A 1,153,433-nucleotide genomic window follows, 5' to 3' on the forward strand; every position below is an offset into this window, starting at 1 on the left:
AACAGAGTGAAGAGAAAACACCTTCTTATTGTCCACATCTTGTCTCTTTTAATAAAAAAGTATACACTTCTTCTGTACTCCTGTAAGAAATTTATATTTGGTGAGAATGAGACTTGGGCTTTATAATATGACCGCATTATTATTCTTTCTCCTGCTTGTTTTTTTCCCTAACTGAAGTTAAGCTGAAATTGAATACTGAACTGTTATGTGTCAGTTGTAGAAGTCAACTCTACTTTTCATCTTTGATGCTTGGCTGGGAAGATGTCCCAGAACCACAACCCTCTCCCAACATTAGTGGAGAGAGTCCACAGCCATTTTGGCAAACTGTGGCAGTGCTATCCTTTTTTGGCCATTTCAGACCACTTTATGTCAGTACCTGTAATAGTTCTGCTCCCACTAGGCAGCAGTCAAGTGGCGTAAACTGAATTTAAGCTGAACCCAGTTTTGTTCCTGGCACAGGCAAGTTCTGGAAACAGGATGCATTTTTGCTCAAGGGGATCTCAGAAATCTCCTTACTTCTTGTTCTACACTAGAGTCAGTTTGGTTGTATTTGTGTGCACGCACCAAGCAGTCTTGGAGAAAGAGGTAGGCTATGGTCTCAGTGCTTGCCTTTTCTCAGTTCTCTGGAGTATCTGCTGGCAAGAAATAGTAGAACATGGAGATCCTTTAGTTTTATTTATTGTCAATGTTTATGTTAACTCAGTTGTTTTAGCAGATTGCAACAGCTGTGAAACCCTACCACAGAGATGTTCCTGGAATAATTATCTCCTCCTGCAGTCTAATCAGAGTAGAGAATGTGACTGGGTCAAGGCTTTGGAGTTTTTTAAGATGAGATCCATGTGATGATAAATAATGTATGTGTCTAATGTGTTGCAACAAGCTGTAAAAGAAAATTAATTCGAGAGGCAGTTTTTATTATTCTTGAGTCTGTAACCTGTCGTTTTCACTGTGAGTCAAATGCCAAATTAAAGCTAAAATCCTGTTGTGCAAATGAAATCCTTTAGTCATGCTAATTTTAATTTTAAATGTAATTGTTTGCATTTTGCAAATCTTACTATTAGCCTGGAAGCCAGTTCTACCTCCTAAATTTTAAGACACATAAAAAACTATTTTCCTACTCTAGTACCACAGATGGAAATGATGATGCCATAGCCTTATCTCAGCTGCTTCTCAGGAAAGCCATGGGTAATGAACTGAGGAGGAAAGTGGAGTAATTGAGAAGGCCTGTAGGAAGCGGAGGACTTGGGGCAGGAAGGATCTAGAGACCTTTGGCGGTATGTAGGTTACAAAGCCATAGAAAACTAGGTTGCATCAGTTCTACTAGAACAGTTTGTTTCTACAGGAAAATATACCTAAGTAGATAAGCAATAAAGATCAACTATTACGCAGGTTCAACAAGTCATCAGGAGAGACTTAGGCCACTTTGAACTGGAAGCATGCACAGTTACTGTGTCTGAGACCTGGGGACAGCAACTTCCTGCCAGCTTTAACACTATCGAGCTCAAATGCTCCTCTTATACCTCAAGTGTTGGATCTGATCCTGAGCTCCTAATGCTTAAGCTTCAAAATGACTTCAAGGCACTTCACTAGCCAAAAACACTAAAAGATTCACTTTCCCCTTAAAGAAATGACTTTGGAGTGAAATACGACTTTTTTCACAGCACGAATCAATTCTAAACAATATTTTATTAGAGGAAATGAAACATACCAGATGGAGCTGCAACAGGAATTTTAAATTGGCAAAATTAATCAAACTCCAAATTTGACAGGTCAGTAGAGTTAATATAACTAGACTTTCAGAAAGTGCCCACTAGTGAATATTGTGCAAGACTATTACTCTCCAAATGGGAGAAAAAACCCAAATCATTTAGATACCATCTGCTACATGCTATGTCCCCTTGCACCCAAAGAGGTTACAGTAGTACATTTCATAACAAGCGACTGGACATGTACAAATGGCATAGGTTAATCTTTTGCTCTAAAAATTCACTAGCTCCAGGCAGACCTCTGTCTGGAGCAACTGCAAAAGTGGGTCTAGATGACCTTGATGTATATATCACCAAGTACAGAGATAATCATCTGAGAATATATTTCTAAATCTAAACTACTAAAGCTAAGTGCTAGAGCTCTATGTTCAGCTGAAATTTGTTGAACATATTTGCAAACCAGCTTGGCTAATATCTAATTTTAACAGCATAAGTTCTGCTAATTAGTTCAGTATTCAGCAACTCAGCTTTCAGACACCCTTTTCCCATTGACATAGATATAAGATGCATAGACCAGCTTATGAGAAGGCAAGTTATCTGGAGAGGGAAGAATAACTCGTATCACAGCACACAGAACAGCTATTGATCTGGCAGCTGATAGTTTTGAATCTCTAACAGGACATTTCTAATAACCTAAATAAGCAGCAGCTGAAAATACTTATCAGAGAAATGAAAACAGAGGAAGAGAAGGCAAGGACAATATTCACTGAATCATTCAGAACATGAAATGAATGAAAAGTTAAGAGTGCACATAAAGTTAAATGGAAGAGATGATAGGAACCTTTTATTGAGGTGAATGTAAGAATTTTTTTTTTATATCTACTGTACAGTATTTTTTTGAGATAATCCTCATCTTTCTAACTGACATTGGGTTGTCCTGGGATTCAGTAGTTACTAAACTGATAAAATGAGCAGTAAAAAGTATTGCTTTAAAAAACTCACTTCCTCAATGAGGAACATTTCTATCACAGAACCAGCAAGGGACATTATACCATTTGCTCCTGCATGCCATTCTGAAAATAGAGTATACTCTTCACTCAGGGCTAACTATGTATGGAAAAAAACATGCAAGATCTTGGACAAATCGCTCAAAGCTGGACAGGATGGAAATGTCTAAATCAAAAACTCTGATTAAAAGGAAATCTTCTATGTTGACCACCCACTATAGGAGCACTTAAGTCAGTGTGTACATGTCCATCTTACTCTGAAGGTTCCCAGGCACCTGAATTTCTGGTTTTATGTATGTCCAGGGTCACGTCAGTGCCAGAATCTGGGTGCCAACCTCCCACCCAGCTGGGAGCAGGACTGGAGGTTCAATGGAGCATTACCCAAGTTCCCCAAGGGACTTTGCAAAGATTTTGTTTCTCTAAAATTATAGTTCCAGGTGCTTCCCTTTCAAATAGCCCTGGAGGAGTCATTTGCCTCTAGACCCGTTTTGGCAGTGGGGCACCAGGGTCTGCAGTCAGCAGTGGGAGTGTTCCCCACTTTTCCTAATGATGTTGTTCAGCAAATAATTCAAAACATTTAGCTACAGTGGAGGCACAGGGAACATAACTCTGTAGCACAGCAATTAGTACAGTCCCATGGGATAACAGAAATTACAGAACTGATATATTTACCTAGCAGGCTTTCCCTAGGTCCAAGTGGCTTTAGAGTGTCTCACATTTCCAGCCACACGCCTCCCTGTTTCTTGGTAAACCGCCTAACATTACTGAAGAAATGTCACCGGGGGCTGGTGACCTCAGGAGACAGACATTTCATAAAGGACTACCGTGTATCTGGAAATCCACACATGTCAAGGGCTCATGTGTAGTGTTACTAGCAAAACGTGCTTTTGGGAAAATATCTGGCTCACTAATCCTCTGCCACAAGTCACAATGTACAGCGGGTCTGACACTTACTGCAGGCACTCTGCAGTCACTGTAGAGTAGCCCCAAGGGCTGATTGTTTAATGGGTTTGTGTATTTGCTTAGATGGGTGTCTTCATTTCGACAGTGTGAATACTCTTCTGTGTCTCCAACTTTGCATATGGAAAAGCTTCACAAAGCAAGAGCTATTTTTGGTGCTTTGGGTAAAATAATATGGACATCTCAAGAGAATTCAGATGCTAGTTGCTGTAATCATAAAAGAATAATATATTAATATAGCTTAAGAATCAAAACTTATTTGGGGGTGATATGCAGGCATACATCTCTCTCACAGATTGGAATTACCTATATTATTTAGGTAATTACCTATATTACTGCATGCATTTCCGGAATTGAGCGTAAGATCTTAAAAAGACAACATAGACTACACTCAGAAGAAAAAAAGAAAAAGAAACCTGTGTGTTGCTGTTTTCCATATCACGTAATTCTATACCAATGAATTCCTTAAAAAATAAATTGCAACAAAACCTCCTGCTATTCTCATTGTAGCCTGCATATGCAGTGAACTGTATACGAGTCATAAAATAGTTCTTGATTCAATGGTCTAATGTTTTGGTATTTAGAAGGGGACATTTTCTGGGAGTAATGTTGCAGTACATTGCTACACTAAAATATGAACCACTTTTATGAGGTTACACTACAGATCATTTGGATCTTTTTGTAAAACCTCTCCTGGCAAATACTTCCTATCATATTGATTTTTGAAGAATACTCGAGACTCTCATGCTCTCATCATGGCTTATTAACATACAGTAATTCAAATAATACATCTATTTTTGGACATTTTTTCTATCAATATTAATTAACTCCTAATTATGCTAGAATGACTGAGACAGCAGATAGTTTTATTTTGCCTTTTGCTTGGAATCTTGCTCACAAAATTTGAAATATCTATTTGTGTTTTCATGAAGAGAAAAAAAAAAATCAAAATTCTCCTGGGTTTCTAGGCTCAAAACTTCAGAAGAAAAATGAAGGTGTGGAATCCATATTTTTAAAAGCAGAGATGGGAGAGAAAGGGTGGCAGAAAAATAATTTATGTATTTAAATACTGTCAGTCATTCTTATGTGCATCAAAAAAGAGTACAAATAGGCAAGGTAAAGGAAAACTGGGAAATAGGAGATTTTACTGACCACTTGTGAACAGGGAAATCATTCCTCTCTGTGCCCTTAAATACTGTTCTTTGCAAGACACTGTAACACGCAGCCCTCATCAGAAATCTGCTGTCAGCAACAGCCTGAAGGCTTTTCCCCTGCAAGTTGTTGAAATGGAAAGTACAGCAGACATAATATAGTCAGCCCCCTCATGTTTGACAGCTTGGAGCATACTGGATGCATACAATTTTTAACAGCCAACACAGGAAAATGGTAAATTTCTTAAAGAATTCACTTGTGTACAGTGTATTCACCAATCATAACTGCTACATACACAATGAAGGAAAGACTCTTCTGAAGGAATAATCTTGAAATGAAGGTTTAGACATAAAATGTAAAAGGAGCCACTAGAGATGATCTACGCCAGTACCTTGTGGTGCTTATGAATGAGTCCTTGTTTGACATGTTTTTAAGAGCATGTATAGATTGTGCAGCCTTCTTCTATGACCTTAAATAGATCACTTTGACAATGATTAGAAAGTGTTTCCTAATATTTAATTTAAATTCTTCCGTGCCAAAAGTTAATTCACTTTCCTACTTACTTTAGGCATGTAGAAAAATAGCTTATTCTCCTCTATTATAACCTTTGACAAATCACAACACTATTATTATGATTTCCCCTTTATATCTCCCTTTCTCAGACCAAACAAAACAATCCCTTTATGAGTTTGGTTTTGATAGTTCTAATATTACTTTAATTACTGCTCTGGATAATAATGAGTCTTCTTATCAAATGCTATCATTAGTAATGGTGAGACTATTATTTTTGTCTCACTTACATTCCCTTTAATAATGCTTGGAAGATAAAAGTTTATTTGATGTCTAAATATTGAAAGAAGTAGAGTGTTTCCAGATGGCCAGAATAAAACTGTTCAACTATCAAAAAGCCTTTCTATTACACTTTTAGTAGGATTGCTGGTTATTGTCATGGATTTGTAAGAATTCTCTTGGCATCTCCATCACTGGTCTTACCATCTAAAAATGTTTTGGTTTACAGATGACTTGCAGCACAGGTGACATGTTGGAGTGCCACGCTTAGAAAAAGATTTTGTTTCTCTTACGGCATGGAAAGTAAATCACCTGTCCATCAGTACCCTCCTCACAAATAAGGTAGATTTCCCATCACTTTTGTAACTCTGATGCAAACTAAATATTTAATAAAGCTCCTTAAGATTAGACATATCCAACATTAAGAAATTGTTCATACTGTGCCAAGGTCAAGCCCTTCCAGGAGACACACAGCTTGAACCACCTCATCCTTCATTAACACATGGCATTGCTCAAAAAAAACCTGGAAAAGCCTCTTGCGCACTACATCCTGCAAGGTAATAATAAAAAAAAAGAAAAAAAAAGCAACCACAAACCAAACCAGACAAAAAGCTTTGCCTATAACTGCTTATTTTGTCTTAATAAGCATGTCAACTTACCCCCTATAGCAGGGACCAGACTTGACCATAGAGGACCAGATGACCTTGTTATCCATTGCTTACAAATATGGCACCCTCCATCCTGCCAGCATGAATTTGTTCTAGTGCACAGTTGTCTATTACTATTGCTTCTGGTCTCGTTAATGTCTTGAAAGCAGTATAAGGGATTTAAATTCAGAGTGGGTTAGAAAAACCTGAGCTTTAAAAATAAAGGCAGAAATTTGATGGAGGACAGAAGCTGATCAAGTCACACAGTATCCGTGGACAATGTCACATGAGTTGAGAGTTTTGGCAACAGTAGATTTGTAGATCACTGTTCCCTTGGATTTTTCACAGGAGATGAAAAGTTCTCAAATCACTCTGAGGATAGTGGCTCTTTGGACTTAAATGTACAGTGCCTGATCTTAAAAGGAATACGATTTACTAATTGGAAAATTAAGGGTAAGAGGATGAGAATATTTGCGTTCTTAGACTGAATTAGTTCTGTCCAGAATAACCTCCAGTGAGAAATGATCTCCTAATAAGGGAAGGGACAGCTTATTGATTCAGTCTTATTGTCATCCCTTGTGTTGAAGGAAGGCTTTCCCTCACTTTCCAGTGGTTAGAGAGACCAGGGAGAGATCATGTCTGATTATTTACTGCTACTATTCATGGGATTCTCATCTTAAAAAAAAAAAAATATGAGAGATTCAAGTTCAAAGTGGAGCAGAAACACCATCATGTCACCAATGGATTAAATTGTTATAATCAGTTCAGTGTTAAAGAGATTCTCAGAGGTGGACCTAAATTGAAGATAAAGCACTCTCCATTCAGAGACATTTTCTTCCAACAAATGCAACATTTACAAAGCAGCCAAAGTTAGGGGAGAAGATACTGTGGCTAGTATATTAAGCAATAGTGGGACTTGTGTTCAAGTATGCAAATGGTGAAACCTACCAACCCACCCACCCCAGAAAAATAAACCTAATTCCATGGCACAGAGAGAAGTTAGCTTCATCCTGCCAATATAGAATAGTTAGCAATAAAATTGCATATGCATGAGACATAACATGATTCTATTTAATAATTTGAGGTTCATTTTTTATAGTATTCTAAATTTAAAATGGGAGAAAAAAGTATTTTCTATTAATTCATACATGTCAGTCAACAGTAGAAGAAACATTATAATTGTGTGAAAACGGTATTTACGAATGTTTCCATTTTGCCATTTTAAATTAGGTTTGTGAACATCTGGTGGATTTTTGTATTTCATAGATATCATAGAAGTAGCTTCCATTATATTATAAAGAAAAAAAGACTTTTTCCTTCAAGGTTTATACCACCATTTGCTGTATATTCACTATTTTGAGCTAGCATTTTCTATCACTTTTATCGGACAACGTAATTGAGTCTTTTCAATCTCTATAATAGCATTAAAAATCCCAACAAACTTTAAGGACAAAACAATACACAACCCACAGGGAAAATATGTTTACTTTATATGACTTTAATACATGCTTTTATATGCCAGCTTCTTTACTATGACTTAGCCTGAAGAATTTTTTTCCTGTAATCTCATACACTGGGAGGGAGGAAGGATGATCTTTTCAAGGCTTAGATGTGTATAAGGGTCGAATTGCCTTTAAATACTTTCTCCAGAGTCCCAAAGAAAATCTATTGTACTGATCAAAACAATTGGTTGACAGATATATTTCTGTATAGTGCTTTTCAAGCACAAGTTACTGGGCTTCTGGTAAGAATTCCTATGAGAAATTTTATGTCTTGCATATTACAGAAGATATCAGACTACATGATCATTATGGTGTAATCTGTGGATAGAATTTATGAATCTATGAGTGTAACCCAAAAGTATGTTTCAGAGAAATTAAATTAAATGTGTGGACTCAAGAAAGGCAAAAATTCATAAAGTGAATATGTTTTAGGTTTGCTTTTTTTCTAGAAAACACTACTTCCTTCTTTCTCCACAAACAATTATTTGTGGTCTGCTTAAAATAAATAACCCACCTATCCTTTTTTTTTGGTTAAACATCAGGTTTTTCAGCATTTGCTGGAAAGAAGGTGGAAAAATTGAAAATATATGATGGAGCAAAAGTCAAAAGGTCCCTTGAAATTAATTGGCAGTATGATGACTATAAATTTAAAAAAAAAAAAAATAAAAATTACAATGTCATAAAAGGTAAGTGCCACAAGAAGCACCAATGTGGATTTTCACTTTAGCTTGAAAAAAAATTATTTAAAAATTTACTTCAAAGAAATTTGAACAAAATAATCTGGAGATGTATTAAATAGTAGAATTCAGTAGAGAAATCTGGTAAGTTTGAAACCATGAAGTGTTCAAGTATCAACCCGTGAATACATCTGAGCTGAAAAAGACTAAATTAATGATGGAGCAGAGAGGAGCCATTAAATCTAAAGGTCATAATTTTGGGTCATAAGAGACATCTTGTAGAATCTATTTTAAATTTGAGTGCAAAAATATTTCCTAGTAGGTATCGTGTAAAAGTTCAATAGAGATTTATTACAGATTAATTCAGAGCTGTTCATATGGCCAACCTTGACTGAACTGGGCAAATCCAGCTGGAGTGATGTAGAAGAAGAGTCATTTAATACCAAATGTTTACATCATCTGAATTAACTGAAAATATGTTCCACTGTAAAAATAAAGGGACCAACTGGAAAAAGAAGTGCATTGGACTTAAGAATCAAAATAATGTTCTATGGAGTGCAGTTGTTTACTGAAGCATAGCTATAAAGCTTATTGCATTTGGTTGGATGGCTGCAAGCAGAAAGTTCCTGTAATATATGAAAGGACTTGGTTCAGGACAGTGTTTTAGAAACAAATGCTCTTAAAAAGACTTGATAAAACCCAGAATGCAAACCCTCAAAAGGAGTGCAAAGGTCCAGGGACATAAGTACAATGTTTAAACTTGAGTTCAGCATCAATAGGTCACTTCAGACCTTGACAGTTCTGCTACCACATTGTCATTTAAAGTTGCACTAAATTTCCCTGTAAGAAAATTGCTACACAAATGAGCCTATAGCTGAAAGGTAATCACTTCAAAAACATCAAGCAAAGCAAAAGGAAGGAGGCTAGAAATAAATGCACAGCGGACCAAGGTCTTTAAAAAAATGGATAGTAAAAGAAATTATATTTTTCATTCATTACTACATTTTCTAGAAATCACCAATGATGGTAAAAAAAAATAATGCAAGAAATAATCTTCACAGGATGCAGACGACAGCAAGTAATCTTTGCAAATACAAATTTGCACACATAAGAATAATCAACTTATATTAACAAGTATATAAGGCAATGAATGGCCTATATGCTTTGCTTTTACTGCTGTGTGCTCTCATATTTAAGTTGGTTTTTACGCTTCTTCTGGGGTTCTCCCACGTACGACTCTTCTCTCTGTTTTATTTGAATTAATGGATCCTGTGATGCTATGAAAAAAAGACTCAAGACTCTTGGCTAATTCTGTAGTGGAACACAGAGTAGAAGTGTAAGCAACTGTAGTTCTATAAAAAAAGGTTTTGAAATCAAAGTTAAATAAATGGGGGAAAAAAAGAAAAAAACAAAATTAAAAAAAAATATTTAGAAAGAAGGAATTCAGATCATTCAGCCTGGAATGGCTCAAAGTCAAAAGCGCTAAGACTATCCAAGAGAATAATTCTGTAGGAAAGGATTCCACATCTAACAGAGCCTACAAAAATAGAATAATGTTTTATTGAAACAAATGATTGACAGAGTAGTTATCAAAGGTTCATTGTTAAAATGAAAGGGTTTATTGCATGGGGTTCTGAAAAAGTCTGTTGTGGATTGAAACTAATTGATATTTTCAAGAATGACTTGAATAATGGAATTAAGCACATTTCTTACATTTGCTAATGACACCATCCTGGATGGAACTGCAAGTACATTCACCTAGAATTCAAACAACCTAATAATTCAGGAGATTACCTGAAGAAGATAGGGTAAAGACAGCATAAGGCTGTCCTACAAAACAGGATCAAGAGCAAGATACTGAATATGGGGCAGGAGTAATCAGCTACAAAAATATAGGAAGGGGACAACTGATTAGGCAGTAGTTCTGCAGGGGTGTATAGCTTAGAGAGGATTACAAACTGAACCTGAATCAATCAAGCATTGTTGTTGCAAAAAAGACAAATACCATCTAGGACCTAGAAGCAGGAATAGTTTCCAAAGTACTTGAAGCAACACCCTAGGGGGATATTCTTGAGCTCAAGCATGGTAAGAATCAGTTGGACAGAGTCTGGAGAAGAGTAATGAGACAAATCTGTAGTCATGCACACAAGTTCACCCTGGGAAAAAAAATGGGACTGGCTGGCCAGAGGAAGAGACTGCTGAATGGCACCTCAATATTTACTCAAAATTGCAAAATGTTGCTGCAAAGAGGAAGGAAACAATCTATTATTCATGTTAAAAGGTGAAAAATGCAAGCAGAATCAGATAAATTCAAACAAGAAACATTAAAAGTCAACAGCAGAAAGTATTTTGATAGAAATTATAGTGAAATACTGGACTTGAGGAAGCAGGATAAATGCTGTAACTGGAGATCTTTAAGAACAGGTTAGACAACCATGTCATAGTGGTCTTGGTTTGGGACAGGAAGATGAACTAAATGACCTCTCAAGGTCCCTTTCAGCACTGTGATTCTATTTTTAATGTTTTAGAAATAAAGTCATACTGTGATAAAGTAAGACTTGTCTAAGTGAATGCTCAGGGAAATCTTGAAAAGGCATTATGGGAAATAAGAGCTAATAAAAAAAAAACACAGAATGGGTTTTATCCATATAAATATAAAGACACAGAAGAAAAAAGAAATAGGGTGTAATATAAGAAAAAGAAATATATTTTTTAAATAATATTGAACTTGAAATGATATGTCAAATAAATGCTGAAAAAGTCATTGAAAATCTAAGTAAGAGCAGGATGGCAAATTTTTCATCTGAGGTGGAAGTAAAAAGGTTTAGCATTTTAGGAGGACTGGGCAATCTCCACTGCACAATAAATAAATAAATAAATAAATAAAAAATCTGGGCAAAATTAATGATACAGAATAAAATATTTTTGAGAAAATGTAAACGCCAGAAGTGCATCCTTATGAATAATGAAAATAGAAACCATATGCCACAGGAAAAAAATATATCAATAGATAAAAAAGTCATTTTTTCTGACCTTAATATTATGCAAGACTTTAGAACAAATTTTTGAAAGAAAAATAACTGAAAACATGCAGATAAATAAAAAATGGGATAAAACATAATCTGCGTTAACCAAACAACAGATTGTCCGAGGCTTGCCTGATATCTCAGTAAGAAACTATTTTTATAGGAAAATTTAAATATAGTAAGGGTTTTTTTCTATCTGGTCTTCAAATATGGTGCTTTATGGGAAACAGTTGGTAAAGCCTGACTGTGTGGGAATTAGTAAACGAATTCTGAAAAGCAAAGGAAATGACTTATGGAAAATGACACCTGGTCATGCTTCAGGGGGAAATACCAATCTGGATATATGTTACCATTCTCTAGTATTGATCTTTTAAAATGGTTTTCAACAACCTAAGCACTGAGGATAGTGGTATGCTGCTGAAACGGGACACAGTCAGTACAGAGATAGGGACCGGCATATCACAGGGAAAGAGCAAGATAGCCATGGTTCATGAGTAATAGGAACAGGATGAAATTCAAGAGTATAACATACAGCACAATGCATTTAAGGACAATAAACATAAATTTGTGACATAGAGAATGTGATCAAGAACATCAGTCTTGTAGATGATAAAAACTGGTTCTCCCACCCCTCTTCCCCTTTTTTTTTTCCATCAGACAAGGATTCTGTCCTCTTAGTTCATAAGTTATGCTCAGAACTGTCACTTGGTTTTCCTCTTTTTTAGGAAGTCTAGCAAAAAGCCTCACACTGGCACATTGCTGGCCAAGCAGCTGGAGGAACTCAACTCAGAGGCTGCAGAAAGCCCTAGGACACAGTACTGGCTCCTTTTGAATGCAAGATACCTGATATAGCACAGTATTACACACCAGCAACTTGGCTATGTCGCTCTCCCATGCCCTTGCCATGCCCCGAGGTTTCTGACATACATCTGTTCTCATTACTATTCACATAGTTTAGAAAAGCACAAGCCTAAGTACCCCAGTTTAATTACTGGTAACCTGTTGCTCCTAATTCCTCTTGGCACTTACTTAGGTATGTTAATTTTATCACTGTCTGTACAGCTTGCTTTTGTAGACGGACATAATTGTCTGCACCGCCTCACCTCTCCATCTTCAAGCCTTAACATTTGATGTGGGTACTCAGTAGCGTCTAATTAGACCCATGTCTACATCGAGAAGGATCTGGTCAGTCCAACCAATCTTGGGAACATTGTCTTTTGTGACCACAGGAGTGGTCCCAGTCCCGGGACATAGATGCTGTCTCTTGGGGCAAATAATAAACCCTGATGCCGTTGTAAGATAAGAGACATCAAGTGAAATTCTATATATAGTTCTCATTGCCCATATTAAAGAAAGACCAGGTACAGAGATAGGTTTTTAAGCTTATTTGTTATTATGATGTTAGTGTGTCTGCATTAGCATTTAGTTCAGATCAGGAGTGCACTTTTCTGGCTAATGTCTTCACCCTCATTTACCGTACTCTTCCCGGAGGCTCTCAGAACACACAAACAAGAATATTTTCAAACAGAAGTGAGCAGTACCCAGCTAGTGGGTGTTCAGTCCTTGGGACCAGAGCAGAGGTTGCATGAAGTGATGCCAGAGAAGCAGACAGGTCTAGCATGAGCTGGTACTCTAGCAGGAGTGTTACGGAGTGGAAGCGCCCCACCACGTACACGCTGATTTGCCTCTGAGGGGTCGTGTTGGTGCTGGCAAGGGTGGGAAGTCGCACCACAGCCCAGCACACCCTGCACAGGCCAAAGGCCTTGAGTCAGGCGCCTGCCCCGATGTATGCAGCCCGTGTTGGGGGTGCCACGGGAGGCACAGAGAAGGAGGGGACATGTCCTTGGGGCATGACCTGTGATCAAGGGAGTCATGGCAGGAGGATGACTGGGATGCTGACGAGGTGCTGGGCTGAGCTTAAGCTAACTGAACGGGACATGAGAAACTGCTGGACAAGACATGAGAAAAATATTGGGTTTAACAAATAACAATGTGAGAAGCTGACAAAAGTAACAGCACTAGGAGGAATAGCTAGATTTTAAAAAGGGATAAGGAGGACGTATGTGAGAAACAGACAGACTACACAGATGATTGGTGGGGGAATAAGGGGAACCTTTAGGAAGCAGACACTCACAAGACCACCAGTGCCCAAGAAACATAGTAATACTCTCTAAGGTTGCGACCTCGTTACCTGGGTAACTATCAGAAATACTAAATAAGGGTACAGATGCAGTAAAAATGGGAGCAATGGTGGAAAAGTAACTAGGGGCAGGTCGTCTATGTTGGATGGGATAAGGGTGGTAAATGGGAAGAACACTGAGGCAAAAAAGGGACAAGAATAGACAGAAAATAAAAGGAAAATTTCTTTTTTTTTTTTTTCAGAAGATTTGTCAACTGCTTTCTGATAAAAGAAGAGGCAGAATTTCGAATTTGCAAAACTTTGATGCTATCCTTTCAAGAGCCCAGGTGAAATCTATTCGCGTAGTTCTGGTGCAACATCCTGACATAAATGTTAAAAAAGGGAAAGGCTGACCCGGCGAGAATAAGTGGCATAAGGAACTGTAGGACTGAGAGTAAATAAAAGAAAATTGCTTTCACTTCCCAGAGGATTCCAACAGCCCTGAAGCTATGCAAATCAGTGTCTTCCTAACCTCAAGTAATCTAAAGCAATCCTGCACCTGCCCTAGCTTAAATTGTAAAACCAATACAACCTTGCAAGAAACCACTGCACGCTATAATAAGCAAAATCATTCAACTGCACCCCAGTAACTGAAGTAATTAAAGACTTACGTATTCAAAAAAGAGCTGTGTGCCAACTTAATCAAATCTGGGAGAAGAGTATGATCTGGATGAGCCCCACCTTTATACACATTATAGACAATTTGTCTCTCATATTTAGGAACACCTAATATATTTTTGCTGAGCATGACAAGAGCTATCTCTCTTTGGAATGGTGGTGATTCACAGTGGCTAATCAGAAAGAGGAAAAAGTGTTACTGATACATGTCCTTGCTGTTTCAAAGAACCTGATAAGGAGAGAACTCATATCACGGCAGTATCCTAATCCAAATGGATCCATTCCTCACCAGACTGATTCACTCAACTCTAACAGTCCAAATGGACACTAAAGAAACTAAATTGAATTCTGATATTCTTATATCAATAAAATTGATTAATGCATGTTTTCCAGCATAGGAGAACCCGAAATTCCCAAATGATCTGCAATAACATTTACATTTTAAATGCCTAAATTGTGGCCACTGAACAATTTTCTGGTATTCTGGAGCCATCTGTTCAAGACAAAACCAAGCTCAATAGTCTAGTAGAGGAAACACTTGGGGGGGGGGGGGGGAATAATTGTTTCTTATTTTAGCATTTAATCATTTCCAGATTAAGGAATTCATGAATGATGATGTTGGGGATATAGTAAAGTAGGACAGGGTAGAGAAGAACAGAGTAGAACAGAACAGAAAGATCACATGCCCTTGCCAAAATATTCAGGTTGCACAAATGAAGCCAATTAGGAACTCGGCTGAAAAGATCTTCTTTCCCAGGCAGGGGGAATTCTTTCTACACATATAGCTTTATGTTTTCAACAGCTAGAGAAAATGAATATACATTTCTAAAGAAAGTAATAACAATGATTGTAGCTAAGTATGAGGTCTCTTGTTTTGTGAATCGTCCCTATTTTTAAGTGCTCACAATTATATGTTGAAAAATCCCATTTTCTGAAATTGTGTCCTAATTTGCTCTCAACCCAAGGAGAAGTGTTTTTAGACCCTTAAGCAAAATTGGTTGAGCTTACTATAAACATTTTGAATATGTAGGCACAGCTTGCTGATATAATTTAGTAGAATGGTCTCCACAGTGAGAAAAAAACCCTAAAGTTTAAGTCTTGGCTTTTCTGCAACTTTTACTGAGATATATGAAAAAAGGATAGCAACAACTTGAAGAGTTATGAATTTTTAAACATGCAATTTCATACAGGCTTCCTAGATTGCTGAAAAGAACATATGGATGATGGACTTATCTTGCCATTGTATATCTAAAAGTAGATATATACACATTAGGGGTTTGCCATGGGTTATGAAGGCATCAACATCAGTAGTAACTCCCAGTTACCATATATGAGGCATACAGATTTTTGGAGCAACATTTGTATACTATTTGTTTAAAACTAATTGTGACATTTGAAGCACCACTGATACAGCTGCAACACATAAAAGGAGGGAGATGAGTCAGTTTGTTAAAAGATGCGAAAAGAATCTAGGAGTGAATTTCTGTATCTGCTGAAATCAATGATAAAACTTGCATTCACTTCTGTGGCACAGGCCCATGCACTTATTTTTGCCTCCAGTTCTCTCCTCAATCTGCCTCACCTGAAGTCATGCAGGTTTGGAAGAGAATTGTGATTCACTGATATTCTGCAAAAAGGAAGGAGTGTTACACCTTCTGCAGTAACACCTCCTGCAGTAATAGGTCTAGGTAGATTTGTTTCTAAGTAGGTGAGTACAAGAGGAAGAAGAATGACAGTAAATTGATCTTCCATTTCTCACCTGAAAGGTGGGAATTGTGGATGTGAGAACTCCAGTTGGATATTGAGAATAGTCACGCAACCAGTGTTATGCAGCAAGCAGCACTGAATAATGGTGTTGCAGATACCTTTATATAAAACCCTCTATGTTTACTAATGATGAGAATAAATGCAGCCTCACTTAGAGGCAGCATTCTATTCTTTAGCAGCAGAGGGGATGACAGACCACTTAACATGACATAGGACAGGAATGAGCTGTGCAAGTGCACCAATGTATGCCTGTAGCCTGTACAACATGCAAATATCTTGTGACAGTTTTTATAAGTAGATCTTTTTTCTTGCATAGTAGGCTTTCTATTTAAAATAATTTTCAGATGAATATTGTCATTGACACAAAAAAGATCTCCAAAATGTTCTAGAGTGTGCAAAATGCAGTTAGAAGCTCAAATAGAAAAGTCATGCTGAAGTAGAGTATTTGCAACAAAACATGAAATTCAAGAACAAGGAGGTCTCTCTCATGTGGTAGGCATGCCACAGAGGAAGCGTCCTGCTCAAGAATAAGGGAAGTGGGATTGGCCTGAAAATATGGCTAATGATAGGAAAAAGGGTGAGAGCAGTGGAGAAATAGAACTAGGAAGTAAGTCTGCCTTTAAAATCAAGAGCTGTAATTTTTAGTAGCTGCTGGACGCTTTCACTCCCTTTGAATTTGGTAGGAGTTTCAGATGGTTTGCTTTATTGATAGATAGAAGGTCTTTGAGTAATTTGCACGAGATTCCTGAATTGTGTGTGAAGTCACTGGCAATGACTATTGAGGTGGATGATATAGCCTCTATTTCTAGTATAGTATGAGAGCAGCAAGAAGTGGTTTAAATATGCTTGGGTCAGCAAAGTGAATTTCGACTAGAATCGTGCTGTGATGGATGAACTAAGATGAAGGTTTCGGCAGAGGACGTATCAGGAAACAGCACACACGGATAATGCCATGGTGTTCGTAACAGGATGCTCGGCAGACTCAGGGAGGCAATAGGCTTCAACATATAGCTGACAACACTAGAATAAAATTTTCAGCAATCCTCCCCCATCAGAGAGATAAGTCTGGCTCAGGTAAGAATGTCAGAGTACAGCTGCCTTCTCAGTGACTGTTAATGCTGCTCAGTTGCTCAGTGACTCCAGACTAATACAAGGGCCTCCAGCCATGCATTTGTCACCAAAGTTGTTCCACGAGTCTAAATGCCAAAACAGTCCCAACCAGAGTCCCTAAACACAGGCAGTATCATTTATCAGACAGAACAGAACCTCACCAGTAGCTCATGCAGGAAATTGAGGGTCTCTCTTTAGTCTCTGCAGCATAACAAATATAGGTGATGAGTTTCTGGTAGCTGTACATGGAGAACTCCTCCTTTTGTGACTCAGTGCACCTCCTAACTTGATAATTTAAATGGTCAAATTACAGGCTCTTTTAGGACCTCATTTATTACCACTGGGATTATTTTGTCTCATAGGTAGCTCAGTGGATTTCAACTCTGTTTCCATTTAACTGCAGGAAGAATTGGACTTCAGTAGGTAGAAAGCAGGATAAAAATCTCACTGCAGTGCTACTTTCCCCTGCAGAATTACAGGCTTAGAGTAAAAGATGTATCCCTGACAGGGAAAAAGCAATCCGCAATGAACATAGATTCATAAATTTGAAGGCCAAAAAAGATTATTATGGTCATTTATGCCTTCCTGCATACTTCAGGTTACAGAATTTCCCACAAGTGATTCCAGTGTCAAATCCAATAATTTACAGCTGAACTAGAGTACATACCCTGAGAATGACGGGAGTTTTTCCATAATGATGATGCACTGCAGCCCAGTGTGCTCTGTTACGCTATGCAGCAGCTCTCTTGCTAGAAAAGCATTGAGAAAGTACAAATAACCTCACACTTTTAAAAACTTTGTTTTAAAACATTTTTTCAGCATTCTTCCATATCTTATTTTAAATACACTTAAACTGAACTTGGTGTTCAAAAGCAAAGCAAACACATTGTTACAGTATTCACTGAGCTCTGCTACAGGAGGTATTCATTGACAATTTGTGCAAGTATCACCTCTGATACATAGGAGACCTAACGCATAGCTGGCACACCACAGATGCACTTCTGAAGTGAAGATATGTTTGTAATGAACAGTATACGTGACCTGATCCCTTCTTTGGCTTCTCCTCTGTATTACCCTTTTCTCCGACATAGTTACGCTGTACTTGTGATCACTCTGCATCTAGGTACAGAAATGTTTGAACATGAGGGATGGACCTCAGGCAGTTTTCTGTGGGTGTTCAGTATATCTGCCTTTAGCTGTGTCAGGGTTAGTGTGGCATCCAAAAAACTGTTTGGTGCAAGGAGCTTGCAGTCATTCAGCTAACACTTTTATTAACAGATCTGTCCAAAAGGAGGCTGCAAAAGAGAATTTGATCTTAATGTTATTTCAAGGCAAGGAGTTTCAGTTCTCAGCTGATGCAGAATCGGTTTAATTTACTGAAGTCAAGGAAGCTGTAAGAAAATCCATTGTAACCAGATGGGGATAAAGTCATCTGCAAAAACTCCTGAAATGGCAATGCTACCTGGAAAGTGCTTATTGCCCAGCTTCTGTGGCAAGAGCATTTCTCATACGAGTTCCAGCAAGCTGCTTCCACACCATCAGTGCACCCATCAGCATGCAGCCACCATGGAAAACATGTAGAAGAAGGGAACCGATGGACTCTGTAGTGTCTCTTCTGCTCTAGAATAACCATGCAGCTATTAGAAGTCCACTCCCAGTTCAGTGCATAATTATTGTTATATTTCTTTTGGAAATTACTGACTTTTATCAGCCTTGATAGCTCCTCCCCTGGAAAAGGTCAGTGTTTCCCCAGGGAGGTACTGCTCACAGCCTGTGAGAGATTGCCTGGGAGTCATACCCTTTTGTCAGCTGACCTTTAAATACAATAATGTCAGTTTGTTAACAAGAAAGTTTCATTTGTTAAAGTCCTTGGTGTTAGTCTGACATGATTTGCCATTTAAAACATTTATCTGATTTTCTCCTACCCTGTGATCTCATGATAATGCTACAGTGTTAATCTTTGAGGTCACATACTAGGCAGATTCCCTCTCTAGCCCATATTTGCAAGCTTAATATAAATACTTTCCTCTGTCATTAAACTACTTTTAAGGAAGTTTAGACATAAGTTCAAAGAAGTATCATATAATTTCCAAAAGCTTTTACACCAGGGGCTAGGAATGTTCCTTCTGTTTCTCTCTGTCCCTGACTGGCAATCTTGGGAAATTTGGGGAAAGTTTTTGATTGATTTAATGAGTCTCATTAAATCAGTGCTCTGTTCTGCAAAACGAATACCATACTTATCCTCTCTGTACTAACGGGGCAAATACCGAGCATTTAATTAAAGACAACGAGAGTGCAAAATTTTCTAGCTGAGAGTTTAGCTAGTGTATACTTGGGTGAATGTGAAGCATCCAACATGGTAGCAGAAATGCAGACATGGTTTCCTGAACTCCTAGGCTTCTGGTGCTGCCTGTATTCAGAATTACAGGTATGATATTAGGCCTTTTGGTGAGCACATATATTAGTGGCAGAAAGTAAAGAATTTTCTGTCAGACAACTTGGGGACATCATTTTATTTGTCACACTCTTACACAAACAGAAGGTCAGGCTCTTACAGATCCTCTCATAGGAGTTACTCAAGTAGTTTACAGACTACAGGTAGCAGGCTAAATGTAATTCTTCTCTATAAACTAGCTGAGTCCCTGCTGCACAGCCCTTCTTCCCAGGTTGCTTATATTGATAATCTATCAAAATGCATGGGATGCCTTTCTGCCTGCCCAACAGGTTTGCTTCCAAAGAACACTGAGGAAAATGTGTATATTTGTAAACATCAGGTGGGGACTAAGGCTATGGGACACTATGCAGAGCACACCTGCCTCCAGCATGGACACATCCGTGAGGAAGAGAAGAAACAGTGAGGCCATCTAGGTTGACTGCCTATTATCACTTGAAACTCAGCTTTAACCAGACACCTTGTATGGATTGTAAAATCCCAGCCCCTCAGTCCTGCGAGTGAGAACAACGGGAGAGGAAAAGAGCGATGTACCATCAGAAGCTGAGAGCTGTTTAGAGTCAGGACACTTAGTAGACAAAATACAGCTGAATATCCCTTACCTTACACTACAAAAGCCAAATAAAAATAAATAAATAAATAAAAATTGCCAAGACACAATCCAAAGCAATCTGTCCGATCCAAGGGAAAATATTCTTCCAAACTCTGATAATCACCTTGATCATGAATGTGTGATTGCCTTACACTCGCAGCACATCTAAGGATGTGGATTCCCTGCAACTCACTGAAGCACTGACAGAGCTGTGCTGATGATCTGTCTCCAGCTGTGCCCCATAAGCAATGCTTCAGTTGAAGATGCATGCACACAGACAAAAGCTCAGATTATTTTCCTACCTTTGCTTGATATATCTTCCCCTTAATGTAATTCTGAAGTGCACATTATCCCTTTTAGTCACAGCACTGCAGACAGCTCATGTTAAGGTAATTATCTGTGATGACCCTGACGTCCTTCTTGGAGTCTAATGTACCTATCAAGCTCATTACCATAATATCTGAGTCTCCATAGTATCAAGGCATCTGAGTCAGTCATGTCAATCTGCAGAGCACAGCCTGGAGAACAGCAGAGAAGGAAAGTAGATGAAGATAAAGATGCAAGAGCAAAAGCATAGGATTTTTAATTTTTAGAAGATATTTAGGAGATCAAAAGGGGAATGTAAATTTCCCTGGAAATACTAACGCAAAAGTAACTTTCCAAAACACAGCACAGTACATTGCAGGAACTGACGGGAAATGTTTTTTACTAAGAAAAAATAGATCGAACAGAAGCAAGCTGCAACAGAAGACTAATGCTACTGTCATGTACGTTGCTTAAATCAGGAGCAATTTCATTGAAAACCACACAGTTACATGTGTGTAACAGTGTTATAAGAGCAGAATAAAGCTCAAAGTAAGGGAAATTCAGCTGTATTAGTATTGCCGTGTTGCAATGGACTGTCACATAAAAATAATGCACGTTACCCAGCACGGTTTCCGTCAAATTATATATTCACTATACTCTTACAGCTCTTTTCATGGTTATTTGTTTCTTGCTGGTTAGTCATTAACTGACCTCCTTTAACAAATGACACATGCTTCCTAACATCTATAGCTTTGCAGCACTAATAGAGGAAGTACCGATCACACATTTTCTCTGTTGAATTACGTACCTCCTATTTGTGACTGTATTGTGGGAACAGTCATGCTGGAACAACAGTGCCTCAGGATGGGAATCATCTCACCTCACTTTACATGTCTACATCTAAGGCAGTCAAACTCGACTCATAGCAAATTACAGGCATTTCTGTATTAGGGCATAAATGGCATCTACTTTAAGTGTAGATGAGTCATGATCTAAAAGTGCCTACTTCTCTTTATTGGCTGCAAAGGGAGCCAGGAGCGACTAGATCAAATATAGCCTTGTACAATAGACAGCTACATAGAGTCAGCTGAGTATCACCCCCACAGTTTATAATTTTCACAAATCACACACATGTTTTTAAATTTGTTCAGTGAAGCATTCTTTTAACAGAGCTTTTGGCAACTAACATACACTCTAGAAGATAGGTCTTTCTGTACAAACCTTCCCTGCCAACACACATGCAGGGAAGTCTGTGCCACTGTGTCAGACTACATCTCACTTAGACAAGCACTTTGCCACTTACCAAAGGACAGCAGTCCAAAACTGTATAGCTACTCCCTAATTGCATATTAGTCCTCTGTGGCCTGGCCTATAGTAAAGCATTTTAATGAAGAGATGGAAAGTCAAAAAATTTTCATGAATACTATTTGGAAATCAGACACTTCTTGCTACAGATGTCAGATTATTCCAGAAAGCCTGCATGCTCTGTGGGACGTGTCGTCATATATTGCCTAATACTCAGGCAGTTAAGCGGTGCCCTCATTCACTTTGTGCCCTTTTCTTCCAATTGCCACTGCAGGTACCAAACTGTACATGATAAGCTAAAGGCACAGCAGTGCAGATGCCCAGAGTTGCATACGTGCTTCAAGCCAATCTAGTATAAGACAGTTCTGGTCTGCAAGCCATCTAATCAGTGTAGGGCATGAAGGGGACTGTCTAGGACCCCTTCCCTCCTTCATTTTCATTCCCATTGTAACAGCAACATGCTGGCATTTCATGGGATATGCTTTGCTTACAAACAAAAAGAAAATAGATTTATATCCCTGATGATCAAGAAACAACTAGGTAGAAAACTCCAAGCAGACATTCCAGGTAGAATAGGTCACCTAGAGAGGTTGTGGAGATATTCAAAAGCTCTCTGGACAAGGTCCTGGGCATCTGGCTCCGGGTGGCCCTGCTTGAAGAGGGGTTTGGACAAGATGACTCCCAGAGGCCCCTTCCAACCTCAGCCATTCTGTGAGTCTGTGAAAACTCCTACAAACCAGCTGTTAGGAAGGTTCATCAACAGGAAACTGGGCTGATGCATTGGTACTTGTGCTTGCAAAAGCAACTTGTGGAACAACCTTCAAATACGCAGTGAGGAAGGGTGTCACTGCTGCTGCTATTAGAGGTTCTTGTTCAGGTATCCAGATAAAACCAGAGTTGTAAATTTAATCTCTGCCATATGAAGTAATTGGAATGTCAAAAGTCCCTCTCTATTCATGGCTTCCTTCAGTAGGTACTTCACAGCAAGGCACCAATTTCTACAGTACAGTTTCAAATACAACAGATCTATCCATGTTACTGCATAATGGCAGCTTTCATTTTTATGGATTTTAAGATGATTCTTGCACAGCAGATGTTGGAGTTACTCTTACTTCAGTCTGCTCATAAACAGTTGTAGGAAATCACATAGTTGTTTGCAAATTAACGAGTCTAGAGAAAAATCATGTGCAATAAGAAAATTCGTAAGATGCCAGCACACAGCAGGGCAGTATTTTCAAGGTGCTGAAACGGCAAAAAAACCAGAGGACCTTTTTTTTCTTCGCAAAGTCTATACATATAACCTAAGTTGACTCTCTTCACATGAAACATTTAAAAAATATATGCCTCACCACATTTCGGATATTTGTCCATATTTCAGATTGGCTTAGGCTTCAAAATCAAGATCTGCCAAACAAAAATCAACATCTAAATGCCAAGCAAGCCATCTTAATGAAAAATTATATTTTTAAAAGTTCAATTATTTTGCAAATAGAAGCACTGAGTCTGACTCGTGATTTACCAGCTCACATGAAATACTGAGTTTCCAAAGAGAAAACAACAGTTCTGGGGTTTAGTCCTCATCCTACATCTTTAGCCTACAGTCCTAGAACCCCACAGTTGGACCGTTTATACCACCTTACACTGATATGTTTTGTACCTTCTAGAGGTTCTCGTAGTTTCAGTATTGAACACCACCATCTTGTACCCTTGATAGTTTGTTTTTAATATTCCCATGCACTGGCTTAGGAAGGACAGTCTGGAGATGAAGAGTTTTCAAGATAGTCTTATCTTCCTTTGGTATTTTGTTAGTTGTTACAAGTTGAGAGAAACACTGAAGGAATTTGTGTTTAATGTCAATCCCAGAGAATGATGTACAAAATAGCCTCATTCTATTTTCTGCATACAGATCACCTAGAATATTTTTTAAATCTTTCTTTTTGAGGGAATATATATGGAAAATTCTTATGTGATGCTAATTTTTTTTTTTTTTAATTTTAAGAATTTAAATGAGATGAGAAGTTGCCCTTTTTAAATATTTTGTTCTTCCAGAAATTGACTTTAAGGATATCTTTTGAAATTCAGATGATGTAAGATTGTAATTTTTTTCCCATCCCCAGAAGGGCTTAAATGTCATTCTTATCATTAAAGAAAAGCATATAAAGCCAAAGAAATTATTTTACCAGTTGTTACTTTATAAACATAAACCTCATATATTTACTACAGCAGTTACTGTTACAATACTTGTTCATACTTTGTGGCTTTTGTATTAAGGAAATACGATAGGAAGTGAGGAGATTTAGATGACCTGGACATACAGAACAGCTTTGGAAGTCACCTTTGCATTCATGTGGAGAAGAAATGAATGGGAAGCTCAGCCAAAAGGGAAACAGTTTTCCAGTTTACTCTATGACATGCCAAATGATGAGCATCTTCCCTGTGGGAAAGTGGCACACAGCAATAGTTCGAGCAACATGAAAGTTCGGAGAGAGAATTCAAGCCCACGAGACCAGGAGGTCTCATGAGAGAGAGACAGGAAAATTAATCAGCAGCACTTTCAGGGACATGTTGGAGCCATCTAATCTCCAAATAGCCACAAGTCCTACCTAAAAAAAACCAAACTGCAAGGTGGAGCTGTTCATCAAGGAGAGGTTCGGAAATACCATAGAAGCTGGAAAAGATAAAAAATTATCCCAGTGACAGCTTTTCTCCATTAGATAATATCAATGTAGCATCCAGCACTAAGGATGCTCCTCTGAAATCAGGAACACAAACTAGAAGGAGGGGAAAGGTTGGCAGAAGATGTAATCATCAGGAAAAAAGATAGATGTGTTTGCTACCTCAAAGATGATTTATATAATGACTTCCTTTTTGCTCATCACAAATGTGGTAGACATCATAAGGAATCTGAATCACCTACAACCCCAACAGGACAAGGCAAAGAGGAGGAAAATGCTTGGTGAGAAGATGATGGAAAGAGGAAATGACTCCAGGTTCATTGTGAATAGAGGTGGTCTGAACAGGAGAGATGAACCATAAGGGAACTAACCAGCTGGCATTCAAATCAAGAAGATTATGAGGGAGCTTTTAAAATATAATGGTGGGGGAGTTGCAGTGTTTGGGATGATACTTCAAAGAAGAAACCTGCTGGAGCCCGAAGCATAAAGAAGAGCTCAGGAAAGGCAAGTCCATTGAAGAAGGCAGATGAATTCTTTGCATGAGCATTCACTTTAGAAGAAACTAGGGGTGTTCCTACATGAAAGCCTTTTCTTGGGGGCAAGGAGAAAAGGGACAAGGATGTCCACAGACAATCTGTTTGAAACCAAAATAACTGTGGAAAAGACTGTGGTATCCAACACTGCATTGGATTTGTGTGGCAAGGTTTTGGTAGCAGGGGGGCTGCAGCCCATCAGCGATGGTGGTAGTGCCTCTGGGAGAACAGATTTAAAAAGGGAAAAAAGTTGCAGTGGGCACAGAAACGGCAGCCGGAGAGAGAAGTAAGAACGTGTAAGAGAAACAGCCCTGCAGACCCCCAGGTCAGTGCAGAAGGAGGGGGAGGAGATGCTCTAGGTGCCAGAGCAGAGATTCCCCTGCAGCCCGTGGGGAAGACCCTGGTGAGGCAGGCTGTCCCCCTGCAGCCCAGGGAGGTCCACGGGGGAGAAGATCTCCACCTGTAGCCCGTGGAGGACCCCACGCTGGAGCAGGTGGGTGCTCGAAGGAGGCTGTGACCCTGTGGGAAGCCCATGCTGGAGCAGGCTCCTGGCAGAACCTGTGGCCCTGTGGAGAGAGGAGCCCACGCTGGAGCAGGTTTTCTGGCAGCACTTGTGACCCCGCGGGGGGCCCACGCTGGAGCAGTCTGTGCCTGAAGGACTGCAGCCTGGGGAAGGGACCCACGCTGGAGCAGTTCATGAAGAACTGCAGCTCACGGGAAGGACTCATGTTGGATGTAGGGATTGGCGCTCGGAAGATCTCGCGATGTACGGAAAGAGAAGGGTTAAAGGAGGCGGGATGACCGACAGACAGTATATAAGGGCGTGACGCAGTTGAATAAACGCCATTTGCAGCATCCTCATATTGGTGTCAGTGCTCTGTGGCCCAGGGTATGGTGGACCCTGTGCCGAGTCCCACGGGGTGATCAGACGAATGTCTACAGTTGGACAAGTTCATGGAGGACTGTGTCCTGTGGGAGGGACCCCACAGTGGAGCAGGGGAGGAGTGAGGAGTCCTCCTCCTGAGGAGGAAGCAGCAACAGAGACAACGTGTGATGAACTGACCCCAACCCCCATTCCCCATCCCTCTGTGTTGCTGAGGGGGAGGAGGGAGAGAAATCAGGAGTAGTTGTGCCTGGGAAGAAGGGAGGGGTGGGGGGAAGATGTTTTAAGATTTGGGGTTACTTCTCATTATCTTACTCTGATTTGATGGGTAATAAATGAATTTTCCCCAAGCCGAGCCTATTTTGCCCGTGATGATAATTGTTCAGTGATCTCTCCCTGTCCTTATCTCGACCCATGAGCCTTTTGTTATATTTTCTCTCTTCTGTCCAGCTGAGAAGGGGAGTGATAGAGCAGCTTTGGTGGGCACCTGGCATGTATTAGTGGATCTGTGGATAAATACTACCTGATTAAAAAGTCAACATTTCTTCTTTAAGGGGAAGTCTTGGTTTACAAGTATATTAGAGGGTTCTGCAGGGATCAATAATTATGTGGATAATAATTATTTGATTGATTTAATCTATCCTGATTTCCAAAGAGTTTTTAAAGGAAACAGAAGCAATGGGTTAAGAAAGAAGGTCCTGTATAAAGTATTCAATAAAATACAGAAAACTGAGAAAAGGAGTAAATAAATAGTTCTTACACATCAGGGATGCCACCAGTGGATTATGTAAGGATCTGTTCTGGGACATATGCTGATTAATATATTCATAAATGACCTAGAAAAGACAGTAATCAATGATAAGGTTTGCTGATGGTACAAAGTTTATTAAAGGTAGTAAGATGAGAGCCAAATGTGAAGTGTTGCAGAAGAACTGACAAGGCTGATAGGGCTATAAAATGTCAGATGAAGTTTAGTGTAGCCAAATGTAAAGTCATACCCATTTGGAAAACAAATTCTAGCTTCAGACAAAGTGGTTTATTCTGAGCTGGCTTTTACTTCTTGGGAGTGAGAGTTTGGGGTATGATAGCTAGTTCTACAAAAATACCAGCTTTGGTCTCAGCAAGGGTTTAAAAAAAAATAAAATTTAAGAAAATTAAGTGCATGTTAGGAACATGTTGGAGAAGCAATAAAGAACAAAGAAGAAAGCACCTCTTTACTGCTGTATAAATTCACAACTCACCCATGCCGCAACCTTCAGTTTGAAAAATATATGATATGAGAGGTGTGATGATCATGGAGAATAAGGAGAGGGATGGACTGCTCAACAATAATTCAATCAATAAAAAGTACTCAGTCTTCATCAATGCTCAACATCAATAACAGAACTAGAGGACATAAAATGAAGTTAGTGGGAGCATTTTAAAAACAAGAGGAGGTGGTTTTTTAGACAGTGGGCAGCAGAGCTATATTACTACTTGCCAAAGGCTGTTTTGCATGCAGATTATTTAGATGTCCAAGAGGAGACTGGTTTAATTCTGTAAGAGACATCCCATACAGGGTTAGTAAACTGACCAACTTTAACAGACTCAGGAAGTCAACTGAGAGGAAAGCATTAGGAATAACCTTGTCCTCATACAGCTGATTCTTTCCTTACTTTTCCCTAGAGGTCTGTTTACGGCCACTGTTGGAATCAATGGTCTAGGAGGACCATTTGCCAGGACAGAAATGATAGGAACTATGTTCTTATGTGCTCATGGTTTGCAAAAGATAGTGCCTACTTTGCCATCAATGAAATCCCAATATTATTCATGTCAGAATAAAGCTGTTTGGTCCAATTGCAAGTATTTATCCAGAATATCCTTGTTTTGGGTTTGTGTGGCGGGGTTTTGGTAGCAGGGTAGGGGCCGCAGGGCCAGCTGCTGCTGGAAGCTGCTGGAAGCTTCCCCGGCTGGGAGCTGGACCCGGCTCTGGCCCAGGCCGAGCCCGTCAGCGACGGCGGGATCGCCTCTGGGAGAGCGGATTTCAGAGGGGGAACCTGCAGCCAGGAGGGGATTGGGATGGGAGAGGAACCCCTCTGCGGATACCGAGGGCAGTGAGGAAGGAGGGCAGGAGGGGCTGCCCCCGCAGCCCGTGGGGAGACCAGGCGGCAGGCTGTGTGTCCCCAGCCCACGCCGGAGCAGGGGGTGGATGCCCCACAAGATGGCCGCCGCTCCCTGGGGAAGCCCGCGCTGGGGCAGTCTGGGACTGAAGAACTGCAGCCCGTGAAGGGACCCACGCCGGGGAAGTTTGTGAGGAACTACAGCCCGTGGGAAGGACCCACGTTGGAGAAGTTCGTGCAGGACTGTGTCCCGTGGGAGGGACCCCACGGTGGAGCAGGGGAGGAGTGAGGAGTCCTCCCCCTGAGGAGGAAGGAGCGGCAGAGACAAGGGGTGAGGAACCGGCCCCAACCCCCGTCCCCTGTTCCCCTGCGCCGCCGGGGGGAGGAGGTGGAGAGAGCCGGGAGTGGAGCTGAGGTGAGGCGGGAAGGAGGGAGGGCTGGGGGGAAGGTGTTCTAAGGTTTGATTTGATTGGTAGTAAATTAAGTTGACTTTGTTTCTTTCCCCAAGTTGAGCCCGTCTTTTGCCCGTGACCATAAGTGGTGAGTGATCCCTCCCTGTCCTTGTCTCAACCCATGAGCTTTTCTTTATATTTTCTCCTCATCCCACTGGAGCCAGGGTGGGAGTGAGTGAGCAGCTTCATGGTGCTTTGTTACCGGCTGGGCTTAAACCACAACAATCCCATAAACTGTACAAGAAATATATAGATTTCCACAAAAACCTGCTTGCATGTAAACAGAGTTTGTACTCCTAGACTGCAAAACATTACACAAAGCTATCTGCAACGTCTGGAGACAAGGTTGTTTCATTTGTCAGGGAGTAAACGAATTATTATTCCAACTAAAACAAAGAAGTCAAGATAAAGTGGAAAGATAAGACGGTTCTGTGTGAAGAATGTAATGGGATTTTAGAATCAGAAAGCAACACACTTGGACCTGTGTTGTAGCAAGGGGGCAAACAGTGAGAGAATGTTTTCAAACTTGTGTACCTGAAATTAAGCACCTGGGAATTCAGCAGACATTGAAGATATCCATTGAAGTACAGTAGTACTTCACATGTGCCACAGAGGTTTAAACAGTGATAAAAGGGAATGGATACTTTGGCCAAATAGATTTTGGAATTAATCCCTGCCCAGCTGGAAGTCTTCTTGCCAGGATATGAGATCCATTTTGTTTAACTTTAGATGCTTACAGTTACCTGCGTTAGTTGTCTGGACTTTTGCAGTCAACAGAAAAATATTTTCAGCATGCTACCTAGATGATCAATTTAGGCATGTACAAGAGGGATTGTAACCAAAATGCCTGGTTGCTTCCAGTGACCATAAAAGGAGTCTAGATAATTATCTCAGATACAGAAAGCTACACTGTAGTCATCTCAAATTTAGGTGAGATGTCTTCTGCTGCAGATGCCCGTGTGTTGAATAGGAGAACTATTTTTCTTACCTGAACATACCTATAATTTTGCAAGACTGTCACATACTTGACTGATTCCACAGATGAAGCCCACTGTCTACTGCAGGATCTCCTTTCATTCTTCTAGCCCATCCCTTTGGTTGTGCATTTCAATTTCTCTTCCTAACTACAGTTCTATCCCTTGTGACTTTCCACTCTTCCACAAATAAGTAGCTGTCTTGCTCTCCCCTTTACTACACCTGATCTCGTCCCTTGCTTTCCATGCCTAGATTAGGTGCTACTCCTGTGCCTTCATGTCTTGTCAGTCACCTTAGATCTTCTTTACGGCAAGGTCCCACATTCCCTTTCCAATGGCTTCTGTGGGATAAGGTAGGCTATATAATGTAAAGTGAACATCACAGGTTTTCTTTGATCATCTGGCATTCTGGCAAAATTCCTAAAATATTGTCATCCAATTATGCAAATCCAGTGAAGAGGCTGCTTTTCAAGGAATGTAGTAGCTATTGAATAGAATAACATTTAAATTTACCATAAAAGCATAAATAGCCAGTGATTATTTACACAGGTACATACATGCACGGTACATACATGCACAGTACATACCTGTGTTTATATATTAGATCACTACAGATAAAAAGCCATTTTATAAGATGCATATTCACAAGTGTAAATGAAATATTTTTTTCCTTTAAAAGAAAACATAATTTACGTTCTGACTCTTCAATCACCCCTTAACATCATTTACATTCAATTAAGAGTGCAGTTTTCCATTATAGTTTAAACAAAATCAGAGCATGAAGAGCTAGGATTTATTGGTTAAAAAACTAAAACCATATTCTATAGAAGTTGCTAAGCTAACTTTTGACAACAGTTGTGTTTCATGAAGATGCACAAGAGTATTTTTCATCTCAGTTTATTTGACTAATTTAGTTTAATGCTGAGCTGAAGCAAAGCTGTGCGATCCAGAGCGTGTTGAAAAGGGACGAAAGCTCATTTTCCAGTTTCAGTTTGTAAGTAATGATGAGGTGTGAAATGATGAGACACCCATTTTAACAACTTGAAGAACATGAAAAGTAAAATAATCAATTGACTAGTGATGGTTAATACTTTCTTCATTTAATACATTAATTAATTTTGCATTAAAGTTTGTTTTGAGGAACGTTATTTTGCAATTTCTGGTTTTATTTCCCCAATAAACAACATCAAAATACTGGTTTGGTTCATTTTAAGTGAGTGTCAGTTAAACTGATTTTCCATTCAAATGCAACTTCACACAAATAATAATTAAAAAGATAAATTATCCACTAAATAATGAATTCACTATTCATTGATTTCCAGTATGATAAAATAAGTACTATGAAGCACAATAAATGCATGTAGTTTTTATAACAGCTTAGACAAATATGTAGCAGACATGCATCTTTCACTGAGCAAATAGCTTCATTAAATTTATTATATTATATCAGCTAATTAGAACAGACTTTATTTTGCAGAATATCTTAGGAAAAAGGATAAACATTATTTAAATTAATGCTTGTTGATTTAAATGATACTTAAAATACTATGATCTAAATCACCCATCTTGATGCATGTATTGCATATACACTCTGTTTTTATATGGAGGAAATGACATGTCATTTGGAAAAGGTTGAAATCAACTCCTGTTCCTTTGTTAGCTGTTGAAGATTTACATTTGCAAGTCTGACATTATTCTATCAACTGTGTTTTGGAGATGTCTGTTCTAAATTAACGTAAATTACAAGCATTGCCTGTTTAATCTGCTGGTGAAAGATCTTTGTTAAGAAATCAGAGTACAAATAGCATTTCCACAGTTGTCATAGATGTGGCTAAGGCATCTAGATAGGAGAGACACACAGGACTGAGTACATCTGCATTTTTGAACATTTGCAAGTGACAGTGTGATGTGCAAATAATGTGAAAATAGAAGTTTCATAGTACAGCTACAGGATGTAACATGGTGGAAAATGGTGAACTACTGAACTACAACACTCCGCTGAAGAAACTTAACACTTTACATGATTGTGCAGTGCCTCCAAACTCTTCGTGATTGTCACCTAGGATAAATCAAGATCTATGATGCTGAATTTTAACACATTGGAGAAAGCCAAGGTTAATTTCTAAAAGACATTATGCACAGAAATAGTGCACTTGAAAATTCACAAAATAAAGCAGGAAAGCTCACAATATAAACCCCAGAAAAAAATGAGTTGGCATTGATTTATTAAAAGAATTGTATTTAGAAAAGCTCTTTTGATCTAATTTACCTTAGCCTCAGTAATCAGTACTTGTGGAGCTGACTACAACAGTGAAATGCAAATTTGTATGGAGTAAGCAGCCAGTTCACGCTACATCAGAGGATGCTAGAGTGAGGGAGACTAATGCAGCAATCAAAAATGCTGCACTACCTGCCATGCAAATCCAAAGAAAATATGCCAGTGACAAAGCAAGAAACACAAGCCAAATAATTTCCCCCTGCCTTTTCATATCTGTCACAGGGAAAGTATTTTTTTCTGAAATAAATACGTCTTAAATTCAAATGCAGACACCCACATAATACTTGGCAGGTAGCATAACTGTAGAACAAACTGACTAATTTGAGGATATAAAAAACAATAGTCATATATAAGGTTAGATTTTCAGAGGACATGGTTTGTTGTAACTACTGAAACATTTTGAGAACCACAGGAAAGCATAGCAGTTGCTTTTAAAGCTGAAAGATCATGAAAGATATATATGGAAAATTATATACAAAATTGCACATTACATTGCAATTACACATTAAATTGGAAGAATGCAGATGATTCAAAGAAGAGTAAAATTTCCATTCTTTCTCTGCTCTGGCACTTACCAAAAAAAATCTAATTTTTAACAAACATAACTAAAATATTTTTTCAAGGAAATCAGAATACAAGTCAGACTAAGAAAAACAGCTTACAGAATATTTAGCTGACAGAGATGTATTCCAGTAGGCATGGCCAGATGTAATTCATCCTTGGATGATTAAGGAAATAAATAGACAAAATAAGCTCTGATTACTATCTTTAAGAAGTCATGACATACAGATAATATCTTGAGGACTGGAAAAGGACTACCAAATTCTCTATCTCCAAACTGATGGGGAGAAAAGAGGACTCACTGAAATACAGATCTAATCAGCCTAGTTTCAAATCTTGAAATATACTGGGAAATTTATGAAAGGTTTGGTTTGTGAGTGTCCAAAACATATTTAGATGATAAACAACGACCAACATGATTTTGTCAAGAAAATTAATATGAAACCACTCTAGTTTCATTAAATAGCTTATTAGATAAGAACAAAAGAAAAATATGTGATATAGCTTGATTTTAATAAGGTTTCTGATGTTATCTAGCATGATGTCCCTTAATGTAATGAAATAAGAATAAGAAGCAATAACTCCAAGATGAGTGAATAATTGGTTAAAAATTGGATTTCAAGTTGGATTTTACCTGAGGTCAACTCTTAAAATATTATGCGCAGTCCTAAACAAGATCTGGGTTTCATTCTACTCAGAAATATGTATTTAAATAGGAGGCAGGGCATGTAATGTGCTTCTTAGCTGGCCTAGAAATCTCAGACATTCTACTGAAATCCCAGCAGATGAGATTCACTATATTTTCTCTTTCTAGAAAATTAGGCACCTCTTAGATGAAATATGTCAAATTAGTTTGGACCGATCTGATTTCATAAAACAATATTGCATTTAATCCCATTTTCCATTTATCTCCATGTCTTAATTATTCTTCTCTTCCAAATTTGTTCAAAAGCTTTTAATTATACTTAGGTCAAACTGGCAGATCTCTAGTTTCCAAGATTACAATTTTCCTCCTTTCAGATATCATTACTGTAATGCTGTTCTCACTGCCGTACCATCCCCAGTTTGACAGATTCAATAAAATTTCTTGCTGCCAACTTTGAAACTTTATGTGCTAGTTCTTTCCAGGATTATGCAATGCACATTATTCTTTCCCTCCAGACTGAGCATAGGAACTTTGCTTCTACCTAAAATGGACAGGCACATTCATCACTCGTTTTCTAAAAACTACAGGGGAGATGACAGATGCTGGTGCCAACCTCCCTTCGAGGCCATGCTTCTCCTACCAGCCTGTTCTCTAATTTCTCCAGACATGAACTCAGCCCACACCGAGCAGTAAGCAGCTTTCCTTTTATCCAAGCAGTTTGTCAAGAACCACATTAATGGCTTCTTGCAGGCTGAACAACCACTGACATGCAGCTCTCCAGAAAGTGGAAGTTCAGCTGGAGACTGTGGCCGCCAGCTCCACTTACAACTAAGCATCTATGAGTATGCTCAGATTGTTAACCCATTGATTGCTTTGGTTAATCAGGCCTTTCATTACTATCCATTTCAGTCCAGTTTCCCATATCTGGTCTCTTTATCAGAAACGATCCTTCTCTGTCTTACAGGTTGCCATAAGTTACTACACTGGCAGTCACTTACAGGTAGTTAGAGCCAAACCTACACCCGGTATTTTTCTCTTCTACAGAAATTTTAACTTAATGGATCCTATCCTGGAGGCCTATTGCAGACTCTTAGTATTGCCATCCCCAAAGCAATCTGAACCAGAGAAATCCTGTTTTACCTGTGTTATCACTTATCCCTCCAGTTTGTTGTATTACTAACATGCAAAACTACCTATCATGGGTATCTTTATCCCTACCTTTCCTGAATAGCTCTTACCCTGTGTCTTAGTCAAACTTCTTTTCTGCCATATTTCTTACACCTCTGTAATATCCCATTTCACTTCGTCCACCAGTAATGCTTTGTTTTGTTGCACTGCATTAGTGTGTGTCAGTGCCTTTTCTCTGTAGGTGTTCAGCCTGCTAGTTAAACAATCTTTTACTGCTTATATTCCTCACAGCACTCAAGAACAGTGCTTTCATTTTTGTTTTCTGTTGTCCTTTTTTCCTTTCGTATAGGACTACTCCCTTTCTTCCTGTCTTCTGCTCTGTCTGATCCCCATCTTTCCTTCATTCATGAAAATTCTTCATTTCTATTTTTTTCTTTCTTCATCTGTTCCACAATTCTGGGTTTCATTTGTACCCATCATCCTTCTTCGGTTAGTCTACAAGCCAAAATGTACCCAGTTAGCACCTACTCTAGGTAGTGCTCGTCTGATCAGCACTCATGGATAGCACAACCTGTAGGTTTTTTCATTCACTTCTCTTTGTTCTTTCTTCTCTCTGCATTATCTTCATTTATAATATACATTACTGCACTCATCTCTTTTAACACTTCCAAAATATTTTGACTTCCCTCACTTAAAATATAACTTATCGAAGATTTCCTGCCAAAACATGGTTCATATATAATATTGAGAGTATTCTTCCTTCTAAAACCTCTGTTAACATCTTGGAAGAAGTTTTCTTCAAGAAAAGTCATGCTGATTATGCAAGACTTTCTTTTCTCTGCTGCTTGAGCCCTGCAATCCTAGAATTAACTTTTTTTGTAATTCCCAGCTTCTTGGTTAATCATGCACAATTTTTTTTCTGTTGAATAAAGCAATTTGAAATTTTCCCAGTTACTGATGTGCCTGATTTACTATCACTTTCCTCTCCATGCACACTAGATCATGGATTGTACTAATTCTAATGCCTAATTGTAATACAGCATATCACTAGTAATTTTTGCATGTAATTCTACAGTACTGATAGCACATATTTTTCATTGTTGTCAGAACTAGATGGATTTTTAATCCCCTTGCATATTTTTAACAGGAATTTATTGAAAAGTTGAAATAATATTGCTTTATACATACAGGTCCAATAATTATTTTATTGTTTGTTTTCAAAGCAGCAGTCACACAAAAGAATAGATCCTGTTTTCAAAGATGATCTATGCTTCTAGGGCTGGGGACCAAAATCTCGTTCGATTTATACCAAAGACCCAGTAATTTTCTGTGAGGCTTTAACAGCCAAGGTCTTGGCCCCACAATGGATGTAGGTGCTGAACATGGATTTACACAGGATTTAAGAGCACAGCTTCAAATCCATGATTTTGAGAATTCTGCACTTAAATGCTGCCTAACTCTGCAATTGCCAAAGCTCCATAATGCCTCAGGTTTTAATTTTTATGTTCCCAAGCAGATGAAATTCTGCCACTGCTCATTTCCAGGATGACACCTTTCTTGACTAATTTGACCTTTTTGCTGCCCAATATATGCCAATACACCAGATGAAGCACAAGATTGGTAATACTTACTGGTCTCTGCTTGCAACCCCCATACTAAAAAGGAGAAGATGACTTTCTCTGTGAACACACAGACAGGTTAGGCCAGGTTATCACAGCACAATGCATCTCATTTGACAGGTGCACACCCTTGGAATCTATTATAGACAGTCTTTTCCTAATTCAGAGCTTGTTACACCCTTGTATAGAACAATCCTATGTTGGACTTTATTTTGGCAGAAAGAAATAATTGAACTCCAAGTTAAAAAACTGCTGAAACAGGGCATGGTTCGGTCACATTTTGTGCAAACCACCAAAACCCGACCAAGTCACCTGGGCTAACATAAGCATTAAAAAATTATTCTAGTAGGTGAAATAAAATTTTACTTACTTTTAAGGCTCTATTTCCCTTATCAGGCTGCTTACATTAAGTCAGGATATACTGTGTTCTGTCAAAACAAGGATGTTGTACAGTCAGGAATAAATCTAGAGGACAGGTTGGTAGCTAGGGCTTTCAGCTGGAAAGGTGGAAAACTATGAATCCATTCCACAGACCTTCTCTAAATTTTAATCCAGTGAATGATGTCACTTATATGAACAATCCAAGAAGTAGAGCCTAGATCAGGCCTGGAATAACTCATATTGGGAAACCCAGAATGTTTGCACTAAATAATACGTAATACAACACCACTAGCCAAATGAAGAAGAAAAACTGTCTTCAAAATGGAAAATGCAAGCCTTCCATAGCCTCTTCAGTCATATCTGTCACTTTTATTTCAAACCCAAGGCCAAGCTCATTAGCAGTGGAAGGCACCAGACTGAAACAGCTAGTACCTGATCCCAGCGGCTGATGCAGGCTACTCCAAGGAGCTGGATAGTCATATGCCATGGCATTAAAAACTGACTCATTCCCAAAGCAGAAGGGCATACCAAAACAATCTGCCAGGATTTCAATACAGCAGTTTTAGGCCTAGAAAATGGAAATGCTAGTGGATTTCAGATGATTACAAAATATGTTACTCCTACTCTGCATTTGAGTGTTGAGGTCTATTTATTCCACATTGAACTGGAAGAGTAGAAGGGAACATAAGCAAGTAATAACTCCTGTTGCTACTCTATATGAGACATTTGAGAAGAGTTTGAGAAGATGAAGATTTATGTTCATCTCTGGTTTTTCAAATAGTCAAAAGAAGTGTAGAAATGAAGTCTAGAGGTAGACATGCTTAGTGTTGCCTGGAATATATTAGGCAACCTGCAGTCTGCAATGTATAAAGGAATCAAAGGGAAGGTACAGGGAAGGTACATAATCTCTCTGTGTGGGTTTATGAAGTGGCACATATATAACCTTTGTTAACTGCCTTGAATTCTTTCTTCCTTCTCTCCTCTTTTCTCTAACTTGTCTCCCCTTTTTTCTCTTCTTCAAGTTATCAGACTTTGAAACAAATTTTTGGAGATAGTGTATAGTGCAGGATGGCTCTTCAGGAATTCTCCAGTTTGGACCTGGTTCATGGGATGCTGTTGTGCTTTCAGAGAAGGCAGAAAGCAAGTTGCAGGGGCAGAAAATCTGATCACCTTCAAGGGTGCACTGGGTGAAAGGACTAATGTGATTCTCTGATATCTAAGGAGAAAATACTGGATTTGTGTAGAGAGATTATATCAGTGGTTTTGCAGCGGTACTGCTGTTACTAGAATACTATGTCTATTCCTGCCATATAGGATTGAAGAAGAACTAAAGAATGGAGAGGATTCAGGATGATTGAAGGATTAGAAAACACTGCCTGCAATGAAATCTTCAAAGGTCTGAATCCATTTAGTTTAAACCAAAAAAAGGTGATTTCATTATGGGCTGTAAATTCTAATTTGGGTAATAATCTGATTGTAGCTGGCTCATCAACCTTGTAGATAAAAGAAGATCCAGAGACTGCAAACTGAAGCAAGGGAAGTTCAGATTCAGAAATAAAAGAAGGTGAGAATTTTAAGAAGAGGGATAATTAACCACTAAGATAACCTAAGAAGATTATTGTCAGGTATATTGTTAGGTTGTCGGGAGAGGGGAGGGGGAGTTGCTTTTTTTTCTTTTTTTTATAAAAGGAATATTTAATTCAAGAAAATTTATTCAAGAAATAATTTATGGCATGTATTAGTCAAGAGTTTAGAATAGATGATGGTGATGATAATAATAATACAGAGCTAACATTTATTTTGAGTGGAAGCTCGACTTTATTTAATCCACAGGTATATTGCCATTGGCTTGATTTCATTGTTGCTTTTGATTATATTAAAAATTCTTTCACCACACCAAATTTACAGGTAAAATAGGCATACACAAACCATAGCTGAAGCGAAATACGTGATTTCTGAAATAATTAAAAGGAAAGGAGAAACCATTGCTGAATATGATTGAAATCCTGCCATTGGTTGCTCTATTTTCAGAGCAGTGTAGCACAACTGTGCCAGGGCAACTGCCCGTGGCCCAAGATCATGAAAGGGATCTGGTCAAAGACAGCACTCCTAGAATAAAAGGGTTGTTGGGGTTTTTTAAAGCCAAATTTCCATGCACCTGTCTACAGTGCACAACCACAAAGAGTTAAACTGGCACAACTGAAAACACAGATGATTGTGCCAGGACAGCATGATAAATAGTCACATCTGGCTTTGACAGAGGGGAACAGTAACTTTCAAAGCCAGCTTCACCACCAAAAACTACATCTCCAATTTTGTCCTAAAGCAGGACATTGGACAGAAGGGGGCAATACTGGTACATTGACTCTTCATTGCCAGGACTGTTAGGACAGTAGAGTCTTTTAATGCAGTATGTTTGAAATGCGCTCCTTGTGTTTGTTAATGAAAGAGTGAGAACTGAAGTACTTTTACCACAGAACAGTTTTGATGCAAACCACAACCCCACATTACATTTGCTAATAGCTATACTTCACATTTTGAGTCTCTAAAGGAAATAATAGACAGTCTTAATGGCATTCTTCCTTTTGAAGTTCAGCCTCTGCCATACACTGTACATTACACCCAGCAGTCATCATGGAGGGAGAGCAGGACTGTTTTTCTTAGTGTTTAAGACTCAGAGAGCTGCTGACTCAGAATCACCTTGCTTGGACATGTGCCTTCCTCACACATCAGTCCTTTGCTTAGACCACTAGAGCCATTCAAAAAATATTAGATTCTCTACATGGCAGCATGAGTTTTGTGTAATGTTCCCATAGCACTTACGCTGTGGTTCAAAATAGCATCCTCATACAGTTATATCTTAAAAAGATAACTTATTTTTAGCATACAGCCCAGAGCATTTTTAAATGCCCACATTTCATATTGCATTTTTCTTCTTTGATTTGTGCTATGGAGAAGCCCTAGTTAATGCAAAGTTCGTCCAACTTTTTTTTTTTTTTTAAACATTTTTGAACAGACATGCTAATTTTAGATAAGATTAGTTATTCCCTCATCTCGCTACTATATTTTGATCTGCTGCTAACAGGCCTCAAGGCAGCTTTAATATGTCATGTCCTGAAAAAAAGAGGAGAGAAACAGTGGAAAGGACATATAGCTCTGTATTTATATCTGCACAACACATACAGGGTAAAGAAACTCAGCTAAAAATGTCCGTAAACTTCCAGGTAGGTAGTCTGGTAGCCAAAAAGCCATCCTCAATAGCTTCTTGTTAAGCTTTAGGTGGAGTGTCAGAGCAGTTTAAGAACCTGCCAGAACAAGCAGTCCCGTCATTGCTCCTGACCCTGGTGAATTACTCCAGCTACCTCATCTAAGATCACCCAAGCTTTTGTAACTGAGCTGGAAGCAAGGTCAGGGACTTGATTCGGTTGAGTCCCTCACCTTGGAGGGATCAGCTGGATTAGGTCTTTGCTTTTATTGGCTGGGAGACTGCTGGTGTTGTCACAAGAGAGAGTGGGAATGTGCGTCTCAGAAGGAAAGAGCTTTGAATGAAGCTGTTTAAGCTGCCTGGCCAATGAATTCACACCTTTTCCATGTGTACTAAATGCTTTTCTACTGAGAAATTAGGACTTATTCAGTCTGAGCAGATGCAGAATTACCAACAACACCTACATTATTGCAGAGCATCTACTAGGTTTTATAACAGATAGATTTAAAACCAAGCTGATTTATAACAGATGATAGGCATAGATTTAAAACCAAACTGCAGTGGAAATTTTCTCTTGCACTGGCTGGTTTCAACAGCCCCTAACCCAGCAGCTTCTCTGTTCACTCCCTCCTCAGCACTGTAACACCGTAGCCCTGCAACACAGTATTGCCATTGCTAAGTTAGAGGCCGTAAGGACTGAGGCTTGCCAGGTCTGTTCTGCCTGAACTTTTCTTGACTTGCCTGTAGCTTGCAGGTGTCTATGGCTAATTTGTTCTACTCTTGCTTATCTGTGTGTGGTACAAGCATGGTTTTATACAGATAGCTGTAATGAGCAGTTATTCCGCGTAGAATGAAATATTTACAACTTTAATACAATGATGTTGTGTAGAGAAATACAAGCCTGCTACAATAGCAGAGACCTTGAGAAGTGGAGAGGCAGGATGCAGCACAGAAGAGTGCAAGTCTGGGATGATAAGAGATGGGGCACAGGCATGCCCACGGCTATAAACCACTCACCAGCAGGCAAAGCAATGGAGGCTTGGAGCTGGACAACGCTGGTTTTAACGGTAACAAAGAGAAGAAAACAGTAGTATCTAACATAAAGAGCACCATGGATAATAAATTTGGATGTAACACGGAGCTACAGAGCAATGAACAAAGGGAAAGGTGCAAATGTGTGTTGGTAGATCTATAAAAAATGGATTGAGTAAGGAGGAAGAAACCAGCAACATCAACATTGGATTCTTCCCAGCAAAGGCATCTGGAGGCTGATGGCTTACTGTCTTATCCTCTCCAGCAGCACGAAGCTGCTGACTTTAAGTTCAGAGGAGAAATGCAAGGGTGAGCATTCCCCAAGCAAAGCATAGAAAACTAATAACTGCTGTTATCATTTTGACTGTATTATTACTGAGACTTTTTCTGTATAAAAGTACTCTAACTGCATTATTACTCTTTTTCTAATGTAACAAATAGATCCAGAGTAATAATGATACTTGAATTACAATGTTAAGTTTTGCGTTATACCAACAATAAATTCTTGGCTTTACATATATGTAGTGTGCTTACTCTTTGCCCATAAACAAAATTTTGAGTGTAACACTACCTCCTCCTCAGCTGCACTTGTTTACCAGCTTGTGAACAGCAACTGCTTTGTGAACAGGGCAATGATCCTGGTGATGGAGTGGAGCCACAGTCAAAATAACTCTGAAAGAAAACACGGTAATCATCCAACCAAAACCACTTATTTGTTCCTGGTTATCAGCTCCTGATCTGGCCCACCAAGTGCTCCACAAAAATTATGCTGCCATAAGGAAGGGTGGTACAGGAACAGAGTTAAGCAGAGATGGGCACTGCTTAAATCAGCTGTGTTACCAGTAGAACTGCAGCCAAAGGTGCTGCTGTGGCTTTGGAAAAGAGCTGAGAAGACTTAACAGTCCCAGGTGTTCCAGCGAAATGTTGAAGATAAGATGTATGCAATTTAGTCATGTTATTTGTGAAATAATATCTTTGTATCTCTTTTTAAATGAGAGACTAACCATAGCGTAAACCAAAATCATTCAGTTAGATTCTTCATATGTAAAGCAACCACAAATGACAAAGATCAAACCTGGAGGCACAAATATTGGAGACACCAATGAACCTACATAATCAACTTTCAAATCAACATGCATATATTAAGCAATCAAATAGCTATCAATGACTAATTTAAAATTTCTATCCAAATTTGTTTTGTATCAGAGACAGCTCTCAGTTTGACAGTGTTACCTATGAAACAGCAAAGGGGCCATGGATAGTTGTGGTCTCTCAGAATGAGTGGAGATCACTGTGCCATGAGAGAAATCATGTTGCATAGCTGAGGTAGGGACATGATGCAGAGATATAAGGGTCATTAATGGTTTTACATATTTGGGAGTGAGAAGATGCTTAAATTGCTTTCATCTTGAATAACCTCTTGTTATAGCAGAAGCATTTTCAACAGGAAAACAGCACCAGAAAAAAATTGTGGGTTTTAATGAACTTCAGATTTCCATCTTTTTACAAAATAAAGACTAACAAAATCAGAGATTTTTCCTTATTTTTTGCTGAACTAGATTTTTTCAATTATTTAGAGAAATTGCTTTTGTATTTTTTAAGATTAAAAAACTGTGAAATTGTGCATCATAAATTTTTATTGTATTTCTACATGAAATATTCTTGACATTTTTTAATACCTTCTCTTTGGTAAACATCCCAGAATGAGCTTTTTCAGGAGACAAAGAACAGAGCTTTATGAACCACATGAGCTCTCTGAACAGCTTGATTAAGTCTATTGTGACTGAGAGGAGTAAATCATTATTTTACAAATTGATGCTTATTGGTTCTGAAATATCCATAAATTTTTCTCAGTTAAAAATAAATAAATTTCTTTGTCAAGTTCATATAATTCCTTCCAGACTGCAATTTGCACCATCTTCTCTTTGGATTTCAGGACTTTACATTGGCTTCTGCATCTGTCGTTCAAAATCCTCCTTGACTAGTAGAAAATATTTCTTATGCTTCCCTTAAACTTTTCATTATGCTATTGATTGCAAAGTATTCTTGACTCCAGCTCAACTAGGTAATTAAAAAAATCTGAGTTTAAGCATGTGAAATGTCTCATTGAACACAATTCTTCAGTGTTGATCGGTACTTAAAAGCTTGGGTGAATTTACCCTTAGAGAATGTTTCTTCCCTCTCAGAGTAGCTCATACAACACTTCTCTCTTAGAAAATTATGTCCTCATCACTCGTTAATCCACTGCGGGTCCCCTTCGAAGAGGTGAATGTTACCTTTTGATTCAGAACTAGATCTCAGTACTTGGACTTCAAAACCTGCTCATTTGAAGAAGTAATTAATGCCTATGTCATGAAGCAGGATATTTATTATCAGGTTTAAGATGTTTCATTAGGGGTACAACTTGTTCCAAGGAAAAATAAAATAAAATAGTCACTGTAGCACTGAGCACTGTAATGTCCTAATGTTTATATTCTTTGGCTCCTTATCCTCAGAGAAATTCAAAGTGGTGCCAATAATAATTGTGTCAGCAAAGAGCCACCTAGACATAATAGGACCCAGAGGAGATGGGGGTATCTCATAAATTCCATCTGACCCCACAGCACCTTACAAGCACCTTACTTGGATAGCTAACTCGGCTCCAACCAGAGCTACTGTCTACGTGGTGCTAACAGACATGTGCCAGCAGTCCCCCTTCAGTATGGAGCGGATGAAGTACCTGAATCAAAAGTCGCCAGGCTTGAGAGACCATCTGCTGTCGTAGCTCTGATGCACGTCCAAGAAATTAAGACTTGTCTGCCACTGCAAATACTGCACTGGGCCATGTGGCACTTAGATCTGAGCTGGTACAGCCATCCCTACCTTCTCTTAAAGCACAAAGGGTGGAAATGGCTTCCCACGCTTTGCCCTTCTGCACAGGGCAGTCCCACCCTCCCCCCACCGCAGCCACGTGTCCCTTCTGCAACCCTGTCCCTGGGAAAACATTCATGTGTGTGCACTGAGCCCTGCAACTAGGTGATAACCCGGGAAAAGTAAAGATTATTTCTCGGTTATGTGGTTTTATGACTCGATAAGAGCCAGGTCCAATTCCACCCACACCGTGAGAAGACTCACATCTGCAAGCTCTGTTTCTTACGAGAACAGCCAGAATTCAAGACTGCACATAGTCTGAGGTGGGGAACAAATTCTGCTCTACCTGTTGAAACTGTAACAGCTGACTGTATCTTTTAATCTGTGAGATTTACCACCTCTAACCTGACTTTCAGAGACAAGGAAAGGGAAGATTTCTCCCGGGACCAAATCTATCACATCAATGAATTCCATTCAGCAGGAGCACATTAGTAAGGCTTGATGGGGGACCCCTATGCAGCTCAAGCATCTCCTCTGCAGTACCCTTCTCTGCAGCTCCCATGTGCCTGTTCGTCTTCAACTCCACCTTCACTTTTTAGGCTAATCCTTCTTTCAGGGTGTCAGACTGGAATAAATCTTAAATCTCCATATATATAATCTGTCTATGCATCTGCCCCAGACATAATTTCTGTCTTCTCGAAGGAATGGACATTAGTGGTTGCACTCAAATGCAATTACTTTCCTGCATGTATCTATTTATCTATCTGAAACTGCAGCCTAGAGATGCCCTTATTCCTTTCCTTAACTCTTGACTCATCCTGTCATCAGATGTGACATTTGGTAGCATCCTTGTCATGTAACCATTTCTTCTTTTTAGATTATCATTTTAGCACTCTTAAAACCAGCAAACACAATCAGAAACAGAAACTTTACAAATTCAAAATTCCCTTCAAGCAGAATTTTATCATTTGGGGAAATAATATTGTAGTATATTTAAGGATTCACAACTGCACAGCTGAGATTGATTAAAATGTGACTGGTTTAAATACACAATTATTGATCTGGTATCCCTGGATCATAGAAAAGTACTACAGGTCCTACCCTGAGATATTGTATTTAAATTCTGTACAGAGTCAGATGGCATATAGGTCTGGAAGTAGCAGGTTTTCAGATGGAAAATGAGATATTTACACATGATGTGTAATGTCTCAGTACCACATGAATAAGAATACTGATTTCCTTTTTGAGCTGAAGACGAATAAATTATAATCATTCTAAGAAAGTTCCTAGGTGTTTTCAATGACCACACATGAACACTGGTAACTATAGCTTGTCTTTCAGTGAAAGGATAATCTTACTTTTAAAAGTTTTAAGACAAGATTATGAGCCATGAGTAGCTATCTATGAATTAGCATTTGAAGATCTACCTCCCTTAATCTGCTCAACATAATGAAAACACTTCTGTTTCTACTGAAAACAGTTTCAGCAACTTTTAAAACAGGCTCTGATAATGGTCATTTTATATCACTACTAAAATATGGGTTTAATATCGTACGTTCTTCACAAGCCAAAACCTGTATTCAAGTATTTGCATCACTCTGGTAATTGCTATGGATGGTCACTAATACTTAAGGCTATCATTAAAACCATTAATTTTAATGATACAGTTTATAGGCTATAAATTAGGCTCTTCCTCAAGTGTCTAATCAAATTGAATCCTAAAAAAGCAGCTGGATCTGCATTTCCTGAATTCCCTTAATGTTATGATAAAGTAATTTGAAACAATTATGATACCAAATACCATTTTGCACTTTTGTAACTCCTTGTACACAAATACTGCAGTGCACTGCAGAAAAACCTTACACTTGAAAATGACCCATTATTGCCCATCATTACTCATCATTATTGGAGAAACTCCAGTCATATAGGTAATAGGATCAAAAGTCTCTGTCTAAAATCAGATGCATGAAGTATAATTTTCAAATATGATTTCTAACTCAATGTAAAGGTGAGGTTTGATTCTCAAAGCTGCTGAACAAGCCTAACTGAAGTTATACTTTTTTCAATTCCTCTGAAAAATCAAGGTGAAAAGAGTGAACACTTTCACGTAAGTGACATCCTGAAGATCACCAGGGAATGTAATGGCATTGATAGTACCAAGTCATCCCAATTCCATTTTTGCCATCAGCTATCATGAACATTGACAAGTACTGCATTCATTTTTTCAATGTTAGTTTTTCAGAATGTATTTACATGCTTTTTAAGGCTTCTTATCCAATAATATTTCTCATCTGGAATCATAAAAATTCCTAACTTGTTTGTATGAATTTGTTTTTACCCCATATTTTAAAACAGTTTTTCAGATCTTGAGAATACATCTTTCCTCAACAAACTGCAAACCTCAGTGTATGCACAAAGCCGATTTATTTCTTTTGTAACTGCCCTTTTAACATAGAAAAGATAATTGATATTAACATTGAATTACTCACCCTGCAGCACTACTTTGAAAAGCCAAAAGCCATATTGGTAACTTCATGTTCTGATCATTAACGTCAATTACTGTTCAATCGACCACAGAAAATAAGGATCTTGACACCCCCTCATGCAGAAGATGAATAAAAGCCTCTCTCAACATATTATTATTCATAGGTATAGAGTCTAATTTTATTAGGATCCCTAGAATGTGATGCAATCACAGACAAAGAATGGACCATTGAATGCAATAGTAACACTTTCTATATCGTGATGCTCTTCACAAATTTGCCACAAAAGGTAAATACTCTAGACTGGGAAGGGTACATTTACAACAGTAGCAGATGCATTGTGGTTTGACTTTTGAGCTGTTCACAAGCAATGGCATAAGAGTCACATTTTGCTGTTTTTGAGTAGCTCCTAGCTTGTGTGGATGGATTGTTGCTATTTTTTACTTGATGTTTCTTCTTTGCACAGTGCAGAACAAAATTCAAAGCCCATGAGAGTTATTTTTTTCTGTAACTTCCCATTATCAGTAGTGAACATTAACAAATCTCTTGTCTGGGTTATTAAAAGAAAGTCGGGAGCTACATAACCATGGAAACACAACTTCCAACCCCCTCAAGCACATGACTGCTCCAAGGCATGACAGGAGAAGCTCTGGCAGCAGGGGGGCCTGATCCAATGGATCTGCTGACAATCTAGGCATCAAATTTTGTTCGAACTTATATTCAGTGGAGTTTTCATCATAGAATTTGGCTTTTCAAAGGGAAAAAAAAACCCCCACATTAAAGGACAAAGCTGTTTTTCCACTAACTTGGATAAGCTTTATATGTTTTTACCACTACTGTTAATTTGTGTGTTATGATAGCACCCCAGGACCTGACCACAGACCTGTTTTGTTTTAGGCATTTGCACAAACACACAGTGAGAGACAGTTCTGGTCCTGAGGAGCTTATGGCTTACAAATAACATAGACAAAGTATGTGGACAGAAGAAAGGTCTTTGTTTCACCATGTCTTTAAACACATACTATCAATCACACCATCAGAAAATCAAGTTGCTTTACTGAGTCAATGCCTAACTGATCCTAAGGATACACAGAAAATCTGTGCTGGAGTCAAAAGTTGAATCTCTGTTTCCCATGTACCACTGTTGCCCCAGCAACAAAACCCTAACATCTTCCTAAAAGAGACATGCATCTCCTGTTCTGCTGATCAGGTGCTTTTTATAAGAACAGATTTCACTACAAATTTAAAAAATGCCACTATCACACGCTTCACTCCTCCATAAGGAAAGACTACAACCAAAGATCTTCACAAATGTCTCGGAAACAGCTGTTACCTTCGCATGCCAGGTACTTGGGATGGTGACAGAAAAGGTGTTGAAACACTGTTATTTCAACACTTCCTCTGTTTTTAAACCTGCCATTTCAACATTTTGCTATTTGGGAAGTTCAGCTTTCACCAGGCATTATTATTCCTGACAGACCACCCTGTGAAAGGCTGTTTCCAGAATGCAGGCATCTTCCATACCTAAAACTAGAGAGAGAATCTTGTTTAGGAATAGCTTCAAAGTTTTTGTTCCCGGTAAAGCTATTCCTAATGTACTCACCACAGCAAAATTAGCTTTCCATTCAAAGAGCTCCCTAGTCCTAGCATGTCCCAAACTTTGGGAGGGACTGCACCATATAGCTCTGCTGCTGGGGACACTGACTGGAGCTGCCCAGTACACGCTCACAGCTTGGGAAGGCAGGACCTCCAGGGGCAAGCTCAGACCACAGCACAGCCATTCAATGGCACTATCAGAAACCTCACTCTTTTTTTTTTTTCCTTCTAAACACACCTTCAGCATTGTTTCCAATCACAGACTGCACAGTATGCATATTATTTATTAAATAATCTTCAAAGACATGTGCAAAGTTTGTCCTTGGGGAAAGAAAAGAACTGCATATGATGGTAGATAGTCATGTTGCTTACAGTACTTTCAAAAGGCTTTAGCAGCACAGTGGTGAGAGCTGTATGCAAACCAGAGGAGAATATTGACACTGTTGTTTTAAACAGAAACATCCCAGCAGTATCCAACCACACCTGCATGAGTGCTCCCAGCAGGCTTCAACAGAGGGGGTGATTTTGAGGATTGGGAGATACCATCTCCCAAGTCCTATTTGCTTTCTGTGCCGTCAGGAGAGAAATACAAAGATCCAACTTGGTGGCTGCATGACTGTCTCACCATCAGGGTCCTGTAAGGGGATGTCCTCCTTAAAATCTGGTTAGGGCTTTGCTTCCTGGGATGTACACATACATCTGAGCTTGCTGGTCACATCCCTTCCAAGCAGAATCCTGCTCGCCCACAGAAGTTCCTAACATAAGTATTATCTCACCAAAATGGTAAACACTTGACTCTGGGGGCAGCCCATGACGCCTAAAATATCTGCCTCAAATTTCTGTGCTCTCACTAGTGCTGCTGAAAACTGCAGAGGGAAAGTCACTTGGCCTAAAGTGAGTGCCCATGCAGAGTACAAGAAATCAGTAAGAAATATCAAGGTTGTTCATTCACTTGTCATCCAGACTATTCAGCCCTCTTCTAAGGACAAGAACCTAATGGACCAGGACTGCTGCTCTGTCCTTTGCATTTTAGTCCAGTAATTAAAGCAGTGACCCAAGAAGTGAAAGTCCTGAATCTACAGCACTGATTACTATCCCAGGAGAACAGGTAGTCTCTTGCATCAGCTTTCTTTGTTGCCCCTCTTATTAAAGCCAAACCACTGCCAGTCAAGAAAGCAGGACCTAAATGTCTAAAAGGAGACCAGGCAACTGGGTACCTGCTTCTTCTGTTTCAATAGATTTGCTGAAAACAGGAATTCTGTTTATATTACAAAATCTGAATTCAGCCCCGTAAGTATAATGAAAGTCTTGTATCATAAATGACAACTCTGTGGCAGATCTAATGCAGTGTGAGTTGCTCAGCTCACAAGTAACTGTGAGTTCCCCAGTGCTGCAGACAGACTTGCTCCGGTGTCAGTGCTAGTGGAACATGCCGTTCCCACATCAGCCAGCTGAAGAAATGCCCTGGACACACCATGCTGCTGGCTGGAATGCAAGAACATTTGCCTCTCATAAAATTAAAATGTCAGATTTAAACAAATATAGTCATAGCATTGTTAGGAATCCTGTCCAAAATGAGCAGATGTAATTACATCCACCTGCAAGAATAATGTGCCAGCCAGGTATGGAAAGTTTTCTGCCCACCACCATTGCTGAGCAGGTGAGTATATGTCGTGGTTTAACACCCGCCGGCAACTAAGCCCCACACAGCTCCTCGCTTACTCCCACCTGGTGGGATGGGGGAGAGAATCAGAAGAGTGAAAGTGAGAAAACTCATAGGTTGAGATAAAGGCAGTTCTACAGGTAGAGCAAAAGCCGTGCACACAAGCAAAGCAAACCAAGGAATTCATTGCCCAATTCCCATGGGCAGGCAGGTGCTCATCCATCTCCAGGACAGCGGGGCTCCATCACGCCTAACGGTGACTTGGGAAGACAAACGCCATCACTCCTAATGTCCCGCCTTCCTCCTTCTTCCCACAGCTTTATATGCTGAGCACGATGTCATATGGTCTGGAATGTCCCTTGGGCCAGCTGGGGTCCCGGCTGTGTCCCCTCCCAACTCCTTGTGCCCCCCCAGCCTCCTCGCTGGTGGGGTGGGGTGAGAGGCAGAAGAGCCCTTGGCTCTGGGCAAGCCCTGCTCAGCAGTAACGAACACATCTCTGTGTTATCAACACGGTTTTCAGCACAAATCCAAAACATAGCCCCATACTAGCTACTGTGAATAAAATTAACTCTACCCCAGCCAAAACCAACACATGTAATGAGAGCGAGAAGAGCAGGAGCGTTGTGATCCTAGGTGTTATGCATCAGGCACTAGAAACATGGCTTCAGATGGGCAAGGGCAATTTCATTAAGTGCCTCCACATCTAGTAACTGTAAGACATTCAGTGCCATTCTTTCTTTTTTTTTTTAGCTATTGCTTATTGTTCTACCTCATCTTAAAATGTCTGCTGGGTCCTCACATACTACATTTGTTGAACTATTTAGAGGTTGATGGAGGAAATTTGTCCTCTGTATTCTTCAAAGCAGCCACCTTTCTTTTTTCTTTATCATGCTGCATAAGCCTTTTACTTCTGTTGACTATTAACGATAAGCCAGGTAAACACCCATCCTGTAATTAAGTTCACCGCAGCAAAGTCACAGAAAGCTGTCAGAGTTATTATAAGAACACTGTATTTTTGAACAACAGAAAGGAAGTATGAAATATCCTGTAAGGTAAGTTCAAAGCACCCTGAAGCATGGGCACAGAACCCAAGTTCTTGGTGGACAACTCTTAATTATTAAACTTTTTTGCAAAAAAAGTAAAAAGACGAGGGGGGAGAGCGGGAGCACCATTACTAGTTGCAGTGCTGCCCCTTTTAACATTGGCACTTTCTCTGGGAATTTTGCCAGAGACGGGTGCCCATCTGGCTACAGAGCACTCTCAGACATGATATGGGAGCTCATCTCACTCCTACTGCTCCATGCAACTGAACAACTACACTTAGAAATCCAGGGAACATTTAGGCTAAACAGAAGGGCATGTTACAATTAGAAGCACCTACGGGGGCAATATTCTTGGAGAATAGACAGTCTAGGTTGCTGTTCACTCTTTGAGGGATTTTACATGTCCTTAATCTAAATCTAGGCAAGATTTAAGTAGACTAAATTTCATTAAAACTAAGGCTTAAAGGAGAAAAACCCATTATAAGGATTATTTTCTTTATACTCAAAGCCTTATTGTCTGGATTAGAACAACATGTAGCAGAGAATTTATCTTTGAAAAAAAGAACTGCAGGAAAACCTGTCTCTCAGTTATGCTCCTTTACCTCCACAGCCATGTTAGGTACATTTTCACTTGTGAACTCTACCTGTGTATTTTGGCATGATCCTTGAAATACCCTATTTTATTTGTTATTTACATCACCATAAACCACATCATTAGGGTCACAGTGCTGTCAGAGCTTAACTTGGCCAGTATCGTTATATGTTTGGCATCAACACAGTCTGAATTCTATGCATGCATACTGATATGTCCATCATACTAATTAATAAAGCTAGGCATCTCAGGAGACTAATTGATTTCTATTTATAAAAGGAAAGTTTATGTGTGCTAATATATATATTAGCTTATCTATATATAACATCATCTCTGTTTCTTCTTGAATCAGCCTCTCGCCACCTGTTTAACTGTTTGTATCTTCATCCTGAGCGCTCCTAACTCATGAAGCTGGTGCAAAAGCTATAAAAGGACTGATGTCTTTCTACTGTGTAGGAGTTACTAATATATGGTAATAGATCAGGTATCTGACCATCACACAGGCAGTGATTCTAGCCCCTGAAAGGTTCTTCCTTCTCCATTTTTATTTCCTATCGAGCATAGGACTACACAAGAAGTTAAAAGAAAGTGCCAAACAGCAGGGACACATATGAATATGCCCAAATAAAAACAGATGCAATCGTTGCCATCCTTCTCTGTTTCCGTGCAAGGCAAACGATATTTCTGTTACCCCCAGTGGGAGTGCTGGGTTCTGTTGTTCATTAGAGATGAATCTGTCACTGCCACACAGTGGTCCTGCAGAAGAACCAAGGAGACCTTACTGGGGTTTTGCCAGTCACAGTGATGTACCCAAACCTCCACCAACCTCACAGTGGGCATGGTTATGTTTATGGCATATTAAAAGCAGCTTAACTGAAAGACATTTCCAAGAAGCAGAACTTTAAATGAATTTCTGCTGATGAGCAGAAATTGTAAAGTATATAATACATCCCTTTTATGCAAAGTCATTAGTCACAAAGGTGTCTATGTCATTCCCATGAAAGCCTCAGTGTCAAAGAGGAAGAAAATGAGATACTGAGTCTGAAGGAGAAAATTAAACACTGGGTGTGAAGAATTATCTCTGTATCACAGTCCAGTGCTCCTCCACTGCTGAAGGTAGCTGGGTAGGTGATGTGCTATAGCTATCTCATATAAATTCAGCATAGTTGAAGTGTGCTTCATCAGCCAGGAGATTGTAGTTCCTGGTTACGAGTATGAGAATAGTGAAAGCTGGCAGCTCAGATTCCACTTCTTTCCCTGTGGCTAGGACCATGGCATCATGCTACACCAGAAGGAGAAGAGGATATTGTTATTAGCAGATGCCTTACTGTGTTATCTACACATGTGGATCAATGCTCTTAGTGTGCGTGGTATGTGATGAATACACAAAGATTAAAAACAGAAACAAAACACTTTCAGAATGTGCTTATGCTTAACAGATTTCTAGGCAGACAGACAAAGGAAGTACTTGTCTTCCCTTGAAATATTGGTTATGTGCTCATTTAATTAGCATGTAATCATTTTTAAAGGGAATTAGAAATTTGGGTTTGTTCCTAATTCACTGAAATAATTTCTACTACTGATCTAAACAAATACACGAAAGAAAAGAACCAAACCCCAAACATGTACTGATGACTGGTGTCCATTTTAAAGCATTTTTTTCTACTCAAACACAGCTAGTGGCTCCATATACAAAAATTTTATGACCGTGAGATTAATTTTGTCATCACTGCATCAAGTCTTTACTATGATATTCTTCATAGCATTTAGTAAGAAATACTCAGTTTTCAGCCTCCAAAGATTGTTATGGTATGTCCTGCCAATAACAATTAAGTTGATACTGACTTCTGAATAAGTGAATATCCAGATCTATTGACCCAAGAGTTCAATATTAACTGAAGAGATGCCAAGGTCAACATTCTCCTAGAGCAACAATAAATCCTGATGTTCTTCACAATAAAAAAGATGCACCTAATACCATGTGTACTGAAATTTGTTGCCCAGATCCCCAATCTCTCTGCTAGGCAAATAAAGGATGTTCATGACAGAGGGAATTCTTTGTTATAGGTGAGAATAAAGAGGGAAAGGTACAGGCAGCCAGCGCAGAGCCCATTTTCCATGATGTTCTTTAAATCAAACTGTCTGTTCTGAAATATGCCAGGAAAGTTTTCAATCTGTAACCAGCACAACATGAAGATAACATCTGGGTCCTTGCCTCAGCTGCAGAGGTTACTCTTCCAGATTCATATGCTCTGCCTATGACTCTTCATCCAAATTTAGGTGAAGCCACAGAGAGAATTAGATTTCTCTCTCACATCAGTGAGCTGGGTAACCCATCTCAGTCTCATTTGGGGATCACCTGAAATATTGGAAATTTCCTATTATGAACATTTATGAGATTATATGAACATATATGAGAATAATTGTAAATGGAATTAGATAAGAGAGAAATTTCTGATGCAAAGATCTCCCACTTCTTTTCAATTAAAACCCCCAAACAAGTAACAGTTTCAAGGAATTCACTAACGAATAGAAATGCAATTTTCAAACCTGTTCCATTATTGCATTTGCTTTGAAGATAGTCAGAAAATGCTGAAGTTGACCTAAGTTAGATACTAGCATTTATATTTCAATCATCTGAATTATCTGCATATGTAGTCCCCGTAGGGGTTTATTATTCCCCCACTGCAGCTCTTTCAGACTCTATAGGATTTACTGTGTGGCAAAACAACACTCAAATCAGAAACAAGAGATGCAATTTAGGGCCTGAGTGACTCACATAGTCACTCAGCAGATCAGAAGGCGGGGCAGGAACCAAATCAGCATGATTTCCAATCTCATAGATGGAATATTTACCTGCCAAACTGTTTAAGGTAAAGGTTAAAAAATAATCTCTGAAATTATAAGGTGTCCAGTAAAAGACTTTACTATACATTGACTTTAACTCTTACCCAAGGTCAGAATTAGAAGGCGAAACAAAATTTCACTGTAAACCAAAACAGTGCTAAGGCAACTGCTTGTTTAGTTACTGTTATGGGATCAAAGTGATCAACACAATTCCACTGTGAGAGGCAAAGTCATTAACATATCTTTATTTGATTGATTAAACATAGTGAATAGATACTTGCACAGATAAACCGACTGTACCATGTTAAACATCAGGCTCTTGGAGAGTGGCAAAATGATCCTACACATAACTCGTGTTTGAGGAGCAAACAACCTGTGGAAAATCCTCACCCAATTAACTTCAGCGCATAGACCGAAAGCTCTGTGTTTTGTGTGGAAGCAAGGATGAATAATGTAATGGAGGAAGGATAAACAGTGCAAGTTAGAATGTCAAGGTAGGAAATCCCATTCCAAGAATTGGAAATGTACATTAAAAAAGCTGTGTGTACACATCTTATCTGGTAATTTTATGAGCTTTTATACAGGCGCAAGAAGACACAATGCAAATTCTACTAATTTTTCACATACACATAGCTCATACAATACGTTGTAGGATTCAGTCTTGCATTAACAAGTTGTGTGTGTGTGTGTGTGTGTGTGTTCATTAATCCATTATTTCTCCATACAATTTCTTTGGAATAAGGGCTATGGAATAAATTTAGATAAACAGACTTTTTGACCGGAGGGGAGTTTACAACCTATATGTCAAAGTGCATGATCCATTATCAGTGAAAGGAATTTTCAAATACTTATTTGTACTGCTGCATTTTCTCCTGTGTATGTACGATGTTAAGATTCCATCTCATAATTTATTTTTACACTGTTTGACACTAACCATGAGGAAAAAAGTGAGGAATTTTTTTCTTATTTGCTTACTCTAGCTTCTGATATTTAAATGCAAATCAGCTATGGTTAGCAGGGTTGTTATTCTTATCTCCCAGAACCTTGTCTTTCTTGTCTCTCTCAATTGTTCTGCTTTAATATATGTGAACTGTCTTTTTTAATTCCTACAGGGAAGTTCCCACAGGTCTGTTCTAAGAGACACAGTGGTAAATGTTCTCTTCTTTCAGCTGGGAGAGCCACTCATTTACATGTCAATTCTCATGCTGCTGTAAATTGTGAAAAATAATCAGAAGATTTGTTTATATATCACAGTTTCTCTAAAGTTCAAACCTTTATAATAAGAAAATCCTATCCAGTATTCACAGAGAAAAATGTCAAACAGAAAGTATGGACATATCAGGTATTCAGGTGACTGAATCTCAAATAATATTGTACTGGGGGGAAGAGGACAAAAGCAATTTTGTAGTTAAATATTTCAGATAATTTAAAAGATGAACAGCAGGCAAAGATTTCTTATTCACAGCTCTTTTTTATTTTTTTGTGCTAAAATCCAAAATTGTAAGACTGTGACTGAGCAGAGAGATAGTGCAGTGAAAATTGTTTGGTTCACTTTTTGACTTAGGAGTGTATTGCCATAACTGAATTCCAATTTCCAGCTAAGATTTTATTGAAAACTGACATTTCTGAACATTTGCAAGATGGAAAATAAAGTAGCAATAACATGCACAAGGGAATGAGCCTGATGATAGATTCTTACAAGTACGCCCAGATTGCTTTATAGAATAAAGTTGAGAAAACTGTAGAGAAAAGTAAAAGGATGATTCCTCTTATTACAGACAACACAAATTTAGGGAATAAATACTGGCTTTTAATAATTTGTTGCTGCTTTTATTCTTTTAATTGAATTAGTGTTTGGGGAAAATGCTAAATCAGCAAAATTTTCTACACCCAGAAAAATGAAAACAGCCGTAAAGCAGCTTTTTCTGCACAGACCCATAAATGCCTTTCTGCCGTGCCCTAAGGGAACTGCCCTAACAGACCTTCCCGCTCAGGTTTTGGATAGTGTGACGTAGCTTTCCGTAAGGTGGCCCTGCTTGAGCAGGATGGTTGGCCCAGGTGACCTCCAGAGGTCCCCTCCAACCTCAACTCTTCTGTAATTCTGTGAAGGTGGCTAAATATGTTGGGAACTTTCTGAGAAGGGTACCTGGCCACTGTAAACTTCTCTGACCCTGTTAGGCTTCGTTCTCGTGGTTCACCAAAGTGTCAAGAGACAGTAAGGGATTTCACTCCCTCATGACCCGAGGTTCAGACCTCGGTACAGGGTACACGAGTAGCTTCAATATATGAGCACTGCCATTGAATCAAACCTACAAGGGTTTTACTTATTTCTTTAACAGGGCTATCTGTACGCTTAAAACGATGCATGTGCGTTTGTGTTTCGCCCCAGGCCTCAGCCTTGTCCTGAGCTCCCTTCCAGCTCCCCCAGCCCCAGCAGAAGCTGCCGCAGCTCTGCACAGGCACTGCCCCTTCGGGGGCCAGTCAAGTTCCAGGGTGGAGTGCCCCTCACTTCTTCCAATCGTATTTTATGCTGTTTCCTTTCTTTTGATATTTACCGTTCCTTAAACTGCAATACCTTTCTAAGCACGTATTCCCTTCATTGTAATGCTGCAAGTCCCCTCTGCAGAGCTTCATTCTCCACTGCTACTCCAGTCTTACTGCACGTAAAGCCACTGAAATCCCTGCAGCTAAGCAGAGCGGTGACCTCTGGACCCTGAACCAGGGGGGTTTTGTATCATCGGCTTGTACGGGGTTAGTCTTTGTAAGGCCAACTTTTCTCCCTACGGCCAGGATAAATCCTCAAATGCTATTTAAAATCTTTCCACCAGCTTCTTTCTCCTATAAGTTCAGGGATAAACATTCCAGCCTGGTTCTTCTAACAAATACGACATTCTATTTAAATGTGAAAAAGGAAATTTGAGAGTGTATTACCACTTCATCCTTGTGTAGGGATTAATAACTCAGTACTAGGATCAACTAGAGAGCTAAGGGAGATGTCCCCTTGTCCCCAAGGGGAGCAGCCCGTCTTCGCTGAGCACTTCCCTGGGACACAGGGATGCCCCTTCTGCACACAGCGTGGCTTGGTTCAGCCTGGGAAACACAGTCCAGGAACAGACTGTGCTTCTTAGACCTTAATTCTGCCTCTTATGGCAGTAGTAAGACCTGGAGGTTCCTTTGTAGTCTGGAAATGTTGATATATACCTGATCCTCTGGGCCAGGTTTTTCTCAATTTTTTGCTCTTTTAAAACCAGAGTATCTTCACTGACTCCTGTAACACTGTATCCATCTGACTTGCAAATGAAGTAACTCAGAAAAAGGAGTTCGTTCTTTCAGTCACACCGGAAGAATTCCCAGTTAATTCCTTTTTCACAGAATAAAGTTATACTTTAGACCTTAGTTTTGCTCTTGGTTAAACAAGTATGCTTTGAAATATTAAATACGAAACAACCCAAAATCTAATATTTTCCAGTCGTTGCCCAATTGCTAATTTGTTCTTTACATAATGAAGAGCTTGGGTAGCAGACAAATGATTGTTTCACTGTTTCTCTGAGGAAAAATGGCTTATGAAGCATTCTGGAGCATTCTTTAGCTAGGAAAGAAGTCCTCAACTGGGCCTGGATAAAACCAGAATCTGACAATAAAAAGACAATGTTTCATAAAATTTCTACCATAATTTTTTTCCCCCAGAAAAATACTTAAAAGGAAGTTATAACCTTCACTTTCCTAAATTGCCCCAAATCCAACTGCATGAAAAAATTTTAATAACGTGGAGCAGGCAAAAAGCCAGAAACTTAACACCTCCACCGTAGGTTTTGGTTTAGTGCCAATCTATTTTCCCAGGAATTTGTTCAGATGTTGTAGCAACTGGCAACAGTACAAAACACATAAATGGACGGGTCAGAGTGCTTATCGGCCATGTTCAGGTTCTAGATGACCTTTTTTCAGCACCAATGATGTTGACTTTTATCCTATCAGATATTTGTGTTGCGCTGCAATGGTAATAGGTCACTGTTGAACTGTATGGACAGTTTGTGTGGGAGAAAGGTTTCCCGTCTGTTTTCATTATATTCATTATAGATAGATGGTCAGTGATTGTGTTCAGATCAGGTTTAAGTTTCAGATGAGGCTTCAAACTTTAGAGCTGACTTACATAGGTTTGGGTTTGATGATGGCCAAATTCTGCAGGCTTACCTTGCAAGATCTCTGCCATCCGAAACCAGTAAAATTTTGCTCTTGCGATGTTCTTCCTATGTCTAAAACAGAACCAGAAGAATCAAGATTTTAGTTTGGACTTTTCCTAAGTGTGATTCCCTAGGAATAGATGGAAATTTGAATATATACCTTCCATGCTTCTGGGAATTAAAACATCGCTTTTTGGTTTTTAACCATCTTTAAAGCCTAAACATTTGCTGTCCGTTTCCAGTTTCTTCTTGGGCCACATGAATGCATTTTTTTGCAGCCCATTATCATTCAAGCACTTCACGTTTACTTGTTTTCTTCAGTGATCTAAAATATGGATTAGATTTTCATTCATATGTTAATATTGTGCCAGTTTCTTTGAAGATCAGCTCTAATCTTTCATCCATTTCTGTCCTTATGTGAGCTTTCAGTAAGAAAATAAATGCCTGGATACTCAAGTACATATTAAAATACAATGCTAATAAAAGCGAACTATTGAACTGAAGTATGCAACTTTCAGATGTCGTCTTCTTTTCATTTTTTTTTCTCTGCAGCACCCTTTCCCGGTCATGCACCACCAGTTTAGCTGGTAGTCTCAAGACTATTAGGGTTCACTGACTGTCTATTACAAAAGAGCCATTTCTAAGAGTCCAAATGTACGAGTCAGTTTGGTCGAAAAGCAAGGAAGATTAGTGCCTCCCTTCTGAAAATTGGCTTAGGAGCATAACTTCATTCAGATAGAAAAAGTACAGTATATTGCTCTAAAGACAAATGCTTTTACAGCATTTTAATACATGGCAAGCATAAAGGTATTAACCTATCGTGTCCTTTTTTTTATGGAAATAATGCCTTTTGAGATCTCCAAAGAGGAGGTTGACTTGAATATTTAGCAACCTCTATTCTTTCTATGAATGAAAAGATGAAGTGTAGTGATAGTCTGAAGAAATACTACCGCAGAGCTTATTGGGATCAGACCTCTTTATTGGGATCAATACTAGGCAAAGTTACCAGTACTCTTACCATTATGTCAGAGTGATGCTGTATTCCCGTAGCAGCAGAGCACACATTTTATGGCCACTGTACTTTACAGGAACCTGCCAACAGTTTAAGAATAGAGGACATAACAGCAGCTCATTTCTAAGAGCAAATTCTGTTGGGGAGGCAATGCCTACATAGGAAATACAGGATTTAACGAACACAAGAAGGAGTGATCAAATTGTGACTTTGTTATGCTTTCAACTTTAACTAGAAGCCCAGACACCCAGAGACATTTTTACTGTATCTTAACTAATTCCTGTCAAGAATGTTTGCAAACCAGCTATTTCAAAATGAAGGCTTCATTGTTTCAATGCCTCTCTCACTTTACTTTGGGTTAACTGCTTCACAGAATCTTGGCTATTATTTAATGATATTCAGAAAATGTTACACTATAACCTTGAAATGAAATGGTCAGGTGAAAGGAAAGCCAGAAACTTATGTTATTAAAACTGCAATTTTTAAAGTCCCAAATAAAAGCAAAATAATCCACTGTGACAAATCTGGGTTTACTTGCCTTTGATATTTTTCATTTTTTCTTCTAGTCTTCTTCTAAAAGAAAATAGAAATCAGAAAGAAATGAAGACTACTAGTACGTTGAAGTGGTAATCTTATTAAGTTTTGTCAGTCAGAGCTCATTTTTTCTTAGCTTTCCATAATACCATTCATCTGCATTAATCAACTCACATACAGAATGTGGTTCATGTTTTAAAAAGGGCTTTTTTCCCTCATGAGATACAGCTAAGAAATTGGCAATTGAAAACAGATACAGAATGTCTTAGTGGGATGAAGTCGGCTGCCTCAACAAACAAGTCAGATTGACACAACAATTAGGCAAGACTCTCAAAGCAGTTGCTGTATCAGATACTTCTCTTATCAACCAAACTGCAATATTTGATTTACATAATTAAATGTAATTCTTCTTGACACCTGCATAACATGACAAACAACTGACAATAATTTTTAAAAAGCTTTAAAAATATATTACCCTGACATGGTGCGTCTCCAGACTAACACGGGTCAAGATCTACTGACCTGAGGTAAAATACTGAAGGATGTTCCAGGTAAGCAGAAATTGGCAGGTGATTCTGGTTGGCTTTATATGCATTTCTTCCACTATTTCTTGTATAAAACCTCACAGGGATCATCCACAGTCTATACAAGGTTTTGTCAGTAGTTTTCTATATTTTTTTTTACAACTATAGAAAAACACATATTTTTTTGCCTGCTACAATACACATCTCTGCTGAGGAATTCAGCTGCAGAACCTAATTGCTATATTATGTTCTCCATCACTCCTATGATACTCCAGGGAAGAAAGAATGAGAAATTTATAACTGTGAAAGGAATCTTTTCACCCCTTTGGGCAGCTATGTCTTGAAATACTTTTAAGTGGAACTTCAAGCATTATTACTTTAGCAGTCATCTTTATTCTAACCACATCTGATACTCACCCGTTGCTTGACAGTCCACCCAAGAACAGTAGCTATTTTCACTTTAAAACAATCCAAAATGAAACAGTTAAGAGTGGTATCATTAGGTCTTTATTACATCTCAGAGTTAATGATTCAAAATGATACTGAGCTAACTGGAAACATTTTAATTCTGTGAGACCCATGAGACCCAGGTTTGATCTCATACCAAAACACATCAGAATTAATTTGGGTGAACTCAGCAAGTCCATTGACTCCAGTTGTGTTAGCAACTCAGGAACGTGGTGGTGTATTTCTGAAGGCAGCTCCAAACCGAGTTTCATTTTCTGTGAACTTCCATCATGCCACAGTTCTCCCTGAACTGGTTTTATTTCGTGCAAACGATAGAGTCACCTGGTTCTCAGGCCTTAGAGGTAGAGCAGTTAGAAGAAAACAAAAAATATTTCCAGTTCAGCACTTGTGAGACCATTGATATAGCGACACAAAAAGAGAATGGGTTAACAGCAGAGAAGAATTCATGGTTTCATGCAGTTGTAATTCTTTTGTGCTTGTTTGGTTCAAATCTTTGCCACAGAAAAATCACTTCCTAAATACAGAACATGCATTCTGTCCTTGAACTCACATGTTACTCCTATTCATTGGAGTCCACAGACTCCCTGAGCACATCCACTCTCCCAGATACTGTCTAGCACGCTCCACCAAACCTTTCAAAAAGCCTACAGATCATCTCAGGCTGCAAGGAGACACTAGTATGTACTTCTGCTAGTTCTGATCATTTTTCTACCTCATCCTTCCAGATTATTTGTCTGAGTTGCCCATTGGACTTTTCAGCTCAGATTCATCTCACCTATTTTTAGACACCCAATATAAGTGAGAGTACTTGTCCCCGGTTCCTGTAAAATCACTGGAGAAAGACAAGCAACTCCCATGAGCCATTCCTGGCTTGGATGGGCTTTGTCCTCACCGGAGGTGCCCATCCTTCTCCTCTGGCTGAAGAAAGATGCTACAACAACTGTGCGTCTCATGGAGGCTCCTGCGCGAGGTGTGTAAAGTTAGCTCCCCACGTGCAGTCTCACACCCTTAGCAGACTTCAGTTTGCACGGGGACAATAAAATAGGGCCCTGGTCCTTGAGAGGGTTTTGGTATTATTGTGACATTATTTGTACTTGCTCCTTTTGGCACATTTGTCTGCGTGCCATTTTTCCATTACCTCCAGCTTGCGGATTACAAGACGAGCGAGCCCGATGTGTAATGTTATATAATCAAAGCAGTGACTAGTACCAAGAAAGCAGATGGGATTCTTTATTTTGTTTTCCTTCACAAGCCTTTTACTTCAATTTTCATATCAGTATTGTCACAAAGTTTTAAGTTCTGTTTTCTAATGGCTTCTTAGTGGAACAAGAATTAAAATCTGACAGAGTTCTTTCCCATTCAACCTACAAAGCAACCAAAATGGCCATATTAAAATCTCTAACTTGAACTCTCCGTGAAGTGAGGAATAGCTTGAAGTAAAGAAGCCATGCACTATGCAGTGCCAGCAAAAATCTTTTTCTTTCATCCCTTCCAGATGCGCTTGCATTAACAAGGAGTGACTATATGTTGGTGGTAGCCAGCCAACCTATACATGCAGAATTGTGCTAGTACTTACCCGAGTCTGGGAAACGAGGATGAGAGTATAGGAGGAAATGCCCACACCATAGAGCAGTACTGGTGCAGTTTTGAAGCCTGAAGGAAAAGAAAAACTTCTTCCATATCCCCCAGAACCACCCGCCCTACTGTCCCCCAGCTGAGCTGAGGTAGAGAACATGGGGCATGAATTCATAACAGAAATGGATGTTAATGTAATCAGATCAAACAGAGGCCAAACTCCTGGAACTGATGTCTAACCCACACATTCAAATCCTGGAAGTCCATCACAAGAGTCACAAGACTGACACCAAGTGAAACCTAATTCCTCTTTGATCCACAGGTTTTTAATTTTCTGGACAGTCTCTCTTTCCCCCTTCCTGTTCTTGCAGTGCCTGAGTGTACTTAGCTAAATTTATCTGTTCTTTCTGTCATTATCATTAGGAAAGATTCTCTTTGACTATCTTTCACCTGACATCATTGTATCCCTGATCAAAATCCCACCTACATACATTCTGTGAAGCCTCACAATGCCTTCAGGCACCAATCCTGTTTACATACACGGCATCTTTTCTCTCCTACTTAATAAAGTGCTGTCACCCAACAGGTTTTTATATCCCATCTGGCACAAACGTAACACACAAACTACTTAACCTGAGTCTGTCAATAACAGTTCTTCCTCAGAATTATTTAGAATATGATTTAACATTGTGCTTTATACTAAAATTGAGTGGTGACACACTCCTGGCTATACCACATGGGGTAATATATACCTCTGGGGCTAGGACTGAGGGGCAGAACAAGAGGCCAAAGGACTTTGAATAGTCTCAGAGTGCTCCTAGCACATTAGGAAACACTGAGCTCAGCATGTCGTACTGTGAGCAGGAAATGAAAGGCAAATAATAAGATGAAAAGGCTCTGCATTAAAAATGCCAGGGGTATAACCTTTCTGACAACAAAGCAAACAGATTCTTGCTTAACACTACGCTTCCATAATAATTTTTATTGTTAATATTAGCAAGTTAATTAGGTCTCCACTGTACATAGTAGGTCGTGGTCAGAATATGATTTAGAAATTGTAACATCTGTGGAGGTTTCTCAGAGTGGGAACTGCTTACCCAGTTTAGAATCAGTACCATTTTGATGCTCTAAGGTAGTCTTGTGCCCTGCTAATGTTTATCATTTCCATAGGTTATCTTCAGATAGTGCCCACTGACAGTAAGCTATTTTTTTACACTATCCTAAGGGAAGAGCTGCACAAAGGGATGGATTTACAGAGGCAATTGAGCACCTTAAGATGGTGAGAAGTACCTACTCATTGGGAATTACAGGACCATCTAATCACAGTAGACTTTATCTAGACTTTGCCAGCCAAACCCAGCTGTGTTCCCAACATTTCTTTGCCATGTGACTGAAACTAGTTGTGCCCACACTGCTTGCGAAGGCAAAGTGCTAATTTGCACATGCCCCTCTGCTTTGCTGGAGGGTCCCTTCTCACTGAGCCTGCAGGTCTCACCCAGAGGAAGGTTGGGTGATGGGCAAATTCTGTCTTGACTATCTGCTCAGCTTTGTCCTGGCCAGGTCACCTGGGGCACCCGACATCCAGTGGTTTTACTCTGGCCCAAAGCGAGAAATTACACGAATAAGCATCATAGGTGAACGTGGGATTAAAATTCAGAAGTTTGGGACTCTGGAAGTGTGCCAGGAAGACCATTTTTCACTATGCAAAGACCTCAGGTAAATACATATAAAGCTTCCATGGTTCATGTTAAAAAGAATGAGGAACAATGATTTCAGAAGTAGTTTTGAAAATCAGAGACAGAGATTCCATCGTTAACTTCTCTCTCATATATGTGAACATATACGTGAACATTAACCTAAGCATTTTATGCTCCAGTCCCAAATTTGTCTTGCTCAATTTGCCAAATAGCACACACTCAATGTGTCCCTATGAGGAAATAATTTCCTCCCCTGTGCCTCAGCTTCCTTTTTCTATCAGTGGAAGCTTCAATCTAATAATTTTAAAATTCTCACAGAAAAATGCTTTCAGGCTTAATAGATTACGATAAATAAATTGAACAAAGATGTTTGAAAAAGAAGACTGCATAAATGCTGAAACATTTATCATAAGAAACAATTACAGCAAACACCCTTTGAGTATTAAGTCTAAAATGTTTGTAAGCGTATAAATCTTCAGAGCAAATCCTTTGAGCAAAGCTGTTCCTTCCACGAGAAAGAGCTATGCAAGAGAAATAATAAGACTAAATGTTGTTTATGTGTATACCACACCATAATAATGTAGCTGCATTGGCTAAAAGCACTAATAACATCACATTAATTACTTTAAAGAGCTAAATTAACTCCCACTACAAGTACCAAAGGTGTTTTAGCTCTAGCTGAGCTAAGGTGATTCCTCCTCAGTATAAAATCTGTTCTTTTACATTTTTTGCACTTAATATATATCACATTCATATGTGTATTAAATGAAAACCAAAAAGAGAAGACACAATAACTATCTCTAAGCAGCTGAGGTGCATAAATATCAAGGAGGGAGATGTGTCACAAGGTAACAACAAGAAGATACACACAGAATAGTTGAGGCTGAATATGATTTAAAAAAAAAAGGGGGTCTTAATGATAAGGGCTATTGGACTGTGGAATAGTCTTTAAAGGGAAATAATAGAAACCCCATCTCCAGGGACAGGTGGAAAAAATATGACATAAAACATTGCAAGAAACAATCCTGATGTGACTTGAGATGAAGTAGATTATTGTAATTGGTTTTGTTCATCTTTAGTATCTGTGATTCACAGTAGACAAAGACAAAAAGAAAACACACCACACAAGTGTTCCAGATTTGCACTCACAGAATCAGTTTGACAGATTAACATTTGGAAGACAGTTTTGCAGACCTATCGGTCATTCCATGAAAGCATTTGTTATTCAGAATATATATTGATAATAACTGATTATTTGTATTTAAGTTTTCAAGTCTCCATTTCTTCCCTTCATTCCCTCTGGGCTTCATCTAACAAAACATACAGTAAACAAAACAATGGAGTCTCTGATATTTATCTCTATAGATCTTGTCAGGGCATGATCACTATGGAAATTACGTTGTCAATGAAGTCCAATTTTCCTTGCACTTTTATCTTTATTGCCATAGACACTTTCAACCTTATAAGCACTAACATACAGAGTTGATAGAAGAATGTGTTTTGTGATATTACGACTTGTGGAAAAAAATACTGAAATCGTAGTCTTCCTCTAAGTTGGGAAGTGAGTTCCTTCCTTGAGGTGAAGGAATATAGCAGTATTTTCCATTGGTAGAAGAGGACGTTCAACTCTAGGACAATGAAAAAAATGAGTAGTTAGCCAGACTGAGGCCAACAGCCATAAATTTAGTCTCTAGGAATATTAAGGTCACAGATGCTGGAACGATTTTAGTTCAAATGGCCTCTTCTTCTAGTTTCTTTCTCAAATCTGTATTCTAGTTATAAGACCAACTCTTCAGAGAGGAACCTCTGAAGAGTCCCCCACCTCCCAAGTCTGCAGCCACTTCAGCAGACAAGGACTTAAAAGAACAAGTGACTGACCTTGAGAAACTTGGAAGCTTTTGTTCTAGAAAGAAGATGGCAACACACAAAAAAAGCATAGTGTACAGGTATCTTCGGGATGTTACTTGTGCCAGAGATCCTGTGAAATCCTGAAGACCATAGTAACTCCTGAGAGTTTCCCATCAATGTCTATGGCTCCAGAGTAGAACCAGATGAAATATTTTAGCTAACCTGACTACTGTCCAGAATAGGAACTGTACATATGATTGTGCATACCATTTTGTCTTATTGTTGAATAACTATGTATACTCTTATCCTCTCCAGGAATACAAAATCTGCCCCATATCTGAAGCTGGAGCGAATGCGATGTCATGGCTCTCAGTGATGAGGTTATGTTGACACAGAAGGGATAACCAATCGAACATGAGGTTTAAGATATCCTAACCTGTCTTGCTATAAAACTAAAACACATGGCAGACACAAGTCAGTCTTCTCTGCTTTCTGCAGCTGAGCTCTTGATTGTGCCTGTAGCATAATGTTATCTGCTTTTATTTATACACTGCTGCCATAGCAATTTAGTTCTACATTCTGATTCCCTTCAAAATGGTAAAGATAAACAGAACAGAGACTTCTTAAATAAAAATTCTCACCTCACTTCTCTACTTAATACGACAGATTGCCTTTTAGTATGTAATATATATTTTCACCTCTGATTCCTGGTTCTCAGGTGTATGACATTATGTGCTCACATACACCCTCCATCACAACTTCAAGCACATAAGAACCAACAGTTCTGTTATTTCTTTCTGGCTGCTCTATTACTCATCCCTCATTTTCACTAGCAAGAGAGAAACAATGTGAGCAGTAGAGGGCTAGTTCTTGTAGATGAGTATCTCACATGCCCCTTTTTCTCAGAACAAGTACATTGTATTCCAAGTTCCCACTCAGCATCCCTAGACTTTTCAGGGTCGGTGGTAGCACATGCATTGTCTGCTTCTGTTTGGGACACACTGATTGACAGCCATGCATGTTGATCAACCAGCTTGCAGGTATATTTGCCTTTCCCTTAGCAAGGGGCAGTAATTTACTCCTGTACTTGGCTTCAAATTTTAATGACTGGCTGGTTCATTAGGGGGGTAGAGGGAGACAGATGGAAGAAGAAAGAGGCAGAAAATCCAGTATCACTGTTGCAGTTGTTACCAATTGTTTGTTGCAGAATGTAACTTCAGCCTCTTAGTAAATTGAAAATGGCTTACAATGGTATCTAAAGACTTCTGAAACCAAAAAATAACAAATTATTTCACTTCCTATAGTCAGCTACGTTTTCTAAGTATTAAATGCTATAGATACCCGGGATAATGAAGAGAAAGGTTTTTCATTTGCTGATACTTCCAATTATAATGTAGGACTTAGGGTCATTATAACATGCTCACACCTGGATGATAAAAGAATCAGGCAAAATCTGGTACGATATTTTTTTCAGAGGAATTCTGGAAAGCACCTGAAAACCAGAATAACAAGTCACGTAAATCCACTGCTTTGACTAAAGCTTTAAAGAATCCAAATAATATTATAATTTGCAGACTTTGAGCTTTATGTCAGCATGTAGCTAAAACCTTAAGCTAGAGCTACCTTTAGAGAAAAGTAAAAGCATCTAGGAAAAATGGTTAATCTTGAAGAAGTGCCTTTTTCTCTTAAGTTTGAAGAGAAGTGACTCAAGCCATTAGAAATATTGCCTTTAACGGATAAGATTCCCAAAGAGAGGTGATATTTATGTTATGTGTAGCCATCTAAAGTTAGGTATCCAGCCTAATCCAGTCATCTAGATTCACTTTGTAGGTGGAGAGAGGTCAGCATTCAGGTCATCCTCCATTATTCATCTGAGAGGAATGAATTAGCCCTTCAAGGCACCTACCACTTTCCACAGATAGTTTAGAACAAACGGCTAATTTTTAAGTTTCTGAAGTTGACTAGATGACTCTTAACCAGGTTGAGTGGGTTGCTGTGCACAACAAAAGATTTGCAGCCAACTAGAATGAGGCACATAAAAATCAGTTGAACTACAGGCACTTCTGTTACTGGGGGGTCACCACGTGCTATTAGGAGGGAAGAGGAACCAAGGTGCAGAGCCCGTGAAGGGCTTGGCAACCTCAGCATGGCAAAGGCAAAACACAGGTACTGAATGCAAAACAATGTAAATTTGAAAGCAAGAGAAGAGCTGCATGCAGTCCAGGAGGCACCTGCACTTCAGGCTTGCCTCATTATGCTACCTTACATTTCTCCAGGTGCTGGTTTACTTTGGGCCTGTCTTCAACTACCACCAGTCTGCCAAGCACCTCAGCACCTGGCTTCCAGTGTGTCTCACACCGTGATCGAGAGAGAGGAGCTGCTTTGTTTTATTCCCTGGGAAACTTGAATACAACAATCTTCTCAGGCCATATCAACACACAACAGCAGGCTGTCCTCTTCAAAAGAAAAAGAAAAATGCAGCAAAGTTGCCAATATCTTTTTACCTTTCTCCTCAACCCCATTTGTCTAATAGACAAATCACTCACCTATGAAAGCAGAAAATGAAAGTTCATTTTCTCCTTCTAGGTGACAGAAGTCTTGAATGGCAAAACATTTGTTTTGCCAGTCATCTGTGCAGATACAGATTTTTATCAACAGATTTTAAACCACCTATTATTAAGTGTCTATTATTTTAAAGTAGCTGCTAAACTAATACCATTTTAATCTTAATCGCATCCATGCAGACCTAACCAATTGTATTTTCTCACTGGGTGTGTAACTTGGGTGTGTAACTTGCCCTTTGGTTCTCTAACAAAAGTTTCAAGGATCTGATTCCTACTTGCGCTTGGGTTTACCAGGAAGGTTTCTAAAAAGTAAATTCAGAATACTTGTGAAATGTTGCTGAATCTCAACATTAGTGTTACACATCTACTGTATAAGATGACACTGATGCAAAATACAGGACAATGCAGAGTCTTAGGTCCTCAGACCTCAATGTTCATTTCTTAGTCTGTACATTAACATTTCCCCTGTAGTTTTTAAGTTTTCAGAAGCCAGTAGTATTTTAGATCTGCAGGAGGCTGTGAATAACGATGTGCATTAATAAGGTAGCAGAAGGCACAAGTTCCTGCTGATTGCATATCCAAGATTGTTGTTAATGACTACATTAGTTGCTAAAAAAGTAAACAAATTCCTACTTGGAGAGATCCAAGACATGCCAGTTGCCTAGATGCTAAAGTATATGAACATTTCAGCAAAGAAATGCTCAAGTGTACTGTAATTTTCAAGGGATGAATTTCACAAGTAACATTTTTTTGGAAAGGGTATCAAAAACAACTGAAGGTATGATACATTTTCAAAAGAAGTGTAAGGATTTTATTCCCTTCATTGCCCACACTATTATGGTCTCTAGCATCAAGTCCAAAACTAAAATGGCCAAGTAATGAAGCAAACCTTCAGATATAAAATACAAATTACATTTATTAAACTAAATGTCACCTTTCAGTGCTACAGCTGAAAATGCTCACATTTCTTTAACCAACAGCTTAGTTTGATAATCTTATGTGCCTGGTTTTAATTAGAATTCATCTTACAGCCCTGAGATGGATCCACATACCTCCAACTGATGCCAACAGGCTGAGTCTTTCCCATTGACTTCAGCTGAGCTTTTCCCTTGAGGCTGGATTGTAAAAGGATTAGGCTGTTTCCACGAAGATCCTTATTTAAGTATATGAGCCAAGTTCAGCACTGAAGGAGTTTATTTTTTGGAATATGGGAAATGCAAGTACACCATTGCATTAATAGGTTTATAGAAAGTTCTGGAACGTACAACAATACATTTCATGTTTAGCTTTCCAGATAAATAAAGAGCTATAGAATTCTGGGATCCACCTAAGAGAGCCTGACTTACAATTTCGTCTAGGAAATGACTTATTACTAGTTATACAATATACAGCTTCCTGAGCTGCTCTGAAGAGAAAGTGCAGGCTCCAACTGCAGACATGCAAATACAATACAGCATTGTTTGAAGACATCCGCAGAAAGCCAAGTAAGGGCATCCAAATAAGAGTTAGGTTCCTCTTCTCAAAAGCTTCCACATAAAATAAGAAGCAACAAGTTGTGGGCTATTCCAATAAACAATTTCATATGGGACCGGCAGAGTGCAGCACCCAGTCAAGGACTGTCTGGCTGCTATATGACTCACTAAGAAATTTCAGGTAGTGGTTGCTCATAGGGTGAGCAAAGTATGTTCTGGAATCTGATAATACAGCAAAGTTTTGGGGACATCATCTGTACACGGGTCTGAAAATAGAGGTATGTCTTTTCAATATTCTCTCTTATCAGAGCAAATAAATATTAGTGTTGGGTGAGCAGATTGAAAGTCTGACCCTTTCCAAAACCAGTACTGGTTTAATCTTCAATACCAGTATCAGGCTCTCCATAAAGAGAAGGCACAACAGGACAACATCTTTAATTAGAAAGATGAGCCACGAGAGAGAGATCGAAGTCATTTCTTCCAGCGATCCACCTATGCATTTCTTCCCTCATCTGATGTTTCACACTGCCTTTCCTCTAAAATATTCTCCTTTTGAGGATCTCATCAGGGGTTGTTCTGGGTACAGTTCCCCAGAGCTGATTAAGCACATTGCTCAGTGTCCCTGCTGTTGTACTGGGATACTGCCCTTAGCAGACTTTTCTGGAAACCTGCAGAGGGACGGATGGAAACAGGGCCAGCTGAGAGGTCTGCCTTGGGCTAGGAGAGCTGGACTTGCTTTATTGGGTGGGTAACACCTGTATGTGACTGGCAGTTAGCAACTGCCATTGGAAAGGATGTAGTGAGCATGCAGTGCTAGATGGGGCTGAATACCTCTTGTTGGAAAGGGAAATAAAGCATGTGGAAGCTGAAACATAGAAAAAGTAATGAAAACTTGTCTGTGCTAAACGTTCAACGAATAGTGACATGATTAACAAAATGATAGTTTTAGATGCTTACAAAAAGAGGCTTCAAGCACTACAGCTTCCAGAGTGAGGGAGCCCACTCTGCTCCCAGTCCTTGAGAAGTCACCGAGTCTGACTAGCAGGACAGGAGGGATAACGGCAGAGAAAACCCTGGTAATGCACAAAGCAAGCAAACCGAGAAGTCTTATCAATCCCCTTCATCTTTATTCACCTGTTCTGACTGTTCCTTATAGCATAGGCACAGAATAAGCAACCCTGAAATTAAGGTTAGACTTTACGTGGCTAGTTTTTCATGGTGGGGACCGCAAAGAACTAGCACATGGCTCACGGAAGACATATACATTAAAATGAATTAATAACTGCAATGTGCTTGAATGAACAGGGAGAAGCAGTGGTCCATTGGTCCTGTAAGTATGGGGGAAGGCCATCTTTAAGAAACCAGGCAAACCCTGTGTTAAGACACTAGATATAGAAATAGTAGATGTGGTTTTCATTCCTATCTCTGCCTTACTCCTCCCTGAATTTGAGCAAGTCTCTAAGTCTTACTCTGCCTCAGTCTGTAATGGAGTAATAATATTTTCCTGCCTCACTGTGGGACACTGTTATCCAGATATTGTGCTGATGGGTACAATCGAGCAATCTACCATGTATTAAAAAAAAAAAAATTGTTCAGATGGATGGTGACTTTATCACTGGAAAATGTCAAGTGAATGAGATGCACTCCTTTTTTTATAGGTTCCTTGTATGTGCTTTGTTATAATAAGGAATACACCGCCACTGCGGGCACCTGAGTCATCTTTGCCCTTATTCTAATTTTTTGCCAGTGTTTTTCCTTGAATGCAATACAGATAAATCAGTATGAAAATGGAGTAATACCATGGTGAATCAGAGCTTTTGTTTTTCTCTGTGGAAGTTGTGCTAGCCCTGCAGTCCAAAACAATTATTACCATGTAATTTATTTTCACTTTATTATGTTTCTCTGAAATCAGAATTGGAGCTTGCTGGTTATGCAACAGCTCCCCATATTTATTTCCCTACACAATGAAACTTCAGCTGGGAATACACACAAATTAAGGATCCAAATCTTTCTAAGAAGTTTTGCAAAACTTCCCTTATAGTTAGCTTCTATCAAATCCCATTTGGTTTTATAAGCTGCTGAAAACCCTAATCAGAAACGTCTGTGCTTATGGGCTCAAAACAGAGTATCATCCATATCTTACCTTACTTCCCTGCAAGAATCCCTGAAAAATGTCAAAATGGCATGCCTTTCCTAATTCAAACATTTGGCAAAACGGCGTTATAATAAATGATGTAACAAGGGAGATCCTAATAAGAAACATGTGTACAGATTGCTGAAGGCAAGCTCAAAATATGTCAGAGTCTAAGAATTTACCACAAGGAAAAATCACTGACAAAAATATGTAAGAAATGTTTATGTTCAATGTTGCTTGAAATGCAACACGAACAAAATGCATAAAAATACCACACAAGTAGACCACAACCCTCTTTTCGTATTTACAAAGCTATTAAATGGTTGGCACAGGGAAGTAAAAATGCTGTCCCTGACTAGCAGCTGCTTAGAAATGCATTTACTGTCCGTAGGCACAGGTCTTTCCGTGGTGCTTCAAACTCTGTGCAGCTGAGCCTCATTTCACACAAATGAGCACATTCAGCCTTAGATCATTTGTGCAGGATAGAGAAAGATTATTATCTCTCCCTTTTTGATTGGAAAATTCAGGTACAGAGAGGTCAAGTCAAAATTGTCCCTCTAATCTGAATGTAATAAAACTTGGGCAATCAATTTCATTTACCTGTTACTTGATTGAAAAATGCTATGCAACTGAATCTTCCATCGCTTTCAGCTAAAGACAACAGCATTTGGCCTCCTTGGACACCATGTCCAAGATTTCTCAAGTCAAAGACCTCCAAAATGGGCATGTGAACTTGAAGGTCATTCATAGCATCAGAAATTTGCCTAAGGACCCTCCTGCATTGACCATCCTAATAACCCTATTCCCTATGCTTCAACACAATACTTCTTTTCCTTTCTTATAGGTCTTTTTCTTCATCCATCTGTACCAGCCTGAAATGAGTAAGGAAAACAAAGAAAAACACACTGCTGAAACACACTATGTTCTGAAAAGCCATACCAGGCCCTCATCAGCAGGTAGAGACTGTAAGCAGGGGTATCAAAAAAAAGTGCCCTCTGAATGTCATGCCTTTAGGCTTCAGGAGGAACAAGCAATGAAAGAAAAATAACAAGGAGATTGGATGTATTCTGGAGAATGAATAATAAAGTTGGACAAGCGAGCAGCACCCTGTCAGCCTCCTGCTAACAAAAGGCTGACTTTTCCAGGAACTGATGCCCTGTGCCTGGAGTCCAAGAGGCAAAGGTGCTGAGAGCCTTCAAGGTCTTGTACTTTCTTCAGGGCTTGGTCAGGTCTAGAAGGAAAATACTTGAAGTATTATGTAGTATGGAGTGGGCATGTCTCTGCTGTACCAGATACGTGATTATGAGAGCTCAGGGACTACTGACAGTGTACGTCACTGATACTCGAACTAAATTTTTTGCTCCGTGCTTGGCTAGTAACTGGATTTTTATTTTTTTGTCATTCCTCAGAGCTTTTCAAAGAGTGTTTTAAAAGCTGGAAAGAAACCGTTTTAAGGTTTTAGTTGATGATAATTGTTTCTCCATGCATGAGGCTACATAGTTTGGAGGAAAGCTGAGGACGGCTTTTTAATAACAAACGCCATTACTGGTAAGTACGTAAAATATTTTTGTGTTCTACAAAAATAATGCTGATTCTGTTCAAATAAACTTACTGCTGAGATGCTGCAGTGAGTCTCAATATTTTTAGGCCATTTGGGCCCCAGGCAATCCGAAGTAAATATATTTATTTTAGCTTATCCCCGGTGTAAACAGAGAAAACCTGAACATCAGGGTAAAGGTCATAATCCCACGGGCAACATCTGCTCTCTTGAATTTTGAGGAATTGTTCTGACTGCATGTGCAATAAAGCTCAACAGCTCTGATCTAGATCTCAACCTTCTCACACCCCTCCAAGTCCCCCAGTCCCAAAATGCTGGAACCTTTGAATTTCACCTCGTGCATCAGAGAGGAGTGGGTGAGCTACACGTGCTGGACAAGCTTCAAACTATGAGTCAATCTCAGAGTGTCCCAGCTTAAGTGAAAATCTCCAACAAGCTTTCATTACCTCTTATCATCACTCTTTAAATCAGGAAGCAAGAAACTCTACAGATGAAGCCATCTATTTTCATCTTATTTTTGTGCAATCTGTACTTATTTTTCCAAAGAAAAGTTGATGCTCTTCATTTAGTTAAAACACTGCAGACAGAACAGATATGATCTTTACACTACATTTTGCCACATGGATATACACATTTAAAAGCTTATAGTTGGTCTTGATTTGTTTTCCTTTTATTGTGCTAGAAATTGAGGAATGGCATTTATTAATTGTTTTACTCATGATTTCCTGCTTTGGCAGGAATTGAAATCCATTTCAAAATGCCAGACATCTCAGTTATGCCTGTTTATTATTTATGCAAAATTATTTCATATGTTCTGGACAAAGAAGAAAAAATCATACATCAAAAACATTTATTATTGAAAAGTGGCTAAAAAGTGAAAAGTAGTTATTGCTTCATATCACACAGTCCCTCCAGGTTTTAGATTGAAGCAGATCACAGTCTCTCAGCTCTCTGGCATATTCAGCTGTAACATACTGCTGCAGGTCCATCTCTCTTTTTCTCAGTGTTTGCACTGCTTATATACAACAGAGTGCCTATCTTCTGGGTGCCTGAAGTTGTAATTTATAAATAACAGTTCATAACAAATTGTTCCTGCATCCTTCTGCTCACAAGAACTGAAATACACATAAACCACAAGTTCTTCAGGGATATTATGCAGTGGGCTTGTATCTAGTGAGGTTATTCCAAATCTAACCTAATGAAACAGTTAGGTTAAAACCCCAGTATATTTAACTTTATTTATAGCAAAGCAGCTGTACTAGTTCAAGGCATTTTATTTTTCCAAGTAAGCTTTTGCATAATGGTCTGTCTTTCTTGTTCAAATTATGAAGAGAGAGAGAAAAAAATTGGCAATGTATGAAAGGAAGAAAGCAGACATAAGAAACACATTCCTAACATGGATCCACTGTGACACAGTGAAGACCTTAGTCTGGGAATTCACTAAAGTCTGGACATATTTGGAAGAAAAGGAGGAAGTCACTTGGAGAGATCTCTCTCAAAGTCTGATATTTTCAGATGAGCTCTAGACCTCCGTGAAATGTCATGCATCAAACCAACTCCTTACTGCAGAACCAGGCTCCGGTGCTTTGAGGGTGCAGCCTCCCCTCAGCTATGGTGTTTTACCATTATAACCGAGCTACATCACCTTTTGTTATCTAAACAAGCTGAAGTCATGCCTTTACTCCTACAAACCAGTGAAATCACAGAGGCACACTGGGCATTGTTCTATGCTAGCGTGAATAAGAAGTTCCATTTTGCATTAAATTAGATATTAACTGATAGTAAGCAAATATTTGTAATGCTACACAGAAAGGCTCTATAGGAAGAACACAGGCAATTGTGTTTTCAAGCTTAACTCTGTCTCCTGGCTGCTGATTGTTTGATTTCTGAAGCTGTGTGATACATGAACACTAGGCAATTACTAGATTATTTAAGATGTAGGCAAATTTAGACCAACTATGGATATATCTTCCATATATTTACACATTATTTATACAGATTACAAAGGGTCACATCCGGAGGATGCTGGCAGTTTATGAGATCTCGGGATCTGGCCTAGAGAATCACATGCAGCTTTTGCGTTTATCTGAGGTTCCCTGTCAATCGTCCACAGACTCCCAGACCACCCGAAGCAAAGGACCATGTCCACAGTCACAACTCTCCATATCACCCAGCATTTTCTTTGCCTTGCAGGTGGAAGTCATTCACACCTCACAGTGTGGGAATCACTGTACTATCAATTACATTTCCGTTCCCGAAATTATATGGCAGCTTAACTAACACTGGACGAGACAACATGGGTCACTGAGTCAAGTCCTGCATAATCTCAGGCAAGCGTGTTGCAGTCACTAGGGCCAGAAGGGTGCACAAGGACATCCCCTCTATGCACTAAACAACCCACTGTATTTCACTTAAGACCTTTCACTTTAAGGAATCAAAAAACTAAAAAAATTGTCACGTGTGATGACAGGAGAAATTCAGACTCTCACCTATGGGGTGGGCCCTTGCAATGGCCAAAAAACTGCTGGCACTAAAACTCATATGACCTATATTTATGCTACCCTAAAGCGAAAAGAGTTCTTCCTCATGTCTGCAAAGTAAAACCAAAAGACAGGCGTTTAAATAATACAGGCAGACTCATACAGCTTAAAAACAACACATGGTCAGTACTGTGAGAGATTTTACTGGTCCCTCCACATACTGTTAACACCTTAGCACTAAACCTGAACTACAATTAAAAGACTGAGATAAAATGGAAAAGATAGGCTCAAGGCAGAAAGACTTATAGACCTTAGAAATGGATTTCTAAATCTCTAAACACAATTTTTCTGAATTGCAGTGATAACCTTTTATTGGAAGCTGTCTTGTGCTGCTTTTGTATTTTATCACTGTAGCACCAACACAAGCGCACTTGGGATATATACAGTTGTGGATTCAAGCCTGATGTGTGTGTTTTCCAAGAGAAACTCGGTGTCACACAAGCGCCTGGATTTTTTTCCCCCACCAAGGAGAAGGTTGCCCACTTCCCAGAGTCCAGAACTGCAGCGGTACTAGGGCATACCCCTGCGATGTTGAAGCAGTGATGAGATTAACTTAAAGAATAACCTAATTTACACCTGATAATTTCCATACTCTCCCTCACAGGACATCCCCATGTCGCATGCCCGACACGGGCACCACGAGCCTCCCGCCAGGCCAGCACCTGACATTTATTCCGTATGAGTTAAGCACGAAGAGGTAGAGCAGGACAGTCTGCATCCCTCTGCAGTACCTGGGACTGAGACGCCCTGACCACGGCCCTGCGTGCAAAGTCCTGCTGAATGCAATCTCCTACTAGGATCCAAGCACAGCAACCCTCTTCCTCCTCCTGCCGCCTCAGAGGAGCCGCATGCGTCGCAATGTGTAAACTGTGCCCCTGCTACCTGGCCCACGGCATGCACCTCCCATGTCGGTTTAATCGGGAAAGCAGATGGTCTGAATGCGCCTCTCCGTATTTTCCCAGGCAAACGCCTGTTTAGAGAGAACCCCGCTAGCTAGGAAGATGAGCTCGTTCAGACCCAAAACCTCCATGTGAATAACACGGAGAGCATAACACCCAGCACATTTGTTTCATTAATAAGTGGGTTTATGCTGAGAGTTTCAAACCTGCCCAGTGCAAAGATCAAGCTTGTCGGATCTCTCTGCAAATACATCCACAAAGAGGAAGCAAATATGACAGTACTCTAGGGACAATATAATAAATAAATAAATAAACAAATAAGAAATAAGTTTAAAAAAAAAGTAAACAAATAAACAAAACAACCCACCAAACACCAACAAAGCCAAACACCCCTTTCCCCAACCTGGATAAGGTGTATTTTGCCACCTACCATATTTTCTTCTTTGGTCATATTACCACAACCCCGACTCTTACTCTCTCGAAATGGATTTGTCAGTATCTCTATGGTATAATTTAGCTGAAAATGTGAAATACTATATATTTTCATATGCTTCAGTAGATGTTTAACTATTTTGTTCTTACTTTTCCCTTTGGTTTATTTAGCATATAAACAGTCTCCTTTTAGTGTTATGTATATTTTAGCTCTTCAGACAAAATATTACAAGCTACAGGTCACAGATTTTCCATAATATTGCTCTGTTTTTAAGCTACTGTGACCGGTAAATCAGCAAATATATTTACTACCATAAAATTAAAGTAGCACAGAGAAGAACTGGTCAATGAGTTGATTCAATTCAGGAGAGCAAGAATCAACAAGAACTAAAGTGTCTACCTAACCCATCAGGGAACCATGCAAATATGACTCAAATATCATAGGCTCATTTAGGCTGGAAAGACCTTTAAGATCAAGTCCAACCCTTAACCTAGCACTGCCAAGTTCACCACTAAACCGTGTCCCTAAGTACCACATCTACATGTCTTTTAAATACCTCCAGGGATGGTGACTCGACCGCTTGCCTGGGCAGCCTGTTCCAGTGCTTGACAGCCCTTTTGGTGAGGAAATTTTTCCTAATATCCAATCTAAAATAGAATACGTAAATATACAAATAATATTTAAATAATTTGTCCCACGGTGCCAGCCACAGTGAAATACAAAGTCTGCCTCACGCGTACACTCTTTAGCTCTTTTCGCAGCCACAGCAAGAGGAAGAGGAGTGTTCCCAAGAGCTAAATGTGTGGAGCCTCGCTGGCTGCTGTCACCAGCTCAGGAGAAGTGAGCACAAGTCCTCTGAACCAGGGAGAGCAGGGGGTGATGAGCATGAACTGCAAGAAGCCTACGGAGGTAGTGGTCACTCCCGCTCTGACTATTGCACAGCTGCGTGAGATATCTTTCTATCCAATCTCCGAATGACCAAATAATACAGAAAATCCATTTTAGGGAAGTGCTCACCTTTTGCCTTACTTTTCATGTGGTTTCACTCATTAGAAACATGAAAGGTGTTATCATAATATGACCAGCCAGCTCTCCATGCATCATTCATGATTTCTCCGAGGGCCACAACCGCCTGATATGAGGATCAAACTCATTTGACAACAGCCTCATTTCAGCATCAAATGTAATAAAGACGGTAAGCCCCAAGAGAAACTACTGTGTTTTTCCGAGGAAGGCACATAGTATTAAACCAAAGAACAAATTCTCCCACAGTCAAGTGTACGTACCAATGACCTCTCCTGCTTCTGTGCCAGGCCAGCACATAAGAGGATAAACAATCATGAACATATTTTAATTTTGAAACACATAATATTATGTGTTTTAACACAAATGGGAAAAAAAAACCCCAAACCCAAACACAATTCTCATCCTGTATTCTGAAGCTTTTGGAGGCAACCCAAATCTAACTCCATATTCCTAATGAATACAAAAAAGCTGATTCTTCACAGCTGGCAGGTTGGTGTGAGCCATACAACGGAAATTTGTGGCTGTTCTAGCTCCGGAGCTAGAACTCGGGCTATCAAAAGAAAATGATGGATGGCAAGAGATGTTTTACAGTACCTGCTCCAAACCTGCTCACATTTTGCATTTAAGTCCCTTTCGTTGCAACGTGCTGGGAAAGCGGCAGATCCGAATGCTCTCAGTTATAATTGTCAGCTTCAAGTAACTCAGGTGGGATCGACAGTGCAATACTGGCTTAAAGACAGCCCGCATGAGAAGGAAATCAGGCCCAGCAGCTACAAAACAGCTATGTTAGAAGACGGTTAGCTGTTTCCATAGAAATGGAAAGGAAAGATAGAGCCAGTGCCTTCAAATCAGAGCTCTGAACGAAGCAGAAGAAACCAAACTGTTTGTAAACATGTCGTGTCCAACAGAAGTGTCTGGTAAAAGTCCGGACTTGCAATGCTCATAATGCTAACGTAACGAACGTTTCTAATAGAAAGTGAGGCAAAACGCAGGCCCCGCTGCCTCCGGTCTGCCTTGCTCGCTCTTGCTGTAGTGGGAAGGAGGGGGGCTGGGGGGCAGTTATGGATCGTTGATTATCACGACAGCTCAGTCCCTGCCCTCGGGTAGAGCGGTTTACAGCGTCCTGCTAGTTCACCCTCGCTGGTACTTACCACCCTGCGCATCTCTCCTCACAGGGGCATCACCCCTCGTGGAAACAGCAAGAGCAGGGAGCGCCAGCAGATGGCACTCCGGAACACTCAGCACCATCCCGGCTCCTGCTGCCGGGCGGCAAAGGGACCGACCTCCCTCCCTCCCTCCCTCCCGGGGAAACAGCGGTCGGGGCTCCAGACGGCACCACTGGGGGTACTCCCAAGCAGAAGGGGGCTGTGGGATTGTGAGCAGTGAGAGCCCCTCCGCAAGCATCAGTCGCTCTCAGTCGCGCCCGCAGCGCGCTGCAGCGCTCGGCAGTCGGGCAGCGACACCGCTGAGCTCAGCCCTGCTCCCCTCCGCCGGGTTGGACGCACCAAAGTAACCACGACCGGGCGTGCAAAGCTACAGCAAGCCGCCCGAGCGGAAACCCCAAAGAAAACCAAGGAGCGAGCGAGGAGAACAAGCAGCGGACTGTGAGCGCGGGGCGCGCCGGGACGGAGGAAGACTGGAGACGGCTCCCTGGAGCGGGGAGACGATGGCAACGCTCGGGCGGGCCGAGCGCCAGCCGAGTCCGGCCTGCCAGGAGGGAGCCACCGCGCTGCCTCTGCCCTCTAACCCTTCCTGTTCCGTACGCAACGAAACCCAATCACCAGACGCTTGGCTTTCGCACGAAATCCCAACCTCGGGTTTTTCATTAGCTTGGGAGAGTGTTGGCGACTCCCACATCGGCAAGAATTTCCCGACTGCTTTCAGAAACGCCGCTTGCCGCATTCCTCTGAGAAATGCCTTACCATTTGCACGGCATGAACAAGCGCACGCATGGGCGACATCTTCTGAAAACCCTTTGCAGCGGTGAAACGCGGACACTCCTCCGCATGCCCTTATTTCTAAGCACGAACTTTGACTGCTCTGCTCCTATCAGTACTTTTTACAGAGGGGGTTTTGCGATAAAAGAGGATAAAAGCAGAAAGAGTAAAACGTAGCTAAAATAACTGTTTGACGCTTGCCGGGGAAGAATGAAAAGAAATATTTAATTTTATTAAGTATTTTGCACTAGGCTTTATTCTTAATTTCCAGCATATCCTCTTGTCCACCATGGCTTCATATGGTCTTTTAATTATCTGTGTTCACAATGGCAGGCTCTGGACCCTTATTCCCTATTTCTGGCGTTTTGTCCTTCATGTAAGCCTACTGTACTTGCAATCGAGTAGCAGATGGTTGTGCTCTTGGTCAGGAATTTACTACGTGCCTCTGTTCTTTATTAGGAATGGCTGATTTGCCCAGGCTGAAACTATTGATGGCAATAACAAAAACGGGGGGAAAATTCTGGCATACTCCAAATACTAATTTCATTACTTTAAGAATAAAACCCTGCTCTTCCGCAGTATTTCTTTTCTGATTAGGATGTTCTCGGTTGGCGTTCAGATCTTTCGGAATGGTCCTTTATTTTCTTTTCAGCTCAGTCAGTCACTATAACAATGGCCTAAACCATCATTAGACTTAGAGATATCAGTTCAGTAATTTTAATAACTTTCGCTTAGATATTTCTATATTGATGTAAACAGAGATATAGAGCTAAAGCACTCAAAATACTACATGGATGTGTTCCATGCAGAGAGCTCTAGGAAGTCATGAAACAGCTGAACGCTTTACACCCACGGTTTCAACACTGTTTTGCAGAGCAGTAAATTGGTCACTATGTCATCAATACCTTATGATTTCTACTGACTTTGACAGATAAAAAACAGGGAAGCAAATCCTATTTCTGAACTATTAATGGAAAAATATGTGGCTACATCAATACTTAAAAACGTATTACTTGAAAAGCCCAAAGCATTTTTGAATCTAAATGATTAATTCTTGAAAATTCTCGCACATGTAGATACAGACGTAAAAAGCTGAGAAAGTACAGAAAACCCTAATCTCCCTGATTATGTTTCCTTTAAGCAACTGCTCATTAAAATAATTTCATGCATGTCCTCCTATCATGAGTAAAAATTAGACTGAGTTTCCTAAAAAAATAAAATAAAATAAAATAAAATGGAGTTTTCTGTCTAGTTGCAAAACAAGGTTGAAAAATGAACATAATTTTCCCTCCCTCTCACACCCACCCACATAGGTTTTGTTCAGTGAGGATTTCTTTTTTTCATTCCTATGCCTTTAGCCCTCCTCCAGGTCTTCCTTCAAACAGTGCCCTGATCTGTCTGTGTATGTGCCATACCAAACTAGCCGGAAAGGATTTGCAGCTACTACGAAACTTGGATTAGATCTCAACTTCTAGTCGAACTACAAACAAGTTCAGGCAGGGCACACTCATTCCTTCTTGTGGTCGCCTTTCCAGCTCCACGTCTAGCCTTTGTTGAAAGTCATATACTAGGTCTTCCATCACCTTTTTCCTACAAACAGCTCTAATACCAAAGCATACCCACCTTTCGGTCCCCAGAATTAAGAGATCATAAAAACACCTCCCTGTTACGTAGCACCTGGCACAGTGTTTGTGTGATGAACAAGAAAAAAGTCTTTTTTCTGTTCACAGAGCTTTGAACCTGCCACATTTTCCGTGTTAATGCTTTTAAACACAAGGCTATTGGAACTTCTCAGTCCTTCAAACTGTTCCACTGTGCATGACATACAGAAATAGCCACTTGACGAAACCAAAGACAGAGATTATGTGTGATATGATATATACATTACAAACATAAAGGTGATCAATTCCTGCTGGGAAGTTACACAAATTTCAGCCCCTGCTCCAAGTACTATTTAATAAAGGCAGTACAATACCTCATGTGTGCTCTCTACCCAAAGCTAGCACTCTAACGGGGGGGGGGGGGTCAAAATATCACGCCTCCTCTCCCTTGAACACACATAGTTATTTGCTCTTTGTAAAATAAAAAAGCTGCATCATGAGAAACCGAGAAACGTGTGTACCATGTCATCAGGCTGTCAAAGGGAGTTGATCTCAGGTTTTTCACTTATTGAATGAAGACTAACCGTTAGGTGTTGGAAAAACTAGATACAAAACATGCCTTGTGCAGATAAATGTCCTTTCTTACAATTTTAACAGGACATAGGGCATAAAAATGTCATTACAATTTTCACGCTCATATTGAAGACAGTAGTGGATCTCTTTCTGGGCACCTAATTCTTCCTATATACCAGAGAGACATCTAATTATCAATGTATAATTTATATATGTCCAGGCATATAGCTCCGAGCTTCCCCTGACTGCTCAGAGTTGACTCTTGCAACACTTTAATGCTGCAAGACCCAAATCCTTCTGGAGTCCTACATCTGAAATAAGCGTAATGTATCTTTGAAAGATGCTTACCCAGGTCTAGTACCAATCAGTCAATTATTCTCTTCTGCAGGAGTTTTTAGAAATCAGGGTGATTATTTATAATCCTGACTGGGGACTTTGGACCCCACCTGTTTAGTCCTGTTTGAAAAATTTCACCACAGCCATGTTATCTGCTATATGCAGGGTCTGGATTCATTACAATATTTTACAAAGTATATAGATTTAAATATTTTTTTTTTCCAATTAAGTTTTCATATTTCCATGAAAACCTGGTTTCCAAATGATACTTCAAATGAATAATAGCTGATTTTGGAAGCTGCTCCACAGAAATACAGCATTTGGAATCTTGCCCACAGTACAGCAGAGTTTTATGGATATTAAGAAAAGTAGAATTTATAAAGAATTACGCATATGCTTCTTGCAGCTACTAATGTCAATTTCTCTGAACATAACCTGTTATACACATTAATTTTAAGGTTCAGAGTTCCCACACAAAGAGACAAATACATAACCCTACTTCACCTGCATATATCTATCTATGCAGGAGTACAGCACAATAATAAAGGACTAATATCTAGCGAGTTTAATTTTCAAAGCATTTTACAACTGTTAATGAAACCTGACTGAGCCCTGCCTCACCATTGCTCTTCCCGTATTGCTCCTGGGATCTCTTGCAGCACCGGGGCTGTTCCCTGAGCGGACGCCCTTTTCCCACTGCGGGTCTCCACGCAGCTCCTGCACAGCACCGGGGGGGTTTCTGCTTCCCCCTGGTGCTCCTGGGGCAGCCTCGGCTAAGCTGTGTGACCGAGGGTGCGGGTAGGACCCTCCTGTTTGAGATCTACTGAGCAGGGGAAGATCTCACCTCTCGGATGGAACGCCAGATGTGCAGAAGGGACTTAAAACCCCACAGCCACGTGATTCCACCCACCTCTTGTCTGTTGACAGCTCAGTTATTTCTCTGAGCCCTGCCAAAGGTGCTTGAGAGGAGTCTGGATAGGGTGGACTTTGCTGGGTAGACCCAGTTTTTTGGCAGGTTATCAAAGAAAGCTTCAGACACCAAAACTAAATTTAACACCTATGCATTTGAGCGGGAAGAATGAACACCAGCACCTTACAGAAATGGTCCTGAGTCTTATATCCAACGCTTCAGAGGAGACAGGAGGTACGCTTCCTAATAATATTATCAAGTACCAATCTGCATCTCTTTCAGTCATGTAATTATCAGGATCCATTAAAAACATTGCCTCATATGTCATAGTACAGACTTGATCATGTTTGCATGCACACATTTGTTAACAGATCTTGGAAATAATCATAAATGATTGAAGTATTATACTGACTTGTATTTGGACACAATAGTAATAATTTTCTCCAAATAATAACTATGTTATTTTTTTCTCACTTTTGTGTCTATATAGGTAATTAAAGTGTCCCGCTTGAGAAACAGGATGATTTCTAATTCACTTTCAAAAGCTTTTTAGTATGACAGGTATATTAATATTTCTAAGTAAGAAAAAAAGTCAAACACGACTGTCACAAAGCCAGTGTTAAGATAATTCCCTGCTCAAATCAGGGCTTGGCTAGATTCACATTAATTTCTTCCAACAAGGGATATCTAAAGATGCAAGAATCTTCAGGCTGATGGATCTGATTAAATATACCATGCACAGAGAACAAACAGAAAAGATTAGGACAACGAAAAAATAGGGAAAATTACATTTTCCATTACTTTTTTCTTAGCTTTCTAACTAAATATTGTCTAACATAGAGAACAGTGTGTTTTAACTTCCATCTACTACCCCACAGATTATTTTTCTGTCCTGTTATATAAGCACATCTTGTTTGAGTGCAATAATGCATTAAAATGATAATGAAGAAACAGCAACATAATAGAGAATGGTATTCTGCAAAGGGCAGCGCATGGGTGCAGCATTCTGTCCCACTGATTCTTTCCCAAGTGCGTGGCCCATAGATTCAGAAATATTTCATTTGTTTAAGTTTAAACACTTGAGCATCAGACTTTCATTACTGTGCTAATAAAATGGAATAATGGATTCATAATTCAGTGTACTAGTTGAAACTTCATCTGAACTTGTAAAATTTTTGTGAGGTAAGGTGAACCTAAGAATAACACTTACATTAGGAAATGGAAGTACAGAATTATTTTAGAGCTCATCTGAAGAAAATGAGGGAGAGCCTGAGAAAGTTTGTGAACACTGTAGATAAAGTATCTTTTAATTCATTTTGCACACCTCAAACATAATTTCAAATTCTTTCCCCTTTTGCTTCTTAAAGGCCTTATCAACGTCATTTTCTATGTCAACATAAGTATTTAGGGCACTGATCTTAGAAACACCTGCAGGAATTTTGAACTCCTTTAATATGTTATCCCCCTAAAGTAAAGAAAATGCTTATTTGTTTACAGTTCAATGCACATTTAAAAATTTGAATATTCAGAATCTAAATCCATTCGTGTTGTTTTACATTGCCATAAATCAGTTTTACAACAGGCTACAGTAAGTGTTAATACTTCTGGGAAAAAACATCCAAAAAACCAAGTGTGAAACAATGAACGAAACCTGAAAAAATGCAGGTTATTTTAAAAAGTATCAACTATGTTTTTATTTTACCCAAAGAGTTGCTCATTGATTAATTCAGAAGATAAGTTTAAGTTAACAGTTAATAGTTGCAATACTCTTAGTTTAACTAATCAGGGTCGATTAAATTCAATTCACCAACACCAAAATACTGTGATGATAAATGGCTAAATTTCTTTATTATTTTAGTCTGGTGTATGAGATACACCAATCCCTTTTTAAAATTTTTGTTAACCCAAATAAGGACACTTAGTGAAGTTTATTCCTATTACAAGAAAAGTGAGCTGCATCATCAGGGATGGAGCCACAATGCGGTCCTATAGTTCATTAAGTTTTGATGGTCAGGAGGCAAGACTGCAGAGTAAAATATTTGCCCTTCAGTCTTACAAGCATAGATAATTATTGCACTTTCTGTGTTACGTCGTCTAGAAGCATGGAATATAAAAAAATCCAAGTCCCCAAAAGAGTTTACAAATCTGGATCAGAGCCAAACACAACAGTGAGTGAAGTAAGCAGATGGAAGAATAAGGACTAGGCTAAGGAGCAAGTTTTTCCTGGTAAGTAGTAGTCACAGCGTAACACCTGCCTACTACCGTCCTCTGATCACTGCAGAAAGCCAAGTGTTAGTAGTAACAAATACTGTCAAGTGCCGTGGTTTTGCAAAAAGGAGTGAGCCCATAAAGAGTAAGCACTCACAACAGTTAAAATCGCTGCTTGCATCATGATTTCTAGAATCTTACAAAAAAAGGTCTGTGATTCAGAATAAAAAAATGTAAGCAGTTACATTCTTTGTCAGATGAAAGTAAAAAATTTATGTTGCTTTCTACATCTCCAGCAATTATCCTAGAAAATCATCCACTTTTCAAATGATAACTAATCTTACAGCTACTCAAAGATAACACATAAATGTCAAACTAAAGGTAAACTGAGGGATGTATACACATATAGTAGAAAACTGAAGTTCAAAATAAATCATTATGGACAGAAATTCAAGTTTAATTTTTAACTCTTTTTCACACTAGGATTACAGTGAGTCTGTTAATATTAACACAGACTTTGTTTTGATAATTAATTATAACATGCATGCTACACAAAGCAATTCACTGGCGTTAAATACCATCATATTTACACCAAGAAGAAGGAGTGTAAATGACTCGACTTGCTCTTTTTGGCTGCAATCGACTCACTATTTCTAAATCACAAAATAGACTTATTTTCCTTAAATATATACAACCCAAACCAACCTTGAGAAGGTTCAGCTTTGGCCTATTTCTTATCAGTTTGGTTACTGCTGTCTAAGAAACAAGGTGACTTCTTACTCTTTTGCAATGACTGAAAATGTGTTCATCAGAAAGTCTTCCTGTAATAAAAACACCATGAAAAATCTAGACTAATTCTTTGTTTGCTGTGGATTTATTTTTTAAAAAATAAACTGGCTACCTTCAGAAATTATTAGTTTAAATATGTCTTTTGGATTTTGCAACAGTACAATCCAAAAGCAGTAACTTTCAGTATTTTTTCATATACAAAAAGGATTTTAAAAAAGCATGACTAACTTTATTTCTTTTGAAAACAACACTAAGACTGGTGGACTTTAGTAGGAGCCAAGGTGTTCAACATAACAGTGTTCAGGTCTTTAGAAAGATCGATGCTTACACAAAATCTGCCCATGGAAACCTGCATATTTTTTGAGAGAAGAGCATCCTGAGGTTACTAAGTAATACCAAAACCGAAGGAGCAATATCAGGAAAACACTGAAGTACTTGAGAAAATAGTATTGTTAATTGAGTAGAGCACACTTTTTCTCATATCAGTATTGCAGGGAAACAGCTGCCAATGCAGCACTCATTTTTTAAGTGCAAGCAGCAAGGGCAGAAGATTTTTTCCACTGACATATAAAAATTCACACACAACATTTAAGTCAGACATTATATGCAGCAGTATGTGGGGCCAACTGAAAATTTGGATTCACTTACTGAGACCTCCTGTAAAGAAGTATAAAAATAATTCATTATTAGTTTATCTGCATAGGATGATGCAACATCTTAGTCTATTTGCAGCACTCCTTTCTAAAGCGTATCCCACGGGAGACAAAATCCTGTCAAATGAATAATTTGCCATTTTCTCTCTTCACTGGGAGAGATCAGCTCCAATCCGTGACCAGCTGAACTAATACCAGTTGCACCCTTTTACTACTCTAGGAATGCCAATCTATTAACCCAGTTAATACATTATTAATTCATTCAGGGCTCCTAAGTCTGGAAATTAAGAGGGATACTAAAATGGGTTTGGAAGAAGTGTCTTAATAGTGCCAATTAATTTTTAAATTGAATTGCGTATTAACACCTTAACCTTCAGTTCAAGAGGTGTTCAGAAGTCAGTTTATTATATAAGTCAATGGGACAATTGGTATGAAGTACTACTCAATCTAATAACTGCAGAACTGTCTCCATCCATAACAATATTGGGTTTGTACGACTTTATGACAAAGATGATGTGGTTCAATGAACAGTTACATTGTAAGACTCCAGATTCTTAGGTCCAGTTGACTCTGCTCCTAACACAATCACACAGAATCGCTGAATTGTTGAGGTGGGACAGGACCTCTGGAGATCCAGCTCCATGCTCAGAGCAGGGTCGAGTAGAGCAGGTTGCTGAGGGCTGAGTCTCGTTGGGGTTTAAGTGCCTGCAAAGACGGAGACTCCACAGCCTGTCTGAGCAACCTGTTCTAGTGTTCAAACACCCTCAACTTCTGTTACATGCTCAGAAAGTGATCTTGGAGCTATGTGATACTGCCTGCTTTTACCCATATTACCCATGACATCTGGATTATAAACTGTTCAGAGCAAAACCCATCTTGTATGATGTAATTGCACAGCACAAAGCTCATGGCGATAATAGGACTCCTACAAGAAATGCAAGTAACAGTATCTGCCTAGAAAATCATTCAATTTGAAGGCTAAAGTGAAAAAAAGACACATCCCAAATCAATATATATCACAATGTCTTGGGGAAGTAATTTGATTCTTTTTGAAGTTCTTTCTGATCACAGTACTTCTTTCTCTCTTCATTTCCACCCTATTAAAAAGCTAATTTTAAAATCTCAGCACATAGCTTTAGTCTCTTTATTTACCTGATGGTTCATGCTTATTCCACTACCTCATTATTAACTTTGGGGTGAAAAACAATGGATTGAAGGAAATCATGTTGCAGCAGCAGAACCGTGGACTGGAGACACCAATTCATACATCATTAGTTGAAAGTGACAAAAGAGTAAGTGTTACTGTCTTCAGATACAGCAACCCAGACCCTGGCTATGACAAGAAAGAAGAAGACTTGCAAATAAAGAATCCTTATGAGAACAAAATACCATCATGGGATGAAGGTTATGAGAGCTCCACCATTATTTATGCAGAAGAAAACCAACACGCTTGTTCTTGAACGATCTCAGATTAATTAAATAATCTGCAGGAAATTTCCAACATAATCTAATTGCTTATGCAGTGTTTCTTTTTCATGTGTGTTTCTAACTACACAGTCAGTTATTCCCTTTGAATAGTGATAAAAAATTCAACACCTATGCCAGTCTAGCAAACACAGTATTTCTTTCATTTCCAGATATCACATAACAAGGCAATGATAAAGTACAGTATCTTTTCCTCCAAGCACAAGAAAATACATTTCCAAAGACAAAATCAGAATAATTTGACTTTGAAACTTTTTTTATGTATGTTCATATTCTACGTGTTCAACACAAATCTCTCAACTGAATGCAGTAAGAACTAAATTGTGCCTGTCTTGCTTCATGAGGGTGGGGCATACTTCTTTCTTCAAATTCAGTGCAAGTGCCTATCCGAGAGTTTTCCCTGGGATAAGCTGGGGTTCTGTGGTTGAGCCTCAAAGATTCCTGGAGACTGTGGACTTGACCTACAATTTACAGGAGCAAACATCTTGAACTGAAATCTTGATTGAATCTTTTGCCTTCAAGTCATTAGATGTAGGTCATTATATCAGCTGAAGCTTCTTTTTTCTGAAAAAGTCATCTGAGAACAGACCTTCAGCATCAGTGACCTGGCAATACAGTGCAGTCCTATTCTGTGAGCTACTATTGATGGAAGCACCTGTGCAGAAATGTTCTTATTGAGTCTAATGTACAACCATTAGCATGACTGTGCATGCAGCCATGTTCTGAGAATAACGCCAAAACTGCACAATAACGTAATTCAGCCTCCTTGAATGCACTTTTGTTTATCATCCCAATTCCAAAGCAAAGCTCATCACGTGCTTTTAAGCATGCGTGCACCAGCTCCAGAACTATATAAACAAAATTGAATTAAACCTCAGTGATGAGTTTTTATGAGGACACTATGCATATGCATGGTGGCGCAAATGCCCTTATGTCACATCATCTGGAGCACACACACTCTGGGTGTAGGGCAGAGAGAAGGAGTTATCATCAGCCTCTAAGTTCACCCTACTATTCAAGTTTTTGGAGTATTTATATATCACTTTGGCATGAAGCCCTGGTAATTCGAAAACATTTTTACCACTAACCTCAGTGTGGTAATTCAAAAACATTTTTACACTAACCTCAGTGTGATGATACTTTTATCTGAACGTGCATCCATCACCAGATAATCTTTCAGTACAACCAGCTTTTGGAAGCAATCTGAATGTTTTTGCAGTTGTGAAAAGCATCCATAGCAGGGAGTCAAGACTAGCTGGATCCTGGTCCTCAGCACCCTCTGACCGGGCAGGGGATGCCCTGTCCCTCCAGCTGTCATGGGGAAGCACAAGTCAGCAACTCTTTGAATTTAAAAGCTTGGTAGATCAATGGAAATAAGACATCATCCTCACCCGACTAAGTTCTCTAAAGCTTCAGGCTTACTAAGGTAAAAAAGTTGAGAATTTGGCCACTTCAGTGCTTCGGCATGACTTGCACTGAAGTGCTAAATTGACTGAGGTGCAAGTCTTTCCTACACAGTTTTGCTCATGCTTGGCCTCTGAGCAGTGACAAGCAGTGGGTGAGTTTGTGCAGGTATTATTTTAGAGCTGTTTTCTCTAAACTCCTCACTGCACCGTGCTTTAAAAGTTACGGAAATGTATCTACAAAACATGTAACCTTTTATAAATTTCCATGGTGATGTCTGCGTGAAAATACGCTACTTCTAACTTCAGAAATATTTGTTAATTTTCATGACAAAAAGTCTTTGCAATCACATTAAGCACAAGAATTTTGACACGGAAAGGTGATTCCTCTCAAAGAGATGAGAGCAGTGTGCAAATAAGGTTCTGAATGGACATGCTGTCACAATTTTATGTGGAACATGAACAATACATCCCTAGATTAATATGCTTACACTTTATCTTTTATAAGTTCATAAAATATTCATCTTCTTTCCCAACTACGCTGTGAGATCAATCTCAGCAGCACTGTTAGTTCATACGAAACGTAAAAGGAAACTGATTATAGACATGAAAGAGGAAAGTCTCATTTTGGTCTAATCCAAGGGAAATGAAAATGAAACAAGGAAAAAAGAATTCAGAGAATAGGCCTTTTGTAGTTTGTTAATCTAAGATATCATCACATAAGTGCAGTAACTAAATCTTTATAGCTATTTTAATGGTGAGATAAATCACTGAATACTAAACATTATAATGGGAAATGAAGATACTAGAAATTCAAATTCAGCGAAAGATACAGGCTAATCCACATTATTCAACGCAGTAATAGCCTAGTGCTATCCAAGGAGGCTTACCAGCGGGTACAGGATAATTTAAGCTAGCGAGCGCACAAACAGATGCCATGGCGGTGGAGGAGTTGCCATTCCAAACCCAGGCAGCTACCCGGCCACTTCATTTGGTATTTTTCAGAATCCCAGCCACCACGGCCCTGCGTGCTGCGAGGATCTCAGCAGCAGTAATTCACTGTGCGAGCCTCTCACTTCTCTTTCCATTCACAGTAACAGATATTTGTAGGGTTGCTATCTTTCCAGTGTCAGGCCAAATGTAAAGGATTATTTTCTGCTAGGGTATTCTGTGCGTTTTTTTCTGTCTTATTCTGTCTCCTAGTGTGGGTATTTACTGGGATGCAATTTAAACTTGCATTTCTGTGGAAAGAGGCCATCATTTGTTTATTTTAATGGCTCTTACCAAATTTATTTTGACAGCCTGTCTCCCGGAACTTTGTCCCCGAGGAAGTTTTTGACCTCCAACAAGTTTTCTGTATCTCACCTTAATCAACTCGTGAGCAGCTAGCAAGAGCAGCACAGGAAGTATATAATACTGAGGTTTGATAAGAAAAGAGAGAAAGGAAACTGGAAAAGATCACATTTAAAACAAACACCACTACAGAGATGATCAGGAGAGAACAAAATGTCTCCTGCAATCTTACAAACTCATTGTGAACTATACTATTTAGATGAAGTCCTCTCTTTAATTTTTCCTTCACCCCCAAAGGCTGCATTTCTTTTTCAGTAGAAGCATGGAGACTATTTTCTTCATATCAGAAGTGATCAGATTTGCCCTCTGCAAGAGCTATTGCCACAAGAGAAATCCTTGAATGGGTTGATAAAGCTGAGTATTTCCCATTACTTTCCATTCTAACCAGATATATGTTTTACAAAGTTTTGAAGTCTACAATTAAATAATAGATTATTTGAAGCACTGATGCCCAAAACTATGGAAGGTTTTGGTCTAAGAAAAAAAAAAATTTCTATGGCTCTGTAGTACAATAAAACATGTATTTTTTATCAAAGCTTTCAGAATTCGGAGAACTTGGGAAAAAAGGTTTTAGATAAACAGCCTGAGATTTTAGCCTTTCTGAAGCAAAAGTTCTCAAACTCTGAAGCCAGAAAATTGGAAAAGATTATAATAGTAAGAATACTAGGCTCAGACTAGTAAAACTAGGCTCATAGAAGACATGAGTGGCAGTAGTAAATATTGTAACAAACTTTTAGTGACTTTTGATGAAATTTGCAACTGCAAAGGCTAGGAATTTGCAGTTTTTATCCAATGAAAGAAAGGACTTCTTAGAATCTTCTCAGAATCCCAAGAACATTTAAAATTCCAAGCAGAAGACAGTGAAATCAGCTAAAACACTCTGGAGCTCCGCTGGTGGCAAGATTAGTTATTACAACCTTTCCAGGCAACTAAGGGCATAGGCAAAATTTTTGTGAATTTGGATTTAAACATCTGAATTCTGCCCAAGTCCTAGATGGATATATGTCCTGTGGTGGAGTTAGGCTGTAGTGACAAGAAGCCTCATGTAAGAATAAGGCTGTTGGGTAGCTGACCTGCTAAATAGAAAACTGTGAGAGAAAAGAGGAATTATGGCCATACTAAAATGGAAAAAAAAGAGCTGGCAATGTCATGTAGTTAGCATTCAGTCACACAGGATGCGTATGCCGAAGAAGGAAATTTAACATCTTCTGAGTTCAAGTCCAATGTTACAAACACAATTACAAGGTAGAGAACTCAATTCCTGCATAAATAATAGGCACATTTAATACATTATTTTCTATTAGAGGAATTCGCTTATCCAGAAATGTGGCATACTGAAAATACAGACAGAATTCAGTTTCTTTTTTCCTGAATCTGTACAGTAGGAAGGATTACTTTCCAGTAACAAAATACATTTATTTACTGAAGTCTCACACTTCAGCTTACTCATGTGCTCAACTTGACTCCCAGAAGTACAGAGACTTACTGGTTCCTCTGTTTACAGGCTCAGATTTAAAGGAATAATAAAAGGCATTTGTGTTGTATTTGGTGAACGTGTTTCATTGTGTGCTGTTGTTACTTTTACCCATAGGAAATCCCTTGTGTTAGATACCCTTACATTAACACCTGGGACCAGTTCATGCCCTCCTGGGATGAAACCCAACAGAAAGGACTAAGAGAAAGATCTTGGCAAACCACAAAGACCTTTTGAGGCTCTTCAGGGGCCAGGCAGAAAATCTGCAAACCCGCCGCCTCAGCCACATGTTGGGACACTTGCTCTGTCAGTGACAAGGATAATCTTGTTTTACAGCTATGCCTCTATCACTGTAAAAATGAAACAAAGTTGTCTGAAAGAGTGTAGCTGCTGCAAAAGGACCTGACATGAAGTTTAATTTCCTCAGAACATATTTTCAAGTAGGAGACCAAAACAAACTATGCATTTCCATTAGTGTCATTACTGCCCTAGACCCCAAGAACATAAACCAGTGATGATATGATGGCAAGAGTTTATCCATACACAGTCAACCCCAAACTCTAAAAAATTATGCCTGCTGTAAGAGAATGCTGCAGAGAAATAACGGCATCCCTCTGTCATCCTTTAATTACAGTATCCTTCACTCTATCCTGCTCTTGACAGGTATGACCTGCCATTCCACCCACCAACTTTTGTTCATCTCTGAACCTGAAAACTGCCATCCTTTCCCGGTATGAAGATCAACTAACGTGCAGCTCTCTTTTGGGAAAACTGCTAAGGCTCCTTCCATGTACCTCCACTGCTCTGCCATGTGGATGCCTGTGCTGGGGTCAGGCTCACATTGCTGCCCACCTTCAGAAGGCAAAGTTAATGCAACTGGACCATCGCTTCTGACAGCTCTACAAGGTACTATTTCAGATGAATACAACTATCTAAAGCAGTTAGAAATGAAGAGTTCATTCAGCTTGATTTGTCCACAACACGTGCTAAATCAGAAATGCTCTGACTTGTAGGCCCTTTACAACGGGAGTTGGTGCCACCACTTATTTAGCAAGGCATCTACCTATTACCTAGTATTAATGTCATCTGACTTAAAATGCTAATGAGCACATCAAAAATTCTGATCAATAAATTATCAGAGACCCCTAAGAAATTGGAAAAAACCACCCACAGGATTCCCTTCCCCCATCTCCTGTGACTACTTCAAATATTTCCTGACATATTTCTTAAAAGCTGCATTTTTGGCAGATGTCCTAGTGTTGTACATATATTGTGGTGAACATGGAGTTAGTTAGAAATTTACTTTTAATTATCAGACAAATCAACCACTGCAGTACTATACTAACAGAATGATTATAAACTTTAAATGAAGAAATGGAGACCGCTTTAGTAGAGTGGGCTTTAGTAGGGCAGAGGACTCCACAAAGAAGTGACTGTGGAAACATTTGAGAAACTGAAGGATAACAAGCTGTTATGTCTCGTAAGTCCTCTTTTTTAGCCATTTGCTTCCTACCTCACTTTTGAACTAAAAAGCAAGGCAAAATGCAAGGGCAGGGCTACAGAGAGAAACAAACCTACTGACTCTTGCTCTCTTTCCAAGTGCCTTAGCCCATTTCTGTCCAGACCAGAGACCCTGCTCCTAGTGGCAGCAGGACACTCCTGATGGTCTTTGGAAAAGGAGACCACTACCATAATCCTCTTAGTACCTTCCAGTCAAAGTACCTTTCCAGTTCCCCTCCCATCTTCAGCTGTCTGTGCTTAGGGATCCCTTATTTCCAGTTTTGTGGGGCCCTGGTTTTGTTTATTTTATTCTTTAATCCCACTTTTGTGAAGCCCCTCACATACACAGCTTTGCACCACTGGCCAGGACCACACAGCGAAGCAGGTGAAATGACTCGCAGGATACAGACTTTAGTGATTTCTCATTGCTTTCTTCCCCTCTGCATGTGCCTATTCCACCTCTGAGTGCAGGAGGATGTTAAAAAAGTAATTCTGGGAGAACATGAACTGAAGAACCCTGGTTTCCCACAGACGTATACTGAGGCTGATAATGAGCTGTAATTGAAACTTTTCTCATCACGAAGACATTTATATGGTCTCTCAACCATGTGAATCACTGTTTAATAAGAGGCAAGTTCATGTTACAGCCTTTGGGACATTTACAGGATCTCTCAGCCCTACCCAGCTGCCTATTTTCATGAAATATCTTAATTATATTTGAGATAGATGTGGGTGAAACTGCCCAACAGCTTCAAAAGTTATTGGAGGAGTAAAGGAGACATAGCCAAGCGTGATCGCATAAAGGCCTGTTTCCATAGGAACCTAGAGGGAAAACAGCAATACAATTTGTGAAAAATTTCATTGCCGAGTCACTTTAATTGGAATTTTAAAAATATCTGACCAGCTTTAAATCACGTGCTGTAACACACGCTACATTTCTCCCGCCTTCCCCCATTCAGTACCCTGTCTGCGGACCCCCGCCTTCACGTATCCCGCTCTCCTATGTCCCGCAGGCACAAAAACTGCGCTTAAAAGTCAGGAGGTTGCTCTGCCTGTATTTTGTCAATCTCCCCTTCGGATGGAAACTATTTTTTCAGGCAAGGCAAGCTTCTCGGAAAGACATGCCAACTGCTACACTCCGCTGCTCGCACACGTGTTAGGCATATGACAGGACTAAGTAAAGGGAGAGCCCACAGGAGGGGCGGGTTACAGCATCACCTGCTGCACAAAATGCACCCCAGTCCCTGGGGCAGAGCGAAGCTACGGAGGTTGCAAACGTCGGTCTTTGGCCGCTAAGGTCACTTGGGGCTTAAGGGCAAGGAGCAGATGGCAAACCTGAGTGAGGGTGGTGAACATCTGGCGGGTGACGGTAAGTAGATTTTACAGAAAAAAACCGCCACCCTTCTCCACGCTACATACCCTTTTCAGGTGTATCGCCCGTCTGGGCTATCAGCCCCCGTCTCCCGCGGCCACGGTAACCCGCGTTGAGAATTATGCCCACGTACAACTTAATAAACTGAAGCGTGAGACCCCCGAAGGGAGGGAAACCACCCTGCGAACGTTCGCGACGCCGAGATCCTCGAGGGGAACGGCCGCCACTTGTTCGTTGCGGCCACCTACTCGAAGCCCGTCAGCCGCTGGGTCCTTCCCCGCCGTGCGCAGAACTCCCGGACCGCGGCGGCCCCCTCCCGCTCCCCCTCGGGCAGACCACCGACGCGGGGGCCGCCCGGCAGACGTACGCTCGGGGCGCCGCGGGACGGCTCGGGGCTCGGCCTGCCCCGCAGGAGCGGGGGGAGCCCGGCCGGGAAGCGCCTGAGGCGGCCGGGCAGCCGGCGAGGGGCGGCCGCGGCCGGGGCCGCCCGCGCCATCTTGCCCCCGCGCGCCCCCTCTCGGCTGAGGGGGATTGGGGTGGGGGGGGACGACGGGACCGGGCCGGGGGTCGCCGCTGTCGCCGCCTGCCCGCCGGCTGCCTTCCCCCCCGCCCCCGCCCGGGCCGCTCTCCCTCCGCCTTCTGCCGGCCGTGCCAGGCAGCCTCTCTCTCGGCCTTCACTACCGGGTCAGGCGAGGCGGGAGCGGCGAGGCAGCGCCCGCCTCGCTCCGGCACCACCGCCGCCGCCACCCCTCCTCCTCCTCCTCCTCCTCCTCCTCCTCCTCCTCCCGCCGCCGCGGCCCTCCCCTCCCTCCTCCCCTCCCTCCCTCCCTCCCTCCCTCCCCGCTGCCAGTTTCTCTACAACTAGTACATCCACGCACAGGCAGGGTCCCGGCCGCCGCGGCTGCCATGGATATCAGCTAAAGCCGGACGGAGAGGGCAGCGCGGCGCTCCCCGACCCAGCTCCCGAGCCCCGCGGGGCCGCCGCGCCCTCCCTCCCGCCGGCCGGCCGGCAGCAGCGGCGGCCGCTCCCCGCCCGCCCCGAGCCTGCCCCGGAGGAGCCCGGCTGCCCCGGGGACGGGGTGGGGGGAAGACAGGGAGGGAGGGAGGGAGGGAAGAAGCACGGAATACCGGGAGGGAGTCGGGCAGAGCATCCCCACGGCAATGTCCAAGGGCTTGAAGAAGAAAAGCCACTGGACGAGCCGAGTCCACGAGATCGTGATCGTGAGGAACCCGGAGGGGCAGCTGGGCTTCGAGCTGAAGGGGGGCGCCGAGAACGGGCAGTTCCCCTACCTGGGGGAGGTGAAGCCCGGCAAGGTGGCCTATGAGGGCGGCAGCAAGTTAGTGCCGGAGGAGCTCCTGCTGGAGGTGAACGAGACCCCCGTGGCCGGGCTCACCATCAGGGATGTGCTGGCCGTGATCAAGCACTGCAAGGACCCCATCCGGCTCAAGTGCGTCAAGCAAGGTAAGGCGGGGACGGACCCCCCCACCCTCGCCCCCTGCCCCCCGGGGCACGTCTGGGGGGGGGGGGGGGGAGCGGTGGGGAGCAACTTTGTTGCTGCAGTTTGACTTTCCCCCTCCCCGCCGGAGCCGCCCCCTCCCCGCCGGCGGAGTGGGGGGGAAGGATGCGAGCGGCGCTGCGCGGTGCCCGCAGCCGGGCGAATTAAATGTGCGTCAGTGACAGCGCTTCGCCATGCCGCGGGAGGGGGACGGGGGGGGGGACGACGGCGGCAGCGCCGCCGGGCAGCACCCCCCCGGCATCCCCCGTGCGGGGCCGGGGCGCCGCCCGCCGCGCCCCGCCGGCGGCACCGGCCGCCCCTCCGGGTGCCGCTGCCGCTGCCGGCGGTGGGGCCGGAGGAGCGGGCCGGTACGGCTGCGGAGCGGGGCTCGCTCTCGGCTTCGCTGCGCTCCGGGCGCCTCGGCCGTGGGGGGCAGGGGCTGGCCGCGGCGCGCCGGGTTAAGGGCGGCTTTAGCATCTCTTAAGTGTCATTAGCGGAAAAGTCATTCATTTGATCCCCGGTGAAAACGATCGCCTAATCCTAGGGCGCGGGGAGCTCGGCAGAAGTGGGAGGGAGAGGCAGAAAGAAACTTGGGAGAGAACGGTCTACTTTTGCCTCTCCTCCGTTTCCCTGATTTATTTTTGAAGGACTGTAATAGGTTAATGCAGTTCCAGGAAAGTCACTAGTCGAGAAAAGACGCCACAGATGCTGTTTACGTGGTTTGTCTCTGTCCTCTTTAAACTATGCTGAGTTGGGCTGTCTGCAGCTGAACGCTCCTGAGGAGGCTTCTGCTACCCCGGCAGCGTTTCTGAAGCGCAGGAGCTGTGGGCTGCTCTGGGAACCGAGCCTGTGGGTGCTCCTTGGACGTGGATGGTGCAGCGGCTGTCCGCGTAGCGCTCAAGTACGCGTTTCAGCCGGGCGCTAAGCTCAGCCTTTGAGAACTTGGGGGAGTTCTGCGGTGGGAAGATTTTCGATGCCGTGCATCGGAGACGCTTGTGCTCTGTTACTATAGCCAGCAGCCTTTGCTCAGAGGACATACAGGAGAGCTCCGCTGACATTTGGTATAATTTTGTGATTTAACTTCCTCATTGTAATTGGTGGTGTATTGTTTAAAGTGTCATTTGTGATACTTCTGAATGCTTGAAGGACGTGCCGATCACTAGTTTATCCCAAACCGACAGAATCAGTGGAAATAATTTGACTTTCACTCAGGCCTTCAGAATGTACTTCATGACACATTCAGTTATCTACATAAGGTCAAACCTCTAAATACAGATACGATCAGGGATTTTTCTATTTGTCCTTTTGGGTGAGTTGTGCAGTATGTTGTAGATTATGTCTTGCTAGTCAGGCAATGCAGGGAGACACAATGGTTTATTTGATAGGTGAAGATTAGGAAAGAGTATAATGGATTCTGTCTTGCAGTACAGTGTCATCTCTGGGCACCTGAACTCCAGGAAACCTGCTCTGTAGTTTCCTCTGTTTATTAACAATTTTAGTCTGACTGGTCTTACTGTGGTGGGATTCAAAAAGAAGCAGCGGTGGAAGTGTCAGGAAGGGTACATTGTTAAGTTATTTGAATTCTTTTTTTTTTTTTCCCCCCAGAAATCCTACAGATGCCTTACAGTAAGGCCAATTTAAGATTACGTTCATTTACTACATGAAACAGTCTCTGTCCCACCTCTTCACTGTTTTTCTAATATTTCTCTTTAAGTCAAAGCAATCACCAGTGATTCATTAATGTGTGTACCCTTAATAAAGATATCTGTCATACATGCATTAGGGACATTAGTCAGGCTTTTCGTCCGTGGATTACTGCAAGTTTCTTGAATGAGACATAGAAGATGAATTCTAAATTCCGCCTAGTTTATATATATCTTTCTCTCTCTGAGGTTTTTTACTTCAGTATGTTAACACACTACACTTTTGATGCAAGTCGTCAAAGCACTGGCCAGATGACTGCGTGTTTGGAAGTGACAGTTCGGCATAGATTCTTGGACTGAGAGCCTTCCTGGCTGGAATGATCTTTCTTGTGCTCCAGCATCCTTTATTTCGCCAAAGGGAGAGGCCTTCTGGATCCAACTTCCTATTTTTTAAAAAAAAGGTCAATGGTTTGGTATTTTACCACCTGACTCCTCCTTCAGTGTAATTGTCTAATCTGTGCACCCTTTGGTTACAAAGCACAGGCAGCAGGCATCTACGTTACAGTAACAAATTACTATTCCCTAACAGTACTTCGCAGCACTGTGGAGGAGAGAAACAACTGGGCACTAAAATCTTTATATGTTTTTGTAACTTTTGTTCTCCTTTTAATTATAAAACACCTTTAGTGTGCTGGAACAAGGTTAATGACTCCATTATCATAGTTTCCACACAATTTATCAATGATATCTCTGTAAATTAGAATAGCATGACCTTGAATGCACCATGTGACTGTAGCTGCTTCTTCAGTGCTGCCTAGGAATGAAGTCAGAGAGAGAAATGTGGAGGTAGGACATGACTATTTATAATGTGATGCTTAAGAGACTGTGAGTATTTCTCATTTGAAAGTTTTGATAATTCAGCAGTGAAAATTCACTTGTAGATGAAATCAGGGAATGGCTAATTCGGTTTGCAGGAATTAGCTCAGTTGTTTTGAAGTATGGAAAATAAAGGTGCTTTCATGATTTTTCATTACGTTGTGTTTGATTAAACACTCCCCTCTTGGAAATAATGAAATACTTCATCTTTTATCACATTACGAGGTGCAATGCTTCTTTAAAAAAACACCGATGGAATATTGCTGTTTTATGTGAGCTGAACATCTTGAGCTAAAATTATTAACTTAGAAAAAACAATCATATAATGTAGGAGTTGCTCTATATCATGAGGAGGAGTAAACATCATGAGAAACTAATTAGCAGTTCCATGATATGAGCCGACATAGAACTCTCCTGACACCCAATAAATAAGGTTTTAATGCAGGAAATTATTGCCTGGTTTTGCATGGGGAGAAAAGATTGTAAGAACCATTATTATTATTATTTAATCTTCATTGTAAGAGCTCACAGAGAACTATTCCTTGGAGACTATTTCCTGTTTGGGTTTTTTTGTTAGTTTTTTTGTGAACCACTTATTGTGCTACTGTTGGCAGAATCACAGAGATTCTCTTAAAACACATGTAAAGACCTTTGCTTTTTTGAGTATATACCCTTTCAATAGGAGAATTTTGTACAGCAGTCAAATTAGTCAGGCATACTTGCAAATGTTGTGCATTCTGAACTTCTGCTCTCTCTGGTGAAGAGGAGAGCCTTACTGTTTCTGAAATACATACTTCTGAGTTTCGTATGTGATGATTGTTACATGCAGAACAGTTTAGATTAAGTACTATCTTCTTCCTACAGATGCACAGATGCGTAGTTGTAAAAGTAGCAATGTGTTAAGGAAAGGCATCCTAATTTGGATAAGTAATCACATGGGGAGGAGTCATGTGAGGAGCAATGTTGTCTCCAGTTCCACTCTGTTCATCGCTGCTGTCTCAGATCCACAGTATCTTTCTCAAGTAATTCCTACACAGGTCCGTGATGTGCACAGACTCCAATACAGCTTTGGTTTTAGTTTGAAGGGTTGCAGGAACAGCCCACTCAATTGCACTGCGTAAACCAGGGTCTTTATTATTTGCATAGAGTTATAAACTTCCACAGATGCCCTCAGCAGAATCCCAATGAATGATCCAAAAACATGGATTTCAGACCTCAGGAGCATTGCAGCACATTTTGTCCTGGAGCTGCTGCCTGACACGTCTCTTCCTCAAGGAAAATGGTTTGGACATACTAAGTAACCAGGTGATCTGACTAACTGAGCAATTTAATTTACTTTTAGAAGTATTTAGTGCCATGACCATATGAAATACCAATAACATTGATATGTCATATTGATGGTTTCTAATGTCTCTGATTTGACTCTAAATCGTCAGACTTTAAGCTTCAACCCATAATGCTTTAGCTCCTTATGCAAAAAGGCATTTAATACACATAATATAAGGAGGGACTTAAAACCAGTTTTACTTTCTCAGTCTAGTCATTTACTTAACAGTAAGCATACACTAAAATGTTTTGCTGACTATAGATGGACTTGGGCATAATTGCAAGTGCTTTCCCAGTCAGGAGATTTGGAGCCTCATTAGGATGGTGACAAGAGTGGCCGTGTTTGGGCAGACCGCAGGTCTGCATCCTCTGCGTCCTGTTCCTGGTAGTGGCAACAGTGGTTTCCCAGCAAAGAGAGAAAGGACAGGACAGTGCTATCCCAGCACCCAGTGATTTGTGGCTCAGGAATTTAGTAGCCTTCTGTTTTGTTTTGTTTTTTTTTTTTCTTAATGAGTTCATCCATGAATTTTGCAATTAAAACTTGGCTTGCAGTTAAGGTTGTTTTTTTTTCTTTAAAAGTTTGTGACAAGCCTTTAGAAAGAGAAGTACAGGAATATTTTGGTTTTCCAAAGATTTTCCCTGCACATGTAAATACCATGTCGGCTAATTAAAATGTTACTATTTTTGTACAGACTTTTTCATACACATATTCCTGTGTATAGTTATGTTTTTTAAGAAATTTCTTTGGTTATTTAAGTTCATCAATAATTCTCTTCTACGTTCATTAAAATATTCAGTGCATACAGATTGTCTTTTTGTGTTTTTTCTTCCTGGGTATCAATATATACTATCTTCCAAGATGTGAATGTTGGATAAAATTTTCTTCACTAATATAAGGAACAATATTTTACAATAGAAAGCTGCATGATTTTCCTGAAAAAAAAAAATAATCACAAGGGTCTTGCAGAAAACAAAACCAAGGAACTATGAAAACCTGGATGGTTGCACTTCTGGTATATAATGCAAAGATAGTCTTTGAAAATAAACTGTACTTCAGACCTACTCTTTTTTTCCTAACTTGCACTCCTTAGGATTTTACCAACTCTAGAAATTAAATTCAGAGTTCTCTTTTTACCATTACTTTATGTCATTGTTATGCTTGTCCATCTTAATTTAAAGACTATTGAAGCTGACTTCTGACTCATGTAGCTGGTGATTTATTCTTCAGCTCCTCCAGAGAGATTGTGATGTTTCATGTCAGAAACTCTGTGTGTTCACTGGCAGTAGAATTATATTCATCAGTCTTTTTCCTTCTCTGAGAGTTACAAATGTGCCATTAAAGGATGGGGCCATGACTTTGTTAGTGCATCATTTCCTTGAAGAAATGAAATAATTGAGAGTGCTCTGCTTAGTTCTGTTGTGTCCCATATGGTAAAGTTAATCTCACGCTAACACTTGTCCATCTGCTGATACTGTTGACATCACAGGAAAATACTGGTATGAGGGGGTAAAATTGCATGTGACTTATTTTATGCATCCTATAACCTCACCTGCATCAATTCAGCATTTCATGAAAGATATGGATTCTGAGCTTTTGCTTTTGGTGTGATCTTCTTGCTCTTTATAAATGAGGAACTCCTTTCATGACATGAAAGAGTTGATAAATTATTCATCTACATTTTTTGTATACAAGAAGTGGTGTATACATGGAGAAAGTGCTCCTTCAGAAGGGATTAATGTGAGGAGGTGGTCATAACTGTGATTTAGAAAGGGATTTTAGAAAGGAAAGGATTTCTAAAAGGATTTTAGAAAGGAAAGTGCTGCAGTAGTTGTAGAAGCAGATGTTTCTTGTTCTTCTCTTCCTCACAACGGTATAAACAAATTAAAAACAAAAAAGGAAACTTTTTTTTGCTGGAGAGTATCAAGGCAAGGGTCAAAGAACACAGTGCTATTGCTTGACTGTGTTAACATTCTGGAAGTACTTCTTTTTCTTCCATACATATAATATGTGTTTATAAATATATGAGTATACATACACATCTGAATTTTTTTTTTTTTGAGAGCTATGGGTAGGACTTTTTATCTGTAGGTTGGGAGTGTGTAAGACTTTGTGTAGTATTGCTACACAGTAATATAATGTATAATGATATTTATGGGCTACAGTACTAATCTAGAATGTTTTTCATACAAGTTTTGATGTATATATACACATCATATATATACATATACATCATATATACATATATGTACATCATATACATACATATACATACATACATCATATACATATATATACATCATACATACATATATATATATATAGTTACAGTGAACCTGTTCACTCTGGTGGCCAAGCAATGTGCAGTATGGCACAGTATTCTGCAGTAGGAAATAAAATGGATCATAAACTTTAGAATAAGATTGACTAGATGCTTACCCATGCAGGTGCAGTCTATAGCGCAGAGTTTGAAGGTATTGATTTCTGGAGCAAAGTGCCTATCTTTGGTTTTTGTTGCTGAATGTCATAGCAATGCTGGCCTTAACTGAATTTTCTAAAATCACAGGGGCTGTGATCCCAACAGTATCTCTTCAGCACACTAATCTGTTACAAATCAGCTTGCTTTCAACCTCATGGAAATCTATCCAGTAAGGTGGTGTAACAGTTTTTCTGGCCATTTGTATAGCTTTCTCACTGTAGGCTGAAGCTACCACAATGGAAAGAGGAATGGCAGACAGAAGCAAGAGAAAAGGAAGAGAGTGAAGGGCTTTAACAAAAATGAACTTTATCTAGAGTTCCTAAACTGTACAAAAATCCTCATTGGTAATTGATAATCTCTAAAACAGTTCTTCTGGTTTGAATGTTCTTTTAACATTAGCCTAAAAAGTGTCATTTATTCAAACCTCCTATCCATAATTTGGACTCTTCACTAGAAGCTGAGTTGACAGAAGGCTGTTGTTTGTGTATATCTGCCATGTATTTACCCTTTTTATAGTGTATAAATGAACCACAAATGCATTATTTCTGAACTCTTAGTTAGCACATGCAGATTGCTAGGATCCAGACAGCTTAATCAAAAAGTATGTTGCTGTCAACACAGCACTTCCAGGTGTCTTCTCTTTCATATATAGGTTATGATTAGTAATACATGAATAATGCTGTTTCACTCTGCTTATCAGCTTCAGACGTTTCTCCTAGATGTCTTTGATTATTTCTACAATGCATGAACTCAAGATGAAGGAAAGTTAGACAAGGAACAAAATGGAGAAAGTAAAATGTGGGAGAGAAAGTCCCAGGAAAAAAAATCTGAGATTCTTAATCTAAAATATTACTGGTTTTAGAAATCACATGTTCTGTCATATTCAAGAGAACTGTACAGCCCTGGGGAGATTCTCCGGCACAGGCAACATGCATTTCCTAGGTCTGTCTTAGTTCCTCAAAATATGTTGGAATCACAGAATCATAGAATCATTTAAGTAGGAAAAGACCTTTAAGATCGCCAAGTCCAACCATTAACTTAGGACTGCCAAGTCCACCACTAAGCCATGTCCTTATGTGCCACATCTACATGTCTTTTAAATACCTCCAGGGATGGTGACCCAACCACTTCCCTGGGCAGCCTGTTCCAATGCTTGATAACCCTTTTGGTGAAGAAATTTTCCCAATATCCAATCTAAACCTCTCCTGGCACAACTTGACGCCATTTCCTCTCGTCCTATCGCTTGTTATTTGGGAAAAGAGACCAACACCCACCTCACTACAACCTCCTTTCAGGTAGTTGGAGAGGAGAGTAATAAGGTCTCCCCTCAGCCTCCTTTTCTCCAGGCTAAACAACCCCAGCTTCAGCCTCTCCTCATAGGACTTGTGCTCTAGACCCTTCACCAGCTTTGTTGCTCTCTTTGGAGAATAAGGCTTCTTCCAGCCTGTCCAGATCCCTCTGTAGAGCCTTTCTACTGTCAAGGAGATCAACAGTCCTGCCCAGCTCGGTGTCCTCTGCAAACTTACTGAGGGTGCACTCAATATAGATAAAGATATTAAACAGAACTGGCCCCAATACTGAGCCCTGGGCAACACCGCTTGTGACTGGCTGCCAACTGGATTTAACTCCATTCACCACAACTCTTCAGGTCCAGCCATCCAGCCAGGTTTTTACTCAGCAAAAAGTATACCTGTCCGAGCCATGAGCAGCCAATTTCTCTAGGAGAATGCTGAGCTAAAGCTGGCTCTCTAAAATACCCACAATTGACTCATTCCAATGAAAAAATGGTATTCCTTCTTCTTTGGCTGAAATCACAAGTTGTTCTTAATGCATCTATGTTTCTGTCCCAAGTTCCCACCAAAGCAGGGTCAAACAATGGTGCCCCCTGTGAAATGGGGGAGAAACACATATTTGTGTTGGATGACACATATTTGTGTAGGATGACTTTTGTATGTGTGTGACAGTCTTAGAAAAATGGAGATTTACCAAGTAGTGTTTAGTTACTGTCATGCCAGAACTGCATGCTGGGTTCCTTGCTGCTGACACGGCACCTTGACCTCCCTGGCTTACTTTCTGCATCCCCCTTCTCTGGTACCAAAATGCTTGTGGTGTCATTGACCTTCAGAAGTAGTGCTGGCCCACAAACACGAAGTAACTTCTACGCCTTTCTTTTCAGACGTCTGACCTTGGGAAGCAAGGGTTACAGTTCAGGTGTTCAAGACAACGTGAAAATGAAGAAAAAACCAAGCATGCATGTGTTTTATGGTTTGCAGACAAAACGGAGTGGCTATGTCCACTACCAGAGAATAATCTATAGGTGAAATAATGCCTCCTTATATTTCTATATCCCATTTTTCTGACTCTCCTGAATCAATCATCCTTGGTTCAGATCAGTGTACTTAAAGGAGTTCCCCCGTATACCTTTTCTTTCTTACAAACCATGGAGCCCTACCTGCCACCAATGTCATTCTATCTTGCCTGCTCCACAGCTTTTCTGCTACTGAAGCATCTTTGTTCAGGGCTTCCTGTGTCACTGGAATTCACCTTGACCCTTTCAAGTAGTGTGTCTTTCAGGTCTGGCACTAGCACCAACCAGTTTACTCTGCCAGTAAGATATTTCTACCCTCTATGCTCAAATTTACTTCAGAAAGCATGCAGAAACTTGTTTTGACCCAGAATTTTGGCATTCCATGATTCCAGATCATTCCTGTTCTGATGGGAGCAAGCCTGGTGTAACAATCTCCCATTGTCCCTGGTCTGGGAGATACGTGACACAGCCTTGACAACATATGGTAGCCTCTATAGCTAGTGATGGCAGTCATTTCACTGAATTATCCAGAATTAAATTGTTCACAGAGTCTCCAGATTATCACACTGGGGGCCAGGTTTTTCCTTTGGAAGTCTGTTAGGTTAGACACTGAGGACAAAATTGAGATCACTCGCTATCTACAGAGTCATAGCAAGTTTGTTTGTTTGTTTTTAAAAACTTAGAATAGAAGAAATATTGTTTCCTCAGTATGCAAAAAAAAAAAGAAAAAAGAAAAAAGCTAGAAATAGATTTTAGAGTTATGAGTAGTGCTGATAGATTCGCTATGAATAGCAGAACAACTAGAAAATAATAGTAGGAATGTAATGAGCAAAATGTTCTACACTGTATACTAGCAAGTAAATTGTATAGCTGTGCTAATGGAACATTAGTATCCCAGAGTGGAAATCCTTCCTGGAAACAGGTACAAGTCGTCTTTTATTACTTACCTATTTAAACTTGGTATCTTCATATCTCATGTCCTTGCATTTGTCAAAATGAAATGTGGAATATGATTTGTTAAATTGCACATTTTATGGTGGGTTTTTTTAAAATAAAAAAATCTTCCAGCTTCGTTTCCTTCATGGCAATCATGAATTAATCTGCATATTTCTGATAAAATATATCCATTTCATAAAGCCACACCTAACTCTGCTATGGAAGCTGAAAGGAAACAAAATTAGGGCATCAGTCTCATTCCAGTACATCCGTTTCACATGCAAATTCTTAAAACACACATTTTTTGTTTGTTTGATTTTAAACTCAAATTGAAAATTGAGGAATGGTCCTGTTTGTACCCCATATGAGTTATACTGAATAGTTTCTAATGTGTTGCATTCAGATGGCTGGTTCTTTAACTAGTATGAAATGAAATGAAATGAAATGAAATGGCTGTATTAGTTCCTGTTATTTCCTTGCTAAGCCCTTCTTTGTGCTAAATCTGCATTAATAAATGTCACATAAGCCTCTCTTACACTTCCAAAATAGTATGTTAGTATAAACAAGGATTAATCTCATTGTATTTTAATTCTCTGTCCTTGTATTTTTATAAGAACAGCATTTTGTATTTCAAAGTGTTGCAGAGTCCTGTTGCAAACTTAATAAGCTTATGGAGCACCTAGGTGCTCCCATCATCGAAGTGCAATCCTTGTGGAGTGGGAAAGGCAGCAGCTGCTAAACTCTTGTAGCAGATTGGGGCAGGAGGTGAGCACTTTTTCAGTTTAAACTATTGCTTGTTTTGGTTAGGTAAAGTGTAATTCCCCTCCAAATTTCCTGCACAGCCACTACACTATTCTTTTGCAAAACTCTCCTTGAAGGTCAGTTCTGCTGAGATGCCTACTCTGCGCTTGACAATATTAGGTGGTGTGCTGTGACTCCTGTTCATTATATTGACAGTGATTGTTTTTGCTGGTATTTCTGATTTCTCTTTCCATGTGGGTTTGTTGTATCTTCCTGTTGTCTCATGCACAAAGTCTGAAACCTTTTGGTGAGAGGAACTACCTTTTTGTTATAGCAACTAGCATGACAATTTCAAGTTGGGAGTCTCTAGTTTCTATGGCAATGTAAGGAAGTATTCACATTAAATACAGTTAGCCATAATGACTTCCTTGGTAATACGTACTGGAAATATTCTGTATAATTTTAACGTAGGATCTGTAACTAAAATTGACAATATCTCAGTCTTGGTGATAGAAGCTGTGAAGTGGACAAAAGTTCAGGAATATGATTTAAAAGAAAATGCCCGGTTATGACTAATGTGGACCTTCTGTTATTGGTAGCACTGGTCTGTTGTCTCATGGTCCTTCCATTACAGCTACTGCTAGTGAAGCCTTTCAAAAAAACGTAGCTATACTGTATACAGAGAATAAATTTTCCAAAGAATTCAGTTTTTCTTTTTATCTGCTCCATTTACTTGTGGAAGAACATTTCCCCTCTGTAAACTTCTAGAGGAATTACTGGAATTTCTGATAGGCCAATAAAAAGAGCTTTTTCAACACTCACTCTATTTGGTCATTTTCCAGTAAAAATAGCATAAAAGATTTCAGGAAAAGAATGCATCACAGCACTGGAGGTTTTGTTGCAAAAATAAAGTGAAATCAAGATGTTGGGTTTTCTTAATTAAAATTAAAAGTCAGTAATTGAAATATTAATTAAAAGGTCTTCTGGATTCATATTTGTGTTGAGTTTTTATGTTATGCCTGTGGTACTTATATACTGAAATACTCTTCAGAACAGATGAACCCATAAAATTTAAAAATGTCTCCTTTAAATATGTGTGAAATATTGTAGGGATTTGTGTACAATTAATCTGACTTGCAGAAGTATAACAGCTGCTTTGCCTTGATAGGGATTCATGTCCATGTGTATGTTTTAAAGGTAATAAAATTAATGTTTCTGAATGTAAAAGTTGGAGAAACCGAAGATTTTTTTTTTTTTTTGGCATACCTGGGGAAGCACCTCCTCCTTTGTGTGACCAGAGCAGTATCAATTTCTCTTAGGAAATGTAGCAGATCCAATTGGGATCCAATAGTGTTCTTTCGGGTCAATATTAAGTAGATTTCAAGTAGTAAACAACTTTCTCACCAGTTGCTGTAGGAACTGCTTGCAGTGAGCTGCAGAATTCCTCCCTCCGTATCTGCATGCTGTTGGCCAGCTAGTGAGGAGGATGCTGCTGGGAAAGAGATTTGCAGCCGAGACATTAAAACAGAAGTCTCCACATGTATCCCTCTAGACACAAATATTACTTTTGTTATTAAACTATCTGAATAGCTTCCAGATTCTAAAAATCCTTTACAAAAATTGCTTTTTCAGACTCCCCCAACAGGGAGTTAACCTTGGTGTCCTCACCAACCTCCATGAATTTCAGTGTGGGGAGGGAAGCTGGGACTGCATAAAACTTCCTCCTATCTTTGGTCTTCCGATGTATGCTATGAGTTATTGTTCTTAAAAACTCTTGGGAAATTGCTGAGTTTCACAATCATAGTGATTATATTTTCATCATGTGTGCTGTCTTTTTATGTTTTGGGGTTTTTTTTTAATGTTATTTAAAGCCTGTCTAGCTTTTAAAAGAAAGGATCTATCTAAATATGTATGGTTTATCAATAGAACTGGCACTGTATTTCTCCAATGTAATTGCTTAGCTTTTTCTTTTTATTCTTTAAAAAAAAAAATCTCTTAAAACATGACTGATACTATTAGTCTATGATGACAACTGAAATCAGTCCCATGGAGACAGGTACTACAAGCTGGCAGTGAGAAACAGTTGCTGCCCCAACGGGTTTATAAAGGCTAATTAGACACAGTGGATAGGTAGGAAGAGACAGAACCACACGGTGGTGAAATGACTTGCCAAAAATCTAAGATCAATCAATAACAGAGTGAAGAACCCTGCAATGTAATTTAAAAGTCTATGCAAACAGTACTGCGTCCAAGGAAAGGCACACAGACTGCGAAGAAAACCCTCTCCTGTTCCATGAGGATTTCTACTGATTGCTTGACTAAAATATTTTTTAGGTGTTTATTTTAAATTCCATGACAAATCCCATGTAAAGCAGCAGCTTTGTCAATTACAAAGAAGCACAAGCATGCAAAGGTGTGTACAGAGGTGAGCGTGTGATGGAGTGTTGTCTCCTCAGATAAAACGCATTTTAGAAATATATTGGAAGTGGTAAAGTATAGGAAGCCAAAGTAATATACATGTATATATTTTAATGAGATATTTATGTTTGTTTGCAGTGCTAATTGGACATGTAGGTACATCAACCACACTTTATGAGAGAGACTTTTATTAAAATTCTTCTGGCCTGTTAAAGCTGCTGACGAGTAGCAAATTATAAATAATTTGTGTGGGGGTTTTGGGGGTGTTTATTTTTTTGTTTTCCCTTTTCTTTTTGTTTTTTAAGAAACTCCTAATTTGTTTTGGAAATATGAGAAGTCCTAAAAAAATGTTACCCCAGGCAAAGTTTGGTCTGCCAACTGACACGTACAAAATACTAATTAAAAACCCAGTGGGAACCTCTCATTTTTCACAATGCTGGGGGACTTCAGATTGGCTTTGCTGGATGCTGGCTTCTTTCAGAGCCCTAGTGTTGCCATCTTTTGACCCAAATTGGGTGGGGCTATTGGCAGAATCCTAGGTTTAGCCCAACTTGCAAAAAGTCAGGGCTAGGGTTTAGAGTTGTCAGATGACATCCCTCCAAATTACTAAGGAATCGCAGAGAAGTGAGACTATCCTGATGTTATGGGGACATCTGGTAATCCTAGGCAGGGCTTCATTAAGGCCATTTCAGTTGCAGTTACACCAAAGGTTATACTTTGTGTCCCTCTGTGGAGAGCTGTTGGTCCCTCTTTGTGCTATCACCTCCATCTCTTTGGTATCCTTCCCTCCCACTCTTCTTGGAGAGACTGGCATGAAGGAAAGGGTAGAGTGACTCACTAGCACTTATCCCATGTGAACGTCTGCCTGAGCTGCTGGAGTACATTTCGCTCTGGAAGGTCTCCATGTCCTCTTTCAGTGCCTGGGGCCTGTGCAGAGTTAGAGGTGATCAGTGAGATATCAGAGTAGAATTTTGCCTTGTACAAGCAATAAGACCTAGGTCTTGATGAATCCACCCTCCTTTTTCAGGAGAAAGATGTTACATAATATTAAGGATGACATCCAGCTGAGGTTTTGCCATCCTTTTTTTAATCCCTTTTTATGTACCACAATACTTCTAGGTCCTTTAAATAAAACTGGCACAAGCCAGTGCAGCACATTATGGACACTTGAACTGATGAAAAAACTCATGTTTCCTTTTGACAACCACATAGTAGCGTTCACTGTACAGCACCCTTCGTTATGTAGTTAGTCTGATAGATGTTGGTCCTGAAGTTGATCATGAGTGCACTGTTGCCCTGCATTTGCATTATTAATTCATCAGGGCTTTTTACAGGTGCAGTCATTTGTAGCACTAAGGTCAAAGGAAACTGTTGTGGTTTAAGCCCAGCTGCCAACAAAGCACCACTGTTGTCTGAAAAGCGGATTTGTCACCCGGTGTGCAACGAGCCAATAATCACACACTCGGGAGAGACATTATTTATTTCATATTTGCGCAAAGATGGGTGCTAGGTGGTAATTCCACAAAGCTAGCACACCCTGCAGTTAAACAAGCAAGCAATTTATACAGTGTTAGATTCACCCACTTAGTTTCCTAAGTCCTTCCCCAACATCATTATTGGTAGTTGCTTATCTGCCACCATTTCTACTGGACTAAGGTTTTTTCCACTTTGAATTAAAAGCACAGTGTTCTTCTATTTTACAGCACATGCTCAAGGAGTGTGTTGGGGTAAGTTTTTTAGGTCTTGAATTGAGTCAGTGGTCATGATCTCCCCCTGCCACCTTTACCTTTCCCATAGCTCATGCTTCTTTGGCAATCATCTGGCCTTCAATGCCTTCTGAAGCAGGATGTTTCCTTCTTACCAGTCTTCAGTTCCTTCTTCAAGGGTATAGCCATGGGCAAAACCTGCATCGTTTATTCAAAGTAACCAGGCCTACATAGTGAAACTATTGAGTAATGGTCTTCCTTCCACCTTAATGGACAATGCATCGTGTTTAACCCTAAATTGAGCAGTATCACCACAGTTAGGCTGTAACTCAAACATATGACTACACCATGAGGCTGCTCACTCACTCTGCCCCACGGTGGGGTGAGAAGAGAAAATATAAAGAAAAACTCGTGGGTCAACACAAGGACAGGGAGGGATCACTCACCACTTATGGTCACGGGCAAAAAAAAAGACTCAACTTGGGGAAGAAACAAAATCAATTTAAGTTACTACAAATGAAATCAAATCAAAACAAGGGTACTGAGAAGTAAACCCAAACCTTAGAACACCTTCCCCCCAGCCCTCCCTCCTTCCTGCCTCACCTCAGCTCCACTCCCGGCTCTCTCCACCTCTTCCCCCCGGCGGCGCAGGGGAACAGGGGACGGGGGTTGGGGCCGGTTCCTCACCCCTTGTCTCTGCCGCTCCTTCCTCCTCAGGGGGAGGACTCCTCACTCCTCCCCTGCTCCACCGTGGGGTCCCTCCCACGGGAGACAGTCCTTCACGAACTTCTCCAGCGTGAGTCCTTCCCACAGGCTGTAGTTCCTCACAAACTTCCCCGGCGTGGGTCCCTTCACGGGCTGCAGTCCTTCAGTCCCAGACTGCCCCAGCGCGGGCTTCCCCAGGGAGCGGCGGCCATCTTGTGGGGCATCCACCCCCTGCTCCGGCGTGGGCTGGGGACTCCCAGCGGGCTGCGGGGGCAGCCCCTCCTGCCCTCCTTCCTCACTGCCCTCGGTATCCGCAGAGGGGTTCCTCTCCCATCCCAATCCCCTCCTGGCTGCAGGTTCCCCCTCTGAAATCCGCTCTCCCAGAGGCGGTCCCGCCGTCGCTGACGGGCTCGGCCTGGGCCAGAGCCGGGTCCGGCTCCCAGCCGGGGAAGCTTCCAGCAGCTTCCAGCAGCAGCCGGCCCTGCGGCCCCTACCCCGCTACCAAAACCCGCTCCACACAAACCCAAACCAGAAACTTTGAAAACCTGATGTCTCCAGCCTGAAAAAGGGCAGCTGTTTCACAGAGCATGGTGATGCTATGCAACAATTTGGTGTAGAAAATGTGTAATGATCTGTGCAGCCAATATCGCTAGGGAATAGGTGAGATGAGCTGGGCTTTGGCTCAGGCACCAGATAAGAGTCCATACTCCTGTAAAGAAAAGGTCCAAGCAGTACTTGACGGAATAGCGCTGGGATCATTCCCTTCCCAGGACCATCATGAGCTGTTGGCTGTCCTGAATTCAGCCAGTGATGGGCTGTTCAGGCATGCTGGGTGTCCTTGTGGCAGATGAAAGTACCTGTGTTTGAAGGGTGCTGGGGTCATCCTGCGCTGGAGAATACTGAGTTTTTTCTTGTGCGTCTGTGTGTGTCTCCTACTGTCATCGAGAAGGTGGGGTAGCTGAAGCTGCACAGAGGGCTGGGCCCAACCACATCCCAACAGAGATAGGAGTAGTGAGTGGATAACTATCTGGGTGTTAGGGGACCTGAGCTTTCACTCTGGGAATGTCGAATGGGGCACCATAAAGCTGTCCCTGAAGACACGCTTGCAAGCAGGTAACCTGAATGGGCTCCTAACCTGACTCGGAGACCATCCTGTGGTGCGGGTCTGTACAGTAATCTCCACTGACCCTTGGTGCGGGACTACTAGTCCTACTAGTGTAGGAATTCCTCAATACTTGCAAGATTTCCTTCTCTCTCTTTCGTTTCATTTTTTAAAAGCAAAAAATGAAACCAAATGCCAACACTTGAATCTTTTTTTAAAGCAGAATCCTTGTTTGCTGGTCAGTCTTTGTCAGTTCTATCTGTCTAACTCAAGAGCAAGTGCTCTCTGCCACATTGCTTGGACATGGGTTATGCACAACAAGAGTGCCATCTACTCAATCACCAACTAGTTGCAGCTTTTAAGTTCCTGTTTGGAAGCCTTCCTAGCAAGAGTCAACTACATCCCATCATGTTTGTCTTCTAAGACCTGATGGATCACAGAACTAGTGTAGCATTGCTCCGAGTCAAAAGTTTATGCATGTTTATTCGTGTTTTGCCTGAAAACAGTGTTGTGTGTCACTGCTGAGAGGCAATTTCTGATCAAATCCAGGAGCAGCCTAGCCTCTGTGTCTCTATAGGCTTTTTAAATTTTTTTTTCCCCTTGGGCTGGCAGCTACTGACACTGCTGTCTCCTGAAAACAGCCTGCAGTTAGGGAGGGTAGACCAGCAGTGCATGATTTACACAGGACTTTTTCAGAGGGGCAGCAGAAAAGAGAGAGGGGAAAAAAACCCAGCTGAGGCGATTCACCCAGGTGTGCAAGTCAAGGATCCCTCTTTATATTTTAGATTGATTTTTTTACATTTTTCTGTTACGAAGAGCATATCTGTTGAATTTGCAGTAATTATTTTCTAAATCAAATGGTTAAATTTTATTATAAAGTATAGATGACTTTACAAATATCAGACAGAATTTTTTTCTGACCCTTTCTTTCCCCCTTGCTGCTTTAATCTGCACACTGCAAGGGCTATTTGACTGCTCTGAACACTTTGAATTTTATGCAAAGTGTATCTTCAAAAGGAAAAGGGACCCATAGCAGAGAGGCTCCATCTTTAAGTCCTAAAGGTATTTTACACCTTTGGGTCTTTGTATAAGAAACAAAGAACCCCCTACCTTTGAAAAATGAAATAATCGATTTGATTAACAATATTATAGGTTATATAACTTTAGAATTTGGCTTCGAGAGGCTAGAAACTGCAGATTTCTCAGTATAAATTGCAGGTGTTCTGTAGTTTTCAGGGTGAGGTAGACATTTCTTACAATGTCTGAGCCAAACAGAGCTGCTTATACTGAGCAGCCCATTGACTGACCCAGCTGGAAGTGGCCGTCATCCCCAGAAATGCTTCACAAGCCTGCTGGAGCCTGCGCCTAGTTCCCCTAGGAGAGCCTGTTTCCACTGCCGTCCTAACATAACGCAATAGCTTCTGACTGCTCCAGCCCAGGGATGGTCATAACTATTTCCACCTGGGTTTTTTTATTAGTCAGCTTGGAGATCTTCCTTCAACTCATTTTCCTTTGAAAAAAGTTCATCTGTTAACAATCAGCTGGGCATCATGTTTGCTTGCAAAGCACCTGCAACAGCACATAATTTCTGCTTCGCTTAGGTCAAACAAGACAGCCAAGAATTACATGCCCATGCTGATTTATGCTATACTGGTTGGAATTACATTGGAAATGCATGAATTTCATGTGTCTTGCTGAGCTTTGCTTTATTTTCATGTGCCAATATCAACTACTCAGGGCAATTTCATATCGGTATTATCAAGTTCACAGTACAGTGTGGAATATTTTGCGTTTCTCTTGTGGAATTGCCAATCGACTGTAGGTCTTGCATTTCCATGTGTTAGAGCTGTGTTTTAAAGGTTTATAATTGAGTTTTGCTTACTAAAGCTGTCTGCAAGCAATGCCTGTAATTTGTTTCTGTCTTAGAACTGTTTATGAAACAAGGAAATTTTGGATTGTCTGTTTTTCAGAAAGGTTTGCAAAGTATTTCTGGAATTGCTTATTATGAATACAAAGAATAATCTGGCCAGCAAAGTGAGGAAAGAGATAAAAAGAGGTAGGAATGGAAGACAGTGCTGAGTAATTCCATCCAGTTGCTTAACAGGCTACAAAGATTTGTCAGTCTGCATTGCTGGTGCTACTGCATGAGAATTTCCATCTTTTCAGATTACATATCCTAGCATAGGACTCTTCAGTTGTTTTTTAAGGACATCATCTAGTGTAAGAGCTGCAAAGTTTCACTGGGAACTGGAGATGGTCCTGCCTTCGGAGCCCTGGCTCTGATGCATGTGAAGGGCTTTGCTACAGCCCAACCTAGGAAATGGAAGAGGCCTGGAACTGGTGCCCTAACCCTGACTACAGGAGAGGAGAAGGGAGGGAGGTTGCTTTCCCTGGGGACACGATTCCAGCCCCTTGTGCTTGTGGAAACCATGGGAGATGGAGGGGAGTTGTGCTCTTAGTCCTGGGACAACTGCCTCCCCACTGTTCTTGCTGCCCAGCTCCGAAGAGGAACTTTGCTTCCCTCCCCTCTCCCCTTTCCTCCAACATCCCTTCCAGTCGGATTGGCACCTAAAGAGAGAGAATCCACCAAGGGCGTAATGCTGAGCGTTGCAAAGAAGTGCTGCCCTGACCTGGCTCTGTCGCGCGTACCCACCCGCTGCTGGAGCCCATTGCTGAGCCTTTGGCTTTGCATTGAGTCTGTCGCCTTGCTGAGCCGAAGGTCTTGCCCACTGATGAGCTCTTTGCTGTGCCTTTTCCCCCCTGCTAGGCTGCATGTCCCACGGGCTTTTGGAGCGGGGCAGGGGCCAGTGCTCTTGGCAGGCTTCTCCATGGTGCCTTTGGAGCCAGAATCGACATGCTGATATTACTTGAAAAGTCTTGTCTTAACAGCTTGTTAAAGCTGTTTGTTGTCCTTCATCGTACAATATAACTCAGCTCAGCAGAGGAAATAAATGTACTTGTTCTAAAAAAATGTTATGTTCCTCCCAATTTTTATTAATCTGTATAACAAAAACCTTTGGGAAAACTGTATGTTTAATGCATAAGTGGTTAAGTTAAAATAACGCTAAGAATTAGTGTTATTAAACCAACAGAATCAAGGATTTTCAAATAAAAACCAAAATCTGTTTTTTCATCCAAGTTTTGTTAAATATGTTATGTATGTAAAATGTTCTCTTTTTGTGACTTTTCTGATTTAGGGCATGCTTTTTTTCTTTTTATTAGCAGAAGAGGTTCAGTTTTTCTGTATTATGTCAAAAGAGATTGAGAGCAACTCACTGATCCCACGTGTCTGGGTCCTTACTGGTACATTGGAGTATGTTCAGCATCCATCAGATAAACACTCTTCTGTACCACAGTCTTCAGCCCTGTGATTTCTCACTGTTTCAAAGATGTTGGAGCTCTTAGCTCTTCTCACACTTCTACCCTGTGTTTTAAATATGTACTCAAATGCAAGAATACTCAATTTATGAAGTATTATGTTGTTGCTATCCATGGTGTCTAATGGATGTCGCTCCTGAAGAGCTCAGTATTGATAAAGATACTGTCTCAAGGAGTAAGGATATAACCCCCCCTTAACCCTACCTCCAAAACAAAAAACCCTTAGAGAAGAAAGAACAAACAGAAGGGAAGTTAAAATAAAAATTTATAGCATTCAGAAGATTGGGAGACTCTGTAATGTAAACCAAATATTAAGCCATTACAGGTGACATGACACTTCAAAAACTTGACAGCAGTGTTTAGCTTGCAGCTGGGGGAGGCTGGGGACTTCTCTGCCACAGCTCATCAGCCACTCGGCCAGGTGAAGGGAGCCAGGGTGCTTCTGCTCGGGGGGTCAGCGTGGGTTTAGCAGGGCTGGCTGCTGCTGGGAAGGGAGAACAGTGCCGGTGCTGTCTGGGGGCTTTGGCGGTGATACCCGAGTGGATGGAGGAAGGGTTAAAGGTAGGCTGCATAACCACTCCTTGCCATACTAAGACAGACCAGTACATCACTTGTTGAAAGCTCACTTCTCTAGTTATTTATATGCAGCTGTATATGTAAAGGGGTGTGTCTATTAAAGTAATGACAAAAGAACAGCGGTTTATGATATATCTCATTTGAAAGAGCGCTGAGATATGATGATGGCGGTATTGTGCTTGTTACCTGTTTTAAATTGACAAATCTACAGTTAGTTTCAGTATTTTCAATGAAGTGTTTGAAATGAGTGGTGATGTAGATTGTAGGTATATCAGGCAATGGGCAAGCAGTCAGGAGACTTGGGCTCTGTCTGGTTCTCTAGAAACCTTAAATATATTTCTTAGTCTCTCTGCCTTAGTTCCCCAATGATAATAAAATCATATAAAGTATTAAACTAATAACAGGTTTGTTCCTCAGAAAGATGTTCTAAGGGTAACTCAATTAATAATTTTGGTGCATTTGTCTGCAATAGTAGTAAGGGTAGCATACTAATATGACTTAGAGACATGTAATTGCTAATTATTCAATATTGACCTGATCCTTGAAAACTAAACTCTGAAAGCTGAACTTGGATCTTGTGTAAGTAAAAGATGAATTATAATGTTTCTTTTAGTTCAAGGGTGTATTTGTCTTTGTTCATTTTCTCTACATACAATGCACAGGTCTCAAGATGTTTTGAGACAATACTCTAATCAAGTCAGTGATGTTTTTTACTGTGTCTTTCTTCTGTTTTTTTAGCTGCATGTCAAATATGGGCTTTCCCTTGGCTGCGAAGTGTCTTTTCTGCTATTATTACTTTTCCAGAGGGATAGTTTCTCTTTGCTAGCTGGGAGACGTGAGGAGGATGCTCGCTGAATGCATTACCCTTCTCCTTTCACCAGAGTAGCACGTGTGCTGAAGGTTTTATTTAAGCATTTATTTAATACCTATGGCCAAATGTTTTGACTCTGAGGCAGTTCCAGACAATTTAATTCTTTACTTTCCAACAGAACTGTAGTAGCAGAAGTTAATGTTGTTTGTGATTATTATCTTTGCACTAGATTTTTCTCCTGAGGGTATGTGAACACTTTGGAAGGTATCTGGCCAAAAATACATCTCTGTGTTGCTTTGTTATTCTTCTTCTACAGTTTTATCATTCTGTGATTTGTCTATTTTGTTTCTTTATATACGGAATGTACTTTCTACATTATATTTCTTTGCTTTTCTAAGCTTTTGCACTTCCGTTTTCATCCCAATTCATACTTGTGGGCATTCTTCTGTTTGTTGTAGAGGCAGCACTGAAAGTTAAAAGAGTTATAAAAATCCTGGTCTCAGAGTCAATACTAAAGGTAACTAGATTTAACTCTTGATCTGTATTTGCTGGATTTTAATTGCACAAATCCTACAGGCTGGTTGCAGTATTTCAGTAAAATTCGGGAGCACTAGGTGCATACAGGATAAGGCAAAAAAAATAAAAGGCCTCACTTCACAACCAAGTTTTAAACTTGATTCCAAATGAAGTTGGTTTTGAAAAGAAAAAAAAGTATAAGTTACTCCTTTGATCTTTCTGTTTTATTTTAAAAAGATTGAATTTCAGCATTTTTTCTGAAGATACTGATACTTTTATGCACTTTCAAAACTGTTTGGGATTTGTTAGGTAGCTTGTTAGGTATTCTAGATTCTAGGACTAGGGTTGTTTATTGTTCTCAGATGTCAGATAAGATGCAATATTGTCGGGGGGGGTGTGTGTGCCTCAAAGTGATTTTACAAAACTATGGTTAGTTTATTTGGGTAGTCTTGAAAGAACAATTCTTTTAAAGGAAAAGATTTCACCTGCCTTAACAAATATAAGATATAAATAAACAGGCTGAAATAGATTATTTCTATTTGGTGATTTTTACCTACAGTTTGGGGACAAAATCTGCTGTCAGTTAAGACATTGTAAACCCTGATTAAATCTGCTGTGGAACTGCTCTGGATTCACGGACAAAACTGAAAATACAATATGCTCCACTTTGCTCTTTGTATTTTAAGGTACCAGAGGCTCTCATTATTCCATTTACAGGGGCAATATCTGAGTTTAATGAAGACAGGTATTTTCTAATACATATTTTTTAATTCTTATTTATCCTCCATAAGTTAGGTTGAATTCCCTATATTGAGTAAAAAGGATGAAAATGTTTGGCTTTGACACATAGCAAACTTTTATCCACCAGAACATTAACTTCCAGGCACTCCATATTTCTGCTTTATATTTCTGTTTTATTTATTTATCATCATGTCCACTATGAGGAGTTGTGGGGGAAGGATTTGTTGTTCATTCTTCTGGAGCATGAAAAGCTGAACTCTGGCTTGAAGTGATCTTTGATTCCATCTTTGTACACAGCTACAAATATCTTAACCTATCAAATATTCATGCCATTCACATATAAACCAAGTAGCAGTATTGTAAGTTTTTGTCATCTTTAGTTTTGTGTAATCCGCTGCCCACAAAGCAACTGAGATGGGTGATACTATGAAGTCCAGTTACACTTCATCAGCTCAAGCTCTTAGCCAATACATAAATTATAGAAATTTATTTTTTTTTAAACACTGTATGGTAAATCACTGTGGCAAACCTGTATTCAGAAGGGATCAGTACTGCACCACAGCTGACTGAAGAACTGGAAAAGAAACTCAAAGCTAGGTGGCTGCATCACAGTGGCTGGAAAAGCAATTTGTAGGTGAAGCATTTGCTTAAGGTTCATCTCATGATTACATTATCTGGGAACAAAGCAGTAACGAAGCAGAACAAAGCATTCTGAGCAAAATTCAAACTCTCTTGTCAGATTTGGGTTTTAAAAATCCATATCAGCTATGATGCAGGTAAATAGATAGATTTTGCCAAGCAGCTGTATAAGCCTTGAGAGCATTTTTATCATTTAATTCTAAATTTCTCAGATGAGATCTTTCTAGTATGTTCTAATATAAGCCCTTAAGTTTAGCAGTAATAAGAAGCTCTACTACAGATTAATTCATAGGGTAGTTAAAATTAGTATCAGGTTTACCTAGAATGAAAGACAAATAATTTTTCTATGTATAATAAATGAAATAGCAAAGTATGTGATAATTAAAACTTTTACCTAATGAAATTTATCAAAGGCCACTTGAAACTAAAAATATTTTTTTGACAATCCTACCTGACATTCACCTGAGAAATCAGGAGTATCTTGGATTTGTTTTTAAATTGTTTTAATAATTTGTTTTTATTAATTGTTGAGCAATTCTAGCTTTTATTGAGGCTGTTTTTATGGGTGCTTGACATTTTTTGAATAGTAAGCTCTGGTATCAAAGACCTAAATCCATTTGTTAAAGTGGAGTGCCAAAGTTGAGGTGAAATGGAGATGGTTTTCATAGCTTCTCTGAATCATCATTAATCTCACTAGGAAATACAGACATCTAATTTTTTTTGAAAAACATATTAGAATTTTGGGCAGCCCAGACCATAGAACATTGAAAAAGTATAAGTTTTGAGGTAGAATATTTACTATTGGGATACTACAGTGTGTAGACCTAGAGAAAAGCATGCCACAACTGGGATTTCAAAAGAACAGAAGGGAGCACTGAAATACAAAGGTCCTTTTGAAATGTCCTTTAAGAGAATAAGGTTTCAATACTTGTTTAGCACAGTGTTGGTTTCCTCAATTGCTTTCATGATCTGGGGCACCCTGAGAGAGCTGTGGGACTGTCGAGCGCTGGTGATCACTGGGGATTGAGGCCAAAGCTTCTTGTCATGTATTGACAATAAATGCAACTCAGCCTCAGTCAACATCACAACTGTCTTTTGTTCTCTGGGGTTCCAGTGTACAAACTAAAACTGGTAGGTTTATTAGTGATGCTGTTTTCTACTGTCCTGTAATGCATGATTTAGTTCACTCTTTTGACCATTTTACCAGTTCATTGCATTTGGTGCTGTCTAATTCTAGTCAGTAATATGCAGGTCTTCACTTCTGCAGCATACCTTATTCAAGGGGAGGAAACATTTAATCTTATTTCTTCATTGTATACACATATAAAATAAGAATCAGCGTTTACAGAAAGGGAAAAGGAAGGCCATGCCTCTTGAAGATGCTAACATTTTTTTTTTATCTTTGTGAAAGAGATAAATAACTGGATAATGTGAAGAGGAAGTGAGAATTTATGTTTGGGTTTTTTTTAATAGGAGTGTCATACATTCCCCATAAATAATTGAGTGACGATGATGTATTCAAGTCTTTTTGCTCTTGGTAAAACACATTGATTTTCCCAGGGCAGATACGCTTGAGCAGTGGTAAGTTGGAAGGTATCTGTGATGCTACATTTACAGAGCAGCAGTGTGAATTTCTTCATACCATGAACAGAGCAGCTCACCTCCAGCTGGGAAGGTCATCTGGTGGCTTTCGTGGTGTGGATGCTGCTCGGCGAGCATTTGGAATGAAACAGAAAAAATACTTTTCACGTAGGTCGCTACCTAGAGGTAGGTCTGTCAGATATGGACAGTGCCCAGGGTGGCAGGTCTGAGGAGCCCTGGGCTGCATGTGCTGAGTACGCATGGAGAGAATGGTGTCGCTGAGGTGTATCTGGTGCACCCTACAGTAATGCTTTGTAGTCTTTGTAACACATGTGCGGTAAGGTTGTTCTATCTCCTGCAGCCGTTAATGGAAAATTTCTGCATGTCCCAGTTACCGTAAGAATTCAAAACCTTTGTGGATCCCTTGTAAAAGAGCAGATTACTGGTAAATATGATAGGGTTGAGAGGTATCAATGGCAGCTGTTATGTAAATTTACTGCAGTTTCCAGTAATTTGTACTCAATACCACTCTAGGCTGCATTTGACCACCTGATACACAAAGTGATTTTTTTTAAAGAAGTGAAAAGATCTATATTGTATTTCTGGAATGACCAGGAATAGTCTGTGACAATGAAATATGTAGAAGTTGTCATCACAACCCAAAGAGTAGTTTTGTGTTTCAGTGTCTGCATCCTTTTCTAGGAGGGGAAAAATGAGATTAATTTAAATTAGCTAAATCTGGTTTTGATAAGAGGTATTGGGGGGGCGGGGGGGGAACACACCAAAATTTAGATCCTTTAGTAACATAATAAGATGACCCAATAAATCGTTGTCTCCATGTAGTTGAATACTATTTTATTTTATTTTATTGGTCTGATCCAGGCTGTAAGATTCTTTCTTTTGTTTGGTCATATATGACTCTTCATAAGCTCTATATGCATTAGTATGCACTCAAACAATGTAAAAGCAGTGAAGGAGGAAAGCAAAATTGCCCTGTTAACTTCAATAAATAAATAGCTAGATTTTAATGCATAAGAATAAAATAGGGAAGCATTGCCCAAGGCCTGTCAGGGTCCAAATTATTATTTACATTTATAACTCCATGGTGGAATTTTGCAAGAAATTCAAACTTCATCTGTAGAATTGTTGCCCAGAAGAATTCTTTTTAACGTTGACAATCTTAAAATTACTTGAGTTTAAAGAATCTAAATCAATTTTAAAGGGCACTTTTTAGAAAGTACACTTAAAGTGAGTTTCACTAACAAGAACATGGAAGCAGAGACTGAATTTATGTCTTGGTTTTGATGTTTTTTTACTGGATGCTAAAAGAATAAATTAATCTCCCTTTCTATGTACTCCTGTTTGACCACTGAGGATAAAATTTACCTCATTTCTGTGTTGTATTGATTCACATGTTGTGAAAATGTTTTGTACAGAAGAAAAGCAGATTTGGTCTCTTATTTGTGATGTACTCAGAATCATGCGACTTAATCACTTTGGGTAGTAACTGGAACAGATAATCCCCTTGGAGCTTAAGGAAGTGCTCCAAAAATCAGGGTATGATCTTGCAGTCCTTGATTACTTCGTCACTTGACCAAGGACCATCAGCCCTATTTTTAAAGATTGGTGCTGAAAGCTGTAAAAGCAGCTAGTGGGATTTTCAGGTGGTTTAGGCACTTAGGAAAACTTTATATTCCAGCTGCATCTTTATGTGCCTGCAGACTTTTCCGGACATTCCCCGGGGTGTTAATATGGGATTACGAATGGGAAGCCTTTATTTTATTCTAACCTAAATATGTTCATGATTAAATGTAAGAATGTGGATCAACCAGTTCTAGTTCCTAAATGTATTAAAGAAAAGTGGAGTGGAGCTCCTCTTTGAAAAGCAGAGGGGATCTCTTCTTCAGTGGTTTGACCAGGTGTCTTCTCCTTTCTTCAACTTGTTTGCTGAGGATGTATGGATGCAGGAGAGAGGAAAAAGTTGTTAGCCAGCTGGCTTCCAGCTTTTTGATGAGTTGGTTGGAACAGCACGACCCCCTAATGATGACTGATGAGGGGGTTTTTTGTTTGCATTTTTGTTTCCCTATCTGGGAATCTCTCACTAAACAGAGAGTGCCTATTTTCTGTTCTGCAGAATTGTTGTAGCAGAGTTTGTAGTAGCTGTGATGCTCAGGATTCACCAACCCCAGAAATGTAGTGGCCCTCCACAGTGCCTTCCTCCCTCCAAACCCCTTTGAACAACAGGACAGGTGCATTAGGGGGTGGGTTTGGACTTGCTAGTTTCTCTGCCTCCGCACATGTTGGTCAGATCATGAATCCACCTCAGTTCTTTAGCTAGCTACATGTTTTTTCTGTCCTATTCTTCCCTGTGCTGTGTCCCACCACCTTAGGAAGGGACGTCTCTTTAATGCTGTATATAAGACTTTTACTTACGCTGTAAAACTTTTGTTACATTTGCAGAAATGGGGAAATTGGTGGAAGTACATTCTTAAACTTGGGAACAGGTTGTGGAAAATAGTTCTTATGCTGAGGTCAAACACACAGGCTACTGAAGAGAGTGGAGTTTCATAGATGTTCAGTCTTTGTGAGGAAGAAAACTTTATGGTGGCAGATAGTTGGGTTTTTTTTCTAGCACCTGCAAGTAAACTTCATTTTAATTTTGTTTTCTTATCATTTGTGGTAGGAGTATCTGGAACTGTTTGGAGATACCTCCTAATCTAATTATTGCAGAATCCAAATATCTGAAGAGAAATAGAAAAAGCTATACAGGATTTTTCTTTGCTTAGACTGCTTAACAGCTTATGTTTGAAGAATGATTTCAGCATCTCAGGTCCAGAATGGAATACCAATAACCAGTTCAGACTGAAGAATGACGCTTTCACTGTCTTTTAGTGAATAGCAGCAGCCTGAAAAATCAAAGCATCTGTGCCATCTTCCCCACAGAAGCATGTGCAACCACTGTGCAGTAGTTTGCATGCTAAAATACATACTGCTCAAACTGGGTGAACAATTTTTTAAGTTGCCTTCATACATATTTATATGAGTGAAGGAATTATTAGAGTGTCTTGCTTCTCTTTACACTTCATAGTTGAAATTTATGCCTATATGATCAGGTATCCAATGCACACTGACATTTCACTGCTCAGCCACTTTCCCAGAGGATAATTTATTTATTCTTTTTATCTGCTTGTTTATAAAACTAGTATAAAAAGGAGTTTTAAATAAGGGAAAACGAGGTTTTGGCTGCAGGGAAGAAATATGGAACATAAGAGAATAGCTAGAAACCCTGCAGGCTAAGAGGATTCTCTGTTTCATGGTGTCGTTACATCCTTCAGTGGTACATCAATACTATATTATGTCGGAAGCAACCCCTGCAGTTTCCCAGCCAGAGTGTTGTGTGAAGTCTCTGAGTCAGCAGATAATGGAGACAAATTTGGGATTTGAGACAGTCCTTAAAAAAGACTATTCTTTTTTTTTAAATTTATATAAAAAATCAACAAAGCTTCCTGAAAACGCTTTCTCGGACTTTCTATATTTAATTCCTTTTGTTCTTATTCAAGTGTTATTTTCATAACACTTTGTTTCAGTCTGGTCTGTTTAGGTTTTTATACCATTCTCATCACTGTTGTTTCTGAGTGCATTTAAATACTATATAAAATGACATGACAAACATCTGTCACATGTTGCTCTTTCATCCTCTCCCCAGGGAAGAGTCGTGCCTGCAGTGCTGTATTTTTGTAAGACTTTTGTTGTTGGTTTGGGTTTTTTTTAAAGCTATATACACGTTGCTGTAAGTTTATGTTAGAGCAGGATGGCTTAGAAGAGAATCCTTTGTACTTGGAGGAGAAGGAGGTGAAGTTTTTAAGTTATTATCTGAATGTCTCCCCCATAAATACGGGAAAGGGTGGCAATACTCAGCCACTTGCTCTCTACTTTCGAAACCTGCTGATATTTTTGTGGGGTTTTCTGAGGCGTGCTAAGAGGTTATTGTGGGAAAGCTAAAACAAAGGACTTGGTTTTGCCTTTGGTTCAGCATGTGGTAAAGTCAGCGGTCATCCTGGTTTGTGTTTGTGATCTACTTCCAGCTTCTGCGAGACTTTGTCTCTTGGATAAACCCTCTCCCCTCAGAAGTGACAGGCAGATGCAAGTCTGCAGATACGGTCAGACATCCTGAGCACTGTACTGAAGTACAAGCCTTCACTGCGGAGGTGGTATGTTTTACAGGAATGTCTAGTCAAGTAAAGGGAGATAATCATGACCTTCTGCATACTGTACAGAACGACGTATGGCATTATGTCAGGCAGTAGATTGAGACAAATATTCTCGCAATCAGAGTTGCCTGGACGTCTCTGCTACAGTGACCAATTTGGTAGGAGCCTAAGGCTGCAAAGTAGCATTAACTGGCAGAGAGAGAGATCATTGCAAGTGACTTCCCATGCTCTTAAGGCATCTGGCTGCAAAACCTGCTTGTTCAGTTCTAGCCTACTACTCTTCATGGGCTTGGAAGACATGAAAATGGTTGCTTGAGTCTGGGATGAAGAAGCTACTGGAGTGGGCGATTCTTCCACCCACCCCTTTAAAAAATGTACAGAAAATGTGTGGTCCACCTTTAACAGAAGCAGCTTTTGTTTTTCTGACCAATTACATGATTTTAGAGGTACATTTAAATTACTTTCTCATTTTCTTTGCCTTTTCTTTCCAGGACTGTAGAGGATGTACTGTAACAATACTAATTTTTGTGAAGGTTACTTGTACTCAGTAACACGTTAGGTGATTGTGCAATATCACGCCTGGAGTTGCAGAGGCATTGATTCTGGATGTGTGGATTTATCAGTGTAAGTTCAGCTGAGTCTGGCCTTTCTTGGATTACATCTTGTAGCATATCTCATTTTAGGATTCATAATTTTTTTAGCCTAGGCAAGACTATTGCCATCACACAGTCGACTCCACCTCATACTCACCATGTAATTTTAATAGATAGGGTGTTTTCATGAGGGCCGTAAGTTTTGGGGTTTTTGTGTTTTGTTTGGTTTTTTTTTAGCTTGAGCTTATCTTTTAGAAATATGCACCATGTTGATTTAAGGTCCATAAGGGATGAGAAATTCAAGATGAATGAAATGTTCCACAGTTAATTATTCAAATGCTTAAAAAAAGTCTTTATTTCTCGTATATGTTTCTAGCTTCAGCTTCCAGTTGTTGAACTTTGTTAGACATTTGAATGAAAATTAATGAACTCTCTAGTATCAAAAATACCCCCATATCTGGAGAGGAAGACTGAATTGCTTCTTAACCTTCTATGTGCAAACTACACACCTGAACTTTATTCCGTAATATCCATTTTCCAGTTGTTTCTGTAGCTCCTTTTGAACTCTTTCTAATTTATTGACATCTGCTCAAAATACAGATACCAGTCAAGCCCAGTATTCCACTAATGATCTTATAAAGCCAGAATGCGATTCTAATAACGATTCTGAGCACTGTTTGAATATTCACCTTGTTATCCATGCAGCAATCATCTTCACACCAGATCATCGTTTCTTACCCACCACTTAGCATAACTATATAGCTTCTTATTCTAAGACACAGAGAATGATAGGATTTATGCCCAATTAGGCAGTAAATCTGTGTAAACAGAGCTATGAATTGTGAAACTAGACCTTGTCTCCTTACTTGCATGCGCCAGAATATATGTGTGTATCATGCACAGTTACTTTTACAGTTTTAAGTGTGACATGTAAAAGTAACGATTCTGAAAATTGCAGTGGGAAAAAAGGCAGACGTCAAATATCTAACATTTCTTTGCAGTGAAAAAAATAATCCCATATTAACAGGCATCTATCCCCATCCCAAAACTTAGAAAACAGAATTCTATCATTACTAAGTGATGCCCTTTATTAGTAACCCCATCATTAGCAGTGACTTAAGCCACTTAGGCATAGGCAATTTTGTCAGGTATGGTAGGAAAGGAAGACAAAATTATGTTAGGAGATTAAATAATTAATGAGTCAACAAGCTTAGGTAGGGTTCCTAATCACAGTTTCCCTGTCACAATTTTGAGAGGGCAGTGAAGCAGTTAGTTTGCCATATTCCACTCAAATGCCACAGCTGGTAGAGAGAAAAAAAAAAGGCAAAGTCCGTCTTCTTCCCAAAAGGACAAGGTTGGTCTGGCCATAACCACTCATCCAAGTGAAGGGAATACAGTGTCAGACCACTTAGGAAATCCATACTGTAATTCTTGGATTACTTTGGTGGTGTCTTGGACTTCAGCCTCAGCAGGCCAAGCTTGGTCTTAGCTGGATAACGTAGGATGCTTTGAGCTGCCCTGTTCCCTAAGACAAATCAATAGCTTGTGTCCAATCATCTAGGGCAGCTTTGCACAACATACAAGCATATGGCAGGTCTTTAGCTATTCTGGGAGATAGTGTGTGGCCTAATCCGCTAGCTCACGTCGATATACCTTCTGGGTGGCCAGCTTGGTGGTCAACCATGCAATGAGTAGGTCTAGATTACCTTCCCATGGCCAAGCATATTAAGATCGAATAATATAGAAGGGGACATGAGGGAGGGCAATAGTTCAGGCAACAAGTAGGTGGGTCTGCCACTCATGGGCAGTAAGAACGGGCAGGTAAGAGGCATTAAGGTAGGACTGAAGAGATGAAGAAGAGAAAATGTGGTCAAATGAGAGTAGTACTTGGAAGACTATAGGGGGGAACAGGTGGTAGTGGAGAGAGAGATGTGAAGAATGGTGGGGATTTGCAGAGGGCAAAGAGGGTATGTGGACAGAGAGGTATCCCAGAGGGAGAGGTGGGAAGGGGGTGGGTCAGATACAGGGTACTGGCAGGAGATGGGAGTGTGAACCTCAGTGTTGCTACCCTGGAATTGCTAATGACCTGCTCCTTCATCTGGTCTGCACATCACTCCCCTTTGGCTTCATTTGCATGGATTACATACCCAAAGGATGTGATTTGCTAGGAAAAGTTATTTAATCTATAAAAAAGCAATTTAAGAAGCAGACTATCAAGAAGGTGCTTAGGGCATGAAGAATTGCACAGCAGATAGGAATACAGTGGCTTAGAAACATAAATAAGAGAAATTTAGCAGCATTATTTCCATTTGTAAAGTTTTTACTAGAGCACATGTCAATATAACAAGTAACTTTTTTATGTCTTGCCACAGTAATAAGCAATCTGCACATTTATTCTACTGAGTAAAGAGTAAACATAAACTATAAATAACTAGGGCTTTGGATAGGTCAGGGTTCCCCTGACTTTTCAGATGAGATGCAAAATTGCCTCAGCAGAGCCCTGCTAGAAAGTGGCTGCTGTTCTTATTTCCCTGCTTTCTCCTTCTGAAAGGCATTTGGCAGTACTCTGTTTTACTGTCTTGGGTCTACCGGTCCTTGAGAATGAAGTTTACAGCCCTAAATGTACCATCTGCATTGTTAAGGGAGACTTAGGAACCTCAGAGAAGAATCCCCAACACCCTGTGTGGTGTAGGGTGGGAGATGCCTCTGCTATCCTCAGCACGTCCTCCTGCTGCTGAAACCTGCCCCTCTCCTGAACGTGTGATGCAAGTAGACAGCCAAGGGGCAGGAGCCACCTCTTGGCACAGATGTTTGGGATACAGGTGGTATGCTCTGCCTTTTAAAAGATACCTAAAGAAGGGTGGCATTGACATACATGTGTATGTCTTTGTGTGTGTGTGTGCGTGCATGTATGTGTGTGTATATATATACACACACACACTAGCCTATATTATTTATATGTAATAGCCAAATAACGAAATCCCTTGTCCAGGAAGTGGGAGGCCCAAGTTGCAAATTCTCTTCTCCCTGATGAGATCTAAACCCTCATTTGCTACCTTCTAGGCAGACACCCTCACCCCAGCTGCCAGGCTCGCTTACATGGTGAGAAAACACTCTATGTAGTACTTTCGAAATTGTACGACTGTGAAGAACTGAATACTGGCTGGTCTGCTTTCTCATTGTATACTTTCCTTTAATTTTGCCTTTAAAGAGTGAAGGAAGTCTTTGGAGTTAAAATTGTCTTCTGCTGTTGTTTATCACATACAGTGGGGGCGTCATCCCAGCTGAGACCTTTTAATTCTGAATCATTTTTTTCAGTCAGTTAAATAATTTGTTTGGTATATGAACTTATCAAAAGCCTAAACTTAAATGTTTAAGACCACCCAACCCACTGTTCTATATATAAATCAACATGAAAAGAGTGTTTTACTAAATTGTGCATGGTAGGTGGTTGCTCTTTTGAGATTTGGAGATAGGGCAGAATTTGCTGAACCTATTTTGTCATGGATTACGCAGACAGAATCAACACAATATCTATGGGAAACCTACACCTGTGGTTCTTGTCTTTTTTATTATTATTATTTAGCATATCACCAATGAAATATCTTGCTGTAGTATGTTTGAGATGAAGCCTTTTTTAGTGTTAGCAAGGATTGCAGAATTTAATTCTGATTAGTGAATATTTTTTGCCATATGGAATTGAAGTTAAAACATTCAACAATCCTTTTTCCTTTGAGAAATGTCAGAATTAGTCTGCTCCATTCCTCTTGTTCTGTGACTTTGTGTGAACTGAGGTCATGCCACCATTCACTGTGGTGACTTGCTCTCTGATTTTAAGGTCAGATGAAGAGTTACGCAGAACCTTGGCCACCAGTGGCCAAATGTGTTAGTAATCTTTCACATTCCTCTGGTCTTACATGAAGAGTCGTTACTGAATGAAGCTATGATGAATCATAATCTGTTGACACTTGATGAGGTCTGGTAGGAATGCTGGGGAACTGGCCAGAGTGGTGAATTACTCTTGATCTATGGCTGATATCTCCTGAGTTTGGTAAATAATCAGCCTGGGGCCAGCACATGACTCCTATTAGCTTTCTGTACCTGGATTAAGGCTTAAAGTAAGCGCTTTGAGCATACTGTACGTTTGCCATAGTTGGGTTTCTATGTAAACAAAGCTGTAGAAGTGGCACAAAAGCCACTCTCCATAGGGGGACAGCCACTGCCATGGCTGCTTGGTGAGCTTTTGGGGTGGAGAAATCGCTGCTGTATTTCAACATACAGTTGCACAGTTTAGCAGGCATGCCATGTTTATGTAAATAAATAAGGTTATAGCAAGTAATTAAGTTCTTACTCCAAAGTTGTAATTACTGTTTAAGCACCAAATTATTCCCATGTGGCACAAAGAATTATGGATATGAGCAGTTCCGAATTGTCTTCAGTTTCAGCAACGCTGACTTCTTTTGAAGTCTGCCCTGTACTGCTTAGTGCACAAGCTTATATTAGGTCAGATTTTGGAATATAGTGTCTTTCACTGTGGGAAATAAGCAGCATAGAAGGAACTTACAATTTCAGGAAAATTGAGGCTTACAGGACAATGTAGTGTTTTATACTGTGTACTGGAAACTGAAAGACAGCACATGAATAATTGACTGGATGCTGAGATTCACGTCCAGTTGCACGCCCACATCTTTCTTGTGGGTAACGTAGCTTTAAAAAAAAAAAAAAAAGAAATAGCTTAAATGCTGTGCAGGCTGAGTTCACTCTATACTGATTATAGTCTGTCTACTTAGACGATAAGCTCCTTAAGATACAGGCTTTTTCTTCACACAGCAGCTACCATTATGGGGCCTTGATCTCAGGGGGGGGGTTGTGCAAGCAGTGTGGTGCAGTCCGTAATGATATCTGAATAGCAGGACTACTTAGTAAAACTCCTTCCTTCCGTGACACCATAAAATACTTTTTGCTGGAAGTCTTCTATATATAGAACTGTGAAGTGTTTAAAAATGAGCTCAGAAACTGCCCTGTGTGCGTGTGGAGTGTCCCCATTTATTTTCTTTTCAACTGAAATGCACCTGGTTGGTTTAGCCTTGGTTGATTTAGGCTTTTTTCTCTGTGACTGAATCTTTATTTCATAACGTATATTCATTTTGGAAAGTTAATATAACTGTTTAATTACAGTTTGTAATTCAGTAGTTTATTCTTGACTATATATCAGAAATTACATAGATGATAACAGTGGCAGGATGCTAAAAGGGATGACTAATTATCTACGCTATTTCTAAAATGCAGTTTTCTAAATGGCTAATTTATTATCAGCACTTCAAAGCATTCTTCTTGAAAGAAAAAATAAATCTGCTCATGAAGGCTGTCTCCAGCCAAAAATGCCTATCATTTAAATTTGGTGTGTCAGTGAATCAACAGAATATACTCCTAATCTGAACACCCAGCATTTTAGGAAAGTCATGGGAGCTAAGGGTACATATAATATTTGAGAACTGGTCCTTAATTAGAAGGTTTTTATATCCAACGTTTCATTCTTGGATAGACTGCATTTCTGTGAAAGTTAGCTGATGTGGTTTGTGTTTTAACACATGGCAGTTTATTCATGTACAATCTTTATCTTACCCTAATGTATTGAAAATAATTAATTTATTTCTACTTAGGCACCCTCTGTGGTTTCTCCTTCAATCGATAAGTCTTACATTGTGTAATCTTTGTTTAAGTAATCACAGCTGCATAGTTCAGCACCTATATGGAGTAAAAAGTTCTGTTAATGTTCTGCTCTACAGCAGGTATCTCACCCCTGGATCACTGGCAAGTTTTATCTAGTTTTGGGGCAACACATCGGAAATTTGGTAGAGTTAAAAACTTGTTCTCACTTTTTTTATCTGTAGGGATCTTTCCTGCTCCCATCAAAGTGAAGAGGAGTCACTCACTTAACTTCAGGCAGAGTGTGTTTGGCTGTTCATAGCTTTTAGTTCCTCATACTTTTTTATTTTGGAGAGTAGCAAACAAAATTCAGAAACAGTAATCACAAAAAGCCCCCACATTTTTTAATTCTTCTGAGAATTAGTTATGTATTTTCATCTGTCAGGTTTAAAAATTGAAATACACTGTTAGACCTAATGGATAAATTTGATATGTCCAGAAAGTATTCAAATTACAAAAAAATTAATGGACAGCATCTGCACCATTATACTGGTGCCACCGAGGGGAAGGAGGTGCTAATGGTGAAAGAACTGGCATACACTTCTTCTGTGAAAGGGAAAAAAAAAGTCTTTTGTAGTAGTAGAATTGTAGTTTGTGATTATCCAAAATTATATAAGAGGCAGGATTTTTAGGGAGAGATTGTAAGACAATTATTATACCAACTAAAAAAAAAAAAAAAAAAAAGTGTTAGCCATGCTTTGGGCACACAGATTCTTCCTCAGGTCTGGCTTCTTTTTGTATTTTATTTTTTTTTTAGCATGGAAAGCAAAAATGTGATGTCTGACTGTATATATTGAACTTTTCAGTTTCTTCTTTTTTTTATCTTGCAAAATGAGAACCTCGTACTCACTAAAAGGAACACAAGCCAGCGTGTGAAGAAGAATGCCCACCCCTTCCTCTCTAAGATTCACATGCCAGAGGGTCCTGAGAGTTCTCGGTTTCTCAGAGCTGTATAAGGCTTGGCAGCTTTTAATCCCATATAGTGAAACTCATTGCAGTATGAAGTCATCTAAAGAGGCACTGTGTTTGTGCTTCAAGAGACAGGGTTTTATATTCTGTAAAATATGAAGAAAATATTTAGAATTCAAGGTAAAGAAAGAGTAGCCAATTAATTACTGTGTAAGCTGACTACATGGATGGTGTCTGGAGAGAATTCCCACTGGTCCCTCTGCACCTGCATTGCAGTAGTACCTAGACATATGTTTTTTAATTGCTTTCCTCTAAAAACCCCCTTTGGTCACTACCAAAAGCAGGATTCCAGGTGATACAGGCAATTGATATCATTTGGTATGATAAGTGTTTGACCCTTCAGTAAATATAAATAGTGGGAAAAGTATGACAAAATTAATGATACAAATAAACAAACAAAAAAATTTCCAGAAAATACACTAACTTAACATAGCGTGTGACCAGTCAAATCTAGAGAAGAAAGAGTCCAGCTGTACAAAACAGAAGTGTCCCTTGTGATGAGAGATGAGCAACACGTATTGGGTGTGCTACTGAGAACAATCATTCTGGTTTTGGACTGTTGTGACCAACTATGGCACAATTCCTCTTAGGGAAGGCTATTACAGTACTACCCATTATTTCAGCTATACTTAATATTCTGCCAGCATTTGTATGATAAATCTATTTCTAAAGGCTACAACGAGGCGGTAAATGTTCATTCAGCAGCAAAGACAGCTGCAATTAGCCATTTTAAAAATTTAGAAATAAATGGAAGCAGGAGTTCATGAAAATGGTCTCAGATTCTGTCACTTGTATACAGGAATTCAAAAGGTGTACAAGCGCTGAAGGGATGGGACATGCCTCTGGTGTGGGTTTGTACAGAACACAGAGGAATGGCTCTGTCTACCCTGTTCTGCAAGAAGGCTGTGGAGCTGCCTTTAAGACCCAAAACCTCTGATTATCCAAACTCTCTGAGCCATTAGAAGTACCAGCTGGAGTGCCGTGAGTGATCCCTGAGGACCAAGTAGGAGGTTTGAATGACCAAAATTGCCTAAAATAGCCTAATTTCTATGAGGCTGAAAGACTGATGCCATCACCCTCCCCACCCTGTGTCTTTACATTCTCTTGTTGGTCTTCTTCAAGACCTCGCTTGGCGCAGGTGACCCAGTGTCAGCTGGTCCCAGAAGACACCTGTGTCTATTCTTCACATGGGAAGAGTACAGCCGGCACCACAACTTTGCCAAAGCCTCACTTGTATAATGAACTCATTGCCTGGGAATATTCCAGCAGATTGGTCACCAGTGCTACATTAGGGCAGAAAAGCTGGAGGAGGTTACAGCATGGTTCGGTACAGCTGCCCTTGCTCATGGATGGTACCTGCTTCTACACTGGGTATAAGGTTATACAGAACTCCCTGGTTCTGCCATTCATTTCATGCTTTCGTGTCAGGCTGTCTGTGAGGTGGAGAAGAACAACTCTCAGCTCGCTGGAGAGGACAGCAGTGAAACATCTGGTATGCCCACATAGGTTCAGGCCTTCTCTCACCTTTGGTAAGCTCACAGTACACCGAGGCATGCACTAGTCAAGATTGTGCCACCAGTGTGAGGGACCAACCTCTCTCCAGAAACACTGTCAGATCTTTCTTGGCACGATCCTCATCCTGAAACAGGCACCACTTACGCCTGAAACACTCCAGCCTGTAGTCTTTGCACTGGGACAGCCAGCCCTCCTCTTCCTCCTTCTGCCAGCAGGCCCCAGCTCACAGACAGGACTCAACTATTCATCTTCAGGCCGTCACCACTTGACAGTTGGCTGTCAGCCCTCTGACTGAATCGTACACATCTGCCAGCTGATGTGGAGGAGGGCTTGTTCCAGGCACACAGCCCAGATCCTGCAGAAGAAAGTTCTTCCTTCCTCCTACTGGAGAGCTCGGACATCGGTGAGTCTGGGTTTGGGTCTCATGTGCTTGGGAGAGGGAGGATAAGTCGAGGTACCTTTAGGTAATTTTAAAGGGAACGGCTCTGAGGCTATAGTCACATAGAGCAAGGCAGGGACAAGGACAAGGTGGGCTCAGAGAACTGGGTCTTTTGCATGATCTGGTCATAGCACCTTACAGGTTTTTTTGCTCACAGGAAGAGCAGGTTGTTCAGGCTGTCTAGAAGAAATGTATCTGCTGAACTACCGCCTGTGTGAGAGTCTGACCCATCTCTGGTCAGAACAGTCAGTTAGGAGTGACAGCCTTGTCCCTTGCTTTCTTCACAGAGTCATCAGGCAGAGTGGCTCAGTGCGACGGACTTTCCTGTGTCCCACTACTTCTCCAGCAGAAGTCCAGGCTGCAGAGGGCACGCGACCTGTGTAACATCCCAGATCTCCTGGCTCCAGTAGACCTGTACGATTGCCACCAGGCCATAACAAAGCTTACCGAGGGGGTGGATGAGCAGGAAGCATAGCTGTAGCAGGACTATGTAGACTGGAGGTTTGGTGCAGCGGGCAGCCCCCAAGGTAGAAGAACCTGGTGGGGGATGAGGAGTTCCTGGCACTTCTCATCCAGACATGAGAGCTTGACTGCCAGTTTCCTAGGAAACTCCATAACCACCTATTGTGTGGAGATAGCCAGGCATCCCGCACCACTTCCAAGCAGGGAAAGTGTTTACGATGCCTGGTCTGCTGGCTCACTTGTGAGCTTTTGTATTCTCGAGTCTAGGAAATCCACTCAAACAGCTGAGTCAATGGGTGATGCAGCTTTGGAAGGGGCGCCTAGAGACTCATCGATATTGCTAGTGGAATGTTCATAGTCTTTGGTGGGACTGAAGGTCACAGTATTCTCTCTTTTTTTAATGTTTTTTGTTGTTGTTGCGTTTGACTTTGGCATTTGGAGGAGATGCCCTGTCACAGACTGGTAATTCTAATTAAAGTTGGAGACATTCTAATCTAATGAGGAAGTGGACAGACTCACAGACCATTATTATAGGGCAGAGAAGGCTAGAAATCTTAATATTTTTAGTGCATTTTAACAGACATATGCTGGTGCTATAGGTATATTTTTTAATCAGGTTGCTCTTAAGAACAGGGAATATTTTTGTTCTCTTTCTCTCTGTCATCAGCCAGAGGGATAAAGCCCAAAGAGAGCCCCTTGGTGCGTGTAATTTGTCTGAACTTAAGGCCTCGCTCACTAAGGATGGCCGGTTTCCCAGTCTTGTGTGGCAGGACTGTGTCTGATCTCATCTGGTCCTAGTGAACAAGGGTAGCCTGTATGAAAATTTATGTATGGGGCAATTCTACTTCTGGATTGCGAGTGTGCTAGCTGCAACAAGAACAGCTGTGACATTTTGAAATGTCTTCTCTTTTTGCTTATCAGTGTCCCGTTGTGGTAGGTAATCCACGGAGTTAAATATTGGTTGACTTTCAGGTCTACTCCTTGCCAGTGGCTTTTCTATATAAGGTTAATACAGTTGCCTTGCACTTGTCAAACTGGAAAACAAATGTGATAACAAATAAAGGGGGTTTTGCACTGTACAGTATGTGCCACTTCTCTGTACTCGGTGTCCTTTGGGAAGACTCTTAGCTTTATGACTGCCTCAGCTGTCCTGTGGAGTTTAAATACCACTTGTCCCAGAGTTGGGAGACAGTTTGGGGATGAACTGTTAGTTTCTTACAGAGACAAATGGGGAATTTGGCATGGACTGGAGCGACCTGACTCCGTGGCAAAGCTGCTGTACTGAGGAAAGAGGCAAATGTTGGCAAATGCATGACTCGTATTTTCTGGGCCAACCTGTGGACTTGGCAGGCATCTGGGACATTTGCTGCTGCTCCTTATGTTGAGTGCTGAGCAATTCTGTAGTTCCCCACAACCCTTGGGATGGATCAAGCTTCCCTAAGTTGTAGCTACAGAGTTCAAACAAGAATTTTCCTACATTTAAAAAATGCTTTGGATGAGCAGACATAGGGAACTTTGGCATTGGTTAACTCTTAACAAAGCTGCTGTCCATTTTCATGGCAGACAGAGGAACAGTCTGTTGTCTCCGAGTCTTGTCCAGACAGTAACAGTCTGTACCTGGCTGTATCAGAAAGACAAATGTGAAAAAACAGGGGAAGAACTGTTTAAAAGACAAAAAACAGGAGTTTGAAAGGATTGGAAAAACAGGTGAGCCTGAACTTGCAAAATAAAGCTGATGCACCATGCTGACACAGGGGCATCTTGGCGGATGGGAGGCTTTGCAGATCACCCTTGTTTGCAGGTGCTGTGTTACTAGGGCTGTGTCCAGGGTTGCTGCTGGGCAAGGACTGGAGTACCCTCATCCTCAGACAGCCACAGCAGGATTTGTTAAGGACCCCCATATTCGCATCAAGACCATCTCACAAGCAATGCCATTCAGCAGAAGCTGATGACTGAAACTCCTGGACACTGTGATCACTGGAAAGGATCATACATGCTGCTTGTGGCATTAAAGAATAGATAGCTTTGCCAGTGACCAAGGCAAGTACTTCCACTCTCATGTAGTGGGAGTTTCTGTTCTGTGGCAGGAGCAAGGTACCAGTGTGTCCCAGGAACTACGTGCTGGAGCTCTGAACGTGTGTGAGAAGTACATGGTTTTACCGGTGGAGTTCATACATCACAATGGAGACTTCTGAAGCCTGAGGGCATGATGGGTTTATATCCATTATCATCATAATGATCATGTATTTCCTCCAGTAGCGTTGAAGAGGAAAATATATCACATTTGGACCCTTGCTCGTTACTGCATCTCTTGGCTTTGCACAACTTCAGTGAGGAATTACAATCAGTACAGCAATAGCCTTGCAAGCCTGACAGATCTGCTGACAATGTAAGAGTTTAGAAGCCCTTAAAATAAACCCAGTGCCTGTCCTGCAACGCTGACGATTGCGCTTTTCCATTTGCCTGGCCCTCCTTGGAGCCTTTAGCTCCCTTCTGCTTTTACTGAACCTTGCGAGTATTCACCTGTCATAGCACAGTAACGTAGCAAGATCAGTGTGAAGGCACCGAAAAACTGAACCCCTCTTGGTGGATAATGTGACCACCTGTGAAACAGGCAGATGCTAAGAGGGCTGGGTGGAGCACGCTGAATCATGGAATATCTGGGGATCCTGAAAGTCTCCCCTCTTTGATGTAGTACTGAGACACAGATCAGAAGGTCAGTAATGTAGACACAAGTGGGCAATTGTAACCTGCAGCTCTTCCCTAAGGTCCCTAGTAGGTTGTACCTACTAGTGCAGTGCAGGTCCAGGCAGTTCACCCCTGGTGTTTTTTCGGACTCTTTAATAATTGAGGTTTAGTAAGGGTGGTAGAAATTTTAGAGAATGAGGTAGGTGGTAGGTTTCATAGAATCGTTTAGGTTGTAAAAGACCTTTAAGATCATCGAGTCCAACCGTCAACCCAACACCACCATGCCCACTAAACCGTGTTCTGAAGTGCTTCATCTATGCGTTTTTTGAACACCTTCAGGGATGGTAACACCACCGCTTCCCTGGACAGCCTGTTCCAATGCCTGACAACCCTTTCAGTAAAGAAATTTTTTCTAATATCCAATCTAAACATCCCCTGGCGCAACTTGAGGCCATCTCCTCTCCTCTGTTTAGCTACCTTTTCTGTGTCAGATTTGTTAAGGCAAAGTGACGGTTTACAGTCATGAGTCTTAAGTTTTGAGACTAGATCATGAGGTGCATAGGGCCAAAATGGAGCCTAAAGAGCTTTAGCTGGGATGTGGGGGGTGATGTCAGCCTAATGTTCTGAAGGTGTTCAGCTAGACCCATCTCTTCCAGTTTCTGGCTGAATGCCTTAAACATTACTTTATGTTAAATATTTAATACTTGCCTATATATTAAGGATGGGTAGTGGCCAAGTCTTTTCTTGCTTTGAAAGAAAGTGGCTCTGTCTTTTCAACTGGACTGAATATGGTGCCTTTGGGGCATAGTAGGTAACCTTAGAGGAAGCCAACAATTATACACCTATGGGGTTTTAAGCATATGAGTCTGAATTATTGCCAGCATAGGTACTGGCTAATTCTGCTGAGGCAGCATGGTGGTGACTTTAGATGTGTGCAGTCTAGAGATCTCTAGATGCTGTTTTGGTTTCCTGGTGTAAAGTAAGATGCTTGTGAGGTCTCAGGAGGCTGTGCAGTTAAATAGGGTTTCTGTGGCTTGTTCACTTGGATTTATTACCTTGCCTGTCTGTAGAGAGTGGGTAGTAGGACTCCTGTACTTGACAAAGGGAGTTTTGAGGACAGACTATTAATAACTGATGAGTGTTTATAACAGTAGAGCTTTCCTTATTAAAGTCTTCTTAAATGTAAGAGTGTCCAAATACTTACTTGGTTTTTATAGAAGATTATAAAAATGTACTTGTAGAAAACATTGGTGGGGGGCCAACACTGAGATCTTTGTGTAGTGTGGCTGTAGTATCAGACCAATAGTTTTTTTCGGAAGAGAAGGAAAAAGTTCTGGCCAAATTTGTACAAGATAATTACCATGAAAACAGCAAAAAATCTTGGGCCTAAATTTAGGGATAGTGATATTTTACAGAGCTAATGACTGTTCTTTACAGCTAATTTCACTAATCAAAATCTAGACTCAGAAAGGGAAAAAAAAGACAAAACCCAGTCCTCGACACTAGTACATGCAAACCAAAAACTAACTTGTAGGTTAAAATTCCTACAGTCTCATTGTATTCAGTAATACAATAGTCTGGCTCTACTATTTTTCCCTGGATTTGTAAGTGCCCTTTGGAAAGTACCTAAATATGGTTTGGATAATTTACTGCAACAGTTCTGGTAATCTGCTGGGTAAATATTCTGTGTCTGGAAATTTCCATACAAGGTAGGTTAGCTGCAGCCATGAGGAATTAGGGAGTAAGGAGTTTATACCTCTAGTTCATAAGAATTGTATGAACTATGGTAGAACCTTAATCAGACTCCAATGCTTAAAAGTGAGAAAGATTTTCCCTTCTTTTAGATGCCCCAACTAAACCCACCTTAGGCAGCCTCAAGGCACGGCATGAAATGGGGGCTGCCTCAGATACTGAGTTATATTTACTTTTAAAACACATCCATAAAGAGCACTATAGAAGATCCTTCATTTGTGCTAAAAAGGAAAAGCTGTCCAAAGTTAAAGCTCTGTGGGAGATCTAACGTAGGGTACGCTCAGAGACAAAACTTCCATCTCGCTGCTCAGTGACCCTGATGCTGTCAGGTGTTGAGTACCTTCAAGTTCCTTTGCTGTCAGTGAGAAAAGACTTACACCTCTCAAGATCAGGCCTTTGGTCTTTGGTATTTGCACACTCATGCTGTCACTACGTGTGCAATGGGGTGGATGCTTGCGTTGGTGCCAAAAGACTGACACTGCAAGCGTCCTGGAAATACTCGTGCTAGAGGCTGAAGGAGCTTTTGCTTTGCTTACAGGGTAGGAAAAACTTTACAGCTTCTCTGGTGTTTCCTTTTGAGATACCATACTAATAATTATGGCTTTCTGTTTCTCTCTGTGCATAACATTTTCTAGCTTGCAGCTGAGTCACTGGTGTTAGATATCTCTCGGGGATCGGAGACTCCTCCCCCCATCTCTTGCCCTCTCAAAGAAGAGAATTCATAGCCCCAAGTGTTGTGCTTCCCTGGCTCCCTTCAGTGCCCCATTCCCCCGGAGCCTCACGTGCTGCTGCGCAGAGCCAGCGGCTCCCAGCCCTGGCCGGCAGAGCCCCGCCGGCCCCGGACCCCCGGCCACCCGCTCTGCAGCTTGCCCAGGGTACCGACGCCCCAAAAAGGGACTAGAGGCGTTGGTCACTGTATTGAGTCAAAGTTCTCCACGCTAATCTGCCCAAGATTTCTGTTCTCGTCTATTTTCCTCTTCGAAAGGCTGATCAGTAAGTATGGCAATTCCTATTGCTGATTCAGTGACTCTAAACAAATACTAGGCAACTTCTGAGACTTTTCTCCAGGGAGAGTGTACCTGAACACTGAAAAAGATAAATGGTAGACTTTTTTCCCCTTTGGTATTTTCTTTGCTGAGTATACCTGTGCATTTCCATAATCACAGAGCCAGCACTAAATGTATTTTTTTTTAAATTTTGAGGTGGTTTGGGTTTTTTTCCCATTACAAATTCTATTACTGGAAACAAGAAGTACATCTGGCCTGTAACTAGCACGATAGTAGTTTTCTTGGTTAAGTGTGGACATCTATATGCAATGTTTTCATGTGCTTTGAACTCAAACAAGAATGTTACTTGCATTAGTGCAGGTATTTCATGGCCTTTCAGAATTAAATGGAGAATACAGCCTTTCAGGAAGTCTTCATGCCTTTCCATATGGAGGCAGTGCCTTGTGCACATGATGTTTGATTTCTTTTCAGTTATGAAATTTCTTACCTTCTGGTATATGTTTCTTTATTCTTTTTCTTTTTTTTATAAAGGAGCAGAATTAAGCTTAATATATAAAGGGCACTGTTCTTTAACTTACAGTTGTGTAAAACTGCCTGCACAGATTTATTTTTTTTTAATCTGAGCAATGGAACTTGATGTATTTATAATGCTGGAACTTTTCTTGTCCAGGGGAGAAGTTGTAAATATAATTATTTTCTAACCTGAGAACAGATTGTTATATGAAATTGGAAAGATTTGCTAGAAGGCCTATTTCTGTCCTTAGAATAATAATATAGAACTACAGATAGGTATAGTATAAGAACTGCAGAATATGAAACAGAATAATACTATCAGAAATACTTTTGTGTGTGTGCTGGGTGTGATTAGCTAGACCTTTTCTGGTCTAGAAATTAAATTAGAATTAACAAACATAAATGGAATTGTCTGAACTGTAGGGTTAAATTGAAAAACTCATCTCAGGTTTACTGAATCTTAATTTGATTGAGTTCACCCCTTCCCTCTGTCAGGGGATTTGATTTCCTCAGCCTTAAAGAACTGGCAGGGGTTCAGATGCTGGAGCCCAAAGTAAAATCCAGTGCACTAAAATCCTTAGAGAGGCTAAAAACCCACCAACCCAGACAGCGAGCCAGCAAATTTACTTTCCAGGACTGCACAACCTACTAAGCATCTCCTTTCCTAGCCTGAAAGCTTCTGGATTCCTGTTATGAGGAGATAAGCATTTACCTCCTGCCTAGACTGTATTTGCAATTGGATTTAAGGAGGGAATCATTTATACCTCAGCTGAGTCACTCGAGAAGCCTCAGACAGTCAAGAATATGAATGACTGTTTCAGGCTGAATGCCTGTCCAGCTTTCCATGCTCTCGAAACAACACCCAAAACACTCAGCTCCTGTGACACGTAAGGGGGAGGGCTGTATCAAGGCTGATGCCACAGAAGATCAGCATTTCTTCTAGTACGTCCCTAAATATGGCTCTTGATGGAGGGATAGTAGCCACGAAGGAAATCCCTCACTCTCCATGCTGCTGTCCATGGAGGAGGTTTCACCAGATGTGAAATGAGGGCAGACAGTGCTGCCAGAGTCAGGATGAACATTCAGGCACGAGTGTTGATCCTTTGGGTTTAAATTGTCCTGTTGGGAGTGGGACCAATGTGAATCAGAGCCATATTTGGCTTTCTCCTGTTATTCAGCGGTATCCTTTAGAATCTGCAAAATCAGGGCGTGAACAAACCAGTGAACTCAATACTGTATTCCCTGTAGCTCTCAACCCATGACGCACCACAGCCTTTGCCCATAGGAGTCATCGTGTGATAACGCTTCAAAAAGAGCTCTATACCTAACATCTTTTGCTAGTATTGTTATTGAGGATTAATCCCCTGGGTACAACATACCACAATCCCCTCATAATTCAGCTGAATTTTGTGGTTTTCTAGTACTTCATCTCCTGCAGAATGAGTATTCAATTGTTGGCGTGACTATAAGCATTGAACCAGTTCCTGAAGTGATGGAAGTGGGCTACGGTGCCTCAGCAATCCGATACCAGTTGTGCTCCATCTGTAGTGCCTGTATTAATTCAAAATATCCCATCTATAAATTAGCAACATAAAGCCTTTTAGTTTATATTTAACATAAGAAGTTTTGTCAGATACATCTCTCCTACAAGAGATGGAGAAGAATAGCTTGCTTTCATCAGTCTGCTTCCAAATGTTCTTAATAAAACTCAGTGACTCCAGCTTTGAGTCTGGTGGCACATGTATGTACTGTTAACAAAACCAGCAGGGATCTAGACCATTACTGTTAACTTTAGTAGAAAATTAGAAAGGCTTGATCCAGCTGAGAAATGTTCTTAAGGTGCTGAGCACCCTTAGCTTCCAGGAACTTTAATGAAATTGAAAGCACTGAATTAACTAGATTGACCTGGCATGAATTAATCAAGACAACCCGTAAGCCATTTAGCAGAGTAAAACTGAGCTGCATTTGAGTGGTCAGATATCACTGTATACGATAGTATTCTCAACAGGAAAGTTACGTATCTGGGGTAGTACATGATGATTTCTTGCTTGATGGATGAGTAACCTGCAGGATGATGAAATAAGTGGGGGAAACGGCTTTAATTTGAGTCGCTTTTAGAAAACTTATATTTTTTTGATGAGCAACATGCATTATTTAGCTAATTGCTACTTTAGTCCTTTTTATGGATGCTAATTACGGTAGTTTGAAAAGTCTGTTGGAAAGAAATATATATCCTGTTCATCATTGCCATATGCACTCTAGTATAGGAAGATGGGGACAAACACACCTTTTTAGGTCAGTAGCTACTGTGAGAATTCTGCAGCTGTTGAAAGAAGATGATTTCCTTCTGAGGAAACAATGATCTGTACTCATCGAGTCAACAAGAGCTGACTCATGATTATGTAGCAAATAGCTGCTGCACTTTAAGGTACGATCAAACCTATAATAGAAATGTCAGATGAATTACATATGCCCACACCTTCAGTTACGCCAGTAAAAAACTGCCGTTGTAGCTCAAACCCACTTTATCAATGTGCTGCAGGCACTTGGAGAGAAACCGTGTTACAGTGGGGTTGAATCAGTCCAGACGAGGTAGGAGGAGGGCTAGGATATCTTCTGCAATAGATCTTGGGCTTTGGAGCTCCATCCCAGAAGAGGTCACAAAGCCCATCTGAATTTAGGAACAGGATACACATTTTTAACAGAATTATACTCCTGTGTGTGTTTGACAGTAGATATGCACGCTAATGTACAGCCCAAAGGAATAGGAATTTTTTTTTTTTTTTTCCTCTGGTGGAAGTCATATTGCTTTATAATTTTGTTCATCATTTATGTACCTGCTTCATCACTGAAAATGCAGGTTAGCATTTGGATGATAAAAGGTTTTCACTTAGGCGTAACCACAGACATATGTAGAAGCCCGTACAGGCTTTGTGAGTCAGAGTATCTCAGACTTGTGCATGCTCCCCCCATATTCCTGCAACTCTTGCATGTTGTTGGATTTAGGGAGTAGCTCTTGAAGCAGTATCTGTGGCTCTGGGTCTGTCCAGGACTTCCTTCCAGCTGACCAACCTGCCAGGTAGATACAGAGCATGTGGCTAGATGTGCTCGGAGCATAAAATCGCTAGTGGTCCCAAGACATCCAGGACTTAACAGGCAGGAGCCACTCTTCCTGACTGCTCATTTGCAGCTGTATAGGCATGGTCAGGGACTTTAAAAGGAAATGCTTGGGTTTTGGATTGGTTCCCTGAATTTTTTCATCAGTTCCTAAGGAGTTAGAACCGTACCTGCAACAGGCAAGGCAATTTGTCTCTTCAGAAGCTTTGCTGAGCCACATAGCGGAATAATCTCTGACATTTTTGTTCAGCTGTGTTTTTATGAGCAAAGAGATTATAAATTCTTATTAAAAGAAGAGTCATGTAAAAATGAAGATTACATTGGAGATAGTATGTCCGAAATTCTGCATGCTCAACAATGATAAATTATACCATTTAACTTATTCAGAAGCTCAGTGAAGCAATATTTTAAGAGGATACCTACACCTAGTAAGTTCTGTAAGTTAATGAAAGCATGTAGAAACTGGAGTGTAAAACTCAGTAAAAAAAGCAATGCATTTTTGAAGAAAAACAAGAGGATATGGGGTGGTTTATGTATTTAGTCCATTCATTCCCCCATGAGACAAGTGTTTCTGTGAGTGAACAGGAAAATTATCTGATTATGGTCACTTCCATAATTCATTTGAATTTATTCATCATAAAATACAGCAAGAGGAGATGCATTGCACCCATTGCTTCTAAAGTTGGCAAGACTAGAAAGGAGACTGCATTTCACATACTGAGAAATGCCACTTCTGAGACTAATATTGAGTCTAATGCCTTTTCACACACTAGAAAAGAGAGCAGAAACTACTGGTAGTGTTTCCTCATGTGCTTTCTGGTTTTGTTGTTAGAAAGCCTCTGGCAGAAGTCATGCTAGCTATAAAAAAATTGGTGACATGGACTTAGCTCTTTGCATCACAAGCAGCAGAAGTTCTTGATGTTTCTTGTCATCTGCACCAGACATGCCTTCGCCAGGTATTAAAAATTAACCTAATCCTGCAGCTGAGTCTCTTGGGGGTTTATATGCCTTTGGGAGTTCTGCAGTGGCAAAGGGAAAAGAAAAAACCAAGGAACCACAACAACAAAGAACAACCAGCCTTGACTGAGCAATCAGTTTCTCTTCCTTTAAGACTATGGGAAACTTTTCAGTTTGCTTTATTACCGGAATTGGAAGCAAAGTCCTTGCAATAGCAGCTCACAGTTCAGGCTGCTGCTCTGAAGACTGTGCTTTATCTTCATCAGAGTTCTCTCAGGGAACGTGAAACTCCAGAAGTCTGTTGTGCCCTCAAGACTCTGAAGGTTGGGTCTCCTCACCTTTTACACCTTTCCCCAGAACTCCTCAGACCGGCAGGGACTCTTTACTGCTTTTCTAGGGTCTGGTCTGTATGGTGATGATGAACCTGGCTTCTTGCTTCTGAAGCTTTGTCTACAAGACAGAATTTTGCTATCACCACTATGCCATTGTCAGTTCACAATGCGCCTTTTAATACAAACCCATTATTACAAACCCAGCAGCTACAAAAATTCCAGGAGTAGTTTCATGACTTTTCTCCTGACCAGGGGTAGCCTTTCTGTCATCCACTGTTGCCACAGCAGTTGCTGCAGTAGTCACGGTGTCACTGCAGCAGCAGTGCTGAACAAAGGTACCACACAGACACAAAGATGCTGTGGATCTTCCCAGTGCAGTCATCTGTCATTGATGGCTTATCTCCAAAGCAGCACGTGCGGTGCCTGAACAGTGTCTTATCCCATTCCCACCATCATTTGCAGAACTCAGCTGTGGTGTTACGTGTCTAGCCTCAGCTCTGATTCTTCATTCATCAGCCCTTCTTCCTAGGCTCAACAGAGAGACACAGAGACAGTGAAAAATAGTACCAAAAAAGGCAGGGTTTAGTTGCATTTTTCTTTCGTCTTGGGAAATTCATCTGGAAAATTAAAAAGGAGACAGCAGAACCCACAGTGAGCACACATACGCGAAGTACACTCCACATCCTCACTGTCTTTATGAAGTTCAGCTGTTGCCAGTGAAAATCTACCCCACTTGTGAGATCTGAAAACAGATCACAGATCTGAGATGAGATAAGATAGATAAAACTTAATATTAGTTCTTGGATACTAATAAAGGAAGCTGTCTCAGAACTCTGCTCTTTTCCCCATTTTCACATTTTTTTCTGGCATAGTACATACCCAAGGGAATAATGGGTGACGACAACCAGCCTGGATCAGGATAAGAAGGCACATGGAGTGATACTCTCCTTTGGACCTGGGCCTCAGCAGACCCTTTCTGTAAATGCCAGAAGAAACTGAAGACATCAAGAAAATAGTTAAGATAGAAAACATGGTTAAATTCCTCAAGAAAATGAGATTGTAAGAGTTTAACAGTGAAAATGATAGGACAAAAAGAAAGGAATTAACTTTTTTGCTTTTTTTTCCTACATTTACAATTCATTAAGCTCTGACAAAAGCCCTCCAGGTATCCGGGTGCTCCCTTCTTCACAAGTAGCCTGCAGGAATTGATCCCTGTGTTGTACAGTTCAACAATAACAGCATTTGAGTTAGTTTGCCAGCACGTACAGGGTCCTCCAGTTTTGGGATTAGGAACTGACGATCTGGAATTGGTTTTACAGCCTTCACACATCAGGTTTTGTTTCAAGGATTTTTCTTGGCTTGTCTTTTTAATTTTATTTTTTAAGACTGAGAGGCTTTTTTTTTTTTAACTTTTAATATTTTTTTTAACAGAAAGCTACCAGCAATATCTAGTCATGTTTCAGCCTTAAGTTCTCAGAGCATGAAGTGTACATAGGCAAGAATTGTCACACATCTGTATGGAAGTTTTCTGCTTGTATGTAAATAAAGCACCTCAGTTTTATACAATCAGTCTGAAACATTAATTTCAAATTAACAGCATAATTTTCATATAAGCTTATATATGTATTTCTGTTTTCCCCACCTGTAGCACAGTTTCTCTCCTATCTTAATTTTCCTGTTAGTTATTGATTGAATCTCATCCACAGTTTACAAGAACAGAATGGTTCAGCAGGTGGGTTGTAAGCCAGATCTGGACTCACGTTGGTATCATAAATACACCATCTTTTCTTTTTTAGCCTCAGTACACTCCCAGATCCTAAGATCCTTGTCCTTCTTGCCTAACTTTATCTAACGGTTGCTGAGTGAGGGAGGCTGGTGACCTATTGCTCCCTCCCTTAGTCAGTGACCATAGGTAAACATTGACAGAGGTTGAACTCACTCAATATGTGGAAACTTTTCTTCTCTTTTCATCACCTTCCTTGTTCTTCTAAATACTCATTTGATAGGAGAGTTCAGGTTTATCTGAACAAGGGCAGGAAAAAAACACAAGAACAGTCTTTAAAAGAGTGGGAGAACTCTGCCTGGTGTGCCATGCAGTTGTCTCTTGTATTTCCATTATTGCATGTTTAATAAAGTGGAAGGTTTAATTATAACTTTTTTTTTGTTTTGGTAGTTCAGGTGTTCATAATGGCTTTCTCCCATGTATTTTCGTTGTCAGAGAAAGTAGTTGAGCAGCCTTTCAAACTTGGCATTAATATGGATTATGTTTTCTATCCTGTGTGACCAAGCCTTTCAGAAATACAGTATCTGAGAGACCTTCCTCTGCCTTTGAATTTGATTAAAATTAACTGGTAGGCTGAAAGGTAGTTGAAAAGGCTTGATGGATAGTTGGACAAGCAACATGGCTGCTTAGACTTCATTTCATTAGTCAGATATATGACAGAGTAAAGAGTTCGTTCTTGCAGTGCTCAGTAGAATCTACTCTAAATTTGGGAAATGTGCATTTTCGATTTTTAATGAAGAGTTTGAGCACTATGAAGTTTCTTGGTCATCCTTGCTCCTTGGACACAAGCACAGCAGGAAATGGAAGCTGATGGAGCCGGTTTTACAATGGCTGGGGATAAACCAGTTCCACTACTTCACCCCACCAGTCCATGGAACTTGATAGTAGTGAAAGGCTCAGGTCCACGGGCTTGTGGTTCTCCTGCTTTTGAGACTTTATGGAAAGGAGAGGGAGCTTCCATTTATGTTTACTGTTTTGTCAAAAAAACCCAGAGCAGGAAAGAGCAGAAAGAAGTTATCTTACTAATGCAATCAATATGTTGAAAACCTGCAGCTTTCTATGCTTTACATCTCCCAAATCCAGGGGTTTGTGCAGGGTTCCCAAGGGAAGTGTTGAAGGAGTCCTCCAAGGTGCATGGGGCTCTAGTGCAGGAGGAAGAGTGAAAGTTTTGTCAAAGCCCCCTTTAGTTCAGTATTGCACATTGGCATCAGGTGATGGCTAACAAATGCAAAAAATTGCAATATTTCTATAATTACTGAACTCAATTTGGCTGTCATACTGTATTCATCTAGATAAAAGGAAGTACTCTGGGAATGTCCGTCATTATAAGAATGATGACTGCATTAATATAATACATTTCAGCTCAGAGCACTTCACAAGCCACAGAGCTTTACAAGCATAGGCCTCACTAGGATAAAGAAAAATTAATGGTCATATTACAACACAGTGCACAGCAGTGGGAAGAATACACAATGCACAGAAATTTCCTACAATCCAAAAAACCATATAGATAGGAGGTGTGCTTTATGGTCTTTTTGCCATTTAATATCCTGCTTTCGATTTGCTCCCATGTAAAAAAAAATAATTCCAAATGTGCCTCTTCCAGATTTGCCCTCATTTATGACAAAATTTATCCCCACATTGACTTCTTGTTTAATTTTGCTTTAACAATGGTTTTCTTCAGCAATCTAGAATTTACTATTCTTGTTATTAAGTTATATGAGATTCTCAGTTCCTAAACTGGTGGTATGAGTTTACATTAAGTCAAATCTGGTCCTGTGTACTTCAGGTTTATAAAAACATTGTAATCGTTATTTTTGACACTTTGATCTCTCAGATTCAAAGCCCCATGAACAGTGTGACTGCACTTCTGACACCTTCCTACTATAACACTGAAAAACCACTAGAGTGTTCTGAATTTGAGGAGTTTTCACTGTTCATAATTTGCTAGCCATGCTTGATGTACTTAAGAAATGAAGTGGTAAGCTCCTGCCTTGATTTTGGGGGATTTTTGCAGAGAAATATAAATTTACTCTTAAATTTCGCTGGGAAGGACTATTTGAAACACTTAGAAAATAGAGCACCTGGTACAGAATATAATTGCAAAAAACCATAGGTGACATCATTCTTTTTTATTTTTGATGCTTACCTTACATTATTGGATTTAATCTGACCTGATGTAGTATCTTGTTACATACATGATATGACATATAAAATTAAAGCCAGTTCCATTTTGCATCTTGAGCAATTTATAATAGTTTAATTGGAAAATGAAATTTGAAAGCAAAAAGTAGCATGGCCTGTTTGTGAAAAAGATAGAAATTGTTTATGGTTAAAAACCTGTAAGTTATGTTAGCTTTCATCTTTTATTTTATGAAACTCAAAAATGAAAACTATTTGCAGTACTAAAAAGGATTTTTAAAGGCTGCTTCAATATGTACATTATTTTCTAATTTGATAATAGGTATTTTGATTTGTAATCAATTGTAATTGATTGATTTGTAATTTGAATTTTGGATTGAACCTTATGAAATTGTTTCCATTAGAAATTTTACACATCATTTAAATCTATGTGAAGAAATACAGCATCATCAGAATGTAGCAATGAAATCGGTCCAACTAGATTGTGTCTGTCTCATCTTGTACTCTATGTCTCAACATTTTCAGCTCTGTGACCTCTATTCAAAGTAAAGAATTTTCACACCCCTCTTGTTATAGTATTAAAGTAAGAACAAACAGGACAGAAATACTAACAGTGAGAAACCTGTGTAATTTATTAGTGTGTCTGTGTTTTGAAAAGCTAATGCTTAATATTCAGCCTTGAAGGGTAGAAATTTTTTGGAATAAGCTTTTCTATTCTTTATATTGGATTTAAATATCTAGAACCTTGCAGTCTCTCTTAATTACCTTTGTGAATCCATAGTGACTCCAGAAAAACTCCAAAGTTCATGAATTGCAACTGTCTAGTATTTGTAAAAATAATGTACCACATAGATGGAAAGAATTAAATGTTCATAGGGCTGAGTTACATCTTTGCAACAGAGTCTGCATAAAGTCATGCAGAAACTGCCGGAGACCTAGGCCAGTATCCAAAAAGAAGTCAATAAATTGTTCCCAAGAACTGCATCTTAATACGGGTAACTCGATGGAAAGCAGAACTTCCTGTTTTATGAGCACATTGTGAAGAAATTGTCCTTTTTTATCGAAACTCAAAAACTGTAACCCAAGAGTTTACCCAATGACTGGGAGAAATTGTGAAACACTAGATTTTACACAAATTCAGCCCAAGACTTGTTAAGATTGACTGGATTCTGAAAGCGAACATGGACTTCAGCTTTGGTTTGGTCCTCCCAGAGCAATCACCACCTTGTGTGACTGCATAGCGTAACATATAAGCAATAAACTGACAAAGAATAATGACGTCTAAGAGATGAATAATTAGTTGGGACAATGCAATGTCAGCTGATAGCACCAGAAAGCATAATGTTGAGAATTTAAATAAAATAAGGATGTCTTAGTCCAATGTAGCCTCAGTTGGCTTTGTGTGATTAAATATCGGTGAAGAGACAAGAAAGATGAGAAAGAGTGGAAATGGCGATGGAGCAAGGGAGAGGAAGGAGAGGTTCTTGTCAGTAGGTTTTCTTGAAATTGTTCCTAGAAGATGGATGGCTCTTGCTTCTGCAGATGGGAAAATTATTCAAGATCCGGAGGTGTTTCACCATGTATCATTGTGCTGGTTTTGGCTGGTTTTCTTCACAGTAGCTAGTATGGGGCTGTGTTTTGGATTTGTGCTGAAAACAGCGTTGATAACGCAGGGGTGTGTTCGTTACTGCTGAGCAGGGCTTACCCAGAGCCAAGGGCTCTTCTGCTCCTCACCCCACCCCACCAGCGAGGAGGCTGGGGGGGCACAAGGAGTTGGGAGGGGACACAGCTGGGACCCCAACTGGCCCAAGGGATGTTCCAGACCATAGGACGTCGTGCTCAGCATATAAAGCTGGGGGAAGAAGGAGGAAGGCGGGACGTTGGGAGTGATGGCGTTTGTCTTCCCAAGTCACTGTTAGGCGTGATGGAGCCCTGCTGTCCTGGAGATGGACGAGCACCTGCCTGCCCATGGGAAGCGGGTAATGAATTCCTTGGTTTGCTTTGCTTGCATGCACGGGTTTTGTTCTACCTGTAGAACTGCCTTTATCTCAACCTATGAGTTTTCTCACTTTCACTCCTCTGATTCTTTTCCCCATCCCAATGTGAGGAAGATGAGTGAGCGGCTTCATGGGGCTTAGTTGCCCTCTGGGGTTAAACCACGACAATCATGCACCACAGCTGCTTGTGCCACATGGTCATCATTGGGCTTCAGTTTATTTCCATACTCATGCCATTTAAAATATAGGAGCTGTGACTCCAAGACTGCAAAAAGATTTGCACATATAACTGCAAATTTTTGATGGTAGTTTTCCGGAAGTTGTACGCAAGAAAAAAATTATCTTCAAGTTCATGTTTCCATCTTCTTACACTTTTCTGTGACCTTGGTGTTGTCTCTCTAGGTGATGTGGGAAGACAGCACAGAACCACACAAACAACTGCCTTTTCTCTGTGAAGTGACACTGTACATGGAGAATCCTTTATATACAGATGGAAATCATTCCTTCTCCCTTCTAAGCATGTTTACATCAGCTGTATAGATTGTAAAATATGCAGATCATCGATAAGCACACTGGTAAATTTCTAGCACCAGATTTGAACTTGTATTCAACAATGGATAATCAGAACAAATAAATATTTCCTTACCTCACTGCAGCACAAGACAAAGATAGCGAGTATTACACAAAGTGAGGACAAAGAGAAGGAACTTTGCCAGTTTATGTGCTGCTCAAATTACTAAGAGGCAAAAACTCTTTAAAAGAAAGTTATTTTTTCTAGTATAGGGTCAATAAATATGACCAAAAGAGCCACTTTTCAAGTGATAAATCTCTAGAGCTTAGCATAAAACCTCAAAAAAGGCAATTTATACCGTTGGCTTCAACCATAATTTTCTTTCTTTATGTGCAAATCAGTCTAAGAAGTTTAATACATAATTCATGTATGTGAGTAAATTTATTTATTTTGATGGCATGGAACGATACTGTCTAAATAGAAAAGGATGTGAAAGCACGGCTACTCCGTAGGATCGTAAGATAGGATTCATTATCTTCAAATGTATTCTGTATGTTGTCAATGGATGATTTAATATAATGCAGCTCCATTGCCAGTGTTCTTTATGCCACGCAAGCTTTAAAAGGCATTATCTGGCTAAAAGACAGAGATGGCCTTATTTAGATCTCTACTTATTATCTAATCTCTGAAAGTGAAGAGAGAAAACCCCACAGACTTTAAAGGTTTTTTATGTTAAAGGAAGATACTTAAAACCATTAATTTAAAGCTGAGAAATTTTCTATTGGTCATGGGATGTTGAGATGATATATAAAGGGAAAAACTTTGTAATTTAAATTCCTACCAACTGTTACTATTTTGCCAGCAACATCTTCAGCCTACTTAATATAAGTTCCTGTCTTCCTTAGTTCACAGTAGACTAATAAGTGTGTCAGAAACACCAGCAAGTCAAAGACAGATATCTAAATAGAAAAAGGTGACAAATCCACTTTTTAAAAAAAGCAGTCCAAGTAACTGTTCAGTGAATGTCACAGTAACACCAAAGGATCGGTGATTCAATCTTTATCCATCATTCCTAGGGCTGCCACCCCAGTAGTCATCCTGCAGACCTTGAGAGCTCAGACCTCCCAGCACACACTGGGCAATGTGGTGGAGAGGGTCTGAATGTACATTGTACAAAACACCTTGTGTTTGATAGACTGGAAATCCTGTTTCTCAAAGTGTTCCCAACTTCTCATTACCAAAGTGATATACTGATAGTCTTAACCACATTAGGTACATCTCAAATGCTTAAGTTGTTTCAGAAAAATGTATACTGATGGTTCAAGTCAGTTGACACAGGACAAGAAACTCTTTGGGTACCAGGTGAGGAGAAAGAGGACTGCAGGGGGGGTGTTGTGAACTGAAGCTTAGAAGAGGTGCAATTTTTTTTGAAGATGCTCATGGAAGAATTATACAAGTGTTCAAATAGTCAGGTCGGCCACGTCTTAGGATAACACTTGGCATGACTACGTAAATGTTAATGTTTCCCTAAAATTGTTGCTAACTAATCAGATTTGTTTGGTTGTCCTGTATGAAATCTCTTGCATGAGGTACATTCATTGCTATTTCAAAGATGATAAGAACAAGGACTGTTTATTTATAGGGTTATGATTTTTGTTACAGTCTCATGTTTTTTAGGTATTTCATGCAGAATTTGGCTAAAGTGGTGTTATTTGAGTTTTTTTATTGAAGTTGTTTGCCCACAAAAGCTGCGATATCCTGAAACAGGTCTCTTTCTTGCTCAGTGCCAATTCATTGTACCCAGAAGCTGATGCCTGAGCTGAAAATACAGAAGCCAACATTATTTAAGGCTGTTTTGATCTCCATGAGATGTTGGCTGTAACTTCGTATCCCAGTAGTATTGTCATTGAGGGTATGGGAATGACCTGCTGGTGAATTTCCAAATAGACTTGTGCTTGTGATTCATTATTCATTAAAGGAGACAATCTATACAGTGGTTTTAGGGTAGTCTAGTATGATGTGCTGCTTCATTCCTCATCCCTTGGTCTCTTTTTTGCTGATTAGAAACAGAGACTTGAATTTTCTGGGATAGAAGGGCAGCTTGTCTAAAACAAAAGGCAAGAATATGACTTAAAAAAATGAAAGGCCTTGCTTTACAATGAGAAGTTAGTGTAGAATGAGCTGAAGTGACAGAACGTAAGCCAGGAGCCATGTCCCCAGCATGCAGATGCTTACTTACTGCTACTTGCTCCACCTCAGCACCAAGGCAATAGCCAGAGGTGGTCCTGGAACGGCATTTCTCATTGCTCTCAGATGGAAGGCAGAGCCCCAGAAGGTTGTGCTGGCTTCCCCAGGGGAAGAAACCCAGGTGGCTCTGAATTGGCAAGGACAGAGGACATGCCTTTTGGACAAATCTCCTAATAAAATAAGCGGGATTATTTATGATGATGATGATTATTGTGATGTGAAAAGAATGAGTGGTGAAAAAATATTAATGAAAATTATGAAAGGTGATATGATGATATGATAAAGTGAAAGAGATGAAAATATATTTTCTACAATTATTGATGTTATTCTGATGTGTCTGTTTCGTACTTGAATATTGGTATAATAGACTTTTTAGAAAATAGCTAAAGAAGAACATTCCTTCTCTCATACTGAGCATCTCACAGACAAACCAACGTAATGAGTGATGGGAGTCAGCATTTTATTCACTGTCCAAAATTTAAGAAAGTAAGATACTTAGTTTATTTTTGATTAATCATATACCCAAGTTGAGAGTGATAAATGCATCATTTTCATAGAAACATTTAAGGCTTGTGCTCTATAAGTAGTGAATGGTGCTGCTGAATGTTGAATTTTGAATAATAACAGATCTCCTTTTCTGAGGTATAGGGCATCTGTGACTTTTAGCAAAGGCCCTTATTTCTCACTTGCAAAGACTGTAGTTCAACAAGTTACTTACGCATAGTTTTATGTGTGTGGATACTCTTATTGATTTTAGCTTAAACTTTTAATCTTTAAAGCTTTAATTTCTTTAATTACATTACTGAATTAAGGCCAGAGTTGTTAAAAAAGAGTCTTGAATTGAGTTCTCAGGGATGCTGTAACGTTCAATTAAAATTTGTAAATCACTTATTATGGCATCAGTCACTACCCATTGTTAATTTGTCCTTTATTTACTGACAAGTACAGGATAAAAGCCTCTGTACCAGTAGTGGAACATGCTTTGCTTTGCAATGATTCCACTATGTACCAGCCAAGGAGGAAATGAAGATTTGGGGCATTTTTCTGTGGCAGCATTCTCCACCATCATTAGGACACAGGGCTATCCCACAACCACAATGTTGGGAAAGGGAGATATAGGCTATAAAATGAGGGAGAAAGCATTCACAGACTGATAGGAGAGGAAAAGACAGTTGTAGAACTGGGACGTGACATGATTTTCTGTTTGGTTGGGGTTTTTTAGGCAAAAAAACTCCCTGGACGTTGTTTTACCTGTAATTGTAAATAAATTGTGTATGGGAGGGAAGTAACTCACTAGGGTCAGGTCTGTAACTGGTCAGAGTTTATTTAAGTCAGGGGAGTTACAACAGAGGTTTGGCACATAGAGGTTTAGTTAGTCAGAAATGTCTCCTCTGATGGAAAGCAAAAAAATCCCCCAAACTTGAAAGATACTGTTCCCTTTGAGGGTCAGTATAGTCCTGTCAGTATTTAAAATGGTTTTCAATATTGGTAATGTGACTGAAGGTGGTTCTGCACCAGATTCCTGGTTCAGTGAACAAAACTTAAGAGTCCGTGTCACTTTGAAGATAAAATAGTCTCTCTCAGGACATACTGTCAAAAGTGTGATGACATGAAATGCTGAAGCTTTGACTGCTTCTTTAGTTGTGCTTTGACTTCAGAGTCCCTTGGGTTATTTTTTATTAATCTAAAGAAATCACACCTTCTGGCCATTTCACACTGTTTGAATTGCTAAACAAGCCTGGCTGCTAGATTTCTAATTCCAAAGGAGTCCTCTAGATCATATGAATGACCTCAGGCAGTATGGCTAATACCTGAAAATGTTCTCCAAGTAACTAGAGGTGTAGTCAATATTACACAGGCTCATTATGGGAATTTCTTTGGATGCAGAAAAATCACAATAGCAGTACTTGACTTTTGGGGGCTCGATCCTCAGTTCTGGTCTTGATCCTCCGTTCTCCATCCTCTTGATCCTATACTAGCAAGGTACTGAAATGAATGACTGTTTCAAATTAGCAGGTTGCTAAGGTTAATTAGCAGGTTGCTAGGTTTCTTAGTGATGAAATATCATTGCATAGTCTCTACATGGAGACTGTGAAGGCTCCACCTTCCCCCATGGAAACTCTAAAACCTACAGGTATGCTGGATTGAAAATCTTTAAGAGGACAAGAGAGCAGGTGACTTTTTTATTCGTTTCTTATTCTATGCCTAGCACAAAGAGGCCTTGATCTCAGCTGCTATCCCAAAATACCAAGCAAATAATAATAATAGAAATTGCTAAAGATTTACGGGATCTGGAGAATCATCATGGGATTATTAGGGGAGTTTTGTATTTACTTTATATCACTGTGTCAACTAAAAGCTGCCAGAGCCAAGCATGAAGACTTAGTCTTCTTCCTACTGAGTAATTGGTTGGGCTCCTTCATTTGTATTATTTCACTGATGTGCTTATTGAATGTTGAATTTACTTAACGCTTTAGGAGGCACTGTATTTTGTCCAGATCTATTAATCCCAGAAAGCAGAGGTTTCAATTTCCTTCTTTTTACGCTACTCTGTGCAGATTAAAAGCAGACTGGGGAAGAATTCAAGAGACTGATGGTACATACTCTCTTGAGATTAATAGTTGTCTCAGGTTGGGGACATTTGGCTCAGATTCCTGTATTTTAAAGCCCTTTTCTGTTTGTTTTTTTTGTTTCAACATTTAAATTATACTGAGTAATTCTACTCTGATAGTAGCTTCTCTGAAAATACATGTTATTTCTTCCCACTTTATTAGCAGTGATTCCTGATGTAAGACATTGTGGAGGATGAGAGATTTGCAACACAGTAGGTTATTCATTAGCTGTTCCAGTAGAGGAGCTTGGCAGAAAACCATTCCAATCTGCTGATTATTTTATGTTTTGAGTAAAATGAGTTTAATACTTTTGATGAATCCCCAGTTGATCTGAATATTTTTTATCCTTTTGTAAAGGATTTCTCTAGGAACATCTTCATTAAAGGCAATATTTGCAAGACCTGGAAAGAACCTTCCATTCCCTCCATCCCTGCTCTGTAGTTTTGTTTCCCTAAAGCCACTGTCCCAGCCTTAGGTCCTCCCGGTCCTTGACTTCGCTCCAATGGACTCTCATCTACTCGTTTGTCCTTTTGCTTTCTTTATATCTGCAAAACCTCATAGCTCAAACTTTCTTATTTCACTCGCACCTCTTACTCTGTTGTCCTGCTGGTCCTAATGGCTCAAGTCCTCCTGACAAAGCCTGCTATGAAGGAGTTTAGGTCAGTCAGCAGGATGCAGAGAAATGGTGCAGCTTTTCAAGCTTTTAGAAATCTGGAGCAAATCACTCAAGTCAAACTTCAAACCGAAATGTAGTCACAGTGTAAAGCCTGACCTGTCCTACACAAGTAAATCCTAAATTAGTATGGATATTTCTGGCAATGCAGACCTTGATGCGTGGAGCCATTATGACACACAGTATTTCAGATGGGTTTGATGATAGTCTGCACTGAATCACACAGTCCCACAGCTGTTACTGGTACGTAAGCTGACTTAAAGTTTATATGTGTACATTTTTGTTAGCAAGATAGTAGAATAGATGTATCATGAGGCTGGCAACAGTTTTCCATAAGGAGCATCAGAAAATTGTGGGGAAAAGCTGTTGAAGGGAAGGGTCTGTTTTCTGTGACAAAAAGTCAGTATTTTTCATTGAAAAATCTAATTAAAAGAAAATGTTAGAATCAGAGAATCATAGAATGGTTTGGGTTGGAAGGGACTTTAAATATCATCTGGATCCACCCCCACCCCTCCCCGCCATGGGCAGGGACACCTTCCACTAGACCAGGTTGCTCCAAGCCCCATCCAACCTGGCCTTGAACACTGCCAGGGATGGGGCATCCACAACTTCTCTTGGGCAACCTGTGCCAGCGCCTCACCACCCTCACAGGGAAGAACTTCTTCCTTATATCTAACCTAAATCTACCTTCTTTCAGTTTAAAGCCATTACCCCTTGTCCTATCACTACATTATATTCTGGGGGAAGATTTGCTGGGTAAAAAATTTCTAATAAACTTTCTAAGTTTTATTAAAATATTGATGTGCTTCTCTTGCTTCTGTTTCCACTAATTTCTTTCCCGTCTCTCCTCATGCCAACTGCACCACTGATGACCCTCACCATTCCCTTATCATATGCTCTCTTTCAGTTCGTTTCTTAGCTCCTCTGACTGTACCAAATGCTTCTTATCTCATTCTGGTTTTACATGTTATCTCATGCCACAAAATAAACTCCCCTATTCATGAAAGATTTACACCATCTCCTATCTTCTCAGTTGTTTCTGAATAATCTCTTTTTGTTTAAGATCTTCAGGCTTACACCTTTGGCAATAAACACTATTTATTCCTTCGTTTATTAGATTCCTCTTGTCCCCCAGGTAGTCCTGCTCTTTACCTTTCCTTTTTATTGTACATTCCTTTTGTATTTGTTTTCAAGAATTTGTAGTGCATCTGTTGCTCTGACTCTGTGCCTGGCTTTCTGTTAATGATATTTGAGCTGATTTGTTTAATTCTATGGCAGTGAACAACTGTTTACCTTCAGACATGCTTTGAAATTGTGGGGTAAACATTCTGGTTGATCAACAGTTTTACTAGAATCATCAGAAAATTGTATTATTTGTTGTTTAAGGGAGGAATACGCTTGTGGTATTGAACTAAAGTTTTGGACATGAATCTTGATCAAAAAAAAGTAATTCCACTTTAATGTCACATTTGTGACCATTCCCTGCTAAATCAAAGGCTGTTGGTATTGTTCTCGAGAGGAAATATTGCTTATGTAGATTTATTTTTTTATGAGTATGAAAGGCCACAAATATTTCCAGAATGCTAATGACATTTAACACTGTTTAGTTATTGTGTTGCATCATACACTGTGCTGTTATTTTTTGTCTTCTTCCATTCTTCACTTTTTCTTTCTTCAAAGCAATACAAAATAAAATTAATAACTTTTAAAGCTTGGGTGTTTGTCTTGTCAGAGTTGAACCAGAGCCTAGATGGAAGAGAACAATCCCCTGACTGAATGATATTCTGTAACTAACTGAGGTGTTGGGAGTAATTTTAAAAAATCATGCTAAAACAAGCACACAACCCCCCTCTAAATTTCTTTTACAGTAACAATACTTCATGAAGCACAGAGCGTAAGCTGCAGAGGCAAAAAAGGAGTCATCTCTGAGGAAGACATGTCTGTAGCTTATTTCATTTGTTTGATGGCACTTTGGTACGTTACATGCACCGTTTTCAGAGCTCCGTTTCTTTTCCACTGTGGCAGATTTACTGTAAGTCCACAAAGATGGCTTATGCATTAAAATCACATATTTTCATTTACCAATATCAGGATTTTTCTACCTTCTGTTACACACTCCTGATTTTTCAGAAGTTGGCATGGAATGAAAAAACTATTTCACTATATCTCAGAAACGGTTATGATAAATCCTAAAGCAATATTTTGGGCCAAATACTCTATTGCCACTATTTTAATGGAATTATACCACAAGCAGAGAACTTATCCTGTTGTTACTCCTGCCGTTTTGGATATCGCAGAAATGACCAATAAGCAAAATAATGCCATCTAACTTAAACCAGTGATAGCCTTATTAATGCAGACTCGTTCTGTGGAACTTACTGGCATGATCAATGACTCTCCAGATTTTGAGACTTGCAAGACTGTTGCCAACCCTCTTAATTTCTCCATCTGTACTCTTAGCATTACACAGGAAATACAGTTGCACGGCTCAGCCACAGTCTGGTTATCACAGAATTGGAGGCTGTTGGTGGTTGGGAGAACACAGTTTAGAAATTAGAGGTCAGAATCTACGCTCTTAGGAGCCTTCCACTATCGTTGTGCTAATGAAAGCATTCTTTACCTCAGGCAACAGTTCAGATCCAGAAATCCTGCATTCGGTTTATGGAAAACGACCTGTGGAACAAGACTTTAATCATAACATGGAACGTATTTAACAAGCCTCCAGTGCAACGTCTGATTTCTTACAGAAAAATAAGTTATTTCATAGCAAGTTGGTGCATTACCAAAGTTGGCAAAATATGCTTCTGATACTAATTTGTCTGATAACATCATTAAGGATTTTTTTTTTTTTCACTCAGGTCTTAGAAGTGGAACTCAAATATTGGAGTCATTAAATAAAATCTATGTCTTCATTTCTCCAGTGTTAGAAACACAGCGAATGATCCATATACCTAGCCAGAAGGGTGTAATGTTATTAGAGACACTCTGGCGTATCCACAACAGTTTCTCAGGGCTGATATCGCCCAAGACCTTCATGAGTCTTTTTCAGATGAAAGCTGGAGGTAGGAAGACTGTCCAGGAAGATGACATGATACCTGTGTTTACCTTGTGGCGGGGTTCTGTCTGGAGGTTAAAACAGCTGACTGTAGGTGTCATATGAACTATATGCATAGCCTTCCATTATAGCAATTGGAGGTCTGGTCGGTAAGGCTTGATTCAGGTTCCTACATGTAAGTGCACAAAGCAGCTGGAAATGACATAGAATATAGCGTATGGCTTCCAGTTGCTATCCAGAAGCATGCAAGCACCCTGTAGTCCCTCAGTCCTATCTGCCAGACGGGATGTCTTTAAGAGCATTCAGAACTAATGCTTAAGCAACCAAGTCCCATCTGGTGAAGCCTACGGACTGTTCAGCTCACTAGGAAGAGTCCATCTAGCTCTCCATTGACTATTTTGATTAGATCACTTGACTATAACAGGACTGTAAACACCTAGAACTTGATTCAGTTCACCACACATAGGTAGCTAGAGCCATGGAGTTGCCTTGGGATATCCGAGACATCTGAGATACTTGTGTGGGCTCACAGATACAACCCATGCCTTCCAGAGTGGTAGCTGAAGGCCAGGTGGACTCAATGTAGCACATGTAAGTGACACCAGATGCCTACATGTAAACCATGGCCTTAGTTCACATTTAGATGTCTAAATTTGGATGTGTTAATCTGTGAGCTGAATTCAGTCCCTATGGTGCATCTCACTGAAACAGAGAACTGTTTTTTAAATACCATTTATTTTGTCTTGCATTTTTCCTTGAAAGGTAATTGAATAACTGTGACTAATGTTCGTTGTGCTGCTAGAAATATTTTCTCTAACAGCAACTATGACTAAGAATAGTTATACCTGCTCTTCTTCATCCAGGATGAGTGTCTTCTGTTCAGTGAATGAAAGGGTGTCCCTATCACAGGTGAGAAACCCTGCATAAACTGCCTTGCTGCAAACAGCAACAGACTGAGAAGCTGAATGCCCTACCTCCATAGCGTAACTACAACTTATTTTTCCTCATATGGTATACAAAACTTTATCAAACATTTCCTCTGAATATTATGCTGAAGATTTTTTTCCCCAGAAGTGTGCAGACTATCCCCGTATATTTTGGTAATGAATACCAAGTTTTTCATTTGACCTTCTGAATTTCTCTGGTTTGAATAGTATTTGAGATCACAAGAATACTATAAACCTTAACCACTTCACGGAGAAGGTTTTGATGTTCTATCAAGTGTTTGCATGAAGCTGTAGATGCAAATAAAACAGAGTCCCCATCTGATGTGTGTAAACTCTCTTCATATGCAGCTTTATAACCACCGGTGTGGTTCTTCAGAGGACAATAATACATTTCAGTGACACTTTGATTTAGTATTTGTACATCTGAGCTACCATTAGAAAATTATGTCCAAAAGGATTTTTTTTTTCCTGACCTTGTTACTGTCTCTAAAATATAAAAAATAAGGAACGGTTTGTAAATCTAGTCTTCTACACCTGCCTGTCCACAAAGTCTTCTTTGAATCATTATTCACCATTACTAGCTCTCACTTAGCTATATATCAGTTTTTCAGTGCTGAAATGAATGGGGGTAACAATCTCCCTCATAAAGGCATTGGGAATATTAATTAGTTTGTGCAGCTCTTGAGCAGCTATTGCAGCTCTTAATGGTTCCTTTGTAAATAGTAAACAGGATTGTTCTCAGTGACTTATTTAAGGTTATATGATACACTTCATCCAGATGACTTCCTTAACTATAAGAACTTCATACATCGGGAGCCATTTCGACACCTTCATTAAAATCCTGCCTTCGGCTGAGTCAGTTGGACTTCTAGAAACTACATCGATGCCAGGATCTCATCAATTCCCCTGTGAGCCAGGTGCAAAGCTAATATCTGTCTGTACCAATATATTGAAGAGAACTGCAGTGAGACTGCGGTGGTGTTGATAACTCTGCGTTGGGTAGCAGAAAGGTACTGGGTAATAAGAAGTATCTGAAAAATCAAAAGACTCAAGGAGCACAGAAGGGTATAGGTGAGGAAATCCTCCTCCGTTGACGTCTAGTGGAGACATACCCAGCATGAATAAAGATTTGCATTCATTTTGGCAAACACAGTATGCCACGTGACGGTGCTCTTTTGACTCACAGGCAGCTGAAATAGAAATACATGGCAGTTTAATTGCTCAATACTGCAAGTGATAATTTAAATATTGAGGTCTGTTGTAGCATTTTTTGAGGATGTGCTACTCTCTGAGTGCTTTGGATTTTAGCTGTGTGCAGTGTAGTAGACATTCTCAAGGAAAAAAAAAAGATCATCACACTTCTGATACTTTTAAATATTGGCAACTCTCCAAAAACCGTAATCATGATGATAATTTATGCAACACCACAACCCTGATTTGATGTTTTAATCATTTGAATTAGAAGTATTATTTCAACCTAAACTCACAAATAAGGGTATAATCGGGAAGTACAGTGTTTCCTTTGACTTCAGTGTTACTACTGAGTTTGCCTTCCTATACGCCTTTTATCATGTGGAAAAGAAGTTGCTATTGATGGAGTGTTGTTGGTCTGTATCGTTTTTGAACCCAAGGAAGTTGTAATTTGGCTGTGTAAGTTGTTCTCTGTGAGCGTGCTGGGTGGCAACATGAGCACTTTATGTGTCTGCAGGGGTAAACTGTGTTTGGTTAAGTGATGCTACTCACAAAGAAGCTGCAGTTTGCACTAACAACATTTTCATTTGGTGAGATACTGGAACTTTGTAGTGCCTTTTCATAGCTCTTCTGGTTTCTTAGCCTGAGTTTCCTCTGTCAGCTTTCACAGAGGTTACTACTTCTTCCCTGCTAGCAATCATTTCAGTTATTGTGCTACGTGTGAAAATAAGCTGATTCTGTGTGACCATAGTAAATACTCTGCTGTAGGAATGAGGTCTTCATCTCCCATTTCAGGATGGTGGCCTAATAGTTCTTTGCGGTTTCTCCTACTTTCAGTGCATGCTGCTTTTTGCTTCTTCCCAACACATCTTTCATGTGGTTGAGTGGACACCCACTGATGTGCTGTTCTTACACACTCTCCTGACTCTCCTGGGTCAGACCTGCTGATTGATTCAGCTTATCTTACTTATTCCTGATCCTTTGACTCTATCTGATTGCACAGTCTGGTTGCCTGCTGATCATCCAGTTTGGTTATTTTCCATTCCTGGTCCAGGACCATTCAACACCTGGAACGCTTTTTGTGTCCATGTCCCACTGAAGTTCACACTGTTGACTTTGCCGCTCACTCTCTACTTATTTGGTGATTGCATATAGATGCATACCTCTTTCTGTAAACAGTTTCCTGCTTCGCTTGTCATTCTCCGACTACCGACATGTCGTCTCGTCTCTGTCTGGGTCTACAGCAGTGTCCATTGTAAGAGGCAGTCTTGGTTCTCTAGCTTATCCACCTTGCTGGTTGCAGGACGAAAAGTGTGGACGGGATCAGATTTTGCTTAAGAAGGCATAGACAACTTCACTAGGAGATTTAAGAGAAGACACACTGCCCACATGGATGCTTTACATTTTAGGAAAAATGCTTGAGACAAGTCAGGAATGACATTTATACTGACAGTCATAAGAGGTTTAGAGCTAATGTGGACCATTTGATCATGTTGTGTGACCTGCTGTACATCACAAGCCAATTGTATTTTTTCCGGCTTTTCTTGTCTTAATCCTAGTTTTAAAAGTAGACTTCCAAATATTGTATTATTTCTTATCTCTTTTTACTGCAATCTCCAGCTAGACTGATTTCCAGTAATAGAAACTGGAAAGGTTACCAAAAAAAAAGTATTTTTCGTAGTTCATCTTTGTACACTTCTATGTTTTCTGGAGAATTGAGGTAAATCTTTTCAGTGTTGCCTACACATGCTTTCAAGAAAGATGCTTGGTGTTGAGCACTGAGCTGAAGAAGAATCTATCCAACCATTTCATTGCCTGCTGTCGCTGTCTTTCTGTAAATAGATATTGATAATAACAGGAAAACTTTTAAAGTAAACAAATTTAAACAGCCCAAGTCTAGGATGCTCATAATTATTTTGAATTTTCTGCTTTGATAGTGGTGCTAGGTGTCTGGTAGCATTTGAAGCCCAAATACAAACAAACTTGCTATTGTTTATACCTGCATCGTTTGGTATCTCGAGATTCAGAGGGGTCTTTTTTGCAGAAATTCCTACTGCATGCTACATCAATTCCCAAACCATATAAAATTTTCTGTTATGTCATATCTGATTTCTTTTTATTTTCAAGCTTAAAATTTTAATGCTTTTATTTTCCTGCCCTGTCAAAACACTTTTATCATGTGAAATCTCATGATATTCTCAGTACCTGGTGACTACAGCATATTGCAAATATATTTGCTATATGCCTATTGCTTATTTATGAAACATATGCCCAGTGTTTGTCCAATACTCTGGCACACTTCACAGAAGGTAACATGTGGCACCTGTTCTTAGTTAAGGAAAATGTTGCTGATTCAATCGGAGACCTATTAAGGATCCCTTTGCTTCACACCCAAAACTCCGCTGCTTGAGGGAGGAAAAGAAATAAACTGCATAACTTTTACTGAAAGCACCGTTTCATTGACAAATGTCTGCCTGGCTGCTATGTTGTCCTCATTCAAATCCTTCCTCAGGATTTCCCAGCACGCTACCACGCATTCACAGAGTTACGCAGCTGCTAGCATCTATTAGCTGCTTATGAAGCTAATCATAACTTTCTCCTGCTATACTATTTGCATAAGTATTTGTGGTTGCCATTAATTATTTCCTATCATACAGTTAATATGATTGTAAAATCATTGTTTTTAATCTTTTTTCCTATATGAGTCCACAGTACTTAATGTGTATAGGTGCATCCATAATTGACATAAATAACTTTTAATAAATTTCCAGCTTGCTGGGAGAGGATTTAATCAGTTCTATCGGAGAGCTGCTGATTTCATTCACAGAAAATATTTACCTATCCATCCCCTCGGGCTATGCAGGAGATATACTTTAGATAAGAGAGCAGCCTCTGTGCAAGTGAAAAGGATTTTTCTCTACCTTGAGAGGACACACAGATCATCGGCTGCCTGAAGAATTCCCACGGACATGTGGAGCTGGGACTTGCTGTCTCTCTAGTTTTATTTAGCATCTTCTGCTAGTTTTATGACCTCATTATCCTTTCTGTACCAGTCAGAAATAAAACAATCTGGCCTTTGATTTTCAGTTAGCAGTCGTTTGGAAGTATGTGTATGATTTTCCTAAGATTTTTCAAAGAAATGTAAACTATTCTTAATATTGGCATTTTCACCACTAAATTGGTAGAGAAATGGAGCTTTATTTAAAAATAAGACTATTTGCATGCAAAAAAATATTTACCAGTTAATTGTCTGTGGAACCAGTGTGGTATTATATATGAGGAGCACAGAGCACAATGAAAGTCAATCTAAGAGTTGTTTAGTCTGAGCTGATAGAAACTTGTGTTCCTTTCTCTACTGGGTTAACCATTATTGTTGAAAATGTGGTTAGCGATTTTTAGAGGGTCTTTTGTCATTATTGTGTGTTCTTTTTTACATTTTGAGTTAAATATTTTTTAGCTTGCAGTTTGTTTCTTTTCTAAATCTTTTCCTAGCAACATTTTCCTTACCACAAGGTTAAGTAGCCTGCTGTCAGTGTCATCCCACAGTACCCGTTGACTCCATCTGATTTCTCTCTATAGAACAATTTTAAGATGAGGTGCTAAATATTAAATCCACAATAGTATTTTTCATTATTGCCTTGAAGTGCCATTGAATTAGATGCAATGAGCAAAGCTGAGGAGGCAGCAGAGAAAAAACTGTTCAAAAAGGCAAAGAATATAATCTACCAATATGAAGGACAGAGAATCTGCATGAACCAAGCCTGCCAGGAAGAGATCCTAAGACTAAACGAGCAGCCAATTAAAGCAGTTTGTTCTCACATAAAGACTAAATGCCATATTATACCATTGATCCACACCTTTAACAGTCATTGATTTTTCCAAGGTGTTTCATCTGTAAAAGGGTGGTAAAAGATAAAGCTTTTAATGGAAATTCATTTGAAGAGGATAAATGAAGGTATAATCATACTATTTCAAACCACTTAAGAAGACCTGCTTTTTGGGAACAAGTACATTATAGTGACACATGCTGTGCCCAGAGCTGGGCTGCCCAGTACAAGAAGGGCACGGACTGGCTGCAGCAAGTCCAGGGAAGGGCCACTGAAACACAGAGGGCTTGGAGAATCTCCTCTGTGAGGAGAGGCTGAGGGAGCTGGCACTCTTCAGCCTGGAGAAGAGGAGGCTCAGGGGGATCTTGGCAGTGCATGGAGGGAGGGTGTAGAGAAGACGGAGCCAGACTCTTCCCAGCGGTGTCCTGCCCAGTGACGGGACAAGATGCAATGGGCACAGACTGAAACACAGGAATACCATTTAAGCATCAGAAAAAACCACTTCTACTGTTAGGATGGACAAGCACCAGGACAGGTTGCCCGGGGAGGTTGTGGAGTATCCATCCCTGGAGATATGCAAAACCCACCTGGACACAGCCCTGAGCAACCTGCTCTGGCGAACGCTTCTCTGAGCGGGCGGCTTGACGAGGTGGTCTCCAGGGGCGCGTGCCAACCTCATCCATGCCCTGGTTGTGCAATTCTGTCACATTGGACGGTTTTCTTACCATCATAGTATGTTTTCTAGGAGCTCAGATTTTCTCCAACTTCTGCAAGGCAAGATTAATTTTATAGATTTTTCAGATTTGCGTATACAGCTAGGAGAAACACCTTTTTCATGGTCAGATCCATAGATTTTGTGCAAAGAAAAAATGTCCTTGTTTTTCCCTAGGCTAAGCAGTTCTGAAGGACCATAAAATATTTGCAAAGAAGAAAATACTTCTCAAAGGGAGGAAAACACCGAGAGTTCATTTTGAAAAGAGAGGTGTTCTTGAAAGACTGTGTAACATTAGTACAGGTCAACCATCTGCAGAATGATAGCCTGCATTACTCAAAATTTTGCGCAAATATATCCAAAAACTTGGAAGAAAGTATTTTTTTATAATTACATTTTTCATATTTATTTTATAATTGAGTAAATTAAGCTACAGAGACTGTAAGGAAACCGTGCAGCAAAGCAGTGGCATACACGGAAATAGAAACCTATCTAGGAGGTCTAATTTCTAGACTCTGACAAAAGATTCTATTGCAAATAATTGCAAATTACATTGTGTTAGACAGTAAGTTTTGTAACAAGGAAACTCTGATGATTATATTAGATCCCTCAGAAGTTGAAATTAATAACGTGCAGGTTAAGTGACATTGTAGAGAACAGGTTTGCTCTTGTTCTGTAAAACAACTGATTTTGAAGGGACCTAAGAAGGTGAAATCACATCTGCAATTGAAATTCAATGAAAACCAAAATCCAGACTCTCACTAGTGCTTTCGAAAAGTGCCCTTTCTATGTCTAACAATGCACATTTCTGTAAACTAACAGAAAAGTAGCTGGAAAATAGTGTGAAGAAAATGTTTGCATAAATATGAAGTTGGGCACAGCTGTTCTGAGAAAGCATGAAGCTACAATAGCATAGGAAATGGAAGCAAGGAATTCTTTTATGTTTAAAATATAAGCCTACATGAGAAGAGATTAATGAGAATAGTTGTGAAAATGAATTCATTTACATATGAGCTATTTCCTTTTTTGGACCTTGGTAAGTTATAGTTTCATGAATATTTGTCAAAGTTAATGTTGTGAAGCTGAGCTGTTGCTTTTTCGTGGAGAATAAAACTTGTTGTCTTCCTTTGTATTACATATTCTCTTTTAAAAAATGAAGAGAATGCAATGATTAATACATGTGCTGCTAAATTCTCAAAAGCTTGATTCAGCTATGGAACAAGAACATTTTGCTTCTTGTGAAAAAGTAATGAACTGTATAAATATAGGAATCAAAGCTTAAAGTTGGCTTAAAATGATGAACGGCTCTTCTCTTTGGAAACTTAATCTTTGTTCATTTTCTTGACTCTCAGATAAGACGAGCCATCAGGCTTTTTCACACTTGCTCATGCAGTATCACATCCATTTTGGTGCTTATGGTCTTATGGGAAGAACAATGCCTTGTCCAGTTATTAGGGGATGCACTTGGAAATAATATAGCTGCTGCTGCAGATTTAAACCAAAGTAACAAAAAAACCTCAAACCCCTCATGGTTTTCCACAGTGAAAAAATAAAGCAAAACCTTTGTCCAAGGCAGTGTGCATGTGTATAAAAAAATTATGATAAGTTTCTAAATTCTAATTGCACAAAAGCCACAGATATATGCTTAATCTTGATTTTTAAGAAGCCAGTATAATCGTGTATTAATTAAACTTGCAAATCTATTTTTTCTGAGATGTGTTTTCTTCTTGGCAGGGTTGTATTTTAAATTAACATTTTGCTTTTGGGCAAACTAATAGCAGATTTCCGGGAAAGGATAATTTGCCTTTCCGTAAAGAGTTTTCAAATACAGAAGAAAGTTTGTATTCATTTTTAGATTGTCCTCAACTTACTTTGTCGTTTGTTACAGTAGAACACAAGGCACTGAAAATACGATTCATGAAAAAATTGTACAAAACTGAGGACCTGAGAGATGGATAAATGTCTTTCCACAAGCTGCTCATAACTTGTAACCACTGTGGCCATATTTGATTTGCACATTGTAGAGAATTTTGATCAGAAATCAGATTGCAATGTATTACTTATTATGCAGTATTAATTTATTTGATTAAAGGATTTATAAAAACATGGATGAATTAACTAGACCGTTTTAATAAAGTAATGAGGTTCCATGTAAAGCAGTATGAAATTTAGTGAGTACATACTCATATTCTAGTTGAAATTGGTAGGTATTTGGGTACACGATAAACATATCTCTGAATACTTGAGACACACCCATGCTGTAGTTTGGCAAAATCATACAAGTTGTAGGAATCATAACATCTTAAAATTACATGCAGAAAGGCAAGAAATTGTTAATATATGTTAGTTCACTATTATAAATAGTGTGTAGCGCTGTTTATGATTTTGTCGATGTATTAGCTCTTATAAACACAAGAAAGAAAACGTTTTAGATAACTACATATGCCAAAAAGTGCCTATAAATGTTTCAGTGTAACTTCTGTGCGGTCATTGGAGTTATTCTTCCTGTAGTAAGCAAAGGTAGCACTGGTCTAAAGCACAGCTGCTTGCCTGAGCGTACTGCTGAATAGTCAAATTTATAATTGTATGCGGAAATGCCCTTCAACATTCAAACACAAAGAACTGCATTATTTTCAGAGTCTTAGGACTTCAAAATGATGTCTTCTGGGTAGACTTAAGCCAGTTTCACAGGGCATACACCTCAATATGGCATAAAATCTCAATGCATGCTTATAACGTGGGACTTTAAACACTTGGACAAAAAAAACCCTAGCATTGTTTAACACAAAGAAAATTCTGCCATTGGCTCTAATGGATCAAATTTTTTGCTGTACATTGTTTTCACCTTGAAACCTTTTTTTTGGTATCGTTTATTACCAGGGGTTTTTTTCCGAGGCAGGAACGTTCCAGCCTATGGAGATGTTTTTGAAAGTTAAAATTAGTGCTTCTGCAGTTTCCAATCTTATTAAAGAGAAATTCTTCTTCATGTATTGAAATTCTATCATATTGACCCCTCAAAAATTTGCCTGCACAAATACCCCCAGCACCATGCAAGATGCAGTGTAGTCTGTGGCACAGCACATCCAGGAGAGGAGGATGCTAGAACATGGGGTGATGGAGCTCCTGCACTCTTGGGAGCACAGGAAGGATATCCAAAACCACCACAAGTGTTGCTGGAAACCTTTTAGGCAGTTAAACTTCAGGGCCCAGGTTATATGTAGATACCAAAGTCTAGATGCTTACTCTGGATCTGAATCTCTACTTTGTGCCTTTATTCAGTTAGCATGGAGGAGCTGAGCAAAAGGACACAATACTGTCTTCTAACCATATACCCTACTTGAAATGTGTGCATGTATGTATAGCTTTATATTTAACTGTAAACAAATGAATAATCTCATGTGGTGCATTGGTCTTGGTAATAGACTTGATCTTTTGAGAGATCCTCTCAAAATATCTTTTGAGATATCTCTCATCCTTGGAGGTATTCAAAAGCCATCTAGGCATAGTCCTGGGTAATCTGCTTTAGGTGACCGTGCCTGAGCAGGGGGGTTGTGCAAGATGACCTCCAGAGGGCCCTGCCAGCCTCAGCCCATCTGTGATTCTGTGTGGTGCTTGCTTATAAGCAAATTATGAGCTAATAGGGAATATGCCAGTAGATGGTGCTCATGAATGTATAGCTTCGTTCTCACATCATTAACAATTTTTCGGTATTGAATGTTACCAGGCTTCCAGCATATTATTTATGTGGCTCTTTTAACAGTTGCATAATGAAAGTTCAGCACATACACAATTATTTGCACGGTAAGAGCCGAAATGATGTCTTAAAGTTGTAGATGAAACTGATCCTGCACTAAGCCCCTCAGTTGCCTTCATGTTAGCATGAGTCCTCCAAACCCAAATTATTTCCGCCCTGTTTGAATTCTCCTCTACAGAATGACATTGTTCCTTGGCTCTGGAACTATCGAAAATCAAAGAATTTTGAGCATGTCAGGGAATTCTGAATGTGAACTGCTGGCCTCAGCACTTTATCACTGCTAAATTAGGATAATAACATTTTCTGTTTTCTCAGGCTGCAGGAACTGACCTCAGAACTGTATTGGACTTGACTCTGTTGAACAGATGTTGTAATGAGATGATAAAAAATCTTATTTGTTCCATAGAGGAAAGGAACAAAAAAGTATTTTATTTACATGAAGGGCATAACCACATTAAAAGTTTGATGAAAACACTATTGTTGTGGCTTAACCCCAGCCAGCAACTAAGCACCATGCAGCTGCTCACTCACTTCCCCCCCCCCCCCCCCCGGGGGTTGGGGGGGAGAATTGGGAAAAAAAAAAGTAAAACTTGTGGGTGGAGATAAAAACAGCTTAATAGGACAGAAAGGAAGAAAATAATAACAATAATAATAATAGTAATAATAAAAGAATTGGAACATACAAAACAAGTGATGCGCAATGCAGTTGCTCACCACTCACCGACCAATGCCCAGTTAGTTCCTGAGCAGTGATCCCCCCAGGCCAACTCCCCCCAGTTTATATACGGGGCATGATGTCATATGGTATGGAATACTCCTTTGGCTAGTTTGGGTCAGCTGCCCTGGCTGTGCCCCCTCCCAACTTCTTGTGCCCCTCCAGCCTTCTCGCTGGCTGGGCTGGAGAAGGTGAAAAATCCTGGACTTAGTATAAACACTGCTTGGCAACAACTGAAAACATCAGTGTGTTATCAATATTATTCTCATACTAGATCCAAAACATAACACTATACCAGCCACTAGAAAGAAAATTAACTCTATCCCAGCCCAAACCAGGACAATTATATATTTCAGAAAGTTGTTACTGGATAGAGTTAGGGCTAGGGCTTATAAAAGACACATCTACAAGCTGGTATGTCAGTGGTTGCTATAGACATAATGAGCCACTGAAGATGCTGCAGTGAGAATTGGGTGCCTAAGCTCCAGCGTACTGAATGGGGAAAACTGGAAGCTCAAAGAGGCACCTTGAAAACCTGAGGCTGAGTGAGAAGTCACCACAAATTAGCTGTTAGAGAGGATACAAGACGGGTACTGAACTCCTACTCCATGGCAAGAGCTAACCTCTGTCCTTTGTTCCAGCAGTGGGATGCCTCCATCCATGGAGAGAGCAGAGTTTGGAGTCTAACCACTTCCATATTTTTTTTTGTGGGACAATTGAGCAGGACCTGCTGCTGTCATTGTAAGCAAATAGGAGTACCATGACAGTACCTGCCTTTTATAGGCTACCGTAAGTGGGTGAGCACCTCCTGGGAAGTAGGAGAGCTGCCTTCTGCAGCCTCCACTCGCTTACATGTCTCCCAGGTGAGAATTTCAACCACCGCATGCCAGGCTGGTGCAGGTGGGCGCCCACTCCCATGAACGCTCTGCTCAGCCCAACAAACGTTACCTCAGGAACTGGACTGAACCGAGGGAGCAAAACAGAGCATGACCCTGCAGCCGTTGGTGAGCTGTGCAGACATAGGCGTTTCACATGGAATAGTCGCTGGTTAAAATACAGAAACTATCCTGAGACCAGGCACCATGGAGCAAGACTACCCCTTCTAGGTGGTTTCCCTCATGACTCAAGTAGAGCCTGTTCCTCCATGCTTTAGCTTCCTGTGTCCCCACAACGTTTGGTTTCCTGCCCACGCAATGCCTCTGTCTCAACAGCACGAGGATATTTCTCCACGTAGGCTGGCCTTCGCCCTTCCAGTTTGCACGCTCTCTTAGCAAACGTGACTTTCGTTCATCTCAGGCTAAGGAGGGAGTTCAGTCCAAAGTGATCTTTATCCCAGGAGGGGGTTCTCTTGCGTAGATCAGAGGCTAAGAGGTTTTTTCCTCAGCTGGTGAAATAATTTCCATGCACATTTCCAGATTCATGACCCCTAACGGAGATTGTGATGCTCTGTGATTTGGGAAATTCCTCATATTGCCTGAATCCAACACTGAAGAGCGTTCCTGCACAGGCCTTACGGCGAATTTCCGCATGCCTATTCAGCTCAGGACCCAGGTGCAATGCAGGGGGAAGAGCATCTGCCTGGTGAACTGGGCAGCTCTCGGCACGGGCAGGGTGCAGCCCAGCAGGGACTTGCAGAAGGAGCAGCTGCTGCTAGGAACTGAGAAAACCAGCCTGGATCGCAGCTCTAGTCTTCAGCCCTTTCTGGATCTGACCCATACTTGAATAAAAGACTATCATTATTTAGTAGCTTCTGTATGTGAATTCATACCACTAAATGATAGGGAAATGGTATTCTATAAATTTTAGACAGAAAAAGATATACTACCCTTATTTCAATACAGCGTATGGCAAAAGCTGAATGTTTTGTGTTAATGGGTTCAGGTACTGTTTACATTTTACTCATATTATTTTGTTGGTCCTTAAATACAAAAATATCATTAGAAGTACTACAGATGTTTCCTACTTGTAAGTTCTTTTCCCACAGCTGGTGGTCTGTTTTGCCAATTTGGGTCAAAGGAACATCACCAGTTGGAAATCTAATCCATTTTAAAAACAGTTAGAAGAAGAATAAATTACACCTGCTAATAACCCCCCTGCCAGTTTTCCTATTTCTTTTTAAGATATTTTTTCCTCCTCTTCTCTCTCGCCGTGCCAGGGTTTGATCGCTCACTCGTGGCCGTGAAAGGCAGCATTGCCATCGACTTCGCCAGGTGCAGCCGCTAAAGCTCTAAAGGTGGCTGCAAGGCTCGGTGTGGCGTGCTGCGGGGAGTTGCAGAGCTATAACCGTGTGGCATGATGGACTGCCTGGAGCTGCTGTGGGGCCACCCCCCATACATCTGCATTCACGTATCAGCACTGCAGAGGCTGCTCTCGGTAGAGATTTTGGCATTATCTTTAAATCAGCTAGCTCGGTCTCTCCGTGGCAGAGCAAAACTCGTGGCAGGCTGGTTTGACGTGCGTGTGCCCTTGGAGAGCCCAGCGAGCAACCGAAGGAACTGACTACGGAGGGAAATCAAACAACTGCCCAAAGGACCAAAATATGCACAAAGCCTTAAATTAAGGGGAGAGGAAGAACAGAAATACTCCTAAATAAACAGATAGCGCTTTTTTTGTGCTCATAAAATTCATTTATAGCACAGACTCCTGAGTGCATCATCTTCCCCGAGGTACCTAGAAAATTTGTGAATGTGAAAGCACTACCAGCAGATGGAAAGCCGCTACGTTCAGCTCACATAAAGCTCCCCGTCAGTCTGACTCATCCACCCACCTGGTCCATGCTGCCAGCGAGGTCAGACTTAAAGGGCACTTTGCTTTCTCTACCTTGTACCCATTACGCATTCCCAGACAAGCCCATGGCATACGCTCCCCTGCAGAACCACTAAACCATCCTTCCCTGTTCTGCTCCCTTCTCAGCTGGGTCTGTCCTAGGACGCCTGAAGTAAATGAGGCCATCAGTAATGGCAAACCATCCAGGCAGCTGGGCAGAATCTGGGTAGCTGATAAAATCGTCTGACTTCTTTATCATTAGTATAATGGCTTTCCACTGGTTACCTATCAGAATCCTCCTCTTCATCCTCTCCTCTCTCTTCACACACACACACACGTACACATAACCTTTCAGTAGCCAGACCTCCCTCTTATCTAGTATTTTGGAGGTGGGACAGGGGCTGAAACCGCCTGACGCTCATTCACAACTCCAATATTGACGACCCCTGCCACAGTGCATCAGCTCAACCGTTCATCTCCTTAAACATCTTGCAACAACCACTTCCAAAAGCTTTCAAAAACATGTTACTCTCCCTCAGTATGCAAGTTATACAACTATAAGCCTTAGAGGAGAAATTTCTTTTTTAAACCCAGGTAGCATAGCATCTAACTTGTCCTTTCCCTAGGCCAGAAGGATATTTTTGTTTGTCACATGCATACCTTTTCCTGTTTCATTAATATAAAGGTCTTGATAAAATGACTTCCAGTTTTTTCCAGATCATCTCAGGCAGGAAATGTTTTCTGTCTCCTCTGACAATTAATCAGTAAAACCTTGTTCCTGTGATGCATTAAAAAAAAAGCTGCCTTCAGCACTGAAGTAATGATTAATTTATGCAATGTTTGAATGATTATCATCAGTTAGCAGATACAATGATTTGATTTTCCTGTATAATGATTTCATCTTAGATATCTCCCTTGCCAAAAGAGCCTGACAGATCTGACGTGAATGCTATTTTTTTATTACAGTAAATCCCTTTGTATTCAGATTTCTTACATTTTGATACTTGCTTACCTTAAGAGATAACTCAAAATAATTATACTTAGTTTCCTTCTTTTAAATGAGTCATTGATGAATCTGTTAATTCCCTAATGCAATTCAGAATCCAGTCTGCTATTTTAAAAAACCAGCTGCTTCAAAAGGAGCGTAAGTGCCCAGTTCCGCATTAAGTGGTTCACCCTGCCTACCATAATTTTGGTTTTTTCCCCTATGCATTCAACAGAGGCACTTCTGAAGATCTACGGGATCCAGTCTGCCTCATTTAAGTACTCATTACTCTCCTTTGACTGCACAGGGGTTTTCAGCACCTTGAGAGACTTATTCAATCAGATTAAGTGCCAACCACTTTCACTGAAAATGGGGGGGGGGGGGGGGGGGGGGAGCAAATGTTAGAGAAATGCATTGGGCATCCAGTCTGCCCAACCCTTTTCAGCAATGGGCAGTAGTGTGCCAGCAACTACCTTATACATTTTAAGAAGGATGCTTTCCAAACCATAGGGGTCTACGGACTTCTAAGGAACCCATGAAAAGGAACAAGGAAAAGACAGCTGTCAGTAATCTTAAAATCACTATGCAGAGCCCTGCACTTCTGTATGAATTAAGGTTATAGTCATCGCTCCCTGGAACTTTTGTGTGGTTTACATTACATTATTGTTGTATAAAAACCTCAAGCTGGTCCAAGGAGCAAAGCCTAGATCTCCCCTTTTCACCTATGCTGCATGGCCAAAGTAATAGACTGAAGCCAGACTTCCTCCTGCGTGCTTTTCCGTAGGGCTGCATCCCTCACCTCTGGCTGCTTGGGGTGGCTGCTCTGCTTCACGGCGTGCTCACGCTGGCCCAGGAGTGGCTGTTCAGGGAATATCTGGCAGCATAAAATGCTGTACCAATCCGCAAATACAGGAATGCTAGTACCATCAAATCATCGCATACTTGGGTGATTACATTTAAGCGTGCAAGGAGTTTTCAGACTAACTGGGGAAGTACCTGATGAATTCAGATTTTTCTGGAAAGCAGACAGTGGATCGCTACCCAGAAATTCAGGTGGACTGTATAGGCTCAACCTCCCTGCTCAGATAGAAACCTCCCCTTGGTTTTCCCTTTCATGGAAATGGATTTCTGCAAATGGCAGTGTAAGTTTTAAGCTGGCCTTCTGAGCTTGGCATATAGGAAGGTCAGAAGATAGTTGGAAGAAGACTTGGGGTAATACATTGATAGAGGTTACAGCCTGCCTACCTACCTTCGTTAACATCTTAATTGAGGTGCAAAGCAAACACTCTGGCTGATGGTTGGCTTTTTGATTATCATACTTCCTGGGTGGGAGGCCGATCATGATGCCAGCTGCTGTTCAGAGGTGATTTCCTCAATCAGTATGCACAAAGGTGTAGGTAGCTAATTAATTACTCAACCCCGTCTTAGTGGAGTTGGCTACACAGCTGATTCCTTTGTCGGTTTTATCCCTGTCTAGTCCTTCTGACTTTCTATCTCTCCTGCCTTGTGTTGAAGTTGGGGTATGTAAAGGACTCTTGAAATTTTCCCAGTGAAGAGGGAACATCCTGGAGCAGATGGGGGAAGAGATGTGTGTGTATGTCTATGAAAAAGCAGAGGCTGTAGAGTGGGTTCTTGTGGGGTTGGTAATGGTGGAGTTAATTTGTGAGCAGTGGAGCTCTAGGAAGAACTTAGGGCTGGAAGGTGTGGAATTGATTAACTTGTATTTTTGGGTAGAGGGAGAGATGAGATTCAAAACTTGTGCTAGGAGGCACATCGGTTTAGAAAGGTATGTGGTTTCATGCAAATTGAAATACCTTCTTTTTTGTCATAGTCTACTGGCAGATGAGGTTGCTGGCACTTACTACAGTGCAATTATGTTCATATTGCTCCTGGGGTAGAATCAAATGCTCAAGTAGCTACCCATATATATTTGATGACACATGTAAAAGTTTGCCAAGATTGTCTGCGCATTGCTCTGTTAAGGGGTATTAATTGGAATGGGTAAGGTAATAAAAGTTGTCTTTGCTGCTGAGTTAAAAGTAGTATAAATATTGAAACAAAAAAAACCCTGAAACATCTTGAAGCATAGCCAAAAAGGGAATATCCTCTTCTATGTTACCATCTTTCTTTCATGAAGAGAAAGTTTTGTTCTTGTTTCCATGGTAGTCAAGAGACCTGATGTTTTGGAGATGTGTGCAATCTACATGAAGAAGAAATTAAGTCTTAAATAGTTCATAAATCAGTTATTCCAAATTGGATTATGAATACATGTAAGTTTAATTATTTTAAGGACATGTTTGCAAGTAAATTCAACTTCTGTTTTTAACAAAGTGTACAAAATCAATACTGAGGCATAAGTGCTGTAATCATTACTTCTCTCTCTCATTTTTTTTTTTTTTTTTTTTAATAGAGGCATAAAATTTCTCCCCTAATGGTAAAAGTAATGGGAAGGTTTGATCTGTAGATGTGTGTATTAATATTACAGGCTCAACTGAAGTTCAGCCTTGTGTAGAGAGGCAGTACATCAACTCTCCATTCAGTATCTCATTCTGGAAACTATAGAGTCTAGTCACAGAAGTAAGTAAAGGTCTGATCGTAGTTGAAGGATCATAACTTTGATTTATAGGTTATGTGGATTTTAATTAGATCTCATTCAGGAATGGTACACTTAAGAAAAATCCTGTTCTGAGGGTTTTCTACTGCTATTTCTCTTACCTCTACCTGCTACAAGCTGCGTTTTAATTATTTACCTGAGATCATAATGCACATCTGATCAGCTTGTAACTGTTTGGACTCTTCTTCACTAGATAACTCTGCAGGAGTGGTCCTGATTCCCCTCGTGATTCCCTTGATGCATCACAGCCAGGGAAATGCGCTCTCTCTGGTGAGTTGCAGTAGCTGTCATGGGACATGGAAGAGAAGCAGGCAGGTCTCTGCCACTCTTCCAATAAGTAAATTTGATTCTTAATCAGAGTCTGCACGTTTTGGAGGTGCTCTTGATGTCACAAGAACACTCAAAGTAGACTTTGTCTGATCTGGTCTGTGGTGGGGAAGCAGCAGAAGTCATAAGTACCTTTTGGTACCTCACTTGGCAATGCTACCATCGACTTAAGAGAAAAATGTGATTATGAATCTGTAATATTCAAACCCTTGCATAACTTGGTTTCCAAGGAAAGGATTAGATAGCTGTCATTAGTTCAAATTTTTTTTTTCCTGTGTTCAGCCTGTACTTTAAGAACTGGAATATAATTAAAAGCATTTCAAAGAACTAAGCATGATATCTTCTTACACTTTTTTTTTTAGGTTGCTGTTTCTTTTTTTTTTTTAATAGACTTTTTAATGTTGTGTAAACATTTGATTGGTGAAAAGACTTTAAATTGTTACTTCTGTGTGTTGAAGGATGAGCTACAACAGCTAGTTAAAACTCAAGTCACATTTGAGCTGCTTGAGGAGTTGAAATGTAGTCTCTGTTATATAATGCCGATCATGAAAAGCCCATGAATTCTTAAATACGTACTTTGATACTGCCTGACAGATTGATTTACTCTACACAGGCTCCTTCGCATGCATACACCCATCTCTCCGTACTAGAGCTCTGAATGGAAAGGGATTCGTCTTGCTGAAGTCAATGCCAGGGGCTTCAGGCTCCCAGAATGATTCTAGGTTGTAGTAATTCCCTTTTTGTTGAGACCTAGTGTTAGTATCTATGATTTTGCTTTCCCCCCCCCCCCCCTTTTTCTTTCTTCAAGGTGTTGTATTTTTAATTATATACAATTTTTGCTTACAGATGGGAAAGACAGTTCTGTTATTGTGGTACGTAACAGACTTGGAGACATCCATTTCCTTTTCATGGCATTTTTGTGTAATGTGTGCTAACAAATTTGTTGTGCGTAAGGAATAGAGAAATTTTTCCTTTGTTCGCTGTCCTCAAATGTTCTTATCCATCTTTGTTCAGTTGGACTAAAGTTCTTCAGAGCAGGAAACAGTTCTTGCCTTGTAAGAAAGTCTTGTACTGAAAGTCTCCTGATCTTCCTGAGGCCTAAGGACATTACTATGTAACAAATGGGGGAAAAAAAAGAAATCTTAATTGCATTGGTCTTCCTGCAAAACATGTTCAGTAGAGTACCTGTTCACTCTTAAATCTGTTGTTGTGTGACATCTCATAAAGAATGGAGTGTGTTCTTGGGTACATCTTGTAAATTATTGCTGTCCTTGTTGAATGTATAATACTCCTTGGCTGAGAAACTTACAGTATGAAATACTGTTTATTTTCTTCCTACAATACATCAGCACTTGAAGAGCAGCATAATCTTCAACATCCCTAAATATCATGTGGCAGTTTAATCCACTGCATTTGCTTACTTCAGTACAGTTTACACAGAACACAACATGATTAAAAAACAATTCTAATGTTTGAAACTTTGTTTTGCCATAGTTGGGGACTTTAGTGTTTCTCAAGCCACAGTTGCATCTCTTGCTACTGCTTTGCTGCTTCTACATTCTTCATCTTTTGATATGCAATACTTGATAAGGTCTTTAAATGGCAGAGTTGAGAATCAATGATATAAACTACTTAAACAGATATTTAAAAATGGTGAAAATTACCAAAATATTTTATAAGCAGATTATTTTTAACTTTGACTTTTTATTGATGATTATCTTTCAATATAAACCAATACATACATTCAGTAACTTGAGAATATAAACAAGATAAAATTCAACTGCACTTGGAGAAGCCTACTGAAAAATTGAAATTAAGATTTGTTAGAGTTGTTATTGATTAAGTGTGCATATGAAAAGATAGAACTTGTTAAATATTAATAAAGCACTAGTATTTCTGACTGTCTGCATGATGCACAAGTATCCTTTAAATGTGTGCTAAACAGAGGCTTTTTCAAAGCCTAAAGGTGAACTGTTAACAATAATCTGGAGTGCTTGTGTTGACTACAACATTTCTTTCATAGCTCTTTTACCATCTTTCAGAAAGAAATTGGTGTTACTTATGTACTTTTAAGATGGTTATCCAATGCAAGTCATTCTGTTTCTTTTTAATAGAGCTCCAGGAACATGTATCCAGTAGTATAATCTTGAAATTTTAGAGAGAAGAATGTTGGGTTTTTTTCAGCACTAGTCAAAGTGAAGAACGTGGCTAGGGTCTGAAATTAAATTGAATGGCAGGATTCCTTAGTACTCTTACTAGTTTTCTCGCCAACACCAGACTGCTGCTGTGGAGGCAGTATGGTAGGTCTGGCTTTGAGACTTTAAGTTATAGATTATATCTACGTAAAGCATGAATTTGTACAGTTATCTGCAAGCAGTTATTTTACCTTCCAATTGCAATGATGTAAATCTGTATGTTTTATTTATCCAGTGTTTATCCAGTAGAATTGGATTAAGAATCAGAAGTCAGACTTCTGCATATGTGTCCTGGTGCTACCAATATCCTGGAATTGACGTCCCCATTACCAGAAATGCCATTACTGATTATTTATTTGATCACCTTCTCATAGGTAGCCCATACTTGTACACAAAGCACTTACTTAGAACTTTTCGGTAGGTGGTAGGAATGATCTGGGACCGAGCTGTTGCATACTGTGCATCCCATAATATGACATCTGAGGAAACTTCCTTTGAAAGCTGCCATGTTTATACTCCATCAGCCAACAGAATAGCGAAAGAAGTAGGCAAAGATTAACTAGTTCCCAGTCTTCTGTGATCCCATCTCCTTCCTGTGCTGTCTCTGCAGTCCTTGAATCAAATAATACTTGATAAGGTCCTCTTTCTAAGCCAAAACTATCCACTCCCAGGAATTAAATCACTCCCAGGAATTGCTGCTGTATATAAAATGAAGTAGCATATACAGCCGACATACAGAAATTGAATGTTTGATCACTAAGCATTCAGATGAGATATTTCTATTGTGACTAGTTTATAAGCCAGAAAGTACCAATTTAAAATTTTCAAGGAAGTGCAAAACCTCCTTACATCTCAGTCTTTATGTATGAGTGTATCACATGGTCTGGTTGTTGACTCTAAAATATTGATTTAAAAAGAAACTGTTCTACACTAGAAATGTATTTCCCCTAGAGACACAAGTAATGTTCATTTAATGAACTGGAATAATCTCATGAACTTTGTTTCATTGTTTGTTTTAGGGATAACTGCAGAATTTTCTTATGAATCTGAGAACTTTGGTAACCAAGTCAAACTGGCTGTTTTAAATTTATTTTTACTTTCACAGAGAATGTGCTGGTAAAGGGTTACAATTTTTAGTTACATTTCTTTTATCTCACTGTAATTCATCTTGTTGGCTGGGGGCGGGGGGGTGTATTCTCTGAATATGTGTATCATAGATTATTGTAATTACAAAAAGGTAAATAATGGTGTTCCTTAGCAGCAATATAACATCTTATTATTCTGTTTTAAGTTGTGCCAGATGACAAACAACACTATTGTGTAGTGCTCATAACACTACAGCAAATAAAACTTTAAGGATAAATAAAAGGCTTCTGTGGAATACATCAAACTGAATTTACTCTAGTCCTTTAGGAATAACAGACTTGTTCAGGATCCTTTAAATAAAGCACTCAAAAAGAGAAATGCAAACAATACATGAAATAGGAATGGAATTTATGCTATGGAAGTAATTAGGTTATTCTGCTTACAAATCAGTTCAAATAAATTCTTTAAACTATTTTTTCCCCACAACAGAAACTTTATGAAAACGTTAAGAAAATAGACTGCATGTATGCAACAGAAAATGGCTGCTAGAGACTTTGCAATGTTTGTACTGAAGCAATGATCTAATAACTAGGAAAGATTGACTGAATCTTCTGCACAAACATTGCTACATACCTAACAAATAGCTTTTTTAAAAGTCTTTTAAATGTATTTATCTCTTTCAGTATCATTAGACTGGAACACATCTTATGTTGTTTATAAAGTGCCTTATACATTTGCAGCACTAAGACTTTTATTAGTAATTAGGTCAATAAAATTCCCATTTAAAATCCCTTCATTATCTATGTAAGTGACAGATTAACCCTCTGAAGAAACCAGATGGACTTATCGGATCAGTAATGCACCCTCAAAGGAAATCTCTAAAACTGATCAGTGATAGGTTCTAATAGATAGCATAGAAAACATGCACAGATTGTATTGTCAGATAAATACCAATACTATATTTTTACTCAAAATAATCTAGACATTGAGATTTAGATTTGCCATATGCTGTCTTTAGTCTTAAATTGTTACTTTTCTTGGTTGGACTTGCTTTCATGTGTGGAGCTGCCCTATCCCATGTAAAATGGTTCAGCTGTTCTCCATAGATATACTCTTTAATAATTTAAGTGATATTTAGCTCTCTGTAATACTTTTCATGCATTATTGGCTAAAAAAAAATATTTGCACTTTTTGAATGGGTTATTGAAAAGCTTCTTTCTGCTGTGGGTTCCTTAAAAGCCTGTTGTGAAGCCAGTTGGTTCTCTTACATGTCCCAGAACTTTTCTTTATATCTAAAGAAATATTCTCTGTGTAGCACGGCTAAGCAGTGCCTTCCTCAGTGCTGTCATTGCTGCTCTTGGGCTGTTAATTCAGTGCTGTACCCCATGACAGTCTCCTTCCTTAATATTTCTCTTGCAAAGCTGTCCTTTCAAGCATTCTTCCAATTTTAATGCATTCTTCACCATTATTTACCTTGCCAAACAGGTTGAGAAAAGGAAAACAGCTTTTTTTCTTCCTTCTCCTTAAGCTGGCCACAGACTTCATTCTGAGGTCGTGAGGGTCACGAGCATATTGTATATTCACAATGCTCAAGTAGATGTTTTCTACAATAAAAATTTGGGGCTGTGTCCCCTTGTCAGTGCTTTCATGATATCAGCTGTGATACTTCTATTAGTATTAGTACGCTGTGTCCATTGAGAGGCAATTTGATTGTTACTGGGTACGCTTCTTGTTTTCTGGGCTCATTTTGTTTTGCTTGGGGTTTTATGTTTGGCTTGGGGTTTTTTTTTCTGAAATATATATGTATTATAATTTTCCTCCTGAGGCATTACTATTCCTTTTAAGGGCCTTAATATTTGGGTCTGGCAAAGGATTCCCACCTAACTTCTGCTTTATCATCTTTGGCAATTGGTAGAGAGAGCGTTATCTGTTGTTCCTTTTATTATATCTCTGTAGTTGTATCATATCTTAATTTGCTCTCCGTGTTGCCTTTTGTGTATGTTGTAGAAGATCCACATTTATTTATTTATTTATTTGAGAGGCCTCAAGAATGTGTTCACTGAACTTCAATTATTTGGTTTACCTGGGGGGGAATATTGTAAAATGGCATTTGATTCTTCTGCAAAAACACTGTGGTCCTGCAACTTTAACTTGGATGTAAATATTTCAGATTAAGGTGATAAGGAGTGCATAAATTTATGTGCATAACCTAGCATAATAAAATATATTATTGCCATACACTGTGTATTAATTTAAGGACTTGTGGGAATTTTCATTAATGTCAGTTTGTTTATGTGATTGTTACTTTCTATCCACTGGATTTCTTTTTTTTTCCCCTTCCTTTTTAAATTTGGCTTTATTCTTCATGTAGAATTTCAAAATACCTTAGGATAGTAACAAATCTGTCTTTCATCCTGGAAACAATCTTGAGTTCGCTGTAGAAATACTTAAACCCTACAATGAGGTGACTTATACCAGCTTTTACTTGATGCTTTTGGCATAAGTGGAATAAATCCTCATTAAAAAGGTTAATTTATATCTGAATATGTGAATGCTAGACTGAATTGGGATGGAGGTGAAGAAGATGTGTCACTTCGGCTGTGAGGCTGGGTAGTTCTGCTGCAATTAAAGTAGTTGTCTGAGCAGGGCAAAGACCAGCACTTGGGGCTTGAAGACCAAACTTGGAGCAGACTTAGGAGCACAGGTTACGGCTTCAGAGTCACTGTGGTAAGAAAGCCTATGCATCGTGAAGGCATTGTAGTTTACACTGTCATAAAGCTTCATTAGGAAGTATGGGGTGCCCCAGTCCTCTTCCCATTCCATGTATTTACCATGTATGTACTTTGATGTATGAACATGCTTTGAAACCATCACACTTGCCCAAGTCAAAATAACATGACAGCCTGTACACTTATAGCTGCATTACATATGTGGGTTGATTAAGTGGACGCAATGAATTTTTTACTTTTGTTCATTAACACAGCATTTAAACGAGGTCCTAACATGTTAAGAGCATGTTATTAAGATGATGGGTGCATATTTCAACAGCTTAATTCCAGCTGCTTTATTTTGTTGTCATGATTGGCTAAAATGTCAGATGATTTTTCCTATTTTAAATGTGCACTTTCGGTAATTAGAGGGAAAGAGAAAGCAGCGATCATGAAATGGAATAGAGAGGATGAAATGACGTTCATTACAGCTGAAATTTTCAAACAAATTACTACTCCACCAGACTGACATGTAGACAACCATCTTCTTATAGAGAAGCCCACCTTTGTGAGTGCCTGGGGAAAGCTTCCTTTATGCCTTTTAAAATAAAATTATTTTTAGAGGATTGAGACTTCAAAATGTATCGAACATACTCCTGCCTTGCTGCCTGACTTGACTACACCCTGAGACTTGCTAAAGTTTGTTTTAAAGTCATTTACCCTTGCTTGCAACGTTTGCCGGGAGACTGTCGTGTCATAATTGTCATTCCTATCCTCTATCATGTCAGAACACAGTGCTGGCAATCTGCTTTGTAACCTGTCAGCTCTCCAAGGTTGTCTCTGCTCGTGCTGGTTGAACAGATTTTTCGAGCCACTGTTTTTGGGTGTGGGTTGGTTTTTTTTCTTTTTATTTTGGAGTAGTATTCCCCTCGATTTCTGCTGTTGCTTTCACTTCTCGCTTTTTTAGCTACCCAATGGTAATGCACAAAACTGAAATCTGTGAGTCAGAATTCCTGTTATCACGAAGGTCTGGAAAGTCTGGGAGGATTTGTAGTCAGTCTGCATTTCATGGAGGTCTGGGATGTATATGGTTTTCATTTTACAAGTATCATGGTACTTTTGTTATGAAGAGAATTTTCAGGATCAAAAATGTGACTCTTTGGGAGGCTGTAGAAAAGAAAATCTGTTTCACCGAGACAAACACTTTCAATGCACTTTGAAAGGATTCTCCTCAAAGCTGCCTTTGGACCAAGTCCTAGACTGACATGGTACTAAAGCTGGGGCTGTTGCTGAGCCTTCAAAAAGCTTGAAATGTAATTGTTATGATGGAAGGAAACAGGAAAAGATGGAAACCTGTTAATTGAAATTATTTACCTCTTTTTAGGTAAGTGTTTGGTTTGCTTTGTTGTTTTAAAATTTATTTTCATAATATTCCAGAGACCTGATGTTTAGTTTCATGTCCCTTGGCCTTAGTCAGTCATAGTGCAGGCCTTCTCAAAGGCTTGTGGCAGACTGTGCACCTGTGACACTTGCTAATTCCAAAAAAATAGTGCTAGAAAAACTCTGATTTTTTGTATTTGTTGGCTAATCTAAGAGGTACTGAAAGCTACACGTGCATGAAAACGTAAGTTAGGTCACGTTATTTCCTCTTTTTGAAAATGGCATGATACTCACGTGGTGGTAAGTCCTAGACATTGGTGTGAACTGCTGGTACTCTGAAGCAGAGTACACCAGGCAATAGAGGGAAGAGTAGGAACTCCTCAGCTGAGTGTTAATTTGCTTTGAGTTCTAAACAGAGTTGGAAAACTTCTGTACAGTGTCCCTGGCAGGCTTCTTCATGTGAAATCTCTCTGTAGATAGATCACTATTAAAATCTGTGAACTAAGGAAAAGAAAGAGGAACATTTTTCTAGTCCTGGGTCAGTAAAGATTTCTGGAGTTGACTGGCTCTGCACCCAAAATTTTGATATAACCTTGAAGCCCTGTGCCCACAAGGTATTTGATATCTGAAGTGCTGGGAAGTACTGACGTACCTCTGATGTTGCTGTCTTCACAACTAATGTCCTGAACTTTATTCTCTGACACAAATTTTGCAAGCTTGTTCCTTGTCTGTTCGGATCTGAGTCAGTGAAGAATAGTCTACAGTTATCTTCAATGAATATAAGACTTTTTCTGAAGAAGATAAAAAAACTACAACAAAATTTTATTGTTTCGCAGAAATGTTGTGGAACAGTGCTAACTAGAGTTCAGTTTTAGATTGTAAGTATCCTTATGGTTATTGCAAGAAGGGTTACTTAACCTGGCTGATTATTATATAACCTTAGTTTGCCATACCTATTAATCTACAGCAATATACATTTGACTTTATTTAAGCAGGAAATATTTTGTTTTGCTGTCTTCTTTTTAACAGCAGAATATCATATTAAAAAGCTAGTCCAGATGCATCTTAAGTTCTACTCTAAATAGTAGCTGAAATGGGTTCTCTTTAAAACTGAAATGCAAGCTATACATACCAAACTGTCAGATTTCATGTAAGGATGTAACCAACAGTTGATGAAACTCTACAGATAAAGCCATTTCAGAGCAAGGGAACAAAACGGCTACATGAATAATGTGTAAAGATATCTATATAGGAATGTGACAGTTACAGAAATGTAACTCAGAAATGTAATCTCATTCTCCAGGCTTCTTCCATTGCTATTCACAGGAGAGATGTCTCAACTTTCCGTTAGGACTGGTCATGAGACCTGAGCAACTCACTGTCTGACAGCCTTTGTTCAATATAGGCTCTTGGAGATCTCCAGCAGATTGTCTTCCACTGAAAGGTATGTGGAGACAACTGCTTTTTTTAAAACAGAGCTGAATGAGTAGGTGGTCCTCTTATCTCTCCTTTTCACATAGTAATTCAGGGATTGGAACACTTGTTCAATACTCGTGTTTCAGGTGGAATAAGTTCAAATACCTACTTGACTGTAGAGAGTGGGTTAAGGGGGGGAAAGGTGGAGGGACACTCCTACTGCATCTTGTTCAATGGGATTCATTTGTCATAGACTTGTGGAAAAATCAAAGTTAATCAGGAAAAGCAATTAAGATAGCAGATAGGTTGTTCACATGTGACTGGGGGATCTTAGAGTCCAGTTATATTTCCTACTTCTGATTTTTAGTTATTGGTGCATGAAACAGCCCTTGAGGAGACTGCAAACCCAACCTTCCCATTTTCACCCAAGTGTCCTATGCAGATGGCCACACACTCAAGGCTGAGCTTCCTGCTTCCTTCTTGGTCCAGCACTTCACAAAATATGCTTGTTCTGGAGGAGCACTTGCAACTGAGGAAGTTCCTGGACCAGACTTCTCTATAGCACCACGTTTAGGGGATGTCTGTAAAAGATGGATTTGGGTCCCTCAAAATGAGGAAATTATTACATTTGAAGCTAGCTGTAGTACTTGCCCACATAATGCTGTGAGAAACTGTTGGATAAAACAGGGCCAACTAGTTGTAGAATCATGGAATGGTTTAGGTCAGAAGGGACTGTAAAGATCACTTAGTCCCAACCCCCCTGCCATGGGCAGGGACACCTTCCACTAGACCAGGTTGCTCCAAGCCCCATCCAACCTGGCCTTGAACACTGCCAGGGATGGGGCATCCACAGCCTCTCTGGGCAACCTGTGCCAGTGCCTCATCACCCTCACAGTGAAGAACTTCTTCCTTACATCTAATCTAAATCTACCTTCTTTCAGTTTAAAACCACTACTCCTCATCCTATCGCTACACTCCCTGATAAAGAATTCCCTCCCCATCTTTCCTGTAGGCCCCCTTTAAGTATTGGAAGGCTGCAATAACTTAAAACAAAATGATGATTCCTGGACTTTCTTGAAAGGAGACCATTGAGTGTCTGGTTTTAGAGCAGGTGCTGAAGTACTAAACCTGAGTATAGAAGAGAATGCCTAAGACTGTCTGAAGAATATTGAAGGTGCGCCTCTATCCTCTCCCTATTTGTACTAAATGATTTACCTGCCTCCCTTTTCAACCTTCTTTTTTCCACCTCAGCCCCTGAACATGCTAATGTAAGAAGTTAAAGCAGATATGATAGATAACCCTTTAAAAGTCTCTGATTCTCTGCACCCATGAGTAGATGAACTCAGTGACCAGCTTTGATTTAGATACCTGAATTTTAGCTTTCTAGAGTTGAAAAAGATTAATCTCACCTTTTGCTGCTGAAAGGAAGCTAAGTTGCTTAAATGTTCACAGTAAGCGAAAGGCCTTTTCTTTTTTACTTGCTAATACAATTCATAGTATTTTTACCCTTTTCAAGGTCTTGTGTGAACCTTTCATTATACTAGTTTAAAGAAAATTAATTGTACTATTAACTTTTGCTTTTCCAGGACACAGTTGACCAGAATTATCAGCTGCTGTCTAACAGTACTGTTAAATATCATAATTCTGAATACGCTTTAGGCCACATATTTTTTGTTGATTTTTTTGTTTGTTTGGTTTTTAATGGCTTGCTATTTATTATTACCTGATCTGAATAGCTATTCTACATCTTACTCTTAGTAGTATAACTAGAGAATAGGGATAAGGAATTGGCCAAACAGTCTCTGACAGATGACCCTGTATTATATAGCTAATAGAGACAAGTGCTTTTCTTGGAGGGGTTTGATCAATAAAATTCCCCTGGATTTATGATCCCATTGTCTTTGCTTACAAAGTAACAGTTGCTGGTTTTGTAGGTTTGACTGGCATTTGATTTATCAGATGAAACTTTCTGCTTTGCCCAGTTGAGACCATCATTGTAATGCTCTGAGAGTTTTAGGATACCAAACTGTAAGGTAAGAATCTGTTCATTGTTGGTAATTGGTGTAATGAAGACTTTTTTTTTTTTTTTTTTTTTAACATCGTGATGTATTTCATGGGTCAATTATCAAGGATTCATAGAAACTGGGTTGCAGAAAGGAGCAGGGTCTGCTTTGTAGCATTGGGGTAGACTAATTGTAGTTAAAAGGAGGGGTTGCATGAGGCAAAAATCATAGAATCATTTAGGTAGGAAAAGACCCTTGAGATCATTGAGTCCAACCATTAACCTAGCACTGCCAAGTCCACCATCAAACCATGTCCCTAAGCACCACATCTACACATCTTTTAAATACCTCCAGGGATGGTGACTCAACCACTTCCCTGGGCAGCCTGTTCCAATGCTTGATAACCCTTTTAGTAAAGAAATTTTTCCTAATATCCAATCTAAACCTCTCCTGGCACAACTTGATGCCGTTTCCTCTTGTCCTATCGCTTGTTACTTGGGAGAAGAGACCGACCCCAGCCTTGCTACAGCCTCCTTTCAGGCAGTTGTAGAGAGCGATAGGGTCTCCCCTCAGCCTCCTTTTCTGCAGGCTAAACAACCCCAGTTCCCTCAACTGCTCCTCATAGGACTTGTGCTCCCGACCCTTCACCAGCTTCCTTGCTTTTCTCTGGACACGCTCCAGCACCTCAATGTCTGTCTTGTAGTGAGGGGCTTAAACTGAACACAGGACTCGAGGTACGGCCTCACCAGTGCCGAGCACAGGGGAACAATCGCTTCCCTGCTCCTGCTGGCCACACCATTTCTGATACAAGCCAGGATGCTGTTGGCCTTCTTGGCCACCTGGGCACACTGCTGGCTCATATTCAGCTGGGTGTTGACCAGCATACCCAGGTCCTTTTTTGCCAGGCAGCTTTCTAGCCACAATGCATCAGCAAAGAGAAGTCTAGTGTATTATTTTCAGTCTCTTTGGAGTGAAACATAGGTGCTGTTGTAGTCTCCTCCAATAATTTCCCAAAATATCATTACAGAGGATGTAGGTACAAGCTCTGATAAGAGCCAAGCTAACAGCAATGAGGTTCTTCTATAAAAGAAGGAATTTGCCTGGAGCAGCTGCTTTGACAGGCCCAGTAGCCATCTCTAGTGACCACGTCAGGGTACATGTGCACTCAAGGTAAGCTCCAAGTGAAAACAGTTCTCGATGGAGGCCTTACGGTGCCTCATAAGTTCCTGGAGACTGCGATGTAGCTAAGGAAGAACCTTGCCTTCAAATGCTTGCTAGTAGCGACTTCAGTCATCTCATGCTTTTCTGTTCTGCCTGTTTCCACCATTGGAGCAGTGTCCTGGTTTCAGCTGGGACAGAGGTAGTTTTCTTTCTAGTAGCTGGCATAGTGTTATGTCTTGGGTTCAGTATAAGAACAATGGTGACAACACACTGATGTTTTCAGTTGTTGCTAGGTAGTGTTTTTACCAAGTCAAGGATTTTTCAGCTTCTCATGCCCAGCCAGCAAGAAGGCTGGAGGGGCACAAGAAGCTGGGAGGGGAGACAGCCAGGGCAGCTGACCCAAACTGACCCCAGTATATAAACTAGGGGGAGTTGGCCTGGGGGGGGATCGCTGCTCGGGAACTAACTGGGCGTTGATCGGCAAGTGGTGAACAATTGCATTGTGTGCCACTTGTTTTGTATATTCCAATCCTTTTTATTATTGTTGTAATTTTATTATGGTTATTATAATTATTTTTTTTTTCCTTTCTGTTCTATTAAACTGTTTGTATCTCTACCCATGAGTTTTACTTTTTTTTTCCTCAATTCTCTCCCCCATCCCACTGAGTGGGAAGGAGGGAGTGAGCAGCTGTGTGGTGCTTAGTTACTGGCTGGGGTTAAACCATGACAAACTGAATACTTAGTTATAAATTAATCATGTTATTTTATTACTTGGCTTTCACCATTGGCCTTGAGAATGACAAATCAATACACAGAATCACAAACTTGGGCTGCCTTTTACCCTGTGTGAACTGTGCCCAGCCTCTGCAAAATCTCACATGCTTTATCCCCTTGCTGAAAGGGGTTGTCCGAGCACCAGTTGTCCTAAAAGCTACAGTTTTAAAGAGTAGGTTTATTTTGAAGATATAGCCTTTGTTCCTTTGGCAAGCAAGCAGCAAGTGACTAGGAAAATACATTCCCTCTTCACAGTGACCTAGTCACTTGTTTGAGCCTGTCTATCAGCTGACCAAATGGCATTTCATTCCTAATAAGATACTCTGATTTCAACTTCAATACTAACTGGTGATTTTTTTATTATTATTATTGTTTAAAATGGGTTTTTTTCTTATACCAGGGCAGGTAAAGGATTTACTTCAAATCACAACTTATGTAGAAGTGCTCTAAGGGAAATTTAGCCTATTAAAAAAAAGAAATGTTAAAGGGAGGGGATGTTGTCTTGTAGGCAGATGAAGGTTAAGGTTTCCCTATTTTGTTATCTAACAGCATAGTTCTGTAGCTAGAGATAATAAAATACACGTCAAAACAGTTAATGCCAGAAAATATACCTGCTCATCACAGTAATCTTGTAGCCTTTGACAAAAAAAAAAAAAATATGCCAAGAGTTCACTTTAAACGAAATTAACTTGTTGCTCTAACTGGCAGAATGCTAATTCATCTTAATTTTTCTAGTCTGATATCAGGACTTTACAGAATAAAGCCTAATTTTTCAAATACTGGTCATGAACATATTAACATATAAACAATTCATGCAGAGTTATTTTGTGGGAGTTAGAGGAGTAGAGGAGTTAATATTTATTGGTACAGTGTACTAGGAATGCAGCCAGATACCCTCAGATGCAGGCTGTGCTCAGTAGCGGTGAATATAAGATTAGCAGCACATGGAGTGAAAGACTGGCAAAGACAGGACTCTAATTCATAAACAGAGAAGTTGGATTTGTGCATTAAAATTGTTATTGTACAACACTGTAAAAAAGACAGCACTAGAGAGAGCATTTGCCCTGGTTTTACCCCTACATAACTAATTGCTCCTTAGCTAGCTGCTGCTGTTATGGTTATAAACCTTGGCATAAATGCCTCCAGTTTTCACTATAATTGATTGTAATAAATCTTTTGCCATCAAAGCTCAACTGAACCTTTTCAGTGGTTTACTAACAATTACTCTCACTGGTCTGTCTCCTAAGTTTGGCATATCTTTAACTTGATGTTAGTCTGCAGAGACCTGAGCTTGTCCAGATTATTTCCATAAATCTTGCATGTCTTTTTTTTTTCAGAAACATTTTTAACATCTCTTGCTTTTACGTGGGCAGTACTGAAGATCTGATAAATATATTCCATAAGCTTGAAATAAATTCTATCTTTTTTTAAGAAAAAAGAGAATTCAACCCAGAGGGGCCTTTGGAAGTACAATAATGCCCAAGATAAAGTTTATGCTCTCAATAGCTAGAAAAAATTTGCAGTTAAATGGCCTGTGGGCTTGGCTAGCAGTTGTAGGAACTGCATACATGAGAAATAGAGCGATTTGGGTTTTGGCCGCTCTGCCTATAGGAGGGAGCAGCTTCAGTGAGGGGTGATGCTCAGGAAGGATGCCTATTGCTTGCAAAGTTATAGGCTTGGTTTGCATCTCTGCAAGCAGTTTGCTTAGTAAAAAAAATACATTGTAATTAATAGGAAAGTATAAATAATTTGGATTATCTAATTAGAAAACACAAAATCAACACGACAATCTTATTTACACAGTGGGCCTGTTTGACCTTTAATATAGTCAGTTTGTCTGCAATATTGTTCAAATGGCAACTCATTCTGTTAGCATGTTTGGGTTTGTTCTTTTGATCCAGGGATTGTGCTACACAGCACCACTTACGCTAGAGAGATGAACTGCATGTAAGGAGGAGACATTCCTTGGTAGACATTGGTAGACATTTCTTTTATTAATGGGGCTGCTAAGCAGCAAAGACTTTGTGGATCTGTTACTTGTACATCAAGTCTCGATGCTTTAAAGAATTCCACTCCTCTTCTAGAGTCTGTTTCCTCTCCAGATGATGACCTCCAGTAGGATTCATTAGTAAGAAGGAATAGCTTTTAGAACAAAGACAACTTACAGAAATATTAGCATGGTAGTTGTATATGGGGTTATCCAGCCAAGGAGGGCACACAGCCCTTGTGGCTACTGTTGTCCAAAGGAGAGCTCAGAACACTTGTAGCAAACCCATTTGTGCTCTCACTGTAGGACTTGTGGCTGCTTTTAAGTATGAAATGCTGAAGTTATACCTCAGTGTGGCTATATTGCCTGTCTCATCAAATGTCCATGACTCTCATTTCTTCTTTAGTTTTGTATTATGTATTGTATATTTTTGCAAAGTTATTTGATGCCACAGTATCCATGCCACACTGTGGCTGTACTGTGTCTTAAATTTCCTTTGTTCCTCTGAACTAACATTCCCCGCATGATCTACGGCACAGATAACTTTAAACACTTTTCTTCAATGTCTAGCAAGGCATTCTAAGACATTAAACTATTGTAGTCTATCCTGAAGGCTTATTATGATGTGATCGCTTTCCCTCTTGAACTTCATTTGCTCTACAATTTTCATTCATTCTTCAAATTTTAGCATTCATTACTTGGGGATAAATAAGTGCCTTCAAGTTATACTTTTTCGGTCGACCAGAGCATCTTCATAAGATAGTATGAAGCCAACCACCTTTATATTTTGTTTCAGTTGTTATGAATATTTGTTGCTTAATTAAAGCCCCAGCTCTATGAAGAAAATATTTACTGGGAAAACTTCAGGTATAATGTAAAAGTGGTAAGATGCTGGTCCCCATGATGTTTGGAAAAAACTTGGTAATGTGACAATAATGTACACCGATAGGTGAAAAGGAGAAGATAAAATCCCAGGCCTTTCTTAAAGCCAGCCATATAATTTTCAGGGTACCAGATGGTGTGGTGGAGCTGGTGAGACTTGTGTTTTGGCATCAAAATGTATTGTAATTTTGCTTCTTCAGGGGTAAAAAAATAATTTCAAAGCCTTTTGCTATACCTTGAACAGAGAATTTTCAATTTTATGGCTAAGGATTGTGAAAGTTTCTTATTCTGTGGGGTTGGGGCTTATTTTTTTATTAATACTTGAAACTCTTAGGTAGTCTGTTTACTATTTGGATGGTACTGGCAAACTTTCAGTGAACGTTTTTGCAATATTAGTTTGATCTGCTGACATTAAAAGTCTGGGTACATTTCTTTCTGAACATCTAGGTTTTCTCTGTGTAGTGGAGGGATTTGAAGTTTATAGCATGGATGTGCTTTTTTACTACACCTATAAAAATCCACCCACATTTGGCAAAGTTATAAACATTTGAAAAATTGCATTTCACACATTCTTGGTCAAGTCTTATTAGAGTCTTTAGCAGCTACATTTCCAGAAGATTACATATGTATTGGATTTTTGCCTCCCTCAAGATAGGACTTTCCTTGAAATTGCTGCTCTAAGTTGGCCAGGTCAAACCAGTACAACCAGAAGAACTGAGATCAAGGAATTTGCCTGTCATGTTTGCTAGTGAGCATCCTTTTAAGAACAGTTAACACATCAATATGAATTAAAATTGAGGATTAAACTTCAGAAGTGATAGGAATTGGGCAAGTGGGTGAGAGTGGTTGTTAGTTAAGTGGTAACTACGTTGTGTTTGTCTGCATGGCTAACCAAGTGTGGGGGCAGGACTGAGATAAGATGAGGATCATAGAAGGGAGTTCTGGCTGGGCAAAGGACAGGGGCTGAACTGGTGGCCTTGAAGGAAGGGCATGACAAAGAAGTGAGATCCAGTGAGGAGCTGGATTGCATGAAGAGAGTATACTGCAGCTGGAGAAAAACATGAGGGGGTGGAGAGACTGGTTGGGATGGCCCTGATATGGTAAAGGAGAGAGACAGCCTGAGTGTTCTGGATGCAATGTCCTATGTGACTTCAACCTGAATTCTACCACTAAATAAAGTACTTCAGGTGTGCTTGAGTACAAACCACATGGCACCGAGTATAGATGCAAGGCAAACATTTTGCTATAAAATGAATGCCTTCAGTGCATTAAATTGCTAATATAGATGCATCCGGTGTTGCCCAACAATACCTGCATGTGGTGATGCAGAGCTTCTCAATCATTCAGTTATGTTGGCTACTCATTAAAGCCAAGATTCTTGTGTTAACTTTCTCCCCTGTGTTTTTGGCTAGACCACCTTCCCTTTTGTTTTGCATTGTGGAAAATCCTTGCATTGATTAGACAAAGACCTATTAAAACACTGTCCTGAATTTTTTTTTTCTGTAACTTCTAACTATATTTACCAGCTGAAATTAGAGAGGAGCCAGCAGGTTGTCTTAGGTTCCACTGGAGAAACTTGGAGCTTTTTGCAGCAGAATTTATGAGTTTCCAATGTTTAAAAAAGAAGAGAGGAGAAGTTGTGTATCTACAGATTTAGTTCTCCTAGGGGGGTCCTGCATTATGTCTACTGTAAGCGGATACTACGTGTTTGCCTTCATTCTTTTGCCTGAAGTCCAAGGTATGGGAACCTCTGGTATCTCCAGTTTTATTTGGAACACTGCTGCGGTTACTCAGTGTCTTCTTGACCTGTTGGTATTGTTTATAAGACAAGAATTACTTTCACATACTGTCGCAGTCTTTCTGTAGTCACCCAGCAAGAACAAATTGTCATGTCCTTTTTTTTTTTTTTTTTTTTTCTTTCCTTTTTGTCTCTCTGGAAATACATAGGTTGTTCTTGTGGTTTCTCCCCCACCCCTACTAAATGCTTTGTCATTACTACCCTACATCTTCATATTCATACTTTACATCTCTTCTTGTATGTAAAAACTGGTTTTCTGTAATGTAGAAGCACCTTCATAGACCTTGGTAAGTTCATGACTTTTTTTCTCTTTCTATACAACCAAGAAAGATGATAATTTGGCCTTTTCATGTTTTCCCTTCTTGCAAATATTCTTTGCATAAAGAAAAAACAATTGTCTGGCAAAAGTGAAAATCAGATGGTGTGTCAGCAGAACCTGAACCTGCTGAAATAACTTCTGCTCCCTGACCCACTGGGTTGAAGCTGCTTGGCACAGTTCAGTGTGATTGTTTGAAGTGAAAACATAGGGAAGCAAAGTGAGCATTTAACAAATAGCTCCTTTGTGACTCACCTGTTAACTTAGGAAAGAAGGCCATTTTGTGACTTTAGGAAGTATAGTTTTCCCTTTATGCATCAACATCATTGTACTTTAGGCCCATGTGCAGTTGAGTAGGTCACCAGTCATAAGTAGCTTCTCTAAGTCAAGGCAGAAGTTATCTTCCTTTCCCTGCTGTTCTGTGCAGGTTCATCTACACCTTGCATAGGAGTTCAAGGTCTGAAGCAAGAATGTCTGGTTTTTGACTCATTATCTTCCTTCTGAATGTCAATTGAACAATACCATTCTGGAAGGCAGAATAGCCAAAGTATAGCAATGCCTGATTTCCGCACTAAGTGATGACTTCTTGGCTTTGACAGAAATTTTCTAAAGAAAAATAGGGTCACATTGCAGCACTTTAGCAAAAATTTTGATATTGAATTGTATTTTTTTTCCTTTTTGAATAGCATTCTTTTGTTTGCTTCAAAGCAAAGGGGAAAGAAAGAGCCATAAATTGCTGAACTTGTGTACAGGCTTTGATTTATTTTATCCTGGCCAAGACAAGTAAATCAAGTAAAGACTCAAAGCTATAGAGCTTTCTATAGCTTTTTACTTTTTTCTGATTATAATGTGTTCTTTATTTTTCTTAAGAAAAGTGGTTTCTTATAACCATACAGCTGATTTCTTTTGAGATGAATAGAATGGAGAATCAGTGTAATGCCCAATGGAAAGGAGACCCAGGGTGGAATTACTAGGCTTCTCCCAGGGCACATGATGAAAGTTTGACCTCATGTTTAAAAGGACTAGCTTAGGCCCAATCCAAATTGAATTGTATTGAGTGGAAAGAGTTACTGTACTTCTAATGGAGAAAGAGTTGGGGCCTTTATTAGTAACTTTAATATAGTGCTGCCTCAAGAGGTTGCATTCTGCTGCATTTTGTGTTTGAATATGACTGACTGCCTGGCTGCAAATGAGCTGGTTATTGCGATTTCAGCAGCAGCAGACAATTTCTTGAACAGATTACCATTATGCGTAATGGCATGAAGGGAGAAAAGTTTATTGCCTGCTTGAATTTTTTTGGTGGGTAAAGAGCTAGAAACACAAAAGTTCAAAGAGGAGATGCATTCTGCTGTGTTCCAGAAAAGGTGGGGGTTTGGGGGGAGTTAAAGGGAAATATACGTAGGTATGGAAAACGTCATGAAATAGCTGTTTCACTTGCAGTTGGAGCTGAGGTGCTACAAAAGGTCCCGAGAAGGTAGTTATGAAACCTTGATATCAAGCATTTTCTGCAGTAAGTGGAGAAAAACTTCTTTTCATCCTAGTAGGAGAAATGTGGAGCTGTCTCCTTGCTTTTCCTGTGAATGATGCACCGTCTGTAGTGTTTAGCGGAGAGAGTAGCTCCAAAGCTGGAGACAAGTCAGTGTCAATGCTGGGCTGTGGCAGAACTAATTTGTGCTTGTGGCCCTGTCTAAGCTCTGGACTTGGTTTGCTTTGCAGGACATCTAATGCCACAGCAAACATGTTGCCTACAAACTATTGGGGGGTGGGGTGGTGGTGGTGGTAGCTTTTTGGTTTGCCCCTCCATCCCCCCCCAGGGGGTAAAAAAGAGGACCTTGGTAGACTCTGCCAGCCCATCTTTCCTCCCGACATGTTAGAATAAATTTGGAAAAGTTTCCAGCTCCAGATGTGTATTCCCACATTCCCCAGTATAGATGTATGTAGGGTCTAGCTCTCACCTGAGTGGCTTTTATCTTTCAAATCTAGAGCTGGCTTGTTTGGAACCAGATTGTATGTATCTGGATGATGCTCTATTGCAAATTCTAGGTAATGCCTTTCTGAAGCTTACTTGGGTTTTGGCTACTTGATGATTGGTATATTTCTGGATTACTGTTCTTTTAAAGGCTGTATTTTGCATTTCTGTACTGAAATCAATCAGCAAACACATTAAACAGGTAAACCATATCTAGATGGCATTCTGACAATTTCATTGCCATGTGCATAGCAATGGAAATAGAGCATTGATTAGAAAATCAATACAGATTATTTTTTTTAACAAAACAAATCTAAAATCTACTTAAAACTTACTTTTTCTGTCACTTCACTCATATTTTAGAATATACAAGCATAGGATTGTGAAGTGCTTAAATGATACAACTTAAATTTTGCATTTCTTTTCCAATTTCAATGCTGACATGAGGTGGCCCTGAAGTGAGATAGAACATGAGTTTCTTAAGCTTGTCTAAGTGTCATCTTCGAAACATTTAAGAAAAGAGATAATTTCACAAAGACATTTGTTTTAAATATGGTCCCATAAATGTACCTAAAAAGTGCTTTTAAAATGAAAACATAATAGAGTGTCACTGTTTGCAGACTCTGTTGTTAACTAGCCATGAGGCAAAGTACTTCTAAAACCTTAGTTTTGCCGCTGAGGTTAAAATCTCCTCCTAAATGTTTGAAGGAGACTATTGGAATACTAACTCTAAAAAGCTTCAGAACAAGAACTACCATGTCAGACTTGGTTTTGGTTGCTTGGGATCAGAAAAACTTTTCTATTGGAGGAAACAGTTGGTGTCTGCGGATGCCGTAGGAAACTGGCCGTGTGTTGGCTATCCTGTGTACCCAGAAAGGAGTGCTGTAAGGAGTTCGCTTCTTGGGTGCCTGCTCATGTGTGGTTTCAGGAAACAATCGTGGATTCTTTGATGGCAAAGGGCAGATTTTCTGTGGCCTGACAGGAATAACAGCATAGTTACCCTACGTTCTATGTGAAAAGTCTTGATGTTTTGTAGCATGTAGTTGGAGTACTGTTTTGGGTTTGTGTGGAGCGGGTTTTTGGTAGCAGGGTAGGGGCCGCAGGGCCAGCTGCTGCTGGAAGCTGCTGGAAGCTTCCCCGGCTGGGAGCTGGACCCGGCTCTGGCCCAGGCCGAGCCCGTCAGCGATGGCAGGATCGCCTCTGGGAGAGCGGATTTCAGAGGGGGAACCTGCAGCCAGGAGGGGATTGGGATGGGAGAGGAACCCCTCTGCGGATACCGAGGGCAGTGAGGAAGGAGGGCAGGAGGGGCTGCCCCCGCAGCCCGTGGGGAGACCAGGCGGCAGGCTGTGTGTCCCCAGCCCACGCCGGAGCAGGGGGTGGATGCCCCACAAGATGGCCGCCGCTCCCTGGGGAAGCCCGCGCGGGGGCAGTCTGGGACTGAAGGACTGCAGCCCGTGAAGGGACCCACGCCGGGGAAGTTTTGTGAGGAACTACAGCCCGTGGGAAGGACTCACGCTGGAGAAGTTCGTGCAGGACTGTCTCCCGTGGGAGGGACCCCACGGTGGAGCAGGGGAGGAGTGAGGAGTCCTCCCCTGAGGAGGAAGGAGCGGCAGAGACAAGGGGTGAGGAACCGGCCCCAACCCCCGTCCCCTGTTCCCTTGCGCCGCCGGGGGGAGGAGGTGGAGAGAGCCGGGAGTGGAGCCGAGGTGAGGCGGAAGGAGGGAGGGCTGGGGGGAAGGTGTGGGTTTACTTCTCAGTACCCTTGTTTTGATTTGATTGGTAGTAAATTAAGTTGACTTTGTTTCTTCCGCAAGTTGAGCCTGTCTTTAGCCCATGACTAAGTTGGTGAGTGATCCCTCCCTGTCCTTGTCTCAACCCACGAGCTTTTCTTTATATTTTCTCCTCATCCCACCGGGCCTGAGGGTTGGGGAGGAGTGAGCAAGCGGCTGCGTGGTGCTTTGTTACCGGCTGGGCTGAAACCATGACAGATACCAAGACTGAGCAGTTACTGACCTGCTCCGTAAGAGCTGCTGGGTGAAGTGTACATAGGAGAACGGAGGTCTAGTAGTGCTCTCTTACCTTCTTGTTTGCACAGTGCTGATAGGTGGCCTGTTGTGGCTGCTACCAGTGATGGGTCATCTTCTCCTCTTGAGGAAAATGAGCCTTTAGTTTTACATTAACTTAGGCAGTATTACCTGTGGCTCAAATATGGTCTTTCTCTGATATCTGGTAATCCCTGCTTGAGCTTGTTTCGGAGTTTATGGAATCATTTCTGGTTTGATTTTTGGAAGTGGTGATGAACTTTGTTCCTAATCATGCAACTTGTAATTCATTGCAGTATGATGGATCTGGGATGGACTGGTGGGAAGTGCAGGGGTTTTGTTGGGTTTTCTTTTTGTTTTTTTTAGACTTTAGCACTTGAATTTATCATCAAATCAAAAGTGCTGGGAAGGAATCTCTTCACAGGAAACCTTCCTTTCCTCTCTGTGGCCTTTGCTGGGTTACACAGTAGCTTGCTTACTTGAATGTTCTTTTATGTTGTCAAATATAAATGTAGATATAGAACCCAGAGAAAACCTTTAACATGAAAGGGTTTAAATGCCTAAATTTATGTACTTTAATCTAGACCAACAAATTAAGGAGCTAGTGATTAAAAAAAAAAAAAATTACACCAAAAAATTACAAAAATCTACTCATTGTATTACACGATGCTCATATACTTTCTTAGAGCAAAAGAAATTTTTTTTCTATTGGGAACCTGTGATAATATCACCGTACAGACAGGTTTCTTGAAGAATGCAGTTTGCATATACTGACTTTTCTTCAAAGGAGTTGACCTGTCAGCCTTTACACAAAGCAAATTTCTGAAAGGAGGATAATCTATAAATAAGGAGATGGAGGTGAGTTGTGTTATAGCATGATAACTGCTTTCCACTTAGTGTTTCAGCAATGCTTGTGACTTAGCTGTTTTTTGTTGTGACCATTCCCAGCTCTATTGCTACTCTTCTCCCTGTATCAAAGTCTTACGCTGTTGGAGCTCAGTCAGCTCTGTCCAGATCTCAGTTGGTGCCACACAAGGATCTTGTTTGATAACCCACAAAGAACTTTGAGGTTGGGCATGGAAGGATATGAGACACAGACTGCAAAATTGCTAGTTTAGCATCAGTCCAAACCAGTACAGGATCTGCCAGGGCATTGGTCATGAGAGGAGACGGCTGCTGTTGCCTTTTTTGTGTTGAGCATTTTTACAGGTGCATCTCGTAGCGGGGTGAAAGAGAGCATTTCTTGGCCCTGCAACTGAATGTTTTGTGTCCCTAATTTTCATTGCAGTTTGCAAAGGCTTAAATACTTATGTATATAGATATTTATGAATTAGTCACTTGAGGGTTGTTTAACTCCAAACTTTACTTCAGAGATGTGTAATTTCTGATTTCATTTTCTCAGTCTGGCAATGTACATTAGCTAAAACCACCCTTATGTTTATGCAGGGTATGAGTTTCATTACAGACCAGTGCCAATGAACCTCCTTAACACCAGCAATTCTAATGTTTCCTTCCCAATCGGTTTATAATTTCAAGCCAATATGTACATTACTCTAGCTTCCAGATAATCATAAATCAGAGTCTAGACTGAATTTCTGCCTTTGTTTCCCTTGCAAGGGTTTGTATCTAATGTTTCCAGAGAGGACAACAAATGTTCATGTGCAGTGACTTTGCTGCAGTATATAGTATAAAAGGGGATAAAATAGTTTAGCATTGATGTTTCCATTAACTACAAAATATGAAAACTCTCTGTAGAAAGCAACATTAGATTAGCACAATCGCATATCATCCTAATCACAGCAAATAATCCTAGTAGTAGTATTTTGGGCATGAAGTAGTTTAAAAAAAAAAAAAAGAAAAAAGGCGGGGACATACACATGCATACTTGTCTTTTTCCTGAAATAAGCTAGTGATTGGGGTGTTAGTAAGAGCCAAAGATTTATAAAAAAGAGGCTTTTCTTAGGGCTTTTTTTTTTTCCTTCAAGTATCTGGAGACCTGTTTTCTTCCAGGCCCTGGTGGTGTAGAAGGAACAGTGGGATTTTTTATTTTGTTTGTTAGTTGTTTTTTGTTTTGTTTTTAAATATAGTAACTGAACCAGTAGTCATTGTAATACCCCTGCCACTTCTGTGACAAAACAAGGAGATGAGGGGGAGATACTCAGCCTTTTCTTTTGTCATGTTATTAGCTTCATCTGTCCAGGTTGGCACTTTTTGTGGTTATGCATGCCAAATATTCAGGATTATTTGTTTGGCCACACAGCAACACTGCATGGCTTTGTAATGCTTTGCTCAGTCACCTTTAATGCACCTCCTTTGATTGTCTTTTCTGATGCTGCTTTGTGACTTGCTCAGTGGTTGCTAATTTTGTTTCAATTAAAAATACCCCTTTTCCACTGCTGAAATATTTCACTTGCTACTCCGTTCCATGTAGCATTAAAAAATTCTCAGTCTTTTTAATATTCTTTCCTTCAGGGCTGGATTTCAAAGCGACACATGAGAAGTTTTCCTTTGTTATATATTGTTTCATTTTCAGTAGCCTGAATTCAAAGAAGAGGCATAAACAGAATAAATTAGCCAGTGTAGTTTAAAGTTGAGAATATTTACTTAGTAAAGGTATAAATCTTTTGGGAGGTGGTATCCAAAACCTTATATAAACTGAGCAATTAGAATTCTTGCTTGGAAAGAAATTCACTCAAATTCTCTTTTCATTAGAAATATGGTCAGATGGAGAGCTGTTCTTAAGGAAAATTGTGATTTAAATAATTTTTTACTTACCAAAATTATTGTCATCCCTAGTTGCTCAAAAATAAAAATTATTCTTTTACAGCTCATTTTAAATTTGGATGATGGCTTTCATTTATTAAAAAAATTTAAAAATTGTTTAAGTGAAAAATGTATGTTGGTGAACAAGTGCTTTCAAGTGCAGATTAAAGGTCTAGTATGTGCTATATTGTCTAGTATAGCTCATGGCTGTAAAGGCACCTGTATTAAATTTTGTAGACATTCCCGTAACCCCTTCCCATTATTACATTAGTACGCAAGTGGGGAGTTCTCCACGTTAAGCACCCTTTTGCCTTTAGGCTCCTATATAAGACAGTGATCAATAGCATCTTCATAAATTCAATTGAACATTGAGGAAACAGCACATCCTTCAGTCTTTCTAGAAATGGGACCAATAATAATCTTACAAATAGATTGGTGGTATAGAAAGTTCAAGAACAGAAGTTTTGTAGCTCATACTACGCACAGTCATCTATTCAGGTGCTGATAGTGGGGAGAAATAAACACTGATTAGGCCAAGAGGAAACTACAGGGGAAAATCGGAGGGGTTTGGATATATCTGGGTGACATTAATTGTGTTTTCTGCCTATGCTTCCACCAAAAGAGAAGATGTGACTTTTGCTTAGTGATGTGCTCAAACACCTTGCTGAACTATAATTTTTTTTTATTCTCTATGTATATTTTCTTGAAACAATGTGATGGAGGCAGTATTTATGGGATATCCAGCATAGAATTTTGAAGAATCTAATAATATTGATCTTTAGCAAGTTCAGTTGTTTTAAAATTTTAGGTTTAATTTTGACCTTTCTCAGGTTTCAAAATACATATAGATTTGTGCTATGTACACTAGTGGGTAGATGCTTTCTTACATTACCTTTCAAATAGATTAAATTGAGGAAAGGGACTTTAGTGATGCATACATCACTCACTTGACTCTTTCTTGATTATTTTGAACTATGAATTTTAAATAGATACATAGGCATCTTTCCATCATTGGGCCAGATGGGAGTAGCTTTCTCACTTAACAGAATCCAGTTTGACTTGAGCATATCTTTCTCCTATTTATTTTAATGTGTTTCATTTCATGTCTCCAAATGTTTTCATTTTTACCCAACTCCGTGGGTCAGTTCCAAAATGCACATGCTGTAACCCTTCTTCTCCCCACCTCTATCAGAATGAGCAATCATATTTTATTCCTTATTCTCCCAAGTGAGCTACTTCTGCCAGACTTGGGTTTGTTTTGTTTGCCTGCCAAACTCCAGCAAATGTCTTATGTTTTAAGCATGATGGGCCAGTCTCTGTGTGAATTCAGATGGTTCTGCAGATTTTTTTGAAGGGTTTTTTGTTGTTGTTAATTTGTTTTGGTTTATTTTTTTGTTTTGGCCTTTTTTTTAACTTTTAGTTGCAGATATTTATTTTTTTTTGTCTGTAAGACATAGCAGCTAAAATGATCTTCAGCTAAAGAGTGAATTTTTTTCTGTTCTTCCAGAATGGTAAATGTTAAAATTCACTTTAAAGCAATTGGGAATTCAGAGCATTGCATGGCAAGGTCTTTCACTCTTTTATGAAAGAAAGATCAGCTGTCCAGGAATTTGTGGTTTAAATTTATTTACAGCTGGTACACTGTAACAGCTCTTCAGTGTGTTTACATGACCTGTTAAGGGCAAAACTTATGTTCACTCCTATTCTTCTACAATCAGTGTAATCCTGAAACCTGCCATGAAAGTTCAATTACAGTAGTTCACTGCTGATATTTTTATGAAACTCCTCTGGGATGTGGATTTTTATTTTACCACTGTGGGTAATGCCTATGTAAATCTGTCTGGAAAAATAAGCTGAATTACATGCAAGGCTGACATGATTATTTTTTTTTTTCCCCCCTCCCCTGAACTATTTATCAATTCTACTCCATTCCACAAAATGATAATGATGTGGCTGCCCAGGCTGTCATCTGAATATTACAATGTCAATGGGATATTTTTCATACTGTTGAGACCTCAGCTAAAATAAACAGTTACGAAAACTATTTTGAAATATTTTTTTTCTGTTTTAATTTTATTTTTTAATATGAATTCAAGCCCTTATTTCCATGGTGTTGGCTACTGACTGCCTGTGTAGGAGGAGTGGAGGGATTTTACTGATTGTATTCTAATTGTCACAAGATAGGTTGCATGTTCTTCTAAAAATCTACTGTTGCACTCTTTAAGATTCTGTGGTAAACACAAATGGTTGTGGGGGTGGAAGCAAGGGGTAGCATGGAGGGTAACCTCTTAAACAAGCATAGTGCTTGGTCAGAAGTTATGATGGAGAACTCCCGGGTTTAGGCATGATGCGAGTTTGAGGTGATGTAGAGATAAGGGGAAGAGGAGGATTAGAAGCAATTATAAAAGAGTGCCTATTTTCAACTCTGTGAAAGACCTTCGCTTCAGAAGGGATTTTATTGCAAGAAGGTGGGAAGAGAGAAAGGCAGGAGAAAGTAGAGTACGTGAGGAAAAGGACAATTCCAGGTATAGAAAGATGGAAAAGGCATAGGCAGAAATAGTAATTGATAGAAAAAGATGCAAAAGAAACAATTAATGTGCATTTTTCTCTCGAAATCCTTAGTAAAACAAAGAACATGACCAGAGGAAAGATGCTGAATGTGACTGGTGGTGACTTGTATGGTTATGGATTTGGCAGGATGGTCAAAACAGGATGAGGCCGCCAACAAGTCTTTACAAATCAATCGTCTTCTCCATGTTGTTGAAACCCTTTTTGTGGGAAACCTTTACAGAGGTCAGGGTGGTCTTTCCAGTCCCAGTTCAAGTCACAACATTATTAAAAGAAACAGTTCAGTTTATAGGTCTTTAACTTCATAGTGTCCTGTACATATGCCAGCACTGGGCTCAGTGAAGAGAACATTGTTCATCTGATAGTAGAATGGATGGAAGTGTCATAGTCCTGGGAAGGTCATATCCTTACAAGTCCCTGGGGTTCCATATGTGCCTGGGCCAGTCACAGGTTTTGGGAGATGGTGAAGGTTGTGCAGCAGCCACTCTCCTAAGACACCGCCATCACTTGTACTGTTTTAGGCAATGGCTCTGGGTAGGTTCTGAAGAATAACAGGGAATCCTGAGAATGCGTGCTGCTGTCAATAGTGTTTTTCCTCGTTAAAACTGTTGCTCAGTGACTGGTGAGGCCAGCCAACTAGGTGAGAAGGAACTCAATGCACGGAATGTTTTACAAACTTTGGCCTCTGTTTTTCTGGTAGAGGTGTCTGGGAAGGACTGTGAAAGGTGTCACATCCAGTGTTGAGCCCAATTAATAACTAATATACTCTATTTTTCCATAATTAAGACATCCCAAGTGAGTCTCTTCTCCTACCACTCCCTTTCATCTTAGACTTTACCTACTTTCTCAATAGTAAATTCAAGCAGAAAACCATGGCTGTTAATCCCAGGCAATAAGTACACACAGACAAATAGAAAAATGAGTAATTTTCACCAGTTTTCCTATTCCTGTCCTAGTCCTGTGAAGTCTTACGTCACAATCTAGTTATCAAAAATGGCAAAGGAGGGAGAAAAGAAGACGACATATAAAATCATTCCCTTATTACCCAATTTTACAACCTCATAAGACTGAAGTGAAAGGAGAAATTTGGCATTTGTGAATTACTTGTGGATTTAGTGCTTTTAGATTGCCTTTATTTTGGAGGCATTTACCCTGATTGAGTCTGCTGTCATTCAAGTAAAATCATCTAGGAGAGAAAAACTTTGTGGATGACCTTATAATATCTGAGTTTGTGAATCTCTGGATCCCTGAGTAAAAGTAACTGGTGCTTTGCTACCTTGAACCTTGTGCAGTCATTTACATCCATGAAATGAGACCAGATCATTGTGATATCGTTTTACTCTCACTTCAAAAATGTATAAATCATCCATGAGAGAGTAAGTAGTAGAACACTTGACCCACTCTTCTTCTCCAGGGAGTAATGATAGTTCGCTAATTTAAGGTAAGCAGTGCTTTAAGGTAAGCACTGTTTAGTGCATATTAAGTATATTATTTGAAGTTTACATGTGATGCACTTAAAAGAATGGATTAAGAGCCCCCTGCACTCCCCCCCCCCCCCCCCCTTTGTTTGGGGTTCTTTTTGTGTCTCATAAAAGAAGGAACAGCATAATGATATAAAAGGGATGTGCAGCAAATGTAAACAAAGGGGGGCTCTTACCCTCCAAAGGGTCAGTGAGATTTTTTAGTTTCTTCTCAGCAAACCCTAGGTAGTTTGAATTAGAATATTTTGGCCAAGTATCCAATTTTAGTGTTTTGGTATTTCATTTTTAAGTAAGACTCCCTGATAGACTTTTTGGGCTCCCTACTTTTTTTTTTTTTTTAAACAGTGTTTATTATTCATTGCCTGTGAGGTGTCCTTTCCAGAGACTTAAATTTTGGACTATGAGAGTTGATTTTGCCTATATGTAGGTAGCAATGTGTAGAGGCTGCTTTGTGGAAATGTTACTCTATGGTGAGTATTCCTTGAGCATTTGTACCAGGGACAAAAAAGCTACAAATCTCCAGCTCTTCTGATGCAAGCAGTTTAGAGGCCAGCATTTTAAGGCCATTTAGAGTAATACTATAATAGAGAGAGTGGCGATGCCTTCTGTTACTACTAGTAGACCATTCAAGTTGAAGAGAGGAAAATGCAAGAGACAAAATAAAAAAAAAAAAAAGGAGAGGGCGGGTGGAGGAGAGGAATCCTATGTCTGCATACAGTAACTTGACTAGGAGACACGCTAAGGTCAGTGAGGAGAGGACAAGTCACTAAGTTTGAAGATGCAAAATACATTTTCACTGCCATTTTCTTAATGATGTAGATAACTGGACACTTGGAGGTGTTTTACCATCCTCTTGTTACCAAAGAGTGGATTAAAAAAAGAAGTGTATCAGATAGAGCCCAGATTCTTAAGGGCTTTTCTGGGCTTTGCTATATGCTGATTGCTAATGGTAATGTTTGCTCGATTCCAATGAGCTGTTTGAAGACACTTTAAACTAGGGGTAACATTAGACCAAGAGATTGGATAGCATCTTTCCCTTCCTAAGCTGCAGTGGCGTGCGATGAAACTCTGTGGATTTGGAGCACTCTTATAATAGCAGGTGATGAGTGAAATTAGTTTAAAAACAACTCTCAGACAGGACTAGGATTTCAGTGAACTACTGCAGAAACAGAAATAAGTCATCTGCAATTTCTTTTGGCTGCATGATGCACAACAGAGATGCTACAAATGGTGTTATTTACCACAAGGATAATAATCAAGACTATTTTTGAGTGCATCTACTGAGCCTGCTACGCAAAATTTATAACTGGATAGTACTCCTTAGTGACTGAAGTTTGTATGTACCCTATAGGAGTCTGTAAAAATACTGCAGATTTTTAATCTAGGAGAAGAAAATTGTTTTAGCAATGAGGAAAGGAAAAGTGTGCCTCACATGTCCTCTCTTGCAATTTTCACTCTTACTAAGATGGGCTTTGCCAGGACGAAGACATTAAGACTTGTCCACAGAACAAATTTTGAGCTCACTAGCATGTAAATCATTAAATGAGAGTAACGTGTGTGTGTTTATTTTTGAAGAAAAAGCCAGCTTGCTTCCAGACTTGTAAACAGATGATACCATATTCATGCAGACAGGTTTCAGGACACAGAAAGAACAAGCAAAAGTCACTGAATTACATGTTTGAGGCAGACTTTTGCAAATGTGCACAACGTTTGGGTCTGCATGCCAACTCTACCATCTTCAGTGCTGCAGAACTTGGACTGTAGCTCTCAAGGTACACTGTACTGGTGAAGTGTCTGGAATAGGGCCTTTTTTAGGGCATGTGATGTCATATAGAAAAAGCCTTATTTTTGGCACATGTATGTGTCCACACACACATATGCACATCTATGCCATATGGATACAATTCTAGTGTACTTAGTTTAAAGATGTCCCATTTGACGAGACAAATGCAGGGAACATTAAGACATGAAATGCATAGCAGAAGAGTAGAGATTAAAAAACCACCCAACCCAACTCTGTGGTAGTTAATACTTTCTGGAGTGGTGCTGAAGGTAATAGATTTGATTTTTAAACTCTAATTCTTGCAAGTGCAACTTAGTTGGTTAATATCTGTCTTGCTTTTACTGTTTTCCAAAAGGAAAAGCAAATTATTAATTTTTTATTATTATTTTTATTTGCTTCCTGACTAATACGTCATGGTAGAGGATATTAGAATCACTGTAACTTATATCCATTGATGGTGGCTGTAAGCTGACTACCACAGTAACAATGGGAAAATGTCAGATTTGTAAGAAATAGTCATTTTGGTGCATTCTGATCTGTAAAGGCTGGATTTATTCCTACGCCTATTTCTGTAACATTCTATAATAGGGTTGGCATAGTTGTTACTGAAGCTTTTATAGACTCGCACATTAGACAAGCAGAAAGGAGAGTGGCAAAAGCTTTTTAATACTTCATCAAAATTTTATTTCTTTGCTTTTAATAAAATCTAGTTAGGGAAATGTATTTATAGGACTTCTGGTGTATTTCTGAATGCTGTAATATAAGTGGAAAAGTCCCCCACGCTTGCATAGCTCTAAACCAAAATGTTGCTCTTCAGGCATTTTTTTCCTTCCTCTGTTTTGGGTAACATCTTACTGAATGAATAACAAATAGCACCAAACTCCTACAGTCTATCGCTCTGTACCGTAGTCTCTTGTGTGCCATGCTGGATCGAGCCTGCACTTACGGCTTTTCCAAAACTTAGTTTCCACTTGAGTGGAGCTGTTGATCGTTCTCTGGCCTTTGTATTGGCTTTGCAGGGTGGTTTCCCCAGCTCCATGCTGTCTGAGCACATCGGGGCATGCGTATCAGGATACTTGCTGGTCTGTTTTGTCAGGTCTGTCCGAATTGTACTGCTTTGCCCTTGTGTCATCCTCCTCTTGGCTGGTGCGGGCACAGGAGTATGATGTGTTGACAGAGGTCTCCATCTAACATTTCCAGGTGCCCTAGTCAGGCAAAGAGAGCCACTGTTTCTTTTGCTTCCCATGCTTGTCTGCTTGCTGATTGCTAGTGCTGGCCCTAATCTGGTGGATGTATGCTCAGCTGTTTCCAGTGAAACACGTACAAGTTGTTTTGGGCACACGTGAAGTGCTGAACATCTTTGATATTATCGTTCCAGTCCTTAATTTTCTGCAGCCCCTGGACTCCGCCAAGGCAGCAATCTTGGCCCTGCATAGCAAAGCCTTCTGGAGAGGGGCTGCACGTTTCTCCAGGACTGAGGCATTTACATTCAGCAGGCTTGTTCCTCCTCTCAATCTGTTTCTGATTAACCAAAAGCTGCAATGATGCTGCTGAGCTCTTCTCTTCCAATGAGTTAAGGTCTACAAATATATAATCCTAAATTGTTTTGAAGAACCCAGCATATAAATGTAGCATAAATTTCTTTTAAAAATACTTCTTAATGGAAAATTTGAAAGCACTCTATTCTGAATGAGGGTTTTCTTTCTATTTGCCACATCTAACAAGAAATTATGAAGAATGAAGCAGTTCTAAGGGGATAACTGTAAACAGTCATGATGTTAGTTAACAGCTTGTATTTTGCTCACCAACAAAAGCATAAAGAAGCAAGTTCATGGGTTTTTTTCCTACTTTATGCTAATGCTCTTTTAAGTTAGCAAAATAGTTCATTATCTGACTGCCCAGTACTTCACAAAATGGTTTTCATTCCAAGTGTTTACTTTCTTCAAAATTTTGATTGTGAATAATACATATTTGCTTATAATAAGTTTTAAAAGGCCCAAACTGCTTTCCAAAAATAAAATGTGCACGAGCTTTAGTGAAATGAAGTTGTCAGTCTGACAGCATTACAGTGGTCTCTATGATTCTGAACTTGCCCTTTCTCAAGGAAGTTGGGTTGGGAGGCAATAAATGTAAAACAAGGCAGGCTGAAGGAGCACAACTGCTTTCAGCAAGAATATGTCTGCTTTTTGGTCTTTTTTATTATTTTTTTAACTGCTTCATAATGAAATATTCATGCTTCATTTTATTAGAATTGTAATTAGGTCACATGCTTCTGGAGGGGGAGACTGCCAGGCATGACTGAGCTGTTGGATCTTCCTCAGTGTTGGTCCATTTTTGTTTTATAGATTTAATTGACTCCAGATTCCCTTTGCACACTGAATACAAATGTATTCTTAAGTCAAAATCCTGGAGTCCAAATCAGACATGGCTGCCACTGACTCAATGGGAAATGGTTCCTGAGTAAGAGTTGTAGGACCGAACTAACTGAATCAGTGTTTCAGGGAAGCAAAAGCAGTATTAGCAGCTTTTGTGTCAGAACTACTTAGAAAAACATTATCAATCTCTCAGCTAAGCAGCAGCAGCTCTTCAAGTTTTGGCTTCAGTTTTACTTCCTTTGTAGCTGCAAAAAAATCCCCATGGGTGGGGCAGAGTAAAGCTCCATGAAAACTGAGTTTGAGCTTTTTTAGGTTTTTCCCAAATTCTTCACACGGACATCCCTTATTTTCCTTTATCATTTTCTTTTGGCTTGCCTCATCCCAAGGAAGCCAGGCTGGAGCCAGCAAAGTCTATCTGGCATGCCAAGCATTTGATGTGGCTTGTGGGAAGACACAGCAGTAGACTGTCGTGAGCACGGGTCCTGACTGCGCGCTGCCTGAGTGGCAGTGTGCTCTGAACCTGTTACGCAGCGGGAGGTTCCTCTGGCTGAGATGGCAGACACAGGTCAGTCAAAATGTGTAATACTCTTGAATGCAAAGTCACAACTGAGATATCTCATGTCTTGAACTGAAAATTAAAAAGCGACTTGTATGCAAGCAGAAAGTACATATCCTGGCTTATTCCTCTCCACAAGCCTGCAGAAACGCAATAAATGAATGAAAGGCTGTTGAATTCAATAGGAATTGCTGAGAACTATCAACGTCTTCACTGATGTCAAATACTGATCCAGTTTCTCACCGGGTAGGTTTCCCCAAAATTTGGCAAAAATATGGCAATATATTTAGGATATTTGAGGGTTGCATTTACCATGCTGTGATAACAAAAACACCAGAGCCTAGTTAAAATTCTTGTGTAAATCCTTTTAAGTGTTCATAACTACTTGCTTAAACAAGAGCACAAGATTGTCATTTAGATGATCACTCAAATTTCTTTTAAATGTAGTACACAGCAAGGGCCTGAAATTGATTCCTCAATCAGAGGAGCTTTGACTAAGGTACACTCTTATCATCTTGTGAGCAAAGGTGGTGTTGTAAATAAAGTAATTTGAGAATCTTGATTTTGGAGCTGTGGTAATCGATAAGATGCGTAATGGCTGTTGTTATTTTAATTTCTATGAGCTTTAAGATTCAGTAATTTCCCCGAAGAATTAATTCAGTGTCTGGACTAATGCTGCATTTAAAGTGTTACAAGAGGATGAGAAGAACCACTGCTGCTATTGTTGCCCTCATAGTTTCAGGCAGTTTCTCTAGGTGATTTGTGTAAGGCAGAAAAAGCTTCAGCCTGGCTGTATGAATTCAGTTGTGGCTGACAGCAGGGAAGAGTTAGTTGGGGGTCAGGCAGTCACAGTAAAACCTTTGCTGAAAGGGCCGGGTCTAGAAGAACGATCCTTAGAAGGTCTCAGGTCTTGGAGAGGAGGAAGCTGGAAGCAAGAGTGCCTTCTCCAGCTCTAGGGTAACTTGCTGCTACAACTCTCTTATGCTAAATTCAATTTTTAATAAGAGTGCACTTCACAAACTTGCTGTCATGTGTCATGTTAAACTGAAACAAGTAACCAGGTCCCCTGAGGTAAAAGGGAAATTAAAGGATTAACTGGTGATAAGACTTCTCCCCCCCACCTTCTAAATAAATAAAAGATTTTGGCTGTGGAATGGAAGTCTGACTGCATCTAAACAATTCTGGTGATTGGCTCCAATCTACACCTGGCTTGGACAGAGGAGTTTCAGCAATTTTCTGTGAAATTAAATTTTAAGAAATCTCCAAATTCTTATGAAATTTGACACAGCTGTGGCTTGCTTTCCCCTTTTTGGAGGAGGGGAAGGGGAATAAAGATTTTAATGTTATCAAGAATGTATGGTTTGGGAAATAAAGGGTGTAAATATTTGCTGTAAAGAAAAAAAAAGTCTGCTTGAAAACAGTGAAATGGGGGGGGGGGGGGGGGGGGGGGGGGAAGAAAAGGAATGTTGGGAAGAGTCCAAATCCACAAACATTCCACGTCAGCAAAAGTCTTTTGTCCTTGGGTGGTGTTTTTGATGATGCTCTAAATTATATATTGGGAGTAGAAATGACAGATTTTTCCACATAAATGCAGATAACAGCTGCATGATAAAAAGTAAATGTGTAAATAAAGTGATATTGGTCACTCCTGCAGAGAGAGGGTGATAAAGGTCTAGGATAGTGCCAGGTGACCAAAGAGAAATAGTTTAAATGTGTAAATAATTGGAGGTTTTCACTCCTTAGCCTTATATTTTTGCTATAGACAAAAGTAAGAAGATACTGATACGGTCTCAAACATAGTTCATAGAGGCTGTGATCCACCAAGACTCTTGTGTGTATACCTAACTTACATAAACACAAGTAGTGTTTACTTAATGGGACTTTTCACATGCTTAAACTTATTAATGTGCTGTAATGTTAAAAGGCAGATGGTCTGTTTCCACTTAAATTGGTGATAAGGTAAAGACCACTAGGGAGAAACCAGAAATGTGCGTACCCCCACAAAATTCAGTGCAAGGACTAATATTTAGTAAATAGCAGCACCTCAGTTAGGAGATATAGCCTAAACCATGTAGTTGTATGAGTGGACGTGCATGTGTATATGTTGTTTAGCAAAGAAATAGGAAAAATCGTTCTTTATTTTGACGAATATTAGATCATTCAAGCTACAAAGTTCTGGTCTGTTAGGTAAAATTAACTGTAAAATGAGATCTCTTGCTAGCTTTTTGCCATTAAAGATGACTGTTATGTTAACATCAGAGATCAAATCAGTCACATTTTATCTTATCTACTTAATTTTGGCTTGTAGCATAGTAGTTATCTCCTAAAAGTAGTATATATGACTTAAAATGTTAACTGGCAAAAATTATTGTGGAAAAAATCATTATAAGAGTTTATTGGGGTTTTGAGGTTTTTTTCTTTGGAGGGGGAGCAAAAGAAAATTTGGTGACTTTTGAATTCTTCAGTGAGAGCATACCAGAAATTTCTGCTAAAATAATTTAGAAATGAGAAATAGAGTTACATTATCACTACAGTATTTAATAAAAATATAAAAATGGTCTCTCTGTTACTTAGAAATAAAATAAGGAGAGGGTTGCCTGGGAACTTGAGAGTTCATCTAGTTCCTTTCTTATCTGGAGGCAGGATCAACTATACCTACGTACTTCCTGACAGATGTTTATCTGGCTCTTTCTTAAAGATTTTCAGTAATGGAAATTCCATAGTCTTTGTAGCCAGGCAGTCCATTCTGGTGCCTCTCTTATACCAGAAGTGTTTTTTCCCCACTCTCTTACCTGAATCTGCAGTACTGCAGTTCAAGGTCATTTTGTAGAAGGGGAGAAGAGATTCTTTTATTTGTAGCAGCAACTTCCATGTATTAATTTCAAGAGTTACTATGATCCGTGCAAGTCTTCTGTTGGATAAACATCGTTCGTTCTTCACTTAACATTTAACCCAGGATTATACTAAAATCTAGAAACCGTAGCATAGGGAATATATCTACACTTACAGTGAGATTGTTTTGGAGGACTTTAATTATAGTTCTTAATTGTAGCTGCTTATTCTAGCACATGCTTCTGATGTCACTGATGATTGTCAGGCCAGAATGGGAAGAATAGAAAGTGTGTAGAATATTAAGAGCTTTTAACCATGTGAAGCTTGTGATGGTACTGTTTTAATAACAAGGCATTTCTGTACTAGGCCCAAGTACATATCATGTTTTTGTTGCAAGTTTCACTGAGACAAAGCAGAGACTGTGGTGTTCAAATTTGTATTAAATTGGGTGATTTTGTTGTAGAAACAATGTGAGATACAGGAGGTTTTTTTTGTTTACATGTAGAATTATAAGGAACCCGTTTAAGAGTTTGAAGGGGATTCAGTTAAAAGATTGCAGCAAACATTACAATTCATTTGTAAAGAATTGCAATTATTGGGCAGGCCTTTCCAACTTTTACTGATCTTGATTTCATTTCTTTTTGTAATGTTGCAATTCTAAAAGCCAGAAAATGTCATGTTCCCTTTTTTTAAATTCAGAGGAAATTGCAGTTTGAAGTTAGATGTACTGAATTATATTGAATGCATCAAATTTGCATTTGTGCTTGGCATCTTGATTGGTTTTGTTTCCTTTTTGTTTTCGTTTGGGAATAAAAGCAGAATGACCCTAAAAATTTATATTATTGAAATGAGGAACTACAAATAGAGTATAAGATGGAAGCAGAAAGATCTACAATGATACTGTTTTGTGGAGTATCCCAGGAGGGGTTTTAACAATGGAGACTTGATTAGCTCGAAAGTCCATTTATATTAAAAACAAACCCAAACTAAAACAACAACAACAAAACCCCTAGCCTGTTCCAAATGGGAAATGTAAAAATGCCAACGCATTTGTGATCTGCCAAATGCAGGGCTAGGGGCAGCCATGATCTGAACAGAAAAGAGGGGCTGAGGGGGAAGGAGGCTGCCCATGGCACCCCCCAGGGTGCAGTGAAGGACATGCTCAGCCCGTCCCTACAGCCCAGCTGCAGCAGGTCACTAGCAACCAAAGCCATCCCTCTTACCCAGCCAACATCTGAAACACCGGTTGGATATAGGCTATATATTAATAACTCTGATTATTTTTTTAGATTCACTGCGAATCACTCGGTGTTTAAAGCAGTCTTTTTCTGGATGTAAGATGGATTTCTGTGACCTTAGTTCCAAGAGCAGTACAACCACAAGCAACTTCAATGCGTTTTCCTGACTTTAGGGTCAGCATGTTGGAGTGGGCTGCAATACAAGTTCAGAGACACTCATCAGTAAGATCCAATAACTAGTTACACACATTCCCTGTGCTCTCCTCATCCTTAATGTTTTAAAATAAAACTCGAATATTTTTTTTTTTCTTCTGTTTCCTTTCCTCAGAAGACATAGGCCAATTACAAACAGAAAACATCTACTATAACTTCTGGTCTATGCAAGCTTTGAAAACCTCATGAGCTTCACAGCTGTGGCATTCGGCTGCCTTTTATCCATTTCTCTGTCATACTTTTTTTTGTGGTATCTCAATGGCCATGACTGTTCGCAAACATATTTTTCTTTTCTCTGTGGAGGTGGCAGATTCTTCACATGAAGACCTGGACTTGGGTCATTTTCACACCAACAGGAGCTTGGGGATCATTAGTTTAGGGTGGGAGGGGGGATGAACATTAACTTTGTACACGTATCGGATGTTGTGGCTCATAGAGAAAGGAAACTCATTGATCTGAGCGCTGTAAGTGCATGGCTGTACATGTTCTTGAGACACAGGAAGCAAATTGATCTCTAAACTCAATAGGTCAGCAATCCATGCAGAGTGTAGGTCATTCATGAGTAAGTCTTTCTTTTTAGATTAGTGTCGCTTTTACCCAATGAATAGGAGTGTTTTATCATGGTGAATTTCAAAATTGTGATTCCAAAGAATCGTGTTCTTTCAACCTTTTCTGTTTGTGATCATTCTCTTAGGGTCACTTGCAATTTATGTTGGAATATATATATATGTATGGATGTAGTAACGCAAATTACAATTTTGTTTCCAGTAAAATTAAAGTATTTGCAAAACTAATAATACATTTGCTAAATTAAACATAAGTTTCTTTTTAATAGTATGAAATTAAAGGTGGGATTCATCTGACCAAATGTAGTCAACTAAAATGTGTCCTATTAGTGTTTGCATATCCCCACAGAATATGAAAGGAACTTGTAGTGATCAGCTAAATACATGTATCCACAATGGAGATTTTAAGGTTGGTTTGTTATGGGGTATTTTTGGGGGGTGGTGGGGGGGGTTGAGCTTAAGAAACAAAGAATGTATCCTTCATCTGTCAATCAGAACTGAATTCTTGGTGTAATTATTTTCTTGTGTAAAAGTGTGTGTGTGTGTGTATGTACGTATTTGCATGCATCTATATTTATGTATGTTAAAATATCTGATGCAACTGTGTCTGTATAATTAAGCGTAGGGCTGAATAGCACAAAAAAAGTGTGAACCTGTAGATGAGTATAAGGGTAAAATACGGCATAGGCCTAAACACCAGCAGAGCTGCTGCCATAGACAAATGGTTTCTGCATTTTAAATGTATATCCTGAGTGAAAATGGTTGTGAAACATTTTAAACTGAGTTATGTGGTAAAAATAATTTCTTCTTTGAAAACAAGATTATTGCTAGCAGAAATCCAAGTTGAAGTTATTGAATTAATGCAATTTCAAGAAAGTAATTAAAAATCCAAGTTGCAATTATTGAATTAATGCAATTTCAGTGAAGTAATTAAAGTTAAAGCAGAAAATTACTGTTTTGGCATTGTGTCAAGCTATAGTTCTAGGGGGTATTATGCCAAACACTTGAATAATTAGCAGATAGTTAAGTGAAGCACATGCCAATAAATTAAGTGACTTTCACAGGCAGAATTTTGTAATGGTGACTTCTTAAAGAAACCCATAGAATATAACCATGGATATTAAAAACAACAACAAAACCCCTTGGTATTGTAATGAATATAGAAATTACTGGTGCCATCTACTGTTAGGAAAATAGAGATGACAAAGTTGCAAGCCGAGTGGTGGAAACGAGCATTAGAAAAGGGAAGTTGAATTATTCCATTCCTTAATATCAAACTGAAGAAAAAATGCTATGGAAGATCAGATTATTTTATCATGTTTCTGAGTTCTTACCAATGAAAAATATTTGAAATAATTGAGACAGTATTTGGAAGCTCTTTAAGCTTTTTTTTTTTAATCCGTCAAACACTGTGATTGTTCAGAGAGGAAAGCAAGGACAGGATATGTCTAATTTGGCTATTTTAGAATTGGAGTTTGTCTTGAAAACTCTATCATGTTTTTTCTTTAGCTTTTAAATCTAATGGGATCAGTTCTTCAGCTTGTACAAACAGGTGTTGTTCAATTAATGTTAGGGTAGAAATCCCATACTAAAACATGACTGAGTAATGCTCGGAGGTTTGGTTGGTTTTTTTGTTTGTTTTTTTTGTTGGTTTTTTTTTTTTTTTTTTTTTTTTTTTACTTGGCAGGAACAAATTTCCATCTTTGACTTCTAAGAAAGCAGAAAAATGTTGTAATAGTTTTGAACAGCATCAGCAACAATAACAGAGAGATCAAAAGGATGACTGCAATAAAAATAATACAAGTTTTTAAGAAAAAAAAATAACAAAAAGAACAAAATCTCTCAACATAAGAAAACATGTTAGGAATTTAAGAAATTCAACTGCTTGTGTTGTTCAAGTGAGCTTGAAGCAGTGATGGAGGCAAGCACAAGATGTTTCTCTCTGCATGCAGAAAACTTTGAGGGCTCTCCTGCTGGAGATTTAATCTCTCTCATTATGATCTGGGTTGGGTGGGGGTTTGTCCTTTTAAGGCTATACCCTGGTTTCATTGAAATCAATGTCAAAGGTCTTGATTACTTCAGCCAATGTGGGGTTTCACCCACAGGTTACCCTGAAATATTAAACTTGCTTCCAGGTCCATCTCCTGGGCAGATACCAGCCCTGGAGCACAAGCTGTGGTTCCCTTCCAGTATACTTTTGTAACCTTTTAGGTAACTTTGTTAATGTGACTTAATTTAAATTTTAGGGTCAAGGAGGTGACTGCTCTGTGAGCAGCCAGATTGAAATATAAATTCAAAGGTCCAATTTTGTTTCTTCATCCTGCTGGGAGCTTGCCTATAAAACTCAACAGAACTTTAAACATCAGTGGTGAAATAAATGTACCGTACAGAAACACACAGGTAATGCATCAGGTTTCTTTTAGGGCTTTAAAGACTTCACTTGATTTCAGTGGGAAGGAAAGCAAAAATCAAAACTAAAACTTGGGGTCCCATCATTCATATATGACTTAAACTTAGCACAGTTCCCTAACAAAGCAGAATCCCAAATGTGGACTGTTTCCTGGGCTCCCTTGGTAACCCTGGGGGAGAACGAAGCACCTCTGGTTGCCGAGCTGGAAAGCTGTGTCCGGAGCTAAGGAACCGCTTGGTGTTTCCTGTTCACTGGCTCCCAGGCTTGAGGGAGTGTTTGGAATCCCTGCCCATCTTCAAAAGAGACAGCAGGAGATCACTGTGGGCTGTAGAGCTCCGAATTGCCTCCTCAAGGCCGACACAATGAATGTGTTTAGAAATGGCACAGATGAGTATGAGGTGCCAGTGTCCTTCACTGTTCATAACAGCTGACTGATCAAAACTTCTCACTTAAAGGGATTCAAACCGGCATTTCAGACTGCAAAGCTGTGGGTTACCTTGTCAGGGTGAGGAGCGTCACTCTTCTATTCCTCTAGCTGTCTGTTGAAGCTGGCTGCTATGCAGCTTAGGGTTCGAGGTCAGGGCGTTCTGGTGAGGAAGGGGATGCCTGTCCTGAAGTCCCCAGACTGCTTATGCATTTCATGTTATATAGCTAATTGATTACCAGCCCTACCACTCCTTCGGAGCAGGGAGCAAAGCCCTCCGCAGTGCTGCTGGCCACCAAGCCAAGTCCAGGTGCTCTTGTGTTGTCTTGTGGGGAGTAAATCTGGCTTTTCTGGCTGCAGAGTAGCCCAGTGTCAAGGTGGCAGCAACCACAGCTTGCTGTGTCACCACCAGCAGAAGCCTGGGTATGTGTAGATGTTGGTACGCTTGCAACAAAACCCGGATGATCATCTTCTTACTTCTAATGTACACAGTACAGAGTTAATCACCTTCTGCCTGAAATGCCAAGCAAATGGGTTTATGCCCTTCCTGTTTTGTTGTGATGTCACTAGATGCATCACTGGACAGAACAGAGGGGATTTAGGCAGAAGGATTCCTGCATATAGGGAGAGTAGGAAATTGAGGGACTGCCAGGGAAGTCCAAAATCACTGGAAAAACTTTTTCTGCATAGAAGACAATGAGACTCACGGTTCCTGTGAGTTATTTTTATAACCCTGCTTCATTTAATGTAGAAATTGGAAGGTACTGGGTGAATCAAGCAGGAGGGTAGGAAGAGGAGGGATTGTCTTGTGTTTGAATCAATTCAGTGCTGCTCTGAAGGGCTGGATTATAACAATACCTGTGCCACAGAACTCCTATATTGTGTTAATCAACTTGTTTAAATCAGATTTTTCACAGAAAGAAGAAGCTGGGATCTTAGTTACGGGTGTGCTGAGCATTCAAAACTAACAGAGAAGTTGAATGCTTTGGATATGTAAAGCCCAAGTAATGCAGAGTTCTAGGAAGTATCAGATTTGTTTTCTTTGCTAACTGGGTGCCGAATCGCTACATATGGGCTATTTTAAGCTCTTTCTGTCTTGCATTTCTTCATCTGAAAAGTGCAGATGATATGATTCCCTTCCTATAAGGCGTCTTGTGAAAATAAACTAGTATTTATGATGTTGTTAGATACTATATCAAGGAACACTAGAAGAATTCCACAAGCGGATTAATCATTCTGTTTGCAGCGGATGTTTGAATGGTGCGCGCTAAACTAAAGCATATGGTCACGTGCTGAATGCTGAGGAGACAGCCAGATTTTAAGTATCTGTTCATTGAATGAGCGTCACCATCCGTCTTTTACATTAAAATGGGCAAAGGTCTTGCAGAAGAGTTTATATATGGTTGTACAGTTAAGAATGACATCATATGGCATACACATGGAAGGCTGTCATGTAATAATGACATTCTATAAGTTTTTGAATGTGTATTAAGATATAGCTGAAGTTGCTGTAAGCTACTGTGGCGGTTTTTTTAAGGTATTCTGTAGTCTTGATTTTACAGCCCCATACCGATTTAATTTGTGTATGTTCTATGTTGCAGCTCTGTTCCAAACACTGTTCTCTGTTAAACTGATGATTCAAGAGTGAATCAGTACATATCAATGTATATAGACTGTGAAATTGTGCCTTAAAATGACTCAAGGCAAACCTAGAAAAAACAATAAAATTCTTATTCTAAATATATTTTCCGTACCCAGGTAATTGATGATCAGAGATAGTTTGAGTCTGTGCCAGGAGTACAAATCACTGCGTAGATGGCTCTCAACTGTGAAATTCGTCAGCCCATCCAAGGTCTACACTGCTTAAAATACCGAGTATTACATATATTTTCACCTGTGTGTAAAATCTGAATAACAGCATTGTGTTATCTTCCTGCTACTTTTCAAGGTTTTTCACAGACTGATCAACTCCTGTTTAGGACTTTGGTAATGCAGATAAAACTACTGGATTTCTCTTTCTCTGGTGTATGCTTTTTTTTTTTGTATGCATTGCAACAAAAGCTTTTCTGTGTATGGTTGTTTGCTTGTAATGTTGTTAGCATTAGCTATTGTTCAATTTTTGTGAGTATTAAGTTAATGCAGCAACACTTTTAAAGCTGTGGTGATGTAAAGGCGCAGTGCTGATCTGTGTGTAAGGAAGGGTGCTTTGGATACTTTTGTGGTAGGTGTGTTTTGGGGTGGGTTTTTTTTGTTGTGTGTTTTGTTTTGTTTTTCCTTTTCCTTTTTTGGTGTGTGTTAATGCTTTAGGATTAGTCAATCTATTGTCTGCAGCGTAAGTACTTGTTTGTCCTTGGGGAGATGAGAGAAGTTTTAGGAAGGGTATTGTACAGACTCTGAATGCTCATGATTTGTGCCAGTATCTTCCCTTCAAAGTAGATGGCTCCCAGCCTTGATTGAAGTGAGAAGTGATTTCTAACGTATGACTCAGTGATTTGATAGCATCTCTAAACCTGGATAGGTCAGGGGGAGGAAAAGTTTCTGTGAAGGTTAAAACTTGGGCACGAATCCAGGTTAAAGTCTTCAGTGACGTCAGCTGCTAATCTCATAGCACTGTCTTGCCTCTGAGCAAAGTTCAGGTTCATGCATTTATTTTTTTTAACATTTTGAATTGTTTAGTGGTTTAGGTTTTAACCACTCCATATGAGTAATGAAAAGCCTCATATGTGCCATATTATCAGACTTGCCTTTTAGTATGTTTCCATACAAACTTCTGTGCTTTGTTTTCATAATGACGTTTAAACAAGACAGATAAAATTGGAAACTTAAGTAATTTTTACCCTAATTATGTTGAAGGTACTTTAGCAACAGGTACACTAACCAAGTATATCACAGTAATGTATGAGTTTGCATCAGTTTGCATATCTAAATTACAGCTTTATTATATTATATCACTGGTAGAAATCTATTCAAGGTTCGGCTCATTTAAATATCAATAATGTAAATTTACCTCCCTTCTCCCCCTATCCTGAGAAAGTTTCTTAGCAGTACTGGTGACTGTGTCTGGCTACACGTTTAAAAAGCAGGCATTTGTCTGAAGTGTAAGAAATTCATGGAAATGGTCAATTTTAAGTTATTATAGTAGATATGCATATTTAAAACATTGTAATTGAGTTAGCAGCAGCCAAAGTCAATGCATGGTTTTTTTCAGTGTAGCTTTCTCAAATGATTTCTATTCCAGTCTAACTTGAGTGAAATAATTTAAAATCAAAATGTCTAGGTTTGGTGTTTCATTTTGGTATATTCAATATGTATTTTTAAGGCTCTGCATTTGAGTTTCAGATCCCACCAGAGGACAAAACTTGATAACATTTCTGGACTTAAAGTTTGGGGAGTCTTTTTGTTGTAGAATGCTTCATTGCTTTTTGTTAAGCAGTTTTTCTTTCTCAATCAATAGAATCATTTCTGTGGGTGGGGTGGGGGACAAAAAGATCAATCTAAGCTTTAAAGTATTTTGTTGTTGTTTTTGTTCAGAGCAAAGTGATTTTTAAACTATATTGTACCCAGCCCCCTGGTGAATGAGCTGTTTGTTGCAATGATCACTTTCCTGTGACTTGGCTCTTAGTATATTTTCAAACAGCAAGGTGTCACTGCCGTGAGAAGATTTGTCAGGTTTGGCAATAATTAGCATTACTGGGAGAGGCTTAGTAGAAAGCTCAAGGTCAAACTGTTTCCTTGAACTGATTTCTTTTTTCCTTTCCTAACGAGGTGATCCTTGCAAAGATGGGTTGAGGAGTTCCTGGGGTTGAATGGGGAGGAGAGATTTTTGTGCTTTTCTAGATCATTAGAGGCCTTTAATCTCAAATTCTCATCCTGAAGCTTTCATGAGCATTGATTTTCACTGGAAAAAAAATCTGGGGGGATAGAGAAAGCAGAAGAGACTGCATTACACTTCATTTACGAGAACTTGAGCTAAAATCCCAAACATATCAAAAAAGAAAATGTGCTCAGTGGAGCTGGGTTTTTTTGAATGTTTGTTTTCCTCAGAAGACCAGCCTGCTACTGGGTGGTTTTAGCAATGTCCAGTCAACAGAGTCCTGGCCATAAAAGGCAATGAATGACCTTGCCAGTGCAGGGATATTTCTTGAGCAGTATTTGAGGACTCATGTTCAGATCCTTCCCTCTCTGTGATAGTGCTCAGGTTAGTGATTCTCCTCCCCCCACCTTTGGGAGCTTAATGCTGCATTTTTAAAAGGGAAAATGAAAATGAAGAAAGAAGATAAAAGAGAGATCTTTTGGGCGCCTCATTTTAAAAATATTACTTTAAGTGCAAAGACTGAAATTAAGCATGTTAATAATTTCTTAGATTCAAGATTTCCTCACTCTTCTCTGCCAGAATAGTGGAGCTGTTCCCACCATAACTTGTCTGCATGGTGTATAAAAGAAAGAGGTGATATTGCAAGTAATTGTTTTGGTCTGGAAAATGTTTTATTCAAATATAATTAAAATACTTTTAGGATTAAAGAACTGAGTATGACTTGTTATTTTATATTAACTACCTTCTTCACTTAAACACTTTATTTTATGAGTAGCTGTTTCTGCAGTCATCTTGGTAAAGAGTCTGGTCAGTTTCTGCCTTGCTGGTGAGCTTTCATGTGCCTGTTGCAAGATTTATTTTATTAAAAGTATTGATGAAAAAATAATCAGCTACTGAATGTATTTTTTTATTATTCATTTATTTTTTTTACAAAGTAGAATACTATACTAAAACAGTAAATACTAGACAACATGGGGGTTGCTTATTGGTGAGGTCACCAGAAGAAAAGGTCAAATAATCAATCACAGTGTCCTACGATATATAACTTAAATTTGGCAGTTGGTTTGGAGCATTCTCTCTCGTTGGCAAACAAAAGTGTTTGGAAGCAGATCGGGTCATTGCCTCATGCTCTTTTTGGCTAGTAGGAAGCTGTTGGCGTTTCTTTTTCACCCACAGGGGAAACGAAGAAATCACGCAGTCTAAGTTTTAGATGTGGGCTTGTAGTTTTGGGCTCCCATGTTCAAACGTGATGTTCTTCACATGTGGATTACTTACATGCTTTGAAATTGTAGTATATAGAAAAACTGCAGCATTTACTGTCAGGGGGTTGGGTCCCTGGGGTCAGGGGTCCAGGAGCTGTGGGTGGCAGTCAGGATCAGGCCCGGTGAGGGGAGCCAGGCTCACACCCAGCTGGGGGTGGGTGGGCAGGATTGTGGGGATGGGGGTGGGCTGGGACAGGGGGGCCTGGATTGGTGGGGCTTGTGGTCGGGCAGGGCTGGAGACGTCATCCTATGGACTGGCTGGGGCAGGCGCTGATAGCCGCAGGGGCTGGAGCGGGCCCCTGGGCAGGGTGGTGTCCCAGGAGCAGGTGGGGGCATTAGGGTACATGAGTACACTCGAGTGCTACATTTGCAAACTGACATCTTAATTTCTGCCCGTGTGCTAACAGAAATGTAACCTAACAGGCAGTGTTAACCCTGGAAAAAACAGAGCTGCCCCAACGCTTGCAAACCGTGCACAACAAAAGCTTCAAGTTTTAGGAACGGAGGCCAACTCTGTACAACATCTTTTTACCCATTATGGAAATTATTGACAGTAAACATGCCTGCTGGCTTACAAATAAGCACAGTCTTATAACCGTCTCTTTCTCTGTGGCAATTATGGACTCTTATAACGTTGTACAGTAACGTTTCGGAGAAGAGCAGGCTTTAGAAGATATCTAAATGAGCCATCTCGTCTAGATATATGGCTGTAGTCCCTTCGGTAGCTCTGGCAATGACTGTACTGTAGGTGGACTGAAGATTTTCTTTTTGTTGCTAGAGTAACAGAGTGCACAGCTGGACTCCAGCTGTGCTGAGTTTGGATGGAAGCAGTTTGTGTGCTTTTGCTCTCTCAAAAGACCTGAGTGCTAAACCTATTCAATTTATATTGCAAGTTGAAGAATGCGTTACGGTGCCTTTTGCAAATAAACATTCATACCTGAAAGGGTTTAATTGTAACCTTTAGATAGTTTCTGCTATCTCCTTAAACTGTGTATTTGTCTTAATAGCATCATTCTAGTGTGTATACATCACTAATTTCTAAACATAGAAATACTGACTAGAACAACAGGGGTAGGGGGGCGGAAATCCCTTAATCTAGCCATTTTAAATTGGTACCTGTTCCTGCTATGAGCTCCATAGTGTCTCCTAAAACCTAAGAAGTGGAATTATTGGAAGCATTCTGTCTCATTTTATTAACGCTGTGATTCATCTCATAGACTCAAAGGGCTTGTATTATGAAAAGCCTTGGTTAGTCTCTTCCTTAATATTGCTGTGCTTACGTGGAATGGTATCTTTTCCAGCGTTTATTGCACAGAACAGGACATCAGACACACTCTATGCTTCTTCCAGAGCAACAGGAAAACAAACCAACAGTGTCTGAAATCCTGGTTTAAGAAAGAGTTGACTGTCCTCACAAGACAGAACCTGGCTGGGGGGAATTTGATCTAAGAGATGAAAATCTAGGCGCTGAAGAACAGGGGCATCCCAGTGCACTTAATGGAGGTCTGCTTTATGTCTCTCAGGTTGTCTAACAATAAAACCACTCCATAAATTACATTGTTATGCAAAATGCAAAACAAGAGTAGTGAAAATAAATTGACTAGATTAAAAAAATAATAAATTATGTAGAACTTATATAATAAGTTCTAAGAATAATGTCACCAGCTGGTTTAAAAAGATATCAAAACTGACCTTTCCAGTTCTAAGTGTATTCCAAATATACTTTGTCACTAGTTTGAGTTGCAAAGAGAATAACTTTGTTATTGCTACTCTTTTATTGAAATCCTTCTCATCCCTGGAGAGATCTGCATCTTCATTCAGTGTTCTCCAGTTTATTCTAGGTATCACTCTACAATGTGTCCTTTTTCATCTGTTTGTTCCTTTAACACATCTCACTCCACTGTATCGTGGCCCTAAACTGTGTGTGATAGGAAAGATTGGCAGTTGATTTATTCCTTGTTGCCATCTTGCTGGCACACTGAACTGATGGGCACAATTTCCTTTTGAATGCCACTGGGAACAGAGTTCAAGAACTGTATGGTTTGGCTAAAATATTCTAATTACAGAACGGTCATTGATCAGAGATTTGGCTTTGTGCAGTCCTTTTGCATTGGTAGCTCTGACAGGGGGCTGTCCTGCTGGCTGTGAATTCCTGTGGCCTCATGTTTGTTCAGATCATTCAGTTAATTTCCCTGTTCTCAACGGAAACCATGTCAGATTATAAAAACCCATGAAGAGATTAGGTGGTGGAATGGGGGAAAGTTTAACATTACTCCGCCTACTCTGCCTAGCCTGCTGCTTCTTCAAGGGCTTTTTGCCCCTGCAGAGTCCCTGCCAGCCCTCAGGACGGGGATGTTTTGCTGCACTGAGACCACGATCTGCTTTATTGCCTAGAGCAGACCTATGCAAAAGCTGCGTAATGTGGCCAGTGTGGGAGCCATGGCCAGTGTTTCTTCCAGAGCAGTGTGTATTATGAGCAAGATGATCGACTCTTACACGTCCAGTCTTTAGTGCTGATACTAGGATAAGCATTTCCAGCATGACAGTGGATGGATCCTAATTTGTGCACACAGCTCTCTTCTGGTTTTTCCTCACTGTAGTTTGTCAGCCTTCATTGTTGTAACACATGGCAGCTCTTGGGAAAGAGGTAAATTATTTGTTCCAAGCTTGGGTAATGTACTTTGTTCTACTTTTCTTTCTATGGGTTCGTAGATAAAATTGCATCACTCCTCTTACCTATTTTTGTTTTGGCTATGGAAATGTAACATGTACAAGATATCTTTAAAAATTTAACACGTTGAAATAATTGTGCTAGGTAATAATGTGCTGTTCCTGTCTTTTACCTGCTAAAGGTGAGGACCACTGAGGAACACAATGACAAAGCATTTATGGTGCTCCAGAAAGCCTGATGTAAGTGTTCTGTGCGTTGACTCCGCATATTAACTGGTGGCAGACTTAGTTTTTGGTTTGGGGTTTTTTAAGTTGCTGTTCATAGTGCATATTTGCTAAGAGATAGCAGTCTTATGAGAGGATGTGGGTATTAATTTACAAGGGTTAAAAGAGATAAGAGCTGTGGGTCAGCAATTCCCTCAGCTGCGAACTGTTTTGAAATATAGAGGAGTATGCTAGACATCATTATTCACATCATTATTTCTATATCCAGTTTTGGCACCTGTTGGAGACAGGATCTATGGTTAGGTGGATCTTTGTAAGCATGCCTGTACTGAACCAGAGCACTTTTTATGTTATGTTCTTACAATATTCAGGGTAGAGATATACAATAGGCAAAATGATATTCCCAGTTCTGAATAAATTAACAAAGTTTTCTATAATATCAACTCAACAGTGAAGCGGGCATTCTTTTCTATGACATTTGAATTCATTAAAGGTGAATAGTATAGCTTTGGTGGAAGCTTAGAGTGTTTAAGTAATATAAAAGCAGGGGACCTTTTGGCCTCAGAACCCTTGGAGAGGTAATTACGGTACTTGAACTGTATTGGTTCCTTTCAGCACAGCTTGATGCATATAGTGTATATCTTGCTTCATATTTGTATAAAATGTGTAATCTTAAGTAACACATGCTGTTCTTTGGTGCATGAAGGTTTACAGTCTGTTTAAAAGGAACAATTTGATGTACTTCATAGTTGGAGTGACACAGTGTGAGCAGTGACATCAAAGAGAAAGAAGTTAATCACTACCATTAGGAACGTGTTGATAAAGGCTCTCTCTGTGCTTTGTAAACACCCAATGGATCAGCCCCAAAAGCTTCTCATTTAACACTTTTGACTAATAATTTAGATTAGTCATCCCAATCTGGCTCTTGCCTTTTGCCAAGTCTTTCTCACTTGATGCTGGCAGCACTGGTTTCAAATGGAGGAGAAAGCCAGAAGAAAAAGCAAAGATGCCTACTTCAGTCATTCTTACTTGTGTTGCTGAGTAGCTTTTCATATACTACACAGAGTTGCTTTGGCCAGGAGAGGAAGCACACGATATTGTAGCTGCTGGCCCAGGTATGAAAGGTTCCCTGCTTCCTTTCCCTAAACAGATTACTGCCAGTGAAGAGACATTGGTGTCCTGACTTTCTGGACTCAAGCTTGAGCATGCAGTCACAGAGTTTAGGGCTGCCTTCCTTCTCTGTGCGAGGCTTCTCAAGAGATCTGTACTGATATCTCAGTCCTTCAGGGGCAATGCCGATCAGAGGTTTTGGGCCTTGGTTTTGAACCATTTCCTGACCTTCACGTGCATCAAAGGTTGTTCAGAGGAAAATTAAGTCCTGCTGGTTGGAAAGCTGAGATATATGTAGACACCTAGAAATGTCTGAGTTCAGTTTTGCTCCTCTTGCCACAAGAGAATGATAGGGACAGATTCCCTAAAGTATATAAAGAGGGCATGTGGTCTAAAAGATAATCTCTTGGCACCTTTTTTTCTTACTTTTGCAATTCAGTAGGGAGGGATAATCCTTTGGCCTTCAGTTCCCCTCCTGCCCTCCCAATGAATGATGGAGACTAAAGAAGAAAGAAAAAGGCACAGATCTAAGCTGATTTCCCCAGAGGTGTGTACTTGAAGATGTTTCTTGGGTTTGGGGGTTGTGGTTTTGGGTCCAGTCCCCTCCCCCCCCCATTCTTCAGGGAGAAAAGCCACCTATCTGAATTGGGAGATTAAATAACAACATTGATGTATGAGTAGTTATTCCTCCAGGTGGAATTTCCAGTACTGTAAATGTATACTTAAGAGGACTGAGAGTATAGCTGCCCCAGAAAAGCTATAGCTGCTTCTGGTTTTCATGTTCCTTGGGAAGCTGGAACTGAAGGAAAAAGGCTTGCTTTCCACTCACGAAAAACTGAAATCTTATCTGTCTGTTTCCACAAAGTTCCAGTACCACTGTGAGTTTCTATGCCCTTATGTCTGTATCAGTAGTGCTGCTGCTGCAGATTACAGGTTTTTTTACTCGGGATCCTATCTTCCCATGACTAAAGGGAGAAGACCTGATACAGAAAAAGAAGTGGCCTTTTGCTTACAATGTATTTACTAGCCTACCCTCCTGTCTGCTCCATCTCCCAGACACATACAGTCTCCCCTATCTTTTGTGAGGCTACAAAATTTATTAGTCCCTAGTATCTGTACTCATGATATACATGACTGTCTAAAAGGGTTTCTTCCTTGTCTTTAACTTGGAGGTGTTTGTTCTTTTTCATGTTAACTCTTCCCAGACTGCAAATCAAAGATGTAACATCAGTTTCCATGTCTGTACATTAAAAAAACCCTCAAAACCAAACTTGGCATTAGCCAATGAAGATAAAAGCCTGAAATGTCATGTAACATTGTGCCCTTGCTTTCCCAAGTGATCTAACACTGGTGCTCAATTTATGATTTGCACTCTTTTTAAATAAAAAATCAAACCACTTTAGTAGGAGTGAGATACAGCTGTGTTGGTGTGTTGTGCACAGTCTTCCATGCCCCCTCTTCCATTGCAGAGGTTTATCTTTGAAAGTGATGTATAGGCACTGAACTTAGATGCTCTGGCAAATCCCAGCTCTCAGTGCCAGAGCAGAAAATTCTGCAGAAAGCTTGAGGCTAACCAGAATCATAGTTGTTAGCGAGCCTTTTGGGTTTTCTTCTTTCTGTCAGAATCCACAGAAGGGAATATGTGTTGAGTGGCAAGTCTGAGGCAGTCCCCAAAGCAAACCAAGAGGGAGTATCACTTTGCAAGCGGTTTCTGGAATAACTCCAGACCTTAGAGCAAGTTGTATGGCTGCTAACCCACCCTTCCTGGAGCTGGTCCTTGCAGTTAGCCAGGGACTTTCAGTGTGGGAACAGACAGTTGACTATAGTTTCAGACAAAAGGAGGGAAATAGGCATTGTCCAGAGAGGGAAACTTGTGGAGCTGTACAAGAATCTTGCTACAAAGGTGCCAGTGGAGTAGAAGCCATGCAACATGGATGTTGGATCATAACGATGTAGGATTTTTGAGTGTCTTTCAATAAAACCATGAAAAACAAACCAGTATTCCATCTATAAATACCTTCAGAGGAGGTGCTGTTGTGAAATTCCCACTCACTTTCTACAACTCCTGCAGTACACAGGTGATTTTATTAATTTAGGGCATTAGCTTTTCTTTGCCCAATTTAAATAACTTTCATTTGATCTAAAAAAAATATTTCTAAACAGGCAAAAGTGTCTTCAGGTTATAGAAATATTAAAATCAGTGTTTAAAAAAAAAATAGAAGATGGAAACATGTTCTGCTGGTAATCATTCCCTCCAGAGACAGAAAAATAACTATATGCTCTTTTATGCGATATCACGATTTCTGATAACAAACAGACCTTGTGTATTAAGTGCTACACTAGGAAGCCTGGATGGAATAGGCAGCTTGTTCTAATAGAAGCTGATCTTGGAAGGACGTTAACTGAAAATAGTCATTAAAAACATGCCTGTGTCAGAGACAAAACTATAGCTCTTAGGTAAACCATCTGGGAATTGTAATTTCATTTGCAAGTACGCTTTGGTGAATTGGTGTTCATGTTAATCCTCTCCAGTAATTCCTCCATACTGCATCATATTACCCTATTGACAAAAGTCAAGATCAAAAGTTTCATCTGTTTTTAAGTTATTCACCTGTTTAGCTGACAAATGATCCTTAACCATGTGTTATCAGGAATAGTGAAATGAAATAATTTGGGAACTGGGTGTCTAATAGAGAAGGTGTAATATCCCCTGAATCTCAAAAGACTATTGTCATCTCTCATGAATAACTGCTTTGTTCCTGCTTTGGTAGCCAGTGTGCTATGCAGCCTTTACATGAAGAAATTGGAAGATATATTATAGCCCATTGCAGCTGAAAAAAAATCAGCATCTTTCTTGGACTAGGTAGCAGTACCAAGGAGAAAACTTGCACCAGGGCTTACAGGGCCAATAGTGTAGAGAAAAACCTGCCCTGAGAATATCCTTGCGCATTGTAAGTCAACCTGATGTCCTTTTTTTTTTTTTTTTTTTTTTTTTTTTTTGTACCTGGTACCAGTTATAAAACACCCTGTGGTCTCTTCAAGTGTCAGAACTCATCTGAACGGGTGATAAATGGTGTCTTACAGATTGGAAAGGTTGCTGCTATATATCTTCGCATAGCTCTCCAGAGCCAGATAAAATACGGGAAGGAAGCAGCTGCAGTAATATTCATGCCTTTTTGCCGAGAAGGCTCTGGCTTGCCGTGCTGATTAGCGTGAGAGCAGGATTTTCAACATACTTCTTTCTTCATTTGAGAGTTTTAAGTTATCAAATGCAGCTCTCGGTTCATAGCAACTCGAAATAGATACCTGCATGAAATGGTGGTCATTTCCATGAACTTCATAGTGAAGCTAACAAACCTGGCTTATTCTCCTGTTGAGTCAAAGCAATAATGTGAATATATGGTGTCTAGTGTACTTGGATGTCTTGGTCCTATTGCTGCATTAAATGCATTTCTTTTCTTATGTTGATTAAAATGGTCCCTTTAAATAGGCCTATGTTTAGCCTATTAAGGGAAGAGAATCTGCTTAAAAGGTTACTGTATCCTGTTGGAAATCCTTCTGGCAGCGTTACCTATGTGGATTTATAGGTGATGCATTTATTCTGCTTGGTCCTAAAATAAAACATTGATTATTGTGATCATTTGTTGAATTGGAAGCCTTCTTGGATGAGACCCATAATGATAACTTGTACTTTGGAAAAGTCATCCTAATAGTCTTAAACACAAATTTCCTCAGTAAATGTGATAAATATTTATTTTTCCTTTCAGGCATAAACATTAAGATCATCAATACTCTTACAAAATGAAAGTGGGGAAATCATATGTTCTGTAATGATATCTGCTTGTTAAAATGCTATGGTGTACTGAAAACATTAATATGTGCATTTGCCAAATTATTTATGATGGTCACTTGGTGACAAATTTGAGCAGATGTCTTTTTCAATGGTCAGAAGTAAATAAGAACACATTCTTAATTCTGAGGTGTCCATATTTCAAGAATAATTGTTTCGCGTACTGCAGTTGATGATGCCACGAAAATCCTCTTGATAATTCTCCTTATATCATTACAGTAAAGAATAGGCAAACTCTGTTTACTTGAAGTTATCTTTTTCTTTTCTTTTTTTTTTTTTTCTTTGATCTAGCAAGATATGTTTGCTTGGTCAACACAGAGAATATTTCCAGGTTTGTAAATGTAATTTTCCATCAGAAGTTGTCATTGTATTAAATTGGAGACCTGTCATGCCTGTGATCTGTGATAAGAGACACTAAGGAAAAAACACCAGGTAGGTGTAACTCCTTTGTAATTTAGGAAAGCAGAGTGGAGTTATGGTTATAAAAGTTGTATCAGCAGATTAATTTCCAGGGGTGCTTGATATTAGCAGAAGAATGTGGCAATTATTGTTACAATGGAAAGCTGCCATCCATTTTAATGGACCTGCACACATTATTAAAGGGAATAGAGAAAAAAAAAAAAACAAACAGTAAAAAATACATGTACTTTACTGTTGTGGTAGCGTAGAAGTCTTAGTCTTATTTTGTGAAGCTACAACTGCTGACAAAAGACTTCCAAGCCGAAAGTGTGTAGTACTGTGGATTTGCCAACACTATTTGCATGAGAAAACAACCCTGTGTTTTTCCCTCAGGGCTTCAGAGGTTTTCTGAAAATTCGGCATTTTTTGTGCTAAAATGTTAATGAGCATTAGGAGCTCATTTCCATTCATCTCCCCTGGGGAAACGAGACTTTTGCAGTCATACCATCTCTGAATGCACGTAGTGGGATGCAGGTGATAACTTCAAAATCAGTTGTCCAACTTAAGCCTGGTTTGACAAAAAGATGAATTTCCAGTGAATGTGATACTGCAGGCTTTGGAAAAGGGAGAGTCAAATACAAAGCTTCAGTTTGAACACAGAAGACATTGGAGAATTCGCATGGGAAAGAGCTGGTGTAAATGCCCCGTGCTGGATTGGTACATCTACCAGTACTTTTCTTGTTCTGATGTTTGTAAATAAAATGTTAGCAAATACAGATCAAAACAACCTAATCGAGTCCTGTTTTGTTTCTGTGTCTGATCTGGTTCTAGGAAAACTGACACTTGCACAGGGAGCCAGCAGTGGAGCTGTAAGCAGCATAGCATTCTGGGTAGTTTCTTTTGGAACATAACTATTTCTAACATTGCTCCTGATGTTTGTAAACATTACTCCCAATTGTTTGTAGGGTTTTTTTGAGGGGAAAAACCCCGCTTATTTAAAAAATGCGTATTTGACTTATAGCTGATGTAATAAATTCAAGCCAAAAGGCACCTTTTACCTTCATATTGTCCTTAAAAGTTCTTATAAAGGTGTGCCCACAGCATATTGGGAGACTTGTTCCAGCCTGCAAGTAGGTTCATTCCACATTAGGCACTGGTCCCCACGGTCCCCACTGCCCCTTCCTCCATGCCTCTCGGTTCCTTTCAACAGGGAAGAAATTCACAGGCAAATCCCACCTCAGGAACATTGTTGGATTTCACAGCTCTGACATATTTTATGAATGCTGTCCCTTGAGTTGACCTTCATCATAAGAAGAAAGATGATCTCTCTACCAGTATTTGTCTCAATTCAAATGTCTTTTGTAATGGCTTACAAATGTATGAAGCCATTTCTTACTCTTCTTGCAGCTACTACTACATTCGCATCTGTACCTCCCTTAATTGCATTGGATGCAGAAATATCTCTTAATAGAATGAACACCACATTTTTCAGTGTCACTGCAGTCCCATCCATCAAGAACTTTATCCATCATCTAATTGTATTAACCTTGAGTGATTTCACTAGTTCAGCAGAACACAAAAGCAAAAAGCCTTTACCAGTTCTGTCTCTATTCTTTAACTGTAGAAACAGCTCAAATAAATAGGCAAATACGCACAGAGCCAGCCAGTCATATATTGCTACCTAGAGTAATTTTATTGGATTTCAATATTGATTTCTGTTTCATTAGACTGAGTTTTACACTGGGCAACTAAAAAATCATGTACTTCAGGGACTGCTGTTGACCTCAACCTGGAACATACTTTCAGAATCCATCACAATACTCCTGCTAATCATACGAAAGATATTAAGCAAGGGAACTTTTGCAGCATATATTTCTTTGTTAACATATAAGGCTGGTTAAGTCCATGCAGAAAGCAGTAGTCTCTACCAGCTTCTCTTTCACTTTGAGTGCATTTTCCAGGATAGAATCAATGATACTTCCAGTTCCAGCATCATCTGGCTACTTCAAATTTACAAGAAATTTAGAGGAAAAGGTCATGAAACCCATGGGACGTAAGATGAACTAGTGACTCCTCCTTGCATAAAAGATAGAAATGCATTATTTGGGGCACAGATTTGGAGGAAAGGATCGAAATTTCATAAAGATTTGGGGGTGGTCGTGGTGGCTGTCTTATTATCCCAGAAGTATGTTGCCTTATGATGTAGGTCATCTTAGTCTGGGTTTGAAAATAAATAATAATTCAAAAGAATTCTGTTACTTTTAAAAAACATGTTCTATCTTCAGATTTTGCTGAACACTTTGTATTTTTTGAAGAGCTTGTTTTAAAAAACTAAGTAAACCATTAACAGGACTTTTAGAGCCTTAGAAGCTCTATTTAAAGGCTTTGGTTCTTAATTTTACCCATCTTTTGTGTAATTATGTCTGCAAAAATGTTACATACTAAGTCCTTATCTTCACTGAACATGAGTGACATCCTTTCTTCCGCTGTTCCAATTCAAACAAACAGATCTAATTCAGCTGTGGCCTACAAATCCATCAAGAAAGGTGCAAGATGTGATTATCACACAATACTGTAGCATACAGAAAGTAGTGAATGAAAAATTCCCTTGTCATACACATAGGTGTAGTGACACTTGTGTCACAGCTCGGGACTATTTAGCTCCTGGGGTTGTATCAGGAAACTGTTTTGCTATCTCTGCCATGCTATAATTGCTGCTGCTTGTTAGATACAACGGGCAAGGACAACAGTAAAAATTCAGGTCTGTTGTAAGTGCTTGGATCTTGTACAAAGATGCTTTTAAGTAATCTGTAATAGTAGTTGTCTATTTTTGTTCCAGACACTATAAACCTTTGTGGTGTTTTTCTTTGCAACATACCCTTACCGTATCTTCTACCTTTGGCTTTGCTGGAGAAGATGGGTTTTACGCAAATTGTTTTTCTTTTCTTATTTGTAGCTAGTGTTAGGAAAGTAAAACCTGGTATTTGCCATTTAAACCAAGGCACTGAACTGAATATATAGTTGAATTAAAAACGGAGAGTTACCTAGGCATCGCATTTGTTCAGTAATTTGTCTTCACAGTGCCACTGTGCGTGTATTTCTTTTCAGCATGACAGTTGGTTAATCTGTTTCGACAGCTACTTAATTTTACGAGCTAAGATATAGGGCTGAGCATCTATTAAAAAGTATTTCTTGTGAGGCACTTCCCTGAGGCTAGTTTCTTATTTAAATGAAGAGCCCTCTAAAGCATAGCAGCTAAGTAAATGTACCTGGGTGTGTTTGAAATATTATGCCTGTCTCAGTTACTAATCAGAGAATGGCATAGAGATGAGACTGAAAATCAGTGTGTGAAAATCAGCGTTAATATGGGATTCTTGTTTTCCTCTGTTTTCTTTTGAAGAACTAACTAGTCTTTGTTCTTTCCGCCTTTTATTATCTCTCTTCTCCTTTTAGGATGCAATTATTTTAGCTATCCCCGAATGCATTAAAAATGTCAAGCATTTGTAATGTGCTATGATTTTAAAAGTTGCACTGTTTATGCTATTCTGGCTGATCAAAGATGGGCTGTTGAGTAATCCTGGTTGAGTATTTGAAAGGAAGAGGAAAGAGCAGCCTCTCCTCTCATCATCTTTATCCTGAGCAGGGAAATTAAATGAAAAGGCTGCAGTAGTGCTTAAGTGTGCAAACGTACAGGAGCGAAGGGTGCAGCAGCTGAAGGACAGTGCTGTGGCACGCTCGGTCCAACTCCCGGTTGCCCCTTGCATCCAGCCAGGGCCACCCGAGCTTCTCCCAGCATCTCTTTGTGCAGATACAACTAAAGCCGTTTAAATAGGAACAGTTGCTCTATTTGCCCGGGAGAGATTAAATTATTTTGTATTCTGTTGATGTTCTAACATCCTGCTGTTGCAAGCATTTTTAATATTTTCTTGGTCCTCAAAAGGAGCCAGAAACGTGTTGATCCCATTCAGGTGGTGGCAAGGGGGAACAACAAAAGCAACAAACTCAAAAAAAGTGGACAATGTTTTTTGCTTGTCATCTGTATTAAATTCTCAGGTACCCCCAATGACTGTGAGACAATAAAAAGATCTGGTGGGTTAGAGACAATGTTGAAGATCTGAGTAGGGGAGAAAAACGTGTGATACCTCTGAATTCTCAGTGACCGAAATGTTTAGGGAAAGAAACTGCTTTTTGAAGAAGCATGGGTTTTTCTATCAATACATCTCAAGTCTAGATAAAAATACAAAATGTGTGTGGTGGAAAGATGGAATGGGTGAGGGGAAATGTCTTCTGTTCATAATTTATCTGCTACAAGTGAAAAGATAACCATTCCTTAAAAAAAACATCCTTGGTAGCTGACCTCTAAACCTATTTTTAGACTCTATGCATTTTTATTTTCTGACAGGTGACAGTTAAAAAGCCATCTTATTTCCTACTGAAACATTTTATTCCCTTTCTGTTTGCTTTCTGGAGTCTTAAAATGACAAAGGTATTCCTTGTCCTGTCCTTGTGGCATTTAAACAAAATTGAACAAAATGTGTATATTATCTGAACAGAAGCTACAAGAAAGGACAGCCATAAGGAGAAGTGTGTTTGTGTAAAATTGTTTGAGCTATGATATTGCTTTGTGTTGCATAACCAAATGCAAATATTGGATTTAAAGAAATACGCTGAAGGGACCCAGAAAGACTAGAGAATAACTGAAAAAAAGAAAGGGCAGATGGGGAAAAAACCAGCAGAGAATCTAAAAGGTGGATTCTGGTGGGGCATGTGTGACAATAATGATGAAAAAATATAAAATGGAGCAGTGTGTGCAGGAGAGGACAAGAAAAGAGAAAATAATAGAGATTAAGGGAACAATAGAAAAACTGGAATGAAAGAGCGACAGAAAGATGAAGGAAAAAAACAATTTAAGATTTGAAATAAAACAAAATTGAGCTTTAAGAGGCTAAATGGGGAATTAAATCAATAAGAAAATAAAATCCACACCTGGGGTAAATGTATCTTTGGCGGTTGATGCTTAAGAAATGTCAAACATTGTATGTAAGTTTTCTCAAATACAGTGTTAATCTGGTGGCACGAATAGCACTTAACCTTGTAAAAACTGTTGCTTTCAAGATGGCACCATGAAAGTAACTCCTGAACAACCCTAGCAATTTTGAGTTTTAATAAATAACAGGCAAAGAGCAATTAATGGAAATACTCTGTTAAGTACTTGCTGGTAAAAATTCCTCTTAAGCTGCTGTTTCTAGGATTACATCCCCTGTAGTTTTTTAAATATCCCAGGACTGGTAGAGTTCCCACAACTTCTCTCGAGCAATTATTTCACAATTTAAGAAAGCTGTGAAGATAATTTCTGAGCTCAGCTTCAGTCTTTGTTTTACTCAGTTGATTGCACATCCATGGGCTAATGTAAAGCAACTCTTTCACTATTAGCTTTTGTCCCTTACAAAACTGTTCCCAAGTCCCTTCCTGCATTGTTGTTTAGCTGAGTTGCATATGTATTTAAAACTATCTTTTTTAGCTATTTCTTTCACTTCCCAGGTCATCTTGTGGCTCTCCTATGGTTCTTTTCCAGCCTCTCTGCAGTTTTTCCTTCTTTCCTTTACATTATGCAAAACTGAGAGGCTTGATTTTATGTGGATGTCATGGTGTGTTACCGCAATAGAAACAATTACTGTCACATCTTTATCTGAGTTGTCTCTGACTTGTGATATTTAATGAGAAGATCAGAATTAAGCACAGGTAATCAAGGTGTGGTCTGATCTGGGGCTTTTTTTGGTTTGCAGTGTTTTGGGGGTTTTGTTTTCTTTCCTTTTTTTTTTTTTTTTTAAGTCTCTGGCACAATGGAAGCTTTCCCCCCCACCCCTACCCCCCCAAATACATGCTTGGACACTCCTTTATGGCAGCACTGAAATGGAGAAGGACACAGCCCCCAGATTTGTTCATGTAGGTCTCCAGTGCGTGCAGCCAGATGGACAAGCTGGCGGGCTTTTGTAGCAAGCCTTGTGCTGCTCCAGTGCTTCCGCTAGCTTGGATGTGAGCAACGGTTGGGTTGCAGCCTGCCAGTGGATGCTTTAAACATTTGCACATGGAATATGCTCAGGCAGTGTTGTCGGCAAGCCCCGGGGCTGGCTGTGCACCAGGCCCTGGCAGACCAGGATGGGAGAGAGGACGTGTGGGTCCCAGAGCTCTGATCCCCCACACCATGATCCCCCACTATCTGGCAGCTCCTCAGCCCTCTGCTTCCAGGCTAGAGCATATGGGCAGGGTGGGCCCAAAGAGGGAGGAATGAGGCAGGAGGCAAGGACAGATCAAGAGCTTAATTAGGTGAATGTTTATTTTAAAAAAAATTTTTAATGGATTGCAGCCCATACAGTTAAACGTCTGAGATCCCCCTCCATGCCCCAAGCTACATGCAGTTTGCTATGCTGAACTGTTACTGTTTAATTACAGGCATGTCCAGCATGTGTATCCAAGTAAGGTGCTGCAGTCCTCATCCATGGAAAAGAAGTTGGCAGGTAGTTGAAGCAATTCACCATAAATAAATGGGGATTGTTGGACAGCAACCCTCATTTGTGGTCAGCTGTCAAATACTCTACTGAAAGAACAGTGCACTAACTAAACTTTAGTTACTGCAGGCTTACAATTAATTTTGTTCAGTAGGATTTTTGTATCTTGTCAAGAGTCCTGTAGTGTATAGTGTTGCATGGCTTCCGGTGGTGATTTCAGATTTGAGTTGTATGACCATGCAAGTTTCCCCTGATTCCAGTTCCAGTTCTTCAGTATTCCAGTTGCAGAAATGTTCCTTGTTCTTTTCAGTGCACGTTCAGCTCCAGTCTTGCTGTGGTCTAAAAAGAGACTAAATTACCACATCCATTGAACAAGGAACACTAGTAGGTCACTCCTACTAGGTCACTAACCTAATGTTGGCTGTACTAAGCCCAGACCTAAGATCCATCCCTGTCCTTGATGGTGGCTGCCACACATGTTTAAGGCATCTGAGGATGGGATAGTCAGGTTGTGATACTTCTCCAGAATACTTTGACAGCTTCCAGCACATCACAACTCACAGATTTCATAAATTATAGGAGAAGACTTGATTATTTGATAGCTGTCAGTGGATTTTTTCTTCCATAAACTTGTCCAGTAGTTTTGTAAACTGAGGTAAATGTTGCGTGTCCTTTGGGAAGGAATAACACAGCTTAACAGCAAGGTGCATGGAGAAATATCTTCTCTTCAAAACTGCCATGTGATACCATCTTTTGATGCCCCTTAATAGTTGTATAGGAGGAGCAGTGAACAAGCATTACCTATTCATTCATCATTCCAGATTTCTTAGATTTCCTTCCTGTCCCACTCCAGTTTTATCTTTTTCCAGCTTCAAGAGTCCCAGTGTATACAGTCTGTGTCCTTTTGTGTAGTATCCCCAGTTTGCTTTATTTCAGTTTGAGTTACTGTACCTAATGGGCTTTGCATTCATTCCCCCAGTACTTCTTAACAGTTGATGTGTTTGTTGGGTTTCTTTCACTGAAATCCTAACCTTGAGATCTCATTCCTCAGTAGTGATAACTATTTCAGAGCCAACCACAGCATACTCCCCCCCACCCCCCCATGTATCCCTGCACTTTTGTTTATATTTGGTTTTGTCATTCTTACCACTCAGTGTCTTGAAGTCCTTCTACAATATATCGAGTTGATCTTTGTCTTTACTCCATGGAATAGTTTATATTCTCCACCACCAATGTTACTGCATTGTTCATTCCCTCATCCAGATAGAACTTGCACCCATTCTGATTTCTTTTCCATTTCTTTTTTGCTGGTCCAGATGTAAATATGCAAGAGAGAATAAAATTGAGATCTCTCAGTCTTGAACAAGCTTCCTAAAGCCTCATGCAAATTTGACTCAAGCTTGTGGCTAAACATTGACAGCTCTAGAGATACCAGCTTTACCTTCTCCTATCACTGACAGGCTATTCCACCTGCCCGCCAAAGAGAAATTATCTACCTAAACAAGGCACAGTAAAGACAAAAGGAGATACTGCAAAGGCAATTGGCAGGAGAGGTATTAACATCAGAAAGCACCGAAGAGGCAGATGCCACAAACTTACCAGCAGCGGCAGAGAGGAATGGAGAAATGGCAGCCAGGATAACAGCAGATCGGCCAGCTGTGGTTTTTCCTCCGCATCTCACTGAGCCGACAGCGATATCAGTTTTTACAGTGTCTTTGCAAGGTTTTGTTTTAGGAGCTTACATGCTGCAGATGCTGTGGCTTTTTTCTGCTAATCTATGATAGCAATAGTTATGTTATAATGTTATAAGAAATAGGAAGTGTTTCTAACAAGTTATTTCAGATAAACTGAGAGTTTATAGATTAGTGTCTGTAAATTTGTTGCGCAGCCCCTGATGTTTTTAGAGTAATTATGGGTGTAGTAAACAGCTTAAATTTGATCTTTTTAAACCACTTGAAAGATAAGACCAATGCATTCACTTAACAACATTTTATGTCATGAATTTTGCTCTAACTTTTTCACCCACTTTCAGACTCTAGGTACAGCTCATTAAACACACCTGTGGCAATACCTAAACTCCTAAATATTTTGTCATTCAAGATGTATCTCCCTGTTATTAAATTAGTGCTCATGCCTTACAGAGTTTGTTTTCTCTATTAATGAAATGGCTACAAACGTGCTTTTCAAAGAAGTATTGTAAGGAGCTCTGCTGGTTACAGCTTGCTCACCAAATGGACATTGTGTACTGGGCAGAACAGTTTCAAAAAAGAAATGATCCATTTCACTGGAATTGTAAATTTTCATACACCTGTCTCCCATGCCCAAAGAGCAACTGAACACTTCTAGCCCAGATATTATTTGTGTAGTTTAGTTTTCTAAAGGACCAGCAGGAATATTATTTCTACTGAAGTAAAATAACCATTTAAAACAATGTTCAGTTTAACAGGGCCAAAATCCTGCCCTGGTTGCAGCTATGTCTTCTAAAACCAGAAGAGGGCAAATACCCAGTTTTCCTAACAAAGACTCTTAACTTGTCTTTGCTGGGACTGCTGGCAGTGGCCAAGTGTATTACCAGAATGTGCCGTTGAGACTTTGCACCAGGTGATATGCAGCAAAGGTACCAAATCCTACAGGTAGCATTTAGCTCCTAACATCCAATTCCCAACTGTGCTGCTTTGTGTGTCAATCATAAAACATGTGTTGTCTTTCTGAAGCCTGACTAAGCAGCTTTGGTTATTACAAAGGCTCTGCTGCATGTTTTAATTTGCATAGATTAGTCTTTCTCCTTTTTATTACATTAACTAATCAGGTGAATTTCTTAGCCTAGATGTGTTTATAACCTTGTATGATCGTGTTTGGCTACATAGATAAAATAACCTCTCATTTGCCTGATTATTGCATGAAAACAGTACCCTTAAAAAGCTAAAACACTAATTTAACAATCCTTCCTGGCCTCTCTACTTTGTCCTCCCCTTTTTCTTCCCAGAACCCACTTGTCCAAATCCTCACCTCCTTTTTCCACTTCTTCACTTTGGTGAAATCCTTTGATGGCACAGATAGAACTAGTTGGCTCGATTCTCAGGCTCAAAACCAAGTGGAAATATTGAATGTGCTTTTGGCAGGGATGGGGTTTGCTGTGGCTGGAGATGACAGTGCTCAGTAATTGTCCCTTCCCCACGTCGTCCCTGGGGAACAGGGCAATCCAGGCGAGGAGAAGAAGCAGATGAAGCCACTGAGGGAACAGAGAAAGGGAAAGATAGAGCAGTAGTTTACTGTAGAGAAGGTCTTGGGAAGACTGAGGACAATTTTGGGGGTATCTGAAGGCCTGTGGCAGAATGGCTTTTGTGGCTGGCTGGTCTCTGCAGCTTCTTCCCAGGCCACATGCTAGCAGGCAGGAGGAAACACCCTGATGCTGAACTGCTTCTCCATGCTCAAAACATAAACTGCCCTAAGTAGAAAAATAAATAATTGATTTCACATAATATTCAATAAAATAATAGGTTCATGTCTTTTTCTTTCAGGAAACAAATTTATATTAAAGTGTTACCAAATCTGCAGAAATGCAGCTATAGTAGTTGGTTCACTGAAGTGCATGAGTGCCTGATAAAGTCTCAAAGAAGCTTCTGGCCTTTCAATTTTTATAACAGATGAATAAAAGAATGTATAGCACAAATTCAGGCCTGAATACTCAATCTGGGTTTTCACTGAAATCTGTATTGGCAGATTTAGGCTTTGATGTTCCATACCAAGTGTTTGATACATCTGTAGTGAAAACAGAAAACGTTGCCTTAGGTTCTGGTAATAAGGAGTCAAGCTTAGAAATCAGTTATCAATCAAAAGAAAGGCAAATTTAAGGATGACACGTGTAAACCAATCTGGCATCTTGGTTTTGTAAGATTTTCGTAAGGCATAACGGATAAACTTCCAACAGTGACTACTAACATGGTTTTGAGAGATGAGGAGATGCCATTTGAAAGTGTGTGATTTTTTTTTTTTCATCTTGATTGGAAAATGGGAATTTTTTCCTAAATTTATTTTTGTGGAAATAGCAATCATCTGTGAGTTTAACCTAAGCTCAAGAAATAATTAAGATAAAATAGTTTGGAAAAATGACAACTTTTAAAATGAGGAAATTCATATATGTATATGAATAGATATGAGAATTTTTCAAAACGATGATTAAATTTAAAAGGATTTAACCTAAATGCAGCTTAAATGCAGTACTTCATTTGCAACTTTCTTTTTTTCTGTTATTTCACCAGAAAATGTAAAAGACACTCACCTTCTCAATGAATGGTGTACTTACAGCAACTGCTTGAGCAACTGGAAAGAGCAGCAGCAACTCTCTTAAGTATGCTGGGGAGACATCTCTGTCACAGCTTCAGCTTATTAGATCTAACCCTGTTACAAACCAGCATTGGCTGCACGCTCCCAGCGTCATCATAAACAATTCACTTAGTTTCCTTATACAGTTGTCTAAAAAGTGTTCCACGCAGACAGAACAGAGTGAACTGTGTTCATAGATGGGATGAATGTGCTCTCTGATTTATTCTATTGATTCTGTGAAGCCAGCAGTTTGAATTAAACCAAGGACCATCAACTACAGGCGAAGTGGACATCAGAGAGCAAGGGAGAATGGCTGATAATTTCAGAAAGAGAAGGTAGAGTTGTCCTAGTACTTATTCTATCGTAGAACCAATAGACAGTCAACAAGAAGTGTTTTCATACTCTCATGTATGTTCTCGTTCTTCAAGTGGGCTTGCTACGTTTATTTCTTTACTCTATCAACCTATCTGTTACCAGTTCCTTTGCTGACACATTCATGCCTTCTAAATTAACGTATAGGATCATGGTGCCCTGTTTTGTTTCAAATCATCATGTATTTGGAATAACTACAGTGCACTGTAGAAGAGTTAACTGCAGAACTATAACATAATTTGTTGTTTTCCTCTGCTTTTCCCTCTGTCTTGTCTTTTAATATGGTGTTAAAGAGCTGATTTGGAACAAAATGCACATTTTACCAGCCTAACTTCTTTCGCTTTGTATGCTTATTACCTATCGCAGTGGGTTTTCAATTCTAAGTAGGGCATCTTTGCACTGCTGAAGTACAAATGCTTCCATACATATTCTAGATGAGTGGGAAAGTGTATCACTGTACCATACCAGAACACCCCTTAATAGGACTGTTAAGAATCGTTTCCTGAAAATGTTTCCTAATAGCTATAAAAATCCATTCTTTACCCTTAGCTTCACCTACACTCAAAAATCTTTTTGCTAGGACTTGTATGGTATAGTGTCTGGTATTGTTTATTAATACTTACTCAAAAGCTGGCATTATGAGAAGCCAAATGTACAATTTTGTATTCATGGCTTTTAACAAAACCAGCCCATTTTTCTGATCTTACTTTCTCTGTCTAGTACTGTACAAATCATCTGAGCTTCTCTGGAAAACTAATTTTGTGTTACTTCTTGGTCAGAATAGTAAGTTCTAATTTTGGCTTGGTATGCATGAACTGTAATGTTCATTAATTGTTACCACATTTTAAGGGAAGTGAGGTAGTGGTTTGTGTCTGGATTTGCCCTTTTTTTTTTTTTTTTTTTTTTTAGTTTCCTTGGGGTATTGTGAATTGTGGAGAACTCTGTAAGAGTTGGGACGTGATAGGAATTTTTTTTTTTTTTTTTTTTTTTTTTAATTAAATGATAGAAATGAGCGCAGCAGTTCAAGAGTGGGGAACTTGTCAGTACAAGGTGGGCAGTCAGTGCTGCATTCAAATTCAGACCCATATTACTAAGTCATAATTTAAAAGTGAATTTATTGAAACTAACATCATCTGACTATCAGTTTCTGGTAAGAAATAAATTTGATAAACACATGTACAGTTTTGCCATTGACCAGACTCTAGGTATCATCATAAAGTTGAGTATTTACCAAGGGAGCTTACCCAGGCACGGAAATTTTTTCCACATGCTGATTCTTGCAACTTATTCTGTTGAAACCACATGATCAGTTGCAGAATCAAGCTCTCAGTTTTCTGTTTCACTTTAAAGTCTAAGATGTATACTGTGACAAGTAACCTCTTGGGGTGCTGCTTGTATTTCAGTTGTTTTGCATAAACCTGGCTTGCTTACTTCTTATTCAGCATAAAATAATGTTTGTATTCATAGAAGAAAACTTAGACTGTGGGAGGTATTTAACAGTTGTTGAATAGTGAATGGCTTTTCACAAGTTACTGGTTTTAAATTGAAGTAGTTTGAAATTTCATTGAGCTCTACTCCTTTAAGCGTTGGCAAAAAATAAGTCATAGCCAAGACTGCCATGACATGACTATGCTCATCTTAGAAAGTACGCCTTCAAGCATTCTGTATGATAGCTTTCTTTGCGTTCATTTTGCAAATTAATTTACAATTGTCAAAATGAATGATGCAATCATCCAAATAAATGAAACAAGTAGTAAATTAGAGTTTGACTATGTTTTTCAGTGAGTGATTCGAAAAAGTAATTTACTTCTGATTCACTCATGCAATTACGTGATGGCCTGTCAAACCACCTGACTTTAAAAATGACTCATTAAAATGTAGAGTTATGTCAAATGTATCTTGGTGAACTTCATTCCCAAATGTTTTCATTTTAGTCTCTCAGTTTCTGCAATGCGTAAAAGACAAGTTTGCTACTTTCTGTGTGGCTAGAAGCAACATCTGATGAGTCTTGTTTCTTCAGTAGTGCCTTGAATACTTTCAGATCTAACTTTTAGTTCCTTCCTGCTTTTGGCTGACTTTACACAGAGGATGTTGTGACTAAAGTCTTGCCGTTGGTCTTTGGGTTTTGTCCCTTAACTGAGTAGAATTTGCAAATCTGTGTTGCACAAGTATTTTTTATTTCTGGTTTTATTATAAACTTTAATCATGACTGTGAATAATTAAGAGCAGGATGTCAGACTAGATTTCAAAAGGTGTGCCCAGTAATCATGCTGATCTCGAATGATTAAAAACATTAATTACTATACTCATCCTGGCTACTGTTGGAGAAGGAACAGCAAAAAAAAAGGGGGGGCAGAGAAATTAATTAATTGCTCTGTATACATTCCACTGCTAGCTCTCTTGCTCCTTTTAATACTTAGGAGTGTTATTATCTTTTCTGAAGCTTTCATGAACTCTTGTGAGTATTTAAGCTCTTCTGAAAAATTACGTAACAAATATAATGTGGTTCTCAAATCCATTACAGTCTTTTCTGCCCCCAGATTGTGAGAGACTAATAAATCACATAGGAAAGAAAATAAAATGGCTGTCAGTCTTTTTTTCTCCACAGCACATGTAGTATCTTATATGTGGCAACCGTTAGGTACAATTTTACCTGGAAATTTAAAACAATAAGCAAACATTAATATTGAAAACATGTACAGTGATTTATCTGCCATTTTATGGAGAGTATACAGGTGCAAAACATGCCCAAGACTAATTTTATTTGACTAGGGTTTTTTCCCCTTTACATTAAAATCAAAACCAAAACCAACCGCACCACACACTGATTCTACACAGTGCCTATAGACTACACCTACAAGTGATCAGTACTCTTAAGTACACCTCTGAGGAAGGAGGGTATCAGCTTTAGTAGAAACCACTTAGAAATGGTGCAGGAAGTGGAGGAAACACTAAGCAATGGTGTGGATCGCACTTCAAGGCTGGCCGCCAGCCCATGCAGAAGTGCCAAGCTGAGTTGCTGCTGCTGCTGCCCCAGAGGTGTTGGTGGGGCCGCAGGGTTTGATGGGGTCAGGGTGATGGTTACCTGCGAGCGTGCCTGTGTGCACATGCTCCTCGGCAGTGCAGTCACTCCTTCATTGCATGGTGAAACCCTGCCTCTCAGCCGGCAACGGTAGTGGGAAGGGATACAGACGTCTTAGTGACGTGACTGAAATTCTCAGCATTTGTGGTAGGGAGTTCTCGACACTACCTTCCCTCATCCTTTGGCTTCTTGCATTTTCTTGGTATTAACGTGACACTCTTTTAACTCAGTTTCTTAAATGTTGCAGTGGAGCCCTTTGGTCTTTGTCCAGATATTTTTATTCATGAAGGCATAGACTACTATTTTTTATTAATTATTGTAGTATGGCAGATAAGCCCTAACCAAAATTATGGCCCCATTATACTAGGCAGTGATTCAGCACAAAACCAGAATGTTGTTCTGCCAAATAATTTTATAGTTCTTTTCTGTTTTATAGAATGGAGTTAAAGGCAGGGCATGAAGATATATCTTTTCCAATGTCGCATAGGAAGAATGTGACAGAATCTGAAATTTAAGACCTTATTAATCTTAGTACACCTTCTTAACCAGAACGGCATTTTCTTTCCTTGCAGTAGTTAATGTTATTTACTTAGTGTAGCTAAGCTTTCTTCCTCGGTTGGTAAGAAACAGTATTAAACTATGGCATAATAATGCCATAAATCCAAAACAATTAACAGTATATTCACCAGGGCAAAGACTTTGTGGTTTTAATATTTAGAGGATGTAAAGACTATTTATTTTTGCTTTAAAACAAAAATATGTGTGCAAGTTATGTGCAAATATTGTATTTGCTTGTGTTTTGCTTTTCCCCTAAAGGAATGAACCAATTACTCCTCTCAAACAGAGCATCACATACAGGAGTAAATGTTAAGGAAAAAAATAGCCAAAGTTAAAATAGGTCGTTATGGTAAAAACAAAACAAAAGCCCTCTGTGAATTCAAGAAATCTGAAGTTAGACTATAACATATCAAGAAGGAAATTATAATAGAAATTTTCTGTGTTATAGATGATGCTGCTCTGCAAGCAAGGATTATGTAGATCTTTCTACTGCATTAGGATTCATTCATCTTTGAGTTTATGGGATTTCCTAAAATCCGATTGTGGATATACCCTCCTGTAGGTGTCTGAAAAACAATGCTGTGGCAGTGCAGGGGGAGAGGAAGAAATCTGAGCAAAATAATATTGATTTTTATTACTTGTAATTTATTTGTAGAGGGGGAGGAAGAGGAGATAAATGCTGTATTTACTATGCTCTGTGAGCATCTGTTTTGCGGAGACCCAAGCCATATAAACGCATACGCTCTTAGCAATTCAAATCTAGTGCTCAGCTCTGTAATGTGCTAGTGGATTCTTGGGTCCAGTAACGCTCTGTGGCCCAGCTCATGACCTTGGCTCACATTGCAGGGCTTCTCTGCAGAAAGAGACGTCCTCTTGACCAGGGCTGGAAAAGGGGTATAATCCTCTTCAGATTGTGGATTGTGCCGAATTGCAAAAGGTTCAGGTGCATAAATGGGTTTAGAGTCTCTAGATTTTGTAGCTCTGCCCTGAAGGCTCTTGGCAGTGGCCACCAGTATGACAGCTGGAGTTCAGTTCCCCCTAAACCTTACTCATCCAAGTCTCATCTCTCCACTACCATGCATTGCTTCCAGAATTTGTGACATATTTGATGCTTCTAAGTATTATTTTGTGGCATATTTGATGTCTTTAAGTCTTTATGCTTCCATAGAGGTGTTTGTAGCAAACCAATAACGATTATTCCATAGTTGTTAAGTTGAAAAAAGCCCTGTGTGCTGTGGACTGCATTATAAATGGCCTTCGTTTAATACATCTGGGATTTTAGCTGATATTAATGGATGCTAACAAGGAAGCTATGTCTTCCAAATTGCTAAGTTAACTATGCAGTTAACGGCTTAGTTGCAAATAGCAGCTAAATATTAGCAACCACACAGAACAGTGGGCAGAAGGTCTGAACTTAGCAAATTTGTAACTCTGTTTTGTGAACAGTGTTTATAGAATCATAGAATAGTTTGGGTTGGAAGGGAACTTTAAAGATCATCTAGTCCAACCCCCCTGCAATAAGCAGGGACATCTGTAACTAGATCAGCTTGCTCAGAGGCGCATCCAACCTGACGTTGAATGTTAGAGTCTCTGCAGTTTATTATATGCAAACCTTACTACCTTTATCAAGTTTTCACGTCAAAAAGGTCTGATAGTTAAAGACTAGACTCCTTGTTTAAGGGTGAGCCATAAAAGTAAACAAAGCTCTGTCACAATTGTGACTGGACACAAAAATATCACATCTCCAGAAAAATTTGTTTTGGAAGATTTTTTTTACATTCCTGCTAAACTTTGCTTGGCTTGTGTTTCCAGATTGGTCTTCCTACTTGTTCTTTAGTGGTCAGCGTGCAATGCCATGGGAAGGGCTGTTAGGTACAGGGGATCCCCAGTGAGAACACCCTTCTGAGGAAACCAAGTAAATGGAGAAAATATATCAAAGGCTTACTGCTTGCTGTTGGAAAAGAAAAGGGTTTGTGGATGAGTGGCATCAGGTTAGAAGAACTGGAGGTATGAACAGCCATGGCTGGGAAGACCCTGGAGTGTGAGTGTGAGAAGGGAGTACAAGCCACTGCCACAACGTCCCTGTGGCTCTGAACATGTAGGAGGGAATTCCCAGCATAGGGGTTTTGTGTTCATCTGGGAGCACTTTGTGAATCAAGACCAGCTTATGTAAAGGTAAGCAATATATGTGGTTTTGGGCACACAACTTTTCCAGTGGTGTGTAGTAGCAGATATTACCTCTCCCTGAAAACCTGGGTCTTGTAGTCAAGGTGGTCTCAAGACACTACATTTAATACAACAGTACGATTATTTCACTGTATCTGCATATTTATGTGTACAAAGACCTTCTGGCTCTTTGGTCCTCTATAAACGTTCTTCCTCAAAAAAACCTAATTTCACCTTTCTGCCTTTAGTGTTTTCAGCCTGTTTTCTATTCCCCATTTTGCTCCATCTCCTCTGCTTGTCACTGTGCTGACAGCTGCATCCTGTGCTGTAGATGGATGCCTGCACTTGCAGCGAGAAACCACAGAGATCTCAAAGAGCACCTTATTGTTGTAAACCAAGGCATCAGGAATAGCTCTTTCTTCTCAAAATGGAATGGAAGCTTGGGAAAGGGAAATCTGAAGTTTTAAGAAAGAAATTGTTCAATTTTTACTTCTTGACATGAATTTGACATTTTTTGAGTGGGTAGTAGCCAGGAGCCTGTAATTTTAAAACAAAGCATACGAAAAAGCTTTTATTATTATTATTATTATTATTATTATTATGTACAGAGGCTTTTAGAGCTTCCTGTTTATGCCTTCCTTTTAACCTGGAGAAAAGAATTAGTGTGAAGAGGGCACTCCTAAGTGTCAGTGTAAATGAAGACAGAGTGCAAACTACATTTTTCATTTTTATTTGGAAGTGAAATTAAGCATTAACCAAAACTGTCTTTGGGAGATAGGAAAAAAGTTCATATATTGTAGGTAATGCAAATAAAACAAAATGTGCATTCTAAAATAGGCTTTCCAGAGCAGTGATACAGTCCTCTGTATCAGGCTCTGATACTTCTTTGGAGAACTCTTCCTGAATAGTCTGAAATCATCCACTAATTCTGTGGTCTAAACTGAAGAGGAAGGGCAGTCAGTGATGACAGAGGCTTTTCTTGAAGGAAGCTATAACAACATCCTGAGCAAAAAAAGATTCTCGGGCAGAACACAGAGATCTTTGAGAGCCATACTGCTGTTGTATCTCCTGATGTGTGGAGGAGTTTTTTTGCCTTCAGTTTAGCAAAGAGATGATTAAGGTAAGGTATGGTAGAGGTTTACAAAAGAGTGAATAGATAGAAAGGAAGACAACTTCCTCAAAAATTGGTACAGAGTCACAGTTTAAAATTGTCAGGTATTTAGTAAAAGAAAATGAACAAAGTACTTCATGCAGTACTTCACGTAGAACTTCAAAGTTAAGTTCTGTAGAATTAAATTGTAGAACTTGCTGCCGTGGGACGTCTTACATGTCGAGTAGAAATGAGCTGTGATGTGATTGGATAGGTTCATTAAAAGAAACAAAAATAGACCTATTACCATCTCTCAAATGCAATTTCCAGTTTACAAAGTCCCTAAGCAGTGGGTTGCCAGACTGGAAGGTACACCATGGTGGTATTGCTTTATACTCACCCTGTTCTTAATTGCCACTGTCGATGAAAAGATGCAGACCTATAGAGGTGTTTTTATCTACATCTTCTGACTGCCTTTGTTGCATGTGTGTATTTGTGAAATGAATCCTAAAAAAAAAATATCTCTGAAGTAGATAAATCTAAATCTTTATGTGGTGGGTTATGAGAAGTAATTTTAAGGATGTCTTTAGTGTTGTTTCAGACTCTTCATTCTGTGGTGTTTCCATTTTATGTTCTGTGCTGGTTGCAGTTAAGGCCACAGAAATCCTTGGGCAATACCAGCAGATTTAATACACCTTTGATTTTGTAGGATAAAAGAGTATATATGAGGAAGTGAAAATAAGCAGCAGATCAGAAGAGGTCGAAGTACCCAATTAGTGGGATACCTGTTCTGTTTTCATTTTGGGTTATTCATGAGACAAAGCTGAATCTTTCTGCAGGAAGGACATTCAAACTGTTGCCTTGAAAGAGCTCATTTTCCTTTGGGAATTCCACACGGGAAAACCAAGTGTCGGGGGCACACTTGTGCAGATGCCACTACCCTTCCAGCAGCAGTCTCTTCCACCAGATCACACCAGCTGTTCTACTAGACAACGGTTGGACACAATCTTCCTTTTGCCAAGTCCAGGCAATCCCTTGAACTCTTATCTCCAGCAGCATCAGAGCATCCTGTTCTACATTTTCTGACCACATCATCTTGTTATGCCTTGATAGTGTGTTTGCGTAGAGTTCCAACTGGTTCTTCCTTAGACCAAGACTGAGAGTACATTCAGGTTAGTTTGTGATGTAGACCTTAGTTCTCTGGCATCCTGCTGATGAGCTTCTAACTTAGCTGAGCCTGTCAGAGGACCAGGTGGGTAAGTGGAGATGGATGTTTGAGGGAGAAATAAGGGAGAACTGAAAGGATGCGGCTGACCTACATGCATGAAATGAGAGTATTTTGTAACTACAGCTTGCAGCTTGTGATCATGGAACGAGGCAGAAACGAGGCTGAAAGTGTTATGTGAATGCGTTTGGATGTAAAATTTAGCACAGGACAAGACAAACTTGTATAGGCTGAGAAAGTTTGTAATGAAGCTGTTCTTACTGGGTCTTCCTAAGGTTGTTTTCTCATCTGAACTTTTTTTTTTTTCCCCCTCATGCTTTCTGATTGTGTAGTAAGTTTGGGTTTGGGTTTTTTTTTTTTAATTTTGTTGGAAAGCATGAGGTCGTGGCAATTTGGAAAACTAAGTCACTTATTTGGACAGTTCGGGTAGCTGTTCATATTGAAAAGCCTGGCTTTTTCTTTCTTTTGGAAAACACTGACTTTCATTGAATGTGTTGAAATGGAAGGAGACCTGTGTAGATTGTAAGAGATTTCTTCCATAAAACTTCCAAAATGAACATTTAAAGCACTTTTGAAGTAGGTCACAGTATGCCTAAGAAATATGTTTTGGCAGAACCAAATCAGAGTTTCTTTCCTGTGATTCGTCAGTGAATATGAGAATTTATTACAAAGGCACAATGATGTGTGGAGATAGTTATATATACATATACATTTTACATGATTATTTGACAGTGACTTCTAGTAAAAAATTATTGTAGTGAAGACTTGTCAGGTCAGGAGCATACACTATGATATTTATGTTATGTTTTGACTGTGAAACATTAAGGTATAGGTTCGAATTTTAAAAATGCTTTTGATGCAAGCTTTAAGGACAGCTACGGAAAATTAATTGCAAACAAAACCAAGCTGTCTGTTTAACTTCCCAACAGCTTTTGTCAAATCATAAAATTTGCCTCTCCCTTATATTGAACTTCAAAAAAAAAATCCTGATCCCAAATATACTAATTTTTTTTCCTTCTCCATATTGAATCACTTCCTGTGACTATATTACAGGGGAGAAAATGCAGACAATGAGAAGCAAAGTGTACATGATATAATTTGTAACCAAATAATGACTTGGGGTGTTCTGTTCCTTCTTTTTATTATGAAGTAAGATGTTTGCAGTTCATTACAATAGTTTTTAATAAAATTATTTTATTAATAAAAACAAAAATAGACTTCCAGTTGTACTAACAATGTGATGTAAAACTTGTTGGTAACTAACTGGCTATGAGAATATTTTCAAAGGACACTTCTTCTTTATAAGGGTTATTTTGAAGAAAGCCAGTTGATGCCAGGTCTATGCCTCTATGAGCTGTTTGGATATAGACTCCACATGGAGAAATATTGTACTGAAGCACTGTAATATCACTGAAAGTGGATTTATTTGAGGAAACATAAGACTTGGGTCTGAACTCTTACACAAGCAAAATATATTGTATTTCTGCTTTTCAAATGTTTGGGTCAGTAGATACACCTTCATGATGCAAAATCATCTGGGAAGCTGAACTGAAATGCCTTAGTCAAAATCCAGTACATACTGCTGCATCTTTTATATAAATACTAATACAGATTCTTTTACTAGTCATGCAGTCTGCTTCAGCAGTGTAGCTGCTTTAAACAGTTGGTTTTCTCCCACAACAACTTCCATTTTAGAGTTGTCAGAAATTACTTTCATCTATAAACAATTTAGACAGGTAACAAAGTTTTTGAGAGGAGACAGTACCTCACAAACAAGAAGCCAGCACCTCAATAATATTTTCATATTGAATAAAGCATTTAGATAAATTAAACACTCTGAAAAAAAAAAAATTTTAAATGTTACTTCCCTACTGATAGGCTGACAAAATTTAACAGTAGAATAGTGAAAGTTTTTCTGGAAAAAACCCCACCCACCCACCCAATAAAACCCCCAAAACTTTACTTTGCTGGCTGCCAGGGAAAGTTATAAGCTTTTTTGCGCGCCCCCCCCCCCCCCCCCCCCTTTTTTTCCCCTCCCCAGCAAAAGAAGTTATTGTCCAACTCTGAAAGAAATGAGGAGTAATATACTTTAAATGCTAGAGCTAAACAATAGCTGTCTAGTTCAAATGCAGTGTTATAACAATGTAATTATTTTTAGCACCTATTTGAATTAATATGGCCAAGATTAAATGGCTATGGTACTTACCACTCTAAGCACAGAGAACCAGGAGTTCTACTAATAAGCAAAGGATTGTTGTTTATGAAGAACTTGGATGTTTTTATGTACAACTGAATTCTTTTGCCTATATACAATTTTAAAATGAAAAGTTTTGTACTATAACACCCAAACTTACAATCTTTGATTAGCTAAAGCTGTTAGTGAAATCGATCACCAAAATTAGTGCAAGTTTTCATCTGGATAAGGCCTGCAGGTTTGAGTTCATAATTATTAATGTATTCCAAAATGACTGTCATTATAGCTCCATTATGGAAAGGCTGTACTCCGTGGCTCTGATTCTAATCTGAAGATAGGGTAAATTAGGCACGAGGTCAATGAAGTTACAGGTCCATAAAAAATGGGAGTAAAGCCTGTCCTACCATCTCTGACCTGGGGAGAATCAACCTAGAAATGATCCTTCTCATGACTCAGTTGTGGTGGTACATTTTATGTAAAATGGAAGGAAAGCATTAATGATCAAGGCTTAATGTCACTCTTGATTCCTAGTCCACTGTCAGGTCTGTAGTTTACCTTAGGCCGCAAGCTGCAGAGCTGTTTTATTAGCCCATTAAATCTTTGGAGATGAGAGGAATGCACACACAGCATGATGATAATCTTTCCCACTATGTCTTTGCACTCTGAAAGTTAAAGAGAGAAATGTTTGAATTTCAAAGCCTCCTAGAGCATGTGGACCAAAAATTAGTGGAAGAAATTCCATTAATTCCCTGGGCCACTTTGGAAACATCTGCCATCGTTTCTGTGGAAGCTGGTGTTCATTCAGGAGACCAGTGGGTGTAATGCATTTAAGGGCATCTGCTGAAACCTATAGGATTTCATTATTCTAAAGTTACATATAAGCTGATACACAGAGGAAAGACTAATAAAATTAATTGTTTTAAAAGGATAAAAACGATGTAAAAAAGTGTTACAGTACCTCTTGGATCCTGCTTTTTAAATAAACATGCCCTGCTTTATTTCCAGAACATTAACAGGTACAAGGAACGTGTATTTAATAAATTAGGAAGCAGTAAGCTTTCCTTACTTCATTGTGTAGTCAGCCCTCATCAAGTTAAAATATGCTTTAACTTGTACAGTCAAAAAACATCTGACTACTTCATTACTAAGATGATCAAGACTTGTTCTATGACAGCAGGTGGCAAATTAGTTTTTAACAATCTTGCCCGCTGAAAAAAGTAGTTAGTTCTATGCTTTTTTTAAAGGTTTTGTTTTAAGCTGTTGCTTTTCATACTGCCTTTGTTACTTTCCAAAATTAATACTCCTTTAGTTAACTGTAATCCATGATTGCCAGACTGCAGGCAGCCACTTGTTTGGACAACTAGAATATAGTATTTCTCAAGTAGAAATCCATTAAAAGGGATTTGTCTATCCAAATTTTGTTCTTTATAGGACATAAATAGACATTACAGTTGAATTAAAGGAGAATGCTTGTTGTTAATAACAATCTCCAAATATTTTAAAATTATATATTTCCTCAAAGATATTTAAAAATTCAAAAAAATCTCTAAACCTGTGTAAGTCTGAGCTCAGGTGTGTATCCAAGACCTTATCCACAAGAAGCAGTCACACCTGATGGAAATCGAGATGAAGAATAAAGATGTATTGAATTTGAATTAAAAAAAAATCATATAATTTATGATACTGGTATAATTAGAAATATAGATAAATACATACCTTTAGCAAAGAAGTAAAAACCAAATTTCTCTGGTCATGAAACATTACTTACTAAAGGAGGTGAAAGTCTGCAGTGTCTGTGTTACTATCTATTTATTCCAGTCTAAGCCCTCTTGCAATGAAATTCTTAGCTATGTAACTAGAAGTTTAACCCTTACATGGCCAACATCCAAGGAATAAAATAGTATCAGAGCTTAGCAAAGTAGACTTAGCAAAACTTTGAGGCTGTGATTTGTGTATTGTAAGTGATGAAATAACTTGATGGTTTTCAAAATAGGAAAATACTTCTCATTATGAAAAAATGTTCCATTTTCTGGCAACAAAATTTCCATCAAATATCAGTTAAGATTTTTTTATGACTACAGGTAAGTGTACTTGAGATGCTGCTGTTAAAAAGATCTTTCTGTTATGTACTGCTGACCTCTATTGGCTTATTTCCACTATACGCTGATGTTCTGGCACTGCTGTTTTCTTCCCCTGGGAATTATGAGTATATGTTTGTTTTAACTTAGGGAGTTTTGTAGCAGGGTGACAAAAACTTGAGCCTATGAGTTACTTGTCATGCAAGAGTTCACCCACTAAGTTACTTTCCAGTCTCAGGTAAGTCAATGGAAAAGCCAGTATGATGAAATAGTGATTTGGTAGGGGATTCTCATGTCTGTGAATTTACAAATATGCTTAAATGATTTTACTGTGGTGCAGCCCTAAATATACCACACTATAAAAATGAAAATAAATGCTGTAGTTGCAGTTTTCCTTTGCCTCTGTTACTCAAAAACTACTTTTGTTTTAGAAAGGATAATTTGGCAAATCATCAGACTGTAACATAGCCTAATTGGTTTTGAAGCTGCAACATAAAATTTAAATTGGAGAAGATATTTAACTGTGCAAAATTTTCTATTGATTCCCTCACAGAAGTCAATGCTGTAATGTTCTTTTCTGAGCATTTGGTCTAATCAATTTTTAAGTCCATTCCTATTATCTTACACCATCTTTCTGATATTTGTACACAGGTGCATAATTTTATTTGCATTTGTAATAACACTAATGTCTTAGAACAATTCTTAGCATAAAGTCACCTGCACTGGCAAATGCAAGTATTAAGGGGTTCTAGCTCACACTGATCCCCCAGACCATGATTTTTGTAAGAGCACTCTGCTGATGCTTTTTGGTCTTTGACATGTGGAGACCATAATGGAGATTTATTTTCCAAGTTTCTTTATCAGAGAGAGGACCTATGGTTAGCTCTGTAACAACACAGCCCTGTGGAGTGCATGCAGTAGGTAAAGTGATGGTCAGTGTGCATTTTTTAGATGAAGCTTTGGTTTGGGATTATTTTTAAAAGGAATAGTTGCTTTAAAAATTAATTTTTAAAAGCATCTGTAGGATTTTGCTGGTTAAAGTACTGCACTGGAATTTCAGATCTTAATGACTTCACTGGCTTGAGTAGACAGCTCAAGGAAATAAATGTCTAAGAAATAAGGTTTACGTCATGGCAGCAAGCATATGGGTTATAGGGCCAAGCCTGTAAGATCATGATGATTCTCCACGTGAACCTTCTATAATCACTCATGCCAGTGGGAGCAGATGTAAGAAGCAGGCTTCAATGGATACATTAAGCTCAAAATTTCAGAGAATCAGGTCCAAAATAGTTTGGGATTTTCTTCTTTAATTCTCTCCAGGGAAACATAGGAAATAACACTGAGGGGAAAAATAATAAGACTTAGGAAACACTAAGGGAATGCTACATCCCTCTGGGTGAATTATACAACACATTCACAAAAAAAGAGATCATTTTTCTTATTCTGTCTTAGAGCTGCCAGAGAAAGACCAGGAAGTTTCTAAGCCATTGGGATTCCTTCAGATCTAAAACTACCCCATTCTCATGTAGTCCTAAACCAAGCCAGACCATCTTTTTGAAAAATAGAGTGGAAACTGCTATTCTTGCTGTTCCCTACTGAAACTTCTGTTGGGAAGGAACATATCAAAGGTCAGTTCCTTACAAAGTCTGTTTCTAGAGAAATGTTTCATAGTTCTCAGCTCTCCTAGCAATCATAACTCCACTGGTGCTTACTAAGTCGAAAAATGTCCCATTGCATCAAGCTGGATTTAACTGTATCAAAATTCTTTATAGACTCTGACTATTAGTGCTCTTGCTATATACTAAAGATCTTTCCAGCCAAGTACTTCTAGCCAGTGAAACTCTAATGGCTGGATCTTGTGGTTTAACCCCAGCCAGCAGCTAAGCCCCACCCAGCTGCTCGCTCACTCCCCCTGCTGGGATGGGGGAGAGAATCAGAAGAGTAAAAGTGAGAAAACTCAAGAGCTGAGATGGAAACTGTTTAATAGGGAAAGCAAGAGCCATGCACACAAGCAAAGCAAGGAATTAATTCACCACTTCCCATGGGCAGGCAGCTGTTCAGCCATCTCCAGGACAGCAGGGCTCCATCATGCTGTGTAACGATTGGGAAGACAAACGCCATCACTCTGAACGTCCCCCCTTCCTCCTTCTTCCCCCAGCTTTATACGCTGAGCATGACGTCCTATGGTCTGGAATGTCCCTTGGGTCGGTTGGGGTTAGCTGTCCCGGCTGTGTCCCCTCCCAACTCCTTGTGCCCCCCCAGCCTCCTCGCTGGTGGGGTGGGGTGAGGAGCAGAAGAGCCCTTGGCTCTGGGTAAGGCCTGCTCAGCAGTAACGAACACACCCCTGTGTTATCAACATTATTCTCATAGTAAATCCAAAACACAACACTATACCAGCTACTGTGAAGAAAATTAACTCTACCCCAGCCAAAACCAGTACATTGGGCTATTTACAGTCAAACCTAAGGTTTAGGTTCTGGGCCCGTACCCAGGATAATGAGGTAACTGATTGGAAAGTTTTGCTGCAGGTGAGTTGAGGTAGAATCAAGGGTCAGGCAAACAAAACATCCATGCAGCAAATGGAGTCAGGCAGGAACAGCTTTGAATGAGGTAGAGAACAACGCTGAAAGAGACCAAGAACTTACATCCAGATTGACATGAGGGTCAGGAGTAAAAATTGAGCAGTACTGACTCTGTGCTGGGCTGGCTGCCTCTGCTTTGGAACACCTCCCCCCCCAGGGTGAAGGGTGGTACCTACATTTCCAGCAATCGCTGTGGGCCCTGTGTAGCCTCTGCCTTTCTGGAGCTTTCTGGAAATAAGTTTGGAATAAGAATAACTCCAGGTCAGGGGAGATTGTGGTGTAACAGGCTCCGTGAGCACAGCCTGGTGTGGCTACATTAGAGTGAAGGGAGAAGTGCTTCCAGAGAGGGAAACCTGGCCTTCTTTTTTAATGAGCTGCATCCTTGACTAACTGGTATCTGATGATTGAAATTTCCAGGTATTTCAAGTGGTCTGTTAAACTTTGCGTTAATGGCTAGTAATCTCTATTCACCAAATCACTATGGATGCAACTAACCATATTTTATCATTGTGATAAGGAGTTTCGAAGTATCTTGTTAATCTTACCTCATAATGTATTCCATGGCTGTGCTAGGCATATGCTAAGGATCTAACCACCATCTTTTCTGAGGGTTTTTTTTCAGAGAGAGCTTTATATTATTTAATATTTTCTAAAAATGTGTTTAAAAAATGCAGGAGAAATTGAGTGTTTTCCCCTGGAAACATTAGAAAATTAAAGCAAGAAAAAAGCACTCTTCCATTTCCTTTTCTTGTTTGAGTAATCAGCCTTGAAAAGCTTGAAATTAATAGAAAATGAAAGTCTGAAAGATCGTATTTTCAGCTCAGACTGGTTTATCTGATTCCCACAAGAATTTTATGAATTAGTTTTTTCCATGTGTCTCTGCAAGTATACAGTTTCATAATGATGATATAAGTACTCCTGTGCTGGTTTCAAAATAAGATCAAACCTGGTACTGGAAAGCATCTGATAGGCTGGTACAGCTCAGTTTGCAGGTGGGGAGAAATCTTTTTTAAAAAGCTCTACCCATTTCTTACAGGGTTTTTTTTTTGTGGAATGGCAATGAGCATGAGGCATCATACAACAGTACAATGTTGTTAAGATACAGTTTTAGAAAGCTCTAATTGTAGTTTTCCTTCAAGCTTACATTCTTGTTCGGTGGTGTTCCAGAAGTTTAGAAAAACTATTGTGCATTGAATCTCTGTTAAGTCTTTGGCAGGAGTGTTTGATATTTTAATCTTGTAGACAGCAGTGAGTGAACTGTATTAATTAGCACTACGGCTACCCTGCCTCTGTGGTAGCAAGAATGTTTCTTAAGAAAAATGTCTTTTATAAGGTATCTTTTGTGCATTTAATGTGTAAATTTATCCTCTTAAAATATTTATAATAGAAGGATTGTGTAACTACTCTATTTGAGATAGGTTTGTAAAGAGGACCGAGCCGTGTGGTATGTGCAGTGAGTAATTAGCCCACTGGGGAGAGGGGGCAGAAAGCTCTTTGTGTTTTCCTGTACAACTGCCAGGAGCAACGTGGTTCAAAGTAAAGGCAGTCTGAGGAAAAGTTCGCTGAATTCTGCAGGATTCAGTCTCGTGCATTGGATTAAGTTTTAAGAGCACATATTATAGCAATAGATTTGCATGAGGCTAAGAATTTAGAAATTCTGTCCCTCAGAAACCAAAGAAAAATCCAAGTGTCAAGTAAGAAAAGTCATCCTTTCCCAAGATCATGCCCATCATTCAGTGAAGCACTAAACAATTCTAACAACCATGTGGCAAGAGATGTGTAACTCCACATTTTCTCCTTCAGATGGACTTGTAATCAAAGAGGTTTCCTGCCAGTGTTGCCCATCACACTGGGGGTACACGCGCCCTGTGAAAAGTTTCAGTCCTCTGTGCATTTGCACTTTGTGGCTATAGAGGCTGTTTTCCTGGTGCTATGCAGAAGGTTACAAGAGTCTGATATTTTCTTGAAAAAGCACTATTGTTCCAGAAATAGATTTAATAGCTATTTGTTCTTACCACCTCCGAAGTGCACATGCCCTACTTTCAGACAGTTCTTCCTTCTTGCTTTTACATCTGGTCATGGGTTGTTAAGTGATGACTGGGGAACAGTGGGTGACACATACAAAAAGCAGTTAATTATCATTAAAAGCACTGTTGTCAGAAGAACATCCAGCTGGCTGGGTAAGAGCATGTCCAAACTCGGTTTGTTTTATTTGTCAGTGCCACCAGACTGAATTTGTGCAAGTGAAATAGTTGATTGATAATATTTAACCCAATGGTCTGTTCTATATTAGAAAAGCTTAAAGTTTCCTATGACTGAAACTTTACTACAGTAGCAATATTTGGAGTCTTAAATAGGAGACATGAGAGCCACAGGCGGTTCCAATGTCACTTGCATTAGACTGCCTAAGAATGCTTGCTTATGTCCATTGACCACAGGATTCTTTACCTTCTTCATGTATGTGGAATCAAGCAGAATGAGTAGGAAGGTTTTAATGTCTGAGATACAAAAAAAGGATGAAACTTTTTACCAATCATTGGCAAAATAATCCCTTGTTTGGGGATTTTATTTGGCTTGCCAGACCAGGAAATGTAGCCAGCTGTGTCGACAAGGGTGAAGAAATGACTATCTTTGTGTCCCTGTTGAATCGCAGCAGAGGTGGGAGCAAGGCTGATTTTTCCACAATAGGAATGAAATTTTAGGAAATTTTAGGATTTTATTGTGCCTGTTCACAATTAATACATCTTATATAAATAGGAAATTCTTTCTGTTGCAGTAGGTAGCTTTTTTCTATATAGGTGCTTATTTTCCTTAATTCCTTCCTTAAAGATAAAAGAACTTTGTGTGTCTTGGTGCTGTACCTAATTTTCTTATAACTGCAGTAGAATCACAAAAAAACAAAACTTGAGAAGTTCAATAGTATACCGAGTTCTTGATCACTTTTCCCATTTAAGTTCTTTGCTATAACACCAGGCTGCAGTGTTCAAGTTTCAGGTGCTACCCTGCTTAAGCTTCAGGTGAACTGAAAGGAGCAGTGAAGAAACTATTCATAGAAATGTTAAAACTTCTCTTTTTGCCTTACAAACATCAGGAAAATATTTATTTGAGGACTTTGTGTGCAGATAGCAGACTTTCAGTATTTCTGGGATTTCTCACTTGGGAAACTCTAGTAGTGCTACAGGATATTTGTGTTTGCATTGTAGAAATGCTCCCATGCATTAAGTCAAAACTGACCATTGAGGAAAGGGTTATTCTCATCTACAGTGTAACCAGCTGAAGCTGTTTGCAAATTATCCAAAAATGAGCAAGCATTCAGTTAAAGAAGAAAATAAGCTATGAATTAAATCACAGAATCTACAACTAACAACAGTACTTTAGTTTTAAGCACAGCAAAGTAGTGCTTTTGTGCCTGTTGCGGGTTGTCTTCACCCCCAGCTCTATCAGCTGATGTAAAGAGGTGCACCTCTGCTGTTGTACACTGTGTAGCATCTCTAGAAATATTCTGCTGTCACTGTCTCACATTAGCAGTGGGAGGCAGAATTACAGATCCTGAGGTAACACGGTCAAGGCTGCTAAGGATAATTGCGCCTGAGTTGGGAACAGAAATCGGATTACCTGCTGTCCCTCATAAAATACCGGTTCTTACCACGCAGAGCATTTGGTCTAGCAAACAGTCCAACACAAAGTTGCCATATTCCTTCTATGTCCACTTAGGTGGTATTTCTACATGTCAGTAAATTCTCTGTGATGCAGTGAAATATGCACTAATACTTACTATGACAGTACTTGCTATGGCAGCTGTACTTAGAAGTACGGGAGTTGTTGTTTTTTTTCTGTCCAGGAACTGTGTGTGATTTAGGAAAAAGGAAGGAAAAAGTGCTTTAAGTCACCATTTGATCCCTTCAGTAGTTATTTGCATCTAGTTTGAGTTGTGGAAAAGTGGCTGTTTCCTTGTCAGTTTTTGCAAAAACTAGAACAGTTGCAATGAAGGGCTGTCTATAAAGTGCTTATTCCTACAGGATTTCAGACTTTTATGTTAAGTTTTAAGATAAGAGTAGTTTTGCACATTTGCTTCAACAGGCCTTTCATCTATAATAATAATAATAGTAATAATAATAATAATCAGCACTTTCCAGCTTCAAAGTGCCTTACAAGTGATAATTCCACAACACCCCAGTGATACAGTAAGTATTTTATTTGCCCAAGGCAATGAAGGGAGTTGCTGTCAGCACTAGGATTAAAGTAAAAAGGAAAAGGATATGTATGGAGAGGAATATTTTCAGGAAAACTCTATAACCATCCTTCCTTTATTTCATGCAAACTCCTCTTTTTCCTTTGCCATTTCCAAAATACACATTTTAATACTGAAATGCTGAGAGCACTAGAACAAAACTAAGAGAGAAGATTACAAGTTTGGGTTTGTTCATGGACTTCTCGCCTTCTACAGCTTATTGCATACAGAGATTTGATGCTCTTCTGTCTGACCTCAGTGTCAGTCTTAGATTAGAAGACCAGACCTAGGTAAATGTGTCTTTTGGGGAGGCGGAAGTGAAATCTAGTGCTTGAGATTATTTAATGTACTGAAAACAATGTAATATTGCATGCCCGTTAGTGAAGAAGTCAGGGTGTAAAAGTTAGAAAGGAAATGCGATTCTGTGTCCCTGTGTTTTGCTTGCATCTACAGAGGGCAGCAAAGAGCTTCAGTTCAAACCCACTGCAGCAGGTAACCTGCAATATCTGGTTTGCCTTTGGTAACAGCTTTAAAATAACATCATGAAAGTATTTTCAGAGCTTTCCTCCGTTTTTTGACTCCAAGTACAATGACAGGTTTTTTGAGGGTAGCTTTAAGTTATGAGAGAGGATGGTCAGAATTAACAAGCTGACCACAGGCAAAGGGTTTTAGCAAATCAAGACAAAGTCTCATAATCACAACCTAAACTCAGTTTATCAGTCTCAGTGCCTCCAGGTAATTTAGGATATTAGAAACAGGATTTTTATTAAACCTCTGGAAACCTATTCATCGTTAAATCCGTTGCCTTGAAAGAGCAGGCTGGATGTGTACCCCAGACAGACTTAGCAGACATTAAACTGAAATTCACTGCTTTCATTACTCTTCAAAAGGAAATCCTGCTCCCCCATACACAGATGTTGCAGGAGGCCGATATACTGCTGGCAGAGGTGAGGAGTCTTTTGCAAAGTGAAGGAAGAAAGGTGGGCTATGGGATATTTAGAGGGCAAATCCATAAACATCCAGACATTAAAGAACGATGAGAAAGAAGGTTGGTACCAGTCCCCTTTCCAGTGGATTTAGCAGAGCTGACTCCTTTGGAGCAGAATTGTAAGAAAAGTAGGACATTACTCTGAAGTCCAGACTCTTACAACATCTGAACTCTCCCTCATGCTGTTCATTATTCCCAGCTGCCTGGCTTAAATCCAAATTTTCATCCCAAGTGATGTTAGTGGGAATTTTGCCCCTAAGAGTAGCATTTGAGATTAACAGAAGTGTCCTTACTGAATTTCCTGTGTTCCTGTGTGCTGATCTACAACACTGTTGCAACGTATCATGTTCACAGCCACCTCTGATCACCAGCTTGCACATTTTGTGATGTGTAACTATGCCTGCTAGCCTGAACGAACCTCGGGTATGTACCAGTTGTATATTGCTCATATTCTGGGACCTAAGAAGGGCTTTATTTTTACTGTAGTGTGCCACTCATGAACTTTGATTCTTTAGTATAGATGGAACAGGTTAGTTGCTGGCCCTGACCTCATGCATTGACTAGAACTGATTTCCATAACACCCCTCTTGAAAGCAGGGATTTATATCCTCTTCTCAGTGGAAATTCACTGAGAGAGGAGGATCAGTGGGATGTTATTTATTTGTATAAATATCTGATGGGGGGATAAAGAAGGCAGAGTCAGACTCTGCTCAGTGACAGTGCAAGAGGCAACAGGCACAAACTAAAATGTAGGAAAATCCATACATACAGAAGAACAAACTTCTGTTGTTGTTGTTTAAACTGTTGGGGTGGATGAACGCTTGACGTGGGTAGCTCAGAGAGCTTGTGGAATCACCACTTTTGGAGACACCCAAAAGCTGGACACGACTGTCCTGGTTTCAGCTGGGATAGAGTTAACTGTCTTCCTAGTAGCTGGTACAGTGCTATGTTTTGAGTTCAGCATGCAAAGAATGTTGGTAACGCTGATGTTTTCAGTTGTTGCTCAGTAGTGTTTAGACTAATGTCAAGGATTTTTCAGCTTCTCATGCCCAGCCAGGGCACAAGAAGTTGGCACAGGACACAGCCAGGGCACCTGACCCAAACTGGCCAACGGTGTATTCCATACCATGGGACGTCCCAGCTAGTACAGGAACTGGGAAGTGGGGGCAGGGAATCGCCGCTCGGGGACTGGCGGGGTGTCGATCGGCGGGTGGTGAGCAATTGCCCTGCGCATCATTTGTACATTCCAATCCTTTTATTACTACTCTTGTCATTTTATTAGTGTTATCATTATCATTATTAGTTTCTTCTTTTCTGTTCTATTAAACCGTTCTTATCTCAACCCACAAGTCTTACTTCTTTTCCCGATTTTCTCCCCCATCCCACTGGTTGGGGGGGAGTGAGTGAGCGGCTGCGTGGTGCTTAGTTGCCGGCTGGGGTTAAACCACGACAACGACCTAGAGCAACCTGCTCTAGGTGACCCTGCTTTGAGCAGGGGGCTTGGCTGGGAGGATATCTGGACGTCCCTGTCAGCCTCAACCATTCTGTGATTCCCCACCCAGATCTTCTTATCACAACCTGCTGAAAGCAATCAGCGGTTATGCAAATCCAGTAAGAGCTGCATGAAATGTTTAGTTAAATATAAAAATTAACACTTGTTTTAATTTAATTTGATTCTTTTCCCTCATAGTCTCAACAAATTAATACAATATTTAATAAAAATGTAGTACAGTATCTGTTTAAAAGATGATATCCTTATCCTGCTGTCTGATTTGCATAAAGAAGATTTTTTTCTAATGTCTGCAATACTGTATGAATTCCCTTTAAATATTCCATTTGATAATCTTCCTTCCGTCATAAATTTTTTCAACTTCAAATGTCATTTCAAAGTCCTGAGCACAAATAAAACGTGAATCATGGCAGAAATCTGTCAAAGATGTACAGGAAACATGCATGCTTTTTCTTACTTTCTTTGTTTTGTAAATGTTGTGACATTTCGACTAAGAAATAAAATACAGCTTTTACTGAACTGTGGAAGAGTAATGACTGAATTTTTGGTAGTCTTAACTGGCCCTTCCTGAAAGTCAACGTGTGAAGTTCTTAACATTGCTCTTACAGCCTCAGTGCTGTTGTGTGAAAGCTTTCCTAGTCATGAAACAATACAAAAAATAATAATTAAAAAAAAACCAAAACCAAAACAAAACAAAAAACCCTGAAGCTGTGTTGAACATTCCAAGAGTGTCTGGCAGAGAGGAACTAAACCAATTCAGAAACAGCTACACCATGCTGTTTGGCTTGCGTCAGAGAAAATTTTCAAGTGAGCTCTTTACTAATCTCATCTCATATTAATCATTCTTAGATGTTGGGTCTATCATTTGCTAATAATCTCTAGCAAACATTACTTTCTTACTCTTGGCAGCAGTCTTTTGAGTAATTGAAGACTGTTTTCATGTTCAGTCCCTTCATTAGTCATCGTATTTTTACACTAAACTGTCCTGATTGATTGTTGGTTTGGGGTTCCCCCCCCATCCTGTTTATTCTTACTGCTGCCATGTGGAATCTGTCCAGTGGTTAACATCTCTCTTGATGTATGGACATACATGAGTAATACTTTCTGCCAGCCAGCAGAGACTACTACAACAATTTAGAACTGCAGTTTTGAAATAGATGCAAATTTTTCTAAACAGGGCTTTCCTAAGGGCTGCTCCCTATCTGAGCCTTCTTAACTTTGAAGCTTTTCGAGTCTTTAAGCTGGAAATCAGAGCCTGGCCCTTGAGGTGCATTTGTTTATTTGGTAGGGAGGAAGTCCCTAAAGAGTTAATGTACTGTATCAGATGCTGACTAATGCCGATCACAGCAGTCCAATTGTGACAATTTACCTGGGCTGAATGGACTGAAAGGAAATATGTCTGATACTCTCCTCCTAGTAGGATGTTTGCCCTTTCTACAACAGCCTGAGATTGTTGACATATTTGACCGGTGGATGGTGGAACTGTTGAAATCCACAGGTCCTTTTGTACTATTGAGCCAGTTGTTTCTCATCCTTAAGAAAATATATAAGGAACTCTGTTCCTCATTACACTTTATTTTCCTGCTTAGAGTCCCCTGTCCCCATCTGCTGTGATCAACTTGAGTAGCAACAGCATTTATTTATTTTTTTTTTTTAAAGCATATTTCCAATTTATCAAGATTTAATTGTACTCTTCAGGGTACCAGTGGTTCCTCCCAGCTTGGTGCCCTTCTGAAAGTTTACTCTCTGTTCTGTTACCCAGGTTCTTGCTGCTTCTGACAATTGCTATTTTTAGGTAAGGAAGAGGAGTAATGTTGAATGAAGAATATAAACCTATCCATAATTTTCTATGTATGGAAAGCATATAGTGATGGGAACCATCTGCTATCTGTGTAATTGTCCTTCTTCATCCGTATTTCTGTCTTAAATATCTGAATAGTATCACTATGAACCTTTTATGTTAAAATCTATTAATGGAATTGGAAATATCTAATTTGAAAGATGGTGGGTAGATCCACCATTATATGATATGAAAGTTTTTACATGTGTCTTCTTGATCTGTAGAGCCACAGAAGTGCCTACGTTCTTGTTGCTTGCTAGGAGAAGAGAAGGCAGGAGAGAACTGCCAGTGAGGGAGTCTCTGGAGTGCCTGCAATGGTGTGTCAGATTTCTACAGGGGAAGGGTATAAGAGAGGGGGCAAATCTGCTGCCTCCCTGGGCAGCCAGGTCAGACTGATCTCATTAGCTCCGGTCCTGAGACAGAAAAGTAAAGAAATTAAATGGTAGAGAGAGAGAAGTAGGTGGAGGATAATAAACTTAAAAGGAAACCTTCTTCAAACACCAACCTGGGAGCAAAATTCAAGCTATGCATTGTTATGTTGTTAATTTGAGAGCAGAAGACAAGTCAAGGAAAGAGTGGGTTAGGTTCGCTAATATCAGTGGTTTTGTTTGTGTTGAAAGTGATGTTTTAATTTTAGCTATTCACAGTTCCCTATGTTTGTTTTAGTTTGTTTGACAATAGCTCAATTTTAATGAATTAGAACACCTGAAATATGCCCAAAGGAAATCATTATGGAGTGAAACACTGTATTAGGAAAACCAACCCAAACCTTCCTGTCTGGTTACTCTTACCATGCAGAATAAAAATGCATTGAAGATAAAGGGTCCCAGAAGAAACTCGGAAGCCTTAGAGAAAGATAACTTCGTATGCTCTGTGTTTTGAATGAATGCTATTTTTCATGTGACCTCTACATTCCCTCAAAAAATTGTTTTGACCCTTGTGATGAGCAGGAGGAATAGAGTATGACCAAGAAACAGCTAAGGAACCACAGAGAAACAGACATTGATGAAATAAGAATTGCTGCAATCTCAGATCAAACTTTTTTTTTTTTAACTGCCTTGTTTAATGCTGCATAAAGTACCATTAAATCTCCCTCTAGGCTTTAGAAGTCCTACTTTGTAGGTGATGGATCTCAGGCATTGGTAGGTAGTCAAGGACTGGTGAAAATGAATGTGTCCTGAGGACACAGCAAGGAAAAGCTAGTCCCTGTCTAATTTTAGTACCTAAAAATTTGAAGCCAGCTATGTTTTCTTGGCCTTCAGATATATCTCTAGTACCACTGGTTTGCCAGCACTGTATTCTGGATGGTTCTGCAGGGAGGTGTTTCCTGCAATGTCTTAATTACGTTTTTTTCTCTTCTTGATGGGATTCCACAGAAGTCACAAGCATGCATTTTAAGATGTAATATTAAAAGGAAAGAAGATAGTCACCAAAGCTTTCCCAGTGACTAAGGTTGTGTAAATACTGTCATGGTACAGTTGGATTTATTTTTAATTATTAGACTAGCCTGGGGAAGTTCTGCCAGAGAGCAGTGATAGCCTGTCCATTGCTCATTTGAGCATAACAAAGGGCTTGACTTGGAGCGAGTTGCAATGCACATAAAGTATTGTCTGAGTTTATTCTGCCTTTCTTGTTCTCAAGCAGCAGAAATGTAATCTAGAGCTGCAATAGAATTTAATACTAGGACAGATCCCTGTGGAGTAGTATCTCGACTATGCATTTCTCAAATTAAGCGTCGTCTTCCATTTTATTGTTCTGATATGGGTTTGACCAGTTAGGAAATCATACTACTGCTCTATCAAAGGTGGTGCTCTCATTTGCCTCTTCCCTCCTTCACTTAATATTTTTCTTAAATCAGACTTTGTTTTCTTCTGAGAATTGTCTCCTCATATTCAAAGCAGCATTGGTCCCAATAAAATCTTAGGATTTGTTCCTGTAGAGGTTTGTTCATATTTTGTTCGTTTAGGTTTTCAGGGGGTTTACACATATGGAAATACTGTTAAGACGGAATTGGAATAAGCTGAGTGGGAATAAATAACTTACACAAAGCATATCTTATTATATTGTCTTGCATATAATACGTTGTCTTTTCTTACCCTCTACTACAATAGTTCTGTTCTGTTTTATAAACCCACTCTTCAGTCTGACTCAGTCTTGCTGCTTTTCAGAAGTAGATGCGCACTAAGATGCTGGTTATTTTTTCTCTTGCAGAGTTGAGACAGATTGCTGCAATTATAAAAGGAGTGTATTCTATTTCTTTGAAGGAAACAATGACACACAGGAGTATCTTATGTGGAGCCAGATTGGTATCTGGGAAGAGGAGTTAAAACAACCTGAATAATTCTGCAAACTAAGAGATCAGTAAATAGCCAGGATGTGACATCTGGAGCAGGACTCTATTGTGTGAATATAGATACTTAATGCCATTTTAGGTGTCCTGGGATATCTGAGTCATCTGCAAAGGGAACATTGATGTGGCACAGGAGCTAATGGAGACTTGTGCTGTTCTGTATGGGTAGCTTGGTGGAGGGGTAACTTGGTGGCCAGGTGTCCAAAAACCATCTAAAATAGCCCCAGATGTCTTCTTTTTGGTAGGCAATTAAAAACTGCCCCTGCACTCTAAGTTAGCACAGCAGTCTTGCAATGAGAAGGGGGATCTTTGATGCTTTGCTGTCTTTATTTCATCCCATTCTCCCTGCATCATACTGCCCCTTTTTGGGTGGGCTTTGTTTGCTTGTTTGGTTGGTGGGGGTTTTTTCCACACAGAAGTACTGACCCTCTGGAAGCCATTTGGAAGGGAATACTTTCAGAACATGTGAAATTTAGCCTACTTTTACGTATGTGTTTATATGTAGGTTATAATAAGTTTTAGGAGCCTAAGTATGGACTCTTAAACCCGCATCTTGAATCTCGTGCCCACACCCTTCCTGCTGCTTTATGCAGGCGAGTTCAGCACGTTGAATGTAGCAGTGCACTGCAGCAGCTGGGGGTGCCAAGATATTGGGAGAGCCAAACTCATCTCCAGCTCATTGAATTCAGAGGATTACTGTGGCATAAGCTGTATTTAGTGTCTAAAGGAGCTATACCGTACTTCATTCAAATCTGTCAGATGAAATCTTCTTCTCAACCAGGCTTAAGTACATACATTTCAAATGTTTTGGATCAACAACAACCAAAAAAAAAAAATTCCAGAACTTATTCTCAGGGTCTAGATGAGGAATTAAGGTCATGAAACCACACTGCATAATGTCAGTTTTCTGCCTTTTGCACTAGAAAGGAGTCATGGAAATGCTTGTGACTAGTCTGGTGCCCACAAATAGTGTGTAATATCTGGGTGGCAGAATCGTTTTGAGTGGATGGGGAAAGGTTGCGAACCCAGAGGAGACAGATATACAGAATTATTTTAACTGTACCTGGGGAATGTCCTGGGGATTCTCGTTGGGAACATAGCAAATATTGGCACTCACTCCTTGCAGAGCACCAGGATAGTCTCACAGTGCGAAGGAGATCCCTATGCAGTTTTTAAAATACTAGAATTTAGAACGTTAATTTATCTAATTGCAGGTAGTTCAAAGAAGGTTGAAAATGTCACATACAACTTATTTTTCATTATTCCTAGGCAGAACTATTCAACTCATCATTGCAGCCGTTTTAGTGAGTGTCAGCTCTCCCCTTGAGAGAAGGCAGTTCTCATTTTATAAAGGAACGGAACAGCAGGAAGGCTAAAATATTATTGTTCAGAGGATTGGGTGAGAAGAATCTGTTATTTGAGGCTCTGTATACATATAATAAGGGCTATGTTCGTAAAATGACAAATGATCAAGGTAGCTTCTCCCTCATCTGAGAACCAGTTACTGCATGTACTTTTCTTGTCATCTGGAAATAAGTAGCAAGATGCATTAGCTAATCTTGCTTTCATGGCTAAAGGAAGATACAGTATGTTAGTATAAACTTTAGTGAACCCTCCTGTTCGTGGTTGGCTGTAAACACACATGCAGTGGCTTGAGCTGACAGACAATAGCTTGGTTAATCTCAGTAACTAGATGGTGGGCTTTCAGCCCGGAGAGATAAGTAGGGCTGCCGTCCCCCTCTTCTGTATCGGAAGCTGAGGACACCTGTGGGAGAGCCTAAAGTGCAACCCCTGGTTCCCATCCAAAGTCTCTATCTGCCAAAGATCTCCTGTAGTCTTCAGAATCTGAAAAAATCACTAAAAGCTTCAGTAAAGGTTTCAGTTTTCAACATTAGGAATGGAAATGCCAGGATGTGTTTTTGATGAAGTCTAGAACTCAAAGGTCTTGCAGTAAACTCAAAGTGTAATGGAAATCAAGGTACATTCTCTAATAAAACTAATAATGTGGTCTTAAAGTCCGTTTTTTTTATCCCTTAAGTTTCTTTCTCTTTTAGTCTCATATGTAAGATGGTTAAATCTATTTCTATGAGCTACCTGATGCTGCTCAAGTATTGAGAACTGGGAATTATACAAGTAAATATTTTTCTCATCTGTGAGATTAAATTAGGCCATATGTTCTGGAGTTTGTTCCTGTGGTGGAATTGTATTTTCTGTGAAGACATTGTCACAGTCTTTCTTCCCAGAAATTGTAGAGGATTGTCATAGCTTTTGAAAACCTTAATTTTTTTGAGACATTTTTGGAACAACAGGTTAGAAATATAAAGGCAGTGTCATGTGAAAAGCATGTGTGTGCCTTAATGCTGACAATTTTATCCTTTTTTCCCCACTTAGACTTACTTCATTCAGTAGTTTAGTCAAGCATCTTTTTAAACGTCTACCATTTCATGATTTTTATTTGGATGAGAAAGTAGTATTAAGCATTTGCAGTAGCCAGCATTTTTTTTTATTATTTATTTTATTTTATTTTATTACTGACTGCAGTTGTAATAGTAGAAAGCTGGCATCTATCCACAGATTCTTATCTACAGCTATCTACAGGTTTCCTTCTATTCATAAAAGTGCTGGGAAATATGCAAAGAAAATATTCACAGAAATTTGCTCAAATGAAAGCAGAGCATGTAATTTGACCTCAGCCATGCCTCTATTGTGATAATACCATATAAATGTTCTAGTGCTAAAGTTAAACATGGAGGTGTGCCTTCACTCAAGTTATGATCTTTAAAATTATTAATTCTCAGAGAAAATGACTTAGCCTAGACTCACATTACTCATCCCATTACCTAATCTAACGCAGAAGATGTGAACATCACTAGCTAACCTGCACTGAGTTACATACCAGGAGCAGCCCACGGTTCATCAAGTTAGAAGCGTGTTCCCAACATCTAACTTAAACAGGGACCTCCACACTTACTCTTGTTTGCATTGAAATTTTAAGGGACATGGAAATCATAGAAAAAATCCATATTTTGCATAGCTTGTATAGGTGCAACAAGATGGGTAATAAGAATATTGTCTTCTCTAGCTCCTAGTGAAGATTTTGCTGCTTATTGTTTAGCAACATTCTTTAAGATTTTGCAAACGTGGTAGTGGAGCTGATTGGTTGTTGACATGGTTAATCTGATATCTTTAAATATCAAGTAATTCAGCTGATACATTTTGTAAATTTAAAACAAATCTTTGTTATTCCTCATAAAATAGTCAGATATCAGTGCTTCTGGCTTTGGAGAAGGACTGCAGAAAACAGCAAAATTCTTGGCCGCTTACCTTGAAATTAATTCCAAATTAATTACATGCACAAATTAAATGCCCAAAGTCACTTTCCCTGTCATTATTTTTATCATTGTATTGTACCTCCCTTGGCTCTGTAATCCCCTGAAACATTTCAGTCATGATTTTCACATCTCAATTCTACATTTTTTTCCTGTGTCCAGTCAGCTTTGTGTTCTTCATAATCTTTCCTGCTTTCATGCACATGTTTTTATCTCTCCACATCCCCTTATCTATTCCCTCTCAAATCTCCTTATCCTAGATCCAGAATACACCCTAACCTTGCTCATGCTCCAGTCTCCCACTTGCTTTGATGATGCATATGTCTTTCAGTTGCCCAGCCCTATGTGTGTCAGATGTTTATCTCTTCTGATTGCTTTTTCTCTGCTACAACTGTTTCTGCCCCACTTTGGTGTAGTATGAGCAGGCAAGTTCAAATGACTAGTGAATATCTATTAGTATCAATGTGAAAATCCTTTTTTGTCACTTCCTACTCAGTGATCAAACTAATATGCTGTAAGTCATTGCAGGAAGCTGAAGGAAGACTGACTGTAAAGTTTGCTGCAAGAAATCCCATTTCAAACTTGGGTCCATAAAACCTATGAAAAATTCCCATTATCTTTAAAGTAGGAGTTGGATCACGTCCATTTTTACTGTTGCCTTCATTAACTGGCTGTGAACTGTGAAAGTTCATAGGGACACTAAAAGAACATAGAACTTCTGAGCTTAATGCGTTAAGTAGTCTAAAAATCTCACTGTCAGTACAAGGAGTAATATTCTTTGTTATGTACAACACACTGTAGTTATAGGCTTATGTGGAGTGACCCCAGCAATTGGGGCCACTGATGTATGTCTGATGTAGACATACAAATATCCCGAGTCCTGGGATGCCTTTGTAAATGAATTTTGCTTCCTTTTTCTTTTGTCCTCTCCACAGCTGCCGATTTGTGTTACTCAACATCTGCTGCCTTTTATCACAGTGAATTTCAGCAATAGGCAGAGTGATGCCCTTCAGTTTATATATCATTTTTAATGCAGTTAGTGCAGTTTTAGTGCAGGAAGGAGCAGGACTGAAATACTGTATAAATACTGCAAAAATAAAGCAAACAAACAAAAAACCCAAACCCGACCAAACCACACTACTGTTGTGTCTAACAATCAGTGAAATATGTTGAGTTTGTGTTTCTTCTTTTGACTGTTTTGATCTGAGGGGTGATTATTCTGAAAAATATTATTATAAATCCTAATATTTATGGAGTTCTAAATGATAAAAGTAAGTAATTGGATTTATAAGACTATTCACAGTTTTTCACAAAGGGTCAAGACTGCATTGCATTTAATCAGCTTTAGAAAGAAAAGGAGAATTTTGTCAAGAAATGACCAAATGTGACATGAAGGTGTCACATGTGAAGTGGATGGTTTAGACCTCCTTCACTCTTTTGTCAAAAGCTGAACAGCTTTTTTTTTGATAACTGAGAATCAGTGGGTGATTAGTGAATGCTTTACCCAACAGCTTCTGAAAAGTTACCAGCAGGACTTTGATCAGATTTGGGTAAGCCAAAACTGAGTTAGAGTGCTATAGGACTTCCTTCTGAATTCTTTAGAGAGAAACTCTCCTTTTTTTAACATTCAGGAGAACTCAGGGTCCCAAAAGAATCATATAGTTAGTTATTTAGTAAGAGTCAGGTTATATCATTAGTATAAAAAGGTTTATGACTCAAAACTGTACATGAGGAAGAAAAGTACACAGGGAAGAGAAGCAAAGGCTGTGCTTGTCTCATGCACGAGCATATGGTATTTGGAATATTCCAAGGTCCTTGGAGAAGATGTGAATGGGGAAAGGGTACAGGATACAGCCTTTGTATTCTAGAGGCCTTATTCTGTAGGAGTTAAAGGAGTATTCAAGGATGATAAGACTAATGGGGTAATAAACTGATTTTTTTTTTTTTCTTTTTTTTTTTTAAATCTACCTTCCCTTGGAAGGACCCTAGGGACGTTGTTATGCTGGAACTGTTCTTTACAGAAGCAGAGGATCTCCCTCAAGTCGAAGTGGCAGTAGGCAAGGTTATAGAAGAATGAGATAAGAGAAGAATAAGATAAGAGAGAACATGCTTGCACTGGTTAAAAACAGTCAGAAAACAGGATAGGAATAATGATTTTCATATTAGAGGGTATTCATTTGTAGAGTTTTAAAAGAACTTGTGTTTTTCAACCTGGCCATGAATCATCTGGAAAATTATGGTAAAACTTGCCGATGATAGTAAATTATTCTGTATAGCAAAGACAAAGGCTAACTTGAAGAGCTACCGTGAATAACTCAGAAATCCAATGGCAGAGGACAGGATGTTCAGTATTGAAAAATGCAAAGTGATGCAAATGAGAGAGAAACATTCCCTACTTCTGGCTCAGCAGTGAGCACTGGAATAGCGTCCTTCTGGTTTCTATGGCTTATAAAACATCCGGGATGCTTTCTTCTTTTCTTTTCTTTTTTAATAATTTGGGAGCTGAAGTTACCAGCTGGTGGTTCTCCCCAAAAATAGTTTTCGTGTGAGCACAGTATGTGCATTTCCTTTCACTGATTTTGTAAAGGTACATTACTAGTGATATAAAATAGCCATAATTTACTCTTGGATACTAGAACTACACAAAAAGATGAATGGGGTGTATACGTACTGTATAGACAGCTTTCCTTTTGTTGCTTTGGGCAACCATATAGTTAAGTGATAATGTTCCTGGAGATTGAGTCTATGAAGCAATAAATGGCTTTTATAGTTGATTAAATGCTGAAGTACAGCTGGAGCTACAAAAGCCATCTCAAGCTGTACGTATGTTATTACCATTATTGAAAGATAAAAGGAGAACATCATGGGAATAAGAATCTTTAAATTTTTGAGGCAGGAGGAAGAACAGAAAGCATAATATTTTCATTAAAGGGTAGATGTGAACTAATACTGTTAGTCCATAACCTTTGCATTTTCAAAGAAATCCAGATCCATGATATGTAACCAAACACTGTTAACATAATCTGTAAAATTTTAAAGCAATGGATGTGACGACACTTAAATTCTGAGCTGGTATAGATCTGAATTGGGCTTCTCATTTCTCAGAAGAAGCATTGAGAAGGAAGGCCAGTGGGTTTTGCAGCAAGAGTAGTTTTGCACAATTTTCTTAAATCAGTGCTAGTTCCAAATTATGTCGGGCTTGGAAGCTAGCCTGTTAATTTCTCTTTATAAGCTCTGGCCTCCTAAGACATCTCCCTCCCCCTGCCAAATGTCTTTTATCTCTACAGGAGGTTTGGAAGGGAAGGAACTGTGTAAAGAGCAGGACTGAGGACTTTCTGACTGCCTGTAGTTAAGCAGACAAAAGTCCTGCAGCAACTGAACGTATCCATTCCTGGTTCAGACCCACAGCAGAAGCGAGGTTGCAGCTGCTTTTCTCAGGGAATGGATACCAAACTTGAGCAGGCTGGGACTGAAGTGAACAGAGGCTTCTTGTGTTGGCGCTATAACCAGGACCCTGGTGACCAGGTGGTCATTCCTGTTGCATAGTCTTGGGCTTCCAGGAAAAATCGTGATGTATTATGCCAAAAATTGAATGTCATGAAGCAGTGTGCTTTACCCTAAATATCTGAAGTGATTCATTTTCTTGCCCTCTCTGACCCAGTGAAAGATATAAGAATAGTTGTATGACACAAAACAATCCATAATTGTGTTGAAAATTATCAAAAGTGCTCAAAGCATATGAAATAAATCTTCCCAAGTAATTACCTGAAAATCATATCCTTACTTTTGAACCAGCTCTTCAAGGCTGGGAAGGCAAATACATCAGCACCTAAGAGCATGAACTGAAAGATGAGCACACTTTCTGTGTCCCAGACCATTTCAGTCATTGGCATTATTTTATCCAGAAAAGGACTTGGGTCAACACTGGAGTATTAGGAGTTTAAAACTGTAGGCATGGACTGGTAGCACCTGGAGGACTGATTTTGTGTCACATTTAGCCAACTATGTCGTGATATCAGACCTTGTAATCAGAGCCAAACCTCCAGCAACTACTGTCCAGCATATGTGTCCCTGAATTCAAGACCTAAAGATGAGTCAACAAACAATGTGCTGAGCAGAGCTGCTTCTTCATGGCTTCTGCATTGCCTGAGATGCTTGGAGATCTCCAGGGCTACAGCTCCTGAATCATACATCTAGATTAACAGATGTGTCTCTCTTCCACTTATTTTAAGATTCATGAAAAATGATTCAGTCATGAGGGCCCAATCTGTTCCCATTAAGTCAATGAAACTGTTGTCAGTGGCTTAAATGGAAGCAGAGCTGAGTCCAATACAAAAACATCCTGTCACTAGAAAAGCAAACTCAAAAAGCTCAATTGAACCAGGCTTGCTTTGGGTCTTGTATTGTTTAGATGGAGTTGTCTACAAGCAAATGTTTCTTGTTGGTACCATACCTTTTGCTGTAACTGTTCATTGAATTTGAAATATATTTATTATAAGTAACATTGGAAAACAGTTATTTACACTAGACCTTGTATATATATCTGTAACACATTATGTGATGATAGGGACACCATTGTTCATGACAGCTATCTTTCTGTAATGTGATCCTGATGAACAAAAAATCCCAGGGACTGAATGTCAATCTTTATTCTGAATTACAGTTTGCTGCATGTCTCTTCTTTCAGCCATTTGTCTAAATCCTTGCCTTGTTTCTTTAAAGAATTTTAAATGTCTCTGGGGGATAAAGTCTCTATACTACTTTTTTTTTTTTAATATAAAATAACATACATGCTATTTTATTTTGCTTTTCTTAGAGGCATGAGAGAAAAAACATACCTGCACTTTTCTCATATAAGTGTATTCTTTTGGTCAGACCTTGAACAAGTATACGTTCTTAACTGGAAACTTTAACTTCATCAGGTAATTATAGCAGCATATATTCACCCAGGTGGGAAGAATCTCAGGAGACCATCTGCTCAAAGCAGAAGCAATACTGAATTCAGAGCAGGTTGCTCAGGGCTTTGCCCAAATGGGCCTTGGAAACCTCCAAGGATGGAGATCCTGTAGCCTCTGGGAAACCTGTTCCAGTGCTTAATTATTCTCACAGTGATTCTGGTTTTTTCTTATACCCATAGGATCCGTCTGTTTCAAGTTATGCCCATCATATCTCTTTCTTCTGCACTTCAGTAGAGAGCCTGGGTCTATCTTTTTGGTGACCGTTTTGTTAGATATTGGCAGCCTGCAGTGGTTACCTCCAAAGCCTTATGTTCTTGGGGCTAAAAAAACCTGGTTCGTCAGACTGTCTTCATAGGCACGTGCTTAAGGAATTATATATGTTCTGTTACACTTACAGTGTCTTGAGCTGCAGTGCACATAATTGCACATTCTGCTGTGTTTTTCCTGAGGTCAGATCACTTCCAGTATTATTCACTACAAATTTGAATGTCTTTTCTAAGTGGTAACTAAGCAAATGGCTTACAGCTATTAAAGATTAGTCAGAGACAATGTCTATCTGAGATTATTTGAACCCATAATTGCATTTTCAGTCAACAGAGTCCCTTATGATTGTGTGTTTATCTCAAAAAATGCTGATGCATACCTTTATACTTCATGTGGTCTAATCCTTAAACATCAAATCATACCTCTGTCTAGGGAACTGTTATGTTACTTCAGGCTGCTTTCACATAGACATATTAATGTAGGGCGCATACAAATGCATACTTTATGGAGGAATACAAGAGTTGAACATCTACGTTCTGATACACCAGGGATCTCTTCTTGCTTCAGTTGAATGTTGTGCCAATCCTATGGTCAGCTTCAGAGGCAGCAGATCTACTGATCACATGCAAATGTAGCCCACACAAGACATTATGCTTTTATTACTAGATAATTACTGCTTCACAGAAATGAGGCACAGAAGGTCTTTCATTACTACATTAGTAACAGAAATCTCGAGAAAGTTCTGGAGATTTTAGTGTTCAAATAAACTGAGTGTGGTGTCAAGTCAGTGCTTCAACATGCATGAGTAAGACAGCTCAGAGATTTCTCAGCAGGCCTTGTTCCTGTAGCATCTTTGTAAGGTCTTGGGAGCTGATGCAACAGTCAAGCTCATGCTATGGGACCCATATTTGAGACTAAATTATATCCCTTTTTTCTCAGTTGCTAATATGTGGATGGGCATTCATAGCTGGTGTATGACTTTGGTACCTATCCACAAGATTTTCACGTTCAGTTAAAGGAAGTGTAAACACAGCCATTTACTCGTTTCCTACTTTTACAACTAGTAATTGAAGCAAGGTAATGTAATGTTTTCACTTTTCGGCAAATGACATAGGCGTCCGTTGCTGACATTTCAGCAAATGACATGAAATGTTCCTTTTCTAAGCCATATTCCACTAGAGTTGCTATGGTTTGCAGGACTTCAAAACCTGAAAATTACACAGGTCATACTTTTTTTTGAGTAGATAATTTATTTATTTTTTAAAGGAGAAAAACACTCAAACAACAAAAATGATCATGCTTATTTTCCACAGAGGTTGACATCTGACTCCTAGCAAAATAGGATTTTTTTCTGTTTTGTGCTTCACCTGTGGAAGCAACTGTTAGGTAGGTGAGGCTGCTATACATGATAGAGAAGCTGTGCAAGGTAAATGGGATTTCATAAGCTACTGCATTTGAAGGAATAGGATCCTTGGGGTTCCTGATTCATGGGAACTGATGGAGATCGATAGGCATATGAAAAAGATATTCCTAGTTGCGTGAAATAGACATCCTACTATATGTGGGATGTGATTGAAAAGATTTAGACCCCGTACAGTTCTAACACGCAGGTTATATGTTTCTGGTGAAACATAAAATTTGTGTTTCTGTAAGGAAGGGCAATGTCTATGAAGTGTAGATTTGTAGTACGTTATGACCTTTGGCAATGCAGTTCATACAGCAAATAATTTTCTGACTTGAGGCATGCATGTATCTTTTTTCTCCTTCATTTGATCCAATGGTGACACAGTAGGTCATTCTGTCATTAGATGACGTATTTCTGTCTTGTAAACACAGATGTGTTTAGTGGGGAAGTTAGTGGCAGTGAGAAATGAGCAATATCTCACCTGCTCTTGCCAATATTATTATTAATTATTTTTACAGCCCCCAAAAGTGTGCTAGGCAGTTGGAGGAGCCATTAAAGCCATTTAATGCTTCTTGTAATGCTCTAATAACCAGGGATTTTTTTACACATATATTTACCTTTATGTAGGTAATTTTACAAGATATGCTACAAGCAATCACCTGACAGCTACTTGCGTCACCATTGTGTGTGATGTGTAGGACCCTGCTGATTTTTTCTGTGCTCTTGTTCTTTCCATTTCACGAGGGAGGCTGTGATTCTGGCTTGTATTGTCATGGTGCCTTATATCTAAGTGATAGCAGTTTTGCATTAATTACAATTTAATTTTGTATTCTGCTCATCCTTAGTCACGTTTGTATGTATGAAACCTATGGATGTACCTAGAGAGAGCAGCTAATGTCCACAGACGTTCTTACGAGTCCATGCTTGCTTGCTTGCTTGAGTTGTACCCTGAAGAAGAGTTTCTTTTTAAAGGAGAATGAAGGTGCCGAGTTCTTTTTGCTCAAAGGTAGCTCTGGTTCTTTTATAGTCAAATCTCTACATGCCCATTTACATTTGGAGCTATTGCCAGTTTACTGCCAGGGTTTGCAACCTGAAAAGGTCTGTTGCGTCATGCCTTAGTATCTCTGGTTAATGTGTGTGGCTGCTCAATGCTTTAGACATGGTCTAGGTTAGTACTTGTGCTTAGCAAATCTCTGCATACATCCCTGTAGCATAAATGAAGAATATTTCTTGCCTACAACACAATTCAGGATTTAGTGCTCATATATGATACAATTCCATTGCACTTGGTTTTACCACCCAGATAAATTTGTTTTACTTTAATTTATATTTTTATATATATATTTTTTATATGTTATATTTATCTTATATATTTAACTTTCTTCGTACGATTTTATGCTTGGAACAATCTCATGGGCACATTTTCTATATAATTTTTGATAAAGCTTCGTTATCATGTTGTTAAATCAAACAAGGATGCTTTTACATATAATATTGAATCATGCACGTTTAAGTCTGTAGCCATCAAGAATGTACAAAACAAATGGACTGTGACCATCTCTTGTCATTCTTAAGCAAACCTGAATCACGTCTTCCTAATTAAAATTTAACTTTTTCTTTCATTTGCATTGACTATGAATGAAGTGGAATGAAAAGCAACTGCTGCTAGGTTTAATAAGAATAAAAGTTATATTGAACATCCAAGTGGAGTCCTGGAAGCACAGCTTGTTAATCAGATTGGGAGTATTATATTTGACATTGTAAATGGGTGCAGTAGCAAAAGACCATTAACTTTAAGTGCTATTTGGAATAGAAGTGTACTATTTCTATTTGTATATGAGTTTTTGGAAGCACGCATATACTAGGAGCAAACAAATTTAAACTGCAAAGAATGTGCTTCTGTATTTAAAGGGTAGACAGAATTCATAAGCTATTGAAACCAGCCTATTAATTTGAGACAGTTCCATTATCTAAAAAAAAGAAGAGGGAGAAAAAAGGAACTCAGTGAAGCATAACTGATTTCATTTATGTGCTGAAATAAAATCACAGTGACAGAGATTTGTCCAAAGAGCAGCTCAGGGCAGACTGCAAGTTGTTCTAGAAACAAGTGTGTGTTTTTTAGTGCAGGTTTTTAATGGTAGAAGTGCTATATTAATATTTTTCATTTTCGTTAGAGAAAGAGGGTGTTTCTTGGCATTCGACAGCATTTGCCTGGAGTGGGGATTATAGCAGCTTGTTTAAAGATCTGTAAGACAAAACCAGTATTTTGCGAATGTCCAGAGTAGAAAGAGTTTTAGAATCTTTCTGTAGTAATAAAGATGCCTTATAGTACCCTTAATTGTAACACATCCCAGAGAGCTCTGCAGGTTGAAACACAGAACTGCATACCTGCAGGTATTTGTTGCAGCCACCTGCCAACTTGCAGGTGAAATAGAAAATGCTTATTAGTGCTTTGTGACAGCATGCACCTGCATCAGAGAGGAAAAGGGAAATTTCTTTTAAGATTATCTGCCCATCTTAAGGTTTGCTGAATTATTATTTTAATATCTTAAGTTCTCCTCAGGCCTATCAGACTTCTGTAAAAAATGCTGGGGGCTTGTTTTAATACCTAGGTGTCCTATCACCTGCTTGTCCAGCTTCCTGGTACTGGGAGATTCTGTTTGGACCACACGCACACACACACAAAGCTCTGTCGGAGCCCTCAGTGGTGTAGGCTCCTTCTTTTGAGCTTGGTTCGAACACAGAGTTAAGTGGGGCGAGTCCAGTTTGAAAATGACCCAGGCATGACTGAATTCATGTAGTAAAATCAAAAACTTCTTTGGCCAGTAGTTAATTAATTGATTTTTCCATAAAAGCCTTGCTGTGGAAATGGGGAGAGCTTTGACACTGGTATAAAGGAGCTGTGTAGCAGAGGCAAATGCCCAAGAGCTGTTGGCTCCAATGCTGCAGTGATCCAGCTGAATGCTGAGCCTCAGCCCCATGCCAGTGGCACCAAGCGTCACCACTGCCTTTGCGGTCAGGCAAGGTATCCTTTCCTAGAATTGATAGCAGCTGTGGGAATGTTAATCTGCCTTTGGAGGGCAAAGATCTTTCCATAATAAAACACTATTAGCCTTAAGATGAAATGCCTTATTTTTTTTTGCCATTTTGCTTCTGTCAGAAATAGACAAAACCCCCCTGTTGAAATCCATTAAATTAAATCCTTGAATTTAAAAGGTCTTCAGATTAATTTGTTTATTGAAGCTTGCAGAATATCCTTATTCAGGGGGTTTTATGCCCTATTCAGATTGCTGGGGCTTAGGAGTTGTTTGCACTTTCAAGTGTAAAGATTGTCCTGAGTGATTTGAAGCTTCAGAAATAAATTGCTACATATTTATTGCTATAAAGATAATCTTCCAAACATGAATTGATGCCGCTCTGACTTCCTGAGGGTTCAGCACTTCTACTGTAGAAAACCTGCCCAATCAACAAAAGAAGGAAACTGCCAATACTTTGGTAAGATTTGTTATTGCTACCTGGAAGCCTGAAGGACAAAGACGATGTGATCTGTGAGCATGAGTACTCAAATACTCATGGCGGGGGCGGGGAGGGGAATCACGTGGATAGTTGGTGGCTAGGAAATGCTTCTGAGCATTCTGGGCAAAAATAGGTTTTAACTGTAAAACTATGTGTGACATCTTTTCCACTAAACCAGTTTCTGTACACCTCTAGTAGACCTAATAGTTGGAATTCCTCAACTGGGATGTTAACTTCAGTTTTACTATTTGTTCAAGTTAACTTCATGAAATAATAATAAAAAAAGATAGCCTAATTGAGGAAGAGTTTTTTACTATGAATCTACCACTCCACTTACTTACAATTTTCCTTTGCCCCTATTGCCTTGGAGATTTTTTGTAAATAGGGACAGCACAAATGGTGGAAGATAAGAGAATCCTTTCTCATAAAAATAATTCCTTCTTTCCTGTTGTTCCAAGTCTCCAGGAGAGCAGATTGGATTAGGCAACTGTTATATGTAATAGATATTTAATATTTTTCTTTAAACAAGAATGGCAATAAGGAGTTAAAAATATTAGGAGGTTTAGACACTGTGGGTGCCGAATGAACAAATTCAGAGATTGAATGCAAGTCAAAAATGTCTGCAAGATGAATGACTAAAGGAGCAGAATTGGGATGCACTGGTCAAGATTGATAGTTTGTTTCACCTTACTTTTTCTAGAGCTGCAACATGGGGCTTGTGAAGGCAGAGATAGAGATAATATGTTTGGAGGAAAATTTTGGGAAAAATGCATCAAAGCATTAAGTAGCAAACTTAGGGAAAAAGCAGATCAATTTTACAATTTTTTTTCCATTTTTAAGTAGAAAAATATAGCAGTATTAGGCTAGACTAGAACCCTTTAATGTTTTTTATTGGATTAATACATTAGTTTCGAGAAAATCGACACATTGTTGATGTGCTCGGCAAAGATTTATGCACATCAAGATTGTTCCTGATGGATTAGTTTTCAGGATAAAGGTGCCACTGTTTGGAATAGTATGTGACATATTTTTGTAATGCTTTCAAATGCCTGAAATTGCTGCCTTTGGAAAAAGAAAAAAACCCAACCATATTTCCTGTAAATACAAACGCACAACATGTTCTTTCCCTTTTTAGGAGCTAACCTTTGCCTTCTGTTACAGGACTTTTCTATGGGTATGCTGAATTCAGTCACAGTGCGACATGACAGTTGCATTTGTGTGACAAAACCAAAACTATATTTGAAAAGGAGTTTTTTTGGTTTTTTGAAGATACAATCTAAATGCTTTGAGAGAAATACAAAATACACATCTTTCAAACCTGTAATTACATGTTATTGTCTATTCCGTGTCTCTGTTAATCCAGAAAAAAACTGTTTTCATTCTGTCAAGGGTGTGATCCACTGCCACTGAAGAGTCCATTAGATTTTAATGGGCTTGGAGTGCCATTGGCAGTGAAAAAGGATGTTCTGGAATTGGTAGCCTTGTTGCCTCTTGGTCATTTCATTTTAAACTTCGGAAGCAGAAAAGATGAATCACGTAAAACCCATTTGTAATCAGAGATTGTATTTCACTGTAGTTATGTAGCACAACAGAAGTACACACCACAATTTCATCTTTCCCGTTAAGACTTACAAGCTGTTCCAGTACTGAATAACTTACAGAAGTGAATAAGCCACCGGCTTCTTTTCTTTTATGAGTTCTGTAATCCACTCTAATCCATTTTAAAGATGTAAGTGATACTGTTGATACGTGCACTCCACAGAGCTCCTTGGGATCTGTCATCTTTCCTAGTGCTAGAAGGTGTCTCATTATCTAATAAAATCAGGAACTTAACATTAACTATTCGTATTTTTTGTTAGATCAGATAGCGTTATATTTTGATGTTTCTTTACTGTGCCTTTGTATATGTTGTGTATTTTGTACTGTGGAAAATCTTCTTGAAAAAGCAACTCAGCGCAGTGTCAGAACAGCTTACTGCCAACTTGAGACTGAAGTAAAAGAACTGAAAACATCAGGTGATTCGATTGTACTGAGATTACATCTTTTCAATACTTCTACAGCTTTATAAAAAAAATCTGATACTACCCAGCTGTGAGGATCACAGAAGGAAAAAGCTAGTATTAAATACAATACATGGGACATCTACATACTTCCTAACTTAAGAGTAAATTCCCGAGTTTGTGGGGCACATTGGGATGGTATCCACAATAATAAAATACCAGACTAAAGCTGTAGAAACCTTCTCTGCTGTTAATCAAGTTCTTCGGTAAAGCCACTTTCCTAATAGCATTGAACCATGTTCTTCTCAGCAGAGTAGAAGTCATTCCAATTGATTAATTGATTACAGGTTAAAGAAGTCCTACATGACGTTCAGAGAGGGAAGCTCAAAGACTATTTCTATTCTAGATAATAACATGAAGTTAAGTCTGTCCTCTGGCCCCTGGAGCAGGTGGCATGGTCTGGCTCACATCCCTGTTGCTATAGTCTTTTCCAGTCAGAGACAGTGGCGGTAGCTGTACTGCTGGATAAACTTACACTTTATCCACTGAAGAATCTCTTCACTTTAGATATGTTTTTCATAAATTAAATCCTTATTTGGGGGCTTCGGAAGGTTTTCAAGTCAGTCATCTACACCTTCCGAAGTATTATGTTTGCAGGCAGCTTTAAGAATGGTTTATACAATTCCCTGTGAGAATTTTCAGTTAAATTTTCATTCTGGTTTACTTTGTAATCCACTTCATTCCCAAGATGTTACCCTGCTATTTAAAGATCAGAGCTGTGCATGTTTTTCTAAATGTCACCATGAACTGCATCTAATATTTTCTTATGAAAACCCTAGTCATCTCTGAGTGCTTTCTACTGTACAAGGTCCCCAAATAGTTAAACCAAATAAGCTTGGGGCAGGAACTATTGTTGGGCATGATCTGGTTTTCTACTTATAAATCAATGACATAAGAAGGTAACACTGGGAACAAATATGTAAGGAGTTGTAGCGGTCAGTGAGGTCTTCAAGGTGAGAATGACAAGCTGGAATTTTATATTGTGCTAGAGAAGGTGATGGGGTTTATGACTTTGGCTCCATTCCAGCAAAGTGCTTAAAGCCAAAGCATGGTCCCATTATGTAAATATATTTATAGAGGTAGATATATTCCCTCTTCAATAAATGCATGCAACTCATTATCATTAATAGAATTTATGAATTAGCAGTACGGAGAAAAGGTAGCTATTAGTTTGAACAACAATTTTTTGGGGGGTAATAAAATCTGACCTTTGTCCACTAGAAAAAAAACCTACATATTACATTTGTTCACAGGATATCTCTGAGAGTCAGATAGTTTTGGCACACAGAAAAGAACATGATGTCTGCCACATTCATGATTTGAGCTACAGCTTTTGACATATTGCTTATATATAAAAAAACCCCAGACTTGTAAATTAAAGAATAAGTGATTAAAATTAACAAGAAAATTTAAAGCAGCAGCCACAAGTATGCCTATTTTGCAAGAATGGAAACCTAGTGATATTCTCCCTTCCACAGTGTATCTTAAGAAAGTATTCTCAAAAAGCTGTAAGTCATTGATACGTCACTTGTTACAGGATCCTGCAATTATTGGTGAAAGTTCAGAAGTTTTATGTCTAGAGGCTCAAATAAGCTTGAAAAATACTTATTCAACAGGCTCTGGGGGGAGTAAAGGGATTATTCGACATAAAGGAAGAAGGGGCTACAGACTACTAAAGTTTAGACAATGTATATTTTTGAATTACATTAGAAATTAAGAAGCAGCAAAATATTGTCTGTGCTTTGGGTTCAGGTACACGTTGGTCAAGTTTGGCCTAGTACTACCTATTACAGAACTGCTTTTAGTTGCTGAACTTCTATAATGTTTTCAGACTCGAACTATTTGGGAGCTCTGAGTCTGTGGGGAAACAGTGGTTGGAATTCGGCACACTGCAGTGAAGGCAGGAGAAGACGTGGCAGAAGACCCAATGGAAGAATTTCTGTAAGATAAGATGAAAGGAAAGGTTCGGCAGAGGTGGAAAAGAAAAGCAGGAGCCAAAACAGAGTAAGGCCTGAAGAAGTGAAATTGGAGTAAGGCTGGAAGACTCACAAACCTGGGGTGAGGGATGTAGGGGCAAGGAAAAGCCAGGGATGATCTGGCAAAATTGTGCGCTGCTGATAGGGCAGCCTTGCTGCCAGCCCCAAAGCCTGGAACTGTTATTTCTCAGCATTACTTTGTAATGAAAAATGTTCGTCATCAGAACCAGCTCAATGCTGCTTGGCAGTTTAGACAAAACTGAGTATTTTTGCCCTAAATTAAAGAAAAAAATTAGCACGCTCAGGCTGCTGCAGTGTGGGGCAAGAGTGGGAACACCTCCGTCTGTTTCCACTGTCCTCTCCCATGCACCCAGGCCGCTGCTGGTGGCAGTAATACCAGCAAGGCCATTGCCTCAGGATTACGCCATTAGGGATGGCTGGCAGCATCGTCACCTCTTACTAGGACAGTCTGCCACTGTGGACATCCACTTATTTTGCCTCTGCCTGAAGTCGGCCCTATGTTCCTCCCTGGGTGGCAAGTTCACATAGAAAGAATGTTCTCTTATTGCCAGCCACTACTCTTTCTGTACGAGCAAACTATCTTAGTCTGGGTCATGTCCCAGAATAGCACCATAAGAATTTGTATTTTCAGCTTAGACTTTTTTTTTAAGTACAGAAAATTGCTTACAGTTTGCTACCTCCTCCTTTCTTCCTCAATGCCCTCCAAACCTTTGTTTTTCGCACAAAATTTTTGTCTGTCAGAGCATGGGATAAGTGGTGATCACTGAACCAGTAACTACTCAATATTTCCTTTTATCAGCAGCCATATGGTAAGTCTGTGATCATTGCCTAACTCGGTCAGGGGCTTAGAGATGTAAAGCTTCTTATGCCTTTGTTAGGCCAGCTGTTTCTATTGGGAGGCTGAAGAACAAGCATCCATACTGCTGAATTTATCTAAAAAAATCTTACTATGTAAATGTCAAAAACGGAGGATTTTAAAAAATCTGACTCTAATATGTGCTGAGAGTTGTTACCTAAGAATTCTTACCTACTGTCCAAGGCTAGTCAGAAAGTGACATTCCTTCGTTCCTGTCCGTCTTGCTGGGTTTCTCCAGTTCTTAATCACAGCATCAACCATCCATTTCTTTTACTGTTTAACAAATTTAAGCCAGAAGTCAGAAGGGAAAACAAGAATATTTAATTTACAGTTTTATTTTAAGCACAGTTCAAAAGTTTCCGTAACAACTGGTAATAATGCGAGAAACATTTTCTGTCATACTAGTTTAAAATAAACTTTCCAGCACTATCACAAAAGCAGTAGCATTATGATTGAACCAATTAATTGTATATGACACTGCAATTACCTGACAGATTTCTAATAGCTTCTTATTTTGCTTTAATGCAAAATGTGCCTTTAAGTGCAGCTTGTCAAATAACACTGTCCTTGAAGCTCTTCAGGACATGAATAAACTTCCTGGTGATGTAGTTGCTGGGAGTGGGGAGGAAAAGGGTTATTACTTAGAAAAATAAGGAAAAAAGCTTGTGTTTTTCCAATACACATAATGGCTTTACACTGAGAATAGAAGTGGCCATTGAATTGGCTCTGTGTGTGTGTGTGTGTGTTGTGGTCCCAACCACAACCCACCCAGCTCTTGCCTTCGGCTGCCCCAGAGCTCTCCCATCAGCCCAGGCACTGGCATTGCTGATCCCAGTCCCACAGGAGTGTCTCCTGCTACTGTAAGTTGAAATAATTGGATAGACAGAAATGATGCTCATCTTTCTAAGCCTTATGCTTGACAGGGGAAGAGAACTTGCTTGAGAGGACTGGAAAACGTCTCCTGGAAATAACCTATTACCAAATGGGTGAAGCATTTCCCCATCTGCAGAAGGGTGGTTGCTTCTGCCTCTGCCTCTCCCCACCAGCTTAGGAACTGTGGTAGAAACAGAAGAATTTGTCAGTCAAAAAGTTCTGTTCTTGAGTGCAAAACCACAGTTAGGAGTTCTCAAATGGGTCCTTCAAGATCAATGTTGCAGAACTGTTCCTGCTGCAGAGCCTGCACGGAGGGGAAGAGGGTTTTCTGCCTCCTGGAACAGAAGGAGGAGTTGCAATTCAATAAATAGAGCTGTAGTAGCTGAACGAATGCAGCTACTCCTTCTTCTAACTTGCCACAGGATCTCACAACATGTGCTTCAATAACTGCTGGCAAGTATTGACTTTGGGAACACTAAGCTCACTGCAGACTTGTTCAGGATACCAGTGAGTTGCTATTATAGTGTGTCAACGATTGTAGTTACTGCCCTTTCCATTTCTGCCTCTAGGTTAAAAGGCATTTTCCCATGCTCTGTAATTACCAGCCAAACACCAAAGAATTAACATTGTCCATCTGACAGATTCTGTGATACTGTGCGATTGCTCCCACTGAAGCAGTAACCATTCGCTGACCTACCAGTTCTTGCAGGAGGCTTCTTTTATAGTTCCATTCAAACACATTTAAGAAAACAAGAATCTGAGGAGACACTCTATGGGCAGATATAAGTAAAGCTAAGACATTGCAGCTTACACACTGACATTTTCAGAGCTTTAATTTCAGACAACAAATGACACAGTCATCGACACAGTCAATTTAGAATGACTGGAAACATTTAGATAAACACAAAATCGTCTATTGCATCAATACAGGTACGGGGGGGGGGGGGGGGGAAGAGATAAGTTTGCTAATGGAAGGAAACTTAAATAAAAAGCCTGCCTATAGAAGAAAACTTAAATAAAAAGAGAGTAACGGAGAGGTTCTCACCAAATATCTGTTTATAATGTGCAGTCATTTCACTTTAGCACCATGAGGAATGAAAAGTATAAGCCAGGCCTTTTCAGCATCGAGGGCTTCAGGCCAGATCTAGTCTGCTGATTGTTAACAAATGGTGAAAAAACTGTCAATTAGCAAAACTCCTTCTCTGCCCTCTCACACCAAAACAGTGATAATGTGCCCTTTGATTGCCTGGCAGCATTTGCAAGAGAGAAGGCAGTCCTACCGACTGGAAAAGGCTATGCAAATAAGAAACCCCTGTGTATGTCTTGGAGGGGCTCATGAGCGTAGCAGCAGCCGTGGCTTGGCTGAGTGGCTGTGGAGAGGTGGTGATGTGTGAGAGGCTCTGAGGGGAACAGCATGATCCTAGGGTCTGTAAAAGGAGGGAAAAACTTCATTTTCCTGCTTATTTACCTCACTGGGTGATACAGCTAAGTCATCCCCTCTGTTGAAGAAATGACGAAAAGGAGGCTGTGGATCCCAGGTAGAGATGAATGATTTTTCATTACATGTTTAACATTTCAGGCAGGTATATGCAATCTGTATCTTGGTTCTGAGATGCAAAGGAAAGTGAGACAGCAAGAAAATCATATCCAGTATCAAGATGTTGCCAAGAATTACTTAGGAACCATAGATGCAGAAGTACAGGGGTTTTTTGTTTAGAGAAACAGCTTCACAGGCATTGAAGTAAAATCTGATCTTGACTACATCGCTATAAACCACTAACTTCAGTAGTAAGCATAGCTGAGAGCAGAAATTGATCTATAAAAGTCAGTCGTAAAACTGAAAATAGAGAGAGATATTAGGAGTTTGTTACAAGTGAAAAAGGATATGAACAGAGCATGTGAGAGCCAAACCCTTTATCTGGAGATTCAAATGTGGTTCTACTCATCATGAAGTTGAGATCCTCCAGTGACAAGATCCTCACAAGAAATTAGACTGTAAAGGTGCAAAGATAAACTGAAGACTTGAAAACTCTGGTCACCTTTTGCTTTAAATTGTGGTAAATGGGAAGCAATTTTTCACTAGCTTGTTCTCTGAAGTTTTCCGTTTGTTGAGTTCAACAATAAAAAATGACATCAGCAGCATAAAGTTTAAAGTCATGAATTGATTTTTAAGCTCGGACAGCCAAAGGCAAAGTTCTCAGTAACATAAAAATGTTAAGCCACGGGGCTCCGAGTCTGAACGCTACCATAGATCATTTCCACTTGTAGTGCAATGTGTATAGGACAAATACAGATCTTGGTAAATGCCTTGCTTTAAATTCCTTTAGCACACATACATTAAAATCATTCATACGTATTTAGAGCAGCAGCAGAATAAAGGTCTGAATGGGAATGAATTTTCTGCATCCTTATAGGTCATTGTCAGTGAAAAATTCCTTATGACTAAAAGTGAAAGCAATTGCTAATGGACATTCAATAATGAACTATGCTATTGAATAATATAAGAAAAGAAGACCTAGCTGATTAATCAGTGCACTGCTTATAAATCTCAGAAGTATTACTGTCCCATCCACTGTCACATCTTTGGATGGATATTTCTTTAAATCCCAAGGTTCTGTATTGCTCATTGCACCTTTTTGCTGTCCTTCTTGCAGTTTTGTGAAGGTTTTAAGCTTTTCAGAGCTGAGCCTTTTTCTGATGCAGGCATCCTACACCGCATAGCATAATGCTGTGCTCTTCTCACTTGCCACAATTGCTGGTACTGCAGTAGTAGAGAATAATAGCGTAGGTTGCATCTGCCTATTCAGTGCATTCGGAACTTAATAGAAAAATCAAAATATTTTGTTATTTAGAAATTGGAAAGACAATACTCATTCTTAATTTAATTTAACAACAAAGCCTGAAATAACTGCTGATATTAGGAACTGTATGGTATGTTTGCTTGCGTTTTGCCTCTGTGATTCCATTGATAATTTCAGGCTGCTGAGCAATGTTTATTAAATTGTTCTTAATACTCCTGGGTGCCAGCTTGTGTGTGTGTGATTAGAATAGCAATCTTTTTGCACATTTGTGGACTTGTATATAATACAAAAGACTTCAAGAGAATAGATGTGGCCCTTGAACAGGAGCCGGTCTGTAGAATGCATCTCATTGTGCATCTCCTTGCTTTAACCTCAGAACGTGTTCTTCCTGCTGTCAGCAATGAACGTGGGAAGAGTTGGGGGTTTCCTGAGAGGCTTGATGATGTTAGCACTTATTTCACGTTTGTTGTGGGTGGAGAACGTTTTGGACTTCCCCATTTCAAAACCCAGAAGTTGTTAACCCTCTCGGCCATCAGCCGAGATGTCAGTGCACAAGGACTGCAGATTGTGGGGTGTAACAATTTACAGGGTTATTGTTAGTTTGGATTTAATGTTTCTTTGATATTGAAGAGTAAAACAGCAAAGGAGGTGGTTTCACTTCTATTGATGCTTTGGTGGCAAAAGTGGTAGAATAATTTCCTTCCTACATCTGATATTTGTGCAATTTCAGTGGGAGGTTTGGGTCAGTGTTTATTTCAGCAGTTGTCATTCACATAGTTACAAATTTTCATTAAACTGCCTGAGCTTCTCATAGGGATGAAAGAAGAGAATGTGCTCCTCACCTCTGTCCCTCCCAGACTACCCTGTCCCAGACTTGCTTTTAACCTTGCAGTTTCTTTCACTGTGTAAGCAAACCTACAGGGCCTCTTTTGAGATAAGGAGTGAGAAATCTAGTATAAAGATATTGTAATAAAAAAGCTAAAAAAATGTTAAGCACTTGGAGAAACAACAGTGTCAAAATTAAAATTAGTTCTAGCACAGGATCAGTGAAATTAAGGACTTTTAAAATCCATGCATTATTTCCCCATTGAGCACGTGTAGAGTGCAGGTAAATAGCAAAATGTTGCCATATTATCCTATTCTCCCTATTTTTAATTCACACAGTCTAAACACATCCACTGCATGGGAACACAGATAGTTCTGTAAGACAGTTATTCAGCTGGAACAAACATTAATCTTTTACATATAAGATTGTTCAGTTTGTATTCTGTTACGGATTATTTAGTGCTTTTCATGTGCTATAGCTTGAAGTGGTTTAGTAAGCAATGAACTATAGTAGAGATGTGCCATGAATGCAGAACTCACCAGAGCTACAGATACAAATCCATTAGAGTTCTTTTTTGTGTCTGAGTGCTGTCACTTGCACCTATACAAATGATGGATAGGGATGAGTCCTGTGCAAAATAGATGTTTGCTTTTATGGACTAACCAGAAAATGTGAATCTAAGAGTAATATTTGCAAACAGGAAAGCTGTCTTTGAGATAAAGTTTTTTTTGCTGTGCTACGAAAACACAATAGAGTATGTGTGAAAAATGCAGGCAGGAAAAATATTAGTAAATATGAAGCAGTATTCTACTTTATTTTTTCTTTAGTTTATTTTTTATTTCACCAGCAGCTAGAATTCCACAAAGTAACCAGATACTACATTTTCCCATGCATTGCAAAAAGTGCATGGTAGGAGACAGTTCTTCCCAGAAGACCTTGCAGTCTGGATAGATAAGACAAGAAAAGGTTGGTGGTGGCAACTAAAAGATGAGGATTGATGTCTGAAAGCAAATGAGTTAGAGCTGTATAACAAATTAATGCTGAGCAGCTGCAGAACAATGCATGTATTTTTAGCCTGTTCAGTCATGAGGTTATATTAATTTGCTTCATCATCTTTTGCTGGAAAAACAGGAGAGTCCTTGCAACTGGTGATACTTCCATGGCTTCTCTGAGGTGACTTTATTCACCACTGTGACTTGACCTTTTTCGATCATTTGGCTACATCCTCAATCACGTACAGATTGGAGTGGTTTGTGCAGTCTTTGATATTTGAATCTTGATGTTTCTAGTCCTCTTTCCAGTATCTTAAACCCTCTTATCTTCCATGGAAGTCCCCTGCCTTTTACTGTATTTAATGAGGCTTATAAGAAGATAAAAAGTCAGGATGGAATTAAAAAACATCAGAGAATATTACATCTACTGTGTTGGTTTTCAAAGGTGTTTGCTTGAAGTCTCATCCTTCTGTAGCACAACACTGTGAAAGCATCAGTCAATAACTCTGGGAATAAAAAAAGAAAGGTATCTTGAAAATGAAGGATTGCAATATAGTGAGTATCTTCAGTCACTTGGTATAATGTTATAGCATTTCTTAATGGATCCCTTGGGCAAAGTGAGTGTCTTCACCACTTATTGCTCTTACTGGTTATCACAGAAAGGAAACGACTTGAAAATTGTTTCAAGTAAGAGGAACAACATTACGCTGAAGGAACTACAATAGCTTTTTTCTATCTCTTTCTGTTCTTCCTGTTACCTCTATTCATATGAGTTAGGAGGATCACCAAAATAAAGTTTTAGTAATTTCCAGCACTGATTTTTTTTCTTATTCTAGAAGAGCAGAACCCCCATTTTTCTCTGTATCTTATGCTGACATATACGGTATTGTACAAATATCACAATTTGATAATTGGCCTGATATGACATCAGCAGCAGAAAAGCACAAGAATATTGCCTTTTGGAAGAGAGGGATTATGGTCTAGGTAGCCCACTTCAGGAGTTTCAGTCCTTCATGTCCTGCTACAGTTAACAATCCAGCGCCTTATCCTTTGGATTGGAATGCTCAAATTTATTTTTTGAAGACAGTTGTAGGGGTTTTTTGTTGTTGTATTTTTACATCTATGCAGAAAGGTTGTGGGTACATATCCTTCAAGCATTGGGTAAAGTTTGTTTTTTCTGTGGAAAAAAAAAAGATTGATGTCACCTACCTGGACTTGTGCAAAGCGTTTGACGCTGTCCCACACAACATCCTTGTCTCTAAATTGGAGAGACATGGATTTGACAGATGGACCACTCGGTGGATAAGGAATTGGCTGGATGGTCGCACTCAGAAAGCTGTGGTCATGGGCTCGATGTCAAGTGGAGAGCAGTGACGAGTGGCATTCCTCAGGCGTTGGTCCTGGGACCAGCGCTGTTTAACATCTTTGTCAGAGACATGGACAGTGGGATCGAGTGCACCCTCAGCAAGTCTGCCGATGACAGCAAGCTGAGTGGTGCGGTCGACATGCTGGAGGCAAGGGATGCCATCCAGAGGGACCCTGACAGGCTTGAGAGGTGGTCCCGTGTGAGGGGAGAAGTGTGTAAGGAAGAAGTTCTTCCCTGTGAGGGTGGTGAGGCGCTGGCACAGGTTGCCCAGAGAGGCTGTGGATGCCCCATCCCTGGCAGTGTTCAAGGCCAGGTTGGATGGGGCTTTGGGCAACCTGGTCTAGTGGAAGGTGTCCCTGCCCATGGCAGAGGGGTTGGAACTAGATGTCTTTAAGGTCCCTTCTGACCTAAACCATTCTATGATTCTATGAATTAATCTTTATATTCTAAGTAATGGATAATCTAGGTAGGTGTGCTCTGAAACTTTGGAGTAAATGCTCCAAGGAGATCAAACAGACCAGACCCATTTCTTCCAGCATCTCTCCCGTGTTATTCTCTGCTACCAAGGGAGGTCAGCTCTGATGCCCTACGTAATCTTTCTGGGAAGTTATTAAAAACAGTTTTCTCTATGCTTATGTTCTTTTTGCTGGGTGGGTTTAATAGTCTCTGTTCTTTGTTGTGAATTGGTTGGTTCTTGCTATGAGCACAACAGTACATTATTATTTTTTAAAAAAACAAACAGTGGCCTGTTAATGTGAGGTCTTGGTTCAGTGTAACAGGACTATTTTTGATACTAGAAAATTGGCTATGGGTTAAAAATAACAAGATTTGTATTCTGCCCCTCACTCTCTAACAGCTTCTTCACTGCCACTGAGCAAGTCACTTAACGTTTAACTTTCTTTAAGAATTGTGGATAATAATGAATACTTAGGTAGCTCACAGGGTGCTGGAAAACAAAACGTCTGGTGGATAATCCACAAAGAGAAAGTAGTATGGCAAAGGAAAGATACACTATTAGTCATATTTTAAAAGCAAATGCTATTAAAAATAGCATTGAAATCATATGTTTTTCAGGGAAATGCACCTTCTGAGTAGCTAATAACATCTGTTACATGGTGTCAGGAGGGGAGAAGAAAAATGTGCCGTTCTTTGTCACAGTTCTTGATGCACCCATCGTGTGCTCCAGCTCTCAGATCACCTTGGTGTCCCTTGCTGGACTTGCTCCAGAATGCAGATATCTGTCTCATGTGGGGAGCCCAAGCAAGGATGTACTCCAGGCCTCCAGCTGTAGCCTCGCCAGTGTCAAAGTGGGGTGGGAATTGCTTCTTGTGGGAAAGTCACATGTAGTGCAGAAACAGCTATGCCCTCCCCTATTTAAGCTCTTCCAGAGCTTTGCACATGATTTTTCCCTTTCGAACTACTGAAGAGGTCTTAAACACTTTAGGCTTGGAGCTATATTAATTTAACAATCTTTTGCCCTGAGGATCCTGCTGTGCGGGGAGGGATCCTTAGTATTTTCTGTGTAGAAAACCCAGGATAGGATTCTTTGTTGTTAACTGCTATGGACCAGTGTCTCTGTCGAACAATTTTATTCATGTTCTCACAGTTGGTGTTCAGCGCATCTGATATATTAGTTGCCGCAGAAATAACGTCTGACTCTTCTCTTGCATAACTTTCATTATTGTCAAGAGTAAAAGCTTGCTAGCAGACACAAGACCGCTGGCGGGAGGGACAGTGCTATCAAGCTCCACCTAGCACTTTTATAGGAAAAACACTTTGAGAGAAGTCACCTATAAAACAAATGAAATTGCTTGGCACTGATAAATACCATGGCAATTATGTAGAACTTAGAAGTGATAGTAAATGGGAAAATGTGAAAGTTCATTTACTGAAATGCGTAAGTATCCTAACCAAAAGAGTGATTAAAAGACCCTGTTTGTCATTACTGTAACAATCTCTGTTCGTGGTACAAAACAGCAGGGCAATATTTCCCTACTTGATGTGCCGAGTACAGCATAATGAAACAAAGTCTATTCCTCTGCAACTTGTCAAACAGCTGTGTAAAATGTGAAACTAGTCTAACAGGTTGTTTTCTTTCTGATCAACCAGCACAACTGATTTAAAAACCTGCACATTTATATAAATAAGGCTTTAATTGCCTTAGAAGAATAACTATATAGCTAAAATTCTTATTTCTCTGGTTATGCTGTGGTTTGGTGAAAAACTGTTTTCATGGAAGGGGCAGCAATCAGTTCTTAAAGTACAGAAGCAATCTCTTATACTTGACTAACATTTAAAGCTGTCTTACGGAATCTGTTTCTTGCCTTGCTCTTAGCCATTTGAACTTTCCTGTTGTCAGTAAAATCTATAAAAAATGACAAGGGGATTCTGGTTTATACGCAAGTGAACTTTGAGCTCTTCTAAGACAGTAGTCACAAGCAAAACCTGAACATCTCTGAATTATTATTATTATTGTTGTTGTTGTTGTTATTATTTCAGAAAGCAGCGATGTCTGACTGTTAGGTGCATTTGATGTTCAGTTCATCCAGCAAGATTCCAAAAATGAATAAGCATTCCTGCAGTAATGCAAAAAATTACCTTCAAGTAACTGCTACCTAGTATGGGAGACAGGGTGTTTCTTAAGTTTCATACTTATTTATGCATCAGTATATTTTGGACAGCAAACTGGTTGAATAGATCAGTTGTAGCTGCTGTTTGGCAGTGCCCTGTATGCAAACATGTTCCATGCTTCTGTGGTCTTCAGCTATAGAGACTGCTAAAATATTCTAGTAGGAAAAAACATGATAACTGAGTCATGGCTTCACCTTTGAACCACAGCAGAATGTTTTTCCTTAGTCAATAGAATACTGAAGTCTGAATAAAATATTGCTTGGTTTGTGTTTATCTGCATTCATCTATAATGCATTAGCTGTATTTCTATATCATTGAAATTTCATGCATTTTTTTGGAGTTGACTTAGAATTATTTTTTTATATATTTTCATTGCATTTATTTCCTTAGGTAAGTATTGGCCAAGGTATCGGTCCAGGAAACAGGTATCCTGTGAATGCCTAAATGAGCATTGCATTGAGGTTTTAGGTCAAATTCTAGACTTTATTATATATTTGTAAGAAATTACTTTTAAATTGCACATGATATATCCTTCAATTCTCAATAGTTTAGGAGGTGACATCCAGTAGGAAATATATTCAGAGACCTCAGGTACTAGATTTATAATAAAATTGCTTTCCTGGTTCCGTAGCATGCTTTATAGAAGCTTTATGGAAAAGCAGATGTCAGGTTTTCTATTCTTGGAGGACTGTGTTTTGGTATTCAGAATTTCTTTTATCTATATGATCATCTGTAGCAGTATTGCAACAATTAGCAGCTGGCTTCCTGTTTAGAAACGATATACCAACTTTACAAAGATGCCAGTGTTTTCTATTAGGTAGGCTGTAGCTTTCACTGTAGATGACTGAAGGTACTGTTTAAGTCGATAAAAATAAAAGCAGTTTCTTAGGCATACTGTGTTTTAATTATATTTTTTCAATATGTATAATACAGCACTAGTATGTTTAAGCCAAAATTTAAGACTAAAATCATATATTCACATATATTCCTCATATATTATATCATAAATAATATTTTTTTAAAAAATATGAATAAGAATAACCAAAAAATGTAAGGTAAAAATCTCAGATCCATCCAGCTGGTGATAAAATCTCTGTTGAGTTTGGCATGCCAGGATTTCACAGTCATCCTAGCTGAGCCTCGGAAGTATGTTCCTTTCTGGCAATGTCATCTGAGGATGCGGTTAGCCCGGTGTCACTTTGAGTGCTCCCTGAATGCCGCTAACAGGCCCTGGCAGCATACTTGCAGGACGTGGTGCCTTCTGCCTTCACACCTAGACAAGTGCTGCCAGTGTTTTGTGTAATATGCTGAACATATACTATGAAAGAAAACCCTTCACATAATAGACCTTTCAAACTCTTTCCCCTGTGTAATATTGTTTGTCCTTCAAAACATACCTGCTACATGTTGTTAGTGCTTCTTGGAGTCTAACCTTGCTCTTGTGTGCAAAGGGCTCCAAAGGTGTAAAAACTGATGGATGTTTGACAAGTAGGTTGATATCTTTATTATAGGAGATATGCCAGCAGCAGGAAGGATGTAAGAGTGCCTTAATGGAATTTGGAAAATCCAACTATATTTTACTGGAGGGAAAAACAGGAAAGATTTTGCTGTATTATAACTTGGTTGTAAATCACCAGTCACTTAGCAAAAGGCCAGCCAGGACAAACCCAAGAAACACCCCTTCAAAATGATAAAGGAATTTCTCTTTTAATTTGTTTTATATTAATAAATATACTTCGAAGATTTTGTGTTTTGCTGAAGAAATAAAAATCTATGAGCAGAATATTGCCACTTACAGCTCCTTGTTTTTCAAAATCACATTTAATTTTCTTGCTAGTCATGTTACTCACTGTGACACTTGCAGTCCTTACAACTGTTATGCATCTTTTTTTCATTTTCTGTGTAAAAGAGAGTTTGTTTCTTGTTCCACAGCAAAATTAGGCAGTCACTTCTGAAAAACATAAACAATGCAATCAAACAGAAAAAAACTTTAGCTTTTTCAAAGACCTGTGTTGGTACCCATGGAAAGTTGTGCAGCACAGATGCCTGTGAAATAGTAAGTCTGGGAGAGAGGTGATACAAAAAGAAAAAATTGTTAAACCAGAGCTACTGTGGGATAATGAAAAAGAAAGATTTAAGGCTATTTTGAGAGAAAAATCATCTAAATCTTAATCCCACTGCAGAGACATAAATAGGAAGGAAAACTGTTTGCTGAGGTATTGCTCTATCTCATTAATTATGTATATACAATCTTAAAAGACTTGATATTCTTGCTACTGCAAGGCACTATATCTAATTCAAAATACAATACTTTCTCAGGACTGCTCCCACCCAGACTAGGTAGGTCAGGGTGTGCAATCCCTTGTTCAGGTGTGGATATGCTGGGGTACATGGGGAATTGTGGAGTCTGAACAATAAACACAACAGTTTGGCTGTTTGAATCTTGACCTCTTTCAATTTGAAAACAGATGTGTAATTCCGCTGCTTTTCATTGTAATGCTGCTTGGACAGTGCAGGAAGAGCCTTTGGACAAAAGCAGCAAGGGCTGGTTAGACTGCTACACAACTGGAAAGCTTTTCAGCTTGAATAGGTGGCGGGCTTTAACAAAGGTCAGCGAGGATATCCGTGGGTTTATAGATCCCCTTTGTTTACAGATGTTACCCGATAACCCTTGTTATCAGCACCAGCTCAAGAGGATGTGCAGGTTGTTACTGACCAAATTGCCAAAGCACTAAGAAAGGGCAAAATACACCTACAATTATCCTGACAAAGCAGATCCAGTCCAGCAAACCTCAGGCTAAAGCCAGTTACTCTATGGACGAAAATTTCATCGTATGATATCCAGGTCGTTTGTTGTACAGTGACTTCTTTATAGATTTTGCAGTATTCTTTAACATCAGATATGTCAACTTTGCTTTTTCGCAGCTGTGTTTCTGAGTACATACATAAACCCCAGTTTAAACATATGTGGACAATATAAAATATCAAAATAATGGAGGTGAACTAAGCTACAGGAAGAGCCAAAGTCCTCTGTTAAAGTCCTTTATTTCTGCAGTCACAGCAGTTCAAATAATAAAGCGGTTCAAGTCCTCCAAACTGTGTTATCAAAAGTTTTTATGGTCATCCTCAGACAATTTATACTGAATATGACTGATGAAAAAGTTTATTGAGCAAGACAGAACACTGTAACTACGATAAGCTATATTTCATGTCCTTGCTAATTAAGGAATGAAGCAAGGAAATATTTCACTTATTTTTCTGTAGTAAGGAGGATAAGATAATTAATTTTTTTAATAGAAAAAATATGGAAGTAAATGACAGCAAAACAATCCACTTTCTTTACCCCTCAGAAATACTTTGTTATGAAAAAAAAAATTAACTGTTTCTTTAAAAGGAAAACAAATTGTTAAACAAACTGATAGTTAAGTTGCCACAATCACAGTATCAGAAATATGTTTGGAATACGTAATTTGGTAATAAAGCAATTATTGTGCCTCTTTGCACAGGCAAAAAGAGTTGGTAATAGTAAATATAGTAAAAAGTTATACTTGGAAATGCAACAGAAAAATACAAACTAAAAATAATACCATTTCTTGTTTTCTTTCTTATTTTTTTAATCAGAGTGAGTTATAGTATCTTTTACCAGGTCCACTTTGGAAATACTTGTGCACCTAATACACTTTACATGGTTTAAAATCTGCTAGCCCAAATCCACCACAAAATGGAATTCTTCATAGGCAAGGGAAGACCTTTGCATGACCTGCAACTGATGGCAAACCAAACAAAATTAGATCAAATAAGAAAGAGAATGGTTATCACTCTGAAGAAAATTGACTCAGTACTGATCATCTCCTCTCAAAAAGAATGTAACTAAACAAGAGGGATTTCATAGAAAAGCAATGTAGATGATCAGGAACTTAGAGGAAGAAATTCTCATCCTAAAGAAGCATGAAAAAGGCTGAGATTTTTTTTAGAAAGGGAATGAATGATAGATTAATGTTGGAATTGAAGACCTAATTGTGAAAAATTATGTATTGATCTTCAGAATATTTAATAATAATTAATTCAAATATTTTTAAAAGGCTGTGAAGATGTACACCTGAAGGCTTATACTGAACTCTACTGTTAGAAATAGATATTGATAAAATGTAGAGAGTAGATTCATAGAATCATAGAATGGTTTAGGTCAGAAGGGACCTTAAAGACATCTAGTTCCAATCCCCCTGCCATGGGCAGGGACACCTTCCACTAGACCAGGTTGCTCAAAGCCCCATCCAACCTGGCCTTGAACACTGCCAGGAATGGGGCATCCACAGCCTCTCTGGGCAACCTGTGCCAGCGCCTCACCACCCTCACAGTGAGGAACTTCTTCCTTATATCTAATCTAAATCTACCCTCTTTCAGTTTAAAGCCATTACCTCTTGTCCTATCAGTACATGCCCTTGTAAAAAGTCCCTCTCTGGCTTTCTTGTAGGCCCCCTTTAGGCGGAACAATCCCAAGTCTCAGCCTGTCTTCATAGGAGAGATGCTCCAGCCCCCTGATCATCTTCGTGGCCATCCTCTGGACTTGTTCCAACAGGTCCATATCCTTTTTACGTTGGGGACCCGAGAGCCAAATGCAGTACTCCAGGCAGGATCTCACGAGAGCAGAGTAGAGGGGGAGGATCACCTCCCTTGACCTGCTGGTCACACTTCTTTTATGCAGCCCAGGATATAATTAGCTGCAGATGCATATTACTGGGTCATGTTGAGCTTCTTGTCAACCAACAGCCCCAAGTCTTTCTCTGCAGGGCTGCTCTCAATCCACTGATTGCCCAGCCTGTATTTGTGCTTTGGATTGCCCTGACCCAGGTGCAGGACCTTGCACTTGGCCTTGTTGAACTTCATGATGTTCGCACGGGCCCACCTCTCAAGCCTGCCCAGGTCCCTCTGGATGGCGTCCCTTCCCTCCAGTGTGTCGACCACACCACTCAGCTTGCTGTCATCGGCAGACTTGCTGAGGGTGCACTCGATCCCACTGTCCATGTCTCTGACAAAGATGTTAAACAGCGCTGGTCCCAGGACCAACGCCTGAGGAATGCCACTTGTCACTGCTCTCCACTTGACATCGAGCCCATGACCGCAACTTTCTGAGTGTGACCATCCAGCCAATTCCTTATCCACCGAGTGGTCCATCTGTCAAATCCATGTCTCTCCAATTTAGAGACAAGGATGTTGTGTGGGACAGCGTCAAACGCTTTGCACAAGTCCAGGTAGGTGATGTCCATTGCTCTTCCCTTATCCACCAATGCTGTAACCCCATCATAGAAGGCCTCCAGATTTTTCAGGCACGATTTGCCATTAGCAAAGGCATGCTGGCTGTCACCAGTCATGTCCTTATTTTCCATGTGCCCTAGCATAGTTTCCAGGAGGATGTGCTCCATGAACGTGCTGGGCACAGAGGTGAGACTGATGAGTCTGTAGTTCCCCAAGTCTTCCCTTTTTCCCTTTTAAAAATGGGGATTATGTTTCTGCACGTATGTATGATACAGGATTCTTCCACCTTTTTCTGGAACATCTGTTACTGTTAGGAACAAGATACAGAGCCAACTAGAAATCTGTGTAGAAACAGCCTTGAATTTCCTTCTAGTTTTGATAAGTTCAGCTCAATCAATGCCTCACTGCTGTATCCAAACCAAAACTATCAATCTGTGAGCATTTTTCAGTACCTACAGGTTTGCATCCTCTGTTCGTAAAAATAAATCTGTTCAGTTGGATAATTTTAGTTTCGGTCTTCTTAATTCATGTCCAAGGAATTAATCATGCTGTCCCGGAGCCTTCCAAAGGAACCTGTTACAAATGAGCTGAATTTTTTTGTTTAGTAGCTCAATACAATGCCCTTGAAATGTAGCAACAGCCATGAGTATTTTGAAGACTTTATTAGTCTTGATGTTAAGCTGTTCAGCAGTGGGATCTGTGGGTATTCTGTTTTTAACTTGCATTGTAAAATGCCTTATGTGCTTTGTATTATAGTAGGAAATAATATTAGTGTGGTTGTGTTCTCTAGAAAAGAAAAAAAGAAAAACTCCTAACTTTTTGCCTTTTGAAGTTGCCATTTTACCCTTGCTCATATGCTGGGGACTGCATTGGCAAAGGACGTAAACAGTTAAGGTCCATCTATTGTCTACTTGACAAGCCTGGACAGAAAACTGAGTTTTGAGACTTCCTACCCTTGGAGGCATATAGCTCGTTTGATTGCACCTACCGGCAGTTGTGCCAGAAGTGCATTAGCTCCCCACTATGGCAGTGGAATCAGAGGGGGGCAATTCTAGATGGAAATTCAGGTCTTACTGATTTGCCTGATGAAGTTGCCTATTTCTTTTGTTGACTGTAGAGGCAGTTTACAGTAATTATGGTGTGATTATGTTCACCTAATTTTAGATATCTGCAGACACTTGTAGAGTGTGGTTTGTGTGGCATATACTAAGCAGCTGATTTGGGAGGAGATGAATCATGTCTAAAAATGCTCACTTCTTCCCATCTACTGTAAGGGAAGTCTGTATAACTACCTCGTAAGTAAATGTCTCCATTTTCTGTGTAGGACAATAATTAGGCTATCAGCAATTCTGTAGTGAGGGATTTATTCTAAATTCCTTTCACAAGGGCTGCTCCGCTTGGCCTAAACAATTAAGATCCACTAGCTAAAAAGAAAGAACATTAATGAATGTTAACATAAAAAAGAAGAATGTGGTTGTCATAGTTAATTAGCCATACCACTGAGGAACACATGAGTTCTGGTTTCAGGAAATGCTGAACGAAAAGGTAGAATATGGACTGGAAGCCAGAGCTACCATCACATAAATGCTTTAAAACTAAGCCTTGTGTTGAAACTGTCTTTTACCCAGTAAATCTTTATGCAAAGTGGAAAGCAGGAACAATTTAAAGTTGCCTGCACACCACCACCGCCCCCCACCCCCACCCCGGAATACCCTATGGGCTTGTGCTTGGCGTACTGTGTTAGTTGGGCTGAACCTGGATGTATTTGAATCACCTTCTGCAGAAGAGGGATTTGAACACAGGTCTCTTAACACATTTATGAGTACATTTCTTAAAAGCGGAAAGGCAGAGAAATACCACTGGAACATCAATCGCTGTTTCCTTCAGCCATCTTTTGAAGGACAGTATTCATTTCTGCATGGCTTCTGAAAGACGGCGCTCATCCACATAACTGCAAAGTTTGGAGCAGGTGCCTTTGTGCCTGGACGAGGTTCCTGTACGTTGCAGAGCACAGGTTGGAGTTTGAGTTTGGGGGTTCCTATTCCTTACCTTGTGTCATTTCACATGCAGCATACCTGTTGCAAATCCTTTTTTTTTTGTGGTATCCAACTCTTCTCAGCATTGTCCATACCATCAGCCTCACTCAGTACCATGGATTCTAAGTGGGAAAAGGGAAGAATCTGGGTGTCCCTTCATTCCTTTAGTGCTGAACACTTCCAACCCTATTCCTGTATGATGAGACTTCTTGAACCACAGAGGACATACCTTCTGTCAGCTCAGGGAAGCATTTCAATCTCAGCTGAAAGTCTGAAGATTATTAAAATAAATGGAAATAGAATATACATGTGTGCGAATTACTTTTTCAAGGAGCCAAAGACGGCTCAGCATCTGCCTCTTCCTTATATTCTTTTCATTACTTAGTATGCTACCTGTGTGAGATCTGGTTCATCTCCCAGGGATATACTCTACCCTCAAAGTAAATGAGAGAGGATGCTATATTCTACAGCATAGTGCTGATGCTGTATCTTAAAACAAAACCCAAACAAAAATAAAGCCAAGCACTTCCAAGACACCTTGACCAATTAATAGCGCAATTTTACTGGGTTCAGTCTAGAATATGCTTGATAGTAAAACCTTACAATTATATAGAACTTTTCATTTTGAACAATCCATATGTGCTCTGTAAAGAACCAATGAGTTCATGTAATTTGTAATTTGTGATCGTTTTTCTGTTTTTTTTCTCAAAATAAATGTAATTATGTAATCATTTGTAACATCTGAATGTATAAACTTCTTTAATTCTTAAATTGCTCATAAGACGTGGTTCATCCCAAGAGAGCATCTTTGCCGTGTCCTGTTAAATGGCCGAGGGCCACGCCAGACCCATAGGTAGCTCTCAGCAGAGGAGCTGAATGGTGTGTCTCAACTCTTCAAGCTGCTCATGTGGGAAAGCTGCATGCCCACCACTGCGTGCGCTGGTGGGTCTGCAAGGGCTTTTCTGCCTTCAGCATGAGGCTTCCTGACCTTGACACACAACCTCAGCACACAGCACATGCAGGGCTTTATCCTCCTGTAGCTCAAGCATCTCACTTTGCATGACAAAGCACGGAAAAATAGGTCTTCATTAGTTGACACTAATTTCAGGCTGCACAAATCCTTGTAACCATAGTTTACAACAAGCCATCACTGAACCATCATATTTTGCTAGCAAGTGTTATGAAGCTGTACAGAAAAAAGGCAGTTTTTCTTACTGCTTTGGGACCTATTAGGGCAAACATTTTAGTATTCATAACACAGCCCATATAACTTACTGAGCCATACTGAAAGACACCATTGGCTGTCCAGTGGGTTTGAACTTCGTTAAGCTTTATTGCCTTCTGGAAAAGTACTTTGTAAGACTCCCTTTTCTGCACTGAGGAAAAATTCCTCTTTTTCACACTAAACATATTTTATTCCAGTGGAAATTTAGAAAATATGAAGCTGATTAAACTAAACTCTAAATAAAGTATGTATAGTTAAGACCTGAACATTTGCTGTGTCCAACTATTCATTTTTTTTCTGTCTAAAGAACAATGACAAAATGTTGGCCTGTGACTCAGATTAGAGGACACATGAGTCAACAACATGCCACGAGAATATCCAGTTGTCAAATCGAATTTATCATTTGTGTTGGCAGACTTGTAAAAGTAGAAATAATTATTTCACATTGGACTTCAGAGAATTAGGTCAAAACTTTATTTACAAAACAGAGAAATGATAAGCTGCCATTCTATTTTATTATAACATTAGTTCCCACAGTAGTGTTTTGGTCTTACCTGAACTTCTGTCTTGGTGAGAGACACCACTGTTTTCTGAATCAATCTATGAGTAAAGAAGGAATTACCAGATACTTAGGCAAGCAAGTAGCTTAAGAATGTGCATAATGTGGAAACTATAAATATTCTTATCAGGAATCATGAGAGTTTATTCATGTACATAAATACACAAACATCTCTCAGTTTGGGTGGACCCATTGCTAGCAGAAATATATCTGTACTGGTGTTTGAACATTTCAAAGTGAGTATATTCTTTTTCCTGGGGGAAGTGTGCCTCTCTAAAATGTGTCTTGGAACATCAAAATAGCTCCGATATGTTCATTCAAGATTTTGCTGTTCTTATGGTTCCTGAAACCAAGCCGATAAATTAAAAATAAAATAAAACAAAAGCAAAATCCAACAACAAACAGAGAATTATTAAAAGAGACTGAACACACCATTTTGCACTGGAACAACTGCAATTGGTGCCACGTGGAATAGCTGTTACTTCACCATTTAACTGTGGTTGTTCCCAGTATAGATCCAGATGCAAATCCAATTTGTTTCTAGGAAGACAGCAAAGAGCTGTTCCTGTAGGTCAAACCCCTTCTTGCTCAGATTTTCCTTTTCTGTCGTAGGCTTTGTGCCCATGCAGGGTGCATGGGGCAGTCAGTGCCCTACGGTGAGTGGCGTGGGCCTTGGTGGTGGCTGGTGAAGAAGGGGGAAGTAAGTTGGTCTTTGCAACATCCAAACTGATTCCAGTTTATTAGCGCTAATAAACAGTCTTTAGAGCTGGCTCTTATACCCACCTCAGAAATCTTTTGACTTAGATATACAGATAAAACTGAAACCATCTCTTGAGAAAAGCTGAAGGAATGCCATCCAGAACTGTGAATAAATTGCTTAGCCAGTATCAGCTTTTTAGTTTTTCTGAGCAGCTGCTTAGATCTTCAGTAATTACATACCTCTACAAAAGACGTTGGCTTCAATGTGTTGTAAGGTGGAGTCTAAATTCAGTTCATTTAACCGCAATGGCTATTCCACAGCTGAGATACTAAGCTATCCCTTGCCTTTGTGTCTCTCTTTAATGTATAATTATGGTTTCTTAATTGCATTTTAATACCACCTGGTTTTTAATTCTACATGCTCCCTCTAGATACACTTCTATTCATGCACAAGATGAATTAATATTTTTATTCTGCCATTTTTGCAAATAGGTCATTTTGTTTGCTTTTTAGTTACAAAATTTATTTTAAATGATAAAAATTGCCTAGGTCAGTCTTTCCTACGTGTTTCAGCATTGTCAGAAGAAAAAAATTACAAATTCCTACTTTTAGATGGCAGCTCATCTAGTGATTAAAAATCATGATTAAAAATCTCAGCTTGAAAGTTACCTGCTTCTGCACAGCTTACTGCTACCAAGAAAATTCACAGGAAGTTTCTTAAATCTTAAAAAAATTGCTAGAGTCAGTCTTGACTCAATTTCTTGTGAAAATGTCTGGGAAAAATTCCTCCTCTTGAGGGCTTCATGCTGTCTTGCCCAGTTATGTTACCAGTTTGGGAGTAGTCCACAATACCTATGTGAGTTTTTCTCTTTGAAAGGTACAGACCCTTAGGCATTACGCATGTTTGCCAGTTCTTATTACCTACGTATGCAGCGTCTGTGTAGTTGAGTTGACTTCCGTGGAATTATTTTTTGATAAAGACTGGACAAAGTGGCCGTCCTAGATGCAAACAGCCGATTGTGTGAGTCCATGGCTCTTTGTGCTGGAATTCAAATGAGACCTTTGCAGCTCTGCATGAACTTTTGAAAATAATATATTGTCAGCAGAATATCTTCTGGGAGGAGTGAGGAATCCTATCAAGTGGAGATTCTTTCCAAGAAAAATGATTGGTAGAAATTTGAGCAAGCAACAGAACTAGAAACCTTGCTGCTGCTTCTTAATGATACGATGATGAGGAGGAATGTCTTGCTTTGTGTTGGGAGGCAATTACTTGTGGAAATGGAACACTGGAATAGAATTAGCGTGTTGGTAATGTATTGGGGATAAAGGGAGGAAGGGGAGTCGTTCATAAACAGGTGGTTGAAGCAGAAGGACTTAGATGCAACATGTGGTTACTGAAAAATCTCAGTAGGTCTGTCTTCCTTTTGCAAGAGCGAGTTTGATGAGACTTGTTTAGAATCAGATTCGTTAAATGATTTAAGTACTTTGAGGTTAAGAACAGTAGTCTTCACATCTTAGGCCCCTAATCCCAAGAGGGGAATCTGAAGACAAAGTTGAGCAACCAGATTGTCTCTGTGAAGTATAAGGAGGGAGTACTACTTCAAGCACTCATTTTTTTAATCTCTAAAATATGAAAGATGAAGGAGTGTGTTAGGTACACCTGAGCAAGGGATTTTTATTCTCATCTAATTTGTAGATCCAGGTGTAGTTTGTTTAGGATCTCAGGCTCCTTCTACTTAGCCATGAAAAGAATGTATGCGCCTGAGAAATTTTCAAACTGTGAAGCAAATGCTTCTGGTCTGTGGGTGCTGCTTTGCTTTGGGAATCTCAGTTGGGGTTTTTTTGTACCTAAAGTGCAACACACTGAAGTATGTTAAATCTTTTTTTCGGATCGTGCTCAAAGCGCATAATATGCAGTTACAAAGCAAATAAAGACCTGTATACAGTTTACTGTAGTTCTTTGATAGCGTGAGATACAGTGTGAGATACATATGTTCTCCTTCTGGTAGCACAAATTAGAAAAAGGGACACCAGGAGAGAAGGTTCAAGTGATGTTAGTGTGAATCAGTCAGATGTGGAATTAATATGTTTTAGCTTCATTCACAGGTGCCTGCGTTTTATACGTTAATGCATAGTCTCACATATTTCTGTCTGACTTGGAAATTCTTTGCAAGTAGTCACTCCTTTTTTGGCAATTTAAGGAAGGTCCTCCATTTATCAGCGTTTGTGCTTTAGAAATTAAGATTTTTTTAATAAGGCTTTCAGTGTAAGATGTTTCGCATGGTAAGCACTTGCTGAACGAAAGGATTATACTGTAGTTAAAGCACTAGACAGGCCATGTTATGTGGCCATAAATGGTTCAAATCCAAGGATATGGCTTTTGTGAGTGTTTGACTATTCAGAAAGTAGAAAGCAACAAATTAGCCAAGGATTTTAGTAAACCTTCAACAAGTTTTCTCTGTGCTGGTATGTACAGTAATTTTAATAGGTCTTCCTGGTGCAACAGACCGTGAACTGAAGTTTATAATATTAACTTGTACTGTGTCATCTAAACCACCATACTCCTGCCAGAAGCACGCTGCAAAAATAGTTTTGCAGTAAAAGACAAAGAGCGATGGCTGAGTCATACATGGGTCACTACAGAAACATTTTTTAAAAATGTTACCAGCTAATGGTTGCAGTGCAGAACACCTTGATTTGAAAGTCATTCTTTCTGCCAGAAACTTCTTCAGAAAAACAACAGGGTTTAAGGTTTGCAGAAGAGGTTAGAAATTAAGGAACTGGAAAGATGACTTACTAGAACTCATACATATTTTATTTCTTTTAATACCTCACTTTCCACCCCTCCAAAACAGCTTCTAATGGATTCTCAAGTGACCCTTGGGTTTCTACTCTAGAGAAAATTTTTAACAATATTTTTTGATAGGATAAAGTGCATCCATATGTCTGCTTTATTGAATGTTCCTAATGCTCTCTGGAAAATAGCACTTCTGTTGACAGCAATACTTTTTAGCTTTCAGTTTCTTCAGTTAAACCTTTTAGACAACTAATCCATACAGATTTAGGATCAAACTCTTGATATTGGTCACACTGCTGTATATTGTGGAGTATGCAGATTTAACATTTCAATAGATGCCTGAAAAGAATTAATTAAAAGATGCCAGATTCTATGTCACTTTATCACTGTTGTGTCCTAAGTCACGCAAGGAATCAAAGTAATATTCTCTGTACAACACAAGAACAACTTTAACAGCTTATTCACTTCCCATATGGTATTCTAAAAAGAAATTTAAAGAGAAGATTGATGGATATTTTGGCAAATTTTTGGTTGATAGTTTGACTAGGAAACTAACTGTCCAATCATGAAATCTAACCAGGAATTATGCCAAAATGTTGGGTCAGCGGGGGGAAGTGTGTTGGAAGGAGTGGTGAGGCTGTTGGTAGAAAGTTTGGAAGAGGAGAGAACAAAAATTTCACTGTGGGCAGTCTTATGAGAGACACTTTGGTTTCTGAATGCTAGTGTCGTGTTTTCCTGCATTAGCCTAGTATCAAATCTTTTTTTCTCTTTCTCCTTGCCGATCCCACTTCTCTTTTACCCTGTCTGAAGACATGTCTACAGCCAGGCCTCGTACGTCACCCTGCATAGCCGAGGCGGTGAAAGGAAGACACCGCTGTCACAGCACTGTGCTGGGCTCCAGCAAATCAGCCTTGCTGGGAAGCCGGACTTGCAACATGAGCACAGTTTTGTGCTGCTGCAGCTGCATCGAGCTTTGGTCTCCTTGTGCTCCACTGTGCCCTGCAGAGGTGCTGGGCAGGACATCTCCTCTCAGTTTAAGCGTGTAAAAGTTAGGCATATAATTTTCAGCCCCTTTGTTGGCATTGGAAAGAAACGGGCTCTCCAAACCAGTTATTCTCCCGTCTCAAGCATCTATTTCAGCATTGGATCATGATACCCATCTTGCTGTATTAACTGCAGAGGGAGACCAAATGACTAGTTCAGACTGAATGTCTGACTTTTAGATAGTTAAAGATGACTCATATTTGTTCTATGTTACCATTTAATTTATCCCCAGTAAGTAAAGAATGAAAGCTGAGTGGGGCTGTGAGAGTCATGAGTCCCTCAGCTTCAGTGGTTTGGGTTGTTTTCAAGTTTAATTTTCCTTTTCCAATATCTGTAGCATTAATTCCCTGACAATTCAAAACAACATGAGGGAGGCCTTTCAGAAATTAGAAGCTGAAAGAGAATGAAAGCAAGTAGCGTACAACAGTGAATAAAGGAAGGGGGATAAAGACCTCAGTAAATAGCCCGGGTGGTGCCCTGCGGCCGCGGAGAGCAGCCGGGCATCAGCTATCTCTCTGCCTCCGTGGCCCGTTCGAAGTTTGTAACTTTGGAAGAATAGACACGCATGTCTTCTTTTGCATCAAAAAATACGTGCCTTCGGTTTTTTTAACTGTCCTAAAGGGATTTTGAGGGGAATCTAAAATTTATACCCTGGCAGGTAATAGAGCCACAGGGAATTGGGGACAAAAACAAATGGATAACAAGTAGAATAAAAATAATTTTCTTTAGTGGCATAATACCTTTTCTCTGTAACTGTCATTCCCCTGTTTTGTAAATGTGGTATTTTTATTCAGGATTATGCAGTGTAAGAGTTACAATGCTGTCTTACGTTGGGAGAAAAGAGTATGGGGAGAAACAAACCGATTGATGAGAATAAGTGCTAACAGCCTAATACCTCTACTTTTATACAATTGAATCTATGAGATTGTAAAGTGATTGATTGCCATAAAGAACACCAAAGATTGTATTTCTGTACGTATGGTAAAAATCCTATTGGAAGGAATCCCCAAGACTTTTCTGAGACTCATCAAATCATTTTAAAAAGTCTTTCTGTAACAATGAAACAATTTTTTTTTTTTTTTGTTAAAGTGTAAGCATGCTGCGGCTGAAACCTACCGATGTGAAAACACCATTGAGATAATTTGCTGCAAAGATGTTCATGTGCAAATCACAGGTTATGAAGCAGAGCAGCAGATTATCTGTGAAATTTGATCTTACCCGTTTTCTGTAGATATGTGTAGAATTAGAATTTCCAAACACAGTGAATTTAGCAGTTGCATGGTCCAGAATGCAACTTTATAAACATGCTGGTTTTACAAATTGTTTTTAAATGATGGTTTCAAATGCAGAGGTTGGTGAATGATCTTCTCAGATAGTACCTCAACAGGAACTTATTAGACAGCCCAGGAGGTGCGTACTTGCACTGATTTCATTCTATGGACGGGAGGACAGCATTATTCTAATTGACCTTCAGCACATAAAATGCAAGTAGTTTTTTGACCACCTACTATACAATGGAAAGAGAACAAGGTTTTATTTTAAAAGCAGAGAACAAGGTTTTATTTTAAAAGCCTAAATACTTTACTGGATAATTCAGCTTTCTGGTGCATCTAACATTTTTAAGGTAGCCTTAATATCGAATAAAGAGCTATATTGGTCTTTTTGTAGGCTTTTATCACTTCTTAGCTGTTCATTCTTGCAGAGAAAAGTCATTCGTACTACTGTGAGGTAAGGGAAGTTCCATTGATTTTCAGCATGTCTCTTCTACCTCTAATGCACTCACCAGCAGTGGACACAGTGCCTGTAACGAATCTGGCTCCATTCCAGGAATCCCTGTTTAAACAATTGTTTTCAAAGCCCAACACCAGCTACAGCACGACAGTATGTGAAATCTGATTTTTAAGAAGCCAGTTACACGTTTCACTGATGTCCCATGCATTTTAATGAAAATATGTTGTAAAAGAATGTTTTGTTTCAAGAAAAGCATCTTCCAAAGTAATTTTTGAAGGAATATATGACATAATAAATGGAAGACTGTTGTTAAATAATGATGCCATTTACAATCCAAACTTAGATTTTAAAATACAACTTGCTTTTAAAATAAAGCCTGTAAAATTTTTAAATAATTAAAGCAAGCAAGCCATATTTACTGCTTTCTTTATTGAGATTTTAAAAAAAAACAGCTGGAAATGAAACTTAGTACTTCCTTTCCTAACCATAGCAGCACTGGAAACAAGCAACCAAAAATTCCTAGTCAAGAAACAGGCTCAAAAAGTCAAAAAGCCTCTCTCTTAGAAGCTTCTTCTAGGGGAATGGTAGTTCATATTTCTTGGAGAAAGGACCAGCCCGAATGCCTTTCTTTAAAATGCAGAAAATCCTTTACAGCAAAGAGCATTTTGTGTAGCATCTGCTTTTGAATGTAAAACTTACACATACCAGCCAGTAAAGATTGTACCTGTTTATGGAGGCCAAGGCAAAATCAATTCATTTTGAAAGCAGTGGGACTTCTGAATGCTGAAGGAAGGTCTCTTAAGACCTTGAGTGATGAAAACTTTTAAGTGCAGTGCTTACAAACAAGACAAAAAAACATACTGTAGGAAAAATCTGCCAAGGCTAGAGTATCATTAATTTTACATGTCCTGTTATGCCATAGGAGCAATTCGGAAAAGCGGCACTTTAGTTGACCAGGTCGGCAGTCTTTCAGATGCAGGAAGAAACCAGAGTTCCCATTATTCCTGAAAGAGATAAAAGGTGTGAGTTATGTACCATACCCATTGTTATAAGCATGTGCCATAATTTAGCAGGTGGTCTAGGAAAAGCAGAGAAACCTTATTGTTACTGTAGGCTGAGAGAAATTGATTAAAAAACCAAGAATTATCATGCTGGATAATCAATGATATGCTTCTGTGGGCACTGACTGCTATATCTTCCTTTTTTGAGGGACTTAGATCTGCAGAAAATCAGAAATGAACATTAAATTATTTAAAAGAATCACATGATAAGTATAATGTCTAATATAATCATGCTATGCAGAGTAGTCTTCTGTCTTCTGTGGTGTGCCAAAAAGAGTTTGGAAATTTCAAGAAGTATCTTCTGTTAGAATAAATTTCTCATTATTTTGTTCTACTCATCAGCAATACATAATTTCCTCTATTAGCATAGCAGCTATTGAACTGTCTACAGAGTGCTTGGTGAGGGACGGACACACCACCTAGCTACAATAACATTTGCCTTAGCAAAAAGAGTGGTATGAAGTACATCCCTAGAGTATAAGAAGAATGTTAATGTTAGACAATTAAGCCTTCAGAAGTGGTGAAATGCCAGTTAAGGTTGAATGAATAGCATTAACTCTGTCCCTTGTGCATATATATATATTCTGATATTTCTTAATGATATGATTGCTTACAGTTTATCACTTAGTATTGTATAGTGTCACATATTTGTCTTCTGTGGCTTTAGATCTGTCTCTATTATGACGCAGAGCTCATAATAGAAGAACTGTTGAAAATTAAAAGGAACTGCTGTTCTGTTGGCCTTCCCCTTATCTGTACAATTTAAAGTGAGTATGATTTTAAATGTGTTTAGACCAGGATCATTTTGAATTTGTGTAAATGTCTACTAGAAACAAAACTGAGGGGTGGAGAATCTCAATTATTAGTACCTCCCAAAACACCTATATTCCCATTCAGTTGCAGTTTTGTATTTTCCTAGTGTTGTGGTTTAACCCCAGCTGGCAGCTAAGCACCACAGAGCCACTCGCTCACTCCACCCGGCAGCAGGATGGGGGGAAGAGAATTGGAAGGGTAAAGGTGAGAAAACTCATAGGTTGGGATAAGAACAATTTAATAATTGATGATGATGATGATGATGATGATGATGATGATGATAATCATGATGATGATGATGATGATGTAATGAAAAGAAAAATAACAAAGAGAGAGAAATAAAACCCAAGAAAGACAAGTGATGCAAATGAAAACAGTTGCTCGCCACCAACTGACCGATGCCCAGCCAGTTCCCGAGCAGCGGCCCCCAGCCAACCTTCCTCCTAGTTTTATTGCTGAATATGACATCATATCCATATCCACCATATCTGGAATATCCCTTGGGTTGGTTGGGGTCAGCTGTCCCGGCTGTGTCTCCTCCCAACTCCTTGTGCCCCCCCAGCCTCCTCGCTGGTGGGGTGGGGTGAGAGGCAGAAGAGCTCTTGGCTCTGGGTAAGCCCTGCTCAGCAGTAACGAACACATCTCTGTGTTATCAACACGGTTTTCAGCACAAATCCAAAACATAGCCCCATACTAGCGACTGTGAAGAAAATTAACTCTACCCCAGCCAAAACCACCACACCTAGTTTTAAAATATTTAAGAACATGCATTTCAGTAATAACAAGAAATGTGATTCTATTGTAGTATCTTTGTGCTGTAAAATACAGAGTTTGTTCTGCATCACAAACAACTCACCATTTAGGGATATCACTGCCTATAAACTTTAGGCAAGTAAACGATAATTATGGAAATATATGACTTTATGGAAACTAGATATTTTAGAGGTAATTGTGCAGAAAGGTGCAAGACAGTTTTCATAGAGGAAATAATATTTATGATTTTATTCTTACTTCTTGCAAACATTTTTCTGTTTATCTTACTTCAGCTTTTCTCATTCATTTTTATCTTGCAATGCTGAAGTTTCCTAGGCCCAGATCAGCAAAAATATATAGACATCCGCCTCCTATTTTAGTGCCTGACTCTGAAATCACAGTAAATACCTGAGTCTTTTCAAATAGCTATGTAGAGCGTATTTGTACAGGTCACCTGTGCCATTGAATAATGTGATTGATGCTGTTACTAAATTATTTCCTACCTTGTTTTCTAATTGTTCAACATTTTCCTTTCCCTAAATAGTTGTCTTGTATCCTCTCTTTTTCTGCATACAGTGAGTGCCAGTTGGAAGAGTGTTACCACTGAAAGCTTTTTTGTTCTGATACTGAAATATGCTTAAATATACAGCGTTCTGTAGGCACTGTGAAAAAAATATGGGGCTTTTCAGAAGAGCTAAGTGTTGATTTCAGTTAGCTCCTGTAAAGAGGCGATTTCAGTTGTGGTGCAGCCATGGGCGTGCTGTGGGTCTTGGGGAGTCAGTGGGGAGTCTGTGTGCAGCTCCGCTCTCTTTTCTTTAGACATGATGTAGACAAATTAGAAATCATCTGCAGGGAAAAACATCCAAGAGACATAAAACCACAGAAATTCAGTCCCTTGGTTTGTTCAGCTCAACAATAACAGGGCAAAAAAAGAAAAAAAGAAGGAAGAGAAAGTGGTTTCATTTACAATGTACACATTTTTTTCATGGAACTATTTCATGTATTTCATTGTTGTGGGGAAAGACAGATACTCTAGCCAAGGACTGGAAACTGAAGTCAGAGACATTCCAATTAAAATTAAAGCATAAATTTTTAAGACTGAGGCCAACTAAACTACCAAAGAAAGAGGGGAGTCTCCATTTTTTCTCATCTTCAAGCCTATAGATCTTTCTGGAAAGTGCTATAGCAAACATAAATTAATAGGCTTAATACAGGGGTCACCGGCTGAAATAGCATGTCCTGCAGCATGTGGGAGGTCGGACTAAATGATCTAATGGTTTTTTCTGACCTTCAACATCAAGCATTGATATGTGTAATCTTAAAATATAACTGTGTGCCTTTACCTATCTTTGGAGCGTCTTTTGATCTTTCCAAATCTGCAACCATCAAATGATAGATCTGACTTCTCTGTGCAATGCTTTTAAATTCCCCACATTTGTGACGCAGAAATTCAGAAAATGTAATTTGCCTTAAGACAAAAAATTAAAAAAAAGTAATACCAAGTCTGTCTCATGCTCACTTCCATGTTTACAGACATACAAATTGCTCAGTGACATTTTTCTAACTCAAATCATTGTTTCAATAGCCTTTGGCAGCCTGGCTACTTTGAATCTGAAACTGAATAAATTATTTATAGTATCCAGTATTTTTCAGTAATGTTTTTTCTTGTTTGTGTTATAGTAGTTGGCTGCTATCCCAAAATACATCCCTTTTCCCCTTCTGGTTATTCTATTTTGGGCACAAATTAATACATGGATGAATAATAATAATAATAATAACAACCCTGAAAGTAGCAGTAGTATCAAGTATCTCTTCAGGTACTTGTTAGGGCAACAGATAACTTTTATGTGTTGCCTGTAGAACAGAAGCAAAAGCAAGAGGCATAGTCTATGTTAGTATAGCAGGAAAAGAAAGAATTTATGAAAACAGGAAACACCTATTTGCCATAAGAAATTAATTTTATATTATTACCAGAACAATTCTAATTTATGAATGGATATTAATTTATTTCCAGCACAAATTAGTCAAATTTGTATAGTGATGGTAATCTGAATTCCTCTGAAAGTTACAATCAAAACCTGCTTTAGTCACTGCTTTCATCAAAACACTCAATGAAATATGTATACACATGTCATACATTACATCTCCACAGCTGTTGGATGAAGAGATGAAATCTATGGTCATTGCAAAGTTTTTTCTTCAGAGTTCAGCATACTGATGGCAATCAGCAAGAAAGCAAACGTAGGTGCACATGCTTCAGCATTTCAATTCAGATTTGGAATGTTCTTCTGAAGTAAATGTCCTGATGGTCCCTACTGTGTCATATTTTAGTTCATCCTGCAGAGCAGTCTCACAGGATGCGGACTGTGTTCATCTGAGATGAGGATAAACCAGGAGGTGACCAGCTATGAGTGGTCACTGAGTCCATGGGATTAGACTGGAACAAGTACTAAGTAACACCCATAAGGCACGTACAGGCTGGATGTTGGGTCCTCAGCCAGTCGCTCTGCCAGTCTGCTGCCTTTGAACCACATTATTTGCTAATGTAGACAGATCCTCCTTTAACTATTCACCAAAGCATGCAGAATTAGTCGATAATTTTTAGGAGATACTACAATGCTGGCAGTATCCTCAGATGTTAGCTTTCCTCTTGGTTTTCCTTGATGTACGGCATTCTCTTTATCATTGAAATATCTCCAACCAAAAAAGCTGTTAACGCCATACACTGACTATTCACTTTCTGAATTAGGGCATCTGCCAGCTCTTCCCTGACAACTGGTGAATTAGTACATCTTTTATGTGTTCCTCAAGAACAAAACCCAGATCCTTTTTTCGTGGTGTCTTTGGTGTTTTGCTGATTAGAAAGATGCCTGTAGACTGCAGTACAGGAGACGCTACTCTGCTCAATTTTCTCTGAAATGTCTCTCCTCCATTAGTTTAATTAAAACGCCAAAACCCAGAGGCCTTTGGGGAATACCTCTGAATTCACCTCATGAATAAGATCACAGCTTCAGCTGAAGTCTGGCTTGAAACAGCCAGCCAGTCTTTCTGATGATTTGCTCCCAGCTTCAACCAATATTACACATTTAGAAACCTGAAATGTTTTGGAGGTTTTTTGCTGGGGCAAACACGATTTGCACTCCCCTCACCTTCTCGGTTAAAACAAGAGAGTTCCTCAGCTCTAAATATTCCCTCTCAGGAGTTCACTGTCTTGATATAGAAACCTAGTACTGAATCTGGGTTTTGAGTTAAACTGACATGCCAACACTATTGCAGCTTGCTTTAGATTCTTCTGCAAAAATATTTAATTATTAACGGGGGCTCTAAATGCTGTTTTGGATATTATGTTCTTTAATTGCAAGCAAAAGCATTTTTTCCCCTTCGATATTATAGTCTGGAAGCCTTTAGGCTTGTCTGCCTGTACTATACTGATACAGACATATATAGATCTCTCCTGTTTTATAAGGTATTTCCTTGGCTCTGACAATTATTGCATGAAATAAGTATAATGATGTAGGTGCGTTAGATTCATGCAGATACATACAAACCCATCTAATACTTGTATATGCTTCCTTGTTTGGGACATCAAGAGCTTTGGCCCTTCAGATACCTCTTCCTCTGGGGTGGACTCAGTGTGACTGGTATGCCTGGTGCTTACTCCAGCACTCACCACCTTATGGCACATTTCAGTTATCGCGCTAGAAAGTAAACAGGTATCGAACGCATCAAAAAGAGAGGAGAGATGGGAAAGGCAAGATGAGAGTGTAACAGGGGAAGAAAAGGGGTAGAAGGAAATGCTAGAAGGAAACCGGCATTCATGGTAAAAGGAAAGATACTGAGAAGTAGAGAAAGGTTAAAGAGCAAAAAGAAGAAAAAGAAAGCCGTTTTAGACAGGGTCTCTTTATACATTTCATGCCCTTTAGCAGTGGATTGGATTTTTGTGAACTGAAGTCTCAAAGATTTAAATTACTCAAGCTGGCTCACCAAGCTAATTAATGCTAGTGTCAATGCAAATTTTTGTGCAGGATTCTTCATGTCCAACATGTTTCAGGCCAAAGCATAACTAACTTCTTATCAGAACTGCTAATATATGAAAGGTCAATAGGTAGGACATGCTGCCTATTAATATTGATCTCAAAGCCACGTCATCTTTTCAGATATCCATGCAGTTTCCAAGAATTTAAATAGAGTAAGTCTGATGCAGTCTTTCAGTTCTTCTGTCATGTAAACTAACTTATGATTTTGGGGGATCACCTGGCTGCTCAAGGAACCTTCAGAAAGCAACCTCAACGTTCAAATAGAATGCTTAGCACATTTTAGCCTGGAGGGACTCGTGAAACAAAAAAGCTCCTTCCTAAAGTGCAGTGAATGATATGTTTTATTTATTGCATGAAATATGCATAGGAAAGTCCTCGTTTCTTCCTGTGTTATCATCCTTCTTCATCTATCCTAAAGCAACAGAGAGACTTGCAAAGTCCCTAAATATAACCCTCTGGGTACATCTCTATTTTCTCTGCTCTGACATCTTATACCCCAAAATCTGAATGCAGACCTATGCTGGCATAAGCATTATTTGAGCTTATTAGTATAGGATGAGTGACATGACCTGACTCACACACTAGCACTGTTCTACACATGAGGCCCAAGTCTACCAGTATGTATCCCGGAAGGCCTCAGTGTAGTGTTTCAAAATGGGTACAAGTAAAATAATTAAAGCAACTGCTGAAGTTCTTCTGTTTCCTTTCAGTCTTTGTGTAGAAGATAGTCCATGAGATGAACAAAGTTTTTCTTCATTATAGCTGCATAAGGATCCAAGAATTCGGCCCTTTATTGTTTTAATTTCCTATTTTTTATTGCAGTCTTACAGAAACAGAAAATTTTTACTAGCTTCCTGATTTAAAACCATAAATTTGTCCATTATCTCTGCATGCTAGTTTAATACTGTCAAGCTGTAAAGAAAAAAAACCAAACCAAACAAGCAAATACTTCGATGGCATTTCTTACATCGTGTAAAGCTTACTTATAGTATATTGGGTCTGTAGCACTAGAAGAAGGAAATGGCACTGGGGAAGTACAGATCTAATATTTTATGAGGTGTGCATCAAAATCTCAACAGAGAAAGGCAGGTGAATTTACAGGCACATCCTCCTTGACAATATTCATATCTGAGACACTTCTTTTAATGGCTTTGTACCATATGCACACTGATACTGACCTTAACATGCACAGATAAAGCTGGAAATGTGTAGCTATTAATCCACACCTCAGTGGCTTGCCAAATTCTTTATTGTCCCATGATTTTAGCCCACTAGTTTTCTCCTTTAATTAAGTAACAACTGTGAAAATGTAATAAATTCTGTATGAAACAACTAAGCGATACTTCTGAACTCCAGACTGTATTGATTTCAGTCCAGTAGATCATAGCCATGGGGACAATGTGCCTGAAGGGTAACAAAGTAAGCCTAGAACTCTGTCATCTCATTTTTGTCCCCTGTTGTGACACCTTCCTGCTTCTGGGGATGCAGAGTGAGCAATTTTAGTCCAGCTGTAATCCTGTGTTTTGTTCTGTGGCTCAGCAAACTGGGGTATTACAGAAGTGCAGCAGCAGTCTCTTCCCCAGAGGTTGAGGGCATCGCTTCTCTGCAGGCGAAGTGCATGATCTTGCTGGAGTACCCACCATCTGCCTGCCTAGAGCTCCTGGGAACAGGAGCATTTTATTTCTGTGTTGAAACACATTATGTAAGCACACATATTTTGCACAATGTAATTTTGCACAATGCACAGTGTCTCTTTCGGTCATTTACATTTTCCAGCAGTGCTAATTAAATCAACACAAGGGGACTCAGCTAACCAACTGAGACTGTCCCAGAATATAACAGCTTATTCGTGCACTGAGCAGCTGTTTCAGTGCTCCAAGACCAAGTGCTGTCTTTCATGCTAAAGTACCATACTACACAAAAGGTACCTTTGATTGCCTAAAGACATTGCTTTATTGGCCGGGCTTAGCAACATACAGTAATTTATTTGAAAGTGCTTATTGAGTGACATTACAAAGACTTTCATTTTTTGATTTAAAAAATCAAACCTATTTTTGTAGCTTTTTGAGAACAAGCTAATTTGAAACTACCTTGTCTTTGCGTGCTGGGGATCTGCTGTTGTTGACTGATAGAGAGACATGAGTTCATGCAGTCTGTGTCCCTGCCTAGAAGTGGAGAACGGTATTGTCACTGCATAGAAAACACTGTCAGCAGTAAGTACATGGGAAAAAATTTTCTTGGTTATCTACAGATCTCTCTGTTGTATTTGGTGTTGAGTTATTTGGTTTTTTGAATTTGATCCTGCTAGCTTCTTTCTGAAATATGTAGGAAGAGTTTCCTTTTTATATGTCGAAAAAAGAGGGACTGTAGGAATTGTATCCTCAGTGAGGGTGATTCAGAGGCAGATTTAGAGAGGATGCCTGCCCTGCCACATTGCAGCAGCCAGAGCACCCAGGCTCTGATGGGCACTTTGGTTCTTCCTTTGCCTTGGCAAAATGCTTGCCAGAGACGGACTACTAAGCATAGCGGCCCAGAGCTTGACACAGAGCAATAGTTCCTCTGATCTGAAATGTCCTGGTACCTGTAGCTGAGTGATTTTATGACAAATATTGCTGGATTTAATTAACGCATACATAGGGCAAAATGTTAAAGTTGTTCTAGAGACGTTCTGTAGCAAACCCGATGCATGATGATGCAGAAGGGCTATTGAGGCCTCAACGACTTCATTTTAATTTTTCATATTGAATTATGACCCAATGTTTTACCAAAATTTACACTGCTTTGATTGTACTTTTACTGTACATCTTCAAAGCTTGCCTAGAGTGATGGATGGTGTGAGAAAATACTTTGAATGGGTTTGTATTAAGGTAACAGATACTATCTGTCATGCTGTTGTGCTACAATATCTAATAAGTTTGTCACAATAAAAGATGCCTCACTGACAAATTAGTACTTTTTTCAACTTTATGTCAAAACCAAGCAAACCCCTTGGCTTATTTGTACCTTCACTTTTCTTTCCCAAACTAAAATTTATTCTTTATGCCGGTCTTTTAATTCTTAGTATTAATTATTAATTATTCTTGTAAGATTATTAATTGTTTTATAAGACTGCACAAAAAAAGAATGATGACGTTTTAGATGTCTTCAGGAAACAAAATAGGATTACTTATCCCTTCTTATGCAGTCATTTTAAATAGTAAATGCTTATTTTGCTATAGATTTTTCTAGCTGTATCTAGCTTTTATAAAAATCAGTTTTATAGTGCAATTGTGTACTATTTCCAACGTTTTACATACATTTTATCAGAATTCTTTTTAATGACAGTCACCTATATAATATTTAACCATCTTGGATGCCTTAGAGAGAATGGACCCCACCCCAGGCAGGGAAAGAAGACATTTTGGTTAAAGGCCTTACTTCCAAGCAAAATGAAAACCTGAATAATATGTAGCCTTAGAAATATGTCTGCTACACTTTCAATGGGATTAACAGTGCAGCCTTCTTGTAAAGCTCTAAATATTATGTCCACTGCTAGTCTAGTTAATTCTTGACTGATTTGTTTTAAGCCTAATAACGACCTGTTTAATTAGTACTGCAGCTTTCGTTCCAGAGAATCCCACACACTCCACAGATTTCATCAGCTCTTCTCTCTTGACTGAAATACAGGATTCTTGGCATTTATCATGTATCACCTCTTTAACACTATCCTACAAGGACTAAATAGTGCCTCCACTGGTCCTGTGGCCTCAACATGCTGAGGCACTCGCCCGCGCTTGGCTTAGAAAGAAGTGTCACTTGCTCAGTTTCCAGCACGGCTTTCATTTTGGTTTCATGTGCTGAGAAATTTGCTGTTCAGTTACTGACTGGGCACAACCCTGGTTAACTCGTGTGATAGCTGCAAGATGGTATCACTGTGGACTTCAAGCTGAAAGGAACATCACACAGAAATGAAACAGAGAGGACCATGTCACTTAATGGTGCTGAGTATTGAGTGGTGTATAAGGATGGAGGACACCTTCTTGACCTTAGGCTTATTTGCATGTTTTGTGTTGTCTTAATTTCCCATTACTGAAAACTAGCTGTAAAGCACCTCCCATTTTATTTTGTCTCAGTGTTTTACTCTTGCTTCGACTTGATAGAAATGCCATGACATTTGATTCAGAAAAATAGGTTTTGGGGTGAAAGATATGCATTTGATAAGATGTATGCAATTCAATCTTGGAGATTAGCAGTAAAGTTGTGAACTCTGCTTTCAAAGTTGAGTTTATCTGTTGCAAGTTGAGCTTGCACCTGATAAGTTTCACAAGTGTAAAGTCTGCAAAATGTGTTCTGCTATTTATGCAACAAGCTATTAGAAAGCCAGGAAGTAATTTATTATGGTAGTGATTTTTCACGGTACATTATGGGTTCAGACTGAGATACTGCAAAGACTTTAAAAAACTTGGCTCCCATGATACAGATACCACTCTAAATCATATTTTGTAACTATTATTAGAAGTCATACAATGGTAGCCTCTGTGAGCTTGCTTCCCTCATAAATTGTGTGTAGTGGGATGTTTTTATCCAGATTAATCTTTCTCTTTTTACAAAATGTCAGCACACAATTCACAGCCTATTAATATGGCAATATTATTTCCAGAAATAAGGAAAATAAGTCTCTATCTCAAGCAATTAAAAAAGTGCAGCTATGATTTAAGTAAAATACCTTTCAAATCAAGTCTGGTAAAAGTATGCCACTATTCCAATCCAGTCTCTCATATTTTATTCAAATACATGTCAAACCTCAAACTTCCATCACAGTTGTCTTCCACAAAGAAGATAAAAGAGCATTAGAGAAAAAGAACATTTGTGTCCCTAGTAGATGAACAGTCATATTGCTGTATTCATAGAAAAAGAGTATTAAACAGAACAGTAACTTTTCCATTAAAGGTGAGGAGTGATTGCAGTCTACTTTTAAGAGGAGTTGACTTTACCCATTGCAAAGCAAGGACAGGAGAATATTTGTCCACAGTAAGACAATTTTGAACATATTCTTGTAAGTTCTTCTTTTGCATGAATAATAAAACTTGTAACAGATTCTTCCTGAAGACCAGCAATCTATCTATGTAGCTCCCAGCACAGGCTTTTAGGAGCAGGCAGCCCAGAGGGGAGCACAGAGAGGACTGTAGAGGCTCTGGATGTGGAGAGCAGGAGTGGCTCTGGGTACAAGTAAGATGTGTGTGGTTGGTTCCTGAGGAATACTGTCTGAACATGCCCTTCTTGCAGGGTGTTAAAGTTGCTGCTCCACCAGGTGACCCCAAGAGAGGTTGCAGGGTTTCAGTGTTAAGTGACTCACCCTTACAGCACAGAGAATTAAACTGATGCAGTGAGGCATAATTTGCACCCAGCCAGAATGAATGAGCCCCACATTATAACCATTATTATGTATCAGAGCTTAACGCTTCATTCGAGCTTTTTGAGAGAAGTCAATTTGTAGGTGTGTTTTTTTCTAATGAGCATGTCAGTAGGCGGCACACAGAAGGAAGCATGGGGGGGGGGGTTTCCCAAGTGTATACATAAAAAAATATTCTGCTGTAGTTTGATTAATAAATAAAATTCTTACATCTTTATGACCACCCACCCCCCTTTTTAACGTCTCTATTGGACATTCGTGGCTAATGGTGATTTTCCTAGAATTCAAAACAGTTTCCTGGCAATATATCCAGCCCTAATAACAAAATAAATGTTTTTCTGAAGCTAAAACCAGCCTTATTAGTTCCGTTCAAATGTTTTTAGTATGCTACAGTCGATCTCAGGTTAAACTTATTCTATGAGTTTTCATCTTTATGTGCCATCAATTTTCAAAGAGGTTTTCTCTTTAGAAGAATACCAATAAGATGTTTTATTTCCTTTTTCTAACTGTTCTTGTTGAAGTCAGTTGGGACCTTTCTACCATCTTCTTTGGAAGCTGTATCTGGGAATTAGGTCACATAACAAACATTGGCCTTAACAAGTATTAAGCTCTGTTGTGGTACCCTTTGACCAAATAAAAGGAGATTTCTGAGTAGGAGCATCTGAATGCCAGGTAGTATTTGAAGTAAGACTTCTGTAAATATGTTCCGATTTCTAGAGGAGAAGCCTATCCTTGCAGATATTGCTGGGCTCTATGTGACTGCGCAGGCTGAGTGTCATTTTTGACACCCTCACTTTGTAAGTAAATGTATAATCCCTTACAATTCAGTGTTTGTCAGAAACATCTGTAAAGGTAATTATTTCCCATGTAGTAAGTCTTGTAGGAACAATCACAGTCTTTTAAATATCTCAGTAGCAATCATTAATGTTTATGTGTAAGTTATCAGTCAAATCAATGATATACTGGAGGCACCTACAAACAGCTGTTTCATAATTAGCTGTAGTGAATTTCAAAACTAGAGTAAAAGGCAGTTCATTTCCAGACAGGCTTTGCAGAGAAGCAGCAGCAATATTTGAGCATCATTTTTACTTTGTTTATGCACCTCCTAACTAGAACACTGAATAAAACCTAAGTATTCCGAAAGCAAAGTGCCCCAAACTGTTCCTCTCTGTTACATGAAGTACGGCTTGACTTTTTTTTTACCAACCAGTTAAATCATGGTTTTTCACAGAAATTCCAGTCAAGAACTGTGCTGGGTGGTCAATTAACCGAAGAGAGCAAAACAAAGTACCTCTAAATAGCAAAGCTACAAAACGGGTGTACAAGTTAAATGGCAGGGTTTTGAGGTTAAATTGGGAGTGCCTGTCTCACAGTCAATGCTGCATGCTGCAGCAGGCTCTGGAACATGCTGCAACTAGCGACACAACGGAAGGCTGTTCTGTAGCCACGAGGACTGGAGATCTGCTAGTGTAATAAGAGCTGAAATTCAGTAATCTGAGATAAGGTTCAAAATGCAGATGTGTTTGGCTCGGCTGACTCTCCTGCTGACACAGTCTCCCCGTATCATTACAAACCACATTTTTACTTGCGGCAGGCGCAGTGCACGCTTGGGTCTCATATTTCAAAGAGAGGCTTAAGGTTAGCCACAAAACTAAGGAAATGAATCTAGGGCATGGGATGCTTTCACAGTATTCCAAGGATCAGTTTACCTCCGGTGTGGCTGGTTTCATCTTGTTGCTGCTGCAGGGAGTCCTGTAGATCTAGTCCTTTCTCACACAGCAGAAGGTACCACAGGGGCAGGTGTAACACAGTGGTGAATTGAACCCAGGCTGTCCTTAGGCAGTGAGGATTCCTCCATTCCCAGCAACAGAGAAAGTGGGAACTTTCTCCTTTGTGAAGATCAGAGTGTGCAAACCTCAGCCTGTCTCCTGGTCTGAGGAGAGGAGGTGAAACGTATCACCCACAGAGATTGGGGAATTACATATTTGTGCGCAGACATACATCCAAATATGAGTGCTCATCGTGGAGAAAGTTACTCATTGTGCGGCTAGATTTTGTTGGGTTTTAATACAGTATATAGTTTGTATATAGTCCCATCCCTATGCAATTTATCTTGTAAGCCCTATACTCCTGTATTTTAAAACTTTGAATTTAAAATGCTAGGAGGGAGAAATCAAAGGATATATCTAAGGATGGAAGTGTCAGTGTGTGATAATACAATATACATGTATATGATATATAATACAAAAGATAAATAAGAAAAAAGGTTAGTGATATAATCCACACACAAAGAGAAAAGAAAGACTACAGAATAGTAGGCTATAAAAGAGAAGGCCATTTCCCCATCAATAAACTAAATCTTAGGATATTTCTCATCATATGGGGCACATATAAGAACTCCAAGATGTACATTTTTCCAAAGCCTTTACTCTTGAAATTTGTTTAGATCTCCAGTAAAGGATCATGAAATAGAATATACTGGAGTAGTCCCAAGTACGAAAGAAATTAATTTTCTTCCCGAGGAGTCTGATTTTCTTGCATAATTCCCTGTCGATTCTCCGTCACACTTTATCTTACCACATGTTCCACAGTGCTGATAGCTCAACCTAATCGGTTAAGACTTTGCAGATAAGTCTGATGGCAGACTTGGCTGAGGGTAGTGGTAGAAGGCAGGCAGAAGTTCAAAGACAACCCACAGAGTTTAATCTAGGGATAGAAAGGCTTTAAAAATAAAATGTGTCATCTTCAGCTGATGACTGGAATGTAATGCATGCTTCTTATAATTTACTAAAGTTTTGTTGTACTGTTTTCAGACTACTGTTACAGTGATTACGTATTTTACATGGAAACCTGAAGGAACTTCCAGGGTTGAGTATGTCCAATATATGATTAGTGAAATGCCAACAGTCATCTTTATACTCCTCTGAGCACCAGATAGGTTTGTTGAGAATAACTTCCCTTAAATAATAGGTTTAGCTGCAGGCTATATTTTAATAACAAATCCTTATAAAATCCAACTGAGAGTTTTGGTATTACTTGGAATTTTCATATTCTCTCTTAAAAGTGATTTTTTTTGATTACCTTTGCCAGTTAAAGAAACTATTAAAGCAAATCATCTCATACTGGTTCAGAAATGTTAAATGCATGACATCTTTATTAATCACATACTAAGATAAGACATACTTAATTTGTTTTAAAAATATTGTTTGTACTACAAACACTAGCAAGTCATATGAGTAATGGTAATCATCAATTCCTTTTTAATGAATTCTTTCTTAAAGATATTTTTTTGAAATTTATTACAATAAAATATCACCGGACTTGTGGAAAAAAAAGTGTGGTGCTCTTCTCCTGAGACGACCATTTGGGGAGAGAAACTTTGAGAGAAGAGGGGATGTGACAGTTAATATTTTTTTATGTTTAACAACTTTTCAGTTGTTTGGGGGTGAGACTCTCCAGTAGAATAGTCCTACTGAAGCTGGTGAAAGCCTGTTCAGCCAAGGCATTTGGCAGTCAGAAGTGGGAGCTTATTCAAAATAAGAGGAGACACAGATTGATGCAAGTAGGGTAGTAAAAGAGGGCAGATGATAGTTTATTACTAAAAGTTTATGAGCTTGTCTGCTTTCACAGGGTACAGGTCCTAAGATATTTCCTTTATTTTCCTCAGACACAGGTCATGTACAGATGCAAGTCTAGATGTAAGAGTCTTGCTTGCTCATAGATATTTCTAAGCAGGAGTATTTATAGAACCCAGAGAAACTGAAATAATTTAAATTTTAATCCCAGCAAATAAAATATCTAAGGCAAATTATTCTTAGCTGAGATGCAATTGATTATACTGTAAAAAACCAAGTAATTTGCTGCACCAGTTTTTGGGAAGTCAATTCACTGAAAGATTATGATACAAGATGAGAAAATACTAATGGGTGAATACTCAAAAAAGTTTGTTGAGAAGTTATAACCATAAAAATTGTGTTAAGGGTAAGAAATAAATTATTTAGAGCTAACACTGTGGGAACAACAAGAGGGATGTTCATGTTTACAAGTAGTCCTTCACTGAAAAATAAAATACAAGAGTTTTCCAGCTGCAGCATCAGTGGGTTACCAAATAGGAAGTTACAAAAAACCAGTTAACAATATTTAGGGCTAGAGAAAATTATAAACCTTTATCCTTGTCATTTTCTTAGAAATGGCAATTATCGTCTTCAGTTTTCAATCTTTTAATGAACTACAAACTATTCAATACCCTTTTGTATGTGTGTTCTTTATTGTATTTCTTTTCTGATTGGACTTTGCTACTAGATATTATAAAGGGAAGGAAACTTGACAGAAATACATTAAAACACTGTAAAAAGATACACTTTGCTCATTAGATTCAGAAGTATAACATGCAAACAGAGCATTTTTTAGTTCATCCAAGTGTATCTAATTTTATAATCTCTGGAATCAAATTCAGTCATGGTTACGAGTTTGCCATCATGATTGGTAGCTGTACCTAAACTAGTCATCCATTATGCAAGAGGTCATTACTGGAAGTATTTAATTCATGTCCTGTATTTCCCAGCTAGCAAAGCAACGGGATTCATTGGAGTGAAATGAAACTGAAACAGAGTATAGGCCTCAAGCCAGAAAAAAAGAGAAAAAAAAAAAAAAAAGCCCTGCATGACTGCAAGCCAGTGCATGCTCCATCGCGTGGTTGTCAGCCTCCTCCGGTGGCAGTGGCCAGAGAACGTTTCAAATTATGGTCTCTGCGTTGGGTTTCTAAAGCTTGTGCTGTATAATACCTCTAAGGCTCGAGGGCTCTTCCTTTGCTGCCATGCAGGGTGAGCAGGACGTGGCCTTCGTGAGCTCCTTCTCTCTGAGCTGCTCCTCGTGAGCCGCTGTGCAGCTGCAGTGGGCTTAGTGGTACGGTGCAGCAGGCACCGGCGGTCCCTCAGCGTCGTTGCAAGGTCCTCCACTGTGGGCTGGCTGGGAATAATAGAAAACCAGGGCGTTAGGTTCATGTCAGGAATTTTTCAACATCTCAGTGGTTTTCAGTGTTCTGCGAAAAGAGCAAATAAAGTTGAATTTTATAGAAACCAAGTCAGTCGCTTGTCTAACTTGGTTGGATGGGACCACCGAATAGTGGAGTATTGTTACTGCCTGGAAAACCAGTTTCTCTCTGCTTCTTTTTCTATGAACTTATTGGCAATATCACTAAGTTTCTTTTTTTCCCTCCAAAGTACACCAGTCGATAATACTTTCTGTCTCTTATTTCAGCCTTTTGGAGTCCTGTTACTATTACTTGTGTTATTCTTGATTTATATGGTCTGTAACACAAGATCTCATTCACTGCTGCTAAATCAAGGCTGGTTTACATACTTGCAAATCACTATAGTTTCTTGCAAAAAGTCTTATGGCCCTATACTAGCACACTCAAGATTTTGTTCTGCTTGTACTTTAAAACAGTCAGCTGCTCAAAACTCGGCTATTATAAATACCTGGAAAACACATCTGGAGTCAGTCAAGTATGCTTTTGACAAGCGTCAGGTAAAACAACAAAGCTTTTTAGGGGAGAAAAGCATGACATTCAGAAGGCTGAATTAAAAATATTGCATCTGCTCTTCAGGACTCTCAAACTATGTTATTTTTTACGCTTTCCAGGATGTAAAATTCATTATTATACCAGATAAAAAAAAGGTAGCTTATACCCAAAGAATTTAAAAACGTCACTTAGCTCAGAAAAAAGAATGACTTTTGAAGAAGAAAATTTGTCAGTTGTACATGTGCTGTCTGTAGTTCATCTGACTGCTCTTTAAAATAGACTTTGCTAATGTTACAGTATATATTCAGATATTAAGAAAAAAATCATATGTTTCGCTTGTGCTTGGAAGCCGGTAAGTTTTTTTCCTCTGCAACATGTGCAGGTTTCATCTCTGTTACAAACTTTTGCTTTTGAATCTGTTTGTAACAAATACAAGGCTGTAGGTGTCTCCTCTTGTAAATATACATTTTTATACTCCAGTTTGGAATACACAATTTGCCAAAAATATCAGGTGACTCTTTTTATGAAGTGCTTAAGAGGTTTCAGTGCATTCGTTAACACATGGTGGAGTAAATGGCTGTGCTTGAAACAAAAGGCTGTAAATAAAAAATGCACTTTTGAGGGTCAGAAATCTGTGTAGGTTCCTAAACTTACTTATGTCATAAGTTGAATGATTCAGGTTTATGTCAGTGGGCAGGCTACAGCTGTTGTTCTCGAGCTGGCATTTTCGCAGGCTGCCAGAAAGCATCTGCATCACTGGGCATGTTCTGTATATTAGAGCGAGAAGAGCAAGAGCTGCAGGACCTTTACTCTCTGCAGCCGATCAGAAAGGACAGCAGATTGTGATCAGGAGCAGGGAGTCTCTCTGCAGCATCCTCTAGCCCTCTCCTCCTCTGAAATCTCATAAGAAATTAGGAGGAGTAAGGATGGTCTGTTCTGCAAACAGAACCCATTGCTAGAAACAGGGTTAGTAGTGCCAAAGTAGTAGATTAGATTAAGTGGCTCAGTTGGGATGCTGGAAGAACAGAGATCTGTATGGAAGTTCTCAGCTTCTGGGAACCAGGCACACAGGTATTTCTTTGTGTCTTATTATGAGCTGGGGCTTTTTTTTTTTTCTTTTTTCTTCTTTTGGTTATTAAAGTCTGCTGGGTTTTTGCCTTCAGCTAAAGATGAGAGAAATTATTTATAAGCTTTTTATAAACCTGGAACAAAAGATTTTGAAGTTTTTGACAAAAAGCGGCAATAACAAGATTATGGATTTGTAATTGGCAGATAAATAGGAATAGCTGTAAGGAGAAATATATTTTAATTTATAGCTATTTGTGCTCTGCAGTGACTTTCAAATAATTAGGTAGGAATGCTGTTTGTTCCTTTTTAAAGGAAAATCTTTACATAGTCCAAGTCAATAAGATTTTTGGCAGAGGGTTCAATAGCAAATGCCATTTGAAAAAATGTTTTAAGGTTGAATGTATGAAGCAACAAGTTACGGATCTATCTACTTGCAATTTTTCATCTCGGGAATATATGCCAGAACTCAATGTAGTAATGATTTTCTATGTTTTTCTCATGTCAGAATTTCAGAGGAGGAAGAAATGCAGTTATTTATGGACTTTTTTACATAATTATAAAGGTGATCCATACTCCAGGTTAAAAGAAATGCAGAGTAATTATATTGGGAAATGTTTATTAATCATGTTGGATTAGATTTATAGGTGTGCCTTTAATAGTGGAACATGATACACCACTTAGTGGTTTAAAAATACTTTAAGTTGTTTTGTCCTAGAGTTATAGTAAAAGTGGCAAATACGGGTTTTTTAATTTAATTTTTTTTCCACATTTGCAGTGTTATGCTGAGATGTTGTATTCCTAATGATTCTCTTCAGTGGTGGAAATAAAATATGTACCCTTGTTTGCTATAGTATTTTTTCAGACGTGAGTGCTATTAGAAATAAATAACACAAAAAGTATATCATATTTATATGATCAGTAAGGACAGCTGCATTTTATTCTGGTTACACTTGGACTGAAAACACCAAACATTACAGAGACATTTTGAACTAAGGTTTTTGTTGGGTTTTTTTAGTAAGCAGGTGGGAAATTTGTACAAGGTCATGGGGAACATAATACCTAATAATGTATTATTTAGATATCTATAGGTAGGTAGTTATATAATAACAGTATGTTCCAGTTTTGTGCATAAAAAATTTGCCACCTCTGTCTATAATCCTGTATGTATATTCTGAACTGTACAGATTTAGCCAGTTAGTTGTCACTAACTGTTTTTAACCTTTACAATTGTCAATACTAAATAATATTATACCAACTGCGTGCATTAACCAGAAAGCTCTTTGTGCTACTGTCATCCATCGTGGCAGAAACATGAAGGAAAATGAGCCACTGAGACTTTACAAGTGATTCATTGCTTTCGTCAAAGCAATATATTTTTAAATCATGCTTTCGTTTGTCTTTTCCTTGGCAGGAGGCGTTGTTGATAAGGACCTTCGTCACTACCTCAATTTACGGTTCCAGAAAGGTTCAGTAGACCATGAGCTCCAGCAGATCATAAGAGACAATCTCTACCTCCGCACAGTGCCATGTGAGTAGGGTGGAGATGAACAAATGTGTTTTCTTAGTGGCAACAGACTATCTGAATTAATGGTGCTGAGGGCATTTATAAGGTGTGAAGAGGAGGACTGTAGATGAAGCAGTCCTCCTGTAAATAGATTTGTGGCTTGGTTCATGTCTTCCACGTTATTGCTGAGAAACTGAACTGCCTAATGCTGAATTAATTTCTGAAATTGCATGGTGTTTTGAAAGTTGTAGTTCTCATACTGTGGCTCTAGATACTAATTATTTTCTTCTGCAGTTTTAAAAAGCACAAATTTAAAGAAAAAAACAGTTTTCTGGGCTGGTTAAGTTGATGTCCAACAGAGAGACTTTAATCTGCCTCATATTTCACAGTATTATACTTTATATAATAATACCATGGGGTTTAGAATGCAATAGGGCAACAGAGGAAACATAAACTAGGAATTTTGCTGTTTAGATGCAGCAAGCATGGCACTGAAAGTTTATATTGTCTTGCATGCGTTTTCTTTTGTTGTTGCCTAAGTCAATGGTATCTATATCTGAAGTATTCTGAAACCTCTCAAATCATTTTTGTAGCTGTTGTCATTATTCACCTATTTCTGCAGTAGACATGAAATTAAACAGACTAACATAAGCCATGTCCAACTGTCAGGGCCATTCCTTTCAAAACAGATCTACTTGGCTGACACAATATATCATTTAAAATTGACTGAAGTTGCATTATTCTTCCCTCATAAAATAATTTCTTGGTGCACAAAAAATGGAGCTTCTGTTTAGGGCAGAAAAAAGGTGCACCTTTAAATTTGCAGGCTTGACGTCAGAATGTTAAGGAGAGGAAGGTAAACTGAGTAATTGACTGTGCTATTTATATGGTAGTGAATGGATGGTCTTTGAAAGCTGTGGTGTTGTGAATGCTACTGTATGTTTTTTCTTTCGTTACATTAAAGAATGGAGCTTTGAAAAGCTCTACCAAGAAAAGGCGCTCAAGCGTTTCCCTTTTCTTTTGGAAGCTGAAGATGAGTAAATATGAAGTCCTAATTTCAGGAGTTCTATTCATCCCTGATTAGAAAGGCAGGTGGAGAAAAGCATTAAAAAATTATTACCTGTATGCAGAAAATAAAAACCATTACATTTATGTGAGATTTAAGATGAATTAGGTTTGTCTGAAGGTGCTGAGAAACATCACAGCTGAAGTGCACATGCAAGTACAAATATGTTTTGAGATTAAATCCCACTTCTTAGGATGTCTGGGAGGGTCATTAACATAGGAGTATACTTATTATAGCCCCAGCACATGCATGTTAAAGATGGAGATCCAGATTAAAAAGAAGGAAAACCCAACAATATTGCAACAACTACACACATGTAACACATACTGCCTGTCAGCAGTATGGGCATGATGAGTAGTTTTGGGGTTTGTTTTGTTTTTAATCAAGGCAATAATAAAGTGTTCTCATTTGTCAAGTGAAATACAATACTTGCAGAAGCAAATTTATCATTCAAAAAGTAGCATAACAAACATGAAGACCACAATTTGTATAAACACTCAATATTACCCTTCTCTTCTGCTGTGACTTAACCATCTTCTGTGTCATTTTATATGGTTATATTCTTAGGTCATTATCATATTACATATTAAGCATCTTTAACTGAGTAAGAACCAGATTTAAAAAAATAGTATAGTGTTGGGCATGACAGCTGCTGAATTGCTAGGTGAGCAGGAATGTTCTTGGATAGAGTGGGAGACTCTTTTCAATAGTGGTGGTAGAAAAAATAGAAGTAAAATAGTGCCTGAGTGACATATTTTCTTTGAAATTTTTTTGAAAATCATATGAAAGTAGCCCTTCTGATATGTAGGTATTTTAAAATACATAAATTAACAAATGCAGACAGGGTGATATGGGTTAGCTAAAGAAGTTTTCATAATCTGGTGAATGAAAAGGACACCGTTGGATAGATTGCAACCCAGGTTTCCCCTCATCATAATTGCGGTGAATCTTTTTTAATGCAATCTTATTCTATCTCCAGCATTCGTGTTTAGGTGGGAAAATGTTCTCAACCGTTCTCTTTTTTTCATCTAACCGAACTAATTTTTTAATCATGAACTTACTTTTCAAGGGTGCTGGTATTCAAAATTTTCTGCTTTTGGCACTCTTGTTTTCTTTTCTTGTTTTTTTTTTTTTTTTTTTTTTTTTTTTTTTTTTTTTGAAGCTCTGTACATAGGCTAGGAGTAGTGGTTAGCCATCCAGACACTGTACTTTACAACTGGTAGGGAGATTTCTTTAGTGTGCAGCAGTAATATTTAAATGAGTATACCATTGCCTATAAGTTCACTTAATGAGTACAGACTAACCATGTACTTATTACAAATCTTGCAACAGATACCAACACAGCAAAAACAGCACTCAATTTGGTCAAATTCTTGTGGAGAAAAATAGAGAGAAAGCCAACTGCAGGCAATGTAGCCTTTATTTCCAATGACAAGGTTGTAACATACAGAGAAAAAAAAATATCTGAAAAATAGGTGGCAACCTTTTCCCTTTAAAAATGCACCTGCAGTTTTTCCTCAGTTATAGAGGTATAACTGCCAGTAAAACCAGGAGAACCTTTACAAGAGCATCCTTGACCTTGAGTTTTTACTGTTCTTTGCCTTTTGTTCAGACTGACAGCACTGGTCCTAGCAGTGCAGTGGGCATGACCACTGGTTTCTCAGCCTTCCAGGTCAGACTAAGACATCTTTCACTTACAGTAAATGAGTGAGCATTCTCTGTGAAACTAGGAAGTGGAGAACTAAATCCATACTGGTTTTAAATTAGGATAAGCCAAATGTAGTTAGAACAGGTAAGCCAGTATTTGCTGGATAAGAATTTGAATTGTACATTATATAAGTGTATATCCCTGTATGCATCAAAGGATGGATAGTCCAGAAACGCATGACATGAGGATAATGGCTCAATTCTGCACTTGGAAGTTGTGGCCCCTGTGGATGGGATGAATTGGTTGGGTTTGTGATCCTTATATTTCTCTATTTTTAATAATGTAGTGCCACTTTCTACCGAATTAGAAATGACCGTGTAACCCTAAGAGTCAAATGCTGCCTTCCATAAGTGGTTGCAGTTCTCAGTGCCATATGAAATTGATTTTCCCTGCATTGTCAACAGGAATTACACGCATATATCCCAGGGCAGAACATGCGATTGTATTTGCAGCAGTCGAGATGCAGCCGTTAACTAGCTCTGTCCCCAGAGCTGTGTGACAGCAGTAATGAAACTGATGCATAAACAAGAAAATGAAGAAAAAGTTATGTTAATTTGAAGCTGAGTTAGAAAAGCAATAGTTTTCAACAGACAAGGTCAAGAAACTGAAACTTTTTTTAAAGATACAGTATTGCAAATAAATAAAAGAAAATGTACACTCTTGAGAAGGAAGACTGGGCACAGTTCTTGTTTTAATGCAAGCAGAAGGACTGGACTTCAGGTGAAGGGAAACCAAAAGTAATACAAATGAGAAATATGCTGAGCATCTCAGAGGAAAACAAAAAATGACAAAAGACAGTTCTGGGGAAAAGAAAGGTTCACAATTTTCCAAGTTCAGAAGACACGACTGAAGTTTGTCTCATGTTTTCTTCCCCTTTTTCTGTTGTGTGGGTTCTTAGCATAGTTGTCATATCCTACACTTATTCCTGAAGTTATTTAGGAGCACTAACCATTGAGGTTGTCCTACAATACAGAAAAATAGTCATGGTAAGAAGTGGTAGTTACTAAACACAGGTAAGCAGTATCTGATACTCTTCCTTTCTGTCCAAGCCCAGGGATCTGGAGAAAGGCCACAAAACACATCTAGGACTGGGGATGCTATAGGCAGACAACAAATTAGTCATGCTGCACCTCGTGCTTGGTAGTGCTCTCGGCAAACTGCAGTTGCCATGTGGGCAAGCAGCTTTCCAGTCTTCACTAATGTGAGAAGAGATTGCTCTAACTTCTTGTCATTGCAAGAATAAAGCTTTGGGGAGAGTATGTGACAGGAAAAACTTTTGGTAGTGACAGTCATGATCAGACCTGTCTCCTTTGATATGTCCTTCCAAGCAGTTGCAGATTCCATTTCTTTAAGAGCTCGCAAAATAGCAGAGCTGTGGTGGAAAATGGAGTCTGTATGCTTCCTTCCCAGACAGGAATATGAAATGATAGTGGAAGATGTTCTGATTAAACAGCACTGGAAAAAGTCAAACAATGACAAGCTGATTCATAGAAGTAAAAAATCATCTATTAATTTGAAGAGGTTGCCATTGATATCCTCTGGGATATAACCTCAGATCAACAGTACCTCAGGTAAATTACTCTGTCCCACTGCACTGATTTACACCGCTGAAGGATGCAGCCCAGAAGTGCATCCTTCACTGGCCACATCGCAGAAGTTCACATTGATAATGTGAAATAATATAAAAAAAAAAAAGGGGGGGGGGGCGAGTTATGGGGATGAGGAAGTTTCTTTCCTAATGTTTGCATTTAGGAAAACAACAATGGTGAAAGAATGGAGGGGACTGGCGGTGTGTGTGGTCAGACTTATTACACTGGATGATGCAATACTACTATTACCATAGACTTGGAGGAAGGATGTTTTATTTAAGACATTTGTCAGCAACATAGGAAAAAAAGGTTCGATTTGTGACCTGGCCACATGCTGCATGTGAGTGACCACAGGCAAGAAATGCAGTTACTATGTGCTATAGTTCCCCACATATGAAATTGTGATAATAATTCCTTCTTTTGCTTAGTTTGCCTATTGGCGTGACAGTTGCTCTGTTAGGTGAATATACATAACACACGGAACTACAAATATGAAACCTATGAAGGGAGGCTATGGAATAATAGCCTCCCTTTCTGCTGTGATTTCTTATTTTTATGCATTTTCTGTGAATAATTAGATTCTTGGGTCATTGACTTTAAAGAAAAGCCTCGTTTTTAAACATGTGTTTGTTCTAGTCTGGTATAATCTGGTCTGTGTATAAATATATTTAACCTACATGCTGCAGTATCGTCTGTGTACTGTTGAAGCCTTATATATTACAAAGTGCTTCTGTTTATTGCCTAGTCCTCTTTGCAGAAGAGAAAGTGTATGCAGTGATTTTTATTTTTTTTTTCTGGACTTGCTTTTGTTTGCCATATATGGCAAAGGTAGTGCCATTTGCTTTTTTTTTTTTTTTTTTTTGTTAGATACTGAAGTCAATAAAATGTGTTTCTACTTGAAGCAGAAGTAGCTGGAGGGTGGTGAAGATGCTCAGCCCTCAGGGGAATTCACTCCAGCCTTTCAGCCCTGGAGAAATCTCCCTCTCAAAAACAATCAGGGTCTTTCCTTCTGGCAGAGAGGTGTGTTATGTTAGGACACCATAGTCTTTCATAGTCTTTTTCATGGGTACCAGTCAGAAGAAGTAAGGCACTGCTGGGTGTGTATATACTGAGTTATGATGAGGCTTTTCTCTCCTGCCCCTCCTCCCTGGGGTTGGAGCTAATAGGTGTTATCATAGAACAGTAGTTTGTATTAATTCTAATACCTTTTATATTAGTCACCATAACAACGGAGTGACAATATCGAATAAATACTGAAGGAAATACCAATTACATACCCAGGTTTTCATCTGAAGTTTCTGAATTTAAAGGTGTGGAAAGAGTGGCAGAAGTCAAGTGGGCAATAAATATATATTGGGTGAGGGTACCTCCCACACAGAAGCTCTGTGTGTGTAATTCTGCTGCTCTGAATAAGGATGTGAGATTGTTTGACTAGTCTATAATTGGACAAATATAAGGCCTTTCAAATTTCATTTGTAAAATATTTTTTTCCTCTTTTAAAAAGTAAATAGCCAAGAGCATTCAAAGGGGAATGTGTGAAACGGACTTGCCAGTGGTTTCATATATTTTTCTTATAAGTTTGTTCAGCATCAAAAGTATCTTTCAAGAGTGGAAATTCAGTGCACAGCTTTGTTCTTAAAAGAAACAAATTGGTCCAGGTATTGTCAGTTAAAAGATCTGCCAGTTTGATGTCATATGGAACTATTGTTAGGATAAAATAACCTGTGCTTAGCACACTACCACCAAGAAATGTCAGCATCACTGGAAATAACAGTACCTAACTTTAATGACTACTTTAGTCTTTCAGACCAGTGTTAGTTATTGCTTAGACTTGACTTTGATGGCTCAGAATAGAGCAATGCAGAGCTCTAGGGAAATGCTGTTCTGTATCTAATGGAGCACACCTCCAAGGTGTATTTAAAGTGGAATCATTGGCAAGCGTATTCAGCCTTTTTTTGTATCTCAAGCAAAATTAAACCAAATCAGGTAATAACGTGAGATGGGGGCCCAGCTGTGCTGTATGCAGCACAGCCACGTGTACCAGAAGATGATGAGGAGGTCGCTGCTTCAAACAGCTGACAGCCTAAATAGAAGAGGCAAAGAACAGTTCACAAATAAACCCACAGCACAGACAGTGCCTGAGTTGACTTGCATGAGGTGGAGTGGTGGTTAAACTAGTGCCCGTGGCCCTTGCTTTCTTTTCCACTGCTACATTTATTATTCCTAATTACCTCCTGGAAATGCACATGGTACACTGACCTGTTTCTCTGAAGACGCTGGGAATGTCTGGTTCAAAGAGATTGGCTTAGCATCTTTGTATTGACTTTTCTGTGTGATTTTATGGGGTTTTTTTGTCTGTTTCAGGGCAGGGTGGTAAAGGTTACAGTCGGCCCTGCGCTGTCTCTCAGTCAGCAGGCACAAAGCATTGCTCGGGCTCAGAATGTGTTCGGGCTGCAGGCACTGCATCCCCATCGGTGGGAAGGAGTGCATGAAAAGAAAACCAAGCAAAAAACTTTTTTTTTTTTTTTTTATTTATGAAAGTGAATTATGATTTTATCTTAATTACAATCTAGGGTAAACAGATGCCCAAACTATGTCTACAAATAGCAATGCTGATAGAAAATACTGTACTGTTTGTTAGTCATGAGAGAGAACACACACATAATTTCTGTCACCTTTTCTCAGAAATTTCTCAGGTCTATGTACTGAGGACATCAACTCTCAGCTTCCAGTGACTAAGACATCTGTTTTAAATACTTACCTTAAAATAACGGGTATCCAAAGAAAATAAATGCTGTTCAAGACAAATGGGAAATCGAATGTGTCTGATGTGGTATAACTGTAGTATGAAGTGAGAATAGATGTAACAAATAAAAGAGCAGTAGTTGTATACCACTTATGATATTACAGCTTGGATGTCCCATGAAAGATTGTATGAAGACATTAGGATATTTTCATTGGCTGTATGGTTACAACAACTTGTGTTTCTCTGAGATCCTTGCAACCAAATCACATCTGTAAGAAACTGAGACTTTTATTCTGCCCCCTACTCCCATTCTTTCCACTCCTTCATTCCTTCCTTTCTGCCCCCTTAAACACTGTGCTGTTCTCTCCCATTTTCAAAATCAAATCATCCAAAATCAGTAAATTTTTTTTTATACTGCAGTGCCAATACCAATTATTTGTGTAACATGCAATCTGATGCACTGCCAACTGGACAGTTGACATAATACCACTAAAGTCACTAGAAGTTTTTGCAGTGAAAAAAAAAGCAGGAAGAAGTTCTGAAATTAGAAACACGATCTTTTTTTAAGCAGTTTTCCTACAAAATAATATCGCATATCTTCCTCAAGGGATGTTAACTGGCATGTCATTTAAAGACTAATGTCTCTGGCAAGCAGCTTGGGTTGCTAATCATATCTGTCTGTAATTATTTATATGTGATATAACACATGCATAATGCCAGATGAGAAGTTTAGTTACAATATTTGGCTGATTCCCCCCAAGAACCGATCCATTTTTCTTTAAACTTTGGGAAGGCTTTCTAGTGTTGCAAAATGAGTTCTCTAAATCACATGATACCAAAAGAATAAAGGATAGTGGCAGTTTTAAATGAATTTTGATGATAGCTCTAATCTTATTCATTACTTGAGAACTAGCAAGAAACTAGAGGGGCAATAGCATAAATCTGATGAAGTACCTTGTCTCTGCAGAAGGAGAACAGCAAATAATAGAAGAGGCCACAGTTAACTTATTTTACAAGTACAAGTCATAGCTTTTGACTCACCTGAAGCAACTTGAAGTTTGGGTAGAGGCTATATCTCCCTATGACAGTAGCCTTTTCCAGCCTGAAGGTCTTAGATGTACTGTTGCCCTTTTTCCTGAAATAACAAAATTATCTTTGAAATGATGAGAATTACAAATATGATTAACAAAAGTTGCAGCATTATTGAACATAAGCATTCCTATGATTTCTAAACAATTTTTTATTTACTACATGATCTTTCTGAGTTGCCTTCCTGATATTAAAAGATTTTAAAATATATCCTCTAGATAAATTTAGTCTCCATCTACTGTCAAATAGGTCAAAAAATTGATTTTTTTTTTTTTCTTGAGGGAAGCTGAAGTACTGTACATAAAGGTAGAAGCGCATGCCAGATTGTACAAGTTTTGTGATAAAGTGTGGGTAATGCAATTCACATGGGAACATTAGAACTGCTTAGACTGAAGTTGCCTCAGAAAGCTTCCTCATTTTGGAACTTTTCATGTCTTTGGATAACCTTTGGATTTCCTGTCTGTCTTAGTATCATTTAAAGCCTTTTTTTTTTTTCATTCCTCTCTGTCTTCTCTCAGTCTGTAGAAGATAAATGGTCAGAGACAATGGATAATCTTTCCTTTACTTGGTGATTTTCATCTGAAGAACAACTGAACAGTGAACATGGAGCACCAACAGCTGCTCTTAGAAATTCAGAACAATAGCAACAAAAGAAAAAGAGCTGTGTAAAATAATCGATATTCTGAATTGGATGACCAAATTAAGCTAGTAAATCCATATTTGCATCATTGAATAAAAAGGTCCAATATAAATTTTGGCACAATGTGCCTCTTTTGATTTTCTCTTCTGGGGCTTTCGTCTACAGTCACAACAAAAGAAAATCAGTGGTAGTGAGGATGGACTTCCTTGTGAATAGATCGTCTGATGCCTATTGAGCAATTTATGTGAATTGTTAAGCAGTTGGCCAAGTTTGGGTTCACCAAATAACCGGCTTGCTCACATCTATAATTCTGAAGTGCACCTGCAGTTCAGTAGCCTCCTCACACCAACTGGAGCCCAGGTCCTTGCTGATTTGTTTGGACACCGTGCTCTGTGCCACTGCTCCCTTCCTTTAAAAAGGTCACAACTACATTGCATTAGCGAGATTATACAACTGAGACTACTTTAAAGCTTTTTTTTCAGGCTTTGAGATTTTGTCATGCCCCACCTTTAAAGAAAGAGGTACTTACCACATTTTCTGTGTCCTATGAAAAAAAAGAAAGAATTACAAACCTTCTGTGAGTGGTAAGCCCAGGTCGATGGACTAGTGCCTCTAATGGTACCATGGTTTAGATTCAAAAGTAGCCTGGCTAGAATAAATCCTTTTGAGGAAAAAAAAAAAAAAGAGAATGAAGATAAAAGAGGTGCTTTTTAACATCTTAAGAGCGAATAAAGCTTTGGTTTCACCAGTAGGGGTGAGATTAATTTATAATTTACAGGTGGAAAACTGTTATGAGGAAAACTCTTTTCTGCAAGTCCTTTCCTTTTTATTTCTCTTTATCCTGAGGGTACCACTGTCCGTTTTTGTCCCATGACAGTTTGTCACAACTTTGTATTTCTCTTGTATCTCCAGGTTTTGATTCTACCCAATGCACCTTTCTTTTTCCAGTGTATTACTGTTATTAACACATCAACCTCTTGACTAGCTATCAATCTAATATGGATTATTCAAATCATTCTGTCAGATTTTTTTCAAGGATTCTGAATAGGGAAATGTTCTCACTGTGGAGAAGGCAGAAATATATTTTGGTTTAAAAAAATAATTATAATAATGCAGAGGTTCGAGATTGTATTTTGAATGAAAGCAGTGATCTGGATTTAAATACAGAACAGTGTTGTAATTTCTGCTTTAAAATTCTTGTCTTTGAATTTTAAAAGGTTGGTATGGACATTTATAAAAGGGTCTAGAAAGCAATATGCTTTCCAGTTAAGAGATTAGATATTTTTAGTATTAAATTTCATAATAATAAATTACATGTGCCATTATTTTATCAATGTACTTGCTTTGTATTTTTGTTGAAAATAATCAGTAATACATGTGATAAGTTGCTAAGAAATTTTCACATTGTTCACAAAAATAGTGGATTATTTTGTATGTAGAAAAGAATTGAATTCACTCTAGGCTACTGATGGTGCACTCTCTACCTGCTTTCTAGTGGCCTTTAGCTAATTCACAGCACCACTCATTTCAAGTCATCTGTATTTTCTGATACCCTACTTTTTTCTTTGATTGGCTGATAAGCTTTCTTTTCTAACCCATATTGGTATTGATATGAGTTCTTCAACTCATATTGGTACTGACTTAACTGGATGCTTGACCTGTCATTTGGCATTTGTTAATATTGGAGAAGCACAGAAATGTCTGTCTGTCTTTTTTTCCCCAAGCTTTAAATCAAAACCAGCCTACCCCTTCTTGGAAAAATAGAATCCATTTGTGTGTTCTTTCCTCTGCAGAAGAAGTTGTGGAGCGCTTCCTGGAAAGTCTTGATTACAGGTGTGTCAGGAATCATGCAGTAAAGCTCTGTCCTGCTATGATTCACTCATTTCACAGGAGACCTCGCTTAATTGGCAAATGCACATTGTGCTGCACTTGTTCTTGAAGAGCTCATAGAATCCAGAGAATAGCCTGCCATTTAATGACCTTTAATTCATTGGAAAATGTAAACTATGGTGGCATTCAAAGTAGCGATTTGGCAAGATTTCCTTTCAGAAGCTGTTTTTTCAAATTATTTCCTGGTAGTAGCAGCAGCATCTGTAAAAAACCCTCTTGTTCCTTTAGAGAAGTTCTCCATTGTCTCCCACTAAAATGTTGAGCGATTCTGAGCCTCTCCAAGTTCGGTTTGTTTGTGAAAGGTTATCAGCACTACCTACATTTGCTGATTGGGCTTGCGTTGCTGGTGTAGCAGCTCCCTTCCCTTCACTGTTTTGGATACCACATGCAGTGAAGAGCTGGGCTACTGCCTTTTCATTCTATCTGTGGAAACTCTCCATAAATCTCTGTGCAGCTGTTCTGTTCTGTGCAGTCTCATATAATAAAAAGGCTTCCCCTTTTTTGCCCTGCCAGAGGGAGCAGCTGGGAAAAAGGGGATATCAGGAACGCATCCCTGTACGGACGTTCTCGGTTAATAGTTGTAATACACACAAGTCAGCACAACTTGGTGCAAAGCCCCTCCGTCTGCCAGCATGGTGCAGCTTCTCCTGGTTGCCCCATGCTTTACTCAGTTGCAGCTGATGAGGCCCAGCTGGCTACATACTTTTTTTTCTGTTTTTCATGTCTGAATAGAAACAATTTATTTGCAAAAGATGGTAAAACCATTCCATTTATATGAGTGGAGGTAATCTAAAGCATTATGGGCAGACTGAGCTTCTTCCAGTTATTTTACATCTTTTTGCAAAGAATTAATCTTGCACTAATGGGAATGCTTGGTTATACCAGGTCTGCAGAGTGCACATTTTATCAGTCCTCATTAAAACCATGTATCTCTATATTGCAACATCAGTACCTAATAATTCTTATTTTCTTGTTATGAATAGTTTTGTATGATTTAAGAAGTGTAAAGCAGATTAGACTTTGTACGTTAATTTCATCTTATAGTGTTATCCAATCAGAATAACTTAGAATAATATGGCTCTCCATTACATTTTCCAGATGAAAATAAAAAAAAATAATATTTTTGAACTAGAGGCAACAAAGAGAATCTTTAATTAAAGAAGATGATGCTAATACACTACTGAAATTTTGGAGGTGCTAGACTAAATTAAAAATAAGTTAAAAGCATTCAAATTCTTCAATGGTGTCTTAATTGGCACATCACATTTGCTTGGTGGCCAACACTATCAGAATACTGCTGTGAAGAAGCTAGTATTGTTGCAGCTAAAACAACATCTTGATAGTAGATAGAGCTTACACTGCCAAGTTTTCATGTGTCTGAACAGAATGAATTAGAAGGTAGTTGCTTGTATGACAAAAACAGCCACAGGTGCCTAAAGCCATCATTCTTATTCATACTCCACTTACTTTATATTTGCATAGCAATGTAAAGAACCTAAGGGTTAGAACCACATAGAGACATAGGTAGGTTTAAGTAGACTTTTGGTTCTTGTCTAGGTCTGTGTTCATCAGCATCCATGTTCTTTTGCCATCTAACTTTGCAGAGAGAGAAAATTCTTAGTTGCTTAAGTTTTCATCAGTACAATTATTTAAGCACCTGTAACATGGGTCTGGGCAGTCACGTGAATGTCCTAGCTGATTCTATTAAGGCAAATATTTGGGTCCTCCAAAGAGTATATTTTCTAGATGTTCACATAAAATAAATCAGGTACCATACAAAGCACAGTAGAAGTCATTGCTTTTGTTTGAAAACATTGCTGGTGGAGAGAAGAGGGAAGCACCCCATGATGTTGACTCCATATACTAAACCCTGGCTGACTTCCCACTCAGCAAGCTGGTGGTTTGGTGTCTGACTCGAAGCTTTCAGCAACTGAGCAGGGAAAGGAAGCTTATGACTTGATGCTGTAGGTTTTACACAGGTTGGAGAAGGTGCCTTACACCAAAGCTAATGCTTAGGTGATGGAACTTTGTAAGTCTAGCCCATACAATAAGCAAGGCTCTTTCCCAAATATACCTCAAGGTTTGTCGTGTAGATAGTTGTAGGGATTGGCGCTCGGAAGATCTCGCGATGTACGGAAAGAGAAGGGTTAAGGGAGGCGGGATGACCGACAGACAGTATATAAGGGCTTGACGCAGTTGAATAAACGCCATTTGCAGCATCCTCATATTGGTGTCAGTGCTCTGTGGCCCAGGGTATGGTGGACCCTGTGCCGAGTCCCACGGGGTGATCAGACGAATGTCTACAATAGTTTAGCTACCGTCGCAAGGATAGGATAAAAATCAGGCTGGTTTCATATTTCTCTCTTTCTCTTCTTTTCTTCTAAGTCCTGTGAGGAGATGGTGAAATGTACAGCTGACTAGTGAGTCTTTCTACTATTCAGGATTTCATTCAAGGAATATGTGAGATAATGTAGAATCTCCATTGATTACCAAAGGCTATGGGGCAGGGTTTTTTTCCCTGTGCATCATGTAGAATGAAGTTAGCGATAATATATATTATCTAATCTTTAGTTTATCTTTGTGTGCTTCAAAAATAATGATAATTTCCTATAGTGCATCAAAACTTGCCATGAGATCATCAGTCGCTTTTATCTACAATGCAAATGCATCTGTACTTGTATCAAGATTTGGGCACCAACTCACTACTATTTAAATACACAGTTAAAATTGTACTGACTCAGAAACATGGCAATTGGAGCCAGAAACAATTTAGTAATCTGGATTTTAAAGCTGTCAGAGAATAGTTGTCATTCTGGTTTTGTACTTTATAATGCCATGTCCTGGAAGAGAATGATGAATTTTGGAGAAAATCCTTCCTTTCATCATCTTCACAAAAAGAGAGCATTTAATTACTCCTGTTCTTTCCTGTCATTATCCTCAATTTGCATCTCCCAAATCTGGTATGTCTGGTGGGCTTTTGTAGAGATTTTTACTTTTCAGACTCTTCTGAGCAAGATGCAAGATTATTTCTGGCCTGGCTCAGAGCAGTTCATTCTGAACTCGAGAAGAAAAGTAGAAGAAAGGCCAGGATATCTGAGGCATTCAGTGGTGACCATGCTTCCACTAGCTTCCATTTTTTCCAAAAAATATTTGAATTCCATGAGTCACTGTGTTTCTAAGAGCATTTTTTGCCTAGTAAGTTGAGGAAAATATCCAAGCTCTATACTTTAAATAATTTATTTCTGTTAAGTAGTTCCTATTTTATTGAAATTCTTTTAAAAGTTCTGAAAAAGCAGTAAAGTCTAAAAGAAAAGAGAAGGCTTCTGCAAGATGCAATTATACTGTCTTTCTTTGTCCCTCTTTTATTAAACGTGGAAGACTTGAGCAACAATAATAAACATAAGAAAATGTTAGTTCTTGTATAATCCTCCATTAGCATCATAAAAGAGCATTCTGAATAAAGATTAAAGGTTTGTTTTTTAAAAAAAGGTTACAGATTTAAGTTCTGTTCTACAAAAGAAGGAGCCTTAAAAGAAGATGAGCATAAAGGAAAATTGAAAAGATAAAGTAGAAGGGTTTGTTATAAAAACAAATGTCTTTGCTTCTTGTGCCTGTTATTTTTTGTCCGTCAGACAGTGGAGTGGCCTGAAATGCAGACACATCATGGGGGAAACTGAAGTGCAGCTTTGTCCTTTAGCTCAGTACAGACCTTGAAAGTGATGTTGTCATTTTTCAATAAGGGTTTCATGCAGCGAGCAGTGTGCACATATACTAACATTTCCATAACATTGTGGCAATGATATATCTTCTTTTGGTAACTTTAGGTCAAGTGAATCTAATAATGACTTCAAACTGTAAAGATTCTAACTGAAATTGTAGAAATAAGGTTGCCATGTTTTGTACTGAAGGAACAACCCTTATAGAGTTGCCTTTCAAGGTCATGGGTAAAGCTCAGTAAAAAGACGTTAAACTTTTATGGACCACATATATCACTTTCATTTTTAAAAAGTAAAACTCCCCTTATAAATTGCTTACAGCTCATTAGTCACTGAAACCTTCTAATGGGAATTTTCACCGAGTTTGGAAACATGGAGGGGTTGCTGAGGGCATGTGTTTAAATGCCTGTGGCCAGAGGCCAGATCGTGCTCTCGAAGAAAGGTAGAAGTCTTCCTGACTTGGGCAAGAGCTTCCTGAGGCTCACAGCATTGCTGTCATCGTTAAGGACATGTTATGGCATGGACTGCAATGTAAAGTACAGTAACTGGTCTTTTACTCTGCTTTGGCAATGTCTGTGCTCATAAAGAGTTAGCAAAGACTAGACTAAGGCTGAATTTTAAAAGGATAATTATGGTTTTGGAGAGACAGTAAACTCTGAGAAAAAAATGCACCTCTTTTTCTTGCATCAAGTGACTCGAGTGACCTCCCATGTCTCAGGGTACACAACACAGGATTAGACCATGTGGCAGTTGCCTGTGAAGCTATTTGGGTGGTGGAGGGAACACGAGTTACTTCTGAAGATAAATTTCTAAAGGATTGTGTGATGCATTGAAAGTTTTCTACAGTTTCCTGATTTTTTTAATACTCAATCTGAAATCAGACCATTTTTTAGACTGAAGATCATGTTAAGTCCAGTTAAGAAAAAATACATGCAGTCAAAAAAAAGGCAGATCACTTTGTGTTTCATTTCTTGAAGCCTTTTCTGAAGTGATTGCTAGTTATTTCCCCATTTCTGCTGTGACTTACCTTAAAAGGAGGAAGAACACTACCACCTTAGCCTGGTTTAGGCATTGAAAAAAACCCCATAAGTCACTGGAGGGATGATTTTAACCTACTAGGTAAGAACATAAGCAAAGTTACAAAGGAAATGTACAGAGGCACAGTCATAACTTGGAGCACAGTTTTTACTGCTCGAGTGAAATATCATCATGAACTTTCATTGAGTTGAAGTGAGAATTAATTTAGTTCTCTATGTCCCTGGTAGAATTTCGTTAAATTACTACAGGCCTTAACTTTCTGCATCTTGTAAAATGCACCACTTCCCCAGACAATACAGTGATGTTTATAGCAGCTTAATTTTCTTTCATTATGTGATTCCGTGTAGCACCTATAAAGATGTGATCGGCACAACACTAACAATCCTTCAAAGTTAAAGCTTGAACAGATCAATGTCATTAGGTCCATTAAACTCAAATCACAAAGCACTTCACGCTGTTGGCCAGAAGGATTAATAAAGGTGTAAGAGCTATATAGAAATAAGAAAACCATGAGTAATTATGGAAACTAGACTCTCAACCTGATTATTCCAGAAGTCAGGCACAGGAACCTCTGCAGTGCTCTGGTGCTGTGTTCTTCCAGTCCACTTCTGTTGTGCTGAATGATCATGGCACAAGGTTGAAAATGTCTTTTCTTCCTGCTGGGTACTCCATCACAGGTGTTAAATATGTGCTTATAGAAACTGCTTCTAATTTAGTGCCATAACAACACAGAAGGAGGAGAGAAGGGGGATTTGCTAGAAAGAGAGAGGAACATTTAAAATGTGTTAGTCTGTATTTTCATTCATACCGTGTAGGTACATCATTGTGCAGAGTTCCCCATGAGTTGTGTGCTGTCCCTGTTTGGACAGTATTGTGCAGAACTGCACCATGCGGCAGGCAGAGAAATGTATGTCTCCACTCGGTACTCCGTACGGTGCTGTAGTCTCTGTTCATACCCCAATTCTCCTTTTACACCCCAGAGAGAGACCGCAGAAAATGTAGGAATGCTTAAATAGCAATTTCCTTGGCCAATATGGATGGAGTGGCCAGTGGCAACAACACACAGTCCTACCCGTTTAAAGGTGATGGCTGTGTCTGTGCTAGGAAAAACACATAGAGATGAATAAAAGATAGTGACCCTGTAGAATGATGGGAAGGGATTTCTTTCCCTTTATCTCCACTTATAAAAACATATGACATGGTTAAATGTTCCATTAGCTTTGTCTCCACTGCTCCATGAATCTCTCACAGAAGTGTACTTCCAAGCTTATTTTCCAATGACACGTGCTGCCAAGTTTGAGATGAGAAAACTGATTGTGAATGATATAGCACAATTTTCACTTCTGGGAGCTGAAGAATATCACATCATCTCGGCAGATATTACTCTGCAGCTATTATATCAAAGCAACTGTACAGCTTTTAAAATATGTCCTGTAGCACACATGAAGGGTTTTTTGGTGTTTTTCTTGTTCTGTGTAGGATTATTTAAAAGACTGGAAGTCAGAGTTTGGGTTATGTTCTCATTGTCCTTGGTTAGATTCATGATTCTGGCCAGCTGCTTTATTAAATCTGGGCATATACTGCTCCTCTTTCTGTGTCACTAAAAAGCTTGAGCAGAGGAAAACAGCCACAGTCCTACAAGCGTGAGAGAGACTAGCAGCAGAGAGTTCAACCTCACCTTCCCGTCACTCTCCAGCTCCATAAATGAGTTCTGCGATGGCATAGGGAAGACGTGAGTATAGACAATCAGAGCCTGCTCTTCCTACATGAGTTCGCTCATCAAGGCCGGAAATACATGAGCATGACTTGTCTGTTCATTCTCTGCAGGCAGCACGAGCACCAGTATCAGTCTGCTAAGAATTTGGGCTTGTTTGCCATCCACAGAGGCAATGATTTGGTTCTCTGTATTTCACTCGATCCATGAATACAGTAGTGCTGCAATAATGCTGTTGATTGCATATAATGCTGCTATTGTGTATTGTTCATACAGAACACTTCAACAATGGGTCAGGATTCTGCAAGATATTTCAGATGAGCAATACCATAAAAGTAAAAATAATTATTATTAGAGTTCTTTGGTGATTTGAGGAAACAGCCTGTTTTACATAAATGCAAAGAAACGGATTTGGCAACTAAATAAACAACTTCTTAACCTCTTAATTTTCTTTTCATTTTTATCTGTTGGGGTTTTTTTTCTCCTTTATTGTATTATTGAAATTACAATTCAGTGCCTGACAACTAAAGCATGCATCACAATTCTGTTTCTTTCTTAAAAGGCTGAATTTTCTATTTATCCACTGGTGTTTGAATCTATGTAGATGTTACTTTAATGATGATATATGTTGTTGCCTACTCATACTGCCTGCAGTTACTGTATTCATACGTGTAGAGAGAATGCAATGCCTACATGGATTATAGATGTGAAGGGATCAGTACATCCTTGGTGAGCCACACAGAGCGTCCTGTGAGATCAAGGTCTAAACTGTAGCTCCCACAAGGACTTTGGCGGAACAGGGGACTTGGAGCACATCAGAAGCTGTGTCTTACTGATGTAATAGCTGAATTAGGTCTGCAGCTAGAATTCTTCTCATCCTCTTTTGGAATGTATTCTGTACAATGAAGTTTAAGTTAGTACTCTTAAGAGTTTCCATTATTCTGAATATATACCAGCAACCAATTCTCCGCTGATGTCAATTGGTATAACTTCATTACTGTTGGGGAATTTTGGAGATTAACACTGTCTCAGGCTTTAACCTTGTTATGATAGCCAAGAAACATCAAGTTCCATTTCCAAATGATTACTGAATGCTAACAGCTCTCTTGATTTTACTGATATAGATTGGCACAAATAGCTCCGATCATTGCTGAGCTAGATATGTTCCTGAAATACCAAAATAATTAAATTGGTACTTTTGAAGCATTTTTCTACAGACACTTGTAAATTGCTTTGTTGTCCACAATTACAAAAGAAATTAGGTAAAAGTTTAATCATAGAACTGTAAATGTTGCAAATGTGAAAAGCAGAAGCTTTATTGTTTTCTTTAAATAATAAGTTGTTATTGTCAATTCCAAAGTTTAAAAAGAAGACAACAAACAAACAAACAAAAACCCCTCACCCTCCAGATCAAATTAAGAAAACTGATTTCATTTATTTTTATGTTTTTGAAAGAACTCAATTTTGCAGGCTAATTTTGCAGCACAGTGAAGTGCCAATTGTCATAGTTGCTGCCTGGGAAGGGATACTTTTGCCAAGGTAATTTTTGTCACTTCCCCACATATTTTTTTTTTAATTTTTACCTCTGAAAATAAATGACATGTTGTAGCTTAAACACTATTATAAGCAATAGCATGCCTGAATGCAACTGTAATTGAGGATCTACCTACTATTCCTTTTACAAAATTGGTGCAGGCTTCACTGCTAAACCCAGGTGCACCAATCTCAATTAAAGTGAGGGTGAAAAACTGCAATTCTCTGTTGCCTCATTTTCATAAATATTATTTTGATTTGGGCTATTTTAGTGCACATGCACCTCTGTGTTAAAGAGGCAGAGCAGTAAGACCATGGGCTAGGACTGTTCACATAGGCAAAGGGTATTCATTTCCTTGAAAGGAAGAAGAGAACAGTAGATGTTGAAGGATGTTGAAGGGAGACAGTATATATTTATGACAAGAGGAGAAAAATGATGTTTTCTCTTATCATTCTTCTGAAGAAATCAGTGATAAACCAAGAGGGTTTGAGGAGCAAATGTAAGTCATAGGATTCAATTACTTCAGTGACGATTTTTGGAATAGGAGTGACTTTTGTAGAGAAGGAATTAAGGCTGTTCCAGGGATTTTAACCACAGCACAAGCAAGGTTAAAAGAAACAGTGGGACTGAGCCAGGACAGCAGTTTGGTAAAGAAGACCTAATCAGGGACAGAGGCAGGGAAAAAGAGAATGAAAAAAATAGAAAGAGTTGGCAGAGCTGGATGATGAAATGATGGAGAGGATATTCAACCATTTAGATCTGACCTCCTTCTGGAAAGTCAGAAGCTGTGTAAATAGCCTTCTGGTCAATGGAAAGGTTGAATTACACCTTTTAGGCGAGAAAAGACATGAGAGGTAGAAAATATGTTGCAGCATGGCTGTTGCAGTCAGCAGGATGAATGTGACAGGTTGAAAAGCACAGAAAAGAGAAGCGAGAGGAGCGATCCAGGAATGTGGCCAATGGAGTTGGTCTATGGCTTGGCTGTAGATGCCAGCAATGAGCAAACAGGGAGGAGGGAAGATGGCATGGAACAATCAGAAGGAGTAGGGCAGATACAGGACAAAGACTTCAAAACAGAAAGAGTGGAGAAGGTGACAGACATCCCCAGCCCAGCCCAATTCAGGGTAGGGATTGTAAGGAAAATTAGAAGCCTTGCTGAGAGATGGCAGCTGCCCAAACCGTGCCTGACACGTGCAGGTATGTTGACAAGACATGAGCTTCCTCTGGAAGTACTTGCTGGATGTGATCTAATGGGGTTGTCTGGGAGGTTGCAGCACTAGCACAGGCATCAGCCGGGGATAGTAAGCCCTCCTCAGTGGTGCATGAGGTATGGTACCATACTAACATTGCTCTCCAGGTTCCTGCCCAAACTGCAGGCAGGTTGAGCTTGTGTACACTAGCACTCCTTTATGTTGCTTTTCTGCATGAGAACTAAGAATCTGAAGAGGGTGAGACGAGGCTGTGGGGTCTTGTGATCATGGGTTCACAAATGGCAGGAGGGTAGATGGAGGAGGTGGGCATGAGGTTCTCTAAGGTAAATGAAAAAAAGAGGGTATAATTTTCACAAGACCGATTGAAGTGGCAAACCTGTGGGGAAAATACTGTGTGACAGGATCATTAAAGATTGCATTATAATAGAAATCCAAAAGGAGATGGATTAAAACAACTGCTAAACTATGACATTTCCTAATTTTTGAGTGCCATGGTTTAGAAGTGTAATAATGTTCTTCTGTCATAACTTACAGAGTAGAGATAGTCATACAACTTTTTTTTTTTCTTGGAGAATACAACAACATGGGGCGGGGGGGAGGGGGAGAAATTTATATTTTTATCTTACTTTGTTCCTGCTTATAGTATTGGGAACACTACACAGTACTCTGGAAAAAAAAGCTTTCAAGCCCATTTGAATGTAAAGAAACTACAGCTCTCAGTAAATGTGAACACTGAGACAATTTCTTAGTAGAAAACCCAGTATCACTTTAAGTATTAAAAGAAAAATTTTAGTTGCCCTCATCAGGGAGAATTTTTCTGCACATAGATTTATACTTTTTTCAAATCTCTTATTAGTTCTATGCAATCATTCTGACATTGCTGAAGGAAAGAACAATAATAAAATATGTGTTGGCAGTTGCAGGTAACAGTCTGGAGTTATACAGAACACAAAGATAAGGAAAGACTCTGAAAAAGTAGAAGCTTGCTTAGACCATCTCTACCCCAGTGTTCATAAAACTGAGATTATGTTGTTTATTTACAGTAGCTGTGTAAAGCTTATGTGAGCCATGAAATAATAAAATGTGAGAGAACTAGTTCATGATCTTTGTGCCAGGCAGGCATCTATGTACCAGCTGGGGAAGCCAGTAGCATTCTTTAAAAAAATACAGTGGAGCTATGGTAAAGAACAATAATGATTATTTTCTGCTGTCAGTTAATGTAAATGATGCTCTTTTAATCTCAAACATTTATCCAGGGTATCTGGTAAAATCAGGCACACTTGAAATGCATTGTGGGTGCTGGGGGAGCTCAAAAATGCATTACAGTGATATGCTGCTCAAAATAAGAAATGCTTTTGTCTAAATGATAATGGGAACTGAGCTTTCAAGGAGTTTTCTCCACACAGCGGTACTATGCCGTGTTCCTTACCAAGAAATGTCTGTGGACTGTCTTACAGTCAGAGGTGCTCAGACATGTCCTGGTTCCATACACCTCTCGTGAGGAATCAGGAATGACTCCAATGTCTGCAGGAGGGAATGGAGTGCGAAATAAGGAGATGTTCCTTGTGAGAGATGAGATAGTTTTGACCAAACTTTTGCAGTAAAGGAGAAACTTACACACTGCTGCTACAGAGAAAAAGTCTATATTTAGTTTATTTTATCTTTAGAGAGTTAAAGCTTTCTAGATTAGATTAATATTTACAATAAAATCAGTGTTGAATCTTATTTATTACTCAGCATTCACCTTTGCTTCTATTATGTGTGTCTATTTTTCTTGCCTCATTATATTAGCATTTGAGGAAAGTAGAAGAGTGTACATGTGCATAGTGAATGGTTAATTACTGAGAATTTTTTTTTTCAGTAAGTAATTTTTAATCTGACCTTCACAAGTGATAGCCAGGAGCTGGAACAGCTTCCTGTTAGTGACATGTCAGAAGGCCCAATAGAAGAATGTTTTTGAAAAGGTATTTTTGTGTGCCTTTTAGTAACAGAACAACACTGTGGTACCAAGGGTATGCACATTAATGGATAGTGAAATGATTTAAACATATTTTATTTTATTTTATTTTATTTTATTTAAAAATGTTTGAATAAGAGATCATGAATCTGATGGTTTCTGTTATTGGCAAGATACAAACATCAGTTTAATTGCAAGAAAGAAAAGATAAAATAGGAGCAGATGGAGATATGGTGATCTCAAATGTCCAAAATTAAATTTGAACTTGACCAAGCTTCACAGGATTTTATGCTGGATCTGGCCGTATGTGCTGTAAGAAATTAAGGCCAACCTGTGGTTAGAGGTGAAAGTTGTTTAGGGTGAAAAAAGTATTTACTTCATTTTAGGATGTCTCTTGCTTCCTGTGTGACCTCAATAAGGTCACTAAACTTTTGCTGCAAATTCATTTTATTCAAATACAAAACAAGAGAAATAATAGCCTTTGAAGGTTTCTTGTGAAGGCAGATTAATGAAGATTCATAACATGATTTCATATCACCAAGTGTATTGTGAAGTGGAACATGCTATCAAGTTAAATATATTTAGCTAGTATTGTCAAAATCAAACCGTAAAAAAAGACTCAGACCAGAAAAATAAAATCCCCAGGTTGATCTTGAATAATGACATATTACTACACACAGTCCTTTTTGGTTTTGTTTCCACCCTCTCTCTGTAATAATTCCTCACTCTGTGTTTTAGTGTAAGTCAGAATACATTGCACTGGAATCCTTGAGCAGGGTGTTTTTGTTCAACCCTAAATTTGTAAGACTTCATAATATTGTGGGAGGACTGGGATTTTTATTCTTTTTGATCTATGAAGGTGGTTTGTATTTTCATGGTTATGGTTAATAAAGAAATTATTTCATACCTTTCAAGAGGGAGAACATTTATTGAGAAAAATGCTACACATTCCTTATATGAGTAGTCTCTTTAACTTCATGGTACCCTTATGTCATGAAGACTTAGTGTTGGAGGAGAAGGTATTTTAGGCCTGTACAAGTTAATTGATTTTGATTATTTTTCATGTAAGGATGGTGAAAAAAGTTAAAAAGAAAAATATATAAAAATTTTAGACTTGCTCTCCAAATATGGGACTTTAAATACAGATCTAGATCCATGAATAGTCTATAGCTCAATATTAGTTTCAACTAATAGAAGTTCAGTTAAATGGAAATTCTACAGTACATTTGACTGAGGTAGAAATCCAGTTCTTATCTGCTACTCAATTCTGAGTTAAAGATTTGCAATTAAATTTGTTGATTGTAAATTTATTATAGGCCTTAGCACATTTCTACTGCAGCTGAGAGTAACTCTGATTATTATTAATTAAATTTCTTATTTATAATTTTAAATATGTACACAGAGGTTGATAAAACTGTTAGAAGTTTTACAGCGTACTGTGTTCACCACCCTGAGAAGTGTTTTGTTAGGTATGCGGTTATTGTCACTTGCACATTCAAGCACAACTTCTGTGGACAAGAAACAGTCCTGTTTCTTTTTGGTAATCCGTGTTGAAAAGTAATGCTTGTTCTGTAGATAAAAACATCTCCAGTTGGGCTATGGCACAAAAAGCATTATAGCTAACACAGTTAGTGACTCAGATATCAAGGCCCTCAATTACACATTTATACCATAGACATTTTTATAGGAGAAAGTAACAGCTAAGAAAAATGTGAAGTATCATTTCAGTGGTGTACCATATATATGTGAATTAAGCTCCAAACTTCCATTGTCAGGTACTGTCTCATAGCTTTCCACTCAGTAAGCACTGAGTAAACACTCATTGTTTTGATCATTGGGGTAAGAAAAATGGCATTCACTTCCACAAAGAAAGTTTGCCTTTCATTTTTTCCTGTTTATTTTCTCCTTTGATAATAAAAGATAATAGCGTATGACTCAGTTGAACATGAAGAAAGCAAAATCAGGTTGAAGGACGCTTTGACAAATAAGCATGAGAACACGTACATGTATGTTCACATATTACAGTGTATACTTTTATTATTTACAGATTTTATTCAAAGATGTTCTTTCTGGAAAAATAAGGAGCTATACTAAGTCAGTCAATTTGGAAAATTTCGTAGCTAGGGGCTTGGAGCTTCTGTAAGATGAATATGTAAAACCATCCAAAATTTTCTTCCAGGCAAAAGCAAAAAAAGATCAGAGAAAGATTTAATCTTTAACTACCCTATAAAAATATTAGGAGTAAGTGAAGAGTCTGCAAGGAACAGAGAATGCATTTATCAGCCAAGAAAGTAAGCTCTGTTCTAGAGGTTGGAAAGTAAGGTTGGGAAAAAAAAAGATGAACTAGATCTTCCAGAGAACTAAATAAAACAGTAAATTCTTTGACCACATAAATAGAGATGAAATAAGGAAAGAAGACAGGGGTTTTATTAGGACGGGGAAATAAGGATTAGCTATACTCCAGACTAAAAAAGTGTTCAGTAAGGATCATTAAGAACCCAGACGTGGAGGAATAATGACTAATAAGAGAGTGTGTAAATTATATGCGGGTTTGAGGTTGGGGTTTTTTTGGGGGGTTGGGGTTTTTTTGTTTTTGTTTTGTTTTGTTTTTTTAAAAAAGCAATTTATTGCATCCAAGATAGAAGTAAAACCAAGAACTTGACTTGAGATGTAGGGGAGTAGCTTACCTCCATATCAGAATATCTGAAGAACTTAAATATAAAATTGCAAGTTTGACATCCAGGATGTTTAGTACATTTATAACTTCACAAGTAATACTATGAATAGCAAATATAGCTCATTTTAGGAGAAAAACACCTTTTAGGAAACGATGTATTTATTTGTTCAACTCTATCGAAAGCAAAACTTTAAAATAATTTTGAAGTGTTGAGAAAGCAAAGTCATAGAGATGAATGGAAAATCAGATAAAATACAACAAGACTTTTGTAAAGGGTTAAAAATGTCAGAATAATCTGATAGTTCTTTGATGGAATTATTGATTTTATCAGCTGAGGAAGTGCACTGTAGAATTAATTTGTAATTCATTGTCACATTTGGTATGGAGAGATGGGAACGAGTAAAGCTGCTATATACATTGGCGAGACCTCATCTGAAATTCTTTGTACTATTTTGCATGCTCGTGTTCAAGAAAGATGTAAATTGGAAAAAGCGCTAAGAAGACATATGAAGCTGCTCAGCAGAGCAAGTACCTGTCTTACTGAAATAACTTAGCTTAATTACTTTAGCAAAGTAAAGATCGATACATAAGAGGGGTTTTCATTCATCCTCTATAGATAGATTCAGGAATGAATACCAAAGTGGAAAAAAAATTATTTAAGATAAAAGAGGTTAAAGAAATGGGTAAAAACTGAATATGAATCCATTAAAGCTGGAAATTAATGGCACTTTTTAAAATCTGATGGGTTTTGGTTTTAAGGAACAAAAAGAAACTCATTTGAAATTTATGAAAGAGGCCGCTTTGTATTTTCCCTCTGACTGTAGACCGAACTTGATGACAGAAGGAATTTCTTTCTAGCTATTCTTTCCTATACCATATGTGATACAGCCATTCATCTTCAATTATGTGTTTGTATGCCATAGCCCCATTTGACAGGATTGGGATTCTTCTTGATAGGAGTTTAAGTTTTAGTCCAGATTAGCAAAACATTTCAGTATATGCTTAAGTCCCGGTGAAGTCATGGGTTATTGAATTTAATTACTAAAACATACATCTTTGCCTAAGGAATACTTAAAAAAGGAACTATGTCGTTGTTTTGTTTAAGCCTAGGTATAGGTAGTTTCATTGATATTTTGACCCTATGAAGATAGAACTTTAACTATACAAACTCTGAGGGACAGTGGAGGATATCTCAGCTCTTAAAAAAACTTTTCTGGAGTTCTCAAAAAAAGATTTTCCTCGAATCTAATTCACAGTTTTGTGATTGTCATCAATTCATACCAGACAACAAAACAGTGCTGATGTTAATCCATGATATAAAGCCATTATTACATCAGAAGCGTAAGTTGCTCTCCGAGTTGTCTGTTTATATGCTGAGATGATATGTGTCGAGGATTATGGTCATTTATTCTAAATGTAGTCACTACTGTAATTTTTGTGTGTGTGTGTGTGTATGATGTAAGTGAGAAATAGAGTAAGCAATAGACAGATGTATGTACTTCTATGGTTTGGCACCTTCTATTAAAAACAGGTACCTCTTCAGGCTAGGATAATCAGTGGGATACTCCTTAGTAAGAAGTAAAAGGAAAAATGTGACTGTTTTCACTGAAGCTAGAGGAAAACTAGAAAAAAATGTGATGATGATGAACATCTTGCAGGTGAGGCAACTTTTTAAAGTTAAAAATGTTATAATGGCAGTTTATTTCTTTCATTCCACTTCTTAATTCATTTCAGAGCACGGTGACTTTTTTATTTTTCTATCAATTAGATTTTTATTAGTTTGCTTATTTAATCATAGTGTAAAGGATCTCCATGTACAAAGTGCCGTGCAAGCAGTTATTTAAAGACAGTTCTTGATTTAGAAGTATCTCAAGTAAAATAAAAATATAACAAATCTAGTGAATGGAGTGGAGGGCACATTGCAGAATGAGGGAGTATTCATAAGCACAAACACCTTTTCTTTCCCACGTCAACTGCTTCTAGTGAAGAAGGGCCTTTAGACATGAAGGTAAAAATGGGTCAAACCAAAATTGAAGGGTAGTTTGTATAGCACAGTTTGGTACAAAGAAAAAAATGAGTGGTAAATTAAACCTTCCCTGATACCAGAGGAGATATTTTGTTTATCCTATTCCCCTCCCACTCCATCTAGTGTGTGTGCGTGTAAACTAATTTAGAACATAACTGTACAAGTTAGTTGTTAATTAATAACTGGTTTAATGAGAAATGAGCTCTACAAAGCAGATAAAACATAACGCTTTCACTATTTAATGTTATCTCATCAGTACAGAAGTGCAGATGGTCATCCACGCAATGCACCAAGTCTCCTGGAGGTAAGAGGCATTTTGCAAAATAGAAGTAGCTTCTAACACAGATTCTGTTAAAACAAATCATGTACAGTAAAAGGAATGTGGCTGCAGTCATCGAATAAATTGCATAAATATGCTAAGGCCTCCAAAAGGTTGTTTGCATAAAGATTGTCATTGCCAAAAAAGAAAAATATATCAATGTAATGATACAGAAGGAGATAAGTGCCTTGATAGTTAGTAGAATAAAGCTTTTGTTGTTTTGAATAGAAACCTTTTTACGCAGAACTCAAGAAAAATGAAGAATATGTCACTGGTGATATTGAGTTAGATATTTACTCCTAGAGTTTCAGATGCAAAAGTCTCAATACAGAATTTAAAGTAGTGACTCTCTTCAGGAGTTACTGATAGGGTGACATAGTATTTTAAGGCCGTTTAGGTCATTGAGAAGCGATCATCCATGGTGTGTATATAATCCAACATAATTACTATAGGGAATGGTCACTAGTAAAACTTGTTCATTTCCATCTCTATAACTCTGTTTCTGGTTATTGAAAATTAAAAGCCTTGCTTATTTATAAAAAAAAAAATTCTAGATTAGTTGCAGTTTTGACCATATTTATATATGCTTCTGCCATCAAAACCACTAATTTGTCATTAGTGCTTTTGGCAAGATTTTACATTGGCACAAGGCAGTTGCTGACCTCTTCCCTAAGTGCAGAAAAGCAGACCCATCAAGAAAAGGGCTTGATTGCAGCATATATTCACAGAAAATTTTACATTCTCTCTTAGGAGAGAGTGGCAGCTTCACTTGTGAATTTCAATTGTGGACATTAAACCATTCTGCTAAATTTCTGTATCTTTGAATAGTAAGTTTTTAAAGTATTGTTGCATCATGGATTTTTACTAAGAAAATCAGTCTAGAAAATCAGCGGTGCTTCATCTATTTATGCTTTTATCCTCATTTTAACTTTATTATTGACTGGCTTTTTCTGTGTTTGTCTGACTTAAGACTTGAGAATTGCTCAATGATTACAGAACATTCTCAATAATAAAAATAATGTCTTGGTTTATGAAAGTCTTTCAAAGGAAAACATTCAAAAATACTTTAAAAGCTATCCAGGGAGCCTTTTAAGGGCTTTAAACTGTGTGTGTCTTTCATATAGATTCAGAAAGCTACTCAATGAGTTAGGCAGGAATTTCCAGACTAGTTGGCTCCATTACCACCCATCAATGGCAGTGACAGCTGCTATCGTTGCAGATCTACATTTATGCACAGAAAGAGAAGTGTAATTTCCCTTCTCACTTTCCAAGCTGGAACCTTCATACTATTATCTTCTTTTTTCCCTTATGCTCTTCTCCCTCCCCCTCACAGACCTTCCCTCATTCCTGCAGTAGCCCACAGTCATCCCTTCATCCCTTTAAGGAGCATCCAGTCTAAGCCATAGTGTAATCATCTTGATACAGGCAGAGCTAAAAGCTGTTCTATTGTCCACCTGGTACAAGCATGCCACATTGATCTGATTGCTACACCTCACCTGAGGAACTAGTCTTTTTAGGTAATAAAAATTTTGTTCCAGATCACACCACCAAGGCGATGCAAACATCTAATGAGCAGATTTCCTTACAAGAATCTCTCTTCTATGTAAATGTTAATATATGTGGAATTTATTTATTACCAGCTTTGAACTTGGAATGAATACAGTTTTCACAGTGTGTCCTCTTAGTGTCATTAGCTTTAAATATGAGAAACTACTAGGACTTTTTTTTCTTTATCTTTTGCTTGCTACTGCCATAATCCTTTCCCGAAAAGCATAATTTTGGGATTCCAAATCTATCAGTGAACACTGCTTCCTTCAGTACCAAAATATTTCTTTGGTCACATCCCATTAAGCAGTGATGGGAACGCTAATGTTGCTTTGGTCTCACTTTTAGGGAACAAGGCTGCAAGGCTGCACTACTGTACAGTGCTGTTTCTGTTTTGTTTTATTTCTGAGTGTATTCCAAACAATGCATTTGATCTATTCTGGTACCTACCTTGGAAAAAAGTGCTCATTTCTTTTCACCAAATATACACATAGACTAAGTAAGCATCTTAGACACAGACCTCTAGGTACATAGAGTTGGAGCGGCTGAATTCCCCCCCAGTGACACTGTTCTGTTAATTCACCCCTTGCATTCCTGATGCTCATTTCACTTTGCTTGGTAAATTTTTCATCTTTTCCTTCAGCAGGTATTTTAAATTCTTTGACTGTCAAAAAGCCCGTTGACAAAGATAGTTTTTTAAAAAGTTAAAATCTTTTATCCACAAAATTATCAAGAAAACTTAATTCACTTTGAAGCATGTATGAAGGAAACTGCATTACAATTGATTCTTCTTCAGGACTTTTTTCCCTAAGGTGAGCTTGGACAGGCAAAAGAAACCCTGCAGCAATGAGATCCCAGCGGTGCCTCACCTGTAGTCATTTTTGCATCCAACATTTTATTGAAAATCTTTTGTATATATTATGTAAGTGATCTTCAACTGGTTCTAAGTTAATTCTGAAGGGGGCTAAAGGAAAACCTTTGGAAAATGAACAGAACTCATTTTAAAAAATGAACAAGTACTGAACAGCATTCAGCACTGCTAAATGCAGCCAGAGAGCAGACAGAGCTGTTTTGTGGCTGACTCCTCAGCAGGTGAACAACTCACCACCACTCCCCCCACCCCAAATGAGGCACGAAAAAACTGGAAAATGCTGTCATTAGTAGTCCTGTTTTCCATTGACTCTTATTCCATAAAAAATGAAACTCTGCCTGCAGTAGGAATTAATGGAGTTTGTCTGCTCTGACACACATTTGTTCAAACTCCGTGGATTGTACTTATCCCCTTAACTTATTTTACACTTCTTCATAACCCCCAAAATATGATATAGTTACCAAGCTATAAAACCCAAGGTAAACTTTGCCTTTAAGTCTGGCTTTTCTGAGGTGTGCTGTTTGCAGACATTCATTTTGGATCTCAGAAAACACCCTATAGCTAAACAGGCATTGACAAAATCTGTTTGTCATATGCAAGTAAAAAAGGGTTGTCATCCTTTTACCATGAGGTAGAAATGAACCAGGGAAAAAGCTGAGGTAAATGAAGTGCTCTATTGTATGCTAATGAAAGCCTGAGATCAGAAATACTTTTGTTACAACTCTGAGACATCTCTTCCTTTCTTGGAGAAGAGGTCAAGGATCTGTCAAGCTACTTCTGGCCAACTGGATCTTTTTTGTGTTCATACAGTACTCATAACAAGACATTGACACTTCTCAGTGCTTCTGAAATACCACTGTATACAGCTGATTATAATGGTAACACTTCTGAAAAATATAATGAATATAATCTTAATTTAGTTCATGTGCATTCTCTGACTTACTGCTACCATTTTCTTTAAGTCAAATGAAAGGAGAATGCTTGATATAATTTGAATAAACTAAAGTCATGTACAGCTGTTTTTTATTAAGTGTTTGCCAGCCTGAATAATGACATGCTTTCTTTGGCATGTCATCATAATGCTGTGGTAGAATATATACATTATGATTACATGAGTTAGTATCCAAGGAAACAAAATTGGTATTGTACCAGTGTCCTCCAGGACATGTATAATTAACGGCCTGTCAGATTTTCTGAAAAAGATCTCCAGTGTCTTGGGACTTAACAACATCCTTGTAAAATTCTGATATACAGACTGAAATGTAAGAGGTGACAGCAGGTACCACATCAACTGTAACACACTTGTCTTTGTCTATGAAGGTGTTCGTCAGCCAACTATACATACAGATTTTATACTTGTCGATGCCTTTTTTGATGTCTTCTCAGTTGCTCATGGGAAGCAAATGCCTCAAAAATAAAGCTTTCATTTAAATTTCAAGCCATCTATTGCACCGAAATCAGTAGCTGTTGAAGACATTGGGGAACTTCCAGCTGGATAAAATTGTAGGATTAGAGTTGGTTTAGATGTTATAGTTCTCTACATTGAGACCTTCCTTCATCTCACCAAATTGCAGGTGAAAACCCAGTCCCGTTTCATACGTACCTAACTTGAATCTCAGTCACGTGGGCACTGAGTCAAGACATAAGGCAAAGGTATATCACAGAGGTAAAGATAAGTTATATATGTCTTTGAAGAGCCTCAGAGGAAGGTCATATCCACTGGAATACCTGCACCTAATTTAGACAGGAAGACCTTTAAAGGCCTCTTTCTGTTCACTGCATAGCTCAGAAAAACTGGTTTACTACACACTTAAAATTTAGGCCAAGCTGAGATGGCGAAGATGGGCAGATGGGATCCCGTACATGCGCGTCACAGGGAACACTTGGTCAGCTCGTGCAGTTCAACCCAAGTCAGGATCAAAGCAGTTTATTAATCTATTGGCAGCATGCAGTTTTCGGGCAATCAGTGAACTGTACAGGATCAATCAGTGACCACCCCAGGAGGTCCCAGGCACACCTTGGTGTGGGTCCCCAGTCACTGTGCCCCACACTGTTACTTCTCTTGTGGGGTGCGGGTTTGCCACTGTGCTCCTTGGGGAGGCAGTTCGTGATGCTGCGGGGCAACTGCTGGCAGTGACAAACCCGGCTTTGGCTGCTGCTGTCCCCACTCCCAGGTGTTTCCCAGTGTTACGAATTTCCATGTTTCTTTTACGCTTCTTTAAAGCTGATGCCTTCTTTGTTTTGAAAGTCTCCTTATAACTCCCCGTTACTGTTTAATCCAGCTAATGATCATCTTCCTGTTTAACGTGATTTTTGGAAAACACCTGCTCAGATGTTCTTAACAGCTCTGGGTACCCAGGCCATATTGCCAGGGGTTAGCCATGCAAGCCACCCACAGATGCTCCCTTGTTCTCCTGTATTAACTGGGGCCAGGTGCCATGTAGGGAATGGGTGAAATCCAAAGTGGTCTGAACAAATGTGGAAACTGAGCCTTGGTGGACAGGAGAACCGTTGACATTTCAATATTTGGACTGTAATTTTGAACAGGACCAGAGCTGATTTCTATATGGTTTTCCAACCCTTTGGATTTGATATATGTGGTTCATCTTTTTGATATTGGATGCAAGCCAGAAATGTATGTATAATTTGCACATTTTTCATAGGAACTCTTAAAAATTATATATGTCACAGAGGGTGCTGCTATTTCTAAACATGCAGTTCTAAGGTATTGATGTCTTAGTTTCATGGACTCTTGCAGGCTGATTAAGTTGTTCTTTTTTTCTTTTTTTGTCCCCCACAACAGGAAGAGCTCTATACTGACAGTACAGTTAAAATAATAACTTAACACTTCCCTCAAATCAAGAAGCTGAAACTTGACAGCTTCATAGTATTTCTGATAATTTTAAAAGAGCACATACTGTAACTTAGTTTGCTGTGAGCCACAAATAAAATATTGATGAAATGTGCTCATAATAAAAAATCCTAGAACGTCATTTTTCCCTGACTGTCACACATGGTGATATCCCATTAATCTATATCACTGGGTAGAGTCAGTAGTAAAAAAAAAGTTTAGGCAGTATGTGAAACTTCTCTTGGGCTAAGGAGTAAATTATCTGATATGTCATCCATTTTTCAAATGTGCAGGTGCAGAAGAAGACTTCAGAGCACAGAAAAAAGAAAACACAGCTTAATCTCAAGGTGCTTATTTGTTTAAACAACAACAGCAAACTCCGCTTACTCTTCCTAATATTTTGAGTTATCAAAAGTGGCAACCTGGTATGAACTGGATCATGTAATTACTAAACACACAAAACACCCAAAGATTAGGTCACTGAGTTATAGATCACCTCCTGATGTGCGTGGAACACCCCTTTCTCTTGCATGAGTATGAGGCAGCATGCCCACAGAGTTTGCTGCGAGTAACTTTATGTGATTTCTTCAAGAACTTGCTAAAGATGCATTGTTGTAGAGGCATAGGACAATTTTATATAATATTTGTCCTTCAAAATACAGAAAACACGGTGGTCCAATTGCTTCTATGTTGCCACATATGAAAATTGTTCATACTTTTCATAGGTAAGAAGTTGCATGCCTTTGGGACTTTTTGTCAACTTTTAGTTAAATACAGCTTTGTTTTCTATAAAAGAACCCATTTGGTTTTGAGGGCATTTAGGCTATTGGGTCTGTTATGAAATTTTTTATTGTTGGCTAACTGGCCATGATGTGAGTTACACATCTGAAATCAAAGGCTGTAGAGCAGAATCAAGGTCACTTCTAGAATGCAGCAGAGACCAACACAAAAAGAGATGATTGTTATTGCCACACACTATATACCGTAAAGGTGCAGGCACTTTAATATTTTTCTTGCCGCACACTCCACAATTGCATGAAAATAATATGGCACAGCACAAAAATTGTATCATAAAATTGTTCTGAAACCTCCTCCAAGCTGTTGTCATGGCAAAGGAATCTATTGAGAATGCTTTTAATTCGACAATATTTCAGTGGGCCTTAAAAAATGTGAGTTAGAGCCAGCTAAAAAATGTTCATGAGTGAATTGCAACCTGGTGTCATATTGTCTCTGTCTTGTCTGTGTGTATTTTAGATTTTGTTTTTCATCATAACCTCAGTACTAGGAGTATGGAAGGGTGTGATCTTTCTGCTTTGTGCATCTGTCAGAGATAATTGCTCGACAAGTTGCAGTGTAATAACAGTGAGGAAGGAATCACTCCATTGTTACCCCCAGCCCTCATATAGTGTGTGGAAAATGTCACCACACCAGGAAGCCCATTCTTTAGATCCCTGAACCTGAAAGATGTAAAATTACCCCTGTTTGGAATCTTTTATAGCACAACTGAAGCAATCTCGAATTACTTCTGCTTATGATTTCAATTTAGGAGTAATTTCAAAATAATCTCTTTGGAAAAAACTTAACAACATTCACTTTTCTCGGTAATTTTCACTGTTTCCAAGGAAGAAAATAAAAAGATGATTGGTCATTCATCTGTTCAGTGTGGTGGCTGGCATCTGTGTGCCAGTGAACACAGTTAGAGAACAGATTTATTATATGAGCATTTCAGAATCAGTAATAACACTAATTAGTTTTCTCTTCTCCTGGAGAGAAACCCGAGTAACCCATCTTTGCATCTGTGGAAAAAAATCATTCAAGATCCAACTGCTGGAAATAGAAATTTAAAATATTCAGATTGGAAATATAATGCTACCTCCTAACAATGAGGGCAGTTTGCCACTGAAAATTTGTTCTTAGAACAACTGATCAGAGAAAATGAGAAATTAATCTTTACTTGCAATCAATAATCGCAGAATCATGGAATGGCTGAGGTTGGAAGTGACCTGTGGAGGTCATCTGGTCCAACCCCCCTGCTCAAGCAGGGCCATCTAGAACCAGTTGCCCAGGTCCGTATCCAGATGACTTTTCAGTATCTCCAAGGATGGAGAGTCCACACCCTCTCTGGGCAACCTGTGCCAGCGCTCAGTCACCCTCACAGTGAAAAAGTGTTTCCTGATGTTGAGAGGGAACGTCCTGTGTTTCGGTTTGTGCCCGTTGCCCCTGGTCCTGTCACTGGGCACCACTGGAAAGAGCCTGGCTCTGTCCTCTCTGCTCCCTCCCTCCTTTCAGGTATTTATAGACACTGATGAGATCCCCCCTGAGCCTTCTCCTCTCCGGGCTGAACAGTCCCAGCTCTCTCAGCCTCTCCTCGCAGGAGAGATGCTCCAGTCCCTTCATCATCTTCATGGCCCTTCAGTGGACCCTCTCCAGTAAGTCCATGTCTCTCTTGTACGGGGGAGCCCAGAACTGGACACGGTACTCCAGGTGTGTCCTCACCAGTGCTGAATAGTGGGGAAGGATCACCTCTCTCTGCCTGCTGGCAATATGTTGTCTAATGAAGCCCACGATACCATTCCCCTTCTTTGCTGCAAGGGCAAATTCCACGTGTTCAACTTGGTGTGCACCAGGACCCCCAGGTCCTTTTCTGCCAAGCTGCTTTCTGGCTGCGTGTCCCCCAGCATATATTGGTGTGGGGGGTTGTTCCTCTGTACTCCTCCATGTTGAACTAGCCATCCACAGAAACTGGGAAGATTTTTAATCTTTTTATAAGATTATATAAAGAGTATATATATCTTTTTATAAGATTATAGAAAAGATTTATAGTCTTTTTATTAGATTATATAACAGAATAATTCTTTTTTCTTTAAATTAAATTATTTGCTGGGGCTACATTGTATAGTTTTGTCAATACAATGAGATTAATTGTTTTGACCTAATATTAAGAAGTGCCAAAAAATGTGAGATGCCTAATGTGAATTAGCAAGACTGGCTTGAGTTTCAGAAATATATCTACATTTTAGTACTATTCTGTTTTATTTTTCGTTCATGTTCAAAAAAAAAATAAGTGAAGTAGATATTACCAGCTAACCAAATCTGTAAATTTAGTTTATCATTTCATGTCATGAAGTTCAGAGCAGAACAATAATGACCAAATGGTTATGTATTGCCATGGTTTAAGTGGTGGTTATCTATTAATTGGTTTATTGCTATAAATGAAGTGTTTATAGCAAAAAAATAAAGTAGGTTGCATTTTTTTATTATTTGAATTAGTCCTCACAAAATAAATAAATAGTCCTATTATAGTTGACTCATGTTTTTTTAATTTCAATTGAAATTTTTCTGTCAGGCAGAAATGAAAGTTGTGCTACCCTGTCATTTTCTTTTCAGGACACTGGAAGGGTGAAAGGGCAGTAAGCAACAGCTCTCATTCTAAAAGCAAAAGTTGATGATTTCCACCTAGTTTAGAAGTAATGGGTGTTTGTCTCCTGATTTTTAATATGTAAGAACATGTAATCCACCCCAAAGCAGAAGGATGTCAGATTTCCCTGTTTTAATCAAAACAGAAATGGTCAGAAATGTTCTAGATGTTAATTACTGATGACCCCATTACTGACCTCAAAAGTAATTGCAAGAAAAATAGTATTCTATTTTCTGCTCTGAGCCTTAGCTGAATTGGAACAGAGCTCCTGGCAGAGGAGATTGGCAAGGTTGTGGGGCTTATTTGAATGAGGAGCTAGATTTTGACAGCAACTGTGGCTCTTTCAGGTCAGAGAAAGTTGTCTACTAGATGTGTGAGAAAGATAATCCTGTCATCAGGAAAGTGAAAAATAAATATGAACTGAATGGGCAGCAGGACAGTTTGAAGTTGGATACATATTCAGTAAAAGCAATGAGAGGTTATAGGTAAATGCTGAAGAAAAAAAGGCAAGCATGCAATATTCAGTTAATCTACTTGAGAGAGAAAGCAACTTAGAAGTGTGATTAGGGCACTATTGGAGATAACTGCATGTCAAACAGTTGTCCCAGTCCTTGTGACACAATGGTACATCATTTCTTGGCTTTCCATTAGTGTGTTACCTAGACTTGAAACAAAGGAGGTGAGCTAAAATGGATGCACTGGAAGGTCATGATGAAATGACCGTTTCTGCAACGGGTGTAGTGAGCAACCTACATGTGTGACATAACCTTTGACTACAAAGTGAACAGCAGGAATAGATTAAATTGTAAAAGAGCAGTGCTAAGCTAAGAGGCTCTTTGGTGTAAAGAAATAAAATTTCTTAGTGCGGATGCCTATGTAGCTGTGCCTGTGTGTATAAAAATCCCAAATCAGAAGGATACTAGTACCCCAGTTGTTTGCTAATCAGAGGAAGGATATCAAGGGTGTCAAGTTGCAAGATAGCAAAGAGGTGATTGACTTAATCATGAACAGTTTCAGTTCTGTGTCAGAGCAGTCCCAAGGCAAAAAAGCAATTCTGTCATGCCTTAAGTGACTTAGAACACCTGATTTCTAGAGTACACCAGAAGAAAAATTAGTATTGGCTTAATCCTAATAAAAATGCAGGCCTTGGCCCATTAAATAAGCGAGTGTGAGGAACAGTATCCATAAAATAATTAACTTCTCTTTATGATGAATCACAAGGAAAATTTCCTTTCTGTCACCTCATTTTTAAAAATAGGATGTCAAGGAAATGGGGGAAGAATTAAAAATGATGCTAGAAATGAGAACTCAACTTAGAGTTCAGTTAATCATAGTGATAGAAGTGTCACGAGTGAGCAAGCTCCTAAACAAATGGTCAGGAAGGCAAGAACAGAAACACACCCTTTTGGAAAGGAAGACAGTGTTTTGGGTGGGGGCAGTATTTACTTTCTCTTAATTTAAAAGAACTTAAATAAGCTCTAAGAATAGCTATACTGAGTCATTTATCATTTTGAGTTGCTGTCCTTAGAAAAATGTTGTGCAAAATGGTTGACAATTTTGAGATGTTAAAATGTCTTGTTGTCTGACACGTTGATGTAATTTTTTGTTCTTGTATTTCTGCAAAGTTATAGCCTACTTGAACAGAAAGGTATGCTGAAGTCTTTTACTTGTAATTTCCCATGTTTCCAGTAGTGAGGCATGGCATTTAATCATGTTTTCAAGGCTTCCTGGTCCTTTTTGTCCTCCTCAACTCAAAAGAATTGCCAAGATATATACTAGTAAGTAAAGTGAATCTTCCCCTTCATCAAAAATAGTGTGAAGCTTCATTTAAGGGAAATGGGGTCACAGAAGCAGTGATGTTATCAGGGGAGAAGATAAGCAGGAGCAGTGGATATGGGCACTCTGTGGTGTTCTGGGTAGCGATTCTTTCCAAAAATATGTGGACCCACTCTTTGATCTGCCCTCAGTGTTACCATGAAGGGAGGTTGCAGTGTCTGTGTCCTCTCCAGATGTACTCATGCAATTTTAGATGCTTCTTCCCCACAGAAAGGCATGGTACCCCTCAGAGAATACTTTTCCTTTTTATTTTTTTGTGTGCCTATGACATTTCTAGAAAGCTTTTAACAGCTTGAATTCTGCTTTAGCTATCTCTGAGAAAGCCCTCTTCAGAGGTGCAATTACATGTGTGGCAACTGTCTCTTCTCAGTAATTCTTAAACAGCCCACAGAACAAAACCTAAAAGCGATGCATACAAACAGCATTTGTTCCAACATTATTTTTATGAAAATTGTGTTTAAAGCCACTGTTTTCTAGAAATTTCTGTAGTACAGAATTGCAGAATGTAACGCTTTTTATATTTTTCCTTTTTAAATGTCTTTTAAGTTAGAAGTGTTTCAACTGCGAAAGTGCTCCCTTGATTACCTTAGTCAGACATAGCTAGAGACATGTGAGATGAACGGTTCCACCATGGTTAAAGTGAATAGCAGTGCCTTGCCCTTTTCTAGATGAAACATGACAGAATACTGGTGTCAGCAGACAGTTTGCACATCTCCATCTTTTTGTATCCAAATAGTAAAATAAGTTATGCAGGCTGGTCCTACCATCTTTAAGAAAATACAAAAAATCCAATACTACCATAATCACTGTGCATAAAATAATGCAGAAAAAGACAAGTGATAAAGAGAAGAATAAAACTTATAAGCAATTGGGAAAAAAATCAGGTTTGTACCAATAATGCCTTCATTAAAGCCAATGGAATAACTACAGAGCTTTTTGAAAGAAAAATTAATGGAAAATCTTAATTCCTAAACTGAAGCCTTCAATAATGTTGCTTTTATTTGTTTTTAAACTGAATGTGTTTTTAATAGGCTCCACTACAAGATGAAATGAACTGTTCCATTAAAAATGTTCTTTTATTAAATGTTTATTTTGGGGTTGGACTGCAATCTGTTAAAAAGAGCAACCCGTCCAAAACTGTCAGAGTAGATCATGTAGGAATTTGAAAGATGCAGAGTATTTACTTAAGAGGAAATGGCCGAAGGCTTTATTGCTAATTTTAATTAAGTTTTTTTGCATACCCAATTGGTCTGCTGTATCCGGACATCCTTAAAACTGTTCATTTCCTGCAGAACACATTGCTTCATGATTACCGCAGTACCTTCTGGTAATTCATTCACAAAGTTTGCTTGTAATTTGATCTTTATTAATGCAAAAGAGTAAAGAACAATGTTATTTTTAGTATGGTTAAAAAAAGCTATTTGGTGAAAAAAATAATTATGTGTGATGCTGTGTCTTCGGAGTACTTATTACATTCATCATTTCTTTCCTTTCATTTTTTACTGTGTGTGTATTGAATGAAATATCATAAAATTTCTCAGTGATGTCTACGTGTTTTCCTATACAGGGTAATACATTGGCCGTTTGAGAGGCCAGCTGAGACTACTGAATTGCAGAAATTTTAGTTCAAAGTGACCTGCATAGCCCAATCTGCACTCAAAGCCAATTTCCTAACTGACCCATGAAGTTTATGGAGGACATGAACTTGCTTAACATGCCATCTTATAACCACTAATGGTCTATTTGGGGTAGCTAAGGCTTTCTGCTCTTCTCCATCTCTTCTCTTGCATCCAGAACAACTTTGCATACTGGCCTTTTAGAAAATTGCTAAGACCTAAGGAATAGTTCAGTATTCCTGTAAAAAAAGTGAGAAAAGCCCCAATTCTAATAAAAAAAGTGCCCCAAACAAACAGAAAACCCCACCCCCCCAAAAAAACCAAATCAAAACAAACCAAAACCCCTTTGCTAAAGCTACATTTCAGTCAAGGTAATGATACACTAGAACAACAACCTGGGCTGTTGTTTTGGTTGGGGTTTTTTCTGTACATGTGCATAGTCTGTACAGTAAAAATCCCTAATCGAAAGAGCTACAAAACCACAGATGCAAAGAGATTATGAGAAGTCTCTGGGCAATTACCTGAAGCTTTTTTTTTTTTTTTCCTATTGTCTTTATTCAATGGCTATAATTAGGCTGCTTATTTTACAAGGAGTTTTTTAACAAGGTTCCCAATCCATCCTGCATGGCAGGTACCCAGTTCCTCTCAACAGATTTCTAATTACCTCCAGTGAGTTGAAGGGAAGAGACTTGCCAAAACTACCACCATACTCTGACCAGGGAACCACTTTTAACTCAATGAAGTTAAGGTTTATAAAGTTCCTTAAAAAAAGCCTTAAAATTCAGCAGATAGAAATCCCTCCTCCTGCTGGAGAGGAGCCCTTCCTGGAAGCCAGGATGTCTTGTATTGCAAGGAGCCAGCTTGATTGCAAGGAGTTTCTTGCCATGGCAATCACCAATTCTTTTTCCCAAGTGAGATGCTGCTTTGTTACGGTCCAGTACCAGCAAGCAGTGAAGGTCACTTCAGAGAACAAAGTGGGGCTTCTTGCATAGTTCTTTGGATGTAATGCCTTTCATAGAATGTCTTTACTCAGATCTTTTCTCTTCCCTCTTCTTCACCACTGTTCACTAGGTGGGAAAACTTTGTTTCTTTCAAAGAAATGGTTTTATCTGAGCATCCAGAACTTGCACTGGATTATTTTTATTTGGACAGAATGTCTGATTGATAAGAGATAGCAACACACAATGGGAGGTCTGTACATGCGAAAACCAATCAGCACAAGATTTTTGGGGACAGAAAGCGTGGATACATTTGTTGTGCAGTAAGTTCGCTTTCACTGTGTCAGTGACAGCATAGCTTTTTGGTTTTCTGTGTTTATAGGGATCTGCCTGAAAGACTCTGAAAAGGCCTATCTCCACTTGACTGAATAACTGGACCTGCAAATGCCCGTCTTACACAGGAGGTTTTACTTTGGGTAAAACAGCTGTGGATTTTGGCAAACACCAACATGAGTCTACTCCAAATGAATCAGAATAACCACAGATGTCAGCTTCATCGAAGCTGATACACCAGCATTCCACCTCAGGAAAATTAAAATCCTGTAGTAATAACAACTCATTAAAAACGCCCTTCCACGGAAGGATTTTGTTATTGAGTCTCACAGCCATCCTGAACCCTGCAGCAAGGTTGTCCTGGGCACTTACTTGTGATCAAACAACTCAGCACCATGAACGAGAGTTTGGCTGTTGATGCGCAGAAAGTGCCCTTGTGGATAGAGCAGCCTTTTCAGCAGCCTCTCTGCTCTCAAGAAAACTAGACGCAGCAGGATATCTCTACAGGGGGGTATTTTCATTTGGAGAAACAGCAGTTTCAGTAACGAACATTTTTTTATCTTGATGCAAAGCTAGGTGACATTGATAATGACCTGATAACATTGAAATACAATCTTGCCCTTCAAAGCAGAAGTAAATTCAGAAGCAATACAAAGAGAAGGTGGATCTGTCCATAGGAAATTTGTTTCCATCTGTCCCATGGATAACAGATTGCTTGAAAAATATGCTAATGTAGTAGTGCTTGCACACTCTGATGGAGGTTATATGTCTTTAATGACTCCTTAACCACTTTCGATATATTTTACAGTTTCAAACAGTTGCAGTGGCAGGAAGCAAGTAGTTTAAAGAACCAACTCTCTCCCCGATTCCTCTCATCCAACTCTTTCCCCACTGCTATGCTAACAAACACATGCTGTGCATCCAAGCATAATTTCAATTGGTGTTATATGCAAAAATCATTAAAAAATAAATAGGGCAGTGTTGTCCAGAGATCTTGTTTTTACTTAGAGCACTTGTTAGATATTTTCCTTAAGGGTGAATCCTGATCCATTTTTCTATGGTAACAAGAAATCATGGAACCAGTTACGAGGTTACTCCAAATAAAGCATGCAAGAGCTAGGGAGTAACTCTTCATCCCATCAGAGTGAGTGTCTATGAGACAGGCAATGTGGATAATACCTTTTGTCTGCTTCTTCTCTCTGGTTACACACAAACACAGACACACACGCACTCTCACACTCATTCCAGCGTCCTGGCCACCGCTGCCAAGAAGATGAAGGACATTATTCCTTTTAAAAACAAAAATAGGATTTTGAGGGGCACTCGGATTTTGTCTAGACCAGTGGACCGGTGTCAATTTTGGCATTCCTAAATCTCGGTAGGAACCTAGTCTTGTCAAAATACCACAAAAGGGTAAGGCCCAGGCAAGCACACATCCCTCCCCCAACTTGTTTTTGGGTTTTTTTGTGGGAAGGAGGACCAAGAGCATAACCTGGAAGGGAACTGTTGATCTCCAGTCTGGATAGGTGAGGCATCAGCGCTGACCCTGGTGTGCATCTGTCTTTCAGCCTGTGTGTAGGCAATCTGTGTGCTGCCCAGACTGTCCTTTTCTCCGTGGGATGCATTAGATGGCAAGCCTGATTCCAGTGTACCCTCACTTCTGTGAGGGCTTTTTCATCTTCTCTTTCTTAGTAATGAGGGATTAAAAGTCTTTGAGAAAAAAATAAGGTCAGCTGAAAATGCCTTTTTATGACTGTACTTCTCGGTTGTATGAAACCTTAAATCAAGCATCTGACTTGGCATGAGAGCTCAGTGCCACTAAAATTAACATCTGAGAAATGTATTCATGTTTCCTAAGCGGTTAAGAGTGCAGTTGTAATTTCTTTCCTTTTAGATCTAGGTCAAAAATGTCAGTACCTATCAAAGAGGTGCAGCCTGTAAAAGAAAAGAAAAAAAACGAAAAAGAAAGAAAACCACACTGCAGAGTGTGTGAAAACTTCCAGGGAGACCATCGCTGTCAGCCTTAAGCAGGAGAGAGGTTCTGCCATCCACCATATACAGAGTATGAGCATATGTCATGGGAAAAAGGTTTTTTTTAAAAAAAAACAGTAGAGAGAAAATACAGAGGTAAATTTAACTATTCAGCCAGAATCTGAATATAATTTAATATCTCATCCTTTTTTCTTTCCTGAGAGGAATCGGTTCAAGTTCTTTATTCCAGACAATGGAATAAAAACAGCTTTTAGCCTAAGGTAATTAGTCATTATCATAATCTTCACAAGAACCTCCTCAGACGGACATGAGTGTACCTGGGGATCTTTAATCAGATTGAATGGGTATTTTCCTCTTACTAATTAAAGCTAGGAAGTTTGGTGTGAAACAAATTAGCAAAACCTGGTTGTTCTATGAAGTGATAATACAGTACTTCATTAGCACATCTCTATCTAATTGAAACCCAGTATATCACGCATCATAATGGTTCTCCAGAAATGCATACTGAAAAAGAATAGCTTTTTGAGGACTGTGAAGTATTGTATTTAATTTAGGAGGTGGAAATTCATGCTGATGCTGCAGAAAGCCATATATCTTCACCACTTTTGAATGGCTCTCAAAAATATTCATGTTTCATACAACACTAAAAATTCCATTTAAATATTTTTACTCTTTGTGGTTATGTTTGACACAGACTTGGCAGGGGAGAGAGGGATTTCAAAGCATCTGTAATCCCTTCTCCCACAGCCATTGGCATCAAAGGCAATGCATGTACGGGATGCCAAATGTTTTGAGACTGTCTCTGCTGCAGGTCAGGAGCAACTGCAATGAAGTTGGGTGTTTTGTGCTGCCATTCAGTTTCATTTTTTTTCAGATGTTCCACTACTCAAATGTTTAGCCTAACATATCTAACATATCTGAACCCGTGTGTATGACAACTCAACTTACATGTGCCTCTGCTTTTTCTCTGGTCCTTTTTTTCTCATTATGACACATAGTAAACATTAGCTTTAAGCAATATTTTCATTTGAGAAACCTAAGCATCCAGATGAATTAGGCTTAAAGCATTTTAATTTTAACATTAAAATGAGTGTTTCCTTAGAGGACTGTGTGTATTTAAAACCACCTGGAAGGAGAGGCATATCTGAACAAAATTGATTCAGCAAATAAGATTAACATTGGGTTGTTTAATTCATATCATGCTATAATAATGTTAAGAATCATAGAATGGTTTGGGTTGGAAGGGACCATAAAGATCATCTAGTTCCAACCCCCCTGCCATGGGCAGGGACACCTTCCACTGGACCAGGTTGCTTAAAGCCCCATCCAACCTGGCCTTGAACACTTCCAGGGATGGGGCATTGTCATGTCCCAATTTGTCAGGACAATGACGCAGGGTTGCTGATTCCCAGGTTAGGATTAAGGTGAAACGACACCAGGGATCCTTTAAGTCACAAAACTCAACTTTTAGTCGCTCATCACAAAAACTGGTATGCTCACAACAAAAATTGGCGTGAAACTGTGTCAGTAAACTGAGTAACATGTGCTAACCCTACATCACCAAACATATACTACAGGCCTTGCTTATTTGGAAATCAGTTCAGGGAAGACCATAAGGCGAGCCCTCCCGTTGAATCAGGAGGTTCAGAGCAGACCCCCTTGCTTTCTAGACTCCTTCTCAGAGAGGAGCCTGGGAGTGCCTGGATCCACTCCTAGTCCCAGACTTGGTCAACGGTTTACGTCTAAAGGGTTGCGGTGTAGGCATTACAGAAAAAAAAAAGACAAAGAGAGAGAGAGAAGAGAAAGATTTCACCAGTCCTGGGTCCAGCATTGGTTCAGTCAGCCGAGGGGTTCGGTTCCGGTGGGCTTGGGCACCTAGGGCTTCAGTTTGTGTCCTTCTATCATTCCTGCCCCTCCTTCAGCTTGGCATTAGGCTAATTAGGTGTCATGAGGTTTGTGAGCCTTTGGGCTTGGGGGTCATTTGAGGAGTAACTTCCCCTTCCCTGCATGGTGAGTTGCCCTGTTCAGCACTTCAGAACAGGGAGCTGGGCATCCTCCGGCCTGCAGGCACTGATCGGCTCCTTTTCACCTGGGGTTCCTTGCTAGGCAGAGTTCCTTGTTATGCAGAGTTAGTCGCTAAGCAGAACTTGCCCCACCACGATGTTTGAGACATTAACTCTTTCAGTCTTTCACAGGCATCTGCAGCTTCTCTGGGCAGCCTGGTCTAGTGTCCCACCACCCTCACAGTCAAGAATTTTTTCCTAATATCTAATCTAAATCTACCCTCCAGTTTAAAACTTACCCCTTGTCCTATCGCTGCACTCCCTGATAAAGAGTCCCTTCCCATCTTTCCTGTAAGCCCCCCTTAAGTACTGAAAGGCCGCAATAAGGTCTCCCCGGAGTCTTCTCTTCAGGCAGAATAACCCCAGTTCTCTCAGCCTTTCCTCATAGCAGAGGTGTTCCATCCCTCTGATCATTTTTGTGGCCCTCCTCTGGACCCGCTCCGACAGGTCCATGTCTTTCTTGTGCTGAGGGCTCCAGAGCTGGACACAGTACTGCAGATGGGATCTCACCAGAGCGGAGTAGAGGGGCAGAATCACCTCCCTCGACCTGCTGACTATGCTTCTTTTGATGTGACCCAGGATGCAATTGGCTTTCTGGGTTGCAAGTACACATTGCTGGGTCATATTCAGTTTTTCATCCACTAATACCCCCAAGTCCTTCTCCGCAGGGCTGCTCTCAATCCACTCATCACCCAGCCTGTATTTGTGCTTGGGATTGGCCTGACCCAGGTGCAGGACCTTGCACTTGGCCTTGTTGAACTTCATGATGTTCACACGGGCCCACCTCTCAAGCCTGCCCAGGTCCCTCTGGATGGCGTCCCTTCCCTCCAGCGTGTCGACCACACCACTCAGCTTGCTGTCATCAGCAAACTTGCTGAGGGTACAAGGTCAACCAGATTTCTCTTATTTTGTCAGTACTACTGTAAAACCTTTTCTGCCCTTCATTCTGTAGGCTTTGGTATGCAGAACTTCCTACCATTATCTTAATATAAAAAGTATATAGCACCTTTTTGTCTTTACCACTGGTGTGTTATTGGAGGCCCAGGTCAGCAGTTTCACAGCAAAGGCAGTTGTGTGATGCTGTCCTCTGGCTTTTCACTTTTCTGCTTGCTTAGCTAAAACCTTGCATTTTTTACATTTACGATTGACAAGGAGCAGGAATCCAAGGGTGCAGAATTCTATTGTGCAAGAAGGTACACTGACCTCCTAATAGACAAAAATGTTCTCTTACATTTAAACCTGTTTCAGGGACTTTCTGAAATAGAAAGGAGTTTAAGAGGGGCAGGCAAGGTTATTCCATATTTTTTTTATTTTTTTTTTTTTAATTTCTAGAAAAATCTCAATTACTTCAATTTTTGAGATGAAAACGAAGTTTAACCAACACATACGTTATTCCATTGTTCTGGGCTATTCATTTTCTTTACAGATCAACTGGATCATTTGGTGTCATCATCTCAGTAGTAGATGGCTTGTATACAGAAAGAGTGCTTTATAGATGGGTTTGCTAAACTGGGCCCTGGCCTGGCTCCTATCCTTCTAACCTCTTTCTTTTTTTTTTTCCTTTATCCTTTTTTACCTCTATTCCATAATATGTTTCAAAACCTCCAGCTATCGCTATGTTCTGTCACTTCAGCTCATGAAGGACTGCATACTCATAACACAGGCCGGTTAGCCTGATTTTAATGCATGTGATGACGCTGAATAGTCCGTTTGTCTTTGCACCTATTTAAAAATAGATAATGCATAAAACTGACTGGTTACTTTGAAGTATAATTTAATCTTGTGCAAGTTTACTGAATTGACATCACCAAAGTACATCAATCCTTAAAAAGAACAGTTAAGGCTCTGATGTAGCAGAAGCAGTTGAATGGAGGTTCAGCTTAAATCTGTGAGTTGTCCTATTGACAATAATGAAACCACATACAGGTACATGGAGAATATTTTTAAATGGTTATTAAGAATAAAGTCTTAAGAGGGTTAGCTTGTAAAAAATATTTGGTTGTGTGTAAGGTATACAGCCACCATGCTATTAACAAGGACTGAATTTAAGATCTTAAAAATACAGAGCCCTACATAATATCTTCATTAAATATTCTTAAGATATGGACTCTCACCTGTGACATAACTAGTCAGAAAAGAATGACTCAGTTGCAGGTACCAGAGTAGTGTTACATTGGCATTGTTTGAACATACAACTCAAATGGATTTGGGAATCTGTTGCAACATGTAATTTAACCCTATAAAATCCAGTTAATACTTTATCTTTGCTAAAACTTTAAAGATCAGGTGTTTCTTTTAAAAGCAAATTCAATCTGGGCCAAAATCTGAATATGTGCAACTCTACCGATCTATCCTTTCTTCGTTAAGACTGTAGGAAATACACAGCCTCATTGATGCTGTGCAACTGTCTCCCAGCTGTTCTGTAATTCATATGCAGTTCTTTCTCACCTCTGCTCCTCCACATAGATACTTGACATTCAGACTGTGTGAATGTCCTCCTATGGAGGATTTGGACATGAAAGTACATAAAGTCCTAAAATTAAGCAATGATATTCAAACTCTCAAAGACTAGGCAGTATATCTCAACTACTATATGAAATGGAAGTTAAGCCTAGTTTAGACTTCGTTGTGGATTTCAGTGCTGTATGGTAAGTTAGCATCAGAATGAAATTAGAAAGGACCTTATGACTGCTTGGCATTTTACAATTTTCCAATAGTTAATATTCAAAGCAGAATATTTCCTTTGTCACAGTTTAGTAAATAGATTTTTCCTGCTAGTGTGGCAGGAATTTGAAAATTTAGGCATACTCCTATATTTCTGTGCTTTGAACATTCAGGTACCAGGTGAAATTCCAAGAATTTTAGTAACTCATCCACCATCTTCAGGCATAATCAACTATGATTCAGGAAGTGATGAATCCTCCAAAGCTTGCAAGTGGCATCTGGCTGACTCTTTATTTTGAGTTCCAGAAAAAAAATTGTGACAATATGTTCTGAAAGTGTGTTGCTACTAAAGATGAAAGGGATGAGTGGTAGCAGAGGATCTGAAACATTAAATAGCAGCTGCAAAGTACCATGGCCAAGAAATTAGTCTTCTTAGTAGAATGCAGTAAAGGTCTTGACTAGTCCTAATTAAACTTGCAGAGTTCTTTAAGGAAGTCAGATTTTGAATCCTCCTTCACCGCAGTGGATTCTTGTGTAATGACTAAAACCAATATAAAGCAATTATCTGTGTATATGCAACCTATATATAATTGACATTAAAATACTATTTCCATTTCAAATCCTTACATTTCCCTGAGACTTTCAGATTTTGGAACATTCCTAAGCTTCTATTGTGGAATAAATACATTCCCTGGTCAATACTTCTTGTATCGAACACTACATTATTAGTGAACTCAACAGTATTTTCCTTCTAAGAGAATTGAACAGGGAAATCTATTGCTCTGTATATGTCGGTTGGTATTCTGGTTCAGTATGCCACCAAAAGAAGTCTTTAATTTTTCAGTGTAAGAACTTCAAATAAGTAAACAGAATGAGTAAAAGTAAAGTCAAAGTTTACTTTACTTAACAAATTCTTAAGGAACAGCTTCAGTAACTCAGCCAGTAGAGGGAACTCTAATACAGTACATGGCAGGTAACCTGAGATTGCAGACTAGTGTAGCATTACAAATACAAGACAAAGTGTAAAATGTATTTATGCCATATATCATGTGCAAAGCAAAGTAACTACCTCATAGACCCCATTTATTATTTAGTGAGTTTATACCTGTTGGCTTATTTCCTTTCCTTTCCTTTTCCTTATATCCTGTGGTAACAGTTCACATACAACATCTGCCAAATTTAAGCGATGGATTGCCAATGATGATGTCACAGTTGTAATAGTTCATAAGTATTACAGATCATGTACCATTGGCTATTTAATTGAAATTTGGCCAGAATAAAAAATAAGAATTTTGTAATTTTTTGGTGAAATTTGTAAGGTGTCACAATTATGTAACATAATGGCAGATAGTCTCTCTTAGAATGACTGGAACGTGTCCTTTGGAGGAGAGAGGAACAGTTTACTACCTTAAGATGCAGTAGTCACCAAAAAAACCAACGTTGTATGAAGCTGCCTTTCCTGAAAAGGAACTCACTTTCTTTTTTTCTTCCTCTTTTTTTTTTTTTTTTTTGACCTTTAGTCACCTGAATATACTTTCAGTTGGTGTATCACTGTTTCAATGTTTTTAAGGCTCAGTCATCATTCTGTCATTTGCTGCTTTCTTTTTTTTGTTGTTGTCCTTAGGGATAAAATGTCACCATGTGGGTTGATCACTAAATAGCTTTCTTAAAGAAATTGTTTCTTGTTTCTTCTGAACTGTTAAAAGTCAGCAAGTGCATGAAATAGATGTAACATTTCTCTGTTACAACTTGAACTTAAGATCCTTCCCAGGTCTGTCTTCATCAAATAGCCTTAGTTCTGCTCCTACACTACATTGAGACATTTTCTTATTTCTAAACATTGAGGTATTCTGTGGGCTTCTATAAAAGATAAAGAAACATTTAAAAAATGAAAAACCTGCTGACATCACTGAAGATTTTTTAAAGCTTTTTCAAAATATGTGCGCATAGGTTAGGATATTCAGTATGAAGATCTAGCATGAAAATGGATTGAATAATATGGTTTTAAGGAATATTTATTCTCACAGAAAGGGCAAACATCCCTGCACATATGATGTGTTAGTATTTCCAGTGGCAGCATTTCAGAGTCCATGCTTAGCTGTTAAACAGAACAAAAGTCTAACCCAGCATCTGCTCTGGACTTGGCAAGTGCCTCGGCCATGCCTATTGAAGCACAATGTTGTTGCCTCTGCTCTGCTTCCATGCATGTCTAGAATTAAAGTTGCAGAAGGCTTGGCCTATTAGCTAGCTAATCCTCCTTTTTCATGAAGTGCCATACAGTACTGTCTTTTTCAGATGAAACTCCGCTGAGCTTTCCTTTATAATTAGGTAGTAACTTTTGTTGAAAGGAAATTATTATGGGTCATCTACAAATGATTGTTAGTAAAAGAAATTTCAGGGAACTGGGTTTACTTTGGTTACATATGTATGTAAAGCCTGATCTTTAATGCCATTAAAGTCAATGCAAAGCTCTTCTTTAGCATCCACAGAACGAAGAGGCAAAAAGGTGCATATACCAATATTTGCGTATTCATATCATTTTTACCAGTAATATTTTGTAATTGCAGTGGAGTATAACTTTTGAAGAACATTTGAACCAAATGAAGTATAGAGTGAAATGTAGTCTTTCTCTTTACTCAGATCTTTTACTGAATTTGCATGAAGCAGATCCTGCTTCCCTAGGCAGTAGTCTAAAATGCTAATTCTGAGATGTAGCACAGAACCTAGGAGAAAATGAAGCCATGCATTCCAGAAGTCAGTTCAGGATGTCCTGAGGATGCCATAGCTAAACCTGCCAAAAAATAAGGAGGAATGAACCTCGTGTTTACCGTTTACTTCATGGGCACTCAGAGTATGGGTTGATTTCCAGATACAGAAGTAGGTGAGATTTGCAGCAATGGTAGTAATAACCATGTTGTTAATCATTCCTGTTAAGTACCCTGCTATTCTGAATTGTAACCAGAAAAAGGTATCTCTGAGGCTCTAGACTGTGTGCCCGTTCATAAATTCCCAGTGCTTAGTGTTTTGTATTAGCTTCCTATAGAGTATCCTCCTAAACAATGTATCCTCCATGAAATACGTTAAATGCATAAAATCCTCCTTTAAATGTGCCTACAGTCAAGGGGGAGAAATAGATGCCTCAGTGAGGTTGCAGTCTTTCATCAGGGTTCTGCAGTCGTGTCAGACTCAAGAATATCACTTAGGGTCCCTGAATGATTACACTAATGCCATATATTTTATGTATTAGATGTCTAAATTAGGCATAAAGTGGACAGTCAGAACATGTCCCTTCTTCAGAAAACTTGTGCCATGATATGTTACTCTCAGGCTGGGTTTTCTATTCTCTGGTCATCCAGGATGGTAAAGCAGGATAGCTTGCTTTGTTTAGACAAACAGTTTCAAAAATAGAAAACTGTAAATGCATATTTATCCACCTAAACAATTTGAAAGCACCAGTCTTGACAGATATCTCTAGCTGCTGAAATACATATGCTAAATGATAATAGTTGTAGAGCCTTGACACACCATGTCTTGTGTATATTTACTTTTGTTGTTTGCTTCAGGATAATTTTTGCTGATTTTTTTTTCCTCTTTGTTTTCTGATCTATGTCTAGAGGCAATTAACAAGCACCGAACATTCCCATAGCATATTTTTGATCAAATAAGCAGGTTTGTTCAGCAAGAAAAGGACTTCTTCTAGTATTGAATTCAGTGCCTCCTCCAAGATGCTATGCACTGTCAGTTCTAATTGGTATTGACAGAGATAAGAAGGCAGTATATAGTGAGCAGGACGACAGGCAAAAAAAAAACAGACCAAAAAAGGTATAAGGACTTATTTTCATGAATTGTTCATAAACGGATTGTTCATTGTGGGAGGAGTGCTGTAATGATGCAAGATTGCTTGTGTGGCCCTTGCATTTTCTAGAGAACGTTTCCCTTTTGTTGGCATTTCTACCAATGGCATAGGAAGCTTTTACATTTTTTGTGGTAAACACTTTTCTGTATATGCAGTGCAAGGTGAGTCTGTGCAAATAGATTGCCAGTTCATGTTCTAGTTTTCGTGCTGCTGCTGGCATCTAAAATATTTCTCATTTAGCATGTTAGAAATTGATTTGGATTGCTACTGTTACTCTAAGTGATGGAATGGATAATAATTTCCTAAAGTAAATGCAGGGCACATCATACAATATTAAAGGAAATATGTAGAGGGCCACATGTACAAGACAGGAAGGTAATTTGATCTCTGTTAAATTATTTAGAGCACATTTCCATTTAAGTAGAAACTAATGATAAGCAACCAGGTGAAGCTTTGTGCATTGATTTATGGATTTGTATTAAAGATTTCACACGGTTGCTTACAATTCAGCAAGCTTGCAGGGTCTCTCTTGTATATGGAGCATTTTATGTTCTGCGTGTTGAATTGAGAGTTGGTGTTTATGTTTCCAGTGCAGACATGTGCGACAGGACAGATGTAAAAGGACAGACACCGAAATAATAGATTTCTTTTTTATGGTTATTACTTCTGTGATACACAGTGCTAGGATTGGATCTCAGGAATGATAGATTTCCTTAATGAATTTTGTCAGTATGTCAATATACTATATTTGAAGAAAACATTGAGGTGTTTTGAAAATTATTACTATCTCGAGTTGTTTGGACTGTTACTAATTAATAGATTATACTATAGATTATACTATACCTAATAACGCAGTTTATGCCAATGATACAGACAGCGGGATGTCTGAATCTGATTTACTGGAAAATATTCAATAAACTTTTTTAAAGCTGCTACTCTTAGCAAGTGATTTGATTTGTTACTGAAGCCGAGACTAAATCCAATGGTATTAATCAACATTGTAGTTTTGTATTAAATATATGATTACTAGCTTGAAGGGGTTTTGTTTTCTACACTTACATTTGTAACATATTATTCATTGGTTGTTCTGCATCAGAAGATAACTGACATGCTGAACAAATAGGAGGTCCACAATTCTTGTCTTTCTGAAGTGCAAAATGAGACAGAAACCAAGCGCTTGTCTGGCATGGCATATAAACCTTTGCGATTGTGCTACATAAAAGTGACTGAGCTCATTTCCTGATTAAGTAACAGTTTGGCCTGTGGTTTGCTGACCTCACTTAGGGAGTTTAGACCGGATGTTCCAACCAGTAGCTCCGAAGCAGCTCTTGGCGTTTGGCATCCATTCCCAGCCATGTTTAATCTTCACTTCCTTCTGTGAATACTCCCCTACACAATTTGAGCCAGCAAGATGCACTAAAACTGCAGAATAATTTTGTAGTGCTTATGATGCCTTAAGCAATGTACCTGCTTGTGTAGAAAATCTGGAATGCATATTTGCTCCCTACAAACCCTTAAATAAATAAAATTGATAGAGTCACCATAGCCCCATGGATCAGTGGGTCTAGGACTCTTGCAAGTAGCACTGATGGGGAGTGTATTAGTATGATGTTCCAGAAGCTCTAACTGATGTTAACTATATGACTTTAGCTATTAGCATAATATTTTTTTCTTCCACGTGAAATGGGATTACTTTTTTGAATAACAGGTGAGAAAGAATTCAGTAATCTTTAACCTCTGCTAACTGCTTCAACAAAACAGCATAAAGAGGTGTATACATTTCCTATATATAAAACAGGAAGAAGAAAATCAGCATTTGATCAATGAATCATGCAGGTCAAAAGGGCATTTGTAAAAATAGCTATTATTCCATTCACTTTGTCTGCTTGCCAGTCTGCTTGTTCACAAATGTTTGCTTGGTGAAAAATGATAAATACACAGTGAATTTTCTAGACATGTATATGCAAACTACATAGGGTACACTCATGCCTTGGCAGTAAGGAAAAATATGAATATAAAAGATTTTAAATCTTTATTTCTGACCTTAAATTTTTATTATGTTCAGCCTCGCCATAATGATATAGTACAGGGGATTTATTTCATTCAATTTTGAGGCCATTCAGCACCTTTACAAGAGCATGTACAGGTAGTGCTGTATACAACATCTCTCCCAGGTACCTGCATGATCCCATTATCATGTTATCTGGGTACATCACAATTTTTAATGTGTGATTTTTACTGGGTTTGTGTGGCAAGGTTTTGGTAGTGGGGGGAATGCAGGGGTGGCTTCTGTGAGAAGCTGCTAGAAGATTCCTCCATGTCCGACAGAGCTAATACCAGCCAGCTCCAAGACCGACCCGCTGCTGGCCAAGGCCAAGCCCATCAGCGACAGTGGTAGTGCCTCTGGGAGAACAGATTTAAGAAGGGGGAAAAACTGCAGCAGCAGCTGGAGAAAGGAGTGAGAATATGTGAGAAAAACAACCCTGCAGACCGGCAGGTCAGTGAACAAGGACAAGGCGGAGTTGCTCCAGGCGCTGGAACAGAGATTCCCCGGCAGCCCGTGGGGAAGACCCTGGTGAGGCAGGCTGTCCCCCTGAAGTCCAGCAAGGTCCACGGGGGAGCAGATCTCCACCTGCAGCCCGGGGAGGACCCCACCCCACGCCGGAGCAGGGGGATGCCCGAAGGAGGCTGGGACCCCGGGGGAAGCCCACACTGGAGCAGGCTCCTGGCAGGACCTGTGGCCCCATGGAGAGAGGAGCCCACGCTGGAGCAGGTTTTCTGGCAGCACTTGTGACCCCGCGGGGGACCCACGCTGGAGCAGTCTGTGCCTGAAGGACTGCAGCCCGGGGAAGGGACCCACGCTGGAGCAGTTTGTGAAGGACTGCAGCCCATGGGAAAGACCAACGTTGGAGAAGTTCATGGAGGACTGTCTCCTGTGGGAGGGACCCCACGCCAGAGCAGGGGAGGAGTGAGGAGTCCTGCCCCTGAGGAAGAAGGAGCGGCAGAGACAACGTGTGATGAACTGACCCCAACCCCCATTCCCCATCCCTCTGTGCTGCTGCAGGGGAGGAGGGAGACAAAACTGGGAGTAAATTTAAGCCTGGGAAGGAGGAAGGTGTTTTAAGATTTAGTTTTATTTCTGTTACCCTACTCTGATTTGACTGGTAATAAATGAAACTAATTTCCCCAAGTCGAGTCTGTTTTGCCTGTGATGGTAATTGGTGAGTGATCTGTCCCTGTCCTTGTCTCAATCCATGAGGTTTTAGTTATATTTTCTCTTCCCTGCCCAGCTGAGGAGGGGAGTGATAGAACAGCTTTGGTGGCACCTGGCGTCCAGCCAGGGTCAACCAACCGCATGTAAATTTACAGCACCCTTGCAAGCAAGAAAATGTAGTTGGGCCCATTATTCAATTAGGAACTTAGGCACACCATTAGGAGATGGTTAAGGAAGTGATAGTGGGTCTAGTGTGTTTCAAAGTATTTTTTTCAGTTTTCTGGTGTGTTTTGAAGTGATTTTTAAGTTTTGCTTTTAAATTCAGATAAAACAGAAACTCCTTTATATCCAATGTGTCTAGCCAGATCTGTAATACAGAACAAGATTCCTCTCATCTGTTTTTGTACATTTATAATGCAAGTTTTACATTTGAACTAGTTGCTAGACTCCTGTTGTAGCCCTCAGAGAGAAATGGGTGTTGAGGGCATGAGTCATCTTGTCCTATTAACCACACAGGGAGTCTGGGTAAGCTGACATATCTACATAGAAGATGGTTAATTAAGCCAAATCTCACTCAAAGCAATTAGATAACTTGGCCCAGACTGCAAAAGAGCAAGTTTTGCTTGGGAAGTTGAAGTAGTATCTCCCCATTCCTAGGTCTGTGTCCTAAACACTAAAACACCCTGTCCATCCATGACCTAGATTACATTCTTACCTCTTGATCTCAATACCTGTCACAGTACAGCCATAAATTATGGAGTGAAACTCATCCCACTGAACTTCCAACACCTATGATGTGGCCACCGACACAAGCACTAGTCACTCTAGGCTCTGCTTATTAAAAATGTATTGCAGAGATATATTCCATTGACTATCAGTGGAGATTGGAGGATTATCTCAAAAGCGAATGTTGACATCGTCTCATTGACAAATAGTGTGAGCTTTTATAACTGTGAGGAGTTCATTTAAGACAGAATGAATGCAACTGAGAAACCAGATCTTTGAAAAAAACCCTCACTATTTGACATTTCCAAGATACAGAAAAAAATAAACAGGAAACTCTTGCCATGATTTTTTTTCAGTATTATTGGTGATGCTGCTGTTTGTGATTTGATCACATTCTTTATTCCTGAGAACAGTAGTTGCTATGAGGAAGCATTTGTGCATGGAAGTTTTACACATCACGATACACTTTCAAACTACATTCTCTTGATTACAAATTTCTTAGATGTCACAAGCTCAATTCTTTATCTGTAGTTGAAACCCTGATGACGTAATTGACAATGGGACCTATATTCCTGATGTAATTTTGAAAGAAGTAAAGCTTTTTATGCTCTTGACAAGATTGTCCTAGCTTATGCAGTAAGAGTAGAATCTGTAGCACACAGACTATTGTCTACTTTCTGGAGTAGAAGTTTTTGTTTTATTTCGTGCTGTGTTGTTTGAAAGTAAAAGCTATGTAACCCCGATAGGCAGGTAGATTTTATATTTTTCGAGCTCCTGTCTAGTTAGGGAATCTGCTGAAGGTGATGCCAGCTTTTTTTTGTGGTTCTATAGATGATACGTGAAGTCTTGAGACAGGAGATTTTGTTGTATTTCATGAGGGCCCTTAAGTCAACCAAGGTGATGAATCGTGTGACCAGGAATATCTCTGAGAAGCCTCTGGTTTGCCGAGATTTACAACTTGGGCAAGGCTAGTCTTGTACAGTGACTCAAAGAACATGTGAATCAACTAAGAGATTTTGATTCGAGTATCCTTTTCATTCATTTAAGCCCTAAATAGAGCAGAATTCTTTCTCTGCATCCCATTTCTATCCCTGAGTCTCAGTTCAAGTTCTGAGGCTTAGAATTGTGTAGGTGTGAGCTGCTTTTTTATTTCAGACTAACCTGCCCTGCCCCCCCAACCCCCCACCCCATGTAAAAAGCATAACAAAGACAGCTTATAAAATTCAGGAAATTTTTTAAAAGTCTGAAAGGGGGACAAGGCAGAAAATGGTGATAAGTGGAGTGATTTTCTGCACCTGGGGTTTGTGTTGAGTACTTATTAATCACCAGTACTCTCTTTGCCCTCTGAAGTCAATGAAACCACTCAGCTGAGTCATAGTCTAAACTTTCAGAAAAACAGATCTCAACAAGACAGACATCATAATGAATTCAGATAAGTTACAGTACCAGTGAGTAGAAATGAATGAGTATTGATTGCAGGGAAAACACATAAAAACTAAAGGGAGAATGATATTAGAAACAACAGAAGAGTTAACGTGGAAAGGTATGTGATTGGGAATGATGCTGCATTAGCATGTTTTGAGAATAAGCTTAATGCTCATTATCAAAATAGCTGTTTTATGAAAATCAAAGAAAAATATGGAATTTGCAAACTGTACTGTAATATTCCATATTCAAAGCCTTAAGGATGTCCCTTATTTCTTTTCTTTGTACTTTTTCACATGTCACTTGCTGGTGAAGACACAGAGTACCTGTATTTTTAATGAATACAACTGTCAGATTATTGTACATTTGCACAAATAATTTTATGTCTGTGTTATGAAACAAGATGCAAACATTTTGAGTGCATATGGGATAGGGCAGGGCAGAATCTGGAGCATAGTCCAGTCATAGGTAAAATCTCTGAAACAAGGAGTCGATAGTGCAAATATATAGTCATTTAAAAAAAAAAAAAGTTTTACTAGTTGCTAAATATTATACATATCAGGTACTTGAATTAGAAACTTGAGTCAGTCCTGTAGTCTTAGGAAATCACTGTGTGAAACAAGTGCTGAGTGTTGAGGATTCAAAGGAGTTAAAGTATTCAGTTTGCTGTACTGCAATACTAGTGAAGTTGCAGCAAACAGAAATTAATATTTCATATGTATAGTATGGGCAGAGAAGGGGAAAAGAAAATGAAAAGTAAACCATGACATAAAAATGACTGTTCCTTCTATTTAGGTCAGCTTCTATATCATATGGTAACCTGATTGTTTTGACACTTTCTTTTGTGCTGAATTTTGGCATTATTGAATAATTTTAATACTTGGCCAATGAAAAAATGTGAAAGGGTCCAGTTCTGAATAAAATGGAATGATACTAAAACATTAGTTGGAGCCAAAAGCTGTATTATGGTGATGAGGTAGTAACAGTGTAATTATGAAATATAAAATTTGTGGCTTACATCCTGATAAACATAGGAGTAGCAAGAGCAGTTTATGATTTAAATAAAAGTTAAGGTAATTAGGCTTCGTCTGGGAAAGTACTGGTCTTGCATCCCCTCCATGGAGGGCACGATGTGGGATCCTTATGCTTTTCCTAAGGAAGCAAACTGGGGCCTCGCACTAGTGGAAATAGGAACAGCTCCAGGTTTTTTGTTGTTTCTATGGAAACAGACTCTCACTTTGTTTAGAGGCAAAGAAAATGCCTTATAATGCGTTGTGCTGCTTTTGGCTGGGGTAGAGTTAATTTTCTTCACAGTAGCTAGTATGGGGCTGTGTTTTGGATTTGTGCTGAAAACAGCGTTGATAACGCAGGGGTGTGTTCGTTACTGCTGAGCAGGGCTTACCCAGAGCCAAGGGCTCTTCTGCTCCTCACCCCACCCCACCAGCGAGGAGGCTGGGGGGGCACAAGGAGTTGGGAGGGGACACAGCCGGGACCCCAACTGGCCCAAGGGATGTTCCAGACCATAGGACGTCGTGCTTAGCATATAAAGCTGGGGGAAGAAGGAGGAAGGGGGGACGTTCGGAGTGATGGCGTTTGTCTTCCCAAGTCACTGTTAGGCGTGATGGAGCCCCGCTGTCCTGGAGATGGATGAGCATGGGAATTGGGCAATGAATTCCTTGGTTTGCTTTGCTTGCGTGCGTGGCTTTTCCTTTCCTTATTAAACTGTCTTTATCTCGACTCATGAGTTTTCTCACTTTCACTCTTCCGATTCTCTCCCCCATCTCACCAGGGGGGGAGTAAGCGAGTGGCTGCGTGGGTCTCAGTTGCTGGCTGGGGTTAAACCACGACGTGCATGAAGTAAGGGGACAAAGCATTGCACAGAATCGGTGAGCCTCAAAAAAATCCTAGGAGTCAAGACCTGCAAACAGAGCTGTTGCAAAACCAGGTCTTAACAGAAGCTCATCTGAGCACTTTGCTAGTTAAATGGAGGAGAAAACTAAAACATCAGCTGCTGCTTTAGGGACGATGGATCGCTGCTATTATGCCAACGAGTGTTTCAGAGGTTCCTAAATTGTCTTCTGTCTCACACTCAAAACTGCCACATTTGAACACTGAAAAATATTGTTTCACTTCCAGCTAAATGCACTTTAATGGCTTCTAGACAGCCGTAAAGCTGTGGAGCAGGCATAATTCTTCAAACAGGGTATAACATCTAGTGTGTTTCTTGATTATCCAACTCAATCTCATTCTCTACAGATTTCCAGTGCCTCACACTTTTGTATAAGATATATTTCTAATAGAATGCATTCATTTACCAGCTTGGATATCTTTATGTTATACTGTGAGGATTTATCAGTCCCCATCAGTCTGTATTTTATCAACCTACCCTCTAAATTTCCATAACAAGAAATTATTTTATTTCATGATCTCCGTTAACTTGGAGGTCATATTTGGCTTTCTCCAACATTTTTTCAGCCCAGCAACTTCAGGAAGTTTGGCTGCAGGTCAGTCATTTGGTGTAAAGTGTTGGCCCAAGTAAAAGGCTGCATGATGAAAATTACGGGGTGTATAAAGGTTTTGTAGAAAGTATTTCCTTTCTTAGAATCATTAGGAAAAAATTTGGCAAACCTGTGCATCCACTTGTCACACAATCTTTGCTGATATCCTATGTATACCTAATTTTACCTCCAATGGTCCTGAAAAATCTGTACTGATAAAGTAGAATATCATAGAAAATCTCAAGTTGGAAGGGACCCGTAAGGGTCATCATAATTCTATGTATTTGTTATTTTACTTTACTAGTTACATCTCTGTAGTAAATGAATATTTTGGAATGATACTGGGATAAATGCTCTTAAACAGTATCTTCCTCAAACTCATTGCACAAAAACATTTGCATATGTGTGCTTCTACTTACTAATATTAGAGTTAGAAATTCTGAGACTACTGTGCTATCTGCTGCCCTGCAAGCTTCAGTCACTGTGATATTCTGGTTACTTGCCTTTCATTCATATTGTTTATTCCTGCATCTTAAGTGAATTGATAAACTTCAGTGATTTTGGAGGCTTTCATGAACGAGGTCGGATGGTTTATTTTCTGCAACAACTTGGAAGAACACATGGTTGTAATGTCTGATGAGGATCATGAATGTGAGTGAATGTGAGAGGCAGGAGATGGACAAGTATCCAAAAGAATGAGGTTAGGATTAACATTGAGGTTTTTTTGTTTGATTCACAATCAAAGACATTTGTAAGAATCTTTCATGACAGTTCTTTTTCAAAGTTACCCAGTAATCCCAAAGGCAATGGCGTCTTTGTTAGGTTCAAATACAGTTATATTGCTCTCCATTCTAGCTCTCTGACATTTTGATGGTTAAATAGAAGAAACCTATAATCTTAGTCATCATCCTAGGGTCACGCAATTTTGAGAAAACAAGATTGGATAAAAAATTAGGTAGTGCTTCTACACATTTTTCTTTCTCTCAGCCTTCCACTTCAACTGACAGGTCTTCCTGATGTTTGGTGAATACCCATTCAAAGACAAAATGAGGATTCATTTACTGTGGTGACAGAGAAATGTATTAATACTGACTGTGATACAAAAGGCAAAAAGGTTTTACAATAAAAGATGAAAAAGGAGAAAAAAAACCTGGACAATGTGTACTATTGTCTGATTGCCCTGAAATTTCATCATGTTATTTGGTGCTGCATATTGTTCAGTGGCAATTAAATCTTATTAGTTTGCTTTTCTCATTATTTTTTTGAACAGCATTTAATGCCAGGAAAGCCGTTGAACACTGGAAGTTGGAAAAATATATTGGCCACATTTTACTCATGGTTGGACCCGATGATCTTAAAGGTCTTTTCCAACCTAAATGATTCTATGATTCTACTCTCAAATATAGCTAAGAAACTATTAGTTTGAAGGGGATCTTACAAGTGGAAGTGAAAACAGACTTTATGCCTTCAGTTACTTTGTTAAATTACATGCACAACTACCCTTGGAGTTTTCCTTCCTGATGATGCTGTCTTCATTTTGAACTGCTGTTTTGACATTTGTAAAGTTTTAGCAAATGCTTCAGGAAAAGGTCAGTTTATAGTGACATTTTCACTTTTCAAAAACCTGTGGAGAGGACACTGAATACAGGTTTACATGATAAGCCGCTGTGGGTTTAAAAACAAGGCTTTTCTTACTGTGTTTTAGAACACTTGTTTTTCACAGTCTTGTTTTTGTTTTCAAACTGCTGCTCTAACCATTTACTAGAAAGTTCCTTTCATATAACTCAGTTCTGAATGTCTTCTTTGCTCAGCGTTAACTACAAAAATATTTCACAGCTTGGGGTTTTTTTGATACAAGAATAGAATATTTAGAAAACATAGGGCTAGGGTATTAATATTACTGATTTAGATCCAAATACACTGAAATAGCTCCTGCAAAAGCCTCCCCACGTACCTGTGTCGTTGTGCAGAATTTGCTCCTGATCAGACGTGCTGGGGCTATATGTGCACACATTTTTTTGCCCATCCTACCACTGGGTCAATTCCATCTGTCTCTCTGTTCTGTAATGGTTTGAAATATACCAAATTAATTAGAAATTGTCCAGTAACATGCATCAATACTTTCTAACACAGTCAGAGCTTCTGTCAATGACGCCATAGAGTAATTTACTGTTTGGAGGATAAAGGTCCATTTATGAATGAGAATATGTCACCAACCTTTTCTTCATGTTTTCAAAATATGAAAATTCCAGTGCTTTATCTCTGACTTATTTTATGATGTAAATTACGGTTCCTCAAAGAAGTTCTGTAAATACTGAAGAAGATATATTGTACTTTCCAAAAGTATAGATTTATAGAATAAGAAGATATATTGGGATATACATTTTTGTCTGGATATCAGTATATTCTCTGTCCCTGAGAACTCCATGCCTTCAACTGTCCAGGAATTGTGCCGGTGCCCTAGTGAACACAGAATCTGTTTCTATCAAAGCAAGGCCTATTAACTTTAAATACTAAGTTCTTAGAGGAAAATTATAAGAATTTGTTTGATGTTTCCATTGACAAGGTGGTTCTTAGGAAATAGATAGCATAGAAAAGTATCCATAAATATATTTTTAACTGTGGAATTTACAACACCACAAGTGCTGTATGGTTAATGACTGAAGGAACTGGCCTTTAGTCATTATGTGCTACGTACTTCTTATACAGCAATGTGACAGAATATGTAAACTGACCTTTTCCTTGAATGAATTAGAATAGAAATTGTACTGAATTTTCAGGACTGTGTGTATGTAACTCATTAGAGCCGTCAAATTACCTGTGCCTGCTGATCTGATAGGGTAATACAATAGCAATGCTTCATGTGGCCAGATGATAGAAGTCCCATGGGTATAATACCTCAGTTCAACTTAGACAAAAACACTAGTCAGTAGTCAGGACATCTCAATGACATATATTTAGTCAAACATTATATAGCCACTCTACCATCAGAAAGCAGAGAGATCTGATTAGACATACTTGGTGAATTTGACAGATGAGGAGGATGAAAATGCCCACAGCAATATTTTTCATTTCTTGAGAGCCAGCAGACATTCATGCGAATGTTCAGTTTTTCTCAGCTTTCTAGTTTTTGACTTTATTAGTTTTAGAGGGGATTTTTTTTCAGCATCTGCATAGCATGTCCTTATTGGTACACTAATAGAAAATATCTTTGGTTCCATTAAGTAAGCAAATATTTCACAAATTGTTTACCTCTGTTTTGGCTGACCTATTTTGTATCATAAGAGTGTCAGCAAATAAACTCTATGTTCATGTGTAGTTTATGAGAAGCACGTGGTTATTAAACAGATGTGTTACTACTAAGCCAAAGGGAATATGCATAGCATATACTCTTCTGTACTGCTGCTACACTATTACTTTTGATGACTTCACTTACAAAGTGATAACATTCATGGCAGAACACTTCACCATATCCTAAGCAGAAATAGCATAGATATTTATTTCAGTAGTTGATGCTTTGCTGTGAAGGAAATACGTATTTACATGTCATTTATGACTTTGCGCCTTTTAGCTTTCAGTTGCAAAGTCTTGGACTGAAAATTGCAAGAAACCAGAAATGCAACCAATATGTATTACAGCATTTGAGCATGAACATTATTTCCAATCTCAAATTTTACATTTCTTCTAATAACAAAAAAATTAATTAACAAGAACTTAAAAGAGCTTTCCTTGAAATATTAGCCACATTTACAAAAAGCATGATTTATAAGATTTGTGCTATTTTGACCTAACTTGATTTAATATTGTTTCATGGGTTTCTCTTGGTAACCTCTTCAACTATTGTAATTTATTACCTTTCATGTTTTTGTGTTCGAGCCAAATGAACAGATTGCATGAATTATTTCTTTTCCATACTAACTAAATAATTCCATTAGATAACTGAGAGGTTTTTCTCATTCTTCACCTCAAAGCAGTGAAACTTTCTAGAATTTACAGCTTAAGCTCTATCAATGAAAATATCTCTTCTATCTTCCTTTCTTTCCTTCCTTCCTTCTTTCCTTCCTTCCTTCTTTCCTTCCTTCCTTCTTTTCTTCCTTCCTTCTTTCTTTCCTTCCTTCTTTCCTTCCTTCCTTCTTTCTTTATCTTTCCTTCTTTTTCTTTCTTTTTCTTTCTTTCTTTTTCTTTCTTTCACTCTTTCTTTCTATTCCTTCTTTCTTTCTCTTTCTTTTTATCCTGCCTTGTTTCTTCATGAAAATTCAGTAGCAGTGAGAAACCTGCCAGCAGAGCAATCACCCATCTGACCTCCTTCACTCAATCTGAGCAATAGTCCATCCTGTTTGTAATTGACTGGAGATTATTTGGGGATTTTAAAGCTCCTGTCTTTTATGGAAGGGGCTAATTGAAATTTTCTAGCCTAAATTTCCAGTGCCAGAAGGTTTTAGGATAGACTCAATGCTCCTAAATATATAGGTAAGCAGTGAAATACGAAATACTGACAATGCAATTGAGTTTTGATTCGATTTTGCTGTAGTGGTTCAAAACTATATCCTTACCCTAGGTTTGTGTACCAGCTGAGGTTAGGGCATGAGTGGCCCTTTTGAAATCATTGAAATTAACTATACGTGTGAAGTTAAACATATACATGTACTTTTGCTTTCTCAGTCTATGCCTTTAATATGAAAAGGAAAAACAATTTAATGAGGTTTGTAAGCTACTGAAACAAAATAGAGGACTTAACTGTGCTTCTTTATGCCACTGCGTTTTTTTAAAGCCTATGATAGTTGTCAGCTGGGGTTACATGGAAAGCATAATTTTGAGTTTTCACTAGTCTAAGAAAAGAAGTTTCATGACAGAAGAAGTAAAGATATATTCAGTTCAGCAAAAGCTGCATATTTGGAAAGTATTCAGAAAATAACAGTAAGACTGATTCTAATTGTTGAAAACCTGCCACGAAATCCAGATAATCTGAACATATATAGTATAACAAAAGAGAAATGAAGAGCTGACTTGATCATGCAAGTAAGTACTTAAGGAAGAGGTGCTTATGGAAAAAGTCGTTTCTGAGAGCAGAAACTTTTTACTTTAAAAGACAAAGACGTAACAAAAGCTATATCTGGGGACTGGATGTAGACAGATGCAAAGGGAAATGAAGGAGAGCAGTTAGCTCTCCAGTTCACTGTGAAGAAGAGGGGCAGTGGATTGTTCAGTTGATTGTGACTCTTTCTAGATTTTACTGTGTTGAATCAATTTCTGTTGAATGTAATGGTAGTTAAAATACCTAGCTTAAGTATAGACACCTGTGTTCAGGTTTCTTAATCTCAAAGCAAATCTTTCCCTTCATGTTTTTCTAAGGAATATTCTCTAGGTCAAGGAGACATACGATTGATCCAGGATTTACTGTATGAAATCCTGTATGGTCCATGCTATTGAAAAAGTCAGATTAATCTATCATATAGTCCTGTGGAAGGCATGTCGTTTCTTACAGCCCGGAGCTTTTATTAATCGGTAGCTGTGCCTACCTCAGTAGTAGAAGTAATAAAGGATTTTCTAGATGCTTTGTCCAATGTATCAGCTGAGCTTTCAGGTTGTTCTGTGTATGCCTGGGTATTTTCGCTAGCGACCACACATTTTTGCACTCATGTTAAAGAAAGGAAAAACATGGCTTATCCTGTAGATAAGTACTGAGCCTTGCACTTGATTCAGATGTCTCCAAGTAAGCATGGAGGCAGGTGTGCTTGTGTGTTCTCCACAGGACTGAGAATGCACAGCGTAACTTTCAGGACTAACTGGAGCTCCTGAGTGCGGATGCATCAAGTGAGATGATTTAAAAGCCATATGCTGGTCTGATGTCCCATTTACATTCCTGGATGATGGGGGCCAAGTCACACATGATAACAGAGTCTGTAAGCCAATTAGAAGTCTTCAAGATTGCTTCCATGTTAGAGGTTAGCATCTAGGATACTTCTGAATTGAGACAAGTGAAGAGTTTGTAAGAGACTTTGGCAAAAAAATATACATCTCATAATTCATATCTACTGTTTTAACTAGAAAAACATCCTTCTTTTAAAAGCTTAAAAAAGTAATAGAAGAAAAAATAATAAAGAAACCACTGTATTTATATATTTTTGCACTATACAAATGTTAAAGTTCTATGTGAAAAATGCAATGCATTGGTTGATTTCAATATGCCAAGTAATCACAGAATTACTTATCTAAACATTCCATAGTACTTTAGAAATAATGCTGCATATTCTTTCATGTTAATGAGGTGCTATGCCATTTTTACTATCTCTGGATTAAACACAGTATTATTTTCTTCTAGCTGATTTGAAGAAATTTCAAAATTTTTGTTCTTTTACTCCTGTTTGGTCATCCCAGTGTGCACTTACATTCTTTGTTGCAGTAAAAAAATTAAAATTTCTTCCCTTTCGGTCACTAAAATAAAACTCATAGTGTTCTGTAAAAAGTATGGATTATTCAAGAAAGTCAGATTAGGGGAAAACATGTATTAAATGTGTTTTCTGCAAGGCTTTAAAATTTGTCAGAGGGTAAATGAATGCTAAATTTTACAGTTGGTTAAGAAGTTCACCTCTCCTCTTTTTAAAGTTCTGAATCATCTCTATCTGAGATTTGTAATCGCTTCCAATGGAGCGCTAAAGGTTGGCAATCTGTTGGAGCAGTAGTGGATTTTTTCTGCAAACTGCTTGCTTGATCAGCTTTTGATTTATTACTATGTAAAGTGCTTAGAAATACCTTGGGTATGAAAGGAACTTTAGAAAAAAAAAAAATATATATATTCTGTTCTGTGCAATTCTGTACACACATTTCCTAGGATGGAAAATTTGTTGAAAAGATTATAGCGGAGGTCAGACTAGCTGATCACAATGTTTCCCTTGGGCCATACAAAAATCTATGACTAAATAACTAGTAGCAGTTTCTGTGAGGAAGGGAAAAGATAAGGACTATTTTAGTACTGGAAAAGTATTGCATGGGGTTTTTATTTCTAATAAAGTTAGAGAAATTGCAGCTCTCTTTTCACTTATGACATATCATATTTATTAATCTCTTTGAATTTTGTTTATCCTGTTCTAGGAGAGTAAGTGAATCATTTCATCAGTTTTGTGTTACTTCAATATGTTCATTCTCATTTGTAAAGAAAGTAGAACCATTGTAATGCTCTCTAATCATTTACATAACATGTTTTTACAGCAGGAAGAAAAACATCCTCAAGCAATAACCTCTGTTGTCTACTGTGAAATTACTAGTATTTATTTAGGGTATGAAGTCTGAAAAATATAGTCAAAATTCTTACCACAAGACATTATGGAGATTATCAGAGGATGATGAAAATTTAACTGGATTAAAAATTTAGAAGTGGCAGGCCTATTACTTAGCTGAAGAAGTATTCACCCTTCTCTCTGATTAGATGTGCACGCTCAAGGACCTAGGCCAGGAGTTTAACTTTAGAAGAAGGAAGGTGGGTATATATATTTTAAATGCTACTTCACACTGTTTGTTTTATTGGTCCATTTTGTTATCAGGAAGATTCTAGGAGTGTTGCTTTAAAATAGATATCGTGATTAAAATCAAAGAATTCAACACCTCCCCCTATTACAGCAGTGCTAAGTCTAGGTACATTTTAAAAAGGCTAAGGTACATAAACTTTTTCAGCTATCTAAAATACATGGAAAACCTGCCATTTCCTTGGCATTCTTTGTGTTTTATACAAAAGATACCGTGTAAAGCTGAACTGAAAGCTACGAGCTTATAATGATATCGGCAGTACTACTACTACCCTTCTGAATAAAGGTAAAAGATATTTAGGACCCTGTAAATCATTTTACTGCAGTAAAAAAGAGTAGTGGTGAGTCTAGGCATAATTCTAATTTGTTGAGATTTCTTTAGGTTTGCTCTTCCCCCACCAGTCCTTCAGTACACGTTCTTGCAAGCCCAGGACAGGTAAATCTTCCCTTTCGGGGGTCTCAGTCCAACTTGACTCTCAGACTGAGGTTCTTCCTGATGAGCTCACTGGAGCTGGAAGACCAAGGCAACAAGTGATCGTCTTTGATGCTTGCAACAGCCCCCTCCAGTACAGTTTTCTGCACAGCAATGAAGACACGGAACTTTTCCCCAAAGTTTGACAGAACTACTAGGCCAGGATTAAACAGATTAAATGCAGTAACTTTTATGATTCTTATGACAGAACCATGCAGTGACACGATGCAATACGGTTACAGTATTACATCTTTTAACCCACAGCACATCCAGGAATCATGTCATGCACACTTTCGGCATGGCATAAGGCAGTTTAATGGGGCATAGCAATACTATAAAGCCATTTGGAGCAGGAATAAAGACTACCCTAACCGTGCAAAATTCTAGATGGAAATTTTCTGTAGAGTAGAAACTTAGGCAAAAAGACCACCACTTCATGATAGCCAGAAATAAAAATAGAAGAGGAAAATCCAGGTGATTACAGTAAATATTTAAGAATTTTATGCACCAACAAAAGTCACATTTCTTACTATCATTCTCATGTTTATCAAGCTATTCAGTCTGTGTTTCCTGTTTGAGACAGTCTTTCTCATAACCTGATGGGAACGAAAGAAAAAAAGATAACAGAAACATTCTGTCAGCTTTGCTTACAGTTAGTAAACCTGTCTTTTACTGACAGAATTTTATCTCACAAAAGTGAGATCTGTCCCTTTAACTCTGGGAAGATATGAACTAAAGAATCCTCTTTTTGAGTTTTTGTGTATATGAAAAACTACACTGCCAACAAAAGAGTTCTTTGTGCATGTAGCCGCTCAATTTGCAAAAGATATGTTCATGGTCTCTGACTCTAAAACTGCACATGTCTGCAGAGAGGATCAGGCCTAAGCATAATATGTGAAAATACTTTTAACTAATTTTAAATGACCATATGCCAGATTTCATTAGTCTTAGGCAGTGGTTAGAAGACACATTCATATCTACTGGATGTTTGAAAAGTCTTGTTCCAAATATAATCTTGTTTAGATACTGACAGAACCTAGCAGACAGTAGTAAAAGCTCATCTACAAGGTATGATTTTTCCCATAGTCCTGGTTGTTCCTCAGGGTGGCTTTGAAGACTTATAAACCCACCCTCCCTTAGCCAAACATAAGAAGATAATTTGATTTGAAAACAACTATCTTTCATGCTATTTACCTTTCTCATGCTGCACCCAGAGTATCTTGCAGGCTGGTTTTTACACTAATAAAACCCAGTGGAAGGCATGATTGGGGACCATTAACCTTTAGAACACAAAAAGCTTAAGCTCAAGGAATATTTCTGAGCTGCAGTAGTGCTTTGAAGCCACTGCCTCCATCCTTCATCTAAATTGCCTGAATTCATTTTCAGGGCTGATAAACTGTCAAGTGAATTATGAGACATAGGCCTTGGGTTAATTTATAGAAATGCTCCTTCACCAATGCTGAGTAAATCCACCTTTCTTTGTTGAGTATACTTACTTCAGCTTCCAGAACTATCTTATTTTGCCCCATTACAAGGTCTGCATTTCAAACTCTTCTTTCTGCATTTGTAAAAAACTAATTTACTAAACAGATTATTCTGAGGGGCATTTTTCTATCATGTGTTTACACTCCTTCAGATACAGCAGCAGCAATACAATACGTAAAAAGATGGTCAAGTTGGCTTTTTTTTTTTTTTTTTTAATGAGATGAGAAAGTCTGTCTCGCAATACTGCCAGCACTTCACCTGTCAAAGATGAGTTCAAAGGAATAATCCATCTTTTATCTTCCCTTATTCAATGGCTAGACAGACTGAAATTTATGCTTATCTGGCTAGCTGAGTTCAGAGGGAATTACAAGAAAAATCTGTACTAGCCAGTTACCTTTCACTGTTAGGTTCTGGCTCTATTTCCATATATATTTGGTATGTGCAATATGGAACTGGGAATAGCTTGTCTGTCCCTTTTTAATTAATTATTTTACATATTTTATAAACAAGGGAGACAAGTATCTCAAGCTGAGATATTTAGATTGTGTTTCTATGAAAATTGCTAACAAAAAAACAATTAATCACTGCCATGTTATGTTTACCTTTGTGTAGCTCTCAGATTGACATTAATGTTCATCTTTAAATATTTTTATGGTTGGCCATTCAAATGTATGATGATAACTAGAGTATAAGTTGTCTTACTGAGAGAAAAGATCTGAACATATTTCTTTGGAAAGATAGGTGTAAGTAAACTTTTTACACTAGTGTTTTTTTTATTTTGCATATATCATTGTAGTCTCTTAGCACTTCAGCTGGGGTAAAATCTACTTACACTTTAATCTTTATAGTATATGCATGATTAGTTCTCAAATCCTGTATCAACAAAATCCTTTTCATGGTAATGGTTGTAACGACCTCGCATGTATAGCAATTATAGCATAAAGCGCCCCTAGAGATTGCTTAGATTTCTTAGTACTATGTAAGCATCTGAAAATCTAAAAGTCCTTGGGGATGAACAGAGTTTACCAGGCAGTCACGGACTGTAAAAGGGACTGATAGAAAGTATTTCTTGTTCAAAGATGGGGTACCTTACCTATCGCCACATATCTAATAGTTAGTGACTGCGTTTTGGTCACTTCTTTACCAAGAAATCTCCATTATGTGTGGGCCTATTACAATTGTTTTCAGGAATGAAATAAGGCTTAGTAAATATGCATCCTGTTTACTTCAGCATATCTTACTGAAAAAGCACCACATAGCTATGATATACTGCAAACATTTAATATTTTAAAGCAAAATGCATAGAATGGTAATGAAAACCCAACAGATACAGCTTCAGAGGTCTTTAAACTTTGTTATATATTTGGTACAATGAACTGTGAAGTTCTGCAAGGAGAATGATTTTTTTTTTTTTTTTTTTTTTTTTTCCAATTAGAATACTTTGAAGCAAGTTACTTTTTTGCTCTGAGTTTTTTTTTCCTGACCTGAATAATTAGAATGGTAATGTGTTCATACTTCGGAAGTGTATTCTGAAACTTAATTCACTCAGCACCATAGACAATTAGTATTGAAATGGTAAGCATTATTTACCAAGGTCCTGATCTTACAAAAAGAACCATGTGAGAAAAACTTGGAAGGAGAAAACTCACTGCATGCAGAGGAGGGGTGTGGAAGGAGATGGAGGAGGTGAAAGAGACTGTGGTTGCTTGGCACCACTAACATCCCTACCATTGGAAATGGCTGTACTCTTAGGCAGTTCCCACTCTCTGCATTTTGTACACAGGGGTTGTTGGCAGCCCTGCATCTCTTCGCTTTTCTTCCTAAACGTCATCAGAATGCCATTCTGTCCAAACGCAGATGCCTTCAGACCTTATCGTAGGGCCTCGATAGCCCCATGGTTGAGATGTTCTCCCCGGTCATAACACAAAGTTCTTACCCACAAAATTATCCAAGTAAGACACGCAGCTGCACGTGCATGCAGCAAATCCGTCCAGTGCAAACCATTGTTGCTTTACATAGTCGTGGTCACAGCCTCGGTGAAAGGGCTGTTTCTCTTCTAGGTTTCCTGTTGCTCTCACTGTATTGTCCAAGCTTAATAAACAGAATATAATAAGAAGAATGACCAAATAGAAGAGAACTAGGGCTGATCAAACATGCTTATTGTAACAATGCATTTAGTTTCTGTTAGTTACCTATGGAAGGTATATTGGAGTTATAAAGACTAAATTGATTGTGTTTTCTAATTAAGAAGAAAATGAGGAAAGAGGCTGAATATTCATTCCAGAATTGCAGTGTACAGTATTTAAAATGCATGACAAGCTACAGTCTTGCTTCCTAATTACTTAGTCCCTGTCACTTCTCATTAGCATGTAAATCATGTTATAAACATAGTAAAGGTGGAGTAAAATATGTCCTGAGGGGAGGGGCATACTGGAAAATTGCTTTGGGCAGTGTGGTGATGAGAGTGTTTCATTTGCAGCTCATCTGTATTCCACTCCCATGGGAAGCTGCATATATGAGATTTAAAGCAATCATATTTTCTTTGTCCTAGGCTGGAATGGTTGTTAGACTTAAACAAATCGATCTGCAGGTTTTGAATTATCTACAAGAAAATCAGCATACAAAATCTAAGTCTATCAAAAAGATTGAGAATTCATTTATGGAATAATTATATTCTTCTTTAAAAGAAAGAAAAATTTGTTTATGAACTTAGGTGATTGTCCTGAAAATAAGAACACTGTTAATAAGATGGTTTGATTCATAGCAATCCACTAGCAAAAGCCCCTGGGCACCTTACTATATAAAAATGGATTATACAAAAAAATAAGACGACATTCATAACATGCAGAATTAATTATGTTAATTAGTGAAGTTATTTGAAAACTGGAGATATGGCTTCCATAAACTCACTTACCTTTTAGTATCTAATCTTTAATATTTGTAAGAAAAAGTGTTTCAAAACTGATTCATGCAATAACATTAACACTTTTTACTTACTCCAAGGACTCACATGCTGAAAAGGCATCAAGACTTACAATTTTATTGAGAAAATCAGTTTATGGGTATGACTTTGCTCTTAATTTACTTACTTGACACTGACTGAATGATGACTGGGGTAAAACTAGAATGTTTCCTTATCAAACAGTACACTCAAAGCTGAGGAAAAATAGATACTTTTAAAAAAAATAATTGTGGTGCTTCTTTCTCTCTTGGCAACTACTTTGGAATCCTTTATCTGAACCGGAAAACTGAATTTGAAAATTTCACCCTCTTCTTGTAGTCAAATTTCACAATGGTTCATGAATAAAAATATTTAGATTAAATATTATATAGGAATGTCTGGCTTATACTTACTTAGCATTTAACATAGTTATCTGATTTATCTCAAATTTCACTGATCTGGTGAAATGTAGAAAAAAGGGTAAAAAGAGAGAAAGAAAAGAAAGAAAAGAAAGAGTGGTGAGAACTTAATTGTTTCATTAAGATTAGTCTACAGCACATAATTATATATATTACATATATATCATATTATACTGTACTTCTTAGCACTTTCCATATGAGTATGGCAGCGTATTTAAAAAAGAGATATTGGCAAGTTATTAGTGGACAGCTGGGACTTTTGGCATGAAGGATGTGTATTTCACACATCTAGAGGTTACTGAAGCATTTGATACTGAGGAAAGGATGAATTTTCTACCCCATCTTGAGAAAGGGGAAACAATTTTCTTTATTCTGGGGAGAAGGATTATCTCATTCCCCAACTTCTGAGGATTTTGATGGCAGCTAGTTTTCCTAGGTCATGCCCCATTATCTGCCATTACATCCACTTACAAGGGATCAATTGTATTGTTCCACTGAAATGATGTAAGTGCTAAAGTTAGCAATAGTGGAAGTAAAAGTATCAGTTTTGAGCTGCGTTTTCACTTAAATGATTAGGACAGTTTGCTTGCCTCTGAGTCATCTTGTTTGAAGAGGCTGGTACTTTTAGGAAGACATTGTGTTGACATGTTTAGTGCTACCTTCACAGCCAAAAGATCTGGAGATACAGATTTTAGCGAAAGAAGTTGAAATTTTAGGCCGCGCTTTGCAGCGTATTTTTTAATTAGATGGCAATGACACTACAATAACTGCTCCCTCAGCTCGCTGTGTGCTTTACTGAACATAAGGGGCTCTCGAACAAAAAGCAGATAATGGTCACAGTGGACGTTAAGTGAACTTTAAACTTCCCGAGTAAAGAAAGATTGGAGAGATTTGAGCAGATGAGAATGACGAGGGAAGAGTTTTGACAAGTGGACGCAGAAAAGGGGTGGTCTTCAGGACTGTTGTATGCAGAGGTATGTGCTGAAATAAAGTTAGTTGTTATCACATTTTTTGGTAGAAGTCAGTGTTAAAAACTTCCATTGATTATTACAAGAATGACTTAAGTTGAATGTAAGAAAGGTAATTTATCTTCAGCTAAAAGTGCTTGCACACAGACTCGCCTCAGCATACCTGGAGGTGAGTTAAAGTGGGGTTAGTCACGGCACTGTGACGTTACTCCCTGAAGAGAGGGAATTTAGTCCATACCTGAAGCAGGATTCGGGCTGAAGGGTCAGAGTCTGTAATTCAGCAACCCCCTGGCGATAACACGGATTTAAAGACACTGGTAAACTTGTGTGCTCGAGTCACGCAGGAGGAAATGTCTTTGCTCACAGTGGTAGGAAGAGGGAGGAGATGGGAAGTGACAAGTTCAGGTTTCTCGCTGTTGATATAAGGCAGCGTCGAGGCAGGAGGAGAGAGAAGGCTGCCGGGGCCAGCACCCTGGCTGACAGGCAGCTCAGCTGCACTCTCAGCCCAGGTGGAGCAGCATGGGTTCCCCATGGGGCTGGCAGGGAAGGTGGCCATCGCTCTTCCCATCTGCAAGGGCAGCTGGGTGGGGAACCCTGAAGAAGCTGCAAGTCGGCCCCTTTGTGAGCCTCCTGGGGGATCTGGGTGATGAGGGACAGTACCGTATACAGAAACAGATGGTTTTTAGCAAGGGCAGGCTAGTGGAGAAGGGGGCTCGCAGAAGGTCATGGCTTGTCCTCTGGCAGTGCCATCCACGAGTCACTCAAGGGCACTCCAGCCAGCAGGCAGTTCCCAGACAGGTCAAGCTGAGAGGCCGTGTTGATCACTCGTTTCCTTATCCCGATAGTTATTCACCTATTGTAAAAACAGCCTTTCTCCCTGCCTTCTTCACTGGGTCATAAAAGAGCCTGACTCTAGGAACAGACACTTCTCACCTTCCCTTTGACCCATCCCCACCCCAGCTGCCTGAAAGCACTTTTGCTCCCCGGAGTATTTTTCCCCGACCACCAGCCTTGCAGAACTAATCTGAAGCATCTGCTTAGTTGCAAATTCCTTGCAAGCGTGCAAACTCACTCACAAGTTTTGCACAGAGCATCATGCACAGGGCCAGCGGGAATCTGGGACCTGTTGGGAAAATATCAGGAAGGCATTGAAAAGGTGAAAGTTTCCTTTGAAATAGGAAGGAGGATCTGGAGGAGTTAGCACAGAGGGACAAGATCCTAAAATGCATCATGCACCGAGCAGGAAAATGTAGAGGGGAAAAAAGGATTAGCACCAAGAGCAACCTTCCTGGAACTGCAGTAAGGAAAGGGTGGGAAGAGACATGATCGCAGGGCGTGGGTGGGCGTTACAGTGAATAGATATTCAGTGGTGTTCTACAAACACTAATTATTTCTGCCTCTGTACTTGTCTTCTGTTGTCTGTGGGGTTTTTTAGTGGGTTATTTTAAAAAATAATCAAAAGACCAAGTTGTATAAGGAATGTCAACAAAAACTGTTAGTTTCAGTTAATGAGAACAAGAGAGGAAGAATTAAGGAAACCAGAAAATGGGCAGTTAAGAATAGTTTCCTGGTAACCAAAGAATTAAGTGAAGCACAAAGCAGAAAATGAAAATTGAAATAGAAGGTGGGGAGGAGCTATGCGCTTTGGTTAAATTTTTGCATTTGAATTCTGACCTGTTATTAAAATTTTCTGAGCCAGACAGAAAATTGAAGGCAGCCTGGGAACACTGCTCAATGACAGTGACATTTCCTGACAGAGCAATTCTTTGCATATCAGTTGTACTAATTGTATTCAAACTGACAGCGACAGTTTAACCCATTCACCAGAGGAATTGTCTTGCTGCAAGACCAGTGATCTATGTTTTCATTTAGATGTCAATCTAGCCTTGTGCTGTACATTTTAAAGGTACAATTAGCCTTAAATGATTAATACCAATACAATAAACATCATCTCCCCTTGAAATGTTGCACAACAGAATCTTAAAAAAGCAGCTTCTTTTCTCCTGCAGAGAAACTTAGAAAACTAAGGGGTTTTGCCCTTTTCAAAGCCAGGTTGAATAAAATCACTTCTTGCCTAAGGCAGTTTTCTTTATTTGACCATAAATGAAAATAATTTTGAGCGTCGGAAAGTGTTTTGCCTCCACAAATACCCAGAGTGCATTGCACAGTTGGAACAACTGAAATCCAACTGCCTGTGCCACTTTCTTCCACTCTAAGTGGGTTTCCATTTTTTACATGAGAGGCAGGAGACCCTATCAGGCTGGAAGACAGGAACATCAGATGAAAATCAGTTAAATACATCCATTCAGTGTAGAAGTTATTCTATCCATAGAAAACTTAATGGTGGGTGGAAATGGAGAGAGATGAAAATCCTGTATGACTGGCCAAGCTCAGAGGGTTGGAAGCTGCTTTAGATGCGTATTCGGTTGTCCTTTGGAAACTGTCAAGCCTTATAAATGCTTCCCAGGCCTGTTTCTCTGCTCCTACAACACTGCTAGCTGCTGCAGAAAATATCACCAGAATAAATCTTTGGAAATTACACCCTGCTGTTGGGTTGTACTGAAGATGATGGGTGCCTGAACAGACTTTTGAAATACAGCTTAAGTAGTCACTAAATACAGTTATGGTGTGGAAAACTCCCAAATACAGGATAGTTAGTCTATTAATATATGGTATGGGCTTAATTGCAAAAAGAGGCGAGAAGGAGAGGTGGGAGGGCATTGTAGGTAACCTCCAGGACATGAAAACCTGTGGCTTTTAACATAAGACTGGTTTCTGCCTGGAGCTATTGGCCTGGATGGTGAATGGGTTATATACTGTGTTAAGAATTATGGGAATGACCCACTCTTAGAAAAGACTGGGCAAAGAGAGCAAGCAGAAAGCTGGAAGACAATTCCAGAAAAAAAAATGATTAAATGCAAGAGAAAGAAAAAAAAATTATAGAGAAATTACAGAAAGACGGAGAAGATAGATGGAGAAAAATAATGAAGAGTTTGGGTTTTGCAGAAAATCTATATAGAAATGTTAGCTTAAAAAAAAAATATCAAATAAATTGTTTGACGTAGCACAGAAAACCACAATACCTGACATCTGTCAATGTATTTGGGTTTTATGACCACTTTTGCAGAACCATGCTATGAAGACAATATTTACCCGGTAGCCCAGACTCAGTTAGTGTGCTGTAGATTTTTTTTTTTAGATGGAGTGCGATCTCTCTTCCCATGGGCCCTTGAGCAATAAAGGCTATAGAGCACTCTTAAAGCTTTTAGTGGAGAGACTTCAACATTTTCCTTGCTGAGACATGAGGAAAAACTTAAGCTAGGTGCATAACCAACATGATGGCAAATGGATGTTTAACTGAAAGTAATGGACTTTTATCCAATTAAAAGTTTTTTAATAGACCTTGTGTGCAGGCTCAATGTTAACTTGATCAATGTATTTAACCCAGGCAAGGAATCTCTGCATTACTGTATAGAGTGCAGTAAGGCATCACATTAATGTTTAACTACTGTCTAAAAATCCTTACGGATATAAAAACAAATACATTATTAAACGCATGTATTCCCATGCCAATCCTAAAATGAAAGACAGATCATTTGAACAGGTTTAATTTTATGTAACTTCAGTCCTCTTAAAGGGAGTTGTCTAATTTCATGCTAGTCACAGAGGCTTCCTTTCCAGTAAATGGAATAAATAGGCATAGCTGAAAGATAAATAATCTGGCCTACTTTAGAGCTATTTTAGGATGAAACGTATTATCTTTAGGAGGTGCTTGTTTCTCTTTGACAACAATGAAGAGAACCTACGGTGACTAGCTCAGAGTAATAGATTTAACTTTTAGACCCCTAAATTATGACAAATCAGTTGTATACTTTGTTACATGAGGGAGGGTCAAAGTGTAAAACACTGTTCTGCCAACAAGTAGTGTTTTCATTTTTTTCAGAAAACACGAGTTGTTGCCTGTTAGTAATTCAAACATGGAGTAATTCAAGAATCAGCTGCTTCGTTCTGCTTTTGTTTTCTCACTGTTATCTACAGCTCTTGCTGGTCTATGTTTCAAAGGCTAATAAGGAGAAGTTTATAAAGAGTCTTAATATGATGTATTATTTTTAAAGTACAGGAATTTTTTGTGGAGGCTTCATATTTCCATATTGTATATGCTCCACTGAATAGCATAGTAAAGTTAAAAATATCTTCTGGTATGAATTTTTTAACAAAAAGTCTTTAGATGTTTTTGAAAATTGTATAAAAATAGAAAAAAATCAAATGTAGAACAATACATAGGAATGCAGCTTATTTTGATAGAAGACTACAGATTGCTTATTCTTTGCTTTCACCCGATGACTAGTTTTGAGTATGTCAGCAGGAGTTCCCCAAAAGCTGTCCTGAGCTTTTGTATCTGTATCCGAGTTGTGTACTTCTCACAGTACCACACTATAGGTGATGCTATGCTCATCTTCTGGACATTTTCCCGGTGTTATGTGGGAGAGTTCTTGTACATGGATCAAAATATGGTATGTGGGAGAGTTCTTGTACATGGATCAAAATATTATATTTCCATAAAATATACACGATGATCTATTTTCCTTTGAATGTTCGGAGCTTACTGTTGTGAAATGCTTATTGTCATCAGCCCAATTGTTTTCAATAAATATTTGGGGCTCCACTGAAGCAAATCTCTTCCTGTGTGGCAAATGGCCTTGTTACAGACTGCCAGTAAGATGCAGTGTGGAGCATATACCATTGTGGTTCGAATACTTACGACTGCATAATTCACTGCAGAAACTGAAGACCTGCTTTTGTCATGTAGATGTCATCAGTTTGTCTTATGATATTAATCTCATTTTGTACTGTTTTGAAATTACAGATTCCTGCTAAGTAAGTAGACTGTTTGATTTTTTATTCTTCTCTTCAGGATTTTATTTTACTGCTTCCTATAAGGGCTTTAAAAATAGGAGCCACTCTTAGCAGGGCTACTGTAGTGTATCATTGTGATGTTAAGCTGTCAAGGACACGAAATAGCATCATAACATTTTGACTGAGTACAAGTGACTGTGCTGTAGTTTTGAGATTGTGGTTTGCAAGCCAAGTGTCAGTAGAGGTAACTCGTTAGCTATGTGGCTTTCAGTAAAAGACCATATAGTGGATTGGTGGTCACGTAATGTTTAGCTGTATCCTCACAAGTGTTGTTTTTTGCAGAACATAGCTTCTCAAAAGGTTTGCTTTGAGGTAAGTAACCGTGTTTCTTTTGGGTCCCCAGACTCCAATCTCTTCCTTATTAAAACACCACCACCAAAGTAAGACTCTTACCTCTTCCAAAGTAGGTTAAACTTTCTCAAAGTAGGCTAGGCCGTGAGATTAGCCATCGTCTTAGAGAAGTGTTCACAAAGTTCAAGTATCCTGGGACTCCCTGGCCTCTGGTACCACACCCACTGCAAGCCGAGCACTGGATTTTAATGAGATGTGTTGAGGACCAGACAGATAGGTAAAAATGCTGTGCCATATAAACTAGAATCTCCAAAGGTAACTGAGGAATCATGAGTGGCTGGTGTGGAGGCAGGGAGTTTCAGTGTGTGTATTGGCACAATGTAAATGGCGGGTTGGTGCAGTGAAAGCAGTGAATATCAAAGATCAAGAGGCTGTTTTCGAAGGGCGGTATATGCCTGTGAATTTGTCCAAGCCAGATTCCCCATTTCTGTTTTAGATGAGGGTAGGAGATGAGGAACAGCTACTTCTCTGTCCTGACAGAGAAGGGGGGGGGGGGGGGGGGGGGCGGGCGAGGGGAGAAAAAGCTACACCCCCCAAAAAACACCCTATTAATAAGAATTCACAGTTACTGATCAAAGAACAATACAACAGTATATTGACCATTTTCCTCTGAAGGCAGTCATAGTTTGTGTAGAACATCTGATATTACAGCTGTTTTGAACTCATGTTTTTAACTTTATTGTTTTAAACATGATTTCAGGTGATATTTTCTTCTGAAGCTGAACCTGACTTGTATTTAAAATAGATATGTAAATGGAGCATCTCACGTAAGAGATCTGTTAATAAAGGACACATAAGCAACTTCAGTTTTCTGCAGTCATTAAGAGCACTGATTAAGAGTGTATCTTCTCAGCCTCTCATAGGACTTTATGTGAAAAGTCAGTAGTGTCAAAAAGGTGGCGGTCAGGAAGTTTCTTGAGAAGTTTCGATGGCTAAAAAGTGGATCTTTTTCTGTAAACCACCATCAATTATATGTAATGTATCTTCTAGCTTCTATATTCAACAGTGAAAGGAACTGTGATTTCCTTCTTTCTAAGCACTGAGTTTATATCAGGTATTTCGATGGTATTTTAATGAAGAGGAATGAAAAGATGATATTTTTGCTCATGAAGTGAAGGGATCTTCTTTGAGTCACCACAAGCTTCTTCCAGACTCGATGGGAGTTTAAATAATCTGAGAGACTTTTTTAAGTGAGTGAGGAAAGGAGGGTCAATAGAAAAATCTCCAATTCAGGGTAAAGTATTGTTATGTATATTGCATGATATAGATGTGTAAATATTACCAGAGCTATTGGAAGATGGAGAAGCTATCTCAGTCGTATAGGAAGAAGAAGAGGGTTGAGGCTTCTTTTTCAGAAATACATCTGTCTGTCTGAGAAGAAGATTCCAATAAGGCCATGAAAGCTTTACCCATTTAGATCAGTTCAAATCAAATAACAATTTGAGACAGCATATTAACTTTTTGTGGTATTTTTAATGTTCTTAAGAAATTAATCATTGTTTTAAAAAATAAGAAACAAATAGGATAATGGTATTTTTCCCTGTATTTTCAAACCACAATTTATTTTTTTCTTAAGGACATCTAGAAAAAATATCCTGTGATTTCTAACTTATTTTGTGTAATGAAATTATAATTTTATTCTTGAATAGACACCATTGAAGATTTTAAGTCACACCCATGCTTTTTAAGCAAATCAAATGTGGCTCTGAAAGTCAGATATTACAATAAGAAAACTATGACTCCTGGAACACCAACAGCTACACCACAGAAGCCTTACTAAATCTTGGCATGATATTACGTGTGATGGGTGTCATGTGTCTAAAATCTTAATGCAAATCATGAAATGAGTGAAGTATTAAATACACCAAACATGAAAAGATGTCCCTCTGTGAACTACCCTTTATATTGGTCCAGTAAGGGTGCGAGACTATGGGAGGCAGAACTGTTCTAGCATTTTCTTCTCCATCACCCCGAACAATAGCTTTGAACATGGATGTTAAAGAAATACTGCTTACTTGTGTAAGAAGATTTGTCATTCATAGTCAGGAAGAATCCAGTCATCTTTAAAGCACAGATTGTCAGTTCAGTTTAGTTGGTGCTGAATTTGTGATTGACTGTAGTAAAGACATTGTCATTGAATGGCCGTAAAAGAGTTATCCTTCCTATCTGTCTAAGATGATAAAATGCTTTTGCAGTGTTTTGATTAACCTACTTAGTATTGCACCTAGGAAAAGAATTAAATGTATTTCTCATATCTGATTTTGTACTGAGAAATTATTTTTGGACAATTTGACATATTTATAGGACTCAATATAAAAGGTAGGATACCATTGCCAAAAGTGCAAAGCGCTAGGGGGTTAAGATGTTGGCAATATACTGTTTTAATCAGTACCTCTGAATATTAATTCAAAGATAATGCAAATTACACTATAGGGAGACCAAATGGCCAAATATAAGTTTTGGGTGATGTCTCTTATTGCTGGAATGTCAATGAAAATATATTGTCAATATATTACAATACTCCATGCAGGGAAGTAGCACTGATATGTCAACAGTATATCAAAAGTAGTCAAAACTCCAGCAAACTGTGTTTTGACAAATGAGGTGGGGTTTATTCTGTTTTGTTTTTTTGTTTTGTTTTGTTTCAAATAGAAGCACTAGAAACATCTACTGCAAACCATTAGCTCTGCTGGAAAAAGAGGGGAAAAAAATATTTCCAAGATGCTTTAAAGTACAATATATCCAAGTCAAATGAAATATTAATGGTCTAGATATCTACTGGTATAACACAGCCACACAAACATACATCAAAGGATTTCCCAAGTTATAAAAGAGCTATTCTTGTGATTGTGGAAATTGAGATTACATCTGGAAGAAAAGGCATTCTGAATTGATTCAAAAGAGATGAAATTCTCTGAGAATGCACTAATAAGAGAGCTCTGTACAAGTGACTGTGAAATCAGCAAGGATGTAAAATAGATTCTGTATTTAAAAGAATTCACAAAATTACTGTGTGAGCTAATTAAAGAAGACTAGAGGGAGTTTCATTGCTTGGGGTGTTGAAAATTAGAGTGGATGAGACACTAGGGGGGCTGTTCAAAAACCTTTGAAACCTTTTGAAGTCATCAGAAGCCTGTCCCTTGAATTTCCGCAGGTTTTGAGTCAGCCATAGATAGCTGTGCTAAAGGAATTGCTCTCCATTGTTAGGATACACAAGGGCATCGCCTGAAAGTGTTTTCTGTTTTCTGACTTACGCATTTCTAAGTGTAGGAAAGTATGAAAACTTACAATTTTTATCTCCCAGAATGAAATTAGTTGCAATATGAATAGAAATGAAAATAGATTTCCCACTTATATCATATAAGGTTATATATTTCCATATTTCTCATTATTAACAAAGGATATGAGCTCTGTTCTTTGCTAAAATTCAAGGTCTTTTGCTAGCCAAAGTACACAGAAAGCAGTAAATTTTCCAAGCAGAAAATTGCTGCTGAAGAAAATTTAGTAACTGAATTGGGAGTCAATAGGAAATGTAATTTCTCATTATCATTACTAATTAATTAGGTTGTGAAGAAGTGCGGAGTCTAATATGGAACCTAACAGGAAGGAATCATCTATTTCCATAAGTTTTTCATCAGGTATTCCAATGTTTTAGAATAAAATTTTTAAAACACTTTAAAACGGATGAGTACATTCCATTAGACTTGGATATTCGTAACTCAGTCTTTCCTTCAATAAAGACCAGAAAAGTCCATGTGAAGTAGAACTTCTACTCCTGTAAGTCTTGCAAAATGGTATTATATGTAAGAATAACTGTGTTCAAAATTCACAACTTTCCTTGAAGGACTAGACTCCATCAGGCTGTTTGTGCAGTTATTGACTTATATTAATATTTGCATGTGCAGATGCATCCCTGTGCTCCAAAAAGCCAGCTGGGTAAAATACCTCTTCCACTCATTAATGTAACATCAGAACTGGATGAAAGTGTTAGTCATGGTTTTTGGAGATGTCTCTGAAATCAGTGTAAATTCTGACCCCTAGCTATGGCATACTGAGTAACAAAACAAACTGGAGGAGAGCAAAACCACTGGCCAAACACCAGCATCTGTCCCTGTGTTAGTGTCCAAGGGTGTCTGCCTGCAAGAGTTTGCTCTGTGGGGCCGTGCCCGTGTGAAATGATAGCAAAATGAAAGTGGCTGATACCTGCTCCCTCAAAATCTCTTCTGAAGTGGATCCGCTACAGATCTCCTAACTATTCCACTTCTGTCTAAACTGTCATTAATTTATCTTTCTTTATAAGCAAATTTCATACCTTCTAGCAATCTAAGAAATGAGACTAGCATATCCATTTTTAAGGTAATTCTAAAGATGGCAATTCGAGATGCCTTATATATAACTTAAAGATCAGAGCTAAATTTATACCTTTTTTTTTTTTTTTTTTTTTTGGTCATAATTATCCACTCTGTATGCTTACAGCCTCATCCAACTAGTCTTTGCTTAGGTGAAAATTCCACTGGTCAAGCACCATTCATCTGTATCTTCTTATACTAAATCAGCTGTTCATGGTTAATAGAAACACAATGACCAAATATATGTCAGTCACCTAGAAAATCAGGTAATATCCCCAGTATGCATGGGTTCCATCACTTGGTATAGAAAGAGGCACAACTTTTTAAAGTGGCTTTCAGACTAAAATGGCACTCTAAAAACATACCTGTGAGAAGAAACAAATGGACCTTAAAATAGTCCAAAATCTGTTTTATAAAATCAAAATATTTTTTTCCCAGAGTTATAAGGAAAAAGACTTTTTAGTTACTGAAGCTTGAGTACACATTTAAAAATACCTAAATATTGCACTTTAAAAAAAGTCCATGTTGATCCATTGAAATTCACAATTTCTATTCATCCCTGAAGTGGTGAATTTGTGTCTCTAATACTTGAATAATCCATTCACTGTCTTCCACTGAAGCAAAACCAGGTAAACAAAGAAGTGGAGCTGAAAAGCCAGGACAATGATGTTTTAAAAATATCTGCGCACATCATATTGAATTGTAACAGCAGAGTTTTTACTGTTTGCATTTTATTATATCTGTATTTCTCAGTGGGGAGTAAACAATAGCTTTTTTTCAAAGATTAATGATATTCTGCCTAGGAGTTTGATCTGTTTAATTAGTGTGTTCCACAGACAAGGTATGCAGACAGAAAATACCCCCCAAAACCTCTCTCATCAGTCTCTCTTATAATTTAATTATTCTATAATGTATTCCTTGGTATAAGAGGCTGTTACAAATTAACAGGAAACGATGTAAATTGATGCAACATCACTTCAGTACTATAAACTTGAAGTTAGTCAGAACCCCTCCCCAATTTTCTGGCTTTCTGTCATGACTAGGTACGGAATTAAAAATACTTGCAAGTGTATCATTTGAAATCAACTGAGATATGGAACAACATAAATTTGTTTCTAGTGATCCCATATTAAAGTATCTGTTTATGTTTGTAGTAGAGAGAATTAAATTAAAATGCCAGTGCTGTTCATACTTTTTGGAAAGAAAGCTCAACAGTAAATCTTTTGGAATAATAACGTGAAAAAGTGGTAGTGAACCTAGCACAACGCTGTAAGGGAGGCCAGACACGCATTCCTGACAAAACTGGTTGAAAGTCATTCTGATCTTTTGGCTATAAACAATCCCCAGTGAATAGAATTTGACATCAAGTTTTTCAGTGACTTGGTTTGTATAACAAAACCATTACAGACTAGACAGAAATGGCACGTTTTGCTCAGGGAAAGCTTAGGAAAAAAAGGTACTACAGGCATTGCATAATTTCTCTGCAGATAAGTTACCTGACGGATGGCCCTCGTATAGTACGTGATTCTTGCAAAAACCTCAACTCACAGTCCATGGATTTGCAGCATCTAGGCAGAGTTTAGACAAGTGCGTAATTGAGTACTGACATCAAAAAGGATATGGGAAATATCATCCTCTTTTTGGACATAATAGAAAGGATGCCATGATGAACAAGCTGGGTTTGATAAAAGATTCTTATGTCAAAACAAACTAGTAGCCAACTATTTTTGCTAGAGTGCAAAGCATCGCTGCAATGTTTTCCAATAGTGGAAAAGATACATCACATCACAGAATACTATTGTATGTTTTCCCTGAATACTGTTTAACTCATTTTTCTTTAGAAATCTATTCATAAAAAGGCTAGATTGAATCTTCAGATAATATGCTGTACATATTGATAGTTATTTCTGAGGTTCTATTTTCTTCCAGTATGTTTCAGTTCCCTAAAATCTACTGTTCTATTGGGAAAACAAACAAACAAACCACAAAACTGCTATGGGAACAAAAATAGCAAAAATTGGTAGCCATTCTTAGTACCAGAAAGTTTTCACTTTTACCCAAGAATTTCTTCTTCTCTACAGATACGAGTTAAATAACTTTTTTTTAATATTTATAGAATATTTTCTTCTGCAGAAACCAAAATACTGTGAAAAGATGTAAATCAGGATGTCTTTGTGGAGTTGTGAACCTAATAATGTAATAAGTCACTTAAATTTCCTGAGGTCACAGAAAGCTAGTGGAAGACTGAGGAATAGACCAGGTGTTTTGCTCGTTCTTTAAAACCCGTTGCCCCCCCCAGATTTATTTTAATTTTATTAAATGTAGGATTTGTCCCAATGCTTGTGACAGAAAAGTTTTCCTGTGTATATGGGAAAACAATTTCAATGCAATTTATGACTTCCCAGAAGTTTTGTGCTTTTTCTATGAGAAATGAAGATTTTTGCCACATCACTGAAAGGCTTAGATCTTATAAGGTCAAGGTTAAAATAGTTTGCATATGCCTCTACCAGCAGCTTAAAAGAGTCTAAATATTAGACAAGGCTTGCTATGGTTCATGGACTGACAAATTTTAGGGTTTATTTTTGATAGTGCAGTTAGTAGTAGCAGAAGTATTAATAACTGCACATTTGAAGAGTGATAGTTATTTCAGAGTTCCAGTAAGATTTAAAGATCTCTTTTGCTGGTTTCTATCCAAGCATAGAAAATTCCTAACCTGAAAAGCTATTGTTAGTAAGACATACGACGAGAGCAGTGACTTAGAATATGACATCCAAGCAAATAAATGTAGTGCTGAATTGTGTATCAAATTTCCTCCAGGGCCCACATCTATGAACATGGAAACTTGCTAATGCAATCTGAATGATTAGCTTGTGTAACCCCCTAAATTATTTCAAAGTTTATTTTCTGCTATGAAGTGCTATTTATATATGAAACAAGTTGGATGGCAAAATCCTTATGAAAAAAAGGTGGAAGCTTATTGGCAATATGAAACTTTGATTTAATTATATTACTCTTCATCCATTCTAAAATCTAAAAAACTGCAAACATAAGCATTTTTTTACTGCACCAAAAGTTTTAAATCCATTTTCTCAAAGAAAGTAAACTTAGATTCCAATTTAACTCTGCAGAAATATCTATGTGATGTAGGGAAGGAAGGAAATAGAAAATAGTGACACATGCAATACATGTCAGTCATCTAACATTGCTTGATGATGCTACCAGTAGTTTTACGAATTGTTTTGATATGAGATTTATGCATAGGTTTATAATAATTTCAGATTATATTAAGGATTTATTTTTGTAGTCCATTTACAGTGGTCTGTTGCCATTCACACTTCGGTATATAATTGCTTCAATGATTTCTGTATTAACTGAGAGATAACTGAATATTTTTTTGAGATTGCAAAAATCATTATTAGTTCCAGTTGACCATAACAATAAATAGTCTTAATAAATAAGGTGAGTGAAATTTAGAAAATTAACTCCACCAAATAAGACAGTCTTGGAGCACATGTAGTTGATCAGATGCTTTTAACATTCCCCCTCAGCAATGTAATGTTATGTGCACAAAGATATTCCTCTAGAATTAAACATCCCTCTGAAAATTAGTGGCTGATAAATTAGGGGCTGATGGGGAGCCAACAGAGTGCAGTCAACTGTGAGTGTGAAGACAGCACTATTTGCATTCCTTATTATTCATAAAGAATTACAGGACGCCCACACATCTGACATGATTAGAACGCATGAACAGTAGATTAAAAATCATACTGTATTAAACATACAAAATGAAGTGGAAATGAAAATATATTTTGGCCATTATAAGAAAGTAATGTTTGTTCAGTATTTCCTAACTGCTCTCTGAATTTCTGCGCCAGCTGTCTTTTCAAGCGAAAGAAAGCTTTACCTTTCTCCTAGAAGTTCCCTGCCTTTAGATTTCGATAGACCTTATTGCCTAGGAGTCATATCAGAGACTGTTTTGCAAACCCTAAGTCACGCTGGAGCTGACGACTCAGAGGTGATATTTTTCCATGGTTTGTTTCTCCTTTTTTGCAATTGTAACTTTAGGTAGTCTTAATGTGAATTTCTAATATTGAAAGGTTGTTATTGAAGGTTATCTCTCTTATAGGGTGGTAGAATGTATCTGAACCCTTATATTCTGCTGAGCAAATGTAAACATACCTGTCTTTAAATAACTACAGATAGTAATATATCTTCAATATTGAAAAAATATGACAAAAGAAGAGAAATCTAATATGCCTGGAAAGATACATGCCTGGAAGTTGGTGCAAAACTCATAAGAGTCAAAGGAAGACTGTTCACACCACCAGTGAATTTTGGATCAGGCCCATGCTCCTGAAATCCCAATATATATCCAGAAGCGTGTTACTGCTTTCATTTAACCTGCAATTTTCATGAGCCTTGAGTTTCTCCTTTCTATGAGGGCTTTCAAGCAAAATAAGTTCATCGATATTCTGCGACAGAAATCTGATTGACACAAATATCTATATATTATTTTTTTAATCAAAAATACAAACTGTACAATCAGATGCTTCAATTCTACTAGGGGCTTACCCTGATACTTACATTGGTATACTGTAAATCAGGAAAAATTCCACTAAAATCACACTGATTTGGGTATCTTTGCGTGAGTAGACACAATCAATCATCTGTTCACTGTGCCTGTGATGCTGACCGCCGGTCAGCTGTGATCCAGGTGGCAAGGAGCTGTGTTACAGTGCTGAGCCTGCAGTTATATACCTATTTCAAAACCACCCAGCTTCTGGATCAGGAGGTTATAGAAACAGTGATTTTGTTTGATTTGACAAAGTCTGTCATGCTCTTTGAGCAGAATTTTTCAAAAACTCTGCAGGAAAAGTGAAGAGCAGCAGAGTAGAGGGGTTTGCAAATTAAATCACAATAGTTAAAGGCTAGGCATATTTAGCTTCTGAGAGACTTAATGAACCTTCATTACACAGTTAGCATGATAGCAGAAAAAATTTGAAGATGGCAGATGCAAAGTAAAGAATATGAAAATATGTACATGAATTATCCATATACCTCACTGGACCTAAAGATATTGGAATTGTTCCTACTGAGGACCAAGGTACCGTTTCAGGGAGGTTTTTTTAATAACTCTGTTCAGAGCACCGGAGCTTTCAAATAGACAATGATATTAAAGAGATCAAAGACCAAGTAGAAAATAATATGGAGATTATTCAGTATCACCTTATCAGTTTAAATTTCATGTGCTAAATTTTAATCATCTCATTTAAGAAAACCTGAAATAATTTGGAGAGCAAAATAAATAGGAGCAGAAGAGACTTTGAAAGCCATGAAGAGAGCTTGAGAAGTCTGAAACTAACCTGCATACCAGACAAGTAAGATGTAATACTAAGATGTAACACATTAGAAGTACTGGTAACATAATCATGGCCCCTATTGTATCTTTTATCTTTATATCAAACAAAAGGAGTAGTCACTAAAATTGAAAATAGTCACTAATATTGAATGACAACGTGCTTAATTCTTTTCTATTGTCCTTTGAATAATGTTGAATTTGTCTGTGAATAAATTGAGATTCAGAGTTGAAAGTATTCAGAAAAATCACCGAGAGATACATGCGACTATGAAGAATACTCATCGTCGTATCAGATAAAGCATGTTCTTTTTAGAAGGGATACAAACCCATAGATTTGTGAGTTTAGGGAAAACCATTAACTAATGGCATTTTTTTGCCTATGGGTTGATTGTTTCCTAATTGTCAACTGAAGAGTTCCTTTCACCTTCACTTGAAGTGTGGGACGGTGGCCTCTGTCAAAGATGTGCTAGTGGATTAGATGGATAATTGGTCTGATTCCTTATGACAGCTGAAAGAATTCTGTATAAAATCAAAGTAAAGGGGATGAAAATCAAGCTCATTTTGCTAAAGGTGAAAGCAACTGTCTAATGTAGTGTATTTTTTAGGAGGAGGCTAACTCTTGCAAGCATTTCTGCTACACCTAAATAATCCTGAAGTGAGGATTTCTGGAGATTGTGCCAAAATGCAATTCATTGTAGAAATAGCTGTGCTAATTTAAGTGCTGGAAAAGGTCTAAAGCTGTATGAGCATGACCTTTGCCCTGTACTAATACACTCTGCTATGCTGCAAGCCTCGTTCACCCAGGCAAAATGCACCAGTAGGTACGGTGATGTTCATTCTGATACCTGAGCCAGTTTATGTTTGACCAGTTAAACATATGTGTGTGATACCATATTCTGCTGTATGTACTTATCCTTGTGGAACAAACATCCAGTAGTGAGTGTGTCGGCCACTTAGACTAGTTACACACATTTTAAGCTTTTTTGGTCCATTAGATTGACAAAGAAGATAAAAATAGCTGTAGCTACCTTTCAACATCTACATGGTTACCGGATCTGTACAATGAAGTCATCAGTTCATTAGAGAAATAGCAGGAACAGTTCTTTTTTTATTCTGAAGGGTGCTTGAATGAAAGAAGAGTCCTTTCCTTCCTTCTTGGCTTGCTTTTGGCTTTCAAGGAGAGTATGCACGAACAGCCCTGGGTTATATTTAACAAATGCAACAATAAACTTTTCTTCTGTGCAATCTCTACTGTTTAACAAGTACATCAGGACACAGAGAACGTTCTGTTTTTCATCCATGTTCTGTTGCTTTTTTGTGTCTGTTTTTGCACTGTTTTGGACAGCTGTGATCACTGGAAGGACAAAATGCTGATCGTAAGATGAAGGGAAGCTTCGAGACAGAAAAAGAGACAATGTTTCTGGGAGGAAAAAGAATATATGGATAAAAAAAGGAAAATGCCAAGATTCATTATTCTCAGAAGAATGTATCTCTCATATTTTCTGTAATGACTAATATTGTGTGCATCCAGCAACACTGAGTTCTACACTCCTCTAGTGTTAGCTTTTAATAGGAGTTGATTTCCTACTTTAGACCACTTCTAAAAATCCCAGTAAAATTCAGTTAGTAAAAGGCTGCTATGGGGAAAAAAACCCCAGCAAAATAACAGCAACAAAAAAACCCAGAAAAACAACATTTTCTTGATGGACTGCTTGTCAAGCAGCAAAAGGAGAGGAGTGAGAGTGTAGAAATATGAGGTCAAATGGTCTTGACCACCCTGGATTTACAGCAGTAGCATTTAGAGCAGCACTTAGCTCCTAGTCTCTAATGCCAGACACATAGTGAGATCTTGAGCAAGTCATAAATTTCTTGTGTGCATTTCTATAGATAGCTGTACAATGGCCCTTAAAACCCTATGCTTCTTTGGGCCATGGGGGCACCTGAGGCATCGCTAAACCACATCTAGGCCATACAAGTCTTCCAGGCTGTCAGACAAGGTCCACTGAATCAGCTCTTCATTGGTCAGGTGACCAGTAACAGTCTTACTGGGTGACCAGTGAAATCAGAAACACATTAGATGAATTCTCTTGTACTGGATGAATAGCCTAAGTCTGAGAACTGTACATGGTATGCAGGAGTGATGGAGTACGTTTCATGCATTGGGCTTTCATCTTTTGATATAATGTCTGTTATTTTTTGTTATCCTAGTACTTTGGTTAGTTGTTGTTGTGTTACATCTTTAGCTAGATAGTATAGCTACAAAGCATAAAATGATAATGAGTCCACTGTGCAAGAAGATGGTAGCGTTCTGCTTTGCCTGGCTCAGGATGTAGCCTCTCTGGAATTACTTTCCCGTACCCAAAACACAGCCAGTTCCAAGGAGAAATATATGTACTGATATACATGGAATTTACCAGTAGCACCCTACATGCAGGTATTTTGGAGAGGAAAGGTCAGTGCTTTAGGCAGGAATCAAGATGATCTTTTTAGACTTATCATGGGATTGCTTAATGCACTCGTTTGTCAATGCCTTTATTTTTAGTATTATCTGACATCAGAGGCCTAGTGGTACAAACAAATCCTCCCAGTGACTCACCCATATTCTTCCACGTAGTGCCTGGATTTTTCTGGGAAGCTGTGATCAGGGACTGCAATGGTATGGGAGGCTGCTCAGCTCATGCAGTTGAAAGTGGCATGTTCAAATGTCAAGCACGGAGCGAACAACTGATTTCCACAGTTCCATAATTAAGTCCTTTCTCATGCATTTATAGTTCAGCACTGTAGCCTTTTTCTCATTTTGTGGTCCCAGGTGTGAGAAGCAGCGGGTTGGCTGGTCTTGTGTGGGTGACCAGCTGTGCCTGGCACGTATTCACAGAAGAGAAAATTGCAATGCAAAGGTGTGCTACTTAAGAGAACATACCGTGTCCACAGGTTAGTATCATGGCCTGCCCCATACAGCAACCAGATGAGCCTCTACTTTTCACACAAATGAATACGTCAGATGTGGTAGTTCCACACACTCCTCTACATGTCCTAGCACAGAGATGGTGCAAACATCAGATAAGACCCATTGGGGAACTCAAGATTACATTCCATGCATAGACTGAATTACATACCCATTTTTCATATAGGTATATACATACATTTTGAGTCTGAGTCATGCAAGTTCACATCCATAGGTAAATGTTAAAAATCTGGTATTTGCAAATAGAAATTATTTGACATGTGATAGGGTGCTGCTCCAGAATGCACTGAGATAATAGTCTTAATGTGACAAACTTTAGATTTATCCAAAACAAATGAATTGTGTTTAATCTTGCAGATGTTAATATGATTGGAAAAGAAAAAAAAAAAAAGCATTTGTGTCAATGTGGTTAATAGCCCGTTTGTTCAACTTAAGAGAACACATATTTCTTGCCTTTTTAGGAAAAGGTACAACTATGGTAAATGCCAGACTGTGTTTTTCATTATCCTTGGTTACAAATGCTGATATTAAGGTTGACTGATTCACATTGCACAGATATGATGCTTTACACTATGGACCAAAACACAAAGTAAAGATTTTCATGTGGCAGACAGGAATGAGTAATCCTGGACAAGCACAGGCTTACCAGTAATACAACCTTCAGGCTATGCTGTTTTGTCTTCTCGCTTTATTAGACATTCTCTAAAAGAAAAAAATCCTTCTCAATTATTAAATGCCTCAGTCGGACAACAACTGCATAGACTGGATAAGGAGGCTGGAGAGTATACCTACTTCCAATATATCTCTCCGTAATCTGAGTTTTTAGACTTACCTACAGTATGTGCATGCATAGCATTCAAACATCATTCTTCGATCACCTGCAACAAAAACATCCTGAAATGTTATTTTTTGTTTTCTTTGTGGTCTTGTTTCATAAGATTACAAGAGTTTTAGAAGTGTTCCAATTTTAGAAAGATCAAGAGAGGCAATTTGAATGTGGAAGAAGGGTCGTAGTAGAGGATAATGGAGTAAAGGTTGTTTTGTGATAGGTGGACAAAGAAACCCAAGTTGCTGAAGGAGAAAATGGGCAAAAATGAGGTTGGAAGTAGTAAAGAAGTAATGGACACTGATAGATCATGGGCTGGCAGCGTACTGAGCAGAAAGACATGGAAAAGATGAATGATTCTGAAGGAGACCAAATGCATCCAGTGAGACACAGAAAAAGAAACAAAGCAGACTGATGACAAGGCTGAGCAAGTGGTAAATGGATTAGCTGATCCATGACTGAAACTCAGTCTGGGAGGTGGTGCTAAGGAGTCGAAGGGAATGTCATTACAGCTGCACCAGTTGTCCAGTATGAAAAAAGAGACTTGAGTAGAGGATGCTCAGTCAGCATTATCCTTCTCCTCTTTATTTTCCTCAGTCTGTGTAAGCTTTGAAATATTACTTGTATCCTATCTGTATTGAGTTGGTTTTAGGGTCTGAACTTTGGCCATGTCTATAATGTAATAGATAGAGTTGAGAATTTTTTGATTCATAACTCTTTTCCTTTCTTTGAGTATTCACATATATGAATTTAGATTTATACATCTAGATATGTATTTAAGGAGATTGAAGCCAGTAGGGTAAGTTGGTAAACTGCCTGCAGTTTTCTCTGCTTATATTAAACATGAACATACTGAATGCTAAAGCTGTCATTATCGCACAATCAAGGTTGAGGCACAATTGTGGAGCTGTAAGTTCAGGAGCTAATCTTTTCATGGGCTTAAAAAAATTAGATGAATAAATCTCATCCTGGAAGAAAGTACCTTTTTTTATGTGGATGGTTGGGATTTATTCATTGTAGGCAGCCTTCTTCCCATATGATGAATATAAAGGCAAGGTTGATTTGGCTTCTGATTTTGAAGAAAATGTCCCTGTCTGAAACATGAAGGAAATCATGTTAGCAAGGTTTGTCCACATGTGTCATCTGGCTACAGAAAATGACAAACTGACTGAAAAGGGTCTCTGTCCTGGGACTCTACTTCAGAGACTGTCTTTGGAGATGGCTGTTAAGGTGAACTTGCATCTGTTGCAGAGTTTCCGTAGTCCTTACTACTCTCCTCTAGTGTTTTGCCATCTTTTCTCTTTTTCTATATTCCTAGATTAGAGAGGGAGGATATAATTTGAACAATTTAATTCCCAGTGAGCAATTAGCATACCAGTATAATTGGCCCTATGGTTTTCTCCCAGACAGAGACAGAAAGGAGCACTTTACCTAATATTTCTTTATGAGCTCCATAGCTGGTATCCTAAAAATAGGCCTGAGGGAAACTTCTCAGTCTTGCTAAAACCCGCCACTCTGAGACTGCTTCTGTCCCCCATTCTCCTGTGCCACAGCCATGACTGACCTCCGCAAAGTCTCGTCACTCATTCATGTGAGCTCTAACTTCTTTCAATTTTATAAGTAGGAAAAATAAAGAGATTCAATGAAGCAAGTTACTAAAGGCAAAATTTTAAAATACACAGCGATTTATCCTGCAATGAACGCCAGTGCCTGACAAATAAAATTACAGCAGCAATAAAAGAGAAGTGTCCCAGTCTACAAAGCTAATGATATCTTTGCTAATTAAGATACAAAACTAATGTAAGCGCTGCAGTTTCTAATGTATAGCAGAGCTGGTGGAGTGCTTTTCCCTGTTCTATTTTCTTTCTGAGTGAACAGATAATAGGTTCATGGTTTAAGTTGAGAATAAACTGTATTACAACATTAAGTCCTTAATTATTTGACCATTTGGAGTACAATTAAATATCTCTAAAAAGTGGTTAGTAGTTTAGTTAGCATTCCCGAGTTTTAAATGAAAAACTGAATTATATTTTAAATCTAATTTACTTAAACAGCCAAAACAAATCTTGCAGTGAGCACTTACCAAAGTTAATATCCACTTGTGCTTTTTATAAATAGGGAAAACCAGCTGGTTTCAATCTCTCTTTTAAACCTGGGTTTCTTTCGGGGTAGTGAACAGACATATCCTGAACTACAGTAACTTTAATTCAAAAGCGTGCTTGCTGTCATATGATTTAAAAAAAAAAAGTGTAAAAACCTACCTAAAGCTTTGAGATAACAGAAGGTATGGCAGTAATCTTGTATTTAGATTGTCTTTTCTGCAAATAGTTGTGCAGACTTTTCAGCTGGAGATTTGAATGATCAGTAGTCACTTTCAATTAATTAACTCTCGTATTTAAACAGTGAGGCCATCTTTTTTTCATCCAGTTTCTATTTATTCTGCATTGTCCATCTGGATTCATAAAAGGAAGAGAAACAAAATGTTCTGAAATATGTTCATGGGCACGTATTTGTGGTGGTGTATATTTTTTGCATAATAGCCCATTTCGATGTTACCTGATTATAGGAGAGGTATCCATCTGCATCTATCTGTAATTTGATTTTATGCTGATCCCATTTCCTCCAGGGTTATATTTCAAACTGTGTATGCAGCAAAGCTGTCTGGCAGTAAAGTCCATGGAGCCAAGTAGGAATTTGCTACCAGATAACTTGATCCTTTACTTTCTGCACTTTTCTGAACTCTTCTTACCCTACTTTGCTATCATTTACACCCCACAAGCCAATGTGAAAGTCACCAGTCATTGCACGAACATTAGTAAAAAGTAAAACTTGTCTGATGATTGAGGGATATACTGGAGCTACATAAATACATACTGTATTTACATTTAAAGAGCATTGCACTGAATAACTCCTGAAAGTTGAGGGGGCATATTTTTATATGTATAATGCTGACCAGTTTCCTAGCTGGTGATTGAATTTATTTGAATACAGAAGCAAGACAATATGATAATAATGTATTTCATTGAGAACGAATTTACCATATGTGTAATATAACTCTACCCAAGATAACAGAAATATGGCAACAAAGCGTTTGACCCTACGACACACAGAATTCAACATTTTAAAAGCTTCTGAGTTTGAGTATAGAAACCTTAGTCAATTTAGTCCCGTGCCAAAGCTATACAGGATGAAAAGAAAAAAAAAAATTCAAAATTGAAATCAGAATGCATAAGCAAAACAAATTCATGCAAAAAATATTGAATGTCTTTTTCAGGCTGAAGACATTGGTAAGAATTGCTTTTTTACCCACGCACAAATGTAAGTCAGAACAGAATAGTCCTTTCACTGAATTTTGAGTGGACAAGTGTGAATAATAGCTGGTTTTCCAAATTTGTAAAAGCAAACCGTAGTAGAAAGAGCAGAACGTATTCTCAGTATAAATGGCTATGACAGCCACAAACAGGCACTCTGATGTGGTACCCACAGTTGCAGTCAGCAACTACTGCAATCTGTCCTCCGCAACCACCTCTCTTTATTTTCGATTATTTCACGGCTTGAGACACCATCAGGCAAGTTGCTTTCCTTCTCTGCAGGAGCTGCCGCAGCCTGTTTTGCCAGTGCTGTGAAGTGTCGTGAGGCTCAGGGTCACTGTGAAATTGAGAGAGAGATGGGTAAAGAGAGGAAAAATAAGAAGGTAGTCAGGAGGACAGAAGGGAGAAAGGAGCGAAATCTCATGCATGTCGGATAGGATTTTCTTGGTGCCCTGGTACAAATCAGAAATCCTTGTGGTTGCGCTTCTCTAGATGTACTAGTGATCAGGGCTCACTAGCAAAGAGCAGAGTTTCTAGACCACAACAGAGACTCACTGGCCTTTGCCAAAGGATTATCCCAGGAATCCTGAAGTCTTTCATTTGAAATGAAAAAAAAATAGGGGGGCAGGGGGACGGGGGGGAAGGAGGGAGAGACTGGAATTTATTTTATTCATCCATAAGCCTCATTTCTGATCTCCTTCTTCCAGTGCACAGATTTCTGATGTTGTTTATTCTGGTTTGTTGGTGAAGATCTAACAGTCCTTGGATTTCATCGTCTGTCCTTTTTGCCTGTGTTCACCCGGAGGTTTGTTGCCTTCTTGTGCCCTTTCTATCGCAATTCCATCTTACCCATTAGCGTATCACTTTATGAACTTGCCACAGCTGAGACTGCAATTGAGATAGATCTATAGGCCCTGGTTACAGCAATAAGATACAGACACAGTGGATACTGAGAAGCTTTCGCCTACAGCTTGGCGACTGTCCATCACTTTCAGATCAGTTACTCTCACACAATTCTACTTTGGGGATTTTTCTGGCCAGACATTACCTGTTATGTCTGTTTGAAAAAGACACAGAACGATACCCCATGGAGCACTAGTGACTGGTTTTAGTGCTCGACCTGAGAAACGCTAAGAAAAGGTTTGTTCATTGAAGACCTGCTGGTTGAAGATTTGCCGTTGTCTTAAATGAGCAGAAGAGTAGGCTGTGGGGTTACAATGCTGTGTACCTCAGAAATAGCTTTAGTACCTGAAAATGCCCAATTCAGGGAAGCTGAGTGAGGACACTTCTCATGTGCTCAGTTACCCATAAGCCGCTATGAAGCCCTCTTTAGAGATGCTCCCGCAAGAGTGGTTCTGACAGAGGCTTTAGACACCCCTTGTATCAGCCATTTTCATTTGAACTTGAGGTCACCTTTCTTCAGTTTATATGGGCAAGTGCAGTTATTCTGCAGATGTAAGAAGGCAAATAAGAAATTTGTCATTTAAACTGTCTTTATACCTGGAAGAGTCTTTTTTGACTTTTGGTGTGAAAAGACTGAAAAATATTTTTCCCCAATAGGATAAATATATATATAAAATTTATATATATATAAAATATTATCTAATAATATATAATAATAATATATATAATATATATAATATATATATATTTGACCCATGTGTTTACATTTCTTTGCCTTCTGGTGAATTTCTTCTTTTAATATTGGTTAAGTTGACATAACTGCTACAGACAGGGGTAAATAATGCCATTATTTGTAGGAGTCCCAGAGCAGACCACTTCTGCAGCTGTGGTCTTATTTTTGCTTTTGCATTTCCATTTGTATCCCCTGACATTTGCCTGGAGCTCAACTCTTTTTCTCTTATAACCTTTACCTGTAGAGTGCAAAGGAAGGTAAAAGACCCGTATCAGATATATTTACTGCATGCTTATTGTTTTAATCGTGATGATCAATTAGAGCTTTAGGTTCAAAGTTTCTTCAAGCATAGCAGAGCTTTTTCTTTGTAACATCATTTGCATGGGAGGCAAGGATCAGAGATCCCCACTGCCTGTGCATGTCTGTGTCTTTGTGTTCCCTCTAAAAACTTTTGAACTTGGTGTATTTTAACTGTATGTGACAGAAGTAGAGGATTCAAATTAAATAATTAGATTTCCACAGATTTATAAATGTTTTGGTTGGACATCAAGGTCAATCAGTCACAACGTACTTCTATGAGAAATCATGTTTTATTAGTTCCAGTGATGTCAGAACTTACTGTTGACTTTCATGAATCATTCAATTACTTTAGTGCTAGAGGATATATAAACACGCACAATAGATTTAGATGGCTGTGCAATCCATGACTTTTGAAAAGTCCAGATTTTCAAACATCTTTAAAAGCAATTGTGATGGTGGTATTTGAGCACCCAGTAAAATGTAAACACCTAACAGGGCTTCATGTCTGAAAACTCTTGAGTGTTAAGTGGCTAAGCATTTTCAAAAGCATGTATGTCTCTGCGTATCTTTGCAAGCACATGTATAATTTAGAAGTAGCATGAGAGAACATTGTTGTGCTTTTGTTAAGTATGAGCATCAAAGATGCCCTTCCTGTCTCAGTGGTGTGCTCATTTTGAGGACACACTGAAGCTCTGAGTACCAAATTCCTCTCTGATTCCTTGCAAATAAGCATATGGACAGAGAAATCAAAATAAATAAATAAATAAAGCTTCAGATTTCTCAGTCAACTATCTGGAGACATCTGAGGTGCATTAAAAAAACTTCACGAATAAGGTGCAATAATCAACTAAGCCTATAAATCTGAGGTAATTGTCTAGGCTTTCCTGACGGTCAGCAGAAAGAGATAGGTGCTGCCAGAGGCTAATTCATCTACCCTGAGTGTTAAAGGTAAGTAGAATGCATTGCCCTGTAGATATTCCTGCCTCTTTTTCTAAGGCAGTCTAGGTGATTAGCTTAGATTTGACATCTAGCATTTCTGTCACTAAAGTTAGACAAAATGAATCCCTCATCTATTCTGCAAATTGACATATCAATTTCTGTTGGATTCCATGTGAAGTAAAGTGTTCCTCAATGTAAAACAGGCAAAACCTACTCCTTAATATTCCTTTAAATTGTTTGTTCTTTATCATATGAAATTCATCAATATAGTTTTGTCCTCATATTTAAAACTTTAAAAACGAGGGCCAGTATTCAAACATTAGTACTTAAGTATAGGTTCTGAATCCTTATCTTTTCAGAGCATAAAGCAACTTCAAATCTTTAATCTGATTTAGATCCTAGAGATTGATCTTGATCTTGCAAGCATTTTCCCTACTGATTTCCCGTTGTTTGCAGTGGAAGTTTCATTAATTGAGAACTATTTGCCTTGACCAGTCTAATATCATATTCAACGCATCTCAGAGTCTCTGAAGAATTTATCTTTGTCATTGATAGATAAACAGTGCCAGTTCTGTGTGAAAGTTGAGCTGAAAAATCTTTGCAATGTACTACTTAAGGAATGCTAAAGATTGAAATTTATCTATCTCCTCTGTAAATTTATTCTGAAATTCTGCTAGAAAGAATTCAGTCCTGTATCTAATTAGTCAGTTATATTGTTTGTGAGGGGTTTGTGTCGTTCCCCTAATCCACAACAAAGCTACGTGCCCTCTACTGAGAAGCGTGCTGTTCATTGTCTCCTTTCATAAACTACTGTCAGGCTTGAGAATGTTGAAGAAAATTGTTTTTTTTTTAAAAAAAAGGTATTAACTTTCCTTTTAAAATCTCTCAGTACAAAAGATCCCGGCAGCAATAAGCCTGCAAGCAGCATGCATACTGCTTCTAAATAAAGCTTTTCTTCCAGGCTCTCTTTTTTCTCACCTTATGCACACAGGCACACAAGAGACTCACTCTTCACAGTTTCTGCCACTTTGTCTCTAAAACCAGACAATAGCCTGTCATCTTCATTCTAGGCTCTTGATGTCCTATTACACCACTGACAATTCAGGCAAAGAGAGGTTCCAAGCCTGGCAAAGGCTACAGTCTCCTCTCCTTCTTCCTATTCACTCTCCAGAAGTCTGTTAGAAGCACGAGAAAGGGATGCAGCTCGTCTAGAAATGCGAGCAGCATTGAGAGCCACCACCACATGGCGCATGGCAGCAGATCTGGCACCGCCACACTGGCCACACTTTAAGGGACAGAGCGATGACATTCTCAGATGTCCCCTTTTCTCCCCTGTACCATTAATCTTTTGCTCATTATCAGGAATTTCCAAGGGTTAAAACAACCAGTTTCCTTCCAAGACTGATTATTTCTGGGTGACAGGACAGGAAGGGCCACTTCACATTCTGAAAGACAAGTTTTCTGCTAAACAGGCAGTGGTTTTACATTGGTCTTAGAGGTCACTGCAGTATCTTGCAAACCATCGAAAATAGAAATAGGTCCCATATGTCACTGTAAATCTACTTTTCTGGAAAAAATTAAAGATAAAAAGTTATTTACCCAATATTTTATTTCTTTTTTACTATAAAGCGTAAGAACAGAAATAATGCATTCTGTTCTTGAAGTGTAAATCTATTATGAAAGTATTTTTATAACTACTGCTAATTCACATTGGCTGAATTTAGTAAGGAAAACAATTTTGGAGGCTTGTTTTGGCTTTTCTAAAACTACTCCAGGACCTACAGAGACATTGCAGATGTGAGAAGGGGAGCTGGGTCCTATTCCCTTTTTGTGCAATAACTATAGACCATGAGCCAGCGAAGCCTTGGTCAGTCCAGCAAAGGATTGCACACACATGGGCAAAAGCGTGGGTGCAGTCACTGCCCACTGGGGTCACTGGAAATCCTGAGCACATCTGCTGTGAAAACCACGGACAATCACGGCAGAGGTTGGTGCCCAAAGCAACGCAGCAGACGGAGGGAGATGTGCTGTGGTGCACTGCTCCCCGCAGAGTTGCACCTCTCCTGCTGACACATACCGTTACTGCCTGTCAGTCCCCAACAACTTCCCTTCTCCTAATAGTGTACTTCACATTTTGAAAGGCGCTTAAAGAGGACTATCAATGGTATCTAGAAATATAGCATGCAGGTGCTTTAAGACCAGTTAAACAAGTTGCAAACACTAGTGCATATTCAGTCTATCAACTCTGCATTAAGAAATGCCCTTTCTTTCCTTTCTATAATGTAGTATTGTTGAGAAATCATCTGCAAATAAACATTACTTTGGAAAAGATGGAGAAGGAGGATATTCTCACATTCGTCTAAATAAAAAGAAGTGAGCACAACTTACAAGGTTGGGTTTTTTTCCTTCACTGCTTGATGTGGTATAATAAATCATCCTTCATGTTTCCCCCATTTTATTATCAGTATCCATGAACAGGCTAGAAGTAAGTTGATTCTCTATGAGCTATGACATTCGTCTGAAAAACAAGACTAAAAATTCAATCTCCAGAGGAAAATATTAAAATCATTAGTGAAATATGGAACAGGATGTCTAATCAAATGATTATATTGGATGAAGGAAAACCATGATTTGGCAATGAGGCATTTTGCTTTGTAGTTAGAATTAACTTGGTAATTATAACAAGTTATGAATTTTGCAATTATTATTTTTTAGAAATATATAACTGTCCAAGAGAGTGGATTTCAAAAAACCAGTGTTTTCAACATCAGAAAAAATTGTACTAAACTTCAAATTACTGAAGAGAATTAAAGTATACATATACACAAAACATAACTGTAACTCTGCAAGTAAGCTTAATATGCATTGAAAGCATAGTATTTACTGGTGAAAGCAGGGACGTGTGACCTGGCAGAAATATAGAGACACGGTCCAAACATGCAGAAACGGGTAGAAATGGCAAAGCCCACCTGGAGTTGAATCTGGTGAGGGACATGAAGGGCAACAAGAAGGGTTCTACAGGTATGTCAGTAGCAAAAACAAAACTAGGGAAAACGTATTCCCGCTGCTGAATGGTGCAGAGTACCTGGTGATGAAGGTTGTGGAAAAAGGTGAGGTACTCGGTGCCTTCTTTCCCTTGGTCTTTACTGGTAAGACTGGCCTTCAGCAATTCCAGGTTCCTGAAACCAGTAGGAAAGTCTGGAGAAAGGAAGACTTACCCTCAGTGAAGGAGGATCAGGTAAGGGAGCATTTAAACAGGTAGGACAAGATGGGACATACAAAAGTCCATGGGACCTGATGGGATGCACCCACAAGTGCTAAGGAAGCTGGCCAGTCACTGCGAGGCCACTCCTGGTTATATTTGAAAGGTCACAGCTGTCAGGAAAGGTTCCTGAGGGCTGGAAGAAAGCAAATGTTACTCCTATTTCTAAGAAGGGCAAGGAGGAGGATCCAGGGAACTGCAAGCTGGTCAGGCTCACCTCCATCCCTGGCAAGGTGGTGGAGTGAATAATCAAATGTATTAAGGACAAGAAGGTGATTGGGAATAGTCAGCATGGATTTATGAAGCAGAAATCATGCCTAATCATGCCTTTGTACAATGAAATAACTAGCTTGGTGGGTGAGAGGAGAGCAGGAGAAGAGGTTTATCTTGACTTTAGCAAGGTTTTCAACACTGTCTTCCATAATATACTCACGGACTAAGTGTTGAAGTATGGGCTAGATAAATGGACTGTGAGATGGATTGAAAAGTGGTTGAACTGCTGTCTCAAAGGGTTGTGGTAAGCTGCTCAAAGTCCAGCCTTTGAGTTAAATCTGTAATGTACAGGGTAACAATGAAGTAACAAAAGCATCTTACTTAGCAGGATGCTGCGAAATTTAACCCACGCTTGTATAGAAATGCTGGTGCAATAGAGAATAGACTTATTTTTCAGGTAGGTTAAGCAACGTTTAGTTTACGTTTAAGTTTAGGGTAGCCATATCTTGAGGAGCACCTACACCTTTGTGCTGGTATGGGGATTGTGTGTGACTTGTGAGCAAGTTTGGGCAGCAGATCTGGCCTGGAATTATTCCTGTAAAAGTACCTTGGTCACCTGTGGACCAGATCAGCATCTTGAACTAGCATAATTAATGGAGGAAGAGAGAGGATGAAGCCATGGCAAATTTGCTCTGCATTGACATAAAGTGCTGTATCTCTCTCAATGTGAGACTGTAGGCATAAATCAAAGAACAAGATTTCAGAAACATGCCCAGTACGCAGGCACAAATATACAGCTGCAAATTATAAGATTTTTTCCTGCTGCAAATATATCCTCAATTGCCTTTCATTTATTTATAGAGTGATTACCTTTCACTGTATAAATCACTTGACACCCTACAATAACATTGAAAGGAATAGCAGTTTAGGCAAAGTCATACTTCTCACATGGAAACAGGACTGCTTTGAAATGTTCCCATTAGATTGACTTTATGCACATCTGTTGTAAATTTTACTGAGATGGGAAATATTCTCTTTGAAGTAGGGTAACTAGATCTATATTGTGTTACAAATGAGGTTAGAAATATTTCATTATTGATTGTGTGATTAATTAGAATGGTAGCTAGAAGGAAAACCTTTATTAATGTTCAAGTGAAGTTGGCTTGTTTTTCTTTTGTTGGATAAAATACTAAGTATATTAAGGGAAATTGCTTTGGAATGAATCAGCTGACTTAAAAGAGTTAACTGCAATTCTGGGAGAGCAAATCTATTTATTTCCTTATCTGTCTTGTACCAGAGAAAAGTAAGTCGCATGGAAAATATTTTATAACTGTAGCTAAGCTGTTAATTAGAACACTTCTCAGAAACAATGGGTTTTGTGAACAAAATGGAACAAATTTTTGATGGAGGAGAGCAATTCAGAGCAGTTAGGTATTAGTTTTGCTTACAGTTTTTCAAATATTATAATTTAGGAGTTTCAAGGTTTTAAATATGTATTTTATAAATTTGTAGATGTGTGTTAAAAATATGTATTTTAAAATTTGTGTATTTTTTAGAAAAATACACAAATGTTTAAGTATAGGAATAAAACTGTAACAGCACAAAATCTTTTTTTTTTTTTTTCTTTTCCACTTAAATGTGTGCCTACCTCACACAAGGCAGTGTTAAGACAATGGTAGTAATAGGCTTAGCTGGGAAGCGTGCTGTTCATTGTCTCCTTTCATAAACTACTGTCAGGCTTGAGAATGGTATGTTTCCTGAAAAATACAGTTTAGGTGTCAAACTCCATGAGAACTTTGCTTTAACCTCTTAAATGAATTATGGAGAGGGAAGGAAAATATCTCCTTTCAACTTTTTTGAAACTAAATATTGCAGCTTTTTTATTCCAATGTATGACACTTAGAAACTTTTGTATAAAAGTGAGATTTTTAAGTGGTTAAATATACTGGAGAAAAAATATTTTGGTTTGGAGGGGACCTCAGGCATGATGGGAATATTATATGGATGAAAGGAACATAAAACTGGATTAATTATCACCAAAAATAAGCATTATTCATTCTTATGCAGAAACACACTTCCAGCATTTACCTGCCTTTGCCATTGCCATGTAGTACATTCTGTATGAAAGCTAAGATTGGAGCACAGTCATTTCTACTTGAAATATTCCTCCCAATTTTAAGTATATTTTAAGTATATTTTTTAAGTATATAATTTTTCCTTAGTAGCAGGATAGTGTTGTTGTCTATTCATTTATATTCTGGACACTGGTCTTTCTTTATGTGGCTGGAATTATTTCAAAAAAGTGTAGGTCTCTTAAAAAATTGGAAGCCTAACATGAATAGAGTCATCATATTTTAATGTATTATTATTATTACCGTAATGCTTTTTCTTGAAAGAATGTTAATGTTTGTAAACCATGTCCATTTATTTTTTTAGTAAATGTTTCTTAATAGGGCAATTCCTACAGCAGTTATCACAGAGCAAAAATTAAGTCTTAATTCCTTAAACTCAGTTATTACTCTTAAAATAAAATCATGCAAGATAATTCACAGTCATTGTCACCCATGTGGATTGGTAACATGAGGAGAGTGCGAACTTCATAGAATTGACGTGGAAGCTGAGGTGCCCTTCTGCTTACTCGTCTGCTACAAAATAGGAGCCAGTCTGGGGGAATTTTGTGAGGAACCATGCAAATCTATTGGGTTTTACTCATTTTGAGGTGGTTTGAACTATTAGACACATTTGCAAAACCAAAAAAAAAGCAGTGAGTGCTTAGTTTTGTTTTTGCAAAAGAGTAAGTCTATGTCTTCAAACCAAATTGAGCATCCAAGGTTCCAGCTAAGGTCAGTGGAAAGTGTCACAGGTCAATACTTCAAAAACCAGCTAAAGAGACCTTGCTCAGATAGTAAGTGAGAGTTCCTTATTAGTAGACATCCTGATTTAAAAAAAAAACCAACAAAACAAAACAAAAACAAACAAACAAAACAAAGCAAAACAAAACAACCTAAAACCAAAACACCTGCCTCCTTCCCCCAACAAATCACAAATCCAAGGTGACATATACAGACTGGGATTTAAATGTAAGCAGACGAGTTCTAAAGCACTTTGTAAGAAAATACTGGAAATTATATGTAAATTCCTACAAAGAATAAGTGTAAAAAACTTAAACAAATAAAGGGGGCCTTAAAAAATCAATAGCTTAGTTATCTCACTAATATTTATATTTCCGCATTTGAGTATATAATTATTTTAAACTTTTTACATTAACTAAAAACAGAAGAAAAGGAATTTTCATTTGTTCATATTACAGAACAGGGACTTATTGCAAATATAAACACAAATAAAGCAGCTGGTCCTGATGGGTTAATCCAGTAACACCCACTACTTGTTGCTGGCTGGCTACTTGCCATGAAAACTAGGGGCTGCCAAAAGAAAAAAAAAGTTTTCTTTTGTGAACAAGAAATGTTATACAAATTTTGAGACTAAATTCATGCTGTATTGTCTGTGTACCACATGTATGCATCTAACATGTCTAACCTCTCTTGATGCAGACACTGAAAATAACAAACCTTTTATACACAGGTCGAGAAAGAAAGCAAATAACGAATCTTCAGACTGAATAAAATAGCTGAAGAAAATGATGCAGAGAGATGCGAGTACTGGGCATGAATATTAATTTTATTATATATGTGACTTCGGTAGAGTTTAGCTAGAGAAATAAACCACCTCTGGAGATGCTTCAAGAGTAAGAAAAGCAAGCATTTCTCCTTATTCAGAAATCACTATATTACATATTACACTAGTCTTAAAGCACCAAACTTTTCAGTGAATTGATTCTATTAAAGAAAAAGTGCATGTCCCTGGTATACACATCTGTTTTCACACCAGTATTGATAGCATTATCAGTTCATCGTTAATTAAAATAGATGCTGGTTTTTTCTTTGCGTATCCATCAAAGTGCTCAACAAATTATGACTATAGGCTGTGGCAGTCTGATGGGAATTTGCCTTAAACTGAGTTGATCTCAAAATCTGTAAAGCCACTTTACATGGGGGAGCTGCCTCTGGAAGCCGCATTACACTGCTTCCCGACTGGTGTATTTTAGCCATCAAGTGAGAATCAGGCTTTTTTTGCCTCTGCTTCTACCATCCTGCCAGCACAGTGACAGGAGGTGAAGGACATCATCAAATTTACATGACCATCAAAAGTGCCATTTTGGTACTCTCAGCTGGTGACTGGAATGCAATGATTTTTTATTATTATTTTTCTTACTTTTAGCATCTTCTCAAACATAAGCTGCTACATTCAATTTTTACATCATCGTTTCCTACTGATTGTAATGGATCCTGAAGGTGCCCAATTTAAAATGGTATCTCATGTACTTAAGTACTTAAATAAGTAATTGATTGTTCATTATCTGTTGCAGTGGGTGGGTTACGGAGCACCTCAAAGGTTGGCTTCCTGTGGCATTTTCCTTCCCAGTTACAGAGGTACTTTTGAAAATCCTGTCCCCGATGTTGAAGGCATTGGCTTTTCCCTCTTCATGGGCACTGCAAGTCCTCTAATGATATATTTGGAAGTGTGACACATCATATTGCTTTCACAATCTTCCTTTCTATCAGATAAACTATTAAATGAAGGAATTTACTTTATGGAAACTTCAGCAACATATTCAGTCACTGAATTCTCATCAGTCAGTAATATCATACTAATATCGTACCTGAACTGCTGGTTCACCTTACCTCCCAAACTACGATCAGTTGGTCCTTCTTACCAGTACTGGTAGTTGTTAACATGCTCTGCATCACCTATCCAGCTCTGGGTTTACTGAAAGAAACACAGTGATTTCTGCTTCTGCTTTAGTCTCCTGCCTTGGAATGAAAATGAAATGCAGCACTCCTGTCCTTTCTGACCTTTTCTCAGCTTTGGCATGTTCACTTTTGCTGAAGTAATTTTCTATGAATGAACAAACTTTTTTCAAATAGCTAGTTTCCTCCTTCCAATCTAAATGTTTTGTTTTGCTTTTCAGGAGACTGATGTGTTTGCCTCAAATTTTACAAGATAGTTTGTCAGCACTTGAAATAAGAAATACTGTACAACAAGTTGTCCATACTGGAGTAATGCAGTTACAGTATAATTAATGCAGCTTTCAGGGCTCTCCTGCCTTTGTTAGTGCGTAAGAATATTCTCCATTCATAATTCTTTCCATGACAACTCGTAAAATGAACAGTTTGTGCTCATTTTGTACTAGTGCTTGTTTTGTTTCTCAGTCATCCAAGACCATCTGCACATTCCTTTTACTCTAAAGATATATATTTCCATTCCAAATCAACTCGTCATTTGCTGAATATAGTAACCCAAATACTGTGCTTGAAGATCTCTTTAGATAAACTTAAATACCTTAATTTCTTCTTCTAAAATTCCTGTAGACTAGGTACTTCTTCTAACAGTATGCATATCTCTTGAGTATGTATAGACTTATCTAAATTTGTCTATAATTCAGGAAACCCACAATGATTTGCAGTTCTTCATCTGAAGTCGAATGTGGTTTAAAGCCCAGATAGTGTGTTTCAATTTGCAGGATGTTATTTGTTCTAAATAATCTTTCCCCCAAATCCAGCAGAAGTCAGGAAAAAATGAACTTGGAGCTGACTTTCTAAAAGACTAACACCTGGCAAGTTGTTATTATGACAAAACCAATTTTCAAAATTGTCTGCCTTTTTTCTTAGAAAAACTATCTCCTCCTGAGCCTGCCACATGTTCTTTCATCTGACAGCAGAAAGCAACAATAGTGAGAATGCATCTTTTGCTCTGTTCCCCCAACACATTTTTTCTGTAGTTTTTATCTCTCCTTTCAAGACTACAGTACTTCTGTGCTATCTGTCTTTAGGAAAAACTTATAGGATGAAGCATTTTTAGAGAGCTTTTATAAAAATAAGAATTGTCTGCTACTTAAATTCTATACATTTTGCTGATTTATTTTTAATTTTGACCAGAACTTTCTCACCCAACCTTTGTCTATATTATGTCTGATGATTTTTTTCCCCTTTTTTTTTTTTTTTTTTTTTAAGCTACAATTATAAAGGTAACTGCGATGACTTATGGGTGGCCAGGGGTGAGCATGTAAAATCAGATAGAAAGAAGCCAAGCAGTTCAGTGATAAAAACAGGGCGGGGAAAATCAAGTAGCATTTATATATTACACTGCTCCGTAACATCCAGGTCAGACTACAACTTAACTAATAAGCGTTTCACTCTTCCATGTTCAGGGACTGAGCACATTCCTTCACAAAGAACCAGCAACTCGGCACACTCCTCCACCAGCCAGGCTCTCTGCTGATCATTAAGAAACCCATGCAAGGAGCCTGCAGTCGGGAAACATTAGCCCTGTACACATTCTTCCAAAAATAGAGATCTGTAAAACATCTGCCGCCTTTTTTGTACTTAGAAGTCGTGTAACCCACAGAGACTAACGCTATTTAGATTTGAGAAAAACTAATAATCCATCTTTCTTAGTAACTCCGGCATCCAATGGTGGTAATGATGGGAATGCTTGTTACCCTTCCAGTGCAGTCATGTGGTCAGGAGTGGAAAAAACCACTTCCCTTTGAGATTGCAGCAGCATCTCAGCTTTCAACTTTTGTAATAGCTATAGCCACCTAAATCAACTTCAAGTCTTGTATAAAAATGTTCTTGTTCTTACATTTTTAGCACCCACAAAACCTTACAAAAATAAAATTACAGTTTATGGAATGTAGTCTAACAAATGAATTGAAATATATACAAGTTACCTACAGATCTATAAATTTCCCTCTGTAGCCTGTTTCGCAAGCTAACCACCAGCTTCTTGACCTGTCAACTTCAAACTGTGAGGAATGAGGAGATAGAAAATTAACCTTAGCTCTGCCCTTGCTTATCAGTGGCCTGCCACATATATTTTGTATTCTGTTTTTGCAGATAATATAAAAGGATCATGGAAAAAGCACTTCACTTACTCCGCAGAAACACTGTTTATTGGTTCCCCCCTGCTTTACTCACTATATCTTTTTACCACTCTGCCCTGTCATGCACTCCTTTTGGAGATGGGCTGTCACAGATATTCCCAGTGGCTTTTGCAGAGGTAGAACTGGAGTGAGTTAGACTGAGCTGTCATGTCCTGTAATTTTTTATTTTCTGCTTTTCAGAAGGTTTAATTTTTCTGAAGTGATGCTCTGTAAGAGATACTAGTGAGAGTCTTAAATGTGCATTAACAAAGGTTTTTTGTCAGAGAATGTGATTTCTTAATGTAGGAGGATATAGATTTATATCTGATTTCTGCCACGAAGGGATATTGTCTGTAAGATTGAAAACCTAACTAAACACAGAATCTTCCCCCAACAACAACAACAACAAAAGAGCAAAGAAAAACCCAACAGAAAAAAAAGATCCCACAAAATAACCCAAACTAAAACAAAACAAAACAAAAAAAAGAAGTAGACTATAACTGAATTGGGACTGTTGGGCGAGTCAAAGGCACCATTCGTACAAATATCTCACTGTGTGAAGGCAGCAAGAAGGACACTTTAGAAAGGTGCTGAGGATGCACCTACGTCTTCAGTGTGACTATCTCTAGAGAAGCATATATACAAGTGTTTTGAAATATATAAAAGGTTTCATGTTAAATGGTAAAATAATTCGCTGAACTACTTTGTCCTGATGATAATGCAAATGTCATAATTAAAGCTATAATTTGGCATAGAAACAAGGAGCCAATCGTGGTTTGTGTCTGTGCCACACAGTGATAAGCAATGTAATTTGTAACAGTATGAACAATGGACTTTTAGATTTCAGTGCATAACCTTGACTATCTTCCAGACAAATATCAGAAAAATGTCCTAAGGCTACAGATTATTACATTTGGGATGATGAGTGTTGGATTCTCAGCACAATTACAAAGTTGTCCTATTTTATCTCAGGTTTGTTTTTTCTAATTATGTGTAATTTACTATACAAAGATGGAAAAAAAATGCCGCCTTCTTTACACCTGCAATCCTGCAGATTTCATGTCTTTTATTATTCAAAGAACTGTTGATACAGATGTTATGCTCATAAAAATTCACACGCATATAATGTTTCCTACAATGATCCCATGTACTTTATGAGCATAATTAAGCCCTGCAGCACAGTTAAATGGCATTCCAGTTTCATAAACGGGTAAACTGAGGCATTGCAGTCATGACTTTCTTAAAATTACACCAATTTAATGACTACATTAGCAGTGGATGCCGGGGGCTCTGACTACCAATTGTTTCATCCAAATCGTAAGAACATATGACCTCCATTAACCCAGACTGACTTCAACTACAGCCACGCTTCTTTATAACTTTGTATTATAAATGTTTCACTTGCATTAAGCTATAATGGTTGTTGACATTTCTATTTCATCAGCTACCTCGGTTCCAAGTGCCTCTTTCAGAGGGTTCAGCTTTCCAAAGCCACATCATAAATCCCTTTTTATACACTCACATTTTTCCCTTATTTTTTTCCATTGAGTTTCTACCCTGCTCTACAAAACCTCGTCACTATGACCCTGCAGTGCACTAAGCACACTTTAAAATTCTCTTTCCTTTCCTGATGATTTGTTTCATTAGTGACATTCTTCAAATCAAATGTACCTAATCCACGGTTCAGTCTACTAACAGGAAATCGGTTCAGTGAACAGGGATTTATATAACAAAAGAAGTGCTCACTTAGGGAGTACTTTTAATACTTTGTTCATTGAAAAAAATGCTAACCTTCAGATTTTTCTGACTTTAATGCTCTGGTGTTTCAGTTTGGATTTAACTGTAAATGAAAGCCTTCGAAAGCCATATAATCCATCGATCTCATATTTGCTGAAGCACAAGTTTCATGGTACATGAATGTTTTTTATTTCTTTGATTTTTATTTTTTTTTCTCCTGGAATTGTGTCAGTTATGTTACTTCCAGGCAAGCTTAATTTTGTTGTCTGTTCTGCTGTGCAATTCTTAACCAAGGTCCAAATGTCTATTTTCTTTTATATTTGTTTAATTTGGGGATAGCGATTGTAATCCCAGCATCTGAATTTATTTTTTGTGGGAGAATGTTCCTCTTTTTTATGCTATCAGTACTTCAGCTATTGGAGTGTTGAGGCTTAAGCATTCCACTTTGAGATGTGGGTATCTAAAGTTACAGTCATTTTACTTGATAGGTTTGTATTTTTTTGTATGCACAGATTTTTAAATATTTCATGAGACAGGAACTTCCTGTATTTCTGACAGGAATAAGTTTTTATTTCTCTTCGCTTTCCAGAGCGGGTATTGATATGAGAAACTATACTAGACTGCAGATCATTAGATTATCTCATGACCTTTCAAATTAGTTTAACAAACTGCACAACTCAGTGTTCCAAGGAAAGACCAAAATCTACTGTCACCACCACCAGTGTTGGCTTGGCTGGCTTTCAAAATTGTTAATCCATTGGTAATACTCCAGAAAGAGAGAAGGTTGGATTTTAGGGCCAGGGAATGAAAACAAGAAAGAGCAATTATGCCAAATGAATTGTGTCTGGAAATTGTGACAGAGCCTAAGGAATGATTGTGCCCATTTAATTTTTTTATTTTTTTTTTTTTTCCCCTCAAGGAAGAACGATTCCATAGTGATCTTGATTAGAATGCATAGGTCCTAAAGTAGCAAGGCCTTTTTACTGAGTCATGTCATGCTTCTTTTATTCTTTCACTTTTAAATCTAGTAAAACAACCTCTGCCCCCCAAATGCAAATGACCTTGTGCAGCTCAGCTATGACTGAATTATTAATATCAATACATTTTACAATAGCAGTATGCATGGTGATCAAATTTGAATGAAAATCGGGTTCTGAAGAAAAGAAGTGAAAAGACCCCATCCAGAATGTGAGCAAGAATTATATAACATGATTTTATACTCTTAGTAGATACTTGAAGAACTTTTTTCTTATTATTTGTCGCATGGATTTTCCATTGCAATTCAGTGGGATATAGGTATTCTTTGAAAGTTATAGCCACAGGATGATGAGACAGGTGCATATCTTCTATACACAGATCCATGGTTTTCAAAAAGGAGTCACTGCGCTACTTCCAGTCACTACTCCTCAAAGCAATGGTCCAGCTCATCACCCATCTCTGACGATTGTCTTCCTTCCTTCTGGGATACTTATCTCATGAAATGAGCTGCATAGATGACAGTTTTAACCATGCCCTAAATAGGAAAGAAGTTCCTCCCAATATATCCTGCTTGACCTTCCGAAAGAGAGGACAGAAGCAATCCAGCCATTCATTATCTAGTTTTCAATTCAGAATACACTTTATCTGTCTGTAGCTTTGTTTGAAAGAAATGAGTTCTCCACATTTCAATCATCTGTTTTTCCTGTTGTGATGAAATGCCGATAGTATTCAATAGGCTACTCTACTGGCAATAAGATCATGGCATTGATTAAGCAACTCTTCCTTATCTAAGACTACCTGTAAAATAGAATATTTTGCTATGACATGAAAAAGTTGACTAGCAGAAAAAGAATGCCAAAAGCTCAATGTAGCATCTGCAGTACATCCCAGTACTGATGAATAACTATTGTTCTTTAGTCACAGTTAAAAAAACTCTTAATATTCTTCATATGAAAACTGCTGCCTGCACCATTGCTGGAATCAGATGAGACTTATTTGCAAGGCAAAAATCCACAACTCTCCTTATGAATCCTTTAGGGAGACCAGCAGTCAAGTTCTATAATCTAGCCAAGGTTTCAGCTCTCATTTAGGGGTAGCCATAGATAAGTTACTCTTGTCCTACTCTTTTGTTACAATGAAAAGTCCTTATGTATCATATTTTAGTGGAGTAGCAAGCCAGAAAGATTTGCAATACAATATTCTGTTTGTATTTTGTGCTTGCTAGGCTATAAAGAGTTTTTAGAAACAATACTCAAAAAGTTAGTGCTCAGAAATTATTTTTTCAAATTTCGTATCAGAAAGTAAGCTAGCATTCAATACTGGAAGGGTTGAATGAATATGCGCTGAATTTTGGTATATGTAACCTTTGTTCGCAAGAATTTTTCTTGTCAGTGGAGAACAGGTGCAGTGGTGTTAACTGTGATATTTGAAATCTTGACATGTGTGTCAAAAACGGGCTTCTCTTCATGTGCGGTGGTGTTCCATAGAATAAAGAAAAATACAGTAGAAGAAAAAGCAAGATTAGGCTCTTGGTGTTGAGTCTGACAACTGGATAAAGGCCTGACACTGGAAAATCAGCAGCTGCAGCTACCTACGTTCTGAGGAGACTGTAAGCTGTGCTTGAGATGCCAACTCATAATTGTAAATCGTAAAATTTGCACCTAAAGTATCATTAAAGATCGAGCTCTTAGTATTATTTCTGAGTTCTACATATAGCAGCTGCAACTGTTCCATCTGTATTTTGACTGTTTCTAATGTTCCCATTGCATAGGATATAAGACTTAGGAAACCTTAATTCTCTGTAGTTCTACACAAGGTCTTATTTTTGATACCATTCACTGCATGTGAGGTTTTAGCTCAGATTAGCAGAAAAACAGATAAGTAATTATTATTATTTTTTGTAATATGAAAAAAAAAAGGTAGTGGGTGTTATTTGCAGAAGATCTTTGTATCTTGCATCGCAGCTAAACGTGATCACATTTGAATTCACAGATTTCCTTTAAAATCTTTACTTGTCAAGTTTCTTCTGCCAAATGTGGGGCTGCTTAATTCTAGAATCCTTATAGAAAATTCACTTCTGGGGGGCTACGGGTAAGTTGTGATCTCCATCATAGTCAAGTCTTCAGAAATGCTTATAGAGAAAGCATTTTTATTTGTGCTAGGAAAAACCAAGAGCCATTAGAGCTGAAATGTTATTTATTAGTAGCATACTGTATCGGATTTGGTTTCCGTGTGACATTCACTCTCGGTGCCTATAGAGTGAGTGGCATTATTTGGTCTGCTTTTGCATTTGAAAGCATGGGATCTCAGTAATATCAATGGCACAATGAAGAGCTACTGGCCTTGTAATGGGGATGGCTTGCCTTCCTCTTTCACTGCATATGGAAGTAGGACCTATGATTTTGTGCCATTGCGAGATGTCCCCAAGAAAGAGCTGCTTCTTCAGCCCAATGTGCTTTGTAAAGTCGAACATTCACCCCAGACTTACAAAGTTTGTCTTCAGGGACTGACTGGAGCCAGATGGACTGTTCTTCATCCACAGTTGCCAGGTTATGTAGAGACCTATATGTTAGTCCAAATTGAGTTCCGAGTGATCCAGATTAAGGCTATGATTTGTTGAAGGTGTTTGAATGTGACTGCATTTACATGTGACTGACTTCCTCCTTCTTGTCTAAAGGATACATGTCACTTTTTTAAAAAAAAAAAAATGTGGGCTTTACCTTTCAGACCTCCCACTGCATAATGCCTGATTTTCTTACTAAGAAGTGCTATGACTGGAAGTGGATTTCTGGTAGAAGGTGCCTTGGCGCCAATATAAGCAGTTCTTCACAGCTTTTCGATATAAGCAGTTCTTCAAAACATTTCAACGGTTTGACTGTTTTCATATGAGGATGTTTTCTGTGTCTGAATCTCCTAAAGCACATTGCATGGGTGTTTTGTTTGTTGTGAAGAAAAAGAAGCTAATTCTGATTCTGATTCTGATGGGGAGGTCATCGCTGAGAATGCACTCTGAATTCCATGTAACAGAGTAAACCTACAAAAGCCACAGTATTAAAAGAGAGATGTGAAATATATCTTCAGAACTCTCCCAGCTTTTAAAAAGAAAGAATGCTTCCATGCTGCCAAATCCACAAAACTGGTCTCTTATGAATCTTGTGGTTGAGCTCCAGAATGAGCTCTTTATTCAGCCTTTCCTTATTTCCCCTGCACCTTTGTTTCTTCACAAAACTTGTAAAAGCTTAATAGCTTGAGGATATCAATTGCACTATAAAAATAATTCAAAATTGGCTATTGTGCTCAAGCTTAGTTGGGGAGACTAAAGGACGCACAGACAAATGCATATACATGTACATATCGTACCCCCATCCTCCTTTCCTCCATTCTTGCTTTCCTCTCATAATGCCATGACAGAAACCTGATTTTCCTTAAGAAACCAACATAAAAAAATTTCACGGAGTTACACCAATGAATCTGTACTGACTTTTGGGAATCATTCTTGATCTATATCTGTCTGAGAGTTAATTAAACTCTGAGCCTTAATGAGATCATTTAGGTACAGACCCTGCAAGGACATAGCACGTGGCTTTGTAGAGATGAGCAGTTCCAGTGAACTGACTGGGATTATTCACCCTTGTAAGATTTTGCAGAATCAGGTTTTTAGTTATAATTTCAAACTTTAACTGGTCTTTCAAGCTTTGAAGAGAATCTGGATCATTCAAATGTGCTTAGTACATGAAAGATTAGTAACCACTACTGTATTGTTATGGCTGTAGTGAATTAATTTATATGACTACAGTCACAATGATTTCTGATTCAGGTTTATTATAAAGTAAGTTTTGCAATAGTACACAGTGTAAAAGAATGCGGTATATCTGACCAGATATATATTAAAACAACGAAACCTTAAGGCTTGATACAATACTTCTATTGCATGTCCCACGATGATACTGTCAGCGTTAAATATAAGGCAGCCTTGCCAAAAAAAAAATTTAAAAAAAACCCCAAACCAACAGAAAATAACGCAGTGAGTTTGAAGAACGAACGGGAGAACGTTTTGTTTCAGACAAACGGGGAAGTTGCTGCACCAGTAAGAGTCACTATAAAAGACGAAGGCAGTCTGAGGACTAGGGGAGGAAAGGCGGAGCAGCCGTGGGAGAGACCCAGGCGCAGAGAGGCCGGTAATTCCTGCAAACCGGGGGGCGCCGGGCGGCGCGTCCTTCTGCCGGCCGAGGGCCGCGGCCCCGCGGCGGGGGCGGCGCCGGGCGCTGTTGCTCTCCAGGGTGCTGGAGGGAGAAGGACGCGGGCTGGGGGAGCGGCGCCACCCACGGGGGCCCTTCAGAGGGGAAACCTGGAGTGAACGAGGCCAAAAGTACCGAGGAAAGTGAAATGTTAGATGGAACTGCTTACGGGGAATACGAACATCCAGTAATTTCATTTGTGTGTTTGTTGGGTCTGGGACTGAGCTTCGTACCTCTTGTGCTGTTCCGCTGGGCTTCTTACAGGGAATACGTATGCGCGTGTTTTTGCATGCTCACGCGCAATATTCGGAAAAGAGTTCGATGTGTTCTGCTGACACAAGCTTCCCATTGTTGCATTCCTTGTGCGTTAGATCTAATCAGTGATATGCTTCCATTCTGCTTTTCATACCGAGTTAATTCCCTCTTCCAGTGGGCAAGCACACCACAGAGTGTTTCATTTACTTGTCATGGTGAGATCAGGAAATCTATTGTTAATTATTATGGTTTCAATTCCCAACTCAGCTGCCTATGTCAGATGTGCCATTGTGTGTGTTTGACTATTAATAACTAGATGGAATATTACTATGTGCGCTATGAATACGAAGCCTTTTTTTAGGCAAACTCTTCCAGAAAGAAAAAAATCAAAATGGTACCAGAAGAGTCTGACAGCCTCTTACACAACTATCCGAGAACTGATTTAAATACAAAATTAAATTATCAGTTTTATGTGTGCATATAGGAAATAAGTTATCTAATTCTTCACACTGTTTCAAAATGTACATAACATGCAAAGAGCATATTATGCTCTTAAAACAGCATATGAAAACAAAGACGGATACTATTAATAATAATAATAATAATAGCACATTTTTATTAACTGGAAAATGTTACCACACATAGCTAAAATGCTGACAATACAACAAGAAAGATGAAGTAAAATAATTAAAATAGTATCTAATCCATCAAGTGTCTCTCATACCCCATACTTACAAATAGATACTTTTTTTTTTTTTACATTTTGGGTCATTTCATTATGGCTTTTTGTTAGTAGGATCTACTGAGTCAAACAAAAAATCCAGAATTTCGGTTTACACTCCTAGCCTGTAGAGGTCCCATTGAGCTCCCCACATTGGGAGTTTTAGAGTGGAAGAGCAATACTATGGAAGATGCTTACCTCCTCTTCCCATATGACATGGGGGAAAAAAAAAAAAAAAAAAAAAAAAAGGAATGTGTAATTATTTCCAATTTCTGGGTCTCTCCAGAACAATCGCATTTGAAATTTAAAATCAGCCACTTCTCAGTAAAATGTTTGTTCGCTTCAGTGGACAATTATAGTCTTTGGTAAGTAACCATAAGAGTTACAATAGTGAACGTGCTACCATTCTGTAATTAGCAAACTGTGGAGTTGCCCTATTTGTGCAAATAGTATAGAACTTCCATTTTCTTTCGCAAATCTCCATATAAACTTTATTAATTTTAAACAAGATACATTAATAAAGTATATAGTAATAAAAGACCGAAATGGGTTTGCATTCTTTTGTAAGTTCCTTTATTCTATTATGACATTAAATACATAAATAAATAGCATTTTTTATAATGATGATGACTGGGAATATAATAAATGTATAGGCTTCATGCTTAACAATTTGATTTTCTGTTTTGTTGTTAGCATGATATTAATACAAAATTTGTAATTAAAATTTTGAGAACTGTTTTAAATTGGGTTTGTATCATATATAGGGACTGGTGAGTGCTGAGCAAACATGCAGATGAGCAAAGATGTAATAACTTGGAAGCACAGTGCAGTAATACTAGTGTAAGAAGGCTCAGTTAAGAGCCTTGATATTTTATAATATTACTTCTATCCCTCCTGCAAATTTAGATTTTCTTATTCTTGCTGCTTCATTCCTACTAGTGGTAGGATCAGTATTGCACACAGGATTAAGGAATGTTTGCTAACATGTAATTTAGCGCATCTTAAATCAGGGCGAAATAATATTGGAGTGAAAACACAGTCATGTCATTATGAATGTTGATAAAACCACAGTGATTTTTTAAATTTAGACCTTAGTTGTTGTTTACAGGTCAAGAAAATATTTTTTTCCATGAAAAATCTTTACAAATCAAATGTTGTTATGCTTGACTATTTAACAGAGGAAAGAACAAACGTACAAAAATATTATTTTTTATTTAAAATTGTATTTCATCAAAATATCATTTATGTAAAAGGACAATTGGCAAATTCTTTGGCCAGTTTTAATGGATTTAGTTCATTTGTTTTGCAACATAGTAAGTGCTTTTAACAAAAGCATTTGGTGTATTTATGGTTTCAGATCTTAAATTAGATGAAAGAGGACTAGGAAGCAGTCAGAAAGATAGGTTAAGGGATTCTTTTTATTTAATTGTTTCACATACCTTAAACAGTTGAAATCTAGGGAGATTCTTTCCAAACCTTTCTATCTATTTTCTCATATGAACAAACAAAAATATTTTTTTTTCCCCTTGAATAAAGGATAGTTTTGCATAATTCCTAAAATGGTATCTTTTCCCAGTTCCAGGGAGGGAGAACTATCAACACATGGGCAAAGTCACAGATGCAGAAGGACATTCTAGAACTCGCTTTAAATAAAGTAGGTCATTTGCTGTAAACTCAGGCCAGGTAGAGCTTTAATTTTTGCAGGCAGTGCCACAAGAGTTGTGTGATTATGCTGCAGTTTAATAAAAAGTATGACATCTTTGTACAATGCTTATTCTCTGGGAAGAAGGGGAAGAGGTCCTGTAATAAGAGAAGTGTGCAGAGTGAGTCAATCAAGTGCCATTGGAAGAAGAGGTCCACACTGTGAACATACCAGTAATTGACATCTTGTGGCTACCCCCATTGTAATCCAATTAAACTTTATTGAATTCCAACAGGGGAAAGCGGTAGGGGCATGGATCCTCACTGCCATACTACCATAGGCCATCCTACTTACAGGCACTGGAAACGAATTAAAAACTTACTTATCCAAAATAGCACACTTAATGAACACACTGTCTGGAGAGGACTATAATTATCTTCTCATGATGGCCCTGTACAGGCATTAGTACAATCTCAGGGAGAAAGAGTTGAACTATCCCAAGAAATTTAAATTAATATCCTCCAAAAAATAACCAGACATTTTTATGTTTGGCCTTTTTTTTCCATCACTACCCACTTGTTTCTGCCAAAGTTATTAAGACTACTGTGCTTAGCAGTTAGATGAAGACATTCGGTCTTCTCTGAAACACACACCTCAGAATTGGTTGGCAAATGGCTGGCAAGAAATTTTGTAAAGTTTGACTGAAAGTTACACATTCCATCCCCCAATCCCTCTACAAATTGAATGGTATTGAATTGAATTGAATTGAATTGAACCCCCTACAAATTTTGTACAGGGGAATGGCTTTGCCATTTCATGGATGGAATGTGATCCGTATATAGAGATTAAGAGCGGCACTGAAGACAGCTCAGATACAAAAGTCAGTTATTTATATATCTTTTTTTTTACTCTGTTGTGTTACTCTGAGGGATACGTCCTAGTTTCCTTTTTTGAGACTGATAGGAATTACCCAAAGCAATGATCATGAACATGCATATACACATGTGTACACGTGTGTATATATGGCAAAGAATAAAATCTTTCCCTGTTCAGGCTGGGTCGGCAAAACATTTATCCTGGCTCTAGATTCTAGCCGGGATATTGGTATTGAATTCCTGCTTCACAATAAGAGGTATGAGATAATTCAGTGGCTACACGCAGTCCAAACCCTCATTTTTATATTGTTAAGAGGTTTCCTGTAGCACAGTCTTCTGAAGTAGCAGATAAGGGTCTGCTGCTGACATCAGTGTTGAATGGTATCTATCCTTTCAATTTCCATTTTGCTCAAGCAGTTTCTTTAGTAGTGTCCAAGAGCTGATGTCACTCCTGTATCGCTCCCAGAAGGAAAAAAAGACGGCATGGACATTCTAGCAGGCTGGATGGTGAATTTCTTCCTCACTCTCAAAGGAATTTTGTTTCTTCTATTTTTATCTTTCATCTGTTTTTTGAAGAAGGGAAAGTTTCCATAATCTCTTCCTGTGGCTTCCCATAATTTGACAAGAAAATGCCAGGAGCGCCAAAGGATATTTGTATTAACCTTGCTCATCACCTCTCGGTTCTTTATGTCTGTTTTAAAGTCAAAGATAATGACTAATTCATTCCACAGAGAGGCCTGCATTAAATGCTAGCTATCTCTAGCACGGGTCACAGCCCACACATGTCAAATGCCTTATTTGTAATGTCACTGGAATAGGACTACATCTCTACCTCAGCTTTCCTTCTTTCTCTTTCCTCTTGGCAATCTTTCTCCTCTGAGCACTAAGGACTGTATGTACATCCAAAACCCAAACCAAATCTATCCCCAAATTGTTAACCTTAGTGGTTTTAACTTCCAGTATTTCTGAAGGTGCAAGATACTTAAAATGCTGTCAGTGCTAATTTTGTAGTGGGTTTCTCCATTGTGTAAATTATGTGTGTAACTTGTATGCACTTGGATATTTTCACTCATCAGTAATACTGATGTAAAAGGATCTGAAGTTAATAGTGGATTATCTCCTTTAGCATTACTTTTGAAACACAGACTTGCAAATTCTACATCTGAAGAGTAATGGAAAAGGAAAGTATTCAGCCCTGTTTGCCGCAGAAATTCAAAAAGACTTCATAAATACACTTACATGACATACCTGTTTTCCTACTAATTGGACATAGTTTCATTTTTAAGCATATAACTTTTTGACCTGCATTAAAATGAACTGCAAAAAAAAATGCAACCTAGTTCTATGGCTTCTTTTAGGAATAAATCCAGCCTTAAGGTGTTATAAATAAAACAGGGGGTTTTATTGTTATTTTATGTTGATATATGCATGCTTTTACTGTTTTGAAATTAACATTGCAAATATTGAGACAATTTCTATAACAAAGTAGACCATTAATTTATTTTCGTCATGCCTCAATAATTTGATTATGTATGTGTTGTTGTTCAAATTAAAGCTCTAATTTTTAAAAGAGTATAATTTAAAAGTAGTGATTCTGCTGGGAAACTTTCAAAATCCTCTCAAAGGATTACAGGTGGTAAACTTAATGATTAAAAAATACTGTATTTACTTCTTGAGTAAAGTATCAGTTTGTGCAGATGTTTATTTTAATAAGTATTGCTGCATGCAGTTTCCAAAACATAATTGTTATAGCATGGTTGAGACAGGTTTTCATCCATATTTATTACATGGGTTTGGTTCATTATGTATACATGTCGATATACAATCTATACATCTATATATATGTATACATATAGCCTTTAGATGGAAGATAATTGTCTAGGTTCTTCCAGTGGATTAGGCCTGTACTTATTACTGCATCAACACGTAAATTCAGAATGTCTTGTTCCTGTCAATTTGTATGGCAGCCCAGGCATTTTAAGAGGCTTTATGGGAAGTCTAAAATCACTGCTTTATTTCTTAGAAATTAAATGACTGTCTTTTGAGAGTCATAAACCATATTTAGCACTAGATGGGTGACCACAGCATTTGATTATTGAGAATCTGTAGCATGCTCTGCTTTGCTAAACTTAACATTTTTGGTGACTGTAATAAGTATGCACAAGATGTGATCCTCTTGCTTGTCAAGAAACTCATCACATTCAATGGGAGTCCTGTGCACAGAGTGACACAACTGCATGCTAGTAGTTGACTTTAGGTTGGAAATTTTATTAAGTAGCCCCATGATTTACACAGTATTGTAACTACTGTAAGTGGCTGGCAGGATAACGGTATCTATTTGCCTTTTCAGCAATGATAGCTTAGGCCTATTTCTTCACTGAAAACAAGTTTTATGTTGACTTCATAGCAATAAAAGGCTGTTGCTGATGTCCAAGTTAGAAAACACCAATATATATGCAATTCTGTGGTATGAGTTCTGAAGTAGTTAGAGTAAGAAATATGGTTTGGCTGTCCCTGCTAGCCTCTTCAGATTATTTTCTCAGCTGATTCTCTTCTATTTGACGCGTTCTAGCCAATAAATGTCATTACCCTTCTTTCACTATTGTTGCTTCAGGAGGATGAAAGGAAAAAACTATTAATAGAGTAACTACATTTGCATGTACAATGTCCCAAAAAACTGCAGAATTCAACTTACATTCAGAAACTTTTATGATCAAGGTGGAATTGTCTGGTTCTTCTGGCTTCTGTTGGCTCCTCTGGCCTTCATTGTTGGGATCATCTTAAAGGTGTCCAAGTGTTAAGTGTGCAAGGCATTAAGTATTTTTCTACAAGGATATGCTTACCTTGGCATGACAAAAGTCCTGCTTCTGAACTTTTATCAACATCTAATTAAATGAAATCTAGCACAAGCAAAACTCCAGTGATGTTTTTTTCTTCTTTTTTTTTTTTTTTTTTTTTTTTTTTTCTCTAGGAAGACTGGTTTGGAAGAACTTCATATATTATAGTTATGGGAATTTAGCCAGCCCCTTGGAGTCAGTATTGGCTTCTGCTGAAAGCTCAGGGACTATGGCAGAAACTTTAGCTATGATAGGAACGATGTGACGCACTTCTACTACAGCATCACTAACAAAGTTGTGTCACAGTTAAAAACCTGAAGTGTCTGCAAGTCAGAGCAAGATAGAGTTGGTATTACGGATCATGTAGAGATCACCTCAAAATAGGGTGCCGATAAACCACGATATCTCATATAGGTCTTTTTTCCTTAGTATCCTAAAACAAATTCAGGTCACTCCTTTGTGTGCTTACCCAGAGAATTACCTTACGTCACAAAAGTGATAGCACGGAAAGCAAAAAGTGGAAATATGCCTTCTGTGTGTTAGTGCCAGATGGACTGAAGTGTGGTCTGTGGACAGAGCTGCAGTGGGTATGAGATGGGTAAATGGATATTTATGATATTGTTGGAAACATTGGGAAGCATTAGAAGTGCCTGTGCTGGATGATGGATGGATGAGTAGGGTTTCTGACTTTAACCTGAGTCTTTATGAATACAGTCATAGGAGAGTGGGCTTAGATTTGTTCTGGAATAGGTGATATATTACATCTACACATTTAAAGTTTCTCAGAAAGACTGATTAAATGTGAGTATACGTACTTTACCCTTAGTGCCTAGTTTTGCACGTTTCCTGTTTGCTAACGTTTTATAAAGAATGCAAAGGAGATACGTTGAGTGAAATTCTGGTCTCATTAAACCTGATAGAAAATTTTCAATGGCAACTGGGGTTAAAATTCAGTATTTTATCAGGACGTAGAGTCTTTGTTTCTTACAAGATTTGCTTGCATCATATTGTTTGCACGGAAATCTGACTTTTGCAAAAATATTTGGGTATTTCTGAAAACTTGGCAATAGCTAGGAGTCTGACAGACTCTGGCGCTACAGTTTCACTCTTTCAGTCTTTTAGAGTCTAGGCTCCAAAGCCCTGCACAGTATGGCAGCTTTAATCAGGGCACTCCCAGGGAACGGGGCCATTGGATAGGCTGCAATTCAGAAAGTCAGGTTTACGCGTAGCGGCCCTTATGCCAAAGGTATTTTGAATTACAGTGTAATAACGTGAAGGAAGAACTACTAATCGTTTTCAGCTGGGTATGGTCCATTTGCTGTTGAGATCTGAAATATGGCTTCAGCATAAATATTTGAAGATCATATTGTAAAAAAATACAGTCGGGAAGAAGCGGTACAGGGACTCGGAGAACCAGCATCGCATCCGTGGAAATACGGAAAATAATTACGCGGCTGTGGGCATGAGCCCCTACTTCTACATATTTAGGAGCGTGATGGTGTAGAGCCCGTGCGTGATTATTCCCACTGAAAAGTTTAATTGCGTGTCCTTCCGCCGTGCCCTCTTTTGTGGCGTGCTCGAGGAGAACCGGGGAGCCGCGGAATGCCGAGCCATCTCCTCGGAGCCCCGCGTTTCTCCCCGCTTTGTGATGTAAATGGCCAGTTTGAAACCCGCCGCGGAGCCGGGCGCTCCATCCCCGAGCCTCCCCTCTGCTTTTAACGGGAGGATCACCTGACCGCCCCCTGAAGCTGCCCCTTTCCCTGAAAAATCGGGGAAGGCGCTGGCTGCGGCTGGGGAAGGTGGTGGCTGCCGGGGGCCGGGGGGGCGGCGGCGGCGGAGCCGAGCCGAGCCGAGCCGAGCCGAGCCGAGCCGAGCCGAGCGCTCCGGCGGCCGCCGGGGGTGGGGACAGGAGCGGGAGCGCCGGGAGTGCCGCTGCCTCAGCCCCGGAGAGGAGGGAAAACAAAAGAGCTCAGCTGCAGTTTTCTGTCGCTGTGTCTGGCTTAAGCAGAAGATTCTAGACATTCCTGCCGAAAAATCAAAGCGCGGCTGAGACTACATCCACCGGGAAGATATTTTCTGCCCCCAGAATGGGCTGGATCGGTACAGGTGGTTTGCAGATCATGCGAAGACGGACGGGCTGAGAGCCATGGAAAGGTGGGATAAGACTCTGCCTCTCTTTCTCCCCCCCCCCCCCCCCCCGGGCTTGATTTGTAAAGCAGTATATCGCTGGGACCTGAGATGGGGTCAGTACAAGGGACTAGGTGGGTTTTAATCCCACAAAACAAACCCCAAATTAGAGGCACTACTGCGTTCGGCCAGATGTTGAAGCCAAACTTGGGCTGAGTCGGACTGGCTTTGCGCGATTCTTGTGTTGCTTTTGATGTTGTCTTTGTTTAGAATAGTTCCTGTACGAAACACCATGCCTTAAGACGAACTGCATGCTTCTTTCACAAATTGTCAGATGACTGTTCTGAGGCTGTTAGCGTTTTGCCAGGGAAACTGCAAACCAAGGCTTTGGCTGTCATGTTCATGGAAATAAAAAGAGCTGTTGACTTGGAATTTCTTGTGATGCGGGCATGGTTAGAAGTTGAGCTGTGATTGTTGTTGTACATTGTCTAAATCCTAACAATGGGCAGTTCGAGTAGAGCAAGTTTGAATGGTGTTTCTTCAGCGGTTCCAAACGCATTTCACTCTTAGGATCTTTGGCTTTTCACTGAAGGCAACGAATGTGATTTTATTTAGTTAGTTAGTTATTGAGGAAAAAGCCAACGGAATTTTGAAGAAGACTGAAAGACAGAAGCAAATTAACATTCTTATTTGGATGGTGGTTGTTAACACCAGCATGCCTAAACATCTAAAACAAACCCCAGCAATTTCGCATTTCTCTTGCTGGGCAGAGGCATTTCTTTTGTTCCTGAAAATTTTCCCCTGCCTTTTTAGAACAAAAGGCGTTTGCTTTTTTGCTTTATTTTAATGGCAGCAAGAGAGTTATATACAAATTAGCAATTTTGTACAGGTTAATGCTCTGCTTCATTCTGAAGGAAACTGCCTTAAGGTATTAGGAGGAAAGGGGGTGGGCAAACAGGGGGGAGGCTTAACCGATGCCCAAGAAATATTGAGTTCAGATGGATTTAAATCATACAGAGAAGCATACATTTATCTGTAGCTGGATTTCGGCTCCATGTCATGCAAAATCTGCAGACCATAGCAGGGAGATTTTTAGCAACCAATAAATCAGATCTGTAATGGGCCTTTAAAATTTGTCTGTGAGGGGTGACTGCCTGGGTCCCCTTTGGCCAAATTAAGATGCAATCTGACAGTACAGTAGCATCTGTGTGCTGACATTTTCTCGTGAACCTAGTGAAAAATGGCTCCATATCTCTTCTTCGGTCCCCAAAAGATGGTTTCTGAATAGCCATGCATTTTCCCCCTGTATTCTTGTTCTAATCACCATTCTCTCTGATAATGTCTGACTGGCTTGTTTTGCTTTGCTTGCTTTGACTGTTTGACTAGCTGAGGGGCTGTAGTGAGCAGTGGTTGTTTTACCTGAAATCAGAACCTCATGCCAATACTACTGCTCACCAAAAAAAAAATAAAAAAAAAAATAATGTTTGTTGCAAATGAGTTGTATAAATACTGCTAATAAAGCAGCTTCTGCCTGCACTGCTAGAATTAGGTAAGTGGGTTGAAAAACATGTGTCTTAGATAATGTGCCACCCACGATACAGGTGAAAAAGAGATGCCAGCCAGTAGTGAGTGCAACTGACAGGTAAAACTGAAAATCCTAAAAAGAGGCACAAGAGGAAATTCCATAAAGGCCAGAAGCGTACCTATCGGTACAAGTGTTCGTTTATCCGAGGGAGAAGTTCACGTTCAGATACTACGAGACCGAGGGGGGGAGGAGGAGGGAGGAGGGAGGAAGGCACTCCTCTAATTGTACTACAAGTGTGCTTGTTGGAAAGAGCCTCGTGTCGAATGGCCGTTCAGGCTGACACCACAGTTCTACTCGAAGTCTTTCCTCAGCAGAACTTGCCGCCCGGGGGTGGGAGAAGTCTCTGTCTGGGCATGTGTGGGGTGAGTGCAGGGGAGCGAGGAAGGCGCCCGTGTTTCTCCGGAGCGACCTGTGCCAGGTGATCTGAGGGCAGCAGGGAAGTTTGCTCTGGTGGAAACTGCTGCTTTAAACCGTCCCTGAGATAAGGTGGCTCCATAGCACAGAAGTAGGGCAAGTAGGAGGCAGAAGGATGGCTCTGAGAAGTTGTGAGTAGTATGGATCCTCTCCAGAAAATGCGGCTGGTGTTATTTTTGTGACTGCTTAATAGTGCCTACGGAGGCTTTTGAAAAATCACTGTATTTACTGGACTCCTGTACTTTCTCTCCAATTCAAGGTAATAGTTTCTCTGTATTACAAATATGATTTTCAGCAAGAAAAGGATAACTTTAAAAGCTTCGCTCATAGAAAACAAATAAATATTATGGCATTTACCCGCTGCAAGAGGCATTACATTTTAGTCAGTGCTTAAAAAGCATGTCATGTGGAGTACTTATAAAACCCCCAAACGTTACTTGCCAGACTTGTTACAGTCTTTTTAGATTAATTTTCATAGACCTAACCGCTTGGAGTTACGGTATAAAATTCCACTACCGCTGGAGAGGAGCGAAAATGGAACTTTAACACCACATGCAGATCCCATTACTGCTTTTGTACAGGTAGATAATTTGACAGTAGTAAACAGTTTGCTTCATGGAAAGTGACACAATTGCACTGTGGGAATGTGAAAAAGGAAAACAAACATCTTGCAAACCATCAGACAAGCAGAAATGTCAATGAGAGATATTCGAAATAAATAGAGTTGAAATGCTTTGAGTGACAGAAAGATTCCAGATGCCTAATTCACATTGACCGTAGTTATAAAACAAGGGAATGCAGCTGCAGTTTTAGAAACTAAGCCAAATCAGGCTGATTTCCAGATGTGTATGTATGTAATCGGAAAGAACGGGAGTCTAATACTGAACAGGAACAAATTAGATTTCAGAACTTAACTGGACACATTTAGAGAAAGTGGATTGAAGATTCACCACGGACAGAAAAGTTTCTAGAAGGAACGTAATGAGCAAACTTAACCCAAACAAAACACACACATCCAACTACTAGCACTGTCTATCGATTATGTGATTATTAAGTACAACATCAATAAAAGTGGGCTTTAACAGTGATAATCTGATTTAAGAAATGAAGCAAGACTTTTGACATTTATTCTCAATACAAAAGGAAAACTGCCCAGGGACTTTGCTTGCAAATACACATTTTCTCAGGGTGCAGCACTGACACATTGGACCTCTGTAAAGGGGGAGGGGAAAACAAAGATAGAAGTAAAATGGTGGCACTTCAAAAATTCCTCACCATTACTTTCTACAAGCCATGTAAATGCATCCTATGGTTAAACATAAAGGTCAGGACCGTCTTCTTCTTCTTGTGATGTAAAGAAAAGATAACAAGAATTAAATAGATTATTATATACTAACATTAAAAAAGACTCAGATCCAGAGTATTGAAGTCTGAGAAAATTATATTTACACTGAAGCAGTCCAAGTAGCGATTGTCAGTGTTCCAGCTGACAGACTCAGCAAACAGCCCACCTATTTCCCATTTCAGCAGCAAATGCCTATACAGAAACCATCATGCTCTCACTGCAAAAGAAGCTTAAGAACATTAAAGGCCATATAGTATTCCCAGTTGCCCTAATGTAACCAGTTGAAAGCAAGTTTGTTGTAAATGGTATCACATTTGTGGTGATTGTAGCCTGTACTGTCAAGAAAAGAGTCTGGTCAGCAGAGTTTACTTTTTTTTAAAACAAGAACATCCCAGCTATTCCTCTGTCATTCCTTTCACATATTTATAGCACATTCCAGACCCATGTGTCTTCATTTCTAGCACCAGATAACAATTTCAGAGACAAATCTATCTCTTGTCACTGTTGCGACAGTTTTCTGACTATATTATACTATAGGATGAAGAGGAAGCTGATTCTTGTGGTGACCTTTGGTGTTTATATACAGAGCATACCCATGTATTAATGATTGTGCGTTATTTTGTAGAAAGTGAAACATCAATGGTAGGGTTAGCTGAAAACTGTACTGGCTGGGTTTGCTCTTTCTCTGGGCATGGAAAGTTAGGTTGACTTTTTCAGGTGAAGAAAGAAAATCACTCTCATCTGGAAAGATGCAAGATATTTCTAACCTGACCTTATCATCTCTTCCCTGTCACCCTTCTAATTTCTTTGGTTTTCTCCTCTCCTATTTCTTTCCTGGCTCTCCACAAACTTCTTTATTTATGTAAATCTTCTTTGATATGACCTTGCCAACCATCTATGACTTTCCTCTCCTGCCCCAGCTCCATGTTCGGGGGCAGTGAGAAATATTTTCTGCCAGCTAGCCTATCTTTGGTCCAGGTGAAGTCAGAATTTGATGCTGGGGAAGTAGGTTTTACAGAGGTGCATATCCAGATGCCTACAGAACAAAATACTATCTATACCTCATCGATCTCCCTACTACAAAAAGGAAATTATTTTTCATCCCAGCATTAGTCAAATCTACCATAAAGAACTTAGCCAATATGCCCATGGTTAAAACATCCGAAGGAAGTAGTGAGAGCTGGTGGCTTTCTCAGGACACTTTGATCATCTGAATCTGTATCCTGAATACTTGTATCATCGTATGAACGATCTTCAAGGGGAGTGTGATTGTTAGGGGCTAGGGCTCAGCTCTGCCTCTGATGAAATCAGTGCCAAGTTTCACTCTAGAGGTGTGACAAGAGAACATTTAGTAGAGAAAAGAGAGCTCATCTTGCAGAGGGGCTCAGGTTAAATACATTTTAACGTCTTCCTGGCAAAGAAAACGAGCAAATAGGATTGACGGTGGGTGATCACTGAACCTCTAAACCCCCTAACTGTTATGCCTTATAAAAATGTGAACCAAAAAAAAAGTGCCTGGGAAAAAGTCTTTAATCTGAAGGTATTAGGAGTTAAGTCTTTACAGCCATGACAATCCCCATTGACAGACATGCTTATAACCCAGAGGTGATGGAATACAAATGGGCATGGATGTGGGAAGCATTGCAATAGAGAGCACATCACAATAAAAGCTCTCTTTCTCAGTTATCCTTTCCTTTCCAGTCAAATAAATAAATTGCAGTGATGTACAGTGTGAAAAATTATTTCAGCTAGAGTGCTTTTCTGATGACAGAGATGACATAAGTTATAAAAGCCTGTCCTAGATAATACAAAGTAAAGATTGCTGGAAGTTAGTAAAGATTTAGGAACTCTTGGGGTCTGGATTGATTCAACCATACTAGTTGGATATGGTTTGCTTCACTCCTGTCTTGGTCATCTGCTTAGAAGCCTGCACTGATGGGAGCACAGAGGCATGGCACTCCTGTGCTGCACGTGCTCTCTGACTGACTCCGCTCCCAGGGTCCTTGCTTAAATCTTCAGGAATGCTGATGAGGTCGGCCGGAGTTGTTGCAGTGATTGTACTCATCTCTGTGAGCCATGACGGCAGAAGCCATGATCAGTCCAGAAGGTGACAGTGATCATAGTGAAACATTGGTGAGCAGAGCCTCTGCAGCGACAGGACCTTCAGGGAAGAGTTCCCTTTCGTCCGAGAATTTTTCACGTTCAGAGTCAGCTTCTTGACAGAAACTCTGGAAGGTAACTTGGCCTCACCCGTTAACGCTATGCAGTCAGATACAGTCCAGCATTTTGTGTTTTAACAATGCTGTAATCTAGCACGTAACCTAAAGAGGAATGAGGAGCAGTGCCCTTCTCGCTAATTAAGGTTCCCCACCACATGAGTGGGATCCAGTGCATCTAAAAGCAAAGCTTAAATATGACACCAGCCTTCTGGAGTACTCTGTGAATCTAGAACATCTGAGGAGGTTTGCAGAAGGCTGAATAAAGGAGCTTGGTCAGTTCATAATGGTTCACTGTCTGTGACTGGGGCAACTGGAAGCACGTGTGCCTCTGTCTTCAGAGCTCTGCAGCTCCTGAATGACAGAAGGCAACACTCTTGGTGTTTCTTCTTCAGAAGATGGAATAGAAAGAGGTTCTAGGAAACAGAAGTGAGAAGTTTGTGGAAGTGTGGGTATTTTTGCATCATTTGCTTTTATAGTCCTGCACCCCAGAAATCCAGAAATCTTTACGGGGTGGGTGGTAGCTGTGGTGCTTAGATAGCAGTAAGAGGACTGTGCTGCACAAAAGTAAGGGGTAACTCAAAACTTTCCTTGCTTTTGCATTGCTGGATTTTAAAACATGGAATAACTGTTCCCATCACCTCCCATTCTGTCACTGCAGCCATCAAATACTGCTGTCAAACTAGCTGCAGTGATGTAACCATCCTAAAACACCTGCCTGTACACCTATTGGAAAGTCCTTCTGAAAAAGGAGTGTGCCGATAGGGAGCTCTTTATTGTGGTTTTTTTTTTCTTCTGCAGATTCAGCTGGTGCTATATATTATCTTTTACAACCTTCAGCCATTGGGAGCTAGGACACTGTAATTATGTTCCCTGTTCATGGAAGTTACTGCCTATTACTGTGTGAAATATGCACTCTGCTTGAGATTCAAAACTAAACTGAGAAAGCATGTTTGCTGCTGCTTTCATACCAACAAAATAATAGTAGTGTTAATTTACAGTAGTAAATGCTCTCTGCCCCTTAATTGGTGGAACCTGTATAAAAATACCTTGTTGATATGTGACGAAGTCAAATTCCCAGTGCTGACAGTTCGCTTCCACAAATAATACTGTACATTTGTGTACTTGCTTTTACTAGAAGGTAATAGGGGTTCACTCATTCATAAGTGTGAAAATAAACTGGGAGGCTAAGACATAGAAAGCACATGACCATTTTTAGACAGAGGTAACTTAAAGTCATCCCTGTAGAGATAGTCAGGATCTCACAGCCCTTCCTAACAAGGTGCCTTAATTGCTCATTACTCTTGAATTTGTATGCAGATTGGTCTTTAAGTACCTGGACCCAGTTCCCACAATGACTCAGTAGCACAGGAGAAAACAAAAGTTCGGTTTTCTAGCTCCTGCATCTGCTACTTTTGCGGCCTCATCCACATGAGCATTGCCTTCTGTGAGGTTTCACCACTTTCTGACTCAAAAATTGTAGCCTGGTTTTATCTCGCTCTGCTCTCTCCCGAAGTTATTCAGAGGAAGTGAGATATGGCGAGTACTTTGCGCACTATTCCATTAGGATAAAGAATGTACGCTGTCTATTGTGTTTAGAAGAATGTTCCAAAGAAAACTCTCTATGGCATAGTTGTGATAACAAGCAGGAAAGAAATAAATAAAAGGAGAGGCAGCCCAAGAAAATTTAGCTGCTTTGGTATAATCTGCTAGTTCAGCATTACAGTACTTGATACTAGTGTGCTTCCTTTGGCAAGACTCTTGGCAAGAGCCACAGCAGTCCACAGCATAAGATGCTGTGTTTCCTGCAGCTGCCCTAAAAAACAAAGAAAAAGTTTTTGTTGCTATGTACCTCCAGGAGGTAAATGTGCAGACCACCGTTGCACAGTGCACAGTGATCAAGTCTTGCACATTTTCTTGTCCTGTTCATTTCTTCTTCCCACTTTCATTCAAATAGGGAAGTCCCATATGCCTCCATGCTCTCTCACGGGACTGACCGTGCCTTTCAAGAAGTACCAAGGTTCTCAGTTTGTCTCTGCTCACATCAAGTGAATGAGGCTGTGAGTGATTATGGCTAGAAATGTTACACCAGACCCACCAGCTCAGGTGTGGTAGCTCTTGAAGGTGGAGGACACATTCTTACCCTCCCACCACACATTATTTTTTATTGCACTCTGTGTTTGATAATCACTACTGTGTGTAAAGCTTAGTATATTTGAATTATCCAGTGTGATAATAATAAATGATCAGAAAGCCCAGACTCCACCTGAACAGAAAATACAAGAATTATTGCCAAAATATCTTAAATGTTTGATATGAAATTTGCTTCCGCAGCTGGAGTAACAGCAGGATATTTGGCCCAGCATCCTGCTTTTCACGCTGGCCAGTAGGGGACACTCTGGGAAAAGTAGAAGCACCAGGGTGGTATAGGGTAATACTTCCCTTTTATACCTTCCAGTTTCCAAAAGAAGTTGCCAAGATACTATGCTGTTTTCCAAGTGATATGACATTTTTCTCTTAAAGCATGAATTGATGTTTATGTGGCCACACAATGCAGAAGAAATGTCATTTCCAGTGTTGGTCCTATGGATACATACTCACTGGTGTGTACGTAAGCAGAGCTCTGCACCTCAGTACAGGGTGACCCAGTCAGTGAGGAAAATTGGTTTGTTATGCCTTCACCTGAGCTTACTGCTGCCTTGGTGGTGAGCTTCGGATCTTCGAACACATCAGACCTTCCTGTCATTATTAGAAATACTTTAAAACTTTAGAAGTCAAAAGCTTTGAGTTTTGACTACCTCAGCATATAAAACTGAAAATGTGTTTCATTTGTGATAAACACATTTTTGTGCATATGAGTCATGCCCAGCAAAGGCAAAGTACTGTAATCCAAAAGAAAGAAAGAAAGAAAAAAAAAAAAGGATCAGAAGAAACCCTTTTTGAGGAAGTTATTATCAAAAAAATCTATTAAAGTGTTTGACATAAAATGTGCCTGCTCTGCTGGGATCATAGTAGTGCTCCTGCAAATCACTTTTTTCTCTGTTACAGGAACATTTATCATTCATTTTTGCAGGCACACCTTTCAAATGCGAGTTCATCTTATCAGTGTGCATATGATTTTTGTTTGCCTATTTGCTCATCCTTGTTAGGGTTCTCCCACCCCTCCCCAAAGGTGTGAGGGGAGATTGGATTGAAATAGATAGACATTGATGAATAAATGCTTTTTTTGCCTTTGAGTGCAGTACAGTTGTCTCTTAAGAGACAGCTTCTGTTTTTCCTTAGAATTACTGACCCACTCTGAAAATGGCTATCCTTGAGTCTTGGCTTGAACCTTCACACTGAAAGAGAGAATTGGCCATTGTCTACAAAGGGTTGTGACCAGCTATCACTGCACCAGAGAGGTCAATGGGAGAGTGTGTTTAAGAAGCTGTGAGTGAGCAGCACGGAGCAAGATGAAGCATGGAGAGGAGCTCAGAGCAGAGAGCTTAGAGTAAGGCTCCAAGAAGGAAAAGAAATCTAAAAATTTATAGAGAAACAGGAAGGGCAACAAAAAAACAAAATTAAGAGAACTGAGAAAGAAAAATTAAAATGAGTTAAAGCAGAAACAGGAATCCTGGTGCGCATCCTCAAGCTGTCATGGTAAAAGCCCTACAGCTTTTCCTTCACTTCTCCATGGAAATAAAATAATTGTCATGAAACTATCCTATTTTATTTTTCAGAGAAATGATTTAAAAGCAGTTCCCCATTGTGGGAAGACTTGACATCAAGAACAGTTAGTGTCTCTCACACACAAGCCCTTCTTTATGGTTACTGTTTAACTTAAATGCCAGAAAGCTGACACCCAGATGGCACCATGCTACCTTAACAGAAATGGATAGTTTTGCCTTATGGGAGCTGAGAGGTAGGGAGGAAAATGTCTTTTAAAGGAAAAGAAAAATAATTTTGAGCTGGATTGTGTCCTTTGGTCTGCAGAAGGAGAGTTAAACCAGTGTTACAGCTTCCTTCCAGGTGGGAGGGGCTTTCCAGGGCAGTGGGGTCCTTCCCTTCCACCCGAGGCACTGCTCCTTGTTCATGGTGCTCCTGCCATTCCCCTCCCACTCTCAAACATCCATGTCCCACAGCCGTGATCTCCCCTCTCCAGAAGAGACCCTGGGGCTGGTGCGTTGTACCAGGCTCCTCTCCATCGGGGCTGTTTTGGGACAGGTTGATGCCAGGGTGCTTGCTGTAGCAAAAGGTCTTCTGCAGGTTTTCAGCATCCTGGTGAACCACAGACTGTCGAGGGAGGAGAAGGTGGGAGGCCCAATCTTTTTGGCCTCTACCTGGCATCCCTACTCGTGAGAAAAGGCAGAGAAGAAACAGTGTGAGAGAAATAGTCTATAATCCTGCTGCTTTGTGGCATATTATTATATGAGAGTAAGAGATAACAGTGTGCTTTTTGATAGAAAGTCACCTTCTAGCACTTTGTCATTCAGGTTCTTTGAAACTCAGCCTGAATGAAACCTGCCTGAATAAAGCTCTAAAATGTGTGCTTTATCTTAAAGTCCCTGAAGAAGTGTCTTCACTCCTGAAACACATTGAAGCTTTATTACGAGCCATATTCAGATGTCAGGCACAGCGGTGTAAATCTGCTGTTGCTCACTCAAAATCAGGGGTATTATCCTAGCAGTGGAAGAGAGCAGGTTCACCCCTTCCTGCCATGCAGAGGGATGAATTCATTCTATGTTGTTGGCACTGTAAACTTCTCCCAACATAGTGCTGGCACTTAATTTCACCTGGATTATTAGAATTAAGCATCAACTTCCTTTTGCAATTATACTAAATTAAGTTAAACCATTCTGTTTTCAACGTTATGTTACAGTGTAGAAAACTTACTTTAGATAAAACTCACCCTTTTATTTTACTTTAAAATTCTATGCTCAGGAGCATCTCCCAAAACATGGAAATGCATATTAAAAACACGCAGAGCTAGTTGTCTCTGTAATGGTGCTACCAATGTTTCTCAGTTTTCACGGTTAGAGATGCAGTAACTTCCAGAATGGTGTGAGGTTTTTTTGCCAGTTCGGAATAATGACTAAATTGCTGGGTATATCAGAGGAGAGGTGTAGATGGTGATTAATGAGGAGTCAGTATTGGAGTTTATATTAAAGTGAATGCTTAGGATAGCAACAGGTAAGACTTTAGGGGAAGAAAAGTGAGAAGGAGTCTGTGTGTCAGAAGGCTGATAGTGCAGCTTTCAAATACTGTTTCAGCCAGCACGTTGCAGAGGTGCCGACCTGACCACGGCTCAGAGATACAGGCAGCCTTGCAAGAGATAAAGAGTGAATATGCACGAGAGGTGAATAATTTTATTTGCTTAGACACTGTGCTTCTTCATCCCAGGTGGTGGTGTCAAACTGAGAGGATATTCCAGGAAACAATCACAAGAGTTCATTTCTAGGACCATTAGTCCTAATCCTCTCATCATCCTTATTTTTTTTACAGTAATATCATGTGCTATTTATAATGAAAGTTGCTCCCTCTTTACTAGTCCTTCCTAGAGAATTCCTTTTTCCCCTCATGAAGATGACTATTAACTTTTTATTATCTATAATGCAGTAGGTCCTACAGATCTTGATCAGTATCATTTGCACACATTTATAAAGAGAATTTCAGTGTCCGCCTTTAAGGGCTTGTGAACAAGCAGTTCCACACTTGGTATGTTCTGTAGCTGTACAAATGGTTTCTACTGTTCCAGGAATTCAGGGTTATTTTTTAGAAGTATAATCAATGCAATATTAAAGCATTTAAAAGAACATATCCATCCATAATGGAAAGAGAGACTCTAAAAGGTTCATATACAAGATTATAGTTTTCTGCTTATTTTTTTGCATAGTAAGGACCAAACCTGAAGAATTCCTGCATACTAGAGAAAAAAAATTAAATTATTTGACAGTTTCCTGCTAATGCTAAGCAGAGTAGTGACCACCCATCAAAATGACCAAAGTCCTAACACTGTGTCACAGATCACATCTCTTCTTTTTAATTAAAATACCTGTACCTTTTTTTTTCAGAAGTGTAGAACTGGAAGAGATCTCTGGGCCATTGAATTCAGTCCCCCTACAGTCACAGGCAACTCTATCATATAATCTCTTGCATAAGCATACCAGTTTTGCTGCACTAAATGTGTGGAGCACCAACTATGTTCTCATCTGTTATCAATGGTTTTCATTGATTTCAGTGCTGTGCTCTATTCACCAATTAACTAGGCATATCACCTTCACTGACCTGAATACAGACACTTTGCAGAATAATCTCTCATCCAGCAGCCAGATTTGCTGCTTTATACTCTTCCACCTGTCTAGCTGCATCGTGATCATATTTTCTCTCTACTGAATTCTTTTCCTTTTTGTTTGTTGTTTTAAAGTCATAGTCATAATATATTAAGTAATGGGTAATTTTTAGATGGGTCAGTCAATACAGTGGAGAATAATTTTAATTTATGTTTAAAAAGTAAATTTAATTTAGCAATTATGTTCACAATGGTGATTGGTTTGATTGCCCCAGTACACACCCAGTTTGTATCAAATAAATCTAATCTGGTAATGCAAACAAGCTTCATCCTTGGTGCTTGAATCAAGGCATGTACCACAGAAGAGAGATTATTAAGCTCTTAAACATGCTTGATGGTGAGACTGCAGTTATGCCAGATACTTTTCTGAACTCTTGGTTGTATCATCTGTGGTGCTGATGGATCAGTACAACAACCCTCATGTATAAACATGAATGCTGTATTTACTGTGCTCTCAGTTCTGGATATATGGGATTTCATTAGGTTTAGCCCATTTAACTATTATGTTTGTGGTGTTCTTCATTAAGTCTCACATGATTTTAACTTAAAAGGAGTTATGTCACAACCCTTTGATCACATTACATTCTTTCATTTTTGTGCTTCCACATTTCAACATTGTCTTAAATTAATCTTCTTGTGACCATGGTTGGCCCAGACTTTCATTGAAGGATTTTCTTATAAAATTAATATAGGCCATTCCTTCTACACCATTTTGTTGTAGGGATCTCAAAAAGTCCGTACTCAACAACTAAAATGAATGTTTCATGAGACAATTAGAATAGTCTCTTGAGTATTGGAAAACAGCAGTGAAGGAAAGAATTTTTGTTTATAGAGCACCCAACTCTTCGTATTAACAATCATCCTTTGATCTCCTCCTGGAGCTGACAAGATAGGAAGCAAATTGGTAATTTTCAGGGTTTTTTTCTTTTTTCTTTCTTTTTTTTTTTTTTTTTAAAGCAGAGAGATTAATTGCAAAAGCATGTTTTACATCAATGTGGGACTTGCCCAGTTAAAGAACCAGACAAGCAAAAAACAAAAGCTGGATTTCTAACAGCAGTGCGACGTCCTATGGCAAAAAAAAAAAGTATTTCCTGTTCTTAAAATTGCAGTTTGTGGCACAAATTGTGTAACATAAACAAACTGTGCCACTGTCGTGGTTTAAACCCAGCCAGTAACAAAGCACCACGCAGCTGCTCGCTCACTCCTCCCCAACCCTCAGCCCTGGTGGGATGAGGAGAAAATATAAAGAAAAGCTCGTGGGTCGAGACAAGGACAGGGAGGGATCACTCACCACTTATGGTCATGGGCTAAAGACAGGCCTAACTTGGGGAAAGAAACAAAGTCAATTTAATTTACTACCAATCAAATCAAAACAAATCAAATCAAATCAAATAAAATCAAAAAATCCCCCTCCCACGGGAGATGGTCCTCCATGAACTTCTCCACTGCGAATCCTTCCTGCGGGCTGCAGTTCCTCACAAACTGCCCTGGCGCGGGTCCTTTCGCGGGCCACAGTCCTTCAGTAACAGACTGCTCCAGCGCGGGCTTCCCCAGGGAGCGGCGGCCATCTTGTGGGGCATCCACCCCCTGCTCCGGCGTGGGCTGGGGACACACAGCCTGCCGCCTGGTCTCCCCACGGGCTGCGGGGGCAGCCCCTCCTGCCCTCCTTCCTCACTGCCCTCGGTATCCGCAGAGGGGTTCCTCTCCCATCCCAATCCCCTCCTGGCTGCAGGTTCCCCCTCTGAAATCCGCTCTCCCAGAGGCGATCCCGCCGTCGCTGACGGGCTCGGCCTGGGCCAGAGCCGGGTCCGGCTCCCAGCCGGGGAAGCTTCCAGCAGCTTTGAGCAACAGCCGGCCCTGCGGCCCCTACCCTGCTACCAAAACCCACTCCACACAAACCCAAAACAGCCGTGTAGGTTTCTTGAATATTTGTTTTATCTGTTTTTTCAGAATAGCATTCCTTTGGCCATTAAGAGCTGCTTTGACTCTGGGCTGTTCCATCTCTAGGCCCTTCTGTCAAGGAGAATTCAAACCACTTGTTGGTTTACAGACAACATCACCTGCAGAAAAATTAGAGACTGAACTCAGTAGTGAAGTGGTAACTTTTTTATTCACAAGTGTCTCTCTACTCTGAGATGTCACTTGAGAAAAAGCCACATTCCCAAATGCTTTGAGATGCTGCTTTTGAAGTGAGAAGGGGAGAGTGACAAAAGGAAGAGTGGGCTAAAATCAGGTACAAGAGAAGAAATGGCCACGTATGGACTACTGGGTGCTCTAGCTTTTGATGAAAGAGGTCAGTGATTCAGTTTATATATAAAAGCTGCTGCCAAGCTTTTATGGCCACAGCACTGAAGACAATCAAAGTGAATATCCATTTACTCCACATTTGGTTGGAGAAGATATTTAGCTTCCTGAAACACACTTTTTTTTTCCTGTGAGAAATGTTGTATGACCTATGAAGAGATGACTGAGGGATATAAGAAGTACCACAGTGACCAGTGAATTCTTAATAAGAAATAGATTTTCACATAAGAATTTCAAAACAGAGCGTATCTTGATAAGCTCTGCAAAAGCTGCCATTTTGGTAAACACCCACAAGTAATTCCAGGGAGATTTCTATATCTGACAATAGAGATGTAAATTAAAACAGAAGTTTAAATACTCTTCACACATGTAACATGATGTAGGGGTGTGTATCATGCTTTTCATCTCATGTAGTTTACTGTCCAGCAGACCGGCATTTTGACATCTCAAAGAGACTTACGCCCTGATCATGTAAAATAGGTTGTGCCCAGCTCTGCACAGTTGTTTTTCTGCCAAGAGTATGTTGCACCCTCTGGGTTCAGCTGAACTATCTTATACTGGCACAGGTGGGTCTCTGTGTGTTGATGTTCACAACATTGACATCCCAGGGAAGAATTAGTTAATAATTTTGGTTCAGAACAAGCCACAGTAAAGAAATGTGATGAAATTACAAGAAACCAAAAGGTAAGCATCTAAGGATTGTACACCTACATTTATGAGTGCTGATTCAAAATTAACAGAAATGAAAGAGGTAGCAAATCACTCCAAGAAAAGCATTAGGACCTGTGACACAGCTTGTGGTAAATGGAGAAATAATGAAGAAAAATGTTGTGCATTTGTTTAGAAAATAACAAAGGGATTGACATAGTAGGAAGCTGTGTAATTGCTGAAGGAAGGATATTATTATTTTTTCACATTAACCTGATGATGGTGTTAGTACAGAAACCAAATCTGAAAAGAAAATATTATTGTAAAAATAAAGTCTGTAAAGGTCAATAAGCAACTGGAGGAATGAGTAGAACTGCTCCTGCTGTTGACAGGCATTTCTAAACAAGCTGAAATCACAAAAATCCCTAAAGATTAACTCAGTAATTTAGAAATTACAAGGGAAGGATACAGTGGCTAGTGCTTTACAGTATGCGAACTTTGTGTAATTGCCGAGCCCTTAATGGGGCAGTATATTTGGGTTGCTCAACTATGAGACTGTGTCAACTGAAACAAGGCTCAATCCAAAAAGAAGGTGGGAAGCAAAGGGAGTCACTGGAATGGCTCAGCTCATTCTCATTGTTGTTTTACATAGTGATTCTGCTCTCATTAAGATTCATATAGGTAATGAAAAAAGGCATCTTTGGGAGATTGAGGAAGACACTTTTATTTTAACTGTAATCTACATTAATGTAAAGCTTTCTGTGTTTACACTGTGAAAGTGCTGACACAAGCTGAGAGCCACTCATAAAGCAAGTTTATTTTTCAAATACATCAAGTACAGAATGCACAAAAGACGTTACAAAAGAGAGAAGCATATCTCAGGCAGAAAAAGATTTCAAAATACATTTTATTAGCCTAAAAAAGATGATGGTTTTCATATAAATCTTTTTTTTTTCTTAAAGACTTACCCATAGCCTGTGACAGAAATTGTATGACTCTAGAGATACATCTTTTTCAGATTCATTGGGAAACATCCAATATTCCTGCTTGAACCTTTCATATAACCTTCGCTAGAGGTTTTACTTAAGGCTAAAGCCTCTCATGAAGTATTAAGTCTGTCCCAGCTTTTCCCATTTCATTTCTTCAACCATGCAGTTGAAGAAATGAAAGTACTAATCCTTCTCAGCATGGCTTTTAGTTCCAGGCAGAGCAGGAGTTCACGGAGCAGTTGGGCTATCGGATTGCGTCATGCCTGGAAGCTCCATCCCGTGTTGCCATGGCAATGCCATACAACAGTTTCTCTTGAGCTGTACCACCTCGATGGAACAGCAGCTCCCAATAGGTGATACACACAGGTTGAGCAGTGCATCCAATTTTTGAGTTTTTACAACCACATTTGCTAGGGATGGGTTGTGGAGTCTGTGTGTGTGTGTGTGTCCTTTGTAGTTATACCAGTAAAAATCTGAGTGAGCATGTATTTATGTAGGCTCTGTATAACAACAAAACTCAACAGCTTTCCATACAAAGAGGTTATGCTATCTTAAGTGCACCCACCTAAATCTGGGAATTATACTGGTCTCAAATATACCAATACAGACACAGATATTGTTTGTGGCAAAGTTGTTTTTTTGAGAGAAGTCCTTTGTATTGTCTCCCTCAGAGATGTGCCTTGGCTGTGCTCTGTTGGGCTGTCTTTGACAGGAGGTTGGACTGGGATTGAGATGGGTTCTGGGTTGGTTTGGGTTTCTTTTTGGTAGTGATCTAGTCTATAATCATACCTAAGTCTCTAATGCCTTTGATATTTTGCCCATGAAATACAGACATTGATAATGATGCCAGTCCTTCTGTGCAACATGCTTAAAAATTAGAGATTAAACATGTGAATATGCATTTTTCCAAAGTGACCAGATTTTATTAGCAATAATAAGAAATATAGCTTCTCATAGGTAAGTTTTGTTGGCTATCTTACATAAATACTGATTAGCTCATTTTTAAGGGCTTGTTGCTGAATATTCTATTCACAACTTATTTTTGTCTACAGTTTTCATGAGAATGCTGCCACTTCTGTCAGGTGCATAGCAAATCCTGTAAATATCCACCTTTGGGTGTGCAAGAGTAGGGAGAAGAGAGCTTACTTATAACAAGATTGCACTCAGATTTCATGTATGTTAGCTTTTTCTGCATGTGAAGTTATTGGAAAAGATGTGTAAAATGGAAGAAAAGGGTTACACTTCTCAAATATGCTCATCTTCCAAGACTTGCTCTCCATTCATTTTTACTCAGGGTCTCTGACTCATGCTAACTTGATGACAGAAATCATCACTCTATAGGGAAGAAAAAACTTCAGCAGTGTAACTCTAAAACTGATGAAAGGTTTGTTTAAACACTGGGAGAATAATCAGCACACCTTAAAATCATCTCACTTGTTGAGATGTGCACAGTGCTCTCTTAGTTTGGGAGAATGAATGGTGCTGATGTGTCTAGTACTTTGTGGAACTGCAGATGCTGTGTATTTAAAAAGCAACACATCAAAGTGATTTAATGCATTAATTGGATAAAAGAAAAAACAAGTAAGTCTCTAAATGAAGGAAACTTAATAAAGCTGGCAGATCTTTTGCAAATAGAGAAGTATTCTCTTTGTATTTTACAGGATTTTTCTGAAAGGGAATTTTTTTCTTTGATTTAGCCTTGATTAAGTGTTTCAGGGGTAAAAAATCCAATTATGCCTAAACTCAATGTGTTGAAAATACCCAGAAGAGAACTTAAATCTAATTGATGTATCTGAATTCATATTCAAAGCGACGAATTACCTAACATATGTCTGTAAAGCATTGTACCAAGGTGTTCATTTCCTTGCAGCATCTTTCTTCTTCCAAGATATTGCCCTCAAAAATTTAAATCAAAAAAACCAAATCCAGTATCTCAAATGTTCTGATTGCTTTTCAGACTGTCTAAAGAGTTCAAACTGTGTGCTGGATTAGTGGATCAGAATTCTCTAGCACTCTTTCCTTGACTCCAATTAACTTGTTTTGTGACCTTGGGGAAAGTCATTGGACATTTTTTAATATATCCGTAATACTGTGGCTAATGATGCTCATTCAGGGTTATTTTTTTAAAATGCATTTATACCTATAGATTGAAAAGTGAGGTACTACTGTTACTAACTTTCCAATCTCTTTAAACCCCAAATCTCTAACTTAATGTTACTTTTTATGTTGCATATGAATGCTCAGTTTTCTCTGTGATTATTGGAGTGTTGTTAATGTAGCTGCACCTTATCAAGGGCAAAGGTATAATTTCATGTTTCAGTGGCCTAAGAGTACAGACACCAACAGTAAGAAACCAGTGAGATAGTAGTGAGTTTGTGACTTCTCACTCTAAGGAAAGAACATCTTTTGGGCCTCTCATATGAGAAAAGAATTATTTTCCCTTTTCCTTACGAGCTGGAAGAAGAACTTCTCTCAAAGTTGAGGGAGATTTAGGACTACACCAGATAAGCTGGCATATTTTATTAGCAGTACTCATTTGCTTTCTTCATGCTGTGCAAGCTGACACGAATAGGTTGTAAAAAGAGACGATAATACAATGAGAGTTACCAAGAAAATTGGGGGAAATGTAACCATTTTATTTTCTTTTAAAATGTAATTTAGTTTTTCCAAACAGCAATAAAGCAGAGGTCTTTAGGATGGTAGGTGGAGGTATGTATAAGACCCAGCTGGACATTTAACTGGACTGTATATTTACCAACTGGAGTGACATCATAATGATATTGATATCTGTTGAAGGAGTTCAGCAAAGATCAGTTATATGTGATGTGCTAAAATAGCTGGAAAACGGTATTTCCTGCCAGTTTTTAAATTTGTACCTATGGTCAAATTTCAGGCAGGGCTGAATTATCTGCCCTGTGGATTAACTGTGCAACAGCAAAACAGACCATGAGGTAGTCCTTTATAGAGCCAAAGTATGCCTGGCAAGATTTACCTTAGCTACAGTGAAGCATGAATCCAGTGAACCTCCTTCCAGAGCCAGTCTTGTGGAACAGCACTGGCTAATAACTGGGATAATAGCTTGGTAGGTCCTCACCTAGCCCAGTGCAGTGCCTCTGCACCACCTTGGCATGACCAGGAGTTTGGCAATTTCTGTGCAGTAATACCCCTGTGACTGGGTGCAGCATCAGAGCGGGATCCTGTAGGGCTTTTTATGGCTGCGCACTGAAATGGACATATGTTGATGCCCGGTTCCCAGCTAGGTCAAGCTCAGTGCTGCACTGGGAGATGGCTGGTGCATTCATGAGCCCGAGCTGGTAAATGAAAGCAGTTGTGGAAAGCCACTGTGGACGGTTTTGCACGTCCCTCCCAGCCTCAGGTGCAACATATATCCATCAGACACAAATGTCATGTTATTCCTCAGCCTTGGCTGATGCTGCCAGTATGCCATATATTTACAGTGGTCTTGTAAATACAGGTAGTTCAAAGGCAGCGTACAAAGGATATAGCAAAGGCTCTGGGTGCCTTTCTTTGACGTTTAGAGTTGTGGATGAAGCCTTCTCTGCTAAAAGAATTTTTTTATGTGAGGTCTGTTCAGCTCTCAGTTTAGCACTGAAAAACTGAAAATATGCTATTTTTTGACATGGTGTTGGTATCAGTTTTTACACAAAGCTGTAAAGTGGATAAGCTTAAGAATAATTTGAACAGTTATATCTAGTGTGCTTAATTAGAGTTGGGTTAAGTGAGGACAAACCCAGACTGTTAGACTTCGGAGTGACTGTTCCACTTAACCACAGATCACTAGTCCATGAACCTTATTTCTATTAATATTACTGCTTCTTTTGATTTTGGCTTCATATTGCTACAATGTCAGATACGGAAGATGTACACTAGTGCTTACTCTGCTTACCTTTGGGCTTATCAATGCATTTAAAAGTGCATAAAAGAGGATACATGTGTATAGACAATGCATAGCAATTCCCTGTTTAGCTCATTGCTTTACGTTCTGATGAATATCTCACATAAGGGTCTCATAAACAAACAGAAGCAGACCTAAATATGACATAATTAAATATATTTTGAGGGATTAGCTTTATTTGCACCACTATTAACTTCAGCCTTTCAGCTCTTGTTCTTGAATGATGTGAGTGAACTTTTCAGCTGTTACGAGGCCCTTTTATCAGCTTTGCCAGTGACACGCATGTGCTTCTCAAAGGAAATGCGTTTTAGTCTGTGGCTCACTCAACAGTTCAGAGAATAAAGGGGAAGAGTAGAAATTGTAAAATGTATTATAAAGAATGACTGTTAATTCCCTATCTGATATAATTGGAATTTAGTCATTGGAAATGCTACACGGCTGATAACATTTTTGAAGTACAGCGGCTGTGATTAAAAGTAACTAAATATTGAAACGTTTAAAAAATATCTATGAACCCTGATTAAATACAAGCGTATTTAAATATTGTTCTCAGATGAGGTACGTATTTTCTTAGTACCTGATGAATTTACTGACTTCAAGTATTGTACCAGTATTAAAATGACATCAGATGATTCAGTTACAGAGCAGGTTATGTCATCTTTATGTATAGCAGTTTGCCTGTGTAAACTGTATGAAAATGTGTTTCAGGTATTTTAAAGGAACAGCACTCCATGACTTAGAGCATCCCCCCCTTCTGAAGGTCTTTGCCAATGTACTGTATGAGGGTGAACTGGTAAACTGTTGACTTACTTTCACTTTCCCTGTAACTTCTGGCAGCTGTTGCATCGTCTTAGACAGCAGGCGAATGAGAAGGTTGTGTACTTTTGGAAAACAGATCACAACTGAGAAAATATAATTCTGTCCCCCTGGTGTTGTGGTTTAACCCCAGCCAGCAACTAAGCACCACACAGCCACTCGCTCACTTCCCCCCCACCCAGTGGGATGGGGGAGAGAATCAGGGAAAAAAGTAAAACTTGTGGGTTGAGATAAGAACAGTTTAATAGAATGGAAGGGAAGAAACTAGTAATGATAATAATAACAGTAATAACATAATGATACTAATAAAAGGATTGGAATATACAAACCAAGTGATGCGCAATGCAGTTGCTCACCACTCACTGACTAATGCCCAGTTAGTTCCTGAGCAGCGATCCACCCCCCCCAGCCAACTCCCCCCAGTTTATATAGTGAGCATGGCATCACATGGTATGGAATACCCCACTGGCCAGTTTGGGTTGGCTGCCCTGGCTGTGTTCCCTTCTTGCTGGCTGAGCATGAGAAGCTGAAAAATCCTTGACTTAGTATAAACACTACTTAGCAATAACTGAAAACATCAGTGTGTTATGAACATTCTTCTCATACTAAATCCAAAGCATAACACTATACCAGCTACTAGAAAGAAAATTAATTCTATCCCAGCCGAAACCAGGACATGCGGAAATCACTGGTAAAACTTCAGTTGATTTCTGTGGTGTTGGGGCTTATGTACTCCTACACATGCAAAACTGGACCAGCGGAAGCTGGACCACCAGTTAATTTTAGCAACACCCAGAAGCAGCCGTGCTTTGCACGTACCTAACATCTGTCATCCAAAGAATCGCATTGGCTTTTCCCATCAGGAACCAGGCATGGCTTAGCCTCTGTGAGGTACCCAAGTGTTAGTGTTCAGCTGCGTGCATGGGGATAAGCTGAGGCACAGAAGTATCCCTAAACACCAGGCAGGCAGGTCAGGGACATGGCTGCACTACAGTTCCAGGTTTCTGTCCTCACCATTAAACATAAACTCTTTCTTTAGTTTCTGTACAACTCAAGAGCTGCAACAGAAACCGTGACAAGTGCTGTCTGCTCCCACTGACTTTCAAGCCCGCTGCTAATTGAGACATAACACTGACTCTGTAATGCTGGTGTATGTGACAACTCACACCCATTTACTGTCTATTAGTGTTATTCTTCTGGCTTTAGAAACTAAATCTGGCATTGCATTTTACAGCTTGGGAAAAGATCCTATGAGGAACAAAGCACTAGGATGCAGTCAGAAGTGTCTAGTCATTAATACCAGCCACCATCTCCATTCTCAAAAGTGCCTGGATTAGTGTTTGACAGGAGCCTATTTGTTAAGAGAAGGAAAAGGTCTGTTTTAAAAGAAATGTCTTGGTAGGACGCCTATTAAAATAACAATTACAGCCTATAGAAACAGCACTTCGGGAGAAACCCTGGAAATGTTTTGTTTTGTCTTGCACCCATCCTGTGCAAAAACGTTGTGTAGCTAATGATGTCTTGAGTTTATTAAGGGGACTCTTGCAAGGCTGACAGACCAGAAATCTGAACTTTCCTAAAAACAAACAAGCCAACCCTACAATTTTTTCCCATATAAAAATATTACAGTGATAGCAAACATTTCAAAGACTAAGCATTTCAAAATTGCAGCAAGCAGGGGATCACTCAAACCATTGTTCATGAGCCAGAGTGCCCTTCATTTCTAGGGACACTGCTTCCAGTTAGGCAGTAATTTAGAATACATCCATACTGCAGAGGTAAGTCAGCATATCACTTTAGTGGTACCACTAACCAAACGTGCACAAAAATCCCTAGTTCAAGTGTGCTGCCATGTGAAGCCTGCCCTTGCTGGTTCATCAGCAGAGCAATGCTGCTGGGGTGAGATCAGCTCTTGCTGATCACCGTGTTGCCCTGCATAGGGCTGCACCAGGGACAAGCAGGTGCTCAGCCTTCCATCCTTGATGCTCCCCAAAACTCCCAGGCTGACTCTGGGGTCTCTAGTTGCTTATTCTTGTGTTCTGGTATGGAAATTTCCTTCAACTTTCACAAATAGTCAATAATTTTTGGCCCAGCTTTCTTCCTGCAACAATTCTATACTATTACTAGAAAACATTTTCATCCTGCAGCGAGCTGTCTGCAAGGCAGCTCCAATCCACAGTGCTGGTCAGGTGTCAGTGATTAAGGTACCTCTTTCCTCTCTGTAAGGGCTGCTAAGTCAGATAGTCCCACACTCAAGGATCCACATGAGGCCCTGCCACAGTTTGCGGCTATCTGAAATTAATATGTAAGCCTGACAAGGTATTTGAGGACCTGTGCTGTAGGATTAGGAATATTCAGGCTCCAGAGCCAGAACGAAAACTTCCTAGGCGTTTTCTCTCCAAAGCTAGCTGGAAAAAAAACCCCAACATTTCTGTATTAACCATCAACTTTGGAAAACAGAAAATCCACAATTCCTAATGCAACACTTCTCCTAGAATATACATTCTTTATAGGAAGCTGAAGCTTTGCCTGAAGTTCCTATGTCTGACTCAGAGGGGCTGGATCTGGAGTAGACAGTAGTGCTCACCACCTCAGCGCACCCGTAAAAAGCTGCTTAGGGAGGAAGAAACTACAAAGATTAGGAAAAAAAAAAGTAGAGAAAGGGGAAGAGGCATGTTTCTTTGCAGGGAGGACAGTATGAGAGCATAGAAAGGTCAACACTGCCTGTTTAGGGCCAGTCTCTTAATTTAATGCACTGAGGGATGCTTCATGCTGGAGGGGAGGCTTTTCATGCAGTGTCAGTTTTCATTCAGCCAGGGGAAGAAGGATTACCATCTCCTTTCCAGCAATGTGGAAAGGAGGCCACCATCCCACTCATCTGCAGGCATGTGGAAACAGTGGGGGAAATTAAACTCACAAACAGCTCACACTGTTTCATGTATGCAAGTCAGAGATGATGATATCCAAAGCAAACACTACCTCCAACACATTGGCTGCAGTGACTCCAACAGACTGCAGTGAGTCTCAGATCAGCACTAAATGATAGCATTTTTACAGGTATTCAAACATTCAAAAGGGACAAATGGGAGAGGAAATAGGTCTGTAGCCCTTGCAAAATCTTTCGGCACTATTTTTGAAAATCGTTGGGAGTTCGGATTCTGCAGGCTGGCCAGATATGGCTGCAAAAGCACCCTGGGCCATCAGCACACTGTCTTTGTATGCCTCAAATCTAGCCTACCTATCTAGCAGCTCCAAGCTAGTTTCTGAACACAGCAAGCTCTACACAGCCTGTCCTTGCTACTTACTGGTACATTCTGTCCACAGGATCTGTCCAACAGGCTTCGTACCATTTACAGCCTATGATCCAATCTTCAGACTCTGCTTCATGGCCTGACACACAGAGCACTTCCGCAGCTGATGCAGATATCTTGTGGCTGCACAAAGGACTTCACTCTCAAGATTGTCTATTGATCATCATTTGTGAGCCTTGCAATTCCCACTACTGCTCTCCCATGAATCGTTCCAAGCTACTCTGAGAAATTTGCTGCTTTTTCTGCTCTCCCCATAAGTCGCCACCTCCTTCTCGTGAGCTGGCATATGATTGAAACTGATACGAGTTTTTTCAAAGCACTGAAATAATATTTAGCACTCTAATTATGTTTTTGTAGGTGCTAGTAATAATAATGTAATATTGATTCGTCAGATCTCAGGCTGGAAAACTCAGCAAGTCAGCAAGATTGGAAATGAGAAATTATTTTTAAAGGCACCCTGTTCTCCTAATCTGTAATGAAATACTGACTTAAAAATTGTGATTGTGGAGCAGTAGTGAATATTTCCACACACTCTTCCCTAAATGAAAACTTTAAATAGCAAGATACAGATTTGTATATGGCAGAAGTATGCTAGAGCAATGTTCCAGCAAGAGGAAAAAAAAATAAAAAAAGAGAGAGTGAAACCAATTCATACTAAGTTAGAATAAAAGAAGAGCTGAAAGAAGTCCCGTCCCTTCCAGCCTTATGAGGTGCCTGTGGGATGGTGGGGTAAACTCAGGGTGAGCATGCAATGCTGGAGAACAGAAGAGTGAGGTCTGAATTGCTGCCTTGGTAGCTGTATTTCTTTCTTTGGAGTCCTTGCTAGTGTTTAAATTAATTTATTTTCCTGTGGCTGCTCTTGTGGAATACATTAGCTATTCATAGGCATTGAGATCTATCGGGCAGGAAGGGCACGGGGCTAGAGGAAATTTGCATTAGCCGGTGTGGTTGAGGGTTCATGTATGCTCTGCAGCTGAGGATATGACGCTATTTAGCGAGGGGCATGTTCCTGAGGCTGCAAAACCTCAGAAACTGGTTGGTACTCTTTCCATTGTGCACACATCTATCTTTGGGAGATATTGAGGCAGTCCTTCCACTGAACATCAGCTGACAACATAAGAGGTACTTTAGAGATATTGTGGACAGCTTAGCTTTGGGTTTCAGACATAATCAAGGGGTAGAGGAGCTGGGGGACAAGATACCCAGAAGGTAACAGAAAGGCCATTGCATCCCTGTTTTAACAGCTGCCAGCTGCATGGACATGATGAAGAGATCCGTGTGAAGCAGCACATGGGGCACAGGGAGCTCAGTTAAACAAGCGCTCCTCACCTGAGGCAGCTCTGTAATTGCCATTGCCAGTCTTGTGGCTGAACAGGTCTGGCTGCCTGTAGAGTTAGTACTCCCCGGGCTTGCATGGTTCTTTTCCTTAATGCTCTCTAATGGATAAATGCCAACACAATGCAGTAGATAAATATGTGCTACCAGTACTATTGACACTGAAGACCAGGCATTCATACTTGAGGCTTATTTTCCTCATTTGCTTACTTACTGAACTACAGAAAGAAAAGGGAAAAGGTGCAAAAGGCAAAGTGCTCTTTTTGAAGGAATAGCAGCAGTAATAACAAATCAGCCTAGTTATTGAACTGTTCAAAGCTGTCAGAAGCGAATCATTTCCTGTTGGTTTTGATGGCAAATTAGGAAGATTATCTATTCCCTCTTCTAGTCTCTTGTTCTTGAGAGAGCTGGTCCTTTCAGCAGAGAATTTGAGTGACAAAACTCATATAGACTTCAGAAAGATCCAATGCAAATGCTGGTGGCGTCATAGAGGTGATATCCTGAAGCTGGGGTGGGCATTGTGTCTATTTAACAGAAAGTCATGCAGCCATCTGATGAGCTATAGAGTTGCCTCAGTTGCCTTTTCCTAGAAGAGGGGCCGCAGTACATAAAATCCCAAGGCTGTTCAGTGGGTTCATCAGGGATCTAACAAGCAGTTTGCAGAAGGAGCATGAGCTTGCAGAGCTGATTTTTAAAAGATTTATGGTTTATTTGTTTTTCCAAGTTCTAGTTACTGCAGGAAAGCATTGCTCGACTTTTTTAATGACAGCAAGTGCATGTACATAAGCAGTTTTTCTCCCTTACTGCCCTGTGCTTTTGTTACTGCAGGCAGACAGCTAAGTGGGATATGCAAAAATCCTACTGTCTTGTTCTGTGAAGTATTCACAAAGGCAGAATGCTTATACATTTCACCTCACCACTATAATAAGAAAACAGAGCAGACAAATATGGCTGGGAAAAGCATGATGTGTACATAAACCCCAGTCTAAAACATAACTGCTTGGTCAGATCTTTTGAGAGAATGACTTCAGCTCGATATCTCTGGTAACAGCATTCATCTCTGCACACAACTTCTAGCCTGTAGATGAGAATGGGTATGGATGAATAAATAAGTGTTTCTCCTTTTTATACCAGGTACACAAGAACAAGTTTGAATCAAGTAATTATAGAGCAAACTCTGCAGGCCAGTAGTCTAACATGAAATTGCATCGCTTCAGAAATCCTATATCTGGTTTGTAAAAATTTCAGGATTTGGCTTTTCTCATTAGACAAAAATGCTGCAAATGTCAGCCTGGATGAGAAGCAGCACCAACAAAAGTTTGGAGGCCTCCAACTTTGGAGTTTTATTTCAGGTTCATACTGCACTAAGTAACTTGCTGAAATTGTGGTCTGAGTTTAAAGGGGGGGAGGGACACAGATGGCTCCTGTGAAGTTGGTTGTTCTCCAGAAGTTTTGTTTCTATGCTAACTTTACAAACGTAGCTAGGATTTTATAAATAGGTATCATATGAAACGCAACATGGCCTGTGAAATTTAAGCAGCTCTTGGCCTAACCTCCAAATGACTGATTTGGTTTAGCTAAACCCTGCCAAGTCAAGAGTTGATTTTAAGGCAATTACCAAGCCATATGTTGTCCTCATCTTAACACAAACAGAAACCTTATTTTATAACACAGCTCCTGGGCTATCATGTGCTCCTTCCCAGGAACACAGCCCAGTCTCACACCAGTGGTTGTTTCCCCTTTAGCTGTGCCCACCTCTGCCCACAGACCCCAGCTGGCCAGCTGTGCTACTCTCCTTTCAAACATGTTTTGAGGCTTGGCAGGCATGGCAGCCTCCACACGTGTCCAGCTTCCTGGGCAAGATGCCATGTGAGCCATAGCCCATAGCCCAGGAAAGGGGAAGCAGGAACGTGTGATCATTAAAGGCAGTGACCACTGCATGTATCCACATGTCATGAGGTCTCAGGGTGCAGTTCACATGCAAAGTATGAAAAAGTTATGGTGATGGTTAAGGGGGAAGGCAGACTGGCCTATAGTCTGGAATAATCCAACAGGTGATAATGGCTTTAATTCTGCTGTGTGCTGAGCTTTAGGGACTATATATTGCTACGTTAACTAATAAGAGAAATGTCATGATAGTTTTGTTAATACTTTTTGTGCAGGGAGTTCAGTCAACTGTGGACAAGTCTCAGGAAACAGGCAGTGAGTGCATGTCTCATGCAAAGAAATTTTTTTTACCTGGAAACTATTTTGACCAGCTACCTGTAACCCAGGAATCTTAGAAGGAGAATTACTTTTCAAAAGTGCTTTTGACAACTGTTTTCTCCCCAGTGTAAAAAAACATGCTGAAAATGGTGGCATATGTCATTTGTGCCTTTGGGGATTCATTACAACTCAGCTAACACTTTCTGCCACAGATTCCTTCAGTGGTAAGCCAGTTGCTGAGAAAGGCAGTAGTAGGAACTCATGGGGCTTACAGGCATTTGCAAACCTACAGAAATTAGAGAAAGAAAGTAAGAAAGAAAAAGCATGTAGTCCTTCCCTAGGGAGAAATGCAGTATTGTTCCTCTCCACTGCTTTGTACAGCTGAGATTTTATTGTTCATTCATTTGCAAAGAGACACATGTATTTTCCCATGAGGCCAGAAAGAATCCTCAAAGCCTCTCAATATATACACCTTTCAAAAAAGCCCATACTACTGTGCTACCACAAGACCTCAGCAGAAACATTGTGATTTCTGAAGTCTCACGCGAAATTAAAAATTATATTTAGCATAGAAGATTGTTCCACTGCAGTGTACTTCTAAAGATCAACCTGTTGATGGTAAGGATGCGAGTGCAGAACTTGGAGGGCTAGGCTCAGTCTTCAGCATTGCCCAGATCTTCTGCCTGACCAGGAATAAGTTCCAATCTTAAACTTTATAATTTTTAAATTGGGATGAGGATACTGCTTAATCCCCTGCAAGTGCTCTGCAACCATGTTACAGGAATGGGCACAAATTGGGAGCATCTCTTATTGGTTCCATTCCTATCCCATCCCACCCTGTCCTTCCCCATCCTAATTGCAAGGCCGTTCTTCCTTTTCGGATGGCTGAATGTGTCAGTGCACGGTTCATTATCAGTAAGGTTTACATTGTGGAAGGTACAATTGCCTTAAAGTTATGGTATAAATCTCTTGGGAAGCCTGTGCCATGACTGCCAAAATGGGATTTGTAGTCATTTGGCTGTCCCAGCACAGAGCCTGGGGTGTGAGTTCAAGCTACCTGCACACGCTGCATGTAAGTACACTTCTGGTTGCAAAGGTGGAGGAGATGTAGGCAGGATGTGATGGTAGGCATAACTCTCCCCTGAAGTGCCTCCAAGTCCCTGCAAAACAGATTAAGTCTCATATTGTAGAAGACATAAGAAGAATACACACTGATGTATGTTAACATGTAAATAGCTTATACTGCCAGCTAAAAATTTACCTCCTAATATTGTTCTACATAGCTACAGTGTATTCTGAAATTTCTTCTCTTCTTTGAGAACTTTAAGCAAACGCTTGTCAATATCCAGTGTCCTACTGATTTTAAAACCAGATGCTTTCCAATATATGTATCATTTTTCAAAGACTCTAAATAGTTTCTGTTTGAAAAGTTTTATCAATTAATCATGTTAGGAAAATGCATTATTTGCTCTATATACTCTAGATAGATGAGAGATGGCTGCATAGATATTTAAAGCTAGGAAGGACCATTCTGATCAAGTAGTCCAACTTTATGCATATCTCTAAGCAGAGAATTTTACCTGATAATCCCTAAAGCAGAGGGAATTATTTTTCCTTACTATATTAGCAAACATTATTAGGCCTAAGAACCTCTGGTAGAATTTGTGCATATCTTTATGAAAGACTTTGCATCTCAATTTAAAGACGATTTAAAGATCAGGCTTGCTTCCCTGGTGCCAGCCCATCAGATTGCTTCAGGCGAGCAGACAGCAGCGCAGTGCACACGGTAGGATAATTTGCAGAAAATGCGATGGTGCTTTCTCTTACGAGCCACATCTTTAAATGGACGAGCCTCTTCTGGAAGCTCAAAGCCACGCAGAAATATGCCCTCTTTTCTTTGTCTCTCTTGCCTGTTTCCTTTCTCTAAAATGTCATTGATATGAAAATGCAATTTTTCTTTGTTCACTGCACTTGAAGTGCCCGCTGTGTCACAGCCCTCTTGCCACTCCATGCACTTCACTAAAAGCCCTCTGTCATTCCTCCTGTACGGCTTGCCACACTCCTTGTAAACCCACAGCAACAGGGGAAATATATTCAGGTAATGACAGGGTCCTCTGCCACTCTCTGGCCTTGCTGCTGTGCAGGGGACCGGACACAGAACCATTTTTCTGCACTGCTGATGCTGCGTTAGGCCACATCTGGAGTGCCAGCGGGAGCTTGCGGCCCCCGGGGCCAGGCTGGGGGCACCTCGCATGCAAAGGTTTGCTTAGTGGCAGATGATCAGCTAACCAAGCTTCAGTGACGCTAAATTAGACTTTGGGGCATTTAAAGTAAGGAAGTAAGGTGACACAGAGTCAGGCTTGGGGGAGGGGAGGAAAAAAAATCATTCAATGATTCCAGATTAGCAAAAGAAATTGGTGAATTGAAAGTGTGGCTTTAAAATGCCACTTTGTACACTGCATGCAGGAAGCTGCGTCCTGCTCTCCCATCCATTTTATAGTACAGTAATCCCATTGACTTCGCTGTAGTTTTTCCTGATTTACACTCATCTGACGTAAACACAAAGCCCAGTGTCTTTCCAAGTCATCCATCTTTGTTTGTGGAGAACTACTTGTGAGGAAAACAGCTCAGCCATGCGTAAGAGGAAGTCATAATCTGACTGTAAGTTCTGCAGTGGTACATTGTATTATTAGCTCCCGAGTTTTATAGCACAAATGAACTGAAGCATACCTTCTCTTTTTTTTCCCCCAGCTTCCGAGAAACTATTTCTTAATGCAGACCAAACTATGTCAATAAGCTAGGATACTAGTTTTTCTATTTTGCTTGTATTTTCACTGTGTATGAAAACTTTTGCTGCCCTGGTATATTTTTGGCAGTGAATTTGAGCTGTGCCTGTTAAAATTGGAAAATACATTCCAAAGATGTAAAACTCTCTTTCCAGAGACCTTGGTTTTATTCCTTTCCCAAGGTCCTGAGGTAGGTTATAGCCTTTGCTGCCTGCAAGATCTACTGTGTAAGCTGTGAGCTCTTTAAGACAGGGATCTGGTTTTAGTGAAGCACATTTTCTCCCTTGGTGTGTTTCTTTTGCTTCCATTTGCAAACATTGGAGGAATGTAAAATTATACATCCCATGTATGTGCTACTCTGAATTGATGCTGTTTTAGGATGCACTCAAGAGTAATGCTTTTTTCCACTGTACACAGTGAGTGTACAAAGCTGCACAAAAAAAAAAAAAATTACAATCATTTAGGTTTCTTCTTTATTATGCTAGTGTACGTTAGGTTGTGATCATGTAATGAACTGAAAAAAATATTATGTATGATTTTATTTTAATTCAAAAGAGTTTTCATACATTCACCCTCAGAAAACTCCAGTGGCCTATAAAAAGATTAAGATTATTATTTTTTTTTTCTTCACATGGAAATTTCTGGTTAAAGGGGATGATCTGCATATTGTACACTGTAAATCCTGGAATCAGAAATTTCTCAGATTGCGCCATTCTTGCTGCACAGAGCAAACTGGGAACAGTCTTGACCACATATTTTTGTTTTCTTTCTCCTGGAGCTCTGAGCTGTGTGATGTATCCTTTCCAACCTTCACTCCCTGCCACTGACATGGCCCTGCTTCCCCTTGCTGCAGACACCAGTGCCAGGAGTTTCCACCTTGCATGTTGAATGCCTGTGGCTTCCTCGGAGCAGGAATAACCTCCACTTTCTTCCTCTACAAGTTGTTCTTTTCCTCACTCTGTACTCATTCAGGGTTCATAACTGATTGTACTCCAAGGCGGTGACTTCTTTGCTTGTCTTATCCATGCTTTGATACAATTCTATGTTATCATCATCATATATAGGATCAAATATGTATAGCTGTGTAGAAAGTTCATGAGAGACTACCTTTAGACTTTATACAGTTAATTTACCCTTATACACTCATTTTGCATTTTACTCTCTGAAGATAATTCCATGCCATTGCATGTAGTAGTTTCATTGGAAAGCTGTACTAATAGTTGTGGTATCCACCTTTTGACCAATCGATCTGTGTTATGGATTAAAGATTGCAACACTACAATGTCAACTCAGTTTTCACAAAGTTATTCCTTTCATCAAGAGCCTTTGGGAGTATCTATAACTTTTGGATTTTGCTTTGTAATTGTTTTCTGTTAGAAAATATAAACCAAGCTGTATCACAGAGAAACTGAGCAAAATTAAGCCTCAGATTGATATACAAAGTAGGTAACATTGCTATGGGATACAGCAGTGGGGTACAGTTCACCTTACATGGTTCTGGATTATTGCAGATGTTTATTTATACTGTTATCTCATTTTTCTTTTCAGAAATTTCCTTTCTGTAAAAAAAAAATCTGAAGTAAAATATAGCGAAACATTCTGACTATTCAATAATAGATAGTTCAAATTAGATATTGGTAGTCCTTCCTGAATGAACCCCTGATTTTCATATGTACTTACTTTCTTTAGATTCTGGAGTTGGAAAATGCTCAGAATTTTAGAAAATGTAGAAACAGACTAAGGTGCCTTCCTTTAAGTGCTTACTTTTGAAAAATGTGGCCACCAAGTATAAATATTGGTCACAGGTACGGTGCAGAAAACATACCACTCTCACTCTATTTCCTTTACTGGCTTTAGATCAGGCCCTACATCTCTCTTCATGTGCAGCCTGACAGTGAGTTGTAATGGTAAGACTAATTATAATAATAGATGCAGTAGTGGCTTTTCAGCGGTGGATGGATTTTTCAGTTACTTATTGAGGTCACTAAATTCCTTTCACGCAGGCTATGAATAGAAGTGATTTTCCGACACTAACCTAGAAGAAAAATAGTCTGTGATCTGTTATCAATTCATAAATCTATATCTCCCAGTTCTTGCAAAGTGACTGATAGTCTACTTAAAAAATAAAATAAAATTAAAAACTGGTGTACTGCATACAGAATTAAAGGCATAGATTATATTTATACTTAATAATAGCACTTTCTGTACACTAGAAGTAGTACAAATGATTCCCCTGTTATAATTCCCAGCTACAGAAATTGTAAAGTTACATGTTTTATTTTAAACATATTATGCACCCAAGAAGACTCTAATTAGAATGCGTTAGCCTTTAAAAATCAAAATTAGTGGTACTACAGAGTTCTGAAAAATTTGAGTGTTCTGACAGCTTCTCTGATAGTAAAGTGTCAGACTGTAGTTTATTAGTATTTTGGTGCAGCTGGAGCTGACTGTGTCTGTTTGAGCTAGGTGCTACCATTGAGCATGCTAGAGGACAGGAGTATGTATGCATGATTTTGGTACGCATGTGATAGTCAGTTTGGGAAGCATTTGGTTGCCTGAAGGGAGCAGAAGCAGTATTAAATGAGGATTGCACATAACAAATGCCTGTCCCTCGTGGCCTGTGGGACTATTCTTGGAAGCACAACCTCAAGATTTAGGAGAAGCAACTGGCAGGGTGCCAGCTTGACTCCTGCATCTTGCCATGTATTGGGCAGATTTTCTGTGCTCTGCAATCTTCAAAAAAGAAGTCTAAAGATGTGTTTTATCTGCTTTGGTGGTGATGACTGACTGGGCAGTGCATTCCAACCTGAAGGGCTTTATGGCTAAGAAAAACGTCTGTCTTGTAAATCTAAGCAATTGTCTCCATACATATTTGATTTCAGAGATTTCCCTGGAAGCTAGCTTAGAGAGAACAGAAAAAAGTGAAATAAAACAAGAAATGTAAACATTAGCAAGCATATCTGTAATCTTTCTTCCCAGGATTCTCTAGAGGCTGTTAAAGGTAAGGTTATATCTGTGGCAGAGGAGGTCCTCCCTCCTCTGCTGTCTGGTGACCATTGCTCTTAGGTCACTACTGTCTATGGCTAAAGGCAGGAATAAAGAGTATTATGGTAATATTCCTACTTTTTATAGCAGTAAGGACTATATAAAGATTATGGAGGGAAATGTAGGCTGTTAGCATGTGGGTAACAGTCAGTGTATCTAAGCTGCTTTTTGAAGGGCATCTTAAGACGGTGGTTAAGAGTGGTTGTGCTGTCCATCCAAATAGCTAGGCAGGCCCTTGATGCAGATACAGCTTATTCTTAGAAGAAAACGTGCTTGGGCATTGCCAGCAGGAAAATGTGGCATCAGGACACTGTTTAGGTGGCTTAGTGTGCTGCCGGAACACAGTGTCATGTGCAGGTGGAGCAGTAAGTGACATTACAATCCTCTTGTCCTTCTCTTCATACAAGTTCTTGAAAGCCCAAGTATTAAAATTACAACGTATATTCATTGAATGCCACATTAAATGCTATTTTTAAAAAGGCAACTTACCATTTTTTAATATAAAGAAACCTACTGCAATTTATTTTTAATGAGTAAATCTAAAATTTACACTTAATCTTTGAGATGCACAGATTATTGTACTTGTCTGTGTTCTGAACACAGTCCTACTTCCTTTTTAGTGAGACACTAAAAATAGCCACAGCTGTAATGTATGTCATGAGTCATAAATCAATAAGAATGTTCTGCAGGACAGTCTATTGATTTAGTGCAATTAAAGTAAAACTTCTATTTTGGACTTTTTGAGTGTGTGAAGAGGGTAGCACTTTTGTCAATGGATTGTATTTTGGATGTAAGGTTTGTTCAGTGCCAGTCATATTAACGAAGGATATTATTTATTTTGCATGTTTGCCTATCTTGAGAAATAAGGAGATGTGGTTAAGAGGGAGAAGCTAGGCACTAAAGAGAAGTGTTTACTCAAATACATTTTTTAAAGAGGATGACTAATAACAAATTCTTAATTTAAAGGGAAAACATAACAATTTTTTAAGGTGCAAGGCATCAGTAATAAAAGTATTATCTGTACGAGTGTTTACAGACTCAATCTACAACTGAAATGTGACTTAGATGAGTTTGTAGATGTATTAATTTAACTTCTTATTTTGAAAAAAGTGAGAGGAGCCACTGACACCATGTGGAAAACTTGAAAAGTGCCTTGTTAAAAAATAGTTTCCTTCCAATTTGATAGCTTGTTATATCTTCCTTTCTGACTCATCCACTGTTAATAGGACAGAGTGAAGAGAGAATGGTACCCCATCAGATTGCAGTCCTTTAAAGGTGGAATTGCTGTTCCTTGTGCTTAAGGCCATGCCTATCTCAGAAGACCATGGAGTAGGGATGACTGAGTTGGATTAAAAGAACTCATGTCAACAAAGTCGTACGTGAACCTGAGAGTTATGGGAGGCCCTTAACAGCAGAATAGATAGCGCTTTGAGGAAAAAAGTGGGCAGAGAGGTATTGAGTGCATGTGCATGTATTATGTCTCTGATCATAATAGCTAACATGTCTCTTTGTGGGCTGGGTCCCCAGCTGTATGGCCCAAACTGTAAATACAGACAAAATATGTTCCTTATCTTTTGGGTAGTGGGAAAAAAACCACTGGAAAATACCTCTTTGTCTCTCTAATGATAACATTTTTGAGAATAAATCTTCCTCCTCACCTAATTTCATGGCAATGTTTAGACCATCACATTATGTAGAACAGGGTTTAGTATTACCTTCAGAAAGAGAATATTATGAGATGGCTAATGAACTACAGGTAAGCTACAGGAGGGAAGGACACTCCTCCAGAATTAAACCTGTCTTCACTTAATATTCCTAGAGATAAAAATGTCCTCAATAATGTATTAGGTGAGGCAAGAAGCACAGATGCACAGAGAAAATGACTCAGAGACATTGTTGTCTTTAAATAGAATGGTTTTGAAAACACGGAAACACTAACAGCTTCTTAATGGTACAGTGTCTCAAGAAAAATGTTCGCCATAGTTGTCATAAATAAAACTTTTGTTCCTTGTATTTCTGAAGGATGTGTTTAACAGATTCATGATGTATCATTCCTTTTCGTGACAAAAACATCTGAGTGGATTTTTGAAAGATTTGTTGAGACATTCAATTCAGCTCTGAAAGGAAAAACTGCATTAAAAATTCTTTGACTTCATTCAACTTTTTCTTCACTGAAGTGTTTCTGGTTTGCTCCAGTGTACATGATGTCTGCTTTAAAACTAGTTTTTCCTTCATTTTCTATGTAATTATTTAAATTGTCTACTTTCATTATTGAACTCATTCATAATTAAGTGCGACCCATTAGAGCCTTCTACAGTGCTGTCATTATCAAGTCTGAATTGTTTGATACCTTTTATGCAATTCTTGCTTATTATATTCCTATGGTGTCCTATATTTTATTTAGAATCATTATTGATAAATTCCTTGAAGAAAGTGTGTAAATGTATTATGAAGCACCAAACATACCCACAGATATGTTGACCAATTCTCATAATTTCCAGTTTATTTTTCAATAATGTTGGTTCTTAAAGGGAAATCTATTTGTTACAACATAGAATTGTTTAAATGAAAATGCTACTTAGTGAAGGAACCTGATAACTTTTATGAAGACAAACTGAGAAATAATTTGTCATTTAGGTCAACATTTCACAAGTAGGCCGGCAGAAGCTAATGATGAAAAGTGGTTATATATTTATAATATGTAGTCACGCATTTAATAGTGCCACACTGATGTTCAGTATCTTATGCGAGACGAGTAAACAATCTCTGTGTAATCTTAAGGTCTAATCAATCCCAACTGATTTCAGTGCTTATTTCTATGCAATGTATCTACTGCATATTTAATGTGAGTTCTATCAGTCTATTAGTGCTTAGGTGCCTATAGCATAAAATCATCTGTAGGAGTCTCAATAAGCCTGTGATTGAAGGAACTGTCTGATAAAATGGTGTCTTCGTTTTTCAAGTGTATTTTTGTGCAATGCAAGTTCTGGTGGACTAATGTTACAACATTGTGACATTCACACTATTTTCAGTGATCCTGTTTTGCTCCCATTTGGGCTCTAGTCCTCCAAATGATGAATGTTTGAAAGGACACCTACACCTAATCAGATCCCTATTTAAAGACTTAAGAAGTCCTCACAGTTCCAGAAGCCTATCCATTTGTGGGTAACTGCAGAATGAGGGCCTTGATGAACAAACCAAGGACTTAAATGAACAAGGTCATTCCGCTAAGAACTTCTTTCATAAAATATTGTATTCATTTTAAGAAACTGAGAGTTTTAAAACTGCATACATTTGTGGCACTCAGAGTTGAAGACATTAAGGAGGAGATCATCTTTGATTTACTTTTTAAATAGTAGCTGAGATCACTGAAAATTTTACTGCACACAATTCTTATTTATAATTGTTTTGGTATATTATCTGCACTACATTCCCTATTTTTAGCAAGCTGTTTTTTCTTTTCTGGAATGTTACGTGTTGTTGGCCTGACCTTCAAAAGATGATCAACTTTTCATTTTTCCAGTAGATTTTAACTTATATATTACATTTATCGCTCTGTTAAAATAGAAATTCAAGGTGAATTGGAAAACTATACTGCAGCAATTGTCAAGTTCTTGTGGCATTAGAAGCATTTCCTCCATAAACTGCAAGATATGGAAATTATAACAACCTATATAAGCACTTCAGTAATGCCAGCATTAAAGTACTCAGAGTTTTCTTGGTTATTGTCTACCGAAGTTTGCTGGACAAGATCTACTTGGAGACTACTACTTATGTCTCCTTATCACTACTACATAAGGAGCTAATCATTGTTCCTTGTGGGTTATTTAAGGAACTTTGGCTTTTATTATAGAAAACAACTAAAATGTGAGCAGGCAGCCAAATCCTATGACTACACAGAGAATTCCATGTGGTACTGTGAAAAAATATAAACTGGATTACTCCAGGGCCTTAACTCCCATACTGTAACTTAATATTTAAGGTATTCTGACCTGTATATTGGAGAAAGTAATATAGCCTTAACTATTAAAAAACCCACAACTTTTTCCTTTTCCTACTTCAGTTGAAACATCATGTTATGACACATTAAGTGACTTTAAAAAGCCTCAGGCAAAGGGTATTAAAGAGGTTCCACTTACCACCAATATTATTTCTATCTAAAAATATCTGATTAAAGGGTAGGCAAACAGGGTTGGTAAAACACTGATGCTTTTCATGTCATTTGCCTGGGTTAAAATTAAAGGAAGATTCATATAAGTTTGTGCAGAAGACAGAACACCTCAAACCAACCAGTGATATAAAGTTTCTCTGTGCTCTTTTACCAATTGCCCTTCAGCTTTCCAGCAGAAACCCTTTCCCACATGCTCCAAACTCCACTATCCCCTTTCTCAGGTGTCTATAAAGTAAGACTTTTTTTTGTTAGCTGCCTGTGTTGGACTGAAAAAGCAGTTTAGCTCCTTTAGCTCACAGCTGCTTTCTCTTCAGCAGCGCTAATCATGACCTGTAGGAGCATCTCCCCCTCCATTTCTCCTTGGTTTGGGCACACCAATTTTCCAGCCTCTTTCCCCCAGTGGTGTGCTCCAAGACATACATGAAAAGAGCAGATACCTGATATTGCTGGAGCAGAGTGTATCAGTATACTGGGGAAGCCAAGGTAGCCTGCTCTGCCTCTAAATCCATTACAAACCTTGAACCTTCATCTGGAAACACCCAGGTGATTATTTAGGCAAGACCAAGATTTGACACTTGGCGTGGCTGTGGTCACCAAGAAGTAGACTGTCATGTCCTGGTGGCACGGGCAGCTGTGGAGCTTGTGTTACACAGATTCCAGCCATCTAAATTCTTCCAAAGCTTTCTGCATCTGTGTTGATGTGCACAATTAAGAAGAATGATATCCTTATCCAGATTTTAGATACACTGTGGCTTTAGGTGGTTATGGATTTTAATACACTGTTCTGTATGACCGCCCTGATAGACAACTTCCAAAGATGGACAGATAGTTTCTGTAGCCCAAATAAGTTCTTGGAAGATTGGCATTAAATGTGGAACACAGTGACAAAGGAGATAACTGTTTGTCATGCTGTTATTGGAGTTGGACGTTGGTATCAAGTTGCTTTTCTTCATACTGAATCTACAAAAGACATTTGCAAACTAGGAAAATTGCAGTAGAAAAATGTGCTGAAGAGGTTTCTGCACATCTGCTTTTGCTAGTGACTGATTTCAATAATTAGCAGCAAACATACAGATCTATATTTGTGCCTTCAGATATCCCTGTTTAACCAAGTATTAAGTAATTAAAAATGAATGTGATTATTCATATTGACTTTCAGCAATATTCTCCTTAATGTATTGGTATGAAATCAGTAAAATCTAAAATGGGAATGGAAACTCTAAGACTTCTTTCTGTTAATGAACTTCATTTTATTATTTTGAAACCACTAGTACCAAAATTTTGAGACATTGGAAAAACTGAGTTTGAGCGGTAATAAACATACTGAAATCAGGGACCAATTTAATATTCCTGCATACAGGCTGAGGTGTCTGAAAACATAGATTTATGTTTAAATATGACCAAATATGTTATAAACTGATCAAGCTTTCAACTCCCATGTTTTGCCGATCATGCAGAATTAGTAACAATTTTTGAACTTGATGGCTTAAAGTAATTCTTGGAAAATACCTTTTCTTTATGGGGTTCTTTTAAGGCTGGCCATTGTGTATGCAGCGAGACCTGGGCCAGCTGGTGCTTCATGTCAGCAGCTCAGTGGAGACGAGTGGGAAGGCTCAAGCATACAGTTTAAGCTTCTCCAAGAGGGGTTTCAAGGAAGGACTGTTTGCTCCCTCCTGCCAGATTTGTGCATTCCCAGGTAATCTGGCATCTGATGTTTGATCCAGAGCAGGTACACAACTGCATTTCTACTGATCTAGCAACAGCAAGCACTACCAAGTTTATGCTGGTTTTAAGACAAGTTAGACTTGCAGAAAGATACCTAGGCAGCCAATGCCTGATCTGGGGAAAAAAAAGCGCCTTCCATTACAATTTACCCCATCAAAACCATTTTGACACATTTGAAATGACGATGTGTGTTAATACAGCATCAGCACTTTGTGTCTTACTGTTATGGCATTTTTGATCTGGTACTAGGAACCCTAAAGTTGGATTTACTTTATCACTGAACCTCATCTGGGAGTCAGCAGAACCATACACATGGGAGTTTTGTTTGAAAGCCCAGACAAAGACACTGTAATCTGTTTTTTTCACTCCTTGTAATGCCACCAACTTTTATTTTCTGATAGCTGATGTAAACACATTTACACAGTAAGTAAAGAAATTTATAGAAGCTGTGTTTATCTTATATTAAACTGAACTCCTATTTATCCAATAGACTAGAATTGTTGCAAGTCATTCCAGTCCATTGGATAAGTACATAATTACATATTTAAGAGAGAGAGATAAACATATAGTAGAGGTATCAGTGAGGAAGATCTTTAGCTGCTGTAAATTGTTACAAATTCCTTTGGAGTACATTTATAGTAGCTTAAGTTTTAATCAATATTATGCATGTATTTATGGTCTAGACTGTCCTAATATTTACTTTTAATGAACAATAATGCTATTAAGGCAAATACTAAAGAGGAAATTATCTTTAGTTTTATTGTGTGAAGAGCAGCTCTTTACCTGTGTTAATACTATTGATTTTAGTGAGAATATATATGAATTCAATTATTCTTTTTCTTAAATGTTTGTCAGAACTGGGTTTTAGATGCAACCTGAAAAGAGCTTGTGTAGGCTGTATGAAAAGCAATTTTTAATTTCAAATTTTGCTGTAATTCTGACAATTTGGAGTTTCTACACTTAGAAATTAGCCTTCTTTCTTCCCCGTGCATATGTATTATACAAAAATAATGGGATTCAACTAATCATATTCATTCTCAATAGAGTTAAGAGGGCTTACTGAGTCAAGATACTAATTCTTGAATATGATACTCATTAAACATGAAATCCAACAAAGTTAAAATAGACATTGCTGACCATAGGTGAGATGTACCCATGAGCCATAGTCTTGCAAAGGTGAGATATACCCTGAGCCATAGTCTTGCAAATTCTTGTCCTCCTTCTGAATTCTTTTTCGGGGATCTTGATGCATCTTGTGTTACCTACCATGACATGCAGTTGCTAGAATCTGAAATGAGATGAGTTAATGGCATTGCATTATCTCCTGATGACAAATCCATTAGCATATGTCACCGCTCTCACTTACAATTCAAGTCTCTGCTTGTTTGGTGCTCATTGCAAGGGAAAATCTTCAAGGTTTTATATTTCTATTTCTTTACAAATGTTTTGTACAGCTTTATGAGGCTGAGCAATGCATTCAAATGAAGGACTAATTTCTGTATTCTAATGGCTATACGTAGATTTGTTGTCTTAAATTATTTAAAATCTTCTTTGTCAACTGGAATGACCTATAGTATACAATTCATATTTGTTATATTAATTCTGAATTGCATGGGGTTTTTTACTCTACTAAAATGAAAAAAATTACATAACTGTTCTATACTCTTTTGAATAATGTGCTTTACAGCAAGTGTATGCAGTATATAGAGGCAAGTTTTCATTGTGTTTTACTCTGAGTAAAAGATTTGGGGTTGCAGAAAGAAGCCTTAATGGTCCCCGATATTACTGACCCTCCCGGGATGTGAGCGTGAGGCAGGGCAGCACTGCAGAGCATGTGAATAGCATTGCATTCCCTAGGATGGGTTGTGTTGGATTAAGTTGGCTCTTCAGGGTGGTATACACTTATGGAAATCGCTGCTCAAACATAGGGCAGCACTGAGCTGGGAAGTAGCACAATGGTTGGCAGACACCTTAACCTGTCTAGCTGCTGGGTTTTAATTGTGTTCTTTACCTCCTGAAGTCAATGCAATAGACATAAAAGATTTGTACTGAGAATTAGGAAAAAGAGTTTTGTCTGACTTTGGTGAGGCGAGGGGCCAGCAGTGAGGGAGGGCAGGAAACGTGTTCAATGCATAATAGTTGGAAGAAAGCAAAGGGAGGATAAAGTGGGAGAAATGAAGACAGAAATGGATGGATAATTGTCCTGGGTGGAGGCAATAATGAAACACTGATCTTTTGAAGTGAAGATCAGGAATTTGTAAGAAGCCATAGGTGGGGAAGAAGTTATTATGGTCAGAGAGTCTGTTAAAGACGGGGACATAACTGTAACAACTTAAGAGCAGGGTATAATTGACTTGTCAGAATATCAGTCAGTGAAAATGACTATATAAAACTGCATTTAATTATTAAAATAAACAGGTTGAATAGCAGACTTAACAAAGAATACCTTAAAATCAATGGTCTTTTCATAACAAGACCTTTATTTTTTAACTTAACCTGCTTTGGAGTCTACAAATGAAATAGTATGGCCTATATTCATCCTACCTAGCTTTAAGCATTTAAACAATGCATTAAGTTAGATCAAATGCCGAATTTAGGTAATTAATTGGTATTTAGCAAAGCAGTCATCTTCCAGGAAGTGCCTAAATGTCTTAAAAGTATCCAAGAAATGAAAGCCTTAGCAGGAAGAATTTGCCCTCCCAGCATATGTGCTTCATTTTATTGTCTTCATAGGTATTTCTATTGTATAAACTTGTGTTTTCATTATGTGAATTCCTACAGAATGTTTCCTATTTTATAAGATTTATTGCTAAAGCTATGGCCCCATCTATATTAAATGTCTACCAGCATAGAAGAAATTCAGCTAATTTAGCCATCATCAGCTGCCAAATTCCAATTTACACAAGTTCAAAATTTAGCACATGCAATTCAAGTTCTTTCCCTCCCCAGTAAAGGCCTTCAGGCAGAGAGAATACAGCAGTGGTGACATTTCATTCGTTGTTATTCACCCATTGTTCCTTGGGTTATACTTTTCTTTTTCCCTCTAGTTCTTTTTCATTTTACAATAGGAGCTGATGAAGGCTCTCCATATAATGGGGAATCATGGTATAGTTTTTTCAGGGTTGACCATGTGGTCCTTAAATTAATTGGCAATTGTTAATGATCTGGCTTTTCTCAGTTGCGTTAAAGCAATCTGCACTGGTCAGGGTTATTATATAGGACAAACACAGTATCATAATTGCAAGAGAAGATACAAAAAACTGCAGGGTGGCTTTAGACTGAAGACATAAAGAAGGGCTGCTTTCTATGTCTCCACTCTGATATCTTCAAACATTTAAATCTCTCATTGTTTTATTTTGACCTTTGGACCATGGCGGGGGAAGTTAACTTATTCTTTGTAGGGTAAGTTTTCATTAAATTTACGATAGTGATTTTCTTCTTACAAGTTCAAGATACTAGCTGCTTAGGAAATAACTTGTTATTTAGTATACTACAGATAGAAAATGAGTAATTAGGCTTCTCTGGATGTACTTAACAAAGGAAGAAAACCCTCACTGCCATCTTTTTGTGGGTGACCAAGACAGAAAGGTGAATGATTTCCTGCTGCCTCCATATTTCCAGGCTGGGGCCTCACACACAGGACCTGAGTAACATTTAACTGCCTTAAATTTTGGAATTTTTATGTAGAAATCTAGTATTCTAATTCCGTGTAAAATAGGTTTATGTCCCTCGGCCTTGCACGGTGCTGAGCAAACTCTTCATTCACTGACATTGGTAGCTGAGAGCGCTCAGCATTTATTAGATGAAATCCTTACTAATTATAACTGGGGAATGAGTCAGGCTGTTCCATTCATGATAAATGAACCTGATTAAACATTTTGTGTCAAATATAGCACAGTGGAAAGGAAAGTTAAGAGTAAGTGGATTGAAGGGCTGCATAATTACCAGGAATGGTGCTCATTCACTTCAGGGTGGTAGCGCTGTGCAGCAGCATCCATACTGCGTGGTTAGGAGGAGAATTACAAAAATGGTTCCAGCTCTGTTCTTCACTGGAAATCAGCCTGGCAGTTTGTGTATTTAGCTTTCTGGCCTCCAGATACCCTCTGAGCTCCATGTGGTTTTGCTGTACATGCCTCAAACTTTAAAGGTGAACTGAATGACTCCCGGTGACCTGCTCAGACCTCAACTGGAGGGTTCATGAATCTTCTGCTAGAATTGCCACCAAGGTGCTAACGCAGGCTGCTGAGCAAAAGCCAGCCGAGGTGGATAAATAAAAAAGGAATTAATAGCAGAAAAAAAAAGAATCTGTTCTCTATTATGCCATATTTTCACTATATTTTAATTGATTCTGAATCTTAAATATCTGATTTTATTATTGTTGATGGTTGTGGTTATTAAAGCAATCTTTTTTTTTAATCTGATGAATTTTTACTTACATTTCTATCTGTGAATGGCTGTTTTATAGCATTTCTCTTGATTAAGAAAGCCACAATGTTTGCTTTTAAGCTTTCCAGGGAGTTTTGATATATACTGGCAAATAAGGGGAAGAGGAAAAGAAAGAAAGTATGTTTTACTGTTTTGTATAGATTTAATAAATAGAAGATTTTTCTGTTGCGTAGACTAAAATTTATTAAGCTGTTGGAAAATGTTTGCTGCACAGGACTGGAATTTTGATTCGTTGCTAGGACTGTTTGCTGTAGGATTTTTCACCATAGCTACATTGCAAGTTTCAATATGCAACATATTTTTAGTATGGCCACCAGGGGAAAACTGCAAAGCTGGCAATTAGCATCTCCCATGTTTCAGATGAAATATCAATAGCGCAAAAATCTGCAATCCCATAAGGACCCATCCATGAGCTTTACTCTGCATACACCATTAAAGTACTGAGGCTATGCAAGGGCTGCAGAATTAAGAATTTGTGTTGATCAGGCATGGGAGAATGCAATTAATATGGGAGAGCCTTTGACATTTAGCCACTCTCTAGCATTTTCTTGACCTGACCGCTTGAGAAAACACTATAAATTGAGTTGCATGACGAAGGAGAAAATGCAGTACATACTGTGCGAAAGCATGCTTTTCAGTGGGGCTTGTTTTGGAGAAAAGGGCATGCTGCAGGGCAGCCTCCACCGGCAGTGCCATCCTCTAGCTTTGTCTGCTTCCATGGCATCGGATCTCTGCACAGCTCATCAGCAGGATGGTGGGATCTCATAAGAGGAGAGGGGCCATACAACTGCACGACAAGCCTGGGAGATGCCAAATGATGAGATGTGTCATAAATACTGCCTGTGTTTTGACAGGACTGGAATATGAGTACAGGAATAATGGTTTTCTTCACTGATCACTTCTCACCTTCCAACATGAGCTTCATGGCACATCTGAATGCACTGGGCCATAAATATTATCTGTGGCCATTAAAACATTCAGTCTTATTTCTAAGATAGCCACAGTGCTTGTCTCTTATCTGTCATGGTCACTCCAGGCATCAGTGGCAGACTTCTGTTCCAAAGCACAGCTGCATTTCTCAGAACAAATACAAACTTCTCATCTCTCATCAAAATTTTATCATGAAAACTAGGATATGGCAAATCTCACTCTGGCTTTCAATTTTAAAAAATGTCTTATTTTGTAGTTTTTTTGTTTTTCATGTGGTGTTATTGGGGTGTCCGGTAGAAACAGCCCTCTTCATTAAAATCTTACAAACTCAGTAAGCTGAGAACGAATAGGACTGTGAACATCAGACATAGTTTGCACTGCAGAACTAATTCAGTCTTAATTTTGATGAGAAGCAATGTGATACAAAGATACAGAATCTTTGATTACTTTTTAAAATATTCCATATGTACCTCCTGTTCACATTTTAAGGATACATTTTTTTAATGATGCCCGTTCCACTAAAGCATTTCAAAGACTTTGTGTACTCTGCAAATTAATCATGTAACATAGAAGAATATACTCCTAGGAGGATATAATATGTACCAGATCAATTAAACATTGTTCAGTTTACCACAGAATAGAACAAAAAAAAGCTTGTTTGTTTCTCCTTACAGAACAAATTCAAGTATGATGCTTTAAGAGAAATTAAATTATCCAGTTCCATATCTCTTTGGACATGCATGAATACTTTGATTTCAGAAAATATAAACAATAATCAATAAAGCAAATTTTATATTCTGCTTTCTTCAGACCTCTATGATTTTAACAGTGTTTTTTTTAAAGTTCTATTCATAAAATATCTTGGATGAGCAGAACGTCTGCATGCTGTGATGTAGACTTTTATACAAGAGGTATTGCCATCACACCCTATTTAACTACTGGATGTGTTATTAAAAACTAATTATTTCTTCTCCTTCATTAGTTTTTGAGTTGTTTTTTTGGTTTTTTTGGTTGGTTTTTGTTTTTTGGTTTTTTTTATGATTTAATGTGGATAAAGTCACCCAGAGGTTGAAAATTGAAAGATTAAATTTCTTTGTAAATGTAACTCAGTCAAGATCTTTTCAGTTCCTTTTGCTGTCTTATTATTGTTTGTCTAAAACAATGAGAATTATCTTCTATCCATTGCAGTCCACCATAATTCAAGACCCTGATCACCTTCGCATATATTTCTCCCATGAAAGCAGCTAGGCAATTCTGAGCTTTTCTTCCCCTGCCCCTCTTTGGCTTTGTCTCAGTTTAATGTCTCCCTGGATTTAGCTCCTAAATTCTAAAAAAAAAGAGGGTTTGTTAGTAATAGGTGTACAGGGCATAATCTTCAGAATTGCCTGGACCATGATAGCAAGCTATCGTGACATCTGAAAAAAAAACCCAAACGAAAAAAAAGAGTACATATTGTTATTAATGTGAAGTAACCATTGTTCAAAGACAGGTCAACCTTCCAATTTATTGACAGGAGTGTATTAATAAAATCGTGTTTATAAGATTAACAGGCTGTAAAGGAGAAGACTGAGTGAGTTAGAAATGACAGGTCTTATAAGTGGCGGAGAATGGACTAGGGAGTTAGATGCATAATATAAAATATTATTCTGTAAACACCTATGGCATAGATTATCCCAAACTAATGAGTATGTCCTTAAAGCAGAGGAAATACTTTGGCTTTGCTCTCATCAAGATTTTTTTTTTCAGGTAATTGTGTTGAAAGGCGTCAGGCTCCTTGAATTCTTGGCTCATCTAAGGGCTGAGCAGGAGTTGCAGCAGACATTTACAAAGAATAAAACTTAGTCAGAGGATTAGAAGGATTAGAAGGATTTTTGTAATTATTCAAAGAATGAGGATCTGAAATGAACTTCCAATATCAGGGTCAAGAACTTGCTAGCTTCCATCTGAAGGCTTGATCAGTTGATGTACAGGGTTATTTGTCATGGGGAACTCCAGCAGGAGGCGACTGGATTTGAGGACCTAAGCAAATCCTCCTAGTCTTCTTTCTCTTCTGGTGGGAGTTGGTCTGCCTGAAGGCTCTTTTCTCTTGCATCAAGGGACATCCAGTGAAACAATGGTCTTGGGATCCTTTTGCCTGTGGCTGCCTAAGAAAGCCTCCCTAGGCGTAGTCACACTGGCAACACAAAGCCTCAGGCTATAGGCATGTTTCAGTATAAAAATTCTGCTTCCCTCCTGGAGTTATATTTCTGTCACCAAACCAAGAAAAGGCCCCATTAATGACTGTGGTTTATCTCTCTCTCAAACATGGACCATGACTGGTTTTGGACACCTCAAAATCTTTCCTGGTTCTTCACAATGATCCTTTGAGGTAGAAAGATTTTCAGTCTTCTACAGTGGAGGAAATGAGGTAGAAAGATTTTCAGTCTTTTACAGTGGAGAAAATGATATAATATGAGAATATAATAGATATATATAGATATAGACATAAAAGGGATTTTTCTGTAGAATTTAATGCACTGCCATTTGTCCTGGTAAGAAAGGATTTTTGCATAGACAAATAAAGTCTGTCTCCAAGAACAGCAGAGCTCAGGTAGTTTTGTAGAGCAGTGCATTTTTTCAGCGGACATACCTGGGAAGTCCACGTGGCTTTCTTGCCCACAGGAGGGACGACAACTGACCCCGGCTTTTTTGAGTGCCCAAACCACTGCCTCACTTCCGATTTGTACCCGTGCTTTGGTTATATTGAGGCCATTTTGCAAACATAGGCCCTGAAAGCAGTGGAGAAACTGCCAGTAATTACATAGCTGCCTTAGTGAAAAAATGGTGAAAAGTAACTGAGACTCCAATCAGCTGTGGTTGTCAACACCTCCCTCAGTGTTGGCAATCTACTAGCAATGCTAAAACAGTCTGTAATCTGGCCTTGGCTCAAGAAAATATCACTCTAAACTAGTAGTCTTGCCAACAGCTATCCTATTTCTAATCTTTTCTACTTAAGTAAGGTAATTGCCTTACTTTTAGCCCCAAACCCCAAGAACCTTTCAAATGTATTTTAGTTAGACTGATGCATGTTCTTAGAATATAATAATATACACACTTCTAGGTCTGTCAGCAGAATTCAACCTAATTCATCAAGAGATGTTAATATGCTCAAAGGAGCTGGCAATTGAAGCTAAATGGAACTGATTCTGTTCTGTCTTCTCAAATGGATTCTGCAAAAGTTGGGATGCGTGGTTGTTTCCTTTTACCAGGCATTCTCATTTCAGTGTCCCTTGAGTCAGTCCTATTTGTCTGAAATTTTAATGGTACTGTTGTAATAGTTTTCCCCGCCGAAATACAAACACAGCCATTATTACTAGAAAAAAATCTTTCTTCTTAAGCAGTATTCACCTGAGACTTTGGAACCATGCTTGCTTACCATTTTATATATAAATAGCTGTATGAAATGTGTGTATGTATGTTTGTCTGTATTGTGTGTGTGTGTGTCTGAATAATAGGGTTTTCCTCTGTTTCTCTGTATCAGATGATGGACATAACTTCTGATTGTTTTCCTCTCTTCTCCTTAGTTGTCATCCCCCTCCACCCTTTTATCCCAATTCCTAACTAATCTTTGCTTCCTCCTAAAAACATAAAATCCAGTTCTGTTGTCATAATTAAAATATCTCATCACTAAATACTTTGGGTTTCTCTTCACTGATTGAAATACGATTATTTCTTCCCACTCTATTCAAAATCTGTAACTTTCCTGCCCTCCTGGAATCTCTCCGTGGGAAAGCATGGGGAAGGATGGCTTCATTACCTTTTTTCCCTGCCATGCACTGTCCTGCTGTTTTAATTTAAGTGTGAAGGCACCATAAATATCTGTAAATATTCTTGATCATAGACAATCTAGGAACAATGAAATTTAAGCACATCCAAATGTGGTAGAATTCTATGGGAAATGTCAGCAAAGCCAGGAAACTTGCTATCTGCTGAAAAATGCTGAGGAAGTGAGGAAGCTGAGCTCTGACAAGTTTGGGGTTTTTTTAAATTTAGCAGACATAAATTGTTACCATCTTTGCTTTCTGCCCACAACTTTGTTAAAGGTTATTGTCCCAACAGCAATGGAAGAAAGAGCAATATTCCTGTGCTGATTCCTCTGCTACTGCTGTTCACAATCCTATGCTTTGTCCTAAAGCACCTTAAGCAGAGGGTTATGTTAATACCACCCTGTGAATGGCAGTGTCTGAAAAACTGGTATGTGTTTTACTTCTGACATGCCTATTTTGAGACTACTAACTGCCTTGAAAGCACAAAGTGAACTGCAAGTATCAGTATCACCTTCACCCATGTTGGCTGTATTCAAGACAGACTGTCAGTCTCCAGCTGCACTCTTTAAAAGTCAAAACCAGAGTTAATGGGAAATTAGGAAGCCTTCAATTTGGCTTGAATATTTTTAACTAGTTTTATTAGTCCCAGCAGGGACTAATAGGTTGTTCCCCATGAAAGGGTTTTTGGTATATGTGGCCATGCTGCCTCCATATCATCAAAAAGATCACATTACATCTCCATTGACGTGCGGAAAACAGACTCCACAATCAGTGAGATTGTAAAGTAGGTATGTTCATTCAGCGCTGGGCAGCACGGGGGGTAGTCCCACCAAAGCCGTGCGTGCGCGACTCGGCAGTTCGCCTCAAGTTTATACAGTCAGGTATTACATATTTACAATACGCCTATACATATGCATGACCTATCCCCGCTCCATATTAAAATTAGCTCCAAGAGGTCATTTTCATAGTCCCCTCCCAACTGCGCCTGCGCAGGGCCTCTTTATGGTGGTCGTCTGGTGGTCGCAGAGATGAAGATAGATGACTCCTCTTCGTCACCGCTAGTAACCTTTTTCCTTGCGCAGGCTCAGTGATTTCTTGGTATTCACCCAAGCCGCAAGACCAGTCTTAGCTGGCTCTTGGGGCCTGCTCCTGCTTCTTATCAAGGACTGTCTTTACCTCGTTGGCTGGTTCTTGGCACCAGCTCTTCTTATCAAGGACTGTCTCTACCTCAGCTAATTTCAACAATATAAGCACTAAACATCTTCTTTCACCCCCCTTTATTATGTCTACTAAGATTCTTTTGACTCCCCTTGTCTCACCATGATGCACAGTATAAATGTCTCCAAGACTGTTTCTGCTGCTTTCTTTATTATTATGACTACTAAAAGAATAAGTGGTTTAGATGCTGGGATTTTTCTTTTGTTCATATTCAAATTGTACCAATTCATCTTACCAGTCTGGTGTGTCACTGGCAGTATTCCCCTTCATTACCTTGCCTGGTAAAGTTAAATCACATGCTGAAGGTCTGATGCTTTATTGTTGCATACGTGTGAATAGCTCTAAATGAAAACAAGTACTAAAAGATTCCACGTAGCTCCTGTTTCCAGAGAAACCAGTTTTCTGTTGTCTGGGCATGTTCAAAGGGGGTAGGTCAATTGTAAACTAAGCTTAAACCTTGCTGTGGCTTTGCACTGAGAAAACAAAAAAGAAAAAAAAAACAAGTTATGATGGAAAAGCTGGTTGCGATAACAAAGTATTAAAGCAAATTCTTTTAACACTTGGATTGGTGAATGGGTGAGAGGGTGTCTCCAGGGCTAAAAGCAGAAGCTGATGGGAATGTTCTCACTTTTCTGAGTTTCTTTGATTAATTCTCTCCTTTTTTTCTTCTTTTCTCCTCTACACAGCTATTTGAATTACACTGAGGGAAGGGAGGGTGGTGCAGGGTGAGATAGGTCTTGGGAACTTTAATGTTCAGATATTGCTCCTTTTCCCAGCCTTTCAATATGGGAGACATAGTATTTTAAAAACTTTTTCTGACATGTGTCTTTTTCTCTGGGATTTAGATTTAAATTTATCAGCATTATCTTGCTTTATCCACCTGTGAACATACCATAACCACCTAAAATCCTAGGGTTTAGATCACTAGTTCCTGACATTCTCCCCCAAAATAAGCTGGACATTTAATCCTGTGTAATGATCCCATGATACCTTATGCTAACAAGGACAGTAGTGACCAAGGCCACATTTGAGCTGCGCATTAAAAGAAGAGGACTAGATTTGCTCAACCTTGTCGCTTCACTCCAAATGTCTCAACTCATCATAATGCTTAAATGTACCTGATCTGCAGCAAAGAGCTTCTGGGCTACATGGCAGGATGTGAGCAAGGGGAAGCAAGTGTTAAGGAAATGAATAATTTCTACAGGCTCCCTTTTTCTTCAGTTGGTTCAATACAGCAGTCTGTACTGCAGTATTGGCTTACAGGGACTGTCATTAAGAGCTATCCTTCATTTCAAGGCACAGCATTCAGAAAACGTTAGCTCCTTATGGGGAATTAGCATGGATCAGTACCTATCTGTGCTGCCTGGGAGATAAGAAGTAAACAAGTTGTTCCATTGAGCAATAGAGTATAAAAAGTCTGATTTGCTCTGGATGTTTGTCCTGCATTCCCACTCTGTGTACCCCAGACGTAGACACCCTTGTCCGCCTTATTCCACATGTACTCTTTCAATGCCATTAGTTCTTCCAGCCCCCAGGACATGACTCCCAGTACACTCAGATCCATAGATGAAAAATGCCTGGTGCTGAGGCTGTTTGGGAGCAGCTGTGTACCAGTCAGTAACTGGAGCTGATGGACCAGCAAGCAGGCCAAGGGGATTGCAAATGTTGAGCTCTCACTTTAGCCCTACCCGTTTGGTCTGTCTGCCCAGCTGCCAGTGTTCAAACATTATATTTGATATCTAATTATGTCCATTTAACATTGCTGAAATTAGAAATGGCTTTGAAAGCTATTTGTTGGGTGAGGAGGGGATAGTAGGCAGATGGCACAAGCCTCACTTCCTTAGGAAACAAGGCTAAACACCTTGCATTTGCGGGTGGCAGCCCCACAGCAGAAGGACACAGAAACAGAATATTCACCTGTGGGGTTTTCTGCCTTTGGAAGTGAAAAGCACTTATTTTGACTGGTGGATCAACATCACCAGCTAGAATAGTGACTCAAGAAAGACTTGATGGGGATGGTAGAGGTGGAGGTCTCTTTTCTTTCCCAGTGTCAGGAAACCAATGTAAGCCTTTCCCTTTGTTGCATTTCCATAGCTATTTGAGCTAAGAAGTGGAATCTCTTTAGGTCTGTAATGACAGGATAGCACTGACTGAGCAGAAAATCCATAAGCAGTCATTACAGAATCACAGAATGATTGACTTTGGAAAGGAACTCTGGAGGTCATGTGGTCCAACGCCCCTGCTCAAGCAGGGCCAAACAAGTTGCCCAAGACCATGTCCAGATGGCTTTGAATACCTCCCAAGGATGGAGACTCCCCACCTCTCCAGGCAACCCGTGCCAGTGCTCGACCATTGTCTGCATGGAGAACTGCAGCATCTGGCTGGTCATCCCAGCCCAAACCAGAAGTGGTTTAGGTCATATTCTGATCTCAGTTAACTGTAAATCTGCTGAAGTCAAGAAAGTGATACTTCCTTTATAGTGGTCTTAGTAAGATCAAAATCTACCCTGAGGCTCTTATTCTTACATAGTTGTCTTGCAGGGAATAATGTTGTTTTCTTTAAGCAGCCAAAATGTTGAATTAGGGGATTTTTGTTTGATGGTGGTTTGGATGTTTTGGCTTTTGGAGGGAAAGGGGTGGGTGAGTGTAGAGGAGGCTATTATTATTTAGAATAAAATATAGCAATAATGTACCTGGGGGATATTTCTGACTTTTGTTTATAGCAAATATTTCTTTTCCTGATATAAAGAAGTAATGGTAGCAACAAGTGTCAAATGCAGGACTACTGTACTCCTGACCTATTTTTCTTCTACTGAGAAGGATGAGTCAGTAAAGAAAAGACTTAAATCAATTTACATAAATAAGAGTTTATAAATCATTTTCAAGACACCATTTATTATTCTTAATTTTTCTGGAAAAAAACCCACCCAAAGCAGCAAAAAAACAGACTAACCGAAGTTGCTGTAATAATTGAGTGGAAACTTTTTTTAGTGAAAAATAAAATAACTCTATTTGGGGAAGCATATTCTTTGCTGATCTGTTTTGATTGCCTAGATAAATGGCCTAGCAATTATGAAATTGTTGTACTGGTAATCACTTACTTACCAGTACAGCCTTTCCTCATGAGAATAATCTCGTGTCCTTGGTGACATTTACAAAGTACAAGGGAGTACACTGAAGACAAGAGTAACATTCAGTACAAATATGATTATCATATGCCAAGTAATACTAATTGTTTAGTTTACTTGGTGTAAGTAGTATCTCAGACCTTGATGCTTCAAGTTTTTAGTAAATTCTCAGAAAATTTTTACAAGGTATTTGTTCTGTATCTAACCACTTTATCAACACTAATTTACACTTTCAATAATCTAATTATCTTAAATAAAATACAGCATTACAGCATTATGGTAGATACATGAAAGTTTATCTCAGTCATACTGTCTTTCATACTGTAGTCTACACACTTCTGCTATCCACTACTCTGTTACTTCTGTTACTATTTTGCATATTCTTTTCCCCTTATTTTAGCATTCAGATCTTTACCAAGAGGATTTGCTTTTTACCAATATTCCAAACAGTTGCTCCAAGACAAGCTGTATTCAGAAGTAGGCATCTTCTGAAAACTTATTTGGCACTTCCATGTTACATACTTAGATGAAAAGAAATTTATTTCTTATTTGTAAGGTATATTTCATTTTAATTCTTTTGTGTTTTTAATAATAGCAATATAGTTTTCAAACGTATTTTAATAGCTCATGCTAAGAATTTGTTATCAGCTGATGGAGTAATTTTCAGCTATGTTTGGATTTGTTTCTTAAACGTTATCCAGCAAGGCTTTCTGAAGTCTGTTTAAAGTAGATATTATCCCTGTTTTATGAACCTGGATCCTTTCGAAGTCCACACAGTTAATCAGTCCTGTGCCTGGTAACAAATAACATACTATTTGCAATTCGTGTTGCAAAGTTGAATGCTGTGAACCCACAGATTCATTTTTATGCCCCTGCGTTTGCACTATCTGTAACAATACAAGATATTGTGAATATATTTTCTGTACGACAAGCCCCCAAAATAAACTTTAGCTGCCTCAGGAAATGTTCCTGAAAACCTGCCATTGCTCAGACTTCCTTATCATCCTTAAAATTTAGATTCTGTACTTCACTTATTTAGATTTAGTAATTAAACCACTGCATGGTGAATCTGGAAACTGTACCCAAGCCTCTCTGGAAAAGCTGAAGTACTGAATATAGTAATAGGCACTGGTGCAGTCTGCACAGGGCCTTTTTTTGAAAGTGGGAAAAATGGGAACAGGAACCTTTGTCTCCAGTGATCTTTCTAATGGGGTTGAGGACTAGAGTGAAAAGCCTGTATGGGAGTGTTACTTCTTCCTAGAAAATTTAGAAGTGGTAGACTAAATGTTGTCAGGCACATTATTTTCCAGGACTCTTCCCTTCCTTGTAGGTTCTCCTTCATTTTTCTGTGTTGTGGATCAGTGAAGCCATAGGATTTCCAAGGGTAGGTTTTGGAATAGATTATTCTCCATGGCTCTGGAGTGGTGGGCAGGAGGACAGGTCCTTGGGGGCTGTTACAGCACTGAGGACACTAGGTCCCCTGTCACATTGCCCCAGGAGAAAGCCCGAAACTGAACCTCTTCCTGGGTTGGCTTTTGTGAAGCATATTTCAAAAAGACATGCTGATTCTTGGCACCAAGGTGCTGCAATTCACCAGTGCCTTTCTTCAGGAAATGTTCCCTGATCCTCCGCAGACAGAGTTGGAGGACACAGCTGGCAGTTTACCTTCCTCAAGCTGCTGCTTGCACTGAAGTGTGGGAGAAACATCACACCCCAATGTCCTTACAGAAGGCCATCATCATGGGGTAATGTTAAGGGCCCTTCAGGAGAGCAGAGATGAAACGTAACATTTCATGGCTATTCTGGGGGAAGACTACCTGTTGCTGATAGACTATGTAAACAGCCCAGTTGGGAGGGAAGTACAGACACAAGAACCTTTCCCTCCTCCATAAACTCCTTTCTCAGCTCATTTCCCTGCCAAAGATTCAACAAAGTTTAAGATTCTGTGCAGTTGTAAGGTTCAGCAGCACTACAAGAAAAATCTTATGCTTGTTTTTTACTATATTATAGAATAAATCCTAACCAATTCAGGAAATCTTTCTTCGTTAAGAGACAAGTTCTAAAATATCTTTGAAGGACATCAGTAGAGAGTCAGGATAGCGTTATGTTGAAACCAAGGACATCTTGGAGTTATGTTGGCTGGATGGGTCCCTTTCAGGCTGATGTACTGTGGGATGCATATGGGTCAGTGTGACTGCTGAAAATTTAGGGCACAGGCTTTCCGACCATAACAAAAGCAGTTTATTTGCAGTCACTATCTATTTTTTCTAAAATACTTTCATTGAAAGTGACGTGGTTGAGTAAGACTGTGATTCAAAACAGTAATTTAGTATGCCCAGTTATAACAGTCCACATTTTAATGTATTGTGTATGAGAAGAATCTAGTGAAATGACACTAAACTATCAGTAAAAATAAGATCAAAGTCTAAGTGTCACATGCTTACTCCTTCAGTTGAAATGAAGTTATCAGCAAGGATAAGTTATCCTTATCAAACAGAAACCTTCACTGACTTCAACGATAGTTTAATAAGAAATCAGGGCTTTTTGAGAAAAGAAAGAAAAAAGTCAGGTTTCATGTGAAGCCCACGGGATTTGGTAGTCAAAGTCTGTACCATTAATTTCATATTTATTTCTTTATAACAATCTTTGAAAAATAAAGTTATTTCAGAAATTGTCTGTTTCCTCCTTTGTCAGTATTGTTTAGAGATGCCCACACATATCAGAATATTATTATATTGATAGTAATTGCCCTGAAATATACATATATTTGAAGAGAAAATTCCTACCTTGTTTTAGGAGACAAAATGAGCACAGTCAGTTAGAAAAAAAACAAGAAAAAACAAAGTTAGCTTCATCTTATGTATAGGATAATAGATATAATATAATGTAAACACCACATATTGTGCCATGTATTTATCTATATTGTTGAGGAAAAGATTTATTGTAGACAAAAGCTATAATTCCTGTTTACTAAGATTCTTCTTTGTGTGTAGGGAATAAGTCTTAAGTTAGACATTTTTCTGTTCCTGCTACTAACCATGCCTTATTTTAAAGAAACCTCATCTGTAGTTCTGCAAGAAATGAATACTTCTGATACAAAAGGTTACAAATTGATGATAAAACTGTGACTGTTAAATAAGAAATGGATTTGTGACTCTAACAAATATACACTTTAGTTTTACCATGCTATTTTCTTTGGTATCTCATTTACCTCTATATAAATGATATAACAGTGCCATTGTGCTACAAGAAAATAACACTTTGCCATGCTGGGATAAGAAAAACAGCAATGGAAACCTCTTTTTTTCTTTTTTTTTTTCTTTTTTTTTTTTTTTCCCCCCAGTCTGTTAAATCTCTCTAGTTCCTGGGGAAGAAGGTTGAAAGCATTAGAAGCACATGAAAATAAACAGAGACCTCAGAATTTGTTGCTTTATACCAGGAAATAAGCTTGAATTAAAAAAGCATGTCATTTTCAGTGCTGATTTTAATGTAATATATAACAAATGGCATTAATGGATTAAGAAATACCAGAAGATGAGGGAATGGGCAGGGTAAGAAATTGCTAACACTGGATGAGATCAGTAGACGTAAAAGATGATATGTCAGGGAAATGATAAAAACCAGGATAGAGAACACGATTCTGTTAAAAGCTGTTGCTGGATAAGAGGTCCTGTTTGGATTGTAATATGACTTTTCAGTAAGCTTTTCTGGTCAGACTGGGACATAGAGCAGAAGCTCTGCCATATAACGGGGTAAGTTTGGTCACAATGGAATACTGTAAACATCCAGCTGTAGCCTATCCTTACTAATAGCAGTAAGTTCCAGTTATCTTTTTGTCACTAGATGGTCAACAGACCAAGAAGAGGTGATTGTCTTTTGAACTTATTTTCAGCAAAATATTATAGAAGTTGTTACAGAAAACAGACCAAATGTTCATGAGTTTATTCAGTTTAAATTAAATGGAAGAATAAACAAAAATAGGTCTGTAGTTAAAGACTTTAATTTTGAAAAGGGAAGACTGAGAGATTAAGAAAACTAATTAGTGAAGTCAACTGGAATGAAGAGCTAGAGGATTTTAATATAGACAAGACTTGGAATGTAGAGGAGGCTGACCTAGAGTGCATGCAAAATCTATGAGCAAATTCCAAAAGGAAGAATAATTAGAGATATAGTGGTTAAATGAGAAATGCATCATGGGTTTGCTAAGGTTGATCATGCTAAGGTTGTCTCTCTCTTTATAAGATAACTCATTTTCCGTGAAAAAAAAGCAAATAACTTTCTACAAACAAAGCTAAATTTAATATGTCAGGATTTCAGAAAAGCATTTACTATGGTGTCACATAGGAAATTATTAGGTAAACCTTAGAAAATGAGGATTAATAAAAGAATTATGGGGTAGTGGACCATAAAGGAATCTAGCTAACAATAGCAGGCCTTGCTAAAAGGGCACTAGTGGTCTGAAAGGGATTTTATTAATAGAAATAACAAGGATCATTATTAGGACAAATTGTATTTAATGATTTCTTTAATGGTGTTAGTGTAAAATACAGAAGATAGATGAATTTTCAGTACAAAGGATGAATGGAATATCATAAAAGAGTACAAATAAGATGAAACCTAAGATTATCTGATAAAAAAATCACATAGCTTTGCACTAAATATTTCTGCTATAATTTGGAGACTCATCAACATGAAATGTTGATGGAGATAAAACAGCATGGACTAATTAAACTGGTGTGACCATGTCTGGAATTTTATGCACAGTGGTGGTAATGAATATTTAAGAAGACAAATTGGAGTTGTGTTAGGAACAGAGAAGGATATCATTCTACCAGTTGTATTAAGAGACTATTTTATGACAGGAAAGAGAAAGAGCTTGATGCAAAAAAAAAAAAAGCGTGTTGATAAATGATCACTTTGTTTCAAGGTGCAAACACAAAGGTGGTAAAAGAGATACTTTACTGAAAGAGCAATCTTGGCACAAAAGTAAATGGGAATAAATTGGCCATGAACAGATGTTGGCTGGAAATTGGAAGATGTGCCTTATTACTCAAAGGTGCTAGATCAGTTTTTCAGAGGAAAGTGTAAGGTTAAAACCTTAGTTTTAGATGAAGCTGGTAGCCTTATGAAAGTGAAAATAGTACCTGTCTCTACAGGAAGAGTGGACTGGATTTGGTAACTCTTTCAGTCATCTCTCTTGCATTATGTATGCGACCATAAATGCAGATAAACATTGTGTGTCGACTGTACGCCTTGCCAGGGATTTTATCCCAAATTCCTGTGAACTTCACAAAGCAGAAACATTAAATTATCCCTACCAGTATTTATGTATAGTAGCTATATAATGCTTATAGTGTTCAAAGTATTCTGTTAACATATCTGACATTCTGACATCCCTACAGGTGGGCATATATTGTTCTTAGTTTCCCAAAGACACAAACACATTAAATTGGAGGCCCATCAAACGTGGATCTCAATCTTCAGTTGTAAACCCTAAACTACAATTTATTTTTTTTTCCAGAACAGGGTATGAATGGTTAAGAAAAAGGTTGGTATGAATTCTGTTTTCCTAATTAGGGGTTCTTCAAAACAAGATTATTTCAAGTCTAGTCCTTTTGTTCATTCTGTAGCAGCATTACCTAAGCATTGTTCATTGTTATGCTGAGAAAGTAAGACTAAAGAGTTTATGGATAGGTAAGCAGGTAATGCTAATTCCAAACAGTAATAAAATTATAGGTATGTAAACCCAAGATGATCTCATTAAAGTAATAAACTCAGAAGGATATTGAAGACCAGATGGAAATCCAAATAGGAAAATCTATAATAGGACATAAGGATGCAAATTACCCAGAGCAGAGTTTTTCCACATTTGAATGTAGTTCCTTATGTCATAAAAAGATATATACATAAAATACAATCTGTTAAAGTATTTGTATTGAAACCACAATTTCTAAATAGATATACTTTGGATGCTTCCAAATTAATGAATATGTATGGAATTGTTACCTTTTGTGCAAAGATTCAGTGGAAAATGTCAAACCTTGTATGATGTGTGGAATCAAAGTTTAACATTTAACATGTCCACAGCTTTTCAGAGGCTTTGTACCTGTGTACATGTATGCACATGAAAGTATATTCACTAAACAGTCCATCTATAGAATATTAAAAAAACTTTTGGGTAATTATAGATCAATAGGAGACTTCTTGTTTAGTCAGTATCCATTATTCTCCCTCTATCGGTCTCTATCGAGCTTTGGTAGTAGAAACCATGGCAGAAGGATTTGAATTTGACCTGGGCAGAATCTGGGCAGTGAAGTGCAGAAAGAGCCATCATACTGGCTTTAGAGATCCATCTGTTGTCTTTATACAGATAATATTGCAGTATTAGAGAAACTGGCTACTTTGAAGATCCCTTTATCACTGCCACAGGTCTTGCTTAATTAGTATTTTAGGGTAGCTGTCAGAATGTTTCACTGTTGGAAAAAGTCCTGCATATCTCTCCCCAAAGACTGGTTGTGTCTGTTAAGTTAAGATTTCAGACTTGTGCTCTACAGCATTATTCACAGTTTCCCTCCAACCATGCATTCAGGCTCAGTGGGTTTTTATTTGTCATTTCTGTGGAAAACATTCTTGGTGGAAACAGTGGAGACTGATAAAGCCTACTGGAGAACAGAATAAGTGCATTAGGATGTCTGCTGTAGAAACAAGTATTGCCTCTGAATCAGTTTCTGATATGTAGACCATATGTAACAGTAAGGCACAACCAGGTGTTTGTTTAAATTTAACCCTTTGTATCAAAAGAAACAAAAAATGGTATATGCGTCTCTACTCTTAAATGCAGAGAAACAGATGAAATGGGAAATAAACACTATGAAGTGTTATTCACACACTGGGTAGTGTGCATGGTGCCATTCCATGGAGTGCTGCAGGAGAGAAAGCAGACATTGTTTCTATTATGGTTTTGGTTTTGGTTTGTTTTTTTTCAAAAAAAGATACTGACTTCTAACAGTGCAGCAACAGGGTTTAGCACTCATTTTCAGTTATTAGTATTACTGAAATATTGAGCATTTAGAAATGGCCCAAGTTCTTGCAATGTGGTAACACTTGCTCTTTGTTTCCTAGGCACACTGGATAGCCCTGGCCTGAGAGATTGCCCTCAATAGCACTTTTGGAACAAAAAGGAATCTATCATGTAGGCTAGAAATGTCAGGTGTAAATCTTTTTATGCTTCCTTCCCTTCTGCTACTTCTTTCCCTTAGTTACCAATTTTAAAGAAGACTCCTGTTGGGGTTTGGCACAAGGCAAAATAGAGCAGCTGGCAGTCCCTAAACAGCAAAACAATCCCTGTAGTCCTTTCAAATTAATTGATCTTAAGTCTTTCTTTAAAATACATTGCTTTACACTAAGGTCAGTTTGGTTTTCAGTCAGTCTGTAAATCATGATAGCATATAGATGTTTTGGAATGAGCTTGCCCTATTGCTGTAATCTGATTTTGTTCTAGTAATAGGCAGGTGAAGGTGGAGAGCTGGTTCACAGTGAAAAATAATGAGACGTCACATATAGTGTAAAAAAAAAAAAAGGTTTGGCAACATATTTCTTGATTGTTTTGGGACTGGAGAGCAAAATGAAGGTTGCAGTGCATATTTGGGTTTACTGTTCTGGGTGGCAAATGTTCAAAAGCACCTTTAAGCCTCACTTCAAATTTTAAGTACGAAATTACAAACCCCCTCCATCACAAAGCTTACAGTAGACAGACAGTGTGTATTTTGGACTAACCACAGCTAACCTTCTTACAGTAGGATTACTTTTAGAAAGCAGTCAGCATGTGACATGGACAGCATTCAATAATGAGCTGCCAGATTCTGACCTCACCCTGATTTCACTCCAGCAGGAAGTCCAGTGGAGTTTGCAGAAGTCAATGGGGCCACTTGAAATTTACACTAGAGGATATTAATTTGGAAGCTGGCCCGTGCCTGGGTAGCATCTCCTGAAGGAATGTTTCTATTCTAGCTGCTCTCTGAAGTTGGTTTTCTTCTGGTTATGGGGGTTAGAAGACTACCCTAACTTTATTTCAACAAAAGATTATTATCCAGTAAAAATGGAACATTGAGTAGCAACAGCACTTTGTCCGTTTTTGAGTTTCGCATCCTGGATTCTTCTGTTAAGCCACAAGTGATTTTGGATCCTGTTCCAGGTCCTAAACATAGAAAGGGCTCATTTCAAAATGGGGAATGATGTATAATCAGCTGCAAAACAATTACAAGCAATATAGAATCTGGTTCTTGTGAAAGGATGAGCTGGACAAAACCACTAATCTGTACAAGTTGATAATTCTAAAAATGCTGCAGCATTAATTTCATGAACTGCAGTGAATAATGGATTTTACTCTGTTATTTCACATGAATCTTTCCACACCAAACCCATGCTCAAATATATATTTCCTCCAAATTTAAAGTCAAAGAATATGCCAAATAACACTTCTTTTCCACAGAATCCTAGGACCCGTGAGTCAGGGAAACATGAATGAATCCTAATGGGCAGTACTATTTGTAGTTACAGTTTATGAGTAAAGACTGCTAATTCTCACATAACGAAAATGAAGATTTTGTAATTTCAAAGTCCAAAAGGCAAGTAGAAGGACTGTGGGACTGTGGATTTACTTTTAAGTCTCATAGTTTATGAACTCTGTTTTGTTAGTTGGGATTGGTGGAGCCTGAGGAGAGGCAGCATAGTGTCTTATGGCATGAGGTCCCCAGGTAAGCAAAGTTCTTTGCTTCTCTGTGCAAACACCTCACGTTACAGACTCATTTGGGTATTGATTCTCCTGGGAGAGAGAACCATGCCTGAGAGTAAGTCATGAGAGTTAGTCACTGTGCAGAACTCATAAAAGCATTTTAAATGCTTATAGAGTGGGAAGTTTTGCGTTTATACCTTCGTGAGTCTTTCAGTGTGGAATACATGGGGGCATGAATTCATATTTGCCATCAGGTATATAAGTGAATATTTTAGACCACGTCATTTATTTGCAGAGTTAAACTTCCCTGAGAGCCACTGGTGAGCAGTTCAGAGCAGAAGATTAGCCTTACAATGGAATTTTAAATTCTGTCCTTAACCAGTTTCTTTATTTCTTTCTCTGTTTACCTTCAGAATCCATTTACAGCACACATAGACAAAACTATTATTTCCTTTCTTTAAAAAATAAAGCTGGGATAATTGAAATAATTGTTCAGGGTACTTGTATTAGCTCTTAGAGAAAGCATTCATCTGAACATTGTATTAGGATTCATCCTTTATACTTTTACTTGCTTGCTTAGTCACATACTGCTTTTTAATCACTGGTTATATGAAAAGAAACTTCTAAACAAAGACAAGATATGGAAATATATATCTAATTTTACTCATATAGCCAATCTCCCAATTTTATGTGGCGATTCTGACATCCAAAATTACCAACTCAATTAAGGTCTACAGAGTAGGTCTTCCCCCCCCCCCAAACATGATTATCTTGTCTCCCTTGACTGAAGTCAACAGTAACAATATGCACAGAGCTTTCTCTGATACCTGTCAGGACTGATGTTCAAACTTCGTGTGAGACTGGATGTAGCAGATGTTTAAGGTCCTAGTTTCCCAAAGGTTAAATGAAATCAGCTTTTCTGGAAATATATGTACACTTTTTTGGGGAGTGGGGAGGGGATTTCCTGCAGCAGATCAGAAAAGCTATCTCTTCTTTTAATAAAACTTTTGATATTTCTTCCCTTTATAAGCTCACTTTTTACTGTCTAAAGTCAGACTGAAGATGGGCATAAGAACAATGGTTCTTAGAGTATATTTATTCAGTTTGACTTTCCTAAATGATACCACATCTGGATCAGTAATTCTGTCCCTTTCTTCCTTCTCTAAGCCACAGTGAAGTCTAATAATTGTGCAGATTTTAGACTACTTAGAGTTGTTGACCTTTAAGCAGAAAATGATTCTCAGTCCTAGCTAGAGAAGAGATTGTACTTTGCTGTGATAATTAAGAGAACTGGGATATTAAAGTTAGTTTAAAGCATATTCATGGGAATGAAATGCATTAATATTAGAATTTAATCATGGTGCAAGAGTATGATTGAGAATTCTAGTCTCATCTGTGAGGAGGAAATAGATGTCATTCATCAGCACTGAGAACAATGATGGCTTAAGCTAACCTGTTTTCTTAGCATTGCAACAGGCTGGGAACATACACATAGAAGTGGGCATTTTAGTGATTCTAACTAAATAGTTAGTTCTAACTAAATAGTTGCAGTGTGATTGACTGCATTACACAAACCCCAGACTTTCACAAATGGTTCTTGCTTGAACCTTACAGGTTCTATAAATATTACACCCTATTTTCATTTTGAAGGCTTCATATGAGGGAAAACCTCCAACATAAGACTTGCTTTCTCTGCCCTGGGTTCTTGACTCTTCACCCCTGAAGTACATTTAAACCTATGCTGCACATTTACTGATTTTTGTGCATTTTGATGATAATAAATATACTAAACAAATTTGTCACTGAAATGCCATTAGTGAAGCAATGTTGAAGAGTTGTTCCTTGAAGGAAAAAGTCTGTTGAGAGCTTATTGAAATGATAGAAGTTATTTAGGTGAGGTCAGCTGACTCTCTTCCTGTAATACCAGACTATGTAAATTTTCATTCAAGTGTACTGAACTCAGTGTCAAGGTGATAAATCTTTGAATGAAGCTCTGAATGATTAGTTGAAGCCCTGAAGATCATAAGCCTGCAGATTGTGAGGGACATGTACCCTGGTTCTGTACAGGCTGGACTGGTCCTGTCTAGGCAGTTGCCTCTTACTAGCACTTGGCTGAGCTTTCAAGCTTTGCTTTTGACTTTTTTTTCCCCCAGTAGAACTGCATCCTTGCCTGGCTCGCAGTCCCCAAGGCTTCTCAGTGACCACAGAAGAGACTGCTGGAGTGACACTGTTTCAGATGGCAGTAACACCCAACCACATATGGACTCATATCTGCAGGATGAGCAAAAGATTTTCCCCCCCAAATTTGGCTACTTCCCTCCTTCAGCCCTGCTCCCCCCCAACCTCACCCAGACCAAACTAATGAAAGAACAAACAACTCGCAACATAAAGTGAAACAAAAAAACTGTAAGAAGGGAACAGGTGCAGCAGAGGTTCTGAGTCTTCTGTAATTTTCCTTTTGCAAACAGTTTCACTGTTTTCAGTCTATGATTCTTGTGGTTTGAAGATTTAGTCTATGATTCCTGTGTTTTTCAGCCTGAGTCAGGCTAAGATAGTGCTACAGCTAAGATAGATATCTCAGCTAAACCAATTAGTCTCAGTAATACTCGATGATGATTTATGCATTGGCTTGTTGATTATGAAATTATTCATCCCTGCAGTGCACGTAGGAGCTGTGTAACTTTTGATCAACTTGTATTCAAAACTTCTTTCAAATGGGACTTTATAAAACATAAAAATGTTTTTTGAAGTAACTGGTTAGAAACAAATATAGTGAAAAGGAAAATGATTTTTTAAATGTGCTAAGAAAATTATATAGCTTTAAAAGGAAGAGAATGCTGCCCTTGGAAATGCTGTTAGCATAATCACAGAAACCTGGAAAGCCACACAATAATTGGCTTTTTAAAATCTGCAGCTCTTCACCAAATTTACTCATAGATAATTCTGCATATAAAAGAAAACAAACACATTCTTTAGTATCACTTCTGAAGCTGCCTTGGACTTTGTAGGTCTTACTTTGGCTGTTCTCACACGCTAGCAAGCACAGAGAATAAAGGTGCAGTGAACTCTGGAAAAGAGGTTGGAATGGATTTTTCTTTCTTTTTCTCTTTTTCCCTTTCTTTCTGTCTTCCTGCATTCCTTTCTCTCCTCTTTTCCCCCCTTTTTCTTCTTTTTCTTTCATCCCTTTCTTTCCTTCTCTCTTTCTTTCCCTCTTTCTCTTTCTCTATGTTTTTTGTTTGTTTGTTTGTTTGTTTGTTTGTTTTTAACTGTCCTGTCACTTAGTTATGGATAGAAACATTCATTTTACTTTGAAACTATAAGCATTTATGAAATCCCATGGAAAGTGTTTAGCCTAAAAGGAAGAATAATTCAAAAATATTTACTGAAATATTGGAAGGATTCTATTTCAAAATTACACTTATATTTGGAAAAAAACCATGAGATTTTAATCAGGGTGGGGTTTTTTAAACCTTTTATAGGCCTGGAAAGCAAAATGAAATATTTCACTTTGATTAACAATAAGTACTTGATCCACACAATGTAAAAATGTTTTTTTTACATATATTTTTCAATTCATCCATAAAAAGTCAATTGTTTGCACAGCTCTAATCACAGTTCTGACTCTCTGTGCTTCCTTTCTCTGCTTCCCATCCTTCCTTTCCTTCCTCCCAGAGAAACGTGCTACCTGTTTGTTATATGTCAAGTTCTCTTTAAACATTTTTGTTGATGGCTCTGTGTGCTCTGTTATGTTTCCAATTAAAAAAAAATAAAATCATTTTTAACCCAAATCTTAAGGTCACTAATTAGCTCATTTTTGTTCCATAACAGAAGAAACAATGTTAACTTCCGTAGCATCTAAACTGAATATAAATGCCTCATTAATCTTAGACGTATCAAAGCAAGTATCCGATGATGGATGACAATGTAGAAAAATAGCCCTGGAGAGGAAGACGCAGAAAGATTAGACAGTGTTTATTATCATAAAGCAATTGTTATGTGTTCTACAGACAAAGTGATATAAGGGCACAATGCAATGTTGTTCATGGAGAACAATGTTTTAAAGAAGTAAAGAAGATGTTCTACTCAGCAAAGTGTATGTAAATAGTGAGATTTATTTCAGAAATCCTGCCTAAGCTATGCCAAAATTTCTCCCAGAGCCATGCTCAGCACCTTATTAATTTTTAAAGAAAGAGGCGGTAGTTAATACATTCAGACAACAGAAAGCTTCCTTCTAGGACATGGTGTTTCCACTTTGTTGCCATATATTTCATTGCTCTCTTCTCACAGGTTCTTTGATAATGCACTGAAAATGCTTTAGGAAGCCTAAGCAGGCTTAAAGTCCAGCTGGACTCAAAGCAGTGGCCTGAAACAAAATTTGTGCAGACATCAAACATACAGAAAGCAGCATCCCGTCTGTAGTAGCAATCTGCAGGTGATATGGTGTTCATTTAAATGAACTAAACAAATCAATGGATTATGATTTTACATAATCATGTATAAGTCGGAGAAGAAAACTTATTCATTAAAATTGAAAGCTAATTATTTGTTAGTGCTATCTGTTACAGCAAGTCACAGAAGTTTTCATATGTAAACCTAAGGATTTTGATATTTTCATTCATTCCAGTTGGGCTGAAAAGTCAAAGTTAATGGGTTTTGTGGGTTGTATTCGGGAATATTTCAATAGTAAACATACAGTATTAAATACATAAAATATTATTATAATGCATAAGTCAAAGTGAATAATAAGGATGAAATAGTAAAATCCTAATGCCTCATTTCCACACATTTGTTACAATTTTTTAAATTGACATGTTCTGACAACGCACTTTGATTTTAATGAAGCTGTCTTTCCAGTTGAAGAATCTTCCACTGTACTAATTAAAATTCTCTTAGTTTTCCAGTTAAAGTACTCTAGAGAATTGCTTATTCTTTCAAAGTGTTTCTTTTCAAAGCAAAAACAGAATTCAGTTCTTTCAAAAAGGTTTGTCTCTGTTAAATCTAACTTGGGATAAGTAACTCTGATGAAATCAGGACCACTTCTTAATGTCTTTTAGTTAAAAAAAACAACAAACAAACCACACAACACAACCCAACAAACTATTCTTACCTTATCAACATCCCTCCATAAATATTATGGGAGCATGTGAGAAAGGTGAAACTGGTGACAGTTTGTTTTGTGGTTGGTTTTTTTAAAGAAAACTTTAAACATCAGGTTAAATCCTTTTTATACTTTATTCAATCATCTGGCTGTAAAACAAGTTGCCATTCACATGCCGGTTGCTGTAGCTGTCAAAATTTGTGAACTGTAAAATCTTGACTTACAGTTCATCCATGTTCCTTGTCTAATAATATTTCTTTAGATAGCAGAGAAACAGAAATATTGAAAATAGATGAAACTCGGTACCACCATTTAAACTGAAGAAACCAAATCTTGTTATTTTACCGGTTTAACTCATTTTATATTCTTTGTTCCCTGAATGAAACTTCAAGAGACAATACCAATTTTCTTTTCACTTTCTGGTGTTCTTGAAAAAAACTCACAAAGGAGATTAAAATATTATTTTCTGCAATATTAACAGCCAGTGATGTGTCCCAGTGTTGGCTTTGTCCTCTGTGGGAAATCTGATATACAACATTGGAAGTTTCATTTGAAGGACCTTCATTTGGCTTTTAAAAGAATAACCTGTTTATAGGGGAGCATACTATAAAGATGCACGAACTATGTTACAAATTAAAAGATTCTTTTATTTCTGTTATATTTTTGCTTTCACAAAAGAGATATACTGTGGGAGAAGAGACTGCAGTGTGAAATATTCAGATTCTGGTTTATTAACAAAGCTATCAAAATGATAGCTGCCTAAGTGAAATTGAGAAAACTAAAAAAAAGAAAAGAAAAAAAAAAAAAGAAGAAAAAGAGAGACTCTGGCCTCCTATATAAACAATAGCCTTTGCCTATTACATCATCACCTTTGTAATTAGATTTATTATGTCTGTGTGCTCATGGTTTGAGTAAGTGGAATATGTGATGTGATTTTAATTGGCTTACGTGTCGTGCTGAGTTCACTAATGCATGAGAGCCTGCCTTCTCCTGCTGATGTAGGAAACGTTTCCTGTAAAAAAATCAGCCAGTCCACTGCAATCTTGCAGAAATGTTCCACGGCAACAAATGGCAACATTTTCTAAATTAGATTGGAGACTTAACCCATCAACAAAGTACCTATTAGCTTCCTGCCTTTCCCCTCCTTCTCATCATATCTGAGAAATCTCTGTTGAAGTCTGTCCTTCCAGGTCTGCTGTAAAACCTGCTCATCAAGAAGCACAGATTCTCTTTTTATTTCTGCCACAGGCTTCAGACTATTTCTAGCTACTCAGATAATGAATAACACTGGGCAGCTCATTTCATCCGTCTGTGTCTTTATATAGCAGTTCTGTGAATAGAAGGAATAGTTCTTAACCCATCTTGGAGATTTCTGAATGAGGTATGCAGTATGAGCATAATTTGTAATGAATGTTATGGATACTCAGAAATAATGCCCATATTATAGGTCTTCCTGCCTGTACAATACACCAACCATATCAAGGTGGATTATGGTAATGGAATTTGAATCTGCAATTGAATGGTCTGAATTTGTTTCTCTTTTCCATCTACTAGTAAAAACAATTGTGAGGTCTATTTTAACATTACTATGAATAATGAGCAAGTCTAAATGGGATTGAAACATAAACAGGTAAAAATAAGGGGAAATTAATTTAAATCTGATCCTAAGAAAATGTTCATACCAAGTGCAAGATATTGTGAAGACTGAAACCAGCTGATAAATTGTACAATTGTCTTTGAGGGTTCTCATATTATTATTAATACAAGGTGCTCTCTGCATGTCTGTAAAGACTTTTTACAAATTTCCCCTATTTATATTACATTATCTGTGCAATTTTCTCCACAAGTGGATAGTGAAGAGTAAATCATAGAAGTGGAAGTGTGCACTCATGTCCTTAATCTCTTGAAATTATTAGTGGCAAACAACTTTTTGGCAAACACACCCTTACTCTTTGGTGAGACAACTGATGGTAATTGTCCAGTTGCAGCCTCAATTAATACAGTATATGGATTTTATTGTCTTGTTATCTTAGTAGTGGGGGGTGACGCTGTATTTCAATGATGCAACAATAATTAACAAACGAACAAATAAATAAATAACATCCAAACATTGGTCTGAATCTATGAGCAATCTAAACTGAGCCATGGTCTGATATCCTGTCTGGTCAGATGAGATAATTTGTCTTTGTGCATCCTGAGTTCAAATTTCCCTTTTGTTTGAAATCAGTAGACTTGCATGGATAGTGAAGTCCTGTCTGCTCCCTTGGGACATCCATTATGTTGGGGACTTTAAAAACCAAACAAAAATTAAGTCTTTGGTTTTGCCAGGTTACTTTATGATCATGCAACACATCTCTATTTCTTTTTGCTTATTTTAGGAAGAGAGTTCAGTTTTGGTGTTGATGAGCTCTAGACATAGTTCTGGCTGTGCTGTTTGGTGCAGGATTTATAAAAATATATACCCGTGTCTGGAGCAGATAGCTTTGAAAATGCTATTCTAATAAATGATTTAAATAAGCCCATGAAATAACATGGAGAGGTGTTTATTCTACAGGCTGCATATAAAATGCCCATAAACTGAGCACTGAGATGAAATGTAAAAATGGTTATAACCTGTTTAAAATAATATAATACTTTGTGTAGAATGTTTTCAGTACTATTTTGTCTGACTAATAGTATTAGTATTTTTTTTAATTATAGTTAAAATAAAAGTCTTTGGTGCCTGATGGCTTGTATTTTTCCTTTGTCTGCTTTGCAGGTGGTATAGTATGATATTGTTTGCCTCCAAAAATAAAAATTTAGTAATAGAAATGTCCTACTGTTTGATTTAGAAAGAGAGTCAATTATGTACAAAACTTGAATTGCTGTTACATGTTTTTGGACAAAAGGTAAATTAGGTCTTAAATTAAAATGTGTGCACAAACCGTGCACATTTGTGTTGCTGAGCTCTCTGATGAAAAGGATGTGTATTAAAAACAAGTTACCTATGATGCAACCCGCAATGGCAAATTTTATTTTAAATTAGTCTGCTGAGTATTGGGAACCATGTCTTGATCCTAAACTGCTGAAGTCACAGGAACTTTATCATTGGCTTCAGTCTATATGGGATAAAGGAGAAAGAAGAGGGTGAAGAAGTAGAGAATAAATTGGAAAACAATTGGATAAAAGAAAATAAATTTGAAAAGTAGGAACTAACAAGGATGGTTATAGATCTAGCCATGTTCACTGGAGAAAACTACAGAGGAGAAGCATGAAAATTATCTACCAATGTATAAAAAAGACCATGAAGAGAAGAGTGACCAATTATTTTTCTTATTTAATAAGCACACAACTAGGAGTAATGGGCTTAGTCTTCTTTATACGAAGTTAAGCTTAAACAGTAGAAATAAACGTTATAGAATACAATTATACAATTAATATTCTGCCAATGGAAATTGCAGAATTCCTGGTACAGAAGGTATTTAGAGCTGAGACTTGTAATACATGTTTAAAAGAAGCTTCATGGTGACCAGCTATAGCCAGCTTGAAAATCACAAGTATAGGAGCACACATCTAGCAATAGGTAACAGCTGTAGGAGAGCCCATAAACTCTAGTAGTGGCCAGGCCAACATTCCCCGGGTCTGGAGTCCTTGTTCACAGGGCAGTCTCACTGAGCTGCTGGGTGATCTTCTTCTCTGGCACAAGAGGGATGATGGTATTTTCTTCCTGCCTGCATTCCAGCTGTTACACCTAGACACGGTAAGGTGTCTTAAGTGTGTAGGATGAAGAGAAGAAATATAGAAGAACAGGGAATAAAGGTGTGGCTGTATGTGGTGTATGGCACCTACATTAATTTCCTTAACTGCTGGGGTCTTAACTTTTCCTGCATGGAAGCAAGCATGGAAGCAAGTCCCAGCGTTGGGGGCACAACTCCATATGCTGAGGTCCAAGAGAGGCATTTGTTCAGTGCTGGAAGGGACTCCTCCTGCCTGCTTTCTGTTTTATATGCTCCCTGCTCTGCACTTCAGGGAGCTGATTGACAGTGAACAATACCAAAAATACATTTCTTATGAAAGCAGTGGAGAAGGTGAAAGTACCTAGTTAAGAAGGTCACAGTGACATCAACCTTGACTGTCACCTCATAGCTCAAACTGAAGTAGTTACTCTTTCAGAAGCCTTTTCAAAGATAGTTTCACACACCTACACATCACCAAGTTGCACAGACAAGTGCTTGTGGACATTAGTTCTCCAAACCTTTTGAGACCGTATAACCACAGAGTCCCGACCGGGTCACCACAGTGGCTAGGACAGGAGTTGTTCATGGGAGAGGAGGAGAAGTCAGGCCTTACCTGAAGGCTTTCTGCCTTTAACACCCATCTTGCACCCTGTACATGGCTGGATCTGTGATACTGGTCTCTCCCCATTCTGCAGTGGTTTATACATGATGTTTTCTAGACAGAACCCTGGGCTTCCTTGAAAATAAAACCTGAAGATGCACACACACCTCTTTGGGAAGAAGCGGGTTTGAAGGTTCTTGTTGTCTCGTCTCCTTGTGTGGTCTGTAAATGCAGTCCGTAATTAATGTAACATAATGTTGTCAGGTGTTTGCAACCATACATTTCCACCTGTGAAAAAAAGGCCTGCCCTGAATCTCAGTGAAAGGCAAATGCTTTTAAAAGCGCTGAGCCAAACCCACAGGAGGACTTGCTGCAGTTGTTTAATAATATGAAATGTAATTTATATTTAAGGAAAGCAGGATTCATGGACTAAATAGTTTTTGTTGTTTTGAATGCAATGGATTTACATTAGGAGTGGATTTGGCCCTTTATGCTTTATCATTTAGAAGCTGTCACAGCTCTTGGATTCTTCTTACAAAACCATAGGTTCCCATAAACTGTGTAGTCTCTTCCATGCCAGGCTGTGGATTTGATTTCCTGCCTCTCCAGGAAACAAAAACCTGGTGTCTGGTATATAGGGTAAGGCCAATGTATGAAAACATGAGGCAGCACTTCAATACATCTAGAAAAATGTCTGACTGTTGGTTTCTTGTTGGGAACGGCATTATCATTATTTTCTTCTTTTTAGCAAATAGGTTAAATAGATTTTCAAATTCCTCAGAGTCAATAGTAAATAAATGGAAGTAGCATCAGAAGGCAAGAAAACAGATAAACATCTGAGCTTCTGCAAGTCTCTAAAAATGACGTTAAGACTGCCAATGTAACTGATGCTTACTAAGAAATCTGAACCAGTGTGAGTGATATTTGTACCTCTCAGAGGCTCTGTTAATGGAGAAGAGACAATGATGAAAATGATGCAGCTGAATATGTGCCTGCTCAATTAATTTTGATGTTGTAAATGTTCTAAGTATTTTTCCTAGCAGTATCATATTAGCCTTTACTGTGTGGTTATTCTACAGTAATCTGTCAATGTTTTGTAATTATTCATCCCTTAAAGACTGTTTATGAAGTGTTTGTGTACTGCTAGAATTACAGAATGGGTGTTTCAAAACGAGCGTGCACTTTTTGTAAAAAGAACTGCGCTCATATAGGTGTAAACCAAAACAAAGTTGCTGATAATCTTCCTTGCACGCTATTTCCCCAGGTGCTTTACATATTAAAATAATAAAGCCATAAGAATTAAATGATAAAGAAGAGGGAGTAGGGGCAATTGAGGAGAAATGGGGTAAGTAGTGGTGAAGAGTATTTTCAGTTGTGATTTTGAATGAGACAGAGAGTTGCTGAAACAGAGACATAACAGGAGTCTAATCCAGACAACATGATCTGCAGGTACTTAATTGTCCATTGGTATTTAGAGAGGAATTTTGTATTTTGCCATTTCTTTAGTAAAGGTTTGCATAAGTATATTGGACAGGTAACACAAATATTTAGAAGCAAGGCAACTGTAATAGTCTATGGATACCTGCAGACTTCTTAAACTCTTAAATGTTATTTTATGCAAACAAACAGGATAAAAGCAGTGCCAATCAGGGTTTTGCCAAAGTTGCAGCTTTGGAGCAGTTTCCTAGCTAGAAGTCAGTCAATGATCTGAGTGATAATAGAAAATGAGAACCCTGTAAATACACAGTCAGTCTTGCTATTGTTATTTTTACTATCCCATGGTCATCTACCATCTGTAGCTTGCAATGTTTCTGATTTTGGACCTAGCACATTTTCAACAGAAGAAGAAAATATCAGTGTTTTAAATTTCTCATTTCTGTGGGCTAGAGAATGTACAAGCACATAGATACGTGATCCCTTCAGAAGAAGGGGGTCAGAGACAGGGGGTGGAGCAGCACTGCCTTAAAGATGACAGCAATGACAGTAAATGTCTGCAGAATTGCTCTATGGGAGAGAGAACTTTTTCCTCCTTACACTGTGCTCAAGACCTCCATCCTCAGGAGTGGGAGTTATTCGTGCCTATAAATTCAACCACACCAAAAGGCATATTTATAGTTCCTCTAGCTGGCCATAGACATCGAATCTGAAATTAGTCCTCCTTCTCTTCCTGAGTAGGTGGAATTATTTTCAGAAATTATTTTCAGAGCAGTCAAAGTCTTTTAAACTCTCAGGAGAAATATTTCTACATGGCCAATGCAGAGTCCTTAAATGGAATTGCCTTCAGGGGGATTCACGTATGTTCCAATTGATTCCATATTTAAAATCCAACCTGATGAAAGCAGACAATCATGTTCACAGTAGAAAAAGTTCGGGAAAGGACAGCAGGATGTATGTTTTAAGCCAAATCAAGAATAAGGAAAGGTTATTATGTGTTACAGGCATATTTTTATAACATACATACTTATTATATTATTTGTGTGTGTGTGCACACGTGCATATGTATATTGCAGACAAATCTGTCACGTAAAACTGAGCAATAATATGTAATATGCAAAAATAGCTATTTCACCAGACCTTGTGGTGTTTAGCAAGATGATGAACGAAAAAAATCTTTGTACATCTTTGCAAAAGGTGATAGAAGTGGCAATGTTCTTCTAGACATTCACTTTAAATTATCCATAATGAATTAATAAGCTACTGTGGAGTGAGCAGACAATGCTGAGATATCTTGGGGACGAGATGTATAGTCCAAGTGATGAGGTTTACTAAAAATGACCTGAAGCTATCTTTTGGATGTTCTGCAAAAGTCTGCCCAACAGGAATAGTTGCACCCTTTCCATCTCTTGGCACTTTGTTTAGGAAATTGTTAGCCTGTCTTGTGGACATCGCATTTGTCTTCAATATAAATCTTTTTCTCTGCTTTCAAACCTCATGGCTAACTAGATTCTGAGTTCATTTTCTCTCCCAACAGATATTCTTGGTGAAAATAATCTGAACATAAGTGTGTCAGCCCCAACTTATTTGCACAGTTAGACAGTAGGTGGTACTTGCTTGACCTGTCACATGTAACATGAGCAGAGTCAGTATAGGCCCTTAAAAAGATGCATTTCTTAAATGTTGGGTGCAGGCTGAACATCACAGTGTATAGAATCATATGAAAAATGCTTCTGGGGTTAAAATGGTGTTTTCAGTGATCTTCCTCATAATGAAACACCAGCTCCTGTATTCACTACCTCTCACCCGTTATTTCTCTAACACTGCAGGATAACATGAAGATATCAAGAATGGACTGCACTTTTCTATTATTAATTTTTAGCTTTATCCTGGTTTCAGCTGAGATAGAGTTAATTGTCTTCCTAGTAGCTGGTATGGTGCTATGTTTTGAGTTCAGTATGCGAAGAATGTTGATAATGCTGATGTTTTCAGTTGTTGCTATAAGTAGCGTTTAGACTAAAGTCAAGGATTTTTCAGCTTCTCATGCCCAGCCAGAGAGAAAGCTGGAGGGGCACAAGAAGTTGGCACAGGACACAGCCAGGACAGCTGACCCAAACTGGCCAACAGGGTATTCCATACCATGGGACGTCACATCTAGTACAGGAACTGGGAAGTGGGGGCAGGTAATTGCTGCTCGGGGACTAGCTGGGTGTCGATCAGCGGGTGGTGCGCAATTGCACTGTGCATCATTTGTACATTCCAATCCTTTTATTATTGCTGTTGTCATTTTATTAGTGTTATCATTATCATCATTAGTTTCTTTTTTTCTGTTCTATTAAACTGTTCTTATCTCAACCCACGAGTTTTAGTTCTTTTCCTGATTTTCTCCCCCATCCCACTGGGGGGGGGGGGGGGGGGCGGGGCAGGGAGAGGGAGTGAGCGGCTGCATTGTGCTTAGTTGCTGGCTGAGGTTAAACCATGACAAGCTTGAATAATTTTTCCATCCATCCTAGCATTTTCATTCTGTGGAAATAAGTACTGAGTTAATAATTTTGCCACTGTTACTAACATAGTATAATGATGAACAAGGATAGAATAGAATAGAATAGAATAGAATAGAATAGAATAGAATAGAACAGACTTTCAGAGGATTTTTCAGATGTGAGGGTGGTTACATCCTAAAACTTAACTGAAAGCGTGACTCCGAGGTTTGTGCATTGAGAGTGTGGGGCAAGATCCCCCCAAAATTTGAAGTTTTGCTGTATTTGTGCTATATTTGCATTGGGTCCTTGAATTGGTGACTGTTATGGACTAGTAGCATATAAGACTTTATTTTCAAAATAAAACTTCAAAATAAAAAAAATTAGAATTTCTGAGAATTTTGCTTCATACTTTTTATCCTGTTCCTCAAACACAGCTGAAATCTGCAGTGGTGGCTGTAGGTGGCACATTCTAACTGCTTTACTAACGCAAATGGCTTAAGAGGATGCCGCCTACAGGTCAGCAGTTCAGGCTCATGAGTGAAAGAGTCGTCGTGAACATACATTAGATATACGTGGGCGAGCTCATTCCAGTATCTGTTGGATGGACACAGAACATCACATTTGGAGGGACAGAACAAGTTAATGAGAAGAGACTGAATGGTCTTCATATGTGTGGTGGGTTGACCCTGGCTGGACGCCAGGTGCCCACCAAAGCTGTTCTGTCACTCCCCCCTGCCTCAGCTGAACAAGGGAGAAAATATAACAAAAGGCTTGTGGGTTGATATAAGGACAGGGAGAGATCACTCGCCAATTACCATCACAGGCAAAATAGGCTCAACTTGGGGAAAATTAACTCAATTTATTACCAATCAATCAGGGCAGGGTAATGAGAAATAAAACCAAATCTCAAAACACCTTCCCTCCACCCCTCCCTTCTTCCCAGGCACAACTTCACTCCTGGATTCTCTACCTACCCCGCCCCCAGCAGTACAGGGGGATGGGGAATGGGGTTTACGGTCAGTTGATCACACATTATCTCTGCTGCTTCATCCTCCTCAGGGGGAGGACTCATCACACTCTTCCCCTGCTCCAGCGTGGGGTCCCTCCCATGGGAGACAGTCCTCCACGAACTGCTCCAACGTGGGTCCTTCCCACGGGCTGCAGTTCTTCACACACTGCTCCAGCGTGGGTCCCTTCCCCGGGCTGCAGTCCTTCAGGCACAGACTGCTCCAGCGTGGGTCCCCCGCAGGGTCACAAGTCCTGCCAGAAAACCTGCTCCAGCGTGGGCTCCTCTCTCCACAGATCCGCAGGTTCTGCCAGGAGCCTGCTCCAGCGTGGGCTTCCCATGGGGTCCCAGCCTCCTTCGGGCATCCCCCTGCTCCGGTGTGGGGTCCTCCCCAGGCTGCAGGTGGAGACCTGCTCCCCCGTGGACCTCCCTGGGCTGCAGGGGGACAGCCTGCCTCACCAGGGTCTTCCTCACAGGCTGCAGGGGAATCTCCGCTCTGGCTCCTGGAGCATCTCCTCCCCCTTCTTTTTCACTGACCTTGGTGTCTGCAGGGCTGTTTCTCTCACATATTCTCACTCCTCTCTCTGGCTGCTGTTTCTGTGTGTCCCGCAACTTTTTTTCCTTCTTAAAAATGTTATCACAGAGGCGCTACCGCTATCGCTGATGGGCTCAGCCTTGGCCGGCGGTGGGTCTGTCCTAGACCTGGCTGGTATGGGCTCTGTCGGACGTAGGAGAAGCTTCTAGCAGCTTCTCACTGAAGCCACCCCTGTAACCCCCCTGCTACCAAAACCTTGCCACACAAACCCCATACAATATGTGAAGAGTTGGTCCTTTCAATAGCACATGTGAGCAGAAAGCTCAAAACATTTTTCTTCTGCAACTTTAGCTTTGTTGTTCTCTTACACGTAGAAGAACATTGTGTCTGAAGTTTTCAGAACAGACCTATCAGGTATTAAACAAGAAGGGAGTTTTATAAAACAGACTGAAAATAGACAGTAATTTCATAACAGGTGTGATATGTGCATCCCTCCCTGCCCTGCATGTATTTCAGGCCAGATTTTGTATGTCAAACTGCACTGTAGGATGATTTTTTTATGAACATTTTTATAAACACTTAACTGAAGGCATTTGTGCTAGCCCAGTATTTTTGTATTGTAGTAAAGTATTGTAAAAGTAATAAAAAAAATTAAAAATAGATAAAGTATCTGAAGTGAAATTTCAGTTTTCACTTTTCCATTAATTTTCTTAAAATAAGCTAGATTAACAAGCTGGTTTCCATTTTTAGCTCTTTTGGTACATTGCTAACCAGTCTGAAGTCTGGAATATTCCTGATGACACAACATAAAATGGTGTAATAGTACATTTTATTACATGCGTATAAATGATTTCCCTTCATGCTGTGAGCCAAATATAGAAGATCATATTGCAACTAGTGTAAAAAATTTATACAATGAATAGTGGTTATGTTTCTGAAGGAATGGATGTTAGGGGAGAAAAATACTCTAGATAGGAAAAAGCCCACTATATCAAGGAAGGACACTAGGTAATAGTTGTACCTCTAAACACAGTACAGGAAATGTTTGTACTTCAGGCATAAGGTGATATTTTCTTGTTCACCTTTCAAGGCTAAAAAAGCTTCCTATACTTTAACTAACTTCCTCTGAGCTCTAGAGTTCAAATGTTTTAGGTAACAAATTTAAAATAAAAGCTTCATTCTAACATTAAATACTGCATTGCTGAGAACACAGTTTCATTAGTTGTATTGTCCATATTTTATATGAACTATCGTCTGCACTGGAACTTCTGTTGTCAACTTTATGCCATTTTCTGCTTTCTGTCATTTTTACGATATGTTTTGCTTGTAGTTTTATGCTGTGTACTTTGCATTGTTTCTTTTCTACGATTACTGTTTTTATTTAACCGCAAAAGTTACAAATAGGGCCTACATGAAATAATTAAGAATCTTAATCTAAGCTTTGGTGAAACATCCATCTATCTTATGAATAATTACATTTTTTCCTGCTGTTTATGTTTGTGTGAGGAAACAATATGTGAAGTAAAATCATTCTAGAGCACCTTGGGGAACGCAGCTGAAAACTGTAGTAAGTGAAATGGAAAGAAGGATGAAATTACAAGGAGATTCTCTTTTTTCCAAGTAGGACCTGATTTCCCAGCAGGAGAGAAATAGTACTCTTGCTAGTAGCCAATCTGTAGAAATCATTCAATAAACAAATATGACATGATAGTAAGGTTTACAGGATCAGCCACATTATATTTATTTTACCTCAATACAAAATGTCAACGAAAATATTATCTCTTCCAAAAATAAAATAGCCATTTATAAGCATTTCATAAAAAAAGCAAAGTAAGTTGTGCACTTGAAAAGTACTGGTTCATATATTGGATATGTTTTTACACCAAAACTGCTGCTTTTTAGAAATTTGTTACAACCAACATAGTAATGGGTAGGTCTTTCAAAACCTTTTTAACAGAAATGTGGAATTCTCAGTAATGATCTTTTACGAACCTTAAGTTCATCATCAAAGTATCTTGTTAAATAAGCTGCAGAATCAAGAAGTCCATGGAGAATGAAAAGTTAATTTCAAACCTGTTAATTAAAGAAAGGTAAAAAAGTGTGTTGCCAGTGGGAAAATGTATGTCTCCTTCTCATCTGTACCATCATGGCTTTACAACGTGCAGCTTAAAAAAAATGGAGAAATTACATATCCCCTCTAGGGCCTTTTCATGCAAATGTGTTGTAGAGCCATATGAGGTAAATGCGAATCCAGTCATTAGTTTTCTTTGACAGCATAAAGGAATTTGATACAAAAAAAAAAGAAATAATAGTATTCCAATAAAGCTGTTATTGTTAGTTCTGTACTCCCTGATCAATGAAACTGAATCATTATGTCACAGTATAAGTGAGATGGCTTTACAGCTTGAGATTTTAGGTTCACCTGTGTCCCGTTCCTCATTATGAGTATCATGTAACACGACCCTGCCTCAGACACCATAGCTATACAATTGTGTACAACCTGTTCTGTTGGTAGTATCTCTTCCATTAACACCAGTTAACAAGGATGAGTTCCAGCAGGGCTCCTGTGGGGCTTTAGAAAAGTGGAGTGCTAAAGATCTTAGGTTTCTTTGTTCGATAAACATTACTATGGTTACTTTTATGTAACGTATTTCACTTTTTATTATAGCACTATATCTGTCAGCAGAAGCTAAATAGACACTGCTTTTCATAAAGTAACAGAACAGTCTTTAAAATACAATAAATTTCATTTCCTATTTTTCATTCCTAGTGATTGGCTTACTGTAACCAAATTATAATATATTCCTTGGCTCAATTTTTACATCAGATAACATTTTCTTAAATGTCTTCCTGTTTGCTAGCCAGCTGGGGACAAGAAAGCATAGCTGTAAATGAGCATTCAGTATGGACTTGAGTGCACACGGCATAGTTAGTGAAAAGTCTACTGTGTGTTTGGGGAGTTGTGTTAGACACTCTCAAGTATCTAACTGGAAGGGAATAGGAATGGGCCCTCCTAAATGCAAGTTTTGATTCTAGATTCAAAAGCATAAAAGAAATCTCAAGCAAAGCCTGGTGTTGCTGACGCATTTAAACTTCACTTGCAGAAAGGTAGCACCCTGCTGGGCATTTGTAACTGACTAGCAGCGGCCACTTCTTGTATTGATAGACTTCATTATCACAGGATCATCAAATAATTAGTCTGGAAAGGACCTCTGGAGATCATTTGGTCCAACACTCCACTCACAGCAGGAAAAACTTCAAAGTTATATCCACCTTGGATGGTAGATCATGTTGCTCAAGAGTTTGTGAAGCTGTCTGTGAGCATCTACAAGGATATGCAGTCTCTCTGGACAACCTGTTCCAGTGTTTGACTACTCCTAATGTCACTTTTTTTCCCCTCTTAGTATCTTTTTTGATAGTGTTAGCTACTGTTTCCTTCTGTATATTTGGCACGATTAGAGGAGAGTTTAGGCTGAGGACATCAGTTCCCCTGTCATTCTTGGATGTCTCGGGCAAAACCACTATATTGGCAGATCCAGTTTCAGCTGGAAGCAGTAGACATTTTTTTTAGGTGAAGAAAAAGACTGACGAGAGAGTGACAGTTAGCAGTCTGGTTGCATAAAATATTTGAGACTGGTCACCAATTCTTGAGCAGCACTGAGAAGGTTTTAATCTCTGGGACTTGAAATCCCTGAACTATAAGTAGGCAAGATAAGTGTTATATGTCTTCCATAGACTACAATTTATCCCTGGATGGATGGAGGTAACCCATTCATATGACTGGAAGCTACTGCTTCTGTGTCAGTCTCACCCATTTACCTGCTTTTGCTGAGAGACAGCTTGAAGAGTAGGGGTATACTACGCAAAAATGAATGTGCTAATACATCTGTAGCTAAATACATCACTGACTACATGCTGAAAGGGGATCATGATGTTCACCTTGTCTGACCTCCTGTGTTACACAAAGGATAGATTTCTTTGACCATTTTTAACAATTAAGACCAATTTCTATGAAAAAAACTTAAAGATACAGACAATGTACTACATGATCATAATTCAAATAGTTAATTAGCATCTATATTAAAAACTTGCACCTTTTTCTAGTCTCAGTGCATGAATGCTCAGCTTCTAGCTGCTAGATAGATTATGGTACTAGACATTTTATGAGGCACATAATTATTCATTAAACTGAATGTTTGCTTTAAAAATATTTTCTAATGGGAGACATCAGTCACTTTTCCATAATGTAAAATTTGAAATATTAATTAAACCGTTCCATTGTGAGATCCTAGAACATACATACCCTGGACCTGCATCTGATTTCACTCATACGCATCTTTACTCTTCTGTCTCCCATCTTCCTGTTACCTATTTATACATTACTTGCTATAGCAGAGTCAACATATTATGAGTTCATTTACTGTACGTGTGTTTAAATATGTTTCTGTAATAGCACAAAATCTTTAGGGACTCTGGGATCATTTGGATAAAGAATGTATATATGATTCTTGTGTTTTTACTTCTGTTTTCTGATGGCTAGTAGATTTACTTCTAGTATATACCTCTATGCATCAGGTTTTCCTGTACCTGTGCTGCCATTACCATTATGAAGAGAGTTAGTGAATGTAAGTAAGACTGACATATGTTTCAGCATTTGTTACATTTAGACTTGCAAGTTTTTCAAGAAAGAGCAATAATAAAAGAACATTTATGGCACCGTTCAGTTTTTCTTTGTTAGAAGGACAGTATTAATTAGTATTAAAATGTCTAACAGTATAAACTCAGGTGAGACTGTCATCAAAAATTAACACATCTACATAGTCAGCAACAGCCAAGGTCAAAGAACCAAAGGATGAAGACGCATCCACATTGCTATAAAACAAGGCCTTCTAGCGTAGTGCTGCATAGGGTGATGGCAGATAATTTGGTGTTGTCTTGTACATTTGTTCTCTATTCTTGTTCCTTCCTGCTGAGGATACTTTTGAAAGAGTTTAGGACCCATTATGTTTTACCTTAGGATATTTTCTTTTAGCTTTTTCTCTCCTGGGAAAGAGCAAAATGTATTTCTTCTTGAGATGTTTACCACATAAAAACAATTCATTTTGCAATACTAATTGCTGTATCTTCCTAACATTTTCTCTGTGAAGTCTGCTGCTTCTGCCAAACATTTGGACATGTATATATTTTAGATAGAGGGCACATTTATGGATCTCATACTGTTCACAGATTTTTAAAAAAAGAGAAAGACAGCTTCCCCCCCCCCCCCCCAACTTTACACAAGAATCCATGAACGTTTAACAGGTAATATAGTCGTGTTTTGTAATATTAGTCAACTAATTCACCTGCAGTAAATTCCTTGACTTTACTGGATTGTAAGATAGATAAAGTAGCAGTAAGATAGAGAGCATTATTTATTGTATAATTTTAGACTGAAATTAATACTAAATTATGAGGAAGTTGTACTGTGTGATTTATGAGCTTGATTTCAATTACTTGAAAATTTTTAAAGCCATAGATTGACATCTTGCTGGTATAAATCAATAAAATTGCTTTTATTTATGCTAGTTGCAGATATGATTACATATTTTTAGTTTCTTCATAACTGTATTCTTTCCTTCAGATATTTCAGGAGAAAAGCCCCACAGCCACACTTCAGAATGTCAGGAACTGTTAAACTGATTCCCATGGGAGATTTCCATCGGTTGAGACCATTTAACTTGGTCATTTTTCACTTGCAGCTGATCAAAAATCCAACAGGCAATACTGTGCATTTACCTTCTTATGTAGTGACAGTTTGGGACTCCTTTGAAAATGTAAGAGCTGGGTGTATATTTCTTTAAAAATTTGAATAAATCACAGAAAAAAAATGTGAATGTGATACAGAATTTAGATTGTTAATAGATCATTTCAGATAGGAATATAACGTACTCCCTCTAGTGATGAATAGGTCATTTCCAAAATCTTCATAAGATTATAAGATAATTTATTCAAAATGTTGTTGACTAGTAAAACTTGGAAGCAATCTTTTACGTTCCAGTGGTTCATGGTATGCAATATGCTTTATTGCATACATACTTTGAATAATACTTCAACCAGAAGTTGAAATGTTTCATTAGATGTACTTGAATGCAAGATTTCTGGACATATATCACCATCATTAGTTCCATTTTCTGTGATGATTCTGTGAATCACAGAACATATCAGTGGTAAATTAATTTGCTCCACTCAGATAAAAACAAATTCACAAAAAGAACAACTATGAGTTAAATAATAAATAGCCCAATTTGCACTCGTAATTCTTACATCCTTAAATCTTCCTAAAGTGTCATTAAAATTCAATGTTCCTTATACAGAATGATGTACAAGCAACACATATTGCAAAAATTAGGTTCAATGGATATGTAAGAGGTGGGTTTATGCAGTAATTATAGCATTACTTCATTTATAATTATTATCTTTATTAGATGTAATTCAGCCAATGAGTATAATTTAGATACACACATGCATCTACTACTTTAATAAAAATATGCTTGCTGCCCTTGACAGCTTCATGCCTCAAGCAAACCAAATGTACTGAAAGCTCTACTCCTTCATGCGTTCTTCTTGTGGAGTTCAGCCAACACAAAGTTGTTGTTGCTGCCATGGCTTTGTTCTACTTTCAGGAAACCATTTACTATAGCTAAAACAAAAAAGGCCTTGTTTCTAGTCATTTCTGTTCTTCAAGGTCAACTAATTCAGCAACTAGTATTCTTGACTAGGTTTTCAAAACCTAAAAAAGTATTATTAGATTTAATGTTTCTTTATTCAGGGAGCTTTTTATACTGGAATTCAAATTAAATTCTTTGAAGTACATTCTTTTAAACAAACAAAACCAAGCAAACTTCTTAGAAACAAGAAACACAGCTAATAAATCAATGAACTTAGTGTTAAACTATGCAGATTAGAAGTTAAAGTCACAGCTTCATGTGAGATCTAGTTACTTAATCATTGAAGATATGCTATTTTTGTCAAATGATTGACAGAGATGCTCCCCCAGTGGTACACCTATGTTGTCCATGGGTTGGTGGTTTTGTCTGGAGGATTTCTTGAGTTCCATGCCTGTCTGTGCTAAAGCAGTACTACAAAGTGGGAGTTAAAGTTGAAATTCAGTCTGGTAACCTGGCAGAGAAGGTACATGATTTGAATGGTACTGCATGTGAGCTGGTTCAACAACTGTATAAAAGAAGTCCTACTGTGTGGCAAACCTGAAGCTTGTTGGTAACTGAGGAGAGAGGTCACTTCCCAAGGTGTAGATGACTCCTACCTTCTGCTGAGCACAGTGGCCCAAGGGTTGATGCTTGTAGTGTTGATGTGTTGCTGTTCTGTTAAAAACTGCAGCAATACCTCATCCTTCCAGAACTCGTCGTTGTTCTCTCCTGGAGAAATAATTGTAACAGCAGTATTAGCTGAGGTTTGGCAAGTCTGCATACAACAGTATATCCTTACTAGTATTGAGTGAGCACAGCAGTATTCATGTTTAAACAGCTTAGTGACAAATGTCATGTTCCACAAAAACACAAGGAAGGAGCCTGAGCCAAGATAAAGTGCCTGTCTTCCTGTTCTCCGTTACAACAATACCAGTGATAGCAAGTCAACCCTGCAGTTTTAAGTGTAGGGACATCACCTTTTCCTAGAAAGGATCACGATGTTGAAAAGTTGTCTCAAAGGAAACAACTCTCCTCTACACGTTCTTCAAGATAAAAACATTTAATTTTTTTTTTTTTTTCCTGCTGGTTTTTCATCATTATTTTTTGAGAGTACAAATGTTTCTACTACATTCATGCTGTATATGTCCAGACATTATTAATCTTTGGGCTTAAAAGTGATCTGAGACTTATTTAATTTCTCGGAATTCTCTGAAGTAAATTTTGATTTTCACTGATATTAGTAAAAATTAAGCCAAAATTAAACCTTGTAAATTATTTTAAGTAATGGACCAGCATTCCTTGGATTTTGATGGAGATGTATCTTTAAGGTATACTGTTTTACTTTCATTAGTAACACTGAAATGAGGTTTCTGCTTCAGTTTCAGTGAAGAGAGGAAATGCTCTGTTGTTACATAAATGGCATTCACATATGTGACTTATTCTTCATGACACAGCTTATTATTTGGTAGATACAGCACTCTGTATTGTTGATTATGATGTAGTTCTCATTTAGTAATGCTTGGGCCCAATCATGTTCTTATTTCAGTGAATTGCAGTTTTGCTATTGACTGCAGGAGTAGAAAGGAGAGGCCTGTTATTATTTCGCTTGTTGATTTTAGAGAAGTCACTTCCAAATTATCAGTTATCAACTAACCAATTGCAAAATATTGTCTTTAATGCCTCCTGTATTATCTAGAGGCAAAAACACAGTTTGGTGGATAAAAATCGAGCAACAGAGGAGAGGCAATAGGGAACAGCTTCTGAAATTGCGTCTCAGTTTTGTATAACCACATATTTAGTGCAGTTTGGTATGCAGTTAATCTGATTAACTTAGCCTTCAGAATTGGTTTAAACCTAATTTTTATCTTTCTGCTAAAGGAGTGGGATCATTTACATTGCCAGATGCAGCTGATGTTCTCTTGGTTTTTAACACTTCTCAGATGCTCATTGCCCATTTAGCAGCCACCCCATAACATTCACCATGTATCAATGTAAAGCTCTTGAGGTAAGCAATGGGTATCACCGAGAAAAAGTGCTATGTTCTACCTAAGGCCAAACATGCAGTGTGCATCACTTCTTGTAGGTAAACGCAAAAGAGATGTCTGCTGAGGACATTTTGATTTATGATGTCAATTCTTATCCTGGTTAGAATTTACTTTCAGATTTTAGAAGCTAATTGATATTCTCATGGCTTATTGTTGGTTACCTATCTTTATATGCTTTGATCCAGATTCACATTCTGTTCATAGACAAGATTTCTAGTGAGGTCTTATCATTTGAGTGTATTGATAACGAGGTCTACTTGTTGGATTGGTCACTGGCTGGAAATTTGTCAGGTTTGCCAGTAGTATGGTTTCCAGATGAGAGTAAGGAAGCTTTCTCACTTTTTGTAACTCCAGAGATCATTTGAAACAATCACAATCGATTGAAGTTGTCAGTCCTAAGCCAGTGGACTAGTTGCCTTAATGATGTATTTGAATCCAACTCATCAACAGCTAAATTACTCACAAGTATGAACTGTCCCCTTTTAGTAGCTGCAGCCATATTTCAGATAAGTGCTTTCCAGAAAAGTGATGTTTGGATAATTTGAGAAGTTTCTTGGTGAACTTATTAATTATCTATTGGGAGAAGGCACCATGGACCTGAAGGGCCTTGGCTGGATTTATCTAGTGAAAGCCCCTTAGCTAGGGCCTAGTCAAAAACGCTTTAGCTTGGGTTCACCTCACCTAACTTTAAGCACATACTGGAGGCTAAGGGGGCTACTGATCCTAAATGTCTTCTGAAGTCAGTGGAGAAGCTAGAAGTGTCAGTCTGACTGAAATCACCCTCTGCTGAATACACAGAAAGCTTTGGAGGTTCGGTTGTACAGCACAGGCCTGCATTGAATTGTATTAGCATACCTGTGAAACCATAGGTGGATATTGGCCATTTCTTCTAGGAGCTTAAAATTAGGATGGAGCAGCAGAACATTATTGCATTAGTAGAGAAAAACACAACAGATCTCCAAAAATTGAACTTCCCTCTCTTTTTTTTTTTTTTTTTTTCCTGTCTCTTTTTTTTTTCCAAAAAAAGGAAGGAGGGGGGGGGGGGGGGGGGGGGGGACCTTGTCTAAGGCAGCTGGGAGAATTATTAGAAAAGCTCAAGGGCAAATAATAAAGTTAAGTTTTCCTAATACTACTGTCAGCATTTCAATGAAAGTACACATAATGAAATAAGCAGATGAGCTTAAGTGGAAGCTATAGAATCAGTTTACAAGGATGTAGGAATAAGCACTTCTCCCAGATTCTCTGCTAGCCTCTTTGTGCTTCTAAATGTGGATTTTCACTCTAACGTGTGGAATCTATATGCACTTCTGAAACATTGCCACTGAAAATTAAACCAGTCTTTTGTTCTAGACTATTCACAGAGGAAAATCAGTGTTTTGTCTAGCATCATTTGATTCAATTGTGTAGAGTTGCATCATACATACATATCTACCTTCATTTAACAGAGTTTTTCCCAAACTGTAGATAACAATATCCCCTGAAAGTCCATGACACGGTGTTAGACAAAAACACCACAATTCCATCATATAACCAGAATTTAAATCCTCTCATGAGTGCGTATAAGAACATATGGTTTTGTTAGCCAAGGCACTGAGGACTACCTTTAACAGTTGTCAGAAACTCTGTTTCACCAAAGGGGAATATAAACACCTACAACTAGTTGTTGTAACTGTCTGTTATTCCCTTACCCTGAGAAACAGAGCAGCTGTAAACTGTCTCAAGAGATCACAAGAAAAGGGATGGGATTAAAAGGATAATGTCCCCAAAACAGTGATTTAAGTCTTCTAGGGCTACTAGATATAATGGGAGTAAGAACACACAGTAAAAATACAAAGATTGTGCTGTATGTGTTCCATGAAGGTACTTTATTTTCAAGAGGAACTGTTCAGCTAGAGAGATTGACCAGTGCTCAAATAAAGAGAAGCTAGGCTGGCATGAAGATTTCTAGAACTGTAGTGTCTGAATATGAGCCATACTTCATAACAAGTACATATTTGAGTTAACAGAATGAGCTATTTATCAGGCAATGTATGTATGTCATGTACACCACTTTCAGTAAATTGAGAAGTTATAAATTCATCTCAGATTTTACTGCTGTTGAACGCAGTGGCACTTCTACATATTGGGATGAAGAGACCACTGTATTAATGGTGTGTGGTGCCAGAAAAAAACCCCATCGCATTAGGATTTGGATCAGAGAGATCACTTGTGTGAAAAAGCAATAGTGATACTGTATGTAGCTATGCAGAGCTCATGAAATGAACTTTGAAGAAGCAGAAATGCTAAGATGCTTAAGAGGAAAGAAAGGACATAATTATAAAATAAGGAACATTCACATTCTCTGATACCTGGGGAGCTAGAATCATTGACCCAACCTTTTCAGGGAATTCAGTTTTCTGATACTAATTATCAGAGCTACAAATTCTTAAAAAATAATTAATTACATCCATTTTAAAAAGTGGTATAATTAGACATGTTTCAATTTGATATAGGTACTTTTAATTTGCTCTGTTATCATCAGTAGCAACAGATGCCAGTTCTTGCTATCCGTTTGGAGCTAAAATAAGTGGAATTAAACTCATCTCCAGTGACTACTGAATTGAATGTTGCAAGGTTGATTATTACAACTCATCATATCAGAAAAGGAAGCCTCACTGTACATGCAAAGCAACAATTTTAATTAGCCAACCATAGCATTACTTGCCACTCACCAACAACTTTACTTTCAGCACTGCTGAATACAAGAAGAATATCAAGGTCACACCTGTGACCGAAATCTTTCAGGTTGTTCCAAGCCCTTCTTTATTCAGACATAACCTTCCACATAACATTTATGTTCCTCTGGAATAAGGAAATTGTACATTAGTTGGAGCGTGTATGCCTCATGAAATGACCTTCACCAGTGCTGTAGTTACACCTCAGAAATAATTCTTGTAGGAGATAAGAATAGAAGTGGGCTTCCCCGCATTCAGAATTATGTGACATTTATTTCCTCACCTTCACTGTATTTGACTCCTTTGAAGTTAAATCTAAGCTTATTTTTTTCTATCTTCAAAAGAAGAATGAGCAAGGCTTTTTAAATTTCTTTTAAAAACTTGAAGATAGTCACAATATCTAAATCTGCAGCATGCACTTTTAAGTTTGTGAGTATGCTATAAAATAATGACTCCTGTATAAATAATTTATTCAACTTCTTACTGAGGAATGATTTTTTTTTATTAATGTGAGTTAAGCTGAAAATAGTTTTTTTCCTAAAAACAGATGGGAAGAGATCTGTTTCAAATAGTTGGGTTTTTTATGGGGACTCATGTTTTTAGGGAAAATAATTTAATATAAAAACTAAGATGGTTTCAAAATAATACATTTCTTTTCTCAATAACATAGTAGAAGTGTTCCATGATGCATTCATTTATCTGAAAGAAGGAGAACACATTTTCTCTCCCACTGTTTTAAACTGGACTTTTCAGAACAGAAAAATCAAATGTGTTTCCTTGGAATTTACTGCATAAATTCATGGTTCAATCAAAACTTTTTTCCCTATGAGAAACAGTGGATGAAGAAGAGCAACAGAAAAGTTTCTTCCAAGGAGTCCACACCATTATTGTGTATTTCCTACTTTTGCTGTTTGTAGTGGAAAGTAAGAGGAGGGAAGAGGGAACACGATGCTTTCTCTTACTCTAGAAGCAGAGAAGAAAACATGTGCTTTCTGTGCCAACGTGCCCAGGAGATACAGCGTTCAATAGCCTGTAGCCTTCACATGAGAAACGTGCTTCTACACGGACAGAGCAGCACTGCCGTGGGAAGCAGTCCCACAGCATGACTTCTCCTTCTGCTGAAAGCCTTCCTGCAGCATGTGGTGGCATCCCACAGTAAGAAATCCTGTCTAGCGCTGATGGGATCCCTACTGAGTGAATACAATTCCCTGTGTCTCAGTCCAGTGTTTGCTCTGCTGTCCGGATAGCAGCTGGCCACCAGGGATTTCAGCTGTGAATCTGCTGGAGGTGTCGCACATGGCATTGCACAGCCACTCATTCATTTCTTTGAACTCTGTTCATTAAACATGAGTGCAACAATTACATATGAGCATATGAGCATTTTTTGTCACCATACCAAGGTCTAGTCCAGCTGTTTGGTGAACGGTGCAGAGATTTGGCTGTATACATCAACTTGTGGGATGAAAGCCGAGGAATAAACCCATCAAAACAAAGTAACTTGTAACTGTCTTCTACCGTTCAAACACCATCCATTGTAGTTTAACAAAGTTGGTTTTGATTCAGGTGTGCTCTGGATTGGCTCTTGCTCCCATGCCTTGTTGGATAGATATTGTTCAGAGGTACAGCAGAACACAAGTGTGAAGACTGTGGAGATAGAACAGACTTGTGACTGAAGACTGCCCTAAGTATAGGGTTTTTTTCATTCACACATATTAACTAGGTTCCCTATTTTAAGCATAAACTCTCCCCATTTTTCTCTGTGTCATCTGCCCTAATCAGTAAATAACCCTTAAAATCCTGTTATTGTTCCTTACTATTGATTCATTCATTAACTGTTCTGTATTATTGACATAAACTTCCAAAACAGCTGAAGTGAGTTTGGTTAGGAATACATCTGTGGATGGTTTCTATGGTAGCCTATTCCACATTCCCTCTTTTAATGCCTCTTGAAGTAAGACTGTAGATTTAGAAAATCCATTTATAAATATTTTCAGAGATTTAGTAGCAACAGCTAACAACTGCACAAATCCTTTTAAAATATCCTATTAAATAGACATGCAGGGTGGCTGGCTTCCTAAGTTTGTGTAAAATATATAGAGTGAATAAGAATATTGGTACTTTTTCAGTTTAGAAGTTATTGCAGGCACTGCAGAATCTTTCAAGGTACACTGTAGTCTGTGTATGATTTAAGCAGGTTCTTCAGTTCTCTGTAGTAATATGTACAAGCTGCCTAACAAAAGTCATCCACAACAGTTTATTCATCATGTTAATAAATCAACTGGCATAAAAGCAGGTTCTGTTGTTGATAGCGCAAGTGTTGTCCCTTATTCCAGATGTAGCGTGTTTCCAGGATTTCTGAAAGTATATTTGAATGATGTGCACTATAAATAGATGTTGTGATATCACAGTTGAACAAACTATCCCAAATCTCACTTAATAATATTTTCATTGATGCTCCAATGAGTTGGACTGTCAGTAGGTATAATAGAATTGCTAACAAAAATTCAGCTGTGTTACCTGACTGTTTAGCAGACCGACACATGCCAACAGACTACTATGCAATTAGTTCTTTAACTACATCATCTATCCTCTTGAAGAGCTGCAAAAAATCAGACATTTCCCAGAAAAGGCTTTGTTCTTCCAAAGACCTTAAGAAACCATATTCTAATTAAGCTTTTCTAGTAGTAGAAAGCATTTTGCGTGTAATTAGGTGTTCCTTTATTTTATTAGTAACATCAAAAGTCTCTGTCTAGATCTCATTAGCAGAAGACTTTTATAAACCTGAAGGAATGTATGGAAACATAAACACTCATGCATACGTGATTCTCTCATCAAAATGCCCTGATGCATGTCTTGATTCTTCAGCTAGTTCTCTTGTGCACATATATTCACTTTAATGTAAAAGCCTGTTGTTTATAGCTGGAATAAATGTTTATGGGCGTGTAAAAAACTTTGTGCAATGGGAATCAAAGTCCAAACTTCCAAAAGGTGTAAAGATTTCTCATCATGTTTTAGTTTATATCTTTACCTGAAAGAGTGGAAATCCATGAAAGAGCAAACCTGAATGTCTAAACTGTGTACCAAAAATAATCTTGGACCTTATTAATTATTTATTAGCTCTACAAGTTCCTGATTAACCAAAATAAAATACCCAACTTCCCACCACCACAACCTCCCATCCATTTATCATCAGATTTTTCAAATGTGCATTCTCAAATGTTTCTTTAGAGCAGTTCACTGCTTTCTTTCCTATCTGTTTGGAAAGCTGATACAGTGTTTAAGTTTTATAATGAGCATGAAAGATATTGGGATATATTGCAGTAGTGTTTGCTAAGACATTAACATGTTTTATGAAGAAAATCCTGGTGTCTTCTAGAACTTCATGTCTGGTACTAAATCTTGCTTTAAAAAAAAAAAACCACAAAAAAACCCTCCAAAACCCAAAACCCACAAAGCTTTTGAGGCAATAATGTGGAATCCAGAATGATTCATGACTGGTTTTTCTTCTTTTCAATTCTTGAGCACTGAAAATCAGATTTCTTTAGGCACTTAGCTAACCTCTGTAAGGTCTACACTTCCAAATGCCAGAATATGCATAATTTCCCAGTTCCAGGAATTACGTAGAATATAATTTAAGTGTTTATGATATCTGCATTAGCAGCAGCTTTTCTGATTGTTTGTACAATGTCTTCTGCAATATTCCATGCCTAACTTGACACAAAGTATTCACACTTCTCTGTTGTTAGCTTTTATCTCTGAAGTCTATTGTTAACATCTTAAAAGATACTCTTGGCAAAGATAACAGAAAAAATATGGTTTATTTGCTCAAATGCTGTGCTGGCAATGAAACTTGTATAGCTGGGCTTAATGCTGGGTCAGAGTTGTTCTTAAAAGAAGGTACTCTACAGACTTAATGAGGAATTCACCAACAGCAGGAAAGTGACCCAATTCATGCCACGATTACCAGACAAGGAGTCACGTTCCTTTGTAGAGGGAACACCCAGTATATCAGTGCCTGTCACAGGATAACAGCATGGAAGTGCAATGATCAAATCCTCACATGGTGTAATGGGTAGCTCTGGATATGTCACAGTTTATTTTAAAGAAAAGTCTTCAAGTATCTGCCTCATCCTACAGCTCTTGTGCTGCACTTCTCTGAGTGTCTTGCTGGTTCCAGTGGTCCTCTCATAATTAACCAAATAAATAAACAAATAAATATCCTTTCTACCAGCAGTACCCATCTAGAACAACTGTCATTCCCATCCCCTGATTTTACTTTGCTGTTCGGCTCCAATATGACTTAATTTTTTAAAATGCATAAATTATCTTTGGGTTGTTTTTATGTGCATTGTACAGTGTCTGTCACATTGCATGAAACCAAAAGAACAAATAGAAAACCCAGGCTGTGTTTAAACAGAAGCTACTGAATGCATATTGTATGTAAAAAAGAAGTATTTGAAAGGGTATATGCATCTGGAGTGTAATAATCCTGCTAACCACCAGGCAGGAGCTTATTTAGCTTACCTAATGCATATGTCTCAAATTTAGAAAAAGTGAAAATCTAAAGAACCACAGACTGAATGCATATTCTTTCCATAAAGGACATGCTTATCTGTCACTATATGCATTGTAGGTCTCAAATCCAGGAAGTCACTGCCTCTGGTTTACACTATAAAATATAAAACATATTGTCCTAAGAATTATGTGGTATTATAGATTGTGGGCACTAAAGCCTAGTACACGGTCCTGTAAGACTGCTTTTCACAATCTTACATTTTACTTCTTCAGGAAAAATCAAAATGTAACAATGTCATTAATCCCAAAGTGTACTAGAAACTGTTAAAAATATGGGTTAGGCTTTTTTTTTTTTTTTTTTTTTTTTTAAGTTTTTCTTTTGATATGACCCAAATTCTCCACTTAGTTTCAGTGGACACTGGATCGAGCCATGTAGTTAACCTGTTGTTTCTGCTAATATCAGTGGATTCTGATGATGCACAGGGATTGGAAAACTTCCTTTTAATTCACATGAATTAAACACCCAGAAATGAAACTATTAGTTTTGTGATGAGGTATGGCTAAGTGCTTTTCCCTTTCTAGTAAAACTTGGTCAGAAAATCCTGGAGATAGTAAAAACACACTGTTTCTTCCAAATACTGTCTGCTAAATACCTGGCTTTTCCTCACCGTAGAGCATTTACCACCTTTACAAGTGGAGTTTGAATTGATTAACCTGGAGATCTTCTTCAGGATCACATTTGCCAACAATCTGCTTATTAATACAGTTTGAAACTATTACCCCCCCCAATATTTTCAGGAATCTGGAATTCATTCATCTGCTTCTGCAATTATTTTTATAGGGTTGCATCAGAGAAATTGCTGGTATTGCACACTTAAAAAGAGGAAGAAACTTCTCCTCTTGATGACCCTCGGCAAGAAGGGGCTTATGCTATTGTGTTTTATGTTGTTGTTATGAGAAGTATCATAAACACTTGAAGCTTCCTGCTCTGTAGTACATCTGAAGTCACTTTACTTGAAAATTATGTTTATTATTTTCTTCAGCTGGGAATTCAGTAGGTCAAGACGAATGTGGTGTTTCTCTGCTTAATGCAGTTAGTAATTTGACAAGATAGGTATAATTTCCCATACATTTCAGTTCCTCACAGTAATAGTGTCCCAGAGTAATTTGGCAAACAAACAAAAGAGCTAATTACACATTGTTGAATTTTTTGAAGGCAAAGTGCATACAAGGTCGTACCAAGGGCTCAGCTGAAGTTTATTAAAGATTAGCAGTCTGTTTCTGCAGGAGGGATCCCTCCAGCTACTGTAATGTATGACAGGCTGGCGTACCACTTTCCACAACAAGCTGTTGTACAGAGCAGAATTACAGAACAAATTTTCAGTCGAGTGTCTAATAAAAGGGCTTTATATATTAAGATTTTTTTTTCTCTTTATGTTTTGCTATATTTGGAACAAATAAGCACTAGAAGGCCCTATTTGCTTCCATACATTTGGAAAACGGATCTAGGAGTAGATCATTATGCAAAAAGGGCTAGGTTATTACTGTGCCTTTCATTTACACTGTAAATCCTTGTGGCAAAGACACACCTTTGCTTTTGTGTTTACCTCAAGCAATAGGAACCAATCTGTGAATCCAAAAGCAAATCAGCTAAATAACTGTGAAGGTGCTTTGATTGCGAAGAGGTGTGCCATGTTTGCCTTTAACTTGCAATTAAAAAAATGTAATAATATAAATATTTATAATATGCCTATAAGCTCGGAGCATTGAAACCTGTGCACAAAGTCTGTGAGTAGGCATTGGACCATGCAGGGACTAAGGCCTTTACTTCCACTCTCCTGACCATCATATAGACTGTACAGGAACACTACTTATGCGATACTGTCCTTGTAATGCTGCCAAAGACTGTAAAATACAGATTATTTACTGTGCAAAGATGAAGTGTTCTTGAAAATGTGTCTATGGTACTGAGCACAGAACACCTTTCTGAGTCTTTCCTGTCATAGTTCTGGGATTTTTAACTAACATTCATATTCCTATGCTGACCCATAAATAAATTTGCTTCTTTTCCTAACATGCATAAATACATGGAGTTAGCAATAAAAGAAATATTGAGGCAGCACCTTTCCTGCTTTTGAAATTAGCAGAGCTGGACAGAGACTGTGAAGATGCAGTGCTTCTAAGAAGCAGAAATATTTTCAAAGTCAAACTGAGCACCTTGTTCCCAAATAAGCACTAATATGTTACAATTATGTACTTGGATGCTGAGATTAAAGAAGAGTCATGTAAATTCCTAATTGTTCTCCTACCTGTACAAACTGGTGTGGAGCTTTCCAACCCTGGAGTTCTTCCAGAGTTAATAATTCTATAATTTTTACTAAAAATGGGAATCTGGACTGAACAATACATGAACTGACCATTTTTCCAATCTGCACTAGCAGTCAACATAAAACTTCCATGTTGTGTTATTTATTTTTCCCCAAGTTCATATAAGCAGTATCTAAAAAATAGTTTATTGCTATTAAATTAACACACTCCTTTTCTTATTCATTGTAGAGATTTCTTAGGTGTCTAAATTTATACCCTTAGGTATCTTATACTCAGTTAAAAGAAAAATGCTCTTTCAAAGGCTATTTGTGTAAACAGCACTTAATTCCTCTCCAGAAACGTAGCACCATCATATAACATAACACTGAGCATGGAAAGCCTGCACTGAAGTATGGTGGATCACCATATTTCCCCCTGTAGAACAGAAGAAGAAACAAGCTGCAAAGGCAAAGGTTCTGCTTTAAAAAAAATAAAAAAAATAGATTTCTGCCACATAGCTTAAATATCTCTAAACTGTACCAACTATCCATCTTGAAGTTATAAATCCAGACAAAGTAGTTGCTCAGCAAATGACCTTAATATTGTTTTTGAGAGCAAATCGATGAACGATGCAAGCAGTGCTTATGAAAACAAAGAACGTCAGTATCCATGCAGATTTTGTAGACCAAGCTCCTGTAATTTCTAAGGTACCTACATGTTGTGTGACAGCACTGGCTTGTATGGACTGGTTGTGGTGACTTGCAAGCTGTTCCTATTGTGTCTTTTGTTCAACAGCAACAATAGATTGCATTGTCATAAATGTGCATAGGGGAAATATCCCTTGCTGGTTTTGATCCTGCAAGATCTAAAAGTATCATGTTCTTTCATTACGGAATTCAAAGATTATTTTTTCCTACGTTACCATGGTAACAAAATGGTAACTGGGTTCCTATTTTCATTTTACATTAATAAAGGCTAAATATTATAAGCAGTAGCATGTATGTCCTATTAAGCCTTGATGCTGTATAACAAGAGGTGTTGTGTTCCTGTAAAAATATGAGGCTTGGAATTAATCCTTTGTTTTAGATCCTGAATCACTATAGATTTTAGGCCTGCTTATCTGTCCGTATGAATGTAGTTAAAAAAATCTATTAAGAACAGTAACTCTATATTAGTTTAAAAGCAAAGAAAAGCAAGGAAAAAGAAAAAAAATTGCCTATGACCTGTAAGATTCATATATATAGACCTCAATGTTCAGACTTTGATGGGTGTTTAAGATTCTCCAGTAACTGTCTCTAAGTCTGTAAACCTGCACATTGCAAACTCTATGGTGCTTACAGAAAGGTATAAAGGATGGCGGAAGTATTAATAGCAGCAACTCAGTTCCTCCAGGGTGAAGGAGTAAAAGAGGCAATAACTATTGATTATTCCATTAGCCAGGGAATTGCTTTAACCATTTGCAAGATCTCAGGTCCTCCGGGCTGAGGGAATGAGAACAGATGCAGGAGGGAAATGGGACTCAGTAAGATTTTATCAAGAGCAATAAAGTTCTGGTGGGGATGGAAACTGCTGTACCTGGGGTAAGAGTCACCCTTAACACATGTGACTAGTGAACACAGTTTGCTTTTTTCTCTGTTTTTTGAAGGAAGCAAGTAGTTGACATCTTATAGGAGTACAACCTTCAGTATACATTACAGTGTGGAACTCTTGGAACAGATTCCCTAAGCGTTATAAGAAAAGAGGGTGGAACCTTCCATGTTACTATCTGAGTGACAGTATTATCACCTGGAATTGTAGGACAGACATAGCAGGTATAGGTAGAACTGGCAAGAAATTTTCTAGAAAATCTGCTTTTCCTTAAAAATGTTCATTTCTATAATTTACCTATTTCAATTCAACTTTCAGGAGAAAGGATTCCTTATCTCCATGCTGGAATATCTAGTGAAACCATGGGGTGCAAGAGAAATGGAGAAAGGAAAACATACTGTAGAATTACCAGTAGCTATTTAGTCACCTAGGAAAATCAGTGGGAAACTGGGATTAATGGAGACTAAATTAAGAAGCTGCTATGTACAGCAGCACACCAGCAATTCTAAAGTGGAGTTCTGGGTCTTTTGGTTTTGCCACAAAAATCCATTAGTTACATCCTGAAGCAAAATAGGAACTATTTTAAATCTTGGAGTGTTATAGAACAAGATAATGATTACATCAACAGCTCTAAGTACAGGGCATCTCATGGCTACCTTACATGTGGGGATAAATGATGAGCAATTTGACTAGAGAACAGACAGGCTATAGCTAAGTGCTGTGTTAAGGATATAGAATTACTGTACAATTGGACCATGCATTTCATTTGAAATAGGGGAAGCAGATTAAACAGAATGTTCAATTCATAGTGCAGGGTGTATGCAAACATTATCATATATGTACTATATCTGAGACAATGTGACTAAGTCACATAAGGGCAGAAAGATCAGGTCTTCAGCTTCCAATTTAAGAGAGGGATTCAGAACCTGAAATTTAGTCCATTACACTTTTCTAAGCAAGTTTACCAAAGACTGTGACCAAAGTAGAGAAACAGAGGGATAACTGAGTCTGTTGTTGGACCTCTGGTGAGACCTTGCAGTCATCCCTGCTGAATATATATCCATGTGTTTAAAACAAACTGCAGTGTATTGACACTTAATATCACAGGATCATTGAAAATTTAGATTGAGAGGGAGCTCAGTAGGTCATCTGGTCCAACTTTCCACTCAAAGCAGGGTTTACCTCCACATTTTATATAACTCCTATTTTTGTCTGATTGATAAACTTCTGTTAATCGTAGTTTGGTTACATAAAAAAATATTGAAGAAACAGTTAGCTAGAGGTACTCATCTAGTATGCCAGCTTCTTCCCTGTGCCATGTTTGGGAATAACACAGCCTTGATTTGCCAAAGTGTTTTATGAGGAAGGTACGGCTCCTGTCAATAGATTTAGGGAGTGAAAAATTCCTCAGGAGAGAGCATGCAGATCAAACATCTGATACCTGTGCTGTTAGCAGAGCTCCCAGGAGCTTAGGGTCTTGCCAGAATCCTTGTGCTTCTGCACGGTTCTTACAAAGGGCTGGAGATCTTTGAGGGTGCTGCTGCATCCCCAGAGGTCAGATATTCCATGGGGAGTAAATTCAGTATATTTATGGAGAACCTAAATGTCTGAGTGCTTTAACTCTGAAACACAATAGTAATAATTCTAACAAACCCGTGTCTGCAAGTATGAAATTCCCAGAAATAAACAGCCAAATAAGACAAGTTTTAGTTTTAAACGTTGAGATGAAAAGGGAATTGGAATTGGACAAAAGATGGAACGTGTCTTATAGATTTATCAAAACATATTCCTGATGTTAGCTACTGAAATTTTAGCTTCTCAGGCTCATTCAGTCTTTGCTGTAGCCATTCAGGCTGCCTGTGAGGAGAGAAAGGTGTCTATGACAAGCAGTCCCGATAACCTAACTAAGGCACCATTAAGTCTCTGTGTCTCCACCGACAGCAAGGAGTTTGGACAACTCTGAAGGCCATCCAGTGCTTTGGCAAAGCTGAGCACCGGCCAGTGGGAATCGCTGAGAGCATGGGAGTCCTGTCATTGTCACTGAGAGAACCTTGCACTTCTAATGTGCTCTTTGTTGCACAGAAGTCTCCATTAGATCTAGCTATGGAGTGGGATTCGGTATGCGATTAAGACAGCTGCATTTTGGGCAGCGCAAGGGATAATTTTGTGCATTTGGGGCAGTGCAAGGGGTATTTTGTCCTTGGGATATCTGCTAGCTTCACATGAATATCTAAGGCGTCCCACAGAGACCTATGTATGGCCAACTGAATTGAGCTCGTAGCAGGTGGGCAGCTGAATAGCTCTCCTGCTTCCACCATTGATGAGATCTCTATTGACTGTAATAGTTTATACACATGGCAGAAATGTAGACAATTACATTTAGTTTTCTTAACGTCATGATGAGCCTCACACGAAATGTGTCAAGAGGTTTAAATGCAGATGTCTGAATAATAGACATCCTAAAGTAGATGAAATAGATTTTATGTTAGCTGATCTGAAGAGATGTCTGAATCCCTACTGCATAGTATGAAAGTCACGATACAGTAGTTAAGGTGGTGGATTAATAACTGAGGAAGAGACCGTGTCTTTTGCACAGTATCATAATGCTAAACTTTCGTCCAGAAAGCAGAAGATCTTGTTTCTACCCACTTCCTAGTGTCAGCAGCCTTGAAACCAAACCCTGTGAGTGTGATGTAATCACTATAGGATTGATAAAGAATTGATTGATTATGATGTTTCAAACACTGGGACTGAGGAGGACCTAAAACTCTTCCATTTCCAAATGGAGTTTTGAGACTTACTGAGTGGTTTCAGTCAAAGTAGGGATAGCCTGACCACAATAAACTAGACCATTAAGAAATGAGGTCAAATTCAGATGCTTCCCTGCTAACATCTCAACTTCTGCTAGCTAAGCCGAGTCACTTCTCAGCATGTATGAAATACTGTCTGGCGGCATTTAGGGAGTTCTGTCATCCAGAGATGACACTAGAGGCAATAACTAAATATAAGCACCTTTGCAGTTTGACAGCATGGTTAGCAGGTGATTTGAATCACTCAGTCCCTTAAGCCTTACCATTTATCAAGTCCACTTATGACACTGAAACAAACAATGTGAATACAACCCGTATGGATTTACTTAGAGATTTATTATTTTGTGTACTAAATAAATGTTTAAAAGTTTATGAAGCAGATTAATTGTAGACAAGACTTTGTTTGAAGCCATAGAAAACAGACATCGAAGATTTGTGTTACCTCTGAATGCCTGCTGTCACTAAGGGTCTTTCTAGTAACATAAAAAGAATAGCAGTATGATACGTTTTCATTAGTGAGAATAAATAATATGGGTCCAAAGAACATCTGGCATGATCTTAAACATGCATCTCATATACCTCTGTCAGCTTCAACAAATGTAGCTATATGGTATTGAAAGACATCCTCACAAGGAGTATGTGCTATATAATGTGCTGCATAAATGGTTTACTTTGATAAATTTTCCAAAACTTTCAAAAAGATCATTCTACATTTAGGTCATGTGCTTGACAGTGTGTCTTTTGTCTTATTAATAGGCACCACAAGGCCACATAAGGAGGGGGAAGTCCCTGGTGTGGACTATATTTTCATCACTGTTGAAGATTTTATGGAATTGGAGAAAAGTGGTGCTCTCTTAGAAAGTGGAACATATGAAGGTAAGCACGCTTTTACTGCTAAATCTGTCTCATGTTTCCATTATGCTTTTTTCTAATCGATGGAATTGCACTGGGACATCCCATTACAAATGTGTCATTGCTACTGTTATCAGAAATTTGTGAAAAGCCATATGGCAATTATGAAAATATTTTCATATGTAAGAGCTAAATGCAGATGGTTCATTGTAATTTTAGTATATATTATACTGGTTAAGAGAAACAGGATAATACATTGCATGTACACGAAAGAAACACTAGTTCTTTATGCCAAATACTTGAGGAGATTTCCACAAAATTTCCGCAAACAGTTGTTTTTCTAACATACAACAAACAAACTCTATAACAGAAATCAGTTGTAAGGCTGACACTTTTCCTTTGCATGTGTGATCCTGCAAATACCAATCTATATCAGAGGTTGAAGTATCACTATTTAAGTAAAACAGGAAGGATTTGCTATGTCATGTCTGATGGGCTTTGTAAAGTTATTGAAAAGAAGTCATTAATTTTGTAATATGACAGAGGGATGGGAACTGTCCTAATGACTGTATTAGAAAATATCTGTATATGGGGCAAAGAGCCAGCAGCTTATTGCAGAACAGTGCTTCCCAGGAGAACTGATGATTCATCTGGTTTTAAACCTTTTCCAAAACACAGCTATCCTGAAACTACTATAAATGGAAGGGCAGTTACATAGCAGGGCATTTTAATAAAACCAGAATAATGCTATACTATTTTAACTCAAATGCTTCTTAGAAATACACTAGTATTTAAGATAGCTGAGTAATGGTTAGGTCTTTTTACTGTAATCTTCAAAATGACAGGGAACACCCTTTGTATGAAAAATATGACCCATACATATAAGAACACCTGGGTGAGTAGAACCATTTAGAGGAAGCAGCCCCATATTATTACTTTATAGCAAAAGAGGCAACAAAGATTTTTTTGTCCTGACTTTGTCCCTGTCAAGGAAAGCATCTGAAGATAAATAAGATGCTATTCACCCCAAAGAAAATCATTAGCTGTGTTAAAAATAGCAGGAAAGAAGGTAATCCTTTCTCACCTCATCAGCACAAAGTACCCATGGGAAAGTAAATAAATTTTCATAAAGAGTTATATCAATACAGAACTTGTAACAAAGATTTCCATTAAAGAAGGTCAAAGAAAGGAAAATATATTGTATTTTCCTGTTCTACTTTTTTCCCCACTGTCTGACACCTAATGGTAGAAGTTACCTAAACATCAATACAAGTACAACACCACAGTTTTATGTTTATCAGAGGTTCATTAAATAACAAGCCTTTCTTGAAGTATCTTTTTATTACCTTAGGTGTTTGAAACTCACATTAAAAGAGTTTAAGTGTAGCACGAGTCTGTCATTGCTTGACCATGTAATTTCATTAGTTTGTAGCAAGTTCATAGAGACTGAACTGCTAGGTTAAATTACTTCACAGTGCTCTTCTGTCCCTTGAGGGATACAGAGGGGTGTCTTTTAATACCAGCTACCAGAGCTGAGTGGACAGTAAGGTGAAATATTGGTTGGGGAAGTCTGCATAACTTCTTAAACAGGCTGAAGACCTAGCTGAAGAGAGGTCCAAAGTCATGACTATGTAATGTCTGTCACATCATTTACTGATCACAGATGACAAGTTCACTGAAGCCAAGAAGTCAGATACTAAATGCAAAACAAAATAAACTCAACAAACCAATTTCTGCATAAATCCTGTCTTTGATTCCCAGGTTTCCCAATCACCAGATGTGCATTCTGACAAATAATAGATAATATATTATCTATCTATGTATTATGGCAAATAATAGGTAACACATTAGAAAATACACCTAGTTTACAGATGCTGTTTCTCCTGTTCCCATATAAAGACTTTTGGACATGACCTTACAAAGCTACACCCCCCCATTTCCTGATGAATTCCTAATGACTGTAGTACCTTCCTCGGGGAAGGATTTTGTTAATCATTCCATCACAAGTTTTCCTGAGCCCATTAAGTCTGCAGTGATTAAGTTTACCAGTGACAATTATACCAACCCGAGCAAAGAAGTTTTCAATTCCCCCCACTAAGAGAAGATGATTTTTGAATCCTTCCATAGGTCAAGCAACTTACGTGAGCATGCGTGTATGGGAGATGAATTTTCTCTCCTCATCAACACTGGTTATGAGGCCTCTGAAACAAATCAGCTTTCTTTTTAATAATTCTCCATGTTAATAGATTGGTTTGCAAATTTCTTTATTATTGCCTTTTTTTTTTTTTCCTTCAAAAAATCATTCTGTATTTAGCTAAGTTTCTATAGTTTAGCTGAGTCGGCCTATGCTGATTGTTTAACCACAGCCACTATGTACCAGTTTCTCTCTACCAGAAAAAAAATGTTTTAATGAAGGGATTTCTCATTTAGTTGAGATAAAAAGACAGACTCTGTGTACATGTGTTGTTTTTCACCACTTCTTGACTAGAGACATTGATTCATTCAATTTACCTTCTACTGTATGAATTCCAGAGAATCAGAATCTTCCAGGTAAACCAGAGGAGAAGGAGGCCAAGTGGAGACTTACCTGACGCTGAGTCTTTGTATTGTTCGTTATAGTGTTCAGTATTGTTGGGAGGGGGGATATTTTCTTCACAGTAATGAGAAAAATGTGAAAACAGTCAGAAACTTTTTGGTCTGATGTAAGCAAATAAAAGTTGTGATTCCAACCTTAACAGGATACAAAAGTGAAGCCAGTATATATTCTTAGAAAAGTATAGTTCTGTAGTTTTGGGGTTTTTTTTGAAGCACACTTTTTTTTTTGAGTCTTAAAATAGATTTTTATTTTATAAAAGCTTCAGAATTAAAAATAGGATGCTCTGTGACCTCCTTACTACTTACGCTTTGAATACGCCTTTCTTTATCTACCACTTTTTGACAACTGTGCGTGACTGTAGTATTCCAAAGGGCTGTAGAAAAGCAAGTATGTTCATGATAAAAACTCTACAAATCTGTCTTTTTACCAGTTTTGCAAATATGAAAACAATTAGTTTCTGTAGGACCAAATCCATTACTATTTTGACCTTTTCTATTTATGTCTTTTTGAGTAACTGATGGAAAGACCAAGCCATCTTTATAGATATGAATTATTTTAAACATGCTTAATCGTACATAAGCAGTTGCTGCGCGTTTTGCAGCTTACCTGTGGTAAAGTTCCATGGCAATATAGGTGACACCATTCAATGCACAACAAAAGAAAGAAGAATACAAGGCTCACTTCCACTCTCACTCAGATTAACAGTGCAAGTCACATTAACTTCACTGAGTTCTGAATTTGTAATAAAATTTCAGTGAATTCCACCAACACATTGCTGTTTGGGGCTGGGAGTGTTTACCTGAAGCACATCAAACTCCATTATTTGGAGATCTTTGTATAACAGCGCAGCCAAATCCTAAAGGTTTCACTTTGTTTCTTTTTAGCAGAATTCCAATTTACTGTACTGATTAAAGGAATTCTGATTTCGCCCAGAATGATAACTTCATTGGAGGTAAAACTTGTTTCAAACAAATATTGGGGTAAGGTAAAATAACCATAGGTCTGTAGCAGAGGAGGAAGTGTTCCTGTGCAGAGTGAAAGCCACCTGCCTCTATTATGCAGACTCCTGTCACACAGGAGGACATGCCCCAGCAAAATAATCCACATTCCTTTTCCGGTTTCTGGAATGAAGTTCATAGATGGTCTTTGAATTGGCACAATACCTGCAAATCTATAAAATGCAGAATAACAAAGCTGTGATGAACAGACAAACTGTGTGTATATGTGTGTGCTGTCTTTTATGACTTCTCCAATAGGAGGGTTAGCTCAGTATACTGCCATCTCTCTGATATGTCAAAACTTGTATGGAGATTTCATGGATCACTGACTTTGAAGGCTGTTCCCGTCTCCTGATTAGATCAGCAAAATTTCTTAGCCAGTGCAGCATATCAGTAGACTGGAAATGTACTTCAGATGTATATTGGTTAAGAATGCCAATGCTCATAAACAGAAATGTAACAGCTTCAATGTTATTTCCAAAACCCAGATATGCTAAGGCACATGATTGAAGGTTATGGTACAACATCGTTATGAAGAATTAATAATTTAAGAGTGTAAGAGTAATGTGTGCTATGGGTAGAATTACCTTTTAAAAGTAACATATGCAGTAGCAGTACCAGACATAACAAGAATTGTTCAGTGTATAAATAGTGTAAGAAAAAGAAACGTGTTTGTTGATAATCCATAAGGACATAAATGCATTTCAAATACACAAAAGCAAGAAGGATTTTAGCAATGTGGAACTCTCCAAGAAATGCAGACATAGAAAAGCTTGTTCATAACTGTTAAAGATGTGGCAAAATTATGAAAATAAGTGAATTCAACAGGTACACCTATGAATAATGTACTAAGTAGAACCCTCTTTTTTCCTATCAAATTTTTGTTTGCTTCGAAGAGCTCCATAGCAGCTGTTCTATAAAAGACATCTTATTTACTATTAATATAAGAATAGTCTTTATTTTATCCCATGAAAAGCAACCATTTTAGTTATTCTGCCATTAATTTTGTCAAAAATGCACTTTTTATCATTTGCTTGTTCATTTGGAATGATCTGAAATTCATTCACTGGTTAAAATTCAAAGCTTACTGAAGCTATTTAACCACTTACATGATCATGGACTTCCCTTGGCCCCACTGAAGTCCGTGGTAAAATTCCACATAGCTTAAATGGAGACAGAATTTCACCCATATATCTTTTTACTGATGGAGTATTATTTGGCAGAAGGTTGAATGTTAGCTGGAATTTCCTTAATATTCCAGAACTCCGTAGTTATTAAGTCTTTAAAAAATAAAGGTTGAATACATCCCATCGTTAAAACGTTAGTGTTCTGTATTACTTGTTTATTTGACAACACAAAACTTACAGTTGTTTTAGGAACAGTTTGAAGGGATCAGCTTACATGTTTTCAGTTGAGTCACCATTATGATGAGCTCCCATGGGAAACCGAATGTGGGTTGAAGCTGAGGTCTTGCCTGTGATTCTTCCCACATGATGGCACATAAGCAACACCAGGAGGTGCTCTGATTCCAACCATCTGGAGATAGTCCTCATACCCAAGAAGACGTTAAGTTTTACATAGGCTTTCATTCCATCTCTCAAGCCAAATTTAGCCTAAAACTTTCTAAATGATCTAAACCCTTCTGTTCAGCTAATGCATTTTGAATTAACATTTCATTTTACTCTCTGTAAATTTAAAATATGAGTTAAGGACTGCTCTGTGTAGGCAATGGAATTTTTAATTACTGCATTGTGGTGACAACGGTTTTATAAAGAAGTCGTGTTTGATTCCAGTAGTTTTGATTCCATTCTTCCATGTAAAAAATTGTAAGGAATTCAAAATTCCACCCATTTACTGTATGAGGCGTTCCCTTACGAGCAGGACATCCTGAGCACTCTACAGCAGAGGGATACAAAGGAATGAATGAAAATAAGGGTAATAAAACACTACCCTCCTAAGACCTAAACACAGGAGTTAATGAAATATTCTGATTTAAAATGGAAAACAAAGGAATCATGAGGGTAGGTATATATACACAAAAATAGAGAAGCAGTCCTTCAAAAGCCATGTCTTTTAACAGCAGAAGGTGTTTTCAAGGGCATAGACAAATGGAATGAAATGAGATACTTCATAGTAAAGATCACATTGCTGTTGAAAGTGCCTCTTGAAGTGGTAGATCCCATATCAATATGATGACCACTTCTCACCACCACATTCATAGAACATGTAAATGTGGATATATCAACATATAGGTCAAAAACTAGGAGAAGAAATCTTAAATACAGTTATTGACTTCATGATCTGACTGAGTTCTTGTACCTGTTCTATATTAGTAAGATTTTACGGGCCTTGTTGTGTTTCCTCTCTTACTCTTGGGGCGGAAGAGGAAGTTGAAGCTCATCATTAAATATGAAATGCAAAGAATGTAAATGCTCAGAAGCTCAAAAATGTAATGTCAGTGGATATATCAACCTGTATAAGGAATCCTGTCTACATTTCTTAATGCATTTTAAGCCATTAAATATCACATTTGCTTCTTTTTTTAGAGTTTGTTTAAGTATTTTGTCATTTTCTCAGGGAACTAATAAAGAAAGAATCAAAATTGAATAAATATAATTTCCTTTTTGTATGGAAAATGGCTGGTTTTAAAAATTATACTACTGCAATATAAAGGGCAACTATCTTAATGTTTACAGTTCCTTTTTAAACTTTCTGAAATGTAGGATTAGTGTAACAGAACGTATCCTTCCTCTCTGTTCTGAATTGGAGGCTGTATAAATGCTCATTATTTTAATAATTGGTATTCCTGGTGTGTGGTTGCTTCTATATTAGGAAATCAGGCCTCTGTCTTAGCTGGCATCCAGAGACAGGAAGACTGGTGACATCAAAATACTAACTGTTTTGCAAGGGGTGCTGCTTGCCTCCTGCTGCTGGGGCTGCCATGTGAGGGTAGTAGTCCATAGTCCTGCTGTGGTCCTCGCTGCTGCAGCTTGGGCTCCTCTCCCTTTTCTGCAACAAGGCTTATGGTTAGAGGGTTCCCTCCCCCAAGTGGGTCCCACAGTAGGTCACCATCCTCCATAGCAGACTGGTGACACTTCAACCAAGCTGCTGGCTGGGGAACGCTTACAGATAGCTGAGGCTGCCCACTGTATTAATAGGCAAATACTATTCTTTCAGAAATATTGAAGATATGGTCAGTTTTGGCCTGCTGCAAGGATGCAAGCAATAAGAAAAGATGATATCCAGATGTTCATCATAATGTAGCAGGGACACGTGTCAGTATAGGTCAAACCCCCTCCTGAAGGCATCCAGGAAATAGAAGCTTATGTGACTCTAGTTTTAAGTGTGAAATTAGAAGAGTGGGACCATTCTGCCTTTAAACAGACAGCATCAAGAGTGGGACCATTCTGCCTTTAAACAGACAGCATCCTGATGCCAAGATGTGATGGCTTCTTCATCCTGTGCACTTCCAGAGAAATCAAAGAGATCACTGGCTCCCCACAGCTTCTAACAGGGTTCAGCTGAAAGAAAACCAACAGCCAGTGCAATTGTCTCTGTCTCCAGGAACATCTTTCTGCTCACATCTGCCGCCCAGTAGATGGTTGTACCAAGGATGGCCATGGATAGACTTGATCTGTGCGTGGGTTGAGTAGGCTGTGATTGGGATGCACCTGATTGAGCTGTGTTGCAGTCAGCTGCTAGACTGAACTCCCTGCCTGGCCTGTCAGACAGCTCTGCTGCCTAAGCAGAGGGTGCTAGGTGGCCAGAGCAGTGTTTCTGACCACCACAGGGTGCTGGCTGGTGCTCTCCCTGAGTCAATGTGCAATGCTTCTTTCAACCAGTTGTGTCAGGCACAAGGTCAGAGACTAGCCACTGTCACATGTGGCTTGGTAGAACCCATAATTCTGCTGGCTGATGTGACGTAGCTCAGCAGAAGTGTATATGGACATTCAATTCATCTAATTTGTGTTCTGTTGAGATCCTGTGGCTACCACAAGCAAAAACTTATTGTCAGCTGCTTTAAATTACATCATCCGGTAATTTTCATAAGGGAATCAGATGGACATAAGTTCCCCAGGCACACAACACTTTTCTTTGCTCATGTGTGTTCCCAGGATGTAGAGCAGGACCAGGTGCCACACAGCACAAGTTATATGGGTCTGTGTGCCCCAGAAACCCTTTCTGCTCAAACAGGCTCACTGAAACCACTGTCAATGTTCTTTACTTTGTATCTAAACCAGATGAGTACCAAGAGGATCTTGGCTGCAGAGAAATCAAGAAATTACCTTTGCCTTCATGCTTTTTTTCTGAGATGGGTTGACCGTGTGTCAGCTCAGCCCAAGACCTGCCCTATACTTTACAATTCTGTGCAGTCAAAACTGAAGTGTCCAGACAAAAGTAATGCAAATTACCAGAGGAGCTGTAGGGAATAAATTCAGAGAACTCATCAGATAGAGCTTTGTTGAGTAATGATTGAGAAGCTCAGAGAATTTAAAATATGTGAACCCAATGGATGAATAAAGATAACTCAAAGTTGAGCAAATAAGTAACCATGGCTAATGTGATGAATCTGGAAAAGATGAACATTTGGATTTGATATTGGGAACAAATTTTCTCATACTGATGTGATTTAAAAGTCAGAATAACTTCCAGAGGTGGAGATCCAAGTTTCATCTCTTAGGAAGTTTAAAAGTAGTTATTAGTAGAAATATTCCTGCAGTAGTAGAGGGATTAATTAAAGGCTGTAGTATAGTATGGTCTACTTCAGTAATAGTATTTATTAATGTTGTCTATGTGACACATTAGGTTTTGACTGTGGGGTTTTTTATAAAACAGATCACAACCAGTTAATGTGTGCATTTCAGATACGTTTCTAACTGAACTTCGACTGCAGTATGTATTGTGCTGTTTTAGTTTAAATGCAGATTGTACTAGAAAAACACTGACAAACTCTGTACAGCCTGAGCTATCAGGCTATCACACTGATAAGGCACATTTATCTGTAGTTATTACAAAAGATGGTAACAAATTTATAATCTCAAATTACAAATCCGAGTGATGTGTTATTGCGCTGGAGAAATGTTTAGCTACATTGCACAGTTACAGAGATCTCATTTTTTTCATGCATTACTGGAAAGACACAATGTTTGTTATATCATATCCAGTTGACATGCAATTATCATGTTATTATGAAGTTCCTCTCGATTTTATATCCTCTTGGGTACTACACATTCATATTTGTGATATTCCTCATTATTCAGCTTCAGATGAGAAATGATCACCTTCCTGTAGCAAATAGTGTCCTGCTGAATACCACAAACTGCAGTCCAAAAAGTGTTTGGGAGGCTCTTCCTAATACACATAGAGAAAATCCCCATTGCTGCAAGTCTTTCCATTTGTCAACCTCAGAATTTTCCAAAAATACTGAAGCAGCTTTATTTTCTAAAGACAAGGTATACTGAAACTTCCATAATACCTTCCTATTAACATCTTCCTATGAATCAAAGGATTATTTTTTTTTCTGAGTATGCTCCCTAAATCCCTCTTGGCTTTTTTGAAGATAGATTTAACGACTGCCTTCTCTCATCTTTGCTCCCTTAGTCACCACAGCTTTTCAAACATGATAAGAGAATGGTCCCAAAATAACATCAAGCCAGATTCCCAGCACCTTCAGATGCATCCTATCCAGTCCTATGGACTTCCATATGTCCAGCTGACCTAATTTGTACCTAATTTGATCCTTCTGTACTGTGGGTAGTACATTGCTACTAAGCAAAGACCTGAAAGGCCTGGAAGTGAGCAGCAGCCTTTGCCAGTAAAGGCTGAGAAAGTGAAGACATTGAGTCCTTCACCAAGTTATCCTTTTCCGTGCACTCCATCACTTGGTCACCAGCCACATTGGGCAGCAGGCCCACGTTCTCCCCAGTCTTCCTTTTGTTGCTGCTGTGGCTGTAGAAACCTTTCCTGTTGCCCTTGATGTTTCTGTACTAGCAAGGTTTGGGTTGTAGTTTCTGTATTCCTATTCTTTCAGCAGAAACTGATTTGCAGCAAGGCATAAAAAAATTCCTTCTTATGGCCTTGGGAGGACTTGTGGTTTTTTGAAATCTCACTTTGATTACTCTGTTTCAATAGCAAGGTATTCTGGGACACTTTGCAGTACTGCATGCAACCCTGGCCATGGCTGGTGGACTCCAGACAGGTGTACAAAAGTGTGCATCTTGCTGCCTGCTGGCACAAAACAAGGGAACGGGCTGCTTCCTGTCAAGATGACCTTAAAATAATGAAGGACATTGAGAGAAGCAGGTTGTGCCAAGTGTGGAATAATGCAGTATAAGTGTGGGAAGAGGGTCTGGATTTGTATGGTTAATTGAAAAGAAGGATTCAGCTACTGATACAGCTTTTTCTGCAATAGAGTTACATTACTTCCCAAGTGAGCTAATTAAAACAAGATAAAAGACCAACAAAACCCAAGCACTAAAAGAAGTGCTTGTGTTTCAAAGCAAGGCAGTTTCTGATTAAAAACAAAACAAAACAAAAAACCCTAAAGATATTAAAAACAGACAAACAAAACCTTTCAAGTGTACGGAAATCCATATATTGGGTTTACATTGTTTTCAGAAATAATTACTCTGCGTTTTACTTTGTGTAATTGAAAGAATAAATAGATCTACAAGGTTTGTTGGCCAATGGAATGCTCACCTTGTACTTCCAGTAAAAGTAATGGAGATACAATCAGAAATCAAGGTCAAATGTGCTGGTAGACAATGAAATATAATAGCCCAGTTGGTGACCTACATCTACAGTTATTTTATGTTGTATGCATACAGAAAAAAAATAGCCAATACAGAATAAGCTTTAAAAGATCCTATTGATGCAGAAGAAACCTGTCCCAGCCTAAGGAAAATGCAACATATTCAGTGCACCAGCACTGAAAGTAGTGCAGGAGAGGTGCCACAGCATCTTCAAACTGAATGGCTTTTCAGGATTTAGATTTACCTTTCCAGACTCATTTAAGTGTAAGTCTAAGCTCCCTCAGTCATCACCAGGAAGAGATAGGATGTGACTTAGCCATGACCACAGCATGTTGATATCTGACCTAGTTAGAGCATCCTCAAGGCTGCTGAAGATCAGAGGAATGCAAAGACAAAATTCTTGCTTTGATCTTAGTTCACCCCCAAATTATGTTACATACTCTATCACTGAATTCAGGACTCCAGGAGAAAAGTCTACAATTAAAAAAAAATAAATCTTTAAGTCCTTCTGAGTTGCATAGTGATGTGCCTGATAAGAATAATGAACTTTCAAATTGGTGATAGGGATCAAATACCCTTTGTGTCCATGGAAAGACACATTTGCAGAGTCTTCCACAGACATTGAGGTAGGTTGTAGGTGAATGATACAGTTCTTCCTTTGTGTTCTGTGCATATGAATGCTGTCCCCTAATAAGCATAGAGGTTATATCAGCTTCAAATGAAAGAACCAAATTGATGTTATTTCTTGTTGCTATTTGTATTTACATGGTATCAGAGAGCCCCAGGCATAGACCAGGGACCATTAGCTGGGTGCTGCAGAAGTAGAGAAAAAAAGAGAGACCTTTCTCTTGGTAATTTATGATCACAGCATGAGGTGAAGGAAAATAGGTGAAAGCAGCTGAATGTCAAGCAGTAGGTCTCCATGGACCAGCAATTTGAATGCTGTCATGACTGTACATAGGAACACTTGGAGAGAGGTGAAAGAGGTGTGAAAGAGGTAAAGGAAGAGAGGTATTGAAGAGGCAATGGGCACAAACAGAAACACAGGTTCCATCTGAATATCAGAAAACACTTTTTTGCTGTGAGAGTGACCAAGTACTGGCACAGGTTGCCCAGAGAGATTGTGGAGTCTCCATCTTTACAGGTATTCAAAAGCAGTCTGGACATGGTCCTGGGCAACCCGCTTCAGGTGACCCTGCTTGAGCAGGGAGGTTCGACGAAATGACCTCTGGAGGTCCCTTCCAACTTCAGCTGTTCTGTGATTCTATGAAATCATAAAGTTGGTGACATCATAGTGTGGATATAAATAGTTCTTCCTGAGGGCATGTCAGGAACAACAGGCAGATACAAAGAGATTTTGTAAGAGATGGTGCTAGCAAGAACAAGAAAGGTGAAAGCAAATGCTGAATTGAGTGAGGAGTTATGCAGGTGGGAAGGTGAAGCTGGTATAGAAAGTAAGTGAAGAAGGGAGAAGAGGTGGGTGGTATGATGAAAAAAGGGTGCTGGTAAATTAGCCAAAAGTGGCAGAATGAGTGTTTAAAAGGGAGGCAAATATAATGGTGATTGAATGGCTCTTATGACTGCGAGTGCAGTGTCCTCTGACTCTAAGGAGGGGGAAAGTCCCATCATTGGGAAGATCTGGGAAGGTGTAGCTCACAGCTGTCTTCTTGCCGCATTTAACAAGAAATATGTTATATTAGTTTAACCACATACAAATGGAGAAGCTGAAGATTTCACAGCTTAAAACTTCACTAGGAGAGTTAATTCCCACTTAAAAAAACTTTAAAGCACAGTTTCTAGTATGGAACAATGTTATTGTCAGTATTTTTAACACATTCTCTTAAAAAGAATTATATTCAGTCTGGTTCACAATAACCCCAAAAGGATGATTCTAAAGCAAGCTAGTTTACCTTTTTAATATTACAGTAGGCTGCACAGGCTGCTTACTATCACAAAATATCCTATTAACAGTTTTCTATGATAAGGTTTTGAAAGACTTTTATAACAGAGACAAGAGGGAAGGTGCAAGTATTTCCTCCTCCCTTGCCCAGTATATGCAAGGCCTGTTAGAGACTCCACTGCAGAGGACGTAGGCTGTGGAGCAGACCCTGCACTGGTTCAAGGAACTCTTCACTTGCTACAGATAGACAAAGAGTGTACCAAGGGAAGCAGTATCCTCCTCACCAAGCTGACACTTGGGATATGTCAGACAGAAGTTTGCTTTATGAGTTAGACCTAACCAAAAGCCACTGGCTGTTCTAACTTCAAAATTGAGAGTCCTTTGAAAAAAAATCTGTCTAATCTCCCTGCGGAGATTTTGGTTGCAAGTAGTTGTATTGGTAATCCTTAGCAAATGTTTCATTGTCATGTTTTTCCCAGCTGTATTTTGATACTAGTCAGCTGAGCATAAAAACTCTGCAGCTAAAAGAAATAGAAATAAAATCTCCTGTAGGCTACTGAAATGGTTATTATCTTTGGAAAACCTCTACTTCACTGTCTGAGACAGGATAAAAATCTCTTGATCAATGAAAATTCAAATTAAAACTCTGACTGATTCAGCTATAAAAAATATGAAAGGAGATAGATGGTATGAAGACATGCATGATTATATGCTTGGTGGTGAAAATTAGCTGGGAAGAGAAAGGAAGCAAATCAAAGTGAAGGAATTCCCCTATAACGCTATTTAACAAATTCCCTTCATAACCTCACATGGCAGTGCCTTTGCAGTATCAGCCCCCAGCCTTTGCTGCCTTGTTGCAACCCCCACATTGAGGGGTTACTGTCAATATCAGGGTGGGTTCTTCTAGCTAATGGAACCTGGAGGTGAAGAGAGTACTCTTGGTTGATTAAGGTAAAACAAAGATATTGTTTTGCCATCCATAGGAGGGATGGGGTTGTTGCCTTCTCCTTACTTGGATTATGGTTAAGGGTAAGGTAGAAATCTCTAACAGGAACGGAGTCAACAGGAGGTGCTTTGTGTCATGAGGAGGCTAAGCTGACTACAGCTCAGTAACCCTCTTACCTCACTGTTTAGTACAAGCTCAGAGAAGCAAGGAGAAAGATTCTTTTTAGGGGCTTTGAGGTGAAAATTTGGTGTTATCTTCTACATAGAGGCTTAGATTGAATCAGCTGGAGCAGAGCCTGCTTCTGTAACTTTCTGGGCTTTAAGCAGTTTCTACCTAAATTCTGTATGCTTTTTTATCAGTTATGAGTAATTTACTGCATCCAAAACTATTTTTGACTCTTGGTAGTAGTGATTTTCTCAGTGAAAGTCACAGGGGGGGGAAAAGAAAGTCACTCCAGGCATAAGATTAAAGGATGATGTCTTAGAAAAATCATTCTGTTTTTTGAATGTTTCATCAGCTCCTCATCTTATGTAGAGTGTTTACCTTAATGGCATATGGCTTGTACATAGCCTAATTTTTATATAGTGTCTTCCAACAGCAACAGCTAGTATGAACTCAAGAGACCCTTTTTTTGAAGTGTGGCAATCTGATTAGATAAGCACGATTCAGGAATAAAACTGCGTTATATAGACAGTAAATTTTTTGAGACAGGTTTTTCCCCTTAGAAATGCATTGTTCTTACAGAATGCTGTTAGTATATATAAAAAAAGGAGGGGTGGGGCAGTGCTTTGTTTTGTTGTTTTAATTACAGGTTGCAGTTTCCACTGTTTTCAGCAGTCATAACTTTTCAGCTTGTCAGTATAATCTTTATATGAAAAAAGGGTTGGGCAAAGTGTAGTGATATATTTTTATAGTGGTCTTCATGCAGCTGAACTGCAATTTACAGAATAATTACTTTCCTTTGCTGCTTTATCTCATTCTTTCCACTCCTCATTCTGAGGGTGCTCCGTAATACATTGGTTTGTGCAATAGCATTTACTTTCAGAAGTGCCATTCCACATAAGTCATCAAAGGCAAAAGAAGGTAAAACAAACTACCTACTTTCGATGCTTTATTTGTGGTTTTTGATCAGGGAATGAAAAAATTCTCCACAGCACCTCTACTTCATCAACTGCAAAAGTTTGCATGATATGTGTCATGAAGACACACAGCATTCAATAAAAATAAATATTGAATACCCATCTTTCTCACTGAACTTTCTCATTCTGTACATTTTCATTGTGTGAATGAAGCAGGAATTCACCAGGAAAAACAAGATGTGATTGAGAGGTTATTCATACTATGTAATGTTAAGTGTTTAGCTTAATGCTCTTAATCACCCCCTAGAGGCATTCAATTCTCTCCATTCTCTATATTGAGAATTTCAGTTCTTAACTTTGGGTGCACTAAATTACAGGGCATGTGCTGAACGAGTTAAGTAGATGAGGTGAATGCTCCTATACAGCTAAAGACCTGTTTAACATCCCAGAAGAGGCCCTTAGCAGAACAGGGACAATACTCCAGGGCTGATAATCTGAGGACAGTGAAATGCATCATTGTTTTAGTCTACTGGGTACAGATACAGAGATGAGCTACCATTTTCGTCGGTAGCCCTGATGAGCATAAATTTAGAGGAAGTCAGCTCTAAAATTCCCTCGGATTGCAAAAGAAGCCTGACAGGTAGGGGTCAGGTTCCAGGTTTATTAATATCAGTAAACCTGATATTACTCAGTGCCAACCACTTTGACATTACAGTGTCTATCTGCTATCTGACAGACAGATTGCCACAGTCTGTCTACTCTTCTTGTCTGACATAGACTATTAAAACGGCCATCCTCAAGATCACAGACTCAGAGAATTATTTAGGTTGAGAGGGGCATCTTCAGATCATCTGGTGACTAGCTTTGTGAAGGAGGAGAAGGCAGCAAATTTCTACCTGGGCTTTAGTAAAACTTCTGATGCTATTTCTGACAAGACCCTCATAAATAATCTGAAAAAATATGGATTAGATAAGTGAACAGGATGGTGGATTGAAAACTGGCTGAACAGCCAGGTCCAGAGGGTTGTGATCAGTGGTACAAAGTTGCATTGGAGGCAAGCCACTAGTGGTGTATCCCAGGGGTTGATACTGGGGCCAATACCGTTCCTCAAACATCTTCATTAATAATCTAGACAATGGGATAGTGCACCCTCAGCAAGTTCGCACAAGGTACAAAACTGGCAGTGGCTGATACACCAGATGGTTGTGCTGCCATTTAGATGGACCTGGACAGGCTGGAGAATTAGTCTGAGAGGAAAATCATGAAGTTCAGCAAAAGGAAATGCAAGTCTTGCACCTGGGGAAGAATATCCCAATGCACCAGTACATTGTCCCCAGGCAGAGCTCCAGGCATTCCAGCTGCAGTCTCACAAAAAGGTCAGCGTGCTCTCCTCGCCTTCCCAGCCTGTTTTTTCCATAAGAGCCTGTATCCAACCATTGCAGAAATCTAGTTGTGTGAGTTATCCCATCATGTCTCCATTAGCTCAGTGACTTTAACTGCACATAGACTTCTAATTCCTCCTGTTGGTTTCCCATGCTGTGTCCATTAGTGTCAAAGTATTTCAGAGAGGCACTCGGGCACACTCATTCACTGGAACAGTCTCAAGAGCTTTCACCACAGATTGTTCTGCTTAAAGTGATTCCACTTCAGCATTGTTTTGTTGATCACTATGTCCCTTCTGTTCCTATCTCCCCTGGATCTTAGCTTGCCTATCCCCTCCACAACTTGCTCACTTGTTTGTTGAGGAATCACTACCTCACCTGTAATTCCTAGTTTAAAGCTCTCAGTTTGGCCATCCTGTTGGCACACATTTTATGCCTCTGGTTGAATGCTTTGCCCACAAGAGCCTCCTCCTTCATTCTGCATCAATAGGTTCTTACTAAGAAACAGCTTCTAGCCTTCTGCTGTTGTAAACTTATCAAGATTTCTCTCACAATCATAGAATATCTTGTCCTTATTTCATATGGAAGTACTGCTCTAGAACATCACTCCTTTTCTACATAGAAAATGATCCCTAATTTCTGGGCTCTGTTCCTTATAAGCTCACACCATTCACTTTTATGTCAGTAGTGGATTTCCTTTACATTACTCTGCTTTGGTAGCAACTTGAGGGCCTAAACTTAATTGTCCTTTGCATTTTTTAGATACCCTTGGGTATGAATGATATTTAACATAGTTCCCATGTGGAACTGAAACATACTACACACGACCTGTAAGATGTGCACTTTTCTGAAACAGCTTCTAGAGGCTAGGCAGGATAGCCTACAATGTCTGAAATGGCATTTAAAATTATGTTTAAGTACCAATTAATTTTTCATTTCACTCTTACATCACCACTTACAAATGTAGCATCTTTGTCTTCCGCCTCATACTTGTTCTGCTAAGCTGAAGCAACTATGTTATTTTAGTGTCATCCTATGCAAGGGTCAAAGTATAACTCTCAAACTGAAGAGAGATCTGGTTACCATGTCTCTTCTTCAACATGTATTTTAAAGCCCTGCATGGTTTTGAGGTCAGAATAATGGGCCGGCCAGTGTGTTCTTGGATATTTTTCCCTCTTTCCTAAAGATTGATATTTTATTTGTTATTCTTCAAACATATAATTTGATAAATGCATTAAATATCCTCATTACTAGTCCAAGAGGTCATGTACTGGTTTTCTGCAGTGGAGGGTACCTGTTATCCCTGTTTTGAGAACACTGAACTCTTCTTTGCCATTCTACATTTTTGCCCCCGCATTCTGCAACATATAATTACAGATATGTTAATTCCTTTTCAATCAATGAAAATAACTATAAAGAATATTAAAGAGGAGAGTGAACTTCAATAGCAGAAGTGGATTAAGAAAGTTATCAACTTGTTCCCTGTGTTCTTTTCCTGTAAAGTCGCCCAAAACTCATGCTAAATCTATCTCTTTTGAGCCCATGATGGCTGGAATTGAAGGAAAAGCAAATGAGACATTCAGTCCTCTGAAATACATGCTGAAAAACTCAGGGGAGCAAATTTAGGATGTCTTGCTGTTCAGACATGAATGGTTTCTACCTGTATTACCCTCCTTTCTGCTGCTACCATTTTTGCTTTGGCATTGCTCAAGGAGTGTCTGGAAAGGTAGATATTTCAAGCAGTAGGAGTCCAAAAATAAATGCTCTAACCATAATCATTCCAGGTATAACTAAATCTTGTTTATGTATTTGATTACCCCTGGCTGGCTCACCTTCTGGCAAGGAAAATTCGTCATTTTGGTAGGGGGAAAAGGGGAATGCTTTAAAACAACTTCCTAAATAATAACACAAAGTGGAGAATAGTTCAGTTAATCATTAGTTTTACCTATCAGATGTCTCAATATTTATGATAATTTACATATTTTTCATTTGTAATCAGTCACTTGAGGAAACGAATACGAGTCCTTCACAGAATGCTATTTTTTCTCATTTTCCTTAATATGAACAGACTAAAATTAAATGGAATGATAGAAAGGAGAGCTGGTTAAGACTTGTCAGGTCATTGAGGTTGTCTGCCTGCCAACGAAGCTATGTTGCCTGCGGTATATGCAGGTGCTTTGTTTCAGTCTAATTTTAAATGACTCATACAGTGAAGCTCCTTGCACCACCTCCCTTGGGAGACAGCCCTGTAATCTAACATCCTAACAGTGAGAAAATGCTTCCTGATACTCGACTGGAGATTTCCTTTTGTGCAGCATCAAGCCACTGTTCCTATTTGTATCCACTGAGGCCATTTTAAGTAATTTATTTTCTTAATCTGGGTTTGACCCTCCTAAAAGACATAATGATCATATTCCTCCCTGATTTCTCCCACGCTACATTCTGACTTGTAATTTGTTCAGTCTATTACTAAACTATTCCTATATACTTTCCAAGTATTCCTAGAATCAGTGCATGTATTCTGATGTTATTCTTTCCTGATATGCCTTTTTTTTTTTTTTTTTTTTTTTGACGACTTGTAACCTGGAAGGTTCCAAAAAGGACTTTCAATGTTAGAAAAACTTTCTTATGAAAGAGACAAGATAAAAAATAGTGTGTCCGAAGGACATGTAACACTTAATTCTGAGATATGTACAATACTTTTGAAAATGTCAGGAGTTTGATTAAAACTTTGGTTGAATATGAGGTAATATTTTTCTATCATGAATCATAACTTATAATGATATAAGTTAATTTTAATTAATTTATACAATAAATGCATTAAGGCTTGAATTGTATTAATTGTTTATTGAAATAAGGAGTTCTTAGACTAAAACGTATTTGCCGATATATTCAAATCAGCAAAACATTTTTGAGAAGATGTGGCTTATGTTAGCAAGAGAGGTTTTGTAAGGACAGAACTCCCACTGGTTCCTTGAATAAGATAAAGTATCCTAACAAAAGGCCTTGTTTGCTAGTATAAATATGTCCAGTCTGGGGCTTTTGCCAATGCAGTCATCATAGTTGAGGGGGCTGTGAGGGATATTTTTTCACACTCCCGATCAAGTTACTGTGACAAAAATTCTGATTAGTCCACAGTCACATCACAATTAAAGAAAAAACTAAGAAATCTAGGTGATCTTCCTCTGCCTGTTCTGAGAAGAGTATAGGGGCATCTGCTGTGTTTTGGATAATTAAGAAGAATTGTTCTTGAATACTTTATCATCTAGAGTACAACACCTAAAGCTAGAAAAATTTGTGTATGCCTTTCATAATTTCATAGTCACTGTTTCTTAATCCAATAAACTGGTTAAAGTCCTAGCTAATTAACTAATTATATATACCATAGTTAATGAACCGAAGCCTTTTTTTAAAAAACAATGCATTTTTTAAGTACGCAAGGAAAATTTGTGTTAGTGAACACAGCTGGAAAATTGAGTGGGCAAGTGGAATTTGGTTTTCAGGAGATTCACAGGAGTCTCACTCAGGAGATTCATATCCATAGTTCAACGTTTGAGTCGTAAGGGGGAATTGCATTGCCAGTATAATAAGGCTTCCCAAGTGTGCCTCATACTGGAGCAGTTACAGTCGTTAATGGAAAGCGTCTTTCTCTAGTTACCTTTTTACTGGGGCAAAGTTGTCACACATCATTTGGCTGATACTTTCTATAAAAAATGTTAAAAGAATCATGAGATAATTCAAATTTACTCTATACATGTTTAAAATATTGGTTTGGGTTTGTGTGGAGCGGGTTTTGGTAGCGGGGTAGGAGCCGCAGGGCCGGCTGCTGCTGGAAGCTGCTGGAAGCTTCCCCAGCTGGGAGCCGGACCCGGCTCTGGCCCAGGCCGCGCCCGTCAGCGACGGCGGGATCGCCTCTGGGAGAGCAGATTTCAGAGGGGGAACCTGCAGCCAGGAGGGGATTGGGATGGGAGAGGAACCCCTCTGCGGATACCGAGGGCAGTGAGGAAGGAGGGCAGGAGGGGCTGCCCCCGCAGCCCGTGGGGAGACCAGGCGGCAGGCTGTGTGTCCCCAGCCCACGCCGGAGCAGGGGGTGGATGCCCCCCAAGATGGCCGCCGCTCCCTGGGGACGCCCGCGCTGGGGCAGTCTGGGACTGAAGAACTGCAGCCCGTGAAGGGACCCACGCCGGGGAAGTTTGTGAGGAACTGCAGCCCGTGGGAAGGACCCACGTTGGAGAAGTTCGTGCAGGACTGTGTCCCGTGGGAGGGACCCCACGGTGGAGCAGGGGAGGAGTGAGGAGTCCTCCCCTGAGGAGGAAGGAGCGGCAGAGACAAGGGGTGAGGAACCGGCCCCAACCCCCGTCCCCTGTTCCCCTGCGCCGCCGGGGGGAGGAGGTGGAGAGAGCCGGGAGTGGAGCTGAGGTGAGGCGGAAGGAGGGAGGGCTGGGGGGAAGGTGTGGGTTTACTTCTCAGTACCCTTGTTTTGATTTGATTGGTAGTAAATTAAGTTGACTTTGTTTCTTCCCCAAGTTGAGCCTGCCTTTTGCCCGTGACCATAATCGGTGCATGATCCCGCCTTGTCCTTGTGTTGACCCGCCAGCTTTTCTTTGTATTTCTCCGCATCCCACCGAGGGGGGGAGGAGTGAGCGAGCGGCTTCGTGATGCTTTGTTGCCAGCTGGGCTTAATATTAATTCCAAAATCAATACTTAGGTTTTCACAGTGCCCTACACTTAAGATGCCCATTCCAACAAGGAATAGATTGAGTGTTTAGAAATCAGATCATAGAGTATAGGTTTGCTGAATGTATAATGACACTATAGATGTAAAATTTGTAGCATAGAAGATAACTCACAGTTTTGAGAAGTAAACCTGAATGCAGTCTGCATGAAATAATGTGAAAAATATATGACTAGAAGCATCTTATTGCCAGAAGGAAATGGCTATCATAAGGCTAAAAAAGTAGTTAAATATGAAAATTACTGATGAGATGGATTTAGATGTTTGGGTTTTGGATATTAGAGCTTTTATTTTCCCATCTTAAAGTCACTTAAAAAATCACCATGCTATCCAAATGTAAAGTTATGATGTACTCATCCAGGTCAGTTAATGAACCTGGAAAAGCCTAAATCAGAAGGTGCTGATTTGTGTTCCATTATCAGTTAAAATTAAATTTTGATAGTTATCAAAAATTATCTTAATGCATGCTATTTAATCTGTGGGTTTGAAATAAATGGTGTTAAGAAATGAAAATACAGTAAATATGACATCTATTTCAATGTTATTACTTTGGGAATTGAAATATCCCTTCACTCTAGTACACTACTTCTTTGTACTCTCGTTTTATTGATTCTGCTATGGTTTATTCTGTGTTATGGGTATTTGGATCCCAGCCGATACATCAACAATCAATGTGAATATTTGTTGCAGTGTTTCCATAAACATGCTGGTTTGTGATTTTCTCCATTTAGGATTTTGCTTAATATTATTCCCGTTATAACCCAGAACACGTGACCTCTGTGTTCAAATCAAATCACTGATCATAGCTCAGAATTTTAGTATCCTTGAAATTAACTTATTCAAAAGCTAGTTACCCACACAAAGTGCTCAGGTGGTAAGAATGAGTAACTTTCAGAAACTGTAAAATGAAAATCTTTCCACAAGTGCTTAGGAGATAGTCTTTACTGTCTCCAGCAAACACTTAGTGGGGGTCATAAATTTTGTCATATACTTTCATATCTTCAGAGTTTTTTATTATTACAGGAGCCTGTCAAAACTCAGGATCCTGTATTGGGAGTCATGTCTCTGGTATTAAGCAGTTCTGTTATCAATTATCTCAGCATTAACTAAAGTAATGATATAATTTCTGAAGATTTATCCTAACTTTTGAATCCAGTTACTTTAGGTTAAAAATGACCAGCACTTAGGATGATTGAAAATACTTGTGACAAAAATCTTAGAAGTGCAAAGGTGAGTTAGAAGATTTTTTGTTCAATGCTGTTTAAAGTTTGCATTCAAATTAAGGTTTACAATATTATTTGGGAAACAAATCCAGAGAAAGGAGTAAGCTGTAAACAGTGTGGATAAAGTAGATTGGGAATTTCACCTAATTGCTCAGAGTATTTATGTATTTATTCAATTTAATTTTGAATCAAGTCCGGAGAGACCAGCATTATGAAAATATTAAATGATCTATATACCTAGGATGAAAAAGTGATTGCAAAACACGCCCTCAAGTACTTGAAATGTGCAAATGTCAGCAAGGAAGAGAGGTTATTTAGGATGTTGTGAGCAGTATTGGTAGAATAGCCAGATTAAGTTTAAAAAGGAAGGATTTTATCTAGCTCAGAGGGTTACTTTCTGACAGCAAAACCCTTTGGAGTCTAGAATGTTTTTGAAAAGCAGCAGAAAATTTCTCATTTAGGGAATCAAAAGTAAACTAAAGCACTGACTGAGAAAATAATTTGGGGGAATTATTATCCTAAGTGTCTCCAGAACCCAGCTTTAAGAACAAAATAAATCTTTTCCATCTGTAATTCTGATAAAAAATGCTAATTTTTATTTGTTTATTTTACAAGACTCATCTTAGTGTCACATGGTGAACAAATGTTATTTCCATTTTATACAAGATTTGAGCAGCTTTTGATTAGTGTTATGAATTAAAATTCTTAATTTAAGCTAAAATGAAAAATCACAGCAGAAACTAACATCTGGCTACAAATAACAGAAATTTGGTTTTCATAGGCACTAACCTGCCCCTGTGTCTCTTGTTTGTATGTTAGCTGCAATTTGTTCTCTTTTAATTAAACATTTCAGTACGACTTGATGTTTTGTTTAGGTTTTCTTTCGATATTTAGTGTAGAGCTTTTGAAGGATATTGGATATTGGATAGTATAGACAAGAACATCAAAGGGCTCTGCTTAACCTACCAGATATCCAAGATCACCCACACCGTTTCAACCATTGCCAACAGAGCATGTGTCTAGGAAGACTATAGTTTCTAGTTATCTTTGCTGGGGATGGTAAAAAAACTATTGTCCCTAAAAGATTTTGTGATGCTGACACAAAGGGTGGGAGTCAGTTCAGTGCTAAGACACTCGTGTCTAGGAGTCTCATGTCCCACAGCTGTCACTTAATGAGATCCAGTTAATTAGCCAAAGGGAGCCTGGAGAGGGATTTAGCTGATCAGCCACTAGATGTCAACTTCAGGCTGAACCAAATCACTCCCTCATCTCTGCAGACAGTCAGGCCAGGGTATTTCAGTTGCTTAAGCAGAGGTGTTTAGTATCATTTGGAAAAACGTAGACTGTCTTTGCCCTAGCAGGTAGTACAGTAATATAAGAGCAGATCTGTAACAAGAAACACACATGTGCTGTGGTCCCAGTGCCTGCACTGCATACATCTTGCAGGTTATACTCCATTCTAGTCCTGCAGATTGAACACAGTTTGGTGGCCAAAGGACATCTTCTGTGTTAGTTTCCTCAGAAACATCAGTGCAGTTTGTGTGCTCTGAGATGGCTTCACATGCACGACAATGCATGGTAAGTAGGAGCAATGGGGGCTTGCATCATTTGTGCATTCCTGATCCAAACTAAAATGGTAAGGTATATGCAGACCATGAGTATCTCACTGGACTTTCAGCTGCTGTTCCAGAAGGGCATGTCTCCTGTAGGTCCTGTTTCAAATCATCCAGTCCTGTGTGAACGTCCCAGGTGTCTTACTGAGTCCAAAGCTACAGAGGGCACTTGCACTTAGTCAACTGAGTTGTAATTCTGGTCTCCACTGTCAACTGGGTTGTAATTCTGGTCTCCACTGTATATCCTGGGAGTTTATACATTAAAGGTACACACCTAAGTTCAGATGTTATTGATTGCCCAGTCCCACACAGTGAAGGAGATTGCAGTTACAAAATTCAGTGTCAGCCTCTGCTATTGTTAACAATGAGCTTTCTATTGCAGCAACTGAATCTTTTTTTCCCCATTTCTGACATTCCCAATTGTTTCTAGGTTCACTTTGTGCTCTAGTTCCACATACTTCATTTTTCATTTATATTCATGTTTGAGTAATGTAATATTTATACATTTGGTCTTGGCATCCAGTGAATGCTAATGATAGTTAGATGTTCTCTCAGTCCCAGAAGAACCAGCAAAGAATTTTGTTAATTACACATTGCTTATCACATAAAAACTTAGGCAAGTATTTGGCTGTGTGTCAAATGCCTCTAGCTTGCAACTGTGGAATTAAACTACGGAAGATTTGGGAGTGCTCTGTTTTCTGCTTTATTGTAGACCAAAGTTTCCACTTTCTATAGTTGGTAACCTTGTGGCCTTTGTTTTATCTAGCATCTAGTAGCCAGACGCTGGAGTCAACTTTGGTAATTAGTCATGGCTGGAGTTTGAGAGGGTTTCCTTTACACAAATGATGGTATTATTTTGTTCTTTAGATGGACATTCTTGGAAACAGTGATGAAATATAGGTTGGTGTAAAAGAAGCTGTGAAGACCACATCCACTGTTAGCACCCCCAGTGTGGTACGTGTTCCCACAGTAATATGAGGAAGAAACAGTCCTCATCACCTATATTTACATCAAAGATGCATAGGATGAGACATCTTATAAAAGGTGACACTAATCTATAACTGCTGAAAAGATGGTGTGAATGCTAAATGACAAAACCAGACTAACTCCATCCAAACAATTACAATCTCTTTTTCTCATTTTGTTTCCCTTGTATTTTCCACAACCTTCATAGCCATGGAAAAAATCCATCTGCAGACAGAATGACTGTTGTAGGATGAGCTGAAGTGTTAAGAGAAACCCAAAATAGTCAAAACTGATGCCTGGGTAACAGGTCTGGGGAGAATTCAACTGAAGGCCAACCAGACACAAACTGGTCTGAGTTTTCTTCAGACCATTGGATCCAAATGGCCACTCGATTCTACAGTCCATTAATTAACTGCTGCTTTTTTCTCCATCTCTTGATGGTATTGAAGGTATAACCCATGCTTCTCTTAATCTCCTAAATATTACAAGTATCAGATCAAACTGTTGGTAAAAATTAAGTGTAAGAATATTTTGCACACAGCCTGACACAATAAACTATCTCCTTAAATGACTCACTGAAAATAATATTAATAATTCCAAATGCTGGTGCATCTGAGTTATCCAATCCACTTGTTTATAAATAGCACAGATACCTTTGCTTGCTTTCATGCTGTCTCTAGCCATTACAGTTCATTAAGATCAGATGCATGTTGCTTTTCTCTGCTATTTGGATTATTCAAGCCATTAAGAAGACACAGGAATGAGAGAGAAAATCATGATAGCTTTTGTGTCAATATTGTTGCTAGGGAAACCACTTTCTTTTTATTTCAGTGCATGGGACACTAGTGTCACTTTGAGTCTGACTTGCAGAAAGACAACTTCAGAGGAAGGTATCAGGGATGAAAAACAGAATTAATGAAATCCTAAACTTCCATTTTAAATAGAAGAAGTGTTATACAAGATGCCTCTCTTGTATAACAAAAGCAGCCTGAATGACCTGTAAGAGTTTTTTTATTTTTTAAATCTGACTAGAATTTTGAAGGAAATGTTAAAGATGACAGATATGAGAGACTTGTGGCTGTCTCCAGACACATCTTAGATAATGTCATTTTTTTGTACATGTGTCATTGTGGTGCATCACCATTTAAGTAGAATGGAGAATATCTGCTGGAATGACAAGGAATATTTTGCTCTCTCCAGAACTGTCCTCCTCTGCTCACAGCTATCTGTACAACCTTACTTGTACCTATGCATGCGTGGAAAGGTGACTTAATCTAATCAGTCTTCAATGATTCTGTCCATTAAAGCCGTCTATAAACCACATTTCAAGAAAACCTTTGCATGTATTTTGTGAAGAGCAAAACCAATGAATTTAGAAATGAAACCAGAACAAATTCAAATCCAGTCTAAAGCTATGAAGTCTATATAACGCATGAGAAATTTCACCATTGGATTGCCTTATGTCATTTAAAGCTCATTTGCCATTCTCATTTTGATCAGATCTTCCTGAGAATTAAACTGTACATGAAAGGAAGTTGAAGCAGCATCAGTAAAATCATTCTAAGAGTAATATTTTTTCTTCATTCTTTAAGGGGGGGAAACCTTGACAGCAAAGAACAACTGCAGCAAAGCAACCTGAATGGTTTGATCACTTCCAGTGCAATACTTGCAAGTTGCGACATCCCCCCACCTCTCACTATGAAGAATCAGAGTATGCAGCCAGTGGCTGGATAAATAATGTGTAAAGGGCTCTTTTCAAATTACGATAGTTGTTGATTCTGATTTCTTCTTTTTCAACAGAATTTATCTTAACTGTATACTTTTCTTTCTCTTGAGAGGATTAGATACAAAGAAGGACGAATTAAGATAGATTTTATACCTTAATTATATTTAAAATAATAGACTCAGGAAAGCACTATAATTGCAGTGCAAGAAAAAAAACCTATATTGGTAGGGGCTGAACTACATAATGCTATGGTTTTTTCTCTCTCTCATTTGTGATGTTCTAGTCATTAAAGCACCTAGAAGATGAATGGTACTAAATAATGAGTTTTGAGTGACCCTTTGGAACACTAAAAAGCATAAAAGTTTTTAGAGTGAATGGCGTTTGCAATTATTCCTAAATAAAACCAACTAGGTTCCTAACATCAAAGCTTGCTGTGTTCACATTGATTTTATCTCCTTCTTACATTTCTTCTTTCCATTGCCCACTCAAACATGAGAAATGGAAGCCAGTTTTTCATTAACAACTATCAGAATCAGGTTACAGTCTGAGACAAATTTACATGCTAAGGCTTTTTCAGTCATTTTGTGAAAACTAGTTTTTCAGCAACATTTATTAATGTCATTGACACAGCGTGTCTGCAGCATAATTTCTGAAGGTGTCTTCATTAACAAGTCACATTAAACAGGTACAAACTGTACTTGAGTGTAGCTTGCAGCAGGTCAAGAGGATTAAAAGTTTGATTCCAATCTTTCTTCCAGTACAGCACATACTATAGCTATAACCAAATGTCCAAGTGTGTTATGGCCTGGATGGGTGTACAACTAGATGAGTGAAAACTGGTTGGATATAATTTATTATATACTCTATAAAAATATAACTATTTTTATAAATACCTTAATATTTTTGTTAAAATATTTATTTAAATAAATCATAGATGATAAACAGCTAATTATTTAGGTAGCCTAATTGGGAGCCATAATATCTGGGGAGTTTCTGTAATGTAGAATGTTGATAAAAGGTCTGATAAGAATATACCTCTTGCTTGAGCCCTTGAAAAGAGGTTATTAAAGTGAGTGTAAAGAATTATATTTACATCAGTTAAAAGTCAAATTAGCTGAAATTTGATTTTGTGCTTGCTTGGTCAAGGTTACAGTGTTTCAGTGGTTTGTGGTGCATTCAATATATTGCATATCATTTATTGTTCTGTTACAAAACTGTAGAGGTAGATAATATCATCTCGTGTATCATTTTTGCTCCAGTAGTTTGTCATGCAGTTGCTGTCAATAACAGGATGGGATCCATGCTTTTATTTATATATAGATATGTATATATATTTTTTTGTTTTTTAAGGTTTTGACGTAGGTCTTCTGCTGTGTAAACTTTTGTACATCCAGCTCTCTGAAGGTATCTCAGTGATAACAATTTACTAGGAAGCAAAGTATTCCAAAAAAGTGTATGAGTGTGTTAGCTTGTCACTGTTAAGCTTAATTCATTTTATTCTCACAGCTCCTTCTGTGCAACACAGCCCCACAGACATCTTTCTTATGCATCAGTAGGTATAAAACACTATAAAAATTGTTTTTCTCATAGGCAAAGGCCATAACTTTCAGTGCTTTCACAGTGATTTTAACATGTGTTTAACTGAACCATACACTACACAGTCTTAGAAACCAAAATCCAAACATCTGTAAACAGATGTTTTATTGAGTGGAACAGTGGGTGCTAAATGACAGATGACTGACTCAGAGACACCTGCATTAGATGATCTAAGTAAATGATAACAGGTTGTAAACAAAGTTTTTTAATGAAGGGACAACTAGTCTGGGGCACGTTTATACAGGTCATGATTTATTCCTCATAACTGGTGGCAGTTAAAAGGTGTAAGAGCACAGCAAACCACATTAACTGAGTGTGAGCTCCCGCTCTGGTGTTAGGGCAAAGAGATAATATGACTGCAGAGTGAAGGACTAGGCCAGTAGGACCTGGGAGGTTTCATCACCTTTGTGTATGAAACTGCCTGGAGTTCTCCTGGCTCTCTTTGTCCAGTTGTGGTGGATACAGATCAAGCAGGAAGATGGCAAGTTGGAGAATATTTCATGAGAAATATTAAAGGACTGGAAAACATGATTTAAGTGGGACTCAGACCTGCATCTGTCTGGCTGAGCAAAATAAAGCTGAAGGGGTGACTTTGTCACACTTTGCAAGTATTGCAGTGTTTGTAGAAACAGATACCAGGTAACAGATAGCTCTTCAGTCTCACAGCCAAAGTACAACACGATCCCCTGGCTGTAACTTGAACCTGTTCAGATTAGACATAAAGCACACATTTTTAGCAATGGAGGCAATTAATAAGATACCCAGGGTTACCACGTATTAAAGTTTTAAAACTATGATCAGAATTTTTTTCCTAAAAGGCAGACAATTCAAATGGCAGTTAATCCAGGAAGTTCACAGAGGGATGTGTCCACAAAGGTACGATGCTATTTTACAGTCTGAGAACTGGATATGGTCCCCCGTTACCAATTAATAAGATTCCTATAGGGAAGAAAAGAGGCAGCTTGTTTTGCATCACACTAGTTCCTGCAGAACCCTGCTACAAGGAATATTTCATTGTGTTGCTACTTCCCTAACAGTGACAAATGCCAGCAGCTGTGATGAGGTCAGAGCTGGAGTCATCCTGTGGCAGGAGTTCTCTCCAAGCGCAGGTCAGAAGTTGTGACTTGCCTGGTGCAGTGCTGTTGCATAGCATCACAAGTGAATCTATTTCAGGCATCCTCCGCATTCACAGCAGATGGGGCTATCTAATAGTTTTGGCATTCTCAGTGTACTGCCACAGGTGTGACACTATGGGGCAGGCAGTTTTGCATGTCAAGAGCTACGCTGAGTATGGTTAGGGGCTAGTATAGTTAAGGGGCATTGCCAGAAGGCACTGTGTGAGGTGCAGGCATGTCCCACTGTGCCTCAGCCAGCTTTTGGGGGCACTGCTGTGTGCCAGGAGCCTGCACAGGTACTTTTACACCTGGGTCTAATGCAGGCGCTCTGCTCGGGTATTGCACATGGGCCATGTGCACGCGAGATTTTGGCTGCTTAGCAACTGCATAATAGGGCTGTCCCAGAAGGACACACCGTCTGTTTAGTCTATAAATGTAAAATGTCCATTTAAAATCTGCATAGTACATCCCAAAGAACATTGGAGCGCTCTCTGCTTTTATAATGCCAGAGGTATTTGGCACTGTCAGTGCAGCACCTTCCCAACGCAGTAGCAGTGCCAGGGTCGTCTGATAGACTGTAGCTGTGCAATGCACTGACCTCTTCATCCGGTGGAAAGCTCCCTCTGCTCTTCCTCCTGTCCTTCCTGCCCCATTCCACTCTGTAGAGAGCTTCATTAGCCAGGAAATTGCTTCATTTTCAGTCAGCTTATATAAGTACCAGTGTTTTTAAAAATAAAGATTCACAGTGTGTATAGGAAACAACTGTAAGTTGGAAAGCATGCATAGGCAAAACGGTTCTTTAAAAATATGTTTCTTAATCTCAAATGTCTTCTTTTATAATATGTTTGCTAAGAAGCTGTAATCCAAGTTAGAAAGACAAAATATCAGGATGCAAGTATGTGACATCTCAGCGATAGATTTGCTAAAACAATTAGTATTTGACTCTTTTTCTGTTCCTTCAAAAAAAGTTGTCAGTTCAACAATTTTTACTTAAATTAAAATGTAATCAGCTGAATGACAAATACCTTCTAGCTTTCCTCACAGAAAATAGTTCTGCGTGTTAACTTTTCAGTTTCATCTAATGAAATGTTGTGTCTGGAGAGGTAAGACAAAAGGAAAATAACGTGGCTCTTAGTGTTTAGCCTGCTATTCAGTTGGTGAGTGACGTCTAAGTTGGTAACAGATAAGTTGTATTTAGCTCCAAAGCTTCCATGAAGAAAGTTCTTAAGCAAAAATGTAAATGCAAGGTAAAGTATTTTTAAAAGGAATCAGATATCTTCATTTTTCCTAAAACATACAGTCAAGTGATTAATCAGCATGACAATTTATAAAACGTGTCACTTGGGTGAGAAAAACATCCATATTCATGGCAATCCATACTTCACTTTCTTCAAATAAAATCTCTGAATGGATTTTGTCCAAGGGTCTCTAACCACTGTTTCACCAGTTAATTCTGCTTTAAAGCTTTCTCTCCCATAAATAGTCTTGCTGTTCAGTGAACAGACTGACATATAAGCAGGCAATTTACCTGTCCCAAACCTCATTCCAAGTTACAGGAGGTACTGACAGAATCAAGCAGTCCCGATTTTTTGCTTTCAGATCTACCTAATACAACTTTACATACACTTACGACTACTAAGGTTTCTGGATTTCCAGTTAGTAATTTCTCTTATGCACCCAGTGTATAACATTCTTTGTTTTACAGTCATCTGAAGGACATTTAGTTCTGCATTTAGAAATGCAGACATGAAATGTCTGTATTTAATCCAGGCATGCAAGAAACTAAGAGATTTAGAGGTAGAACACAAAATAGTTAGGTGTTAAGGTAATGCTAGCACCAAAAAAAGAACTAATGGGTAAAAAGGCATTTGCATCCTTTATTGTGCAGTGTTTGAGTTGAACTAATTATGTCAGTATGACAGCTGGATTTCACTCCTTTGTTGGGGCACTGACAGAAGTCCTTCCTAGCACCAGCTGCCCTGGTGGAGAGCCGGCTTTCTCCCACTCCTCTCTTTCCTGTAGTTCCCAATTATCTGCCAGCAGAGCAGTTTGTACTTGACAGCCCTCTGGTCTGCTTTAAACAAAATCAGCTAGGAGCACTCATGTGAACTATCAATAAGGATGATGGTCTAGTAACGGGATGATGATGAGGAATGGGGGTCAGGTACAACTTCTGCTAGCCTTGGATTTTGTTCCAAACTTGCAGTGCTGCTGCAGTCCAAAAGCTATTTTGGGAACTTTACACAAAAATAGGTCTTGCTCAGCAAGGTTAGTGAATTTAGTGGCAATGACATCTGTAAAAGCAGTAAATTTAGTTCTTCTGGACAGAAAATGTGCATAGATATTCAGCATTTCAAAAAAAACCACAAAAACTTTGTAGCAGGGAGGCACTGGTGAAGTATATGCTAACACAGCACTTTAACTAATGGCACACAGCAGCAACTTTTAGAATCGTTCTGAAAGACGCTTTTAATGTGGGACATCAGCTTAAAAATCAGAACTGACAGTAGCTCTGTAAGTTTTTCCTTGCAGCCTGCTCAGTAATCTTCCCTTCTGTCTGAGGATCTCATTCTTGTGCATTCTCCATGCTTATGTTACCTTTGATCTTCTGACACTGTGAACCATTAATAGCAGGGCTTACACTGTTGACTTATTTTATAGTAGTAACTACATTTTCCTTTGATTTACTGTACATTTCGGTTACAATATGTGTAGTGCCCTAGCAGGGCCAATGTCTGCATCACCTTGTCTTTACACTGATGCTTGTAGTATCTTCAACCTGGCAAATCTGTAATTCTGTAAACTTTGCTGTTCAGATATACTGGGTCAAGTTCAGCTGCAACAAGTGACCACAATACCATTAAAGCTCTTTAGAACTGAGCAGGATTTGGCACACTTCATAATAAATGATTGATTTTTGGCCTGCCATAATTGTGTTTAGTACAAGCAAGTTGGACCAAGTGTTAACTGGCCATAAGTATGAATAAGGAATATACTGTTTTTAGAAATAAGGAACTCAGCTTTGTTGTCATTTATAGCATTAAAGACACTGATTTCAGCAGTGCTGTTTTGGATCTATGTCAGAGTAAGAGAGTTCCTTGCTGTGTTTCATTTTAGGAAGGGATTGTTGGTATTGCCCAAATCAACTGTTCTTTAAGAGCCTCTGCATATTCCCGCTGGCAGCTCATGGTGACCAAGTTAGGGACAAGCTAAGAAGTGCTTCCAAAATTCTCTGTCATATCAGTGCATGAGAAATCTTGCCTGAGCATGACATTACTACCGTGTGTGTGTGTGTAAACGTATGTATATGCATGTGCACACATCTGGCTGCATAACTTGCCATCCTTTCTGATGTTAAGAGGAAGACATAGGTTGCTCCATAGAGTATTCTTATCTTGTATGCTAGTTACTGCTTTCTGTAGAGTACAATACATCATGCTTTTGCACACATAATTTGCCCACAAGCTCACAGACCAGCACTAGAGTCCAGAAGGAAATTGTACCTATCAGCTAGCCGAAGACTGACTCCCACATCTGGTCCCAGTCATATCTAGTCCTTCTTAGCCTTCACTCTTGCAGGGACAGGAGTGTGACCCGTGGTGTCAGAACCTCCAGCAACATCGTCCTTCCGAGCTTCTGAGAGTAGTAAGATCAGCCTTTGCACCCTGCTGCTCTGGCATGTGAAGTAACTGTGTAACTGCAGCCTCATCACTGCCCTCTGTCATGAAATGTAGGGTTTTCTTTGCCTTTTACTCCAGAATCACAGGTATGAATTAAAAACAGTACCCTTATAGACGACTCCTGTTATACCTTGGTGGGAACATCCTTTCTTGTCCCATCACTGCTTGTCTGACACCTTTATCTTAGTGATGACTCAAGACCATCCTTTGGCACTAATAGCTGTAACTGCTTATGCTCAGTGCATACAGATGCCCAGCAGTTAAAAGGACAAAGTTAAGAAATATTGCTAGGAGTTCAATTTGTAAGAATCCAACCTCCTCTGTAATAAAGTATCCCAGCTTTTAAGAGCAAAAAGTGGCAGTGGCCTTTTGAAAGTTCATAAGGCTTTTCCAGTCTAGGCAAGAATGATGAGGAAAAAGGTTCCCGGCCTTTGCAGAGCACTCATGTTCCTCGCTCTTTCTCCCCAGCCCACACTTTTTTTGCTACTTCTGTATGTTCCTGCTCTGATTTCTCCAGGTTCAAATCAGAACCCCTTTGCTTTGAAGCTCAGGTCAGCACTAGGCAAGGCATTGGCCATTACCGTTGCTAAGAGCAGCCCGTCCTCTCCCAGTTGCATGCTTGTGTGTTGACAGGGTCAGAGCGTGATTGAAGGGTGAGAGATGCACAAAAGCAGAGAAGGCTTGAAATTAAATAGTCTTTGAAGCTTTTTCTTAACTAGTCTCACTCTGGCACAGACCCCTGCCTTAAGGGGATGATCCAGTGGAATAGCAATGACCTAAAGCTACTGCTCTGCCCACTCAAGCATGCAGGGAGGTGAATTTATCTCAAAAATGACCATATGAGAATATCTGGGCTGCAAATAAATGTTTGTAAAAGATGTACATGAACATGAAAAGAACAAAGACTTTTTTTTTTCCCTAAATAAAACAGGTTTTTTCTGAAATACTGAATACTACACAGAAAAAAAAAAAAAAAAAAAAAAAAGGAAAAATCCTGGTGGGTGAGACCTTTATCTCTTCTCTCAGTTATTACTAGTGCCAATGAAGTAGCTGTCCTAATTAAAAAGAACTTGCCCTTTCAAACAGAGGAGCTGGATTCTGATCCAAATGGCCTCGTAGAAAAAAAATTGCTGAATGAAGTCATTACTCTAATTAACATTTATGCTCCTAATGTTAACAATGTACTTTTAAAAGGAACCAGTAGCATAGATATTCCTCCTTAAATCACCTAATTTTCTGGTGTGGGTGCTGATTTTAATTGCCCTTTGGTTATCAATTTAGACAGATCTACTAGGGGTGATTGCATTGTAAATCAGATATCTCAAGAAAGTCATTAATGAGCTAATGAGCGATAGATGTTTGCAGTGGTGAACAGCACAGCTGATAATGCTTATTTCGCCAAGTGGTGTATTTAAGTGTTCTGTGTTGTGTATGGAAAGAAGTGACCATTCACAAGTAACTAGGTAATAATGTATTAGCTGTTACTCAGTCTGCTCCATGGTTTTATCTTCTAATTTCCAGGATTAGTCCAGTCCCCTGTGCTCTACATCCCTAAGCTGTTTCTTTGATTTGTAATTCATAGAACTGTAGTTTGGAGCCCTGCATCTCTGTTTGACTTTGTTTATATATTTCTTGCCTCCCTTAGCATAAATCATAATGACAGCTTAATTGGTTTATATTTCTGAAGCAGTTTGAAATGTGAAGTGTTGCATAAGTATTCAAGGTTGTTATTACTTTGTGACTCTTCCCAACCATTTTCTTTCCAGAATGAAAATTAAAGAGAAATTATTTGCCATTTACAAGAGTAAATATGGTGAATCCTGTCATAAGTAATCACACAAGGATCACCAAAAAACCCGCCTTTGTTTCACAGAATTGCACTTTTTAAATGCTTGAACTTCGCATTTCCTTCATGACACAGTAAATCTTTTAACTTCACTGGAGGCATTTGATTTATGCTTATGCGAACAGAGAATCAGATCTTTGTGGCTGTGAGACAGTAGCTTCATGAAGGAATAAAGGTCCTGGAAAATACAGGTCTTTTGTAAAGGTTTGCTATAATTAAAACATTCGGCTGTTTGATACACTTAGAATTTGAGATGATGACTTCTTTATTTCACAGGAGGAATGTGTATAATTGTACCAGTCTTTAAAGCACAGTATTATTACAGGTTGGAAGATACCTTCATTCACAGATGCATATTTTACGTAAAGAATTTACATATACAAAACTGATTTTTTTTTTTTCCTTTTTCATAGAGCAGTGTTGACTGGAGACTAACCCTCTAGCTTTTCCTTAGGACCTGGCCAGAGCATTACCAGGGAATTTTTATCAGGTGCAGTGCTCAAAAAATAAAGTCACATGGAGGCAGATGTTTGTGCATTTAATTCCCTTTGTTGCTTCCCCTGGCTCACAGGGCAGAGTCAAGAGGTATCCATGATGAAGTAGAAAAGTCTTTTACCCCAGAACAGGATTTTAGGATCAGAAATGAAGCAGGCAGGCAAAACAAGGACAGCCAACAAAAAGTAGCCTGGGGCAACACAGTGTGTCAATGAGAAAGAGAGAGATAAGAAACACTTGGACAGTTGTGCATGTTGGCTTCAATCTGTAATGACTGTGCAGACCACACATCAAAAAGATTTGGCTGTCCTTGACAAAGAACAAAAAAAAGCCCAGATTTTTCAGCTGTTGCTTTTTTTTTTTTTTTTTTTTTTTTTTTTTTTTTTAGTTAAAATTATTTAAACAGTCAACGTGGTGAATAACAATTAATTTACCTCTGTTTTTATTTATTTGTCTAACTGCCTTCAGGCTATTATTAGGTGTCATCTCAGAGAGACAAAGTGAAAACTCTCTTCATCTTTTAACAACCAATCCTTCTGCTGTTGATCAGCTGGATCTACAGCTCTCACTGGTGTAAATTCCATTTGTGTTGTGTCTTTCCAGTGTAAATTAAGGGCAAAATTTGGACCATCAGCTCCAATAACACTTAATTCAGTCAGCACTGACAGCTGCTGCAGTTCTCCAGTTCCATGCATGCAGAGACCTCCATGGCCTTGGGACCAAAATGTCTATTTGTGCCTAAATTCTGTCATAGTTGAGAAATGAGTGGGAAGCACCTACATCCCACACACTTCCGCAGCAGTCCTAACTGTGCTCAGAGGATGCTTAATACAAGTTGTACGCATGGCAAAACGCCCAGGCTCTCATCATGGCGATGACACTTTCTTGATAGTATCATGACCACTTTCTTGGTAGCTTCGTGGGTGAAGCAAAGAGGCAGTGGAAGGTCAGTCTTTATTTAATGTTTCACCTTGCACTCCCAGAGAGTGCCCTAGCTACTGGATGAAGATGACCCTCCATTCTTTCTTTTGGAAGAATGACACTGTGAAGCTCAGAATTTGTGGGCCTTGAAGAAGAGCAAGCCAGAAGTGGCCTGATTATATAGTTTAGGAGCGAGAAGAATCATCAAGTGTGGCCAGTTTTGTTCGTTAGAGACTCCAGAACCATCTCTTTCTCTGTTCTTCTACTGACATGTAATAAACTCACCCCAGGAAATGTCAATTACATAATTCCCCAATATCTATTAGTTTTTTTCTAATCTAAATTTTTCTGAATGACTCAAACATAATTAGTTTTTAAACCTTTTTTTTTTCTCCTGGCTAAAAGTTGTGTTACAACACAGGTAGGTGGTGGTTTTTCAGGACAGGATTTTAGGACTGGGGATTGACTCATCACGCACCTTTATGTAGTAACTGAGCTCTGGAGGATCTAAAATTCCTTATTATAGCACAAGAACTCATTGGTAGTAAAGTTATGGATCAAAACTCCTGTAAGAAAAGCAAAGCTCTGTATCTCTGTCATATCGGGACCAAGGTGGTAGACAGAAAATTGAGTAAAAAAAATACCACGTTAGAAAGAGAAATCATACTGGCTTTAAGGGCATATGGGAACACAGAGTCTCCATTAAATGTTTAGTTATTGCTTAGTATTTAGGATTTATAATACCAATTTACCGTAAAAAAACCCTGATTATTTACATTAATGTGACAAAATGATAATCTGTTGATGAAAACAGAATTTATATAGTTTTTTCTCTGTTTTGTTTTTTTTTTTTTTTTAAGTTTCTTTATTTTCTTTACCTGGAATTACTGGGAGTCTCTGAGAAGTATTTTTATTTATTCTGACAACTACTTAAGGGAAGAACCAATAGGGAACATCTGATTTATTCACGTTGTGCAAGATGACTATCCAGGACAATCAGCAGGTGCCTTTTTAGGCACATAAGGCAAGGATTCCCTATGTACCTCTTCAATTGGCAAGATAACTTTCTCTGGTAGCAGCTTGAATAAATGAATACAAAACCTAATTGACTATAGGGATCTCTTTTTTTCTCAAAAAAACAGGTTTGAAGGAAATGTCAGACGAAATTAACAGTCTAGAGTGCCTTCTTGAGCTTGTCAAGGAAGTTGGAGATGACAGGTTTCCAACTACAACCCAGAGAAAATGACACTGTGAAATTGTATAAGGTGTCTATAAATGCAGCTTTTAAAAGAAGCTTAAATTCCTATGAAAAGAAGGAAACACAGTCCTGATCAAACTGAGGGTGGGGGCATTAATCCAGCATCTTGTTACATGCAAAAGACACATCAGGCAATTCTCAGGACTATAAGACCTCTACAATATATATTTTGGAATAAATGTCACCTGGTTCGTGTTCCCCTGCACATAGCATTTTCAGACAAATCTGTAGCATCTATGGATTGATTTAACATGCAGGTAATCTCTCAAAAATTTCTGGTATAGTAGCTGTATGTTCTTGAAACTCATTCCCATAATTAACTCAAAACTTGATCTGAAAAACTTCAGAAGTTCTACAGTTTAATTCATTTTGAATGCAGGTGCTTTGTCTCACTGACCTTCAATTTCTCATCTTTAATTTTGTGTAAATTTTGTATTTATTTACTTTTATCATATCCCTTCCTTTTTACCACCTTATTACTTAAACACTTTTGATTTGTACAACCAAAATATATTTGATTTTTATTATAGGAAGTTTATCATTTTCTTTGCTTTTCTCAGAACATTTTTTATTTCTGTAAATTTTTTGCTTAATAAAGTCTGGGCCAACACTGTATGCAATAAAGTTCTTAAATACATTATTGAACATTTGCATCACACATCATTCTATTCCTTCCAGAAGCTGCTTCCAGTTTACAGTTCTAGCTTTGCTTATTATTTAGCAGAAGTAAGCTGCTACTGTACAGCTAGCTGTCTGCAGTAGTGCCAGTATCTCTCTAGAAAGGATAGTCATTTTACAACCTGATGGTTCCCTGATTTGCATTTATCAGTAATAAATTGCAGCTAACATGATGCCTTCCCATACACACTTTTTAAATTTTTTTTTAGTTCATCTGATGCTTCAGAAACATCCACTTCTCTGGCTCAGACTAAACTAGATAAATTTTTTCCTAGAAATGCTCTTAGTCTTTTCTTGTGTTTCCTTTCCAGATCATTTGTAAGGGCGTAAAACCATGTAGGCACTACTGTCAAAAGTGAGGGACTCGGCTGCAGGCTGTTCTCTAATATGGCAAAGGACTTCTACAGGAACTTTAGCAATAATGTATTCTCATGGTTTAACAAAATCAGAGTTCAAGGGAAGTAGGCAATCTCATTGTTTGTTAAGCCTAAATCTTTAAATGATGGCAGAAAGCAATATCATTATTCAGTGTATTGGGACCTTGCTTCTTAAAGGTCCAAATTGTGTCATCTATCATTAGCCATCTAAAAGGTGAATGGACTTTTTTCTAAGGTCAGCAGCCAAAACCATGTACACTTCCAGAGGTCAGTTCATCCCACCTAAGATCACTACGCAGGGCATGTGGGTAGAGACAGCTGGTTACGTTAAACTAGACACCTAACTTTTAAGCAGCAAAAGTGAAAGGAGTTAAAAAACTACCCTCTTATCTTTTAGGGATCAGACACAATGACAAGTGACTACTCAAGGGCTGAATCCAGACAACAACAGCCAGCTCACAACACGAGATATATGTGCTGTGGGAAGAAATATCTCCATATCTCTGTTTAACTGCAGCAGAGTGTACTGTTCAAGAATTGAACCATGTCTCTTTTATGGGAAAGTAGAGGTTTCAGATTAACTGTACCATTCCTTTTCAGAAGATGAGATCAGACAACAGAATTGCTTTAAAATGTGCAAAATACTATACATAGTTACTAATGTATTTATCAAGCTGTATTATTGCAGTCTTCTTCCAATATCCTCCATTAATATCTCCGTGATTCTTGCTTGTGAAGTCCAAATGCCCTTTTGTATTAATTATTAATTCCTGTTCCTTTGTCCACAATTTTCCTTGAATGCGTAAGAGTAGTCTTTTAAAGAGCTTTATCTAGATTTTTAACTTCTGGTATGCTGTGATCTGTATAACATCAAAACATGGAAGTTAAAGGTTACTTCATATTTACTGGTGGTTGGGAGACCTGTGATGATGTGCAGTGCGTGCAGCACACTGCTGGCTCTGATAAGAAGTCATCTTTCTTCTAGGCCATTATCTAAAATTGATTTGTTCTGCTTCTCAGAGAGAAATACCAACTTAAAGAATATTTGGGAGAAATAAGGTCAGGACCTTAATCTTTGAGGAATCTTAAAGCAAGCCTGTTCCCCCTCCATGGCCACCTCTGCCTGGGCTTAATGCAGGATGTTTTATAGTTACTTTATCTGAAATGTATTTGCACCTTCAACCCATGGGATTCCCAGGTCTGATGGGAGAACTGTTATGTCCCAACTGCTCAAGAGGATTGTATCTGTTCACATGGTTTGGTCTTGGTAGGAATTAAAGGGATGATGAAAACAGTTCAGGCAGTATCTTATTCTGTATATTTTTTGTTTGTTCTACTTACTTCTTGTACTCTTACACGGAATTTTTAGGGATTAGTCTTGCATATGTGCCTAAATTGGTATATGGGCTACTGCAAACAGTTAAAAGATTAATTAACAAAATCTAAGGTATGCAGAATATTTCTAGGATAAAACCACTCTAGTACTTACAAAAAGAAAGAAAAACATACTTTAGTTAAAAGAAAAAGTAACTATTTAAATGGAACTATGGAAACAGAGATGAAGAAAACCTAGGAGTCTGAACTCTCCGAAATACACTAAAGCATGAAGTGTCATCTCCGAGGAAAATATTTTTTAAAAAATGAGAATTAACTGTTGTATGCCTTAATTTTGGGGTCTTCAAAATTTCTGAACATCAGAATTGTTTTAGGTCATCCTCTATGCAGATCTGATGTACTCTATCAGTACCTTAAGAAAAACTGATTTTCTCCTGATACTTATCTTGAAAAATACCAATTAAGAAATTGAAACAAACTCATATATCCTTACTTTTACAGTCTTTTCCAGTCTGTCTAGAAAAGAGAGATTCTTACTGGGGGCAGTTGGGGTCCGATAGTAAGAGAAGAGCAGGCCTCTTATGTTGGAAGGTTTGACAGCCCATCTGTCTCCATTCCTGTATTTGTGAATTTAGAAACTTCCTCTGCTATTGCATTCACTGGGGGCCAGAACACTCTTGGGCAAAAATCCACAGCTATAATTAGTGATTTAATTTTAATGTAGATGAATAGACAATCCTGAAGCCAGTTATTAAAATATCATTAGTTGACAGAGAGTTAGCGTATCTGCCTAATGTCTGTTAGCAGAAGCTGCAGAGACCAACCCAAATGAGAAATCTGCCTGGGGAAGAGTTGCGGTAACACAAGGTATCAAAAATCTCCCAGCCTTTGGGAAACAGCTGGACAGCTCCTGCCAGAAAATGCTCAGGCGTTTGTTGGGAATGCATGGGAAATAACTCTGACCCCTCTCTTCTAGCAGAACCCTGAGATCTCTGGAAAATATTCCTTTTGAGTAGCTTTAGCCATAGCTAAAGACCAATACCGATAGAAAATAGCAAGGGTGAAAAACAGACTTTATAATACCTAGCCCCGGGGATCTCTATATACAAGTATGGAATTAGTTCTGTATATCACATGTAACTCATTCTGACAGCACTCCCAAAGTAAATAATTTTAATTTGTATTTTTAATTCAGATATTAATGTAACAGCGAGGCTCAGAGAACTAAGCAATCTGGATTCAAAGGCTTAGTTAGAAAGAGAAGGGCAAAAACTTCTCTGGGATCTTCAGTCTCTGGCTGAAAGCAGAGAAACTAAAAGTAGCAGCAAGGATCTTAGTAAAAGTATAACTTTGCTTGTAAATATTTCAGAGAACACAGTAGAAGTTAAGAGCTGTCGTGGTTTAACCCCAGCTGGCAACTAAGCCCCACCCAGCTGCTTACTCACTCCCCCTCTGCTGGGTTGGGGGAGAGAATCAGAAGAGTAAAAATGAGAAAACTCATAGGTTGAGATAAAGACAGTTTAATAGAGAAAGCAAAAGCCGTGCACATAAGCAAAGCAAACCAAGGAATTAATTCCCCAATTCCCATGGGCAGGCAGGTGTTCAGCCATCTTCAGGACAGCAGGGCTTCATCACGCCTAACGGTGACTTGGGAAGACAAACGCCATCACTCCTAATGTCCCCCCTTCCTCCTTCTTCCCCCAGCTTTATATGCTGAGCACGATGTCCTGTGGTCTGGAATGTCCCTCTGGTCAGTTGCGGTTAGCTGTCCCAGCTGTGTCCCCTCCCAACTCCTTGTGCCCCCCCAGCCTCCTCGCTGGTGGGGTGGGCTGAGAGGCAGAAGAGCCCTTGGCTCTGGGTAAGCAGTGCTCAGCAGTAACGAACACATCTCTGTGTTATCAACACGGTTTTCAGCACAAATCCAAAACATAGCCCCATACTAGCTACTGTGAATAAAATTAACTCTACCCCAGCCAAAACCAACACAGAGCTGTTGTTGAAAAACATAATCACAAATCTACATCTAACAACTTTTTTCCCCTAAATCCTGAGAGATCTGAACTATGACCTTTCCTGGCCTCTTTGCCATCTTAATGGCAGAAGATCATGAGTAAAAATAATACCAATGTAAATCTAAAATACAAAGGCTTTACAAGGCTTCATTTTTTAATTCCACTTTGGCACCACACTAAGAGTTCTGCAACTTTGATCCATCAAGCAGCATTGCAAAACCATAATGAAAATCTACTCGCCCAACCTTACAGCAATGATTAAAAAAGCCCTAATTATAGTATAGTCACCCGTCAAAATAAATTGCTCGCTCAGGGTGAGTGGGTGAAAAGAAGTTTGCTAGGCTTCCTTAAGGAGGTGGAAATTGTCTTGAATTTTGTTAAAATATATAACTAATTATATTTTAACAAGGTCTATGTACTGTTTTAATCTTTGGGAATTTTATAAGATGGTTTTAAGAATTTTGAGTGAGGACTTTTTCAGTTTTAATATATCCTATACTTGTGTATTCATACTGCAGAACATGTTTCATGACATACAAAAGCATGCTTTAAATGACACGTACAGGTAACCAGAAATGTTAGAATAAAATAATTTCAAAAGAAGACACCAATTGTTTGGACATAACTTCCACAGCAAAGTGAATGTGTGAATCTGACAGCACAATGAAGTGAGAGCATGGTGATGCCACGTGGTTGGCTCCTGGGAGGTCTACACATATCTTAGGAGGTCAATGAAGCCTGCATTTAGGACTCCTTCCTGTCTTCAACATCCATTGCACACAATGCCAAATCCTTCAAAGATGTCTGCAACCCATTCACCTGGGCTGTGTTGGCCATGAAAACTTAATGCAAAGTTTGAGAGAATACAAACCATGTATGATCTTACCCTGCTGGTTATACTGCCAGTATGTTGGGCGTGACCTAAGCAATACCAAAACCACAGGCTTTCTTTCCTGCTGTCTTCTGGAGGTTGCCAGAAACCTACACTTAAATTTGCATCCAAAGAATACTCAGTGTGAGGACTCTAGACTGCAGCAGACTTGCGCCTGATGTCCCAGGGCTTGCAGACTGTGGGCTACTACAGATGGAGATACTGGTTTTAGATCTCCTTTCATTGTTGCTTCCAAAATCTGGATTTTGTTAGCTTTTTAATATCATTTAGATGATGTTCAGACACCTTTGTTACAGAATAGGATCATAGAATGGGTTGGGTTGGAAGGGACCTTTAAAGGTCATCTAGTCCAACCCCCCTGCAATGAGGAGTGACATCTTCAACTACATCAGGTTGTTCAGAGCCCCGTCCAGCCTGATCTTGAATGTTTCCAGGGATGGAGCATCCACAGCCTCTCTGGGAAACCTGTTCCAGCGTTTCACCACCCTCACTGTAAAAAATTTCTTCCTTACATCTAGTCTGAATCTACCTTCTTTCAGTTAAAACTGTTACCTCTTGTCCTGTCACAACAGGCCCTGCTAAAAGATTTGTCCCCATCTTTCTTGTAAGCCCCTTTAAGTACTGCAAGGCCTCAACAAGGTCTCCCCAGAACCTTCTCTTCTCCAGGCTGAACAACCCCAACTCTCTCAGCCTGTCTTCACAGGAGAGGTGCTCCGGCGCCCTGATCATTTTTGTGGCCCTCCTCTGGACCCCTCCAACAGGTCCATGTCCTTCTTATGTTGGGGGCCACAGAGCCGGACGCAGTACTCCAGGTGGGGTCTCACCAGAGCGGAGTAGAGGGGGAGAATCACCTCCGTTGACCTGCTGGCCACACTTCTTGTGACACAGCCCAGGATATAGTTGGTCTTCTGGGCTGCGAGTGCACATTGCTTTTCATCCACCAGTACCTCCAAGTCCTTCTTGGCAGGGTTACTCTCAATCCCTTCATCCTCCAGCCTGTATTGATACCGGGGGTTGCTCTGATCCGGGTGCAGGACCTTGCACTTGGCCTTGTTGAACCTCATGAGGTTCAGATGGGCCCACTTCTCAAGCTTGTCCAGGTCCCTCTGGATGGCATCCCATCCCTCAGTTGTGTCAAGTGTACCACTCAGCTTGGTGTCATTGGCAAACTTGCTGTGGGTGCACTCGATCCCACTGTCTTTGTCACTGATGAAGGTACTAAACAGTACTGGTCCCAGTACAGACCACTGAGGGACACCTTTTGTCACCAGTCTCTGTCTGGACATTGATTATAAACACATATAGGCTATAAACAGATGCTTCTTGATGTCTGCCATAGGCCTCTAGTCATAAACAAATGCAGCTATCACCTTTGAATAAAATAATAAAATCATTTAATCAAATAATAAAATATTCACATTTATTCACATTATTATTTTAATTAAGAATTAAGCTAATGTCTGCCTACCTAAAACTCTGTATACCATTGCAATCTATTATTTTTCCATGTGTATTTGTTTGTGAGCTGTTAAAATGTAACTCTTATATCCAAACAACAATTAGACTTCTGAGTACTTTCCCCTTAATTTATTGTCACCAGTGATTGACCACAAAAGCAATATGTAGAGATTTAACATTCATCATAACATTTGCAGTTATTGTTCTAATAACTGAAAAATAAGGTTTGTCTTTCATTTCCTAGAGTTGTGGCTGACTCACACAATTTTGACTGATACATCAGCAATTCAAAGTTGTATAAACAGTACAGACAGATCAATCTAAATGAGGGTGCTGAATAAGCAGAAGCAGGGGTGTATTTGTAGCTGGGTATTGTTTCATCCCACTCTAAAAATAAGTGTGAAAAGGAATGTGTATCTCATTCTGGGCTCAGAATCTGAGTCACACCATAGTTAGAAGTATTCATATTAAAAGCTTTGGCTCTGGAACACCTCTCGTTTTCTTTCTGATTGTTCATTCTCACTGTAATTTCCTAATTCCTCAGCACCAGTTTTAACTTTTCATAATACTTATATTTTTAAACTAGACTTTTTCATTTGTTAGATGAGATCAGTGGAGCTTCAGGAGCCAAGGACTCTCCCAGCAATAACACCTTCCTCCATACTCTGATGGTACAGGCTGGCCAGTGCCAGGAGCTAAGGGAGCATGTCCTCCTCGACAGCCAGGGCTGCAGACCTGGCAAAAAGCCCTTCCTCTCCCTTCTGTGTGCGGAAGGGTGGAAGGTGGAGTTGTCCGCTCTATGGTGCATTTTGGGTTCTTTCCTCACAGAAGGGGAGAGGGGCTGGGGGGCCTGGTGGTGGAGGTGCTCGGCAAGGCCAGGCAGAGGAAAGTGCAGGTAGGTCAGTCCCTGCAACACAGTGCAAAGTGGAGCACATCATGGGAGACACATTTAAAATTGGGATCACTGGCTGTTGAGCACATCGATAAAGTGACTATCAGTAGATCTGAGTCTTGTTACCATTTCAGCATTATGATTCTTCTGCTTCTTTACTACCACCCAAATGCTTTGCCTTTTTTTTCTTCGCTAAGGGCTTACTTACCCTTTTTCAGGAAACAAGTTAGGATCTATTGCTTCATCATCAAACAGTTTATCGATAAAATAAAAGTCTTACTACTTCCTGACATAGGTGAGCTCAGGTTAAGAAAAAAAAAAAGGCTGCGTTGTCCTCCTCAGTTTCTCCTTCTTCTGCTGCTTCTGACTTTCTGACTTCCTGATCTGGTCTCTGTCATCAGGGCTAACCTCCCCAGTAATTTTATCTGACTCCCTCTTTACAGAATCATGTAGACCTTTTCATGCAGCTTAGGGGTGCCAAGGAATACTTGGTAATTGTAACTGTGCTATGGCTTCCAAGCCGTTTCGGCAGCAAAGTCAAACAGGTTATGTTAGACCATCTTCAGTGTTGAACTGGACTCGGAAACAGGCTGGGAGCACTGAGGCAATCAGGCACAGCAGCAAGATGGATTAAGCAGTGGTGTTTTTTTCTGCAATTAAATACTCATTCTGAACTGCCTGTCTGTGAAGGCTTTTAGTCAGGTCCAATGCCAAGAGCTTAGCTTAAGCTCTGCTGGCTTAAGCTGACCTCTTGACTTTGTGCTGGGGTGGTAGAGGAGTATGCACACGTTTTTTAAGTACAACAAGGATGGACCTGGGTAAGAGAGCAGCTGCACTGAGTCAAACCAAGGGAAACTGTAGCCCTGTACTCTGCCTCTACCACTGCCCCTTGGTAGATGTTAAGGCAAAAAATATAAGAACAGGGAAGGCATGCAGAGATACATTCTGTGCTCCACCAATCTGTATTATATGGAATTCTTGATTCAGAATTTGTACCTTTACATTTAATAGGCTTTCATGGTTTTTTCTTCTATGACTTTGTATTGTTGCCTTTTGACCATATTTATGATACTGGCAGCATCTGACAGTGAATGCCACTATTCTTTTTTGCTGTGTGAAAAAAACCCACTTCTTTTGCTTGTTTTAAACCTGCTAATTTCATTGGGCATCCTCTTGTTCTCATGTAGTGAGAAGCCAAGCATCCATTCATTTATTTTCTAGGCACTTTCCCAGGGTTCTCCTGATTTTATACATATCTGCCATATCCCTCTTCAGTTGTCCCCTTTCCAAGCTGAAAATTCCAAATCAATTTAAGCAGTTCCAAGCTTTAATTGCGCTTCTTTAGATCCCCCATGTAATTTTTGAGAGGTAAGTACCAGAACAGCAGGCAGTATACAAAAGGGAGGGTACTCTGTAGTTTTGTATAGTGCTATAAAGGTGTTTTCTGTTTTGTGCTCCATTCCTTTTTTTAAAGCTCCTAACTGCGAGCTTTTTTGACTACCAATGAGCACGGGATTTATGTTTTCTTTTAGTAAGCTTTCTTTTTTTTTATTAATTCTTTTTTTTTTAAATTAAACACAATTAAAATTATTTACTTGGTGTGCTTTTTGTACTTATAAGAGGCTGAACTTCAGTACCTTATGCTTAAGTACTGTTTCAGCAGTAACATCTTGAACCAGCCCTGTCCTTTGCTCAGGCAAGATGAAAAAGAGCTGTTATCAGAGATTTTCCAAACATCATTGCAACAAAAGTTACGGTGTTTCAACATTTAGTCTCTGCATTATACCTAGATACAACAATTGCTGAGGCTTTATGAGAGTCTCCCATTAGCTCTAATACTAATTTCTAAGGTTCAGGCAAGGAATTCCAAGACACTGAGAAACTCTTTTTGACAGAAGATGCAGTTTACATTGATTCTAATTTTAATTTAGTGGAGCATTGCTCCTTCATTAAAATGGCTGGGTCTCTCATCCTATATATTTTTTCCTTTGGAACTGTATGAATTCTTTTCATCATTTTTATGATGCACAGATTATGTCAATGTTATATAGCTGTAGACCAGTTTCTTATTTTTATTTGCACTGCTTACGCATATTTTTGAATAAAGGATAAGTAGATAGATAGCAACTAATATGCAAAACTCACTTTTAAATCAATTATTACTGGATTATAAAGCATATAACATATTATGTTAGAGGACAGAAGTTGGAAATTATACTGCATTTTCAGTTTGAAACTGGAAGAGTGAAATCCTCTTTGGCTCCTAATCTCAAATGTGCATTTTTGTTTCTTATATTTTTATATCTGTCATATTCATACTTTTTTTTTTTGTTATGACTTTTGTCTCTTTCTCCCACTAATGCATAGAGTCAGTCAAAGTGAAGAAGTGTTTAATATTCAAAAAATAGAAAAGCATGTCCTTCATTTAAAACATCTTCTATTCAGGTATTAGCATTACTACTAATTACTACTGCACTCAGTTTTGTGTGACAATGCCAAAACTAAGAACAAAGGAAAAAAAGCCAAAGTACTGCACTTTTAGTCTAACGGTTTGTATCACAATGGTCCTATAACCCTGGGATTTGTGTGCTGGCATTTATTAAATCAGTGGAAATCAGTGCATACTTCACAAGTTTTGTGAAGCTTATGGCACCTGTGCCACTGATTAACTTTCAGACTGGTAAAATGGCTTAGGTCAAGAAGGAATTTTTTAAATTGAGGAATCCTTTTTTCAAAATATGTAGTATTTCAGACATGTGACCAGATCTGATTTTGACATATATTGGACATACAGTTTTTCAAGTGGATCGATGTAGATTTCCCTTCCCTCCCTTAGACTCTAAATCCTGCTCTCCTGCTTTAACCCTGGGAGTCAGAGAGTCCTCCTGCAGACTGTGGGAGAGCAGGTCACAGCCATCCATCCAAAGGCACAACCATTGCTCTACTACCCTCGGGGCTCTGTGTTAAACCCGCTGCCATCTCATAAAATCCAAAGAAAATCTTCAGTGAGTGAGTTTTTCATTGTGCTATCCCTAAGCCCAGAGTGAGTACAAGGGCCATTTAACACAGTAGATTTTTCTAGTGTATTACAATTACAGAAATATCAAATATCGTTTTGTTAAACCACTGCAAAAAATTCATAGAGTATTCAGTTGTTGCAAGACCGCTCAATTACTTACTTACCTTTATTGACGTGGTCATGTGGCTGAACATTGTAATTCATTGGAAACACACAAGAATACTAGTACCAGAAACAATTTTTACTTTGCTTGCAAAATGCATCTTATGATGGTTTACTGTGCAGATACAAGATATTTCTTTATCTGTGTCACACTCATGTGGTGAAAATAATTTTTGCCAGTTGCTAGTTTTATTTCATCACGCAGAAGCCCTAAGTTGTGGGTTAAGAAATAAAAAATGGTCATACGGTCTACAAATACCTTCAGCAACTTAATATCCTTACATAGGTACTTTTTGCTTTGGAAACGTTTCTCAGAGCTGGACAGTATTTTTAGTTTCCCATACTAACTGCTGAAAATCTACTTGTAAGGCATCATGTTCACTGCCCTTCAATGCAACTTGCAGATGAAAAAAGATAACTCTGCATATATAGCATGTTTTTATCTTTATGTCTTATAGTAGTCTTCATGGGGTTTTTTTAGAGAGGACTCGCTCATTTTTTTATATTCTTTTATTTAATTATTTTAATATTTTATTTTTAACCATATTTTTGAAGACAAATTTGAGGTGTCAGTAACAAACCAGTTTTCATACCAGATATGCTAGAAATGCAAACATACAGATATTAATAGATAAGAGGAGACCATGGTCCATCTAATCTAATAATCCTTCTGACAGAAAGTAGGTGATTCAGAGGAAGTTGCCAGTAATTTCATGAGAGACAAATAGAGGGTGATCTGTCAGCCACCTTTAGTCTTCTCAGAATTCCTTAGTACTCTGAGATAATTTTAAGCCGTAAAGCATAAGGTTTCAACTTTTTTGAAAACACATTAGCATTAACCATTAAAATTTGGAGCTCATGAATAGCAAAAATTTGACAAATAGGAAAAGTGAGATAGTGCAAGCATTACTGAATACTGTAAATCTCTGAATCATTCAATGATTATTTACTTTCTAAGCAGATGAGAGGATTTGGGGGGGTGTGAAAATGACATAACATAGCCAATACTTTTATGGTCCTTTTGATCCTTCAAAAACTTTTATTGTGGCATAAATGTTACAAAAGTAATTTGTCCTAACTAACAGTTTGAAATAAGCAAACAGCTCTGGTATGCTACCTATTTGTCAGGTATTTCCGTGAGAGGAATATTAATTTACCCTGTTAAAGTTTCAGGAAGTCCTAATATGGTATATACTTGTGAGCATGATTTGATCACTAGTGTTACACCAAGAAAATTAATTAGCATTTCATGAAAGGTGAATATTTACCATTTTGAACTAATATTTATATTAGCTGATGAACCAGATCCTACCTCACATAATCCCATTAACCTAAGGCAAAAGAAGCAGCAGCAGCAGCATACGTATTTCTCCAAATTTATGTGATATTCCTTTTCTTTTCTTTCCAGACAACTATTACGGCACTCCGAAGCCTCCAGCAGAACCAGCTCCACTGCTGTTAAATGTAACAGATCAGATCCTCCCAGGTGCCAGTCCCGGGGCTGAAGGCAAACGTAAAAGGAATAAGTCTGTGAGCAATATGGAGAAGACAGGTATTGAACCACCAGAGGAAGAAGAGGAAGAAAGACCTGTGGTCAATGGAAATGACGTGACAGTAACACCAGGTCTGTTCTTCCTTCTTACTTTTCAATGCGTTTCTGTTATTCACAGAGTCCTCAGTTACCTCCTTCTGCAGTGAGAATATGCATGTTCAGGTAAGGATGTTCTTGCAAGACTGAAAGCCAGGAATCCTGAATAACAGGATTTCTCTGAAGCCTAAAACAAATTACTTAACCTCCGTTTTGGGGAGTCATCTCACTTACCTCAGCTGCCGTAAAGATACCTGTCTCTGAACTAGTCCCTTTGAAGCCTCTTCATAGACCAAAGAGAAAAACACCTACTTTCTGAATACAGTTCATTCATGTGACCTGTTTTAGATTTCTAGGTTAGGAAATCAATCACAAGTGCCTATTTCTCTCCATTGACTATAGAGGGAGTCTAGAGAACTGCAATTTAGTCAAATGAATCTAGTCTCTGTGTTTCAGGTCTCCTTGTTCTCAAATGGTGATACTCACAAGAGAGTTGGCTACGTTATGAAGTGAACTTTTGTAAATTGTTATGAAATCTTAGCAATATTGTGGAAGAGTAAAGTTGTCATCATATAAATGAATTTTTGACAGTGCTGATGAAACTTAGCTGGCAATACTGTCAGGAAGGACCCTTTTCAGCAATGTTTCAGAGCCTGCATAAAGCTGATAAAGGTTCAGATGTCTAGTCCTAAAAGGCAGCTGTTGTTTTACATCTTGGAGCATAGTTCTTCAGAAAAAAAGGGGCTCAAGATACTGACTAGTATCCTGAGTGATAGCACTCCAGCCTTTTCCCAAGCAGGTAATCAACATTTCAGCAAGTCATCATTTTACAGTACTTAATCATTTTCATTCTGAAATACCATTTAAGAAATTTTGTTGGTGGTGTTGTTGAAGTAGGAAATTAAAGAATTCAGACTTATATCTCTCTGAGAAATAACTCTGTGAATCCTTTTTGGTGAACTTAGAAATGCAGAAACAAATTATTGCGGTAGAAGTCTGTAGTGACAATCATATGAATGAGAAAATAAAATGGAATACTGCAAGTTCTCTATATGTATAGGTTAATGTGAAACAAAAAAATCCATTACCTAATCTTCTAAGCACTGTAAAAAAGATTTTCGTACTGCAGATTCTATATGTACTTTTTTTTCTCCTACTGCATTAGAAAGTATATAGAATTGAATATCTTCCCATGAGGGATGTATTTGCCGCACGCTTTTCTGTAGTTGTTGCCTAACATTACATGTAAGGGCAAATTCCATTGCAGAATCCATCCCTGTGTACAAGGGCGGGTGGCAGGGAGCGGTGGGGTGAGAGTGGATCTCATTCTCCCCTCTTGGCTCGCCAAAGGGCTGCAGCATTACTCCGTGGCCATTACCACCACATACTGTATGAGCCTTGCTCATCCCTTGCCCACAACAGCGCATCTGCCGACAATGCTCTGATGCTTAGTGCCTTTCCTACACAGCTAAGCAGAAAAGGATGAAGCCCAGAAATCCTTACATAAAACATCAGCACTGGCTCTGTTGCCAGGATACTTTCACAGCAAAAGAGGCAAAGGCAGGATTTGGTCTCTGATGTGTATTGTAGAAATCATTAGAAAGATCACTTTGCAGTTGTTCAGAATGTGCCACATAACGGACCAATTGCTGAGGTGCATTTTCCAGGGCAATATGTTTCAGCTTGAACTGGATCAAGAGGCAGTGTTTACCTGCTTTTTCTCCTTGCATTGTATACCTATAGTTTTCTTCTCCCAGACAAATTCTATGTGAACGATGACTAGGCAGCACCCAAGAAACAGCATGTGCTGTGTTACAAAATGAAATACAGGAGCATTGGTGTAAGACAGCCCCCTTCCTCCCCCTCTTCACCCCCCACAAAGTAATTCCTGTAGGTGTGGCCAGCAGAACAAGCAGTGCCTGTGTTGGCTCTCATGGTTTCATAAGCAGGGTTTTGTTGTTCAGTTACACTGATTGAGGACTTTGGGGATTGTAGCAAAGCAGCTCTGTACATACATGCTGTGTTGCCTTTGTTGGGCACTGTAGCTCCCACGGACCCTGTTACTGCAGTCATTTTCTGTGTGTGCTGATGGAGTCTTGGCTACCTCTAAAATGTGTGTGCATTTGTAGTTTGTGTCTTTGAACAATCAGGAAAACCAGAATATGTCAAAAATTATTTTATTTTTTTTTAAACTCTTGGTGGAGGGAGCACTCTAGTTTTTATAAAGAAGCAAGGAGGGTGGGTTATTTGTTATTTCCAGTTCTTTTAGAAAGTGTATTCTGTTTGAAATGCTTCACTTCTAACGGGAGTCTTTTATTAAATATAGGACTCATGGGACATCTGAAACACTGACACATTTTTATAGATGCTCAGCAACTTAATGGCTTTTTAACTGCCAAAGGTATCAGAGTCTGGCAACTCAAAGGACTGCTGTAACACCTAGGACTGCTAGGTTGAAATTGTAACAGATCTAAGATGAATCTGAAGAAAATAAACCCATCTTTATCAGATCAATAGGTGACATTTGTAGTTGCAAAGATCTTTGTGCTTTTGGTCTGATTTTTCAGACCACTTTTCAGTGTCTGTTTAGATATTCTGTGCATCTGTTGAGCTTTATTAGTAGGAATCAATTTTTCATTAATTCACTTCCACATACCTTGCTTTGTAGGCCATCAGATTCCCCTCATACAGTTGTATATGGACAGACTGGAGATCTTCAACCATGATCCATAATTGTCTTCTTGTCATTTTGTGCTGCACAATGTGTTTATTCTTTCTGATTTTTGTTACCTGTCCTCAGCCCAGAACCCAACAGGAATCCTTCTCAATTCTTCAGAATGGGGCTTTTGGCCATTTTAGAATGCAGCACTCTCAGTCTTCCATCCTGGATCAAGTTGTCTCAGGACAGAATAGTATTATTGGGAGATGGGATTTATTTCAACCAACTTTAGTAAATTATATGCCTAAATGCCTTACTTTTTGTTTGAGCTACTTGTTTCTGCTCTCTTTATATAAAGTAAGGAGAAAGAGGCAATTCCAAAGAGTAAGAGACCATAGCTGTTTAAGATACTCATTTTAGGGGATCACCTCTACAATCTAGAATGCTTAACTCAGCCTACAGATACACAAAGGCCTAGATGGCTAAATTTAAATGAAGAATCCTGCTGTTTGCCAAGCAGCATATGAGAGACACGATCTATAGATTAGCTGTTAAGATGGCCAAGTCTAGAGTTAGCATTGGGTTTTTCACACCTAGTGCAATTGCCCACATTACTGGACTTCTGGCTGCTCTAGGTTGGGTCTCTGCCATTCACTGGTTTGTGTGAGATATCTTGCATACAAGAAGCCTTTCTTGATGGACACTGCATTGAAATGAACAATTTCTGTAAAACTGATGCTTTGACAAAAGAAGCAAAAAGAGGCTTGGTCAAATTGCAACCTGTTTGTCAGACATTTGGCTTTCACTGCTGTTGCTGTTCATGTCTGCAGAGAATTGTCAGTCTCCTTCACAACCAGCATCATGATTTGACACTGTGTTGGTCATGTCACATTTGCTTCACACTTCTGACATTGTTTATCATCCAAACTCCAGAGGAACCACTCTAACATTGAAAGAATGCTTATGTATGTGCATTATTCTGACATTACGTGAGCAATGATAAGTTGCACCCAGAGAATGAAAGTTCTGGCAGGCTCAAATTAATTGAGGGATAAGATATGACATAAAATTTCAGAATTATCATTCCATGCCTTAGGTTGATAATGAAGCAACAGGGTGGAGTCCCAATGCCATCAATCACCACGCAAGGTGCAGTAGTCCCAGGCGACAGGTTGAGTTTACTCTTTTATTATTACACAGCAAAGACAGCCAGGGGCATGAAAATTATACACATGGCATCCAAGAGCCATGAGATTTTAAAAAATACAGAAGTTGGTATCCATTGATATTTCTGTTGTAGGTGTGTTCTCTAAACTCAATTTATCACAGGTAGGTCGCAACCTATGACCTACAGAATACCCTATGCTCACCCAGTCTCCATGTGTCCTGTTTTCCTTCCCCCACATCAGCTCCTAGTTCTTGTGTTAGTAGTCAGTGGGAACAGTGCCTCCATGCAAAGCACCAAAACCCAAATATGCCTACAGCTCTGTGGGAAAGGCAACAGCTCCAAGGGTGCAGAGTATATTTTCTCAAGAAAATAGATGCACATACCTCAGCAAACATGAACTACACTACTCTTGTATCCAACAGTCATTTAAAATGGATGGACTGTTTCCTATGCAAAATTTAACAAATTAGTCATTTAGATATAATAAGGGTATAAAGAGCTGCAATATTTTCGTTGCGAGCTGCTAAAACCACTCCATAAATAACTATTTAATAATATTTCCTTTAATTTGTTCTCTGCTGATATTGCTTAGGTCATCTGAATTGGTTCTTTTGGAAGAAAAGAATAACTTTTTAAACTTTACTGCGTGAATAATCTGCAGCATTAATATAGAGGAATAAAGTGACGAGGTCCTCTTACATGATTAGATGGCAAATCTCAAGAGTTAGACTGTAAATAATAGAAACAATTTAAAGTGCAAGGAACAGCATTGATGAAGGCTCAAATTCTGAGACTATCACAACATAACTACCAGTTATTTTTAAAAAATGGTCACCATATTGTCCAAGAACTGTGTAGAGAATATGTCATATCAACCAGTAATATTTTAACTGCTGGTATTTGGAGTTGGAGTACTACAGAGATGAACTTAGAGTATTTAATGATAAGTAGGTACTTTTAACATACACATTGTCTTGTTCTCAAAGTTTTTTGTATTCCACATGTGCAATAACTTGCTGGTGCTTTACTGGTGCCTATTCTGTCACTTCCCAGGACACTGAAGATACTGTGCTAAACTGCTTTTGAAAACTGGACCATGTAATCTGTTTTGTAGCGAGACAGCAGCTCTAGTAGCCTATTTCATTGATGTAAAGTCAATTGATTTTTTTGTTGTTTTTTTTTCTTTTTTTAGTGACAAAAATACTTCTGGACTCATGGTACAATTTGAAGATTTTTTTTTATATCATATATTGTCTGAAGATAAGTATTTGTGCTCACAGTGTGTTACTGTAGTATTTCAAACTTAATTTGTACATTTAAGACACTGCTAGTTTTAAACCAGAACTCCTGCTTTTTATCATATCAAACATTATATATGAATATATATTAGCAGAAAGAAAACCAGTAAGGTGAATATCTACCTTACCTGGAGTATATGAATGATAGATACTCATAACAAAAGATGAGATGACACCGTAGGGCTGTGTTCCAGATAAGTGTGACTAGGATGTCCACTGTGTAAAACTTAATGTTCTTAAATGGCATTAGGCAATTCTACCTTAATTGCTTGGGTTTTAGTTATCATGATGCCTTCTCCATTATCAGAGTAAGCTATTAAAAGCTAATGGTCCATTAATTGATAATTCATGAGATTGGCTTTAAAATAATTATATTTTTAAGTTGTTAAATAAGCATCAGGTTCCTTTTTTCCCCTGCCATATTTTGATAGCAATCTCTGTCTTAGACAAGCTCAAAGTATCTCTTCTAATCCTCAAGGCTTAATTTTCACATTTTTTCTGCCATCATAATGTCTGGGATTTGTTAATACAGTTATTGAAAATCAAGGATCTGACCTCTTCAGGCCTGTTGAAAATAATATCTTGAGGAAGAACACATATTATAGATATTGTAAAATCCCAAGCCACAGCAATGTCACCACATCTGTGCTACAGATGCTACCTTTTGTACAATTCTGTCTCAAGTAGCAGACTATTGAAAAGTCATGGCTTAATCAAAATTATCTCTGATTATATTTATTATTTTTATTTTTCATTAGAAAAATTTGTGCTTGCATTCTTAGTATTGTTTATTTAATCTTTAGCTGTTCTCCTGAACAACTTTTCTCTTACCATTGCTTGCCATAACACTGAATTTATTAATTCTGTGAGTTTATTAAAATCTGGGGGTTTAAGACCATTGTTATTAATTTTTTTCTTGTTCTTCTTTCTTGTTGTCCTAAGCGTCACAAATGAGGTGATTTCACCCAAGTGGTCTTCCACCTCCTACATGCTTCACACAAGTATCTGCATAGTTCCATGCTCTGGATGCACTGTTAGCTCATTTAAGAAATTACCATCTTCTTGAACTTTATTGTAGACTACATTGTTGACTTCTTTTAAAAACATATTTTCTCCTTTCTTTTTTTTATAATTATCCAGACTTCAATATAGTCCATACAGCATTAGTCAGAGCAAGAGTATATACACTTTTGATGATACAAAATCATACAAACTTACTTCATTTCTTACCTATCTTTATGAACAAGCTATAGTAGTCTCAGTCTAGTCTCTATTACACCAAATATGTCCCATTTTGATTAAATACTGATGTACAAGTTCACAGTTTGTTCTCAGTTCTCTTCTGATATTCATTGTGTGCCTATGATTTATGTCTGTTGGTGAGCTTATATCATTAGTCTTCACGTAACCTAATCTAAAGCCATGCTCACTAGGTCTCAGATTCATCTCCCCTCATTTTAACTATGTAGCAGCTGAGCAACTAGCCTAAGTAGGACTGAATTTGGTTTACCTAACTTAACATGTAGGGTCATTTCAGCCATCTGACTAGGATCCCATCATAGTCAGTGGAGATTCAGTCGCTACATTAAAATTGTGAATTTATTTTAGTTGCAGTTCATTTGGCCAAAAGTAGGGGTCTGACTACTCTTTCAATGAGATCAGGCTTCATTTAAGTGCAACAGAAAAAAAGGATCCAAGGATGAGAGCTTCTATTGTCCACTGAGACAACAGGTTCCTGCCACATTTTTTCAATGATAGACAGACCATATGATAAAACACAGCTTACAAACACATACCTAGTAGACCAGTCAACCAAATTTATTCACTTCCAAGGATGAAGGAATCTCTTTCTTTAGTAGGACAAGTTCTCTCAACCATCCTCTGTTTGAGCTAGTAGTAGTCAAGAAAAGATTGCATTTTCTCCACTGTCATTAAAAGTTGTGTGCATGGAAGCCCTGCTATGTGATATTCGTTCATGCAGGTGAACATGTAGACTTTTCAGTGTGGAGGTGAGTGTTCAGCAGTGTGGATAAGGCACATGTAGACTCCTAATACTGCAAACCTGGTCCCTATTTAGCTGATTTTTTTTTTTTTTTTGAGGTATCTTTGTGGTTTTGTGATATGTTTGTGTTCAGCAGATGTTTTAACAAGTATTGCTAAGTTTTACTGCACTGTTTAGCTAAAGTATGTGGACTGCTCTGTGGGAGCTGATGGTGGTAGAGATACTACTGAACACATATTTTAATTTCTGACTTTATGGAAGGTAAAATCAATAAAAAGTGAAAGATCAAGTACTGAAAAAGAAATAGTAAAGGAAGAGTCTTTCCTGAATATATTCTTGCTCGCAGTGAGACACAACCATGTTGGGTATAGGAAGTATTTGTCATTGGCTCTAGGAAACTAAGTCTCCCACAGATTATATCCGTAATGAAATCACAACCACTTTCTATACAGTTAATATATTGCTATGAGTTGATGGATGTCATATTGATTTCTTCGATGTATGGATATAGGTAAAGCAGTTAGCGTATATACTTTTTTAACTAAAAAGGATCTGTTGTCTGTAGTAAAACAGTAGGGTAGTTGCTTTATGAGTGTGTAGTTTTAAAAGTTAAGACATGAGACAGTAGCATTGCTGGATATGAAGCTCCGCCTGCTCAGTGCTGGTCTGGAAGGACTCCCAGGACAGAACAAGCCAGAACTTTTTGGCTTGTTTCTTAGCTCTTTATTAGTTTCTTGGTTTAGTTTGGTTTTATTGCTTTATTTTCTTTTATTGTGTTCCATATAAAATGCATCATCAGAGGGACCCTTGTGTAAACCCAACAGAATTTTTCTCTTTATTTCAAGACTTGCAGTTCATAGAGTATTCCTTGGAGACTTGCACCTGGTAAATTCTCTACCTTTAACTTGGATATGCAAAACCTGTAATTTTTCTCTCTTTTTCTCTAGAATCAAGTGAACATGAAGAGAAGAGTACAGGTGTCTCAGGTGAGGCATCTTCCACCCAACCTTGTCCTGCACCAGGATATACTCAGCCTGAAGAAGCAAAGGAAGATATGGATGTAACAAAGCAGACTAAACCTGAAGAGAATGATGACTTGGGCCCACTGCCTGATAACTGGGAAATGGCTTATACAGAAAAGGGGGAAGTCTACTTTATTGAGTGAGTCTTATTTCTTCTCTTTCTAATAGCTGTGTCGTATTTAACTGGGTGGGGAAATGGTTTGTATGGTGGAGTGGAGCATTGCACTCCTCATTAAAACAGCAGGCATATTCTGCCTGTCAATGCTCCTGAGAGCCTGTGGCAATCCCTACATTACTGACTTACATTGAAGCATGCTGTTTTTTAGGATAGGTAACTGGACTGCTTAGCACTTCAATGGCAGCAATTAAAGCTGTTGTTTCTTGTGTTGAAAGCAAGGCTTTTCTGCTGTTCTGATGCTTATGGGAAAGTAGCACAATCACTGGGTTTTTATCATAGGATCATAGAATCATAGAACGATTTGGATTGCAAGGGACCTTAAAGACCATTTAGTTTCAACCCCCCTGCCATGGGCAGGGACACCTTCCACTAGACCAGGTTGCTCAGAGCCCCATCCAACCTGGCCTTGAACACTTCCAGGGATGGGGCATCCACAACCTCTCTGGGCAACCTGTGCCAGTGCCTCACCACCCTCACAGTGAAGAACTTCTTCCTTATATCTAATCTAAATCTACCCTCTTTCAGTTTAAAGCCATTACCCCTTGTCCTATCACTACGTGCCCTGTAAAAAAGACCCTCTCCAGCTTTCTTGTAGGCCCCCTTTAGGTACTGGAAGGCTACTATAAGGGCTCCTCAGAGGTTTCTCTTCTCCAAGCGGAACAAGCTCAACTGTCTCAGCCTGTCCTCATAGAAGTGCTCCAGCCCTCTGATCATCTTCATGTCCCTCCTCTGGACCTGCTCCAGCAGGTCCACGTCCTTCTTATGTTGGGGCACCAGAGCTGAACACAGTTCTCCAGGTGGAGTCTCACAAGAGCAGAATAGAGGGGGAGAATCACATCCCTCAAATTGCTGGTCACACTTCTCTTGATGCAGCCCAGGATATGGTTTGCTTTCTGGGATGCAAACGCACATTGCCGGGTCATGTTGAGCTTCTCATCAATCAGCAGCCCCAAGTCCTTCTCTGCAGGGCTGCTCTTAATCCACTTATTGCCCAGGCTCTATTTGTGCTTGGGATTGCCCCAACCCATGTGCAGCACCTTGCACTTGGCCTTGTTGAACTTCATGAGGTTCGCACAGGCCCACCTCTCAAGCCTGTCAAGCTGCATCTGGTTGGCATCAATTTTCTCCAGCATGTCGACCGCACCACACAGCTTGGTGTTGTCAGCAAACTTGCTGGGGGTGGACTCAATCCCGCTGTCCATGTCACCAGCAAAAATGTTAAACAGCGCTGGTCCCAATACCAACCCCTGCAGAACGCCACTCATCACTGCTCTCCAGTTGGACATCAAGCCCTTGACCGCAACTCTTTCAGTGTGACCATCCAGCCAATTCCTTATCCACCAAGTGGTCCATCCATCAAACCAATGTCTCTACAATTTAGAGACAAGGATGCCATGCAGGACAGTGTGAAATACTTTGCACAAGTCCAGGTAGATGACATCCATTGCTCTTCCCTTATCCACCAATGCTGTAACCGTGTTATAGAAGGTCACCAAATTTATCAGGCACGATTTGCCCTTAGTGAAGCCATGGTGGCTTAACTTCCTTATGTGCTCTTCTTTATGTGGACAGAGGTGGAGAAGGTTGAGCTTTTTGCCAATTTAAGAAAAGAAAGATAGGTGAGCTAGAAACTAGCTAGTACAGAGTAAAGGGAGGCCATGCTGTATTCAGAAATAATAAAATAAATGAGTCGACAATAAGGAGAATTAATTATGTGTAGAAACTTTTTCCTGTTGGTAAGCTATACATACCTGTTGATAACTAGCCAACTCATTGAACAAATGGACATGAAAGTTCTTTCTTCTCTTAGTGCTGTCATTAATACACATTACCGGAATAAGAACACAGCAAATGAGTGAGTTCATATAACATCGTGTTCCACAAAAAAAAGAAAAAGTAAAAAACATCTTCATCAGCAGAACACTACTACAGCGGTAGCAGTAGCATTTATGTTTGCTTTAAGGAACTGCCTCAAACAATTTGCAGTGTTAGCCATTATTCTGATTATTAGTAGGTAAAAATAACTTTTGGTGGTGTCAATTCTGCTTTAAGTCTCTTATTTCATGTAAAATTTTATGACTGTCACTTGAAGAGTAAATAAATGATAAGATTAAAGTTTGTGCACATGATTTTTCATGAACACTGGCATGACCAACTATAGCTTCTGGCATGCACAAGGCTGAAAAGAGCAGTAACTATTAAAACATGTCTTTGCTGAAGAGGGCAAAAATGTGCTTAATCTAGAAAAAGAATAATTATAGTAACTTTGCCCAAGCAAGCAGAGAATAACCAGAATGACCTTAGGGCTAGCTGAAACCCTTGTTTCCTTCTTACCTCATTCCCAAATTTAATTTTTCTGCACATATTGAATGCTCTGACAGAAAGCATACTGAATTATGTGGCACTTTTATTTCACTTGTTGTGACAAAAACCTGAGATATGTTTGGGGGTGGAGGATGGGATGATGGGTAGGTCACTAGCACACCAAACTGTGACAGTGGTAAATACTGCAGCAGGCAATTTAATAGAAAATAAATGTTTATTTTGTAACAAATACAGTGAATGCAAATAGCCCTGCCACTCTACAGAGCAGCCATTCCACTCCACATTCCTTTGATGTTACAGCTTACTTCCTTTCCTGGAAATGCTCTGGTTTACACTGCAGTTCTGACAATGCTTATCATTCACTTCCACTAAATGAATGTTATATAAAGCAGAGAAATCAATCAGAGGTGCAGACTGGATAGAACAACTGTTGTAAGGGCTCCTTGCCTTTGGGATTATATTCTTGAATAATGTAATTGCAAAAATAGTGCAATTACACATCTGTAAAAATACCAGATTATTTACTAGAATCCTAGCTAAGGAACAACTCTTTGATCATTTGAGTTTTCACATTGCACAGTCTTCACAGGGTTAAGTAGGAATGTAATGCTGTGGGGATGCTGTTAAATTGCCTCTTTGTTTACAAGTCACTTTGGTTAATGGCTTGAAGAGACTCCATTTGCTTTAGCAAAAAAACAGAAAGATAAAAAGACAACAAAAACCTATTTGTCTAACAACATCTCCCCGAACAGTAGTAAAGATTGTACTAGATTATTAAATAATAGATGAAAACCAAACATTTTTTAAAGTGTACATCACAATGGGTTGAAAAAAGTCATACTAGGCAGCATCTTTTATTGCTTTATTTGAGGCTCATGTGAATTGTGCCTTTAAACCCTTAGGACTTCAAGCAGTAAGTGACCTCAAGTTCCACGTTGTCACAGGTATACCCAAAGGTCTTAGATTTCATGACAGCATTTTCATTCATTCACCTCAAACTAACCTCTAAAATTTTTATATGAGCTCATTTATCAAAACTGCTATCAGAAGTAACGTGGCAGATTTACAGTGAGAGAGGGACTGACTTCATAAGAAGAAAAATAACTGTCTGTAGACAGTATTATTTATTTGTTAATCATTAATGGCCCAGTTAGCATTTTGTAAAGCACACTGGAAGGAATTTCCTCTGCCTCAAGGACTACAAAGAAAAAAAATAAATAATACTAGATTCACTGGATGATTCAGAAGATGGTTGTATTCTAGAGTGTGTCTTCTTCTGTTTCTTCCTTTCTTTCCTTTTTTGACATAGGTGCATGACCTTACGTTTACCTATATTAGCATTCTCAGACAGAACAGGAAGAGCATCCCTTCCTACTGCATAATACCACTGTTTTTCAGGAAGAGCTACTTAAGTATATTTCTTGGGCTGTTTCCAGCCTCCCTTACATATGAATCCCAATTTTCAAATACAGGCACACGCCACACAAATGGGAGTCATCACCTACATTTGCTTTCATTGAGAACATATGCTAATGAGAACATGCAATAATTAAAATACTGTATATAAATTGGAATACCACCAAAAATACCCTCCAGTTCTGCTCCTTCTTTCCTACTTTAAATATGGCTGATGAGTGTGATCTATTTCAGCATGCTTAAATAAATTGTAGCCATCACTGATTTTTAGTGTTTCCCTCTCCCAGGGCTAAGGAAAGGCTGCAGTTCCCCATAGCCTTCAGACCTCACTTTGCCAACTACTCTCAAGCCACATACTAGAGACGCAAGCATCATGTTGTCCTCACAAAGTCAGCAGACTTTGGCTGTGCTGGTTCCCCAGCAATTGATGTTTGCTGTGTTAGTCCAGTGCAGTGTTGAGGGGAATAGAAAAGGAACCAAGATTCTTGGTGTGTCTGCTATCATGCGCCGTCAGCCTTAAATGCAGCCCTCACCCAACTCTCCAACCCCATCACATACACTGTTACATTATAGAATGTCCTGTAGAGTTGGTTACACATTATGATACTGATTTATAAAAGGCAGAATTTATTTTTCCTCTCCCTCGAGCCCTCTATCCACCTATAGGCAGCAGAGCTCTCTGGAAGGGGCGTGGGGAGAGTAAGACATTAAACCAGGAAGAGCCGCAGTGCGTTAAGCTGAACTACAACTGAGCCTTGATGAATAGTCTCAAGGATATTACATAGCCCATGACAAAAACTATTTAATGCTATACTGTTCAAAAGCACGTACGGTTTCCTTTGCTTATACTATGTTAATGATTGTTTCATTAGTGGAGAAAGGTCTAGAATAGATTCAAACCTCTGTAATACATCTTTAAAGGATCATCTTTGACTTGTGGTGGTGATTTTTAGGAGAATTTGGCCACATAAGGTTAACAAACCACTTTCCAGTACATCAGACATTCGGTCTCTTCCTACTTCAACATCTGCTTCTCTGAGCAGCATAGTCAGCACTGCTTTTTGGACCTGTTGCAGTATCTTTTCCTAGTTGTTAAAACTGTTTTTTTTTATGAGAGCACCATAAAAGACTACAAAACACCTATAAAATAGGCCTCTGCCAAGGACTCTTCTCTTCACAGTAAAAACCAGCCATTAAGTTTTTGAATACAGCTGGTGCTATTTCAGGTGTTACCTGAAAAGAAGTACAGCTACAAATTGGAAAAGTAAAATCCTGACCTAGTTTGTTTCTAAGAATATTGCTACTGACTTCAATGGGATCAGTATTTCTTCTTAGTAGTTTTTAAGGCAGGAAAATCTTTTTGTTTATCCTAACATCTTGCTTGCCTGAAGAATCATGATATATTTAGCTGTTCCTGTTTGCTCCATCAGTTCACCATCCGAAGAAGGATGTATTAGTTAAGCCCAGCTACACCATTACATTTCATAACTTTATCTTTTGTACTAGGAGATACTAAAAGTACTGAGGTGGAAGTACACCCTTCTACCTGCTCAAAATTACTTCCATATCCTGCAGTAATTACTCACTCTCTTATAAACTAGCTTGGCACTTTTTATGTTACATCATCACTGTATCAGTGCATAATATTGAAACTCGCCATGTTTTGGTTGTATGGTTATTTCTGCCACTCTAATTAAGCAGCAATTAAGACGAAGATTTTTTTTTCACATGCTGTTTTAATATTCACTTCTGATGGGATTATTCTTCTTTGGGAAACAAACCATCTTTTATAAGTATGACTTTATTGTGTGGACAATTCTGAATCATCAGGACTCTTGTGAATACGATCGTAGATGTCTGTAATTCTTTTTCCTTGTTTATATGTTGTATTGAATTGGTCAGTTTTGGTCAGCATAACAATGATCAGATCTCTAATGTTCTTTGGACTTCAACATGACATATGGTGGGACAGGCAACAGAAAAGATGTCTCTTGGTTTCCTTCTCCTGAGACCACTTTCTTGCCTCATGACAAATTAATTAGTAATGGGGAGATGGCAGAACTGGAAAGAATTTGGGGAATGCTGAATTTTTTTATTCTCTTGTCTTTTGATGTTATAAAGACATTCTCAGTTTGTACTAGTGGTGTATTGTCCCTTGCTCTCACTTGTTGTTTTTATCTATGCTGACATCCAGGTCAAACTGCCAGCTCAACTCCTGTTGTCTTTTCTGACTTTCTTATTTCTTGTCTTTCACCAAAGGTCTCTGCTGCTCTGCTCTGCAGAATTTCCCTTCCAACACCTTTCCTCTGATGTTTGTAGTGGCATTATAATTTTTCTCTTTTGTATTTATTGAACTAGAAGATTCAGCTCACCAGGCTTGCCATATACCATTAGGTATCTAGTATAAACCAGTTGCCAAGACTCTTTCTGTGGTCAATGGAGGGAGATAATTGCCTCCAGAGGCTGATTCACCCTGTCCAACAATACGAGCAGAATTAATTTGCCTAAATGTAGGTGCTTCTACCAGTAAAGGTGCCCTCAGATACCCAAGGGTACATCTGCAGTAATATGTAATTTGTGTCAGGAGTATACTTTGGAAGCAAATCTTCTGGTTGTCTCCACACACTGTGATTTGGTTCATGTTTCAGAGTGCATGAACTGGATTCCTTTCAGATGAAACTAAAAAGAAGGTTGATCTCTAGGAGTGTGCTTAATTGTCTCCAAACCCTGAACCCCTGAACTCAGTCCATGAGTCCAGATTTGAGTTAAAACCAGTCTGAATTCCTTCTGATCTAAACCATATCCATATCTAAATTAGCAATATCAGTAGACTGCATAGTGAAACACTTGATGCTGATGACCCAGCATCCACAGCTACTAGGTCTTTTCAGGTGCCATGGGCTGCATGCCTCTGAATGGCTTGTAGTGCATTCATTGAGTTCTTGCTGTGTATCATCTGGTTTAAATTCAAGTGAAAGAAGCTTACAAGCTGGGAGAATGCTCAGTGTGTAAATGAAGATAACTGAGATATTCACTTGAAAAGTGACCTCCTGATCTGAGCCAAAGCACTACTGTAGAGGCATACTAATAGCCCAAGACATCTCCATGAATGTGGCAGATATGACACAGAACCTGTCAGAACCAGCACCCTTCTGGAGTGGCAGCCGCAGGCCATTTGGGAGATGCCATAGCACCTAGTATGTCACTAAGGGCATATGGTTAGGTCCCCAGTCCCACTGGAAGATCAGTAAGGTAAATTATTCTGTATAGGTGCTTCTCCCTTGAATAGAGAGGAATCCTACACAATTAGCTGTGTAATTTCTAGATGGCTGAAGTCACATGAGATGATGCCTATTCTTTGTCAGAAATTAACTGTCTGAGTCAAAGAGAGTGACTTAAACAGCAGAAAGTACGTCGGAGACTTTAGGCATTTATATATTCCCAGAAAAATCTTACATAAGATCTGCTCCTGCGAATACCTAGAGGCACCACCACTGTATTTGGGCTGAGTTACATAAGTGCTCATCTACTGCCCGAGGCCATCTGGGATTCACAGGATAGGCACTCCCAAACCTGTGTCTCTTAAGGACCACATACTCTGAGCACATCTAACAGACTGACAGCATGAAATGGCAACACAAACTAGCAGTCATAGCTGCTGCCATTCAAACCATAGCTAGAGGATGACTCCCTTTTGTATCTGTCCCTACGTGTGTGCAAGAAGTTTGGGTAGCACCCCACAAAGGATGAATTGCAAAATTGCCGTTTTAATGCTCTGTTTTCCTGTCACTGTCCCCCTACACACAAATTACTTGAAAATCATTATTGTGCTATGTGAAAAGCTCTGCAGTTCTGCAAATCTTAGGCATACAAAAAGGAGGGAGGAGTAAGCATTTTAGAAGTCAGGTTGCCTATGGTGCACTTTGTTTTTCTCTGTCTCATATAGTCCCCTTTGCTCAAGCTGTTATATTGATGACCATCTTGAATGTAATGTATTCACAATAAAAACCCAAACAAACTCGTATGTGCTGTCCCCAAATACACTGAAGCAGCACATCAGTAAATACCCATTTTGAAATGCCTTTCATAATAACGTGCAAATTACCTTGCAGGAGTCACAATTTAGAATAAGTTTGCAGTGTTTTCAAAAGATATTAAGGCTATTACTGTCAGTAACTATTCTCTAAATTCCCTTCAAAAGTGTTTCAAGAGATTGTCTGAGGGCTTTGTTAGTACAAGAAACTTTATCTGTCAAAGTGCTTTAAAGTGACAGATTGCTAACACAAATCCATTATATTCAAATCTGAAGTAAAATAATATACTGTCCAACAAATAATTAGAAGAAGAAGATAATACATTGTTAAATAAGAAAAGCCACACTCTGAATGTTTTTGACTTCCAAAAGGTATGGAGGAGTATCCAGTGAGATTCCCAGAGAAGCTCTGATCCTAGTACCCAGCTCCAGTGGTGATAACAGGAAACTGGGGCATAAACAGTATCTATCTGCAAAGTCTTAAAAGCAGAGCTACAGAGGAAATCTGGAGAACAACAGGAGGCTGAGCCAGGGTTTCTGAGAAGTAGTCTGAGCTTTCTTTCCACTCTATTTAAACCAGCTGAAGAATATTTTTTCCACATATGTTTAAAATTGTCTATAACTGATACCGGAGGACTGATTATAATAAACTATTTCTGCTGGGTGCAAATACTTGGGAAAGAGGGAGGATTTAAGTTAGCTCAGCAATAATTATTTTATTGACTTCTGGCTACAATATTAAGCTCCAGTGCTTTACTGAGTGAGGGTTGGGGTTTTTTTTAATTATTTTTCAAATTTGCAATACACTTCAGGCCTACAAGCAGTTTCTATTTTGTATAGCAGGTAACAAATTAGGATGAATTTTAAAATGTTATGCTATTCCCATGTTCCACCTGCTTGAAGCAAAACCAAAGGGATCCTTCATTGACTGCTTTCAAAGTTTCCAAAATTAGGAATTTGCTCTTGATTTTAAGATGGATTCTTAGATGCGCATAGCTGATTTGCCAGCACTTAGCTCAATCATGCTAGCTAGTAATCAAGATCATTGAAATTGTGTAAGGATGGACTTTCTAAACCTGCTCTTTAATGATGAGGTATGGTTATTGCTGAGTAATGAAGCAGTGGTGAGTGGAAAATGCTGGTGGAGCCACAGCTGTATTTCTCACAGGATGCTTTTGTTGCATCACTTCACTCTCATTCAGTCAGTGACAACTGCTCCAACTGCCTGTTTGTGCATTTATTCCACAACTGCCACTGCTATTCATCTGCAATTCATTCATAACTAATCTGTAAATCCCCAGCCCCTTTTCCTTCTGGTCTGTCTATAGGACTTCCCAAATGGACACACATGATTAGACCTAGTGGTAAGGCGGGCATGTTATACACTGTACATTTTACAAGGTTTTTAGTGCTTAAAAAGCATTAATGTTCACAGCTCATGCAGTAGATATGTGTTAATGTTACTTTTGCCATTTTACTGTTCCTTCTGTCTTCTTTCCCATAGTTAAATCTTTCCCATCAAGGCTTCTTTTAAATTACATTAAAAACTGTTTAGGAGAGAAATAAGGTTTCCTTTAGCTTTGACAGATTCTAGCCCATTGCAGAGCTGGAGAGTGAATAGGCAGAGCTGTGGGTCACAAGGGAGGGGGCATCTCCTGCCTTGAGACATTCAGCAAGCCAGCACCACTGTGCTTTTATTCTTCCTCTCATTCCCAATGTGTCCTAGCTGTTGGGGAAGAAGCCACCTCTCTTTTGTTTCTGTGGTTGGCTAACCCCAATTCTAGCCCGTCCTGGAAGACAGGTAACAGGAGGTTACTCTGAACAACACTGCATAGTGCTAGCACAGCACCAGTTACGGCAAGAGCAGCATCACTCCAAAATCCACAACTTGAAAGCTGACACAAGGGAGGCTGGAAGAGTACCCTGCTAGATAAACCTCCTGTGTAGAACAGAAGTAGACACGTATAAAAAACCACTACACTGTATTCTAGGGCTACTTATTTCGCTCTTTTACGGAGAGCAGCACAACAGTAGTCATGTCTGTCCTCATTGTAGGAGTGTTTCTGTGTTGTGTACCTGGTTGCGAAGATGATCAAGGCAATCAGCACTATGTAGCACTGAAGAGGACATTGATGGTGCTGTAGAGGTGTTAGAAGACAGGTGGGGTTATTTCTGCCTTCTTTCAAATAGGGTCTGTCTTCAGAGCAGGAGAAGATTTTTTACCTACTGGAGCACCTGCCTAGAAGCATTTAAAGTCCCATTACAAGACATAGTATGTGTGTTTGGTATAGATAATAAAGAGGAGAGGCAGGGCAAGGGAGCAGGTGTAGTGATGAGTGAGGAGGAGAGGGATGATTTTCAAAAGGTACTTTGCTCCTTCAGTTACTTGTTATTGACAAAAGTTCTTGCGGATGAGTTTTGCTTTTACAAAGTAGCTGGATGGGTTTGAGAGACATAGCTAGGAGAGGAGATTGAGAGCTGTAAGAGTTGATATAGATGAGATACCAGCTTGATCCTCTGAAATTTTGCTGCAGACTGAAGGATCACTCTTCTTTTGGAGAACATGTTGACTTTCTATTTGTTTATGGTTTATGGTTTTGTTGAGAATGGCCACAGTGCACAAAACTGGAAGACATCAGTTCTTCTGGGTTTAGGAAAGCCACATTTATGCTGAAGGGAAGCATAACTGTTTGCTTGTTGTTGTTCTCAGGTTCAAAAGAAGCCTTGGAGGCTGTAATTAAACTAATTCACTTTTTAAAACAGTAATACTGAATTGGACTTATTTTCAGCTTGGCACCTGTCTTTACAAATGCCCAAAAACTCATTTCTCAGGCACATTCTAGAAATGTCATAGGGCTATTTTCAGGGCTCGTGAATTGGTCTGTTCTGATGTTGTGTGGTATTGTGAGGAAAACACCAACCAGCTAACTTGCAACAGAGTTGGCTTCTAGTACTGGCTCTGCCACTGGCTTGTCTGGTGGCTGTGGACAGTCACTTGATAACTCTGTGACTCCATGTTCCCACCTTTAAAACAGGGGTGATGATTTTTATTTCCTTTGTAAAATGCTTTGAGATCCACTTTATACCACAGCAAACATTACTAATGGTAGTCCTATATATTACCCTTTTAAAGCCATAGGAAACTATGTGAATCCAACTTAGTCCGTGCAACCAGTGGGGGGTACCTAAAATCATTCAGAATTAGTAGCTGGGAGAAAGTGGCTGTTCTACAGACACGCCCACACTCCAGAGATGCGACTGCAGCTTCCACAGGTATGTCCAAGCTCCCTCTGAGCTCTGGCACTGCTAAGGGGGTACCCATGCTAGTGTGGAGCTCAGCGGCTGCTGCTGGCTGGCCCCAAGTAGCTCAGGAGATACTGGGGTGAGGAACTGGTGCTGAGCTCCATGCTGCTGCAGTGACATTGTTGCCAGTACCTCCCCTAGTTAATTTAAAGCTAGCTCAAGTATGTCTGCACAAGCTGCAGTTAGGCTGTGACTGCGGTATAAAAATACACCCTACAGGAGACCACAGGCAGCCAGAGCTTCAGAGAAAGCATCTTAGTTACACTTGCAATCAGGCACGGGCTGCTGGCATCTTGTGAATTTTCCTTACCTTTGGCTTATTTTTCATACGCTGCAAATACATCTCTGCTCTCAAAGTAAGGGAAGGTTTTGTTTATCCTCTTCACCTGCCGTGAATGGTGTTCTAGACTAGGGCATGCTTAAATTTGGAATTTAAATGCCTCAATTTTAATTTGAGTTGCTACTTTATCCGTACATAACTCTCATCTGCCTTTTTTCCCATCCAAAATGTGGAGGAAGCCTTAACATGGTGACAATAATGCTGAGAAGTAGGTAGCATCACTCTATTTTTAGAGAGAGAGAGAGAAATCGAGGCAGAGGAAAGGTTATCTGCCATGGACTAAACAGGGAGTCATAGTGGGAGAAGGAACTGGCTCCATGCATTTATTTTTGCCTAGAGGAACCAGTGGTGTTTGGAGCGCATGGACTGCATCAGTTAATTAGTAACTCACCAACTACCAATGCATCCTAATCCATTTTTTTGTCAGGTGCCCTATTTTTGTACATCTTATACTAATGTTATAAGAGAAGTCTTAAGTACACTTTAAAATGACACAGCAAATTAATAATACACTAAATAATTCAGTACTATATGGAACAATCATCCTCCTAGGATGTATCAGATAAATAAAACATGGGTTAGAAGTGTCTCTGAATGATGGTATTGTAGGAAAGGCATCTCAAAAAATAAAGGAGTAATGATCACATCCTTTTCTGTTTTATAGTCATCCTTTCTTAATATATTTAAAATATTTGGCTCCAAATTCAAATGCTTATGGGAAAGCTATACACTGAAAAGATTTGGTTTTAAGTCTCATTAGCTGTGCTAAGTATCAATTCATTTGGCAAAATATTCTCCCAGAAAACAGTTTGTGCCAGTTCAACACTATTTGATGGCTGATTCCTCAAAGATCTATTCTGAATATAGAAAGGAGCCACATGATTCATTCAGCTTGTGCATATCTACTTTATCTCGATAGAAGGATTATATATGGAGAGTTAAAGGTTTGTTAAACAAAGTATCATTAATCACTCTGTCCGGAAATGTAGACTTTGTAGGAGCATGCTGTAATTTGCATCACTTTTGCTATGCCTTGCCAGTGCTGCTGGTGAGCAATAACAAACCTGTATTTATGAAAAGGACAGGTTTAAGATTAAAATAATTCTATCTGAAAACTGTGAGAATGGTACAGAATCCTGTCGCCTGCACTCGTTCAACGGGAGAACACTGTATTTGTAATAAATTCCTTTTGCTCTGGATGAGTTCTGCATTTTCAATGAGGTTAACTTGGCAACATTCTAGTTGATTTTAATAAAAATAGCTGCTTTGAGGACAGGGAGCTGAGGTTGCCAAATTTACAGCTGCCTTGCACAATTACTCTTACACCTCCTTCAGGGCTACTTAGAACCAGTAAGCAAATTAAGTGTATCGATTGCAATTTTGTTGGACTAACCCTTTTTTCTTAAGGAATAAACTTGATTCCTTTCAGTATGTGTCTGCTCAGAGTGATCTCTTTTCTTTTCAGCCATAACACAAAGACAACATCATGGCTGGATCCACGACTTGCGAAAAAGGCTAAACCTCCAGAAGAGTGCAAAGAAAATGGTAGGTTATTAAGTTTTCGTTGCTGCTCAGAGGGGATTTGTTTTGTGTGTGTGTGTGTCTCTCTCAGTTCTTACAAAAATCAGGCATTTGGGGGAATGATGAAAGGTGTTTAATTGCTGCTTTGGTTAGAAGCCATAAGTGATACCAGTTCTCAGTGTGCCATGTGTTTCTGCTTTTTATTCCCCTTTCTGATGCTATCCAAAGCTGAGGATCACAAGTGTGTTTTCTGCCTGTTGTGTGTGTGACTCCGGGACTGACCCTCTCCCTCATCTCCTACAGAGAACTTTGGTCTCCAGAACAGAATCCCTTTTCAGATTCTGAGCTTTTAATCTACAGGCGATTCAATGCATAAGGGAAACTAGCAGCACCGTGGGAATATGAATATTGTTTGATTTGTATTTAAAGGTACAGTGCTATGCTATTTAGTAGCCAATTTAAACAAAATAGTGTCTGATAAAACAGGGTGTGGGAGGGAGACAAGAGATTAGTGTCTGTCAGAGTTCAAGGCTGGATTGGGGGGTACTGCATTGTTAAAGGTTTAAAATTTAAAAGCGTAAATACTGTTGAGGATGCTTAAAAGAGCTGTAGCTCGTGTGCAGGAGGGATGACTATATTGACAGATTCAGAGATATGTAATAATACAGATCATATTGAACGATCTTATATGCATTCAGTATAATTTCTGTTTTTTCTCCGGTAAAGTTTCAGTAATCAAAATCATTTAATAAAGCCAAAGTAAAAATGTATTGTAATAGATCTTTTTCTGAGGAGGGTTTTTTTCATTGTTTTATAGTTCAGTGTCAGTTCAATTAGCCAGTTAAGAAGTAACGATTTCTAAAGACTGCTACTTATTTTATTATTGTGAGGTACAAAGGATTAAATGCATGCATGCTATGTGCATTAATTCAAAGCATTTTAAAATATTTTAAATGTATTAGTAGATTTTCATGTGCTGCATCTGATTTATTTTCAATTTTCCAAAATACATTCATTTGTTTAATGTAAATAGTATTACCTGAAAGAAAACTCAGTGCTGTTTTGGGCTGATAAAGAGGTCAATGAGGAGTAGCTGGCTGTATGAACTGCAGGGTCAGTGGTTTGGTAAAGAATGTTCCTGGATTTTTTTTGCCAATGGCTTCATTTTGAAAGATTGCTATATTCCAAAAATCCCTTCCTTATTTCAGCAGTAATTCTGACGTTCTCTTCTGACATCAGAAATTACATGTCTGAATGATTTTGTGATGCTTATTCTAGCACTGACAACACTAGCTCCCAGAGTAAATTCTACAGTGAATACAACAGAAGTGTGTTACTGAAACAAAACAAGGGCACAAGAGTTTTGCATTCTAAATCTCTCACATTACTTATATGAAGCTATATCTTTTCCTGCTCCTCAAGGAATACTAGTGAAAAAAAGCAGAAGAAAAATTCACCAAATTTACCAATATCTATTTAGTAACATATCACAGAGTTACTTGGAGTAAATGTGTGTTGCTTTTTTTTTTTCCCCCTTTTTTCTTTTTCTGTTAGCTGTTGTATACTGAGATCACAACAAGCACTGAAATATTAAAAAATATACCAAAGTATCTGAAACATTTTAAAATGAAGATCAGTGCATTAAAGAAACAGCATTATTTTGTAGTTATTTGACTACTGGATTATTGAATTACTATAGTATGCTGGGTCATGTTGTTCTTTTAAGGGTTGCTCAGCTCATTAATGCAAAGTACTTGAAGTGAAGCATAAAAGACTTTAGGGAGAGATTTTCTATTCTTACAGAGATTGTTCTTGCAACATCCTCTCTTTTCCTAAGGTTCTTTTGTTGTTCAAAAAATGTGGTTTTGGGTTTTTTTAATCCAATACCTGCAGAAGAAAAGGTTTTTAAAAATCACTAATATGCCTTAGAATGGCTGCACCTTGCCATTGAGGTCCAACACCAGGGACATTGTTACAGCACACAGGGATTTGGAATTTTTGTTTAGATTTAATGTCAGATCAAGGATTAATTTCACACGCGTTTCGGCTGTGGCTTGGTAGATTTTTTTTTTTGTGCCAAACATCTTTTTTGTTACACTTTATGATTTATTCTGGCACATTTTACTCAGAGATACAAAATTTTAGAAAGACATCAGTGTTTAGATAGAAAATTATACTTACCTTGCTTCTTTATTGCTATCTGCATACCTTGTGGTTTTCATTGACATTCATTTTGTCACATCTAAAACTTGTATAGATTCTCTGAGATATGTTATGATGTCCTTACCACCTATCAGATTCTGCTATCAGGTTTTCGTTCTGAACAACACAACTTTTGTGTTCTCCTTTCAGCGTAAATCCTGCCAAATCCTCCTTCTTCATTCTGCCACCAACACGCAGTTTCCACACCAGACAACGTCCGAGCAGTGTACAGTATTTGAGTCCTGATGTTCTGGGCTTGTGATACTGAGGGCCCCCTCCGCCCCAGGCATTTCCTCTCTTCCACTTTCAGCTCTTCCATACTCCTTTGCCAAATACGATTTCTTCATTTTCTCTGGCTTCTATATCTGCAAATCCCAGTGCTTGCTCATTTCTCTTTGCAAAATCTGAACCAACCTTCCAGCACATCCCTCCTCTTGGAAAAAATTTCATATGCCTTTGCCAAGAGATTGACAAGCTCTACCAAGTCAAGCTTTCTTTGCCTCCGTGCTGTGGACTCCTGTTTTCCTTTAATGACACCCACTGCTCTAAACCCCTTTGTAGGTCAGGAGGTTTTAAGGGCTGATCTTTACTTCTGTCTCTGTCATGGAACTTCTGTGTGAGTTTCAGCAAATTACTTCAACTTTCGCTCTGTCAGATCTACTTAGATGGCAGGTCTTTGAAGCAAGAATTGCCTCTTACTTTCTGTTTGTATGGTGCCTGAGTTTCATGATAGCAGTAAGCAGAAATAGCTGGCATTTCTTCTAGAATTTTTTACACATTTCTGATTTTGTCCAGAAAATCTTGACTTTATTAAAAATATTGTGTTTTCTGTCCTAAAAATATGAACTAAATATTTGGTTTTTTCTGAATTAGAATACTTCTTTTAAATGATTCCTTCCCCCCCCCCCCCCCATCAAAATTGGTTAACCAATTTTTAACTGTAGAGTACTACAGAAGTTATAGTTCTGCCCCCTTTGTTTCTGTGAGCTACATTCCCTGGTTGCTACATTTTCTGTAGGGTCATATTACATAGCAGACTCCAAGGATTTGCATGATTACAGGTATATTATGTGAGTGGTCTAATAACAGAGTCTGTTCTTTGTGAGAGAATATGGAAAAGAATGACAAGTCCCATAAGGCAGTAAAAAATGTAGTTTAATATTGAAAGGCAGTTCAGCCTTAATGACATGCAATATCTCAGGTTTTAGAAAGTTCATTTTTGGTTAAAAAATGTAGTAATTAAATTTTTCAAATTCTTTAATTCATTTTAGGGAACTTTCAATTCTGGAGAAAAGTGAACATTTACTTCTTTATCCAATTTGGGGATTAAACAGCTGTTGAAATTTCTTGGGATCAGATATGTCAAATTTCACTTATTTCATTACTACAAATTTCACTTATTTCATTACTAATCCATTCAGACAGTAGTCTCCATCACTCTTAACCCTCCGTTTCTTTTTAGGTCAACCTCCTTTCTCCTATCTCTTAGTTTTCAAATACAAGTAGGCTTAAGACTATAAATAAAGCTTTGATTTCACCTAGCATTCATCTGTCATCTGTCTTTCCATCTCTTCTACACCCACCAACTTGACTGCAAAATATAGATATTTATTTAAGGTGAGCCAAGTTGCCTTTAAACTTCATTGACTGTGAATGTCAGCTGTATTTTGGCAATTAGAGGGCACAGATACCTGGTTCACATGTAAACACCTGTATGTAGACAGACTACTGCATTTAGGTGTCTTCATCTTGAATGGAACCCCACCCTCCTGTCACGTTTTGTTGGGTTATCCTTTTCCCCATTCCTGCAGTCACAGGCGATACCTTTTGGTAAGCTCAGAGCCATGCACAGCTTCAGCACTCTTCTTCATGCCAGTGACACACACATCTACCCTTGTCCTCTCCATCTTTCTCTACCAGTTGAGCCCCTTGTTTCATGTTACATAAGGCATCTCCCACTGGACATCTCCCATCCTGAGTCCTCCAAGCAAATGCCCTTTGCTAATAGCAGTGGAAAGTACGTATTTCCTTGCCCTGCCACTTCATGACATACAGGACCTCTCTCTTTTCCTTTTCACCCAGACAGCAGAGTTCCTTCTCAGGGCTTTGCATGACACGTGCAGTGTGTCTTAGCACATGGAGTCACAAAATCAGGAATTCATCTCCCTTTCCTTCTTTGAGAACACTGTCATCATCTTGATCAATCATCTCTAAACATTCCAGAATTTCTCAAAAAAAAAAAGGAAAGTTGTAGATTTATTGCTAGAACCAAGTTTTTAAACATATATTTTTATATTTAATATGATTTTGCCAGGAAAAAAAACCACAAACCAACAGAAGACAAATGTTAAATTCAGAATCATAACGGCAATCACTGATTAGGCTATCTGTATAAATAGCCTAGCAAACCAATAATCTTTGAGTAAATAGGCCCACTTTTTCTTTCTTTTTTCTGAAACGTTATTTAGTGCATTTTTAGCTGGACACTTCTCGTGAGACACAGGGCCACCTTTATTCACTGAGTTTTCAGTTTGGAAAACTCTTTAAATGGTGCTGAGATTTAAGAAAAAAAGTTATCAGATGATTTTGTGTAACGCTTTATGGGTGCTTTAATGCTGAAAAATCCTTCTTTCTCAAAACCTCGCCGTTTAACATACAGTCCCTCTTCATGTTCCTGTTCTAAGCTACTGCTTCACCATTTTTACATGCCCCTATACTAACCCTAGAAATGACTGAAGCCCAGCAATTAGCCTGCAGTCTTGACTGTTTTGCTTGTTTCCAGCAGATGTTCCTCCTCCCTAAACCATCTAAGTGATAGAAATTAGACTCGGACTTCCAGTGACAGAGGAAGTTTATGTGGGCACCTCTACTGTTATATTTCCACAAATGTAAACAGAGATCCAAACCAAGTATTTTCTCAAATTTCACCAGATTTTCTTAAAATTAATAACTTTCCATAACATCTTTAGTTTGTTTGACTGTTGGCATGAAAGAAATAAAATCTAGGACTGTCTTTCTCATCTTGCTTACATTTAATACACTGAATTTCTTGTTAAGAGTTCAAACCACATAATGAACCATTGCATATATCCATTTTAACTTCAGCTGCCAGCTATACAAAGAGATCCTGTAGATTTAGAAGGTGGTATTATTATTATTATTATTACTACTACTACTACTACTACTGTTATTAGGCATAAAACCCAACCTACTCCACTGCTTTAAAAACCAAGATTTTAAATTTGTTGTTCTTTTTTGTATTTTCTATCTGATAATTTTCTTCTTCGAAAAGATTATTTGTATGGAATAAAAATAAATAATGAAAAGAAAGAATAAATAATTGGCATTATCATTAATCTCCATAATTCCTGTTTCATGATGAGCATCTTAAAAATCTGTTTGTGTTTGAAACTGTTCTGTTTTATTTATAAATAATTTTTCTTCTCACTTGTAAAGATTTTGCAACTGAACGTATAAAATGAGTAAAAAATGGTGTCAAAACTGGAGCACTTGGTTTCTTGTTTTAATTCGTACTGAATACCTATCGATTTTTTTTTTCATCTAAAAAATAAATGTGACTCAGACTGCTTTATGACACAGGCAGTTTTTTCAGTACTTTTAGCCACATTTTTTTTTATTTACACAATTTTTGAGCATTTCTGTCATGATCAAACCATAGAACATGTCTGTGTACACCTCCTTCCTTTTAGTAAGTGCAAGCTGTCTATAGTTAAGCATCTTAATAACTCTATCCAACATTGCAACTTGAAGTACATCACAAACATAATAAGAAATAATTTGTCATTGTTTACCTGATTCTTCACTATGCTGTAGTACTAAAGACATATCAACCCTTCATATTTTTGTTTCATAGATGCATTTGAGCATAGGCATGCTGGTTTTATGGGTAAAGCATTATTTCTTGATTCCCTTACACACATTTTTACTGGAAACCAAGTAGTAAACTCTAACTTATATGGATACCATTTATGTGTGGCAGTGCCCACTAGTGGCGACTTGTAGCAGATACTTCCCTACAGGTAGCTTTTCATTTGATTGAAGTAGCAGTAGCCTTGAGTTTGAAAACAAATCTTTCAGCAGTCTAGGGTACAAAGGGATGTGGGACTTTTTGGCTGATCGGGATGGATCCATATCAGAGATTTACATGTGAAACTTGGACGGAGCAGTGCTGTACATGGGTAGAGGAAGACGTGGGATGAGGAGGAAGTGCCCTACACTGTTGAGTGGAAAAAGTGTTAGAAGGATATCTTGCAAATCTGGATCAAGCCCCTTTTTTAGTTGAATGAATGGATCCCAATATGAACTGGGAGAGAAGGCTAGCTTTGGGGTTTTGTCTAGTGCTGTGTGACCCTGAGCACTGTGTCTCTCAACATAGTATTCTGCTCATTGCTTCCTACAAATTTTTCTCTTGCTGGCTTCTAAAAGGCTTTTCCTTTTCTTTTCTTTTCTTTTCTTTTCTTTTCTTTTCTTTTCTTTTCTTTTCTTTTCTTTTCTTTTCTTTTCTTTTCTTTTCTTTTCTTTTCTTTTCTTTTCTTTTCTGTTGTCTGTGCAAACCACATTGGCTTGTGCAGGCAAGACAAGAACCTGCTAGACTCAGTGTATAACATTATCTGATGCAGGGGCAATGTATTTATTTTTGAGATTTCTGTGTATCAGCTAAATTTAGTTGAAAACTAACAATAGATTCGGACTTTCACAGAGGGAAATTGTGAACAGACAGTATGAACCCATAAAATTCATTTCCCCAGGAAACCAAAGTGGAAAGAGATATCCTCTTCAGAAAAGTGGGGGTTTTCTTGATCAAAACAAGAACTCCTAAAATTATACAAGTCATGATTGATATCTGATGCTAGGTGCTAGTTACATTGTGTGTTAAATGGTACCATTTGTTTCACTGTAGTAAAAGGTCTACCAGTATTGCTATTTTAAACCTTGTTTCCAGGGAATTATATTTGCTGTTGGAAATATGTTGAGGAGAGTCTCTTTTTTAGACTTTGTACCAGCATAGCTTAATTCTTTTCTTTGCATGCCAGATTAAATAGGTCTTCATATAAAATAATGCTTTTATATAGAATGAGACATAACTATATATAAAGAGACCTTTGCTTATTTTATTAGCAGTTCATATGTGTGGAGAATTTTAGCTTAATGTTAATTTATAAGATATGACTAAGCCACAAATAAATAAAGGCCACAGAAGTGGCCACCTGTCCATCTCACATGAAATTTCAGAAATATTTAAAGTGGGTTTAACTCGTCTTCACTGAAGCCATTTGGAGGCTGGAGTCTAAATGCTAGTTAATATCTTCCATGAAAAATACAGAACTGTTATGTCTCAATATGGACATGTTAAGTGATTTCAAATGGGAGAGGAAGTGTAGTGGACAATCATGATGGATAGGGGATGGCCAAGGAGGTGCTCTCTCTGCGAAAGGAAAAGCAAAGAATTCCCCATCATAGATGCTGTGGGCACCTACCAAGTACTTGCTGCAGCATCTGATATGTGGTGACCCGGTGCCTGACAGGGAATCCAAATCCCTGTGTTGGGAATTTATTTGTGGGTAGGGAATCAAGTACAAAATGACAAGCCAGAAAGACTGCACAGTGAAGAGGCAGATAGATTGTTGAAGACAGAAAAGAGGAAAGGTTAATCACAAGCTTGCATCTCGAATCTTGATCTTCTCCAGAGCTTAGCAAAATATTCAAGGCTCTGAAGTATCATATCCATCTGAGATCCAGAGACTGGCCTCCTCTGCATCCTCTCTTGAGGATGGGGCTTATACATGTTTCTCAAAAAGTGCGTGGGGACCTATTTCTTTTATCTTAAAACACATCAGCTTTCTCTATTACAGCCTAGAAAAGATACTATCCTGCAAGTGAGAAAAACATGTTCAGTAAGCTCCTCTGCCAGGTGGGGTGCAGAATATAATGTCAGATTAATCAATCCAGAGAGAAAATATACGAGCAACGTAGAGCATGACATTGTCCCTAGACATTTTAAACCTTCTCCTCTGGGATGGTTTGAGTTGCTGTGCCAAGGACTGTTGTTTTTTCTCCCAAGGGCAAGTAAGCAATGCTTACAGAGTTCAGCTGAGAGTGTCAGGCACACATGAGTAATTTTGCTGCAAACTTTTGATACTGCTCTGCAAACGCTTTTCAATTCAGACATCAAAACCCTTCCTGTTCCAGGACTGACTCACTTCAGAGTAGTGACTGCCCATCACACACTCCTGCCTGGTGGCTTTGTGATATGAACAAATGACTAGGAATTAGGAAATGGATTGACAGACTACCAAATTCATTTCCAGTTTTGACTTAAATCCAGGTGTTTTCAGATGATAAGACTACTGCACCTTTAAACCACAGGGTTTTTACTTCGAACTCTCTTTTGCACGTTATTAACACCACTTTTAAGTAGTATTTAATGCCATCAGTTTTGTAATGGAGCTGGCATTACTTGCAATAATATTGATCACAATGACTTTTTTCTGTCATTTAAGTACATATTGAACATGCTTTTTTCAGCTTGCATTTTCAATTTCGGGTTAATGAAACAATAACACAAAATCTCTTGAACTGTCATGACCTTTGGAAGGGCACTTTGTGCTGCCAACACCAGCTGGTCATTAACTGACCAAAAAAACCTTCAATGCCAAAGTCACAATAAAAATAAGAAAGGGGGCACCTCATTAGTGTTTCTTCCTGGGAGTTCAGAAGACACTTCTCTGCACAATCTGGTTGCAGTGACACAGTTTAAAGGAGAAGAATTACTTCTCCACCTTTGGATAAGGCTTAGGACAAAATAGCTGTCCCCATGTACATACCTTGGCTGTCTGTGCCTTGGGGCCAGCCCTGGGCAATCTGCTGGTATCTCCCTGAGGGAACTCTTGGGTGCAGGGAGCATTTGCTTGGAGCACACTTATCAGTGTGATGGATAAGTCCTTTAAACTGTAATGGACTATTAAGTATTACTTTGCTTTCAGAACCATTACAGTTTCTCACAGTCTCAGACATACAAATCCCTGTAGAGTACTAACCTTAATCTTAAATAGAGTTGGTAATTGCAAGGACAAGAATGAATAACAGTATAGAAAAAATGTCTATTTTCCTTGATTGTTCAGCTAGCACTTGGCTGTCTTGCACTCACTGCTCACCCAGATCATGTGTTTAAATGGCGAGATGCCCAGGACTCGGAGGCATCCTGTGGCTGCACACAGGCTGCAAGGATCCCTGCCTGTACAGGTATTGTCAGCCCAATAGTAATTCTTCCAGCAACCTGAGGATTTTAAAGGTTGATAAATGTAGGCTGAGGAAGCTACTGACTTGTCCCATGGTCCTTGATGAGGAAAATCAAAGGCTTACATTCTAATTAGTTCATGATGTTACGAAAACAAATCACATCCAGTTTCAGTGTTTTATGAAAGGGGGTCATTTAAACATACCTTTCATGTGGCTGTGAAACTTACTTGGTTGTAAAATGCTCTGAGATTCTCAGCTGAAAAAGTTCATAGAGATGTGAAGTATTATTTTTTATGTACAGCCCTTTACAGTTTAGGTCTTTATTATATAAATGCCCACTGTAAGGAATGCAGCATGTTCATCAGTGATGTAAGATATAATGAATAACACATTTTAAAATGGCAATAAATGTTGACTGTTATTTTGTAAAACTTTTTCAGATTTTAATTTAATTTCAGAATTAACTAAACAGATTCACCAGTGATGAACCCCAAAAAAGAGCCAGCAAACTGGAGCTAACATGATAGTACAGTTTAAAGTATGCTGCAACTGAAAGATCGTCCAAGGCTACATGACCACCACAAAACGGCTATGGTAGCTTGAGTTTCTGCTGGCGCTGCTGGAGATCCTCAAGTCCAGTTTCTGATAGCAACCCGTTTTCATTTTGCTGCCAAGTTAACTGGCTAAGCTTAAGTAGTTTTCAGCTGGAATGCATAATGAAATTTAGAAAAGAAGGGAGAGAGATTTTTTTAACTCATCAGGAGAATCAGGGCCAGAGTTTTAACAATTCACATCTTTAATGAGCTATAAATTGGATTCCACTCACCACTGAAGCAAGGAGCAAAATTCCCACTGACTGCACAAGGTTGATTTTTGCCACTAAAATGAGAGCCTTGTGTGGTATGAGAATAGAGGTGGCCTGAAGTATTCCTACAAGGACCATTGAAAAGAATGCTCCAATGTGGGAAATTCTGAAATAAAATCTTTTCACATAGAAAAGAATTCACAACACCATATTTAGCAAAGATCATACTCAAGGCCTTGATGCCAATAAAGAACAAAAGGTTGAAGTTCTTTCTGAAATATTATTTAATCATAAGTAGAAATCAGAGTACATGATTTTTAATCCTATTCTCTCTATAGCCTTAATCCTTCAATCCTTGACTTCTAAATGGCAATGAAGCATGATAGATTTAACAAAGAGAAGCTTGTGGGATTATATTCATTACAATATGTCCAGCTACCTTCGTTTTTATTATTTCTCCTCCCTCTGGCTTTTTTACAAAAGCTCTTGTTTTTAACAGAGATCATTAATGCAAAAGGAATGGCAATCTTCTCCTTTTTAAAAATTAATCTTCATAATCACCTCATTTTAAATTTCATCTAGAAGATCAGCAATTTCATTGAATTTAAGTTAAAAACAAATTGGTGGTCTTTGATGGGAAGTTTGCCTTGTTGTACAGACCTGTTGGGTATTTCCTGGCAATCATTTCAAAGCACATTGCTACCAGATAAGAAATGTAATGACTTGCTAAAATCTCTAGTAACACTCATTATTTTCCAGATACTTCTAAAGGCAGATTATTTGTCATGTTTTTCAACATTCTTTGATTGGTCTTTGCTTATAATGCAATACACTTACAGACAAGTGACGATGAATCCAAACTTTTCAGTACCTTCAGCAACTGGGCTTCACAAATACAGTTACCTCAGGGTTTCTTCTTAATATTAACTGAATTTCTTATACTTACAACTTCCTGGGTTCCATTTTCTTTTTATTTTTGTAATATAATTTTAAAAAGGTCTCAGTAATTTTCCTGGGCTTTGATTCTAGCCTAAACTCCTCAAAGTGAGAGTTGGAGTCCCTGTTAAATAGAGCTGGAAAATCCTGTCTGAGCCCAGAGTCCTCTATTTAAGATTTGACAGATAATGCAGCACTTTAAAAAGCCACTGTCTTTCATGACTAATACCCTAGTGGACTCAGTGGCAGATAAGCACGGTTTGTGGGAGAGAAAGAAAAAAATTGCAGTAACATTTCCAGCTTTTTGAGAAGTGTATCTGCCCAAGTGGGAGGAACGCATAGGAATTTTGTATGTGGATGGTGGCCATCACAGAACAGTTGGGAAGGGAAGAACTGCATTTTCAGAATTCATAGTAGAAGGCTTTGGAATAGAATAAGTGGCTATAAAAGGTGGGAAGTATAAAAAGGAGAGACGTGGAGAACATGTTGCAGGCTATATAAAAAGAGGTTTGGATTTGTGATGCCTTAAAACATTAGAATTATTTCAGCATAGAAAGATAAAGAGGGAAAAATCTCTCTGGATATTAGAAAACCCTGCGCCTAGTAAAGATAGGAAGAAAGGACCAGTGAGGCAAACGGGCAGGATTCTGGAATCCAGATGGGAAATGTTAGGACTTGTTTCTTTTAAACATCAATTCTTTATGTGTAATTAAGTTCTACAGAATATAGTCTAATGTTTCATCAAAATAATCATTTCTGATTGCACATTCTGGTGAAGTGTTGGATTTTTGTTGTCTATGCAACTGTAAAAATGAAAAGGCCATAGAAATGCAGAGGGATTCCAGATAAATGTAGTCACTTGCTATAAACAAACACAAACGAGCATTACTTACATATCTACTACATATGTGCCTATTTCTGTAGCCATGCAGGCTAGATTCTGGTAACTCCTGAGACTGGGAGGCTGCCCAGGGAGCTTCCCTGTACAAAGAAGTAACACCCAGTTCTTCCATTGAATCCTCTTCCTTCTCGTGTATAAAGGGGGGGGGAAGTCATAACTTATTGTCAGAACTATTAACAATAGTGCAAACTAGCAAATTTGTCTGAGAAATTATTTAGTCTAGCTAACATCTCACTGATGGTAACCTACACCTTTCCTGTACTGGCACTGCAGTGATAACATTGTTTGCTCTGATTGACTCTCAAGGTAACTCAGAAGCTACAGCTTCTTTTGTATGCATAGTTAAATGTACTGAACATTGGACTTTGTTTCAGTGTACTTTTGCTCAAATGGACCTTGAAAACTGTGAGCATTATTTTAGTTTTAGAAATTTTTATTTCCTCTTCCAGCTCTGACACCACCATGAAAGACATGAGTTGCTCTGTCCAAAAGTTTTGCTGTTTTGGGGGCAGCGAGCAAAGGGGTAAGGGAGGGTTGGATTTATATTTTTTAAACTAGAGGACAACTTTTTCCTTGTTCAATCCCAGCTGGATTTCTCTTATCTATTTTCTCTTAGGTAGTCCATGGGTTTACATCTTTACAAGAAATATTTTTGCTTGTGGAATTTATAATTATAGTTTACCTTCTCTATAATAGAACACCTACTTCTGGGAACAAGGTTTTCCCTTACAGAAGAACACAATTCTGCATTTTTTACTCCTTTAAGAAAATTTCAGTGATCCCAGTTTTCATATTACAGAAATAGAAACATTCTATCCACACATGAAAGTGCTGTTTCTTCTGTCCAAAAAGCATCCAGAATAATTGTATATCACTTTCATCATTAAACACTTTTAGAGATAATACAGCAAACCCTGATAGATCCATCATGGGCATGTGCAACTACTGAATCTGAAAGTGGCTGCCACTGCTCTCACAAGATGGAGCTCATGCTTTTCACACTATGCCTTTTTCTTGACCACCAATTTATCTTCAAATTAATGTCAGTTTTTTAGAAATTTTCACCATTCCAAACAGGGTGAATGGAGTCAGCTTTAGCTATTTTGGGACTAATATATTTTGTATACTCAGACATTCATCTTTTAAATGTTTCTGGCTGGAATTGATCCCCTAGTTTCCTCCATTGGACTAGAAGAATCATTTCATTCTTTTCTGGTTCAGCTGTGGAAGCGGGAAAGCTCTGCCATCATTGGTGGTTTGGGAGACAGGTGATATTTAGACTTTTCAGTCTCATCATTGTTTTTTCAGTAGGTTTCATGAGGGTCATTAGGCTATTGCAGGTTGTAGCCTCCATTAGTATTCATTAAAACTGTGGGGTTTTTCTGGTGGTCCCCTTTGTTCAAAGAGCCAGATGTTTCCATGTACTTTTCTACCCCTCAGTGCTTTGTGGTCACTCTTTGTGCCGTGATATTTCTGCTTAGGCATTCTATCCCCACCATTATTTGACTTATTTTGACTCTCCACAACTCAAGAATATGCTTGTATTTGCAAGCTGTACATTAATATGCAAGACCATACAATGTTGCTCTGATGAGTACTGAAAAATGGTATGGAAAGACCTTAAATTGTATGGCTTCCCAACTATTAAAGGCATGACGTATTATACCTGTTCATGACATAGGGGTCTTTCAAAATTATTTGAACTTTCTGTGTTTTATACCCTTGTCCTGGTTTCAGCTGGGATAGAGTTAACTGTCTTCCTAGTAGCTGGTACGGTGCTGTGTTTTGAGTTCAGTATGTGAAGAATGTTGGTAACGTTGATGTTTTCAGTTGTTGCTCGGTAGTGCTTAGACTAAAGTCAAGGATTTTTCAGCTTCTCATGCTCAGCCAGCAAGAAGGCTGGAGGGGCACAAGAAGTTGGGAGGGGACACAGCCAGGGCACCTTACCCAAACTGGCCAACAGGGTATTCCATACCATGGGACATCCCATTTAGTATAGGAACTGGGAAGGGGGGGTAGGGAATCGCCGCTCGGGGACTGGCGGGGTGTTGGTTGGCAGGTGGTGAGCAATTGCACTGCACATCATTTGTACATTGCAATCCTTTCATTAGTGTTATCATTATCATTATTAGTTTCTTCTTTTCTGTTCTGTTAAACCGTTCTTATCTCAACCCACGGGTTTTGCTTCTTTTCCCGATTTTCTCCCCCATCCCACTGGGTGGCAGGGGGAGTGAGTGAGCGGCTGCGTGGTGCTTAGTTGCTGGCTGGGGTTAAACAATGACAACCCTTCATGTCTTTTTTTCAAATTCTTGAAGGATTTTATCACCTTCAGTTTCTTCTCTCCATTCTTCTGTTCTCATGCTTGCCTGTGATGTCTCGTCTCATAGTGCCATATTTGACATCTACTGAGTAGTTTAGATTATTCATTAAATGTGGGTGTTAATTTTTGAGAAGTTAAATTGTGGTTTGGGACTTCCGTTGGCCTAGTGAAATGATCATGGTGAGTAAAACAATATTGCCTACTTGCTGATTGCTACACTGATTGCTGTAATTCACACATCAGTTTTCTGTTTAAAAAATTCCTGACTGTATCTAGAATGTATCTATTAACATTATTTATATTTCTATAAATAAACTCAACAAGTAATGCTGGATATAAAAGTATAGTCCTGGTTATCTATTTCAGTAAATGGTATTGCATTAAAATTTTGTTACATCCAGCTTGAATTCTCTGTTGTTTTGCTGACTGAAATGGAATCTAACACATGGTTAAAAAGAGTAGAATTTGGTCTAGCAAGGAGTAAAAGCAAATAATCCTTTCCCCCTAATCTTAATCCTGCAAGAAATAAAGTAAAGTCATTATTTTAAGGAATGTTTGCGTTAGTAAAGAACTGAAGAATTTATTCTATCTGCAGTAGCACTAGGTAGGCAAAAGCAGAATTAGAATGAATTGTGGATAATGGAAGGTAATAAACATGCTTTCATCTCTTACTTAAGCATCAGTAAGATTGTAAGTGATGCTAGTACAAGAGAAGAAGACAGCTGGCAAATCCTGTTGTTGCTAATTTTTTTTAGGTTTATGTTGAAAGAACCCTACAGATTTATTATTTTTTTAAAGAAGCCCAAATAAACTCTGAATTAGTGAATGGTGACAAGGGACTTCTTCAAAACCCACTGAATCACTTGTGTTGAAATCCGCTGAAGAGCATTGGATTAGGTGGAAAGATATGTCATCTGTAGGAAGGACGTTTTGCCTTTTTCTCAGTGTAGGCTCCCATTATTGATTGACTTGAAGGGTTCCCTGTTCAGATGAGGAGTGTGCTTTTTTTGAGATTTTGTTTATGCAACACCAAATATTGTAATTATGTCTCCATGAATATTCTTCCGAGAGAGAACAATGTGTATTCTGGTGGCAGTGCAATCCACATTTAAAATTTGTGTGCAAACAGTGTTTGTTCTGGATTGTGTATGCCTTTGTGATAAGTTTCCATCTCTCACATCTAATGTTTTTTGAATGACCGTGGCAGCAGTCACTGACAATTAATGGCTGATGAGCAAATTGCATGTGTGCTGGCTTTCTTCCCATGATTACTGGGACACTTAAAAAATCAAAATCACACACCGCCCCCCCCTACATTTCTGTGCCAACCATCACCTCTGAGTCACTGTTCTGCTCATGTTTCCTTCATTTGTTCTTCAGAGTCACAAAAATGTAATAACTTGTTGTCCCGTTGGAATATTTTTTAGTAATGACCAGATTGATAGAAAACCCAGCTAGAATATTTAGTGTATTCAAGATATTTTTTGTTGCTTAGCTCTTAATCTGAGAAAGAGACATAATGGTAGATTCTTATTCCTTTCCTGGGATAGCAAATGTGCCCCGTTATTGCCATAGTAATTAAGTTAGGCATTGTTATTACAAATACAGAAGGCTTTCAAAAATCAATAAGAAAACTTTTAAAATGTTTGTCTGGGGGAAAGGTGGAGCTGATATTTATATAATGTCCTGCTTTGCAAAACAAATACCTGTGTTCCCAAAAAGAAGACTGGCATTAAAAAGTTAATTGTGCTTTATGTTCCTGTTACGTGTGCGATGTTATACAGAGATAATGAATTTGCACATAATTCAGAGTGCATTCACAGTTACCAGTGTGATTCAATTTAATGCTTATACTTTAGGCAATAGTGAGGGCATGCTGATCTCATGTCCTATTGACCTAATCTAGCTGTTTCTACTATTCTAATCACCATAACTTCTGAGCCGGGGGTTCTCTGTTTTGCTATTCTGCTCTTCTTATGTATGCAGATCTCCCACTGATGTTGCTGTAGGGAGCTATATAAGAAAAGCAGAATATCAAAATTCATTACTATCATGTGCAACCGAGAGGAGATGTTTGAACTGGGAATATTGCCTTTCAGCTTTTGCTGTTGTACATTGCCTTTCATATGACTCAGAGCCCATCAGCTGAGATTTTGTACAGACTTGTGCTGAATTTGAGGTTGAAATAGTGCCACCATGGATTTGATCCTTCTGAGAACTGAGTCCCAGCTCTTAATTTTTAAATGTTATGTGTGGCCAAATGCTAGTTCAGCTTTGCATATAGTCATGCACACAGAATTTTGCAACACCAAGCAAAGCAAGATAAGCTTTACACTGGTTGAAAGAATTGTGAATTTCTTCTTGGAATTTCTCCTTCTATGTAAAGTAGTCTCATCACTGTAAATCTTTGAGTTTAATGCCAGAGATATTTTTTCTCCACAAATTTAAAACATTGCCTTTGGGAATTGCTCATCAAAGGAGTTGAACTAAAAGGATAACTGTGATCAGGTGTTCCTAGGCTGCATAGCTCATACAATGTGGATTTTTGTCATGCTGTGATGAGAGTCCCTGACAAGAGATGCAAAATTCCTTGCTACTGTTAAAATTAAAATCATGTATGGCTAGCACTGAATTGAAATGAATAAGGAATGCCTACCTCAGCTTAGATTTTATGGAATGTTGCTTGTGTGATGGCCTTCATCATAGTTTAAGGTGTATTTTTCTTTGTAAAGTGCTTTGGCATAAATAATTTTTTCTTGGAAGATAAGGAAAAACTACTTTACTCAAACCTTTAGAACCAGAATAATGGACAAGGGTTGTATATAAGCAAGTCTGTACACTGCAGTCCTTTAAGGCATATTCCATGTTAGTAGTTTTCATGGACTTCAGGCAGAACTGGGAAAGTGTAGTCCTACAAAAAGTTTTATTACCTATCTGGATGACAAACTGTAGAAGTCTTTTTGGTCTAAACTTAATGTGTGATATTAACCAGAAGAACTAGAGATATCCATAGTTTGAAAGCTGCTTTTATTCCCAGACAAATGAAACATGGGTTTCTTTCTATTTTAGCAACTGCCCAAGTTGTTTTAAAAAATAATACATTACTAAGTGAGTTAGAGTTATTTGTTTATATTAGAATGTTAGAGTTAGAATTAGAATTAGAATTCTGGAGTTTTTTATTGTGATTCCATAGCTGAAAGAAAGTTGGATCTTGTGCTGAATAAAGATAAATTTCTACTTTACACATAGTGTGGAAAACATAGTAAGAACATAAGGTCTGCTTTACTGGCTCAGAATAGCTCTCTGCCTAACCTGTATCCTGTCTCTAAGTATTGCTCTGAGCAGATGGTTAGGAAAAGACTACAAGAAACAAAGACATAATCTTCTCCCTCTCATACCTTCCTATCTTTCAGTATCTTAAAGAACCTCTGAGCTGGAGGCTGCCTAAGGATCATTGTGCTTAACTGTCCTTTATAAATGCATCTAATTCCTTTTTAAGCCATTTAAACTTTCCTCTTTCCCAGGCTCCTGGGGCAGTGGGATCCATAGTTCAGTTATATGTTCTTAGGTGGGGGCAGGGTGGGGGGAGTGGAACATAAACCAAAACGAAACCAAAAAACCTTTTCTTTGTTGGGTACCTGCTTGCTGATATTTTCACTAGGTAATCATGGGGGTTTTTATTATGAAAAGTGCTAAATAATAGTTCTCTTTGCACTTTATCCATATCATTGCTGATTACATATACCATTGTCATATCCCTTTACGTGATATCTGTCCAGCAAGAGAAACCTAGTCCACTAAATGTCCCATTTGCAAACAAGTTCTTCCAAGGCTCTGATCACTGTGGCTGTCCACCTCTTTTCAGGTTGAATGACCAGAACATGAGGCAGTACTTGCAATGTGACTTCAATGTTGATGGCATAATGGTGTTTTCTGTTTTAGCCTCAATTCCTTCCCTCACATTGCTAACATTCTGTTTGCTTTTTGAATACCGCTGGGCTTGAGCTGGTGTCTTGTAGATCTTTTCCCTGAGTGGTAATAACTACTTTAGAGCCCATCATTACGTATGTATGTCTATGCATTTAGGGTTATTTTTCCCTTTGTGCATTTCTTTGCATTTATTGAGATTAAAATTCATTTGCCATTTTATCTCTCAGTATTATGAAACTGTTCTTCAGGTTCTCATAGGCAGCTTTAATTTGATTATCTGAAATAAGCTTTCAGAGTCTTTAATCAATATCTCAGAATCAGGAGGGTGACTCCAGAATCACAAGATCTTGAGAAGGAATGTGTGGCAATTTTTATTTACCTTCATTTTGCTTGATCCTTTAAGATGACTATTTGCATACTTTTATTCACCAGTGAAATGGACTAAAACCATGCTAAAAAAGCCAGAGAGTTGATAACAGTCATCTCATTTCTGAAATGGAGGCTTTAGGAATGCATGGTAACAGCAGCTCAGTTTAATTAGCTGAATTTAATTACTTCACAAAAATGGAACCAGCTGGCCCAACTTAGCAATGTAAAAGTAGGATGTTGAAATCCAGAGCTGCACACCATGGGCTCTTTGTAGCTGTAGGGACCTCCAAAGGGTGTTTCATCTCACCCTTAGCTTTTATGCTAAATCAGATGGATTTTCCTTCTGACAGCCCTGTCCTCCCAGGCAGCTGTAAAGGGAGTCAGTGGGGATTGACCCTGAGTGAGAATGACACGGGGGCCTTTGAAGTAGGTGAGATGCTTCCCACTTCAGTTTTGGCAAGCTCCAGGGACATAATTCCCATTTATAGGTTCTGAGGCATCTAACCAGGGCAGGGGATTGCCAGAGAAATTGGTTTAGTGTGGGGTCTCCCACAAAATTGGCCTGATGCAACAGCAACAACTGCCATTACCTTCCTTTTCTTTCACAAGACACGACAAGCCTTTTACACTTGTCCTTTATCGCTACTCTGGTGCAACCTCCTGTCGATGCCGTGCTACTGAAAAACTCTGTAGGAGGTGGACAACAGGCAAATTTGTTAGGGAATAGGCTTCTGGCTTCACTTTGTTGCTTTGAGAATATTTTCTGGAATCTATTGGGTGTTTTGTTCCTAAAGGCAATGCAGTTATGCTGGGATAGAGCTTTGGATTCAGTACTGTTTGATGATTTTAAGCACTGCAGGTAAAGGGGAAATTTTGTAAAATATATATATATATATATAAAATTTTTAATTCTTAAAACAATTTTTCCAGGTCTTATCTATTCATCTGAGAACTTTGAATACCTTATAATGAAAAGATATAAATTTGGGACTAAATTTAAGTTAACTTCATCCTCTGATAAGTTTTGAAATGTGAAGAGTAAATACTGTAGTAATATTGAAGATGTTAAACTGTTCTTCAAGATTAAAAATTTTAAGACATACAGGAAATAAAACTTGTAGCTTTAGAAATTTTTGCTACTGTGTTATATCTCCTGAGTAAACTTAGACAGCACTGAGAAAAAGGTAAAAAAGAAAACTTTGTATTAAAGGAACTTTCTGAAAAATCGTGCTAATGTTTAATTTCAACTTGGTGACCCAGTACCTGGTTTCTTTTGGCTTATTAGGAGTATATAATACAAATTCAGATTTGTTTGTGATATAAAAGCATCACACTTTAGTAAAACTCTCCTATAGCTTAGGAAACTGCAGGACACTGCATCTGGGAGTTTCTGAATAATTTATCTGAAGTAATGAGTATCATCATGTGATGCTGTATCAAAGCAACTGCTCAAGTGAAAGCCAGATGAGTACAGCCGTTGTATATCAAATAGTTGCTTGAGTTGTCTCTCTGGAAAAATTAGAGAACATAATGAGCAAAATTAGAAAACCTGGGGAGCAGCCTCCATGGATACCTATTAGCAAGAAGTTATTCGATTAGTGTGAAATCTGTGAAAGTTCATTATTTACAAAGTTTGCTAGCGTTAGAAGAGGAATGCATGTCTACATACACACATCTATTTATACAATATGGACATACAAATATATAAAGTATGAGATGAGTACTAGGTATACTTATTTTTCTATATCAGCTTTATGAAACACTAACAGAGTATTTATTTGCTCAGAATATAAAAGGAACTCATTTAATGCCCAACAGAAGCTTTTGGGTTGAGTTTCCCAAAAGGCTTTATATAGTCTCAATAAAAGTAGATGCTTCAAAAACAAGATCCAGGAGAGGCTGACAAAACACATTTGCTAAGGGAAAATGCACAGCTCTGTTAAGTATTAGATTGATGCTTTTATGAGGCATGTATATTTAAAGTGCTGTTTGTGTCTACTCTGCACGACGCTGACTAGGAATACAGAGCCATGACGTGCAGAACTGAGAGAGAAGGACAGACCTGCAGAATTTTCAGCAGAGTCAATAGATGCTGCAGCTGGTCTGCATCTCTCAGGATCAAGTCCTGCTCTAAACATTGTAACTGCTTTTATTAGCCTGTCTCCTAGTAAATCTAAAATCTGAATGGTTTAACAATGAAGTCATTTACGACACCTTTTGGATCCACAGTTTAAGACCACAAAACCAATTTGATGATATATTTGTGTCAGTGGCTTTTGTAGCTATGGCTAATTGTTTTTTTTTCTTACAGACATGAGAGAAATACTGCTTCATAAGGTTGTCATTAGCCTGGGAAAAAAGAGGCCATTGATTAGAGGCATGAATAGAATGGCTTGTAAGCTAAATTACCAGTTGAGGATTCCCGAATGGCCAAGGGCACAGCCTGTCTGATCTTAGCAAAACTCTGCATTGCAGTGGGGAACTCCCTAAAGGATGCATTATCCTGTGATGTTGACCTTAAATCAAGACTTGTTTGAAGGAAATAAAACAGAAGGCTTTTATTTTCAATAACAGATTTGAAGTGTGCTAATTCAAATATGATTCAAAAGCAAAACAAGTCTGTAGCAGTTCAGAGCGACAGACATATTTCTTTGACATATTTAGGTACATTTCTGTAGTGTATGAAAGCAAGGAAAGTATTCTACTAAAGTACATGAAATGTGAATATTGCAGCATTATTCTATTACATAGGAATTTGAAAGTGGAGGACTGCAAAACAATTCTCTAATATTATATACTAACATAAAGCAATGACATTCTTAAATTTAAAAAATAACCAGAGAAGTATGATGTACATCCAGCCAATGCTTTTGTTTCTTTTCATGCAAAGATATTTCATAAAAATATGCTTTTCAAACTGATAGTGCCCTTTGACAGACATTAAGAATGACAAAGTGGACTCCAAGACTTACTGTTATCCTATTTAAATTCACTCTGCAAAGAATGTAATATAAACATGAAATATGTATTGGAATGTTCTTATCATCTATTGAATTTAGCTAGGTAATATCTTTGTAAAGCAATAAATATTAGTAAATACCCTGACCTTAAATGTGAAACTGTCCATGGCACATATATGTACAGAGGTGTGCATCATCAGTACGTCAGCTTGTTTACAAGTTAATGGAGAAAGGTAAAATAAAAAACTTCAATTCATAAAAGCAATTTACAATATTTACACACTGAGTGAAGCATTTTATTTTTTTCTGTCTTTTTGCTTTGTGCGTCACAAAGGTTAACTGAGCCAGATTGAAAAGGACGAAACTGATCTCTTTTACAAAATCTAACCTGGCCTACAGATTTTGGACCATTACAGAAACACAGATATTTGTATCCAGCCCCACAGTATTGTGATTTCATAGAATGTCATATTTTTAATGGTTATAGTTAAATTGCTATATCTGTGATGAGAAAACAGCTTTCATTTAGCATTGTGAATCTCATCCATTTAACTCTTTAAGAGAGCTTACGTTTGCTAGCCATGAGTAGCACATTCTGGCACCAAAACCTTCACTGAAATCCTCAAGTTCATTTCTCAAGTTACTAGTCAGCATAGAAGGACAAGGCTCAATAGAGCCTTTTGAGAAAATACTTTAATAGGAGCTTCAAATATATTTTCCTGAGAAACACAAAGCACTCTTCTAACTTCCATTTGCAGAAGGTGAGATTGGCGAATTGTTCTGCAACACCTCAGTTAGTGAATGCTGTTTATTCTGCAGAGAACTGCTGCAGTGGTTGCTGTTTAAGGAGCCTTTGCCTGTTTTGTTTTCCTCCTGGATCCCACTAATATTGTCTGGTACCACTCCTTTTGCCCATATACTGGATTCTGAGGACAAGAAGTACTCTCTGATTTCCACTCCCTCACCTGGCAAGGCAAGGCAAAACAAAGAATTTAGTCTCTGCTGAGTACTGGAATTATTAGTGCTAAATACTTTATCACCACCAGGCTGAAAATTGAGTTAGTTATTATCAATTGGAATGCCATTCTGGAGTTCCACTACAGTTAGCACTGTGCTACTTTCATTATAAAATCAATTTTCTGGAGATGCCTATCTCCATTGGTTTAATATATACCAGATTGAAAGTTGGCATAGAGGTGCTGGTGCTCTTCCAAGGTAGAAATACTGGCTACTGAAGAGGAGGTGTAGTTAAAATAGGAAAAAGCAATACGTTTTCCATGTTTCAGACTGGCTGATGTTCTCCAAGCCTAAAGGACACAGCTCAGCTATTTTTGTACTTTAAAGTAAGTCCCCATTCCCACTTAGCTGTATGGGGGACAGCTCCCATTCCATCCTGGCTGTCTTTCAAGAAGTACCTCCTGATTAATCGCAGCCATCCTTTTTCCCTTGCCTCTCAGTTGTCCTTCAGTGGGTCTTTTCACAAGGATCTACTCTAGACTCCAGCTTCGGAAACTTTCACTACACCAGTACTGAGGAGATGGAGGAGCAGAGCTGCTGGGACTATAGATGTGGGCTGCCTGCCTCAAGAGGGACCCATGTTTCCCTGGAGTGATCCATCATTTTAGGCACTCACTGCAGTGCAGAAGGGAGATGCTGTGCCCAGCTCTGAGGAGCCAGGTTTACGTGCTGTGGGCACAGCCATGCAGAGCTCTGCAGGCTCAGCCGCCCTGCGCTAAAAACCGGGTCACCCGTATCCTGCAGATTTCAGACTAGGAAATCCCCATAGTAACTGAAAACATAAAACTTATTCAACATGGAGAAGTTTACGGCTGCCCTTGCTTACGGTCTGGCAATGTCACTGCAATCATAAGGTTACAGGAACAACAAGGGCACTACATCATGCTATTAATACGTCTGGGTTTGGGCCATTTTAAGAGGATCTTGCAGCTTTAACAGTTTTATGTGCCTACAGATACTCTTAGTCACGGATTTATTAGGATTTTTTTCTCTTTAAGTCTTATTAGATATATCTTCAGAAATGGGGTTTAAACCTGTCTTTTTTGAGGTAATTTAACATGTATAAGAAGTCCAACTTTCCTTCCTCTTGACTAGAGGGCTACTTCAACTGTTAAACTGTTTATCAGCCTTATAACCTTCCTTTACCTCGTTTCTATTCATCCTATTTGCTTTTCCATCTTTCTTCCCCTCCCCACCCTTTAAGTGATCTTAACACATGCTGAAGACATCAGACTGATAGCTCTGCAGATACAGCCTCTCTGTATCAGACTTTAAAGACATTGTTAATTCAGGAGTAAGCAATGTCAGTCCTAGATCACAGATTATCTGTCATGGGCTTTACCCAGGCCCCAATTTAGAGAAGGAAAATCTATGCAACATGTTCGTTATCTTCCTCAGTGATGGCTGCTGAAATATTTGCAGATCGACCACTGATGATGAATTAGTAGATAACAGGTATATGCTAATCTGCATAATGTCATTGTGTCAGAGGCTCCAGGTTTGCTGGTGTTTGGGCTATTAACCACTTACAATCATGCTTATTTAGTATTTGTACCATATAATACCCAAAATAAACCCACTATAAATGCATTGCTAAAAATGCAAAACTGAAGGCCTCAAATGCTGAGCTAATTAGAAAAATCCTAGACAGAATGAGAAAGGAAGGAAATAGTGCAAATTTTTTTTGCATAATTTGTTAAATTCTGCCCTAAATCCATCTTTTTGTAGCAGTTTAACCTTTACATGGTTTTCTTTTACTTTGTATCGTAAACCCTGCCTATTTTCTCCTGGTTTTTTTCTTTTTAGTAACTTCGGCCTATTTGCTTTCTTGATTTTTCTGTTATTTATTAAATTCCCCTTTTCTGCCTCTGTGTCTTTTAGTTAGGCTTTTGCCCATCATCACTCTTTCTTTGGAGTTTATCCGAGCTCTAAGCCCCTAATTCTGTAGCCTGCCCTTGGGTTTCTGCAGGCAGGTGCCTCTGCCCAGGCCAAGAGCCAGTGAGGTACAAGGTATTGGGGGTGTCATTGATCTGCCATTTGTACTTCTGTCTGTATGTAAATTGTTCTGTTCTCTCAGCGATTACTTTTTTCCCTACATCCTGTTGTTTTTCTTATCAAGTTCCTCAGACACTGGATGTCTTCACCAGACAGGCAGCTATAAAGCCCTTCTGTAGGGGAGGAGGCTACATGCTCTGGGGCATGTAGAGCTGACTACCACTCAGTGGACCAAAGGAAAAGCTGAAGAATTATGTTAGCTCTGCTGACTTCCAATTCCATCATTTCGAGACAATTGTTTGGTTTTAGGTTGTCTAACAAAAACATTACCATTTTTTATAAAGCTAACTGCTCTAATTTCAGTATTATCACCCTCCAAGAAAAGAAAACCTAGTCTATTTTTGCTCTTGTTCTATCAAGAGATATATTAATACACTAGTACATGAAGATAGTTCTTGCCAGCTACTTTTATTTGTTTAAAATGCCTGTTCAAAATCGTCACTATAAAAAAGGCACGTATCAGTTTAGAAGTTTTCAATACCAGTTCAGGAATCCAGCGTTATTTTAGAATCTACTGTTCAGGCACTGAAGGCCAAAATAAAAGCTATCAGCTGCAAAGCAGGTATTTTTATATAAAATTAATAATATGAATTTAAATTTATAGCTTGGCAACTAATATAAGTTTAAATTTAGAACTTAGCAGTTAGCAGAAGAGAGTCAGTCACCTGTTTGGCTGTTCTGTAATGACATGTCCAAAGCTATTAAGCTGTTCATTTAGACATTTTCTGTTATGATGTTGATAATGAATAGAGTAATCTTGGTGAAAGTTTGGTGTGTAATCTAAGGGGGAAAAAAGTTATGCCTGTATTATATTTTTGGTTTTAAATTTGTATTTTGCATCAATTTAATTCTGTGAGCACCATCATCTTTTACTGGGCAGGTTTATTTTGCTGCCTAGTCCTAACCTCTATCTAGTCCTAACCATCTAGTCCTCCCTCGAGCTCATTTGTATCAGCAATTTAAACCCGTCTTACATGAACATCCTTGCAGCCCAAGGAACAGCCTGAGCCCACACATTCTTCTGTGGTTGCAGTTGCCAAATACATCTTGTGGCTATTGTCAGACATAGACATTGGGGTGACATAGAAGTAGATATCAGCTCCAAAATCTCTGTGGTACTACAAATACCACTTTAGCAATTTCAGTTTTGTAACTGTCATTTAGGCTGGGGTTACTCATTGAATGATCAGCTTTTAGTAACCTCCTCTCAGCTGAGAGGAGAACACTAATGGCAAATTTAGCTGAAGATAAAAACAAGTTAGTTTTGTATTTTGGCATTGAAATTCAACTCTTAAGTGCTTGCACAGCCATTTTGCATGTTTCTTCCATATTATTTTACTTAAGTGGATGAGAGGCAGAGATAAGCAGCTTTCTAAGCTGTTATTCACCTATTCCTGGTGGTGCAATTAGTCCCATTCCCTGCTAAAGATGATGACAGTGAACTTGGTAAACTTTGCACCTTTATGGGGGAAACTATCACCCATCAGAATCATGACTGAAGCTGGTGCACAAGCAAACATCTGACTGTACCTTGAGTTTCTGCTTAGCTTACCAGCAGTGTCCACTGTTTTATTTTCTACAGACTATGTGAAAATACAGTTCAGACCCTCTCTGAGTTGGGCAGCGTTTCACCTTCCTGAGAGAAAGGACTTCATCAGATAGTTGAAAAAGGCATCCTGGCAAAAGCAAAGGATTTTATTAAGTGGACAGACAGTGTATGTTTTGTCTGCTCTGACCTAGACTTGCAGTATAGACCTGTCCTTAAAACTTGTGATGGGGAAGTATGGATAGTTTTGAAGACCAAGCCTTTTGTACCAGCTCCTTTATCACAATGAACACTAATTCAGTAACTCAGTGTTCATCTAAATGCATATTACAATGCATAGTCAATCATTTTTCATTTAATAATTTAACATGTCATTTTTCCAGTTTGCCACTTGCAGCTGGCACTTTTGCAATACATTTTATTTTTCAGACATCTTTTAGTGAATCACCAAATAGAGCAGCTGTGACAGCTCTCCATTAATTATGTCTCTGTATTAAAGTCTAATGAAAATATGACTTCCACGGGAAAGTCTCCAATAGTGCCTAAGTTTAACTACCACTATCTGGTAGTTGAATTGGTGGTTGATTAAATATTTTTACTGATATTCAGATAGTTATATTAACCTCAAATATTATTTATGAACAATTTGCCTTTGGGATTAGAATGAAGAAAAGCAATGGAGGTTTTATGTCTCAATAGTAATTAGTACTGCCTTGATGCACGTTTTCGCTGTGCCAATCACAGGCAACCCAAATCATCAACATGTGTGCCATGGCCTTTCACTTGATTTAGTCTAAGCCAGGCAGGACTCCTGCATTTCAAATACAGGAAAGTAGAAGCCATGCTGCCTTATTCTATCTACTCCAATTTATAAAAAGTGAAGTGAAAATAATCAGTGAGAGTCTAGAGGTCTTTTAAGATAGTAAAAAAGTGAGTGACATGCAAGATAAAGCCAGCTATTTCACTTAATCTAGAACCAGAAATTGAAATCAGAATGCAATACATAAATGCATTCCTAATTTTGTATCACAGCTCTTGGTAGTCTCATGACTCTCCTTTCCCAATTCCGCGATAAAAGCAGACTTGTGTAAAGGTCAGATATGAGCGATCTGGGGACATGTTATTAACCTAAAAGCCAGGCTCTCCCCGTCGGCTGAGGCTGGAGATACCCTGCAAGCTGCAGCCTCTAAAGGGGGGCATAAATGAGAGGAGTTTCATCATGCACACACCTACACGAGGGATGGCTGGGTCTTGGGGGAATTCCCAGGAAGATATGTAAAAGCCCAGTTCAGTTGGTTTCTATTACAAGCTCCTTCAAGAGTAGATAGACTGAAGCTTATGCTGGGGAGGAAGACCTGTTTCATTGATTACTAGAACTTTCTCATCATCCGTTTTGTATGATTTTGACCTTTTTTTAAATGAAACGGAAACTTTTCAATTTTCTCATTGAAAATAGAGGCAAGTGCTGTCTGCAGGAACCACAGACATACCGTTTCTGTCAGCTTTGTGATTTTTCTGTCAGTTTTTTCTTTTTGTTACTGGTATGCCATAATGCTGACAGCTTTTATTCTTTGAACAAAGCCTAGCAAGGAAGTTTCTGTTGAAATGTGATTATTTCTTTCACTGACACAGATGGGGACTGTTCCCACTTACTTCTGATTCTGTTACTGTGCTCCTGAAACTGTCGCCCTTCACCTTGTTGGGTTTTTTCAGACACCAAATATTTTCTAGGGGCTGGCAGCATTCTAGAGAAAAAGCTGCTCTGCTCCTGCTGAAATTATCATCAGAAGTCCCACGTAATTCAGCTGCAGTGCATTCAGGCGTAGATTTTTTGCTTACCACAAATACAGAATATTCCTTTACCTTGTATCCATTTTTTTCCCTATGAGCCACAAAAATGAGCCTCACTACAGCTACATTTAGAACCTATTTCTCTTTAAATGCTAAAATTTTTCTATTCCTCTTAGTGGGAAAAGGTGGAATTAGTATCATAGATCTATTGCCACCAAATTTAATAACTTCCCAAGAAAGAATATGTCTATTAGTTCTTTCCTTGGAAGCTTTCAGTATGCCCCAAATAGTCTGAAACACTCAACATTCACCTCACCCATTATACGGCACCCACAGCATCTCTGGTAAAGCAATTTTAAGTCGTCAACAGAGAGGGCAGCTATGAACCTTAATCTTCACCCTAGCCTGACTGGATGTGCATGTGCCCATCTCTCTGCTCTCTTGTGTGAACTTGAATTTGCCAGGGACTGACATGTTGCATTTACATGGGAAAGAGCATCCACAGAGTTTCTGACAATCTAAATGGAACCTGTCTGCTTTCTATATGTGGACTGCAAAGGAAGTCCTAAGATCAGTAATATGGTGGGTTTCTCTCCTTGTCCCTTACCTCAGTAAAGATCAAGGAATCCTGATGGTAATACAGCTGAAATGAATACATGATAATGAATAAATCTAAATTAAGATACATTTCCTCATGTACTTGTCACATAATTTCACCCTACTATTAAGGAAAATGGGATGGAGGGATAGCTAAACAAAAGTAGAGGGGCCTGTCCAAAGGAAGGAATCCAGATCAGCAGAGCACAGTAGTGGGAGCTGAGGCCTTGGTTTGGGAAATAGCCACATCTATAAACAAGGAGGCATGAAATTTTCCTTTAAAGAGCTGGTGACAAGGAATGTTTTGTTGTTGTTGTTGTTGTTGTTGTTACAATGACTTGTAAAATGTTAGATATTTAGTGGCAGATGAATGCTAGGAAATTTAATGACAAAAATAAGCTTATAACTCAGCTAAAGTACCACTTACCCAAATGTCCAAACACCTGGGAAAAGGAATCATGGCCATATATTTTAACTCCCTCCTCTTTAAGCAATGCCCCAATACACTCAAATGCTCCCTTTGTATATGAAATATGTCATGATGCTGTATGATATGCATATGCAGTCTACCTCACAAAAAATCGTAACTGTTAAATTTGCTACACCTATTTGCCCCTAACCCTGCTGCTAGCACCCTACAGGGAGTTAACCTCCACCTTCTGCTGCTGAACAGTATGAACAATTCAAAGGTGACTTTTCAAGGGAGATGTGTACCTTTTTCCTGTGACCCTTGAGAATTAATCAAAGACACTTGATCCAGCAAGATCATGTCAATACATGCCAACTTGTTCTAAATGACCTCTTGACCAGCTAATACTTTATACTGCAGAGTCACCTGACACTTAGAATGGCTCTAAGTTGCTTCTACTAGCTGTTGCTATTGTATGACGCACAAATGTCATTAAAACAAGCTCCTTTCAGATAGGAACATGGGCGTTAGAAGAGTATGATTTGTGTCTCATTCACCCCTAAAATATAGCCACTAATTCATACCAAAATTATAACTAACGATAATCGAGACAATCACCATAGTGCTTACATGTGGTAAATACAGTTTCTTGCTACTAGATTTCAGACAAAATTATGCTTATGCATAATGTATTCATATTCTCATATTATCTCTCTAGAACTTGTAATCCCTGGACTTCTTCAAAGATTTCTAATATTTAGAAACATAACTTCTCATATTCCCTCTTTAGATTTCATCTTCATCAAGGAAGCCTTGATGAGTGTAAGGTACCTCTTCATAGTTTGCTCTATATTCTTTCACTTAGGTGAAACAAAATGCAGTCTGTAATAAAAGACAATGGTGAAGAATTACAAAAAAGTATTTCTAAATGCTAGAACTCTCGATGCTTTTAAAGTAAGGAAAGTAGAATTATTCTTAAAATTGGTTTTCTCTGGTTTACTGCTCTTTCTGTTTCTTCTATCTAAAGTATTTGTAGCTGCTTTTAAACATGAACTATGGATAGCATTTCCACATTCAGCTTTGTTAACATTAGAATACATGTTACATAGGCTGCCTGGAGGTGATATACGTCCTTCTCCTCTGCAGTCTCAGAACCCCAAATCTAATCAAGTCACTGGAGTCCTAGGGGAAGGGCCAGGATCCAGTAGTGCTAAGGAAGATGTTGGAAAGAAATTGCATAAAGGATAGTTTATTAGTTAAAAGGCCCTCTTGTCTTCTTTGTATTAACTTTTAATACTTTCTAAAAGAAAATTTAGAGCAAAATCATTGAAGAACTTACTCCAGTCCAAAAAGGCTAAAGGAGACTTTCTACTTCTAGTGCTCATTTTAGATTTTGAAATTTTACATCTGCACAGAATCTGCAAAGTAGGAGAAATCACTTTACCTTTATAACTTTTCTGTAGATCCATTCAAGAATGTAGTGATTCAGACTATTAAAGGACTATGAGCATTGGTGGCTGAACAATGAACGCTCAGGAATTTTTAGCAGCTTTTAGCAACACTTATTCATCTTAACTTTTCTTCTACAGAATTGGTTTGATTTATAAGAAAAAAGGTATCTAACTAATGGCAAGAAACTACTAATAATTCGACAACTAATTTGATGGGGGGGTTAATGCATTGGGTTTGTTGTTTTTGTTTGTTGTTTTTTTTTAATTCAGCAATGCAAAGAACTTTAACACAGTAAAAGGAAAAAAATATTCAAAATTTATACAGAAACAGATGCGGATCATTTACGTCTATATATACCAAACAAAAGATAAACCTGCTTGTCCATTTGTGCAGGAAAGGTTTTGTTTTGGATAAAAGAGCAGAAAAAAGATCTCCTGTTTTTTTTCAGGATGTTGTAAAAGTTGAAAAATAGTTACTCTAGGTTTGCAAAATGAAGGCAATACACTAATCAGCTTAATTTTTTTTTCCTGATTTTATCATTAAAAATGCTGATTTTATTCAAAACATGTTATCATTTACCTTTTGCTGGGGGTTTGAAAAGTACTGGTTCTAACATTTTTATGTTTAACTGGAAGTGGCATAATAAATTATTTTTTTGGTGAGCTTATTTAATTCTCTGTGGAAATTCAGTTTGTCAGATATTGTTACAGTTCTACCGTCCTAAGCAGTACAGAGAAAGCAGATAGCCTGTAGTTAATAACCAATGCTTCTATGTTAGCTACTCATCACCACAAAACAGAATTAATTTGTCATTTGTGTCCAGCATTAATAATTGCTCTGTTATATGTGAACATCAAAACCAGAAAGTTTTCCATCTGAACTTTTCCTTTGGATAGGCCTGAATGAATAGATTTTAAAGCACACACAGTGGAGAGAATTCAGTGTATTTAAGAAAGCTATGTATTTGTTAAAAGCATTGGAGGTGTGATCTTCCTTGAGAAATAAATAACTGGAAACGGCAAACAAATCCTATGTAGTTCTTCACTGTGATTGTTAACGATGTATGCCATGCTGTCAATAACAGAGAAAAAAAAACATTTAAGTGCATTACAAGCAACTTGTTTTTCTGCTTTGATGAACTTGATGTATCATGTCCTGCAGCCTTATTAATACACTCCACAAAGCGTAACGGTAATGTGTTATCTGAACTTGTCATTTAGGAGACTAAAACCACAGATGAGAGATCAAATGACAATTTACACTGAGTCATATTTGCCAAAGTTTCTGCATTATTAGTTAATCCAGTGACTAAACACAGCAATAGAAACCATCTTGTCTCACAGAAATCTTAAATCCAGGTGGACATCTGTGCTCATAGAAGCACCGTCTGCCTCTCACCTTTGAGGAGATATTACTGATTTAATATTCCAAACAGTGAAAGTTAAACCAAGAAAAATGCTCTGTGGCATTTTTGGTTAAATCTGAGTTAAAAATGGGGCGAAGAAAAATAAATATATTATGAAATACATGCACTTTGAATCAAGGTGGTGTAAAGCTGTTTGGCTGTGCAATCTTAGGAATCTGCAACATGCCAGGCTGGGGTCTCAGCTCTTGCTGTATAAATAAGGTCAGTTGGGGATTTCTAACCTCAGTGCAGAAAGTAGTCCAAGTGATGTGTTAGAGGGCACATGTTTTTCAGGCACTCCTGACCCAACTGCCCAGCTTAATAATAGGGATACTTTCTGCTGAAATTGTCGAAGAGACATGAGACTGGCCTTTAAGAGTCCAATAGCATTTATGGCAAAAGTAAAGGCACACCAGTGTACTCAAATCCCATCTGTTCCAGCATGCAGACTAAAGCGATAAGCGTGAAAGAGCTCCATCCCTTATAACATCTTCAGTACTCCAGTTCCTCACTGAAAATCAGGATTTCTTCAGGACTGGCTGCAAAGAGAGTGGGATAACTGACAGAGGGATGTCACTAGCTCCTTTTCTGTGTTCGGTCCTCATTCCCCCAAACTCCGAGGAGTGAATTTGAAACACTTGGGGAGAGCAGTACTCTGCCATAAGGATCCACATTTGCCTTCCTGGACCTCTTCCCATCCTCTCCTATATGCCTGTCTCACACTTGACTGAAATATTGTTGGCTCAACTATATGCCTATAAGAAAGCTATTTGTGTGTCAGGGGACAACTGAATTCACTCAGCCGACTAGATAAGGGTTTTGGTAATGTTGTTTAGTGTTTTAACAGTCTCTGCAACTTAGCCACAGCAGGAGACTCCGTCAATGTACAGTAAACAAGAGCTGATTGATTTTGTAATCTCATGAGGGAGGCCTGCCTTCACATTTGACTAAAGCTCTCATTTCTTTTGGTCTAGTAAATCTACAAGCTATAGAACAAACTAGTACTTCATACATTTAAAAAAAGAAAATCCATTTCCATCTTCCAAATGACAGAATCACAGGTGCAGAAGGTCAACACAAGTTTCCAGGCACTCTGGAGTACCATGCTCTTGAAAAAGAGCTTTTTATATTTTTGGAAACAGCTGAGACAATTTTAGCATCAGCTCACCTGTGCTATGAACTACATCTTCCTTAACACATGAACTTTCCTTTTATACAATTGTATTTGTATGAATAACGATAAATATTTTTTGTAAAACAGAAAGACAGGAGGAAAACACTCCATAGGCGTTAGAGGGTAATATAAAATTTGTACTTTTACAACAAGGCGAAGATTTCCATAAATTATTCTTACTATATTTAGAGCCTTCTCCTATGGCCCCTGAGGCCAGTAAAACCGTTTCCTATGGTTTGTGCCCAGGGTGTAGAAAGGGAGATAGATCAGTTAAGAGCTGAGGCTTTTGGACATTCAATATTTTACCTTCCACTCTTGTTTCAGCACTGTGCACTTAAATGCCTTGTAATTATCAGATGTTTGGGGGCTTTTTGCAGTGCTGTATTTTCCTATAATCTACAAATGTATTTTTTCCATTGTTTATGGTGAGTTTAAAGAAAATCAGACGTCTTCAAAAAACCTACAAAGATTAGCTTTTCAAAAATTACGATCCTAGGAAAATGTTTCCATTTCATTTACACACTGAGGGAGCACCTTGTTTATTGCTAAGGAGCTGAGAGCAGTCCCAGGAGTTACAGCGTGGGAGCTGAGGAGCCCGGCACTCCCAGCCCTGTCCTGAGTCCACAGGCATGCCAGGCAGCTGGGAAGCTCTGCTGTGGTGGGAAGCGAGTTTTCATAAGCCTGTTTTCTTTAAATTCAATGGACTCTACCCCTTGGCAAAATTTAGAAACGTCCCTAAGCCTTGTTTTGTTCTCCAGGCTGCACCCTGGGCCCCGCGCTGTCTTTTTGCAGTAAAGTCTCAGTGCAGGTTCAGCACACCACCAATCCCAAAATTAGTTTCACTTCGTTGTAGAATTCAGACAGAAGATGTGCCTCAGAAAGCTACTACTGAATTTATCCAGCTCTTAAATTTAGAATTGTGTCCAAGATAAATGCATTAAAATAATAAAGGGGTTTTGAACATTAAAAACCCAAGGTAAGGAAACACTAAAACATGGGCTGCATTACCAGCTGTAGTCCAATCCTTTTTGTGTGAATTGAGATATGTGTTAATTGCATGTTTTTATTAAAAAGAATTCCTGGTCTCATTTAGTATGGCAGACATTCAGCACATAAAATTTTAGGTTAAATGCTTAAAGATTTACAAAATCTTCAGGTAATTAAAGATGGTTTTAAAATTAATGTATCAGCCATCTCAAGCCATCAATAGATGCACTTTTCTTTGTGCTATCATCTGTTCATCCCACTTCTTTACCCATAGTCTTCCTTCAAATTTAAGTTGTGCTAGTTTAACCTGATCACTGAAGTTAAGATTTACCATGTTAAATGACACTAAACTACAAAGATTATTTTACATCCTTATAGATATGTGTATTTTACCATGTCCAAGTTCTTTGAAAGAAAATGAAGTTTCTAACAGTTTTAGTGTTTTCTCTTAAGTGCTAGCAAATTTTACTCATTTTAACAACAAGGAAAAATGCTCATCATGAAGAGCAGCAACTAAATATTGCAAGGTATTTTGAAAGGAAGATCATAGAGTTTGAGTTAAGTGACAGGTAAGTTATGGTCAAAGGAAAGTATTTTTTCTTTAGCGTTTAACAAAACTTTCACAGCTGCAATTGTGTTGAAAGATAATATTAAATTCTTTAAACTTCTAGTCAGCCTGTCAGAGATTCAAAGCACTCACTAAAATGGCGTTCTGGTAATTGAGATGCAGTTTCTCAGGTACTGTGTCCCCCATCTCTTTCTGGTGCCATTGGAAGGCACAATGTTTTTCATACCACTTTATTGCATTTTGTCATAGAACAGAGGTACTTCTATTAGTACTTCTCTTTATATGCCAATTGCTTCCATTTTCAGACTTGCATAGGAAGAAATGGTAATATAAGGAAGCAAATGAAATATCCTAGGTGAGAAGGTATTCTGCAAGTGAGTAAAATAAAACTTTATTATGTATATATGTAATTCCAAAATATTTTTTTTCTTTTCATTTTGCAGTCAATGTCAGTTTCAAAACTGTAAAAGAAGCCAAAAAAAAACCATCAGGCAGTGTTAGGTCCTTAATCTTCAGGTTTTACTCCTCCAGGCTGTCATTACTCATTGGTAGTCTGACTGATGTGAGCTGGACAATTTGCATGATATTCTGAAGTACTGATTTTGATAAGGCAAAATTAGTAACATTTTCAAAATGCTTAGCGAATCTCTGGTATATTGGAAAGGCAACATGTGTTTCTTCAGAATTATTTTTCTGAGCCCTAGAATTGAGGATGCAGGATCCCAAGAGAGGATAATTCCCTTCAGAGATAAGTCCGTGTCAGCTTTCCCTTCAGAGAGGTGGATGAATTTTAATTGGGTGCACCTGGGACTTCCCCCAGCCCCCCAGCGAGTCTCTCTGCTGACTTCCAGCTCTGGCAGGGTCAAGTCTCCACAGCTGTAGAGTTGTATTTGATCCTTTGAGAAAGTGTCAGTTGAGATTTCCTAAATATAGCTTGAGAAAGAGTGACTCCATCTCCATATTTACAGCTTTAACAAAGCCACATCAGAAGCCCTAATGAAAAACACACCAGATACTGAAATGGAGAAAGAGAGCAAGTTATGCAACCCTTTATCTATTGAGGTTAGATAGCCCCCCCCCCCAGATTTATGCAACTTCAAAAGGACTGAGAAACTTACTTAATACATTTTTTTTTTGTTCTGTACATATCCAGAAAGAGTTAAAAAAGACTTATGAGTGTCAAATTCCCCTGGGCATCTCTATCCTGCACTATCCCACTATCCCGAGCCCTTGGGTAACCTCTGTCCCATGCTTTCCAAGCTCATGATATTCTTTGTGGTTCGAGATATTTGCACCCATGTCAGTGAGTCCAGCGTAGCCAGAAGCTGTTTCTCTGTCACATATTTTGTATTCCAGATTTGAAACCATGTATTGATTAGCTATGGTCCATAGTCCTTCCCATGGAGCTGTTAGATTTTAAGGGAAAGTTGCATTATTAATCTAAAAAATGTGGACTTGCCTTGGTTTATAAGAAAAGCAAAGGACTGGTTTTCTTTGAAAGTAATGCTAGTGAATGTATGGTTCTTGTTAACCCTCAAAAGGAAAAAATCTTCCAAAGTCTGTGATCCTTTATAGCAATAAAGTTTGATCTCATCTCTTTGTCCTTCAGAGAGCCTCGCATCACTCTTCTAATAAACTACTAACCTTCCCCACCCAGATCTCACTGAAACATCAATAATTATCTGCCATCTAGAAACCCAGTACCCCGCGGGAGGCTCGTGTCACTTCTGAGAGCGTGTCTGATTGAGGAAGGAAAGCAGAATCATGTCTGACTGTTTGCCAGGAACACAGAGAAAAGCGGTATTGCCAGCAAGAGCAGGGTGCTCGGTGGAGTGAGGCTGCGGGGCATGGGGTGGCAGGAGAGGTGCGTACCTTGCCCTGAACTCAGGGTCAAGCTGAAGGCAAGATCATGATTAGTTCTTTTGCCACTTTTTTTATTATTTCAGTTCATAATATTTTTTAAGAGAAAGTTGTCATCAGATGGGAAATGCTGAGCCACAGAGCAAAGTCAGCTGCTACCTTAAAATATATACGTTAAAATATATCACCCAAATTCTCCGTCTCTGTTCTGATGTCTTCCTCACTGACTAGCTGGAAAGGATGTTTGGGAAAAATCACCGTGCTTGATTGGGATAGGGATGTCATCAAAAGAGTGCAAGTGAAAAAGAAGATGATGCGAGAAATGCAATTTGACATGCACAGTATTGAAGTTCAACCTATATAAATAAGGCTGTGGAAATGGTGAAACATCGTTATGGACATCTAATTAATATTTGTTGTTCTTGATGTTAATAATATCTACCTTGGCACTGGATGCTCTGTCTAGCTTCATCAGATATGTGTCTCTCATCAGATCTCTATTGAGACAGCCTTTGATGGAAACCCACTAAAGTTATTCCATAACATGAAAGTCTGTGTCTTGGTGATATATGTTTTTAATTGGTCAGAGCTGTTGTTTATGCTGTACCAGACAGTTCCTTTACAATCTTCTGTTTATCATTTAATAGACTATCAGGGAGTAATTATCATTTTTGTTTAATTTTGTCAGATTGGCTGCAATATACTTTCATTAAGGATTCAAACAAATTCTAAGTGTTGAACTGTGCGTACTGTCCACTTTTCAACTGGTAAAAGTACAGCCTAATATAACAGCCAGAAGAGGGGTATCTGTTTTCCAAGGGTACCAAGTAGCTTCATTCTTAGGTGATAACTTACTCCTTTTCTCTTTAAAAATGAATGTAAAATAACTCGTATACTTAAGCATTGTGGTATGTCATTAATTCTATGTACAGGCTGTAACTACAGTTCAAATCTATAATTTAAATGAGGCTTTGCACTTGGTCTGTATGAACACAGGAGACACATACCATAATAGCTTGCAATAATTGACCTGGTGGAGCCATTTTGGAATCATTTGAGAGTAATATACTTGATCCTGCAACCTTTCCTCCCACAGGCAGTCTGATTTCAATCTTACAGTTGCAACAAAGGCTATTAGCATGGCATCATTTCTGATTCATGGGGATATGAAGAATGAATGCATTATATATGGAAAGTAACATTTTGATCTCTCAGCCATAGTAGGATGTTGGAGTCAAGAGGGATCAAAACACATTGTCTGAATCTTGTAGCTGAGATGATGAGGAGTGATCAACATGGGCGTATGGCCGGGGGATGGATGCCAACACGTTTCCCTGTTGCAAGCTGGGAAATCTAAATGTCTTGCCATTGAGTTGGGCTGTCTGAACAGGAATTTTTTGGGAAGGGGGAAATTCCTTGCTGACTGACAAGTATAGTCCTTTCCTCCCCTTTGCTCACTTGGGAGGCACAGCTTTAAGTAAGGTCTCCGTTCTCAGAGGAAGCCACGATTGTGACCCTGTTGCATTTTCTGTCCCCTTCAGCAAGAAATTTAGGAGTAGCGGGAGAAGCAAAGCTGGGGTCAGAGATGGGAACAACCATGGGATGGGTTTGGTAGGGGATCTAAATGAAGAATACGGTGTATGTGGTGACAGAATAAACTGCTTGGGCAGGAAAAAGGGAAAATGTGAAATAATGATTTGTTACACCACCACCACCCCCCCAGTCGGAGCAGGGCTCCCCTGACTCCTCTCACAGTTCTCAGCTGTGATGAAAGGACGTAGGATGTTTGTGCTTGTGTGTGCACAGGCACTTGCTGAGATTAAACGTGAGAAACGAGACACAAACTTCTATATGAGATTGCATATTGTGGACAAAAATGCAGAGCTTATGAATGAAAGGGTGATTTATCTCACTGCTACTGAAATTGCATGGAGTAAAACCATGCTGGCCAGCCTTTCCCACTGGCTGTACCCCACACCTGGCCTTACTGTGTACACAGTGTGCAATACATGTGGCTGCATACAGCTGTGGCCTGCTCCCTGCCTTGAAGAGCTCCCAGGAAAGAAGTCACTGGGGGTAGACCACCCTCTGGCCTCGGGATTCCTCATACCGAGGGCTAAATGAATTGGAAGGGCATAGCAGCATCCCTCTTAATAATTGCTTGGGCCTTTTCTCATCAGGTCCACCGACAGTTCCCAGGAAGGGCAATAGTCAGGTGCAGCTGGAGGCTGTATGGGGCTAAAGATATATGGACTGAGAATTACTGACGTAGTCTATAAGTCAGGGTGGGAAAATCAAGCTGAGCGTGAGCAGTGACGTTGACATTGAAGTTCCAGAAACGGCGGGTTGTTGGCAGTGGTGTCAGGCCAGCCCCGCTGCAGACCCCATGCCCAGACAGCTGGTGTGGCTTTTCTGAGGCTCGGTAGGTGAAATAAAACTCACTCCCTGTGGATGCCAGGATGCCAAAGGCTGTCTTAGGTCGGACTCAGTGATGTCATGATTCTGCTCTTTGTCAACAAAAGAACCTAAACTAACTCTAGAAAAGTAACTGGAAAGGTGGGGGGAGTGGGCTTTGATGCTTTGGATCTCTCAGCTACTGATTAGGCAATGCTTCCTTAACAATGTTGGAGGGGGCATGGGAGGAATTAGCCCCCTCAGATAACATCTGAACCTTCAAAATGTCTTCCTTTTCCTTCCACAGAAAAAAAAATCCCTGCTCCTGTAGAAAAGGTATTAGTGTCTCAGGCCTGTGGCAGCACGGCAGGGCAGGTACTTCTGTAAGGACTCTTGTGCTTTTAAGTGGCTCCAATTATTTTTGAACAACTAAGTAGAGTGCTCATTAAGCATTTCACTTAAATGAAAACGATGACCTACAAGGTCATGTTAATTAAGAAGCACAGTAAGTCAGTGTGAAGAGGTTCCGTCAGCACAAACAGTGGGCCCAATCCTGCATAACACCGTGCTCACAATTAGTCTGGGTTTGTGTTCATCCTTGTAATATTAAGAATTTGTAGGACAGGATCATTGCACAAATAAAAATTGCTGCAGGTCAGTTCAGTCCGACAGGAGCCACAGGCTCATTATGTGATCGTGAGCTGTATCTGCTTTTAGATAATAGTGACCAGAGTGCTCTGGCTTGCTGTGATCAGGAGCAGTGCCAATTTACCCTGTTGAGAAGAAAAGTTGACATATTCCAAGACTTTTACTCGCTTTCCAGAGTTTGTCATTTGGACTGGTATGGTGCAAGATCATACACAGTGATGAAATTTTACAGTTGAATCATCACGTTTCAGCCACAAGTCCCATGAGCTGCAGGAGGCTCTAGCTGTCAGACACCCTTCGACTCCAATTAGTACAGCACAGCCTGGGCTGGGGCATGAATTTCTCCTCTGTGAACCAGTTTACACGTGCTGAGTCTCACATGTTCTTGCAATACATTTACTAGCTCTCAACTCCCATTGCCCCACAGCTTCTCTCTCAGGCTTTCTCAGCACAGCCCCACCACGTTCACGTGGGAAATCCATCTGGCTGCTAGATCTGGGATACGTGAGATCCCAGCACAGGGAAGGGCTGCAGAGATGCACTGCAGCCAGGAGTTCATAGTCATACACAGCCCTATGCTGCGGTGAGTCCTCCTGGGCAACATCTTGGTGACCAGCTATAATTGCATCCAGTTCCCTTTACACAACATGCCTCTCATACACGACCAATACTTGTATACCCATTTGCCCCGTTTATCTATCAGGAGCCTAGGCAATTCACAGGATTTGATACTTGGCATCCCAAACATTTGGACTTTGGGAAGGCGAAGCATGCATGCTGTTACCAGGATGACAAAAGCTTAAAATCAATAGTCCTCTCAGAGGGTGTGTAGGATCATTATAGCTGACAGATGTCTATGAAAATTGAGCAACATCCTCTGAAATAAGGATTTGGCCCTAAAAATGCAGAAAACAATCTTTTAAATTTGGGCCTTCCTTTTGTAAGGGGTTTAAAAGGCTCATTTTGTAAATTCCTTTACACAACTGTACATCCCACTAAAAAATACCAGAGCTTGGAGCAGTCTTGCTTATCCTTGTTTAGAAAACACCAGTTTTCTTATTATTATTATTAATAAAACTGCGTTAATAGTGGAGGATTTATATCCTAAAGTCTTTACTTTTTCCATTCAAACAAGAAGAGATAGTTATTAATAAAAATTACATCAAAAAATAAAAATGCAGAAATTAAAAGGAAATCTGGAATTTGAGTTAGCAATTTTCCTCGTGAAATATTAAGATTTTAAGGTGGAATTTTGTGCTTCATGTTGCAGTCTTGTACCTCTTACCGTTGCTTCTAGGTCACATACATGACTAGCTGCTTTTTTGTATTCAGTATTCAAGGGCATATCTCTGCTGATGTAAACTGTGACAGCTCTGTTGAAGCCAGCAGAGCTCGGACAATATATGCCAGCTAAGATCTGCCCCTTAGTATTCACCCCCATCTGCTGTGTGACTCAGTCATACCGAAACTGCCGAGCACCTGCTTGCTTGATGTTTTTTTAATGAGTTGAACTCTTCGTGTTGGGTTTGTGTCTCTGCCAGGTTCCAGTTTAATCACATATAATTTTTAGTGTGAAGTTTCACCTTGGGCTTTGAACTTGTAGGCACAGAATAAAAAGTCCTGTTTCTAGAGGAACTTGCATGGTAATAATAATAATAATAATAATAATAATATTAATAGCTAGAATACAAGGCAAGTATTTTAATTCATAGGTTATGACATTCAGCTTTTATGAACAGGAAGGAGGAATTATCCTCAGTAGACAGGAAATAATGAGGTTGACCCATATTCCATAATAGTGTATGAAAATTAACTAAAGATTTGTGTAGCTAAGATAATGAGCACTTGTATTTAAATTTATAGACTGGCCTAATTGTGTAAAAGTTTGTGGGAGAAGATGTGTGTGTACACTAATAGATTAGTGGCTGTCTCTGGAGCTTCCAGTCAAATCCTATAAAGCAGTTCAGTATGTAATAAATCAAACTCAGAGGGCTTGCTTGTAAAATGTTTGGCTAAAAGTATCCTAAGGTGCATGAGACCTTCTTTCTGAAGAATGTGATGTTCTTTTTTAACTTTCAGATTAGAGTCAGGTTTGCAGTAGGCTGAAATATGCTTATTTAAGTAATAAAATTTATTTATTTATCAGGAAGAAAAACTGTCAGTAAGAGGAAAAAAAAAAAGTTGTGACATCCTGGAATCACTAATGTAAGCTTCTGGCAAGCTGTTTCAAAAACATGAATACCCACTTACAGTGGGATTTCTTGAATTAGTTTGTCCTTAGAAGAAATCTGTTTAATCTTTAAAATTCTGGTTTTGGAAAAGCATTGTAAAGGAGAAAATAAATGGAGACACGCAAACCTGTTTTCTTAATGTAAATGGTTTGTGAGTTTGTTAGTTGTCATAACTATAAAGTGGCTTTCAAAGCATTTGATTGTTATTAATATTATTATTAGTTTCGTTCTACCATATGTCTGGGAACCTGAGTGTTTTATGTATTCTCCCAGTGATCAACAAATAGAATAGATTTTCAGTCTGGGATAATACTGCAAGGGAAAATTCCCCTACTGATACATTAGAACATTTCAGTGAAATATAATGTTAATAAAGAAACATTTTACAACAAAATGGGAAAAGAATATTGCTAATCTACTGAAACGGCAGGAGAAACCTGGGTGACAGTTCATCGTCCCTTTACCAAGATAGGATTTTCACTGAATAACCCACGTTCACATTGTCTTAAGGATACAAGTAGCCAAGCTCCACTGGTTGAAATATTATATATAAATTTTGTTTGAAGAAAAAGATTCTGGAATATCATTTCTGTAATTCACAAAGGACAGCTGTCAGGGAGCAACTTCAAAATGGTTATTTAAAAATTGAATACGCAACAAATACTCAGATATAGAACCCTTTAAACTGCATGTCCTGGTTTGTATGTAATTTATTCTAAAATTGAAAGGATGTTTTCCATTGCCCTGTTGCTGTTAAAGACAATCATTTGGGACAGCCTGAAAAAAGCATACCAAAGAAACTCAGGCCTACAATTCTGTCTGACTTTTTTTTTTTTTTTTTTTTTGCTCTGCATCCTGCATCCCTGCCTGCTGCCTTTTCTGTATTTCACATTTTGCTCTGACTGGTAGAGTGTTACTGGTGAATATTCTTTTTGCAGCCTGGGGAAGGGAGAGTCCACCAGTGAAACACTGACATAGTCTACAACATGCTGCCAAATCACAGAGTTAACAAACACACACACACAAACACACAAAATTTCTTAGTGGCTATTTCTTACAAAAGAAATTACAGCATTTTTATAGAAATCTGGGGGTTTTTTTAAGTCAGTGGTCTTGCTTTGCAGAATGTTATGCTGTGAGTGTAGGCACTCCTGTTGCTGATCAACACTAGCAATGTCAGATGCTTCAGAGAAAAGCACAGGAAAGCCAGGAGTGGCAATTAAAGATTAATTTGAATTAGAGGAAGTTTCCTCTTAACCTTCATTAGCTTGTGGTATGACCTCAATCTGAAGGACGTTTTTCCTTCAGTTATTATCACAAATATTCATTGTACTTATAAATTGCTAAACCTGTTTTAAATCTTGTTAAGTCTCAGTGATACTGTGTGGTGGTAAGTTCCCTAGGTCTTATAAAAAGAAATTATTTCTGTCACTTTTAAATTTACTGCCTTTAAATTTCCTATTTAAATGGGCAGAAGGAAGATAAACATGTTCAATTTATTTTCTGTATATCCATTTGTAAAACAACCCCCATTTAAAACAGTTCCGATCTTTTCAACCTCACTTTGTATAGAATTAATTTTCCTCCACCTTTTTATTTAATACTAATTAAATTCCCCAGTGTGATGGCCTTGTCTACATCTGGCCTGCATTACCGATAGCCCTGGACCACAGGCAGTCTTCCAAGCTATTTCTACACCCGTTGCATTGTGTAGGCAGAAGTATTTGCCCATTTAATCTCCTTCAGCACACAGAAGTTGGAAGAGACAGCTATGAAAGCTTTTCTCTCCTGTACCTGCCAGCTGGGTTTTGCGGTGAATCTAGCCCTCATTGATGGGCTTGGGTGTTTCAGGAGCAGGAGTCCAGGAGTGGCTCCCAGTCCAGATTCTTAGGATATTTCTAGAAATATTTCCAAAGCTGATAGGAGGAGATAGGAGGCAATGGTGCTGATGGGAGAAAGGTTGGAAGCAGGTATCTGCAGCGGTGATGTTTTGTCCAGGTAACTGCACCCGTGATAGCTGATGAGCAGTAGCAGTGAGTGGTTCCCAGGAGAGCTTTTTTCCAGATGAAATGTGGTAGTGGATGACATGGTGCTGGGCTACCAGTTTCCTGTATGTGCAGAAGAAAGGCAGGAGTAATGGAATGAAAGGTGGAGGATTTTAGTGTATGCATCCCTGGACAGGTGATGCCAGCATCTCCCTCGGATAGATGGTATGCAGTCTAGCCTACCCAAATTTGCTAGAATTGCTTCACAGGCCAGTGGCATGGTTGGAAGCTACTGAATGGTTGCAGACCTCCCGGACCTGTCCTGAAGTCTTGTTCATAAGAGTTACAACATCAACAATACTAAAAGCGCAAGATGCATCTAATGCTCCCACTTAGAGCAGTAACACCTGAGCTGCCTCAGAGCAGTCATTTAGAGCATTTCTGAAGGCAGAAAAGATGGGTAGCTGGTGAATTCGATCTCAAACCTTGCGTCACGCATGCTCTTACACTACATTGTAAGTACAACTGGTGTGGGTTTGGGAACATTATCTTTTGCGTAAGACAGAGATCCTAGTAATTCTTGTTAGAGAAAAATCCTATGAAGCTTTCGCTGAAATTCTGACCAACTTCCAAAGCAAGTAAATATGCCAATGACCACAAGTTCTGTTGCACTGGGGGGTAGCTCATTTCCATGTGCCTAGATAAGATGGCAGAAAAAAGCATTTTGTTGTCCAAAGCATTTGGTATAGGATTTTCTTTGTAGTGATTTTTCCTAAACTTTGCGAAAACATAAACTAGAACTATTGCTATGAAGTTCTAAAACCAAATGAACCATTAATATTATTGCAGCAGCTCAAGGGAAACTGTCTCATTAGTGCTAGTGAAACTGCTGTAACAACTGTGTACCAGCTGAGAAGTAAATATCCAATATGAAGAAGAAAATTTCGTTACCTAACTGTACTGTGAAATCACTATTTCAGCCTATACATATTTCTTCAGTATCAGAAAAGAACCTGGAATGGTACTGAACATTAAAATAATTAATGCCTGGGGCTACTTATATAATAAATGTGCTAACTATATTTATGTTGTTGGTTGCTTGATGCTACTTACCTGCTAAGCATGTTGCTGAGTGAGGTTAATTAACAGTATTTCTATTCAGAGGTCAGATCACCTTCTGCAGATCTCAGGTAATAGAATCAGTAAAACCTTATTATTTAGCTGTCGGATTTAATTATCAGATGGAATCTCTAGAGTTATAATCCACTATCAGCTTTTTAGTTTTGTTTACCTATTTCAACTACTCTGTAGTAGTCTGGGGGTTTAGATGTGTTTAATCCTGTTTAAAACCCAATTGCTAATTTTAGTACGCATATACAAGTGATCTAGTTGTCCAGTTTCCATTTCTGTCACTGTGCATATAAATATACAGTTATTTTTTTCCTCTTCCAGCTTTCATGACTGTATTCTGGTCCCTCCAGAGATGCGTGCTCTGTCTTCTAGTTACCTTAAAAACTTGTGTGCTTGCTCAGTGTAATATTATTTCCATGTTGCTGTATATGTTAACTCATTTACTGTAGTATCTTTGTGCCATTAAGTAATCAAAAAGAGAAACCACAATGTTAATCTAACTCTCTGCATTCCATTTGAGCTTTTAGGAAAAACAGGATTTTTATAAGTAGGTTGGCTTTTCTGTGAGCTTAACAGTATGAAATGTATATTGAAAGAGATCTCAGATATGAAGAAATTGCCATGTGATAATTGTCTTCCTGAAGCTTATTATACATCTGGAGACAGAACAAAACTTTGGCCTAGATAATATTAGTTCAACACATGAACACACAAAAAAAGAAACTGTTAAAATAATGTTGTTAAAATGGCAGAAACATACTCCCCAAAATCCTAACACATTAAAATTCGGGTTTCTTGTGCAATTTCAGTTTGGGTCCTTTGTTCATACAGACTATGATATTGTCTTTCTGTTACACAGAGTGCTGGTTTTGGCTGGATAAAGTTTATTTTCTTCATAGTAGGTAGTATGGGGCTATGTTTTGGATTTGTGCTGAAAACTGTGTTGATAACGCAGGGGTGTGTTCGTTACTGCTGAGCAGGGCTTACCCAGAGCCAAGGGCTCTTCTGCCTCTCAGCCCACCCCACCAGCGAGGAGGCTGGGGGGGCACAAGGAGTTGGGAGGGGACACAGCCGGGACAGCTGACCCCAACCGACCCAAGGGACATTCCAGACCATATGACATCATGCTCAGCGTATAAAGCTGGGGGAAGAAGGAGGAAGGGGGGACATTAGGAGTGATGGCGTTTGTCTTCCCAAGTCACCGTTAGGCGTGATGGAGCCCTGCTGTCCTGGAGATGGATGAGCACCTGCCTGCCCATGGGAAGTGGGGAATGAATTCCTTGGTTTGCTTTGCTTGCGTGCACGGCTTTTGCTCTACCTGTAAAACTGCCTTTATCTCAACCTATGAGTTTTCTCACTTTCACTCTTCTGATTCTCTCCCCCATCCCACCGGGTGGGGGGGAGTGAGTGAGCGGCTGGGTGGGGCTTAGTTGCTGGTGGGGGATAAACCACGACAGATGGGTACGAGTAGTTTTCACTTAGACTCTCATTTCCCTGAGTACAGAGGACAGGCCTTTGTGTACTCTGGCATGAGTTGAAGCTCTGTAGGAGATCCGACTTGTGGCTGTGGGATGTTTTTGCTTCTTTTGCAAAGCGCTTGATGCAAGGAATTGCAGGAAGAAAAGGCAAAGTGGGGCAGTTTGATCCTTGATTTATCTTGCTCTAGTTGAACGTAGCTCTGAAGTCCTGCATTCTTACGCTGCAGTTTGGTGGTGTTCATTGTTTCGGTGGTGAGTTCAGGGCTCTGGAACCCATCTTAAATTTTCAGTTTTAATAATAAAATTTTAATGTAACTTTCTGTATCTTTTATTGAAAACTAAAAAAAAAAGAAAAAAGAAAAAGAAAAAAAAGAGAGTGAAATATTTCTATCCACAAGGTTCATCTGCAGCTTTGCAAATAATAGCTTCAATAACAGACTTTTTTCGTGTGAGCAAATAGCACAGTGGATCGGTTGTGGCTGTAGAATGTAGGCTACTCTATAGGGTCTTCTGTTAGTAGGGGGCTGGATAGTCTATAGTGCACATGTGCTCCCACCTGCCCAGGAATGATGAAATATAAGTATCTTGGGTTCCATCGTCTTGGAAACAACAAGTACTCACAAAGTCTGATTTTGTCACTTGTCCCTCTGTTATCCCATGCCCAAGGGACAGTCTGTGTGCAATACAGTTATGCTCCATTGTGATAAGAAGATGCACATTGCTATTTCGTCAGATGCCAGATTTGTGTGTGCTCAGAAAAGACAGAATCTGGAGAAATTTTGCCCGGCCAGGACAACAGCCATGTGCAAAGTTCAGTGATTTTTTTTGAGGCTACAAAAGGTCCTACATGACATAAAGAAATTCTCTTGTAGGTTTAAGTTCTGTTCCTAAGCAGGTATTTTCTTACAGCATTTCAAAGTCAAGTTATATTGATTTTTTTATCATTGTCCCAAATACTTTTCTCTGGCCTTATTCTAGGAAATAGCTGGACCATTTTGACTTCAATTTTCTATCAGAAGTTCCAAGCGAGTAGAAGGAAGGTTATTATGGGGGGTTTCTGGCAGCCTGGTGACAGGCAGTAATTGTGACCAGTGCTGCCTACAACAAAAGGGTACTGCTTCCAAACCACTACAAAGCAGCTCCATGCACAACTTGTCTTCCAGGCTGATGTCCTGCCCAGGAATGTTCTCCTCTTTGCCTGCAACACTGCCAGAAGAACCACCTAGGTCTGAGTCTACATTTTAATCATCACAATCGCCACAGAATCGTGGGCTAGTTGCTTTAAAATAGAGTTGCCATCTGTTTGAGGGTGAATATGGCCCTGGTAAGATGGACGTATCTCTTTGTATGATAAGTTTCCTGGACAGTTTCTCTTTTCTGTTGCTTGATCAGAGGGCGACGCCACAGGAATTGGTTATATCTGTTGAGATCTACCTGACCCAGCTGTAAGCAGGAGGAACCATCCCTGCTTTCATCCATGTAATACTTATCCTACCTCCACTCCAGGATATCATTGGCTGAAACTCCCGTTTTATTACTGATGATTTTCTGCATTGCAGTTTCTTTTTCCTATGCTGATCTTTTTTTTCGCAAGAACAATTATTTCTTTTTTCTCTCCAGATCCTAAATTGAAGTGAGTCATACTTTAGGCTTTAAATATATTTGAGGAAATCCTTCTGAATTTAGTTTAAAGAGACAAACCAGGTAGATTTCTGTCTTCTAAGAATTGTATTATGGAGATGTTAGCATCAGATACCATGGCAGGATTTTATTTCTTTTGTTGGTTTATACTATGTTCTTTTATCAAAGAAGTTTAAAACTACTGAGTTAAAACTCTTTAAATCAAGTTGTTTTCCAGCATGGCTTTGCATAAAAAAAAAGACTGCAAAAACTGAAGAGCTGTTTCTAGCTGAGTTTATTTAAGATTTTAAAGATGGTAATCCTATGTCATAACTTTAAATTTAAAATATTCTACAGTAAGATAGTACAGACTCAGTCACTGCCTTACTAAGATTTATTTTTATCATTTTGGTTTGGTTTTCCATTTGTTTTAGAGCAGTTCTCCGCTAGCTTGGTATTTCTGCAAGGAACAGGAAAAAATTGTGTCAGTGTTAAAAAGACAATACTGGGGAAAGAGCCATTGAATTATGAAATCAGGCCTCAATATGTCTAAAGGTTCAACAGTGAGATCTGCAAAGCAGTGCATGCCTTTAGATCTACAAAATTGGATACATATATATTTGGGTGCCTGCTCTGTTCAGACTCCAGTCTGGCTGCTCTTCAGTCAGCTCTGCTCCTGGAGCTGTGTAACTGCATCACTGGGGCAGTGAGCCCAGCTTAATACACCATAACTTTGGTTTGAAAATGTTTATAGTTTTTTCCATATTTTACATGCTACGCTAACAATTCAAATGCCTGTACGGTTTCAGAAGCCCTTCAAGAGATGAATTCATTATAACACTGTTGTCATAGTTTCATGGGTCACCTGCCATTCTCCAAAATCTCCACTGTTTTTTGACTGGTGCTTCATTATGTCAGTCTGATACTGAAAAGAAGTGAAATACCGTATTTGTACTATACTTCCAAAGCATCCACCAGGGTTTGCTAGTTTTAAGCATTCCGTGATACTGTGTGCTGATAATGCCTGTGCACTGGGAATAAAACATTTCAATACTTAAGGATTCCAGATGAACGAAAAAAAGGAATTGCTGTCTGTTGCATCATTCAGTGTTTTCAGATATTCATGTGCAAGAGTTTATTAAACATGCTGGGTACCCTTGTTCAAATTTACAGTTTTTATATCCAGCACACATGCAATGTTTTTTTTATTTCCACCAAGCACTCTAGCATAGCTGCAGTAAATATGTAATAGTATCAATAAAAGATTTATATGCAAGTCAGTATTTCACTGTAAATGATAAAAAGTGAATCATATAATATTTTACAGGGATTTTAGAAAAGTAACATAATTGCCATAATAGGCTGGGAAAGGATGAAGAGAGAAAGTCAACGAAATGTGAACAAGAGTAAAGCCTGGTTGAAACACTTCCACAGTAATGATTTTATCTACCATTTTCTGCTTCAAATTAGGAGAATGAATACTACAGATCAAAATTTGTCTTTTTGAAGTGTCTGTTCATAAACATTGAAAGTTTTCAGCTATTCTAATGACAGAATCAGCACAATATATGTCTAGCTGTTTGGAGCGTCTATTATAAAGAATATCATTGTGGTCACTTCTGGTTTCATCATTTGCTTTTACTTTTCGTTTGGACAAACAGATTCCAGTGTAATAATTTTAACCATTATACAGTAACTAGGGCTGAGAAAATATTACCATATAGTCAGCGGATGTCTAATGATACTAGGGAAAATAATTGAACACTTAATTTAGAAGGTACATTTTGCTGCTTGCACAATGGCTGTAAGCAGGTTATAATTTTTCATGAAATTAAATAGGCCAAAAAATACTTTTTAAAATATTATGGTTCAACACTTAGAAAGTCACACTTTCTGTGAGAAAGTTTGTTTCCAACATTGTATTTCAGAGGGCAATTTTGAAATTTTGACATAGCATAAAAATTTACCCGTTTTCCAAAATTTTACACATAAAATTTCTACTCTGTGATTGGAAAGAATAGCTTTCAGGAACAGTGCAGCCAATCACTAAATTGTCATAATTGCCTTTCTCCATATATTCTAACTCAACCTTATCATTCAAGATGTTCCTAACCGCTAACTCCTACACTGGGAAAAACAAAGAAAATGGTGATGTGAACATAGAAATGACACATATTTGCATATCCACCTGTTCCAATAAATCCGGAATGTTGTATTCTTAGACACTAAATATAACACAGACATTTTGTTAATCATGTCCATCATAATCATCAAAGTCTTGGTGTGGGCAGAGATTTACCCAGTTACAAGGTTAAACACTAGGCCCTTCTACGTCATTGCTTTCTTAATCCCTCCTGTGCTTAATCCCCGCCCCCTGCCATTTTGTACACAGTCAACCAGTAAAAATACAGAGTATGTGTAATTTTTTAGCGTAGTGAGAAGAATGCTCCCCTTATAAGAAAATAAGTAAACTTCAGGTTCTGCCCTGGTAAGTAAATATTCATAAGAAATGAAAGACCAAAAGCAAATTAAAATCTTCGCTTTTTGACTGAGCACACTGGTAAGGCTATGCTTCTGGAAAGCGGGAAATTTGTTTCAAATCTCTGAACGTGAAGGCCACATCTTGATGGGGAGTGCTTAAATTAAACAAATATTCTCCCTTATGAATCTCATCCAGAAAAAATAGCAGCACCCAAATCTATCCCAAACCCTATTTTCAATTTCTGAATAGTTATGGAGTGACCAATTTATGATATTTAGGCAAATTTACTTTTCATCCATCTCCATTCAGAACAAATATTGTTAAGCTTAAATCCTATCTTTTTCGTGGCTTGGTCCCTAGTTATGTATTTGGCGTTCTTACAGCATCATTCCAACTTTCAGTGACAAAATTAATTCCCTGGTAAGTTCTCAATTTACAATACTATTGTCCACATTATTAACTGTAATTAGCATTATCTGATCCATAATCCATGTTTGGCTGAATCTCAAGGTTCTCAAGAGCTAATCCCAAAGCATATTGCTAAATCAAAAACCTGGGATATAGGATGAATGGAAAAAACTGGAATTACAACTACTGCATCTGAAACCCTGCCGACAATCTTTTGCAAATTTGTATTTTACAAAACTGTCTTCTGAGATTGAGGGTGGCTCTTTAAATCATGCTGAGAGACAGTGTAGCCCTGTGGTTCACAGAGAGTCAGGAGTCCTGGACTCTATCCCATGCATTGCCAGTGATTTAATGTGTATCTATGAGAAATTCCATCTTTTTGCACTTCAATATCCTCATCTGCAAAAATAAGCATAATAATACTTGTTTACTTTATTTAAGATTTAAAAACATTTGTGTATTCTGAAGAAAAAAACATTATAAAACTGCTGCTTTTCCCATTAAATAAAATAAGAAAAATTTCCATTTTTTTGGTTGAGCATGGCTGCCCCCCTATATGAGCAAAACATGTTATTAAGGGAATATTTTGAGATAATTTTAATAGGAACAAAGGACAAGTGCCATTTGTGCCTTTGGAAGTATCCCTATTTTTACATTCCAGCACTTACAATAATCATTGCTTCTGTAGGTGAAGCATCTATGCTTTTAGAAAACTAAGTAGTCAATACATACAATTTTGCCAGCTCTCAATGTCATGAGTTCATTTCTGATGAATTTCAGTGCAAGCAAATCTCCTTTCCATTGACTTTAATGTGAGTTGGCCCAGATCCAAGGGATTCAGTACAAGCTGTAGCTACCAATCTTGAAGCAACTTTAATGATGCCACCAGTAATAACAGCTCCACATTCAAAACCACGTGCAGTTATTTTATCAGATTTAATCAGTTAATCCGTTGGTTTTAATATCATGAATCAAAAGCACAGTTTAGGCTACCTTATCTAAATACTTCTTAACGTAATGTTATTGTATTTTGTAGATATTTTGGAGTAATCTGTAAACACATATCAGTAGCCATGTGGAAAAGGAAAATTGAGCACAGTAACCAGATTTAGCACTTCATATGGAAAATATTCTGCAAAGCTGTTGGGCAAATTAGGTATTCAACTACATATTTGAAAAACAAGTATTGCTTTGAGCAAGTCATTTAAAGAACAGACATAAAATACCGCAGTAGTGAGGATGATGCTGTAGACAACTATGATTTACCTGAAGTCAGCACATAAAATCTTGAATATAAGGATCCTTGCTATTCAATAAATGCTGAGTTGTAACTAGAGGCAAAATCAACCTTAATTGAATAGAAACATATCTGCATGTCCTGGAAATCTCAGGAAAGCAAAAATGTTCAATAGTATGGCTCAGAAGCTAAAATACCATCCAACCCATTTTTTATCATTTTCTCCATCTGCTTCCATCCCAACCTGTTGATAAGATTATAGAATTGTTTTCTGGTTTGCTGTTTATCGTAGCTAAAGCTCTTTTCATTATCTATCTCAGATAAAAACTTTTATGACATCCTTCTTGTGTTTCTTTATTGTGTTTGCTTAGAAGTTTTCCAGAATAAATAATTTTTGATTACTGTGGGTTTTTAGCAAACAGTATGTTTTGCCACTACCTGACCTGTTGCTGCTATAGCTTTATGATTATTAGTTTGTACTGTCACAGAGCATAAAACCAGCCTTTTTTTATAGTTATCAAACAAACAAGTATTAACTGATCTCTGCCCAGAAGAACTTACAATCTAAGAAATCTCTTGACAACTCCAATGCTGTGAACAGAATAAAATCAGCTTTCAAAACGTGTTGAGGGGATGCCTGATTAGCTCTTAAAGGTCTTATTCTGCATCAGAAGTAGCAGGATAAATTTAGTTTGCATGCAGCTTTGTGCTGCCAAGTCTATGGCTAGACTGTTTCTGGGACGTAAGTTGTCTCATTCACACTGACAGTGTAAATGTGTCTGCAGTTCTTGGGGTTTACATGCTACAGACCAGGAGCAGTATTTAGTCCCTTTTGTTCAATGGAAGTTCTGCACGTACATCTCAGTTCATAGTGACAAAAAACAGAGGGCTTGGGTGGACCTGAGAAGAGAATTTAGATAGATAATTTAAATAGTTCATTTTGCTTGTCTTAATTTTACATTTTGACACTTAATTTGTTTTTTTATGTTCTGCTCTTTTCTTAAACATCAGAACAGCTGTGTTTAATGAGCTGGAACTGAAATAGGTCAATAAAGTGTTACCTGCGTGATTAGAGATGAACTACTGGGTATGTGAGTGTGATTAAGACTCCTATAGCTTAGATTGGAATGAGTTGGCATGTACAATTATGGATTAGGGGAATATTTTTGTGAAACAGAAAAGAAAATTTCTCTTTAATATGCAATAAATTTCAATGAAAACTATGTACATTAAAAAGATCTAGACAGTAAAAGCAAGCAGTCAACAACACATAAGTGTTTTCAGAGGGTGTGTGTCTCCTGAGTATGCTGTGCATTGAAACACATCTTGGAACCAGAGGCTGAAGATGAAATGGACAAAAGGAGGAATAAACGTGGAGGCTAAATTTATTTCACCCATTGTATTTTTTTTGGTCCATTTTACTTTTTTTGTACTCTTGCGTTGCCTTTCTTGTGTCTGTTTCTGTGCAGTTCTTTAAGCATATTTTTTTTCATGCTTTTGGGCAAATCATAATCCAAGTATCTAGACTACTTAAGACCTTGTAGATACTGCCAGTATCTTCTGCCCTAACAGAATCACAGAATGGTTGATGTTGGAAGGGACCTCTGAACTTCACCATTTCATGGTCACTGCAGCCAAGGCTGCCTTTGACCTTCACATTCCCACCAAGTTGTCCCTCCTTGCTGGTGACTATGATGTCCAGCAGATCACCTCTCCTCTTCGGCTCCACTGTTACTTGGGTGAGACAGTTGTTGATGCACTCCAGGAACCTCTGCTGTGTTGTTCCTCCAGCAGATATTGGGGTGATTAAAGTACCAAATGAGGACCAGGGCCTGCAAATGTGAGGCTGCTCCCTGCTTTCTGTAAAGGGTCTCATCTCCTTGTTCTTCCTGGTCAGGCAGCCTATAGCGGACACCCACTACAATGTCACCCTTACCTGTCTTCTCTTTAATCCTTACCCATAAGCTCTCAGGTGGCTCCTCATCCAGCCCCAGGCAGAGCTAAGTGCATTTCAGCTGTTCTTTCACATAAAGGGCAACTTTACCTCCTTGTCTTCCCAGCCTGTCCTTCCTAAGGAGCCTGTAAAGAGCCCTCCTTCCCTGAGTAGAAAATTGGCTGTTGTCAGTCCAGTCAGGTTTTGCACACTAGATCTGTTCACAGACCTTTGGGGTACTGTAACGTCATTACTTTGGTGGAAGAATGCCATATAAATAACCACTGTACTATTTGTCTTCTGTCTGCTTCAAAAAAGTACTGCCAATCACACCTTGCTGGGCTGAGAAGCCCACCTACACCACCATAAAGAAGCCATGGTCCTGAGAAAAGCCTCCTTTTGACAAATTTTGTGGAAATCACAACACTTCTTGAGGTTTCTGATTCATTTCCAATGCTAATTCAGGGTGAATCAACCCAAATTATTAGAGAGAGCATGTAAAGAATTTTTATTTTAAAAAGAGGGAGTACATTTGTGGGAAGATGTATAAGAATGGAATTGGGGATCTGGAAAAAGCATCTCTTAACAGTCACAGGTTGGAAAGTGCAGAGAGAAAAGAGGTGGTTGAGGGGAGCGATAAAAGAAGAAAAATAACTCACCTGTAGAGAAACTGGAATTCCTGGAGATAAGTTGTTCACATTCCTACATTCAATAACCACTTACGTTACCATTTATCTGTAGAATCATAGAATAGTTTGGGTTGGAAAGAACCTTTAAAGATCATCTAGTCCAATCCCACTGCAATGAGCAGGGACATCTTTCACTAGATCAGGTTGCTCAAAGCCCTTCTTCTTCATTTCTGCTGAAAATTGCAGTTCCATTGGAGTTTGTAATGTGATTATTAGCATATAGGTAATTATTCCTTCTTCTTTTGAAAATAAAAAGGAAACTGAAGAATCCAGTAGATCTATATACTTTGGAAGGAGAACCTTGAATACAGGGACTTTTAATGTTTTTCGTATTTCTAGCTCATTTTTAACATTCCCTCCTTGTGTATACGTGAAGTGTTCAGTATTCAGCTGAAGGTTAACCTGGTAAAAGATACTGTTATTCCAGAATAATACCCACACATATCAAGAACTATAGAAAAGCAAAGCACAGCCTACCTTAATCCCACATTTCTTTCAAGTGGAAGTAATTCTGATGGGAAAAAGAAATGGGGTTGAAATGAGAAAATCCAGACTTTTATTAAAACACTATATTAGACAAGTCACATGTTTCACGTGGACAAAAAAAAGGGAATTTTGACAGACCAGCATACATAACGCTACAATTTGAGGCTCTGAGGACCAATAATATGTGGGCTGGGTTTTTTTGATATATCAGACATAAGAAGCTTACATATTCTTCAGCTATTCAAACTACAGCTCCTGGAAGATTTAACTGTAAGAAAAAATAAACTTGGACCTACTGGTGGAAGATAACATCAAGATCTCTAACAACAGTAAAAGGAACTAATGAGAGAATCTGTAACAATAGTAATAATGAGAAGAAAGAGTGAAAAAAGAAGAGGAACCTTGAAGGAAAAAAATAACATTTTATATTTTTAATTTAAAACTAATACCTTACCCATCTTTTAGTTCTTTAGTCGTGATTTTTTTAGGGAACATTTATCTTTTCAGCCTTATATGATAGTGATGGGGTGTTAATGTACTATAATTTGCTTCTGTACTGGAACATATGGCAACACTGTCTGGTTTTGTTATTTTGATCATTTTCATCTTGCATCAACTGCATACAAATGGAGTTGCAAGGTATTTTCTTTGGCAAATGTGAAAAATAATCTGTAGATGTTGTCAATCTACTGTATGGTTTGGAATGGACAACAGAAAAGAGACTTTCCTAATTGAAAATTACTCTTCGATGTTTTCAAAGTCTGTTTATGCACATTCGTTTCCTTTCTATTGTACATTTTGTTAGCTTATATCTCTTTGAAAGGGAACATGAAATGCTATAAGTAGAACTTTCAGCAGAAATTCCCATTTTCTGGCCTCTAGATAACTCAAAGGTTATCATAAATATCCATTAAGATTTTTTTTTTAAAAAAAAAAAAGTGATACAGAGGTAAAAACTTATCTAGGGAAAATATTACAGGCCTTTGTGTGCTATCCTTAATAGACCAAGGTCTTATCTGGGGGGAGAAGGGAGAAGGTTATACATTTTATTCTGCCTTCTTTTCTTTCTTCCAAGCATTTTCTTCTACTTAATAAGATTTGCATTAGACATGAGTCTAAATCAAAGACTGCAGACATACACTTTTAGATAGATTAAAAACTGAATTTCATATTCATATTTGGCATCTGAAGACCATTCATATTGCAGTAATTGAATGAATTTTCCCTTTCTGTAATCCGATATTTTATTATCACAAGATCGAGTGCTGATGTCCTTGATTTGGTTTTTTATTATATTTTTCCTTTTGTTGTCCTTAATAACAGAAATGTTTATCAATTTATCAAAAATTAAAAAGATAAGTGGGCAAGCCTAATTATGAGGCAATAACAATAGTAAGGATTTCTCTCCTTCTGACCGTTAGATTAGCTGAAGTAAGACAGAAAAACCCCTGTGTTCTCTTTCTCTCTATTCTTATTTTCTAAGGTAAGACAGTGGATAATGGACAGTTACCGTGGGTTAAACTCTGCTGCTTCTCCTGAAGTAACGAAACTGGTGCGGGTTCTTTGGGAGAGAAGCAAACTGCGCTGCAGGGCAGAGGCTGCCCTGTTGGCTGTGCAGAGCTGAATCCCATCAGGGCTGGGCAGCGTGCAGATGCAAAGACCACTCTGGGCAGAAAGCTATTGGAAGTGGGAGATGCAAATTCCCACGTCCATGCACAGAAGTGTTTCTACTGTGGCCACTTCCATATGATGTGTGTCTGTATTTCCTTGGCCCTTCTGCCTTGCTAAATATTCCTTCTCTTTCATTCCTGTAGAATTACTCAGATTATCTCAGGTTTGCGCAGCGTCGTGAAAGCAAGGCTTTGGCTTGTCAGTGTAACCTTGACTTGCAGAAAACCTAACAATATCTGTACCAAAGTTGTATGCTCTGCTTCACAATTCGAGCCCTTTATTGAGAGCTTCTCCTCATAAGGGACAAGTGTGATTACACAGAATAGCACAGCCATCAATATAGCTACAGCAAAATTTCCAGTCTTTTGAAGATTTTTTTTAATGTTTTCTGTGGGAACAAAAATAAATAATCCTCTTGCTTTTAACGTTTAAAAGAAAGATTCTGAAAGAAGATGGCAAAACTTTCATAAGAACAATAGTTGAAGAGAACAAAGCAAAAACGTGAGCAGGTCTGAATATAAGCTCCTATCATTCAAGAATAGTTGGAGCTGTGAAATCGTGTAAATTGTTGTCTGGTTGCAGTGAATTACTTTTGCTACAGCAAAGAAGGTGCCATTCCCTGTCATTTTTAGGTCAAAACAGCCTCCAGACTCCAGATTTTGTTGTGTGAACAGACAGGATTGAGAATTGATTACTGGGACTTTGATACTAATACAGTATCCTTCATTACTTTCATTGGCTGTTTCAGTATGGTTTTCCACTCACTGTTGTAACTAAGTGTGGATGAGGATGCTGGTGATTGATTGCTGTGAATAGATGGTGTCTTGGTGGCTTTATTAAATTATTTCAGAACCTTGGTAACATCTGAATGGCAGAAGTCTGACCTGCAAATCGAACAATGGGCAGAGTTTAGCTCAGAGATGCTGTCTGACACCAATTGCTTTTGACAGCCTTGTTCTGAAGGTACATGAGAATGACCTTGATGATTGTAGGATTGCAGTTGTTCATGAGGTCCCCATTTTTTTGAAGTAAGCAGATATTGTCATACTTATCATAAGAGAGTAGGATACTGGAAATCTGAGCGAATAATGATTAAGTCTTGCGAACTTCAGACTCTTTAGGACAAAGTAAAATTGACAGACCTGATACAGCCCATAGCTGTTTACAGTTGTGGTCCTAAAACAACTGAGTGGCATTAATTATCTTTATTAAAGGAAATGTAAATATTCTCAGGAGAACCTTAGACTGAGATCTAAATGAGTTTTAATTTTATAAAATCCTTGTCATGCTAAGCACTCACCAGTGAGTTACATGTTCTTATCACAGGGGAGGTTGTGTTTTCAAGGAGCAGCCAGCTCATGATCTTAAAACCATATTATACAATCCCCATTCTCTTTTAGACTTGGTACAGCTATCCAGACTCAGCTTCTGCAAAGTCAGAAGTTATAAACACAAATATTCTCCCTTCTTTAGGCTGTGTGGTACAAATTGCATGAGCTTTGGCTCCTATTTTAACTTGCAGGAGATACCATTGTCTTTCATCACTTTTAGGAAAGCAAAAGGTACCCAGTTTGTTACTGACTCAAACAATTTCACAAAACAGGGGGAAAGGAAGTTAAAAATAAAATTCTTGTAAAATGGAAAAATGGAGGACATAGAACTGCCAAAAGAGAAGAGAATGACAAATAAAGGACAAGATAAGTAAGATACGGAGGGAAATGTGCAATTTCACAGCCAGTCCAAGCAAGACTTGACCAGCCATTGTGCCAATCGTAGCAACGTGTCTTCCTCCACTCAAGGTCACACTGATGCTTTCTCTCACTCGTTTCCACCCATCTTTTGTAATTCCCTTGTCCCTTTGCCCTTTCACATCACCTATTAATTTTAAAATGGTAGAAAGAAAAAAAGAGATTAAAGAGAAAGAAGACACAGTTGCAAAGCAACACCATCTTCACGCCTTCCACTTAAATTCCTTTACTGTTAAACAGCACGGATTTTCCTGCAGTACCAGCTGCATTGTGTAATTAGGACTGCAACTGGAAAGTGGAAAACTAATACATTTTTATCATTTCACTGTGTACTAAAAGGTTGGCAGAGGCTGCCTCTGCCACAGGTGTTGTAAGTGCTCAGAGCCAACTATTTTACAAACATGGCAGTTGCACAACTGACTTTGTCAGTGGAGCAGAGAAAAATATGCACCTAAAATGCATGTAGCATTCAATTCTCCGCATTTGTAAGACTTTTTATAAAAAGATTGAGGCTTATTTTTTCCCATGATACAGAAATAATCTTTCTCTGTGAGAACAGACCAGTGAACCAGATGTGAACCAAACCTGTGAAATGCAAGCACCTAATTGCATATCAAAGAAGAAAATAGACACTAGTTTAAGTCCACACATCCTGACTGCAGCTCAGCACAAAAGGCAAACTTAAGAATGGAGCACACATATTCTGTAGGCATATAATATATTCCTAAAAATAATTAAAGTTCACCAAGGAAAAACATAACTAGCTATTGCTAAGTGCACACAGTGAATGTATCATAAATTACAAACAAACTTAATTTAGCCCATTCCGCTGCATCTGAAAGTTATGGATGATAATCCCAACATTACATTTTACAGCAGTACATAGCAAACGTTACAGTTACAATGTCAGGAATGCCTATCAAGAGAGATGTAAAATCAAGTCCCTTCCAGCTCTGCTTGACTTTAAGATAATAATTACAGTCTCTACACCTGTCCAGTAAAGAAGTCCCAATAAAATTCTCATCCTCTGAGTTCTGCCTGCAGATGGCCAGTAGAGTTTATTAAGTTTTACGAAGACTGCAAATGAATGAAAAGAAATATAACCAGCCACTAAAAGTTGTTCTGTTCTGTGCTTATTTGCTCTTCCCTGGTTATATTACAACTATGCGTAGTTATAGACAATAACAACAAAATCAATCTTAAAAAACATGTTGCCACAGCCTCATTTCTCTGCTTGCAGTTTCTGCAGTTTATTTGTCTGATATCCTCAGACTCCTTTCTAGTGATTTAGGGACAGCTTTGGTTGAACAGTAGTTTTTATATTTTCTTTTAGGCCCTCATATGTGTATTTTTTGAAGTAACTGAGGCTCTAATCAGCAAGGTCGTGCTGCTGCCCTTCTTACTGAGCCTTCTGAACAGGGTGTGCTGGCATTGAGGTGACCCAGTCTAACCACTCAGTCTGAATTGTTCTCATGGTCCAGAAGGAGAAATCCTAAAAAAATTTAATCAAGTATCTCTAGGTCAGTCTGTAAAAAGCATGCCTTTGTATGCCTATATCTGATTACTTCTAAACTGGCTTACAGAGGAATTGGAACGGTATAAAATAGACTCAGGCAGAGCTGGGCTGAAATGAGATACTGCAGTGAGAGATGAGATACTGTTCAATCTTTGTGTTTGGTGTTCCTGTAGGGTCCCTGTAGGGTCTGTTCTGTACTAACTTTGCGGTAGACCATATATCTTTGGGGATAAGTTGTAGGGGAAGCAGTTTGGAGGGTCTCTTTTTTTTTAAGGACTTGTAGTGACCTTAGTATTTAAGGAGCTGAAGAGACTGGAGAACCGTAAAGAGCAGAAATCAACAGACTAACAGAAAAAAAGGAGTTGAAATTGAAGGTCTGTTTATTATACCGCTGAGCTGGTACAGCTTCAATTTGGAGACCTACCTTCAACCATTAAGTACAAATGAAATTAGAAGTAATTAATTTAATTTAAATAATTAATTAATATAATAACTGTGCAAGGGCATACACTGAGGAAAAGGTTACTTTTTGTTGGAATAACTCAAGTAGATCAGTTGCTCATTCCAAAATTATGTACAGCAGTATCGTGAAAGTCAGACACCTCACTTCTCTGGGTTGATCCTTATGATAAAGATGGCCACATGACTGACCAACCTGAAAGTCCCGTCCCTTATGCAAATAGGCTATTGCTGCACGTGAATGAAAAAAAGGGACCAGACACTCTCTTCTTCCAGTAACTGTTGTAGATACGCTTCTTCTGAGGTAGCCACAGCAGTCTTTTAGTTGTCTTTATATCCTTATTCTCCTCAGAAGTTCTGGGAATGGAAAAGACGGGCTTACATACGGCAGCGGAGGTGCTCCTGCCCAGCAGAATTCAGGGGGGGCTGCATCATTGGTGGGGCTGTGTCACTGCTGGGGCTGTAAGGAAGGAGTCTCAAGAAGGAGGCAGGGAGAGGAACAAATTCTTTGGTAAAAAACCAGCTAGGTTTGGGGAGAACTAGGAACAGACTGCAGCATGTCTTTGAAGGAGATTTGGGTTTTCTTGGGAGAAGTCAGGGGGTCTTTTCTTTGGGAAAAGAACCTGAAGGGTTTTGGAGATGCTTGCTAATAAACAAGACACATGAAGAACCACAGCCTGCTCCTTCCTTTTTTTTTTTTTTTTCCTCTGTCTCATCTCTATTTCCATCCTATTCTTCTAACGTAGTACCCTCTTAGTCCCCTCTCTAGTGTTTGGGTTACTTCTCTATTCACCCTTATGAAGGTTTTATGCTGAGAAGGAGGTGGGGGGGCGGGAAGGGAGTGAAAACTTCGTGTTTTGTCACTTTTCATGACATTGCAGCACATAAAAATAAAAAATAGTGACTACGACCATGAACATACTACTTTGCCTACTACTTTTTTCTTTCTTCCTATAACATGTTAGCACATACCAACATTACTGAACATTAAAACATGAAGAAAACATGGGTAGATCTTAATTGTTTTATTATTATCCGTGTCGTGGTTTAAGCCCAGCCAGCAACTAAGCACCACGCAGCCGCTCACTCACTCCCCCACCACACAGTGGGATGGGGGAGAAAATCGGGAAAAGAAGTAAAACTCGTGGGTTGAGATAAGAACAGTTTAATAGAACAGAAAAGAAGAAACTAATAATGATAACACTAATAAAAGGATTGGAATGTACAAATGATGTGCAGTGCAATTGCTCACCAGCCGCCAACCAACATCCAGCTATTCCCCGAGCAGTGATTCCCACCCGCCCCCCTTCCCAGTTCCTATACTAAATGGGATGTCCCATGGTATGGAATACCCTGTTGGCCAGTTTGGGTCAGGTGCCCTGGCTGTGTCCCCTCCCAGCTTCTTGTTCCCCTCCAGCCTTCTTGCTGACTGGGCATGAGAAGCTGAAAAATCCTTGACTTTAGTCTAAGCACTACCGACCAACAACTGAAAACATCAACGTTACCAACATTCTTCACATACTGAACTCAAAACACAGCACCGTACCAGCTACTAGGAAGACAGTTAACTCTATCCCAGCTGAAGCCAGGACAATCCCACACAGTTAAAACTCTTGAATGAAAAACGACTTGGAAACCTGATCATTTTGTCATTGTCACAAATTGGTGTATTAATTGGACACTACATTTGCAAAGTGCCCTTATGAATGCAAACAAAATGTGTCTGGTAGATTAACAAAGGACCACACACCTGTTTCTCATGCAAAGTTCCTTTCTGATACTGTCACAGAACCATACTGAGAGTTTTGGCAGATGGCATTACAAGTCAAATAAAGAAAAATAAGCTTCTGAATTCATACATATTTCCTTGTCATTCAAATGCCAAGGGATTTTTTAACGTAATGTTTAAAGTACAGAGTTGCTCAATTTGAGTGTCCTCATAAATATAACTAATGCATAATGATGAATAAGTTATGACAAGAAGTTTCAGAAAGCAGTTACATGCAACTAAAGCAGCTTTTTATCTATTGTGCAACAAAGCAAAAAGTAATAAAAGATGGAACTTTCAAAGTTCTCAGCCTCAATACGGCAGTGAAGCCACTGAGGAGACAAAACCAGATTCTAGTCTTATTTCACTAGTATAAATCAAGAATTGCTGCCTCAGCAGCTGCAGTGTTAACCTGAATTCTCCACAGTGCAATATAATCTCCCTCATCAATTGTATTGATTTATCTATTTCATCAAATACTGTTTAAACAAATAACGTATCTGCATTACATATATCCAGCTACTGTTCAGAACTGTGAAAACATATTGTTAAAAAGCATGGTCGTCATGGAAACAGATCATGTAGGAAGTACCTTGAGGAGGATTCTTCTATCTGATTGCATACAACTTCATTGGCCACTTGGAAATAAAATGTAGAAATGTAAGATGTCTTGTACTTTATCAGAGCACTAGTTTGTTTAATCTGCTCTGAGATTTCCATCCAAAGCCAGTATCTGAAGCTTCTAAGGCAGTTGCAGCTCATCACAAATAAGTAATGTACCCGTGCAATTTTGCAGTCTGGGCAGGATAGTTTTTTATTTGTGGACCACCCACAGATAATCAGTTCATTGTGAGCATACAAAGTACATCTTGGATGGGGTTTTTTCTGTTATCAGTATAGATGCTACATTTTCCCATCTCTTTTTATAATATGTCTATCCATTTGCCTCACTGGCCTGTCACATAAAGTCAAGTAATTGCCATTTGGTGTAATAACAAGGCAGAAAGACAAAAAAACCAGAAAGCATTATGCTGTGTGCTTTATTTTGAAACATTGACTTGAGACTCTCAAGGCCCAGTGCGACGAATGAAGTCATGAAGCAAATGTTTTCTAATGTAAATTGAAATTTTAATTAAAGTTTAGTGCTGTTATTTTAAAAATCAGCCAGAAACAAGGTAAAACAACCTGTTTGACCAGGAAAGACAGTTAGGGGAGATGAGAAAAAGGGATTGTCCTCTGTGTAGAGGAACGGCTTGGATGTACGGAGCTCTCCTATGGGATGGCTGGCTGGCTGGTGGAGAGTCTGTGGGTCAGGATCAGAGGAGAGGCCGGTGAGGGAGACCATGGTGGGTTGTTCTTACAGGCACACTGATCAGGGAGAGGAAGCCTTCCTTAAACAACTCAAGGAAGTCTCTGATCACAGGTTCTGACTTTCGGGGGGGGGGACTTGAACCTCCCTGACATCTGCTATATGGACAGCAAGGCAGAAGACAAGCAGGCAACAAGATTTCTGGCAGTTTTCAGGGATAACTTCTTGATACAGGTACCAGATGAGCCAATGAGGGGTGACCTCATAGCTGGACCTGCTATGAACTAACAGCAAGAACTAGTGGAAGATGTGATAATCAATGGCAGCTTTGGCTATAGCAGCCATGAAATAGTGAAGTTCAAGATGCTGTGGCAGAGGAGCTCAGGACACTGGCAGGTGTCAGGCCCTGACAATGTCCCTGATGAAATCATGAAGCAAGTCCTCTGAGAACACATTTCTGGACACCTGAAGGAGAAGGTGGTGACTGGGAACAGCCAGTGTGTACTTACCCAGTGCAAATCATGCCTGACCAACTTGATTGCTATGCTAAAATGACTGGATCTGTGGACAAAGCAAAGGCAGTGGATGTCATTTACCTTGACTTTAGCAAGATTTTTTGAACTGTCTCCCACAATATTAGTGTATCACATTTAGGGCATTAAAAATCTGGATGGATGGAGAACTGTACAGGTAAATAACTGGTTGGGTGATGAGGCTCAGACGGTAGTGGTTAATGGGCCATACTACACCTGAATGCTTACGCAAGAGGAGTACTGCAGGGGTTTATAGCAGAGTCTGTCCTGTTTGACACCTTTATGTACAGTCTGAAGGAGGCAACAAAGTCAACTTTGGGGGACACACCAGGGGGACCAGTCAACATGGTCATGGGCCTTTGGGGGACCTAGCCAGGCTGGAGGAACAGGCCAGCAGAAACCTCGCAAAATTCAACAAGGAGAAATGTAAAGTCCTGCACCTGGGCAGGAAGAAATTCTCGCGACAGTACAGGTTGGGAACTGACTTGTCAGACCACATCTGTAATACTGCATCCGGTTTTGGGACCCCCCCAATACCCGATAAACTGGAATGATGCATGGGAGCAAGTTTAGCAAAGGGCCACCAAGACAGGCAGGGGCAGGGGCACTTGCCCTGTGAGGAAAGGCTGAGGGTAATCATGTTTCCCCTTTAGTAAAGTTTGGCACTGAAAGTAACATTAAAATGTGTCATTTGGGTTTGTTACAGAGTAATAGGCTTTTCTTTCTTTATTACACCAAAGGTTGAGGTGAACAGCTAGCTAAAATACGTTGAAGCTTATATATGAATCTGAGATACTAGTAACAGAATACCTAGCTGCCTCCCATAAGGTCTAATCTGCACTATTAGTAGCTACATACTTTTATGGGTCTTTTAAGGTCAGTAGCCAAACTGAAGGGTTTAGGTTATATAATAACAGTAAATTCAATAACTCCATAAATTCACAGGGTTTGTTGTTAAACATTTAACAGCAAAGGAAGTCATATAAATAAATAAAGAGACTGAAAAGCAAATAGAAGAAAAGCCTAACTTCATGACATCAGGCAGTTACTAGGTAGAAAACACTGGTTTGTAGAAGGCTGAATTGATAGAGTCAGTAATGAGGTACAAGCCCTGAAAGATTTGAACATCCAAAAGATCAAAAAGAATGTTTCTTTTCAGTCTGTTTTCTTCAAAGTCTAAAGAATATAGCACAAAAAAAAGCTGTGTTAATAAAATGAGTTTCAAAGGCAGAATCTTCCACGTTGGAGCTGTACGTGGCATGCAGCAAATCTGCTGAACTCCAGGAATACAAATTGATAATGCAGTGCTCAGTTAATGTACTTGGAGCTCCTTTTCTGCTGATAAAATAAGTGTGCCAGTGACAGTCCCTTTTGTGTGCATGTGTGAACTTTGAACCAGCCAGCGGTGCCATCGCAGCTCCTCGGCACGCGTGTGAGTAACTGCTGGGGCTCGTGTTGATCTTCTCCAGCAGGTACGCATCCTGCACCAAGATTCATCCTGAAGTGACTTTACTCCTAGCAGTGCCCACGTTAGCTAGTTTAAAGCTAGGAGCTGCGAGGATAAGAGTTTCAGTGACTCTGTTTAGATGTACCTTTTGTTCGATTAAAAATGAGATAATGTGTAATTAACACGGAATTCAGAAATTAACCTAAGCTATTCTTGGAAGCTAAGACACATAGCTGTTTAATTATTCCATAGAAGCCTGGATGCATTCATATCCAGTCTCCTGGGCAAGAACTTGTAGCTAAAAAATGACATTTTTCAGCATTTCCTAGTGGTCTCTATTTCCCCAGCAAAACACTAGTCACTTTAGTGGGAATTGTGAGATCAAGAAGGAGCTGGTTTAAGCTTCTGTCTCCCTAAACTTTCTGTAATATAAACCAAGTACCCAGCACAAATAACAGAAGAGTAAGAACAGAGAACAAGAGAAAAGGATAACGATTTGATGAAAAAAATTTAAAGTTTTAATAATAACTGTTTTTCAGTAAGTATTTCTGCTTTCCTTAAATCTAGTCTTTCTAAATACATGGAAAACAGAATTTTTTAGTTTGTTTGGAATCTTTTAACAGAAACTCTAAGCTTTCTCTTGAAAAGGTCCGTGTAGAGTACTCTGACCAGCTTCAGCTATTGCCCACTAAACTGTTGAGAACTGAGTTCTGTATCAAGGAAACTATTTCTGGCACTGCCTACATTAACCTAACTAAATTCACAACATATAAGGTATTTTTTCACCTAATTTAATTGTTGGGTTTTTTTTCATTTTTACTTGAATTAATAGCTAACAAGCCCTTTATGAACTCTTCTTTAATAGTTAAAACTCAGTAATTCAGTTGGTACTTTTTCACTGTATTAATGCAAATCTTGATTAGACATTACACAGTTCTGCATGTCGGAGGAATCAAGTACACCTAATGTTAAAAATATCCCTACTGTTGGCAATACTTCACTTGGTAACAATGCTGGGAGAAAATATTATTGAATTGATAGTAATATTTAGTAATCTACGTTCTGCACAATTAAGGATGTATCCTGTCACAATAAGCTGCACAGAAGGAGGAAGATGCATTTATCACACGTGAATGTTACTTTGACATTTGTTTCCATTGTGCAAGAAGAAATTATGCATAATGTCATTTTATTCATGAGAATAAATTACACACAAATGGTTTGTGATTACAGACAGAACATAAACAGTCATGATTGTGTGAAATTTGCTGGTATGATAATGGCAGTTGGAGAGCACGAGTTTAATTGAAATTGAGCTTACATGGCTTGGCTTGGAGTTGGTACGTTAAGTTTTCCAGGTCTTCCATGATAGGAAGAGTGAATTTGTTTTTTGCTATGGAGGTGGGGTTGTCCATCCTGCCTTTGTTGTTATTTTCACTAAGACAGTGAACAATTCAACTTGCAATTTTTTTGTCTAATTTATTTTCTCGCTCAGCTTCTGATTTGTACACTAGCATCGAGAAGTACATGTTGGTAATTGCATTTTCCAGCTCAGGCAGTGACTTTTGAAACATGGCTAAGTGGAGGAACCTGTTGAGGTAGTATAAAGTATTTTACCATGGCATACACCTGTTGATTTTTTTGTTGTTATTTGAAGCTCCCAGATAGTATGCAGGTAGGTGACCTAGCAGAATTCACACAGGTATGTGGATAGTAGGTTAAATACTGATTTTCAGTGAGCAATGTTATCCTCTCTTTCCTTATGGTAACCTGTAACAGAAGGTTGCAGGAGCAGCAGCATAACTCCTGTATCAGTTTCATGAATCAGCTGTGCAATGTGGACGTGCACTAACGAATGCATTCAAACCAGACATCTCCAGCCCTCTGCTCCTGAGGGAGCAGCACAGCATGCCATGAGCAGCATCCGCTCCCTGGTAATCTGTGCTGTGCCTTAGGGTATTGCAGGCAAAGGTTTTTGTGCAAGCTATGCAGTGAGGAACACTGGTTTAGACTTACAGATAAATATTTGCAAAGACTATATCTGTTAAAGAAACTGGAAGAGTGTGCAACTGCATTGGACTGTGGAGCTGCATGGTATTTTGGAACTTTTTACCCAGCTCTTTTGATACCCTCTGTAGTAGGTAATCAACTTGAAAAAGCAAAACTGAATGCGAAACAGGGAGAAAGAAAAGAGAAGAGAGAAAGCAAGAGATAAAACAAACACAGGCTGTTGAGTAGAAAGATAAAGTATTTTTTTGCGAAGTCTCATATATGGGTTAGAAAAGGATTCTTGACCTGTGCCTGGGTGTTAACAAGGCAGGTGAACCAAACTCATGCTGAGTTCCACAGCTTCCACATCCTTATTGACAGCATTTTCAATAACAGCAGGCATTATATTTTCTTTTTCTCTCTCATTCCATATTCTTTTGTGCTATACAAATATTTTGATTGCAGCTGATTCAAGAAATATGTTCTCGTCTTTCTTTCCAGCCTGTCAGTAGGGTAGTGACACAATGCTGGCTGTTGTTCTGAAACCTTGAGAGGTTTTTATGACTCTCTCTACTCCATAAACTCCAGAAAAAATAATTTTTGGGTTTGGTAATATGCTTTTTCATCTTGGCACATTGAGATCCAAAATGTACTCCTTCTTCCATCCCCAGAGAAAGTTAAGTGGCACCATCAAAAAATCGTTCTGAAACACAACAGCTTTCAGAAGGCAGAATAAGAGCATCTGGACCATTAGCATAAGGAGGCTATGATGAGAAGGCACTACCACTGATTATTGAAGTGACCTGCTTGAATTCATACTAGTTTTTCCTTTCTTTTTTTCCTTCTTTCTTTCCTTCTTTTTTTTCCTTCTCTCTTTCTTTCTTTGAAAATACAAGGGCTTTTGTTACCATTGGTTACTTATAGAAATGCAGCTCCTGCATTTAAAAGCTTACCCAGATGCATACGGAGCGAAGTGTCTTAGTATCAGCTGTACCCTTTTGATCTTTTTTTGTGGATGACTCTGCAGTGTTAGCTAGATGCTGCTGCTCTGGTAGGTGATAAAGCATGAAATCTGAAAAGTGGAGCATATATATGTTCTATACAGATTATCCAGCACCTTTCCATCCACTCATCGTAACAGCATTGCCAAATGCTGCACAATTACTGATTTTTAAATGGTGATTTTACAAATGTTCCTGAACGGGCCCTCCACTGGATGATAGGAGGAGATCTGTGGGAAAACAATGTTAGATATTGAAGACTGAAAATAAAGGATGGAACTTTTTTTTTTTTTTTACTTCTATACACAGAGATTCTCCTGGAGTGAATAGAATTCAAAGACATGGATGGTAGAAGCGTTGAGCTCATGAAAATGAAGACTTCATATATAGCATAGTAACCGTAAAACCATTGGTTGCTGAAATTACACATGAACTAGCATGCTAGTGCTATCAAATGAATATCAGAGATTGCTATAATTATAGCTCCCTTCCCAATTCAAATCATGGTGGCCAACAGTAATCTCCTTCACAAGTGTTTTATAACAATTCTTTTTTATAAATGTTTACTGTTCACTCTCATCCCTAATGATCATCACTGGGCACAGTGAAATGAAAAAGAGAAACTGTAATGCCCTCACCACTAATCTGGCAAATGCTTAGCTTCCTATTTTATGGAGCACTAAAGTATTTCTGTCCTGTAACCTTTCATTTCAGTAGTGAAAAATGGAATAGATGCCACTATTTAATGTAATGAAAAATAATCACAGTGAAAGCAAATGTAGCAGAAGATCCTCCTAACAGAAGCTCTGTAGTAAACTATACTCCACTAACCTTATCTGCCATACTTTGGGGGGGTGCAGGGCGCTTATGGTTTGTGCTCTAGCAATTCCATTTTACTGGTCAACGCAGAATTTTAATTAAACATAGTTTACAGGCTGCATCTCAAATGGAAAAATGAAATTAGAGCATAGCCTTACAAGGAGTTTATTATGGTACACGAAGGTAATTTTTTATTTCCTTTCTTCTGAACCCATGACTATTTTATGATGTTAAATAATCAGTGGTTCAATCCACGCATTATCAAAGTGGGTTCTCCATGATATGTCCAGTTCATTAAATTTTTACAGACTTTTACACTAGAAGATGGGATTTGCCATTTGCCTTCTCAATAGTTGTGCCAGTTTATAAATACAGTTATGCATCATTACATCATTACTTTAGGAAAAAATAGGCCAATAGGTTAATAGTAAGTCCTCAAATTATTTCAGATTTCCATAAATATGTAAAATAAAATATGTCTTCTGCATCTATACACTTGAAAGTGTATATATTTACAGAAGGATAGCTACTTTTAAATTTGGGTGAAACATCTACTTTCTTTTTTTAATTTCATAGTTGAAAAAACCTCCATCTACTAATACACTTTGGGAAAGGGATCTATGCACACATCGGTGTGTGTATGTGTGTGCATGTGTGTTTGTGTGTATTTTTAAGTACATACAGGTTTTACCAGTACCTGCCTCACTTTTCTCTAAGGGAGTGTGATTTTGGATGGCCAGATATGAAAGCAACATTAAGTTAATTAGGGGAAGAAAGCCTTGCAAGGTTACATAAAAATAAAATGTACCTATAGTATTTAAACTAATACTTTATATTTATTCTGTGTCACAGGGTTAGGTAAAACCATCATTTTTTCATAGCAAATAATTGCCTTATTTATCATGCATGCATTGGGAATGAAGCTCACTGCAGGGGCAGTACAGGATTTGTGCATCAGCTGCTTTCTTTTTTAATATTTATGGCTTACATTCTACAGTCTTGTCTCAGGATATACAGGACTTCATAAGAAGCATTGTAGGGATTTACGGAATTTACTGAAGTTCTGGGCAGGTCTGGAAAGAGAACACCAGGGCTTTCTAATGCTTGGTGACTTGATGATGAGCCAGTGACATACCCTTGCAACAAAGCAGGCCAACAGCCTCCTGGGCTGTAGCTGGCAGATCGAGGGAGATGATCCTTCCCCTCTGCTCAGCGCTGCTGAGACACAGCTGGAGTGCTGGGTCCTGTTCTGGGCTCCCCAGCACAAGAGAGATGTGGACGTAGAGGAGACGGTCCAGTGAAAGGCCACTGAGGTGATGAGGGGACTGGAGCATCTCTCCTATGAGGAGAGGCTGAGAGAGCTGGGACTGTTTGGCCTGGAGAAGAGAAGGCTTGGGGGGATTTTATCAAACTAAATAAATACCTGAAGGAAGGCGCAAGTAAGATGGAACCAGGCTCTCTTCAATGGTGCCCAGTGACGGGACAGGAGGTAAAGGCTACAAACGGAAATACAGGAAATTCTACTTAAATAAAAGAAGAAACTTCTTCACTATGTGAGTGATCAAACACTTGAAGTTGCCCAGAGAGGTTGTGGAGTCTCCACCCTTGGAGATACCTAAAAGTCACTTGGAGATGGTCCTAAGCAACCTGGTCTAGGTGACCCTGCTTTGAGCAGAGGGGTTAGGCTAGACAATCTCCAGAGATCCTTTCAAACCTCAACCGTTCTGTGATTTTGTGACCTGCTTAAATACCTTATGCTGCATTTATTCCTATGAAGTGACGATAACAAAACAGCCCTGACAAAAGCAGTTCAGACTGCAGACTTGTGAAGATTTCAAAGCTAACAATATTCTAAGAATAATAGGAAAAAATGAATATCGACATTAAGGAAGTCCTTGAGCTTTTTGTTGCAAATTTGTGGAGTTCTGCATTGGCCAGTCTTTGGCAGGGGGTTATATCCTTCATTGCGGTATTGGAAAGGGCTGAGCAGGAACATCCTTTGAGGGCAATGTGTCATGAAGGCTACAGCAGTCTAAGAAGGTTCACTCAAGAAAGGATATCACACATCTGTTTAAAGGAGAAGTAACAAGCAGAGGTGAGGCAGTTTCTTAACATTGTTGTTTAACTCTTTAATCTCCCTATTGCCAGCCAGGCTTTACTTTCCTATTTGCCTTTTACAGCACACCAATAATTGTCTAGTCACATTGTCACGGAAAAAAAGAAGCTCAAGTCATCCAGGAGTACTTCTTTATGACCAGTTTAATGACTCTGTGTTCAGTATGAGCTACATCAGTTCTTCTCTGTCTAGTTTGGTACTCATTTTGTCCCCAAAAAGTTACTTCAAAAGTGCAAATGAGTTTGAAAAGGAAAATAAAATCTGAGATAAGGAATTCCAGAATCAGATCTCCTTGTAGAATGTCAGTACCACTCCCTGTATATTGTGCCATATTCTTCAAGTGCACAGAAATCAATACCTGTGCATGGTGGGGATGCCCATCCTTTTGTGAGTCTCCTCCTCAAAGTCATCACATCTGGCACTGAGGTTTTTATTCTGTTCATGTCAACTGAGATACTTGTCACATCCATCTGATGCCTTTTAAACACAAGATGAAGTTCTGTTGGCAGTACAATCATGTCTTAAGTGTTCAGTGTGAGTGATAATAAAATATGTATTTATGGATGTATGTGAATATATATATGAGAGTTTGCTTGTACATGAACACAGATTGATTTTTATGACCATTAAATTAACATATTGAACATTTTAATTGCTAATACCTGAATGGTTTAGGTATTAACAATTAAACGTCTTCTCTGCTTCTGCAAAATGTAATTATTTTAAGGCCAGAAGATGCTATAATATCTTATTTTGGTTTGTACTTCCATGTACTACTATATACTCTGATGTCTCTGATATATAACTAGGCTTTGGAACAGGATGCCTTTGGAGGCTGTGGAATTGCCATCACAGTAAGACAAATAGTACAACCTTCTCAGAAACATTTAGGTGTATTTACTGTACTTACATGGCAGAAGGCAAACTCTTTTTGCTCCTTCAAGGCCAGCTTTTCCAGGATTCCTAGCAAAGAAAAAAGCTCAAAAAGCAAAGTACTTTTTTTTGTGTGTACCTGTTTGGGAAAACAGAATGCCCTCACTTCTTCCGGCAGTGATGTCATACAAGATGTGCTACAGCTGATGGCTGGCACAGCTGTTGGAACAATAAAGTAGTTCAACTAAAATGTGTTGTTCTAGAGACCGAGATCTGTGTTTGCATGCCAATTTTCAACTTACTACTAGTTGTGGCTGCCATGGTATGTGTTCAGGATTTGACATTTGCTTTGGTCACTGTATCTAATTTAACTATCAAGTTATTTCCCTCAATCCCCAGCAAAGATCCACAATTTTGTTACTAGAAATCTTAGCATTCTGTACTGCATTTACTGAGAGAGATAACTCTTTGTTTTTCAGAGCTTCCATATGGCTGGGAGAAAATTGATGATCCCATATATGGCACTTATTATGTTGAGTAAGTTCCCATGTTCAATATTAAGTTGCTGATTACTTGACATGTTAAACTGAAGGTATACCAGGAATTCTCAGTCATCAATACAGCTATTGTGTCCAAATATATTCAGTGTGTCTTAAATCAGTGACTCAGGCATTCAGTCATTGTCTTTCCTCAGGGTCTGATTTCATGGTATCATTCCAGATAATACTTGTACAAAGGTCATGTTCATTAAAGAAATATTATATTTTCTATGTAAGGCTTGGATATCTAGTGAGGTAAAGATCTTGTTAATCAATAAATAGAGCAAAGCATAATCATTTTAGCTCAGTTAAGGTCCTTTTCTGGGTAGTCCTTCCTCGCTGGCAATCAGATGTTTACACTGTACCAGAAGGTGGGTTATTTATATGCTGCATATAAAATTTTAGGGATGTTGTGGGGGTTTTTTGTACTTAAAAGTGCAGCTGAAAATAAGAGAATATAAGTTTCTATTTTCACAGCACAATCCTTGCTTCCATTTTTTTCAGATTTTATTTTAGTTATGAAAAAAGAAAAAAAGATTCTTACTCCTCTATGCAAAGGGCAACAGAAAGCTTTTGTTTGAAGTACAAGGTAGAACCTGTTCAGGCCAGTTCCTACATAAAATAAGTAAATCAGAGAGATTATTTTCTCTGCTTTTTGGCTTAACGCAGTGAATGAGACTTATGCGAAGTGAATCTAGATTCAAAGTTGTGATACCTGTTCAGAGTGGTCAGTTGTCACTCTGCTGTCTGCACAAAGTATATGGCAGAGGAGGGAGAAAGCCACTCCCCGTCACTGTGCAGACATTGCTTTGAAAGACTGAGAAAGATCTATCCGCTAGTTCCTTTTATTAAAGAAGAGAGATCTTTAGAGAAGATGACCCCGGCCTAAAAATCTCAATTTCAAATCCTGGCACTTAAGCAGTAAATTTATTCTAGTTGTTTCATCCAAAGTAGTAAATTTTATTTTGTGTGTCACATCAATCCCTTCGTCTCTCGAATCCATACCAACGCTTTGGCTGCAGGATCACTCTGGACAGATACTGGGGCTGCAGCTTTTCCAGACAGCAGGATATGCTACTGTTAACATGCACAGGGTAGAGCTGGCCAGAGAGCTCAAAAAAAGATCTGATTTCTGGAGGGTTAGAAGATTAAGGTTCCCTTTTCTTTACAACTGTAACAGCAGCAGCTTGTGGATGCCCATGCACCTTCCCTAGCCCTCCTGCAAAACAAACAAACAAATGAAAACAGCGTTTGGCCACTGCCCTGCTGACTCCTTCTGCCCCATTCTCCAAATGCAGGAGCACCTGCTCTGCTGCTTTGTTCCGGCCTTGCTCCCTGACCGCAGGTGGAGGAACCAGCAGCCCCATCTGCTTTGCTGCCTAGCCCAAATCAGCTTAGTCAGTCCAGATTCAAGCAAAAAGATAAGTAAGTTTGTGAAGTCCCTACATATTTTCATTAAATTACCCTCTCTCTTTATGCCTGAGTTCTTTTATGATGTCCCCAAGTAGCTAGGGGCTAGAGTTCTCGTATCTCTTTGTACTTAACCCCCCCTGGAGATGTCTGCACGTGCAATTATACAGCTGCTGGGTGTGAGTAAGTCTTCTCCCCCAGTGGTTTTTAGTGTATTTTGGTGAGTAACAGGTGTTGTGCAATTTCTGTGCGCTGATCTCTTACTGAGACCCCGCTTGGTTGTTAGCACAGCCCAAGGCATTCTGGCACTGGTGAGGCTCACACTTCGCTGCAGAGTCAAAAAAGGAACACGTATTTGTCTCCATTTCATGTCCATCCACACAGGTAAACAGATGCAAGGTACTAGGCCCAGATGTTATTATGCAATTACATACTTTAAGGCTGTTTGTTAGTGCCAAATTTATTAATCCTACCACAGATAAGATTTGTGGAAAGATATATCAAACCTGTTCCAGGCACAGAGGTTGGAATAGATGTTCACAGGATGGCATTAAAACTGCAGCCACGCTAAGTTCATAAGGAGTTTTATAGTCAGTAAAATGTAGCTGTACTTTAATTTGCTGTCTGAGCTCAATAAGTTTGAAACAAAGAATGCTTTCCATTTTTCATGCTAAAAAGTGGCAGTCACACCTTTTTTATTACCAATATTCAACAGATGAGTTCGTTTTTAACGAGATAAAATCAGATTACAATAAACTCTCTTAATTATGTCATAGAAGTGGGTAAATCAAGAAGGGTTAGGTTATGAACTTTCACACATTCAAGTCCAGTCCAACTTTACACACAGGCCTTTAAAACTGTCAGTGAAAGAAGGGCTTTTACTCTGCTCACTGAAATATTTGTATCCCATGGGAAGTTTGTAAGGATAAGCAATGAGGCAGACAGACTCAGGTTCACTGTACAAGGACTATGCTCAGCTCCAGTATTCTGAGAACAGAGGAAAAGCTAAAAAAAGACACAAAGAAAAACCTCAAAGGTCTTGCTAGTAAAGTTAATAAAGACTAATCACAACATATTTGCAAATTCTGTTAAAAAATAAGGTCTCCAGTATAACTTCCTCTCGTAATCATGCATGAATGTAGGTGTAAGATGTTATTAAAATTTTCATTTGCCTTGTTATGCAGGTCCAGGCTTCATTTGTAAGGTGTAGACATTTGACATAAATAAGAAGTGTTTGCTATACGTGGGTTAACTTTCATGCAATTTTCTCTTAATTTATAAACTAAAAACTAGCAGCACTTAGCTGTGCAGGGCTATGGAGAGAATGCGGTTATTAAAGTGCGCTGGGTCTTTCAGCATTCTAATTGCCAAAAGATTATTTCCCCCTTTAAGGATGATTAACTACAACACAGAGCTCAATTTCCAGACATGGTCTCCTTAATAGAACAGCTAAATTAGCCATACAGGTATTTATTCTGGAAAAATATACCACCTTGACTTAAAAATTCTGGCAACACTCTGTTGCTACTCAAATAGAAAAACTTATTTCAGATCTTGTTGTCATTATAAAGTATTAGTAACTGAAGAATGTGAATGTAAAGAGGAGTTAGGCACTGACAAGTTATGCATCCGAATGTCCATCTGTTAGACATCCTGATTCTCAGAATGGTGGGTTTTAGGCAACAATTTCAAAAGTTAAAGTCACAAACTACCAAAACCCCCCATACATTAAAGTAGCTAAGAAAAGGAGATAGGTTAAACTCCTTCTGCTGATGCACATGTTTAGACGTGCTACCATTTTGACAGGGCTCAGTATCTCGGCCACCAACTAAAATCTGCATACTAGGCATTACTGCCCATAAATCTAAGAAAGTGTTTCAGTTGTCTTGAACACATCTAGCATGAAACTCTATCACAAAAACAACTTAGCCTGGCCACCTTCACTGATGAGATGGCAGAATGGTGCCTATGTCTTATAGGCTGGCCAGTGGCGACAGTACCTACTCATAGCACAAGAGACAGTGTTTCAACTTCACAGCTAAATGCAGCCCAAAACCAAATCCTACCTCAGAGGGTTGTCCCTAGTTAGCATATGGCGAGCTAACAGAGGACAGCAGCAGCGACTACCCCTTTTTCTCTGCAGAGGGAAATTCAGGGTTCTGAGAAATAGAAAGCAAACAAAAGGCAGCATGAGTCTTTTGTACAGCCACAATGGCACTAAGAGAAATTAGTTGGATTCTAGTCTTTGGATTAGGCTTTTATATTTAATATGCATTGTATAAAATAAAGGAAGAAAAGTGAAGATAGAAATGCTCACTGAATTAGATACTATGAGCAATGAGCAATACATTTTGGATCACATCCAAAATCTATTTTTAACCACAAAACCACTTATTTGTAACCATTTCTAAAACTCTCATTTGGCTTGCCTTATTAACGCCTAGGTTCGAAATACCTATTTTGTATGCAGCTGAAGTAGCTAGATGAAAGGCTAGAATGTCCTTTCAAGGGAACTACTTAGCTTAATAACTTCTTTCTCAGGTAAACTCATCAGTAGCAATTTTTCTGATTTAGCCATGAAGCTGTATAGCGCTTAAAATTGCATAAAAGGGAGGTGTTTCATGTCTAATCAGTCTAGGAGTGTAAATCCAGTGTTACTGACTGATAAAAACAACTGATTATAATTTTCTTTTCTTTGACTCCTCTTGGACACAATATTTAATGCAGTTGTTTGAATTTGTTAGAATTCTCACGTGCTTTTGAGGCTGCACACTACCATAAAACAGTCAAAACATGGGAATAAATTGGAGCTAAGAATTATTAAGGTTGCACCAACAACTTGAGGTGCTTCAAGTACCTCTGCTAGTCTTCCTGTCTGAACTGCTAGGACAAAAAGGTCATTTTAAAGATAGCCATTACTGAACACATTTCTTTGTAAATGGACTAAACCACAACATAAACTCTACCTAGAAACTGTAGAGAGGCAGTGGATAACAGAGTCTAGCTGTGATGTCAGTACCAGAGGAACTGATGTTACTTGAGCCATGGACACATCCTATATTAGCTAAAATTCCATTATTTTTTATATCACAGAACCACATGTAAGTTGTAACCTAGCTCTGCAAGGGGCTTCCTGTGGCACTGAGATGTGCCCTGAAATTATAGCATGACATCAACCATACATAGTTCAAGGTCTGAAATGCAGATCTGTAGTGAGTGTGATCTTAGATATCCATTACATCTGCGTGATATGGCACAAAAGCTATGGGGAACCCATGGTCTTCTGGAAGAGCAGCTGAAGAACAGGACAGGATACTTTAGAGCCTCTAAAATAAGACATGATCCCTGTGTTGAAGCAGTTAACTCAACCCACTGTGTAGCAACCCTGTTTTTAACCTTATCAAATGCTAACATAAAACAAGCTAGGTATTTTACCCCATATCTGCTGTTGGAAGCTGTTTCATAATTTCACACTTCTGCTTGTAAGAAGCCTACAGATTTCAAGTCTGAAATCCTGACATCTTCAATACATTCTAGTATTTACTTCCAAATGTATTCATAGAATGCAATTATATATCAGAATTAATTCTGCTTGGATAAAAAGCTAAAACTCCTCTGGTCTTCTGTCAGAGAAGACTCTCTCTTTCACTGGTCTTCCTGTAAAACCTTTTCTATGGATTCATTTCATTTGGTCATGGGTGATCAGAACTTTATGTAGTATTTCATGTGCTGTTTCGTCACTGCCTTGTGTAATGGCAAAAGTAGTATTTCCTTTAAAATATTGAAATGCATCACATGATAGGTGGTAGCATGAAAATTACCTTTTTCATGCTTATGTTAGTAGTTCATAATTACCCTATTTAATGCATGTAAGTCTTGTCTTTCTCCATTTTTAACTGGTGAAGTTTGTCTCCCTTCCATCATGCATTTCTAGGTCTGCAATAGACTAAGGTTCTGAAGACCCTGGCAGTTACAGCACGGTCCAACTAGAAAGCAAAAGTCTAGGAAAGGAAAGGCTACAACAATCTTAAACAGCCTGTCTGAAGAAGGAAAGAAACAAAAGGGACTTTATCTGTCTGCAGCATAGATTAAAAATTACAAGAAAACTATTAATCAAAATTTTAGAGCACAAGAATAAGTTGGCAGCCACTTGAATAAGTTATAGCCATGTTAACAGAGTAACAACTCCAGGATTTATCACATTTACTTCCTTTCATTAAATCAAATATTCTTTTACGTGACTGGAAATCTTTTCATTGGATTAACTCTGGCTACTAAATCCTGATTTTCCAAGTGTATTGCACTCCCATAGGACTTGCTGCCTTTCTTCTACCTCACTTCTTAATGGCAGCTCCACTTACTTTCTTTGAAGCAGTGGTAGGATCTGAATCCCAAGGGACCTGAAAAGTGCTTAATGTGGCATAAAAGGTCATTTCAATATAAATTGAAAGCATTCAACCCTTTTTAGGATCTCAGAGTTTCGAAAGTTCCCAGGTCACCTCTCCAGGTGCTTAAAGCCCATGATTGGGATTGGATTTTCAGAAGAACTCAGTACATAGTACCTCAGTGAGAACAAATAAGGAGTGACATGTTTGAATACCTGCCCTTCTGTACATATGTATTTATTTCCCCAGAGCAACGTTTGCAGCGCAAGCCCCTTTTCTTGGTTGTGATCCTATTGTGATCCTATCTTGTAGAGTTGTTCAGTGCAGCCTACTAAATTGTTTTGCCTTCTTCAGAAAACATGTGAAACATATCACAGGACAGGATTGTAGGATTACTCATTCACTGATAAAATATATGCTTTAAATAAAAGAATCAAAATCAAGGATATGATGAAAGTATGTAGTTAAGATAGTTCTAGACACAGTACAGAAAATTAGTGTTGTAATGACAGAGATGCACTTACTGACCTGTTGTAGGAAATGTAAAACATCGAGAAAAAAAGTGTACATTAACTTTTCTTATATTTCATATATTTATCTATGTAGTTCTAATCTACCATCTGATAGTTTCTGCAACATCCAATTTTTCTGTACAGCTGAGGAGACATATACCATAGAATTAAAAAGAAATCATCTTCAGTTTATTTCCTATGTTAGATTTATTTCTAAGCTGAGACCATAAAAGTACTCTGTGCTCTAGGCTTTACCTTTTCTGTAAGTGACTAATTTCTTTCACTTACAGCTAATCAATAATAATGCACAAAACTGGTTCAGATCCTTTGAATCATGCGCAGAACAATGCTTGTGTTAAAGACTCGAAAAACTGTCATTGTAGCATGCTTCAGCAGTATTGCTATGTAATATGTAGTCCCATAGATCAAAACCATTTGTCTGTAGCAGAGTTCAGCATATTGAAATGATAGGACACTTCTCAGTGCTGTTCATTATGCAGCGCGCTAGATTGTGCATTTCTCATCCCCAACAAAATTGTGTGGAGTATAAGGGACATGCTCAGGCCCATTGGGGATTCATAATGGTTTTGCTCTCTAACCACACACACCTAAGTCACATTCAGCATCCTACTGTGAAAATGATCATTCTCCCCAACTGAACCCAGTTTTTAATCAAAACCAAATTTTTTCCAGCCACATAAATAGAAGAACACAATTTGAAAACCCTGTCCTAGAAGCAAAAAGGAAGCTACAGCAGCATAACATGCCCAACGCAGAACTTGGAACAAAGCCTATGCAGGCCCAAGGTTTCCGAGGTACAGTACCGTGTCAGCTATCTTAGTTAAGATGAAAGATCCTGCTCTCCTGTTTATGTGACAATGATTTCGTCATAGTCTGATTGAAAGAGTAGTGTTGCCAATTCTCACAATGTTATCACCTATCTCCTAGCATTTTTCTGCCCTAAATGTCTGAGCTCCCAGAGTTGTGGGACTCATGAGCCACCTAAAATACTCTAACCTTCAGAGGCACAGAGAAAAAACAGAAAAGTTGACCCTAGAGTTTCCTAAAGGCTGAGAAACAGAAAGCACAATAAGAGCCCCAAAGTAATTTTCTAAATAAAATCATAAATTCTATTCTTGGGAATGTACGACTCTCTCTGGAGCACCAGAGGTTGGCAACACTGAAATAATTAATTGTACTTTCTCTAAATTACCGTTAATTGATGTTTGGTATGTTTCTAAGCTAGCTCATGTAGCAAGCATCAATTAAGTTAACAGCCTCAAGCGCTGTGTTATAGGAGTTTACAAGAATACAGCCTCTTGGTAACGTAAAAATTAATGTGCTTAAAATGAGCTGAATGAGCAGCAAACAGTATTGGTAGAGACGAATAAACTTTAACGTAAGGCTATAGGCAGAGAATGAGGCTTGTTCTCCTTTGTAACAGTAGAAAGCTCCTCATCAACTTTACCTAGACCCAAATTCGCCCACCTGCACCCCGCTCCCAAGAGGTCCCGCAGCGTGAATGACCTGTCCCAGTGCCGGCGCGACCCCGCCGGGACGCGCGGGCTGCACGGTATGTCCTCCGCTGCCGGCCAGCCCAGCCCCACCGCTGCGGGCGTAGCGAGAGCAGTTGAAGTCACAACCTTTGCACCTTCCTCCCACCCTTCCTCACCCAGCACAGCACGGGAGAGAGGCACGGGGAGCCCCCGCCACACACACTGCACACCGAGGCATGCGGAGAGGGGACGCGGAGGTTGCACAGCAGCTGTGTGTGTCGCTTGTTGGATGCCAAAACCCCACCTGTTTGGAGAGAAAAGCTAGCCTAATACGTAGCACTGCTTGTTAACAAATGGAGTAAGATATTCGGGGGATGTTTTCCTTACTGCGGTTGGGAGGGAAATTATGGAGAATGTATTACTTTGTAGACAAAGCTGAATTTATAGGTTAGGAAAGAGGGCTTAAAATTACCTCACAGATCACTTTTATTGTTGTAATTATTTTAGCTACACAATATCCACTTCTAAATGTACTTCTAATACGAAAGAATATTTATAACTCCCCACTTATGGCTGATCTGCCATAGATAAGAAATACGTTTTAAGCTTTGTATTAATGCAAGAACTCACAAATATTTTTTCCTGGAATGCCTGCACTCTTTTATTTCCTTGGTTTTCATACACTGTCACCTGCTGTCAGCCAATATTTTTATCTGCTGTCCCCGCTGCGTTGTGACTAGATCAGAACTTTTGTCTTTCTTGTATGTGTTGACTGATGTAGAAAAACCACTCTTCACCCGTGATGCATCACAGCTGAAGGGGACTTTCCTCAGCACAACTCTTAAGAAAAGCAACATGGGTTTTGGATTTACCATCATTGGTGGGGATGAGCCAGACGAGTTTCTCCAGGTGAAGAGTGTAATTCCTGATGGGCCTGCAGCACAAGATGGGAAAATGGAAACAGGTAATTAACATGGTTCCTCTGTCCTTTTATATGAGAAGTAGAATGAGATAAAGATTTCTGAGTCTCACTCTCTCCATGAATGCATACATTTTTCCATATGACTTTCTTTGTTAATGTGTAAAACAGCTGCTCTATAAGAAAAAATAAGCTGCTCAGATAAAACTTTCTTGTAATTTTTCTTTATAATAATGCCAAGTAGCTTATTTTTCCCATTTCACAATATTTCAAGGGAGAAAAGATCTCTGCATTCTCCTGCATAAAAATGGGATATTATTACATTCTTTGGTTTATAGGCTGTTTACTCAAGGGGAGTCTGTGCATGGAAAGAAAAAGAGGCAGAGAGAGCACAGCCTACTAAGTGCAAATTTATTTCTTTAGAAAGGACAGTTTTGCAAAATAATCAAAGTCGAGTCTGATCCAACATTGTTCTCATTAGAAACATCAAAACAAGAGTTTTCAGTATGGCATATGGACATGTAGGCATCTGTGGCTTACTAATAAAGAATCTGTGAAAACTAACTAAATAAAAGAAACTTCCTCTGGAGAGACTTAAAGCTGCTCTTAAGATCTGGACCACCACAGGAAATATTTTCATGTCTGCAGATTGATAAAGATTGGAAGCCACTGTTTGCAAGGTTTGCAAGGTCACATCAGGTCTATGTGGATGAAACATTTTTGGAGGTAGGTGAACTCAGTTTCCAAGCCAGCTATCATCTACTGTAAGAGAAGACAATCAGAGAACAATAGAATAATTTCAGTTGGCAGGGACCTCTAGTCACTAACCTCCTGCTCAAAGCAGGGCTAACTTTGTGGTTGGATTGGGTTGCTTAGGGCTTCATCCATGGGACTTCAGAAAATTTTATAGGACAGAGATCCCGCAGCTTCTGTGGGGTCCTGTCCCAATACTTAAACCCTCCCTCTCATGGTGAAGATTTTTGTTCTTTAGATCCAGTTGGGATTTCCACTGGTGGAACTGGTTACCAGTGACTGTAGTCCTGTGTTCATGCAGCCCTGACACTGTGTACCATCTCTCCCCAGCAGTCCCTGTTCCTCAGATAATAGTCAGGCTGCACATTGGTACCGGGACATGTGCATAATTTTCCTTTCCATTTCTTACCAAGACTTTATAGAAGAAATGCTAGTTTGGGATTTATGTTGTCTCTGCAGAAAACCAAGTTCATGGTGGCAGAGTGACTGTGAAGATAAAGAGTATTGCCTAGCCTGTGACAGATCACTGTGATGGGCCACAGCAGCAGAGCAGGATCCTTTTAGTGTGTTACAGTACAGGAGGCAGACACATAAACTCACACAAGCACAAATAATGTGGGTGGAATACTCCCAAGTGATTCTTCTGGAAATTTCCTTTCATCCTTCTTTTATAGTAGCAAAGGAATGATCTGGACTATTGTATATCAGAATAAATCACCCTGAACTCTAGTGTATTCTGTAGGACTCTCCAGGACTTCGCAAGTAGGAAGTGTGAAGGTTGTGAAAAGCATTATTTAAAAAAACCACAGTTTGCCTCAAGTCTTATATTACAGACGGTATGACGTTTCTGATGCCAAATAGATAAACAAATAATTTATATAAAGAAGTAAAATGTAAGAAAGTAGTATAATACAGATTGCTGGCATTGGTTTTATAAAAAAATTAGTCTAACAGCTTTTTAATTCTCAATTCTTGTTGCTGTTTTAACTTAATGCAGTTTGGTTCCCAAAGGCAAAATTAAATTAGCTGATTAGGTGAACAAAGGATACAACAGCCTTTCTGAAGTTCAAGAGATTTTAGTAACATGAACTTCATTTTTCCTAATATTTTCATATTACCTAATACACTGCATGAGAGATTTTCCTTGTTTGTCATGGTTTAGCATTCTCAGATCCAGCACTCAAATATAGTTACTTGCTAATCTGTCTGAAGTGTGGGCTGGTTATTGGTGAACTTGTTCACATGGAGTTCTTTTCTCTGGAGAAGAGAGTATCCTTGCAGCTTACTTAAAATTTGATGTTGAAATGGAATATGGGTGTCATAATACTATTGATGGTGATAATTGTAGTCATGGATTGTGATGAGAATATATAGGGAAAGTGTGCTTTCAAATGCATAGAAATAACATTGATTATTTTTCTGAGGTAATTAATTCAACTATATTAAGAATGCAAGACAGAAATGTACATTCATATATATAATCACTATAATTATGTGAGCCCGATATGTTCAAAATTACACCTCAGAATAAATTCTGGCTTCAAACGTCTTAATTTTTGAGAAGAGTGACAGACTTCCGATGTAAAGTAATTGGAGAATCTCAGGCTAATGATCGTGGCGTCTAACATGGTTTCTATGAATATTTGAAGTGATTTCTAAATATAATAATGGTAAACTGAAAAAAGATATTTAAGGTCAGAATATTTATAATGCTCTGTTCAGCAAAGTGCTTGTATCTCCTGATATCCAATACTTTTCACACTTCCTGAAGTAGGATTTCTCTCCCTATTCAGCCATTTTACAATCTAATCAACTGGAGATATGAAAGCCACCCAGGTTCCATCAATTGCACTTTGTTCGTAAAGCTGTTCAAATCTTATGTTTTAAAACTGTTTGAAATTACATATGTACCTTTTTTTGTTATGTAGGCATCATTGGATGATGAATAGAGCTTTTAAAGTGGATTTTATTTATTCTTTTTGACATGAACGGTGCATTGTTGTGCAATTTATGTGCACTCCAGCTATGATCACCGTCATAGGAGGCTTTGATAAATGATCAAAATATCATATTGTGGCAGTAGAGCATCATAATAGAAAGCCTGAGGACAATGTCACTAAGATCTGTGAAGCAACCTGGGTGTTAGTGGTAACCACAGGTGCTGGTGCTCCCAGCTGTAATACAAGTCTGGAGCCTTTCCCTTCAAAGACTGATACTTTTTATGGCCAAGTGGTAAACAAAATCCTAGTGTTTCAGACCTGCATCAGATACAGGGAAAAAAGGAAGAAAAGGCACCATCTCCTTAATCTTACCTGATCTTGGCCGCATGCTGAAGACACCAATGCCATAGTTTATCCTAGTTGTTAAAGAACCAAGCTCATAAAAAACTAATATTGTAATTTTGGTTTACTTCTCCCCCCAAAATCCAATTTAGGGGTCAAATACAAATGCTATTCAAAGAGAAGTGTGAATCTATGTATAATGTTATTGTCACCCTTTAACATGATCACAACACAGTGATATCACCTGCAGATTTCAAAATGAAACAATTTTGGATTTCATCCCTTGGAACATGGAAGCAGCTGCCTGACAGTGACTTGGCATTGCTGTGATGCTATGAAACAATTAAAGTAGTGAGGCAAACTGAGTGCACTGAGATGCAACAAGTGATGTCTGAGGTCCTGGTGATCTAACATGACCACTCAGTGCCCAGTGCCAGGCACTAAGAGGTAGCTGTAATTGTCACAGACCCACAAAAAACCTCACAAGCAGACTCAGAGGAACGACATCTCAGTGGATGAGTCAAAACCAGCCAAAATTACATTCCTGATCCCATTTGCCAGATGTTTCAGAATTCCTAAGGGTTATTATGCCCTCGTGTAAATCTGGCATCTGTGAGCTAATGGCTGTTAATAATACTGCAAATGCCTTCCTAGGACATGTTTTAGCATTTGGAGCTCAATCAAGCTGCTGGATATGAGCATCACACTCCACGGCATCTCTGTCTACCTCAGGACAGCCTAGGAGCTGATACCACATTCTTTCCTGAGAGGTTACATTGCTTTGTCTTGTCTGAAGCCTCATGCTGCCAATAGAAAACTGTCTGCATTTAAGAGGCCCCTGTATCCCATTAAAATGCTGAGTGAACGTCACTGGTAAGAGACTGCATCTATATGAAAAGATTTTTATACAGTGAGTGGTTTTGAATGACTGCTGTTCTAAGTCAAACAAAGATTTAGGCCTGCGGCTGAGTCAGATGAAAGCTCAAGCTGCAAAGGCAAAAACTTTCCTACAGTTCTCAAGGTTATTCAATGGACTAGATAAACTGAAACACTCCCACATAATCAAGATTCTCACTCTGCGCATTTCAGCAAGTTCCAGTTCCTTTGGTGAAAGTTTCCAGGAAACAGCTCAAAAACACAGTGCACAAGGGGTTAATTGGGTCTGTTGATGACCCTTCTAACTGATGAATAGCTATGGCCACTGCAGGTTGAACCTTCCAGGAATGTGCATACATCCATGATGAATTGTCACAGCTCAACAGTGTGAACCAAGGAATGGGAAACAAGTTCTTTCATTTCATCAGCCAAGCATACACCCGGCCAGCTCCAAGATGGTAAATCATCTGTAAACTATGCAGACTTGGGCTCTTTTAGATGTTACTCTCTCAGGAATGGTAGCTTCACTGTATTAGTTAATCCACTCTAGAGGTAGAAGTTCATAAATGTAAGATAAGAGTTCAACTAAAAGGTACAGAAGTCTACAAGACAGATGTCTACACCTACCATATGAGTAGACATCCACCACTTCTAGATAAGTGTATTAGGATGAAGCCTAGAGACTACAGATCTAGAGTCTAGAGACCAGACCCACATCTACCACTCAGAATTTCTACTGCACCTGGGAGATCTCCAGAGGGAATGAGCCAGCTGTTAGAAATACTGGAAGGAGTGACCCATGGCCTTGCTGCTATCTGCGGGCCTACTGTCAAGACCCATAATAGTCTTCTATACATGATGAATTTTTCAAGAAGCTGAGGCTACTCTAAATGTAAAAATTAAGGTAAAATTTAGCAAATTGGAGAGATTGCACACTTGTTGATCTACAAAGTCATAAATGTTGTTATTCACTTGATTAAGAGCAACACTAAAGCAATTATCAGGTGGTTGACCCTACAATGTCACTAGGCTTAGGGAATAATTCTCTATTCATCATATTTTTGCACAGTAAGGCTAATATCTCACAACCTCTGTAAAAAGTAGGGTAGTCAAGACAGAAGGAATTGGGGACATCTGCAAAACGATGCATTTTTACAAGTTCAAACAGATCCTTAGTTCTGTTCCCTGTTTGTCGATTGTCAGTTTGGATGAACAAACCATTATCTCACCTAATGTCAGATCAGATTAGATGCAAGCTGTCCAGTTTCAGCAACACCAGAAAAGGTGAACTATATATGGAAGCAACAAGGAATGCCTTCAATTCAAAGAAGCAAATATGCCAAAATTTAAAAAAAAAAGTGTTGGCAGTCATCTGGGAATGTGAATACTGTCAGAATTTCACTAAAGGACTCTATGTATCATGACCACACACCACTGTACCTATCTTCTTTTTCAAACAGGTCAAGTCTCTCTCACATGCTATCAGTCAAGATCCATATGGCAAAATTCTCTTTTACAATATTCCCTCCACCTGGTAGCCAACTCTTTACCACAGTTGTCATCTCAAGAGGTTCACTGATGAGGAGTTCAGTGGAGAACTGGTCAAACATACATGTAAGACTTCATTTCCACAATACCAGAAGCTGGCTGAAATTTAGTTAGCTCACCTACCTGACACTACCTCATCCAGTGGCACCAGGAAGACTGGCCTCCCAAAATTAAGGCATGGCATTAGGAACATGAGAGATTGTGCTACTCATGGACTGCTAAGGACTATCTTTTCATTATCTTTATGCATCTCCAGGCTAAAACACTCTTTTAATATATACCAAGGCCTCATCAAGTGTCAGTCTTGCAGCTGCAAGCTTATGCCACGTGGCAGGTCTGTGAGAGCGGAGCAGCATACATGAAAACAGCTTGTGATAACAGCCTCCCTTAACACCCTTGCTTTGTTTGGAAGCTAGGATGTTTCATCTGAACTGGCAGTGGTCTTTTGTCTCCCCATTTCAGTCTAGCTAAGTCCGAAGATCTCTCTCGCCAGATGTTGCTATTAGTCCCATGGAGTTAAGAGAAGGAAAAGTAACTGTTTGGGAAGTAACTAACAGCAGTAACAAAAAATATTTCAGGCATCATGGACAGGGATCATTTTTCCCACCCGTGTTAGGCCAGTCAGTGTGGATTTGCGTTATGTTTACTGCTTGTATTCCTACATCTTCTAGCACAGGCAGCTGAAGAAATAGTGCAAAACACAGCAGAAAGAGTGTGTTTCCATCATGTACAACCAAAATCATTGCATTCTCTGTTCAGCCATGACACCTACAGTTCCTTTCACCAGTGATGCTGGTTACATTTTTCCCTTTTGTGAGCCAAACCAGGAGTAACTATTTGGTAAAACCTCAACCTGGTTTCCCAAAACCAGTCTTCTTTCATTTCACAATATAATTTGGCTTTTCAAGGAGAGGAGATTGAGAAGGCACTGAGACTGGAACTGCAATGTGAATGCTGTGGTCTTTACACCCCTCATGAGGATGGAGCTAATAGATGCCCTGCTAGTTCATAGCTGAGATGAAGGGACATCTAGGAGCTGCAATTCACTTTTTTTCCTTTATGCAATACACAGCATCCTACTTCATTCAATCCACTTTATATTTCTCACTATAAAAGCTTGCATATGTCATATAACTACTGCCAAAACTGTTCAAGAGGTGTATAGGTAAAATTAACTCTAACTTTTGAGAATCTTCCCAAGGTAGCCTGATGCAGTGTTGCTAGTCTTCACAATTTTATCCTGAATCTCTATGTAATGAGAATCCTTTAAAGTGCAACTCTTAATTATTTTTTTTTTTCAAAGGTGACTAAATGTGAATCTTAGCTAAATTTTACAAGATAAAAGTTTCTATTCCCCTAGTTGCAGAGGAAAGCTCTGAAGTATGACCACATTATATTTAAGAGGTTTCAAACAGAAAGCACATTAAAAAACCTGCCAGCTTTACTGTTTATTAGATATCATATAGAGAGACTGTCAGTTTAGCTGGGGGAAGGGATATGACTTGTGGTTCTGAATGCTTGATGGTGACAGTAAAAATAATACTTGCATTTTAGGAGTATTAATAGCAATGAAGAACTTGGTAGCAGAAAGATATTCTTTTTCAATCCCCCTTTCTTTCATATTTTAAAGTAGGCAATTCATTGAACTCTGCATGTAAATAGATAGACCAGAAGATGGCATTTAGGTTGCTAGAAATTTTTAGTACTTGTGCTATTTTTTCCAACATTAATTTTGCATTATATTTTTTGTGTTTCTATTGCTTTCATATTGCTACAGTGGTCATAGTAATATCTGTAAATTTCTTCCTGCATTAACCAAAGACCTGGGAAAAGTGTCCACTTCTGTCACAAAGTTACTGAATTCTAATCTCCATGAGGTTCCTATTTTAGTGTTTTCTTCATATTTTTATTCTTTTGGTACTCACTAGATTGTTAGGTACTCATTGAATGATAACCAGGACAGAGATGAGCCTAGACTGAAAAAAAATGTATCCATATTTTGTGTACCACACACTGTTACTGTCTATATCTGAGGTCTTTGTGTGCATCTTGTCAGATTTCTTCAGTTGGCTGGTGTGATATTCAATAGCCTTGTGTTCTCCCCGAGGTGCAGAAAATCCATATGTCACTATCTGTTCTGCCTGATATGGAGTTAGAGCTTGTGTCCATCTTGCCTATTTATCAAGCTACTGAGCGTTCATTAAGCACTGTGTACAAATCTTTCCTATTAAAACCATTCCACTTTGCATAAATATTCCTTGACGTATGAAGAGAGCTACTGATTCTTTTTAGCCCTGTCATTTGGCTATTCCCTTGAAGTCTTCCATTAAAATTGTTTATACAAACTGGAAGAGCAATTACAGTACATCATCTAACTTGGATTTCAAAATGCTTCTGAAGATGGACAGTATGTTCTTTAAGTCACAGGAATAATTAGAAAAAAATTCTTCGGAACTTCTTGTCTTCACCTCATGTGCCGTCTCACTTCATGAGATGATTCTGGTTTTGCATTACTAGTACAAATGGGACTCAGTGGTCTCTGACTCCATATGTTGGGTTTTAGCCCTAAAGTTTGCCATAATTTAGAAATTTGGGGAATCTTCTCTCTCAAGCTTTAGGCTTAGTACCTTAATTCAAGGTGGTTCAAAGCATCACGTTAAGGAACTTAGATCCCCAGGTACAGTGTCAATAGGGAGGAAAAGGTTGCCTCCAGCAGACAACTGAGACTACCAACATTTGGGGTGTAATTGAGTTGCGTAAACGTAGGTATCCAGTGCCATTAAAAGTGCCGGAGAACCCACCCAGCCTCCTCCTGCCCTTCCAGGCAGCCCTCTCTTCTAAGTCCTGTGTTGTACCTGCAAGTCCCATATGAACATCTCAAATGCCCAGGGCTGTTGTGAAGTACGTTAGATGCCTACTTAAACAACCCCATTCCTCCTTCAGTGCCTTAAGAGGAGTGTGTTAATAGACTCTTTTGGTTTTCGTTATCATCTATTACAGCAAGCAGTGATCAATTCATTACTGTAATAACAGTTTTCTGACAATTTTAAGGATATTTGTTTCCCCTAGCCTAATTCAAGCTCACACTTGTGGTTTTATGAACGCTTAAAAGAAATGGCAAAAACCCTTTTAAACTTAATAGGCTTAATTTTCTCTCATTTAACTATTCAATCAACAACATTATAAGAAGTCTGATGGTTGAGTTCAGCTGTATATAGAAATTAATTTTCATCTCCAGCGCTTATAATATTTTGGTTCGGATATTATTACTGCCAATAAAGTATATACCAATATTGGGATTGAATAATATATGTAAATTGTTTTCTTTCCTATAGTGACTTGTCAAAAGACTAATTATTTTCAAGTCCAGATAATACACAGAAATGCAGTAGGAATCTGGAAAGAACAGCATTCTTTCATTTTGCTTTGATAAAATCCATATTTATACACAGGAGACAACTCATAGTATGCATGGTTTATGGCACTTACTTAATTTTGAAAGAAATACACATTTGTTAAAACTATGTTTTGATGTATGTTTATCGGTCCTAAGAATGATAATATGTGCTTGCTACTTGAAACAGTAAAATACTGGACGTGTAAATAGGTGAAGTTCTGGGTTATGTAAGTGTGCCACAGTCTTCTGCAGGGGAGAGTATATAAGCAGATCTGCTTATATGTAGTAAGTTAATTCTAATGGCTAAGCCATCAGAGCAACTCTTCCAGCACCGACTACAGAAAAGTTGAACGTGTTTCATTAGAGATGGCTGAGGTCTGAACACGTCCAGCCATGCCAGATTCCACATGTACAGCACTTACTGTCTTTTTATCCAACTGTTTCACCTTTGACCAGATTTTCACTGCAAGTATGTTTTTATTTAACCCAGAAACCAAAGGTGAAGCAATGTGATGGAAAGAGAGGACATAATGCAGATACGATCTATGATAATATAAATAATCCTGTATCTTATGGACAAATGCAACACAAATCATATACACAGGACATATGCACTCTGTTTAAACTAAGCTGCCAGTCTAGGGCTCTGTAACAAGAGTAAATGGAGATCTGGTGCTCAAAGGTACCATATCTTTAGCAGAGAATGTGATCGTACAGAAATCAAGAAACATGGTAAAGTAAAATATAAAAGAGTGAACGTGAAAAAGCAGAGAGAGTGTTTGGAACATGAACTATTCAAGTATGTGCAGCCTCACCTTCCTATTAATTCAAGGTCTGACTCTGTGGAAAACATGGCCACAAAGGCCAAACGCATAGACAAGGATACTAAAACTATGCCATACGTATTGCAGTATGCAAAATACAAAGGCAGAAGAAATGTTAAATAATCTTTTTCTGTCTACTGTCACACACTTTTATCCCATTTTACCGTTCATATTGTCATACACAAAACAAGCGTGCATGGCAAGTCTTGGAAGCCCATAAATTCATTCTTCAATCTGAAACCCGTCATACAAAATCTGCAGATTCTGCTAGTAGGATGTTTAACATAGGTCAGGAGATGACAAATGTATTGTCATAATCCTCACATTTATTAGGACAATTTTTGTAAATTTTGCAAGTTGCCAGTTGAGTAAGCAGTGTGCAATGAACTCAGTGGCTGCCAAAAATGCTGCAGTTGCAGAAATAACTTTTCTCCTATCAAATGTAATTAACATCTATCTCACATGATTTGGCTATTTGTATGAACAGACAAAAATATACATTGAAAATAATAGTCAGCATCTTCTCATGTACTGTTTCATTCAATAAATAATGACATCTTATTTCTTAACAAGAAGAATGATCTGGGCGGAGGGAAAGAGCTTCTTTCTATATAAAGAGGTGATAGGGAAAGTGAGAACTTCATATTGCACTAACAAAATTAATAATATAGAACTGTACTTTTCAATATCATCAGCCATGCAACCTTTGATTTTCTTTTAATTGTGTTGTTTTGGCATATAGGGCTTTATTATACCATTCAATTATCAAAACAAAAAGTAAACATTTAGCTGAGTTTCAGATTTTTTTCATTTTGTATTAAAAATTAAATAGATTAAGAATGCATAATCACCTCTGCCTCCTCATTTGTGCAACCAAATACAATCTGTACCTATATTAAAATCTGAGAGTTCAGAAATTCAACTCTTCATTTCCTTTAACTGTTCTTTGAGAACAAATTTTAAAGCTGAAATTTAAAGCAAATTTTAAACCCTTTGAAAATTTAAGAATAAATTAAATAATTACTTTTAAGATACAATTTCTGCTGTGTATTTAGAATGGGAAATATCTTTCCTGGCAGTTAGCAAATACTTTACTTGAACAAATTAGTTAATAACCCTGTACCAGAATTTCCCCATCCAAAAGGAGAAATAGTCTTTTTAGAACTTTTTAAAGTCCGATAACAAAACATTTAATTCAAATCCAAAGTAGAACCTGACTAGACCCCGGTGGAGGAGAAGCAACCCCCGTCATAACTACTATAAATATTAGTGAAGAGAAGCTTAATGGAGTTCAGCTTAAGATATTTAGGCCCAAGACTGTGTATGTCAAATTGTGTGGTATACATTAAACCAGAAATCTGTGCTCAACCGCACGTAGACAATTTTTTTGTCAGTGCTCTGAGTTTCTCATTTGATGTATGGCATAAAGTAAAAACATCCAGAGTTGTGTTAGAGATGAAGAAACATTTCCAGGCACATACATCATATTCCAGGAGCTTTGTGAACCTTTAGCTAATGGGGGTTACTGAGACATTTCAGGCAATTTTGTTATGAGTTCACTCCTAAAGAATCTTTTGCTGTCTGTTGAGGCACCTCTCATGTGACCCTGCTTAGCTCTTCACATAGCCTTTGTAAGAAGAGCAAAGTTTATTTCAGCACTTACGCAACTGCCTCTTCGTAACTGATGATTCTGACATTTTGAAAAATGGCTTGTTTGTTTAAAAACCTGTAATGAAAATTTCTCAGTAATGTAAGGAGCACTTTTCAAACCAGTATGCGGGCATGCAGTTAATGCTGATGGAAAATTTCATCCAGCCTTTCCTCTCGCTGCCCCACAAAAGTCTTCTCCCCTCCAGCAGTCCCGTAAGCGCGATATTGATTCTGAGCCGGCGAATGGAGGTGGAGCTCAAGATGCAATGCTGCTGCCGTATGCTCTGTGCATGCAGCAGCAGGAGCTGCCGGGGCAGCACACGCTTCTTCTGCTTGTCTCCTCCTTCAGTCCATAGCACGGGGGAGCGGTGCTGTGGTGGCGGAGTCATGCTCCCGAAACGCCGCTCCTCCGTCGTGCCCCGATAAGCGAGGACTGTGTACAGGAGCTAGATAAATTCTTGGGGACTGGAGCTCAGGAGTTTTGCCAGGTCTCAGCTTTCGGCCTCAGAGGTTGACTGGGTCGGGGGGGGAGAAAAGGGTCCCGTCTCCAGAGGCTGGGTGCAGGTCTGGGAGAAAACCAACTGGACTAGGATTTGCTGGAGCTGGAGATGTGACAATTTATTTTTCTTCTGCGGGGAGGCAGGGAGAAAAGGCAGTAATTTTATGCTCAGTGATGACTGGAGAGTGGGTGTTTGTATGCCTGTGTGTGTGGAGAATGAGGCGGGAGAGGGGAGGGCAAGGTACTAAAGAAAAGAAGAGAAGGAGCTCTGCGAGAAAGGTCTGAGAGCAGTGATGTGAGTATAGATCTTTTAAACACTGGCACTTTCACTCCTTTTGATGTATAGCTTTCTTCTTCATCTCCTAATGAAAGTAAATTAAAATTTTTTGTATTCAACTAATTTCTTCTGCATTAGAATCGGCATCGTTGTATGCAGTACTTACTGACACTTTCTTTGCCATACTGAGCATCACCTGTGGTAGTGCTGAGGAAAAGTCAGATCATATTGGACACCTCTTCTTGATAGGACTGTACCTTGGGATTTTATCCATAGGCTAGCAGTGAGTCGTGAAGCATGCAGGCTTATGCTGCTGTACTGTTCTTCACGATCTTTTCTATTCCAGCTTTACATACACAGAATAACAAGTCTCAATAAGCAAAGGCTATCAGCAGTTGATGATTATTGGCCTGAAATCACACCTTTGAATTCTGCGAACCCATCAGCTCTGCAGAAGCTGGCAGGGCTGAGCTGGGGGTGCCTGTAACATGGTGAAGGACTGAAAGAGCGCAGGAAAAATTGGTGGTTTCACGCTGGGGCAATTCAGAGAAAACAGGCAGCAGAAAGAGGTGGGAAACTGGAAAAAGAGGAAATTGAGCTAGTAATAGGAACCTGACAGTGCTTTCATGTCTTGTGAGGAAGAGGTGCAGGTTAGAGTTTAATAGAAACATCATTGCGATTGTATGGGAATGAAAAACACACTAGGTGTGCGGGGCGGCATTCATCATGCCACCATCACTAGCATGTTACTAGGATTATTCCCCTGATATTGGCCAGAGCCTCAGCCAGGGCTCTCGGTACCCACCTTGTTCAATGGAGCCTGGCTGACTTCCTTCCACTGAAACCTCTAGAAAAGTCCATGCTCCACAAGGCAGCCTGGTGGGCTCAGACAGGTTGTCCCCAGTCAACTGGAGAGGAAAGCATCCACCACAGCACAGACACTGCCTGCCATCAGACCTCATCACTGGCACCAGACATCACCCATGTTCTTAACCTTGTTTAATTAATAGGTGGGTTTGGGGGTAGATTCCTTTGTAAAATTCCACATGATATTCATGTAACGCTGCAGTGCTACACATGGTCCCAAAATATTTACCACGTTCATGTGTTCATACTTTTTATATCATTTTAGAAGATTGCTTTATTTTAGGGAGGGTTGTTCTAACATAGACAAGAGAAGTTAAAAATACTATCATTTTACCTTTCATTGTTTTCCAAACAGGTTAAAATGGCAGCATCATTACTCAGAGTTCAAAAAAATCTTTCTGGTTTTTTGGTAGATTGTTTTCAGCAATCTGTGTAGTCTGTCTTATTCTGATTATTTTCTGTATATCAGACAGTGTATTTTTTAGGCCAAACTTGACTATTATATAAGAGATTCAAGTGTTTCTAGTGCAGTTCCTACTTATTTAAAAAATAGTTCTGAATTGTTTTGAGAAATAGAAATAATAAGAAGAATTGCACTTGAACAATTATTCATGTCAAAAATGCTACTTCATCCAATGTGCCAAGCTGATGGATTTTTATTTTAAACTGTACGGTGTTGTAAATACTAACTTTTGATAGTCTGTTCAGTTCTGAATGCAGGATTGTAATATTTTAAACATTTCATTTGCTAGAAGAATAATGATTTCTGCTTTGCTAGAGCATAATATATGTAATTTCAAGTCAAATGGAAGTAATATTTTTCCAAAACTGTTGGCAAATAACTTTTTTTTTAAAGTTCAAATTGAAAGTAATATGAGCTTAAGAAAATTCAGTGAAGAAACAAAACCATAATGGTTCTAATTTTTAGAGTTTTTATTAAACTAGCTGTTCCAGCAAAATTACCACCAACTGGCAATTTCTTCTAGCTAACCCCAACCTAGAAAAAAATTCTCAGAAAACACATAGTTCTTTGTATAACCTCTTTTTACAAGCTGTATCTTAACTTTCAGTTTAACAAAGCTCCTAATGATAAGAATTTTCTTGAAGTTTGTAAACAGCGTCTATGTTTGTAGTGTATGTATAGGTATAGATATAGTGGTCCAGTGTTACTGGACCTCCAGCAATGACACTGGTATCAGTGCTCCCCCAGGCTGCCCAGCACCCCAGGTCTTTTTACAGCAACATCCTGTACAACCATTTTCAAAGGCATAATCTCAGTCAGAGTTTCACCTGAGTCATCCAATTCTATGTCACACTTCCAAATAAGATACTTTTTCTAATCACAGTCTGTTAGAGATAATCCAGTATAAAACAATGGTATGCGTATTATAAGGAGTACAGGTATCTGGATGTATCTAAAAGTGTTAAACAGATGGTAATATACAACTGCTTATAATACTAACAAATGTTGAATGTGTGTGATGAAGTGCTTTTATATATGTATGCCTGTGGGTAGGTGTGCTGAAAGCGAATCTCTGTAAAAATATACACATGCATGTGTGAATATATATACATTTATATATATAAAATAAACATAACATAGAGTCCATTTCAGAAAAAAAATGCAGTGGTTTCTAGGAACTAGGCAAGGTGGAAGAACTACAATGTTATTTCAACATATCAAATGTTCTTACAGACATATCGCTGAGGGGCTGCATGCCATGGAGCAGTGACTTTTACAGTGATCAGCCTGGTCCCAGGGATATGGATTTTGACTTTCCCATGTAGAAATACATCCACATGTCGATGTTAATTCATTTTTACATGTGTGTGTTAGAATTAGGAGCTGATTCTCTTTCACTATGACTTCTGTGTGATCCTTTATCTTGGATTGACAGAAAAAGCCAAGCTTTCCCTGATTTGGGTCTTCTACCAGTAAAGTGCAGGAGTGGCAGTGGCCAGAGAAATCAATATCAAGACTCTCTTTCTCTCTCACACACACACATAACTGGAATGCAGCTGAGGGGAAGAGCCAGACCAAGTGCAGGAAAAAGGAGGGACTGGAACGAAGACAGTAAAGCAAAGGATAAAATATAAAGTGTTATCTCAGTAAAGAACGTCTCAAATTCTGTTTGCACAATGCAAACACATCGTATGCATGTAGACAACCTTTAATCCATCATTTTCCAAATCTGAAAGTTTTCTTTTTGGGTATATAATAGATGTCATAAAAGAGACTTGAAACAATCCCTCTGAGTCAAAACTGGAAGGGGAAAGTCAGTGTGTTTAGTCAGTGCCTGATAGCCTGCCTATAAATACCATGAAAGCAGCCCCTATCCACTTGACAAGCAGAGTGGTGCATAATACCTCATACAGTATAATTGCATCTGCTTCAACAGACTTCAGCAAGATTTTTACTCCTTGCAGTGGCAGCAAGTTCTTCTCCCAAATCTTAGAAATTACATGGGCTACCATGACTTCTTTGTGACCTCTGTTTGCATCTTGCAATAGCAGTTTTTAGGGACAGGCTATATATCGAACCTATTCTTTCAGAGTAATTTAAATTTCTCATGCACTGCAGTCTTACTATTATATTGCTATCAGTGATGGAATTAGGTGTTCCTTTAAATCCTGATTTAGCTGGAAAAGAGGGAAATCACTTTAAGCTTGTGTAATTTTTATTCCTTTTTCTTTCACATCTTTACATTTCAGTCAATTTGATGCAACAGTATTAATTTGCTATTAGATGAAGGCACACCTCGTCTTTTTGTGTTTGAATTAGGCAGCACGTCTGTTTTTTAATTTGGGAGAGTGAGGGATTTGAGGAAATTGCAGAATGCTCACATAACTAATTTCTCTTTTAATGGCGACAGCTTTTAATCTCTTTCACGTCTTGTTGGTATCTGAGCACATCTGGGTCTTACTTAGGTATTCAAAATCTTTGTTATGCCTTGAGAGCATCCTTCCCAAATGGATTCTATTTGTGTAAGTGAAAAAGAAGAATATATTATCAGTCATCTTAAACAGTCTTGCTTTTGCACATTGCCTTTAACTACACGAAAATAACCATACAGACAAGTACACTTCTTCTACTTCTTTGCATAGTTGGGGGGAGGGGGAGAATCCTTCAGTAGAAGAAATGTAGAGAGTGGGTAAAAACCAAGTTGGGAAAACATTTAACTAAAATCCAAAGTAGAACCTGACTAGACCCTAGTGGAGGAGAAGCACATCTGGTACATGCAAACAGTTCTTCCCTGTGCATGCAGAAGACCTGCAACTGGACCTAAACCTCATCTTTGACATCATTACTTATTTTAATGATGGTATCATTTTTTGAATGCCAGGACACAGTCACTGATAAGTTTGGGGAACATGCTCTTTGTAAGATTATGCAAATCCTAAGGCAAGGACTGTGCAAATACAGAAGTACCTTTCACCTTCTTTGGCCAGCATGTGGGACAGTAGCCACCAATATTGGAGGGATTTATCCTACACTTTCTCCATGTCATAAAGTTTCTCCCTCCGTTGCTGCTAGTGTTTGCTTTTTTCTTTATTTCCATGTCACGTAAACGACACTATCAGCTCCACTGTTCCCAGTCCTCTTGTGCTAGGCTGGCCTCAAGCAATCCCTCATGCTGTGGAGCTCCTTCTGATAGCAACAGCCTAAATGTGGACATAGAGGCAGATGTTCTCAGCTCTGTCAGACTAAAGGCTGTCCTGTGCCTTCAAGCCCAAGTGAACACGGCTGGAGGAAAATGTGCCACCTATGGTTACCAGCAACACTGCACCAGAGAAACTTCTATGCTTGCAGTTATATAAGTTCAGGATTGCCTCAGAATCCCAAACACACCCTCCAGGTCTTAGACTAGATGGACCACTGATTCTCCTCAATAACTACTCTTTTTGAAGCTAGATGAAGCTGTATGAGTAAGTGTGAAAATATGCATACCTCTGTTTTCCAGAAGTACCTTTTAGATGAGTTCTACCATGAGTGCTTTATGGTATTCAGCATTTAGTCCGCAGGTCATTGCAATAAATCCTGGAGGACAGTGAAGTCTGAGAAAGAAAATGAATATGTACACTGCACATACCAAAGTTAGTGTCCTCTCTTTTTATGGTCTTTATCATATAACAACATATAAGCGCATTGAAAAGTGTTTCACATTAGTTATCCCTAGCATATTAAATAATTCATAAAAGTGGTGTTAATAATTGTACTAAAGTGACTTACAGCATAGTGTCAGACCCTTTCATTGCCTAAACCTCCTACACTGTCCCCTGTTAATCTGAATACTCCTTGCCATGGGAATGCTAGCAGTGCTGTTAAAATCGTTCTCTCGTGGGATAATAATATACATATTTTTGGAGTGATAGTAAAAAGACTGGATAGTTTCATTCTCAGTGAAAATAAAATGATAGAAGTTTTCAAAATTTGTTTCTTCACAGTGCTTAACTATAATTCCACTTATTTATTAACCCTGAAGGTCCAGTCTTGATAATGTTTCAGTAGTAGTATACAGTACTCCAGATTCACTAGACATTGAATACATTGATTGATTGGTTCATCCTGATGTAGGTAAATCTGTCAAGGCTAAACAATTTGGGGATTCCTTGCTGAGAAAAGCTAAAGGACTGCCAGTTTGAAAGTGCTGTGATTCATTCTTCTAATATTAACTAGGAACATAATATGTAAACTTTTAACAGTATAAAATTAGAAAAAATATATAATTATATTGTGTAAATATAACATTTTGTACCTTGTTTTCAATTCTTGTAAAAGCTTGTTCTATTTTATGCGTTGGTTTATTGTCCTATGAACAGGTACATTCTTCCTGCTAGAATTCATTCACCCAGCCATGCTTAACTTTGCTGGTAGGACAATACTATTTATAGTGATGTCTCTCTCGTTAGTGTCGCAGCTCCAGATTTGGTTTGAGTGATACATAAAGACAATTTTGGGTTTCTTTTAATGAACTTGTATCTTCTTGATTATAGTAAATGTGGAAAGAATTAAAATAGACAAGGAGCCCTGCTTTCATTTTTATAACTATGGTTGTTCGGGTTTTTTAGTTTAACCTTAGCTGAGTTTCTTCTGATTGTAATCCCCATTGGAATTTATGACTGTGTCATTTCACTGTATTTCTAAAAATCACTCATACATACACTCGACACCTTACTGTGTTTTTTGTCTGGAAATTGCTTTCTGGCAGAGCATGTATGTGAGCATTGTGTGCACACAAGCCTGAAAAATTAATAATTTCATACTTGAACTGTCATAAGAAGCAAAAAGAACAAAAGCAATTGTAATACAAATTGCCATCCATTTTTAAAACACTGATTTTTGGAACAGGATTCACCAATATACTGTAGGCTTTTTGTGCCTGCCTGAAGCCGGATAGGGGTCTTACACATGCAGCCAGTTAAGGTATTTTTAAAAACAGGGAAAAACAAAGCACCCAGTGCACATCAGTTTCCTTTCTGCTTTCTCTAGCACTCTGCTGCTGGCATTCACATCCCAGATTCCGCCTGCTCCTTCTGTTCCTGTATCCCCCAGCACACATGCTCACCCATTGCTCATCCTTAGTTATCTCCGGTCTCTAATGCACTGCATCCCTGCACACATACTTTTACCCTTCTTTGTGCACTTCTCATGCAGCAGATAGTTCTGAGAAGGCAGTTTGTGAAATGGCTGTCCCATTTCCTACCATTTTCTCAGGCTTACCAAATAAGGGTAAGCTGTGCATAAAATATGCTTGAGAAATTTTCCATGAATTGCCTTCTGTCACTATGGCTACTATCTCCAATTGGATGGGAGACTACAACTTGCTCTCAATTTTTGATGGACATAGAAGCAATGCGCTCTCAAGAGAGACGGTACCACCTACTTTCTCAAGAGCAGGATAGAAATGTTGTATGGAAGATAATGACAATAAGTCATAGCCTTCTGAGGAACAATTAGATACAATGATAATTTTGGGTAGGGCTTTTTAACTAGAGGCCACCCGTGGGATGATTCACAGTGAGAACATTAGGAGATGGCAGGCATACTGTGAGACTGCTTTTTCAGTCTGAACAAATAGTCTGATACGGGATCACAGTCATTCATAATAACCCATTTTAATTTACTTGTATTCATTAGCTAATTAACAAATTAATAAATTCAGACATCCAGAAAATGAATTTTTTTCTAAAGATGAAGATACAGTGTGTTCTCATACACAACAGAGGATTAATGCCCCTTTATATATAAAATCTGAGATTTGACTGTTTAGCAGTAATCAATGTATCTATAATGCAGCTTAGTTTGTTGCAAGTGTTAAGATCCAAGCATTAAGCTGAACGCCTAGATTGCACTGGAAAATGACAGAGTATTTACCCTGCAGTGGTGTCATTGTTGTTCAAACATTTACTGCAGTGGAAATGAAGTCACAGCGAAATTGTGACTCCTCAGTGCTATAAACTGTACAAGAGCACTGCAAATTCTCGTCTCTCTTTCAGAAAGCTTACAAACCAAAACAGAAAATAGAGAAGGTGATTGAGACATACAAGGAGGCAGAATAGCTAGTGGGAGATTGGATAATCCTCATAAAAAGAGAATGTGATTCTTAGCCATGCAGACATAAGGGTGAAAAGTGACCTTTTCCTAACCATTATAAGGCTGGAGTTTCCTGTGCGTTACAAAGCAGTCTTAAAGGGGCTTGGTGGGACTTGTGTTAATGATTTTGCATCCTTCATCTCGCCAAGAAATTGCTATGCAAGCTGAATTTTGTAGTTTAGACTCAGTGTAATATTCAGGAATGGGCTGGAGAAGAAAGCATAAATTATTCAGTGGTGAAGGTGTTAAATTGTTTTGCAAAGAATAAAAATATATTGTCCTTGAAAATGAGTGCTTGGCAGTGAAGGAGGCTCTAGAGATATTAAGATAACATTTGCTTGGAAGGAAGGTCAGTTTGATAATACATTACCCTCTATTAACCTGGAAAAATACAGTAAAACCTGAGAGAACCAAAAGGACCTCCACTGTTTCCCTTTGCCATACAATTTTAAAGCAAGTAATATGTTTATACATGGCTGAAAAACTATTAAGTAGGTCTTTTGGTATGGAAATGATGTGAGAAGGTCTCTGAAGTAGAGGTCACTTTTATGTTGATGATTTTACTATCAAAAAAGATAAAATAGAGGTAATAGATAAGATAAGCATGTATCAACCTAAAGGTTGAATGGCCTTTATAAAACTCTTAAGTAGAAGATTACTCATATACTAGCCATACAACTGTATAAGATATTTGTTCATGAATTGGTAATCAAAGGTGACTCCATTTTAAATGCACTGAGGTATTTATGTGTAGTAGACTATTAGTAAAAATCCACTTATTTAACTGGAAATTATTTCACTGTTTTGATACATTTCAATTCTGCTTGATACAAATATAACACTTCCTGTCGTTAATTTTGCATAAAAGCATTAACCTGTAGTAATCCAGACTTCTTCTGAAGTGTTTGTCTTTATCTCTGGAAGGTACTGACCTTGTAAATCTAGCTGACTGCTTTCAAGATACAGCAAGATTTGAGGATTTATATATATATGTACAAATATGAACACCCGTACAGATATTCTGAATTTCAAATTTGGCAAGACAGTAGAAACTCTAATAACTGAGATGAAGCAGTGAATGAGCACACAGTTCATCACAACTGGCAGGATTAAGGACACAAGATCTTTAGCCAGAATCGGATTCGTCAGCATAAAGTTTGGGAGTGAATTTATAGTGTTAACAGCAGCATCTGGGGCAACAGTAATTTTAAATATTTCTCATGGGAAGCGTTTGGATGCATATTTTTATAATAGATTGAACTTGCTAAACAGTACATCATAGCAACACCTTCAGATTTCATGCCTGGCATTTGACTCCACATCCATGGTTTGGCTCTGAAATAAGCATGCTGATTTTCAGAGGTGCTGAGGGCTGGCAGTTCCCATTGAGCTTGGTCAGCAGAATGTGGACCTGGGCAATGAATACACAAAAAAATCCACAGATCAAAACTTTTAGTCTTAGCTTTAAATTAATTGACCTGACTGACAGTGAAATCAGATTTGCACTAGTCTCAGAGAGTCAGCTGCTAAAGTTAGGCACCTGGATGCACTCACTCTTTGTGAGTGTAGCAAGAAAAACAGTATTGATCAAACAGTGATGAAAATCATGGTCTTAGTAAATAGATAACAGAGTTCTAAAACTGCCCAGTTCTGGCAGTAATGCCCACTCCAGTTACAGGGAATGTCCTCAGAAACCACAATATCTGTAAAATCAAAATGAACTTTCAAGTTGTACCTCTATAGATTTAAAATGAAGACTAATCCTACTCATCTGTCTTTGCGCATGTTTTTTAAGTGTCCAACTAACTGCTGTTACTTTCACTAAATACTAATTTAGTATGTGACTAGTTATTGTTTGTCCTCATGGTGCTGGCATTACTCAAAGAAAGAAAAAACCTCTATTAACCGTTTCAGTTCACAAGTAAAGCATGACTGCCTGTTACTAAAACCTCCCAGTTACATATATATTTCAACATATAAAGACATTTGTCTTTGTGCTGCAGCCTCTTTGTAAATGCCCCATCTAGTTCCTCACCTCATTCATCTCCCTCTTTCCTTCACGGCAGTTTATGTCAAGAATTAGCAGTTGCAATGGTGTGCAGTCAACAATGCTGCTGCAAATGTCGTCCACGGGGGACAGGTGACACATTGCCAGGATTCCCAGGCAGGGACAGGGGCTGCTTGGTATTTACATCATGCTTTGCCATACCCTGATGCCTTTAGGCTGCTGGGAGGCTGGCTGGGCTACTTTCTTCCTCCTGGGAGCCATTACCTAGATAAATGTGATGCTCTGCATACAGAAATAAAATGTTGTGCATACAAAAGCAAATGTGTTGTAAATTTTGACCTCCTTTTTCTAAAGAAAAAAAAAGGGTTTCATTTCTACATGAGCCTCTGCACACAGTGACACCTTTCAAAGAGATTCCAAATAGCTATGCAAACATGGCATACTTTTTTTATCTTGCTCTTCAGATCCACTGATGTTTTGTCACGCAGTTCATTCACACCAGGCATTTCAGGATGCGCAAGCAGTTCCTGCAAGCAAAACCTAGACAGAACAGGCTTACATAATTTGTAAATAAAAGGCTGCCTTGAAAATAGGACCTTTTTCTGTGGTCTTGCCTCCAAGTTGCTTATCATCTTTTAAATAATTACTTTTTTGTAAAGTGGCAGTTTTAACATCCATGCTATGCTTTCAGATACTTGAAGAACTAAAAAACTGTCTAGCTAGGAAGAGAATTTGCCTGCTTTATAGCACTTTATGAGCAGTATTCATTTAAGTATTCCTTTGCTATTGCTTTACTTACGTTTTTAATCTGCAATGTTTCATGTTTACTGGATCAGCAAATAATCAAGGTCTTTAGATTTTTTTTGGAATGTATTTTATTCCACTCCTCAAAAAAGTTAAATGCCTCTATTTAAATAGCTTTTACCACTATATGCAAAATACAAATAAAATGTAAATAGTTTCTTCTACTAATCCACATCTGCCTGGGTGTAATTACATGATACATGCTGGTTAAGCACAAAAATTTTGAATAGACAGCTTTTTAATTAGGCATGTGCATTGGGTCACAGTAGAATTAAAAAGGGTTCTGAAAAATTGATTGTATAAAAATGGCACCTGCTTACTCAACAGATCTGCTTCTTGGGTAAAGTTGCAGACACGCGTCTGTGTCACATCCTTCTGTTGGCCCTTGTAGAGGAAGCCAAGTTCAGACCCAGTGTGCTCTATCCTTCCAATGATAGGGACAGATTTTAGTCTGAGTTAACCACTTCAACAATGATACTTTGTAGAATTACTGGCTTTCAAATGTGACAAACAGCTGATCTACATCTGTTGCTCAGGTTTCACTAAGAGGAAGATTTAGGCCTATCTATCTAACGCAAATCTGAGTGCCTGAATGCCTAGAAACACATTTCGATTTCACTTTTCGTCAGTTTTAGTAAATAATAATTTTTTTTACCCTGAGTTTTTCCACTGAACCTCAGTTGCCAGAGTCCAGTGACTGAAAGGAGGATCTGTGGATAGTGGTTACCTGTCAGCTTTGCAGAGTTTGTCAGTACATGGGTAAAACATTCTGTACAAGGTGAAGACTGGGAAAGGGTTCTCCTACTCTAATATAAAGAGAGATATTTTAATGGGCTCTTCAGTGTTCTCACACACCAGCAAGTGGTCCTGAAATTATTTCAGAGTGCAGAGGCAGCTAAGCATTATGTCTCCCAGCAGCTCTTTTTATCTTACTGTGGCTGCCACCATATTACCTATCAGATAAAGTTGTTATAAAACTAATAATAAAGTGGTCAATTTTAAATTTAGCTCTTCCAATCAGTAGCTCTAGTCATTATATGCATGTACTTCTCTCCAGGTTACATTCTTGATATGTTTTAGCAGTTAATTTAGTGTTCCTTTTTAAAAGAAATAAGTTAGAATTTTCTTGACAGGTGTTTTTAAGTATTTCAGTATTAATATGCAATAGTCATCTACACTGCAATCTCCTTTAAGAAGTTATTATAATTCAGTATTTTTTATTTTAAAAATAAGGGTGATTATGTAATGAGTGTTAACAAAAAGTAGGGCCAAATTTTTCAAAAAAAGATAAATCAGGCTACCATGAACTGCAGGATCCTAGGTTTTATCTTTTGTCTGTTAAGCAGCTAGAGCCAAATTGGTTTTACAGGGTTCTGTGACAGGTCAGAGTACAAGAAAACAGAGAATTTCTGTTTATGCAGAACCTTTTGAAGTCTTTTACATCCAAAGAAATGCCTCCACCCATTCTTAACAAAAATTGCTTATTCACACACTGGATTAACACCTATTGCAAGTGGAAGGAAGTGAAGATTCAAAGTTTCAGAAGGCAATTTGGCTGCTACTGTTTAAATGATCTCTCATGCACTAGTTCTCTGTACTGCTACTAGTAACTGTATGTGCACATGTAAAAATGGTTTGTTTCTGACAAATCTTCACCTCTTTCATGACCATCGATCATGTGCCATTGTTATTAAAATTACCCCGTTTTATATCTCAGTACTGGAAACATGCTAACACCACTGGATTTATTATTAATAGGCTACAGTGCCAGCAATCTTGCAGCACTTTGCAGAAAGAGAAGACAAGGTCACTGCTAAGAAGTGACAGAAATAGCTGGTAATGACAGTAGGTAGTGTGGGTGGGCAGGTGAAGGGAAAGCTTCAACAGTAAAGTACTCATGTATTGCTAGTTCTGAAGCTCATGCAAAGTATGCAGATGCAGGATTTAGAGTATACAGCTGAGAAATGCAAGTGAGAATAAGTAATGCTGGAGAAGTTATCAGAGTTTACCTGGGCTATAAATGCAGCAAAAAAAAAATGCAGCCTGAGTCTTGTAGAGCTGGTGCTTCCTGTGCTGACTTGCCAAACTGTGGGCTGGTTTTAGCTCCATTGCTATTGGCTTGTGCTGGCCGCAGGGGGGTAGCAGAGCTGTCTCTGCCCCCCACCAAATCACAGCATTCTGTCATATTTTAAGCACATGAACACAGATACTAAGAGCTTGATCCAAAACCCATTAGAAACAATGGAGGTGTTTCTACTAAACTTTTAATGTGATCATAAATTAACAACAAAGATCTAATCTGCACTTTTTCCTCTGCATTCAAAGTTTAAAGAATTCTAAATAATAATAAGGGTAGTCCAGTAGGCAATTCAGTTCACTGAGGTACCATAAAAAATTCCAGCCAGGAAACCGAGTGCGCAAGAAACAGTAATAACAAGAAATAAGCAAAGTGTTTGTATAGAAATGGTGGGAACACAGGTAAGAAAAGGGAGGAACTTTACCTACTAGTGCAAGATGTGTATACAGACATTCTAGGGGTAATAAAAACATAGCAGAAACAATAACTGGAGTCACTGAATAATATAGGTTCTTCAGAAAGGAGGGAAATGGAGGTGGTAGCATTACATGAAACATTAGGATTATTTGTGATGAAATTACTTATGTCAGTAAACCAGATTCTGTTTGGATCAAGCACTTCAAGTGTAGAAAAAGTATTTTTCCAGAATTAATGCTTGTGGAAAATCCCCGGGGTGTCAGATTTAACTCTGCAACACTGTTGTGGAGAGGAATGTAAGAATCTGTCTTTAAAGATGTTGAAGCTCACAAATTTCTTCACCAGTTACCAAGCCAGCAAAAGATAATGATAGTTTAGAACTGGTTTTTACTTTGAAATATGTAGATAACAAAATGTAACCTTTAACGAAGCATTCAGGCATTGAGTCCATTAACATTACATGACAAAATAAGTAATGGTCAGCAAACTTTAATAAGCAAAACAAGCTAGTTAAAGAAGGGAAATATTCTGGGGCTTCATGGATATTTCTGTGAAGAAGACATCAAATTTCATCAAGTGTAACATACTGTGTTGTATCTGACAACAGGGGACTAAGTTCAGCCATCCAGGAAGTCCCCTCCAGACCTATGTTCCTAAATTTGTCAGTTAAATGCAAGAGCCTTAAGTAAAGCAGAGGTAATTGTAAGACAGTTTGACAAATTTGGTTGCTGTCAGTATTCTCTAACATTCTTTGACTCAATGCTGAATTTGGGTGTTGGCTGCTGGACAGCAGAATCTGTTCTTGTGATGGTGTAGATGTTTGAGATGTAGGACAGGATATTTATTGTCTACTCTACTGGGTATCTATCAAACCTGCCACTTCACCTGGAAAGTCTCATTTAGATACCTTTTCCATAGACCAGCCCTCCTGGTCTCCCTCATCCCTGAACAGTCTCAAGTAAGATAGGGTTAGTAGGACATGCGTAGAGTTTGTACAGGCTAGTGAGGAAGATGAAATTGGGGAGAGCACTCCACAGTGAGGACATTGAAGTACAGAGATGTTCAGCCTGGAGAAGAGAAGTCTCAGGGGGATCTCATCAATGTCTATAAATACCTGAAGGGATGAAGCCAAGCTCTATCCAGTAGTACCCAGTGACAGGACCAGAGGGAATGGACACAAATGGAAACACAGGAGGTTCCATCTGAACATCAGGAAACACTTTTTCACTGTGAGGGTGGCTGAGCACTGGCACAGGCTGCCCAGAGCAGTGGTGGAGTCTCCACGCTTGGAGATACTTAAAAGTTGGACGTGGGCCTGGGCAACCTGCCATAGGTGGCCCTGCTTGAGCAGGGGAGGTGGACCACGTAACCTTCAGAGGTGCCTGCCAACCTCAACCATTCTGTGGTTCTGTAAGGAAGCTCCAGTCATTTTAGTAGGTTTACTTCTAAAAGCCAAGCAAAGTTTGATGCTTAATATAAATGTTCTGCATAACTTCAAAGATACCCACTCACTGTGAAACTGTGATTTCTGGAGGCAGCCTATGGCTTGCTCAGAAAATCAGGCAGAAATTGTAAAGGGGTTCACTATTATGCTTGTCCATATGCACCCATTATTATTAGAAGCAGCAGGAGAGAACAGGCAGAAAAGATGCTACAGAAATGTTTCAGGAAGTTTTCCTAAATTAAAGAGGTTTTGAACTTTGCATTAGCATGGCACTGGCTCTGTAATGCTCTTAACTTATCTCTCTCTTCCTACCAAATGCTGGGTACTTCTCTCTGTGTCAGCAGTGAGGAACTCTCAGCCTGGAAAATGAGTTAGATTTGGAGAAACTCCTACAGTCCAGAGATTTATTTGAAGGATTTCTGAAATTAACCCCTTTTATTCCTCCTTCATGTCTCATGATCTGAAACTCTCTTTCTTCCCAGTTTAACACCACCGTAGCTATTTTTTTTGAGTTGAAATTAGTACCTCATGCCTTTTTCCCCATCCCTCAACCTTCAGCCGTATGTTCTCCATATGACAGAACAGCATTATGGGTCCCAAATGGTTCAGCTGTGAGTGAGTTATAACTTCAGTGTCCCTAGACATTCTATTCACGTTATACCTCAGAAACCATAAAGACCTTTAAAAATGTTGCTTCAGAAAATGCTGAAGAATTTTCTGCTGTCTTGTAAGGGATGATGCAGGGCCATATATTCTTACCCAAAACCTTCTAATGCTGTTTTGCCTGTTTAGTGACTAGGGAAAGGGGCTACTTGGCCTGCGTGTTTCCTGACTGCACTCCTTGTGCTCAAGCTAATTCCTTTTCAGTGGAGACCTATGTAACGTCACATAGTTTATCTGATTTTCTGATTTATGAAAAACATATTGGTTTAAGTTTTATATCATAGCTAATCCTGTACAAATGCATAAAGTGAAGGGGTGAAAACAGACAATGATTTACTTACCCAACACAATAAATGCATTATTCCTTTTGCACCCTGCTTAAGTATTGCAAGAGAGAATGAACAGATTGGTCTCCTCCCACCATATATCTGCATTGCCAGCATTCAGGGAGATAAAGACTGCATGGATTAAAAAGTTGCAAGGGTACTATTAAGGCACAAGCTACTGAAACAGGAACATGCATTGAAGAGGTCTCAGTTGAACAGTATCAGTCCTATTATGAGCAATGTCAGCCTCACTGCTAATGCGGAAGCTGGGCATGAGAATGCAGGTAAGATCTTTCTATACCAGGGCATGAGCAAATCACAATGAATTGCAGCCATTGCCATGATAATTTAGTACAGTACATTCTTTTTCTCTTTTAAATCTTGAGTTTTGAAAACTGTTTTACTCTCAGCTGCTTGAGACAGAAGCATTGGAGTTCTTTCAGCACTGACTATGAAGTGACCTTACTGCTTTTGCTTGTAGTTTGAAATCTATTTATGATGCACTTTTAAGGCAGTATTTCCAGCTCCTAAGGTTTCTGTGAATAATAATCGCAAACATTTAAACAAACGCTCTTAGCATTTTTTCCCTAGACATCATCTGAAGAAATCTTTCTCTGAATCACAATTTGTCCATATGCAGTTAATTACTGCCAGGCTGCTAAACAGGCTGATCGTGTGGGAACTGACCATTTCATTTTCACGTAGAAGCAGCCTTTGCCTTTTGTTGTCATAGAGAAACAGCCCTTGCACTGGCATCTTGATGATGCTCTTTTTTCCTCAGTTTGCTTGCTTAGATCTTTTGATTGAAGTACTTGAAAGACATCATTTCATAAATACACTTGAAGCAATTCCACACAAACCACCTCATCCTCCCTAAATCATTCTCATTTTATTGCTGAATTTTCAAATACCATTAAAAAACATTACGTAATGATAGGCCAATTGCTGAACTGTATACCTTGTAGACACCTCACAGTGCTGTCTGTATAAATGATTTCTTGTTCCTAATTAATGGTAGGATAATATGATCTTCACTTAGAAAAATACTTTAACTTGTGGAGTTCTTTAACTAAACATCCTTCTCCTTTGTTATAAAGATGCAAACTGTTGTATTAAAGTGGAAAGTGACTGTGGCTCGTCAAACTATTCTGAATATCATTTATACTGATAACTCTTTTTTATTTTAATATGCACCTTACCAGTGCCATAAAAAAATTATTTATGGCTACAAATATATAAATCCATTCTAACAACAAGAAAGAACTTGAACTTATTTCTGAACTTTTTAGTAACAGAAGTTGGTTGGTGCATGAGCAATATGGAGACCCATAAATAGCCTGTTGACTCAAAGTATTCTGCTTTCATATATGCTCTGACTGGTAGCTCTGTACTATATGTGAGACAAGAGTTGGAGGTAAAGGTAGTATCTTTATTTGACCAGCTGGTTTAGCTGGTAATATTAAACAGATTTTCAGACATTTGCCTAGATCTTTCTAATAAAAAACTATTATACCTACCTAAAAAATTGGTCCTGTCATTGTCCTTGAACCATCATGGCTACAACAAAATGCCACTAAACATCTCAGTGATATGCAAGATACAGTTTAGTTCATGCCTAGAATGTGAAATGACTGTAGTAGTCCTGGATGTCTGATGGCAAGTAATGACATTTAATAGGAAACTGTCAATATCATGATCAATGGAAAAAGTATTTCCTTATGCACATGCATGCACAGTCTTGCATCCCTATTCATTGATTTTTTTAGTCCAGGAGTGCTTAATATTTCCTTTCTTTTTCCTTTTACCTCTTCACCAAACAATGGCATTTCCTGATAACCAACCCTCCAAATAAACTTCTGTTGTATCTTATTAAAAAGTAATCTGTGGACTACACTGAAAAGAGCTGAAAAAATAGGGAAGAAAGGTTAAGAAAAGGTGTATGTCTGGACCCAGCTTAATTGTCCAGCTGTGAGCTCCCACAGAAAAGAAATAGTACTGTCATTGTCTATTTGTATTACATTTGCTGGCAGACAAACTTTACTTTTTCATCTCCATTATTTGAGTTAGTATGGTGATCTAATTTATTTTATTTTTTAGTAGAGTTCTATCTCATAAAAAAAATTTTGCACTGCATGCACAGTAACTGAAATTGTCTCATGTTGTCACTGTTTTTTCTTCTCTTTCTAGGTGATGTCATTGTCTATATTAATGAAGTTTGTGTCCTTGGACATACCCACGCAGATGTAGTCAAACTCTTCCAGTCTGTTCCTATTGGTCAGAGTGTCAACTTGGTGCTATGTCGTGGATACCCTTTGCCCTTTGATCCTGAAGATCCTGCCAACAGCATGGTGCCACCCCTTGCAGTAATGGAGAGGCCTCCGGTAGTGGTAAATGGAAGACATAACTATGAAACTTATTTGGAATACATTTCTAGGACTTCTCAGTCTGTTCCAGACGTAACAGATCGACCACCACACTCCTTGCACTCCATTCCAGCAGATAGTCAGCTTGATAGCACATTCCCACCACCTGCCCATGATGATAATGTATCAATGGCTTCTTCTGGGGCCACCCAAGCTGAACTCATGACCTTAACCATTGTGAAAGGGGCCCAGGGCTTTGGCTTCACTATAGCAGACAGTCCTACAGGACAGAGGGTGAAGCAAATTCTAGACATTCAGGGATGTCCTGGTTTGTGTGAAGGTGACCTCATTGTTGAGATCAACCAGCAGAATGTACAGAACCTGAGCCATGCAGAAGTAGTGGATATACTTAAAGAATGTCCTGTTGGAAGTGAAACTTCTTTGATTATCCATAGAGGAGGTAAGTTTGGAAAGTCTGTACAATTACAAAAATGTGTGTAAAAGGTTCTAAACCATAAGACATACATATATTCACTACATCCTTGTGTGCTAGATTGGAAATTAATTTCCATGTTGTGGGAGGTAACACCATTGGTTCTGGAAAAGTGTGTCTTGAATTAAGTATCCTAGGCAAAATCTAACAGTTTGTCCTACATTCCTTTTTGTGTTTTGAGTGTCAACGGTCCCACCTCTGTACAAGGGTCAAACTAGAGCAGCTCCAGACCTTTCACCCCATAATAGCTTGTATGGTGTCTGCAGCAAACTCTCATAGTCCCAAAGCAGTGCTGCAAGTTTTAGATATAATTGTATATATTGACTCATTAAGGTAGATCAAAATCAGAACAATCTATGAGCTCTTTACAAGGTTACTGGTTTTGAGAAACCATTTTGCCTCCTTTTCCTTCATTGTAAAAGTATTGTACAACAGTTGTTTTGCTTTTCTCTTGACAACAAAGATCCATAGTGTATTTTTCTCTGTTTTAAAAAAAATAGCTTCTAGCAACTTAGATTTGCTGACCAGCCTGACACAGTAAGCTTGAATATACACTGCTGGAAGGGGAGAGCCAAGACTTATCTGTAAGGAAGCAATAACAACAGAAGAGTCTTAATACCTTGACAGTGATAAGTAATTTCATAGCTTTTAATATTTTAGCCAAATTTTCTTCAACGGTTTGAGATGAGCATCCATCACAATTTATTATTACCTGAAGTGAATAATGATTGAATTTCTTTAATTAAAGATCTTTGTTCCTCTAAAGGCATTCATATGTCACTGAATGTACGTTACTCTGTGGTTCAAAAGAAAAAAAAAAAAAGAATTCTATAAAAAAATACTAATTACTTTCCTTCTGAAAAGTAGAGGTTGGGAAGTGAAGATTTAGTGTTTGCGCATGCCAAATGTTTGTTATTAGAAAACCTACTAATCCTTAGAACAAGGAATATAGTAACATTTTATGAAATTACAGAAATAATAAACATAAGGTAATTTAAATATCTGTAGATTCACATAGTCAAGAAAGTATTTTTCATATCTATATTTAAAAGAACTATTTATAAGAGACAGAATCTGACATTTCTTTGGAATGAAACCAAAATGAGAGTGATAAGTAAAGGCCGATTGGTGTCACTAATGGTATATGAACTTGGAGAAAGTTAATTGTTGCAGAGGTCCTATATTAGTTGGTATTAAATCTGGCTTTATTTAACATCCATTAAGAATCTGGAACTGTGGAGTAAGCAATGTTTTTTTCTGAAGATGCTGACAAATTAGGGAGAATTGCATAGCAAAAGAAGAGTATAAAGGGGATTAGAAGGGCTAGTGTAACCCCAAAAGATGGGATTTTATTTTGAAAAATGTAAGCTAATCCCCCTCTAGAGGAAAACAATTCAGAACGCCAATCTTCAGAGAGAAGTGGAGTGTGAAATCCAGTGTGTTGAACAAGCCTGAGTAATAATAGACAGCAAAATAGATATTTCAGCAATCAGTGCAGGACAGTAGCACAAAAACCCTGAAACAGCAACATACTCAAGCCCACGAGGATAATTCCTTTCTTTCAAGAGAATTTCTTCTTCGAGCATCAATTCATGATCAAAACCAGTTGATCAACATAATAGTTTAACAAGTTCTGGTATATTAACAGAGCCGTGGTTATTTTCTACACATCGCCATGGCAGTTAGGAGATACTGAACTGAGCTCAACCCTCAATAAAAGCAGTATAAATTTAGACCATCTTATCTTCTGTCAGGCCAAACACTGAGGTACGGATAGTTACCCTCGCTCAGCTGACACAAAATACTGGATCCAAATGCAGTAACATGTTCCTGAGTCTTAACCCTCTGTTGCTGGGGCAGGGGGTGGTTGGTTGCTTTAGGGAATGCAGAGAAGAGAAAGAAAGCATGTTTTGTTCATGGTAAGACAATGACTAAGACTAAAGCAACTGTTTGGAAGTACTACAGAGCCATTAAACTTAATGGAATAATACAGAACCAATGAAAGTTTACTACCAGAAATTTCTGTATGTCAGAAATAATGAATATACCTTAATGCAAAGTTGCTTGACTCTCAAGAAAAGGATCGTTTGAGTGATTCAAAAGAAGTGAAAAAATAGAGTATGAGACAAACCTACTCTACCTGAGATGGCTAAATCATAGCTTAACAGGAATATGAGAACTGTTTTAAGGTGACAACCTGGGGTTTTTTCATAAGTTCATAGGAAAAGGGAATTCATGTGGCCAAATATATCTATAATAGAGGTAATTATATCTATTCTAGTCATCATGTCTCCTTTTATAGTCCCTGGGCAGAAATAGGCCTTTCTAGGGTGCAATTCATGTCATTCCAATGTAGATGTTTCAAAGAAGTCAGGTGTACCCTAAAAGTATATATTCTGCTTGACTAACTACAAAGGGAATCGAGAATGTCTGGTTCAGATATACGTGTCTACCCCACAAGTTATGAATAAGAAACAGATGATAAGTTCTGGTCATGTGAGATAATTTGAATACAAAACAAAATTTTAGTACTTAGAGAAACCTGCTATGATTCTAAAATATTTAGCCTGTGACAATAGTGAAGCAAAGCATACTTTCTCCTTACTCGTGGATCCAATTTTTATTTTTATCATCTCCAGTGTATAATGACACTTGAATAATACCATCCTTTTCCATCATTATCCTATGCATCCTGTCTTTAGCGTCTCATTTTTAAGATTAAGACCAAAGTACTATTCCTGCCTGTGGAAGAGGAAGCCTGTGTTTTGCATAAGGTTGTGTGTTGCCTTGCAATGTATTCCGTCTCTGATATGAATATGGCCTGACTGCATAGTTCACTGTGGCAAATCCATTTTTTTAAGTAAGAAGTGACTTAATTTCTCTCTATCATCCAGCAATCTTATCTACCTTGCAGACAAGAAATGGATTGACATTGGCTGAGATATATTCTCACTACAGGAAAAAAGCGTCTTATGCAGGAAAAAATGCTCTCTCATATGCATATAGTATGCATGCTACAGCATTTAAAAAGCCATTGTCCCTCAAGCTGAGGATGTCAACAGCCAGAGTATGCAGGGGAGGGAAAGGACTGCATGTTTCAAAAAGGTGGAGGGAATAGCAGTACTCAGTTTTAAAAAGGCCACTAAAGAAAACTGAACCAACACCAAACAGAGACTTGTCATGGGTTACAATCCAGCTGGAGGAAGTCCCACTGAATTTGTAGTGTACTCATTTTAAAATTTCTAAAGCAGAAGTAGTAATTTACCTGCTAGTTTAACAAAACAAAACAAAACAAAAATCATGGAAATAATACCATTGTATATCTAAGAAAATAAGAAGCAGCACTTGTTGAGATGACAACTATGATACTCTATCGCTAGAGATCTTAAAATCTGCTTTCTGTTTATTAGTCAGGTTCTTTGCTAAACACAGATGCGCTGCTTAGTTCAGTTTCTTTGCATCTGTTTTTGCTGACCAGCCATATAGTTTCCATTGATTACTATAAGCTGACAGGATTGCTGATACTGAAAAAAAAATGAAATTAAAGGGAAAGATGGAGGAAAAGTGTTGCTTAAAAAAAAAAAAAAAGGATTCATACTTCACACTTTATCCTCATCTTCTGCAGCAGTTTGCATTGATTATAGGCTGCTGAAATAATGTGGAGGAACTCCCAAAAATCAGGCTTTCTGAATTTGGATAATGCAGAAATTCTGCATTTGTCCAGAACTACTGAAAAACAGCACTTAGTGGTTGAAGCAGTATGTATGTACCAAAAATTATGTAGAGCAAAATATTCACTAATTAGGACATCAAAAATTGGTTTGGGCATGTTCTACCAAATAAGCTCTCCAGGTACCTGACATATGCCATCTCTTTTGGAAAGTATCTTTGAAATATATGAACCTATAGACAGTAGCCCAGCCCCAGAAGTGTTCCTGTCTAAAAAAAAAAGGACACATTCAAATGTAGATCCATAAAGACTATGTCTTAAATACCGTTGTTAAGGAAATCTGAAGTCAATCCAGGACTGATTCATGAAGATATGGCAACTCCTAAACAAGTGCAGTGAGTAGAACATTAAAACTAAATGCAAAAAGTGGGAGCCTGACAAAGTTCCTACATCAGATGGCTATTTTATAATGGTGGAATCCAAACAGGCTCTGAGAAACTGAGGCTGTGAGTACGAGATGGAGAGAACTGATGCACTGTCCATACTGGTTAATTGTTATCCCACTCCTGGCATAGGACTGGAATAAGCCAGCAGCCAGTTTCACCCTAACATGATATGGGAGACAGTGTGGGCCACACGCAATGCAGAAACAGTCAAGATGAGGAGGGAGAATTTAACTATGTAGATGTAAACTGAGAATAAAAGGATGGCCGAGTATCTTTCTCAGATTTTGTATATACCCCAGTAGAAGTTTATAACTGCTGAAGGCTGCTAACAGATACCAGTACACCACACAAATCATTTCCAAAACAGCCAGAAATTTCACAAAAAAACATCTCTGCATATTCTAGTGAATAAGCCTAGCCCCTCAAAATGAGCAAGAATGGCTCATTCCTTCAGTGGAAGGAATGCTACACGCTCGGTGCGCTTTGCATGGACTGATCTCAGATTTATCTCTCTACCACAGAGATGAAAATTTTCTTTGTCCAGGCTTGCTGTAAGATGTCTTTCAGTTCCTCTGGACAGGAAAGCTCATACTCTTTTTTCTCCAAGTTGTGCTCTCCCTTGGGAAAGCTGCACAAGATAAAGCTGCAGGCAGCACCATCACCCTGCTAACAGTAGTCTGGCCCAGGCAGTTCTGATCTCCCGGTTCCACAACCTCAGCCCACCACTGAGGTCTCTAGAGCTTTGACTCTCCTTCTGCAGTTCTTCATTCAAAATATTAAGAGATTACCTGGTGCAAACTGGAGACCCTGTATCTTCTGACTTGCTCATCCCCGATTCAGGACTTTCTAGTCAACAGTCCTGAGGGTTTGAAGAAATGAAATTGTTAGGAGGATGGTGTATGGTTTTGATTTGGGACTTATGGAGGTTTTTGATCATCCTACTGTCTCTACTCTTGTACATCCTTGAGTCATTGGTGATTTTTTTCCTTCCAATCACTTCCTGAATGAACCCAGTCTTGGTTTAATTGCTTCTTATGGGTACTCTGAATTAATAGCAGTGTGTTCGTGCATACTTTGTTCATGAAGGTGTGCTTCTTTCTGTTGTTTCTGACAAGAGATATTGGGAGATACAAGGTCTGACAGCTCTCCTGCTTCCTGCTATACTTTCTCCTCTCCAGACAGTTACTCCAACTGTACATTTGCTCCTGATCCCTTTTATCCCATTTCTTGAGAGTATTCTAATGTTCAGAGGAACTTTGATCCATTTGACAACGTGTGCATTTTTAGCCCTGCTGTATTCTTAAATGGCACGTATATCTTGTGTTTGTGAGTTTAAGGGACATTTGATCCCACAAAGGGAATGTAAATCATGTGAACTGTTGATACCTAGAGGTCAATGACATAAGCTCCTTCTGTCCAACATGCTGCTAAAACATTCTCTTTCAATTTTCTCTTTCCAATTTACCACACTGTTTTGCCTTGCCATCCCTCTATGAAGTGCTCTTTTGTTCCTGGGTCTGTTTGCTTTAAAACCGATAGAAAACAAAGGTTTGTAGCTGACCTTTTTCTTTTCCATCTCAAAATTATGAGCTTTTATATGACATCATAAATTCAACAGTTTCCTCAGCACGAGTTGTCTGTAAATGTATTCTCATGCTGGCTTTTGAGCTGTTTGAATTCTTTGCTCATTTTTGTTGCTGTTCTTAGCTAGTAATGCCAGAAATACTTAATGATCAAAAATATTGTGTGTCATGCTACATTGTCCACTTCACTGACTTTGCTGTTAGATGTCATGTTGCCCTTTTCCCCACCGCCAGCCTTGGCCACTTGTCCCTTCCTACCTTCCCTATGTAGAAATCGGTATTTTGTGCAAGATAGTTTCATAACAGCCTTGTGAGAGGGCCAGTTTTCCTTCCTATGTTAATTCAGGAAATAAAATCTCTGAGAGATTTTTAGAAACTACTGTTACCATGCAAGAAATACTGCTGTTATATTACCATAACTCCTGGAAGGACTGCTTTCCAGATTCATTTTTATAAGGCATGTCTCATCTTACAGAGTATCGTATTTTTAGCTGTGAGATATGTACTCTTCTACTAACCTTCAAATTATTTACATCCTTTTTGTCCTACACATTGAGACTGTTTTATACGTTGGATTAACTTGAAATATTTTTTAAGCATCTTGTTGTACTTATCTGGTATAAAATCTATTTTAATAAATATTTTACATGTTATAGCAGGTAAACTAAAAAATAAGTTACATATATAGCTTAGTTTATGAAGGGATTCAATCTAAATCTTGTTAGTAAGATAAATGGTAACGTCTCAGTAGCACAGGGAATGACAAATTTGAACAGAGGAAGTCATGGCAGGAGACCAGTTATCCTAAAATTCACACTAATGAGACTTTCATATCTTTTCTTGTATAGCTCTGAGTAGCAGTGAAACAGTGTGCAATTGCTTCCATATTTCTGAATAAAAGAAAAAGAAACCATAGACCTCCTTAATGAATATGGATTCTTGAAAAAATAGGCATCAATAATAGTTAGTAGCTATTAAACTGTATTAATGGAAGTAACTATTAATTGCATTGCATTTCAAAGTGGTAGTGTTACGGTTTTGCTGCTTCTTTCTTATTAATGTTTGTGCACTGTGCGGTACATTTGTGGATAATTTTGCAAAGCATTAGATAAATCTTTCTTACATATATTGCATAGAAGGTTTTTAATGACTATCAGCAAGCATTTTATTTCAAAAGTACTTTTATTATTGGTGAAACTGTTTTGTAATGTAGGCTTATATGGTCTGTATTAAATTTGAACAGTGCTTCTATTAAAATCTATGGGGGCACTTCTCCTAGGGATGTGTGTGCCTAACTCTTGTTGGCTTTAAGAGGAGTTAGTCTGCACACTGGAGAAATAGGTCCCTTTAGAAGACCTTTTAGCAAAAGGAAAGACAAGTGTGTAAGCATAGATTCTCATCACTGTGTGTTACAAAGAGGTAACTACCATTGCTCCAGTGGCTATTTTGCCATTAAATTCTTAAGCCTGAGATGAGGCTACATACAGTAAGCAGTCAGACATTATCATTATTAAGTCTACAGAGAGACTTGCCATGCACCTAAGTTTTGTGCAGAGCTGCAGGAACTCTGCCTTCAGGACAGGCAACTACTTCTCTCTGTTGAGGAGTGCAGGGCACGTTTGTGTCTGGTAGCTGCAGCCCATGTCACTGCTAGAACCCAAGAGCTCTCTTGGCAGCACTGCAGACTGATTTCAGTCTTACTGATATTAGTGAATGAAATAATACTAATTGAAGGAACAGGTTTTTTGCAAAAACAGACTTTTTGGCTAGCCTACACTGGAATCTGGCCAGGCCAGAGAAGTTTCTCCTGTGTTCTTGCAAGCAGTATTATCAGAACACTAACCAGGTTACCTTGGACTGTATATCTCAGTGAAAAATGGCATCTTTTGAAGCCAAATACCTCCTGAGCATGGTACATGGGAGAACCTACTGCAATACTGGGGCTTTTTCCTAATTGCCCGTAGTGTAGGCTCTGAGTGAATCTAGCCTTCCTCAGAGGAGATCTGGGTGATCTCAGCCTAAGGAGGGAGAACTGCAGAGCTGGACTCTAAAAAAAGTACCATACAACCTGTGCTTGTGTACTGAGGCATGTCTAAAGTTTAGTCTAAATGTGTTGAACAATGTTTCTGTTGGTTCAGTATAATGTAATGTCCTATTAAAAACATTTGTTGGGTTTCCAAATCTGTTGTCAAAGTACATTGTGTAGACATTGTGACGTGGTGATTTGTAATATAGTGCAATATTTTATAGTAATAAAGTAAGCTCATACACTATGAAACAAGTGAGTACATTATCTATTGTGCTACAGACACGAGACACAGCACTGCGGAGATGGGAAAGTGTGATTTTCAGGCACTTCCTAAGCCACCTACAAGAGCCACAAAACTCTCTTGGCTCCTACAGTTTGCCTGTCCAGTAAAAATGCAGAAACTAAATTAGTCCTCTAGATGAGGTATTTATCCCTGTACAATTCTTTAAGTAATTTTCTTTTACATTCTTAAAAAAGGGAAGGAAGGCTTTAACAATGGCTACACTTGCCCTCTATGAGTAAAGCTCAACTTTTTAATTTTTTTATAAACTAAGAGCATACATTTATTAAATACAACATTGCCCTTCTCAGGAAGACTTTGGGTGACTCATAATTCAAACACAGTTGAAACCAACACCTGGTTACATACACCTTTGCTGTGTCACCTTCAGATTACAATACAAAAAAGGACATGGAAGCCAAAGCTGTCAGGCACAAACTCTGAAAGTTGACTCCCAAGTGTGTCAAAACAGATTTCTAAAAGAAATAAATTGCTTTCCAAAGGTTGGAACAGTATTTCAGTGTATAAGAAACATACTGTGCAGTGTTCCTGTTTGGTAAACGAGAAAAATCTTGACTTTTATTTATTTTGTACCTTTTATTACCAAGAGCTAAAGGAAGACAAGTTTTCTGTGCACATATTCCTAGGGTCACTGTATTTTTAGTGTATATTTCAGTTAGTTGCAAATTATATTTAATGGACTTTTTAGAATTTTTTTTCCTCTAATGTAAGCATTTTTTATTGCATTTCATGTGTTCTAAGATAGTGAACTTCTAAAGATCCTGTGATAATTAGAAAAAGATGAATGAATTAGAAAAATGCATGAATAAAGGCACAAACCTCCAGACTCCAAACCTCTGAATGAGAAAATATTTTAATGATCTTTAAATTAATTTTATCAATTAATTTCCATTTCCACAATGAGTTGGTTTTTTCCCTAGCACAAAGTTTGCTAATATGTTAAAAGGATAAATGATGATGATAGCAATAATAATAATAATAGAGTTTTTCTCGAAGAATAAAAAAAATCATTAAGTAATACTTTAGGGATAAGTTAGCATCATAGAAAAGTTTTGCTGATTATGGGAAATAACCACAGTATTATCTGCATATATGTTAATAGCTTAACTAAACACATTTGTCAATACAAAGTTAACATCTTTTTCTTACTATCCATGTGAAATAATTTCTGTATTTTAAACTACTTGTTCTCAATAAATGTGATTATTTTAGGCATCTGGGGCCAAGCAGTGCCTCTCTACTGCAGTATAAACACTATCATATCTCTGAAGTAGTGCGGAAGACACCTTAATCTGTTCCTTAAGGAAAAAAAGGAATGACCAGTGGAGACACTTGTTCCTTTTTATTTTGTAAATATGATCCTAGTGGGATAGTGCATCAGAAGACCGAGCTGCTCTTTTGCATAGCTCTTAAGCCTCACGCTATTTAACATGTAATGTTCTCAGGAATAAGTATCAGGAATTACTGAAAGAAGATGAAAAGATTCTGGCAGAGTAATTCAACTGTGTAACCAAAATGAATGATGATTACATCAATGGCAGGTCCTAGAGCAGTCCAGAGAGAAGTATGGGGAAAAGAAAAGTCCACAGGGCTTTGATCTGTGGCCAGTGAGAGCCAACAAATGTGGTAGAGCCAAAGACAGTCATCTCCATCCAATTTCTGCCCTTCTTCACTAGCTTTTTCCATGTTTTACCCAGGTCCTTCCTCAGTTTTGGTGTTTATTGCTTGTCATTCTGGCTCCATTTTTCCTTCATTTGAGCAATTCAGAGAAGCTGTCATTCCTGAATGTCAGCCCAGACTTTGAACTTAGCCCTGGGTTGGACTAGATGAACTCCAACGGTCCCTTCCAACCTAAACACTTATATTATTTTCTGGTTCTCCATCTTTCTCATGTTTGGGGGCCCACGGTGCTAAAAGAGAGGGTCTCTGACTGAATGTAATAAATCACCATCTGGATCATTTTAAACTTCTTCCACAGTACTTCTCAGAGAGAAAGAGAAGTTCTTTAATATTGCCTTCTTATTTCACCATATTAAATATATATATCTATATAAAACAAATATATATTTCTTTATATATGGAAGTTCTTTAGAAATCAATGGAAACAGAAGGAATGAAGACATGCTTTTTTATTTCAGCTTGCCAGATGTGTTCACTGATATTGCATACACAGCAAATTATTCTCACACTATAATTGAAAAATAATGCAGTGTTTATTTATTTATTGTATAGCATTCCTGGGACATCTCAATGGCTTGTGAGGTTGGCTCTAAAATAGTAACAGCTAGATAGTCTGATCTGGCTAACATTTACTACATGGACATCAACCGCAATGATTATTTCTACTAAGGTTAATCTTAATTAAGCAAGAGTTTTATCTTGTAACTTGTTCACTGTATACCAGACTTTCAACTCTATCAAGCTCTGTATCATAATAGAATCACATTAGGATGCATTGTACTAAAAGAAGAACCAGCTATATACAGTTTCAGTCAAAATGGCCCTTTTAAAACAGTCATCTCATGTTAATTAATTGTGAATGTATATTTTTACAGGTCCTTAAAGGCAAAGAAGCTGAAACTAGTTTACATGCTACGTACTTCAGCCTGTCTTCCTAGGCTTGCCTTGCAACACACACAGCCCCGTTCACCTCAGCTGTTGTCATCAGGGATCCTGTGTAGACAGCTACAGGGCATCCTTCCTCATCTGAGCTGGGCAGCAAGCAGGGATCCCTGTACGATGAGGAAAGCAAGCACCTCTATGGTGCCATTCAGCTACTGTAAATATCTAAAGTAGCTGAAATGAATAGTATTCCGAAAGAGTCTATTCTTCCCTCTTGCTTATTAAAGTTTTTAAAAACTCACCTACCGAAGTTTCATATTTAAATTACTACTCACATTTGGTCGGATGAATCCCAACTTAACTGTAAAAAAGTTAGATTTCTACACCACACTTGTCAAAATAGTTACCCCTGCAGTCAGTGGTGGAAAAACAGGCACCTGAAGAGGATGACTTGTGTTATTTTATTCAGTCATTGCTTAAGCAGCTTGTTCTCTGAGGTTGCCCGTCATGCTCCACTGATTACAGAGAACTCTGGCTGAGGACTTAGCTGACCAGCCAGCCAGACAAGGGTGCATGAGATGAGTCCTGCCCACACACCAGAGGCAAGCATAGAGAAATTGAAAGTATTAAAAAAACCTTGGACTATCTCAAAAGTTGGAATCTGTCTCATGCACTATAGCTAAATCTGGAATCCCATTTATGCTACCACAGAAAGTAAACTGGATATCTTTATGAAAGGGAAGTTACACATGTGGGCTTGCAGAGAACAGATTATTTCAGATTAAATATATTAATATCTTTATTAATATTACAAGTTTGATTATAAAATTTAATTGTTTTTATATAACGGACTTTTGTAAGGCTTTATGTGCAACAACCCACCCCTTATGTAAAAATGGAAACAAGTAAAATTAGTATGGTTTACACTGAATTGAAAAATTGGTTAACTGATTGATCTTTTAACATAATTATAAGTAGGAAATGAGGGAGGGAGGTGGTTTTTTTTTATGAGATTCCTCTAGGATAAGTTGTTGGCTTTTGACTGTATTATACTTTTTATGAAGATCCTGTAGAAAACATAAAATCAATACTGATAAATTCTGCAGATGGCAGAGAGATTGGTCCATGTCATTGGACAGATGACACACTATTGATAAAGAGCTATGTGGAATACTTAATAAATTAAGCATCAGCAAACGGGAAGCATTTTTATGCAGTCAGTGTAACTTAATTCCTGAAACACATACCAAAGAATGCAGCCCAAACTTGCCAAAGTGCTATTGAATCATTATGGATAATCAGCTGAGCGTAACATCACAATGAAAATGGCAAATTCAGCACGAATACTTAAAATAAAAGTTATTGTTTGTATATTTTTCTCAGTAAGATGGCATGAGTAAACTGTTTTATTGCATTTATTATGAATGTTAACAAAATCAATGAGATCCTGTTGCACTTTGGTTTTCCCTGCTTCTTAAGTTCATACCTGTTTTTCTATCTTTTTTTCCATTTTTCACATTTACTTCAAAATTATTACATGACACTTCCATATATTATGTAAAGATCAAGACTCTTGCAGGAGTCCTATCTTTAAGTAAAATTTCTATCATTGTTAGTAATGACATGAAATGTGGGATTTTTTAGGATTTTCCATCAGTTCTTCATTAGCAAAAGTAATGGCTGATTCAATTGTCCATGTAAAAGGTGGATGGAAAGATGTTTCCTTAATACCCAGATCCTATAATATGTCTCATTTCCTGCACAGACAATTAAGCATATAATTTCAGAATTTATTTCCTCTGAGGAATCCTGCAAGCAGTTGTTCGCTAAAAGTTTGTAGAAATGGAAGAAAAGGACCTGGCTTGGGAAAAGTTGTCTAAAACAGAGCTGAAAGGATAGAAACCAGATAGTGAAAAATTAGGTATTCAGAAAAGATGTTTTGGGTCATGTAAACAGTTCTCTAAGGAGTCATGTTGTAGGAAGATCCTTTTTTTCAGCAGAGAGGAAGCACAGGCCATGACCTACAACACTCTGGGTACCAAAGTCTACTAGCTGTAAAACTGCTTGAAAGACATTTATGGTTAACATGAGAATCTATTTACTCAAAACAGCCACAACCATCCTCTCTGTCAAGTAGATAATAGTCTGATGGAGAGCATCTATTTGGTTTCTTCCAAGTGTGTATGCTACGTTCCTTCCTCTGAGAAGTACCTGGGTCAGGCAGGTCCTCCTGCAGTGAAGACAGATGGCTTCTCCCTGAGGTCGTCCTCATGGAGAGACATTCCCAATGGCTGTGGGATCTGAGCAAGTGGAAGAGGACTCAGGGCAGGGAGCTGGAGATCTGCAGCCTAATTCAGGAACCTGCTGAGAAAAGCAAGCAGCAGACACATAGGCCTCAGAGGGAATGGGATGAAAATCTTCTGGGGACTGGCACGGAGTCTACAGAACTTGTTGCAACTAAGTCATTGATTTCACTGGAAACAAGGACCGGTAATGTAGGGACATAGTGAGCAGGGCAAGATGTTCAGAAACCCCTTTTGCTTCTATATTCTCCAGCTAAACGTTTTACATAGTCATGGTTTAACTCCAGCCGGCAACTAAGCACCACACAGCTGCTCCCTCGCTCCCCCACAGTGGGATGGAGGACAGAATCAGAAAAAAAAGAAGTAAAACACATGGGTTGAGATAAAGACAGTTTAATAGGACAGAAGAGGAATAAAGTAACAATAATGGTAATAATAATAATTTAAAAAAAATAATGAAATCAGAATATACAAAACAGGTGATGCACAATGCAATTGCTCACCACTCGCTGACCGATGCCCAGTTAGTTCCTGAGCAGCAATCTGCCGCTGGCCAGCTTTCCCCCTTGTTTATATACTGGGCATGACATAATATGGTATGGAATATCCCTTTGGCAAGTTTGGGTCAGCTGCCCTGGCTGTGCCCCCTCCCAACTTTTTGTGCCCCTCCAGCCTTCTTGCTGGCTGGGCATGAGAAGGTGAAAAATCCTTGACTTGGTATAAACACTACTTAGCAACAACTGAAAACATCAGTGTGTTATCAACATTCTTCTCATGCTAAATCCAAGACATAACACTATACCAGCTACTAGAAAGAAAATTATCTCTCTCCCAGGCAAAACCAGGACAATATATACATATCTAAGCCTTTCGAGCTGTCTATAAGAAGGAGTCTAGGCAGATCTAGCTTAAATCTTTGGCTAACCTGGGATTCCATCTCAGGTGGGAAGGAAACACCAAATCAAAACCAGCTACACTGCCACGAAATAAAAAGTCATTTCTTCACTGACATCCCAGGTTGGCATATTCTCCATACAGCGAATCGAAGGCTTGAATGCTGGAACTAAGGACTGATGATGCTTCTCCTCCTGAGCTGTAACCCTGACATCATTTCTGTGGCTACTTAAATGTGACTTAGTAATGAAGAAACAAAATTACACAGAAATTCTAGGAACTTCAGAGATTTTTACAAAAGGCAAAAGTCCTATTACACCAGTTTTACAATTTGGGGTGATAAAACACAAAGATAATATGTGTCATTGTAATTATGAGGTCAGAATAAGAGCCCCAAATGGAAATATATTGCTACCATTTTCCCTTTTGCTATTTAAAACTATGAAGGTTATATTTGGAAAAATACAGATCTCAAAGAATAATAAAAATAAAAATTAGAAAATAGTGGTTTAGAATGCAGTATAGTAAGTAAGAAAACATTTGTTTTCTGTATTGGAAATAATGTTGCAAATTAAACCCAGCAAATTTAGAAAAGAAAAATTAATGCCTCTGAAATTTTGCAGGTGGAGGATCAAACCTAGTCTCTAGAGAGTGAGTGTTAATTCTGAAATATTCACAAGCTTTTTTCTTTTTTTTTTCTCCTGTATGAGAGATAAAGGACTGCAGTGTAACAAGATACGTATTTTTGTCATTAAATCAAAATGCAACTATTGCAGAGTGCTGGTGTAGAAGTTGCAATTGAGTTGCATTTCTAATTCATTCATACTAGGAAAGGGATGAATAAAAATTCATGACTTGTGTTTGTGCACAGAGGTACCCACTTTTATTCATTAATATGTGATAGCTACTTGCACACTGGTTTTTTCAGTTCTCATTAATAGTAAATAATCTTTACCAGATTAAGGAGAATTATAGATGTTTATCATGTCTCCCATTTAAGGTCTTTCTTTGTATAGCAGAACATACAACTTTCAGAACATTCTTCATGGAATAACTGTTCAGTGGAGGATCTGAAGATATTTTTGTTTCCTTTCTGTTGTATATTTGTTAATATTTTCAAATTTCAGCAATAATTTCTGAATAATTAAATTCTGAGTAGCTGGACATACAATTTTGTTGAAACTAGAATGTGATTGTAATTGGTTTCCTCTAGCCTATGAAATATTAAGTTTAAAACACCTCTTACCAAGATTGAGTTCTAGACCTTTTAAAAAAAATCACCGAAGAGAACATCCACTGAGAAATAGATCAACTTAGTCTGGAACTGTCAGTTGCCTGATAGATCAAAAACTTGCTTATGGTATTAGAAAAAAAGGCCTGTTTATAATAGGATAAATTACTTCAGGCTCCATGTTATCAGGAATATCTAATATTTAGTGCTCGCTAAATATTAGATGGTGCTGCTAAATATTACATGGTGGATAGGTATTTCATCTATAACTTAACCAGCAATTTCATCTGAGATCTGTTTCATTTATTTTTTTACCAGTTAAGTGTTCAATACATTCTGGAAACGCAGCTGCCTTTCACAAAAATGGCTTTAGTGAATCACTGTTCACCAATGAAAACTCCCTTTGTCAGAAGAGCACTCACAAGCTCTAATTCGTATCAACCTTTTCCTTCCTCTTCCCCTGAATTAGACCATTTGTTGTTGATACCTGTGGCATGAATTATACTTTTTAAATTAGCTCGTAAGAGCGCAAGCCAGGGTATTCCCCTACAAACTATTTCCTATCCTATCTGATTGGGATTATACACCAGCAAAACTGTACGGTGACTGGGTAAAGAACATACAGATCTCCCATTAGTGTCTTTATATTTACCTATTCTTTGGGGAACCCTATGGCAAAAGTATATATCACATCTGATTTGATGGCCATCACTGATTATTTGTACTGTTCATCCAGATTCCTTCAGCCAGCTATGGTCTTCAAGCATAAATTCATAGGTTTTGTTCTGTGATCATATGGGCATACTGAGGTATACGGGTATACTGAGGAAGAAGATGTTTTACAGATTCAAAGGCTACATCCAAGTTTCCTTTCTTATGCAGTAAGTTCTGATTTTAAAAAAGGAGGGACATACATGCTAGGTGCCCTGGCAAGTCTTTCTAAAAATGCTAATTTTTAAGCTTCGGCCAGCTGTGAGGTCCACAAGATGCTTCACGGTTGTCAGCACCATAATCTTCTCTGTTTAACTTGTCATGTTTATGTACTGTTCCAATTTTCTCAGTATTGAGGGGTTATTTCCATTATGTTAGACATGTCGTCTAAATCTCAACAGTCTGAAATCAATTTATGTTCCTCTGAGAGGCAAAGTACTGTCACCAGGAAAAAATTACCTATTCACAGTTTTTCTTGCTTTTCCTTGTAATACATTCATTTAATACTTATCACTTCCCAACTATCTTGTCAGGATCCTTTATCAGTATCATTTTTTGGTCTTCTGTTCATTAACTTTTTAAAGTACTGCGCAGCACTACATGTGACCAGCACACAATCTAAACATCATAAAATTCACATCAATACTGTTCCTCTCTCATTAGACTTAAGGACACAGGCCTTCTTTATGTTAATTGCTCATCTCCAAACCTTCAGGAATTCAGAAAAATGTGACATTTCTCAACTTTTTTTTGCAGCCAGGTCATCTTGATCAATTTATCATGCTTTGTACTCTTTAGTGCTCTGTACTGCAATAGTATCATGCACATCGATCATTATTTCTCTCTCATTTTTTTTCTTTCAGACTCCCATTGTCTTATGCTAAACCTTCTGAATTTCATGTCATTTTAACCATTATAATTTAGATCACTGCAAAGCTTTTACTAATTCAGCTTTGTTCTTCTTGATAACTAAGTTGAATACTGAGAATTACCTGCTGACTGGGTGAACATGAAAGCAAAGAGGTTTATCTTTACTAGGTACATGTCAGTGTGGACAGTATCAAACCTTCAGCAGCTCAAAGCAAAGTGAATTACCTAGAGGTTCGACCAGGGAACTGAGATTTTAGAAATTCACTGTTACAGTTTTGTTACTGCTCAGACATCGGCCTTCCAGTAACATCCCTTGCTGAATATTCCGCTTTCCTACACTAAATAATATACTTTCACAGCTAAGACTCAACCATGTAGAACTTGAATGTTGTTATAAGTTTTGTTTCTCCTGTTAGTGTTTTCTTTCACAGTCTCCTACTGTTTGTCAATCTTTCTGTTCTACCTGAATCCCCACAACCAAGAATAAACTGGTCTGTCAAGCTGGTGTGAAGGAGCAGGAAATCGGAAAGAAATTGTTACTTTGAATAACATCTGGATCCAAAGAATCAAATAAGTATGCTATTGCTTATTCCAGCTTCCACCACTGTGGCCAAGTGGCATTGATTACCTTTTCATTATGTTGCCATCAAGTGTTTATCATTCCACCATGTGGTATGAAAATAAGCCAATTATAGTTAACACACCTGAACTCCTGATATTTCCCATTGTCACAGAAGAGATTTCAAAGGCAAATCAATAAAATTCAGAACCATGCTGGCAGCTTAATGCATATTAAACACAAAATTCTGAAGTTACTACAATGTAATTTAATAATGACAGAAAGGCAGTCAGGTGAAACCAGCAGGCTCTCTCGGTCTCTGTAATTTAACTTATTTGTTGCTTTATGATGAACTTTTGTCCACTGCTCCCAAACCTCAGAAAAACCAGGAGGAGTGAGACTCTGAGCTCACTAACAGACATCCAGGACCATCTGACATGCACTGGGGTATCAAGAAATCTTCACTGGAGTGGCAGAGTCAGTGGGAGACTCAAGATTGTCCAGGATGACAACTGAAGCTCTGAAGCCTCCCATAGATTCTGTGTCTTATCTGCCAATCCAGCACAGATTTCTGAGTAACATAAGTTATGGCACCCTTGATACTAGGGTGATACCTGTGGTTGTGCATCCGCATTGAGTTCCTAATTCACAGACCATGACATCAAAATTTAGTTGTCTGAATATCAGTATCTAAATTTGGCACAGGTATCTATGTGTCCATTATAATTGATGGGGGCTTCAGTAAACTGCATAAATGTGGGCATCCTATACTAATTGAGATGTCCTTGGGTATTCCACCTCACCTTCCACCTATAGGTCCTTTGTCACAGCTGGCAATGTCATGAGGATATATAGGCCAACCCAAAAGACACTAGATGGTGATGCAACTGAGCTGATATCTGGAAAACTACTCAGTACAAACAACAGAGATCAGACGGTTTTTCAGGTCACTGCGAGGTTGCCATCTCTGGTTAGCTGAAATCTTTCTAGACTCAGTTCTCGGCTGTTCAACCTCAGCTGCATGGTTCAGCACTATTCCGATGTGCTGGTTTTCTGTCTGCCATTAGAGCGGAGCATTGCATTGCAAGGTCTCCCATTCAGAAATAGTCATGGACACCAAGGGCATTTCCCTACATTTATCTGTTTTTATTCTTTTATTAGGGAGTTTTCTGGTCACTGTTTCAGGGATAGGATTAGCTGGTTTTCAAATCAGGATCTGGACACAGGGAAGGAAATCCTGGGAACAAGGAGGAAGTCTGTGAGCGTTTGGGAACAGGCATCTGAAGAAGGGGGTAGCTGAGAGAAAACATGGATGCAATGAAGGAATTTAAAAGAGAAGAAACTGGCAGCATAGGTGCCAACAGTAAATATCTGGTGACTCCTTTTCATCTATGCCTTAATATGAAGCTTACTTACAAGCAAAGGAATGGATTTATTATTGAATATTTTTTCCCTTGCACTTGCTGAAGACTTTTTGCGAATGTATTTTCATGAAAAAGACTTTAGGACACTGTGTACAACTTATGCACCATTTACATTTTAACAGAAAACATCAGGAACATGCCTTGATATTCATCAAAGTGACATGCCATAAGGTAAACTGAGATTTCTCTAATGTGCTTAGAAAGTGTAGAAGTTTAAATGGGAGCAGACTCTAAACACATGAAGGAGCAGAGACACTGGCATAGTTAGGCAGATTTTCTGACTATCAAAGAGCTCTGAAAATATGATGCGGTATTCCTGAGAAGTTAGTTTTGAACCTTAAATTAACTTCCAGTAGAGCCAGGCTGAGTTGTCAGACATGTTCTTAGCAAGCATAGAGTCTTTATGGGTATGGGAACACTCGCAGGGCCTTCTAGAAGCAGCAGTCATGAGCTGTCAGGACTCCGAAGACTCAATTTATATTCTAAATTATGTTGCTGATTCAGTGTGTGTGACGTACACCAGTTTTTTCACCTTGCTGTGTCTGCTCTGCTCTGGGGGGGGGTTGTGTGCAACAATGTGTTTGCCCAAGACAGTGCATTACTTGCATTACTAGCTCTTGCAGTATTAGAGCAGTACAGTAGAGAGTGTAATCCCTAGCCTGGACACATGAGCTAGTGACACTGATTTTAGCATCTTGTCTGTACAGAAAAATAACCTTGACCTTTTCAAGGTGTTGCCAGAGTTTACAACCTGTAAGCAAATTTCTGAGATCTCTTTCTCCACTCATCGTGTGTTAGTACCTGGGTACATAGACTTTTGCTAACTGGGTTAGTATTTACATAAAATACATATATTGTAGACCTCAGTGAGGAAAATAACAGTTCATCCAGTTCTACTTGCAGTTGCAAATCATAAACCAGGGTATGGACCTAAGGATTTGAGCTTCTAGTAGGAACTTCTATAATGAAAGGCAAGAGATGAGAGTCTTCTCCATTCCATAGGATACCTTTTTCTACTCCAGGTCAAGTCGTCCCAGTAAAATCTGTTCTGAATTGTACTGTAGCAGCATTTTCTCTATTCTGAGACATGGCTGTCCTTCAGATAATATGGTTTGCTATCAACAAGGAAATAAATCTGTAACAGTGTAACACTGTTCCGGTAATAGGTGCCACAAAAGAGAAGAAAGTTCATATAAAAGTGTCACCCACTGAGACATTTTATAGGTGTTTAGTATCAAACTTCATCTGTGGAAAATAATCTACTCTTGTCGACCACATACAAAGCTATTTGTTCCACAAATATATTTATCATTTCCAGAAATTCTTGTAGAGATTTTTGTTATTTTTCCCAAATCTAGTACATTTAAGCATCAAAAACTGTCACTGACAATGTTGCATTTACCTCTGCACTATTTTCGCTATGATCCAGAAATTCTCTGCTTCACATTTAGATTAATCAGAAGGAGATGGTATTTAGTTTGTTGGGGTTTTTTCTAGTTTCATAAATTATTTTAAATCTCTGACTGATAAGCAATTCACACAGCTGTAGCAGCCAAGCAAAATAAATAGCTGTATGTCCATTAGAATGTAAATTAACTCATTATTATGCCAGCTTCTGACCTTTTCTGATGGCTGTATTCTTGCTAACAAAGACTCTTTGCTATTCATGAAAGTGAAAACTTAATGGTAGCTTGAGATTCTCTGGTGTATTTTAGGGGAAAGTCTCATAGATGCGGGTGACCGGTGAGGGTCCCAGCTTGAACAGCAAGTACTTCTATCATTCATGACTTTAAATAGCTATGCTTTTTCTAATTATTTGCGAAGATCTGAATATTATTGGAAAAATTGTTGCTTAGGAAGGCTAGGTCAGTGAAACTTCATGAACTGCACAGAAAGTGCTCCTATGTATAAAAAGCTGAATATTGATTTAGTACCTGATCTCACAGTCAATCAAGTTTTTGTATCAGTTCTATAGACTTCAGTGAGATAAGATCAGGTTTAATTTCCCAAGGTACTCCTCTACCTCTCCATCATTTCTGATAAACCTCTCTGCCTCGCACTTCATGCTACTCATCAAGAAATCGGAAAGTTTGAAGGGACTCGTGATGCCCCCAGGTCACCTGGAGAAGACATGAGCCACGGAAGGTGCTACCCCAATAGGGTCTAAAGATTCAGCTGACCTTCCTGTGAACGGTGCCTGCTCTTTGCCTTGCACCTTTAGAGAGTGATAATCTGTGGGCAGGAATGTATTTGGGTTTTGGAGTCACTTTTCACAGGTGTGGTAGGCCAAAGAGAGTGAAAAATAGTGGTGATTTGGACTGGAGCACTACTTCGGTAGCAGTCTCACTTGGGTTGAGATCAGGAGCAATGGAGTAGTGGAGCATAAAGGAAAATGCCACCACAAGCAACTGCTGAGGATCAGTTTGTACCATTGCAAGTCTCTTTCAGGCAAACCTGTTTAATAACGTGGGCGTTTGTATATAGGTCTGAAGAAGACAGACCTGTTTCACAGTTTTATTAATCTGAACCTGCATTTGCTATAACAGCTGATGACTGTAAGCAGCCTTCATCTCAGTGCAGCACAGTGCCACATCAGTTACTTGCCATGTTGCCAGTGTGTAGCCTACTGCAAGGGAAAAGACGCTGGGTCTAACCCTATATAGTGTTGCTGGCCTGATCAAACGTGATGGGTCATTCATCTCACTCTGATGTGGGATGTGTTGATTTTTGACCCATTGCATCAGGTGCCATCCCAACCAAAGACCAAGTGGATCCTCCACAGCATGGCACCATCACTCTGAAGGACAGCTGACAACAGGACTAGCTAACTATGCTTGAAGAGCTAAAGCTCCCAGTCTTCTTACACCTACTCTATATTTCAAGGTAAATCAACTTTTTGTTGTTGCTAGAGTAAGAGCTCAATATTTAAATCTGTTTGAAAAAAATGGACCTTTGAAAAAATACTACATAGTAATGACTGATTTTATTAGAAATGGAACTACTAATTGCCATTCCCCATACATCATCTGATATTTTACATATTACAAGACCAGTTCAAACTTTTTATCACCTGCTTGTTTTCATAAGTATTATTTCCATCTATTTTAATTCATTGTTTCCTTTTAGATTGTGTTTACTACAGTATACAAATTAATTTACTTGTTTTCATTGATCAGGTTTGTTTTCCTGAAAAGGGGAAAACATTTGAAGAATGATTGAATTAATGCTATATAATTGTTCTATGTACACACAAAAAAACATTATCTCTCCCACCAGTATTTTAGGAATTTTGGCTGGAAGATATTTTGCCTCTTAATGAGTGAGCCCAATTGTAGCTTGAGTTTTGTGCACCTAATCCAACCATACCTAGCATAGCTCAACAAAAGGTAAACACACAGAAGGAGAAGCCAGATGTAACATGAATGGTAAGAAACAGCTCCCTGCATCCTGCTAATGGCGTACACTGTGAGTCTGAACTCTCAGAGAAGTTCTCCACTGTCACATCCATGTGAAGTTAATGGGTATTTGACACCTCAAGGACTGAGGCCCCAGTGTAGGCAACTGATAGACATCTCAGGGATCGCAGTAAAAGAAAGAAGCAGCACAGGAAAAAAAAATAATGTGCTGTTACAGTAAATTTATACGGTAACTTTTCTAGAAAGGAAAACTTTTGCTGAAGTGAAGTGTTGTCATGTGGACATTGACAAGATGCCCATGGAGTCAGTCAATGCTCTGGAAGTGCTCATCAGCCATCTGTTCAATGACTTCCAAGCATCTACGTGAGAAAGGTCTGTGCAGTGCTTGGGACAGCTTTGCTCAGGAAGCCATATGCAACAAAACTTTTGTAGCACAAAAAAGCCCTAAGAAGCCCAGTGAAAGCTAATGGGCAAAACATGTGCTGTATCATCAGTGTGACAAGTGATGTGGAGGGAAGTTGACTTGCCCTGAACATTGCTTTGGATTAAAAGGCTTTATCTTTGATGTTGTTGAGTTCCTCCCTGCAGCACTACCACATGCTGTCACTGCAAAAATCAAACTGTTCCCGGGCTTCAGTTTAATTATACATACACATCTGCCACAGAGGTGAACACCGTTAAAGGTCCTGTGGTTTAGCAATACCTGGATAAGTTACCTGTGACTTTACATGGTCTTAAGTTTTCCAGAAATCAATACAATACGGAGATGGAAATACAGCAAAAAGCATGTACATGGCAGCAGACTAATAACCAAAGGCTTGTTTGGTATTACTGACATTACAGAATATGTCAAAATTAGGATTTTTACTGGGGGGGGAGAGGGGGGAACAGATCAAGACTCTCTCTTGCAAATGCTCTAAGTCCTGTCTGATAAGCTTCTTTTAGAAAACTAAACTTTCCAGCAGTAAGTACTGGCTGAAGTGTAAGGCATGTGAAATCTGTAAGCATATTTTATGACAAAAGCATACTTAAATTTTTATATAAGAAGGAACAGATACAATGAGTGTGATGTGGTTTGTCTTTTGTTATAGGATATCTTCATCAAAAAGGACAAGTACAGTAAACTGAAGCTGGAATTTGCCTTGATCTGAAAAAAAGAAAAAAAAATTATTTTTTTTCCCCCAAATACACTAGAATCTAAAATATGTTTTCTGTTACTGGTGGTTTGTGGTAAAGTTACAACATGGAAACTATCACAGCTCTGATTTCCAGGGAAGCTCATTTTGGAAGGTGGTAAAAATAATTTAAAAAGCACTGTCAAAAATAATTTAAAAAGCACTGTCAAAAATAATTTTTCCAACACTGCTTTATGAGAAAATGTAACTCTGATTTTTAAAAAGCATATGGTTGTTACTGTACCTCAGCTTATTTATTTAAAATGATACAATTAAAATTTCAATAAAGGTGTTGGCCACCAGCTGCTGTACCGTATTACATTTTAAACGGCCAACACTATATTCTCAAAACTAACTTTGGAGAAGTATATGAGGTTATGTACTTTATCCTCACATACTTACATGTTATATTACGTTACACTAGGTGATGACCATAGTGTTGTCCTGCTAGCATCTGGCCGAGCAGTGGTGGTTGCTCTTTGACACAACTCAGCAACCCCACTCTCCTTTCCAAAACTAACTCAGACCTGTACTGCTGCCTTTACAAGGAGTGTTAATAAAGAGTTATTTAAAACTAAGAGAAAAATATGGGAGTCTTCAGAAAGTGAGCCACAGCTTATGTGGTGAAGCTATTAGAAGAAGGGATGACTGTCAGGCACACGGGTGAGCACAAAGCCACTTCTGGGAAGAACAGGCTGCATGAAGTATTTTTAGGTGGATCTAAGTTGGCTTTTATTATTTCAAATTTTAAAAGTGTGTGTGAATATGGGGCTGAGGGGTGTTTATATGTATATGTATATAGTATTCTCAGCTACTCAGGTTTTTATAGAAAACATCACAAGTTGGACAGTAGAGGATTGGGAGTTTGGGGAGGGAGAAGTGGAAATCTGGAAGTGAGATGAGGAGGTTATAAGAGCTTATCCAATATGTGTGCCCAGTTAAATGTGGGTTGATTAGAAGGTTGAACAGTGTCAGTACTGTGTTAATACTCAGCAGAAGATGAAAGCTGCACTCTTTGGAGAACAAATTTCAGTCTTGCCTCCAAGTCAGTACTGAATTGATGCCAGTCTGCCAGCAGCTGTCATTCAAGTGGGACCCCAATGTCTCTGGTGGGGAATACTCACAGCATGTAATGCACCAGCACCAGAAAGTCAAGGGAAAATGTGGTGTTGTGAAGTGACGTCAAACTAAGTGAAAGTCCGCTGCTTCTCATTGCCAGCTGTAGACGTGGCTGCAGAAGGCCAACACTGTTGAGTATGCACTAAATACATATTATTAAGATATATGCTTCAGGTGAGCTTCCAAACCTCAGTTTTCTACATGTAGGGGATTTGGTCCTGTACTTATGCAGGACAATATTTAAAGGTGAAAGTTAGAAGGGAACATGCAGAATACACAGGAAAGTGCATTTTGTTTATATGCTTTTTCATGTGAAGTTTCTGTTACACTTACAATGTACTACGAATGCATTATACTCTTGAATTCTTGAATTTGCAGCACTGGTTGCATGTATTTAAATATCGGTGATAATTCTGGACATGTTTGGTTCACAATAATTATCCGTAATCAGTCTCATGTTGAATAACTGATAATGTCATACATTGTCTAAAGGTCAATTTTGTTTAGACTGGGAAAAAGGATGTTTAGTTTGACTGAGAATACAGATGGTATATGAGGCAACATTAAAATTGTCATGAAATACATGAAAGATATAAGATAGGGTTTGCTTTACGGAATTAGGCCTTCACCTATTTAGTCTAGCATCTTTTCTTTGACATAGGTGAGACACCATCTCATCTTACATGAGTCCTTGGTCTAATAGCTGAATTTAAATCTGAAGAATGGATTTTAATATTAGTTTCAAGAGATTTTCACTTCTAACATGGTTTTGTACACATATGGATATCCAATACTTTTTAAAAATCCTGCTTTGGATCTTTTACTTCTGTGGCATCCTATATCCGTTAGGTTTTGCCTTTTATTTGTTTTGAGTGTAGATGTTGTCATTTGTATGTTGCAGTCCGTACCCATAGCCTCCAAGCTAAATATAAGTCCATGTTCTCTTCGTCTGGATGAATAATTGAAATTTTAATTGAGGGTTTTTTTAAAAAATCTTCACTTCATGTATATGCCGTTATTTATTTGATTTATAAATACTTATATTTTAATTGATAGGAACATTTTCTGATTAACTGCAGCAAAACATATTTTTAGCTGGTGACAGTAAATAAATAGGAAAAAATGACCTTTCAGTTTCTCCTAGAGTAATTTCTGCTGACAGTAAGTTATGGGAGGTGCACCAGTACCATTGGGAGGGAGAGTTACTTCTACCAATATTTTCTGAACACCAAAATCAGGGTAGTAAGTTGATTTGAGATATCTTTCTGCAAACCTTCTTGCAAGTTTCAAGTCTTATCTTTAATGCTGAGGGGGAAAATGCTTTTTAACTTTCACTCTTATTAGCTGTACAGAACAATAGCAGGTAATAAAAAGGTAGCCATCAGCCATCCAAGAATTTATTAAGTAAGCTTCTACTACAGAATCTTTAACACTGAAGGTGATGTACAAGCCAGATCTATACAGGATGCCTGTTATCTCAGCTTGAATTTGCAGATGGAAAGAAATCTGTCTACTTGTTAATATAGCAGTTTTTATCTAGACACTGTAGAGCCAGTAAACATAAACCTTTCCACGATTACTTTTCCCAATATACTTTTTGTTTAAAAGAACTATCAGTTTATACATCAGCATTCTCAGCAGCCAGTGTTTCTCTGCAAACGGCTCAAGTGCTTTTTCACTCCAAGATTAGATATCATGGCAGAAAAAATTACCTCATTATCATAGAATTCTAGGGACCTTAAATACTATGTACAAATATAATTCCTGTTGTGATTTGTCTGTAGAAAGATACTTTCCCATGCTTTCCCTGGTATTCTCATGATTTAAATTTTTTTTCTAGACTCACCTTAGAAAAAGAAATAATGAAGTCAGTACTACTTTTACAGCTTAATTCATTTTTTTGAATGAAAAAGCAGTCTTCCTAATAGATGTCTCAGTTTAAGCCCCATTTCTGTTTCTGACAAAACAAATGAACTCTTTGTTATTAGCTTTTAATCTTACGTAGGAAGGTCCACAGACTTTTTTTTTTTTTACCTGCTATTAAACTGAGAATGAGTTTTTTAATTAAAACTATGCTGAAAGCTGGTATTTTAAAAAATGTGACCCAATATCCTTTGAAATGCTTCTTTTTATTAAATATTTTGTAAGTTTTTTAACATTGTGCTGCATAAGATAAGAACAATGTCTATAATGAGTGTTAACAAATTGTCTCCTTTTATGAAAAGGACATATCTGGAGTTTCACACATTTGTAGGCTACAATAGTTGAAATTCATGAAGGTCACTAAAGCAATTTATCAGTCAGTCAATAACCAAGGAAAAGGAGATAACTAGTTGTGTAGAAGAGGTAGTCATGTCTGATCACTTGCTAACTATGACAAAAAAACCAGGACAGTATCAAAACAAGCAACCTTCCCAAGACTTGGCTACCTTATCTAGACTAAAGAAACAGTTATTTTTGTACAGGCTTTTCTTCTAAAAAAATCTCTTGTATTATTAGGTTTTGTTCATGGGATGTTCTGAATTGCTTCTTCTTAAAGGTGCGACTGCATTTGACACATCAATACCAGGTCATTTGGTGTCTTATCCAATGTCCACCAAGACATTTGGAAGTCCTTTTGTTTAGTTCTTTTAATTTCAACCTAATACCATGCTGTTTGTAAAGTATGGCAATGATCTCAATAGCTCCACTTGCATATATATATATGCATATATATATATATATTTGCATATATTTTTTCTTAGAAATTATCCTCTGTGGTTTCTGTTTTCACCCCTTGTGTGTAGAGAATTTTCATATATATCAATATTATCTGCAGACCTGAATGAGAACAGGAGCATAGATGCCACTTAGCCTCCACTTGTTATGCATCAGAAAAATCTGCTAACGTTGTTTTTTGTTTATTTCAGGTTTCTTTTCTCCATGGAAAACTCCAAAGCCTGTAAGTTCCCTTTCAAAATTATACACATTGAGTTCATAAGATGACTAGCATTCAAAGCAAATTTCTGTAGACTTTCATCTAACCCTCCTGTTCCCAGCTCATGAGACACTTCTCAGCAGTGCCCCAACTCTAGGTGAGACAGCATCAGAGGTGGCCTCACTAATAAGCTCTGCAGATCTGTTGACTTGGAGTCTGCCAGCAGCGGTCTGGAGAAAGGAACATCTCAGTGTTAGGATGGGTGTCGAGAACCAGAAATGCAGTGGCTCAAAAATGAGGGGTCTGGAGGAGAAGGCAGCAGAAGGCTCCAGCAATAAGGCCAGTCTAGTTGGCCTTCTAGTTGGCGATCAGCTTGAAATGGACAACATGTACATTTTCTGGTTTACAAGTGGCATGAGCTTAACATCCTTAAAGTGATTGTTGTTCTTTCTTGCATTAGTAGATCTAGAGCTGGAAATAGTCACACATCAAGTGAGAGCTTGGACTAGATAGCTTACTGATGTGCCTTCTAACCAACATTTCTGTGTTTCTATTATTTTGACATTAAACCCCAAGGTATCAAGACTTTTCCTACTGTAAGACTGTAAGCAATGACTGCTTTTATTCTGTTGACACCACATGATATCATTTTTTGAAGTTGTGACAACACTCACAGTGTAAAAAGAAAACAGGCTTCTATTTTTGGTTTTCTGGTTTGTTTGGGGTTTTTCTTAATTTGATTTTTCATTTAGATTGTAAAGACCTTAAAGTACTGCTTACCTTTCATCAGAGGTGTGTAAAGGAAAAAAGAGCCCTGACTCTGCCTGAAGGCTTCTAAGAGCCATAGGAATAACAATAGTAATATTTTTTTAAAGGATTTATAGCTTTCTTATTTGGGGGGGTGGGAGGGCAACAACATGACTTCACATCCTCTCATATTGGGTCATGACATGTTTAATGCATACCAAAACAATTTTTGTAGCCTGTCAAATACAAATAGCGATTAATTAATCAGCTGATGCAACTCCATCAGACTGCTTCAGCTTGTGGTGTTTTTGATGTAAAAGGTTAGAGGATGGATGCAATACATTGGAATAAGTATCGCTTAAGTTTGTTTATTCATCTAAGTAGCAGGACATTTGTGAAAATAAATCTGACTATTAAGGGCTAGCTTGTTCTCACCACTTTAAGATGCTTGTCTGACTGGGATGTTCAACTTTTAATCTCAGGTAAAAAGTGATGAAATAGAGAACTTTTAGAACTTACTTGTTAAAGACCTTCCACTGTCAGTGCTTACCCTCTTTACGTACATTTCAAATCTATAAATATCAGCATATTGTGGATGATTGTCTGCACAGTTTTGTTATATAAACTGTATACTAGTTCATACTCAAGTAGCACTTGTGAATAATCAGAATCTAGAGAAACAACCTGAGTGATGCAGTTTTTCATGCAATGGTCTGGGGAAAGCAGGGCTCACAGAATAATGCAACACCAATGTGTGCAGATACTGTAACTGCATGCAGGCTAACTGCTCACAGCTAATTGATTTTTCGCAGCTAATTGAGTGTACAAATAATTAACCAGGTTAAGGTAGTGTGCATTCCTCTGTCTGTCACCACTTTAACTAGAGAAATAACCAGACATAAATTTCTAGTGCCCAAGACATGGAGATAAGACTGCAACCAAGTGCATCTGAAGCACTGAGTGCCTGCAGACAGTCTGAAGCAATAAGGCCAGCTTCAAGAGGTTTAGAAACCTTCCCACCACCACAGCACAGCCCTGAGGGTCTGTAAGAGGAAAGAAAAACAGTAGGTGGCCCCAAACGAGGCTTCTTTTCTGCTTGGGTGACTACTGCTGCCCCCTCACCTCTCCAGCTGCTCAGGGGAGAAGCACCCACCATTCTTTAAAGCAAAAAAGGGGACCACGGCCCATTGGCTGGAAGAGGAGAGGAGACAAGCTCCTCTCCCCAAGGCAGAGGCTCAGGGATGGCGTGCACTGCATCTCAGTGTGCTCAACTTCCCAGAGTAACCTGGGCTGACAGAAATTTCCTGTGGTTTCTATGTAATAGTGCATATATTATATATATCATATGTAATACAATTTGAGTAGTGCAAAATGAACTTGAGCAATGTCACCAAACCGTTACCCTGACTCAGATTTGATGCCCTGCACGCAATACCATGCTTACTCATTTCCAGGAGTGCCGCCTTCTGTGAGCTAGCATTATGGTAACTCACATTGCAAAACACTATGTGACTTTAGCTAATTGATATGGGTTTGGGAGATAAAATTCCCCTTGTGTTTATCTGTTTATGTAACTGTTTATGTTAGCAGTATTACCCACAAGTGAGAATGTTTTGCTCTGTTTTTAACTTCACACTTGAAGATTTAGAGCTAACCAGCAAGCAAGAATTAGACATATGGGACCCAGTAGGGTTTTGCCAACTGATCTCCAGTTTCTTGTCCTTCCTCCAGGGAGAAGTTTGCTCATCAAAGATAATTATATTTTCCTTTCTCTTTTTAAAGCCTTCTTTAAACATTTTGATTTTATTCAGTTTCACATTTTGCAAGAGGTAAGTGTTCTATTTCTCTGGCACTGTCCAAGAAATTAGGAAACTTTCCCTTCTAGATAGACAGGGCCCCACATGTCTTTCTGATTCATAGTGATAAGATAGATAGTTTGGTTTCACTGACTTGTATTCATTTTTAGATTCCCCACTGAAGGTAAAACCTAAACATAATTCTCCATTATTTTCCTTGATCATAAGGAACTTGTATCTAGCCCAGTTCTCCTTTCCTATCTAGACACAGGGGTCATAATCAGGTTTCTTTCTGGAGACCTTTGAATTTACTCTTCCATGATATGATATACTGTATATGTGTTTATATATACCCAAGGTAATTCCTTTAGAGCCAGAAGAGCTATCATCAAAAGTATTATTCTGACATTCATGTGACTTGCTACATAGGCTAATGTACCCAACACAGAGGATAAATCTGTCTTGGTATAAAGGATACCTAAAGGTACCCTAGGTACTTTCCTCTACCTAAGCTATTTCGATGACAACTTGGGTATCTCCATGCATCACTGTATTGCACAGGATCTACATACCTATAGTGCCCTCTTATATCACATCCTAGTTGTCATCTTTTTATCTGACCCAAAATAAATGTGTCTTTCTTGAACAACATTAGCGAATATTGAATACAGTATTCCATATCTTCATCATTAGCACTTCATAGCACTAACACTTTCCTTTCTCAACTTAAATATCATACCCGATGCATACTAGTGCATGAGAGTCATCTTACGATACCTGAGATGGCTGAGATACCTAGATCTTTCTTTTCTTAATTGTTTCTAATGAACCAGCCCTACTTACTGCTGAAAATCTGACAGAAGCACAACTTGAATTATAACACTACTCTGTATAAAGAATGAGGTCCTCATAGCCAACATCCATATTCTGTTTATTCTGAAGTATGAAGCTAAGTGTCAGATCACCTGGGATGTGCAGAGAGATAGTTACTCAACATGTTCACCAGGAAGACTCTAAAACATCTGTAGTCCACACAACCTTGGTATGGAAAAAGCCTGATGCTGTTAATCATCAGAATAGAGAGCAAAGCCTACCTGCTGAGCCAAACACCTTCTGAAACTGAGGAACTAAAGTCAAATGATAATTACAGAATTTATAGAGAAAGCTTGCTGTAAACCTGCAATCATCTTTCATAAGGCACTGCTGATACAACACTAGAAGTTGGTGGCATTTAATTACAGTTCAATTTGTTTCCAAGAGTCATTTTTTGTGTAATTAACTGATTGTTGGGCTATATGCAAGAGCACGCTGTTCTGGAGGCTTTACCACCTTTTGCTTCAGGAGGGGTCACAGGAAAATATTCATTTCCTAGGATAAACATTTGTGTTTTGTTTAACTTGGCCTCTTCAAATATATTTGCTAATGCAATTTAATTAGTAGCCAACTCCTTCAAAAAGAAAAATGCAGGTCCCCAAGTCTTCTTTTTCATAGTCTATCATATTATCTCCCTTCTGGCTTGATGTACTTATGAGACCACTAAGGGCAGTCTTGGAGAAAAGATGGACTGAGGTGGCTTTCATGTGTAGACAATACATTGCTGTGTACTTGTCTCCTGTAAATGGTCTGGAAGACTTGAAAAGCTTATCCTGTGCTTGGGAGTTTGGTTGGATGACGCCAGTGTAATTTTTTATATAAGAAAGAAACAGTAAGAATTAAAAAAGACTCTTATCAGCCTAATGCCCACTTTTCTTTCACCATGTTCTGTATTTTGTCATCAAATATTTGACTCTCACTAGATGCTCAAATACCTGCTGTAATAATTTTCCCTTTGTGTTGTTGGTTTGTTTTTTTCTTTTTCTTCAATTGAAGCTGTAAATTCTGCTAACAGCTCCAGTAATCTACTTCTCCCTGGGCAGCTAGCTATTTTGATGCATTCTCAAAAGATACAGTCTTAAGATCATTCAGTTGCTACCCAGTCTGGCCACTTCTTTGTTAATCGCTACTTTTGGTTATGTATTTTCATGAATCTGATAATTGTATCTTCACAGACCCACAGATTCCATCTTTAGCAGAATAACTTCCAATACCTCAGCACATTCTGTGAGAGGCACTTGACATGCTTCAGGGGTAATGCTGGACCCTAATCCACATGGGATCATATTATCTGAGAAAGATCACATCTTCCCATGAGCAACATATTAACAAGTAAATTTAACCAAGTCATTTTATAAACAGCACAACACACACCTTTCATCTCAAAAGGCAGCAAACGGATTTGCTATTTTTACGAAACACATCTTCCACTGAAATTACTGTCTTTGGTCTCATTGTGGAAGTCACAGTTTTTGCAAAACTTCATCTTTGTTCTCTGTATGTTTTTATTCCAGATGATGGAACGATGGGAGAATCAAGGCAGCCCTCAAACAAGTCTGTCTGCTCCAGCTATGCCACAGAATATTCCCTACCCACCCACTCTTCACAGGGGTTCATTTCCCGATTCAACAGAGGCCTTTGATCCACGAAAACCTGACCCATATGAGCTGTATGAGAAATCAAGAGCTATTTATGAAAGTAGGCGTAAGTGAAAGCCCCGTTCACCCTGCTGACCATTTAATATTTTAAGCTTTTGCCTATGAATGTGTCACTGCTGACATAATTTTCCATAATTATCTTTTGTAATTTAAAGAAAGCAACTATAATCCCAGTTAATAGAGGCCATTATAAATTATTCAAAAATTCTACACTTACATATTTCCTAGATCTTGCCTAGATTCTGAAGTTTGAATTTCATACTTTTCCTTATATTTTTGCTCTCATCAATTTGACTGTTAAATCCTAAGTGAAGAACAGTATGTGTGCTACCACATTTTGCTGTGCTATTTTTCTTCATAGTTAACCAATAAGAGGATGTGACTTTATCGATAAAAATTCTTTCACTTACTTTCACTTTAAAGTAAGGTTAATTAAAGAGATTTCAAATTTATTTGTTTTTATAAAAATTACTTTGACAAGTTTTCACATTGTCCTTGGTAGTTAGAAAGAAACCCATAGCACTAAGTACTATTTGAAGATCTATACAAACCAGTACTGAACCATCAAGATTCCCATCTTGATTTTATTTCTCATGTTTTGGGAGCATATACCACATATTTTTCACAACAAGGGTAAAAGATGTTAAACTTATTTACTCCTTATCACAAAGAAATTTTTAGCTAAAAATATTATTCTAAATTGTCCAGAGCTTTTGTGCTTATTAAGATAAAATCTTCAAAATAGTTTATTTTTTTACTGAAAGCTTTTCATAGCAGTCATTACTTGCACATGTCACCTTTCAATTCATTTTATAAATTACTTTAGCCTATTGATCAAATTACTTTATAAATTACACATAAAATATTGCACTGCAGCTGATCCAGATTAGCCCATTAATATTAGCTGGGCCCAGAGACATAGAGATAAACCTAAACTATCATAATCCATGATCTGGAATGTACAGATTTCTCCAGCATGAAAAGGAAATCTCCAGTCTGAAGGAAATACATTACTGTCCCAAACACTGGGTTGGTGCCGCTCTTACTTGCCTTGGCCCTTATACTTTAGTTACAGCATCAGCATCTCCTGTTTGGATTTGGTATTTCCAGTCCCTAGCAGGATGGATATGCTGGAGGAACACCAGGGTTCATTTTACATCAACTCTAAGTTAACTCTAATCTAGTCTAAATTGCATCTCAGATTCCTCAACTGTTTGCCAGTGCAGCCAGTGCCACCATCTTCTGCCACTCTGGACCATTTAGTGGAATATATTTCAGTAGAGATTGTCACCATAAAACTTGCTTTCCATAGTCCAGACCTTTTTTGGGGGGGTTCGTTTGGGGTTTTTCATTTCTGGCTTTTTTCAGCAATACCAAGTATCTTATTCTCCCTAAACATGGATTTGAGAACTTACTTTAGACCCCGCATAGAAAGTATTTGATCTTCAATTATAAACTGTTAGGTGTACAAACTAGAGTTCCAGTGTATTTACAAATACCATGCAGCCCATGCTGGCTGGTATTTTAATAATGTAGCATCTTCCTCTGCTCCAGATGTTATTCTTGATTGGGCAGGGTACTCAAGACAATGTACAAACAGAGGCTATAAATTTTGAAATTTTAAAACCCTTTGAAGTATGGATCAGGATACAGTGTGGAACAGGCCAAAAAGCTTTGAAAGAAGTAGGACTAGCTCTGAGCAAAGTTTGGAAATAATTTTCAGACATCTCTCCTCTTTCTCTTTCTCTCTCTCTTTCCCTTGTGCATTAAGAGCTAGAGTGACAAATAAATAAAAATTTGTCAGGGCTGAAATTCTATTCCCCAAAGTGCTGGGATCTGGGACTATAAAGAGAAACTGAAGGGGAAAGAAACAATTCCATAGGTAGCAAGTGTTTTATCTAGTTCAGCACCTCTACTGAAAACACTCTTGACTTCATATACTGCTTTAAGGAAAAGAAACCCCTTTGCAAATATTTGCTTCCCATATTAGTAGTTTCTAGGGGTGAAGTATTTTAGCAAAAATCTGCACTTTGCATTCAGCAGAGTCAGAACCGTATGCTGTGGTTAAAGCCACCAAGCCAAGAGTGGAAAAGCGCAGATTACAGACTTCCTGCATTGAAACAAATATCTTTGTAAAACAATTAAGAAAAAGTTACACATCCCATATGTATCTATGGGACACATATTTATATGGCACTTTCTTTTGTCTTGATCCCCAATATGAAGAGTTCTATATTTACAGAATTGCCCTAAATATTAATGAAAGCAAATAGGCTCAATCCACATTTGCCCTTCATGAAACTGGCAATATAGATCTGATGTCAGCTACAAAGATTGGCTTAAACCCCAAAAGATGATATGTTACACCTAAAGATATATACACCACTCAATAAAAGAATGAAGTGATCTATTATTATTCATGGCTGCCTTCTACAAGTTTTCTGTGTACTTCCTTGACCAACATGAACTCCAATCTTTTACTGATATAATCTACTGTGTTCAGGAGCATATGCTACACCAGGGGAAGACCTGATAACTCGTAGGTTGGAGTTATGCTAGAGCCTGTGTTTAAATGGTTTAATTGCATTTGAGGTCTGTCCAAGAGGTAACTGGAAACTGTATACAAGCCTTTTTCAGCCAGCTACCCCAAAATTAAAAATCATGAAGCTGCTAGGCCCAAAACAAGAAAATGAGGGATGAAAAGCAAGACTGCAGTAACCACTCCTCCCAGATTTCCAGCAGTGTCTTGATCTTCCAGCTAATCCTGAAAGCCTTAATTTATTCTATTCTGACACTGGCATCCTTTGAACATTTTCTCTAAGCCTTGATATCACAGTTCCCAACCAGATCTCTTCTGCATTCATTCATATCCCTTGGTCACAGATAACTGCCTCCAAACTTCTCTATTCTCCCTGACATTTTTGTTTCATGAATGCCATAAGCACACATTTTAGCAAATTCAATTTGTCAAGCCTTTGATTGTTTTTATCTACATAGTGCTAGTGTTTCCTGAAGAGAGAAACAACAGGCAGGAAATCCATTACCGAGTCAAGAAATTGTCATCTAAATTGAGTATATAGGAGGGATAGTTTCAAGATCATACACAGTTTCCTACCATATGGCTGTGTCAGATTGGTTATCTTTGGTAAAGAAGTACCCTTTAAAGTGCACAGGAAAAGTTCAGCTACTTTGGGTTTTCTTAAGTACTTCTTATCTCAAAGCAAGTTTGCCTTATCTCTCAGCAAGACCAGAAAAGAAGGAGGTTCATCTTCTAAAAATAGTGCAAAGAAGCGAACAATCATGACCTGGAAAACTCAAAAAGAAAGAGATAGTGCTAGATTTTTGTTTCTCTCACAGTGAGACTCTGTTACTAAACAGTTCATTTTTGTACTGCTATAGCTCTGAATTTCTACAGATCCTTTTATCAGAGGATCTCACCGCAGTCAGCACTCACCAGGACCTCATCAAAGCCTCCTGCTTCCCTATCAGGGAGTTGAGCAAGTTATGCATCACAGCATAGTTCTGTGAGGAGCACAAGCGACACGACTCGAAGCAGAGCAAGAACTAGACCCAAGGAGCCTCATTCACAAGCTTTTGCTCTAGCTGCTAGGTATGCTCATCCCTACCTAATGACAGCAAGAAAGGAGCTTCAAGCAGGAAGTCTCCATGAAAAAAGATTATTTTCATTCTACAGAAATGTTTTTCCACCTTAGGAACACAAAGGACCTGCCTGACCCTGTGCGACAGGGAGATTTCAATTTTTAATGAACACATATGAATTACAAAAGACTACTGTTTCTGCACTAGAAACAATTTCATAGAGGCAGTTCTACTAACACAGCTAGGAGACAAATCAAATGATGTATTAGTACAAAAGTGGAGTGCAACTCTATTTTGTAAGCTCCTTGGAAAATTGTTTCTCACAAGTTAGCTGTTACCTGTCAGCTCTTACGTCTTAGATGTCACCTGCCTCTGCTGTCACCTATCATCTGCGCTCAATAGCTCCAAGAAGCCAACAAGGATCATAAAGTGTTTCCAAAGGCTGATGAAGATTAGCACATCATCCAAAACAGCTGCCTAAAAGCAAAAGAAAGGAAATTGTTTTCTTCTTTCTTTGTCTTTCCTTTCTGCAGCTACATCTCTCTGCTTTTTCTTTTCTTTCTTCCCTCTTCCACCCTTATTTCTTCTCCCTGGTGAAGAGAACCTGCCTAGCATTCTGCTGTTACGTTATTCTGCAAAACTCAGAAATGGAGGAGAAGACCTGCTCAAATAACTGGATACTTTTTCCTTTTCCCATCTAACTATTAATTTTAGGCAAATCCTTTAACTCCTTTCTCCTTATGAAAATTCTTGGAGTGTGAGTGACAGCATGACTGCTGGTAACCATGTAATTTAGGTACAGAAGCTAGAAAATGGAACATCGGATCAGGAATTCCTATTAATGAAAAAAATTACAAGACTTGATATGCACCAGTTGTTACAGCTGTAGCTGGAGCTCCACAGCTGTCATTTGGGAGAACTCATTCTCCTGAATTAACATTTTTGCTTTCATAAATTCTCCTTATCCTCCCTTATATTTTACATTGAACTCTGTTTTATTGTAAATACACAGTTTATAACAAACTTTATTCAGAGGCCTGTGTAGGCAGACATTAGTTAAACAGGAGACACAAAGCTGTTGGGAATTATAATGCTATAATATTTCTCTGGTTATAAAATGTATAGTAGAAATTTGGTTTTCTATTCCTTTAAAGAAATCAGTAAAATAAAACAGTTTTTTACAGCAATTAGGTTACATTTTCCTTCAGTTAGTGTGGTAGTCCAAGACTGGTGATGTGACACAGAAATGCCAGTAGGAAGAATGAGATAAGCCAGTGATAAGCTCTCATTAAAAGTGAAATCTGAACAATTAGAGTTCCACCTTTTAGTGGAAGGACAAAGGTTCCTTCCTTCAAAATCTTCCATGTTTTTTTCTCCTCTGATCATAGTATCATGGATTTTCCAAGTTCCTTTCAAATCCACAAGCTGTCTTATGCACTGTAATGTTTTTGCTGCCAGAGAATTAGACAAATTGGAAAAGAACCAAAAAGTAAAGTCCATCAGCAGCTGTGAAACATGTAAATAGCAAATGCATTAGCATAATGCATTATTAGCCTTCATAAAATAAGAGTGTTTACTTATGCAGGCTTATGAATACCTTTCTCTAAGGGTCACAGAGAAGCATTTCAATACATATTCACAGGCTCCTTTCCTCTGAAATATCACTGCAGGTATTCAGCACCGATATGTGTTAAAGTATCAGCAATAGGAAAGATTTGTCACACAGCGTTATACTGACTCATAATGTGTAACTTCGAAAATACCAGCCTTGCAGAAAAATACTAAGGCCATCAGGGTTTCCTAAATTTGATACTCATAGAACATAGAAAAAATATTAAATGTATAGAACTGAACACATTATCACCTGAGGGGGTCTATGGCATAGTATACAGCTAAGCAGAATTTTCTTGTCAGTGCATGTTGGCTGAAGACCTACACAGTTACAGTCTTAAAAATTGAAGGACATTTTTCACATAATTGTTGCTACAATTTTTTCAGACAATATTTTCCTGACAAAAATTTTGCCTGTAACAATATTTCCCATTTTTGCTCATCTTTGGTCTAAAAAAATTTACATTTTGGTTATGGTGCTTTAAAAATATCTATATATGTGTGTATATGTGTATACATAGCACTATGATAGTGTTAAATACATAGTATTCTGAAGCATTATATAAATGTAAAGGGATTTTTTGTATGGGTAAAGGCTGTGAGACTATAAATTCAGAAAATCAGGTTCTAGTTTCAAATCTTCCTTGAGCTCAGTTTGCCTTATTTTTCAATATTTCTGTTCACCAGCTACTGCCCTTCATGACATGCCTGTCTTCACTTAGTAAATATGAGAGTATTGGAATTTACTAATTATTACGTGTTATCATCAAACTACTCCTTCACCTATGGAGTCATAGTATGAGCAATTGAGTTATAGGAAGGTAATTTCTCAAACTAATTTCCAAACAGTACAGGTTGTTGTTGTCCTTGCATCTATTGCTACCCCAAGCAACAGCATAGAGAAGGTCTAAGAACTTATATTACCAAATGAACGTAACCCTTTTTTTTTTTTAATAAGAGATGATACATAACAAAAGGAGAGGAAATTTAGCAGACTGACATCAAATAATTTTGTATAGTTCATCACTGCAGAAACAGTTACTTGCCATGACAAAATGGATTTGTTGGTTATAAGAACTGACAGTGAAACCAAAAGCATTTTCAAATGGAATTATGAGAATATCATCATCATAGTACTGTGGATGTAAAGTGATTTTGATTGCTGGATTGCGAAGTAGGTCCCAAATGACCTATGCTAATATGAAGTGTCAGTTTTATAACTGATGGCACTATTAAAGATGCAGTATTCCTTTCTCTTGAACAATTTACACTTTACCAAAAGGTATACGAATAGATTTTCATCTGAAAAGTGGTAGGGTGTACTTAAGAAGTCAAAGTAATAATTTAAGAAAACTGACTTGTGAGCATTGGGGAATTAATCACAGGTGCATGAGACCAATGGGAACTGCATTACCTATGTGCTGTTTCACACTGCTGTTTGCCCAGCTTTGGAAAGGACATTGCAGCATGATCGTATTCGTTCTGCTCATTTGTAAAACTCCTATTTACCTAAAGCATGTCTAGGACTAAGATGCTGAAATAGAAATGTTTCCTGGTGCTAATTTTGTTCCATGTATTTAGCATTCCACAAAGTTTGATCCAGAAAATAATGCAGTATGGACAATAAATATTATCATCCCTATCTTTCATTAGCATAATTCTTCCTCCAAAGAATACCAGTGACTCCACTGGTGCAAATAAGAATACCCTTGTGTCATGTTGTAGGTAAACTGTGCTCCTAGGGCTGTACCCTGACAGCAAAGAAGGCTGGTATTTTCACTGTTGGTTTCAGTTAAGTCAGGATGGTGTCCCAGGTGTTATTTATTTTTTATCTGTTTTCACAAATATTTTGCAGCTTTCAGTTTCAAAACCATGAGTGTAATTTATTTTAGATTAAACATAAAGCTAGATGTGCAAGCTTTTCACTATTCTATCTTCCAATAGCAAAATTAATCTTGGCTTTGCATTCATCTGATACGGAAGGAATCTTGATGTATAGGAAGACTCTTTAAAATGCGTAGCTGCATCCTCATTCTCCAGAGCACTTAGAGTAGGCCCCATGGTGGAGATTTCTTTCAGTTACAGTTATATACAAGTAGCAATCCAGAAGAAGGCTTCTTAGCTTTACTTTCCCAATTCTTGTTTCTAGGACCGCTTAGCTGAACTAAAAAACTTAATGCAGCAAACTTACCAAGTATTTTATTATTCATTTAAGCTCTACTTTGTAATTACCTCATTCCTATTTCACCTAGAAGACTACAACTACTCATGGCAATGCAGCCACAGAAGTTCAACCAAAAAGGCTTCATATGGAGAATACAGAAATCTTATGTCAACATTTTAAAACTTTTTTCACTTTGAATGCCTGTTCCTGGTGGCAGTGTTGGGTAGCCTGATCTCTTTTTCCTGACCTCTCCAAACATGCCTTCTCCTGCCTCCTTTCCTAAGAGGTGGAGGCAGGAGGTTTAACGTAGTAAAAGTTCAGAAAATGACAACATGAATTTAACAGTAAGTAAATGGAAAGTTTCAAATCACCTTGTGTAAAGGTTAGCTTCCGATAAAAACTCATTGACAGGTTTTTATAAAACAAAGCTTGCTAGTCTCTCAGTATTTTGGTAAAATTACCGGTTCAATCAGTTTGCTCTTAGCAGGTACAAGGCACCAGGATGGGCACAAATTACATGCCTTCTGCTTGGCTGAGGACCAGTCCCAGCAGTCCTTCCTCTTCACTTGGAAGTTGCTGTTCTGTAGGGTCTTTGAGCTCAGAACTATGTGACTTTTGAAAACAACTGCTTATATAGCTGCATTTTACACAGGGAGACATTGCTCATAAAGTGCCTTCTTCTGTTAAATGTTCTTCACAGATCCTTCCTCTTTTGAAGTGTTCTCCTAGTTGCTAACATTTTGCCTATCACATGCCAGTGACATAATTACAACTATCCTGTACTGCACACCGACACAGACTGCTGACAGCAGATTCTTCTTAAAATGAACATTGCTTTGCTGTAGTTACCAAAAATACAAGTCTGCACTGGGGTTTATCTTTCTGGTGATTGTACATTTAAGAACTTGAAGGCTTGATTCAACATATTCAGTATAGCAAAGTTCCAAGTTTCTTGTGTGTGAATTCCTAAACTACAATGAAAACAAATGCTAGATGCGGAATTGTTGATTACAATATGATAATTAATACCATGAGACTCTATATGAAGTTCTGCAAGGCAAAGAAAAGACACCTATGCAGGAACAAAAGCCAGATCAAACTTAACGAGAATAGCTTTGAAGGAAACTACCTTATTGACAGGCACTTTTGCTTGACCACAAACAATAGTTTACAAAAAAAGATACTAACTTACTTAAAATATATGGCTATCTTAACATAGCAAGTTGTTCCCTAATTTGTCACAGTTTGAGCATGGTTGTGCCTCTTTCACGTTGCTGCTTGAGGCCAATTCTGGGGGATATTAGAGTGACTGCAAGCAGAAATGGAAACACAGAATGAACCAATCTTACATCAGCTCCAAAAAGTAATTCTAGCTGGACGACCAAGAAAAACGGCTTGTGTCCTTTCAAACCTAAAAGCTTATTGAGACTATCAAGATGAAATTGCTTTCTGTACATTAAAATCATTCCATCTCTTTTAAGAATTCTATTAAAATCTTGAAAGGATGTGAGTAAAAAAAATAATTTCTCCAAGTTTGCAGTGGAGCAGCATCCGTTTCAAAGGTTTTGGTTTTCAGGAGTTGTGCTGGTGGAATAATTTACATTTAGATAGCACCTCTCATCTTGAAGGATCCCAAATCATTTTACAAAATCTGAAGCGTGTGAAGGCATTACCTCGTTTAACCGCCAAAGATGTGCAACTACCTATAAAGCACAATAGCCCACATGACACAACTTTCGACACAGACAGTGAACACAAATACAATGGGAACACCAAATCCAGAAGGATGTTCCCATCCAGTGGAATTTCTGGATTGTATTTTAGGTAAGCAGGGTAGCAGTCACCTGAATTTGAGCAGGTCATGGCTGTTATGTAAATACTCTTACCAAAAAAGTCATAAGACATTCAGTGGCCTCCATGTCCATTTTGGGGAAAATGTCTTTGCCCTAGAACATTAGTTCAGGATTGACTCAGGTGAACTATGAATTACTCAGCTGCTACCATGACAGTACATGCTGCCTTTAGGAAGCAGCCCACCAGAAGGCAGGTAACTTTAGTCCAAACTCTTCTAAAGTGGTAGGGAGCTGCCCACCGAAGAAATACTGTCTTCTTATTTCTCTTGCCACATCCACATATTTCCAGAAGGCTTAGCCAAAAGTGCTGGCCTCCAGTGCATTCTGTGGCTTCTTTCTGCCTGGAACTACCTACTTACAGTATTAAATCCACTCCTGTCTTCCGTCTATCTCAGTAAGATAAGGTATACTCATATGTTGCATCACTGTCCGACAGTATTCTACCATGTAATATGCATGGTATGATATTCTGGTTTAGAGTCACATGAATGTGTTAGTGCTTTATTTACCTTTTTGTTGTTGGTAGACCAATGGAAATTACCTCTGGTTTGGGTTGGTTTGCAATTCACTCTGAATGCTGCAGAGATAATAAAACAGCAATTCTTATTCAGAACATTTCAAAATCAGCAAAGGAAGTGTGACAGTTATAGACTTGTTCCAGATTCCTCTAACAAACACCAGCAAAGTAGTTGTATATGAAAACAAACCAGTTATTTCCTGCATTTCATCTAGTGAAATGCAAATACTTTGAAACTACCTACATGAAAAGTAGGTTAAATGGGTTTACCTGCATTTACCTTCATGTACAACCAGTTGTTATTGGCAACATACATCCTTCTAGCAAAATCTTGCTCTTCTCGATGATAAAAGACATTTTGCAATTAAGTTGAATGAAAGTAAGTGTTCAAGTCATCTAAACACAGCCATTAAACTTCCTTTTTATTGCTGTATTTGAATAAACACGAATATTGTCACTAACTTTCACAATTTTAAACACATTAACAATTTTATCTTCATCATAACCTATGTTATGTTAAAGGAACATTACCATCTTATCATCTGTTTCACTTTGCATAGAAATGCACAGGGAGGTCTACTAGCAGGAATACGTACATGTACCACCTAGGAAGTCAGGAAGGAGGAGAGGAGAAAAAAAATTGCAATAGAAAGTAGAAATTGCACTTCAGTAATTCAAAACACGGCAGAGAAATTGATGCTGCATCTTTAAATAACTTGAGAAATGTATTTCATCTTTAACTCCCCATTTTCCTATTCAGAACAAGTGCTGCCCAGGACTGGTTTTCGAGTGGATTCCTCTGGCAAGTATTCTTCAGCCTTCATTGTTCTGTAAACTAGTTGTCCTTCATTTTATGTTTTAGTTATTCTTTCTTTAATCATTTCTCTAGATAATGGCCAGTCATGACTGCCCAGTCACCATTTTATTTTTGTAAGAGCTTTATGGGGTTATAGAATGCTAACTCTGAATCTTTTTATAATAGATTTGCATTTTGAGAAAGGAAAAGTATTTCTTTTTCCTCAGCCAGTCTTTGTGTATGTTTTACAATGTTTTATGTGTACTTTCATATGTTAGTGTTCACTCTTTAACATAAAGATGTATCTCTATAGCTCATGCCCAAATCTAAGCTTAAGCAATATTTTGTGTAAAACTGAAATTAATTCTATCTTCATTTGCTAAAGAATAGAACTGATCTGTTATGCAGACCCACCCACTCCTTGCTCCAATACATATATCTTGTTCTGTAAAAACCTAAAAGCAAAAACTTTCAAAAATAGAAGCTTTTTCAAGTGTTTGAATCAACATTGGTCTTGTAAAGTGGCAATGGACTTGTTTAAAAACCAGCAGTATTTGATTTCCCAATGTGATAATGTTAAGTGAGCAGTTAAAACAGGCATCCCATACAAAAAAAGTCTGTTTTGACAATCCCATTGAAGTCTTTTCTAGTCCTACACAGGTTGGACAGACATCCTAAATTAAATATGATATCCGGCTTGTTTTGCATACCCCAGTAGAGTTTATATGTTGAATAACTCTGTTAGCACATCAATTCTTTTCTTCTTTTTTTTTCCTTTGCTGATTTTTATACTGAAGTCTTTATTTACCAGCTTTTCCTCTCTATAAATATCAAGGAAAAATATGTATATTTTTTAAAAAGTTACTCAGGTTGGAGACCAGCAGACTTACGACTGTTTTCAAGCTTTTCATATCTTTCAAGAGCATCTGAAACTCAGATACAAAGTTATTGTAGATTTATGTCAATCACAATTCACAGTAATGATTTATATGGAACAGAAATCTTCACCATCTTCAGCAAAGGAGTCCAAATTAATTTTTATTTTTAGCAGGAAAGTTGAGTACACCCAGAAAGACTGTAAAATTATTACAACAAAGCTCTTCATCTTTGTTTTAATTGCAGTATAGAAGAGATTTGATTTAAAAAAAAAATAATCCATTTCAACATTTACAGCATCATCCCAAACACCAGGTTTATCACTGTAAAAATTACATAGCACTTGTGCAACTTGACTCATACAGAAAATGAATTAATCATCTTCAGGGATATATTTTCTCTACATACTTTTAAGAAACAATTGCATGTACAGTTATCAATGTGTAATTCACCTAGGTGAATATAGTACAGAAATGTAGCCGAGAGCTGATAATCACATCTTCACCTATGAGATCTCACTATTGTTCAGTAACAATCTATTCTGGTACCTTTACATTTAAAGCAGGAACCAGAAAGCAGAATTTCCCAATGCTCTTTACTGTCCTCACTGTGCAGCAATGATCAGATCACAGCTTGTCCAATACCATTCTCAAATTCATGGGGAAGCCAGCTGGTTTTATAACCTAGCAAAGTGAATTGTTTGGTTGGTTTTTTTTCTTTTCTAGGCCAAAGATCAGTTTAAACAGTTTTCCTTTACACAAAAAGAAGAAACAAAATGCTATAACTATAAAAAAGAAAATTAAGTTACTAGCAGGCAAATCTAAAGTTCTTTTTCTAATATAAGTGTGTAGAGAGGCAGGGAGAACAGGGAACATTGTCATTCTTGCACAGGATACCCGCATTATACAATCAGAAATATTGACTTGAAGCTGAAACTCTTCTTTTAATGAAACTGGTAGGAGATGGGACATTCAAGTGGATTAAGTTGACTGGAAGAATAAGCAAAAGGAGTTTACCAAAAGCTGATTTTGTCAGACTAACCTGGTAACTGATTTTCTACACCAAATAAGCAATGCATGCTTAATTAACCTAGACTTCAACTAGATGTTTTACAAAATGCCAGTTGTAATTGAGGCACATCCATGTTACCCTGGAGAAGACAGTGCTCAGCACAAAATGTAAAAAGGAATGGCTAGAAAGCAGATAAGCAATTCTACTAAAAGAACAGTTTCTGGACTGGAAGGCTGATATTAGTGGAGAGCCTTGCAATAAGTCTTCAGTGTTATTTTCATTAATGACCTGAGCACAAAAACTAAGGGTGGAAATCAAGTCCACACTCAGACATGTAACTTCAGGTATCTACGGTGCAGTTGTCTCCAGACCCACGGAGAGCTGGTCACTGCAGCCAATGGAGTCGTATCATACCAAGCATGAACGCTGAAACAACCAGCAACAGCAGTGGAGGAAATGCTCTTAAGTGTACTACTAGTCAGTTGCTGGAGATAATATGATATTACTGTGAAAAAGTGAGTAAAATCACAGGGTGCAGTCCATCAGTGAAGATTCTGAATGAGGCAGGTGACCTAGTGACAAAGGCCACAAACAAGCTCAGGTACCAGTGTCGTCTTTGCCTGTGTCTTTACCGGTAAGGTCTGTGTGCTGTTTGCTTGCAGAGGCTTGCAGTAACAGGGAGGTGGACTAGATGACCCAGGGATTCTTTCCAGTCCCAAGTTTTGTTTGCTTGGTGGGACATAAAAGAACATTATTTTTTAAAAGCAGTTTTCAGTGGCCTGGTAAGTGTTGGCAGAGAATGGGTTCCATAGACTTCCAGCTATTTGAGAAGGAAGGCTCTTCTGAGCAGGCGTGATAGCATAGTCAGTTAATCCAAAGGCTTCCAAACGGTGTTAGAGCTTATAGAAAAGTATGCCCATATACAGTATTTTTAGCCTAAACCTTTTCATGGTCAACCTGGCTTCTTATTTCATTCTAAATGGGTAGAAAACCAGCCTCTTTAAAAAAAAATAGTACTTCTCATTTTGGAGTCTGGTGCCGACATTGGTTTGGATCAGCTTTGTCAGTGTATGTGTTTGAGGGACGTTTTCAGCTCAGTGTGCCAAAGCATGTATTCTTCACAACCTGACATTCTTTTACTTTCTTAATGTATTCCCAACTGTGCATATTCATTCATGTGTGTGGAAATAAAGGTAGTGCTCAGTTTGTGACAGACTGCTGTAAACAGTGCCTTTGAGTGTTAGACCTGGGCTATAAATGGTGATCCTACTGTGTCTACCTACAGAGCCCTCTCCCTAGTACTAAGCTGCATCCCTGTTACACTTAGGAACAGCAAATCAGGTAAAGATAAAGTATCACTTTGATCTTAAAATTCCTCTGCTTCTCACAACTTTGAAACAACCTTTGCATTAAGTTGACATACTGTGCATGCACAAACTTCGTTTGTTCTTTTTTTCACTTTTGAGACACTTATCAAATAAACTGGAAAAAGTCAGGGTAATAAGCTGTTAGGATCTGTTTAGGTTTGTCTTCTAAATATATGAGAAGCAAGTTGTTAGGGAAAGATAATATTTCTATTTTACCAATTGAAATATTTGTGATTCAGTCTCACTCATACCAATATACATCGCTGAAATAATGCACTATGCTGCTGTCTAGAGAGGATTTTTATTGCACGGTCAGAGCCACTGCACGTAGTTCTGTATCTCTGTCTTTGCAAGACCTGACTGAAACTGAATTGGCTTTAATCCCAGACTAAAGCTGGGGTCTTCCCAACTCCACAGTTTCTGAGGTGTCCACTGCTGGCTCAAGGGGGGATCTGTAAACAAGAGTCGCTGAAATACTGTGTTTCAGCCATCTGTAGTCCCTCCCCTCCCGAAGAAACAAGGCAGAACTAGAACAGTGTGCTGAAATAAATCTCTCATCCCTTTTTGTGTGTTGGGGTTGGCAACAAGCTGACACGGGCCAAAAGCTGTCACAATTTATAGACCAGATTGCAATCTGTACAAAAGACCATTCCTGTTAATCACTGTCCTGCTTTAGGTAATGAGCCTAAAGCATCTCTGAACATGCAGACAAAGCAATAGTCAAAATAGACAATTTCTTAATCCTCTAACTACTTACGGTTTCACTTTATACTATTTGAAATATTATTCAAAATTTCTCTTTTGTATTTTGAGGGCATGAAGACCCAAAACAATGGGCTCTTTCAAATAAAGCCAAAGACACTTTTGTAAGAAACTTACTTTTAAAAAACACTTTGTTCCTGAACTGATATATTCCAGGGCAGAATATATGTTTACAGGCAAGTTATGCAGACATATGGAAGCACAATCTTAATGATTCATAAAGCTGTTGAGACTTTAATTGAGTAGCATTAAGGAGTTGAAGTTAATGCTGTTAGCTTTCAATTTAAGCCTTAAGACTCAGAGGCTTGTAATGATAGCTTTCATCAAAACTCTTTACTGAGGGTATTACCTGAAAGTGGAGTACTTAAAAGATGTGTTACCTAAAAAGACATACTGCTTCATATCTGTATGTGGAACTAAAATGGCCTGTGATGATTATTCATCTTTTGTAAGTTGGACTGATAATTTTTCTGTGTATCTCTATCTCCCATTTCAGTTTATTCTCTTTAGGTTTTAATGAACTGCAAGGAAAACACAAATTACATATCAGAGGTGGATGAACAGCAGTATATTATGTAGTCAGTTGTAGGAAGAAGGCACCTTTATAACCTCTATTTTGGACAGACTTTTCCAGTACTGTTCTTCTGTGAATGTCTTCTAGCTTGGTTTAGTGTATTCTGGTGAACATACCCATCCTCCAAGAGTTACCTACATTTTCAAGTCTCTTCCTTGTCTGTGTACAACACATTGTGTCCCATTTGTTTCCACCAGCTCTAACCAGGATGCCATTAGTCATGTGCAGTGAACACAAGGTGGGAGGGAAGATGGTGCAAACTCTCAAGACAAAGCCAAACGCTTTGCTCAGTGGGATTTCCCTTTAAACCAGGTCCCGATTACAAGGAGCTGGATGTTCACCTTCGGAGAATGGAGTCTGGCTTTGGCTTCAGGATCCTGGGAGGAGATGAGCCTGGACAGCCTGTGAGTTATTTCTTTCTGACTTTCCTTTTCATAACTCAAATCTGTGTAAAGGTCAGAAAAATACTACTACATAGCTGAACCCAAATGAACATCACGAGAAGGCTATAAGTAAAATGGCTTTTTTGTTCATCCGTAGAAAAAGACAGGACTCTCAGGTTGTCTGCATCTAAGAGATGTCACCGTAAATTAAGTTAGCATCAGAAGGAATTAAGTTAGAAACAGTGCATCACTCAACCCTTTACCGCAGAGTGTGACCTGGCATCTTTTAATCTTTACTTTCCAAAACTGAGTTTAAGCAGAAGATTTTAAAAATCAGATTATGTAAAACTATGTATAACTGTGTTCAGTGTAGGCAGACTATATATATGCATAAGGTTAAAAGATAGGTTTGACAGTGCAATTTCCAGAAACACAGAAGGCCCTGCCAGGAAACGGTAGTCCATGTTCCAGGTTAGATGACAACATCAGGTGATGCATCAGACATAAAAATGGTAGCTTTATACCATTAGGAGGGAGACATCCCCATAAGCAAATAACAGGTAACAAAACCAACGTAGATTCATTGCAGTTGAAATAAAATATAAAATAAAACATATACACAATTTTTAAAAGAAATATGTCCACATTTTGGTAAACTAGCGCTATATATATAAATACTATAATTTTGAGACAGCAGGCAGAATTAGTACTCCTCAGAATAACTTTGATGATACGACTATGGTTTGTCAGCAAGTCGATAATGATAACATTTTATTATCACAACCTGATGCCTAGTCTGAGTCCTGTGTTACCCCATTTCTGAGATAAAGTATAAGTAGTTGATAGATTTATATATTCCATATTCAAATTTGTACAGAATAATATAGTTGTCACTCAAGCATTAACAATAACCAACACATGGCTCTGAGAAACAAAGAAGCTCCTCTATTTTAAAATTGTCAACATCTGTCAAAGTACTGATAAATATTAATAGTTCACTGATGCCTCCTGCAAAAAGAAACAAATGCACTGTATTCTAAAAAAAAGGTCCTTCAAGTGCTGATTGAAATGCAGAGACCCTATTTTAGAATAAGTGTTTTGGAATGGATTTTCAAAGCTAAATAAGGTGTAGCTGTACAGAATGACTCCAAAACAACACTGTTTCATCATCTACACTCGCAGTGTGCCTGAAGCCCCTCTGGCATCTAACTTTCTTCCGTGGAGCATGTCCCAGCACACATAAAATGGGGCCACTGAGCCATCATCTGCACATTCTCCAACTAAGCATTTTTGCTGTCCTTTCTGGATGGCCCAGCCAGTATGGGTTCTCAGAGTTCACCTACTGGGTGAAACCAAAAAGGAAATCTCTTAGGAGCTAGAGGAAATGTCCCACTTTATCATTTTATCCTGCAAGGAATTGGCACTAGTGGAAGATTTGGAAATCTCCCTCTACCTGCTTCGGACAGTAGCGTCTAGTGGCATTTCCGACCTCCCGGGAAATTGTCCCTGGGTACAAGGCTGCTCAGTATTCTGGAAAAGTCTGTTGTGGTGTCTCCTTTAGTGCTTTTTTCATTACAAGTGGGTAATTAAGTAGTCACAGGCTGAGTGTCTGACTGGCTCTGCAGTTTGGAGGTTTATGACATTCTCATGGGGAAAAGTGCAGCTCAAATGCCTCATCTAAAAGATGATTATTGATATAAAATGGAATGATTTCAACCTAAAGGACTGTGAGAAAACTGGTTTGGAATATCTAGAATTCTGCTGGTTAGGAATACGTGCCAGAGTTGTGGGAGACCTGAATTTATGTCTCTGCTCAACAATCCAGTAGAGTGGGAATTTGGAAATGAGTCTTTTGCCTCCCAGCTACACACATTATGCACTGAACTGTTACAGAGGAAACAGCTCTTTCTAATTTCTTTTCAGCAAAGGACTGACCTGTCTTTACTGTCCAAAGTCAAAGAGCCATAGCTGGCTACCAAGTGCAGAGATAACTATCTTGCTATTTTTGGAGAGCAGGACCGAAAATGCTGCCTTCTGTGAACCACCTTCTAAGATGCTTCACTGTCCTGCTGAACCATTGCTCTCAGCCTGCACTTAGCCTCAAGGTTACTATCTCTCTTTCAGGGCTTGCAAATACAAAAGCATTTTTCCCCCAGACGTATCAATCTAACAGGCTTTGTGTCTCCCCACAAACCATGTCTCAAAGTCCTCAGGAATGATTAAGATTCTAGCTTGAGGCTGAGGGTCCTACGAGGCAAAAAGGCATCTCCTTAGAGCTAGGTGTTGCAGTGCTGAACTTCTCAATTCTCACTCCCTCTTTGCTGCCCATCTACTTGTTTTCACTGCTCAAATTCATCACTAATAAAGATGACAGATGTACTCCACTTTTTTTTAGTTTCCATCTATTTTGTATTCAAAATACGAGACTTTTTAACTCTGTTTTCTCTCCTCCACTGCTTCCCTGCTCCCCCATGGACAGCCCACCTGCAGCCTCCCATTTCTTTCACCTCCAGAAAAGGAGAGGCAGTTTCTGCCTGTCTTCCAAACCCCTGCATTTCCTATGAAACAAAAACTGAGATGCTTTGAAATGTTTGTTTCAGCTCTCCCGCTATGCAGTCAGGTAACACAGAACAAAAGGAAGCTTTCATTGCCTTTTGTCTTTGTGGTTTGGTTTCTAAGAAGGTATATGGATTCTTCAGCATAAGGCAATAAGTTTTTCAAAGAAGCAGAATCCACACAAAGTTTTTTTAGAAGGATAATACTGACACTGTAGAGGGACTGTAGATTAGCACCTTGGAGGGAATAAGTGCTGCTGGACTACTTGACGTTCCATATTTGTAAGGATAAAGATGCTTTCCAGAGGAAAAACTTAAATTTATTGAGAAATTTCAAATATTAGGACTGTGGGTTGTGCCAGTTCCAATCACGTCTCAAATCTCATGAGATCATACCACCACAGGTATTTATTAAATCTCCCAGTAACTTGAGGAGTTAGAAATAATCTGACTCCGTTACAGCAAATTACAATATCGCTGAAAGCTTGCAAATGTACATAAATTGGAACTTTACTGAAGTTGCAAATTGCTGTCCCAAAGCAGAGAAGAATTTTGGATACATTTGTGCAGCTCAAGCTCAAAATGATAGGAACATATACATAATTACACTACAAGTTTCACCTTTTCAACACAGATTGACTGGGATTCTTCTCAAAAATCCCTGCAAGATGTGTGTCTATATTCCTTTTATGATCAGTGCCAAGAAACAGACATTTCTAAGACATAACAGATGTCCATAGAGCAAAACGTTAGGATAATGCAGACCACACCTTAGGAACTCCTATTTTTAGCAGTGATTAGACAGAGTTTGGATGATTAGCTTGGTTTTAGACATCACAGGCACTTAAAATTAGGTGAGAAGAATCACACCTTTTATGTGTATTACTTAAGTTTTACTATGTGCCTGTGAAGCTACTGTGTTATATTCAGAGAAACTGAAACACAAAGTCAAATAAATACCAAGAATCAAAAAGAAACTCGGTATCGAAACAGATTAACATGTATGAGTTAATAGACCCAAGCTTCAATTCCAGATTATGCTCTGTCACAATCTTCCTAATCCCAGCATTTCTCATGTTTAATCTCAAGCAATAGGTGAAACTTTCCCTTTTCTCTATAATACACTCTTTATTGGCTACCTGTCATCTTCCTTTTCCTCACACATTCAACGCAATCTCATGCTAGTATGAAACTGGACTACAGAGGGAATATAATCCTGATAAATATTTTTCCAATTTGTGTTTTGCTTGTAGAATTTGTAACTATTATGGAAACTACTCAGCCATGAAATGCAAGCAGATACTGGATAAGAAACAAGTTCAGACACAGAAATTGAAAAAGAAGAAAATGAAGTTATTCTTGCTATTAAATGTACCCAGTAACAGATATGGTGGCCATCATCTTAACACATCTACCTGAAGTGTTTAAAGTAGGACTCTGCTGCTTATGTGAGGAGTCAGTTCTGCCACTGAGATGAGTAACACAATCACATTCCACTGTGGACATGTGAAATATCAGCAATAATTACTTAATTAGTCAAAACTAGAGAGATTTTTTTGCACTTTGCTGTAGATACTGAAAACCTACCATGCTCTGAGCTGCATTTGTGTTTCTCCAAAGGTTAAAGATGCACAAATTGTTCAATACTTTGGCAGCCAATTATAAAGAAGCTGCAAATGCTCAATAAAACCAAAGGAGGAAGGCAGTCCCTACAATCTTCCAAGCTGCAGAGGGTTATCACCAGTCTCTTCCCAAAATAACTAGGAAAAAATTCTTAGTCATATAAGATGCCCAAATGTAAAGGTTTTGAGAATACTTTCTGGAGATCTAGCTAAATGTAGCTTTGGACAGCTTTTTTTCCTGTCCAGTAAAGGAGCATAAATACATATTTCATAGTTGGATTTTTCACAAAGTATTTTCCAAAGCTTTGACATATATTCTTTCACTATTTGAAGAACAGAATGGAGAACCTGAAAGAGTCTTTCTAGCAACTCCGCTTGGCACTGCTTAACAGGATCCCAGGAACACCAGGAAGTAGGAAAATGCCGCATCGTGTTCTCTCTTTGCTAAGTTTTAAAAGCAAAAGTGAGCCAAAGGGAGGCTAGAAACTGGGGAAAATTCTCCAGGCTCCACATGGGGTTTCATTTAAACACTCTGCTGGGATACTTGCAACTCTGCAGCTAAGACCACAAAAAAACCCCAAGATCACCCGCGTGGCTACCACATCTAGCCTTTGCAGTTCATCATGAAAAGCAATACTTGATAGCTTTTATCTTTCATTATTTAAACCAGATTGTCACACGGCATGTCATATCCATCATTCCGTGCTCACTCTCACACTGAACAAGAGAAAGGAAAATTTGGAACAGGCTCTGTGAATGCTTTAATATTCTTTCAAAGAAAGCAGGTTTTGTTTGAATCAATCTCAACTGTTCTACCAGTTACTCCACAGGGAAAATATATATGTCTCCTTCTAATAAATTATGTGAATTTATGTGCATAGAAAGTGGAGAAAGTCATTAAAAGGTTTTGAACAGATTTTTTACTAGTTTATATGTCCCATACAAATTACATTTAAATGTCGATTTGGGAAAACAACATCTGCCCAGAGTAAGCTGACATTTTTCCTCTTTTTCCATTTTGTTAATCAACCACTACCTGAGCAATTATTCATTATGAGTAGCAACATTTGATATAACACTTCTTTTCCCCAAAGAGTCCCAAAGCAAACTCTGTGTAGTGGGGTCACTTCCAGGTGCTTAAAGCACACAGCAGTGAGGAACCTTTGATAAGAAATATGCAGACTAACTAAGTTAAAGTCAAAAGGACCTTTATGTGGAATTAATTTGTTTAGATCTTCTGCATAATGTCATGTATATAAACTCAACACTTCTTATAGACAGATTGTTTTGGTTTGAAGATATCAGGTAGATCATCCTTAGATCAGGATTCTCAGGTGTATCACTCCTATGCAGGTAGGAAGCATCTTACCTTCTTACCAAAGGCAAGGAAGCATCTTCAGTCACACCCACAGAGGAGGAGCACAGCTTTCAGACACACACAGATCTCTTCACCTGCACTGAATCACTAGCTTAATTTCAAAAGAAAGAGAAAGTCACTGCAACATTCATGGCACTAAATTGGAGGCTCAGTGTATATATGACGGGATTTTGTTTCTTTGCTGCCTAGATTCTCATCGGAGCAGTAATTGCCATGGGCTCAGCAGACCGAGATGGTCGTCTCCATCCTGGTGATGAGCTGGTGTATGTAGATGGGATTCCAGTGGCCGGCAAAACCCACCGATATGTGATTGATCTTATGCATAACGCTGCCCGAAATGGGCAAGTGAATCTTACTGTGAGGAGAAAGGTGCTACCCACGGGTGAGTGAAGGCTGGGAAAGATGAAAGGAAAAACAGATCTCAATGCTGGCAGCCCAAACAGGTGCTGTTTTTAAAAAATAGAGAAAATTAAAATCAAAGTGAATGTTTGTGTCATTTTGAAGAAAGAATAATTGTAAATATGTGTCCCTTGTTTCTGTGACAAAAACACTACAGCTGAGTGTTGTTTCCTTCAGAAGTAGAAACAATATTGGCAACCCCGGTGTGGTGATCATGAGTGCTCTGGATTTGTTCCATGCTGTCTTGGTCTGTGCTGTCGCTTCTTGTCCACCTTTGGGACAGAACGTTCACCTCAGTTAAAGCTGACTGTGTCAATAAGCAATGAGAGAAAGGCTCAAAGACTGTTAACCGTTTAGGGCAGGAACTCATTTCACTCTTCTATGTGTAAAAGCCCATTTCTGGTCTCACTGATGTCATTGATGGAATTTTACCCCCCTTGACTGCAACGCAAGCTGTCTGAAAACCTTCTGTATGGCACAAGCGGCTCCTAGGAACAGGGCCAGATCCTCCCTTCAAGCAGACATGTTCAGAAAATAAACCTAAAACAATATGAAGAATTTGAAGTAAATGAAACCTTTAGACTAGCTCGGTCTCAATTACTGACAAACACTGGAACCTGGAAAAATGTGTGGCAGCATCTATTAAAGCTGTAATGACAGAATTTGCTGCCGGTCCATTACAACCTTTGCTTACTCGAGGAAAGAAGTTTATTTAAGAACTTTTAAAACCTTTGTGGTGGGTACACTTCACAGAGGCACCAGAAATGAGCAAACCCACGTTCCCAGCCTGTCCTGTCTTCTGCCTCCCCCTGCCCCAGATCCGCTGTCGTTGCCTGCGCCATTCCCCTTCGCTCCCCTGCCAAAAAGCCGCCCTCCCACTCACCTTCGTCTTCGCAGTCCCCCTCCCACTGCGGCACCGCAGCTCCCTGCCAGCCACGCTCTCGCGGGACTGACTTTCTTCTGTTACTGACTTCAGACTCCTCCAGCCAGAAAGGTCCCCCTCCGCCCGGCGCGACGCCCCCTCGCAGCTCCCCCACCGCTAGGAAAATGGCCAATAACCAAGGTAATCCGCCGAGTGCTTGCGATTAGCACCTTTGCCGGGTCAGCTGGCTGTACAGACTGCAGGCAAAATTAGCAAGAGGGTTAGCGCAGAGTGGATGCCAGCCTTCGCTGCTGCTTGTTAAATATTAAATAAAAGGGTCTATTAGACGCTCTGGTCTCCTGGCACAGAAAATGAAGCAAGCTGGTAAAACACCTGGAGTTATTCTTGGGCCTTGAGAGTGCCACACCGGGGAGTATAACGTGTAACTCATTAATGTTTAAGCATTTCAGGAGCTGAACAGGATTTTAATTTGGTGTGTTACAGCATAAGCTTTGTGGAAAAATTTTAAAATGAGCGATGTTGGGCATGACTGAAAAACGCTATACTAACACATCAGGCCAATTGATTTCGTGTGAATTTCTCACTAGTGTGAATGTATACAACAGAGGGATCTGGGGCTTTCCTTACCTGCCTGGTAGCTGATGTACGTATCTTAGCCCTCACCTGGAATTGCCATTGTGCACAGATTACCCAGATCTGGAACAGAAAATCACCATTTGCAAGCTCCGGAAAACAACTTGATTAGGGAAACGTGGTATTCAGAACAATGCGGATTAAAATGCCATTTTTTCACAGGCAGAAGCAAAATGTAATTTTTCTGATGAATATCTATTGCACAGCTGACAATCGAATAGCCATTTAAACTTTTCCTCCTTTATCTTTCTTTTCCTATACTCAATGGTGCTCAGTTGCATTCTTTTATGGCCAAGCCAGCTCTTGGTCATTCTGCAGGGTAAGATAATTTCCTTTCTGTTGCAGCCATACTGACATAAACAATATTCAGCTTTCTGAAACATGACAGCCAGAAAATGAGATCTCTCTTGTCACCGACTATGGCATTTAGTTGCAGATTTGGTTCAATAACTCTTGGAGATTTTCAATTCTAATGTAGGAGTATAATAATTGTTTGTTTTTCTTCCTCTTTATTCTCTCTAATCACTTTATTTCATAGTTGCAGAAGGACTGCTAAAGGACACACCTGACTGAGAAAACAACAGCTTGTCCTTGGATGATGTTTATTTTATTAATATATACACACTGAAGGTCTAATTTGCAAGCTCTCTTCCTAGGATGTATGTGTGGATACGTAAGCTCTTCACATGTTCAGTAGAACGACCCTGCCACTCTCATTGCTCTGAACAGAAAACTTATTACTTACATTCATCTGAAAGTTCTGTATTAAAACTGTCAATAAATGCTGATCTGTGTAAACAACTTAGATCTGCAAGGAATATAAATCCTTTTTCCCATCTGGAAGTGTAACTTGGCTGTTTTCAATTGCCAAAACGCTTGTACTAAAAAAGTGTGTAATCCCACAAGATTTAACTTGTTCTCTGTTCTTGTTACTATAAAGCAATACTGAAGTGTGGAGGGACTCCATTTTCACTTCTGCCCTTTCGAACTCGCCACACAAGAGCATCTTCAAAACCTTTAAGCGACCACTGCTTCTCTCATGACACCCACAGAAAAACTATTTGTGATTATTTTTCATTGTATAACTGCTCTGTTCCATGAACATCTTTTGAGCACGCTAATCAACTTGTAAGAAGAACATTATTCAGCTAATCCTAATTACTCTATGTTAGCTGCCTGCTTAAATTCTTTTAATCCAAACGCAAATAATTTTATATTGGATTAGACAGTCACATTTTCCTCTTGATGACAAATCAACCGGCAGACAAGGGAATAGTGCTTGCTAATGTTTTTGCAATCCAGAGAGCCACAGTTTCTTCCTTTCCTTTCCTTTCTTGTAGAGAGCTTAGCAGTGAGTGTTCATGCTTGCTTTATCTGATGGCCCTTGAATGTTTTGCATAATTGTGTAGATTCCTGTCTCTCTGCATCTATTACAGCTCCTAGTTTAATATTTGCGGTAGTCTGGGCTATAGACAGTCAACTGTATTCATGCTGCATTAGCAAATGTACTGTAAGTCACAGAGCCACTGAGCAAGTCAGACGGTAATACTGGTGTGATTTATGTTGTAGGAGAGCCGTGCCCAGAGAATGGCAGAAGCCCAGGCTCCGTGTCTACGCACCACAGTTCTCCAAGAAGTGACTACACTACTTATGCTAACAGTAATCACGCTGTCTCTAGTAGCAATGCTACACCCCCCGAGGGCTTCACTTCTCACAGCCTGCAAACCAGTGACGTGGTGATCCACCGCAAGGAGAATGAAGGCTTTGGCTTTGTTATCATCAGTTCCCTGAACAGGCCCGAATCTGGGTCCACAATAAGTAAGTACATCACACTTTTCAGCTTATATTTTTCCAAGTTTGCCCCAAATTAAAAAAAATAAACTAATTAAAACCTGACATCTGCTAACTAGGCACTGCAGAGATTAAAACTGAAGAGACAGTCAAGGTTGCTTCCAGGGGCACCATTTGTTTGTCTGTTGTGTGTTGGACAAAACCAAAGGTTATTCTGGCCTCTGAGGGTCTGTGCTTCACGCACTCATTTGGCTCAGAGGATTCACCCACAAAGTAGATTTTCTCTGTTCTATATCCCAAAGAGACACCCTGCAGGTAAGCAATAGGGTTATGTGAATAAATGATTCCCACACACAGAGCTGAATTATACTTTTTTTGATCAAGATGAAGTTCAGGAAGTTGAAATAAAAGCTTAGATCACAGCAAACCCTATGACAGCAGCTGCCTAGATAGGGCACTGCAGCAGCAACTGGAAAATGAGAAAACTGGTTAGACACAGGTGTAAAGAGGTTGATTTTTTAACTGGTCGGAGTATAGATAGTATAAAAGTTACAACCCAGTACACGGAGATGATGTATATAGTGGCAGGATCTGCCCTTAGTAATTATAGCTCACTTTCTATCCAGAAAACTAATATTTGCTGGGGCTCAACCTTATTGCTTTATATAGGCATCTGGTGCCATTTGAGATGTCCTGGGTACATGTAGGGAGCGGTCAGGCAAATGTGATATGGGACCTACAGAAGACTCACACCCTTTGGTAGTGGCAGCTGCTACTAACACCAACGTTTGGGTGTTTCAAATGGGATTTAACCAACTGAGAGCTGAGCCCATTGGAAGGAGGAACCATAAAAGGCTTTATGTTGAGAGACATCCACATCTCCCTCCAAATCCATCTGAAACTGTGAACACTGATCACTGCTGAAAAACCAAGACAAGTGAGAACATTTATCATTTTGCAAGTTGCAGCCTAATGCAGTCCTTTCCCTGCATTCAAAACATGGTTTGAAGGAACTGTTCTTTTGCCCAAAAGTGGTTCCTGAGGAAATAAAATCACAATTTCAACTCTTAGGGCCAAAGTTCTAAATTCATAACAGAAAAGCAACTAAGAAAGTACTGGGAAAGCTGTATCTCACAATAGCAAATGATTTCAGAAAACTTCTTTTCAGTATTTCATGATCATGCAGTTAATAAAAGAGTTGCTTTTCATATTACCTCAGCTGAATTTTAGAATTCCATGATTGCCAGAATTAATATTGTAACAAAACCATGGATAATTAGCCTCTTGGGACTCTAGTTTTCACTTTATTGAATATAATAGCCAACTGGAAGTTCGTTGCAGAAGATCAGACAGGGAAAAAAAAAATCCATAGAGGACATTGAGATACATACATATTAATCAGTTAAGTCAGTCATGAATTTTTCAATAAAATTATTTCGCAGAGAGGGTTTGTGGTTGGGGGAGATGGAGAGGGAAAGAGGAGAGGAAGAGAAAGAGAAAATGCCCAAGCAACCAAAAGTTCTGTGACTGGAGTATTCTGCTGAAGACAATAGACCCAGGCTCAAGACTCTGCTTTGCCTCCTACCCTCCAACAGGTCCTTGTGGTACTTTTCTTTCTCCCCAAGCAACTACAGGTAGCCACTGTTGAACCTCAGCTGAACATCTCCAATAGTAAAGGAATATGACAGTCTGCTGTGGAAGTGAAATGTGAATTTATTCAAATAACAACTGCATTGAATTTCAGTGATCCCAAAGAGTACCCAAATCCTAAGTTTAGAAGAACAGCAATGAACCAAAAAATGACATTCGCTGCAGACAGTGACAGAACAGAGAAGAAAATAGGCTTTATATGTGAATTCTGTTCCAAAACTGTAGCAGAAAACATAAAATGAAAATTACATAATCTGTCATCAGTAATAAAAACAGTCTAAAAATCATTGACTATTTGTAGTTTAAGGGAGGTTCATTTTCTTTACTTAATATTTATTTGGGTGAAGTAATTTGAGCTGTATTAACAGGAGCATAGCCAGTAGATTGAGGGGAACTTCTTATCCCCCTTTACTCAGTACTTACTAGGACCCGCCTAGAATACAGCATCCATGTTTTGGGCCCTTTGGTAGAAGACAGAACAGAAGAACTTCAGCAGGAGCCACTGAGACTTCCTGAGGTCCCTTCCAGCTTGAAATAACCTGAAATCCTTTGATTAAAATGCACAATCAGGGGTAGAGAGGCTATTAACAGTAAGAAAGTATCAACCGGATATAGGAGGCGTAATATAGCTTACATCAGTATCAAAATATGGATCTGCATGGCACCATGTCAAGCACCTTGGTAGTAATTTCTCATAGCAGTAGTATGTTGATTTGGTGAAATGTTGTACTATAGTTCCAGTGTTTCTGGTTTCGGAGCCAGTGCGCTTGTTGCCAGCTCATGTATCCACATGTAGCACAGAATGATGCTGTGCAGACATAACCTAAACATACGCAGTTAAATGTTAACGTTGTAATTGCAAAGCAACTCTGAAAGAATCAAAATGGGCAAAGTAGGTCAGAAAAGGGAATATCTTGTCGTGCCAGACACTACTAGGAATAGCATAGCCTAAGAAGTCGTCTCACTGGGAGCATCCTCAGGGCAAAGTGAAGAAGAGTTCCTTTGATTCAAGAATGTTTATTTTGATAACTATATTCCCTTCTCTACTTTCTTGTAAAAGCAAAAGACTTGAGGACTTGGAAGTGTAAGTATCATCATCACTTTTACTCAAGAAGGCAATTAATCGTGCACTGAAAGTATTTTCCTTGTTCTTGAAATCACACTTATAAACTATGTTTTACAATCCAACAAATTACAACAGCTCTTGCTGAGTACAGGAGCGTGAACCTTGTGTCACTAGGTGCTTGTGCTTCAAGCACTCTTAAAATTGAGGTAGTCACTCCAACAGAGTTGCTCCTAGGTTCAGAGCTGCAGGTTCATGGGTTTTCTGCTTTGCAGTTGGCCTAAAGCTCCAGGGGTTACACAAAAGCTCACCCTCTGTTTGCCAGGCGAGTTAAAACTAGCTCTGGCTGTGAAGCTGTCGGATCACCCCATGAAGTCAGAGTAGCAGTGCTCCAGTTGAGTCTTGTATCCCTTTCCCACCCTCTGATGGGACGTGCACTGCGCTGGTCCTATGTAGCCTATTAGGAGTGCTCTGTGTCCCTCTGACCTGGAAAAGAGCCATGAAAGTGTCAGGAGCTCACAGAATGAAGGCTGTCATTCTTGTTCCAAGAGGCTTAAAGTCTTGGTCAACTTTTTTCTTGATATGCTTTTCAAGGGATTTGTTATTACTGTTGATTTACAGACCTGCCTTTACCTTGCAGAAGTTTTCAAAATCCTAAGTGCATTTTTTTTTACTCTTCATACAGGCACAGAGTGAGGGCAGACTACAGCCATAATTAGGGAATAGAATATTTTTCCACATTTTGTGATAGGCAGCACTGTAGTAACTGTCATTTTAATAAATCACTGTTAACTATTTTGGAGCCAGCCTTTCGATCTGGATGTAATTTTTACTTGCTGGTACTTGCTTAAACATCCAATTCTTGTGGCCCATGTCTTTTCCCGCATTCTATAATGGTAGAAATTTTGTCTCCCTTTGTCAAAGCATTGCTTGGGATGTTCTCTAATCGAGCACAGGGGATTTTCTTGCACCAGACTACAGTTCTGATGTGGGGCACATCGGGAGTGGAAAATGAATGACAAGGGTTGAACGAAGAGACTTCACCAGGCAAAGCAGGGGCACAGACAAGATCAGCCATGCTTCAAAATTATATCAGTAAAAGGAGATAAAGTGAATAAATAAAGAACTGTGTTTGAGTGGTACATCCAGAAGCAAGTAATTTTGGCTAGTGGAGAGCACAGAGGATCTTAGAGCGCTAAGAGATTAAAAAAAAAAAAAATACACTTGGCCAGGCTGCTGACCTGTTCCTAATGAAAGGATTAACTTCTACTGCCCCTAAAACATATTATCATGGTTTCCCCCAGACCCCATCCCAACATTAAAGGTGCTTTGGCTCTTGTCCCTTCTCTAGACAGGCCACCTAAATTTGACCTTACTCTGTGCTTTCTTTTGCTACGCAGGCTACACATAGTTTATCAGAATTTTCTCATCTCCAGTGGGATTTCTTTAGAGGACTCAGGGTCGCAGTCCCAGCTGAATGCTGGAAAGCTAACTCTCTAGTTTTACACTTTTAGTTTGGGGTGGATCTGGACTGATTGAACCTCACAGCTCTGTGGAGGTCTTCCCAGGCAACTGCCTTTGCCCACCAAATTACAAACATCTGTTAGATACCCTGGTTAAGTGGCAGAGTTAAGTGGCTAAACTGACCAAACTACAGCCTATTTCTGAAGTCCTGTCCTGAGGAATACCTTCATGCTTCCCCCAGTAAAAATACTTGCAGCACATGTGGTTCTGGGAGGAAGGGTTCCTCCTGGGGCTGTCCCTTCGAGTCCCCAGCATCCTGCAGCGACACGTGAGGCTGTGGATGTGCAGCTGTGCCTGAGGTGCCATTGCCTCACATGACAGTACTGTGTCACATTACAGCTAAAATACTGAAACTGAATTAATTAATCTACCCCTTGCATTACATTTAGGATAATACTCAATTGCGTGTGTCCTCTGTGGTAAAACCCCATTCTTGTGGAGCTTCTTAGGGTATCAAGATAAGTTCACTATCTGCACCCCATGGACAAGTACTTGCAGCCAACTGGAAATGGCCAAAAGGAGATTTCTGGATGAATTTGTCCCAGAGCTTTATGGAGTACACTTGTCCCTGCCTCCTTCATATCTTCCTGCTGCTTTTACTTCATGTGTTTGGGATGCAGCTTCCTCTAGGAGAAGAACTTCTGATACCCTGTAAATCTCTTAACATTTTATTTTCTGTAGAAAGAAACCATGTGTTGTAAATAGATCTGGCTAACTGGCAATTCCCAGTGAAATTGGAAAACTGACACTATTTCCGTGAATTATACCGTAGCAGGTAATGTCAATTAGCACAGTTATAAAGTGTAAACAAACTGAAAATACAGGCATAATCAATAAATATTTTTTAAAAAATTAAAGGCAGACAGCTGTGCATACTTGTTATGATCTTCCTCCTGTTTAGCAAAAGAGAAGTTGTAGATTTAATTTGCCCCTACACTGCATATGCCAATGACTGCTGGATTTTCAAAACATGATAAAACAAAGTCTAATGGAAGAAGTTTCTCTCATTTCTCGAAACATGTAGTCTTAACTAAAAACCGTAAATCCAAGATAAGCCTCTGCTGACTGCAGAAAACAGCATTCTGAAATAAGTCCCATTCAGCCCCAGAGTTTCTTTGAACTCCTTGCAGTTTAGAGATAAAAAACAGCTTATTGATCTACGATAACTGTGTGCTCTGAGAGAGTTATTTGTGCTGCAGTTTCACCCATGTGTCTTCCTGGTGCCTGGGGACACAATTTTCTGTGACCGATCTGCAAATTCTAAAGAAAACAGAGCTTTGGAAATTAGGATGTCTACACCACCTTGGAGATCTTTGGAACAGAGCAGTGAAAACCCACCTGCAGCATGAGTCCCCCATGGAAGATAGCTGCGACTTGTGGGCAAAGAAGCTGGTTTCTCATTTCTACTTAGCTTTGATATTCAGGTTTGAGCTGTTATTCTGCTTCTTCAGCTACAAAACACACTTTCTAAGCTTGTTTAACTGACAGTGTAATTTGGAGCTTCATGAAATTGTTACATGATTCAGTTTTTCAAATCAATATATGCCATTAATGATAGTGAAATAAAGAAGTGAAAGATTTTTAATATCACTGAAAACACGTTACTGCAGTTTGCAGGCATGAAATACTCAGTTGGCTATTTGATATTTTTTGAAGAAAGCAGGGAGGATCTTGACCACATCAGTCCCCTCTCTAGATGACTTCTGTCCTGCAGCGTGTTCCCGAGTAGGTCATTTGGACCTGGTGGTGCTGCTCTTGTGTTCTCAAAGAACAAACTCAGAGAGTTTTCATAGCACAAACCTGGGTAGGGAATCAAGGTTTTTCTAATGATGCTACAGGGCCCATTTTGCTTTCATGAGAAAGCCTGAATTAACGTACCTAAGTTCCATCAATTTTTTCTTAGATCTTCAGATTTCTAAGGTACGTGCACTCCTTCCCACCTAGCTTCTTATGCCTGTGCTATGCAAGTAAATATGCTCCATATCAGCACACAATGGGATGTTTCATTTGATAGGTTCATTAACCTTATAAACAAAAGGGATTATTGTCATCTGCAACTGCAGCATGCCACAGATTTCTATTTTCCAAAGGAGTATTGCATAAAATAGCCCATCAATTTCAGGAAAATACTTTATCTTGATTCTAATATTAGTCCTGATAGAAAGTCCACTGTACTCAAGCTTCCCAAATTTTAGATTATTCAGTAACAAAGAAATTACAGATGTTTACATTTAATATATTCTCCCAGTATGCTGGAGCCTGCGGGTTGAATGAAAAATCTTGTACCTTTTGAGAATTGAGGATACAATAAGTATTCATGTGATCAGCTGTATAACATTGAAAAGGACAGCTGGCTCAGGGAGGTTCATTTGCTTGGTTTACTATCTATATCCATAACATTAGAAAAGATTGCAAGAATTTATCTGCCAGAGGGTTTAATAGATAAAGTAGAGGTTCGATTTTTTTCCCCTTGACTGATCATTTTTGACATTTAGCTTCTATATAGGGGAAAAAACAGGAAAGTTGCTTTCTACAAAAAAACAGTCACAACAGTTACATCTAGAAGTACTGAATAGATGTAAAAAAAAAAAATCTTGATGTAAACCAGAAAAGCATTATACGTTAGTAACATCCTAGAATCAGCTATTTCTAGCACATGGGACTCCCAAGTAAGGAGAAATCATTTTTATTTCCAAAAACCAAGAGGCTGGTAGATATACACAGTGTTAGAAGCAGTATCTATATTCAGCAACAGCCGTGGCTATTGTGTACAGCTGACCCAAGCATAAGGACCCTCAGGTGTAACACCACAGAATTTACTATTTCTTTTCTATGACATGAAGGTATGGGAAGGATGTTAATTTGGATCATGGAGAGCAAAAGTGGGTGATTTTATCAAATAAAATATCAATATAGAGAAAATTGTGAATTTGTAGTTATCAGTAAGTTTCTGAAATCAGACCTTATCCACTTTCTAAATGCAAAGATTTCTTTTACATCATATTGTCTCTTATTTTTTTAACTTAAATTCTTTTTTGATAATGAGCTTAGAGCTGATCCTTGCACAGCTAACTCGCTTCTGGGAAAACATTAGCTGCTAAGTGCCAACACTGGGTCAGTTTCTGTTCCTGACACAAATGCTGTAAATATCTGAGGGAGCTTTAGGGGGAGAGACGGATGGCTTCAAACATCTTAGAAGCTTTGGTGCTCTCAGGATTCAAATCTTCCTGAAGTCACAAATTTTTTAAAAAAACATACTGCAGAAAAGTTGGATCCCATCATAAGATCCGTAGTTAGGAAATGCTTCTGTGCCATTGCTGTTCTCCACTAGATTTTTTTTTTTTATCTAGGATTATGACTTCTGCCTCGGAAGGATTTATTTTTTCTTAAGGTAGATATCCATATATATATCACTCTTGAGTATCACATTTTGGATGACTTGATATTATTAGAGAAAAAAAATCTTATATGTCTATTTTGAAGGACTGTGTGTTTTATATAAATATAAACTGTTTCTCACTACTTTCCCATATATTCAACAGTTTAAAAAATCTGTATAAATTCCTGCTTACCATACTATTTTTCCCTTGCAGCCTCATCCATTGTGTAGTCTGAGAGAATTAAGAAATGAGTTGTCCTGCAAAGGGGCATCTTGTTTTCTGTGCTCACTCTTAATGTGAATAGTGAGATTCTTGGAAAAAAAAGCCACAAATCCAAGTGTTTCTGTATAGCCTGCTAATATTAAATGCTGCTCAGGTAACTCAGTGTTTTGAAATAAGTGGATCAAATTCTCTGCAGAGGCTAATCCAGGCACGTGCTGCCACTGTTTAAAATGTACATGTTTGGAGAACAGCTTGTGGTGAATTTTTAAAAGAGGTGTGAATAGATTAGTAAAAATTTTTAAGGGCGAGTGGAATTATTTACTACCAGTCAAGTGATCTGGGACTTCCTTTAAAAGGTTACATTAATAAATACTCTGCTTAGATAAAAATAAAGCACTGAAGATGCAATTTAAGAAAAAAGATGATGTGTTGACAAAGCCCTAATTAAATGCCAAACATGGAAGGTTTCTTCCCAAGAAGAGACCTGTAATGCTGGGAGAGACCAAAGAACCCCGCAGCCCCGTGCTGTCCCTGGCCGTGACCCGTGGCAGAGAGGACAGCACGTACGGCAGGCAGGGACCTTCCCCAGGCATCTCCTCAGCTTTCACAACCAGGACTTTCTGATTTAATCAGCAGTGGCTCCACCCCTGTGAATTTGTCTAATCCCTTTTTTGAATCCTTCCATTCTTCTGGCCCTCCAGAAGGTTGCCCCACCTTCTCTTCTCCAAGCTGCGGATAGTGAGTTCATGGACTGACTGCTCCTTTGAGCAGAGGCTGTCTTCTGCTTCTCACTGCCATGTTGTCTTTGTCTGAATCTTTGCTAGTTTAGTGCTATGATTTTTGAGATGAGGGTACTGAAACTATCAGCAATATTCAGACTTTAGGTGCACAGTAGTAACTAGCAATAGTTTGTTTCATTTGCTAATCTTTTTCTAACTTTTAAAATTCTATTTACTGTTTTACTCAGTTTATGTTTTTAGAGAAGTAGGCACACTTATTTCAAGCTCTCTTGAGTGGTAATAATTAATTTAGGGCTCATCTCTGCTTAAGCTCAGACAGGGTTATTTTTTTCCCATGTGCATCATGTTGCGTTTCTTTTCGTGAGATCTTGTCTGCCACTTCAGTCAACCCACTCAGTACTGACAGTTTCACAGCTCTTCCAAGCCTGTTTTAGATGTGACCGTTCTGAATGATAAAAATTCTCCATTTTGGAATTTCACAGTTCATTTCTACCTTTGTTCCTTAACTTTTACGTAATTAATCCCTTATGAGAGTAGCTCCTTCTTATCGCTTCATAGTAAGTATTTCAGACCAAAGGCTCTTAAAAGCTTTCTAACATATTCTAACATGTGCATATTTTCATGAACAACCTGCACGTCAGATAACCTGCATCCCTTAGAAGCACCCATGCTTGTAAATCCTTAAATAAATCCTCCCGTCCCGGGGCAGCAGCAGGGACCATGGTGGCCAGGATATTGCGGCTTAGGAGAAGACTCCAGAGATGAGAAACACCTTGGGATATTACTGTGAGAGAAGGAGCCAGGAGACAAACTTCTCCTCATATTATCTGGAAATGCACAGAAACCAGCTTCTGCTGAATGGCAGTGAGTTCATTAGCAGTTCACTGGATCTGCCCATAAAACCCTGTTATAGCATACTGGTGGTGTCCTTTGCAGAATCTGATAGAGATTCAGGTTCCTTCTGCAAAAGCTTTCTACACCCCACTCTGCAGCAGGATCATATGACAACACATTGCACCAATACAACCTCAGAAGAGGAGCATTAAATCCTCAAAACCCAAAGTGCAGTAGAAAAGGTACCCTGACAGACACAGGCTTTGTTCTGATGGTCACCCACTTTGGATCGTTTCATGGCACAGCAGCATGAAGGGAGTGCAGCGATACCAAAACATTTAGAGTAGATACCTTTATCAGGAAGGTAAATGCCATTAGGCTTAAGGGGAAGAAAAAATGAATACAAAGTTCCTCCTCTTACTCCCTCCCTTCCCTTTTCTCAGGATCTGGAGCAGAATCGGACACCTGCTCTATTCACTTGTCAGGTGCAAGAAATCCAACAAAAATTGTTCTGGCAAATTAATAGGATTTCCCACCCACCCCCTCACTACTGAAATGATGTCTCAATTATTTCGACTAGCAAAACCAACTTCTTTAGGGTTAGAAATGGCAATCATGGGAATTTTAACTATGGCATCTTGGCCGTAATACTTTCCCTTCTTTCTTCTTACTAAATTTCTTGCTCTTTCATATAAGACAGTCTCATTTTCAGATATCTACTGATGTGTGGTACAGACATGGTAACTTCAGACAGATCATTTATTACATATACCAGACACAGGCACGTTTTAGTCTTAGCTTAAATGATTCTTGGTGATGCTTTAAGAATTGATTTGATGCAAAAGGCTTTGTGTGAATGTAAACTATTTCAGTGTCAAGTTACTCTTTTACTGGTTTACTTACTGATATGCATGCATGGCAGTTATACGTCTGCATCAAGGACAAAATAAAAGCAAGTTTTGCACAAAGTGTAGCTGTTCGTATTTAGTATATAATGGTTTAGACATTGTAAGATAAATTAGTTGCTTATTTCCTAAGCAGCAAGACATTTCTGAAGTACACTAGTTGTGTCCATTTTACTAAAGCCATAATTTAATTTATATTCTTGTTTGAACTGGAGTGGTGAAGAAGCATGCAGTCTGATCATGGCTTGCACTTCAAAGTACCCACTTATATTTATAGTTCTCAGAAAATTAATTTTTAACACTGTAACAACACTTGCGTCCATACTAGAAACAAAAGTCACTTTGAGTTATGTGTATTGTGACTTTGCATGAAATATGCAATCTGTGTTTGTCACCATCACCTTCAGGGAATGTTTATCAGAGGGCTGAGAAATTTTTTCTGCAGTGATGGAGTATTCTGAACACATCTCCTGTTAGAGCTTTGCTTTATATGAGCATTAATAGCCTAGATATTTCCCCAGGAAAGTTTGATTAATCTTTTCTTTCACCTTTTCCAAGTTCTCTTTAGATATTAGAATTTTAAGGATATAATATTAAAAAAAAAAAAAAAAAAAAACAACCAACAAAAACACAACTGGGTTTAAACACCAGTTGCAGGTGGATGGTGAGGGTGAGCAGCTTTGTGCTAAGTTTGCCAAGACTGAAGTGTGGGATTGGTGAGGGATACTCAGCCACCATTATGATATTATTAGAATATATAGTCAAATTTAATTGTGATAAGCGTATTTATCAGTAGTAGAGAGAAAGAAAAATAGCATGCTCTTTGTGGAGCCTAGATAGAGAAAAGCGTCAGCTATAGTGTATGCATTTAGTTAAAAACCAGAGGCGAATAGGGAAGAAACACTGGGAGAAAGATCAAGAGTAATATTTAGAAAATTCAGTGGAAAATGAGAGAAAAGACAGAACAAGAGAATGGATGGAGTGCAGAGAAAGGTGGAGAACCACAGAGAAGAGCAAAAGGAGAAGCAGAGTTGATCTGTAATGTTTTGAAAATAGGGGCGGGTGTCTATTTGATGTAGTAAATGTGTCTATACAGTCATAATTAACTGTAAATTCATGCTGGCATGTATCTAATTAGAAAGCTGCACATCTCAATAAATCTTTAGTATGATTTCTATTTATCAATTAACATATTTGAATGGAGGAGAACAATTTAGTGAACCCTGAGCATTTTCAGTAATAACATCTATTTGTATATAAAATAAATCGTGTTTGTAGTGCCCCTATTGCAACATACAAATAAAGAAATTTTGTAAACTAGGAGGTAGGAGGCAATTTATGACTACTACTTATTGTGCAAATTTATCCCCTTCACTGTTTTAATGCCTTATTGTTCTCCTGATCTGTTTATTACCTCGTTACGTGCCAGGTTTGCAAAACAGCTGAACCATAAATTGATTTTGGACTTCATGTGTATATGCCATGTATATATGCATATCTGGATTCTAAATCTTTAGTGAAATCTGTACTGTGTTAATGCAAATGATGTTGTATAAGAATTTATATTCTTACATGTTTTTACACAAGCTGGTTTTTAATTCATATAGAACTTTCTTCCAAATGAACTAATCTTCTTTTGCTTGTGAACATCACCACTTGTTTCAGCCTATGTTAACTGTGACTATTGTTCCTTGTCTAGCTGTACCCCATAAAATAGGGCGGATAATTGATGGAAGTCCTGCAGATCGCTGTGCAAAACTTAAAGTTGGAGACCGGATCTTAGCTGTGAATGGCCAGTCTATTATTAACATGCCTCATGCAGATATTGTGAAGCTAATTAAAGACGCAGGGCTCAGTGTAACTCTTCGCATCATTCCTCAGGAGGGTAAGTCAATGGCCCTTAAAAACAAGAAGAAAATTTTAAGTGGCCTGCAATTAGCTTGAATTATGTCACTGCTTGAAAGAACATCTTTTGTTTCGCCTTCTCAGCTATAATGTACAGCACACCAAAATTACAGCCTTACAACCAGCTCGAATAATATCTTAATTCCTGAAGAGATTTCTAGTTATGAAAGGGGTATTTAAAGAAAATCTCGAGAAACCTGAGAGAGAGCTGAGTACCAGAGAGTCAGTGTTAATTACTTTTGGAAGAATTTGGAAAAGCACCCTAAAAGAGAGTTTTGAGTTTGTTCCCTTATATCCTGCTGTAAACCAAGCCAAAGTTTGGCAAAGTGACTCACAAGACACTGCAATGGTTGTCACTGCATGTTCAGCCACCTCTGACAAAAAGTGATGTGTAGGAAGAGCTCAGATTTGATAGTTTCCTCCATGTGTATCACTATAAATGGACAAGACAAGAAAGAACTGAACCCTAAATTGTCTCACCTGTAGGGTGAGGATAAGGGGACAGACTCATTATTCTGGTCATTACTCCACAGCTAATCAGTGAAGATCTTTTTTGATGTTGGTTTCATGGGGTTTGGCGTTGATTTCAGGGCTTTTTTTAGTTTAGGCATGTGCCATACTGGTGTATGAATTGTACTGTATTAATGAGACTGTGGCTTTATATCTCGGCAGCAAATACCATTAGAGCTAGGAATGTCACACAGCAAGTAACGTAATTGCTTAATTATCCATGCTCCAGTTAGATGACCTTCACCTGCTGCTGCTGCATCCAGCAATGGGACAAGGAAATGGTCTGACACTGGCCATGGACTGCAGCTGGGGGAACTTCGCTGCTTTGTTAAATGAATGCAGTGAAGGAAAAACCACAGACATACACAAGTTCAGAATTCAGACCAAAGAGCTACTGTATAATCACTGGAGGTCAGTTTTTCAAACATCTACAAACAAGTGTGATGCTGCATGTAGGCTGTGCAGCTTATTTAGGCCTCCCTGATATCCAGATTAATTCATATTAGCAAATGGCTAATGGTTCAGTGTTAGGGATGGATACCTTAAATTAGAAAGCAAGCAGAGGTGCATCTGAAATGCAGTGCTATGAGATGTTCTCAGGTGCTAGTGGTGAGAAATGATTTGTGCCTAAGGCATGGCTTCCCTGTGTGACTGTGTGACACTGGACACTTCATTTGCCTTCTGATGAATTAGCTTCCCGGCTTACAAAATTAGGAAAAAAAATCTAATACCTCTGTAATGTACTTTCAGGTAAAAAAATACCATATAAATGCAAAGCAGTTTTAGAAGCAGCTTATGATTTGACTAGTTCATCCATAGTTATAAGAGTAACGTAGAAATGAGGGACAGCATTCCCAATCTTCCTGTCTGAAACTTTGCGATACAAAAGAGAGTCACAGATGCAAAATGGGTGATTAAAGCCTTAAGCACAGTAATTACACAGACAAGTATTGCTTATGCCTGCATGAGGAGTGTTTTAAGTGCAAATATACAAGCTTTTTTAACAATTAAGTCTAAATTGAAAAGATTTTTAATAAAGTAGGCAAAATTTTTAGAATAATTATGAGCATAAATTAAGTAGAGAGCCATTAGAAATGTGCAGTCATAGAGGACAAACTTAAGTGTTAAAAAAATAAAAAGTAAAATCATTCAAAATACGAACTAGATTCAAATATAAAACTAGGCAAGATCTGGATCATGCATAGTTATTGCTGTTAGGGATGCTGAGCCATATGCATGTCCATTCTGGTTACTTTGCACCACGCCACACTGGCCTTACTGATTCTGTTGCAAGCAGGAATAAAAAAATATAACATGTACCTTTGCTGTTGATAGTGCATGAGCAATTACTTCTGCAGTGCTCTCTTCTCTTGTGGGTGGAGTCTCTCTCATTTATACTTCTTAATAGGTAAGTGATGAGCAGCATAACTGTGCCAGTGTGTGGGGAGAAATATATTCAATGTGAGCTCAGTGCCAAATGTGTCTTCCCCCAAGTGCAGTGGGAAGCCTGAAGGAAGATTGGCATCCTATATTTGTAACAAGGTCACAAGGCCAAACTTCCTACCCCAGCCTCTTTGCCTTTTTGAATTTTATGTTGTTTGGAAAGAAGGATTCTGGTTTTCTGCAGTGTTACTATGTGAAACCCTGGTCATTTGGCACAATAGAGTGAAATAAAACATGGGTTTAGCTGGTTAATCAGAATTTATTGAGATTGGGTTTACTGTGCACAGTTCCCAAAGATTTTAAAAAGATAGGAAATGCTTGTTGATCTCAAAGACAGCAGGAGCTAACACAAGCACGCCAGTGCTTTAGCTTTTGTGACAACAGTCTGTCATCCCATAACAGTGGTGAAAGCGATAAAATTGTTCATTCTCTCAAAATGAAAAGCATTTTGAATATCTAGAAGCTTTGCTAAGGCATGTGGAGGACAGGGAGGTGATTCGAGACAGCCAGCATGGCTTCACCAAGGGCAAGTCCTGCCTGACCAACCTAGTGGCCTTGTGTGATGGACTGACTACGCCAGTGGACAAGGGAAGAACTATGGATGTCATCTGTCTGGAGTTCTGTAAGGCCTTTGACAGGGTCCCCCACAACATCCTTCTCTCTAAACTGGAGAGATATGGATTTGATGGATGGACTGTTCAGTGGATGAGAAAATGGTTGGATGGTCTTACCCAAAGGGTAGTGGTCAATGGCTCAATGTCCAGATGGAGATCAGTGTCCTCAGGGGTCTGTACTGGGACCAGTACTGTTTAATATCTTCATCAATGACATAGACGGTGGGATCGAGTGCATCCACAGCAAGTTTGCCAACAACACTAAGCTGAGTAGTGTGGTTGACACACCTGAGGGACAGGATGCCATCCAGAGGGACTTGGACGAGGTCAAGAAGTGGGCCCATGTGAACCTCATGAGGTTTGACAAGGCCAAGTGCAAGGTCCTGCACCTGGGTCAGAGCAACCCCCGGTATCAATACAGGCTGGAGGATTAAGAGATTGAGAGTAACCCTGCCAAGAAGGGCTTGGGGGTACTGGTGGATGAAAAGCAATGTGCACTCGCAGCCCAGAAGACCAACTATATCATGGGCTGCATTAGAAGAAGCATGGCCAGCAGGTCGAGGGAGGTGATTCTCCCCCTCTACTCCGCTCTGGTGAGACCCCACTTGGGGTACTGCATCCAGCTCTGTGGCCCCCAACACAAGAAAGACATGGACCTGTTGGATCGGGTTCAGAGGAGGGCCACAAAAATGATCAGGGCGCTGGAGCACCTCTCCTGTGAAGACAGGCTGAGAGAGTTGGGGTTGTTCAGCCTGGAGAAGAGAAGGCTCTGGGGAGACCTTGTTGAGGCCTTGCAGTACTTAAAGGGGCTTACAAGAAAGATGGGGACAAATCTTTTAGCAGGGCCTATTGCAGCAGGACAAGGGGTAATGGTTTTAAATTGAAAGAGGGTACATTTAGACTAGATCTAAGAGGGTAGATTTAGACTAGATACAAGGAAGAAATATTTTACAATGAGGGTGGTGAAACACTGGAACAGGTTGCCCAGAGAGGTCGTAGATGCCCCAGCCCTGGAAACATTCACAGTCTGGCTGGACAGGGCTCCGAGCAACCTGATCTAGTTGAACATGTCCCTGCTCATTGCAGGGGGGGTTGACTAGATGACCTTTAAAGGTCCTTTCCAACCCAAACTATTCTACGATTCTGTGATTCTATGATCAGTATTTCTAGGCTTTAAAAGAAAACATGAAACACTGAAGCAATTCGCCTTATTCAGTTGGGTTTTAAGTAATGGAGGTGTCAACTGGAGTTATAGAAGTGACCACGATCTCAGATTCCCACGGACTATCAAAAGGATACCATTAGGTTCAGATATCTTAAAAACTAATTATAACCCCAGAGAGTAGAAGTGACAAAGCATAAATTTTTGGAGGTAGTGTGTGACCAAAAATTATTATTGTCTACCTTTGCCCTTTATTAAATGCTACGCTGCGACAGGCCTTTAATCTCCAGCTTCCCATCATGCAGAGTTGAACAGCCCAGCCTCGGCCCCCAGCTCGGAGAAGCAGAGCCCCATGGCCCAGCAGCACAGCCCCATGGCCCAGCAGAGTCCCCTGGCGCAGCAGAGCCCCGTCGCCCAGCACAGCCCCGTTGCCCAGCCACCGCCTCCCCAGCCCCTCCAGCTGCAGGGGCACGAAAACAGGTAAGAGTGGTTCTTCCAGCCTCTGCCTCCTGTGAGGACCACGGGACACCCTTGTGCTGGGTCTTCATGCTGTTTCTAAGTGGCTGTGAGCCATCACTCGTGGTGCTCTGACAAAGCAGAGCATGAGTTGTGCATGGCAGAACAGTCTGTAAGTCTTGTTCAGGTATGAAACATGTTATTATGAACAAGGGTCTAGCCAACCTTCCTCAAACGTCCATCAGGATCATATGTTTGCCAAGGAACTAAACGCCGCAGTATTCCTTGCTAATGATTTCATTGCTAACATGCTATCTGATATCACTACAGCTTACAAAATACAGGTATATCAGTATCTGATCATGAGGTGGCCTTTTTTTTTTCATTATCTGACATGTGGTTTGTGTGGGGTTTTTGTCCATTAGACTTCTGCAGTCAGGGGTATATTTTTAAAACAGGTTTTATCTATGGGGTGCCATTTTCCAGCCAATTTCTCATGTCTAATTTATGCATATGCATTGACAAATTTATCTGTGATGGAAATTAAATGATAGGGGGATAAAAATTTTGTGACCAGCTGTATTAAAAGCTGTATATAAAAAAAGCACACTCAGGCTGTGAGATGATACAACTTTCTGTGATCTCCAATCAACACTATTTAGTCTTTGGATTAATTTTTGGCATGTTAAATGAGGCTGATTACACTGACTGTCTTTATGCTAATCTTCAGTAACCAACATACCTCATCAAGACCCTCTTCCCCAAACAGTAGATGCTGGTTACAGGATTGTAACTTCTTGCTTCTGGAGATGCTTGAGTTCAGTTGTGATTTAGACACTATGCCCTCTAAATCTCCTTGCTTAACAGATGTAGCACTTTCATTTGCCCAAAATTATTTTCTCTCAATTAGTCACACTTGGCAAATTTCTTTGTCTTATATTTCATTCAGTACTTTTTCCAAAAGCGATCACCTCCTAGAAGACATATGTTTCTGACAAAATCCAATGCAAAGTTTTCACAAAAGTCTCTCTGTGCAGTTATAAGTTAGTATTAAATGTCTGCTGAACTGTGAATTTTCAAAGGGGATCACTAAACTATATTAATTAAAGTTCCAAAAAGAAATTCTGTAATAGTTTTACTGAAAAGCGTAAGCTATAATTGGTCATGTCGCCATTTACATATTTAGCAAAAATTACAGTGCCTCCAGCTGTAAATAAAAGCATCATCTTCTGGGATACAATTGTGGTCATATGTTGGGAACCTGCCTAAGGATTCTTATCCCAGAAAAAGGTCCATTATTGATAGTTCATACAGTATCATTTTTCACTAGATTTTATAAATCAGATTGCAGCTTGTTTATATAGCCATGGTCACTGTTTCTGTATCAAAATCAAAATACTGTAAGATATTTAAAACTCTTAGGAATACTAACTACTATTTTTATTTTCATTATTAATAAGGCTCAGTATCACAGTAAGCATGTTTGTTCTCTGTCTTCTTTTTACAGGATCGTGATACTGAGTAAAGAAAGTAACAGGATTGCATGTATATATGCAGGTCTTGCTATAGATGCCACGTACGGGTTTTAAAAGAACATGTGGAAGCAGGCTATTTTCATCTTCTCATAAAAGTCAAAGGGAAATAGTTCTGATATTTTTGTGTCTGACTAGACATTCAGCTAATTAAAGCTAGTGTGTAGGAAGATCTGCCATAATGATACTATAGCTGTGCTAATAAAGTAATGAAGTTTTGAAACATATCTGAAACATTTTAAAATGTTTAGATTTTTTGCATTATATTTTCACATGTAAATTAACATGACCAAAAACATTGCTCTCATTTTTTCAGAATGTAATTTTTTTAAATCAGTAAGTCCATTTCAAAATCCCTTTCACAGTCTATATGTGTCCATGTATCTGCATGTGTACATACATGGCCACTTGGTCAACTAAAAACTTCCAGACCATTATTAAAGCAGAATCTGAAATGTATATTTCCTGTATAGGAAAAAAAATAAAATGTGAAATGTCATTATGCACTGATTTCCACCTGGTAAGGGAGCCACTCTTTCCCATTTGAGTAAATTAATTAACTAGTTGCTGTACTACAGAAAGTCACATTTTCTTTGAAATGTTAGGACTCGTCTTGCTGTAACCAGTTACCAATTAAGGCTATATTTTACTTATTATTACTTCCTCATTAACCAAATTTGTTTTCCTTTCACCCTGTGTTACTTCTGTGCATAACTACTGATATGACCGCGACGGGCTTGTAGCCTGATAGTATTATAGGGAGTGTGTAATAATAAAAAAACACACTATATTAACAGATGTTATATAAAGAATACCTTTCATTAAAAAGATAACAGCTAATACAAAGAATGTCTCCTTTTTTAACCTTAAGAAGCTCACAGTAATCATAGTTTATGTCAATGAAACAGAGGGGTTATAAATGTCTGCACTGATGTTTCATTTACTCTACAGAAATCTTACTTCTGGAAAAAAGCACTTTTTTTCTGCATTATTTTGTAGTGAGTATTGTTGGTGTTTTCACATGCAGTTTCATCTTCCAAGTGGGCAAGATAAGTGGGAATTGAGATGCTTTTCCTGTTCCTGTCCCTTTGAGCCTAATCCTGATCTCACTGATACGAGGTGGAAAATTGCACAGTATGACCTGAGGGAAAATTGCTTATGTCCATGTTTCAAAAGCGCTCACTGTTTTTGGATGCCTCGACTATTTACACTTGAAAGTTTCGCTTCTCTGTGAAAATTTGTTTTATGAGATTTTGCAGTCAGGCAGTTTGCTTTCACTCCTCAATATTGCATGTAATGCATATTCTTAATGTGTTGCCACTTTCTGAAACTAAGTCATTTTGTCTTTTCCAGTTATAGGTCAGAAGTAAAAGCCAGACAGGATGTGAAACCTGATATCCGGCAGCCTCCATTTACAGACTACAGGCAGTCCTCAACAGACTACCGACAGCCTCCACTGGACTACAGGCATCCTCCGGTGATGGATTACCAGCAGCCACCACCTCTGGACTACAGGCAGCCGCCGTTGATAGATTACAGGCAGCACTCACCTGACACCAGGCAGTACCCTCTGTCAGAGTACAGGCAGCCCCAGGTACAAAGGGAAATACTTAGAGCGCTCCTAACCAGAAAGCATTATGGTCTGTAGGGAGAGACCATGTAAATTGGTAAAAAAGATGACATTATAGAAGAAAAAGGCACCTGTATTGGTTTTACTGTAAGTTACTATTTCTCTGTAGAGCTAATTACTTCAAGACCATTAATATTAATGAACTATGTGATCTGTCAAATAACACTACATTTATAATTGTGTGACTATAATGTTAAATAGATGCTATTTTTAAGGTGCTGGAGAGTTAAAATAAAAGTTCTAAAATAAGCTGCCTTTGCATCAGCAGAGGAATTTTTTTATTCCTAGGAGCATAATACAGTCATTGAACAGTGGATGTACTTAGGTCAGACTGCATTTCTACAGCATTGTTGAAAATGAAGATTTTATCTAATCTGAATAAATAAAATAAATACATAAATAAATATGAATGCTGACTGATAAAATTACATTTCTGTTGGTAATAGTCTCATTGAGGAGAAAATAGCTTGTGCAACTAGTTTCTTTGACATCAGGCATGATCTTACAAAGTCAAAGAAATAAACCTTAGATGAAGAGTTATGTTACCTTGGACAAGACTCTGCTGATGACAAATATGTACTGATAGCTGTGAAGGTTTGAGGATCTAGCCCAAAGTTCAGACTTGCAAAAAAATCCTCTATTCTCCTTACATAAAGGCAGAAAAATACAGAGGTCTGAAAAATATTTAATAAGAGAATGTAAACTTCTGAACACTATATGCTGGAACCATATATAGATGGTTTCTATGCCTGTATTTTCAAAACCAGATGCATAATATCAGTGAAAATATCCAAATTGTTAAATGGGATCCAGAGAACCCTCTGAAAATTTTACACATTTCAGTATCTAAATTCTGAATCCCTATCCTCATGTGTATGCCCTATAAGATGCTTCTTAGCCTCTGGAGAGATGCTTAGACGACCTGTTTCTCACCATCTCCTGTTTAATTCTCTAACCACTGGTCTACACAACCCAGCCTTGCTTTTGTTTTTCTCCTGCTCCCATGGTGCTTGCACTCTTGGCTGTCAATGGATCAGAAGCAACAGAGCAAGTTCTCACCCAGACCCCTCTATGGGGCTGGTAGTTAGGGTCCACCAAGGAAAAACTGGAAAGATGAATCTCAGTCTCTGCAGGACACAGAAAGGGTGAAACTCAAATCTACTTTGCACCTCCTCCTCAAGGCACATGTTTTAACAGAAGAGATGAGGGTTGCTGTACTTTGTGACTCCATGCAGTCCAGCCTGCTGACCATGTTAAGTTCTGATGGGAATTTAGGAGGCGTCTCTTCTACTAATTTTTAGTTGTGATGATGCTTATACAGGAACTGCCTGCTACCTCCCTTGCCAAATCAGCACTTCTGCAGAGACATAAACACTTACACTCAGGTGCCGTGAAAGTATTGGGGGACAACATGGAAACCATCTACAGAGCATTTGGCACCAGGGAACTGCTGGAAGATACCCTTTCAGGGGGGTTTAAACTGAGGCATTTACATTTTGCTAAAGTCTTTTCTCAGAAATGGCCTAAGTCTGTCAGTGCGGAAGCATACTTTGAAGGTCCCTTTGCTCATATCAGTTGCATAGTTACACTTTTGAAGAGATGTATTTTAAAGTTTTCTTGGATGTATACCATGACATTCATATGGTTAATTGTCTTTCATTTTGTATTTGTCTATACAGGACTTTGATTATTTCACTGTTGATTTGGAGAAAGGAGCCAAAGGTTTTGGGTTTAGTATTCGAGGAGGAAGGGAGTACAAAATGGATTTGTATGTGTTGAGGTTAGCAGAAGATGGACCAGCAATAAGAAATGGAAGGATGAGGGTAAGTAAAATGCATTGTAACAATTCTTTTCAGCATTTACAGATATTTTTGCTGATGGGGTCAAAGAGAAAGTATCTCTTCCATCTCTGATCAGGTTTTGAAGAACCAATGCCATATACCTCTTATAATACAAACTTGTTCTGTAGGAGTTTAAGAAATTAGTTGAAACATATAGTAAGTCTGTGTAGTTTCTTTGCAGAATAAATGTATTACTTCTTGTTGATAATAGCTTTTACTGTGTTGTACGTTTTTCTCCTTATGCCTTCACTCATGTCTAAGCAACTTAAAAATCTCTGACAAAAAGTTTCATGTTTCTTTGATAATAATATCAGCATAATTAACAGTTATGTCTCTAATCACAGGAGCAAAGTGATAGCTATGTGACACTTATTGGATAACTATGAAACCTAAGACCTGGTCTGTGTTATTTTACTAATTTAATAAGTTGCCTCCATAGCGTTTGTTAAGTTTGTTTATTGATATTATTTAATCTTGTTTGCAGGGATCAGTTTTCACTATTTGTCTGCGTAGGTCTTAGTACGTTTGAATCCTGTACTACTAGAAATCATAATAACACTGCATCCAGATACTAAATCTAAAAGCATTCACTTAAGAATTCATTAAAAAAAAACATATTCTGTGTAGGAAAAATAACCCAATCAAAAATAGATGGTTTTAATCTGTCCAGTTGTGCTACAGAGGAGGTATAAACTCATCAAAGGTTGCTGATACCTTGCAGAATAGTGAGTACACAAAAAGGAGAAGGACAAAACATAGATGAAAGAGACTACCAAGATTCAACATTTTAAAAATTGTTTATGTATCTAATTAGTGCAGCCTCGTTGAGCCAATATTTAACTACAAAGATAGGCAATGGAAATTGTGTTTTGTACAGTAGTAATAGCAGATTTTTCAAATGTCATGGTTGTTACACAGATTCTATCTCACGATCCTAACAATCTCATCAATTTTGACTTCATACTGAAAGAGCATTGTCATTGGTCTAAATATACAATCAGAGACTTTCAGTATATAACTCAGGAGTTTTAGTATGCTTCAAATCACTCTTAACTTGCCCATTTTGTAGAATTATAGAATTCAGTTAGACACCAGCCATACCATGGCACTGTGAGCTTGCATAAGGGAGCAATGGCATAAGCAATCCCTGTGAGGAGGAAGCTGGGGGGCAAGCAGGCAGGCAACTGGTGACTGAGAAATACTGCCACAATATTTTTTGTGTGAAATAAGGGTAAATTCATGCTGCAGCTAGAACTTTAACTTAAGAATATCTTCTCTGGTGAATGTTTTCATTCTTTCCTTTACTGTAGCACTATCATAGTCAGTTGCCTTTAATGAAAAGTCATAGGGAAGATGTACATTAGCAGCCATGTGATTAAAGATGGGGGAAAAGCTGTGCTTTTGATAAGCTCTGGAATCACATATTTGGAAACATATGACTAAGACTACAGAACAACAGAAGAACAATGCCTTTGGAGAGGGTTCATTTCAAATAATAACCTGTATTAGGCAGAAAACTAACCTATTAAATTCTGTGCATCATCTGAACAAACTAGTACCACAAAATAAAGTTAGACTAACCACTCTGTGAATAGTGTAAATATAAAAAGCATGTAACACAAATACACAGCTTTTTTTTCAGTTTCATTAGGAAAAGTCCTGTATCTTATAATGAAAAATGTTAATATATTTTCTAAAATAACTTCTTTTAGACCTTTTTTGTTGATGTGGCCACAACACACAGCCAAGTGTTATCCTGGCCAGATAGTTGTAACTGGCTTTTTTTCTCCCCTTTAAAGGTGTCGTTCTTTAGAATCAGTATTACACTCCAGCCTTGTCACCAAGTCTTGTCTTGTATTCTCCTGTTTAACAGACATTTTAACCTGACAATCACAAATGGGTTAGGAACTTGCAAGACTTTTATCTCCAGTGACCTGTAACTGATGGACAGCAGAAGCTCAAGAAACAGCTTCTTCAAAACAAAAATAGAAAAACAAACCAAAAAATAATAATTGCTGAAAGGAATAGAGTATATAGGAAGATGAGCAAAGGAAGCAGAGTTCTTTGCCCGTATCTCCTTTCCTAAGTTTAGATCTGCTGTTAATAATGCAGGTTCATTCCCATTTCTTGGGTGGGACCACCAGCCTGCTTGCTGCAGTTCTGTATCTCTCTGTTTCACAGATGCATCTCTATAGCAAAACATGCAAAAATCTGTTCAGTGCTTCTTGTTTCACATACCGTCATCTTTAAAGATCAGATTCTCTGATCCTAGGCTTTCAGCACTGGGGGTAGTAAACCATGCTTATGTGGTAGGATCTTATCACGAGCATTTTCCAGCTAATAGTTCTTCTCATGATCTACTTATCTCCATTTTTGTTTTGCTTCCTGTTTCCTCCACCTTTCGAACAGCCTTCTTTGATTTAACTGAAGCCTTACAGAAAAACATGAAGTAGATAACACAAGGTGCAGGTCATGCTTATAGAAAGAAAGAATGCATATAACTCCACCATTATTCCCACTCACCAAGCAAAGAAAAGAAAAATTAAACCAGCTAAGCCGTTGAAAAAAGTAGATCATATAATGAAACATTACCTGTAAAGCATTTAGATATAATAAGTAAACGTATTCCACAAATAACATTTTGTTGTCAGTTTAGTTATAGCCAGCAAAAGCCCCGATAAAGGCACATTCATATTGATACAAATCTCCCTACTTTACAGAAATAAATAAAAGAATGCAAAGTACTTTAAAGGAATAGAGCTACATCTATACTAATGGGTTTATAAATCTGTATAATTGAAGTAAAGCAATCTCTAACTGAAGACAGCTCTAGATAGGCAAGTCAAAGTCTGCATGTTGTACTCTCTTAGTGGGCACTGCAAAACCATAGTGATGGGATGAGCCCAACAGCTATATTCCACTTGGACACATGTTAAAAAATCTGAAAGTCTATCAGCACACATTGAAAAGATTCTGAGGTCTAAATACATGTAAAAGTGTTATGCATTACAGATGCAGAGTATAAATTTAAAGAAGAAAAGCTAAGATTACAGGAAATCATATCTAAATAAACAAATAGTATAGAACTGTCTCTTGTAAAAGAAAATAGACCAGACCCATTACTGAGGAAGGTAAGTATGAAAGGAATAAAATATACCAATAATAGGAGCAAAGAGAAATTGAACAAAAAGGCAATGATGAAACAACATGAAGAAAGTGACACCAAGATTGGGTCATCCTTATGACACTTTCAGTTTGATCTTCAGGCTTTTATGAACTCCAGTGAAGCTTGGGAGCAGATGAGAGAACAGACTCATAGAGTAAGCACTAGAAATGACAGTCTTCCACTGGCCCTGCCAGAACTGTCTGGATATGAAAAGACTGATGGAAAGAGGAAAAAGGTTTGATGACATTTGTTATCACATCACCATTTCCAATCAGAAATCCTGGTCTTCCTTCCCACTGGGAATGGCAGACTAGGCACTTACTTTGTGTTTTTATTCAAAACAAATCCACTGAGCAACACTCCATTTTAGGATTAAGAGATCTAAAATAGTCTTTAATTGCCCTTCATGACTAATGGAGCTTTCTACTTTGATTTTCTGTGGAATTGTTCTGGGAACCAGAAGGGTTGAAGACTATTGAGTTGATGTTTTACAGAGTTCATCAGTCTCACCAGCATACTGCTATTCTCCTCAAGGATCCCTTTCTGCGAGCCTATATAGACACTGTGTCATGTCTTAAGGTTTGACAAATTATTCCCTTAAAAACAGTTTTAAAACTTTCACAGGCTTATTACACTGTTCTTAGTTGTAGCACTTTTACATGCACTGAGACTTTTATTTGGGCTCATAGACTTTGCTTCTGCAGAAAGCCCAAGTATACATCCTAGTTTAACTTGGATTTATCTGTCACTAGACATGGGAAGGAAATGTCCATCAAAGGACCCAGAAGTCTGCAGGAAGAAGTGTTTCTTCATATGCGTCCTCTGCCTGCATGGTTGGTAAACTATTCTCAGCCAGTGTTGGAGACCCACAGCCATAATTGTGTAACTTCATATAAAACCATATGTCAGGTAATATACCACAATTAACTTTGGCAGGATTTCACTGCAATTCATAGATAAGTTATACAGAGATTCCTTGCAGAAGACCTCTGTAGGGAGGAACCTCATCACTACACTGGAAGTAAATACAGATCCCTCTTAATTCTGACAGCTGAGCAGAGAGCAAGCTACAATGGTGAATTCTGAAAAGCCTACCACAACAAAGGTTTACAGAACTTGAAACATGTGACTCAAAATACTTCCAATAAACTAAGTGAATTTTCACAAAGAGCAAGATATCTTACAAATTAGGAGTAATGAAGAAAAGTTTCATTGGATCTAAGGAGAAGATTACAAAAGAAAACATGGCTATCCAAAAATTTAAATGGTAGATAGACTCACTGAGAGCTCCAAAAATTTATCTCCACCCTCCTTCGGGATGAGGGAGTACCAGAAATATAAGACTCTGTCCACACCATGGCAAAAAAGGACTGAATAGGACCGTGTCTGTGCTCCGTAAGACAAGGATGTATTAAAAGAACCATGAGAAAAGTTTGGAGAATTATTAGTGCCTTGGATATCTTATCCTGAACTGGCAGAAGTCTGAGCACATCAAGACTCCGTTTCTCAAGCAATCCTAACATCAGGGGAAAAAAATTGAAACTGGTTCATGATGGCAATATTGAAGAATAAAGCTGCAAGGCCTAGTCTCAGACTAGGGCAAGAACATGGTGCACACACTATCATCAGAGTCAGTAGTATTGAGTTGAATCAGTCACCAGAGATGAGGGACGTAACACAGCCAATGTGAAGCACAGTCCCCACAGCCTTTGAAGATTCAGACACTACTGGCAACAATTTTACACGTCTATTTAGATAAGGCTCACAATAACTCATATTTTATTCCTGCCTCACATTGAGGACAATGATCGGCAGAGCTCTGCCCGCAGATCTCTGTCACTTCCTGTCTTAGAGATGGGGAACTGCTGACTGCTCTCACAGGAGTTGTTAAGGATGGTCGTAGTGTTTGCTAGACGTGTGAGATATGATCAACAGATCTCTTATTGCCTTGAATTATATCTCCTCCAGCCAGCATGTTTACTGAAACCAGCGTCAAACAAAGAGCCTGTGGCTAAGAGCTGCAAAGGTACAGAGTGTCTTGCACAAATGGGTTTAGTCAACGCGAAATTCATGAAGAATGAGGGCGAAATGTGCTTTTTTATACACAATGTGCGTCTATGTCATTTTGTCACTTTGTGAATTACATCCTTTTTTTCACATCTTCCACGAAAGTCGTACTTCTCATCTCTGACATTTCTAGTTTCATTGTCTTGTCAACTCATTTTTCTCAGTCCACATACCCAGTTAGCCCTACATCTAGCTTCTTCATATCTCCTAATGCTACATTATTTTTCTCATTCTTTTGTAGATTTTTCTTATATATTTGCAGAACAGACATCTGAAATACAGGCACTGCAGAATTTTATATCTTTCATGCTTTGCAGTCCTCCTTTGACTCTTCAATCCTTTTTCCTGTTTGTTGCTTTTCCTGCAGCCTGCGCCCCTCTCTTTGTTTCAGTTGTACACAGTTGGAGATAAAATAGGCACAAGGGACAGGAAGCTCCTACAGTGTCAGTTACGAGCTTCTATGTTGCTGTTGCATAGGAACCCGTGTGGCCTTGCTCGGTCTGTTCTACCTTGCCGAGTGAGCAGCACAGTGAGACTCACAACAGTGACCAACCTATGCTGTGGACAAGTTCACAGCATCCTGCAAGCTAGCAGAATTTGTGTATTTCGTCCTTTCCTGTGACAACAAAGTTCACTCCAGCCTTCTTTGTGGTTATTCAGGAAACTTCATCCACCTACACCAACAATTATTCCCAGCAAAAAGGGAGAACTCAGTATTCAAGAGCCAAGGGTCAAAAAGGGCAGGCAGACAAGAGGGAGTCTGTCTCGTATATGGAAGGAAACAGAACTGAAGTTTCAAATCGTGGAAGGCATAAGCATTACGTTTGAAACTGCTGTCAAAACCCATGTATGAGCATTCAGCAGCATTCAAAACTGACATTTCCTTCTGTGTAAGTGTCTTAAATACAAGGTCAGGCAACTTCTTCTGGTTTTTACCTTCTGACAACATCACTTGTGCATTCCTGTTTGCAATAAGAGGGACAGAATGCCTATGAAACTCATAACCTGATATTAAAGCCCTCTCTTGAGCTATAGGAGACATAATTTTAAGTCCCCTTTGAAAAGCCTAGAGGCCAGGCTTCTAAACAGTAGAGTGTCATGTAATAGTTGGCTATTGCTAACTATGTCTCCCAGAAGAAATTAATTAGGTTCAAGACTAACTGTTCAGGCTTCTCAGAGGACTAGACAGTATGTAGGCAGCTATCTATCTGGGCTCTCTAAACACTGTATAACAGTAGAGTGTAACAAGGGAATATAAACCTATGTCCCGGAGAAGGACACTCCTGAACATGTCAAGTCAGGCACCCAGAAATCACTTGAGCTATTCTGGGTTCAGTGGATAGATAGGCAGAGCAAAGTTTAGAGCAGCTGTAGTTAATTACGTGTCTACAGTGGTTGGGAGGACTTTTATACCACTCAAAGCAGAAGTCTTTCTCTTTTGTGTTCATCATGTTTTTTTCTTCTTTTCAGCTTTCTTGATTGCTTGTTGTTGCACACATTTACCTTGGTGTTCATCTAGTCACTTTATCACCATATCTGTTTTTAGCAGACCTTGATTTCTAGGTTTTTAAAAGATCAAAGTTATCTGTTTCCACCAATTAAGGAATCATTCCCTGTCTGAGGCTTAAATATAATATGGCTTCCACAGACACTTCTTTTAAGTCCATATCATCATGTATAAAGTATCATCATTCTTTTTAAAATGTATTTTTAGTAGCTGTTGTCTTGTATCTCAAAGACAAAATGCAAGCAGAAATGGCTCGCCTGCCACATATGCTGTTTTGTGAGATTCCCATTCCACAGCCAAATTTTGTACCAGAAATCACATGCAGTTCCTGTAGCTTCACACAGAGGTACCTTCTCCAAATCTGTGTGATTCAGCTCTCCATGTGCTACTGCTATACTTCTTCAGTCCCTCCAGAACAGAGTCTTTGCAGGGTTATCTCAGCTTTTTGTAGTCCTATTGCCAAAGGAAAAGGGTAAATATGAAAAAACACTGATCGTCAACAGGACTGATTGTTTCCTGTCAGAGACCATCCAATAAAAGCTCAAAAGGAAGAATGAACAATTTCTTACTCTACAGTAAATGGAAATATTTAAGAGCATGTTGCCATGCAGAACCCACAGTTTGCACTGGCTCCTCACTGGTACAGAGCCTCTCCTAGATTTCTTGTTAATGCAGAATGGAGCATCTGTTTGGGATGCTCCATCACTGATTAGCCCCACATTAAAGGGTTATTTCCTACAGTCTGCAGCAGAATACACCTGAGGTTGCAGTCAGTAAGTACAGTAAGCACAATAAGCAAGAAGTAGCTCAGCTGAGCTTGACAGTAGTTAGAGCAAAAAGTATTAAAAATAGCAGGCAAGCAGTTATCACACAGTAGAGATAGTAGATGACAGATACTGACATTTCTTTATCCAATCAAGAAAGCTGCAGCAAGGAAATGGGAAGAAGGCAAGAATGGCTTGATCAGTCATGACCTTTGTACAAACATTCAGGGCAATCGCTGTATCCAAAAATAAACTAAGGATTGACCAGTGTAATCCTTAATTTTTGCCATAGCAAACTTTGGACTCCTGTTTTGGATCAAAAAGAAAGCTGAAGACTTTGACATATACTGCTGAGTGACTCATGTGAATCTCCAGGTCTCAAAAGGCAGTGAAGTCCTATGTCCAGAATATTGGAGAAAAGTGGATATTGCTGTCAGAAAGCATCTTGCAAGTTTACTCTAGTCACTGCAAACATAAAGGTGCAAGGAGCAGTGGTAGGTCCTAAAAGCCAAAAAGGTCTTCTCCAGGTGGTGTGCTGGGAGCAGCAGGGAGTCAGCTGCTGAGCACTTGACATGAGTGAGGGCTTGAGAAGGCTGTCAGAAACCCCACTGAAAAGTCACTAATATTTAGGTATAAAATATTGACATTATGCCTACACATAGGAGACAGAAGTGTACTCCAGGAGCATACAGTGTTCCACCAGTCTCTCTTTGACTAAGGTCTTGTGCACGCATTTGAAAGACAAATGCCTACAGAGTGATTCATGTCAGTTAAGTGGCCAATCCTTTCTACATAAGTAGCACTTACTCTTAAAACCTGCAGCATACCTGGCTTACTTTATGCGGTAATATAAATCTTACCTTCATAGTAAGCGTTCAGTGAATGTCAACACTGTCATTACAACGGAGCACAAAGACAAAGATATCCTTAGTCCCATCCGTTTATTCTGTGATCTGTGATCCATCTGAACAGCACAGGAAGATGTTAGCTATGCTTTCCCACCGAATTGCATGTCCCTTTGGGGTAATCTCATTCACACGACAATTCCCTACTACATACATCACCATCCAACCTCACTTGTAGTGAGTCTGGGTTTGATTGATCTGAACTCTGGGAATTCAGCTGGGATACTTGAGCATATGAGCTGTATGCCAGCCTGTGGCAAGAGGAGCTCAATGCCAGGTTAGTGTAATTGGCAGAATTCAAGGAAGAATATATTGACATGCAGACATAAAGCTGATCAACATTCTTGTGCCTGCACAACAAAGAAATGCAAACTGAGGTCCTCAGGGATCCTGAATATATTTTGACAGTATAAAAGCTTAATAAATCAAGAGTGTATTAACTGTAGGTGAACTATTATTCAGCATTTCTCCAAAAAGCTGTGTGGTTTTTTTAGAATTTGTTTGCAGAAAGGTAAGGAGAAAATATATTCCTTTCACACATGTAGTTAACATCATTCTTGCAAAAATGTACTCAAATTGACACATTCAAAGCATCTTTGTAACTCTATGCCTAATAGCACAATCCTTCAAGCCAGCTGTGAAAAAGAATGAGTTAATAATCTTGCTAAAAATGGTTCAGTATGAAATTTTCAGACTAAAATACTTAGTTGGCAGGCGGGCACTATATTTAAATCTGTATTTTATGAAGGTTTTATAAGATTTTCAGGTCTAAAAAATTAATTAGCCCTAGCTTAAAAAAATAAAGAATCAAGAGTGTTAGAAAAAAATTAATACACCAAATGATGCTGCTCTGATAATTGAAACACTTTGTCCAGCAACTGGAATGACACACGTAGCCTCTCTTCTGTTTTCCCAAACCACAAGTAGAAACTGGCAGAGATCACCTATGAAGGTAAAAGGATACAGATATTAGACCCATTCCTATGGCCCAACCAGCCCAGTATCCTCAATCCAACAAGAACAAGTAGAGGATGCTTAGGAAAGGAATATAGGACAAATACAAAATGATTCTTCACTGGTTATAACAACATCCAAGCCCCTAGCAATCAGCAGTTTACAGATATTTTTTTTATGCTAGAATTTTCATATTTAGTATCTAGGACTATTTTTTAACCATTTAATTGAATTTGCTCATGCTTTTGACATTTCCTGATATACTATGTCAATGGATTCCAAAGCGAAATGCTTGCATTGTTTGAAAAAAGCTCCTTTATTTTGTTTGTAGCTACAACATAATAAAATTTTGATTGCTTCCTCATTCTCCATATTGTTCCTTAATCTGTTGGCCTACATCATATCCACCTTTTCCCACTGAAGCTTACCAGTCTATTTCATCTTGCCTCATCAGGGAGCTGTTCTTTACCCTTGATGAGCCTCACTAGCCTCCTCTGAACCATTTCTCAATCTATCACACTCATCTGGAGGTGGAAGCACCAGGAAAATCTGCAGTTTTCAAGATACTGGTGCTCCTAAATGACATAATGATGGCTTCTCTTTTATTCTCTATTCTTTCCCTAGCAGTTAATATTCTGTTTGCTTTTTTGACTGGGCTGACATTTTCAGCAAGCTAACCACAAGGACGATGAGATCTGTCTCTTCAGGGGTAATGGTTAATTTAGAGTGATTGTGTATGTAATTTTCCACATGTACTGTACTTAGCGCTTACCACTTAACACCACTGAGTTCCACCTGCTGCTTTAACACACAGTATTGTGCTATCTTTTTACAGCTTTTAACTTTAAGTTTAGATTTGACCATTCTGCATGGTATCGTGTTGCCTGCAAATCTTATCACCCCAATCTCCAACCTCTTCACCATGTCATTTACAAATATGCTGAACAGAATAATCACTATGGTAAGGTCTTTTGATTGTGAAAATTGACCACTTATTCAAGGCGTTTTTTTCCTAGAATTTAATCTTTTATCTAGAAGGCTCTGTTCTTTCTCATCCCGCAGCAAAGCCTTTACTGAAGGCTTTACTATTAAAAGCTTTCTGAAAATGTCAGTATACTAACCAGATCACATTTATCTATATAGTCACTGAGAGCTCCAGTGACCTGCAATAGATCTGTGAGGAATGGCTTCCCTCTACAATAGCCACACTGACCCTTCCCCACTATATCATCATTATCCATGTGCCAAGTAATCCTCACCATCCTTATTGCTTTCTTCCGTCTGCTCAATTGAACATGAGACTCGCTTGGTTACTTTCCAGGACCGTTCTTAAAGACTGGTGTCACACTTGCCACTTCCCATTCCTCTGCTCTTCAGCAATGTACTGATTTAGGCAGTAGATTACATCCTGGAGCTACGAGTTTAGCAGCTTCGTATCCATATTCCTTTAGAGTTGAGGACGGAAGCCGCCTACTTCTGGTGGCTTCTTACTATCCATTTCATCAGTTTGTTACAAAATCTTTGCCACTGACCCTACCATTGGAGTCAGTTCCTCAAACTCACCCCCGTGGTGAGCAGCCCCTCTGCAGGAGTTTTGCTGCCCTCTTCTTTAGCGAACGCTGATGCAAAGAATTCATCTATTTTCTGCAGTCTTTTCTACCTGGCGCCCAAACTACCTTTTGAGATCTTGGTTCTCTGACATGTTCCACACCTCTGGTATGTTTGAAAGTATATTCTTAGCTCTTCTATTTTAGCATTTTTCCTCCTCAGAATGTTTCTGTGGTTTTATGTTTAACTTGTCAGAGTTTATGTTCTTTTCTGTTTTGCTCTTTGGATGCAACTTTGGATGAAGCGGTCTAGATGCTGAGGCTTCTATGTAGGATCTATAAAATCGGTTTGCCAAATCTTGAATTTGCTTTCCTTTTGCCTAATGGGAACTGCCTGAGACCATCAAGAAGATATGAGAAAATTTTCTTCTTCCTTTTTAACAGTGTCTACTAATTCCCATCCATGACTGTAGTGTTGGAAGTACATGCTATTAATATTACATTACGCTACACTGAGTCATCCTCGTTCTATTTTAAAAAAAAGTAATGGTATATCAATTAACTCCAGTAGGATAATGAATTTTACTTTTATCTTTGGCACATTTAATTCACATATACATGGATTATTTTGCAGCAATGCTGCAGAAGGCATCAAGTATACTGTAGTACCAGAAGTCCATTTTGCTGTCTTGTTAGCCACCCACCACTGCAAACTCCATTCCTCTCTCCCGCACTCCCCATTTCCCGCAGACACTCGGTCATGCACATTTTCCACTTTCCAAGCTCTCTTTCTGTAATAGCACTTCTAATGTTTCTCCCCCTCTCAGGAAAAGGTGAAAAGCGAAAAGAAGAAAAAGCTAGAGCACCTGCTGAGGAGTGGTGCGAAAGCCATTTCTTGCTCTGCACCAGCTCCGTCCGTGTCCCACGGCCCCCCTCTTCCCCGCAGCGTGCCCCCCCTTTGGGCGGGAGGCAAGAGCGGCTCCTGCGGGGACAAAGGGCCCGGCATTTCCAGGGGTAAGAAGCCACAGCTGGTTGGCCACAGGAAAAAAAAGAGCTTGTGGCTCTAAACCGTCACGGGTGGTTGCTTCAAAAGTGGCAGGGGGCACATTAGTGTGATTCCTCCAAAGAGAAATGCCATGTCTCTTACTGAGACACCCATGCTCACATACCTAAAATGCACTGGAGGGAGTCCAGGACTAGAAATACCCCATAGCTTTGCTCAGGCTACACCTTACACCTGGGATTTCCAGGCAGTATTAAAAATCCTCTGCTGTGAGGAAATTTGCACAGCAGATATCCAGCCTGTGCCTAATGCCAGGCAAGAATATTGGGGCTTGACAGTACTTGGAAATTCACCAAAATAAATATTCTGGAGTTGCTATTTGGTCTCCAAGTACAATCTCTCAGCCTCTTGGATTCATTAACAATAACAACAGCAACAAATAATATGCAAAAACTGTTTCAGTTATAAAAATAGAATGCCCATATAAAAGGAATTAAGTGTAATTAGTCTCTTTCCTGAGGTTTAATTATAAAATGCATTAATAAAATGACAGATAGCAATGCCCTCTGCACAAATCATTTGAGGCGGCTTTTATCATTAGATTTCCTCATTTGACATAGAATGAAAATGTGCATTACAATTAATTTCATTTTGTGCAACCGGGAACTATACAACTGCTTAGAGACCATTCCTTACGCACTGACAGAGGCAAACACGCACAAGGCTATCATCAGTAGTTTAAAAGTACAGTTGAGTAAGGAAAAACCTCTTTACTACATTAAAGCCGTATGTATTTCCTTCTGATTTAGCCTGCCTCTGAAATTCTGTTTGTATGTATGGTTGGCTTTTTTGAACAAAACAGGTAATAATTACTATAAAATACAGCCAGAACAAAGACTCCACGGATAAACTCACAAGTACTAGAGGCACTTTATTCTAATGATTTGGAGAAGCTTTACAATTTTCTTTCTAATTAACCTATCAATAGTGATGTCACTTAAACATTCCTTAGGAATATTATCTTCTCATTATTGCCAGAAAACATGCTGCCCAATTTTATAGCTCAGTTGTTCTTACGCATGGATGGAGCGTCTGAATTAACTTGAACTGAAACAGATTTTTTTAAGAGACATTTCCCGTACACACAAACTACTTTCATAATTACATTTAAATCATTAATATTCAAATTTAAAAACATTAAGGGGGGGAAGCATTCAGTGTTTACTTTGTGCTTGCACATTGTAAGAATATAACAGAGGAGCATTCTCTTTTATGAAATGCCATCGGGTCAGGAGGAGAACCAGTGGGTTTGGGTAGGCATTTATCCCAAAGAGCATGGAAATTCAGCCAGGGCCACGTTCTGTAGGAAGAAAGAAACACAACGCGAAATCAATGTGTGTAAAATTGCCAGATTCATAGCTGCAAAGAGCGTGTTTCTTCAGAATAAATACAGCTCAGGCAGCAGCCATGCAAGCTTCCCAGGCTGGCTTGCCAACGCGCTTCAACCTTAAGCTGGTGGGAATGTCTGGAGGGTGCGGAAGTCGATCACTCCGGCTTTGTAGTCTGTGCTGAAGACTGCCAGGAAGGTTACAAATCAGAGCTGATGCCAGTTCGGGGGGTGTCCCGCAATGCAGGCCCTGCCTGTTGGGAGTGGGAAGGGGTCCATCCGTTCATTCCGCATGACTGGCCACCAAAGAGCTGCCAGCCTTGCATTCATTGCAGCTCCGTGCACACCCCCCCGTAACAACACCTTCAAATTAAAGTTTATTCCAAAGAGCCGAAGGCAGCCTGTGGCTTTGTGAGATTAAAATATTGGATTTCAAGGGCTGTGCTCTCAAACATTTTCTCTGCTATTTGTGCATTTAAAAATTGGTGATTAGGAAGCATGCGTTCTCTCAGGCTGTCAAGCAAAAACTGTACCTGAATGGCATGGGAGCTGAAGGTATTATTTTAGGGATGGCTAACTCTCCAGATTTGAGGAATCATTTTTTCTGTTAATTTCTTGACAAAAATTAAATCCATAAAGTGTAAAATGACAGAGGACCTAAATGCCATGCAAAATGATAATGTTGCTACATTGAAGTTTATCTTTTAAAAAATTCTGGCGTTTCATCTGAAAAGCTTTATATCTCCACAGAAGGCAGCTTGCTGAAATGCCTCTTAAAAATAATGGTCTGATATTCAAATGTGCCACTTTCCATGAAAGCAGCTAATGCCACAGGGTCACACCCAGTAAAAGATTTAGACACTCCAACCTTGATGCTGCAACACCTGTTAGGTAGCTGGTGTCCCACTAGATGCAGAGGGGAGATTACATGTGTCAGAATGATATCCAAGCAGTCTGCAAGGAAGGTAGAAGAGGTAAGAAAGAGAAATATATTAACAGAAATATGCAGAACAGGAAAAAAGAGGTCCACTGCTTGCTGAGAATGTGGAGAAGGCTGAAATATTCCGTTTTTTCTTTGTATCAGTCTTCATTGTGATGTTTAGAAGGACCATAAACTTACATCAACAAAGAGAAATGAGTATAAATCAGAATGAAGAGAAAACTGCTTAAAGCATACTTAGATTCAAGTCAGCTGAACATGCTGATGTTTGTATATGCTCAAAGACTAAGAGAAAGTAATTTCTAGACTATTAGTAATTATGTCCAAGAATTCATGGAGGACAAGAAAGTTAGTAGCAGACCAGAGAAAGGAAAATGTGTTCCCTATCTTTAAAGTTAAATAATAGAGAAAAGTGCCTTTAACTTTCGTTCTCAGAAATAATCTGTGACAAGTTATCAAAAAGTCCACCAACATGTAATTTGTGGAAAGCAAATCTTGTCACACCAGTCTAATTTTCATTTCTTATTTCTGATTTTCATTTTTATTTCTTTGTGGAAAAAGGGGAAGAACAAAGTATGAGGCATCTTCTTTTCACCTTTCAACACCACCTTGTATGAAATTCACAGAAAAAGGATGGGGAAATAGACTCTAGGTGGAATCACTGTAATGTGGTTACTGAAAATAATCCTTCTCAAAGGCTGCTCTGAATGGTTTGCACCTGAATTTTAATTACATGTGTGAAATTACAAGTGTGGTTCTGAGGGTTCTAGGAGTAAACCAGCTTGACTCAATTATTTCATTAGTATTTAGAGACCTATTGGTAAATAATAAAATAAAATTTGCTGATGCCAAGATGTCACTATTCATAGAGGGTTTAAAAGGACTTTGAGGAACTGACTTGGATTTCAAAATGAAAATTTCATAGTAAAGCAGTCGATCTGATAAAATTCACTGAGGTGCACTGTGCTTAGTTTAGGGCACAATGTAAAATGGGGGATAACTGTCTAGACAATAATCTCAGAATCCAAGCTAAACGTGAGTCACAAATCTGCTGTGTTACAAAAAGGCAAAGGTCTCATTCTGGGAACATTATATACCCCCCACCTTAGTAATATCTTCACTTTGGAGATCGTGGACAGACTCGGAAGGATCCAGAAGAGAAGTATCGAGAAATGTCACATGTGGTATAAAACTGCAGCAATCAACTTTTGATCCTGAAGAGAAAGTAATAAGGATCCCATATAACAGGCACTGGTTTCTTTTTGGACCTGTTTCTATGCTTACCATTACCTCTGGCCTCACCTTGGTGCATCTTCAATATGTGGGTATATCTAGGCTCTTCTCAAAGCTTCTGCATTTAAAAAAGACAGAAATAACCCCACAATATCTAAAAATCTATTCCACAACAGAAAAGACAATAGAGCAAGCACATTTGAATGCCTGAACAGAGAGAAAGCCTCATCTCTGAGGACTAGACGGAGAGAAAGCCTCAGCGTGGTTTCCTCTCATATCAGACGTGAGAGAATCTACATTGGCGAGGGGAAGGAAGGGGAGGTTATAAATGTTTAACTGCAGAAAAAGTAAGAATAGGAATTTTTACCTTATTAGACACATGGGGAACCACTCCTCAGTCAAAGTTTTCTCTTTTGTATGAATTCCCCAGATATGAGTGTAAAGTCTAATTGAAGCTTTTCTCAGGATAAGAGTGTTGGCAACATTTCTCTTTCTTGTTGTTTTTCTTATCTAATCAGAGCTGGGCTTGTTCTGCAAAGGCAGTATAACTCAGTTATACATCAGTCAGCCACAAGACACAAATGCATGGAACACAATTAACCTGCTGTTCCTGCAACTATTCGTTTTACCTTTGGTCTCACGCTTTCTGATGTAAATTTCAGAGCACCTAATTTTTGCAAACTTGTTTTTCTTTCCTCCTTTGGTCACATAACCAAGATGCTGGCCTTTTTAAGTTTTCCCAGGTTATTTGCACATAAGATTTTATAATAAAAGGAACTATCAGATCAGCTACATGCTGCCTACAGAAAAAAAAATATTTTAATCCACTGAAATACAGAAAAGGTTACATTAATACAAGATAGTTCCTGCATATTGACCAATGAGAACAGAAGAAAGGCAAACAGCAAGGGAAAAATGTGACATTAACTTAACCTTTTTACATATTAAACTGTATTAAAGTCTCTTTCTGTCTTTTTGCTCCAGAGTGCAGAGGATTTTATTTGAAGGACTGTACGTGCTCTGCACAGCTTTCATCAGTACTCATTTTAAAGGCTATTTATCAAGGAGTGTTAAAAGCACCTCCTTCATTTGATCTAATCTGGCACCACTTCTCTCAAAACATGCTAACAGGATAATTTTAAATACCTTCTGCAAAACATGGTCTATCCAGGCAACATGACACAAAAAAGAGCTGTCTTTAAGCCTCTGGAAAATCTGAGTTTACTTTTACAGGATTCCTACAAGGGTTTAATTGTTTCATGACATTTAGAAACAGGTTTTCCCAAACTGATTGAATTTTGTCTGTATTTGGCCTGACTAGTATCCTTGTGGGGATGCTACAAGTCCATCTTCTGTCTGCATTACAGAAGCAGTTAGAGAGATTTTGCATTTTTGCTCTGAGTGTGTGCAGCAACTACATCCTACCAACCGCTCCAAAAGTGAGGGTGATACAAACAGTCCTGCATGGCCAAACCCGGGGGAGATCTCTCCGTGATCCAGAGAGCACCTGTGCTGTGCGTCACTGTGCCCTGATGACCACTGAGGTCATCAGAAATGTCTAAAAATGCATACTGCATGGTACAAACAAATGCATTCTTCCTAACAGGGAAAATCCGCTAAGGAAGAAATTTGCACTGCAAAAATAAGGCCCTTTTGCAGAAAATAATCCTGATTTTTTCCCCCCACTTCTCAGTCTGTCTGCAGCATTTACAAAGTGTGATAGTAATGCTGAGAAGCATTATTTGGATTAATGGCTTTTTAGTTAAGTAAAGTACTAGAATAGATTGTGTACAGGATCCTGGGAGAGTTCTTAAAATAGGCTGGAACTCCTATTGACAAAGTCTGAATTCCTATTGAGAAACACTGCCATAGTGCTTTTGGTAGCATTCTTTCTATCTGTGAACAAAAATAGGGACTAGATAACTTCTTGACATCCCTTCCACTTTTCTTTGATGCTAGGAGTCTTGTTGACATTTCATATTATGCACATTTATTTGGTAAATACTGTATTTCAAACTCAGAAAGAAGGAAAGCCTCTGAAGGATTACACTTTTAGTTGACAGAAATACAATAGTAGCAAAGAAACCATACAGAACAGAAAACATTTCAATGTCCAACGCCAGCGAAGAGCTAGTTTTGTCACAAGAGGCTTGTAAGAGGAAAAGGAAGTGCCCATCATCGTGACATCTGTAGAGCCTCCTTAAAACCCTCTCTAGGATGTATAGGCATTGTTATTTCAGCATAGTGGATACACACGGTGAGGCAGCCATGCTCCTGCCAAGCAGCTGTGCTCCTCTGGCACTGATAAACGGTTTGCTGAACCCCCTCAGCTGAGACCCTCACGCACCCTCTTGGCTGCCCGTCACCTGGACCCGCACCTCTACCAGCGCCAGGAGATCAGCCCTCCTGCTGGGACGTCTGCTGCAACTGGTCACGCTCCGATGGGGCTGGGAGGCTGCTGCAACGCAGCTGCAAAACATGACCTCCAAAGGCTGTGGTGCTGCTAATACAGGGCTCACACCTCACCTCGCCGTGTTGCTCATTTAATTCTCTCACCAAATAAGCGGGCAGCTGTGGTATTGCGGCACCAAACAAGCTGTACAGCTGCTGCTTCCTACACGTGCTGTATGCCGTGCTGACCAGGACCAGCAGAAAGCAACCGCTCCCCTGTTCATGGAGAAGGTTTCCAGCATCGAAAGCCATGGAGATGCTCATGGAGAGAAGAGTAAAACCAAAACATCCCGGCGGGAGGCAAAGCTGGGAGGGATACTGGGATGGATGGGAGACACAGACATCAGTGCCCCATTTTACAGCTGTAGAAATAGAGGCAGAAAAATAATAACGAAGCTAACTTTGACGGGAAGGTCAGCCAGAAGATGAGTGGCAGAAATCTGTAACCAGAGCCCTGGACTTGGCTGCTCTAACTAGATGGCTCAGCCAGGGGCTGTGCTTACTCTGAGCAAAAACCTTCTGTGGGTAAATAGTTCAAAGCATGCTCTTGTAAGAACTCCAGCAAATCTGCGTGTCCTGTGACATAGCACTAACCTTTCTTTGTTTAATAGCTTGCTTCATAAAAACTTTTAATTTGGTGTGAAACTTTACTACCAAGATTTAGATAGTCAAATGATGGATCTTTGTATTTGTGCTTTGAACCTCTCTTTTCTCTATGAAAGCAGCAAGTTAGATGCAGCAAAGTTCTCCTCGGGCCCACACAACACTGCAATTTAGGGTGTAGCACAGATAATGTTTCCAGTGATTCCAACATATCAAGCAATTCAAAAAAACCTCTTACATGTAGAAGACGTGAGGCAAGTTACAAATGCATTACACTGATTTTGGCAGAAGATGAGCAGCATTTGATATACCACATTCAGAATCCACTTTGGAGGTTATTTAATCTGCCAGTAATATCCCTCAGACAGACAGGAACAAATTTACCTTGATGTGTCTGTCTGTCATTCAAGTAACCTGTGATCCATTGAATATGTCTCTTTCTGAAACGCTCATTTTACTGCAATTCTGTCTGACTCAATATTCTTCTTACCTGACAGGTAGGAGATCAAATAATTGAAATCAATGGAGAAAGCACAAGGGACATGACACATGCCAGAGCAATAGAGCTAATCAAGAGTGGTGGCAGGAGAGTGAGACTGTTGTTGAAACGTGGAACAGGCCAGGTCCCGGAATATGGTGGGTTTTCATCTTTACATTCTTCTATGTGCATGAACCTATATAAATTAACTAAATTGCTTTTGAGTTAAGTAGCAACTGCAGATATTGATATATTGTAATGTCCTGGGGCACATTAAGTATGGGCTTAAGTGCTTACCTAAGTAGAGGTGGACTCACTCACATGTTTAAGTGTTTCCTCAGCTCAAGACCATATACGTGTGTACATCACTGTCATCTGCTGCCCTCCCGACACAGGCAATGGCTCATAAGATGTGCATTGGAGGAAGCACTTTGAACTCTTTAGGGGACATCTCTGAGTGTGCTGGGAGTTGCTGATTCGTTCATAAACTGTCCTTTTCTTCCTCTATTGGTACTTCTCTGCACATTTTGAATCACAGCAGATGACCTTGTTGCCATGCAATTCGGTGGCTCAGGTTTAAACTCAAAGCATTAAGAAGAATGTACTTGTTTCTTTGACAACCTCACCCATTATATTATCTCTGACAATATACACAGATGATCAAGTAGAAGCCAACTCTGAATAAAAAAGGAGACTGCTCATTGTGGTGAGAAAGCAGGATCCATTCTTCTTTTTTTTTTTTTTGTTTCAGAGGGACTTCTGGGACTTTTTATGAGTATTTCAAAAAGTGTGAGTCATTTAGACAATATAGAAACCTTATTTCACTACTGAAATGACAAGAAGTAAAAATAAATTATCCAAAGGTAATTTCAAAGACAAAAAGCTCTTTTTAAAAATTGAAATCAGGGCTTACTCTAAAGTATGGTGTGACAATGTCATATATTTACATAAGTTCTATGATGTGCACAGCTGGGCCTGAAATCTCACAGGAAAAGGGTTTTTTTAATGAAAATTCCTTGACTTCTTTACACTAGGAGGTCCAAAACTCGATAAAACTTTTTTAATGTTACTTTTGATGTTCCAGCATAATTTCCTATTAGAATCAGAAACTGCAGTAGCATATGAAAATTCAAAGTAATACTTAGGCTTAACTGTAGGTTCAGGTCAGTCTTTGTTACCAACAAAAATTCATTACCTCTGTTGGAGACATTAAAGTCAGCTCCGCTGAAAGTCAGCGCTTTGCCGGCTGTCAGTATGCATGGTAATTGCACCATTTTCATCTCTAAACTAAAGCCAATTCTGTGGCTGAGGCAATACTCAGGATAGTGTATGTTGCATTTTTTCCAGCTTTCAAGAGCTTCTGAATAAGGGCAGCAAGGATGGGCCATAGCCCACTCATCTGGTGATAAAGTTACTGAGTTATACTTTTGGTGAGTAGGAACAAAGCCAAAATGGCTTTCAGGGATTATGATAAATCGGTACTAAGATATTAAATATCAGTTTTAACCACTGTATAATCCTTTCAGAGAGACCTCCAACAGATATTCAGATCACCTCCAAAACTCTTTTGTAGGGAGAAATGCATCAATTTTAATGAAAGAACAAACACACATCCAGAACTGATATAGTGGTAGTAATCCTTCTCAAATAGCAGAACCATATACCAGCAGTTCTCTGGTTCCTCAGAAAACAATTTAATCTAGGGGGGTCACAGGAGGCTGCTATGAGAAAAAAATCAATTACAGTTCAGACCCATTCCAAACCTGACTTTCTTAAGATCCCTCTTCTAGATGGCACTTAAACCTAGGTTTATGGGAAATCCAAACTAAATTTATGCATTTATATAATCTTATAGATCTGTACCTTAATCCAGAATCATAAGCAAATGTAAATAGATGTAAAAAAAGTTCAGTGTAAATAGCATTGTTTGGGGAAAACAAATTTCCCAAAAGGTGTAAATGTGCGCAAGCCTTCCCTTTCCCAGAAGAACGTCAGTTAGACAATGCAGATAAACCACCACAAATCTGGTCACAGTTTGTAGTGCTAACAGAAAGAAATAAGACAACTTCATAGGACTGTTTAAAGCCATGCTCGCTATTCAGAAGGGCATTTGGAATGCTTAGCATTAGCTGGGTAAAAATGCAGATTAGTACAAAATAGAAGTCGCTACGAAGAAGTGCTCTTTAATTGGGTCATTTTCCTAGCTTCATTCCCAGCTTACACCTCCATACAGGAGGAGAACTAACTAGCTGTGCTTGAAAGCCGTGTTGTCCTACTCACTGAAAAAGCAGTAGAAGTGTTCAGGAGTTACTTTGCAATGTACATACAACCTACAGAAAGCATCGCAGCAAAGGATAACATCCACGGGTCTGCAGTTCTTAATATGTGTGTTACTCAGGCAGAGGAACATTAGTGCTGTATCCAGTCTGCAGACAGGTTGGAAGTAAAATATGAAGATGCCTGTAGAAATTAACTGAGATATTAAAGTCCTCCCTAGGTCATTTCCCAAAGCAACAAGAAATGCTCTAAGAACAAACAGAAGGTGCACATAAAAATGAACAGCAGCCTGCTTAGGAAGTTTAAAACAGAAATTCACAAACAGAAGCAATTAAAACCAGAGGGCATGTCTCAAGAAGGCCAGACCTCAAGGGTAAGTCATCGAGCTGAAAATACCGTCTGTCAGAGTATTAATGACAGAGATCCCCAGAAAGAACATCCTTTCCAAATAACGGAAAACTGAACACAGAGAAGATTGTGACAGTAAGCTTGGGGACAAAGTGGACCTGAGGTCAGCAGATAAACTAGTCAATATTTAGTAGTTCCCTCTTCTTCCCACCAGAATTGCACGGTTGAGATGTAACAAGACTAATTGGACCTTTTTTTACTGAAATAATCAGACTTTTTTCTTTTTTTTTTTTAGCAAGTACATGTCAGAAATATTTCTTATTCTCATTAGGGTCCAGCTCTGGAGACCATTAGTGGGAAATAATACTTCGTTGAGTATAAAAATGCAAGGCTGGAGGACTGAGCTGGTATCTGTCTGGATTGCAACAGTGGTGTGCAGCAGAAGCCTAGGGAGAAATATAAAAACAGAGCACGTGTACCAGGGTCCTCTCCTGGATATTCTTTCTCAGTCTCTGACAGGTGAAATGGTCAGGGACTTCCCAAGTCAGGTCTAGCAATGCTGTGTTTAAAGACCTTTGCAACAGCCATAGCATTCACACTCACAGCATTAAAAAGAAGGAAGCTTACCTAGAACAACCTAAACCAACCAGCCAAAACCCATCACATTATTGTCTCTCAGTCTCCAACTTTTTGATTTTCCTTGTGCAATATAATCAATGCTTTTTAAATTCCAGAGCCTTGTTTCTGTCAGTACAAAATATGGCAGTATGTATTTAAGTGCAAGAAATATCAGCATTTGAATGATGACGTGATTGACATCAGTAAAAGCAGTGTTAAGGAAAAATCATCAATGGTAAGAAAGTGATCTGTGAAAGAAAAGAATGTGTATTGAAAAGAAGAAAGCACTCAGTGAAGAAACAAAGAACAAGCTCCTAGGAGGATGTAAATCTCCTGAATGAGTTATGTCAGTTTATGCTGCCTGGAAATCTGTCCCTACAAGTACATCTCAGAAAACTCTGGCTGAGATGAAGCACTATTGAAACTTAGGGGAAGAAATAAAGTGTGTTGCAAATGCATCATTTACCTCAACTCCAGCTGCTGATTTTGCTTGAAAGCAGATGCCAAAGATCCCAGAGTGCTTCAGAGGAAGAAATCCCCTGGTAGCGTGCACGGTAGCATCACAATATATGGGAAGGAGCATGGATATGATTAATGCTCCAAAATGATAGCAGATTTCACAGCAGGGTGCAACAAAAGAAGCTTAGAAAACAGATGTTTTATCACGCAGCATCTCAGAACATGTTTGCTGAGGATAAGGATAGACAGAGGAACTGTGCTTCCACTGAAGGTGAACTATCACAGTTCATCCAAACCCAAAGAACATCAGCATCATCTTTCATAGGAAATAGCCTGCCAGCCATGTTCTCCACAGAACCAAGTCATAGTGAGAAATCATATTACTGTGTAAGAAAGACTAGAAGTACTGCTGGGAATCCTGATCCTGAAATGTACTTAATGCCCAGGGAGTCTGGCTGGAGGGAGTGTGAGGTTTCATACATGTCACAGGACACAAAACTCACAGTCATCACTCTAACACTGAGCACTTCTCAGACCGGCATTAAATACAATTCAAATAAAATGATAGACCAAGATTTGTCTTGCAATGGCTGCCTAATTCCCTGCATATGCATCTACCTAAGAGGTTATTTACTGACTTCAGCAGGAGCTACGGGGTGTGCAGCACTTCTAAAAATCTGTCTGCTCACACTGTGGGAGCCTCATTATAGATGCTCATATATTTCAGGCCTTAGCCATAGCCGTATAAACGCCATGAGAAGGACATGTACGTTGCGCAGCCAAACATTAGGATGAAGAGGTATCCCTAAAGGCAAAACATGGGAAAACTGTTCACAAAATCCCAAAATAGTAACATTACAGGTAAAGTAAAACAAACAAATCACAGCTTCTCCATCCAGCAATGAGTTCTGCAAGAGTCAAGTTCATTCTAATGACAGATCAGCCCCAGGAAGCTACAGTTTTGTCTGAGAACAACCACTGTTTTCTCTAAGTATCTGTGGAAGAAGGTCCCTAGGAAAGCCTGGGATGTTTCATTCTCAGTCTCAGCAGTCCTGGCAGCTTGAGTTTTCTGGCTTACTGCTCCTAGCCTTTCCCAACTGGAGCTTCCATTACTCAGAGCTACATTAAAATGCCTAAGTTCCTAGATGTATCCGAAAACAATGAGTCTGTCTTTTGTTTTTATTTTATTTTTCAAATAATTCCAAACAGGGCATAAAGGTGGAGGAGGCTGAGGCATGGTTAACACTTGTCAGTGGACACTATCCCTCCAGTAAGGCACAACCTCCTGCCCCAGATGCTTTCTGCCTGGCACTGCAGAGGGAGCAGAAACACGGAATTTCACCTGTGAGGCATATCTAGAAGAAAGCCCATTCATTTCCCTTCCTGCTTTCATAGCAGGACTTCAAAATCATACTTTCCATCAAGTTTGGTAGTTTTTCACTCAGTTTTCAGTTGCTTAAGAGCTCCTGCAGAAAGTTGTAAGTTTTAGAGAGTCTAGCCCATTCACACTGAGATTTTGGAAAACTTTTCCGTTGCCCTGTCTTGGAAATCTGGATCTGACCCTGAGTGTGCTAGGTCATGGTGTGGTGCTAACACACACAGAGCCACAAGAACCAGAATCATTGAGGTTCGGTGAACAAGGAATCTGTGTCATGGGGCTGGTTAATGCTTTATGGATTTACACAATGGTGGTTTTTTCCCTCTCTCCCCGCTCCTTGTTTGACTGACTTTGTTAAAAGACATGTCCTGAGGTTGCACTGTGCATTTTTTGAATCTCTGTTGCTTCACACAATGCTAAATAATGTACAAAACTCACCCCATGGGTTCATGACATTCAGGTGATTTTACAGAACTAGAGTTTAGATTCAGTTTTGGCTGTTTAAGGGAGGAAAAGTTCTGTATGCAAAAAGTGAAGTTTCAATATACCCAAAATCATTGCAGGTTAACAGATAAAAGCTATCAGTTATTTAGCAGTAAGTCAATTTTGAAGGGCCTGGGAGAAACAAAATCTCAGCTCATGTTTCAGCACTACCCCACCAACAAACCAAAAAATGTCAGAGTTGATACCAATACAAGGATTTTTCATATAAATAAATTGGCACAGTTCTGAAATGCATTAAACCCTTTGCTTTTGATTTGCTATGACTCCTTCAGAAAGCACCTCAAGATGTACTCCACATCCATAGTCTGGGTGAACCTACATCCTGTATATATATGCACAGTAGTTTCAGTCATCCACTAATATTTAGACTTACAGCATGCTTATTTGTCTTAGCTTTACAGAAATACTTCTTTCCTGTTACATATAAGCTTTTTACTCAGTTGTTCTAAACTTACTAAGAATTCTCTGCTCTAACAATAGTAAAAATATCTGTATGTCACTGGTTCTGTTAATTCTAATGATTGGTCCTAGGCTGTTCCTCCCCTTCCTTTAGGAATCGTACCTTCCAGTCTCTCCATGTGCATGAAAAGTGACAAGCATGGGTCCCCATATTTCTACTTATTGGGCCACCCTAAAGACACGGTTTGTAAACTCTGCATGTATATTATCTTTCTCTAATACACTTTCGTTTCTCACAACTGTTAATAGAGCCTTTTCCAACTTTTTCTTACACACTAGCTCGCTTAATAGTTTCTACAGTATTTGACTTTTCTTTCATAACTGATTATCTTAGATACCAAAGCAGCTACAGATTTTACAAATGTCTTTTAATATCCTAGATAACTGGCTCTTCATGTAACACCGCTGCTAGCACAAGAAACGCTGCCATAGGTCTGCTATATATCCGCTTTTTCTCATGACAGAAATTTATCCTCTGAATATGACTTTTCAGGTAGAAAATCTTAAACTTTTGAGAACCAAAGCCGTAGTTTTCCCCTTCCTTTTGATACTTGGCTTCCAAAATATTAGTAATGTGAAGGTGGAAGTTAGGTGCTAATCTCAAACAATATCTATATGCAGCCTCTTGAAGAAATAACTAATGTAAAATTGAAGACTTTTTGGAACATGTTGTAAGGCAATACTTGTTTTTTAAACCCAGTGGCTATGCTGAATTTACACATAGCACTTTGCACTTGATTTCAGGCTATTTTCTTCATATATCAGATTCAGCTGCACAAATTGTTCAGATACATCAAATTTGTAATACAGAGTCACGGCCCAGAAATGATACGTGGAAAGCAAAGGAAAAGAAAAACTTATTTTTTCTATTTTTTTTATTGATTGCTGTCATCACAGAAAACGCAGAAGTGTTCAGATGCATTCCGTCTGTCTGCTGTTGACTTTGCACAATGTAGTATATTTGATAAAATTATAAGGCCAGTCTCACACTGCTGAAGTAGACAGATTGGAAATAGAAAAGGAGTTACACCCAAAGGTATCCTCCTATCCTTTGAGCTTCGAGCAGCTCCTCCAGTGTGATGCCCACAGAATTTCTGTCCCCAGCTCCCAGGCACTAAACTGTGCTTAAGTTACCAGTCTTGTGCACGCAAATCCGGGTAATCGAATCGATTGTTTGCATATGTTTCCAGTTACAGCTTATTTCCAATTTGTGTCTACAAATAAGAATTTTTTGAACACAGATGTGTCGCTATACTTTGCTAGAGCAGAGCTGGACACATCTAGAGGCCATCTAGTTCAATCATGAACCCATTGAACCCATATAGTTCAATCATGTATGTCACCATCGGAGACCTCCTAGCAACAAAGAAGTTCCTGCATCATGTAGAAATCTGAATTGCACCTTTCCTTGCAAGCAATTCTCACCTTACTTCTGCTTTGTTCTTCACTAAAAGTAGTTCAGAGACATCATGAGGTTAAAAATCCAGGCTGACATTAGGGCCATTTTGCAAGTCTCAGTTGTCAAGCATAGGAAGTTCAGTAAACTGCAGTCCCACCACAAGTGTTATATATTTATAACCCCAACTTTCTATGCATTTTCTTTATTTTCCCTCCTATGGCATAATGAACACATGAAATAAGCCTTTTTTTCCTGAAATAAGTAGAAATGTAAATCCTCTATAAATACAGCTAGTTTTGCACAGTCTCTCAGCTGTGAATGGTTCTGATTATTTATTTGGCAGGAAGTGTTAGGACAGAAGGTTTTTTCTTGGTAAAATACATCCAAAATATCAAAAGCAATTTAGTTTGGGTTGACACCAAAACTGAAATACATGATTGATAACAAAGTAATATCAGGTCAAACAAAAATATGTGTGTTATAAAATGTTTCCATTTCAGGTCTTTTTAATGAAAGGGTTTTGAGGGGAAGGGTTTTCCTCAAGAGCCAGTTCTGCAATGGGGCTTTTCCCAACCAAAATTGTGGCTGTGCTAGACCAAGGGTGTAAGTCAAATTTCCTGATGTAAAACAAATTATTGATCATTCCAACATCCCTTAGGAGAGGGCCCTACCATAACATCATAGCACAGTCTGTTATGAGTCCACATTTCTCCAATAGAAATTGCTACATTTTGTATAAATATTCACTTACGGCAGATGATCAGCAGGCTTACTTGAAGTTAGATAGGGAACAGGAGAGATGCAGGTGCTAGAAGGTGGTTTAGAAAGTATATCCAGATCAAGCGATACATGCCTGTGCTTCCTTGCACCATGGGTTTGGTAGCCCTTACTAGTGACCACTGCATTTATATTTGCAAAAATAGATGAAAAATTGGGAGCTTATACTGTGGTTTTATTGTTTGAATACAGTTAAATCCTTCAGAAATCCCTGGTGAGCTGCAGACTGCATTTTTCTAGTTCTTTAACTCTGTTAGAATGTCTGAAGCTTTTATGTATGTCTAATAAATGGCTACAGCATCTCAGCCTGTACATTTAAGCCAGATACTCCTACCTGTTCAGAGTACTGATCAGATAATCCAATTCATCCTATTTTTAATGCTTATTTTATAAATCTCTAGAGCTGAGGTTGGGTGTTATTTGAAACTTGAACTACCCTATATATCATTCATCTGATGTGAGTGCAAAAATCAATAGTCATTTTGGAAAAGTGCCCTTTCCTTCTGTGACCACTTTGGTGGAACTGCAAACATTCATTCATATTCCTGCTGCATTTCCAATACTACCTTCTTATTTCTAGCAATACCAACTTAATTTCAGGAACCTGTGGTGTGTAAAAAAAAAAAAAAAAAAAAAAAAAAAGGACTAACTAAATGAATCAAAATACTGGTTAATAAAATTGGTCTAAACTGTCAGGCAATTTGAATATGGGCTCCCAAAGGTTCTAGCTATTTTATTGCTATGGGTAAAAACTATTCAAGGACAAAATTGAATATTAAAACTTGCTTTACAAACATGTCTTTAGTATTTAATAAATATGTAGCAGCTGGCTGGAAAGTAGAACACACTTCTGTTAAATAACAGTGTATGTGTATGTATATATGGGTGCGTATAGTTATTTCTGTCTTACAGCAAATTTCTATTTTAAAATATATGCAGACCTTTTACATAGGTACCCCTTGATATAGAAACAGAAAATACAGTTGTGAAAGAAAGAGGGACACATGGGAAGACATTTTCAGTTTTGTGGCAATGTTTTTGAGCTTCCAGGGAAGTGATACCTTTTCCTTACTTTTTAAATACAACAGTACCGAGTTCTTTCCATAGTCCTAAACATTGCTTTGGCAATTACACTCCCAGTGGCTTTGGCCAGTCCAGCTGAATTCTCTAACCCACACTTCCCCCATCTGTATAATGGGGATAGTAATATTTACTTACCTATCTCATGGGAGTGTTATGGGGATTAATTATATAATGCTTGAAAAGCTCTTTAAAGATTAAAATTCCTAGTCGACTACTCAGTATTATTATTAAAGCAGAACCTCACTAATCCACATGCATTATAATCCACACCAAAATTGGCAGTGTCCCCCCACATCTGAGCAAATATTTAATAATAGGGCTGTTGAGCAAGTTCTCTTATTACTAAGGTTTAATTATTATAATATAGTATTCTAGAGTAGATTTACTAATATGGTGTAAAGTGTAGATAATTACAGTTAAACTACAGTGAATAAAACAGATGAACAAACATTATCCCTAGTTTTTTTCACATAAACTGGCAAGCAGACTTACCAGCCAGAGAAGGGAAAAGTCCCACCCACAAACCTTTTTCTAACATTTTTTTGTGGCTTCCTGTATTTCCATCCTGTTGACAATATTAGAAGATAAGCACCGAAAATACAGGGCCTGAAAGAACACAGCCACCCCTCTGTCTCCACAGCATCAGGTTTTCCTTTCTTCAGGTAATCCAAATAAATAGGAAAAATGGGAGTTCAGTAACACTTACTGTGTCTTTGCAGTTTGCAATAGAATTAAGACCAGTCTTCTGCTGTTGCAGTGTAACATACTGTAACGTCCCTTTCCTGGTGCTCATTTCACAGTCCCTTTCATTTGCAAATTTGCAACCGGCCCCCAGTTAATAGCAAGACTGCATCGTTCCAGCTTGTTCTTAATCAGAGTTAGCTTCCCTATGCGTCTGTGATGGTACCCTTGCAATATAGAGCTACGTTTCGAAAAGACCAGTATGAAGGCACAAACCATTATTCCTGTGGCTTGGCCCAGTAATTCTCATCACAAAGGCTGTGCAGCAACCGCTTCAGTGGCTAGACTCCAAGGGATCTAAAACTGGTTCCACATAGAATCATAGGATCATTCAGGTTGGAAAAGACCTGAAGATCATCAAGTCCAACCCTTAACCTAGCACTGCCAAGTCCACCACTAAACCATGTCCCTAAGCACCTCGTCTACACATCTTTTAAATACTTCCAGGGATGGTGACTCAACCACTTCCCTGGGCAGCCTGTTCCAGTGATTGAAAATCTCTTCAGCACAGTCAGTTTTCTGCAATGACATGCATTTCCCCATAGGAAAGCAGAGCCACTCATCGACATTTTTAAGTACATAGTGATTTGGAGACATCAAACTTCATACTCTTTAGAAGGGCCCGGAAACTATTGCCTGTCCTCCTCTGGCTTGACATGAACAAGAACACTTTAGCTTCGTACCTCCTGACAAAGACTCCACCTCTAAGAATATGAGCTGAACTTGGGATTCAATGGCTTTGAACTCATATACATGATCTTTTAATTGATCTGTGGTTATCCAGGTGTAAAATGTCTGCCTTTTTAGCTTGCTCAAAAGAATCCATAAACAGCTATCAGCCCTTTTAGGGACAAAAGCACAGCCATGAAAGTACAAAAAGCTATACAAAAGTTTAACAAGAGGCAATCAAGCTGTATCAGAAAAGCCTTGCCAGCAGCCTGATGCTATGATACCCAAGACTAAATTAAACTACCAGGACCTTTTATGACTCTCGTCATTGGCATCGGAAATTTGATGAGTCTAAATAGTCCCACAGAGAGGGACATAAAAAACTGTTATTCCAGCCATTGGAGAGGAGAAGGCAAACTTTGTCCTTAGAGGGACTTGCAGTTGGTTCTGCCTCTGCCGTTCTCACTCCACCATCCCATGGTGCAATTCCCAGCTGATGCTTTGTGGTCTGACCACGGGGAGAGGTTAGCAGAGCTTGTGGCCTCCGTGAGCTTTCTTATAGCTTGTTACTCCTAGCTTGGGAAAAAAACCTCAGAAAATGAAATGCATTTTTTTTACTTTGACAATATCAGGTAACTGTCACTCTCCAACCGAAGCTTAGTGAACATGACCATAGAGCATGTTATATTTTGTTGAGCTACAGCAACACATACACAACCCAGAAATTTAAACATCTGGGTTTTCTAACAACATGTAATTTGTGTTTACTCATTATAAGCTGAATATACAATGTGACATTCATTTATTTGTGCACTTCCATCTCATTATACAGTTTTCAGAGAAAATTGTCTCAGCATCCGACAGGTATCAGATACCACAACAGCCCCAACAGCAAGCGTGGTCCCAGGGTCAGCTCTGCACCTTCAGTGCCCAGCAGCCTCCAGTTTGAAAAGAGTTTGCTAAAGAGAGACTAAACTAATTCTGCAGCTTCTACCCTAAGCAGGACAGGAATACTTATTCATGAACTTTGTACATATGGTTCAAACCAAGTTATGTGTTTTGCTTAAGATCCTGCTGAGGACTTAAGTGAGAACCGCCAACACTCAGCGCCTGCCAGAAACAACTTTCTAGGGGCATTTCATATACAGTCAAAATGCTCAGAATTCCTCACTTATTACATAAATTTTATATATTATCTGCATACCTTTAATAATGACAGCTATTTATTGACCAGACAAGATGTGATGCCTACTGTTAACACCCATTTTAGCTCTGGTAATTAATGATTTTAATATTTAAGTTTAATTAAGTGTGTAATATCCAACTCTTAAATTATTCAGTCTCTGCAGAATGTTTTTCATTAATACCACACATTCTATTAACATATTTATGAACACCTTTTATGACTTAATGTGGCTTAATTCTATTAATAAAAACTAATTTTAAAGTCATTATCTTTTTTAATTATACAGTAACTTGCAATGTAGATTTGCCAGCTCCAACATGGCTCTGGAAGAGAACTGCTGAGGTTTCTGCAGCTTCTACTCTATTGCCTGACCACACAGAAGAAAAAAAAAAAACCAAACCTTCTTTACCGAAGGGATGAGGTTCTTTTGCCTGAGTAGCTCTGATCTGATAGATACGTGAGATGCTCAGCACTTCAAAAAGGGTACCAAACCGCCTGAAGGACCTAGTGAATGTTAATGCATGGTTAGAGCAACATCACTCAAGACTAGCACTTAGCCTGTCTGTAGACAACACTGATGCAGCAGTGAGGAGCTGGCTGTGGAGGATAAAAGCTGTACAGGCTGCAAGTTTTCATTTCAGCTGTTCACAGTATCAGTGAGTAATTCTGTAACATTTATGCAGATACATTAAATTGATTCCAGCAAAAATCAAATTTACCAAGTTTACTTAGATTAGTGATCATGATAGGACTGTTTACTAGATCCGTATCTATTGAACAAGCTAAAATGGGTCTTGGAATGAGTGATAAACTGTGTACTCAGAATCATCTGGCCTTAAGATTCACAGCCAGAAGACTATTACCGTAAATTAGTAAACTGATTTACTAAACTAATTTAGCTGTTTCAAGTCTGAAATATAACCTGTTTGTAAGTGTGGCTCTTGGTTATTTTTCCTGTCTCCTATTCTGCACTTTAGGTAGGTTTTTCTGCATAGAAAAATTACCCTTTTTTATTCTTAGTATTCTAAGGGCAGTGTTAAAAATATCTCGGTCCTGTTGTAAGGAGTGACCGATGTCATTGGAGAGAGCCAAATGATGCAGAGCTTAGGCATTATTACAAAATTACAGTGAATTGCTTGTGGATGTGATTTATATTTAAGGGGTGAACAAGGGCAGGGTAACCAGGAGAGGGCTAAAGCAGCAGCCCAAGATCATCCCCGTCCCGGAGACAATCCAGTCCACCTGCTCTCCAGGACAGAAACTCTGAGTGCTTCTGAATTCATTAGTTATCTCCTGTATTAGGCTGAAAGGTCTCAGGCCACTTATTTGCAGTGACCCGTGCCTGCCAAAAAGGGCCTGACGTGGGGCAATGGGTGTCGATCTCTGTGTCCATCCACTCAGCTTTGATCCACAGCCTCCAAAAGGGCTTCCCAGAAGGAGCTCCCCAACATTAGTCGTGTGCATGTTCAACAGCAGAGCACACATCTGTTTCTGGAGGTCTTCTGAGACACTTCTCTCTCTGACTCTATACAGCAATTAAATTATTATCTCAAGTGATTGGGACAGTAAAACACTGGTGAAGCAGTGCCATAATTAAACAACTCACTCAGGGAAAGGGATTTACTGAGGATGCACTGGGTATAGTGTAAGATCAGAAACAGTGCACAATAAGAATAGGAACTCTCCAAGTGAGAACAATCACTTTCCATGTTTCTTTGTTAACCATCTTTAAAGAACATGTTACATAAAAAATTGAAAAGTGCTTTCTTCCATAGCGCTTTCTACAGATTAAAGCCAACACAAATCAATGTGTGTGACTTTCTTGTTTCAAGAAAACATTCAGCATTTTTCTAAAGGGTTTTTTTAAATCTTTTCCTTGCAATATGCAGTTTTGCCCTCTCTGCCCCAAGTTTAAATTTTCCCTTTCTCTCCGTTCCCTTAGCTCCAAAAACAAGCAATATCATCTTCTGAGCTTCTGCAGATTTGGTCTTCCAAGCGTAACTAACAATCTGCTCTTTCTGAAGTGTGTTTCAATAATTCTCAAATTAGATCTCTGAACATGAAAGCACTTTTTCTGACAAACCTCCATGCAGAGTACAGAGATGGTGATGAAAGTGAATTTTACTTGAGATGAGACCATTCAAAGTCTCATCAGATGACCCTTGCAAGGAGTCTATGAACACCATCTCTGCTGTAAAAATATTTGGGGCATCTTCCGTTTAATATCTAGGTAACGTATACAATAGAAGATGGATATAATGAACCCAAAGGAATTAAAATGTTGCTCATCAGTAATGATTAGTAACATGAAAAGAAGTAGGGCATCAGTGTATCAATGGCACTGGGAAGTGAATAAAACAGGAAGTAGAACTGCGCTTTCTGGTGTTGGAATATGTCAATGACTGAATTTTCTGAATTTTCTGGATGTAAAATTAAACATTTGAAGTTTACAGAGGAAATAAAAATATTCCTCAATTACCCCACATTTACAGTCACATCTCTTCAGTTCTTCTGGACACTTGCAGAAGCCATGCCACCAATAGCTCACAGTAGTAGGAGTGCCCCCCCGTTCCAATATTAGACCAGTGACAAAAATAAAAATGCACAATGACTTCAGTGACAGAGACTAGGCCCGGCATTGTTTCATACTCCAAACATCAGTCTTTCTTAACTAATCATTCTACTTTTCTGAAAATGCCGAGCACAAAATTCAGAAATAAAAGATGCAGGCACTCAGCTGTTTCTTTCATGACTTTGTTAACTCACTGTGGTTACCCTCACCAACCATCCTCAACCTTTGTAAATACAAATGTGCAAAGTCAAAAAACCAAATCACTAGAAAGCAGAAAAATTCCACTCTTAAGCAAAGCTACTATAAAACATTCAGAGTCACCATGACATTTTTGAGTACAACCAGGCAAGCAGTATAATGAATGTGGTTACATTAAGATAGCAAGAAATTAGATTAGGTTTTCATTGCATCAGAAACAAGACTTCACAATACCAAACAGATCACTTAACTGCATGTGTAGGAAAGGAAAAGTAGTTCATATGCCAAAATAACTGAGTATAATCTGGATTTGTTTTTGTAATTTTATATAGCATCTATGTCATTTCTGAACATATAATCAACATTTTGCACCCATAGCACACTGTCATCATAGCTTAAAAAAAAAAAGGCATAAGGGCAGCGCTAATGGAAGTGTCCATGGTGACTGACCAAACAAAGGACCATATCACAGCAGAAGGCACCTAAATCCATTGATGTTTATTTCCAGAGCTATTGGTGTTGAGGGATCTGAACGTGGTGAAGTGCAGTGGAAGGGGAACCGAGCAAAGTGTAATTTTAAGCCAAGGAAAGTGTAATTTGTGAGAAAACATTTGCATAGCATTATTGAATAATTAACAAGAAGTGCAAGTTTATAGCCAGAAGTATAGGGAGCCAGTAAGGTGGGGGCAGAGCCCATTGCCACTCACTTTCCAGGAGAGGCTGGGGGAAAGGGTGGCATATCATGTCACGTTTGTATGAGGCTGACAGCTGGACAGAAGGTTCCAAGAGCTTTTCTAACCATCAAAACCTCAGAGAATCATTTATTTCAGGATACAAAGGGTGCTGTATGCCTGTGTTGTGGAAGCTCCAGGATGAAAGATTAAAGATTCTTTAAATTTTCTGAAATATCCCTCCTTAGAGAGCGTTAAAGACAAGCTGCAGGAGACCAATGCAATCAGGAACATCACAGACATGTCAAGCTATAATGAGAAAGAGCCAAATGCATTCCTGGTGTAACACTGCCAACATTAGTGGATACTCACCAGGGGACAATTTTGTCCCATTTTCGTTATTAGCAGCATCTGTAAGAACTGTTTGCCACCTTCTGGCAATACATAATTTCAGACAGAAAGTGGGAAAAAAAATAGAGCACCATATTTTTTATTTAATCAAAACCTCTTTGATTCCCTAGGAGAATAATTCTGGGAAGATACGAAAACAGCTGCTTAGACATTTCAGGAAATGTTTCATTCAGACTACTGAAAGTGTTCAAAGCTTTAATATATTGTTCATTATTCACATAACTTGGAAATGTAAAAGGCACTGAGATTTTATTGTACTTAATAGTCTTAACATTACTATTAAATATTAAATAAATTAATATTAGTACTTTATGGTTAATTTTATCTGATTAAAATCTCACATTCTTGATATACTTAAGAAATTACTTAAAATATGTTGATACAAGAGGAGAACCTAGTCACAAATCCGAGGTCTAACCTCTCTTGACCTGAGGTCTTGGCAGAGCAGATATGCACAGCAAGATTAGACTTGACAGAATCTTAGGAGGACAACCTGTAAAGAAAACATAAGTATTGCAGAAAATGGAATAAACTTATCAGGAGGCTGAGCTCTTTCCTCTTACTTAGTACCTAGGCAATGCTCAGAAAGCAATACAGACAGACCTCTCTTCTCCATTAGCAGAAAAGCCAGGTTTCTTTTGCTAGTGGTTCAGAAGTAAGCCATCAGCAAGCGCTGGATCCAGGTAGAAGACCAGGCTTTAGTTAAGAGAGGAGCAAGTAGACACATGAGAGTAGCACCCTCATTTCCACTCCACTGAACGTGTGTAAGCTGACGTAGCAAAGCAAACAGTTCTTGTACATGGTAGTTCTACCTCAAACAGAAAAGCCTTTAGACAGAAAACTGCTCCTGATGTTTTCCTTTTGTCACTCTTCCTCCAAAATGGCTGTGTTCATCTCCTACTTGTCCTCCTACACACTCAAGATCTTGTGCCTGTTGGTGTCTCTTACTCGGTTAGCAATTTACTCCTTCCCTGGGAGTTAGGCGAAACAGGTCGTAGGTGAGTCATTCTTACACATCCCATGGAGAAGTGCCACCAACCTGCATGACAGTAGCTTGTGGAAGCTAAAAGCCACCCAGAAGACACCTACTAAATTCCAACAAATCAAATGGCATCACAGTGACAGATTATAGTGCTTCTCCTGGCTCATTTATCTTTCTAAATTAGTAGGTCAAGGGAGATTTTCTCCCTTCAAAGAAGGGAGGAAGGCATCTATTAGCCTTCAGTGAGATGTATACCTTTGAAAAACAATTTCTCCCACAGTAAGGATGATATCTATAGTGTCAAAGTCAGAAACAAATTTAAAACTACATCGTCCCTAAATGTCTCCGGCAGTTTCAACTGAATGCGATATCCTTCACTTCTGGTTGTAAATTGTTTGGGCATTAGTAGTTCATGCTCTGTTAAACAAATACTGTCTTCTGTTCCTCCCAGAGGTGAAGGGGAAAAAAAGTAAAATCGTTGCTCTGTCTCTGCTTTAGTATGTTTGCAAAATGTTTTGAGATCTTGGAATAACAGAGAGTAAAAGTAAGTTATGTTCACAATTAACACATAGGTTTTACATAAAGCTTAAAAACTAAATGAAAAATATTTATTCAGAAATATTAACAACTGCCTCCAAAGTGCAGCTATAATCTCAGAATAAGCATAAAGAGAAATCATTAGTTTAGTTGCTCTACAGAATAAATTTTTGCATTTTTCTCCTGTTTATATTTATTATGGAAAAGCAATCATTTTAGTGCTGGTTGAACAAATCCAAATGAACCCTTATGGCCTGAACACAGCTCTTTAAAAGGTTTTTCTTTTGAGCAACTAATTACTTACATTGCTGCACTTTACTCCACTCTAGTAATTTCGATATTTTCTCCGTAATATTCAAACATTAGAGGAAAGTCAGCTACAATGCCCTCACATCAGCATTCTCCTCACCAGCCAGTGACATATTGCAACAATGGCTTGTTGACATTAACGTCTACCAAGACTGAGGATGACTTTCTACATGATTTCATTTCATTTGAAAGAAAAAGCATTGGTGGGGGTTTGACTGTCTCAGGTTGATGGTACTTAAACCTTATAGAAAGTCATTTTGTCAAGTTCTTACTTACAAGTACTATATTGCCACAGAATATGAATGATAGTTTATTTCATGGCAGCTTTTTCCCCTAGCCACTGGAAATACAGCCCATATAGGTGCCTCCCCAGCAAGAAGGCCAGGCACGGTATTTTAAACAAATGGCAGTCCGTGGCCCATCTGGGGTTCTCCCACAGCCAACATTTCCCTTTAAGCTGTGGCTACAAGTCTTCTTGTTTAGTTGGTCAAGTTGTCTTTTTCTTAGAGGGAGGCAGAGGCAGGTTGTCTTTTTCTCTAGGGGAGAGGCAGAAATACAGTAATGCATATGATATTGCACATCCTAGTTTATAGATATCTATAGTTATATATCATAACATGTAACAAATACATTGATTCACTTTTGCTGAGGCAGGTTCTAACCAGCTACAATTTCTCACTCCAACATTTGGTGTTTTTTCCCTCCCCTCCAAAAAAGAAAACAGAAAAAAAAATGAAAATTGTCCAGGGGGACAGTCCATTAATAAATCAGTTCTCTTGCCTCTAGGGAATACAACAGCAGGCCATTCACCCCCAGGTCTCCTCCCCTGAGTGTCCCACAAATAACTGGTACAATATTGTCCTTCATGCCTCAGAGGAGCCACGAGAGGCATTTGCCACCCTGATTTTGAATGGTGGCCACCTGGCTTGTCCTCCTGGACAAGAAACAGCTGATTCGGGTATAGTGGCACATTTTGCACAGAGGCAATCTTGTTACCCAAAAGCATCTTGCTGCTCCAGACCAGTTGATGTTTTTACGGGTGTGCAGCTGACACTTCCCAAACTAACAAGCTATTTCTGTAAGTTCAGATACTCTCAGAGCCTTGCACAGGATCTGGTAATGGCCTACTGCTCTTCACTGCCACTCAGTGAAAAACACCATCTTGTGGACAACTGGGAAAGAAGACTGTAGTTAAGTGAAAAACATTGGTCAGGCCAACGCTCGGCACCACCTCTGCCCTGGTGAGGTGTGACAAGGCCATAAAAAGCACAGACTAAATTTTCCAAGGCCTGAGGTGACTTGTTTAGTGCTAGCTCAGGTACCTTGCTGGTGCACACAGGCAGCTTCACCTTGCTCGGCAGAGTCCTGGGATAGTTTTAGAGAAACAGGCGAAGTGTCTTGGACCCTATGCACGGTCCCTGATTCAAGTGTTAACCAAAATGGGATCCCCTGGATTTCCGATCTAAAAAGAGCTGGGGTGGGGTCTGCGCCTCCCCCGTCAGGCACAGCCTGTGGTCCTGGACCAGAGGGGGCACTGAAGAGCAGAAGTAAAGAACAAGCCCATCGAAGGAGATGCTTTTTGTAGGCAAGCTCCTAAGAGCTGAGCACTCTACATGCGTGAGCCTTCTTTTTATTTTTTCATGCTCAAGTGCCAAGCAGGGAGCAGATGGTACATTACTCAGCCTTAACTGGAGGGTAAGAAAGTGTGATTTTTTTATATTTTTTTTTTTTTTAAATTCAGTTGAGACCCTCAGCCCATTTAGATTCTCAGCTCAAAGTTTATTTGTCTTACACAGAACTTGTACTTTCTACCCCTCTCAAATGCTAATCCTCTCCATACATATGCTCATTATGCAAAAGCATATGACAAACACCATCTGGGAAAGTAAATAGCTCCTCAGTTAACCACGCTGCTCCCTCCCTTTACGTCACCCACCTCACTATTGTCTCTCCTATTTTTATCTGCAAGACAGCAATCACTCAATCAAGCTATTAACTTAAAAGTGCCGTCTCAGTCAAGCAAGCTGCAGATCCCAGGCTGGGCAGTAAAACCCATTCCATTTTTTGAGATGATGTGCATCTTCGTGATAATTTGAAAGCAGCCCTAGCACTGAGAAAAATAAATGTATCTTTTAAAGGACAGTTGATATCAGTGAGAGATACTAGTCCTGACCTGCAGAAGTCCATGCTTGTTTTTTAGCTAGAAGGTTACATTTTCTCCCCCATGAAATATGCAGCTCTTGCCACAAGTTCCACCTCGTTTCCATGGATTCCTGAGGTAGTCCTTCATCTCTGACAGATTATTGCTCATACCATTCAGAACCAGCAATGGTGCTAAATAGGGAATGACATTAGCCAAGTTCAGTGATTTCTCTAACCTCTGTGTAGACGGGTAAGAATAGTCGTACTGTCATTAGTCATGACGGATTTGTTGTCTGCTGGAATGTTAATCAAAAGAAATGAGGATCATGTATGCAAGAGAAAGACATCTCAGAATATTATGTTTTGTACCAATGGTTTAGGCAAATCATCATGATTCAGCAAAGGAGATGTCTATTTAGCTAAATTAAACAGGATCTGCACAGTCCAACCATATTGTGTTGAGGCTAAGTAACCAGGAGAAATTCAAAATGCACAGCCAAGAGACTCAGTGGCTGACACTGTGATATAAAGGCAGAGCTTTGTAAGTACGCTGTAAGAATTGTGGGGCCATAAACACTGCAATATTATATCTGTTTAGAAAAAATATGAGACAGAATTCAATGATGACCTTATCTGAGCTACAAATTCTTGTCAATTATTATATGCTTGTAGGGACATGTTTAATAGATGGCAGAAAGTCCTTCTCATTTGTCCTCAGAGACAGCCCTGATATTGCCCAGCTAAGAAATCCATTATACGGCTACAAAAGAGGCAATTTGATTTCATGAGCACGTGCCTTTATTATTTTAAGAATAATTTAACGTAGGCAGAGGAAAGAAGAATCTGTATGAAAAAAGACCGAGGTTTCCAACATTCGCAGTTACCAACCCTGTGGTTCTTGCTTCGCCTGAACTCTTCTTATTTGGCAGCGGGGGGGGGGGGTGGGGGGGTGGGGGGGTGGGGTGGGGTGGGGGATGCAGGGGTGGGGAGGGAGAAGGTTATTTTTTTTAACTCCCCATTGACTCCTCTGGGAGTTTTGCCTCACCTAAGACAGAGGAGTTTCAGTCCGGAATTTGGTTTGGGCGTCGATGTTGCTCAGAATACATATGCCTATGCAATACACGCCCTGTGTTGCTGAATACGCCCTTAACTCCCTTTTCTTTGTTGTTACAACAGACGAACCAAACTCCTGGAGTGCTCCCTCTGCCACCTCCCCAGGTCTGCCGGAAGTAGCTCTTTCCCTCGATGACATAATCTCACCATTATCTTCATCACACATAGCCCCACCCTCTGACCCTTCTCACCAGATAAGCCCAGAGCCAACATGGGATATCAAGAGGGAACATGATGTAAGGAAACCAAAGGAGCTTTCGGTGAACGGTCACAAAAAGAAAAGGTTAGGAGAACAAAGAGAAAGGTCAGCAAGTCCTAAAAAGGTAGACAGGTCAAAGCATGAAGAGGCTTCTTGGAAAGGATATTCAGAAGGCAAAAATAAGACCACTGATGGTGGCAGGCCCACCTCAGAAAGCAAAGCGGTGGGACACAGCGTTATGATCGAGGCTGGCGCGAGAGAGCACGTGTGTGCTGGAACCAGTGATGAACAGTTTGGGAGGCTGAGGAAGCCAGAAAGCAAGAGAGGAGGATCTCTTAGCAAAAAAGAAGATCACAAATCCGCGAATAGCAGCGAGAAGAAGTCAGCTGCAGCATCCGACCATGTCAAGCTCGATACAGGTGCTGCCAAGACATACAGTAGCAACCGCTGCAGCTCGCCTGGAAGTGATATGGACCACAGCCAGAGGGACCCTGATGGGAAACCCGGCGAGTTCCCCAGGAAGGGACATCTCCACTCCATTAGCACTCGCAGCACCAACACCACAGTTCGAAAGGCAACGGTCTCCCCAGGGCCGTGGAAAATCCCTGGCTCGGATAAGCTACCTAGCGTCCTGAAGTCTGGTACTTCTGCCATGAGCAGATAAGCAAGGGACTGTTGCCCTCTAACTGTCTCAGACTGACACAGAACATTCTTCTTAGTTTTTGTCTCACATTGGTTTGTTTTAATTTATTTTAACTATCACACATATACACAAAGCATTGAGGAATGAAAACATTAGTGTGTAATTCCATGACAATGTGCACAGTATCTAATAAGTTCAAAAGCATATAGTCAACACGGAGATTTAAAATCGACCCTGAAGTCCCGATTCCATTTTAGGGACTTTGGCAGCTATGGAAGAAACCAAAACAATATGAAGGACAGTACATCAGAGAAGGATAGTGCAGTGTAGCTTTAGCATTTTTTTTCCCACTGCATGAAGGACTTGGATTTCATTCAAACTTTATATCAAGAAACTGGAACAAGTTAGAGCAATCACAAACTGGAACATCGCCTTAAATAAAACTGCACGGAGCAAGCTGAAACCGAGAGAGGATCTTTTCATGGAGCTAAAATGTTGTAAATAAATTGTTCTCGACATATCTAGACAGGGGTTAAAGGGTTTCTTTGAAGCATCGTTCGGAACTGTACACTCATGACACGTCTCCACTGTTAATGCTTTGGGATAGTCCACATGATACCCTGTAGCATAGTTCACTGGGCGCTATGGGAGGAGTGGGGAATCCAGTGGATTAGTTTCTGTGATGCCATTTCTACTGCCATTTTTGTGAACAAACCATGTTTCTGTACATTGGAAAGGAGTTAGGGTGGAGTTGTATTTGCAAATTATTCTCGAAAGCGATTTATTACAGGTTCCCCAAATCCTGCGAGGTAGCACACAAACCAATTGGTCAGGCTCAAAACCCAGACACCTGCAAGGCCCTTGCAATGAAAGGAAGAGTGCTACAGAGAAAAAGCTGCAGTTTCCTTAAGGAAAGGCCTTTCCCTCCTGCAGAAAACGAGAGCTTCACTTACCAACAGTGCTATGTTTCATACCCATCTACATTTAGTTAGGACACTCACCTTTCATCCCCTCAGTTTGGCAGAGCAGGTGCCTCTAAGGCACACGTTAACAGTAATTAGACTGGTTTCTGAAATACAGTTGTCAGTGTCCTCATTCAGTAAATTCGATATATCTCCATTTTTTAAATGGTTTCCATTTTATCATTTCTTCCCTACCTCCTTTTTTTTTTTTTTTTTTTTTTTTTTTGTCTTTTTTTTGGTTTTATCTTTCTTGCTTGTCTGTTTTGAATTTCAAGCCTTAAGTGCCAGGTAAACATTCCAGTCTGCCTTCACAGGAAATAACTCCGAGTTCAGTCAATCAGTCATTATCTTGTTTCAAAAAGATGCGTTTGTGTCTATGTAAGTGCGCATATGCTTATTTGTCTGTCAAAATTAAAGGAAAATCCTGGGCAATAATACATTGGTAATCAAAAAAAAATAATCATAAAACTAAGTACTGTCAAAAATTCATATTTAAAAACTAATGTTCTCTAGCAATCTTAGTTCCTCACATGCTCTGCTGAAAAATTAGATTGAGATTGGCTTTGTTCCAAGAAATTAGCACATTACTGTATGTCTCAAACATTGCACTGGACTGAGAAATTTATAGGCATGTTTCTTCCTGTCCAATTATTTGAAAAGCCTCAAGTCAAGGATTTTGCAGCTTTCAAACAATTTTTTTTTAGAGAGAGAAATCCATTTATAATTTCTGAAAAAGCACAAGTCCATGTAGCTGTTTATAAAACTCTTATTTAATGAAAAAAAAATAAAAATCTTTATCCCCTGAACTAGAATCCAATATAATTTGCCATTAATTTATTGAATCTGATTTTGGACAATGCTTCTGTAGTGTAGATGCACGTCCCAGTATCTTATTTTTATGTATAAAGAAAGCAAACAATGAAATCTGAAAAACAGTTGAGATTATGCTTGCATAAACTCTAATTTGCACAGTTCACAGCTACTCCTTGTGCAGTAATTGCTTTATGCGGCTGTAATCGATAACCTGTGAAGACAGCACATCATCTAAACCCCATTCCAAATAATATTTCTGTGTAGTGTTAGCTGTGAATTTACCCTGTACAGCTCTATCTCTATAAATATAATTCCATGTATTAATAGTCACAGAAAGGCTGTAAGTGAGCAACTATTTTTATGAAACGCACCACTATGGATAAATTAACTTTTACAGAAATCTTGTTTACTGTATGATATTCTAAACCACTGTCAAATAAAATATATATCCAAAAATCTTTTTTTTTTTCGATTGTACATAGTCTGTGTTAATTTTGAGTGACAGGCTTCAGTGTTACACCAAGAAACAATCCTTTACATGCATATGAATAGAATTAATTAAATAAAAAAGGGAATGCTCCATTTTGATTTCTTACTCCAAAGAGGGGTACAATTTATGAATATACATGTCGGTGACCAGACAAATTCCATGTAGGCAAGTTAAGGTGTATGAGGCTACACAGATGCAGAGAAATCTCTCCCTTGGTAAAGCCTGAACTCTTATTCTCCTTCCAGTCCCAGGAGACACAGGACCGGGGTGGCCAGACTCCCAGTACTGAGAGCCAACTTCTAAGCATATACCATATGTACAAAATCATCTGGCAGCTCTACCCCTAGAAAGGTTTTTTTACAATCTGAGTGAAGGGGACATAATTTGATTTCCAGTTTACTTTACAGAAACAACGTCTCAGAAAACATTATAAGGGTGTAAAAATAATGGTAACCAGACAGTCTCTTCTGGGGCCTAATCCATCCCTCACTGAAGAGAACAGAAAAATGCTCCTTACCTTCAGTTAGGCAAAATAAATCACCAGTTTACAGACTGTAGGCACTGTAAGATGTGCTGGCTGGAAAACTACTGATATTTTTCAAAAAAAAATGACATTTTTAAAAATAAATATTTCCTTTTTCCTTAAAATATAATTTTCTTAAAAAAATAATCATTTGCCTTCATACACTCTGAGTCAGTTTCTGCAGAGCCTCATTTTTCAGAAGATTAATGTTCCACGCAAAAAATTTCAACCAGCTGAAATAATAACATCATTTTTCATTACAACAAACACATAACAAATTTGAAGCATCTTTAAAACTCAAAAAGTATTTGCTGCTCTTTATATAGCCACCATTTTCATGACTGGAAAGCTGAGTATGGGCCTGATTCATACCCAGAGGTATCACAGAGAAGCATGCTGAAGCCATATAGCCTCACCCAGTCTTTTTCTGGTAATAACATGTCCTTTCTCTTTTAAACATAGTAGTACAGCATTTGCATTGCATTGCCATTGTTATGAACCCCTTTTTTCTACTTGTTCATACCTATGCAATAACACAGCAAACTGGATGTTTATTTTGACGCAGATTCTCTACTCCAAACTCCAATGCATCAGCATTGCCTGCATGTGATCAGCAATGCACATTTGGGGAGGAGTTTTGGTAAAACCTTGCAGGCAGATGTCGGTGCAGTCCTTTTCTTAATCCTTGGCAAATGTTGCCTCTGGGGCTCGCTGTCTCTCCAAGGATTCCTCTGCTCAGTAGCTTTAGGAAGTCCACACAAACTGCAGACCCTGCTGGAAGAGCAGATCTTCAAACAAGTTTAATAAAAAAGCCAGAAAATTTAACAACTCCCACAACGTGTCACCAAAGATGCCATGTTTCCTTCCAGAAAGTTGCTGGACTGACAGCGCTCTTCATTTAGGTACAACAGAGCACGGGCTGCACTGGTTGCACTACACTACCCTCCCCTAAACAGGAGGGACATTTGTCGCCCATGTATCTACCTGTTCCGTGGCCTCACTGGTAGGTCTGCCAACCATTTGGCACCGGTGTGGAGAGCTGTCTGCTAGGAACTGTTGCAGAAGTTCAAGCACAGCCCCATTTCTTCCCTGATATTTTTCATCTCCCATCTGAACGTGCGGCCAACCACCATTGCCAAGAATTTCTCATCTCCATCGAAGATCAGCTTCAGTCTGGTTTGCGCCATCTTTGCTGAATATGAACATCTCATGCTTAGCCTCCTCTACATCCCAGGTGCCCTCAGCACCACCAGATCTGTCCTGAATCTCTTCTCTTCCTTCACAGCTCCCCACTGCTCCTGTTCTTAATCTTACCTCTGAGATTAGTACTGGTGTCTCTCAGTGGATTGAATCTTCCACTCTCCATTTTCCCCTTCTATCCCTCAGAACTTTGTCTTCCTCTTTCTTCTTCTTCTTCTTTCCTTCTGGCCCTCTCTCCCCAGCTGACATCATTTGCCACTCTCAACCTCTACCTTACATGTCTCAGCAGCTCCACATTAGACACTTCTGCTGAGAGGTGTCATGACCAGTTACTCACACTGGACAACTCGTTAACATACTCCTGGGTGTCATATAAACATACAGACATACCCAACACCTTGTATTGCAGCCAAACCCAAATCATCTGCCTTGGCCTCCAGAAATCAGCAGCAGTTACTGATTAGACATACTAACTCTACCTGCAGCCAGTAACTCCCTTTGCAAATAATGTTTTTTCTTCAATGCTGTTATAGCTAAATGTCCGTACCGATAGTGATCCAAGCATTCAGGCCAGGTTTTGTGGCTGCAACATGCTGTGATCTCTACTGGAAGTCTCCAAATTCATTTTACAAAGGCAAGGACAGGCAAAGCCGCAGGCACGTTTCTGTCTTAGTCACTATGTTCTTTTTGTATACCACTGCTGCAGCAGAAACCTGGGGCAGAACTGCAGAGGCATGAGTAGAAGAGCACACCTCACCTAATGAGGATGTCGCCCTCCATGTTTCTCCTTGCTTGGAGGGAAGCTTTGGTGTGAAGGGGAAAAAGTTTCTTGGTACACTTCCATGGAGCTCCACGTTAGAGAAGGCTTTGGACTTGCCCAGGGATGACTGATCTCGTTAGGGATTCACTTCACAGTTCACTTCTGTACGTCTCCGAAAGAGTCCTTTCCCTCTCTTGTCCCCTTGACGCCTAGGATGTTTTCTGTAATTGTTCCTATAAAGGCCGCACAGGCAAGGCAGGCTGCCTACTCTCATGACTAATAGGGGACTTGGAGAGAATTTCCACGGCTGTGTCATGCAGGGCTCCCACCCCCACGTCTGTCAGGCTCAAGGACTCCCAAGGCTGTTTCACCATCAATCACGTCAGAGCCAAACATCACCTTTACCTTCACAGCTGTCATCGAAACTGTGAGCCTTTTTAATTAGCCATTACTCCCCAAGGAAAATCCAGTGCACCATCTGGACAGGAACAGCTGTGCTTCGGGAGGGGACAGGACTCTGTCGAGCCCCACGCCCCAAGCCCCTCGCTGGACAGCCCGCATGTCCCCGGCTGAGCACCCAGGACTGGTCCCTGCCTTGGAGCAGCAGCCTCTCCCCACCGCCCCAACAGGTACCCGCGGGCTCCGTGTAGACCATCGCCCTCCTGGAGCCAGTGCAGGCATGCTCAGTCCAGCCTTCAGAGTCGCAGAATATTTTTCTTGGTATTTCTAACAGCAATGACGTGATCACACATTTATCTCCATAGCTGGCACCTAAGCTCAGAGCAATTTTTAAAAAATATATTGTCAAGACACAGTAACATAAGCAATATCTCTGAATTATAGCCAATCTAAAAATGATGTTCTGTCCTTTCCTGCCTTTAGTGCCTCTATGGCAATAAGTCACTCCGCCAGTTCAATTCATCGATGAGGAGAGTTTTGCTTACAAGGTACAAATATATCTCTTTTAAACAGCTGGGGGAACACCAGTGCACACATACCCGCTCGCACTTGCACACACAGGGGCAACACCGTCCACTCCCACTCGGGAACTTCCCAAATATTCCTGCCTGAGATGGGTGGCTGTCCCTCTCAGGAAAAAAAAAAACACATAAGAATGCAGACTGATCCAGAAAGCTGTCGTTTTTCCACAGATGAACTGCTGTAAGCATTTTCAAGGTAGAAGATATAAACTGAAAAAATAAGCAAGAAATGGTGTGGGGAGAAAGAGGAGTGACAGGGCTTTCTGTGATGTGGCCGCTTGCTGACCTGCTCTGTTTTCAACCTCTAAGCTTAAAAATGAAGAAAGATGACCTATCAAACATGACAAACGCTGCAACAAAGCACTGCAAGTTCTGGGGACAGCAAGAAAGGATATTTAGTGATTACACTTCTGAAAAAAGAATTAATTTATTTAAGTAGAAGGCCTGGTTAAACACAAGGAGAGGGATGGTGCCAGAGGCGAGGAGATCCTGCTGTCCTCTGCCCTCCGGGGGCAACTCCGGGGTGCTGATGGGCTCTTCTGACACAGACTAATCCCCCAGTTTCTCCAGAGGTTGCAGCCGCGTTGAGCAGCCTCAGCAGCGTGCGGGCACGGCAGGGACAGGCCGGCAGCAGCAAGTGCTTCCTTGCAGTGTAGGAAGGTCAAGAATGCAACCTCTGGGGTACTTCTCTTTACCTTTGTGCCCCAGAATTGCTGCATACCACTAAGGGACAGCCCTGTTGCCCACCCAAAGGCGCTGCAGATGTGGAAGCAGTGGGAGGAGTAACTATAACATGAAAGCCAAATCCAGACCTACGGTGAGAGCCCCCGTGCCCCTGTAAGTTGGAAGAAAGGTTCTGAGCAGCTGCAGAGCCACAGCTACAGCGGGAGACCCAGCAGGAGTGAGGCCAGGGCGCTGGCATCCTTCTACCCTGCTCTCCCAGTAAATTGGGGCCATTGCTGTCACTGAAGCCACCTGAATTTTTACACTGCTTTTCTAACACTCCACGAAAAAAATGTAGGTTTTGCCTCCTGGATTGCCCTTTGCTCAAAAGCAGTGAAAAACAACAGGGACCCAAACCAGTCCAAAACACCCTCTCCTGCCGTCACCAGGCAGCAGGGCTGCCCATGGCGCTGAAGTTTCTATTCATACATATGTATGAAATGAATGAATTTTGGTGTTTGTACTTTCCAAAGTGATTAAAAACGATGCCAAGAGCTTTAACTAAAGTATTTAAAGAATTGCAGTCCATAAACCAGAAAATTGTTCACCCTGTCTCTAAACCAGCAAGTACAAAGAGCTACATTTAGGTACCGACTTAGTTCAGGAAGAAAAATCAGACCTTTCCCTCCGTAGTCCACAAAGCTCACCACGTACAAAACACCTATTCCAATTAGCACTTCACTCACTCCAGAAGTTTTTTAAAAATAAGCCCAGCAGGCAATACGGAGCACTGTAACGTGTTAGTAGAGAATATTTCAGAGTACCTCTCAAACCTCGAACATCACAAACAACACCGATTGAGTACTCCTTTGTATCACCCCAGGAAAGGTGAATGCAAGCATGTGCCTCCTCCCGAATGACTCCTGTCTCCCGTATCCCTGGTACTGCGCCGATTTCCTCAGCGTGGCCGCTGGCAGACACATGCCTCGAGTGCCACGGCGGCTGCAGCGAGCCAGAAAGGTTTTGGAGGCACCTTCCCATCCGACTTGCCCACCAGCCCCGCGGCATCCCCCCTGCACCCAGGAGCACGCAGAGCCGTCCTGCGCGGCATCCAGCTGAGAGGGGGTCGCAGCCCCGGGCCGCGGGGCTGCACCAGCAGCTCTGCATCCCCGGGCACGCGGCACCAAGTCCTGCGGTGTGACGCCTCCCAACAGCCAGCACCCGGCAGCACAGGCCCCCAAACCGGCCTTGTGTCAAGGAGAAAACGCTCTTTCCCTAACCGCAGCAGTTTATCCTGAGACCCTGTTCTGGGTCGTACAGCCCCCTTAACCTGGCTGCTCATTCATTTGCCATACTGATTTATGGCGAGGCGCTCCTCCTGAGAGAGGGCGGCTTCGGCAACGCGTCTGCCCTGACTTCATGTCCCAGTACGAGAAAGGCTTCACATTTAACACAGCTGAAAGAGCCTGGCCCCAGGCTCTGCTCATATAAAGCGTCTCTGGAGGATCAGCAACCCCACTCCCTGCAGGAAGGCTCCTCGAGCAGCCTCTGCCCAGTCCCCGCTCTCTTCTCTCATCCTGCTCTCTTTATACTGAACGTTTTTCATGCTGGCATACAAATGCAAATGCAGCCTGAATTGATCCCCTCCATACCTTCGGTCCCCTGAGGTTAACAAGTAGGTCTCTACTTCAGTTTTATAGGTCCATTATGTTCTTTGATTAGCAGCTCCTTCCAGACTAAAAGGCTTTGAAATAAATTCAGAAGCTTTGATAGCTAGTGTTTTTAAGACTGATTGTTAAAGCGTTTTGCAAATTACATAGAAATTATTCATAATTCAGCCCCACTTATAAGCGTTGCATCCCTGAGCTTCCTTAGCTACAGGAAAATGCCAGCAAGCACCCCAGCAACGGCACTGGAGGTGCCTTGGGCCTGGATGCCACCAGAGCTCCCGGCTCTTTGTCAGACCTTCCCGCTTAGATGTCCACGCTCTGCTCTGCAGGGCCCGTCAATCCCCATCGCTTATGCAGCTGCTGAAGTCCAAAGGGAGTAAATGATGGACCAACCTAGTGACAAATCCCCCCTGATTTCCCCATTCATTTCAGGCATTTTCCTCGCACCAGGAGGACACAGTAAACAACGTGCACAGCAGCGTACAGCTCTGGCACCATCGGCCGGAGAGCAGGCTTGCCTGGGGCAAGCCACCCTGGAGAATCAGATGCTGATTTTCACCACCCAGGTCTGGATTGCCTCCTGGTGACCTGGCTAACATAAAAAAGCGGCTGGGGACCTCCGATCCAGGACTGGCCGTGTAAACATTGCAGGCTCAGGTGGAGTAAATGGGCCCCACAAGTCGAAGCGGGGTGGTATGAGCTGTCGCTACACAACAGTAGCAATTACTCTCACATCAAGCTACCAAGCGCAGCAACCTCGGCCAGCGTAGCCTGAGGGACAGTAAGGAACTATTACATCTTTTTTATAAAAGGTTGTATTGAAGTAATAGACAGAAAAGCAAAAAGGCAGTTGTAGCATGTGAAATATGAATTGACCCGCTCATTTTAATGGCACCTCTTACTCCCTTTTCTTGCAGTGAGAGACAGCTTTTGTATATCAAAGAGCTGCTCACAGCCAGCTTTTGTAGGATACAGCAGTGGTGGGAGCTGCTCTATGGGGACGGAGGGAAAGTTAGGCGAAGTGGGCTGCCTGTTGCCCTGTGCCCCTGAACACAGCGCACACGTGCGCACGTACACCCGTGTGTCCGAAGCGGAGAGAAGCAGGCAGCTCTGCCGCTGGTGCTGACCCTTCCTCGCAGCCTCACCGCTGGGGAAGGACAACTTGGACCTGTGATCTTCGTGGCCGCTCCAGCCCACAGCAGGCTTGCTGCCGGGCTGCTTGGGACCGTGCCGCTGGCACGCAGGGTATGCCAGCCGTGCTGGCATGGCCCTGCTACAGCTCTTCTACTCTGTATGCAGAAGTATTTATAGGCAAGAGAAAATAGACTCTATAACCCAGTGTTGATCTTCCGAGCTTTAGCAGGAAGCATTAGTAGAAAATGCAAACGTCATATTTTCTACTAAGGTCTTTCAGTAGAAAAGTGATCCACCAGCATAATAAAAACCATAATACTTTAAGAAGCAACAATTTTGTCCTTTAAGTCATAAGTAATACACATAGTCATAGAATTCCTACAATTAGCTAATATCGCACCATTTAAAAAAATATTGTAAATTACCTTGCACGTATGTAACCTTAGGGAACTACCAGATATTTTATGACATCTAATGGAATCAGGGCATGAAAACACAGAATAAAACTGATGCAGAAGAAACTACCAAGTCATAAGAACTCAAATGACAGCAACAATGTCACGTACACTGACCTACAGTCTAAGTAACCTAACAGATATAATCCATAAACAGTAAAGAAAACTACATAAACTTATAAAAATAGTATGAAAAAGCCCAAGTTATAAAAAAACCCAAACAGTCAAACTTTGAGTCTTTGGCAGAGGAAATATCCTCCCCCAGGCCGGTATCCGCCTGGTGTCCGGTCAGCCTAACACCAGCTGGTGTCAGCTTCACAAGAATAAGACTTTTCAGCCAGGAAGATCTATAATTTCTTCTCTGTGTGTTCATTATGCAACGTCTTTCTAATTAGTTTTCCACCTTGAAATAGACTTTTTTTGAGTTTTCCTATTTATTCTAGCATGACAACTATTGTGTAGGGCGTCACTGTCAAGAATTCAAAGGACACACTGCCTTAATCAACATCGGGAATTGGTAATCAATGGATAAGTCTATACTGTATAGCAAGGAGCTCTGAAAAGCACAAATGTAGGATGGCAGCAGAGGAACTCCTTAACAGATGCATTACAGGAAGAGGATGACGCCAGAGTCCCAAGGTCACAAACACAAAGCACAAATTACCAATCAGTGGGCCCAAAAGGAATGTGACCTCAAAAGCTGTGAGAAACCCATTTTTAGGGCACGGCAAAAAACATAATGTGAAATATCCTGCATAGGGTGACAGCGCAAACAAGGTAGTAAGGGGGCACAAAAGACGGCCATGGACCCTTCGAAACCAGGATCAAAGGAAGAAGAGAGCAAGGAATTGCTCCAGCACAGTCTACCTTGATTATGGACTCTACGCATGATCAACATTGCTACAAATCTGCAGCGGTTCCTCCATCCGCTCTAGCAGAGAAAGAGCTCTGCTGTTGGATTTCCCATTTGCCACATTCTGCCACTTCAGCTCAGCCGTCGTCTCTACAAGGTTATCTTTTACTATGCGTCTGGGTGAAGGAAATCGGGATTTTGAGAGCGGTATGTGGGTATGCACGTGCTTTCTGCTCCAGCTTTCCTCCACGACTCGGTGATGCTGCAGGGCTCAGATGCACAACTAGTCATTATGGATTCAAGGCAAGTCCTCACTCCCTGTAAACATTTATACAATATAGAGCAAGTGAGACTGAGAGTACTCAGTAGCCCAATGGTTAGGAAGATGAATGTTAGTGTCTCAAGCTCGGTCCCTGCTCCAGAGACTAATGGGATATGAATGCAGAGCAGGATTCACCTCATCCAAGTATAGGTATCTACCTTTCTGTTGCTCATTCTAGGCTTTTTACAAAGGAGACCAAAAGGCACCTTTAGAAACAGGTTTGTCCGACACCTTTAGGATTAAATTAATTGTCCTGCAGAAGCATCTAAATCTTTCCATTGACTGGAAAGAGCGCGCAGGGTTACTGGCTCCGAGTCGTGTCTGACGACTCAATTTCTGAAGTCAGGATAGATAAATCCTTACTCAAAAGTTCCCAGCTGCCTTCAATTTCAGACGTGTCCCGAGCGTACCTATAGGATCAGGCTGTATGAAGGAGATAAGCAGGGAAACCCTGAGGGTTCAGCCGGAGCTATTAAGTTACGTTCTCTGTGTGCGACATCTCCGCTCAGGTGCCCGCAGCTGGCGCAGGGACTCAGCCCCGCAGGCAGTCAGGAGGCTGCAGAGCTGCAGCTGTGCCAGTCTGGGGCAACCGAGAGGATTGCCACCGGCACGAATGAGGCAGGAAGGTGACCAGGCTCTTCTCGGAATCAGGACCTTCCTACCCAGGGAGTCCTGCTGAAACCAAAACTCCCAGCATCTGTTATTGCCCTCCCTGCACCGCCTGCCTGGCCACTGGCTGCTGCCGCCCCAGAACACACGTGCAATGCTCAGAAAGTAACACAAAAGTGAAAAACTGTGGATGTCACAGGTTTATAAGAACGGGCATTTCACAGTGCATCTAACTAGCAGGTAATTACTATTGTGTTTGCAAAGGTGTCGTGTTGGTAACTTAAAGCCTCTCTTTCCAAAGTTCACATTTGCATCGCAGACCCTATGTCCTCTTCCCAACGAGATTCTGCTGCTTCTCACCGTGACGAGCATTCACGTGTCTAGAGACAGCAGTTCAGGGTGTGGCGTTCAGCTGTCAGCGACAAATGCGTGTTTCTAACAGAGCGCTCACGTGGTTTCCCTCAGAGTGCAATTCCTGCGTGGGTCATCACGGGTCCTTTCTTTCAGGTGCCTCTGCCTGGAACCCATCAACATGTCTGTCCCTGACACATAGTCCCAACCCTAACTACCTCAGACTTGTTTACCTTTCCTCTTTGCAGACCTCCTCAATTATTTGATTTGTTTGCTCAGCTTTTTTTCCCCCATAAATTGTCCTTATGATTTTTTTTTCTGTTTTAAAAGAATTAAATAACCAGATATTTTAAAAAATCTAAGCCCAAGTCTCTCAAAGAAATAGGAGCACGTCCTTACGGAACATGGAGGAAATCAATACCTGGGTACTACCTTCTTCCTTTGGGGACAGAGAAGCAGAAGTTTTTTCCACCTTATTGCATCTGTGGTATGATTGGTGAGGAACAGAAAATGAAGCAGAACTTTCCTGCCCAAACAGGGCACAGCAGAGAGGACCTATACAAGCACGCACGCGCACGCGCAATCACAAAAACACATCCCAACAGTTGCACAAGCAGCCCTGCTCAGTCAGGGGTTTGCCAGTAAAGTCTATGTAGATATAGTCAGGCCTGAAGCTCTCTCGTACTGGGATCATTTTGGCATTCTATCATGAAACCTGAATTTTGCATTTGACATTATTTTTCTTAGGCTAATCATGTACTTGTATTTACGTATATCAAATGATTATTCTATTATCATGAAAATAAAAGGTGACCCATGTGAAAACAATGAAGCTAGAGTGCTTAGTGAGCACCGTCTTTACGGTGCCTGAATCCCAAGATACTCTTCAACTTCCTCAGTTTTCTGAAGGATGGTTAGGGGATGGTTAATAGACAAAGTGATTAAAACTGTTATCGCCCTGCACCATACAGGGGCATTGGTAAAATAGTAGGATATTATTGTCATGAAATGCTGAGTGCTGTAGCTGAACTATGTTTGTCTATTCTAGAATTAAACCATTCAGGATTTTTCACATCATAAGAAAAAGGAGATTGTAGCACTACCAAGCAATGACTGTAGTTACAAGATATTTGCACCATTCACAGCTCAGTTTGACACTCCATTGCTACTAAGTAGGTGACATAAAGGGTACTGTACGAGTTGGGACACACCGGAGGTAATTTTTGTTTCTTACCTAGGTGATATCTTAATCAGTTGTGTTTGTAGCCTAGGGATTTTAAGAATGGGAATTCTAAAGGACTTTTTTTCCTAATCCCTTTTACCAACTTCAGAATTTTTATTTCCCTCTAATGTTTCCTCCAAGGAAGTAAAAACCCTTTGAATTAAACTAACGTTAGTTGTCTTTTACTGGATAGCACAAAGAGAGACAGAAATTAAGGACTAACAATATTCTGAAACTAGCATGACCTTAAATTATGGCAGGTTAATAAATCACTTCAAATGTAAATCTGTCTGCCCTCACCTTGAATTCTGAATACCTTTAATCAAGTAGCATAATAGAAATTTTGACGATCAAAGGCTGTAACTGCTGCCGGAGTGAGACTACAAGTTGGAGAGACAGCTAGGACTTAAAGTTTGGGCTGTTCAACAAAAAATGCTTTGGAAATTCAGTCTCTCAGGAACCTGTAAAACATAACACAGAGGAAACGAAAAGGTTTCAATATTTAACAAAAGACATTGTAAATCTTGCAAAGCCCAGCATGGGTGATGCAGGTGGGAACTCAGAGACACCAAGGAGATAGGAAGGGAAGGAAGAGACTTTGGGGGGAGTCACAAGATCGATGTTCACAAGCACAACTCTGTGGGATGAGTTGTGGCAGCCTGTGTCCCAGCAGGGGTCTTCAATAACGCCATTCCCGTCTGGGATAAGAATGGTTGACACCACCAGAGTTCGGAGACCTGCATCCTGCAATGCAAGCACATACGGTGTCTAGTAAAGCCAAGACTCACAAACCGTTGAGAACCAATGGTAAATGTGGGGTTTCTGTCCTGCTAAGGAACCTGAGGGCAGCTGCAGCATCAGCATCCTAATGCCGCCGTCCTGCAGCAGCTCTCTGTGGAAGCTGAGGCAAAGGTCCAACATTGCTCATTCTGTAGTCTTCTTTAACATGAACACAAAAAAAGGCTTGTATGCATCTGAATTTTTTTTAAAAAAATTACCTATGTACCAAAGATCTGCAAGTAAAAGCAGGCAGTGTTTATAAGCCTTCAATCTGAAAATCTGGGAGGAGGAATGCATAAGGGCCAATTCAAGGCAGAGAAGAAAATTCAGAGTAGCATTAACTTGCTTCACATACCTCCCTCCCCACATGGAAGTTGTACTGGACTGCTAAATTTGAGGTGTTTGTGTTTTTCTGAGCATGTTCTCGTTCATGCATTTGCTCTCTAAGCTCTTCCTAGTGGGGTGCAAGGCAGCATAAGGCTGTCACGGTTTTCTCCCTGTTTATCACTATTACTGCTTACAGTCACAAAAACACCCTCATCTTAGAGACATAATTTGTGGGTATGCCTGTCCCTTCACACTTAGGAAGCTTCTAAAGAGGCAAAAAATGTATCCTTACAAGAAGAGTAAGTTTTATAAAACTCTTAATCATATAAATCAGGGCAAACTCCCTATGAAATAAAAATGAAAGCTTGGCTCCACTGAAATCAAACATAAACCTCTCATTTCTGGGTGGACAGAACTTCATATAACACCCGGACGAGAATTCAGCTGTTACTCTCAGTTTGTTACAGCGCAGGGGGAAGCACCCCCAGCAGAGTACTGGGCTACTTGAGCACCTCAAGTCTTTTCCGAGGAACTTAAAATCCAGTGACCTGGTGCTGAGCCCCCTGCTTCAGCTCTCTCCAAAACGGCAAGCAATTCTTACATATCATGGACGATTTCAGCACGTTCTGGAATGCAAATATCTAGGTTTGCTCCACCCAAAGCGAAACACTCGCTGCAGGGGTGCAGAGTGAAACCCAGACACCTCCAGGCAGAGCCACCGAGGTGACTTGGTCGTGCATTGCCACGTTATCTCCAAAGCTGAGCTGGCCCGGGGAATATGCATAACCACAGCCACACGGCACTATACCTCAGCTAGGAAGCGTGATGCACAGCAGCCATCTCTGATTATCGGTATAACAAATGCAAGCTGGATCATCTGCAGCCCAAATAACCCACTCACAGAGAATCAAAAGCAGGCTTGCCAGGCTGCCTTTCCCTGCTGCTTTGTGCCTCAGCACCGGCAACATGAAAGACACTTTGGCCATGGTTTTGTTTACCCAGCATTTTCTATTCGATATATAAACCGGAGCATACTAAACACGTGTGTGTGTGTGTGTGTGTGTATTTGCATGCAGTCACATACGTTTGTGCCAATTTCTTACAGCAGTCTGCACTGACAAATGATACCTATTGCTGGTCCTTCAAGTTCCTTCTGTTTTGCAGCAGAGGACCTGGGAAGTCAGCTCAAGGGGAAGGACTGCTGCTCTTTAAACACTGCGCATCCCTCTTCAAGAAATGCAGGTCTCGGGAGGAGGCAGAGCTTGGCTTGCAGGGGATGAGTAATTGCCTTCTGGAAGTGGGCTGCAGCACTCAGCATATCTGTGCCTTCAAAATGTAGTTTTCAGTCCCCATCTGCAGGCAGAATGGAGCAGAGCAGCTCAGCACCCCAGCTGGGCTGGAGGGCACTGGGCTGAGCTGGGCCCGGGGCTGGGGGGCACTGGGGTGAGCTGGGCTAAAGCCGTGGCACTGCAGCGGAAGACAAAGAACAGCCCCACTGCACAAATCACGGCAGTGATCTGCAGATAAAATATTGTCTATCATTCATCACTTAATCACCTGCCAGCCAACGCTTTAAGGGGGTCTGGTGTCCTTACGTGGCTGTGACTGGGCAGCTGTTCTCAGTTCTGCCAGAGAGTCAGGCTGGGGGACAAGTACAGGTTTGCAATATGCATACACTCCTATCTTGGTAAAATGGCAGAAAGTAATAATTTTAAAATTAAGGAGGAAAAAGCTATACACGGACGCATATCACATTTATGCACATGGGGCAGAGCGGGCGGGCGGGTGGCACCGTGTAGCGCTTCGGGACAGCACCAGGGACGCAGAGAGAAGCAGCACAAAGCCCTGCAGAAACTGGGGGACTGCATCGAGTGCTCAGGCTGGCACCTTGCGCCGGTGACCCAAAGCACCCCCCAAACCACAGCAGCTTCCCAAGTCTCATGCCAGACCGGAATTTCATGACAGCTGAAAGAAGAAAGCGAACGACCTACTCGGACAGTAACATACGTATCAATTGCATGAGCAAAACCAGATCGATTCAGAGATTTCCAGCTGAAGGAAAGAGCTATACACATGAAGAGTTTGGGGAGAGGGGCGCACGCAGTTGAGCTGCGAGCCCCATAGCACCTGTACAGTGGCTCGCTGCTCCCTGGAACATGAATAACCACCAAGCTCCTGCCTATACCAAAAGTTTTGTTTGCTTGATGAATTGGTGCCCAAGTCCTAAGGCAGTAAAATCTTAAAGGCAAATTTTCCTTGCTCCTTACTTTGGAAAGCAGTGATTGAGAGCAAGGTTTTTAGCTTCAGCCCAAGGCGAAAGGAAAATACAACTCAATCAGTACTTTCAGGTAAAAGAATATTCCCTTTAGCTGAGGAAGCACGAGGAACCCGGAGGCTTTGATTAAAGTCCACCTTACAGCCTTTCCTCATGTTAGGAGGTTTCACCATCATCTAAGCACTATCCTTTGCCTGCTGATGGACGGCTTGCTAATATATGCAATATTTTTCAAACTTGTCAAAAGTCATTCAAAATCCCATCAACATCAGCAAACTGAAAAGGGGGAATATTAACCCCTAATTCCAGCTAGTCAAGAACTACGCTTTCAATGGTTTCTAATGAAAATTACTCTGTAATAAGTTTGTCTCCATTTTCTGTTGTGACACAGTCCTTTAATTAATACATTTTTACAGCCAAAGTAATGAGTTTTCTCTATCCTATCTGTCTGATAATATATCTTCTAAGAAAAATGAGATTAATCATTCTTTTCAAACATTGGCTTAATGATTTTTTTTCATTTCATTTATGATATCTGCAGAGATAAATCAAAAAAAAAAACCAGTTTCCATCACCCTTCCAGAATGGGATTAATTTACTATAACAAAAATGGATGGGAGCAGCAGAAGTGCTCGTTCCAAATAAGCTCACAGTGACTAATACCATGAATATGAAAAGCTATCTTAACTGATTCTAAGTTGCAGATGGATCTTGGCAGAACGGAAGCCAGAGGAAATGAATGTAATCGCTGCAAAATATGTAAAAATGACAGAGAAAGGAAAGTCTAGACAATGTGAGATGATTGCCATGCTCTCCAGCTTGGAATGCAAAGCTCGTCTTCTGATTGTTCTGGGGTTTAATCTGCCGAACACACATCGCTCTTCGAACCCATATGGGCAAGTAATTTGCCATATGTTTTAGTACATGGCACGAGTACCCAGAGATACACTACTGCTAACGCTGCAAATAGAAAAAAGCAAGAAATGCCGCCTATGTCTCTCTGACACACTAACAAGAGGGTGGAGCTTTCCAGGGCTGTTTTTAAAACAAATACCAGCCTCTACGTGGTACCTTCTCCTTCTTCACGCTCGTAGCCATGTGAGCTCTCCCTGACTCCCAGAGCCCGTGACCAGGGAAAGAGATCCGGGGGTTTGGGTTGATGGCAAGTTGAATATGAGTCAACAGCGTGCCCTGGCAGCCAAAAGGGCCAACCGTGTCCTGGGGTGCATCAAGCACGGCACAGCTGGCCGGCCGAGGGAGGCGACTGTCCCGCTCTGCTGCACTGGTGCGGCCCCACCTCGAGCACTGTGTGAGGTTTCGGGCGCCTCAGTATAAGGACGTCAAACTGTTAGAGTGTGTCCAGAGGAGGGTGACCAAGATGGTGAAAGGCCTCGAAGGCAAGACTCACGAGGAGCGGCTGAGGTCGCTTGGCTTGCTCAGCCTGGAGAAGAGAAGGCTGAGGGGTGAGCTCATCGCAGTCTGCAGCTTCCTCACGGGGGGGCAGCGGAGGGGGAGGTGCTGATCTCCTCTCTGGTGACCAGTGACAGGACGCGAGGAAACGGCATGAAGCTGCGTCAGGGGAAGTTCAGATTGGACATTAGGAAAAGGTTCTTCACTGAGAGGGTGAACAGGCTCCCCAGGGGAATGGTCACGGCACCGAGGCTGTCAGAGTTCAAGGAGCGTCTGGATGATGCTCTTAGTCATATGGTTCAGTTTTAGGTTGTTCTGCGAGGAGCAGAGAGTTGGACTCGATGATCCTTATGGGTCCCTTCCAACTCGAGACATTCTATGATTCTGATTTCCCACCATCCAGGTCTGGGAGGGCACTGCAGCCACCTCAACCTTGCATGGAGAAAAGACCCAGGGAAGGTGTCCCCGTCTCCTCCCACCCCCTGTGAAATATGGCAAGAAATCCTGGGCACCAGGACTTGAAGGAAACCACCTGTGCTCCATTCCGCTTGATACCTTGCCTCTCCTATCCCTCTGCCTCCCTACACAATGCAGAGGTTACATGCAGTCTGGGCAAAACTGCTTTTGTGCAACCTTACTCCCAGCTTCTACCATTATTCTACACAACATCCATTTTCCATGTACCTGGCCTTGAACTAATGAGGCAATGCCATCTTTCTGTAGGGAAAATGTGTTCTCGGGATCCTAGCTGCTAATTCTTGGTCTTGTCCTAAGTCTTTCGTCTCCCACCATGCACCCAGGACACGCTGCTCTCCTTCCCCATGTCTCAGTGACCCATCTGTCTGCTCCTCCCAACCACATCACGATTCCTCTCTCTTTTCTCCCAAGTTCATTCACGCGTGAACAAGACATCACTCCATCATTAAACCAACTTCTCCTGCAAATCTTAAAAGAAACTCTCAGCCGATGATGGTTAATTCAAAGGAGGGTGTGGAATCTCAACATTTCTAGATATATTGAAAAAATCCTTATATTATTGAGTGAAGCATCTAAACAGCCTGTACAACCTCGTATACTTACCACTGTTATGTTTGTTTGATACAGCATTCACCTGAAGAGTTGTCAAACCTCAGGACATCCTGGTTTAAATTAGGCTGTGGACACTTGCACACAGGGCATCTCTGGTCTTTTGAGTTTGATTATACTGATGCTGGTTAAAAGTATTTGCAAAATCATAGCCGCTATAGTTTTGGAACACTAACAGTGTTCGCCTGTAGCCAAATATTTAGTAATTTACTGCTGCTTAAATCTAACTGACATCGTAAGCCAAGAAGGCAGGACTTCAATGTACATTCAAGTGAAAATTTTCTATAAACATTCCAACCTGATTGTAATACTAAGGGTTTTTTTCCCCTCTGCCATGTCAACTCAAAATAGTAGTATCACAGGCATGTTAACCAGATAATCCTGCTGCTAGTATTGAACAAAGTGCATTAGTACAGCCCAGGACAGTCCTAAAGAATAAGAAATGGTGCTCCCAGGTGATGATTCTGTAGAGTCCGCACAACCTCGGGATGCACTGTGCACAGCCAGCGGCAGACCCAGTCAGAGGAATGTGCTGTCTGGGCTTATACTCGCAACTATATCCCAAAGGCTCTGGAAATGTTTTCTCAAATAATAATTGCATTTGATAAGAAACATCACAGGGAATTAACAGCCCTGCAGTCTTGCTTGTTGATCTTTGTTGGGTTTTATCTCTTGATTTACTTTGTATTCTGATACAATGAAGGTCTTCACATTTTTAGAACATAGATCTGTGTATGCAAGGAAATATTCTGTGGCTGAAATAGGCAATGTGTACCCGTTGCCTCTTGTCTTCTCCATGTGGGTCCTTGTGAAGAAAGAACCTCCATCCTCTTTGTAGCAGCCCTTTAAGTACTGGAATACTGTGGAGACGTCTTCCTGAGCCTTCTCTTCTCCAGGAAGAAAAGACCCAACTCCCTCAGTCTTTCCTCATAGAGCACGTTCGGATAGTGGTTTGATCATCTTTGTGGCCCTCCTTTGGGTCCTCTCCGGTCTGTCTGCATCTAAGGTCAATAGAAATTTTTTAATGTTCGATACCACAACCACTACCCAAGCTATCTAATCTGCATCATTTTCTTGTACTGCAATGACAGCTACTAGTTTTATAGAGCCGGGCTGGTATCTTGATGAGAAGTCACAGCTGTTGTTAGAAGGAGATGGTTCAAAAGATCAGATCTGGAGAAAAGAGCATTGTGGTTCTCAGTATATTCTCCACCTGCAAGCTCCAGATGTTGAATCTGCATTATCAGTATTAACTTCAAGAAGGCATCAACCTTATCTTCAGTGAAACTAGATTTTTAAATATTTTTTTTTTTTTTTAACAAATGGGTCGGGGGAGGGGAGGTTAATGTTATTTTCAAGCATTAATAATCTATTTTGCCTTTTGTTTCAAGAAACGTGACTGGCCCCGTTAAAGAGAACTTGAAAGAAACAAAATATAAAGGTAGTGGCAAAACCTGCTATACTAGTCCCAGTAGTGCATCATTTGGCTGTGCATTATTAAGCTAACACAAAGAACATTTTGAGGAATACTATTATGCTGCTGCATAGAGAAAAGTGTTTCTGATTAGCATGTACTCGACATGCTTGGAAAATTAGTTCTCCTTCAGAGAGTTCCAGCAACAAGTGAAACATCTGTTGCTTCCTCCAAGTTATAACAATTATTTCACAATTATTCTTTTGTGTACTTTGAATTTCCGATTTTTTATTTTTATCTAAAAAGCCAGGATTTGTGGTGCAACTGAAATCACAATGTGCCCACATGTGTGGGAAAGAGGAATGGGAAATAACGGTGGTCTCTAACTGTGGTGTTATGTCACCTCAAGCCAAATTGTTGGCCGTCTACATTATTTGCATTCACCGTATTATTTCCACTCTATACACAATGGGAATTAATCCCATTTCAATAGCTTCAATGGCTCCTATTCATTCCAAGGTTGATGCCAATGATCGCTATTGTGTGTAGCTACACAATACGCTTTCTGCAGGCAAAAAGCCAGCTTCAAGTTTCTACCCCCTTACCGCAGCGCTTGCTTGTGCAGCTCTATCGGTACTAACGTCCAGGGTATAAACACCACTGAAATAAACCATGTTAAAAGAAAACCACACCTGGGTTGGAGTAGCGAACAGCATGGCAGCAAGAACGTGCATCTGCACTGAGGAGAGGAAGGCATTGCTTCAGCCAGCTTCACGAGCGGTGAGAACCAGTCGTAGCACAAACTAGCAAGAGCTGCAAACGGCCAGCGCCTCGACAGCCCAGAAGTCAAAGGACCGACCGGAGACTTTGTCCCGTGGTAACACTCACGTTTGTAAGACTAGGGATGGGTTCGCCTCATTATATTCAGTGCCGGTTATCAGCTACCAAGAGCTATTACTTTACAAGGCGATGAACAACGGAGAGGTGAGAAACGCAGGTTAAATATTGTACTTCGCTCTTCCTGCACAGTAACAGCACAAGGGCCGGGGGCCACAGCCCGTTAGGGAAACAGGGCTCCAGCGTCAGCCTCCAGTGGCCATCATAGAGTTACTTCTGCCATCCGCATAGGCCAGATGTGGATACCTTGCCAAATACGCTTAGAAGCCGTCTGACTTCGTAGCACGGGTTTAGCAAAGCCTGAACCAGGGTGCCTTGCTGGAGGACAGGGGTAAAACGTCAGCGGTTCCCCCTCTGCAAGCTGGAGACTGTTTTTGTACTATTTTTATCTGCCCTGCAAACATCGTTTGGCCAGCCAGTGAAGGCTTGCTAGGAGTATCTTTGCCTCAACTGCAAAGCTACAGCCCAAAGATAACATAGGAGACATATGGGAAGCCGCATCCCTGCCACCTCTACTCCTTTTGAGCACAGGGAACCCTTGATTCCAGCTGCCGGGAGGACGCACGTGGCAGTGTCCGCTCCGCGCAGAGGACCTTTTCCAAGCTGGGAGGGCTCTGTGTTTCCGGATGGGTTTTAGAGCTCAATGGTATCACATCTTTACATCTGGCAGCAGCGTTGCCATAAGGGATTTTCAACGTAACGGGAGAAGAATGGAAGCAGCCTTAACCCAACAATTCCCTGCAAACAACTGGATGAGCGTTTCCCCGTGAGCGGGTCAAGTTTAGAGCTGTTCCTATCCGGCCTTCAAGTTACTCATTTTAGTCCTAAAGAAACGGATCTCTCCAGGTAGACCTGCGTGTTATTCCGGTGCTGGCTGTGACTGTTTTCGGTGCTGTTCCTATGCCGGCAGGCTGCTGTCTGCAGGCTGGAGCTGCAGCGAGCCGTACAGAGGCGGGCAGCTCAGGGGGAGACTGTCTGAGCGCTGGCGCAGGATTACAGCCTTCACATCTGGAAATCTTTTTTTTCTAAGAGCAAACCAATAAAATAAAAAAAAAGAAAAGAAAAAAAACATCTTCCCTTCCAGTGGCATCTGAACTAATTGCACAGCTGCGAACACTGAAGGCCTCACTGCAGAACAAAACAGTAGAGTAGGATTAATCTGCCCTAATTTGGGTGGCTAAAAGTTTCACATCTGATTCCAAATTATCCACACTCTTTTCCTTTTACACTTGAGAGAAATACCCTAGAGGATCACTAAAATTAGTATCAAAGATTAACTGAACGAATCCCCCTCTGAAGGTAACTGTGTGTTTCTATTGACTGCAAAGGAAGCCTTGGGTCAATTCAGCATCTTTGGGACATCTGAAGCACAGGTCAATGAACCCTATGCAAAGTGTATGACCGCAGCCATAGGTATGGCGAGCGGGGCGTGCAGAGCTGTTGGAGAGTGACCTTGCGCCAGGATCAAACCCTTATCCCTAGGCTGGTTGAGTTGTCTTTGATCCCAGTCAGAACTATTGCAGAGATGGTTTAATGAAATATTAGAGCACTCCTTGATACGCCAAAGAAGAATCAAAAAACTGTTTCACCCAAACTCACTGTTTTAGTGCCATCTACCACTTAGGTTCCATTTGTGTAACTGCATTTTTCAATTAGCCAAGTAATTCACTTCCCATCCATTCACATGCATGAGATAAAGCAAAAGATTTCATTTAATTTACAACCACGCGTCTAGAGACTCAGGCTTGGATCGTGATATTGTCAGGAGGCAGCCACCTAATCCCTGATAAATTTCATTACCAGTAAGACCATTCTCAAGGGGCAGGAGCTGTTTGTAAGTAAGAGCAATGCAAGTGTGCCTAAACATAAAGTACTGCCATTTTTAAACATAAAGACTGAAGTAATAAATTAAATGAAATTAAATGAGTAACAAATGAAATAATTTTGGAAGCTAGTCCCTAAACTGCCTTCTTTCTTTTGCTTGAATTTATTAATCAAACATAGGAAAAAAAGAAGTAAATAGGACAAATCTTTCTGCGGCATGACCTTATTTCTTACTCCAGATAATAAACTTATGCAAATTTGTACCAGAAAAATTGACTCCAACCAGCAATCAGTGCTGTTTATGTTATCGCAGGTGCTTGTGTCCATACTGAAGGTTGCAGCTTGATCTCTCAAGAGCTAGCAAGGAAAAGAAAATGTCTCTTTAATTTCTCCCTCTGGAGAATCCCATTACTGATAGCAGGAGACATAGCATTGTTTACAGCCCAGAGAATTGACTTTTTATCATGAAACCCAATCTGCAGCGATTTCAGATTTCTGAAAATTTGTCTACAGATGGCAAGTGTCAGCTCAAGTGTAAAGTGGTTAAAGAGTGGAAAAGAATAGGGAAGGAAAAGGTAAAAACATACATTTTAAAAATTAATTTTATATTATATCATAACACTTTGGGAGGATTATTTTTAACATCTTGAGATTACATATTGACTCATCAACGTTTAACCTAATCTAACGCTATACGGATATTTCACACTTGCATAATTAAGACATTCCCTAAGGACGTGTACGAAAGGTAACAGTGGGAAGTTCTCAAATAATGAGTTCATACTAGCAACATGACGGTTAATGCACCTGGCATCAACCAAATGCTTTTCTTTGTCCTTTCCCATTTATTCCTATTGCTGCACTGCAAACTTTCCCTGGTGAAACCAAGATGGGACTTAGATTCTGGCCTGAGCTTTTACATTAATATACGACAACTAAAATCTATGGTCTTACACATCTGCTTAGATAAAATCTGTTGAGTCTTTGATATGACAGCACTAAAGCAAGACCTTCTGACCCCTTGTTGCCAGAAAGCCGTATCTGCCTTAAACCTGATATTATATCCGCTGAAGTGCAGAACAGCTAGCAAAGCGTCCAGGCTGCTGTGGTGGTAGCAGTGTGCTCCACCACTGGCCCCGAGCGGAGCTCTCTGCAAGGGGCTGGCCTTGGGCTGGAGAAGAAGATCCAACTACTGATACAGCCAGAAGACGGTTGACAAATTTTCCTTCACGTGGAACATCCCCTATACCAAACATCCAATGTTAAGCGATAGTCTACAGCATCCTCAAGAATACTGTAGTTGGCCATACCTATTAAAGTCCACAGGGTACATTGGTCATTTTGATCCTCACGAATAAAGAGGACAAACACCCGGTGGCACTATCTGACCAGCTCTTAGACTGGTTGCGGGACGTGGGGATCTTCTACATTTAGAACCGATCTCTCCACATGATTTAGCCTCCCCAGGATGACTTGGGTGAGCCACAGTATCTACAGCCACAGGTCGACAACAGTCTTCAGCCTGCAAGATGACCATCTTGCACCCATAGCAAGACCAAACGACAAGGGATCAGACTCACAGCTGCAGCCTCCTTGGTGACTTCTGTAGTTTTCTGTTACTATCACTGAACTGTCCATTGCCAGCCACCGCGAGTTCTGTCTCAATCCTAATCCAAGGAACCAGAAGCACACTACGGGGAAGATCTTGGTGTCCCTAACAGAAAAGGCTTCACAAGAAGGCCCTTCTCAAGGCTGCCCGTGTGTCTACAGAACACGCACCACATGCAAGATTCAAGGTTAGCAGTGACTGACTGCTCGAGGCAGTAAGGAGATGTCTCTCTGCCAAAGCCCCAGGCAATGCTAGGCTCACGGTTTATATTTAATAATGCAAATACCCAACTCTGACAGTAGAATTTTCACCAAAAGTGGGTCAGGGTGCAATAGGTCCAGATATCAGAGGAATCACCCCCCCTTCCTTTCACGAGTTACCCTTATCACAAAGTGCCCACAGCAGCCTTGGACATTTCCCCCTTCCCAGGAGAACTGTTTGGTTGCTGTCACTAGTGGGGTCTAGCTGCTCAATTAGCAAGGCAAGAGGCAAAATGAGCAGATAAAATGAGCAAAGCTCACAGGTATTGCCGCAAACCCCTCTATCAGCCAAGTCCTGAACAGTGGCAGTACAGGTATCTTCCTGATGTTTTGCAGCACTTTTTGACTCGCGGGCCAGACACTACCCAAGGCCCAGCAGAATTGCCTGAATGCCCTCTTGCCCCCGGCTGAACGCACCTCACGCAGGAACTTCAAAGGACACCTCCAGGCTCCATCCATCAGAGATGACAAGATGATGGCAATTTCCAGGAAAAGAAAGTGTTGGCAAAGCAGGATCCTAACAGCCCAGCAAGGACTGATTAGTTTTCCTAAGACTGACAAGGTAAAAAGGCAGCATTTGAGAAGAAAGCCACAGTACAAGTGAAGACTGTTGTGTTTGGGGTTTTTTTTCTAAACAAAACAAACAACCAACCAACATGGGTACCTTCTCAAGACAATTTCCTCTGCTACCTTGCAAGTAATGACATTGGAAGAAAAGAAGATTGCTTCCCCCATACAATTTGTTGGTTGCTATTTATGACTAAAAGATCTGCTTCCCCAGCTCCTGTACCAATACAGATATATTTGTGCGGTCATGCAATAAAAACGAGATTGCTCTATGGACTAAGAAAAAAGAACCATGCATTCCTTTTCCTCCAAAGTTCTCTCTTACGTTGCAACAAGTTCACTACAGAGAAATCGGTAACAAAAGTCTGCTAAGGAGGCAGCAGTGGGTACACCAGCAGTACCAACAGCCTTTTTCCCCCCAACAGACAAGTTGGATGACTTTGGGTTTGAAGTATCCACTAAAGACAGCCCACTATCACCAACTGTAGAAAACAGAGAAATAAAGTATCTCTACTGTATACTACTGGATGCCAAAGACAGATCTTTGAAATTTGAATCAGTAATATTCTTAAGCGTTACCAGGAATGAAATGTGCTCGCAATCCAGAGCAGCTTTTGGAAGTTACTAGATCTGGTATCTCCCAAAGGGTTTTAAAAGTCCCATCTGTAGAAGATAACGTGAAGGACCAATCAAACTACTGAAGTATCTTTCTGCATTTCACCCATATTTCGTTTTAATTTATGCTCTTCTATTCTGGCATATACCAGGCTGAAGTAACATCGTAACTTTGCAAGAAAAGGGTTGTAAAATTGTTTTACATAATCTACAGACTGGATGGCTCACTGGAGCCTACCAGAAACAATACATTTACAAACAGGTTTGCAAACATATATTAGGCAAGCAGCATACAGATAAAGCCTCTTAAAACTCATTTCTATGGTTTCCTGAAAGTTTTCGCATCCCTTCAGATCCCAAATGTGGCACTCGGGAGGATACATCAAAATTTAACTCCATGCTATGAGCTACGGAAATACAACTCTCTCTTTAAGAGGTACCAGGATTTTCCAATCATAACAACCGGTGTAAGAGAGAGGACATATTCAGCATATGCTGAATTCATGTCTGAACGACACTGCTTAAGTTCCGTGTAGGATCTTCTATTGGATGGGACAGTTTTAAGGTCAGCATTGATAAAAATGGGACACGATCTGAAGCAAGCCAGTAAGCAACAATGCATCGGTCAGATCCTATCGTCTTCAGCTCCATAACTATTTTGGAAGGTACTTAAGACATAGATGGGGTCTGGACTAAGGAAACTTGCACTATCTGTAACATTTTCTGGCAATATGTGAGAATTCTGGCACACTACGGTGTCACCAAGAGATGGATGTTAAAAAGAATGGCTCTCAGAAGATGTTAATTTCTCAATGTATGAAGTGTCTTTCATGACCATCAAAAAAAAAATTTAAATTGTAAATAGCCTACATTTGAAGTAAGTTCAGAAAGTGAAAAAAATGAACAGAAGTGTGGTGGAGTGTAACCTACTGCCCGGTCATCAATGGTCACAGGGATAGCACTAACAAAACATGTTTAAAGTCCAGAGACTAAGCTATGGAAAAGCCAAAATTAGGCTAATAAAAATGGGTGTTTGAGAACTGTTAATAGAACAGTTTTCTGTTAGAAAATATTTCACTACTTGGTAAACAAATAGATAAAATACATAAGCTATCCCACATTAATTCTGTCCAAACATTCCATAACATGTTATTGAAACATTTCACTTTGATTTCAATAAGTACTTTAGTTCGCCTGTATTTTGATTTTTACATGGAAGTGTATCTTGTGACAGAATGAAACAGTCAAAACGGTGATTGAAATTAATCCCTTAAATCCTGGTGAAATAGGACTGAATTCTGTTTCAGTATTTTTCAAATAAAACCAGTTATTTGGAAGCTGCATGTCCAGTATTCTTAATAAAATTAAACTACTTCGCATAACTAAAAGTGTCTGAAAGTTTGCGTTCTCGCAATAAAATGCAATTTCAACAACCATCATTTGCATTCTGTGTGCAGGATTTCGCTCCCAACTATGCTTTAATTTAAACAGAATATATGGATTTAAATCAAAACAGGCAGACTCAGAAATATGCTGGATATTACTAAAAGATATAGCTCATTGCATTGGGTTTTTTCTTTTTTACCATCAACCATAGAAAGCTTTATTCCAAGCCTGATCACACTTTCAGTTACAAAACACGTGGCAAAAAATAACAGTTAGCACGCAAGATCTGCCATATTTCTACTTGCCTCTCACACTGGATTTTCCACATTGAGGGATGGAGAATAAACCTTTCCCATTTTTAACATAATGAATATACCTAATGGTAGCAAATAAAGGTTTTTATTATTTTTAATTTCATTTCACAAATCTTTTACTCTCCCCAAGCCACCATTTTTTAGTGCAACAATCCAGCACAGTGCTAGTTGCTGAGGTATACATGGTTAAATTAATTTTACCTTCAACCGAAACCGCAATGTTTTCCCTCCCGCCTTTTTTTTCTCCTGTTTTAAAGGTAATGAAAGCCGTATATTCACCATTTTACATTTCTAAAAATAATCCCATTCTAGAGTAAAGAATGGTTTTGTGATAGGCTGCAAAAAGCAATAGCCTTATCTTTTATCACCCATAGAACTCCTGCTGTACTTTTTTTTTCTTAAAATATATTTTGTGCAAAATTAAGTTCTGTGTAGGTCTGTACCATAATTTGGAAAAAACTGTGTATAAAATGTACTTAATTTTTAAAAACAATCCCAACATCAAACAACAGAGAAAGAAGAAACAGATCAGATGCAGCTGAAGTTTTCACATGAGAAACTAAATATAGTATGTTCTTAAAGCTCCAGTAATACATTCTTTCAAAAACCAGAATGCACTTTGGTCATTATTAAATGTTAGTACAGAGGCAAATAAAATACAAAATGCTTGTTTGTGTTGCTTTATATATAAAAATATTTTTATACCACATAAGTTTAAGATACATTACTTCAAATCTTTCAAGATTCTGAAGATTAGCAAACATAGTGCAATGTCCAGACACTCGTCACCTAATTACTTGTCATTTTTCAATATGAAGCCACTATTTTAGAAACATAAAATGTAAGAATACTTGTGTCTGGTGATAGTAATCCTCCCAAAATAATTTGTAGATGGAAAGTTTGTTCCAGGTAACTTAATTCTGCATGGGTGAACATCTATTTTTGTCACACTGAAGAACCACGAGTCAATACGACTGGTCCATGTGGGAGGCAGGGACAGAAGGCAGCGGGAGAGGTGGGAAACCCAAGCCTGGGAAACCCCAGGGAATGACCCCTGCTGGGGAGGAATGGGAGGAAAGGAGATTATTTGAAGACACAAATCTGCTGAATACCAGGCTTCATGAGCTCTGCTGCTCACTAGAGGAACTTGTTCTCTGTGTTTAACTGCTCTTAAACTTCAATGTGGTATGAATGGCATATACTATAGTGTACAAGAGGAGAGCATCTATCTACCTTATGCTCAGTCATTCATAGTATTCCTTTCACCAGTAAATCTTTCGCTTGTTTAAATATTCAACATATAATATATACTGCTCCATAGTTCACCATAATATATTCCAATCAATATACATTTATATGTATATATATAAAGTTTCTCATTAAAAGTAACAATAAAAAGTGCACATCTTGAGCATGCACAGTCAGAGCTGCGCAGAACAGCCCAGTATTTCAAATAAATACAATATTTAATTTTATCAAAATATCATACAGCATGGTAACCATTTACAATTATTGCTCTAATAAAAGTGTTATCAAAGAGCACTTGTTGACTTGTTATATAATACCTTATTAATATCCCAGGATATTTAAACTGCAGCCTATATGAGTTTAGATCCTGGAATTACTCAAAATATCCAAAATTCCCACTTGCTTCTAATAGCAATATAAAGTAATTCTGCTACCTGTCATACTGTATTGTCAGTACTTTATTTTTTGTATGTTTCACTTTTCTATTGCGACCAAACATCTACTGATGTTATGCTGTCCTCATAAATGATTGGTGCAAATTAAATATTCTAAGCAATTTTACCACAGTATCAAAAATCAAATTACTTCCATATAGCCTTAGTGTAACTAAAGATGTTCAGCATTGGCTTCAGCTTTAACAACAGAAAATAATTTAGTGTAATCAATTTCCAGGACTTGGAGTTTTCAGACACAGTTTTTGACCCTTGCCAAATCTGACCCTTTCCAAAACTAAACAAATAAGTTTGAAAATAAAATATAAAATGTCAACTAAAATGAACATAAAACAGTGAGAAGATGAAATAAATACAAAGATTGCACAAGACAGATGTAAACACTTCAATTTTCCAAACGACATCCTTGAAGAGGTTGTAGCATCTGAAATACAGATTCAGTGGCTGCTTTGAGGCAGTTTTGTCAATCAATGAGCTTTTCTGTAACACTGTGTTATCTCATCTTCTTTATATGTTGTCAAGATTTGATCTTCCAGAGCTGGAAAAGTTAGAGCAGTAAATCAACATTATTTCTCATCTCATCTTTCTGTTTACCAGAACTGCAATACCACCACATTTTTTTTTCTTATTGCATTTGCTGCATATAATACACAAAATAAATTTTACATTTGTTTACTTCTAATAGGAAAAAAATGGGTAGATGTAAGCAAATTCAATGGCCAACTAAGGGCTTTGTGCTACAAGCTTGTGGAAACTAACATGCCTCATAACCTGAATCTTGAAATAGTTTCCAGAGTTTGTAGTTCAGAGGGAGCCAGAGAGTAGGACCTAACAAGATAGTCCTTCAGCCATGACGAAATGACACTGTGTAAGATTGGTCACAGTAATACTTTATCTACTGTAATACTTTACTGCAGTGTAAGACAAGGATAGCATGCATCTTTCTGCATCCCTTAAAGAGTGAGGAATTCAAGAGCAAAATCAGATCTGGGATATGAAGAAAAGTTACATAAGGTCTTGTACTTATGTGTACGAATGTCTCTGTATTTATGTCTAAGAATTCTTGATAATTATGTGTCCTAAATGAAGTCAGAAAGTCACAAAAAGGCAAAAAAATGTTAAAAGGGCTGCTTGGACAAATACATCATTACTTTTCTCATATAGCTTAAACTTCCTGACCATTTTCAAACAAAAATATGTTCTAGTTAATACAGTTCAGAATTCATTAGGCTACAATGTATGATCCATCTATCATAACATTCTGAACGCCATGGTGAAAAAAAGGATGCTTATCAAGTAGTTACCTTTAGATTAAATCCAAGCAAGTCACTGATGACACCAGATACAGCTGACAGGATGACAACTTGGGTGATATTATAAAGCAGTGGATTCATTGTAAGCCCATATAACCTAAAGGGACTGTCCAGTTCCTAGTAATGTAAAACAACACCACCGTTAAAAAGCAAAAATTACACAAACGGGTTTTTGTTCACATATGTATTGAGTGATATTAGATAGTTTAGGAAGTCTTCAAGTCACAGTAGAGTAAAACATTCTCCTATTCTTCTGCATATAAAAAACAAAATGCAAGAAAATACCCATCACATTAACGGACTGTTGACTGATGGTGTCTAAATAACCCTTCAAAAAACTGGAGGCTACCCATCTACCAATTTGCTCATGAAGCCAGGAAGATAGAGAGCTACTTTTCCCGGCACCAAGGTGCCATCATTTTAGAATTCCTTATAATTTTCTAGAAATCACCTTCAGTGTTAAAAGAGCTGATATACAACAGAATCAGAAAAACCAAGAAAACAAAGATTTTCCAGTGACAGAAGACTACCTATTATGAAAAATGAACAAAAATGTCTTTCCTCTCCTTTTCCCTTAATTTTGAGAATAATTACTGGTGAACATAGCCAGAAAAGGAAGATAAAGGAAAAAAATATCAATAACCATTTAACTGCCAATATTTTACTTTTTTATTGGAAGGATCAAAAGCTCAGCCAAAATTTATCTGCAACAAAACTTGAACAAAGAGGCACTATTTCACCAGTTTTCAATTACTGGTGTGTGAATAAAGACACCCAAACTTTTCTGGCCTAGAAATATGTCAAATAAAGGAAGAAAAAAACAGTTTTAAAATATAATAGTGGATTATATAAAGTATAACAACTATCACTGCTTTGGACATTTATATTTTCTATCTTTAAAAATTCATCTTCATTCCTCTCCTGCATTACATTCTGGGGCTCAAACAAGGCCTTCTAAACCCTTTTTTAATAAAGATGTTCAGAGCTCTGACTCTTTTTCAAAAGAGGTGAAATAAGAATGAGCAACCTATTCATTTAGATGTAACGTGGTACAAAACTCTGCTGCAAATACAAAAGATAAAAAAAAGATTTGATTCTGAGAAATGCAGCAGAGAAATTATTTAAGGAAAAAGTTTTTAGATTTTGGAATCGTCTTACTAGTTTGGGGACTAAGAAAATAGTAAGAATATTCAACATAATATAGTCTTCAATAAAAGCTTAAGGATCAAAAACATCCAAAACCAAATTAAAAAAAACAACTCCATTTAGCTACTGGGCATGAAATACATAATTGCGTTGATCACTGACAACCATGAACTCATTTAAAGCTCATACTAGGTGGCTTGGAAATCCCATCTCACTTTTGGACACAGTCTCACAGTATCTAAGTGATGGCCTGGGTCTAACATTTGTGCCACAAAAGCCAAGTGCGCTGTTGGAAAGGCCATGTCAGTTGATACGTTTCTGGACAGAGTAAAACATGAACATGAGAAAAGTATGAAAAAGACTGAAGTGAATCAGATCCAAGGGGTGATCAGCATCCTGCCACTAACAGCAGCTACTTCTCACCCTACCTACATTCTCACAGCACACAAACATTTCAACTCATGAGATACTCTGAATCTCTTGTGTTTTGTCTAGTCTAGTTGTCCATGCTCTACTTGAATCCAGATAACCTTTCTGCATTCAGTGTCCTTTGACCAACAGTTGCACAAGTCTGCTACCTGATGCACAGAGAATACTTCCTTTTGTTTGTTCCAAAACCAGGTCCCAAAAGCTTTGTGGTCCCTTATTCTTATACCAAGAGATACAGTCAATAACTGACTTAGCCAGGCTCTCCATATTGCTGTACTGTAACTCTCAACTTAAGTTGTTGCTTTGTCAGCTTTGAGTCCTTGCTGACTCAGTCAGTCCTCTCGTGGAAAGCGCTGCATACTTTTTTTTTGCGATAAGGGGACCACACACACTGTTAAAGGTGCGTGGATGGGGAGAATTACTCAGCTGACTAGAAGAAATACTCCACCGTCCCAGCTACTAGCTGGCTAGATTAAATGGAGTTTAAGCTTCATTTTAAGAACTGCTCCTTGGCACGCGGGAATCAAAGGGGTAAGGGACCAAAATTCAGTGTGTGGTAGAATGAGGCAGCAAGGTCTTAAAGCACCACTATATGCAAGAAACCTCAACTGTTTCTCTTAATAGGCTTGAATTTTCCTGACTGCAGAGGAAAGGTATAATGGCATTGAAAGATATAGTTCAGGTTTACTGTATGATAACCCAGCCATTCCCTCTACTGATGGGGATCTCTGCACATGGAATCAGTATCAGTTTTGCTATACCCAAACACGGAGGGAGGGGTGTGTTGATTGAAGGAAATTTATCTGAGGGGGAGGAAAACACATTTACATTTGCCAGTCATTCCTGGGGAACTGTTCTACATGACCACTCTATCTTGGACTAAATGAAGTTGATCTCTCCCTGAAGGAGAGATCAAAACACTGTTGCTACCTTACTTCTGAACCCAAGAATAACAAAACGGCAGCATCTCTAAGAACTTTACCATAACAGCAAATATATAATAAGATCCAAATGCTGAAAGCTGAAGCTAGACTGATTTTAAAATAGTTTACACAACTGCAGAAGTGATTAAGAACTAAAACACCATGCCAAGAGAAGTGGGGAGGTGAGTCATTAATTTGTTTTTTGTAGTGTCAAGACTGGCTTCCTCTTTTAAATGCCACTTTAGTCAATTTTAAGTTTTATACTGTTAATTTTAGTGTAAAAACACATAAGGAACACTAGATCTATTTAATTTTATTTGTTCATAAAAGCCAAACCTAAAATAAAAAAGTTTTTCAAGTGTTAAATTTATCACTCTTATTTGGCATTCAGGAAACCCTTAAGTAAATTTTGGATTAGAGAAATGTTTAGTCTGAAGGACAACGAGACATTTCTGGAGCAACAACTAAGCTTCCAGACAACTGAAAGAACAAAACTTGTTTTCCCAAACAAAAGCTTGTTTCCCAAATTATGACAGATCTGTGAGTTTGAAAGAACAGAACTCCTCAGCAAATGCAATTTAGAATCAATTGTGTCTTCCCAAGACCCTCAACCACTGCTTTGTCAATAATAACAGTAACAAGTTTAAAAAAAAAAAGCCCTTAGCATGTCCATGCTCTAGCTCCAGATGAGAGAAAGCAAGATGACTTTTCCTCTGCAGAATTCTAGAAACTGGAGGTAATGAGAAAAAATTCATGTTCTCTCACCATGAAGAAACATCTTCTACCCTCCAAATATAGTTAGTGGGCAAACATGATAATATTGCATAAGCAAAAAACTTTTCTACTCATCAGCAAAATTCCATGAAAAAAAAAATAATCTGCCAAATAGTTCAAGGGCAAAGCTAACAAATATTTGAATTACATTAAATGAAATCCGTACCTTTAATTCACTTATAAATGGGCCTATGTAACAATTGCTTTCTGTCTTCCAAAAAAGATTCTTCTATGACAGTAAGTAAAGAATACATCAAGTATAATCCAGTTTTAATTTGAAATGCTAACCACTGACAGTTTTTAAGAGGAATTCTTCTTCTGGAAGAATACAAATCCTCCAGCAGTTTATTACTAGAAACAGATATCGACGCTCAAAACAGACAACAAAATTGCATCACTTATTTCCCAAGCATTCATCATCCTGTCCATCCCAAAGTACCTTCTCTCACATTGCTCATATACTGTTAAAGAATCAAACTCGCTGTATAGAATAATAATTTGTAATCCACAATGATAGCAACATAATAGACCGTAGTATATGAACAAGTAGCATCGCTGTGAAAGAGTTACATAGCAGATTTAAATGAGAGCATACCATACTGCCTGCAGAAGTAGCACAAGCGACTCATTAAGCAATCTATTCTACTTCTTAGTTATATATAATACGGTAATACTATTTTAATTCTTACCTTTAATAACTTAGTAGCAAGTTTTAAAACATTGTTCACTAGTGTCAGTTCCTCCTTCTTATTAGGCTTTTTCTCCATTTTCAAGTACAAGTTTATCTGATTAAAAAAAAATACAAATATCAGAACTTATTCAGAATTTAAAGGAATTAATTAGGAAATACTTAATAATACAATGAAGGGATTACTCAGCAGCTGTATGATAGAACAGCAATGACATGTCTGCAAGCAAGCAAAATTTTTTTTTTTTAAGAACAAACACTGGCTCAGTACCACAAGAAAATACAGTGGTTTATGATATAACAAAATATATTTGACACTATTATAGCAACAACTTTACAGTTTAGTGTAATCTACAAATTAGGCAAGAAAAAACACTAGATATGTAAGGTTTGCATATTTTTTTTCCTCCTTCAATAATTGCCTGAGGTTTGTCAATTCCATTTCCAGGTTTTTATACTAGTACGCAGACCTTAAAATGCTTAAAATCCCCCCAAAGTTATTGAATAGACCGAAATGCCAAAACATAATTCTGCTGAAGTGTAATTTCTTTTAAAAGATTTTAGTATAACTGAGTACTTCATGAGCACCTTGAGTGCAGGAAAAATAAATAAATAATAATAAAAAAATATCAATCTTTCCAGTGCCCTGAAATATTTGAAAAATTACTAAACTCTTCATTGCTGTAGAAGAACAGCACATTGATCATCTAAACACTTCTGTGATTCAGACTTTTTTAGGTGATTGTTTTGAGAAAGTTTAGTTACGAGTACAAATTAGCTCTCTTTTGGCCTTCTAGCAATTTTGAAACATCAGCTTTCATTCTCAAATGACCTATCTTTGATACCCAAGACCAGGCAAAGCTTAGTTTTTCTTTCTTATTGCATAACAAAAGCAAATCAAAGGAAAAGATCTTGAAAGCTGTGAACTTTATTTTAGGATGACTACCTTCAACAAAATAAAAAATGAACAATTTACCAATACGCTGAGGTAGTCCTTCAGATGACAGAGACTCTTACCAAGCTACAGAAGCAAAGTTGCAAAAAGGAAGTGATGGTATATGATGCTATGATATATTTAACCACCTTGTTGCAAGGTGGTTATTGAAATAAGGGCCACAGATATCTAAACAAAGTAACTGAATATTATCGGACCTCACTAAAAAGGTCACTGTAAGTCTCCTATACAAGTTAAAAATCAAAAACTATGCCTAATATATTCCAAGGCATATTAAGCTCCTGAACTACATATTTCATTTTAAAGTACATTATGCTTTTAGAGGCAAAGAGATTCCAGTCTTTAAATATAATACTACCGATTTCAAATATAAACAGGAACAAACTAAGAATAAAGGCTCTGTTTAGCAACTCTGAAAAAATGGTAGGTAATAAACCCTAGAAGGTTCAAATCTCTTTTAACAGTTACTATGATTTCATTAATTTATGAAAAAAAATCAACATTCAATAACAAAACTTTTAATCAGGAGGGAAGTTTGAATGTGTATATGTATAGCCATCTACCATAACTATTCTGAGACTTGAAACTGGCAAGAGGACAACTTTGATCCGACCATATGTCATATTTTACTCAACAAGGAACCACTGAGGCACTTTATTTACAAGACCAATTAAAACACTTTCAGAAGGACTTGAAAAATTACAGGCAAACAGCATACAGTCAAAAAATACCTTGATGTAAAATGATTGATCTGTTAAGTTTCCCATCATGACTCTTAATCATGAAATTCATAGGTTGAATATAAAGCACACAGAAGTGGCTGAAACTTTGCTGACAGAAAGTAGCATTTGCAATTTCATCATATCCATGAAGCATTTACATTTAATTTGGGGGTTGAGGCTTGTTTGTCCTTTTGGGGTTTTTGTTGCAGTTTTTTGCTTGTTTATTTTAAAGCTTCATTCTCTTTTTAGTAAGCCTAGTAACACTAATGTGTGATTTTCAAGGCCACCACTGCAGACGTGCTTTTTTAGATCAAATGAGTGTCAGTCAATTGTCTGGGCTTGACCTCTCATGAAAGGCCAAAATGTCAGACTTTCATGAGTCCGTGTGAAGAACACTGTAAATATGCTGTGGTATCTAGCTAGTATGTGAAACCAGTCCAAAATGAGTTCTACTCAGGGTGACGTGTATCCTTTTTATTTTCTGAGAAACAATTGTGAATTCTATTTTGGTTTTCATTTCATAAAGCTCTCAGGCGTTCTGGAGGAAAATTACTTACAACAGGATAAGCTGCATCCAATATAAATCTAAGTGTTTGATGACATAACACTTTCTGATTATTTTTTTTTTCCTCCAAAGTTTTGGGGACGTAGAAAGCGTGCTTCTTTCAATGTCCATGCTGGCTTAAAATGTTCAAACACTGATTCTCATAAAGAGCATAGCATAGAAGCATATGAAAGCAAAACAAAGGCTTGAAATTCTTTGCCTCTGTCTTGCTCTGCTCTCTGCTTTTTTTTTTCCAATACTTACCCCAAACATTTCCTTCTGTTTTCATTCCAGAAACAGAGGACATAAACTTCACTGGGACATCAGGCTATTCGTACTCCGAGGATCAACAGAACAATGCAAACCTCTCCAGGCTCAGGAACTCTGAGAGGTTTCACACTGGTGCAAAACATGGCATTCAGTACAAGACAAACAGGCAGTCTGTCTTCTCAGAGTCTAGCCTCATCATCTTTAGTAAAGACAGAATGAATTCTCATTAAGCAAAATATGTAAGCAGTCATTTATACCATCTGTCATAAGCTTTACATCCTGACTTTGGGAGACTCAGTTTGGAAGATTTTATTCTCCAACTTGAACACATTTCCTATAGGAAACCTGTGAAGATTTCTTGAACTGCCTATGTGCCTTGTCCTGAATGCTGTGTTTTGCACCAGTGTAAAACCTCTCCAAGCAGAAAGAGGTTGGTTCTTACCTAACACTAACTGAATATGCTCAGAAAACTACCAGCAGTGCCAGGCAGAGCAGAGAAGGAAGTTTGCAGTACAAATGCTGACTAGAACATTCCTGAGAAGAAAAGTACGTAGACCCAAAGCCAACCTTGACAGATGACTGAAAGAAAAAGTTTCCAAGGAGTCTAGAGGAGACTATATGTAACCCACACAACCCAACAGTCAAAGTTATTGGGCTGGAAACAGTGACCCACTTTGTAGAGGGTAAGGTTGTTTTCAAATCTTACACTCTCCCATCCAAAACTTTGAGAGTTTGGGTTTCTTTTTCCTATTTAAAAGCTACTTTTTATGTTTGTGTTCTGTTAGGTCTCAAATTATATCAAATGACATATACTGGTATCTCTAAGCCCACTCACTTAAAGAGAAATTGGGATATGGCCATCTCTGTTTAAAAGTTTTATGGAACACAAAGTCACACACTTCTCACAGAAATTGAACTTCAGGTTGTAAAGTGTTGTTTCACTACACCATAATTAACTCCCTAATCCAGGCTATTTTAATACGTCGAAATTACACACCTGGAGACCTACGAGATGAACAACTTGTTTAGATATAAAAGTACAGGTCTATACAAATTCTCACCTGCTCAGTAAGTAATATTGAGGTATTGCTGTACTTTTTACTGGTTTCAGATCCAAGAGTAACAAATCTTAAGAGAAAAAGAGTTAGTGAAATGCACCAAATTACAAGTTCCCAATTGTAGTGACAATCAAGGAAGATCTCATGCATGTGAAGCAGCTGAAAACAAAAGAGGAAAAAAAAATTAATTCAAAGTAGTAATTACATTTCAACATAAGAAAATAATTACATATCTCCCAAGTCCAATAAAAATTTCCTAGTAATAAGTATATGGATTGTTAAAAGATTTTTGAATCATAATTTAAAATCAACATTGTGTCAAAGATATGAGGTTTCATAAAAGATACGTTCCAAAAGGCTCAATCAGAATTTAGACACATCTTTTTTTTCGTATCCCTAAAGCAAGAGAAAAAAACCATACACTCTAAGAAAATTTTAAACTCATGTCCAAACTTGCAAAAACACTATATGGGATAAAAAACAAAATATACCCTCAAATATATTGAATTATATAGAAAATTGAATCCAAGCAGAGTTACTGCTAAATTATATTCTTATTAAAATATTTACAGTTAGCTACCAGGAAAACACATTAGCGTTAACTAGGGAAGAAAGTGGGGGGAAAAAAATACAACCAGAAGACATTCAGAAGCTTCCTCGTATTCTGAAACAGAAGCTCAAGGAAAAATCTTAAGCAGTAAAAATTCTTTAAACATAGATTTGCTTAGTAAATGATATTCCACTAGAGGGCAGGCTAATATAGCCAACAATCTCGTTTCATCAACAAAGGTCAATCTCAACTGTCTTTGCAAAAATGTGTTTTGATGCAAAATGTTGGGGGGGGGGAGCAGCTGTCTTCTAAAATGCACAATGGAAAATGAAAGAGGAGACAGATTTTAAAAATAATAGTAATATCGTGTTAGGAATTATGCTATCAGTAAGTTTCTTTAGCTCTTAGAGAGCAATATTCTAAAATAGATAAAATTAACAATACAAAAATGGAGCTTAATCTTATGAAAAGCTGTAACAGCTGTTACTGAATTTTCACTGTGGTCTTTTAACCTAATAGGAATCACCATGCAAAAGGCACTCAAAATTATTTTAAAAACTATTTATGTCATGGCTGTTACTATACAAGGAAGATTTCCTCACCTGTGCACAACAGATAAACACAACTGAGATAGTCAGTAGGAAGGCAGATGAAACTATTACATCAACTGAGCGTTGAGGACCTCGACGCTGAAAATAAAGGATATACATATATGTGAAAACCTACCCAATCAGTGTTGATATTTAGCATATCCAGTTAGATTCACACCTTGAACCTATGTTTCATCATGGCTTGCAATCTGACAATCTAAGTTCCAAACACCATATTAGATTCTAATAATATCACTACATTTGAATACTCCTAAAGGCATGGGAGATTAAATCAGATGCAAGCATTTAAAGATAACTATGAGAAAAGAAAATGTTCACCACTTCTTCAGTCAACTCCTTCATGATGTGAAGAAACTTTCATTTAGGCAGCATTCCCTGACATAACAAATTCAATACGGCACTCAGCTTTAACCCCAAGAATGAAACCAGTGCTAAAAAAAGATTTTTGGACATCAGATCACCACAGGATATCAAGATATAATTTCACATGATTGGTACTTTCCATTACTTGCATCTTTTTGACACACAAAAATTGTAGCTGTAAATCACTGTCCCACTGAGGTAGGTGCAATAACACAATTCTCTCCCCCGGTACAAGGCAGAAAAACTGGGAAAAAAACACACTTGTCTTGAAAGGTGCAAACTCACTGTTTTCAACCATTTTTTTCTTGCTTACTGGTACAATGAAATGTTTCTACCCACTGAGCCTTTTCCTTGGTTTTTTTTTTTTTTAAGAATTAAACATCCTGTGCTGCATTGAAACATGTACAAGTTATGACAGACATTTATTTCTCAATTTTGTTCTCCAGACATGCTACTAATTGTATAAACATGAGAAGAATGGGAGATGTACATATGCAAGATATAACCTTGGAACTTGGAGAAAGAGATAGAAAGAAAGAATTTTTTTTCAGTAAAAAAAAGTATAAGTGCAAATTACTACTGCAGGTATGCATGCACTACTTCTATACTGAGCCAGACTGTTTTGCCTCTGCAAGACTTAACATGTGTGTATACCCCAGCTCACATCTTCATAGGTGGACAGATATATACACAGGTAATATGCAAGTGTATTTTGGACAAATACTATGCCAGTATATGCCAGCAGCACCACTGGAAGAAGGCAAGCTTGCTCCTTAGCTGCTTGTCTCCATTCCTTTCCCTGTGCTAGCACAGGCATTACAGAGCTGCCCAGTGAACCAAGTAAAGCAATGATGGAGGTGAAAATTACTGTTCCCGACTGGTTATTTTTCAGCTGGGTCAGTTCCCTATGCACCTACCTCTGACCACTGTTTGATTGCTTTTTTCTTAGCCACATAATTATACAAATGTTTCTGGTAGCATAAGAAAAGATAGAATATATAGATGTGGTTTTGAGGAAAGAAGGCAAGACACTCTCTCCACAACAATGCTATCATATACAGTCTTTAAAGCATCAAAACTACATTCTATTGTCCGAGTGATGTTATCCTCCTCTCCTCCCACCCAGCAACATGTTACAGACTACAAAGAAAAAGATACAAGTCTCTCAAATGTAAAGTTTAACAGGTACCACTTTTTTACAACCTCTCCAACAGATACTTCCGTAACACAAGGGGTGTTGTAAATTAATTGCCTCAATTCCTCTTAAAATGATGTATCTTTCAAATTTAAGATTGTGCTTTATATTAAAAAATTCACTTGCTTATAGTTCCTGCTTTCCACACTCTGCAGTCTCCACACCATAACTTCTCCATATTTTCATAATCCTTTACCTACTTCTAAAAACTATTGATAGCAGATTTCATCTAACGTTCTTAATTACTGTTGGAAAGCAGCATAGGCTCAAATAAGGGGATTACCACCACTAGCAAGTGCTTGTCAGTTGCCGTGCTCCAAAAAAATGGTTCTACAGAAACCAAATAGGGAAAAGCCTAGCTTCATCTGAGTTGAATTACCTAATGCAGAGAGAAAAATGGAAAAAAACTTGGGGGGGACAAACAATCAACCCTGAGTTAGATAACATAGATCCCTTCACAAAGAATGACCAAAATGCTCTAGCTTGAAAAGATCATTAGAGAGATATAAGGAGATTACTCAAATATGAGCTGAACATAAAATAGAGGGATCAGAATGTCTTACACGTAATATTTGGGTGTAATTTCTAGCTTCACCTGCCACATATACATTCACAGCACAAATATGCATATAACAGTCTTGCTTCATAAATTCCTTCTGTGTTAATGATACTAGTTGGTGGGAATCTTACAATAAGGTATTGTCTGGATTATACTACAAGTGGTCATTTTTATCCAACATATTCACCCGAGAGACTTTTCTGCTAGCATTAATAAGACAAAACTCCAACTCTGAACACACTCACACTTTACTCCAAGGTAAAGACTATACATTTACTTTCTCACACTCTGGCTGCTGGCAGACACTGCTGGCCCAAAGTTACTAAAATGAAATGTATGGGGCACGTGCACCAATAGGGGTAAGTGCATAGGAAGAAAAATTCAAACTAGAATACCAACCTTCCATTAACGGTATGAAATACTTTATATACAGTGGTAGCAAAAATCTACATTATTTTACCTTTAGATAGGACCTGAGAGAAAGCCACATTTTTATATTCTGTACTTTCTTCAATCGGAAGTGAGGAACCTCCGATTTTCTTGCCCTTCTGGCAGATGTTAGATGACCAAAAAGTTTGGCAAAAAGCAGCCTCTGCAGAGAAGAAAAAAAAATTACTTTAACTGTTAACTGATTTTCAAGGGCACTAAAAAGAAAATGGAGAAGAGGCTTTAATTAATATGTCAAAGTAACATACAATGTATCAGTGTAAATTAAAATACATTAATATAATGCAGAAATAAGAATAGAATGTTACTAAAAAGAGAAGATACACTAAAAAGTTTTAAAAGTCTTCCTAATGATAAACGAAATTTAGCTACACTTTTAGTTCCTTTCTTCAAATTTCAGACAACAGATCTGCTATGCTCTTAAAATTTAGGAGAAAAATCAAACCTGCCAGTCATTTGCATTAGAGAGTGCCTGTATCACAGAAGTTCCTTCCAAGAGAAATGATTATTAGAAACAGGTTAATTCTGTTCTACTGTGTTAAATCACATATTTGGGCTACAATTTGAGAAAAGAAAGTATAAACATTTTTCTTTTGTGGACCAGTAGGTATCTCTACTCTACAGCTAGTAAGGGATATTGATACTCGCTTAGAAGTTTAAATTGCAATAACAAGAAATAAATTAATAGATGTATTATTACTTCAGATAGCAGCTCTCACGGTCTCCAGCTGTGGGACTGATCTACGAGCAAAGCAAGCAGAGCTCTTGACTAGGGTCTGGACTGAACTGTTTTGAATTAAACTGAAGGTTTTGAATGAAACACACTGGTAGAACAGACTGGAAATTTATAGAGTTTTTTTATTGAAACTCCTTCTCCTTGGGGAAGACTGAGACAAACTGGGACATGAACATGACTAAGAGCTGGATTAATGCACTGAGACAGAAATCTGAAATAAAGGATTAAAAGGTTTTCCCTCAAAAATGTTCTCCAGGAAATAAGGTCTAGCTACAGAGACTTCAGCCCATTGCAACTGAGTCATCTCCCAAACTGTAAGCCCACTGAAATATTTGTCATCACTGATCTATGAATCACAGTGCGCTGAAGAAAACAAGTTTAAAATATCCACAAAGTCAAAAAACCGCAAACATTAAACCTTGTTTTGCTTTTGATGAAGCCTCTTGGATTGCTGTTCTTACCTGTTTGTATGTCCTCTCTGCTACACATAGCAGAAAAAAGAAAATCCACACTAGAGACACACGGACCACAAAACTTATAATAACCATTGAGAGAACAAGAATGTCTCCATTTGATCCAAATGCAGTCATACAAAGTTCAGTAGCAGAATGTGCAGCCAGTTGTTCCAAATCTTTAGCTTGGGAAAGTCGAAAGACGAATGGCATTAAACCCAAGATTAAAGATATGACATTTCCAAAAATTTGATAACCAATTCCTGGTATATAGCTGTTCACCTAAAAACAAAAGAAAACAAGGTATATTTTTAACTTTGGAATTTACTTTGGAATTAATTTGGAATTTCCATAACTAAATTTTTAATGTTACTGCCTTACTACCACAAAGAACACTTTATAACCTGGTAAGTTATATGGAACCATCAACCAAGCATCTTCACAGTTTACTATTAAGAAAAAGGAAGCCCTCAAAGAGCACTTAATGCACAGGAACCAAATATGTCAAATGATTTTAGAACCCAACAACATAACATTGCAGTTAAAAGACTCCAGTGCATATTCTTATATTAAAAATTCATTCAACACTGAATTAGCAAAGTGTACCAGTCAGGCTGTGCTGCTTACATCCTGTATGATGCTCCTATTTATGTTTTAGCTTTAGGTTGTACGTTTTTTAAAGGAATCAAAGGACTGGAGTTCTTTTGTGCTGGCTTTCGCTTTGTTACGTTTACTTCTGCTGTGGATTGCACCCAAAACTGCATCGTCTCCGAGTCAGGTACAGAGATCTGAACTAAATTTGTGAATACACTGCTTTTTAACAAGCTGGAGATGGTAAGTATCAACTTGTCAGAATCAGTGATAGTTTTATTAAGCTATGCTAGGATCTTATGTTCAAGTCTACAAAATGGCTACATTGTCTATATTGAAAAAGAGTATGACATCAATTAAATACTTTTCCCACTGTTTCCTAAAAAGCAGTACTAGGAAAAAGAAGGGAAGACCAACGAGACATCCCACTCCTCTTAGATGTTTGCTTCCTAAAGAGGAAAGCTTTCTTTTCCAATCTTAATTTTAGTATCCAAATACCCAGATTTGTATATTCCTAACCCAACATATTAGTTGTCCATCAGAATCAAAGAGATAAATAAGAATATTCACAGCATATAACACTTTGAAACAATAAAACAGAGGTTAGCAAGCACCTAACAATGCAAACACATTTTATCGTGTCAACCCTTAAGATTTGGTATCTATTATCTGTTAGTAGTAAATCAGAGTGATGTAAGCTGTGGAACAATAACAGATACTTGTCAGTAACAGACACTTAAAAAAAAATAAAATAAAAAACCCAACATAAACCAAGCTTATTTTTGGTAGTGCTTAGACTTCCAAATAGAGTATTTGCATAAAGTAAAAAGAATACTCACTCTGTTCATTATCATACCACTGATTTCAAGCACAGACATATCTGCTTTCTTGCAGTCATTACCCTCCCATACAATTGCACTTATTTTTTCTAGTCCTGGATTCAAACTGTGGATCCAAGGTAAATGACTCTGGGGAAGGCAAAGAATATATTCCATGAGAGAGAAAAATCTATTGTTGTGTCACTATGCCTTTGTCAGCAGTACTCTGGCCAAAAAAAAACACTTTAGACTGACACAAATATTGTTATATAGCATTTACTTCTACTGTATGTTACTGTATGTTAAACACATTCCTCAACATCACCCACTTCTTTTCCAAGAAATAGCTGTGAGTACAGAGATCTCTCCTTCCCCATACTTCATTTTCTAATAGTGTTGAGTTACTGTGGTTGAGGATTAATTGGCTTCTATTTTGCTCAAACATGTCAAAGAGAGAGGTATGAAAACAAAGGTCTATTTGTAAGCCAACTTTAATTTTGCCACATGTTTAATGGAATATTTTATTTCTCTGATTATTGTTTTTTCCCCTAACATTCTGAAAAGTACTTTTCTCAGGTTAAGCCTAAGGCCAACATTTTTTTTTTATTTGCTTTTAATGATATTTGTGTACTTACAATCCTTGTTATGGATAAAGGCCCCCCTATGCTAACTGTATCTGGCAAGACTCAGAGAAAGTGGTAGAACTCTAATCAATACATGCCACTCCAAGAGCCAAACAATCCCAGCCTAACATACTGAATGCACTTATGGCTGAGGAACCTTTATGCTAAACAGAGAGCCAAGTGAGAACTGAAGAATCTGGAAAAATATTGAGGCAACAAGTTCTGCTGTGGTCATTTCTTGAATTTCCTCAGCCCTGTCTCACTCCTTTCTCATTCGGGTGATTAAAATTGCTCTCAACTCTGCCTGGACACCTACCTAGCACTATGTCCATCAAACTACTGGAAGTGGTGGTGCTGGAAGGAGGGCAGGGAGAGAGGCATGATATTATTTTTTAAATTTAATTTATTATTGATTAAAAGTAAAGCTTTTTATTTTGTAACTTGCTTTATCAGTATTCATCTGAAATCTTTGTATTCTGCTAAGTACTCAATCTTCTCCCCCTTTTTTTTTTTTCCATTGGATGAAAAAGTTTGGTTTATATTACTAAAACAAGGCAAAGGCAAATATTAGTTGCAAGACTTCTTTAATCACAGATTTCCAAGGTCTCCCTCTAGAGGGAGCATCAACACCAGAAGCTGAAACTAAAAAATCCACAATCTACAATCAAACAGAAAAACACTCAACTGCAGAAAAACAAAGTCAATCCATATATTGCAATTCAACTCCCTATTGTAAGGCTTCCGGTTTAGTATTTATATGGAACGTAAGCAAGAAGAACTAAAAATAAACCAAAAAAGCAAAGACTGAATGAAATGTAAACTCCTATCTCTTTGGGGGTTTGGAGGGGGGGCAGGGGGTTAAAAATCAACCAATACATAATTTTCAATTCTGGCTATGGGTGAAAAGCCTGTCATTTGAAATTCTTTTCCTTAGCTAGCATTAACACCACCTCTTGCATGGCATTCCTTAGTACTGATGATGCACTACCAACGCATATGACATGTTTACCCAGAAGAATGTTTCACATTCTCTCCATTTCTTTACTTAAGTGGTTCAAATCAGCAATGCAATTTAAAGATAAGACTTGTATTACAAATATAACTGGCACTGTGACATCTGAATGGATTTTATCAAATGAAGAATAATGCTTGATTGCTAATGACCAAGTATTAAAAATGGATTCTGTCCAACATGAACCCAAGGCAGGCTGCAACTGAAGTGTTGTCCAACAAACCCTAAATTTTTCAGAAATGACTGCCTATATGTTGCTACAGAATAGCATTAAAGAAGGGAAATTAAATTATTAGCTTTAAGGTAAAACTAGAAATACTACATCTAAATAGAATTTAGACATGTAATACATATGTAACATCATATATATACATTGCATATACATATCGAAAATATTAGATACTATGTATGTTATCTTTGTTTGCTTTCTCATATATACATTTATATATAAGCAAACAGAAAGATGCCTGATACGTGCTCACAAAAGAAGTAATTCTACTAGAAGAAAAAAACAACCAAATAAAAACAACCCCCAAAACACAACACCGCCCCCCCTCTCCCCAAACCATCTACCACAGAGGAAACTTAAATCAATCAGTACATGTTCTGAACTAGAGCTAAGATTCAAACACTCAAATATTCTGTAGGCTACTTCAGTATATTGTCGTATCCTCTTCATTTGACAAATTAATGACTGAATAGCAGAAATCAAATTTTCCTTGGTTTAATCCTATCAGATCACTCTGGCTTTGTTACTTCCATTTAATATAGGGTTCTTTCTCCCAGGCCTCCTGACATTGATAAAGCTGATAGCACTGAACTTGTGTGTTGTGTAAAAAAAAAAAAATATCAAAATTGGTGGATACCAACCTGATGAAATGGGTCATCTCTGTATTCTTTCTTCACACACGGATTCACTTGAGGGCTTTCTACATCTGTCTCACTGGTACAGGAAGAGTGGCACTCTGCACAGTGTAAGAGGTCCTCCCACAGCACGTCTTCGGTTTCTGATTCTGGCCTTGCACTCTCAGAATCTTGTCTGGAGCTTGAACACCGAGAACTGCAACTAGTACCCGATTTAGGTGTATCCTGAAATTAAAATACGCGTTGGAATTAACGCAGCTTTTTTATTCTACACTGTTTCCTGACAGAACAGTCAAAGTTCAAATTAGTGAATCCACATTTATCTGTTTTTTATGTTACATTCCATCATCTTTCTTATCAGAAACAATTACAAGTTTATTGAAGGACTGTCTAAGAGGTTGCACATTTTTAGATGCTGTACAAGCAAGCAACAGTCCATGGTCTCTGCTTTGTTAGGGAGGGGGTCACATAATGAAGAATCAAATCATATTAACTATTAAAGGAAATAATTAGTTTACAGATTTTTAGAACTCATCAATTTAGACTTTAACAGCAATTATCAAGCCACAGACTCCAGCTATGTCTCAAACTTCTGATTTTATAAGCTATAAATTAAGCCTCTTTCAAAACACTTTACAGCTGCATTATTTTAGTGAAAACGTGAAAGACAGGTGAGGCTGAGAAAAGCATCATTCACAAAGTATTTTAATTTAATTTAACATTTTGATCTTCTGCCTCTAGTTGTTTGAGCTGAAGTACTTTAGCTACTTATTAACTTCCCCACACAGTAAGGAATTCTTTCTCTAGAAAGGGCAAAGCCCTGGAGGAAGAAGGGACAGATATTTCTAGTCAACCAAGACCTGAGGCACTCAAATAGCCTTTCAAGCAAGCAGTGTGGACACAGTTTAACTAGTTTTAGAAGCAGGCTTGATATGTTCCAGAAGTACATTTCTAAATGTAATAATAGAGGAATTGACTCTCAAAGTCCCCTACAGATCACATACCCCCATTGTTACTCTAGCATATCTTCTCAAAGACAGAGTGAGCTTGTTTGAACAGTTATGCATCAGGTGTATAGAGGAAAAATAAGCAAGAGTATACATAGCTAATGATAGGTATACATGTAATCTACATAGTCATACATAAAATTTGTATTATTTTAAACAAACTGTACTTGAGAAACAAGCATGCCTTATGTTCAACTTTTACCTGTATCTTAGATAAAAAAATCAAAATATTAAGTTTGCGACATTCAAATCTCCCCATGCATACATACAAAACAATCTAATGTTGCCTTCAGAACAAGAATGCAGAGCTTTAAACTACTTTCTACCGTAAACAGAATCCATTTCCTGCAAGACAGGTAAGTAATCTTAAAAGCAGTATCATCCTACTCATCGCTGTCCTCTGGCAATTTCCATTCCCTCTTTACACAAAATTTATTTCTTTCTACTAGTTTGAGAATATAAACAATTTTTTACACTGAAAAAAATAATCAGTGTTTCAGCAGACCTACTAATTTAATATTTTTAACACATTACTATCTGAAGAAATGTTCTTTGTTCTTCCTGCAAATCATGCATCATGTATTTTACGTAAGCAATTTTGTAAAGAAATATGTAGAAAAAATTTGGTCTGAACTCTTTCCCTTTCTTTTACAAAATGAGGGATAATATCCGTGCAGAAGGAGTCTGAACTATTTTTTTTCCTTAAAAAAAAAAAATATATACACATATATAATTTATAGAAGGCAGTCACTACTGGGTGCCATTGAGTCCTGAAGTTAATAAAATAAGAACATTAAAAAAGCTTGTTCAAACAACAATTAAGTTGACAAGTAAACATGAAGATAAAAGCAAATGTAGGACAAAAGTAGAGAGTATATCCACTGACTTCACTAATTTTTATTTTTTTTTAATACAAAGAAAGCTTTCACAGATTTGAAAACTATTGTTTCATTTCCTTTGTAATCATGTGGGGGAGGAGAGTTGGTAAGAACAAAGAAAGGCTTCCTCTTTCATGGCATCAGTCAGATAAGTAAATGGGGAACAAGTGTAAAATATTACTGCCAAAGCTACACACAGAGCAAATGTAGTCTCTTCACTTTCTGAAGATATCTACACAGTCTTTTGCAAGCTCTGAAGCACTCTATGCAGGAGAAAATATATTTAAGCTGGAAAAAAAAAAATGACTGTGATCATGTCCTTCTGCTTCCTCTTGTCAAGCATTACCAGCTGCACAAGTACACAGTCAAGAGACATCTTCTGTAATATAAAACAAACAGTTCCAAGTATCGACCTCTTCAGTTATCCTGAACCAAACATGCATAAGGCATTAAACACTCAAATCAATTAGCCTTCTGGATCTTTTTAAACAAAGTCTGTAAGAAATAAATGAAAGACTAGAAGAGAAGATTATCTAATAATGTTTTTATGCATAGCATCGACTTCAAGGCTTTGCAATTGTTATCAGAGAAAGCAATATCTGAACCCTTCTAAGGAGATGCTTCTCATATCGACTAGAAAGCTTACTCATGAGGCTCTTCCTATTAAACCCATCTAAGTGGACTTTTATCAGAGCTGAAATTACTCTTTACACTCTTTTCTCATAGTACCACTGACAAAATGGCAATAGAGCCTTTAAAAAAAATAACGTTCCATACATCTGTTAAGTTAAACACCATTAGCAAAAGAGAGCATAATCTCTTTAAAGTTATAAATAAATAAAAACAAGATAACATATCCCTTTCTCTTTCAATGTCTGAGTCCTTACGATTAAGGACTCTGTTAATACGGAATCTATGAATTCCCCTCTTCTAAGCTATGATGTCATCAAGACTCTTAAAATTCCAGTATTTTTATGCATTAGCAATTTTGTCGAGATTTCATGACAATATTTTAAAGGATTGTTTCAATAAACATGAGGGAATGAAAACTCAGAGGTGGAGTCAATGAGACTTCTCCACAAGAAGGTTAGTGAATCCAAAATACTAACTGAATGGAAAGGAACAGCAGTATTAGCATGATGAAAATTTGCATGTTGTCAATTACTACTATTTCTGTAACACATCAAGTTTCCAGAGGAGATAACTGGTGTCAAAAGACAGCAACAGAGCTGGCCATAACCTGCTGCAAGATCTACAGAATATATTTTAGGCTCCTTATAACAAATTGAAAAATAGGATGCAGCTCAAACCAACCAAATAAAAACCTCTAAATTTCAAAACAGTCATGAAAAAAAATAAAATAAAAATCCCTGTCCCCCACCAGCATGACTTCCAATTAACAGACTCCTAAAATCCAATATAGGAGAAAAAGGGTTGAGGAAAATATATCTATTCAATAAGAAACCAAGAAGTTTTAACAACTTACAGAAAAGAAGTAATGGAAAAGAACATACCTCTAGAGGATAGTGTTTCTTATAATGGTGAGATTTCCTGTTTCGAAGTGTACAATCACTAGAAGTGCGTTCTACATTGCGACGTATAGAATATCCAGTTTCAGGCCCTTCCTCACTAGAAACTTCATCTGATAAATTTGTCACAGCCCTGTGAGTATCCTAGTGTAAGAAATACAGTATTAGTAAGACATACACTCATACATACTAGGTCTTGTTCTCACCTACTGAAATCAAATTTCTTTCTGCAACATTATTAGGTATGCTCAGTTAAATCAGATATTAATGCATTTCCAATTGTCAATATTAATTGGTGCAGCAGGAATTATAAAACAGAAATTTTAATATAAAAATAAGCATTTCTCAGATGAAGGTCTAGTTCATATTACAGTAAAGAACAATTCTGACATTCTTGTTTTAAATGTGATTTTGTCTAAACCAAATCTACCAAGAAAGGCTTAGAAGCAATATATCCAGAAGATTTGAAACCCTGCCCGGCAACCCCCCCCCCAAAACACCCCCACAAAAAAACCCCACCAAAATTGTGATGGCAGACACTATAACAGTGAGTTATCAACACATACAGTACAAAGTTAACATTTACCTCTCCTTCCAACAATAAAGTGCTACAGACTGCATGTAGAATACTCCAATCATTAATTTATTCCACTTTCCATTTCCCTGATTTTAAAGTTAAAAGTAGCCCTTACAGTAACAGAAAGAAAAAGGGCAGCAAAGGATCATTCAGCCGTCAGAAACTTTCTTGTATATTCTCGTTTATTATGAGATCAACAGATAGAGCCCTGTAAAGTTTAGCTGGTCTGGAAAAACCCACAGATAAAAGACAGCACACAAATTCATGCACTGAAATACAGAATGGCAAAGAATGTTTAGATGTCAGTAATGATCATCCTAGAAGAAAAAGGAAAGGCTAGGAATATAAGACAACTTAACATAATATAAGAATACTTAACATAATTTTTGACCCCAGGACCTTAAGCCAGATTTCATTTTTAAAATATTTTTAAGGATAAAGTAGATAAGAATGCATCAAAAGCTTCATACAAATACACCTCACATATCATTTGACAAATTAATAATCCTGCTTTGAAAGCAACGAAGCACACTTACTTTGTGATGACTGTGATTGTTGAAGGCATCTCTCACTGTTGAGGTGCTCCACCCTGACTCTTCTGGCTTAATCACTTCACATCGACGTTCATGGGCCTGCATACATTCTTCACTGCTTTTACCTGTCTTTTTCCCATCAAGGGACACGTAGCCATTATCAGTCTCAGTGGATTTATCTATAGAGTTTTTTGCTTTCTTTGATCTATATTTGAAACAAATGTATGTATTAAATTAATGATTCTCTCAATTTTTTCCCCAGTCTAAATCCTGCTCATCCATCTCAACTCACATTTTAGTTTTACTACTAAGATGACTGCAAAGTAATAATGTTAACATTTGATGCAATATTTGTAACTATTTCATCTTCTGAATAATACCCATTATCCTTTCCTAAAATTGTTACAAAAGAAACTGTCAGTGTCTGAAAGAAAATTATATTATTAGCTACTGAAAGAAGAGAAAAGGAAACCTAAGTTTTAAAACTAAAACCTCACAGCAACTTTGGTAATAGAAGAACCACAAGCCTCAAACATCAATGAGAAACTTCCCTATTCTATCTTAACAAAAAAAGGAGGTGTGCTAAAAGTTTCTTTAAGTGTTAATTCAAAGCAAGTATGCCATTTCCTGAGGCTGCAAACATGCTATTTAGTACTCTGTACACAGATATTTCTTGGTTTTGTTGTTTTAAATACACTCTGCTTATTGACAACTCTGCTGAACAGAAGGTGATTTACCCTTTTCTGTATTATCCAGTTACACTCCAGGCAACATATTTTGATATATCTTACAAACACACTAATTAAACTTGTTTTCAAATCACAAAATAACTTTATGAATTATGTTTCAGTATTATCATTCTTAAGACTACTAATATTGATGAACAGTCTTCCAAAACATTCTCTAGACATCAAGGCACTTATCTAGTCAACAGATGTAGCAGCAAGAATATCTCAGGTCAGAAAAAAGGCTTTCTCAAAGCAAATGTTTGGATAATTACACTTCCAAATTAGAAAGTGCAGTCGATGAAGGAATAAAAAGGAATAGCAGTTTGCTACCTTATCGATAGAGACTACTTTAAGTCCTCACTTAAGCTTCCGTTTTCTCAAAGTAAATTACATGGAAAAAAATCAGAAAAAGCAATTAATATCTTGTATTTATTAGATTTTATTTGTTAAGATTCCCAGAACACTTGTGGGGAAAAAACCCCAAGTGTTATAAATCAAGTTTCCAGATTTTTATTACAAGTAGAACACTGGACATAGGTCATAAAACTATCAAGAATCTGTTCAATTGATCTTGTACTTTTATGAGGGAATATGCATTGCCTTTCTCTTTAAGGAGTGAGGCATTCTGTGAGAGCTTGCATTACAGAGCAGAAGATTAGATTCCTCTTTAATATGTACATCAACCAAATCAGAAGAATTGGGATAGTCACCTCACATTCCTCCCAAGATAAGGTATTCCACTCATACAGGGGAGATGGAACACAAAAAATGGCTAGGGAGTCCTGGATAAAATGGAAAGATCCAAAAAGGAACAATTAATCTGCTGCAATGCAGACAAAATACTGAAGAGACTAAGTTACTAAGGTGTTTCATCATCCTCCTTTCCCACCTTTAATCTCATTCCACCACCCCTCAGCACTTCCTGGAAATAAGCTAACAGCATTTTTTTTATTTTTTTTTTTTTTTTTTTGAAAACCAATGTAACGGCTGCTCCACTTCTCTTCTGGGAAGCTATAGAACTCGCCTACTATTCCCTGACCTATTCCCAAAATTCTTAGTCAACTTTATTTCTAAATGAGTACAAAACCAGCAGAAACACCTTCTGTAGTTACTATATATTTGCATGGATTGATTTTTATTATAAGTTTACAAAGATAAAGAGCAAGATGCTTTAGTGTGTGTTTTGTGGTGGAGATGCAGTTAGTAAACCTCCTGTTTGCAGATTACCAGTGTGCTAGCTCACACATAGAGTTTTAATTTTCTAGGTCCATTAAGATCATCTAATACATTATTGAGGCTTTGGACAAAAAGGTCAAACTATCAACAGTAAACACGTTAGAACTTAATTTCTGTGCTGTTCCATAATGTCATTGTTTAAGTTAATGAAGATAAGACAACTGAAGATAGGGAAAGCTTAGCTTATTATTTAATGGAAACATTTGCTGTTCCACTTCTGGAATAAAGCCAGTATCAGCCTTTCAGTGGCAACTCATTGTAAAAGAATAAGTTTCAGTAAGCTCAGTTGTGAGCACTAAGGAAGTACCACTAATATTAAATTATCTGCAATAAGCAGAAACCCAGAGAGGCCAATTTTTAATGCATTAAATACACTTTTGGCACTTCTTAAAAATGTCTTTTCAACAGTGCAGAAGGGAATGAAGTTCTCATCACATACATACACACATCCAGCCAGAAAGACTTACTCCTCAAGTTACTAAGCTGTATGAGTAGAGTAACAGGACAACTCTTCCAAGCTTGATTTGAGAAGTTTTTATACATGTCATGTGAAACTTGAAAGCTACTAGGAAGAAGTAGCCTCACGCAGTTGAGTAAGAATAGGTAGGAGAAAAAAAGAACATATGTATGTATGTATAATTTGTTCAGATAGAAATGCACTACTCAAGCAATGTTTAAGCACTAAAACTGTAAGACAAACGACTAGTCTGATATCAACTAAGGCTCATTTTGAAAACCAAGGTAACTGACTGACGTCTTTCATTTGTTTCTAATGTAGAAACCAAAGTTATTTTTTGCAAGAATCCCTGAATTTAAGTGTAAGCCTCAAGCCAGAAAAGCATAAATATGGGCTTGAAGTTAGGCTTTCATGCACTATACACACTGTGTTAAAAGAAAAACAATAACAAACATGAACGATACTTCCACAGCTGATAGAAATTTATAGTTTCCTACAATTTTTATATGTTTATGTCATTAATCAACTTTTTAAATTTCATGCTAAAATAAAAAAAGTATTTAAGAGCAAGACAGGACACCACCATGAGTAAACCCAAGCTCTTGAAAAGCTTGAACATATGCAAAAGCTAAGTCAAGAATGACTTTCAGTCTTATTCATGCATTAGATAGAGAAAATATTAAGGAAGATTTAAATAAGGTTTCTGGAAGACTGTAGATTTTCATGATCAAGTATTCTATTCCCAAGTATTTTCATTGGGGTTGGTCAAAAAAACCCCTCTCCTCCCTCTTCACACTGCAAAACATTTAAAGAAGTTACAATTGTAAGATTTTCATAATTGGAGTAAAGACACACACAGAGAACAAAGTCCCAAAATCAGTACAACATGAATAAAATACTGATTTGGATCTTGCCCTCCTTTCCAGTGAAACTAATAATTAGTATTTTCTAAATTGCCCCTGTGCCAGATTAAAGTTTAGAATTATATTTTATCAGTCAGACGGAATTCTGCCATTCAAAAGGATATTTATTAAATATACAGTTCCAGATTACTAGTGACCTGAGTGTAGGCAAATGGTCTAGGTATACAGAGTCCTGCCCTAAAGCAAAGAACATAATTTCTGAGGTTAATTTTGAAACCATGTGTTTTAAGACCTGTATTTAAAACTCCAGAAAATGGTATCTCCAAGCTTAATATATGTGAAAAATTGCTGTAAATAAACACTAACGAGACATTCTAATATGCCTAAAGAGCTTCAAAATATGTCTTAAGAAACAGGACAGATGTCACTGTACAGCTTCCTTGCACTGAGGTTTCATAAGATTTTTCTTCAGCAACACCACCAAGTAGTCAATGTACTCCATGCTGCTCTCCTGCTTACTCATTCCCAGCCCCACTCTTACCATCCCCCTGCACTGATAAAACTGTTTGCATTACCAGAAAAAAAATTACATGAAGAAACTGATCTGCATGATCTCCTAGGAAAAAAGATTATTCTGCAGCTGGACAAGTTCCTGATACGGTTTGTATGGCTCCAGACATACAAACAACTATGCCTCTGCAACTGAGGAGGTAACAAATGACTAAGACCTACTTACAGCATTCTCAGTCACCCTGTGCTCTTTATCATTTAAAGATACTGTATATACTAAGTATTCATCAATGAGGCTTAACATCTCTCTATATACACAATACCTCTCATTAAATGGTATAAACAGATCCTTAGAGCAAGTCCCACACAGCCCTTCTCAACTGAAAACACTCTGAGCCCAATAGAAGGGAAGATCAGGGGGAAAAAAAAAAAAAAAAAAATCTTCCAACACCCCTCTTCTTATTGCAGATCAGTATCTTCAATGAATGGAAAACATTCAAAAGTTTACAAGATTGCACTCCAAACATACCAGAAAGTAATGCATATAGACCCAAACAACAGCAGTGGTGTCTATTACTATGACTCATAGTTTGTCAACGCTAGCTTCATCTACAAAGGAAAAAGTCAAATGAACTCTACTCTTGCAATATTTTTAAGCATTTTTTAAATTTCTCCAGTTTCAACTAGATATTCCCAGAATGTAACATAACAGAAGATAAGCTTTACCAGTGGTTAAGAGCATGTATCACAACAGACATGTTAGTGTTGCCATATTTAAGATGCAACATGCACAACAAAACATCAATGTAATGACTTGCAGTATCCCTTTTCTCAATTTCATACTATTTTATGAGCCTATTTTCTCATTAATAAATGCTAATATATAGCACTCACAATGCTGTGTGTATAGCATATCTTGAACAGAGACTGCTACAGAATGTTTTTTTAAAAACTTTTTAATTGCCCAGAGCACTGCATTAGCAAATCAATCATTTGCGAATCAGCTCTGTAATGTAGCAGGGTTAGATGTTTCTTCCCATCATTACAAAATGTATCTTCAATGTTTATTTATAAACTAAACACTGTGCCTATTTGAATCCTGAAGCCTTTTCCTTCAGGAAAAGTGTGTGATTTGATGACAGTGATAGAGTTCAATAAGCATTCTCTCAGAGCAATAAGCAGCTAATGTAATAAAGTAAAATTAAAGAGTCAAATTCTCTCATTGGATTAAAATTGCGAAGCTGAGTTGGTTCGTTCCTGACAGCCCACCGAGTACTCCTACATCAAAATATAATTTAACTAAAAGTTAATTCAATATCTTTTCAAAATTATTGCATCAGCATTTACAAAAGTCAAGAAACACCACATGTTCAAATACTGAGATGAGTTTACTATTAAATAACAAAAAAACAGATCATCAGAAGTTTAATCATTATATGATTGTTTACTTGGAAAAGGGATAGTGCATCTCTAACACATACGAAGCCTTGAATAAATACAAACCCTGATAAAAAGAAAGCAGCATGCCAGATATCTCTGAAGACAGCGCCAATACTGCAAGAGGTGCTTGTACCGTAGCTCTGCACTGTTCCCTCCTGTGTGTTATCTGTGGTACTAGAGCCATCTCCTTCCCTATGTACTTCCAAATGTGCTGCTTTCCTTAATTTCCTTCATCAGAAGAGATTAAAATTGGAAGGTAGCTTTATAAGTGCAATCTAGTAGTTCTATAATGTGTTCAGCAGTTTAAGCATGCAAAAACAAGCAAGGTTTCAAAATATTTTGCTAACGCTTTATCATGTCAATTTAATAAACTCCATTTAATAAAACTAAGCATAACATTTACTCATTATCATAACACTTAAACCCAAAATACGTTTAATCTCATCATCAGAGGCTTAGACCTGCAAAATTCACTACTGCAGGTTTTCCCATTTTAATGGGACAATTCCCTGTAGCAAACCATACTCAGTGAAGTGCTGGAAGGCTTAAGTTCTACGCTTCCAATAGCATCTCTAATGTATGTTTCCCACAAAGATTATTAGTGAGTATTGCACAGAGTTCTAAAACTAAATTTGCAGTAATATAAATACGGTGACTGCACCATTATTCAGATGCAAACTTTTGAGGCAAAACGTCAGATTCAATGCATTAAAATTCAAATAAAACAATGCTTAAATTAGTCATTGTGTAGAAGTTAAAGAGCACCAATTAAGCACCCATTTTAAAGTTTCTGATAAAAACAGAGCGCCAATTTCTCATCTCTTGCCAAGCAGAGGCTGTAAACCCCTACAGTTTTTCATGCACATTCTTTAGAATAGTTTAACAATCCTAAATGGTAAGTACTTCAACATAGACAATACCTTCTTCTTTTACCCCCCGTGCTGGGAGGTGGCTTAGGAGTTCGTGTTGAAACAATCTGACAATGCACAGTTCCAAGTAGCAACATTAGCCATATTGGCCCAATTACTTCAGTCAGAGGTATATTATGTGGGCTTTGGGCTGTATAGAACAACACTACAGCAGCAACTGGAAAAGAATGGAAATGAAGTTGAGTTCAATATTTGAAATGGCCAACTCGTTACATGGCTTTTGTTAAAAAGAGAAACGGTCAGATGTAGTCCTTTACCTGCATTTTAAACCAACCCATGTAATTCTGAGAGGAAGGGATTATAATTGCAATGAAACAGGCAGTAACAAAGATTTAAACAGCTGCCTACTGTCTTAATATCCACCTCTTCTTTTACACTTCTGATATTATACCTATTGCTCAAAAAAAGGCAGCAGAATGAGGTGGGGGGGGGGGGGGGGGGAGGAACACAAAACATTTGGAAAGCCAGTTCTGTCATGAAACAGCTTTAAATTAAGATAAAACTTCAGTAGGAGACAAAAACAAAAAGCAAATGTCATCCTTAAAGCAGTCCAAATAAATTTAATTCTGTATCACCTATAACGATGCAGCATAATCCAACAAGTCAGGTGAGCACAGGACTCAAACTAGGACCAGGGTGTCCAGAGAGGCTGAAGTCTCTCCATCCTTGGAGATACTCAAACCCTGACTAGACACAGCCCTGTTCTAGCTGACGCTGCTTTGAGCAGGGGTTCAGACTAGACAATCTCCAGAGCTCCCTGCCAGCCTCAACTAGCCTGTGGCTCTGTGGAACCATACATCTATTTCAACACTGTAAGGACCAACAGACTTGAGACTAGAAATTCTTTATATTCTCTAGCAGAATGCATTTTAAACTCCATATTCCAGTCAAAGGACAAAATTGCCCATGTGGATAGACAGACAGGCGTTAAGTGCAACCCTGTATACATTTCACATATACTTGTGTGTTTATTTTCTAGTAATGAGGAAAGATCAAAGACAAACCATGCAAACTATGAGGCAGTCCAGCTGAAATGACCAGGACTCCAACTAGCACTTGTGGTTGGAAAAGGGTCAGCTTCCAATTCCGTAGTTAACTGTTAATTTTGTAACCCTATAACCAGCTTTTCACAAGGCAGCACCCACACCCACGCAGCTCTTCTTGCTCCTTTACCCAGAGCCCACACACTTCTACAACTCAGAAAGGTCTTTACAGGCTTCAGGTCAATCTGAACACATTCAACAGGCACGGGGCAGATGTAAGAAAGAATCCCTCTCTTTTCTCTGCTTGTTGTATGTTCTTATGGCTCTGCCTCTATGGCTTGAAGTGCTATGTTCTGTAACTCATCTGAGCAAAGCTATTAAGAAAAAAACCCAGAAACTCCAAGAAACAATTCAGAAACAGAACAGGGGAATAATTCTCTGTGCCTAACATCCACACATCCCCCGAGAACTTGGGTTTGTTCTTGTACCACTAAGAAGTGAAAGCCCCATAACTGAGACCTACTCCTAGCACAAGAAATACATACTACAAGTTCAGCAGCTTTCACCAGTTCTCTACTAAAATTAATTGAAAAAAATACAGCCACATGCAAATTTTTGTGTCACATTCAAACACCTAAAATCTATCACATGAAGCCACATCTAACACAGCAGATACCTGGATGCAATGTTTTCCACTAAAAAGAGGTTTAGACATGTTTTTCATGAAATAATCTTTAGCAAGGTAACCATTACTAGAAACATGATGAATGTGCAGAACAATGGAATTATTTTTGATTGTGGTGATCTATTTCTAATATCCCATCAGCCTTTTTCCTAAAGTAAAGCACAGAAGTCTTACGTAGAACACACAGGGTGTCTTTTATTACTATATGTGGACTAAGTTTTTGCTGTATGAGGTTTCTCAGAAAGACAATATGCATCAATCAGAAATCCAGCTTATTAAAAAATAAACAAAAAGGTACAGATAGTAAAAGGTACAGATAACATTACCTCTTTCTAAATGAGCTTAACTGGGTTTCTCACACATACAATTAGCTTTGTAAATTATAAAGTGTAAATAAGTAGCCAATTTTGACTCCTACCATACAATCTGGGTAAACATAGACTTCTGAGAACACAGAGCTCCACAGATCCACATGAAATAACCTGCAGGAGCAGGCCTCCACAAAATAATTTCAAACTTCACTACAAGATTTCTTCTGCTACTTAAAGCAGAGTGATCTAGAAGAAACCTTCTTCCAGAAGATACAAACCTGTAGACTGCAGGTTCCCACCAGAAGTTTCACACAGATTTAAGAAAATGTTACCAATCTCCTGATCTTTTCAGTAGGATGGGAGGGAAATGCAAGAACTTCTTTCTGCACAGTGTGTCAACACACTGTAGTTCAGATTATCCTAGAATTGCTCCTACCAACAGCAAGGTTTTAGAACAGAATTCCTCACACCACTTTTAATTATGTCTTTACTTATTTATAGTATTTGGACTTGTACTTTTCTAAATTACAATGGTTTATTTTGTGAAACAGACAAAAAAGAAATTATATCACATAGAGCAAAAAGCTGTATCAAAGAAAGCAACCATACATTTCAAAGACCAATAAGCATTTATTTTTATAGCATTTAAAGCTTTGAATATTTGTATTACCAAGTTTAAAAACACATGCATACATATATATGTATCTCACCACAGTAAACAATTACTCTATCACTAATAAAGTTTCTTGTTTCATACTTAAGAAATACGCAATGGAGATACACACTATAATTTCACACTTCATTTTCCTATGAGAATATAGAAACATTTTTAAAGTAAGAAGGAGGTAACGCTATAAACTAAATGGGTAAGAAGTCAGAAGAAAAAGGTTTTACTTCTACCCTAATTCACCGGCCTGTTCCATGACCTTGGACAAAAAACATATCTCTGTAGTTCTCTTATCACACATTTTGCTAACCATACTTTATACTAAAGAAAAACAAAGCAAATAAAATCTGGAGTTAAATCTACAGCCAAGGAAAGAATTCTTTTCTGTAGGCTTACATAAATGCTGGCAAGTACCCTGCTAAAGCTTATCAATTTCGAAGCAGTAATTCCAAGTAACGCAGTTCATAAAGATGTATAAAATACTTTATAACTAAATAAAATAACTTAAATAAATATATATAAACAAAATAAAGTCAGACCATTTTACAACAGTGTCAGTGAGAACCTGTCATGATGACAGAAAGCCCAAGCTACAATACAAAATTCAGATTCAGGGCAGAAATATGGCCACTGGAATTTGAAGTGTTTTGTTGTTAAGCTTTCATAATAGATTCTTGACATTGTGGTGCTGCCTTACCTATTTGGTACAAAATTAATAACTGAGCACACCCTTCTGAGTAAAATATAAGCAAAACTTTATATATAAGTGCTAGAAGGAAAGGCTTGAAGGAGGTTGTTTTAAATAGTTTCCCTTAAAAAATTTTGTCAATTTAATTTCACTTAAGTGTACATTGTAAGTCTTTCAATTTATTTCAAAAACCATCAAAACGCTGCAGTTAATTCAGCACTATTTAAATGACAGGCGTTTCAAGTAGTTGGATTGTAGTGTAATATGGAATACTATTAATTCTCTTCCAGGATTTGTTAATTCACAAGCTCAGAAATATCGGAAATATTTTGTCACATTACAGACTAATAATACATAGATTAGGGAAATAATGCATTCCAACCATAACTTTAGTAAATCATAGAAGCCAAGAAATCTGAGGGAAAAAAGAAGTTAATTACAAGATAGCTCTGTAATTAATATCCTAAAAAACTTGCTTGCACTCAGAATCTGCATTGTCTTACTATTTTGCTGCTTTTAGAGTCTCATGAAGGCTCCAAAAATTAAGTGTGGATATATTTTTTTAAATAAATTTAAGAATGGGAACATAAAAAATTACTGTAATGGTGTTTCTTAGAATAAGCCACCTATGAACACGGTAACAAACAAACTATAATTTACGGATTTTACTACCTATATTACTATAAATGAGATTAAAATCATTAACACTATGGGATGGCTTACCATAGTATACACAAATGCTAACATACACAACAATACTTCCTAAGCACCTATCTTGGAAATGGAGGTAAGGAGAAGTTTTTATAGGAGACCACATGAAAATTTGTCAATATTTCAAGTTTTGGGGCACTGGCATTGTGAAATTCATTTTATAGCTGCTAACACCACCACACAAGAGGCACTGCCGCCTTTTTTTTTTTTTTTTAACTATTTCTTGTTTTAAATACAATTTCCAAATGATACAGTGATTCACAACTGCAAGGACAGACAGCAAAATTGAAAAAGTAATACTGTCTTTTAATTGAATTTCAGTGAAAAATTTATCAGTCATTTAGCTTCTCAGGGTACTTAAATTGCTCCCAACTTCCATTAACCTTCTGTTCCATTTCTGTTATACACGCTTCTGATATTCTTTTGGTGACTTTCACACAGTTAGATACTTACTCACTACATTACATTCTTCCCTTTCTGATTTTCCTCTTATATATTACATATAATTAAGAGAGGCACAAAGTGAGATTACTAGAACTCAAGATTGAGCATCCCAAAAGCTGCAAATTGCCTTCTGTTTGTTAACAGCTGCCCAAAAGTCACACTTGTTCACATATGAAATGGCAGATACTCTGTTGTGTGATGCATAGTCTTCCCATTGTAATGGAAAAAAGAGCAGAAGCACATAGGACAATAAGCCTCCCCACTTGCCAGTCATTCAGGAGCATGGCTGAGGTCTGACTAAAGTATAAGTTAGAAGTTCACTGCCTCTGATGTGACAAAATAATTCATGGAACGACAACTGAAAACTGGTCAAACACATCATCCTACCAGGTGGCACAAGCTGCACACAGGTTTAGCCTTGCTTGCTTCTTGAGCAGAGCTCTTGATCTGCACAAGTACCAGAAAGACCAAAAGCCCAAGACAAAATACATTGCCTAAGCCAAAGGTTTCTTTGATATTGCTTAGTCCTGAACTAAACTAGATAGTCCTGGAAACCTAAATTATATACAGAGATGACAAATGAATGTGTACTAAATGCTGAAAAAAGCCTGTGAGGAAATCCTTAAATTTTCAGTATGCCCCCTTTATATATGTAAAACAAACGTTAACCAAAAGACACATGCTTGGGACTGTGTCACTCCAATATTTCAGAAAATATTGGAATGAACCTTAACAGCATAAAGCGAACCAAGTAACATACAGCAGCTTCCATATGGCTAAAATAACGCATTCAGTTGAAGCTGGTCCTGTAATCCAACTCTACCTTGAAGAAGGTAAAGAACAAGCAGCCAGAAAAAGATGACCCTCGATGTTACTTGTAGCCACCACCTGTAGAAGAACGGAAAGAAAACAACTCTCACGATTCCTTTGCGGGTCAGAGATGTCCAAGGACTTTCAGGTTTTGCTTTAGCAAAAGCAGATCCTTTAAAGAAAGAAAAGAAATTTTGATATATTTCATTGTTATGGCTAATAATAACTTTAGTTGTTGAATAGCAGAGTAGTTCAGATAGTTATTTAAAGGAGCAATTATTAAACATAATTATTTGAATAAATCTCGTACTTCCACCATTTCACTGTCTCCTCAATCCAAAATCTGCGTAAATTGTTGGTACCCTCTTGATTGCCATTATCAGGAACTTCTAAAAATACCTAGATTTTGGAATGTGTGAATAACAAAACACTGCCTGTTCTTACTATGTCAAAATTATTTTAAAATAAATTATTAAAAATTGTTCTGTTTCACTGAGGTATCAGAAACTTGATATGAAGCAACAGGAAGTCATATGAAAACTCCACATGCCCACACAGCAGACCCCTTTCCTGACACAGCAAAGGGATCTAAATCATCAACATCTGTAAATTGCTCCAGCCATGCCATTCAGGAAAATAGAATAAAGCTGAGAAGTACAGAGAAGTATCTGTCCCACTGAGTACTAGCCCCAAGAGCAGGAAAGCCACCCAAAGAATGATTTATCTTTCTCTCTCCTTCAACACCACTTTCCACCTCACTCATTCAAATGTCCTTTCTCTTTTGTATTCCTCCATTTCTTTCTTTTCCTGCAAATTCCCACTTCTCTGGCAGCTAGAAAACTGTGTAACATTTACTTAATGGGGGTGCGACTTAAATTATGCCAAGGTTACTGCTTGGCAAGGGCAACTACTGCATGCTGCTACACCATCTTCAGCTCTTTTACAGGCAGAACTGGCATTAGTGAGCTCTGTGTGGCACAGGTAATAAAACACTGCCAGTACTTAAACTATTTTAATGCCAACTTAGACATCCATGCAAAGCAGTCATTTAAACGTTATTCATGTATACCATTATATTGAAGTGCTCTACTGCTGTTCCTTAATTCTTACAAATATTTAGTTTTCAGGTCTGTTTCTTTGAAGTTCCAATGTTATTTGATTTTGTTTCTTTCTCTCACGTTCCCACTTTCAAAAGTTCTGTCGTTAGGCGATGTGATAAAACTTGGTCTGCACACCCGCAGAGGAGCTCAAAGAGACAACGGCAGGAGGGGGAGCCCAAATAATACCCTGCCAGGGTTCGTCTAGACCCCTCACTGGAGCCATCAGCCCATCGAAGGCCCGTCTCCAGAAGCTCAGCGCAGGACAGAGGGCAGAGCACAAGGGCAGGTGGGAATCCAACGCACAGAAGGAACACCTTGACCAGTCCCCCCAGGCTGTCCCAGCAGAGCCGTCAGCCCTATTGTCCCAGCGCGAAACCCGCACCACCAGCCATTGGGAGCTGCTCTCCACATCCCCTTTCAAACCAAAGGGGGTTGCTGCCTACGGGTGTGGGACCCATTACGGGATGCCGGGGGAAAGGAGCTCAGATTGCACAGGTCTTACTATGGGATGTTTAGGGCAGAAACCAAGAGCAGGAGAAAGGAGGGGTTTAAATGATTCCGGGATGAACAAGTGCGGGGAAATTGAGGGCTACGGGGATAAAAAGGGCTGGTCATGCGTAAACAGCTGCTGCTCAGTATGCTGCCTGTCCAGCCGTGCCATGCGCAGTCTGTACTACCTTCTTCTTAAATTCCTTTAACTCTCTCCTGGGCGAGGGGCGGTCTGTTCCGCGTGCACACACGGGTCCGAGTGCCAGCCACCGGGAGTCAAACTTCAGGGCATGAGTCAGGGGCACACTTGTCCGTGGTGCCAGCAACCTGAGCAAGCGCTGGTGTGCGACTGAGCATCTGAGTGCCAGCGAAGATGAAGCCAGACTAACCGGTGAAGCGGTGAAGTGGCCTGGGAGCAAGGGGGTGAGCGGGTCTCTAAAGGCCAGCTCTAGGTGAGAAGGCGCCTGCCTATCTGTCTCCAAGGGCAAGAGCACCGCAGGGTGCTGCGCTTAATTCGAGACTGGATTCAAAGAGCACTACCTGGAAGGGATTCAGGAGACCGTGCTGGCTACTGGGCTCATGGAAAAAAAAGCTACAGCCTTCAGGAGGCGTGAGGGCAATGAAATAAAGACAAAAATAAATTAAGACTAAATAAAGACTTTTCGAAGTCTCGTATCATCTGACCTTCTGTTGCTGTTTTGTTATTTAAAACAGGCAAGAAATATTCAAGGCCTGTACAATATTTGCTCTCCAAAAATTTCAACATAACCTTTCCTCTAGATGTCAGAAGATTTGGAAGATGTCTGAATGCATGGCAATAGGAGACCTCTGAACTAATAACTGCAAAACTTTGATCCATGACAATCCATGGAATTCTTTTGTTCAAAATCTAATTCTGGACAACAAAATTGAAATCAAGTTTTTAAGCCTTCAGTTTAATCTAGAGGTCATCTTTTAACAGTATTTCCTATCCACGGTCTTTAGCGAGGAGTTACATAGGGTTGATTGTTTTCTTGTTTTGTTTTGGGTTTTGTTTTTGGTTTTTGGTTTTTTTTTAATACTTACACTCTAGTTACAAGACACAGGATGGCAGTTATTTTTATATTGAGGAATTCAGCTTTTTCTAGCTCAGGACCTACCTCTTACAAGATCGACATCGATGAGGTCTGGTTTCACATGTCCTGTTTTCTTTGGTTTGTTTCTCAAACCCTACAATAGGCAAATATTATCAAAATACATTCATGCAGATGACAGGCATTACAAAAGAAAAAATAGCGATGTGGTCAGTAATTGTATTTAACCTATACTGCTATTAAAAATTCAGACAAATATGTCAACTTCATAGATTTAAAGTACTATAAAATAAACATTCCACGGAACAAGGCACAGTAAATGCCTTTTACACACTTTACAATCTAAACAAAACCCAACCAATTACTGACCCACTAGGTAATTTTTCAAACATAGTTAAGCACCGAACACTCATCTCCCATGGTTTGGGATTATGCAGAACAACATATGCACACGCTTGCAGGAATTAGTAATGCACGTATATTAGGTTTTCAGAACTTTTGCAAAAAATTACTTTCCTGAATCTCTTTTCTCCTTAGATGTCTAATTAAACTTCATAAAATGCTTACTTGGCAACTCCTTAATTCCAAACCTATATAGCAAATCATGTTGTAATGCAAGAGCCGCGAATCAGCAAGTTCCACTGTCAGAAATCCAAATGCTAGAAAAGTATTGAATTTTTCTTAAAACTGAATATAGATTAGCCTATTAAAAAGAGGAGAAAAAACTCCCACACGATAAGAAAGCAACATGAAAAAAAAGCAAGCTTATTTTATCTTTTAGAAACAGCATCTTCCTTCACTGAAGAGCCAAACTACCTTGCAAAACTTTCAAGTTTGTTTTAATGCTAAAATGTGATGCTGTACTCTCAAGTCTCAGAGATAGCTGTGAGTTTATTCTGGTTAGCCTTTAGATTGGTCACATCAGCCAGTAATGATTCCACAGAGTACAATTCATACAGAGTAAAATATAATATTTCAAAAAAATATTTGGGGTACAAACAGAATTATGATGGAAGTGGTTTAATTGTTTTCATTCAAAAAGCAGTTAAATTCATTGGTGAACTGTAGATTCCCACCATTGTCATATTTCGTACAGGTATAAAAACATTTATTGCTTAAATGTAAACATTAAATTCAGATGAAAGCATAAAAATGAAATTATTATCAAGGAAAGAAAGATCAGTGGAATCTGGTAGTGTAGTCTTCATAAGAACAATGTCGAGCAAATTGTTCAAATAGGTACAGTGCAGCTCAAAATATTTCTCACATCTAAATTCACCTGGATTTATTTTTCATGCTGAAATAAAAACACAAAAAAAATCAAACTGTTCACAATGAACTAGATATATAGTCATCACCTGTTGTGTCTATTACAAAAAGAACAGTTTGCTTGAAACAAAACAAAATTAATACATAGAACTGAAACACAGATAGGACAAAATGTGCTCCGAGGATAACAAATACAGAAAACCAGTTGTATTGTAGACTTAAGACTGCTGTTCTGTAAAATTCTTGCACGTTAAGCTCTTTGCAGCGCTTAAAACTGCAGTAATTTTATATGGAATGAGAAAACAAGCCTGTAATTAGAAATGGAAATTATTATAGCTCTAGAACCAGCTACAGATCCTTGTGAAATCTTTCATAAGTGAGCCATTCTATTTCATAAAATGAGCTAAAGCTTAAAAATAAAATGCTGAATGATATAATAATTTTCAAATATATTACTGCTTATGGGCCACAAGATTTTTCTTGAAAGTCTAAATAAAGATGTATATGCCTCTTAGAAGAAATAACCGCCTGGAAACACATGCACAATCCTAGGAAAAAATTACCACTGTGGGTAAAATTATGTTTTAATTTTAACAAAAGAATTCTGCAAAAAATAAGTCAATAGTATAACTTGACGTATCTTTCATAGGAAAAGAAGCGGTAACACATTCTTTAAAAATGCCATCGGTCAAATCTCAAATGCTTTCAGTGTCCACGGACTACACTGAAATGGTCATTCTGCTTTTTGCCACATGTGGTGAAAGAATTCCAGAAGCAATTTCTCCACTCTCTTAATGCATCACAAGTATCTGTGCTCTATATATATGTAGAAAACCAGCAGTATTTCAAACTAAGGCTAATAAAAAAAAAAAAATATTAATAGCGTTTTCAGACTGTTCAGGCCCATCCAGTTAGTTCATGTAATTCCTATTCAGCACCAAACACATTTCAGCTAACTAACAGCAAAAATAAATTTTAAATAAAAACGCTTAGGAACAGTTGCTATTGTTGTAACAATTCTCTTGCAATTAATCTTACTAGACTCTGTTATAGTTCTAACTACACCATAAATCTATAGTATCAGAAACAGGTTTTCTATTACAAAATAACGATTCTTTAGATTTCAGTAGAGCTCGTTCATAAACAGCACCGTCGCAGCTGTGAGACTGAAGCGCTCATGTGCAGTACCTGACCTCAGCAGCCTGCCTCAGCGTTGCCGTTACTACACTAAGCTCGGTCAACAGGCGCTCGGACAGAGACCATCATTAATTTGTTAGTTACTGGACTCCCGAGCCAAACGAGATGCATTCTGCGTGCGCACAAGGCATCATCTGCAGTAAATTACCTCCCCTTAGACAGCAGTTACAAGAACTTCTGCCGTGACGGCGGCTGGCTTTCACGGTGGCGGAAAGGACCCCGAAAACAAGCGACGCGCTAGGGTCCCCGTTTGCAGTCAGCCGTCCTGCTCGTCGGGAGGATTTCTGGACGCCCTCCCTCCTCCGCACGCTCGAGCCGAACGCCAGCCCCGCAGCCGGCTCCCGCCTGCAGGAACGGCGCCCGGAGCCGTGCTCCCGGCGAGACCCGCAGAGCGGGGCGGGGGGCGGGGGGTGCCGGCTGCGGGCTGCAGGCCCGGCCCGGCCCGGCCCGGTGCGCGCCGCCAGCCACGGGGCGCGGTGGGGGGGTGGGGGGTGCTGCAGCTGCGCCAAGACGCGGGCCTCGGGTTGAGAAGCACTTCGAAAAACACCGTCAGCCCCATGTTCCCCCTCAGTTCGTCCGGAGATTTTTTTTTTTTACATTTTGTTTTGTAGGGGAGCCGGGGAACCCTGCGGTTCAAAGTCAGCAGTGGCGGTTTCCACCTCATGCACACGCGTCCGCCTAGCACATTCTGCTCTGCTACTTACCTACTGGGGAGAGGGAAAAAACACGCAGAGAAACTGAAGCGAGGCACGTTTTGCTAAGGTTAAGAATTAGCAACGCCTTGAAACTCATGCAGCAGTAGCGTATTTCTTGTGTGCGGTATTTGAAGAAAAAATGTTAATTGCAAGAAAATGTTAATTAAATTAACGTACGCAGTACGACATAATATACAATCCATAAATCTGTTACGTATAGGATTGATTTCTTTTTCTCCAAAACAATTCAGCAACGTGGCAGACATTGATGGCACTGTTAGTTAAACCAAAACCCAAAGAACGCTGTTAAACTGCTTGTTCAGGGAAACAAAGCCTGAAGTACTTACCAGTCTAATAAACTGTACAAAACAATGACAGCATCATAAAGGAGGAAAAGTAAACTGCAGGTATAAGGTAACTAACTGAAAGTAAAGAGAGCTCAGATAACTGACATCAGAATTCATCACAAAGAAAACTGAAAGACAGAGGTACTAAAACAACTAAGCCCTGGCTTAAGATAACTGAAAAGAAAAAAAACAACACCAAACATACTGAGACACAGAAAGATGCAGCACACTAAATGCTGCAGAGTTATTAATTACATAAAATAGAGCACAGTACAACAGTTACATATGGTTACACTCCACAAGTCTAGTTTTACTTTACCAGTATTAAATACTAACACATACATTGTAAATTACATCAGTGTAAATGACCACAGACAGCACTGCTGATAACTGGCCAAAAAAAACCACCCCAAACCCAAAACCTTTAAATGCTATAATATTGTATTACCTTTATTTCTCTTTGTTCTACTGATTTTTCCCATATTTGTTGATCATATGCCCCAATCTAAAAAGAACACACACACAAAAAAAATCTGCATTAGGTTTTAAAAGACATTGACCAAAAAAAAAAAAAAAAAAAAAAAAAAAAAAAAATCAATCAATCTTCAACAAGACAAGCACGAAGACAGCAGGTTACTTCCTTGGGGAGACTTGTTTACAAAGAAATCTTTATCATCTTCATTCCATCTTGGCTGGACTGGATCTAGCTGATCTGTAAATGAGTTGCGATGGAGGGGAGAGGTGAGCGACCAGATAGCCTTAGCCTCATCTCATGACTTCTGCAAGCCAGAGGACCAGGAAGACAACGCTCCCTCCCACCTCAGGTCAGGATTCCAGTCTCCGTACTGACGGAGAGCAGACCTACGGCAGCAACACTGACACAGTCTTTCAGCTAGAGAAAAGACCACGCGTATCTAGTTGAACCCATACCTTCAATTACTTCATTGTTTTTTAAATCATCTCCCTCTGTATTTCCCATTCCATTCCACCCACTCCTACAGCTACACTGTCTTTAGCTTTATCTCTTAAGATTGCACAGCAACAAAATACATGGTCAGGCTGGTAATCAACCGGGTTACAGGCCAGGGAAAACTCAAAGCATACCAGGAAAACGCACTTTCGCCACGGAAGCACTGATGAAATAATGTTCCTAGTAGACCCACTCCCAAATTTGTTCACTCTCATTAAGCTGTTAGTCTATTTATGCATGAAACTCTTCTAAAGATCTTAGTTTTGTCTAAACGTGAACAAGTTTTTCGTTAAAAACTTGGAATACAAATGAATTGTCTTCTCCTAGGCTCTAACCTCACCACAGCATTGTAGAAAACTTTGTGCATTTGTAAGAGCAGAACCATAGAAATACTAAAGGTTGATCCTGCAAACACTTCTTAAAATCCTAGCACTAAGACCAGTTTTGATGAGTTCTGTCATTTTAAATAACCATCAATACAGGTAGCTACAGTTAACGTAAGAAATTATTGTGCACTTGTTTACACAAGAAAGCTACTCTATGATTGTCAGATATTTTGAAGAAGGGCAACCTTAAACTTCAGGAAATTCACATGTAAGATAAAGTGACATGAACAAGTCAATATATGAAACAATATATCCAAGTTTTCTAAGAAGTTACCAAAGATCATCAGATTGCTTTGAACTCTGTACAAAGAGTGTTTCTAGATAATATTCAATAACGATCTCTTTTACTGTGTCAATTTTAAAACCCTTCCATCCCAGCAGTTCTACCTAGACATATACACGCATGTGCACACACATATGCGTACAACACTGCTAGATATCTGAGTTTGCTTCATGTCACAAACTCTGAGCAGTTAAGTACAAGATCACTTTTAGGTCATGAGGGAGAGACAGATGCACTTCCTGAGATTCAAAGTCCCTTTGCTGACTGTGCAGAGAGCTGGTACAAGCAGCTTAGTCCAGACACCTGACAGAGGGGCAAGAGGAACCCCCATCATTTGAGCAAACCTACTTAAATTCAATCTTACTGCAAGAGTATGTATGACTTCTCATTCCAGTCCGCAAACTACAACAGACATAAAAGGCCTGAGCACGAGTGCAACTTAAACCATAAAACATTGTTCTAATTTGTCTCTTACTATTTCAGTCTTCAGTGTTAAATTAGAAAACATTATTAAAAAAAGAAGTCATTCCTGGTTAAAGAGAATCTTTTAACCAAGGACCCAACATAAATGCAAAAACATAACCAACCAGGAAGCTAATAGGCAAACATACCCATAAACAAAAAATCTAGAAGCATCTTCTGTACCTCTAAACCTGACCCATCGGGGGGGAGAGGGGGGGATTTAAAAAATTCTAATTTATAGCACTAAAGTCCAAAACATATCTAAAATTGGAAGTGAGAACAGTGAACTGAATTACTCACTCAAATTTAATTATTTCCCATTCACACGAGCTAAACACCCAAACAATTTCTATAGTTTGTTACCTTTAAACTCTGAAAAAATATATCTACTGGCTTTTTGGTGACAATAATAAATACTTTGCACCTCTCATTTGGAAAAAAAATTTAGACTGTGGAAAATAATTAGGGAGTCAGGCACTGTACTGGGCAGAATTAAGCACTTGCTACAATTAAAGTAATTAAACCAAAGGAAGTTTAAGAACTAACTCCACCTGGATAACAGCCAGCAATTAAAAAGTCAGTATCCTGAATAACCACTCAACCCAGACATTTATATCTCATTGTTCTGGCTTTTTCTCTAAATACATTTTAAATAAAATTTCAGGCCTTCCTGTTTTTGATGAAATTTACTGAGAAGAGCCCTGAGTGAGGTTTTTGTGCTGCATAATATTGTGTCCTCTACTCCTCACATCCAAAAAAGATTTCTTTCTACAAAGACAGAAAAGGGGATGCAAGTCTGTCTCCCCCTCAATTACGCAAGAAACAAATGCGGAAGGAAGCCTTTGTGCCAATAAAGCTGTAAAGCAAACTCTGTATTCCTAATTCCATTCATAGCTGAAACTGGTGTAGAGTTGAAAGAGTCTTTAAAAGAGCGTTCTTCTTTTAGACAAATAACAGACTGTTTGTTAAAGGAATTCTGGGAAACACAGAACCCAGAAGACATCTGAGGCAAGGAAGTTGAATGATTTAAAATTTGACTTAGTTATATTTTCCTATAAAAATTTCTTCTCCCTCAAGGCTAGGTAGCAGCTTATGTCTCCACAAAAAGACAAGAAGTAGGGATTTTGCCATTCATGTTTCTCTTTTAACTTTGCCCCATAAAGCAATTCTTCCAGCAGGAGGTAAAATGAGAGACCTAAAACAACTTTAAGGGAGATGGTCTTTTACAACCCTTTTATTAGACTACTGCATCTGGCCAATCACCTCTGATCAATTATTAAAATCTGAGCACAGGGCTATTAAGTAAAGGTGTGCTATTCCAAACTGAAGAGTTAAAGGGATAATTACAGACAGCAAGTATCATGATAATCTGTCACAATTTTTTTGGTTTTTTAATCTACCTCATTTCACCTCTCTGTTTTAAGAAAGTTTTACAAGCACTTTAGGGAGCAGGCGTATGCACTCAGCACATGAAATTTAGACCTGATACTCAATTTCCCTTCTCTCCATCTGCATAAGCATCCCTCTATATTTCTCTTGCAAGTGCATCAGCAGGAAACACAGAAAAACAAAGGCATCGTTACGAAGTAGCATACTGGCACACTTCATTTCCCACATTAAACAAAAATAGGTAGAACTAGTGTTACTGAAACAAGGCAAGTAAAAAACATCAGCATTAATTTTTTTCCTTCTCTACCTTATGTCAGGAAAATACACTTACAGTTTGTGAAACATACCTTGCAGAATTCATTGAAAAGTGTTACAGTTTAGCTTGTCAATGAAAAACATACAATGATTACCAGGTGCTAGACACCTGTATGAATTAAATTCAAGAACATAATTCCTGAATGAATTCAAGAATGTAAGTTAATACTAGCAAACCTTCCCAGTTTTAAATTATTGAGAGCACGAGTCAATTCCATCTTCAAAGAGTTTTGATTTACAAGTATTTGCATCTAAATTATGTTTCATGTTAAATCTAAATATTAAGTTGTCAAATGTTTGCATGTAGGCTCTAGCTCTTGGCTATTCATGCAGTTCTTTAAAATTGAACATACCTGCAGGACACTGAAAATTAGTCTAGCATCTAGCAATACCGAAGAAATTAAGCTCTAAAGGCAAATAAAATGAAGGAATAACTTTCTAGAGATAAGATCATTCATGCTTCCACCCTGAAGAATTTAAATATACACAAAAACTTGATCAAAGCAAGCTTTCCCTCAATATGCAACTGTCCCCAGGGCCCATCTGCAGGTGTTCAAGCATCCTGTGCCTGGAAGTGTTAGGCCAACATTAAGTCCCCAATCAACTCAACTACCTACATACTCCTGAACCCACCAACTCTACCTGGAGTCTCATTCATTACAGCTGCAAGTTCTGCAGTATCCTTCAAAGAAAATTTTAAGTACAAAATACAAGGGTCCAAATATTGTCCAATTTTTAAGTATACAAGAATAAGTAATACTTTTAAAATCTGTTCAAGACTTAGTGCGAGACTGTTTGTATAATAGCTTGTCACTGACATTTTCAATCCACCAGGGCAGTCTACAACCGGCAATAGACCTTTCTTTTTTGCAAACTATACAACACAACATCCCAATTCTAATCTGATTTATCACAGAAATTTATTATAATTTATGAAATAGCTAATCTAAGAGGATCTGAAATTTGTATTCTATAGCATTTTTATTTATTTATTAAGATTTGGCAGAAAATAAATTAACAAAATAAATCTCTCTAGATCTTTTTAAAATTATTTGTTAATCCAAGTTAGATAAGGAGCCTATCTTATAATTTTTAAATGCAACTTTCATCACCAGCATCAACAGCAACACAACCCTGTTGTAGGAAACTTGTCAGTAATATCTTACAGATATAAAAAATTGTTGTATAACCTACCTGTAGCAGAACTAGCAGATATTATTTTATACACATTTAGTTTAAATTATGCATCCCAGGCTTCCTCGATGCCAAGATTCTATCCAGTCTACCCAAACCAGTTACCTCTAAAATGTTCGGTTCTCAAGGCACCGTGCCTCAAAAAACACTAAGTAAAGAAGATGAAAGGAATTCTGTTCCTTTATGTGTTCGCAGAATTAACAACTATTCTGCAAGCAGCTATTAATATTTTCAGCATATAAGGGATTACATGCAAAGATTGAAAACTCCGCCAGTTGTCTTTCACAATGGAAAAGTGGGGGTTTAGCATCCTAAATTAACTAAGTGTAATAAACTTCAAACAGGCTTTCTAGAAAAAAAGAAGTTTCCTCACACATAATTAATTCTAAAAAAAAAAATATTAACTCGTATGTGACTTAGCATGGGATATTAAGCTACACAATTACACATTTGATAAAACTAAACTCACCTGACAAAGGTAGCTCTTTACTGGAAGATTAAATAAGTTTAAGATCCTTTTTAAGTGCAGACTCCTTAAAATGTTTTCTGGTTTTGAGAGATATATGCACCTCTTGAAATTACTCAAAATAATTGTACTTATTCCTTCCCAGTCAAATACCTCAGAAAGCATTTGATCACATTTCTTTATATATCTAAAATTTGTTTGGCACCTGTACAGTTTGGTTTTATAACATTAAGAGCAATTAGGCTAAGTAAAAACTAAGCTATTGAAAACACAGCTAAGTTTTACTTCAAATAAAGCCCAGTGCAAAGGGTTTCTGCACTGTGTAGTATTTCTTCCCAGTGTCTTTCATATAACAAGGCAAATGTGCATCAAGATTGAATTTGAGCTTTGTGAATGACACTGATATTCACTTTAAGCTAATGTAGCGATGGTATCAACCTGTAGCCCAATACTCACAAGGCCTTCTGATTCTAATGGAATCGATCAATATTTCAGGAGACATTTATAATTTATGACCAAGCAGACTAGCAAAGATTATAATCCTAAGAATACATAGTATTTCCTGCTGGATCTTAAAACTTTAATGTTTATCAATAATGAAACCTGCATGCTAAGCTTTGCTCTTTAAAACCTCTAAACACTTTTACAAGCAACATCACAATAGTATTACAAATCCAAACGATACAAGATACAGAGCTTGGTAAATAAAAAACAAAGTTGCTTCCTTGGACTGTCTACCAAGGAAATTAAGAGTTTAACACCTTATTAAAATATTTAGTGCTAAAATATTAGCTAATATGCTTTATTAACTTTTACAGTCCAACATTCTTCAAAAAACTGTATGATTTTATTAATTTTAAGATATCAATATATAATTTCTATAGATGTAATATTAATTTTTAAAATATCCTTTAAAGTGCTTTACATTTAGTTTGAGTTTAGTTTCAGATATTAGACAAATAATTTCTCAGTTTCTCAAAACTCAGAACAATATGATTACAAGTTATTTTAAAACTCATTTCTTACATGAACTTATCCCCATTGCAGCAAAGGCAATAATCTAGTAGCTCAGCAGTATAATTATCTCTGTTGTAGTAGATTTCTATTGTCAGGATGATTTTTTTCAGGATGGTTTTCATTTTCAAGGGTGGTAGAGTTTTTTCAACTGTGTTTATGGTGGGTATGTGGACCGGACAAGCTAAGCTAAGACAAGCTTGGCTAATAAACCAGACAGAAATCACTATATAATAGCTGTACACTATCTGCTAATAGCGAAGAGTTTAGTAACTTTTAGTCAAATGGAGAAGGACAATGAAGGGCTTAAAGCTGTGTATCCTGAGGTGCAGAGCTTTGGATTTATGACTGCTGAATTGTTACCTCTGATCACTAAAAGATTCTGGGACTCCCCTCCCTTGTCCCTGTTTGGCACCAGAGGGACTGCTGAAACCAACTATTCAGAGTAAAATGAAGCAATTCAAAACTTTAAGAGTTATTTTTTATTAACTGTTTGAATTGCCAACTAACGACCTGCTTAAATTCTGGCAATAACTGCAACAGCACTGGACTTACAGCCATTTCGCTGAACAATAATTTCACCAAAGCATACTTCAAAGATACCGTCCCTTTCAGAGTACAGTAATAGATAATCAAATATTTATCAACTATGTATTAATAGTTTTCCTGTATCATTCTTTACAGATTAATTCTTCATAACATCAGTAAGCCCTACTTATTGCCCTGCATAGTAGTTTACAGATTTTAGCATATCTACTACAAACACGAAACATCTTTTTTCATCGCACAATTAAACATAAAGGAAAATTAAATACATAAGAATAGCTAGAAACAATTTGCAGGTTAAACTAAATGAGAGTACAGGAATAACTAACACCTACTCTAAGCCATTTCCTAGTGATGTGAACTAAACACTAGGGGTAACTTCAGGTACCATTTCTTTGGCTTAAGTGGACGATAGAGCAAAACCTAAAAAGCAGCACAAACTGAATGAGATTCCATCTCTGTCATTAATTGCAATTAAGTGCAATCCCTTATAACAACATTTACTCATCTTCAAATTTCAAACTAAAGTCATCACAGAATCGCACAGGTTGGAACGTCTGGGGGTTGTCTAACCCAATCTCCTGTGCAAATCAGGTCAAGTTACGGCAGGCTGCCCAAGGACTTATCCAGTAGAGATCCAAATATCTCTGAAGACTGAACATTTCACAGCCTCTCTGGGATCCTGTCTCAACAGTTGGCAAACATCACGTTAAACATTTCTATCCTTATATCTAATCAGAATTTCCCACATTTCAACTTATGATTATTGCCTCTCATGCACTCCTGAGAAAAGCCTGGCTCCATCCTCTCTCTCCACGGCCTCCAGAGCAGTAGTTGTGAAAACAGTAAGCTCTCCCCTTTGCCCTCTCTTAAGACTGAGCAAACCAAGATCTCTCAGACTCTTTGTATGTCACATGCTTCAGCCCCATAACAATCTTGGTGGTCCTCCACTGGGCTTGCCAAAGAATGCCAATGTCTTTCTTGTACCAGACAGCCCAAAGCTGGACACAGCACCCTAGATGCTTTCTCACATGACCTGAACAGACAGAGGGGAATAATCCCTTCCCTTGACCCACTGGCTACACAACTGTTAACACAGCTCGCTCACTCTCCAAGTGTTAAGGATTTAAGACCTCTGCAACACATTTTTTTCTTTAAATGATTATGTATTTGCACAAAATAAAGGAGCCTCAAGATGTAACTGGGAAAAGAAAGCCACTCTCACAGCTTCATTATTCAGTATAATTCCCTGAAGACCACTGAAAATCCAGCAATTTCACCAGCATTGCAACTAGGATTTTAAAACAGCACTGCCCTTACGTCCCTGATCATTTTCACTTCCCATGGCATACTTTCCTTGTGCCAGCACATTCATCTGGGTGGCTGAAAGATCAATCAGATCACTCAGGAAGAGAAAAGAAAATTGTAGGTTATAGTTTCACAAGGCATAATGAAATGACTCGGGAATCAGAGAATCCCTCTGAAGACAGAGCGATTTCAGCTCTTTGCTCTCCTCCCGCCCGCCATTAGGTTCATCTCCTTATAGACTCACAGTTTTAGTTTTAACTGCATTAGTCCCCTGACCAAATTCACCAGATAAATACATGAAAGTCTGTGGGAAGGCAAAGCAGGCATGGGAGCCAACAGACAGGCAAAATGCAAGCCTGCTTCGTTCAGCCCCAGCACCAGTTTTTGAGTGATCTTTTGCACGAGGTTCAGAAACTTGAATTTTGCCTCACCAAAACAAGGTGCTGCGGGCAATCCCCACTATTTGGTCAGATGACAACTTGAGTACCGAATGCCAGCACTATGTAGAAGGAAACTCTTCTAAATATACTCCCCCCCACCCCCCAATGCTTTCACAAATAGCCAGCTCCAATACTTGTCAAGTTTTGGCACTTGAAGACAGGCCTTGCTGAATGCCTTTTTGTAGTTTCGGCATCCAAAGTTGTAGGTAATATGGCCATACAGCCCAACCATTTGGCAAAAACTGGCTTTGGTGCCAGGGTCACCAATGCATCATGTGAATTCTGTGCCAAGAAGGAAATAAGGTGGTTTCAGGGAATGACATAATTTTTATTTCCTCCTTTATTAACTTGGCAAGTATAATCTTGGACTAATGAACTGTAAGACACTGAATATTATGGATCTTAAAGCAATGCAATTAGAAGTCTAATTTTGCCCTTTAAAGCCATGAGAGAGAAAACACCTCATTTGTTTTATTGTGCCCTTTAACAGCCATACCCAAGGGACAGTTGAAACAGCAGAAAGCTGCATTGGCGAAGTTAACTGATAAGCAATCAGGTGCAGGATTCGGGTTCAATTCATTAAGTTCCATTCTGCCTTTCCCTACAACCATCCCCAAGAGAAGGAACAACATTATTCTCTCCTCCAATATTATCAACAAATTTGTATGAAGTTCCCCATTTTAGCAGCAAGGCTTCTGTGAGGATTGAAATTCAGAAAGTTATTAAGGTAAATCTACATATAGTCTCCAAACTGGAAACCAGACCAAAACTTGCACATCTATTATCTGTAAAACTTGAAAGTATTATAAGAAATTAATGCAAAAAGTTTAAGTTACAAGCAGTATTTTAGATTACCAATTTTATTACTTTTAACATCAGTTACTGTTACTAAGGCAATACTTCAAGTATGCATAAAGTATCAGTATCAGAAAGGTACATCATCAGATACTGAAATTTTTAAAAAATACTTGTGGGGGTGTCAGATTTTTTCAGACGAAACTTTATGATGGTTTTCTCCATTAAAGTAATCAATTACAAATCTGAAGCAAGTTCAGTATTCTAGCAGATACACATAATCCTAAGGATATTAACTAACAAAGCACATATATGTGAATATTAGCTTGGTAGCTGTCTGGGACCAAAGTAATGAACCATTCCAGAGAGCAATGGAGACACCCCTGCCACACCCTTTTATTGCAAGAACCAGTGCAGCAGAAAGTGTTGACAACAAGCTAGACAAACCCTGTATGACAAACAAATATCTCAGCATTGCGCTCCCCAGTGCACCCAGGAGCACAGCAGCAGTTTAATTTATTTTGCTTTCTACAGAACCAACCTATATCTAGCAGGATTTTTCTGTTCAGATTTCATGCCTTGCAAAAGTATTCGTACCATACCAGCTGGGAAACACAAGCTATCACTGGGAATAGTAAAGCTATGTCCACGCAATCTTATATCTCAAACAACAAGCTGGTATAATACACTATCTGAAATCTTACGATCCAACTTAAAGTAACTAAGAATTCATTTTTACAAGACAGTAATCAAGACCCCCAATGCACTAAAAGCAGAGTAAATCTATTGCAACAACAAAATACAAGTTTACATAATAAAAGGTCTGACCTTTTAAACAATTAAGCGCATTACTAAATCATCCTTCTGTGAGAAGCTCAATTTCAGACAATAGTATGAGTCATATGAGTAAACTTGGTGTTGGGAAAACTTGCCTGAAGTAGGGTTGGAAAAGCTTAATTGCTTAACTCTTTCCATTAAAGAAATACAAAAATGCCTTACTTCTGAGAAACCTTTGAAACTCAGTAGAGAGACATAAAATACACCCATCAAAAAGTACATCCAAAAATACATTAAAATTGAAACCAGAAGAAACACAAGGAGCAAGTTATCTGCTCAATATTTCCTGCCTATATATTTTTCTTCTTTACATATGACTAGAAATATCATAAGTTCTTCATGTTCTTTTTTTAGGGCATTTATACACCAATTCATTAATCTGGAAATACCTCCCCAAAATAACACTTTATTTTCCTCATTTTATCATATAGGCACGTCATATCAGTTTGATCAATACTGACTGCAACCCTGGTTCTCTCTTGCCCCAGAAACAATGTTTTACTGCCAGAATGTGCTAAGTTTTGAACCTTCCCCACTTTCAATTCCAGTTACTATTGTGAGGAATCAGTGGATCTAAAAAACAAGTTAAGTGGGACAACTTTGATAACTCTGAAATAAAATTTTAAAACTGAAAGCAACCACCAGTTCACAGCGTTCAGTATTTTGCCATCATAAGCAATCACATAATAGAAATGTATCAGAAAGGACAAAAAAATGTCCGGTACCCGCTAACCACTAGCATAGCTCTTCCTGTTCTCCAATTTGAAATCTTTGGTGCAAACAACAAATCCTTGGGGGGGGGGGGGGGGGGGGGGGGATACAGTGTCATGTAAGAGATTTAAATAAACAAATAAAATCAAGGACATGGGTGAAAGAGCCTAGATGTTCCCAGGAAAGGATCACAAACTGCACTACAAAGTTAAAAAGCCCCTTGGGGTCATCAGCCTGATCTATCCAGGAGAACCTTCAATAAATGGGACCTAAGAAATAACAATCTAATTAGCATGAACATTTGCATGAGATGCAACATTTCTTCAGTGCAGCCATTTGTCCCAAAATAAGACTCCACTTCCTCATACCGAAAGAAGCAAAGCCTGCTTGTTTGGAAGACCCCAGTCCACATGTGGATTGCAATTAAATTTTGTTCACACCATGGAAAATGCTGACATCTGGTTTATGCAAGATCTTATCCCTCCTGAAGATAGTCCAGTCTTTCATGAAGCAACAGGAGTCACCTCATCACAACTCCTTGCCATAAAGGCAGCATGCAATTCCTGGCCGAGAAGACCTCTGTAAAAGCCTACAGAGGCTCATAGCAGAAATATTGTTGTTGCTATGAATTAAATAAATGGAAACGTGTGTGAAATCACTGGAAAAAAAAGACAGAACAAGGGTTAAAAGAATGACTTGTACTGATAATGAGTAATCCTGTTAGGAGCAGTGTCCTGGGAAAAGTAAAATTGAGGAGTAGGTTGTTTATATGAAGACCAGAAGGCCTGCCCTCTGTAAGATCACAGCACAGTGACTCATGAGCAGAAGATCCTGCCTTCCTAACATCAGGAGGATGGAAAGTTGGAGCATATCACATATAGGATTCCTTTTCCTGTATGACCGACAGGAAAACAGACATGTATTTTAAAAAAAGAAGAAAAAAAAAACAACCAAAGAAAAACAGATAACAAGCATGAACTTCATTTAAGATTTATGAAGACTTCAGACTCTTTCTTCCATCAAAGGACCATTTAAATATAAAGCTGAATACCATAAAAGATCTGTCCAAAGACTAGTTCATCATCACCAGTGAAACAACCTCAGAGACGTGATGAGGATCGGATAGCCAGTATCTCTTGCATTGCACAAAAGAGGTCCTGGCCAGACCAAATACGTGCACAATCTGGTCCTTGTAAGTATTATCAGTATGACAGTGTGACAGTGAAATTTATGAGAAGGAATGGAAGCTGGTAAAATCAGCATCACTTGCCCCTTCCATAAGATCCTGCATTGAATTTTGTTACACTAAATCTATAATAAGTCATCCTCCAAATCTTTAAAAAATAGGACTGGACCTGCAATCAAGAAACAGTTCAAAACCACAGTGTAATACCACTGATACTTTTACAAAAATACTTTACAAAACCAAAAAATCCTCATTAAATTCTGAGTTATTTTCCATTTTTTAATATGTAATTGAATGTTTGGTATAAAGTAAGCAAAATTCATTTTTCTGCTTTTCCAACTGTACCTTTAATTCACAGTTGTAAAGATCTCAGCAAAGCAAAGCATATTTCTAGAAATTAACCATTGCTTAGCTAGAAGTTAACCAGAATTTCTGTTTTGAAGACCGTTGCCATAATTTAAAGGACAGGATGCATCCTTTCGAAAAACTAGCCATAGGCCCACAGAAAACAGTAACTCATAGAAACTTACTAAATCATAGAGAGCCAAGGGGGGGGGGGGGGAAATCATCACATCTTATTTATAACTTGGTAAAGAAGCACATCTCAAAATTTAGCAAATTTTTCAGCTTTTTAAAAGAAACTTCACTGAATAAGCCAACTGGCATACTAATGGCAAGAGGATAGCATGATTTGAAATCGTCAAAATAAAAAATTAGAGAGAGACATCAACATTTCTACATGCAAACATGAACCAAAAGATACAGTATCAGGTGATACTGTAACTATGTATCTCCAAATGAGACCTTTTCCCTCTCAACCCCTCCCCCCTCCCCACCTTTTTTTTTTTTTTTCCTAATTATCTCCTAAGAAACCCTAGCCTATCTCTTTTGGGTATGGATTACACAGTTCCTTGTACTGACAGAAAATACATTGCAGTTCTTACTTTCTACTTAAAAACAAGGATTCATTTATGTGCTATAGAAACAACATTCTCCTCTACATTAATTAACATTCTAATGAGAACAAAAATTTTCTTTCCTTTTTTCCATAGCACAAGTAGCGAAGGGAGTGAGGAGTTTTCAACATATACCAAAATCTATTCCATATCGTTAGATAGAGTAACTAAATACTTATTTACTTTTGGAAGGTAAGTTTCAAGCTACTCACTCTCATTCAATGGTAACCAATAACATAGTATTTCATATTTATTGTACTTTACACATAAAACAGAATTAGCCAACTTTTTTTTTTTTTTTTTAAGCCACTGTAAAAACAAATAGAAAGCTTACCTTCTTCTGGTACCAAACTATAGCATCAGTTACTTTGGACGCCATTTATTCCACTGAATTCACACAGTCATTTTAGGCTGTTAACAGAAAAAGACAGAGCTTTACTTCCACCTTCTCTACAAAGGCCAACATAGGGAATGTAGAAACACTCCCATTACCTGCAAAGCGCTGAACAGCTGTATTTACTTTATACCTTGCCTCATTACTATTTTAGTAAGAGTTTGGGTTTTCCCCTCTAAGTAAACAAAAAAACTACAAATCTGCTGCTACAGGACACCAGAAGCCTCAGTTTTGTCCATCATTCCGAGTGAAACACAGGTGGCACAGAGATGATCTGTTATTGTCTTACGAGAACCTTACAGGAGTTATATTACATGCAGCTTTTTTTTTTTTCCCTGATAAATTAAAGAACCTATAGTTATTAACACAGCACAGTATTCTGAAGTCCAGAAATAACTGTGTTATAAAATGCAAGAAAATTTCATACAGACTATTAGATATTTTTGGAGGAAAAAAAACCCCTCAACAACAGTGCTAGAACTCCACTAATTATAAAATTAATACACCATGAAAACAGCAGACAAAAACTAAGTGAAATGGAGAAAAACAAGGAAGAGTGGTATGTCTGTTTTGAGGGTAGCAAGTAGTAGTATTAGTTAATCTTTGATGTCACTGTCATTAGTTTCAATGTGGAGAAAAAAAATCAAACAAAAATTTCAGCCTACATAAAACATTCCTACCTTGAAAAATAATTTTAAAAGTTTTCTTTCATGTAATCAGTCAGCCAGAGTGAGTTCAGAAAAAAAAAAGTAAGAATAAACAAACATAAAAAGACTTCAGATTTAGAATTATTGTCTTTCTACAAAATTGCATATATTCTCTCACTCTGGCCATTCTGTAAAATCAGAGGAAAGTTTAGGTGAGAATTACAGAATCCTTTCCAGATATTTTATTATAATATTCAAGTTCTTTCAGATATGAATGTATTATCATTAAACCCAAACTCAAATATTTCACAAATAGATTACTTCAGATATTAACAGATGAATAACAGTTAAATGAGATAAGTAATGTCCTGGTTTCAGCTGGATAGTGCTAATTGTCTTCCGGTGCTATGTTTTTGAGCTAGGTATGCGAAGAATGTTGATAACACACTGATGTTTTCAGTTGTTGCTACATAGTGTTTAGTCTAAAGTCAAGGATTTTTCAGCTTCTCCAGCCCAGCCAGCGAGAAGGCTGGAGGGGCACAAGAAGTTGGGAGGGGGCACAGCCAGGACAGCTGACCCAAACTGGCCAAAGGGGTATTCCAGACCATGGGACACCACATCTAGTATAGGAACTGGGGGGTGGGGGGATCACTGCTTGGGGACTAACTGGGCGTCGATCGGTGGCTGGTGAGCAATTGCACTGCACATCATTTGTACATTCCAACACTTTTATTATTACTGCTGTCATTTTATTAGCATTATCATTATTAGTTTCTTCTTTTCTGTTCTATTAAACCATTCTTATCTCAACCCACAAGTTTTACTTCTTTTTCCGATCTTCTCCCCCATCCCACGGGGTGGGGGGGGGGGGGGGGGGGGGGGGGGGAGTGAGCTGCTGTGTGGTGCTTAGTTGCTGGCTGGGGTTAAACCACGACAAGTACCTAGATTTCAAACTGTTAATTAAGGCAGGAAGCTGCCAGTGGAAGAAAAGAAGGAAGAAATAATTTTAAAAACTCTTAAAATATTTGAAAAAAAGAATCTGAATACTTTTATGTTTAACAATCTTTCATCTCACTGATTCCCTTTAAAAATGTATGTATGTAAACAAATATGTCATACTCAAGCCCAGTTAAAAAAAAGTCAATGGGGTACACTATACTACACGTGACCTTTTAACAATAGTTGGTAAAAACTTAAGTTTTCAGCTCCACCTAACATTCAGCATCCTTCCTGTGTTTACAAAAAGTTTACGAATGTTATTTTTATATAACTGTACCAAGTACTTAACATGCAAGGGAATTCCTATTTTATTCTGTAAAGCTATAAATTCCTAACAAATTATGCAAAAGGCTTTGAAAAAGTTAGTCTAAGTAACTACAAAACAATAAACAAGTTTTCCAAACATACTATCTGAATGATTCTAGGATCAAGCATAATTGGTAAAAATAAACACAAGAAGATCTCTTAAAAAAACTTCACAAACACAGTTTCACAGAATCCCATAACAGCTGAGGTTGGAAGTGACCTGGTCATCACCCTGCTCAAGCAGGGCCATCTAGAACCAGTTGCCCAGGACCATATCCAGATGACTTTTCAGTATCTCCAAGGATGGAGAGTCCACACCCTCTCTGGGCAACCTGTGCCAGCGCTCAGCCACCCTCACAGTGAAAAAGTGTTTCCTGATGTTGAGAGGGAACGTCCTGTGTTTCGGTTTGTGCCCGTTGCCTCTGGTCCTGTCACTGGGCACCACTGGAAAGAGCCTGGCTCTGTCCTCTCTGCTCCCTCCCTCCTTTCAGGTATTTATAGACACTGATGAGATCCCCCCTGAGCCTTCTCCTCTCCGGGCTGAACAGTCCCAGCTCTCTCAGCCTTTCCTCGCAGGAGAGATGCTCCAGTCCCTTCATCATCTTCATGGCCCTTCAGTGGACCCTCTCCAGTAAGTCCATGTCTCTCTTGTACGGGGGAGCCCAGAACTGGACACGGTACTGCAGGTGTGTCCTCACCAGTGGTGAGGAGGAGGAGTGGTAGTTTAGCCCCCAAATACCAAACTATGCATCGAGCATTCTTCCAAGATCGATCTCTCTCAGCAAAAAAACATGATTTAGGGGTATATTTCTGATAAAAACATCACACTTCTCATACATTGTCAATATCAACAACAATATTGCACCTTATATTTCTTCATTAAAAGGAAACAAGAATTATTAATCCGTAGGCAGTTTTTATAGTGAAAGATTAAAGGTGATCTTTGTTTTTTGTTTATAGCATTTGCACAGTTAAGAAGGACAAAGAAAAATACAATGTCCAACAGGTGGGATAGAAACTGTAACTGTGCAATAGATTAAAATAAAAGTGTCTTTATGAAATGCCTAAGCATCAGAATAACTCGTGACACTTTATTACACATTGTTCATCACCAGAAATTTCAGGGTTTTCTTTAAAAAAAAATATAAAAAAATATATATATTAGATTACCTGGTCATAACAGCTGTTTGTATGAAAATCACAAATACTCCCTATACAAAAGCCCTACCAACACTGCCATCTTCTAAGACATTTCTCAGAAAGAAAAGATGACCTCTAAAAGACTCAGTTATGCACTGACACCTGTTTATTCAGTCTTCCCTGACTCGTGTATGGACGTACTTGTATTTTACACAGTTCATTACTTTAAAGACACTGTATTTAGTAAGTTTGGATATGTATCATATACGCCATAGTACAAACCTTCAACAAATTGATTTTATACCAGCTCCTGAGGATTTCTAAGAAACATAATGCCATACATTTTCATGTTTCACAAAGCTTTTTCAAAAAAAGAGAAATCAAATACCTAAAAGGAACTATTTAAAATTTCTAACAGTGTAACTCCAATATCCTTTATACAACCTCAGATAAAATTACAACACAATAGAAAGAAATGTCTCAGAGCTTAGTCATTACCAAATTTCAGAAATACCAGGACACTGACTTTTGGTGCAACTGAGCAAACGAGCACCACAATTTTTCCACTGTTGATAATATCGTGTAAGTCACATCAAGTCAGTTAAAGCTGGCAGCCACGACTGTGTCAACATCTGTAATTGTTTCTGACCTATTTGCTTCTGATAATAGCAGCGGGTTTTCTAACAGCAACTACCAGTTATTAAGAACTCATTGGCACAATAAATGTAAAAATATTTCTATCACATAAAGCATGGAACCCAACAGAGACTTTGATATAATTTGGCATATTACATAGACTGGTTACCCTTCTTTTTCACCCATACAAAGTTTAAAATAGGATTTCCTTTCTTGTTTGAAAACCTGTTTAAGTAAACAAATTTAAAATCATTTGCTACACTCAAAGAGACTTAAAACCTTTAGCGATATAAAGCCTCCACACATAACATGGCCTACAATGTACAGTCACAGTGAAAGCAGTTCCACTGCTCATGGAGCTGCTGGTGTAGGAAGGTTGCCATACAGATTTTGGTCACACTTGCACTCCTCCTTCCCCTCCTTTGTGAGCCCATCTTGGAGGATCTTTAACTCCTCCTCATTTATCTTAAACCAACATCCCCTCTCACATACAATATAACCCTGCTTCCTACCACCATAATTACAGGATGAGAAAAAGGTTGGATTACAGGATGAGAAACTCATTATTGGCAGTAAAGCACTAACTGTTGAACCCACACAGAAATCTCTCCCTCAACAGCTATATTAACTTGATCTCTCTCTCTCAGATCAATGATTTTTCAGGAAACCAATGCTAACTTATGAATCCAAGACTTCCAACTGTGTCCACTATGGCTAAAATTGGACAAGCCATCTTAAAGGCAGCAATCTTTTTTTGCAGTAGTTCTCCAACTCACTCAAAACTGCTTTGGCTTGAGAAAAAATTATATCACAAAGCTAAAAACCAAGTCTAATGAAGTAGGCTTTTTATTGATTTATTTTATTTCTATCAACAAACCTGTTACTTAGGTTACCCATGGTTTTCGTATTTTTAAGAAACTCTCTACATTAAATCCTCTGTAGTCTATTTTGGTGGTGTTTAAAGCACATTTGCATATACAAATGCAAAGATGATGCTTACAAAAGTAAATATGACAAAACCATGGGATTGATGTCTCAAGACTTTAACAGAGTTTGGTATGCCAAGTAAAAATACTTCCACAAGGAAATATCACCTGCTTTCTTCAAAAGAGATAAAACAATTTCTGAGACAGCACTGAAATGAAAGGTGAAAAGGTTTGTTTAATTATTTCTGGACAGTGCTTCTGCTTGCAGGGGCTGTGATTTGTCTGTGGTTTGGGGGTTGGGTTTTTTTGAGACGGTATACTGAGTTTGATACACTTGGCCTGAAGCTAACTTATCTGGATGAGAATTGGATAGTAACAATTCCAGGCACTTAAGCTGCAGCCCGGGGTCTGACTCTGCATCTGCCCACAGTTCACTGAACACCTGGACAGGAGACAAAGTACAGGAGACAAAGTATTGCAACAATTTCAGAACTCTGCATATTCATTACAAGTTAATATGTTATTCAGCTGACAATTTGTATTGATATTGATCCTGAAGTCAGACTGTACGAGCCGGGCTCCAAGGCACATCAGTAGTACCAAACGGGTCAAGTGAACAAACAAAAACAGCTGATACACATCCACAACCATAACAGAGCACTGCCTATTCTTCTGCCTTGTTCTCCCCCTATCTTCTCCAGATATAGCCATTTGTTTCATGTTCTGTGTTGAGTACCTGCATCTGGGACAGGGACCAGCTTTTGCACTCAGTTGTACAATGTCCTGTGCAGAGTAACTACAGCAAAATTAACGTTGGACATTTAAGAGTAACACAAAAAATACTCCCAACTTCAGAGATTAGACAGAACATCCAAATATAAAAGCTTGATCACAACATCTCTGTGACATTCATCAGAGCCATTCATTGCATTTCCATCAAACCCACAGTTAATACTACTACTAACATGCAACATTTTTTGATCCAAACTTCGCTACTTCCTTAAAACTAAAAATAGATGACTACCTGGCTTTGGTGATCCCTATTCAGATGTGGAGTTTCGTAGCTATTGCTTTTCCACTACACCTTGCAATCAAATGAGCAGTTTTTGAAAAGCCACAGAAATAGATATTTAGATGTCTTCAGGTAGTTAAATGTTCATTCAAGCAGTGCAGTGCTTATTGTGTAACACAAGATTAGATACTACACTACAGATTTAAATAAATTCAAAGTAAGTATATTTAAAAATTTTACTCATATCCACAGGGTTTTGGCAAACCAAGTCAAACAAACGCATACATTTCTAAACAACAGGCTACAGAAAATAAAATCTATTCTGAACTCTGAAAGAAGTTCAGGATAAAACTGTGCTCCTCAAAGTGACAAAGGCAAAAAAATTACAACTTTTGGAAGAATATTCAAGTCTAAGCAGTGTCAACTAGTGAAAGGACATAATTAAAAATACAACACAAGCAAGGAAGCATAGGCAAATAGTTGATTCCCTTGCATGTAAACACTGTGAATCACTAAGTATTTCAAGGAACCTGTTTCCTTTATAACAATCGTAACCCGAATGGCCAGGATACCATCCAGCTGTTGAGTCAAGACTTGAACGTCCTTCTCAACTCATTATGATCATGGAATGATGAAGTTGGCATGTTCACTAGACACCATTAGGAGTAAAATTGCAGAGCTGTGGTATTTGTCTCAAATATGTTTTTTAAAACACCATCAATTTTTAATACTTTCAGAAGAACAACTTCTTTTCGCAGCAAATTAAAGGCAGTTCTAAAAAAGTTACTGCATAAAGCCATGAGAATAGTAGAACTTGATTTCAACTGCTTTCCACAATAGAACTGTTTTACCATTATGTTAGATCCTCCATATTACAGTTTCAGTCACAGGCATAATTTCACTAAGATTTCCTGGTATAAGAGATAATGAATCAGAATAGTAAAGCCTACAGTTTAAACTACTGATTTTGTAGCAACATTTGTATCACACAAACTCACTCAAAAGTAAAATATTATACCTGCTGATGCACAGCTAGAAAATAACTTTAACGAGGAAAAAAACCCCTCACTTTTCAGGTTCAACACTAAAATAGAAGTTAACTTTATCATCAAATGGCTGACATTATTTGATACTTTAAGTTAATTTAAAATGAGCCAAATAAACAGCTTAGTCAAGCATCCACTGTTGACTGAAAAGCTGCTTCTGCCGTGACAAAACAAGCCAACACAGGTATCAATGTAATGCAGATAACACCACTAAAACTCACCAGGAGTCATCCTTGCTATACTCAAGTGCATGGGAGTTCTGCTACTGCCACCAAGGACAGGATTAAACCCTTGAAGCAGTGTTTCAAAAGACACATTCTTTTCATGTTCATTACAAATAAACCATTAAACCTACACTTCCTTTTTTAAAAGGAACATCAGATACTATATAATGCACTCAGTGTTTTGTTTAAGTACTTTATCTATGCATTGCTTTTCTCAAAACAGTATTTCAGAATTGCAAATTGTATACAAGCAAATGAGAAACTTGTCACTCCCAGGTTCACACCTTTCAGTGTAAGTTTTATCACATTCCTTTCAGCTAGCCTTAAGAAGGAAGGGGAAAAAAAAAAAATTAAAAAATCAGACACTGCTAACCTGAGGACCATATCCAGCAGCCAGCATGAGAAGTAGTCTTGCTGCCATGCCAGCCAAGGCCCCCCCAAGTTGTTGCCTTGAAATCCAAGGTCATGATAATTTGTAAATAAAAAGGAATTAACATACTCACTTTCCCAAAGGAACAGCATGATAGTTTGTAAATAAAAAGGAATTAACATGCTTGCCTTCCCCAAAGAACACCAACAACTCTGCTAAATTTGGATACCAGCATTCCTAAGACGCTGTTCATGAAAAGAGAATTAATTTTCAAGCTTTGTTCTTCACACTATCTCAAAAAAAACCCCCACCCAAATACCCCAAAACCAAAGAACAATCACCCCCAAGTGACAGGTGAAAAAAAAAACATTGAACATCCCTAGATACCTGTTTGGGAAGGGGTTTTTGTTTGAGGAGTTTATCAGGCCAACAACACAATATGAATCAGACCCTATGCTGGCTGCTGTGTATCAAGCCCCGCTGATTATGAACACAGTTGTACCAAACGTGATATATCATGACACATACAGACATTTGGCAGCATGTCCATACCTGCCTGGGTCTCCAAGTAAGATATCAGTTAGCGAAAAACAGGTACTTTCTCAGGCCTCTGTATTTTGCCCACAAACCACGGTATCTGATCCCATTTCTGCCACTGCATATTTATTCTTCCTTATAAAGCTCACACCCTTTATCACTTACCATCCCAAGCAGGAAGCTCTCACAGTTGCAGCTGCAGCATAGAGCATGCAGTGAGAATCAGTTTTCAAATTCTGGTGGGAAGTAGGCTCGACTTAACCATCTTCACTTCCACAGTACAAATGCCGATATCTGAAGGACGAATGAGCAAGGAAGTACCACAGAAAATAACTGTCTCCTGAGGAACACTTGTTTTGCCAGTGAATTGCACAATTGTCTGAAATAGTAGCAAAATGTTGAGTATCAGGATTTCTATGATTTATTTCAGGTTCTGGGAAAAGAACATTGTGTGCAGTTGTTGCAACTGCTGTAGCCATTTCTGGAATCTATGCCCTCAGCCTTAAGGTCTGTGCAAATTTCCTAATTTCGTTACATAACTGGTTTCTGTTCATGGCTCCATTGGAAGTGACATGACACAATTTCAGTTACCTTACTTGCAAAAACAGGGGGGAAGACTCTGTACTGAGAAGTCCAGAACTCTACACTTCTCAATTTACTCCTGAGCCTGCTGCAGTGTTTATTAATTAGCAGAAAACTCCTAATATTTAAACATATTCTACTGTTTAATGAAGTGGAAAAAATTCAAGCCCTTAAAGGGGACTATAATCAAGTTAATTTTGTTTCTTATCTTCTGTAAGAGATATTAGTGACAAAATTCCCATTAATCCAAATACAGTAATTGCTGCCAGCATGCTAGATCTACAAGCCAAGACATTTCTGAAAATGCTGCACCTTTTTAAAAAAATAAAAATAAAACATAGTATATGGTCAACCTCAAGTTCTGCTCTTTTAATTCCTTTTTTTTTTTGTACTGAATACTACACACATACATATCCCATTAAACATATTTACAATCTTACAATGAGAAATCCCTGAAGTAATTCACGTATACATGTGCTCTTAGAACTGTAACAACTTTATTAAGGAACAGAATTTCTATAAATATTATGTTTTTCATTTACATACACATTCTTCTTAAACACTCAAAAAACCCCAAAACCAACCCAAAATATAGTGGCCACCTTGAAATAAAATGCTATGTTCTTTTTCTCCTCCTTGTGACTCTAAACACAACAATAATTTCCTGCAACAATAAATCTTGCTCACTGAAAATACTGACTTGGTGTTTAGGAAGACATGTTTATCTGTCACCAGGCAATGCACAGCAGAGTTGTGGCTTCTCGATGAGTACAGTCAGGAAGTTGAAAACCACTCCTAAATGACCAAGTTTGCATCATGTTCTACAAATAGTTATCCAGCAAGTTTTTGAAGCAGCTGAGGCATGAAGCAGCTGAGCTGTCAGAACGAGTTGCAGTCTCTTATAACAGCCACTGTTCTGTAGGAACATACTTGCAAATGATGAGCTTATATTTTTTAAAAAGCCTCTGGAGTGGTCCAAGCAAGGAATTGTAGGGTAAAAAGCCTTACATGTGTATCTGGCAAGCTCCTAAAAACCATCATTAAAAATAGAACACCATTATACCTGAAAGACTATCTGATAGGGTCTAATCAGCAGTTTCTGCAAAGGAAGATCATGTCTTAGCCTATCAGTATTTCTGAACATGTCAAACTAACTGATAAACAAGAGCAAGTGATAAAACATATGTGGACTTTCAAAGAGCCTTTGGAAGGATGTCAAAGACTTCTAAATAGACTATTTGTGAAAAACAAACATTGCCATGGATCAAAAAGCAGCCAGAAAATTGAACAAAATTCTGAGGTCAACATTCTTCATTGCAATAGGCTAATTGGATAATAGAGGTTAATAGCAGCACCCAGTCTGAATAAAATAGCCTATTTATTGCCTGCTCAGGTGCCTAGAAGCTCCTTGGACTACACACAGCTGGTCTGCTAGCTCTTCCCATTCCATGTCAGTCCAAGGCAAAGTGCACACAAATCCGTGTTCTCCTTCACCCAGAAGCATCCTAATGCCAAAACTAAACTCAGACTAAATCTTCCTAGTCTGCTTTCTTTATGTTTCACTAGCTTTCACGTACCTGACCACCCTGTAGTGACAGAGGTAGATATTCAGGATCTTACTCAGTATGCACATGCCTTGGTGGCTAGCGCTTTCCGGAGGTTTGACATTAAAGCCACTCAGGATAAGAGCACCCAGATATCACAACTTCCAGCTTTCTGAGTACACTAACCATTAGACTTTTACAAGAAAGATGAACGCAGACACTCGTCACACCACTGCTTCATCAGGTGCTGCCAGCTAACATTAGCTTACAAATAGAGATGCCCCACATTCCGGCTCGTTCCCAGAGCTCTTAAGAGGGAACTCCGAGCAGAAGAAATCGCTCACTAAGGATACATAAGGTCCACACAAAGCCAATGGAGAAGGTCAGGGTGGACCAGGAAGGCTTCCCAAGTGTTTTAACCACTCTAAACCAGTCTTACCACAGTCCAACCTCCTTCTCAGTCACCAGCTTCCATCCCTCTTCTTACCAGCATTGGAGCCCATCGCACAGGAGACAGCTTCAAGGATCTGACTACCATTACTAAGTAAATGAGCGGTTTTCACCTGAATTAGCTCCACAGATCTATGGACTGCAGAGTAAGATGAGCATTAACGCCATTGCCAGTAGTGAGGCAGCTCTCCCCGAAGCCAACTTGAACACTCTGGCTCTCTATCTGCAAGCCTTCAGAAGTACCATCAACAGAGTTAATCTGGACAATTAAGACTGTTTCCCCTCGCCTCCTCCCACTATTTAGACCAGTAGCCTAGAGTTTTTACAAAGTACTTCCTAAGTTAAGTCGTTAAATGGTGTGAACTGAGCCCTGCCCTAGTATTCCAAACCTCAAACTTCTGTAAATAGGTCCAGCAGCGCTCACTATATTTATTTTTTATACACCAGGGAAGAAAAGAAAACCCGAAGTAGTAACATTTCCAGATGACAATTAATCTTACAATAGCAAAGCTTAAGATGATGGATCAACTTTAACAACGAATAGGCAACATAAACAGAATTTAGTATCAATAACACACGATACCTGTAAGAGGTGTGGCGGGGGAGTGAACTATGTACACCACACAAAGCTTTAAAATCAGGTATCTCAAATCTGGAGAGGAAATTTGGCAGCTCAGCCAGCCCTTCCATTCAATATCCTATAGTCAGAAGAGCATAGAGACACCTGAATAGAAGAGGAATAACAAGGAAAACACTGCAGCACAGCTCTGTTGATAGGTTGTGCAATCTGACCTGAAATGCATGTATGTTATTTGAAGAGGAATATTAAAATACTGAGGGGAGGTGTTCTGAGAAAGGCTATGAATTATCAACCACTTGAAAGACTCTCCTGTTGAGACAGGCAAGTATGAGCAGAAAAATAAAGAACTAAAAATTATATGAGACTTTAAGAAATACAGAGAAAATATAGTCAAGAAAACAACCGCTTCCAATAATACAGGGAACTTCATTCATTAACCAAGCTTAGAGGACAACAAAGCCAAACTTTTAACAGAGAAATATTATCTTACAACACATAATTAGACTGTTAAACTCAGTACCATAGGAAGTCACTCAAGCCAAGAGTTCACTCAGATTCAAAAAGAAAGCAGCTATTTAAACACACAGTAATAAGAAAACAATAAACACACAGCTGAGGGAATCTCAAGCTTTGTGACCCAGGATGCAATAAAACGTCCAAAAAGATCACCGGGCTGTAGTTGGCCACACAAACTCTCTACCTAACCCAAACCCACAATGGCCAGCAGCAAATACCAAGGAAGGAGTATGAGCAACATGGCAAGCATAGAATAAACTGTCCCTTAAGACAGCTGAACATGAAGAGTGTTTAGCTGCCAGGCTGGCATCTGCCAACCACCTAACCCCCAAAAGCATCTGGCACTGGCCAACTTCCAAAACGCAAGGCTTGCATGACTTCATATTTGATGCTATATTGCTTTCACTCTTCTCCCACTTTGCAGTTGTATTTTATTTTTTAAGAACAAGAACCACAAATGTATTTGCAAACAGAAGTTAAGTCCAATGCTTGGACTCATTCCAGGAAGCCATCCAGTCTCTCTGGAGTATGTCTACCAAGACCACCTCAACTGAACAAAGAATTAAATACTGAACACTATGTGTCTCACAGAGTATTCCCAGCAGAAGTGAATTTTGAAAAAAAATACCCTTTACACATTTAAATTAAGAAACAAGAGAATAGCTCTATGAACTCTCTGATATCTTCCCACCAACTAAAAAAACCCCCATATACATAAGCTGTATTTCCAAATGTCTTGACAGCATAATGAGTATCTCTATATGTATACATGTTTGCTCTAGCTTTGAAGCTGGCCCTGCTTTCAGAGGGGGCTGGACCATATAGATGACCTCCAGTGACCCCTTTCAACCTAAACTATTCTACGATTACACGTAGAGCATACCCAACAATTACACAGTAATATGTTATAGCCCTAATTACTATTAACTCTTTTCTCCCCCTATAGGCAATTTATTAAGCTCTTTGTATTCACCTTACAAATTTGAATATAATTTCTTCAAGTAGTTAACTGTTTCCTCTGTACCCAGCAAGAAGCACCTTTATGAATAACAGCACAGTAAACTCAAGGGAGAAAACATGCTATTTAAAGCTTTCAAAGCCTTTTATTTTTCACACCACTACATAGGTTAGGGTAAGTAGTGGTCAACAGTCCTTGAACAGTGAGAAGGAGCAGTACCTCTGACAGAGGTATCCTAAAAGAGTTTTGTTTCATTTCCTTTGTAAAACAAAAAAACAGTACAGAAAAAAACAGGCCTGCCTTGTTGCGTGGGCAGGAGCAGTTAAGTCTACCTGTTTTTACCAGCGTACCATGGCTCCCTATTGTCCTTCTCCACCTTACCCAACACTTTTTTCCTGCCCCCCGCCCGTATTACCAACTGCCCCAACTATCTGGCTGGGCCAGCAGTAGCACACACCACGATGGCTCAGAGCTTAGCATGTAGATTGGCCAGCAGTTCCTCTCTTTCTGCAGAAAGAAGGGACTCAATTACAACTGCTTTTCTTCAGGTAGGAATATTAATTTGGGTCACTACCCGTCAAAAGTTTTATAAAAATTTGTCACTGTGTAGGTACTTAACGTCTTTCAGTTGCCATTAAATTTGGTTTCGTCATCTGTCTGACTAAAGAAGTTACTCAAACAGAAGACGACGGACAAAGAAAGTAATTGTACAAGCTTTGTGTCCCTAGTAAGCCTAGCTAAAAATTTACATAAACTGTTCGGTGATGAATCCATAGAGCATGCTGTTTATTATGAAAAGAACTTCCTCACAGACAAAAAAAAACCCAACAAAAACCAAACCAACCCTGTGACTGTCATCACTCTCACTCACAGGAGTCCTGAGAAAAGGAAAATAAAAAAGTTTTTATTTCTTTAACAAAATTTCTACTATAAACAAGGAGAAGATAAGATATTTAGAAAAAGCCTGGGAAGACAGTATATGTAACTTTGGAGAACTGGGAAAGAAATTATGTCCACTGCTTTCCAGTGACCCCTGCCAGCTATGACAGGAACAGCATTGTTCAACTCCAAGAGCCGCTCCACCCTTCACTGCCTGGTTAACCACCTCAAAGAAAGTTGACTAGAAGTCTTCTTAACGCACCTATGTCTCCCTTCTAATACAACATCAATACCCTGTTTCCTATTTCAAAGCCTGCATGATTTTGAGTTGTCCCAGAATTCACACCAATATTAGGCAGCTATGGATACAGCTGGGACCAACTTTTTGAGTCAAGCTGAGCTAACTCTGCTTTGGGAGAAATCCAGTACAACCAAAATACTTGAAATGCTCCATGGAGCTCCCAACAACTACTGACAATTTATTTGCATGTCACATTCCACACAATACATGAGGAAAAAATTCTACTACAAGCACTGAATTTAACTAACTAGGTTTCCAAATTCTTTTTTTCAGATGACTCAGGCTTGTGTTTTATCCTTTATAATATTTATATCCAGGATAAAAACATACATTGGCAGCAAAACATAGCAACAGAAAATTGCAAACTGCAAAACATTCCACTTCAAACAAGGATCAGGATCTTAAACACACCACGTTCCAAGTATCACTCTCAATCTTCACCTTCAGAAGTGAAAATTGTTTGCAAATATTGTGAAGTAGAGCTCTGGGCGGGGCAGGGGGCGCGAAGAAGTCAAAACTGACAGAATTATGATGTGCGTACATACATCAGTTCATAAACACCTTACTGGAACAAAAATAAGACTTCCGAGAAAAGGATTATACTTTCCAGGGAGTCACAAATAAAGAGGCAAATCAAAGATCACCAAAACCTTCAGAGCTACAGAAATAGCCAAATACATACAGCCATTTGTAGATTATTTATTATAGAGATTTATTCACAGAACACTTTTAGCCTCTAAGCCCAGGAAAACAAAAACGTCTCATGCCAAGCACTAACGTATATAACAGAAATATATCCTTCTGCCACTCAGTGACCACTCTAAGTACAGCTAAAGATACCTGGATTCACTTACTAGGATTAACAGGTTATTTCGAGTGATGCACTTCTCCTTGATAAAACAGATACCACCATCTGTTTAACAGCATCAACAGGAAGATATAAGCGGGCAAATTACTGACGACACACTGTATTTAGTCTCATTCCTATTAGAGAACTCGTGTGTCAAAATTGTAAAACCAGCTGTATTTTCCATAGGAATGTTTCATCGCAAAGATTTTCAGAACATTAATTAAAGTACTTTCAACAAGTCAGGTTTTCCAATTAATTACTTTTTCCAGTTAATTATACAACGGATGGATAAGACACTGGCAAATTTGGAACAAAACGCAAGACTCGTCAGCATTGCTTTTCAAGTGACCAACAACATGTAAAAGCAATAAAAGACAAAATACCAAGTGCAGAGCTTGAGAACGCGGACTAAACCGTCACCAAATCCGATACACCTGAGTCACATGCACTTGGGGAGTATGTACAAAAAACAAAAGTAAAAGCAGCAAACACCTGGATAGTTCTACTACTGCATAATCATTCTCCCTCACTGCTCCCTCCTTTGTTTCTCACAGAAAAGACAGCAAATAGAACACCAGGTTAATAAAGATGACAGGATGAATTTTAACTCATGGGAAGTAGCCTAGCATTTAGATTCCCAAACTGAAAACCAAGGACAACACATACGCTGTAGACTGGTTGTCGCTGGATTAGGGTGGAAAGGGGGAAAAAACCGGGATGAGGAATAAGAAAGCAAGCGCCAAAAGAAAAGGAAGGCATGTAAAATACAAGAATACAGAAGGAGACGAGGTCAGAGATGAAGGTGAGGATGCCGAAACGTAAGACCTTCAAAAAAAAGTCACAGGCGCTACAGCAGCTCAAGATGCCTTAAAGCGACTTACCACAGAAAAGGTGTATTGCAGCACAAGTCAGACTTAACAAGCAGGAGGAGTAACGCGTACGCAAGCGGCCAGCAGCCCGAGCCTCGAACGCGCAACTGACCGCCCACCGCCCACCGCCAACTTCGCCATGGGAGGCCAACCAGCCCGGAGGCTCGCCAGGACGGCGCGGCGCGGCCCCCCCGCAACGGCTGGACCAGCCCGCACCTGATGCGGGTACGCGGCGGGGCGGGAAGGGCCCGCTCAGCGGCCACCCTCGGGCCCCCACCGCCCCGGCGGGAAGGGCCCCGGGGGGCGGGGGGGGCCCCCGCGCCGCGGACACCCGCGCCCGCTCCCGCCTGAGGGGGACCTCGGCGCCGCGGAGGCCCCGGGCCTCCCGCCCTTCCCCCGGCCGGCCCGGCGGAGGGGCGGGAGGCCCCCTCGGCCGGCGGAGGGCCGGCGGCGGACCCGCTCCCGCCGCCCGGGCAGGGGCGAGAGGAGCCGCGGCGGACGGCTCCGCCGCGCGCCCGCCGGGGATGCGCCAACCGCCCCGCCGCCCCTCACCGAGCGGGCGCCCCCGCCTCGCCCCGGCCGCGGCTCCGAAGCCGAAGACCCGCCCCGGCCGCCCCCGCCGAGCCGGTCGGCCCCCTCCCCAGCTGCGCGGGGAACTTGGCGCCCCGCTTCTCCCCCTCCCGCCGGGGCGGGGATGCCTCCCCGCCGGCTCCCGCTCCCCCCCCCCCGCTGACCGAGGCGGGGTCCCGACCTTACCGGTCGCCCGGTGCCGCGGCGAGGCGGCGGAGCGGGCCAGCGCGCGCGCCGCAGACAACAGCAACGAGGGGAGCGCGAGGCAGCGGGCGGGTGAGCGCGCGCGAGGCAACAGCTGGGGGGGGGGGGGGGGGGAGGGGGAGGGGAGAGGGGGAGGAGGAGGAGGAGGAGGAGCCGCGCGCTCGAGCGGCGGCAGCAACAGCGCGCCACCCGAGAGGGCGCGCGCCGCCGAGGCGGGGGCAGGGCTAGGCGCAGGTCGGTAGCCGACAGCGCCCCCCCCCCACCCTCCGCCTGCGGGGGTGGAGCCGAGGCGTGACTGGCGGCGGCGCTGCCCAACGAGAGCGGGAGGGAGGTGGGGCTGTGTTTGACGGACGGCTCTGCGGGCAGAGGCGGGGCCGGTATGACAGACAGCCCTCCTGCACGAATTGGCGGCAAAGAGAAAGGAGAGGGGGCGGGCTCGAGGCTGAACGGCTGCCGGCCTTGAGGGGGCTGGCTGACCTTGATGGGCGTCTCCACGACGGAGTAGCTGAAGGGGGAGGAGGCGGGGATTAACTTGAGCGACACCGCCTCTACCCAATGAGAGCGCGGCGCGGTAGGACGTGCGTCCCCGCTGCCCAATAGCGAGCCAGGCCCGGGGCGGCGGGTAAGGAAGGCGGTGGGTTTCTCTGCGGCGCAGCGGGCGAGGAGAACCCGGCCGCCCCCCTTACCTGCGCGCTGGCCCCGCGTAGCCGGGCGGGAGGGGGGATGCGCCGAGACCCTGCGCGGGGAAGCGGCGGCGGGTCCGTGCGAGGGCGGCGGCAGCGGCGCTAGGGCGGCCCCGGCCCGTCAGGTAGCGGGGGGAGAGAAGGGGGCTTCCACCTCGGGTTGCCGCGTCGCGCCCGTCCTTCCTCAGGCGGACGGGGGGAGGCCTCCGCCGTGGCCGGGAAAGTGTGGGGGGGCGGGGGGGTCTCGCGGGCAGCCTCAGGAGAAGGCCGGGGGAGGGCGGGGGACCGGCGAGGAAGGCTGGAGCGGGGGAGGCCGGGCGGCCCGGGGGGGCTGAGGAAGGGTGGGAGAGGGAGACGGGCGGCCTGTCGTGTGTATGTGTGTGTGTCCGTCCCCCCCCCCCGCCTGCGGGGGGTGCCCCGGGCCTGGCCCTGCCCCTGCTCGTCCGACCGCTGCCGGAGCCGCAGCCCCGCGGGGGTCGGCCCGGGGCGGCGAGCGGTAGCGACCGTGCCCGGGCAAGGCTGGGTCGGGCCTGTGCTGGACACAGTCGGCCTTCTCCGGAGGACCGCGAGGGAGGGGATGTTAAACCGCCGTCGAAGGCTCGGCTTAGCCCGGCACCCTCGGCCGGCTTCCTCCTTCTGGTCCTCTGCATAATTTCTGAACGTGGAGGGGGCGGTTCAGCCAGATTCAGCGCTCGGGAGTCCCTGTTCCGCTGAAAAAAACAGTAAAACAAGCACTCTGGTTAAGGGGGTGTTGTAGTTTGACGTTATTTGCACTTTTAAACCTACATAGGCTACCTCAACTAAGAATGCACCAGTTGCAAGAGGACTTGCGAATACCTGACCTGTGTTCGCATCAGACTAATTTACGTGTGGTTTTGAAGTGGGGCTACTGGAACGTTTCTTTCTAGGCGTTAAAGTACTCATACCTACTGAATCGGCTTTAAAATGGCATTTAATCAAGCTGGAGATAATTTAATTTGGTTTCAGTGTATTACAATTTTCTGAACTTTGTTAGGCAATGTTCAGGGTTCAAATTTATAGACCTAAGTTATCGCTAATATTGAGCTGAATGTGTAAAATTCTCTCCTCTTGATTTTCTCCATCTAAACAGGATATAATTAGCTACTGTAATATTCTAATTATGTAGATTATCCCACCAAGGTCAGCAATGAGATAGTGTTTCTCGCTACTGAAAATTTTCACTTCCTACTAATTACACGAGTTCTATAAAGAGTCGAGAGCTTTTTTATTTTTACACCCCGCATTTGGCATTCCTTCAGTGAACTAGCTCTTCTGTGAAAACAGACTTGCACCATATCTGCATCCTTTTTCCAGTGTTAACCATCTTGCTGTGATAGCTGTCCTCTAGCTAAGAATCTGCTGATCATCTCCTTTCTTTCCTAATGAGAGATGGTCAGGTGCTCCATGTAATCAAACCCTTCCTCATTATGTCAGCTGTGTATCCCCAGCTGTCAGTCTGGCAAATTTGGTAGCTTCCTTTACTTGGACTATAGGATAAGATCTCAAAAGTATGCTTGGATTTTCTTCAGTTTTCATCAAAAAAAGCCTCTAAAATTGAATGGAGCCTTGCAGTACTGCCCAATCTTGCAGTTACATCTCTTAATTAGATTGAAGAATGCTAGCATAACGCCCCATGCTGACTCTTCTGCCTGTGCTTTTTAAAATTGTTACAAAGGGTTCTGAACACTTAGGAAAACTGAAAATCTTTTCATCAGGTGAGCAACCTTCAAATTGAGTAGCCCCATCTAATACACCTTCAGCAGCTTTCTATTTCCTCCAGAGACAGTTGATAGCACCTTCTCTGAGTATCTGATAACCTGATACTTCTAACAGTGTTGAATTCCTTTTTTCCTTTCAGGACCAAGTTTCCAGTCTGTTCCTTTGGTTTCTGCTTTCTCTGGGTTGCTAATGAGAGATTCTCCTTCTTGTAGTATCTGTAGCATTGATTTCTAGAACTAGTTTTCAAAAAGGTTCTCATGAAAGGAATGTCGAAACTTTGTTTCAGATCACTACTCTCTTCACTTTAGCCACAGACTTGCACTTCAGAATATTGGGAATGTTTTCAGAAGACTGGAAATACTTCAGGCAGGTCATGGTAATTGTTCTGTAATCCTCTGCACCTGCCAGCTGGTTTAGGTATGTTTAAAGAAAAGAGGAGTGCTATCTAAACCTCCTCCAATCTTTTGTCTACTTGCTTAGCAATTAACTGTTATGTCAAGTGTCACTGCTAAGCCTCACCCCTTCCCTAAGGAGGGGTCTTGGTCCCACCCTGCCAGTAACTGGCATTCACCAGACTCTTCAGTGATCTGAGCAGAACTGAAACAGCAAAAAGCAAACTACAAAAATCTTATTTTAAACTATTTTTCTGCTAGTTCAGCTCAAGGAACTGGCCTGCTCTGGGTCACACAAGTGTCAGCCCTAACACCACGGAGGGGATGCACTGACAGTAACTCCAATTTAGATTATTTTTGGCTAAACTGGATCTTTTCCTTAAGAGAAATCCCACTACTATCCACTAAATCAAATCCAGTGAAATTTCAAACCCAGACTGAACAAAAAAGTAGGTCTGTTGAACTGTGTATCAGCAGACACAGATTTAAATTGTAGGATAATTTTAGTGGTGTACAAAATTGTTATCCACTAGCTCTAATGTAGCTGGTCATCTCCTAACCAGTTAAGCCAGCAGCTTTTACTTCCCTCCTTCTGGTTCCAATACTTGTCTGAGCACAGAGTTGGTTCAATTTGCTAATCTAGCAAAAAACTAACCCAGTTAAAAAGGTGCTAATAGACTTCTCCTTGTTCAGTGAGGTTAATGGGCTTAATTGGGTGATAGTGTGAGCATCAGTAGTAACAGAGGAAGCACCTTTTGGCCAGGTGGACTGAGGGGGAAGAGAGGAAGCAGGTCTTGTCTTTCCCTTCTGATGGTGAGGATTAGGTGCTTCAGAACACATCATCTCACCTTCAGTAATTTAAATACTTATGTAATCTGGAACAAATTGAAGCTCAGTTACTTATTTCAAGTGAAAGAATATCAGCGTTCCAAAGGGAATCATCAAATTTCTAAAAATCTCAAATTTTAAAAATAATTAAGAAACCTATTCAGCACCATTTCCACTGGTGTATACATTAATTATCCATCTTTGTAGCATGAAATCTTGAGGAAGATCATGGTTCTTCTCACCCCTGCTTTTTATACTTGCAGTGAAAAGCTTCTGGCAGATGCAGTGGTAAAAGCCTTTCAGTTAGGAGTATAAATCTAACTTTTATGACTATAGTGTCAGATGCACTTGTCCTTGTTTTTTCTTTTGCCATGACTACATAGAAATTTAAATATACTACCAAGCCAATGAAACTATTAAATAGTGTTCCTGTCAGCCAGTGTCTGTGTACTTTAGATATCTGCCAGAAAGCAAATATTATCTGTAGCTTTTTGTAGTTTTAAGATGCTGCTTGACAAACTGGTAGTAGGGCTTACTGGCTTGGTTTCAGCTGCAGTTCTGCAGGCAACAGGATCTTTCAGGTGGCTTGTTACTCATGCGTGTTGGTTAGTTTACATTTTACTGACTATTTTGTTATAGGGAGGGAATTGGTAGGTTTAGTTTCAAGTGTTGAACTACGAGTGCCATAGTACTGGAGGAAAATGGATCTAAACCTATTCCTACCATACAAAAAATCCCTAAATGAGTTTGACAGCTACTGTAGGATTAAAGTGTAATTTGTTTCACAGAACAAATTTAGATTAAAGCAGTTTACACAGCTGACTTAAGGCACCTAAATTTAATGGTGGACAGGACCAAAACAGAGTGCTTCATTGAGAATGGTGGTTATAAAAGAAATACAAGGAAGCAGTATGTAGGTGAGGTTAGAAGGGGTGGGAAAGGAAGAACAAGAAATTAGTCACCTTTAAGGAATATGCCTAATGGTTGTGTAGTGACATCTTTTGATGCCGTACCCCCCCTTTTGTTTTGTTAGGTTGTTGCTGACAGTGAAAGACTTCCTCTCAAAGCTGTTTAAATGAGAATGTCCCTGGCGCAAAGAGTACTACTGACATGGCTTTTCACATTACTCTTCCTGATCATGCTGGTGCTGAAGTTGGATGAGAAAGCACCGTGGAACTGGTTCCTCATTTTTATTCCAGTCTGGATATTTGATACTATCCTTCTGGTTATGTTAATTGTGAAAATGGCTGGACGTTGCAAGTCTGGCTTCGACCCTCGCAATGGCTCCCAAAACATCAAGAAAAAAGCCTGGTACCTCATTGCAATGCTACTTAAATTAGCCTTCTGCCTTGCCCTCTGTGCTAAACTGCAACGATTTACTACGATGAAACTAGCCTATGTATTTATCCCTTTGTGGGCCTTGCTTATTGGGGGTATGGTTGAACTGGGATATAATATCTTCTATGTACGAAGAGACTAAGCTATCATATGTGGCTTTCAGCACTGAGATTGATACCAAATTACTGGATTATTAATAGTTTTGCCACAAACTTGTTCTCCAAATTAGAATGCCAAATAAGAAATCAATCAAGCTGGAGACTCTATCTAATACCAGGCTGAAGACTGAAAGTAGACTAGTTCCACTCTTTTATTTTAAAACTGTCACATATGTTCTTGTAAATAAAAGTATTTGTTCAACACAAGCTGTTCTAATACAATTATTATTATTTGTTACATGAAATAAGATACAGGCTCTTCACATGCAGGTAGAAGATCTTCTGAAAGGAACCACAAATATTCTACCCCAGAGTATTCAGCACATTGGGTAATCCTTAGAAAGAAGACTTAAGTTTTCTACTACTTCTCCTGTCACTCAAGAAATAATGAGTTAGCACATTATAGAAATTACTGTAACTTTGCTTTAAGAATCAGGAACAATTGATAGTTACCAAGTAAGAGCAAAAAAGGAATAAAGTGACTCAGCATTTTGTGACAGTGAGAATCCACTTCCAGCCTGAAGGACTAAAAATAAGCACTTTTTTTTAAGCTGCTGAAACAGACAATAACCAGTATGTTTACCTAGGGGGAAAGAAGTTAGTAGCTGAACTGTGCCAGCAGTCCAAGATCCAGAGAAGAGGAAGACAATGGTGATTACCCTTCAAGTAAGAAATTACCAGAGCTGTAAAAGCCTGAAGCTATGGGGTGAGTTCTGTAATACATCTGTACCTGCAGGAAGTGGTACTTTAACAAGGAAGATGTTTTTTTTAAATGCCCTAGTACATTAAATCTCTGGGGGTGAAGCCCTGGCTTTACTGAGTACCAGCCAACTGAGATGCTAGTAAATGAACTTTTTCAAGTAACAAATGCAATGAATGGGACTTCTGGGAAGAGCTGGAACCGTAAGCGTATTTTATGGACTGAAAGTGCTCCTCCAGGAGCTATGATACAACCAAGTCCAAATGTAAAAGTTGTCTAGGACATTATTAACATGCATGCTGAAGATGCGGATCTATTTACAGTTCCTAGTTACAAAAGAGTATCTAGTGAATAAAAACAGCCCTGGAAAAACAGCTTAAGGTCAGAGGAGGTGACTATGTCAAAATGTCTCGCGAATAAGATTTTCATGATGTACAATCAACTAAAAAAAAAATATCTTTCTGAAGTGTTTGGGTTTACTCTTGCTGTGCAGTCAGGCATATGTAGGCATAAATACATGGGAAGCATATTGTTAAAGACTGCTGAAAGGGCTTTATCTAAGAAAATAACCTGTTCATTCTAAGACAATAGATCTCAATTCAGATCATCAGGTAACAAATGATCTTTAGAAAGAATTAAGTCATGTTTGCTTCAGAATAGTTGACAGTCCTACCTTGCTAAAGGAGAAACCAAGGAATGACACAGGAAAAAAGATATCTTTCTAAGCATTAGCTGTTACAAAAAATGCAAAATATTTATAACCCTTTTATTATAGTAAAAATAATGCATTGACTTTTACTGAGCAAATCCAGGGGGCACTTGGCCGCAGTTCATAAGCATTAGATAATTTATGGGGAGCTGAAACTACCATTTAGAAACCTCTTTTTACTTCAGTACCTATGAGGAACAGTTCTTTTGTGGAGGTGTATCTATGCCCTACTTAGTTCTGAGAAATAGTTCATGGAAGGGCCTTGCTCTCTGTTTGACAGACTTTTTGCCCACTCATATAAGGCTCCTTTGCAGAACTGGCTTTCTTTACCATCTTTGTGATTTTTCAAGTTAAAATGGCACTTGTGATGAGGATTAGCTGCAGGGAAAAGTATTCACCTTGATATGTGCTCTTGGGCCTGCTGAATAGAGGAAATGCAAAAGCAAGCATGCACAGATGCATGCTATATGTAAGTATATGTATGTGGGTATACATATGGTATAGAGAAAATATGCTTAATTTGCACATCCAAGTTAGGTCTCTTCAGCAGTTCTTCAGTTCTGTCAAATGGAAACTAGGGTCATTGAGATTCCTAGGATACAATATTCCAGGTATGGCCCATGGCAGGCAAGCTAGACCTCATGTGGCATTTCTACTGGATGCTTCAAAGATCTATGGAGAAGAGTGTTTAAAGACCTACCTCCAGTTAAGGTAAACTTTTATGAACCACTTTAACATTGATGCAAATACATAACAAGCATTTAAGACAGATACATACATGAACACACACACACGCATCTGCATATGGTATGTTACAGCACCAAGCATAAAACTGAGTGCCCAGTCCTCCCCCAGCTGATGATTATCACAGAAGAAAAATCAAAAAAACCCTTGTTCACAAAATGCCAAAAAAACCCATACTGCTCAGAAGAGCAGAGCAGCTTTCCTCAGTCAAGCTAATGATGTTAACAGATCATGACAGCTTCACACAACAAATGATGGAAGAATAAGAACTAGCCTCATTAGGGCTTGGTATATGATTAGCAAGATGGGCCACAAATGGCAACTCTGCCCCCTTAATAAACCCCTTCTATTCCACAGATGTAACAATTATCTGAAAGTTTGATTCTAGTTAATTAGAGATGCCAAACACAGTTGTTCCAAATCTCCTTTTAATTGCTGCCTCTAATTCAATAGAAAAAGATCAACAATTTCAGACTTTTGGTTGTGGGTTTGGCTTTTTCTTTTTTTTTTTTTTTTTAAACATTTACAAACCTTGAAATACATGACAGTGATTTTGAAAGCTGAAGCAGGCATCTCTTTCTGGTGTCCGACAGAAGTCACACAAAAACTGATTTCCTTTAGCACAAGCTGTCTTCAGGACACAGCGCTTTGGAAGTGCTCAACTTTGTTTGCAAGTTCCTAGTCATACAGCGATACTTTGGTAACAGAAATTAATATCCCTTTCGACTTAGTATTTTTTATCAGATTTAACTGACCCAAACTGTGCCAACACCTCTGTACATGCAGTCTCATGTTTTTGTGATATCAGAACTTCATTCAAAAGGACTTAGGATACAAAGCAAACCATAGCACACCCAGACCTTTCCAGAGGCTGTTGCAGGAATTACCTCTATTGGCAATCAGCCTGTTCTCAAAGGCACTGTCCACAGCTCTGAAATGGAGAGAGTTCTCACACCTTTACTTAAATTCACAGACTGACTGACTGATCTTCGTTAAACAGAACAAAATGAGCAAAGAGCAGATTTGACGAAGTTGGCATGGAAAAGGGGAAGCTGATGCTGAGATGGCTCATACTGACACGCAAGAAATGGGTGGAAGGAAATGCGGATCGAAGCACCCAGCGCGCTAGAGAACAACCTCATCTCAGCTACCTGCAGCAGCCGATGCAGGGCATGGAGAGGAGAACTTTGCCTTCATGGTCTTTGTTTTAAAATGCAATTCAATAGCTTGCTGTTCTGAAATGAAACTTAAGTATTTATCATATATTGATGACATATATTATATACATAATATATATTGATTATATATAGTATATGGAGATATATATTCTACATTTATTTCTCTTCATATCATTTATACAAGCTTGAACACTTCAGCATGCATTGTAGGTGAGTATCTACTGTTGTCTCATTAAGGAAAATACTCAATGCACATGTGTAAAAGATGATGAAACTGAAATTTTCAATCACCTATTCATACTGCTTTCCTTGATTTGTCACCATTTTAGACTAGGATCCAGCTTTCTGTTCTTCTCATACTTGAAAAATACAATTACATGACATAAACATCCCAACCTTCAACAAACTTTAACCTGAATGCTCTAAGAACGTGTGTAGATGCCCCCAAACTGCAATGTGAGGCATGGGTGACAATATCAAAAAATAAGCTAGCACAGGACTAAGTTACACAACAATTTAAGAGATGAAAGCAGTGGTGTTTTCTGATGTATATGCATAGTAGTACAGGAACAAAATCTTACAAGTAGCCTCATGGAAATTTTCATATTTACCCAGTTTGAAAGTTGAGTGACGCAAAGGTATTGATGACAGTGAATTCTATGAGACTCCCAGAAACTCTGAATTCTAACATTAGGCGTTACCTATTTCAACACCACTATATTTTGGGAACAAATAATATTGCTTTTTAGTAATAAAGCTCCTGAATAACTGCATCCTCAGAAGTAAGTTCTTTGAAAGCTTAGCACTATCATGTAACACATCACACTTTTTTTTTTTAAATTAAGATTGAGGTAAAAATAACTGCACCGAGTTGGAAAAAGAGTGTTTGTACCTTTTTACTGTACCTTTACTGTATTAAGGTTTGGATAGAGTTTATCTCCCATGAGCCTTTTAGACCTGAACAGGCCTGGGTATCAACTTGCCGCTGAAAAGCATCAGGGTTTGTGGACTAAGGCAATTTAAGGAACCACTGCAGTTGGACCACCAGAGTGCTATTCAGTATTAACTCAACATTTTCTCCTTGTACTGAAGTTGAATAAAGAGAAGAAAATAATCTGCAATGCAGTAATGCTATTTCCTTTGGTTTGCCTCTTCTAACAAAACCAACCTCACAAGCAGGCAATGTAAGAAAAGTCTTTGTACAGCACAGAACAACAGCGTAAGAGCAAGAAACAGGGAAGAAATGAGAACCCAAGCTTAGTTTACGGTATTAGGTTTTATCACAGTGTTCCTTTTGAAATTTACAAAGAAATCACTGCTAAAAGATGGGGTTTAGTCTAAAAATTTCATTTCTGAGATTAACAAAAGCTCTCAACTGCATCGATTAGACAAGTACCTGAGTGTTACTACATGCCTAGATACAGCTTTAGCAGTCTTGACTTATGTTACATTAGTCTTACACACACAGGTCTAATTCTCAAGGTTTTCTTCTTGAGATACTTAGGGAATAGCTTTCTCAGCTAACTGCCCTATTTTGTCTCAATACAACCAGATAAAACAATGGCCATAAAAAGCATAGTCCTTAAAACACAGGCCTAAGCTCTACCAAACACTACCCTTTCATTCCAGTGGACTGGAAATTAATTGGCAAGAGAAAACATAGTATCAAAATAGTTATTGAAAAATCAAACTTGATAAAAATAGAAGTTTAAACTGCTGTTTTAATCAATGTTTGTATCAGATTATCATAACTGTACACCAAATATTAAAGGACTAATGCCCTCATCAGTAGGCTCATCTATCAGCATGACCAGAACATAAGATCAATGTCTAGCTGGCACGAAGTACAGCACAGCTCCAAAGCAGAGGAAATATTAGCATCATAGCACAGAGAAAAACAGTGTAGAATATAATACACTAAATCTGCAAAGTCAGTATCCCTGATGATTCTAATAGAAATAGCAACCTAGATATTGTGAAGCTGCTGCTTCTGAACAGAACACAAAATAATTCGCATTTCTATGAAAAAATAAAATGAGTGACTGATGGGAATCAAAGTTTCCCAAATCTTCCCATGTATGCTGCAAATTCAGTGGGATCTGCACAAAATATCAGTATCGTCTATTATACAGTTTTTAAAGTGCATTTCATCCGTTTGAGAAAGTGATAAAATATCAGTCGAACACAGTGACTCACAATCAAAGAAAACATTCTCAACAGTGTCATTCACAGCAAAACATAGGTCAGTGAAAATTTATCCTTTCCATTTCCAACTTGTTTACATTCACAGTAAGGTAACAGGCAGTGGTCTGCCTGAAGACAAGGTTCTCTACACGTCTGACCACTAGAAAAAATGAATAAAATTACACTTGAGATGCCTGCAAAGTTTTTTTTCATCTCTTTATCAGAATTAGTACAGTTTTCATCCTAGTAGGGTCAGGTGGTAGCCTACTCTCTCACAACAGATTATTTGCCAAGGAGCATGGAGAAAACACGGATTTATTTCAATTGATTCAGCATCCTTATTCACATGCAGATATTAGAAAACAGTCATTTTGATCAATGAATACCAGTCCTGTGTTTCTTGGAAGACTTACTCAATTTTCTAGATCTGTAATGTTCAGATCTGCTTCACAGCATTCTACTGTTTTATGTTTCCATTTTCTACATCATTTGCAATGCCAACTTATTTACTGTGTACATGTATATCTGCTTAAAAAATCAATTTTATTTATTTATCACCAAGGAATTCTTTCACAGATGAATACTTAAATCATCACCCTCTGAAATAATACTTTATTTCTAATACTAGATAGAATTAATATTTCAGTTAAAGAAGATTGTAATATTCACTATAGTAACAAGGAAGGGAAAATCTGCATGCCAGCAGTACCTGTAATGAAAATGCTGTTTCAAGATTCAATTTGCAGGCATTTGGAGGGCTGGGGGATGACACAACACTGAGTAACACTTGTATGTAACACATGAAGTCAGTTGCCAGTGAAATGCAAAAGATCCAGTAATTAAAAAAAAAAGCAGCTACCATCTTGAAAGCTATTGGGTAGCAGCAGTAACAATGCAATTCTTTGCTACCCACAAATATGAAACCAGTAACTAGGAGAACATGTCTAAACTTCTGCACATCATGTCATTAACTGGAACACCACTGCAAACGCACAGATGTCAATACCATTGCAGTACAGGCAATAGGCCTTAAGCAGATTTTGCAGAAATCTGCGGAAGGGCCAAGAGAGACAACTAAAACTAAACTGGAGATTTCAGCTGAAATAACAGAAAGATTTCTATATAACTGAAATCCAGGGAGGGGGGACAAGCAATAAGCAAAGACTAGTTTCAGTACATCAGAAGGCATGAACCATTTATTGCTGAAGCAAAGTCTGAATATGAATTTGTATGCGGTAGGAATAAAGGTTATAGCATAGGACCACGTGAAACCAAAGCAAGACCTTTGTCAGACTAATGAACAATTTGGGAGCTGAAATTCTCAGAAAAGGTACTCCCCTCTTAAAGAGCAACCGCATCAAAATGAATACACCACAGTAGAGGACAAAAACTTCTTTTTTTTTTTTTTTTAAAAAGCAAAGAAAGAAGTACACACTAATATAGCCAGTCAACCCAGACTGCCTACACCTTTGAATACAAAGGGAGTTCTGATAGCCATTGGTAATCCCAGTATTGTTTATATTGTGTCTGCAAGGAATTCTGTCTAAAAATGAGAATCTAGTCTGCCTCAAAAATAAAAAATAAAGGATGCATAAAAAGTGGAAAAACTGCCACTTTTTTTAATCTCTTAAAATTCTGAAAGTGATTAAAAACCAAGAAAAAATAGGTTGAAGATGTAGGCAGTTCAAAGGAAAAAATTCAGAACCAAGACATAACCTGAGCAGAAGTTTGAGGCCATGATCAGCCAAGACCACTGAGCAGGTCTTCAAAAGGAAACAAAGTTTTACTCTTCAGTGTAAAGTCCATTTGCTAAATCATTTTCAAACATGTATTTTTTCAGTCTGGACAGGGCCTATGATGCAGGAAGTTGCTTGCTGTCAAGGGTTTACTTTAGTAAAATCTGGCAGATTTAAGAAAAAAAAAACCCAAACAAACTTGAACCAGAATGAATGATCAGCATACAGATCACCAGCATACAAACAAGGTTTGGGGTTTTTTTTAAACAAACTAAACAGTTGGGTTGTTCTATGGTTTGTGGGTTTTTTTGTTGTTGCTGGGGGGGTGGGGGTGGGGGTGGTGTGTGTTTTAAAAGAGCAGTATCTGGAAAGGATGGTATTGATGAAGCTGGAGCCTTCTGCTAACCCAGGTCGAAAGCTGCACACTTGGTGCAAACTACAACCAGCAGCTTTTCTTTTCTACTGTTCTCCAATGGCTGGCACAGAGAACAGGAATGGAAGGCTACGTAATTGTGTACAGATGTTCATAAAGCCAAAGAGATTACGGGTGGAAGTTTCCAGATAATCCAGAAAACACAACAGGAGCTGAGACCACATTTCTACTATCAGGAAAGCTCAAACTCTTACATGAACCAATTAATTTCTCAAATCAGAATCTGCTAGATTAATAACTTACCATGTCACACATGAATCATTTGCTCATGGCATGAGGGGAAAGCAAGATCCCTGAGGCTGCAAAACTGGTAGTAATCTCTTAGCCAGCATTAAAGAAAACAGCAGTAAGACTTAAGGATATATTAGCCACATCCAAGAGATTCATGTTTCTATTGCTTCTCTACTACGTAATTATGGCTATGTAGGAGTAATATTCAATAATTCAAATATTGATTAAATTAATAATTCTTTGACAGACCTATTTTAGACTTAAAGAAATCAGGGCACTCATCTGTTAAATGGCTGATCTTAGTGCCAGAGTAAGTATGTAGTAACATTTTGAATTTTAACAACCTGTAAGCAAAAAACACTTGCAACAAAAGGGCCTCAGGTAGTTGAATTAGACATCACCTGGAAATCACATTGTTCTGTTGCTACAAATGAAGCCAAAGTGATCACTAAGTGCAAAGGTTATAAAGTAGGTACATAAGGATGTACAAATTTCAGAAAGTTATAGGGAAAAAATACAAAGGGAAAAAAACCCCAAGATACAGAGGGCTTTGAAAATAACAACAGGCCTAGGATCTTAAATTTTAAATACTTAGTTGGAGGACAGGCTGTAGGGCAGTTTACTGCTATTTGTAGCTACCCGAAAAAGAAATATCATTCAGATGTGTTTGAACTATACAGTAATATGTTACACAAAGAATTAAGTAGGTTCAGTGACAGTTTTTGCCTTTACCACATCAGATGCTAGCTAGCCTTGAAATCCTTTTCCCTCAGAACATGGCTTAAGAGAATTCAAGCATTCCATAGGTGGGGAGAGGCACAAACAGTTAACTTGGACACCACTGTTATTTTCTTAATGAAATAACTCTTGCTTCCAAACTGGAACTCATGAGGAGTCTTCCTACTAGACACACTGGCAAGCATCTTTATTGCCGGGTGCTATCGGCATAGGGAGCAATTCAAATTCAAATGCGTCTCTGTCAATTACAGGTCACTACAAAAGTTGAGGCCTTTATAGGTGGATAAGTTACCATTTAAATATTCTTTAATTTTAGTCAGATTAACTGACTTAATGGGGGGGGGGGGGGGGGGGGTCGGGTTTTTTTAATGTGAAATAGAACTGCCTTAACTGTGGCTTGAGCAGAGGAAGAGGCAAAGGTAGAAGGGAGTTTGCTCCCTTGCACCAGCTCATCTAGAGACGCACACAGTTACTGATTGCGCTCCTGGAGCCCGGGGGGTGTCTGACTGTCCTCCACAACAGGGGCAGGTTTGCCTCTCTGTTCCATATTAACATCTGACAGCAGGAGTCTGCAGAGTGCCTTTAATGAGCAACTGTAAGAAATCCTGTGAAGGAGGACTGATTTTACATTCTGACTAATCTCCGTTTACAAAGAATGCCTCAGCTCTACCTCAGTTTGCTACAGCTGCTCACCCCACAATGGCGTAAGGGTATCCTATGCATTAGTGCAGGTAGAAACATAACCATTTAGAGAGGCAGTTTAACTGAATTATTTTTTGCAGACCCAAAAATAAAACCAATCTGTTATTATGAACCTTTATTAAGCGGCTCACATTTCAGTATAAATCACACTAAAAAGATTTTTTTAAAAAAGATATTTACACTACAGTGCTGACACATTTAAAATGAAAAAATTGGTATAAATAAGCTCTATGGAAAAGCCTGGAATTGTCAAAAAGAATTCTGGCTCATCTTACAAAAAATATATATGTTAAATGTCAGCTCTACTCTAAAACCTACAACTCAAAATTATTTAAAGACTTCTTTATGTTAAACCTGCAGTGTTTACAGTGCATCTGGCCCTAAGTGCTTTGATACTTCACAGTTATGGACAGGCACTGAGGAATGTTACAAAGCTACATAACTATCTTCTGTAACAGATGCGAAGGCAAGTCGCAAACTTGCCTCACAGAATTTATGAATCTTTACATTATTACATCATTAAGTTTAAAAAGGAATTTAAAACCATATATACAAATTTAGCACAAAAAATCATCCTCTGTTTGTCCATGCAGTTTTGGATATGATGAACTATGTTGTCTGGTATCATCTGGATGTATGTGACCTCCAGGGCATAACTTGCCCTGTAAGTCCTTGTTGCCAGGTTCAAATTTAGAATCCATCTCCAACTTAAATGCCGTCAATTCAACGTGATCCAACCTAGTCTGAACATTCTGGCCCCCGACGTCATTAGGTGCCACTGTCTTTTCAGCAAGATCAACATTCATGGGTTCTTCTTTTATTCGGTGAGATGCAATAGGTTCATGTTTTATCGACATAAATTCCTGCTGCAGATATTTCATCTGCAGAGCATCTGAAAATTTGGTGTCTTCGGAGGTATTTTTGCTCATTGTACAAATTCTGCTGTCAGTCTGAAGTCCAATAACCGAAGACTTGGGGTCTGCAGAGGTACCTGCTTCAACAGTACTTGTATTTTGAGAAAGTTCTTCCTCTGAATGATACAGCTTGAGCCGGATGTGCCAAGCCAAACTGCACACAGCTGAAACTGTTTTGAACTGGTGCACAACATTCCTTGGGATAAAATAAATGTCATTATCGAATAACTGAATTCTGGCATATCGAATGCCTTCCCTTCGCAGTTGATTAAGTTTTGCATCATCAACCCACTGGACACACTGGAGGAAAAAAGGGGAGTGGAAAAAAAAAAAAGGGTGAAAACTCTGATTTAGGCCTAAAAGGACACCTGATCAACAGTTCATAGCATGCTTACCTGTGAGAGTGGAGGCTCATGCAAATCTAATTGCATTCGCTGAACTACCTCTAAGAAGTCTTCAGCATGAAAACAAATTACATCTTTGGTTATACGAGGCTGCTCAGACCTACAGAAGAGTAAGAATTGCACAGTCAGAGGCTGAAACTAACATGCTACAGAGAATAATAAAGAAAATCTGCAAGTAAGGATAAAGCAAATGATAAAAAAAGCAACTGTAGCATAACAGACATTTTGAAGAAAAAAGGTTAACTAAACCAGCTAATTCTCAAACAGAACCTCATTAAACTGGTTAAATGAAATAACCACAATTTCTTTACAAGTGGCAGTAAAAGCAGCCATGAAAGGTCAACAAAACTCACCATTTTGAATTTTTATCTTTAATTGACTTCTGCCTGCTTTGATGCTGGAAGACAGATGCCCCAGATACATTGGGCTCTGTCAACACTCTAACATGATACGCCCACCAGGTACCTCAAAGCATGCAGCACTCTGACTAGTATTATGGCAAACATCGCTTAGTATCTTAGCCTCAAACACCTTGTTCAGAGTTAGTAGTAAAGCTGAATCCACATTAAGCTGCCACAATGCTAGTAAGCAGCAAATACTGGCATCTTCCACAAAACGTCCCTTAAAAATACATTCCTGTTTGTGCTCACTAGAGAGCTACAGAAGAGCAAAATCTGAATTTGGGTTTGTTTCCGTATTCAAACCGTTCGGAGAATTCGCCTCTTGTCTCACATCTCCCCCAAAGAAAGGCACACCATCTACGTAATTCCTATAGAGACATTATCTACAATTAGCTAACAAAAGGCAGTAACAGCCACAATCCTTATCACTTCCTGATCTGAAAGCCAAACTCGGTTCTTCAATGGAAACATACAGAACTAAGGTGCACGTGTTTGTTTCTGAGGGATGTCTAATTTTCAAGAAGTTTGTTGAAGAACGCGGTGATACGAAGACTTCATTTATATGAGATAAAGCTGACGCCGGCGCGGTTTTGCAAGGAAAATTTATCAGCCACAAGGAGCCTGGCTGATGGCTTTCTTCCTCCACCCTCCGCAGAGTCCTCCCAGGGCTGACAGGAGAGCGGCAGCAGGGCGCAGGCTGCGGGCGCAGGCGCTGCCCGAAGGAACCAGCGGCGACCGCCTGTCCTCCTGCCGCCCGCGGGGCGGCCCCCGCCGCCGCCCCGCTCCGCTCCTGCCGCCGCCGCCCCTCGGCCGCAGCGGGGCCGCAGCGCCCGCTCCGCTCCGCTCCGCCGGGGCCCGGGCAGGGGCTGATGCAGCAAAACCGCCTGACACCGCTCACAGCGGAATGGATGTTCAAGCGCTCCTTTTTTAAAAGGCAAGATGAGCATCTCTCTTCCCTCTCTCTCGATTTCCAGTTCTGTCCTCTATCCCCCAAAACTGCTTTTTGCCTTTCAACGTATATATGTATAGGGGGTTATTAGTGTTCTAAGCAGCAGGCAATCATGTACAGTTCATGGGGCTTTTTAAACTAACAAGACGTGTTTATTTTATTTAGGTCATGACCTCAAGAGAGCAAAAAATAACCTGTCTAAGGCTATTTTCGGGGGGGGGGGGGAAGGGGAGAATCCCAGATCAGCTACTGAAAGCACGCTAGGGCAAATTTTCAGACAACATATTCTACTTTCAATTTTACAAAGATTAAAATGTCTCTCTATATTTTGGTCTATGCACTCCTGAAGAGGATTTAAGCACTGAAAGAAAAAAGCTTACAGAAACATCTCTAATCAGTGGCATAAAGAAAAAAAATACTAGCTACATTAATCTACTTTTTCTAATGCTGATATCTTGCTGGGGTTTTTTTAAATACGTATCTGCACCTGGAGTTAACAATATTTGTAAATGAAGTTAAGAATTAAAATAAATACAAAGAATATTTGCATACTAAAAGAACTTCAAAGCAATGTGGGTTTTTTTCACAGCAGTGACTACTCTGTTTTACCTATTATACAGCACACAGTTAATGATTCTTTTAGATCATTCCTTTCCTCAGCCCCTATATGTACAACAGTATGCTTTACCAACTCTGTGCTGCGCCTCTATCACAAAACATGACATTCCTTTTGCAAACACAACAGAGAAAAATTATTGCCAGATAATTTTTAATTCTGCATTTGCAGATTTGATATTTAGCACAACTTTGAGATTATATTTTGTAAAACCTAAAGTTTAGAGGGTGACATCGTCCCCCATGCAAAACAGTAGCATAGTTCAGTTAGATGTCCAAAAAAGACAATAAATCCAAACAGAACTGTAAGATGACTTCAGAAAAATCCATTTAAGTCCCTACCAGAGCACTGCTAGAACTATTTTTGGCAGTAATTTTTCTTCCCTTAACCTCATTCTTTGAAAGGGCTGGACTCTTTTTGCTGTAACTTTTCAAAACAGATTCAAGACTACAGGTTTTACCACGAATATTTCTGACCTAATGTATAATGTAACAAATTCCTATGATCCTATAGAGAAGCACTAACAACTTCACGCTCTGGGACACAAACTTGAAAAGCTGCTTGCTGAAGCACAGGATAGAGGGGTTTCATTTTGCCAACAATGCCATGAAGTGCCTTTTGCTGTTCCTGTAAAAACCCACCCAAATTTCCCATGTACAAATCTTCAAAGTTTCCATAATTTAAAATTTCACTGGCGTTTCGTAAGTTCTAAAGCGTGCTTGGTACGCCTACAAAAATGGCATGATCACAACACCAGTGTTTATCAGACTTCAATGCAGTGCAGTCTTTAAAATGTTTGCTAGCAATAGCCAGAGCTCTTCTACAATTTGCAAATATTCACAGAAACAAAAAAAAAGATCATAATCCAGTAATTTTACAAAACATCTCAAATCAAGAGCCTGTCATATCTGGGAAAGCAAAAATTATTGTTTTGTTCTTCCAAATAGTATGTTTTGTTTCCAGTTGTGCTCTATCCCCCAAAACTGCTTTTTGCCTTTCAACAAGTTCTGTTCCTGTCTTTTCTGAAAGACACTAGTTAGCCTACCTAACACTAGCATTCATGCTTATCAACTACTAAATAAATCCCACTTTAAAGTCTACAGCAACTTCTTGATAACAATGCTTTTTTTGCACACCCAATTCATTTTTATACTAACTAAACACAAACGAACAGCTCAGTTCAGCAAGTCTACGAATTGCTTTGTTTTCTCCTCACAGAACACATGAATTTTACATATGGTATATCATCATTAAAACATGTGCATTTTTACTGCCATAAGTGCCCTGATCACCCCTGGAATATCTCCAACTTGCAGTTTTCTTCAACTACTCAAACAGACTTAAAAAAACCAACCAAACAAAAACAAACAAACAAAAAACCCACCAGATTTTTCCAACTTCCATGCATGTTGTTTCCTTTAAGATAAATCTACTCACAGCTTACAAATTACAGTGAAGCTAGTATCTGAAATTATTTTAATGTCTTGCATTAATTAATGATGCTTCATTATCCTAAGCCCTGATTAGTTCTCTTCATGTAAGTACAGTGATGTGGCTTTTCAAAATTATGCAAAAAAAGTGGAAAGGGAAAGGAGAAATTATCACTGAGGTCAAATCAAGCTTGAAATACATAATTTTTATTGTGTTGATTGTTTTCTTCCTCTACATATATCAGTCCCAAATTTTTTATTCTGCATTAAAAGATAAATTTTCAGTCCTTACACTGAAGTGCTGATAGTTACTCCCCCCCAAACTTTCAAAAAATACTTGAAGTACTTTCAAGTTTGTTGTACAGTTTTGCTTAGTTTTGCCTATTTTTCAGATCACTTTTTATTATATGCAATTTTTATTTTTACTGATTCATTCATTTTTTCAAGTTTAAAAGGAGTTTTAATGGAAGTTGCATAGACACCCTTTTCCACAAGTTCCAACGTATCAGAGAAGATAATGGTTTAGATCTAAAAAGCCAGAAAATTTGTTTTTAGAATGTAAATGAACAGGTAATGATTTCCAAGGGAAGAGAATCTTGTTATGAAGGTATAGGATGAGAATGGGAAGTTCCCACAGACACTTAAATTACTATAAATTTAAATTTTTATTAATTTCCACAGGCATGGAAGTTTGGGGAGTGGGGTTTTCTTTGGTTTGTTTGGGGTTGGTTTTTTTCCTTCCTTTGATAAAGCTTTGAGTCTCTCTCTTACTCATATATGTGCAAAGTGTAATTTAAGATAATCAGATCTACACAGTATCTCAGCTCTTGCCCTGCTACCACTGTTCAGTCTTAATTCACTCCAGCTTCTCACAATCATGGCAAGCAGGAAGTTTAAGGCTTCAGCTATCATCAACCTGCAGAAGAACTGAACTGCAAAACCTCAGAGCCCATAAAACAAACATATTAACATCTGAACAATCCAGTTCTTCCCCAACAGCAAGTATTCAATTTTCTGTCTCAATGAACTCATGCACTCTAACACAAATTTGCATCATTTCATCCAAAGGGATTTCACTCTTCTAATTTCTAGACAGATACAAAAAGGAAAAGGTGCTTTCAGTGTTTATGTGTTCAAAGGTAACCTCCAAAACTAAGGTCATTCTCTCAAACCACGATCAGAAGATCCTGAAAAATGCTTCTTAGATCTGGGCCAGGAAGCCCATGATTACAGGCTTTTTATTTGGCTAAAATATAAACAGCTGTGAGATACATTCATTTCCTGAATCTCATATGGGAATTCCAGAGACAGACACCAAAGAATATCACACAACTTCTGACAGGGTACTTTCTAGGTGATCTACCATAAATAAATCAGGTTTTTAACAGCCATGACTTTGAAGTGGAAGCATAAAAATTCTGCTCATCTCCAGACAACACAAAGAATTGCCAGAAAGTCTTGACATGCACCCCTGAGACAGAAACTCACATCAGTCCATATGCACTATTTAAAGCAGAACAAAGTGTGAGGTGTTTTTACATCTAGCATTAACTTGGTTACAGCAACTCAATTATAGATTAAAGTGTCATTGCAAGGCACCTTTCTCATTTCAACCACAGGGCACAACTGTATCCAATGTAGCAGAGGGCAGACAAACACATCTAGTGCACATAAATGGGGGTGGGTGGGGGGAAGGCCAGTATCTACTAAGTCTTCATTAAATCTCTAATACTAGATTAACCTATTCTGTGTTCCTTCTACTAATTATAAATGGAAATTCAGGCAAATATTTTTTCAAACAGCTAGGTGACTAAGGCAATTGACACATACCACTCTCCACAGTGCACAGCCTTCAATACTCCCACAGCAGCTGTAGTCTGTCGTTCAAAACCTTGTCCTATGTGATCTGCATGGGCTCGTGTCCGGTCTTCAAATAGCATTTCACGGGGTTCACTGGTTCGAGGTAGGTACTGCAAGTTTTTTATTTCATTGGTAGTTCTGTATAAGAAAAACAGTATTAGTGATACAGAAGTTCCTCTTAATTACCTAACTTCCACCATAGCCAATAGGATTGTTTTTCTCCCTTCAGTAAGACCATGTAGTCAAATGAGAAAAAACAATAACATTTAGGGCAAATTAAAAGTGTAATGGGCTATGCAAAAAAATCAGAGCACCTATGCAATTAAAAAAAAAGTTCAAAAAAACCAAAACACAACAGCACAGCACCAGGGCCCTGAGTGCACTGAAAGGCCCTAATGAGTAAGCTGCCTCACCTGCAGTCTCCCCCCACAAACCCAGACAAAGAGCCCAGAAGCTGTATTTAAACTCAGGCCCGGGTCTTCAGTCCTGGCTTGAGCCATGCTGCAAGAGCACTGGTCTCCACGTCAGCCAGAGGTGTGCTGGGCCACAGACTTGCTTCCCAGCTTGGCCTCAGGAGGGCTTTGTCATGATGGACCTGCCTGGCAAGTCACTGGACCTGATCCTCCCTGGCAGACTGACTTGCTGGCTTGACCTCAGACCTGCTCCATCACCACACGCTTGCCTGACACACTGGATTCTGGGCTGAATCTGGTCCCCAAACGCCAGGTCTGCCCTACCTACCTTCCTCAGGCACTGTGAGACAGGGCCCCACCACAGTCAGCCCCTGACAGGGAATTTCTGGCCTTTGCTGCTTCCTGACTATTAGATATACATTTCAATTGTCCCTGAAGTCACTCTTCATCATTCATGTTTCTACCAAACTGCTGGGAAATGTGTACGTGTATTTAGTTCCATGCTGTAGAACTGGGAATGAGAAGCAGCAACAGATTATTTCTTTGGGGTTTAATGAAAGTGAAGGGAACACTGCAGAGCGTGAACAGAGAGCCACAAGACCATTTTCTTGGCCAACTGGAGCCAACATAGTGTGTTACATTTTTCCAAGAGCTCTTCATAATCATAACATATCCAAGGTTGGAAGGGATATCTGGAGACTGTGTAGTCCAGCTTCCCTCACTCAAGCAGAGCAGGTTGCTCAGGACCACATCCAGTCAAGTTTTGAGCAACTCCAAAAGCTCTCTGGGCAATCTGTCCTAGTGTTCAACCATCTGTACAGTGATTATTTTTTTTCTCCTTGTTTTAAATTGAAGTTATTGTAATTCAGTTTGTGCCCATTACCTCTGGTCATGTCACTGAGCACTGCTAAAGAAAGTCCTTCTTACAACCTCCCATCAGATGCTTAAACACATTGGTACAAACCCACTGAGCCTTCTTTTCTCACGTGTAAATCCCAGTTCTTCCATGCCTGCCTTTTATGTCACCAGATCTGCTGCAGTATGCCCAGGTCTGTCTTGGACTGCCAAGCCCAGAACTGGACACAATACTCCAGATGTCTCTCACCAGTGGTGAGCAGAGGGGAAGAATCACTCCCCTCAACCTCCTGACAGTGCTTTTCCTAATCCTGTCCAGGGGGCTGCTGGCCTGCTTTGCCACAAAGGCACACTGATGGCTTATGGGCAACCTGTCATCCACCGGGATCCTCAGGTCCTTCTCTGTTGGGCTGCTGTCCAGCCAGTTGGTCCTCAGCCTGTGCTGGTGCAGGGGGTTGTTACTCCCAGGCTGCGGGGCTTTGCGCATCCCTGCGTTAACTTTGTGAGTCCACAGAGTCGGCCCATTTCTACAGCCTCTCAAGGTCCCTCTCACTGGCAGCACAACCCTGTGGTGCATTAACCACTCTTTCCTATCGCTTGCAGGCTTGCCGAGGGCGTGCTCTGTCCCGTGATGCTGGCCATTAATGAAGATGTTGAACAGTATTGGCACAAGGTATCAATGACCAGGTTACTCCAGTAGCCACTGTTTTCCAGCTGGACTTTGTGCTGCTGATCACAATCCTTTGAGCATGGTAGTTAAGCCAGTTCTTAATCCACCATGCTATCCATCAGTCCTTCATTAATTTTTCTATTAGGATGTTATAGGAGACAGACGTCCAGCGTGGGAAGCCTTGCTAAATTCAAGATAAACACCACCCCTGGCACTCCTCTCATGCTGTGAGCCAGTCATTTTGTTGTAGAATGCTATCAGGTAGATAAAGTATGATTTCCCCTTTATAAACTAATACTAGCTACTCCCAATGATCAACTTGTCCCTCATGTTTGAAATGGTTTCCTTCCCAGGATGAAGGTGAGTCTGACCAGCCTGCTGTTCCCCAGGTCCTGCTTCCTACTCTTCTAAAGGATTGGAGTGACATTTGCATTCCTCTAGTCCTCAGGAACCTTTGCCAATTGCCATGACTTTTCAAAGACAATCAAGAGTGGCCTTGCAATGATACCGGCCAGCTCCCACAGCACTTGCGAGTACAACCCATCAGGTCCCATGGGCTTGCATCTGTCTAATCTCTATGTCTAATATATTCCTTAACCTGATTCTTTTCCACTGAAGGCAAGTAGTCCTTGCTCCAGACATCCCTACTGTCTCCGGGACCCAGCATTCCTGAAGGTAAATCTCACCAGTAAAGACAAGGGCAAAGAAAGCATTGAATATCTTGGCCCTTTCTGTGTCCTTTGCCTCCAGGCCCTTTGTTCCATTCCGTAGACACCTTACATTTTCCCTTGTCTTTCTTTTGCTGTCCATATGCCTGTGGAAGTCCTTGCTGCCCTTCACATCCCTTGCCAAATTAAACTCCAGATGATCTTTGGCTTTAACTGCACCCCCTTTATGGTTGGACAGTGTCTATACTCCTTCTGAGGCACCTGGCTCTGCTTCCACCTCTTGTGTGCTCTCTTTTTATGTTTGAATTTAAACAAGAGAACCTCAAAGACATAATTTCTCAAGACATACAATATTCAAGTTCTGCAGAGGAAATCCTTACTATTAAGCTGGTTCTTATACTCAGTACCACAGCAAAACTTAAAGACGTCATTTAATGTTGGAGAGATGTTACCTTTCAGACACAAGAAAAGCCCTTATCCCTGAGGTCTTTAAACATCCACTCACATTTAAGAACAGGGGTATTAATTCCAGTCTCATGGCAATACCTCAGTATTTGTATGCCTGTTCACATTTCCCTGCAGTTTTCACCTTAAATTCCTACTAAAGCTGCAAAAAGGACCAGCAGCTTACTTGGCCAGACAGTAAACAGTTTAAAAAAAAAATCCACATCCTTACAAAAGAAAGCAACTTAAAAGTATATTTTGAGAAAAAGATTTACAGAAATTTATAAGATACAATATCAACCACTAAAAGGTTTCAGATAAAATGAATTTGTAGAGAAAGAATACTAACCAGACATTTATCAAGCAAAATAATTCAACATACCTCTTCCTTTTGAAAGGTGACTTTGGCATGTCAGCCACAGGGATCATCTGTTCTCCTGGACGTACCCACATAATGGGACCATCATCACTGTCTTTACGACTCTCTAATTTTAAACTAGAAAGTGTTCCCCATGGCAGTGTACACTAATGGGAAATACAAGCCACAATTTTGAAGTGAGTTATTTGAAAAACTTTAAAACAGCCTTTATCTGTCATGATGAAAACATGTATTAGACCACTCAATTATCCAGTATCACATACTCTCACTTTATTATAACAATACTAGACAGTATATTTTCCCCCTTGTCCCAACCCACTCCCTTCTGTCCTTACTTTTAAGAAGGGTGATTCTTCCAACATATCAAGGAATTCAGGGAAGTAATCCCCCACTTCCTCATCAACTGCTCCAACCAGGCTGATCTGTCTCATTGGGCCAGCTCTATACGTACCATGAGAGTATGTTCTTTTTACCTACAAGTAGAATATGACAGCAAAAGTTACACCGAGTCCACTACTGCTCAAAGTCTACATTCAATAAACACCTCTAATCTCTATGCTTGTTTTCTGATTGATTAGTCCTACAGTCTTCAGTATACTTAAGATTATTATGAAGTCAATTACTATACTTATCACCAACAGACAGAGGTTCTTATTAAAGATACATGACCACTTGCATTTTATTTATTTTAAAGTCTGAAGTTAAGATTGAGTAACTATTTATTGCCTTTCAAGAAAATAACATTCCGAAGTAGTAACTGTGAAAAGTTACTAATGTATGTTCTGCTCAGTAACTAGTAAATAAGGATTCTTATCCAGACTACTCCAGTCTAGCTGAATTTTTACCTTTTTTCCTGTAACAGGCAGAACCCTGACTTGCAACTAGTTAAACATTTCCTCTGCTGATCATCCTCTCCAGTATGGCCTCTGTGTGAGCACATTAACTGGAGCTAATTATCACAGGGAAGATGATGCTTATAAAGAGTTAGTACAGGAGGAGAGAGGATGACAGTTACTCCTTCATTTTTGCTGTGCTATGCTAACACATCTTGTGCTCCCTTGAAACTTTAAGGGCTGTAACATTCACCTCATGAAAAATCTTTTATTTTGAAATTGAACAGAAACACATATTGTTATAAGGGGTTTTTTTTTCCAATAATCTGATGTCATGTTACATCAACAAAATACTTAGGCGTGAGATTTATGAGGATCACTTCCCCCTTAAGCTTCCGATCTCCTATTTTAACAAGCTGAAAAACACAGTAGTATTACTAGATTAAATATGACCAGATTAGAACAGATGGAAGAGCAGATGGATTACTGCACAAAACAAGTAAGGCTCTTGCACTGCATCTCTAGACATTCTGCATCCAAAGCAAGAAAAGAAAAAAGGTGCAAGGAAAACAGTTAATGAAGTACTGCTTAGCTATAGTCCTCACCCAAACAGATGATTAAAATTCCTAGCAATTATGGCAGTGCAGAGGAGAATTAGCAGTTGCTCCTGAAAACAGGACTAAATCATACAACATGGAAAAATACTGTGCCTTTCTGAGAAGCCAGATTGATGTAACCAGACGTATTTCAGAAATGCAGAACCAAATACTCTTCTTAAGATCATCTCAGTCATCATACACACCCAGGAAATGGAAGACTGACTAGAAGTATGATTAAAAAAAAAGTATCAGCTAATGTAATGGGAAGCCATCACAGCCATACTGAAAAGAGCAGTACTGCTAGAACAGAGTATTCTATTCTCCAGATCCTTAGTCATACATTCCTGTAGCTTTTTTTGTACCAACAGCTGGTGATTTTGTGATAAAACATCAGAAAACATGCATTTTGCTGAATCAGCATCAGCTCAGTCCTCAGCTTTACCTGCACTGGCACAAAGCACCAGGAGCTCACACAACTAAAGCACTGGGACAAGGAAGGGAGACTCGTAATTATCGGCTTACTGGATAGACCAAGTCCAAAGTACCCTAAAAAACAGTTTCTGAAGCTACAGTTGGTTGTAAATCTGTTACTCACATTGTTCACTGATCAACCTAACATGCAAAAGGACATTTCTTCCACTGGCATGAGGCTTAATACGCCACCGTTCCAAGCCAGGATATTAAGCTGCTGTTTTAATCTACACCTCCGATTAAAGTGAATCATTTTTTGCCTTTTTCCTCGCTTCCTTCTGCTATCACTACCATTCTCCCAAGTAACAAGTGATAGGACAAGAGGAAGTGGCCTCAAGTTGTGCCAGGGGAGGTTTAGATAGGATATTAGGAAAAATTTCTTTACCAAAAGGGTTGTCAAGCACTGGAACAGGTTGTTCACAGCAATGGTTGAGTCACCATCCCTGGAGGTTTTTAAAGACATGCAAACATGGTGCTTAGGGACATGGTTTAGTGGTAGACTTGGCAGTGCTAGGTTAATGGTTGGAATCGATGATCTTAAAGGTCTTTTCCAACCTAAATGATTCTATGATTTGCATAGTCTACGATAAACTAGTTGTGGAACTACTCCAACTGAAAACTCTACAACTGCCCCAAAAACTACTAACTGAAGTTAGGAGAGGCTGTGAAGCTTTCAGATGATCAGTTCACTTGTCTGGCTTTAGTACCACTAGGTGTTGGCAGTGAAGCATAATATCAGCAAAGTGTTTAAGTGCAACATAATCCTTGCTTGAAATAGATCAATTAAGAAATTTCTTATATATTCCTCAAAAGACCATATCACTGAATGTTAAAACTGAAAGATCAGCTCAACTTTTTTAAGCATTATCTGTCCATCCCAATTCACTCCTAGCTCTCCTGATCAATTAAGTTCCCTGCATTCACCAGGTAGAACAGATTCCTTTTCAAGATCCAGCTCAGAAGAGGTGAAATACGAAAAATAACGCTAAGATAATGTCAAAGTCACAAGTGATGAGCGGTTTCTTCTGGGACCATATTCAGAGCCATCTTGTTGCAAATACAGAATGAAATGTTTGAGTATCTAAGAAGTCTGTGGTGGGTTAACCCCAGACAGCAGCTAAGTACCTTACAGCCCCTTGCTCACTCATACCACCACCACCCCTGTAACAGTGAGAGACATGGGAGAGCACAGGAAAAGCAAGGAAATGCATGGGTCCAGATAAAGACAGTTTAGTAAGTGGAAAGAGGAAAGTGAAGAAAAGAGGAAAAACACCAAGTGGTGTTTTACTACCACTCACTACCTCCCACAAGCAGATTGATGACCAGCCAGTCTCCAAGCAATAGCTACCTCCCAGACCAACACTCACTCCTGGCACCCTCAGTTTTTTATTGCTGAGCATGATATTATATGACATGGAATATCCCTGCAGACAATTGGCATCAGCTGTCCCAGCCATGTCCCCTCCCAACTTCTTGCCCACCCCAGCCTACTCACCAGGGGTTCCAGAATGAAACAGGAAAAAAAAAAAAGAAAGCTATGACACTACACAAGTGCTGCTTGGCAATAGCCAAAACACCACTGTGTTATCAACAGCTCTAGTCACAAATCCAAACCACAGCCCCATAATAGGCTGCTATGAAGAAAATTAACTCTGACCCATTCAGACTCAGTATAAACAGAAAATAAATTTGTGCTGGTGATAAAAGGGGAAGACCTGCTCTTTTTCCCTTCTTTCTTGCTAGCATTAGGTCTTCCAAAGGCAGACAGGGAGCCAGCTTAGGGAACTGATCTGATTTTAATCCACAAGTTACCTGAGGAATGAATTTATTTATTTATTTTAGGAAATTATATAAATAAGAATTAAATAAAGACATAGGCCATAAAGACTAATGCCTGGCCAGAAAGAACAAGAGGGAATCTGGAAGAGCAGGCAGCTGTTGACAGTGAAAAAAGTGACTCCTATTTCATCTCTTTCATGGGCTGGGTTAAAGCACCCTGAACTCTAGTCTCAGGTCAGGTGTTGCTATTTAAATGGCACTATCTTAGATTAGGCTAAAGTATTAGAAAAACAAATATAAAAAGGTGAGGTCATTCTTACAGGGAGGAACAAGCTAGCAAACAAAATTAATTTTCACTCACTCCAAAATTAGACTGGTACTAAATAATAGTGAGACAACACCAAAAACCTTCCATTGATGTTTGACAAATCACAAAAGTAAGAATTAATCCTCTTAAAGACAAGAACAGAAGAAATATAATCCATGGTATTTTAGATAACAGCAACACTTTCCTTTTACTGTCAGTATCCTTTGGCTGGTTTGTTCATAGGAAGACAGGAAGATTCCTCTATGTATTTCTCAACTCACAAAAACAATGCTGATGTACTAAAACCAGTACTTCTTCATCAAACTCTATATATTAAATTATGCACTGACCAGAAGTCAAATATTATGCACCTTTTATAAGGTAATATTCCTGAATGTAGTTTTACACCTTACAGTGTGACTATGTTTTTAGAATGTTACAAATTTGCTCAAATAAATAGCTGGAACAATCTAAATCCAGAATAAAAGAAGAAATCAATTACACTTTTTCTAGCAGGTGGTCAACATGATTAGAATCAATATGCATACACAAAATATCACCAATGAAATACAGTATAATACAGTAGACAGGTAAAATAGAGACATATAGCTGAATAAATATGACAAAGCCTAACTTCCTCCTCCTTCTGAAGCTTAAATTTGAAGTATGTCACCTAAAAACGCAAAAGGAGACTGTGTCATTCTCTTGCATCAAGTTAATTGCAAATTATGACAGTAAAACCAACTGAATTCAGAATTAGTAAAATTTGAGAATTATCTGCTTCTGTGACTAGTATGGCATCAACTGGCTTAGTATAACTCCACTTGCTCAGCTTTAAGTAAGGAGTTCTAGAAAGCAAATATTTTGGCATGAACATCTTGTTGTCTAAAAGAATCTGAAGACTAAATCTGAATATATATATAAAATACTGACAACAATATATCTGAGCATTATCATCACACAAATAGGAAACATTTTAGACACTATATGTTATAGATGTGTCTTTTTCAAACAGAAAATGGAAACAAACTGGAAGGAACAGTCCAGAGAAACCAAGCATTTCAAGAAATTAATTTAAAAAGTGTAAACTGGGGCAAGTCACAACTGAATTCCTATTTTTAATATAGTAAGGGGTTGGTTTTTTTTCAGTTGAAGTTCTAACATTTTCCTGCAAGAATTTTATAGGTTTAAATTTCTTTCAGCTTTTCAGCTTTAAAACCAGAAAGTCTGGAAAAGCAGTCCTCATAGAACAACAAAAAAATACAAACTCACTGAACCCAAAATAATTTCAAGAAACCCACAAAGAAAGCCCCACCAAAGACCAACAAAAACATTAAATCACCATAAAAATATGCTGGGAGATCAGAGGGAACAGTGGGTTTCCATTTCACTACACAAGTGCACAAGCAATGCGCTTACACATTTTTATCTTAGAACTGAAAACATCCAGCTTCACATTCACTGTTATTCCTCTAAATCTATTATCTCAAATACTATAGTTATGAAGGGGCAATGTATCATTCTTTCTTATTTGGTACATTTTGAAAAAGTGCAGAAAAGGTTTTCCGTTCCTTGCCAACTCTTTTCAAATCCTTCAATGCTTACATGTATTTTCAGTTCCAAATGGGAACCAATACTGGAGGCATCAAAATTTCAATGAACAAATATTCATCAAAATTGCTCTGAGTTTAAAAATACTTGCAAATCTACTTGGCTATTCTTTACTTTTAAACCACATGTAGTACCTTTTTTTTTTCATGTCAGGATTCTGGTATCAGAGTAAGATGCCTTGACAATTCTAGCATTACTCAAATGTGATCCATTATCATTAAAGCTTTAATTTCAACAAATATACCATTTCCCAGTTGGAAGTTTCTGGAAATACGATCCCAAGATTTCTAGTGCAGTATAGTTCCTCCAGTGTCTTTTTACCACTGTAGTTTATCACTTCACACATTTCACCTTGCAGCTGAAATCCTGAAATAATACGATGGATGGACGGACATTTTTAAAAGCAAAATGACCTATTATTGTGAATTCCAGCAACACTAAAACAGTGAAGCAATCAAAAAATAATTTAAAAAAAACATCATTTAAGAATAGCATCAATTAGATACCTTCATGGAAAATGATCTTGTGAAAGCAAAGTAGCTATTACACTCTTGTAACTCGGGAAGATCTATGACAAGGTTCAGTCTCAGATCCTGTCCAAGATGCCAGTACAAACCTCTAGGGTTTTGTTTAGGTTTGTTTTTTGTTAATACAGATTACGTGACCAAAAAGAGCAGCATACAACTGTCATTTCATATTTATTGGCTGAAACTGTCAAGAAGCAATCTGGAAAGGCAACTATTTTCTAAGTGGAAAGCAAATGAGCACATGTTGCAGATTTCTAATGTCATTCCACATGAACTGATTCTTTGTTCAGTGGTATTCAATAAGTGAAGACTTCTTTGCTTGGAAGACAATAGGCTACCATCATCCATCAAAAAGGTCTCTTACACAGGTCTTATGGATTATTAGATAAAAAAGGAACAAGGCAATATATATGCTTTAACAGAGCTAAAATTCAAATTTTCATCATCCAGAAGGTGGGAGGGGTGGGAAGGAAGATGTACTTTAGGGAACTTGGATAACAGCACACAGTTGCTAAAAACAATCAAAACTTTTTAATAACTAACTAAACATTCAAAAAGCTTAAAAGGAGCGAGTTCTATTGAACACAAAATTCTACTGAAAGCTACTGAAACACAACTGAGGAGACACGTAGTTCCAATATAAAGAACTCTTTCTAGAACACAAGAAAATAACACAGTATATGGAAATAGACACTGTATAAATCTTTAATGATAAGAAAAAGAAACACTAACCCATTATTTCAGGTTTTCTTTAAAGAAAAATATTTTCAACAATTCCCCTCAAATACTAGAAGAACAAATATTTTCCAGCAGGATTTCACAAATTAGAAAAGGAGTAAACAGCAAAAACCTCTCTGCAAAAGAAACTTTTAAGAGCTAAACAAAGAGGACAGCAAAGAGAAGATAATATTAAAAGGGGCTAAAAGAGAATGGGAATGAAAAGCTCTGTGCCCAGAATTTTAAGAAATTAGGACAACCACTCATTTGAAAAGTCACAACATAAACATGAACTATCATTACTGTTGCATTTCTTCCTCCAAAATATTATGTTATTCTTTAGACTACCTGAATATCCAGTGTCCATCAGAGTTAACATAGACAACATGGAATAAGCTACTTCAGACTGGGAAAAACAACCAACAAAAACTATTTCTCTGAAGATGCAAACTGCCTGCTGTTATGGAATGGGGTTGATTGTGTAGTCCTGCACTCAACCTTGAGCCACCTCTGGTATAGTAAACTAATATAATTTGCTAACTAAGCAATAAAAACAATTGCTCAGGAGTAGGTTAAGTTTTCTAGTGGATTAATGAAACAAACTGGCTCACCAGTTTGAGAAGCACCACAGCTTGGCACAAGAACACGCAGCTGGGAGGAATGAAGCAAGGAGAACACTCTCTTTTAGCAGCAACAAGTACTAAACAGGCTCTGACAATTTGTCTAACTGCACTGTGAGCAGTGTAAAATACAACTGACTTTTCCTGAACTAAATAGGCTTAATGATGAGTATCCTCACATAACTTACTGCCTTCCTACTGTAGGGTAAAAAGAAACAAAGCTTTAATAAATCAGTAAGAACTCAAAAACACAAAACAGATTCTTCAAAGCTGGAACAAGATAAACTCTTAAGATAAGGATCTTCTGTCAAGAGAAGCAAGACAGAGAAGACTTAAGAGACCATTTAGCCTAGTTTCAATTTCCAGAAAAAAAACAGTTAGCTGGATACTCCTGTCTTAACCACCTAGAAAATAAGATGGTAAAAGTTAATAAATATGGACATGTCAAAAAAACCCAATTAAGTCAAACTAACCTTTCCTTCTATGACAGCATACACTTTTTCAGAGGACCAGTACATACTTGAACATTTGATATTTGCATTATGCTCTTAAAACTGCTACAGAAACATGGTCTAGTAACAGCAAACAGTGGACACTTAATTTGTCTGTGTTCACATAACTACCAATATGAAAGGACCAATTTTGCGGCATGCAGCAAGGATCTTTCCTTTGAACACAATGTATGCTTATGAGACCTGTACATAACACAAAGCTGCAAGCCTACTACAGGAAAGGATCAAAACTAGCAAGATCTTTGATAAACTGGAAAAGAGATCTGAATACACAGGATATAATTCAATTTGAATAAAAGCAAAGAACTACACTCCCATACATATAATTAACTGCATAAAAATGAAAAGGGGAGTGACTCACTTAGCAGGAGCTGCTGCTACAGCAGATCACAAACTGCTCTGAAAAAGGCAGGAATAGATAAAGAGCAAAATTTGCAAGACGCTTAAGGCAATCTTCTCATACTCCTTGACAACAATACACAAAGCAGACATTGTCCATTTTCAGTACTGTATTTTAAGAGAAATAAGGATGACTGAAGAGAACGTAAGGGGAGAACAGCAAGACCAATAAGGATATAACATGTAATAGTGGACTGAAATAACTCAAATTACTTAACTGGGGGGGGGCGGGTTAGAGCTGTTAAGCAATCTTGAAATACAGAGAACACTGAAAGAAAAGCAGAAAAACTGTTTGCCTTGTTCACTAAAGATCAGAATAAAAGGACTAGCAGGAGGATTAAGATAAAAGGATGATCAAGAAAAAAAGATTTTTCAACAGATTTCTTTGAGAAGCGTGGAATCACCTAGAGATCTCCAGCAAACACATCAGACAAGCATTTGCCAGATATGTCTTAAAAATAGTCAATATTGTCTTGAAGCACAGGAATTGTTGGGCATTGCTCAGCACTTTCACCTGTACGAAGAAGCTGCCACTGGGACAAGACTGAAGCACAGTAAAAATGAATCTGCTAAGCATTGTTATGGTTAAACACCAAGTGTACACCTCGGGGTTTCAGCAAGGCAGTAAAAATTTACACTTGCCCAGCATGAAGACACAGTAATGGGTTCAAAACATTAAGGGTATTGCCTCAACAGCACTAAATAGTTTAACTGATGTGAGCTTCAAATAGGTGGCAAAAGTTTATTATTTACATTCTTTGAAATCCTGGTAAAAGCCTGACAAGTAAGATTCATAGCTATCAGGTAACTGATGCAGCTGTTGCCATCTACACAATGGAGCCCAGGGATGTACCTGAAGCAGACAATTTTCCACCACCAGAAAGAGTGACTTACTGGCTACAAGGATAGCCACACTAATTCCATTTTGCCCAATCATAGAAACAGTCTGGCTAAGCCTTACAGACAGTTCACAGAAATAGAGCTGTTCCACTAACCTAAAAAATTTTAAGAATTAAGGTGTATTTAAACACAGGCCCAAGCTAGGTGGTGAAAAACTCCCTAATTCCTCTCCCCAAAAAATTTAAAAGCTAATTCTGCTGAGACAGAACCAGTTCCAACAACAAACTCCTCCTGCCTGTGCCTGCTGTTTCACAAGTGAAACTATATTACTTCTGTCCGACACAGGTATATTAGGAAGCTGAGAGGAGTTCATTTTCAACTCCACAATTGTGAAAGCTAAGTAAATTTCTCGAGAGATGCAGACTTTCCAGGTAGACTTAGGAGTGCTCCAACAGTTTTGATCTCACCAACAGAATATACTGCAGAATCTGCATCTTACCACAGAACTCAGTGACTTGAAAATATGCATTACTTAAAGCAAAAAAAACCTTCATCTGCTGCAAAACAGGAGGTGGAAGATTGAGTAGATACTGAATCAACTTAAAAATTCTGATAAAATACTTTATAATACTCTCCATTTTAGGCTAAGATCACCCTTTCTTTTTTTTTAATACTTTTTAGATCTTTTTAAATACTTAACATTTGTCAGACTGATTACATGTGCTACAATGAGTTCTCAAAAAACAACCAAAGAAGCTCACGTACTAAAGTGAGCCTCAACTCAGCGTTTTAGTTAAAATTAGCAAAGCAATACCCAAGTTTCTTAAGGCTAAAAGGTTGAGATAGACTCAAAGCAGACTTAATAAAACTAAGTTCCTACTTAGACATGATAAAGTGATTCACATCTCAACCGTGCCTATACAACAAGAACTAGGCATTGCTCAGGCAGCTCAAGTCAACAAGGAACACAGCAGCACAGAGCTTTGGCAATGTAGGAACAGAAAACTACATGTAAAATTGCAAGTTATGCAATTGTTTAGTACCTTTTATAAAGGAAAATAGAAACAGAAAACTGAGAGGTAACTGATACTAATAAATCAGAAATTTACACACGGAAAAGAAAAATACAGCTGAAGGTTAAAAACCACAAAATTCACAGCTCAGATTCAAAAAGCTCCTGTCACATCCCTGGAGGATGAGCACTCTGACAGTGTCGCTATGACTACTAGACTCTCATACTCCTTCTTAGACATCTTTGATACTGGCCCCAGTCAGAAAGGAGAATACTAAGCTAACAAAACCTTTCAACTGTAGGAGATCACCCGAGTAAGACAAAAAAAGCAGCAATAATAAGACAAAAAATAATGAAATAATAAAGAAAAATAGAATCAATAGCTAGGCAACCAAGGTACTGGCTTAAATATTCCAGGAAAAAGCAATGCTGCGCAGAAGAAAATACGAGTAAGTCTGGTATACACCTGTATACATTATTTATGCACACCCACACCCTTTATGTTCGCAAAAAATACAAGGAGCCAAATGTGTTCTGTCAAGCAACCAAATGCTGACAAGTGATAAAATGCTACGAAAACTAACTGAAAAACTGAGATAAAACAAAGGAAAAGAAGATAACAGAACTAAACTTCCAGCCAAGTAAAATACAGGTTAGAAGACAGAGTATGAAGTTGACCAGTTGAATGCTGCAGTAATACAGTTTGGCTTTTTACCTACTGCATTCTCTCTCTGTTCCTCCTTCACTTACAGGAAAATGGCAAATTATGACCTCAACCCCAACAACCACAGGACTGATTTAACTGCAGATATTGATGATACCATTGCAATACCAAGTTAATCCATCCTTTCAGTAAAATAATTTCATTATAATTCACAAAAATAAAATTTGGGCTTTTCTTAACTATTTCTTCACGGCAGATATTAGCACACAACCATGCTTGCATTAATGCTGCCCAAGACAACAGGCTGGACTTAAAAGAACATACTTAAAAAGGCAGATCCAGCTTTTTTTATATAAAATTACTTAAGACAGAGCAGCTCTGGGTAGCTGCCCATAATATGTTCTGTGATTTTTACTATTAAAGTAATGATTCAGTTTACATACTAAAAAAAAGTAAATATATTTCATAGAATATTCATATTCCATGGCAGTGGATGTTTTCTTAATCAGCACCACAAATGTTCTCCTACAGCAACATTTTACTTCTGCATATCCTTGTAGATAACCCACACCTGAAATTTGTCAATAAATGCAAGTGTTCCATGCAATGTTTACATAGCCAAGGGGGGGAGCATGTTTTTCACCAAAACGATGACAATATAACTTATACTTCAACACTTCATAGCTGACTAAAAAGTGAAAAGTGAAGACTAAAACAGTTTAAAAGTGTTCCATACAACATCTAAATTCACAAACAGGGAGTTAAACAGGCAATTATGAGCTAAAGTTGATATAACAGGATTGAATTTCTTCATAAATTGTTTCAGAGTATCTGTATGGGCTTTACATAATACCCTCATCACCCAGGTGGCAATCTAAGGAACTTAGAAATTTTTTTTTACCCCCTGAACTTAAAAAAACCTGAAATATAAATAATTTATATGCAGAGGTAATATAAATTCTACAGCAAGTTAATAAATAGCAGAGGTGATGTTTAATCAGTAGCTGTTGTTAAGAGAGTGTACAGTCATTTCTTTCTGGAAAATTTACCAAAAAAAAGGATTCAAAAGCTGCCTGCCATTTTGCCACAACTTAAGAGCTTTCAAGAGAATACAACTAACTGTGGGGTAATGTGATGGGGTAAGTAAGTAGCTACATTAACCACCAGTAAGTACTCCTTTAAGGATAAATTTAGAAGCCTCAAACTACGAATGCAAATAATTAACTGTGCCCTAACACAGGTTTTATGTACAACATTCTTCTGATGTATTAAAGCGTATCAGTTTTATGAAGAACTTCATACAGATTAACTACAGTTCAGATGCCCAGATAGCCACAGCTGAATCATCTTAACCCTCCAAGATTCATAGTTAAGCTTTAGCTACAGAAACAAATCCAAAGAAACCTACACACACATGCATGCAAACATTTCCCCTCCCCCATAAAATCCAACTTTGTCTCAGTTAATAGGCTACTTATCTTTAACACTGCAGAACTTATTAAAGAATTCTCTTGTTTCTAGTCTTCTGCATCATCCACACAGCACAGCTAACAGTAACTGTATTCGAAAACGCCCATTCACAGTTGTTTGAAACCATTATATGACTTTAGAAAGTAAAATGTATAACCTCTTACCTGAGCATGAAAATTTGACATAGTCGTTGTCTCTATATCTTTCTTTCCCAAAATCTCCATTTTCACTGGTGAATTGGGAAAATTAAACGAAAAGTAGTCTAAAAAGTCAGGTAAATAAGTAGCTGCCCCATGAACAATACCCATTACATAGTAAGCTGCACAGTTTTCATTTTCACTAAAAACCAGACCCACAAACTCTTCTGCAAATCTCTCCATCTCCACAGGAGATAAGTGGGAGAGTTCATTACTGTAGGCATGGATAACTGATGCACCTCCATTAGGCTGGTGCTCAATATGAATCAGCTGTTTGAACTCCAATGTGTCCAACCTTTTGAGTTTATTTTGAACCCGTGGCTCCTTTAACGAGACAAATGGAAACTCACTGTTCTCTGGTATCTTGGACTCACAGTCCTTCTTGGGATCCATATTTTTCCCATTGAAATCCTTAAGATGATCATCTATGATGCCTTTGGCTTCCTGATCCTCAATATCGGAAACCAATCCTGAGCAGATGGTCTGAATGGATTTGCTGTACATTTTTGGACGCTTCCTCTTCTCATTCTCTTTATGTTTCTTTTTCTTTTTCTTCTTAACTTTTTTAATCTGTAGCTCTTCTGCATTGGTTTTTGGTTTCTCCTTCCCACCTGTTGAGAAAAAAAAAAACAATCTCTTAAGTATCTTCATACACAAAATACGTACTTAAAGATCAGAATTCAAAGTTACCAAAGCCCTCATCATGGCACACAAAGACCAGAGACCAATACCGAGGGTCACAATGTGTATCTTACTGAAAAATGAGTAGTAAGAGACACCTGCCATGTTCCCATTTTGACTGACAAAAGCTGGGGGGCGGGCACAGAAGAAATCACGATAAAAAACAAGTTTCCCAAGACTGCTTTCATGATGAGTCACAAACCTTAATCATACCATTTAACTGGTCATCAGCAATTATTATACCAGAAAGTTCAGAGACATTATATGACAGCCGTGAACAAACATTGCCAAACAAGGGATTTACAAATGGTCAAGGAGTATCAACCATCATCAGCAAGCCGTTCACAAGATGCCACTGCCAGAACCTACCTTGTCAGATGGCTTTACATGATCATTCTTCCAGAACTAAATAAACTTTGTCAAAATACATGTGGAAACATCTAAAAACTGACCCCACACTTCTTAAAAAAAAAATCATTTAAACAAAACAAACAAAAAGCAAACAAATCCAACCAACCACCAAAAACCAAGACCTCCCAAAACAGAAACTAGATTCAAGTTTATATAACACACAAGCTGAACTAAAAACAAACTGTAATGGCCTAAAGCCAAAAAGTACTCATTTGGGGATAACATGTTCAACTGATTCCCAAGGCAAACATTCTCCCTTGTTTTAAAGTGTTTTTCGTTGAGTGCTTTTGGGGGGTTTTTTGCAAGTAATAAACACAGTAGCAAAAAAAACCTCCTGTCACTACACTGCCCTCAAATCTAGCAGTTGAAATCACTTCACGAGTTGATAAATCAAATTACTGGGCATGTTACAGCACAAAATTATATTCACAAGCAATTCAAGATCAGCAGGTTCAGACACTGAAATTTAGAAGTTCAGTCCTGCAATGAAATACATGCTTTCTAAGTAATCTCAAATTCACAAGAGTTGTTAGCCAGTCTCTATTACTGTGCTGTAGTATATTCTCAGCTCACAATCAGCAGCCCAAGTAATTCACAAGAGTCCTTAAGAAAAAAAAGGAAGAAAACGAAAATAAAGATCACAACTGTTGGTGTGTGGAATCACACATTCTTGCTGATAATTAAGAGGTTTGGATATGGAAGGTGCACATACTGGAAAGGAGAACAAGCAATTAAGACACTTGCCTCTAAGCCTCTTGAGGTTTGTGACAGCAGCTGGGGATTTCTGAAGTGGAGGCAGGCGAGCTAGTTATCTCTCTAGCTTCTATTTTCTTGTCTTGCAGGGGGGAAGAAGTGCCCTGAGGTTACTCATTTCTTACTTAGCCCAAACAAGGAAGTGGGCTCTAGGATTTCTTAACCTAATCCACACAGTTAAGAGCTACAAAGACCCCCTTCACTCTAAATCAGATTTAACACAGCATACTCTGAGCACAATTTCACTTTTAGCTAACCAAATTCAGCTGCCAAAAGGCACAATATCCTCATGAAAATCCGTCCTTTCATTAGGCTAAGTTTAATGTAAAACCAGCATGGGCCTCTGCAACAGGACTGCTTCATCTGGTAAACTCAATACTTGCCACTTCTTTGTTAACATCTTCATTCTGCCACAAGAGTCTTTAAATCTAGTGGGCATGGAAAGACCAGAAAGAGCAGCACTATGTGTACAGCCAATTACCTCAACTTTAGAGGAGTCCTGAAAATAGTTCGTTGAGGGTGCCAGGATACTAGAGTGAAATGTCATCACCTGACAAAAGTCACCTACTGCTCACATTCTGGGGTATTGTAATAGTGTCATTACAGCACCAGTTCCATTAGGGGGGAATAAAAACAAAGAAATGGTTTTAGGACAGTGGGAAGTTCCACATTGCAGGCTTAGAAATCTCAATCCAAACCTCAAAATACAGACTACAGAACAGACATTTCCTCCCCTCCCCTGCCGCCTGCAGGAATACACAACTAGAAAACATCCAAGAACCTGCAAGTATTTCAATGTCTTAAAAATGCTTTAACTTAACAATTAAAAATTGTTCCACTCCAAACATGAAGACTTGTTGCTATACTGATCAAACATTTCCAGATATTATATTAGTTTGAATATGGAAAATACGGAATTATAGCACAGAATGCCGCAGCAAGGTGAGGTGGGGAAGCAGGGGTTACCTGTCCACTCACTTTTTCTCAAATGGAGCTCATATTTTTGTAGGGACTAGGCACTCAGATCTGGGACTTCATCCATGGCAGGGAAAGGATGGAAATTTATATTCATTGGGGTACAATCAGCAATAATATAAATGGCAACAAATACAACAACTTCCAAGTTTAAAGCAAGAAGCTGTTTGCTATAGCAAGAGCCAAATTGCTCTCATATTTCAGCATCTCTATAATCACCAAAGAAAACCTTAAGACAACTGTAGATCAGCATCTACGTGTCCTTGCTGAACATCCAGCTATTAAATTACATTCCATTATTACCAGTTAAAATGTAAAAGTACTTACATAAAAGAAGGGTATGAATCTGTATCTGTGCAAAACTACCTCAAAAATTGTTGACTCCTGTTTCTACAGTACAAGAAGGAAGATTATCCGATTTCTCCTTTCAATCTGTCTCATCCCCTGCCTTTGATTATATCTTCCTAAAAGTTTTACTAACAATCAATTTAATTCAACCTCTCCTGTAATATGTGGTGGCTTGTTTTTTAATCCATCACTTAATGTATTTCACAGATGCAGCTATGCAAAAAAAAAACCCCACCCACCCACCAGTTTTAAGATTACAAAACTGCTAAACTACAGAACAGGCTTCCTAGAGAGGTGATCAATGCCCCAAGCCTGTCAGTGTTTTAAGAGGCATTTGGAAAATGCCCTTAACAACATGCTTTAACTTTTAGTCAGCCCTGAAGTGGTCAGGCTGTTGGACTAGATGATCCTTGTGGTCCCTTCCAACTGAAAGAGTCTAGTCTATTCTAATCATCAGTAAACAGCACTCAGAAGAACAAAGCTATGGTCTCAAAAGCAGTGGTGTTTTTAAGACAGAAACAACAAAAAAATCCCCAATGTAACATACACAATTAAAATCAGATAGATGGAATGTAAATCAGTGTCAAATTATGTGAAGTTCACATAAACATATTAAAAGATGTTTGCACTCAAAACTGATTGTAAAATATGTTTTAGTTAAGTTGGTATACACCTACGTAAGTACTCAAAACCTTCTTAAGAGGAATCACACTATGACATTTTAAAAGTGAAGAACATTTATCTTTCTCTGTGTTTGTTTTCACACTGTCTCCATGAAACCTTCAGAAAGGGAAAAAAGCTCTCAACCACAGGATAAAAATAATTCTTTTTCTGGTATCCAGCACAATCATCCTTCTAGCCAAAAGACATTTTCTGTTCAGCTTTAAATACAAATATTTTAGTATCATAGACTCTTTTTACCTTTGATGACAGACTAAAAGCGTTATGCCATTTACACATGCAACAACTATTAAAGTGCATCAGTACACACTTTCCCAAATAATGAGAAGTTGCAAAAGTGGTATGCACAATTTGGAACCAAATGAATATTTGCTAGCAGCCTTTCATCTCTGAACACAACTCTCTTCCACAAAACTTTTTGGATCTCTATATAACAAAAAGGATAGAGCTGAGGCCATTTTTAATTCTGAAACACCAGGAAATCAAGAGAGCAACCATCACTAAAAGAACAAAAGGCTGTAGAACAAAAAATGACCAGAAGATCTACGGTGGGAAGTAGCAGAGACCCCTGAAGTCCTACTTGCAACTGGGAACAGAAAAATCAAGATTGGGAGTGTCTATCCTTGGGAGACAAAATATGAATCCCTTCAAGGGTCTGAGCTACTGATGCCACTAGAGAGGAAAAAAGCCTTAAACCACAGAAATCAGAAGAAAGGGGATTCCAAATGGGATCTTTTCAAAACATTATGAGAATTAAAGACTTAAAAATTTACACACCAACAAGAGTAAAACTTAGTTCTCTAAAAGCAATTCAAGCAGAAATTGAAAGACGACATGACTTCAAAAACTGATTAGTTGTTTTGAGCCTTTTTCAAATTCACATAAGCTTATGCTACTGCATACACAAAACAAATTCTGTCAAGAACTCTACTTCATTTTCATACTGGCAGCAAATGACGTACTTAAGAAAAGTTATTTTTAGATACTTCAGGCACCATATTTCATAGAGAATTTATATTTTAATTTTATATTTATATTCTAATATTAAATTGAATATGAAAAACTAGAAAAATTTTAAATTAATAATTATTTGTTCAGCCTTCAAATGCAGACACATGATATAGCTGAGCAATCTAAGTGCTCATTGCCACAGATGGGTAGAGTCCAACTCCCCACTCTCCTCTGCCACTGCTCCTAGCACACAGTCCTACACCATTCCTGGTACTGACTGATGCTCATCTGACTGCACAGTAAATTGACTTAACGGCTTCGCAGAAAGCTATTCACTTTGCTGCTAGATTAGTGAACAGAATTGGTTCACAGCATTGCCAGACAGGAACTAGAGCATGGAGACCACCCATAGCAGGCAGTGAAGAGTAGCAGAACCCACCCCTCATCAGTGGCAGCAGACCACTTGATCTGCTTGGCTACGCTGCCCACCACACCTTCACCTCTCCACCCCAAGCACTGAACAAGGCTGAACTTTTAAGGATAAAAAAAAATTCCCCTGCACGCAAAACACTACCTTAACACATACATGAGATAAGACCAAGTTTCTAGCAAACCTTAATAGAAACCTTCCCGACCCAAAACCTTGGACTTTTAAATTTAATGTCAGTTATATAATTTACCTTTTTAAAGGTAACATTCTAGTACATTTAACTGCAATATGGATCAGACTACAATTTCTTCCCTCTGTCCTTTATTAGAGTGAGTGTGTGGGTGGTGCTGTACAGTGCTTGTTCCCATCATGATGTTTGACATCCCATATGCCCAACTTTATAATATTCATGTTCAATTATTTTAGCATACAGATGAAGTTTTCCTGAGGAACACAAACACAAAACAGAAAATTGACTTCTAGAAGTAGTGTTTCTCAGCAAAGCTTGAATAGTTTCACAGAACGGAAGAGGTGGCACATTTCTAGCTTAAGGCTTCTGCTCTGCTGAATTTCAAAGATCCACTGTGAAGTAGGTGTTTAAAGCTGCTCAGAAGTTGCAAAGACTCCAATAGCAAAAGGAATTAGTTTGCTGAAATACTGGGATTGCTATCAGCAATGCTCAATAAAGTACCTTTATCTTATTCTTCTTTTGCAGTAGCTGTAGAGAGGAACAGAAACACTCAGTCACTCCTCTGCTGCATATATCAAAATACTTTAAAGCAAAACGTGCTGCTTCTTCCAAAACCAATACTGCTGCTTCGACACTTGGCTAACGGACACCAAAAAAGAATAGCTGCCTTCAATGTCTCCCTAGGGCAGTAATCAAGTTGCCTCACAGCAGACATACAGAATGTGGTGAAAACATAACCAAGCAATCCAAAAGACTAAATAAAAACTGAAACACCGTAAGACTAAGATATCCAAACTAGCTTTGTTTTAAGCAATATTTGGCGGCAGCAGCAGTGTAGTGCTTGATGCAATTTAGCTTACTTTACCTCTCAAGTAGTTACTGTTGAGGCACACACTCACAACTCAAAACCTTCAAGACGGGTTTTTCAGTCTTCACCAGCAATCACAATAAAGGTGTGTACATACATACAACTGCTGGAATCTAATTTCAGCCAAGACAGTAGCCATTTTGAAGTGCATGGCACATGCCTCTGTTCTGAGACACATTTAGACAAGCACAGCTACTGAAACATCTATAAACAAAACAAGAAGCTTTTCCACTGCACGATTCAGAAACACAAGACAGAAGTAAGAATTTTCACTTTAACTAAAATACTTTGAGTCAGAGAAATGCTTTGGGACTCCAAGAATGATGAATAACAGGGGTGGAGGGTGGGGAGAAAAACCTTCGGCACCTACAGACATGTACAGGAACTTTCCCCTTGATCTGATGTTAAAAAGCAGACTGAGCTCACACTCTACTGGAGCGTAAAAGACCAAAGAACAGCAAAATTTTAATTTTGCTTCTGCTCTTGTTTAGCTAGAAATATCTGCACGAGGATGGAGTTATAAAACTTGCACTGTATTTTTAAATAAATTAGAATAGAAATGTATGTTCATTCTGTTCATGCACGCCCAGTCAGCAATAACAGAACTAACTCTAAACAACCTTTAAACATTTTCTAGGCAAGTCAGGCCTTACATACCACAAATACTTCTGCCACTGCATATACCTACATAATAGGCAGATCTTTCAAGGTAACGGTAAATTTATTTCTTGTGGTGCCACAATATCCCTGTCACTCACAGCACAGGACCCACTTGCAGCACAGGACCTATTACTAAAGACTGAGATTTAGAACTGTTTGAATTTTATGCAAATAAGCCAATGCTCTGTTATTATTAGATGATACGTACTTGTAATTTAAATTGCTGCTAGACAGCCCGAACTCTGGTAACTACAGGTTCCTTCCAAGCGTGAGTTTTTTTAAGAAAACTCAGAAATTACCTGAAGTTTATCTTATGTTGTGTTTTGTCCATGAGATCATTCGATCTCAAATTTTACGTAACCAGAGAACACAAAGCTTTTACTTCATTCAGTTGTCTCACCTAGAGCAGCGTTTCTCAACTTTGAGATCACAGCCCCCAAAATTATAGGGTGGGAACTTCAGAAGCTTAAAAAAAAAACCACCAAAAAACACGTGAATAACAACACTAAATTGTTCTGTTCCCACAGTTTTCTAGCTCACAGCTAGTACCAGGAAAGGACAAACATTTTTAACTGCAGCCAGTAATTAAAGTCAGTTTTTACTTCCTCACATTAGGAGACCTCAGTCACCAAAAATTTAACAGAGCTGAGGAACACTTGGTCAGGGGTAGGAGCACAGAGGAAAGAACATCAATGCAGAAGAGCCTAAACAGGGACCACACTTCCTAGATTTTTCAAGTGAACAGAAGGACTGGAACACAAGCATCTTACTCCTTGTTCTATGGCACACGAAAAGTCACAGCAATCATCAGTCAGCTGCAGGCATACTACTTGTTCTGCAGTGAGAGATCAGCCTGGCTATTCCTGTCATCAGCTACAAAACATTTAAGTCTTTGGCTTGGTCCTGTACCAACTGTCTCCTACTGCAATACTGCGAGACGTTCTACCTAGTACTCTCCAGTAAGGGGATAGGTAAGAAGTAACCTTCAATTAATGATCTGCACTTTCTTCCCATAGTCCCACACGGCCAGACAGATGACTCAAGCATTTTCTAACATTCTCACTGCAATTCAGACTAAAGCACTGACATATTAGAAATTTAGGATGACTCACCTCTGCTACAGCTCTTCAGGCTGAGTCTTTGAATAGTCAACACAGAAATCCCAGTTCAAACCACAGGAGTGTCCCCATTGATCTTCCAAGGAGTTTAAAGTTCATAACCACAAACAACTAAAAAAAAAGCTTAGAACAGGAACAGCAAAGACTCCATTCACCAACCAGTAAATAATAAAATATGCAGTCGCAGAGAACACAAGTGTTCTTGGAGGCACTGCCACTTATAGTAAGGGGGGAAAAAAGGGGGGCAAAAAAGCAGCTACCCAGCACAAGAAAAACCATGAGAAGCCTTTTAGAGCCTAAAAAACCCTCAAGTTTGTACCAGCCACATAGTTAAATAAGTGACAGGATTTTATATTTTGATTTTATGTATTATAAACTTATTTTTATATATTTTTCAATAAATATAATTTTATATAATAATTTGATGAGTTAATGAAAAAACATACAAGCAAATAGTTCAAAAGGATCAGAACAACTGACTTCCTAATAGAGTTCAAATATGCGCATGGAATTCTGAACAGACACAAAATGCACATAGTGACTCTGCAAATAAGGAGGATGAGCAAGATCAAATGCTGATAGGTTGAAAAGCTAACAGACCATATGCTGAAAACAAACATAACTTCAAGGTGTCTCAGTACACAGCCCAGGAAACAAACCAAACAGCAGGAGTACAACTGAACTCACGGCTATCTTGTTCTATTTATAGGCTTGAAGCTTGACTATTAAACATCAGAAGAGTCAAGCCTAAAAAACCATCAAATAATCTTACTTTATGTTATCTCGGCCCTCCTGGAAGTTGAATAATAACAACCACCTTGAGAACAGCTACTCAAGATTTTCAGAAAGCGACACTTATAGGCATACAAACACAGGATGTGATAAAAATTGCTATGAGGATAGACATTTACTTTTACCATGTTTATCCCATTAAGGTTAACTGTCTCTTACACATCAGAGCCACACAGGAAGATCCTAACATGCTGCCTCCTATACCTTTTCCAACAACTGCACTTATGATGAAAGTTTCAATGGGATGTTGTAAGATAAGCAGAGATTTATGAAGTGATGAATAAAAAATATAAAGCTCTAAAACATTTTCAGTTAATTCTTCTACAACAAACAGTGTGAAAATATAAAGTCTTCAAACAGTCTACAGAGTCTGGTCACCTGAGTTACCACATTAAATATATATACATAAAATTACAGATTAACTATTTTAAGGACTTTTTTAAAGTACTTAAAAAAGGAGCAACCTATTATTCCTTCCATACTTCTAAATCTCTCTATTCTTCAATTAAGTCAACATCCAAAACAAAAACCGTAACAGAAATGCCACCTAGACTGAAAGCAAGGATAGAAACTTGGTGGAGAGGGAAGGTGCAACAGAAGATTTCTGTTCAAAATTATGGGTCTGCATATAAGAATGAGAATCCTTAAGAGGAATCATGCAAGACAAATTTTTTGTGCGGTTCCACGTGTCTGGATCTTAAAGTACACTATGAGGTGAAAAAGTGCCAATTTAATCATCTTAATTCAATGAAGCCTTCCACTTCAAGCAGCAAAGGCAGCAAACACGCTCCTCTAGCAGCATTTTTCACCTGCTATGGAAGAACTTGAAAGACTATAGAGTAACCCACATAGAAGCAGACCTCTTCTCTGAATGGACCATCAGAGTATTTTAATTAATCTGTGGCACTGAAATTATAAACTGAAACCCACTTCACATTAACAATAAAATCACCAGGTGAAGAAAAATATTTTATGTGCACCCAGCCTAGCGACTTACCCAAAGACATTTACTAGCTGAAGGTAGAAACACTGTTCTCAAAGGAAGAGTTCCTATAAATATGACAGCATTGCAATTCTCTCTGAAGTCTTATCTTTTAATTCCTTGTCTTCAAAATAAAGTAATTAAAAAAATACAGTTACTTCCACAGTTTTCAACATAAAAAGAAATTCCAAATAATACACGTGCATTTGTTACACAGAGCCTGTCATAATTTGTACTTACAGCCTTCAGATCAGTATTTCAGATCTCTTTCAACAACAACAACAAAAAAATCGTATGGAAACCTTTTAACCTGCATAGATTTTGTAGGCAGTGGTAGAAAAAGACTTTACTTCCGCTTTTCACTGATGTACCAAAAGTCTTTGCTTCAAGGTCCAGACCCCCACTTCCAATAAGACACCCTTCAAAGCTATTACAGCACAACTCTCTCTCCACCTGCTCCATCCTAAAGCAGCAAGCACTGACAGTGTCTCACGCTGCCTGGACAACAGTAGAGACTAATCAAGCCCAGCACTGTTGGCTCCTTTTAGGTTCTCAAAGATTTGCGTAGCCAACTAAATGCACTAGCTGAACAGAAGGAGTAATGGAGGGTAGAAATGAATCAGTCACGTAAAGGGATGAGAAGGTACCAAGAGCAAGCAGCAACAAAGACATCTCCAGAAAACTTGGAAAAGTGATCCACCAGCTACACAAAAGGTAAGCAAATGATTTAATGCATTCTTTCTAAAAAAACATTTTGAGGCCCACTAGAAATTAGAAGAGCTCTGCTCTCAGTTGATCTCATCACACATACCCTACCTGTATTTTACATCTCTATTTCACCCTCTACTCATATATTTTATTGGTAAAAGTCAATAACTCTGTGCCTAAGGACTGTGAAGCAAAATCAGTATTACAGGCAAATCAGTGTGGTGAGCTGTGTGCCCTGCACTCTTACCTCAGTCTTCACCATCCCCTCAATGTCCCATAAATTAAAATGCACTGCGTACAAATCCTTCAACATTTTCTCTTAAGACACACAAAGACAAAATATGGCAGGTAGGAAAAAGCATGCAGTATGACTCAGAGGTAGGTTCCGTCTTAAATATACCAATTTTGTAATTACTTCTGTGAAAAAAAAGCCATAAAAGAATTTTTAAATGTTCATAAGAATGTACAATTAAATGTAATTTCTCCTAGAAGACTAAAAAAAAAGCTTTAGAAAACAATTTGTACTTATAGATGTTCATACCAGCACAATAAAGATGTCCATTCTCCCTTCTTCCCTGCATTTTGACATTCCATAAACCAAGGCACTTAATCTTGCAGAAACACACACGAAGAATTTATCCTACTGCATTTTTATAAATTGCTATGCTCCAATACAAATAATGAGAAAAATAGGACTGACTTTTTCTTTTTAAAGGGAAAACACAAATGCGACTGTTTAAAAATAAACCTATTAATCCTTTTTCTTTTTGCAGGATCCCCAGTAACCCTCAGCCATGTCACACTGGTGTGAAATTTTTTTGTATGAAACTTTCAATTTCTAAAAGGTAACTTTTTCATTATGCAGACTTTCTGAAAAGCAAATTTAAATCACTTATATTTCCTGATTTTTTTAACAATGTGCATGTGCAAAGAAGCTTTTTTACAAAAAAACTGAACTATTCCTTCTACATAACAGATTGAGAGAAAGGGGGCAATTATATAGCCTTATTCTACAGAGAATATATCTGCAAGTGCAAAAGCATTACAAAAAAATCTTTTCATTGTAGATGCATAAGAAAAGCCATCAGGGTCTCTGACAGCCAAACATTTCCTTTAGCAGCCTCAGGAACTGCAAGAATATTCTTTTAAAGAGTTGCCCTTCTCCAATGTGGGCAAGTTTTATCATTGCTTTCAACAGAACAGCAACCCAAGTTTAAGCAGATAAACAGCTTACATCCCTAAGCTTCCTAACGTAAGTAAACTCTTCCACATTCAGCTCAAAGTACCAAAATCAGGCTTATGCACCAACTCACCTTCAAAAGGTACCAGTCCCTCAGTACTGACCTCTTCTGTAACTAGCCACCTTTTATCTCAGACAGCTAGTTTAACTGTCTGAAGTCAGGCAGACTATTACCTCCACCCCCTCAATGAATGTAAGACACAAACAAAAGAAAAAACAAAAAAGACAAAACCCAGAACACTAACAACAACATAAGAATAAAAGCATTCAGCAGATGGTCAGAGTAACATTTTACAACAAGATCTAATGCCTAGAAGTAAGCTTAGAGACCAGCACTGTAGTCTTTTAACACACACACACAAAAAAACAAACAAACAAAAAACCCCAAACAACCACAAAACCAAAAACCCAAAGAAAAGGAAAGTAGACTAGTTCCAAACCTTTGTTCCTAAACCCACACAGTGAATTCTGAGCTCAGAATAAAAGGGCTTGGAGCTTAATTTTCGTTTCACAGGAAGAAGATATCCTTAGTTGAAGAGTTAGTAATGTTTGAGAAGGTCATAGAGGCACTGACCACTGATACAAGAAGCTGATTCTTAAAGCACTTCTGCCTTTGCTCTGTTTCCCTCAGCTTCCACGATGTAAAACTAGATCACCAGAAGGAATCAGGAAACGTTACACAAACTTCACAGCACATACAAACACATCCAGTCAGACTTTGGAGGCCCACAGAAGACATCCAGAGCTGCTATTCTGAACAGGATGCAAACAGTGGAGATGATCTGTCTGCTCTAAATAACTGCTCTCCTGACAGAACCCCTTCTTTCCCTAAGAGTAAATTTTGCAGGATACTGGCAAACCAAACATAGCCTCTACAAAACCCTTCTCCCTGACACCTTAAAAAAACCCTAAAACATGACACTTGACTGGTAACGTATCAGATCTATGAAATAGGGATAAGGCACATAATGCATTTGTAGCACTGCTCTCTGTGAGAATAACTTATCCTGCTACTCAGCTACCTCAGAACAGCAGGCCCTGTGCATATGCTTTTTTATATCAACTTGAAAATACAGCACTGTTTGAGGCCCAATATCCCCATTAGATATCATTTATTAGACCTGTGTAACAAGACTTGCTGCCTTTGCAGCTTCCACCGCATCTGCTGAACGGCAACAGAAACAGGAGAGGGCAAAAAAAGGCTGGTACGCAAACAAAACCTGAAGAACTTCACTGTTGAGGCAGTTAAGTGTTGCCCAGTATCTCAACTACCAGCTTCCTTTCATGCTCAGCAAAGACAAGCCACAGCTGTTCTTTTCACAGGAAGTTACCAGCTTACACATTCCTCATGGTCTAAGCTGATACCTTGAGATCTGACCAACAGAGGTTTCAAGCTAATACAGGTAACTGCTAATACAGTTACTTGGAGCTGTGCTTAGAGTATAATATGTGATATAGTAATTACAGGATTCTGTGCCTCTGATACAAATATTTTGAAGATAATGTTTTGGTTTGGGAGGTTCATTTTTTTGTTTGTAAATTAAATCCTACAGCAGACAAGATAACAGGAAATATATCAGGAATTTGTTCCTAACTTCAAAAGCAGAGTCTGAAAATAACAGATTAAAAAAAAAAATTTGGCCTACTTAAATAAGCAACATCCTCACAGAACAACTGATGCAGCATAACCTAGATAAGTGAAGAACAAGGTGGATCAAGAACTGGCTTAACTACCATGCTCAAAGGATTGTGATCAGCAGCACAAAGTCCAGCTGGAAAACAGTGGCTACTGGAGTAACCTGGTCATTGATACCTTGTGCCAATACTGTTCAACATCTCCATTAATGGCCAGCATCATGGGACAGAGCACGCCCTCGGCAAGCTTGCAAGCGATAGAAAACTGGAAGGAGTGGTTAATGCACCACAGGGTTGTGCTGCCAGTGAGAGGGACCTTGAGAGGCTGTAGAAATGGGCCGACTCTGTGGACTCACAAAGTTAACGCAGGGATGCGCAAAGCCCCGCAGCCTGGGAGTAACAACCCCCTGCACCAGCACAGGCTGAGGACCAACTGGCTGGACAGCAGCCCAACAGAGAAGGACCTGAGGATCCCGGTGGATGACAGGTTGCCCATAAGCCATCAGTGTGCCTTTGTGGCAAAGCAGGCCAGCAGCCCCCTGGACAGGATTAGGAAAAGCACTGTCAGGAGGTTGAGGGGAGTGATTCTTCCCCTCTGCTCACCACTGGTGAGACGCATCTGGAGTATTGTGTCCAGTTCTGGGCTTGGCAGTCCAAGACAGACCTGGGCATACTGCAGCAAGTCCAGCAAAGGGCCCCAAAAATGATTAAGGGAACAGAGCATCACTCACACAAGGAGAGGCTGACAGCAGTGAATTGTTCGGCATGGAGAAAAGAAAGCAGGGGGAGGACGAATTTTATCAGTGTGTACAAATACTTGATGACAGGGTGTAAAGATGTAGCCAGACTCAGAAGCACTGAGGTTAGAAGAGACTTCTTGGCATCGTTTAGTCCCAACCCCCTGCTCAAGCACAGTCACCCAGAGCACGCTGCCCAGGACTGTGTCCAGTCAGGTATTATTACAACCTCCGTAGGCAACCTGTGCCAGTACTCAACAACCCTCAGAGTAAAAAAGTTGTTTGGGTTTTTTTCTTGCATTCAGACAGAATTTAACGCATTTTGTGTCCACTGTCTCCTGCCTCAGACCACCGCTGAGAAGAGGCCATCTCCACCTTCTTTGTTCCCTTCCATCAGGTGTTTATACACATTGATGAGATGCCCCTTGAACCTCCTCTTCTTTAGGCTGACCAGTCCCAGCTGTCTCAGCCTTTCCTCATAGGAAAGATCACAGAAGAGAATCATAGAATGGGTTGGGTTGGAAGGGACATTTATAAGGTCATCTAGTCCAACTCCCCTGGAACGAGCAGTGACATCTTCAACTACATCATGTTGCCCAGAGCCTCATCCAACCTGACCTTGAAAGTTTCCAGGGATGGGGCATCTACCACCTCTCTGGGCAACCTGTTCCAGTGTTTCACCACCCTCACTGTAAAAAACTCTTCCTTATATCTAGTCTAAATCTACCTTCCTTCAGTTTAAAACTATTACCCCTTGTCCTATTGCAACAGGCCCTACTAGATGCTCCAGTCCTTTCACCATCTTTGGCCATGTGAAGGACTCACTCCAGTAAATCCATATCTTTCTTGTACTGGGGACCCCAGAACTGGACACAGTACTCCAGATGCAGCCTCAGCAGTGTTAAGTAAAGGAGAAGGATGACCTCCCTCGACCTGCTGGCAACGCTCTTCCTAGTGCGGCCCAGGATACCGTTGGCCTTTTTTGCTGTGAATGTGCGCTGCTGGCTCACAGTCAGCTGCCTGTCTGCCAGAGCCCTGACGTCTTTCTCAGTAAAGCTGCTTTCCAGCTGGTCAGCCCCCAGTATGTACCAGTGCTTGGGGTTATTCTTCCCCAGATGCAGGCCAATACTCAGAGGTATCCGATGATGGACAAGAGGTAAAGTGTACACATTGAAAAAAAAGAAATTCCTTTTAAACATAAGACAAGACTTTTTTACTGCAAGAGTGGTCAAATACTGATACTGGTTGTCCAGAGAGATTGTGGAGCCTCCACCCTTGGAGAAACATAGCATCTGATAGTCCTGGGCAACCTACTGTAGTTGAACCTACTTTGAACAGCAGCATTGGACTAGGTCCCTTGCAACCTCAACCACTGTACATCCAGTGAATCTTAGAATTGTACGAGCAAGTGTGAGAACATGATCTTAATTACATACAGTAAATGAAGTTGAAGAAAGAAGCCAAAATTAAGACTGCCTGTTGCACGTTATTTTTTAGTATTTGACAAAATTCCTGAATCATAACTCCTTAGTTATTCAGTTTTGTGCATTTAACGTTAGATATAAAATGTGATACACAGTAATTTTTTCTTCTCTACAATATATAAAATAATGACCTTCTTCAGCAACTGCAGAGAAGATGTAGGTATCACCAATATTATTCCTTGAAGCTCTAGTCTTTACCACTACTGTATAAACAACATTGTGGTGACAGTTATATTTTTAATCTCCAGCATATAACACCGTTAACAAAAAAATTAACATTTATAGTTAAGTTTTAGTTTGCAATCCTCATACTAACTAATCCGGGAAAATGACATTTAAGTTAGATGAAAAACATAGTATTAAAACTCAGTATCCAAACCAAATATGAAGATTTTAAAGCACTAGAATTAAATACCGCTACATAGTTTGAACCTACCTTTCTGCAATAATTTGACCTCTCCATTTTCTTTCTTGATTTCATTCATTATTTTGTGCTTCTTCTTCTCTTTTTGCTTCTTTTCCCTTTCTTTAATTTTGTCTTTGATTTGAGCTGAAATGCAAATATTTTATAATTTAGTAGGAACAGAAAACTAATTGCCGCATGCACGTTTCATATTACTCTTACGTGAGCTCTATTAAGAGGATAAAAGGAGGACTTGAAAGGAAATCCCAGTATTTATAATATGAAAACCTAATATTTATCTGTTGCATAATCCAACATAAGCTTATTTAACTCAGACCAGTTTTGTTTGTTAGAACTGTATGCAACAACTCAGCATGTTAACTGTATACAGTTAACAATTTTCACTTACTCCTACTACCCTGTGCTCTTATTTTGCATCTGCAGTTGGCTCTTATTTCTTGAAATTCAAGTTACACGCATTAGATAACAAATGGGGAAAAGAGTACAGTTTGTATTTTCTTGGGTGCACATATACACTAGAAACCTCACATAAATATCTTCACATAGTTTAAACTTTAAAGGCTTTTTCAAGTACCTTGGAACGAAGACAATTTGTCAGCTGCAAAATCTTTTACATTAAGTTCGCCAGCTACACTAATGCATTAATAGCAGTAAGATGTAATTAATAGAAACACATGAAACATGCTGTATTTGCACAGCAGATACAATGCACTGATGCTTCCCTTGCTTACCTACAATCAGCAACAGCTTACCTGAGCAATCTCATAATTCATTCACTTTCTTGTCACGTTCCTCCAGGTTTTTAAATCATTGTCATACAAAAGCAGAGACTTTAGGTCTGCTTTCTACATGAAAAATACGAGACCCAGAGGAATTAATAATTTCAAGCAGTAATCTTTTCAAGCCGAGTTTCGATTTACTTTTGAGGCCAAGCGTTCAGAGAAGTCAGATTTTACTAGGCTTAGATGCACTGCAGCCAGCATTTCATGCTCAGTCTCTTGGCCTGAAGCCAAGTACCTGCTCCAAGAGTTTACTGGGCTTTTTAACCTCCACAGGGAAAGAGGAAATCTGATGACTTATGAAACATGTTAATAGTTAAACAAAGGGTTGACAGTAATCCACATAAATGAACGCTGTAACAATGACTCCACAGCATTCATATCTTTCCTTCCAGGAGTCTTCCAGTAAGGCTACAGAACTTGAACCCTAGCAGTTGTTAGGATGAAGACCATATTTTGGGAAGAACCTAAGAAAGAAAAAAAAACTGAAAGAGATGGCAATTGAGATATATCTGTTGTCTATCCACAGATCAAGATAAGCAGTGGGGAGAGAATAGAAACTATGCTGACACAAAAATAAAAAGGAGTAAGGTAGCTGTGCTTAGAACTGTCTGGAAGTCTCAGTTCTAAGCGACTGAAACAATCGCATTCAAGAACAGCCTTCTAAGGTTCAATGAGAATGGATGACAAAGCAGATTCATCTGTATAGTAGACCATGCAATCCAAACAAGTTTTCCTAAGCAACACAAACCTGTCCTTTCTAGGAATAGGTTAAGCAGACATGAATCTTCCTCTCCTGCCTGCTTCTCCCCCAAAAAAATCCGCAAATTGTAAATCCCCCGCAGTTTAAGAGTATGAAGTCAGAAATAAATTATACAACAGGAGTTTAAGTAACACTCTGAAAGCTGACACTTACTCAGCAAGTAGGCTATAACACCAGGCTTGATTTGTAACCTGCACTGAATGTTCAACTCGGCCAGGATTACAATTATCATAGGAAGACTAGATTTTATCTCAACATTTGCATACCGTTAAGGGGCACACTTGACTTCTGCTATCACTTACGAATCAAAGAAAGATTGAAGAGCATATACAAATGCTGAGCCTTGTTCAAAGAGGACCAGCAAAAGACTGAAAGAATCCTTTATTGTAGGCACATGAATAGCATCACAGGCCAATGAATCTTCCAGTTTTGTCAGAAGCAACACATAAGGACAGAGAACAAGCTGAAACCTTTTAAAGAGCCTCTAGTTTATTTTCACATCCAGAAAGCAATTAGCAGAGTCAATGGTGAAACATTCCAGACAAAAGAAACAATGGAAGTGTCCTGTGACCTCCTCTAGCAACAGCCACAAGCAAATCATACCTGAAACAACTGCAAATACAATGTAAATGCAGCTGAGGGAGGTTTGAAATAAATTAAGCTTAACTATTTCCCCTTTAGAAATCACGGTACTGTAACAAAACCAGTGTACAGCCTGAGGCAAGTAAAAAACTGTTGAGAATCCCAATTTAAATGTACAAATTCTCACGTTTCCTCCCGCAAAGCCCACAGAATAGATAAGAAATGAGTCACTCCATGGATTAACACTTCATCTTAAGTCTCAGTTCAAATGTCTTCAGTTTATAAGTAAAAATAAGTATTTTCTACTCTGGCTGGCAAAACTCACAACACATTTGTTTAAAAAAGTCCTAGTCTAAATAAAAGGTTAATTAAAAAAAAAGGAGTAGGCACAGCATAAGTTCTGCAGGAAATCATAAAAACGTTTATAGTAACCCTTTCAAAATTCATCATTGAACAGTACTTTTATGTGAAGCCACCTAAGCATATTTACGTTTCAATAACTATTTCTCCATTTTAGTAGATATTAAAAAATAGCATTCCAGCAATATAAACTTCAGCTGTATTTAAGCTGAGCTATTTGCTCTCTCCCTTTTAACAAAGTTGTTCTGATAAGGAATAATCAAAAGATCAGGTACTGAATATGAGGATTTGACTACCATTTTCATCTGGGGGGTGTGTGGCTTTTTTATTATTTGATCAAAACAGACAAAAAAAAAAAAAATCAAACAAACCCTGTTATGTCTGCTCAACTTTGAAAAGGGAGAAAATACCAAATCTCAAAAGTTGGTATTCTGATTCTTCGAATGGGAGAAAGTCATCATGATGCCATGAATCTCATCTGAAGCAACAAAAAAGAATACTTAATAGCCATACAAGACACCAACAAAAAAATGCAATGAAACAGGTGTCTCTGGGAAAATACCAGTTCCTCTACTACAGATTTAAATTAGCACTTTGTTTTATCAGCACATCACTCGTACCAAAATCCTTAATCTTAAAGTCATCCCTAAGCAATACACTAGCTCTCAATTTGGCCAGAACACAGCTGGATTGACTGATGTCTGTTTCTACTCACTATAGTATACCGGGACAGCTGATAGCTATTTCTCCTTAGCCCAATGCTTACTACAGCTGCAATTGCTTCCTTGTGACATTCAACACCCAAAGAAGTCAGTGGTCCTTAAAACATTATCCTATTGTTCATTTGATGAATTTTAGGGGCTGCCTCCAAAGACCAAATCATATATTCAGGTCTCTCCACATTAATCTGTATTTTCCACTGGTTTTTTTTAACAATTACGTTAGGGACAATTATGACTAAAACACAGTAATTAATACATACAAACTTTTCATACATATAAACGTTATTGTAGTATAGTAACCCTTAGAGTCATCTCACATCGTTGCTCATTGTACCACATGCTCTTCCTGCACACATACAGACTTCCTACTCCTTTAACCTACCTCTACCCTACAACCAAAAGCCAAAAGTTTGAAGTAATGTGTATCCCAGGGTAAAGATTCAGAAACACTGTATCTTTTCATAAAGTTTTTCCCCTACCAAAATGCAGGTCAGCTCCATATGCTACTGACAGAAAACTATGGTGCTCAGGAAATAACTGGTCAAGGACTAAACAGAGTTTGTAAATACTCCCTACTAGGGTTTAAAAAAAAAAAATCCCAAGCATAGTAGGAATCACCCATGGAAGGTCCAGTAAGATTTAGGCTCACTCCTTAGCTTTCGAGCTCTACTGCCTGAAGAAAAAAAGTCTCTACTATTACAGAGTTATTTTTCACTCTTGTGAAAAATTTTCACATCTTCACCTGGATGCCAGGTACCCACCAAAGCTGTTCTATCACTCCCCTCCTCAGCTGGGCAGGGGAGAGAAAATATAACAAATGGCTCACGGGTCAAGATAAGGACAGGGAGAGATCACTCACCAATTACCATCACTGGCAAAACAGACTTGACTTGGGGAACAAAATTAGTTTAATTTATTACCAATCAAAATCAGAGTAGGGTAATGAGAAATAAAAACTAAATCTTAAAAAGACTGTCCACCCACCCCTCCCTTCTTCCCAGGCTTCACTTTACTCTCGATTTTCTCTGTCTCCTCCCCCACAGCAGCACAGGGGGGCAGGGAATGGGGGTTGGGATCAGTTCCTCACCCCTTGTCTCTGCTGCTCCTTCCTCCTCAGAGGGAGGACTCCTCACTCCTCCCCTGCTCCAGCATCGGGTCCCTCCCACAGGAGACAGTCCTCCAAGAACTTCTCCAACATGAGTCCTTCCCACTAGCTGCAGTTCTTCATGAACTGCTCCAGCGGGGGTCCATTCCCCAGGCTGCAGTCCTTCAGGCATACACTGCTCCAGTGTGGCTCCCACGCAGGGTCACAAGTCCTGCCAGAAAACCTGCTCCAGCATGGGCTCCTCTCTCCACAGGGCCACAGGTCCTGCCAGGAGCCTGCCAGGGGTCTCCACTTCCTCTGGTCCTCTCTGGGCTGCAGGTGGAGATCTGCTCCCCCGTGGACCTCCATGGACTGCAGGGGAACAGCCTGCCTCACCAGGGTCTTCCCCACAGGCTGCAGGAGAATCTCTGCTCCGGCGCCTGGAGCACCTCCTCCCCCTCCTTCTTCACTGACCTGGGGGGTCTGCGAGGCTGTTGCTCTCTCATATTCTCAACCCTCTCTCAACCCTGCAGTTACACAGTTTCCCCCCCTGCCTTGTTAAATACATTATCCCAGAGGCGCTACCACCATCGCTGATGGTCTCAGCCTTGGCCAGCGGCGGGTCGGTCTTGGAGCCGGCTGGCATTGCCTCTGTCGGACATGGGGGAAGCTTCTATCAGCTTCTCAACGAAGCCACCCCCGTAGCCCTCCCACTACCAAAACCTTGCCATGCAAACCCAATACAACTGTACTAAATAAGCTAATGCCATGTGTATCCTTTTTAAAATACAGAGTTCTGTAGGCATAAGTATCCCTATTTGGAGGAAATACAACACCCAAGGAATGAAGACATTTCTAGATGTCTCATTCAAGTTCACAATGAGTGTCACCACAAGTCCATATTCTTTGGTTTCAGTGTCATAGAAACAGTACACCCATGAATGAAATGCAGCAACAGCAGTATATGAAAAAAAGTGCTGTACACAGACAGGAAGAATTCCATTAAGAAGTGTTCTACATCACTTTCCTAAATGGTATCTGAAGAATGTTTTCACTTTACAGTGAATCCACATGATTAACTGAATGAATTAAAAGTGATATGCATACTTCCTCTTCAAATCCAAAAGCTTCTACTTTTTCTGGATGTTGGGTTAAGTACGTGAATATAAGAAATGGAATATGTACTGTATTTATAAGTTAAACAGCCATTTACAACTAAAGGCTATAGTAGAAGCTTTCTGTTTCCTAACTCGGTAGACATCTTCTCATAACGATTGCAGTGATTTCCTAAGTAGTAAATAAAGGAACACAAATTCAGAGACACCACCATTCAGATTTCAGAAATTTAACCAGATCTTTGCCTCTACTGCAAGCTTTCTACAAAAAGGTAAATTGAGTGCATAGAGAAGGAGTCAAGTGGGAAACACTCTGTAGTGGACTGTGCAATGTGGTCACTGTCACATTCTGAAATTCACAACTTGAAGCCAATGCAGGAGCTCAAGCAAGTCCATTTCAGCACTGAAAGAGGCAAGCTTTACAACCTTGTCAGATGCCAAAAGCTGCAGCTGCTTTGCATCAGTTCTCCAGATGGTAACCCACATTAGTAGTCAGTCATAGATTATGTTCAAAGTATTCTGCCTCTCTCTCCTCCCTTTGATTTAAGGGCTGTCACCGAACATCAGGCAAAATATTTACAAACTACTGCTAACGGACACCATCAATATGGTTAACACCAACAGTATTGTAACTGAAGGGAAGGGGGAGGAGGAGGGACGTATATAAACATCAGTTACCATCCCTTCTATCACCACTCTCCTCCCTTTATACAAATACCCATAAAAATAAAACCTCAAGAAGCCATGTTTATCTGGTTATGCAGATACATGAAGTATGTTTAACACCACTATGTTAACAGTTTTGACACCTGCACTTTTATCAAGTCATACAAGGTACACTGGAGAGCAGGCTTTCTGATTTAATGAACTTGAAAAAACCCATACAGTATTTCTGAGATCAACCCCCCCAAAAGTCATGACAGCTTTCTCATTCCAATGACGAGGAGTATTTGGCTGACATCCCTTTCAGTAATTAAAGTTTAAAATCCAAGATATGACTAAAGAAATCCCTCCAGTGAATGGGAAGGAAGATGGACCCCTTTCAGAACCAAAACACTTCCAAGAAATTTAAATCTAATCTTTACAATTCCTCTAATCTTTGCACTCTAAAGGAGACCTTCTACACGCAGAACTGAATGAGCGAACTTTAAGCACAAAGCACTGGGGAGTTGTATCAGAAATCAGTAGTGGAGAACATGACAGCTACAAACAAGGCCTCTGCAAGCAGTTTCAGATCTGATGTTTCAGCCTACTGGTCTTGTTTCAACTAAGAAAAATTATTTATTATTCTACAACCGGAATAAGTTTCTGCAGTGTGAATTACACAGAGCTAGATTCTGGGGTACAGGAGGGGCTTGCTTTTTTGGCCAGCTTAGAAAGTGAAAGATTTTGTTCTGCCTAGCAAAGTTTCACAGTTATTTCATAGAAACAAAAAAGGGATAGGCCCCTCAGGAGAAAGATACACTGCTCCAAATTCATCTCAACGTTGGACACTTAAGTTAATATCACTATCAACTCTCAAAACTAAACTGCATCAAAATCTCAACATGCAAAGAAAGCTGAGAGGTCCCTCTTCGTCTTGTATACTACACTTAAAACCCTAAACACTTTCCAGAGATTGCCAATTACAGTGGGGTATCTAAATAGAAATATATTAAAGAATTCAGAAGAGAGTGATCATGAGGCCTCACAAGCATGAAAATGACTGCTAAATTTAAGGAGTTTGGCAGGGGGGAGGGGGAAGTGAGTCAAGCCACAGAGCACAAAAAAAAAAGCAAAGGAAATAAAAGTAAACAGAAGGAGGAAATGTTTAGCAGAAGAAAAAAAGACAATCTAACTAGCAAGATGCATGGTCCCAGCTCTAAAGGAGGCAAAAAAGAAGATCCAAAACTTTCTCCAGCCTACTTTGCTAAGTCAGAATACGAAATGCGCATCCTATCGGATGCAAAACGAACTTAGTAAGCCTGAAAAGTATAATTTCTTGAAAACTTAAAACCTGGAAGTGTCATGCAACCCAAAAAAACCAAAGTTATCAGAAGAATCACTGGTAAATGCCCACCAGAAATCTAACCTATCTTTTAAAGGCAGCAAGAGAAAGGGGCAGGGCGGGGGGGGGAAGACTAGAAGTAAAAACAAGAGCTACAGTACCATGTTCAGCTTTCCTGCTCATATAGGGAACCCCCATCTGCAAGTTAAAATACCAGTGTCATTTTGTAATTGCTTGCAAACTAAGGTTCTCTTATCAGCAAACAGATCATTGAAGAAAAAAAAATGAAGAGAAAGGGAAAAGGTACACAGAAATGGCACAAAACCCAGAAAAGATGGTGCATGGATCTGAATCACACCTTACAGCAAGTCTATGGACCAAACCAAAAAACTTGGGGCAGGTGTCATCTGATGAAGTGAGGAGTGGCTGAGCTGAGCTTTGCACTGTTAAGAAAACAATTTCAACTATGAAGTGCTAGAGCAGAGTATCAGTTAAATGACTAACTGAACTAGTACAGTCATAAACTGGAACAGCAATCATTTCCGTCTGATTCACACCATGTTTTAAAACAAAAATAGTTACACAAGTACTAATTCCACTATCAGAACATACTTGACAAGTGAAATATAAGCTTATTTTAAACAGTCTAAACCTCGTATCTGCAGGATAAATCATGCATATGGCAAAATGTTCTTCCAGATTCTCTGCATGCTAGATCATCATCTCAGAAGGGTTCACTCAACTCCATTCATTTAATTGAAACACAAGCTGTAAGTAAGGCCTGGTTATGACTCTGCAAGTTAAAGGTCTTTCGAATTAATTGGAAGATCAGAGAAATCTGTAAATGAAGACTTGTTCAAGAAAGAAAATACAAAAATTTTAAAGAGCTTTAAACACATCACCCATCTTGGCTATAATCAAGCTTAACATCTTCCTATCACTTAGAAAAGAAAGGAGCCTCAAAACTACACTCTCTTACCTTGTAATCACTATCACAAGCAAAGAACAAACATCAGGTCCTATAATCAGCTTTTTTGAATGGTAGGTGAAAAATCTCACAATTTCCTCCTCGGTGTCCATGTCCCTTCATCATCATCACAGTAATTAAACTAGAAATAGGAAAATGCTACTGGTACTGCTCAAAGTTCTATGATGACAGTTTTCCAAGTCCAGATCTCACATTCATTCATTCCGCATCATTGCGCACCCCGATTCCCTGTATTATCTTGTCTACATTGTCTCAGCAATCCCATGAGACAAATTTTGCCATTCTTCCCCCTGATCCCCCTAGCTTCATTCCTCATTTTCTCCAGTACTAAGCTCTGTGCAGGCCCTCCCTCCCTCCCACCAACGCAAAGCTCTTATTCTTAGCATCATAACTGCTGTGTGTAGCAGAGTATGCACACAACTCACTGATGAGAAACGCGACTCCTCCCAATTCACAGACACTGGCACCCTTATCAGTACCAAGCTCAATTAGGAATTCCACTCCATCCCACGTACCATGTGCAATGCATCTCCACTTTGGCTAGACGGATGGAGTTTTTCCATCTTCAGAGCCTCAAAACGATCAAGGAAATCTCACCCATTCCACCTGCTTTTCTTTTGATAATATTGCCTCTTTTAGAGACTTCTGCACCTCTAGTCTCCTCGTCTGCACAATTTTCTTTCTGGCAGGTGCAACACCGATACACATATCAGTTCTGAATGCTGTGAGAGAAAAAACCATCAATACTGTCAATTCCGTGTTGCTGCTCATTTTCCATAGCACCAAAAGCAAAATGGTTGTCTAACTGCAGACTCCAGGAACAAGAGACTGCACTTGTCTGCATTAGGTTGATTTTTAGAAAGTATTACCAGCTGCACATACAACAGCTTCTATGAACTCATTTCATTACACCTAAAGAGACATATATTTCATTCCTACTTTCCGCCTATACGTTTTGTGTGCGCAAGCCTCTCAGGTTGCTTTATTATACAAAATCCTCTAATAAATTCACCCTGATGTTATATCTGTAGACCGCCTAAATTTTTCGCTCTATCCCACCCTTCCTCTAACCTTCCTTGCCTTTCTACAGCAACTACATATGTCTTTGCCCCAGAACAGGATCAGAATCACCTCTTACACGGTTTTTGCCTGCTATTTCCTCCCTCTTTCATGTCAATATCTCAAATCCACTCATTCACTGCTGCAACCAGAGCTCCTATGGTATCTTCTTCTAGACTATGCCATAGCCCCAGCAATCCCAAAGCACAGGTTCTACCTATTCCAACCTGGCACCCTAATATATATCATTCTTAGTTCTCCTCTGTACTTAGGATTCTGCATGCCCCCCCAGTCATTCTTTTCTCCCTACATCTTAACTGCATTTCTCCTTTCCTCTCTGAAAAGTCCATTATTCACAGGATTAACAGCACAAACCTGTTCTTTAATCTACAGTCAAATACAGAACCACTCTGAAAAGGCTGGCTGCTCTCGGCAGAAGACTCAGTGCATCCCTCACCTTCTTACAGCCTTATCTGCACAAATATACAGTAAGTTTTTCATTTATATAGGAAACTACACCACAAAATTTTAGCTATAAGAACCACTTCATCTAAACAGAAATGTGGAGACCCGGATACCAAAGAGGCATCATTTGCCTTGGAAAATGTTATTTGTTGCCTGTACTTAGGTTTTCAAGAAATAGGTGAAAGGTAAAAATATCTGTTCTGAGCAAACAGCAACTAAAAGGCAAGTACTTGTGCCTATCAGTCTACAAGTTCTGAGAAAATATCCTTTCCAGATACAAGGTGCAATATCTCCTCTTTAAAGATGAATCACTGCTTCCAAGAGGGTTCAATTAACAATTATTCAATTGCCACCATCAGTGCAATCATTTCTTTTACCAGTGTGCAAAAAAACATTTCATCCTCTTACTGTAATACTGTTTTCAGAGATTAACATGAATCTGTAACACTGGTAGGAAACTATGAAAATCTGAGTGAATATGCTTATTATTTCCATAGCTTTGCTAGAAAGATAGTCGGTTGAGTTTCTTAGTGGCTATCCTTGAAGACATGGAGGTTTCACCAACATCAAACGTACTGAGTATCATTTAAGACTTTTCCCAAGCCCTCTTTTGGACAGGAACAAGAAAAAAAAAAAACTAAAATGAAATACTTGAAAGCACTGAAGTGACATACTAAAAGCCCCCTGTACCAGCAATCAAGATCCCAAGAACAAAATGATACAAGCAACACGCTGACCAAAAAGAACAAGTAATTAAAAAAAAAGGAAAGTACTCAAAGGTAAATGGATCAGAGTCTAAGATGCTAGTGGCAATTAGTGCAAAATACAGTAAGGCAGCCAGACAACATAATCAATAGACAAAAAGGCATACTGGTATTACTAATTGTTCTCTACAAGCTTGCCTCATCCTATAAGTACAGGTATGGACCACAACCAAAGTAACCTAAGCCTACATAACAGCTACAATTTATCTTTCCTTTGAAAGAAAGGAAACTTGCTTAAACTAGGTAACAGAGTGAATGTTTCAAGTTCTTCATACTTCAATGTAAATGCAAAAGCATCGACATTGGGTTAAGGTCACTGGAGACTGGGGAAGCATACACTGAAAATAAAAGCATGTATGCTTGTACTGTCTTCACATATTCACGTATTGCTTTTTACTTCCTAAGCATCTACTGTTGATCACAATCCTTAAGAACATAAGCAAGAATCTAGCCTAATACCTGGTCTTACCTGGTACAGCCGTTTTTGTCCAGCCCCATTAATAAACTGACCCAGCACTCCTCCCCTTCTCCTGAAGGCCTCGAGCATTTCTTGGAAGATTTTACCCCAGTGATCTTCAGAAATAAAGCAAACCTGAAGCAGCAACTAAATGAGATTTCAAAAGCCTACATATCTAACTGCATGCTCTCCAGTACTCGATGACTTAGCCTGTAAAAATTAATAACTGAATAAAGGACATAATTCGGAACTTAATTTTAAAACTGGGGGGGGGGGGTGGGGGGTGGGGTTGTAGCATGTGGTCTTCCCCGTTTTTTCCCCTCACAACGACAGAAATTCAGTTTTGTTCGCAGATCTCCAGTAAATTACTGGGCACCCTTACTTCCCTAATAGGTAGGAAAACCTAAGGCCTCTGGCAGCTTCTAGCTGACGCCATCGCTAACTCCACACCCCCTTTTTTGACAGGATTGACGGCAGACTAAGCCGCCGCTGCCTTCTCCACAAACTTACACAACGCCAGCGGTCTCCTACCGGGGTCTAGCACGCAGCCCCCCAGCCTAGCTGTCCCCGGCTCTCCAGAGGGCAGGGCGGAGGGGGCGGACAGGTAAGGCCCCCGCGAAGCGGCACTGCCCCGGCCGCGGCGTCCTGAAGCGGGGCGGGGGCAGGCGGCCATTCTAACGGCTCGATCCGAGCATCACAACCATTTCCTGCTCCCTCACGGCAGCTGCCGCAGCTCCGGGCACCTTCACGTACAGCACCTGCCCAGCCCGGTCTTGCTGCCCCGTCCAGAGCTCCTCCAGCCTTCACCACCCCTCCTCCCGGCCCTCCCTTCCCGCCCCTCAGCCTCCCTCGGGCTGCGGGCAGCGAGCGCTCCCCCCCCGCCGCGGGCCGCGCACCGCCGCGGCGCCCGCCCCTCACCTTTCGGCAACAGCAGCTTCACCTCTCCGTTCTCCTCCCGGCCGGCCGCACTCAGGCCCCCGCCGCCATTTCCCACCGCCGCGACCACGGGCAGGGCCCCGTGCTTCCTCCTCTCCTTGTCCCGCTTCTCCTTGGGCCTCTTCGGCTTGGCGCTCCCGCCGCCGGCCGCCCCGCCGCTACCGCAGCCTCCCGCCTCGACGGCCAGAGCCAGGCGGTGCCGGTGGTGGCGGTGCTGGTGCTGCTGGTACGAACAGGAGGGGGAGGCGGACGACGGCAGCAAAACGGCGGGCGACAGCAGCTTCCGGGGCAGCTGAGAAGGGAAAGCGAAGCCCCCCGCGCTCCCGGAAGGGCCGGGAGGGAGCGCGGGGAAGCCCCACGCCGCGGGGTTGCTGTAGCTCGGCACGACCGCTGGCAGCGGCAGCGACTGCTTGCCGCTCCCACCGTTGCCGCCGCCGCCGCCGCCACCACCGCCCCCTTCACCGTTGACGCGCTTCGCGCCCTTCAGGCTCCTCTCATCGGCTCCCTTCATCTTCTTGGCGGCTGGCTGGGACCCACGGGAAACCTTCGCGTCCGGGGCCGGCCTGGCGCCGAACGGCTCCTGCTCGGGCGACGCCGCGCCACGAACAGGGCTCGGCGGCTCCGCCATTTTGGGCTCCTGCTTCTATTTACTCTCGGCTCGCCTCAACCGACAGAACCGGGAGGGGCGGGGGGCGCCCCCGCCTCGCCCAATGGGCAGGGGAGGCGTCGGAGAGACAGCGGGATCGACCAATCGCAGGGCGAGGAGGGGGCGGGTTCTCAGGGGATTGGGGGCGGCGGGCTCGGCTGAGTGCGCAGTCGGAGCGCGGGGGCAGGGGAGGGGGCGCCGCGGCTGTGGGGGCGGGCGCAGCTGCTCGGGGACGGGAGCGGGACGGGGAAGGCGGCGATCGGACGGGACCGGGGACGGGACCGGGACCCCGCGGGTGTGGCGGGGAGCACCCCCCGCGCCGGGCGCCGTCCGCTGGGGGGGGGGAGAGGGGGGGAGGCAGGGCGGGCAGCCGCCCCGAGCCACGGCGGGCGGGGCCGGGCCGCCCCGCGGCAGGCGGAGGGGGAGCCCGGGCCTGAGGGGCCGCGTCCCGGCGAGCCCCTTCTCGGGGATCCGGGTGGTCGGGCTGTGGCGCGTTACGGCGGGTCCTGGAGGCGCTGGCGAGCCGGGAGCTGGTTTCCTTTAACTCCTCGGGTTTGGGGCTTCCCCGCTGCCGCCCGGTACCGCTGGCTGAGGGGACGGCCGAGGGGATCCCTGCAGCCCCGCGGGCTGCTTTCCTGAGAAAGGCTGTTGCTCAGAAACACGGCCGTTCCCGGGAGGGTCCGCCGGCGGTAGCCGTGAGGTGATGTAGCCGGTCCGCGGCGCAGAGGCTGCCGCAGCGCGGGGGATCAGCCTGCTGTCCTGGAGCTGCCGGCCTTCCTTCGGATCCACGCTTGGCGCACTAGGCTGAGGTCGCAGCGGCACTTGCGGCTGCACCCGACTTCTCCGCGCTCTGCCGGGTAGCCGGAGGAGGTCAGCTTACGGCCGGGAGGAGGGCAGACGCTGCGGAGGCTCGGTGCTGTGTGAGATGCCGCCCCGCCGGAGCGGTCCGATGCCGGTCTCGTCGGCCCGCTCTGCTGAGGAGGTCGCGCTGCTGCTTCCTCCAAAGCAGAAGGCAGCACGGCCGGTAACGCGGAGTTTATCCTCACAGGCAGGAGCCCCCCCCAGCCAAGCCTTTGGCATCTACCGCTGCCGTAGGCGCTGTCGAGGTGCAGACTGAAATTCTCGCAAGAGCTAGTGTAAGCGGGAAGTGGTCACAGACATAAACAGGTGAGCCCTTGTTCCCTGGAGCGTTTGGAGTGCCAGTCTCCTACTCCGGTCAGTCGTACCTGCAAGTCCCCTTGTTGCAGTGGGGAGAACAGAGTAGCTACCACACGAAGAAGCTTTACCCAACAAACTGCTGCCAAATCGAATTGCTCTGTGAAGTGCTGCATATGATGTATTAGCAAGCAAACAAGGTTTTGAGATTAGATTTTTTTTTTTTTTTTTTTGCTTTGCAGACCATCTTCATTTGAGCAGCAACTGATTGGCCTGAGAAAAAGCTTGCTCCTAGTACTTTGCCTCATTTCATTTTTTGCAAATTGTAAACCAGGATGGATTCGGTTTAATCTTCATCTCGACAGCAGTGAAGAATATCCTCAGTGAGCCTGTATCCTTAAACTGTATTTATGGGCATGATGGGGAAAATGGCATCTGCGCCAAAGCACAGGAAGAACATTTCACAGCATGTATTTGAGCAGTAGTCAACTAACATCCAATCCTAGCCTGAAATCCAGGTACAGGTCTTCCCGTACATGCGTAGGCTGGAATAGCTACAATAGGCCTATGAGTACGGAGGTCATCTTCAGCTCCCTCAGAAATTTATTGCTTCTATCAGCAGGTGAAAAAAACCTGTGCATTTTAATATCTCTAGAAAGAAACTGCAGGCACCTCATGGCACTGTCTCAACCTCACAGGCTAATTTACAACCCAGTTCATCTTACTTCTGTGCTGGTAGTGATACCAAATCAACAGTATATTAAGATCATTCAGTAAACTTACACTTCAGATAAGCCACAATTATGTTTTCACACTCTCACTTTTGGGGGCATTGAAAAACAGAAGAACAGCATTTCCTGAGGGCTTTGATCTTTAACTAAAGTAAATGCTAGAGCATGCTTTCGGTCCAAGAAACTCGACCACAACCTCTCTGAAATGCCGAAGTCGCCTAGGAGTACCACGTCACTTTTCTCCACGTCGCAGGCTTAGCAAGATTTATTAGGCTAATTAGGCTAGATAGCTATATAAATAGCTGACTATCTTCAAACGTGCGCTTACATTAATGTAGTTAAGAAGACAAATCTTCCTATTTCTGAACTTATTGGACATGCTGGATGTCTACAAAAAAATGCATTGAATCTTAATGCAACATACTAATGTGAAAACAGATACAAAGATAAAACTGGTGGAGGGGGAGTCATAGCCCAAAACTAGATGTAAAAACTGACACGTAAATAATAAATGTGCAGCAAACTTATCAGACAGCTCACAATATGCTACTAAACTTCAGTCGAGCTATTGTTTCCTTTGCTTTATGAAGTAGTATATCATGCTTGTAAGCATAAACCACGTTTTTATTAGCAAGTTCTTCCAAAAATTCAACTGGAGCAAGATGACAGAGTACCTATTCAGTGTAATTGTTGCTTGTCGGAAAGCAGTGTGACTAATGTTTGGAGGTTTTCTGCTGCTATCTCATACCCATTTGTCAGCCAGGAAAATTACAGGGCGCTTGAAATTCAGAAGTCAGCCCTGTATTTCAGATCCCACAATCCTGCTGCTGCCGTGTGGTGGCTAGTCTGGCGGGCACACTAGAGAAATAGGTGTTGTCCCTGTCACTTGTCACTGATCACACGGATGCATTAAAGTGCTATGCCGTATCTATGGTGAGCACGCATTCCATAATACTTAAACCAAATTTCAGTACGTCTTCCTTTCTACTTCTTTTTACTTTAATTAATCCTCCGGATCCTGGTGCATACACCACAGACAGATGCTTGTGAGCAAAACACAGACAAAATAAGAACCACCAAAAATGCTTCAGAACAAAAAAAATGTCTTGGAAAAAAAGGGGGTAAATACAGGTTAGAATCACAAATTTGTTCTGATGTTAATTGGAAACAGCAAAATATATATGCTTATAATAAAATGATGCAATCTCGAGAAACACCGTCAAAAACATTGCCCCTAAAACCATACTATTACAGAGAAATGTAGTAGCATCTCGTGTCACAACTCCAGTCCCCCTGCAGTGACTGCACAGAGATTTATGAACTCAGCCTTTGTGGGGATCGGTCCTTGGTGGAATGACTGCAGCATGGAACAGAATCCATAAATACAGAGAGCAGAGAAGCTGATCGTTTTAGTAGAAGACTTCAAGCTCATTGTGGAAATGATATGAATATGCTTTTCTCTATAATTTTATACGCACTTGGGGAAATCTCTGAAGGTTTTCTAGACCACAAAAATGCAAAAGAGGCAAAACCGTAACAGTAAAAATGCCAGCCACACATCAGTCCAGTATGGAGCATGCATTAAGGATACGCTTACCTGCGTGTTGCCTTGCTTCTTACAAACACGTTTGTCATTTTAATTAGAATAATTATGAAATGCTGATATAATTGGTTATTAAGCAAAACATTTGTTTAAATACCTGTCTTGTTTCAGCAACTAAGGAAGCTAAACAAGTTAAAGTATATGCTCACCTAAACTGACAAATTTCAGATGTCCCCTATAAAGTAAAAAGCTATGTGTAAATGCCGTACACAGACTGAGTTACACTGTTTTGGCTTTATGCTCTTAGCTGCCTACCAAAGTGATGCTCCAGAACCTTAATCAGGTCTCCAAATAGAAATACAATTTTCAGAAACATTATTTAATCTCTTTACTGTTTCAACAGTTTGCTTTCCATGCACTTATTTCCTTGGTTTGGCATCTGTTCAGTTCCCAATTCAAGCGTGGAAATAATTGTGCCAAGAGTAAATTGAAAACATTTGATAACACTTAGACACTTACGCTGTTTTCTGTCTGCAAAATTAGCTAAATGGAATTTTTAACGCTATTCATTTTTTCTTACAATTCATTAAAAGTAAATTTATTCACCTTTGGAAACAGGTGAAAACTAGCCTTCTTATGTGCACAGAATGTACTTACAAAGGTAGTTTCATCATGTAAAACTGTGATTTGTTTTAGAAAAGCCTCATTTTCCATAGTCAAAGTTTTCAGAACAACCAGTGGCATACCCAAATTCTTCTGTAATTACCACCCAAACAGTTGAACTAAATGACACAGTCGGGACTAACTTGGTGAGTAACTGGGAGCTGCCGACAATGTAACAAGCCTTGCTGCAGGGGGGTAAGAATTTCCACCCCACCGTTGTCCTTTGCAAGGGACAGTATCCCCACACCTAAGCAACATCAATGTGCAGCCCAGCGTCTTCAGTTAAACAGGTGACAGCGAGGCTTATACTAAAAGGCCTTTTTTTTTCTTTCTTTCTTTTTTCACAGAACCAGCTGATGTCTCTTTTTCTGACTGCTCAGGGGTAGTGGGTTAGACACTTGGAAGAGGGGCAGAGCAGACAACTGGGAACAGTAATGTTTTTTATTACACTGTTCATCTGCCAACACTTTGTAGAATCCATAAAAGCCACAAAAGGGAGTTTACACTTCAGAGAGGACCTACAATAATTGTTTCTTGTTTAATGTGTTTTTCAAATAGCTACATATTACTGTTGGAACAGCTCTTCAGTCTTTGTAACATTTTTTTTTCTCATGTGTTTAACATCTGAAATGCCTTAGCTTCTATATTTCTTTTTTGAAGTATGATAACAGCCACAGCAATGGAGCAAATTTGGAAAGTATTGATATACACAATTTCAAATTATATCTTCTTGCAGTTGAAAAGATAATTTGCTTTGCTGTTGTCTTCATAGCATCCAAAAAATTTAGTCTATTTGAAAGGTCCTTAGGATTTTTCAATACAAAAGGAACATAATTCATGACTAAAACTTGGGAAACTATGGAAACAAGAGGATGCAAGTCAAGCATAACTCATTTCCTTGCAGGGAGGTGGGGGAGAGTGGATAAAAGTCTTGCTCATTTTCTTATTTCAGTAAAAATTGAGAAAATAAGTTTCTTCAAATGAAGCTGCTGGTTTGCGACTGGAGTTTTTGCAGATGAATACCCTCCTCACTACCATTTGAGGTACCTGATTTCTCTTCTGGTCTGCACAGATCTATACAGATAGTTACACAAGTAGTCATTTTTTTTTTCATTTCCCTTAGAATCCACTACCATTATAGCTACCTTCACTTAAATTCCTTCAGAGTCCAACCACTCTTAAGAATTATTCACCATATCCTGTCTGCATTTTTAAAAGTACAATGCAGAGCCTAAACCTTGCAGTATATATACCAGAGCTGCTAGAGCAAGACTGCAGTTGGCCCTGTCCTTGGTGAACAGGAGGCTGTAGGAGAAGGGCTTTTTCTGTAGGCAGCGCTCTGCAGGGCCATGCCTGGAAATCATCGTCTTTTCCTCTGGTTGGTGCTCTGCCTGTGGGCCACTCCAAATGACCTGCAAGTCATCTCCTTTGCTTAAGCAGGCACAGGAATCAGTATCTATTTGCTATGACAAGGAGTTAGAGTGGCCGCGTTTCCAGGAACAAATAAGTTGAACTGTATCCGCGTGCACTTAAAATAGCCCCATACCCCATCCTTTCTTTCCTATCAGCTTGGAAATTCTACAGGAGTCTTGCAACAGGAGAATCTGGGGGGTTCACAGCTGATTGTGGTTCTAGTTTGGTTTTGACTAAGGGCTTTTTTGGTTTAAGTTTTAACATAACCTCTGTTAACAACAGTGCTGAATAATTCTGTAAATCCTAGTTTTACCAAATGTCCTCATAGTACCATGTCCTTCAATCTAATAATTTGTTGTTTTACTGACACAGTGAAATTACCAAGATATTTTTGAAAATTAGGATGCATTCACAAGATCTTTTTTAAAAGTTTAACATTGCTTAGGTTTCAGTCAAGCTCTTCCCAAGCAGTCTACAGTCAATTACAGTCCCTGTTACTCAGTCAGTTGCATATACCAACATAACCTACCACCCCTTCCTTATTCTTCTTTTAACTCTGAATGTAGATTTTCAAATCTTTGCATGTAAAGGGTAAAATTCATGCACAGTATAGGACGCAGTTACCAGTCTCTCTTGCCATATACCCTAAACAGCTCTTCATTTGTTCCTGAAGTGCAGTCCCTTCACAAACAATGGGGTGAGAAAGTTACAAGTTCATAAAATCAGTTTCGTTAATACTAACAGCATTTTCCTGCCCCTTCTTACTATTGCTAACTGCTCCTCAGTCGGCACTACCCAGTAGGTCCAGCATCAGATGTGTGCTAAAATATGCTATATAGACATGTTGAATATTTTGCCTTATAGAGACTGTAGCACAAACTTGCTCGGAAGACCTTTGAAAGTGACAAAAGTAGGGTGTTACATAGCGTAAAAGCAGAAAAAAATCCCCTTACAATGTCAAATCTACACAGTGATTTCTGGATGTTGCTGAGCTAAATTATAGAATATCCATTGCTCTCCACTGCAGATTTTAGAAAAGTTAAAGTCACTTGAACAAAGTACTACTTCAGGGGATGACAACAGATGATTAATCTTCAGGTTCTGTGGACAACTCAGAGTGAACCAGCTGAACAAACAGGAAAGGGCAGCTGCCATTTAGGACAGGTAGCACTGAGGGAGATGACTGCAATAAGGCAAGTTTCACAATTGTACTCTGAAGGCCACAGAGCGAGCTACGAGAGTATTAATATTCTGAGAGACCTATCTTCATCCAAGTTAAATCCAAGATTCCTTCAGCCCATTCAATCCAGGGGAGAAATCCCTTGGTAAGTATCTGTAATCCCTAGTCTGTGATGCTATGGCTTTGGAAACAAGAAAAGGTAAAACTCTAGTGAAAGTACTGTCAAAGTTCCCTCTAACTACAGGTTGAGAAAAAAATTGGCAGCTATCAGTACTATTGAGGTAACATTTAGAGCTGTGCATAACGTTGGTTGGAGAACCAAATAGGACAGTTTCAAATCCGTGGGATCAGGAGCAATAAAACTCATTTATGTTAACAGCGCTAATGTAACAAGGGAGAAAGAAACAAGCAGGAAACTTTCTGCACTGTTTTCTAGAGCTGGAATGTGGTATCCATGCATGGGTAGGTATGTGACACCTACAAGCCCAGCATTTCCATTGCATTTCCATTGCTTTTCAGTTTCAGAATCTCTAACCTTCTTCCTCCACAAACAGAAATGCAATAGGAGCCCAAGCTGGACCAAGGGAAGATGTTGATTTGGAGCCAGATGTTCTCCAGCTCAGAAGACTCCTCCAGGGCCCAAGTGTGTGCGGATATTTTCCCAAGAGAAAAAACAGTAGAATTGTGTCTAAACAGGCATCACAACTGCAACTCTGCTTTTTAACATCCTTTCAGAAAAAAAGAAAAAAAAAGTGTAGCAGTTGCAGATTTGCTGCTTATGAAAACTTGAAAAGAGCCTACACCTCCAAAGCAATAATCAACACGAGGGAATGCTGCCTTGCAGAAGGGAAAAACTTAAAAATAACCGTTTCAAATGAGTCAACTCTAATGATAATACAAAGGGGAAAAAAAATTATGGTCTGGGGGCCCCAGCATAAGAAAGACATGGACATGTTGGAGCAAGTCCAGAGGAGGGCCGTGAAGATGATCAGTGGGCTGGAGCACCTCTCCTATGAGGACAGGCTGAGAGAGTTGGGGCAGTTCAGCCTGGAGTAGAGAAGGCTCCAGGAAAACCTTATAGGAGCCTTCCAGTACTTAAAGGGGGCCTACAGGAAAGATGGGGAGGGACTTTTTACAAGGGCCTGTAGTGACAGGACAAGGGGTAATGGCTTTAAACTGAAAGAGGGTAGATGGAGATTAGATATAAGGAAGAAGTTCTTCACTGTGAGGGTGGTGAGGCACTGGCACAGGTTGCCCAGAGAGGCTGTGGCTGCCCCATCCCTGGCAGTGTTCAAGGCCAGGCTGGATGGGGCTTTGAGCAACCTGGTCCAGTGGAAGGTGTCCCTGCCCATGGCAGTGGGGGTTGGAACTAGATGATCTTTAAAGTCCTTTCCAACCCAAACCATTCTATGATTCTATGAAAGGAAAGTCATAGACTCTCCCAAACCAAACTCTAAAAGAATACTTATTCCTTAACAAGGAATTCCTGTGAGTTATGCGTATCCCTTATTGTTGCCAGAGCTAAAGTCAGTGGCAAAGGACTGTATCACAGACCATGGATTTCCTTCTCAACCCCAGGGACACAGAGGACCTGTGCATGGTCACTAGGAGTCATTCTGCCTTTATGAGGGGTGTACGGGTAGGGAACTAGTATGCACGGCTGGCCAGAAAAATTCACGTGCATCTAGAAGGGAATAAAGGCAACCCCCTGAAAAATTGGTCTAAACACGACTTTCTTCCCTCTATTTCTGTCACTTTTTGCAATGGAAGCGGTGAGATATTTCTCTATAGGTTGCCGTAGTTTCTTTTAAAAACTGACATACAAATGGATTTCCTGAGGGTTTTTGTTCCCCTATCCCTAGACGCTTATAATCTAAGCTGTTTCAGAGACAGTTCTCTGGAGTACCTTTAATTCTAGGAAATTCAGGTCTGGTGTCTTAGAGACTGGCACTTATTTGTAGAGTAGCAATTTGTAAGTGTGTGTGTGTACATATAAAAAAATCCCAACCAGCTACTTATAAGTAGCAGCTAATCTTTCACTGCTCACCTCAGCTTCTCACTCATGTAAACAACATCTAAATGGAAAAATCGACAATAAAGAGCTTTCTGTCTATTCTTATATTTTATTCCACATTAGAGGCAGCAGCTCTTCACATCAGTGGCCCCAGTGGTTCTGGGAAAGAGTTAATTCAAGACAAACTGCTGCAAGTGAAAACACATTTGCCATAATGTCCTTAGATTTTCTCAGATGTATCAGCGTAACTGGAATATAATTGTACCTGAAGTTTCTAGACCATAGGATTAGGAAAGCATCTCACAGAGACAGCAAGCTAGGTTTAAGTAGAAGATACTATACTTACTTCTCATTAGACCATATTTACATTAAGTCACCCAAAAATGTTTACATATACGTACTGGATGGCACTTAGGGGCTTTGGGATCCATTCAGGATGGAATTAATGACGTTAATGTAAATCTAACACATCGCTATCAGCCTCGGATCACCGTCTTGAACATGGGAGAAAACCTGGCTCCTCCCAGCCTGTTTATGTAAACTCACAGTTGTACTGTACATTGTTACTTGTACAGTCTTGCCCTGGCTCAGAGGCAGGAATGCTAAGCGTATGTGATGGATAGCCCCAAATTCCAGTAAGCGTGTAGAAAGAATCATCTCGCCACAGACTCTGGCCCAGAGTCTGCTCCAAGTGATCTCCTTCATGCTGGTTGATTCTGACTCTTGGAAATAATGGGGAGGGAGGAGGAGAAGGAGGAAGGGCGTAGAGGAAGAGAGGAAAACAGATGGAAAAATACCTCACACATACAAGGGGTCTTAATCACTGAAAGAAAAGACATTGAAAAGTGCTTGCTTGATACATCTACATAATACCATTGAGATAAAAATTAACTCTAGTGAGCCTTCTGAATCACGCAAGCGAAGTGTGCAGTGAGTTTACAAGAAGTCAAGTACCCTGGTGTCCTCTCTCTCAATCTTACTGGTAATGTATATTTTGGTCTCTAGCAATGCGGGGATTTGTTTCATTGTTTGAAAGACAAATTTAGATAGGCAGATGATGTGGTCTGTAAGAGCACCTGTACATTTTAGGAGTTATGAGGAAGTCCCTAGAGCATGTCACATGCTCCAGAAGCGGTGAGGACAAGAGCCCTGAATTGCCAAAACACAAAGCATTCAGTTCAGTGACAAATACTGGTCCCTTCCAAAATACTTTCCATGTGATCTTGGGGCTGTGGACCAAGAGAAAACCTGCACCTCTAGGAGCTAAACCTCTCCTGGAGGCAGGGCGGAGCTAGATCTTGTAGACTGATCTGGAAAACATGTAAGAGCCATTCTGGCTTCATCACCCAGAGAAGGCTGGCAGGTGCCTGAAGTCCAGGAGAGACCTGCCTTCTTTCATTTTTTTAATTATAAGAACAGAAAAACCCTGTCTTATGAATCAAGGAGTCCGAGAGCACCTTCCCCGTTGTGGAATAGCTGCCTGAGTGGGACTTCAGTTTTTCTAAACTGAAAATGTGAAAGGCAGAAATGATGGAGAAGTAAATTCAGGACAACTTTGACCGCCACGCAGTATCCAAACTGTAAAGAACTAAATCACTTGTAGAAGTATTTTTGTAGGGTCTGAAAATTGATTTCCCAAAAGGAAGGATTAATTAAAAATTTAAAAAAAAATATCCACTTGAATGTTCTTTCCAGCATCACTAAACTAGTATCAGTTTGCTGTCTGAGAACACAGAAGGGGAAAGAGCTGCTCAGCAACACCTTCCAGAACTGTTAGGTGTCCCACTAGTCATAAAGTATGATAAAGGTTGATTTACTTTATCAGAATAATAACTTGTATTGCTTCCTTATCAGTGGTTTACACATCAACAGACATTTAGATAAATACGTATTCATCACATGGCAACGGTATCATACAGTGCCACTGTTGAGGTGTCACTCTGAGGTCTCAAAATCTACAGGTGACAACAAATTGCTTTCTAAACTTGTCATTCTTCTTTTCCCCACCTCTCCCACCCACCCCAGGACATTTCAAGGATCAGTTTATCCTTTTTTAGGTCCCACCACCAATTTTTCTCCCACACTGGGGAGTAGTAATCATTCCCAGGGCCTGATCAGCCAAAACCAAAAAGGCTAGTACACAACTGCATGTTTTTTAGAAACTCAAACCCCACCAATTGTTTAAAGAAGCGTCTTCCTTGTGCTGCATTCCTGTTACCCAACCACACCTCTTCTGCCCTTCCGAGGATCTTACAAAACTGGGAACCTGCTTAGCAAGTTGACTTCAGCCTTTTATTACCCACAGGCAAAGACAGTTCCCTCCTTGTTCTTGCTATGGTTCAGCTCTTTCCACCTCTCTCCTTCTGAGCTATGTGCTCCTCGTTCTTCCCGACTCTGCCACGCTCGCTTCTTATCACACACCCAGCAGACACCATGGTATTTTATGAACATGTTTTGGATCAGCTTCTCTATCCAGACAACTTGTTTCACTTGTGAAGGGCTCACAGATTACTCCCCACAGATCTCATGACCTGAATTATGAGTCATTTTTTAATTAACTTTTATAAAAACCAACACAAAAGCGCTTTTTCCAAAAAGCCTGATAGAATGGACTGTTCACATCAACAGGAATTGTAACCCTAGATTCCTTACTGGAGTTCATGGTGATGGCTATTTTAGTTTTTAATTATGTCTAATGAAATGCAGATTAGAAACTACATTACTACTTTTAAACAAAATTGCCAGCCTTTCACTGGTGGATTCAACTGTGTCCAGATAACGGAGTAACATGTGGAATTCAACTGTACCAGACCCAACCTTCCCTCACTTAGAGCAGAATAAATTGCGCTCAGCGCATGTGAGAATGAACTCCTAAAAAGAGAAGTGTGCTGGGCAGCGGTGATAAAATGTGTAAGTGATATTACAAAGTTAATTATTCACCATAAAGCATATGCAGCAAATGATGAAACTATTTTGGAGATGCAGCAAGTAAAAGGAGAGCAGCTACAGCCAATGGACACCAAAGAGCTTGCATGTTTCCTTCTAAGATTTGTCTTCTTCCTGCCACCTTCTCCAGGCTCACTTGAACAATGAATACACCGTTTAAAAAAGATGAAAATAGCAAGAGAGCTAATAAAAAAATTTGAACAAAAGTAGCAAAAGATTTAAAAATACTCAGATTCATGAACCTGATCTTTTTTTTTTTTTTTTTTTTTTTTTTTTTTTTTGTCCTTTTGACATTAGGCCAGACATGTAGCAGGTGGAGGTGGAGAATATACTGGGATGGAACCACACACCAGACAACTTCTGGTGAAGAGTGAGCAGAGTCAGTAAGCAGAAAAGCTTAGCAACAGGGCTTTGATACTCTATGTTTGAATAATGGGATCCTCTTTGAACCAAGTCTAGCTCTTCATTTGACTTGACAGTCAAGCTCTCCATGGGATTTTGGCCCTACCTACCCAAAAGATGAATTTTCTTACATGCCTGTGATCTTTTACACTAAGGACTGTAACTCTGTGGATCAAAGTGGGAATTGTAGATGTGAAAGACAACTTCCACTTCACTAGCTGAAATTCGTGGAGCTCGGTCGCACTGCCAAAGAGAGAGCTAACCGCTCTCCTTATGAGAGCCCCAGAACTGCAAACATTTATACGCATGCTTAACTCTGCAGATGAATGGCCTCATTGAGCTCACTACGGCTGTTTACATGCATAAGTTACTCATGTAACTGTTTGCACGATTTAAGCCAAAATGCAAAACTAATTTCTTGCCTTGGCTTCACCACAGTAAGTTTTTCATACAGACACCCTATATTTTCAGGGGCAAGAATCAAGAGGTTAAAGAAACCAACTGTTACTGCAACAACAACTTAATAGACGAAAACAGAAGATGTTTTCAGCTAAGTCTCTTCAAGGAAAGACCGTTTACTCCATAAGTTCAGACTGTGAGATTTGAGCACACAGGCAAACAAGATTTTATTTACTTACTCTTTTAAGACTGGGAATACTTAAGCTTTTGCCACGTACAGTCTTAGAAGTGATGAAGTTCAGCATTTGGTACAGATCTTGAGGGTGACTGGGAATCACAGTATCGCAGCAGAAAAAAATAGTATTTTCTAGCTCTAGCTGATGGCCCAACACTCAACAAATCCGTGTTTTGATTAAGTACACACATTGAAATGGTCAGAAAAATTCATGTCAGAAAGAGCCTGGCTATTGCTGGATGCTACCAGGACTTACTAACCACTCTGCAGACTTCCTCACTATCTTAACAGGCCTAAAATATGCTGCAGGTTCCAGCAGGCCAGTCGGTGCGTTGCAGTGGCTTGCCCCAGCTACACTGTGTCCTATTTTAATGTGTTCTTTGCATTTAGCCCTGCTTTTTAGCCCACACAGCATAACCTTTCGTGGAAGCTGTTTCAACTCCTCAAGGCGTGAAAGGCCCTTTGGTGAAGAGCTGCTGTAATTGCAACTTTTTTATACTGTTGAGGTGTTACTTCTCCCTCAAGCATTGAGAAAACTCTCAAAGTTATAGTTGCATGCAATTGTATGCGCTTGCATATTTGCTCAGTTACACGAAGCTGGCATTATCCGAAGTCCTTAACTCCTTGCTCCTCCTCAAACTCCCCATTTCAAGGTGATTTTCATTTCTAGTCTTTCTCTAGTCCAACCCTCTCTTGCTCAGTTTTCTCTCTCTGCTGCAGTGTGCCGGGGTTATGCTGCAGGCAAAAGCTTCATATTTAGGAGCTCCCCAGTGCTGCGGGCAAATCCCAGCTGAGTAGGAAAGCAGATGGGACCGCACGGTGCCGAAAGCTGTACTAACCTGGCTGGCTACCAGGACTCAGCCTGCACCCCAAGCACACTTGCTTACATTTGTATCATCCAACTGCATTTGAGCTTTCACTACCAAATCACACCTATGGCAGCAGCAGCAACAATAAAACCCCTAGAAGCAGACTTTGAGCATGGCCTCTTTAGTGCTGCTTATCATGCTTGGAAATAAAAGATACTCAAAAAGCAAGAAAAGGCTCTGAATCAAAAGAAACAGCATACCGTAGAACCTGAGGCTGAGTGAGGCTGCTTTTGCAGTTTGGCACACAGGACAGGGCAGAAGCAGTCTGTGAGAAAGCTGTGTAAATGTACACTTCCAAACGCAACTGCAGTTGCATCAGGAGCACTAGTGATTTCATGGTATGGACAGACATGTACTGATCTCATATTCAATGTCAAGTGCAGGTTTTTAAGACTGTCAGACTGAATTAGCGAAACCCTGATGATGCTTAACACCTGACTTTGCAAGAAGCTATGCCCTTATTTCCAGCCTGTACATATGGAGAACCCTGTGATGTAGGGAATTTACTTCTATACAGTTTATTAGAAAGTTTCGGCTTATGCTTTATCAATTTAAATAATTTTAAAGCGGTTTGCACTTATATTGCTACAAAAAGCCCTCAAGATAGTAAATCTTCTTGTCTTTGAGCCTGTAAACATCAGTGTCGTGTCATTTCTATCACATTACCCTTCATTTCAGTCCCAGCCAACTAGGTTAATGTTCTCCAGTTCTGTATGTGTCAAGAGAGCCAACAGCTGCCATGAGTATGTACACAAAATTGCACGTTGTTTGCGTGTTGTTGACAGCAAAGATTATGATAAACCTTTGAGAAAGAGTGAACCAGAGCTTTCACACACATATCTTAATGGTAGCATTCCAGACAAGGCTCAGAGGTCAAAATCACCTGTGTTTTGTAGTTCAGCTGGGAGTGGGAGTGAAGAGGCATTGAGCTAGAGGATTTTTCTTTATCTACGTTTGGGGGATTTTCACTGCAGGTCTACACAGATGTTCATCCTCAAAGAAAGGGAAGTAAACTTTCAATAAGTGTCTTAAACCTTCCCATGCACAGCTTTAAGGGATAATGTGGAAGTGAGCTTTACACAGAAACAATTATGACAGGTGAGGGGTCCCCCTGTAGAAGCTGAAATACCTCCGATTCAGCTCCTCAAATCCTCCTTGACCTCTGCCCTCCCTTAACTGTAGGGAATCTCTAACTGCACCATTTTCTCCCAGTGATTTACCTCTTTCACAACTCATCTTTCTTCCATCAAATGCATGCATTTTTTATCTCTTCTCCTGAAGTTTTTCTGCTTGCCCTCAGTTCCATCCTAACCTTGATCTCCATCTTGCTGTTGTCTTTTGCTCTTCCCCTTAAAGCTATTCTTTTCCCTCACAATACACTCGTTAGTGTCTGTATGGGTGTGTGCACATGGGCAAATTTAATGCTTGAGCGTTTTGCTCCCCACAACATTTAGTATTTATTTTCATTTTCACCTCCATGCTCACTTCTTGCGTTCATCTCCTGAGATTTTTTTTTGGACTACGTCCAACCTGGCTTCTCTCAAACCAGTTTCCAAAGGCTTTTTGATTTCAGACACATCAAATGCAGGATCCTTTTCCTCCTCACACTGTCCTGAAAATTATTCTTCCTGTGGCTCATGCTTTTTCTGACTTCTTTCCCATCTTTTTAACACTTTCAGTGTACTTCAGGAGAGTCCTCCTCCAAGCCTTCTAGCAGTGTGGGCACTCCAAGTAGTCCCTAACAAACCCTAATATCACATAGCTGTTCTCTTACAATCCAGATTTGTCTCCTCCTGTACAAAGGTGTTACACAATTTCTTTTCTCTTTTCATAAGACACCTAGCCATCAGCTGAAGTTCCATTTGGCTTAATCACACCTTTTCTCCTCTGCTTTCCCTTTTCTACCCACTTTCCTTATCATTGTGCTTGCTGCCACCATCACAACCATCACTGATGCCTATTCCCTTCCACCTGGATTTCAGGTGCTCCGATTTGGGCTAGTCAGATCTTGCAGGTCTTTCCTGCTGAACGTGTAAGACCTTATCTTCTCAGAATTCTTGTCCATGTCATTTCACCTTCACAAATAAAGTGTCTTGCTTATGCCCATGAGAGAACAGCTGCCCTCCAGACTTTTGCTAATTGCATCATTTATCCTCATCTTACCTTTTGCTCTGCTGTTTTCCATCACAATTAACAGAACTACTTGTTTTCAGCTTGAGTGTCCTCCACACCCTTACTTCTGCCCTTCATGCTGTTCTAAGAGATCAACTTTTGCATGACTGACCTGTCATGCCAGCCTTCATGGTCCTCTCCAAGTTTTAAGGCCAACCTTATAATTTCTTCCATGCTGCCTCTCAAGTTGGCAAGTTTCCTTCAATTCTTCCAAAGCCATTTCACTGTTTGTGTTCGTCCTCTAAGAATTTTCCTTGACTGAGACACAACACAATCTTGTTTAGGTTGCACGTGTCATTTTTATTTCCACCACAGAGTGCTACTACAGGTTCCTTGCACTCCTGCCCGTGACTGGGGGGGGGGCAGGCAGGAACCCATATACTTTTTGTTTTGTACAGCCTTTAGCACAATGGGTCCCGGTCAGAAGCCTGGCAGAGGCTTTAGTGCAGTCCCACAACCCAAGGTTGTAATGAGCACCACCTGCAAGCACCTTATATACTTTCTAGGTCCTGTATGAGAAGGACAAATATAAAGAATAGGTATGCAAGTGAGGGACAAGGAGAAGACATACCAAGGAGTGACTAGCACAAAAGCTACCTCAGCCTGAGAAAATTAATAACTGACTTGTGCAGGCATTTAGGGACATTTAAAGCAAGCCTGGCCGCCAACGCAGCAGTCAAAGCTGTTTTCCTTGAAGTGATGGGCCCAGAAGCCCTTTGCTGGGCAAGGCAAAGTGCCTTCCCCGGGAGGAGGAGTCACACTCTCAGTTCAGAAGTGCCGAGTCTGGACTGAAGGTTATTCCTCGGCCATATGCCAAATAATTTTCTGGCCATTGCTGAAGTAAATTTATTTAAATACAGTTCTCTCCCCTGCTGCAAGACTGCTGCTTTCTAAACATCCAGCGCTCTTCCGCTGTACTCCCCTGCTTGCACTTGACCTTCCTGCCTACTACTGCATTACCGATTTAATAGTAAGGGCAGAGAAACTGCTATTTACTACAGCTAAATAAGAAAAACTGTTTTGACAGATGTACTTGATGTTACATGGGAGATGAAAAGCAGCAAACTACTACCTAACCAAAGTTACATCAGCCCCCATTTACGTCCCAGCCAAAAGAGAACTGTGTTCAAACCAAAACCAATTGCTTTATGCAGTATGCAGCTTTCCATCAGCTGCTTTCCTACCCAGGATTTGTATGCAGTTTCTTGGCCCACAAGCTCCTGCAAGGCTAAAGAAATTCACTTTTAGGTAACTTGATACCCTGGAAAAACATGAAGATAAGAAAAAAGAAGTCACTGCATGATCATTTCAGGTATTTATACTTTGTACTTAAACTTTGTTTCGGAGTAAGCTACCTCTGCTCTCTCCAGTTGATCTGCATGAGTGAGAAATAATAGTTGGGAAAAAAAGAATAAAATAAATCCTGTTAGCATACACTGTGTCAATTTTCTCTTTAAATTGTGTCATAGTATTTCTCTGTTGACTTGATGTTGTATTACACACAAAATACACTATATTCTCACCATGACCAAAACAAACCCCCAGAAGTCTGAGTCTTGGTCCCGTACCAGTTATAACCTAGTGATCTAGCCTATGCGGCCAGTGGAAGGAAGTATCCCATGTAGGATTGTTTGTTTATGGCAAAGTCTGCAAAGTAAGACTTGAATAGAAGAAACCACTTGCACTTATGAATTTGGTCCATTTTCACCCATCATATCAGGTATTACATCTGCCTAAATAAGAGTGACTAACCTGACCACAGAGACACAATACCAGATGGCGAAAAGGAAGAGAAGACACAAATGCAGATGCAAGATTTAGTCAAAATAAAATTTGGTGCAGCAAAATACCAAACAACTAAAATCCAAGACAACTACTGGAAAAAAGGCACTCCTCTCATGGTAGTTGGAAAAGAAATGAATTAGAGAAAAATGCTGAGTCAAGAGAGAAGGTGGGAAGACAAGAGCTGTAAGCATCCATGGAAGAACCAGCACCAGGGCAGGTGCCCACGTTACCAACCTCTTGGACAAGATGACAGGGCTACTTTGCTTCATAAGCTCCTGTTAACAAGGTCAGTAAATCAGGTTAGTATTCCATCAGGCACCATACACTTAAGAAGTCTGATAGTTACCAATTCAGTCTATTGACCTGCAAATATTCCTATTATGGGAGAGGAGGAAGAAAATACTTTCATTTAAATATATCAACATAAATGGACAGTTACTCAATTAGACAAATTCAGCCTGACTGCAACAAAATCCGGTTATAGCTGTGCATGTATTTTTGCCTAAAAGATATTGGTTTGCCTCTGGGTAATAATCGCAATGGAAATATTCTATGTTAAAGCTTGAATTAATGAATTTCAAGTAACTTGCTATATTATAAAGCCAGTTTGTATTCATAACTACTTACTGTGACTTGTTCAAACTTTTTTTTTTTTTTAAGGTTAAAATTGATCTTTAGTATACCTTGTGTTCTCTCCTGAACACACCTTGCAGGCAGCAGTCTTGGCTTTCTGTCCTTCCCACTCAGAATCATCATCCAACTACTCTGACTAGATCTCAGTGATACTCTTCTTCCTTTTCCACCCTTACTACTGCTCCCACTGCCTTTGCAACACATAAACCCTTTCACTCCAGTGGTCTGAAAGCCAGCAAGTCAGTTACTAAACTCAAATTTCATTTTCAAATTTCTTTATTCTTCTATTCACCTAGTGTTAGTACAAATCAGCAGAAACAAAAATAACAAAAAAAGCCTTTATGTCTGGGTCATTATACCTCAGGATATCCTTGCCAGTGTTTGCAAACTTTTCTTAACCCAGCTGAACTGCCAAATAAGACTGGGAGAAACACGGTCTTGTTTGCAGTGTGCTCTGTGTGGTCCAAGGCTTATCACCTCCTTAACGCTGACAATCCATTCCCTCCTTCCAGCCAGGAAGTCTAAGGCTTAGCTCTCATTTCTTCTGCGATCTAGCAGTAGAAGGAATATTTTCAGACTGCAAATCATAACAACAAAAAAAGCAATTTTTATATTGTTTTTTCCCTGGATCTTCATGATCTTCACTTTTTACCAGCTTATTCCCTTGCTTCAACAATCATAATTGTTCTCACCAATTGTCATCAAAACATCTTAACCGTCTCACATTAAGCTGATACGTTAATCAAGAGTTGAATAAATTACACATGGCTAGAGCTGGATTGTGGGTGGTCTGCCTGACACAAGGCCAGATAGTCTCAGAAGTGTCCAGGCTACACAGAGCTTCCCTAATCTCAATTCTGCCTCACAACCATCTTCCTTACCACCACCTCCTCAATCCTCAGGTACACCAAAGAGCAGATGCTCCAAGATACAGTCATTGCCCAGCTCCTTTGGAGCCCAAAGCCTCTGCTCAACTTTGATGCAAGTGGCTTTAATTGCTGTACAACTCTCCTTCCACATCCACAAGATAACAGGAGGAGCCACTTGTCACCAGCAGTGCAGTACTGTCAAGTATGTGAAAAGCACAATGATATAGATGAGATACATTATTGTGCTAAACGACCTTGAAATAAACCTGCAGTGGTAACACTACTCCATTAAAAACATGGAATTTGTACTGACTATATATGAAAGCATAAGTTGCCACTTCATACCAAGTGCTATGTGGCACAGTGGGAATTACAGCCTGAAACACAGTTTAATCCTCAAATGCAAATATATGTGTTCAGTTGTCAGATAGTAAAAAACCTGTTTAAAGACAGTATGATCTACAGCTAAAAGCAACTACTCCAGCAGCCCAGTCACTGTGTCACACTTGATCTGCAGTCATGCTTTTAGAAATTTGTCTCCAAAGAAATCCAATCCAAAATTTCAATATACAAAACCCCAGAGGTAATTCTCTGAGATTTTTCATTGTTCTGCACAGTTCCCAAGTTAGAAACTTCTTTAAGGAAAACTACATGTAAATGCAGCAGGCTTTCCTAACAGATAAGTAAGAAATAAAAATGCTCAAGTAATGCTCTGATTACTACGAAGTAGAAAGCTACTTGCCAAATCAATACAAAACCTAAAACATGCTGCATAATAGAGATGAACAATGATATTAGTAGAGGCCAGCTTTCTTCTGAGACTTGAGAATTTACATTTCTAAAACATGGAAAACTCATTCTTCTCTTGATGTGATAATTTACTGCATGATGTGTTCAATATTAATACATGTAGAAAATTTAATATATGGAATATTAGAAAATATTAGAAAAAATACTGAAGGAACAAGTCAATGCAGTGGTTATTAAGAAGAATAGCTGGGTTGAGTAGTGTTACTGGTTCTTTGCTACAGTGATCAAGTCAACTGTATGCCTGATAAAAGCTTTAGAGACTGAAGTTGAAGACTGCTTTTGGAAAAAATAACATGGAAGACTGGAGCTAAATGAAAGGAAAGATTATTCTGTGATTGATTTCAATACATGTATTAAGTGACTTGGTCTAGATCTGTATTCAGTGATAATTTGCAAACTAATGTAATATTCTAAACCCCTTCAAATTCAATTTCAAATAAACCACAGCAAAGAAGGGTCTTGGTTTTTGAAGAAGCTGTTAAGACTGGGTAACATTTTGAAGTTACAATGTGAAACTATCCAGCATACAGCACCCAACCCTGTGCTTACTGCTGTACCACCTACAAGGGTGGATACAGAATGTAATGACATTGGGCAGGTTTTGCCTTGCACTTAAATCTATAAGTTTACCTGAAATGAACTAGGTGAAAATATAAATCTCATATGAATGTAAGTAGGCAACGGTGAGTTTTAAAACAGTTCTGTCAAAGGATACAAAAATCCATACAGGACAATCGCAGTTTCGTGTTGCTAAAGCAAAGAAAGGCTCAGAACTTTCCATGATGAGCTCAGTCTGGAATATGATCCAAATCCATGCAAATCTAAGGGAAAAAAATATGAACCTGGATGCACTTTAATTAAACATTACCAGATGGCCTGTATATAGTGCACAAATTTTTGTCAGCCCTTGTTCTAACTGCAATTCAAACATGGAAAGCAGAAAATCTACCATCCCCACAGTTCTGTATTTCCTTGGTAGAGAAATATGGAAATGATCCTTAAGAAGTACATCCAAAACATATTTGGAAATTTTCTTATTTAACAGTTGTTTCAAAAAGTTACAATGATTCGGACTGTCGAGTGGTGATAACAGCCCATCGTGCATTACAAAACCACAGGAGATCCATAAATGGGGAAGTCTAAGCTAATCATCTCCAACGCAGGGGAAGGGGAACAAAGTTCAGGCCAACTTTATTCTGCCAACTGCAAGACATTCCAGCCGTCTGAACTGTTTACAAAGCAGAAATCTAGTTGATATAGGTTATCCCAAATGACATAAATCATTGAAGTATTTATTTTTAAATGAATAATTGCAAAACTATATCCATGGGAAGTTAAGATAAGTATTTATAGTGCATACAGTTCTTTGAAAGAGCTCCCCAGCTAGGCAGTCTGTCATGAGTACCAAATGCATCATGATTAATCCACAGTCAAAGACAGTAATTGCAAGTTATGTACCTCTTCGAAGTTATAATAGGGCTGCTATCTGGGCATTAGCTTTCTTTTAGCAGAGAGGCCCTAAAGGTACAAGTAGCAAATTGGATGTAATGTTTCCATGGCTAAAGATCAGATTAATAGTTTCACTACCTAAAATAATTGGGTTTTTCCTCTAAACATTCTTCTTCACTTCTCTACCATCATTGCTAGCCAGAACTTTTAAAGTAGTTTCTAAAAATAAAATCCTGATGTTCACTATTTTGTTCACGCACGAGATCTATAAGCCAAGCCAGACTGCCATTCTTCACTCTATTTTAGTTTGCTTCTGAATACAGATTTTTTTTCCTAAGAGTAAAAACACCCATAGTGAGATTTTGACTTTCTTTAATTTAAAGATTGTATTACAGAAAAGTTTAAGTAAGGAATCCTTATAAGGATTAACTCTTGACATAATATATTGCCAAGATACAGTGTAGCTGCAAGGGCTCTATGTGAACCTTCATATAAGTTGCTTTCTTACATACACAGTCGCTGAACAACAAAAATGGTATTTACCATTTGTAAGAGAAGACAGTGGTATTTAAACAGTCCTTTTACCAGTGTGTTCTGGTTTTCCCAAATTAGAAACACGCCATATTAAAACTGTAAAATCCTATTATACAGAAAGTTGATAGAGATGAATTTTCTAAAGATTGCAACTGATGAAACATTAAAATGAAAACTAAGGAGTGTTGATTATGTAGAATGGTTTCTCTTTTACTGGCAGGTCAAATATACTAGAAACGTACAAATATTTTTTATAATCTAATTCCAGATGAACTCAAAACACTGAAGTAACATACACAGGCTAAGAGAATTCAATACTGTTTCAAGGCACTTACTGAATCTCCATGACTAGATGAAAACCAGAACAAATTAGGTCTGACAATTAAACAGTATATAATATAAAAATAACCTTTTGCTTACAATTTACAAAATGTATTACAATCTTTATCTCTGCTAACCTGCATTTCTGGCTGTCTGTGTCCAGCAATTTTTGTAAAAAACCCCAGAAACTATTTTCTAAAACTTCAGGGCAAATAATTTACAAATAAGGTACACAAAAATTTAGATCATGCAGAGATTTCTTACATCTTCTGTTAATATTTTATGATTGCAACTTTATCAAATTATATACTTACTTGCCCTGTACATATACAAAATAATGCATACATGGTAATCAAACGTTAGCAAAAAGTAGTCCATAAACACAATCTGTCAAAAGTATTACTATATTAACATATGTCTACAAGCAGCGTGTAACAGGGTTAAAAGACGTTAAGGCAATAATACTTGAAGTTACAAAATAAATCATATGTAATACTTTCTCCTAAGTGTAATAAGGCAGGTAGATGGCCCCAGCAAAAAGTTAAGTTGTAATACTGGAATCCACTGTTGTGAACAATGTTTAAAGTTTTGCATGGGATGTACTGTAAGAGTGTACCATTTGGTAGTTAGATCTACACTGCTCTGTGTTAGTTGCCTCCCCGAAAAGTGGAATACTATTTTTCTAGTTCTCAGTGGCACTTGAGTTTTCCAGTATAATTTATTGATAGTATGTCCATTGGTTCTTGGATCATGTCCATTCTGAAGGTGGCTCTCTTGGTCCTCTGGGCTTTCCACAGCGGTTACCAAAACCTAAGGAAAGAAGAAATGTTTTTAATACTTCTGTCCACTCAGACAACGCAGTCTCACAAATGTTGGCAGCAGTCAGAAGGATCAGTGTAAGACATGCTCCAGCTCTTATTATGCAAGAGGTTTATTCTCAGGGCTAGAAAATGTCTTTGTAGTATTAGGAACTCTAAAAGCACTATGGCCCCAGGAAATACAAATTCTTCATGTTTGTATCTAATTACAGTTCATTATTTAAACCTCACTTGGAAAAGTACTTTTCAGTAAATACGGTATTACATACAGCCTTTGTTATCATTTATTGATTTTTTTTTCCTTCTCTGCATACCAAAGCAGTTTTCTTGGGTATTATTTCTGAAAGTTTCCAGAGCTCTACAGAAATCATATCCCATTTGAATAATTCCATATTTCATACACTCTAAAAAAACGAAGAATGACTGAATCTCTCATTCTGGGGAAAAATCTCTTTCAGCAATGCTGAAGAGACAAGGCAGGCTTATTTGGCTGGGTTCTGCACCTCAGCAAGTTGGAGGGAGATAGTAGTAGCAGCTCTCCAAACTAGTACTGCTAATGAATCTTCCGTTTAAATCATCTAGTCATTATGTTTTGAATGAACTGTAATTACCAATATTTGTTACTTCTGCAGGCAATTCTGAAATTTGACCTCTTGTATCAGTGGAACCAGAAAAAGAAATCTGAGGTAAAATGTCAGTTGGTGTTTTGTTGCTTCTTTCAGGGCGATCTGGAAAACACACACACACCCACCCCTTACTGTAACATTCATTTAGTCAGCACTGTGTGAATGCTATTTTTAAGTAAAGCTCAGTCCAGACCACAACTTGCATCAAATATTATTTTAAAAAAATATTTAAAAGCCAATTTCTCATATTTTAAAAAACATACTTCAAAATTGTTTATGAAGCAGATGTTCAATGACAGTGACAAATTTCTGTTCGCCAGATATGGATTTTTTTTTTAAAGTTTGTACGGATATTTAAAATCCCATCTAGCACCTTTTTATAGCAAGAGCTCACAGTACCGTTTAATACATCAATATAAATGCATCTGTTCATGATCTTTCTAAACTAAAGGTGGTTAAGAAGACATGATGGGTAACTCTGTGTTGCATTACTTGTATAACCGCCCTATGAGCATATCTGTAATATTTCTGAAAAAATCATTTATTTTAAAAAAAATCTACACACAGCTCCAAATGGACTGTACAAGCCCATTCCAGCATAAGCAGAAGCGACATGGCAGACACAAGCTTACAGCTGAAGCAGCTTGCTGCAAAGTTAAACATCAGCTGATAGCCTATACTTCTTACTGAAGCCTTTTCAGAAGATCAAAAACCTAAACACTGGTAAATATGCAACATACATATATATCATACATATATATATACACACACACACATATCACTGCTGAATTTATTTCAGGTTTACTCCTGTCTTTATGAAGTTAAAGAAATTAATTCACCAACTTTTACAATTTCTATTGCAATAACATGGGAAGTTTCTAACTAAGCCAAAAAAATGTTGTCATTATAATATCCATTTAAATTTTGTATTTTTGGTCTTCATTATTTTAGCACACCCAAAGTTTAACATAAAATTAGACTTGTAACTTGCTTCCTCAGAAAACCTTAGAAGCTTTAAAAACAGAAAGCCTTCCAGAAATACCAGTGTTTTGGCAATATACTTAGATATCTTCAGGGCAAAAGCCAAGTTCAGGAAAATTTTTGTTCGGTAGGAAAAATGTATTTTTTTAAAAAAATAATTTCCATCACTTACCAGGTAGTATAGGTGAAGTTGTTTTCAAACCCTGTTAATAAGAAATATTTAAAATAATTCTATAAAATGCTTCCAAAATACTAAAAGAACACCAAAAATTTAAGATGATGAAAACTTCTTAAAAAATATACATCAGTGGAAATATCTACTTGCTTCTGCATTTCTGACCTGCTATAACATGACAAAACATGTTACAGTAGTTAATAAAGAATTTACTATCAGAACCTTACTTAATATTTAATAAAAAGTTAAAGTAGCCACATTACAAATTATTTGCAAAATTAGGTAGGTTAGTTCTCATACTAAATTTACAGTCCCCGGAAATTCACATCTACCTTTTTCGTCACATTTTTAAGTGGTGCGTAAAGGTGGCTGTAAAGTATATTGGGGATGCACAAAAAAAGGCATGAATATAAAGAGGATTTATATGCTTTTGAAGTTTTGCCAGCTGTTCACGCTGGATGACTTTAAGCAACCAGTAGACTGATGTGAAAAGTGCAATCTGATGGGCAGAAAAGGGTTTGTTTAAAATAAATATGGATATAAGGAAAAATTTTATCAAGCAGTTAAACAGGCTGCCCACAGACAATATGAGATCTCCATCTCGGGAGGTTTTCAAGAGCCAACTGGATAAAGCCCTGAGCAGCCTGGTCTGAGTCCCTGCTTCATGCAGCAGGTTAGACTAAGAGACCGCAATTCTCCTCCAGCTTGAATTAGCCTATGATCAATTAAGGGCAGAGATCAAGCTCCATAAAAGCAGCATATTTACACACTTAAAGCCATATTTTAAGGTATATTAAGGATGACTTTTACAAATATTGCTGAACTTAGAAAATCAGGCAGTTTTCTGGGAAAGAAAACATGCTCTTAACACATCAGTTCAGCAGCTCAGGGAGAAGAAAAACTGGCCAGTTGTAGATGATCAACAGCTGTAACTTTTCAGAAGTATGTATTTTGGTTTTTGTTGTAGCTTCCAAGCGAACTAGAAATGACTGATTAGTACAGACTTGTCTCCTATACTTACTATAGAGACTGTTTGTTCAGGGAGATGCTGATCACGCAATATGCTCCACTCGGACTGTGCGATCATAACTGGCTTCTGCAAGGGTGTGCCTAGGAAAAATTAAATCAAACTCAACATACTTGAGTTCTCTCCATGATGAGGCATTAGAACACAGCATTAGAAATGTGCTATAAAGGAACTTTTTTTTAAATTAAATGCTTGTAAAAACATTAATCTCTCTTTACATGAAGAGCTTTCAAGGCAAGGGAAAACAACATAATTCAAGACACAAGACTGCAGTGTTTGTATCGTGATGTTCCTTTCCTTCATTTGGGTGTTCCTAATCAATAGGAAAACTAGCTTCTTTTTCAATGATGTTTTAAAAATTTTGTTACCCCAGCTGTGCAGTAATAGTAGATCTGAAAAAGACTTACTAAGTAAACAAAACACACAAGTTAGGACAGATATATCTGTCCTTTACTGACACCATGCAAAAACACAATCAAAATTGAAGTGTTTTTAGTGACTCCAGCCCCAAAGAATTTTTATTTTTTTTATTTAAAGAAAAAACTTTGTTTCTTGTGTACTTGCAGAAAAGCAGCAAGTCCACAGTATCCAAAGAAAGGATCACTTTGACTCTGAACTACCTATGCTTATGATACTCAACGGACATATTTACAAAACTTCGATGTTTTTATGCTGAAAGTATCTGTATGAACTACCTTGGCCAAAAATTTTTCAGTTTCATAAAGTGACACTAAACCCTCAGTAAATAACTAGGTTTTTTGGAAGATACCAAACATCAACCTAATTTATCACTTCAATTAATCTTTTTTGTATTCTGCCATTACTAGCTTGAGGAATGAAATATGAAGATATAAGCACATCATTTTTAAGTGTCAGTTTTCTCTTTCAGTTATCTGATACAGGCAAAGAGTAAACTATGTAAACTTAAATAAACTGGGCTTGTTCATTAGACGCAGTGCAGTATGAAATGTCATCATCTTTGCCCAAGAAAGGAGAATCAGATAAGCACTGTTCATGTGTTCTCCCAGGCCCTACCTGGGAGTAGCAGGAAACTAAAATAGCTGGGGAATCCCCTAACTGTACTGCATTTCCCCACTGTATCTCATCTCCATACCCTTCAGATTGAAAACCAGCTCCACTGAAAACAATATTGAAGTCTCCAATGTACTTAAATACCAGGTAACAGCATGCTTAGTCAGAAAATGAGAAATACTTTGACTGTGTTCAAGGGCTTGTGAAAGTTAAACCTCAAAATAAGCCATTACACATGCTAGATTTCATTCCATTTTACAATTTGCTCCAACAATTTAAGATTAACCAAAAAGCAGGTGCATTCAAATATAATACTGAAATGCGTTTCACATTTTATCCCCAATTATCACAAAACATTAAGAACTCACTCTGTTCACTTGCTAATACAAATGATTCTGGTGTTCTTTCTGGGAGCGGGGGAGAGGAATCTTCACTAGTATCAGCATCTAAATCAAATACAACATTTAGATAAGTTAAAACATATTTAAATTTTCCTCCTACATTTTTAGAAGTTGATCTCTTGATATGGGAGATCATCCTAAACTTGGTATTAAATTTAAAGCAAAAGGAAAATTTGCTCTAAATATAAAACATTTTGGTTTACCATACTAACGTCTTGGAAGCAACTTCATGCTAACAATGCTACCTTCACATTAAGGGGGTAGGATCAGTTTGCGTGTTATGAGAGGAAAAAAAAAAAAGTAAAATACATTTTCAGTCTGAATAATTTGGAGGAAAAAAGCCCTCAACAACTCCAATGAATACATTTTCTTCATTCTTTCAGAAACAAAAGATAAGTAGAATTAACAGTCTGCACTGGAATGGTACCATTTGCTTGTTGAACAAGTAACTTGCCAGTAACTGCAACCCCAGTAGTTACTGTAATTTAATTGCAGTTCAATTAGATGTCTATTTGCAGCCACTGCAAGTGAGTTAAGCTCATTACAACACATTGACTTCTTGAACTCTTCTACAGATACCAGTAACTACACAGTTGGTGCCTACTAGCTGCACCACTGATGAACCTCCCTAACTATGGTAAGAAGCATGTTGCAAATATATATGAGCTCTTCAGCTGTGCTGATGAGCAGTGATTTTTGTCTTTTCTTAAGTGGCCCTAACCATCCTTCCAAAGTCAATACAGCACAGCTAGATTGCATGGTGCAAGGACATTAAGCAACACTGCTTTTCAGGACTGCATTGTGTGACAGTAAGTTCGAGGAAGCTCCACATTAACCACTTCTCTAAAGCCCCAAATCTCAGTTTTGCTTCCCAAGTCCATCTCCGGGCCCACCCAGGCTGGCTCGCACACCACTGATATAAACTAGTTAAAACAGTCTAGCACAAGGTTTACTAGCCAGAAGGGTAAATAAGAGCCAGAGGAGATGGATACGGTCAGTGCCAGTGGCACATCCTGTCCTCAGCCTGTTCCCTCGCGCCTCTCGGGAGTGTACTAACACAAGCTGTTCTGGCAGCAAAAGCCCCACTCCAGCCTGCTGAGGAACTTGGAGTAGAAATTAAAGGTTTAAAACAATTCAAAGTAGCTGCTGCCATAAGAAGTCTCATCTGACAACTGTATTCTACACAGGATTCATAAAAAGATGAAAACACATTTTTCAACTACTGAAGCCATGAAGTTTGCTCTGCCAACATGCCACCAGCAGGAACAGGAACTCCATCCCATTTTACAAGCCAAATGTGTTCAAAGTGACTTCTCTGACATCAGCTCCATCTCAAGTTTACTATACAGCACAAGAAAACCTTCATTTATTGAAAAAGTCTCTACAAAAATCAGCAAATAAAGTCACTATGGAGTACGCACTAACTGAAAATGAGTTTTGGGGTTTTGTTTTGGGGTTTGTTTTGTTGTTGTGGGGTTGTTGTTGCTGTTTGGGGTTTTTTCTAGCCTCAGGGCACAACTACTTTTCACTTCATTTGAACTAAAAAAAAAAGAATTTAATTATGCGGTAAGACTATGCACACCCAAGTTATGGTTAAGCAACTAGGGTGCTGGTACATTCACTGGCAAGCTTCATTGATGACCATACCCAAATCCCCAGCTTCAAACAGAAGAGTCCGGAACAAGTATGGAAATTAAAAAACCACTCTAAAACATGGTTTAGGATCACTGGTGCAAAGCTATCTAACCCTATATTCTTGAGTTCGAGGTAGATTACAAGACCTGCAACCTGAATATAAAATGGAAAGTGCTCACTATCATACAAAAGGGACCACATACACCCTCAATAACAAGAGATAAATTATAAAAAAACTGATATAAAAATTTTAAGCCATTCCTGTGAAATCAGCAACACACCAGCACCACAAAAGCTGTACTGTTATTTCAGGATTTCCTGATATACAGTTACATGAAACAAATTCTTGAGTGACATTTCTCCCATTTCTTTATTGTATTTATGATATATCACGTATTTTATTTGCATGTTCTTACAACAGCTACATAAAAGAGATGTGAAGAAAGGTAACAATGTTTAAACAGTGATAAACAATGATTGCCCTGGAAAAGAAGGAAAAAAGCCTGGCTAAAGGCAGTGTTGGAAAAATACTACAGCAGGCAAATCTTCCAAAAACAAATCCAAGGAGGACTGCTTGGTATAAACGTTGAAGTAACTATGACATAAAGGGCTTTGCTATGCAAAGCATTTTTAAAGTGTCACAGCATTAAAAACACACGCATAAGTGCAAGAATTGTTTTGTGCATATACATAACACAACAAAATCTACAGAAACGTTTTTAAAGCTGCAAAATAGTTCACATTTCTGAATATATAACTTTTGCTGAAAACTTAGTTCATAAAGCAAGTATTTTCAATGCAGCTGGTTCTGCATCTTGCATCATACACAGAGCACCATTTCACCTCAGAAAGTCATGTAGTCTGCAGAGGCTCCTGAAGCAAGGCCATCACTGTAAGGAGCTCCTAGCACAGGAATCTGCCCCAAATACAAAACTCATGTACTCCTTTCAGCTCCACAACCTTACTACGTGTTTTGTTGGACTTTGCACAGGCAGTTACCAAGGCCTAATTTGTTCTTCCCATCTATGTCCTCCATCTGATCTAAGTGCACCAGCCTGACTGAAATCTGAATCTGCACATTTTAGGACCCTTTTGCCTTCAATAAATGATGTTGTAACTTTTTGCAGAAGCAATCTTACAAACTTTCCTTGCTCAAAGAATTCCAAAAAGCAGTAAAAGATTAAAAGCGATCGAATAATTTTCAAAGCACTACTAAAGCAGAAGTTAGATTTTTAGATGAACAGCAATGTTATTTTGTCTCCCCCGGCCACATACAGAAAAAAAGGAAAGCGGGGCTAAATATTTACAATGCTATTAAAATGCAGGAGCAACTTCAAAGACTGATACAGTGCAAGAGGTTACATCTACATTTTTACCATCAACCAGTAAGCACGAATTTGATGTGTGTTTGGACAAGCCTGTTTAAAATACTTTGACTACCCAAAACTGCCATTATTGGCATTACTGTCTATAAGACACTTCCATGAAACCGGACATGGAGAAAAAAAATACGCCAACGAATAACACAGAAACCTGCAATTAAGAATGCATTCATACCTCACAATAAAGCTTTTGAAGCAGCTTATCAAGGTCTGTAGTACCTTGTAACAGACATAGCTCACATGCAAACCAAAAACCGGAAGAGTTACAGCCTTTCTGAAGCTGCCATACTGCACTGTTTAAATTTACATTTAGAAAATTCCACTGTAAAGAAATTTGTTGTCCAACTCTACAGATGCAATCAGGTTAAAGAGTAGCACTTGTGAACCACGATGAAACCTACCTTTGCCATCTTCAGAACATGTTACAGCTGTTAAGTCTTGCCTAGCAATAGACATTGGCAATACTTTTCTGGCAGAAATGTTTTCAGTATTCGTGGCAGCAGAAAATGTGGCACTTGCGGTTGAAACATTAGATGCGCTTTTGCTCATGGCTCCATCAACGTTCATCTCATCTGTGTCAGAATCATCTGAATGAAGAGGATTAGTAAAACAGAGGGGTGCTCGAACGGAAATAGTATTATGATCAACATTATCACTGGAAGGATGTTCAACTGTGGTGTTTGATACCAGAGACAGAGTTTTAACACCATGACATAAGATGTCTGAAGACATGTCTTCAGATACTGACGTACGCAGTGCATTTTCAGGCCCACGCAGTGACCACGTGGCATGTCCCTTTTCTGTCAGAGGCAGACGATCTGGTCTTGGTGGAGTATCAGAAACCTGCTGACTCTGCAAACTTTCTGGTGAAGTTATTAAGGCTGTGTTAGACTGTGGCACGCTGAAATCCATACACGAGTTTTGAGAAGCACCTATAAATGAATCCCCTGAAATCTGTTCCTGTGGTTTAAAGCTCTTATCAATTACACAGGATGACACAGGCTTCATTTTAATTGCATGTCCCCTGTTCAACAGGGAGTTCCCATCAAAGCTTCGTGGTCCCTCCTGAAGAGGTACCTTCCTGATCTCAAAACTTAAGTTGCGCTCCAGCCTTTTCTCTGCACATTCACTGGGTTCATTCCTCCCTGAATGTTCTGTTGACTTATTATAATTCTCGTTGAGGTCTGTTGAATGCTCTGACGAAACCATGTGCAAAACTGGCTTTGGATGGTATCTATCATTGTCCTGCCACACAGTAGTGACTGTTGGATAAGCTGATGGGGGAGATGGTGTTAAGATTGGCGGTACTGGCTGAGGCTCTGGAGGCTGCAAGATTTCTTCTTTAGCGTCTCCTTCTACAAGGCAACTGCAAAAAAACCCAAAATAATTCTGTAAGTTTTCTGTATTTTGACAATATTTAAGACATCTATCCATCTCTCTCTGCAGTAGTAATGCTTTCATGCCAATATTGAACTCCAATCAGCGTTTTCACTGCATACAGACAATAGTTATAAAATATGACTACTGGGGTAGGCAAGAATTAAGTCAACACACTCAAAACGTCTTTCCAAATATCACAGACACATGAATGCAGGCCACAACTAATCCTCATTGATAGTTCAAAGATTGCTCACATCCTTTCCGAGAAGTATTTTTTCAAAGACTCTGTAAGAAAGGCCCTCTTGTGGCAGGATTTCAGTACTTTTTTTTTTGCTTGCTTCATTCTTAAGAAGTGGCTCAGAGGAACATGACATGGAATTCAATTTTCAATAAAGCCAAGAAAAATTTCTTTCAGAAAAAAAAAAATTGCAGCCTACTTAATACCAAATATCTTCCTTTATTTTTATTTTTCTGCACATACCTAAGAGGATTTTATTTTTATATTTGTGTATTTAATAGTTCCTCCATAGTTGTAAGGCTGATGATGCAGACCAAATTTAGCTGACACGAGGTGCACATTATATAAAAACCATTCACAGTAGAATATATGATCCACATTACAGTGCATATTAGCGAGACCACAGCACTTATTATTACAGTGGTCATGGTTTAACCCCAGCCAGCAACTAAGCACCACATAGCCGCTCACTCTCTTCCCCTGCCAGTAGGATGGGGGGGTGCGGGGAGGGGTGGGGGGTGGGGAGAGAACTGCAAGGGTAAAAGTGACAAAACTCATGGGTTGAGATAAGAACAGTTTAATAATTGAAATAACAGTAACAACAATAACAATAATAATGTAACAAAAAAGAAAATAACAAAAAAAAAAGAGAAATAAAACCCAAGAAAGACAAGCGATGCAAACGAAAACAATTGCTCACCACCAACTGACCGATGCCCAGCCAGTCCCCGAGCAGTGGCCCCCAGCCAACCTTCCCCTTAGTTTTATTACAGGGCATGATGTCATATGGTCTGGAATGTCCCTTGGGCCAGTTGGGGTGAGCTGTCCCAGCTATGTCCCCTCCCAACTCCTCATGCACCCCCAGTCTACTCGCTGGTAGGGCGCATTGAGGGGCAGAAAAGGCCTTGGCTCTTGTAAGCACTCCTCAGCAATAACTAAAACACCCATGTGTTATCAACACTGTTTTCAGCACAAATCCAACACATAGCCCAATACTAGCTACTATGAAAAAAATTAACTCTACCCCAGCCAAAACCAGAACAACAGTTCATCTTAAGCTATTTAAAAGGAGAAGCTCTTCAAGCATATGGTCAATTTACTTTCAGATTACATGCAGAATATTTGACCACAAACATTTTGCACAACTGATTACGGTCTTGTCTACAAACAGGAATTAGACAATTTTATTCAGAGCCTTTAAAAATATTTTGTTTCATTATGTAAGAATAGTAACAGAGTAATAACTGAGATACAAAACAAGTGTTTGACAAGAATACAAATACAATTAAATATTTTTAAAAAATGATATTTTCAATCCAGGCAGATAAATCAAAGCACAATGGACTACGGTTTGTAAAGGAGTGCAATTTGGCCACATGCTTGAGCTGAGAAACCAGTTCATTTTACGTACAAAGCTCAGATCACTTCCTGCTGTTGGCAGAGATATCCTTCATGGGGAAATAATAAACCCTCTATACAGGCCAGCACATAAAGTCCAAGATAGTGATACTTAGAAGACAGATGCTCCGATCGCCCCATGTTAGGGAAACAGACAGTTCCCAGGGTTACAGAGTCTTTACTGACACATTCAGGTGGTCCCAGCACGAGAATAACCTTGAACAAGCAGAAGTCTGCCAAATCCTCATACACCTTTGGTTTTCTGGGATAATCTATGTCACGGGCACCATGAACCATCTAAATCCAGCTCTGCAGCAGGAGACTTGGAACCTTCCCCTGGAGATAGGATTAGAGCAGGACATTATCCTCCATTGAAAATTAAGTCACTGTTAGATCTGAAGGACCAAATCTATTCAGAAAAGTGTTCAACGGTACTCTTGTGACATAGACGTTTATTGGCAAATTAATTCAAGGCTACACACTGAAAGCCAGAATGCAGAGGCTTCCAAAAAGGGAAAAACTCTTACTACCTGTGAGATGACAGATCACTGTGACAGTATCCTCCTGCTGCATTTGTGTAAAACCTGGGAGAACACAGCATACCTGGCATGTCTGGAAGAAGGTGTGCCAATAATAACTCTCACATTGTAAGGACCAGCTGGATGATATGCCCATTATATTCTGCAGGCCCCATGGTTTCAGGCTATTTAAATGAAACTTCCGTGATAGCAGTAGTAGTAGTTACTCATACATTACTAACTCAGATGAAGAATGAGAATATATTTGCTATTTAGAGACAACTCTGTGGAGGAAAAAGAAATCTCATAATGAGCCATCAGCTACATAATGAAACAGCACCTTCACAGCTTATAGATGAAGTCCAGCATACAAATACAGGTTGCCATTCAACTTGGAATAGTTGGATGGTGCTAGAAATGGATGCTTTCTATCTTGTTCCTACAAATCCTTCACGGAGGAAGCTCCATCTGAAACCAAGAGTCTAACACAGGCCTAAAACATTTCAGCAACTGCAGGGGAGCTCCAAGAAATCTCAGCCAGATAGTCAGTCACACATGTAAGATGTAAGAAGTACGGATCAGAAGCAAGAGGCATGTTTTTCAAACCCTGTTTAATCAGACAACTACCTGGACAGAGAAAGGCTGTCACTACTGCCAAAATATTAACAAGACTTCTTAGAGCAATGGACAGACAAGAACAAAGAAAAGGCTTGCTATTAATATCACAGCTTACCTGACTATAAAGTGACTACATCAGTAGACAAGGGAAGAGCTACAGACGTTGTCTCTCTGGAATTCTGTAAGGCCTTTGACACAGTCGCCCACAACACCCTTCTCTCTAAATTGGAGAGAGATGGATTTGATGGGTGGACTCTTTGGTGGATGAAGAATTAGTTGGATGATTGCATCCAGAGGGTAGTGGTCAACAGCTCAATGTCCAGATGGAAATCAGTGACAAGTGGTGTCCCTCAGGAGTCCATATTGGGACCAGCACTGTTTAATATGTTCATCAATGACATAGACAAGGGGATCGAGTGCACCCACAGCAAGTTTGCAGATGACACCAAGCTGAACAGCATGACTGACACACCTGAGGGACAGGATGCCATCCACAGCGACCTGGACAAGGTCAAGAAGTGGGCCCATGTGAACCTTATGGGTTCAACAAGGCCAAGTGCAAGATCCTGCACCTGGTTTGGGGCAGTCCCAATATCGGGACAGACTGGGGATGAAGGGATTGAGAGGAGCCCTGTGGAGAAGGACTTGGGGGTACTGGTGGATGAAAAGATGGACATGACCTGGCAATGTGTGCTCACAGCCCAGAAAACCAACCGTATCCTGGGCTGCATCAAAAGAGGAATGGCCAGCAGGTCGAGGGAGGTGATTCTGCCCCTCTGCTCTCGTGGAGTACTGTGTCCAGCTCTGGGGCCCCCCAACATAAGAAGGACATGGACCTGTTGGAACAAGTCCAGAGGAAGACCACAAAAATGATCAGAGGGATGGAACACCTTTCCTGTGAGGACACGCTGAGACAGTTGGGACTGTTCAGCCTGGAGAAGAGAAGGCTCCAGGGAGACCTTATTGCGGCCCTTCAATACTTAAAAGGGGGCTTATAAGAAAGATGGGGACAAACTTTTTAGCACAGCCTGTTGCGATAGGACAAGGGGTAATGGTTTTAAACTGAAAGAGGGTAGATTCAGACTAGATACAAGGAAGATATTTTTTACAATGAGGGTGGTGAAACACTGGAACAGGTTTCCCAGAGAGGCGGTAGATGCCCCATCCCTGGAAAAACGTTCAAGGTCAGGTTGGACGGGGCTCTGAGCAAGCTGATGTAGTTGAAGATGTCCCTGCTCGTTGCAGGGGGGTTGGACTAGATGACCTTTAAAAGTCCTTTCCAACCCAAACTATTCTATGATTCTAATGATAAAACATACTTTAAAATAGACATTCTGAAATTTGATAAATCAATGACTTCACTTTGAAGACTGACAAAGGCTAGCATTGGTCTCCTGCACTTCTTGATTAAGGTATTTGGCTTTCCAAGTCAAGTCTCCATCTTCCTTTTGTTTCTCCTACTAAGTCTCGAACAGCCTTTTTACTTGGAGGACATGGGCTAGTAACATAGCTCTAGGGCCAAAGAATCTTCCTCCTTCTCAACCAACATTAGTAAGAAAGTATTAATTAAAAACAAGTAGAAAGGCATATAAGAAAAAAGCAGAGTACCGAGTTATACTCTGTACCCCTTCAGTATTTTATTATCCAGCAATCCATGGTGAGGTTTCTTCTCATACTGCTCACATATGCCAGCCTATTTTCTTTGTCAGACAGCAAGAGAGGAAGCAAGGATGATTCAGAAATCTTCATCACATTTTCAAAAAGGTTACTGGAGAGCATAAACAAATAAAACCCCTCGATAGCTACAAAACTGAATTGCTACCTCTTCCCTAAGGGCATTATTTAAGTGAAACACAAAAAAAACCATGAAGTAGCAAACACGCTGTTTCCGCTATGCTGGAATAAAGCCAACAGTGGGCTCACTTTTAGGAGTTATAGGGAATAGGGCTAAAGACCACACAATTGCACAAGAATTCCTCCCTGTCTATTCACAAAAGGCAGCAGACAGGCTCTCGTTACTTGTCTGCATGTCATATCACAAAATCAAAGTAATACTATTAGCTCCACTACTTGCAAACAAGACCTAAAAAGGACTTAGCCAGTGCAAATTCTTGAGACTATCATGACCTATGTAAAAAAAAAAAAATTAAAAAAAGGGGACTGCCTCACATTTGAATCTTCCACAGAACTGAAAGCATACCTGTCTTGGGACAGACTACAGCATGAGTTTCATCCTTGTGATTTATTAGCACCATGCTATAGCAGTATGGGATGAAGAACTAAAATCCTTATACAAGGATTACAAACTGAAGAGAACTGTTTAGATTTTCAGTTTACGAAAATCCCTACCCACTGAAGTACTCCAAGCTCCCCAGCTTCCAAATTATCTTCTAAAAGTTACTATATCTTTGTATATGAAAACCCCAGATCCCCTTGCAGTTCTCCCAGGTGCTCTCTTCCATTCTGTGCCTGACTCCTGTCACAAAGGATTGGACCTCAAATTCCTTCTCTTCCTCCCCTCCCTGTGCTTGTATATTGCTATTTTACATTACGTTAAGATAGGAGGAATACAAAGCACATAAAAACCAATTCAATTAAAAGTAATTTGGGAAATCTCTTGCCTCCAGACATTCTTGAAAAATGAACAAGCTTTAGAATAAGTTGTTTGTTTGAATTAGTAAAGATAAGCCAAGTGGGGGGAGGCAGAGTAAGCCTTGCTCCAATTTCATACCCACTAAGAAAGATGGGAGAATTTCCCTCCTCTTAGATCTCTCTCCTCTCTTCCAGGAGGGAGAGAGACAGGGGGAAAAGGAAGGGGAGACAGTTCACTTGCACACATGTTTACATGCCCCTTTTACCAGCAGTAACGCTCATCAGTAATCTCCACTAAATCCTCCTACTGAAAATGAGGTTTCCCCCTTATTGACCTCATTTTCCTGACCCAGAGTTATACATGCAATCAGCAAAACTAATTTCTTATCTGGTACAGACATACTATTAAGCATTAAAATTACCTAAAGATGCAAATTAGCATTAAACTAGATATGTCAAGATTATAGACCCATAATACCAGTCAAAATTCAGGAAATTCTTCACTGATTACTGTTTAATGAAATCCCTCTCCCATTTGATTCATTAGTAAACAGAACACCACATGTATACAAACAGCCCCCTTAAAGGTATGTGTAGAACTGATGATACAGGAAATACTGCACAAATCAGCAACCCAGAAGTTGTTTAATCATCTTTCTTGTACACAGCTAAAAACAGAGCTATTAAAATGTTCCCCATTATATTTGAAGGTAAAGTCCATTCCTTCACTTTTAAGTGAGAGCTTAGAGTGATCAAATGAGAAATTCTTTACCAAAATCATTCTTTGCCTTATTACTATTGACTACCCATCCTCACAAAATGAGATGTCCAAATAGCATTCTGATGTAATTTTTTAAAAAAAGGAAACTGATGTCACTCAGGATTTCCTGGTTTTCTCTGAATATGTAACAATTTTTCCATTTTACTGTCATCATAGTATTATTTCACGTGTTCTGCATTACAAATAATCTTTTTCACAAAGCAGAAACATTTGGATATGTATACATTCAAGAGGTCTTTGTTTGGCAGTAGCTTTTTCTAAAACTCTTTGCCAGAAAATCCTGGACATTTTGGGCTGCTGCATAATGCTTTCTTTGGGTATTTCCTTCAACAGCTGTGCTCTATAGACACTTCTCCCCCCAGAGGCAGAAAATTATCTGAAGATGAACAACTAATATTATTTACTATACTGTCTCCTGTCATTTTTGTAAAACAGCTTGATTTAAATTACCAGGAAACCAATAGAAAGCTCATGAAAGAGCATACCGAGACAGAAAAGAATCAGTGAACCAAAGAATACCAGACCATTTGAGAAAAAGAAGTAAGCTTTCCCATATTAGACCTTTAAGTTAACCCTGCACTGCTTTTATGTATTGCAAAAGCAAGCATTTCTGAAGTACATTTGTAAAATCACACTGTTATAAAAAATAGAAAGCCTTCTCATAATTCAGCCTTGACAGTGTCTCTTCATATACAACTGCTACTAATTATCTTGTAATTCCACTACCTTGGCACTTCAACATACATAACTGTATACAGAATTTCCCTAGGTGATCAAGGCAGCTTTTTCATACACTTTTATTGCCACACAACCTGAGCAGCTGATACAGAGCCTTAGTGCCAAAGACCTCAAAGTAATGGCTTCTCAGCTGTCAGGTAAACCATGCATTAGGTAAGAAACTTCTTAAAATTGTCACAATAAAAAATAATTAATTATAATTTGTCAAAAGTACAATAATTTGTCAATAAAAAAGCCATCCCACAACTTTGCACGAAAAATGTACACCTGGAAAAAAACCCAAAGCTAAAATGAAGTGATGGCAATGCTATTTTTGATTTTTCTGCAATATAGTCTGAATTTTTAGAATGTGCTAAAATCTAAGCTGTTCTAGCCTTAATGGAAAAGAGCTATATTATTAAAACAGGGCACCATGGTTCAGATTTAAATTAAACTTGGCCAGTGTTCAAAAGAAAAAAAAACAACCTTAAGTAACCCATGGTTATTCTATGCAGCATACTGTAGGGTTTCATTTGCAAATAAAAGAGAGTGATGCCAAGGTCACAGAATGCAGCTGCTACGATCAACCAAAAATAGATACCAAGCTCTACATCCTCCTTCATAATTAAAATAGGAAAATTAAATTCAATGTAAACCAGCTGAAGCTAGACAACCACATTACTTAAGCATTAAATCACTGCCATCCACATGGAAGAAAAGCTGCAGTTCAGTGAAGCTGTCAAACTATACTGCAGATAATTTATATAAAAGTATAAGGAATGAATAAAAATAACCAACTGGTGAATTTTTTGTGTAAAATTTAGGTACATGAGGCTTTTGGGTTTTTTAATTGTGACATACAAATCGGAGACTGCTAACTAAGAAGGAACACCAACCAACGGTTTTTATCTTGGCTCGGGGGAAAAAAGCTACAGATGCAATAAGGAGATCTATCATGTTTAACAGTTTCCTTCTCTATACAGGGATTAAATTAGAATCTTTCACAGATTCTGCTCTCCCATCCTCCCCAGGAAAAGGATGTCAACCTATGCCAGAACATCCACAATATGCAAAACCTGGCTCTAAGTCCTGACTGAATTAGGCTGCAGATTTGTAAAATTACCTCCCACATCAAAAAACCCCATGCTCATTAGTGGGTATTCTGAGGAGATGTGACAAATAAGCAAATAAACTCTTTCCTCACAAGCATTTTCCATGAGGGGTTTAATTAATTGTTTTTTTAAAAAATAATCCCCATTTGAAATTGACAACAGCTTTGCTAAAAGCTTCCATTTTTTCACCTCTGAGGACTTGATCTTCCTGCCAGTGCTGGCAGATGGGAAAGTAAGAGTTTATGGAAGAAGGCCCAAAGACGACCAGGTTTTGTAAGAGATTAAAAGCTTTTAGCTTAATACAGCAAGAACAATGCAATGCAGATAAGACAGAATGGAAGTGTGGTAAAACGTGAATTATGAATACATGATTATTACATAAATATATTAAAAAAGATAAAAACCTAGGTACACCTAAAATTGTTTCAAGGAACACTAATAAGGAAATTACATGTTGGACAGAATCTAAGTTCAGTGACTAAGTTTCAAGAAAAGCTTGGAGCTCATCATGAACACAGGTTAACAAGACTCCTCTGTCATCATCCTATAAGAAAGGGATCAGGCCCACTCAGCATGGGTTTATGAAAGGCAGGTCCTGCTTGACCAACCTGATCTCCTTCTATGACCAGGTGACCCGCCTAGTGGATGAGGGAAAGGCTGTGGATGTTATCTTCCTTGACTTCAGCAAGACCTTTGACACTGTCTCTCATGCCATACTCCTTGAGAAACTGGCGTCTCATGGCTTGGATAAGCGTACTCCTTGCTTGGTGAAAAATTGGCTGGATAGAACAGCCCAGAGGGTTGTGGTGAATGGGGTGAAATCCAGTTGGCGGCAGGTCACAAGTGGCGTTCCTCAGGGCTCGGTGTTGAGCCCTGTTCTGTTTAATATCTTCATCAGTGATCTGGATGAGGACGTTGAGTGCACCCTCAGCAAGTTTGCAGATGACACCAAGTTGGGAGGCAGGATCGATCTGCTTGAGGGTAGGGAGGCTCTACAAAGAGATCTGGACAGGCTGGATCAATGGGCTGAGGCCAATCGTATGAAGTTCAACAAGGCCAAGTGCCGGGTCCTGCACTTGGGTCACAACAACCCCATGCGGCGCTACAGGCTTGGGGAAGAGTGGCTGGAAAGCTGCCCAGCAGAGAAAGATCTGGGGGTGCTGGCTGACAGCCAGCTGAATATGGGCCAGCAGTGTGCCCAGGAAGGCCAACGGCATCCTGGCCTGTATCAGAAATAGTGTGGCCAGCAGGAGCAGGGAAGCGATTGTTCCCCTGTACTGGGCACTGGTGAGGCCACACCTCGAGTCCTGTATTCAGTTTTGGGCCCCTCACGGCAATAAAGACATTGAGGTGCTGGAGCGTGTCCAGAGAAGGGCAACCAAGTTGGTGAGGGGCCTGGAGCACAAGTCTTATGAGGAACAGCTGAGGGAACTGGGGTCTTTTAGTCTAGAAAAGAGGAGGCTGAGGGGAGACCTTATCGCTCTCTACAACTACCTGAAAGGGGGTTGTAGTGAGGTGGGTGCTGGTCTCTTCTGTCAGGTGGCTGGAGATAGGACAAGAGGAAATGGCCTCAAGTTGAGGGAACGGAGATTTAGGTTAGTTATTAGAAAAATTTTTTTTACTGAGAGGGTTGTCAAACATTGGAATGGGCTGCCCAGGGAAGTGGTTGAGTCACCATCCCTGGAGGTATTGAAAAAGCAAGTGGACGGGGTACTTCAGGACATGGTTTAGTGGGCATGGTTGATGGTTGGACTCTATGATCTTGAAGGTCTTTTCCAACCTCTATGATTCTATGATTATAAGCTATAAGCCTTCCAGAAACTAGCTAGGGAACTTAGGCATTTAATTCAGGAGAGTTGCTTCTTTAGCTGTCTAACACTCAGGTTAGGTACCCATTTTAGGCAGATGAATCTGTTGGTTCAGATTTATTTTGGCTTCCTTAAAGTCAGGTCTATTTATTTTAATAGCTAGAGAGAATTTTCTTTTTCTTCTGTTGAATGAAAGGATCGGTGAGATCAATTTTTATTCTCAATAGGAAATAGCAGCACTTGTCTGTTAGGTAACATTGTCTTCAATAAATGGGTATGTTTCCTTATGGTTTTGCCTCCAAAAATGAGGGTTCAGTCATTATTTGAGCCTTTTTTAAAGTATGTTTTGCTACTATCACCTAGCAGAATTAAAGCACAGGTGGATCTAACATATTTGACTACTGAAGGGGTATGCTTGTCTACTCACACATAGTCATTGCAAGATTGGTATATTCAAATGCAGACTCTGCAAAGATATTAAAGCTTGTATTTAGAGAGTATATTGGGCCTGGCTGAAATGGAGTTAATTCTTCCCATAGCAGCCCACGTAGCACTGTGCTCTGCATCAGTAGCTAGAAAGGTGTTGATAACTCACCAGTGTTTTGGCTACTGCTGAGCAGCGCTGGCATAGCATCAAGGCCGTCTCTCCAAAATTTTTGCCCCCCCCCCCGCAATGGCAGGCTGGGGCAGGGCAAGATCTTGGGAGGGGACATAGCCAGGACAGCTAATCTAAACTAACCAAACAGATATTCCATACCATATGATGTCAGCTCAGACATAAAAGCTAAGTAAAGGGAGATGGAAAGGGGGCATTTTTGTCTTCTGGAGCAACCACTATGCATACTGAAACCCTGCTTCCCAGGAAGTGGCTAAACATTGCCTGCCAATGGGGAGTAGAGAATAACATCATCTGTTTTTCTTTGCTTTTGTGCGCAACCTTTGCTTTCACTTTATTAAACTGTCCTTATCTTGGCCCACAAGCCTTTTGTTATATTTTCTACCCCCTGTCCAGCTGAGGAGGGGGAGTGATAGAGCAGCTTTGGTGGGCACCTGGCATCCAGCCAGGGTCAACCCACCACAAGAGTCAATTACAAGACTTCTATTTGTATTATGTATATTCCTATTTATAAATCGAAAAAATTGCATCTTAAAAGTCTTTACAGTATCAGTAGTTTTATTCTACTTTTAATTTATGAAGCATGTCAATCTGTCAGCTTAAAATAGTATATTAACATAGTTAACTACCTGCGAGTCCGTGGAGGCTTTGGCGGAGGAGAATCCTGTTTCTCAGCATCTGAAGAACTGACAGCATTCTCTGTATTATTTTCATCCTGATCAAAAGAAAAAGTTTTCATTCATGGCTGTAAAGCTGATACACACAATATTTAAACCGTAAGGTCCAAAGATCCGTAATGATACTTGAAAATGATGTGTGACAGTATTACATATTTCTGGCTATCATATAGAGATCACTTTCAAAATTCTACTCTAAATTAATTATATTCTTTTATATCTTGTGTATCCAACTTCAAATTTTTCTGACTAAACATTTTGTTTTGCATGTAATTGCACAACCCACTAGAGAAAACTCTCAAAGTCTGATCTTTCAGGTAAGCAGTGAGCAAGCTCCCTTATGTACTCCAAATTATTCATATTGAAAGCATTTATCTTCCAGTCAGTCTAATCATTTTCACTTGTACAATCACTACACTGAAGATAAGAGTAACATACAGTGCAGTAAGAAAATGAGAATTTCTGCTACTCTAAAGTGACAAGTGGATAAGATTTAATGTATGGTTCTAAACCACTTTCAAATCATCTCCCATTTGTGTACAATGAAGTTTAACTTACTCAGCAAAGCATGAAGATTTTTATTTCATTTTAGGAGGACCATAAATATAAAATATATATTTTATATATGTATATAATTATTAATATATGTGTCCATACACATTTAAATGATATAGATATAAAATACTGTTATGGGTTAACTCCAGTAGGCAGGTAAGCACCACAAAAGCCACTCACTCACTCATTTCTCCCCTCCACCCCTAAAGAAGGAAGAGGAAAGGCAAGAAAACTTGTGGGTCTAGACAAAATTGTTCAGTAAGCAAAGCAGCAGCGGAATAAAAGAGAAAGAAAACAAAGAAATGATGCGAACGCAATCACTTACCACCTCCCATAGGTAGACCTACGCCCAGCCAGTTCCTGAGCAAAAGACGGCTGACCTCCCTAAACCCCCTCTTTTTCCTCTTTATTGCCGAGCACGATGTTATATGGTGTTATGGCATATCCCTCTGGTTAGTTTGCATCATCTGCCTAGTTGTGTCCCCTCCCAACCTCTTGCACACCCCCCCAGTCTATTCACTGGGAGGGCAGACTAAGAAAGAGAGGCAGCATTGACACTGCAAACATTGTTCAGGAATAGCTGGAACATTAGAGTGTCGGCAGCATTGTTTTGGTCATAAATATAAAACACAGCACCCCAAGATCAGCTATGAAGAATATTAACTCCAACCCAGACAGACTCAGTAAAAATATGTAAAAAAGCATATGTATAAAAATAAAAATAGAACATGCAAGACTCTAAAGCTGATATACCATTTCCATACACATGCCACAGCCAAAGATCCAACAAAACCAAGGAGGACCTTAGTGTTATCTTGAGTTTAACATGTATTTTACCTATAGGCTTTTCTTGCAGGAGTTTTCTTTTGAAAAGCAATTTTAAATAACCACAAACATCCCAAACCTGTGTAATACACTTCAAAGCAAAATACCAGGTTCATGCAACAGGGTCTACTAGCTGCCAGCCTATCTGTTCAGACTGGGTGACAGAGACTGACCTCCTCTCTTACAAAACAAGAGGGAATTCCCTGTTAATTTCTGCTTCAAATGTGATAGTTGCATTTGAGTTTGGTAAGCAATTTCAGCTTTGGAAGATAAACCATAACCAAGTTCTCTCAACAGCTAACTACCTTCACTTAAATTTAGATTCATAAGTAACATGTTTTTAATTTCCATTACGAGTCTTAAAACAGCTATATCACCAACTGCTAATGTGATGAGTCTATTATCAAATTCTACTCCTCATTGTACTGAGTGAAGCTTTTCCTGTGAAGAGAAAAATTAAATCTTTAATATTTCTTATTGTTCTTCACTAACCTCCCCCATTAACTAGCTGTCCAATACAATATACCAGAAGTACTCCAGCAGAAAAATGCTGTTGTTCCTATATCAAGAACTTGTGTAAGCCCTTTTAGACAAATTGCACAGGGAGTTCATTGTCCTGCTGACCACTGGCTGTAACTATCAAGGGTTTATTTTGGAGTGAGATTCAATTCGCAGTTAAAAGCCACTTACATTTAGATGACCACAACTGAAGCTCCCACTGCAGTCAAGCAAGGTTGCTTGGTTTTCGTAGAATAGTTTGGGTTGGAAAGGACCTTTAAAGGTCATCTAGTCCAACCCCCCTGCAACGAGCAGGGACATCTTCAACTACATCAGCTTGCTCAGAGCCCCGTCCAACCTGACCTTGAACGTTTTTCCAGGGATGGGGCATCTACCGCCTCTCTGGGAAACCTGTTCCAGTGTTTCACCACCCTCATTGTAAAAAATATCTTCCTTGTATCTAGTCTGAATCTACCCTCTTTCAGTTTAAAACCATTACCCCTTGTCCTATCGCAACGGGCTGTGCTAAAAAGTTTGTCCCCATCTTTCTTATAAGCCCCCTTTTAAGTATTGAAGGGCCGCAATAAGGTCTCCCTGGAGCCTTCTCTTCTCCAGGCTGAACAGTCCCAACTGTCTCAGCGTGTCCTCACAGGAAAGGTGTTCCATCCCTCTGATCATTTTTGTGGCCGTCCTCTGGACTTGTTCCAACAGGTCCATGTCCTTCTTATGCTGGGGCGCCCCCCCCCAGGTGGGATCTCACCAGAGCAAAGTAGAGGGGCCAGGTAGTAGATGCAGCCCAGGATACAGCTGGCTTTCTGGGCTGCAATTGCATGTTGGCCAGATCACGTCCAGCTTTTCATCCACCAGTAAGTGACCAGCCAGTAAGCCAGGGATGAAAGTAACAGATCAGTTGGCCCCACTGACTACATTTGGAACTTAGACACATAGACCACATGCGAAGCCTCCGTTCCAGACCAAATTCTGCCCCATTTTGTTTCCAGATCTGAGCCTTCACATTTTGCAACATTAAAGCACACTCTTGCTCAACTTGCCAAATAGCCAGGGTTTGGGTTTTTAAATTTTTTTCTTTTAAGTCTCTGTTACTTATATTAATAATGATTTTTGGCTTTCCTGGGGTAATGTGTAAAAAACTAACAGCCATATCAGGTCAACTGATCACGTTCTACCTTACTGAACTAGGATTATTATCCATTGTTTGGCTCTCAGAGTAAAGTATACTGTGAACTAGGTTTTAATACATTTAACATACTGGGGTTTATATCATTCTAGCTTCTTAATAAACAATATTGATTGCAAGTCAAACACCTTCAGAGATTTACTGCATCAGCACTACCTTCACAATCACTCTCAGCAAAAAGTGCTGTCATCAAGACACAGTGTCCAAAAAGACACTGTCCAAAAAATGTAGAATGAAAAAGCCAGCTAATGAGGTATTTTAAAAAAAGTACGAATGCTATGCTTGATTGTAAACTGAATGCAGGACCTCGTGATCTTACCTGGGAACAAAGGTACCCTTTCAAGTCCTTTGTCAGTTTTCCATGACTTACTGAAAAACATTAAGGGCTCAAAGAACTTCTAAAATCTAGCTGCAAACTATTGCAGACATGCTAATTTTTTTTTTTTTTAAAAAAAACAACTTGTATTTTTTTTTCTAGTCAATGATGGAATAAAACAGTGCCATGGGACATGGACATCCAACCCCTCTACCAGCCTCCTCTCAAATATGCAGAAAAGCAATTTACAGCTTTTTGACATCAGGTAATGGGTGACCATACAAACTGTTGCACCCTTAACATACATGAAAATTAATTTTATTGCCCTCATTCAGGCAGAGTACCATTCTGAAGGTTGGTGCCAAAGATACCGAGGCTCACAGTATCCAACAGCAGCAACTCAGTTTCCTGCTCAGTGGTTGTCATGCACCTCCCCACTTCCCTAAGTTGTGTAGAGCAAACTCTGAATGTCTCCCATATGTAGTCATTACTGTGGATAGTACTAAATGCATTGATATTGTACTAAAAAGCCCCCCCTCCCCCCCCTTAATCTTAAGTACCAGCAACTAGAGTTAGGAACTAATGCAACTGCATCTTGAGAACAGAGCGGGCTGTTCGCCTTGTTTCAGTATCAGAGCACATCCAAGTTTCATAAGGTAGAGAGACCTTAGAAAGAATGACTCCACAGGAAGTGTTCCTCCCCCTTACCACCAACTTCTCCATCCTACAACAGATCAGAAAAGTACTCCAGTTCAGTTCCCCCATCACAGAAGTTTTGAGGAACAGATTTCTTATTTATGCACTCAGTTTTCTAAAAGGTACTGGCAAGGGAAAGGGTGTGCCTGCTGGCCATAGTGTAGACTAAACTTGTCCAGAAAACAAACCAGCAGCTGCATCCCCATCTTTCTGTTTGTAAAGCAAAGTGTTTGTGAACAGAATGTTTCCTGAGATACACTTTTCTCCCAAGGGGAAGAAAAAGCCTATTAAAGAAGCTAACATATGTCAAAGTTTTTAAAACTGTATGTATAGAGTAAGAAACTGTTTCTAGTTGAGACAGGCAGAAGTAGCCAAAGAGGCACTGCCATTTTTGCTTCTAGTAATAAAACATATGGATATACCTTGCAAAAACATGTATAAACTCAAATGTCTGAGGCACAAACACAACCACAGAGAGTTTACAAAAACAATTACTTAAAAAAAATTTCAGAAAACCCCAAACAACAAAAAGCACACACACAAAATGGTACTTTTAAATTAAACCCCAGAAGTTAGTGATTACCCCAGCTTCATACACTGGGAAGGCTTCAGGCAGATACATGTTCAAAAGCTTTCACTTCTGCATTAGGTTAAAATCAGGATCAGTTCACTCTGTTCCAGTCACATTAAATCAGGAGCAAGAACGTTACATGAATTATTGTCACCAAAGAGATACTTCACTACTTTGCTTAATTAGCTCAATGGACTGATGCTTCTTTGAAAGCTTCATTTACGTTTAGACAACTCATTCCCCATTAAGTGAAGGATTTTTACTTCAAAGGCTGAAGATGATAGAAGTTTAAGGCAGTAACCAAATGCACTAATCCATGCAGGGAAGAAGACAGTGCTCACATCAACTGTATGCTGCTGCAGCATTTTTAAGTAATTGTGCTCAGTTAATACTGATCTCTTTTTGTTTTTAACTGAAGAAATACTGCTTGCTGAACTCTCAGAGCAAGTCTGTTACTTGTTCTCAGTTCTGTGTTACAAGATATAGTGAACAACCAGTATTTTGAGCACCCTTGAGTGACACCAACTCACAGATTTCCCCTTCTGTCATGTATCAAAATAAGTGAATTGGCAAACATGCAGAACAACTAACACCGAACAGAAGAGAGGAAGCTCAACTGTAAAAAAAGTGAATATAGGGTATCTCCCTGGGATGACCGCGTCCGTTGAGAAGAGCAGATGGCAGTATTAAGAAAAAGCCTTCCAGCCTTCCTAATCACAGCTTATTGGCATCAGCCAACACTCTATTGCTTTTCTAGACATATGTTGCATTCTCAGGCAGAAAGCAGTTTTAAAAAGTATCAGCTTAGAAAAAACAGGACAACATATGTAGTTCACAAGGGTCATCATACTGAAATTTCTTTTTTTTAATGGATTAACGAATGTGCAATTCAGTCAAATAATTGTTCAGTGCAGTGCCCTGCTTTCTTACAAAAGATACCTATCCTGTCGTGGCAGGCTTCTCACTATAAGAAAACAGAAGCATTAACAATACGTGAGTACATAAAGAATAGGAGCTTTCCCCAATCTTTGTCTCCATATACTGCTGAACAGTTAAAGAGTTCCAATAGCCTTGTCGATTTTGAGGGAACAGCTACTCATATCAAGTGAAAATCTTATGAACTTTTAGGTATTCTGTTAAATTGCATATACATATTTACATATATGTGAAATGTGTGTATATCTATGAAAGACTACATTAACAAACAAAAAGACCATAAAGTCAAATGAAGTGTAGATTACATGTAGTCTACAACAATACAGAGCAACTTGTGGTCCTGTGGTAATGCAGAGGAACAAGGAATTCTCAAGGCAGATGCTGTGTCTGAATTCAACTTGCTAAGGTGACTTAAACTGTGCTATCACCTCCTAAGTGTGCATCTTTTCCCCACCTACTTCCTCTAATGGCTGAATCACCAAACGGAGCTGTCACTAACATAGAGCAAATAGAGGATCACCATTTTAGACTGAGATTTCACAGGCATTGCCTACAATTCAAAACCTTTTGCCCAGGAATTGCAATGCATAATTTTCTTTTGGAACTCACAGTGGAAACATTTAATGTCATTCAGAAGCTTTCTGTACTGGTAAAGTACAGCAAATTTACTGCAAAGACTTTTCCAAAAGTAATCTCATGGTTTCCCTTAAAAGGAATTGAGGCATTCCTTTTGCCCTTATCATAAAGCAGAATGGGAACCACAGAGGATCAGTAGATAAAAAGAGAAATACTTCAGACTGAAATGATACACTCAAATGATTCAGATAAAATAAAACTTTCCAAGCACAGGCAACAAGATAAATGTCTCTGAAGACCTACATGATTTTTTAGAATGTTACAATCTCTCTCCAAACTGCAAAACAGCAAAGAAAACTGGAACAGCAAAGTCTTTTCACTTAAGAGTTTCCAAACCACTAACGTTTTGAATATCAACATCATTCTTATAGCAGCCGATTCCTCCACAGCTTCTAGAAATGCAATCAACCACAGCAATAGAATTCTGTCACTTTTACAGGAAAAAATGTAAGAGATATTTAGGAGTACTGGCAATGCCACATTTTGGATAAAGTGTTTATTAATACAAGCTTCAATTAGTGGATAAGGGTAAAACAAGGACTTGCAGTACTGTAACAGGATTGTTACTGTCAAGAGACAAAATTCAACAAGAAATATTTTTGAAGAGAAAGTAAACTTTTTGTTGTTTGTCCTCTCATCAGTTTTCCTTTTTCTACATAAAGAGCATCCAACTTGACAGAATTCCATCTGATTCAGACTTTCCAAGACAACCATGCTTCACTTTAGATCATGGAGATGCCTCTCAAGTAACTCACAAAATATTCTACTGATACAAATCTGACATATCTTATCAGATGATTAAGAGTAATCAGCTCACATATGTTTCAAAGCTTCCAAACACAAAACCAAGTGTAGTATTTTCACAGCCATACTAATAAAACCAATAATGGCAAGAAGCACACAATTAATACTTCAAATACATGACAATGGGATCAAGAATTTCAGTGGGAAGCCGGCTGAGTCCAAGACTCAGTTCCAGTTTAATTGTTTGATAATTTCAGAGAGTCCTACTACAGGGTAGGGAAATAGTTATGATGATCAAATTTAGCATCTGAGTCTTTTCTTATCAGAAAAAAAAATTGCTTCTGAGCAGCAATTTCATCTTTGCCCTGAAATTTGGCTACTGTGGGGACTGTTGAAAGTACTCCATCTGGTATCTGAAGACAGCTTTTCTTCATAAAATATCATTTACATACTTGCTATTATTTTAAGCACATTTATAGTTCTATATAATCACAATATGTATAACTATATGGTAAGAGTATACAATTAACTACATTATACTATATCATATGTGCATTTTCTACATTACTTTGAATTCTATCAAATTCTAATAGAAATCCTACCCATATTGTAAGTCTATTTTCAAACACTGCATGTGTTTTTTGGTTGACTTTTTACAGTATTGTTTCCAGCAGGGTAAAGCTGGCAAGTTCGCAGGTACACGCGTTCAGGATTGTGTCTAAGCTACTTCCCTATGAATACTGCTACTTGTTGCCAATCAGATTAACTTTTCACTGTGATGTTACTGGCAAACACTGCTTACAAAGCTTAGGTAACTCAATTCACTTTGAACACCACTTGAAATGGGAAAAGCAATTGGACAAAACCATGAAACCAACCCTAAAGAATACTCCAACTCTTCAGAGTACTACCAAAATACAATAAATGAAAGACGAAAGAAAATTTCCTCTCCAGTTCAGTGGTATCCCCTATATAACTAACAGTAATATATCTAAAGTAGGCACGTTCTTTTATTTGGAATTGTTTCCACTGAACATAATTAAAACCCTTCACATGTACACAATTCCACAGTTGCTGTAGCATCTGCAGGCAGAGTAAGATCTGGAAAGGAACCATAGAACATTACATTATATTAATAAACTTATTTGAAAACTTTCTGCATCAGAGCTTGTTTCCTTTTAAGAGCTTGTTTCCTTTTAAAAACCAAACACTTTGGTATGTATCTTAGTTAAAAAACTAATGAGAACATTTCTGGGGAAAACCAGATGTTATATACAACAGATTCTACATATTACCCTTGGAGGGAAAACGGGAGCTTTTTCAGAATAGCGAAAACACTGTCTCAAGTGAGCCTCAAAGTTTTGAGAATCAGGTTAAAGCTACAAGCAGCTATTTAACCAGATATGTGAGGTAGAAAACCACCTTATAAAGCCAAAACAGAAGCTAAGCCTACACCAGGTAATTCCCTGAAGGCAAATTTCCTAACAAACAAATAGTAGCAAATTTGTTTTTAAGCACCAGATTTTTTAGATACAGGAAATCTTTAACTGTGAGACATTTCTCCTCAACCCTCCAGCAGAAATGTTCAAGCTACCATATGAAGAAGCATCATTTCATAATGCAGAAAAGGCTGTACCTAGCCAGACTGAAAGATTCATTTTGCCCTGTTTCTAGCAGTGACCAAAAGGAAACCTACAAGGAAGAATAAGGACAGAGCAGGCATGCAGAGATCCTTTACTAGGATGTTCTCCAACAGTTTGCAACTCCGGAATTTCATAGGTCAGAGGTTGGGCAAATTAACAGAAGATTCCAAGATGATGAGATATTCACCTCAAAGCTACAGACTTTCAGCTGCAAGGAGCTGTGCAGTTTCATGTTGCATGAAGAACTATCTCCTTTTATATTAAGTCTGCCATGTCTTATTGATACCCTTTAGAATGGGTTAATAGGATTCAGCTTTTCACTGTTACTTAGCTGCTATCATAGCTAACTTGAGCGTTTCTTTCCCAGCTCAATCTGGTTGTTCTTTAGATGGAGCCTTCCGAGATCTTTGATCCTTGTCCAAATTTTTAATGCTTGAATTCTGTAATACACTTTTGAGATAAGCAGACCAGACCTGCAGACAGTATTCAAGTTGCAAGGTATCCACACAATGACGTTATGTCCTCTACCCTTATTAGTTTCCACATAATTGTTAAAATTCAAATTTCCTTTAAAACTTAATTGATTATAACCAAGATCATATCTAAGCAAAACAAAACTCACACTCCATCACTGCATATTCAGAGTTGAGATTTCTCCCTGTCTCACCCCCATGCACATTACCTATCCATAAGCTATTTGCTCTTGTTTTATTACTCAGTCACTCAACTCTCCTAAGATGTGCTACAGACAGCACTTGCCTTAGTTACAGACAAAGCATACTGTGTTACCTCCTTATTCAGATGTTCTGGAATACATGTAAATAATATGAGACATTTTTGATTCTATGTAACAGTGCAGACACAGGTCAGATCACAGTCAAATAACCAGAAGATACAGCAGACTGATCTGCCTATTATTTTAAGACCAAAACTCAAGTAATAAGGAATCACTTCTGTACAAAGCTAATAAATCTGCACGTTCCAAACCCTATCGTGCTCATTCCTCAGGAATATAATGAAAATTCACAGACCAGCTAGACTGAATATGAAATCTATAACAAATTAAAACAGCCTGCCCTATCCATATTGCATTTAGTCCATCAGGTTTCTTGTAATGACTGAAGACCTCAGAACTACTGCATGAACCGATATAAATTTTTAGGAGTTAACAGAAGGGCATATGCCTTTTTTTCCTAGAATGAAAAACATTTTAGACTTCCTAGAAAGCACAGTATAGAAGAGCTAAACACATAAAATTAAAGGGATGCTTATTAACAAAGGCAGACTTAAAATTGCTTCCAGATATTTCAAAGGGTCCTGAAAATACTACTCATACTCCCTCTAGAGAGCTATAAAACATACACCAATTAGGTACTGAAGGGACAGATAAAATTACTGAATAAAGAAAACACAGTCCAAGGATAAAGCGCAGTACACAGTTCTGGACTGTGAAAGAGAGAAATAATATATTGATCCAAAAAGCCATTTTTCACATAGTGCCCAGTAGTAGCCAAGAAAACATATCTGAACATAAAAAAGGGAAAAAACATAGGGGACATGAAATTTAAAGTGGAGGGACAGAAAGACAGAAAAATCCTCAAATACCATTATTACCAATGAAAAATATTATTTTTCCAAGGTTTTTTTTTTCCTTTGTTAAAAGGGTAGGGTATGAAGCTTCCTGACAAAGGCATTTTTTAGTTACTTTTCCTTACCCCAATCTGCTCCAGCGCAAAGAGTACTTCAACACAATACAAAAAGTTAATACAATCATTCATTGCCAGTCCTGCTCAACCACATCAAGGCTGTGTTGGGCCAAGACCAAGGCAGCATGCAACAGCATGTAATATCCAAGTCTCAGCTGAAGAGTCAGATCAATGCTTATCTACTGGTTTAAAATTAGATTCAACACCACACTGGGGCAAAGGAAGAACAGAAAACTTCAGTGAAGTTTTCCCCTTTCAAGAGTTTAACCTAAACATAGATCAGATTGAATTCACCTATATAGACATGTGTATTTTTTTATTTATATATAAAATATACATATATGTAGGCTGGTGTTTTATTTTTAACTTGCTCTTTACCACACTGTTTAACAAGCCATTTGCAGAAAGTCAGGCTTAGACAAAATTTCATTTGCTGCCAATATATCAGAATTGGGGTAAATACTACCAATCAAAGCAGATCAGCTGTCAAGTACTGCCACCTCACCAAGGTAAGGGCACATTTTGCAATTTAAATACTGAGTTAGAGTCCTGTATTTCACCCATACTAGAATTCTTTCTATTGCTTCCCCCACTGCAATTGCATTTGGTATATGTGGTAAATATCCCTGTAATTATCTGACTCAATTTTTACAACCAAGTCCTCAGTGTAAGTTGAGGTAAGCCCGAGTACAGGCTAGCTGTCCCTATTCAGCAAAAACAACCTGTAGTCCAAAAATTCTGTATGTGCCTTAACACCATTGAACACAACTTTAAAAACTAGACTTTACAGGAAAATCTTGAACAGAAGCTAACACCTACAACTGATTGAAACTCATATGGGAAAGACACATACCACTCCATCTGCAATCTTCCAGTCTGCACAACTTTCGTATTTTTGCAGTTGCTTTTCAAACAGTTGTGCTATGGCTCGATGGACAAGTTCATACTGCTCCTATAGTAGGTTACCAGATAAAAATTAGTGCATGAGATCTTTAAAAAAGAATGATGGTATATTATCATATGATAAAAATTCATTTTAAAACAAACTATACCTTTGTCTGCACTGCAGAATGCCTTTGTGTCCTCATTTCCTGTATTAAATTAAATACATTGAATTCTTCAGGTATTTTCTGAAACATAGAAGGAAGTCAATTACATTGACATACCTGTTTGTCAGAACAGCAACACAAAAGCTGTTAGAGATCCAGAAGTATGTTTAACTTTTGTAGGTAAAGCCAATCTGTTCTCTCTACATTGCAGCTATTCAATTTTTTTTTAAAAAGCAATTCCTTTCCAGAACTGGTTTTAAACATTTAAACCAGATGAGACCATTTCAAGTATTTTGAAAATGAGACATCCAATGAAAGTATTAACATGACACTGCATCAGTAATGATGCTTCATAACCTAAAAACCCCAGAATGAAGTTACCTCTGTATATCTGAAATATCAGCCTTTAGGAGCTGCAAGATTAAGCAGAGACATTGAAAAAGTTGAATTCAAAATCACTTTATACTGAAATATATTTTAAAAGCTACTTGGAATTTTACAGTAACTTTTTTTTAGATAAAAACTTGCTGTCAAAGGAAAGCAAGTTCATACTAAAGCATGAATGCAATGAAACTAAACATCCAACCTGTCAAGAGAGTTCTGGAACATCTTAAACATTTCACTGTTTTAGAACATTTGGGAGCTCAATCAATCACTGTTATGAAATGATGGAATGCCACAAAATTTCTTCTTTTTTAAGATTCCTTACCCCAGCTTTAAGCAAATTCCATGTATAATCTATGGCACAGATGGCTCCTGTTCTTCCACACCCTGCACTATGAACATAAACAGTTAGGTGTGTTAGAAATTATTGTAGTTTGATAAAAACAGTCTATAAGCTTTATATTTCCAGAGTCCACGTGGAAAAAAAAATTATATCAAAATCCCTCAACTATCATTTTAAGCTCACTCAACCTGACGTCATAGTGTCATAAAAATTAAAAAGTTAGCAGTGCAAAATGGAGCATTGAAGTTTTTAATGCAAGTTTTTCATAGCCAATTGGAACTGCAATCATAAAAGATGAAAAATGCTGACATTTATTGCCTCTTTTGTCACACTATTCCTAGTTACCACTGCTTCAACAGTAGGGATTTTGTCCAAGTTTAATGATAGATATGTTAAATGGCAGAATAGAATACGTTTAAAGACTTCCCACATTTGTCTGATTTAGATATCTATTTTCTGCTTTTTATCTAAAAAACTTAAATCTGAAAGTTATAAAAATGACAGTGAAATATCAACATTTATTCTTCCTAATAGTATAAATTTCTTTATTTTACAAATAAAGAGTTATAATGTATGCATTTTTATTACATTATAATTATACTGTTGTAAAGAACCAGCCTTCACAACTGTACTGACATTCAAGAGAAACAGGACAAAGTGAAATTGATTTCAGTGCTAAGTAAGGTTTTTTTATGGTTTTAGACCTCAATTACTTAAGAGTGACAAGTTTAAAAAGAATGCAGCTAAAGACAGTAGATTTTTATACACTTTAAAAGAATAACCAACCTCTAAAGAGTAATAAGCACCAATAATTGAGCATTTCCTGGCTTAGGAATCTGAATTCAGTTTTTCTGACATGTAATAAATTAACTTTTGTTGCTTTAAAAAGTATTAAATATCATAGGCAATAACTTTCCAGAGAAATTGACAGAAACTGTCAATTCACCAAAACATTTTCATGGCAGTTTAGTTTCAACAGTCCTGTTAGCCAAATTTCAGGTCAAAGATGAAACTGCTGCTCACAAGCAAAGACTTACCAACCAGAAACTACAGCCTGCTAATTAGAGATCTTTTTTGTTGTATTAGAAGACAGACAGAAAATTCTTAGGTAGTGATGAACCTGCTATGTAGTCTTTCCTATTGAGAATGGAGCCTTCACTCCCATATCTGATTTGCAATGTTCTTCAAAGTCTATTTCATCCTAATGAGAACTTAAATGTCTTAAGAACGACAAAACAGTCTTGCTTTCAAAGACTAATTCTTTTCTGATTGATATTCTATCTTAAACTGAAATAGAAGCAAAATTTCACTGTGGCATGAGTTTTAAGACAATGAAGACTATATGATTTTGAGTGAAGTTTTGACATGAGGAAATACTCCTTTTGGGAAAACTAAAATAAATAAATAAATTCTAATTTAGAATCAAACTAGTACATCTCATACCAGAAGTCTAGACTTAAAAAAAAATTAAAATGTATATAAACTTTGAAAATAAATATATTTGATACCTGCAGTGTATGCAAATTGGTACATCTTCATGTTCCTGGTATTCTCTCATCAAGCTGATCATGTCCAGAATAGAATCAAAAGATGAAGGGACATCATGGTCAGGCCAGTTAACATAATGAAATTGATAAACACTACGAGTCTCCTAAGGGAGAGGGAGGGAGAAAGATGTTACTGATAATACATATTTGAGGATTTTGTATGAAATAATCAGTTCTACGAACTTGCACTTTTTGCATGACTAAGCGTGCACAAGCAAAGCCATTTACTGTATTAAAAAAGACCTATAGCTTATACCACTTAGAAAAACAAAAGGGAAATTCTGAAGTAGTATTTTGAGTGCTGCTAATGCATAGGAGAAAGCACTATGGGACAGTTCACAGAAGCCCCTCTCTATAATATAAGGGTTAAAGGACCCATAACATTCCATTGTGTTAAAAGATTCTCTGTCCTTACAGTCTTAAAATTTGAAAGGGAGAAAGAAAAGGAAAGACTACCATGAAAGGTTCTTTTTCCATTCACACTCCAGTAACTCACATTTGGAAAAAAATAAAAAAGGGGGGGGACGGGACGGGGTGGTGGGTTGTTTTGTCACATTACAAAATAAAGTGTTCATGTGTGCATGCACACACGTGCACACACACAGAGGAGAATTAAGAAAATGAGATAAATAATTCAGGCCATATCTAAATATGGATCACACCTGCAACAACAGCAGGTACACTTGTATTCTAACTAGCTCATGTTATAATAGTACTAAAGAAGCAGCAGGCTTTAGAACAGCCTAGTTTCTCAGCTACCTGAATCCCTGAAAGACCAAATCCTCTCTCTCTCATCATCATCATCCAAACCATATGCAGTATAGCTACTTCTACTGCACCTTTCCATGCTGTTGTCACACCTCTGGATTCTAGCATACCCTCAAACTAATTTTCTGATCAATGTTACAGGTTACAAGTTGTAAGGCCTATGCTACCTTCTATTTAGTTATTTGAGAAGCAACATAGTGGGCCTCTTGAGCACAGAAATTTATATCGTCTTTCAATTGAACCAACTATTTTTGATGCTTTACTTTTGCCAGACCTATGGAAGCACTGTAGCTAGTAAAACAGGACAAAATACAGCCCAAGAAAAGAAATTGTAGAAATCCAACTGATTATGTAAAACCAATGTCATCAGTAAGGAGGAAGAAAAGTTACAACTGCCTATTAAGGTCCACCAAGAACTTTCACTTAATTACATTTAAAGAGACAAAGCAGTGATTTTTCACATTAGCAGAACTGTGAGAAAGAAAATAATATCCAAATTTGTTTTTTATATGGAAATTAAAAATGAAAAGGAACCTCCATAGTCCTTAAGAACTTGATGTTTTAGCTTAAAAAAATTTTTGAATGTCAAACCGCTTTTCCTCCTGGCAACTAGAATAACTTTATTTATATAAATTTTAAATTCTTTTGCATAGTATTTTGTATGATACTCTATTGAAAATTTTAAGGAAGTGACAAAATTTTTCATTATTCTGGAAAACCAGAAAGTGAACTTAGACGGGTATTACTTTATACCACAAATATTTTCCTCCCCAGTTCAAGCCTACATGAAGAATTCTTCAAGGTAACATGAAATGTCTGTAATTCATTACCAAAACACGTGCTTACAGAAATCCTGAAGCAAATTTGCTAGGTAAGTCTAAAGAAAGATAATTTTATCAGCTGCACAGGTTGAATATCAACATATCTTGTTAATCCTTTCAGTTATATTACTCCTTAAAGGAATATAAAATTTTGGGATCTTTGCTAAGATCAAAAGCATACTGCAAACTGTAGTTTTCTTGTTACTACTTAGTTTTTATGTAGTACACATCCTATAAAAATTAACTGGAACAGAACTCATGGAAGTCAAGTAGCTAAACAAACATGATTTGCATCTACAATACATGCAAGCAAAATATAAATTAGCTACAGTTTCTGAAGTAACCAGTTTTCATGATACCTGGGTATTAAAAGTAATGTAGGTTCTGCTTTGGAGTTTTTGATATCTTTTCAGTTCTGTTTTTAAGTGCACCATTTCAAAAACAAGTTGCAAACCCCAGTTATTATGCAGTTAATTTCTGCTATCTAAAAAAGTTTCATAACAGTCAGTTATTAGCATTCAGGACACACTAACAGAAGCGAACTGATTAAGATTATGCACCCCACTGCAAGCACCTAGCAAGCTACTGCAGACAAAAATTAGCCCCCAAAATTACCCCCCTCATGATTAAACAGTTTTCATAACTGTTGTGATATCGGTTGTTGAAATAGAACAAAGCATTGCTAAAGAAAACATAACAGTAAGTGAGACTAACTTCTAATAAATGGTTTCTTAATACAGGATGCCAATTAAAATGACAGGTATTCTGTAAAATTGACTGTCAACCTTCATGTTTTTGCAGAACAACTCCACATTTATTTTTATTTACTGACAGTTGCTTTTCAGAAAAATAAACGGTCACCTCAAATCTGACACTTAAGTATAAGTTTGCAAGAAAGGCTTAGATCATTCATTATTAACACTTGTATGAGAATGCAAGTGCTTTTATTTCACTGAAAATATGACAATTTTCACAATTAACATAACATATTCAATTTAGAAACTAGGTCTCATGTTCTACAGTAGTTTGTGTCATAAGTTTTCACTAAGATGAATACAATTTCTTCCATAAAGAGACTAGTTGTAACCATTTACAGTTGCCAACTTAAATAGTGTAAATTAATTGGTTTACCAGAATACTTGTCTGGTAAGCCAATTCTATATCTTGAACACTAGGATATCAAATCTTCAAGAAATCTGGAGTCTTGAGCTCACTTTTAAAAGAACATTTCTATCTTGACCCTTGAATATATTACACACAGTTCCTCCACGCAAAAAGACAATGCAACTAAATTTAATCAAGAACATTCCATATTTTTCATATCTTATTTCAAATCCAAAAGAGTAACTTCTTACAAGCTAGAGTGAGAAACTTTGACAACAACTTCGTGATTCCCCCCCCATTCTTGCTTTATTTTTACTTGGCAATACAAATACATGAATGGGCATCAGGAATATCTTTTAACATTGTAAAACCCTCTTGGCAATAAATGAAAGTGTAGGGCAAATTCTAACAAGTACACATACTTTACCCCCCCCCAAAAAAATAACTATAGGAAACAGGGGGTTTTGACAAGTTTCATTCAGGTTATCATCATATTTTCAGTTGGGGTAAATAGTGAAATTCTCCTAGTGTGACTGAAGCTTTCTAGTTGTTAACACATGCTATTGAAGACCACCACACACCTTTGGCTAACCAAGAACATATATAAAAGACAAGTAAGGAATTTCACTATTCTAAGCTTTTAACATCACTTCTGAACTTGATGTTTTACATACATAGAGTCAGCATCTAAAAAAAGTGAAGGTATTTTTGTGAGTTTCTTCCATTGTATCATTTTAGAGACAGTTGAGCAACCATTAAAGTTGAGACCAGAAGTAATCATATACTTACATTTTGAAATTCAAGTAATAATGTTCTAATAAAGTAATCTGTTCTTGCTTGCTCGGCTTCCTAAACATGAGAAAACAGTAATGAATTGAAAAAAAAAGATCAATATGCAGCATACAGGATATAACTAAAAAACCAAAATTTAAATTCAGGTGTCTCTTTCCCAATTTACTGGGTTTGTATCTATGATTTCCACCAAAAGATGGGCAATCAAAACATTGATTTTAAAACAGCAACTTAGCTTGCTACACAAGATATGTAAAAGATGTTACTTTTACTTAAAACAAAAATGTGAGTTTTCAAACCAGTGTCTAGCCTGCTCCTGAAACCATCAATAAACCTTGTAAGAGTATTTCAAAGTACTTCTGCTTTATTTCTCCATGCATTTATTTAATTTACAGATTGCCTCCCAGAGCCATCTTATAACACTTCTGCTGTATAGACTTCAGCCTCTTACCACTCTATCCTGTGACATCTCCTTTCATTTTTCCCCTTTATTATTTTCAATTAAGGGTGCATCTTAATGGATCATTGTTATTGTCATGCTTGTGGCCAAAAGCATAGCTTCTAGACTCCCAGAATTTTCAAACCTGCCTTTGGAACATCAAGGAAGGTTCATACTGTAGACACCAAATAATATTACTGTACTTAAAATATCAGTAATATCGCAATTTGCACATGCTTTTAAAAGCTTAGCATTACAGCTTCCCACAGTGAATTTAAGAGACTGCATATATGCTTCCAAGTGTTTCTATCTGCTACTGGGAATTTACCATTTTCCATCAAGAAAACAATTGCAACACCTTGCAGGTTTAAGGAGATAGCGCGTAACTAGCAGCCCACATACACCACTGTACCCAAAGGTAATAGATTCTCAGCTGTACCTGAGAGGTCAGTTACAATGTACACACAATCCCTTTCCACAACTACTTGCCAAGTATGTGACCATCACCCACCAGGTACGGGGGCGGGGGGGGGGGGGGGGGAGGGGGGAGAAAAACTCAAACCCACAAGCCAATTTTTTAATCCATCTAAGGCTATTCAGAATCTTTATAGACTAAAATTTGTAACTATATGCTTTCCTGACAAGACAAACTTGAAATGTACTTAATTCTTAGTAAACTATTTCAGGGTAAGATTAAGAATAGCTCAATAAACTGGCATGCTAGCTCTTTCTGAACACCTTAAAGCACTTCAGCTAGAAAACTGCAGCACATAATTTTCAGTTAAGGAGAAGAAAAAACAGTTTTGAGATTAATCTGGAATGGATCAATTACACTGTTTTAGAATAAGTGAACAGCTAAGGCTAATCATGACCTCCAGCGTAAAAAATTCACAGTAAGATCATTTATACTGACAACAGTTATACTCAACACTTTAATGTCACATTTCATTCATATCCTAAGAGTAACTAAAACAACATAACAGAACCTGATTAAACTCCCAGGTAGCAAGATTAAAAATAAAGATACAAGGAAGCGTTTTCTTCCAACAACACAATGGTGTAAATGTCAGAAAGAGTAAGTGACCAAAACTTGTCAAATTCATCATCCACTGCATTATAAAAATATATACTGATAATCCAGGGGCAACATCCAATTAAGGAAGTCCTGCTAGTCCATTCCTAGAAGCTGACAACAGGTACAAGAAGGATCATCCTATACGTGGCTTATTTTCTATTTTCTTCCCTTAAGTAATTAGCCTATCATTGAGCACAATGTCATAGGCTCAATGGCCCTTGGCATCACCTAGAAATGAAGGCTATGTGATCACAACTCCAAGAACTACAAGTTGAACAAACAGGCCACAAATGTGTTTAAAGCAGGAAGGAATAAAGATACAATAACAGGTGTGTACAAAGGCAGCCGGATACTATCCCACACCTAAGGAATGCTGATCCTATTGATTTTGGTGGCTATGCTCCCACACACCGTATCCCTACCCATACCCTGAAAACGTCACAAATAATGAAGTGAACTTCTGCTACTTAAGTGGTCCCCTTTTGTGAAGTGGTAATTGCACCATGACTTCTTTTACTATCCAGCTTTTTCTACCAAGGAAAGATGATTGCAAAAACCCATTGGAGTATACTCTTGTGTGATGCCAAGATGACAGGTGCCAAAAGAATGATTACTTTCAGTTCCCTGCTGTGCTTGGTATAGAAGATATTCACAGTCCCTCTTCCTGCTTATTTATCTACCGGAAATCCTTATGTTACCACCTAGAGCAAGTATTAAAACTGGAAGAGGCTCTAGTAGTCATGCTCAGAGATCAGAACCCCTGATAACCATGACACAACATGCAATGGAAATGTTCATGTTTCCTCCATCTTTCTGGAATCATAACTTATGTGACAGTTACACCCCCAGGAATTCTCCAGAAAAAGATTCAGACCTCATGGTGATCTGCTACTCATTTTTGTTTTTATTTTAAAAGCAACAATAGAAGCAAAGAAAGTATTTTCAAATAAATCTGTACCTGTTACCAACAAAAACAAGTTAAAAAAACCTAGAAGTTTAGTTTCCATTTTCTTTATTCGTGCTAATTAACTTTACATAACTTAAAGGAAATAACCTATTCCAGTGTTACTTTCATTTCTCATGCATATCCAGAATGCACAAGTGGTAACAGAGAGAAACAATTGCATGAATATTATTTGATTTCTTGAGTACGGTATGGACATTCAAAACTACGTCACATAAAGTTAAAGAAATGATACATAAAAGACCAAGGCACACAGGCTCCCTACTTAAAAAAATAAAAATAAATCATGGAAGATTCAAAAAACCACAGAGCTTAAATACACACATTGTTTTCCACTGCATTCCTTTCGAGAGTCTTTGTGTAAAATTTGGTACCTAACGATTAAAAAAGCATTTGTTTTGTAATACAAACTGTTTGTTAAACAATTCTTTTAAGTTACAATTCAAAATTAATTTATAAAGCTTCAGACTTACACAAGAAACACGAAATGGTCCAAAAGTTACAGCTGCTTCTCCATACAGAGGCCAGTAACGTTCACATTTTTTCTGTTAAAGCAAAGAATCCTAATTTAATTCATGTGTAGTACTGAAAGATGATGATTAACAGAAACAAAGCAGTCAAAATGATAATCCTGAATGCCTTACTCTCTCTTATTTGGTGCTTTTCTTTAACATCTGCCCCCTGGTGCCTTGCTGGACTTCTTTTAAGACAGCAAAATGTTTTTTCTTTTGGATACCAAAAGAAAAACAAAACCAAAAACCTAGATCACCAATAAATACAGCCAAAAGACACTTTGTAAATTAGGACGTGAACTTCATGACTGCCTGCATACGTGCAAACACGCATCATACAGATGGAAGCTATGAGAGCTAATTTATTTTTTGTGAAAGTCTAGAGTTCACAATTCCGGACCACTTTTTTTTCCTTCTCAGGTCATAAGACTATAGCAGAGAGATTTAAAAGATAGATTGTTTTTACAGCTGTATCAATTGACAGGAAATCCTGAAGGACTCAGGATTTTGATAGTTGGCCTACATCCCACAAAGAGCAAGGTTTTTTTCCATAGTGACATGACCAGAAACAGACCATTGGTACAGTTTGGTATACAAACACACATATTCTGCTGAGATGACACCTAAATAATGATGTAAATAAATGGAGCAAAGAAAAGCAGTCGCATTCATTATTTTTCATGCATACAAATATAAGGATAGGCATTCTCATTCAATCTGACAGATTATTTTACAGTTACAGATTTGGCATATGAAGCTTCACAAGTATTGGCATAGTGCCCCGCATGGGCAATGCTCATTTAGTTTTGTATTTAGTATACATACCCTTCCCATTTCAAATTCTCGACAGGCCATTACAATTATCTGAAAAGGAAAAAAGAAGCTTGAAGTTAGCTGGTTTTAGATCAAGTAAATTCAGCAACACTTTACTGCTTGCTTCTATCTGGGCAAATACTGATACTCCTTCATTTGTTACTACTGAAGGGACTAATTAATACTTTTTAATTCTAAAAGAGCACCCAAGTTCCACCCTGCACAAAATATACAACACTACTACAACATTTTAAGGCTACTTAATTTGAATTCACTGTAATCCTGTACAAATATCTTACATATTTATTCAGCCTGACTATAAAGTCTAAACTTAATCAGAAAAATATAGAGCCATTTGCCGACTGGAAGAAACATAGCTATATTTGCTTAAAATAATACAGACTGCTTAAAATAGGTGCAAAAACCTATTTAAAAAACAGGAATCAGATTTCTTAGGTGAAGCTACTTGAGATACACTAATGTGAACAGCACAATAAAAATGCACCAACAGGTAAGCTATTTGTTACAATAAATAACCACAATTTAAGTGTCTGATAAAACAAAAAACATCTTCAGAAATAATTTGTTGAACATATCCAATTTTAACAGTACTTAAAAGTTAAGCCCTAATAATAGCTGTTTAAACAGATATAGAATACATAAACCACTAAGTAACCCAAAATTAACATAAATAAAAAGGTAGGCTTTTATTTTTTTTGTTTCACATGCTGCTTCTGTATATGATTTTGTCAGTCCGCATTAAGTCACAGTTGTAAGGTCTCCCACAGGACAGATGTAACCACAAGCACCAACCTATTCATAAATACACATCATTTCATATTAATTCAATAAAATTATTACTTTGAATTTACATTATTAAATTGAATAAATAATATTAGTGATATATAGAATGCTATTTAAACCACAAAAACAGGATTTGAGAAGTAAATGGACTAAATCACTGCCAACGTTTTTAATAATAGCCAGCTCAGGCAAAAGATACACAATCACTGTGCCACGAAATAAGGTAATACCCAGTCTTGGTTTTTAAGTAGGTACTTACAGCAACATTGTATTCCCATATCATCCTCCAGAAGTCTATTACTGTATTTGCTAGTGGTCCCTGGGTAGCAACATATGCTTTTGGCCCATGTACTCCCTAGGATTGCACAAAGGAACCATTAACATTTATAAAGAAAATTTATCTGCACTGAATAAAAAAGGCTTTAGGTTATAATCATGTAAAATTAGAATTTATTTTTATTTTTGATACAACAGGAAGGGTGAATGTGAGTCCCATTTACATTAGTGGGAATTCTGCTAGTGATTTCAAGGGGACCCAAGATTATAACAGCTACTGTACTGCCAGAGACTGTAACAGAAAATATTATTTTCTGTATGATCAGATTCTGAAGATTCCCTTTAAGTCCTCATTTTCTTTGTTACTCAAATATTTAATGAACATTTTAAAAACTTTCTGCTAAAAAGTATTCCCTTGAACAAATTTAAAGTTCCCCTCCTCCCAGTAATACATTTCAAAAAATCCAAAATTTTAGAATGTTTCTTTATATAAAGTTCGAAGAAATTTACATTCAGCTTTTCAAGCTAAACATCCAATAAGTGAGATTTATAAGAACACCTGTTTCTGAATAAGAATTACTGTGTAGAAGCAGCATCAGAATAAGGCTACAAGGAAAACCTAAGATATTCACAAGTGGAAACAAAAGCATAACAGGCTTTTAGCCAAGTTCTGGCTTCTCTTTAAGAATGTTATATCTAACTCCATTGCCACACTTCTTCCATGAACAGCAAGAAGTGCATATTAACATACACAATTTGTCAAATGCCTCATTTATGATCCCTCTCAAAGTCTGGTATTTTTAGCACTACCAATTGTTAAAACAATCATATCTGAATTTCCCTACGGTATAAAGTTCCAATATGGTTGCCTGTCACTTTAAAATAAAGTATTTTATATTATACTTACACTTAGAGCCATATTAAAACTTAAAAAAATTGCTTTATAAATGGCATCATGTTTGCAAATTTATTCAAACCATAACAAAAGAAAATCTTCCCTCGCAGTTTTAAATTCTTATCTCAGACTATATTAAAATTGCACTGATATGAAATAAAAGCTTAAAAAGAACTTAAGATTTGTTAAGAGAGTAATACATACCTTAATAAAGTTTGCATTGATGTAGTCTGAATCTTGTGGGGGAATTTTTAAGGTCAGTTTAACCCGGCTGTGATCAACTAAAAGAAGAATTTTTTTTTTTTTTTTTAAACAAGAATTACAACACATGTAAATCAATATGTAACAGTAAACATAATATATACATATAGTACATATTATATGTAAAGAAGTTGTTACACATTAAAGAATGCTTCCCAAAGATAAGTCACACAAGCAAGTCAGTAATTTAATTTATGGGTAAATCAACTCAGGTAGGGATAAGCAGAGTAGGTCCTACTGTGATGTGCTTCTGATGCTCAAGTTTACAGAGTAACAACTACTGGAATTCCAAGACCAACTCATTACAAAGAGGCAAAATTCAATTGATCATAAATAATCAAAATTGTAGTTATACGATATTAACACAGATCACGATGGTCAGAATTAAATGCACATTTGCAGAAAGAATAAAACACCAGTGCATAGTTAAAGGAGCTGGCAGGTCTTAAAGTCTCTGCCAAGGAGGACTCCAAGTATTACAACATGAAACATATACTGCGGTTTATTGCTCAGACACAGACTAACTTCTATCCCCCCAAACACTGGGCTAGACACTTTGCTGGGGCACTTCTAAACTAAAAGCAGCAGATTCCTTCATTCAGGGGGTTTTGACATTTCAAGTTTCTGCCTCAAGCATTACTGTCTCAGAGAAAGCTTCTTATGAAAACAGCAAATCTTTGGAGACCAAAATCCTCAGCAGTCTTAAAAGTAGCCTTTATTACTTGTTAACAAAATAAACCAAACATCTTGGAATTCTTTTTGGCATTGAAAACAAATTAAGTGCATCTTCAATACAAAAACAACTTGATGATTCTTACTAAGAACGAGGGTAGGTTGTTCGCCAGTCCTTCCAGCTCTTGTTGATACCAACACTTCCTAGCTATCACACAGAACTCTTTCAAACTATCTCTACAATAGAGACTGTTTTAGTCAGAAATTCAGATTAAAAAAAATAATTATCTTCGCACTGAGGAACAGAAGTATCTGCAGAAACAGCACCTGCTTGAGCAATCTCTGTTACTTTCTGCTCCCAGGGTCAATTCCTCAATCACAGAACAGCTGCTAAAACTTTTATTAGAGCTAAATTCAAGAAAAAAAAACAAAGAATGAGTCTATTTAGACAGAGGAAATATGGTTCATAGAGGGGTTTTTGTCAAAACATCACTGGTAATAAAACAAGGAACCACGCCCACAAGAAGTACATGCTAAGAGGTATTTCTATACAGAAAGCTCTTCCAAAAGCTTCCAAGATACTTGCTTCCAAGATGGTGAAATTTTCTGCCAGAGTCCTGATAACATGCAAAAAAATGTTCGTGTTGCCATGCAATGCTTCCTAAAAAAGCACAAGTGTAGATTACAAGACATTTAGGTCTCAGACTAAGACAATGCACCCTCACATAAAAGCCTAGAGAAACCCTTAAAACATACTACACTGTATTACACTCTTATACATATAATCTAAAAGCAATAACACTTTATAAGCATGCAATGATGGTGTCACAGACTTAATACTAAAAAACTCCTTTTAAATGGTGGATCAGACTAATTATAGTGGTAGGCTAATGAGGGCTCCTATCTTCCCAGCACAGTAGATCCAAAATTCTAGAGCAGTTTCCAAATGTCAACAATTCCAGCCTGCCTCTACCTGCCACAGCTCAGCTCTTACAGAGTTTTAGGTCTGGAACAGAATTCTCCAAGAAAAATTCCATTGCAGGTTCCAGCTTCAGAAGATTTAGTGCCTGGATATTTATATTTACCTTAAAGGCTATATATTTTTTTTATATATATATATATATATATATATGAGTTAGTATTGAGGTACTGATCTCTCTGGTAGCAGTAACAATTTCTGGTAAATATAGCACTAATATCTGATTCAGTTAGATTTGTAAGGTCTTTTCTGGATTTATAAGAGATAGGCAAAGCATCATCCCCCTTCGTCCTCCAAAACATCTCCTGGCTTTCATTTCTGTCAAGCTGATCTCCCATCACTTCATTGCTGGACCCTTTGGATGTTTGAAGATATTCTTGCTTCAACTGAAAACATACCTTCAATTTTCCTCAATGTCAGCTTTGAGGTTTGCTCATTTTCCCCACTGTGATCTGTGTACCCTTTCAGTTCCCAATGAATCAATTTTTATTTTTATGTAGATGAAAGAAAAGCACATATACCAGTCTAGTTGCAGCCATTCACTACTGTACTAGCTATTAAGTGTCTCATCAATTCAGCCTAGGTGCTACCAAGATTACCAAAATGCCAGCATGGAAGAAAAGAGTATAACAACTCTTATTATTAAGACGACAATAACAAGTTCCCCTCTCTTTTTCACTGCATCCATTAAACATGTTTCCTCCCAACTGAAAACACAAAACAAACAAAAACTCTAATGGTATTTAACTATTTTGCTGCAGCTGAGCTTAGTACCACACTACTCTTCAACATTAGATGTACGTTATACATAAATCCTCTAGCAAAATATGAACACATATGCATTTTCTAAACAATCTAGGGCCTGTGGCTTTAGGGCAAAGTTTACTGATGGAAGTGTTGCTCCAAACACAGTAAACAGTAAAAATTCCAGCACTAGAAAAACAGAGCACACAGGTATACAACAATCTGAAACACAATAATTTGCTGGAGTTTATTACTAGAACACATTTTGAAGACAAAAGCTAATGATGCTTATGACCATTTTGAACTTCCTATTCATTATAAACCTCCTAACACTTCTGAGAAAGCTAAGCAGAGTAAAAAATGTATCTGTTGCTAATCTTTTGGGATATGAAAAATGGCATTTGTCAGAAGACTATCCTTAATCTCACTGCTGCCTGTTCAATATTGAGAAGCACAGTAAGAGCTTCTGAAATACACGGCCTCACAAGCTACACAAAGTGAACTCGTAACAGGCAATCTTGTCATTACAGATCACTGATGCATTATATCACACATTGGTGGTTTCAAAATTTAAATTCTGCTCTGACTCGTTTTCTGTGTTCGTACATTAAACAGGAATTTCATTTGGGCTCTAGGAAACTACAAACCAAAGATAATCCAGCACTGAAAGTTCTCTTGACACAGTTTGCAGGATACAAACAAGCAAAACGATCTGTTTTACTTCAAACCACCAAGCCAGGTTCCTTAAGGCTCCTTAAAATTTCATCTAAAGTTTATGCTGACATCTTTTGTTTTCTACCATGAATAACATGCTCCTAAAGAAAAAAAAAATACAGTTAAGCACCTAGTAAAGTTCTAGACTATTCCAAGCTAAAATGAAGATGTCAGCTTGATAGAGCTTGGGACCTAGCACACTTTCCTTTGTCTTCTATTAACACATAAATCAGACTTACATGGCAATATATCCTTATATCTATTCTTTTTAACATTTTCTTCTTTTTCTCCAGTGGCTGTTGGGTATATCTTCTCTGTTCTGTATTTTGTTGATAATCTTCTTAACCTCTGAAATAAAACATTTATGTTATATTTTCAAGTCTCAAGATAACAGAAACATACTTCATCAGTTCAGCTAATATCTTGTGATAAGAAGATCACTCAAACCCTCTTCTCTCTTTTTTACAATATTCACTATGATGAAGTTTTAAAATCTAATTATCCACTACTTTTAGGTCATCAGCAGTTTAAAGCCAAGTTGAAACCAGCTCTATACATCACGAGACATGGAACTTTGCAAAAGCCACTACAGACCCAGTAAGGAATACAGCTATATTTACTTCAGAAATACACTGCCCTGTTAGGGAGTAACAACTGCATTAAGAATACCTGCAAGAGACAGAAAAATCTCTTAATGCTCAGAATACCTGGAGGATGAACATGGAGCAGTCTGGTTCAGAAACAGCTGTTAGCAGCTAGTACTTTGAAGCACGTGGCTTCCAACACTGACAACTGAACAGAAAGCAAAATCTCACTTTTAACTCCTCATGCCCAACTCCTGTTGAGTTTCAAGCTTACCCAGACAAAGAAGGTCCCCGCCTCTCAGGTACAAGATATTTGGAATTAAGATGAGTGACAGGAGGTCTGCTGTATTCACAACAATGTCATTCCCCCCCCCCCCCCCATTTCAAATTCTAGAAATCTGAAATAGTCAAAATCTCTAATAATAAAATCCAGCCCATGCCTTCCAGCAATGTAGGAAATAACAAGAGCAATACAGCTTTTATCATCCCACTCAAATTAGGCCTTTGCAACCTTAGAACTGAGAAGGGAAAAGAGGTATAAATCGTCTTTGAAAAAAAAACACAAAAAAAAACCCAAAAACAAAAAACAAGAGGAGCCAGCAGTGCTTATTATTTTAGATTGTGTAGACATCCAGACTTAAAAATGAACCTGAAGAACTCACAAAGTTAACTCTGGCTTCCAGCTAAAGCTAGGTGGTTGTAACACCAGCCATTCTGTGGACACTGACATGGTAGTGGTATGCAAGATGATCAAGACGAAAACAGAGAACGTAGCTTCAAAGAACTTTACTATCTCTATTAAGTGGTATTCTGCACAGGAAGGACAGAGTTGCTCATGTTTCCCTCCCTCCATCTTTAATGCTTGATTAGCATCCTTGAAGACCCAAAGTTGTTCATGGCTTGCTTTCTTTTGGGCAAGGGGGAGAATGGGGGGAGGTTGGTTGCTAGTTAAAAACATAAATCCTCTTTATCACTGACTATGCAACAACATACAGGCAGAAGGGCATCATAATTAAGAGGATCTGCTTGGAAAGCCAGTTTTCTTCTTGAATTCTTCTAAAACACTTGGGAGACTCACTGCGCACTTCAATTTTTTTAAAAAAGAAGGAAAAATTAATTGGCAACTCCAGTCCCTCAATAATTCTTCCAGCAAAAAAGGAAAAGAAAAAAAAACACACAAAATTTAGCATTTCTGTTACCCACAGACAAACACTTTCATAAAATTTGTCTGGATATCATGAAAAAACAGCAAATTTTATACACAAATGTGGATAAAACTTTGCATAAATTTAGTTGAATAACATGCATCTAATAATCCATACAAGTAGCATTTACAGAGCAAAAACAATGGCAAGGTAAAATAAATTTTAAAAAAGCAGATCAAGAAATACCAGTTTTCAGACAATTTTTTTTTTCTCTTCTCCAAGGACTTTATCACAGATTAAATCACTGAACACTAAAAAGAGTAACATAACTAGCATGCAGGGGTCTTATTCTTAAAATGCATTGCTCTTGAAAAAATTGCAATGTTAATCGATGAAGAAAAAACAGTAAGTATTTGGAGATGGAACAGTAAGTTTCTGACCACATAGTGATCGAAGTGCTAAATATATTATCTGAAAACATTGCTACCGTGAAGAATAGGAAGATTCAATTCTTGAAAAGACATGTAAACAGTTACAGGAAGCTTCATCTTTGCAACACTAAAAACAAATTCACAGCATAACCTATATGCATAGCAGGCAGGGAAACCTGGTTTGTAACATGGTACAGACAAAGAATACCACTGCACATGGGAGACATACTGTCCTATGTAACGCTGCCCTTACCTATGTCAAAATAAACATTGTGCCTGTGCTAAGACTGGGCACAACCAGGAGTCTAGAAATAGCAATATAAATACACATAATTTAGCTGTATCACATAAGAATAGCAAGACTGAGATATAGTTTGAAACATGCTATAAGCCTCCAATTCAGGGGTGGGGTGGGGAGCAAAGAGAAACAATGATACTTTCCAAGCACAGCCACCAATATGATTTTGTATATTGTTCCACATCTCAATCTGGTTATGAGTTTTGGGGTTTGGTTTTGGGTTTTTTTTTCCATCTTGCTGATTTTTATGGGACAAATGCCATGACTCTGCTTAGAAAAAGTAACAAAAGAAGTCTGGAGAAAAAACAACCTCTGAAAACCCTGAGTAGAAGCAGAAGTTATTTTGCATGAGAAAGGATACACTTGAGGAAGTGATACAGGAAAACCGTCATGTATCAAAAAGCACTCCAAGAAGATGATCCTTTTTGCTTTAGCCCATTTTAAAAGGCATGCAAAAAAAAAAAAGCACATTCACAGGTACAACTCGGACCCATCATAAGCCAAGAAGGCCAGAGTGACTAGTACCAATTTTCATTTTCTAGAAATTGATGCTATAAGAAGAATTCAGCATAGCCTACTCCCCTGCATGATTCAATAACTGTACAATTCGCTAAACAGACTGGAAAGTAGGATTAGCATAGCCCGGCTCCAAGGCAAGACTGGAACTGAAATACAGGTTGATTTTAGCACACATATGTTCCTAAAATACTTTAGGATCCATACTTTTAATGCATGTTTGTCAGCTGTTCTATGACACGGGTAATAGAAGATGAGTACAGTCCTGAGAGCCATCAGAAAGACTAAGTAGTACTCTATGATTTGTAGTAGTATCTGCTACATGGAATAGTATCTACTTCACACTTCAGAAGAGAAAGAATTGACTGAAGCATAAGGAAAGAATTGTAAAAACTGAGCTTTGAATGAAGTACCACAGGAATGGAAAAGTGCCAGACTCAGCAGAAGATTCTGCCCTACATGCAACAGAAAATTGATGCAGAAAGCTATTGCAATGTGCACACACAGCTTGCTGTAGGATGCAAGAGATTCAGTGCTTCCTTCCTAGGTTACAGCCTAGAGTGACCAGAAGGAGAAGAATGTACTCAATAGCAGAATGGGGGTAACGACAGGGCAGAAGAAGAAAGTATTTGTTCAGACTATGGTAAGTTGAGGACAAGATAGCCAGTAAGATCTGTCACAGTCCAGTTTCATGCTCATTCATAATTAACAACTGTCTACAGTACAAAGCAGTACTCATTTGGGTTAAGGCAGTAAACTGCAAAATCGCTTCCCAGAAGCTACTCGGATGCCAACAGCAGGGACACTAGAGATCCAGCCTGGTGCCTCTGCAGATAACAGCGGACACTTCCATGACACTTGCATATTGACTGGAACTGCTACTCTGGTACCACAAAAATCTTTATTCTTTTAAGAACAAAATGGTCAAAAAGTAAGTGTATATTCATGATTCATCATACTTGAAGAACTACATTCATGAGGCCTTAAGTTCCATTCTCATTAGAAAAGCTCGAGTTTAATTCTGCTTATTCATTGCATGACAGAAGTGGTTTGTGGGATGGTGACAAACACTTACCACATGTGACAGTGGGGAGACAAAACTTTGAAGCAATTTGAGTTTCAGAAACGTACTTCCAACTTCCACAGTGGTTTGACAGCCTGTACTACAAATCTACTTCAATGTGTTTACAAAAAGACAAACCAGCTTTTCAAACCCAACTTGTGGAATCCTACCATATTAAGAAGAACTTAGTCCAATCAGTTCAGGAAACACAGACCTCTGACTTTTGCAGTCAAACTATTTAATCTATTTAACACTTTAGAAAGCCTGTAAAGACACATTTCTGGATATCATACTAATGTTGTTTGTGAATTGAAGAAAATACTTATACAGCCTATTGAGATTTGAAGAACTCACTTTAAAAGCCTGAACTTTACTTATGATACAGAAGTACTCATAACTCCTTTCTGGGCTTCTTTTCAAGGAAATATTTCACCAGGGCTTCACTTACTTGAAGTCCTCAAATTGTCTCCTAAGCCTTATCTGACATTTCCAGTAGTCAAAACATCAGTTAGTAAAACAGTGATGTTTGCTTGAATCTCCTTTTTGACAATACCTGAGGAGCAGTACATATAGTGTAAAACGTCAGCTGCTAGAATACTCCACAGCACCCATGGTTCATTTGCTATGTGACAACAGGCTTAGAAAGCTCTACATGCTCAGCTATGGCAGAGTCATGAGATAACACCAATCACACAAGAACATATTTTGTTTTGCAAAATTTGCTTAAGTGCATTAAGATATACTCAAAGAATTGAAAATTAAAGAAAAGCTTCCATGAAAGTTACCTTAAAAATCAAAGCATAAAAGATACTAGGAAACACTTAAAAAATTTTGTATTAATGCAGTCATTTTATGAAATAATATAGCTATTTCCATCATAAGCTTGACATTGCATTGTTCTTACTAGCAGCAGGGGAATAAAAACACATGAATTATGGTCAACTGTGCTGTCATCCTAGTAATTTAAATAAACATTACTAGGGCACAATAAATTTCCTAGTACTTTTATACAGTTAGGAAAATGTACCTGTAAGCAGCAGGGTGAACCAAACTATCACAAAAATGTAAAAATAACTACCTTCTTGCTATCTACGGTCAGATTACACAGGTTTCAGATTCTATACCAATACTATGAACACAGAGATGCCAGAGACGCCTTTGTCAAAAGACAGCTCAAGTGCAGACATGGATGTATTACTGCTCAAATGGAGCTCTGACTTTCCAAAACTGCTTTGGTTCCAGAAGTATTTTAGCTTAAAGTCCATCCAAAGCCAGCTGGAGTTTTCCTATACCACTTTCTCATCACTGAGGGCTCTGGGAAACACCAAGACAAGCTGATGCTAATAAACTCAGCTGGAGGATGGACTATTCTGAGTCAGGGGTGCCTCTGCAGCTCTGGGTTGCAACAGCAAGGAAGAAATGAACACAGGTTTCATTTAGTCACTCTGCCAGAACAAGAGCTGCATGGGGAGAGTGGGGCACAGTACAGCTTAGCCCAAAGTTTCTGGGGAACTCGGGTCCAGTTGAGCTGAATCAACACTGAACTGTCCCACACGGGATATCACTGGTTACCTCCATTCCCCTGTTAACTAGCACAAATAATGCAGAGTTTAATATAATTTCAGGTATCATACTTGCATTTAAGTGTCCCAACTATCTCTGTGGTTTATATTCATACAAATAAACACAGCATGAAGATGTGAAAAGACCTACATGCAAGATAACATCCAAAGGAGCCTAAGCTGACAAAATTAGTTATGATACCAATACTTAGTACATACATATGAAACTAAAGATAAAACTAATTTTTGAGAGTATCCTTCTCATCACTTTGCCTTAATAGTATTCGAAAACCAGCATACACTTGTGACATCTGTCAATCTTTCCCCAGTTATTCCTGTCAGCTTTCAAACAATTATTTTTAAGAATTCCTAGCCCTCAAGATGGAAGGAAAAACCCTTTCCAAACACTAGCCAGGCATATATAATGAAAGGAGAATGATCTGGTCTGTAAAATAAAAGCTCAACATTCAGAAGCTCAACCATATCTCAACATTTGCAGATGGCTTTGGCTGCAAGGAACAGGCTAGCAGTCTGGATTTATCCTATTTCAAGCCCTGAAAGGAGATTGCAAGCTGAATTGATAGAATTGGTAGATACAAGAAGTTTTCACTACCTTAGCATTCTCTTCTACTGAGACCTACTAACTCTCAAGCTCTAGGTGCTCCGAGGGAACCTCTGCTGAAGTGATTAATAGACCAGCCTGATAACTACAGTCCCTTGGGAGCTCTGTCTTCTGTGTTTCATAGCAGGAGAATGACAGGTCTAAAAACCCCACTGTGTTCAAGGAGGCTTGTATGAACCACATAAAAGAAAAATCCCTCCAGAATTACCCAGGAAACTGAGAACAGCACCATGTCAGTACTAGATGGTATGGTGTATTCTAGAACATCTTAACTCTGGTATTTTCTCAGGGAAGAGGGGAACTCATGCTGTGGCATTAACTGGAGATTCATATCCAATAAAGAAGCATCATTCAATGAAGACAATGACAATACTGTAAGGAGCCAGTTAAGAAGTACATCCTACTTTCTTCAGTATCACATTAAAACTGGGAACAGGTAAAAAAAAAAATGACAGCATGCTCTCAAGAATTAGGTACTGCCCGAGTTAAGACCAATGTTTTCCATCTTTCCAAACCTGTGTATTCCCTAACAAAGATGTTAGAACCAGGCATGTCTCCCACGCTGCTAATAACTAAAGATGACTTTACAGACATATCAAAATATGGGCTGATTGCTTCAAAAGTCTCCTTTTCTCTCTCTCATTTCTGAAACTATTTTTATACTATCTGCATGTTAATCCCAGCCTAAATTAGCAGTACTATCTATTACATTTGCAGTTAATTTATGTTCAGAGTAATAGTTAAGCAACACACATACTGCCAGTAGTGGGCTAGTTTTACAAGGATGGAGGACTAAAGAGATCTGTGGTTTGTTGATGAGCAAGTATATAAACAAAGCAAAACATTAGATTACTAAAGCATACTCAAGTTTTAGTTAATAAGTTACTAATGTATGTGCTAAGATATTCTAGAAAGCTCTGCAGCATACTCATTACACATGTAAGAACTGGGTTTGTAACTTTCTATCTCTGACCATACTGTTTCCTTAGCACACTCAATTTATTGCAGAGACTATTATGAACACATTACATCAAGTGAAAATGTGCAGGACAACACAGCAGTGACAGTTAGTTACAAGCTATGAGTGAAGAACACAAAAACTTCTATTAGTCTGAAACCATGTGATTAGAAAATTGACTGCTTTGGGTTGGACGCTAGGAAGCATGTCTTGATGCAGAAACAGAAAAGGCATTTAAAATTATCACTCACTACAAATAATAGGCTTCTTAACAGTGTTAAAGCCATCAGGAACAATTCTTGATAATCTAAAACAGAAATAAGCCTCAGATTTTTTGCAACAAGATGATTTTCAGACCCAACAATATAAACACAAACAGTATAAGGAAGCAAAGCAGTTAAGAAGCAAAGGGGGAAACAGAACTCATAACTATGGAACCCCCCTGCTTAAAAGCATGATTTCCAAGTTACTGGATTCACAATTTTCTTCTTATTCCTTCAGTCCTAGGTTTTGGTGGTTCTGTGCATGCTGGCAGCACAAGTATATTAAAAAACATCACATTTAATCTTGATTTTTCCCTTTAAATCTTTCTTTGAACATATACAGCTCTTACTCATCTCACCTTGCTATGTGATTAAAAGGGAAGATGCTCCTAAAAATTATTTGCCACAGCTTTAAGATAATGTTTTTACAACATTCTAGTTGACGAAATGTTTCAATGGATTCAATCAACATATCTGCAAAAAATCCAGCAGCTTGTTACTTAAGAAAACAGCTACTAAATACAGTAAAAAAACCCTCAGTTAACTGTAGCATATAAAATATGCCATCTTACTATGTAAGCCTTCTATACCAGTCTCCTCACTGATTCATTTTTTGCAAGTAGTTGAACTTTTAAGTCAAGATGGTAACTAAAGGCTTGAGTTGTCCTTCATACAATTTTCTGCAATTTTTTAAGACAACTAACACCATTCATTTTGGGGGGAAATGAATGATGATTGTTTCTTATATGAAAAAAAAATCTACTAATATCTAAAAATGTTTAAAGTCTTAAAACTTGCAGAATAACTATGCATACCAATCTACTGAATACAAAACATTTGGAAATAAGGAAGCAAAAGACAGTTTTCCCCACCTCCAGACCTTTTTGTCACAACACTGTAGATTTCAACTGTATTAGTAGTTCTTGTACAATTTTACAGCCAGAATTTTATCCGTTTTGCTGATTTGTTCAAGAAACTGAGGGATGCATATTTATGCCTCATTTAGGTTGAATCTACATTCAGGTTTGAGTCAGAAATTTGAAGTCTTATCATATAATGGCTATAAATAACTTGCAAAAAGAATTGTCAAACTCAGTCCAGTTTTCATTACATGCGCATTTCCTTTGTAGCAGGAAACTACTGTACCATCACATAACAAGGGTACATAACAGCTTCCTACAAAACAGGGTTTAGGCACACGTACGGGACAGCAGGAAAGGTTATGCATTGTAGCTGTTCTCCGAGATGTCATCTATACATGCAATCAGTGCAGGCATTTACAGTGTAAGCAAAACAAAACCCCGTATCTCACCCTAGACTATGGTAGCCCTCAGAATCTCTGGGGGAATTCAGCAACACGACAATAACAGGTCAGTTGGGAGTGTGCACAAACATCTTGAATCCAGAGTGTCTGGCTATAAGGCATCCAAAACCAAAAGGAAGATTGCTCAATCTTGTTATGGTCCCAAAGATTTGAGCTGCTCAGTAAGACAATAATAAGAAGTAGAATCACTGATATTAAGCAGAGATTTAGCCTTAAATAAAACTGTTCTCTCCATCTTTTCAAGTGGCCACCTCATCTCTCATCTTGCAAAAGCAAGCAGAAGTAAACCTGCAACACCAACACTGCCATAGCAGAGCCCTGCTGAAAAGTCTTGCCAGGAGCAAGTCTCAGAACAAGTATGAGAGAAGTGGGATGAACTTTCCGCTCTGATGCTGGAACTGGGGTTGTTTTAAAAGCAAAAACTAGTACAGGTCCAGGTAAACCTTCTCTTAAGAGCCACCCTTTGACCATCCAGGAGAAGCGCACACTACCATCCACTCTATCTAGACAGACTAGCTCTGAAGTCAAACAAATTTTGACATCCTGGATGTGACATTGACACTCAGTGCAACATTTGAACTAAGTGAAGGCTTTTACAGAGTGTGCCCTTCACCTGAAATAAAGATACTTGTCCTACTTCCCTTACACCAGATTGAAAGTTTCTCATGGAAGTCAAAGCCCAACAGCTATGACCTAATAAGAATAGATATCAAAGTAATAGCATCCCCAGGACCAGCCCATGGAAGCACAGAAGAAATTCTCTAAAGGCAAGTTGAGACTTCCTCCACAAAAAACACCCAAAAGGCAAGAGGTTTTATTCCAGCTTAATCAGGTAGCTAAAAGGAATGTAACCTATGCTTTTTTCAGGGCTACATGAGAGGGGCTGGCCCAGTCACTGTCATTTATGACTCTACAACTCTTCAGTTTCAGTGCTCATGCCTTAAAAGACATAACATCGTTAAACAGTCAAAAGCACCTTGTGACAAGCATTTAAAGGAAGAGCTGTATAGCCAATACAGATCAGGTACAATTCATATAAATAAGCAATACAAGGATCTAAATAGATATCAGCTAAGCCTCTGTCTTTGAAGAATGTTTAGTTTTTTTCAGCCACATCAATTCTCCCTGAGAAATTTCATAATCTATTACCATCAAAACTTTCTTCTCCCCACAGTCATTACCATTTTCTTGCTTGTGACTTCATAGTAACTTCATAGTACATGGAATGAGGCATTAAATTCCATGGAGAATATATATATTTTGCTTTTGTGTCTGCCTAGCACTAAAAAAGGAAAACCAAACAAACAAAAAAATCCTCCAAACCAACCCTGAAGTTCTTCTCCCTCTTCCTTCACAAGATGCAAAACTCTTCCTCTTTTCCCACGCCTTGGAATACAATTCCTTGAGGTCAGTGTTTGGTTTTGGCCCAATTATACTAGGTGAAAAAAAAAGCACCACAACCGAAACAGGAAACCCTGAGCTTTCAGTCCAATAGAAGTAAACTAGAATTTCCTACCTGCTGGTCCCCCATTACCAAAGCTGCCAGAAATAAAGGCACAGGAGAATAGTCTTAAGGCATTTTAATAAACAACACCCCCCCGCCCCCAAAGGGTCTGCTACAGCTGTTATGTCCTGCCTTACAAAAAGGCATCAAGGCTTTTTAACAGCTATGTCTTACCAATTTATCTGAAACAGAGATCCTGACCTGTAAGACTTTCACTGGGAATGACTTTAAGCTGAAAAGCTGGAGCCTAACAAATGTTCTGGGTAAAAAGCATAGCTGTTTGTGCAGTCAAGAAACATTGCAGCTGGGACCAAATTACCTTACTGAAACATCTCTAGAAGTCAAAGGTGTTGCTCCTTTCAGCTATATGGCACCCTCTAGCACACAGTTGAATCACTATGTGATGATGTAAGTCCAGTGTTAAATACACTGATGTTGGACACGCAAGCAATTCCAATAAAAATATGCCAATTTTATCTTTCCCCAGAAGTCTAGCTTTTTTTTCAGAAGCAGGCTTGTATAGAAATACAGTATCTGTAGAGACATTCAGTAGTTTAGAACCCCCACTATTCAGCAGGCAAGATTAAGATACTGCTAATATAGCTATGTTAGCTCATAATTGGCAAGTAGAACACCCACAAGGTTTTAATGACTATTCCCCCTTCAAAAAGCCACAGTCTAAAACCTTTCCAGACAAATACAAAAAAGAAAACTTCTGACAAGCACTGAATCAGTACTTCCATGCAGTAACATATACACATGGAATATATAAGGAAATGTTAAGGGAAAGAGAAGGTATCAAATAGAAAATACATTTCTACTAACTGGAGAAAACATGCTTACAACTATTTTCACCCCTTCTTTAAGGCTGCGTCTGGAAGCCAAGGAATGTGCTAGTTATAAAGAGGCCATTTATGACAGAGTTCAATAGCATTTTAAGAGCCAGAAAGAAGTAGCTTCATTAAAGACACAAACTTGTACTAAGATTTCAACTGTAATAACCCTAGCTAATAACCAGCACAATATTTATGGATAGGCAAAGGAATTTTGTGTCATAATTGTTTATATTTGTAATTTTTGCCTAACAAATGTGTCCCCATCAGTTCAAAAGCACACACCTTCCAACCAGAATATGCCGATTCTGTTTTCAAAAGAGATAGAACAGGGAATGCGATGGCCAACAAAATTTTCATAATTCCAGCAGAAAGAGCTATAAAGCAACTACTCAAACGAAACCAAAGCAGCAAAGGCTAGTACAGAAACAACATATCTAGACAGTGTTATTCACAAGCATGATTTTAGATTATTTCTCTCCATTAATTTTTTTGTTTTAATGGCTGAACATTCAAGACTTGGCAGTAATACTGCTAAACGCCTGAACAATATACTCTACCATTTAGTTTGTTTCTGCTGAATTTAAAAAAGTCCTTAAACCTTCTGCACACATACTGTGTCGTACACAGTTCCCTTCTATAAAAGTAACAGAGACAAATATGCAGGATTTTCTACAACCTTATAATGCTACCACTCATACAGAAAATGTTTCTTAATTTCCTCATATTTTATTCAACGAAGTGCTTCAAAAAAGTAAAGGCTGTGATTTTTCTTGAATATAACCATTTCAAATATATTGTTTGACATACCATTAACATAAAGTTCCATAGTAACCTTAATCACAGGTATTTTCAAGGCCATGCAAATCCAAAAGTGACTAGCAAAAGAAATAGTTGCCTTTTCCGCAGTCATATATCATGATTTCATTAGAACACCCAGAGACAGGAATACTACAGTGAAGTTACTAAAAAGTAAATTAAAATACCATTTTAATCAAACAGTTTGAAGTTTAACCTTTTTAAATCACAAACATTTTAGAGGAAATTTTTAATTCTGAAGACTTGTAAAAGCTCACATCAAACTAAAGGGTCAAGTAACAAACATATTGTATACACCCTCTTTTAAAACCAGAATTGAGAACCTAAATTCCTGATACTTCTAAAATAAAGCCTTTATAGACATTTTATTGCCTTTTGGACACCAAAGCTGCAAGTCAAACTTTAAATTAATTTACAGTTTGTAGGATACCTTTATTACATATATAATGTAATTACTTCTGAAATTCTTCTATTTGGGGGAGCAGAGAAACGTTTACTTCAGATGAAGTATACACTCAATCACATAAAAGTTTCTAAAATAGCCTCTCACTGATGTTTGTACCCTGCAGGCTATGTTTGTTAGACAGCTAATTTGCGAAATGCAGTCCTCCTACTGTGCCAAATTTCAACAAATACAAAGGTACTAAAGTCTGGTAAACTGGTAAAATGTAGCTGGTTCAGGCAAGTGCCTTGTCAATCAAGCTGCTGATAAATTTAAAATAACCCTCAACTGTCATTATTTTAAAAAGCTGAGTATTTACAATCCAGAATGTAGAAGTTGATAGTTTGTTTAGTAAGCAATAGTGAACCCCCATTAAGTTTTTTCCTATCTGAAATACAAACAACTTTATTCAACACCCCTGGGGTTCTGGATGATAGATTTACTTCCAGATATTACAGAAACAAACGGGAATACCCTCAGATCCAGCCTCAAGATTCTTATCTATAATTCTCATCTATGTGGAATAAGTGACAAAGTAATAAGACTCCACTTCCTTTCTTGGGAAAGGAAGCTGTTCTAACCTGAGCTTCAAATAAGTATTTGATATGGTGCCAATTCAAAAGAAGAGTATGTGAATTTTTACAAGAATTCAGGTGAACCAAGAGTCTCTTTAGTCTTTTTACAAGAAAAAATATTGGAAAAAAAATAGCATCTGACTGAAGGCATTTCACAAGCAAAGTTTCTCAAACAACTTCCCAGGCCAATCCAGCATTTTCGTTCATGAGTTCTCATGAAAAGCAGAGCACACTAACAGACATTTGATGACAAAGCTAGAAAACAATCAACAAGAGGGGAAGACGGGAATATAACAAAGTAAGCAGACAGACTTTCAGGGTAAAAGAAATAAGACTAAACTTAAAAAATGTCAAATAAAGTTGTATAGTAGAAACTGACATTGAAGGAAACACACACACATATTACCATAAATTAACTAAGTGGCAACTCATGAGTGTTTATAGTAGTCACCAAGGAAATAAAGAGACAGGATATTTGCTGATAAACAATTTGTATTCAGTAGTAAGTCCAGCATGCTGGGAAATTTGTAGAGATGAAACAATATAAATTCTCAATAGGCAACTGGAGATAAAAGTTATTTTTCTTCTTAATGTAAATAAGAGGTCAGTTGAGACTGATTTTTCTTTTTTTGATGGGTTGTATGTTCTTATTTTTCTTTGTGGTCTGATATTAAAAAAACTGATTCAACTTGAAATTACTGAAATTTTCCTCCAAGGACAGAAACATTCATATTCTACTTTATCCATTGCTTGCATCGTCTAAGTGTCCTTTAGCACAGAAAAAGTGTTATAGTTTTTACTTGGCATTTTCTGGTATTCCATATAAAACATGAATTCATTTTTATGTTAATGGTTTTGCTTGTGATAGTCTGTTTTTACTTGAGGATACTTTCGCTGTAACCAAAGAATGCCAGCAAACAGTAAAATAACCTTAGCCTCTTTCAGTGAAAAATTCAATGTTTTTCTCTGGACAAGGAAGCAGTATTTTCCTTTTTAAAGACTGTCACCAAACATTTAAGTCTAACACCCTCATTCTAAGCACTGTTGGTCCACACATTCTCTGACTCTTCCACTGTTAAATGGGGCCCAAAAGGCTTCTTTTGATTTTAAGCCATAGTTTAAGTCACTTGAAACTGTCTCTTGTTTTAACCTCATTTAGAAATTTACTAGATGGTCAAAAAAACCAAACCCACTACATTACTGTTTAACACTAGTACAGAACAACTTAAACCCTCAGAGATCAATCATCTGCAGCAATGGTGTTAACTGCTCACAGGCACAATGATTTACTCAGTTCACATCAACTGTCTCTGACAGCACAAGATGCCATGCTTAACTATTAAACTATCAAGCTTTGCAGTGTTTATTTTCTTTGATAAAGAAATCTGGATTTTATTACTTCAACTGAAATGTCTGGGTTTGTCTTTAAAGCAATACTAACATTCTGATGAACATTTTCAGTAACTTTTGATTTCTAGGCACTGTTCTCTGCTTAGGAATATTCCTGGAAAAATTGTGGTTTTGTTAAAACTTTTCCTGCCACTCGATTACCAGTTAAACTAACAGATGTCTGAGATGAGCTGCAAAGCAACACTATCACGCATTATTAGGCTTCAAGTTTCACTGAAAGGATAGGCACAGAACTGAAGGCAACTTAGAGGCATTATCTTAGAGTTAAGAAGATGGAACATCTGTCTCTTCTTGCTGTGCTACACAGGTAACTTCTTCACAGTCTGGGAGGTCAACTAGGGAATGCAGTATCTTAAATAATTTTATTACAAACATCTGAGGCTCACATGCAGGTGACTTGACTGAGGGAAAAAAAAATCCCAACCCCATCACCAACAAAAATCAACTAGTTTGACTGCACAAACTTTACTCCTTAAACCCTAGAAGAAGTTACGCAAAACTGGCTAGGCTTTGCTCCCCACCCCACCTCCCACTTTTTTTCTTCCAAACAACCCCGAGGATCTAAACGAAAGCAAAATTTAGGTAAAATCCAGAAGAAAGACAGCCTTAAAGCAGCAGTTTGCTTGCCCTGTGTCTGTGGAACCCATCCACTAGATGTCAGTGTCCCCCTGGGCAGATGACCTTCTTGCATCCCAACAAAAAGAAGGCAGCTGATAGTCCTTAGTCATCAGGTCAACTGTAGACAAGGAAATTCTTATAAAGCATCCCTGGGTATCACCTGGGCCACAACAGAAGCAGTCAGCAACAGCAACATTTGTGGATACCAGACACACAACATAAATATAGTCCTAGACACAAAGTTTAGCCAGTAAGGTAAGAGGCTAAAGAGCAAGAGCTGTTTCATGCAACATTACTGATTAAAAGTACAGCACGTTGGTCAATAGATATTAAGGCATGCTGAAAATGGATGATTAAAAGGCTGCAAGATAAAGGTATTTCTGCTTCCTATTTCCTAAAATACCCCAAAACTCAAAACAATGCTTTTTGACAAAAAAATATACTAGACACAAGAATGGGCTCTACTTCTACCAAAATTTGAATCAGGCCTGAAGAGGCTTAGACTCAGAAGCAATAGAATAAGTTGTTATAGCACAGCATAAAATCCCCTGTGATAGGCATGAAAACACCACACCCTAAATAAAGGACAGAGAAGAAGTCAAAGTTCAGGCACATTAAGTGCCTGTTGCAGGAAGAAATGGGTAGGCATTTCTGTTCACCTCCATGAAATCTAGATATTAAGATAAACTATAAATTTATAATGGTATATTTCAGTTGGAAGGGACCTACAACGATCATCTAGTTGAACTGCCTGACCACTTCAAGGGCATCTAAATTTCAGTCTAAAAGGAGAATACTGATATAAAAGGAATCTTACACTTGATGGCAGGACCACTTACTAAGAAACTAATGCCACCCCTACAAATTATGGAGTGCTGACAGGCAAGGGCATGCCAGAGGGGAAGCAGCATCATGCATTACAAAAGCAGAGACACAAACAAAAGGAAGGTGAGAAAAATCAAGCTAAATTTCTATAATATATTTTAATCTACCCAGGATTGTATAAAATCTATACTATCAAGAAAGCAATCACAGCAGTAGTAGCATCCACAAGAAACCTGGTGGTTCTTGTCAAGGAGAATGGGAAGGCTACGAAGCTGAAAAATAAGAAATTAAGAATTTCAGAGGAGTACAACATACAGATTTCTTTCTTTTTAAAGATATCAGATCAATTTTCCAGAGAGTCTCACTCAATCCCCCAGCAAGAAAAACACCTTGAAGCAGATTTGAGCAAGCACAGGAACTGGCTAAAGACACAGCTTCAGAAGAACGACTTACAATTACTACATACTTATACCTGGTATCTTTGCCAGACAGGAAAAGGCTAAAAAAAAAATTCACCACAACTTTTTCCTTTAGAAATAGGAACTTTAAAAAAAAAAGAAAATGAGGAAGTTGAATGAAAGGAAATTATAGAGAGCTAAAAAAGTAGAGCAATTGCAAGCAGCACAGGGCCTGTTTAAACATGCCAGGTAGCAGTACCTGTCACTATCCTGACTGTCAATACAGCAGTAATGGGTCCTGGTGTCCTGTGATCGTCAGCCTGCTGCTGCTGTGTACACAGTTTGGGAGCTTCTACTCAGAATTTGCCACAGAGAAACTGGGAGGATGGCTCCATTTCATGTCTTACATTCTTTCTCTCAGTATCTACCAGTCAAAATAAAGTATTAGACTAGGTACACATTTGATTTGACACATTACAGCATTTTTTAATATTCTGAAGAAACCATAAAGTATCATATGATCCTAAAAATCTTATCTACTTATCTTCTTCCCCAGTTAAGAACATACCTATTGAACGATGTAGAGCAGATTGTATCATGCTGCCTGGAAAGGATAAAAAAATAATCTCATTCCTGTTATTGCTTTGTCCCAAACACCACAACTGTAGTTATGATCATTTTAACTGTTCATAGTTTTATAACCAAGTTATTTTTAAGGGACTGTCTGTCTTCTACCCAGCTCCTGTTTGCCTGAGCAAGTCTCAAGACAGTTTTATCCCTTTGATCTTATGCTGCAAAACCAAAGAAATGTCAGGAAAACTGCCCTCAATATGGCAATAATCATAGAATCATAGAACGGTTTGAGTTGGAAGGGACCTTAAAGATCATATAGTTCCAACCCCCCTGCAATGAGCAGGGACATCTTCTACTACATCAGCTTGCTCAAAGCCCCATCCAACCTGGCCTTGAACACTTCCAAGGATGGGGCATCCACAACCTCTGTGGGCAACCTGTTCCAGTGCCTCACCACTCTCACAGTGAAGAACTTCTTCCTTACATCTAATCTAAATCCACCCTCTTTCAGTTTAAAACTGTTACCCCTTGTCCTTTCAGTACACTCCCTGTTAAAGAGTCCCTCCCCATCTTTCCTGCAGGCCCGCTTTAGGTACTAGAAGGCTGCTATAAGGTCTCCCCAGAACCTTCTCCTCTTCAGGCTGAACAACCCCAACTCTCTCAGCCTGTCTTCATAGGAGAAGTGCTCCAGCTCTCTGATCATCTTCATGGTCCTCCTCTGGACCTGCTCCAGCCAGTCTATGTCTTTCTTATGTTGGGGTCCCCAGATCTGAACACAGTACTCCAGGTGGGGTCTCACAGGAGTGGAGTAGAGGGAGATAATCACCTCCCTTGACCTGCTGGCCACACTTCTTTTGATGCAGCCCAGAATGCAACTGGCTTTCTGGACTGCAAGCATACATTACTGGCTCATATTCAGTTTTTCATCCACCAGTACCCCTAAGTCCTTCTCCCCAGGGCTGCTCTCAATCTACTCACCACCCAGCCTGTATTTGTGCTTGGGATTGGCCTGACCCATGTGCAGGACCTTACACTTGGTCTTATTGAACTTGATGAGTTTGCATAGACTCACCTCTCAAGCTTGTCCAGGTCCCTCTGGATGGCATCCCTTCCCTCCAATGTGTCAACCACACCACACAGCTTGGTGTCATCAAACTTGCTGAGCATGCACTCAATCCCACTGTCCATGTCGCTGACAAAGATGTTAAACAGCACCAGTCCCAACACCGACCCCTGAGGAATGCCACTCATCACTGATCTCCACTTGGACATGGAGCCGTTGACGGCAACTCTTTTCTGGCCAATTCCTTATCCACCAAGTGGTCCCTCCGTCAAGTGCATGTCTCTCCAATTTGGAGACAAGGATGTTGTGCAGAACAGTGTCAAACACTTTGCACAAGTCCAGCTAAATGACGGCTGTTGCTATTCCCTTATCCACCAATGCTGTAACCCCATCGTAGAAGGCCACCAAATTTGTCAGGCACGATTTGCCCTTAGTAAAGCCACACTAGCTGTCACCAATCACCTCATTTTCCATGTGCCTTAGCGTAGTTTCCAGGAAGATCTGCTCCATGATCTTGCCAGGCACAGAGATGAGACTGACTGGCCTGTAGTTCCCCAGGTCTTCTTTTTTTCCCCTTTTTAAAAATGAGGGTTATGTTTCCCCTTTTCCAGTCAGTGGGAACTTCCCCGGACTGCCACAACTTCTCAAATATGATGGATAAGGGCTTAGCCATTTCATCCACAAGTTCCCTCAGGACCTGTGGATGCATCTCACCAGGTCGCATGGACTTGTGCGCCTTCAGGTTCCTTAGATGGTGTCAAACTTGATCTTCTCCTACAGTGGGCAGTTCTTCATTCTCCCAGTCCCTGCCCTTGCCTTCTGGAACTTGGGTGGTGTGGCTGGAGCGCTTGCCGGTGAAGACTGAGGCAAAAAAGTCATTAAGTACCTCAGCCTTCTCCATGTCCCAGGTAACCAGGTCTCCCATTTCCTTCTGGAGAGGTCCCACATTTTCCCTGGTCTTCCTTTTATCACTGATGTACCTATAGAAGCTTTTCTTTTTTTCCCTTGACATCCCTGGCCAGATTGGCTTTCCTAACCTGATCCCTGGCTGCTTGGACAATTTCTCTGTATTCCTCCCAGGCTACCTGTCTTTGCTTCCACCTTCTGTAAGCTTCCTTTTTGTGTCAGTTTGTCCAGGAGCTACTTGTTCATCCACGCAGGCCTCCTGGTGTTTTTGCCTGACTTCCTCTTCATTGTGATGCATTGCTCCTGAGCTTGGAGGAGGTGATCCTTGACTATTAACGAGTCTGCTTGGGCTCCTCTTCCCTCCAGCACTGTATCCCATGGTACTCTACCAAGCAGATCACTGAAGAGGCCAAAGTCTGCTCTCCTGAAGTCCAGGATAGCGAGCTTGCTGCGCGCCCTCCTCGCTGCCCTAAGGATCTTGAACTCCACCATTTCACGGTCACTGCAGCCAAGGCTGCCCTTGAGCTCCACATTCTCCACCAGCCCCTCCTTGTTGGTGAGACCAAGGTCCAGCACAGCACCTCTCCTCGTTGGCTCCTCCATCACTTGGAGAAGGAAGTTGTCATCAACACATTCCAAGAACCTCCCGGATTGCTTACGCCCTGCTGTGCTGTCCCTCCAACAGATACCAGGGTGGTTTAATTCCCCATGAGGACCTGTGAACATGAGGCTGCTACTATATCTGTCTATAGAGGGCCTCATCCACTCAGTCTTCCTGGTCAAGTGGCCTGTAGCAGACCCCCCACTATAATGTCACCTGTCCCCACCCTCCCTTTAATCCTGACCCATAAGCTGTTGGTCAGCTCCTCATCTATCCCCAGGCAGAGCTCCATGCACTCCAGCTGGTCACTGACATAAAGGGTGACACCCCCATCTCCCCTGCCTGTCCTTCCTAAGGAGCCTGTACCCTTCCATTCCAATACTCCAGTCACAGGAGCCACCTACCACATGTCCATCTTGCCAATGAGATCATAGCCCTGCAAGTGTGCTCACACCTCTAAGTCCTTGTTTATTCCTCATGCTACATGTAATTGCATAGAGGCACTTAAGTTGCTCCCCCAGTGAAGCTGACTTACTGGATGAAATTCTTCTGTGCTGCTTGAGGTGTAGGCTTTTCTTCCCACATGCACATATGCATTACAAGAATACTGTGCTTGCTGGTCTGTCTCTTTCCAAGGTAGTTGTTTTGATAATTTTAATGAACAAGTGGTCCTTTAACAGCAACAAAGGCAATAAGGAAAACATAGCATCCTGGCCAAATTCCAACTCTGACATTTCCTGTAAGTCTTACACTGTATCTTCATCCACCATGCTGAAACTATTGGTTGGTCGAATACAGGTGTACTCAGCACTGGCTTAACTGATCTGTAGATTCATCTACTCATCTTTCTCCCCACTTATGGATATACCTATTATACCATATGTGGCAGATTCTAATTTTAACATCACTAAAAAAACAGAACTAAAAATACAGTATAAGATAATTATACGATGTGGATAGAGGGGTTTCCTACTTCTATAGCTTTGGGATTTTTTTAAGTTTGGTATGAGCTATGCTTCTTCATCAATGCAAGACTGTTCAACTACCACCAGGACAGAGTTTCATACCCACCCTTACGGACAAAGGTTAGCTGGACTGTTTTTATCATACTGGAGGCAATAGTTAACATCAATGACAACAGCTATTTATATATTGAGATTTTACATATCAATCACTATCAGTCTTAGCCTTTCACTTCAATTCTGTTTCCTTTATTTCTAAGCCACTAATCCCCTTTATTGCCATTCCTTCTTCATATCAGAGCAAATGCTGTCTATATAGTAACTTGCTACTGACACATGGGCTGAAGCCCACAATTGCCCATCTAGGAAAAGGAAAGTTGCTCAACACCAAATGAAGTATTCCTCTTTTCTCTGTTTACAGATACATTTTAAAAAATTCTGAGAAAATACTACAGTTGTGGTCAAATTCACATTCTAATTCTGGAAAACCGGAAACCATTTCAGCAAAGCCACAGAATTAACAAGGTGACTCGGTGAGATACTCTGACTGTGGACACATCAGAAGAGAGGCAGTGGGTGGATTAGCATCACAAAGCCCACTGCCAGCAGAGACTGGAGTCAGGCCTTGTTTGTAAAATACTGGTGACAGTTCCTGGCACAAGCAAAACCTCTTCCACATTTTTACTGTCTCTTTCAACTCAGTATATTGCTCAACATACCTTGCTCACAGAGAGAGCAGCAGACTGCTAACCTGCACACAAGTAAAGCTACGAATACCTTCCTGTTTTAGCTCACTAAAATGCAATGTAATCTCCACAAAGAAACCCCTGTTTTTGAACAGCTTCCTCCTAACTTATACTCTTCACTGCTTCCTTCTCCATCAAGATTTTTTTTTTTACCTCCCTCAAGAAAAATTACACTTCATAGCATTTTACTGAGTATTGAACTTACAGATCTAATATTGGAGAATCAACACTTAATTACACTTTTAGATAATGGAAATGTAAGTTTGTGAAACCGCTAGTCATGGCTTTTCAGGATGACAAAGTAAATGAAATACAGGAAATGAGGAAAGTTGCATTACCAAAGTTACTTCCTCAGATCTATCAAAGCTACTCTTGGGAAAGGCTAGATAAGAAAGAATGGAATCTAAAATTTTACAAAGTAAGATAGAAAATACTAAAAGCAAGCAAAGTGTGGGTTTCTTTTATACAAGAAAAAAAAGAACTGGGAAAGTGAGACTACATAGCACTGAACAACTTAAAAGGAACAGGTTGTACTGCTGCTTACAGCCATGAAAACTATATGACTTGCTTTTCAGTGTGGAAACAGATATGCCTTAAGTCAGAAAAAAACGAAACTTCTAAACTCCTACAGATGCGGAAGACTGCAATTGCAGGATTTCTAGCTAGGAAATAGGCTAGATATTGCATGCAGTTTGGACTGGGGAAAAACAATGACCCTTTCCAAATACCAGAACTCCCCACACTTACTAAAGGAGAACTATTGAAGCACACTATAAGTAGGACACAAACCAAGTTTCTCAATCTTATTTTCTCCTGATGGAAGTGGCAGCCTTCCAAACAAATCAATAGCTTTAAAAGATCTCAATTTATTTCCAATGCGTCAGCTAAGTTTAACCTCAACCGCAGTGACTGCTGCAGTTTGACTTTAAGGAACAGCAGCATTTTTCTAAAGCAATGCCCTCTTTAATCCCTGCATTGTGCCTTCCCTTAAAGGCTACCTTCTTCTCATTCCCAGTTGCTAGCATTGTGCATCAGTATTCCACTGGGTAACCAGAACAGCTATTAATGCTAATAAGCCCAGACAGGAATACACATTTGTTCTAAAGAGACAGTAACTGCATGACAAGTAATAGGATGAGACATACAAGATTGCTAAGTCCTGCCTTTAAAATGCAAAATACAGAAATACATACTCTACAGACAAAGTGAATTAATTCACAGGAGCAGTGAAGTATCACAACATCTTACCAGGACACAAGTGCTTCTTATAGATGCGTTACGGTGAATAGTACATCAAGTGAGAACACTCAAGTACACTACTTACGAGAAGATTTCATCATGACCCCAATGCAAGCTGCACTGCTATTCTGAGTATCGACTGCATCCCTTGTAGCTATCAGGACTCAACATTTCTTTCAAGAGACTCAGATTAGGCCTTGGTCTCCAGGAACCTCTGTAATAACCAAGCTTAGATAATAGTTCAATACTACAATTCCTCTCGTCAGGAAAGGGATTCATAAGCAATATTACCTGGCCCAGTGCAACCCCTGGAATATTTATCCTGGTGAAATGAACAAACAGTAACATGAAAATTCATAAGGAACAGCATGCATGATGATTCTTACAAAGACCATTTCCAAAGAGAATCAAAAAAGTCCAACTTTCAGACATGCAGAGAAAACAGCCTCTTACATTCAAAACAGCTTTGGATAAACCCTTTCAATCCCTGCAGTTGCTTTTAACCAGTCTGGTTAAGCCTCATTGTCCTACTTCCCAGGCTTCTTTCCCCATTGTCCAGAGCTAACACACTTCTAAGATTTTTACTTATTAAAAAAAGGTTGGTTATCAGAGCTAGATAACATTCACAAACTTAACTTTCTCTTTAAGAGGATAATAAAGCCAATAAAATGTGCGGCTAAGCTATTCTGTTCTGAATTTAAAACCAGGCTCAAATAGCCCAGCCAGTTCTCCTTTGACCATTGAATTAAAACAAAACAAAAAAAAACAGCAAAAAAACCCCACCCATATACCTTCTCTCTTATTATAAGCCAACAATTGATCAATCAGTGCTTGCATTGCTTAAAAGGGAAAACTCACTATAGACAATCATTTGTCTTCAGTTCATTAAATCCATAACAACCTGTATAAAGTTAATGCTTGTTCTGAAGAGCTTCCAGTCTAAAAGCAAGACAAAGACAAATGTGAAGATACTTAACTTATTCACATGGTTTTCCACTCATCATGCAATGGCCTCTGTCTTCCGAAAACAGTAACAACGGATGGTTTAAAAAATAAGGAAATCATTCTAGCAGTACAGGGATAAGGTAGCACAAGCACAGGAGTAAAGCGGAGGGAGGGAAAAAAGAAAGAAAGAAAAAAGAACAAAAAAACCCACAATAGATAGATCAGAGCTGAGATGTATTGAATCAAAAATACATGTAGCAATTTGCATAAGATCTGACAGAAGTACTATGCCCAGTGGAAAACTACACACTTTGCAGGGATGATTCAACTACTAGCTGACATAAATGCAGAATTCCTAAAGGGTATCTTGTTTATACAACGTCCAGAAGCTAGATCCAACAAGCTACAGACAAATCAAAAGACAGCAGTATGAATGCAAAAGGAAGGCCACACGAGCATTTCTTCTATCTTTTCTTCTGCAAAAAATCCTTCCTCCATAGCATTTGAGATATCCTTAAAATTCACAATATACCTTGCATAAGCAAAGTTCCCCAACTTTCTTCTGGAGGTTTTCTCAAGCCCATTTTATAAATTAAAAAAAGTTTCCTGTACTTAACTTTCCACACAATATGACAATCATATATACCCATTAAGCTGACCTACCACAGGAAGAAGGTTGTGAACTCTATCCAAACAAATCTTCAGTTCAAACATACAAAGTTTGTAAGCTACATTCCTACAAACAGAACATTTCACTTTTTGAGTTGTTACCAATAAACACTAAATTCCAATACCACACTAGAAGAAACTGCTAACAGGGAAAGGAAAAAAAAATAATACAAATCTTAAAAGTAAATATTGTCTGCTGTGTTGTTATCACTTATCTTAGAACAGTTTGCAAGGAACGCCACCTGAAACTACACCATCAGTATATGATTCAGGAAACTCCTGACTTCAGAACCAAGTTCTGGAGGATTTAAAGTAATACATTGGCCCCATAAAATCTAAAGGACATGGCACTGAAATGCAAGAATAGAAGGAACTCATTTTTGCATTTATTTACCAAAGCCAAGTCCAGTGACACCCTGACATGACCTACAAGATCCTTCACCTGACTAAAATCATTTTTAGTTCAAAGGTACTGTCCCTCTAGAAATAGATCAGTTCACAACTTAATTATATCCCTGCACTGAATTCCCTTTTTACTCCATTGCTACTTTTCTTACTTCTAAACACATCCTGGCCTGATATACACTTAATAGGTCTGGAAGTTATCTTCATCTGTAAGAGCTAAAAATATCATCACTGAGGTTTTTATATCCACATACTTTCTTCACTGTTCACTTACTTTACCAGACACGGAATATTTTTTCTATGAATACAGGAAGGGAAGCCTATTATGTATGCTATAAGACTGTACAAACAGGATGCTGCCTTCATTTTCACACAATCACCAATTTAAACAGTGCTAATGCTTTATAAAATGCTGCACCAGAAAGATACATTGCTATAGCTTTGCACAAAAAATGCTATAGTGTTTAATAATGTGTAAGTTAATGTAAGCTCTCATTCAGGCTATTCCATATTAGAATTAGTTACGGATTTAGCTAGCATTTTAGAAGCAAATATTATTTCCCTTTAGGAAATCACAGTTTATATATGGATTTATGGCAACAGCTTGTTGACTTTAGGATACAGATTTTTTTTCAGTGTTATTGGTCTCTCAATTTAAATCATTCATTAACAGGCTACAGACTTCTGTAACCTGTAAGAAATACAACTAGGCTTCTCTCTGCCACAGTTTCACATATACAAGTTTCCACATGTTCTTTTCAGAACAACAAAAATGGGAAGTTGACATCCTAAATAATTTGCAGGCTGCATTTTCACTGTAACAAAAAAAAAAAAAAAAACCACAAAGAAAAGAAATGAAAACTCAAATTTCATCATGATAAAATATTAAGAAAATATCTGGCACCAATTGAAGAAGCAACTGGAGCAATGTTGCTACATAATATCAGGGCAATTCCCACAGCAGTTCTGTGGAATAGCCTTTGGAAAAGCTCTTCTGTTTATAAGGATAATATAAAAGGTTGCAATTGATTTGTGAGTGACTATATGGCTTCACACCCAGCTTAATTGACAACTTACTTCAGAACATTCAGTTTGGAAAAGGGACTCGTGTCCAAAGCTTTCAGTGCAAAGATCCTCTGTTCCAGTTTTATAGCAAAAAGCTGTTAAAGGAAACAATGTAGGTTACGTTTCTCCCTTCTGGGCCTACTCTTCATTAAATAGGAATAACAGAAAAATAAAGTATCTATAAAACAACACATTTCTTTACTAAAATAAATGCCAATGTATGCCTGAAGTACTTTCCAAGATCCTTCCACCTGACTAAAATCAGTCATTTTTCTGTATTAAAATTTAAATCTAGTTCCCTATATGTCCAATTAATATTTACACACAGTTATGTTTCTGCAACACCACAGGAAATGAGTTAAAATTAGTTTTACATTTTAATTTGGTCATAATAAAAATCAACACAGCTTTGCATAACCACCCATACTACTAAAAATTGAAGTCTAACAAGAAACTGTCAAATACTTAGAGCTATCTGGGAAGACTCACAATATCTAAGAGATTATTTCCTTCCTTTAGCAGTTTGTGCAATAGGGGTGCTGCCCTATAGGCAATTTATAATTAATTCAGTTCTGCAGGAATGCTCAGGTTTTTGAAGCAGTTAAACTAACCTACATATGCCCTTCCCTCCAGAATAGTATTTCATTTTCCAGCTTTATTTTGAGCTAAATGATTCCCTTGAGTACTCCTACTGGACAACTGTATTAATTTCAATTAACAATTACCTATTTGCTAAAATTATCAGAATATACATGAGGGAATAACTAATAATGAAAGCATAGCTTCCAGTTTTAATCCTACTTCCTACACAGGAAGGCAAAGATTCAAGTAGAAAATAAAGGAAGAATTAAGACTTATTTTCTACATGTGGAAAAGCAGTAAAAAAAAAAAAAGCTATGCACTGCAAAAATGCAGGACATAATACCTTTACCACCAAGGAATCCCCATAATCAATTTTACTCACAAAGCAGCTAGTCATCAACTCACAAACCCAGCCTACCCACAGTCTAAATGCAATGCACTATTCATATCACTGTTTTTCTTTGTTTGTTCTGCTTTTTATGTTAATTTCTCAGTTTGCACAGTAAAACCATGCAAATACTGGACAGCTAATCCAATAAGAAAACCTGTCTAAGTAGGAAGCTATATCCAAGCACTATATATGCTACCAGAACACTGAGTGCCTTGAGGAAAAAAAAGCAGTGTTCCACTGCTGGGTTATGCATTAGAGTCAGATACAGTCAAATAAGAAGTGAAACGTTTAGGACAGAGTGGAACACCACTCAGGCTTCTCAAGAGCTGTACAGTTCCCACAGCAATCAGTCATTTCAACATGATGCATAACCTACACTGGCAAGTCACTTGAACACTTAAAAGACAGCAAACCCATGTAGCATCCTTTGAATCAGGAACCCAGTTTTTCAGAGATAGCTCTGTCCTCCAAGAACTATCAGAGGAATAAAAATAACATCAAACTAACATAAATAAAAGACAAAAACTATTTAAAAAAATAAAAATCAAACAATGGAAAACAATATGAAAATTCTGGACCAACAGCCCCCTGAAACTCTCAAATGTGGTCAGTAGCTGGGAATCATGCCTACCAGTCTCTGAAGTCCAGCCAAAACCTCCATAAACTAGAACCTTGTCTAAACAGCTACAGACATCTAGCTCAGCACAAGAAATGGATTTCTCATCCATTATATTGACCCTATAGCAGGTAGGAAAGATAGCAATGATAGCAGAGGTGCTAACTGCCCAGTCTCAATAAAAACAGGAAGACAAGCCAATACCACTCATGTACGACATTCTTTTCAGCCTCCCATTGATTGTCCTTTATTAGCTGTCCAGAAGAAAAAGTCTTAGCCCCTTGTTCCCACTGCAGCCCAGCTGAAAGATGGTCATCTACCTCTTCAGAACCAAAGAACAAGCTGCTCTCAATCTCACTGATCCACGTAGAAGCTGTTCTTCCTGTGATCAGAAAGAGTACAAAACATCTGTGTGTTTTCAGATGAAAAACAAAAAGCAGATGTCATCCACACAAGGCAGTAAGAATGACAAGACAGCAAGACAGACAAACACATCAAGATGCAAATTTTTTCTAGAGTACTCTGACCTTAGGAAAACAAACAAAACCAGCTACAACTTACAAGACAACATGAGAAGTTAATGTTAAAAAGATAGTTTAAAATTGACAAGTTCAGTATTATAACCAAATAACAGAGATAAAAGTTATGCACATGTTCTTTAAAGCAGTATGGTTTTAACTAAGTTAACTTCCCCTTAGAGACTGATGCTTTCCAACCCATGACTTTAGACACCAAAACTCATAGTTAAGATAATACAATTAAAACTAATATATTTCAAAAGAATCAAGACCTGCTCTGCAACATATAAAAAATTAGAGCATAGCCCCTCCTCCAAAGATAAAGGAACCTAAATTATATGGATACATTTATGATCACTTAACAACTTTGCTAGGATTTCTCCAAATCATAGCAAATTAAAAATTGAACAAGCCAACCAATCCAGACAGCACTTTACAACTTTCAGTCTAGTAATGTAGTTGCCCTTGGCACATTCCTAACACTAGGCAATTCAATTCTTTTTACTGGGGTAAGGGAGCTCAGAAGTATAATAAATTTAAAAAATTAACTGTCAGAAGCATCATGGTAGGATTTCCTTCAAAATTACTCATGCTTCCTTCTAGAAATCTGAAGGAATGAAACACATATCTTCATTTGCTTTTGTTCCTAATGACACATCTAGCCCATGAGGCAACTTCATTCATAGCTTCAGTCCTCTTATGATAGCTATTTTCCCCCACTGAAGTAACTGGCTACACCAGCTTGCTACTTTTTACAGCTGATAATTCAATTCTTCTAGGCTTTTCTTTCAGAGGAGACTTCCATTAGAGCAATATTGCCTTTAAGTCTTCCCATAAATTGATTATCACCAATAAAATTACCTTTTAAGGAAATTAAAAGTATCAGTTTGTAGGAGGATAGATAGGAGGAAAAATTAGGTCAACCAAACTAGGTCATCCATTTATACCTCTATTTTTCTGGCACCTTTTGGGAAATATTTCTCTACTCTATCTTTTTAGCTGTGTAAGATTTTTTTTCATTCTAAAGCTGATGGTAAAAGAGTAGTTAGAACAAGGCCCTAGGAGATAAAAGCAGTAACTTCCCTACGCAAACCTCACAGTGACAGAAACATCCTGACATCAGTATTCAAAGATACTTTAAAACAACAGTTCCCAATCCAGAAGAACAATGGTCCTAAAGTCTGACAGATTTCACTATGCTCTACTCCTCTTACAACTCTTCCCTTACCCTGCTGTTGCACCCTCAGCTCCCCTAGTAAAGCTACTAGCTTTGTACTTGTACTGTCTCAGCTGTATTGGGTCTGAACACAATTTTGTTTCTCAAAGATGTAGAAGGACTCAAGACAGTACTCTAAAAATACAGCCACTCTCTGGGGTTCCTGGTTCTGGATCAAAAACTCCACAGCTGTACCAAAGTGTTCTCCTTCCACGAACACATTCTGACTGTTCAAATTTGAACAAATAATTCATGAGTTAAATTTATATTGGCAAGGTTTTTTTGCCAGATGAAGCAGGAAAACAAACAACTTAATCTCTTTGCAACATTCACATACTAGTTAACAGAAATAGAAATGCATATCCATGCTTCATTTAGGGCAAATATATACAGCCGAGTTATCCGAGCCTGCACTGGCGTAGCATAACTGTAGCAATTGTTAAGTACAACAGCCTGAGGAAAACACCAGGATGCAAATACCAAGATGCGAACAGCGCACTTCCTAACAGCACAAAGAGCTTCTGCTCTACCCAATTAACTTAGGCTTTACTCAGTTCCGTCTCTGACCTTTAACACTGATGTCTCTCCCTAAATTAAGTCTGAATAAGACCAAGAAAAAAAAAATCATCTAGCTTCCGATTTCAGTTCTACAAACATGTGCTCAAGGTACTACTATAGTTTCACCTTTCCCCAACACTAACAAGTGCATTACTATTTTCCCTATACCAAAATGTCCTAAGCATATTACAGTACACAACACAAAATCCCTGAATCTTAAATAGTAAGTGAAGAAAATCAAACAGAATTTCCGTTTATTACAAGTCAATGGCTTTAAGATGAATTTAAAAGCCTCAGACTTCTGTTGCACTTACTACTAAAAAACATATACACATTAGATAAGCAGATATTCAGATTAACCTTTTCCTGCTTCCAGAGCTGATAACTACTATTTAGCTCTAACAACAACAAGGAAGAATACCCTGAAGCTATTGCAGTTTTAAGGTAAATTATGTACACTCCAAACCAAGAAATTCATACTATAACAATCAGTCACACATATATGCAGAGTAGTATACAGACATACATCCAGATATGTATATATATGTATATGCATATATCTCTGCATGTACATAGATCTAGAGAACTATAGATTAGGGTCTGTGGTTAATGAACTATGGTCACATGAGACATATCTATATATAGGTATCTAGGTAGGTGTGTATATATATATATACCTGCATACATGTTTAACTATATACAGCAAAAGGCACTGTAGGATTGAGATCAGAATAAAAGCAAAGTATGTATTTGACATGCTATTTAAATTATTTGAAGCACATGTAGTATGCCATAAGGTGCAAGGTCAAGACTACCATTTGCTGCCCCTGAACAATTCTATAATAACCAGCAAAATCAGTACACAACCCTTTACTCAGTAAGAACTGTAGACTTACACACTGCTGTCTTTAGAGACTGAGCAAACAGAACTTACTACCATGCAAGCTATTTGACACAGCCCAGAACATTGCCTAACTGACTTGTTTTAGTCTCATTTGCCTGAAAGAACTACTGCAATTTTAGGCACAGTTTGCAAGCTCTTATACCCCAGGGTCACTATAGCAGCTTTGTGGTTGTATTCAACTACCTCCATGAAAATTCAGAATGGCATCTTTGAAACAACAGGAACAGCACTCATTTCCTCAGAGGGTGACAAAAAAGCTGAATATTTAAACTGAATGGTTGTTCACAGAAAGTTGTATTTTTGCGTAACATTTAAAGAACAGTAGTTCACAAAGTTTCAGAAGCCTCTGAAGTTAAGGGTTACTGAAATTAATATTCAGTCATATTGTTCCAACCAGATGTAGACTATGTAAATGAAGCTTTATGAATGGCCTGGATGACTACCACTGCACACAATGAAGTAATCTGTTGGTGTGTGTCCCTGCAATCAAATTAACAGGATCCAGTTGAAATATAGTCAAAAATACATTAACACTCAAAGTATAATGTGGAAGATGAGTAGTAACAGACCCATTTTTTACCCTGAAATTACAGAGACTCAAAGCATACCTGAAGTGACAGTTGTCTATGACCTGTTAACACATCTCTAAGACCAGAGCTTCTTACTACAGATCAGCTGTACAACATACTTACAGGTCGTTTTCTCAAAGGCAATTACTCTTTCTATCACACTTAAGGGAAGAGAAGTGCTCAGAACTGTTGATGTTCATTCAAAAGCCCCTAATTTACAAGAATTTCATGCAAACCTATATTTACACCAATTAATATTTTTTTTAAGTTTCAAGAAACATTTTACCATCTAGTTGATTCTACCAAAGCATTTTTCCTAGTCTAATCTTACCAGATAAAAATTATTTCTCTTGAAAAGACAGCGTGTATTTTATAACTTATATGATAAAGCATAAGCTGAGAGTTCATGTTTCAAACTATGTGCTACAAGCATGAAATTCATTAAATAAATACTAGAAAACATAATTTCCAAAAACATCTATACAGCTGGGTTTTTTAAAAAACTAAAAAAAGTAACACAGAGAGATATAATACTCTTTCTTCACTAAGTTTCCAGATAATATGCTTGCCTCAAATTCGAAAAATATCTTCACAGATACTCAAGAGGTACATTAATGGTATTTGAATCAGAAATGTTTACATAAATGCACATTAATATACAGACAAGCTTTTAAGAAGGGTGTTTCCCAAGTGCTATGGCTGAATATAGCATTTGATATTTTTAATGCTATTTCAGAATGTACAGGAATTAGAACAAAATCAACATCACAACTGCCATTAGTACACAGACTTTCATTAGGTATCTTAGTAGTCTTGATCAGTGATTTAGAATAGTCTAGATTGTTAATTCATTTTTAGTAGTCTTTAGCATTTTAGAAAAGATGCACTTTCCTGAAAAAAAAAACAAACAACAAACGAACCACAACCAGGGAAGGAAAGTTTTACAACATCTGGTGTAGCACTGCTTATGATCAGCTTAGCTTTTATCCTTAGAAGTCAAGCACACTCCACCTCCTCTTTATTTAAATAGGATTTTCGCAAAACAATGAGGTAGAAGCACTTAAAAATAAAATTTTTTAAAATAAAACCATCAAGAGGTTAAAAGCATAGAAACCACCTTTTTACCTGTTTCAAATCAATGACCCCTTCAAACACCCGTTCATACTTTAGGAAACAGCACATCAAGTTCTTTACTATCTCCAAACCTAAGAGTTTCAGCTTAGATGACCAGAACAAAGATACACAATATTCAGTTGAGTTAGTTACCAGTGTCCTCTTGAATGAAAGGTATAAAAAGATCTGAGACCAGATGTAGGTACCTAGTAACTCCTTGCAAAGTTGTTAAAAATGAGGATTATTTAGACTGATGATCTAAGAGGATCATATTGACATCACTCCCTCCACACAACAGCTGAGGGTCACCTGCACAGTATCCACTGCAAAAACCACCAACACTTTCATCCATCCTCTGTGTTCCATGGCAACAGATTAGCGAGAGATATAACCCAAAAGATTAAGCGAGATTGTCATATACCACAAAACATGTGAAACATCTGATTTTAAGGTAAAGCTTTACACCATTCATATTTCAGTTCTCCTATAACAATGGCGATCTGTATCAGACAAATGATAGAAATGAGAGTATCAGAATGCTTTTGTTTAGACTATTGCACAAGAAAACAAAAATGTGTTATTTGTGGACAAATTAAATGAAAAAAATCAGAAAAAATATTTACTGAGGTCTGTCTAGAATCTAGAAAAACTGTTTTCTTTGCCGTCATATGGAGCTTTGACTTCCAGCCCTTGTTTGATGTAAAACACATGTTCATTATAGAAAATCAGAATCTAGACCATGCTGGCTGTATTCATACAACATGAAACACCAAGAGGAAGCAATCTATACTTACTTCCTTTTGCCCAAACAGCAATGTCAGCAGAAAACAAGGAAAAACTATGCTCTTGAATGTATTGTAACTATACCAGTAAAATCCTAACCTACATTATTTTAGGAAAAAGCCCACTTGCCCCTATATCCACAGATACATGCTTATTGGCAAAACACACAGACAAGCCTATACTGTTTTCAAACTAACCACTTCATTTAAACCTAATTTTGCACACCCATAGTACTGAAGTAACCTACTAATAAGTACTGCTTACTTTCTAGTGCAAACTAATTAAAATTAAATACATTTGATTTCCAGTAACAAGCTTGCTCTTGGTGCCCAGATTATACAATTTATTTTGTAAGTGGCGGGGGAGGAAATAATCAACTTTCCACCTTCCAAGTGGAACATGTTGTCAGGTATGTCAATGGCATTATTAAATAGCAGTCTTAGTCATCTACACTATGGACTTTCAGTAACATTCAGCCAGACCAATCAGTCTACCTGCACATAACTCTAGCTTTTCTACCCTCTTCCAGCACTCCGTGGCACCTATCAAGTACTTTTAGTTCATTCACTCAGGCCTAAATATAATTCTGTAAGCCTATTACTCAACACATCCGAAGGCAATAAAGATGTGAAAATAAAGAAATGTTTTCAATTGCATTCACCCATTATTCCACTCCTATTTTAGATTCCATTTTGACTTGGAAACAAAGCGATGAGTAACAGCAATTTCTATTCCACAAATTTGCCACTGTTTAGCAGCAAAAGTACATCCTGCACTTAAATGAGAAAATACAACTTCCTCCCCCCCAAAACCTCTCTACTAAGTCTTAAAAAAAACAGAATACTGAAGCTTTTTACCCCCTTCACACCTCTCTTCTCCCTTTTCAATCATTTTAAAGAGCATCTAAGCATGGCTCTGTCAAAAAAAACAAAACAACACCAACACACCAAAACACATACCCAAAAAAGCAACAAAATATCCCAACATGTTCACAGTAAAAAAAAAAAAAAAGCCACAAAACCCCCCCCAGTAATTATGAGTCTTGTCACCACACTAATCTATATCTGGTTTACTACACAGAGGTGACTACTGACACAAATGTGAATATTAAGGCCAAAGATAAGCATCACGGTTTCCTGGGTTTCCTATAATTTATTATGCAAAAATCAAGTCCAAAAGTTTGAAATAGAAAGTGTTAAGAGGACAAAAGAAATTTTGAACACAGTTCTTGCCAAAGCATTTAATGCTGTTTCAGGTAATATATCTTTCTCCTGAAATGCCTTGCCAATAAGTTCCTTCAATCCTATTTTCCCTTTTTTTAGTAGCATTCTCTTTGCTTGCTGCTGTATGAAAGCAATGGGAAAGCTTACTGACTATTCAGTTGAAAGCTATCGAAACAACAAGCTGTCAAATAGAGAAATTGAAATAAAAGCTATTTTTCCATACAGGGGTGCCACTACTTTGAAAAAAGGATGACAAAACTATTGTATACTATTCAACTATAACAAAGCTAAAACATTTGGCTATTTATCAGATATGAAATGGTACAAGTCAGTTATGAGGTCTAGTACAAAGTATTTAGCATAAAGGACATTAAAATAATCCCGCATTTTCCACTAGTCTAGGACACCCTTTCTGCAAAGTACATATAGTTTACGTGAACAAGACTGACTCGTCCGTACAAGATGTCAATTCATGTTTAATAGAAATTATACTGCTAAAACTATCACTTAATGAAATGGTTCTGTCAAAGTATTTAACCTTTATTCAGCGTTAACAGATTTAGAATTGTCCTATCGCTCCAATGCCGTTCTTCATTTCACATATTTCTCTCTTCCTTTCCCACACGCTCAGATGTTTCGGCAGCATACTTTCAGTATTTGCAAAATCCTGCCCAAAGAGCGTGGCCGATTTCCCACGGGCTCCCACCCCACCCTGGATGAACTCGTTACTTCCCAAAGTCCACTCCACTTCCTCTTCCACCCCTGGACCTGCCAGCACTCCCAACGCCCCTCCGCCTTGCGCAACATCCGCGGCCTCCTCCCCACGTTTCAGACAATCCCTGATGCTACATTTACATTGAGGTTTTGGGTTTTTTTGTTCCCAGACGACTAGCAAAGACTGACAGCTTAAAGGGCTAATGATGTGGTTTTAACCCCAAGTAGCGCCAGATAATAAAACAAGCTACAAAGACACACATATACGGAGGTCGCTAACCTGCTCATCTTCAGCTCTTCCGTGGGCCAAAATGTATTTTGATATTAAGTGTTTAAGCAATATTGAAAAGTGCCAGTGACATCTGCCCCATCAAAATTATTGTTCACAGCTCAGACCGTCTATTCAAAATATAAATCTCCTCAAACATTTTAACAGCCCGATTAAACAGCTAAAATAAACCAGGAAAAGAGCTAATTCGCCAATAAATTGTCCCCCCGAGCACACACACGTTAACCAAAGGCTGACGGTGAACTGATCTGTAAGGAAGAAAGACGAGGGATACAGGCAGGGCTGCGATGGGGGATGGGGACCAAAGAGAGACGTTAGGGAAGGGAAGATGAATATTCCTCCAAGGACTATTCAATGCATTTAACACATCTCCTCGGAAAGAAGAGAAATGGCAACCAGGCGGCTACAGGGGCAGATAAAGAGGGAAAGGAGAGAAGGAGTGCCCGACTATCCCCAGATGACATTATACATGGCAACCCTGCGAGAAAAGGGGCTGTTAAGGGAGAGGAAGAGCTAACAGCCCTCCCCGAGACGCCTCTGTCCCCTTTATCTGCTCAGGGAAGGAAGGGGGGGGGGGGACGGGACACGACGTGGGGGGAGGAGGCTCCCGTTTAATTTTGCAACAGCCGATCACCTACCATCTCCTCAGGAGCAGAGGAGGGCCGGGACAGGGGGCTGCGGTGACAAACCTTCCCGGGGGGTGGGGGCAAGAAGGCGGCTAAATTAAGGAGGCCACTTCCCCCCCCCCCCCCCCCCCCCTCGCCGAAATCAAAAAGCGGTGGGGGGTACGGGGGAGCCGGCCGAGCTTCGGGGCTACACAATAGCAGGTCACTCCCAGGGAAGCGATGCTTCCCCCCGACGCCCCCCTGCTCGCAGGGGGATGGGGAAGGGGCTGCGGGGACAGCCCGGCACCTCGCCCCCCCCCCCTCCCCCCGGGGCCACCCCCCGCCCCGAGGGGAGGCAGAAACCCTGCCCGCCCCCCCCCCCCCCCCCGCCGCGCCGCCGCCCCTCACCATGAAGTCGCTGGCGAAGTTGTCCTCCCCATTGTGGTCTGTGTCCTTCATGGCCTGGACTCGCTTAATGAATTTCCTCAGGATCTCCTCCTGGCTCATCCTGCCCCGCCGGCCGCCCTGCGGAGCGGGAGCCCCAGCCCCGGCCGCCCGCTCTCCGCCTCGAGCCCCCTCCGCCACACGAGCCCGTCACCCGGCTGCCTTCCCTTTCCTGCCTCGCCTCTCCCACCCCCCGGGCCTGCCCCGCGGCCTGCTGGCGCGGCACGGTGCGGCGCGGCGCGGCTCCCCACCCCGCTCACGGCCGCTCGTCCGCCCGCTCCATCCTCCCCTCCCTCCGCCCGACCCTCCCTGGACGCCGCCGCCGACACAGGGACACGACGAAGTCCCCACCTCCTCCCCCCGCGCAGGCGCGACTCCCGCTCCTCCGGCGCTTCCTACGCCCGCCCCTCCTCGGGAACCGGCCCGCCCCCGCTTCGCGCCCATTGGCTCCTCTGACGGCCGCCTCGTCCTATTGGTGACCGCGCACGCTAATTACCGGCTAGGCCAGCCTCGAGGGAGAACTTTGCTGGGCTCTTGCCTCGCCCCGCTCTGCCAGCCCCTCCCGTTTCCCGCGGATGGGACCTTCCGAAGGGCGCCGAATGGAGCTCTGGAAGGGACCACTTGGAAGGCGGGGGGGGGGGGGGACGGGGGACGGGAGCGGAGCGAAGTGCGGTTTGCTCTGGCCGGAGTACAATGAGGCGGCGGTGCGCGCCTTCAGCTCCGGGGCTGGGAGGCAGCGGCCGGCGCTGCGGCATGCCGGGACCTGTAGTCGCGCCAGCGCCGCGTCCCCCGCGCTCGGCGGCCCGCTGCGGGGGAGGGCTGCGGGGCTGGCGATTGATTGTCGCCTCCTCACCCAAGCGTCCTACTGAAACGCCTGGAGGAAAACGGGTTCCCTCCTCGGGTGGGAAGCCCGAAGCCGTGGAAAGTGCCCGGGGGAGGGGGGGAGGGTCCCTGCGGTGGCCGTGACCGAGGCGGAGCGAAGGGCTCCCGGCGGGGCCGGGCCGCGGGCGGCGCCGCTGTGGTAAACACCGGGCGGCGGGAAGATGGCGGGCCGGGGCAGGTGACGGGCCGGGCGCGGGCTCCTGACGGGGCACTGCTCCCCGCGTGTGGAAGTGTGTATGTGTATATATATATATATATATATATACACTTTAATAAAGATGTCCGCAGGCGAGGATGAAACGCGGAAGCGCTGCTCGTCGGTGTCGGTGAAGGGGCGGTGGGGTGGTTGCTGCAGCACTGCAGGGAGCCCGGCGCAGGGCTGGCTCAACGCGTCCTGACAGGAGCAGGGTCCCCCTCGCCCCTCGGTACGGCGGCGGGGGTGTCTTCAGGCACCTCGGGCCTTCCCGCTAGAGAATACGTTGAAATTTCCTTCTTACCTGATGTTGGACGTTTTGGCGATGTCAAAACGTGACCGCCCGGCAAGATAAGGAGGTTGCTGTTTCTGCCTGCCTTTTATGTGAAAAACTTAAAACATCTTCATCTTTGGTGTCCTGATGGCATTTATAACTTCTGCTTCAGCAAAGCAAAATAATTTGAGAGGTGTGTGTATGTGTAGCCTTATAACATAATAAATATAGTAAGTAAAGCCTTTTAAAGTTTTATTGGTGAAGAGCTACACAGCCTGTATTGATGTAGTTGATCCTATAAAACTTTGTCACACAACGCTTATGATAAAGGTCCATGCTGAGAAGCATAACCCAGTTAAGGCACTCCTAACAAATCACCCATTTTCCACTCATTCCCACCCACCGTAGTGTGTTGCACTTGCAGTCGCACCAGCACAACCGCTTGTTGGACAACACATCAAACCTGCTCAGGGAACTGATTCAGCTGCAATATAAACCCATAGAGAAGCTGTGTTTTTTTCTTCTCAGATGATTCAATTAAGCTGGCTTTGCTACAAAAACAAACCTACATAAAAGCTTGGTCTTCCTGCAGCGGTGTAAGATACTACCGTTTTAGATGACTGCCAAAGATTACCACCTCTGCACCAGAATTAGCAAAATGGCGCGTTACCACCCTCAGCCCAATTCAGTGCCCATCAACTCATCATCTTCCTAGTGAAGGAAAGTTTCGAGCTACAATGTAGGACCCTGGGCTGTAGCTGCTGGTGCATGGACACACGCCTCCTGCGTCTGCTACGGAAGCAGTCACCTCTGGCAGGGGGGCAGGTTGGAAAACAGAGGGTTAGCATCCTCACATGATTTGCTGCAGACTTCAGCCTCTTAGAAACACTTTATTTTTTTAGCAGTTGATGTTCGTGGAGCCTAAAGTACAGCAGACATAAGGACACATCAAAGAACTGGGAAAGGGCATCAGTTCTGTGCTGAGGTTTATTGAAGCCTGAGCACCCCACACACGCGCATCAGCTGTCAGAGCTCAGTCTCCTCTCCATGTCCTTTGCACCAGCCTCCATAGTAAGCTAATCAATCAACCCTGAAGAGCCACAAAGATGCCTGCTTTTCTTGTGTTAATCCCTCTCTTCCTTCTCCTTTTCCTTTCCCAAGCCTCTTGTTTCTCCCCTACCAAAAAGCAGCTTTAAAGGGAAATACAGAAACAAGATAGATAGACAGAAAGGGTACAGAGATCACCAAGGATAGCTGTGACTTGGATCGTCATATAATCTTTTCATGCCACTTTGCTTGATTTCCCTCTGCTTCAGGAAGGTTGCTTAGTTTGCTCAGCACTTGCCCCAGCAAACCTGCTCCCAGTGCCAGGTGGCATGTAACTTTAGAAAAGTGGTACTGGGGACTAAGCAACCAATTGATGAAGTCTTGAATGTAGTATGGTTTTCTTCACTCATTTATTCACAGAACAGAGTTACAGAGGACTTGATTAGGAGAGAAGGAAAGATGATGATTTATTGCACTTGAACCTCACGTCATTACTGCCTCACATTGAAAGGACCCAGTTATCAGCCTGGCCTGGTTCATAATCTATCACTGCTCACTGCATTGTAATAAACTGTTGTAGCAAGTGTAACAGTGACCCTTCATTTGGGTTAACTGGTAAGAAGGATATACAATCTCAGAAGGAAAAAAAAAGTCCCCCAAACCAGGCATGTGTCACTAGCCAAAACAAAGGCATATACGAAACAAAGAAAATTAGAAATAGCTGGGTGCAGAACTTTGCTTAGAATTGTTTGCATATGCAAGTGTACCTGTGAGAGCTGCCAGACAGTCCTGAGCACAAACCCGATAGCACCAGTTTTATCTCCCTCAGCCCTGCAAATGTTGCGTGGCAGGGGCAAACTTTCAGGAGCAAAAGCAGTGCTTTAGCTGACACTTTTGATCTGAAACTCAAACTGTCTGGGTTAAACCCAGACATCTGACCAACCTAGCATGTGTGCATGAGTGTGTATTTGTGTAGCTGTAGCAGAGAGGCGGAAAAAGAGAGAGACGCAGGGTGCATTACTCACCCTATAGATAGAACAGGAAGTTGCAACCAAAATCTGTAGAAGAAAATTGTGGTTGTGTCTTGACAATACATATAAGTATGGTTCTTGGAGAAAAGCTAGTAGATCACCCACAGCTTCTCTGCTATTAATCTCATTTTGCCTTACTGTGCACTACTCCAGCTGCTGCAGGGAAGGAAGACAGCCAGTTTTTTCTGTTCAAAGGTGGCTTCTCAGGTTCCCACGAGGTAAGCGTGTGTTAACTGGTAAATTTGTTTCCCAGCATGCATACCATGGTTATGCCCAGTCAATGGGCAGAAGTACCAAACGTCCTGGTTTACCAAGCTTCAGAGGTTCCCCAAAGACTGAGATGGAGCACAGGCTCACCTCAAAGCTGTTTGGCTGCAGTGTCTGTGTGGCTCGGAGCCATGTTCAAAACCCAGTGCATATCTACCCAAAACTGTGTTCCAGAAAGAAATCAAAGAACTGGGGTGGGAGGGAAGGCTGAAAGAACCCTACAGCTCTGAGTAAGTGCATCGTCTCCTATGGTTTGATTCTCCTTTGTCCAGCAAAACGGGACTTGGTACATTCCTTGTAATTTGGCATGACTACATTACAATGAGAGCTCACTTCACCAATTTCTCCTCCCCTTTGCAATAATCTCTTAGATTTTAACTACCTATTTGGAGTAACTTATTAGTCACAGTGGTGCATAATTATTAACATATTACTGTAGTTGTAATCAAATTATGATCAATATGTCCTGTGCAGGAAATCCCAATTAATTTTATATATACTGAGAGTCTGAAAAATATTTTTGTAATCAAGACCATTTAAGATATAAATTAGATGCTAACATTCATAGGTTCTAAAATAGCACTCTTAAAATGTATTTTAAGTGCAGTTGGTTGGAAGTTTTCTAAAAACGCGGTGTTTCAATGGAAAATGCTGTTTCTGTAAAAAAATATTCCACAGGAAACAATTTTGCCAAAGTTTTTGTGCTTTCTGACAAAAACAATGCACTGTTATACTTACAGATGCAGAAATGTCTGTACTGTTGAAGACAGTACAACTTGGGATAGGGACCCAGCACATGAAAGAGCTGGAGCGTGGAGTATAAATGCCAGGAAGCTGTTGAGCAGCTGAAGGGTACACGTAAAAACTAAGTCCAGATGAAACATTTGTCTTTGATCTGACAAACTGAAATGCAATGTGTCTTTCCAAAAATGTCAAAATGTTTCATGCTGGTTGAAAATAGTTAAATGAAACATTCAGGAATATCAGCATCAAGTACTTTTTGTATACTCTGGCTCTCAAAGCATTTTGGTATTTAGTCACTTTTGTTTCCAAAGAGGATAAAAATAATCATATCAGGTTTTCTGGCAGAGCTCAGTTACAATTTGACCACTTGGGTTATAAGTAACAAACTAACAAACAGGAATCCCCCATGGACGCTTCAAATACTCAGTTTGAACACAAAGGACATTGTGGACAATAAATCTGGGGAAGATGCATTGTGTCCTTTGTATACAACAAATAAATTGAATTCCTGATTTAAACCCGAAACTAATCTCATTTTAAATGAGTCATAAAGACCTGATCAGTGTCTGTATAATATGTTCCATTCATACTAATTAAGTGCCATGTGACTGCTGGATTTCTTGACATTTGCCTCTATTACTCTCAGTTAGGCAATGACAGACTCCTCTTCTATAATTAGCACTGAAAATACTACTACTATGATTTAATTTTACGTGCCTTGCTTAGTTTTTATTTATTTTCTTACCATCTTCTGGGATTCATTGCTCAATATTGCTAAAACACTTTAAATATGGCATTTCTTATACAGCTAATAAATATTTTAGATCATAATTACTGAGTTTCATAATCAGTGCATAATTTGGATTTCTCTCTAACTGTAACATACACACACACCCAAATGCACACTGTTTCCATACATAGAAGAAACTTTGTTCTTGCGGCTGTACTTACCATAGCAGCATTCAGGTTTAAAGTGTTTTTTAGGTATCGCTAATATGCAACTGAAATGAAAATAAGTGTGTGCATTATGATCATCAACATAATCCTCTACCATAACCAGTTCTAGAAAGAAAACAGCTGTGAAATACTGTCCAGACTTGAAATTTTTCTGTTCGACTTTTAAAAATTTTCATGTAATTAAAGATATACTCTGTTGATTGAGGTATTTTGTTTGATTTTTGTGAATGTAAAAAAGGAGGGTTTCAGAATACAATGAATATTTTCTGCAAGATATTAATGGTAGTAAAATAAATAGCATATGGGCCCCAAATAAATTAGTGTGTCCTTTTGATAGCTACTTTTTGATAGTTTCATTGTAAATCACTGGGAGGCCTAATGACTGTTATTTATACATGTCACTTTTAATGTAGGAATGCTGATTTCAGTAGGATACCTGCTTTGCACTATTGCACATAAGATCAGGAAAATCAGGAGCCATTTTCCATCTGTATCTTTCGACCTTATTAGAATTGGACATACGATTTCTGAAGTGGGAATGTTTCTGTCTTGTGACTATGCCATACATTTGACACAACATGACACAGGTCTGGTTTGCTGCTGGCCAGCAGCCAGCTGCAGCACTATAGTGGGCTGCTCTGGGGGAACCTCATTTGCCTCCTTTTACAAAGCTTTCGTCAACGGTATTCCCCAGGCACAGCTGCAGCACATCTGAAATGGAAATACCAGCAGCAGAAGGTAAGCCTGTGCACAGGGCATATTAGGTATTTGTGCTTTCAGATTTTTGCCTGCAAGTATCAGAAAAAGCATAATTTTTAAAAAACAGCATATTTAAAAGACACAAGGGAACAATCTGGGTTTTCTAATGGGAGGCACTAATTCAAAATTTGATTTTGAAAACAGGTAATTGAACAAAAATGAAGTTTGCAGGATCCCTTTTAAAAAAAAACTTAATACTGAAATCTTGCATCAATGAATCTGAAAGATGTGTAAAAACTGAATGAGCTTTGCATCATTTATAATTTTTAGTTTTTGTGTATCAGCCTCAAGAACAAAAGAATTAATCTGTTTGTTACCAGTTCTATTTCAAGATTCTTATCCATTAGTGTAGCAATATTTGTATTATCCTTAAACAAACCTCAGGCTAATGTTTGTCTCTAGTATTACATTAATCAATACAAATTAAAATATTTCCACTTCTCTAAAATGCATCTTTACTGAAAATAAAACTAAAAGTTATTAGACAACTTCTGAGCCAAAATGATTAAACGCTGTTCTTTTACCTGGGATTAGCATTCTCTGGACGCACATACTATTCCATTTTATTCTGAAAATCCTATTAAAATAATAACAACAAGGACTGAGACTGCTGCTACTAATGCACTAGATATGCTGGTGAAACTGAGCTCCCTAAGAGTTCCTCCTGCGAAATACCTGCTGTTATGAACATTAGTGGTCATAATGGCCAGTTCAAATTCTCAACTGTTTTGTAGATTAAAAAAAAAAAAAAAAATTATTAGTCTCTTAAGGGAAATAGTAAGCTTTGTAGTTTGGGAAACAAAACCAGATGGGAAAAAAAAAAAAAAAGAAACTGAAGATACTCCTCCCCCTCAAGCCCATGAAAATTGTACTGTAGGGAGCCACCTTATATGTGACCAGGTCTGTTTTTATATTAACTTCAAACAAATATCGGTACAGTTCTCACTTTAGTCTCTGACGTGAGTTTTCTCCCACATTTCAGTGAGAGGTTTGCTGTTATATCTGTGCACATTTAACAAAGTGACATAAGCCTAACATTTACTGTGTTCAACAATATTCATATTTCGTTATCAGAGAGCACAACAATAGTTCTATTGTGTAGGGCAGGTCTCCTCAGAGGTGGAAGGAAGGCTGCACACAGGCTACCAGAGTGGTCCAGAAATATGATGGTGACACCAGACTGGCTCATGTAAACAGGAAATCAAACCAGGATGTAAACTGGACTGCTTCCATATTCAGTAATACTCAGCTAAAAATAAACAGGTTGAATAGAGGTAGGAAAGCCAATTCTCTCTGTAAACTAATTTTTCAACTTGAATTTTTCAAGACCTGACAGAAAAATTCAAATAAAATGAATTTTAGTGTTGATTTATCAATACCTCTGTAATGAGATTGCAGTCACATCCAGAGGGGCTACTAGCATGAAAAGGAGAATGGAAATTCTCTCTTTCCAGAGAATAATAAGGTTGGAGATGAAGGTTGAAAAGGGAGATGACTCTATAAATGTATCAAGGAATTAAAAAAATTAAGGGGAAAGGAGTTCTTCTTAAACTGAAAGACAACATCATCATAAGAATAAATAAATACAGACTGTGAAATCTAGAAATTATTAGACATCTTATTCTGAGAACAACAAGGAGTTCTCAAGCAGCCTTTGCAGAGTGAGGAGGAGAAGCTGTTTTTTTCTATAAGAGAATTATCTAAAGCTATTGCCTTCAAGACCATGGCATGGAGTTCACCTGGGAGATCCCCTGCAGTCCTCAGTTCCTTATGAATTCTCTGACTGCTGACCACATCTGTCTCAGAAGGAAAGTCTTTCAGAAAAGGAGGCATTCTTCAGAATTATTTAGGTGACATGAGAAACACACATCATACACAAACCATTAGTGAAGTTTCCCTTCTGCAGACATTTGCGGTAAATTTGTTCTAAATGTTGTGATTTGATGCATATCATGTTCTTAATGAAAACATAGAAAAAAAATGTGGCAATTCATTTAGCCTTTGTTACTTCACCATCTCCATCAGGTATGCCAGATGCCATACAACAGGCTTGGAGCATGACAAACAATTACTGACAGAGAAAAAAAGGCATAATAGCCTCACATATAGCTGAAATCTGTGGGACTGAAACTAGCACAACTGTCCCCCAACTTTACGAATAGAATAAGAATGGGAAAGGAGTAGCAAAAATCACCAAGTCCAAGCTCCTGCCATCACATGTAAACCTGGATATAATCTGATTAATAACACTGCCGAGCTTCATCTCAAAATAAATCCCATTGTTTGCCTCCACTGGCCTCATGAGAGGACTGTTCCAAAACCTCACTGCTGAAATGTTGGGAGGTTTTTCTTATTTTTAAACCCCAATTTTTCAAGGATATTTTTTCCTCTGAAAAATATCTCTTCATCACAAGCATCTTTGTCTTACTATATTAGAAAAGCTACATTTTTGCTCTCCTCTTATGCCATAAACTTCTAATAATTTCTAACAGGTCTTCTCCATAGCTGATGAATCAATTTAATTCTTTAAACTGAATCAATCTCTCCTAGGTAAGGAAGATTAGATACGTTCCAAGTTCCAGTTCATTGAAAAACTTCCCTAACCTCTGGGTCTGCTTGCCAGGGATAAAGGGTAAAAGACACGATGAGTAGATGCATTTCTGAGGGAAAAGACAAAAACACAGGAGGAAGCTTTTGGTTAGAGTTTCGCTGCTTAGTGGTAAACAAGAGCAGACCAGCATGTCACTTATAGGATCTATGCTTGCTGCCTGAGAACAGCGGCAAGAAATGGCCGAAGGTACCCTAATTTGTCAGGCATTGGAACAGGCTGCCCCGGGAAGTGGTTGAGTCACCATCCCTGGAGGCATTCAAAAAGCGTGTAGACAAGGCACTTCAGGACATGGTTTAGTGGGCATGGTTTATGTTTGGACTCGATGATCTTAAAGGTCTTTTCCAACCTAAGTGATTCTATGTTTCTATGATTCTAATGGGTAGCCATCATTATACCCACCATAAACCATGTATTACACTAGGAATACAACACAGATATCAATCAACCATAGACATTTACAGCACACTCCATTATCAGCTAATCAAGTCTGTGGCATTGCCACAGACTTTGTGACATTGACATAGGACCTAGAAACCAAGTAAGTCAACTGGTCCAGCATTCAAGGAGGACTCTTTCTTCAGAAAATGGTCTATATGATTCAGTCTTGGCCACCTCAGGCCCACTGGAAATGCTGGACAAGTAAATAAATAAGGTGTCCAGTATTTTCTCCCCCTGAATGTAGGACTTCCTTAGAAACCTGGAGGCTGTGGAAGCAGAAAAGCCCAGACAGACTTGGCCACAAATGGAATGTCTGGGTTCAGGAGTTGCAGTTCTGTCCTAGAGACTCACAAAAGACATCCTAGATGGCAGGGCCAGAATTTAGGTGGCTGCCATGAGAAAGAAGAATCACAATATAGTAGAGGTGGTGCACGTTCTGATTCATGTGCAAACTCTGAAGGGGAAGGATTTTTACACCATCTGGAAGATGACGAGATGATTACAAGATGTAAAAGCAGACTCTGTGACAAAGGCCTGTAGAGGAACTACCCTCCAGCACAATGGAGTTCACTCTAACTTCCACCCTGTTCCTAGGTCCTCATGTCCTCAAGGACTGCCTTTCTTCCTTCTTGACATACTTTAGCCTTCTGCCACCAAAAATTTCATTAGCATATTCTTATTTTTGATCATTAATGAAGGTGATGAATAGAACCACTGAATGATACTGTGCCCAAGACTGAATTCTGAGAAATTCCACTTGCAAGTAGTGAACCAGAAGATCATCTTGCAAGCTCAGCCCTCTCTTTGCTTTAGACAGTTTCATATTTACCTTACAATTCCTGAACTAATCCCCATCTCCTTACTGTAACTAGTCACAGATAAGCATTGCCTGACTGTTTATTAAGGTTAGATTTATCTCCTTTGTTTTTGTTTTGTAAAGAAATAAATATCAGCATTGAAGTTAGATACTAACATATGTGATATTTTAAAAAAATGTTGGCATACAGTTTTGGCTTCTCTAATTGGACTATTATGACAGAATATTCTTTTTAAAAAGCTGATTTCTGTCTGCTGGCACCTATATTGACACTTGTTGAACTAAATTTGATGGAACAAAAGAACCCAGAGAATCAAAAATATTAGCATGCATTTTTCAGTAGTTAAAATGGTTCCATAGTACAGACTTTGGGCTTCTTAGTTTCATGGAAAACTAAAAAGTGGATGGTAAAATCTATAAATTTATGAACTAAAATAAAAAGAGGGAGAAAAAAATTATTCACTTGTGATAAAAGGAAAACTGCACAAAGAATGAGGGTAGAATACAATGCAGCTGTTACATTTCAGCATCACTCATTGAAGAAAAGTAACGCAAGGCTCTTAACATGATCTCTTTTCTTCCTTTTATTTAGCTCTTACATATAAAGATGCAGTAATTGCTCAAATAAATCAGTCATAAAACTATTTTGCATGTGTATTTGACTATAATTTTTGAGCATGCACTCTTGAAAGTGCTAAGACTTCAGCATTAATATAACTTGGTTGCAGTATTGATTGTATATATGTTTTCTGGGTAATTATTTAACTTTATAACAGCTCACTGCTTTTTCATTACTGGTTGTTATACCAATTTACACTTTCTGCAAGTAGGGAACACCTCGATTTCCATTAATCACAAAAGAAACTACTTGATTAGTGTCAGAAACCATTATACTTGGTTATGTTTTCTGAGTGCAACATGTTCTCTGTACTTGGAATGAATGACGTACCTGCTACATTGCCAGATACATAGTAAAGTAGGCAATTATCTGCAAACACGGTGGGGGGGTGGGGTGGTGGTGTTGTTTTCACATCAGTATTAACCATCTCAATCAAACTGCAAAATTCAAACTCACTGCCATCTGGATGTTTATACTGTCCGTGGACTTTGTGTTTACAAATTGAGAATGGCTTTCCCTCCTCTATTGATCTAATTTCACACACTAAATAAGCAAGATATAAATCATCATTGAGTATTATAGCATAAACTAAGCATTTCCAAAGTACTATGTGTCAATGTAACTGGATGGTAATTATTAATATCAAGAAAGAAAAAGATGGTATAAGCATGTGGGTAGGGCAGCAAAGATAAAGTTGTGCCTTCCATTACAGACAGCATCTTGCCACATCTCAAAGAAACAACAAAGCTAATTTGAAAGTGTACATGATGGAGAGCACACTTGGAGTACCTCTAATTTATGACAGTAATAATCATAGGCAATGTACAAAAAAATAAGAGGCAAATCCGTTCCATTAATGATTTTTGAAGTTACAGCACATGCCCTGTGATAGACATACTGCCTGGACTGTTGATATTTCTTACAAATTACTATGGTGTCAGTGTGTTGGAAAGATGTACCTGCTAAAGAAGTGGCCAGGAAGTCTCTCAGAATAAGATATGTAATTGACAAACATTTAAGATCATATCTGCTATATATACATACGGGCTGTCTTATTGGAAATACCTGCAGAATCCATTAGCAACTCTTTGGATTACGCTACTTTTCTCCTAAACAACCAAGAACCCACGAGCCTGTAACATAATAAACCACTTACTTCTTTCTATAATCTATCTGGCAGAGTCAATGAGTAGGTAATCTCATGGCTGAATGCTTTAAATACTAAATACAAAAATGGAGAAAACTAAACTACTCAGGTGCACACAGAACTTCTAATGCGGAATGTTCACGAAGTTAGCTGTACTCATGTTTTAAATCTGCTTTTAATTTTAGCCTTTACTTCCATTATGCAAATCCAGTGAACTTAACAGTCACAGTATTGTAAAACTAGTAGAACCAAATAAACAGTCTTTTAATACTCTCAGCAAAATTTGCCATTCCTGAAAAGCTTGATCTATGCTTAAGCTCAAGTCTAGATGCTGCCTGACCTTTTTTTTTTTCAGCCTTGCTTCATTCTAAATGAAACATGAATGGTTGTCTTCTGTATTGCTCACAGAAATGGAGAGCCACACAGGAGAGCGAACACTCAGCAGCATTTTTATTAAGAGGCTTCTCAAACGTGGTGATCCCAGCAGCACTGCTCAACCCATGCTGTAGCACGGACACAGCATCTTGGAGCTGTCTCCTGCGTGTACTTCAAAGGCGCAGAGCTCCAGCTGCCTAATCCTGTATCCATTTAATACATCTCCCGTAAAAGGCAGCTCAGAGAAGCCATTGCTAAACTTATTGCTTGTTATCCTGATACCAGTTTTTAAGCAGGACTCCAGGGCAGATCTTCAATACTCTGAACTAATAACCTGTACTGGTTAAACCAGAAGAAATGATAATAAACAGCAGAATTAGTAGACATCAGGATAAATATGGTACAATCAAAAAGAGTCAACATGGCTTTTGTAAAGGGAAGTCGTGCTTCACTAATCTACCAAAGTCCTCTGACAGAGTCAATAAAACATGTTGGCAACACAGATCTGTTTGATACCATCTGCCTGGTTTTCCAGAAGGCACTTAAAAAGTTGCCTGCCTCAAGGCTCTTGAGGAAGCTAACCAGACATGAAGAAATATTCAGAAGATTGGAAGCAGGGAGAGGAACTAAGAGTTGCCTTTCACAGTAGAAAGAGATCACACGTGGAGTCCCACATAGCTTGGTGCTGTAGCCTGCATTGCTCAACACAGATCACAAGTGATCAGAAAACAGTGTTGAAAAGGGATGAAAATGTTCGCTGATGACACTGAATTAGTCAGAGTGATACAGACTATAGCTGATTGCAGACTCACAGAAGAACCTCCTACCACGTAATGACTAGGCAACAAAAATTCACTGTAAAGAAATGTAAAATGAAGGCAAACAATGCTAGAAATCACTACAAAAGGAATCAAGAACATAAAATATCCTTTTGCTGTTGTATAAATACATGACACATCCACATCTTCAATAGTGTTTATAGTTATGTATCCATCTGAAGGCAGATATAGAAGTACTGTAAAAGGTACAGATAAGTACAGCAAATATGGTTAAAGACACAGAGCAGTCACAGGATGAAGAACAACAAAATAGATGAAGGTTTTTGTTGTGAAAAGCACTAAGATGACATATGCTAGAGATCAACAAAATCAGGAGTGGCCTGGACAAGGTGAATAGGAAATAGCTGTTTCTTTCAATCCACAATCTGGAAGATATCAGATGAAACCAGAAGAAAACAGTCTCCAGGCGAACAAAAGGAGTTATGTCTTCACTCATCACATAATTAACCAGTAGAACTAATGACAGGACATTGTGGATGCTAAAAATGTACCTCAAATCAAAAAAGAGTTTGATAAATTCAAGGAAGAAAAGGACACCAAAGGCTATTCAATACAAAACCACAGCATCTAGTTTAGGAAGCCCCAGAATAACTGATCACTAGATACTCAAAAAATATTTTGGGAGGGGTCTCTAGGAGGTCCTTATAATCTTCTCAGGACACTGACCTGGTGGTCAATATTGGAGACAAGGTGCAGAGCTAGATGAAATGCTGATCTTACCTGTATTGCTATTATTCAGGTTTGAATTGGGGTTATGCACTGTCAATGTAGAGTCAGTGCACACAGTAAAAGTGTTGGACCTGCAGAATGATCCTGGAATTTCTGAGCGGTGCCATCATACTGTGCATGCACAGCTGCACTTTTGGGGGAAACATCAAACCTATTGTACGCACGGAGCCCCAATCTCTGATGTGTTGTGAATATCCAGGGTTTCCAAAACTATGTCAGGCCTCCACTCGTGACTGTGCATGCTCATTGTCATCACAAAACCATCAGATTTACCAGGAAAATGGCTGCCGCATACCTCAAAATCTTTAGGTAAATACAGAATTCCTCTATACCATGCTAGACAAGATTTCTAAGTGACAAAGAAGATGTATTAATAAGAAAACAGAAGTACGGTAGTCCTACTTGGAATATCCTCTTTTATCTGGAGTGAATGTGGCTTCTCTGACTTGAAAGATAATGTTTGTATCATTTGGTGGTTCTTGTTTTCATTTCTGCAAATGAGCTGCCTCTTTTTCTCTGCTTGGTGATAGGATCAAAAGGTTCGTTAGACAGTTACTTTTCTTTACCCTCGTCATTTTTGTCATCACAAGTTGCACTCTCATAATGAAAGGTGGTTGAGTTCATGAGAACACCCTCAAATGTCTGCGTTTTTGCCAAACCGATCTTCCTGGTCCATTACATATGTGAATGAGGCTCTCGAATGCAGAGGTGTGGCTTTGTCGTGAAGTAAACCAAGATAGGGTCTTAATCATCTTCATTTGCCTTAGTGTTTGCTTTGCTGTTTCAACATAGTTTTCAAAGTCCATTGACCTCTGAGTAATACAGGCTGCAACTGTGGCTATGAAACCTCCATACCTTTCAAATATTTGAAATTCCTGAGATATTTAATGTGTTCTGTTTTCTGAAACAACTTTATCATAGATGTTGTTGGCTAATGCTGTCCTGTTGTGATTCATTTCCTTGCTGACTAACGAATTACTTAGCTGAATTTCTTGAATAAAACTAGTGCAATAGTCAACTCTGAGCAGGTGCTGGTCACCTCTGTGTTCAAATAATTCCATTACGAAATGCTTCCAGGCTCTGCTAGCTGCCTCACGAATGAGCATGGGCTTATTGTAAGTTTATCCTTAATATTCCCTGTACAGTGAAAAAATAATTTATTCTGTTTCTGCCTTGTGTTGGATTTTTAAAATATTATTCTTGCATGTTCTTTGGTCAGCACAGTACCAGCATGAGTTCTGTGGGATTTTCCCCAAATCTACGCATTTTCCTCAGAACTGTTTCCCTTTCTTTTAGGACAAGTCCACTTCCTACAGTCAATTCTCTGTTTTTATTTTAGATGTCTGTAAGAATTGATGAAGTTTTCTACCAGCCATCCAGAAGGTTTTTTGTTTCCTAAAAGCATAGTGTTGCTTCTCTCTGTGTCTGATAGATTATTTGTAGATTGTAAGTGTATTGTGCTTATGTTTCTCCTTTGTCTTATACCTTTTACATCTTCTCATATTCTGAAATAGAGTGAGACCTGTCTGTCAAAATGCAGTGTAAGCCTCCAGGCTTACATTAAATTACAAGCTATATTTTTCCATCTTTTAAGTTTTCTCACTGAAAAGTTGGCAGCCAAGATACCAAACCTTCCTTAAGAATATTTTCTAAGAATTCTTTATACAGTTCACCAATCCAGAGCTTGTCCAGACTGTTATCCTTGCTGTCCATATCATTGTGTCTCACTTCAAAGTTCTTGTAGACACATTATGATTTTCATGTGTCTCACAACAAAATATGGGAAGTTTTCGTAGGGTTGCTAATGTGACTTTCTACTTGGGGGAGGCTGGTGCTTTTCACTGTTGCTGAATGACCACAGATAAACTTTCTGACATCTAGTAACAATGTGAAAGTATTCTTCTTCTGCTCGAGCATAATACTGCTACCTCAGCATCAGTGTTCTCCATTTGCTCCATTCCTGCCACAAGGCTGCTCCAAGGGCTGCTTATGAAGCAGCTTATAAACCTGTAGCATTTTCCTTTGTTTCGCACATGTTCAGGAATTACCAGGCTTTCCAGCTCACACTCTGCTCTCAACAGTCAGCTCAGCAGAAGCTGGAGCCTCCGTTGGTTTCAACTGCTTGGCTTTTCTAAAAGGAAGCATTATACATGGGTATAAATATTTATTATCGATTTGTCTCATTTCATCTCCTAAAGGCTTAAGCAAATGTAATTAATCAGTAATGAACAGCCTAGCTTATATTTTACAGAGAGTCATATTTTAAGATGAAAAATGTCCCAAATGACAATACATATTGATTGCAGACACCCCCAGCAGCAACTGCAATCCAATTTCTGCGAGAGATTCTTATGCAGCCAACAGTTGGGCAGGGGACAATGTAGGAGAAGATGTTTGTGGCCTTTTGTCCTATACAGTATTTCTACCAGAGGAGTTCAGCCCTGCTTAGACTTCTTGTTCCACATGCTCTGTGAGGAGGAATGGAGGTAGCCAGCATGAACACTCATTCGGGTCAACCACAGGAAAAGGGGTACAGGGAATTACTGATAGCCCTGCTGGAGTCTAGTCGGCACTGGCTTTGTTGGTTGTTTATTTAGAATATATCAATAGCTGCTGAGTTCTGAATCTCTTCTTCGTCGTGCGGCCACAAGAAATGAAGACTTAAGACTTACACTTAAGAACATTAGTCTTAGGGGATTCTGATGTGCACTTCTATCCCATCATTAGCAATGATCTGCAAAGGCAGAAACAGAATCGATCTCAAAAGTATCATAATCCATCTTGGCAGAAAATGCACATAGAAACTTTAACATTTTAAAATACTTTCAGCTTCTGCGTGAAAAACTGTGAAGCATCTGTCTCAGAAACCTGGGGTTTTTAAATAGCTTTCTGAAGGTCAGGTAATTATTTTTTAATATTATTATTTCATAATTTAGTTGGATGTTTATTATGACTTATGAATACCAAATACTTAATCCTCTCACTCCTTTTGTTGTCATTTTTGTGCACACTGCTCATCACACACTTGTCTAATGCAAACTTCTTCATTTTGACCTACCAGTGACCCCAGTGGTTTTTCACAGAAGAACCTACCTTTCAGAAATGTTTATGATAATACATTTTCAGTTATTATTTTCTTGTTATCTTTTGAGTTTATCATTCACAATGTATTATAGTGGGTGGTTACTAACTGTAGGTTTCTACTCACTAACGCTTTTATTTCTGCTAAAACTTAGTAAGAAAGATTCATGACCCAAGCTTTAAAAAGGCAGCACATCTTACTTTCTACATTTTTAAACAACTGTTTGTGAGACAGGCGGAGAGAACATTTTCAGGTCAATTTTGCTATCAGGAGAAATAGTTCAACAGAAGAGGAGTTTTTCCAACAACGTCAGCTGAAATAGGGTAAAATTCTAAGGATTAGGAATTGAGTGTAGAAAGTATAGTTCTGTTGAATGTACCTGACATACCAATGTGCATGTAACTACTAGCAACATACATTAAAATCCTTCGCCATTTCTCTCTCCCCTCTAATTCAACAGGTGGGAACTCTATAGCTAATGGTCTCCCACCATGATGGTCAGTTAATCGTCATTCAGTGATATTCACAAAAAGCCCTAACTTTAACAATTTGTCTATTTTTACACCTCTTAATTTTTTGCACTGGTATTTGGTGTACACAGAGGTCAAACAGTGAATTACAGTAAACTTATTTAATTATGTTTCTTTCCAAAATGTCAACAAAGAAAGTATTACAACATTTTTTTTGTCATGGTAGGTCAGATCACAGTCTGCCTGGGCCCACGTCCCCCTGTAACCTGTCTCTAAAGTGGCCAACGGTGGATGCTAAGGGAATAAATGCAAGAGATGACGCATCCATGGAGTGGTCCTCCAGAGGCACTGGCACTTAGCAGCTGAAGGAGATCCTGAAATAGTTTATATATTGACTGTCCTGTGCTATAGTTAGCAAAGAGTATCTGAATTTATCAGCTCCTGTTCTTGACACTATGTATTTCATGTTGGAAACATTCTGTCGTATTGAGTTTCACAATGTAATTTTAAGTTATGTGAAAAACTACATCCCTTTGTTCATTTTAAATCTGCTGCCTGAAAGGATTTGATTCCTCCTAATTCCTCATATCACAGAAAATGATGACCAGCCTTCCTTGCATTCACAAGTTCAGAGTTCTCTCTCAAATCCCTCCTTAAATTTTATTTTGTAAGCTGGTGAGTCCAAATCTATTTTGGCTTTCTTCATACAGAAGCTATTCTAGCTGCTCAATATTTGCAATTTTCAGCTGTCATCTTTAGACTTGATGTTGTAGTTTAACCTCAGCCAGCAACTAAGCACCACGCAACCGGTCTATCACTCCCCCCTTCAGCTAGACAGGGCAGAGAAAATGTAACTAAATACTCATGGGGGGAGATAAGGACAGGGAGAGATCATTCACCAATTACCGTCATGGGCAAAACAGACTCGACTTGGGGAAGATTAACTTAATTTATTACCAATCAAATCAGAGTCGGGTAATGAGAAATAAAACCAAATCTTAAAACACCTTCCCTCCACCCATCCATTCTTCTCAGGCACAACTCTATGCCCAATTTTCTCTACCTCCCCCTCTCCAGCAGCACAGGAGGACGGGGAATGTGGGTTGGGGTTGGTTCCTCACCCCTTGTCTCTGCCGCTCCTTCCTCCTCAGGGGAGGACTCCTCACTCCTCCCCTGCTCCACCGTGGGGTCCCTCCCATGGGAGACAGTCCTTCACGAACTTCTCCAGCGTGAGTCCTTCCTACGGGTTGCAGTCCTTCAGGCACAGACTGCTCCAGCGTGGGCCCCCCACGGGGTCACAAGTGCTGCCAGAAAACCTGCTCCAGTGTGGGCTCCTCTTTCCACGGGGCCACAGGTCCTGCCAGGAGCCTGCTCCCGCGTGGGCTTTCCACAGGGTCACAGCCTCCTTCGGGCATCCCCCTGCTCTGGCGTGGGGTCCTCCACGGGCTACAGGTGGAGATCTGCTCCACCGTGGACCTCCCTGGACTGCAGGGGGACAGCCTGCCTCACCAGGGTCTTCCCCATGGGCTGCAGGGGAATCTCTGCTCCGGCGCCTGGAGCATCTCCTCCTCCTCCTTCTGCACTGACCTGGGGTTCTGCGGGGCTGTTTCTCTCACATATTCTCACTCCTCTCTCTGGCTGCAGTTTCTGTGCCCCAGCAAGAATTTTTTTCCCCTTCTTAAATCTGTTCTCCCAGAGGCACTACCACCGTCACTGATGGGCTCGGCCTTGGCCAGCGGCGGGTCAGTCTTGGAGCCAGCTGGTGTGGGCTCTGTCGGACATCAGGGAAGCTTCTAGCAGCTTCTCACAGAAGCCACCCCTGTAGTCCTCCCACTACCAAAACCTTGCCATGCAAACCCAATACACTTGACTATCTTGAATAATTCTTCACCATTTTGAAACTCATCACTGGGATCTTCTCTGTCTATCTAAGATTGTTTGTGGCTAGTTTATTGAGTAGTATCCATCTCAGTACAGATACTTTCAGAGACTGCTCATAATATCCTTCATTGTGAAGCCATGAACCCTGAAGAGAACTTTCTCTTTTATTATATGACACCTCCATTTCTTTCAAAGACTTTGTTGAGGAACCTAAACTTTTAAAAAACTTGAAAACATAAGTATACTATAAACACTGGGTGACCCTTGCCCATTTGACCTCTAACATCTCTAATTACTTTGTCAAACACCACATCATGTACAGAGGTTTTGTAGATTTTTCTCCACCATATCAATCTAAAAAAGGTGTTTCCTTTTTTGTATTATTTTGTGTAGTTTCTACCAATCTAATTATATGGACTTTCTCCTCATATGACCTTTCTGTTCTAGAACAGCACCTGGAAGGCTTCCCTAGCATCTATCAATTGCAAAAGTAAACAGATTATTAATATTTGATTATCATTCAGACATCTGTAGCTATATCATTAAAACTTCTTTTCATTCTTTGTATTGTATGCACAACAAGTCAAGAGAACTTTAATAAAAAAATAATACAACCCATCTGCAGAGCTCCAAAGACAAGTTTAACTGTAGACATAGGTCTGAAGGCCCTTTGGAACTAATTCAAAGCCCACTTGAGTCTTTTTGCAACTCCAAAGAGCTCTACTGTATTTAGATTGTTTGGTGACTGTATGTTTGATGCAAAGAAATATTTGCAATCAAAATTTGCTCCAAAAAAATGCTTATTATTGGTTATAATGTTCCCTGTGAGGTTGATGTTCTGTAGAAGATTTCCTACTGACTGCAGTGAGCACAGAGTAAAGCTAAACCACCCCATTGCTTCTTTGTTTTGAGAAGCAAAGCCCATTTCAAGAAGAAGAAGGAATTTTTCCATGAAATCTGTGCCATGTTTTGGGGGAACCAAATCTCAAAGTCTGTACTCTGGAAAACTTTTACTGAAAGTAACAGCTTAAAGCTAGGAATACAGAAGACCAATTCTACCCCAGATAGTAGATCTCTAACCTTAACTGTTAAAAATGCTGCTGCAAAGTAAGAAAAAGAAAAGCTCATCTGGCATTTTATTGAACTTCATTCCATTTGTGAAAAATGTAAATGAGCAGTGACAAAAATGTCAAGGCTGACATTTTATCTACCTTTCCTCCTTTTCTTACATATTTTTGCATAGTCCACATAACTCCTTATCAGTTCATTTAAAAAAAATGCATTTTATGTCAATTTTCTCAATGTTTTGACTCAAAAGTTTCATGCATGCACTATAATTTGCACATTAAAAGCCAATTTACAATGCAAAATTTCATATTAATTTTTATATGCAATTCAAATTGCCAGAACAATGGTGCATACATTAAAAAGACTTCATTTTGAAAATGTAATCTTATGTAGGCAGTAGATTGCTATTGCACCTACAAAAGAATATCAGAAAACAGTGAAACATGTCTCACAAGTCATAGCAAAAGACACATTAGCACTCTAAGCAGTAGCTTGTTTGCATGAAAATTAGCGCTGAGAAGTTTTACTGGGAAACCAAGTGCTTGGGTTTTCCGTTAGAGTACTGAGTGCAAGACGTGGAGTTATTTTCATTTTTTGTGTTGCTTCTGTTCTTCTAACCCACATGGGAATACCCACTTATTTTGAATTTTCTGGAAAAATCCCACTGAATTTTAAACAGAATACTTGTATGAAACTGTATGAAACTAAGATGACTAAGACTGTGTTGGCTGGATGCCTTTGGGGAAGCTATCATCATTAGTCTGCAGTCAGGAATATGATGTTGGATCTCATCAGGGGTGTTCAGGGCTGCAGAAAGGCTAAGAGAATGCAGAGTTTCCAAGTCTGGACTTTACACCTGCCCTAGTCACTTCTCAATGAATACCAGAGGATGATTTGTACAATGATCAAGGGTAGAATCTGGCCAGCATTTAAGAAGTTAGATGATACTGCTACAGAAGTATTATAAAGCTGTTATTGTCTCAAGGCAGAAATATATACACTCTGGTATCTCTGCAAATTGAATAATACGCAGTGGCATCAGTTCTGCAGCCTGGACAAAATGGGTCACATTTAAGATTTTTCCATAACTATGAGGTAAAAAAATCCCTTTTTGTTAATGGTTCCTGAAATTCTGGACAGTCTGAATTTGTTGGTAGGCCCCATAAATGCCCCTTGAAATGACACTGACCCATTGTGCAGTCCGTATGCGATAATCCTGTTTCAAAGCATGCAGAGGGAACAGACATAAAGGGACCTGCTGAAACATACTTGTAATTTCTTAGAGTTAGTTTTGTTCTGCTGAGTTGCTCTTAAGCTTTTACTATCCCATGCTTTTTACTATCTCCATTTACTATGCTCGCACTAAGTTCCCCCTACACAGCCTGGAGTAAGAGCAGGATGACCACAGCCTCTCTGCAGAGCTACAGTTTGTAACTTACACTGAGACCAAATGTTAGTCACTGGGGTAAATACTTCTTTCCATTGTCAGCTAAAATCCACGGTATGTAGATAAATTAATATTTACCATTTATACAGCATTTCATGTTTCTGAAATACTGAAAACATTTAAAATTTATTAATCCTGTCTGTCATACATATTGAGGTAAAACTTTTTTTTTATGGGCAGCAGTGTTACTCAGAATTAACTCAGTGGAACTGAGTTTCTCCAGCTTTATATAGTAATATAATTTGGCTTTTACTGTTTACAAATAATTTAAAGAGGTTAAAACATTGAATCAAATTTTGTCCTGATCTGCAAAGCCATTGGTGTGGTCTTAGGACCATGAGGATTCCATAGTTTTAAGCAATGGCAGGATCAACTTATTTTGAGGTTAAGCCTGTGTAAGGGGTTAATATGTTTGTGGGATACAATTTATGCCTGAGTCAAATTGGCCAAACACAGATATTTGCCAGCACCGTAGGTCCTTGCTACATCTACCCTACAAGTGTAAAAATTCAGAGCAGGATAAGATGTCACTGAATTTATTCATGGCTACACCAGTGCATGCAGATACAGGCAAACATTTATCCAGCAGAAGGGATGGTTTCTCTTATTGCAAAGGAACATTTGGAGGCTGGCACAGAGGAAGGAGAATGACCCTACAGACCGCTAACTAGGTCCAATACAGCAAATCCTCATCTACCAGTATTATTGCATTTTATCATATTAAAAATATATTTAAATAATTGTAAATTTTAAAAAATGAAACAATGTCTCCGTAAATGAAGAGCAGATGGTTCATTCTTATTCATGGCCACACGAGGAAAACGAAGAAACAACTGGCTTAATTTGTAGCATGGGAGATTTAGCATAGTCGTCAGAAAAATGCTTTCCAATCTGAAGGATTGTTAAACACCAAAATAGATTAGCTCGGAAGGCCATAGTCTAGGAAGGCTTTAGGAAGCTGGAATTTCTAAGAACAGTTAGGCATACTTTTATTGAGGATGGTCTAGGATACAGCTGACCAGCTCAGTGTAGGGGAATGGACCACTGATCTCTTGAAATCCCATCCAGCTTTTCAGTACTACGATTCCAGAAGGGCAGGCCTGCCCTTAGACTGCTGCAGTACAAACAATCCTGAAAGTAAATGACCAGCTTGAAAGAATTGTACAACTGAATAAATTTAAGAGAAAGGAAATGTCCTTACAGTTTCCTTACTACTTTTTATCTCAAAGTTATGTATTATATTGGGTCAGCCAAGAAAACAAATACCATATTCTGACGCAATCCAGTCCTGTCTGTTGCCCACATCACTGTTTCTTTTTCCCTATCTTGATTACAGATCAGGGTAGTAGAGGCTTAAAATCGCAGTTGTCAGAACAAGAGGTCACTTGAGTCATTGCAATTTTCAGAAATGTGGCTTGTGCCCTCAGAATTTTCTCTGGGAATGTTTTATTGTAAATGAAATATATTTCATATCACCCTGTCTTTGCAAGACTTTAGAAGAGTTGATAAAGTGGGACAGAATGGCTGAAGGGGTTTTGCTTGGGTTTTTTCACTGCATAAACATCAGATCAATACATTCCCGGTTTGGCCACTTTTATGGCAAACTGCCTGCACTTCTGGTAAAGAAATATTTTAAATGAACCAAATTGAAATCTAATGCCCTATTGCAGTCATGTTGTCTGCATCACCCCTTTAGAGAGGGCAAATCCTTTTGAGTAGCCAGAGCTCGGCCTCTGAAACAAATTCTTTGCTGGTGTAACTCCTTTGATGTGTATAAACGTGACTTTTGGTTTCTTCAGTTTTTGCAAATTTGTGACTTAAGTTTTCACAAGTATTTTTCATGATACAAATTACATTTCTCTGGAAAAATCCAAACTCTGACCTGAATGCAGTCTTGACCATCTAATACTGTAAAATTAGAAACTGAAAGCTGAGATGACATATTTGGAAATATACAGTCAATCTAATTAATATTAGAGGAAACAACAACAACAAAAAAAAAGCAGCAGATAAAGTTCACTAATGTTCCCCTTAAATCCTGATTTTATTCCCACCAGCAAAATCACCTGTCTAGCTAGTTTCTAGAAGGCTAAAAGCTGATTTTCAAATGTGCAGCTATGCTTTGCCCATAAGTATAATCTGTAAAGATGCAAATGGAATGCAAATGTTACAAACATCACATCAAATTCTGGTCCAAACCGAAACCAAATTATGTTCCCATTTTGCACCAGTAAACCCTCAGCACAGGTCAAAGGCACAACCAGTAGCCAACAGAACAAAAGACTCTAGCTGAGCTCTGAGCAGAAGCTTTACTGCACCAACCACACTGAAGCAGGAATAAAAAAATACTAGCGTAAAATAACAGTAGAAAGTAAGCTACATTTATTCTCTAAATAGCAGACAAAATAAGTGCATAGTATTTGTGGTTCCCAAATGCTTCAGAGGATTGCAGAGTATTTAGAGGAAATCTTTCAAAATTGCCAACTAAACTGACGGACATCTTGTTTATACATGTTACATTACCGAAATTGGGCATTACTATATTTAAATGAGGTTTTGTTGAAGTTTTTCACGTCCTACCAGTTTTAGACTAAACCAAACAGTGGTTTATTGAAACTGAAACATTTTCCAGTCAGTCTGGCCTGAAGACAAGCCTTAAGTGACTTTAATTCTGGAACTGTTTCAATTAAAATAAGAAAGTTTAAAGATGCTATGCTAATCATGTTAATATATATTTTTGCTGCACAGAATTTTTTCCCAGCTTTTATATTTATTAGTTATATTTCCAAGACTTTAATATCTGCCTCTAATTCTCTTTGCACTTATTCTGTATTCTAGATGGGTTGGGAGAGGTGGAAACCTAACCAGAGACTGGATTACACTATTTAGAAAGTATGCTGTAACATGTAACTCCTAGTAGCTTCAACTATATACTCGTGGGGTAACAGTAGCTGAAATATGCATCTAGCATCTGGGACAGTCCAAGACCAATAGGCCAGTCAATTTACAATTACATTCTCTTCTCTGTTGGACAAATAAAAATAGAAGATGCTTACTGTGGTACTTACAGACCCTAACATATCTACTTCTTACTGTTCAAAGATACCCAATTTTAAGCAAAAACGATACATGCCTTACATGTGCACAGTTGTACTAAAGGCTGCAGCTTTATCTTTCAGGTCCAGCAGTAATTCCTGTGCTTTTTTGCTTCTGCAATGTCCCCATCTACTCCAGTCCCAACAAACCTGTAAGAAAAAAAACATTTCCCTCACCTTTATGAACACAGTTCACCCTTGCAGACTACTAATCCCAATTTAGTGCAGTAGCAGGCCCAGCTCATGGTTGCAATCATTTTGCTAGCTGAGTTCATTATTCTTACACGTTGGTTGCACGGCTTTGCCTTACAGGATTGATATTTACAAAGCACCTGGGGGGAACAACTCTTTCCCTTCTTCCTCCACTGGCTAAACAGTTTCACAAGTTTACTTTCTTAGGAAATTCTCAAGGATTTGGATGTTTTCATTAGCCTTTGGCTGTTTTGAAACTTTGTAGCCCCCACTGGAGAAAATAAAGCCTTCCACCTCACACTCGTCCCCTTCAATCATGGGGATGACTCTTGCTTCACTCTCTGAAGTAGTCACATAGTTACTCCAAATTTTGTGCATGCAGGACTCGTAAGTGGATTAATGGCATTTCACCTGAAAGGACCGGCCTGCTCTGACTAAACTGGTCTTCCCGGAACAAGAGCATGTTTCAAAACACTCAGCTTCCCCAGTTTGCGACAACTCTTATTGAAAGGATGGTCAGAGAGCGATCATTACAGTAGGGCTGCAGCCCTGAACAGAACAAAAGCCCGCAGACACAGGCAGAGCTACTCTTACAGTGTTTGCAGTCCACCTGTACACTGATTGTCTGAAAGCGAGAAGTAAACCGTGCACGCCTGGTGAGCCCACTTGGTGTGCTGGAGAAGTGGTGGCTTTACAGACTTTACAGACGCATCTGAAAATGAAGCACTGAGAGGACCTGTACAAATAC

The 1,153,433-nt window shown here is 38.9% G+C and overlaps 5 protein-coding genes and 1 long non-coding RNA gene across 27 annotated transcripts; 3 read left to right on the forward strand and 3 right to left on the reverse strand.

The window, feature by feature from the left end:
- The first annotated feature begins 96,517 nt into the window (after window positions 1–96,517).
- MAGI2 (membrane associated guanylate kinase, WW and PDZ domain containing 2) lies at window positions 96,518–860,219 on the forward strand. 11 transcript variants are annotated; one of them, XM_049814030.1, is made up of 24 exons: window positions 96,518–96,856; window positions 333,130–333,246; window positions 556,310–556,429; window positions 605,466–605,681; window positions 613,720–613,933; window positions 626,855–626,934; window positions 699,905–699,962; window positions 706,965–707,086; window positions 707,716–707,844; window positions 708,549–708,731; window positions 738,181–738,816; window positions 766,052–766,083; window positions 770,990–771,179; window positions 781,639–781,680; window positions 786,577–786,668; window positions 792,392–792,584; window positions 793,578–793,664; window positions 795,687–795,935; window positions 807,926–808,111; window positions 812,166–812,340; window positions 815,202–815,442; window positions 817,158–817,301; window positions 836,344–836,482; window positions 857,221–860,219. In XM_049814030.1, the coding sequence occupies exons 1-24, from the start codon at window positions 96,556–96,558 to the stop codon at window positions 858,018–858,020; spliced, it is 4,746 nt and encodes a 1,581-aa protein (XP_049669987.1). In that variant the 5' UTR covers window positions 96,518–96,555; the 3' UTR covers window positions 858,021–860,219. The 11 variants fall into 11 exon arrangements, with proteins under 11 accessions (XP_049669987.1, XP_049669984.1, XP_049669985.1 ...); XM_049814027.1 differs by lacking the exons at window positions 707,716–707,844; window positions 781,639–781,680 and adding an exon at window positions 842,462–842,550 and having other exon boundaries at window positions 857,221–857,423; XM_049814028.1 differs by lacking the exons at window positions 707,716–707,844; window positions 781,639–781,680 and adding an exon at window positions 842,440–842,550 and having other exon boundaries at window positions 857,221–857,334.
- A 25,048-nt stretch (window positions 860,220–885,267) lies between these two features.
- PHTF2 (putative homeodomain transcription factor 2) lies at window positions 885,268–957,132 on the reverse strand. Of its 5 annotated transcripts, none has more exons than XM_049814038.1 (18): window positions 957,050–957,132; window positions 940,862–940,938; window positions 927,718–927,774; window positions 923,828–923,897; window positions 921,113–921,271; window positions 915,792–915,957; window positions 914,935–915,099; window positions 909,641–909,842; window positions 908,513–908,671; window positions 905,120–905,338; window positions 902,636–902,764; window positions 901,215–901,487; window positions 900,031–900,162; window positions 897,445–897,531; window positions 896,296–896,451; window positions 892,745–892,840; window positions 888,775–888,900; window positions 885,268–888,008 (listed from the first exon to the last, which is right to left on the reverse strand). In XM_049814038.1, exons 2-18 carry the CDS (start codon window positions 940,904–940,906, stop codon window positions 887,988–887,990), a joined length of 2,262 nt encoding a protein of 753 aa, XP_049669995.1. In that variant the 5' UTR covers window positions 940,907–940,938; window positions 957,050–957,132; the 3' UTR covers window positions 885,268–887,987. The 5 variants fall into 5 exon arrangements, with proteins under 5 accessions (XP_049669995.1, XP_049669996.1, XP_049669998.1 ...); XM_049814039.1 differs by lacking the exon at window positions 957,050–957,132 and adding an exon at window positions 948,930–949,032; XM_049814041.1 differs by lacking the exon at window positions 914,935–915,099.
- Window positions 957,133–957,597: 465 nt separating this feature from the next.
- TMEM60 (transmembrane protein 60) lies at window positions 957,598–962,413 on the forward strand. Of its 4 annotated transcripts, none has more exons than XM_049813592.1 (2): window positions 957,598–957,689; window positions 961,744–962,413. In XM_049813592.1, exon 2 carries the CDS (start codon window positions 961,786–961,788, stop codon window positions 962,188–962,190), a length of 405 nt encoding a protein of 134 aa, XP_049669549.1. In that variant the 5' UTR covers window positions 957,598–957,689; window positions 961,744–961,785; the 3' UTR covers window positions 962,191–962,413. The 4 variants fall into 4 exon arrangements, with proteins under 4 accessions (XP_049669549.1, XP_049669550.1, XP_049669547.1 ...); XM_049813593.1 differs by having other exon boundaries at window positions 957,684–957,701; XM_049813590.1 differs by lacking the exon at window positions 957,598–957,689 and adding an exon at window positions 957,717–957,875.
- Window positions 962,414–967,240: 4,827 nt separating this feature from the next.
- RSBN1L (round spermatid basic protein 1 like) lies at window positions 967,241–1,022,968 on the reverse strand. Of its 3 annotated transcripts, XM_049813589.1 has the most exons (9): window positions 1,022,234–1,022,953; window positions 1,010,203–1,010,316; window positions 994,473–994,733; window positions 994,090–994,154; window positions 981,900–982,037; window positions 981,568–981,710; window positions 978,106–978,273; window positions 972,871–972,979; window positions 967,241–972,775 (listed from the first exon to the last, which is right to left on the reverse strand). In XM_049813589.1, exons 1-9 carry the CDS (start codon window positions 1,022,877–1,022,879, stop codon window positions 972,119–972,121), a joined length of 2,301 nt encoding a protein of 766 aa, XP_049669546.1. In that variant the 5' UTR covers window positions 1,022,880–1,022,953; the 3' UTR covers window positions 967,241–972,118. The 3 variants fall into 3 exon arrangements, with proteins under 3 accessions (XP_049669546.1, XP_049669544.1, XP_049669545.1); XM_049813587.1 differs by having other exon boundaries at window positions 994,090–994,733; XM_049813588.1 differs by lacking the exon at window positions 1,010,203–1,010,316 and having other exon boundaries at window positions 994,090–994,733; window positions 1,022,234–1,022,968.
- Window positions 1,022,969–1,023,292: 324 nt separating this feature from the next.
- Window positions 1,023,293–1,027,615, forward strand: LOC126044261 (uncharacterized). Its single transcript, XR_007507612.1, has 3 exons — window positions 1,023,293–1,024,064; window positions 1,024,295–1,024,443; window positions 1,024,946–1,027,615. It is a non-coding gene; the product is annotated as an uncharacterized LOC126044261 (long non-coding RNA).
- Window positions 1,027,616–1,044,520: 16,905 nt separating this feature from the next.
- On the reverse strand, window positions 1,044,521–1,127,981 carry PTPN12 (protein tyrosine phosphatase non-receptor type 12). 3 transcript variants are annotated; one of them, XM_049813711.1, is made up of 22 exons: window positions 1,111,701–1,116,504; window positions 1,109,668–1,111,280; window positions 1,108,591–1,108,626; window positions 1,108,282–1,108,446; window positions 1,092,072–1,092,180; window positions 1,089,723–1,090,056; window positions 1,088,667–1,088,743; window positions 1,087,551–1,087,646; window positions 1,086,500–1,086,538; window positions 1,085,636–1,085,707; window positions 1,082,682–1,082,741; window positions 1,079,161–1,079,303; window positions 1,077,635–1,077,701; window positions 1,076,929–1,077,006; window positions 1,076,730–1,076,828; window positions 1,065,505–1,065,590; window positions 1,053,499–1,054,463; window positions 1,050,048–1,050,125; window positions 1,048,642–1,048,730; window positions 1,047,618–1,047,648; window positions 1,046,450–1,046,566; window positions 1,044,521–1,045,830 (listed from the first exon to the last, which is right to left on the reverse strand). In XM_049813711.1, exons 8-22 carry the CDS (start codon window positions 1,087,572–1,087,574, stop codon window positions 1,045,769–1,045,771), a joined length of 2,010 nt encoding a protein of 669 aa, XP_049669668.1. In that variant the 5' UTR covers window positions 1,087,575–1,087,646; window positions 1,088,667–1,088,743; window positions 1,089,723–1,090,056; window positions 1,092,072–1,092,180; window positions 1,108,282–1,108,446; window positions 1,108,591–1,108,626; window positions 1,109,668–1,111,280; window positions 1,111,701–1,116,504; the 3' UTR covers window positions 1,044,521–1,045,768. The 3 variants fall into 3 exon arrangements, with proteins under 3 accessions (XP_049669668.1, XP_049669666.1, XP_049669667.1); XM_049813709.1 differs by lacking the exons at window positions 1,089,723–1,090,056; window positions 1,108,282–1,108,446; window positions 1,108,591–1,108,626; window positions 1,109,668–1,111,280; window positions 1,111,701–1,116,504 and adding an exon at window positions 1,127,686–1,127,980; XM_049813710.1 differs by lacking the exons at window positions 1,046,450–1,046,566; window positions 1,089,723–1,090,056; window positions 1,108,282–1,108,446; ... (1 more) ...; window positions 1,109,668–1,111,280; window positions 1,111,701–1,116,504 and adding an exon at window positions 1,127,686–1,127,981.
- Window positions 1,127,982–1,153,433: the final 25,452 nt, after the last annotated feature.

The sequence above is a fragment of the Accipiter gentilis genome, chromosome 11 (genome assembly GCF_929443795.1).
Source record: "Accipiter gentilis chromosome 11, bAccGen1.1, whole genome shotgun sequence".
Taxonomy (NCBI): Eukaryota; Metazoa; Chordata; class Aves; order Accipitriformes; family Accipitridae; genus Astur; species Astur gentilis.

What these genes read in the sequence shown, in the direction of transcription:
- RSBN1L (XM_049813587.1), bottom strand. Translation starts at nt 1,022,879, where the DNA reads ATGGCGGAGCCGCCGAGCCCTGTTCGTGGCGCGGCGTCGCCCGAGCAG. An exon ending in GCTGTGCACTGTGGAGAGTG is followed by an intron (nt 972,980 to 978,105) that starts GTATGTGTCAAT and finishes ACTCTTCTGTAG; the next exon opens with GTCTGAGCAGCCTCGTATAA. An exon ending in ATGAGCCTCCACTCTCACAG is followed by an intron (nt 972,776 to 972,870) that starts GTAAGCATGCTA and finishes TTTTTCCTCCAG; the next exon opens with TGTGTCCAGTGGGTTGATGA.
- PTPN12 (XM_049813709.1), bottom strand. Translation starts at nt 1,127,784, where the DNA reads ATGAGCCAGGAGGAGATCCTGAGGAAATTCATTAAGCGAGTCCAGGCC. An exon ending in TATTACTTGAATTTCAAAAT is followed by an intron (nt 1,079,304 to 1,082,681) that starts GTAAGTATATGA and finishes CCTCTCCCTTAG; the next exon opens with GAGACTCGTAGTGTTTATCA. An exon ending in AACTTCACCTATACTACCTG is followed by an intron (nt 1,046,567 to 1,047,617) that starts GTAAGTGATGGA and finishes TGTGTTTTCCAG; the next exon opens with ATCGCCCTGAAAGAAGCAAC.
- PHTF2 (XM_049814038.1), bottom strand. Translation starts at nt 940,906, where the DNA reads ATGGCGTCCAAAGTAACTGATGCTATAGTTTGGTACCAGAAGAAG. An exon ending in CAATATTACTTACTGAGCAG is followed by an intron (nt 892,841 to 896,295) that starts GTGAGAATTTGT and finishes TTTTTTAATCAG; the next exon opens with ATAAACTTGTACTTGAAAAT. An exon ending in TTGCTACTAAGTTATTAAAG is followed by an intron (nt 888,901 to 892,744) that starts GTAAGAATTAAA and finishes TTACATTACTAG; the next exon opens with GAACTGGACAGTCCCTTTAG.
- TMEM60 (XM_049813592.1), top strand. Translation starts at nt 961,786, where the DNA reads ATGAGAATGTCCCTGGCGCAAAGAGTACTACTGACATGGCTTTTCACA.
- MAGI2 (XM_049814030.1), top strand. Translation starts at nt 96,556, where the DNA reads ATGTCCAAGGGCTTGAAGAAGAAAAGCCACTGGACGAGCCGAGTCCAC. An exon ending in GGGGAAGTCTACTTTATTGA is followed by an intron (nt 613,934 to 626,854) that starts GTGAGTCTTATT and finishes TTTTCTTTTCAG; the next exon opens with CCATAACACAAAGACAACAT. An exon ending in TTTGATTATCCATAGAGGAG is followed by an intron (nt 738,817 to 766,051) that starts GTAAGTTTGGAA and finishes TGTTTATTTCAG; the next exon opens with GTTTCTTTTCTCCATGGAAA.